The sequence below is a fragment of the Coenobita brevimanus genome, chromosome 21, assembly GCF_032717465.1.
Source record: "Coenobita brevimanus isolate Jiangsu-jjx chromosome 21, ASM3271746v2, whole genome shotgun sequence".
In the NCBI taxonomy this organism is placed as follows: domain Eukaryota; kingdom Metazoa; phylum Arthropoda; class Malacostraca; order Decapoda; family Coenobitidae; genus Coenobita; species Coenobita brevimanus.
The window spans coordinates 6471286-7534270 of NC_136974.1; the positions used below are offsets into that span (position 1 = coordinate 6471286).

The 1062985-nt window shown below is 43.2% G+C and overlaps 5 protein-coding genes, 3 non-coding genes and 1 pseudogene across 8 annotated transcripts; 6 read left to right on the forward strand and 3 right to left on the reverse strand.

Moving 5' to 3' along the window:
• Window positions 1–15772: 15772 nt before the first annotated feature.
• On the reverse strand, window positions 15773–62526 carry LOC145392095 (28S rRNA (uridine-N(3))-methyltransferase). Its single transcript, XM_080266550.1, has 5 exons — window positions 62163–62526; window positions 32799–32949; window positions 22967–23204; window positions 21989–22109; window positions 15773–15957 (listed from the first exon to the last, which is right to left on the reverse strand). Exons 1-5 carry the CDS (start codon window positions 62524–62526, stop codon window positions 15773–15775), a joined length of 1059 nt encoding a protein of 352 aa, XP_080122676.1.
• Window positions 62527–121250: 58724 nt separating this feature from the next.
• Window positions 121251–129339, forward strand: LOC145392189 (putative lipoprotein YghJ). Its single transcript, XM_080266638.1, has 2 exons — window positions 121251–121741; window positions 127204–129339. Exons 1-2 carry the CDS (start codon window positions 121255–121257, stop codon window positions 128961–128963), a joined length of 2247 nt encoding a protein of 748 aa, XP_080122764.1. The 5' UTR covers window positions 121251–121254; the 3' UTR covers window positions 128964–129339.
• Window positions 129340–148970: 19631 nt separating this feature from the next.
• LOC145392309 (5S ribosomal RNA) lies at window positions 148971–149089 on the forward strand. The gene has a single exon (XR_013895979.1). It is a non-coding gene; the product is annotated as a 5S ribosomal RNA (ribosomal RNA).
• Window positions 149090–245712: 96623 nt separating this feature from the next.
• Window positions 245713–288880, reverse strand: Pfdn2 (prefoldin 2). The gene is made up of 3 exons (XM_080266704.1): window positions 288724–288880; window positions 280263–280386; window positions 245713–248549 (listed from the first exon to the last, which is right to left on the reverse strand). Exons 1-3 carry the CDS (start codon window positions 288876–288878, stop codon window positions 248367–248369), a joined length of 462 nt encoding a protein of 153 aa, XP_080122830.1. The 5' UTR covers window positions 288879–288880; the 3' UTR covers window positions 245713–248366.
• A 113135-nt stretch (window positions 288881–402015) lies between these two features.
• LOC145392096 (uncharacterized) lies at window positions 402016–402910 on the reverse strand. The gene is made up of 3 exons (XM_080266551.1): window positions 402868–402910; window positions 402332–402575; window positions 402016–402217 (listed from the first exon to the last, which is right to left on the reverse strand). Exons 1-3 carry the CDS (start codon window positions 402908–402910, stop codon window positions 402016–402018), a joined length of 489 nt encoding a protein of 162 aa, XP_080122677.1.
• Window positions 402911–420990: 18080 nt separating this feature from the next.
• On the forward strand, window positions 420991–959873 carry LOC145392190 (transmembrane 9 superfamily member 1-like). Its single transcript, XM_080266639.1, has 12 exons — window positions 420991–421073; window positions 438657–438746; window positions 470743–470824; window positions 491271–491494; window positions 511469–511575; window positions 586478–586613; window positions 641696–641843; window positions 676875–677093; window positions 708855–708965; window positions 814130–814292; window positions 912317–912508; window positions 959659–959873. The coding sequence occupies exons 1-12, from the start codon at window positions 420993–420995 to the stop codon at window positions 959858–959860; spliced, it is 1755 nt and encodes a 584-aa protein (XP_080122765.1). The 5' UTR covers window positions 420991–420992; the 3' UTR covers window positions 959861–959873.
• On the forward strand, window positions 546055–546173 carry LOC145392287 (5S ribosomal RNA). Its single transcript, XR_013895959.1, has one exon. It is a non-coding gene; the product is annotated as a 5S ribosomal RNA (ribosomal RNA).
• On the forward strand, window positions 758932–759050 carry LOC145392318 (5S ribosomal RNA; annotated as a pseudogene).
• Window positions 762462–762580, forward strand: LOC145392284 (5S ribosomal RNA). The gene has a single exon (XR_013895956.1). It is a non-coding gene; the product is annotated as a 5S ribosomal RNA (ribosomal RNA).
• Window positions 959874–1062985: the final 103112 nt, after the last annotated feature.

Sequence of the window (1062985 nt, forward strand, 5' to 3'; positions counted from 1 at the left end):
TGATCTACTGTATCAAAGCTGCAGACAGATCCAACAGAACTAGGAGTGAGGACATCCCACTACAAGTGTTTGCCAAGTCACTCTGAATCCTTGTTAGTGCAGTTTCAGTTGAATGGTATTTTCTGTATGCTGATTGAACAACAGGAACAACTCTGTTGTGTTCCAGTAGTGGTAAGAGTTGAACGAGTATGGCCCACTCAATAATCTTGGATAAAAGAGACAGGTTAGAGACGGGACGATAATTTGTCATGCTCTCGACATCAAGGCCAGGTTTTTAATTAGGGGCCTAAGCAAAGCACATTTCTCAGACTGCACAAAATTACTTTCTAAGAAGCATCTATTTATTATGTTGCAGATAAAGTCTGCAGTGTGCTCATACACATCAAGCAGTTGTGACATGTTACACGGATCGAGTGAGCAAAATGTTTTATTAAGTTCTCTGATGTAACATTTGACTTTGTTTACATCCAGCGGATGAAATGTTGAAAGCAAATGATCCCCGGTGCACCATGGCTGGAAGTCAACTGAGTACGCTTCACTAGGAGAACTCCTGTCTAAATCACTTTTTATGCGAGATATCTTACTTGTACTAGATAAAAATACTGTACTGTGATCTCTTGGTTATAGGATACCTGGTTGTAATAGTTTTCGTTATCAATGAAACATAAAAAGTTGCCCCCCTGCCATTACAGTGCATTTTCTTGGCTTAAAAACATTGGTATTGAACATCAGCTGGGCTAAGCCTGAGATTCATAAACACAGGCGTGGAGCATCAGCCCAGAACATCATCACACAAGTAAGTCGTTTTCATTGGCCAGGACATATTAGCCTCAAATACTTGCTTTTCATTGGCCAACACTATCTACAGCTGGGGTAGAAGGTGAGTTTCATAAAGCATTGCCCACACCCCAAAGTCACAAACAGTAATACTCAGGGTCAAATGCATACTAATATGCATGCTAATACTGTATTTTAAACTATACACATTGTAATGCTCATTTCTGTGCTTCATAAACTTCTGATAAATTAATTTCATTAGTGGTTTTGGGAGGGGACTTAAATGGTCATGTAGGTGAAGCAGCACAAGGTTATGAAGGAGTACATGGGGGATGTGTGTATGGTATAAGGAATGCGGAAGGGGAAAGGATACTTGAGTTTGGGGTGGCAACGAACATGATTGTATGTAACACATATTTTAGGAAAAGAGAGTAGGTTAATTTTTTTTTTTTTTTTTTATGCGAGGAAGAAGGAACCAAAGGCCATGAGCCCGCAGTAACAGTAACGTATGAGTCTGGGGGAAATAGCAGTCGGATAGATTATTTTCTGGTTAGGAGGGCTGATAGGAGGTTAGTGAGGGATGTTTAAAGTTATAGGAAGTCAGGAGTGTGTGCAGCAGCACAAACTACTGATTTGTGATATGGTGCTTAAAGAATGAGTGATGAAAAAGAGGACTTATGTATCTAAGAGGAATATATGCAAGCTGGAAAACCAAGTAGTAAGGGATGCCTTCTATAGAGAGATGGGGAGAGTGGTGGCTGAACAGGAAGCTGAAGACAGAGGGGTAAATGAACAGTGCAGAGCCCTCAAGAACAATCTCTTGAGAGTTACTGATGTAATATGTGGTTCAACAAGAGGCCCACCAAGACATAAAGTAACTTGGTGGTGGGATGAGGGTGTAGAAGCTGCAGTTAAGGAGAAAAGAAGGCTTTTCTGGGAATGGAAGAAGGGTGGTAGTAAGGAGGAATACTTGGCTGCCAAGTGTAGGGCTAGATGAGAGGTATACAGGGCAAAGTCTGAGTCACAAAGACTTTTACTTGGTAACCCAAATCATGGGGAAAGGAAAAATTAGATATTTAAGGTGGCAAATCAGATGAAGAGGGATAATCAGGATATTATAGGTGAGCAGTGTATGAAGAATGATGAAGGAAGGGTAGTGGTGAACAGTGAGGATATTAAAGATGCATGGAGAAAGCATTTTAGCTGGTTGTTGAATGAGGAGTTTGACTGGGACAGGGAAGGTTTGGAGCCAGCAGATCCAGTGTTTGGCCTTTGGCCTTTGATTGATGCTGCTACTGTGAGTGAGGCAATAGGCAGGATGAAGGTGGGAAAGGCAGCAGGTGTGCCTGGGTTGACTGCCAAAATGCTGAAGGCCTCAGAAGATATAGGGTTGAAGTTAGTCACTGACCTGATAAATATGATTATTTATGAGTGTGTTGTCCCAGATGATTGGCTGAAGAGTGCAACTGTAAATGTGTATAAAGGGAAAGGTGATGCCCTGGAAAGAGGAAATTATAGAGGTATAAAGCTTTTAGATTAGACAAGGTAATGGAGAGAGTTTTAGAAGGTATGATAAAAGAGAGGGAATATTGGCGAGATGCAGTTTGGGTTTATGCCAGGTAGGGGACCACTGATGCCATATTCATTGTTCGACAGCTTCAGGAAAAATATATTGGTAAGAAAAAGGATCTGTACTTTGTTTTTGTTGATTTGGAATAGGCCTTTGATAGAGTCCCTAGAGAGGTGGGGAAGTGGGCAATAAGAAAGCTTGGCTTGGAGGAGTGGCTGGTTAGGGTGGTTATGGCTATATATGTGGGTGCTCGCATCCAGGTTAGAGTGAATGGAGATTTGAGTGATGAGTTTTCCGTGAACGTTGGTGTGCATTAGGGGTCAGTTTTGAGTCCCATCTTGTAGTAGTAGTAGTAGTTGTTCCCTAGGCAGTCTGGCCGAACAGCCCCGAGTCCCTTAGGAAGGCCATGGCCGAGACCGGGCTTTCCCACAGAGCTCTCAAAGAGTGTATGTTGTGTTGTTGGCGTAGGTGATTGTGTACAATGCAGTCTTCCATAATGTGCTTAATAGTATGGGGTGCTGCGTTGCAACCTGGACAGGCATCAGCAACGGAGTCATCCAGCTTCTTCCGGTAGTTTAAGAGGGCTGGATGGTGCCCACATCTCAGCCTGGCCAGGTGGACCCTGTCCTCACGAGGCAGATAGGATTCAGAAGGGTGGATGTCAGGAGGCCGTGCATGCAGCTGTGTGTTGTCTTTAAGTGACTGAATGGAGCGGCGAGTGATCTGAGTGTGGATATGCTTCTGGAAGCTGGTCTGAGGTGGGAGAGATGACAGTATTTGTGTATGGTATCGTGTGCTGGCTGTTGTTTTGATGTTCCTTAGTGTGGGTGGATGTGCTGCCATGTACTGTAGTGGATGTTGTGGGTTTGTGGAGGCTGCAGCAAGAAACTGGGTGCCTCTCATGTCTAGGTGATCCTTGACTTTTGAGGACTTTGGTTTCTTGATGTAGGTGGTCTGTGGGTGTAGTAGCTGTGCAGCCTGTGATTATTTTTAGGGCCTTGTTCTGTATGGTCTGTAGAGTGTTGTAGTGTGTTTTGGTCAGGTTAGAAACCCAGGCAGGGCTTGCATAATTCATCACTGAACATATGTATTGTCTGTATACTGTGGTGGTGGTTTCTTTGTTGTGTCCGAATGTTGTATGGGCAAGTGACCTCAAAGCACTAAGTCTTGGTGTTATTTTATTTTTAATGTTTGTGATGTGTTGTTTAAATGACATTGATGTATTGTATGTTACACCAAGGATTTTGGGTGTGTGTGTGTGTGTGTGTGGTAGGGGGTGTTGTTTATGGTGAGGTGTGGGATGTGACTGTGTTCTGCTGTCCAGTTTGTGAGAAGAGTCACTGTAGATTTGGCTGGGGCTATTTTGAGCCTGTTTGTGGTGAACCATTCGTGTAGTGTGTTGAGGTAAGGTTGAATGATGTGTGCAGCTGTGTTTGTGTTTTGGTGCGTACATGTAAGTGTTATATCATCTGCATAGGAAGCTATGTGTATCTGTGGTGTGTGGGGTGTGGGTACATCATGCATGTCTAGGTTACAGAGTGTAGGGGACAAAACAGATCCTTGGAGGACGCCGTTTGTGAAGTTTCTGATATTAGAAGACTGACCGGCAAATGTTACGTGTGCACATCTGCCTGCTAAGTAGTTTGCCAGCCATCTTTTTGTGTTATTGTGCATGTTTGTGTTGAGTATTTGGTTTGTGAGGTTGTGGCAGGGGATGGCATCAAAAGCTCTGCTAATGTCTAGTGTGACTAGGAGTGTTCTGTGTGGTGGCCTAGCTGAATTCATGCCATCAAAAACTCTCTGTGTAAGGTCTGTAAGAAGGGTGTTTGTGGAGTGTAGTGGCCTAAAGCTGAGCAACTGGGGATCACGGATTTCAAGGAGTATGAAGGTTGGGTGACTCGGTTCAAACTTCGACATGGGCTGTCCAGTAAGATAACCTATGGTGAAGTGTTGGATGCAGACACTGAAGGAACAGATGAGTTTTGCACCAAGCTTGAAAACCTGACTGATGAAGAAGGGTTGTCTCAATCAGGTTCATAATGCCGATGCCACTGGTCTGTTCTTCAGGTCAGTGCTGACTCATATCTTGGCTGATGAGAAGGAGAAGTCAATACCTGGTCATAAGGTGAGCAAACAGTATGCCTCTGTTTTGTGTTGTGCCAAAGCAACAAGCTCCCATCGTCTAAAACCTGTTGTAGTGGGGCATGCTAAATAGCCACACTGTCTCCAGGAGTTAATGGATCATCTCCCAGTGATTTATTTCTACTCAGTGAAGGCTTGGTATACAGCCACGACTTTAAAGATTAGTTCTACCATCATAATGTGAAGAAGATTATCAAACGGAGAGTCTGCCTGTGACCATGTGAAGGCTCTGCTGCTCCTCAACAATGCTCCAGTTCATCCTTCTTAGACAGAGTTGGTTGGAGTTGGAGGTCATATTAGGGTCGTGTTTTGCCCCCTAATTCGACCTCAGTCTTGCAACCCATGGACCAGGGTATTATCGCAGAAATGAAGCAGCTGTACCGGAAGAGGTTTATGGAAGACATGATGGTTTTGCTTTAGGACTAGGAGGAGGCAGCCCAAGGCATGCAAAGGGGAAGAGGACCTTGGCCAACCTCAAGTAGTACTCCCTCAAGTCTGCAATCTACAACTGGGCGCAGGCTTCGAAGTTCAGGACTTCGTCTGGCGTATGAAAGCAGCAGGAAAACAGGAAACTGAGAACACGATCCACAACTGGCTGGAAGCAGACAAGGGAAACCCTAGGTACCGGACTCTGTCCAACAGGGAAGCTGTGGAGTCTGTGACTGCAGCGGGCACAAAGCCTGAAGTGGAGGAAGAGAAGGATGACGACGAAGTGACAGAAATCCCGAGGTTCGTAATGCAGTGAACGTCCTTCTCGACTGCTGCAGCATCCTAATTGGCAGCTCATCTTTGCCAATGCCATGGCCACTTACCTGCGGCAGGGCTGTGAGAATGTGATAAAGCAGCATGCGAGAAGGATCCCCAGGCAGTCCAGCACATGCCTTTTCCGTCCAGTGACGCCTACCACTTCGTCACCACACCCCTCGATCTCCTTGCATCGTCCTCTGTTGTCCCAGCTGTCGACCTCCTCGTACTGGACTCTGTCACCCCAGCCCTGTACTTCCTCACACTGATGTCGTTTACCCCAGCCAGGCACCACCACAGCCACTTCTTCACCTCAGCCAGGCACCTTGGCCATGGCATCACCATCAGCCCCATCGACTGCAGTGTCTCTAACTGAGATCTCCCCTCAGACAGAGGCCTCATTGGAGCTCCAACTAAACTCCTTCTGACACTCTATCTCCACTACCTACTCTAGCACCCTTGGTAGAGATCAAGCCTGAGAAGGTGGAGCTGGAGTAATCTTTGGGGGAGACGTTCGCCACTACACCACATGGGAATATGTGCACTGTACAGTACAGTGTACACCTCTATCCTCCATCGATGCCAACACCTGATGAGCACATACAATAGTACACTATGTACAGTACTGTATTACTGTACTAAATCATTATTGTTTTTATATGCTTAGGGTTCATCTTTTACTCATGGTAAAATATTTAGGATAGAAAGTTGAGATGGACAGAACCACATCTATAAATATATATATATATATATATATATATATATATATATATATACACACACACACACACACACACAGAGTAAACTCTCAGTTATCCATTACAATGGATAACTGAGAGTTTACTCTGTGTGTGTGTGTGTGTGTGTGTGTGTGTGTGTGTATATATATACACAGTATATCTCTCTCTCATCTCAACTCATCTCATCAGCCGTTTAAGTGTCCACTGCAGGACCGGCCTATCCCAACCGAAGTTGGGACGATACAGCCAATGTATCTGTACCAAGTGGCTTAGGCTGTCTGGCAGAGATTGTATATGGTGTGAGAAGTGCTTGTAAGCATATTGTAGTGGAGTGGCTTTGGATGTGTGTGTAGTCTGTGAACCAAGTGTAATCGGCCCGCGTAAGCCGACTGGGTGCAAGCATACTTTATAGTACATGACTCTAGTTCAACCACAGCATCCCTAATGTCCGCCAATGCAGTACTCGGCCAGAAGAACGCTCCCAAAGTTTATTACCCTGGCAGGGCGCAAACCCTCGTTCTTCAGCGTATGAAAACGCACACTCTACCACTGTACCACGGAGGCTCCATATACATATATATAAGTAATCCCTCCACTATCCGACGTAATAAAGCCAAAGGCATGTCCGGAAAGTGGTCCTGTCCGGATGGTGGTCACCTGGCTACTGGACTGGTACTTCAGGGCCCCTAATTCAGCCTAACTTTGAAAGCCACCTAAATAACTCCCTACCGGACATGCATAGCACCTATTTAAGACCCTGTTCACACCAATAATGGACATAAAGCATGAAATAAATGAAAAGGAACCCAAGAATGAGGAATTAGAAGTGACTGTACCACAGCCAGGGTACTTACAGCACATCTATGGCCACCTTCTTAAGGCTTTAACTGTGGTGAAAATGCTCTTGAAGCACGTACAATAATCCAGTGTTGTGGTGCACTTACAGTAATTCTTTGCACTGTGAGTTATAATTGTTTAACACTGCACATTGTTGATTGCACCATGCCAGTTTTAACCGCCAATTTCAACGGCCAGGTTTGCACTCCACAGTCAATCCTTTGCACTCTAAATTCTAATTTCTTAACACTGTACAACACTGTAAATTCCCATGTGTTCTAGTGGTGAGGTATTGCAGTTATTCACACACACACACACACACACACACACACACACACACACACACACACACACACAAAAACAAGTACGTTTGGCATCCACTACGATAAACATCCGCTCACCATCGAAGTTAAGCAGTCACTGTTGATGATGGGGAAACACAGTTGCCAGATCGCAACAGCCACATTACCAAGCCATCTCCATTTTCATTACCAAATTTAACTCTTCATTACCAAATTCGTAAAGCTAGCATTTATTCTTCACTAATTATATATACAAGTGGAAATACATGTATTCACTCTCCTTATAATTAACAGCATGTTGATTATTTTCACGGTATGTAGGGTAGCAGATTAATCAGAGAGAGCAGACAATCCACCATCTTCATCCTGTGTATCCTCATACATGTGAAAAATCCATTTGGTAATGCACTATTCTGATTCATTACCAAACGAATTTTTCATTACCGAATTGGCCCACATTTGGTAATGAAAAATACCAAATAGCAACCCTGACAGGGAAGGGGGGAGGGAGGAGGAAGGAAGGGGTGAAGGGGTCATGGTTTAACAGCTGCTCGGCAATTTTAATTATGGGGGGGGGGGATATATTTTTTTTTTTTTTTTTAATTTCTGGGCAATTTTGGGAATATAGGTCCCTCGACCAAAATGTCCAGTAAGTGGGGTGTCCGGAAAGTGGGCGTCCGGATAGTACAGGGATTACTGTATATATATATATATATAGTCTTATAAGGTATGAAAATATTCTTGTGGGGAAATATATGTATAAATATGTATGCACACTGATGCCTTTAATTAGAAAATCGACAGCATGCACACAAACAGGAGGCATGTACAGTATATGCCTCAGTGCCTCACCACTGCCTCTCATCGTCACTTGGCTGGTCCACTCACACACTGACGATTAATGAAAGAATAGTTTAATTCAGAATGAGAACAACGTGTAAAATTTAAAAGAAAATTGAGCAACTTGGCAACACTGCGAAGGTCGCCACCAGCCCACCCACCTCCCGCTCACATGTCTGTCAGATTTGAAAATTTCCCCACTTGTAAACTATTAAACACCTATACTTACAGAGTATTTTATACTTAGAATTGCACAAGCTTGCATTTCCCAGAGTTTCCGGAAAAACTCATCAATCACCCTGTGTGTGTGTGTGTGTATATATATATATATATATATATATATATATATATATATATATATATATACAGTATATACTGTACATCCATCCATCATCCAATCCTATATTGCCCCATGAGGTGTGTAGGAGCCCGGGGCTAGGTAAGTTGGTCCTGACACTGAAGATAAGAGTGACCAGCCTAACTCATCCCTGAGTGGCATTATGTGAGCAATAACCCCAACCACCCCTTGGATATAAACCTTCACTGGCTCAATCTGACTTGAGACCACAATTACCCACTAAACCACCAGATACCATAATTTGGTTATACGGTTACCACCCAGTGTAGTAAATGGTTTCCTTGTGTACAGGAAACCATTTGGCTTGTCACTCAGTGTAGAGTCACCCATAGGCAGAAGAAGAGGAAAGAATGAAGAAAAGAAAGACAAAAGAGGGAGTGTAAAGTTTCCCGTACGCAGGAGGAGGAAAGAATGAAGTAAAGAATGACAGAAGAGGAAGGAAGAAAAGGAGGGAGGAGAGGAAAGGGCAGACACCTGATAGCAGCACTACATTGAGTGAGTGGATGGTATGCGCCAACACCTCTATATATATATAGATACACACCTAGGTCCCAATTAGCACATGATCAAATAGTGCAATTCCCAAATAGTGCGAGCTGTCCCTTAATATCCACAACGTCTCAGATTAACGATGCTGGTGAAGCCACCGCACTAGAAGATGTGATTCCTGCAGCATCTCTCAAGGATGCATTACAGGCGGTGAGACAAGAGGAGGTTACACCGATGGCAGCAACACCAGGAGAACTCTCCAGAATGCAGATCAGCAAATATTGGCTGCTGCAGATGCCTTATCCCTTTGGCTGTAGCAGGCATGACAACAGCCTACTGAATGTGCTCAGTGCAGAGAAATAGGAAAAAAAAATGGTGTGTTTTCAACTCGTGTTTTATCCCATTTATCCTTAATCTTATGAGCTAATATTTTTGTCAGACAAATTTCAATCATTCTACTATCGTTTGCAACAAACTGCATCTCCGTATGCACTCCAACCTCACAGAATGATTTGAGAGAATACAATTGTGTTTTGATTATCTGACGTCGGAAAGAGCCCAGTGAGGCGGAAATTTCCACCAAACAAGATTTTTTTCCATAAAAATTAGGGTTACTGCCACATTACCTCATGACAATAATTACAATAATAATAATGAATAAATAAATAAACACTTCTAGCCAGTCTCGTATGGCTTTATTACGATATTCCAGTGTTTATGCTAGACTTCAGCGAAACAGTAGTGATAAGAGGAAAAGCATTACAAACTTTATAAAACTTCATGAATGTCTTTTATTACTGCTTACATTTATAAAACTTATTGAAATAATGTCATGAGTCTTTTGACAGCATAGCTACACAGTTTGCAACCGCACAAATGTTTGCTTGCTAATGCGCTTGCATATGACTTCTTTGATTATAGCAAAAATATCAATAAATCACTTGTATTTTATTACAGTAATTCACAGTATAATATAAAATAACAATTTCAGTCACTCTGGTATGATTTTAGCGCGATTTGGGTGTTTATTACTTTGTATTATTTACAAGAGAGAGAGAGAGAGAGAGAGAGAGAGACGGGGGGGGGGGAGCAAACCGATTTAAAACAACTCATCGAGGGTATGTGTACACATGTGCGTGTATGTACACATATTATTACTTAGTACTAGGGTATTATCCGTGTTTAAAAGTTTAACCTCTAAATTTGGAGACACTCATCCACCAAATGAATTTTTCCCCATAAGTTACGTGTTTCAATTAGTGCGATACCAAATAGCGTGCGTTCGCACATCCACCATATAGGTGCGTTAACTGGGACCAAGGTGTACATATATACAGTGGAACTGCCTAATCTGTGGCAATCAGAGACTGGTACCTACCTGTGGATCGTGAAATATGCAGTTTACAAAGTTAAGCGCAAATGGGAAGAAAGGATATTTAGTCTGGACCCTTGTGGAACCCCCCTACAGCACCCTACCTACATTTAACTAGCCAACAGCAAACACAAACGGACATTCTTAGAAATATTCAATGCATGTACGGTATTTAACTGAAAGGAGCCTTCTTCCTGGACCCTAGCTGGGTCGAACGTCACCTTGGGCGGTTGGGGCCATCCATAACAGAGCCCAGGGAGAGGTAACTATGGGGGAAAAAAAAAAAAAAAAAAAAAAAAAAAAAAAGGCCATGTAGTGCTCCAAACTCACGAGGGAACACACGTAGTTGGCGGTTGATGAGACAAGAGGTATACAAAACATGTCGGCTGTACTGTGCACACTTGCCAACAGGGCTGGGCTGTGATTGGCTGCTGGGTCTAGGTTGTCTGTGATTGGCTAGCAGTCACGGAATAAATCATGGGTGCCCGGATATTACAAATCTCCTCGGAAATGAGCCACTTTGGAACCTAGGAACCACAATTTTCGAATTTTTTCCGCAGAATAAAAAAAAAACAGGGACTGGTTGGGCAAAGTGCCACGGATTACAAATCCACGGCTTACAGATACGCGAATTAGATGACTCCACTGCACATATATACATTGTGTATATATATATATATATATATATATATATATATATATATATATATTATATATATATATATATATATATATATATATATATATATATATATATATATATATATATATATATACAGTATACAGTATATGTGTATATATTATATATATATATATATATACAGTATATGTGTATATATGAGGTGCTACCCAAAAGTTCCAGTAATTTAATATTGCAGGAAAAAAAGTTATTCAAGAGGAGCCTGTGGAGTCACATGGAGAGACAGGCTGACGAATGAGGATATAAAGGAGCGTTGTGGTGTGGATGTGGATGTGATAGGAAGCATTATGAGGAACACACTGAGGTGGTTGGGCCATGTGGAGAGGATGGAGGGTGAAAGACTGACGAAGAGAGTGTATGTGAGTGAGGTGGAGGGGGGAAGAGGGAGGGGAAGGCCAAGGATGAGATGGAGAGGTATATGAGAGAGGGGGGTGTGAGTTGGGAGCAGGGTAGTGAAATGGCGAGGGACAGGGCGACTTGGAGGCGATTTGTTTGTGGCCACCCCAAACGGGATTGAGGCGTCTGGCAATAGATAGATAGATAGGAAAATAAGTTACCTTACCTCCTATTTCTCACTGTCGCCTTTGAAGCAGTGCCCTTAGGCATGTATACAATGGTCCCAGCATTTTTACCAGGAGTCCATGCATCCTTGGAAGGCTTCAGGCATGATGGTCTTGAGCACGTCCTGCGATTCTGTCAAGATCTCCTCAATCGAGTCAAATCGACGCCCCTTCAGTCATAATTTCAGCTTGGGAAACAGGAAAAAGTTGCAGGGGGCAAGGTCAGGCGAATAGGGTGGGTGGCGAATGACTACCATGTTAGTGGAAGCCAGAAACTGCCGGACAACAATTGATGTGTGGGCGGGGGCGTTGTCATGATGCAGGACCCAGTCCTTGTTCTTCCACTGTTCTGGACGTTTGCGGCGGATGTTCTCCCTCAGACACTGCAAAACTTCACAGTAAAACTTTCCACTGACAGACTGACAGGGTGGGACGACTTCCTTGTGAAGAATCCCTTGGATATCGAAAAAAAAAACGATCAACATCGACTTGACATTGCTGCACCATTGGTCTGCCATTGCAAAACTGCCAAACCATCTACACCATGATACAATAGTAAGCATAGCTCAACAACACGTCTGCTCACAGACATGGCTGGGGCCACACTGATGCACAAGGGGTGCTGCTGACTCCTCCTAGCGGCAAAAAGCAAAACTGCAAACGGTTGGCTCCCTCTGTTCAAATTCCTTGAACTTTTCGGTAGCACCTCATGTGTGTATATATATACATATACAGTAATCCCGCATATTTCGCGGTAGTTACGTTCTTGTAACCCCCGCGAAAAGTCAATTCCGCAAATACTCTATTAACAATTGAAAACTTGCACTTGTGTCCACCATGCTGCCCATCACACAGTCCATGTCCATACTGATTGCGAGACAATTCGCCGTCAGACAATTCCCCGTCAAAACATGGACGATTCCCCTTCAGAACAATTCGCACCCTGGACGATTCCCCGCCATTCTATAAATATACTAATCAATACTTTCATCAATATACTTATTATTAATTAATCAATACTTTAATAACTATATTTCAGGGGGATCCAGCAAAGTCTATGTTCAGTAGCGTAGGTTCTGGATATTATTTATTAGTTGCACCTTTAGTCAATAATTAACTTGTTTCTTCCTCGCTGTAGTCGCCTTTGAATTATATTCTAGCGTCACCCACAGCTATCTTCATTAATGAAGGCGAATTGTTTTGTTTGTTGTGACTGCGAATTGTCCCGAAACCTCCATACTCATCCCGAAATACCTTCTTACAAGATTGAAAGCACATACTCCATTATGAAGGAAAAACGTAAACACCGTACTGTAATACACAATTATCTACACATTTATTAACAAAACAGTACAAAATAAAAAGATGCATTAACTGGTGATAGCAAACACTCGCACGGTCGTTTCTTAGCTTGTACAGTAACACAATTTTCTCTGCTAAGGTCATAACTTGATCGTTTTGTCACTTTGGAGTTCTTACTAATTGTATTATTAGCCTTTGGTGAGGCTGGCTTACGTCCTGGGGCCATGTGGAAAGCAAGTGGGAGGCAAGAGGCTCATATCATAGTGTGGTTACAACCACCACAGCCACCTAAGGCAGTCAGGCGTGGACTGAAGAATGCGAGGCAGAGAGCAGTGTTGCCATATCCAAACAACGAAATTATGCTAGGGCAATGAAAAAATTATGCTAGATTGAGCATATTTGTTCCAAGTAAAAAATGAATTATGCTAACTTGAAGCTAAATGATAAAATTCTATACATATTCGTGCAACATATTAATTATATATTGTTTACTATGAAAATATTAAAATGAACCTACATACAGTAAGAGGATAAATATCGGTATCTACCCATACTGCTTTTTCCCACGAAACTTACGTTTGATGGATTTTGATGTGATCTCGCTCGATTTTGAGCATCATTTCCGTCGGAAATAACCAGATTTTGAGATATGACCCCCCCCCCATCCCCCTGAAATAATGAGGGATCTTTGGGGAATCGGGGGTTATAGGGAGGGGGGGAAACACAGAAAATGGTCATTTCCGACTGAAATGAAGCTGAAAATCGAATGAATCATACCAAAATCCATCGGAAAAACCTAGGTTTCATGGGTAAAGTACAAAGCTCAAACTTATCCTAACCTAACCGAACCAAACCGAACCTAACCTAAAACCTAACCTAACCTAACCTAATCCAACCTAACCTAACCTAACCTAATCCAACCCAACCAAGCCCAAACTGAAAGTAACCAACTATTCAAACATCTTACCTTATTCGTCTCTCTCTCTCTCTCTCTCTCTCTCTCTGATTTGTAGTTTTTATAAAATTATTCTAAAAATATTCCATTCCATTCTAAATTATGCTAGAATGATTCTAAAACTTCTAATATGCTAAAAAATATTCCAGACTCGAAAATTTGATCAAAATTATGCTAAAAGAATAAAATTATGCTAGATATGGTAACACTGGCAGAGGGGCCACGGGAAATGGACAGAGGGTGGCGTGAGTTTACCGCGCTACAATTGGAAGCTGCAGGAATTTCATTTTTTTTTTTTTTCTGTACAGTGCTCGTCAGAAGTATGGGGCGCCCTGCGTCCCTCCTGAGAAACAAACCTTTCAACATTGAAAAAACATATAAATAATGCATTTTATTTACCTTTAGTGCTTCGTAGGGTAGCCTTTACGTTTCTTCACGGACCTGAGACGTCTTGGAAGTGAAAGGGCGAGGCTCCTGAGGTGCTGGAGGGGTATTTTGTCCCAGGAGTCACGAATGGCGGCTTCCAGCTTAGGCAGAGAGCTCACGTCCTTCCCTTGGAGACTCTTCTTTACGAGGTACCAGAGGTTTTCAATCGGGTTGAGGTCTGGGCTATTTCCTGGCCAGTCTGTCATGAATGATACCTCGCAGTCACGAAGCCAATTGGTGACCGATTTGCCTCTGTGAGCAGGTGCACCGTCCTGCTGAAACACTCGTGCACCTGTTAGCTCGAAGGAGTCTGGTAAATGATCACACAGAAGCTCCAGGTAAACATCCTGATTCACTCTGAGGTTCTTTGGAAGTACAACAAGCTTCCCAAACCCTCTTCCATGAAAAACAACCCCATACCATGAGTGAATCAGGATGTTTAACTGTGCTTTCTACATACCGTGGGTCAAGTGGGTCACTACCTTTGCATGCTCCTCTGTTACAGGTAACACTAAACGTTGCCTCATCAGACCACAACACTGACAACCATTGCTCCTCACCCCAATTTAGATATTTATTAGCAAAGGCAAGCCTACGAATTCTCTGTCTGCTAGAGAGAAGAGGCTTTTTCACAGGCCTGTGACATGTGTAACCAAGCTCATTCACACTACGAGACACTGTTCTCACTGACACCTCACAAAACACTTCTGGGTTGCTCTCCTTAATTTTCCTTGCACTCACACAAGGATTAAACTCCACTGCACGTTTTAAAACATTAACAGACCTTGGGGAAGTTTTCCTAGGCCTACCAGACCTCGGTTTCTTTGTGGGAACTTCACCACTGTTTTCCTCCCGAAACCGCGCACACCAACGACGCACTGTCGATCGTCCCACACCAACCAATTCACTAATTTCCTTTGTCTGGTGGCCTGCCTCTTTTAGAGCAATGATCTGGGATATGATTTCACTCGATAGTTCACGGATAGGTGCCATAACAAAGTTTTGAAGGCCAAAACACTGCGGGACACTCGGTAAAAAATGGCGCAATTTGAGAGGGACACTCGGCGGAGTTCCTCTCTCTCAGGCAGCCCGTGGGCAACTGAGGCGGGAACCAACCAGCGCGTCAGAAGGCCTCAGGCTACCGTGACGTCATGCTCGGAGCTCAAACTTGTGGCTCAATTCTTACCCCCAAAAATGGGGTGATTTTTTTTGGGCCATAAGTATTGCGCGCCCGGCGGACATCGCTGAATACTTCTGACGAGCACTGTATATTCAAGGATATTTTTGTTGAACTTATTAATGCTGAGAAAATCCGCGAGAGGGCAAAACCGTAGACAAAAAATCCGCAAAAAATGCGGGATTACTGTATATATATATATATATATACCGGTATATAAAACATATATACACACACACACTGAACAACCACAGAAACACAACCCTGTCTCATTCCAACACTGGTAATGCATCAGTCACTAATTATAATAAGACAAAGCGACTCAATGTGCAGTCTCAAAATAAAGGCATCTTGTATGGGGTAGGGCAGTGAGATATTAGTATGGTTTCTTTGATATGTAGGGGAGGAGGAGGATGCATATTTATCACTCCCCCCCCCCACAAAAAAAAAAGTGTTCTTAATTTCTACCAGTCTTCTTTACTTAATGTCCTTGTGCTGCCAAAGGACCATGTAAGGCAGCAAGAGATATCAATATGGCCTCTTCAGTACGGATGGTGCGAGACTGCTGGTTGGGACAGGTGTTGACGTACCGATCAAAAAGGTGGAGTGGTTCAGTCGCCTCTAGTTCCTCATCCGCCTCAATGGCCGCTTCTAGTCCTTCAACACCTGAAAGAGTTTGGTAGGTTATAGTCTGTCCATACATTTTGTCTTTTTTTTTTTGCAGCTTATTTCCCATAGCTCAATGGCAGAATAACACAATATATTGGTTTACATCCCTTTCATAAGTACCTGCACTTTGTTTTGTTATTAGCACTGAATTATACTGTTAATCTCTTTTATGTAACTCTGCATTCAAGACTTGGAGATGGAAATTTTGGGTCAAGTTAAAGTGAAGAGAGACTATACTGCATTTTGTGGTGCTCTTGAAGGATTATTAGGCTTCCCAGTACCTCTTCCCTGAATGCTGTGTAAGCAGACCACATGAATATAGGCAAGTCAATCCTATATTACCTCCTTCATGTCATGTAAGTTCATGGTGAGGCCACTATAGCTAGTCTAAATAATTTACAGACAAGACACAAACCTAGAGTACATGTCCTGATACCATACAGATCATCTCTTGTCTAAGTTAGCCCACTGGGTGTCAATCATGAACATACAGTTAACCATCCTTGAACACGTGAGATATGTTCCTGGAGGTGGTATGGGGAGGATTATTCTGGAGAGTAAAAATCTTATGGGAAAATTAGGGTCACATCTGCAAGCAGAGGGGGGTTCAGGGGTTAAAAAAAAAAAAAATAAATAAACAAAAAATAAATAAAGTCTGAATGGAAAATATTTAACTCATGCATTTTTTTTTTTTTACTTCATAATATAACACTGTTGGTGCATATAATTAAAATAAATAAATAAAAAATAAACAAAGTCTGAATGGAAAATATTTAACTCATGCATTTTTTTTTTTTTTCAACTGCATAATATAACACTGTTGGTGCATATAATTACTGTAAACTCTCATAACTAGCATAAAGCTGCCAAGAGGGTGCTGCTAGCTGATGTACTATCAGATGGTGACATAATACCCTGCCTAACCCGTCCCCCCCCCCCCGAGGCAGGTCTAACCCCTTTTAACACCCCATACCTGTACTATACAAGTGTTCAAACATAAAAAATTAACCTTAAGTACTGTAATAAGTGTGACAAAATGTCAATGTCCTGTACAAGGAGGTCCCAATGTTACAGGTAGTTGTGGAGTATAACATAACCTATGGGAAAAAGGGGGTTTGGTGTTTGGCCACCAACAACTTATACCTATAATGCCATGTAAAGCAATTTTAATAAAGAATAAAGGTTAGTGACATCTAGAACACACATACATTAGGCCCTCCATGCTTACTCAGTATTTGCTCGAACTTAGTCATCTGGTAAACTAGGGATACCATGCAAACTGGCCCTGAGTATGTAAGGATATGTATTTAATTATAAAAGCTCACACTGACTGACCACAATATAAACTGTCTCTCTTCTCACCCCTTCCCAAACACTATTTTTCTTCCATTTTTCATCTTCCTCTTTTCCCTTTTCTTCTTTCTTTCATTTCCTCCTCCAGTTACAGTCTCTCTCTCTCTCTCATTTATTTTCCAGTTACATCCAGTGGTTATAAAAGAAAGCAATAGAATGAGAGAAAATTAAATAAAATGGGAAAAATACACCGTGCATTCCCTTATCAGCAAGGAAACAATCTTTACTAAAGTCAAGGCAGGTGATTTTGACCTCTGGAACTGACTGAAGCATTACGTATGTTCTCTCTCTTTCTCTCTCTCGTCACACCAAAGATTACAAAAGACAGCAACTGAGGGAAAATAAATAAAAGAGGGAAAAATACAATCTGCATCTTCTGATCTGTGACAGGTAATGTTTACCATAGCTGATGCAGGTGATTTTGGACTCTTATGCCGCTGACAAAAGTGTTACGTGTCTGCTCTCTCTCTTTCTCTCTCTCTCTCCAACAAAGGTAAGGGATAAGAATTTTCTCTCTCACTCTCTCCAACTAAGGTAAGAGATAATCTCTCCCTCTCTCTCTCTCTCTCCTGTTACTTCTATCCCTTCTTCTTCTTCGTTTCTAAGTCCGATCCAAAGGTTATAAAAGAAAACAATGAGTTAAAAATTCAGTAAATACACAAGAACTCCCCCACTTTCTGAGAGATGTTCACCTTAGCTCAGGCAGACAATTTTGGCCTCTACAGTATACAGCTGCCACAAGAATGGTTTTGCTCTCTCTCTCTCCCATTAAATATCAAAGAAGCCAGTAACATATATCATTCAAAGCAAAACTAAAGGAATTCCTTCTGACTGAGGCACATCAATTTATGTAGACTACTGTACACTATTGTATATACCAGTGTCAATACTATGTATGAAGAATAACCACTCAAGTGGAACTAAGTTTATTACAGTATTATTATTATTATTACTCTCTCTCTCTCTAGTGGTGGAGGTGCAAGTGGGATGAAATTTCTTAGTAAATATGGGCAGGCTACAATTTTTCTTGAGGATCCTAGCATGGTAATTATATGTAAAAATACTTTTGTTTTTTTTCAAAAGTGAAAAATTTCCCACATTTTTTTTTTTAAATGGCCCCCATTTGCTGTGATGGATAATAATGCATACCAGGTTTTGTGGCAACAAATACAAGAAAGTTTACTGTACTCTAAGAAAGAACCTGTAAACTTTTTTTTTATTCTATCTATCCATCTATCAAGAGCCAGACATCTTAATCCTGTAAGGGATGGCCACAAACAAATTTCCTCCATGTCACAATGACTCTTGCCATTCCACTGCCATCCCCCCAACTTATACACTCTTCTCTCATACACCTCTCCACTTCATCTCTCATCTCATCCTTGGTTTCTCCCTCCCTTTCCACCCCCTCCACCTCAATCTCATACACTCTCCTTGTTAGTCTCTCACCTTCCATCCTCTCCACATGGCCAAACCACCTCAGTATATTTCTCCTAATGCTTTCAATCACATCCACATCCACACCACAACACTTCCTCACTCATCATTCTGTCTCTCCATGGAACTTCATAGGGTCCTCTCAAATGACTTATTTCCACTGCTCTCACTCTTGACCTGTGTCCTTCCAACAATGGCAAAGCTTCACTTCCATACATTTGAGCAAGTATCACAATACTATCATGCAGTGACTTTTTTACTTCCATGCTCACTTCCCTATTTCTTAACATTGTTTTCAATGAACTAGCAGCCTTTCTTCCCTATTGTATCTTTTCAAGAACTTCATCCACGTACAGCTTAGAAGGTCATTGATGAATAAAAGGAAGTGAGTTGGTGATAGAACAGAGCCCTGAGGAACACCACTGTTGATAGATCTAGGAGAAGACTAATGGCCGTCTACAACAGCGGCTATAGAACGACCAGAAAGGAAGCTATAGATGAAGGAACAGACAGAAGGATAGAGACCGTAAGAGGACAGTTTGGAAATTAAAGATTTATGCCAGACTCAATCGAAAGCCTTTGAGATGTCAAGTGCAATGGCAAAGCTTTCGCCAAAGTCCTGAAAGGAGGATGACCAGGAATCTGAAAGGTAGGTGAGAAGATCCTTCCTCCTTTCCATCCTTCCTCTTCTGTCTTTCTTTCCTTCATACTTTCCTCTCCCTTCTGTCTACAGGTGACTCTACACTGAGTGACAAGCCAAATGGTTTCCTGTACACCAGGAAGCCATTTACTATGCTGGGTGTAACCATATAACCAAATTATGGTGCCTGATGGTTTAGTGGGAAATTACGGCACTCCAGTCAAACTGAGCTGGTGCAGGTTTATATCCAAGGGGTAGTTGGGGTTTATTGCTCACGAAATGCCACTTGGATGAAAGAAGCTGGTCACTCTCATCTTTAGTGTCAGGACCAACTTGCCTAGCCCCAGGCTCCTATGCTCCTCATGAGGCAACACTGGATTAGATGATGATGAAAACAACTAATATAAATGAAATTCTTTGTTATAACACCAAAGAAAAACTTTCACAAATGTATTTCCATTTTACTGTCTCATGGATGGCGGAAGGTGGGAAAACAAAGTAAGTAAGTAGGCTATTCAGGATGGACCATCCACAAGCATGGAGGGATACATCTGTTGTCCAGAGACAAACAATTACTGCTCTCATAAATGACTTCAGATCTTGAATATCAGTTGTTAGCAAAACCTAATTTAGATTATCTAGTCAGAAAAAAGAAATATGAAAGAACTTGAGGAAAAATAGTATTCACTTGTCCATTATAGCAATTAACTGCATTCAGGATTACCTGTATTGCCTAGCCTAATTAAAAGATATAATGATGACTGTGCCATTTATTTCCATAAAGATGGAAATGTTTTGTTACCCCAGGAAAGAATAAACCAGCAATAATTTTGATAGTATTCACCAGTGCTGGGCAGATGCGCAAACACTTGCACAAAGCGCAATTGTGAATATCATTTGTGCATTGCGCACCGCACGAAACCATGCGCAATATTGCGCTTTCGCACATGAGAAGGCAGGTGCACTTGCTCACCTGTCTTGTGGATTGTGCACTGCGCAATCCAAGGGACACGTGATCTTGAGAGCTTCCCGTATGTCTGGACAAGAGATGGGGGGAGGGTCGGGTGGGCCGCGAGGGTTCTGCTGAGGGGAGGCAGGGGACAGAGGGTAGCAGCATTTCTTAAAATACTTCAAGAGAGATAATTTATTTTAACATTTTCTAAATTATTATTGGTAGGAGTAAATTATAAATTAAAAATACATTATTTATTAAGAGTAGTGTATATGCAATTCCTTACAAAAATCATTAAAACAATTATTATTTAAATCAAATATCCACAGCCTAATTTATTAGGCTGTGGATATTTGATTTAAATAATATGTTTTAATGATTTTTGTAAGGAATTACACATGCTACTGTATATCTATACTGAATTATTAAATAAAACGTCATGCAAAAATGCAGATAAAAGTAAAGCTGGTAACATCACAGCCTTTGGTTCTCTGTCCCTCTGCTTCGCAGCCCGCTCACTCCTCTGTTTGAACTTTCACGAGTGAAAAAGTTACTACGTGACAGTATTGTGATGCCAACTCTAATGTATGGAAGTGAAGCTTTGACCTTGTTGGAGGGACAGAAGTCAAAAGGAAGAGCTGTGGAAATAAATAAGTTATTTGAGAGGAGCATGTGGAGTTACATGGAGTGACAGACTGACAAATGAGGTGATAAGGGAATGCACGGTGTATTTTTCCAATTTTATTTACTATGCCTGAAAAACTACACTGGATGTATAAACAGCCGCAAATCATGTAGAGCGAGCACTCACATAATGAGAAAATATTGTACCCAGAAGGTCCCACTGTAACACCATGTTACAGGGCCAAATTTTTACATGTTAAAGAGTTTCATGGTACCTGAGCATACCCCAAGTTCACCTTTTGGGGCAATTTTCAGGTTCATTTCCAGGACATTTACCTACCTAATAAAGACTTCATTACATACAAACACTGGAAGATTCCTCACCTTGAATGGAAGAGATTGTGGACTGGCTGGGGGGAGGTGGAGTGGGGTTCCATGCCCCCCCCCCCCAAAAAAAAAAAAGATCACACAGAGCAGGTGTGCAGCCACAGCAAGGGGAGAGGGTAGGCTCAACTGGGGCAGGAATGCTCAGTGGACCGTGACATCACCCCGCACAGACACGTGATAGCAATACTGGATGTCACAGGCTGGTGCAACCCGTGTTATGACTATCATTGACCATGTTGTGTCTGTTCCCACCGTAATATGACCCTAGTCTGCTGCGTTATAACTGTTTGAACCATAATTTGGAGTCTCTGGCCTACTTATGTCTATCGTCGCCAGGTAGTATGACGTTTAAAAAATGGGCAGCTTCCACTGCTTGTGCAATGTCTAACATTTTCGCATTGTGGCTATGTTTCGACATTAAATTTTGCCTCCCATGTTATGTGAGTTTCGCGCTATAGGATCGCACGTTCTGTAAGCAATTACTGTATACTTGAGTTCTGCATTGTAAAAGCTCACAATGGAGGGGGTTTGGCCACAACTGTGATAAATAGTACTTGTAGTCTGGCAGCAAATATGGATATATCTGATGAAATGTTGTTATGGTTCATGACACCATATATTTTACTATATCTTACCTCCAAAAACAATGAGTGCATGAGAAAAAGCAGGAAAGTCTGCCTTTCTCACATCTTGTCCTTTATCTGATGTGCCAATCAGAAGGTCATAACCATCGGAAAATCTGCTGCCTGTCATTACCTGGAATGAAAATGATGCAACAGGATTTCAGGTCAATGCCCTGTCCCCTGCCATTTCACTGCCCTGCTCCCAGCTCAGACCCCCCTCTCTTATATACCTCTACACACTTCCTTGGTCTCCCCCTCCCTCTCAACCCTCCACCTCACTCACTTACACTCTCCTCATCAGTCTCTTGCTCTCCATCCTCTCCACATGGCCAACCCACCTCAGTGTGTTTTCCTAACACTTCCTATCACATCCACATCCACACCACAATGCTCCTTCACTTCCTCATTTGTCAGTCTGTCTCTCCATGTAAATCCACATGCTCCCCTCAAAAAAACCATTTCCACTGCTCTCACTCTTGACTTGTGTCCTTCCAACAAGGTCCAACCTTCACTTTCATATGTCAGAGTTGTTATCACGATACTGTTATGCAGCAACTTTTTTACTTCCATGCTCACATTCCTGTTCCTTAGCACTGCTTTCAAAGAACCTTACCAACCTTTATTCTTACCTAAGGATGGGGTGAGGGGGATTCCACAAACAGTGTAATAGAAAGCACAGAAGCAAAAAAGCTATCATCACTATCATCATCATTCCAAACCTATTCCCACATAAAAGATAGGGTGAGACGAAAGTCAGACACAAAAATCTTCTGCTGTACCCCTACCCAAAATGAATTTAAATTGAATCTTCACTCCCTCCCTAATTACATTTCCCACATTCACTACATAACTTTTATTATCTGAGCTAATAACTTAAATCCCTTATAGTTGCCATGCTTACATGCATTTCCCATCCCCTTATAACCATTCACAGTCCCACTCTTCTAACAGACAGAGCACTGTATAACTAAAGTGCATGAACCAACATACCTCAGTAAGCGAGTTGGCCACCCTGACAGTATATCCCCAATAGTATCCTGCCACTTCCCTGGGTTCATCCGGGCTGGCCAATTCCCCATACGGCCGTTTCATCTCCCGAGCTTCTGGTGGCAGCCTTACAGTCACTCGAAGGCCAGGCTCAAGCTGCTGGTCCACCTGTATGTCTGTGCCGAGACCGACGTCAACAAAGGACGAGGTTTTTTTACCTTTGTCTAGTACCACGCCGTCCCTATTGCAACATTTAGCTAGTATTACACATACAGTATAACATCATTAATTGTTAATATTGGGGGTAGGGTTATGAGGGGTAGACTGAGAAAGACATGGGACGAGGTCATTAAGTGTGACCTTAGGGTTAAGGGACTGAACAGGGAGGCTGCGATGGATCGTGCAGTGTGAAGAGCCGCCATTAGGTGACCAAGGCCGACACATGCAAGCATGTTGGAGCCTTTAAAAACGAAAACGAAACATCTTTCTGTTATAACATTCAGCATTAACTACATCTTTCTGTTATAACATTCAGCATTAACTGCACCTTTCTGTTATAACAATCTGCATTAACTACATATTACTGTATCATCATCTTAACCCTACTTTCAACTTTCATATACAGATCAACTAATAGGAAATGAATTACACAATCATCATTATCATCACCCCAAATGTATTTTCCGCCTAAGCATGATGTATCAGTTATTATACCCCTCCTCCTCCTCCTCCTCCTCCTCTAATAAAAAATATATACATATATATACAGTAATCCCTCCAATATCCGACGTAATAGAGCCATAGGCAGGTCCGGATAGTGGTCCTGTCCGGATATTGGGCCCCCAGCTTATGGACTTGTACTTATGGACCCTTACTCAGAGAAACACCTATACAACTCCCTCTGGACATACATAGCACCTATTTAAGACCCAAATCACACCAATAAGGCACATAAAAGACTGAAATAAATGCAAAAGAAGCATAAAATGAGGGTTTTGAGGTAGGTTCATACAATATTCAACATTCTGGGTACTTACAAGTCCCTGGCTCCTGGACTGGTACTTATGGAGCCTAACCTAGCCTAACTCAGAAAAACACCTTCCTACTGCACATGCATAGCTCTAAACACCCTATTCACACCAATACAGGACATTAAAGAGTGAAATGAGGTGTTTGAGGTAAGTATAGTATGGAAAAAAGTACAGTATGAAGCATTCTGCCGACTTACAGCAAGTCCATGGCCATCTCGATGAATAACCGCCTCATCTCGGACTCTGACAGTAAGAAGGATTTCCTGAAGCACTTGCAGTACACTGTTCATGAAGTCTTGCACTGAATTTAGTCAATCGCACTCAGAAGTCCGTTCTCTTCACAGTGCGCACTCTTGTCTAACTTATGCTCCATTGTAACTTACTAAGTGTTGCACTCTGCACTTTAACTTTTCCCACTCTTCTAACCATTTTCTAAAGCAAAAACAAACAAGTCTATTTACATTAAATGTTGTTTCAAAACTGTATTCTCACTCACAACTGTAAATCCTTAACACAACACACTGCTTTTTTCACCAAACAACACTGTAAATTCCCATGTGGCCTAGTGCATAAGTTTTTGCTGTTTAATCACTGTCAGAGTCCGAGAGTATCACTGGCAGGTGACCTAGGGGTGCGTCGCTGGGTCGTGGTGATGGCGTACCCACTGCAGACAACTCTGAAGACAGACGCAAACTCACGTCGAACGGTGACTCCACCGTGGCTGATGTGCTGGGCTGTTGCTCGGAGCATGAGGGCCTGTCTTGGGGAGGCAACGGAGTGGAGCCAGGGCTGGGCACAGAGGGGGTCACGGGCCTGAAAAAACTGTCAATTGTTGATTGACGCAAGGACTGACGATTCTGACAATTGATGATGCACTGCCTGAAAGCACGCACTTCCTCCACAAGTCCCAAGGGCCTCATCTCCCTGTCGCAGTCCGGGTGTTCCAGGTAGTCGAGAACGAACTCTAGGTGCTCCCGGACTGCATTCAGCTTGGAGATGGATGGAGTAGTGTCATGCTGAGAGGAGTCCGCATCATCATCGCCGTCCTCGTCGGAATCTTCAAGCTGGGTACTGACACCTGCAACTGAATATGCGATCTCGATATCAGACAATGTCTGATACCCAGGATCGCCTCGTCATCATCCAACCACTCACGCACATCGTCCACATCAACATCGTCGCCATGCGTATGTAGCCGTGCATGGAAGTCATCCACGTCAAACCCTAGAAAATCGTACTCCACATCCGTTCTGAGAAGCAGACGAGACCAACCATTTTCTAGAGTCTTGACAGGGACTTCCTTCCACGCACTGGCCCAGTTGTAGATTGCAGACTTGATGTTGTGGCGATGAAGGTTTTCCAAAGTCCACTGGCCTCGCGTGTCCCGTCCCTCCCTGCGCTCGTCCACGTCCTCGAGAACAACCATCACCTCGTCCAGGAACTTCCGGCAGTATAGGCGCTTTGTTGCCACGATCGCTCCTTGGTCCATTGGTTGGATGAGAGCAGTCGTATTAGGTGGCAGAAACATGCACCTAATCCGGCCATTCTCAGCCACCAAGTCCTCGTCGCACAGGTGGGCAGGTGCATTGTCGAGGAGAAGGAGGGCCTATACCTGGTCGCGCGGGATTCCCAGTGTCTTCGTCTGGTAATTGATGACATCCTTGACGAAGTGGCGGTGGAACCAGTCTTTGAAGATCTGGGCTGTAAACCATGCCTTCAAAGAATGGTACCAGACGACAGGAAGGACATCCATCACCCCAAGAAGATACCGAGGCTACTTTGCACGGCCAACAATAACAGGCTTAAGCCAGTGCATGCCGTTAGCACTGGCACAACACAAAGCAGATATCCGTTGCTTGGAGAGCTTGCGGCCAGGTACACGCTTCTCTGTCTCCTCGGCTAGAGTGTTCGTTGGCAAACAGCGATAGAATAAACCAGTTTCATCGGCATTGTAGACTTGACCGAGAGTGAGGCCCTCCCTGTCGATCAAGCCCTTCACCTCGTGCCGAAACTCGTCAACTCCATCCTCGTTAGCATCCAAAGCTTCGCCATGAGCTTTACGGCTGGTAAGGCCATGCCGTAACTTGAACGCGAAGAGCCAACCCTCGGATGCCTTGAAGTCTAGGGCGTCGTGAAGCCTGGTGAACTTCTCAGCAGCAGCCTTCAGCTCCATTCCACGTACCATCACACCAGCAGCATGTTGCCGTCGATACCAAATCAATGTGGAGCGGTCGATTTCGCAAACTTGGGAGTAAACATCACCTTCCTCTCCACGTTGCTTTTGCTTCTTGACGAGAAGTCAGCCGTGTACTGCATGAGTTTGTCTCGGGATCTCTTGATATCGAACAAAGTAGATCAGGCCAGGTTGAACTCGCGGAGGATGCGGGAAGAAGAACACCCCGCATCTACTTTCTCCAATATCTCCTGTTTCTTCTCCAGAGTCAACACCACTCTCTTCCTCTTCTCAGGTGGCGGGGCCATCATCACACACACTAATAGGAGGCCCGAGAGCAGCAGGAGTGCCTGCAGCAGGTAAGGAACCACCACAAAAGCGAGCACGTGGGCAGCCATGATGACGAGCGTGCACTCGCGACAAGAGACAGGCGGAAAGTGGGGAGGATGCAGCGGCGCTCTATCGGACGACTGAGGAATGATGCGCCACAACAAAGCTGTCCCACGCCGCATGCACCAAGTTCAAATTACGGGCGGGGAAAATTCGTTTTTTTTTTTCTAATTTTTTTGCAGTTTTTGGACCATTCTGGGAATATTGGAACCCGGGACGATTATGTCCGGTTAGTGGGGATGTTCAGATATTGGGCGTTCGGATATTAGAGGGATTACTTATATACATATATATATATATATATATATATATATATATATATATATATATATATATATATATATATATATATATACTGTATTTATATATATATATATATATATATATATATATATATATATACAGTTATATATATAATATGTATACAGTAATCCCTCCAATATCCGACGTAATAGAGCCATAGGCAGGTCCGGATAGTGGTCTTGTCCGGATATTGGGCCCCAGCTTATGGACTTGTACTTATGGACCCTAACTCTGAAAAACACCTATACAACTCCCTCTGGACATGCATTGCACCTATTTAAGACCCAAATCACACCAATAAGGGACATAAAAGACTGAAATAAATGCAAAAGAACCATAAAATGAGGTTTTAGAGGTGAGTTTATACAAAATTAAACATTCTGGGTACTTACAAGTCCCTTGCTCCTGGACTGGTTTGAACCGCCAGTTTGCAGTCCACAGTTAATCCTCTGCACTCTAAATTCTAATTTCTTAACACTGCACAACACTGTAAATTCCTGTGTGTTCTAGTGGCAAGGTATTGCAGTTTATTCACTGTTTATTCACAAAAAAAAAAGCACCTGTGGCTTGCACTGTTATGAGTATCTGCTCTCCATCAGAGTTAAGCTGTGACTGTTGATGTTGGTGGGGTAACAGAGTTGCCAGATCGCAACAGCCACATTACCAATCTCCTCAACTTTCATTGTCAAATATAACTTTTCATTACCAAATTCGTAAAGCTAGCATATATTCTTCACTAATTATATATACAAGTGGAAATACATGTAATCACTCTCCTTATAACTAACACCATGTTGATTATTTTCACACTATGTAGGGCAGCAGATTAATCAGAGAGAGCAAACAATCCACCATCTCCATCCTGTGTATCCTCATACATGTGAAAAATCCATTTGGTAATGCATTATTCTAATTCATTACCAAACGAATTTTTCATTACCAAATTGGCCCACACTTGGTAATGAAAAATACCAAATGGCAACCTGACAGGGGAGGGGGGAGGGGGAGGAAGGAAGGGGTGAAGGGACCATGGTGTAACAGCTGTTCGGCGCCAGGCGGGAATTTCAAATTATGGGAGGGAAAAAAGTCAGATTTTTTTCTAATTTTTTGCGGTTTTTGGCCCATTTTGGGAACATTGGATCCCAGGAGGATTATGTCCGGTTAGTGGGGATGTTCGGATATTGGGCGTTCGGATATCAGAGGGATTACTGTATATATACAGGTAAGCCCTTAATCCATGCGAGGGTTACGTTCCCAGACCCTTCACGTATGTGGTAAATTCGCGTATATGTTCTGCCCTTGTGTGCACATAATTATGCATGTCTACTAAGTATATTACATCTGAATAATACTGTTTATGCACTACATGCACCTTATAAACTAGCATGAAGTATGAAAAACAACAAAAATGTAAGAAATTTAACACTGAAACCTGACAAGCACAGGCTAGATGGAGACACTTCAGCAGTCTGGTGCAATAGCCCTCACTGCCTCCCATATGCTACATTCTGCCTTCTTTATTGTCCAAACAGTTGACTCATTCACCCCAAACATACGGTTCCAAGCCAGTTCACAGGCGTAGGTGGAGACACTTCAGCACAGTCTGGTGCACTACCCCTCACTGCCTCCCGTATGCTACGTTCTGCCTTCTTTATTGTAAGAACAGTTGACTCACCCCAAACACACGGTTTCAAGACAATTCACCACGAAGTCAATTCACCATCAAAACATGGATGATTCCCTGTCATTCTATAAATATACTTATTATTGATTAATTAATACTTTAATAACTAATTTTCAGGGGTAGTTTATAACTCATATAAGTAAAAAACTAGTGTACTGTACTTCCTAAATAAACTGGTATGTAAATAAACGACAGGGAAATATCCTGACGGAGAATTGTCGCCGACATTCCTTCCTTAAGTTTGTCCAACACTCTAACTTTCAGTGTCAGCAACATCACTTTACTAGTCCATTTTGGTGTGTTACCACATGCATCACTAGCACTACACTTAGGCCCCATGTTGGCAGACAAAGCAAGCAATCACTGGAAGGCAAAAAAATAAGCCACAAATAACGATTCGCGAGTCACACGTGGTTCGACCGTCGGATTCAAACTGACTTATAGTGCATGGTAGACCGACCTCCCCCCCCCCCCCCACCCACACACACATACATATATAATTATGTATGCACACGGGCAGCAGGTAGGCATTTTTATATTTTATTTATTTCTCTTGTATATTAAAATTATTTATTTGAATACTATAATTTTGTTTTAATTATTGTACAAAAAATTCGTGGATAACCGAAATCACGTGAAAAAAGTTCACGTGAATTAAGGGCTTACCTGTACACTATATATACACTCAAACCTCTATTTAAGGGACCTCCATTTAAGGGATTTCAGATTTAAAGGACTCCATATTCTACCTGACAAATGGACAAGATCGTTCAAAAGTGTACGTAATGTCTAGGTTATACACATTAATATGTTTCTTTATACTGCACCCGTAAAATAATATTCATATTCATATAAATAAGTGAGAAAAGTGAACCAATCATTGCATTTCATAATAAGATTGTCTTTATATGTGGTAAAACAATGGACATTATCAAGTAGGGGACAACTTCAAGTAAGGGACAAGTTGATTCCCCATTTAGTCCCTTATATCGAGGTTTGAGTGTATGTATATATGTGTGTGTGTGTGTGTGTGTGTATATATATATATATATATACAGTAGAACCTCTTTCATCCGGACCCCTTTAATCCGGATTTCTGTTAATCCGGACAAAATTTAAAAATAATAAGCTCCAAAAATATGTTGAAAGTAATTCTAAAGTCATTTTCAGTATCGACGCGGAAAGCGATCGTCATTCGTTTAGTCTCGGATCACGCTAGGTCACAACATAGGCGCCTGTTTAAACACACGCTAGCATTCGTTCCATCAACTAGTTCACCAACCATTTATATTTTTACGCTGTATTTCAAAAGTTTATCCTCCTTACCATGCCCCTTAATGCAAGTGTAGCTTCTGCAATGAATAAAGGTGTTAAAAGGAGGAGTTTGCTTACACAAAAATGGGTCAGAATATTCTGCAGTGTTTAGTGATTACTGTAGGTTATTTTTTGTACTTAAATGTGCTTTACTTGTACATCAAACATTAGCTTCTTGCCCATATGGGTGTTATCAATATGCCAAAGATGATAATGTATTTTTTGCCTACATAAGTTTTATTTTTATTCCAAATATTACAGTTAATTAATTAATTTTTTTTTTTGCCTACACTTACCACAATTTAAATGTAGGCTAGTTTCTTGTCATGGCCTTACCTGTAAATTATGCAATACAAAACTATCGTACATGATTAGTTTTCTTATTTTAGTACTGGTATCCTTTCATCTTTTGCAGTTACGTAGGGTTGACATATGCCACATATGTTAATAATTAACAAACATACCATATGTAGATAGAGTTTGGTATGAACTGGAGATTACCCTGATGATCCGGACAATCTGCTAATTCGGACAACCCTTCCCCCCATATAGTCCAAATGAGAGAGGTTCTACTGTATATATAGTAACCTCTCAACTAACGCGAGTTTAAAAAAACGCATTTTCGTTTTAATATGAGCAAATTTTTAAGGAGATATGTTTAACTAACATGGGTTTCTCGATTTAACGTAACTTTACATGTACGTGATGGTTTCAAATTAGCCGCGCGCACTTTGGACAGTCCCGAGCTGGTAGACCATATGTGTCAGAGAGAGTGAGAGAGAGTGAGTTTTACACCAGGCACCCCTTTTTTGGATAAGGGCTATGGCGTTGCCCCTGGGTAGAGGACTTTGGTTTGGAGCGTGTAGCATTTTATGACCGGATGCCCTTCCTGATGTCTACCAACGACCCTTGGGTGGATTCGATCCTCCGACCCTTCGGTCAGAACGGAGCGCTCTAACCCACTGAGCCACGGCTAATACATAATAAATACACGGATAAATACAATTTTTTATTTGCCTGTTGATGAACTGGTTTTATTTGAATTATAATATTCGAAAATGAAGTTTGGCCCCATTCTGAGCAATTTGGCTCATTTTCGGACAAAATTTGGCCAGGAAAGTGATGGAAGATCTAAATTGTTACAACTTGATGCTGCAGAACAAAAAGAAGAAAACCACTCAGAACAAGATAGAGCAGTTCTTTATGAAGAAGACAGAAAACTTAAGGGAGTTATCTTCATCACCAGTAGCACGTGAGTCAGAGGAAAAGGAAGGACAGCAGAGTGAGGAGGGACAACAAATTTAGGGTGGGGAGCGGCAGGAGGTGGGGAAGCGGGGTGAGGAGAGACAGCAGCAGATGACCAGTGATGCATAGATGAAGTGAGGATGTGTGTTGTTATTGTTTGTGACCTACTTACTGTAATGAAAATGTTGCTTTTACTGTAGTGTTTTTATGACCTACTAATGCATTAATAATGTTGAGGAACTTTCACAATGCCGTGAATGAAGCAGAATTGAAAGAAAATCCACTTTAAAAACGAAAACTATGTATTTGGGGAGAAGTAAACAATGCTTCGGTCTGGCAGCAAACTCTCATCCTTTTTCCGTCCAACTCTCTAATGCAAGAGTTAAACGTTACTCCCAGTCTTTCATTTATGCAAAAGGTCAGCTCTGGAACTGTCTCCCTCTGTCTGTATTTCCTGCTGCCTATGATCTCCAGTCTTTCAAACGCAGCGTGTCCAGGCATCTCAAAATGATCAGATCTTGAATTTGGCCCTATATTGTATTTTGTTTTTCTCTTGGAGGGAACTGTAATCTGCGGGCTCATGGCCTTTGGTTCCTTCTTCCTCGCATAAAAAAAAAAAAAAAAAAAAAAAAAAAAAAAAAAACTAGGGCTCAAATGTTATTTCTCCCAAAATATAATGTTTTTGTTTTTACGTGTATTTTCTTTCAAATTAATACTGTTGCTTTTAAGTTTAGAGTAGCATAACTCCCCAAATGGGTAGACTTTCCCAGAGTCCAGGAACGTAGCCCCCAATATTACCACTGTTTCTTATGGGAAAATTATGTTTAAATAACGTGTTTTTAACTAACGCGACCTCTCCAGGAACCTAATCCTCGCGTTATTAGAGAGGTTACTGTATATGTATATGTATATGTATATATATATATATATATATATATATATATATATATATATATATATATATATATATATATATCATCGTCATCACTGTCCTGTTTTCCACTAAAGTGTATATGGAAGATAATGCTATGTTGCTCCCTGTTTTAACACTGCACCTTAACACATCTTTTTATACTAATCATGCATTATCACTACTATTACCATCATTATCATTCTAAAGCTGGGATGTAGGAGTCGATATCTCTCCAGTCTGGTACCAGTGACCCAGCACATCAAATTTCCACACATCCAGGTACAGCAGCCACAATTATAACGGCCATCATAAAAAAATATAATCGCCAAGAAAAGCAGTTACGCAGGGAAAAGCTGCCTAAACCCATTAACTCAAACCAGAGACAATGGCCTAACTGTTTCATTAAATAAACTGCTCTTGTCTTTGTTCACCATCCTTACCTTTTTCCTCCCTTAGAGTGAAGTGTTACATATGCATAGGCTATGTCAAGTCCAGAATCATTATGTTCTTGATAATTTGCTATGGGAAATGAGACACATGACACTTCCTGTAAGAATCAAGAAATAGCCTACTGATCTAGTTCTGGGCTAGTAGACTCATCCCAGTATATGTGGTTTCTGGAATCCAGTCCACATTCCAACTTAAACTATCACTTTCAGTAATCCAGTCTATGTTCCAACTCCAATGTAACACAGTTTCACTTAAACAGGATGGGAAATACAAGAACAAGAAAGAGGAATGACAGTATAAGTGAATTAGGAGCAAGATCTAAAATAACGCACCTATACTGACACCACTGATTGGAGCGAAGGTGGTGGGGTGCATTGAGTGCATTAAGGACCCCAACACACTTCAGATGTGGGTCATACTGGAAGAAGTGCTTCCTCAGATACTGTGGGCATTCTTGGTATTCCAACAGCATTCGCATCATCTCTGAAAAAAGGTAAAATGGTTCATAACATTCATATTTTGGTGGAATTAGGAACTTCCATTATTTCCACTCCATCAATACTGTGTGTGTACAGTATAAACAGTATAACATAGAGAGAGAGAGAGAAGAGAAGAGAAGAGAAGAGGAGAGAGAGAGAGAGAGAGAGAGAGAGAGAGAGAGAGAGGATGAGGAATTTGGAAGGAATATGAGTGTAAAGTGGAAGGACTGTAAGAAAATATTCTGGAGAGATGTAGAGTTAGACAGGGTGGCAATGAGGTTAGTCAGGCAGTGAAAGATAAAAATGATAGATTAATAGTGGAGAAGGGAGAAAAAGCGAGCAGATGGAAAGAACACTTTAAGGAATTGTTGAGCAAAAGAGCATGAAAGTAATGCAAGCATAAGTATCTGGGGAATGGCTCGGAGTAGGGGGGACGTGAGAAGAGAGGAAGAAATCAGTAGGATGGAAGTTGTGGAAGCAATGAAGAAAGTTAAAATGAGGAAAGCCCAGGAATTGATGGAGTGTGTGGTGAAATGCTGAACCATGGGGGAGATAGTAGTAGAATGGATGTGGAAGATGTGCAGATTGGCCTGGGAGGAAGGTAGAGTCCCGGAAGATTGAAAGTCAGGTATAATTATTCCCTTGTACAAAGGAAAAGGGGAAAAAGAAGTGTGTGGTAATCATAGGGGCATTTGTCTTCTTAGTGTAATAGGAAAAGTATATGGTTGGATACTTATTGCCAGAGTTAGGGAAATAACAGAGGAATTAGTTGGAGACAAACAGGGAGGTTTCAGGAAGGGAAGAGGTTGTGTAGATCAGATATTCATTCTTAGATCCTTAGTGGAAAAGTTTCTAGAGAAGGGAAAGAAGTTGTATGCAGTCTTCATGGATTTGGAGAAAGCATATGACAGAGTGGATAGACAAGGATTGTGGAAAGTATTAAGAATATATGAAGTCAATGGGAATTGCTGAATGCTGTGAAGAGTATGTATGAGGATGCTAAGGCTGCAAAGCGTGTGGATAGTGAACTGAATTAATTTTTCTATTTGAAGGTTGGATTGAAACAGGGATGTGTCATGTCTCCATGGTTGTTCAATCTGTACATGGATGGGGTTATAATAGAGATACAAGAATAGGGCAGTGGATGTTGGAGTAGCCCTAACGAGACAGGGCAGTGTTTGGAAACTCCCTGTACTGTTGTTTGCAGATGATACTGTGTTGTTAAGTGAAGAAGCAGGGGAGCTGCAAGGCTTGGTGGATGAGTTTGGGAGAGTGTGTAAGAAATGGAATCTAAAGGCGAATGTAAGGAAGAGTAAAGTTATGGTCTTTGAGAGAAGTGAAGTCAGTGAATGTACAGTGAGGTTGGATAAGTAGGAAATGGAAAATGTGAGTACATTTAAGTACTTGGGTAGTGTGATGAGTATGGATGGAAGTTTGGAGGGTGAAGTGCTTGAAAGGGTACAACAAGGATGAAAGGTTGCTGGTTCCTTGAAAGCATTGATAAGAAACTGGGAAGTGAACATGGAAGTGAAGCTTGGACCTTGTTGGAGGGACACAAGAGTGACAGCAGTGGAAATGAGTTATTTGAGAGGAGCTTGTGGAGTCACATGGAGAGACAGACTGACAAATAAGGATGTGAAGGAGTATTGTGGTGTGAACGTGGATGTGATAGGAAGCGTGCAGAGAAACACACTGAGGTGGTTTGGCCATGTGGAGAGGATGGAGAGTGAGATACTGATGAGGAGAGTGTATGTGAGTGAGGTGAAGGGGGCGAGAAGGAGGGGGAGGCCAAGGATGAGATGGAGGAATGAGTGGAGAGGTATATGAGAGAGGGGGGTGTGAGCTGGGAGCAGGGGAGTGAAATGGCAGGGGACAGGGTGACATGAAGGTGATTTGTTTGTGGCCACCCCATATAGGATTAAGGCGTCTTGCAACAGATAGACAGGTAGGTAGATATATATATATATATACTGTAGGTAATCCCTCAATTATCTGTTATAACGAAGCCGAAGGCATGGCCGGATATAAGCGATGAACGGATAAAGAGCAACATCCTTTACTTTATCCATACCCTACCTATACCCATACCCAACCTATATGAACAGTATCCCTCTTAATTTTGGCAGTGTTCTGCAGTCTTTCAGCTGTTTTTAGACATCAAAACACACACTGGGAAAAAAAAAAAAAAAAAAAAACTAATATGTACAGCACCCCTCCTAATTTTGGCGGTGTGTCACGGGGTTTTTGAGATTATACAATATTTATAAATAATATTCAATAATACTTGAGAACAGAACAAAGAACTGACTTGTGAAAATCAAGTAATGATTGATACTTTATTCCGGCTTACTTCGCCGATTCTCTAAGGACGAGAATTTATTTACTTTCTCAACAGTACACAGCAGAGACTAATTACTCACACGTGCTGTTTGTTAGTACTGCTAACCTCACGAGAAAGTGACTCCACCCCTGACAATCAATAACTAATGCTATGAACGATATGCAGGTTCTTGCTGGTGCATTAACTCCAAGTTGCACAACGGATTTAAGTTAATACAAAAAGACAGGCCTAAGTACCAATTATGAATAATGCAAAGCATTTATGCAAACTAGGAGCTATAACTAAAATAAGCTTAATGTGGAGAAATAAAACACGAGTTTACATTACATTAAGCTCAAGAGAAAAGAACTGTAAATTTATTGATTACAATGAGATAAATTTACATTTCAAAATGAATTCAAAATAACAAAGAGAATACAATCACTCGCTCACTCAAAAGCTAAACTCTTAAGCCTAGGAAAATACGAAAGAAAAATACTGGTCAGAGAGTGGGCTAAGCGAAATGGGGGCATCGTTGCTGGGGAAGGACGCTGCCACACACGTTAAACCTCTCGTCGGTTCACACCAGGTGGGAATTTAGGAACTCGCTGGACAACGGAGGCACTGCTCCACACTGGGCCCAATCGAACCTGCTTCCACGATGCTCAAATTCTGACTGAATTCAAATTGTGAGAGAGAGGCGAGAGCGGGCCGCCCTTGCTAATGGCCAACAAATTTAGTGTGAGCGATACATGCCCATAACAAATCACTCAGCGGAAAGCACTGATGTCGCGCGCAAGGACGATCACTTATGAAACGGCGAAAATTGTTCTAAAAACACTCCCGATCGGGTGAATATGTGGTGGTTGACTGAGTGATACATACTGGAATTCCACTAGAATTCGCGGTTTCCCACAAAAGTTCAATGTCACGAGTTTATTTAAATAGAGAATCGCGCCAACTCGTGACATTACGCCCCATCAAAATCAAAATTTTTTTTTCCTTCAGGAAAAAAAAAATTTCAATTTACATACATATAAATCCTAACTCAGTCACACAAGATTCACACTGTGGTGTGTGTGTGCTATCCTGCTACAGGAGAAGGTCACAGTCGCCAGTGAGCGAAAAAACCTCGTATTTATGTTAACAGAAGCAAGCTTGAGGAAAAAACTCTGTGACGACGGTGAAAAATCCTGTACTCAGGTCAAACTGAGCGAAAAGTTCACTACATTTACATTAACAACTAACTGTTATGTAGCATGATGTATGTAATACATGGTGTAGGTGTGACAGTTGTGGTGTAACTGTACCTACATGTAAAATTATGTAATACAATAGTAATAGTAAATGATGACGACGAGGCAGAAGAGAAGAGGCAGCAGCATGCGTCAGCTGTTCTGCACGACAATGCTAAACTCGCCAGCTGCACCTGCAAAAGGAATCAAGGTGGAGCATCAAAAGTGTCATTTCTCTCTCTCTGCCTAGCTATCAATACTTATGTTATTATTAACCAGGAAACGTAATCTTTGGATTTACAAATCTCTCTGAACCCTCATAGTTTACTGGTTAATGCTTATTAACCAGGAAACGTGCCAGTTGTTGAATTTACAAATCTCTGAGAACGGGCAGTTTACTAGTTAACCTAACATTGTTAACAAGGAAACGTGCCAGTTCTTGATTTTACAAATTTCTTAGAACAAGCAGTTTACTGGTTAACCTAACACTACACTTATGATTAATGACAGGAAGCTGAGAATCCCTATGCAATCTCGGGCAGGTCACATTTTAACACCCACTGTGGGTGTGAACACTCATGTGGATAATGTGCATTCTCCGGGAATCCTCAGAGAGGCCCACAGCTCGAGACTTTCCACAAGGTAATTCATACACAGCCTCGGACTGTCTCTGCGGGGTTCTCAAACTTCCCCCCTTAACCTACGTACATATGGATGTACAGGCCCTGGACATACTGTGTCCTGTGGGGCCAACGGGTGAGATGTCAGGTCTGCACCCACTTCACCACTGCCCTGTCTCTCAACTGACTCAGAGATTACGAGTGTGGTTTCAAACGGCACAGGAAGGACATGTCCCTGATTAGTGGTACATGGACACACATTGCAGGAATGCAAAAAACTATCTATCTCTCATCCCATCCCTGGCCTTTAAAAAGTCAGCACGGATATGGCCTTGGGTTTTCCTTTTGCCCAGGTGACCTCCTGAGGCTGAACAATTACCCCATTCTAACACTGCTATGCGATACTTAGCGGGAACAACAAATTGCAGTCGAACCTCGCCCTGGGATGTTCGTGACTCATGGTACAGCCGTCCTTGTTTACGAAGGAACTTGGCTTGACCTCCCCGTGAATACTTTATCACTCTACCCTTTTGTTTCTTCCGCACGGCAGCAAGTGTCGGGTCAGAATGTTGTTCTTGAACAACAACTTGGCTACACATCAGATCTTGTGGCGATGCAATGGTCACCGGGGTGACACAGTTTGGAGCCTCAGCCATGGCTCGTGTTTCTGCAGCCGAAGTCTGAGTAGCATCATCTTCAGTGCAACTATACCTGGCACCGGGAATATTGCCTATGATAAGATCAAACAAAGGTTCTGGCATGACAACTGCGACTGTTGTACCAGTGTAAAATGGAGATGCCACCTGGATACATGCCTCAGGGAACAATCTCACTGATCCATCAATAAGGTTAGCTTGGATCTGTCGACCTGTGTACTCCTCAGGCCGAACTAGACTCTGCCTGACAGAGCAACCTGAGGAACCATTGTCTCTTAGGACCTTCACAGGAATGTCTCCCACAAACCCTGGCTGAACAAGGAAGGTACTGTCACCTGTGGGAGGGCCTGTGGAGGAAGCAGCTAGCCACTGATTAGGCTGCTGAATAAATGATGTGGCAAACATGGTGCCTTGAGAACTAGAAGCTTTGAGGGGTTGTACTCACTGTCTGGGGAGACGGAACACTGGCCATCTGTGGAGGTGGGTTCACTGTCGCCGTGGGACTAGTGAACTGTGGGGAAGTACCCGTACTGCTAGGGACAACACCACCGTGCTGCTGCTGAGGAACAAAGGCTGCGTTCACCTCCTGCCTCCAACACACTAGGGCTGGTGCTGAAAAGGTTTGTCCCGACGGTCGATTGCATGGCTGATACTGCTGCTGGTTAGGGTACTTGTTGTACCTCTTCCACTCAGGTTTCTGAGTGTTTTGTCCTTGGTCCTTCTTCTGCAGTTTTGGACCTTGGCCATTTTTCTGAGAACAGCCTTGTTGCTAGGGTTCAGTCTGAGACGGTTTCCCAGATTTATCAGCTTTCCTGTTCCAGGTGTGCTGTTTACAAGTTTGATACCCTTATGCAGTGAAGAATGCATCAGCCTTGTTCGCCATTTACCTGGCATCCCTTACCTGGCAGATTTTATGCTGAGCCATAAGTTCAATAAGCCATGACTTTTCTAGCTGCGTGCACAGCATAAGGTCAATTATCCCCTCACGCGTGGAAGGAGTTTCATCTTTCTCCATCCACTCATCTAAGTAAGCAGTAAGCTGGTCAAGAAACTGAACGGCAGTCTCTTTTTCCTGTAAACGCGCCCTCATGAACTGACGCTTGGCATCATCAACTGTGAGACCGTACGCTTTGATGAGTGCGGCCTTCATCATCTCATACGTGAGATTGTCTCCACGAATTCTGTGGAGAATATCGAGGGCAGGGTCCTCAAACAGGCTAAGAAACTGAAGCCGCTTAGCTGCATCATCCAGCTGGTACAGTTGAGCCATGTCTTCAAAACGAGCTATGTATGACTCGATTTGCTCGCCTTTCTTGTATGGAGGAAGCCTTATGTGTGGGGTCGCCATAACATGTGCAAGGATAGCACTCGTGGAGCTTGGGCCAGCTGCACCAGATGTGTCTGAAATCAAGGAATCTCGTTTGAGCTTCAACATTTCAAATTCATGTTTTTCGTGTGCTTCTCACTCGGCACGTTCATGTTCTTGTTCTCTCTCTCGTTCCTCACGCTGTTCTCGCTCATGTTCTAACTCGAGTTCACGTTTTTGCTCGTGTTCTAACTCGAGTTCGCATTGTTTTTGCTCGTGTTTGCGTTCTCTCTCGCGTCCCTCGCACTGTTCTCGCTCGTATTCGCGCTCCTTCGCGTTCCTCATGCTGAATTTGACGCTCCTCACAAGCATCACTCTTGCGTTGCTGCTCGTAAGTAAACAGAGAGAGGACATAGTCCTTTATTTTCTCGGGGTCAGTAAGCCCCATATCTTTAGCTTCCTGTACATAGACGTTGATAGTCACGATGCTAAGTCAATCTAAGTGAACTAGAGACTAAGCGCTGACTACTATTTTGCAGAGAAAGATGCCAATAATCAAGAATAAAGAATATAGGCACAGGTTAGTGGTGACCAGTTTTATGTAGTTAGACTGATAAAGAAAAGAAAATTAAACAAACAAGTGACTATGAAAACTATTATGTAAAATTAATAGACTTGAATCAATAATCACCAGTAAGATAGTGCCTATAGACTTTAATGATAATACCTAAGTATGAGTGAGTGAGTATTATCTCGTGAATAGCTATAGAGCTAGGAGTTAATATCCTGGCGAGGTCGCCAGATGTCACAGGGTTTTTGAGATTATACAATATTTATAAATAATATTCAATAATACTTGAGAACAGGACATAGAATTGACTTGTGAATATCAAGTAATGATTGATACTTTATGCCGGCTTACTTCGCCGATTCTCTTAGGACGAGAATTTATTTACTTTCTTAGCAGTACACAGCAGAGACTAATTACTCACACGTGCTATTTGTTAGTACAGTAATCCCGCATATTTCACGGTAGTTACATTCTTGTAACCCCCGCGAAAATTCAATTCCGCGAATACTCTATTAACAATTGAATCTTACACCACCATGCTGCCCATCACACAGTCCATGTCCATACTGATTGCGAGACAATTCGCCGTCAGACAATTCCCCGTCAAAACATGGACGATTCCCCTTCAGAACAATTCGCACCCTGGACGATTCCCCGCCATTCTATAAATATACTAATCAATACTTTTATCAATATACTTATTATTAATTAATCAATACTTTAATAACTATATTTCAGGAGGATCCAGCGAAGTCTATGTTCAGTAGCATAGGTTCTGGATATTATTTATTAGTTGCTCCTTTAGTCAATAATTAACTTTCTTCCTCGCTGTAGTTGCCTTTGAATTATATTCTAGCATCACCTATAGCTATCTTCATTAATGAAGGCGAATTGTTTTGTGTTTGTTGTGACTGCGAATTGTCCCGAAACCTCCATACTCATCCCGAAATACCTTCTTACAAGATTGAAAGCACATACTCCATTATGAAGGAAAAACGTAAACACCGTACTGTAATACACAATTATCTACACATTTATTCACAAAACAGTACAAAATAAAAAGATGCATTAACTGGTGATAGCAAACACTCCCACGGTCGTTTCTTAGCTTGTCCAGTAACACAATTTTCTCTGCTAAGGTCATAACTTTTCTTGATCGTTTTGACACTTTGGAGTTCTTACTAATTGTATTATTAGCCTTTGGTGAGGCTGGCTTACATCCTGGGGCCATGTGGAAAGCAAGTGGGAGGCAAGAGGCTCATATCATAGTGCGGTTACAAGCACACCTCACACGTAGGGCAGTCAGGCGTGGACTGAGGAATGCGGGGCAGAGAGCAGTGTTGCCATATCCAAACAACGAAATTATGCTAGGGCAATGAAAAAATTATGCTAGATTGAGCAAATTTGTTCCAAGTAAAAAATGAATTATGCTAACTTGAAGCTAAATGATAAAATTCTATACATATTCGTGCAACATATTAATTATGTATTGTTTACTATGAAAATATTAAAATGAACCTACACACAGTAAGAGGATAAATATCGGTTTTCTGCCCATAGCCTGCTGCTTGTTCCCACGAAACTTACGTTTTTCTGATGGATTTTGATGTGATTCATTCGATTTTGAGCATCATTTCCGTCAGAAATAACCAAATTTTGAGATATGACCCCCCCATCCCCCTGCAACAATGGGGGATCTTTGGGGAATCGGGGGTTATAGGGAGGGGGGGAAACACAGAAAATGGTCATTTCCGACTGAAATGAAGCTGAAAATCGAATGAATCATACCAAAATCCATCAGAAAAACCTAGGTTTCATGGGTAAAGTACAAAGCTCAAACTTATCCTAACCGAACCAAACCGAACCTAACCTAAAACCTAACCTAACCTAATCCAACCTAACCTAACCTAATCCAACCCAACCAAGCCCAAACTGAAAGTAACCAACAATTCAAACTTCTTACCTTATTCGTCTCTCCCTCCCTCTCTCTCTCTGATTTGTAGCTTTTATAAAATTATTCCAAGAATATTCCATTCCATTCTATATTATGCTAGAATGATTCTAAAACTTCTAATTCGTTTTCATTTTTAAAGGCTCCAACATGCTTGCATGTGTCGGCCTTGGTCACCTAATGGCGGCTCTCCACGCTGCACGATCCATTGCAGCCTCCCTGTTCAGTCCCTTAACCCTAAGGTCACACTTAATGACCTCGTCCCATGTCTTTCTCGGTCTACCCCTCATAACCCCACCCCCAATATTAACACTTCTCACCTTCCTGAATGAATGTGTTTGAATGGATGAGTAAATGGAGAGTGAGTCGTCCTGTCTTGGCTACCTCCCTTTCCTTGGGGGAAGCAGCCTAGGTATATAGATAGATAGATAGATAGACCTTCCTCACCCAATTATCATCCCCCATCCTCTCCACATGTCCAAACCACCTCAATCTACCTCTCCTCATCACAACACCAATACACTCCAGTCCCATCCTACCTCTCAACTCTTCCATTGTAAACCCAGCCCCTCCAGGCCTTGGACGCAGGGACGCACTGCACATCCACCTAATCATTGTCATTTCTGTACGTCTGAGCCGGCGAATGTCTTCCTCCTTCACTGCCCAGGTCTCACTGCCATACAGCATTACACTCCTAACACACGCTGCATACAAAGACCCCTTAGCAAGTAGGGAGAGCCCCCTCAATGTCAGGAGAGGCAAGAGCTCCCTGAACTTCTTCCAACCACTTCTCACCCTAGCCACAGAGCTAGCTCCAGCCCCACCTCCAGCACACAACATGTCTCCTAAATAACAAAACTCTTCCACACACTCAAGAGATTCACCAGCAAGTTCAATCCTTTCCGTCTGACGATCTCCACCTGCTCACCCCGGCCACGCCGTACACATAAAATCAGCATTATCTCGCAGTCTACCTCTGATACCACTACATCTCTTATGCCCATTTATCACACACACCGCATACAAGATGGAATTACTTCCCACGCCCTTGTGGCAAACTGCACATGGCCACTCTCCCTCGTCTTTGACAGTACCGCCACCAACCCTAGATATCATCACTTTTGTTTTATCTGCATTTACCCTTAAACCCTTTTGCCCCATACCATCTCTCCACTTCCTAAACCTTTCCTCTGCCTCCCTTTCATTCTCTGCAATCAACACCAAATCATCAGCATACAACAACTCCCACGGGAGTCTGTTTCTAAAGTCACGTGAAAGGGCTTCAAGTACCATGATAAACAACATGGGACTCAAGACTGACCCCTGATGCACACCAACATTCACGGAAAACTCATCACTCAAATCTCCATTCACTCTCACCTGGGTGTGAGCACCCACATACATGGCCATAACCACCCTAACCAGCCACTCCTCCAAGCCAAGCTTTCTCATTGCCCACTTCACCACCTCTCTAGGGACTCTGTCAAAGGCCTTTTCCAAATCGACAAAAACAAAATAAAGATCCCTTCTCCTACCAATATATTTTTCCTGAAGCTGTCGAACAATGAATATGGCATCAGTGGTCCCCCTACCTGGCATAAACCCAAACTGCATCTCATCAATATTCACTCTTTCTCTAATCATACCTTCTAAAACTCTCTCCATTACCTTCATTATCTGATCTAAAAGCTTTATACCTCTATAATTCCCTCTTTCCAGGGCATCACCCTTCCCTTTATACACATTTACAATTACACTCTTCAGCCAATCATCTGGGACAACACACTCATAAATAATCCTATTTATCAGGTCAGTGACTAAACTCACCCCTATATCGCCTGAGACTTCAACATTTCGGCAGTCAACCCAGACACACCTACTGCCTTCCCCACCCTCATCCTGCCTATTGCCTCACTCACAGTAGCAGTATCAATCAGAGGCCAAGGGCCAGACACTGGATCTGCTGGCTCCAAACCTTCCCTGTCCCAGTCAAACTCCTCATTCAACAACCGGTTATAATGCTCTCTCCATGCATCTTTAATATCCTCACTGTTCACCACTACCCTTCCTTCATCATTCTTCACACACTGCTCACCTATGATATCCCGATTATCCATCTTCACCTGACCTGCCACCCTAAATATATTTTTCCTTTCCCCATGATTTAGGTTATCAAGTAATTGTCTCTGTGACTCAGACTTTGCCCTGTATACCTCTCTCCTAGCCCTACGCTTGGCAGCCGAATATTCCTCTTTGCTACCACCCTTCTTCCATTCCCGGAAAAGCCTTCTTTTCTCCTTAATTGCAGCTTCTACACCCTCATCCCACCACCAAGTTACTTTATGTCTTGGTGGTCCTCTTGTCCAGCCGCATGTTACATCAGTAACTCTCAAGAAATTGTTCTTGAGGGCTTTGTACTGTTCATTAACGCCTCTGTCTACAGCTCCCTGTTCAGCCACCACTCTCCTCAACTCGCTATAGAAGGCATCCCTTACTACTTGGTTTTTCAGCTTCCATATTTTCCTCCTAGGTACATAAGTCCTCTTTTTCATCACTTGTTCTTTAAGCACCATATTACAAATCAATAGTTTGTGCTGCTGCACACACTCCTCACTTCCTATAACTTAATATGCTAAAAAATATTCCAGACTCGAAAATTTGATCAAAATTATGCTAAAAGAATAAAATTATGCTAGATATGGTAACACTGGCAGAGGGGCCGCGGGAAAGAGACAGAGGGTGGCGTGAGTTTACCGCGCTACAATTGGAAGCTGCGGGAATTTCCAATTTTTTGTTTTCTGTATATTCAAGGATATTTTAGTTGAACTTATTAATGCTAAGAAAATCCGCGAGAGGGCAAAACCGTAGACAAAAAATCCGCAAAAAATGCGGGATTACTGTACTGCTAGCCTCACGAGAAAGTGACTCCACCCCTGACAATCAATAACTAATGCTATGAACGATAAGCAGGTTCTTGCTGGTGCATTAACTCCAAGTTGCACAACGGATTTAAGTTAATACAAAAGGACTGGCCCAAGTACCAGTTATGAATAATGCAAAGCATTTATGCAAACTAGGAGCTATAACTAAAATAAGCTTAATGTGGAGAAAACACGAGTTTACATTACATTAAGCTCGAGAGAAAAGAACCGTAAATTTATTGATTACAATGTGATAAATTTACGTTACATTTCAAAATGAATTCAAAATAACAAAGAGAATACACTCACTCAAAAGCTAAACTCTTAAGCCTAGGAAAATACGAAAGAAAAATACTGGTCAGAGAGTGGGCTAAGCGAAATGGACTGGGCGTCATTGCTGAGGAAGGACGCTGCCACACACGCTAAACCTCTCGTCGGTTCACACCAGGTGGGAATTCAGGAACTCACTGGACAATGGCAGCACTGCTCCACACTGGGCCCAATCGAGCCTGCTTCCATGACGCTCAAATCCTGACTGAATTCAAATTGTGAGAGAGAGGCGAGAGCGGACCGCACTTGCTAACAGCCAACGAATTTAGTGTGAGCAATACATGCCCATAACAAATCACTCAGCAGAAAGCGCTAATGTCGCGCGCAAGGATGATCACTTATGAATCTATCTATCTATCTATCTATAGCCCGACGCCCTAATCCCGCAAAGGGTGGCCGCAGACACTTATGAAACAGTGAAAATTGTTCTGAAAACACTCCCGATCAGGTGAATACGTGGCGGTTGACTGAGTGATACATACTGGGATTCCACTAAAATTCGCGGTTTCCCACAAAAGTTCAATGTCATGAGTTTATTTAAATAGAGAATCGCGCCAACTTGTGACACGGTGTTCTGATGTCTCTCAGATGTTTTTAGACAAAGCACACACTGCAATATATATAAAAAAAAAAAAAACTACCACTATGCACAGTACCCCTCCTAATTTTGGAAGTGTTCTGCGTTCTTTCAGCAGTATTTAGACACCAAAACACACATGGTAATATCCAGTGTAATGCCAGACACAAAACAATGCATAAACAACAAAAATCCACAAAATATCCTACATATAATTTACAGTACCCCTTCAGATTTTGGCTGTATTCTCCAGTCTTTCAGCTGTATTTTGACATTAGAACACATATGGGAATAGCCAATGTAATGCTAGGTTCTAATAAGGCAATGCCTAAACAACAATTGCTTTAACATCCTGTGTTTCAAAAGTTTTCGAGTCCACTCGTAACAAAAAAATTTTAAAGCATCTTTCCTATCACAACCTTCTTTCTGATCATCAGTATGGGTTCTGCCGGGGATGGTCCACTGGCAATCTTCTTCCATACCTTCCAGACTCCTGGTCAGCTTCCTTTCGGGACTTTGGCGAAAGCTTTGCCGTTGCACTTGATACCTCAAAGGCTTTCAATCAAGTCTGGTATAAATCTTTAATTTCCAAACTGTTCTCTAATGGTTTCTATCCCTCTATCTCTGCCTTCTTCTCTAGCTTCCTTTCTGGTTGTTCTATAACCGCTGTTGCAGACAGCCATTGTTCTTGTCCCAGAGCTATCAATAGCGGTGTTCCTCAGGGCTCTGTCCTATCTCCAACTCTCTTCCTTATATACGTTAATAGTGGCGACCATCATCCACTCACTTGATGTAGTGCTGCCTACTTTTTCCTTAGCCTTTATCATTCTTTTTCTGTGCCTGCCCTCCTCTCTTCCTATTTCTCCCATCTTTCCTGTCACTTCTTATTTTCTTTCCTTTACAGGTGGCTTTACATTGAGTGACAAGCCAAATGGTTTCCTGTAAGCCAAGAAACCATTTTCAAAGATGGGTGGTAACCATATAACCAAACCATACATGCTCCCTACGTGTCAGCAAGTGGGTTGGTGGAGGGTTAGTGCCCCTCCCCGTAAAACAAATAACTCAAATGGCCACCCCTTACGGGATTATGGTGTCTCAAAAGAGATACCGGTAGATAGATAGAGACCTTCTAAGCTGTACATCTAACCCTGTCCACTCATACACTGATGACTCAACCCTTCACCTTTCCATTTGCTTTCTGCAGCGTCCATCACAGCAGTTTCTCCAACAATCAAGGGATGAGGCTATGGCACACCTAATGTCTGGCTTGGCTCATGTCTCTGATTTGGGTAAAAATAATCTGGTTGTTTTTAGTGCATCAAAAACTCAGTTCTTATATCTAGCAATCCAGCAAAATCTTCCACGGGAGTACCCTCTAATTTTTAACAATATCCAGCTCAATCCTGTATCATTTTTAAACATAGTTAGGGTTTCATTCTCTCGGAATTAATCTTGGAAAGAACACAATATCTCTGTTGTTAATTCTGCTTCCAAGAGATTGGGCGTGCTATGGCCGATTCTGTGCTTTCTTTACCCCCACACAGTTGTTGACTCTATACACGGGTTTTATTTGCCTTTGTAGAGTATAACACTCATGTGTGGGAAGACCCTCAACAAGGTGGAGTCAAAGGCTTTTCATCTCATTAACACTCCTTCTCTTACTGGCTCCCTTCAACCTCTGTCTCTTCACCACACTGTTGCATCTTTATCTCTTTTCTATCACTACTTCAATGGCCGCTGCTACTATGAACTGTCTGCTTGCATCCTTCCACCACTACAGTGGGTGAATAACACCTGTCTAGCAACAAACTCTCATCCCTTTTCCGTCCAACTCTGTAATGCACGAGTTAACTGTTACTCCCAGTCCTTCATGTAAGCATGTCAACTCTGGAACTGTTTCCTTTTGTCTGTATTTCTTAGTGCCTATGATCTTCAGGCTTTCAAACGCAGTGTGTCCAGTCATCTCAAAATGGATGGGTTTTGAATCTGGCTCTCTGTTATCTTGCTTTTGTTTTTTCTTGGAGGGAACAATTTGCTGGCTCCTGGCCTTTGGTTCCTTCTTCTTTGCATTAAAAAAAAAAAAAAAAAAAAATGTCCATTATAGCAAGAGTAAACTGTAGTTTTCATTTAGGGAACCAGAATATGATAATGTAATCATTTATTTTTCAAAGTTGTGTTTGAATTCCTACCTGTGACCCTCGTGGTCGACTCAGGCTTCCCCACAATTAATTCAATATAGCAGGGGTCTACTGTAGCTGCTGTATACTGTTGTATGTATTGCATACGATCTTATTGATTATTCCCATGTGGTTAATGGTGCAGAGGTGATGCCACAGTGGGTAACCATGCAAACTGCCTAATAATTTCCCACTTCTTCAAAGGATAAGACATTCCTAGCATGCTTGTAAGGCGGGGGAGCCAAGCACACATGTCAGCACATGGGAAAGCAACATAAGCCCTTGCAAAAGCTCTGGTGTGGCAATGAAGGGCATAAACTCCATGACAATTTTAGCATGCATCTGCATTGGATAGCTTACCATGTGATTGAGGCAGAGCTGGCAGGCTGGGCTCTGTTTTGGCAGGTACCATCGGTGGTGCACAGATGGCGAGGAGTGGCAGGTGGCTTGAATTCTTTGAGATGATCACCCAGAACAATTTTTTCAATCATGTGAATAATCCAACTCATGTCTCAGGACATGTCCTTGACTTGATCTTGTCCCCTGTTGGTTGCAGGCGCATATCAGATGTGGAGGTTGACTCATTTGACCCCCTCATCTCTGATCATGCTCTGATCACTCTAAGTTTTGATGTCCCGAAATCCCCTTCATATAAAAAGGTCATCAGGTTCAGAAATTACAGGAATGTTGACCGCCAGTTGATGTGTCTTGAAATTGATCAACGTTTAAACTCCATTGATTCTTCCAGTCTTTCTTCTGATGAGTTGGTTGGTATTTACAGCAACGAGCTTAGGTCAATTTTTGACCAGTATTGTCTTGAGGTAGTAAAAACAATCACTGTACGTGATGATTCTCCGTGGTATGGTCTATCAATCTATCTATAGCCCGACGCCCTAATCCCGCAAAGGGTGGCCGCAGACAAAACGCCTCCAAGTCGCTCTGTCACCCACCATTTGACTACCCTCCTCCCAACTCACCCCCCCTCCCTCATATACCTCTCAACTCCGTCCCTCCACCTCATCCTCGGTCTACCTCTCCCTCTCCCTCCCCCCCACCTCACCCACATACACCCTCTTAGTCAGTCTTTCATTCTCCATTCTCTCCACATGTCCAAACCACCTCAGTGTATTTCTCCTAATCTTCTCAACCACATCCACATCCACCCCACAGCGTTCCTTCACTTCTTCATTCGTCAACCTGTCCCTCCACGTCACTCCACATGCTCCTCTCAAGTAACTCATTTCCACTGCTCTCACTCTTGACTTGTTCCCCTCTTGTAAGATCCATGCCTCGCTTCCATACGTCAGGGTAGGGATCACAATACTATCATGCAGTGACTTCTTAACTTCCATACTCACCTCCCTATTTCTCATCACTGCTCTCAGTGTACCGACAACCTTCCTTCCCTGCTGTACCCTTTCACGCACTTCATCCCCCAAAGTTCCATCCTTACTCATCACACTACCCAAGTACTTGAATGCACTCACCTTCTCCATATCCTCACCATCCAACCTCACTGCACACTCTGTGACTTCATTCCTCTCAAACACCATAACTTTACTTTTGTTTACATTAACTTTCAGATTCCTCCTCCTACACACTGTCCCAAATTCATTCACCAAACCTTGCAACTCCCATTCATCTTCACTCAACAATACTGTATCATCAGCAAACAGCAACACTGGAAGCTTCCAAATCTCACCCTCATTCATTAGAGCCACTCCCACATCCACTGCCCTACCCTGCACCTCCTTTACAACCACATCCATGTATATATTAAACAGCCATGGAGACATCACACAACCCTGTTTCAGTCCCACATTGAGATCAAAGAACTCACTCAGCTCACCATCCATTTGCACCGTAGCCCTAGCTCCCTCGTACATACTCTTCACAGCACTCAACAATTTCCCCTCCACTCCATATATTCTTAATACCTTCCACATACCTTGCCTATCTATTCTGTCATAAGCTTTCTCCAAGTCCATGAAGGCAGCATACACTTTCCTTCCCTTCTCTAGATACTTCACTAAACATCTTAGAACAAATATCTGATCTACACACCCTTTTCCCTTCCTAAATCCCCCTTGTTCTTCTCCAACTAGCTCCTCTGTCATATCCCTAACCCTATCAATGAGTATTCTACCATATATTTTACCAGTCACACTAAGTAGGCAAATACCCCTATGGTTACCACATACTTCTCTCTCTCCTTTTCCTTTGTATAAAGGAACAATTATACCTGATTTCCAGTCCTCTGGAACCCTTCCCTCTTCCCAAGCCAATCTACACAACTTCCATATCCACTCCACAACAATCTCACCCCCATACCTAAGCATTTCACCACACACTCCATCAATTCCTGGGGCCTTTCCCAACTTAATATTCTTCATCGCTTCCACTACTTCCGCCCTACTGATCTCTTCCTCCCTCCTCTCATCTCTTCTTCTCCTAGCCATTCCCCAACCACTTATACTCGCACTGTTCTCACTCTCCACATTCAACAAATCCTCAAAGTGCTCCTTCCATCTCCTCAGTTTCTCTCTCTTCTCCACCAACAATCTATTATTCCTATCTTTCACTCCACTTAGACAACGTAGAAGGGCAGAACGTGAGTGGCGCTTGCAGCGGACCGAAGTAACTCCTTTGCATTATGTTTTTGCGAGAAAAGCAGTCGTAAAAGCCCAAAAGCCTAGGTATTATCAAAATAAAGTTGATTCATGTGGTGGTGATAAAAAAAAACTGTCTGCAGTTGTAAACGATTTGGTTGGTCGGAGGAATGTAATTGTTAAACCAACTTCTGCATCTGATAGCCAATTGGCTTCTGATTTTGCTTCATTTTTTACAAGTAAGATATCTCGCATAAGAAATGATTTAGACAGCAGTTCTCTTAGTCAAGCGTACTCAGTCAACTTCCAGCCATGGTGCACCAGGGATCATTTGCTTTCAACATTTCATCTGCTGGATGTAGACAAAGTCAAATGTTACATCAGAGAACTTAATAAAACATTTTACTCACTTGATCCATGTAACATGTCACAACTACCTGATGTGTATGAGCACGCTGCAGACTTCATCTGCAACATAATAAATAGATGCTTCTTAGAAAGTAATTTTGCACAGTCTGAGAAATGTGCTTTGCTGAGGCCCCTAATTAAGAAACCCGGCCTTGATGTCAAGAGCATGACAAATCATCGTCCCATCTCTAACCTCTCTTCTTTATCCAAGATTATTGAGTGGGCCATACTCGATCAACTCGTACCACTACTGGAACACAACAGAGTTGTTCCTGTTGTTCAATCAGCATACAGAAAATACCATTCAACTGAAACTGCACTGACAAGGATTCAGAGTGACTTGGTGGCAAACACTTGTAGTGGGATGTCCTCTCTTCTAGTTCTGTTGGATCAGTCTGCAGCTTTTGATACAGAAGATCATAGACTATTGTTGGATGATCTGTATTTTTATGGCATTCGTGATAGTACCCTTTTGCTCCTTCAGTTGTATCTGTCGGACAGATCTCAGAGAGTGGTTGTTGATTACACTAGCTCTGATTCTGCTCCTCTTCTATTTGGAGTCCCTCCAGGATTAGTTCTGGGTCCAATTCTATTTACTACAGTATCTACACAAGCAGTTTATCGTCTCTACTTAATGCTCATGATGTGTCCTATCATTTTTATGCTGATGACACCCAGCTCTATGTTAAGATGTCAAATATCAACGATACTAAGACAAAGTTTGAATCTCTAATGTCTGATATTAAGATTTGGATAGCTCAGAGGAAACTGAAGCTGAATGATGGTAAAACTGAGATCATCATCATCAGAGGACACAGAAGGGGTGATGACACTGACAATGCCCTGGCGTGTCCTAGCTTCACCCAGTCAGTTCTGTTCGAAATCTGGGAATTTATTTTAATTCTACATTAAATTACAAAGAACATATTAATCAGGTTGTATGAGGGTGTAACTTGCATATCAGAAATCTGTACTCTGTGGGAAAATTCCTGAATAGACGGTGCCTCTTAACATTGGTCCATGCAGTGGTCTTGTCTCGTGTTGATTATTCACTCTGGGTTGGTCTTCCAAATAATATATATACTAACAAAAGTTCAGTCTGTGTTGAACAGGGCAGCACGACTTATCTTTGGTGTCCCCCCGATACCCCGTTTCTGATTGAGTTGCATTGGTTACCAGTAAAGGCTAGAACTGAATTTAAACTGTGTCTTATTACATTCAAGGTTCTTAAGTTTGGTGAACCGAAGTATCTTGCTGAATTATTAAAACTCCCATCAGCACACCCGTGTGTGATGTTAAGCCGTGAAGATGATTCCTTGCGTCTTGATGAGCCAGGAGCCATTCACCATTCATCTTTCTCTGATCGTTCTTTTGTGTATAGAGCCCCTAGATTATATAACAGATTGCCATTGTCCATAAGACAACTCTCTACTGTTGAATCCTTTAAGAGACAGCTGAAAGCCTTTCTTTTTTCAAAATGCTATGACCTGGAGAGAGGTACTATGACAGATGATTATACGGTTTAATTATTGCCACTTTCATGTATATACGATGTAGCTTGTATTATATACAAGAAATGTCACAATTCTAGTAATTGTAAAAATAATGTATGGGTGTCAAGCGCTAGTGAATTCCCAAAGGAAGAACTGGCGCTTTTGAGAAACAAAAGGCCAGATTATCATTATTAGATTATTATTACCCTGCACTGTCGGTTAATGTCATAAAACATGGATACCGGCACTGTTTTAACCAACAAGATTTTACATCTTTTCAGACAACAATGTTTGACAGTTACCGTGGCATGAGTAATCGGCGGATATATATACAGTATATTTTTTCTTAATGCACAGAACACTCCCTCTTCTGTCTTTCCTTCATTCTTTCCTCTTCCTTCTGCCTGTGGGTGACTTTATGCTGAGTGACAAGTCAAAGGGTTTCCTGTACACCAGGAAACCATTTACTATGCTGGGTGGTAACAATATAACCAAATTTTGGCACCTGGTGGTTTAGTGGGTAATTATTGCACTCCAATCAGACTGAGCCAGTGAAGGTTTACATCCAAGGGGTGGTTGGGATTGATTGCTCATGTAATGCCACTCAGGGATGAGTGAGGCTGGTCACTCTCATCTTAAATGTCGGGACCAACTGCCTAGTCCCAGGCTCCTACGCTCCTCATGGGGCAATGTTGGATTGGACGTTGGATGGATGGATGGAAGAAGGAACCAAATGCCAGGAGCCCACAAACTGTTCCCTCCAAGAAAAAACAAAAACAAGATAACAGAAAGCCAAGTTCATGATCCGTTCATTTCGACATACCAGGACACACTGCGTTTGAAAGACTGGATACCATAGGCAGTAGGAAATACAGACAGAGGGAGACAGTTCCAGAGTTACCTGTTGCATACATGTTGGATTGGGAGTAATGGTTAAATCTTGTATTAGACTTGGAAAGAAAAAGGATGTGCGACTGTTGCTAGACGGGTGCTACACACACGCTGTAGTTGTGGAGGGATGCATGGAGACAGTCCAGAAGAGTAGTGAATTGAAGCAGAAAAAGAAAAGAGATAAATATGCAACAGTGCAGCGAGAGACAGAGGTTGAAGGAAGTCAGTAGGAGGAGAGTTAAGGAGATGAAAACCCTTTGGCTCCACCTTGTTGAGAAGGGCATATGTGGAGCCTCCCCACACGTGAGAGGTGTAGTCAACACAAAGGTGAATAAAACTTGTATATAAAGTTAACAATCATGCAGGGGCAAACAAGGCATGGAGTTGGCTTAGTGCACCTAATCTCTTGGGAACAGATTTTACAAGAGAGGTACAGTAAAAATTATGATCTTTCCAAGATAAATCCCAAGAGAATGAAACCCCTAGTACAGGGGCCTCTGCAGGATTTTTTTGTAAGGGGGGGCAAAATAAAAGAAATTATACATACATCTGTGGTTATAATATATCAAAATACACACACTCCAAATAGGCATAGGCATATACTTACATGAGTTACATGACTTACATCAAATGCAAAAAGTGACAGAATGCATGAATCGGCTCAAATCACTCAATCATCCTTGAACAAGAACTGAAGCACTTTGGAATTCCAAGGGGGGGCAACTGCCCCTCCTTGCCCTCCCCTCCAGATGCCTATGCCCTAGCATGTTTAAAAATGATACAGGATTGAGCCAGATATTAAAAATTAGAGGGTACTCCTATGGGAGCTTTTGTTGGGTTGATAGATTTAAGAACTGAGTTTCTGAGGCATTAAACACAGGATTACTTTCTCCCCAATCAAAGACATGAGCCAAGTCAGACATTAGGTGTGCCACAGTCTCATCCCTTGTTTGCTGAAGTACAGCTACTGCAAATTGACTTGGGAGCTTCCCCCACAAGGTATTAAAAAACACAGAAATCATAGTTCTGTATATCTCAATGTTTGTTCATGAAATGCCATTCATTAATATGAAATCGTGTTTCCCTTGTTTTTTAGGACCAGTTGCACATGTTTTGGCATGGAATCACTTAGATCTCTAAAGTAATCTAAGGACATTTCTTTGCACCAAACACTTGTCAGTTCAGTCTTGAGCCTGTCCAGGTTGATGTCTTCCTCTCTGCAATGATTTTCTTCATCTTTGCCCAGCAACTTTCTTTTTCTTTTTTTATGAGGAAGAAGGAACCAAAGGCCACGAGCCTGCAATAACTGTTCCCTCCTACAGAGAAACATAATACAAGAGAGAGACAAATCCAAGATCCAATCATTTCAAGATGCCTGGACACACTTCGTTTGAAAGACTGGAGATCACAGCAAGCAGGAAATACAGACAAAGGGAGACAGTTCCAGAGATGACCTGTTGCATAACTGAAGGACTGGGAGTAATGGTTAACTCTTGCATTAGAGAGTTGGACAGAAAAGGGATGAAAGTTTGCTGCTAGACGGGTGCTACGCACCTGTCGTAGAGGTGGAGGAATACAGTACAGTAAGCCCCCGCATCTGGCGAATTTCAACTTGGCGAAACTCACTTTTGGCGGTAGGGTGGCCACGGACCACCGAATGCGCGCTTGGCGATTTGAATTCAAACTTGGCGGTCCCCAACCTCCCCAACCTCCTCAGCCAAGCTTCGCTGCCCTCTTTAAGCTGGATGCTGACTTTTCTGGCTTCGATGAAGTGGATGATCAAGCGAGACAAATGGTTGCTAAGGGGGAGGAGGGGGAGAGTGATGAGGAAAGTGGTGGTAGCAACTAAGCTGCCCCCACTGCCACTCCGACGTCCCCAGCCAAGCAAGCCTATCTTCACTCTATTTACGGTTAGTTACAACCTTTATATCATGTCTTATTAGCTTTATTTATTGTTTATTGGTCTGTTTTCTACATGTGTATTAATATGTGAAGGCAAAAGATTTTATTTCAGCTCGAAAGATGGTGTTTTTAGGGGTCAAAAGGGGGACTTTGGCAATGACCAAAGACTGATCGAGGCACTTTATAGGCAATTTATATGGTAAAAAGAACACGTGTTTGGCGAAATTCGCATTTGGCGGTAGTTTCGCCAGACTAATTGGATCGCCAAACGCGGGGGCTTACTTTAGACAGTTCAGAGGAGCAGTGACCACTGAAGTAGCGATACAAAAGAGAAAAAGATGCAACAGTGCGGCGAAGAGACAGAGGTTGAAGGGAGTCAGTAAGAGGAGGAGAGTTAATGAGACGAAAAGCCTTTGACTCCACCCTATTGAGAAGAGCTGTATGTGGGGAACCTCCCCACACATGAAAGTTGTACTCCACACAGGGGTGGATAAAACCTGTGTATAGAGTCAACAATTGTGATAGGGTAAAGAAGGAATGGAGTCGGCTTAGCACACCCAACCTCTCAGAAGCAGATTTTACAAGAGATGTAATATGATCTTTCCAAGACAAGTCCCGAGTAAATGAAACTCCAAGCAAGTTCTATCGGATTTAGATCCAGACTGTTGCCAGGCCAGTCGAGGACCTCAATCTGATAATCCTGAAGCCATTTTGTCACCTTTCTTGACTTGTGACATGGAGCTGAATTGTGCATGAAAAAGTTGCACCCATGAATAGCAAAAAAGTTTAACAAATGATCTTTCAGAACTTGAAAGTACTGGCCACCATACGTCATCAAGTTCTTAGGAAGAAAGCAGAGGCCTCCCCTTCCCATTTCACCTAAGAAAAACCCCTATACCATTACTGACTGTGGGTGCTTAACAGTCGGCACTGTGTAAGCAGGGTCATACTGACTACGGGAGGCAGGGCAACGAGCCTTGGCAGAACGCACCTGGAAAACTTGAAATGTGCTTTCATCGGAAAACATAACTTTTCTCCACTCATCCAGTGTCCAGTGTGCATACTTCTTGGCAAACTAAATGCGTTGCTTCTTCATGCAGTCAGTGATAAGCAGTTTCTTGGCTGTGGTGCGGCTTGGCAAACCCAGCTCCTTCTGCAAGTGGTGTTGGATAGTTCAAATTGAGATGCCTTGTAACAGCTGGGGATGCATTCTCTTCAATTCTGCTGCTGTCAGTTGAGGATTCTTGATTACTTCCCTCTTCAGAAGCATATCTGTACCTCCGGAAGTCATCCTCTTCTTTCCACCGCCATGCTTGTGCTCTGGTATGACTTCAGGTGGCAGGCGCACGCTGCAGAAAGAATCTTCATTATGGTCGACTTTGTGCATCCAGTACGTTCACAAATCGTGTTGACAGGGACATTATTCTGCCTCCATGCAATAATACGGACCCTCTCATCCCTTGAGCAGTACTTTCCCGGCATGACAGCTCAACTCTAGGAAAATAACAGGGCAAACAATAATGCATTCGAAAAAAGAGGGAGGTGCAAGCTTGGAGCAACGGGAACACATGCTCCCACTCTCGCTTCTGGGCAAACTGACATGCTGAGTGTTTCACAGTGTTGCCAGGTCGGTGGATGCTGTTGGCGCACAATCCATCCCAAAAACGCACCCAAAAAGTGCACACAGCAAAATGATAACACACACACACACACATCTCTCCTCCATCAGTCTTGGGAGTGGTGAGACCCAATTACTGGCGGCGGTGGCGGTAGTGGTTGTGGTAGTAGTAGTAGTAGTAGTAGGTGGCGGTCAGAAAGTCAGACCAAAGAAGGGTGGGGTCAGGTGAGAGAGGGTCAGATGGCCGCACTTATATAACATTTACAAGGAGGTGGCAACTGGTCATTGGGGAAGGGTAGGGGGATAAGAGGATGAGAGGTGACAATGGACTTTTTAATCTGGATGAGAGAGAGAGAGAGAGATAGTACAGAAGGTACAGAGTGGCAGCTAGGGTAGAGGGAGAGCTTTGTGTCGTCAGTAATTATGGGATCAGGGTTGGGTTGGGCAGGCAGATATAGGGAAGGAACGAGGGGTGGTCATTACGATTCTGGTGCTAACTGTACTGCACATCAATGATGTACATTAGTACTGTAGTAGCAACATGTAGGAATGTACATAAATTCATTTGAAAATGTACAGAGAAGCATGACAAAAATGATACATGATATTCGGAGCCATTATTATGAAGACAGACTAACAAGACTAAATCTGCTGCTACTAGAAAGACGTAGCCTTGAGCCTTGAGGACTTTAGGATTACAACAAAAGGCTAGCACACACACACACACACACACACACACACACACACACACACACACACACACACACACACTTGGGATCATGGAAAGTCAGGTGAGGTAGAAGTGCTAATTACCTGGGGCTTCACAATGCCTTAGGAGAGTACCAGGGTAAGGATTACTGAGTCATACGAGTATTCGTACACCAGGCATACGCCATGCCTTCTTACTTTTTTTTTTTTTAATGAACACGTATTGATTACACAAAATCGCCCAATGTGCTCCCGGTCATTTTCAGAATCGCCCAAAAAAGAGCAACGCGCAGCCGTTCATCTTTCAAAGTCGCCCAATCTGGCGTGAAATGCGCGCACCTAGCAACCCTGGTGTTTCACCGCCTCCCGCTAACACCAGTGGAGTTGCCAGTTATTTCTTGCCCCCAAAATTCACTTGGTAGAGGATGAAATACAAAGCAAAGACAGGTATCTCTCCCACGGCAATTCTGTGTGAAGGTCCTAAGTCAATTTGCGGTGGGTGTAACTGCTGAGATGGACGCTGCAGGAAGCAAATGGAAAGGTGAAGGGTGGAGTCATCAGCAAATGAGTGGATGGGGTTAGATGTACAGCTTAGAAGGTCACTGGTGAATAAAAGGAAGAGGGTTGGTGATAGGACAGAGCCCTGAGGAACACCAGTATTTATAGCTCTAGGAGAAGAGCTGTGGCCATCTACAATAGCAGCTACAGAAAGACCAGAAAGGAAGCTAGAGATGAAGTCACAGACAGAGGGACAGAAACTGTGAGGGGTTTGGAAATTAAAGATTTATGCCAGACTTGATTGACAGCCTTTGAGATCTCAAGTGCACTGGCAAAGCTTTCACCAAATTCCCAAAAGGAGGATGACCAGGGGTCTGACAGGTAGGTGAGAAGACTGCCAATGAAGCGTCCCTGGTGGAACATATACTGACGATCAGAAAGAAGGTTGTGATGGGAAAGATGCTTTAAAAATTTTTCTGATAAGAATAGATTTGAAAACTTTTGAAACACAGAATCTCACTGGGCAATAGTTAGAGGGATGGGAATGGTCACCCTTCTTTGGGACAAGGTGAACGAATGCAAACTTTCAGCAAGAAGGAAAGGTACAAGTTGACAGATAATGGCAAAGGAGTTTACCTAGACAGGGCGTAGGCACAGAAGCACAGTTGTTTGGGACAACAGGAGGGGCCCCATCAGGCCCATATGCCTTGTTAGTCCTGAGGTCAGTGAAGGCAGAAAATGCATCATCTGAAGAAATTTTCATGATAGCCAAGATCAAGTCAGAAGGGGGAAGTGATGGAGGAACATCATCACAATCGTGTAAGGTGAAACTGGAGGAGAAAGTCTGAGCGAAGAGTTCTGCTTTATTGGTAGCAGAAATAGCTACAGAGCCATCAGAGTGGAAAAGAGGAGGGAAGGATGATGAGATCAAGTTCTTAGAAAGGTTTTTGGCAAGGCGCACAACGAGTGGGAAGAATTCAAGTTGGAAAGTTCAGTGCAATTAGTACAAATGAAATTATTTTTAGCACAAAAAGAACAGACTTAGCACAATTCCAGGCAGAAACATAAAAAGAGATGAGATGTGAGGGTGGGTTGACTCTGGTACCTTTTGTAGGCCTTCTTCTTCTTGTGGACAGCATTAGAACAATAGTGATTAAACCAAGTTTTTTTTTTTTTTTTATTAGTCAAAGGATATGAGAGAGGAATGTACGCTTCCACACCCGAAAAAATACTGGTAACCTTCGTTATGTGCAAGGCACACTCAGATGGCTCTAGGCCATGGATGCAATAATCAGTCCATGCAAAATCAAAGAAGTACTGCCTGAGGGCCTCACAGTCTGCAGCCCCAAAGTGCCACAACCAATGCTTCTTGGGAGGGTCCATAGGCATTACTGTACTGGAGCAATAGGATAGGTTACGGTGATAAGGTTGTGATCGAAGGAGCCCAATGGAGAGGAAAGAGTAACAGTGTAAGCATAAGGATTAATTGTAAGGAAGAGGTCAAGTACGTTGGAACTCTCTCCAAGGTGGTCAGGGATATCGGTAGGGTGTTGCACAAGATGCTCTAGGTCATTACAGATAGAAAAGATGTAGGCTTGTTCACCAGGTGGATCAGTGAAAGGAAAGGAGAGCCAAAGGTGATGGTGAACACAGAAATCTCCTAGAATGGAGATTTCAGAGAAAGGAGAAAATGACTGGATGTGTTCCATCCTAGAAGTATGATAGTTGAAGAATCTTTCATAGTCAGTAGCATTAGGGAATAAGTTAATAGCACAGATATATTTAGTCAGAGAAGGACAGGAAATAGCACAGATATATTTAGTCAGAGAATGACAGGAAATAGCACAGACATATTTAGTCAGAGAATGACAGGAAAGCTGATGCCAGAGGGTGAGAATTCAGATGATTCAAGCTCAGGAACAGGTGAGCAAGATATGTTGTTGCGTAAATATACAGTACTGTACACAACAGCCACCTTTGGCTTTGAAATGAGTACCTGTATACAGGAAGTAGGAGGATACAAAGAAGAGTTTGCTATCAGTCATCACACAAAGGGGAGTCTCAGTTAGGAAAAGAAGGTGAGGTTCAGAGGAGAGGTGGTGCTCAACAGAGAAAAAGTTAGTGAAATGGCCATGAATGTTGCAGAAATTATGTGAGTCAGACAGTGGTTCCAGACATCTCCCTTGGTCATCACCGGCAGAGGGATAGATGGGGGGCTTTGATGGTCCCCCTCCCCCCCTCGGGGACTCGAGGCTTGGTGATCAGACGCCATTTTAGTAAAATTCTTAGTAGGAAGTGTGGTGTGCAAGTGCATGTAGTTTGGTGTTAACAGTTACAGAAACCTGTACTGGAGAGCACAGTGGCCTACCCTCTGTGTTGCTGAAACACTGAAAAAGTTCAGCAAAGAGGGATGGTCAGAAGCTAGTCCCAAGGGCTGATGAAACGGGAGTTGCAGCTCTCCCTGTCATCAGCTTTCCATCCAGCTTGGGAATACCATCCTGCTTGCCTGGTGATTACTGTACTATGCATTAGTAAGCCACAAAAACACCTATCTTCAAAAACTGCAAACAGCCTACAAACAGTTCGCTTGAATGACAATGAACCGTGTGAGCCCAAGCTAGACTCCACTTTAACAACCTCAAACATAACAAAGTGTCAAATAACACAAACAAAACTTTACAATAATGATTGGACAAAGCCAACTAAAACACACCACTCACATCAAGAATCAAAACCTGCAATAGTACTTCCAATCAAGGACCACATGAATATATACAAGGTCTGTTCAGAAAGCATATGACCTTAGGCTCTGAAAAAATAAATAGCTGACCTGTTGAGCTAGGACATCAATCCCCCTCCAAGTAGGCCCCTTCTGACTTGGCGCACATAGCCCAGCATTCTTTCCATTGCCTGAAACATTTTTCAAAGTCAGTTTTCAGTATCTCCTGTAGGTGCTTTGTCACACAGGTCATGATCTCTTCGCCTGCCTCGAATCGGAAACCATTCAGTGGAGTTTTGAGCTTGGGGAATAATCAAAAGCCACACAGAGCCATGTCTGGAGAGTAGGAAGCCTGCCGGACCTGCAGGATGTTGTGCTTGATAAAAAATTCCTGAATCAGTTGAGAAGAATGGGCAGGGGCATTGTCATGGTGCACCTTCCAACTTCCACTTTTAAAAGGTCTGGTCTCTCCCGCCGAACAGCTCCATGAAGACAATAGATAACATCGAGGTAGAAATGTTTGTTGACGGTCTGACCTTCTGGTGTATATTCATGATGCACAACACTATGGTTGTTGAAAAAACTGTGAACATGCATTTCACCTTGCTACAGAACCGTCATGCTTTTTTTTAGGCGAGGCGATCCTGCTTGCTTCCAATGGGATGACTGTGCTTTGGTTTCTGGGTCATACCTGTGCATCCAAGTCTCATTTCCAGTGACAACAGTCTTCAGAAAGTCTGGATCACGATTTGCACACTCCAACATGTCTTCGGCAACGTTCATCCAAAAGAAGAGATCACGATGAATGCAATGAAGCACCTGCAGGAGGTACCGAAAACTGACTTTGAAAAATGTTTCAGGCAGTGGACAGCAAGCTGGGCTATGTGCATCAAGTCAGAAGGGGCCTACTTTGAAAAGGATTAGTGTCCTAGTTCAACAGGTTAGCTGCTTATTTAATTACAGCTTAAGGGTGGAAACTTTCTGAACAGACCTCGTATAAGAGAGAGAGAGAGAGAGAGAGAGAGAGAGAGAGAGGAGAGCCACCACGACAATCCAGCCTCTTTTCAAACAATATTTTTTTACGAACTCCCACAATACACATTCTTCGGAAACTATCCTGCCCAGAGAGAAAAAAAAAGTGTACCTATCCAGACTACGATATGGCCATCCCTTTACCTGTTTTTGTACCAACACAAAATACAGCACACAAAAAATCCTTTACTGCAAGCTCTTACTGGACTGCAGCTCTCCACACCACAACACACTCACAAACCTCAGTACCATAACACAGACAAACTTTCAACATAACCTTAACGTTTCTAGGTGCACCTGGTCAAAGTACTGTAGTCAGTTCCCTACAGCCCAATGAGTTTGTGTCCAAAAGAGCCTGGAGTAACAGAAGCAACAAAAAATGATGGAGGCCTCTCTCAAGCTAAATAAAAGTGCATGGCAGCAACATAGGGATTAATTAGAAACCTACATATGAGATCTTTGACAGTGCAAGGAAATATGACGATGACAAAAATAACGATGATGACGATGATGATCATCACGATGATGACAGCAGCAGTGATGGTGATAATGTTGTTGTGATAGTGATGACAATGATAATTAAGTAACTCGATGACAGCTGTGGCAATGACAATGAACGCAGAGCAGTATATGTTGATGATTATAATACCTATATCTCAATTGCCACCCACCTACCTACAAGATCCTTCGTGGCACTGGGATTGCTGGCATAGGTTCTCTTCCTCCAACACCGATCATCATACACAACCACCTCATCCACTGCGAATATGGTCACTGCTCGGGCGATCTGTCCAACGACATAAGTACGAAGCTCATCCTTGATGCAGGTCTCTTCTAGGATTGTTGCAGGTACACCAATACTTATGGTATACTTACGAGGCTTTCCAGGGCTTTCCACTTCCTCCCATTCCTCTCCACCCACACCTCCTCCTCCTCCTCTGCGCTTCTCCCACTTGTTAACATATTTATCAGTTTTTTGTTTCTTTGTAAAGTTCTGTTCACCCATTGCTCGCTTTTCTCTTTTTGAGTTCTTCCACATTTTGCAACTGTCTGTGTCACTGTGACAAGTTTTTCTTTTCTTATTATCACTGTCTGTTCACAAATTTTCAGCACCATTTACAGTCAAATGGATTTGTTTTTTCCTGTTGACATGAAAAAGAAGTTGTACTGCAATTAGTATAGGTAATATTTGCAGATGGATTATCTACAGCCATAAGCCTTGACTGAAACTGCATCTATGCAGCTCTGTTTTCTGCCATAAGCTGCCACTTCACAACACTTATTCATACACCTCTCCACCTCATCCTTGATCCGCCCCTCTCCCACTCCTTCTCTCACATCCCTTTAACTTATACAGTACACTCTTCCACCCCTCAATACACTTATGGCATGGGCTGAAGATACACAGCTAACAACTGCTCCAGCCAAATCCATAACCACACCAATGACAATGATGAACACAAAGACACCTCTAGCATTACACTCAAATAATGTACCTATGCCACGTACTCTCTCCACTCAGATCCTTGGAGTAACATATGATACTGAACACAACTTCAAGGACCACATACCTCTATTAGACAAAGAAGCATTGCACCCCCAAATTAGATGCACCTAGGACACTTACAGGGACATACTTTGGACAACAAAACAAAACACTCTCCCTATTCTACAAATAATTTACAGTATCAGGTCAGTGATGCCCTATGTTCCCAGGCATGGGCTCCCATCCTGTCTAACACCCATTACAACACTTTGCAGACCATACAGACCAACGCTCTACCTATTGTCACTGGCTGCACCCACAGAGGCACTTGCTTACCCGCAGATGATAGGTCTGCTTGGCCAGGCAGACCATAGTTAAGCGACAACACAACCATAATCAAAGAAACCACCACCACAGTATACAAACAATATATATGTTCAGTAATAAACTATGCAAGCCCTGATTGGGCTTCTAACCTCACTGAAATGCACTACAACACCCTACAGACCACACAGAACAAGACCTGAAAAATAATCACAGGCTGCACAGCTACGGTACTACACCTACGGACCACCTACACAAAGAAACCAAAGTCCTCAAAGTTAAGGAACATCTAGACATGAGAGGCACACAAATTCTTGCTGCAGCCTCCATAAACCCACACCATCCACTACACTACATGGCAGCACATCTATACACACCAAGGAACATCAAAACAACACCCAGCACACGATATCACACACAAATGCTGTCATCTCTCCCCCTCGTCCACCTCAAACCAGCTTCCAGAAGCTTATCCATGCTCAAATCACTCATCGCTCCATTCAGACACTCAAAGACAAAACACAGCTGCATGCATGACCTCCTGATATCCACCCTTCTGAATCCTACCTCCCTCGTGAGGACAGGGTCCAGACGGAGATGTGGGCATCATCCAGTTCTCTCATCAGGAGAGGCTGGATGACTCAGTCACTGACGCCTGTCCAGGATGCAACACAGCACCCCCATGATATTAAGCACATAATGGAAGGCTGCACTGCATACAACTGCCTGCACCAATGACACAACATACACTCCACGAGAGCTGTGTGGGAAAGCCCGGTCTCGGCCATGGCCTTCCTTAGGGACTCTGGGCTGTTCGGCCAGACTGCCTTGGGAACAACTACTACTACTACAACCATGATCATACAAACACTGGAAACAGACTGGAGGTAAAAGTGAATTAGTAATATATTTCTGCTGCTTAAACTAAATCTTTCATTTACCAAACAAAAGTTAGTACAATGAGAGATATATCAACCGCTGGACTGATGATTAAGGATGTAACTCCCCTTTTTTTGACAGAAGCACTGATCATCCATGTAAAATGAGTTAAAACCAAGCAGTAAAACAACCAATCTTTGGCAACACGCTGTAGAAGTTTGAGTGCAGTAGTAGTAGTAACAGTTGTTCCCTAGGCAGTCTGGCCGAACAGCCCGGAGTCCCTAAGGATGGCCATGGCTGAAACCAGCTTTGCCACAGAGCTCTCAAGGAGTGTATGTTGTGTTGTTGGCACAGGCGACTGTGTGCAATGCAGTTTCTTCCATAATGTGCTTAACAGTATGGGGTGCTGTCTTACATCTTGGACATGCATCAGCAATGGAGTGTTCCAGCTTCTTCTGATAACTTAACCCCTTAAGCCTTAATCGCATCAATTGATGCGATTTGAGTTTTATGCCAAAATGCCTAATTGCATCAATTGAATGCGGCCTGTAAAAAACTGCATAGCGCTTGCTCCACCCCAGTTATGACATACATGGATTCAGGCCAATGAGAACTCGCCCATGATGTGGCGTGAGGGGGGATTGGACCAACCTGGGCAGTCGGGGGGACATCCCCTCTCGGCCGCCTCCATGCCACCCTCTACTCCACTCCCTCTCGCCCTCCTTGTCCCCCATCACTCTCTCAACCCTCCACGCAACTGCATCTCTCCTCCCACAACAACCTGCGTCCCTTCCCACCCTCTCTTGCCCCTCCTCTCTCCCTGCTAGCCTTGTCCCCCCCCCCAAACCCCACCCCATCTCTCCCTCCTTGTCCCTCACTACCCTTCCAACCCCCAACAGACCCCCGAGTGTCAGGTCTGATGTACATACCTGATTCGTATTATTTCTACTTCCCAAATTTTTACACCTCACTCTGCTCATTTCTCACTTCGTACCTACCAGTTTCTGTACGTACATTGTTGGAGAATGCTGTATGACGTACAACATACGACATCTTATTTATTTATTTATTTTTTTTCATTCTTCCTACCTGCCCAGATTAGCATCTCTGAGTAGTGTCCATCTGTGTTAGTTTTCGAAAGACAATGAGGACTTGTAGGGCTACTCCCCACACCTGTTTCTTCTCCCCACACATACAAACACACCTGTTTTCATAGTTGGTGTGATAAATTCCAATGAAATGGAGAGTTTCCACAAGAGAATTTGGTTGTTGCCGAAACTCTCATGATAAGTGTGATGAAATGTAATGATAATGTGATAACTGTAATGGTGTGACAAATGTGTAACGAGAAGTTGGGACGGTAAAAGGAGAAATTGGAAACAAATTATTGTTTTTTTTTTCCTTTCTTATGCATACATTTATAGCATTATTCAACTTTATTTTGATGTCCTTGATGGTTTTAAACATTTATATGCATCTGTGTTAGTTTTGGAATGACTATGAGGCCTTGTAGGGCTACTCCCCACACCTGTTTTTATCTCCCCACACCTACATACACACCTGTTTTTATGGCTGGTATGACAAATCCCATTGAAATGGAGGGTTTCCATGAGAGAATTTGGTTGTTGCCCAAATTTTTCTCCCCAAGTACCAACAAGGCCTTGTAGGCCTACTCCTCACACTAGTTATCTTCCCACACCTACATACACACCTGTTTTCATGGTAGGTGTTACAGAAGACAATGTAGTGCTTTCTTTTCATGCGAAATGCTGGTTATTTCCAACCCCCGTACCTTAGGCCTACTCTCCACAGCCTACTTTATCTCCCCACAGTCTAGTAATCTCCCCACACCTACATACACCTGTTTTCATGGCTGTGGTAACCAAACACTTTGAAATTACCTGTTTCTATAAGAAAAATGGGTAGTTATCAAAAATTTTCATGTTTTTGATTGTTTTCGAGGGGTAACTATCATAAACTTTGTTTGAACTTTAACGCACGATTGTGCAGTAACCATTAAGCCTACGGGGGTACGGATTGTGGTCAGGTGTGTAAATTCTTCCTCTTTAGCCAGAACACAGTCAATTTGTCCTTGATGAAAATCGCCTAAACATCCTCGAATTGTGGTTGTGGGAGGTACCCTGCTTGAAACAATTGCGTTCTTAAGGGGTTAAGAGAGCTGGATGATGCCTACATTTCAGCTTGGCCAGGTGGACACTGTCCTCACAAGGGAGGTAGGATTCAGAAGGGTGGAATAGAGCGGCAAGTGATTTGAGTATGGATATGCTTCTGGAAGCTCGTTTGAGGTGGGATAGCGGGAAGAGATGACAGTATTTGTGTATGATATCATGTGCAGGATGTTGTTTTGATGTTCCTTGGTGTGTGTGGATGTGCTGCCATGTAGTGTAGTGGATAGTGTGGGTTTGTGGAGGCTGCGGCAAGAATTTGTGTGCCTCTCATGTCTCGATGATCCTTGACTTTGAGGACTTTTGTTTCTTGGTGTAGGTGGTAGTATTAGTAGCTGTTTCCTAGGCAGTCTGGCCAAACAGCCCCGAGTGGCTAAGGAAGGCCATGGCCAAGACCGGGCTTTCCCACTGAGCTCTCAAGGAGTGTATGTTGTGTTGTTGGCACAGGTGATAGTGTGCAATGTAGTCTTCCATAATGTGCTTAATAGTACGGGGTGCTGCGTCGCATCCTGGACAGGCGTCAGCAACAGAGTCATCCAGCCTCTTCTGATAACTCAAGAGGGCTGGATAATGCCCACATCTCAGCCTGGCCAGGTGAACCCTGTCCTAACGAGAGAGGATTCAGAAGGGTGGATATCAGGAGGCTGTGCATGCAGCGTGTGATCTACAGTAAGTGACTGAATGGAGTGGCAAGTGATCTGAGTATGGATATGTTTCTGGAAGCTGGTTTGAGGCAGGCGAGGGGGGAGAGATGACAGTATCTGTGTATGATATTGCGTGTTGAGTGTTGTTTTGATGTTCCTTGGTGTGTGTGGATGTGCTGCTGTGAAGTGTAGTGGATGGCGTGGGTTTGTGGAGGCTGGGGCGAGAATTTCTATGCCTCATGTGTCTAGATGATCTTTGACTTTGAGGACTTTGGTTTCTTGGTGTTGGTGGTCTGTGAGTGTAGTAACTGTGCAGCCTGTAATTATTTTTAAGACCTTGTTCTGTATGATCTGCAGAGTGTTGTAGTGTGTTTTAGTGAGGTTAGAAGCCCAAGCAGGGCTTGCATAATTCATCACTGAATGTAGCTAAACTGTGTATTGTTTGTATACTGTGGTGGTGTTTTTTTTGCTGTGTCCAAATGTTGTATGGGCAAGTGACCTTAAGGCACTGAGTCTTGGTGTTAATTTATCTTTAATGTTTGTGATGTGTTGTTTAAATGACACTGATGTATTGTAAGTTACACCAAGGATTTTGTGTGTGTGTGTGTGTGTGTGTATGTGTGTGGTAGGGAAGTGTTGTTTATAGTGAGGTGTGGAATGTGACTGTGTTCTGCTGTCCAATTTGTTAGAAAGGTCAATGTAGATTTGGCTGGGGCTATTTTGAGTCTGTTTGTGGTGAACCATTTGTGTAGTGTGCTGAGGTAAGGTTGGAGGATGTGTGCGGCTTTGCTTGCGTTTTGGTGTTTACATGTAAGTGTTATGTCGTCCCCATAGGAAGCTATGTGTATTTGTGGGGTGTGGGTATGTTGTACATGTATAGGTTAAAGAGAGTACAGGACATAACAGATGCCATTTGTGAAGTTTCTGATGTTCGATGACTGACCAGCAAATGTTACATGTGCACATCTGCCTGCTAAATAGTTTGCCAGCCATCTTTTTGTGTTATTGTACAAGTTTGTGTTGAATATTTTGTTTGTGGGGTTGTGGGGGGGGATGGCATCAAAAGCTTTGCTAATGTCTAGTGTGGCTAGGAGTGTTCTGTGTGGTGGCCTAGCCTAATTGATGCCATCATAAACTCTCTGTTTGAGTGTGATTTGGCCTTGTTTACTAATTTCATCAAATATTTTTCTGAGGAAGAGGATTTAATGAAATATCAAGAGGAAAACGCAGACCTCAAATAAAAGCCTCAATACTACAGTTGCATTTATAAATGACCATTTACAACGCTGGGTGGTTACCATATAACCAAACCATACGTGCTCCCTACATGTCAACAAGTGGGTTGGTGGAGGGTTAGTGCCCCTCCCTGTAAAACAGGTAACTCAAAGTCAAGTGGCCACCCCTTACGGGATTATGGCGTCTGGCAATAGATAGATAGATAGATAGATTTTGTTCTCGAACTTTTTTTTAAAGCACTGGCAATAAATTTCCTTCCCTAACCTACACGGAATGCCTTTGGGATGGAATGGTTTGAGAACCAAATCGACGAATTACCTATTGAAACAAACCTTGTGCGGCAAGACGTGTATAGAAGTGCACATCCTTCCAAAGATAAGGTTAACCAGTAAAGTGCTACAGGCTTCTCCAGAGGCATGTTCTGCAAGTGCTACAGGGCTCTTGAGAGCCAGCATAACAAATTTCTAATGCAGTTTGATGTACTCTATCTTTCTGTGAGACAAAAAAATGAGATTGGAGAAAATCTTTGTTCTGATGTGTTTTTGCACGAGGGGGGGGGGGGAGAGGAAGGCATAAAATCCCAAAGGAGCACTTGTTAGGTTAATACATTAAGCTAATATTAAATGAGTATATATTTAGTAGACAAATGCTTTTACAGGACACATAACTGTTTTTCATTGGGCACAAGTAGTGTTAGAGGCAAGTTATGTGCCCATACCCCTAAAAGACTGCATCCAACCCTGACTATCCCACCAGTCCACATTTTGCGTCCGATTTTCCCCACTATTTAGGTTATCAAGTAGAAGTCTCTGAGAATCAGATTTTGCCCTGTACACCTCTTTCCTAGCCCTAAGCTTGGCAGCCATGTATTCCTCTTTGTTACCACCCTTTTTCCATTCCTACTGATCTGAATTATCTCTCTAAGGTTAAAGTGTGGAGTACAGTTCTTGGTACTGATCAGGTATTCAGTGTCTGATGACTAACTTTACTTTTGAGTACCATTCAGTATACTGTTAATCTTTTTCTTTTTTTTATCATCAATTACTGAGGAAGAGAAAAGGATACTTGAGTTTAGGGAGGCAATGAATGTGACTGTGTGCAACATGCATTTTAGGAAGAGAGAGAGTAGGTTGATTACACATAAGTCTGGGGGAAATAGAAGCCAGACAGATTAATTCCGGGTCAGGATGGCTGATAGGAGCTTGGTGAGTGAAGTTATAATTTACAGGGAGTGAAGGGTGTGTGCAGAATCACAAATTACGGTATTGATATGTGACAGTGTTTACAGAACGGGTGATGAAAAAGAGGGCCTATGCACCAAGGAGAAAATATGGAAGTTGAAAAACCAAGCAGTAAAGGATGCCTTCTATAGCCCGATAAGCAGTGGTGGCTGAACAGGGAGAGTTGACATAAGTGTTAATGAACAGTACAGAGCTCTCAAGAACAATGTCTGAGAGTTTCTGATTTAGGGTGTGGATGGATAAGAGGCCTCCCAAGACATAAAGAAACATGGTGGTGGGATGAGGGTGTAGAAGCTGAAGTTACGGAGAAAAGAAGGCTTTTCTGGGAATGGAATAGGGGTGGTAAAAGGGAGGAATAGTTGGCAGCCAAGCATATGGCTAGACATGAGGTATACAGGAAAAAATCTTAGTCTCAGAAACTTTTACTGGATAACCTTAACAGCATGGTTAGGAAGAATATGATATTTAAGGTGGCAAAATCAAAAGAAGAGGGAATACAAGGAAATGATAGGTGAGCAATGTGTGAAGAATGGTGAAGATTTGGAGTTAGCAGATCCAGTGTTGGGCCCGTGGCTTTTGATTGATGCTGCCAACGTGAGCAAGGCAATAGGAAGCATGCAAGTGGAGAAGGCAGCAGGTGTGTCTGGGCTGATTGCTGAAATGCAGAAGGCCTCAGGAAATATATGAGTGGGGTAAGTTGTTGATTTGATAAATACAGTTATACATGAGTGTTCTGTCCCAGATGATAGGCTGAAGAGTGTGAATATAAATGTGTACATGGGGAAGGGTGATGCCCTGGAAAGAAGAAATTGCAGAGACATAATACTTCTGGACCAGATAATGGAGGAAATGAAGGGAGTTCTACAAGGTATGATTAGAGAATGAGTGAATACTTATGAGATGCAGTTTGGGTTTATGCCAGGCAATGAGACCACAGATGCCATATTCATTGATTGATAGCTTCAGGAAAAATATATAGGAAAGGAAAGGGATCTGCACTTATTTCTGTTGATTTGGAGAAGGCCTTTGACAGAGTCCCCACGGAGGTGAAGTGGGCAATGAGAAGGGTTGGGATCGAGGAGTGGCAGGTCAGAGTGGATATGGCTATATATGTGCGTGCTCGCACTCAGGTTAGGGTGAATGGAGATTGGAAGTGATGAGTTTTCCATGAATGTTGGTGTACATCATGGGTCAGTCTTGAGCCCCTTACTGTTTATCGTGGTGCTTGAAGCACTCTCACATGACTTCAGAAATGGACTCCTGTGGGAGATGTTGTATACTGATGATCTGGTGTTGACTGCAATGAATGAAAGTGAGGCTGAGGAAAGATATAGGAAGTGGAGAGATGGTATGAGACACAAGGGCTTGAGAGTAACAAAAGTGATGGTATCTAGGGTTGGTGGTGGTACTGTCAAAGAAGAGGGAGAGTTGTATCCTTTATCTTCCACTCCAGTTCTCCCTATCCTAATGTATATACTTGGTCTTCTCAGGATGATAATGCAGCCTCCATTTTTCGGTCCACTTCTGTACTTCATATAGAACTTCTTGTAGCTTTTGGCAGTCTTCCTCGTTCTCTGTTTCCCCGAAAATTTTTGTATCATCGGCGTACAGGGGAATTTCGCTATAGTTTTTCACAATTTCTGGGAGGTCATTTACACATAGGACAAACAGTAGAGGCCCAAGCACTGATCCTTGCAATACCCCACTGGTGACATTTTTCTAGCTCCATGAGATATCATTCACAATAACTTACTGTCTTCTGCTTGACGAGAAGCTTTTGACCCATCTAAGTTAACTGCCTTCAATCTTATAACTTGCCACCTTTTCATGAAGTCTCCTATGAGGTACTTGATCAAAGGCTTTGTAGAATTGCAATATACCATGTCCACAGCCTTCTTGGAATCTACAGCCTCAGTCCTACGATCCAATACTTTAATCAACTGTAACACAGCTGACCTTCCCGAAACAAAGCCAAACTGTTTATTACTAAATAGATGATAATGCATGTGATCTACTATCGCTTCTCTTAACAAAGATTCCATAATCTTGCATATCACACTAGTTAAGCTTACAGGTCTATAGTTTCCGGGCTTCTTTTTATCTCCTTTCTTGTATATAGCTGTCACATGTGCAAGTTGCCAGTCATCTGGTATTTCCCCCTCTTGAAATGAACTTTTAAATATCTGTAAGGGATCAAGTAGTTCCTCTGTCACTTCTTTCAGCATCCTTGGGTTAATTTCGTCTGGTCCAGGAGATTTGTTCCTTTATAGTTTACTTAATATCTTACGGATTTTGTCCTTAGCTACATCAATACTAAAGAAAGCTGGTACATCTTTAGGTCTGAGTTTCGGAACTTCATCAGTCTCAGTTATGAATACTTGTAAATAATACTCTGCAAGGATGCTTGCTTCTTTTCCATCTGTTTCTGCTTTTGAGACCTTTCCATATCCATGTACAGTTCCCCCAATTTTGACTTTGTCCTGGTTTTGGAACTGATGTACTGTACTTCCAAAAAATTTTTGGATTTTATTTCGCATTCATTGCAATTTCTCTTTCTTTGTGTTTTAGAGCTTTTCTGGTTTCTCTTCTTATCTGGTTATTCAATCTCTTGTACTCCTTCTCTACCTCCTGAGATCCATCTCCTGTAATACTGTTTTTCTTCAGATTTTTCAATCTTTCCCATAGTATTTGTTTTCTTTTTATCTTTGACCAAAGCCTCATGTTCATAGGTAATTTTTCATTGGTTCTTTTCCTTATAGTGCCTTCTCCTGCAGTCATCTTCGGTACACATTCATCAATTATCCCTTATCTGCTATGAAATCTTCTCCATTTACTTTCAAAGTTGGGCTCTTGTGACAGGTACTGAGTCCAGTCTATGGCAAATTTCTCCCTCATTTTCTGGTAGTTTTTCGTACACATATACTTGTCTTTTATATTGGTTCTCCTGTTCCTACATGCCACAATTAAAAGAAATGCAGGCATGATCACGTCTGCCTAAAGGACTGGGAACTAATGTTTTCAATTAATGATTCATTGTTACTGAATATCACATCCAGTGTACTTCCTCCAGCCTCCCCCCTGCATCTAGTCATTTCCATATATGTTGGGTTAGGAAACAATTAAGAGCTTCCTCAATCAGCTGTGTATGAAAATCATTCATGCCATCACTAGTTGGGCAGCTATTCCAGTTGATGTGAGGCAGATTAACCCTTACACCGTGGGCTTGTTTTGCTTTGACTTGCGGCTCCCGCGGGCATATTCGCGGTCCGACAGACTCTCTAAAAATATTTTCCAAAAATCAGTTATTAGTCCTAGAATATTAAAATCACATATACTTATGGCACATACCTTCAGCTTTCTCCTTGGGTGTTTGTTGAGCCTTCGTCGAGTACCGTAGGACTTGTGGAGACCTCTGAAGTTGGGTGACGAAGTCTCCACTTTACACTTCCCGACAACTCATAATATGATTACCACAGCCTGATATTATCACTAGAAACACTAATCTATGATTCTCAAATAGTTTGGAATCCATACTCCCCCAAAAAAACACTGTGAAAGCAATGAAAATTACGAGGGCGTATGCCCATCCCACTTCCGATCATTTGCCGCTAGTGTTGTCTATTATTCATAAAAACACTCACTTTTTATATTTCTATTACTATATAACACTTATATACATCTACAGTCCTTATCCATAAGTTTCCTTCAGTAATAGTAGTTTATTGTCACTGTAGGGATTCAATTTCTTTCAGTAAAATACGTAGCATTCACTTTCTCGTCCTTTATACTAGCATTGAGAGTGAATGTCGCTTTCACCTTCACTCTCATAACTCATAGTATTCATACATGCTAGAGCGAAACTTTCACTTTCATTACTCCTAGTATATATACTCGTATTCTTATAATACCACTCATTTACATTTCTATTTACATTCTCTACTTTATTTACATTATTTACATTTCTATTTTATTTACACTGTGTTATGCACTGTCACTTGAAGTAACTTATAAAACTATTTTCCACTGTTCACTTATATTTACATTCATTGCTATCTTGCTGTTTACACATTATTTACACTTTATTTACAATTCCACTTGCACTGTTTTACTCAATAAAAAGATCATAGTCACTCTATCAATTGTCAGCCCTTTACCTCTTTCCACATGAGGTTTAGTAGGGGGTAAAGGTCACAAGGCCCTTTGCATGAGGCTATAAAGCGACGGAAGTTAGCAGGAGCAAATCAGACATACTCCCACTTTCAAAGACAACAGTGGACTGACAGTGGTGGCCTCCTGCCGCTTGGCTAGGGTAGGTTCAATACTACCAACTTCAGCCCTATGAGACCTGCTAATATATAGCAGTCAAAAGATTGGCAGGAAATCAAGACAATACATAATAAATTAGGTAGTTCCAGGTGAATGTAAATATCACTTAGGCTTCTCCCTTCCCTCCTTATATGTATATTTATTACGAAAATAGATTATACAGCATATTTCAAGGGGAAATAAACAGCGAAAATTAGCGAACGAGTGCACGTGAGGTGTTGTCAGGTGATAATTAGCCAATTCCAGGTGTATGGCACTATCACTTACCTTATTTCTTTTTTGTATATATTATTTGGTATAAGAATAGGGCATAGGGCTTATTTCAATGGATGAAATCAGTGGAAAATTCCAGGGAAGATTTACTTAGCGTAGAATACAGTGTGGTGGCCTGCAATAATTAGGTAGTTCCAGGTGAATGTAAATATCACTTAGGCTTCTTCCTTCCTTTCTTATATATATTTATATTACAAAAATAGATTATACGGCATATTTCAAGGGGAAATAAACAGCGAAAATTAGCAATTGAGTGCATGTGAGGTGTTGTCAGGTGATAATTAGCCAATTCTAGGTGTATGGCACACTCACTTACCTTATTTCTTTCTTGTATATATTATTTGGTATAAGAATAGGGCACAGGGCTTATTTCAATGGATGAAATCAGTGAAAAATTCCAGGGAAGATTTACTTAGCGTAGCACGGCCGGGCAGGCGAGAGGATAGGGTAATGGAGGGGAGGTAGGGAGGGGCGTCAAGAATGGGGAGAAATGGCTAAATTGTCAACAATGGATGGGAGTACAGATGAGATTAGGAGTGCTGACTAGTGTTGGACATTGGCAGTATTGATAGATGATACAAGTCACCACTTCAAAGCCCGGGTGAATTCAAAATAACACAGAATCACAAAAGTGTCGCCCCACGGTATGATCCCTTGCTCCCAAGCGTCATGAAAGTGACGCCCCGCGGTTAAGGGGTTAAAATCGCCAAGAAGTATTTTGTATTGCACTTTTATATGATCAATCTCCCTCATTAGATGAAGCAAATTTTTATTGTTTTGATCACTGCTATTTGGGTTTCTATATACAGAGGTGAGGAGTAATCTGCCATTGGGACCACTGCCACATTCTGGTTCCAGACAGCAATACAGTGCCCTCGCACAGTGAACGAGTTTATGGGTGGCAGACGAGCTCGTTCAAAGTGAATTCGTTCACTGTGAACAACATATGGAAAAAATAGCATACCGGTATGGGTGGCACCGCTCCCTCAAAGTCCACTTTTTGAGCCACAGAGATGTACTAAAGGGCACATTTCAAACACGTACTATACAGTTCAGATATGTAAAATATAAAACACAAGGTTATTTACCTTAAATGATGCAGACAGGGACCCTGACTGGCTTGAATACAGGTGGTTCCGGGGCAGGGAGATACACTTAGTTTGTCCTCGCCACATCACCTTCCACTCCCTCATTCCCATCACCAGTCTTGCCCTCATCACCTGATTGAACCACTTCCCCATGTGCCTCTGCTTCATTCACGTCTCCCATAAAGGCTTCAAAGTCCAAGGATGACACCACTGACATCACATCATCATCATCATCATCTTCCCCAGGAAGTGTAGCAGACAATTTAGAAGCAACTGTTTCCTGTTGTTCATGAGTTTGGTAGTAGCGTGTGATGAGTGTTTGTTTTCTTCTGTTGACTTCCATACTGTGCCTTTCAATGTAATGACAAGAAAAGTGGTTTCTACTCCACTGAGCACCTCCTGTGTCCTAAGGTTGCTGGTTTCAATTCCCTTGACTTTTCTCTAAGAACGTACATTGCCGCTAGAATTTTATTGATCTTAGGCAGACATAGGCCTATCTTCTTCCTCCATAGGATTCTGCTTAAAAGGTTGCTCAGATCTGGTCTCCTGTGCAGCGTTTAATGGGGGGAGAGGGGGTTGTTCAATATGGGAGATGGCGGACATGGCCTACTCCTTCCCTCAATTTCGTTCAATTGGGGTTCAACGCGTTCATTATGGTTTTGTGGACCTGATTACCCCCTGCTCGTTCACTAGGTGAATCATTTACTCTATGTTTACTGTGCGAGGGCACTGTACTTGCAATAATCCATTTTAAGATCCCTTACTCTATATCTTCTCCTTTTCTTTGTGTACACTATCATTCCTCGTCCCTCAATGGAATGCAGGTTCACTTCTTCAACATTATAGTTTTCTATATTATATTCTGCAGTTGACCTTCCAGACCTAAAATGTTTTCTGTAGTGCAACAATGTGTGGTTTTATCTCCATCTGATTTAACCTCGTGCTTAATTCCAAATTTTTTCCTGTGTTAACACATCCGCATTACTAAACATAACAAACAATTTTCTTTTCCCATCATTATTTTCACTTTTTACAAGTCCACCAGCTTGACTATCCTTTGCCTCCATGGAGATCCCCTCACACTGTACTTTCCCTTCCCTAACTCTGTCAAGTTTTTTGTTTCCTTCCACAAAGCTGAGTTAAGCTCTCTCTCCTTCTTTGTAATATCATGCACTATCCTCACATTCTCAAAATCCTTATTACCCTTGAGACTCTTTATTTTATCAAACAATCTAAGCTTGATGTCCACATTTGAAAGAATCACCAGTATCAGTCTGGTTTTATCCCTTGGTGCTTTACCCAGCCAAATTACTTCAGTAATCTCACTCTGTCCACAATTTACCCGACCAAACTGCATAAGTTTCACTACAAATTTCTTATCGTACTCAATCCTTTCTTGAATAACTTGTGAAGTTGATTCTGGGACACCATACATCACAAAGTTATTTTCTTTAGCCTTTCTTTCATTAATTCCTCAAGAACCACCTCCACAGATTCCCCCTTAGGCAAATGTGCATCTTTTTTAACCTCTGCATTATCTAAATTCCTGTTCTTCATTCTCCCTGTCCTTGTTTCTGCAGATCATACCTGAGGCTAATTTATCTCTCAAGTCAGCAGCACTCGCCTCAATTTTGCCTACCCTGTCTTCTAAATCCATACACTTGGCATATACACTTTCTACTATATCTACAGTTTCTACACACTGAGCCTCACAGGTCCCCAATCTTTCATTCATTTCCTTATTTTGTTGTCCTCCATCCGTACCATTGACCACCACATCTACTTTAGCCTCTAGCTCTGCCTGTCTAGTTGATAACTCAATATTTTGCCCTACCAACTTTTTTATGAGGCAGTGAAGTTTAGTACAACCTCTCTTACAGTAAGTGCAGTTCCATATTATCTGATCACCAACCTTCTCCATGTAGTCATAAACTTTTTTGGGCACATTTTCACATTTAATGTGGAACCAAACTTCACAAAACTCACAGCAGACTGCCTTATCCTCGTCCATCACTGCTTCCTTGCATATCCTGCATTTTTCAGTGTTTACGTCGTCGTTGGTGCCGCCATATTTGCCTCCTTGGCTTGCACTGCTTTCCACATCTTTGTTCCTTTTATGCCATCCATGGCCAATCTTTCGGCTCCTATTACTCTCCATGGTATTTCTGGATATTCACAATTATACAGTACTTATAACGTAATCACCGCTCTGTGCCTTCAAACTAACTAAATCAAGGAAAAAGCTTTGGAGAAAAACACCACACGTCTGGCCACAGAATTTGCATTCCTTCAGAGGCTTCAAAGACTGCACAATCTTAGGCCTAGCCGATTTACTTGGGGATGTTTCGCTATGGCTGGACTTCATCATGCATTTGTGTTCCATTTTACTAATGACCTCATTACCCTGGCAACAGAAAACAGCCATCTGCTTTTGGGATGCCTCATAGTCAACACAGATCTTCACAGCCCCACCAAATGTCAAATCTTGCACCTCAAATAATTTGTCAAATAAAGCATCATCTCGGCAACAAAACACAAGCTGATCCCGCAGGTCATTGTCCTTTTGCACTCCATATTTGCATTCCTTTCACAAAACTTTCATCCCGGTGATGAATGAGTCTAGTCTTCCCTGGTTGTTGCACAGTTTTGGAATCTGTACTGGTCAGCTAGCAAATTCTTTTGTGGAGCAAAGTGAGCATGACACTTAGCTAAAACTGTCTCAAGCACCATAGAAGGGTTAGACTCCTCTAAACTTGCTTCAGCAAATTTGAAAGAACTGTACAATTCCAGTACTTCATCCCCTCCTAATGTCAGAAGCAAAGCTACTTTCTCCTCACCTGATTTCATTTTTTGTCCACTGGCTAGTAAACAGAGCTCAGATTTGTTTGAGTGTCACCTGTCAGGCTTAGTTCTGAGGCACTGTGACCGCCGCTGATGTCATTCTGCAAGGGACGCTATTCTGATAACTAGCCTGCTCACTACATTTTCGCCTCGTCAACACGGCTGCTTCTCCTTCGTCTGCTCTCACGCATCACGGGGTCTTGTAGACTCGTTTACTGCTGCCACTATGTTGAAAAGGACGCTCTCATATATGAAATTAAAGTAAAATAGAGAGGAGTTCCATGATACACCAGCTGGGAGCACAGGAATCTATTGCAACAACAGGCCAAGTGGTCGGTTACTGAAGAAAACGATGCATGGCAGACTAAAATAAAGTTACATTAATACAATGCATACAGTAACAGATATGATGCATTGTTGTGAGGGAGTGTTTCAGGTGCGGGAAGATAACCCAACAAGAGGTCAATCAATGAAAATACATGACAAGAGCAAGACTGAAATAAGAAAATATATACCGTAGCTACTCACTCCCATGCAGAGTTGTAAACAAGTGGAAATATTTGCCAGGGAATGTAGTGATATCAAGAACAGTGGAAGAATTCGAGTGGAGGCTTGATATATTTTTTGGAAAGCCAAGAACACAAATTGCAAAGCACAAATGATATCTATCTATCCATTGCCAGACGCCTTAATCCCTTACGGGGTGGCCACAAAAAAATCGCCTCCATGTCGCCCTGTCCCCCACCATTTCACTGCCCCGCTCCCAACTCACACTCCCCTCTCTCATATACCTCTCCACCTCATCCTTGGCCTCCCCCTCCCTCTCCCCCTCACTCACATACACTCTCCTCATCAGTCTCTCACCCTCCATCCTATCCACACAGCCAAACCTCCTCAGTGTGTTCCTCATAACGCTTTCTATCACACCCACCTCCACACCACAATTCTTCTTTACATCCTCATTTGTCAGCCTGTCTCTCCATATGACTCCACAGGCTCCTCTTAAATAACTCATTTCCACTGATCTCACTCTTGACTTCTGTCCTTCCAACAACGTCCAAGCTTCACTTCCATAAGTTAGAGTTGGTATTGCAACACTATCATGTTCCGTAAACTGGAGTGAATTCGGACAATTTCTTCATTTTTTTGTGTCATGTAATCTAGTTTTTAATTCAGTCCAAGATCTTAAGTATTGCATATGGGGCTGATGCACTAGGGTATCGAATCATAGCAGTGAAAAATTTAAAATGCTTCATATATAATTATAGCAAATACAGTAATGGGTGTCCGAATTTGTACTCAAACTCTGGTGAATTCGGACACACTGTATAAATTAGTACATAAATAGAAAATGAATGCACATGAATACCCTGGGTTCCCAGTTTGGTCTTGGCCATATGAGGGGCCATTTCGGACATTCTGGGGCTTTTATAAAAATGTTCTTCCAGTCCAAAAATAATGCCACTCCCTGACAAAATAAGCTAATGACTATAATGAGATAGGAACACAACAGCAATTTTATTTTTTTCTTTGGTTTAAATAAAACATATTAGAACACACGTAGATAATATAAATCTAGCTACAAACCTTAGTACTGTATATACTTAACAATCATTTCTTGACTAATAATTTCCTTTTTGGAAGACTAATAGAAAACTAGTTCAAGGTGATATTTAACATGATTATTTGGCTTTACCAATTTTTTGCTTGCCATTTTCACTACAATAAGGACCTTGCTCTCCATCAGTTCTTTTCTTAAATGTTTGAGTCATTGGGTGACCTTGCTTAACCACTTAACCACGGGGTGTCACTTTCATGACGCTTGGGAGCAAAGGATCATACCACGGGGCGTCACTTTTGCGATTCTGTATTATTTTGAATTCCCCCGGGCTTTCAAGTGGTAGCTTCTATCATCTGTCAGTACTGCCAATGTCCAACACTAGTCAGCACTCCTAATCTCATCTGTACTCCCATCCATTGTTGACAATTTAGCCATTTCTCCCCATTCTTGACTCCCCTCCCTACCTTCCCTCCATTACCCTCTCCTCTCGCCTGCCAGGCCGTGCTACGCTAAGTAAATCTTCCCTGGAATTTTCCACTGATTTCATCCATTGAAATAAGCTCTATGCCCTATTCTTATACCAAATAATATATACCAAAATGAAATAAGGTAAGTGAGAGTGCCATACACCTGGAATTGGCTAATTATCACCTGACAAAACCTCATGTGCACTCGTTCGCTAATTTTCGCTGCTTATTTCCCCTTGAAATATGCCGTATAATCTATTTTCGAACTAAAAATATATATAAGGAGGGAAGGGAAAAGCCTAAGTGATATTTACATTCACCTGGAACTACCTAATTTATAATGTAATGTCTAGATTTCCTGTCAATCATTTCACTGCTATATATTAGCAGCTGTCAAGAGGCTGACATTGGCAGTAATGCATTTCCCTAGGTAGGCCACCCCGGCCCACCCCTATCAGTTCACTGTCATCTTCCAAGGTGAAGGTACGTCTGTTTGCTCCTGCTAACTTCAGCCACTTTTTACCCCCATGCAAAGGGCCCTGTGACCTTTACCCCCTACTAAACCTCGTGTGGAAAGAGGTAAAGGGCTGACAATTGAAAGAGAGTGACTACAATCTTTCTGTTGTGTAAAACAGTGCAAGTGGAATTGTAAATAATGTGTAAACAGCAAGTAAAGCAAATGAATGTAAATATAAGTGAACAGTGGAAAATAGTTTTATAAGTTACTTTAAGTGACAGTGCATAACACAGTGTAAATAAAATAGAGAACGTAAATAGAAATGTAAATGAGTAGTATTATAAGAATACGAGTATATATACTAGGAGTAATGAAAGTGAAAGTTTCACTCTAGCATGTATGAATACTATGAGTTATGAGAGTGAAGGTGAAAGTGACATTCACTCTCAGTGCTAGTATACAGGACGAGAAAGTGAATGCTACATATTTTACTGAAAGAAATTGAATGCATACAGTGACAAAAAACTACTATTACTGAAGGAAACTTATGGATAAAGACTGTAGATATATATAAGTGTTATATAGTAAGAGAAATATAAACTGTGAGTGTTTTTATGAATAATAAATGACAACACCAGCGGCAAAATAGCGCAAGTGGGCAGGTCATACGCCCTCGTAATTTTCATTGCTTTCACAGTTTTGGAATATGGATTCCAAACTATTTGAGAATCACAGAATAGTGTTTCTAGTGATAATATCAGGCTGTGGTAATCATATTACGGGTTGTCGGGAAGTGTAAAGTGGAGACTTCGTTACCCAACTTCAGAGGTCTCCACAAGTCCTACGGTACACGACGAAGGCTTAACAAACACCCCAGGAGAAAGCTGAAGGTATGTGCCATAAGCATATGTGATTTTAATATTCTAGGACTAATAACTGATTTTTGGCAAATATTTTTAGAGAGTCTGTTGGAGCGCGAATATGCCAGCGGGTGCCGCAAGAAAAAGCAAATCAAGCCCGCGGTTAAAGGGTTAAACAGGTGGTATCATAAAAGCTCAAGAGTATGCCTGTAAATGACACATATGAACCTAATTACACACAATATTCACATCTGGCAAATTGTAGGCAATTGTACATTGTAATAAGTGTTATTTTTTTGTTACTGACTCCAATTTGCATTAAAATTTTATAAATTTCATCAAATGCCCAAATAAGAGATTAATTGAGAAGATAATGCCGATTTCTTACTTTGCACTTTCACACTACGCATGAAAGTACATCTGGGCACCGAAAATTTTCCTGCATCTATTCATTAACATTTCTGCCAAAGAAAGTTTGCCAATGTTACAAATTTTATTCTTTTTACATATGTTTGCTTTTTAGTACAGTATATGCTTGGTATGTGTCACGTGATATATTAAATATCTTTATACACAAAAGTACGGTAAAGAACTACAAACAATTGGGCACAAACAGATTTCTAATATGTTTATTCATTAATTATTAATTAATTTAAATAACTTTTCATTGCAATAATATCTGAATTCGCCCCGAGTCCGAATTCACACCAGTTTACAGTACCGGTACTGTAATAACTTTTTCACTTCCATGCTCACTTCCCTGTTCCTTAACACTGCTTTCAAGGAACCAGCAACCTTTCTTCCTTGTTGTACCCTTTCAAGCACTTCGTCCTCCAAACTTCCATCCTTACTACTTTGTATCTCTTTTATTACCCTATCCATGTACAGACTGAACAACCATGGAGACATGACACATCCCTGTTTCAACACAACCCTCAAAGAGAAAAATTCACTCAGTTCGCCATCCACACGCACTGCAGCCTTAGCACCATCATACATACTTTTCACAGCATTCAACAACTTCCCATCTACTCCATATATTCTTAATACTTTCCACAATCCTTGTCTATCCACCCTGTCATATGCTTTCTCCAAATGCATGAAGGCCACACACAACTTCTTTCCCTTCTCTAGAAATTTTTCCACTAGAAATCTAAGAATGAATATCTGATCTAAACAACTTCTTCCCTTCCTAAAGCCTCCCTGTTCTTCTCAAACTAATTCCTCTGTTATTTCTCTCTGTCAATAAGAATCCTACCATACACTTTTCCTATTACAGTACTTAACCACCGCCAAATGTAACTAGGTATTATTTTGGAAATACACCCAACTAACGCAGAGTGATACTCATACGTTCGGCATTTACTTTATGCAATTTTAATAAATTTTTCTTCTACATACATCCGTTAAAAATGTATTTTTTTAGTACTACCAGTAAGTAAATAGAGGATAGGAGTGGAGGTTGTTCAGCCCGCAGCTCTCTGTTATCGAATCTATGTCAAGACTAGATTAAATCAGGTTAGGTTAGGTTAGGCTTGGATTAAATTAGTTTGTTAGATGCAATGAAAGACGGAGATAGGAGCTGGAGACTCCCCCCCCCCCATCTTTCTTATGAACAAAGAAACGCATCTGCGATGAAGGCTTATAAAAGAGAAAATGCTTAAATCTACTTAATATATAAGAGAAAATGCTTATTTTTTGTTAAACTTAACAATAAGCATATTAATTTCAGGATCCGTTAGTCGAAAATTAACCTCAAAAAGTTCCCCGGATATAAGGCTGGAGTCACAGGCTCTGTAACGAGCCTCTTCCAGCATCACAACTGTAAGAAACTATAAGAACAAAGCGCCCCTCACCGCTAGCACAACCAGCGACGCAGGACAATCCCAGCACAGCCACTACCGTATGTCATGTTTCCTGGCACAAGTAAACTTCTCATCGAGTACAATAATCTGCATCACCCAATTGTTTCACTAGCTTTCACACGGCTTTACCATCTGACATCCCTTGTCATAATATACAATATATGCCGCTAAAAATTATATTTGTCACTATACCAATAAACGTGCGGCAGGTCCTGACAACAAACAGGCGGCTTACATATACATGGGCTTTGTTTTGATTTTACAATGGATAATCTCAGTCACGGGAGGACAAACATTTGTAAATATATGTGTATATAAAAATTAAGGTGTACCCGAAGGATGCATAATTTATATTTTCCAGGTATTTTAAATAATACATACAAAATCCATCCATAAAGTCAATAATAGTGATATCCCCCAAATCTTAAAACTTCCATATAGATTCAGCACAGTAAGCGGGAAGTTTGAAGGACAATTCCGCTGCTTAATAGGCAAAATATGAAAAACTATAATTTTACCATCAATGAATATTTTACCAATCGGGCGCAGGTCTTGCATATGTTCTATTCAAATGGGTCGTTCACAGGTTGACCAGGATAGGTTAGGGTAAAAATTTTAGTTTGTTAATAGCTCCGCAGCCAAAGCGTTAAGGTCGCGTTACACTTGGTGATCGAACGTGAATAAGCATTGCTGAATGCCGAAAAAGTATTCTCGAAGTCCCGCGTATATAATCGAATATGCCCCCGCAAGCATTGGTTCATGCCCAAGGTAACTGCCAGGGGCAGTCCCTTTAAATACCCCACCACCATCACCACTCTATGGAAACCCTAAAAAAGCCCTCTAATACGACCCACTGATAAGGCGGTGCGGTGCCATCATTGTTGGCTTCTATACTGCTCTGGTACTACGTACAGCACTTCTCTTTCTTGTTTGTAATATATCTAATAAATTCCTTTACATTTTATAGCATACACTGTGTCTAATATTTGTTAAAGGGCGTGTGGCAACACCCACAAATTTATAGCCAGCTACTGTATATGACTGTATTTGCTGAAAAAGGTGTGTGGCAAGACCAACCACCCACCTTCTTTTGTTGTATAATATGTACTCTGTACACCTTTACAACAGTAAATGTTTGAATATGGATTTGGCATATGTGAAATGACAAGTTATGCTTTCAAGTACGTACAGAATGAATGGTTGTAGTAGCAGGTGGGTCGTAGACTTTGTATCGGCGCCCGCTCCTTATCCTTTTCAGTCCTTTTTTTTAAGCCGTGCGCTGATCACTTGTTTTAGTTTCCACAGTTCATATATTGTCTTCCTGTTTTCCTTCACTTGTTTTTCTTTATTTTCTCCAAACAGAAGTAGAGTTTTTATTACATCTGTTCTATTCTCTGGAAAGGGCTGTTGCAATAGGTTATTTTTGATCCTCATTACACTTAACCCTTCACAGTCTAATAGAAAGTGTTCTAATGTTTCATTTTCATATTGACATATCGGACAAACTATTTCTTCATTGTTGTGTGTTTTTTCTCCAGTTTAAGTTTAATGCGTTTGTTCGTGCTCTGAACAGTACTGCCGAATCCCAGCCATTTTCGTACAGTGTATCTTCTTTAATTTCATACTTCCATTACATGTAGTATTTAGTGTGGTCTTGCCAAGTATATATGCTTTCCATATTTGTGAGTCTAAATGCACAACTCGGGGTATAGTTTGGTGCTCGAAATATTCTTTTATAAGCCATGTTTTCTATTATTTGAAGTTTGTTGATTTCGCCTTTGCTTAAGCTTCATGTTTTTTGCTATATGATATTTAATCTAGCATATTGTCTGCCGGAGATTAAATATTAAAAAAATATCTTCATAATTACTGCTTTTGCAAAACTTTGAATTTGTGAGGGATTTAGCACTTTTTGATACATTCTAGCAGGTTGGGGACTTGGGTATTTTTTAGATTTGGGAACACTGTCTGCGTGTCAGCTGAGCCACTGTAGTCGGTATGTGCGGCAGGCTGATGCTGCTGTAATCAGCAAATACTGTGTACTTAACGTTTGTATCGAAAGAAAGAATCAGGTTCGGTAAGTGACCGACGGAAAGTATTCAAATGTATATGTATCCAACGTGTTGCTTAAGTCATTTAATTAGTTGAATTTTAAAGTAGGAAAACTTTTCCCCCTCAAAGGTAGGACAGTTATACGGTAATATTATGGACAGTCTGTTTGTGAACACAAAGAGGAAAAAGGAGAAACTGCGGTGAAAATGTTATTACAGGGATTGTCTTTCAGAACTGTGCGTTCACCGTTGGTAAACTGCCACAGGATTGGAAAAAATCCATTATCATTCCTATATTCGAAAAAGGCTCTCGACACACCTCTTAACTGAAGGCCTATTAGCCTAACCTCTGTCTGCTATGAAACTATGGAAAGATTTGTTACAGAGGCATTATACAACTACCGTGATACTAATGGAGTGGTGTCAAATGAGCGGTATGGACTCGGACAGGGTAGAACAGTAGATGATCAACTGTTACTTGTGTATAATGACGCAACGGCGTGGTTGGATACTTGGGTATATCGTGGATGTTGACTTGTTTGACTTTAGCAAAGCCTTTGACATTGTGAACCATTTGATACTGATAAGCTGAGGCTACTTGGGGTCAGTGGTTCCTTGCTGACCTGGATCTCTGACTTCCTATCAGGCCGCACCATGCAGGTGTCTGTGTCCGGCAGCACCAGCTCCTCAAGGAATGTTCTCAGTGGTGTCCCCCAGGGATCTGTTCTAGGCCCCTTGCTCTTTCTGGTATATATAAACTTTCTACCCACATACATATGCTCCTAATGCAAAGTCTTTGCTGATGACATGAAGATTTACATCAAGTTGCATGAAAACACCTGTTCCTCATTAGCTGCAGATATAATTATGTGCCAGAAGGACATATATATGGTGTACAAGGTCGCTGAGTCCTGGGGTTTACGTTTCAATCTTGACAAGTGCATGGTACAGTAAAACCTCGATATAATGGACTTCAGTAGACCGGAATTTGCTTTTATCAGAATTGAGAAGCTCCATCCATCCATCATCCAATCCAGTCTTGCCCCATGAGGAGCGTAGGAGCCCGGGGCTAGGCAAGTTGGTCCTGACATTTAAGATGAGAGTGACCAGCCCCACTCATCCCTGAGTGGCATTACGTGAGCAATAAACCCCAATCACCCACTGGATATAAACCCTCACCGGCCCAATCCGATTGAGTGCTGTAATTACCCACTAAACCACCAGGTGCCAAAAATCTGGTTATATGGGTACCACCCAGTGTAGTAAATGGTTTCCTGGTGTACAGGAAACCATTTGGCTTGTCACTTAGTGTAGAGTCACCCACAGGCAGAAGGAAGAGGAAAGAATGAAGGAAAGAAAGACAGAAGAGGGAGTGTACAGTACGGTGATCCGCAGGCAGACCAAACTGAATTCCTATATATCGGAAAAAGTCCAATAAAGCCAGAACAGTGCGGACTGCCAGACAACTTCAGCTATGTTCACCATAATAAGTTAAATAAAAGGCATGTTTATCAGTGTACAGTACAGTATTATTATATATATTATACCATTTGATTAATGTAGTGGAATTATAACAGTACTGCAGTGGTAGTCAAAACAGTTTAAAAACTGTTCATCTGATCTGGACTAATGTCTGATATATCGGAAAAAGTCGGGATTAGCAGGGGGAAGTCTGGATGTCGCTTTTATTGGAATTTTGCATTTTTCGGAATAGCTTGGGACATGTGGAAATGTGTAGTATGTAGGAGGACTACTGGGCCGTGGGAACAGGCTATCTATGCCCAGGGTCAGTCTATCTATCTATCTATAGCCCGACGCCCTAATCCCGCAAAGGGTGGCCGCAGCAAAACGCCTCCAAGTCGCTCTGTCACCCACCATTTGACTACCCTCCCCCCAACTCACTCCCCCCTCCCTCATATACCTCTCATCTCCATCCCTCCACCTCATCCTCGGTCATCCCCTCCCTCGACCTAACCTACGTACACCCTCTCAGTAAGTCTTTCATTCTCCATTCTCTCCACATGTCCAAACCACCTCAGTGTATTTCTTCTGATCTTCTCAACCACATCCACCCCACAACGTTCTTTCACTTCTTCATTCTTCAACCTGTCCTTCCATGTCACTCCACATGCTCCTCTCAAGTAACTCATTTCCACTGCTCTCACTCTTGACTTGTTCCCCTCTTGCAAGGTCCATGCCTCGCTTCCATATGTCAGGGTAGGGATCACAATGCAATCATGCAGTGACTTCTTAATTTCCATACTCACCTCCCTATTTCTCATCACTGCTTTCAGCAAACCAACAACCCGCCCTCCCTGCTGTACCCTTTCACGCACTTCATCCCCCAAAGTTCCATCCTTACTCATCACACTACCCAAGTATTTGAATGCATTCACATTCTCCATATCCTCACCATCCAACCTCACTGTATATTCTGTGACTTCATTCATCTCAAACACCATAACTTTACTCTTGTTTACATTAACTTTCAGATTCCCCTTCCGACACACTGTCCCAAATTCATTCACCAAACCTTGCAACTCCAGTTCATCTTCACTCAACAATACTTATCATCAGCAAACAACAACACCAGAATCTTCCAAATCTCATCCTCATTCATTAGAGCCACCTTCATATCCACTGCCCTACCCTGCACCTCCTTTACAACCCCATCCATGTATATATTAAACAGCCATGGAGACATCACACAACCCTGTTTCAGTCCCACATTGAGATCAAAGAACTCACTCAGCTCACCATCCACTCGCACCGTAGCCTTAGCTCCATCATATATACTCTTCACAGCACTCAACAATTTCCCCTCCACTCCATTTACTCTAAATACCTTCCACATACCTTGCCTATCTATTCTGTCATACGCTTTCTCCAAGTCCATGAAGGCAGCATACACTTTGTTTCCCTTCTCTAGGTACTTCTCCACTAAACATCTTAAAACAAATATCTGATTTACACACCCTTTTCCCTGCCTAAATGCCCTTGTTCTCGAACTAGCTCCTCTGGTATATGCCTAACCCTATCAGTGAGTATTCTACCATATATTTTTCCAGTCACACTAAGAAGGCAAATGCCCCTATGGTTACCACATACTTCTCTCTCCCCTTTTCCTTTGTATAAAGGAACAGTTATACCTGATTTCCAATCCTCTGGAACCCTTCCCTTCTCCCAAGCCAATCTACATAACTTCCATATCCACTCCACTACAATCTCACCCCCGTACCTCAGCATTTCACCACACACCTCATCAATTCCTGGGGCCTTTCCCATTTTGATCTTCTTTACTGCTTCCACTATTTCTGCCCTACTGATCTCTTCCTCCATCCTCTCATCTCTCCTTGTCCCAGCCATTCCCCAGCCACTTATACTCGCACTGCTCTCACTCTCTACATTCAACAAATCCTCAAAGTGCTCCTTCCATCTCCTCAATTTCTCTCTCTTCTCCACCAACAATCTATTATTCCTATCTCTCACTCCCCTACTATTACCCCTTTCACACTGCCTTACTTTCTTTACCTCCTTCCAAAACAATTTCTTACTCTCCCTCCATTTCACACTCAGATTCCTCCCAAACTCTTCATCCACTTTCTTCTTACTCTCCTTCACCAATCTCTTCACCTTCTTTCTCCTGCTCACATATACCTCTTTCTTCTCTTTCTCATCTTCTCCCCTACCTCTACTCGCTAGCCATTCACTATATGCCTTCTTCTTTTGTTCCACAGCTCGTTTCACCTCATCATTCCACCATGCTGTCCCTTGCACACCCCTACATCTCCTCCTCACTCCACAAACCACCTCACACGCTGCACCTATCTCTTCGGTAAATATCTTACATACGTCTTCCACCCCTTCCATCAACTCTAACTCATACCTTCCCAGTCTTTCTTCCACGATGCTCTTATACTCTGCCATATTCTCATTGTCTTGCAATTTCTTCACTCTTCTCACAGGAGCTGTTTCCTCCTGTCTTCCCCTTCGTCTCTTCAGCCATTTTCTTTGCAGCTTCACCTTGGCCATCACTAAGTGATGGTCCAAGATTCCGTTCCCCCACCCTCTCCATACTCTTGCATCCACCACTTGTCTTCTCATTCGCTCATCCACACGCACGTAGTCTATCATTGCCTTTCGTTCAACAAGTTCACCGTCCATCCTCCTCATAACTCTCCATGTATTTCTGTGGATCATCTTATGCCGAAAGTAGGTGTTAGCTATTGGTAACCCCTTACCAGCACAGATGTCCACCAAAGCACTACCATTCCCATCTACTTCAGCTGGCACACCCCACTGACCAACCACTCCATCCACTGGTACATTCCCGACTTTGCCATTCATGTCTCCAATCAAATACACTCTCTCACTCCTCTCAAATTTGTCCATACATGCTTCTACTCTCGCGCAAAACTCATCTTTCACTCTTGCCACTCGGTCCTCTGTCGGCACATGTGCACCTACAATCACCCACACTTGTATACCTACTTTCATCTTCATCCATACAATCCTTGCACCCACTGTTCCATACTCCTTTATATTCTCCTTCCACTTCTTGCTTATCATCAGACATACTCCCTCTCTTGCCTTCTCATTCTTATTAACTCCTTCACATATTCCTGAACTGTATTCCCATTCTCTTACCCTTTCACCTTACCATTTAGTTTCAGTCAATCCACATATATCCACTCTTGCATCCTCAAGCACCTGCACAATCTCTCTCTCTTTCACTTCATCATTCACTCCTCTCACATTCCATGTCCCCACCCTCAGAAAGTCCTTTGTCCATTCCTTTGTCGTCAACATGTGGTCGGTCCTGGTCAGAGGCACTTTATTCGCTGGTTGAGTTGGTTCTTTTTAGGGGATGGGGCACAACCCACCACCAAGCCTTTTACTTACCTCATACGACAAGCAGGGATACTGGGGGAGTATTCTTGAAACCTCCCTACCCCCAGGGGGGGTCTTCCTGCACTACAATGTCAGAGAGGCCCAGTAGATTGGAACTCCATTGGTGCACTTCAACACTATCACATGAACAACAACAAGTCACTCTGTAGAAACTACACACAAAGACTTGGGTATCTTGGTTGACAGTTCTCTGAAATTTCATTCGCACTTGATATAGTGCTGCCTACTTCCTTAGCTGTTATCATTCTTTTTCTGTGCCTGCCCTCCTCTCTTCCTATTTCTCCCATCTTTCCTGTCACTTCTTATTGCTTTTCTTTCCTTTACATGTGGCTTTACATTGAGTGACAAGCCAAATGGTTTCCTGTAAGCCAAGAAACCATTTACAACGCTGGGTGGTAACCATATAACCAAACCATACGTGCTCCCTACGTGTCAACAAGTGGGTTGGTGGAGGGTTAGTGCCCCTCCCTGTAAAACAAATAACTCAGTGTCAAATGGCCACCCTTTACGGGATTATGGCATCTGGCAATAGATAGATAGATAGACAGACATAAGGAATACCGTAAAAAAAAGCAGCAGGGCTGGTAAATAATTTATTGATGTCCACCCTCTGTCGTGACCGAGATTTTATGTTGACCTTGTTCAAATCCCACAACAGACCTATCCTGGAGTTTGGTTCCACTGTATGGAATACAGGCTACCACGGAGATCTGAGGCTCCTGGAGTCTGTACAGCGCAGACGGACTAAGCAAAGCAATGGCCTGTCCGAACTAAGTTACGCTGACCGTCTGGAAAACCTGGGCCTGTATTCTGTAAAAGGGAGACTGATCAGAGCTGACCTTATTAAATGTTGGAAAATCTTCCATCGCCAGTCCCCAGTTGCACTGCCTGAGCTTTTTTCTCTTCCTTCATTAACTCACACCAGGGGCCATAGATTCAAGGTGGCCAAGCCCTGCACTTCAGCCAAGTGTAGATGCAGGTTTTTCAGTATCAGATGTATAGACGTCTGGAACTCCCTGTCAGATGATACTGTTAGCGCTGACTCAGTTGCATCATTTAAAAAGTCCCTCCACTCACAACTAGGTCACATCTTATTCAATTATATTGAATAACTACGATTCATAATTCGAAGTCCTTAAAGTAGTGCAACTACCCTGCATATGGCACAAAACTCAACCTCTAATCAATAGTCTATTCTGATGATGGTCTATCTGTCTATCTATTGCCAGACGTCTCAATCCCGTTCGGGGTGGCCACAAACAAATTGCCTCCACGTCGCCCTTTCCCCCACCATTTCACTGCCCCGCTCCCAACTCACACCCCCTTCTCTCATATACCTCTCCATCCCATCCCTCCATCTCATCCTCGGCCTCCCCCTCCCTCTTCCCCTCTCCACCTCAATCACATGCACTCTCTTCGTCAGTCTTTCACCCTCCATCCTCTCCACATGGCCAAACCACCTCAGTGTATTCATCCTAACGCTTCCTATCACATCCACATCCACACCACAATGCTCCTTTATATCCTCATTTGTCAGCCTCTCTCTCCATGTGACTCCACAGGCTCCTGTTAAATAACTCATTTCCACTACTCTCACTCCTGACTAGTGTCCTACCAGCAACGTCCAAGCTTCACTTCCATATGTTAGAGTTGGTATCACAATGCTGTCATGTAGTAACTTTTTCACTTCCATACTCACTTCCCTGCTTCTTATCACTGCTTTCAAGGAACCAGCAACCTGTCTTCCCTGCTGTACCCTTTCAAGCACTTCACCCTCCAAACCTCCATCCTTACTCATCACACTACCCAAGTACTTAAACGTACTCACATTTTCCAATTCCTCACCATCCAACCTCACTGTACATTCACGGACTTCACCTCTCTCAAAGACCATCACTTTACTCTTTCCTATATTCACCTTTAGATTCCGTTTCTTACACACTCTCCCAAACTCATCCACCAAGCCTTGCAGCTCTCCTTCGTCTTCACTCAACAACACAGTATCATCTGCAAACAACAGTACAGGGAGTTTCCAAACACTGCCCTCTCTCACCAGGGCCACTCCAACATCCACTACCCTACCTTGTACCTCTTTTATTACCCCATCCATGTACAGATTGAACAACCATGGAGACATGACACATCCCTGTTTCAACACAACCTTCAAAGAGAATAATTCACTCAGTTCACCATCCACACGCACTGCAGCCATAGCACCATCATACATACTCTTCACAGCATTCAACAACTTCCCATCTACTCCATATATTCTTAATACTTTCCACAATCCTTGTCTATCCACCCTGTCATATGCTTTCTCCAAATCCATGAAAGCCGCATACAACTTCTTTCCCTTCTCTAGAAACTTTTCCACTAAAGATCTAAGAATGAATATCTGATCTACACCTCTTCCCTTCCTAAAGCCTCCCTCTTCTTCTCCAACTAATTCCTCTGTTCTTTCTCTAACTCTGTCAAAAAGTATCCTACCATACACCTTGCCTATTATACTAAGAAGACATGTGCCCCTATGATTACCACACACTTCTTTTTCCCCTTTTCCTTTGTACAAGGGGATGATTATACCTGACTTCCAAACCTCCGGGACTCTACCTTCCTCCCAGGCCAATCTGCACATTTTCCACATCCATTCAGCTACTATCTCTCCCCCATACTTCAGCATTTCACCACACACTCCATCAATCCTTGGGGCTTTCCCCAATTTAACTTTCTTCATTGCTTCCACAACTTCTATCCTATTGTTATCTTCCTGTCTACTGACCTCCCTCCTTCTCCCAGCCATTCCCCAGCCACTTATACTCGCATTAGTTCCATCCTCTATGTTCAACAGTTCCATAAAGTGTTCTCTCCATCTGCTCACTATTTCTCCCTTCTCCACTAGTAATCTACCATTTTTATCTTTCACTCCCCTGCTAACTTCACTTCCACCCTGTCTTACTCTTTTCACCTCTTTCCAGAACATTTTCTTACAGTCCCTCCACTTTACACTCGAGTTCCTTCCAAATTCCTCATCCGCTCTCTTCTTACTCTCTTACTACTCTTTTCACCTGTCTCTTTCATTCTACATATAACTCTCTTTTCCACCTCTCAACTTCTTCCACGCCCCTATTTCTCATCCATTCATTGAATGCTTTCTTCTCTTGTGCCACAGCCTGTCTCACCTCTTCATTCCACCACGCTGTTCCTTGCACCCCCCTCCGTCTTCTCTTCATCCCACACACCATATCACATGCTGCACATATTTCTTGTGTAAATATCCTGCACACACCTTCCACGTCCCCCATCTGCTCCAATTCATATTTGCCCAATCTTTCCTCCACTTTTCTCTTATACTCTGCCTTTTTCTCATCCTCTTGTAACCTTTCCATTTTCCTTATAATACTCCTTCTTCCCATCCTTCCCTTCTTCTATTTCTCCATCCTAATTGGACCTTGATTCTGGCCACCACCAAGTAGTAGTCAGAAAGTCCACTCCCCCAACCTCTATAAGCTCTTGCATCCATTACACATTTTCGCATCCTTTCATCCACACACACATAATCAGTCATTGCCTTCCTTTCATTCAGTTCACCACCCACCCTTCTCATCACTCGCCATGTATACCTGTGGATCATTTTGTGCCTGAAGAGGGTATCGGCTATCACCAACCCCCTCTCAGCACAAATGTCCACTAACGTACTGCCATTCTCATCTATCTCAGCAGGCACACCCCACTCACCAACTATTCCATCCAACTTCACATTCCCTACTTTACCATTCATATCACCGATCAAAAACACTCTCTCATTCCTTCCAAACTTTTCCATGCACGGTTCCACATTTGTCCAGAACTCTTCTGTCACTCTACTTGCACGATCTTGCGTTGGCGCATACACACACACAATCGCCCACATTTGTATTCCAACCTTCAATCTTACCCACACAATCCTTGACCCAACTGATCCATACTCTCTTATGCTCTTCTTCCATCTTTTACTCACAACTATACATACTCCTCCTTTTGCCCTCTCATTCTCACCTACTCCTGCACATATACCCCATCCATACTCCCATTCTCTCACACTCTCACCTCTCCATTTCGTTTCAGTTATTCCGCATACATTAACTTTCGCACCCTCAAGCACCTGGACAATCTCTCTCTCTTTCACTTCATCATTCGCTCCCCTTACATTCCACGTTCCGATTACCATGTCCTTTGTCTTGTCCTTGGTCGTCATCTTTTGGTCAGTCCTTGTCCGAGGCTTATTGTTTGTCTTTTTAGTTAGTTGTTTTCTGGGGAGGGGCTGGCGTGCCAGCAGCTATGGGCTGCCCTACTTCTTGAAAAGCAGATTCTTACCGAGCCATACTGTTAATTGTAATGGGGTAGCCAACCAGGTGAGTAAACCAGATTGTGAAAATGTCATTGGTAAATGTATGTTTTTTCATTAATCAGCCGAAGGACCTTAAAGATTCAATTGCTGTTACTCCAGTTTTCTGTTTTCTTCTAAATTTTCATGGTGGTAAATAATTGTTTTCTGATGACTATTTCCCCCCCCCCCCTGTTATCATGCTCTTATGCCTCAGCATCATTGGTAGTGGTGGACTTGCTATAACTTAATCGAATCTTGGTTAACTGGTAAATTTTTACAAGTTGCCAATACACCCCCCACGTTGTGCAATATATTTTTCTGGACCTGACCTAACCTCCTGCAGCAGAATGCTTACCTTAGAGTTAGGTTCAGTTCAGTTGATATGCGGGAATATTGCCTTTGCAACGGCACTCGCTGATGTGTTCTTATTATTTCCTGCTTTTTCTTCTTTCTGTTTTATTTCTTTCTATTCTATCTATCTATCTATTCTATAGCCCGACGCCCTAATCCCGCAAAGGGTGGCTGCAGACAAAACGCCTCCAATTCGCTCTGTCACCCACCATTTGACTACCTTCCCCCCAACTCACCCCCCCCCCCCCTCATATACCTCTCAACTCCATCCCTCCACCTCATCCTCGGTCTACCTCTCCCTCTCCCTCCCTCCACCTCACCTACATACACCCTCTTAGTCAGTCTTTCATTCTCCATTCTCTTCACATGTCCAAACCACCTCAGTGTATTTCTCCTAATCTTCTCAACCACATCCACATCCACCCCACAGCGTTCCTTCACTTTTTCATTCGTCAACTTGTCCCTCCACGTCACTCCACATGCTCCTCTCAGGTAACTCATTTCCACTGCTCTCACTCTTGACTTGTTCCCCTCTTGCAAGGTCCATGCCTCGCTTCCATACGTCAGGGTAGGGATCACAATATTATCATGCAGTGACTTCTTAACTTCCATACTCACCTCCCTATTTCTCATCACTGCTTTCAGTGTACCAACAACCTTCCTTCCCTGCTGTACCCTTTCATGCACTTCATCCCCCAAAGTTCCATCCTTACTCATCACACTACCCAAGTACTTGAATGCACTCACCTTCTCCATATCCTCACCATCCAACCTCACTGCACACCCTGTGACTTCATTCCTCTCAAACACCATAACTTTACTTTTGTTTACATTAACTTTCAGATTCCTCCTCCTACACACTGTCCCAAATTCATTCACCAAACCTTGCAACTCCCATTCATCTTCACTCAACAGTACTGTATCATCAGCAAACAGCAACACAGGAAGCTTCCAAATCTCACCCTCATTCATTAGAGCCACCCCCACATCCACTGCCCTACCCTGCACCTCCTTTACAACCCCATCCATGTATATATTAAACAGCCATGGAGACATCACACAACCCTGTTTCAGTCCCACATTGAGATCAAAGAACTCACTCAGCTCACCATCCACTCGCACCGTAACCCTAGCTCCCTCGTACATACTCTTCACAGCACTCAACAATTTCCCTCCACTCCATATATTCTTAATACCTTCCACATACCTTGCCTATCTATTCTGTCATAAGCTTTCTCCAAGTCCATGAAAGCAGCATACACTTTCCTTCCCTTCTCTAGATACTTCTCCACTAAATATCTTAGAACAAATATCTGATCTACACACCCTTTTCCCTTCCTAAATCCCCCTTGTTCTTCTCCAACTAGCTCCTCTGTCATATGCCTAACCCTATCAATGAGTATTCTGCCATATATTTTACCAGTCACACTAAGAAGGCAAATACCCCTATGGTTGCCACATACTTCTCTCTCCCCTTTTCCTTTGTATAAAGGAACAATTATACCTGATTTCCAGTCCTCTGGAACCCTTCCCTCTTCCCAAGCCAATCTACACAACTTCCATATCCACTCCACAACAATCTCACCCCCATACCTAAGCATTTCACCACACACTCCATCAATTCCTGGGGCCTTTCCTAACTTAATATTCTTCATCGCTTCCACTACTTCCGCCCTACTGATCTCTTCCTCCCTCCTCTCATCTCTTCTTCTCCCAGCCATTCCCCAACCGCTTATACTCGCACTGCTCTCACTCTCCACATTCAACAAATCCTCAAAGTGCTCCTTCCATCTCCTCAGTTTCTTCTCCACCAACAATCTATTATTCCTATCTTTCACTCCCCTACTATTTCCCCTTTCACACTGCCTTACTTTCTTTACCTCCTTCCAAAACAATTTCTTACTCTCCCTCCATTTCACACTCAGATTCCTCCCAAACTCCTCATCCACTTTCTTTTTACTCTCCTACACCAGTCTCTTAACCTCCTTTCTCCTGCTTACATATACCTCTCTCTTTTCTCTCTCATCTTCTCCCCTACCTCTACCTGCTAACCATTCACTATATGCCTTCTTCTTTTGTTCCACAGCTCGTTTCACCTCACCATTCCACAATGTAGTCCCTTGCACACCCTTGCATCTCCTCCTCACTCCACAAACCGCCTCACACGCTGCGCCTATCTCTTCCATGAATATCTTACATACGTCTTCCACCCCTTCCATCTGCTCTAGCTCATACCTTCCCAGTCTTTCTTCTACTATGCTCTTATACTCTGTCATTTTCTCACTATCTTGCAATTTCTCCACTCTTCTCACAGGAGTTGCTTCCTCCTGTCTTCCCCTTCGTCTCCTCAACCACTTTTTTTGCAACTCTACCTTGGCCATCACTAAGTGATGGTCTGAGACTCCATTCCCCCACCCTCTCCACACTCTTGCATCCAACACTTGTCTTCTCATTCGCTCATCCACACACACGTACTCTATCATTGCCTTTCGTTCAACAAGTTCACCATCCATCCTCCTCATTACTCTCCATGTATACCGGTGGATCATCTTATGCCGAAAGTAGGTGTTGGCTATTGCCAACCCCTTACAAGCACAGATGTCCGCCAAAGCACTTCCATTCCCATCTACGTCAACTGGCACACCCCACTGACCCAACCACTCCATCCACTCGTACATTCCCAACTTTGCCATTCATGTCTCCAATCAACAGCACTCTCTCGCTCCTCTCAAACCTGTCCATACACGCTTCTACACTTGCCCAAAACTCATCTTTCACTCTTGCCACTCGATCCTCTGTCGGGGCATACACACATACAATCGCCCACGCTTGTATACCTACTTTCATCCTCACCCATACAATCCTTGCACCCACTGTTCCATACTCTCTTATATTCTCCTTCCACTTCTTGCTTATCATCAGACATACTCCCTCTCTTGCCCTCTCATTTCCATTGACTCCTGCACATATACCTAAACCATATTCCCATTCTCTCACCCTTTCACCTTACCATTTAGTTTCAGTCAATCCACATATATCCACTTTTGCATCCTCAAGCACCTGAACAGTCTCTCTTCTTTCTACTGTCTGTATTTCTTTTTTTCTCACATTTATGTTGTTGAACCCTTCTGTCCCTTATTTTCCAAAAACTGTGTAGAGTTCTCTTTGTCTCTTCTATACTGTCAGTGTTGAACAAAAATTTTCGTATAACTTGTTCCTCTTCTTCTTCATAAGGCTGTTGAAGTCTTGCACATTTCTCTCTGTTGCATACACTGGACACCACATAATGAAGTGCTTCAAGTCTTCTATTTCTTCTCTACACATATCACAACTTGTCTCTTCATTTTTAAACCTGTTCCTGTCCTTCAAACCCAAATTGTATGTCCTACACTTAAACAATATTCCTGAAGCTATACTATTATCATATAGCCTATCCTTTCTTGTTCCCCGGTCTCTCTTCTCCACTTGTGATATATCTTCAAACTTGCTCTTTCACTCATTTCCTGTTTCCACATTTCTGTGTCCCATTCTCTCATTCTCTTTTTTATTTTACAAGTTGCTGTACTTATTATTCCACTGTCTATTCCTGCCCCTTTCATATCATTGATAAGCCTGTTGAACCATTTACTCTTCCCCTGTTCTCTTATTTCATCAATTATACTCTTCATCAAATCATTATTTTCACCACTTAATATTTGGCTTAATTAATTTCCACTGCCCTTCCATTTTCTAGCCCTCATACTTGTTGCTCCCATTTCCCCTCTCAATGCAGCTCCCTGTACATATCCCTGACCCCCCAAAATTTGTCTATAAACACTGTATTCTATATTTTGTAATTTATCTATTTCTTGCTTTGTTAACCTAATCAGATTCACTCCATGTAATACTGTTGGCAGATCTATGTTTTTCCAATATGTTTCTCCTATTAACATTTTTGAACAATTTCGGGCTATAACTGAATAGGCCTTATTTGCCAGCCTTCTTACCTTCATCATCATCTCTTCCTTATGCACCTTAAAATAGTTTTTACTATCATTTATTGTTATTCCAAGATGCTTTATGCTTTGACTCACCCTTATTCCCATAATCTCATCAGGTTTATTTTTCATCATCATCATCATCTGGACCTCCTTTCCCACCCAAGGGCAGGGCTCTTCTTCTTATTTAATGTTAGCCCACACTTTTCACTAACCTCTATGACCTACTGTATTACTTTTTCTGCATCGTTTGTGCTGTTGATAGGAATAATCCATCATCTGCATAAAATAATGACGTTATCTTGAACTTTTCATCCAGGTAACTTATGCCCAATTTCTCCAATCTTTCTATTATTTTGTATGTTACTAGCTTGAAAATAGTTGTTAAGCCTGTGCACCTCTGGCATATTCCACTCTCTACTGGTATTATTACCTCCCTACCTTCTCCCAATCTTATCTTTGTTTTATTCCCTTTGTATGTCTTCGCTATTAATTTTATTATGGTATATGTGGGTTCACTTTATACTCCATTAGAATTTCTATCATTTTCTCTCTTCTTATACTGTCAAATGCTTTTGCATAATCTATAGCAATTATAATTAGTGGCATTTTCATTCTAAATGTGTTTTCAATACAATAACTCAATATAAATACATTATTTTCTAATTTCCCTCCTTCTGTGAAACCTGCTTGCATATCTTTTCTCATTTCATTATTCTTTAGGTACTCTTCAGTGCCCATCCTCATTATTGCCATTAACATTCCGTGAATGTTGGTGTGCATCAGGGGTCAGTCTTGAGTCCCATGTTGTTTATCATGGTACTTGAAGCCCTTTCACGTGACTTTAGAAACGGACTCCCGTGGGAGTTGTTGTATGCTGATGATTTGGTGTTGATTGCAGAGAATGAAAGGGAGGCGGAGGAAAGGTTTAGGAAGTGGAGAGATGGTATGGGGCAAAAGGGTTTAAGGGTAAATGCAGATAAAACAAAAGTGATGATATCTAGGGTTGGTGGCGGTACTGTCAAAGACGAGGGAGAGTGGCCATGTGCAGTTTGCCACAGGGGCGTGGGAAGTAATTCCATCTTGTGCGGTGTGTGTGATAAATGGGTGCATAAGAGATGTAGTGGTATCAGAGGTAGACTGCGAGATAATGCTGATTTTATGTGTACGGCGTGCCGGGGTGAGCAGGTGGAGATCGTCAGACGTGAAAGAATTGAACTTGCTGGTGAATCTCTTGAGTGTGTGGAAGAGTTTTGTTATTTAGGAGACATGTTGTGTGCTGGAGGTGGGGCTGGAGCTAGCTCTGTGGCTAGGGTGAGAAGTGGTTGGAAGAAGTTCAGGGAGCTCTTGCCTCTCCTGACATTGAGGGGGCTCTCCCTACGTGCTAAGGGGTCTTTGTATGCAGCGTGTGTTAGGAGTGTAATGCTGTATGGCAGTGAGACCTGGGCAGTGAAGGAGGAAGACATTCGCCAGCTCAGACGTACAGAAATGACAATGATTAGGTGGATGTGCAGTGCGTCCCTGCGTCCAAGGCCTGGAGGGGCTGGGTTTACAATGGAAGAGTTGAGAGGTAGGATGGGACTGGAGTGTATTGGTGTTGTGATGAGGAGAGGTAGATTGAGGTGGTTTGGACATGTGGAGAGGATGGGGGATGATAGTTGGGTGAGGAAGGTGAGAAGTGTTAATATTGGGGGTGGGGTTATGAGGGGTAGACCGAGAAAGACATGGGACGAGGTCATTAAGTGTGACCTTAGGGTTAAGGGACTGAACAGGGAGGCTGCAATGGATCGTGCAGCATGGAGAGCCGCCATTAGGTGACCAAGGCCGACACATGCAAGCATGTTGGAGCCTTTAAAAACGAAAACGAAACAGCTTATAACCAATATTTGCTAGCACTTAACTCATTTACTTTAGGTTTGCCTGCCTTGGGGATCATCACTGTTATAGTCTTTCCATTCCTCTGGTGGCTTACCCATACTTATTATATTATTCAGCTTTCTACTAATGTTTTCATCATAATATCACTTTCCAAAAAACTTTTTAAAACGACCGGCCTGATTCCGTCCGGTCCCGCTGCCGATTTGTTTCTCATCTTTTTTAGACACTGCCTTACCCTTTCCTCATTTATAATTTCTTCTTCCATAATGATTATTCTTCTTTTTATTTTAATGACATTGCCATGTGTTCTCTACTTTTTACACTGCATGCATCTGTATGCTGTATTTTCCCCTCCCCCTCTTCAACTCTCTCTCTTAACCTTACTACAGTACAACCCCCTATTATGCGCCTATATGGGTGGCAGAGGATGTCGCATACTAGGAATTCATGTACTGTGAATAGCCTACATAAACTTGTGGGAAAAATTACATATGGGTGGCACCCCCCTTCATGGGCAACTCTTGAGATGTCTTTCAGACCTAAGTATTGTACTATACAGGGAAACTATCTAAGACATATTACCTAATATAAAGTAAATCTACAAGATCATGGCTTTACTAGGTAAATCATTGGTGGTAGGTGGTGCTGACCATCATCCATTCACTTGATGTAGTGCTGCCTACTTCTTCCATAGCCTTTATCATTCTTTTTCTGTGCCTGCCCTCCTCTCGTCCTATATCTCCCATCTTTCCTGTCACTTCATATTGCTCTTCTTTCCTTTACAGGTGGCTTTACATTGAGTGACAAGCCAAATGGTTTCCTGTAAACCAAGAGACCATTTACAACCCTGGTTGGTAACCTTATAACCAACCCATACGTGCTCCCTACATGTCAGCAAGGGGGTTGGTGGAGGGTTAGTGAACCTCCCCGTAAAACCAATAACTCAAAGTCAAATGGCCACCCCTTATGGGATTATGGCATCTGGCAATAGATAGATAGACCTTTACCTGTTATCGCTTCTTGGGGGGGCAATGTTGCGTACTCGGGGTAACCCCGGATTTGGGCCACTGTTCGCTGCCCGTCTCGCCTACAAGGAGTTCAGTTCGCATACTTTAAAAAAAAAAAAAAAAAAGGTCCCTTCATAGGGATTGCGAACTCGGAACCCGCGTACTGTGGGGATGTACTGTACTTGAAACTGCTTCCCCCTTTTTATAATTATTTTCCTTTATCCTTTAACATTAATTTTCATACTGATCTTTTTTTTTTCCTCATTCCATACTCTGTTGATATAATTTTCATGTCTGTTGTATACTGCACCCCAGAAATTCTATATTTCTGTCTGCATATCTTCCTTTTCTACTTCTTGACCATTTTCTCTGTATATCTTTAGATCCTCCTCTGTCCTTTCCTTATCTCCTTTCAGCATATTGATGTATTTCCACATATTTTTCCCTCTAGTATTGTCCTTCTTTATTATATTTGTTAATTTCTTTTCATGTTTATACATTTCTTCCTTTATCAGTAACTGTACCTTTATCTTTTGTTCTAAGTAAAGCCTATCCCATTTCTCCTCTTCCTGTGTATTGTTTGTTTTAATGGGCCTTCCTCCTATTTATATTTCTTTTCTTAGTTCCTCACTTAACCATTGTGGTTCTTCTTTTGCCTCCTGAGTCTTCACTTTCCTCCTCCTATATTTGCCTTTTAAAGTACTTTCAGCTGTTTCAGTTATCATTGTCTCTAACTCTTTCATATTCTCTACTTCTCTTAATGCTTTTTCCATTTCTTTCATATACAGTATACCTTTAATGCCTCTTTGACAGTTTTATATTAATCCCTTTCAGTCCATTCCCCTTCCTCATATCTCTTACCTTTAGACTTTGTCTTTATTGTTATTTCCATCAGATTATGATTTGAAATAACAAAAATCTCCTTTTCTTCATCCAGCTTCATACATATAAATTTATCATACATACTGGTTCTGTTTGTTACTAATGCAAAATCAGTTAGGCTACACTTCTTTGTCTGTCTCTACTCCAAGTATATATCCCTTCACAATTTTTGTCATCATGTAACATTATTAATCTATACTTCCCCATCCAGATAATAATCATTCTCCCATTATTATCTGATTTTTGTTCTCCCTTGAAACCTACATGTCCATTAAAATCACCTAGTATTAGAAAAGGATCCCTTGTTTCTTGGATGATTTTTTCAACTTCCCCCTTCGTAGCATTATTTCATGCCATGTCATCAACACTAAAGTATACCACAATTAATACAGTGTCACATCCTCCTACTTGCCCTTTAACATATAACATGTCTTTACTTTTGGCTGATGCTTTACTAAAGCTTATATCCTTACTGCCTTTATAAATTACCATTAACCCTCCTCCCTTTCTATCCTCCATCTTTCTCATGTCTTCTATGACTATTGTGTCTTTGCTGAAAGATATACTGCATCTCTAATTTTTTGTGTGTTTCTGTGAGACATACTATACTGTCATAATCTATTAGTTCTTCCATTTCTTTTGCATTCACTTTTGACAACCCTTGTATATTTATGACCTTAAATTTTACATATTTCCCTTTATCACTTTCTCTCTCTGTCCCCCCTCCACCTCATTTCAGTACTGCCTTTGTCCCTTATCAAACCTCACTACCTTTCCTCTCTTTATTATCCATTTACCTCCTTCATCTCTTTTGCTTTTTAAGTCTTCCCCTGTTTAGCATTTTCTTCTCTCTCTTTCTTTATCAAATCTGTTCCAATCCGTATTTTATGGTACTTTCTGTCCTGCGCTTTCTTCAAATCCCCACCCCTCTTCAGTATCTCCCACTTCATCTGTACTTCCTTGAATCCTATTAGCAAAGGTCTATCCTTCCCTTGTATCTTTTTGCCCACCCTAAATATTTTCTCTATTTCAACCTCATTTATATTTATATCTTCATTGAACATGTGGGTACAGAATACTCTATCATCTTGCTCTCTATCTTTCGGTTCATCTTTATTACTCTCAAATGTTAAAGAAAATCAAATTCTTCTTTCTTCTTTCTTTATCCTCTCTTTCATCCAAGTTCTCCACCATTCTTTCCATAACCTTCCTCACTATCTCTTCCTCTCTTTCTGCCCGTTTTCTCTGTAGCATTTTAACTCTCTCCAGTGTCTCTTCATTCATTCTTCTCAGTCTTTTCACCTCCGCAGTATCCCCTCCTGTTTCATCCACCATACATGTATTCTCCTCAGACCTAATCCTATCCTTCCATAGAATCTCAACTGCCATCAATCTTTCAACCACCTCATCATTGTCTCTTTTCACACTCAACAGCTCCTTCTTCATTTCCAAGTTCTCCTTCCTCATCCTCTTCATTTCGTCCAAATTCTTCTTCGTACCTTCCTCTTTCATCAACTCCTCTTAAATTTTTTTCCCAATTTTCTCACATTCCCAGTGAAACCAGAGCTTGCATCTGAAACACTGCAACCCCTCGTCGTCATCCTTCACCATATCGTTGCAATGACAGCATGTCTTCTGCATTCTTTTCTCATCTTCTTCACATTTCTTACATAACCCTTCATAATTTGCCCTTCCCGTGAAGCCACATTCCTTACACTCCTTATTCCTTGCTCCTTTTCTCTCTTGGTTATTTGCTTGAGCCATTATTATACACAGAAGTTCAGCCATCTGGGTCCACAACAGCATATTGGCAACTTGTAAAATAATAGCAGTTAAGTTAGGTCAAGTTAGGATAAATTGCTAGGTTATGTTGTTAAAATGTAAGGTTAGAAGGAGGTACTAAAAGGCATCCAGGAAATGTGTTGGAAATAGTTGATGCAGCAAAAGGCACATGGCTAAAAACAGTAGGGAAAGAAATTCAACATAAAATATTCATTAACCACCTCAAAAATAATCAGAAAAATGTAAAAGACCCAGGAAGAAGAAGGTTCTTCTGCTGCTTAAAGTATAGCGTATGTTTACTGCATCATTTATGTTACTAAAGATTGCTTGACTCATTTTTGATACCCAAAGTCTGTGAAAATGTTACTTAAAGAGCATGAAGTTAGGTTTGATGACATCGGTGGTCGCATCCTACACTCCTACAGAGGGCAATGGATTGATCTGAGCCCAAAACTCATCCAACCCCAAATCATTCATGTTAGGTTAGGTTTGGTTAAGTTAGGCTTGGTTGAATTAGGTTAAGTTGGGTCAGGATGGGTTAGCAGGGATGAATGATTAGTGACATTCATTTTAGAGCCAAATCAACTTTAAACCCTTTCGCCAGTGAAAATACAGTAGTATTTTATATGAGTCAGGCTCTGTACTAGGTTAAGCTAAATGATGTTCTAATATAGTAGGGCAAGTAAAAGCAAAAGTGTTGTCCAAGTAATAGAATACATCCAATTAGTGCAAGAATCCTCTGACAACGCATCATCAGCTGGGTGTCGTCTGTCACCAGGCGGGTAGCAGGGAGATGCAAACTTATAAGTATAACTTACTTTCTAAGTGGAACTGCCACAAGATGAGCACCATCTTTAGTAAAGTGAATATGGAAGGAGTTAAGAAAAGAGTTAAAGTTAGAAAACAGGGTGGTGATTTTACCAAGAACTGGTTGAAATGGAAACATATACCATAATAAATTAGTAGAGGAAGTGAATAAGCTGGAGGAAACTTTTCATTGTGAAACAGATGAAATTAAGAAGCAATTACGCATGCAGATGGAAGAAAATGAAAAATTAGTAAAGGTATTAAACAAAAATGACACAACAATGGATGAGCTGTCTGTCAAGGTACGTTCATTTAGAAGGAAGATTAATGAAATGGCAAGTACAGTAATGAACCATGAGATACAGGTATACCCCGGTTTAACGATGTAATTGGTTAAGCAAAAACCATCGTTAGGCAGGGTATCGTATAATGGGGGTAGAATTAACATGTAAAGTATAGGGATGCATTTTTGAGCTTTGGGTTTGTATGTAGGTGAGGTGGAGGAAGGGAGAGGGAGAGGTAGACTGAGGATGAGGTGGAGGGATGGAGTTGAGAGGTATATGAGGGAGGGGGGGGTGAGTTGGGGGGAGGGTAGTCAAATGGTGGGTGACAGAACAACTTGGAGGCGTTTTGTCTGCGGCCACCCTTTGCGGGATTAGGGCGTCGGGCTATTGATAGATAGATAGATAGATAGAGGGTTTCCTCCCCCCCAGCCAAGTCCTAAATCCACCCAAATGAGTCCAAAAACAGGTTTAAAGCCAATCTAAATGGCCTAACAGCTGTAAAAGAAGCTAACCTAAGTGTAACATCTGTAAATAACTCACTAAAACCAACAAATAAAATTTGAAAATTGTCAAATATGTGTGGAAAAATCAAGCTAGGTAAACTATACCCCAAAATGACAATGTTCACCCCACCTATGGCTAAAACACATTAATCTAAGTCTAAAAACAGTTCATAAATCAACCTAAACTCACAATTTTAGTGTCATCAAAATCGGTAAAAAAAAATCAAAACCCATCATTAAACCGGGGTTTGGCCATCGTTAGGCTGGGTATGGTAGTATTTCTACCCCCATCATTATGCCGGGGTATCGCATCTAGGGGTATCGTATATATGTAGATAGATAGATAGATACAGTATATGTATGTATGTGTGTATATATATATATATATATATATATATATATATATACAGTAGGATCTCGCCAATAACGTCTAATTGGTGCCAGAAAAACACCGTTGTTAGTGAAAACGTTATTTGCGTGACATTAAAATGCATGTATAAAGGGTTTATTGGTGCTGCCACTCCAAGACTTTTATCCACTTTTCCCACCTGGAGCCCATTTGTTACTACGGTACTTTTTTTTAGCTGAAATAATAAGATTAGTTTTTAAATCATCATGAGTAATATAAAACTCACCTTTAAGGAGTTATGAGGTGTTTGGTATGATGATTGTTTTGAGGCTTGCGCATGGACCTACTGCAGCGTACCCCCTGACTCCTCGCTGGCCTCATCCCCACTCCTGCCTCTCATGCCAGGGTCACCCACTTCCATCAACACTTCATCAAACCCAATAGTGTCAAAATCTTCAGGAAACCCCCAGTGCCATCAATGTCATCATGTACTCAACCCTTCTCTGTTGTTCTTCCTTGGCTGGCTAGGTTTGTGAATGAAAGTGAATGATGAGTGACTGATTGTGGGCATTCACTCGATTGTGATACTGTTTCTAGCATTTTCTTGAAATCTGATTTACAAGTCCAATAATTAGTCATTAACTCTGATGGCCACCCTCTCTCTGTCTCAGCAGACTTAAGTTGTGGCTGAAGTGCCAACCAGGCATGTGTAATGGTTGCCAGTGTTGTATTATTCCAGGCATGGACGAAGAAGTTTATGGCCTGTTATTATTTCTTCCAAAATGCAGCAACAGTCATTATGTTGGGGGGTTGCAGGTATGCCAGGTGAAGCAGGTGTCACGTGGGGCTGTGGAGGTGGAGGAGAAGGCAGATTGTGAGTCAGGTGGGGTAATGGAGGTGGAGGGGAAGGCGGCAGGTGAGTCAGGGGAGATGGCGAGGGGAGGATCCTCCATCTCCTCACCACTGCTCACATTTTCGGCGATTTCCTTTATCTCTTCTTGTTTGTCTGTTTCATTCCTCATCTTGTTATGGACATATTTGCAGTATGACAACTTGGCATTTGCGAAATAATCATTATTCAAGTGAATCCAAGCATTAATATAGAAACTGGATGTTTATTCTAACTTATCATTATTGCCAAAAACGTTATTGTTGAAGTCGTTATTGGTGAGATCCTACTGTATATATTTTGTGGTAGGTGGGGGCACTCACCATCCACTCACTCAATGTAGTGCTGCTCTCGGGTGTCTGCCCTGTCCTCTCCTCCATCCTTCATTCCTTCCATCTTCTTCTATCTTTCTTTCCTTCATTCTTTCCTCGTCCTTCTGCCTACGGGTGACTTTACACTCCCTCTTCTGTCTTTCATTACTTCATTCTTTCCTCTTTCTTCTGCCTATGGGTGACTCTACACTAAGTGACAAGCCAAATGGTTTCCTGTACACCAGGAAACTATTTACTACGCTGGGTGGTAACCATATAACCAAATTTTGGCGCCTGGTGGTTTAGTGGGTAATTATGCAATAATCCAAGGGATGGTTGGGGTTTATTGTTCACGTAATGCCACTCAGGGATGAGTGAGGTTGGTCGCTGTCATCTTGAATGTCAGGACCAACTGCCTAGCCCCAGGCTCCTACGCTCCTCATGGGGCAACATAGGATTGGATGATGGATGGATGGATGGTATATATACAGGTAAGCCCTTAATTCACGCAAACTTTTTTCACGCGATTTCGGTTATCCACAAATTTTTCGTACAGTAATTAAAACAAAATTATAGTATTCAAATAAATAATTTTAATATACAAGAGAAATAAATAAAATATAAAAATGCCTACCTGCTGCCCGTGTGCATACATATATGTATGTGTGTGTGTGTGTGTGTGTGTGTGTTGTGGAAGGTCGGTCCACACAGTCAGTTTGAATCCAACGGTCGAACCATGCATGACTCGCGAATCATTATTTGTGGCTTATTTTTCTGCCTTCCAGTGATTGCTTGCCTTGTCTGCCAACCTGGGGCCTAAGCATAGTGCTAGTGATGCACGTGGTAACACACCAAAACGGACTCGTAAAGTGATGTTGCTGACAGAGAAAGTTAAAGCGTTGGACAAACTTAAAGGAGGAATGTCGGCGACAATTCCCCGTCAGGACGATTCCCTGTCATTTATTTACATACCAGTTTATTTAGCAAGTACAGTACACTAGTTTTTTACTTATATGAGATATAAAATCTACCTGAAAATTAGTTATTAAAGTATTAATTAATCAATAATAAGTATCATTGTAGAATGACGGAATCGTCCATGTTTTGATGGTGAATTGACTTCATGGTGACTTGTCTCTGAACCGTGTGTTTGGAGTGAGTCAACTGTTCTTACAATAAAGAAGACAGAACGTAGCATACGGGAGTCAGTGAGGGCTAGTGCACCAGACTGTGCTAAAGTGTCTTCACCTACGCCTGTGAACTGGCTTGGAACCGTATGTTTGGGGTGAATGAGTCAACTGTTTGGACAATAAAGAAGGCAGAATGTAGCATATTGGAGGCAGTGAGGGTTTGTGCACCAGACTGCTGAAGTGTCTCCACCTACGCTTGTGCTTGTCAGGTTTCAGTGTTAAATTTCTTACATTTTTGTTGTTTTTCATACTTTATGCTAGTTTATAAGGTGTATGTAATGCATAAACAGTATTATTCAGATGTAATATACTTAGTAGCCATGCGTAATTATGTGCACACAAGGGCAGAATGTATACGCGAATTTACCACATACGCGAAGGGTCTGGGAACGTAACCCTCGCGTGAATTAAGGGCTTACTTGTGTGTGTGTATATATATATATATATACAGTAATCCTTCTAATATCCGAACGCCCAATATCCAAACATCCCCACTAACCGAACATAATCGTCCCGGGATCCAATATTCCCAAAATGGTCTGAAAACCGGGGGGGGGAAAAAAAAAAAAAAAAAAAAAATCCGCACGTAATTTGAACTTGGCGCATGCGGCGCGGGACAGCTTTGTTGTGGTGTGTCATTCCTCCGACGTCTGATAGAGCGCCGCTGCATCCTCCCCACTTTCCGCCTGTCTCGTCGCGAGTGCATGCTCGTCGTCATGGCTGCCCACGTGCTCGCTTTTGTGGTGGTGCCTTACCTGCTGCAGGCACTCCTGCTGCTCTTGTGCCTCTCCTTCATGTGTATGATGATGGCCCCACCACCTGAGAAGAGGAAGAGAGTGGTGTTGACTCTGGAGAAGAAACGGGAGATATTGGAGAAAGTAGATGCAGGGTGGTCTTCTTCCCGCATCCTCCGCGAGTTCAACCTGGCCCGATCTACTTTGATATCAAGAGATCCCGAGACAAACTCATGCAGTACACGGCTGACTTCTCGTTGAGAAGCAAACGCAACGTGGAGAGGAAAGTGATGTTTACTCCCAAGTTTGCTGAAATCGACCACTCCACGTTGATTTGGTATCAACAGCAACGTGCTGCTGGTGTGATGGTACGTGGTACGGAGCTGAAGGCTGCTGCTGAGAAGTTCATCAGGCTTCACGACCCCCTAGACTTCAAGGCATCCGAGGGTTGGCTCTTCGTGTTCAAGTTACGGCATGGCCTTACCAACCGTAAAGCACATGGCGAAGCTTTGGACGTTAACGAGGATGGAGTTGACGAGCTTCGGCACAAAGTGAAGGGCTTGATCGACAGGGAGGGCCTCACTCTCAGTCAAGTCTACAATGCTGACGAAACTGGTTTATTCTGTCGCTCTTTGGCAACGAACACTCTAGCCGAGGAGACGGAGAAGCGTGTACGTGGCCGCAAGCTCTCCAAGCAACGGATATCTGCTTTGTGTTGTGTCAATGCTAACGGCGTGGACCGGCTTAAGCCCGTTATTGTTGGCCGTGCAAAGCAGCCTCGGTGTCTTTGTGGGGTGATGGATGTCCTTCCTGTCGTCTGGTACCATTCTTTGAAGGCATGGTTTACAGCCCAGATCTTCAAAGACTGGTTCCACCGCCACTTCGTCAAGGAGGTCATCAATTACCAGACGAAGACACTGGGAATCCCGTGCGACCAGGTAAAGACCCTCCTTCTCCTCGACAATGCACCTGCCCACCCGTGCGACAAGGACTTGGTGGCTGAGAATGGCCGGATTAGGTGCATGTTTCTGCCACCTAATACGACTGCTCTCATCCAACCAATGGACCAAGGAGTGATCGTGGCAACAAAGTGCCTATACCGAAGGAAGTTCCTGGACGAGGTGATGGTTGTTGATGAGGACGAGCGCAGGGAGGGACGGGACACGTGAGGCCAGCGGACTTTGGAAAACCTTCGCCGCTACAACATCAAGTCTGCAATCTACAACTGGGCCAGTGCATGGAAGGAAGTCCCTGTCAAGACTCTAGAAAATGGTTGGTCTCGTCTGCTTCTCAGAACGGATGTGGAGTACAATTTTCTAGGTTTTGACATGGATGACTTCCGTGCACGGCTACGTACACATGGCGACGATGTTGATGTGGACGATGTGCGCGAGTGGTTGGATGATGACGAGGGCGATCCTGGGTATCAGACATTGTCTGATATCGAGATCGCATTATGAGTTGCAGGTGTCAGTACCCAGCTTGAAGATTCCGACGAGGACGGCGACGATGATGCGGACTCCTCTCAGCATGACACTACTTCAGCCATCCCCAAGCTGAGCGCACTCCGGGAACACCTAGCGTTCGTTCTCGACTACCTGGAACACCCAGACTGCAACAGGGAGATGGGGCCCTTGGGACTTGTGGAGGAAGTGCGTGCTTTCAGGCAGCGCATCATCAATCGTCAGAATCGTCGGTCCTTGGGTCAATCAACGATTGACAGTTTTTTCAAGCCCATGACCCCCGCTGTGCCCAGCCCTGGCTCCACTCCGTTGCCTCCCCAAGACAGGCCCTCATGCTCCGAGCCACAGCCCAGCACATCAGCCACGGTGGAGTCACCGCTCGACGTGAGTTTGCGTCTGTCTTCAGAGTCGTCTGCAGTGGGTACGCCATCACCACAACCCAGCGACGCACCCCTAGGTCACCTGCCAGTGATACTCTCGGACTCTGACAGTGATTAAACAGCAAGAACTTATGCACTAGACCACACGGGAATTTACAGTGTTGTGTGGTGAAAAAAACAGTGTGTTGTGTTAAGGATTTACGGTTGTGAGTGAGAAGACAATTTTGGAACAAAATTTAACGTAAATAGACTTGTTTGTTTTTGCTTTAGAAAATGGTTAGAAGAGTGGGAAAAGTTAAAGTGCAGAGTGCAACACTTAGTAAGTTACAATGGAGCATAAGTTAGACAAGAGTGCGCACTGTGAAGAGAACGGACTTCTGAGTGCGATTGACTAAATTCAGTGCAAGACTTCATGAACAGTGTACTGCAATTGCTTCAGGAAATCCTTCTTACTGTCAGAGTCCGAGAGGAGGCGGTTATTCATCGAGATGGCCATGGACTTGCTGTAAGTCGGCAGAATATTTCATATTGTACTCTACTGTATTTTCCATACTATACTTACCTCAAACACCTCATTTCACTCTTTAATGTCCTTTATTGGTGTGAATAGGGTGTTAGGAGCTATGCATGTGCAGTAGGAAGGTGTTTTTCTGAGTTAGGCTAGGTTAGGGCCCATAAGTACCAGTCCAGGAGCCAAGGACTTGTAGTACCCAGAATGTTGAATATTGTATGAACCTACCTCAAAAACCTCATTTTATGCTTCTTTTGCATTTATTTCAGTCTTTTATGTTCCTTATTGGTGTGATTTGGGTCTTAAATAGGTGCTATGCATGTCCAGAGGGAGTTGTATAGGTGTTTCTCTGTGTTAGGGTCCATAAGTACAAGTCCATAAGCTGGGGCCCAATATCCGGACAGGACCACTATCCGGACCTGCCTATGGCTCTATTACATCGGATATTGGAGGGATTACTGTATATACAATAACCTCGCAAATAACGCGAGGGTTAGGTTCCTGGAGAGGTCACGTTAGTTAAAAATGTGTTATTTAAACATAATTTTCCCATAAGAAACAATGGTAATATTAGGGGTTACATTCCTGGACTCTGGGAAAGTCATCCCATTTGAGGAGCTATGCTACTCTAAACTTAAAAGCAACAATATTAACTTAAAAGAAAATTCACTTAAAAAACAAAAACAGTATTACTGGGGAGAAATAAACAACATTTGAGCCCTAGTTTGGCCGAAGCGTTGTTTACTTCTCCCCAAGTACATACTGTATTCTTTTTTTACGTGGATTTTCTTTCAATTCTGCTTCATTCACGGCATTGTGAAAGTTCCTCAACATTATTAATGCATTAGTAGGTCATAAAAACACTACAGTAAAAGCAGCATTTTCATTACAGTAAGTAGGTCACAAACAGTAACAACACACAGCCTCACTTCATCTATGCATCACTCGTCGTCTGCTGCTGTCCCTCCTCCCCCCTCTCCCCCACCTCCCGCCGCTTCCCACCCTAAATTTGTTGTCCCTCGCTCTGCTGTCCTTCCTATTCCTCTTCTTCTGACTCCTGTGCTACTGGTGATGAAGATAACTCCCTTAATTTTCTGTCTTCTTCATAAAGAACTGCTCTATCTTGGTGTGAGTGGTTTTCTTCTTTCTGTTCTGCAGCATCAAGTTGTAACAATTTAGATCTGTCGTCACTTTTTTGGTCAAATTTTGTCCGAAAATGAGCCAGATTGCTCAGAATGGGGCCAGACTTCATTTTCGAATATTATAGTTCGAATAAAACCAGTATAAGAAACAGGCAAATAAAATATTGTATTTATGCATAAACTGCCACACACGATCTATCAGCTCGGGACTGTCCAAGGCGCGCGCGGCTAATTTGAAACCATCATGTACGTGTAAAGTCGCGTGAAATTGAGAAACCCTTGTTACTTAAACATCTCCATAAACATTTGCACATATTAAAACGAAAACGCATTTTTTAAACTCGCGTTAGTTGAGAGGTAACTGTATATATACTGGTATATATATATATATATATATATATATATATATATATATATTTTTTTTAATAACAGAACAGAGGAAGGAAAAACAAATGAATAAAAAAAATAAATAAATAATCCATACACCAGATTACTGATGTCCTCCATTCATAAATATCTGTAACAGTTGGACTTGAACAGCTGTAGGTTGAAGGTTGGAGGGAAACATCTCTGGAGAAGTGAGTTCCAGAGAGATGCAGTTCGGGGAATGAGAGAATTCTGTTAGGCAGAAGTTCTGCAATATGGCTGAGTGACATTCTAGTCATGAGCGCTACCAAATGCCCGTGTAGCATGAGGGAAGGCATGGGGAGGTGGCACAATGGATGCAACTTCGTCTGAGCATTTGCCATAACGTTTTTTATAAAATAATGCAAGGGAGGCAACATTCCTTCTTACTTGTAGGGGAGGTAGTTTATTTATAATTGCAGGGTTATTAATAATTCCAATAGCTTTGTTTAGTTGTTTTAATGCAACCTCTCCTCATCCATTCCACAAAGGTGTGCAATATTCAAGCTGAGAGTGCACATGACTCTTATAAATTAGAGCTAATTTCTCAACAGTGAAGAAGTTACAGACTCTGTACAATAATCCAAGTTTCTTTGAGGCGGGTTTAGCAAGTGATCTGACATGAGAGGCCCAGCCGAGGGCATTGTTGAGATGCCAAGAATTTCGATACTTCTGGAGATGGGAATATTAGTAGCATTGAAGGTAATATATGAATCATATCTGTCTATTAGTAAATTGTATATAGGCCTATTTGGTTTTACTAGCATTAAATGAGACAAGGTTGTTTTGTCCCCAGTCATTGATCACAGATAAGTATTGATTTATGGAGATGGCTGTACTGAGTTGAGAGTTAGAGACATTAGACTTTTGTTAATGGGTGTCTGAGTGTGATGTACTGAGTTGAGAGTTAGAGACATTAGACTTTGTTAATGGGCGTTTGAGTGTGAATGAACTATGAAGTGTTGAGTCATCTGCATATGAATGGATGGGATTGTGTGTGACAGATAAGAGATCATTAATATGAACCAGGAACAGGGTTGGTGCCAGAAAAGATCCCTGTGGCATGCTGGCATTATCTGAGTGAAAATTGGAATATACATCATCTGCTGTTACCGTATATTTCCGTCGCTGAGATATGAGGAAAGCAGAGGAACAAAAGACGTTAGTCCGTAGCAAGGGAGTTTGGACAGCAGGGAACGGTGCCATACTGTGTCAAAAGCTGTAGAAATATCAAGGGCTACTGCATGAGTTTCTCCATGTTGGTTGATGGATGGATGGATGGTATGAGTCAGGAGATTGAGTATGTCAATGGTGGATTTTTCGTGCAAAAATCATATTGTCTATCACTAATTAAGTTGTTGGATTCAAGATGTTTAACTATGTGCTTATTAATTAAAATTTCAAATACTTTACCAAAAGAAGATGTGACAGCTATTGGTCTGTAATCAGAGGGGTCAGAGGAACTTACTTTCTTTGGAATTGGGTGGATATTGGCTTCTTTCCAAGAATTAGGGAATGAAGAAGTACGTATGCATAGTCTGAATAATTTAACAAGAACAGAGGCAACTTCTGGGGAACACTTTTTCAAAACAACTGGGGGAATTCCATCTGGGCCTGGAGCTTTGTTGGTAGGTAAATTGTCTAGAATGGATTTTACGTATCTTGTCTGTATTTTCATCCATCATTCAATCCTACGCTGCCCCATGAGCATAGGAGCCTGGGGCTAGGCAGTTGGTCCTAATATTTAAGATGAGAGTGACAAGCCTCCATCATCCCAGAGTGGCATTACATGAGCAATCAACCCCAACCACTCCTTAGATAGAAACCTTCACTGGCTCAATCTGATTGTAGCACAATAATTGTCCACTAAACCACCAGGCACCAAAATTTGGTTATATGGTTACCATCCTGTGCACCAGGAAACCATTTGGCTTGTCACTCAGTGTAGAGTCACTTCCAGGCAGAAGGAAGAGAAAAGAATGAAGGAAGGAAAGACAGAAGAGGGAGTGTAAAGTCACCCGTAGGCAGAAGGACGAGGAAAGACTGAAGGAAGGACAGAAGAGGATGGAAGAAAAGAAGGATGGAGAGGAAAGGGCACACACCCGAGAGCAACACTACATCGAGTGAGTGGACGGTGAGCGCCCCCATGTTTGTATTTTATGTGGAACATTTTCGGGAGAGTCAAGTTCTAGTACTGGGACGTTCTGGCGGACTTCCTCTATGGTAGAATTTCTGGCAAATGTACTGGCAAAAATACCTGCTTTCCCACACGGGTCATTTGTAATGTTGCCATCTGAAGATTTTAGTAGGGGAATGAATGATGACTTGTTAAAGTTATTATTGAAAGAATTGAGAGTTGATCAGAATATTCTATTGTCATTAGGGTTGTTAACTGGTATTGATGCTTGATTTTGAAGAAAGTTTGATGTTGCGAGATTTATTACAGTTTTTGCATGGTTTCTCCAATTTTAAATTGAGAGAGTGATTAAAATGTTTTTGATTTTAAGTAAGAGTTATTTGCTAATGACTTTTAGGCTGTTGCTCTGGTACAGTTGCTATCAAACCATTTTGGAGAGTTTGATCTTTCAGTGAACTGTTGACTTGGTATGAATAAATCCATACCAGCTAGTATTAAGTCGCAAATGTGGGACTGGGTAGAATTGGCATCACTAGAGAAGAAAGACTTCCATGGAATGTCTGCAAGATAATTTCTAAATCCAACCCAGTTTGCCCTAACAAAGTTCCATCAGGTCAGCCTGACAGGTTCAGAATTAGACACTTCACCAGATCCTGTTTCAGAAATCTGCCACTGGGTTCGCTTCCGTCCTCCAGCTCCGATGCAAGTAGGCATTACAAAAGTAGCCAGTGCTTAATTTCTTTGTAATTTTGACACAAAGTAAAACACCCCAAAACATATTTTACTCATGAAATTACTCAGATGGCATGATATGGTACAAAGAAATTACAGTATGGGAGCCTTTTGATTATATATAATGTATTATGGGTGTCATTTTGCAAACACAGCTTTCATCAGTTTACTCATCTCTGTAAACATAACATAGAGACGAAACTTAGGCAATTTTACTAGAACCATCCATAAAGTAGGATAACAGTGATTAAAATATTTGTCATTCGTTAGTATCCACAAAAGAAAATAGATATGTAGCCACTGGTTCAGCAGCACCTTTCGATATGCTGCCCTTCCTGATGTATGACTTTTCATATCAGTACGGACCTGTTGGACGTTTTGATCATCTTAGTAACCAAAGTCTAACATAAAGAATTATCTTAAATGTTTCCCTGGCTCCATTGCACACTCTAGCAAGTTTACACTTCAACTCCTCGTATTCTGCTCTGGTTATGGTGTCGTACCGCACTGCCGTTTGTTTGGATTAACATGGCTGATTCACCAACTATGCAATCGTTTAGGTACATTATTTTCAGTAGATCAGCATCCTTCCTTAAAACATGCTAAAACACACACATGAGAAGTCCTGAAGGTACTCTCCATTTACTAACTGCACACGATTTATTCAGTTGTACGTAAATAGACAGCACACTATTTTAGTCCCCAGGGCAAGATTCTCTGAAAGCCTGGTTATTTTTTTCTTTACAGGTATAACTATGAAGATTATCAGGGCATTGCGAGTTGCTTTGCATTATTACACATGCATAAAGGTGGAATTCATGAACGTTTGTTGTGCACACCTATAAGTCATGCTTCGCTATGTGATGCGGGTTATGTCAAGTGAAAACCTGTCATGTAGCGATTTATCTCATCTGTCTATTGCCAGATGCCTCAATCCCATAAGGGGTGGTCACAAACAAATTGCCTCCATGTTGCCCTGTCCCCTGCCACTTCACTGCCCTCCCCCCAGATCACACACCTCTCTCTTATATATGTCTCCTCTCCATCCCTCCATCTCATCCTTGGCCTCCCCCTCCCTCTCCCTCCTCCACTCCACTTCACTCATATACAGTTTCCTCATTAGTCTCTCTCTTCATCCTCTCATCATGGCCAAACCTCCTCGGTGTATTTCTCCTAATGCTTTCTATCACATCCGCATCCATACCTTAATGCTCTTTCGCTTCCTCATTTGTTAGTCACTCTGTGTAACTCCATGTGCTCCTCTCAGATTTCTACAGCTCTCACTCTTTAACCTGTGTCCATCCAACAAGGTCCAAGCTTCTCTTCCATATGTTAGAGTTGGTATCCTATTACTGTCATGCGGCAATCATTGTACTTCCATGCTCACTTCCCTATTACTTAGCACTGCTTGCAAGGAACCAGCCACCTTTCTTCCTTGTTGTACCCTGTCAAGCACTTCAAATATCATATACTGTAGTATGGGTGATATAACATGGGTTCAGTGGGGTTAGGGAGGGCCTATGACCATGTAACCCATACACGTACCTACCTATAGGCAGACACCATACTCCCATAAGGGGTGGACATTCGTCTTTGAGTTTATGGTTTTCCAGGGAAGGGCACCAACCCTCTGCCAACCCACTTGCTGATGCACAGGGAACACAGTTGGTTGGTTATATGATTACCACCCAGTGTTGTAAATGGTTTCCTGGCTTACAGGAAACCATTAGGCTTGTCACTCAATGTAAAGCCACCTGAAAAGGAAAGAAGAGTAATAAAAAAGTGATAGGAAAGATGGGAGAAACAGGAAAAAAGGAGGGCAGACACAGAAGAATACTGAATGTGAAGGAAAAAAGTTGGCAGCACTACATTAAGTGAGTAGATGATGCTTGCCATGACATTTAACCTAAAATCTAAAAAAAAAAAATGATCATTAGCTTGTCCTCAGTGCCCTTAGTAGCACTATGCATTCCACTAGGGGTAGCATCCTTGCCAGACACGATTTCCAAACCACAAGTTTCACTGTTTCATACAAAAAATGTTATCACGTCACTTAATTTGGGAGGGAAGTGTAGATGGATATGGTGATGTGGGTTGAGAAGAAATGGGTGGAATGTGTCATGAATGTTACCGGAGAGAATGATAGGACTGCAGCAGTGAAATTATTGTTGGTAAACTCATAATTTCAGTTATACAGGCATACCCGGTTTAACAATGTAATTGGTTCAGTAAAACCCCGTCGTTAGGCGGGGTATCGTGTATCGGGGTACTTTTAACATGTGATGTGGAGTGTTTACCAACCTTGGGTTTCCCCCCCCCAATCAAGCCCAAAACCCACCCAAATGAGCCCCAAAACAAGTTTAAAGTCAATCTAAATGGCCTAACAGCTGTCAAAGCTAACCTAAGTCTAACACCTGTAAATAACTCGCTAAAATAAATAAAATCTGAAAGTCATCAAATATTAGTCTGGAAAAATCAGGCTTAGTAAAATGACAATGTTCACCCCATGTGTGGCTAAAACACATTAATCTAAGTCTAAAAACATTTATAAATCAACCTAAACACCCAATTTTAATCTAAAATATCATCTTAATTAGTAAAAAAATAAAAAGCCATCGTTAAACCGGGGTTTAGCCATCGTTAAATGGGGTACGGTGGTATTTCTACCCCCATCATTAAGCCGGGGTATCGCATCTATGGGTATTGTATAACGAGGTGTTATTACTGTATTGGTATGTGCTCCACAGGTTGCCATGGATGATGTAGAAAAGGATCAATGCTGGGATGCCTAGATATGTCAGGTTCATGGTATGAGGGATGAGGAAGCTGTAGTTTTGGGAGGGGATTTAAATGGTCATGTGGGTGAAGCAGCTCAAGGACATGAAGGGACACATGGGGGTGCACATATGGTTTGAGGAATGTGGAGTGGGAAAGGATATTTGAATCTGAGGAGGCAATGAACATGACTGTGTGCAACATGCATTTTAGGATACAAAAATAGGCTGGTTGCATATAAGTCTGCGAGTAATAGTAGCCAGACTGACTATTTCCTGGTTAGGAGTGCTGATAGGAGGTTGGTGAAGGATGTTTAAGTTACAGGGAGTGAAGGGTATGTGCAGTAACACAAATTACCGATACATACATGGTGCTTAGGGAATGGGTGGTGAAGAAGAGGACTTATGCACCCAGGGGGGAATATATGGAAGCTGAAAAATCAGGCAGTAAGGAATGCCTTATTTAGTGAGAGAGCAGAGTGGTGGCTGAACAGGGAACTGTTGAAAGAAGTGTTAATGAACAGTACAGAGCTCTCCAGAACAGTCTCTTTGAGTTACTGATTCTCTGGGTGGATGAACAAGGGGCCCTCCAAGACTTAAGGTAACCTGGTGGTGTTCTGAATTTTGTCAAGTTGTTTACTGCAACCTCTCCTCATCCACTGCACAAGGATGAGCAATATATGAGCTAAGAGCACACATGATTTATAAATTACAGTAGACCCCCAACTTAATGGACCTCGGTATACCAGCTATTGGATTTAATGAACACTACGAAGCTCACCGGACAATCTGCCAGCCTTACCGTATATGTCCATTAACCTCTTATGGGCGGGCAACTTACCAATTATACGACCGTGTGGGTCAGCATATTTTCGGAAAAATAAAATATCAAGGAATAAGCCTAAACATGCATAAATCGATGAAAAATGAAGGCAAGAGGTATTATATGCACAGTAATATGTCTCTGCTGGCTGTGGGAGGAGGGCAGGCAGGCAGCTTATCACCAGGCGCGCCTGGGGCGAGGCTAGCAAACTATTCACTCATTTGCTTTTTCTTCACCACTGAACACCATATTTATCATTTATGCATTCTTTACACTATTCATTGTCTGCTAAATCTTATGTATGTGTTTTCTATTTTACTTGAACATTTATAACAATAAAACTTACGTACGTTTATACAGTACAGTATGTTACTTGATCAATTATAACACTACAACTTATGTATTATGTATATTCTATTTTACGTGTTTCAAGGCTTGGGAGAGTAGAGGGCAGGACAATAGGTGACAAGGATGCCGTATCACCCAGTTTCACCGATAATTTAGGACTGAAAATGGCTGGACATTACGTAACATCACCCGCCTCCTCACGCACGGACGTTACATAACGTCGCCCGCCTGTTAAGGGTTAAATGAGACAAATCACGTGGCCCTTCCAGATGCCTCTGAGCCCACTGAACAGTATTTTTGTCTTTAGCTTGTAAAATCTGTTACGGGGGACACATCATGCGGTCCTTAAAATCTGTTATAGGGGGCACATCATGCTGTCCTTATGGACTGCTGTGCATGCAGGGTGACTCAGAAAGCAGTTACCAATGTTGGTGGCAGTTTTCCCACTCACTTGGGCTAGGTTGGAGAGGTGAGGGTGGAAATAGGTGGTGAGTTGGGCTATTTTGGGGTTACTTCTGGTAGGCCTGGATGGGACTGGAGTGTGTTGATGCAGTGTAGTGCACATGGTTGGCCTCAGTCATGCTGCATCTTTCATTTTGGTAGGACAACCACTCTGTCTTACACCTCGCAAGTGTGCCAGGTGTTTTTCTCAATGTGAATGTGTAAAATGGCTTCAAGTAAGGAATCTTTCAGCATCTCCTCTGAAAAAGCAAGGAATAGGATTATGACCATTGCAGAAAAGACAGAGGTGACTGAGGTCCACAAGAAAGGCACGAGGAGGGGGCAAAATACAAGTATGCACAAGTGTGGCCCAAAGCAGTCAGCCCTTCATGACATTTTGAATGCTACAGATCACATGAGTCAAGAAAAGGCTTGAGTACTTACTAAGGTTGAGAGTATAAATAAATAAAGGTTCCTTCTTCAAAGATCTAATGAGTAGAATTGTCTTAAATGAGTCAAGAGAAGGCTTTGAACCATAAAGCAATCATATGAGGATGAAAGTGTCATTTAATAAAGGTGCTTCCTTACAGATCTTGTGAGCAAAAATGTCTGGAGTTAGTGGTGAGAAGGCTGAATACCTAGTGAGTCAGAGTACCCTCATGTGCCTTACCGTTCTAAGTGGCTCAGGACCCCAAGATGCCATTGTGGGTCTGGCAAAGTGCTCCGGTAAGGTCAGACAACAATGGTACATCCAGAGTGGCCTGTGGGAGTGGGGGGGTGATCGCTCCCTCTGTCTTGCTCCTGATGAGAAGAACCGAAGACTCTGTTTGGCCCCCTGTGTCTCCAGTCAGGTTGCCTGGGCTTTGGATTCATCTGACAGACTGACCTATGGTGGTTCACTTGTCCTGGATGTCCCATGGCAGAAGCCCCAGACCAGTGTTATACTGTACCCTAAACATGACGGGTCAAATCAGAAGTGGTGGCTTCTCTCTGACTTGCAGTCCCGTGCTGATACCACCGGGCCACCACCATCAGCACCAGCCCTGTTACATATTCGCCAGCAAGAGTCTCTTCAGTGCAGGTCCAATGCAGGTGAGCATAACCTCTAGCCAGTCACCCCTGCAATATGATGCAGTCTTTTAAACTGTATCCTTGCTATCTCCTGACAATTTTGTTCAGTAATTTTATTCATCCCCTGTATTGAAGGAATTAATAAAGGCTATATCTAAACTATCCAGTTCAATAAGTGTCGCATAAGCTATGTGAAATCATAATGGAGATAGTAATAATAAAATACTGTACAAAAAGGTCATCATATTAAAGGGTTAAACTTTTTCACTATAATAAAAATAGTCTTTCTATCCATCTGTTGCCAGATGCTTTAATCCTGTAAGGAGTGGCCACAAACAAATCACTTCCATGTAGCCCTGCCCCCTGCCATTTCACGCCCTCCTCCCAGCTTTACCCCCTTCTCTCGTATACCTATCCACTCCATCCCTCCATCTCATCCTTGGCCTTCCCCTCCCTCTCCCCCCTCCATCACACTTACATACACTCTCTTCGTTAGTCTTTCGCTCTTCATCCTCTCCACATGCCCAAACCACCCCAGTGTATTTCTCTTAATGCTTTCTATCACATCCACATCCACATCACAATGTTTCATCACTTCCTTATTTGTCAGTCTGTCTCTCCATGTAACTCCACATGCTCCTCTCATTTCCACTGCTTACACTCTTGGCTTGTGCCCTTCAAACAAGGTCCAAGCTTCACGTCTGTACATTAGAGTTGGTATCACAGTACTATCTTGCAGCAACTTTTTTACTTCCATTCTCACATCTCTATTTCTTATCACTGTTTTCAAAGAACCAGCCACCTTTCTTCTTTGTTGAACCCTTTCAAGCATTGTCCATTGCTACCTTTCCTTCATTATTCTTCATACACTCATCATCTATAATATCCCTGTTTTCCCTCTTCATCTGATTTGCTATCTTAAATGCTATATATACATGCCTGGCAGTGCTGAGAGTGGTGGGGGATGGAGGTGGGATGGGGGGGAGAAGAGAGGGGATGGAGGAAGGAGAGGGAGAGATGCGTGCACCATCACGTCCCATTCAGACGCGTTTGTTTCAAACCTACGGAGCGGCAGAGTGTTCGGACTGGTGAATTGACGGCTATAAGGATTGTGGGAATGTTCCCCAATTTCATTTGTTCTGTGTATTGATTTTTTGGATATCGATGTGCCAGATATCAGGGTATGCCTGTATCAGTAATTTGTGTTGCTGCATGCCCTCTTTGCTTCCTATAGTTTTAACATCCTTCACCAACCTCCTGTCAGTCCTTCTGACCAGGAAATAGTTAATCTGGCTACTGTTTCCCCAAGACTCATATGTAATCAACCTACTGTCTCTTTTCATACAATACGTGTTGCACACAGTCATGTTCATTACCTCCCCAGATTTGAGTATCCTTTCCCCATCTACATTCGTCGTACTATGTAGTACGACATCCCCTACATACACTTTCATATCCATGAGCTGCCTTACCCACATGACCATTTGAGTCCCCACCCAAAACTGTTATCTTTTCATCTACCACACCACCAACTGCTCATATAAAGCCATCCCAAAATCTACTTTTCTGATTCATTCAATCCAACTTGTAGAGCATATGCTGATATAACTGAAGTCATGAGTTTACCAAGCAGTATTTTCACTTCTATAAGCCTTTCATTCACTCTCATTACATTCATGACACATTCCACCCATTTCTCTTCAACAAGGACATCCATGCCACCATACCCATTTACACTTCTTTGCCTAAATAGCTTATACCTGCAATCCCTCCCAGCAAGCATTCTAGCTGACCCTCTCCTGACTGTGGCATTTGTATGCAACCAACATCCACCTGCCTCCTACGCATAGTCACTACTACTTCTTCCTCCTCTACCCTTCAAACTTTACCCACATTGCATGATGGCACTCAACCCCTTGGGTGATTTGATTTCCACAGTCTTGCTGTTATTATTGCTTTTTCTTCTCATTTTCATCATAAGTCAGTAAATAAAGAAGACAAACTACAGGTCCCACCTTCTCACACATTCCTAAGTCCAGGCATGGGATTTGGGACTCATAGCCCACACAGCCAGTGGCAGTGGCCTCGGGGTACCCTGCCAGGACAGCTACAGGGATAACCTCCAGACATGGCTTAGACGCTGTACTTGTCCCAACATAGTGCACTCACTGATAGGGAAGCCTCCTGGGGCATTACTCCCAGGTTCCCAGGTTTGCGTTCCTCTCTTTTGGGTTGAAGCGTCAGCCTTGGAACCACAATGCGCTGTACCCTCTGACACAGATCCGAACCTCATCCCATCCCAGTCCCAAAACCGCTAGCATAGCCTGCACCATGCCTCCCATCATGTCCACCACTAAGCATCAGGGGAAAAGATTTCTGGCTGCATGCCCTTGCTGGTGTCAACCCCTTTGAGATAGTGGGGTACATTGTGTGGTATGTAAAGCTAATGTAGAGTATAAGTGCATGAGATAGTTATAGAAAGTGTTTGGGAGAGTATGCTGGCCTGCTGTCCATTTTAGTGTCACTGGAAAAGATCAGCAAAGGGGGATGGTCAGGATATTCTGATGGCTAGTGAAACGAGCTCCATCTCATTGAGCTCCAGCTCTCTTCTTATCTCCAGCATTCTCATCCTTCTTAGGAATACTGACCTGATCGCTAGTTTCATTGTCTGCCAGCTTCAGGGAAAATGCATACAGTAGGAAAGAAAAGGGATCTGTACCTTGCTTTTGTTGATTTGGAGAAGACTTTGACAGAGTCCCTAGGGAGGTGGTGACGTGAGCAGTGAGAAAGTGTGGGATTGAGGAGTGGCTGGTTAGAGTGGTTATGGCTATGTACCAGTATGTGGGTGCTCGCATTGAGGTGAGAGTGAATGGAAATTTGAGTGCCAAGTTTTCCGTGAATATTGGCTTGCATCGGGTCAGTATTGAGCTTCTTATTGTTTGTCATGGTGCTTGAAGCTTTCTCTCATGACTTCAGAATTGGACTCCCATGTGAGATGTTGTTCATGACTTGGTGTTGACTGCAGAAAATGAAGGGGAGGCAGAGTAAAGATTTAGGAATTGGAGAGATGGTATGGGGCACATGGGTTTGATAGTAAATGTGGGTAAAACAAAAGTGGTGATATCTGGGGCTGGTTGGTGGTACTGTCAAAGCAAAGGGAGAATGGCCATGTGCAGTTTGCCACAAGGGTGTGGGAAGCTGCTCCAACTTGGGCAGTATTTGTGATATGTGGGTGCATAAGAGATGTATAGTTATTAGAGGTAGACTACAAGATAATGCAGATTTCATATGTGCGGTGTGTGGGGGAGTGCATATAGAGTTTGTTAGGTGTGAAAGGACTGATCTTGCTGGTGAGTCTCTTGTATGTAGAAGAGGTTTATTTTCTGGGGGGACATGTTATGTGCTGGAGGTGGGGCTCTGTGGCTCGGGTAAGTAGTAGTTGGATGAAGTTTAGGGAGCTGTTGCCTCTCCTAACATTTAGAGGACTGTCCCTCCGCGCTAAGGGATCGTTGTATGCGGCTTGTTAGGAGTGTAATGCTGTATGGTAGTGAGACCTGGGCAGCAAAGGAAGATGATATTCATAGGCTCAGATGTACAGAAATGACAGTGATTACATGGATGTATAGTGTGTCCTTGACTGTGAAGCCTGTTGGGGCAAGATTTATGACTGAAGAGTTCAGAGGAAGGATTGGGCTGGAGTGTATCAATGTTGTGATGAAGAAGGGTAGATTGAGATGGTTTGGGCATGTGGAGAGGATGTGGGATGACAGTTAGGTGCAGAAAGTGAGAAGTGTAAATCTCAGGAGGTAGGGTTGTGAGAGGCAGGCCAGTAAAGACATGGGATGAGGTCATAATGTGACCTCAGAGATAAGGGGCTGAATTGAGATGCTGGCAGAGATTGAGCAGCATGGAGAGCAACTATTAGGTGACCAAAGCCAATATATGCAAGCATGTTGGAGGCTTTATAAACGGTATGATACAATATGATTGGCTGGTGCTACAGCCTACTCCTTACTCTCTCATAGGGATCCATAACCCCTTGCAGCTCAGTTGATGACCATGTGCAGTAAATTTGGTGAGTTAACTTAAACAGCAACCAAGGACACTCAGGCCTGTTGTCTTGAATGTTAGAGCAGAGGTTACCCTTCCTGCACCCCACTTGAAGTGGAAGCTTATACCTTCAACGTAAGTGGTAATCTTGAAAGTGTGAGAGCGCACCCCTTGGTGTGGGTAGGCGCGGGAAACAGTTGGTAGCCCTGATTAGTTTAAAATTTTAAAATCTTAAAATGTAAAAAAACATGACGGTTTCTAAAATTAATGTACAGTATAATCTCTTAATTTCAGCAGTTCTTACGTCTTTTACCATTAAAGACTGGCATTTGTTCTTGAATACTGTACTCTGTGTAAGAGTATACATACAGTCTTTGGGGAACCTGTACAGTAGGAAAAATTTGGTGTCAGACATTGCTTCAAAGGGTTCATGTGGTCAGTAATAACCCTGTGAATTCTTGCTGGCTGGGCATACTGATTATGACTGTATTTCTGCCCCAAATGCTTGTTTTTGCCATTTTTCCCCACAAAAAAAAACAAAATTCCACAAGACCCTCAAGACATTTTAGGAGGGTGTTAATTTCAAGACCAATCAAGAACACCGAAAATAAAGGTCAAATTTGTTCGGATCACACCAAAATACACCAGAAAAACATAGTACCAGGACAAAACAAAATAGTCCGAACTTGTAAAAGTTTACCGAACACATACGTGAGTTTGTAATTCACACTAAGTGGCTATGAACAATTCGTCTGTTTCGGTAATACTTGGCCATTCTTTACTGTAGGAATAGTTTCATGCACTAATCAAACCAGTTATAGAAGTATCATGTATCATATCTGATAAATAGCTTGGTAGAAATATTGAAAAATAATATGGAAGTGGATCCAGTATCTCACCTTTGTTTTCGTCTCATTGTAAATTGACCATCTCCAGAGAAGAGGTGAATTCTGTTAAAATGATAACAATATGAAACGATTATTTTTCTTTAAACAATGTTTTTATCATTAAATTAAAATTCCCATGACACACTCCACATGGTCCTTTAAATTTTACATAGTTTTCTTTGCACAAGGATAATATAATATGATGAAGTGGCATGCAAAGGGATGCTATGAGACTACCTGTGTATTCCAGTACTACACTGCAGTAATCCTTTCCCGTTCATGGGGGAACACTTTCTCTTTCATGTGTTAAGATTACCAAAAGATATTGCTAGGTCAAGGTGAATGCCTGCCCTTAGTTTAAGACTGTTGCCTTCATTCCTACCTTATAATTTTGGCTTATCAAATCTCATGCAGCTACAACATAGTACAGTATGTAGGAGTGGCGTAGTAGTCTCAGGTGAAAAAAAATTCTATTGTTTTAACAGTACCAATAACAAAACAAATTGACAAGACCAGTGACTGATTTTACTTCCTTCTGCTCTACAGAAGCACCGGATTACCTGATCAGCCAAAGCACTCACACAGTGTTGACAGTGGTGAATGGGTCTAGAGGCAGTGATGCTGTGGTGAAAATGGCAGCGTACAGTGGTAGTCCTCAGCAGCAGTGGTACCCCAAGGATGGTGTGTGGCACTGGGGACAGGACCAGTCACTCTGCCTTGCTCCTGACTGGAATACCCACAACCTCACTCTTGCCCCATGTGATTCCTCAGCTCCCATTTGGTGCATGAACCATCGAGGTATCATGTCATGTGAGTCATGGGTATTGGATGTCCCATGGGAGGAGCCAAGAGTCAGGGTCATAGTCTACCCACATATGCATGGTGAGGAAAACCAGAAGTGGTGGACCCTCTCAACTCTCAAAATAAACGAAAACTTGTCCAATTCCTGTGCCAGAAATACCCACACCTACAATCAGGAATTAGCACGAAGCCTGGTAAACAGACTCTGCCATCCATGTGAGCCCCTCCCATGTCAGCGTAATGTGTCACAGTTTCCAGGCTTAGTGTCACCCCACGCTGTTCGCGTTTCAACCATCATTACTCTTGACCTGAGTACTCTCGGCCAAAGGCAGAATCTTCGCATGACTACACCTGAAGACTGGCAAGCGACCGACCTTTACGTTCGAGATGGTGAAGCTTTTCAGGTGATACTGCCCGAGTCACTCTCGCATCACAAGGCTTCACAGATTACAGTAAGAGTAGGTGCACACTGCGACCACCTCCAGCCATCGTCAGATAATCTCAAAAGAAGTACTTTCAAGCGCATGCCAGTTGTAACAGAGGAATTTGATGTTGAACCAGGGATCAATAATCTCCGTAGTCAGTATGGTGGAAATTTGATTTTCACTTTTGATGAAGGAGAAAATTTTGTTGTTAATATTGAAGTGAAGAATGTTGTGAAGGTCCCACACTACCTCCTGGGCAAGACCAGTAAGAGTGAGTGGGATGAGTGTAAGAGTGGTGATGTTCCTTACTCAGTTCTGGAGACAGGCAGTGTGGTGCTCATTGTGCCATCGCCTGCTGCGTCCACCATCACCAGCCCCAGCAACCTCCTTTGCCGTTATGATCGCGTTATACAACTACTCAATGATTTAGCTGGTTTTGATTCATCAGACCCTCCTCCTCGAGGTAAACAGTGGCTTGTAGAAGATGTTCAGGTAACTGCAGGCAGTGCTCATGCCGGTTTTCCCGCTATGTTCTGCCAAGAGTATTATGAACTTTGCTCCCTTGACACTCCACACAGCTGGGTTATCTGGCATGAACTAGGGCACAACTACCAGCAGAGTAAGTGGTGGTCCTATGCATATGGAAGTGAGTCAACTGTCAACCTATTCTCTCTCTATATTCAAGAGACATTGACTGGGGAAGACCGTCTCAAGAAAGAACACAGGTACAGCAAAACTGCCAAAGCAGTTGATGATGGCCTGACTTTCAAAGATGCTGATTGTTGGCAGAAGCTGGTTTTCTTAATGGAAATAAAACATGCATTTCCTGACAGTGGATGGGAAATGTACCGCACATTGAATCGCACCACCCGTGCCCTGTCACCTAAAGAAGCGGACACTCTTGCATCAGGTCTTCAAAACCAGTACGACTATGTGTACCAAGTTCTGAGCAGGGCTGTAGGAGCTGACCTACTGCCTCATTACCAGCGATGGTCCCTGCCATTATCTCAGCAAGCCCGTCATACTGTCTCACAGCTGGGGCTACAGAAATCACCAAGGGACTTGGCACTACGCAGTTAATGTGCATCAGAAGGTGAATGTATTGGACTAGTGTGGGGCCAGGCCTTGTGCAGCACTCCTAGGCAGGGAACTCACATCACATTTACACAGTCAAAATCCAGGCATAGACTGCTATACATACCTCTCTCTTGTAAACACCTGCAATTTATTCCCCAGGTAGGTTGGACTCATCCTTGAATAGAAACCGGCCAAGGGGAAGGAAAACTTTGAATTCAGATCCGAGCGTTAGTGACTACAAGGGAATATGGCCATTTAAGAAATTTGCGTATGCTACGTATTGGTGGCTTATCAGTGGTGCAAGAGCTACATGACACAGAGTGTTGCTGTTATATACCATCAGCAGGTGAAAAACTAGCTTACATATGCATGCATGACCAAAGCCTTTATAAATGCAAACATAGTAATAATACTGTAAACAGGAAATCCTTGTTATAAACTGCCATTTTTTAAATGTTCTTTTTTGCTATTAAATCTGCACCTAATAATGCTCCATTTTTAGTTCTACAGCATATTCCTTGTCCCCCAAGATGGTGTTTTAAACATGCCGCTTGGCCTTCATTTACATATCTCAAAATTATCCCTTCCTCCACCATCTTTTTACAAGATCCTTCTAGTGACTGTTTTTAGGTGTAGCTCTTACTGCCATCCCTCGAACTACTAGACCTTTTACAAACAAGTGTGTCCCCAGGTGGAATTCAGACTGTTCCAAGGCCCTATGAATGGAGATGCATCGTGTCGTAGTTTCCATCGCAAACGCCAAACTCCTTGTTGCCTCTGCCTTTGTCACTTAAGGCCACTGCTCCTCTTCATCATTCTGTCCAGGCGGCTATATCTCAAAGCTGATGTACATGTGTGTCCTCCTTTATGTTCTACTGCCCTCTCTGTTGTCTGGAGGCATGTACATAAACTTGCAGGCAAACATGCCCCTACTCACTCCCCCGTTTTAAATATAAACAACCACATTATTGCAGATTCAGTATTAGGAGCTGAAGAACTAGGCTCACATTTCAGTTAAGTTAGTAATTGTTTCCATCTGTCTTCACAGTCCCATTCCTTAAAATCAGTCTGAATCAGTGTTGTAGTCAAGACCAGGCACCTCGAGACCAGACTTTCCGAGACCAAGACCAGATCCTCCGAGACCAAGACCAAGACCAGACCCTCCGAGACCAAGACCAAGACAAGGGCCCACACCAGGACTGTGACAATTTTGCTTCTTTTTCTGACCCGTGTCAAACATTTTCCAGGCACCCCAGGGAGCAGTCATAGCACTCTTCAGCCCTGCACATCAGTGTTGCGGCTTTGAAAGTTTTTTAAGTTTTTAAACTTTTGAAAGTACAGTTTTGAAGTTATAACGTATGATGTTGCATACTTTGTCAGTCCCATCATGCTCATGGATAGCTGTATCTTCCTTATGCGAAAGCTGGTTTTTGGAAAATTAATTTTCGCACTTCTCTCCGAGCTTTACCTGTGCCCAAACGTTCCATACACAACATATTCATCTTTCATTTCTCCTGAACAGTCGAGGGGGACTACCTATTTTTCAGGATAATCACACAAGAGTCCAAAGGGGCTTCAGGATACAGAGGTGGGAAGCAAAAAATTTTCATAAATATAAAATATATATTTTACTTCCACAAGTGCTCCAAATACTGTACTTCTTACGGTCATACCCACTATTAGTTGAAGAGAACAGTTTTCACTAACTTTCCTTCTTGCTACTACAGATGATTTATTGGCCCCAAGGTGGCCCCCCCCCCACTTTAGTGGGGCTAGAAACGCCACTGGGTCACATGGCCATGGCCCCCTGCTCATAGGTGAATAAGTTGTATGAAATACTGTACGAAGGTGGCTGTGAAACACTAGAAAATATTCTGATTTCTTCTAAAAAGGTCACAGAATTCACTGCAGGCCTCTGTGAGAGCCATTTGGAAGCTCTGAAGGGTCATAACTTGAAAGGTTGGAAGCCACTGATGTCTGACTTGGTCCCCATCGCTCCAAAATCCTAGCTACGCCCCTGTAAGGAAGGAAATATATTTATAAAATTTAATATGTGAACAACTGAACATCTGGGTTAAATGTTTTTGCTTTCAGTGCTTCATTGGCATGAAGAAACAAACAGAAAAATAGAAATTTTTGTGGTTACATTTTCTGGGCAAACTAGCAAAACCTGTGGTGTACGTGTACGAAGGGTGCGGGGATTGCATACACCATACATGTATATGAAGTACACGGAAGTTAACAGAGCTGTAAACATGCATGCGTGCAAATGGAGATTATGACTGCGAGAATGGCCATGCCATGCATGCTCTCTTGACTCGCACACACTCTATTGACACTTCCAGGGCTCAGCTCATGCATCATCATCGTAGCACTAGCCAGGCAGTATCTGTGGACAGTACAATGCTGAATGGCACACCATGAATCGAATCAGCTGTGATTTTTCTCCGTGTATGATCATAAATTCCGACCTTCCCCATGCCGCAATGCACTTTGTAATGCTGATCTCGACCTGGTCTCGAGCCAGAACTCCGATACCAGAAGCTTCGAGACCAAGATCAAGACCAAGACCACATCAGGCGAGACCAAGATCAAGACCAAGACCACATCAAGCGAGACCAAGATCAAGACAAGACCACATCAAGCGAGACCAAGATCAAGACCAAGACCACATCAAGCGAGACCAAGATCAAGACCAAGACCACATCAAGCGAGACCAAGATCAAGACCAAATCAAGCGAGACCAAGATCAAGACCAAATCAAGCGAGACCAAGATCAAGACCAAGACCACATCAAGCGAGACCAAGATCAAGACCAAGACCACATCAAGCGAGACCAAGATCAAGACCAAGACCACATCAAGCGAGACCAAGATCAAGACCAAGACTAGATCAAACTGGTCTTGAGACCTACAACAGTGGTCTGAATGTAATATCATCAAATGAGCTGTATAATGCTCTCTTCACTTCCTATGAACTGCTATCTGTGCTTCAGTCTTGCCATAGCACTAGTGGAGGTCTAGATGGCATTCATTATCAAATGATTAAGCATCTCTTGTCCATTTCCATGACCTTCTTGTTATTTTTTTTATAACAGAGTCTGGACAGAGGGATGTTTTCCTCCCACATGGCATACTAGTTTTGAAAGCACCCCATTTCTGAGCGTCCAGGAACACTTTCATCACTATCACCAGCACGACGGGACATTGTTATCCCAGTAATCACACATGAAACTGTAAAAGTTGCAAATGATGGCTGTAAAATAGTGAAAATTCCCTTATGTGTGCTACGGATAGAGTACAGTGGCAGGGACTGACAAAGGGCACGGCAAAAACTCCTGCCAAACACACTGCCACATACAGCCAGCCAGTCAGTAAGCAAGGCTCGCGGACCAGCTACATTCTCATTTGCCACAACCAGCACAAACACACACACACACACACACACACACACACACACACACACACACTCCTCTACTCTCATACCACCACCACAGCTGGACGATGTACATAATTTTTTGAAGGACTCAACCATACTTTCGATGGTAGAAGGTATTTTCATCCAAGGCCACACAATAGAGTATGAGTGAAAATAATGTTATCCAACAAAAGCGTATTTTCCAGCCAGTGTCTGTGAACCCCTCCGTTGCACAGCCCCTCATATTTCCTCCACAGAAATATCTGCTCTGCAACATCTATGCCTCCTTCAAGCTCTCTCCTGTACCACATGTGACACTTCACATAGTCCTGGTTCTTTCCTTACTTGATTTTGAATGCCAAGTCTGTTCCTCTGCCCCCCCCCCCTTTCTTTCCAAACTTGACTTGTTCCAATATCTAGGACTATGATTAGCTCTTGTTGCCTTTAACCCCTTAACCGCGGGCTTGTTTTGCTTTGACTTGTGGCTCCCATGGGCATATTCGCGCTCCAACAGACTCTCTAAAAATATTTGCCAAAAATCAATTATTAGTCCTAGAATATTAAAATCACATATGCTTATGGCATATACCTTCAGCTTTCTCCTGGGGTGTTTGTTGAGCCTTCGTCGAGTACCGTAGGACTTGTGGAGACCTCTGAAGTTGGGTAACGAAGTCTCCACTTTACACTTCCCGACAACCAGTAATATGATTACCACAGCCTGATATTATCACTAGAAACACTATTCTATGATTCTCAAATAGTTTGGAATCCATATTAAAAAAAAAACCCCACTGTGAAAGCAATGAAAATTATGAAGGCGTATGACCTTCCCACTTGACATCGTTCGCCGCTGGCGTTCTGTCATTTATTATTCATAGAAACACTCACAGTTTATATTTCTATTACTATATAACACTTATATATATCTACAGTCTTTATCCATAAGTTTCCTTCAGTAATAGCAGTTTATTGTCACTGTAGGCATTCAGTTTCTTTCAGTAAAATACGTAGCATTCACTTTCTCGTCTTGTATACTAGCGTTGAGAGTGAATGTCACTTTCACCTTCACTCTCATAACTCTTAGTATTCATACATGCTAGAGTGAAACTTTCACTTTGATTACTCCGAGTATATATACTCGTATTCTTATAATACTACTCATTTACATTTCTATTTACGTTCTCTATTTTATTTACAATATTTACATTTCTATTTTATTTACACTGTGTTAGGCACTGTCACTTGCAGTAACTTATAAAATTATTTTCCACTGTTCACTTATACTTACATTCATTGCTTTCACTTGCTGTTTACACATTATTTACAATTCCACTTGCACTGTTTTACTCACCAGAAAGATCGTAGTCACTCTCTTTCCACACGAGGTTTAGTAGGGGGTAGAGGTCACAGGGCCCTTTGCATGGGGCTAAAAAGCAGCGGAAGTTAGCAGGCGCAAATCCGACGTACTCTTACCTTGAAATACGACAGTAAACTGATAATGGTGGGCCAGGGTGGCCTACCTAGGGAGAATGCATTACTGCCAACATCAGCCTCGTGAGAGCTGCTAATATATAGCTATGAAATGATTGGCAGGAAATCTAGACAATACATTATAAATTAGGTAGTTCCAGGTGAAGGCAAATATCACTTAGGCTTCTCCCTTCCCTCCTTATATATATTTTTATTTCGAGACTAGATTATACGGCATATTTCAAGGGGAAATAAACAGCGAAAATTAGCGAATGAGTGCTTGTGAGGTGTTGTCAGGTGATAATTAGCCAATTCCGGGTGTATGGCACTATCACTTACCTTATTTCTTTTTTGTATATATTACTTGGTTTAAGAATAGGGCATAGGGCTTATTTCAATGGATGAAATCAGTGGAAAATTCCAGAATACAGTGGATGGCCTGCAATAATTAGGTAGTTCCCAGTGAATGTAAATATCACTTAGGCTTCTCCCTTCCTTTCTTATGTATATTTTTATTACGAGAATAGATGATACGGCATATTTCAAGGGGGAAATAAACAGCGAAAATTAGCAAACGAGTGCACGTGAGGTGTTGTCAGGTGATAATTAGCCAATTCCAGGTGTATGGCACTGTCACTTACCTTATTTCTTTTTTGTATATATTATTTGGTATAAGAATAGGGCATAGGGCTTATTTCAATGGATGAAATCAGTGGAAAATTCCAGGGAAGATTTACTTAGCGTAGCACGGCCGGGCAGGCGAGAGGAGAGGGTAATGGAGGGGAGGTAGGGAGGGGAGTCAAGAACGGGGAGAAATGGCTAACTTGTCAACAATGGATGGGAGTACAGATGAGATTAGGAGTGCTGACTAGTGTTGGACATTGGCAGTACTGATAGATGATACAAGCCACCACTTGAAAGCCCGGGCGAATTCAAAATAACACAGAATCACAAAAGTGACGCCCCGCGGTGTGATCCCTTGCTCCCAAGCATCACAAAAGTGACGCCCCGCAGTTAAGGGGTTAAATATTCTCCCATCGAAAGCCTACATGCTGAATCGGGCCTACCCACTATTTTCCGACATCGTGCTCTTCTCTCACCTTGATACACAACCAGCCTCCGTCAGTCCCCTTCCCAGAAGCTTACTATCCCTCCACCCACACTAGCAAAATTTTGCTTCCTGCCCACACTTATGTCCCTCCTTTCCAGTTTGTATATACAACCTTTGCTGTCCCACTCTTTCTTTACCATTTCTGATGTCCTTATATGTTCTGATAACTTCCTCAACTGGCTTTTACCTCCTACTCCTATCTGCACCTCTTTTTATTCCTTACTCCATATCCTACATCTCATCCCTTACTCTGCATTCCTATTTCCTCGAACATGTATCTTCTCATTCTTCTCCCACTCATGTTTACACTGATGGGTCTAAAACATCAAATGGCACAGGATTTGCAATACTTTTCTCTCTCGATTCTATCAGTTACTGTACCATCAGTTGCTAGTGTGCCCACAGCAGAACTCAATGCGATATTTTTTTTTTTTTACGGTGTTTGCTTTACTATTCATCAATAATACACTGATGGGTCTAAAACATCAAATGGCACAGGATTTGCAATATTTTTTCTCTCAATTCTATCAGTTACCGCACCATCAGTTGCTAGTGTGCCCACAGCAAAACTCAATGCGATATGTTTTGTTTTACGGTGTTTGCTTTATTATTCATCAATATCTTTTGTTCTTTCCATTGACTCCCTTAATGCACTTTCCCTTTTGTCTTCTTTCCCCTCTGTATACCCCCATGTTCATGAGATTCAAGAATGGCTATTTTGTTTATCTGTCAGAAAGAAAAATAAACATTTCTGCTGGGTTCCTTGTCACGTAGGTATACCTGAAAATGAACAGGTTGGTTCTTTGGCTTGTTCTGCAATCTCTTTGGGGTATTCTCATTTTTGTGCCATTTCAGTCTCTGATTACCTCCCGATTATCACTTCTTTTCAAACATCAAGATGGCAGTCCTTCTGGTCTAACATTTCACCCATTAAACTCCACACAGTAAACTAGTCTGTTTCCTCGTGGCATAGTCCATGTCACAGAATAAAATGATGGGAAACTGTACTAGCTCATCGACATATTGGTCATGCTCAGCTCACTCACTCATATAGGATGTCCAATGGACCTCCTCCTCCTCCTCCTTGCTGCAACAGTGATGTTCCCCATACTGTTTCACATATCCTCTTAGACCGCCCAGATTATGCTACTGCTCATGCCACTGCTTTTGTTTTTCTAGCATAGCTTCGTCCTCGTCCCTCTCTCTGAGATATTCTCGGAGAATCCCAGTACTTTTCTGTAGGTCGTATTACCGGTATGTCGTTTCAACAAACAATCCATATTCTTCCCCAAATCTAGAATCCCCTTTTTGTTTCAAATTATCCTCTGCCATGCTTTCTCAGTTCCTTATGACACCTTCAGATCATAGCATAGTGCCACATGATCCTTACTATCTGACACTTGGATTTCATTCAGTCAGTCACTCACTCTGCAGTGTATTTGTCAGTTGCTCCAATTTACAGTACAGTAATCCCGCATTTTTTGCGGATTTTTTGTCTACGGTTTTGCCCTCTCGCGGATTTTCTTAGCTTTAATAAGTTCAACAAAAATATCCTTGAATATACAGAAAAAAAAAAAATTGAAACTCCCGCAGCTTCCAATTGTAGCGCGGTAAACTCACGCCACCCTCTGTCCCTTTCCCGTGGCCCCTCTGCCAGTGTTACCATATCTAGCATAATTTTATTCTTTTAGCATAATTTTGATCAAATTTTCGAGTCTGGAATATTTTTTAGCATATTAGAAGTTTTAGAATCATTCTAGCATAATTTAGAATGGAATGGAATATTTTTAGAATAATTTTATAAAAGCTACAAATCAGAGAGAGAGAGAGAGAGAGAGAGAGAGACGAATAAGGTAAGAAGATGTTTGAATAGTTGGTTACTTTCAGTTTGGGCTTGGTTGGGTTGGATTAGGTTAGGTTAGGTTAGGCTGGATTAGGTTAGGTTAGGTTAGGTTGGATTAGGTTAGGTTAGGTTAGGTTAGGTTTTAGGTTAGGTTCGGTTTGGTTCGGTTAGGTTAGGATAAGTTTGAGCTTTGTACTTTACCCATGAAACCTAGGTTTTTCCGATGGATTTTGGTATGATTCATTCGATTTTCAGCTTCATTTCAGTCGGAAATGACCATTTTCTGTGTTTACCCCACCTCCCTATAACCCCGATTCCCCAAAGATCCCTCATTATTTCAGGGGGATGGGGGGGGTCATATCTCAAAATCTGGTTATTTCCGACGGAAATGATGCTCAAAATCGAACGAATCACATCAAAATCCATCAGAAAAACGTCAAGTTTCGTGGGAAAAAGCAGTATGGGTAGATACTGATATTTATCCTCTTACTGAATGTAGGTTCATTTTAATATTTTCATAGTAAACAATACATAATTAATATGTTGCACGAATATGTATAGAATTTTATCATTTAGCTTCAAGTTAGCATAATTCATTTTTTACTTGGAACAAATATGCTCAATCTAGCATAATTTTTTCATTGCCCTAGCATAATTTCGTTGTTTGGATATGGCAACACTGCTCTCTGTCCCGCATTCTTCAGTCCACGCCTGACTGCCTTAAGTGGCTGTTGTGGTTGTAACCACACTATGATATGAGCCTCTTGCCTCCCACTTGCTTTCCACATGGCCCCAGGACGTAAGCCAGCCTCACCAAAGGCTAATAATACAATTAGTAAGAACTCCAAAGTGACAAAACGATCAAGTTATGACCTTAGCAGAGAAAATTGTGTTACTGGACAAGCTAAGAAACGACCGTGCGAGTGTTTGCTATCACCAGTTAATGCATCTTTTTATTTTGTACTGTTTTGTTAATAAATGTGTAGATAATTGTGTATTACAGTACGGTGTTTACGTTTTTCCTTCATAATGGAGTATGTGCTTTCAATCTTGTAAGAAGGTATTTCGGGATGAGTATGGAGGTTTCGGGACAATTCGCAGTCACAACAAACATGAAACAATTCGCCTTCATTAATGAAGATAGCTATGGGTGACACTAGAATATAATTCAAAGGCGACTACAGCGAGGAAGAAACAAGTTAATTATTGACTAAAGGTGCAACTAATAAATAATTTCCAGAACCTACGCTACTGAACATAGACTGCTGGATCCCCCTGAAATATAGTTATTAAAGTATTGATTAATTAATAATAAGTATATTGAAAGTATTGATTAGTATATTTATAGAATGGCGGGGAATCGTCCAGGGTGCGAATTGTTCTGAAGGGGAATCGTCCATGTTTTGACGGGGAATTGTCTGACGGCGAATTGTCTCGCAATCAGTATGGACATGGACTGTGTGATGGGCAGCATGGTGGACACAAGTGCAAGTTTTCAATTGTTAATAGAGTATTCGCGGAATTGACTTTTCGCGGGGGTTACAAGAACGTAACTACCGCGAAATATGCGGGATTACTGTACCAGTTAGAAGAACTGACCGATGATGTTCAAGAGTGGCTTCTGGATGTGGTGAACCCGATATAACTGGGAAGCTCTGCTGGAGGAATAACATTATATTTAGGATAAGGTGGTAAAAACTTTAGACCTGTATGTGCCATATATTTTAAATTACTGCATTTAGAGATTTTTATATATTATAGTGTTTCATTATTGAAATGTTTATATGAACTAAATTTGCATACATTTTGTATATAAATTAAAAAATATATTTTGGCTTACATTTTGTATATAAATTAAAAAATATATTTTGGCTTACATTTTGTTTATATTTCACCTTACCTGTAGCGACTGTATAATGATAGAAAAATAATAAATGATGGATGAAACTCACCCGATCATATTAGATGGTAAAAGGATTGGGATGATGATGGGTAATGATGGTGAAAGTGACAGTGATGATGAGGGTGACAGTGATTATTATAATGGTGATCGTGGTGGTAATTAGTCATAGTAGGTATTGTGAGACTTATGGTGGTGATAATACATTTATCACTTGCAGTTGACTTGACATTTGCCACCAAATGATTCAGTGAAAATATAGTAAAGATAAGCATTCATAAAATTCTCTCTCTCTCTCTCTCTCTCTCTCCATTTATCTTCCTCCCTCTTGTAGTAATATCTGATTTAGTAATACAGGGTGCCTTCTTTAATGAGCCCTTAAAATAATTATATATGGAAGACACTGCTTTTATAAGACTTCAGTGTTTAACCTGTCACGTCCCGAGGTTTTCCGCACCTCCGACATCCCCCAGTCCCGAGGTATTTTCGAAAAATTTTTTTTGGCTAAAACCTTCACTTTTGGTGAGAAACATCAAAAATTCATAGAGAAATCGCTCACCTGAGGTTTAAAATACTCATTCCAGGTAGGAGTTCCTCCTTACCTGACTGGGTTTTCTAACATGCTGGCACCAAAGAAAACGAGTTCTATGGGAGGGTAAGTATTTTATCCACTCATAGACGGTATTTATTTATTTACTTGGTACGAATGTATATATAGTATGAGAGTATATTGCTTTTCAAGCAGTAATAAAGGCATTATGAGCACTGTTTCACTCACTATCACCATACCTGACCTTTTTTTGCCACATTACCTGATCATTATTTCTGGAAGTTTTTTCTTCTAATGCTGTGTAAACATTGTCCTCCACAATGTCATCGATTGGGGAATCACTCTGGCCCTGAATATCTTTACTAGCCAGGTCACTGGTAACAGGTGAATTGCCGAGACAATGGCGTGATGGGGGGAGGTTATGCGGTGTATGGCATTGTCCCTGCTTGGCATCTTGTAGAGGAACAGAGGAAGGTGTCCCGTGTATACATACGAAAAATCACGCGCGAAAATTTAAAATTGTGCAAATTAGGGACCTAGCAATTGCACGACGTACTGGTACGTCGCCGGGACTGGCAAATGCAAATCGTTGCAACGTACCCATACGTCGACGGGACAGGGCGGGTTAAGATGAATACTACTGGATGGAGTGCTGTTGGAATGTCAGAGAAATACAAACTTAGCCACTTGGAGGACACCTTTTCAACTCCCTTCTGGATCTTAATGTAGAAGAAATATGACATGGTGCCAGCTTAGTGAGACTGTTAACCCCTACACCGCGGGCATGTTTACCAATGTTTTGTGTGTGCCGCGGGGTTATTCGGGCTCCGACAGACTCTCAAAAAATATTTGCCAAAAATCAGTTATTAGTCCTAGAATATTAAAATTACATATGCTTATGGCACATACCTTCAGCTTTCTCCTGGAATGTTTGTTGAGCCATCGCCAGTTACCGTAGAACTTGTGGAGACCTCTGAAGTTGGATAACGAAGTCTCCAATTTCCACTTCCTGACAACCCGTAATATGATTACCACAGCCAGATATTAACACTATAAACACTACTCTATGATTTTCAAGTAGTTTGGGATCCATACTCCAAAAAAAAAAACCACTGTGAAAGCAATGAAAATTACGAGCGCATCTGACCGTCGCACTTACGCTAGTTCGCTCTTGGTACCCTGTCATTTATTATTCATAAAACTCCTCACACTTTATATTTCTATTACTATATAACACTTATATATATCTACAGTCTTTATCCATACGTTTCCTTCAATAGTATTAGTTTATTGTTACTGTAGGGATTCAATTTCTTTCAGTAAAATACGTAGCATTCACTTTCTCGTCTTGTATACTAGCACTGAGAGTGAATGTCACTTTCATCTTCACTCTCATAACTCACAGTATTCAGACATGCTAGAGTGAAACTTTCACTTTCATTACTCCTAGGGTATATACTCGTATTCTTATAATACTACTCATTTACATTTCTATTTATGTTCTCTATTTTATTTACGTTATTTACATTTCTATTTTATTTACACTGTGTTATGCACTGTCACTTGAAGTAACTTATAAAACTATTTTCCACTGTTCACGTATATTTACATTCATTACTTTCACTTGCTGTTCGCACATTATTTACAATTCCACTTGCACTGTTTTACTCAATAGAAAGATCGTAGTCACTCTTTTATCAATTGTCAGCCCTTTACCTCTTTCCATACGAGGTTTAGTAGGGGGTAAAGGTCACATGGCCCTTTGCATGGGGGTGAAAAGTCCCTGAAGCTAGCAAGAGCGAACTGACGTACCTCCACGTTGGAAGATGAGAGTGAACTGATAAGGGTGGGCCGGGGTGGTGGCCTACCTAGGGAAATTCATTACTACCAATGTTAGCCTCTTGACACAGCTAATATATAGCAGTGAAATGATTGGCAGGAAATCTAGACAATACATTATAAATTAGGTAGTTCCAGGTGATGTAAATATCACTTAGGCTTCTCCCTTCCCTCCTTATATGTATATTTATTACGAAAATAGATTATAAGGCATATTTCAAGGGGAAATAAACAGCGAAAATTAGCAAACGAGCGCACGTGAGGTGTTGTCAGGTGATAATTAGCCAATTCCAGGTGTATGGCACTTTCACTTACCTTATTTCTTTCTTGTATATATTATTTGGTATAAGAATAGGGCATAGGGCTTATTTCAATGGATGAAATCAGTGAAAAATTCCAGGGAAGATTTACTTAGCATAGCACGGCCGGGCAGGCGAGAGGATAGGGTAATGGAGGGGGGGTAGGGAGGGGAGTCAAGAACGGGGAGAAATGGCTAAATTGTCAACAAGGAGTACAGATGAGATTAGGAGTGCTGACTAGTGTGGACATTGGCAGTACTGATAGATGATACAAGCCCCCACTTGGAAGCCTGGGTGAATTCAAAATAACACAGAATCACAAAGGTGACGCCCCGCGGTATGATCCCTTGCTCCCAAGCGTCACGAAAGTGACACCTCGCGGTTAAGGGGTTAACAAGGTCGAAACTAACATGGGCAGACACGAGGAAGTAGCTCTAACGGCAACGACAACTCTATAGAGAGCTCCTGAAATGGATGTGCTCATTAGCTTACACAACGGAAAAGGTTCAAAACTACCTATCATACAGTGATAGAAACTCTTACTAGTAAATTTCACCTCATGATATAACACTTCAACAGAAACAACACGCAGCCAGGCCAGCTGCTCTCAAAAGGTTTGGATATTTATAAAACTCTTCTCTATTCACACAAGTGCTAAGCATGATGTTAACAACACAAGCGAATAATAAATGATCTGAATGATACATGAGAACATAAACAATTTGATCGCCCACACGTAACAACAAATATATATATATATATATATGTGTGTGTGTGTTCTTCCCTAATTGTATCTTTACAAGAATGAGTCAAACTTGTACTGTCCCGTGTCTTAAACCATATTTATCGTACATATCCTTAAATTTGTGAATTGTTTTGGTACACACTATTTCATTCGGTAGTACATTACATTGATCAACTGCTCTGTTTGGGAAACTGAATTTTCTTACGTCTTTATCACCTCTCTTCTTATGCAGTTTTTTGCAGTGTCCTCTTGCTGATGCTTCTCCATATGTTAAGTAATCATTTATGTCTATTTTCTCCTTCCCTGATATGCACTTATATAGCATTATCATGTCACCTCTTTTCCTTCTCTCCTGTAGTGTTGGTAGATTCAGTTTATTTAGTCTTTCTTCATAGCTTAGGTCCCTTAAGCTTGGCATCCATCTTGTAGCGGCCCTTTGAACTTTTTCAATTTTGTCTATGTGTTTTTTGAGATGAAGACTCCAGACTACTGATACATATTCCAGGGTTGGTCTAATGAATGATGTTATTATCCTTCTTAGTATGTCTTCATTTATGTATGTGAATGCTATTCTCATATTTGCAAGCAGTGTATACATGTTCCGTACCTTCTCGCTGATGTGGTCAGTCGGAGATAATCTGTTATCGATAATCAAACCTAGGTCCTCCTCTCTTTCTGATGTGTATAGGGTTTTATTTCCTAACTTATAATCCCAATCAGGTCTTTTTCCACTTTTACCAAACTTGATTACATGACACTTGTCCACACTGAATTCCATTTACCATGTATTACTCCATTCATGAAGTTTATTTCATTCTTCTTGTAGCTCTTTACAAGAGTCTGTGTTAGTAATTCTCCTTTGTATTTTTGCATCATCTGCAAACATATTCAGATAGCTCTCATTTCCAGTGTTACTGTTTATATCACTTATATACACTAAAAACATGATTGGTGCCAGCACTGAACCCTGTGGTACTCCACTAGTGACTTTCCATGATGAGTAGTTTCCTCTTAGTACTGATCTCATTTCTCTTTTTATGAGAAAATCTTGCATCCAACAAAACAGTTTGCCTCGAATTCCTCCTTGATGGTACAGTTTCCATAAAAGTCTTTGGTGTGGTACTGTGTCAAAACCTTTCTTGAAATCTAAATTGATACTGTCCACCCATCCTTCTCTTTCCTGTATTGTGTTTGTTACTCTGTCATAGTAGCTCAACAGATTAGTAACAGATGGATTTCCTTTTCTGAAACCAAACTGTCTTTCTGTTATCATACTGTGTTCTTCTAGATGATTTACCCAAGCTTTTCTTATAAGTTTTTCTAATACCTTGCTTACAACACTGGTCAGTGATACTGGTTGGTAGTTGAGTGGATTTTGTCTATTTCCTTTCTTGAATAAGGGGACAATATTTGCATTTTTCCAAATATCAGGTAGTTTAGCTTGACTCAAGGATTTCTTGAAAATTAAAAATAATGGTTTACTTAACTCCTTTGCACATTCTCGTAGTACCCAACATGAAAAATCATCAGGACCACTTGCTTTTCCTCTATCTAATTTACTTAACTCCTCCTGTATTACTTTTTCTGCTATTTGTATATCTGGTAGTATGTGTGGACATGCATGTCCCACATAGTCCCTTTCAAAATTTTTTTCTTCTGTAAAAACTAATTGCAAATTCTTATTTAGTGCTTCACAAATATCTTTCTCTTGTGTATAAGTGATTCCCTCGTCCGTAATGCATTGTATTATATCTTTTACTTTGGTTTTGCTTCTGAAGTAGCTGTAAAACAGCTTTGGTTGATCACTACTTTCATTTATTATATCCTCCTCAAACTGTTTTTGGGCTTCCCTCCTTATTCTTGTATAATCGTTTCTTGCCTGTCTGTAATTATTATATGCCCTTTCACTATTGTGTCTTCTTTATCTATTCCACAACAAATCTCTTCTTTCTTTTGATTTTTTACATTCTGTATTGAACCATTTCTGTATTTTCTTATCTGCTTCTTTGTGCTGTGTGATGTACATCTGGACTCCTATTTCATAATAAAATTCACAGAATTTTTTATATACAGCATTTAAATCTTGTTCTCTAGGCTCATTTTCCCAATCAACTTGTAAGAAATACTTCTTTAGGTCTTGATAATTTCCCTTTTTATAGTTTAGGCTCTTTTTGTAACTTTCATTGCTGTTAACTGTCATATGCTATCCTGAAGTTATAATTTAGTACTGCATGATCGCTTTTGCCGAGTGGAGGGTGATATATTAAACTGTCAATATCATTTTCTTGCCTAGTAAATATTAGATCTAGCACTGAAGGTATATCGAGTCCTCTTTTTCTGGTGGTTTCCCTCACATGTTGCGTTAGGAAAAACTCTTGCACGAGATCCAGGAGCTTTTGGTCCCAACAGCTTTCTTGGCTAATTATATCTAGAGTATTCCAATTTATATTTGTATTAAAATCTCCAGTTAGTATAATTCTTTCCGATTTCTCTTCCATTTTATGTAGTAATGATCTTAAACTCTGAATTGTTCTCTCTGCCAGGTCCTCATATTCGTCTCTTTCCCATGTGTTTGATCTGGGTGGCATGTACAAATTGGCTACAATTACTTTCCCTTCAGATGTGTTGATCTCTACTGCAATCAGTTCTACTTGTGATGGTATATCTAGTTTTATTTCATTGACTTTTAGATTTTTCTTAGTTAATATTATAATTCCTCCTCCTTTTTTTAAATTTCTGTCTCTTCTCCATATATTGTATTCCTCTAAGTTTAGTATGTCATTGGATGTCCTTGGTGTTAATTTTGTTTCAGTTAGGCATATTATTTGTGGTTCATTTTCTCTGAAATAATCATTCATCTCTAGTAGTTTAGATACCATTCCACCCACATTTGAGTACATCAACTTAATCATCCTGTTCATATACTTGTCATGATCTGGTTCTACTACCTTCCTCCTTTCTATGCCATCCTGTTTGTGTACCACTTTCGTACCTGGAATCCTATTACTTTGTAAAAAAAAAAATTTCTTCTTCTCCTCATCTGATCTTCCCTCATTTTTTTGTTTTTGCTTCTTCCCTTTTCTCTTTCAGTAATTCTAGTTCCTCTTGTGTTAGGCATCTTTTTATCCATACATTTTTGAACTCCTCTTTTTCCATAAGATTCTTTGCATTTTTTAGTATCTCTTCCACAGTGTTTACACTCTGGAAAGTCACCTTTAGAGGTCTTGTCTTGCTTTTCTCGTATTTCCCTAACCTTTTGTGTTCCTCTATGTCTTTACTACAGATTTCCTCTGATACTTCTTTCAGCAAGCTCATTACATTTGCCATCTCCTTTTTGACTCTTGTGATCTTGTTTTTTACTTCCTCTTCTATACCAGTGATTACTATAGATTTGTTTATATCTACCGAATCTCTGACTAACTTTGGATTGTTTTGGATTATTCTTTTCGCTTCCTGTTTAATGCTTTTTTCCTCCACCCTTGCTTCTAAGTCTTTCTTTACTTTCACCATTTCAGCATACGTGGTTTCCACATCATTTTTGTAGCTTTGCACAGCTTCATTCACCTGTGTTATCTTCTCCTCAGTATCACTGCTCTGGTCTATAAGACTGCTTACTTGCCTAATTGTCTCTGTGTCATTTTTGAACTCTTCCATAACATTCTCGTGATTGACTACTGTACTTGCCATTTCACTCATTTTCTTCCTAAGTGTACTCAATTCCACTGTTAGTTCACTCATGGTTGTGTCTTTCTTGTTGGCCTCCCTTCCTAGTTTCTCTATTTCTTCCTTTTGGAAGTGCATCTGCTTCTTTATTTCATCAATTTCATTTTTGAAAGCCATTTCTAGTTTGTTTACACGTTCAACCAGTCTATTGTGAGTCTCCACTTCAACCAGTTCTTGGTAGAAATCATCATTTTGCTTTCTACCTTTATCCCTTTTCTTTTCCAAATTTGCTTTACTAAAGTATGTAATCATTTTGCAATACTAAAAGTACAGAGTATGTACTTACATTCCCCATGCTGCTGTACTCTAAATAAACCTCAGCTGACTGAGCACATTCTTTCATCTTGGTTCTATTTTCTGTTTGAACAAGTATTGTTTAAACTTTTTTTTTTTTCTTTTAATAATGAAAAATCATTTAGTCTAACCTGGTACAGAGCTTGACTCATATAAAGATACTAATTTAGGTAATGCCACTGGCCGTGTTGGTTCGGTACGGAGCGCCGATGTCGCACGTCTGCCTCCTTTGACTTCCTCTGTTCTTACCTAATTATATCTTTACAGGAATGAGTCAAGCTCGTATTGTCCCGTGTCTTAGACCATATTTATCGTACATATCCTTAAATTTGTGAATTGTTTTGGCACACACTATTTCATTCGGTAGTGCATTCCATTGATCAATTGCTCTGTTTGGGAAACTGAATTTCCTTACGTCTTTATCACCTCTCTTCTTATGCAGTTTTTTGCAGTGTCCTCTTGCTGATGCTTCTCCATATGTTAAGTAATCATTTATGTCTATTTTCTCCTTTCCTGATATGCACTTATATAGCATTATCATGTCACCTCTCTTCCTTCTCTCCTGTAGTGTTGGTAGATTCAGTTTATTTAGTCTTTCTTCGTAGCTTAGGTCCCTTAAGCTTGGTATCCATCTTGTAGTGGCCCTTTGAACTTTTTCAATCTTGTCTATATGCTTTTTGAGATGAGGACTCCAGACTACTGATGCATATTCCAAGGTTGGTCTAATGAATGATGTTATTATCCTTCTTAGCATGTCTTCATTTATGTATGTGAATGCTATTCTCATATTTGCAAGCAGTGTATACATGTTCCGTACCTTCTCGCTGATGTGGTCAGCCGGAGATGGTCTGTTATTGATAATCACACCTAGGTCTTTCTCTCTTTCTGATGTGTATAGGGTTTTATTTCCTAACTTATAATCCCAATCAGGTCTTTTTCCACTTTTACCAAACTTGATTACATGACACTTGTCCACATTGAATTCCATTTGCCATGTACTACTCCATTCATGAAGTTTATTTAATTCTTCTTGTAGCTCCCTACAAGAATCTGTGCTAGTAATTCTCCTTTGTATTTTTGCATCATCTGCAAACATATTCGGATAGCTCTCATTTCAAATGTTACTGCTTATATCATTTATGTACACTAGAAACATGATTGGTGCCAGCACCGAACCCTGTGGTACTCCACTAGTCACTTCTTTCCATGATGAGTAGTTTCCTCTTAGTACTGTCCTCATTTCTCTTTTTATGAGAAAGTCTTGCATCCAACAAAACAGTTTGCCTCGAATTCCTCCTTGATGGTACAGCTTCCAGAAGAGTCTTTGGTGTGGTACTGTGTCAAAAGCTTTCTTGAAATCTAAATAGATACTGTCCACCCATCCTTCCCTTTCCTGTATTGTGTTTGTTACTCTGTCATAGTAGCTCAACAGATTAGTAACACATGATTTTCCTTTTCTGAAACCAAACTGTCTTTCTGTTATCATACTGTGTTCTTCTAGATGATTTACCCAAGCTTTTCTTATAAGTTTTTCTAATACCTTGCTTACAACACTAGTCAGTGATACTGGTCGGTAGTTGAGTGGATTTTGTCTATTTCCTTTCTTGAATAAGGGGACTATATTTGCTTTTTTCCAAATATCAGGTAGTTTCCCTTGACTCAAGGATTTCTTGAAAATTAAAAATAATGGTTTTCTTAACTCCTTTGCACATTCTCGTAACACCCAACATGAAATTTCATCAGGCCCACTTGCTTTTCCTCTGTCTAATCTACTTAACTCCTCTTGTATTACTTTTTCTGCTATTTGTATATCTGGTAGTATGTGTGGACATGCGTGTTCCACATACTCCCTCTCAAAAATTTTTTCTTCTGTAAAAACTAATTGGAAATTCTTATTTAGTGCTTCACAAATATCTTTCTCTTGTGTATAAGTGATTCCCTCGTCCGTGATGGATTGTATTATATCTTTTACTTTGGTTTTGCTTCTGATATAGCTGTAAAACAGCTTTGGTTGATCACTACTTTTATTTATTATATCCTCCTCAAACTATTTTTGGGCTTCCCTCCTTATTCTTGTATAGTCGTTTCTTGCCTGTTTGTAATTATTATACGCCCTTTCACTATTGTGTCTTCTGTATCTATTCCACAACAAATCTCTTCTTTCTTTTGATTTTTTACATTCTGTATTGAACCATTTCTGTATTTTCTTATCTGCTTCTTTGTGCTGTGGGATGTACTTCTGGACTCCTATTTCATAAAATTCACAAAATTTTTTATATACAGCATTTAAATCTTGTCCTCTAAGCTCATTTTCCCAATCAACTTCTAAGAAATACTTCTTTAGGTCTTGATAATTTCCCTTTTTATAGTTTAGTCTCATTTTGTAACTGTCAGTGCTGTTTACTATGTCATATGCTATCCTGAAGTTGCTATGGCATAGTAAACAGCACTGACAGTTACAAAAAGAGACTAAACTATAAAAAGGGAAATTATCAAGACCTAAAGAAGTATTTCTTAGAAGTTGATTGGGAAAATGAGCTTAGAGGACAAGATTTAAATGCTGTATATAAAAAATTTTGTGAATTTTATGAAATAGGAGTCCAGAAGTACATCCCACAGCACAAAGAAGCAGATAAGAAAATACAGAAATGGTTCAATACAGAATGTAAAAAATCAAAAGAAAGAAGAGATTTGTTGTGGAATAGATACAGAAGACACAATAGTGAAAGGGCGTATAATAATTACAAACAGGCAAGAAATGACTATACAAGAATAAGGAGGGAAGCCCAAAAACAGTTTGAGGAGGATATAATAAATAAAAGTACGGCCATGCCACGTTGAGTACACCGCTTCCCGTCCGATCAGCGAAGTTAAGCAACGTTGGGTCTGGTTAGTACTTGGATGGGTGACCGCCAGGGAACACCAGATGCTGTTGGCATCCCTACGTGTCAAGTGGGGTTGGTGGAGGATTAGTGCCCCTTCCTGTAAAACAATTAACTCTAAGCCCTTGACCACCCCGTTTGGGATACATGGCGTCTGGCAATGGATGGATGGATGATCGCTTTTGCCGAGTGGAGGGTGATATATTAAACTGTCAATGTCATTTTCTTGCCTAGTAAATATTAGATCTAGCACTGAAGGTACATCAAGTCCTCTTTTTCTAGTGGTTTCCCTCACGTGTTGCGTTAAGAAAAACTCTTGTACGAGATCCAGGAGCTTTTGGTCCCAACAGCTTTCTTGGCTATTTATATCTAGAGTATTCCAATTTATATTTGTATTGAAATCCCCAGTTAGTATAATACTTTCCGATTTCTCTTCCATTTTATGTAGCAAGGATCTTATACTCTGAATTGTACTCTCTGCCAGGTCCTCATATTCGTCTCTTTCCCATGTGTTTGATCTGGGTGGCATATACAAATTGGCTACAATTACTTTACCTTCAGATGTGTCGATCTCTACTGCAATCAGTTCTACTTGTGATGATATATCTAGGTTTATTTCCTTGACTTTTAGATTTTTCTTAGTTAATATTATAATTCCTCCTCCTTTTTTTAAATTTCTGTCTCTTCTCCATATATTGTATTTCTCTAAGTTTAGTATGTCATTTGATATCCTTGGTATTAATTTTGTCTCAGTTAGGCATATTATTTGTGGTTCATTTTCTCTGACATAATCATTCATCTCTAGTAATTTAGATACCATTCCATCCACATTTGAGTACATCAACTTTATCATCTTGTTTATATACTTGTCATGACATGGTTCTACTAACTTCTTCCTTTTTCTTCCATCCTGTTTGTGTACCACTTTCGTACCTGCAATCCTATTACTTTGTAAAAAAATTTCTTCTTGTCCTCTTCTGATCTTCCCTCATTTTTTGTTTTTGCTTCCTCCCTTTTCTCTTTCAGTAATTCCAGTTCCTCTTGTGTTAGGCATCTTTTTATCCATACATTTTTGAACTCCTCTTTTTCCATAAGATTCTTTGCATTTTTTAGTATCTCTTCCACAGTGTTTACACTCTGGAAAGTCACCTTTAGAGGTCTTGTCTTGCTTTTCTCGTATTTCCCTAACCTTTTGTGTTCCTCTATGTCTTTACTACAGATTTCCTCTGATACTTGTTTCAGTAAGCTCATTACATTTGCCATCTCCTTTTTGTCTCTAGTGATTTTGTTTTTAATTTCTTCCTCTTCTATACCAGTGATTACTATTGATTTATTTATTTCTATTGAATCTCTGACTAACTTTGGATTGTTTTGGATTATTCTTTCCACTTCCTTTTTAATGTTTTTTTCCTCCACCCTTGTTTCTAAGTCTTTCTTTACTTTCACCATTACAGCATACGTGATTTCTACATCATTTTTGTAGCTTTGCACAGCTTCATTCACCTGTGTTATCTTCTCCTCAATATCACTGCTCTGGTCCATAAGACTGCTTGCTTGTCTAATTGTCTCTGTGTCATTTTTTAACTCTTCCATAACACTCTTGTGATTAACTACTGTACTTCCCATTTCACTCACTTTCTTCCTAAGGGCATTCAATTCCACTGTTAGTTCACTGATGGTTGTGTCTTTCTTGTTGGCCTCCCTTCCCAGTTTTTCTATCTCTTCCTTTTGCAAGTGCATCTGCTTCTTTATTTCATCAATTTTATTCTTGAAAGTCATTTCTAGTTTGTGTACACGTTCAACCAGTCTATTGTGAGTCTCCACTTCAACCAGTTCTTGGTAGAAATCATCATTTTGCTTTTTACTTTTATCCCTTTTCTTTTCCAAATTTGTTTTACTGAATTATGTATCCATTTTGTAATACTAAATGAACAGAGTATGTACTTACAGTGTGCCCGCTTTCACCGTCTTTCTGTAGTATAAACAAACCCAGCTGACTCAACGCATCGTGGTTCTTTGTTGTTTGAAAGTCCTATTTAAACTTATTATTTCTTTTCCTTTTAATAATGAAAAATCATTTAGTCTAACCTGGTACAGAGCTTGACTCATTCAAAGATACTTATTTAGGTAATGCCTCTGGCCGTGTTGAGCTGGTATGGAGCGCCGGTACAGACGTCCACCTCCGACGATGCCGTGTGTGTGTGTGTGTGTGTTTATACATACAAATATACACAGCTACTCTAGTAGCTATCGCTACTTTAAAATACAAATGGATATACGAGCATTAAATAATATTTCTCGAGAAATATTACACTGCCACTTTGTACTGATCTTTATACCAGAAAGAATATCCTTGATCCAAGTTATGGCTCTCATTGACTAAAATTCAAGTAGCATGCATTTTATATTAATTCCATTCACAAAAAATAAAAAGACATTACATGCATACAAGAAAATAATAGTATCACAAGGCTTAGTTGTTTTTTAATGTCCGTGTGTTTTGTGAATGAACTTAATACAAAAAATTCGTTATATGAATTTCAGTCAATGAAAGCTGTAACTTGCATCCAGGATGTACAGTTGCCCAGAATAAAAACGTTCCCTTACCAAGCCAGCACACTGACATTTTGTTTCGGTGACAGTGGATAGTGGTGGATGGGGGTGCCCATCATCCACCCACTCAGTGTAGAGATCCCACATGATCTCTGCACTGAGTGACAGGCCAAATGGTTTCCTGTACCCAGGAAACCATTTCCTATGCTGGGTGGTAAACATATAGGCTAACCGGGGGTTTCTGGCAGAATTAAATGTCCCCCAGATTCCCCTATCCAAAATCACTCAATCATGGCAGTTGTTTCAGACAACTTCGAAGGGCCCAATACCTGCCCAGGGTCACAACCAAGTGGGCAGATTCGCATGGCCATTTGGAATGTGAGAGGTGTGAATGAGGAGAGCAAGTGGGTGGAAGTGGTGAATGTGTTCAAGAGTGCGAGAAATGCCGTGATGGCACTGTGTGAAACGAAAATGAAAGGGTGTGAAGTGGAGGAGTGGGAGGGTGTGAAATGTGTAAGATCGGGAATGAATGGGCGAGTAGGGTGCAAGGAAAAAGTTGCTTTGTTGATGAGTGAGGTGTGGCAGAGTGGAATGAGAGACTACAAATGTGTCAGGTCGAGGTGTATGTATGTCAAGTTCAAGTTTGAGAAGGTGAAAGTGGCGATGATTGTAGCGCACGTACCGTGTGAGGATAGGAGTGAGAGAAAGACAGGTTTTGGGATGAGCTGGATGAAGTAGTGTGAGAAATGCCCAGGAACTATAAACCGATGGTAATGGGTAATATGAATGGAAGAGTAGGCACTGGTCCTGAGGATGACATAATGGGTTGTAATGGAGTACCAGGAGAAAATGATAATGGGAAACGACTAAAGAATATGTCAGGAGAGGAGGTTGTGCATTTGTAACTCGTATTTCAAACACAAAGATGCACATAAATATACATGGTATAGAGGGAACGGGGATCGTGTTGAAAGAAGTCTGATTGATTACGTGGTCGTAGAGAGGTCGATGATAGGAATGGTTTTTGATACGAGGGCCGTGAGAGGACGACGTGGAGGTCTGTCAGATCATATGATTGTGGTATGCAAGAGAGGAGTGGTATGCAAGAGAGGAATGAGATGGATCAGGAGAAAGAGGAGCATTCAGGGAGAAAGCTTGAAAGTTGATAAGCTGAGGATCAAAGAAATAGAAGATGATTACAGGACCAGAGTAGAGGAGGAGTTAGAATCAGTGAACTGGAATGAAATGGATCTGGACAGCCTGGGGAATGCATATAATGATTGCTTATTTGGGAATGCTAAAGCGGTGTGTGGTGTGGCAAGAGTAACCACAAAGAAGAAAGGTATGGCACGGTGGGATGATGAGGTTAAGAGAGACGTGGAGGAAAAGTGGAGGTAGTGACTAAAGTGGATCCAGGACAAGGGTTAAGTTGAAATAAGAACTGAATATACTGAGAACAAGAAGCACATAAAGAGACTGGTGAAGAAGAAAAGGAGGTAAATGATGATCCAGGAAGAAAATTGAATGCAAACTACTCTGAAAACAGGAAGTTATTCGGGAAAGACGTGCGGAAATGTAGAAGTGAAAGCAGAAAGAAATGTGATAGTGTGAAGGATGTAGGTGGTAGATTATTAACCCATTAGAATGAAGTAAGGACCAGGTGGAAAGAATATTTTGAAAGTCTGATGAATGAGAATAGAGAGTGCAGAGCAGCTGTAAATATGATTGGTTGGGGGGGGGGGTGCAGAGAAGGAATGCAGTGCCAGGAGACGTGACACTCGCACAGGTGAAGAGTGTTGTGAAGCGGCTGAAAAATGGGAAAGCAGCTGAGGTTGATGAGGTGTATGCAGAGATGATTAAATGTAGTGGAATGAAATGCTTGTTGGAGATATTTAAGAAGGCATGGATGAGTGAAACTCTGCCAGTAGAGTGGAAATTGGCTGTGATTGTACCCCTTTAAGAAAATAAAGGTGAGCGAAGTGAGTGCAAGAATTTTCGTGGCATAAGTTTATTGAGTGTGGCAGGGAAGGTATATGGAAGAATTATTATAGAGAAAGTAAGAAAGATATCAGAAGTCCTAGTGAGTGAAGAACAGGGTGGCTTTAGGAGTGGCAGAGGATGTGTGGATCAAATATTTTCAGTGAGACAGCTTGTCGAGAAGGCATGCAGAGAAGGCTTGTGAGAAGGACCATAAGGTGTTTATGGCATTCATGGATCTGGAAAAAAGCATACGATAAAGTGGACAGAGAAGGATTGTGGAAAGTTTGCGCATATACGGCGTAGATGGTAAGCTGGTAGGTGCCGTCAAGAGTTTTTATGATGATAGTGAAGCATGTGTAAGGGTTAACGGGCATCTAAGTGAATGGTTCACGATCGGTGTGGGCGTGCGACAAGGTTGTGTGATGTCTTCATGGTTGTGCAATATATATATGGATGGGGTGATGAGAGAAGTTAAAACACGAGTAATGGAGAGGCAGATGGCATTGGTAATGAATGGTGGTGGATGGAATATCTCAAATTTATTGTATGCTGATGATGTAGTACTGCTTGCAAATACCGGACAAGAACTTGGTGGGCTAGTTCAGAGTTTTGCTGATGTCTGTGAGCATCGTGCCTTGAGAGTAAATGTAGAAACGAGTAAAATGATGGTTATTGAGAGAGAACGTGACTCTCAGTGCGATGTTACAGTGAACGGAGAGAGACTAGAACTGGTGAGAGAGTTCAAATACCTGGGTACAGTGATTAAAAAGAGAGGAAAATGTGAAAAAGAAGAGGAAAGTAGAATGATACAAGGAAGAAAAGTAGCTGGTGCAATGAAGGCCTTGATAAAAAACGGAGGCTTGAGTGTTGCAGCTGCTTGAGGCTTACATGGAGTGTTAGTGTCAACTTTAATTTATGGATGTGAGACTATGGTGTGGCATGAAAATGAAAAGTCAAGAGTAAAAGCAGTGGAGATGGGACTGCTGAGGAATGTATGTGGAGTACAGAGGGTGGATAGGATACGAAATAATATGATTCGTGAAAGATGTGAAGAAGTCGATGGACACCAGAATCAAAGAGAGTGTACTGAGATGGTATGGTCATGTGGAGAGAATGGATAACAATAGTGGTGAAAATGGTATATCTGAGCAAATTGCAAGGAGAGAGGAGGTGAGGTAGGCCAAGAAGAAGGTGGAGAGCTATGGTGGAGGAGTGTGTGAGGAAGAGAAGTTTGGAAGTCGGTGAGGCTAGGGAACTGGCAAGAGATCGAACTGACTGGATGAATGTTGTGAGGACAAGTGCATGATCAGGGATCTGACACCCCTTTTTAACGTGGCAGCGTCCGGACTGACTCTATGGGTTACGTTTATATGAAACTACAAAGCGTGGTGAATGTTTTTGGCGTACCCGATAGAGCCAGGATTCCGGGGGCTTGCGAGATGAGTGAATGGAAGCGTGGCCCATTGGACTGAACAAATATGGGCTGTCTGGACATTGCTACTCCTCACCCTGCCATTGGGTGGGAAAGGAGGTCCGGATGATGATGATGATGATGACAGTGGACAGTACACACACATACAAATGCACAAACACTTATCTCTCTGGTGTTATGTTTATCAGATAACTACGTCTGCAAGGAAAGTCGAACACACATTTTACCCAAAATATAACGCTGCACAACGAGTATCATGTCATATTTCTCTATGCACAGCGAATTTATTTACTTTTCTCCATACTGTTGTCGTCTTATTCCTCCATGGAAGCCTCCTGCCACCACACCCTGTTTGTTTATTATTAAAATAAGGATATTGTCCGTGTTTTGTAGTAGTATTATATAGTAGGAATGTTTTTCACGAAGTTAATTTACTCCACTATAGCATTCTTGTTTTTCATAGATAGTTAGTATACTTCATTTTAGTATTCTAGTTTCCTACCGCTTAACCTGATACTCGAGGATCAGACCCTTATGATCCGTTTTTCATGAGCTGCGGTCAAGGAAAACTTAACGGAATCAGTCCTGGGGTTCACAATGACAGCTGAAAGGAGTGGGAGGGCAGGGTATAGTAGGAGACGGTGTGGCTTGTATAATCATGGAATTAAAGTTACTGTGTTCAGTCACACTGCATCTATACAACACACCAACATATGACATGTTACCGTAGCAATTCACATAAGGGTAGTATCTTCAACAGGAGCATGCTAATCGGAAAATGACATAGTCTCGCAGCTCCTGGCGTCATGACGTCACAGCACAGTCCCCAACGGCGTCAAATAAACCGCGAAAGCACACACACCAGGGATGTTCTACGTACGATAATTATCGTATTTGTACTATAATTTGGGATGCTTGTACGATGTACGATATCACATTCAAAATATACGATAATTTTTGTCTATTTCAGCTTCCCTAGATTTTTTTTATTTTTTATATATACTGTATATACTGCAGGTTAACAACACTCACTATTCCCGCCACACGGTTCATTGTGCCCACACCCCAGTAACCCATGCTTCCCCTGAGTCACTCACGAAATTCCTTTCCCCTCCCAGTCCCATGGGAGGTCAGGGCCAAGCCCGGCCGACCCCATAAATGTCAAGGACTTAGAAGTTCAAACTTTACTTGGTGCTTGGTAGTGGTCTGGTTCAATGCCCTGGCCAAGCTGTAGTGCTGCTGTACCCACTACCCACTCTGCAACTTTGTATATGCTGGTATACATAAAGCTTTGTAGGATATTCTTAATTTCTTACCGGGAAACGTGAGTGTAAGAAAAGTAATGTACCGTCTTAATTACTAGTTTGTATTCACCTAATTGTGATTCTCCTGGATTGACTCAGTCAAGCTCATGATGCCCCGTCTACATTTACCATTTCATCATACTTTCTTTACACACCATCTCGTCTGGTAACTTGTTTTAATTGAAAATGTACCTGTACGATAATTTTAGGGTAATATACGATAATTTTCTTGCTACGGTACGTTATATTGGGTCTCTGGGCAGAACATCCCTGACACACACTGACACACACACACACACACACACGGCATCGTCGGAGGAAGACGTCCATTACCGGCGCTCCATACCAGCTCAACACGGCCAGAGGCATTACCTAAATAAGTATCTTTGAATGAGTCAAGCTCTGTACCAGGTTAGACTAAATGATTTTTCATTATTAAAAGGAAAAGAAATAATAAGTTTAAATAAGACTGGTTCAAACAACAAAGAACCACGATGCGTTGAGTCAGCTGGGTTTGTTTATACTACAGAAAGACGGTGAAAGCGGGCACACTGTAAGTACATACTCTGTTCATTTAGTATTACAAAATGGATACATACTTCAGTAAAACAAATTTGGAAAAGAAAAGGGATAAAAGTAAAAAGCAAATGATGATTTCTACCAAGAACTGGTTGAAGTAGAGACTCACAATAGACTGGTTGAACGTGTACACAAACTAGAAATGACTTTCAAGAATAAAATTGATGAAATAAAGAAGCAAATGCACTTGCAAAAGGAAGAGATAGAAAAACTGGGAAGGGAGGCCAACAAGAAAGACACAACCATCAGTGAACTAACAGTGGAATTGAATGCCCTTAGGAAGAAAGTGAGTGAAATGGGAAGTACAGTAGTTAATCACGAGAGTGTTATGGAAGAGTTAAAAAATGACACAGAGACAATTAGACAAGCAAGCAGTCTTATGGACCAGAGCAGTGATATTGAGGAGAAGATAACACAGGTGAATGAAGCTGTGCAAAGCTACAAAAATGATGTAGAAATCACGTATGCTGTAATGGTGAAAGTAAAGAAAGACTTAGAAACAAGGGTGGAGGAAAAAAACATTAAAAAGGAAGTGGAAAGAATAATCCAAAACAATCCAAAGTTAGTCAGAGATTCAGTAGAAATAAATAAATCAATAGTAATCACTGGTATAGAAGAGGAAGAAATTAAAAACAAAATCACTAGAGACAAAAAGGAGATGGCAAATGTAATGAGCTTACTGAAAGAAGTATCAGAGGAAATCTGTAGTAAAGACATAGAGGAACACAAAAGGTTAGGGAAATACGAGAAAAGCAAGACAAGACCTCTAAAGGTGACTTTCCAGAGTGTAAACACTGTGGAAGAGATACTAAAAAATGCAAAGAATCTTATGGAAAAAGAGTTCAAAAATGTATGGATAAAAAGATGCCTAACACAAGAGGAACTGGAATTACTGAAAGAGAAAAGGGAGGAAGCAAAAACAAAAAATGAGGGAAGATCAGAAGAGGACAAGAAGAAATTTTTTTACAAAGTAATAGGATTGCAGGTACGAAAGTGGTACACAAACAGGATGGAAGAAAAAGGAAGAAGTTAGTAGAACCATGTCATGACAGGTATATAAACAAGATGATAAAGTTGATGTACTCAAATGTGGATGGAATGGTATCTAAATTACTAGAGATGAATGATTATGTCAGAGAAAATGAACCACAAATAATATGCCTAACTGAGACAAAATTAACACCAAGGATATCCAATGACATGCTAAACTTAGAGGAATACAATATATGGAGAAGAGACAGAAATTTAAAAAAAGGAGGAGGAATTATAATATTAACTAAGAAAAATCTAAAAGTCAAGGAAATAAACCTAGATATACCATCACAAGTAGAACTGATTGCAGTAGAGATCGACACATCTGAAGGTAAAGTAATTGTAGCCAATTTGTATATGCCACCCAGATCAAACACATGGGAAAGAGACGAATATGAGGACCTGGCAGAGAGTACAATTCAGAGTATAAGATCCTTGCTACATAAAATGGAAGAGAAATCGGAAAGAATTATACTAACTGGGGACTTCAATACAAATATAAATTGGAATACTCTAGATATAAATAGCCAAGAAAGCTGTTGGGACCAAAAGCTCCTGGATCTCGTACAAGAGTTTTTCTTAGTGCAACATGTGAGGGAAACCACTAGAAAAAGAGGACTTGATGTACCTTCAGTGCTAGATCTAATATTTACTAGGCAAGAAAATGACATTGACAGTTTAATATATCACCATCCACTCGGCAAAAGCGATCATGCAGTACTAAATCATAACTTCAAGATAGCATATGACATAGTAAACAGCAATGACAGTTACAAAAAGAGACTAAACTATAAAAAGGGAAATTATCAAGACCTAAAGAAGTATTTCTTAGAAGTTGATTGGGAAAATGAGCTTAGAGGACAAGATTTAAATGCTGTATATAAAAAATTTTGTGAATTTTATGAAATAGGAGTCCAGAAGTACATCCCACAGCACAAAGAAGCAGATAAGAAAATACAGAAATGGTTCAATACAGAATGTAAAAAATCAAAAGAAAGAAGAGATTTGTTGTGGAATAGATACAGAAGACACAATAGTAAAAGGGCGTATAATAATTACAAACAGGCAAGAAACGGCTATACAAGAATAAGGAGGGAAGGCCAAAAACAGTTTGAGGAGGATATAATAAATAAAAGTAGTGATCAACCAAAGCTGTTTTACAGCTACTTCAGAAGCAAAACCAAAGTAAAAGATATAATACAATCCATCACGGACGAGGGAATCACTTATACACAAGAGAAAGATATTTGTGAAGCACTAAATAAGAATTTCCAATTAGTTTTTACAGAAGAAAAAAATTTTGAGAGGGAATATGTGGAACACGCATGTCCACACATACTACCAGATATACAAATAGCAGAAAAAGTAATACAAGAGGAGTTAAGTAGATTAGACAGAGGAAAAGCAAGTGGTCCTGATGAAATTTCATGTTGGGTGTTACGAGAATGTGCAAAGGAGTTAAGTAAACCATTATTTTTAATTTTCAAGAAATCCTTGAGTCAAGGGAAACTACCTGATATTTGGAAAAAAGCAAATATAGTCCCCTTATTCAAGAAGAGAAATAGACAAAATCCTCTCAGCTACCGACCAGTATCACTGACCAGTGTTGTAAGCAAGGTATTAGAAAAACTTATAAGAAAAGCTTGGGTAAATCATCTGGAACACAGTATGATAACAGAAAGACAGTTTGGTTTCAGAAAAGGAAAATCATGTTATTAATCTGTTGAGCTACTATGACAGAGTAACAAACACAATACAGGAAAGGGAAGGATGGGTGGACAGTATCTATTTAGATTTGAAGAAAGCTTTTGACACTACCACACCAAAGACTTTTATGGAAGCTGTACCATCAAGGAGGAATTCGAGGCAAACTGTTTTGTTGGATGCAAGACTTTCTCATAAAAAGAGAAATGAGGACAGTTCTAAGAGGAAACTACTCATCATGGAAAGAAGTGACTATAGTAGGACTCGCGCATGTTTGCGGCTGTGGTGTGGCCCGCACCTGTGTACAGTGTTTCCACGTTTTCTATACCGTTATCTCTCTCTCTCTCTCTCTCCTGGCGGGAAATGTGAGCCACCCTGAGTACTTTTGATTCTTTTATAAGTTATTTATAATTGTGCTTTCATTTGTTAATTTGGTTTTGTCATATTTAGTAGTAGATGGAGTGTCAAAGTTACTGTCTGCTGAGAGGTTTGTTACGTTACTGATTCATACACCCCGACGTAGTGGGGTGTGGGTGTAGGTGTGGGTGGGAGTGTGGATGTGGGTTTGTTGGGGTGGTGGTCCAGGGGGGAGGGGAAGTGTGAAGGGGGATTTGACCTGAGACACCCAGGAGGGATTAAGAAGGGAGGAGAGGGGAAGGGGGGGCTGGATTCACCTACCACGTGGTCAGTATTAGAAGAGAGAGAGAGAGAGAAAAATTACGTGTATAGATATATGTGCATCAATAGGAACAATGTATATCAGTGTGTGCAGTATGTACAAAGGAACAAATGAATACAAAGAAGGCAGTGACAGACCTCTCTCTCTCTCTCTCCTGGCGGGAAATGTGAGCCACCCTTAGTACTTTTGATTCTTTTATAAGTTATTTATAATTGTGCTTTCATTTGTTAATTTGGTTTTGTTATATTTAGTGATGCCGACAATGCATTCAATGCATGCCTCTCTCTCTCTCTCTCTCTCTCTCTCTCTTGGGACATTGAATCTCCTCATTCTCTCTTGGGACATTTATTTTAGGCCAGATGGGTGTGTAAGTATTGCCACTCACAAGAATTACATGAATTATTTCTTTTACTTTGGATATTGGCATATTTCTTCTTTTTTCAGGCTCATTATCTTATATCCATAACTGTGATATTATTACCCACCCTAAAACTACGCTAAAAACCATTAAAAGTGACTACAATATCTTTTAGCAACACTGTACAATATGTGTGCCATGTTTCTGTGTTACTGTATAAATATTTTATGCATAATAAGATTACTGTTGATTCATCCATCAAAATACACAAGGGTAAGTTTTATTCATCTGAATTTATCGAATTTGTGATGCCTTGTACATAAATAGCTTCCGTTTCACATCGCAAGTTGGGGAAACGTGGCACCATTGTCCACAGGTGCTGGCCACACCTCAGCCGCAAACGGGCGGGAATCCGACTATAGTGGAGTACCACAGGGTTCGGTGCTGGCACCAATCATGTTTCTAGTGTACATAAATGATATAAACAGTAACACTGGAAATGAGAGCTATCTGAATATGTTTGCAGATGATGCAAAAATACAAAGGAGAATTACTAGCACAGACTCTTGTAGGGAGCTACAAGAAGAATTAAATAAACTTCATGAATGGAGTAGTACATGGCAAATGGAATTCAATGTGGACAAGTGTCATGTAATCAAGTTTGGTAAAAGTGGAAAAAGACCTGATTGGGATTATAAGTTAGGAAATAAAACCCTATACACATCAGAAAGAGAGAAAGACCTAGGTGTGATTATCAATAACAGACTATCTCCGGCTGACCACATCAGCGAGGAGGTACGGAACATGTATACACTGCTTGCAAATATGAGAATAGCATTCACATACATAAATGAAGACATGCTAAGAAGGATAATAACATCATTCATTAGACCAACCCTGGAATATGCATCAATAGTCTGGAGTCCTCATCTCAAAAAGCATATAGACAAGATTGAAAAAGTTCAAAGGGCCGCTACAAGATGGATACCAAGCTTAAGGGACCTAAGCTACGAAGAAAGACTAAATAAACTGAATCTACCAACACTACAGGAGAGAAGGAAAAGAGGTGACATGATAATGCTATATAAGTGCATATCAGGAAAGGAGAAAATAGACATAAATGATTACTTAACATATGGAGAAGCATCAGCAAGAGGACTGCAAAAAACTGCATAAGAAGAGGCGATAAAGACGTAAGGAAATTCAGTTTCCCAAACAGAGCAATTGATCAATGGAATGCACTACCGAATGAAATAGTGTGTGCCAAAACAATTCACAAATTTAAGGATATGTACGATAAATATGGTCTAAGACACAGGACAATACGAGCTTGACTCATTCCTGTAAAGATACAATTAGGTAAGAACAATTAGATAAGAACACGAATATTCCAGTTGCAAGACTGTCTTCGACTCGTGCCGATACTGCTGAATACCTCCATTAATTAATATATTCATCCACTTCAGGCTTTGTGTATTTCTATAATTTTTTATCATTATTATTATTATTATTATTGTTATTATTCGTCTGTGCAGTGACGTCTTCGTCCCTCTGACACTGTTATTTTTAGCATTTTAACCTGTACTGTATTGTACTCCTCCCAGGGAGAAAACTACGTCGGGGTGAAAACAGTCATTAAACCATTACCTCCAAAAGTTCCCGTGCGAGGGATATTGCTGGATGGGTAGTTGGCGTATTGCCCTCCGCCTCATAGTCGCGAAGCTCACAAGTCACCACCCCAGAGTTCCTTCTTTATTAACTTTTGGAAATGTCCAGCTCCGTCCTGTATTGAGGATATTGGCCGCAAATGAGTAGTAGTAGTAGTAGTAGTTGTTCCCTAGGCAGTCTGGCTGAACAGCCCCGGGTCCATTAGGAAGGCTATGGCCGAGACCGGGCTTTACCATAGAGCTCTTAAAGCGTGTATGTTGTGTTGTTGGCATAGGTGATTGTGTGCAATGCAGTCTTCCATAATGTGCTTAACTGTATGGGGTGCTGTGTTGCATCCTGGACAGGCATCAGCGACAGAGTCATCCAGCCGCTTCTGGTTGCTTATGAGGGCTGGATGGTGCCCACATCTCAGCCTGGCCAGGTGGACCCTGTCCTCACGAGGGAGATAAGATTCAGAAGGGTGGATGTCAGGAGGTCGTGCATGCAGCTGTGTGTTGTCTTTAATGAGCTTCTGTACCGTCTTCTGTGTTTCTGCGAGTTTCTATTAAAGAAGCCTGCTGTCTGTTATCTACCTCCCGCCACAGCTGCAGAGATCATTGCCCTCACCCCTACCTGTCTTCCTTCATACAGTCGCTGCATACCCGCCGCCCAGCTAGCCTTACCACCCCTCAACAAACTCCACTTCCAAAAACTCGTAAGTGGACAATTCCACTCCACCTAAGAGCAACTCATTTTGAGCCCCCCTCAACTGACTAGAATCACTCTGACGGACCCTAAACTGGCCCGGTCCCCCCACGGGAGGAGAATCTCAACAACAACAACTGCTGCCTACCACAGACACCACAAAACCAGCAAGAAGACACGGCGTGTCTGCGGGGCGGCCCCTTCGGGACCTCTCAGGCCCTGTCTTCCCCCTTACTATTTACAAGTCAGCCCACACCCCTCTTACCGGGCTAATGTATGACTCGGCCTTCATTATAAGAGAAGGATATCTAAAAATGAACGAACGATGTTACGGTTGTTACTAACTGGAGTTAGAGTTAGCGGCTGGAGTTAAGCAGGTGTGTGGTGTGCTCTGCTCTGGGACATTTTGTATAGTAGTATATCTGCCACACGTGGGTTGATGTTTATTAATTAACAGTGTCAGCACATGATCACCTTATTTGGTTGTACTTATTGATATTGCAGTTATTTATAAGAACAGCAAATTTAGAGTCATTCCAACTGCTCTTGCTAATGTTACCTATATTACTCTAGTGTCAAGAGTCTGTATCTTTTATTTCATAGTCTTTAGTGCGCCTCAAGCAGTTTTGCAACCTGGGGGCTAGTTTCAGTGTTGTTGTTTACCTTTATTATTGATGTTTGGAACAAGTATAATTTCTGCAGGTCTTAGTTTGACAATCTCATCCGAACCTGTCTGATTTTGTTCTTGTAGCTTTAAGATAGTCTTAAGTAAACTAAATTAAGTATTTTTATCGCGTATTTCATTCTCCCTTTTTGTCAATGCGATTTGTTTTACACTTTATTACCATTATCCCCCCTTTTGAGCTGCCGAATTGGTGTGGCTAGCCGCCACAGGGCGCCATTTTGTATCTAAAGTTCCCTTTGCACACTTTAACTTAATCTTCAGGCAGTCAGTTAGACCCTTAGTCCCACCTGGTCGTAACAGAGCGCCGACCTCTGCCAGGATTATCAATACTAGGTTTTGTAGAATTTAAACATTTGTGTAAGCTGTCATATACACTGAGTGCTGTATATTTGTTGGAGGGCCAAGCTTTAGCCGTCATGGAGTACGTAACTCCCAGCTCTCCCACTGCCCCTCTCCATACTGTTTTGGAGAAGGATGCCCATGCTCACGTAAATTCCTCACTTGTGCTTGAGGGTGTTATAAAGTCAGAGCTTCACTCCTCTTGTCTTAGTCTAGAAAATCGGGGTTCCCCTCTCCTTAATACATATTTCCAGGATGTCAGGTTTGAAAAGCTAAGTGGGAACGCGAGGCTCAGATAGAGCGGATGATTTTGGAGATAAAGATGCAGCAGGTGAAAATACAGGCGAAGTTAGAGCAGCAGGCAAGGATAGAGCAAGCTACAGAGCAGGTCAGAAAACAAAGAACAAATGAAATTTGATCATGAGTACCGTATGAGGTCCTCGGAAGGCCCAGACAAATTCTTCCCACTCCTTCTCAGGTTTCAGTCCTACTGATCCCACTAAATTAGTACCTCCTTTTGATGAGACCCTTGTTTTGAAGTTCCCATTATTCGAAAAAAATGCTGTTAGGAATGTGGCTTAATGACCGATGGCCTACCCTAGTTCATACTGTACTTAAAGGCAAGACCCTCAGAGTGCTTGACAGATTAAGTTTTGAAGAATGCTTAGACTGTGAGATTTTGAAGATTTCAATTTTACGTGCTTATGAATTAAGAACCGTCAGTGGATCAGGAATACTAAGAAGCGCCCTCAAGAGTTGTACTTAGAGTTTGCTTGCCGTGTGACTGAAGCTTTCCAAATGTGCATTCGCAGTGAAAATGTGGCAAATTGCGATAACGCAAGCTGTATAGGTTGAGGCATATTGTAATCCTTGAGAATTTCATGGATAAATTAGTGAATTAAGGATTCATTTATCAGACAAGAAAGTTAAAACAGTCTCTGAAGCAGTTATCATTACTGATGATTATGCATAGTATAATGTTACGTCCGCATCCCACACTGCCACAGGCTCCAAAGCAGTAGTTCAGTACAGGAAGGACGTTGCCCAGTGAGTTGTTCTTCCTATGGTCAGCCTTTAGGTCTACAGTCCACAAGATCACCTGAGGCGTAAATAAACACTGGCTTCTTAAAGTTCACAATCTTTATTTTCCAAATAATTCCACTTAATGCATTCCAACTTCATTATTCTCACAAGCACTGGACCTGTACAGACTTTACTAACTGCAATTACATTTAATGCTTGACATCACTTCACTATTTTTCACAAATGCCGATGAAATACAAACTTCAATAACCATTGTTCGCCAACAACGCTTCACTGTTCTCACAATTACTGAAAATATACAAACTTCACTGCATTGACACTGCACTACACTCAAACTGAACTGAAAACTGACTGAAACTGTTCCAATCTCTTATCCATCCTTATATAAGCTTGCATTGTTAGAGAATGATCTACATTCTACGAGAACAACAGTTCTGGTGTATTTAAAAAAGAAAGATCACAGTTACCAACTCGCAGACAAACAATACATGCAAGAGTTTTCGTACATTACATAACACCGTAAATTATTTACCATTCAGACTTAATTTCAATTACATGATTTAACAATGACATAAATAAAACATCATAAAGAAAAAGTGCACACAAATTAATGTACAACTTACGAAATAACTACGCTCACTAACAGCAGGCAAACTTGCAACTGTGACTCGTATCAGTACCGGAACTATTGTATGCGAAACGCCGAGAAGCTTCTCAAGCACCTAACTGGCAAATCCCGCTTCTTAACACTACCCCCTCCCAAGTTCATTGTCGTCCCGACAAAACCGTCCCATGGACTCTGCAGCTTCGGTGACTGTCCATTCTTTCACTAAGGATTGTATAACCAAACTTGCTCACCATCCTTGAAGCTCACCTCACTTGCCTTGGCATCATACTTGCACTTCATCACTTCTCCTGAAAAATTAAGGGCTCCTCGCACTTCATGACGTACCTCAGCCGGCCTTTCCTGAAGGTGCTTCGCATAGCAGGTGGTGTTTGTAGGCAGCTCTTCACCAGGTGATCTTCCCACTAACAAGTCAACGGGTATGTGTAACTCATGGCCCAACGTAAGTTTTGCAGGTGTGTAGCTGGTAGACTCATGGGATGTAGACCGGTATGCCATCAGCAATGCAGGTAATTTCTGGTCCCATTCTGTTTGTCCATCAAAGCAGTACTTGGCCAGTTGCTGTCCAGGGTCCAGTTGAATTCTCCACCATCCCATCTGACTGTGGCCTTAATGAGATCGTCCTGGTCTTCTTGATCCCCAATGACTTGCAGCAGTCGCAGAACACAGCAGACTCGAAGTTTCTACCCTTGTCTGAATGTAGGTCTTGTGGCATCCCAAAACGACAGAAAAACTGATCAACCAACCCCTGAGCAACAGTCACAGCCTCTTGATAAGGGATAGCATAGACTTCTGGCCACTTTGTGAAGCAGTCCATGGCAACACATACAGTATATACCGATTTCTTTCAGTGAGTGGCAAAGGTCCAGCAATGTCCACCACAACTCTGTCCATCTGTGCACCCACTTGGTACAGCTGAAGAGGGGCGCAACCACTTTTCTTGGGTCCCTTCTTGGCACAACACACATCACAGGTCCGACGCATGCCAGTCCGGTAGAACCTGTACTGCAGCTGGCTTAGAGTTTTCTTCACTCCCAGGTGCCCACTAGGGATTTGGTTATGAGACTCATCCAAGATCTTAGACCTCATTTTCTTCGGAACCACTAGTTGTCAATATTTGCTGAGGCCATCGGTTGTCTCCCACTGATGCTCCAGTAGTCCGTTGTTCAGACGAATGTCACACTGACTCCAGTAACTCTTGGTCGCAGGGCTTAACCTGGAAACTTCTTCCCAAGGTGGTCTCACTGTACTCTGCTGCAGCCACTCTAGTACTGGCTGTAAATCTGCATCCTCCATCTGCATCCTCTCCTCTACTGACATCTGGCCCAGAATTTCCACTGGAGCATCCCTGTGGCTAGTAGCAAGCTGCACTGCCCTCTCATACATCTGCTGCTCTAGCTTGGAATCTACTTCCTCTTTAACCCCTAAAAGCCTAATCGCATCAACTGAGGCGATTTGAGTTTTATACCAAAAGCCAGGCATGTAAAAAACTGTGGAGTGCTTCCTCCACCCTGATTATGACGTACATGGCTTCAGGCCAATGACAGCTCACCCCTGAGGTGGCTTGAGGGGAGATCGGACCAACCCGGGCGGTGGGGGGACACCCACCCCTCTGGGACACCTCCGTGCCACCCTCTACTCCACTCCCTCACTCCTTCCTCGTCCCCCATTATTCTCCCACCCTTCCATGCACCTGCATCTCTCCTCCCACCAACACCTGTGTCCCTTCCCACCCACTCTCGCCCCTCCTCCCGCCCTGCTAGCTGTGTGTCCCCCCCAAACCCCACCCTATCCCTCCCTCCTTGTCCCTCACTACCCTTCCAACCCCCTACAGACGCCCGAGAGTTATCAAGCCTGATGTAAGTATCTGTTAGGTATTATTTCTACTTCTTCCCTAATTTACATATAATTACACCTCACTCAGTTCATTTCTCATGTCGTACCTACCAGTTTCCACACGTACGTAGTTAGTGAATGCTATATGTTGTACTATATACGACGCATCTTATTATTTTTTTTTTTTTTTCATTCTACTGACAGTCTGCCCAGATTAGTACCTCTGATTAGTCTCCATCTCCGAACAAACATTTACTCTGGGTAAACACAACCGCCAGCCCTTCGTGATCAACTTATCTGCTTGTTTGTTAGTTAGTTAGTTAGTTAGGGAGTCACTGCTTATACCAAATAACTCATGATTCAGTGCATTGCATATTTTTTGCGTTAATTCTTTTCAACCCAATAGTTTGATGCTGCTTATAGTTATTACTTTCGTTCCAAATTTTTTATACGTTTATTTTCCCGAGAGCATTGCATCCCGAACACATAGCGCTACTCCCCGCACCGGTTTTATCTCCCAACACCTACAAACACACCTGTTTTCATGTTTGATATGACAAATTCCATTGAAATGGAAAGTTTCCACGAGAGAATTTGGTTGTTGCCGAAAATGTAATGATAAGTGTGATAAAGTGTAATGATAATGTGATAACTGTAATGACAAGTGTGACATGTGTAATGATAAGTGTGATAAATAAATGTAATGATAAGTTAGGACAGTAAAAGGAAAAATCAGAAACAAATTATTCCTTTCTTTTTTTTTTTTCCTTTCATATGCATGCATCTATAGCATTATTAAACTTTATTTTGATGTCCGTGATGGTTATAAACATTTATATATGTCTGTGCATATATAAATGTTTTTGAATGACTATGAGGCCTTGTAGGGCTACTCCCCACACCTGTTCTATCTCCCTACCCCTACATACACACCTGTTTTCATGGCTGGTATGACAAATCCCATTGAAATGGAGGGTTTCCACAAGAGAATTTGGTTGTTGCCGAAATTTTTCTCCCCAAGTACCACCAAGGCCTTGTAGGCCTACTCCCCACACTAGTTATCTTCCCACACCTACATACACACCTGTTTTCATGGTAGGTGTTACAGAACACAATGAAGTGCTTTCTTTTCATACGAAAAGCTGGTTATTTCCAACCCCCGTACCTATAGGCCTACTCTCCACAACCTACTTTATCTCCCCACGGCCTAGTAATCTTCCCACACCTGTTTCAATAAGAAAAATAGATAGTTATCAAAATTTTCACGTTTCTTATTGTTTTCGAGGGTAACTATTATAAACTTTTTTTTTAACTTTGACGTGCGCTTGTGTGGTAACCATTAGGATTACGGGGGTGTGGATTGCATTGTCAGATGTGTAAATTCTTCCTCTATAGCCAGAATGCAGTCAGTTTGCCCTTGATGAAAGTCACCAAAACACCCCCAAATTGCAGCTGGGGGAGTACACCGCCTGAAATAATTGCAGACTTAAGAGGTTAAGCTGTTGCTGTTCTTCCTTCATTCCCCCATGAAAGTGTCTTAGCTGTTCTTGCATCTTCTGTTGTAATTCCCTCTGTTGCTCCTCTGATGCCTCTTGAAGTTGCTTATATCATTCTTTTTGTTCTTCATGTTGTGCCTCTAGTAGTTCCCTATTTGCCTTCAGTAATACACCTTGTGGCTGTACTAGTCCTTTGAGTTTCTTCTGTCCTTCATTCAGTTCCTGCAATAGCTTGATGATTGCCACCAATGACATCTCATCCTCCTGGCCAGCTTGGGATCTTGTCTGCACACCTCCTGCTTCCATGTTGAAGGTTAGGCTCACTGCAGCACTTAAATTATCCACAGTCCTGACACCAGTGTTATGTCCGCATCCCACACTGCCACAGGCTACAATAGCAGTAGTTCAGTATAGGAAGGACGTTGCCCAGTGAGTTTTTCTTCCTATGGTCAGCTGAGGCATAAATAAACACTGGCTTCTTAAAGTTCACTTTCTTTATTTTCCAAATAATTCCACTTAATGCTTTCCTGCTTCACTTTACTATTCTCACAAGCACTGAAGCTGTACAGACTTTACCAACTGCAATTACACTTAACCCGAGGGGTCATGTTAACGTATAGGTTCATCACCACGTTTTGTCACGGTGACACCTGATGACGTATCCATACGTTTTGCAATTGCGAAGTCCATCATTTGCACATTTTTCAAGTTTCATGGGTGATTTTTGGTAGACATAAGTGGTAGACCTTCCTCTACCCAAAGCCAGGCAGGGATAATGCCTAGCCCCACCTGAACCCAACCTTCCCCCTGCACGCCATTTTCTCAGCAACTAACCTGTTAGCAGTGACCTGGTCAGTAAAGACATGTTGCACCACGGTCTTTGGATGATGAAATTCAAGGCGAAAGTGATTCCCTAGGTGGAGGACAAAGGAAGAAACAAGCCACAGGAAGAAACAAGCAGAAATGATGAGGCGGTAATGTTGTAAAGGAAGGTGCCATATGTTGATGTGTTTAGTGAGTGAATCAAGCTTATATTATCTATATTACTGTGTGAAAACCAATACACACTTGTACTACATATAAATTCGTATCAAATAAATAAATAAATACCGCTTATGAGTGGTGTGGAATAGTTACCCCTCCCATAGAACCCGTTTTCTCTGGAGCCTGCCTCATAGAAAACACAGTAAGGTAAGGGGTACTGGTACTTGTATCCGGTATTTTAAACCTCAGGTAAGCTATTTCTCTATGATTTTTCTATATTTCTCACCAAAATCTGTCGGGATTGGGGAGGGTCAGTGGTGGAAAATCGGTCGGGATGGGGTGGGTTAATGCTTGACAACACTTCACTACTTTTCATGAGTACCAATGAAATACAAACTTCAATAATTGCTATTCACTAAAAACACTTCACTGTTCTCACAGTTACTGAGAATATACAAACTTCATTGCACTGACACTGCACTACACTCAAACTGAACTGAAAACTGACTGAAACCGTTGTAGTCTCTTAACCTTCCTTATATAAGCTTGCATTGTTCAAGAATTATCTACATTCTACGAGAACAACAGTTCTGGTGTATTCCAAAAACAGAGAACACAGTTACCTACTCGGAGACAAACAAAACATGCAAGAGTTTTCTTACATTACATAACACTGTAAATTATTTACCATACAAGCTTAATTTCAGTTACATAAGTTAACAATCACATAAATAAAACATCATAAATAAAAAGAGCGCGCAAATTAATGTACAACATACAAAATAACTACGCTCATTAACAGCAGGCAAACTGGCAACTCTGATTCGTACCGGTACCGGAACTACCGTGCGTGAAAAGCCAGAAAGCTTCTCAAGCTCCTAACTGGCAAATCCCGCGTCTTAACAATAAGTGTGGTAATAAACATAAGGCGGTCTCAGGGAATTTCCTCTCTAAGAAGTAGCCTATACCCCTCAGCAGAGTAACCAACACTTGGGTAGGCCAGACTTAGCCATTAATTCCAAACCTAATCCTTCTTATGTGCCCTCTAATATCTCCTCTAGCATCCAGGTCACAATGCTGAAAAGTGTTTTAAGAAGAATTTTCCATCTAAGCTCATCAACTTTGTTCAAGGTGGACCAGTGGTGACTCCTGTTTGCCCTCCAGGCCTAAAGGTGGCTGGAAAGTCTTGGTGTTCCTTCCCCCTCTCAGCTTCTTGTTTCAGAGGATGGGGATAAGGAGCCCACTGTTGAATTGCAGGCGGGAGGTGGTATGCCCACGCTCATAAATGATGCCGTTTCACTATCTTTTTTTCCTTTTTTATGTGTCTAACTCTGAGTACAGGCTTCACATCCTGCTCCCAAGGCCCAGTAGTCCTCCTGCATACCATACACCTCTACATGTCGCTACTTCAATGCTAACACCCACCGTCCATACAAGCTAGGGTTGTGTCATACGGGACTGTTGTACTGGTATTAGCAGAGGTATTTTTATAACATTGGCGGGTCTTCTGGTAGATCAGTAAAGACTGATTTTATGAAATTCAAATCTTTAAACTTTTCCCTACCCAGTGGTGATTTGAACCTGGGTCCGGTAGGACTGCGGGCCACCTCTCTTTCGATTGAGCCACCACCTCCTCCTGGAGACATTATCTAGGCGGCAGTTAGCAGTGCTGTCTCTGCCTCTCCTTTTGATCCATATTTTGTTTTCTGGCGTGGTACTGTTGGACGCAGCTGAATTTCCTGTGAGAATTCTCTGTGACACTGGAGCTTTGCTGTCATTGGGGGTAAGCCCAAAACTTAAAGTCCCACCTAAGGAGCAAGCACAAATTCAAGGAGTAACTGGAGCAAAGGTTATCCCTGAGGTGACTGGAGACTTGAAATGTAGGCTTCATGACAGACCAGTGCATCTTGGGTGAAAGCAGTTACGACTGCAACAGTATACACAGAGAAAGGCCAAATGCAGAGTACAGGATCCAGTTTATTTTCAACGTTTCGCCCACCAGGGCATCTTCAGGAATAACACCAGTGGACAACACACCACTTCTTAAATAGTCCCTAACCTGACTGGTGACCTAAACACAACAAGGAAACAATTATCTGGCTAACCTGGCTGTTCGATAGTTAAGAGGTATGCCAATGGCTTTGCTAACATAAAGAATCCATTGTTTTGGTTGATATTACTTACATTTACAATAAAAGCGGACTCATAGCATCTACATTTCATGGTGTTGTCTACATATTTAATAATATTAGAATTTGTTCAATCAGCATTATGGCCTGTGTCAAACATGTTTCACAATGGCTTTATTCATATTAAAACACTTCATGTCATATTTGTGTTCCATCACGCGTTTCTCTAAATCACACTCGTTTCTCTAAACCTCGAAATGTTTCACCAACATATACTTTCTTACATCCTGAACAAGGTACACTGTAAACTCCTGCCTGCCGTACATCCTGTCTACTCTTTTTTCTTTTTCAGTAAATTGCCCACTGTTACAAAAGCTGTTCTCACAACACTGATACCAACTTTATTTAGCATTGAGGAAACATTACTAGCTACTGAAGTATTGGGTAACATGATTCTCTTTTTACATTTCTCTCTTTTCTCTTTTCTTGTATGGATATTTTCAGCCTTCTTTTTAGCCTTCATAAGAAAGGAAGGAGGGAATATTAATTCTGCAAGTTTACTACATAAACTAACAGGCAGGTTAGCTAAATCAATTTCAGGTAAAGTTGGTACTATCAGTGGCAACAGCCTTAGGCATTCTGGTGATTTAATCAACAGGATAAAAGTTTTAAGCATGAGAAATAAGCAACTGGCCAGCTTCGACGTGGTTTCATTATTTACTAATGTACCTACTGATAAGGCCATTAATGTATTAACTAGTGTACTATCTGAAGATGATGATCTACCTGTACCTGTGAATGATTTTATTAGTTTGGTTGACCTCTGTGTTTCAAACTGTTGCGTCACTTTAAATGACAGATACTATAGACAAAGAGCAGGAATGGCAATGGGGTCTCCCCTCAGCCCAGTTTTAGCTAATTTATTTTTAGAACACCTGGAAGTTACTAGCTTTAAAGACATAGTTCCTAGAGAGGTAGTTTGGCTTAGGTACGTAGACGATGTACTTGTGATAGCTCTTCGTATGTTAGATTTGAGCAGGCTTTTAGATAAGGTAAATAGGGTAGAAAATAGTATAAACTTTACGGTAAAATATGAGAATGACATTAGGTTGCCTTACCTAGGTGTACTTTTGTTAAGAGACGAAAACAGGCTGAAGTTTAAAGTTTTTAGGAAAGAATACTTCTAAGAATGATTATGTACATCTTTATTCTGCTACCGACAATAAGACTAAACTAGGCATTGTCATTGGATTTTACCTTCAGCCTTGAGAATATGTTCGAGAGAATATCCAGAGGAAGAATATAAGAATATTTTGTATGCTTTCACTGAATTAAAATTCCCTCCTTCCTTTCTTATGAAGGCTAAGAAGAAGGCTGAAAATATCCATACAAGAAAAGAGAAAAGAGAGAAATGTAAAAAGAGAATCATGTTACCCAATACTTCAGTAGCTAGTAATGTTTCCTCAATGCTAAATAAAGTTGGTATCAGTGTTGTGAGAACAGCTTTTGTAACAGTGGGCAATTTACTGAAAAAGAAAAAAGAGTAGACAGGATGTACGGCAGGCAGGAGTTTACAGTGTACCTTGTTCAGGATGTAAGAAAGTATATGTTGGTGAAACATTTCGAGGTTTAGAGAAACGAGTGTGATTTAGAGAAACGCGTGATGGAACACAAATATGACATGAAGTGTTTTAATATGAATAAAGCCATTGTGAAACATGTTTGACACAGGCCATAATGCTGATTGAACAAATTCTAATATTATTAAATATGTAGACAACACCATGAAATGTAGATGCTATGAGTCCGCTTTTATTGTAAATGTAAGTAATATCAACCAAAACAATGGATTCTTTATGTTAGCAAAGCCATTGGCATACCTCTTAACTATCGAACAGCCAGGTTAGCCAGATAATTGTTTCCTTGTTGTGTTTAGGTCACCAGTCAGGTTAGGGACTATTTAAGAAGTGTGTTGTCCACTGGTGTTATTCCTAAAGAAGCCCTGGTGGGCGAAACGTTGAAAATAAACTGGATCCTGTACTCTGCATTTGGCCTTTCTCTGCTCCTTGGGTGAGTTGATTCTCTTCCTCTTCAAGGGGTTGACCTGCTGCTGGGAAATGATTTGTCAGTTGAGAGTAAGTGTATTGCCCCTGTATTGTCCGAGATGCCTGTGCCTGATGATCACCCCCCGAGGTTGATAAAGTGGAGGCAGATGTGTTTCCGGCATGTGCTGTGACCAGAACTGTGGCACGGACAGAGAAGAGCAGAGACAACGTACCACTTAGTAAAAGGGAGTATGGTGATCCTACAGCATTTGTGGAAACTCATCCAGAGACGGCATCTGAGGAGAGTGACGAGAGAGGCTCCGAAGATTGCTATTCCATGGAAGGTACGTTCATGAATATACCTGACGATAACTTTCCTGTCCCTGTTGAGGAGGTGAGCATTGAGAGGTTGAAGGAGTTGCTAGCAGGTAACCCAGAGATTCAGAAGCTGAAGTTATCCACAGTGCAGGATTGCACCGTCGAGAAAGGCAGTTGCTTTTATGTGAAGGACACTGTGGAGACATTGGCGTCCCCTGTATGTTATTGTTGACGACGGAGTGTGAGACTGTCACCAGATTGTTGTGCCCAGTGCTTGTAGAAGGGAAATGTTGGAGTTGGCTTACTGTACCCCTTTTTCAGGCCACTTGGGCGTGCGGGAGACCTTGGATCAGCTGCATGCTGAGTTCCAATGGCTGCGAGTGGCTGGAGATATGGCCCAATTCATGTTGCGCTGTCATACTTGCCAGCTAGTGGGGAAGCCTAATCAACCCATACCTAAGTTGCCTCTCATTCCCGTTCCTGCCTTTGACCCTCCATTAATTTATATTGTAGTTGACATGGTGGGACCCCTGCCTCCTACATCTTCTGGTAATAAGTACCTATTAACCGTAATTGATTATTTCACTAGTTACCCCGAGGCTATCCATCTTCATTTCCCAAACTCTAAAATAGTTGTTCGGGCAATGCTTGATTTCATTACTAAGTTCGGGTTGAGAAGGGAGGTTCAGTCTGACAGAGGGTCTAATAATCTTTCAAATGCCTTCCAACAGTCATGGCCCAGCTTGGGATCGTCCACATGAAGAGTAATGCTTACCATTCTGAGAGCCAGAGTGCCCTAGAGAGATACCACCAGACCCTTAAGATGGTGCTTCGGGAGTACTGCATGGAGCACTTGAAGGACTGGGATTGAGGAGTTTCATTCCTCTTGTTCACCACCCGTGAAGTTCCCCAAGAGAGCTTGGGTTTCTCCCCAGTTGAGCTAGTATTCGCCCACAAGGTAAGAGGCACGTTATCCATCATTAAAGAGGCTTGGTCTAGTGATACCACCACATGTCATAGTGTACTTGAGTTTTAAATGCTTGAAAGTGGCTAGAGAGAACCTGAAACAGGCCCAACACAGCATGAAGAGGTGGTAAGATAGGAAAAATCTTTTCTGAGAGTTTAAAGTTGGTGATGAAGTGTTGATGTTGTTGCCTTTTCAAGGACAGCCTCCTTCTGGTAAGTTTTGTGGCCCTTATCCTGTGGTGCATAAAGTGGATAGTACTGATTACTTAGTGGAGACCCCCGACAGAAACATCAACTTTGCCATGTTAACATGTTGATACCTTATTACTGTGCTTCAGAGGCCCCTGTACCTTTGCATCTAGTCTTGGTTGAACAGAGTGAGGAGGTCCCCAGCGGTTTGATAACCCGGGAAAAAAATGAGGAGGACTTGACTTCAATAATACAAGTGCCTGGCAAACCAACACTGAGGCCAGATTGTCCCTTGATGAGAAGGTTTTGCACTTGCCAGATCGGTCCCGACGACTATTAACACTTCTTTCTTCATTTAAGAATGTCTTTGGTAGCTATCCTGAACTGACCACCTGGACTGAGCATGATGTTGATGCAGGTAATGCACTCCCTGTTACGTTACTGCCTTATCATGTCTACCCCCAGCACCTGGGAGTCCTTCACCAGGAGTTGAAGTACGTGCCGGACAATGGAATTATTTCCTCCTGTGTGAGCCCGTGGAGCTCCCCTGTGACCCTGCAGCCCAAGGGTGACGGAACAGAGGGATTCTGCAACGCTTTGACCAGGACCGACATATATCCCCTGCCTCGATTAGAAGACTCAGTAGACCACATTGGTTTGTCATGCTACATTACTAAGCTGGACCTTAAAACTCTTTCTCTCCGATTTTTTTTTTCTCCAAATTGGTTAATTTTAAGTTTACTACTTTTGTAGGATCATACAAAAGGAATCCTACGTTTTTAGGTTTTTTACCTATGTAGTTTTTCAGATATTACGTGTTGCCAGATGGCAACGCTAGGAGAATACGAGTACAAAAAGTTTAAGGTACGCAAAACCATCATTCTGTTCATATTTCAGCATACAGTAGGCTACAACTCAGACCTTGTGTATGTGTATAATACTAGATGCAGGTAAATGAAAAATAAATTAATATATCCTTTATCATTGCCGCAGGTAAAGTATTGCTAATTTTTTACAAGTAAGCATTTCCATTTTCATTTTTTTGAGTGATAAGGTATGAAGCAGTTTACACATAGTCCAACATTACATTTTGTACACGGAATTCGCATACTTGATGTACAGTCAGTCTGTGCACACCTCCTTTTCTTGTTATGAAGGACAGGCTCAACAAACTGTCCACAGTTGTCATATCTTACAGCACTCTGTCCTGGAATATTGCCTGATTTTCTTCCTTTTTCTCTTGGGGAAGTTTCAAATTGTTGTAGGTAACACGTGGCAAAACTGCAGTTGTTTTAGTGCACTACCATGCCCTTCTGACAGTTGCCAAGCATTATGTACTGCCACAGCAAGCATGCGTGTAAACAATGACCACCACCATTTCCTGCTTCAAATCGTAATTCTATAGATATTTATGTTTTGGTCCATTCTATCTGTCCCTCTTGTACATGCTGACTGCATGAGGAATACTGATTATTATATTCTTTTTCTCAACTCTACTCCATCTCTCCACAGATGCAATTGGTTCACTACCATACAGAGATGAAGCAACATTTACAACAGAATTATCTTGCCACCGCGACAGCATTACCGATTTTTCCTTCCATTGCTTTTGAGTTCATTAGGGGACAGTCTCTACCAACATGGTTGGCTCTTATTGCGCCAGTTCTATTGTAACCTCTCTGTTTTAGTTCCAGTAACAGTGGGAATGTAGTAAAATATTTATCAAAATACAAACTATATGGCAAATTCTTTTTCTCTTCACTGTATTCATCAAGAAATTCTAATATTGTAGCTGCAGGTTTTCCAAACCTCTCTTGGAAGTCACTGTCACCTTTGTCTATTTTTCCCTGATATGGTTCAAATGCAGTGAGACAGCGGTCATAGAATTGACACCAGAGCTCATATCCAAATCTTATAGGTTTGTTTCGAATACATTGCTTACAACCACGTTTGCCAAAATACTGAACCATAGCCTTATTGTGAGCAACAGCCTGCGAAGGAACAAAATGGTCCATAAACCTCTAATGTAGATGCTGTATGAGTGGCTGCAGTTTTGTATATTTGTCCTTCCTATCTAAATTTGAATCGTCATTGAAATGCACACACTTCATTATGTATTCAAACCTGTCTCGGCACATTGCATTACAGACAGTCTCGTTACCAAAAGCCTTACCAATAGACCAGAACGAACCTTTATCTGGCATTCAAATACCTTGATTTTTTCTTTTGGTGTTGGACAATGAATTTCTGTTTTAGCCAAAAGCTGAGATCCACTTAGTATTTCTGGCCGTCCCTCCTCATCCTCACTGGCAGAATCCTCATCAGTCAGCTCTCTAACTTCAGGAAGCTTGATTTATACACACATGCGGCTCATCATCTTCCTCCAAGATGTCCAAAATCTCAATGAATGTAGGGCTCCTGAAAAACAGTGTTTTTACATGGATTACCCTAGCATGTCCATATGGCAACATTGAGTTTTTGACTTTTTTTTTTTTTTAAATATACGGTCACTGATCTCTTTCATGTCTGGTGTATCACGCAGCTAGATCTTTCTAAATCAAACTTTCTACATAGGCCAACAAACTACTAAACATCCCAAATGATTACACAATATTCTGGTCAACCCTTGATTCATTCAAAACTAACTTCACTAACACCTCTTCCATTCCACCTTTACAGTCCCCCAATGGAAATCTAGCAATTGACCCACGTTGGAAAGCCAAACTTCTTGTTGACATTTTTTCAACAAACTCAACCCTAAATACAGAAAATCACAATACTCCTGTACTTGATTTTGCTTCCCCAGTAATACCTCCTTTCATGATTGACACCAGATATGCACAAGCTGTATTACAGAATCTCTCAGCAGACAAGGCTACTGGTCCAGATGAAATTCCTTCAATAGTATTTAAAATTTGCTCCTCAGTGTTAGCTCCTGTATTGGCAAATTTTTTCCACTTATGCATCCGTACCTCAACTTTTCCAGCCTCTTGGAAAGAAGCAAATATCCATCCTGTTCCTAAAAAGGGGGCAACTTCTGATCCATCAAACTACAGTAATCCCTCCACTATCCGATGTAATAGAGCCAAAGACATGTCCAGAAAGTGGCCTTGTCCGGATAGTGGGCTCCAGCCTCCTGGACTTGTACTTACAGACCCTAACTCAGAAAAACACCTATACAACTCCCTCTGGACATGCATAGCATCTATTTAAGACCCAAATCACACCAATAAGGGACATAAAAGACTGAAATAAATGCAAAAGAACCACAAAATGAGGTTTTAGAGGTGAGTTTATACCATATTAAACATTATATTAAACATTCTGGGTACTTACAACAACTCCCTGGCTCCTGGACTGGTACTTATGGACACTAACCCAGCCTAATTTTGAAAGCCACCTAAATAACTCCCTACCAGACATTGCATAGCACAAATTTAAACCTATTTAAGGCCCTATTCACACCAAACATGGACATAAAGCTTGAAATAAATGAAAAGGAACCAAAGAATGAGGACTTAGAAGTGACTGTACCTCATCCAGCGTAATTACAGCACGTTTGTGGCTGCCTTTTGTAAGGTTTTGGCAGTGATGAAAATGCTCTTGAAGCACGTACAGTAATCCAGAGTTGTGTTGCGCTTACAGTAATTCTTTGCACTGTGAGTTAAAACTGCTTAACACTGCACATTGTTAATTGCACCAGGCCAGTTCCAACCGCCATTTGCACTCCACAGTTAATCCTTTGCACTCTGAATTCTAATTTCTTAACACTGCACAACATTGTACATTCCCGTGTGGTCTAGTGGCGAGGTATTGCGGTTTATTCACTGTTTATTCACACACACAAAAAATGAGCACGTGTGGCTCCCATTACAACATGCTACCACTCGCCATCGAAGTTAGACAATAACTGCTTGGGTGTTGGTGTGTGAGGGGGAAACAGAGTTGCCAGATCGCACTGGCCATATTACCAAAAACCTCAATTTTCATTACCAAATTTGACATTTCATTACCAAATTCGTAATGCTAGCATTTATTTTTCACTAATTATAGATACAAGTGGAAATACATGTAATCACTCATTGTATAATTAACAGCATGTTGGTTATTTTCACGCTATGTACGTTAGCAGATTAATCAGAGAGAGCAAACAATCGACCATCTCCATCCTGTGTATCCTCATACATGTGAAAAACCCTTTTGGTAATGCATTACTCTGATTCATTACCAAACGAATTTTTCATGACCAAATTGGCTCACATTTAGTAATGAAAAATTCCAAATGGCAACCCTGACAGGGGAGGGGGGAAGGGGGAGGAAGGAAGGGGTGAGGGACTGTGGTGTAACAGCTGTTCGGCGCTGCGCGGCAATTTCAAATTACGGGTGGGAAAAAATTTGGATTTTGGGGGGATTTTTTTTCTTTTTTTTGACCATTTTTGGGTTCCAAAGGTCCAGGCCCACAATGTCCAGTAAGTGGGGATGTCCGGAAAATGGGCGTCCGGATAGTACGGGGATTACTGTATAGACCAATTGCAATAACTTCCATTCTTGGTAAAGTTTTTGAGACACTAATTAACAAAGACATTATCAAGCATCTAGAAATCAATAAATTAACCCACTGCACCCCGTTGACGTATATATACATCTACGCGTTTTGTCACTGTCTGTCTCGTTGACATATATAAACGCGAATCAATTGCAAGGTCCCTAATTTGCACAATTTTCGATTTTTGTGCGTGATTTTTGGTACATATACAAGGGACACCTTCCTTTACAAGATGCCAGGCAGGGACAATGTCTTACCCAGCATGACCTCCCCCCCCTCCGCACACCATTGTCTCAGCAATTCACCTGTTACCAGTGACCTGGGCAGTAAAGACATGTCATACCACGGTATGAAATTCAGGGCCAGAGTGATTCCCCAGTTGATGGCAATGTTGAGGACAAAGTTTACGTAGCATTAGAGGAAGAAACAGTCAGAAATAGTGATCAGGTAATGTCGCCAAAAAAGGTCAGGTATGTTGATGTGTTTTGGTGAGTGAAACAATACTTATATTGTCTATATTACTGTGTGAAGACCAATATACTCTCGTATTACATATAAATTCGTACCAAATAAATTAATAAATACTGTTTATGAGTGGTGTGGAATAGTTACCCTCCCATAGAACTCGTTTTCTTTGAAGCTAGCCTGATAGAAAACCCAGTAAGGTAAGAGGTACTGTTACCTGTATCGAGTATTTTAAACCTCAGGTGAGCGATTTCTCTATGAATTTTCAATGTTTCTCATCAAAAGTGGAGGTTTGAGCCAAAAAAAAATTATTCCAAAATTGGTCGGGATTGGGGGGAGTCAGTAGTGTAAAATCGGTCGGGACGGGGTGGGTTAATCAATGATTGGCAGTATGGATTTAGACAAGAATGTTCAACTGTAGACTTTCTTTGCCTTTTTAGCCATCAGTTTAACAAAACAATAGACCAACACGGTGAAACACACACACAATAGCACTTGATATATCAAAAGCATTTGACAGAGTATGGCAGCGGGCCTTATTGTCTAAGAAGTCACACTATGGCCTTGCATCACTGGTTCCTCTAATTTCTTCTTACCTTCATAATAGAAAAATACGGGTCATGGAAGATGGAATTTATTCTGTTTCATTCCATAAATGCTGGTGTACCTCAGGAATGAGTTTTGGCACCAACCCTCTTTCATGTTCATTTAAATGACCTCCTTTCTGTCACTCACAGCCCAGTACACTCTTATGCTGATGACTCAACCCTTCATAGTTCTTTCACATTTAGTACCTCCTTTACACAATTTGATATTATAAATTCCCAAATAAACACAGCAATTTCTCTGAACCAGGACCTTTCTAAAATTAATGGGGACAAACAAGACTGGTCTCATTTAATGCACAGAAAACTGAATACATTAATTTCTCCAACAGAAAGAATCCTTCACACTCTCACATAATTTTAAATGATGTCAATATTCCCATATCCACTACAGTTGATATCCTAGGTGTTACACTAAACCCCAACCTACGCTGGACGGCTTATGTTAAATCCCTTGCTAAAAATGCTTCCAAAAAATTGGGACTTATGTACAGAGTTCGTGAGTTTTTCACTGACGAGTAGATGGCCACAATATACAAAAGTTATGTGCATTCTCAGATCGAATACTGTTCACCATTGTGGAGTGGATGCGGTGCGGTTGCATTGAGGCAGTTGGACAAAATTCAAGATAAAGCCATTACATTAATCAATAATCCTGCCATTATGCAGGACCTTCCTCCATTATCAGTATGTAGAGATGTTGCTTCTTTAGCATTATTTCATATTACCGTAAGTGCTCTGACGAACTGGCTTCAGTTGTGCCTCCTCTTCACATTTTCTCCCGAAATACTCAGGCAGCTGGGAGCGCCCATGAACTCACAGTCTCTCTCTCGCAATGCAGAACCTCTGCTTATCAAAATTCATTTATCCCCAGAACTACTTCTCTCTGGAATTCACTTCCTGGGAATTGTTTCCCACAAACATTTAATCCACTTCAATTCAAATTTAGTTGTTATAAATATTTTATGAATGGAGGATGCCTTTAGGCACATGGACTTATTTTTTCCTTTGTTTTTCCTTCCTCCATTCATTATCAATAAAAATAAAATTACTCAAAGGAAGATAATAAGAATGAAAGCTTTGTGACTAGCGGTATAACAGTCAAACATGTACCTTTTAACCCGTCCCGTGCCAGTGCCGTTTTATAACTGCATTACGCAACTGCATGCTCAGCGCCAGTGTTGTTTTAAAACGTCATTTTTTTCAAAAAATCATGGAGAGCACAATTTTCAAAATAGGCACGAAAAAATTGGTGAGGATGCACATCTACAATACTCTTCCACCACCTTGCCTCGGGCGCTCAGGCCTATACACCCACGAGCTGAGTCATCGCCCTCGTTCTGCCTCACTCTGCTTGTACCACTCATACAGTACAGTCATGTCTCGCTGCGGTCTCTCTGACGAGGAGATTCAGGAGCTCCTGAAGATGCCCTACACTGGCGAAAGTGACGTTGACGACGATGTGCAAGATAAGGATTATGTGCAAATGGAAGATGAAAGTACTAGTGAGGAGGAAATACACATACCATGAAAATCCAGGTATGTGGGGTATGCTAGTACCCGAGGGATGAGGCCATCAGCACGTCGTCACCTAGCCCCATGTGACGAGGAGGAAGGTGAGGTTTCTAATATTCCTGGGTGGCCGAGGAAGCTGAGGATTTCCCCACGTGGGGCTGGAAGTGTTAGGAGGTAGAGAGGGAGATTTGGGAATATTCCACTGGCGGGGGACGCGAGTGAGTCATCTCACCCGCACTATCCCTCGCACCCACGTGACGCAGCCCACCTTAGCACCTCAGGACAAAGTGTTCCCCCATTCCTCGCACCCAGCACATCCACAGAAAGTGTTCCTCAATTCCCCACACCCAGCACATCTTGTGAAAGTGTTCCTCCTTTGTTACATTTCCCAGCACATCAAGGGAAAGTGTTCCCCTATCCCCCACACTTCCCAGCACCTTCAGTGAGACTTTTCCCTCCTTCCCCACATTTCCCCACGCTTCCCCACTTCCCCACGGCCCGGGGATGAGGGAGGTGATGATGGTGATGAGGAGGAACTGACGTGGGAGTGGGAGTACGGGAGTGACTTTGTTCCGCAAATACACCTGTTCACGTACGAGCTTGTTGCTAGGTGTACAGTACCTGAACTAACCCCAACTTCAAGTACATTGGATTTCTCCAGAAATTCTTTACTGTGGACTTTGTATTGAGAATTGTTGCCCTAACTAACGCCTTTGCTGCCTTTGAGCATGCAGGGGCAACACAGATGCCACATAACCGGTTGTTTGAAGTGGACGTGAGCCTAAACGACATGTATGTGTTCCTAAGCCTGGTACTTTTGATGGTGATTTTGAAAAAGAACCTGCTACCCTCCTACTGGACTGTAGATCCACTAATGGAAGCACCTATCTTTGGGAAAGTAATGGGGAGGAATCAGTTCCAATACATCCTGAGCCGACTGCAATTCTTTGACGAACTTGACCCTGCAAATGCAAACAACAGGGACAGGATGAGGAGGATACGTGTGGTTTTCGATCACATACGTGAGAAATTTCGTATTTCCTTTTCTCCCTACAGAGACGTCGTCATGGGCGAGTCTTGTGCTATGGAGAGGTAAAATTGCCTTCAGGCAATATACCCCCAGCAAAAGGCACAGGTTTGGTTTCAAAATCTTCGTGATGTACGACTGTAAGACTGGGTATGTGCAGGACTTATAGTCCTGTACACAGGTGTTCAGACGGACATCGTCGAAGATCGAACTTTGGGACTGTCTGGGGCTGTGGTGAAGACGATGATCGATGAGTACCTTCATCGTGGGCACGTCCTGTACCTGGACAACTGGTACATAAGCCCCCTTCTGCTCAGGCACCTTCACTTTCAGGAGACAGGGCTGTGTGGCACTGTGAAAAAGAGCCACAAGAACATGGTGAAGGTGGGGAGGAAGCTGCAAAAGAACGAAGTTGTATTTTATAAAGCCGATAACATCCTTGCAACAGCCTGGCATCACAACAGAGAAGTCTTCCTCCTCTCGTCTGTACACAAGCTGCTCGTACACCGCACCGACAGCATCGACTACAGGAGAGAAGGGCGGTGCAACATCTGGAAACCAGAACCTGTCCTGGCCTACAATGTGAATATGCAACAGGTAGATCAGGCGGATGCAGTGATTTCCAGCGTGGATTGTGCCAGGCCTAGATGAAGTGGTACATGAACTATTCTTCCACCTCCCCGGCATCACAGTCCTAAATGCTCGCCTGCTCCACACTCAGGTAACCGGTGTAAAGGAGACCTTTACCTGAGGGCCGGACCAGGGACTTTCAGAAAACGCACTTCTAGCCTGCAGTGAGTCTTTTTAATGGTCATATTCGTTTTTTTTTTTTTTTTTTCACATCAAAATCTATCATTTTAGCCTTTAAAAAAATCGAAAATTGGCCGGCACTGGTGTGCCATATTATGTCTGGGGTGTCCGGTACACGGCGGGTTAATACTTGACATTTTGAAGAACAAAAAATCCTGTGTTCTCCCAATACAGAGTACTGCAAGGAACTAAGCCACGAGTAAGTAGCTCAGCTATTCTGTTAGGTTGAGGAAAACATTCCATACTGCACAAAAATTCCCAGTAAAGTTGACCCGCCACATCCCAGCAAATTTTTAACCAATGACCTCCCCAGTCCTGGCAGATTTTTGATTTTTTTTTTTTTTTTTGGGGGGGGGCTAAAACCTTCGCTTTTTATGAGCAACATCAAAAATTCAGAAAGTGCTTAGTTGAGTTTAGAAATACCAATACAGGTAATTGTACCCTCACCTTGGTACCATGTTCACTCGGGCCAGGCTCCAGAGAAGACGTTTTCTTGGGGGGGTAACTATTCCAAACCACTCATTATATGTAAATATTTATTTATTTGGTACGAATTTATATGTAGTGCAAGAGTATATTGGTTTTCACACAATGATATGGGTGATATAAGCATTGTTCACTCACCAAACACATCAATATATGGCACCTTCCTTTATGACATTACCGCCTAATCACATCTGCTTGTTTCTTCCTCTGGCTTGTTTCTTCCTTTGTCCTTCACCTTGGGAATCACTTTCACCTTGAATTTTGTCATTGGAGAGACCGTGGTGCGACATATCTTTACTGGCCAGGTCACTGCTAACAGGTGAGGGGGGTCAGGTGGGGCCAGGCATTATCCCAGCCTGGCGTTGGGTAGAAGGTCTCCCACATATGCCTACTGTACCAAAAATCACCCGTGAAACTTGAAAAATGTGCAAATGACGGCCCTCGCAAATGCAAAACGTGTGGATACATAGTCGGGTGTCATTGTGACAAAACGTGGCAACATATCCATACGTCGTCAGGATACCTCGGGTTAAATTCATATATGAACAATTATCCATTTTAACATCTGTGTTTCCATGTGGCAACACTAAGAGAAAATAGGTTAAGAAGGGTTTCTGGTAGGTGCCCTTGACAGAGCGGACAAAAGTTTCGTGTTTTGTGGCAGATGGTCAAACTTATCCTTTAATGTGATGCTGTATGGGATGAAAAATGTCACAGCTATCTTTCAGAGACTTATGAACGGAGTCGTTAGCGGGCTTCCAAAATGTGTGGTGTACTTGGATGACATAGTGGTGTTCAGTGATACTTGTGAAGACCACCTAGTACAATTTTACAAGTTAATTTCAAGGCTCTCAAAAACTCACCTCGTTGCTAATTAAAAGAAGAGCGAATTAGTTCAGGCTTAAGTTCAGTACCTTGGCTACATATTTGGTTACGGTCGTGTCTGCCCCCCTGATTCATAGGTGGAGGCCATCAAAAACTTTGCCGACCCTAAAACCAGGCGTGAGTTTCAGAGGTTCTTGGTCACTAGTGGTTCTTACAGACGATTCATCAAGAATTTTTCAAGTGTTGTAGCCCCACTGACAGACTTGTTAAAGAAAGAAAAGAAAATCTGTTGGACTGAGGATTGCAGAAGTGCTTTTAAGTTTGTACAGGGAATTTTGTGTTGTTACCCTGTAATGCTTGCTCCTAATTTTTCAAATTCTTTCAAACTAGCTATAGATGCCAGCAATGTAGAAGCAGCTGTACTCCTGCAGGATGGTGATCTGGGTATAGAGCATCCTGTTTGCTATTTCAGTAAGAAATTTTCTAAGGTTCAGTGTAATTATTCAGTTGTTGAAAAGGAACTACTTGTCCTGATCCTTGCCCTGTAGAATTTTTCTGAATACCTGCTTTTGGGCCGACAGTAGCAGTTTACACCGATCATCACCCCTTGAAGAATTTAAACCAGTTAAAGAGTGAGAATCAAAGGCTGACCCGCTGGAACCTCGTTTTGCAAGAGTATAACTTGAACACAGAACATATCAAGGGGGTTGGCAACGTGACTGCCGATTGCTTGTCGCGCTTTTAAGGACGAATTTTCCTCTGGAAAATTCTTTCCTAGGTGTGGGCGCGTTACGTATGGCCAATAAATTGTTTTTATTCTCATGGATCATTCAAATCATTTATTATTCGCTTGTGTTGTTAACATCATGCTCAGTACTTGTGTGAATAGAGAAGAGTTTTATAAATACCCAAACCTTGTGAGAGTAGCTGGCATGGCTGCGTGTTGTTGCTTGTTGTTTTGTTAAATCATGAGTTGAAATTCACCAGTAGAAGTTCTATCATTGTATGATATGTAATTTTGAGCATTTTTCTGTGTGTAAGCTAATGCACACATCCGTTTCTGGAGCTTTAAGAGAGGGAGGGGATGCGTGGATCAGGTGTTCGTTGTGAGACAAGTGAATGAAAAGTATTATAGCGAAAGGCAAGGATGTGTTTTGGGCATTCATGGATTTAGAGAAAGCGTATGATAGAAGTGATAGGGAGGCTTTGTGCACTGTTTTAAGATTGTATGGACTTGATGGTAGGTTACTAAAAGGGGTGAAAAGTTTTTATGTAAATAGTAGAGCGTGTGTAAGAGTGGGAAATGCTGTGAGTGATTGGTTTCCCGTGATAGTGGGGCTGCGACAGGGATGTATGATGTCCCCTTGGTTGTTTAATATTTATGTGGATGGTGTTGTAAGGGAGGTGAATGCAAGAGTTTTAGGTGAAGGTCTGAGTCTGGTGAATGTTGATGGTGGAGGGTGGAATCTGATGCAGCTGCTGTTTGCAGATGATACTGCATTGGTGGCTGATTTAGAAGAGAGATTGAGACAGTTGGTAGAGGAGTTTGGAAGGGTGTGTGATAGGAGGAAATTGAAAGTAAATGAGAATAAGCGTAAAGTGATGAAGTGTACGAGGTTGGTAGATGGTAGGAGGATGAATAAACAGTGGTTTAGAATGGTGAGTTGCTTGAGGAAGTACAGTGTTTTAACTGTTTAGGGTCATATGTTGCTGTGGATGGAAGAATAGATGCAGAAGTGAAGTTTAGAATGAATGAAGTAGGTAAGGTGCTGCGAGGAATGAAAAAAGTGTTTAGATGTCGTTCACTTAGAATGAATGTTAAGAGAAGGCTGTATGAGGGTGTTGTGGTACTGACTGCGTGATATGGGGCTGAAACATGGAATATGGGTGTAGCAGAGAGGAAAAGTTTGAATGTAATGAAGATGAGGTGTCTGAGGAGTATGTGTGAAGTGACGCGTATGGATCGAGTGCGAAATGATGAAGTGTGAAGGAGAACTGGAGTTGTTCGGGAGATGGCTGATAGAGTTGAGCAGAGGGTGTTGCGATGGTTTGTTCACATGGAGAGAATGGATAATGAGCGATTGGTGAAAAAGATAACTAGATCTGATGTGAGTGGTGTAAGGCTGAGAGGGAGACCACGAATAGGGTGGATGGACAGTGTGAAGAGAGCACTGGATGCGAGAGAGATGTCTGTTTAGCAAGGAAGTGACTGTGCGTGACAGAAATAAATAGAGAGAAATTGTGAATGAATAAATGATGATGCAGCCCTGAGGGGATATTCTCTCGCATTTGGTCTGATCAGCTAGTCAGGTCAGGTGTAGGTAAGGGGATGGGTCTGTTATGATGTGGCAGGGGTAAACTAGCTCTGCTTTCGGGCCCTACTGCAGATGTCACTGATTGCACTGTGCAGTTGACCCTTGTGCGGAATGGTGTGGTGAGGATCTGTCCCGTCTTCCCTTTTGGGCTAAGATGCGAATGAATGTGTTTGAATGGATGAGTAAATGGGGAGTGTGTCGTCCTGTCTCGGCTACCTCCCTTTACTTGGGGGAAGAAGCCTAGATAAATATATATATATATATATATATATATATATATATATATATATATATATATATATATATATATATATACATATTATACATACATATAATCACCAAAAACTATGTGGCAGGGAGGTGAGATTATTTCATCCCAGCCGAACATGAGTTCTAATGAAAATGGTTTTTCTGGCGTTCCTGTTGGATCATCTAATATACTATAGCACTAGCTGTGTGTGTGTGTGTGTGTGTGTGTGTGTGTGTGTGTGTGTGTGTGTGTGTGTCTGGCTGTCTATCTGTGTATTTTGGGCAGCCAAAACTACACATTCAAATCGCACCAAAATTGGCAAAAAAATCACAATAAATTCGCTGATGTGAAAAAACTTGGTCCTAACACGATTGAAAAACTTTCACTATATTTAATGAGTGATCAAAGTTTGACCAAAAAACCCTGCTTCCAGAGTGAGAGCGTGAAATTAGGGTTGCATTCACCTTAGAGTTTGTGATGGCTTTATATCGATGTCGCCTTGATGGCTGAAAATGTCAACGTTAGACTAGAACAGCACATAAACGGGACTCAGATTACCTGAAATGATCATAGTGCGTACGCGAAGCGCGAGGAAATGAGTGAAAAGCAACGTTAGACTAGAACAGCATATAAACAGACCATCATGGCCCTTCAATGTTGCCTTAATGGCCGATAGTGACAATGTTAGACTAGAACAGCACATAAACGTGACTCGGATTACCTGAAATGATCGAAACGCGCGTGCGAAACACGAGGAAATGAGTGCAAAGCATGAGGAAACGAATGCAAAGCACAAGAAAGTGAGCGTGCAGTGCAATAGCCCTCTGCAGGAGCAAGTGCTCGTGGGCCCTTTGGGCCCAAGAGCACTTGTCGTCTACTAAAGGTTCAGTAGCACTGCATCCTGTGCTTAATGGCAGTGTGCCACCGAAAGTGAGTAGACACTGTTCCGGCAAATTAGTGACTGGGATATTAAGTAAACCGAAATCTATGAAGATCTATACATACAATGTATGAAGCCTCGCACGAGATTACAAACTTGATAACTTAATGACTGAACTGGAGAACATTATTTGGGATAATGTAGGTTTGAGTGAGATCCACAGAAAAGAGGAAAAAGCATTTCAGCTCGAAGACAGTAACCACCTACTAGAGAAGATGGCAAAATGAAAAGGAGTTGGTGGCGTAGGATTTCTAATTACCAGAAATCTTGCAGACAACACTTAAATTCAGTAGTGTATCTCTCAGAGCAGCATGGGTTGTAATTCGACTGTGCAAAAAGAACACCCTGAAAGTAATACAAGTATATGCACCGACTTCTCAAGCTCAGACAATGAAATAGAAACATTCTATGGCAACATTTCCCAGATTATGGAAGAAGAAAAGACCATATACTCATGGGAGACTTAAAAGCAAATGTTTGGAAATCAAAAAATGGAGAAGCATGTATGGCAAAATTTGGAGTGGAAGAAGGAGGAGAAATGCTCTTTAATATTGCTGAAATGTATAACATGAAAATAATGAACATATTCTTTCACAAAAGAACAGGGAGAAAATGGACCTGGAAAAGTCCAGATGGAGAAAAAAAGAATGAAATCGACTTCATTATAGCAGATAAGAATAACACGATCACAAATGTCACAGTTATCCAAAAAGTAAATATAGGAAGAGATCACAGTGTGGTGGGTTGCACAGCCAGACTCAGTTTCAGAAGTGAAAGAAAGATGATAAAAAATATAAAGTATTGCCCAGTAAAAGTAAACGAAGACAAAGCAGCCTATCATTTGGAAATAACGAACAGATTAGGTTCTAAGTAATGCTGAATGTGACACTGATGAGCTGAATGACAGACTAACAAAAGTGCTAAAAGAATCAGCGGAGGTAGTAGGGAAACATAATACAACCAAAGCCAAGAAACATTCAGAAAAGATACTCGAGCTCATGAAAAAAAAAAAAAAAAAAAAAAAAAAAGGAAAATGAAAGTGAAATACCCACGCAGCGGGGTGAACCCGACACCACCACCCCAGGAGGAGAGTATGAGGAGGCGACACCCACCCCACAAGGGGACGACAGAGAGGCTGGCTTACCTGGGTCACCGTCCAGGCTAAAGTAACATATATCTCCTGTGACCCAGCGTCCCTCTTCCCTGCAGCCAGGCCACCCGGCAGTGTACAGGAAAAGTACACTACTCTTCAGCAGTGGGAACGCTCACCAGAATCGGGGTGGGACTTTCAGTGGCAAAGTCCCAGGCACACCTTCAGATGCCGAGTCCCCTGGATTAGCCTCCTATTTAATACAGGACTCAGGAGGAGCCTCGAAGATTGCTATTCCCCTACGGCAGGAAGGCATGCGCCGTTGGAGCTGTGGCAAAACCCGAGAGTGTTCGTCTGACCTCTTCCTCCCACCATCGCTGGGGCGGGAGTCCCAGGCCCTACGGCCAGCCAGAGCGCAGGCTCCGCTGGATCCATGACTGTGGCCAGGAGAGCTCAATGGGTACTATCTCTGCTGCCCGGGTTGGAGGTGTCCCAGAGAGTCTCCCCCAACTCCTCCCGCACTCCTGCCTTCCCTAGGAGCACAGGCAGTGCCCAACGGGGCTGCCTGATGGAGGGAATGTCCCCTGGACCTCCCCCACACACCACGGACCGGAGTTTCGGTGGGGCCCTACGGGCCCACCAAGCAGGAGGCTAGGCCCTCGGTCGCCCTCCCTCCGCTAGTCCCCAGGCTTCTATAGAGGGGAACACCTCTAGTTCCGCCCATCACCTCTGCGTCGGAACGAGGCATCCCTCTCCCCACTTCTCTACTCAAGAAGGCAGAATTTGCTCCCCTGTACCTGGGGAAGGCAAGGCTGCAAGGACCGGACACCTGGCCTTTGGGACGTCCTGCCCAGTCTGGCTCCTCACCTGAGACAGACTGGGCAGGACGTCCCAAAGGCCAGGTGTCCGGTCCTTGCAGCCTTGCCTTCCCCAGGTGCTGTCGGGCTCCCCCAGGATGAGAGGCCGCAGTCCAGACCTGACTGGCCTCCTCCTCCAGCCGAGACTGCTGTACCCGGAATCAGTGGGCCTCCCCAGACGCTTGCTGTGGCGGTTGGACCTCCCTCAGTGCAGGTGGCCGCAGTTCCTCTCTGATGGCCACCCCTAACCAGACGAGGCGGCAGCCCAGTAAGGACATTGCCCTCCTCCTGGCCGACCCTAGGCCCAGGCCTCCCCGGGTCCTCTCCCAGGACCCTGACAATGACTAAGGGCCAGCGCCGAGCAACGCGCCTTCTGGCCCTCTTCAGCCCTAGCACGGAGAGCCCTGCCTCCAGCCGGGCCGTCGCAGCTAGACAGCCACCCAACACACCACCCCACCACTCCTGGACTAGTGGCGGCTACACAGACCACTCTCCCTTACACTACTCGCTGGACACCCCACCTCCCACGCCTGACCACCATCTGGAGCTCCCGCCGTAGGCCCTCCTGCCCCATGGTCCATGTCCTTCCCTCCGCATGAATTGTGAGTACCAGACACTATGATTATACTGTATGCTTCCCCAGTGCTATTGGATCCCTCCCTCAGTGAACTACGCCTGTGACTCCTCCCCGTACTCGCGGTGTGTCTCCCTAGTGTTGTATAACCCTCCCCTGTGCTCTACCTCCCCCCCATACATCCCCCCCCCGGCAGCCGCAGTATTATCTCCCTTTAGTGTGTCATAGTGAACTCTACCTGTGATCTCATACATGGAGTGTTCGACACCCTTCCCCTGGGGTCAGTTCCCCGATAGTGACAACCCTCCTCTTAGTGTCGCCCCCCTCCACCGGGCAGTATACATCAGTGTGATCCTTCCCTCAGTGTGCTCTCCCTCTGCCTCCCCCAGACCCCCAGTCCCCGTCCCCCACAAGAATAAACCCACCCTAGACTCACTAATCCCCCTCCCCCCTCTCCCCCCCATCAAGGGTGAGACATCATATACGTACGTAGTTTAGTTTAAGGTTAGCTAGGGCCTCGTCTATGTCACGCGAATCCCTAGGTTTAAGGACTTGAATATATCCCGTCATCTATGTCACACGCCTGACGGAACGGGTATACTGTACTATTCTGTCTGTATATGGGAATATGACATACCTGACATATTGTGGTAATATTGTCTGTGACATTGTGTAGATATAACCTTAATTCAGGAAGGTGAAATCCCCTGTATAAGCCAGACTTGATGAACTAGGTGCAAAGTGATTGTTGTATATGTTACTCTAAGTCATTGTAAGTTCCTTAGTTTTACTCATAGAACGGTGTGTGTTTGTCTTTTGATAATATATAAGTGTACCTTTGCCCAGTGGTGTTTGTGCTTTTCCTTCCTTGCTAGTACCGGCCCGGTCGGGAATAAGGAACCCAAGGTTGCACCGCGTCTGCACCCGAGAAATCGGGGCGCAGAACACGCTGCATAACAGAAAGTAGTAACAAAGAAAGATGATATAGAACGAGCAGAACTGAGTAAGTTTATCAACAAGGGACAAAGAGAAGAAAAAAGCCAGAGAAACATGGATCACATCTACGAAACCATCAAAAAAGGAAAAAATCTGAAACAAGTCCGAAGTAAAATGGCACTAGGAAAGCAACGAATTATTTCACTGAAAGATAAAAACTGAAGTCATTAAATGCAAAGATAAGGTGGCGAAGTCAGTTAAAGAATTTTACAAAGAACTGTATGCATAAAAGATAGTAGTACCAATAGCTAACTTTTCATTTGACAGAAGCGAAATACCTTGAGGCAACACCAGACGAAGTAAATATTTTCCTTAAAAATATTATATGAGGGAAGGCCCAGGAGAAGACGGAATAGCAGCAGATTTACTGTTGGATGCAGGAGCAGAAGTACAAAACAGGCTTGCTCACTTATTTACTCGGTGTATAAAAAAGAAAATTCCCAAAACATGGTGTAATCCAATAGTTATTTTACTTTACACAAAAGGCAACTCAAAAAAGATCTTAATAACTATCGACCCATTAGCTTATTATCAGTTATTTACAAACTCTTCACTAAAGTCCTTACGAACAAAAAAATAACAAATTTGGAAGAAAACTAACCTCGTGAACAGGCAAGATTCCGAAGTGGGTATTTGACTACTGATCATATATCCACAATGAATCAGCCAAATGAGAAAACTACAGAATATAATAAACCACCGTGCTTAGGTTTTGCTGATTACGAAAAGGCTTTCGACTCAGTGGAGCACATATCAATTATCAATTCATTGCGAGAAAAAGGAGTAAATGATTACATTGTAAACCTGCTCGAAAACCTATATAAAGAGGGAACTGCTACAGTTAAATGACATAAAGACTCGGGAAAGACTAAGACTGAGAAAGGTGTGCGTCAGTGAGATACATTGCACCAAAACTTTTTACAGCATGCCTAGAAAATATTTTCAGAAAGCTAGACTGGGAAAACAATGGAATAAACATACCTGGAGAAAAGCTAAACCATTTAAGATTTGCAGATGACATTATCCTAATCTCAGAAACAGGAGACACATTGGAAGAAATATTAAATGACCTGAAGAAAGTAAGTCTCAAACTAGGACTAAACATGAACCGGAGTAAAACTAATGTTTAATCCACATACACCAAAGAGCGTCATCGGAATAAGCGAATAAATTCTTGAAAAATCGAGGAGTACAATTACTAAAGGGCAAATACCAAAAGGTTGTTGGTTCATTGAAAGCAGTGATGAAAAAATATGGAGGTGAGTATGGAAGTTAAGAAGTCACTGCATGATAGTATTATGATCCCTACCTTGACGTATGGAAGTGAGACGTGGACCTTGCAAGAGGGGAACAAGTCAAGAGTGAGAGCAGTGGAAATGAGTTACTTGAGAGGAGCATGTGGAGTGACATGGAGGGACAGGTTGACGAATGAAGAAGTGAAGGAACGTTGTGGGGTGGATGTGGATGTGGTTGAGAAGATTAGGAGAAATACACTGAGGTGGTTTGGACATGTGGAGAGAATGGAGAATGAAAGACTAAGAGGGTGTATGTAGGTGAGGTGGAGGGAGGGAGAGGGAGGGGTAGACCGAGAATGAGGTGGAGGGATGGAGTTGAGAGGTATATGAGGGAGGGGGGAGTGAGTTGGGGGGAGGGTAGTCAAATGGTGGGTGACAGAGCAACTTGGAGGCGTTTTGTCTGCGGCCACCCTTTGCTGGATTAGGGCGTCGGGTTAGATGTATGTGTACAGTTTAGAAGGTCATTGAAGAATAAAAGGAAGAGAGTTGGTGATAGGACAGAGCCCTGTAGAACACCACTATTGATAGCTCTAGAAGAACGGTGGCTGTCTACAATAGCACTTATAGAACCACCAGAAAAGAAGCTAGAGAGGAAGGCACAGATAGGATAGAAACCATTAGATGGCAGTTTGGAAAATGAAGATCTATGTCTGAGCCAGATGATACACCTCACCATCGGAAAGTGCATAGTACTACTGATTGCTTCGTGTTTGAGCCGGATATTGCCAAACTTCGTTGGATACTGTGTTAAAATAGAGCTGAGCAAAAAGCTCCAGATATTATGCTAGGTGTTTTTAGGGCAGCTTCCCGTCCTAACAACACCTTAGGTATAGGTGGGTTCCCTTTCTGGACCGGAGCTTAGACACAGGGTGAGAGGAACAGGGCATAAAAACACGGCAACAACCTTACATGTATGTTACCAAATTCTCGATACAGGGAAGCTAGACAATCCACAAGACTATACAAAGGCAAAAACTGAAACTGGCAGGTATATATTACAGGTATCACGCAGGATACTGACAGCCTCGAGAATAGACGGACAGACACTGAGCTTAAGTGGAGTTGAGATTACACTTTGTGCTAGGGCTGCATATACTCAATAATAATTATACACATGTCCCGTGGTATAACTGAATGGAGTAGGGTGGTGGAACACTGTTTTATGTCTCGTCTCACATTCAGTAGAGTTAAGGTAGTTTACCCCTAAACCGCGGGGTTGTTTTTGCATGACTTCCATGTCTCGCGGGCATATTCGCGCTCTAACAGACTCTCTAAAAATATTTGCCAAAAATCAGTTATTAGTCCTAGAATATTATAATTAATATGCATATGGCACATACCTTCAGCTTTCTCCTGGGATGTTTGTTGAGCCTTTGTCGAGTACCGTAGGACTTGTGGAGACCTCTGAAGTTGGGTAACGAAGTCTCCACTTTACACTTCCCGACAACCCGTAATATGATTACCACAGCCTGATATTATCACTAGAAACACTATTCTATGATTCTCAAATAGTTTGGAATCCATATTCAAAAAAAAAAAAAAAAAAAAACTGAAAGCAATCAAAATTACGAGGGCGTATGACCTTCCCACTTGACATCGTTCGCCGCTGGTGTTCTGTCATTTATTATTCATAAAAACACTCACAGTTTATATTTCTGTTACTATATAACACATATATATCTACAGTCTTTATCCATAAGTTTCCTTCAGTAATAGTAGTTTATTGTCACTGTAGGCATTCAATTTCTCTTTCAGTAAAATACGTAGCATTCACTTTCTCGTCCTGTATACTAGCATTGAGAGTGAATCTGTCACTTTCATTTTCACTTTCATAGCTCATAGTATTCATACATGCTAGAGTGAAACTTTCACTTTCATTACTCCTAGTATATATACTCGTATTCTTATATTACTACTCATTTACATTTCTATTTACATTCTCTATTTTATTTACATTAATTGCATTTCTATTTTATTTACACTGTGTTATGCAGTCACTTGCAGTAACTTATAAAACTATTTTCCACTATTCACTTATATTTACATTCATTGCTCTCACTTGCTGTTTACACATTATTTACATTTCCACTTGCACTGTTTTCTCACCAGATAGATCGTAGTCACTGTCTATCATTTTCATTGACAAATTAGCCAGTTCACATTCCACAGCAGTCACTTAGCCCTTTACCTCTTTCCACACGAGGTTTAGTAGGGGGTAGAGGTCACAGGGCCCTTTGCATGGGGCTAAAAAGCCGCGGAATTGGACAGGCGCGAATCCGACGTGGTTTCACCTTGAAAGACAACAGTAAACTGAATACAGTGTGTTGGCCTGCCTAGGGGGAGTGCAATGCTGCCAATGTCAGCGGGGTGAAAGCTGCTAATATATACGCTATGAAATGATTGGCAGGAAATCTAGACAATACATAATAAATTAGGTAGTTCCAGGTGAATGTAAATATCACTTAGGCTTCTCCCTTCCTTTCTTATATATATTTTTATTACGAGAATAGATTATACAGCATATTTCAAGGGGAAATAAACAGCGAAAATTAGTGAACGAGTGCACATGAGGTGTTGTCAGGTGATAATTAGCCAATTCCAGGTGTATGGCACTATCACTTACCTTATTTCTTTCTTATATATATTATTTGGTATAAGAATAGGGCATAGGGCTTATTTCAATGGATGAAATCAGTGGAAAATTCCAGGGAAGATTTACTTAGCGTAGCACGGCCAGGCAGGCAAGAGGAGAGGGTAATGGAGGGGAGGTAGGGAGGGGAGTCAAGAATGGGGAGAAATGGCTAAATTGTCAACAATGGATGGGAGTACAGATGAGATTAGGAGTGTTGACTAGTGTTGGACATTGGCAGTACTGATAGATGATACAAGCCACCACTTGAAAGCCCAGGCGAATTCAAAATAACACAGAATCACAAAAGTGATGCCCCGCGGTATGATCCCTTGCTCCCAAGCATCATGAAAGTGACGCCTCGCAGTTAAGGATTAAACACTGTCACTGTGCTCTATACACCGATTATCACTTTCACTTTCACTCCACAGGCATGGGTGTCACAGTCACTGTAGGTAGGTGGGGCAAGGGAGCAGGCCGACCGAGGGGAGGGGGGCCGGCAGCTCACAGGTGGCGGCCCAGTGTCGGCTGCATCCCCTCAGGTGTCCTATCGTCTAGGGGTCACGGGACTACTCGTAGGGGCATCATCCTCTGGTGTGGGCTACGCTCAGGCATGTTGAAGGGCCCCACACTGGAGGGGCTGGGTACAGGAGTTTGGCACTTGGGACTGAGGCCAAATATCTTTTGTAGGCACTCCTGCAGGCGCTCAGTGCGGGAAGGGTGTCGCTCCTCCTCAGGACTGGAGAGATCGCACCCCGGGGTACTAGGGGCACCGTGGAGAGCCTGCCTGCTGCAGTCTCGCTCCTGCTGCTTCGCTGTCAGTGTAGGGCTGTGGTGTTGCTGGCAACAGGAGTCCAACAGGTGCTGGTCTCCCTCTGGTGCCGGCTGGATGGAGTGCAGTCCCAGGGTCAGCATGGGTCCTTTCCACCAGTCCTCTGTCAGGAGTTCTCCTTCTGGAGGCTGTCTTGTTCTGGGGAGTTGGGGGTGGGACTTACTCTGCCACCGGTGGGGTGGCTCGAGCTGGAGTCTTCCTCAGGTTGTGAAGTCACAGGGGGCAAAGGACTTTTAGGATGTCCCTCCCTGGTGTGGCTACCGGCCGTCGCTGAGGTTACTTGGGCAATGGGAGGAGGGCAGCTGCCGGCTGTCCCTTTTCCGTCGGTGCGGCAATCGGCCATCACCGGGTCCCAACTTCCTGACGGGACCGCAGACGAAGTGCGGCTACCGGCCGTCACCTGTCCACAAGTGCAGCTACCAGCATCGCCAAAGTCCCGTATGAGGGGTGATGTGTAGGCAAGGGGCAGCTACTGGCCATCCTCTGTCTACTGGTGCAGCTGCCGGCCGTCACTGGTGTCATGCCCCTTGAGGCAACTGCAGAAGAAGAGGGGGCGTACTTTCCTCTCCCCGTGTCCGGCAACCAGCCATCACAGGTTCTGCAGGGGGGGTGGGCAGCACTATGAGCAGCTACTGGCTGTCTCTTGCAGGTGCGGCTACCGGCTATCACAACTGCACGGCTACAGGCCATTGCTTTTGTGGTGTGGCTACCGGCCGTTGCTGGTGCATGGCTACAGGCCGTTACTGTTGCATGGCTACAGGCCATTGCTTTAGGTGTGAGGCTACCAGCCGTCACTGGGGTGCTGCCTGGAGCTAGTGTATTAGCTCCACCCTGATCCTGATGAAGGCTGGATCAGTTGGAGGGTAATCCACCCTGACTGAGGTGTTCACGCCGGGTGCACTCCGTGGAATAGAGGCAGGGGGCCGTATGGGACATATGCCCATATTGCACAGACGTTATGCATGCCCTACCTACCTACCCCTCTGTTGTCGCTTCCTACGGGTGTTGTGATGCCCTTTGTTGCCATGCCTGCTATTTCACCATCGTTGTGGTGGGAAAAGTCACATCCCCATGGCTGGAGGTAGTAGGTCTTGGCAGTGCTGGTGTCGTGGTCTGGGGTCAGGTGTTGGGGGAGGGTGATCCACTGCGTGGTTGCTTGGTTCTCGCTGTGGTGAGGAGTGCAGGTTAGGTTGAGGGTGGAGGCTTGGGAAGAGGTGCAGAGGGTCTGAAGGTGATGATGCCTGCGGATGCGGCACTTCCTGCCGCAGGTCTGTGCCCAGGTGGTACGTCGGACCCTAATGGCTGTAGGTGGTTGTTCCTCCGGTGGTCTCAGCTGAATGCTGGTGACAGAGGCAGGGATGATGGTTTGATGCTGAGGAGAGATGCAGGTGTTTTCCCAAGGGATAGGGGTGGATGGATATTTCAGCTGGGCTTGGTTTAGTCTGAGGGTAATGGGAGCGGTGTTGGGGGTGTGGTGGCTGGGGGTGATTGAGTTTGGTGGGGAAGGTGAGGCAAGGGGGTGGGGGAGGGGGTGGTGGTGTATCTGGCAGGAAGGTGCAAGAGGTGGCCAGATTGGGTGATGGTGGTTTTTAGGGTGGATGTGAGTGGTGAGGTAGGAGTGCTGCCTCGTTGTGCTCCGTTTGTGTGTGGTGTGGTGCTGTGGTGGGCAGTGTTGGGTGGTGGTGTTTGGGGTGGGGATTTGGGGATGGAGGAGGGAGATGAGGTGTACGCTGTCGCAGTGGCTGACGCCCTGGTCCGACATGTTTTTCCCTACTTTGGTATCCCACAAGCCATCCATTCAGACAATGCACCAGAATTCACCAGCAAAATTGGGAGGAACTTGCCCATCTTTTCGACTAGCATTTCCCACTCGTCCCCATACTGGCCCCAAGGATGTGCCGTGTGCGAACGCAGCCATCGTATACTAATGAATCAACTCCACACCTGGATAGAAGCCACCAAAAAAGACTACTGGCCCGCCCACTTAAAAATTGTGCAATGGAGCATTAACTCCTGCCCCCGAGAGGACGGTATCTCGCCCTTCAAGCGAGTGTTCAGAGAAACACCCCTCCTCCTGCTCGTTTGGCAGCACTTGCAACCCCGCTTCCACCCCCACCTTCGACCCCTTACACCACCTCAAATGACGGCTGACACACCTCCAAAATAACCTAGACCTCCGCCCCGACACGGCCTCCAGCCCCTACAAGCCAGGCGATACCGTTATTATCGCACAGCTCCCCACCCCCCACAAGCTTGCCCCGTGCTTTACAGGGCCACACACCATCATTCACGTCCCTAACCCCTACCAGGTGACCGTAGAATACCACAGCACGTCCTGCACCCTCAGAAACCAGCATGTCCACCCCTTCCACGCCCCCACCTTCCAGGCTCTGGCCCTGCACCCCACCCCACCCTCCACCCCTGCGCCACCTTCCTCTACCTCCTATGACTGCTATATCTCCCCCTCCCCTTCTCTTTCTCCCTCTCCCTCCCATGCCGCCCCCACCTCACCCCCCGCCATGTCCAGCACCTCACCTGACAGCTCACCAACACCACCAAGCCCCCGCGCCTCCCCCACCCCCTCACCACCTAGTACCCAGGCCCCCACGCCCGACACCAAGTGTCCCACCCATGCCCCTGCACCCTTGCCTCCCACCACATCCCTGCTTCAACCTCCGCCCCTCTCCGACAACCAAACCCACCAACCGCTACCCGCCCACACCCCATCAGACTCACCCACCCTAGCTCCCACCCCTGCTTCCACCAGAGCCGTCCACATGCCCACCCCATCACCAACCCCTACACCCACCCCTCACTCCCTGCCTTGCACTATCCATCCACTGACCACTCCCAAACTAACTGCCCGTGTCCCACGCTCATCACAAGCAGGACGCCGCCGCACACCCCCATCGCTGCCCACACCCACCCTCAGAACAACCACCACCTCCTCTGGCCGCCTCTCCTGCCCACCTGCGTGATACGCCCACTCTCCCACCCCACCCGCCTCGCTGCAAAGTCACACGCCGACCCCTACCTTAAGCCCTCTCACATACATGATACACCAAGTTCAGATCCCGACCACTTATACTCCCCAGAGACTCCATGCCGCATTACCCAGGCATAAACCTTCACACTTGCCCTCCATCCCCAGTATTCAGCACAGCCCAACACCCGAGATGACACCTACCATGAAGATCCGCCGAGCCATATGGGCACCACCCTTCAGGCACAAATGGCGTGTCTGAGGACCTCGCCACCTCCTACGCCTCCTCTGCTCCTCCACCGACCAATCCACCCTGTTCATCACTTGTGACGAACAGCACAAAGAAAATCCTGCTACGACAGCCTGGCACGCCCTCCTCCAATGCCTCCAGCCAGTCTACCCCACCTGCGATACAAGAGTTTATCACCTCCAGTCACGGGGCCGTGATTTTTTCCCAGCCAATGGTGGTAAAATGCAGCAAGACATCGAAGCAGACAGCAACAATGCACCAGAAGGAGCCCATGGAGAAGTGTACACAGCGCGAATGAGCTCCGGCTGGAAACGACCCAAATCCACCTGGGCTGTGCGCCCCTATGACACAGAACTCGCCCACCGCCACTATAGCAGGAATACAAGATGACCTGCCGGGCGAGCTGCCCATTGATCAGACCGGGGTGGAACTGTTTCTCCTGTTCCAAACAGCACCCCTCAGACGGCCAGTAGCCGCTCACCCTCCTACAAGAGACAACCTGAAGCCGCTCCGGAAGAAATGAGGAGACGGCCTGGAGCAGCTCCCGCCTTCATCAGTAGACAGCCTGCAGCCACTCGAAAGGTGTCCTACAAAGAGATGGCCTGTAGCTGCTCCTCCCACAGGAGACAGCCTGAAGCCGCTCCGGAGGCTAATCAGGGGATGGCCGGTAGCCACTCCTGCCTTCGTCAGGAGATAGCCAGAAGCTGTTATGAAGGTGCCCCTGGAGAGATGGCCTGTAGCCACTCACCCTCCTGCAGGAGACGACCTGAAGCCACTCCGGAGGCTAATCAGGAGACAGCCAGAAGCCGCTCTGAAGGTGTCCCTGGAGCGACAGCCTGTAGCCACTCACCCTCCTACAGGAGACGGCCTGAAGCCGCTCCAGATGTCAATCAGGAGATGGCCGGTAGCTGCTCCCACCTTTGTCAGGAGATGGCTAGCAACCACTCTAAAGGTGCCCCCGGAGAGTCGGCCAGTAGCTGCTCTACCCTCCTGCAGGAGACGGCCGGTAGCCCCTCCGAAGGTGCCCCGAGACAGCCATGGCCAGTAGCCGGGCCCTACAGCCAAAGACAGCGTGAAGCTGCTCCTTCATCAAGTGCTGAGCCTGGTCCATCCACCCACGACATGGAGGGAGCCCCCAGCCTGGAGGAGTATTGGAGAGGCCCTGTGACCACCACCAGGCTCTTCTCCCTACAGCCGATGGAGATGCCCCTGATGGACCCCGATGCCAGCCGATGCAGCAGCTCACTCCTGACGGCGTCCCTGACCTTTGGGGACCGCAGCTCCCGCAACCTCCTGACCTCCCCTCAGACTCCCGGGTGGGACTTCCCTGCACCCAGATGCCGGAGATCCTCATCCTCCATCAGGTGCCTGACTCAAAAGTTCAGGCGACTGTTCAGCCCCAGCCCAGAGGGCCAGACTCCCACCCCAAGCCCAGAAGCATCGGGCCCCTATGCCCCCAGCAGCCCCGGACAAGAGAGGACGCCCCTATGCATTGTCCCCTGTCCCTGGGACCTAACAGCCCCGTCAGTAGAGAAGCTGAAACTCTGCCACCGCCCCTGTGCCTGGCTGTGACACGTCTGACCTGATGGTGAGTGAAAGTGAACATACGCAGCATAAAGACAGTGTAGGAGTGACAGAATAAAGTGAGCCGGTGGTCAGAGCATAAAAGAAAGTGGTGGAAAAAGATAGTGCAATAGTGAGACAGTGAAGGATGGGTCTACCATCATGAACAGTGCCATCGTATCGCGTGAAGATCATATGTAGGCCCCTGTGTTGAAATTCCAGTACTGCCAGCTCCACCCGGGTACATAGTGAAGTAGTGTAATAGTGATCTATGGGCCGAGGTACAGTGAACACTCTATCCAACAGTGATGGCACATCTCGGTAAGACCACGCTTAGGCCCAGTGTAAAATATTAACGCTACCCAGGGAAATCAGACAACCACCACCACCGGCCTAGGATATCTAAACTCCCCCACCAACATAAGTGTCTAGCTCAAGTGTCGTTCACCCTAACCAATCCGGTCCTATACGGTATCCTGCGTGATACTTGTTATGCGGGATGTTTTTAGTCCGACTCCTCATCCTAAAAACGCCTGTGACTGAGCGGGGTCCTCTTTCCAGACTGGAGATAAAGCACCCACAAAGGAACAGGGCATAAAACTAGGCAGTACACCTTAACACATCTATTGTCTTAATCCAATACACTGTTACAATATAAAAACAAAGAGTTACAGGATATGATAGAGACAGGTTTACAGAGTTAGCTTCTCAATATATGTTATCAGACAAAGCACAGGCAGGGAGTGGAGATTTTCAGTTATACATCGATGGTGAGTTATAAATTCTCTATACCTGTATTATGCCCATAGGCAGAACTAGCATTTAATAGTCCAAACCAGATGCACTAGGGGTAAAGAGGGCCAGGGGTTGAGAGAGTGAATATTACTATAACTTGTCAGAGTGCGAGTCGCGACACTCGGGATAGTTACTTAGTTGTGGAGACACTGTTCACAGGTTTTTGGTTTTTCCTCGCGCCCCACTGTTTCTGAATGACTCTGTGCCCATGTGTACTAGTCTTTTCTGTTCTGCCCGGGTATTTGTCTCACTGTGTGTTACTTATATTATTCTAGCCTTACTCATTCACTGTCACTGTTCACTCCCGTCTCTGTCATTTTTTCAAGACACACGAGATGCGTTAAAGTCACTACTTGCCCTTGTTTCCTGGGCTTAACAGAGGAGGCGTCCGGGCATGGGAGGGGGCTCTACTGGGGAGCCCTCCTGCAGGAGACAGTGCACAACCCGCAGGGGTGTCTCTGCCCGGGTCTTCTTTGTCAGGGGAGTGCAGGGAGGCTCTCCCGTCTGGGGGCCTCGACCTGAGAGGCCCTCATGCTGGAGCCTCGTCGGTGGGGTGTAGGGAGGCCCTCCGATCTGGGGGCCTCGACCTGAAGGGTGGCCCTCAGGGCTGGGGTCGAACAGCTGCAGGAGGCGGGCCTGTCGCCTCTTGCTCCGGGCACAGGGCCGTTGGGGAGTGGAGCCCAAGCGGCCTGGCTCTGGGGCCCGCCGGTCTGGTCTGGGAGCCCGGATACTGCGGCCGCCTGTAGGGTGGGGCGCCGTCAGGGGCAGACTGCGGCACCTCTTCCGTCTGGCATCCGTCAGGGACTGGGACCGAAGAGGGGTAGGCAACAGGACTGACACAGGGCTGTGCCACCACTCTGGCAGCACCTCCAGGGAACCACACCTGGAGGGAGTAAGTAAAGGGGGTCCCACGCAGCCGAGAGGTGAAAGGCCGGCCACACAAGGGACCTCCTTCTCCAGGAGGACCCCAAGAATCACAGACGAAGGGCGTACAGTGGCCGCTTCTTCCCCCACACATACAGTGGCCGTTGTGGCAGTTTTGCAATTCCTAAGGTCCACAGCTGAAGGGCGTACAGTGGCTGCTCCTTCCCCCACACGTACAGTGGCCATTGTGGCAGTGCTGCTCCCGAAGGAGGAAGAGGCAGATGAGGGGCGTAAAGTGGCCACTCCCTCCCCGGCAAGTACAGTGGCCGTTACCGCGGGTCTCCCTGCCCAATGGGAAGTAACTGAAGGGCGTACAGTGGCCGTTCCTTCCCCGACACGCACAATGGCTGTTACCGCGGTGTTATTCCCGTGGGAGGAGGAGGTAGTGCATGAGGGGCGTACAGTGGCTGCTCCCTCCCCGACACGTACAGTGGCCATTACTGCGGTGTTGTCTGGGACTGAATCTGGCTCAGTCCCACCCTGAACCTGGTGAAGGCTGCCCCGCCCGCAGGGTCATGTCTTTTGCTGGCGTAGCTTCCGTCGGACCAGTTGGATGACAGAGGGACTTAGGACAGGGGAGCACCGGCGCCCTTCTTGCCCCGGGTCGACCTCTCGGAGATCCGACCCTCCGTGGTGAGGCAGCGGCTCAGTGGTAGGGTGGGGGGTGGCGGTGTGGTCGGTTCGGCAGCAGCGGGTATTTTACTACCTTCCGCAGTCGAGAAGTCACGGCCCTGTGACTGGAGGTGGTATGTTGTGGTGTTGGAGGTCTGGTGGGCCAGTGTGAGGTGTTGGAGGAGGTTGGTCCAATGGTGGGTGGTGAGGTTTGGCTCCTGGTGGGGGTTGAGGGTAAGGCGTAGGGACGATGGTTGGGTGGTCTGGCGTAGGAGACGGAGGAGCTGGTGTGTCGCCCTTATTCTGATGGTGGGGCGGTCGTGGGGACGCCATAATACTCTCTCAATCTTCATCTCTGGTGGTGGTGCTTGGTGCAGGGGCAGAAGCTGTATGCTGGCGAATGAGGGGATCTTGGGGTTTATATGGGGGATGGTTTGGTGGGAGGAGCGTTTACCTTTGGGGAATTGGGAAGTTTCCACCTTGCTTGATGGAGGGGGAGGGTGATGGGGGTGGTGTTTGGGGGGAGGGTGGCATGTGTTGGGGAATGGGGAGCAGGATGAGGAGATGGAGGTGTGGGGGTGTATCTAGATGGTGGGCAGGAGAGGCGTCCTGATCTGGTGGTCGTGGTGGTGAGGGTGGGTGGACACGTGGTAGTGCTGGGGTGTTACTGTGGTTGGTGGAGGTCATGGGCGGTGGTGTGGTGCATCGTGTGTAATCAGAATGGTCAGTGGGTAAAGGGGGGGAGGAAGTGGCTGTGTGGGTGGTGTGTGCGAGAGGTGGTGTGGGCACACGTGGTGGGCTGGAGGGCAGTGTGGTGGGGGTAGTGCATGGGGTGGGGTGAGGGGGGTGGGTGGTAGGATGCGGTGGTGTTGGGCGTGAATTGTGTTGGCTGGCTGGGGATGGGCGGGGTGGAGAGTGCCATGGGTGGTGTTGGAGACGGGTGTGGAGATGGTAGGGTGGGCGTAGGAGAGGCATGGAGAATTGTTGGTGGTGGGGGATTGGGGTCGGGGAGAAGGGGCGGTGTGTCAGAGGCTGGAGTGGTGGGAGGTGGCGTGACTGTGGGTGAGGTGGAGAAGGAGGGGTGAGAAGGAGTAGGAGTAGGAGTCCGGGGAGTAATTCTCGGAAGACGCTGCGGTGGTAAGTGCGCAGTGGTCGGCGTGTGGCGTGCAGGTGAGTGTGGGGTCATTGTTGGAGGGTGGGAAGGGACGCATGTGTCTATTTCGGTAGGTTCGTAGTTGTCCCTGGTGGTCAATCGTGACTTGATAGGGGTTAGGGACTTTGATGATGGTGAAGGGACCGTCAAAACGAGGGGAGGTCTTGGTGGGGCTAGGCAGACGTGCCACGACGACGGAATCTTCTGGCTTGTAGGGGTTGGAGGGGTTAGTGTCGAGTTGCAGGTCCTGTTGTGCTTGGAGGCAGTGGAGGCGCCGTTTGAGGTGGTTTAGAGGGTTGGTGGTGGAGCGCGGGGCGGGATTTTGGAGGTGGTGGCGGAGGGCTAGGAGAAGTGGGGCTTCCCCGAAAACTCACTCGTGGGGGGTGATGCCGTCCTATCTGGGGCATGTGTTGAAACCCCATTGCACGATTTTGACGTGCGTCGACCAATCGTCATTTCCCGTTTGTACAATTCTCGTCCTTACTTGGTTTAGGAGGGATCTATGACTCCTCTTGCAGATGCTGTTTCCCTGTGGCCAATATGGAGATGAGTGGGAGATGCGGTAGCCAAATATTGAAGTGAGTTCCTCCCAGATTTTTCCCGTAAATTCTGGTGCGTTGTCTGAATGTAAGGCCTGTGGGATTCCGAAATAGGGGAAAACGTGGGGGACTAGGGCATCGGCAACTGAGATGGCATTGTGGTCTTTAGCGGGGCAGGTGATGATGAATTTGGAGTAAACGTCCACGAAGGTGATGATGTATTTGTATAAGGTGTGAGGGGGCCAACGACATCGAGAGAGAGCAACTGCCATGGTTTTTGTGCGGTTAGTTTCCCTGCTGGGCCAGGTGTGTGGGTGATGTCTTTGCCCAAGGCACAGGCACGGCATGCTTGAACAATAATTTTGGCAATGGTGGAGGGGTTTGAGATCCAATATATATCATTGAAAACTTGCAAAAGTTTCTTTGTACCGATGTGGATGCTGTTGTTGGCGTGGAGGTGCAGCATTGCGTCATGTGGAATGGTCGGGTCGAGGATGATGTGGCCGTCTGAGCTGAACAGGTGATCACCGTGTCGGTGTAATTTGGCGAACGTGTGCTGCGGAATCCAGGTGGGGCATTGTTTATCCTGCCACATTTGAATTAGGTCAGGTTTGGGGTGGATAGTATTGATGGGTAGGGGCGAAAGGGTGTCAGCATTGGTGTGTAACTTTCCGGGCCGGTAGGATATTTCGAAATCGAATTCCTCTAATGCTTCTCGCCACCGGATGAGTTGGGCGTTGTTAGTATTTCCACTGGAGTGATTGGTGGTCGGTGATGATGACTATGTGGGTGCTGGAGATATATGACCAGATGTAGTCTAGAGCCCAGATGATTCCGAGGCACTCGCGCTTGGTGGCAGTGTAATTACGTTCAGCCTGATTCAGGGTGCAGCTCGTGCAGGCGATGACGTGTTCACGCCCATCCTGCACTTGAGCAAGAACAGCCCGTATGGCAATGAGGGAGACATCGGTGTACAGACGAAAGGGAAGGTTGTAATCTGGAAAGGCTACGATGGGGGCTGAGGTGAGTTTTGGCTTGAGGTTGTTGAATGCAGCTTTCCTTTCTTCTGTCCATACAAATGGATCACCCTTCTTTGTAAGGCCGTGGAGGGGCTTGGCGATATCAGCGAAGCCTTTCACGAAATGCCGGTAGTATGAAGTTAGGCCTAGGAAGGCACAGGTTTCGTGGACATCTTTAGGTAGAGGGATGTCGGCTATCGCACGTAGTTTTTCTGGGTCAGGTGAGATGCCCTCGGCTCCGATCACGTGTCTTAGGAATGAGACAGATCGCTCGGCTAGGATGCATTTGGAAGGCTTGAGCTTTAGTCCAGCATGGCGTATACATAAGAAAACTTGTTTGAGGCGGTGTAGGTGGTTGGCCCAGGTGCGGCTGAAGACAATGACGTTGTCGAGATGGGGCAGGCAGATTTCCCAGGTTAGACTGCTCAGTACAGACTCCATGAGGCGGGAGAACGTAGCTGGGGCGTTGCAGTGTCCGAAGGGAAGGACGTTGAACTCGTAGTGTTTGCCATTCAAGGTTGAGAAAGCTGTCTTCTGGATGAACGGGGACTTGCCAGCAACCCGACTGTAGGTCTAGCGTGGAGAACCAGGTTGAGCCGTGTAGGGAGTCAAGGGAATCATCGATTTTTGGCAGGGGCGAGGCGTCCTTGGTGGTGATATCGTTGAGTTTGCGGTAATCCACACAGAACCGCATTGTTACGTCTTTTTTTCTAACTAGCACGACGGGGTAGGACCATAGGCTATTTGGTTGGAAATGACACCGGCATCGAGCATGTTCTGGACCTGCCGGTCTTCTTCTGCCCATTATTTAGGGTTTTTGCGGCATGATGGTTGGCGGATGGGTGGTCCGGTTGCGTGGATCTCATGGCTGAGGTAAGTAGTGTGGCCGATGTATGCAGGGCCAGATGAGAAAAGGTCTTGGAAGTCCAGGAGTAACTGTCGGAGGCTGTTAGTTTGGGAGGTGGATAGGTGCGGAGGGAGAGTAGGTAGAATGGAGTGGTTGGAGGGTGGTGTTTCACAAGGTTCGGCTTCTCCCATGTCACCTACAATCAGCCCTCATGGTAGGGTAAGTGGTGTGGCGGCGAGGTTCGCAACACGGATAGTTCAGACATGGGGGGGTAGGAAAGTTGGGGACACTAAACATGACGACAGGAGTCCGCTTGGTAGGGCGGGAGAGAAGAGGACGTAGGTACCGGAGAGTCTGTTTAGTTCAAACCAAGCCTCGTGGTGGGGAGGAATGGTGATAGTGGAGGCAATAGTGGCGGGGAAGTTGGAGAGGAAGGTGGCATAGGCTGGGTGGAATATGAGGATGGTGAGTGATGAGGTGTGGGGTGATAAGGGAGTGAGTTGCATGTGCAGATGGGTTGGGGAGGATGACTGTCAGGGGGTGGTGGTTTGTATGTGTTGTGTGGATGGGTGGTGTTTTTTTTTTCCTTGGGGGGCGTTGGGGGCTGGACTGAAGTGGAGTCGGCGCTGGTGACAATCGATAGTGGTGTGTAGCTTTTGTAGGAGGTTCAGCCCAAGGTATCTGTTGTATGCAAGGCAGGTGGAGTTGAAGATGATGAAGGGATGCGTGGTGGAAGCTTGTTGGTGGGTTTCGGTCCACAGGGCCCAAGTTTCCCCACGGATAGGCAGGGGGCCATCCCCTGCGTCTACGAGGTTGGCTGAGGTGGGGAGAAGGGGGCCAAAGGCAGAACTGTGGCGGGAGTAAAAGTGTGAATACAGGCATGACCTGGCAGCTCCCATGTCCACCAGTAGTCTGCTCTTGACCCCATTCAGGCGTATTTTGTCGTAGACTGGGGGTCTGTACTTGTGTGAAGTGGCCCCCACCACCGTGGGTAGCTGCGGAGGCAGACCTAAAAATCCATCTGCTGAGTGTTATCTTTTTTGTCGGGCTGCTCGTCGCTGGGTTCAGGGTAGATGATGGGCAGAGTGTCGTCTTGTGGAGCATCATCCTCTAGGGATACCTTCCTGTGCCCCTGTGTGAGGGTCCTGTGTCGGTTCGCCTTAAGCTGCTCTCTGATGTTGTGCATCAGGTTGAAAATTTTCCTGGGGTTGGGGCATTTTCTCTGTGGGTGTGCCCTGGGGACGGTGATAGACGGCTCCGTGGTGGGGTGAGTGGGCTGGGTGGGCAGCGTCCTTGCCTTGGGTGGTGGGGTTTTGGTGGTGGGGAACTTGCTCACAGCGTGGACAGGTTGTGGCATAGGCTGGGCGGCGAGGAGTCGTCGGGCGAGTTGTAGGTCACGATCCATGTCTCCTGAGGGATCATAGATAGTGAAGTGCTCCCGTAGTGTGCTTCTCAGCAGCGTGTTAAAGGTGTGTTGATCCCGAGTGGCTGTGGTAACTTCGGGATAGGCAGCGCAGACGAGGCGCCGTGCCTTGACGAAAGCGTCGTCAAGGCTGCCATCATTAAGTGAGGGCGTCGAGTTGTGAGAGGGTGACAACTCCGCCCAGTGTAGGTGTCACTGCCTGTTTCACGATGTGTGAAAGTTGGTCCCATGTTAAGTCGGGGACGATTTTCGTGGCGATAGTGGCAATTATTTTGCCCAGGTTGGGTAGTGTTACAGCTATTTTTTCTCTGTCAGTGTCAAACCCAATGTCTAGGAGAAGTTTTACTATATTCAAGTAAACATCAATGTCATATTGTTCAGGATTGAACTTTGGCAATTGGATGTGAGGTTTGGCTGCCATTGTGCAAGTTTCCCTTGTATGTTCCTCTGTGCTTTACTCGGATCCAGAACCACCGCTAGCCACCAGTGTTATGCGGGATGTTTTTAGTCCGACTCCTCGTCCTAAAAACGCACGCGACTGGGCGGGGTCCTCTTTCCGGACCGGAGATAAAGCACCCACAAAGGAACAGGGCATAAAAACTAGGCAGTACACCTTAACACATCCATTGTCTTTGTAATGCTAGGTGAAAAAGGCCCGACTTCTCGGTCCTAAAACACCTAACGTGTAGCGGGGTTCCCTTTCAAGACTGGGGCGTAGTGCAATAAAGAGAGGTAGGGCACAAAAACTCCAGGCAATAACCTTTACACGTATATTACCACAGTCAGACACAAGACAAATTCAGCAGATAGTACAACACAGTATGTCACAAACTAATACCTTAACCCTTTAACTGCGGGTGTCATGCCAGAATGACATTGCAAAAACTGGACCAAACCGCGGGTGTCATTCTGGAATGTTTGTGAATATTTTGAATACCGCGCGTTTTTTCCGCGCGCCAATTGTTTCAAGGGAGAGTAGCTATTAAGTTCTTTCACTCCAGCCGACCCCCACCTCCCTCCTCCCGCCCCTCGGGCCCCCACCTCCCACCCCCCGGGCCCCCCACCCCACCCCTGACCAAACAGCATCAGTATCTGTCCAGCTTTGTGAGTGACAACAGCGCTGATGTGGCAGTGAAGTGCAGGCAATTACAGTGCCTACCTACCTCAGTGAACACAGAGTGGGTGTTTATCGTATGTGCAGTGTTCATATATGTTTATAGTATTATTATCAGAATGAGGTTCGCATTTGGTAATGGTGTGTGAGCGAAAAATAGTGATTTTAGATCGCTCACTTCTAATGGCACTGCCCATCCAGTGATAGTCAACGAAATCATGAAACCTACATCATTGCAAAGCCGAAGGTTAGTACTTTCTAATGGTACCTTATTTTTCGCTCTAGATTTATTCTGTGCAGAGTTATAAAGGTTTAAAATTTGTTTACATTTTGGCTGGAACCCTCGCGGGGGGGGGGGCCAGTCGGGTCATAACAATGCCCGCGGTTAAAGGGTTAACTAGGATGTTAGTATCTCGCAGGATACTAGCCTAACAATATCAATCCCAACACAATAAGTAATGATCCCGATGTACAAGTGAATACAGGACTGGGGCACGTAGAGGAGGTGAGTATTGCGGAGGAGAGAGAGAGCGGGGGGGGGGGAGGGGTCAAGGGATGACGCGTGTAGAGGTAGAATGTATTTATGGTAATATCGAGAGGGGGAGGGTATTACTGTTGCAGATTTACTACTTCCTGATAGTACAAAGGTTTTGGCAATTGACTATATTTCTTATTCAAGTTATTATATTCATACAGGCTGTCGGGGAGGAGATTCTTGAAAGGAGGCCTGGACAAGGAAGGGGGGAGGGACACACTGGGAGTTTACACTCTTTATAGTAATATTAGTACAGGAGTATTCTAAACACTTCCTCTTCACTGTTCCCTCACAATAAATGATATTATCAGTTTCTTAATTAATGGGACTATTTGTAGGGTAACACTCTGGCTGTTTTCTCTAAGGGCGTCACTCGTGATTTTACTTAGTCTTTGTATCCACCCGTAAGTATTTGCCCGTGATCTCACTCGTCCGACATCACTTATTCCCAATCACTATATCACCTGTCTAAGGGCACTGTCTGCTGAACCTAAGTCACTTCATTTATAGTGAGGGCAACACATTACACCGTTCACTTATGTGTGGTGGGTGACAGGGTGGTACGCCGGCGTGAATTAGGCCGGGGAGCAGCCACCGTCAAGAGGGGGGGTGCCGAGAGGGCACGGGACTGTGCGCAGGGGTGTCCTCTCACATCCAGGGCTGCAGGGGGCGGAAAAGCCGGCGGTCTCCGGACTGGGCTCAGGAGTATGGACCTGAGGACTGGGGCCGAATAACTCCCGGAACCGCTGGTGTGGGTCCCGGCCAGAGGTGGAGGCCTTAGACCGTCTACAGGGTGTGGAGAGGTCGCGCCCAGGCGTCCTGGGGAGGGCCTGGAGGGACAGCGGGCTGCAGTCCCCAGCGTCGAAGGGCACCGTCAGGGGAGGGCTGCGGCACCAGTCCGGACTAGGGTCCATCAGGTGCGTCTGCTCCAGGGCCAGGCGCAGGGAACGGAGATCAGAGGAGGCCATGGGGACCTGACAGGGGTTCTCGGGGGCTGGAGGGCCCAACTCTCGCCTCACACTGGGGCGGTGATGTGAGTGACACCTCCTGCAGGTCGTGGGGCCTGGCAATTGGCCGTGGCTGCCCAAGGGCGCAACTAGTCTGCGTCAAGGCCTGGCAACTGGCCGTGGCCTGCACAAGGGGGTCAGGACGCCTCAGGTCACTTCCTGAGCGGCAGTGAACCGTCTTCTTCTGCAGGAGAGAGGAGCGGCAGTAGGCCATCTCAGGGGCAGCGCCTCTAGAGCGGCAGTAGGCTGTCTCCTTCGGCAGGAGGGCAGAGCGGCAGTAGGCCGTCTCTAGGTCGGCACCTCGAGATTGGCAGTAGGCCATCTCGTTCGGCAGGAGCGAGGAGCGGCAACCGGCTGTCTCAGGGGCAGTGCCTCTAGATTGGCAGTAGGCTGTCTCCTTCAGCAGGAGGGAAGAGCGGCAGTAGGCCGTCACTGGGGCAGCGCCTCTAGAGCAGCAATAGGCTGTCTCCTTCGGCAGGAGGGAGGAGCGACAGTAGGCCGTCTCAGGGGCAGCGCCTTCAGTGTGGCAGTAGGCCGTCTCTGGGGTAGCGCCTTCAGAGTGGCAGTAGGCCGTCTCCTTCGGCAGGAGGGAGGAGCGGCAATCGGCCGTCTCAGGGGCAGTGCCTTCAGAGCGGCAGTAGGCCGTCTCCTTCGGCAGGAGGGAGGGGCGGCAGTAGGCCGTCTCAGGGGCAGCACCTTCAGAGTGGCAGTAGGCCGCCTCAGGGGTAGCGCCTTCAGAGTGGCAGTAGGCCGTCTCAGGGGCAGCACCTTCAGAGCGGCAGTAGGCCGTCTCCTTTGGCAGGAGGGAGGAGCAGCAATCGGCCGTCTCAGAGGCAGCACCTTCAGAGCGGCAGTAAGCCGTCTCCTTCAGCAGGAGGGAGGAGCGGCAGTATCCCGTCTCAGGGACAGCGCCTTCAGAGCGGCAGTCGGCCATATCCTTCAGCAGGGGGGAGCGGCAGTAGGCCGTCTCCTGCAGAAGAGTAGAGCGGTAGTAGGCTGTCTCAGAAGAAGCACCTTCAGTACGATGCTGGACCGACTGACAAAAGCGGGAGCGGCAATCGGCCGTCTCCAGAGGGGCGCTGTCAGGAGCTGAAATCTCAGCTCCACCCCGGGCTGACTTGGCGACCCCACTTCTCGAAGGTCGTGTCTTTTTCCTGCTGGGATTGTGGTGGGGCAGCTGGGAGTTATAGGGGCACACAGCCCGGGCTGACTTGTGTCGTTGTTGCCTGGACGTTCGGTGTTCGGCCGCAGCTACTCCGTGGGGTCCGTGTGGGGGTGTCGGTATTTTCTTGGGGGCACTAAACTCTAACTCACGCATTTCACCACCCTCCTCTTGGAAAAAGTCACGTCCCCGTGGCTGGAGGTGGTATACGTGGGTGTCATGCGTGGCATATACTGTCTGGAGGTGTTGCAGTAGGGCCTGCCATGCAGTGGTGTATCGGTCTTCTTCTTACTCTGCATCACAGGTCAGGAAGAGCGTGGAGGTGGTGGGGCAGGGCCGGAGGAGGGTTAGCAGGTGGTGTGGCCTTGGGAGTCGGCGGTTCTTGCCGAGGGTGGGCATGAGTACGGCTCGTCGGACCTTCATGCTGGCTGGTGTTGTTGCTGGTGTGGTAGGGTGCTGTATGCTGGAGACTGAGGGTCGGGGTCGGGTTTTGTGCTGTGGTAATGTGGCGTTGAGTCTCTGGGGAATGTGGGTGAAGGGGATTTGGGCCTGATGTAGCATGTTAGTGTGAAGTTGCGGGAAGGCGGGTGGTGTAGGAGAATGGGTGTATCGGGCGGGTGGGCGTGAGAGGCAGCCTGACCGGATGGTGGTGGTTTTGAGGGTGGGGGTGGGTGGGGAAGTGGGTGGGCAGGGTCAGACAGTGTGGGCTGTCGTGCGAGTGGGGTGTGTGGCTGGGGGCAAGGTTGTTGGGGTGGGCGTACGCAAGGGCAGCAGGCGGTGGAAGTGGGTTGGGGTGAGGGTGGGGCAGCGTGGGTGGGACATGTGGGGTTGGGTGGCAAGGGAGGGGCGGCAGAGGGGGTGGGGGAGGGTGAGCAGGGGGGGCTTGGTGTGGCGGGTGAGGTGTCAGGTGTGGTGTAGGGGGTGATGGCGGCCGGGGAAGCGGAGGCGGTAGGGGGGGTAGAAGTGGAGGGCGAGGAGGAAATGTAACACTCGTATGTGGAAGTGGAAGGCAGTGTGAGAGCAGGGGTGGTTTGGGGGTGTGAGGGTGGGGTGGCTGGGGCAGGCGCGTGGAAAGGGCGCACGAGGCGGTTTCTGAGGGTGCGGGGGGTGCCATGGTAACCCATGGTAACCTGGTACGGATTGGGGATGTGGGTGATAGTGTTGGGCCCCGTGAAGCGGGGGGTGAGTTTGTGAGGGGAAGGGAGTTAGGCGATAAGAACGGTGTCGCCCAGTCGGAAAGGGTTGGTGGCTGTGTCGGGGCCGAGGTCTAAGGTTTTTTGTAGGTGGTGTAATCAGCCTTTCAGTAGGTGCAGAGGGTTCGTAGTAGGAGCGGGGGTGGGTGGCTGCAGGTGTTGGTGTAGTGGCAGCAAAAGGGGGGTTTCACCAAATACCCTTTCGCGTGGAGAAACTCCGTCTTCTCGGGGGCAAGAATTCATGCCCCACTGGACGATCTTCACGTGAGCAGGCCAATCATAGTTTTTTGTAGCCTCGATGCGTGTACATAGCTGGTTCATGAGGGTGCAATGGCTACGTTCACACACTGCGTTTCCCTGTGGCCAGTACGGAGAGGAGTGGGAGATCTTAACCCTCCCCATCCCGACATTTTCTGGGCAGTGGTACGCCCCAGTCCCGACATTTTTGGACTTTTTTTTTTTTTTTGGCTCAAACATCCGCTTTTGGTGAGAAACATCGAAAATTCATAGAGAAATCGCTCACCTGAGGTTTAAAGTACTTGATTTAGGTACGAGTACGTCCTTACCTGACTGGGTTTTCTAACAGGCTGGCACCAAAGAAAACGAGTTCTATGGGAGGGTAACTATTTTATCCACTCATAAACAGTATTTATTTATTTACTTGGTACGGATTTATATGTAGTACAAGAGTATATTGGTTTTCACACAGTAATATAGGCATTATAAGCATTGTTTCATGCACTAACTCATCACCATTCATGACCTTTTTTTTCCTCTAATGCTATATAAACTTTGTTCTCCACATTGTCATCGATTTGGGAATCACTCTGGCCCTGAATGTCTTTATTGGCCAGGTCACTGGTAACAGGTGAATTGCCGAGACAATGGCGTGCAGGGGGGGGGGAGAGGTTATGTGGTGTAAGGCATTGTCCCTGCTTGGCATCTTGTAGAGGAATAGAGGAAGGTGTCCTGTGTATACGTGCCAAAAATCACTCGCGAAATCACTCGCAAAAATTGAAAATTGTGCAAATTAGGGACCTTGCAATGTTGCCACGTTAATTCACGTCGCCGGGACATGAGTGCACATCATGTGCGGATGTTAATTCACGTCGCCGGGACGGCGCGGGTTAAACCTGAAAATACTGACTAGCTCCTCCCAGACTTTTCCGGAGAATTCTGGGGCATTATCGAAATGGATGGCTTGAGGGATGCCAAAGTACGGGAATACGTGTCGGAGGAGGGCATCAGCGACGGTGACGGCATGATGCTCTTTAGCTGGACACGCTACTACAAATTTTGAATAGGTGTCTACAAAAGTGATCACATATTTGTATCCAGATTTGGGAGGGAGGGGGCCTACTACATCTATCGCCAGGAGCTGCCAGGGCTTGTGGACGGTGATGTGGCCGGAGGGTCTGGCGGTCTGGGTGACATCTTTCCCCAGGGCGCAGGCGCGGCAAGCTTGAATGATTTCCTTGGCAAGGGTGGAGGAGTTGGGCACCCAGTAGGTGTCATTAAACACCTGTAATAATTTATTGGTGCCCAGGTGGATGCCGTTATGGGCATGAATGTGGCGCAGGGTGTCGCGCGCCATGTCGGGGGTCAGGAGGATATGCCCAGACGGGGTTAGAAGGCGATCACCTTGCCGGCAGAGTTTAGGGAAGAGGTGGCCGGGAATCCAGGGGAGCCATTCCTGCAGGTGCCAGAGTCGGAGGTCGAGGTCTGGCTGTACCACGTGGATGGGGAGGTGGGAGAGGGCATCGGCATTAGTGTGGAGTTTCCTGGGCCTGTAGGAGATTTCATATTGAAACTCTTTCAGGGTCTCGTGCCACCTGACGAGTTGTGCGTTGTGCGAGTCAGATTGGCATAACCACTGAAGTGATTGGTGATCAGTGATAACTGAGACCTAGGTCCTGGAAAGGTAAGCCCTAAAATGCTGGAGGGCCCATATTATGCTGAGGCATTCTCGTTTAGTTGCGGCATAATTTTTCTCAGACGGATTTAGAGTGCAACTGGCGCAGGCGATGATGTGTTCCTGACCGGCTTGTACCTGGGCTAGCACGGCGCTGATAGCAGTGAGGGAAACATCAGTGTAGAGGCGAAAGGGGAGGACATAATCAGGAAATGCCGCTATGGGAGCCGAGACGAGCATGTCTTTCAGCTGTTGGAAGGCAGCTCGCTTTTCTTCAGTCCAGACAAACGGCTCCTCCTTCCAGGTCAGATCGTGAAGAGGCTTTGCAATTTGGGCGAACCCTTTTACGAAGCGACGATAGTAGGAAGTGAGCCCTAGGAAAACACGGATGCCGTGGACGTCCTGTGGTGGCGGTATGTCCGGTATGGCGCAGAGTTTGTCAGGATCTGGGGAGACCCCTACTTGGGATATCACATGCCCCAGGAACGCGACAGTCCTGGTGGCCAGGACGCATTTAGAGGGATGGAGCTTGAGGCCTGCCTGGCAAATCCTAGTGAAGACTCGGCGGAGGCGCTGCAAGTTATCGGTCCAGGTCTGGCTGAAAACGATGACGTCATCCAGATAGGCCAAACATATTTCCCAAGTGAGGCTGCTCAGAACAGATTCCATTAGCCTGGAGAAAGTGGCAGGGGTGTTGCAGAGGCCAAATGGCAGAACATTAAATTCGTAATGCTTGCCATTACTGGTGGAAAAGGCCGTCTTCCCTCGGTGTTCTGGATGGACGGGGACCTACCAGTATCCAGACTGGAGGTCGAGGGTAGAAAACCAAGACGCCCCGTGGAGGGAGTCTATGGAATTGTCAATTCGTGGGAGGGTGGTGGTATCCTTGATGGTGACGTCGTTCAGTCGGTGGTAGTCGATGCAAAATCGCATTGTGCCGTCCTTCTTTTTTACGGGAACGACAGGGGAGGACCAAGGGCTGGTAGAAGGGGAAATAATGCCTGCCTCTAACATTTTGTGTACCTGGCGGTCCTCTTCCTCCCTTTGTCGGGGGTTCTTCCATCAGGAAGGTTGTCTGATAGGTGGGCCTGTCGTATAAATATCATGGGACAGGTACGTGGTATGCCCTATGTCTGCTGGTCCGGTCGCAAACAGGTCCTGGAAATCTAGGAGAAGGCGATGTAGGGTGTCTGACTGTTGGGTGGAGAGATGGTTGGGAATGGGGGGTAGGGGGGTGGGGAAGTGGGAGGAAGGTGGGGAACAGGGCTCAGCTTCTTCCATCTCTCCAATAATGAGCCCTCTGGGGAGGGTCAGGGGGGAAGGGGCGAGGTTGGCTATGTGGACGGCGGTGTGGTGTGGAGGGAGGAAAGTGGGAAGGCAGAAAGGGACCCAAGTGGGAGGAGGGGGGAGAACAAGATAGAGGGGCCGGAGGGCCGGTTAAGAGGCACCCAGGCCTCATGGTGAGAGGGAATGGTAACAGAGGCGGAGACAGTAGTGGGGAAGGAAGGGGGAGGGGTGGTGCGGGGGAGGGGCTCTGGAGGAAAAGGGGGAGAGGGCGGAGGAGGGGAATATGGGTCGGGGGAAGAGGGCGAATCTTCCGGCCGTGGCCATGGCGTGCAAGTGCAGACGGCCTGAGTGGGGCGAGATGGAGGGCGGAACTGGAGCTGCCGGTAGTGACAGTCAATCGTAGCTCCGAGTTTTTGGAGAAAATCTAGTCCCAAGTACCCGTCGTAGCCCTGGCAGGAGGAGTCAAAAATAATAAATTTGTGTTGGGTGGACACTGGCTGGTGAGTGTCGACCCGTAGGGCCCAAGTTTCCCCATGGATGGGCAGGGGGCCATCCCCCGCGTCCACAAGGTGAGTGGCGGTGGGGCGGAGTGGGCCAAAGGTCAATTTGTGACGGGAGAAATAGTGGCTGTAAAGGTAGGATCTGGCGGCTCCCGTATCAACTAGCAGTCTGGCCTTCACGCCGTTTAATTTCATCTTGTGGTACACTGGGAGGCGATATTGAGGGGTAATGGCCCCCACCACCGTGGGTTGGTGCAGAGGTGGGCCTAAAAATCCAGCTGTCTAGGGCTCTCATTCTCCTGTTCCTGCTCCTGTTCTCCCGGCAGGAGCTCGTCCGGGGGTGCCAGTTCGTTCTCGGGGGCTTCGCCTTCTAAGGAGGATGCCTTGCATTAACCTGGGGCCATGGTTCTGCAGCGGGCAGCTTTAAGTTGATCCCGTATGTCATGTAGAGGGCAGTGGGAGCTGCAGGCAGTGAATTCCCACGGATTCACCAAGATTAGGTTCGGGTTTTCTCGCAGGGCGGGGCGCCGGCAGGAGGGGTGTGCCCTAGGTGGGCTGGGTGCCGGGGTAGGGCTGGTGCAAGGCAGAGGCGGACGTGGTATGATTGGGGGAGCCGGGGGTTGAGTGGAAAATTTCTTTACCACGTTTATTTCTTGGGGAGTAGGGCAGGCGTTCAGGAGGCGCCGTATGAGCTGGACATCTCGATCCATGTCCCTAGTTGGGTCATGGATAGTGAAGTGTTGTTTGACAACACTTGGAAGCACTCTAAGCAGAGTATTAAATGTATGCTGATCCCGGGTTTCTTCGTCTACCTCCGGGTATGCAGCAGTAACTAGGCGTCTAGCCTGTATCAGGGTATTATCCAAATCCCCGTCGAATGAGAACCTATCCAATTGGGATAGAGCCACCACTCTCCCGAATGATGGGGTGATGGCTTGAATCATGAACTTTGTGAAGTTCAGCCAGGTGAGCTCCAGGGTGATTTTTGGTGCTATGCTCGCCGCTGCTTTGCCCAATAGTGGAAGTGTGATGGCAATTCTTTGTTGGTCATTTTCAAAGCCAATATCCAGTAAGGGCTTGATTATTGCCAGATACGTGTGTATATCGTACTGGTTGGGGTCAAACTTGGGCAATTGTACGTGTGGTTAAGTTGCCATCTTGTCAAATATTTCCCTGCTACCTCTCTTCTACGCTCGGGTCAAGAACCACCGCTGGCCACCAGATTAATGCTAGATGAAAAAGGCCCGACTTCTCGGCCCTAAAACACCAAACGTGTAGTGGGGTTCCCTTTCAAGACCGGGGCGTGGTGCAATAAAGACAGGTAGCGCACAAAAACTCCAGGCAGTAACCTTTACACGTATATTACCACAGTCAGACACAGGACAAATTCAGCAGATAGTACAACACAGTATGTGACAAACTAATACTTTAACTAGGATATTAGTATCTCACAGGATACTGGGTTAACAATATCGATGCCAACACAATAAGTAATGATCCCGATGTACAAGTGAATACAGGACTGGGGCACGTGAAGGAGGTGAGTATTGCGGGGGAGAGAGAGAGAGAGCAGGGGGGTGGCAAGGGATGACGCGCGTAGAGCTAGAATGTATTTATGGTATTATCGAGAGGGGGAGGGTATTATTGTTGCAGATTTACTACTTCCTGATAGTACAAAGGTTTTGGCGATTGTCTGTATTTCTTATTCAAGTTATTATATTCACACAGGCTGTTGGGGGGACCGGACAAGGAAGGACACACTGGGAGTTTACACTCGTTATAGTAATATTTGTACAGGAGTATTCTAAACACTTCCTCTTCACTGTTCCCTCACAATAAATGATATTTACCAGTTTCTCAATGGGACGATTTGTAGGGTAACACTCTGGCTGTTTTCTATAAGGGCGTCACTCTTGATTTTACTTAGTCTCTGTATCCACCCGAAAGTATTTGCCCGTGATCTCACTCGTCCGACATCACTTATTCAGTCACTATATCACTTGTCTGAGGGCACTGTCTGCTTAACCTAAATCATTTCACTTATACTGAGGGCAACACATTACACTGTTCACTTATGTGTGGTGGGTGACAGGGCGATACGCTGGCGTGAATTAGGCTGGGGAGAGGGCACCGTCAAGAGAGGGGGTGCCAAGAGGGCACAGGACTCTGTGCAGGGGTGTCCTCTCACATCCAGGGCTGCAGGGGGCGGAAAAGCCGGCGGTCTCCGGATTGGCTCAGGAGTATGGCCCTCAGGACTGGGGTCGAATAACTCTCGGAACCGCTGGTGTAGGTCCCTGCCAGAGGTGGAGGCCTTAAACCGTCTACGGGGTGTGGAGAGGTCGCGCCCAGGCATCCTGGGGAGGGCCTGGAGGGACAGCGGGCTGCAGTCCCCAGCGTCGAAGGGCGCCGTCAGGGGAGGGCTGCGGCACCGGTCCGGACTAGGGTCCAACAGGTGCATCTGCTCCAGGCCCAGGAGCAGGGAACGGAGACCAGGGGAGGCCGTGGGGCCTGACAGGGGTTCTCGGGGACTGGAGGGCCCGACTCTCGCTTCACACTGGGGCGGTGATGTGGGTGACATCTCCTGCAGGTCATGGGGCCTGGCAATCGGCCGTGGCTGCCCAAGGGCGCGACTAGTCTGCGTCAAGGCCTGGCAACTGGCGTGGCCTGCGCAGGACGCCTCTGGTCACTTCCTGAGTGGCAGTGAACCGTCTTCTTCTGCAGGAGGGAGGAGCGGCATTAAGCTGTCTCAGGGGCAGCGCCTCTAGAGCGGCAGTAGGCCATCTCCTTTGGCAGGAGGGCAGAGCGGCAGTAGGCCGTCTCAGGGGCAGCGCCTCTAGAGTGGCAGTAGGCCGTCTTCTTCGGCAGGAGGGCAGAGCGGCAGTAGGCCGTCTCTGGGTCGACACCTCTAGAGCGGCAGTAGGCTGTCTCCTTCGGCAGGAGGGAGGAGCGGCAATCGGCCGTCTCAGGGGCAGCACCTCTAGAGTGGCAGTAGGCCGTCTCCTTCGGCAGGAGGGAAGAGTGGCAGTAGGCCGTCTCTGGGGCAGCACCTCTAGAGCTGCAGTAGGCCATCTCCTTCGGCAGGAGGGAGGAGCGGCAATCGGCCATCTCAGGGGCAGCGCCTTCAGAGCGGCAGTAGGCCATCCCCTTCGGCAGGAGAGAGGAGCGGCAGTAGGCCATCTCAGGGGCAGCGCCTTCAGAGTGGCAGTCGGCTGTCTCCTTCGGCAGGGGGGAGGAGCAGCAGTAGGCCGTCTCCTGCAGAAGAGTAGAGCAGCAGTAGGCCGTCTCAGAAGAAGCACCTTCAGTATGACGCTGGGCCAACTGACAAAGGCGGGAGCAGCAATCGGCCGTCTCCAGAGGGGCGCTGTCAGGAGCTGAAATCTCAGCTCCACCCCAGGCTGACTTGGCGACCCCATTCCTCGAAGGTCGTGTCTTTTTCCTGCTGGGATGGCGGTGGGGTGGCTGGGTGTTATAGGGGCGCACGGCCGGGGCTGACTTGTGTCGTTGTTGACTGGACGTTCGGTGTTTGGCTGCAGTTATTCCGTGGGGTCCATGTGGGGGTGTCAGTGGTTTCTCGGGGACACTAAACTCTAAGGGTGTCGGTGGTTTCTTGGGGGCACTAAACTCTAACTCACGCATTTCAGTCTTAATCCAATACACTGTTACATTATAAAAACAAAGAGTTACAGGATATGATGAAGACAGGTTTACAGAGATAGCTTCTCAATATAAGGTATCATACACAGCACAGGCAGGGAGTGGAGATTTTCAGTTATACATCGATGGTGAGTTATAAATTTTCTACACCTGTATTATGCCCATAGGCAGAACTAGCATTTAATAGTCTAAACCAGATGCACTAGGGGTAAAGAGGGCCAGGGGTCGAGAGAGTGAATATTACTATAACTTGTCAGAGCGCGAGTCGCGACACTCGGGATAGTTACTTAGTCGCGGAGACACTGTTCACAGGTTTTTGGTTTTTCCTCGCGCCCCACTGTTTCTATGTCTCTGTGCCCATGTTTACTAGTCTTTTCTGTTCTGTCCGGGTATTTGTCTCACTGTGTGTTACTTATATTAATCTGGCCTTACTCTTTCGCTGTCACTGCTCACTCCCGTCTCTGTGGTTTTTCAAGACACACGAGATGTGTTAAAGTCACTACTTGCCCTTGTTTCCTGGGCTTAACAGAGGAGGCGTCCGGGCGTGGGAGCCCTCCTGCAGGAGACAGTGCACCGCCCACAGGGGTGTCACTGCCCGGGCCTTCTTCGTCAGGGGGGTGCAGGGAGGCTCTCCTATCTGTGGGCTTCGACCTGAGAGGCCCTCGTGCTGAAGCCTCGTCGGTGGGGTGCAGGGAGGCCCTCCAATCAGGGGGCCTTGACCTGAAGGGCGGCCCTCAGGGCTGGGGCCGAACAGCTGCAGGAGGCGGGTCTGTCGCCTCTTACTCCTGGCAGAGGGCCGTGGGGGAGTGGAGCCCAAGCGGCCTGGCTCTGGGGCCCGCCGGTCCGGTCTGAGAGCCCAGATACTGTGGCTGCCTGTAGGGTTGGGCGCCGTCAGGGGCAGACTGCAGCACCTCTTCTGTCTGGCGTCCGTCAGGGACCGGGACCGACCAGGGGTAGGCAGCAGGACTGACACAGGGCCGTGCCACCACTCCGGCAGCACCTCCGGGGAACCACACCTGGAGGGAGTAAGTAAAGGGAGTCTCATGCAGCCGAGAGGTGAAAGGCCAGCCGCGCAAGGGACCTCCTTCTCCGGGAGGACCCCAGGAATCACAGATGAAGATGTATAGTGGCCACTCCTTCCCCCACACGTACAGTGGCCGTTGTGGCGGTGCTGCTCCCAAAGGAGGAAGAGGCTGATGAGGGGCGTACAGTGGCCGCTTCCTCCCCGGCACGTACAGTGGCTGTTACCGTGGGTCTGACTGCCCGACGGGAAGTAACTGAAGGGCATACAGTTGCCGTTACTGCGTTGTTACTCCCGTAGGAGGAGGAGGTAGTGGATGAGGGGCGTACAGTGGCCGCTCCCTCCCCGACACGTACAGTGGCCATTATTGCGGTTCCACTCCTCCTTCCTTTGCCAGTCGGAGTGCGCTCAATAACTAACACTCCGAGGCCGTCTCCAGATGTGGCTGTAGCTGAAGGGCGCACAGTGGCCGCTCCTTCCTCCACACGTACAGTGGCAATTGTGGCGGCGCTACAGGGGGAAACAACTGAGGGGCGTACAGTGGCCGTGACCGCAGTGTTGTCTGGGACTGAATCTGGCTCAGTTCCACCCCGAACCTGGTGAAGGCTGCCCCGCCTGCAGGGTCGTGTCTTTTGCAGGCGTAGCTTCTGTTGGACTGGTTGAGTGACAGAGGGACTTAGGACAGGGGAGCACCGGCGCCCTTCTTGCCCTGGGTCGACTTCCCGGTGATCTGACCCTCCGTGGTGTCCTCCTGGGGTGGTGGTGAGGCGGCGGCTGGGTGGTAGGGTGGGGGGTGGCAGGGTGGTCAGGCTGGCGGCGATGGGTATTTTAATACTATTATTCCATATCTGCAGCCCAAGAATTATAATTCTCCAGTTTATTTGTAATTGTGACATCTGCTTATTCCTGTGTAAGATTTAGGAATACAAGGAATACACATGTAAGGTGTTGCCTTCAGTTTTTGTGTCCTACCTCTCTCTTATTTGTCCAAGCTCCGGTCTAGAAAAAGAACTCAGCTATTCACTAGATGCTCTAGGGACGGGAGGCCGACCCTGAAACACCTAGCATTATTTATATAAAGTACATACTGTGTATATATATATATATATATATATATATATATATATATATATATATATATATATATCTACATGTCAAGTGGGGTTGGTGGAGGATTAGTGCCCCTCCCTGTAAAACAATTAACTCTAAGCCCTTGGCCACCCCGTTTGGGATACATGGCATCTGGCAATGCATGCATGCATGCCTATATATATATATATATATATATATATATCCTTTCCACTTGTATAATTTATCTTTTGCTGCAGAGTAAATATAACTCATACCAAAAATTCAAAATTGCCTTACGTTTTGCTCAGTTTCTGTAAAATCGCCCTACCGCCCTACATTCCATGATATGATGCTTAATCACCCTATGCGTAGGGTGATCACCCTGCGGTTGGCAACACCGCTCTATGGCGCTGCCCCAGCTGCCCCCCCCCCCTCACCTTCTTGGCCTTGTGAGGAATGAAAGGAAAAGGTTCTTCAGAGGTAAGAGAAATGGAAATAGAAGGGATTGGGAATAGGGAGGAATGGATTTCCACAGTGACAAGAGTCGGTAAGGAAGAGGTACAGAGAGGGTAGTCAAGGATACTTTACAGGTATTCTACTTCCACAGAAGACAAAGGGTATGTGGGAACTAGTGCGATAGAGCCTTATGGCATTGTTGTTTGGAGGATGGAGAGCGTTGGATAGGTAGGACAGCAGAGGGAGATGAAGAGAGACCTGGAATAAGAGGAGAAAACGTAAAGATACATTTACGTTTGCTAACATGGGGAGAAGGTGAGGAAGAAGAATTGGAGCATACTGAATGAGAAGGAGGTTGGATAAGGGAGCAGAACTAACATGAGAGGAAAAAGAAGGAGAAAAATCAGGGAGACAAGAGCAGTGGAAGAATGAGATAGGTACACAAACACTGGAACAGCTGGAAACCTGTGATATGGGAATAAGCTAAAAAAAAAAATGCCTGGGGAGTGACGTAGGTGATGTACTTGTCGACGGGCTTCTCTAAGGGTAAGCCAGGTTTTCCAAAAGATGTGGAACACTTCAGTCTCAAAATTGTAAACAGGATTTTTTGCAGGAGGTTGTATGATGCCCCCCCATGGTTCAGGCAGGACTGGAAGGTTGATGTACATGTGGATGATGAGTGTCCCTCCTGTGAACAGTTGGAGCAACCTGTAAAGTGCAGTATTTGGCTGATCAAAACACCAGCAGGAAGTGCAGTGGCGAGGGGGGAGGAATATATTCTTTAACGGGGAGGACATGTCCCCTGTGATGGCTGAGGAGGGAAGACTGAGATTCTGATACAATTTTGGCAATGTAAGGTGGTCATTGGCGATGTCCACAGGGAGGGATGGTGTAACAATGAAGAGAAAGAACTGAGTGACACAGTTCAGAGATAATGAGTCATATATCCTTGGAAGTCAGCAAAACTTCAATTACCAATGGTCAAAAAAGAGGGAAGACAGACAGTGCCTGTAGATGAATTTAACTGTGCATCTGGAGAGACTGAAATTGGATAGTCAAAGGAATCAACTAAAGACTTTACCTTTTCTGCATGCATCGCATTTTGCACTTTAACCTATCGCGTCTGGGTGACAGTATACGTGACAACCCAGGGCCATTTGGGTGACACATATACATGATCTTGTGCTTCGCTGCATTGTTTGAATATTCCACGGGCTATTTTCACCACACATGCAGTCACTGGCAACCCTCCTGCACACATCCGAGTCATGCTTCAGTTACTTGCATACCTCCGTAATGCATACACCTATGCAAAAAGTTTTCCCTGTATCCAGATACTTGGCTGAGTGCCCACAGCTGCCGACTTCAACACCAACGAAGTCCAAAGGCCAGAAAAGAAAAGGCTTTAGTGATAGTGTGATAGGGAGAGAACTCGAGGTGACATTATTGCCAATTGCGAGTGGAGAAAGTGACTCTTCCTCTGAGGAAAGCAACTGCCATAATGAGTGTCGATGTTTATGCATTGCATGAGGGCGGTGGAGGACGAGTCCTCCACTGTGTGCCCATCATTTCACCTTGTACGGTCATCTGCTATTTCCGATGATGGGAATGGTTTAGAGGGTATTGACGATCCTGGAGAGGGAGATATTGGCACAGATTAGGAGATGGAAGAGGAGGTAGGGAGTGGAGGAAGGGAGGAGGTGCAGGAGTGAGAGAGGAGGAAACTTGATGCAGAAAGCCTCACACCACTGCTGTGTATATTTACGCGAATGACGGAAGCAGAAAGTTTGTTTCATGATGAAATCAATGCCTTATTTTTTACTGAAAGGTTTCGTGTGTATGTGTGTGTGTGTGTGTGTGTGTGTGTGTGTGTGTGTGTATGATGAAATAATAAAAATTACAGGAAAAAATTCTGTTATAGTGGAAAATACAGTTGGGTGGAGAAAGGGAGGAGGGAAGGAGGAGGAAACGCGATGCCTCGCGCCACCACTGTGTCGATTTATGTGAATAGTGGAAGCAGAAAGTTTGTTTCATGGTGAAATCAATGCCTTATCTTTTTATTGAAAGTTTGCATGTGCATATTCATTATGATGAAAAAGTCTAAGTCACAGGAAAAAAAATTGTTAGTGGAAAATATTATCGATTATGGACAGTACATGAATATTTTCTTTACAATATTTTTTTTGGGGGGTTATGTAGTAGTAGTTGTAGTAGTAGTGGTAGTAATTGTTATAGTGGTGATAGTAGTAGTTGTAGTAGTGACAGTTATAATAGTAATGGTAGTTGTAGTAGTACTGGTAGTTGTAGTAGTACCAGTAGTTGTAGTAGTAGTAGTAGTGGTAATTGTAGTAGTGGTAGTAGTTAGTGGTGGGCAGCGCAAACGAAAAAGGACCTCGAGCAAGTGCAAAGCGCAATCCACAGTTCACTACTTTGCGCAAGCGCAAATGCACAATCTGACAAATATTCAGCTTGCACAATGTCGCAAAGCGCAAGCACAAACCATTTGCATATATTTTTGGGAATTACTGAAAAATATTGAGATATTTAAATAAAACAGCATACCTACTTACTTTTATTTATTATTATTAGTATTTTCTGTTATTTGCAATTTGCGCAAATGCCCAATCTAATATTTAGCTTGTGCAATGTTGCAAAATGCTAGCGCAAATCATTTGCATATATTTGTGGGAATTACTGTAAAATATATATTGGTATAATTAAATAAATTACTAAATTAGCAACCTGCCCACCACCCGCGGTGACTGAGGTACAGCAGGTCATTGTCCGGGAAAAACAGCCTATATTTACCAAGGCATTGGCAAAGATCACGTGATTACTGTATCAACTCTCTCTCTCTCTCTCTTTCTGACAGAGGAGGGAGGGAATGGAGAATAAGAGAGAGAGGAGGGAAGGAATGGAGAATAAGAGAGAGAAGAGGGACGAAGTTTATGCCTTATCTCCTCACTCAAAGGGACGCTCCTTTGCCATTCCCGTATTCTCTCTCTCTCTCTCTCTCTCTCTCTCTCTCTCTCTCTCTCTCAGAATAATGCTCTTTATCTCTCTTGTCTTGTCAAGACAATTTATTTAATAATTCAATATAGATATATAAAAGCATATGTAATTCGTTACAAAAAATAAAAAAATCATGAAAACAGAGTATTTAATCAAATATCCACAGCCTAATAAATTATTAGGCTGTGGATATTTGATTTAAATAATATGTTTTAATGGTTTTTGTAAGGAATTCCATATGCTAATCTTAATAAATAATGTATATTTATTATTATTTACTACCACGAATAATTTAAAAAAATATTAAAAATACATTATATTGAAGCATATTAAGAAATGCTACTTCCTACCCCAACCAACCCACCCTCGTGACCCGCCCCAACCTCCCCCATCCATTGTCCAGCCATGCGGGAAGCTCCTAAGACCACGTGTCCCCTGGAAGCCCACGTGTCCCTTAGATTGCGCAGTGCGCAATCCACAGGGCAGGTGCACAAGGCAAGTGCGCAAGCTCAAATTTAGTTGTGCAAGCGCAACTAAGTTTGCGCTTGCACACCTGCCTTTTCATGTGCGCAAGTGCAAAATTGCGCAATGTGCAAACGATATCACCGGAGAGCAAAGGTGCGCAATTGCGCTTTGCGCAAGTGTTTGCGCACCTGCCCAGCACTGGTAGTAGTAGTAGTAATTGTAGCAGTAGTATTTGCAGCAATTGTTGTGATACCCAGACTTCTAGTGGCAAAGGTGTTCTAGAATCGAGCAACAATGCAAGCCAAACATACATCTCCATGTGTGTGTTCTTACCTAATTGTTCTTACCTAATTGTATCTTTACAGGAATGAGTCAAGCTCGTATTGTCCCGTGTCTTAGACCATATTTATCGTACATATCCTTAAATTTGTGAATTGTTTTGGCACACACTATTTCATTCGGTAGGCATTCCATTGATCAATTGCTCTGTTTGGGAAACTGAATTTCCTTACGTCTTTATCACCTCTCTTCTTATGCAGTTTTTTGCAGTGTCCTCTTGCTGATGCTTTTCCATATGTTAAGTAATCATTTATGTCTATTTTCTCCTTTCCTGATATGCACTTATATAGCATTATCATGTCACCTCTTTTTTTTCTCTCTTGTGGTGTTGGTAGATTCAGTTTATTTAGTCTTTCTTCGTAGCTTAGGTCCCTTAAGCTTGGTATCCATCTTGTAGCGGCCCTTTGAACTTTTTCAATCTTGTCTATAAGCTTTTTGAGATGAGGACTCCAGACTACTGATGCATATTCCAGGATTGGTCTAATGAATGATGTTATTATCCTTCTTAGCATGTCTTCATTTATGTATGTGAATGCTATTCTCATATTTGCAAGCAGTGTATACATGTTCCGTACCTTCTCGCTGATGTGGTCAGCCGGAGATAGTCTGTTATTGATAATCACACCTAGGTCTTTCTCTCTTTCTGATGTGTATAGGGTTTTATTTCCTAACTTATAATCCCAATCAGGTCTTTTTCCACTTTTACCAAACTTGATTACATGACAATTGTCCACATTGAATTCCATTTGCCATGTACTACTCCATTCATGAAGTTTATTTAATTCTTCTTGTAGCTCCCTACAAGAATCTGTGCTAGTAATTCTCCTTTGTATTTTTGCATCATCTGCAAACATATTCAGATAGCTCTCATTTGCAGTGTTACTGTTTATATCATTTATGTACACTAGAAACATGATTGGTGCCAGCACCGAACCCTGTGGTACTCCACTAGTCACTTCTTTCCATGATGAGTAGTTTCCTCTTAGTACTGTCCTAATTTCTCTTTTTATGAGAAAGTCTTGCATCCAACAAAACAGTTTGCCTCGAATTCCTCCTTGATGGTACAGCTTCCATAAAAGTCTTTGGTGTGGTACTGTGTCAAAAGCTTTCTTGAAATCTAAATAGATACTGTCCACCCATCCTTCCCTTTCCTGTATTGTGTTTGTTACTCTGTCATAGTAGCTCAACAGATTAGTAACACATGGATTCCTTTTCTGAAACCAAACTGTCTTTCTGTTATCATACTGTGTTCTTCTAGATGATTTACCCAAGCTTTTCTTATAAGTTTTTCTAATACCTTGCTTACAACACTGGTCAGTGATACTGGTCGGTAGTTGAGAGGATTTTGTCTATTTCCTTTCTTGAATAAGGGGACTATATTTGCTTTTTTCCAAATATCAGGTAGTTTCCCTTGACTCAAGAATTTCTTGAAAATTAAAAATAATGGTTTACTTAACTCCTTCGCACATTCTCGTAACACCCAACATGAAATTTCATCAGGACCACTTGTTTTTCCTCTGTCTAATCTACTTAACTCCTCTTGTATTACTTTTTCTGCTATTTGTATATCTGGAAGTGTGTGTGGACATGCGTGTTCCACATATTCCCTCTCAAAATTTTTTTCTTCTGTAAAAACTAATTGGAAATTCTTATTTAGTGCTTCACAAATATCTTTCTCTTGTGTATAAGTGATTCCCTCGTCCGTGATGGATTGTATTATATCTTTTACTTTGGTTTTGCTTCTGATATAGCTGTAAAACAGCTTTGGTTGATCACTACTTTTATTTATTATATCCTCCTCAAACTGTTTTTGGCCTTCCCTCCTTATTCTTGTATAATCGTTTCTTGCCTGTTTGTAATTATTATACGCCCTTTCACTGTTGTGTCTTCTGTATCTATTCCACAACAAATCTCTTCTTTCTTTTGATTTTTTACATTCTGTATTGAACCATTTCTGTATTTTCTTATCTGCTTCTTTGTGCTGTGGGATGTACTTCTGGACTCCTATTTCATAAAATTCACAAAATTTTTTATATACAGCATTTAAATCTTGTCCTCTAAGCTCATTTTCCCAATCAACTTCTAAGAAATACTTCTTTAGGTCTTGATAATTTCCCTTTTTATAGTTTAGTCTCTTTTTGTAACTGTCATTGCTGTTTACTATGTCATATGCTATCCTGAAGTTATAATTTAGTACTGCATGATCGCTTTTGCCGAGTGGAGGGTGATATATTAAACTGTCAGTCATTTTCTTGCCTAGTAAATATTAGATCTAGCACTGAAGGTACATCAAGTCCCCTTTTTCTAGTGGTTTCCCTCACATGTTGCGTTAAGAAAAACTCTTGTACGAGATCCAGGAGCTTTTGGTCCCAACAGCTTTCTTGGCTATTTATATCTAGAGTATTCCAATTTATATTTGTATTGAAATCCCCAGTTAGTATAATACTTTCCGATTTCTCTTCCATTTTATGTAGCAAGGATCTTATACTCTGAATTGTACTCTCTGCCAGGTCCTCATATTCGTCTCTTTCCCATGTGTTTGATCTGGGTGGCATATACAAATTGGCTACAATTACTTTACCTTCAGATGTGTCGATCTCTACTGCAATCAGTTCTACTTGTGATGGTATATCTAGGTTTATTTCCTTGACTTTTAGATATTTCTTAGTTAGTATTATAATTCCTCCTCCTTTTTTTAAATTTCTGTCTCTTCTCCATATATTGTATTCCTCTAAGTTTAGTATGTCATTGGATATTCTTGGTGTTAATTTTGTCTCAGTTAGGCATATTATTTGTGGTTCATTTTCTCTGACATAATCATTCATCTCTAGTAATTTAGACACCATTCCATCCACATTTGAGTACATCAACTTTATCATCTTGTTTATATACTTGTCATGACATGGTTCTACTAACTTCCTCCTTTTTCTTCCATCCTGTTTGTGTACCACTTTCGTACCTGCAATCCTATTACTTTGTAAAAAAATTTCTTCTTGTCCTCTTCTGATCTTCCCTCATTTTTTGTTTTTGCTTCCTCCCTTTTCTCTTTCAGTAATTCCAGTTCCTCTTGTGTTAGGCATCTTTTTATCCATACATTTTTGAACTCCTCTTTTTCCATAAGATTCTTTGCATTTTTTAGTATCTCTTCCACAGTGTTTACACTCTGGAAAGTCACCTTTAGAGGTCTTGTCTTGCTTTTCTCGTATTTCCCTAACCTTTTGTGTTCCTCTATGTCTTTACTACAGATTTCCTCTGATACTTGTTTCAGTAAGCTCATTACATTTGCCATCTCCTTTTTGTCTCTAGTGATTTTGTTTTTAATTTCTTCCTCTTCTATACCAGTGATTACTATTGATTTATTTATTTCTATTGAATCTCTGACTAACTTTGGATTGTTTTGGATTATTCTTTTCACTTCCTTTTAAATGTTTTTTTCCTCCACCCTTGTTTCTAAGTCTTTCTTTACTTTCACCATTTCAGCATACGTGATTTCTACATCATTTTTGTAGCTTTGCACAGCTTCATTCACCTGTGTTATCTTCTCCTCAATATCACTGCTCTGGTCCATAAGACTGCTTGCTTGTCTAATTGTCTCTGTGTCATTTTTTAACTCTTCCATAACACTCTCGTGATTAACTACTGTACTTCCCATTTCACTCACTTTCTTCCTAAGGGTATTCAATTCCACTGTTAGTTCACTGATGGTTGTGTCTTTCTTATTGGCCTCCCTTCCCAGTTTTTCTATCACTTCCTTTTGCAAGTGCATTTGCTTCTTTATTTCATCAATTTTATTCTTGAAAGTCATTTCTAGTTTGTGTACACGTTCAACCAGTCTATTGTGAGTCTCTACTTCAACCAGTTCATGGTAGAAATCATCATTTTGCTTTTTACTTTTATCCCTTTTCTTTTCCAAATTTGTTTTACTGAAGTATGTATCCATTTTGTAAAACTAAATGAACAGAGTGTGTACTTAACAAAGCATGCATGCTTTCCCCGTCTTGCCGTAGTATAAACAAACCCAGCTGACTCAACGCATCGTGGTTCTTTGTTGTTTGAACCAGTCTTATTTAAACTTATTATTTCTTTTCCTTTTAATAATGAAAAATCATTTAGTCTAACCTGGTACAGAGCTTGACTCATTCAAAGATACTTATTTAGGCAATGCCTCTGGTCGTGTTGAGCTGGTATGGAGCGCCGGTACAGACGTCCACCTCCGACGATGCCGTGTGTGTGTGTGTGTGTGTAAGGCTGTGAGTACTTATGCGGTGGTGATGGGGGCAAGCGCATGTGCTTGCCTCAAGGTCATTAAAATGCAGTATAGTGCCATGGAGGGCGACCTAACACCCCCAGAAGGAGCCCACCGAGGAGTACCCACAGTGAGTCGGGACTCAGGGAGACAATGGCACAAGTTCGCCCAGGCCGGGCGCCCCTATGACTCAGAGCACGCCCACCGTCACCATAGCAGGAATACAAGAGTACCTTCCAGGCGAGCTGACCACAACCAACCACGGGGTAGAACTGTTACTCCAACTCCAGTCAGCACCCCTGAGACGGCCGGTAGCCTCTCAACTGTCCTACAGGAGACGGCCTGCAGCCATCCTGAAGGAAAACAGGAGACAGCCTGTAGCCGCTCTGAAGGTGCCCCTAACGAGACGGCCTGTAGCCGCTCGACCCTCCTACAGGAGATTGGCCTGCAGCCGCTGTGGAGGAAAACAGAAGATGGCCTGTAGCCACTCCCGGCTTCTTCAGGAGGCGGCCTGTAGCTGCTCTGAAGGTGCCCCTCGAGGGACGGCCTGTAGCCGCTAAACCCTCCTGCAGGAGACGGCCTGTAGCCGTTCCAGAAGGTGCCCCTGAATTGACCCCTCTCCCCGGCCAGTAGCCGTGCCTTAGCAACAGCCTGCAGCCACGCCCCCAGAAGGCTACAGCCAGTAGCCGGGCCCTACGGCAGGAGACGGTCGGTAGCCACTCCTCCATCAGGTGCTGACTCCTGTTCACCAACCTATGACCCAGAGGGAGCCCCCAGCCTGGAGGAGTACAGGAGAGGCCCTGTGACTTCCACCGGGCTCTTCTCCCTGCAGCCAGGTTCGGAGAGGACTTACCTGATGGACCTCGACGTAGGCCAATGCTGCAGCCCCCCCTCCTGAGGGAATATCCGAACACCGGGGACCACAGCCCTTGGGACCTCCAGACCGCCCCCAGGACCCCCGGGTGGGACCTCCCTACACCCAGACGCCAGAGATCTTCATTTTCCGTCAGGCACCTGAGCAAGAAGTTCAGGCAGCTATTCAGCCCCAGCCCCGAGGGTCAGACTCTCACCCCAAGCCCTGAAAGTGCGGGACCCTCCGACACCAGCAGCCCCAGATGAGACAGGACACCCCTGTGCGTGATCCCGTGGTCCCTGAACACAGACGGAACCCAACCCCGTCCGTAGTGAGGCCGAGTCTCCTCCACCGCCCTTGTACCTGACCACCACAACGCCCAGACCCGAAAGGAATGATAGTGAAAGCACAGTGTCCGTGACCTAGTGAAGTGAAGGCAGAGCTGTGAATTAACAGTATAAAGGAAGTCAGTGAGAAAAGCATCAGTGACAATATAAAAGAGTGGTGGTGTGAGTAAAAGTAACAGTGAAACTGTGTGAACACAGCAAGGCAGTGAAATATGGGTCTATTACAGTGAATACGCTACCAGCTAATAACGCCGCATCATACTAAGATCATACACAGACCCCAGTGTTAAAGTACCAATAGTGAAATAGTACCACCCACTCCACCATTATATAAAACTTGGACTTCCTGCAATAACAGTATATAATCCCTCTGCCCAAAGTGCTATTCACTTTACCCGACCTTGACCTGAGTAGTATCCTGCACTATACTAATAACCCATATCTAGGCCTAAGAATTATAATTGTCCAGTATATCTGTATTCGTGACATCTACCCATTCCACTGTAGAATTTAGTAATACACATGTAAGGTTGTTGCCCTGAGTTTTTGTGTCCTGCCTCTCTCTTATTTGTCTAAGCTCTGGTCTAGAAAGGGAACCCAGTTACATACTAGGCGTTAGAGGGACGGGAAGTCAACCCTTAAACACCTAGCATTACACTGGTGGACAGCGGTGGTTCTTGACCGGGCCATACGAGAGGTAACCAGGAAATACCGGCAAAATGACAACCAAACTGCATGTGCAATTAAAATGCCCGCCGCAGGACCTCCCACCTCACCACCCCCCACACCACCACCGAGCCGCCGCCCCACCACCACCCCAGGAGGACACACTGGTGAGATTAGTAGTTCCGGGCAAGAGGGTCATCGGGGCATCCCGGCCCTGAGCCCCTATTCCCCGCAAGTGCCCCAACCCCAGGCGTTCAGGGAAACTGAACTACTGTGTGGGTGGGGTAGTGATCGTCAGACCAGGGGTGGGACTGAAAAGAGTTCAGTCCCAGGTAACACCGTATTGACGGTCTTGTTACACCCTCTAGGGCAGGAGGCCCAAGGGCAGGAGGCCCAAGGCTACGGCCTAAAGAAAGAGAAAGTGATAGACATAGGCTACGGCCTAACAGAGTGTGTAGAGGGGAAGGTGACCCCAGGCTCCGGCCTTAACACACTGAGGAGAGAGAGTTGCCTGTGTGCATCCCTCTCCAGTTGCTCTTTGGCTACGGCCAGAATACGGTCCAGGGTAGAGAGACCCTGCTACCGTATGTGTAGCGCTACCCAATTACGGAAGCGGCGTCCCGGGGTCGGTACCTTGCCGCAACGGACGGGCGAACCAGTTCACCCGTTAGTCGCTTTCCGTACGGGCAGACACTCGGCTCCGGCCGGGGCACGTACCAGGGTGGAGAATTCCCTGCAGGTAGGATCTGTCCGTATTGGAGAGAGTGCGGCTTCCGAGCCCCTCACTCCGGCTTGTCTCCTACTGCGGGAGGAACACCACGCCGGTGGTACCTTGCCACGGCGAAAGGGCGACCTCGATCACCCTATAGGTGTCCCCCGCACGCCAGGCAAGTTCACGGCTACAGCCAAGGTGCACAATAGGGGAAGGAGAGCCCCGACTCAGACCTATAGACACACTCAAGGGACCACGAAGAGCGTGAGTCTCCCTTTAGCCTCTTTCCCTTCGGGGAGCCCTTCGTCGCCATCCAGGCTTATAGATAGGCCCGGAGGAGACACTAGAGTGGTGGCAAGGCCCGATAACGGACCTACCGCCCACACCTGGGAGTTCTTTGACCCTGCCGGAGCCCTGCAGGAGACGCTGCCGCAGCCCAGCCCTGACGGCGCCTCTTCCCCTGAGCACCCGCAGTCCCAGGACGCCCAGGCCCGCCGCCGCAGTCTACAACGATGGAGATCCAGGCTCCCTAACTCCCCGGAGACAGAGGAAGCAGGCCTGACTGCTCCGGCTGTTTGGCCCTAGTCCCGAGGGCCCCCGATCAGGTCGTGGCCCCCAGACCACAGGGCCTCCCTGCACCCCACCGGCGCGGCCCTAAGATAGGAGCCGCCCCTCAGGTCGAGGCCCCAGACAGGTGAGCCTCCCTGACAGTAAGTGAAACAGTGATCTAACAACCCAGGAAATAAGGGTAAGACGGTGACAGTGATAGTGATCCAGAGTACAGTGACAGTGCTTACACGGAAAATATATTAAACAGTGGTCTAACAGAAACTCGTGCCATCAGGGTAAGAAGTGTCTATTGATAAATAATTCAGTCCCTCCCCGCATCAAGGAACCAGGGAGTTTTCTGTGAATCTAGAGGTAGGTGCACGGGTGAGCCGAAAGGCAAGTGTATGTGTCCCCGCAACCTGGTGACAGTGTCGAGTGTCGCTATCCGCACCCTACCTCTATTATGGTAATATCCTCGAAACAGACTCCCAATCTCAGTGATCTTAAGTGAACAGCCCCAGTTTATTATTATCTTGAAGTGACATAATAATTAATTCAAACGAACAACCCCTAGTTGCATAATTACCCTCCAGGTGACATTAAAGAATATCCGCTATCTCCCTGTGCCATAGTGTTAATATATATGTGATCATTCTGTGAAGCCGAGTGTAATCCTGTATCTCTGTTCCCCTATATGCTAAATATCATTGTATGTACACTGTAATGAGTAGGACCTAAGTAATAGATGTGATACGGTATACTGCCTATTTTTATGCCCTGTTCCTTTGTTAGTGCATTACATCCGGTCTAGCAAAAGGACCCCGTTCCAGTAGCTCGTGTTTTTACGACGAGAAGTCGCCCTAAAAACACAGCATTACAGCAGTTACCTAAATTAGACCCTGAACAGTATGATGTTCACACATACCTGGCAATTATTAAACCTTTGCTAGATATCGGGTTCGAGGATGACAAGCAGAAAATTGCAGTCACACTCCTGCTACTGGGCAAAGAGGCAGCTAATATAGCACCCAAGATCATTACGGGGCTCACCTGGCAGAATTTCACGAAACTCATGATTCAAGCCATCACTCCATCACTAGGTAAAGTGGTGGTGCTATCCCAATTGGATATCCTAACCTTTGATGGCAATTTGGATGATACTCTAATCCAGGCTAGACGCCTGGTCACTGCTGCCTACCCCGAGGCAGATGATGAAACCTGGGAGCAACACACCTTTAATACTCTTCTGAGAGTGCTCCCCAGCATGGTCAAGGAACACTTCACAATCCATGACCCTGCAGGAGACATGGGTAAGGATGTCCAACTGATAAGCCGCCTCCTGACCTCCCGCCCTGCACCCCAGCAAATCAACGTGGTAAAAAAGTTTCCCACGAATATTCCAGCTCCCCAAGTCAAGCCACGTCCGCCTATGCCTCGCACCTAGTCTTCCTAGGGCGCACCTCACCCACCGGCGCCCCAGTCACAGGGAGAACCCCAACCTCATCCTGGTGAATCCCTGGGAGTTCTCTGCTTCCAGCTCCAGGTGCCCACTGCACGATATCAGGGACCAATTGAAAGCTGCCAGACGGAAAACCACCACCCCAGGCCAACGTAAAGTTTCCTCTCTAGAGAATGAGGAACCAGAGGATGAACCTGCACCCGTGGAGGAGACCGAACCCGGGGAACATGAGCCGGAGGAAGAAGGAGGCCCTCGGCAGTTGGATTTTTAGGACCGCCCATGCACCTTCCCATGGTGGCAGGGGCCACATCCCCCAAATACCACCCCACAGTGTACCACAAGATGAAGTTGAACAGGGTGAAAGCCATACTTCTGGTCGATACGGGAGTGGCCAGATCCTGCCTGTATAGCCACTACTTCTCCCACCACAAATCGACCTTTGGCCCGCTATTCCCAATGGCTACTCACCTTGTGGACGCAGGGGATGGCCCCCTGCCGATCCGTGGGGAAACACGGGCCCTGCGCGTCGACACCCATCAGCCAGCGTCGACCCAGCATAAGTTCATCGTATTCGACTCTTCCTGCTGCAATTATGACGGATATCTGGGGCTGGACCTGTTGCAGAAGTTAGGAGCCACCATTGATTGCTGCAACGGACAGTTCCAGTTCTGAAAATCACCCGACCCCCCTCCCTCCCAGTCTGCACCTGCACGCCACAGCCCCAGCCAGAAGAATCTATGCACCCCCCCTTTCCTCCCTCCCCTCTCCCCCCACCCCCCTTTTTTGCCACCACCATTTCCTCCGCTGTCACCATTCTCCCCCACCATGAAGCCCTGGTGCCCCTCAACCAGCCCTCAGGTATCTCTGTCCTGTTCTCCCTACTCCTGCCACCCAGAACCCTCTCGTCCTGCCTTCTGTCCCAAACCTTCCTTCTCCCTCATCACACAGCAGTCCAGATAGCCAAGCTTGCCCCCTAGTCCCTCCCCCTCCCTAAAGGGCTCATAATTGGAGGGATGGAGGAAGCTAAGCCCTGCGTCCCCTCCCCCTCCCACGCCCCTGTCCCCCATCCCCGACCATCTCTCCGCTCACCAGACACCCTCCGCTACCTCCTCCTGGATTTCCAGGATCTGTTCGCGGCGGGACCCATCAATTTTGGACATACAACCTACCTGGCTCACGAGATTCACATGACGGGCCCACTGATCCAACAGCCATCCCGGCAGAAGAACCCCAAACGGCGGGAAAAGGAAGACTGCCAGGTACAGGAGATGATCGAAACTGGAGTCATCTCCCCCTCCACCAGCCCCTGGTCCTCCCCTGTCGTCCTCATGAAGAAAAGGGATGGCACGATGCAGTTCTGCATCGATTACCGTCGGCTTAATGATGTGACCACCAAGGACACTACTCCACTCCCATGCATAGATGACTCCCTGGATTCCCTATACGGTGCCTCCTGGTTCTCCACCCTTGACCTCCAGTCAGGGTATTGGCAGGTCCCGGTGCATCCGGAGGACAGAGGCAAAACCACTTCTCGACCAGCAAAGGGAAACATTATGAATTTAATGTTTTACCCTTCGGCCTCTGTAATGCCCCCACCACCTTCTCCAGACTAATGGAATCTGTCCTCAGCGGCCTCACATGGGAGACCTGTCTCGCTTACTTGGATGACGTCATAATTTTCAGCCAGACCTGGGCCGACCACCTGCAGCGCCTCCGCCGGGTCTTCACCAGGATCCGACAGGCAGGCCTCAAACTCTAGCCCTCCAAGTGTGTCCTGGCCACCAGAACCGTCTCATTCCTGGGGCATGTCATTGCCCAGGCTGACATATCTCCCAACCCACACAAGCTCCGTGCCATCGCAGACATACCCCCACAACAAGACATTGACGGGATTCGAGCCTTCCTCGGCCTGGCGTCCTATTACTGCCGTTTTGTGAAGGGGTTCGCCCACATTGCCAAGCTACTCCATGACCTGACTCATAAGGGAGAACCATTCATCTGGACGGACGAGAGACGAGCCGCCTTCCAACAACTTAAGGATAAGCTCGTTTCCGCCGACGTTGTGGCCTTTCCCAATTGTGTGCCCTCCCATTCCAGCTCTATACAAACGTCTCCCTAATTGTGATCAGTGCTGTGCTGGCACAAGTCCAAGAGGGCCACGAGCACATCATCGCCTGTGCCAGCCATACCCTCAATCAGGCAGAAAAGAATCATGCCGCCACCAAGAAGGAGTGCCTGGGTATCATCTGGGCACTTCAGCACTTCAGGGTGTACCTATTGGAGACTCAAGTCACCACTGATCACCAGTCCCTCCAGTGGCTGCGGCAGTCTGACACCCAATATGCCCAGCTCATCCGATGGTGCAAAACACTGGAGGAGTTCAGCTATGAAATCTCGTACCGCCCTGGCAAACTCCACACCAACTTGGACACACTCTCTCGGCTCCCCATCCACGCCGCCCAGCTGGAACCCAATCTCCTCCAGCAGTGGCATTGTAAGGAGTGACCCCACTGGTTTCCTCAGCACCTTTTCAAAATACTATCGTCAGGGCAACCACCTGCTTACTCCATGCGGGCATATCATCCTAGCCCCCGACTCCGCCCTCCGACACCTGCACACCCACAACGACATTCACCTGGGCATGAAAAAACTCCTGCAGGTCTTAAACGACACCTACTGGGTGCCCAATCCCTCCACCCTCACCAAGGAGATTATCCAATCTTGCCGAGCGTGTGCCCTCGGTAAGGACATCACCCGTACCACCAGTCCATCAGGTCGTATTACCGCACACAAACCTTGGCAGTTATTGGCGATTGACACAGTGGGACCCTTACCTCCAAAATCAGGCTATAGGTACGTCATCACCTTCGTTGATACGTACTCCAAATTCGTCATAGCCTGCCCAGCAAAGGAACACCACACTGTCACAGTGGCTGACGCCCTGATTCGGCATATATTCCCATTCTTCGGTATCCTACAAGCAATCCACTCAGATAATGCACCAGAGCTCACCAGTAAGATCTGGGAGGATCTGGCCCATATATTTGGCTATAACATCTCACACTCGTCCCCTTACTGGCCCCACGGAAATGCCATATGCGAGCGAAGCCATCGTACATTGGTGAATCAACTCCGCACCTGGATAGAAACCACCAAAGATGACAACTGGCCCACCCATGTAAAAATCGTGCAATGGGGCATCAACTCCTGCCCCCGAGAGGACGGAATTTCACTGTACGAACAAGTGTTTACAGAAACACTCCTCCTCCTGCCCCTTCGGCAGCATTTGCAACCCCCCACTTCTACCCCCACATCGGACCCATAACACCATCTCAAACATCGGGTAACCACCTTCAAAACAACCTGGGCCTCCGCCCTGATGCTGCCTCCAACTCCTACAAGCCGGGCGACACTTATGATAGTGCAGCTCCCCACCCCCCACAAGCTTGCGCCACACTTCACGGGGCCCCACACCATCATCTGCATCCATGACCCCTATCAGGTGATGGTCAAATACCATAGCACTTCCCGCACTCTCAGAAACCTCATGTACGCCCTTTTCACACTCCTGCCTCCCCTGTCCCAGCCCCGCACCCCACCCCACCCACTATCCCTGCGCCACTTCCCTCTACCTCCTATGATTGCTACATCTCCCCCTCGCCATCTCTCCCTCCCTCCCCCTCCCCAGCCGCCTCCACCTCACCTCTCACCACGCCGCCTCCCACCTCACCGACGGCACCAACTCCTTGCCGCTTCCCCACCTCCTGACCACACACCGCCTCATCTCTCACACCCAGCACTGCGTGTCCCGCACACGCCCCCGCACCCCCTCAGCCCACCACGTCCCCATCCCAGCCATCACCCACCACTGCCACCAAATCTCCCCGCCCGCTGCCTACACACGCCCCTTCAACCCTGCCTACCCTGTCCCCCACCCCTGACTGGACTTGTGCTGCCCACACACTCACTACACCTTTACCCACTAAGCCTACACCTCACTCCATGGGCCGTGCCGCCCACACTCCTACCACTCCACAGCAGCCCTTGCACGCCCCGCGCATCTCACACACGCGCCGACACCGCACACCCACATCGCCGCCCACACCCACCCTTAAAACAACCATCACACGCTCCGGCCGCCTCTCCCACCCACCTGCCCATTACACCCACTCTCCCACCCCACCCACCTTGCTGCAAAATCACACCCATACCCATGCCCTAAATCATCTCACACTCATGATACATCAGGCCCAAATCCCAGCCACCTACACTCCCCAGAGATGCCGCACCGCATTACCCCAGCATAAAACCCCACACTTCCCATCCATCTCCAGCATTCAGCACAGCCCTGCACAGAAGACAACACCTAGTGCCTTGAGGATTTGCCGAGCCATATGGGCACCACCCTTTGGACGAAAACAACGAGTTCGAGGACCTCACCACTTCCTACGAGTCCTCTGTTCCTCCACCGACCCATCCACCCTCATCACCACCTGTGACGAGCAGCTAGACGAAAACTCTGCCACTGCAGCCTGGCACACCCTCCTTCAACACCTACAGCCAGTCTACCACATTTACAACACCAAAGTTTACCACCTCCAGTCACAGGGTTGTGATTTTTTCCCAGCAGATGGTGGTACAATGCATTATAGTGCCACGGAGGGCGACTTAACACCCCCAGAAGGAGCCCACCGAGGAGCACCTACAGCGCGTTGGGACTCAAGATGACAATGACATAAGTCCAACTGGGCCACGCGTCCCTATGACCAGGAGCTTGCCCGCTGCCACCATAGCAGGAATACAAGACTAGCTTCCGGGCGAGCCGACCACAGCCAACCACGGGGTGGAGCTGTTACTTCAGCTCCAGTCAGCACCCCTGAGATGGCCGGCAGCCGCTCAACCCTCCTACAGGAGACGGCCTGCAGCCGCTCTGGAGGAAAACAGGAGACGGCCTGTAGCCACTCCTGCCTTCGTCAGGAGGTGCCCCTCGAGAGACGGCCTGTAGCCGCTCAACCCTCCTGCAGAAGACGGCCTGTAGCCGCTCCAGAGGGAATCAGATGGCCTATAGCAGCTGTGAAGGTGCCCCTGAGTCGGCCTGTACCTGCTCCCTCTCCCTGCCACGGCCAATAGCCAGGCCTTCGCGACAGCCAGCAGCCACGTCCACAGAAGTCCACGGCCAGTAGCCGGGTCCTATGGCAGGAGACGGCCAGTAGCCACCCCTTCGTCAGGTGCTGACTCCTGTTCTCCAACCTACAACCCAGAGGGAGCCTCTAGCCTGGAGGAGTACAGGAGAGGCCCCATGACTTCCACCGGGCTCTTCTCCCTGCAGCTGGATCCTGACAGGACTCGCCTGACGGACCCTGACGTAGGCCGACGCTGCAGCCCCCCCTCCTGACGGCGTCTCCGAACACCGGGGACCGCAGCCCTTGGGACCTCCAGACCGCCCCCGGAGATCTTCGTCCTCCGTCAGGTGCCTGAGCGAGAAGTTCAGGCAGCTATTTAGCCCCAGCCCCAAGGGCAGGACTCCCGCCCCAAGCCCTGAAAGTGCTGTACCCTTCGCCACCAGCAGTCCCGGATGAGAGAGGACGCCCCTACGCGTGATCCTGTGGCCCCTGAACACAGAGACCCCCTGCGGAACCCAGCCCCATCTGTAGTGAGGCCGAGTCACCTCCAACACCCTTGTACCTGACCACCACGACGCCCAGACTCGAAAGGAGTGACAGTGAAAGCACGGTATCCGTGACCTAGTGAAGTGAAGGCAGAGCTGTGAATTAACAGTACAGAGGAAGTCAGTGAGAAAAGCATCAGTGACAATATAAAAGAGTGGTGGTGTGAGTAAAAGTAACAATGAAACTGTGAACACGGCAAGGCAATGAAATACGGGTCTATTACAGTGAATACGCTACCAGCTAATAACGCCGCATCATACTAAGATCATACACAGACCCCAGTGTTAAAGTACCAATAGTGAAATAGTACCACCCACTCCACCATTATATAAAACTTGGACTTCCTGCAATAACAGTATATAATCCCTCTGCCCAAAGTGCTATTCACTTTACCCAACCTTGACCTGAATAGTATCCTGCACTATACTAATAACCCATATCTAGGCCTAAGAATTATAATTGTCCAGTATATCTGTATTCGTGACATCTACCCATTCCACTGTAGAATTTAGTAATACACATGTAAGGTTGTTGCCCTGAGTTTTTGTGTCCTGCCTCTCTCTTATTTGTCTAAGCTCTGGTCTAGAAAGGGAACCCAGTTACATACTAGGCGTTAGAGGGACGGGAAGTCAACCCTAAAACACCTAGCATTACAGTCGTTGCTATGGTTACGAGACTCACAGCAGCACTCCTGCCACATTTTTGAAAAACGTACATGTAAATTGTGTTTGTGGTGGACTGCAGTCTTCTGGAAATGTTATTATTGTGGAGGGCTAGTATAAGCCTTAGTTGTGTCACCATACATCTATCACACATACAGACGTGAAAAAAAAAAAAATGCTCCCTTTCCTCACTCACTCTCTCTGACTACATCACTACACGCCCTTCACAGACAATTTGAGGCTATCTGTTTGAGGTCGAAGGATTGGTAAGTATTATGACAGTTTTTTATATTTCTGGTTAAGTATTAGCTGAGATATGAAGGTTTAAAAATAGACGATTTTCTTAGGAATGCCCAGCTGGGAGAAGGGTTGACGGGAATATATGCCAGATGCAATGGGTTAAAAAGACGAGAGCCATGGGTCGCACAGAGAACGTAACATTGGTGCCTACTTGGTATAACAGACAGAGGTGAAGCAAGAGAGCCTTTGTTTGTAAGGTGATGTTAAAATACTGAGACCAGGTCTGAAGCCCAATAGGGTTAGTGAGTAGGGAAGAAGTAGAAGGACATGACAATGAAGTCAAAGAAACAGACGGGTAGATGGATGTAGGGGTGAAGGCAAAAATAAGGTTCAAAATTTACTACAGAAGATGAACAGGTGGACAGAGTTGTATATAAAAGGGACTGTAAGGCATGAACTGACATAGGTAAGGAAGATGAAACAGTAGAGGTGAGTACAGGTTGGGGTTTCAGTAGGAAGATTCAGAGAAGTATTGGGAAGAGAAGCCAGGGACATCATCAGGGCTAAAACACTGGCAGAACCAGGGGAGGGAGAACTGGATAAAATTTCTATATTCATACATAGTAAAGAAGAGGCTCATCATGACCGTTGAAAAAGAAAAGATTGTCCTTAAGAACCAAGCAATATCTGCTAACAATATTATCAACTTTAGCCTTGAGATAAAGCGGCTAATCCAATAAAATGTATAAACTCCAACCAAGTTACAATCCTCTCTACCCAGTACTAGACTGGCTGATTACACATGCGGTTGTACTGAATGTTCTTAATCAGTTAAATGACATTCTCTTAATTTGACAACACCAGCAAATTTGTCACTATGGTCTTTTCAAGGTATTTGTCTACTATTATTCAGTCAGAAAGAATCTCATCAAACTGCATGATTATAGATTAAAAGTACAAAGCAACACCAACAAATGTAACTGAAGAATACATGGTCCCGTATTAAAACCAGTTTCATTATGAAAGCATTTAATGTTTTTCATACTGTGAATAGCAAACATAAATACAGGAGAGAAAGTAGACAATCTCCCAGATACAACTTTGCATCTACTTTGTGTGGGGTAAACACTGAAAATTTTTCAAACTATGAAAATTTAAAAAAAAATAACACTTTCTAAATGTTAACTGCTTCAATCACATGATGTAGTTTCTTACTTTATTCTTACTGTTTGTAGGTGATTTTATTCATTTTAGGATAGCCTCCATTAATCCTTACATTACAGGACATCACTAATAATAAAACAGTTTGAGAGTACTAAGAATAAAATTAAAAGTACACACAGGATTGAAGAGCTTAAAAGGACAAATGTTACTTTGTGAAAGAACATAACTTGCATATCATTTGTGTAAGGTTACTAAGGTGGCAGGCATTAAAAATGGGAAATTATTGTATGTGACTTTCACTGTAAACCCAAAACAAAATTAATAAAGCTTTGTTAAAGATCCTCCAAAGCAATGAGGCACAAAGCAAGATACTGATATTCATACGCACAAGATAAATCTGAAGTTTATGTGAGATCAAAATTTTATTATAAACTCATCAGCAATTTACTTTGTATTAAAGCATAAGCTGTAATGGCCTTCTTCCAGTCTGTGTGTCATAGGTAATTCAATCAATATTACAGTACTGTATATTTTAGTCCTACAGGACCATATACTACAGACCATAAGGGTAGCTCTAGTCTTTAATGGAGTTCTTATATGATGGTGGGGAAAAAAAAAAAAAAAAGAAAAAAAAAAGATAAACAATAAAGCTATTACTACTACCACAACCTTCAAATACACTGGTAATAATTACTGACACATATTTGCACTTTGATCTACCACTGATAGAAATGTTACAGCTTTCAGATTAGTAATCTACTTCATATACTGTATCACAAGTTCCCTTAAACTGAATGCACATTCTACACATGCAAACTGATGTTACAGTCTTTTATCACTAAGTCTGAGGTCCTAAAGTATCACATGTGACAATATACAGCAACGAGTTAGCCAAAATACATAACGAAAGTTTCATGCATGCCTGATGATGAGCGCTACATGAGAAACTGCAGCACATTGAAGAGCAAGTATACTTGAGTTAAAATGCCAAGCTACTGATATGGGTAAAGGCAGATAAAATAAACATCAGCTTCGCTCAAAAGTGAGAGCTGTTATGCTTATAATACTTGCATTTCATTATGGGAAGAGTAATAAATATTCTGGTACCTTTACAAATTCAACATTTATGTTCTGAAAGCTATCAAGCAGTACCTGCAACCATCACAATTCAAACATGAATGAGATAGTACATATATAAAAAAGAAAAAATAAACCTATTCATGGCAGTGGTGATCTTGTCTCTTGCCTCTCAAAATCTTGCCACTCTCTGATGCTATACCTTGTCACTCTTCCTACATTCCCTACAAAAGTAATATAATGCTGCTCACATAATCATATTTGTATAAGGACACAAAGTACAGAAGTCATAGCTACAATCTATTTAGATTTACTCAACTTTTGTTCCCAACTTTTATACATAAAGATTACTACAAATGTTAACTTTTGAATCTGGATAATGAAGTTGATTATTGTTGTAAAAAAGAGAACTTCCAAACTGTTAAAATATGAGCTACAATGATGTATCTTAGTGCCTTCTTAAAAGACAATACTTCTGTGACTGCACTGCAGTATTGTACAAACTACATACATTATTTATAATAACTTTTGTTCCAGTTCTTTCTTGTAAACTAGTTCTCTACAATAAGAATGACATCTCACCATAAGAATTAATGAAAGACCCATTAAATAGTTTCCATTTTTACCCATTAAATAGTTTCCACTTTTTCTATTTATTTTCTGTATATATACCTTAACAGCAGATACATGCCATGATGCACACAAATATCAACATTTATGTTTCAAATACTGTAATACAGTAGATGGGAGACACTTCTTGTCATTTGTTTAAGGTTACCCAGTGGATAAAATCCAAAAAATACGTGAATAATCAAGCACTCTATATTTTCTACATTTTTAAAAATATTTCTTTACAATGAAATCTCCAGTGAATACTTTATAGCTGGCAACCACAACATACTGTGTTAAACCTGATATAGCACAGTGCTGTACATGCAGCATCAAGGACATACAATGCTCTTGTTCATTTTGCATGTTACAGGTACCCAAAAATCCTCATCAAATGAAAACTTTCTGTTTAACATAACTTTTGGGAAAAAATTAACTGGTACCAGGTTGTCAAAATGGAATAATTTTTTTCCACCTATATCTGGTCATTATTGGTTTAGATCAACTCTCTAACATACTACACACGATTCCATCTGATGATACGAAAAAACCTATACAAAACAATAATAAAGCTGAATAATTCTTTGCTAATAAACAAATCTCCATAAGAGGTGACTATTATCACAGACTGTTCTTTTTTCATATTTATCAATATATCCCTCATTCTATGTTGATTCTTAAGTGCTTGGTAGATGTACAAATGAAGACAATCATGAAAACAGCAATCTTATAATGGTGAACTGCACCAAAATAATGAAAAGACATACCAAAAAGTAATTTTCACATGGAGGTTTTACAGCGATTACTTGAAAAATGAGAGATTACGCTTCTGATGTGATCATCATTATTCTTCCTTAGCACAAGATCAGAATCTCTGTGCCTAACATGCATAAGATGTGGGAGAGAGCACTGTACTGTAGTTTTTTTTTTTTTTTTATACATCTACAATTGAATAACCTGGGCTTAAATATTATATCAAATCTACACTAATTTCTGCTGGTCAAAAGAAATGCTTGAAATTTCTAACTAATATTTAATACAGTCACAAGATTCTGTACAAACTCTGGGTAAACATACTCAGTGCCGGTATTTAGTTTCTCAATCTGTGTAGAGATTCCCTGTCAATGATAAAAAGTACATTATAATACATATACAGTATATAGAGGATACCATCTATTCTCACTGTACTGTATTCTAATACAATGCAAAGCAATCTCTACATGGACACATCACTCCCAAAACCCACTCTGTACTCAAAATTGTTCAACAAGCTATTAACTCCATAATCACAAGCATTATTTAGAAAGCTGGGAAAGTCTCTGAATCCCAAAGCTCCCTTCAGCATAACTTAGAACAAGGCCATCAGGAATAAATAAAACATCAAACTTTTGGTTAACGCCTGACTGCTGTCCTATGCCTTTGTGCTGTAGTAACTGATCACAATGCTGTCCATTCCCTTAACACAGCAACTTCTGTTGCCATGGCACCATCTTTGTCTATCTTAATTAAGGAAAAATTAGTGATGAAATACTAAACAAATGACTCAGTATCTCTATACCTATGACTTGCTTGAAACAAGGACTCCTTGAGTGGCGGCAGGTGAGGATGTGTTGTCAGCTGGGGTCTGAGGTGAGGGGTCATCCTGGCCACGAATCTTTATATTGTGCTTAGCCCGGTACTCATTTACTTCCTTACCCTTGCTCACCAACTTCACATTCAGGCTGTCTATCACTTTGGTTAGCTGTAAATGAAGAGGGGTCTTGTATGAACTATGGGATATAATTACAACTATCTCTCAGATGGTTAAGTTAGCTTAGCATATACTACCAGTAATTATGATGGTTTTCATTCATAGCCCTTCATGTAAGTTTCATTTTCAGGATGTTCTCCAAAACCTCCTTAAGAAAAACTACTACTCTAACAGCCAATAGTGCTTAACATCTGCAGGGATGATTCTTTGTACCTCCCATAGTGTCACTGTTTTATATCCAATGTAAACTGCCCCCCAAATGAGGCTTTCAACTTGGGCCATGCAGGCATTCATTGTGCCTCCTGTGAGATCCGCAACTTGACAAGGGTTATTTCCTGTTTATCTATCAAGCTGGTATGGAATGGTTCATATTCAGTCAACAGTTCACTATAAGATCTGACTCCCTAAAACAGTACGACTGCAACTGTGCAACTGTGCCAGAGCAACGATCCAAAGTCCTTAGCATATATCTATCTATCTATTGCCAGAAGCCTTAATCAAGTTTGGGGTGGCCACAAACAAAACGCCTCCACGTCGCCCTGTCCCCCGCCATTTCACTACCCTGCTCCCAACTCACACCCCCCTCTCTCATATACCTCTCCACCCCATCCCTCCATCTTATCCTCAGCCTCCCCCTCCCTCTTCCCCCCTCCACCTCACTCACATACACTCTCTTCATCAGTCTTTCACCCTCCATCCTCTCCACATGGCCAAACCACATCAGTGTGTTCCTCATAATGCTTCCTATCACATCCACATCCACACCACAACGCTCCTTTATATCCTCATTCATCAGCGTGTCTCTCCATGTGACTCCACAGGCTCCTCTTAAATAACTTATTTCCACTGCTCTCACTCTTGACTTGTGTCTTTCCAACAACGTCCAAACTTCACTTCGATACGTTAGAGTTGGTATAACAATACTGTCATGTAGTAACTTTTTCACTTCCATGCTCACTTCCCTGTTTCTTATCACTGCTTTCAAAAAACCAGCAACCTTTCTTCCCTGCTGTACCCTTTCAAGCACTTCACCTTCCAAACCTCCATCCTTACTCATCACACTACCCAAGTACTTAAACATACTCACATTTTCCAATTCCTCACCATTCAACCTCGCTGTACATTCACTGACTTCACCTCTCTCAAAGACCTTCACTTTACTCTTCCCTACATTCACCTTTAGATTCTGTTTCTTACACACTCTCCCAAACTCATCCACCAAGCCTTGCAGCTCCCCTTCGTTTTCACTCAACAACACAGTATCATCTGCAAACAACAGTACAGGGAATTTCCAAACACTATCCTCTCTCACCAGGGCCACTCCAACATCCACTACCCTACCTTGTACCTCTTTTATTACCCCATCCATGTACAGATTGAACAACCATGGAGACATGACACATCCCTGTTTCAACCCAACCTTCAAAGAGAAAAATTCACTTAGTCCACCATCCACACGCACTGCAGCCTTAGCACTATCATACATACTCTTCACAGCATTCAACCACTTCCCATCTACTCCATATATTCTTAATACTTTCCACAATCCTTGTCTATCCACCCTGTCATATGCTTTCTCCAAATCCATGAAAGCCGCATACAACTTCTTTCCCTTCTCTAGAAACTTTTCCACTAAAGATCTAAGAATGAATGTCTGATCTACACAACCTCTTCCCTTCCTAAAGCCTCCCTGTTCTTCTCCAACTAATTCCTCTGTTCTTTCTCTAACTCTGTCAATAAGTATCCTACCATACACTTTTCCTATTACACTAAGAAGACAAATGCCCCTATGATTACCACACACTTCTTTTTCCCCTTTTCCTTTGTGCAAGGAAATAATTATTACCTGACTTCCAATCCTCCGAGACTCTACCTTCCTCCCAGGCCAATCTACACATCTTCCACATCCATTTTACTACAATCTCTCCCCCATGCTTCAGCATTTCACCACACACTCCATCAATTCCTGGGGCTTTCCCCAATTTAACTTTCTTCATTGCTTCCACAACTTCTATCCTACTGATTTCTTCCTGTCTTCTCACCTCCCTCCTCCTCTCAGCCATTCCCCAGCCACTTATACTCACATTACTTCCATCCTCTATGTTCAACAATTCCTTAAAGTGTTCTCTCCATCTGCTCGCTTTTTCTCCCTTCTCCACTAGTAATCTACCATTTTTATCTTTCACTCCCCTGCTAACCTCACTTCCACCCTGTCTTACTCTCTTCACCTCTTTCCAGAACATTATCTTACAGTCCCTCCACTTTACACTCAAATTCTTTCCAAATTACAACCAAGCATCCAAACTATTAAATAATCCCAGTGACAATAGAATATTCTGGTCAACTCTCATTTCTTTCAATAATAACTTTAACAAATCATCACCCATTCCCCACTAAAATCTTCTGATGTTAACACTGTAAATGACCCATGTGGTAAAGTGAACATCCTTGCCAGTACATCTGCCAGAAATTCTACCTTAGAGGAAATCAACCAGAATGTCCCTGTACTAGAACTGGACTCTCCAGAAACAGCTCCACTTAAGATACAGACTAGATATGTAAAATTCATTCTAAACAATTTACCAACCAACAAAGCTCCAGGTCCAGCTGGATCTCCTTCATTTGTTTTGCAAAAGTGTTCCCCAGAACCTGCTGCTGTTCTAGCTAAATTATTCAGACTACGCATACGTACTTCATTATCTAATTCTTGAGTTGAAGCCAGTATACACCCAATTCCAAAGAAAAGAAGTTCCTCTGACCCCTCTGATTACAGACCAATAGCTATCAAATCTCTTGGTAAAGGATTTGAGACTGTAATCAATCAGCACATTGTTAAACATCTTGAATCCAACAACTTTATTGGTGATTGACAGTATGGCTTTTGCCATGAAAAATCCACTGTTGATAAACTCAATTTCCTGACTCATACCATCCATCAGTTTAACCAACATGGAGAAACCCATGCAGTAGCCCTTGATATTTCTAAAGATTCTGAGAGAGTGTGGCACCATTCCCTGCTATTTCAATTCCCTTGCTATGGCCTATCATCTTTTGTTCCTCTGATTTCCTCATATCTTAGTGACAGAAAGATAAAAGTAGATGATGTATATTCCAATTTCCACTTGATTAATGCTGGCATGCCACAAGGATCAGTTCTGGCTCCAACCCTATTCCTACTTCATATTAATTGTCTCTTATCTGTCACCCATAATCCCATTCACTCATGCAGACGACTGAACACTTCACACTTCAATCACACACTTAAACACCAATTCACAAAGTTTAATATCACTAACTCACAACTCAGTACAGCAATCTCCATAAATCAAGACTCATCAAAGATCAAAATAACATGGTATCATTTAATGCTTGGAAAACCAAATATATACAATTTACTAAGAGACAAATACTGCCTGATTCCTATATTATCTTCAATGTTACTACTATTCCTACCTCTAAAAGTACTGAAATTCTCAGTGTTTCACTTAACAATGCCCTCAGCTGAACCTCTCATGTTACATCACTTGCTAAAACCGTGTCAAAGAAACTTGGATTACTGTGTAGAGTCCGTAACCTCTTCACTGACAAGCAGTATAGCTGTAATTAACAAGAATTATGTGCGATCTCAGCTGGAACATTGCTCACTCTTGTGGAATGGATGAGAGGTTGCGCTAATACAACTGGACAAAATCCAAAATGGAGCCATGACAATTATTAATACTCCTACTACAGTATTACCAATGAATTACCTCCCTTCAGGTATGAAGGATTGTTGCCTCCTTCGCATTATTTTACATACTTTTATGGAAAATGCTCACACAAAGTTGCATCCATTGTGCCACCTCACCACGCCTTCCCCAGCACCATGCGGGCATCTGGTAGTGCTCATGACTGGACTGTCAAACTGCCATATTGCAGAATTTCTGCCAATCAGAATTCTTCTATTCCCTGAATTGCATCTCTTTGTAACTCACTTCCCCGGAGTGGTTTCCCTCAAACCTACGGCTGTTCAAGTTACAGATTTTTCTTTTAATGAAGGACACCTATAATCAGGTCAATGGATTAATTTTTTTTATTCGTTTTCCATTCCTCTGTTGTTATTGTATATTAAAAAAAAATATTGCCAGACACCTTAATCCAATAAGGAGTAGCCACAAACAAATCATCTCCATGTCGCCCTGTCCCCCACCATTTCACTGCCCTGCTCCCAGCTCACACACCCTTTTCTCATATAACTCTCCACTTCATCCCTCCATCTCAGCCTTGGCCTCCCCCTCCCTCTGCCATCCTCCACCTCACTCATATACACTCTCCTCACTAGTCTCTCGCTCTCCATCCTCTCCACATGGCCAAACCACCTCACAGTATTTCTCCTAATGCTTTCTATCACATCCACATCCACACCACAATGCTCCTTCACTTTCTCATTTGTCAGTCTGTCTCTCCATATAACTCCACCTGCTCCTCTCAAATAACTCATTTCCACTACTCTCACTCTTGATTTGTGTCATTCTAACAAGGTCCAAGCTTCACTTCTGTATGTTAGGGTTGGTATGACAATACTGCCACTTTTTTAAGTCCACGCTCACTTCCTGTTTCTTATCACTACTTTCAAAGAACTAACAACCTTTTTTCTCTGTTGTGCCCTTTCAAGCACTTCACCCTCTAAACTTCCATCCTTACTTATCACACTACTCAAGTAGAGTAGTCCCTCCAATATCCGATGTAATAGAGCCAACGGCATGTCCGGATAGTGATCCCATCCAGATATTGGGCCCCAGCCTCCTGGACTTGTACTTATGAACCCTAACTCAGAAAAACACCTTCACAACTCCCTCTGGATATGCATAGCACCTATTTAAGACCCAAATCACACCAATAAGGGGCATAAAAGACTGGAATAAATGCAAAAGAACCATAAAATGAGGTTTTTGAGGTAGGTTTATACAATATTAAACATTCTGGGTACTTATAACAAGTCCCTGGCTCCTGGACTGGTAGTTATGGACCCTAACCTAGCCTAACTCAGAAAAACACCTCCCTACTGCACATGCATAGCACCTAAGACACTATTCACACCAATAAGGGACATAAAAGAGTGAAATGAGGTGTTAGAGGTAAGTATGGAAAAAACAGTAAAGTACAATATGAAACATTCTGGGTACTTACAGCAAGTCCCTGGCCATCTTGATGAATAACCCGCCTCCTCTCAGACTCTGACAGTAAGAAGGATTTCCTGAAGCACTTGCAGTACACTGTTCATGAAGTCTTGCACAGAACTTAAGTCATTTGCACTCAGGATTCCATTCTCTTAACACTGCGAACTCTTGTCTTACTTGCGCTCCATTGTACCTCAATGAAATAAGTGTTGCACTCTGCACTTTAAGTCTTTCCACTCATAAAACCATTTTCTAAACAAAACACACTCAAGTTAATTTACATTATACTTACAGTCCACTAAATCTTTGTCTTTTCACTCACACCTCAAATTCCTTAACACTATGCAGTTTTTTTCACTGCACAACACTGTAAATTCCTGTGTGGCCTAGTGGGGAAGTTCTTGGCATCTAATCACTGTCAGAGTCTGAGAGTAGCACATGCAGGTGACCTATGGGTGCGTCGCTGGGTCGTGGTGATGGCGTACCCACTGCAGACGACTCTGAAGAGAGGCGCAAACTCACATCGAGTGGTGACTCCACCGTGCCTGATGTGCTGGGCTGTGGCTCAGAGCATGAGGGCCTGTCTTGGGGAGGCAATGGAGTGGAGCCAGGGCTGGGCACAGCGGGGGTCACGGGCCTGAAAAAGCAGTCAATCATTGATTGACGCAAGGAACAACGATTTTGACGATTAATGATGCGCTGCCTGAAAGCACACACTTCCTCAACAAGTCCCAAGGGCCCCATCTCCCTGTCGCAGTCCGGGTGCTCCAGGTAGTCCAGAACGAACTCAAGGTGTTCCCAGAGTGCGCTCAGCTTGGGGATGGCTGGAGTAGTGTCACGCTGAGAGGAGTCCGCATCATCGTCACCATCCTCGTCAGAATCTTCAAGCTGGGTACTGACACTTGCAACTGAAGATGCGATCTCGATATCAGACATGGTCTGATACCCAGGATCGCCCTCGTCGTCATCTAACCACTCATGCACTTCGTCCACTTCAACATCGTTGCCATGCGCACGTAGATGTGCATGGAAGTCATCCACGTCAAAACCTAGGAAATCGTGCTCCACGTCTGTTCCAAGAAGCACACGAGACCAACCATTTTCTAGAGTCTTGACAGGGATTTCCTTCCATGCACTGGCCCAGTTGTTCAAGGCAGACTTGATGTTGTAGCGGCGAATGTTTTCCAAAGTCTGCTGGCCTCGCATGTCCCGTCCCTCCCTGCGCTCGTCCTCGTCCTCGAAAACAACCATCACCTTGTCCAGGAACTTCCGCCGGTACAGCCTCTTCGTTGCCACTATCACTCCTTGGTCCATTGGTTGGATGAGAGCAGTAGTATTAGGTGGCAGAAACATGCACCTAATGTGCCCATTCCCAGCCACCAACTCCTTGTAACACAGGTGGGCAGGTGCATTGTCGAGGAGAAGGAGGGCCTTTACCTGGTCGCGTGGGATTCCCTGTTTCTCCGTCTGGTAATGGATGACCTCCTTGACGAAGTGGCGGTGGAACCAGTCTTTGAAGATCAGGGCTGTGAACCATGCCTTCAAGGAATGGTACCAGACGACAAGAAGGACATCCATCACCCCACAAAGACACCGAGGCTGCTTTGCACAGCCAACAATAACGGGCTTGAGCCGATGCATGCCGTTAGCATTGGCACAACACAAAGCAGATATCCATTGCTTGCAGAGCTTGCGGCCAGGTACACGCTTCTCTGTCTCCTCGGCTAGAGTGTTCGTAGGCAAAGAGCGATAGAATAAGCCAGTTTCGTCAGCGTTGTAGACTTGACCGAGAGTTAGGCCCTCCCTGTCGATCAAGCCCTTCACCTTGCGCTGAAACTCGTCAACTCCATCCTCATTAGCGTCCAAAGCTTTGCCATGAGACTTACAGTTGCTGAGGCCATGTTGTAACTTGAACGCGAAGAGCCAACCCTCGGATGCCTTGAAGTCTAGGGTGTCGTGAAACCTTGCGAACTTCTCAGCAGCAGCCTTCAGCTCCGTGCCACGCACCATCACACCAGCAGCACGTTGCTGTCGATACCAAATCAACGTGGAGCGGTCGACTTCAGCATACTTGGGAGTAAACATCATCTTCCTCTCCATGTTGCATTTGCTTTTCGACGAGAAGTCAGCCGTGTACTGCATGAGTTTGTCTCGGGATCTCTTGATATCAAACAAAGTAGATTGGGCCAGGGTGAACTCACGAAGGATGCGTGACGAAGACCATCCCGCATCCACTTTCTCCAAAATCTCTCTCTTCTTCTCCAGAGTCAAAACCACTCTCTTCCTCTTCTCAGGCGGAGGGGCCATCATCACACACACGAAGAAAAGGCACGAGAGCAGCAGGAGAGCCTGCAGCAGGTAAGGCACCAGCACAAAAGCAAGCATGCGGTCAGCCATGATGATGAGCGTGCACTCACGACAAGAGACGGACGGTAAGTTGGGAGGATGCAGGGGCGCTCTAGCGGACGTCGGAGGAATGACGCACCAAAACAAAGCTGTTCTGCACCGCGTGCGCCAAGTTCAAATTACGGGCGAGAAAAAGTCGGATTTTTTTTTAATTTTTTGCAGTTTTTGGACCATTTTGGGAATATTGGATCCCTGGACGATAATGTCCGATAAGTGGGCGTCTGGATAGTACAGGGATTACTTATATACAGGTAACTCGCACGGAACACGAGGGTTTCGTTCCTACCGTGCCGTGTTAGGTGCGAAATCGCGTATATTTAAACTACTCCGTATTTTGCTCCCTAGACCCCCCAAATGTGTTGTTTTGCTGTTATCTGTCACTAGAAAGCACTTTAAGTGGTTAGAAGGTTTATTTAATGTTATAACTCACAAATACAGTACTCCTGAGCAAAACTTCAACACACAAATACTGTACGTAAACACAAGGAAACATTCCGACGCCGATCATAGGTAATAAATTAGGTTAACTGGAACCAGTGCTTTAACTTAAAAGTACATACCAGAACAGTACATATTTAACTTAGAAATGCAGTACTGTGATATCGAATGATTTCAGTACATAATCTGTTAGGAATGGCAGGAAAAAAAAAAAATGTTATGAATACATTTTCACCTTTTTGATATATATTTATGGTAGTTTCGAGTTATTTTTTACGTTATCGTTGTGCCCATGCTTGGAAAAGGGAGCGAAAGAGTTGAATTTTCAGTCCTAAATGAGAAAACTGCACGTCCTCCAAGGCTAGACTCTGCCACGGGAGAATAAAGTGGAGGGTCAGTCCGATTAGCAATAAGGAAGTTGTGTCACAACTTCCAGCTCCCACACCACGAGTATGGCTAAAAATAGAATCGTAATGCAGTTTCAGAACTAACAATAAGTCTAATTATTACGAATACAGATACAAAGCAGAAATAAATACGTTTACAGACAGGGAAAACGTATTTCTTCCGTCATAACATGTTCATCTTTCTCAATCATTTTACGTTCATCTTTATCATTTTACCTTGTTATTTTCGCAATATATATTGCTGTCTCGTAAACAGGGTGGTTGTTTGTGTTTTGCAAGGGAGGAAAAAGGTTGTATTTTCTGTCTGGGTCGAGATAATGGGTGTAACTGTGTGTGGTTAGGCATGGCCACGAGCGAAAAAATCGTACATCCACTCGTCACGACAGCCGGTGGTGAACTGACAGATGATACATGAGGTGAACTGACAGATGATACATGAGACGGTGAAGTCAAGGTCATGTCCCAGATTTTCGTTCACTTCCCGAAAGTTTTCACAGTTTTCTACAAGTTGCAAACCATTACAGCAAACCTGAGCAAATAGGTAAAGATACCAAGACAAAAATGTATTTTTCTCTTATTATAAGTCTTTAACGAACAAACAAAAAAAAGGGCAATATTCCGACGCTGATCATGGGTAATCATATAAATCAGGTTAACTGGTTACAAGGCTTTATTTAATGCTTTAATTGCTTACAAGTACATACCAGAACAGTAAATATTTAACTTACAAATACAGTACTGTAGAAAAGCAGTACAGTAAGAGTTTAACGAACAAACAAAAAAGGCAATATTCCGACGCCGATCATGGGTAATCATATAATTCGGGTTATCTGGTTACAAGGCTTTATTTAATGATTTAACTTTAATTAAGTGCTTACAAGTACAGTACATACGAGAACAGTAAATATTTAACTTACAAATACTGAACAGCACTGTGGAAAAAACGAACAAATAAAAAAGGCAATATTCTGACGCCTATCAGGTAAACTGGTTATAAGACTTTATTTCTTGCTTTAACGTTATTTAATAGTACTTTAAGTTGCACATAAACTTACCAGAACAGTACAGTACTGTAAATATTTAACTTACAAATACTGTGCTACTGTACTCGGGAATGTCTCACTCACTGAATAATTTCCCGCCTAGATCGTCACGTAATCAAAACAAACCGCGCGCTGCGGTGACGTTCAAGGATTTGATCTTTCAAAGGCCTCTCCTGCGTTAATTTGTAGTTTTCATAATGGTTTTTTAATCTTATGTTGTCTTATATGTATCCCAGCTCTTACCGTGTATAATTGCGAGCGCGTTCCGTGAGATCGTGTTCCGGGCGAGTTACCTGTATATGTATATATATATACATACATATATATATATATAAGTAATCCCTCCACTATCCGACATAAAAGAGCCAAAGGCATGTCCGGAAAGTGGGTCCGTCCAGATAGTGGGCCCCTGCCTGCTGGATTGGTACTTAAGGACCCTAACCCAGCCTAACTTTGAAAGCCACCTAAATAACTCCCTACCAGACATGCATAGCACCTATTTAAACCTATTTAAGGCCCTATTCACACCAATAATGGACATAAAGCATGAAATAAATGAAAAGGAACCAGAGAATGAGGAATTAGAAGCGGTTATGGAAAATATTTAAAAGTGTACAGGGTACTTGCAGCATGTCTGTGGCTGCCTCCTCTTAGGCTCTGGTAGTTGTGAAAATGCTCTTGAAGCACCTACAGTAATCCAATGTTGTGCTACACTTAATTCTTTGCACTGTGAGTTATAGTTGTTTAACACTGCACATTCTGTTCTTAATTGTGCCACACCAGTTTCAACTGCCAGTTTCAACCCCCACTTTGCAATCCACACTTAATCTTTTGCACTCTAAATTCTAATTTCTTTACACTGCCCGACACTGTAAATTCCCATGTGGTCTAGTGGCAAGGTATTGCAGTTTATTCACTGTTTATTCACAAAAACGGGCACGTACAGCATCCATTGCGATAAACATCCACCCACGACGATGGTTAGGCAGTAACTGAGGACAGGGTTGTCAGATCTGAGCTCGGCCACATTACCATACTCCTTAATTTTCATTACCAAATTTAACTTTTCATTACCAAATTCTTAAAGGAAGCATTTATTTTTCACTAATTATATGTAATTATATGTACAGATTGAAATAATCAATCTCTTCATAATCTGCAGCATGTTTATTTTTGCGCTGTATCCAGGGGTTCTCAACCTGGGGTACGCGTACCCCCAGGGGTACGTGAAAGGAATTTTGGGGGTACGTGTCAGGTTTCTCAAAATACCGTATTTCGCGGCATATAAGACGCACTTTTTTGTCTCAAAGTTACCTTAAAATATCCCCATGCGTCCTGCACGTTAGACTAAGGCAGGTTAGTTAGGCTTCACTGAGAAGAAACTCTTATAAAGATGATCATCTCAATGCTTAGCAACCACAGGTGTTTTCTACAGTATGCAGACTTGATTTTATTTTTAAAAATAATATACACTAGTGTGTATATGCAGCAGATTTAAGAAACACCCGAGATCAGAATCACATAAAACTTTCGCGGGTTTGTTTACAGCTCAACTGGCTAACATCGTGAAGATATTTAGCAGTTTAGCAATTTAACAGTTTAGCATCCGCACTATTCCAGCAAGCTAACGTACATGATCACTGGTGAACTGTCTGCTAACCTTCTGAAAGGCAATCATGACCACTTTGCTTGCCATCGATTCACTAACGAGCAAAGCAATCATGCTGGAGAGATGCTGGCTAGTGAAACTGCCAAGTCATCAAAACAGCCTTTCGTCACGTATGGAAATTCAGTAACCCTAATTAGGTCAGTTACTTTTGTGATATTTTGTGAGTGTATATATGCAGCAGATATTAAAACATGCAAGTTCAAGAACACAAAGCATTCACGGGATTGTTTTCAGCTCAACTGGCCAATACCGTCAAGGGGTTTAGCGGTTTAGCAACTTAGCAGTTTAGTGTCTAGCGTACACCCTACTCTAGCAAGCTAACGAAGTTACAGCTTCACTTTTTCAGCTAAGTGAAGTACTTTAGCAATGTCTATGCAACTCAGGGCACACCCAATTACAGTATTTTGTTATGAAAATAGGATAAAATTCACTGAGTAGCATAACTGATGCAATATCTGAAATAGCAGTGCCTGACGGGCATTGATATCAGCGTCCGCCATTTCTGCTGTATTCTTAGCAGACAGAAGCGATCAGAATGATTGACAACGTTCACTCTCTGCATCTCTGCTGCCTAAGCAAAGCTCTCATGATCGGCAATGGGGATCATTTAGGCCGTAACGTCCAAATTTGTTAGGTTAGGTTAGGTTAGGTTAGGTTGTAAAATCGTTTTGCCATTTTGGACGTTACGGCCGAAACGACCAGAATCCTAAGGTGTAGGTGAGAGTTTGGTGTGGGTGTAGTTAAGGAAGTAGAAGTGGGAAGAGTCAGGCTAGGGAACTGATAATCCGCTTATTATAATTCCTTCAGCCCAGCAATGTATTTTATAGGGTAGTTTATTCATGCTCGCCATATGATTTTATTAAGTTCAGGAAACATGTACTGAGGAGGTTAATGTGGGCTGTATCAAATGCCCCAAGTCTGAATATAGCCTGTGCTCAGTTAAAACGATTGCCAAGTTAAAATCGTATGAAGTGTGGTATAAGCAATTCAATGGATGGTACTGAGGACCATTTACTGTATGAGAGTGACAGTGAAACAGTGATGATGACTGTGGTGATGACTTCCAGTGATGCTTCAGGACTCGGGGGAAGTAGTGATGAATTCTCAGGATTTGAAGATGAGTGAAATTTTCATCATGTCAGTAATATGAAGTGAATATAGGTTTTAGGTGATCATGACAGATGCAACCATGGAAAGTTTAGGATCAATGGTGCTGTACACCTTTAGTCTTGCACTGACGATGTTTGGATGAATAAATTGTTTGAGATGTTTCATGTCCTTAAGTGATGATATTTATATTGAACAACCAAATACATTTTGATGTTTTTGGCATATAATAAAGCCACTGGGTACTCCAAAACGGACTGATGTAAATGTTTCAGAGGTGAGCGAATGTTGCATGTGGTGTGTACATGTGTGCGTGTCTGTGTGTGTACCATAGCGACTAGGAGGCAGCAGTGTTAAGACCAAAAATGGATGTTTTCACAGTACTCGAATGTTTTGAGATGGATGACTGTTTTTAACAAATTCTGGTAAGAGAAATATGCATTCTTAATTGTTGATGCTGGAAGGAAAACAGCTGACAGTAAGGGAGTGATACTGGGAGAAGAGGGTTGAGCCAGTTGTCTAGCGCTTGGGATGCAGCAGTGTTGCTAAGAGATAGTTTCACCATTCTCGACATGTTTTGAGATGAATGTCTGTTTTTAGTAAATTGTGATCAGTGAAGAACGTATTTTTAACTGTTGATGCTGCAAGGGAAACATCGCTGACAGTGAGGAAGTGATACTGAGAGGAAGGGGTAGAGACTGCTGTCTAGCGACTGGGAGGCAGCAGTGTTACTAAGGTGTAAAATGGATGTTTTCACCATAGTATGTTTTGAAATGAATGTTTATAGTAAATTATGATCAGTGAAGCATACATTTTTAATTGTTGATGCTGCAAGGCAAACATAGCTGACAGTGAAGGAGTGATACTGAGAGAAGAGAGTAAAAACAGCTGTCTATCCTGTTCCCAAGCAGCCATGCTATATTGAACTTTGGTTGTAAAACATTGTAATTTGTGTATTTACAAGTGCTACCTTTTTATATTATTTGTGGAGGTAATTACAGGTTAGTTAGAGTGCATGATTAATGATGGTAGTAGTCTGATATTGTGCTTGAGTCAAGGCAATGTGAGGAAATTCCGTAACTGGTGTGGAATATGACGGGGTTCTTTTAGGATAAATGAACTGATGTGAACATTCATTGTATTTTATGTTTTCGTCAGTGAATGAAAGAATAGAGTTTATTGACTTCATTTGTGGTTTTAAATTCATAAAATATTAAAAACAATGTTTAGATCAGTTTACTGATACATTTTTATCAACAAAGTTGAGATGGCCTCGTGGTTTGAAGTCACGTTTTGTTAAGATGGGGTTTTGTTTTCTCTTTTCCTGTATCATTCTTTGTACATAAAAGAAGAAACTAAAGGATGATGAGCAGTACTGAATAGAGTCTGAAAGGTGAGTGTTGTATCAAAGTGATAGTGTCTCATATCCGTCACGTTTTGTCAAGAAGGGGCATTGTTTTCTTTTCCTGTACCATTCTTTGTATATAAAAAAAGAAACCAAAGGCTGATGATCAGTAATGAATAGATTCTGAAAGGTGAGTGTGTATCTGTGTGGTAATAGCTCTTATCAAGAAACCTTACTGCAGTCTTGGTTGGGGCAAACTTTTTTTTCACAGAACTGCCCTGCCAGAATTAGGGTGCGTCTTTCACAATGCTGCGTCTTACATGCCGCGAAATACGGTACTTCGGTTTTGAATAACTGCAAACCTGTTTGTAGAAAGTGGCCTACATGTGCCAGGCTAGATGTGTCCTCCACTAGAACCAAGACACTAAGTGACAACGTTAACAAGGAAACTCTTGGAGTTATGTCATTTGAGAGAAAGCTCTCTTGGACTACACTTGCCACACAACCTTGCAAACCCATAATACAGTAGTCACCCTTGCTCGTTTCTATCGATCACGTATCTCCTCACGCGTACCGAGCAGGTATCAAAGTGAGACGCACTGTTCGCCTCTCACTGTCACCCACTCACCACTCTTCCCTCACTACCCTCACCCTCAGGTTTCCAGTGTATTTGTTGTCTGATTTTTTTTCCCTAATTTAAGTTGTCATGGATTTTGCTTGCGGCTACGAAGTCGTGTGCCTACACTGCAGCCATAATAACTGGTAATGGTTTCCTTCTACATACCGCTGTGAGCAGGGATTCTCAGCACTGTGCTTGATTAAAAACAAGTTACGTTCACGTCTTGCAGTCAAAGACGACATAAGAGTGGCTCTTTCAAAGACTGTGCCGAGGATTGACTTGTTGGTAGCAAAGAAACAGGCCCAACCATCTCACTGAATTAGTATATACTTGTATTTTAATGCAGTCACACACACTGACTTCCCTATGAGTAAGTAACTAGTTACTAATAACTAGTTGCGAGGCTTAACAATCAGCATTAGTTCGCAGTCAGTGGAACACAAAGCCTTCTTAATTCTATTTTGTTACTTTTTTTTCATGCTAGTGACACTAGTCACGCACACAGTAATTTCCCCATGAGTAACTAGTTATAAGCTGTATATAGCACCACTACCTCACAGCCACAGTTATTGGAAAAATGTGTCTGATTTAGTTATGCTTTATTATTATTTTTATGCTATTCACACACACAGTGACTTACCTATCACTGTTACTAGTTACAAGTTGCAACTAGCTGCAAGCAGTACTAGTTCACTGTCACAATGATCGAAAACTGTCTGCTATAGTTCTGTTTTAGTAAATGTATTGCATGCTAGCAGCCAGTCACATAGTGTTTCTCTATGACAGTAACTAGTTCCTATCAACACTACCTCATAGTGACATATTCACATTAATTGAAAAGTTTGTCTGCTCCACATATATAACACAATTTAGACTTAATAAACTAAGTCAATAAATCATGCATTTCTTTTTACCCTTCCTGATGCTGCATTGTGGGTAAGGGGTACGTGACCAATACTGAGAGACTTCAAGGGGTACATAAGATTAAAAAGGTTGAGAACCCTTGCTAGCAGATTAATCAAAAAAAGCAGGCGGTCCACTGCCTCCATTCTCTATATCTTCATACATGTGAAAAATCTGTTTGGTAATGGATCATGCTGATTCACTACCAAACGAACTTTTCAATACCGAATTGGCCCACATTTGGCAATGAAAAATACCAAATGGCAACCCTGACTGGGGAGGAGGGAGGAAGGAAGGGGTGATGAGGCCATGGTGTAAACAGCTGTTTGGCGCCACGCGCAATTTCAAATTACGAGTGGGAAAAAAATTAGGATTCTGGGGGGATTTTTTTCTTTTTTTTGGCCATTTTTGGACTCCGAAGGTCCAGGCCCACAATGTCCGGTAAGTGGTGAGTCCGGATAGTACAGGGATTACTCTCTCTCTCTCTCTCTCTCTCTCTCTATATATATATATGGTGTCTGGCAATAGATAGACATATATATACATATATATATATATATATCTACAGTATATAGATAGATAGAAAGATAGATATACATACAGCAATCCTTCAATTATCCGGATGTTCATTATCCGAACGTGTTCAGTAATCAGACGCTGGGCCTTGGCTCTATTAAATCATTTTCCAAATTTACTTGTTACAGTCTTATCCAGACGTAAAAGAGCCCAAGAACTTCGGCAAGACAGCCAACATGCCCAAACATTAAGTATTGTGGCCACTGAGCTCGAGCCGTGAGCAGGTAGTTGTCTGTAACCCACAACCAGTGCTAAAATGACCATCTGACCCTGTACAGAATGTTCAAAATCGTGCACTTGTCGTATCACTCCCAACGAACCTGCAGCACACGCGTAATATGATTGGAACCTGCAAGTGGTGTCAAAATGTCTGTGCGCATTCCCCACCAAATGTCTAATATCACGCAGCCACTGGGGCTAAGTCTTCCCCAACCACCAACTCCAATGAACACAAACAACAAGCCATGAGTACATGTTTGGCGACAGCAGCCGTCCGAAGTACCCCGGTCTCGATGCACTGCATTTCCACATCGCCATTCGGCGTCTAACAGACCGCAAGCCATGAGCAAATGTACACCAAAAGCACCTGTCTGCTTGTTGACAGAAGGAGGAGAATCCTGCCCACAGCCTTGCCTCTCCCCCCCTCCCTCCCTTCCCTCCTCCATACCCTCCCAGCTCCCCCCTCACTCCCTCTGTCTATACCCTCTTCTGTGGTGATAGCACTGATACTTGAGTTTTAAAAGTTTTTTGGGACTTATTCGACTACTATTGGTCGTATGGAAATTCTGTGGTGACTAAGAGAAGGCTCATGAAACTCTGCATCTAGACATATCCTTAACTCTTGGAAGATGCTGGCAAAATTTTGAATTAGGATGGTGGGAAGTTATATGAAGGTAAGTTTTACTCTTGAACACTTTATTCCTGCTTCAATTTTTTAAAAACTCTTACTTGTCAGTTTTATGTATTTTTATTTGCTTACCTTATAGCATAAACACCAGCAAAGATAACAGTATACGATTTATACCAATATAACTAATTTACAGTGGCATACGTGACCGTGTTTTTTTTTTTTTTTTTTTGAGCCCATGGAGCAATCACTCGTCACAGACAACAGATTTTCAAACCGCCGTCAGTTTTTTTGTGGATTTTTGTTGTTTATGCATTGCTTTCATGATGTTTAGCATTAATATCATTTTTTTTTTTTTTTTTTTTTTTTTTTTTAATAACAGAATGTAGGAAGGAAAAACAAAATAATCCATACACCAGATTACTGGTGTCCTCTGTTCATAAAATATCTGTAACAGTTAGACTTGAACAGTTGTGGGTTGAAATTTGGAGGGAAAACAACTCTGGGGAAGCGAGTTCCAGAGAGATGCAGTTCGGGGAATGAAAGAATTCTGATAGGCAGAAGTTCTGCAATATGGTTGAGTGACATTCCAGTCATGAGCAATACCAGATGCCCATGTAGCACGAGGGAAGGCATGGAGAGGTGGCACCATGGACGCAACTTCGTCTGAGCATTTGCCAAAAAAATATCTGTAAAATAATGCAAGGGAGGCAACATTCATTCTTACTTGCAGGGGAGGTAGTTTGTATGTAATGGCAGGGTTGTTAATGATTCTAACAGCTTTATTCTGAATTTTGTCTAGTTGTCTTAATGCAACCTCTCCACAACCATTCCACAAGGGTGAGCAATATTCAAGCTGAGAGCGCACATGACTCTTATAAATTATAGCTAACTGCTCATTGGCGAAGAAGTTACGGACTCTGTACAATAATCCAAGTTTCTTTGAGGCGGTTTTAGCAAGTGATCTGACATGAGAGGTCCAGCTGAGGGCACTGTTAAGTGAGACACCAAGAATTTCAATACTTTTGGAGATGGGAATATTAGTAGCACTGAAGGTAATGTACGAATCTGGCAATATCTGTCTATTAGTAAACTGTATATATTTAGTTTTACTAGCATTAAAAGAGACAAGGTTGTTTTGTCCCCATTCACTGATTGTAGATAGATCTTGATTTATGGAGATGGCTGTACTGAGTTGAGAGGTAGAGATATTAGACTTTGTAAATGGATGTCTGAGTGTGAATGAACTATGTAGTGTTGTCATCTGCATATGAGTGAATGTGATTGTGAGTGACAGATAAGAGATCATTAATATGAAACAGAAATAGGGTTGGCGCCAGAACTTATCCCTGCGGCACGCCGGCGTTAATTGAGTGGAAATTCGAATATACATCATCTACTTTTACTCTTATTTTCCTGTCACTAAGATAAGAAGAAATCAAAGGAACAAAAGACATTAGTCCATAGCAAGGGAGTTTGGACAGCAGGGAACGGTGCCATACTCTGTCGAAAGATTTAGAGATATCAAGAGCTACTGCATGAGTTTCTCCAAAAAGATCAATTGATTGATGGATGGTATGAGTTAAGAGACTGAGTATGTCAACGATGGATCTTTCGTGGCGAAAACTGTATTGTCTATCACTCATTAAGTTGTTGGATTCAAGATGTTTAACAATATGCTTAATAATTAAAGTTTCAAATACCTTACCAAGAGAAGATGTGACAGCTATAGGTCTGTAAATGGAGGGGTCAGACGAACTTCCTTTCTTCGGAACTGGGTGGATATTGGCTTCTTTCCATGAATATGGGAATAAAGAAGTACGTATGCATAGTCTGAATAATTTAGCAAGGACAGAGGCAAGTTCAGGGGAACACTTTTTCAAAACAGTTGGCGGAATTCCATCTGGGCCTGGAGCTTTGTTGGTAGGTAAATTGTCTAGGATGGATTTTACGTATTTTGTCTGTATTTTAAGTGGGGCAATTTCGGGAGAGTCAAGTTCCAGTACTGAGACATTCTGGCTGGTATCATCTATGGTAGAATTTCTGGCAAAGGTACTAGCAAAGATATCTGCTTTCCCACGTGGGTCATTTGTAATAATGCCATCTGAAGACTTTAGTGGGGGAATGGAAGATGACTTGTTAAAGTTATTATTGAAAGAATTAAGAGTTGACCAGAATATTCTATTGTCTTTAGGGTTGTTAAGTAGTTTTGATGCTTGCTTTTGAAGAAAGTTTGATGTAGATAGATTTAATACAGCCTTTGAATGATTTCTAGCAATTTTAAATTGGGAGAGTGATTCAGATGTTTTTTATTTTAAGTAAGAGTTATATACTAATGACTTTTGGGCTGTTGCTCTGGCACAATTGCCATCAAACCATTTTGGAGAGTTTGATCTTTTAGTGAATTGTTGACTTGGTATGAATAAATCCATACCAGCTAGTATTAAGTCGCAAATGTGGGACTGGGTAGAATTGGGATCACTAGAGAAGAAAGACTGCCATGGAACATCAGCAAGATAATTTCTAAATCCATCCCACTCTGCCCTGTCAAAAAGCCATCGGGTCACCCTGACAGGTTCAGAATGGGGAGGTGTAGGAGGGTTAACTAATGAGGCTTTGATGAGATTGTGGTCAGAGGATCCAAGTGGTGACAGTACCTCTATCCTGTATTGATCTGGATTATTTGTCAAGAATAAATCCAAGAGATGGGCATTATGGTCAGGATTATCAGGTATTCTGGTTGGTTGCTTTACCAACTGGGTGAGATTAAACGATTCCGCAAACAGCTCGCACTCTAGACCAGCATCGTCAGTCCAGGCAGAATGCAATAACCATTCAACATTGTGTATGTTAAAATCATCCAAAATGGTTATTTCATTGCCAAGGGCAAGGTCAAGGTTACTCAACTGAGTGGATATGGAATCAAATACACTGGGTTCCGAAGAAGCATTGGGGGAACGATAAACTACACAGATATATTTGGTAATGTTTTGGCAATTAATTTATATAATGAGTAATCAAAACTGGATGAAGTGAAGTTTAAAATAGTGTCAACTGCATATTGGGATTTGATGTAACAACAGGTGCCGCCCTTGTTACGAAAGTTTGTAAGGAGATGGTAACCGGGAAAACAAAATGGAGATATATTGGTAGAGGGTGAGATTTGTGGTTCTGTGAGGAAAAGGGCCAAAGGGGATATGGACTGAAGGAAAAAATGAACTGAGTTTAAATTTGTGGTAAGGCCGCGGATGTTGGTAAAGAATAAGGCCGCACCGTCACCTCTTCGCCGACGAGCATTCCCGGAAATAGCAACAGTCGCTGCCGGCACAGTCGCTTGATGGCGACCGGGAGGACCCTGTGCCTCCAGCCCTACCCTGCCGGTGGTGGCAATCCGAGGTACCACCTCATTTGACAGTAAGATTGCAGCGGCCATTACTAAAGATGTGAACAGAAGGTGTGATATGTTATGTGCATGTAGTGTGGTGTAGACAGTTGAAGGTAGAGGTATTATGAGAGCATGCTGGCCTACTCCATGTGTAAATGAATGCACTGAAAATGTTCAGAAAAGGGAGATGGTCAGGATCAAGTCCTGAGGGCTGGTGAAAAGGGAGCTCCAGCTCTCCCTATCGATATCTACATATGGCAGATTGAAAAACAGAGCGAAAATTCGGAAGGGTACTGTACATACAGTAGTGTATAAGTCAGGGGTTGTTTAGTTTTCAATGGTATTTTCAAGGTTTTCTTGGTGTTTTGCATTACTTTAGATATTCCTATGCATGTTTTGATGTCTAAATGCGGTAGACTGAGTGCCAAAATTAGAAGGGGTACTGTACATACAGTCGTGTTTAAGTCGGGTGTTTTTTGGTTTTCAGTGTTTCTTTTTTTTTTTCATGATTTTCTTGGTCTTTAGCATTACTTAAGAAATTCCTATGTGTGTTTTGATGTCTAAATATGGCAGATTGCCCTGAAAACAGTACCAAAATAAGGAGAGGTGCTGTGCTTACAGACATACAGTACATAGGTAGGTCTATCTATCTATTGCCAGACGCCTCAATCCCGTTTGGGGTGGCCACAAATAAATTGCCTCCACGTCACCCTGTTTCCCGCCATTTCACTGCCCTGCTCCCAACTCACACCCCCCTCTCTTATATACCTCTCCACCCCATCCCTCCATCTCATCCTCGGCCTCCCCCTCCCTCTTCCCCCCTCCACCTCACTCACATACACTCTCTTTGTCAGTCTTTCACCCTCCATCCTCTCCACATGGCCAAACCACCACAGTGTGTTCCTCATAACGCTTCCTATCACATCCACATCCACACCACAACGCTCCTTTATATCCTCATTCATCAGCCTGTCTCTCCATGTGACTCCACAGGCTCCTCTTAAATACCGGGTAACTCATTTCCATTGCTCTCACTCTTGACTTGTGTCCTTCCAGCAACGTCCAAGCTTCACTTCCATACTTTAGAGTTGGTATCACAATACTGTCATGTAGTAACTTTTTCACTTCCATGCTCACTTCCCTGTTTCTTATCACTGCTTTCGAAGAACCAGCAACCTTTCTTCTCTGCTGTAACCTTTCAAACACTTCACCCTCCCAACCTCCATCCTTACTCATCACACTACCCAAGTACTTAAACGTACTCACATTTTCCAATTCCTCACCATCCAACCTCGCTGTACATTCACTGACTTCACCTCTCTCAAAGACCTTCACTTTACTCTTCCCTACATTCACCTTTAGATTCCGTTTCTTACACACTCTCCCAAATACATCCACCAAGCCTTGCAGCTCCCCTTTGTCTTCACTCAACAACACAGTATCATCTGCAAACAACAGTACAGGGAGTTTCCAAACATTATCCTCTCTCACCAGGGCCACTCCAACATCCACTACCCTACCTTGTACCTCTTCTATTACCCCATCCACGTACAGATTGAACAACCATGGAGACATGACACATCCCTGTTTCAACCCAACCTTCAAAGAGAAAAATTCACTTAGTTCACCATCCACACGCACTGCAGCCTTAGCACCATCATACATACTCTTCACAGCATTCAACCACTTCCCATCTACTCCATATATTCTTAACACTTTCCACAATCCTTGTCTATCCACCCTGTCATATACTTTCTCCAAATCCATGAAAGCCGCATACAACTTCTTTCCCTTCTTTGGAAACTTTTCCACTAAAGATCTAAGAATGAATATCTGATCTACACAACCTCTTTCCTTCCTAAAGCCTCCCTGTTCTTCTCCAACTAATTCCTCTGTTCTTTCTCTAACTCTGTCAATAAGTATCCTACCATACACTTTTCCTATTATACTAAGAAGACAAATGCCCCTATGATTACCACACACTTCTTTTTCCCCTTTTCCTTTGTACAAGGGAATAATTATACCTGACTTCCAATCTTCCGGGACTCTACCTTCCTCCCAGGCCAATCTGCACATCTTCCACATCCATTCTACTACTATCTCTCCCCCATGCTTCAGCATTTCACCACACACTCCATCAATTCCTGGGGCTTTCCCCAATTTAACTTTCTTCATTGCTTCCACAACTTCTATCCTACTGATTTCTTCCTGTCTTCTCACCTCCCTCCTTCTCCTAGCCGCTCCCCAGCCACTTATACTCGCATTACTTCCATCCTCTATGTTCAACAATTCCTTAAAGTGTTCTCTCCATCTGCTCACTTTTTCTCCCTTCTCCACTAGTAATCTATCATTTTTATCTTTCACTCCCCTGCTAACCTCACTTCCACCCTGTCTTACTCTCTTCACCTCTTTCCAGAACATTTTCTTACAGTCCCTCCACTTTACACTCAAATTCCTTCCATATTCCTCATCCACTCTCTTCTTACTCTCTCTTGCTAATCTTTTCACCTCTCCCTTTCTTTCTACATATAACTCTCTCTTCTGCCTCTTAAATTCTTCCACGCCCCTATTTCTCATCCATTCATTGTATGCTTTCTTCTTTTGTGCCACAGCTTGTCTCACCTCTTCAGTCCACCACGCTGTTCCTTGCACCCCCCTCCAACTTCTCTTCCTCCCACACACCACATCACATGCTGCACATCTATCTATCTATCTATTGCCAGACGCCTCAATCCCGTTTGGGGTGGCCACAAACAAATCGCCTCCAAGTCGCCCTGTCCCCCGCCATTTCACTGCCCTGCTCCCAACTCACACCCCCCTCTCTCATATACCTCTCCACCCCATCCCTCCATCTCATCCTCGGCCTCTCCCTCCCTCTTCCCCCCTCCACCTCACTGCACATATTTCTAAAAATATCCAGCACACACCTTCCACATCCCCCATCTGCTCCAATTCATATTTGCCCAATCGTTCCTCCACTTCTCTCTTATACTCTGCCTTTTTCTCATCCTCTTGTAACCTTTCCACTCTCCTTGCAACTACTCCTTCCTCTCGTCTTTCCCTTCTTCTATTCCTCCATCTTACTTGGATCCTAATTCTGGCCACCACCAAGTAGTAGTCAGAAAGTCCACTCTCCGAACCTCTATAAGCTTTTGCATCCATTACACATCTTCGAATCCTTTCATCCACACACACATAATCAATCATTCCCTACCTTTCATTCAGTTCACCACCCACCCTTCTCATCACTCGCCATGTGTACCTGTGCATCATTTTATGCCTGAAGAGGGTATTGGCTATCACCAACCCCCTCCCAGCACAAATGTCCACTAACACACTGCCATTTTCATCTATCTCAGCAGGCACACCCCACTCACCAACTATTCCATCCACCTTCACATTCCCTACTTTACCATTCATAATACCAATCAAAAACACTCTCTAATTCCTTCCAAACTTTTCCATGCACACTTCCATATTTCTCCAGAACTCTCCTCTCACTCTGCTGGCACGATCTTGTGTTGGAGCATACACACACACAATCGCCCACATTTGTATTCCAACTTTCAACTTTACTCACACAATCCTTGACCCAACTGATCCATACTGTCTTATGCTCTTCTTCCATCTTTTACTCACAACTATACATACTCCTTCCTTTGCCCTCTCATTCTCACCTACTCCTGCACATATACCCCATCCATACTCCCATTCTCTCACACTTTCTCCTCTCCATTTTGTTTCTGTTATTCCACATACATCCACTTTCGCACCCTCAAGCACCTGGACAATCTCTCTCTCTTTCACCGCATCATTCGCTCCTCTTACATTCCATGTAGCCAGTACCAAGTACTTTGTCCGGTCCTGGGTCGTCATCGTTCGGTCAGTCCTTGTCCGAGGCTTCTTGTTTGTTTTTTTAGTTAGTTGTTTTCCGGGGAGGGGCACTAACCCTCCACCAACCCTTTTAGTCGCCTTTTACGACAAGCAGGGATATTGGGGGAGTATTCTTGAAAAACCCAACTACCCTCAGGGGGTAGGTGTTTTTTGGTTTTCAGTGTTTTTCTTTTGATAGCTTCCTTGGCGCTTAGCATTACTTTGTTTATTCCTATGTGTGTTTTGATGTCGAAATGTGGCAGACTGACCTGAAAACAGTACCAAAATTAGGAGGGATAGTGTACATACAGTGGTGTATAGGTAGGGTGTTTTTTTTTGTTGGTTTTCAGTAGTTTTCCTTCTGGCTTTCTTGTTTAGCATTACTTTGGATATTCCTACGTGTGTTCTGATGTCTAAATGTGGCAGATTGACGTGAAAACTGCCAAAATTAGAAGGGATACTGTACATACAGTGGTGCATAGGTAGGATGTTTTTGGTTTTCATTTTTTTTTTCTTGGTTTTCTTGGTGTTTAGCACTACTCTGGACATTCTTATGTGTGTTTCGATGTCTAAATATGCCTGCATTCCAGGAAAACACCGCCAAATTAACCATAGGTACTGCGTACATAAGTCAGGTATAGGTTGGAGGTGGGTATAGGCAGGGTCTGGGTTAGGTAGGGGAATAGCGTTCATTATCCAGATCTTGCCCCTATCCGGACATGCCTTTGGCTTTATTAGGTCTCGATAAATGAGCGATTACTGTACATGTATATATATATATATATATATACATATATATATATATATATATATATATATATATATATATATACAGTATATATATATATATACAGTATATATATACAGTATCTATGTATATATATACAGTAATCCTTCTAATATCTAAACGCCCAATATCTGAACATCCCCACTAACCGGACATAATCGTCCTGGGATAAAAAAAAATAAATAAATAAAAAAAAATAAAAAATAAAAAAATCCCGCTCGTAATTTGAACTTGCCGCGGGCGGCGCAGGACAGCTTTGTTGTGGCGCGTCATTCCTCCGACGTCTGATAGAGCATCGCTGCATCCTCCCCACTTTCCGCCTGTCTCTCGCCACGAGTGCACGCTCGTCGTTATGGCTGCCCACGTACTTGCTTTTGTGGTGGTGCCTTACCTGCTGCAGGCACTCCTGCTGCTCTCGGGCCTCCTATTAGTGTGTGTGATAATGGCTCCACTGCCTGCGAAGAGGAAGAGAGTGGTGTTGACCCTGGAGAAGAAACGGGAGATATTGGAGAAAGTAGATGCGGGGTGGTCTTCTTCCCGCATCCTCCGCGAGTTCAACCTGGTCCGATCTACTTTGTTCGATATCAAGAGATCCCTAGACAAACTCATGCAGTACACGGCTGACTTCTCGTCGAGAAGCAAATGCAACGTGGAGAGGAAGGTGATGTTTACTCCCAAGTTTGCTGAAATCGACCGCTCCACGTTGATTTGCTATCGACAGCAACGTGCTGCTGGTGTGATGGTACGTGGAATGGAGCTGAAGGCTGCTGCTAAGAATTTCGCCAGGCTTCACAACGCCCTAGACTTCAAGGCATCCGAGGGTTGGCTCTACGCGTTCAAGTTACAGAATAGCCTTACCAACCGTAAAGCTCATGGCGAAGCTTTGGACACTAACGAGGATGGAGCTGACGAATTTCGGCACAAGGTGAAGGGCTTGATCAACAGGGAGGGCCTCACTCTCGGTCAAGTCTACAACGCTGACGAAACTGGTTTATTCTATCGTTCTTTGTCAACGAACACTCTAGCCGAAGAGACGGAGAAGCGTGTACCTGGCCGCAAGCTCTCGAAGGAATAGATATCTGCTTTGTGTTGTGCCAATGCTAACGGCATGCACCGGCTTAAGCCCGTTGTTGTTGGCCGTGCAAAGCAGCCTCAGTGTCTTCGTGGGGTGATGGATGTCCTTCCTGTCGTCTGGTACCATTCTTTGAAGGCATGGTTTACAGCCCAGATCTTCAAAGACTGGTTCCACTGCCACTTCATCAAGGAGGTCATCAATTACCAGACGAAGACACTGGGAATCCCGCACGACCAGGTAAAGGCCCTCCTTCTCCTCGACAATGCACCTGCCCACCCGTGCGACAAGGACTTGGTGGCTGAGAATGGCCGGATTAGGTGCATGTTTCTGCCACCTAATACGACTGCTCTCATCCAACCAATGGACCAAGGAGTGATCATGGCAACAAAGCGCCTATACCGCCGGAAGTTCCTGGACGAAGTGATGGTTTTTCTCGAGGACGAGGACGAGCGCAGGAAGGGACGGGACACACGAGGCCAGCGGACTTTGGAAAACCTTCACCGCTACAACATCAAGTCTGCACTCTACAACTGGGCCAGTGCATGGAAGGAAGTCCCTGTCAAGACTCTAGAAAATGGTTGGTCTCGTATGTGTATATATATGTATGTATATACGTATATATATATATATATATATATATATATATATATATATATATATATATATATGCCTACTTCTTCCTTAGCCTTTATCATTCTTTTTCTGTGCCTGTCCTCCTCTCTTCCTATTTCTCCCGTCTTTCCTGTCACTTCTTATTGCTTTTCTTTCCTTTACAGGTGGCTTTACATTGAGTGACAAGCCAAATGGTTTCCTGTAAGCCAAGAAACCATTTACAATGCTGGGTGGTAACCATATAACCAAGCCATAAGTGCTCCCTACATGTCAACAAGTGGGTTGGTGGAGGGTTAGTGCCCCTCCCCATAAAACAAATAACTCAGTATCAAATGGCCACCCCTTATGGGATTATGGTGTCTGGCAACAGACAGACAGATAGATATATATATATATATATATATATATATATATATATATATATATATATATATATATATATATTTATATGTATATATACTGTACAGTATATATATATATATATATATATATATATATATATATATATATATATGTATGTATATACAGGTAACTCGCACGGAACACGTTCTCACGGAACGCGCTCGCAATTATACACGGTTAGTGCTGGGATATGTATAAAATAACGTAAGATTAACGGACCATTACGAAAACTATATATTTACGCAAGAGAGGCCTTTGATAGGCCAAATCCTTGAACGTCAGCTCAGCACGCACGGTTTGTTTTGATCACGTGATGTGATTCGCTGTACTGCTTTTCCTTAGTGCTGTATTTGTAAGTTAAATATTTACAGTACTGTTCTGGTAAGTTTATGTGCAAGTTAAAGTATTATTAAATAACGTTCATGCAAGAAATAAAGTCTTATAACCAGTTTTCTGCTGGCGTCAGAATATTACCTTTTTTATTTGTTTGTTAAATATTTGATGTACTGCTTTTCCACAGTATTGTATATGTAAGTTAAATATTTACTATTCTGGTATGCACTTGTAAGTTAAAGCACTTAAAGAAAGTTAAAGCATTAAATAAAGCCTTGTAACCAGTTATAGATTACACACGATCGGTAGGTTCCAAGACAATTCACCATCATGTCAATTCCCCATCAAAACATGAACGATTCCCCATCAGGACAATTCGCACCCTGTATGATTCCTCGTCATTCTATAAATATATTAATTCATCAATACTTTTATAAATAAACTTATTATTAATTAATCAATACTTTAATAACTATATTTCAGGGGGATCCATCAAAGTCTATGTTGTCTTGTTATTGTTGTGACGGCGAACTGGCTTGACAGCGAATGGTCCAGAAACCATTTTGCTCCCTAGACTCCCTAAACGTGGTATTTTGCCGTTATCTGCCATTGGTAATCCATATGAAGCACTTTAAGTGGTTAAAAGGTTTATTTAATGTTATAACTTACAAATACAGTACTGCACACCAAAACTTTGACATACAAATACGTAAACAAAAGGCAACATTCCGACGCCGACTGGTTTCGGCATCGGAATGTTGCCTTGTGTTTACGTATTTGTATGTCAAAGTTTTGCTGTGCAGTACTGTATTTGTAAGTTATAACATTAAATAAACCTTCTAACCACTTAAAGTGCTTTATATTGATTACCAATGGCAGATAACAGCAAAAGACCACGTTTAGGAGATCTAGGGAGCAAAAAAAGGAGTAGTTAAAACTTATGCGGTTTCGCGCCGAACGCTCCATGTTAGGAACGAAACCCAAGCGTTGGGGGCGAGCTTCCTGTATAAATGTATGTATGTATATATATATGTATATATGTATGTATATATATATGTATGTATGTATGTATAAATATATATATATATATATATATATATATATATATATATATATATATACACTGTATATATATACAGTAATTCCTCCAATATCCGACATAATAGGGCCATAGGCAGGTCCAGATACTGGTCCTGTCCGGATATCGGGCCCCAGCTTATGGACTTGTACTTATGGACTCTAACTCACAGAAACACCTATACAACTTCCTCTGGACATGCATAGCACCTATTTAAGACCCAAATCACACCAATAAGGCACATAAATGACTGAAATAAATGCAAAAGAAGCATAAAATGAGGGTTTAGAGGTAGGTTCATACAATATTAAACATTCTGGTTACTGGCTCCTGGACTGGTACTTATGGACCCTAACCTAGCCTTACTCAGAAAAACACCTTCCTACTGCACATGCATAGCTCCTAACACCCTATTCACACCAATAAAGGACATTAAAGAGTGAAATGAGGTAAGTATAGTATGGAAAAAAGTACAGTATGAAACATTCTGCCTACTTACAGCAAGTCCATGGCCATCTCGATGAATAACCGCCTCCTCTCGGACTCTGAAAGTAAGTAGGATTTCCTGAAGCACTTCCAGTACACTGTTCATGAAGTCTTGCACTGAACTTAGTCAATCGCACTCAGAAGTCCGTTCTCTTCACAGTGCGCACTCTTGTCTAATGCTCCATTGTAACTTAATAAGTGCTGCACTCTGCACTTTAACTTTTCCCATTCTTCTAATAATTTTCTAAAGCAAAAACAAACAAGTCTATTTACGTTAAATTTTGTTCCAAATTAGTCTTTTCACTCACAAATGTAAATCCTTAACACAACACACTGTTTTTTTCACTGCACAACACTGTAAATTCCCGTGTGGTCTAGTGGAGAAGTTCTTGTTGTTTAATCACTGTCAGAGTCCGAGAGTATCACTGGCAGGTGACCAAGGGGTGCGTCGCTGGGTCGTGGTGATGGCGTACCCACTGCAGACGACTCTGAAGACAGACGCAAACTCACGTCAAGCGGTGACTCCACCGTGGCTGATGTGCTGGGCTTTGGCTCGGAGCATGAGGGCCTGTCTTGTGGAGGCAACAGAGTAGAGCCAGGGCTGGGCACAGCGGGGGTCACGGGCCTGAAAAAACTGTCAATCGTTGATTGACACAAGGACCGACGATTCTGACGATTGATGATGCGCTGCCTGAAAGCACGCACTTCATCCACAAGTCCCAAGGGCCCCATCTCCCTGTCGCAGTCCAGGTGTTCCAGGTAGTCAAGAACGAACTCTAGGTGTTCCCAGAGTGCGCTCAGCTTGGGGATGGCTGGAGTAGTGTCATGCTGAGAGGAGTCCGCATCATCGTTGCCTTCCTCGTCGGAATCTTCAAGCTCGGTACTGACACCTGCAACTGAAGACACGATCTCGATATCAGACAATGTCTGATACCCAGGATCGCCCTCGTCGTCATCCAACCACTCACGCACATCATCCACATCAACATCGTCGCCATGCGTACGTAGCCGTGCATGGAAGTCATCCACGTCAAACCCTAGAAAATCGTACTCCACATCCGTTCCGAGAAGCAGACGAGACCAACCATTTTCTAGAGTCTTGACAGGGACTTCCTTCCATGCACTGGCCCAGCTGTAGAGTGCAGACTTGATGTTGTAGCGGCGAAGGTTTTCCAAAGTCCGCTGGCCTCATGTGTTCCGTCCCTCCCTGCATTCGTCCTCGTCCTCGAGAACAACCATCACCTTGTCCAGGAACTTCCGGCGGTATAGGCGCTTTGTTGCCACGATCACTCCTTGGTCCATTGGTTGGATGAGAGCAGTCATATTAAGTGGTAGAAACATGCACCTAATCCGGCCATTCTCAGCCACCAAGTCCTTGTCACATGGGTGGGCAAGTGCATTGTCGAGGAGAAGGAGGGCCTTTACCTGGTCGTGCAGGATTCCCAGTGTCTTCGTCTGGTAATTGATGACCTCCTTGACGAAGTGGCAGTGGAACCAGTCTTTGAAGATCTGGGCTGTAAACCATGCCTTCAGAGAATGGTACCAGACGACAGGAAGGGCATCCATCACCCCACGAAGACAACGAGGCTGCTTTGCATGGCCAACGACAACGGGCTTAAGCCGGTGCATGCCGTTAGCATTGGCACAATACAAACCAGATATCCGTTCCTTGGAGAGCTTGCGGCCAGGTACACGCTTCTCCGTCTCCTCGGCTAGAGTGTTCGTTGGCAAAGAGCGATAGAATAAACCAGTTTCGTCAGCGTTGTAGACTTGACCGAGAGTGAGGCCCTCCCTGTCGATCAAGCCCTTCACCTTGTGCCGAAACTCGTCGACTCCATCCTCGTTAGTGTCCAAAGCTTCGCAATGAGCTTTACGGTTGGTAAGGCCATGCCGTAACTTGAAAGCAGAGCCAACCCTCGGATGCCTTGAAGTCTAGGGTGTCGTGAAGCCTGGCGAAATTCTCAGCAGCAGCCTTCAGCTCCGTTCCACGTACCATCACACCAGCAGCAAGTTGCTGTCAATACCAAATCAAAGTGGAGTGGTCGATTACAGCAAACTTGGGAGTAAACATCACCTTCCTCTCCACGTTGCGTTTGCTTCTCAACGAGAAGTCAGCCGTGTACTGCATGAGCTTGTCTCGGGATCTCTTGATATCGAACAAAGTAGATCGGGCCAGGTTGAACTCGCAGAGGATGCAGGAAGAAGATCACCCTGCATCTACTTTCTCCAATATCTCCCGTTTCTTCTCCAGAGTCAACACCACTCTCTTCCTCTTCTCAGGCGGCAGGGCCATCATCACACACACTAATATGAGGCCAGAGAGCGCAGGAGTGCCTGCAGCAGGTAAGGCACCACCACAAAAGCGAGCATGTGGGCAGCCATGACGACGGGCATGCACTCGTGGCGAGAGACAGGCAGAAAGTGAGGAGGATGCAGCAGCGCTCTACCGGACGTCGCAGGAATGACGCGCCACAACAAAGCTGTCCCGCGCCACACGCGGGAAGTTCAAATTACGGGCGGGAATTTTTTTTTTTTTTTTTTTTTTTTGGTGGGGAGGGGGGGGGGTCCCCGGACCATTTTGGGAATGTTGGATCCCAGGACGATTATGTCCGGTTAGTGGGGTTGTTCGGGTATTGGGTGTTCGGATATTAGAGGGATTACTTGTCATTGTGTCAGTGTCGTAATTTTACGTGTACTAATATATGCAGCCTACGTTCCAGAATGCTCTAGAAAATCAGACAATATTGGAGAATTCTGACAAAGTATGGTAATAGTCTGGGGAATGGTATGTGGGGCCGGACTTCTGCAATTCCCGGACTGGTCTCCCCCCATTTCAGTCCAGGAAATCGAGGGTCGAGTGTAATTTTGAAACAGACACAAGCACTTTGTCTGGATGGCGGGAAAAATGTATGAATAATAGTTTGGAACAGCCGGATCACAGTGTCCCGGTAATGGATGGTCCAGGTGATGGTCATACGGATAATCGAGAGATTACCGTACGGTGGATTTTTTCAAAAGCATCCTCATCATAAATCGAAGGCATCCTACATCCATGTTACAGTAATGCAATGGTTATTCAACAAGTACAGTATAAACTACTTATTTATTAATCTATGCATTTTTCCTGCTCACATTCCCTACTATTCTGCATTACCTGCTCTCTGTTGTTGACAAGCGCTGGGAGTATCTCCGTGACTGTCCTTTCCACCAAGACTCCACCCACCATACGAAAACACTTGCGCTCAGGTGATACATCTTGTAGAGTCTCTATAACTATCCTGCAAATAAACATATGCATTCAGTGCTCTGGAAAGAGTAAGTAGTTGGATATAAGACTATTCATGTACCTATAGCTGATAAAATGATGAAGTGATACTCTGGTGAAACTGAGACACTGATGATATAATGAGTGTAGTATTATGCTGACTGATGTTACCCTAGTATAAAATTAAAGCTACAAACGGGTGTGGAGTCGGATTTTTAAAATTCTGACTCCGACTCCAAGAAATTTTAAGGTTAAGACTCTAACTCTGACTCCGACTCAGCCTCCCCTCCCCTTCCCCCTCTTCTGCAGTACAGTAGTATGGATACTGCATTACTTACATATTCTCAAGTTCACCTCATCCATATTATTTGTGTTTATAATATCGTAAATTCACGTTAAATCAATATTCCCACAAAAACATCCCACAAATTCCTTGCTTGAAATGTCCTCCCACAAGAGCTCCCACAAAACCCAATATTTCCCACAAATTTGTGGGAATTTCCCAAGAAGTGGCACAACTGGCCTAGCAAGAACAAGAATTGATCACGTAAAGGAGTCGAAGTCGGAGATATTTTCATTGACTCCGACTTCAGCCAAAAGTGTCTGACTCCTCAACTCCTGACTCTGACTCCAACTCCGACTCCAACTCCACACTCCTGCTACAAACTACAGCTCTGCACTAATGTATACACACACACATCAAGATACTGAAGGACAAGTTGGATAATTTATGTACATGCAGTGCTGACCAAGAAAGGCAAGTTACGGAATTAAAGTTAAGTAATGAATCTGTCACTAACAAATTAAAGCAGCTCAAGAAGGAAAATAAGAGGTTGGAAGAAGAAAGGGACAGGATGAAAAGTAAACTAGATGAGCATGAATCAAAGTCAAGGATGCATGATGAACACACTAAGGAAATCAAGAAGCAGCACAAAGGGTGGAAGAAAATCCAGGAGGAAGGAAATATAAATTTGAAGGAGATTATAGAACAACAAAGCAGGGGAAAGGTGGAAAAGGAAGTGGTTAGGGTACTAAGAAGTAGAGAATCTTTAGTCAGGGATGTGGCAGACAAGAAAAAATGCATGATAATTTCAGGACTAAAAGAAAAACGGATGACAGTAAGGTCAGAAAGGGAAAGAGAAGAACTGAATAAGGAAAAAGAGATAGTATCAGTAGTTATGGAGGGTAACAACGAAGCTCAAGAAGAGACTGAAGAAGTGTTTAGGTTAGGAAAGTACGAGGAGGGAGGGGCAAGGCCACTTAAAGTAAAGTTTAAGTCTCAGGCAACAGAAAATGAAATTATAAACAGAACATGGAAATTATCAGAAAAGGAAGAGCTGAAGAATGTTTGGATCAGGAGAGACGCAAATGAGGAAGAAAGAGCTAAGATAAAGGAGCTATTAAAGGCAAAAAACGAACAGAGAACAGAGGAAGAGATGATAGTGTTTTATTGGAGTTATGGATCAGAAATTAAGGAAGTGGTACCGATGGAGAGAGAGAGAGAGAGAGAGAGAGAGAGAAGAGAAAATAAAGAACAGTGAAAAAAGTTGGAAAGTGGGATATACTAATGCTGACGGTTTAATATCGGCAAGGTTAGAAATCAACGATTACTTGAGGATTCACAAACCAGATATCATGTGCTTTATAGAGAGTCTACCAAGTTAGTGAGGATATTGACATCCATATGGGAGATGGCAAATACAAATTGTGGAGAAGAGACAGAAAAGAAAAAACGGGAGGAGGAGTGATGATAGCAGTAAAGAACAACATCAGCGTGGAAAATGTGGAACTGGGAAAGGGTAAGACCAATGCAATAAATATGAAACTAGAAACTGGAGAGAATGGCAAGAGAGACACTGCAGTTGTATACGTTCCCCCCAAGACAAGAGCATGGAAGGGCGAGGAATATCAGGAGATGTTGTCAGATATGGTTACCTATCTCAAGAATGTGATTGAGAAAAGCAATAACATAATTATGATGGGGGATTTCAACTGTAAAGAGGTGAACTGGGAGGAATGGGACTCGGGAAGCAATGAAGATTCATGGGGCACTATATTACTGAATATTGCAATGAGTAATATAATGACCAAATGGGTCAAAGAGGAGACTAGATTCAGGAGAGACGACACACCAGCAAGATTAGATTTACTACTAACTAAAGAACTTGATGTAGTTGAAAATTTAAAATATCAGTGTCCTACAGGAAAAAGTGATCATGTGGTCACTGAGTTCCAGATGATAAAAGGGAACATGTTGCCAAGAGATGAATTTTATAGACAGGGAAGATACAACTACGGAAATGCAAACTTTACAGGACTGAGGAAATTTTTCGAAAATGTGGATTGGAGAAAATTCACTGAAACAAGAGAGACACAGAGGAAGTGGAATATCTTTCTAGATCTCTATAATTCGGGAGTGGAGAAACATGTTCCAAGAGTAAGTGGGAAAGAAAACAAGGAAAAGGATTGGTTTAACAGAAGGTGCATGATAGCAAAAAAAGAAAGGGACATGGCATGGAACAAATGCAGAAAGAGAGGTAATAATAAATCAATGGAAGAATATAAAAGAGCTAGAAATGAGTATACTGTACAAAAATATGCAGAGAGGATGAGAGAAACTTTGATAATGGCTGACATGTGTAAGGAAGAACCCAAATTGTTTCATAGATTTGTTAATGGCAAATTGAAACAAAGGGAAGGAATCACCCAACTGAAAGTAGAAGGAGAGGTCTATAAAGATGCAGAAATGCAAGCTGAAATAATGAACAAATGTTTCCAATTGCTTTTCACTAAAGGGCCAGGGTGTGATTAGAAATGTAGTGATAAAAGACATAAAAGTGGAAGTGCAGGAAGTGCATAAATTACTGGAAACTCAAGATGTAAGGAAAGCCCCAGGGCTGGATGGAATCTTTACCTGGGTACTCAAAGAATGCAGAGAACAACTGGCAGATAAGATTCACGATTTAATTGTGTGTTCTCTGGAAGAAGGGAAAGTGCCTCGGGAATGGAAGAGGGCCAATGTGGTACCAATTTATAAGGGAAGAAACAAGGAAGATTCCCTGAATTACAGACCAGTGTCCCTGACCAGCGTAGTTGCAAAATTGTGCGAGAGAATCCTGAAAGAAAGATGGATATCTGGAGGAGACGAATATATTGGCTGAGAGCCAGTTTGGATTCAGAAGTGGAAGGTCATGTGTTTCCAACTTGCTGAGCTTTTACTCAAGAGTGACTGACATATTACAGAAGCAAGACAGCTGGGTGGATTGTGTGTATCTAGATCTGGAGAAAGCCTTTGACAAGGTACCCCACAAGCAACTAATGTGGAAATTGGAACACATAGGAGGACTGAAGGGAAATGTCCTGGAGTGGAAGTGTGACTTCTTGAGAAACACACAAATGAGGACAGTGATACAGGAAAAGATGTCCGGATGGAGGGAAGTAACAAGTGGAATCCCACAAGGCTCAGTGTTAGCGCCAGTAATGTTCCTAATTTATGTACATGATATGGTAGACGGAGTGAAAAGTTACGCGTCTGTTTGCTGATGATGCAAAGATCTTGAGGAGAGTAGATGTCGAGGAAGACTGTAAAATGCTGCAGAAAGACCTGAATAGGATCCAAGATTGGAGCCAGATGTGGGAAATGAAATTTAATGCAAAAAAAATGTAAGATATTGGAAATGGGTAAGAGTATCAAGAGGCCATCACTGAATTATATGATGGGTAAAGAACCAAAGAACCAATCAAAAAAGTGAGAGAAGAGAAAGATTTGGGAGTGCCGGTCCAGGATAGTTTGTCGCCGGCAAAATACATTAACAAGATAGTTAGAGAGACGTACAATCTCTTGACTAACATATGAGTGGCATTCCATTACATGGATGAGGAAATGATTAAAAAAAAAAAAAAATGATAGTGGCCATGATCCGCCCCAGGTTGGAATATGCGGCAGTTGTGTGGTCCCCACACAAGAAGAAAGTCGTAAATAAGATCAAAAGAATACAAAGAACAGCAACCAAGATGGTCCCCAGGCTGGCAGATCTGTCTTACAGAGAGAAGCTGGAAAAGCTGGACCTGCCTACACTAAAAGAAAGGAGAGAAAGGGGCGACATGATTGCAGTGTTCAGGGCCATGATGGGAATAGATAGAATTGATAAAAATGATCTGTTTATATGGGATGGGAGAGTAACAAGAGGACATGGAATGAAACTGAAAAAGCCAAGTTGTTTGAAGGATATCAAGAAATATTGCTTTACATATAGATACACTAACCTGTGGAATAGATGATCTGTTTATATGGGATGGGAGAGTAACAAGAGGACATGTAATGAAACTGAAAAAGCCAAGTTGCTTGAAGGATATCAAGAAATACTGCTTTACATATAGATGCACTGACCTGTGGAACAGCCTGGACAGAGATCGTCCAGTCTAAAAACTTAAACGAGTTCAAAGCAAAATCTGACAACGAGAAAAAGAGACAGGACCCCACGAGCGTAGCTCATTTCCTGTATATCACAAGTAGGTAAATACACACACACACACACACACACAATATATACATATATATATAGTAATCCTTCCAATATCCAATGTAACAGAGCCATAGGCAGGTCCGGATAGTGGTCCTGTCCGGATATTGGGCCCCCAGCTTATGGACTTGTACTTATGGACCCTAACTCAGAAAAACACCTATACAACTCCCTCTGGACATGCATAGCACCTATTTAAGACCCAAATCACACCAATAAGGCACATAAAAGACTGAAATAAATGCAAAAGAAGCATAAAATGAGGTTTTTCAGGTAGGTTCATACAATATTCAACATTCTGGGTACTTACAAGTCCCTGGCTCCTGGACTGGTAGTTATGGACCCTAACCTAGCCTAACTCAGAAAAACACCTTCCTACTGCACATGCATAGAACCTAAGACACAGCATATTCACACCAATAAGGGACATAAAAGAGTGAAATGAGGTGTTTGAGGTAAATATAGTATGGAAAATACAGTAGAGTACAATATGAAACATTCTGCCAACTTACAGCAAGTCCATGGCCATCTCGATGAATAACCGCCTCCTCTCAGACACTGACAGTAAGAAGGATTTCCTGAAGCACTTACAATACACTGTTCATGAAGTCTTGCACTGAACTTAGTCATTCGCACTCAGAAGTCCAATCTCTTCACAGTGTGCACTCTTGTCTAATTTATGCTCCATTGTAACATAATAAGTGTTGCACTCTGCACTTTAACTTTTTCCTCTCTTATAATCATTTTCAAAAGCAAAAACACACAAGTCTATTTACGTTAAATTTAGTTCAAAAATTGTCTTTTCACTCACAACTGTAAATCCTTAACACAATGCACTATTTTTTTCACTGCACAACACTGTAAATTCCTGTGTGGTCTAGTGGAGAAGTTCATGGTGTCTATTCACTGTCAGAGTCCGAGAGTATCACTGGCAGGTGGCCTGGGGGTGCATCGCTGGGTCGTGGTGATGGTGTACCCACTGCAGACGACTCTGAAGACAGACGCAAACTCACGTCGAGCGGTGACTCCACCGTGGGTGATGTGCTGGGCTGTGGCTCGGAGCATGAGGGCCTGTCTTGGGGAGGCAACGGAGTGTAGCCAGGGCTGGGCACAGCGGGGGTCACGGGCCTGAAAAAACTGTCAATCGTTGATTGACGCAAGGAATGACGATTCTGACGATTGATGATGCGCTGCCTGAAAGCACGCACTTCCTCCACAAGTCCCAAGGGCCCCATCTCCCTGTCACAGTCCGGGTGTTCCAGGTACCGTAGTCGAGAACGATCTCCAGATGTTCCCGGAGTGCGAAATAAGCATATTTATAGAACGACAGGGAATCGTTCAGGGTGCGAATTGTCCTGACAGGGAATCGTCCATGTTTTGACGGGGAATTGTCTGACGGCATATTGATTTGACGGAGTATTGTCTCGGAACCCGTCGATCGTGGGTAATCACATAAATCAGGTTAACTGGTTACAAATGCTTAATTAATGCTTTAACTTTATTTAAGTGCTTTAACTTACATACCAGAACAGTAAATACTTAACTTACAAATATAGTACTGTGGAAAATCAGTGCAGCAAATCTTTAACGAACAAATGAAAAAGGCAATATTACGACGCCCATCAGGTAAACTGGTTACAAGACTTTATTTTTTGCTTTAACGTTATCTAATAGTACCGGTACTTTAACTTGTACATAAACTAATGCTCCTTTATATCCTCATTTGTCAGCCTGTCTCTCCATGTGACTTCACAGGCTCCTCTTAAATAACTCATTTCCACTGCTCTCACTCTTGACTTGTGTCCTTCCAACAACGTCCAAGCTTCACTTCCGTACGTTAGAGTTGGCATCACAATACTGTCATGTAGTAACTTTTTCACTTCCATGCTCACTTCCCTGTTTCTTATCACTGCTTTCAAAGAACCAGCAACCTTTCTTCCCTGCTGTACCCTTTCAAGCACTTCGCCCTCCAAACCTCCATCCTTACTCGTCACACTACCCAAGTACTTAAACGTACTCACATTTTCCAATTCCTCACCATCCAACCTCGCTGTACATTCACTGACTTCACCTCTCTCAAAGACCATCACTTTACTCTTCCCTACATTCACCTTTAGATTCCGTTTCTTACACACTCTCCCAAACTCATCCACCAAGCCTTGCAGCTCCCCTTCGTCTTCACTCAGCAACACAGTATCATCTGCAAACAACAGTACTGTACAGGGAGTTTCCAAACACTACCCTCTCTCACCAGGACCACTCCAACATCCACTACCCTACCTTGTACCTCTTTTATTACCCCATCCATGTACAGATTGAACAACCACGGAGACATGACACATCCCTGTTTCAACCCAACCTTCAAAGAGAAAAATTCACACAGTTCACCATCCACACGCACTGCAGCCTTCGCACCATCGTACATACTCTTCACAGCATTCAACAACTTCCCATCTACTCCATATATTCATAACACTTTCCACAATCCTTGTCTATCCACCCTGTCATATGCTTTCTCCAAATCCATGAAAGCCGCATACAACTTCTTTCCCTTCTCTAGAAACTTTTCCACTAAAGATCTAAGATGCACAACCTAGTATTTTTTCTGGAAGTTTTTGCTGTGATTTGAGTGATTTTTGCCTTCTTTTTCTGTCAATTAGGTTAGGTTTGGTTGATCTGTTTTCTTGGGTTAAATGGTTGTGCAGTATTTTTTTCTGGTGGTTTCTGATGCGATTTGAGTGATTTTTGTCTTAGTTTTCTGTCAAAAATGCTTCATTTCACTTCCACATCCAATCAAAATTCATGATTGGTAAAAAGGCAAAATGAACCATTTCCGACAACACTGAAGGTCAAAATCACTTAAATTTTATAAAAACAAAAAGAAAAATATACTGCACAACCTGGGGGGTGCATTGGCAACTTGTAAAAATTTACCGAACACTCTTAAAACACGATGCTGTTTTGGTGCAAGTTTTATGCAATGCACATTTTAGTTGGCACACTGTTAAGTAGGTTATGATCATTGCAGGGTACTGTGTTCATTTAAGTCTGTTTGGTGCACTGGCGCATTCACTCAGCTCGATCAACAGTAAACAGACTGTCGTGGGTGTTGTTCAAGTAGCTTTATTTGATATTGCAAAATAGGTACCTTTTGCTTGTTCTCTTCATTCATTCTGTTGAAAATTAAATACAGTAACTACCTACGATGTATCCATACTCAGTTTTTTTTATTGAGGCGGAGATGCACTTGATAGGTTGGTGACAATCGGCTGAATGCAACATGTCCGAATAAAATTTACTAACCCAAAATTTCCCCATTAGATATATGTTGTCAAATAATAACAGAGAGATTATGAAGTAACACTGCATTCAGCCAATCATCACCAATCTGTCAAGTGCATCTTCGCATCGATAAAAAAAACTGAGTATAGTACTGAAATTATATACCTTGGATTAGAACGTTGGTTTTAAGAAAACTGCATGAATCCTTGCACCATTGTCGTTTATATCTACCAATAAAACTTTCAGTGTTATTTAGGTACCGTATGTTGTTAAAACGACTAAGACTCCTGGATGTAATATCTTCAAATCTTTGTGATGACACGTGCGTCAAGTTCAATAACCTACGCTACCGTTCATTACTTCATTGGTATCTAACGAGTACGATCAGATCGGTTAGTAAATGCAATCTGATTACATCTGTGACAAGGGGAAATAAAAAAAGATGTCATTCTGTTATAACAGCATTATGCCAGCCAACGCCCATATATGAGCATGACATGCACCCACACAAGAACCTTCTGGTTTACAACACCGCCAGTACTTACTTATGCTCGTTTAGATCCTGCTCTAGCTCTGATATTTTGGCCATTAAGGATCTCTGTTCATTTCGAAGTTGTTGAAATTTTTGTACAATTTCTTCCCCCTCCGCTTTCGTGAGGGTTTTCTGAGTTGGGTTTGAGACACCCTTCTTGTCAGCCATGTTTGTTTATACCATTTGACTGGTCGGTTGGTTCGTTTTCAGTTTACTGCTTTACAGTATGTTATAAAAACGGCAATATACTGTATTTAGTATTTTTTATGGCATCAGTTCACAAACAGTTTTTCAGTTTACCTTTGATCCCAAGTCAATACTGTTAAAAAATATAATAAACATACATCATCCCTCTGTAGTCTGCTCCCGAGTGTAGGGCATTTTCACCCATGAGTTATTTACCTCTGGACATCTTCCCTGTAATGTTAGGTGTTTTTGGCTCGGCTTCCCGTTCCTTAAACACCTAACGTGTAGGGGGGCTCTCTTTCGAGACCGGGGCTTGGACAAATAAGAGAGAGGCAGGACACAAAACTCCAGGCAATAACCTTACACGTGTATTACTCAGTCTGGTGAATCAGCCGATGTTACAGACACAATACTCATAAACTCTTATAACTAGATAGGGTTAACAGTATCTCGCAGGATACTGTCTGGGAATATAGTGGAAACAACACCCGAGGCGGAATATTCTAAATTAGTGCAGTCTGAGGTCTCTATGCGAGTGGAACGGCTAGAACTATTTCTCACAAAGAAAGGGGGGGGGATAAGGCACAGGGGTCTAATTATGATTATAGTAGTATGAGCCAAAGTTCAATGGTAGCGTGTTCAATTTACTATGTTTCACTCCTAGAATGCTTTTACTCAAATTATCATTACTTCTCCACTGCTATGGGACTTATTACCGTGGAGTAGATCACTGCATCTACTTGGGTCTGTTATGCGGGGTGTTTTTAGCTCGACTTCTCGGACCAAAAACGCCCGCGACTGAGCGGGGTCCTCTTTCCGGACCGGAAATAAAACACTTACAAAGGAACAGGGCATAAAAACTAGACAGCACACCTTAACACATCTGTTGGCTTATTTCAATACACTGTTACAATACAAAGTAAAATGCGTGACTTAAAGAACAGTGCCCCCGAAATATACCATAGTGCCCCCGACGACAGGGCAAGCAAAATACAGCTCAGTATGCCCAAGGATGTACCGACACCCCCACACGGACCCCACGGGTAGCCGCCACCAGTCACAACCACTCCCGGCAACAGCGACATATGTCAGCCCGGGCCGTGCGCCCATATGTCACGCAGCCACCACGCCGTCGCCGCCGTAGGAAAAAGACACTACCTTCACGGAGTGGGATTGTTGAGCCAGCTAGGGGTGGAGTTGTCATAGGCACTCCAGACGGCGCCCCTCGGGTAGAGACGACCTATGGTCGCTCCCATCTTCGAAATATACCATAGTGCCCCCGACAACAGGGCAAGCAAAATACAGCTCAGTATGCCCGAGAATGTACCGACACCCCCACACGGACCCCACGGGGTAGCCGCCACCAGTCACAACCACTCCCGGCAACAGCGACATATGTCAGCCCGGGCCGTGTGCCCCTATGTCACGCAACCACCACGCCGTCGCCGCCGTAGGAAAAAGACACTACCTTTACGGAGTGGGATTGTTGAGCCAGCTAGGGGTGGAGTTGTCATAGGCACTCCAGACGGCGCCTCTCCGGTAGAGACAATCTATGATCGCTCCCATCTTCGTGAGACGATCTATGGTCGCTCCAAAAGTGCTCCGGTAGAGATGATCTATGGTCGCTCCCATCCTCGTGAGACGATCTATGGTCGCTCCGACAGTGTTCCAGTAGAGACGGCCTATTGTTGCTCCCATCCTCATGAGACGATCTATGGTTGCTCCGAAAGTGCTCCGGTAGAGACGGCCTATTGTCGCTCCCATCCTCGTGAGACGATCTGTGGTCACTCCGACAGTGCTTTGGTAGAGACGACCTATTGTCGCTCCCATCCTCGTGAGACGATCTATGGTTGCTCCGACAGTGCCCTGGTAGAGACGGCCTATTGTTGCTCCCCTCCTCATGAGACGACCTATTGTCGCCCCGAGAGTGTCTTGGTAGAGACGGCCTATTGTCACTCCCTTCCTCGTGAGATGATCTATTGTCGCTCCAAGGGTGTGCAGAAAGAGGTAAGGAGAGAGACGTCCCTCCGGCAGGAGACTAGAGCCCAGGCTTCCTGTCCCAGAGTGACCCAGACAGGCCTCACAGCCTCCCCTGGCCTCTGTTCCCTACGTCTGGCTCTAGAGCAGACGCACCTGACGGACCCCAGTGGAAGTCGCTGCCGTAGCCCTCCTCTGTTGGCGCCCCTAGACGCTGGAGACCGCAACCCACAGTCTCTCGGTTCTCCCCAGGACACCCGGGCGCGATCTCCCTACGCCCCCACGACGCCGTAAGGCTCTCACTACAGGCCGAGACTTATCGCAGAGGTTCCTGGAGCTATTCGGCCCCAGTCCCGAGGGCCACACTCCTGAGCCCAGCCCGGAAGCCACGGGTAGCCCAGGACGCGGGAGGACGCCCTTACGAGTTATCCCGTGCCCTCTTGGCACGCCTTGGATTGGCAGTGCCCCTAGCCCGGCAGGATCTCCGACGACATGTTCCTGCCTATCCCCCTGATGAATACGTGTGATACTGCAGTACGAGTGATTTAGGTTAAGTGTGATTCCCCCTAGTATAAGTATTGTGCAGTGACTTCATATAGTGAATATCGGGGCAAATAAGATCACAGTGAGAAGTTAAAGGACGAGTGTGTGGAACAAGATCTGATGAACTATGTTTCTGAGTGACGTCCCTTTTATACAATTAGTAAACCTGTGCCGCTTGGAGATTCCCCTGTAATGACATACCCCTATTACTGTGAGCTCTACAGGAATATTGTGAAAAGGAGTATTAATGGTATTTTCTCCCTCCCCCACGCTACCCTTAAATCTTGTTTATCACTCTCTCTCACTCCAATATCCCGAGTAAGTGTGAATCAAGAATAAAATCAATTACCAAAGTCCCTTGGCTAGTGGAAACCATATAAACTTCACGGCTAATATCTGGCGCTCTCCAGTATTACCATAACTTTCCCCTAGCCGTCACAAGTCACTCCCCGCACCTCCCCTATCTCCTCCTCGTGAGACTCACCCCCCCCCCCGCGCCTCCCGCGCGCGCCTATATTTACTGCACGCTTGATACACTAGGATTGATTGTGTTGTCATTACTATCAGAGAAGCAAGTATCCTGCGAGATACCCATATCCTAGATAAGGTTTTATGTTGCCATGTATTGTGCTGTAATATCTGCTGATTTGTCCTGTGTCTGATTGTGGTAATAGACGTGTAAGGTTGTTGCCTAGAGTTTTTGTGTCCTGCCTCTCTTTATTGCACTAAGCTCCGGTCTCGAAAGAGGACCCCGCTCCACGTTAGGTGTAATAGGAACGAGAAGTCGAGCCTAATTTCACCTAGCATTACACAAAGAGTTACAGGATGTGATGGAGACAGGTTTACAGAGCTTCCCAATAATATGTATCACACACAGCACAGGCAGCGAGTAGAGTTCTGCAATTATATCTCAATGGTGAGTTGTAAGTTCTATATACCCGTATTGTGTCTATAGGCAGAATTAGTATTTAATAGTCTCAACCAGATGCACTATGGGTAGAGAGGGCCTGGGGTCGAGAGAGTGAATATTACTATAATTGATCAGAGCGCGAGTCGTGACACTCGACAAAGTTACTCGCGGATATACTGTTCACAGACTTTTGGCTTTTCCTCGCGCTTGTGCCGTTTTCATATGGCTCTGTGTCCGTGTTCACTAGTCTTTTCTATTCTGCCTGGGTATTTGTCTCACAGTGTGTTACTTATATTATTCTGGACTCACTCTTTCACAGTCACTGTTCACTCCCGTCTCTATGGTTTTCCAAGGCACACGAGATACATTTCAGTCACTGTTGGCCCTTGTTTCCTGGGCTTAACACAAGAGGCGTCCGGACATAGGAGGGGGCTCTACTGGGGAGCCCTTCTGCAGGAGACAGTGGACTACCCGTAGGGGTGTCATTGCCCGAGCTTTCTTCATCAGGGGGGTGCAGGGAGGCTCTCCTGTTTGGGGGCCTCGACCTGAGAGGTCCTCGGGACTGGGGCAGAACAGCTGCAGGAGACGGGCCTGTCGCCTCTTCTTCCGGGCGGAGAGTCGTGGAGGAGTGGAGCCCAAACGGCCTGACTCTGGGGCCCGCTGGCCCGGTCTTGGAGCCTGGGTGCTGCAGTCGCCTTTAGGGAAGGGCACCGTCAGGGGCAGACTGCGGCACCTCTTCTGTCTGGCGTCCGTCAGAGACTGGGACCGACCAGGGGTAGGCGGCAGGGCTGTGCCACCACTCCGGTAGTACTTCAGGGGAACCACACCTGGAGGGAGTAAGAGAGGGGCGTCCCACGCAGCCGAGAGGTGGAAGGCCGGCCGCGCAAGGGACCTCCTTCCCCGGGAGGACTTCAGGGATGATGGATGAAGGACGTACAGTGGCTGTTCCTTCCCCCACATGTACAGTGGCCGATGTGGCGGGTCCGTAATCTCCAGGGTCCACAGCCGAAGGGCGTACAGTGGCCGTCCCTTCCCCCACACGTACAGTGGCCGTTGTGGCGGTGCTGCTCCTGAAGGAGGAAGAGGCAGATGAGGGGCGCACAGAGGCTACTCCCTCCCCGGCACATACAGTGGCCAATACCGTGGGTCTGCCTGTTCCACGGGAAGTAACAGAAGGACGTACAGTGGCCGCTCCTTCCCCGGCACATACAGTGGTCGATACCGCGGTGTTACTCCCGTAGGAGGAAGAGGTAGTGGATGAGGGGCATACAGTGGCCGAACCCTCCCTGAGACGTACAGTGGATGATATCGTGATTCCACTCCTGCTTCCTTTGCCAGCCGGAGTGCACTCAATAGCTGACACTCCGGAGGTAGTGCTCCCGTAGGAGGAGGAGGTAGTGGATGAGGGGCGTACAGTGGCCGTCCCCTCCCCGACACGTACAGTGGCCGATATTGCGATTCCACTCCTCCTCTTTTTGCCAGTCGGAGTGCGCTCAATAGCTATCACTCCGAGGCCTTCTCCAGATGTGGCTGTTGCTGAAGGGCGTACAGTGGCCGTCCCTTCCCGCACACATACAGTGGCCGATGTGGCGGCGCTACAGGGGGAAAGCAACTGAGGGGCGTACAGTGGCTGAACCCTCCCCAGTACGTACAGTGGCCATACCGCGGTGTTGCTTGGGACTGACTCTGGCTCAGTCCCAACCCGAACCTGGTGAGTGCTGTCCCACCTGCAGGGGCGTGTCTTCTGCCGGCATAGTTTCTGTCGGACCGGTTGAGGGACAGAGGGACTCAAGACAGGGGGGCACCAATGTCCTTCTTGCCCCGGGTTGACCTCTCGGTGACCCGACCCTCCTTGGTGTCCTCCTGGGGTGGTGGTGAGGCAGCGGCTTGGTGGTAGGGTTGGGGGTGGCCGGTCCGGCGGCGGCAGGTATTTCAGGGTCTATCACTGTTAATTCACCATTCCGCCTCGTCACTGCTCGGTCACTATTATTACAGTCACAGTCACTCAGATTCATCTGGTGCCCAGGATGCGGCTACAGGGGCGGCACAACGCCACTGCTGATGGGGCTGGGCACCACCAGAGGTCTCCGTACTCAGGGGGCACAGAATCTAGAGCAGGGGCGTCTGCTCTCGTCCAGGGCTGTGGGTGGCAAATGGGCCCGCGCTCTCGGGGCTGGGGACAGGAGTGCGGCCCTCAGGACTGGGGCTGAACAGTTACCGGAATCCAGTGGCGTAGTGTGGGGGGGGCCACAGGGGCGGTTGCCCCGGGAGCAAAATTCTTAGGGGCGCAAAATTTCAAAAAAATAAAAATAAAGTAGTGATAATAAATAAAAGATAGCGCTCCCTCCCCCTCATACAGAAAATCTCCCAATGTTCGAACATTCTACTCAGTTTTTCAACATGACGGGGGCAAATAAACTTTGCCACGTAACATTTACATTATTTTTCTCGCTAATTACAGCCACACTGTCCTCATGTATAGCCCCGCTAGGTTACAGGAGCGCGCTACCACTCACGACACGGCAGTCCCGCGCGAGGCTCGAACTCACAATCCCTCGATTACGAGCTTGATGCTCTACCACTGAGCCACCGCGCCCCCTCGTTATCGGTGAATTACATAATGCTTATTATTAGCGTGTTTTCCCGTTTGTAGATACCGGTACTGTTATGTTCCATAACTTGCACAAAAAATCACAATTAAAAAACTCACAATTTCACCGAGTTGCAAGGGAAGATGGCCTCGCTCCTCCTCTCCTACCCGCCTCGTCTCCGTGATGTGTGACACTGACACGTTGCATAATTTTTAAAATCCACCTCACGCCTAAAGTAATCCTTAAAATGCATATGTGTACAGAAGACTTTCTACTCAGAATTACATATTCTTTCACTTCTACAAATATTTGCTGAAACTCGTGTTATACGTTGTATTTATGAAACATGCTGTAGCCTCCGTTCTTTGTGCATGTGGCACAATGCGATCGGTAGATTAAGATCTGTCGAAATCTCAAAATACCGTCGCCAAGTAATGTTCCCGTCAGTTTAGTGTTGCAACACCAACACAGAGTAAAACATTTTTTTTTTTTTTTTTAATACAAGATCTTAGGTCTTTTACTCCTACCTTGGGTTCTGGGAGATTAATTCGAAAAATCACGTGGATTTTCTTTTTTAAGTTCAAATAAATATACACATTAAACCTGGAAAATATATTTTAACTTTAATGATTAGTATGAAATGTTCGTCTGTAATAACGTGTACCCACCCTGTGAACTATGTGTACAGATGCAAACGCGCTTTCCTTTTGATGAGGAAAATGTGCTGGCATTAATATTTTTTATCCAAAAGTAGCTCTATCTCCCAGAAGAACAAAAGCAATTGCAAAATTGGTGGTACACTTCCCTACTCTGGTAAAGGAGAAAGAGCTTGATTCTCTTCAGGAACAGTGGCAAGATCTGTTGCATTCCAGGTCAACTCTTCAGCATCTCAATCAATCAGCAACATATTCCTGGCATGAAATGCTTGGAATTACTTGTGGGAATAATCAGTCTAAATTTTAATGTCTTTCAAGATTAATGTGTGATCTTTGTTATGCGGGGTGTTTTTGGTCCGACCTCTCGTCCTAAAAACGGCCGCAACTGAGTGGGGTCCTCTTTCCGGACCGGAAATAAAGCACCAACAAAGGAACTGGGCATAAAAACTCGGCAGTACACCTTAACACATCTATTGCACTAATTCAATACACCTTACAATACAGAAACAGAGAGACACTGGATAAGGCATGAACAGGAAGACAGAGCGGGTTTACTTACACGCACTATACACACAAGAATGTCAGAGGCAGAATTCATACATATCTTACAGGTTAACAATCATTAGAACATGGCATCGGTATTATGAATAGTGAATAATTGTCATTTGGTGTTCTAGACAAGATGCACAGTATATAGTTGGAACAACGGGTCTGGTTGGCTTATATTTACATATATTTGTTCTAGCACGCGGCACGTCCTAAGGGATTGTCACTTTGCCGCGGCGACATTATTGTACTCGTTTTCTGGTCTTCTTACCACTGAGCTAGTTTTTCTACATTTAGTCACTTTATATATATATGTTCTCTGACCTTGATGTGAAGTAATGCACTATAGTGCATTACTTCGCATTAACTTCCGTGCTGTTTCACTGTCACTGTCTCTGAGGGTTACACTTATACCTTACGGGCGAGACGCGTTGAGATCGCCACGAATACCTGGTACCTGGGTTAGCAGAGGTGGCGCCCGGGCTTGGGAGGGGGCCCTCCAGGGGAACCCTTCTGCAGGAGACAGGGGATTGCCCGCAGGGGCGTCATCTCCCGGACTTCCTTCGTCCGAGGGGTGCAGGGAGGCCCTTCACTCTGGGGGCCTCGACCTGGTAGGTGGCCCTCGGGGCTGGGGCCAAACAACTCCAGGAGCCGGGCCTTCCGCCTCTTGCTTCTGGCAGAGGGCTGTGGGGGAGTGGGGCCCAGACAGCCCTTCTCAGGGGCCTGCTGACTGGCACTGGAGGTCCGGGTGCTGCAGTCACCTACAGGGCAAGGCGCCGTCAGGAGGGAACTGCGGCACCTCTTCCGTGGGGCATCCGTCAGAGGCTGGGGTCGTCCAGGGATTGGCTGCAGGACTGGAACAGGACCGCTCCACCACTCTAGGAACAGCAGTGCCTCCGGGGAACTACACCTGGAGGGAGAGAGAGAAGGGCGTCCCACCAGCCGAGAGGTAGGGGGCCAGCCGCGCAAGGGACCTCCCCCTCCGGGAGAACCCTAGGAAATGTAGATGAAGGGCGTACGATGGCTGCTCCTTCCCCCACACGTATGATGGCCGTGTTGGCTGTTCCACAGCTCCTGAGGGCAGCAGCTGAAAGGCGTACGATGGCCACTCCTTCCCCCACACATACGATGTCTGCGTTGGTGGTGCTGCTCCCAAAGGAGTAAGAGGCAGATGAGGGGCGTACGATGGCCGCTCCCTCCCTGGCACGTATGATGGCCGTGTCCGCAGTTCTGCCTGCCAGACGGGAAGTAACTGAAGGGCATATGATGGCTGCTCCTTCCCCCACACGTACGATGGCCGTGTTGGCGGTGTTATTCCCGTAGGAGGAGGAAGAAGTGGATGAGGGGTGTACGATGGCCGCTCCCTCCCCAACACGTATGATGGCTGTGTTCGCGGTTCCACTTCTCCTTCCTTTGCCTGTTGGTGTGCACTCAATAGCTACTCCACTGAGGCCATCTCCAGATAGGTCTGTAACCGAAGGGTGTACGATGGCCGCTCCTTCCCCCACACGTACGATGGCCGTGTTGGCGGTGTTACAGGGGGAAACAACTGAGGGGCGTACGATTGCCACTTCCTCCCCAGTACGTACGATGGCCGTATCCGAGGTGATGCTTGGGACTGTTTCTGGTGCAGTCCCACCCCGAACCCGGTGATGGCTGCCCCCGCTTGCAGGGTCGTTCCCTCTTCCTGCGTGGTCGCCATTGGGTCAGTTCCACGAAAGAGGGACTCAATGTGGGGGGACCCCAGTGCCCTTCTTGCTCCAGTTCACGCTTACCTTCCCCTGGCCTGCCGTGATGTCCTCCTGGGGTGGTGGTGGGGCTGCGAGTTGGGAGTGGGATGGGGGGTGGTGCGGTGGTTGTTCCAGCGGTGGCGGCGGTGTGTATTTCACCACCCTCTATGGTCAAGAAGTCACGGCCCCATGCCTGGAGGTGGTAGGTGGTGGTGGTGGGCGTCTGGTGAGCCGGTTGGATGTGCCGGAGGAGGATGGTCCAGTGGTACGTGGTGGTGTTTGGCTCCTTGTGGGGGTTGAGGGTGAGCCGGAGTAATGACAGCTGCGTGGTGTGGCACAGGATACGGAGGAGTTGCTAGTTCCCCCCCCCCCGTAGTCTGACGGGTGGGCGGTCGTGTGGGCGCCATTATATGTGGTCAATTCGCATCTCTGGAGGTGGTAGTTGGTGCAGATGTAGAGGCTGTATGCTGGTGAGGTAGGAGGGGATGGGCCTTTTATGCGGGGAGATATGGTGGGAGGAGCGCTGTACTTTGGGGAATTGGGACTTGGGAAGTTTCCACCTTGCCTGATGGATGGGGAGCGTGATTGGGGTGGTGCTGGGGGCATGGGTGGTATGTTTTGGGGAATGTGAGGTAGTAGGGGAAGTGGGGGTGGGTGTAGAGGTGTATCTTGATGGTGGGCGTGAGAAGCGTGCTGATCTGGTGGTAGTGATGGTGAGGGTGGGTGTTGGTGGTGAAGAGGGGGAGGCATGTGGTGTCGTGGGCATTCTAGTTTGGTCAGAGGCGGTTGTGGGTGGGGGTGTTGGGTGACGTGTGGAGTGAGAATGGTCGGTGGGCAAGGGGTGGGCAGGAGTGGGTGCGTGGGCAGTGTTGTTGGCAGGTGGAGTGTGTACACGTGGTAGGCTAGTGGGTGGGGTGGTGCGTGGAGGGGTGCGGGAGGGGTGTAGGGGCGGCAGTGGTGGTGCGGTGGTGTTGGGTGCGTATTCCGTCTGGTGGTGGGGTGTGGGGTGGGTGATGGGTGCCGCGGGTGGTGGTTGAGAGTGGCGTGGTGGAGATGGTGCTGTGGGTGTGGGGGGGATCATGGGAAGGTGGAGGCAGTGAGGGGCCAGAATCGGGGAGAGTTGGTGGTGGGTCGGGTGTCGGTGTATGGGACAGCGGGGTGGTGGTGGGTGAGGCGGAGGGGGGGGTGAGAAGGAGTAGGTATATGAATCAGGGGGGTGATTCTCGGAAGACGCTGAGCCGGGTGGTGCGCGGCGGGAGGTGTGTGGCGCGCAGCTGAGTGTGGGTTCATTGTTGGTGGGGCAGAAGGGACACATGTGTCTGTTACTGTATGTGCATTTTTGGCCATGGTGGCTGATAGTGACTTGGTAGGGGTTGGGGATATTGGTGATAGTGAAGGGACCGTCGAGTCGAGGGGAGGTTTTGCTGGGGATTGGCAGACGTGTCACGACAACGGAATCGCCTGTCTTGTAGGGGTTGGAGGGGAGTGTGTCGGGGTGTAGTTCCTGTTGGGCTTGGAGGTGGTGGAGGCGTTTTTTTAGGTGGTGTAGGGGGTCAGTGGTGTAGGGTGGGGTGGGTGGTTGGGGGTGTTGACGGAGGGGTAAGAGGAGCGGGGCTTCCCCGAAAACTCGCTCGTGGGGTGTTATGCCATCGTCTCTGGGGCATGTGTTGAGGCCCCATTGCACGATTTTAACGTGGGCCGGTCAAGCATTGTTGCCTGTTTGCACAATTCTGGTTCTGACTTGGTTTAGGAGGGATCTATGACTTCTCTCGCAAACGCTATTTCCCTGCAGCCAGTATGGAGAGGAGTGGGAAATATGGTAGCCAAAGATTGTTGTGAGTTCCTTCCAGATCTTGCCCGTGAATTCTGGGGCGTTATCTGAATGTAGGGCTTGGGGAATCCCGAAGTAGGGAAAGACGTGGCGGACTAATGCGTCAGCGACTGTGACGGCATTGTGGTCTTTAGCGGGGCAGGTGATGATGAACTTGGAATAAACATCAACAAAGGTGATGATGTATTTGTATTCCACTTTGGGTGCGAGAGGGCTGACGACATCAACTGAGAGCAGCTGCCATGGTTTTTGAGCCGTGAGTTTTCCCGATGGTCCAGGCGTGCATGTGATATCTTTCCTTAAGGCACAGGCTTGGCATGGTTGAATGATGTTTTTGGTGATGTTGGAGGGGTTTGGTGTCCAATATATGTCGTTGAAGATTTGTAGGAGTTTTTTTGTCCTGAGGTGAATGCCATTGTCGGCATGAAGGTGGAGCATGGCATCGTGTGCAGTGTCGGGGTCAAGGATGATATGGCCATCAGGGTTGAAAAGTTGATCACCTTGCTGGTATAGTTTGGTGAAGGTACGTGGCGGGATCCAGGTGGGGCATTTTTTGTTCTGCCACATTTGCATTAGGTCGGTGTCGGGGAGAATTGCACCGACGGGGAGGCAGGAAAGGGCATCGGCACTGGTGTATAATTTCCCGGGCTGGTAGGATATTTCGAAATCAAATTCCTCCAGAGTCTCTCATCATCGAATGAGTTGGGCGTTGGTGGTGTTAGATTGTCGTAGCCATTGGAGTGATTGGTGATCTGTAATAACGACTACGTGGGTGCCAGAGATGTATGAACGGAAATAGTCCAATGCCCAGACGATCCCAAGGCACTCGCGCTTGGTGGCAGCGTAATTCCGTTCAGCCTGATTGATTTCGGCTGGCACAGGCGTTGATGTGTTCTCGGCCATTTTGTACCTGAGCTAGTACAGCCCCTATGGCGATGAGGGAGACGTCGTTGTAAAGACGGAAGGGGAGGTTGTAGTCCGGGAAGGCTACAATGGGGGCTGATATGAGTTTTGATTTGAGAGTGGTGAATGCTGTTTTCCTCGCATCCGTCCAGACGAATGGTTTGCCCTTTTTTGTTAGATCATGCAGGGGTTTAGCGATGTCTGTGAAGCCATTGACAAAATGTCGGTAGTAGGAAGTTAGGCCTAGGAAGGCCCGCGTTTTGTGAACATCTCTGAGTAGAGGGAGGTCGGCAATGGCGTGGAGTTTGTCGGGATCAGGAGATATGCCTCGGCTCCAATCACGTGCCCTAGGAAGGAGACGGATCTCTCGGCCAGGATGCATTTGGAAGGTTTTAGTTTAAGTCCGGCCTGGCGTACACGGAGGAAGACTTGTTTGAGGTGGTGGAGGTGGTCTGCCCAAGTACGGTTGAATACTATGACGTTGTTGAGATATGCCAGGCAGATCTCCCAGGTAAGGCCGCTCAGGACCGACTCCATGAGACGGAAGAATGTAGCTGGGGCATTGCAGAGTCCAAAGGGGAGGACGTTGAACTCATAATGTTTACCGTTTGAGGTTGAGAAGGCCGTTTTTTGTTTGTCTTCTGGGCGGACGGAGACCTGCCAGTAACCCGATTGCAGGTTGAGGGTGGAAAACCACGATGAGCCGTGTAATGAATTGAGGGAATCGTCAATTCGGGGTAGGGGTGTGGCATCCTTGGTGGTAACATCATTGAGCTTGTGGTAGTCCTCACAGAACCGCATGGTGCCATCCTTTTTTCTAACCAGCACGACGGGGCAGGACCATGGGCTGGTGGAGTTAGAAATAACACCGGCATTGAGCATGTCCTGGACCTGCCGGTCTTCCTCTGCTCGCTGATTGGGGTTTTTGTGGTGTGAGGGTTGATGGATGGGTGGGCCGGTGGTGTGGATCTCATGATTGAAATAGGTAGTGTGGCCAATGTCTGATGGGCCTGATGAAAAAAGGTCTTGAAAATCCAGGAGTAACTGTCGGAGGCTGTTAGTTTGGGTGGTTGAGAGGTGGGAAGGTAGAGTAGGTAGAGTGGGAGGGGTGGAGGGAGGTGATTTGCAGGGTTCTGCTTCCTCCATGTCGCCTACGATCAAACCTCGTGGTAGGGTAAGTGGTGTGGGGGTGAGGTTCGCGATACGGACTGCACGGACGGGGGAGGAGGAAAGTTGGGGATACTAAACAGGATGAGAGGGGTCCGGTGGGTAGGGTTGGGGAGAAGAGGATGAAGGTACCAGAGGGTCGGTTGAGTTGTAACAAAGCCTCATGGTGGAGTGGAATGGTGATAGCTGAAGCGATGGTGGCGGGAAAAGTTGGAGGTGAAGGTGGAATAGGTGTGGGAGAGGGTTAGGGGTGGGGGTGAGGAGGTGAGATGTGGGGTGACAGGCTTGGTGGGTTGCATGTGCAGAGTGGCTGGGGGGGATGAGTGGTGGGTGATGATGGTGTGTGTGTGGGGCATGAAGGGTTATGTTGTTGTTGTTGTTGTTTTCGGGGTGTTGGGGGCTGGACAGAAGTGGAGGCGGAGTTGGTAACAGTCTATGGTGGTGTGCAGCTTCTGTAGAAGGTCCAGCCCCAGGTACCCGTCGTATGCACGGCAGGTGGAGTCAAAGTCGATGAAGGGGTGTGTGGTGGAAGCATGTTGGTGAGTTTCTGTCCGCAGGGCCCGTGTTTCTCCACGGATAGGCAGGGGGCCATCCCCCGTGTCTACGAGGTTGGCTGAGGTGGAGAGAAGGGGGCCAAAGGCGGAGCTGTGGCGGGAGTAAAAGTGTGAGTACAGGCATGACCTGGCAGCTCCCGTGTTCACCAGTAGCCTTGCCTTGACCCCGTTCAGGCGTATTTGGTCGTAGACTGGCGGTCTGTACTTGTGTGAAGTGGCCCCCACCACCGTGGGGAGGTGGGGGGCGGACCTAAAAATCCATCTGTTGAGTGTGGTCTTCCTCGTCGAGTTCCTCGTCGCCTGGCTCTGCATATATTATGGGTGGAACGTCATCGTGTGAGGCATCGTCCTCCAAGGAGGATACCTTTCTGTGCCCTTGTGTGAAGGGCCTGCGTCGGCTAGCTTTCAGTTGTTCCCTGATGTCGTGCAGGGGGTAAGTGCGACTGCAGGCCAAAAATTCCCAGGGGTTGATTGAAATAAGATTGTGGTTTTCCCTGGGGTTAGGACGTTTCTTCAGGGGGTGGGCCCTGGGGACGGTGAGGGATGGCTCCATGGTAGGCTGGGTAGGTGGTGTCCTAGGTTTGGGTGGTGGAGCCTTGGTGGTGGGGAATTTGTTCACAGCGTGGATAGGCTGGGGCGTGGGGCGCGCGGCGAGGAGACGTCGTACGAGTTGTAGATCTCGATCCATATTGCCAGAGGGATCATGGATTGTAAAATGCTCCCTGACTGTGCTCGGACGGATTCTCAGCATGGTATTAAATGTGTGTTGATCCCAAATGGCTGCAGTTGCTTCGGGATAGGCGGCGGTGATGAGTCGCCGTGCCTGGACGAAAGTGTCGTCTAGGCTACCATCATAGGTGAGGGCGTCGAGTTGTGACAGGGCGACAACTGTGCCCAGTGAAGGCGTGGCGGCCTGTTTCACGATGTGTGAGAATTGATCCCATGTCAATTCCGGGACGATTTTTGAGGCAACACTTGCAATTACTTTGCCCAGGTTGGGTAGTGTGACTGCTATTTTCTCTCTGTCAGTGTCAAACCCGATATCTAAGAGAGGTTTAACCATATCCAAGTAGACGTCTATGTCATATTGTTTGGGATTGAACTTTGGCAATTGGATGTGAGGTTTGGCTGCAATTGTGGAAGTTTCCCTTATTGTGTTCCTCCGTGCTTAAATGAGATCCAGAACCACCGCTGGCCACCAGTGTTATGCGGGATGTTTTTAGTCCGACCTCTTGTCCTAAAAACGGCCGCAACTGAGTGGGGTCCTCTTTCCGGACAGGAAATAAAGCACCAACAAAGGAACGGGGCATAAAAACTCAGCAGTACACCTTAACACATCTATTGCACTAATTCAATACCCTTTACAATACAGAAACAGAGAGACACTGGATATGGTATGAACAGGAAGACAGAGCATGTTTACATACACACACTATACACACAAGAATGTCAAAGGCAGAATTCATACATATCTTACAGGTTAACAATCATTAGAACATGGCATCGGTATTATGAATAGTGAATAATTGTCATTTGGTGTTCTAGACAAGATGCACTGCATATATTTGGAACAACGGTCTGATTGGCTTATATTTGCATATATTTGTTCTAGCACGCGGCACGTTCTCAGGGATTGTCACTTTGCCATGGCGACACTGTTGTAATGGTTTTCTGGTCTTCTTACTACTGAGTTAGTTTCTCTACATTTAGTCACTTTATATATATATGTTCTCTGGCCTTGAGGTTCGTCACTATAGTGCATTACTTCACATTAACTTCCACACTGTTTCACAGTCACTGTCTCTGAGGGTTACATTTATACCTTACGGGCGAGACGTGTTGAGGTCGCCACGAAGACCCAGTACCTGGGTTAGCAGAGGTGGCACCAGGGCGTGGGAGGGGGTCCTCCAGGGGAACCCTCCTGAAGGAGACAGGGGATCGCCCGCAGGGGCGTCGTCTCCCGGACTTCCTTCATCTGGGGGGTGCAGGGAGGCCCTTCACTCTGGGGGCCTTGACCTGGTAGGTGGCCCTCGGGGCTGCGGCCAAACAACTCCAGGAGCCGGGCCTGCTGCCTCTTGCTCCTGGCGGAGGGCTGTGGGGGAGTGGGGCCCAGACAGCCCTGCTCAGGGACCTGCTGACTGGCACTGGAGGTCCGGGTGCTGCGGTCGCCTATAGGGCAAGGCGACGTCAAGAGGGAACCGCGGCACCTCTTCCATGGGGCATCCATCAGGGGCTGGGGTCGTCCAGGGATTGGCTGCAGGACTGGAACAGGACCGCTCCACCACTCTAGGAACGGCAACACCTCCGGGGAACCACACCTGGAGGGAGAGAGAGAAGGGCGTCCCACCAGCCGAGAGGTAGGGGGCCAGCCGCACAAGGGACCTCCCCCTCCGGGAGAACCCTAGGAAATGTAGATGAAGGGCGTACGATGGCTGCTCCTTCCCCCACACGTACTATGGCCATGTTGGCGGTTCCACAGCTCCTGAGGGCAGCAGCTGAAGGGAGTACGATGGCCGCTCCTTCCCCCACACATACAATGGCCGTGTTGGTGGTGCTGCTCCCGAAGGAGTAAGAGGCAGATGAGGGGCGCACAATGGCCGCTCCCTCCCCGGCACGTACGATGGCCGTGACCGCGGTTCTGCCTGCCCAACGGGAAGTAATTGAAGGGTGTACGATGGCCACTCCTTCCCCCACACGTACGATGGCCGTGTTGGCGGTGTTACTTCCGTAGGAGGAGGAAGTGGATGAGGGGCGTACGATGGCCGCTCCCTCCCCAGCACATACGATGGCCGTGTTCACGGTTCCACTTCTCCTTCCTTTGCCTGTCGGTGTGTGCTCAATAGCTACTCCACCGAGGCCATCTCCAGATAGGTCTGTAACCGAAAGGTGTACGATGGCAGCTCCTTCCCCCACACGTACGATGGCCGTGTTGGCAGTGTTACATGGGGAAACAACGGAGGGGCATACGATGGCCACTCCCTCCCCGGTAAGTACGATGGCCATATCCGTGGTGTTGCTTGGGACTGTTTCTGGAGCAGTCCCACCCCGAACCTGGTGAAGGCTGTCCCGCTTGCAGGGTCGTTCCCTCTTCCTGCATGGTCGCCTTTGGGTCGGTTTCGCAGAAGAGGGACTCAATGTGGGGGCGCCCCGGTGCCCTTCTTGCTCCAGTTCAGGCTTACCTTGCCCTGGCCTGCCGTGGTGTCCTCCTGGGGTGGTGGTGGGGCTGCGAGCTGGGAGTGGGATGGGGGGTGGTGGGGTGGTTGGTCCAGCGGCGGCGGCAGTGTGTATTTTAATCGTTTAGTTCTACCACATTCTTCTGCGTTAGTTGAGAGATAGTTCTCACAAATGACAATGCTAAAAACCATGGCCGCAAACAGATTGTTCACCCACACAGCTGTCAATTGGTTGCTTGCAAAACAAGCCATCACTTGACAAGAAGTGCCGGGCTTTGAATGGATACCATCAAAAGAAGTCATCATTGACATGAAACGTGGCAATACTGGCCAGCGTTATGGAGATAAGTGCTGCAGCACACAGCAGGCAACATGTATCCTGCCTACGAGACCGAAGTTGCCAGTGGCAGAGAGGAAAACAAAGTTTTATGTACAGTAATTCTACCTATCTATCTATCTATTGCCAGACGCCTTAATTCCTTATATGGGGTGACCACAAACAAATCTCCTCCACGTCACCCTGTCCCCAGCCATTTCACTGCCCTGCTCCCAATACACACGCCCTTCTCTCATATACCTCTCCACTCCATCCCTCCATCTCGTCCTTGGCCTTCCCCTCCCTCTCTCCCCCTCCACCTCACTCACATACACTCTCCTTGTCGGTCTCTCACTCTCCATCCTCTCCACATGGCCAAACCACCTCAGTGTGTTTCTCCTAATGCTTCCTATCACATCCACATCCACACCACAACGCTCCTTCACATGCTCATTTGTCAGTCTGTCTCTCCATGTGACTCCACAAGCACCTCTCAAATAACTCATTTCCAATACTCTCACACTTGACTTACCATATATATCACAACATAATACATGCACGGGGGCCTGAACACAACATGACACACGACACTAGATATATCACAATATAAAACACATAGGGGCATAAACACAGTATAACCTATGACACGGTATATCACAGTATAAATATACACGCCTGACATGAATACAATACCTCGTAGGATACGATATATCACTATGCACCATACACGTGTGATGTGGACACGATATAACACCAGGCATGGTATATCACAATATAATACACCTATGTGGTACAAACACAATACTAGACACTAGACTGGAATATAGAGTCAGGTCGGGTATGTACTGAACGGAGAGGGAACAACACGCTTGACAACCCAGGGGTGGTTTACCACACTGAGGTATACTACAACAGTATGTTACGGGGACGGGTTTGGTAGTTCCCTGCACTGAATCACTGTATATCACCACTCGCAAGGTCTAGAGCACAACCGGGGTCAGGGTGTTGTATGGGGGAGTGAGGGGGATGTAACTTATGGGGCAACAAGGGAACTTCTCACAAGAGTATACACTAAGGGGGGGGGGAAACCACAGTGGGGGGGGTCGGTACAAGGGGAAGGCACACACAGGGGCGCGGTACTCTAGGTATGGGGGAGGGGTGTATACACAGAGTCTGTAGCACTATAACACACAGTGTAGCTAGTCATCGATGGGTGCGAGGGGCGCGCCTAGGGCGACTATAGGTGGCGGCCTGGTGTGGGAGGAGGGCCGTCTGGGGTGTGCTCCCGGTGCTAGTCTCGGGTGGCATAATCTGGGGTCTTCCTGGTGGGGGCCCTGGGAGTATGGTGGCCCTCTGGGCTAGGGCCAAACAGGGCTAAGAGGCGCTCAGCATGGCACCTGCCCTTAGCAGAGGTGGGAGTCCCGGGGATGGACCTGGGCTGGTCCGGGCCTAGGGTCAGCTGCAGGGCACTCGTCACCACCCTGGGGCTACAGTCTCGTCTAGAGGAGGAGACCATCAGGGGTTGGCTGCAGCCGCCTGCACTGGGGGAGTCTGGCAGCTGCTGGGGGCATTGGGGCAGCCTGCCATTGCCTGGGGGCTGCGGTCTCGCCTGGAGGAGGAGGCCATCAGGGGTGAACTGCGGCCACTGTCACTGGGGAAGTCTGTCAGCAGCTGCAGGTGTCGGGGGCTGTACTGTAGCGACAGGACACCAGGCCTCAGGATGGTCTCGTCCCAGGTACTCTCTGGTGGGGATCTTGTGGGGGAGTAGTCTCCACTCTCCGTGATGGAGGGGAGGCGAGAAGGGCATCTCGCTCAGCCACAGGAGGGGCAGCCTGAGCAAGAGATGTCACTCTCACAGGGAGCCTCTGGGGTCGCGGATGGGGAACAACCGGTGGCCTGTTCCCCATCCTGGTGGGCCTGGCAGTCCCTGCCAAAACTCCGGGCTGGGGAGTGAGAGGGAGGTCTGGAGGACACTCCCTTGGCCAGGCAGGTCCAGAGGACACTGCCTAGACTCCCTCCCAGGGTTGTCGTGAGAGATCCGGTGGATGCTCCTTGACAGGTCTGGTGGTCACTACCAGGGGACCACTCGTCCCGGGGATGGCCAGAGGAGAAGTCCCATAGGGCCTTCTGGCTTTTGTTGCAGGTCTAGTGGACACTGCTGCCCTCCTGCCGTTGGGGGATGGTGTAGCTGGGGGATGACCGGTGGTCTCTCCCCCCTGTGGCAGATCTGGTGGACACCACCACAGGGCCCGCCGCCCTCCTGGGGAGCCCTAGCAAATGTCATCTGTGGGACAGTCTGACATGCCGGCTCCTGGAGGTGGGTGGCAGAAGGAGATCTGATGGACGCTCCTCCTACAGTAGATCCCGTGGATGCTACTGTGCCACTCCTCTCCTAGGGTAAAATAGGTGTCTGAGCTCCAGGAGTGGCTTGTCCTCTTTTAGAGGCAGGTCTGGTGGACTCAGCATCCAAGGCCCTACTTGGGACTTTGCGAATGCAAGTCCTGCCCTGATTCTGGCGAGTGCTCTCTCCATTGGAGGGTAATGCACTCGATCCAAGTACTGCATGGTGGTATGGCTGCGTGGAAGAGAGGCATTGGGTTACGGGGGATATATGTCCCTCCCGTGCAGAACGCGGGTATACCTCCCCATTGCCTCCTCTTGGGGTTGGGGGGCTATCTCCCCATGTCCTCCTCCTGGGGTGGTGGTGTCGGGATCGCTCCGCTGGGTGGGTATTTCATATATATATATATATATATATATATATATATATATATATATATATATACACATGGCAAAGGAAGCTTTAGTTAATTGTTACTTCATAATTTATAATTCTGGATTAATGGGGATTTGCCTACATCTTACCCGACGTTTTCCTGCCCACTTCCCAATGAGATAAGAGAGCTCCATTTAATATTTTGCTTTCCCTGCTTTTATACATTATTACACATTGATTTTGGTGTTTGGTATTCAATGGTACCACTCATGTGTTAGCTGTCTGGTTCTGTTGCTGGTAGAAATAATCATCAGATAAATATATAAATACCTTGGTCGGGCCAACATCTAATTTCCGTTCTCAAACCAGTATCGGAAAAATGTATTATTTATCCACTGGCCTGACACCATATGTACATCAGTTGGCCAACATAGGAAAAAGATTAAGGTTGGGACTTTGCCCGACATACGGTTGCCGTTTTCCTATAGTGCCGATTGAAATACCAATTTGAAATACCACCCGTGACGAAACACCACTGGGACATCACAACCCCCACCCCCCAGGGGGAGACCATGGAGGGGCTTCGAGGGTGTGCGCACTGCCCAGGCAGTATGGGCCTATTAGTCCAGTCAATCTAGCACCAACCCTAGAACACTCTCGTGGGGTTGAGGTGACCCCCCCCTCCAGGAGATGATAATGCGATCATGGGGAGATAAGGGACCCCAGGATGCTGGGTCTCCCAGTACCTTCATGCCACTACAACTGCTCTTGAAAGGAGGTAGTGCGGTGCAGCTCACTTGTATCTTGTATGCTGAAAAGTATGCTAGTGTTTATTGGTGTTAGTTTTGGGGGGGAGATAATTGACAGGAATATAATCATTTTGAGATTAGTACATCTGTACACCAGTACAAACACTGTACACTCCTATGTACACTTGTACTTATTAGTTCAAGTACAGGATATATGTTATGCTGAGTGTTTTTAGGTCGACTCCTCGTCCTAAAAACACTAGCGACTGAGCGGGGTCCTCTTTCCGGACCGGAAGTAAAGCACCAACAAAGGAACAGGACATAAAAACTAGGCAGTACACCTTAACACATCTATTACCTTAATTCTATCACCGTTACAATATTACATAGAATGATATTCTGGACAGGGGATGCAGATATACAGAGTCACGTTAGGACGACACGGGATATTCAACATACACTATAATCGCACTTAACAATGGGTGGGGGTTCTATAAGTGGAGGTGATTGTCTTTCATCAAAGCCCAAAAAGTCTCTGTTCATAGTCACAAGAGGAATGTACAGGATAAATAGTCTAGGGGAGGAATATTACTATAAAAAGGCAGGAGACGGATCACGACACTTGGCTGGTTCAACTGGGCGCGGCGACACTCGCCCGCGCGTCAGGCTGCCGTTCACACCGACAAAAGGGGGAACTCCTCTATTCTGGGCTGGGGGAACAACACTAGATTCACTATTACAGAATCACTGTCTTTAACGAGGGGCAGGTGAGTTTATGGAAATCATGAACACTTATAGGCTAAATCCCTCTAGGTTGCACTGTCACTCTGTCACTGTTCCGGTTCCACTTTCTCGGGTATTAAAAGGGGTGTCACTGATCTTACCCGTTTTTCTGGGGCGATATCACTCTGTCACTTTATAAGGGGGACCTCCGGGGGCTCTACCCGTGGCGGGAATCACCGTACCCGCTGGGGAGAGACTCTACCTGGGTCCGATCTGCTGATGCGTTGCAGGGAGGCCCTCTTGCCTGGGGCCTCGACCTGGTGTAGACCCTCCTCTAGGGGTCTCGTCGTCGTGGTGCAGGGAGGCCCGTCTATGTGGGGCCTCGACCTGGTGTAGACCCTCCTCTCTGGGTCTCATCGTCGTGGTGCAGGGCGGCCCGTCTATGTGGGGCCTCGACCTGGTGTAGACCCACCTCTCTGGGTCTCGTCGTTGTGGTGCAGGGAGGCCCGCCTATGTGGGGCCTCAACCTGGTATGATGGCCCTCGGGATTGGGGCCAAACAGGTGAAGGAGGCGTGTCTGGCACTGGAGGCTCCGGGGTGGGAGAAGGACAGCGTTGGTAGACTGCTGGGCTCGCCTGGGGGTTCTGGGGCTGTGGAGGTCTGCCAGGGGACGCGCCGTCAGGTGTGGGCTGCGGCCTCGTCTCCTGCGGGTGCCTGGGGGAGACAAGAATTTCCCGGGAGTAGGAGGCAGGCCCTGACTGGGGCTTTATCTCTGCTCCGGCGACACCTTCGGGGCAACTCTCCCGAGTGGTGTCCAGCTACTCCTGCAGGAGCTTGCTGAAGGTAGAAGACACACGGAGACCGTGTTCTCTCTCTTATACAGGGAGGGTAGCACGGAGGCGACTCTCTCTCCTGTCTCCGTCACAGCCGTGGCTCCAGGTTTGTTTACCCTGGGACCCACTTTTGGCTTTATACAAGGGGCTCTTACCCTTGGGGTGGCTGAGGGTGCTGGCCCCTTACAACTCACTATTGGGCCTCCTGCCCTGTTTGTGACAGAGGGTATTTCTCCCTCGTAGTTCACTAAAGGACCTCCTGTCCTGTTTGTGGCAGAGGGTATTTCTCCTTCGTGGCTCACTGTGGCAGAGGGTACTAGCCCCTCGTGGCTCACCAGAGTTGTGGCAGAGGGTGGTGTTCCCTCGTGGCTCACTGTGGCAGAGGTGGGGACACCTCGTGGCTCACCAAGGGACCTCCTGCCCTTAAGGGGTGTAACTATGGTCGTCACCAAAAAGCTACCAGGGACTGATTTTATATCAGTCCCACCCCACTGCTGTCGATGGTCAACCCGCCGTTGGGGCAGTTGCGGGGAGAAGGGGCACAGGTCAGTGGTGGTTGGGTGACCCTTTTGCCCTGGGTCATTAACCTCCCCGTTATCTCTTCCTCGGGTGGTGGGGTGGTGGTGGCCCGGTGGTGGAGTGGGGGGTGGCGGGGCGGAAGGCCCGGCGGCGGGCATTTTAATATATAGTGTAACATAGGATTATAGTCTTCATTTTGCATACGGAAGATTTTTTGTTTTTCAAAGAAGAAAAATATAGTAATCCGTAAGAATTCTTTTGTAATCAATGACTATAGCCTACGTGATCAATAATAAGTGGCTGTTCATTTACAGGGGTAAATATAGGTAAAAAAAAATCCATTGCATACTAGTCATTCTTTGACTTAAAAAAAAAAATTTCATCCCTCTCCCACACACTTCCTATTGCTGCCCCAAGGCTGTGGGTATGTTAGCAGAGGCTCCCACTACCAGGGTGTTTGTGTGCCTACAGCCAAGCTCGCAGCTGCAGTCGTCTCCATATGGCATTAGTCTTCAGCATAGTCATTAGTTAATCTTAGTATTTTTACACTTTTTTTTAGGTATCCACCTTAATGTTAAGATTCAATTTCAAGTCATTGGTTTTTCACTTAGATTGAAGTACAAAGGGCATATTTTTTATGTATGCCAAGGAACTGAATAAATTCTAATTCTGACTTTTTTTTTTTTTCATTTTTCGAAAATGGGGTTCAGTCAACCCCACGTTAGTGTTGGTGTAAGTCGGACCGGGGGTTAGTGTTCAAGGGTTAATGGCCCATGATGGAAAAAACTGCAAACAGAAATGAAACCTGTTGTACGATATTTCTAACACCATAGTAGATCACATATCAAAAGTAGAGAAAAATGGAAGTGGTGGAACATCGTCAAAAATTGACCAGTTTGAGAAACCTATCACATTCTCATGCGGTGTTGATAACAGATTTTCTTCAAGAACACTTAAAATCATGAAGTTTCCCAAATGTAATTGTTGTAATGCTTACTGTTTGTCATGGAATACTCTGCAGGAGCAAGGAAAAAATAATTTCCTCTTATACAAAATGAACATATTCATAATTCATGACATTTTTGCCCTCCGAATAAGGGCATCTTTTTATTGCCGACTTTCATACTTTCTGTACATCTTGGAACTTAATAATTATTATGTATTCTAAATTAACACATGGGCAACGTGGGCTGGAAGAGTAACAACATAATTATACAGGGTGTAACACGAGTTTCTGCAAATATTTGTAAAGGTGAACGAAATACGTCATTCTGAGTAGAAAATCTTCTATACACATATGTTTTTTAAGGAATACTATAGGCGTGAGATTGATTTTAAAAATTGCACAGCGCAACTGTCACACAGAGACCAGTCGGTTAGGGGTGTGGCAGGAAGGGAGGAGGGAGGATATCTGGGCCTGAGGATGCCAACTTGGTGAAATTATTATTTTTTAATTATGATTTTTTATGTAAGTTATGGAACATAAGAATATCTTCAAACGGGAAATCATGCTATAAATAGGCATTATGTAATTCACCGATAAGGATTACATGAGGACAGTATGATTGTAATTAGTAAAATACCCGCCGCCGCCGGACTGACCAACCCGCCACCCCCCACCCTACCACCAAGTCGCTGCCTCACCACAACCCAAAGAGGACACCATGGAGGGCCGGTGTAGCGTTATGATCTGTCCCCCTGTCCGCCCCCTACGGCGCATGCGCGGGGGTTGCCAGAGGCCGCCTCAAATATGCCATTTGTCCTCTGATCTCTGTAGGGGTAACATGATCGGAGCCTCTCGCCCTTTGTTTACAAACGGCAAATGGTCATGCCGGCTTCTCATATCATTCGTCTCAAAGCTTTCTCGGGTAGTTTCCGCCCTTAAATTAAATTAGATTAGGCGGAAAGCAGTAAAAATTCGAATTTCTAAGGTATGAATGAGTTAGGTTGGATAAACATAGTTATAATTAATCATCTGGGGACGAGTTATCTACTCTGTTAGGCGTGAGGATTGCCTTAGCTTTGTATCTTTCCAGGAATGAGCCAAGCTCGTACTGTCCCGTGTATTAAACCATTTTTATCATACATATCCTTGAAATTATAAATAGTTTTGGCACACACTACCTCATTCGGTTGTGCATTCCACTGATCAATTGTCCTATTAGGGAAACTGAACTTCCTTACATCTTTATCACCTCTCTTTTTATGCTGTATTTTGCAATGTCCTCTTGCTGATGCTTCACACATATAATATATATTCATTTATGTCTATTTTCTGTTCCCCTGATATGCATTTATATAGCATAATCATGTCTCCTCCTCCTCTCCCGCAGCGTTGGTAAATTCAATCTTTCCAGTCTTTCTCAGTAACTTAAATCCCTTAAGCTTGGTACTCATCTTGTAGTGGCCCGTTGTACTTTTTCAATCTTATCTGTGTTTTTTGAGATGAGGTTTCCAGACTACTGTGATGCATACTCCAGAGTTGGTCTGATGAATATCTTCCTCAGCATATCTTCATTTATATATGTGAATGCTGTTCTCATATTAGCAAGCAATGTATACATGTTTTGTACCTTCTCACTGATGTGATCATCAGGAGATAGTCTGTTACTGATAATTACTCCTAGGTCCTTCTTTTCTGATATGTGTAGGATTGATCTTCCTAACTTATAATACCAATCTGGTCTTTTCTCACTTTTACCAAATTTTATTACATGACACTTATTCACATTAAATTCCATTTGCCATTTATTGCTCCATTCATGAAGCTTGTTCAATTCCTCTTGCAGCTCTTTAAAAGAATCTATGTTAGTAATTTTCTTTTGAATTTTTGCATCATCTGCAAACATATTTAGATAGCTTCCGTTTCCAATATTACTATCTATGTCATTTATATATACTAAAAACATAATATACTAAAAACATAACTGAGCCCTGAGGAACTCCGCTGGTCACTTCCCTCCATGATGAGTAATTTCCCCTTAATATTGTTCTCATTTCCCTTTTTCTGAGATAATCCTGCATCCAACAGTGGAGATTGCCTTGGATACCTCCTTGATGGTACAGCTTCCATAAAAGTCTTTGGTGCGGTACTCTGTCAAATGCTTTCTTAAAATCTAAATAGATATGGTACTGTCCACCCATCCTTCTCTTTTCTGTAATGTTTCTCTCACTTTGTCATAATTGCTTAGAAGATTAGTAACACATGATTTTCCCTTCCTAAAACCGAACTGCCTCTCTTTTATCATACCATGTTCTAGATGTTTTACCCAAACTTCCCTTATCAGCTTTTCTAGTATCTTACAACACTGGTCAGTGATACTGGTCTGTAGCTGAGTAGTTCTCATTGTGTTAAATTTGACTAGTGTACAGGTATTTGTAGACCTCACAGGTGGTTAAGAGCGATGAGTAAAGGACTCATGAATGGAATGGAATGAAATGGAATAATTGAAAAAGAAAAAAGGAAAGCGAGCACCAAGCCACTCAATGACCAAGTTTCCCCCTGGGGAGGGGGGGGGATAGAATACCTCCTCAGTATCCCTGCTTGTCGTAAAAACCATCTAAAAGGGGCACTTTAATCTTCATCCTTCCCCTCTTCCCACTCTGCTCCTGTACTTTATCTGTTTTACCTCTCTGCCTTACATTTTCACTTTAATACCCACCAAACCCTCTTCCATTATAGTGCCATGTAGTCATTGTTTTTGCTTGGTACTGGCGCTTATTATTCACCTCCTCTTGTACTTCATGTGTCTTATCTCTCAGCCTTATATTTTCACTTTAATAACCACCCAACCCCCTTCCACCTCAGTGCCATATTTTCATTGGCTTGGTGCTAACTTTTGCTTTTTTTTTTTTATTACTGTGTTCAATGCATTTCCACTGATAGTACAGTATATAAATATATCCTGTGCTACTGGACACGACAGGGTTTATAGTACTGCACGTGTGTGCAGATTTAAATAAACGATTGGTATTAAAATATGCCAATCAGTGATGTGTAGTAATGTACCCAATGTGCTGAATAACCTAACTTAGGATTTTTTTTTTTCCAATAACAACTAGTATCTGAAGTGATCTCAGTAACGTAACTGATAAGGGTTTTTACTTTATCATTATCCATTGAATCAGTAGCAGTGCTGTAATAGTGTGAACAGCAAACTTAACTAAGCATACCCTACTGGAGTGCATACTGTTTTCATAGTATTTGGAGTTAAAAGTACTTTTCCATAAATGAAATTTTGAGGCTAATTTTTATTTCACATTGACTGAACTTGAACTATACTGGACTAGCCTAACACTCTTATGTGAGATTTCTCAAAACTAAAGGGAGATGTAAGATTTCTCAAAACTAAAGGGATTGGATTGGATAATTGGAACAAAAAGGAAAAGGAAAAGCTAGCACCAAACCACTTATTGACTCTATGGCATTTAAAAGGGGTTGGGTGGGTATTAAAGTGAACATATAACGCAGAGAGGAAGCTATCTAAATATGTTTGCAGATGATGCAAAAATTCAGAAGAAAATTACTAACATAGATTCTTGCAAAGAGCTGCAAGAGGAATTGAACAAGCTTCATGAATGGAGCAATAAATGGCAAATGGAATTTAATGTGGATAAGTGTCATGTAATAAAATTTGGTAAAAGTGAGAAAAGACCAGATTGGTATTATAAGTTAGGAAGATCAATCCTACACATATCAGAAAAGAAGGACCTAGGAGTAATTATCAGTAACAGACTATCTCCTGATGATCACATCAGTGAGAAGGTACGAAACATGTATACATTGCTTGCTAATATGAGAACAGCATTTACATATATAAATGAAGATATGCTGAGGAAGATATTTATCAGACCAACTCTGGAGTATGCATCACAGTAGTCTGGAATCCTCATCTAAAAAAACACATTTAAGATTGAAAAAGTACAACGGGCCACCACAAGATGAGTACCAAGCTTAAAGGATTTAAGTTACTGAGAAAGACTGGAAAGATTGAATTTACCAACGCTGCGGGAGAGGAGGAGGAGACATGATTATGCTATATAAATGCATATCAGGGGAACAGAAAATGGACATAAATGAATATATATTATATGTGTGAAGCATCAGCAAGAGGACATTGCAAAATACAGCATAAAAAGAGAGGTGATAAAGATGTAAGGAAGTTCAGTTTCCCTAATAGGACAATTGATCCGTGGAATGCACAACCGAATGAGGTAGTGTGTGCCAAAACTATTTATAATTTCAAGGATATGTATGATAAAAATGGTTTAATACACGGGACAGTACGAGCTTGACTCATTCCTGTAAAGATACAAAGCTAAGGCAATCCTCACGCCTAACAGATTAGATAACTCGTCCCCAGATGATTAATTATAACTATGTTTATCCAACCTAACTCATTCATACCTTAGAAATTCGAATTTTTACTGCTTTCCGCCTAATCTAATTTAATTTGAGGGCGGAAACTACCCGAGAAAGCTTTGAGACGAATATGAGAAGCCGGCATGACCATTTGCCGTTTGTAAACAAAGGGCGAGAGGCTCCGATCATGTTACCCCTACAGAGATCAGAGGACAAATGGCATATTTGAGGCGGCCTCTGGCAACCCCCGCGCATGCATCGTAGGGGGCGGACAGGGGGACAGATCATAACGCTACACCGGCGCTCCATACCAGCTCAACACGGCCAGAGGCATTACCTAAATAAGTATCTCTGAATGAGTCAAGCTCTGTACTAGGTTAGACTAAATGATTTTTCATTATTAAAAGGAAAAGAAATAATAAGTTTAAATAAGACTGGTTCAAACAACAAAGAACCACGATGCGTCGAGTCAGCTGGGTTTGTTTATACTACAGCAAGACGGGGAAAGTGTAAGTACATACTCTTCATTTAGTATTACAAAATGGATACATACTTCAGTAAAACAAATTTGGAAAAGAAAAGGGATAAAAGTAAAAAGCAAATGATGATTTCCACCAAGAACTGGTTGAAGTGGAGACTCACAATAGACTGGTTGAACGTGTACACAAACTAGAAATGGCTTTCAAAAATAAAATTGATGAAATAAAGAAGCAAATGCACTTGCAAAAGGAAGAGATAGAAAAACTGGGAAGGGAGGCTAATAAGAAAGACACAACCATCAGTGAACTAACAGTGGAATTGAATGCCCTTAGGAAGAAAGTGAGTGAAATGGGAAGTACAGTAGTTAATCACGAGAGTGTTATGGAAGAGTTAAAAAATGACACAGAGACAATTAGACAAGCAAGCAGTCTTATGGACCAGAGCAGTGATATTGAGGAGAAGATAACACAGGTGAATGAAGCTGTGCAAAGCTACAAAAATGATGTAGAAATCACGTATGCTGAAATGGTGAAAGTAAAGAAAGACTTAGAAACAAGGGTGGAGGAAAAAAACATTAAAAAGGAAGTGGAAAGAATAATCCAAAACAATCCAAAGTTAGTCAGAGATTCAGTAGAAATAAATAAATCAATATTAATCACTGGTATAGAAGAGGAAGAAATTAAAAACAAAATCACTAGAGACAAAAAGGAGATGGCAAATGTAATGAGCTTACTGAAACAAGTATCAGAGGAAATCTGTAGTAAAGACATAGAGGAACACAAAAGGTTAGGGAAATACGAGAAAAGCAAGACAAGACCTCTAAAGGTGACTTTCCAGAGTGTAAACACTGTGGAAGAGATACTAAAAAATGCAAAGAATCTTATGGAAAAAGAGGAGTTAAAAAATGTATGGATAAAAAGATGCCTAACACAAGAGGAACTGGAATTACTGAAAGAGAAAAGGGAGGAAGCAAAAACAAAAAATGACGGAAGATCAGAAGAGGAGAAGAAGAAATTTTTTTACGAAGTAATAGGATTGCAGGTACGAAAGTGGTACACAGACAGGATGGAAGAAAAAGGAGGAAGTTAGTAGAACCATGTCATGACAAGTATATAAACAAGATGATAAAGTTGATGTACTCAAATGTGGATGGAATGGTATCTAAATTACTAGAGATGAATGATTATGTCAGAGAAAATGAACCACAAATAATATGCCTAACTGAGACAAAATTAACACCAAGGATATCCAATGACATACTAAACTTAGAGGAATACAATATATGGAGAAGAGACAGAAATTTAAAAAACGGAGAAGGAATTATAATATTAACTAAGAAAAATATAAAAGTCAAGGAAATAAACCTAGATATACCATCACAAGTAGAACTGATTGCAGTAGAGATCGACACATCTGAAGGTAAAGTAATTGTAGCCAATTTGTATATGCCACCCAAATCAAACACATGGGAAAGAGACGAATATGAGAACCTGGCAGAGAGTACAATTCAGAGTATAAGATCCTTGCTACATAAAATGGAGTAGGAATCGGAAAGAATTATACTAACTGGGGATTTCAATACAAATATAAATTGGAATACTCTAGATATAAATAGCCAAGAAAGCTGTTGGGACCAAAAGCTCCTGGATCTCGTACAAGAGTTTTTCTTAACGCAACATGTGAGGGAAACCACTAGAAAAAGAGGACTTGATGTACCTTCAGTGCTAGATCTAATATTTACTAGGCAAGAAAATGACATTGACAGTTTAATATATCACCCTCCACTCGGCAAAAGCGATCATGCAGTACTAAATTATAACTTCAGGATAGCATATGACATAGTAAACAGCAATGACAGTTACAAAAAGAGACTAAACTATAATAAAGGGAAATTATCAAGACCTAAAGAAGCATTTCTTAGAAGTTGATTGGGAAAATGAGCTTAGAGGACAAGATTTAAATGCTGTATATAAAAAATTCTGTGAATTATATGAAATAGGAGTCCAGAAGTACATCCCACAGCACAAAGAAGCAGATAAGAAAATACAGAAATGGTTCAATACAGAATGTAAAAAAAAAGAAAGAAGAGATTTGTTGTGGAATAGATACAGAAGACACAATAGTGAAAGGGCGTATAATAATTACAAACAGGCAAGAAACGACTATACAAGAATAAGGAGGGAAGCCCAAAAACAGTTTGAGGAGGATATAATAAATAAAAGAAGTGATCAACCAAAGCTGTTTTACAGCTATATCAGAAGCAAAACCAAAGTAAAAGATATAATACAATCCATCACGGACGAGGAAATCACTTATACACAAGAGAAAGATATTTGTGAAGCACTAAATAAGAATTTCCAATTAGTTTTTACAGAAGAAAAAAATTTTGAGAGGGAATATATGGAACACGCATGTCCACACATACTACCAGATATACAAATAGCAGAAAAAGTAATACAATACAAGAGGAGTTAAGTAGATTAGACAGAGGAAAAGCAAGTGGTCCTGATGAAATTTCATGTTGGGTGTTACGAGAATGTGCAAAGGAGTTAAGTAAACCATTATTTTTAATTTTCAAGAAATCCTTGAGTCAAGGGAAACTACCTGATATTTGGAAAAAAGCAAATATAGTCCCCTTATTCAAGAAAGGAAATAGACAAAATCCTCTCAACTACCGACCAGTATCACTGACCAGTGTTGTAAGCAAGGTATTAGAAAAACTTATAAGAAAAGCTTCGGTAAATCATCTAGAAGAACACAGTATGATAACGGAAAGACAGTTTGGTTTCAGAAAAGGAAAATCATGTGTTACTAATCTGTTGAGCTACTATGACAGAGTAACAAACACAATACAGGAAAGGGAAGGATGGGTGGACAGTATCTATTTAGATTTCAAGAAAGCTTTTGACACAGTACCACACCAAAGACTTTTATGGAAGCTGTACCATCAAGGAGGAATTCGAGGCAAACTGTTTTGTTGGATGCAAGACTTTCTCATAAAAAGAGAAATGAGGACAGTACTAAGAGGAAACTACTCATCATGGAAAGAAGTGACTAGTGGAGTACCACAGGGTTCGGTGCTGGCACCAATCATGTTTCTAGTGTACATAAATGATATAAACAGTAACACTGGAAATGAGAGCTATCTGAATATGTTTGCAGATGATGCAAAAATACAAAGGAGAATTACTAGCACAGACTCTTGTAGGGAGCTACAAGAAGAATTAAACTTCATGAATGGAGTAGTACATGGCAAATGGAATTCAATGTGGACAAGTGTCATGTAATCAAGTTTGGTAAAAGTGGAAAAAGACCTGATTGGGATTATAGGTTAGGAAATAAAACCCTATACACATCAGAAAGAGAGAAAGACCTAGGTGTGATTATCAATAACAGACTATCTCCGGCTGACCACATCAGCGAGAAGGTACGGAACATGTATACACTGCTTGCAAATATGAGAATAGCATTCACATACATAAATGAAGACATGCTAAGAAGGATAATAACATCATTCATTAGACCAACCCTGGAATATGCATCAATAGTCTTGAGTCCTCATCTCAAAAAGCATATAGACAAGATTGAAAAAGTTCAAAGGGCCGCTACAAGATGGATACCAAGCGTAAGGGACCTAAGCTACGAAGAAAGACTAAATAAACTGAATCTACCAACACTACAGGAGAGAAGGAAAAGAGGTGACATGATAATGCTATATAAGTCCATATCAGGAAAGGAGAAAATAGACATAAATGATTACTTAACATATGGAGAAGCATCAGCAAGAGGACGCTGCAAAAAATTGCATAAGAAGAGAGGTGATAAAGACGTAAGGAAATTCAGTTTCCCAAACAGAGCAATTGATCAATGGAATGCACTACCGAATGAAATAGTGTGTGCCAAAACAATTCACAAATTTAAGGATATGTACGATAAATATGGTCTAAGACACGGGACAATACGAGCTTGACTCATTCCTGTAAAGATACAATTAGGTAACAACAATTAGGTAAAATGCCCGCCGAGACCGCCACAGGACCTCCCACCTCACCACCCCCCACACCACCGCCGAGCCGCCACCCCACCACCACCCCAGGAGGACACACCGGTGAGGTTAGTGACCTCGGGCAAGAAGGTCATCGGGGCATCCCGACCCTGAGCCCCTATTCCCCGCAAGTGCCCCAACCCCAGGCGTTCAGACAACCTGAACTACTGTGCGGGCGGGGTAGTGACCGTCAGACCAGGGGTGGGACTGAAAAGAGGTCAGTCCCAAGTAACACCGCCTTGACGGTCTTGCTACACCCTCTAGGGCAGGAAGAGGCCCAAGGGCAGGAAGAGGCCCAAGGCTACGGCCTTAAAAGAGAAATAGACACAGGCTACGGCTTGACAAAGTGTGTAAAGGGGAAGGTGACCCCAGGCTCCGGCCTTAACACGCTGAGGAGAGTTGTCTGTGTGCATCCCTCTCCAGTTGTACTTTGGCTACGGCCAGAATACGGTCCAGGGTAGAGAGACCCTGCTACCGTACGTGTAGCGCTACCCAATTACGGAAGCGGCGACTCGGGGCCGGCCTCTCGCCGGAGCAGATGGGTGATCCCGTTTCTCCGTTAGTCGTTTCCCATACGGGCAGACACTCAGCTACGGCTGGGGCACATACCAGGGTGGAGAATTCCCTGACGGTAGGATCTGTCCGTATTGGAGAGAGTGCGGCCCTTGTGCCCCTCACTCCGGCTTGTTCCCTACTGCGGGAGGAACACCATGTTTACGGCCTCTTGCCTCGGCGAAAGGGCGACCCCGATCACCCTACTGGTGTCCCTCGCATGCCGGACAAGTTCACGGCACCAGCCAAAGTCCATACTAGGGGAAGTGGAGCCCCACCTCAGCCCAATGAACACACTCAGGGAACCACGAAGAGCGTGAGTCTCCCTCAAGCCTCTTTCCCTCTGGGGAACCCTTCGTCGCCATCCAGGCTTCTTGGCCAAGCGGAGGCGTTAGAGTGGTGGCAAGGGCCGATTGCGGAGTTACCGCCCACACCCGGACGCTCCTTAGCACTGTTGGAGCCCTACAGGAGTCGCTGCCGCAGCCCAGCCCTGACGGCGCCTCTACCCCTGAGCACCTGCAGACCCCGGACGCCCAGGCCTTCCACCACGGTCCCCGACAATGGCGACCTAGGCTCTCTCACGCCCCGGCAGCAGAGGAAGCAGGCCCGAATCCTCCGCCTGTTCGGTCCTAGTCCCGAGGGCCCCCGATCAGGTCGAGGCCCCCAGACTACAGGGCCTCCCTGCACCCCACCAGCGTGGCCCTAGGAAGGAGCCGCCCCTCAGGTCGAGGCCCTAAACAAGGGAGCCTCCCTGACAGTAAGTACTAGTGACCCAACTGTCACAGGGTTTTTTTAAAATAACAATGCAATTTTGAAATAAATGCTAAGTATTATTTAACTGATATTAATATTCAATAATATTAAAGAGCAGGGACAATGATTGTCTTGCTACATCAAGCAACGATTACTTTACGCTGACTTGCTACGATTCTCTAAGAACGAGAATTTATAAACTTTCTCAACAGTACACAGCAGAGACTAATTACTCACAAATGCTGAATTAGTACTGTTAGCCTCTGGAGAAAGTTACTTCACCCCTGACAATAAATAACTAATACAAACATCAGGTTCTTGCCGATGCTTAACTCCTATGGCACAACGGATTTTAAGTTATTACAACAAGGCTGGGCTAAGTACCAGTTATGAATAGTAAACGTTTATGCAAGCTAGGAGCTATATGGAAAATAAGCTTAATTATGGAGAAATGAAACAAGAGTTTACTTACATTAAGCTCAAGAAAAAGAACTGTTAAATTTATTGATTACAAAAATAAATAAATTTAATGTTACGTTTCAAATCAAATCAATGAGACGCACTCACTCACTCACACAAAAGCTAAATACTTACGCCTAGAAAAAAAACACCTTAACTAAACTCTTAAAACTAGGATTATACAAAAAGGAAATACCAGTCGATGAATGCTATGTATCACCCGGGGGGTGGGAGGACTGGATTAACTGTCTCAGTGGAGCTTGGGTGCTAGCGACCTCTCACACATCTGGAGCGCAGGACCCTCTTCCGTCACAACAAACACTCGACTGAATTCAAATGCATTGTATGAGCAGGATGCACAAGCCACCGGAAGAGGGCGTGGCTAACGGTTTAGGCAAGCAGAGGCGAACGATAAACAATTGTATCGCTCAGTAGAGCACTTAGTGACGTGCATTAAATCGGTCACTTTTGAAAGTGACGAATGTTTTGAAAAGTATACTCCGAAATGGAGGGAGAAACGGTTAGCTGAGCGATACACAGTGAGTTTTCCACTAATAGTTCGTGGCTTCTCACAAAAGGGAAATGTCGCGAATTGATTCGTGACATTACGCCCTTACAAAGTTAAATTTTTTCCTTATGGGAAAAAATTTGTGGATATATATATATATGTACACATCCTAAGTCATTCGCACAAGATTCACACTGTGGTGTGTGTGCTATCCTGCTACAGGAGAAAGTCGCAGTCGCCAGTGAGCGAAAAAACCTCGTATTTACGTTAATAGAAGCAAGCTTGAGGGAAAAACTCCGTGACGACGGTGAAAACCCTGTACTCAGGTCAAACTGAGCGAAAATTCGCTACATTTACACTGACAACTAATTGTTGTGTAGCGTGGTGTATGTAATACACGGTGTAGGTGTGACAGTTGTAGTGTAACTGTACCTACGTGTAAAATGACACAGCAAATAATAATATGGCGACGACGAAGGCAGAGAAGAGGCGGCAGCGTGCGGCAGACGATCAGCTGGCCCGCACAGCAAAACTGCTACCCCCATTGCTGAACCTGCAAAACCAATTGAGGTGGAGCATCAAAAGTGTCAATGAGACAAAATTTTATCATGTTACAATTACTCTCTCTGCCTAGCAGTCAGTGCTACGACGTACATTCGAGGTCGCCATTAATTACAGCACACGATTATGGTCGGCAAGTTGAGAATCCTTGTGCAAACTTGGGTCTTCCATAGCCTCAAGTCGCCTCTGCGGAGTTCTCACTTCCCTCTTAACCTACAATACAATACTTGTATTAGTATCGGGGAGCTGAGAATCCTTGTGCAAACTTGGGTCTTCCATAGCCTCAAGTCGCCTCTGCGGAGTTCTCTCTCGGACTTCCCCCTTAACCTTTAATACAATATCTTATATTAGTACTGGGAAGCTGAGAATTCTTGTGCAAACTTGGGTCTTCCATAGCCTCAAGTCGCCTCTGCGGAGTTCTCTCTTGAACTTCCCCCTTAACCTACAGTACTTATATTAGTATCGGGGAGCTGAGAATCATTATGCAAACTTGGGTCTTCCATAGCCTCAAGTTGCCTCTCAACTTCCCCCTTAACTTACGGTACATAATATGTACGTACAGGCCCTGGACATAATGTGTCCTGTGGGGCCAATGGGCGAGACGTCAGGTCTGCACCCACTTCACCACTACCCTGTCTCTCAACTGTCTCAGAGATCACAGGTGTGGTTACAAATGGCACAGGAAGGGCATGTCCCTGATTAGTGGTGATACTTTGACACACACTGCAGGAACGGACAAAACTATCTATGTCCCGTCCCATCCCTGGCCAGAAAAAGTCAGCTCGGATACGGCCCTGGGTCTTCCTTTTCCCCATGTGACCTCCTGAGGCTGAACAATGACCCCATTGTAACACTGCTAGGCGGTACTTGGCGGGAACGAGAAACTGCACTCGAACCTCGCCCTCGGGTGTTCGTGACTCACGGTAGAGCCGTCCTTGTTTGCGAAGGAACTTGGCTTGACCTCCCCGTGAATACTTTATCACTCGACCCTTTTGTTTGTTCCGCACGGCAGCAAGTGTCGGGTCAGAATGTTGTTCTTGTACAACAAGTTGACTACACATCAGATCTTGCGGCGATTCAATGATCACTGGGGTGACACAGTCTGGAGCCTCAGTCATGGCTCGTGTTACCGCAGCAGCCGAAGTCTGAGTAGCGTCATCGGAGTAACTATCCTTGACTCCATTAATATTTCCAATGATGAGTTCAAATAAGGGTTCTGGCATGACAACTGCAAGTGTCGTACCAGTATAAAATGGAGATGCCACCTGGATACATGCCTCAGGGAACAATCTCACTGATCCATCAATAAGCTTTGCATGGATCTGTCGACCTGTATACTGCTCAGGCCGAACTAAACTCTGCTTAACAGAGCAACCTGAGGAACCATTGTCTCTCAGGACCTTCACAGGAATGCCTCCCACAAACCCTGGCTGAACAAGGAAGGTACTGTCACCTGTGGGAGGGCCTGTGGAGGAAGCAGCTAGCCACTCATGAGGCTGCTGAATTGATGCGGCAAACATTGTGCCTTGTGGATTATATTGGGAAGATGGAACATTGGCCATCTGTGGAGGGGGGTTCACTGTCACTGTGGGACTAGTGAACTGTGGGGAAGTACCCACACTGGTAGGGACGTGACCACCAGGCTGCTGCTGAGGAATGAAGGCTGCATTCGCTTCCTGCCTCTTTTGAGCTGGTGGTGAAAAAATTTGTCCCGACGGTCGGTTGCGTGGCTGATACTGCTGCTGGTTAGGGTACTTGTTGTACCTCTTCCACTCAGGTTTCTGAGTGTTTTGCCCCTGGTCCTTCCACTGCGGTTTTGGACCTTGGCCATTACTCTGAGAGCGGCCTTGGTGCTGGGATTCAGTCTGAGACGGCTTCCCAGACTTGGCAGTATCTTTTCTGCTCCAGGTGTTTTGGTTACGAGCTTGATACCTATATGCAGTAAAGAATGCATCAGCCTTTTCTGCCATTTGGCTGGCATCTTTCACCTGGCAGATCTTAAGCTGTGCTATGAGCTCAGCAGGCCACGACCTCTCTAGCTGTGTATGCAGCATAAGGTCAATTATCCCCTCACACGTGGAAGGAGTTTCATCTTTCTCCATCCACTCATTTAAGTAAGCTGTGAGACGATCAAGGAACTGAACAGCTGTCTCCTTGTCTTGGAGACGAGCTCGCATGAACTGAACTTTGGCGTCGTCTACTGTGAGATCATACGCCTTAATGAGTGCAGCTTTCATCATCTCATGTGTGAGATTGTCTCCACGAATTCTGTGGAGAATATCGAGGGCAGGGCCCTCAAATAGGCTAAGAAACTGAAGCCGCTTAGCTGCCACATCCAGTTGATATAAGTCTGCCATGTCCTCAAAACGAGCTATGTACGGCTCGATTCGCTCGCTTTCCTTGTATGAAGGAAGCTTGATGCGTGGGGTCGCCAGGACATGTGCAGGGAGAACTCTCGTGGAGCTTGGACCAACTGCACCAGACGTGTCTGAAGCCAAGGAATCTCGCTTGAGCTTCAGCACTTCAAGTTCATGTTCTCGTTCTTTCTCTCGTTCCTCACGTTCGTATTCGCGCTGTTTTCGCTCGTATTCGCGCTGAATCTTACGCTCTTCACGGGCATCATTCTCGCGCTGCTGCTCCTGATTATGCCGTGAGAGTATATACTCTTTAATTTCGGTTGGGTCCGAAAGACCCATTTCTTTGGCTTCCTGTAGAAATACAGTAGTAGCCATGGCGCTAATTTATTAAGCAAAACCGAAATTGAGTACTGACTGCTTAGCAACGAATACTAATAAACACAAGTAAAGAGTACAGACACAAGCTAGTGGTGACCAGTCTTATCCAGTTAACTGGCAAAGAATAAATCAAAAATGTAAATGACTGGGAAGACTCAATAATAAACACAATGGGTACGGCGACTTCCCAGGAGCAAATAAAATCGTCTGGCATTACCAAAAATAAACTAGGGTTAAGTATTCTATTGATTAATAAAGCAAAATTCACTTGCTAAATTAAGGGTAAACACCAGTAAGCTTGTGCCTATAAACTTTAATGTTAAAATACCTAAATATGAATGAGTGAGCACTATCTCGTAAATAGCTTTAGAGCTAGGAGTTAATATCCTGGCGAGGTCGCCAATTGTCACGGGTTTTTTTTAAAATAACACGGCAATTTTGAAATAAATGCTAAGTATTATTTAACTGATATTAATATTCAATAATATTAAAGAGCAGGGACAATGATTGTCTTGCTACATCAAGCAACGATTACTTTACGCTGACTTGCTACGATTCTCTAAGAAAGAGAATTTATAAACTTTCTCAACAGTACACAGCAGAGACTAATTACTCACAAATGCTGAATTAGTACTGTTAGCCTCTGGAGAAAGTTACTTCACCCCTGACAATAAATAACTAATACTAACATCAGGTTCTTGCCGATGCTTAACTCCTATGGCACAACGGATTTTAAGTTATTACAACAAGACTGGTCTAAGTACCAGTTATGAATAGTAAACGTTTATGCAAGCTAGGAGCTATATGGAAAATAAGCTTAATTATGGAGAAATGAAACAAGAGTTTACTTACATTAAGCTCAAGAAAAAGAACTGTTAAATTTATTGATTACAAAAATAAATAAATTTAACGTTACGTTTCAAATCAAATCAATGAGACGCACTCACTCACTCACACAAAAGCTAAATACTTACGCCTAGAAAAAAAACACCTTAACTAAACTCTTAAAACTAGGATTATACAAAAAGGAAATACCAGTCGATGAATGCTATTTATCACCCGGGGGGTGGGAGGACTGGATTAACTGTCTCAGTGGAGCTTGGGTGCTAGCGACCTCTCACACATCTGGAGCGCAGGACCCTCTTCCGTCACAACAAACACTCGACTGAATTCAAATGCATTGTATGGGCAGGACGCACAAGCCACCGGAAGAGGGCGTGGCTAACGGTTTAGGCAAGCAGAGGCGAACGATAAAGAAACAATTGTATCGCTCAGTAGAGCACTTAGTGACGTGCATTAAATCGGTCACTTTTGAAAGTGACGAATGTTTTGAAAAGTATACTCCGAAATGGAGGGAGAAACGGTTAGCTGAGCGATACACAGTGAGTTTTCCACTAATAGTTCGTGGCTTCTCACAAAAGGGAAATGTCGCGAAATGATTCGTGACACCAACTACCCAAGGAACACGGGTAGAACAGTGACAGTGACCCCTAATACAGTGACAGTGATCCAATGCACAGTGGCAGTGTCTAATAGAAGTTATGTTAAACAGTGATATCGTAGTAAGTCGTGTTTAAATATTAACCAGTTCAGTTCCCCCTCTCAGAAAGGAAGCGGGGAGTTTTCTGTGGAGTTGAAGGTAGGTGTGTGAGTGAGCCGAAAGGCTAGTGAAGTGCTCCCCTGTGACTAGGTGACAGTGTCGGATGTCGCCATACGCACCCTACCTTTGTTATAGTAACATCTCCCCCACAGACTCCCGATCACAGTGAATATAAGTGAAACTCCCCCGTTTATTATTATCCACCAGTGACACGACAAATGTTCTCGATTGACCATCGCAGTGAAGTGATATCTCCTCAATAACAGTAATCCCTGACTGCCCTGTGCCCTGTGTAAAAGTAGATTGGATCCAGTTATAAGTGTATTATTGTATCTCTGTGTTATTGTGTATCAAATATTGTGTATGTAGCACTGTAAGGGATAGAATTTAAGCAATAGATGTGATTCGATGTACTGTCTCTTTTTATGCCCTGTTCCTTTGTTAGTACATTACATCCGGTCTAGCCAAAGGACCCCGTCCAGTGCTCGTGTTTTTACGACGAGAAGTCGCCTTAAAAACACAGCATTACATTAGGTAAGGTAAGAAAAGTGGCGTAGTGGTAAAGCTTTCGCCTTCCATCAAGTAGGATGGGGGTTCGCGCCGAATCGTGCTCGAAAAGTTTCACGAAGTGGGAAGTTACTGGTCTTCTTGAGGGAGGGAATGGTTGTGTGCGTTTGTGTAGGTCACAGCCTTGCCCTAAATCGGACTATATGAGCTCTCAGCTCTCCTCCTGTAGGGTAATGAGCTGACGATCACGCCTATCACGTTATCCTGACCGACCCGGTGAATTACATACACTCACCCAAACGCATTAAATTTTGGCAGGCAATTCTCCTCTCCGCCCACTCCTTCCACACACACTAAGAGTACTTATTGTTTCATACAACTCACAGTTGAAGAGAATGTGGCTGAATAGCCTAATAATTCTTTCTAGGAATTTGGTCGAAGGAAGGACTTGTCCCATTACATTTAAACAAGAAGTGTTTTTCAGCCCAGCGATTCTATTTGTAATGCTAGGTGTTTTAGGTTCGGCTTCCCGTTCCTTAGACACCTAACGTGTAGTGGGGTTCTCTTTCGAGACCGGGGCTTAGGACAAATAAGAGAGAGGCAGGACACAAAAACTCTAGGCAATAACCTTACACATGCATTACTCAGTCAGACAAGGGAAACAGCAGATATTACAAACACAATATTCTGGTCGATTATAAACTCTTATATCTAGATAATGTATAATTAGTATCTCCCAGGATAGTATCAGAGCATACAGTGAAAAAAACACTCGAGGCGGAGTATGCTGGATTAGTACAGTCCAAGGTCTCTAAGCGCGTGGAGAGGTTATAGATGATGCTCACTAGGGGAGGGTGTCAGACACTGGGGTCTAATTGTGATTATGGTAGTATGAGGCGGAGTTTACCGGTAACCTATTAACTTTATTATTTACTAGTTGCAAGGGACTTTTAGTTAATTATTATACAAACTCCACGGCTTGGGTATTTCTCTTATTGTTGTGTGATGGTTACAGTGTCGGTCTTTCACACTAGCACTTGGGTTCGTGATTAACAATTCGCTGTTCCGCCTTGTCACTGTTAGACCAGTATTATTCCAATTCTGCTTAAAAACACTTGGGTCTATGACTATTACTTCACTGTTCCGCCTCGTCACTGTTTCACAATAATATTAGTACAGTCACTGTCCTATGCGTCACTGGGCGGCGGGTGCGGCAGAAAGACAACCCGGCTTCACTTCTGCCGGGGCTGGGGCACCGCCAGAGGAGGCTGTACCGAGGGGGCACGGGATCACGCACAGGGGCATCTTCTCTCGTCCGGGGCTGCAGGTGGCGAAAGGGCCCGTACTCTCTGGGCTGGGGACAGGAGTGAGGCCCTCAGAACTGGGGCCGAACAACTGCCTGAATCGCTCGTCCAGGCTTCTGATGGAGGTGGAGGTCCTCCGTCATCGAGGCGTAGGGAGTTCCTGCCCGGGCGTTCTTGGGAAGGCCTGGGGTCCCCGAGGACTGCGTCCCCCAGAGCTGGGCGGCGCCGACAAGGAGGGACTGTGGCACCGGTTTGCATCGGGTTCTGTCAGTTGGGTCTCCTCTAGGGCCAGTCGCAGGGAGCAGAGGCCGGGGGAAACTATAGGGCCTCTCCAGTACTCCATGTCCTCTGCATTGGGGGTCGGGGAACTCGTCTCAAGCTGGGGCGGCGGGGCAGCTCTCTGCCACTTCTGGCCGTGGCTTCCCAGGGGTGCGACTACAAGGCGCCAAGGCCCAGCTACTGGCTGTGGCCTGAGAGGGTGAGTAACTGCCAGCAAACCCAGGGACACTTTCGGAGCGGCTACTGGCCGTCTGACGAAGGCGGAAGTGGCTACAGGCCGACTCCTTCAGGAGGGGTTGAGAGTGGCTACAGGTTGACTCAGGGGCAACACCTTCGGAGCGGGTACCAGCCGTTTGACGAAGGCGGGAGCAGCTACAGGCTGACTCCTGCAGGAAGGGTGTGGAGCGGCTACAGGCCGACTCTGGGGAAACACCTTCAAAGCGGCTACCGGCTGTCTGACGAAGACGGGAGCGGCTACAGGCCGACTCCTGCCGGAGGGGTGTGGAGCGGCTACAGGCCGACTCAGGGGAAACACCTTCGGAGCAGCTACCGGCCGTCTGACGAAGGTGGGAGCGGCTACAGGCCGACTCCTTCAGGAGGGGGTTTGGAGCGGCTACCAGCTGTCTCCAGAAGGACATCTTCTGACAAAGGTGGGAGCGACTACCGGCTGTCTCCTGGTTACCCTCAGGTCGGCTACTGGCTGATTCCTTAGCGAGGGGCCAGCGGCTACTGGCCGTCTCAAGAAAGAAGACACCCTCATGGCGAAGGCGGGAACGGCTACCGGCCATCTCCTTAGGGGTGCTGGCAGGAGCTGGACAGACAGCTCCACCCCAAAGCTGGTTGGTGGAAGCTCGCCCAGAAGGTAGTGCAGGATTCCTGCTATGGCGATGGCGGGCGGGCTCCGGGTCATAGGGGCGTGCGGCCCGGGCTGACTTGGGCAGTTGTTGCACTGAGTCTCGGTGCGCTGCTGCTGCTCCTCCGTGGGGTCCTTGTGGGGGTGTCTGGGAGTTCACAGGGGCACTATGCTGAATTTCTGGTGGAGGTGGCTGGACATTCCAAGGGACACTGCTGTATTTCACTATACTACTGAGTTTCTGATAAACTTCATGCATCAATCTAGTACTTCGGATTCTTATATTTGTCTGTATAAACAAATATTATTAACTGAACGAAGCGCAAAAAACGTCACTGATAGAATGTGTCAATACCAATGACTATGTTGGGTTATCACTCGATTGGCCATGTTCTTGTAAACCAGTGCTTTCCAAACTGTGGAACGTGCCCCCCTTTTGGGGTGTGTGAGGTAAATGGAGGAATGACCTGAACCAATCTTCCAAAAGTTGCTATTATATTGCTGCATGGTGCAGAAGCCTGGGCGTTGAGAAAGAATGAAGAGAAAAAGCTGGAGAGGACACAGATGAGGATGTTGCGATGGCTGATGGGAATGTCACAGAGAATGAGGAATGATGACATCAGAGCAGAGGCAGTTGTGTCAGTTGTGGAGAAGGCAAGACAGGCACGTTTGAGGTGGTATGGGCATGTGCCCAGGATGGAGAAAGTTCATCCTGTGAAGGTGGCATGGAGGAGTTAGGTGGAAGGGAGAGAAACGAGGGGGAAGACAAAGGATTAAGTAGAGAGATGGAATTGAGAATGAAATGACGCAGTTGGGCCTGGAGGAAGAGGACGCAGCGGACAGTACGACAATATAATAAGAGCGGCCGACCCCAGCAGGGACTAGACAACGGTTAAATATATATATATATATATATATATATATATATATATATATATATATATATACATATATATATTTTACTTGTCCGCCTCTGGGCAAAGGCTTCAGGGCCTATTTCTTCTCGGGCAGTGACCTATTCCGGGGCCCGGTAGCCCTCCTACACCACCACATGTCACCACTTCGGCGCTAACACCCACCATCCATATTGAATACATGCTAGGGCTCTCTCATACAGGATTGGTGTATTGGTATTAGCGGGGGTATTTTTACATGTCGGCGAGCCATCTGGTTGATCAGGAAAGTCTGCATTTAGGAATTTCAAATCCTTAAACTGTTCCCTGCCCCAGTCGGGATTCGATTCTGGGTCCATATATAGTATATTTATCTATCTATCTATCCATCCATCTATCTATCTATCTATCTATCTATATATATATATATTATATATATATATATATTGTTGTAATGCTAGGTGAAATTAGGCTCGACTTCTCGTTCCTATTTCACCTAACGTGGAGCGGGGTCCTCTTTCGAGACCGGAGCTAGTGCAATAAAGAGAGGCAGGACACAAAAACTCTAGGCAACAACCTTTACACGTATATTCCAGCCAGACACAGGACAAATCAGCAGATATTACAGCACAATATATAGCAATATAAAACCTTATCTAGGATATGAGTATCTCGCAGGATACTTGTTTCTCTGATACTAATGACAACACAATCAATCCTAATGTATCAGGAGTGCAGTAAATATAGGCGCTCGCGGGGGCGCGGGAGGGGGTTGAGTCTCACTAGAAGGAGATAGGGGAGGTACGGGGAGTGACTTGTGACGGCTAGCGGAAAGTTATAGTAATACTGGAAGGCAGATATTAGCCGTGAAATTTATATGGTTTCCACTAGCCAAAATACTTTGGTAATTGATTTTATCCTTGATTTACACTTACTTGAGACATGGGAGTGAGAGCGAGTGGTAAGCAAGATTTATTGGTAGCGTGGGGGAAGGAGAGAATACTATTAATACTTCCGTTCACAATATTCCCTAACAGTAATGGGGGTATGTCTTTATAGGCACAGGTTAATTAATTGTATAACAGAGATGTCACTCACACGTATAGTCAATCAGATCTTGTTCCACACTCTCGTCCTTTAACTTCTCACTGTGGTCTGATTTACCCCGATATTCACTATATGAAATCACTGCACAATACTTACATTAGGGGAAATCACACTTAATCTAAATCACTCATGTTACAATATCACACGTATTCATCAGGGGGATAGGCAGGAACATGTCATCAGTGATCCCGCTGGGCTAGGGGCACCGTCAATGCGAGGCGTGCCGAGAGGGCATGGGATAGCTCGTAAGGGCGTCTTCTCGTGTCCTGGACTCCCCGTGGCTTCCGGACTTGGCTCCGGCGTGTGGCCCTCAGGACTGGGGCCGAATAGCTCCAGGAACCTCTGTGATAGGTCCCGGCGTCGTGGGGGCGTAGAGAGATCACACCCGGGTGTCCTGGGGAGAGCCGAGGGAGACTGTGGGCTGCGGTCTCCAGCGTCTAGGGGTGCCAACAGGGGAGGGCTGCGGCAGTGACTTCCACTGGGGTCCGTCAGGTGCGTCTGCTCTAGAGCCAGGCGTAGGGAACATAGACCAGGGGAGGCTGGGAGGCCTGTCTGGGTCACTCTGGGACAGGAAGCCTGGGCTCCAGTCTCCTGCCGTGGGGACGTCTCTCTACTCTGCACGCCCTCGGAACAACCGTAGATCGTCTCACGAGGGAGGGAGCGACAATAGGTCGTCTCTACCACGACACTCTCGGAGCGACCATAGATCATCTCACAAGGATGGGAGCGACCATAGATCGTCTCACGAGGATGGGAGCGACCATAGATCGTCTCACGAGGATGGGAGCGACCATAGATTGTCTCTACCGGAGCACCTTGGGAGCGACCATAGATCGTCTCTACCAGAACACCTTGGGAGCGACCACAGATCGTCTCTACCGGAACACCTTGGGAGCGACCACAGATCGTCTCTACCGGAACACCTTGGGAGCGACCATAGATCGTCTCTACCGGAACACCTTGGGAGCGACCACAGATCGTCTCTACCGGAACACCTTGGGAGTGATCATAGATCGTCTCTACCGGAACAGTTTGGGAGCGATCATAGATCATCTCTACCAGAGGGGCGCCATCTGGAGTCTGTTTTCTAACTCCACCCCTAGCTGGCTCAGCAATTCCACTACGCGAAGGTAATGTCCTTCTCCTACGGTGGCGGCGGCGTGGTGGCTGCATGTCACAGGGGCGCACGGCCTGGGCTAACATGTGTCACTGTTGCCCAGAGAGGTGGTGGCTGGTGGCGGCCACCCCGTGGGGTCCGTGTGGGGGTGTCGGCGTATCTGTGGGCACACTACGCTGTTCTTGGCTTGCCCTGTCGTCGGGGGTACTATGGTATTCTTCGGGGGCACTGTTTTTCAAGCCATGCATTTTATATATATATATATATATATATATATATATATATTAGTCACAGGCTATGCATGCGTCTCAGACTCTGGTGAGTCAAGTGGTGATACACGAATCCATCTCATTCAGTTGCTGTCTAATGACCATCAAGTCAAGGCCTTCCCAACCAAGCCAATCAGGTAGTATATAATTCACAGTGATCTGAAAAGACAGACTGACAAATGAGGCTGTGAACGAACGTTGTGGTGTGGATGTGGATGTGAGAGGAAGCGATAGTAGAAACACAATGAGGTGGTTTGGCCATGTGGAGAGGATGGAGAGTGAGAGACTGACGAGGAGAGTGTATGTGAGTGAGGTGGAGTGGGAGAGAGGAGAGGAAGGCCAAGGATTAGATGGAGGGATGGAGTGGAGAGGTATATGAGAGAGGGGATTGTGAATTGGGAGCAGGGCGGTGAAATGGCGGGGGACAGGGTGACATGGAGGCGATTTGTTTGTGGCCACCCAGTATAATGGATTAAAGCATCTGGCAATAGATAGATAAACAGATTTGAAGGCTATTTTGACTTTAAATATTATTACAGGTTGAAGAAGTTATAATACCCAGGAAATTTCGAAGAACATGCCGTATCAATAAACAAAAAGTTGGAATGCGCTTACGCTCATAAATGGCTAGAATACGCATTTGCAGGTGCACATTTGCAATTGCATGATTATCCTAAGCCTACTTAAGAGTCTCTGTGAGATAAACAGTGTTAAACAGCGAGAGACCCAGTATTATACACTGCACAACACACACACACACACACACACACACACACACTCAAGGAAAATTATGTGTTACTAATCTGTTGAGCTACTATGACAGAGTAAGAAATACAATACAGGAAAGGGAAGGATGGGTGGACAGTATCTATTTAGATTTTGTTACGGAACAGAGAAAGATAACGTACACTTTAAGTGAGAATGCTAAAAATCACTACTGTCCCGTAAAGTTCCAGGTTCAAAACAAAAGAGTTAGGTAAAATTACAAGTTAAAGTTTAATGCTCAAACTAACAACAAAACATTCAGGACTCATAAGGATAATGTAATGGCAAATAAACAGGTTAAATATATGGTTAACTGCAATAGCCTCTATTAACACGAAATTAGCAAGAGTAAATTTATCTAAGTCAGCCCTTTGATAAAATGAGATACCAGATAATACTCAGTGAATGCCAGATAAATTATTACAGATACAAACTATTATCAAAAATGACTGACATAACCCACCATTAATTACGAACTTCACTAGGCCTACAAATTAAACTTATGCTATACAGTACAAGAACAAAATGCAACAACGGTTATACTCAAATTACACACAGCTGCTAGATGTTTGGAGATTTCTTGAGCACTCACAATAATAATATCTGTACAGGGGAGGACAGAGATGTGAACAAAATGAGGAGCAGATCTAAGTGGCAATGATGCAGAGATTGAGCTCATTATATAGGGGCCGGCAGAGCTTGATACAACTTGTAATAAGGACGCGCAAATGAAGCCATGGGGACATAGAGTTGACAATCCCGCTCTGGACAACAGAGAGAACGACTTACTCTACTATAACGGTAGAAGGGGGGGACTGAGGCAGAACACGCTCGTGATCAAACATGCAGCACACTGTGCGTTAAAAATTACACAAAGGATGATGAAATCATAGGCTATGTAACACCTCCCCACAAAGAAAAAAGAAATTTACAAAGGAAATTTCTTATTACTCTAAAACAATCTGTACATGGCATTACAGAACATGCAAATGTCTTTCCTAATGTTACAAAACATGAGATCTCCCTAGCACGTTCAGTCATAGGTACTTGCCAGTATCCCTTTAACAAATCAAACCTACTTATGTACCTAGCCTTTCCGATCTTGTCTATGCAATCTTCCACACGAGGGAGAGGGTAAGTGTCTGTTTTAGTTATCTGATTAACACGTCTGTAGTCGATGCAAAGCCTCTGTGACCCACCTGGCTTAGGGACTAGAGTGACAGGAGAACTCCACTCGCTCTGACAGGGCTCAATCATCTTGTGGTCCAACAGGTAGCCAAGCTCCTTCTGGATGAGAGGAACTTTCACTGGGTTCACACGGTAAGGAGGCAGTTTAATTGGCTTTGCGTCTCCAACCTCGACATCATGCATCAACACAGTAGTTCTTCCTGGAGTGGCACGGAACACTTGCGGGTACTCCTGCAGTAATGCCGAAAACTCCTGCCTTTCCTTGGGAGGCAGATGAGAAAGCTTAGTCTGGAGATCATTCATGATATCAGGATTCTTCCCCAAACTATCACTCAGGCTCATACTGCATGGGAGAGCTTCACTTGCAGACTCGGGTGGAACAGCTACAGTGCAGACTGGATTATTTTCGTCCCGCCTGTGATATAACTTTAGCATGTTGATGTGACATAGTTGCTTGCTCTTTCTACGATCTGGTGTGGCGATGACATAGCTGACATCACTGAGTTTCTTCTCCACGAAATAAGGGCCACTAAACTTGGCTTGAAGAGGTTGCCCATGAACTGGTAGCAGAATCAAAACCTGATCTCCTGGCTGAAAGTGGCGTAACCTGGACTTCTTATCATACCAAGTCTTCATCTTCTCCTGAGCAGCTCCTAAATTCTCTCTCGCCAGCTGTAAAGCAGTGGACAGCCGTTCTTTGAACTTCATCACATACTCCAGCAGGTTGACGTCATCTTCCTCCGACAGCCAGCATTCCTTGAGTAGCTTAAGGGGTCCTCTTACTTCATGGCCAAACAGTAGTTCAAAAGGTGAGAAGCCCAGTGATTCATTTGGAGATTCTCTTGCAGCAAACACAACGAATGGAAGACCTTTATCCCAGTCTTTCTGATGTTCCAAACAGTATTTCTTGAGCATCGATTTGAGTGTTTGATGATATCTCTCCAACGCTCCTTGGGTCTGGGGATGGTAAGCTGAAGACGCGATCTGGGTGATGCCCAACTCTTTCAGAGACTGCTTGAAAACGTTTGACATGAAATTACTTCCCCGGTCTGACTGTACCTCCTTGGGCAGACCAAACTTTGTGAAGAACCCTAGCATTTCCTTAACTACGTTCTTTGCTGAGATATTTCTAAGTGGAATGGCTTCAGGATAACGAGTAGCCATATCAATCATGGTCAACACATAAGAAAATCCTGAAGAAGTCTTAGGAAGAGGACCCACAATATCCACCAACACACGGGTGAAAGGCGCCTCAAAAGGAGGAATGGGAACTAGAGGTGCAACCTTTTCGGTCTGATTACACTTCCCCACAACTTGACAGGTGTGACAAGACTTACAATACCAGGAAACATCCCTGAAGATACCTGGCCAGTAGAAGTGTTTCAAAATGCGTGCCACAGTCTTCCTTACTCCAAGGTGTCCTGCCAAACTGGAATCATGAGCCACTCTAATGATATCCTGCCTACAAACACGAGGGATGACAACTTGATGTACAACCTCCCATTCACAGTCGGCTGATGCTGTTGGAGGTCTCCACTTCCTCGTACGTACTCCTGACTTTACATAATAACAAGTAGAAGCACCGGCTGACTCTTCTTCACTGTAAGCAGAGTTAGCTAGACCTTTCAACTCAGGGTCAGCAACCTGCAACTCAACCAACTCTTGACGAGACAAATTATCAACACTACGGGGTACTGCCTCATCTGGTGAGTGGTCCAAATTAGCAAGAAAAGTGTCAGCTAGGATAACATCATCATCATCATTATCCTCTAAATCACCAGTAACTTTAGACTTAGCCCTAGTGACAGCACATGCAGGGAACACATCAGGGACATCACAATCCTGGGACACAGCCACTGGCTCACTAGACAACTGAGGAGCCGGACACACTTGACTTCCACCAATATCATTTCCAAGTAAGAAAGTTACACCTGACATTGGGAGTGTCTCAACCAACCCAACCATAACGGAACCATTAACAAAACCAGACTCTAAATTCACTCTGCACAGAGGGACAGACAAGTAATTATTCCCTACACCTTGTAAGATTACAGTTTCATCAGAAGAATTAAAATTAGAGCCTAGAACACTGGTCAGCATAAGGGATTGGCAAGCACCTGTATCACGATATATTTGAACTGACTTCCTGTCATTACTGTCCAGAGGACTGACAAAACCATCAGACAGGAAATTAGCACATGAACTCTTGAGAGTGTCACCCACGTTACTGCTCAAAAGAGGAGCTCCATCATGAGAGTTTAAGTTACCCCTCAAAGCAGGTTCAGTTAACTCAGTTAAAGAATTCTGGGAACTCTCAAGAGTGGACACTAGACCAATTGACTGAATATTTAAAGACTCCTTTTTGTTCACATCAAGCTGTCTCCTGAAACATCTCTCCGTAGTATGACCAAGCTTACTACAATAAGTACATTTACGTTTCTGAAATCTAGAGGTGAAGCTGGTATTTACTTCCTGAGAAACATCATCCTTATTCTCTTTCCTGTTACCTGTACTCTGAGTAGAGGCAACGTACTTACTCTCAGCTTTCCCTTTTTCTCTAGAATATCTCTTGTGAGTGAGAACATACTCATCAGCTAAAACTGCAGCATCAGACAAATTATCTATTCTTTTCTCATCAAGATATAGGCTTACATCTTTACTAATACACCTTTTGAAATCCTCCAGCAAAATCATCTGCTTAAATTTACCAAAATCAGAATCCACATTCTTAGAATTTAACCACTGCTCTAACAAATCTTCTTTGATTTTTGCATACTCAACATGGGATTGCTTATCTTGCTTATAAGTTGTCCTAAATTTTACTCTATAAGCTTCAGGAACAAGCTCATAGGCCTTAAGAATCAAGCTCTTAACTACATCATAATTATCAGATTGATCCTGAGGCAAAGATGCATAAGTTACTTGAGCTTTACCGGTGAGAACAGTTTGAAGGAGTACTGGCCAATACTCCTTAGGCCAATTAAAACCTGTAGCTACCCTCTCAAACAACTGAAAATACTTAGTTAAATCAGATTCATTAAAAGGAGGGACAAGTTTAACATTTTTAGCCACATCAAAATCATCAGAGCTAGATGATCCAGTTCCACCTTGTTTCATGCGATACTCATGGTCTGCCTGAATCCTGGCAAGTTCAACTTGTGCCTGAGCCTGTATCTGTGCCTCCTGAATCCGAACCTGAGATTCCGCCTCCTTAGCCTGAGACTCAGCCTCCTTAGCACGTGCTTGAAATTCAGCCTCCTTAACACGAGACTCCGCCTCCTTAGCACGAGCCTCCTGCAGAGCTAGCTGTAACTTAGCTATTTCAATCTGCGTTTGCTCATTTGGAGGAGTTACATTAAACAAGCTCTTATTAATCATGCCAACAATTTGATCTTTAGAATGATGAGAGCGAACAGCAATTCCCAATTGTTGAGCAACAATCTTAAGTTCATTCTTTGTTCTGTTTTCTATATCACACACTGTTTGCACATTTGACAAAAAATCTTTGGCTTCATCAAGTGTAGAAATAGTAGCCATCATGAATATATCACAGTCACAAAATATCAAACAATATACTTATGATAATATCCTGAATATCCTTTTTTTTTTTTTTTTTTTTTTTTTTTTTTTTTTTCCCCGGCCTATCAACCATTGGGGCCGAAGCCCCTGGTTATTAAGGCCGTGTATATACAGTATATATATATATGTATATACATTTAAACATATATACATATATATACAAACATATATATATACATACATACACTACACACACACACACACACACACACACTTCCATGCATACATACAGACACACTTTCATGCAAACGTACATATATATATAATAATTTTAATCTTATTTATTTTTATTTTTTTTTTTTGTATTTTTATTTTTTTAATTTTTTCTTGGTTTTTTATTTTTTATACCTTATAATATAAAGACAAACTAATCTAAAGACCCTAAAACTAATCACCTAACAGACAAATCGCTAACCTATACTAAATCCTACAGAGACAAATAGCTAGACCTACACTAATGGTAAAAATACCTCGACTAACAGAACGCCATCGACTACAGATATGTAATGCCTTTCTACATGACATACCTGCACTCATCACCTGGTGATTGTCAGTCGAGGCACAACCTAATATAGGGGACATCAATATATGAAAGGGAACCAGACGAGTCAGGAACATTTCCATATACGTCAGCTGTCGTCCCTAATTAGAATAACTTAAGCAAGATAATATAATGTATTTACATAATTTGTACAAAAAGTGAAGAACCTCGCCCAGCAGACCACCATCGACTGCAAGTGCCCAATACCTTCCTATATTGCACACTTGCACTCATCATCTGGTGACTGTCAGGCGAGGAACTTGCTTAATGTAGGGGACATCTATATTAGAAATAGATCGGTGAGAGGAGGAACTATTTAAAATATGTCAACTGTCAACCCTAATTAATATTACAATATATACATATTTACTGTTCATAAAAACCATAACCACGCAGTAAAAAAGTCACATCACTCTGATCAGTCCGGTCTCTCTCAAGAAAGCCATCAATTTATCAGTCATAACAATGTCCCCATCACCCAGGATGGTGGAAAGGGTGAAGGGGACGTCTACTGCGCCGCAGTAATTTATAAGTGAAGCACGTTCACGAATAAATCGCCGACAGCGCAGGATGATATGACTAATAGATAACACCGCATTACAGATGTCACAGTGCGGTGGGAAGCGTCTTTCCATATATGGTTTTATGTGGGTTAAAATGGTGGCATTCAGTCGTAATCGTGCCAACACTTTTTCTTCTAAGCGACTGGGACGGTTGGCAGTGTCCCAGTCGCCCAGGTACGGCTTACAAGTTGGAATATTTAGTCTGGTCCACTGACCTTGCCACAGAAGATTTATTGATTTCTTTCCGAGAGAGAGACTCGACCGTAGATCACGAGGAATGTCCCAAGTCTCCTCGAGCTCTACAGCCGACTTTGCAAGTAAGTCAGCCTGCTCATTGCCGTAGATACGACAATGACCAGGCACCCAGATCAGCGTGAATGACTTGTTGCATGAATGCAACTTATTAACGATGCGGCCCTGGATCTCGTGAGAGTCCGTAGTACAAGATGCAATTGCCTGAAGGGCTGATTTTGAATCTGAAAATATGACAAATGAGTCATGTCTAGAATTGAGAGCATAGTCTATGGCTTTGTCAATAGCAAAAAGTTCTGAAGTAAACACAGATGTATGAGTCGGCAACCGATACCTGAGGGCACATTCAGTCGACCACACACTTGCACCCACACATTCACTCGACTTGGAGCCGTCGGTGTACAATTGATGGGACCCCAAGTGACGAACAATGATCTTACGAAACAAGTGGTGGACCTCCGCCTCCGGCGCCTTGGCCTTTGGTGCTGGGAGCCATGTGACATCGACTGTAAAGCCGGGTGGCTCCCAAGGCGCTATATTTTTAGCACCAACTTGTCACAGTCACTGGGGTCCACATCAAGCTCCTGAGTCAGTAAGTGGAGGCGGCGGCAAGTGGCCGGCGCACCCCGCAGAAGGTGGTGGTATTGATGCAGGGGGTACAGGCCACATTGCCGATATTACATTTCCTAAATGTCCTTACACCATAGGAAAATGCCAGGTGGTCACGGCGAATACGGAGGGGAGGCACATTCGCCTCCACTTCCATACGAGCCACACGGGTACACCGTACAGCTCCAAGACACATTCGCAAGCATTTATTCTGTAACACATCCAATCCTTTCAGCGTGGCATCAGATGCCGAGCCATACACCTGTGCGCCATAGTCTAGCTTTGATCGAATAAAGGGACTTATACACCATTAATAAAGATTTTCTGTCGGCACCCCAGGTAGTACCCGCTAGGTACTTGAGGACATTTAACGGTTTATCACAACGAGCAAGCAAAGTATTAACGTGAAGTTTAAAATTCATTCTACGATCAAAATGTATTCCTAAAAATTTTACAGAATTTTGAAAAGGTACCGCCTGATTATCATAATTTAAGCACAAATTAGGTACGTTACGATTAGTGAAAACTATAGCGGCACACTTACGTACGGAAAACTTAAATCCCCACTGCAAGGCCCATTGGTGGACGGAGTCAAGGGCTGCTTGAATCCGCCCAGCCGAAAATTGTGCATTACGGGAAGAGTGCCATATTGCACAATCGTCAGCGTAGGGTGAGTATTTAAGATTCCTCGGGATGGGAGCTGATGACAGAATATCATTGATCATAATACTAAATAAAGTAGGACTAAGCACACTTCCCTGCGGCACCCCGTTTTCCTGGATAAATATATCCGATGTTACGTTACGGGGCAATTTGACAGAGAAAGTTCTGTCCCTTAAGAAATTTGAAATAAAAACAGGCAAATTTCCCCTTAAACCATAAGTATAGAGCTTCATTAGTATACCGTGTCGCCATGTCATGTCATAGGCTTTATGGATGTCCAAGAACACCCCTATCATGAATTCTTTATTGGCAAATGCCTCTGCAATACAATGCTCCAAATTCATTAAATGATCTAGTGAACTTCTGTATTTACGGAAGCCACATTGTTGATCATTTAACAAATTCTTCGACTCTAAAACAAAAAGAAGCCTATTGTTAACCATTCGTTCCATGACCTTACATAGACAAGAAGTCAACACAATAGGACGAAATGAAGTGGGATTCATAAGACGACCAGCCTCTTTGGGTATCGGTATGACGTGCGCAAAGTGCCATGAGTTTGGGAACGTTCGAGACGCCCAAATCTCATTGTACAATGCTAACATCTTAATCAGGTTGTCCTGATTAAGATGCTGGATCATACCGTACGTGATGGTGTCTGGTCCAAGGCTGGTGTCTTTACAGGATTTAAGGGCAAGGAGCAGTTCATCTAGTGTAAACTCTTGGTTGTACGGGGAGTTTACGTCTTCTGTGGCAAAGTCTAATATCTGTAGCTCAGCCGTGCGTTTATGATGTTGGAAACGCGGGTCATAATTGGCTGAGCTACTTACATGAGAAAAACTCCGGCGAGGATGTTAGCAACGTCCACGGGCTCGTCATAGATGTTATTATTCACCTGAAGGGTGGTGACTGGGAAATATGGGCCTTTATTATTTAATATTCTTATGGTGGACCAGACTTTACGTAATGGTGTTGTACGAGTCACCGTGGACACAAAGGACCGCCAGGAGTCACGTTTGGCCCTTCTTATTATTCTCCTTGCCTCAGCCCGTGCCTGTTTGTATGCAATAAAATTTTTCTCAGTGGGCTGACTATCAAAAATCCTGTATCTCCTATTGCGTTTTCTTAATGCTTGTCGGCAATCCGGCGTCCACCAATGTGCTCTATGCTTCGCATGAACTGTAGAAGTCTTGGGAATAGCAGCCTCAGCTGCGTGTAATATGGAAGTAGTTATATTTTCGACCTTAACATCTATGGTCTCCCCAGATATATCTAAATTGGCGATCCTTGAGAAGGATCCCAATCTGCTTTCTTATAGTTAAATTTTGGAGGTGGAGGGTCCGAAATGATGTCGCGTGTATAAGAAAGACAGATGGGTAAATGATCACTTCCCAAGGAGTCGTCGTAAGGGTCCCATGAGAGATCTTGATGTATACCAGGGAGGCCAAAGATAAGTCAATGGCCGAAAAGTTACCAGTACGATCATCTACACGAGTCGCTCTACCATCGTTCAGAAGACAGAGGCTGGACTGTAGTATTAGGTCGGCTACTTGCTCCCCACGACCATCGATCCTCAAGCTACCCCATTGATAGTGATGGGCGTTAAAATCGCCCAACACTAACTTATTCCCAGGGAGATGTTCAACTAGTGAATTTAAAGCATCACTATCAATGGGGCCATGTGGAGGACAGTACAGAGAGCAAATAGACAGATACGTGTTATTAAATTTTACTCTGCACGCGACAGCTTCCAGAGTAGAATTTAGAATCACTTCCGTTTGTGGGTGTGATTTATGTGTGTATATGGCTACTCCCGTGACCTTCATATCTTCTATACGAGTGGTAGTGTTTGAACTGTGGAGGATCAGGGTGATCCTCCAGGCGCGTCTCCTGTAAACAAACAACGTCTGGCCTGTGTATAGAAAGCAAGATTGCTATATTGTGTAACTTATTCCCAATACTTCTACAATTCCACTGTAGTATAGTGAATGCGGCGGTTTAAGATTTACGGGGGGGCCAATGTGTTTAGTTTTTATGCCCCCGCGACCAGGCGAGTGGCTACCGGGGGACCTTTCCCGGTGCTTGCTGACGGAAACCTCCATATTTTGGTCAATAACAAGGCTCCCAGATTCCACCGAGGAAGAGCTATTCTTCCTCTCCCTCGCTGGGCTAGGAGCAGGGAGGACATGAGGACGTGGCTTTGAAAGGGTGGTGAAGTTATGTTTTACAGTCTTGTCAGGCTTCGATTTAGGCTTGACTGACTGAGAAGCAGCAGCGGCCTGTGAGTATGATGAAGCTTTAGGGAGGTCAGTTAGAGAGTTGGATCGTACAGGAGGTTTAGAGGTGGAGGTGGAGGTAGAGTGAGTGACTTGATTAACAAGCACGAGATCAGTCTGCGTCTCCACAGTGCACATCACAGGGCGGGACATCACTGCCGAAGCATAGGACCTATTCGGTGTGGGAGTTGCATGCAACTCCTTCACCTTTTCCTTGCTTCGTAGAAAGAGATGCCCTCAGTCGCCTTCACCGCACAGACCTCTTTCTCCTCCTTCCACTTGGGACAATCCCTAGAGGAAGTGAAGTGAGCACCCTTGCAGTGAAAGCAGCTGACACCCTCTGATGTGCAATGGTCAGCATCATGTCCTTGTGTTGCGCACTTGCCACAGACTGATTGAGAAGCCCGACAAGACTTTTCATGGTGTCCATATAACTGACATCGTAAACAACGAAGTGGGTTAGGGATGTATGTCCTTACGTTAACAATTTCATACCCCACTTTGATATGGGTTGGGAGAGTCACTTTACCGAAAGTCAATATAACCGTTGCCGTTTTCGTCCTCCTGCCCTCGGAAAATCTCGTGATGAAACGGGCTTCAATTACATCTTCATGAGCAAGTTCATGTACGATGTCGTCCTCTTCCATGGCCATGAGGTCCCTGCAAGTGATGACTCCCTTGCAGGAATTCATGGAGTGAGGGATCGTTGGCACAACATCATAGCAATGGAATTTGCTCATCTTCATCAAATCCTTAACCTGGGACGAATTTGCAGTCTTTACTAGGAGATCTCCGCTAGCAAGTTTTTTTACCTGTTCCACCTCTCCTGCACAGCCATCAATCACCTTCTTGATAATGAAGGGATTGAGGCTGGACAGGAGTGGAACCAACCACATGAATTAAAACAAACTCGGCGTTTTGTACATTAATGTCAAGGCGGGTACGTGTCTGGGGCCGTTCAGTCTGGGGGTAGTCAGTCCGTGAGACAGTCGGGGGTCGGTCAGGACTACCTCCCTCCCCTTCAGGGGGGGAGGCAGCAGTGGCGTCCGCCATAGTTACCACTTCCCCCTTACGGGGGAAGTGGGAAGAAAGAGAAAAACAACCAAGGGAGAATTTGCCCGGGGAAAAAACACCTAGTCTGAGATTACCCTCTCAAACCACTCTCGGGAGGACGCGCCCGTGTGTAACTCACACCCCAGAGCGATCAGTGGGGGGTACACTCCAGAGGTGAGTAAGCAAAGGCAATCTCAGGAAACAGATATAGACACTTACTATATCTCTAAAGGGCTGGGAGGAGAATTAGTACTAGCTAACCTAACTTTATTGAAAAACGCCCTAGTGGCGAAAAAGAAAAAGCTAAAGCCGGTGAGGCAACCCTGCAGCTAGAGGAGAGCCAGAGAAACACGTCTGTACACTCCACGACCATCCATCAAAGTCCCCGAATATCCTGATGAGAGGTCGCCAAATTTATGTTACAGAACAGAGAAAGATAACGTACACTTTAAGTGAGAATGCTAAAAATCACTACTGTCCCGTAAAGTTCCAGGTTCAAAACAAAAGAGTTAGGTAAAATTACAAGTTAAAGTTTAATGCTCAAACTAACAACAAAACATTCAGGACTCATAAGGATAATGTAATGGCAAATAAACAGGTTAAATATATGGTTAACTGCAATAGCCTCTATTAACACGAAATTAGCAAGAGTAAATTTATCTAAGTCAGCCCTTTGATAAAATGAGATACCAGATAATACTCAGTGAATGCCAGATAAATTATTACAGATACAAACTATTATCAAAAATGACTGACATAACCCACCATTAATTACGAACTTCACTAGGCCTACAAATTAAACTTATGCTATACAGTACAAGAACAAAATGCAACAACGGTTATACTCAAATTACACACAGCTGCTAGATGTTTGGAGATTTCTTGAGCACTCACAATAATAATATCTGTACAGGGGAGGACAGAGATGTGAACAAAATGAGGAGCAGATCTAAGTGGCAATGATGCAGAGATTGAGCTCATTATATAGGGGCCGGCAGAGCTTGATACAACTTGTAATAAGGACGCGCAAATGAAGCCATGGGGACATAGAGTTGACAATCCCGCTCTGGACAACAGAGAGAACGACTTACTCTACTATAACGGTAGAAGGGGGGGACTGAGGCAGAACACGCTCGTGATCAAACATGCAGCACACTGTGCGTTAAAAATTACACAAAGGATGATGAAATCATAGGCTATGTAACAATTTCAAGAAAGCTTTTGACACAGTACCACACCAAAGACTTTTATGGAAACTGTACCATCAAGGAGGAATACGAGGCAAACTGTTTTGTTGGATGCAAGACTTTCTCATAAAAAGAGAAATGAGGACAGTACTAAGAGGAAACTACTCATCATGGAAAGAAGTGACTAGTGGAGTACCACAGGGTTCGGTGCTGACACCAATCATGTTTTTAGTGTATATAAATGATATAAACAGTAACACTGGAAATGAGAGCTATCTGAATATGTTTGCAGATGATGCAAAAATACAAAGGAGAATTACTAGCACAGACTCTTGTAGGGAGCTACAAGAAGAATTAAATAAACTTCATGAATGGAGTAGTACATGGCAAATGGAATTCAATGTGGACAAGTGTCATGTAATCAAGTTTGGTAAAAGTGGAAAAAGACCTGATTGGGATTATAAGTTAGGAAATAAAACCCTATACACATCAGAAAGAGAGAAAGACCTAGGTGTGATTATCAATAACAGACTATCTCCGGCTGACCACATCAGGGAGAAGGTACGGAACATGTATACACTGCTTGCAAATATGAGAACAGCATTCACATACATAAATGAAGACATGCTAAGAAGGATAATAACATCATTCATTAGACCAATCCTGGAATACGCATCAGTAGTCTGGAGTCCTCATCTCAAAAAGCATATAGACAAGATTGAAAAAGTTCAAAGGGCCGCTACAAGATGGATACCAAGCGTAAGGGACCTAAGCTACGAAGAAAGACTAAATAAACTGAATCTACCAACACTACAGGAGAGAAGGAAAAGAGGTGACATGATAATGCTATATAAGTGCATATCAGGAGAGGAGAAAATAGACATAAATGATTACTTAACATATGGAGAAGCATCAGCAAGAGGACACTGCAAAAAACTGCATAAGAAGAGAGGTGATAAAGACGTAAGGAAATTCAGTTTCCCAAACAGAGCAATTGATCAATGGAATGCACTACCGAATGAAATAGTGTGTGCCAAAACAATACACAAATTTAAGGATATGAACGATAAATATGGTTTAAGACACGGGACAGTACGAGCTTGACTCATTCCTGTAAAGATACAATTAGGTAAGAACACACACACGCAGACGCTATTGATTGACCTGAAAAGGTTTAGGTCTGGTATATGCTTAAATTAGTTTGTGACAAGCAGCCAACATGTGCTTACGATTTAGGATATATATCAAATTCACATTGACAGCTAACATAGATGCATGTGTCTTTAAATCTGACATACTTTAATCCTTTTGGGGTACAAAATACTAACGATTGACTGAAACAACGAAGAAATGGAATATTATATTAAATGCCCGCTGTTATGCTGAGTGTTTTTAGGCCGACTTCTCGTCCTAAAAACACTAGCTACTGAGCGGGGTCCTCTTTCCGGACCGGAAGTAAAGCACTAACAAAGGAACAGGACATAAAAACTAGGCAGTCCACCTTTAACACATCTATTACCTTAATTCTAACACCGTGACAATATTACATAGAATGATATTCTGGACAGGGGATACAGATATACAAAGTTACGTTAAGACAACACGGGATATTCACACACACTATAATTATACTGTACAATGGGTTAAGGGTCCACAAGTGAATGAGACTAACTTGCATTAAAGTCCAAAAGGTCTTAGCGTACTGGTGCAATCGAGATGTCTGGGCTTGATGAGCCAGGGAGGGATTACTACTATAAAAGAAGAAGGGGAGCAGATCACTGTAATTTACTGTTTGGGCTCGGCGCGGCAACTCTCGCCCGCGCGTACACTGGTAAGGGGGGGGACTCCTCTAGTCTGGGCTGGGGAATAACACTAGTTGCACGGGCCCAGAACTTATAGTCTTTTCCAAGGGAAAGTATTTGCGGACACTTCTAGGTGGAATCCCTCTGATTCACTTTGTCACTGTATCACTATCTCTGTCTCACTGCGGGAAGGGAAAAGTCACTAATCTTGCCCGATTTTCTGGGGCGATATCACTCTGTCACTATAAGGGGACCTCCGGGGGCTCTATCCGTGGCGGGAATCACCGTACCCGCTGGGGGGAGACTCGACCCGGGTCCGATGTTGCAGGGAGACCCTCTTGCCTGGGGTCTCGACCTGTTGTAGGTCCTCACTCTGGTCACGGTGCAGGGAGACCCTCTTGCCTGGGGTCTCGACCTGTTGTAGGCCCTCCTCTGGTCACGGTGCAGGGAGACCCTCTTGCCTGGGGTCTCGACCTGTTGTAGGCCCTCGCTCTGGTCACGGTACAGGGAGGCCTGTCTATGTTGGCCCTAGGGACTGGGGCCAAACAGGTGTAGCAGACGGGTCTGGCGTCGTAGGGTCTGCGGCAGGGGGAGGTCGGCATTGGTAGGCTGCTGGGCTCGCCTGGGGGTCCGAGGGCTGCGGAGGTCTGCCAGGGGACGCGCCGTCAGGTGTGGGCTGCGGCCTCGTCTCCTGCTGGTACCTGGGGAAGACAAGAATTTCCCGGGGGTGGGAGGTAGGTCCCGAATGGGACCGGGCCTCTGCTCGGGTAACACTTTCGGGGCAACTCTCCCGGGTGGTGTCCAGCTACTCCTGCAGGAGTTAGCTGACTTTAGAGGACACACGGAGGCCGTGGTCTCTCTTGTACTTAGGGAGGGTAGCACAGAGGCGACTCTCTCTCTTGTCTTCACAACTGCCGTGGCACCAGGTTGATCGGTCCTGGGACCCACTTGTGGCTTTGTGTGAGGGTCTCTTACCCTTGGGGTGGTTAGGGGTGTGGACCCCGTATCGTCCACTATTGGGCCTCCTGCTCTGTTTGTTATAGAGGGTTCTTCTCCCTCGTCAAAGGACCTCCTGTCCTGGTCGTGGCAGAGGGTATTTCTCCCTCGTGGCTCACGGTGGCAGAGGGTACTAGCCCCTCGTGGCTCACCAGGGTTATTGCGGCAGAGGATGGTACTTCCTTGTGGCTCGCGGTGGCAGTAGGTGTAAACACCTCATGGCTCACCTAGGGACCTCCTGTCCCGTTGGGGTGAAGCTGTGGTCGTCACCACAAAACTACTAGGGACTGATGTTGTGGGAATCGGAAAGAAAGTATCAGGAAAAAAAGTAACAGTAAAAAAGTAACAACTTTTCCTAGGTTAGGTCATGTTAGATTGGGTCAGGTTAGGTTAGGTTAAGTTAGATTAGGTCAGGTTAGGTTAGGTTAGATTAGGTTAGGTTAGGTTAGATTAGCTCTTTCCCTTACGTTTTTTACTGTTACTTTTTTTCCTGATACTTTCTTTCCGGGAATCGGTGTTTGGCTCTCGGTGGGGGTTGAAAGAGAGACGGATGGAGGATGGGCGGTTTGTCTGGCGCAGGAGGCGGAGAAGCTGGGGTGTCCATCGGATCCTGATGGGTGGGCGGTCGTGGAGGAGCCATAGCACGCTCTCAATTTTGTTTGTTGGTAGTTTCCACGATGCCTGATGAGGGGGGAGGGTAATGGGGGTGGGGTTTGGGGTGTGGGTGGCATGTGTTGGGAAATGGGGAGCAGGATGGGGGGGAGATGGGGGTGTGGGGGTGTATGTAGATGGTGGGCGGAAGATGCGTCGTGATCTGATGGTCGTGGTGGTGAGGGTGGGCGTCGGTGGTGATGGTGGTTGGGCACGTGGGGAGTTGGTGGGTGATGTGTTGCGTAGGGCGGTGCGTGGTGGGGTGCGGGTGGGGTGTGGTGGGAGTTGTGGTGGTACGGTGGTGGTGGTTGTTTCCGCGGCGGTGAAGGTTGGAGTTGGTGATGGGTGGTGTGGTGCGGTGTTGGTGGTGGGTGTAGCGGGCGGTGATTGGGAGTGGTGGGTTGGAGGAGGTGGGGTAGCCGGAGGAGATGCAGGCGGAGGTGAGGCTGAGGGGGAGGATGGTGTGATAGGGAAGGCGAATGAGTTGGCTGTGTTGGCGGGGAAAATGAGTGGCGGGGAAGTGATGGTGGTGGGTGGTGTGGGGTGGTAGGTGGGAGGGAGTAGACAGGAGGAGGCGGTTTTGGGAAGTAGGTTAGGGGAAGATGAGGTAAAGGTTCTAGGGGGTCTGTGAAGGGGGAGGCAGGCTTTGTGTTGGGGAGGAATAGGCAGGGGGGAGGCGGTAGTAGTGGAGAAAGTGGTGTGTGAGGTGGGAAGGTTAGGAATAGGGGAGGGCAAAATAGAAGAGGCAGTGAGAGGAGAGGAAAAGGAAAGATGATGTTTTTCCCTGTCGTAGACTGGGAGAGATGTGAGGTGGCCCCCGTCATTACGGCGGGGCGCGGGGTCAGTGAGGGGGCGCCTTCTGTGCTTTCCTCATCCCGCTTTCCTGCTGCGAGGCTTGGGGCGATCGGCGCATGGTGGGGAGGCCTGTAGGCGCTCTTGTGTTGCTCTGCTGTGCCGGGCAGCTTTTAGCTGTTCACGAATGTCGTGGATTGGGCACTCCGGGCAGCAAGGAGAAAATTCCCACGGATTTACAGGGATGAGGTCCGTGGGGAATTGTGTGATGTCGCCGATGCGTTTGGGGGAGGAGTGGACGGCTAGAAGGCGCCTTATTTGGTTGATTTCTTTATCCAGGTCTCCCGTCGGTTCATGTATTGTGAAGTGGTCTTTAATGAAACCGGGGAGGATCCTGGGGAGTTTGTGGAATATGAGTTGTTCCCGGGTTTTTGCGTCTGTGTCCGGGTACGCAGTGGTGACGAGCCGCCTAGCCTGGATGAAGGTGTCATCGAGGCTTGCGTTATGTGAGAGCGTCTAGTTGCGATAAAGCTACAACTGTGCCCAGAGATGGCGTCACTGCCTGTTTCACAATTTGTGTGAACTGGTCCCATGACAGTTCTGGGACTATTTTAGGTGCGACATTTGTGATAATTTTACCCAGATTAGGTAGTGTGACTGCAATTTTCTCCTTATCTGAGTCAAACTCTATGTCTAAAAGCGGTTTGATCATGTCCAAATAAACATCCATGTCACATTGGTCTGGGTTGAATTTTGGTAATTGAATGTGCGGTTTAGCTGCCATTGTGCAAGTTTCCTTTTACGTTCCTCCGTGCGTTACTCGGATCCAGAACCACCGCTTGCCACCAGTGTTATGCTGAGTGTTTTTAGGCCGACTCCTCGTCCTAAAAACACTAGCTACTGAGCGGGGTCCTCTTTCCGGACCGGAAGTAAAGCACTAACAAAGGAACAGGACATAAAAACTAGGCAGTCCACCTTTAACACATCTATTACCTTAATTCTAACACCGTGACAATATTACATAGAATGATATTCTGGACAGAGGATACAGATATACAAAGTTACGTTAAGACAACACGGGATATTCACACACACTATAATTATACTTTACAATGGGTTAAGGGTCCACAAGTGAATGAGACTAACTTGCATTAAAGTCCAAAAGGACTTAGTGTACTGGTGCAATCGAGATGTCTGGGCTTGATGAGCCGGGGAGGGATTACTACTATAAAAGAAGAAGGGGAGCAGATCACTATAATTTACTGTTTGGGATCGGCGCGGCAACTCTCGCCTGCGCGTACACTGGTAAGGGGGGGGACTCCTCTAGTCTGGACTGGGGAATAACACTAGTTGCACGGGCCCAGAACTTATAGTCTTTTCCAAGGGAAAGTATTTACGGACACTTCTAGGTGGAATCCCTCTGATTCACTTTGTCACTGTATCACTATCTCTGTCTCACTGCGGGAAGGGAAAAGTCACTAATCTTGCCCGATTTTCTGGGGCGATATCACTCTCTCACTATAAGGGAACCTCCGGGGGCTCTACCCGTGGCGGGAATCACCGTACCCGCTGGGGGGAGACTCGACCCGGGTCCGATGTTGCAGGGAGACCCTCTTGCCTGGGGTCTCGACATGTTGTAGGTCCTCACTCTGGTCACGGTGCAGGGAGACCCTCTTGCCTGGGGTCTCGACCTGTTGTAGGCCCTCCTCTGGTCACGGTGCACGGAGACCTACTTGCCTGGGGTCTCGACCTGTTGTAGGCCCTCGCTCTGGTCACGGTACAGGGAGGCCTGTCTATGTTGGCCCTAGGGACTGGAGCCAAACAGGTGTAGCAGACGGGTCTGGCATCGTAGGGTCTGCGGCAGGGGGAGGTCGGCATTGGTAGGCTGCTGGGCTCACCTGGGGGTCCGAGGGCTGCGGAGGTCTGCCAGGGGACGCGCCGTCAGGTGTGGGCTGCGGCCTCGTCTCCTGCTGGTACCTGGGGAAGACAAGAATCTCCCAGGGGTGGGAGGTAGGTCCCGAATGGGACCGGGCCTCTGCTCGGGTGATACTTTTGGGGCAACTCTCCCGGGTGGTGTCCAGCTACTCCTGCAGGAGTTAGCTGACTTTAGAGGACACACGGAGGCCGTGGTCTCTCTTGTACTTAGGGAGGGTAGCACAGAGGCGACTCTCTCTCTTGTCTTCACAATTGCCGTGGCACCAGGTTGATCGGTCCTGGGACCCACTTGTGGCTTTGTGTGAGGGTCTCTTACCCTTGGGGTGGTTAGGGGTGTGGGCCCCGTATCATCCACTATTGGGCCTCCTGCTCTGTTTGTTATAGAGGGTTCTTCTCCCTCGTCAAAGGACCTCCTGTCCTGGTCGTGGCAGAGGGTATTTCTCCCTCGTGGCTGACGGTGGCAGAGGGTACTAGCCCCTCGTGGCTCACCAGGGTTATTGCGGCAGAGGATGGTACTTCCTCATGGCACACGGTGGCAGTAGGTGTAAACACCTCATGGCTCACCTAGGGACCTCCTGTCCCGTTAGGGTGAAGCTGTGGTCGTCACCACAAAACTACTAGGGACTGATGTTGTATCAGTCGCACCCCACTGCTGTCGATGGTCAACCCGCCGTTGAAGTTGTTGCGGATCTAGGCTCACCTGGCGTTGGGGCAGTTGCGGGGAGAAGGGGCACAGGTCAGTGGTGGTTGGGTGACCCTTTTGCCCTGGCTCATTAACCTCCCCGTTATCTCTTCCTCGGGTGGTGGGGTGGTGGTTGCCCGGTGGTGGGGTGGGGGTGGCGGGGTGCATGGTCCGGCGGCGGGCATTTTACCCGCAACCTGACCTTCCGCCCCGCCACCCCCACACCACCACCTGGCCACCACCACCCCACCACCCGAGGAGGAGATAACAGTCAGGTTAATGACCCGGGACAAGAGGGTCATCCAACCACCACTGACCTGTGCCCCTTCTTCCCGCAACTGCCCCAACACCAGGTGAGCCTAGATCCACAACAACTTACACGGCAGGTTGACCATCGACAGCAGTGGGGTGGGACTGATACAACATCAGTCCCTAGTAGTTTTGTGGTGACGACCACAGCTTCACCCCAACGGGACAGGAGGTCCCTAGGTGAGCCACAAGGTGTTTACACCTGCTGCCACCGCGAGCCACGAGGAAGTACCATCCTCTGCCGCAGTAACCCTGGTGAGCCACGAGGGGCTAGTACCCTCTGCCACCGTGAGCCATGAGGGAGAAATACCCTCTGCCACGACCAGGACAGGAGGTCCTTTAACGAGGGAGAAGCACCCTCTATAACAAACAGAGCAGGAGGCCCAATAGTAGACTATACGGGGCCAACACCCCTAGCCACCCCAAGGGTAAGAGACCCTTACACAAAGCCACAAGTGGGTTCCAGGACCGATCAACCTGGTGCCACGACAGTAGTGAAGACAAAAGAGAGAGTCGCCTCTGTGCTACCCTCCTTGAGTACAAGAGAGACCACGGCCTCCGTGTGTCCTCTAAAGTCAGCCAACTCCTGCAGGAGTAGCTGGACACCACCCGGGAGAGTTGCCCCGAAAGTGTCACCCGAGCAGAGGCCCGGTCCCAGTCGGGACCTACCTCCCACCCCCGGGAAATTTTTGTCTTCCCCAGGTCCCAGCAGGAGACGAGGCCGCAGCCCACACCTGACGGCGCGTCCCCTGGCAGACCTCTGCAGCCCTCGGACCCCCAGGCGAGCCCAGCAGCCAACCAACGCCGACCTCCCCCTGCTGCAGACCCTCCAACGCCAGACACGTCTGCTTCACCTGTTTGGCCCCAGTCCCTAGGGCCAACATAGACAGGCCTCCCTGTACCGTGACCAGAGCGAGGGCCTACAACAGGTCGAGACCCCAGGCAAGAGGGTCTCCCTGCACCGTGACCAGAGGAGGGCCTACAACAGGTCGAGACCCCAGGCAAGAGGGTCTCCCTGCACCGTGACCAGAGTGAGGACCTACAACAGGTCGAGACCCCAGGCAAGAGGGTCTCCCTGCAACATCGGACCAGGGTCGAGTCTCCCCCCAGCGGGTACGGTGATTCCCGCCACGGGTAGAGCCCCCGGAGGTCCCCTTATAGTGACAGAGTGATATCGCCCCAGAAAATCGGGCAAGATAGGTGACTTTCCCTTCCTGCAGTGAGACAGAGATAGTGATACAGTGACAAAGTGAACCAGAGGGATTCCACCTATAAGTGTCCGTAAATACTTTCCCTCGGTAAAGACTATAAGTTCTGGGCCCGTGCAACTAGTGTTATTCCCCAGCCCAGACTAGAGGAGTCCCCCCCCTCACCAGTGCACGCGCGGGCGAGAGTTGCCGCGCCGAGCCCAAACAGTAAATTATAGTGATCTGCTCCCCTTGTTCTTTTATAGTAGTAATCCCTCCCCGGCTCATCAAGCCCAGACATCTCGATTGCACCAGTACACTAAGACCTTTTGGACTTTAATGAAAGTTAGTCTCATTCACTTGTGGGCCCTTAACCCATTGTAAAGTATAATTATAGTGTGTGTGAATATCCTGTGTTGTACTAACGTAACTTTGTATATCTGTATCCTCTGTCCACAATATCATTCTATGTAATATTGTCACGGTGTTAGAATTAAGGTAATAGATGTGTTAAAGATGGACTGCCTAGTTTTTATGTCCTGTTCCTTTGTTAGTGCATTACTTCCGGTCCGGAAAGAGGACCCCGCTCAGTAGCTAGTGTTTTTAGTACGAGGAATTCTGCCTAAAAACACTCAGCATAACATTATATACACTTTATTTTCCATACACTACATATTTACGTTAAAATTAAGAATGCATGAACAACTTTTCTGAGACGTATCTGAGATAAACTACTACTACTACTGTCTACTGCCAGACGCCATAATCCCGTAAGGGGTGGCCATTTGACTTTGAGTTAGTTGTTTTACGGGGAGGGACACTAACCCTCCACCAACTCACTTGTTGACACGTAGGGAGCACGTATGGTTTGGTTATATTGTTACCACCTGTTATGCTGAGTGTTTTTAGGCCAACTCCTCGTACTAAAAACACTAGCTACTGAGCGGGGTCCTCTTTCCGGACCGGAAGTAAAGCACTAACAAAGGAACAGAACATAAAAACTAGGCAGTCCACCTTTAACACATCTATTACCTTAATTCTAACACCGTGACAATATTACATTGAAAGATATTCTGGACAGGGGATACAGATATACAAAGTTACGTTAAGACAACACGGGATATTCACACACACTATAATTATACTGTACAATGGGTTAAGGGTCCATAAGTGAATGTGACTAACTTTCATTAAAGTCCAAAAGGTCTTAGTGCACTGGTACAATAGAGATATATGGGCTTGATGAGCCAGGGGAGGATTACTACTATAAAAGAACAGGGGGAGGAGATCACTATAATTTACTGGCTGGGCTCGGCGCGGCGACTCTCGCCCGCGCGTGCACTGACAAGGGGGAACGCCTCTATTCTGGGCTGGGGAATAACACTAGTTTCACGGGCCCAGAACTTATAGTCTTTATCAAGGGAAAGTAATCACGGACACTTATAGGTGGGATCCCTCTTATTCACTTTGTCACTGTATCACTGTCTTTGTCTCACTGTAGGAGGGAAAGTCACTAATCTTGCCCGATTTTCTGGGGCGATATCACTCGGTCACTTTAAGGGGACCTCCGGGGGCTCTACCCATGGCGGGAATCACCGTACCCGCTGGGGGGAGACTCGACCTGGGTCCGATCCACTGAGGCGTTGCAGGGAGACCCTCTTGCCTGGGGTCTCGACCTGTTGTAGACCCTCTCTCTGGTCCCGTCGTCACAGTGCAGGGAGACCCTCTTGCCTGGGGTCTCGACCTGTTGTAGACCTCCTTCTCAGGGTCCCGCCGTCGTGGTGCAGGGAGGCCCGTCTATGTGGGGCCTCGACCTGTTGTGTTGGCCCTCAGGACTGGGGCCAAACAGGTGAAGCAGTCATGTCTGGCGTCGGAGGGTCTGCGGCAGGGGGAGGTCAGCGTTGGTAGGCTGCTGGGCTCGCCTGGGGGTCCGAGGGCTGTGGAGGTCTGTCAGGGGACGCGCCATCAGGTGTGGTCTGTGGCCTCGTCTCCTGCTGGTACCTGGGTAAGACAAGAATTTCCCGGGTGTGGGAGGTAGGTCCCGACTGGGACCGGGTCTCTGCTCGGGTGACACTTTCGGGGCAACTCTCCCGGGTGGTGTCCAGCTACTCCTGCAGGAGTTGACTGAATTTAGAGGACACACGGAGGCCGTGTTCTCTCTCTTACACAGGGAGGGTAGCACAGAGGCGACTCTCTCTCTTGTCTCCGATACAACCGTGGCGCCAGGTCGATCGGTCCTGGGACCCACTTGTGGCTTTATACATGGGGCTCTTACCCTTGGGGTGGCTAGGGGTGTTGGCCCCGTATAGTCCACTATTGGGCCTCCTGCCCTGTTTGTGATAGAGGGTATTTCTCCCTCGTTAAAGGACCTCCTGTCCTGGTAGTGGCAGAGGGTATTTCTCCCTCGTGGCTCACTGTGGCAGAGGGTACTAGACCCTCGTGGCTCACCAGAGTAGCGGCAGAGGATGGTATTTCCTCGTGGCTCACTGTGGCAGCAGGTGCGAACACCTCGTGGCTCACCAAGGGACCTCCTGCCCTGTTGGGGTGAAGCTGTGGTCGTCACCACAAAACTACTAGGGACTGATATTAGATCAGTCCCGCCCCACTGCTGTCGATGGTCAACCCGCCGTGTAAGTTGTTGCGGATCTAGGCTCACCTGGTGTTGGGGCAGTTGCGGGAAGAAGGGGCACAGGTCAGTGGTGGTTGGATGACCCTCTTGTCCCGGGTCATTAACCTGACCGTTATCTCCTCCTCAGGTGGTGGGGTGGTGGTGGCCCGGTGGTGGTGTGGGGGGTGGCTGGGCGGAAGGTCCGGTCGCAGGCATTTTACCACCGTCGCTCGTGAAAAAGTCACGACCTCGTGACTGCAGGTGGTAGGTGATGGTGGTGAATGTCTTGTTGACTGGGGTGAGGTGCTGCATGAGGCTGATCCAGTGGTTGGTCATCGTGGTCGGTTCGTGGGCTGGGTTGATGAAAAGTCGGATGGAGGATGGTCAGTTTGTGCAGCATAGGCAGCGATGAAGCTGGGGCGTCTGTCGGATTCTGATGGGCGGCTGGCCGTAAGGTAGCCACTGGATGCGGGTGATTTTCATGCTGGTGGTTGGTGCTTGGTGAGGCGGCTGTAGCTGAATGCTGGCTAGGGTTGGCGGGTCGTTGCTTTTATGGGGGATGGGTCTGTGGGTAGGGGATTTGACTTTGGGGAATTGGGATTTGGGGTTTTTCCATCGTGCTTGGTGGAGAGGGAGAGTGATGGGGGAGGTGTTTGGGGTAGGGGGTCTTTGTGGTTGTGTGTGGTGGGCTGGTTGGTTACTGTGGGGTGGCATAGGTGTATATCTGGGTGGTGGGCGTGAAAGGCGGCCTGATCTGGTAGTGGTGGTGGTGAGTGTGGGTGTGGGTGATGAGGGTGGTTGAGCACGTGGTGGTGGTGAGGGTGTGCGGGTGTTGGGGGGTGAGGTGGGTGGCAAGGTGGTGTGGCGGGTATAGTGAGCGTGGTCGCTGGGTAGGGCGGGTGCGTTTGCTTGGGTGGTTCTGGGCGTGGTGCAGGCGCAGGTGGGCGAAGGTGGAGGAGTGTGGTTTGAGGAGGTAGTGGTTTGGGGTGGTGGAGAGGCAGGGGATGGAGGGGGTGTGGTGTGGGGGGTGGTGTGGGAATGGGTGGTGGAGTGTGGTGTGGGCGTTGAGTATGTGGTGGTGCTGGGTGGGGGTGGTGGTGAGGGCAGCGGTTGAGGTGAGTCAGGATCCGGGGTGGTGGGGGGTGGTGTGGTTGTAGGTGAGGTGCTGGGTGGGGGTGGTGGTGAGGGCGGCGGTTGAGGTGAGTCAGGATCCGGGGTGGTGGGGGGTGGTGTGGTTGTAGGTGAGGTGCTGGGTGGGGGTGAGAAGTAGTAGGCATATGAGCGTGGGGGGTAATTCCCAGAAACGTCGTCGTGGCCAGGTGGCCGGGCAGAGGTGCTGGGCGCGCGGGTACGGGGGTGGTCATTGTTGGGTGGGTGGAAAGGTCGCACGTGGCGGTTGCGATACGTGCGTTGCTGGCCGTGTTGATTGATGATGACTTGATACGGGTTGGGGACTTGGGTTATGGTGAAGGGTCCGATGAATCGTGGTGCAATTTTATTTGGGGTAGGGAGTTGGGCGACGACAACGGATTGGCCGGGTTTGTAGGGGTTGGTCTGGTTGGTATCGGGTGTAAGGTCTTGTTGTGCTTGTAGGTGGTGGAGGCGGCGTTTGAGATGGTGGAGAGGGTCGGTGGGGGAGGGTGGGGAGGGTGGCCGGAGGCGGTGGCGGAGCGGGAGGAGGAGCGGGGTTTCCCCGAATACTCACTCGTGTGGTGTTATGCCGTCTTCTCACGGGTGTGTGTTTAGGCCCCATTAAACTATTTTGACGTGAGCAGGCCAGTCTTCATTTCCTTTTTGTGTAATGCGAGTGCGGACTTGATTGAGGAGGGAGCGATGGCTTCTTTCACAGATGCTGTTGCCTTGTGGCCAGTAGGGGGATGAGTGGGAGATGTGGAATCCAAATATTTTAGCTAATTCCTGCCAAACTTTTCCGGTGAATTCTGGTGCATTGTTGGAGTGTAATGCCTGGGGAATGCCAAAGTATGGAAATACGTGGCTAGTCAGAGCATCAGCGACAGACACTGCACTGTGATCTTTAGCAGGACAAGCTATGATGAATTTAGAATAGATGTCAACGAAGGTGATTATATATTTATATCCTGCTTTGGGGGTGAGTGGTCCGACGACGTCAAGGGATAGCAGTTGCCAGGGTTTTGTTGCCATTAGTTTTCCGGATGGACCTGGTGTGCGGGTGATATCTTTTCCTAATGCACAGGCTCGGCAGGATTGTACGATGTTTTTGGCGATGGTGGTGGGGTTCGGTGTCCAGTATATGTCGTTGAACACTTGGGTGAGTTTCTTGGTGCCCAAGTGGATACCGTTGTCGGCATGGAGGTGGAGCATGGTGTCATGGGCGGTTGTGGGGCTCAGGACTATGTGGCTGTTAGAGTCAAACAAGTGTTCGCCGTGCAGGTGGAGCTTGCTGAAAGTATTCGGCGGAATCCAGGTAGGGCGTTGGTTGTCTTGCCAGATCTTGATGAGGTCGGGTTCTGGCGAGATGGCATTGATGGGTAGTCTTGATAGGGCGTCGGCGTTCGTGTGGAGCTTGCCTGGACGATACGATATTTCAAAATCGTATTCTTCTAAGGTTTTGCGCCATCTAGTGAGCTGGGCGTTCGTGGTGTTGGATTGGCGCAACCATTGTAGGGATTGGTGATCCGTGATGATGATCACATGGGTGCCTGATAAGTATGAGCGAAAGTACTCAAGTGACCATATTATCCCTAGGCATTCACGTTTGGTGGCCGCGTAATTCTTTTCTGCCGAGTTCAGGGTGCGGCTGGCACAGGCGATGATGTGTTCGCGGCCGTCCTGTACTTGTGCAAGGACTGCCCCTATTGCATGGAGTGAGACGTCTGTGTACAGGCGGAATGGTAGGTTGTAGTCCGGAAAGGCGACGACTGGGGCGGAGGTGAGTTTGGCTTTGAGGGTGGTGAATGCGATGTGCCGGGGTTCAGTCCAGGTGAAGGGTTCTCCTTTTTTTGTAAGATCGTGCAAGGGTTTTGCGATGTTCGCGAAACCTTTCACGAAGCGCCGATAATAGGAGGTTAGTCCTAGGAAGGCCCTGGTTTCGTGCACATCGCGGGGTGGTGGAATGTCGGCGATTGCACGTAGCTTGTCGGGGTCAGGGGAGATGCCCTCTGCGTTGATCAGGTGTCCGAGGAAGGAGACTGATCTTTCAGCTAGCACACATTTGGTTGGTTTTAGCTTCAATCCGGCCTGTCGTATGCGCTGGAATACCTGTTTGAGGTGGTGGAGGTGGTCGGCCCAGGTATGGCTGAAAACAATTACATCATCCAGGTAGGCTAAGCAGATTTCCCACGTGAGTCCGCTCAGCACAGATTCCATCAGGTGGGAGAAAGTAGCAGGGGCGTTGCAGAGTCCGAAGGGAAGGACGTTGAATTCGTAGTGCTTCCCATTTGATGTTGAGAAGGCGGTTTTGTGTTTGTCGTTGGGGTGAACTGGAACCTGCCAATAGCCTGATTGCAGGTCTAGGGTAAAGAACCAGGTAGATCCATGTAGGGAATCTAGGGAGTCGTTGATCCTGGGTAGTGGCGTAGCGTCTTTGATGGTAACGTCATTTACTTTGCAGTAATCGACGCAAAACCACATGGTTCCGTCCTTTTTTCGCACGAGTACTACAGGTGATGACCATGGGCTGGTGGAGTTTGATATGACACCGGCATCCAGCATTTCCTGAACCTGCCGGTCTTCTGCCCGTTGTTTAGGATTTTTTCTGCAAGATGGTTGGCGAATGGGAGGTCCTGTAGTGTGAATTTCGTGGCTTAGGTAGGTGGTATGGCCAAGATCGGTCGGGTCGACGGAGAATAAGTCCTGGAAGTCCAGGAGTAGTTGGTGGAGGCTGTTTGACTGGGCAGGAGAGATGTGGTGGTATGTTGGGGAGGGTGGGGTGATTGGGGGGTGGTGTTGAACATGGCTCTGCCTCTTCTGTGTCACCGATGATGAGACCTCGAGGCAGGGTTAAAGGTGTTGTGGCGAGATTGGCAATACGTATTTGGTGGGTGTGGGGGGGGGAGGAAAGTGGGAGAGACTAGGCAGGATGACAGGGGTCCGGTGGGGATGGACGGTGAAAAAAGGACTGATGTACCTGAGGGTCTGGTGAGTGTAACCCATGCTTCGTGGTGGGGTGGAATGGTAACGGTGGAAGCAATAGTGGCAGGGAATGAGGGATTCTGTGATGGCAAGGGTGGAGTGGGGGGTGGGGTTGGAAGGGAATTAATTGAGGCATATGGGGAGGTTAGACTTGGTTTACATGTACAGGTGGGCTGGAGAGGGAGAGTGTGGTGGGGTGGTGTGTGTGTGTGGGCGGTGTGGGGGTGGTGGTGGTGGGTTTTTTCCTTTTCTTTTTCTTTCCTTGTTGGAGGATGCTTGGTTAGGGTGGGCTGGACCGAAGTGGAGGCGACGTTGATAGCAATCAATGGTCGCATGGAGTTTCTGAAGCAGGTCCAGGCCAAGGTAACCATCATATTGGCTACAGGAGGAGTCAAAAATGATGAATGGGTGGTTGGTGGAGACTCGTTGGTGGGTGGTAGTTTGTAAGGCCCTGGTTTCCCCACGGATGGGTAGGGGGCCATCCCCGGCGTCTACGAGGTTGGCTGAAGTGGGGAGAAGTGGGCCGAATGCTGAGATGTGGCGGGAGTAAAAGTGGGAGTAGAGACAAGACCTGGCTGCTCCCGTATCCACCAGTAATCTTGTCTTGACCCCGTTCATCCATATCTTGTTGTAGACTGGGGGGTTGTAGCTATGTGAGGTGGCCCCCGCCACCGTGGGGAGGTGCGGGGGCGGGCCTAAAAATCCATCTGCTGAGGATGGGGGTAGTCGTCGTGCTGGTCGTCGTCCGGTCCTTGGTAGAGCAGTGGTGGTACATCATCCTCCTGGGCGTCGTCATCAAGGGAGGAAACTTTCCTACGGCCTTGTTGGGGATTTTTTCGCTGATTCGCCTTGAGTTGTTCCCTTATGTCATGAAGGGGGCAGGTGCGGCTGCAAGCTGTGAACTCCCAAGGGTTTATACTGATCAAGTTCCCTTGTTTCCTGGGGTTGTGGCGCTTCCTCTGCGGGTAAGCCCTGGGTACTGTGGGAGGCGGGTCTGCAGGCGACTGGTGAGGCGGCGGCTTGGGTTTTGGTGGGGGGTTGTGGTTTGTGGGGAACTTTGTCACTGCGTAAAGCGGTTGTGGTGTGGGACGGGCGGCGAGAAGACGCCTGACGAGCTGCAGGTCTTGGTCCATATTTCCTGAGGGATCATATATGGAGAAGTGTTCCCTGACTATGCTCGGGAGGATCCTCAGCAGGGCGTTAAAGGTATGAGTGTCCCGAGTATTTATTTCAGCTTCGGGATAAGCGGCGGTGAAGAGGCGCCGAGCCTGGATGAAAGTATCATCCAGGTTACCGTCATAGGTGAGGGCGTCGAGTTGTGAGAGTGCGACAACTCTGCCCATGCAAGGCATAAAAGCCTGTTTCACTGTCTGAGTGAACTGGTCCCATGACAGTTCTGGGACTATTTTGGGTGCGACATTTGTGATAATTTTTCCAAGATTCGGTAGTGTGACTGCAATCTTCTCCTTATCTGAGTCAAACTCTATGTCTAAAAGGGGTTTGATCATGTCCAAATAAACATCCATGTCACATTGGTCTGGGTTGAATTTTGGTAATTGAATGTGCAGTTTAGCTGCCATTGTGCAAGTTTCCTTTTACGTTCCTCCGTGCGTTACTCGGATCCAGAACCACCGCTTGCCACCAGTGTTATGCTGAGTGTTTTTAGGCCGACTCCTCGTGCTAAAAACACTAGCTACTGAGCGGGGTCCTCTTTCCGGACCGGAAGTAAAGCACTAACAAAGGAACAGAACATAAAAACTAGGCAGTCCACCTTTAACACATCTATTACCTTAATTCTAACACCGTGACAATATTACATAGAATGATATTCTGGACAGGGGATACAGATATACAAAGTTACGTTAAGACAACACGGGATATTCACACACACTATAATTATACTTTACAATGGGTTAAGGGTCCATAAGTGAATGTGACTAACTTTCATTAAAGTCCAAAAGGTCTTAGTGCACTGGTACAATAGAGATATATGGGCTTGATGAGCCAGGGGAGGATTACTACTATAAAAGAACAGGGGGAGCAGATCACTATAATTTAATGGCTAGGCTCGGCGCGGCGACTCTCGCCCGTGCACGCACTGATAGGGGGGAACTCCTCTATTCTGGGCTGGGGAATAACACTAGTTTCACGGACCCAGAACTTATAGTCTTTATCAAGGGAAAGTAATCACGGACACTTATAGGTGGGATCCCTCTTATTCACTTTGTCACTGTATCACTGTCTCTGTCTCACTGTAGGAGGAAAAGTCACTAATCTTGCCCGATTTTCTGGGGCAATATCACTCGGTCACTTTAAGGGGACCTCCGGGGGCTCTACCTGTGGCGGGAATCACCGTACCCGCTGGGGGGAGACTCGACCCGGGTCCGATCCACTGAGGCATTGCAGGGAGACCCTCTTGCCTGGGGTCTCAACCTGTTGTAGACCCTCTCTCTGCTCCCGTCATCACGGTGCAGGGAGACCCTCTTGCCTGGGGTCTCGACTTGTTGTAGACCTCCTTCTCAGGGTCCCGTCATGGTGGTGCAGGGAGGCCCATCTATGTGGGGCCTCGACCTGTTGTGTTGGCCCTCAGGACTGGGGCCAAACAGGTGAAGCAGTCGTGTCTGACATCGGAGGGTCTGCGGCAGGGGGAGGTCAGCGTTGGTAGGCTGCTGGGCTCGCCTGGGGGTCCGAGGGGTGTGGAGGTCTGTCAGGGGACGCGCCGTCAGGTGTGGGCTGTGGCTTCGTCTCCTGCTGGTACCTGGGGAAGACAAGAATTTCTCAGGTGTGGGAGGTAGGTCCCGACTGGGACCGGGTCTCTGCTCAGGTGACACTTTCGGGGCAACTCTCCCGGGTGGTGTCCAGCTACTCCTGCAGGAGTTGACTGAATTTAGAGGACACATGGAGGCCGTGATCTCTCTCTTACACAGGGAGGGTAGCACAGAGGCGACTCTCTTGTCTCCGATACAGCCATGGCGCCAGGTCGATCGGTCCTGGGACCCACTTGTGGCTTTATACAAGGGGCTCTTACCCTTGGGGTGGCTAGGGGTGTTGGCCCCGTATAGTCCACTATTGGGCCTCCTGCCCTGTTTGTGATAGAGGGTATTTCTCCCTCGTTAAAGGACCTCCTGTCCTGGTAGTGGCAGAGGGTATTTCTCCCTCGTGGCTCACTGTGGCAGAGGGTACTAGACCCTCGTGGCTCACCAGAGTAGCGGCAGAGGATGGTATTTCCTCGTGGCTCGCTGTGGCAGCAGGTGCGAACACCTCGTGGCTCACCAAGGGACCTCCTGCCCTGTTGGGGTAAAGCTGTGGTCGTCACCACAAAACTACTAGGGACTGATATTAGATCAGTCCCGCCCCACTGCTGTCGATGGTCAACCCGCCGTGTAAGTTGTTGCGGATCTAGGCTCACCTGGTGTTGGGGCAGTTGCGGGAAGAAGGGGCACAGGTCAGTGGTGGTTGGGTGACCCTCTTGTCCCGGGTCATTAACCTGACCGTTATCTCCTCCTCGGGTGGTGGGGTGGTGGTGGCCCGGTGGTGGTGTGGGGGGTGGCGGGGCGGAAGGTCCGGTCGCGGGCATTTTACCACCCAGCATTGTAAATGGTTGTAAATGTCTGATATTATTCTGTGTTACAGTAGGGATGTTATAGATACCAAAGGAGGGCGAGTCACCGGTGATGTCTGTGTGTTTATATCAGCCTTGTATGATCACTGAACTGACCATTTTCCGTCATGTCATGAACCATCACTTTAGAGCTTGTTGCTACTTCGCGTGTTCCCCTATCATAAAAACACATTCATTTACAATAAAAGCATTTTATATTACGACATTAAATGGCTACTAAGCCTCTCCCCAACACTCCGCTACCCCCACTCCCATCCCTCCCAGCACACAACTACTCCCACTACCCCCCCATTCCTCATGTCTCACCTCTCCCACCACACAGCTGCCCCCCACGTCTCCCCCAATCCCTCACCTACCCCGCACGTCCCACCCCTCCTTTACCCCCAACACTGTTACCAAATCAAATTATTTGCCGCTCCTGCTACCTTCTACGCGGTGTCCCGCGCGGAAATTTCTCCAAGTGTACTTGAACAGAACAGTTGCCTCTCATCGCCTTCTCACAAAACAGTCCGTAACGTAGAGTCCAATCCCACGCCTGTGTCACCACCATACAGATGACTCATTAATTTCTTGCCAGCAGCTGTGACTTTTACCATGGAGGATCGTCTAAGGAAAACGATTGCATGTTCATTCATGTCACTGTCACTTTTCACTTTCCGAAGAGCCGATTCTTTTCCAATACCTAACACACGGGAGGTTGGATCAAAGCCAGTGATTGTATGTCTCACTGGCAACAAAGCGCAGGTAACTGGGCCCAGTTTCCTCTTTACTAAGTTGATGTTCCATATTCTCTTCATCTTCTTAGATATTTGTCGTCCTTCTGACCTGAAGAGCAGTGGAAATGCCGTTTGGTTCGGCTGCATGGATAACAGCATCATGATATCGGTGTCCTTTCCAATGAGTGTAGTAGGACACTTGGATGCCGAATCTACTGCTATCGTTGCAATTAGTACATCTGCGTCACCAGCTGCATGAACTGTTTTAATGTCTTTCTCCTGTAGCTTCTCACTCAGCATCCGAATGAACCTCTGCTTGTTTGTTGTGTTAGCCAGGAACAGTTCTTTGTTATTACACACATTCCTTCAACAAAATTCACTTGCGCACCAACCATCCCTCTGGACCCTTGCTTATGTGTAGTGTCATTTGTAGAAGGACCTGCTTCATAACCATCAAATACAACTGTGGGATCTCTGTACTTCTCATGAACATAGTCTACATAGCCCTGGCAGCTGGAACCAGATGTGACATTCCGCGACCATGGCAGGGGCTGTAGAAGAGCGCCATCATCAGTCACATAACACATGCCATCTTCATCTCGGTGGGCTGACATATTTGTGCCTTGTGCAAATTTCCAAACTGCATCAGTGAGTGAAAGTTTATTGGCTTCGCGAAGAAGTCCGTTGGTCTCAAACAAGGATACTGGAGAACACAGTTCATATTGGAAGATGCCTTCAATATTATCCATAACATCAGGTGCAGACATTATGGGACGTTGAAAGAGCAGTTGGGAATCAATATGAAACATTTCACCATCTACCTTTGCTGAGACTCTGTGGTCAAGGGTTACCACTTGATCATTTTTCCTGAAAGTGTACTCCATGACATTCTTTCCCTCCAAACTGTCGAGTACCTTTCTGCCCCCTTCCGCAGCTTTATGGGCATTGACGGTTTGGTCAGCTGTGACACCTATGGCAATGTTACACAGTAGCAGGTCTAGTGCAAAGGGGTTTCTTTCCTGGAGGAAACCCAGTAGTGATAGAGTGTCAAGTTCATCTTTCTTTTGTCTTGCATCTGTAGCTTCTTTGTGTTGTTCACTAGTTGCGTAACTTGTTTCCATCAACTTTTGCATGGCCTTATTGACATCGGCACAAGCAGGCATGGACAGCAGCCACTGGGTACGTTCAGACATTCGACGACCACGCGTTAATCCACCAATAGTCTTCATACTTCTCATCAGTACTTGTTCTATAATCAAATCAGATGAAAGTCCTCCCCAAAAACGGTCGCTACGTCTTACGACATGATACCCTGAACCGAACATGTCAAAAACATCTGGATGTGTCTGGAGCTGAAGCATCAGTTGCAAGTGGATGTATATATTTGGCATAAAGGTTGTGGCCAGCAGCAGCGAAGTATGGTAACATTGCCTCAAGGGTGTGCAGGTAGAGACTCCAAATTCCTGTGCGCTAGGCTTTGATGAACTGTCGAAGGAGGTCAACCATCGTCATATACCGTAGCCGCAACCGAGCAGTGGAATTAGACGCCAATGCAGCTTTTTCTTCATTCACTTTCTGGTAACCTTTTTCGAGAACATCTCGTAAACATACCGCATTTCATCAACTGATCGTATAGGTGCATTGCATGACGCAAATACTCGGCTTTGACTTCCATAGGCAGAGGTTTATCAGTATCATCAACTGCTTGCAACTGCACATCTGCAGAACTGTGAGCCTTTGTAGTCTCTGGGCCATCACGGTGCATTTCTGGAAGAGGAAAGACAAGTGCTTGAGATGTAATCATTGCATTTAATGCTGCATCTACAAGACATTGTCCACTGAATGCTCTTGTTACCGCCTTGCCACTTAGCATATGGCCAACAGCATTTGGTGCATACACAGATTCAAGCAGCTCAGCTAAGCCAGTCCCGGACATGATTTTTCCAATGCACCCCAGAAAACTCATTTCAGTGTGGAAGGACCCAAGACGGAGTACGATAGAGCATAGGTCACTCTCTGTAAATTTCTCTAGCAAGGATGATCTGAGCCTTCTACCAGAGAGGCTGATCGAAATTGAGGATTGGGTGCATATTCTGGCGTTTGGCTTCACAAGACACAAAACAGAGAGTTGAGTATATGCACCTGAGGTTGCTCGGATCCATGTCAATCATTGGGAGGAAAATAATGGATGACTGCCCTGGGTGGATGCCATGAGACACCGCTTGCATCATTCCTGACCACCCAGGTCTTGGTGAACGAAGAGGCCAAGAAAATTTCCAAAGCAGGTCTAACTTTGATGTTCTGTCTTCGTAGATAGGCAATTGCAGTTTGTCATGTCAATTAAGGATGGTGCCTCATTGTTTGGTGCTTTATAGAAGCTTATCTTGATTCTGCCGACAGCTACTACATCCTCTGCTGTTGCAGATATCCGGGGGATCTGTTTTGGTGCTTTGGTCATTGGTGTCACTGCCGCAGTGATACCCATTCCATGAAATGTGTTGCGACCATCCAGTGTAACAATGTTGTGGTCTACATTGTCAGCAACAAACTGGACGAAATGTTCTGGTGTGATGCCAGGGATGTCAGTACCTTGGAGCTTCGCAGCAGAGCGCTCAAACCGTTTTACTTCAGGGTACGATGAACAGAATCCCAGACTATTGAGGCAGTCAATGAGGAACTTTGATTCGAAATGGTGGTGCATTTCCACCGCAAGACCTATCTGTAGAGGTGCTACCAGTATTCTAGGTCGAGCAGCTTGAACAATTGCTTGACCTATGGCTGCTATTTTGCACTCAGCTTTTTTCTCGCTGAAGATTGTTCGAAGAAAAAGGCGCAAAGACTCTTGAACAAAGTCGGAATTCATTTCCAGGGAGACAATATCATCAGAGCTAGGGTAAGTCCCTGGACTTAATGTCACTTTTGATGAGTTCTGCAGCTGCATGAACCAACCTAAGTTTCTCTTCCTCACTGTCTTGCAATTTTGGTGACTCGTAGAACTGGTTTATGTGTGACGCTGTAGCTCTGAGTGCAACAACATTGGCATTTTTACCACTGCTAGTGATCACAATGTTGTTCCCAAAATGTTCTTCTAATTTGGCTTTCATGTACTATGCAGTATAAGCTTCCTTGTCACAGTACTCTTTCATCTTCTCAACAAGATCAGCTACAGATATCTGCACATCATCATTTTCTTGCAAGTACTCAGCCACTTTCGAAAAGGCTTCTGCCTCTGACAAATCGATTGGTCTGCCTGATGTATACTGATTACTCTTACCTGAGGGTTTGTATGCAACTGGTAGCTGTTTTCCTGTTCGGAAACTGGTACTGCATATTTGGTGGTATATAGCATCTGTTGCATGTAAGTCTTGTGCATATTCAATCCTACTTTGTACAGCATGAGCCCAGGAGTCCCCACGTTTTTTGCACACATCCTGAATAGTTGATTGGAAGTCTCATGTCCTGACTGGGAACACATCAAACCCTCTTTTCTTTCCGGCATATTTAGCAGGCTGACTACAAAACAGACAGTGCTCATTAGGTAGGAACTTGGCATCACTTGATCGGAGCTGACGGCAGCTAGTTGATGGAGCCTCCTGTTTCTTCCTGAGGTTTCGGCTAATGGAATTTTTGTTGCAGTATTCAAAACGACATTTTTAGTCCACAGATTGTCCTACAGTGGTGGTGAGCGTCTCTCCGCGCAGTTCAATGGCTTTATGGATACCATGACAGCCTTTCTGGTGAAGCACGACAGTCTCCTCACCGATATCTAGGGGTTCATGGCAAATCACACAGGCCTCCATTCTTCATCTGAAAGAGAATATGAAACCGTTATAAATACGCAGCTGATGAAAAAATGATGCAACAGTACAAGTGTAAATGTGAAATACCGAGACCCAACATCACCACCAAGCTACCACTAAACTACCACTACCTACAAAACTGAGAAGATAACATTCCTGTACGGCGAATAAAAAAGCCAATAAAAGAACCCTGTTTGGCTGTGTGTATACCATCCCATTCTGCAGAAATCTATGCACACTTCAGTCATTAATATTCATTAGTAACAAATATGGATATATGTAGAGCAGGAGACAAGAAAGATCTTATTGATGCTCTTCAGTTTTCGTCCAGAATCTAGTTGATTGATAAGAATGACTGAAAAAAAAAACGCGTTATTGTTATTGTTCTTGTTTGTACTGTTAAGAAATATACAATGTACTTTAGGAGATCTAAATTTGACAGTAAATAACCATATGTTTACCTCTAGTGTTAGTTATAATGACTACTATCGCAATGACCCATGAACCAGTAAAAATTAAAATGATTTTTTTTTCGATTTTTGACAAAAAATAATATCTGTAGCAAGTAAATATATTCACCATCATGTTTATGGACCCTGAAAACATATGTGTAGACACCAAGATCACCTCATTCCAATAATTAGTAGTAAAGATAGGCAGTTTTTAGGTTTTCCAGAAATGGCCTGGTGGCCATTTTGGATTTATGCAAATTAGGTGACTTTCCATCATCTCCTTTTTCCTCCACTTTTGGTACGTTGTGTAGGTAAGCATGTTGAATAAGTTACCTCAAAAATAAATTCTGTTGCAATTTTTTCCAACTCAAACCACAGATTGACTGCACTAAATGTCTACTACCTTGCGCCCTTATTCCCCACAACGGACCCGACCAGAAGTACTCAGTGCTAGGGCATTACCCTCCAGCCGTACCAGCCCTCGCCAGGTTCGGGGCGGGTCTGAGTACTCAGTCCCAGACAGTGCCTGAGTGACGGCCACTAGCCACACTAGGAGAGAGACGGCCATTAGTTGCTCACTAGCTGCATCCCCCCCCTCTGCAGGGACCAGTGACAGCCACTAGCTGCACTAGTGGGGAGACGGCCACTAGCAGCTCTCCTCCTGTAGCTGCCCCAGAGAGCTGGACCTCGGTGACAGCCACTAGCCACACCAGCAGGCAGGTGACGGCCACTAGCCACACTGTCTGCCGTCCACTCTCTCAGGACCTCGGTGATGGCCACTAGCCGGACTCAGCCCACAGTTCACCCAGAGAACAAGGCCCCGGTGAAGGCCACTAGCCGTGCCTCCCCTCAGGACCTCGGTGACGGCCACTAGCCACACCTTGCCCTCAGTCCTGCCAAGAAGTTGGCCCCCAGTGATGACCATTAGCCGCACCGACATGAGAGGGACGGCCATTAGCCGCCCTACCCCTGTTGCCCTTGGAACCTCAATGACGGCCACTAACCACATCAGGGAGAGACCAGCCACCACCTGTCTCTCGCTCCCTGTGACTTCCCATTTAGAGGACGTCCCATCCTCAGCCCACCTTTCCTGTAGCCGAGTGAGACACCCCTCCTGTTCTTCCCACACAGGCAAACCCCAGGAGGAATTACCCTGTCTGGAGGAGGTCCGGCAAGGCCCCATCATGACCCCAGGAGTGAGAGCAGTCCAGCTGGCGCCCAGACCATTCGCTGTCGGACTCCCAGAGGAGAGGATGCCAAAACCCATACCTGACGGCAACCTGACCTGAGGGAGACCGCAGTCCTCGCACTCTCTGAGGCGCCCCCCGGACCCAGGACCCCAGGGCGTGACCTCCCCAGCCCCAAAGGACGATGACCCTCTCTCCAGGATGGATGCAGACAAGCATGCCTACTCTCCCTATTTGGTCCCAGCCTTAGGGACCGAATGCCCCACCGAGGCCGCACTGGAGAAGGGCCCCTCTCCACGCCGCCCAGTAGCCCACTCAAGACGATGCAGACCCGGAGAGCAGTCCCGTGCCCTCTAAGGGAAGGCACACCCGACGGGACCCCTCGCACACCTGGCCGACACCTGTAGGAGCGAAGGACTTCAGCAGCCCTGTAGAAACCCTCCTGTCCCGAGATTGACTTTGTACCCAGACAGTGTATTGTGCCTTTGTTATATCTACATTATATCTAGTGGTTTGTGAATGTAAGATAATACACGTGTAAGGTTGTTTGCCCAGAGTTTTTATGCCCTGTTCCTCTCGTAATGTATTCTAATTCCAGTCTCGAAAGAGAACCCTGGCTCAGCAGCTAGTATTCTTAAGGCGAGGAGTCGACCTAAAAACACCTAGAATAACACCGGTATATGCCGATAATGGCCCTTCATTTCTATGTTTGCTGGGTATGATATTATCCTGCATCAAAGACTTTGTTGCATTTTACAGTCATAATCTTGTCAGTTCTATACTTTGCCTGTTTTCCAATATTTTGTAAAAACATTAAAGCAGGCGCTCCAATCGGATTGAGCCTGTGCAGGTTTATGTCCAAGGGAGGGTTGAGGTTTATTGCTCAGGATATGCCACTCAGGGATGAGTGAGGCTGGTCACTGTCATCTTAAATGTCAGGATGATGGATGGATGGATGCAGTACAGTAGCACTGAGATATATATATATATATATATATATTAAAATATCCCCCACTGCCCGACCGACCACCCCGCCACCCCCCACCCTACCACCGAGCCGCCGCCTCACCACCACCCCAGGAGGACACCACGGAGGGCCGGATCACCGAGAGGCCGACCCGGAGCAAGCAGGGCGCCGGTGCTCCCTTATCCTGATTCCCTCTGTCATCCAACTGGTCCTACAGAAGCTACGCCGGGAAAAGACACGACCCTGTCGGCGGGGCAGCTTTCACCAGGTTCGGGGTGGGACTGAGACAGATTCAGTCCCAAGCAACACCGCGGTAATGGCCACTGTACGTGCTGGGGAGGGAGCGGCCACTGTACGCCCCTCAGTTGTTTCCCCCTGTAGCACCGCCACAATGGCCACTGTACGTGTGGGGGAAGGAGCGGCCACTGTACGCTCTTCAGCTACAGCCACATCTGGAGATGGCCTCGGAGTGTTAGCTATTGAGAGCACTCTGACTAGCAAAGGAAGGAGGAGTGGAACCGCAATAACGGCCACTGTACGTGTTGGTGAGGGAGCGGCCACTGTACGCCCCTCATCCACTACCTCCTCCTCCTATGGGAGTAATACCGCGGTAACTGCCGCTGTACATGCCGGGGAAGGAGCGGCCACTGTACGCCCTTCATTTACTTCCCGTTGGGCAGGCAGACCCACGGTAACGGCCACTGTACATGCCAGGGAGGAAGCGGCCACTGTACGCCCCTCATCTGCCTCTTCCTCCTTCAGGAGCAGCACCGCCACAACGGCCACTGTACGCCCCTCATCTGCCTCTTCCTCCTTCGGGAGCAGCACCACCACAACGGCCACTGTACGTGTGGGGGAAGGAGCGGCCACTGTACGCCCTTCAGCTGTGGACCTTAGAAATTACGGAACCGCCACAATGGCCACTGTACATGTGGGGGAAGGAGTGGCTACTGTACGCCCTTCAACTGTGGACATTAGGAATTGCAGAACCGCCACAACGGCCACTGTACATGTGGGGGAAGGAGCAGCCACTGTACGCCCTTCATCTGCGATTCCTGGGGTCCTCACGGAGAAGGAAGTCCCTTGCGCGGCTGGCCTTTCACCTCTCGGCTGCATGAGACGCCCTTTGCTTACTCCTTGCAGGTGTGGTTCCCCGGAAATTCTGCCGGAGTGGTGGCATGGTCCTGTGTCGGTCCTGCCGCCTACCCCTGGTCGGTCTCGGTCCCTGACGGACGGCCGATGGAAGAGGTGCTGCAGTCTACCCCTGACAGCTCCCCACCCTACAGGCAGTTGCAGTATCCGGGCTCCCAGGCCGGACCGACAGGCCCCCGAGCCGGGCCACTTGGGCTTCACTCCCCCACGGCCCTCCGCCTGGAGTAAGAGGCGACAGACCCGCCTCCTGCAACTGTTTGGCCACGCCCCAAGGGCTGCCCTTCAGGTCGAGGCCCCCAGATTGGAAGGCCTCCCTGCACCCCATCGACGAGGCTTCAGCACGAGGACCTCCCAGGTCGAGGCCCCCAGACGGGAGAGCCTACCTGCACCCCCCTGATGAAGAAGGCCAGGGCAGTGACACCCCTGCGGGAGGTGCACTGTCTCCTACAGGAGGGCTCCCCAGTAGAGTCCCCTCCCACACCCGGGCGCCTCCTCTGTTTAGCCCAGGAAACAAGGGTGAGTAGTGACTTCAACGCATCTCGTGTGTCTAAAAAACCACAGAGACGGGAGTGAACAGTGACAGTGAAAGAGTGAGGCCAGAATAATATAAGTGACACACAGTGAGACTAATATCCAGGCAGAACAGAAAAGACTAGTGAACACGGGTACAGAGACGTACAGAAACAGTGGGTCAAAACCAGGAGTGCGCTAAAAAAAAAACAAAAGCCTGTGAACACTGTCCCCGCGACTAAGTGACTATCCCGAGTGTTGCGACTTGCACCCTGACAAGTTATAGTAACATTCACTCTCTCGACCCCTGGCCCTTTCAACTCCTAGTGCATCTGGTTTAGACTATCAAATGCTAGTTCTGCCTATAGCCATAATACGGGTATTGTGTATTTATAACTCACAATCGGTATATAACTGAAAATCCCCACTCTGCCTGTGCAGTGTGTGTACACATTGTATTGAGAAGCTAACTCTGTAAACCTGTCTAAACCATATCCTGTAACTCTTTGTTTCCATTTTGCATCAGTGTATTGAACTAAGACAATAGATGTGTTAAGGAGTACTGCCTAGTTTTTATACCCTGTTCCTTTGTGGGTGTTTTATTTCCGGTCCAGAAAGAGGACCCCGCTCAGTCGCGGGCGTTTTTAGGACGAGGAGTCGGACTAAAAACATCACGCATAACACTGGTGGCCAGCAGTGGTTCTGGATCTGAGTAAAGCATGGAGGAACATAAAAGAGAAACTTGCACAGTGGCAGCCAAACTTCACATCCAATTGCCAAGGTTCAGACCTGAACAATATGACATTGATGTTTACTTGGATATGGTAAAACCCCTTCTAGACATTGGGTTTGACACTGACAGAGAGAAAATAGCTGTAACACTACCCAACCTGGGCAAAATAATTGCCACTATCGCCACGAAAATCGTCCCCGACTTAACATGGGACCAATTTTCACACATTGTGAAACAGGCAGTGACGCCTTCACTGGGCAGAGTTATCACCCTCTCACAACTCGGCGCCCTCACCTACAATGGCAGCCTCGATGACACTTTCGTCCAGGCATGGTGCCTCATCAGCGCTGCCTATCCCGAAGCTACCACAGCCACTCGGGATCAATACACCTTTAACACCCTGCTGAGGATTCTCCTAAGCACAGTCAGGGAGCACATCACTATCTATGATCCCTCAGGAAACATGGATTGCGACCTGCAACTCGTCCAATGGCTCCTCTCCTCCCGCCCTATGCCACAACCTATCCATGCTGTGAGCAAGTTCTCTACCACCCAAGGCAAGGACGCCGCCCACCCAGCCCACCACAGAGCCGTCTATCACTGTCCCCAGGGCCCACCCACAGAGAAAATGCCCCAACCCCAGGGAAAATTTCAACCTGATCTCTATTAAGCCCTGGGAATTTACTGCCTGTAGTCATACCTGCCCCCTGCACGACATCAGAGAGCAGCTTAAGGCGAACCGACGCAGGACCCTCACACAGGGGCGCAGGAAGGTATCATCCCTAGAGGACAGACGCTCCGCCCATCATCTACCCAGAACCCGGTGACGAGCAGTGCGATGAAGAAGCTAACACTCAGCAGATGGATTTTTAGGTCCACCACTGCACCTCTCCACGGTGGCGGGGGCCACTTCACACAAATACAGACCCTCAGTCTATGACAAAATACGCCTGAATAGGGTCAAGGCTAGACTACTGGTGGACACGGGAGTTGCCAGGTCATGCCTGTATTCGCACTTTTACTCCCACCACAGTTCCACCTTTGGCCCCTGTCTCCCCACATCAGCCAACCTCGTAGATGCAGGGGATGGCCCCCTGCCTATCCGTGGTGAAACTCGGGCCCTGCGGACCGAAACCCACCAACAAGCTTCCACCATGCATCCCTTCATCATCTTCGACTCCACCTGCCGTGCATACGACGGATACCTGGGGCTGGACCTCCTACAAAAGCTACACACCACTATCGATTGTCACCAGCGCCGACTCCACTTCAGTCCAGCCCCCAACGCCCCCCAGAGGAAAAAAAACACAACCCGTCAACACAACACATACAAACCACCACCCCCTGACAGTCATCCTCCCCAGTCCATCAGCACATGCAACTCCACTCCCTTATCACCCCACACCTCATTTCCACACTCACCATCCTCATATTCCACCCAGTCTATACCACCTTCCTCTCCAACTTTCCCTGCCACTATCGCCTCCGCTATCACCATTCCACCCCACCACGAGGCTTGGTTAGAACTAAACAGACCCTCCGGTACCTCCGTCCTCGTCTCCCCTGCCCTACCAACCGGTCCCCTGTCGTCATGCTTAGTGTCCCCGACTTTCTTCCCCCCACATATCAGAACTATCCATGTCACAACCTTCGCCACCACACCACTTACCCTGCCACGAGAGCTGATCATAGGCGACACGGAAGAAGCCGAGCCTTGCAAAACACCACCCTCCAACCACCCCACTCTACCTACTCTCCCTCCGCACCTATCCACCTCCCAAACTAACAGCCTCCAACAGTTACTCCTGGACTTCCAAGACCTTTTGTCATCTGGCCCTGCATACATCGGCCACACTACCCACCTCAGCCATGATATCCACACAACTGGACCACCCATCCGCCAACCATCATGCCGCAAATACCCTAAATAATGGGCAGAAGAAGACCGGGAGGTCCAGGACATGCTCGATGCCGGTGTCATTTCCAACTCAAATAGCCCATGGTCCTCCCCCGTCGTGCTAGTTAGAAAAAAAGACAGAACAAAGTGGTTCTGTGTGGATTACCGCAAACTCAACGATGTCACCACCAAGGACGCCACGCCCCTGCCGAGAATCGACGATTCCCTCGACTCCCTACACGGCTCAACATGGTTCTCCACTCTAGATCTACAGTCAGGCTACTGGCAAGTCACCGTTCATCCAGAAGATAAACAAAAGATGGCATTCTCAATCTCAAACGGCAAACACAACGAGTTCAATGTCCTTCCCTTCGGACTCTGCAACGCCTCAGCTACATTCTCCCGCCTCATGGAATCTGTACTGAATAGTCTTACCTGGGAAATCTGCTATTGTCTTCAGCCGCACCTGGGCCGACCACCTACACCGCCTCAAACAAGTTTTCCTACGTATACGCCAAGCTGGACTAAAACTCAAGCCTTCCAAATGCGTCCTGGCCAAGTGATCCGTCTCACTCCTAGGACATGTGATTGGAGCCGAGGACATCTCACCTGACCCAGAAAAACTACGTGCCATAGCCAACATCCCTCTACTTAAAGATGTCCACGAAACCCGTATCTTCCTAGGCCTAGATTCATACTACCGACGTTTTGTGAAAGGCTTCGCCGATATTGCCAAGCCCTTCCATGACCTAACAAAGAAGGGTGAACCGTTCGTATGGACAGAAGAAAGGAAAGCTGCATTCAGTAACCTCAAGTCAAAGCTCATCTCAGCCCCCATCGTAGCCTTTCCAGATTACAACCTTCCCTTTCGTCTGTACACCAACGTCTCCCTCATTGCCATAGGGGCTGTTCTTGCTCAAGTGCAGGATGGGCACGAACACATCATCGCCTGCGCCAGCCGCACCCTGAATCAAGCTGAACGTAATTACGCTGCCACCAACGCGAGTGCCTCGGAATCATCTGGGCTCTAGACTACTTCTGTTCATATATCTCCAGCACCCACGTAGTCATCATCACCGACCGCCAATCCAATACTAACAATGCCCAACTCATCCGGTGGTGAGAAGCGTTAGAGGAATTCGATTCCGAAATATCCTACCGGCCCAGAAAGTTACACACCAATGCTGACGCCCTTTCCCGCCTACCCATCAATGCTATCCGCCCCAAACCTGACCTGATTCATATGTGGCACGATGAGGATTCTGCAGGGCATGTTCGCCAAACTACACCGACATGACAATCACCTGTTCAACTCGACGGCCACATTGTCCTCGACTCTACCATTGCACACGACGCCATGCTGCACCTCCACGCCAACAACGGCACCCACCTCGGTACAAAGAAGCTTTTGCAAGTCTTCAACGATATATATAGGACCTCAAACCCCTCCACCATTGCCAAAAGCATTGTTGAAGCATGCCGTGCCTGTACCTTGGGCAAAGACATCACCCGCACACCTGGCCCAGCAGGGAAACTAACCGCACAAAAACCATGGCAGTTGCTCTCTCTTGATGTCGTCGGCCCCTTCACACCTAAAGCGGGATACAAATACATCATCACCTTTGTGGACATTTACTCCAAATTCATAATTCCCTGCCCCGCTAAAGACCACAATGCCGTCTTAGTTGCCGACGCCCTAGTCCGCCACATTTTCCCCTATTTCGGAATCCCACAGGCCCTACATTCAGACAATGCACCAGAATTTATGGGAAAAATCTGGGAGGAACTCGCATCAATATTCGGCTACCGCATCTCCCACTCATCTCCATACTGGCCACAGGGAAACAGCATCTGCAAGAGGAGTCATACATCCCTCCTTAATAAAGTAAGGACGAGAATTGTACAAATGGAAAATGACGATTGGCCGGTTCACGTCAAAATCGTGCAATGGGGTTTCAACACATGCCCCAGAGAGGATGGCATCACCCCCCACAAGCGAGTTTTCAGGGAAGCCCCACTCCTCCTACCCCTCCGCCACCACCTCCAACCTCCCGCCCCACCCTCCACCACCAACCCCCTACACCACCTCAAACGGTGTCTCCATCACCTCTAAGCACAGCAGGACCTGCAACCCGACATTAACCCCTCCAACCCCTGCAAGCCAGGAGATTCCGTCGTCGTGGCACGTCTGCCTACCCCCACCAAGACCTCCCCCCGTTTTGACGGTCCCTTCACGATCATCAAAGTCCTTAATCCCTATCAAGTCACAACTGACCACCAGGGACAACCACGAACCTACTGAAACAGACACGTGCATCCCTTCCCACCCTCCAACAATGACCCCACACTCACCCGCGCGCCACACACCTCCCGCCGCGTGCCTACCACCGCAGCATCTTCCGGGAATTACCCCCTGGACTCCTACTCTTACTCCTTCTCACTCCCCCCCTCCACCTAACCCACAGTCACGCCACCTCTCCCCACTCCAACCTTCGATACACAGCCCCCTCTCTCCGACCCCGATCCCCCACCACCAACAGTTCTCCATGCCTCTCCTACGCCCACCCTACCGTCTCCTCCACACCCGTCTCCAACACCACCCATGGCACCCACCACCCCACCCATCCCCCACCAGCCAACACAGTTCACACCCAACACCACCGCACCCCCGCATCCTACCACCCACCCCCTCTCACCCCACCTCATACACCACCACTCCCTCCACACCATTCTCCAGCCCACCACGTGCACCCACGCCACCTCTCGCACACACCACTCACACAACCACTTCTTCCTCCCCTTTACCCACTGATCATTCTCACTACACACGACGTGCCACACCACCGCCCACGACCTCCCCCAACCACAGTAACACCCCAGCACCACCTCGTGCCCAACCACCTTCACCACATACACCCACCCTCACCACCACGACCACCAAATCAGGACACCTCTCCCCCCCACCATCTAGATACACCCCCACACGTCCATCTCCCGATCCTGCTGCCCATTCCCCAACACATGCCACCCACACCCCAAACACCACCCCCATCACCCTTCCCCTCCATCAAGCAAGGTGGAAACTTCCCAATTCCCAATATTCCCCAAAGGACAACGCTCCTCCCACCAAACCATCCCTCGAATAAACCCCAAGATCTCCTCACTTGCCAGCATACAGCTTCTGCCCCTACATCAAGCACCACCACCAGAGATGAGGATTGAGAGGGAACTATGGCGCCCCTGCGACTGCCCCACCATCAGAATAAGGACGACACACCAGCTCCTCCATCTCCTACGCCAGACCACCTAACCATCGTCCCTAGCCTCACCCTAAACCCCCACCAGGAGCCAAACCTCACCACCCGCCATTGGACTAACCTCCAACACCTCACACCGGCCCACCAGACCTCCACCACCAAAACATACCACCTCCAGTCACGGGGCCGTAACTTCTCGACCACGGAAGGTGATAAAATACCCGCCATCGCCGGACCGACCTCCCCGCCACCCCCCACCCTACCACCGAGCCGCCGCCTCACCACCACCCCAGGAGGACACCACGGAAGGCCAGATCACCGAGAGGCCAACCCGGAGCAAGAAGGGTGCCGGTGCTCCCCTGTCCTGAGTCCCTCTGTCACCCAACTGGTCCGACAGAAGCTACGCCGGGAAAAGACACGACCCTGCGGGCGGGACAGCCTTCACCAGGTTCGGGGTGGGACTGAGGCAGATTCAGTCCCAGACAATCCATGGTAATGGCCACTGTACATGCTGGGGAGGGAGCGGCCACTGTACGCCCCTCAGTTGTTTCCCCCTGTAGCACCGCCACAATGGCCACTGTACGTGTGGGGGAAGGAGCGGCCACTGTACGCCCTTCAGCTACAGCCACATCTGGAGAAGGCCTCGGAGTATTAGCTATTGAGCGCACTCCGACTGGCAAATGAAGGAGGAGCGGAACCGCGATAACGGCCACTGTACACCCTTCAGTTACTTCCCGTTGGGCAGGCAGACCCGCGGTAACGGCCACTGTATGTGCCGGGGAGGGAGCGGCCACTGTACAACCCTCATCTACCTCTTCCTCCTTCGGGAGCAGCACCGCCACAACGGAAACTGTAAGTGTCGGGGAAGGAGCAGCCACTGTACGCCCTTCAGCTGTGGACCTTAGGAATTGAGGAACGGCCACAACAGCCACTGTATGTGTGGGGGAAGGAGCGTCCAGTGTACGCCCTTCATCTGTGATTTCTGGGGTCCTCCCAGGGAAGGAGATCCCTTGCGCGGCCAGCCTTTCACCTCTCGGCTGTGTGGGACGTCCTTTGCTTACTCCCTCCAGGTGTGGTTCCCCAGAGGTGCTGCTGGAGTGGTGGTGTGGTACTGGGTTGGTCCTGCCGCCTACCCCTGGTCGGTCCCAGTCCCTGACGGACGCCCGATGGAAGAGGTGCCGCAGTCTACCCCTGACGGCGCCTCACCCTACAGGTGGCCGCAGTATTCGGGCTCCCAGGCCGGACCGGCAGGCCCCCGAGCCAGGCTGCTTGGGCTCCACTCCCCCACGGCCCTCTGCCTGGAGTAAGAGGCGACAGGCCCACCTCCTGCAGCTGTTCGGCCCCAACCCCGAGGGCCGCCCTTCAGGTCGAGGCCCCCAGATCGGAAGGCCTCCCTGCACCCCACCGACAAGGCTCCAGCACGAGGGCCTCCCAGGTCGAGGCCCCCAGATGGGAGAGCCTCCCTGCACCCCCCTGACGAAGAAGGCCCGGGCAGTGACATCCCTGTGGGCGGTGCACTGTCTCCTATAGGAGGGCTCCCCAGTAGAGCCCCCTCCCACGCCCGGGCACCACCTCTGTTAAGCCCAGGAAACAAGGGCAAGTAGTGATTTCAATGCATCTCGTGTGTCTTAAAAACCACAGAGACGGGAGTGAACAGTGACAGTGAGTGAGGCCAAAATAATAAAAGTGACACACAGTGAGACGAATATCCAGGCAGAACAGAAATGACAAGTGAACACAGGTACAGAAACAGTGGGTCAAAACCAGGAATGCGCTAAGAAAAACCAAAAGCCTGTAAACAGTTTCCCCGTGACTAAGTGACTATCCCGAGTGTCGCGACTTGCACCCTGACAAGTTATAGTAACATTCACTCTCTCGACCCCTGGCCCTTTTTACTCCTAGTGCATCTGGTTTAGACTATCAAATGCTAGTTCTGCCTATAGCCATAATACGGGTATTGTGTATTTATAACTCACCATCGGTATATAACTGAAAATCCCCACTCTCTGCCTGTGCTGTGTGTGTACACATTGTATTGAGAAGCTAACTCTGTAAACCTGTCTAAATCATATCCTGTAACTCTTTGTTTCCATATTGTAACAGTGTTTTGAACTAAGACAATAGATGTGTTAAGGTGTACTGCCAAGTTTTTATGCCCTGCTCCTTTGTGGGTGCTTTATTTCTGGTCCGGAAAGAGGACCCCGCTCAGTCGCGGGCGTTTTTAGGACGAGGAGTCGGACTAAAACATCCTGCATAACAATATATATATATATATATATATATATATATACTGTATATGTATATACTGTATATGTATGTATGTATATATAAGGGTTTCATAATGCCGAAAGCCCAAAGTTTGTGTTAGAGGGGGGAGGTTGGCTTTCAGCGGAGGCGTCGAGCATTTTGACTCTTCAGATATGGCAACCCTACTGTCAACACACATATGTGGCTGTACGATGTGTCTTCTTTTTGGGGTAAATGCAGCTGTTGGGATTTTTCAGTGCATTATAAGTAATGTTCTCAAGGGGCTGAGTGATGTATGTGTGAATTTGGATGATATTTTTGAAGTGTCCACCTCCACGGGAAGCCCAAGAAGGGATGATGCAACACCCACCCCAGGAAGAATCCACAACCCAACACCCACCCAAGGAGGAGACCACGGGCAGTCGCATTGGGAGTGCCGAAGGCCCGGGCGAGACTGGCTTAGGTTCCGCACGACCCTGCACCCTTCCTCTCCTCAACACATCCACCAGCAGGAATGCCGTCTTGGCAGACTACACTGCAGCCGGGCCTGCCCTCACCAGGATCGGGGTGGGACTTGTCCTAGTACAGACCCAAGCAGCACCACAGTGACGGCCACTGTACACGCCGGGGAGGAAGAGACAGCCACCATCCGCTCTACAGCTGTTGCCCTCTGCAGCACCATGGTAATGGCCACTGTATGCACTGGGAAGGAAGTGATGGTCACTGTCCACACTTTGGATGCAACCACTCCTGGGAGCAGCACTGCGGTGACATTCACTATACACACCGAGAAGGAAGTGACAGTCACCATCTGCACCTCAGCTGCAGCCACTCCTGGGAGCAGCACCACGGTGACAGCCACTTTATGCACCGGTAAGGAAGTGACAGCCACTGTCTGCACTTCAGTTGACAACCCAGAGAAAGGCAGAACCATTGTGACGGCCACTGTACACACTGGGAAGGAATGGGTGGCCACTGTACACCCTTCGTCCACTGCCCTTATGACTATCCCCTTGGAAAAAGTCCTTGGCTCGGCCCATCACTCATCCAGAGGCCGAGTGGGACGCCTTTCTCTCCCCACAGGTGCAGTTCCCCAGAAAAGTTGCAGCTGGAGGAGCTGTGGGAAAGGCCCATCACGAGCCTGGAGATCCATGCCCTGCAGCCAGTACCCGAGCAATGCCCTCAACTAATGGACTCCACGAGGAAGGGACGCCCCAAGCAGCTCCTGACGGTGGCTCAACCCAGCAGAGACCACAGCCCCCAGACGCCCAAGGGCACCCCTAGGACTCTGAGGCGTGACCTCCCCAGCCCCCCCCCCCAGAAGGTAGTCCTCCTCCAGGAGCAGGCGGAGGCAAGCACACCTGCTTGCCCTATTCGGCCCCAGTCCAGAGGGCCGCCTTCTCCATTGAGTCCCCACTAGCAAAGTGCCTCCCTCCACACTGACCAGCAGCCCAGTCCAGACAACGCTGCCCCCAGCAGTAGTCCCGTGCCTTGTACAGGAAGGCACACCTGACGAGCTACCTTCCATGCCCGCGGATGCCACCTGTAAGCAGCCCAGGCCAGAGTCAACTAGCCTAATTGTGTCCCCCTTAACCTGTCTGTGTACATTGTTAATATTGTACTGTACTGATTGTAACTAAGGTAATATACGTATAAGGTTGGTCAGCCGAGTTTTTATGCCCTGTTCCTCTTGTTGTGTATTCTAGTTCCGGTCATGAAAGAGAACCCCAGCTCAGTACCTAGTGTTCTAAGGATGAGAGGTCGACTCAAGAACACCTAGCATAACAATGGTGGCCAGCAGTGGTTCTTGACCCGATCAGAATACAAAGAGGAGCAAACAGGGAAGTCTAGCAAAATGGCGGCCAAACCTCACGTTCAATTAAAAAAAGATTGATCATGAGCAGTATGATATCAGTTTATACCTGTCCATGGTTAAGTTTCCACTGGATATAGGCTTTGACAACGACAGGGAGATAATAGCTGTCACCCTGCCGCACCTGGGCAAGGCAGTATTAAGTATTGCCTCTAAGATCGTCCTGGAAACCCTTCGTGGGCAAATGGGGTCCCTGCGGACCCCAGCATGTTTTTAAAATGTTGTCATTAAGCCATTTTTTACTTTCACAGCTTGACCTCTCATGACTTTTATTGCAGATGGTTATTTTATATCCTCGTAAAATTTGAGCAAAAAATCTTGCACAATTAAGGAGTGACATTGCAATAAATGTCATTACGGTCCACCAGGACCCCACCTGGCCTTTCGTGTGACTAATTTTTATATATTTTTTTTTCAGATATTTCAGATTATATTAGGACGATGTCAATACCAGTAGCAAAGTTTTATGCCTAATGACGGTGGCAGAAGGTGACCGAGAAGAAGGAAATTATTCAGATGGTGATTCATCTGTATCCGACGCTGATGATTATGAAGTGCTTGAAGGATCGGACAGTGAAATTAGTGTGAGTAGTACTGAGTATCCTGTGAATGCTGATGATAATTCTGAAGATGTAAGTGGCTCATCAAGAGGATAAAACAAGAAATTGTTGTACCAAATTTGAACATTATAGGGATAGTTTTATTTTATGATCATGCTAATTTACTTTACACAGAAATTGTTATTATTTTGGGAACCTGTTCCAAGAATAATGACAATCAGACATTCAGATAAGTGTAGAATCAGTACTTCCACACTCAGACGTTAATAAAATTGTGATAAAGTGAAAAAAAAAAGTTAAATAATAAAAAAAAAAAAAAAAAAGGGACACTTGGTGGGTTGGTTCCACTTGTGTCCTGGGCAACATATGTACAAAGTTTAGTAGATATAACTTTATGAATATGACAGAAATACACCATTAAGGTTTGGGGTCTGCCAGGATCCCAACGGCCTTCCGTGTAACCTGGTAACCCCTGGCCCACGAAGGGTTAACATGGGCACAGTTTACCCAAATCATGGCTCAGGCAGTCACGCCACTTTTGGGAAAAGTCGTAGCTCTGTCACAGCTCGACGCCCTCACCTACGACAGCAACCTGGTCAGGTGACTCGTCACCGCCGCCTACCCAGAGCCCAATGCAGCCACCCAGGAGCAACATATATTTAACACATTGTTGAGGATCCTCCCCAGCACCACAGGGGAACATTTTATCAAACACGACCCTTCAGGAGACCTTGACAAGGACATACAGCTCATGCGGCGCCTCCGAGCCGCCCGCTCCACCCCCCAGCACATCGGAGCAGTGAGCAAGTTCCCCACCCAAAAAACATCGCAACACCAGCAGCCACGGATGCCCTACACCCACCCAAGCCCTTCAACAACACCCTCCATACCCAGGGCGCACCCTACCAAGAAACGCCCCAGTCCCAAGGAAAACCTGAATCTGATATCCATCAGTCCTTGGAAATTCACTGCCTGCTGCCGAAGCTGCCCTCTCCACGACATGCGTGAGCAGCTAAAGGCTGCCCAGCACAGAACAACCACCCAAGTGTGCCACAAAGTCTCACTATTAGGCAACAAGATGACGAAGGCACCAAGGATGATGCCCCACCCACCAACTACGCCGACCCCGGGGAAATGGAGCCCAAGGAGGAAGACGCCCCACAACAGCTGGATTTCTAGGACTGCCCCCGCACCTCCCCACACTGGCAGGGGCCATCTCACAGAAATATCGCCCCCCCAGACTACGACAAGATGAGACCGAATGGGGTAAAAGCGACACAGGAGTGGCCAGATCTTGCCTCTACACCCACTTCTACTCCCGCCATACCTCGGCCTTTGGGCCACTTTTCCCCACCTCAGCTCACCTCGTAGACGTGGGGGATGACCCCCTGCCAATACGTGGGGAAACCCGGGCCCTATGAACCGATACCCACAAGCAAGTATCCACCAAACACAAGTTCATCATCTTTGATTCAACCTGCCATGCCTATGATGGCTACTTGGGCTGGACCCTCTACAGAAGCTGCACACCAGCATCACCTGCCACAAACGGTGTCTCCAGTTCCAGAAGTCTCCAGTCCCATCTCAGCCACCCTGCATGTGCACACCACCCCTCTCACCCTGCCCCCCCATGTTCTTCACCATGCCCCCACCCCACCTGCCCACCCCGTTTCTCCCCACCCCACCTGCCCATCCCGCTCCTCCCCTCCCCACCTTCCTCACAACCATCGCCTCCGCCCTGACCATCCCCCCCCCCCCAGCACGAGGCCTGGCTACACCTGAACAGGCCTGCCAGAACCTCCGTCCTGTTATCCCCCAGCCTACCACCTGGGGCCTTCTCCTCCTGCCTACTGTCACCCACCTTCCTCCCCCCCCCCCACCTCGGAGCAGTACACATCGCCAATCTCTTCACCACCCCTGTCACCTTCCCCAGAGGATTAGTGGTCGGAGAAATGGAGGAGGCCGAACCTTGTGAAACCTCCCTTCCCCTGCCATCCTACCCCTCCTGCCTGAACACCTCTCACGTCACCAAGCTACCAGCCTCCGACAACTCCTCCTGGACTTCCAAGACCTATTTTCGTCACGACCAGCAGACATCGGCCACACCACGTACTTGACACATGGTATCCACCCCACAGGACCACTTATTCGCCAACCATCACAGCAGAAAAAACAAACAAACAACCAGCTGAGGAAGACCAGCAGGCCCAGGAAATGCTTGAAACTGGCGTCATCTCTACCTCCACTAGCCCGTGGTCCTCGTCCGTCATCCAGGTAAAAAAGAAAGACAGCAGCATGCGCTTCTGTGTGGATTACAAATGACCCAATGACGTGACCACCAAGGACGCCACACCTCTATCCAGGATAGACAACTCCCTTGACTCCTTTTATGGGGCATTATGGTTCTCTACCTTAGATCTCCAGTTGGGATATTGGTAAGTCCCCGTCCACCCCGAGGACCGAGGAAAAACAGCTTTTTCCACCAGTAATGGTAAACACTACGAGTTTAATGTCCTCCCATTCCGACTCTGCAACGCCCCCGCCATGTTCTCCCGACTGATGGAGTCAGTCCTCAACGGCCTCACCTGGGAAATCTGCCTGGTGTACCCAGACGATGTTATCATTTTCAGCCGGACAGGGGCTGATCACCTCCAGTGCCTCAGGCAAATCTTCCTGCATATCCACCAGGCGGGACTCAAACTTAAACCATCCAAGTTCGTCCTGGCTGAACGTTCCATCTCCTTCCTGGGTCTCATCATCTCAGTGGAAGGCATATTTCCCGATCCCGACAAACTGTGGGCCATCGCAGACCTCCCCCTACCAAGAGATGTCCATGACGTGCACGCCTTTCTTGGGCCTACATCCTACTATTGGCGCTTCGTCAAGGGTTTCACCAACATCACAAAACCCCTCCACGACCTGACTTAGAAGGGCAAGCCATTAATCTGGACCGATGACTGAATCATCACCTTCCACATCCTCAAAACTATACTCATCACCACCCCAGTCATCGCATTCCCCAACTACACCCTCTCCTTTTGCCTATACGAGTACACTGACGTGTCCTTAGTGGCGATCGGCACTGTCCTAGCCCATGTCAAAGAGGGGTGAGAAGACATAATTACCTGTGCCGGCCGCATCCTCAACCAAGCCGAGAATTATGCTGCCACCAAACGTGAATGCCTGGGCATTATATGGGCCTTGTAGAATTTCCAAGCCTACACCTCCAGCACTCACGTCACTATCATCGCAGATCACCAGTCCCTCCAGTGGCTATGACAATCCAACACCCACAACGCCCAACTTATCAGATGGAGAGAGGCCCTCGAGGAGTCTGATTTTAAAATCGCCTACAGACCAGGGAAACTACACCCCAACGCCAATGCCTTGTCCCACCTGCCAATCAACTCTATTAATGCCACCCCCAACCTCACAACAATGGCGAAATAAGGAGCGCCCCCACTGGATACCACTCCAGATGTTCTCCAAACTCCACAGGCATGGCGATCACCTGTTTACTCAGGCCGGGCACACAGTCCTCGACCCGGACATCACTCTCGATGCAGTGACTCACGTACATTCCAACAACGGCATCCATCTTGGCACAAATAAAACTCTTACAAGTATTCAACGACATCTACTGGAGTCCCGGCCCCTCCAACCTGGCCAAACAAATAATCCAAGCCTGCTTGGCCTGCGCACTAGGTAAAGACATCACCCGCACTCCGGAGCCATCAGGAAGGATCACTGCCCACAAACCATGGCAACTGCTGTCCATGGACATAGTCGGGCCCCTGCCACCTAAAGCTGGCTACAAATACATCATAACATTTGTGGACATCTATTCAAATTTCCTCATCACCTGCCCTGCCAAGGAGCACCACGCCATGGCCTGTACTTTGGTATTCCTGTACTTTGGTATTCCCCAAGCCCTTCACTCAGACAATGCCCCAGAATTTACCAGCAAGTTCTGCAAGGAACTCGCCACCATTTTTGCTTACCAGATCCCCCTGCTGGCCCCAAAGGGAACGGAGTGTGTGAAAGGAGCCACCATATGCTCCTCAACCAAGTGCAGGCTCAAATACAGGAAACAGACAGCGAGGATTGGCTGGCGCAATGTTAAAATTATACAGTGAGAGAGACGATGGAATCACTCCCCCCACGAATGGGTGTTTGGAGAAACCCCTCTCCTCCTACTCCTCCGACACCACCTCCAACTGTGCTCCCCACCCGCCACATCCGACCCCCTTCACCACCTCAAGAGACAGCTGCACCACCTGCAAATGCATCAAGACCTACAGCTGAACGTTACAACACCTAACCCCTACAAGACAGGAGGCTCGTTAGTAGTAGCATGCCTACTGGTCCTGAGCAAAGTCTCACCACGATTCGAGGGGACCTACACCATCAACAACGCCCCCAACCCCTATCATGTCACTATCCAGCACCATGGCACCAAATGCATATATCGAAACCATCACATGCGACTGTATCGTGCCCCAACAGACAACACCCACCCACACCACACCCACACCACCCACTACCACACCACCCCGCCACCCCAGAACACTCCTCTGACTCATACACTTGCTACTTTACACCTCTCCTCCTCCTCACCTTCACCTACCCCCCCATCCACCACCACCTCCCTCACCCCACCTTTCTCATGCTCCACACTACCCCCACAGGCCCCCAACGCATCACTGGCAACCTCACCTGACACCTCACCTCCCGCCACCACGCCACCACCACCAGACACACAAGACGATCACCCGGGAGACCCCCAGCCACCCTCCATCACCTCACCATGTCACCGACATCACACAGCACCTGTCACCACCCCTACACCCACCAAATTTTCCCCCACGCACACCCATTCCCCAACCACCTCCAACACCAAACCACGCACCAGCCCCATGCCCACCACCGCCACCACAACTTCACACACTCCACCACCTAGACAATCAACCCACCACCCACATCCGGCCGATACACCACATGGATCCACCTCATCACCACCCGCCACCACCCCTATGCCCACCTGATCTCCCCACATGCATGCCCCACACACCAACCCCACACCCACCACCACCCCACATACTCCACCACCAGGATGTTCAACCACCCACCCACGACAAGCCAATGCACCACGTGTCTCCACCACCTCACCACCCACGCCCGTCCTCACCACTACCACAACCAGATCTGGCCGCCTCTCCCGCCCACCAGCTAGGTATGCAGTCACACCCTCACCCACACCCCCAATATCACCACAACCACCCCCAACAAACCACACCACACCCGACATAGCCCCCATCACACTGAGAATACACTAGACGCAATGGAAATTTCCACCAATCTAATCCTCCAGGGAGAAGATTTGAACCTGCCCTAGGAATTACCATAAAACCCCGGTCACCACACCTGTCACCAGCATTCAGCTGGGAGAACTCAACCACTCACCACCACCAGAGATGAAAGTACGACACGTCACCTTGTTCCCTGCCCATGGACAACGCCACTGGATCTGGGAGACACCTCAACTACTCCGCCTCCTTCTGCAGACATCACACACCTCCAACCTCCACATTGCCTACGTTCCACACCAGGAGCCTGACCCACTCACCCACAACTGGACCACTCTTCTCCGCCACCTCACACTGGCACATCGGATCACCACCTTGGACACCTACCACCTTCAGCCATGGGGACGTGACTTTCTCCCCACCGACGGTGAAGTGCCCACCCCCCATGGGAAGCCTAGGGAGGGGTGTCGCAATACCCATCCCAGGAGGAGACCACAGGGAGATGCATAGGGAGTGCGCAAGGCCCAGGCGAGATTGGCTTAGGTTCCCCACGACCCTGCGCCCCTCTTCCCCTCAACATGGCCACGAGCAGGAATACTGTCCCGGCAGACTACACTGTAGCCAGGCCAGCCCTTGCCAGGATCGGGGTGGGACTTGGAAGGAAGTGACAGCCACTGCCCACACTTAGGCTGCAGCACTCCTGGGAGCAGCACCCCGGTGACAACCACCATACACACCGGGAAGGAAGTGATGGCCACTGTCTGCTCTTTGGCTGACAACCCAGAGAAAGGCAGAACTGTGGTGACGGCCACTGTATGCACCGGGAAGGAAAGGACGGCCACTGTATGCACCAGGAAGGAAGGGACAGCCACTGTACGCCCTTCATCCACTGCCCTTGTGACTAGCCCTTTGGAGGAAGTTCCTGGCCGAGCGGGACGCCTCTCTCTCTCTCCCCACAGGTGCAGTTCCCCAGAGGGGTTGCAGCTGGAAGAGCCGTGGCGTGGGCCCACCACAAGCCTGGGGATCCATGCCCTGCAGCCAGCACCCGGGCAACGCATCCAGCTGATGCAATCCACAAGGAAGGGACATCACAGGCAGCTACTGACAGCAGCTCGACCCAGCAGAGACCACAGCCCCCAGACGCCCAGGGGCACCCCTAGGACTCCTGGGTGTGACCTTCCCAGCTCCCCCAGCAAGCAGTCCTCCAGGAGCAAGCAGAGGCAAGCATGCATGCTTGCCCTATTTGGCCCAGTCCAAAGGGTCGCCCTCCCCATCGAGGCCCCACTAGGGAAGGGCCTCCCTCCGTACCGACCAGCAGCCCAGTCTGGACAACATCACCCCCAGCAGTAGTCCTGTGCCTCCTATGGGAAGGCATACTTGATGAGCTACCTCCCATGCCCGGGCGCCACCTGTAAGCAGCCCAGACCCACAGCAGCCCCGGCCAGAGCCAACTAGCCTAATTGCGTCCCCGTTAACTTGTCTGTGTATATTTTTAATATTGTACTGTACTGATTGTAACTAAGGTAATTAAAATGCCCGCTGTGCCTGCTGCCGGACCTCCCACCTCACCACCCCTCACCCCACCACCGGGCTGCCACCGCACCACCACCCCAGGAGGAAACAACAGTGGGGTTAGTGACCCCAATCAAGAGGGTCACCAGGACACTACGGTCCTGGGCCCTTGTTCCCCACAACTGCCCCAACACCAGGTGACCGGGGAAAGGCAACTACCCTGCGGGTGGAACAACCGTCGTCAGAAAAGGGGTGGGACTGAACTAGCTTCAGTCCCAAGTAACACCGTATTGACGGCAATTGTTACACCCTCTAGGGCAGGAGGCCCAAGGGCAGGAGGCCCAAGGGCAGGAGGCCCAAGGCTACGGCCTAATAAAGTGTACGAGGGTAAGGCGACCCAAGGCTCCGGCCTTAGTGCACCCCGGAGAGAGAGTTGCCCCAGTGCATCCCTCTCCTGCTGTTCTCTCCTACAGGAGTAACACCGCGCCGATGGTCTCTATACGTGGCGGGGAAGGAGCGGCCTTGTACGCCCTTCAGTTGCTTCTGGTCGGAATGATCAGCTCCCGGCTACGGCCAGAGTACGTACCAGGGTAAAGAGCCCCTGCTATCGTACCTGTAGCTTTTCCCTACTACAGGAGCAACACCGCGCCGATGGTCCCTATACGTTGCGGGGAAGGAGCGGCCCTGTACACCCTTCAGTTACCCTCTGTAAGACGGGTAGGCATCCGGCTCCGGCCGTGGCACGTACCAGGGTAGAGAAGCCCCTGAAGATAGCCTCAGTATGTACTGGAGAGAGTGTGGCCTCTGTGCCCCTCACTCCGGCTTGTCCCCTACTATGGGAGCAACACCGCGCCGACGGTCCCTATACGTGGCGGGGAAGGAGCGGCCCTGTACGCCCTTCAGTTGCTCCTTGTACGCCGGGTAAGCTCACAGCCACAGCCAACGTACATACCAGGGTAAGGCGACCCAAGGCTCCGGCCTCAGGACGTACCAGAGAGGACACAAGTGACGTGAGTCCTTCTCCAGCCTCTTCCCCCTGTGGGAGCCCTTCATCACCACCTGGGAATATAGCCCCGGAGGTGACACTAGAGTGGCGGCAAGGCCCGATATCGGACCTACCTCCCACGCCTGGGAGATCCTTGTTCCTCCCCGAGTCCCGAAGGAGAAGCTGCTGCAGCCCAGCCCTGTCTGCGCCTCTACCCCTAGGCGCCCGCAGTCCCAGGACACCCAGGCCAGACCCACCGGCTCCCAACGAAGGCGATCCCGGCTCCCTCACTCCCTGGAGCCAGAGACGACAGGCCCGACTGCTCCAGCTGTTCGGTCCCAGTCCCGAGGACCACCTCTCAGGTCGAGGCCCCCAGACAGGAGGGCCTCCCTGCACCACACCGACGAGGCCCCAACTCGAGGGCCATCTCCCAGGTTGAGGCCCCCAGACAGGAGGGCCTCCCTGCACCCCACCGACGAGTGTGACCCGGGCAGTGACTCCCCTGCGGGTAATCCCTTGCCCTCTGCAGGCCGGGTCCCCCTAGGGTTCTACTCTCATGCCCTTGTCACGGAGTGAACATTACCCAGGAGATACAGGTAAATAGTGACGCCCCTTGTGTCGAGAACAAATCGGGGAAAAGGACAGTGAACAGTGACTAAGTGAAGAACAGTGCAGTTACCAATAGTCCAAAAGAACTCAGTGTCGGCAGGACAGAGAATGAACCTTAGACTAAGTAATTATCCAAGTCCTCTGAATAAAAGAACTTTCTGTGAACACATAAGGCTAGGGTGCGCGGGCCGGTCAAAAGCCTGAGTGTGAGTGTCGCCGTGACCAGGTGACTGTGTCAAGTGTCGCTATCCGCACCCTATCTTATTTATAGTAATATTTCCCCTACAGACTCCCAATCTTGTTTATCCCCTTTGTGATCAGTTCAGTGTATATCCTGCCTAAAAGTGACACATAGACAATACCATATATAATTCAAGATATCCCTGTATGAGCATTGTAGTGTGTACTGAGTGTAACTATATTTTGTTAACTCTGTATCCCTGTTCCCCTGTATCTCAAATATCACTCTGTGTTGTATTGTAATGGTTAGAATTAAGGTAATAGATGTGTCAAGGTATACTGCCTGGTTTTTATGTCCTGTTCCTTTGTTGGTGCTTTACTTCCGGTCTAGAAAGAGGACCCTGCTTCAGTCGCTAGTGTTTTTAGGACGAGAAGTCGCCTTAAAAACACCAGCATAACTCTGGTGGCAAGCGGTGGTTCTGGATCCGAGTAAAAGCACGGAGGAACGATAAAAGGAAACTTGCACAATGGCAGCCAAACCGCACATCCAATTGCCGAGATTCAACCCGGACCAATGTGACACTGAAGTATATTTAGATATGGTCAGACCCCTCCTAGACATAAGGTTCGACTCGGACAGAGAAAAAATTGCAGTCACATTGCCTAACCTGGGAAAAATAATTGCCACTCTCGCACCAAAAATCGTCCCAGAATTGACATGGGACCAATTCTCTCAAATCGTGAGACAGGCTTTCACGCCATCGATAGGCAGAGTTGTCGCCCTCTCTCAACTCGACGTCCTCACCTATGACGGTAACCTAGACGACACATTTGTCCAGGCTTGGCGCCTCGTCAGCGCCGCTTATCCCGAGGCAACTACAAATGCCCGAGATATACACACATTTAATCCCCTGCTGAGGATTCTCCCTAGCACAGTCAGGGAGCACTTCTCGATCTATGATCCCTCAGGGGACATGGACCAGGACCTGCAACTCGTCAGACGTCTCCTAACCGCCCGTCCCATACCACAACCACTCCACGCAGTGACAAGATTCCCGACGAACCACAACCCTCCACCCAAACCTAAGCCGCCGCCTCACCAGCCACCTACAGAGCCGACTCCCACTGTGCCCAGGGCTTACCTGCAGAAAAAACGCCCCAACCCCAAGGAACAAGGCAACCTGATTACCATTAATCCTTGGGAGTTCACGTCCTGCAGTCGCACGTGCCCCCTGCACGACATAAGAGAGCAGCTCAAGGCAAGCAGGCGCAGAAACTTTCATCAGGGGCACAAGAAAGTCTCCTCCATAGACGACGACGCCCCGGAAGACGACGCACTGCCAATACTCTAACCGGGACCGGACGACGACGAACACGACGACCACACCAAACCTCAGCAGATGGATTTTTAGGCTCGCCCCTGCACCTCCCCACGGTGGCGGGGGCCACCTCACACAGCTACAGACCCCCAGTCTACAACAAAATTTGGCTGAATGGGGTCAAGGCACGATTGGTGGTAGATACGGGAGCAGCCAGATCGTGCCTCTACTCCGACTTCTACTCCTGCCACACCTCTGCCTTCGGCCCCCTTCTCCCCACTTCAGCCAACCTCGTCGACGCGGGGGATGGCCCCCTGCCTATCCGTGGGGAAACATGGGCCCTTCAAACCAACACTCACCAACGATTATCCACCAACCACCCATTCATCATATTCGATTCGACATGTAATCAATATGATGGATATCTTGGGCTGGACCTCCTCCAAAAACTCCACACCACCATTGACTGCCATCAGCGCCGCCTCCACTTCAGTCCAGCCCACCCCAACCAAGCATCAGTTAACAAGCAAAAAAAATCTGGTAGAAGAAAAAAGAAGAACACCACCACCCCCACACCACGCAGACACACACAACCCCTGAATACTCACCTGCCTCAACCCATCTGTACATCTGACCCCAACCCAACCTCGCTCAACGCCTCACTTCATCCCCCTCCATCACCACCTCCCACTACACATCGTCTGGACCCCTCCCCATCTTTTCCTGCCACTATCGCCTCCTCAATCACCATTCCACCCCACCACGAAGCTTGGGTAAAACTTAACAGACCTTCAGGTACCTCCGTCCTCTTCTCACCATCCATACCCACCGGACCACTCTCCTCCTGTTTAGTATCCCCCACCTTCCTCCCCCCACATGCCCATGAAATCCGTATCGCTAACCTCGCCACAACCCCACTAACCCTACCACGAGGACTTATCATTGGCGACACGGAAGAAGCAGAACCATGCCAAGCACCACCCCCCGACCATCCCACTCTCCCCGACCTACCATCACATCTATCCCCTTCCCAAACCAACAGCCTCCGACAACTCCTCCTGGACTTTCAGGACCTATTCTCCTCCGGCCCAACCGACCTTGGCCACACTACCTATCTCAGCCACGAGATACACACGACCGGACCTCCAATTCGCCAATCATCACGACAAAAAAATCCAAAACAACGGGCAGAAGAAGACCGGCAGGTCCAGGATATGCTCGATGCCGGCATTATCTCCAACTCCACTAGCCCATGGTCCTCACCTGTTGTACTCATGCGAAAGAAAGACGGGACTATGCGCTTTTGCGTCGATTACCGCAGAGTCAACGACGTTACTATCAAAGATGCTATGCCCCTACCCAGGATCGACGACTTGCTTGACTCCCTGCATGGGTCGACTTGGTTCTCTACCCTAGACCTGCAATCAGGCTATTGGCAAGTCCCTGTACACCCTGATGACAAGCACAAAACCGCTTTCTCAACATCGAACGGGAAGCATTATGAGTTCAACGTTCTTCCCTTCAGATTCTGCAACGCCCTTGCCACATTCTCTCACCTGATGGAGTCAGTTCTCAGTGGGCTAACCTGGGAGACTTGTTTGGCGTACCTAGACGACGTCATCGTTTTCAGTCATACCTGGGACGACCACCTCCACCGCCTCAAACAAGTTTTCCACCGTATCCGCCAGGCAGGGCTCAAACTGAAACCGACAAAATGCGTCTTGGCTGAGAGATCAGTCTCTTTCCTTGGACATCTGATTAATGCTGAAGGCATCTCCCCTGACCCAGAAAAACTACGTGCGATTGCAGACATTCCCCTACCTCGTGACGTACACGAAACTAGAGCTTTCCTAGGCCTAACGTCATACTACAGGCGGTTCGTCAAAGGATTTGCAGATATCGCCAAACCCCTACACGACCTAACAAAAAAAGGCAAGCCGTTCATATGGACCGAACCAAGAAAAACTGCATTCACCACCCTCAAGTTCAAGCTAACCTCTGCCCCCGTCGTCGCTTTCCCAGATTACAACCTCCCATTCCGCCTGTATACCGACGTATCACTCATCGCCATAGGGGCTGTCCTTGCACAAGTGCAAAACGACCGCGAACATATCATCGCCTGTGCCAGCCGCACCTTAAATCCTGCAGAAAGAAACTACGCGGCCACCAAACGAGAGTGCCTGGGAATCATCTGGCCCCTCGATTACTTTCACTCCTACATCTCAGGCACCCATGTGATAGTCATTACGGACCACCAATCCCTACAATGGTTACGTCAGTCAAACACCACCAACGCACAACTCATACGATGGCGAGAAACACTCGAGGAGTATGATTTCGAGATCTCATACCGACCAGGCAAACTCCACACAAACGCCGACGCCCTGTCCCGTCTACCAATCAATGCAATCTCAACAGAGCCAGACCTAATCCAAGTGTGGCACAACAAACAACGCCCTACCTGGATCCCACCGAACACATTCGGTAAACTCCATCCACACGGCGAGCACATGTTCGATCCCAACGGACACATCGTCCTAAGCCCCACCACCGCCCACGACACTATGCTACACCTCCACGCCCATAACGGCATCCACCTGGGAACTAAAAAACTCCTACAAGTCTTTACCGACATGTACTGGACACCTAACCCATCCACCATTGCCAAGAACATCATACAATCCTGCCGAGCCTGTGCTTTAGGAAAGGACATCACCCGTACACCCGGCCCTTCAGGAAAATTAACAGCGCAGAAACCCTGGCAACTACTTTCCTTAGACGTCGTCGGCCCCCTCACACCCAAAGCAGGGTACAAATACATAATCACATTCGTGGATGTGTATTCAAAGTTTATCATCGCATGCCCCGCCAAAGATCACAATGCAGTATCAGTTGCTGACGCCCTCACCCGCCATGTCTTCCCGTATTTTGGTATTCCCCAAGCACTGCACTCAGATAATGCCCCAGAATTTACTGGCAAGGTCTGGGAAGAACTGGCAAACATATTTGGATACCACATCTCCCACTCATCCCCCTACTGGCCCCAAGGTAACAGCATCTGCGAGAGGAGCCATCACTCCCTCATGAACCAGGTCCGCACACGCATTATGCAAACAGGGAACGAGGACTGGCCTACCCACGTCAAGGTTATCCAATGGGGTTTAAACACATGCCCACGAGAAGACGGGATAACTCCACATGAAAGAGTTTTCGGGGAATCTCCACTACTCCTACCACTCCGCCACCACCTACAGCCACCCACCCCACCTTCCACTACCGACCCCCTCCACCACCTCAAACGCCGCCTCCACCACCTACACACTCAACAAGACCTGGCGGCCGACACAAATCACTCCAACCCATACAAACCTGGTCAGTCCGTAGTTGTTGCACACCTGCCCGCCCCCTCCAAAACCTCCCCCCGATTTAATGGCCCCTTCAAAATTATTCGAGTACCCAACCCATACCAAGTCATCATCGATCAACAGGGACAACACCGCACATACCGAAATCGCCATGTGCGACCCTTCCACCCACCCAACACTGACCACCCCCGCGCCCACCCGACCTGCACCTCTGCCCGCACACTTGTCCATACTGACCTTTCTGAGAATTACCCCCCAGACTCCTACTCCTACTCCTTCTCACCCCCTCCCTCCACCTCACCGACAACCAGCCCGCCCCCCGACACACCACCACCACCGCCCGAGACCACCACCTCTCCACAACTCACAACTCACCTCCCTACCACCTGTCCACCCACCACCTCCCAACCCACACCGCCCCCACTGCTCACATCACCACCACCACCCAAAGCCACCACCTCCGCAGACCTCACCACTCACCACCCTACCACCTGCACACCCACCACCCCTCTTCCCCTTGACCATTCTCATTATATGCGCCACACCGCATCCCCACTCGCCTTCCCCCTAACAGCTGCACGCCCTCACCACCACCACGTGCACAACCACCCTCACCACCCACACCAACCCTCACTACCACCACCACCAGATCAGGACGCCTCTCATGCCCACCCTCGAGATACACCCAACACCACCGCCCATCGCACGCCCATCCCACCACCCACCACCACCACGTACCCCCCCCACCCCAAACACCTCCCCCATAACCCTCCCCCTCCACCAAGCACGATGGAATCTTCCCAGGTCCCAATTCCCCAAGGTACAATGCTCCTCCCACCGAACCATCCCCCATAAAACCACCAATCTCCCGTCACTCTCCAGCATTCAGCTTTCATCTCCTCACCAGGCACCATTCCCCGAGATGAAGGTGACGAGAGTACACTGGCTACCCCACGACCTCCCACATGCCAGAATCCGAGAGACCCACCACCTTCTTCGACTCCTACGCTGGACCGACCATCCATCCTCCCTCCGGCTCACTCTCATCCCCCATCAGGAGCCTAACACCTTCACCACCCACTGGGTCAGCCTCCTCCAACACCTCACCCCGGCCCACCAGACAACCACCTCCACCACCTACCACCTCCAGTCACGGGGTCGTGACTTTTACAACGCGGAGGGTGGTAAAATGCCCGCCGTGCCCGCCACTGGACCTCCCACCTCACCACCCCCCACCCCACCACCGGACCGCCACCGCACCACCACCCCAGGAGGACACAACGGTGGGGTTAGTGACCCCAATCAAGAGGGTCACCAGGACACTACGGTCCTGGGCCCTTGTTCCCCGCAACTGCCCCAATACCATGTGACTGGGGAAAGGCAACTACCTTGCAGGCGGAACAACCGTCGTCAGAAAAGGGGTGGGACTGAACTAGCTTCAGTCCCAAGTAACACCGTATTGACGGCAATTGTTACACCCTCTAGGGCAGGAGGCCCAAGGGCAGGAGGCCCAAGGCTACGGCCTAATAAAGTGTACGAGGGTAAGGCGACCCAAGGCTACGGCCTAATAAAGTGTACGAGGGTAAGGCGACCCAAGGCTCCGGCCTTAGTGCACCCCGGAGAGAGAGTTGCCCCAGTGCATCACTCTCCTGCTGTTCTCTCCTACAGGAGTAACACCGCGCCGATGGTCTCTATACATGGCGGGGAAGGAGCGGCCTTGTACGCCCTTCAGTTGCTCCTTGTACACCAGGTAAGCTCATGGCCACAGCCAACGTATGTACCAGGGTAAGGCGACCCAAGGCTCCGGCCTCAGGACGTACCAGAGAGGACACGAGTGACGTGAGTCCTTCTCCAGCCTCTTCCCCCTGTGGGAGCCCTTCGTCACCACCCGGGATATAGCCCCGGAGGTGACACTAGAGTGGTGGCAAGGCCCGATATCGGACCTACCTCCCACGCCTGGGAGATCCTTGTTCCTCCTCAAGTCCCGAAGGAGAAGCTGCCGCAGCCCAGCCCTGTCTGCGCCTCTTCCCCTAGGCGCCCGCAGTCCCAGGACACCCAGGCCAGACCCACCGGCTCCTGATGAAGGCAATCCCGGCTCCCTCACTCCCCGGAGCCAGAGATGACAGGCCCGACTGCTCCAGCTGTTTGGCCCCAGTCCCGAGGGCCACCTCTCAGGTCGAGGCCCCCAGACAGGAGGGCCTCCCTGCACCACACTGACGAGGCCCCAACTCGAGGGCCACCTCCCAGGTCGAGGCCCCCAGACAGGAGGGCCTTCCTGCACCACACCGACGAGGCCCCAACTCGAGGGCCACCTCTCAGGTAGAGGCCCCCAGACGGGAGGGCCTCCCTGCACCCCACCGACAAGTGTGGCCCGGGCAGTGACTCCCCTGCGGGTAATCCCTTGCCCTCTGCAGGCGGGTCCCCCTAGGGCTCTACTCTCACGCCCTTGTCACGGAGTGAACATTACCTGGGAGATACAGGTAAACAGTGACGCCCCTTGTGTCGAGAACAAATCGGGGAAAAGAACAGTGAACAGTGACTAAGTGAAGAACAGTGCAGTTACCAATAGTCCAAAAGAACTCAGTGTCGGCAGGACAGAGAATGAACCTTAGAGTAATTATCCAAGTCCCCCCAATAAAAGAACTTTCTGTGAACACATAAGGCTAGGGTGCGCGGGCCGGTCAAAAGCCTGAGTGTGAGTGTCGCCGTGACCAGGTGACTGTGTCAAGTGTCGCTATCCGCACCCTATCTTATTTATAGTAATATTTCCCCTACAGACTCCCAATCTTGTTTATCCCCTTTGTGATCAGTTCAGTGTATATCCTGCCTAAAAGTGACACATAGACAATACCATATATAATTCAAGATATCCCTGTATGAGCATTGTAGTGTGTACTGAGTGTAACTATATTTTGTTAACTCTGTATCCCTGTTCCCCTGTATCTCAAATATCACTCTGTGTTGTATTGTAATGGTTAGAATTAAGGTAATAGATGTGTTAAGGTATACTGCCTGGTTTTTATGTCCTGTTCCTTTGTTGGTGCTTCACTTCCGGTCTAGAAAAAGGACCCTGCTTCAGTCGCTAGTGTTTTTAGGACGAGAAGTCGCCTTAAAAACACCAGCATAACAGTAATATACGTGTAAGGTTGGTCAGCCGAGTCTTTATGCCCTGTTCCTTTTGTTGTGTATTCTAGTTCTGATCTGGAAAGAGAACCCTGGCTCAGTACCTAGCGTTCTTAGGACAAGAGGTCGACCCCAGAACACCTAGCATAACACCCTCCATTGTACTAAGAGGGCGTCAGTAGTATTGGACCTCTGCAGCCACTTTAGGGACTTGTGGTCTGTAATAATGGTGAGTGGGGTACCCACCAGATACGATCTGAAGTGCTTCAGTGTTCAGATCACACCGAGGCATTTGCACTTCGTGGCAGCGTAGTTGGCCTTCAATGGGGTCAGTGTTCTGGCTGGCACACTCTATGATGTGCTCTTGGCTTCCCTGACTTGTGCGAGGACAGTGCCTATTCTAATTAGGAAGACATCGGGTGTACAGCTGGAAGGGCTGGATGTAATCGGGAAATGCAACTCGGCCCCATGGTGAAGTGGTGCTTCAGTACCTCAAAAGCCTCGAGACTCGAGGCACTCCACTGGAAGCCTCCCTCTTTTTCGTCAGGTCATGTAGGGGTTTGGCGATGGTGGCGAAATTCCTAACAAATTGCCGGTAGTAGGAGGCAAGGCCGAGGAAGGCATGGACTCCTTTGACATCCGTAGGTGAGGTGATCTCTGGGATGGCTTGGAACTTGTCAGGCTCTGGGATGAGTCCTTCACGTGAGATGACATGGCCAAGGAAAGTGACGGACCCTCATGCCAGGTTGCACTTGGATGGTTTAAGTCTCAGACTCGCAATTTGTATGTGGTGCAGCACCTGTTCTAAGTGGTCAAGGTGTTCTTTCCAGGTGCTCCCAAACGCGATAACATCGTCTAGGTAAGCTAGGCACGTCTCCCAGCTGGGCCCTCACAGGACTGACTCCATTAGGCAGGAGAAGGTGACCAGCCTGTTGCACAGGCCAAAGGGAAGGACGTTGAATTCGTAGAGCCGTCTGCCGCTGGTGGAGAAGGTAGTTTTGTTACGGTGCTTCGGTTGGATGGGTACCTGCCAGTAGCCTGACTACAGATCTAAGGTGAAGAACCACCATGCGCTGTATAGAGAGTCTAGGGAGTTGTTGATCTGAGGAAGTGTCGTGGCGTCTTTTATGGTTATGTCATTCAGCTGATGGTAATCGATGCAAAACCTCATGGATCCGTCTTTCTTTCCTACTAAGCCTATGGGGGAAGACTAGGGACTGTTGGAGAGTGTCACTATCCCTGCACTGAGCATCTCTTGGATCTGGCTGTCTTCCTCTTGGCACTGCACTGGGTTTTTGCGGCATGTTGGTTGGTGCATGGGGGGTCCCGTAGTGTGGATGAGGTGGTATAAGACTTCAGTCTGGGCCACATCTCCCAGACGCAAGGCAAAGGCCTCCTGGTAGCAAAAGAGTAGCTGTTCCAGGTCTTGTTGGTATTGGTGGGGGGGAGGTGAGAGGGAATGTAGGGTAATGAGGGGGTTTTGGGAGCAGGAGTGTTTGTAGCACCTGGAGGTTTTCGGAGGACATCAAACATCGCCAATTCTCCTACGACTAATCCTTTGGGGGGAGTGAAGGGTTCATCAGAGATGTTTGGGACCCTCACGACATTTAGGTTGGGGGGGACAATTGCTGGGGAAATTAGGTAAGTTAGTGGCTGGCCCATCTGGAGAGAGAAAAGTAGGGATTGGTAGGCCCTGGTACTCAGCAGTACCCAGGCCTGGTGGTGAGGTGGCACAGTGGTGTTTTTTTTGGTGATGGCCTGCACCACTATCTGCAGGCCGGCTATATGAGGGCAGACACTGAATCAGAGCCATCAGTAATGGCAATCAGTGGTGACTCCCAGCTTCTGTAGTAGGTCCAGCCAGAGATAGCCATCGTACACTGTACATTTGGAGTCAAACATGATGAACAAACGGTGAACGTGGGTGGACAGTTCCGGAGTGGTTACTACAGGGGGGTGAGTTTCGCCCTTCAGGGCCAACGGCTTGTCCCCTGCCCCAATGAGGGCGGTGGACAAGGGCCGGAGGGGTTTGAAGGCTGCCCGGTTTCTATAGTAGTACCATGCGTACAGGCAAGAGTGTGCGGCACCTGTGTCCACCAGGAGCCACACAGGGACTCCTTAGAACTTGATTTTCGTATAGACTGGCGTTATGAGTTGGTTGCTGGTTGCCCCCGCCAGGGGCCGGAACTAACAGGGGAGGGCCTAAAAATCCAGCTCGGCTTCTGAGGTCTCCATCTTTTCTATGGGCACCTCCTCATCATCGAGAAGGGTTGTTGGCCCCACCTCGGCCTCGAGTTCTACTTCCATGTTCTCCGTCCAGGTGTCGTTGTTGGCTACACGACGTGGAATGGGGCAGTGCAGTGGGGGTGGGCCCTGTCAATTCAACTGGTTACATTGAACATTGATTTGTTCCCGAATGTAGTGCAGTGTGCAGGATGCAATACAAGCCTTGAATTCCTAAGGGTTGATCAAGATTACGTTGTCTTTCCACAGCTGTTTGTCCTGTGGGGAGGGGGAGATACTTTGATAGAAGGTGCGGTTCACACTTCGCCACTCTTCGGTCTTCTGACGCGATTGGATAGGGACACGGTTCATGGTCCCAATCTGTTTGTCTCCCTGCATGTGCTGTTAACAGCAGTTGGATCGTTATTATATCCCAATCGAACCTGTGTCGTGAATGGTAAAATATTCCTATATGGCACTCAGTAGGACCCTTATAAGGTGAGTGAAAATGTGTCAGTTTCATTGTTCCTCAGTGAGCTGGGCATATGCAGACATTGTGAGTTTCCACAAAGCCGCTAGTGCAGCATCAAGGTCTCCCTCGAACTTCAAGTCGTTCAGTTGTGACACCGCGACAACCACCCCGAGGGATGGTTGGATGGAGTCGATGACAATTTTTCTGAATTGTGCACACGTCAGGGCCACGTTAATTTTCCCGGCAACCAGGGTTACTGGGGTAGTAATAATACAATTTTCTGTGGGTCTTCCTCATATACCAAAATCCAACACCAGTTTGACCATTTTCATGTAAGTTTTAATATCGTATAGTTTGGAGTCATACTTGGAAATGGGGATGTGAGACTTTAATGCTGCCATGTAACCATGCACCTCGGTGACTGACACTCTGCTTTGCCTTCCTTCCATGTTTAGAACCACCACTAGCCCCCAGTGTTATGCTGGAGTCCTTCTGCTCTAGTGGGGTACCTCTAAATAGGGAGGAACACTTAAGGTTTCAACACATCTTAATAGTACAGGGTAGACACAGAAGCTCCAGGTGGCAAGACAAAAGATGTATGATTGCACAAGCCTCTATATACCACCCTACATCCAATATCGTGAGATTTATATAAAAGAAATGGTCATTTGGGGCGAAGGGGAATTGGGAGGGGAGATCTGGAGGGGATGTCCCACATATAACACTGACACCCATCACAAAGACCTCTCTGGAAAAGGATGGAGCCGGGTTTTGTCTCTACATCCGTAGGGGGTGTTGGGGTGTTGTGAATTATTTGAGGTAAAACCAAGGGGGAGAGAGACTACGACTCTGCCTCCAGCAAAGTGGAGACCTGATGTCTGGCTCTGTCTCTTTCTCTCAGCCTGGGGATAGAGAAGTGTGGCCTGTAGCCAGAGTGGGTCTAGCGGTGAAGTTAGAAGAGACCCGAGATAGTCAGGACAAAAAGTTTATGTTACTAAGCCCAGAATTCCTTTTCCAGGGGTAGGAGAGAGCTCTTTACGTGTGTAAGGAGATGTTTGTGTGTGTGGGGGAGGGAGGATTGACTCCAGCTTCAGCATCATATTGAAGCCTGCCAGACTCCAGAGAGTGTGTGGTCTGGAACTCCTATGCATTGCCAAGCTGCCTTACCAAGCTTGGTTGTGCCGCATCTAGCAAGCACTCTGGAATACCAGAACTCCTTCTGCATTGCCAAGCCACACCTAGCATGCTCAGTTGTGCCGTCTCTAGCAGGTACTAAGCTGATGAGCCCCTGCTGTCATTGATATTGGTGGCTCAGGTTGTGATGGTGGCGGTGCAGTGGCTTCAGGCTAAAGGGACTTCTGAACGCTGGGCGTGCTGGCGCTTTGTGTCCTTCTGGTGCGGACACTCGTATTTCACCTACCCATTGGTGGTTTCTGGTTCACCTGGAGCCGGCACTGTGGTATGCTTTTCTGTCTGAGCTGGAGTCCCGGGTATTGCACATATATGGGCAATAATAATAATAATAATAATAATAATAATAATAAATGAGGGTTTTGTAAACTCTGCATCAAACCTGACCAGATTCTGGAGGGTCCCTCAAGGAGCAAAGCCCCCTGGCCCCTGAATGTCTAGCTACACCCCTGTACATGATAGTTTTGTGATACAGTACTAACTCCAACGTATGGAAGCGAAGCTTGGTCCTTGTTGGATGGACACATTACGAGTGAGAGCCGTGTGTTATGCTAGGTGTTTTTAGGCCGACTTTTCGTCCTTGAAACACTAGCTGCTGAGCTCGGGTTCTCTTTCGAGACCGGCACTATGAACACACAACGAGTAGAGCAGGACATAAAAACCCTGGACAACAAATTTAAACGAGTATTATCTCAAGTACAACTCACAGTATACAAAATGAAAGTAACATACAGTATACTATTCAGTCTCAGATACATTAGGCAAACTAGGGAGCTCCGATTGGACTGTAGTATATCAGTATCACACAGAAGGACACTCAACAGACACTACACAAGATGGATGTAAGTATCGTACAGGATATTATTCAGTCACGAGTACACAATATGAACACAGGTATCACACAATATACTATGCAGTTACAAGGGCACTAGAGAGACACAGTACACAGTATAAACGTAAATGACACGCAGTATACTATTCAGTCACCAGGGCACTAGACAGGCACAGTATACAATATGAACACCAGTATCACACCATACTTTAGTCAGTCACAGTTACACTAAGCAGACTGGAGGGCTCCGACTGGGCTACAGGAGTCAGGTGTCCTACAGGTGTCAGCCAGGTGTAGGAGGGGTCCCGTCAGGTATTCCTTCTTGCAAAGGCCACGGGACAACCCTCAGGGGCGACATAGTCTTCTGTGGGCTGCTGGTGGGCATGGTGAGAGGCCCTTCGCTCATGGGGTCTTGCTGAGTGGTCTGGTCCTCGGGGCCTGGGCCAAACAAAGAGAGTAGGCTTGCTTGTCTGCACCTACCCTGGGGAGGAGGTCGCCGTCGTCTAGGGCTGAAGTCGTGCCCTGGGGTTGCAGGGGCACCTCGGGGAGTCCAGCACCTCCGGTCTCCCTCCTGTTGGGCCACCATCAAGGTTGAACTGCGGCATTGCCTCTGGCGGGAGTCCATCAGCTGGTCGTCTCGCCTGGGCACTGGCTGTACTACACACACTCCTGGGGTCAGCACGGGGCCTTGCCACACCTCCTCCAGATAGGAAAGCTCTTCCTGGGGGCTGCCTCTGTGGGGAGAAATGGAGGAGCGTCCCGCTCGGCTACAGGAGGGGTGAGCCAAGCAAGGGTCATCCTCCACAGGGGAAGTCTCAGGGGATGAAAGACGTTTGGTGGAGTGCCTCTCCCTGGTGCGGCTGATGGCCGTCGCCGAGGTGCCATGGGTCCAAGAGGAGGGCAGTTGAGGGCCATCCCTTTCCTGTTGGTGCGGCTAGAGGCTGTCACAGGGGCCTGACTTCCTGGCAGGACCGTGGACGAAGTGCGGCTGAAAGCTGTCACTAGTGTCCTGCACGGGGAGTGGCAAGCAGTCAAGGTGAGGCTGAAGGCCGCCACTGAGGTCCAACTCCCAGAGGCAGCTGCAGGAGAGGGGGGATTACCGTCTCTCCCTGAGTGCGTCTGAAGGGTGTCACCAGTTTCTGCAGGGGAAGGAGGGGGGGGGTTGCAGCAGTTGAGCGGCTTAAGGCCATCTCAGCATTTGTGTGGCTAATGGCCGTCACATGATTTGTGTGGTCAAAGGCCATCACGGCTTTTGTGCAGCCAAAGGCCATCACGGCTTTTATGCGGCCAAAGGCCATCACGGCTTTTATGCGGCCAAAGGCCATCACGGCTTTTGTGCGGCTGAAGGCCGTCATTTGGGTGCTGCTTGGAACTGAGTATTCAACCCCAACCCGAACCTGGTGAGAGCTGGTCCAGCTGTAGGGTAATGCACTCGGACTGCAACATTCCCACTGGGTCCATTCCGGGAAATAAGGGGGCAAGGTAGTTGGGAACAATAGGCCCATTATTATGCAGCTTAGTCTGAGTCCCGACTTCTTGGGCTCAGGTACGGTGCAACCTTGGATACTTCGTTCTCGACCGGGTCAGCCACAGGCAAGGAAGGAAAGTTCAAACACAACTGGTCAAAGACACACTTATATAATAGCAATAACCAATTACACACAATAATCCGTGATCAAAACCTATGTGATGCAGAATAACAAGATGGCTCAGAAGACTAGTTTTTACACTAAAAGTTCCCCCTAGTTCAGAGAGTTTGACCAATACACAGTACTTTACCTTTTCTTATACAGGGCAATTCCCACACAATAGTATATCCAAACTCATGACAGACGATAGTATATCGAAGTCCTTGTATATGCTTGCGCAGCATGAACAGCCTCCTATGCTAGTTACTGTAAATGCATCTGCATGACATAGACGATATCCTAGCTACCCTTATGCTACGTGCGACCGACATGAAACGAACGAATATAGCACTTATTGTCTATCCGCGTGACATGGGCCAGGAGGGGGGGGGGACACTATGGCTGTATGGGTTTCTCACGGGGGCTGATTACTGGAAGTATGCTTTCCATACCATATTCGGCATACACTGACATAGACTGGTCCAAAGGGGGGGAAGGGGGGAGAGACATACGACGACTATGAGAACGAACAAGACAGGGGAGAAGAGAGGCATGACACTGGTATGGTGGGGGGAGAGCGAGAGTGAGTCCATTATGTATAGCACTGGGGGGGGGGGTAGTTCACATCTGGGGGCAGCCTGGGGCCTGGCGCCAAACACTCCGCGCTTGAGCTTCACTGTGGTGGCAAGTTCACCTTTCCCACATGGGGGAGATAAAGGGAGGGCAGGGGAACACTGGGGGCACTGGAGGAGGGGGGGGGGCTGGTGCACTGAGGGATCGTGTTTTTAGATCACTAGTGGACAAACAACAACCTCAGAGTCTTTTTTACTCACAGGGTAGGCAGAGAGGGGCACTCGGGTACACCGGGCAGGGGGGGGCCCTTATGCCGGCAGCTGCAGGCGGCGACCGGCCATCGGGGGTGGGCCATCCAGAGTGTAGTCCACGGGTAGGTCGTCTGTGAGGTCACCACGGGTCCTTCGGGAACTGGTGGGTGGCCCTCTTTCTACAGGGGTCCTGGGTGAGGCCGGGCTTTCCAGACTAGTGCCGAATAGGGCCAAGAGGTGTGCAGCATGGCACTGGCCCTTCGTCGTAGTCGGGGTCTAGGGGCAGCCCTGGAGAGGCCCGGGCCAAGGGTCAGCTGCAGAGAGGGCGGCACCCTGGCTGGGCCGCAATCTCATCTGGCAGAGGCGGCTGTCAGGAGGGGGCTGCGGCCATCTGCACCAGGGGAGGTCCAGCGGCTGCAGCGGGAGTCAGGGATGTCCCTTTGGCTCCGGGGGCTGAAGACTCGCCTGCGGCAGGAGGCTGTCAGGGGTGGACTGCAGCCTATCACTCCAGGGGAGTCCGACAGTGCCTGGGGGCAATGAAGGAGGGACTCCAGCAACAGGACACATGGCCTCGGGGACGTCTCGCCTCGGCTGGTCTTTGGCAGGGAAGCAGATCCCACCGTCTGGAGGAGAAAAGCGGGGAGAGGGGCGCCTCGCTCTGCCACAGGAAGGGCGGGCTGAGCAAGAGGCACTGGCCTCTGTAGGAGCCCTGAGGGTCACGGAGGGGGAGCAACTGTGGGCCTGCTCCCCAGCTTGGTGGGCCTGATGAACCCTGCTGCAACTCCAGTCCGGGACACGAGAGGGAGTCCCGATGGGCACTCCTTTGGCCAGGAATCCCCAATGGGCACTGTCTGAGCTCCTACTCGGGACAGGGGCGGAGGAGGAACTCGAAGGAACTCCTCCAGGTGCTGCAGAACCTGGCAATGGCGGGAAGAAAAAGTTCGATGGGCTCTCTTGGCGAAAGCTGCAGCTCTGGTGGAGTCTGCTCTTCTGCCGTCTGGACTGGGGCTTCTGTCCTTAGGACGACGGGAGGGGGAGGCCCGGTGGGCTCTCCTGGCCTAGACTGCAGCTCCGGTGGAGTCTGTCCTCCGTTCGTCGTGGTTGAGGCAGCCTTGGGGGACGACTGGTGGCCTGTCCCAAATGGTAGCTCCGGTGGAGTCTACCCCTGGGCCCACCTCCCTGCTGGGGAGTCCCAGTGAAGGTCGTCCGTAGGACGTGCCAATGTGCCGGGTCCTAAAGGTGGGTGGCAGAGAATGGAGAATCTGTGGTCACTCCACCAACAGTAAACCAGGTGGGTGTTACTGTGCTGCTGCTCCCCTGGGGTGTCACAAGTCTATAGAGGCTCCTCCTGAGTCCTCCCCTTTTATGGAGGCTGATCCGGTGGACACGGAGTCCATGGTTCTTGCTTGGGACTTTGCATGTGCAAGTCCCACCCCAATTCTGCCGAATGTTTCCTCCGCTGGAGAGTAGGGTACTTTCACTGCACACTGCCCAGTGGTCTGGCGCAGAGAAGAGGGGCGTCGGGTCACGGGAGAGATACGTTGTTCCTACCTGGATGGCTCATTAGGTAAAATGGCCTTCCCGTCATCTCCTTGTGGGGTGAGGGTCACCCCCCTGTACTCTCCTCCTAGGGTGGTGGTGTCGGGCTCACCCCACCGCGTGGGTATTTCACCCATACTGCCTGGGCAACAAGCGTGCCCTCAGAGCCCCTCCGTTGTCTCCTCCTCGGGGGGTGTCACCATGTCCCGGTGGTGCTCGGTTGTCACAGTAGGTATTTCACCATGGAAATGAGTTGTTTGAGAGGAGCATGTGGAGTTACATGGAGAGACAAAATGACAAATGAGGAAGCGCAAGAGCATTGTGGTGTGGATGTGGATGTGATAGAAAGCATTAGGAGAAATACAGTACATTGAGGTGATTTGACTGTTATGCTAAGTGTTTAAGGGTCAGCTTCCCGTCCTTGAATGCCTATTATGCAGCTGGGTTCTCTTTCTAGACCGGAGCTTAGACAAATAAGAGAGAGGCAGGACACAAAAACTCAAGGCAACAACCTTACACGTGTAGTGACTAATTCTATTCGTGGAACAAGTAGATGTCACAACAACAGGAATCTGGGTAATTATGAGTCATATACTGGTATCATAGTATCGCACAGGATACTATTTGGACACTAGTTCGTGATGGCAGGTGAATGGCACAATAAATAGTTTTCATAGTATTTCGGGCAGAGGAAATAGCTCGCTGTCACTTGGAGGGAAACAGAAGCTGTACTTAGGCTGGGCAGGTATTACACTGGTCTTGTAGTGCAGAGGAATTACACTATAAAGGCCGAGTCTGATATTTACTGAAATCACAGCACTCTTATTAAATCTCTCCTCTTACTCTCACTGTGTCACTGTTTGCCCGGATCTGGATTTGCATATATTACTAAGCCTTGAACTTATATTCCATTGGATATCACCTGCCCGATATTCTAGTCACTATCACACTGTCACTGCACTATTCACTGTCACTCACTGTCGGTGGGGTGGCGGTGTGGTTAGTGGGGCGGCAGGAGGACTCGCAGCCCGACTCCTGATGGGGGCTGAGTCTCACCTGTGGCCTCTGCATCCAGCAGCCACGGAATCATTCGTAGGGGCGTCCTCTCCCATCCGGGGCTAGGGGCGGCAAAGGGCCCTGCACTGTCAGGGCTGGGGGTTGGAGTGCGGCCCTCAGGGCTGGGGCCGAACAGCTCCCTGAAACGCGCACTCAGGCGCCTGATGGAGGACGAGGGTTGTCGGGGTGGGGAGAGGCCTCGCCTGGGGGTCCTGGGGTGGCCGCGGGAGCCTGGTGACTGTGGCCTCCTGCCATCAGGGACACTGTCAGGAGTGAGCTGCGGTGTCTGTCATCGTCGGAGTCTGTCAGGTAGAGTCCCTCTGGAGCTGGCTGGGCAGAGTACAACCCTGGGGATAGCACAGGGCCTCTCCACAGGTCCTCGGGACTGGGACCCTCCTCCTAGAGGATATCACGTTGTGGGGGTATGGCAGCACCTGGTGGAGGAGCGGCTGCTGGCCACCTCCTGCAGTAGGGCCCGGCTACTGGCCGTGGCCTTTTAGGGGCCCAGCTACTGGCCGTGGCCTATGTGGGGGAACAGCTACCGGCCATCTCCTGAAGGAGGGGTGAGTGGCTACTGGCCGTCTCAAGGGCACCTTCAGAGTGGCTACTGGCTGTCTCCTGAAGAAGGCGGGAGCGGCATATGGCCGTCTCCTGAAGGAGGCGTGAGCAGCTACTGGTCCCTCAAGGGCACCTTCAGAGTGGCTACCGGCCATCTCAAGATGAAGGCGGGAGCGGCTACTGGCCGTCTCCTGAAGGAGGGGTGAGCAGCTACTGCCCATCTCAAGGGCACCTTCGGAGAGGCTACCGGCCATCTCAATATGAAGGCAGGAGCAGCTACTGGCTGTCTCCTGAAGAAGGGGTGAGCGGCTATTGGCCATCTGGCCATCTCAAGGGCACTTCGGAGCGGCTACTGGCCGTCTCAAGATGAAGGCGGAAGCAGCTACTGGCCGTCTCCTGAAGGAGGAGTGAGCGGCTACTGGCCATCTCAAAAGCACCTTTGGAGCGGCTACCTGCCATCCCAATACAAAGGCAGGAGCAGCTACCAGCCGTCCCCTGAAGAAGGGGTGAGTGGCTACCGGCCATCTCAAGGGCACCTTTGGAGCGGCTACCAGCTGTCTCAATACGAAGGCAGAAGCAGCTACCAGCTGCCTCCCGAAGAACGGGTGAGAGGCCGTCTCAAGAAGGGTGCGGCTTCTGGCTGTTGCTGGAGTGCTGCCTGGAGCTAGAGTAATAGCTCCACCCCGATCCTGTCAAGGGTCAGCTCGCCCACAAGGTTGTCTCCTTTTCCTGCCATGGCAGCAGCGGGCAAGTTCCGGGTCATAAGGGCATGCGGCCCTGGTGGACTTATGTCCCTGTCGCCCGGGGTCCGGTCGTGCTCTGTCTGCCCCTCCATAGGCTCCTCCTTGGGGTGTTGTGTTTCCCTCAGTCACTATTCCCAGCATTTTACCACCGTCGTCTGGGAGAAAGCCACGTCTCGTGACTGGAGGTGATAGATTTTGGTGGTGTTGATGTGGAGCACGGGTTGGAGATGTTGAAGGAGGGCGTTTCATGCTGTGGTGGCTGGGTTTTCATGCATCTGGGTGTTGCAGGTGATGAAAAGGGTGGATGTGTCGGTGGGGTTGCAGAGGACTTGCAGGAGGTGGAGGGGGCCACGGACACGATGGTGGTATCCAAAGGGCGGCGCCCATGTGGCTCATTGAATTCTCATGTCAGTAGGTCTTGTCTCCTGCAGAGAGCCGTGCTGAATGCTGGAGATCGCCATGGAGCATGGGGTTTTACAAGGGGGCAATGCGATGTGATGTCTCTGGAGAGTGGTGGTGGCTGGGATTTGGGCCTGATGTAGCACGACTGTGTCAGGAGGGGGAGTGTGGTATTGTGGTGAGGTGGGTGGTATAGGGGTGGGGGCATATCTAATGGGTGGGCAGGAAAGGCGGCCGGAGCATGTGATGGTGGTTTTTAGGGTGGGTGTGGGTGGCTAGTTGGGTGCGTGTGAGCGGTGTGGTGAAGTTGAGGGTGGTGGGGAGGTGGGCGTTTTGCGTGGGGACGGTGGTGTGGTGGCAGAGATGGGAGTGGTGATGGGCGGTGGGCAGGGTGCACGGCGAGCGGGTGGAGAGGTTGGCCCATGGGCGGGACGTGTGGTGATGGGCGTGGGGGATGGGGAGGCAGGTGGGGAGCATGAGGGTGAAGGGGTGGCAATGGGGCTGGGGGTGAGGATGGACAGTGAGTGGGGTGAAGGCTGCGTGGGCGGAGGAGAGGTTGGCACATGGGCAGGACAGGTGGTAGCGGGTGTGGTGGATGGGGAGGACGGCAGGGAAGGGGCCGGGGTGAGGTCGGGAATTTGCGGCGTTGGTGAGTCTTCAGGTATGGTGTGGGGGAAGGGGTGGTAGAGGATGGGGAGAGGGAGGCTGAGATGGAAGGCAAGGGGGATATGTAGCAGTTGTATGAGGTAAGGGGAGGTGGGGCAGGCTTGGAGGGTGGTGTGGGGCACAGGGTGGGGTTTGGGGGAGCAGGGACATGGAATGAGGGCACATCGCGATTCCTGAGTGTGCAGGGTGTGTTATGATAATCGACCATCACTTGCTAGGGGTTGGGGGCATTGGTGATGGTTTAGGGTCCTGTGAAGCGAGGTTCAAGCTTGTGGGGTGTAGGGAGCTGTGCTATCATAATGGTGTCACCCAGCTTGTACTGGTTGGAGCCGGTGTCAGGTTGGAGGTCCAGGCTACGTACTATGGAGGTGAGAAAGCCACCTTTTGAGATGATGAAGGGGGGTCAGATGTGGGGGAGGTTGCAGAGGGTTGTAGGTGTCGCCGCATTGGTAGGACGAGAGGCGCTTCCCCAAACACACATTCGTAGGGAGATATGCCGTCTTCTCGTGGGCAAGAGTTTATGCCCCATTGTACGATCTTGAGGTGTGTGGGCCAGTTGTCGTTCTTTGTTTCTTCTATCCGGGTGCAGAGCTGGTTCATTAAGGTGTTATGGCTTCGTTCACAAATGGCGTTGCCCTGTGGCCAGTGGGGGGAAGAGTGGGAGATGTGATAACCGAAGATTTGAGCTAACTCCTGCCAGATTTTACTGGTGAACTCTGGGGCGTTGTCTAAGTGAATAGCCTGTGGGATGCCAAAATATGGGAAAACATGACAGATCATTGCGTCGGCAACTACAATGGCGTGATGTTCTTTTGCTGGGCAGGTGACGAGAAATTTTGAGTACATATCAACAAAAGTGATGACATACTGATAACCTGATTTCGGTGGCAGAGGTCCCACTATGTCGATGGATAGTAACTGCCAGGGTTTGTGGGCAATGACGTGGCCTGACGGGCCGGCAGTGCGAGTGATGTCTTTTCCTAAGGCGCATGCCCGGCAGGATTGAACAATATCCTTGGCTAGGGTGGATGGGTTGGGAGTCCAATATGCGTCAGTGAAAGCCTGCAGGAGCTTCTTCGTGCCCAGGTGGATCCTGTTGTGGGTGTGTAGGTATCGGAGGGCATTGAGAGCAGTGTCGGGGGCGAGGACGATATGCCCCAACGGGGTAAATAGGTGGTCGCCCTGGCGATGTAATTTTTGGAAGAGGTGCTGGGGGATCCAAGGGGGTCTTTCCTTATACTGCCACTGTCGGAGGAGATCGGGCTCGGGCTGTACAGCATTGATGGGAAGCCGGGAGAGAGCATCCGCGTTCGTGTAAAGTTTGCCGGGGCAATAGATCTAGTAGTTAAATTCCTCCAGTGTTTCGTGCCATTTGATGTGCTAGGCATTGTGGGTGTCGGACTGCTGTAGCCATCGGAGGGATTGGTGGTCGGTAATGATGGTAACCTGAGTCTCCAACAGGTATGCCCGGAAGTGGTCCAAAGCCCAGACGATGCCCAGGAATTCCCTCTTCGTGGCGACGTAGTTCTTCTCTGCTTGATTGAGGGTGCAGCTGGCACAGGTGATGATGTGTTCGCGGCCCTCTTGGACTTGGGCCAGCACAGTGCCTATTGCTATCAAGGAGATGTCAGTGTAGAGACAGAATAGAAGAGAGTAGTTGGGGAAGGCCACGATCGGGGCAGAGACTAGTTTATCCTTTAGTTGTTGGAAGGAGACTCGTCTCTCATCCGTCCAGAGGAAAGACTCTCCCTTCTGGGTAAGGTCGTAAAGTGGCTTGGCAATGTGGGCGAATCTCTTCACAAAGCATCGGTAGTAGGTCAGGCCAAGGAAGGCTCGGACTCTGTGGACGTCTTGTGGAGGGGGAATGTCCACGATGGCGCAAAGCTTGTCTGGGTCAGGGGAGATGCCGTCCTGGGAGATGACATGCCACATGAAGGAGACGGTTCTGGCGGCTAGGATGCATTTAGAGGGCCGTAGTTTGAGGCCGGCCTGTTGGATGTGGGAAAAGACTTTTCGGAGGCACTGGGGGTGGTCAGGCCAGGTCCTGCTGAACACAATAACATCATCTAAATAGGGTAAACAGATCTCCCAGGTGAGGCCACTGAGGACAGACTCCATCAATCACAAGAAGGTGACAGGGGCACTACAAAGGGCAAAGGGCAGGACATTGAACTCACAGTTCTTTCCGTTGCTGGTGGAGAAAGTGGTTTTGCCTCTGTCTTCTGGCCACATTGGTACCTGCCAGTACCCTGATTGGAGATCAAAGGTGGAGAACCAGGAGGCGCCATATGGAGTCAAGGGAGTCATCTACCCTGGGGAGTGGGGTGGTGTCCTTGATGGTGGCATCGTTGAGCTGGCGATAATCGACGCAGATCCGCATAATGTCATCCTTCTTCTTCACGAGCACGACGGGGGAGGACCAAGGGCTGGTGGAAGGGGAAACAATTCCAGCCTCGATCATTTCCTGGCCCTGGAGGTCTTCTTCCTCCCGTTGCTTGAGATTCTTTCGCCGGGATGGCTGGCGGATCGGCAGACCTGTCGTGTGAATCTCGTGAGCGAGGTAGGTGGTATGTCCAATGTCGGACCGTGAACAGGTCCTGGAAGTCCAGGAGAAGGCAGCAGAGGGTGTCAGATTGGTGGGGGAAGAGATGGTCGGAGATGGGGGGCAGGGGGGCAGGGGGAGCTGGGGGGGAGGGGCCAGGCCTGGCTTCTCCCATAACTCCTATTACGAGCCCTTTGGGTAGTGTTAGGGGTAGGGAGCGAGGTTAGCAATCCGGACTGCCGCGACATGAGGGGGTAGAAAAGAGGGGGGCAAAAGGCAGGCTGAGAGGGTCCTGATTGGCAGGTTGGGGGAGAACAGGACAGACATGCCCGTGGGCCTGTTCAGGGGCAACCAGGTTTCTTGGTGGGGGGGAATCGTTACTGTGGAGGAGGTAATGGCGGGGAATGTTGGAGGGGAGAGGGAGAGGGAGAGGGAGAGAAGGGGGGGAGAGAATCAGCTGGGGTCGGGGCATGCAAGTGCACACTGCTGGGGGTGGAGGGTCAGGGGACTTCCGGAACTGGAGCTGTCTGTTGTGGCAATCGATGGTAGTTCTTAATTTCTGTAACAGGTCCAGCCCCAGGTATCAATCAAAGTTGCGACAGGTGGAGTCGAATATGATGAATTTGTGCTGTGTCAAGGCTGGTTGGTGTGTGTTGACACGAAGCGCTCGAGGATAGGCAGGGGGCCATCCCCCACGTCTACAAGGTGGGTTGACGTCAGGAAAAGCAGGCTAAAGGTTGACTTGCGACGGGAGTAAAAATGACTGTACAAGCAGGATCTGGCCACTCCTGTGTCGACCAGAGTCTGGCTTTCAGCCTCATCTTGTTGTAGATTGGGGGAGGGGTATTTGGGGGAAGTGGCCCCCGCCACCATGGGGAGGTGCGGGGGCGGCCCTAAAAATCCAACTGCCGAGGACCGTCTTCTTCCTCTTCTGGTTCCATCTTCCCGGGTTCGGTTTCTTCCATGGGTGCAGGTTCATCAGCTTTCTCCTTTGTTTCTAAGGAGGAGACTTTACGTAGGCCTGGGATGATTGGCTTGCGTCTAGCAGCCTTAAGTTGGTCGCTGATGTCGTGGAGTGGGCACCTGGAGCTGCACGCCAAGAACTCCCAGGGATTAGTCAGGATGAGGTTAGGGTTCTCCTTGTGGCTGGGGCGTCTGTGGGTAGGGTGTGCCCTGGAAGTTGGGGTGGGGCTGGTGTGCAGCATGGGCAGGCGAGGCTTGACTGGAGGTGCAGGTTTGTTGGTGGGGAACTTATTCACCTCGCTGATTTGTTGGGGGGTAGGGCAGGAGGTCAGAAGGCATCGTATAAGTTGGATGTCCCTGTCCAGGTCTCCTGTTGGGTCGTGGATCATGAATGCTCATTGACTATGCTGGGAAGGACTCTGAGGAGGGTGTTGAAGGTGTGTTGCTCCCGGGTTTTGTCATCCACCCCCGGGTAGGTGGCAGTAACCAGGCGTCTGGCCTGGATTAAAGTATCATCAAGATTACCATCACATATCAAGCTATCAAACTGGGATAGTGCCATTATTTTTCCTAGTGAGGGTGTGATGGCTTGGATCATGAGCTTTGTGAAGTTTTGCCAGGTGAGCCCCGGGATGATTTTTGGCGCGATATTTGTTGCCGCTTTGCCCAGTAGTGGGAGTTACTATTTTTGGTTTGTCGTCCTCAAACCCAATATCTAGCAATGGCTTAATAATCGCCAGATACATGTGGACATCGTACTGTTCTGTGTCAAATTTAGGCAACTGCACGTGCGGTTTGGTTGCCATTTTGTCAGTATTTCCTGAATGCCTCTCTTGTATGCCCGGGTCAAGAACCACCGCTGTCCACCAGTGTTATGCTAGGTGTTTAAGGGTCAGCTTCCCGTCCCTTGAATGCCTAGTATGCAGCAGGGTTCTCTTTCTAGACTGGAGCTTAGACAAATAAGAGAGAGGCAGGACACAATAACTCAAGGCAACAACCTTACATGTGTAGTGACCAATTCTATTCATGGAACAGGTAGATATCACAACAACAGGAATCTGGGTAATTATAAGCCATATACTGGTATCGTAGTATCGCGCAGGATACTGCCTGGTCAATAGTTCAGGATAGCAGGTGAATGGCACAATAAATAGTGTTCGTAGTATTTTGGGCGGGGGGAATAGCTCGCTGTCACTTGGAGGGAAACAGAAGCTGTACTTAGGCTGGGCAAGTATTACGCTGGTCTTGTAGTGCAGAGGAATTACACTATAAAGGCCGAGTCTGATGTTTACTATAATCACTGCACTCTTATTAAGTCTCTCCTCTTACTCTCACTGTGTCACTGTTTGCCCGGATCTGATTAGCACATATTGCTAGGCCTTGGACTTATATTCTAGTCGATATCACATGCCCAAAATTCTAGTCACTATCACACTGTCACTGATTCACTGTCACTCACTGTCGGTGGGGCGGCGGCATGGTTAGTGGGGTGGCTGGAGGACTCGCAGCCCGACTCCTGATGGGGGCCGAATCCCGCCTGTGGACTCTGTATCCAGCGGCCACATAATCACTCATAGGGGCGTCCTCTCTCGTCTGGTGCTAGGGGCGGCGAAGGGCCCTGCACTCTCAGGGCTGGGAGTGAAGGCCTTAGGGCTGGGGCTGAACAGCTCTGTGAAATGCGCACTCAGGCGCCTGATGGAGGACAAGGGTCATCGGCGTTGGGGTGGGGAGAGGCCTCGCCCAGGGGTCCTGGGGATGGCTGCGGGAGTCCGGTGACTGCGGCCTCCTGCCGTCGGGGACACTATCAGGAGTGAGCTGCGGCGTCTGTCGTCATCAGAGTCCATCAGGTAGGGTGCCTCTGGAGCCGGCTGGGTGGAGTACAACCCTGGGGATAGCAAAGGGCCTCTCCACAGTTCCTCGGGACTGAGACCCTCCTCCTGGACGATATCACATCATGGGGGTGTGGCAGCATCTGATGGAGGAGCGGCTGCTGGCTGCCTCCTGCTGTAGGGCCCAGCTACTGGCCATGGCCTGTGTGGGGGAGCGGCTACCAGCCATCTCCTGCAGGAGGGGCGAGCGGCTACTGGCCGTCTCAAAGGCACCTTCGGAGCAGCTACCGCCTGTCTCAAGACAAAGGTGGGAGTGGCTACAGGCCGTCTCCTGAAGGAGGGGTAAGCGGCTACTGGCCATCTCAAGGACACCTTCAGAATGGCTACCGACCATCTCCTGACGAAGGCGGGAGCGTCTACCAGCCGTCTCCTGAAGGAGGGGTGAGCAGCTACTGGCCGTCTCAAGGGCATCTTCAGAGCGGCTACCAGCCCTCTCCTGAAGAAGGGATGAGCAGCTACTGGCCATCTCAAGGGCACCTTCGGAGCAGCTACCGGCCATCTCCTGAAGAAGGGGTGAGCGGCTACTGGCCAACTCAAGGGCACCTTCGGAGCGGCTACTGGCCGACTCAAGGGCACCTTCGGAGCGGCTACCAGTCGTCTCAATACGAACGTGGGAGCAGCTACCAGCCGTCGCTGGGGTGCTGCCTGGAGCTAGAGTAATAGCTCCACCCCGATCCTATCGAGGGTCAACTCGCCTGCAAGGTAGTCTCCTTTTCCTGCTATGGCACCGGTGGGTGAGTTCCCGGTCACAGGTGGGCGCGGCCCGGGCGGACTTATGTCCCTGCCGCCCGGGGTCGGGTCACGCTCTGTCTGCCCCTCGGTAGGCTCCTCCTGGGGATGTTGTGTTGCCCTCAGTCGCTATTCCCGGCATTTTATTGGCCATGTGGAGAGGATGGAGAGTGAGAGACTAACGAGGAGTGTATGTGAGGGAGGGAGGGGGAGACCGTGGATGAGATGGAGGGATTGGGTGGAGAGGGCTGTGAGAGAGGGGGGGGTGTAACACTGAGCTTTATAATATGGAGAGGCTTTCTAATGGGTAGGACCACGTAGTTTGTGTAACGGCCGCCAGGGGCCCAGAGCGGCGCTGATGTTGTTTATCTACACCACCGACCATAAATATAAATATGCCACCGACGCCTACGTCTTTTGAAATAAACCGAAGAATTCGGAAAATATAGTGCCATGGCCCACTGCTTAGCTTATGTAAGGAACAGCGATACAGAAACAGCAAGCTATGAATAGTGATCCAACCGCATTTCCATGGTGGATGCGACGAGTGGTGGTGTTTCAATGTGGCGGCCAAAGCTACAGTACACGCTCGCTGCGGAGATCGCCTCTTCATATTATAGAGCTCAGTGGGGTCTAAGGGCATCGAAATGGGCAGGGGACGGCGACATGGAGGGGATTAGTGTGTGGCCACCCCTTACGGGATTAAGGCTTGTGGCTATGGATGCATGGATAGATATTTTATGGAAGAATAGAGAGAGAGAGAGAGAGAGAGCAACATGACCTTGTCTGAGTATGAAGAGCGAATCCCCTGCGCGTGATGCTATTTTGTTAACACAGACTTTGACAGGAGTTGACAGCAGCAACGGCGAGAGTCCGGTGCTTATCGCCACGAAGCAACATGAAAACATTGGGTTGGGTTATTGTTTGGATATTACAATTTTCAGCCACGTGGGGCCTGTCCTACAATGATGGTGACGAGGTAGTATTCAGAGTGTTTTCTAGATACTGTCTTATGGACTGCCATGAGGAAAGAATGTGAAGTATAGAAGGAAATGAGACGTCCTAAGTACCATTATCCTGCATTTGAAGAAGTTGGGTGTTGGATATTTTGCTACATGTAATAGGATTTAATCAGTATTTTCCCGTATGGGTAGATGTGCCTTTTACTTTAAGCAGCAGGAGGACCTTAGCATTTTAACTGCAATTACTCCAGTTTGTTTTCTGTATTTTTCTTACTATTTTTATGTTGATAAACATTTTTATTTCCAATGTTATTATCATGTTCCTCATGCCTCACCGGCGTTTGTAATGGTGGACTTGCTAAAATTTACTCGAATTTTAGTGACGTTAGGTTAAATTGTTGGCCTGGGTTAGGATAAATTGCCAGGTTAAGTACCGGTATGGTGAAGATGTAAGGTTTGGAAGATGTACTAAAAGGTGACTGGGATGTTTGTTGGAAGTGTCTGCCATTACACTCTAGAAACAGATGATACCAGTACTCACCTATGATTCCCAGGTTGAGGTTGCTTAGCCTGTAGGACCCGAACCTAGATGATTCAGACTGATTTGATGCTTGGGTGGACAAGGCTGTTTTTTAATTTTCACCTTAAAATCATGCTTTTATTCTTAGCTGCCCCGAAATCTATCCAGTTCACGTTCAAACCTTTTCATGTTTTCAGCATCTACCACATTCTCAAGGAGATTGTTCCAATATTCAGTTAATATTTCCTTTATTGCCACTGCCTATTTTTGGTGTTTTTTTTGTTTGTTTGTTCCATTTGATAGTTTTTTAGTTCATTTCAGTGTTTTGAGGCCTCATTTGTTGTGCAAGTGAATCTATCTATCTATCTATCTATTGCCAGACGCCTCAATCCCGTTTGGGGTGGCCACAAACAAATCGCCTCCAAGTTGCCCTGTCCCCTGCCATTTCACTGCCCTGCTCCCAACTCACACCCCCCTCTCTCATATACCTCTCCACCCCATCCCTCCATCTCATCCTCGGCCTCCCCCTCCCTCTTCCCCCCTCCACCTCACTCACATACACTCTCTTCGTCAGTCTTTCACCCTCCATCCTCTCCACATGGCCAAACCACCTCAGTGTGTTCCTCATAACGCTTCCTATCACATCCACACCACAACGCTCCTTTTAATCCTCATTCGTCAGCCTGTCTCTCCGTGTGACCCCACAGGCTCCTCTTAAATAACTCATTTCCACTGCTCTCACTCTTGACTTGTGTCCTTCCAACAATGTCCAAGCTTCACTTCCATACGTTAGAGTTGGTGTCACAATACTGTCATGTAGTAACTTTTTCACTTCCATGCTCACTTCCCTGTTTCTTATCAATGCTTTCAAAGAACCAGCAACCTTTCTTCCCTGCTGTACCCTTTCAAGCAATTCACCCTCCAAACCTCCATCCTTACTCATCACACTACCCAAGTACTTAAACGTACTCACATTTTCCAATTCCTCACCATCCAACCTCGCTGTACATTCACTGACTTCACCTCTCTCAGAGACCATCACTTTATTCTTCCCTACATTCACCTTTAGATTCCGTTTCTTACACACTCTCCCAAACTCATCCACCAAGCCTTGCAGCTCCCCTTCGTCTTCACTCAACAATACATTATCATCTGCAAACAACAGTACAGGGAGTTTCCAAACACTATCCTCTCTCACCAGGGCCACTCTAACATCCACTACCCTACCTTGTACCTCTTTTATTACCCCATCCATGTACAGATTGAACAACCATGGAGACATGACACATCCCTGTTTCAACCCAACTTTCAAAGAGAAAAATTCACTTAGTTCACATACACACGCACTGCAGCCTTCGCACCATTGTACCGGTACATACTCTTCACAGCATTCAGCAACTTCCCATGTACTCCATATATTCTTAACACTTTCCACAATCCTTGTCTATCCACCCTGTCATATGCTTTCTCCAAATCCATGAAAGCCGCATACAACTTCTTTCCCTTCTCTAGAAACTTTTCCACTAAAGATCTAAGAATGAATATTTGATCTACACAACCTCTTCCCCTCCTAAAGCCTCCCTGTTCTTCTCCAACTAATTTCTCTGTTCTTTCTCTAACTCTGTCAGTAAGTATCCTACCATACACTTTTCCTATTATACTAAGAAGACAAATGCCCGTATGATTACCACACACTTCTTTTTCCCCTTTTCCTTTGTACAAGGGAATAATTATACCTGACTTCCAATCCTCCGGGACTCTACCTTCCTCCCAGGCCAATCTGCACATATTCCATATCCATTCTACTACTATCTCTCCCCCATGCTTCAGCATTTCACCAAACACTCCATCAATTCTTGGGGCTTTCCCTGATTTAACTTTCTTCATTGCTTCCACAACTTCTATCCTACTGATTTCTTCCTGTCTTCTCACCTCCCTCCTTCTCCCAGCCATTCCCCAGCCACTTATACTCGCATTACTTCCATCCTCTCTGTTCAACAATTCCTTAAAGTGTTGTCTCCATCTGCTCACTTTTTCTCCCTTCTCCACTAGTAATCTACCATTTTTATCTTTCACCCCCCTGCTAACCTCACTTCCACCCTGTCTTACTCTCTTCACCTCTTTCCAGAACATTTTCTTACAGTCCGTCCACTTTGCACTCAAATTCCTTCCAAATTCCTCGTCCACTCTCTTCTTACTCTCTCTTACTAATCTTTTCACCTCTCTCTTTCTTTCTACATATAACTCTCTCTTCCGCCTCTCAACTTCTTCCACGCCTCTATTTCTCATTGATCCATTGTATGCTTTCTTCTTTTGTGGCACAGCCTGTTTCACCTCTTCAGTCCACCACGCTGTTCCTTGCACCCCCCCTCCGTCTTCTCTTCCTTCCACACACCACATCACATGCTGCACATATTTCTTCTGTAAATATTCCACACACACCTTCCACGTCTCCCATCTGCTCCAATTCATATTTGCCCAATCGTTCCTCCACTTCTCTCTTATACTCTGCCTTTTTCTCATCCTCTTGCAACCTTTCCACTCTCCTTGCAACTACTCCTTCCTCTTGTCTTTCCCTTCTTCTATTCCTCCATCTTACTTGAATTCTAATTCTGGCCACCACCAAGTAGTGGTCAGAAAGTCCACTCTCCCAACCTCTATAAGCTCTTGCATCCATTACACATTTTCGCATCCTTTCATCCACACACACATAATCAATCATTGCCTTCCTTTCATTCAGTTCACCACCCACCCTTCTCATCACTTGCCATGTATACCTGTGGATCATTTTATGCCTGAAGAGGGTATTGGCTATCACCAACCCCCTCCCAGTACAAATGTCCACTAACGCACTCCCATTCTCATCTATCTCAGCAGACACACCTCACTCACCAACTATTCCATCCACCTTCACATTCTCAACTTTACCATTCATATCACCAATCAAAAACACTCTCATTCCTTCTAAACTTTTCCATGCACACTTCTACATTTGTCCAGAACTCTTCTCTCACTCTTCTAGCACGATCTTGCGTTGGCGCATACACATACACACAATCACCCACATTTGTATTCCAACTTTCAACTTTACCCACACAGTCCTTGACCCAACTGATCCATACTGTCTTATGCTCCTCTTCCATCTTTTACTCACAACTATACATACTCCTTCCTTTGCCCTCTCATTCCCACCTACTCCTGCACATATACCCCATCCATACTCCCATTCTCTCACACTTTCTCCTCTTCATTTTGTTTCAGTTATTCCACATACATCCACTTTCACACCCTCAAGCACCTGGACAATCTCTCTCTCTTTCACCTCATCATTCGCTCCCCTTACATTCCACGTTCCGATAACCATGTCCTTTGTCCTGTCCTTGGTCGTCATCGTTTGGTCAGTCCTTGTCCGAGGCTTATTGTTTGTTTTTTTAGTTAATTGTTTTCCGGGGAGGGGCACTAACCCTCCGCCAACCCTTTCAGTCGCCTTTTACGACAAGCAGGGATACTAGGGGTGTATTCTTGAAGAACCCCGTGCTGTCAGAAACTCGACATCACCACTAGTCTTTTTGCTGGGTTTTGACAAAGAAGCTGAACTTTCTTCCATCTCATATGTGTGTACAGTATGTAAAAAACATTATTTATTTGTGTAAAAAATACTGAACTATAGAAATAGGTCAATATACAGATCAACAAAATACGGATAACTCACTTCCTCCAGAGGTGTTGAGATGCTGGTAGTAGCTTGAAGATGAGGAGTTATGTAGTGTGTGAGCGTGTGCGTGTGTGGGTGAGCGTGTGCGTGTGCATGTGGGTGAGCGTGTGGGTGTGTGTGTGTGTGTGTGTGTGTGTGTGTGTGTGTGTGTGTGTGTGTGTGTGTGTGTGTGTGTGTGTGTGTGTGTGTGTGTGTGTGTGTGTGTGTGTGTGTGTGTGTGTGTGTGTGTCTGTGGCTGCTGCGTATTTTCTTCTCTCCTTGCGATACATTTGCCTAAAACACATGCGATCCACACAGTAGATTTCTCCACGAACATTTGCTGCACGACATACGTATGTATATGTGGCTGTGGCATACTGTATTTCTTGTCTCTGACACTTGCGCTTTGTTTTAGCTAAGTCAGTGAATGCATGAAATATTTCTCTGTGAACACTCACTGCGACTTTATTGTATTGGCACACACCACACTCCTTCACGAACACCCGCAGCAAGTTTGACGTACATTTCACACAATTCCATACGCATTTTCACTGTCAGAATCACAATAATTCCATCACTAAACACCTCTAATTCTTCCTTCCTGACAATAAAAACTGTACGTGATGCCTGCCCCATTCCACACTATGGTTCCATAATTTCACCAAGCCAGCCACAATATCTTTCACACAAAATACACTTTAGGCATTGGCTTCATTATATACGCATTTGTAATCATGCCATGGGCCTTGAGGAGGGCGAGAGGCGAAATTCCGCAACAGTGAACACGCATATCGGCTTGTAAGCCTAACGCTTCACAACGGACACAATTCCTTTTTGTGACATATATCTATGTTCCATCGACAATATCACATACAAATATGCTCACAAATATTGCATTATCACACTGGGTCCATAGGGGCTTCGGCTCGGGAAGGAGGGGAATTAGTAGGAGTTTAAAGGGACTGAAGACACAACGCAACCCACCGCCTGGCTACTTGGAAGAGACTGAGGTATATTGCCATGTGCTGGGCCCAATGAGGCAGCTCAGTGTTGCCAATGCCTTACCATTGGAAAGAGCAGTAGTCGCTACAATGCATCAAAATTTGACGCGATTTTGCCAGAAACTTTTTTTTTTGGGCTAATTTTTTTGTGCTTAGAAATGCGATTCGAGTGACTAATTATCTTGAAATCAATCCCCATGAAACGCGAATCACGTGACTGTGCCTGAGAGGGTTAATCATTAAAGTTAGGGTTTAATTACATACATCATTTCGATAGTTAAGGCATTATATTATATATCAATGGAAATGTCTTGTCAAGACATATTTTGTCACATGTTTTTTAAGGTGTTTTTGTGTATGTGTGTTTTTTTTTTACACCCCGAAAATAAACCTATACATAAAATGTTCGTGCATGTAATTAATGTTACTTTGTAATATATATATAAAGGTATTATTAACATGTTAAAGTTTTATTATCCTAGGCCCAATAGTTTCTTTTAAATGAATTTTTAAATGGTGTGCCCTCCTCTCTTCTTATTTCTCCCATCTTTCCTGTCACTTCTTACTGCTTTTCTTTCCTTTACAAGTGGTTTTACATTGAGTGACAAGCCAAATGGTTTCCTGTAAGCCAGGAAACCATTTACAACGCTGGGTGGTAACCATATAACCAAACTACACGTGCTCCCTACTTGTCAACAGATGGGTTGGTGGAGGGTTAGTGCCCCTCCCTGTAAAACAAATAACTCAATGTCAAATGGCCACCCCTTATGGGATTATGGCATCTGGCAATAGATAGATAGATAGTTTTTTTTTTTTTTTTTTTTTTTCTCTCGAAGACCTGACAAAGACCTGACAAAAACTTACGAAGGACATTATGCCAGTAGTTCTTGAATATTGTCTGGATGTTGTCCCAACCCACAGCATCAAGACATCGTGCAGAACACTTGCAAGGCTCACCCACTGCCTGGGCATTCACGTCTTTACTTGTTGCGTGGCTGAAATAAACTTCACCAATATCTCTCTTCCTCTTCATTTTCCTCTTCTTCCAAGTCTCTGGCTGCCTTGCTCTCTTCCTGGTTAACTTCCTGGCCTCACCATCACTTGCTGAATCACTATCACCCATGACTGTCTATTTAATTCACGAAAAAATGGCAAAATAGAGGAGGATAATCCACACAGATCACTGCCATGCCATACACCACCAAGCGTAGCACTGAGTGAGGAGGCAGTCAGCTGTTCATTGGAAGTCCCGAGTGATTGGCTGAGACTGGGTGTGTGGCTGCGAGGCACGCACTCATTGGCTGATGCCTACGCCCCTATGGACCTGTGCCTTCAAGTACCTCCATATAAACCCATGCACAAAAACAAGCTACTTTCGACCCTCGTTCACGACATGTAGGGGTTCTTTTTCTGTGAAATGTTTGTTGTACGATATTTTTGAACCCCTGAGCTAATTTTTCCCACTTTTAACTCCGAAAGTTGGGAAGTGTGGGTTACACCCCTATGGTCCTGGGTGCCTCAATTATACCACGGTCGTTCTCTCAGTATGGCCAGTTTTACCAAAATTGCTTGTTTTCAGACCTTAATACCTCGGAAAGTGTAGCAGTTAGGGAAATATATTAAAAACCATATTACTCATCAACTCTTGTTCTTGTGAGTAAAAGCATCTCCAAGTCTGTAGGTGGTCGTGTTGATGAGTAAGGACGTAATGAAGATAAGTACTTTTGCCACGCGAGGCAGGACGTATTCTTGCGTGTGCATGCGGCCCCAACTTTGGCATTGCTGTCAGTGTGATAACTTCTCCATTCCTAGATGATCTAGTCATAGTTGCATCCAAGGCACACCCTATGGCACTTTCATTGAGCCCTTTCCTAGTATCCATGGAAAGAGGCTTGGCAGGGATGGATAAGGTAAGGGGTCAACGTGAGGCAGAAATGGAATTGGGTGAGAGGTTTAAGAAAACATCGTCCTACACCTGGCAAAGTCACAGAGATGACTGAGGTATGCATGCCTCAGGTGGCAGGAGTCTATCACGGCCCTTTGGTGGCAAGATTAAGTGGCGGTTTTTTCAAGCTATGATGCAAAAACAGTTTTGGTTATATCCAACACCTGGCGTCCCTAGCCCACCAGTTTCGCACTGCATATAATTGTCCCCTGGCAGCTAGGAGTTAAACTGTCCCCTGCCCCAGTTGGGATTCAAACTTGGGCTCATTAGGACTGCAGACCACCTCTCTGTTCATTCAACCACCACATCTTGTCTGGTCACTATCCCCAGTCAGATGGACGGGCCGAGGCAGCAATGAGAGTCACAACAAGTGTTGAGAGGCAACACAGAAGCAGGAGGAAGTCATCACAACAAATGGGCAACTCAAGTGTTGCTGCAGTACTTCAACACCCCCTAAGAGAAGGGGACAAGTCACCTGCTCGGCTAGCAACAGGAAGGCAGCTGAGGGGTGGGGTGCTGGCAGCAAGGCAGCACTACTTGGTGGACAGGCAATGGAGGACCTCATTGTGGAGAAAGGAACATGCTATGGCCAATAGCCAGGCTCATGTGCGAGTTAGCACTGCATGTGATGCCACCATGCTGTCACAGTTGGCTGTAGGCACACCTGTCAGAGTACAGGATTCAGTGCCAAAGATGTGGGACAAGTTGGGTGTGGTATCGGAGGTAAAGCCACATCAGCAGTACATGGTGAAGGTGGATGGCAATTGCTGTCTGCCACTGCGAAACCGTTGCTGCCTACTCTCACAGCCCTCACCCATGCCAGCAATATGGCTGCAGCAGGAAGGACGTGTTCTGGAAGGTCAAGGATCTGCACAACCACACCCAGCCCCAGCTGACCAGTCACTCTCTACAGCATCCACACAGAGAGAGGAGGTAACCTTCACATCTACAGAATTAAGTACAGTACAATCCCAGCTATCCTGTATCCAGACAAATGGAATTCTCAGAAAAAGGGGAGAATTCAAGGGCTGGTAAGAATGTCAGTAAGTTATAACTGTGTGCCAATTTGAATGGACCGCCAAACCGCCATTTTGTGTCATGCGATGCTGGGTGAAGTTGGACAAAGCAAGGTGAAGGCATTTCCGGCTAATGTAAATCCCTAGTAAATCCTCTTAACCAGCTCTCCTCTCCTCCTCTTTTTCCTTCTTGAATTCAGCCATCCTCCACACCTTCCACAAATCATCAGTTTGCTTTTTATCACCAGACAGTACTCAAGCTCTCTTAATGTTGTGTTGCTCTGATAGACGGTAATTCCTACACTCCAAAATGCCTAAAGATCAAACTAAACATAAGCATGTCGTGCTTACCTTAAAACAGAAGCTGGACATATGCAATAGACTTAAAAAAGGCAAACATTATAAAACATTGATGACTGAATATAATGTAGGAAATTCATTTTTTTTTTTTTTTTATGCTGTGCTAGGAAGAAGGAACCAAAGGCCATGAGCCTGCAATAATTGTTCCTTCCAAGAGAAAAACAAAATAAAAGAGAGAGCCAAATTCAAGATCCAATCATTTTGAGATGCCTGGACACACTGCATTTGAAAGACTGGAGAGCATAGCTAGCAGGAAATACAGACAGAGGGAGACAGTTCCAGAGTTGACCTGTTGCATAAATGAAGGACTGGGAGTAACGGTTAACTCTTGCATTAGAGAGTTGGACAGAAAAGGGGTGAGAGTTTGCTGCTAGACGGATGCAACGTACTCGTCGTAGAGGCGGAGGAATGCAAGCAGACAGTTCAGAGGAGCAGTGACCATTGAAGTAGCAATAGAAAAGTGATAAAGATGCACCAGTGCGGCGAAGAGACAGAGGTTGAAGGGAGCCACTAAGAGGAGGCGAGTTAATGAGATGAAAAGTCTTTGACTTATGATATCAAGGCCCAAGCATCCAAGCTCAAGGAATTTTTCATGAAAAGCGAGACAAGTAAGTCCATTGAAAATATGCGCACTCTTCATTGGTCGAAAATGGAGGATCTAGATCTAGCAGTGCACGAGTGGTTTTGCTTTGAAAGATCTAAGGGAGCACCAATTTCTGGTCATCTTGTACAAGAAAAAGCGAGAGAGTATCACGGCAAAATGAATATTAAATCAAGTGTGATTTCAGTATTGGATGGTTAAATCGTTTCAAAGACAGGCATGGAATTCGTAAACTTGATATCTCAGGAGAGAGCAAATCAGCAGAAGAATTCTGTGAAGAATTCAACAGGCTTATGGCTGAACATAACTGCAAAGCAAATTTGTAATGCAGATGAGTAGAGCTTGCAGTGGAGATGCTTACCCCAATGAACTTTAGCGTGTTCACAAGAAAAAAATGCACAAGGGTTTAAGAAAAACAAGGACCGTGTAACCATGCTGTTATGTGCTAATGCAGCAGGCACTCACAAGGTGCAGCTATTCATTGTGGGTAAATATGGTAACCCTCGCTGCTTTAAAGGCATTGCAAATTTGCCTGTTGAATACAAGGCTCAGAGCAACGCATGGATGGATGCAGAACTTTTTCGTTAGTGGTTTCATCATGTTTTTTTTCCCTAGTGTAAAAGTCTATCTATCTATCTATCTATAGCCCAACGCCCTAATCCCGCAAAGGGTGGCCACAGACAAAACGCCTCCAAGTCGCTCTGTCACCCACCATTTGACTACCTTCTCCCCAGCTCACCCCCTCCTCCCTCATATACCTCTCAACTCCATCCCTCCACCTCATCCTCGGTCTACCTCTCCCTCTCCCTCCCTCCACCTCACCTACATAGTCGGTCTTTCATTCTCCATTCTCTTAGTCGGTCTTTCATTCTCCATTCTCTTCACATGTCCAAACCACCTCAGTGTATTTCTCCTAATCTTCTCAACCACATCCACCCCACAGCGTTCCTTCACGTCTTCATTCGTCAACCTGTCCCTCCACGTCACTCCACATGCTCCTCTCAAGTAACTCATTTCCACTGCTCTCACTCTTGACTTGTTCCCCTCTTGCAGGGTCCATGCCTCGCTTCCATACATCAGTGTAGGGATCACAATACTATCATACAGTGACTTCTTAACTCCCTATTTCTCGTCACTGCTTTCAGTGTACCAACAACTTTCCTTCCCTGCTGTACCCTTTCACGCACTTCATCCCCCAAAGTTCCATCCTTACTCATCACACTACCCAAGTACTTGAATGCACTCACATTCTCCATATCCTCACCATCCAACCTCACTGCGCACTCTGTGACTTCATTCCTCTAAAACACCATAACTTTACTGTACTTTTCTTTACATTAACTTTCAGATTCCTCCTCCTACACATTGTCCCAAATTCATTCACCAAACCTTGCAACTCCCATTCATCTTCACTCAACAATGCTTTATCATTAGTAAACAGCAACACCGGAAGCTTCCAAATCTCACCCTCATTCATTAGAGCCATCCCCACATCCACTGCCCTACGCTACACCTCCTTTACAACCCCATCCATGTATATATTAAACAGCCATGGAGACATCACAGAACCCTGTTTCAGTCCCACATTGAGATCAAAGAACTCACTCAGCTCACCATCCACTTGCACCGTAGTCCTAGCTCCCTCGTACATACTCTTCACAGCACTCAACAATTTCCCCTCCACTCCATATATTCTTCATACCTTCCACATACCTTGCCCATCTATTCTGTCATAAGCTTTCTCCAAGTCCATGAAGGCAGCATACACTTTCCTTCCCTTCTCTAGATACTTCTCCACTAAACATCTTAGAACAAATATCTGATCTACACACCCTTTTCCTTTCCTAAATCCCCCTTGTTCTTTTCCAACTAGCTCCTCTGTCATATGCCTAACCCTATCCATGAGCATTCTACCATATATTTTACCAGTCACACTAAGAAGGCAAATACCCCTATGGTTACCACATACTTCTCTCTCCCCTTTTCCTTTGTATAAAGGAACAATTATACCTGATTTCCAGTCCTCTGGAACCCTTCCCTCTTCCCAAGCCAATCTACACAACTTCCATATCCACTCCACAACAATCTCACCCCCATACCTAAGCATTTCACCACACACTCCATCAATTCCTGGGGCCTTTCCCACCTTAATCTTCTTCATCGCTACCACTACTTCCGCCCTACTGATCTCTTCCTCCCTCCTCTCATCTCTTCTTCTCCCAGCCATTCCCCAACCAGTTATACTCGCACTGCTCTCACTCTCTACATTCAACAAATCCTGAAAGTGCTCCTTCCATCTCCTCAATTTCTCTCTCTTCTCCACCAACAATCTATTATTCCTATCTTTCACTCCCGTACTATTTCCCCTTTCACACTGCCTTACTTTCTTTACCTCCTTCCAAAACAATTTCTTACCCTCCCTCCATTTCACACTCAGATTCCTGCCAAACTCTTCATCCACTTTCTTCTTACTCTCCTTCACCAGTCTCTTAACCTCCCTTCTCCTGCTCACATATACCTCTCTCTTCTCTCTCTCATCTTCTCCCCTGCCTCTACTCGCTAGCCATTCACTATATGCCTTCTTCTTTTGTTCCACAGCTCGTTTCACCTCATCATTCCACCATGCTGTCCCTTGCACACCCTTGCATCTCCTCCTCACTCCACAAACCACCTCACACGCTGCGCCTATCTCTTCCGTAAATATCTTACATACGTCTTCCACCCCTTCCATCTGCTCTAGCTCATACCTTCCCAATCTTTCTTCCACTATGCTCTTATACTCTATCATTTTCTCACTATCTTGCAATTTCTCCACTCTTCTCACAGGAGCTGCTTCCTCCTGTCTTCCCCTTCGTCTCCTCAACCACTTTCTTTGCAGCCCTACCTTGGCCATCACTAAGTGATGGTCCGAGACTCCATTCCCCCACCCTCTCCACACTCTTGCATCCAACACTTGTCTTCTCATTCGCTCATCCACATACATGTAGTCTATCATTGCCTTTCGTTCAACAAGTTCACCATCCATTCTCCTCATTACTCTCCATGTATACCGGTGGATCATCTTATGACGAAAGTAGGTGTTGGCTATTGCCAACCCCTTACAAGCACAGATGTCCACCAAAGCACTTCCATTCCCATCTACGTCAGCTGGCACGCCCCACTGACCAACCACTCCAACCACTCGTACATTCCCAACTTTGCCATTCATGTCTCCAATCAACAGCACTCTCTCGCTTCTCTCAAACCTGTCCATACATGCTTCAACTCTCGCCCAAAACTCATCTTTCACTCTTGCCACTCGATCCTCTGTCGGGGCATACACACATACAATCGCCCACGCTTGTATACCTACTTTCATCCTCACCCATACAATCCTTGCACCCACTGTTCCATACTCTCTTATATTCTCCTTCCACTTCTTGCTTATCATCAGACATACTCCCTCTCTTGCCCTCTCATTCTCATTGACTCCCGCACATATACCTAAACCATATTCCCATTCTCTCACCCTTTCACCTTACCATTTAGTTTCAGTCAATCCACATATATCCACTTTTGCATCCTCAAGCACCTGAACAATCTCTCTCTCTTTCACTTCATCATTCACTCTCTCACATTTAAAAAAAAAGCTAGGGATGCCAGAGGACAGCACTGCCTTACTTCTTTTAGGCAATTGTCCAGCTCATGCATCAGCTGTTCAGCTGAGAAGTGGCAACATTTTCACAGTCTATCTCCCTCCCAGTGTAACCAGCCTTGTACAACCTATGGATGAAGGCATCATTCAGAATGTGAAAATGAATTACAGGCGTGACTTTATGCACAAGATGGTGAACAGTGATTGCCCTGTTACTGACTTTCAAAAGCAGTTCAGTCTGAAAGATGTCATTTATACCATCTCAGTTGCATGGAGTCAGGTGAAAGACTCAACTCTGCATAAATGCTGGCGTAAGCTCTGGCCTCTCGCTATGTTTCAAACAGCAGATTCAGATGAAGAGAATAGTTTTGATGGGTTCAAAACTATGACCAAGACTGCCACAGAAACTTGCAAAGAAATTACCGATCTTGCCAAGTCTTGCTGCAAAATTAATGTGGAAGAAGAAAAACTGCAAGAGTGGTTAGAAATTGATGAGGATGCACCTATAATACACATAATGAACACAGATGCTATCACTGGTGCAGTAGTGAACCATGGGAAATTGTATGTGGCGCCACGGGAAGAAGAAAGTGATGAAGAGACAGTGGAGGAGAGGGTGTCTTGGCATGATGACATGTAGAGATGTATGATATGTTGGAGGACTTCTGGGCCTTGAGAGCAGGCTGTGAAGCCTATGCCCAGAGTCAAAAAAAAAAAAATGGTATTGCAGTATTTGAGAAGGCACTCAAGTTTGCAGAGCAGCAGTCGTACATCTCTGCACAGGAGGTAATGCATTTGTACATCTTGAACAATAATATCTTGACAGAGAGGTAGAAGGCAGTAAAGCAAGCAGATATATGTAAGATGTTTGCCAAGATAAGAGACAAACGAGCTTCTGAAATGACGTCATCATCTAGCATGTATGGTGAACCCACAGTAGCAAGTTCTGCTACTCCCCAATAGCAAGATCTGCAACTTCATACACATTCAAGGTTAGTTTACTGTATTACTGTTATCTACAGTATGTATTGAACACCAAATAAGGCATTTGTGGTTCCGCCAGTGAGTTTTTCTTCCTAACGAACCAACTCTAATTTGCACCACATAAATTCATCGTAGAATGCATATGGGCTGGCAGAGATGAAAAAAAAAAAATGTTAATAGGAATGAAAGTTTACTTTGTTGGAAGAAAAAAAATAATAATATGCTTGCTTTTCATACGTATATCATCTGTTTTATTTTTTGCAAAACAGCTGAGTGGTGGGTGAGAGGTGGAGTGATCGTGGTCAGGATGGGAAGAAATACTGTACAGTCGGGGCCGGGACTGTAAACATGGCTCACGTTGGGGCACAGGTGTCGTGATAATTCTACAGTGCAGTCTTAACATATCATCAGTTCACCAATAAATTTTCAAGATTTTATTTCATTAGTTTATTTTCCATTTTTGTGAGTACAGTACTTATACTGAATGATTCGGTAGTTAACAGAATGGACTTGTGCATTTTGCAGTACTGATAGACAATGCATGCACGTGCGTTATGATCATGGTATGTGTTTACGAGGCAATTTTTCAGGTGAATCTCTTAGTATGGCCCCTGATGTGAGTGATGAGTACCTGAATTGTATTTACTGCTTTGATAATTATAGCCTTTTTATAGATTTAATTTGAATATCAGAGTACAGGAAAAATCTGTGACCAGGAAGGTAAATTCCCCAAGCCTCCCAGTTATCTGGGATTATACTGTATGAAGAGATTTGTAGACGGAACCACTCCATACTACATTGCCTCATATTAATACAGTAGTCCATCATTTGTCCGGACGCTCAGTATCCAGATATGTTCATTATATGGATGCTGGACTTTGGCACAATCAAACTATTATCTGAGTTCACTTGCTATTATCTGAACATAAAAGTCCCCAAGAACTTTGGCCGGCCAGCTGACATGTTCAGACATTCAGTATTGTGGCCGCAGGACTCGAGCCTTGAGCGGGAACTAGTCTGTAAACCACAACCAGATTTAAAATGTCCATCCGCTTCTGTGCTGAATGGTCGAAGTCGCGCGCTTGTCCTGTCACTTCCAATGAACCTCCAGCACCCGAGTAATACGAATGTAACCCACAAGCGGTGTCAAAACATCCGTACGCACCCCCACCGAATTTCCAATATCGCGTGGCCACTGGGCTAAGTCTTTCCCATCTGCCACAACCATTGAACACAGACCACAAGCCAAAAGTACACGTTCGGTGACAGCTGCCGTCCATCTCTCTACAGAACGTCGAAAACCCCCTGGTCATGGTGAGATCTGTTTCCTCGTGGCCACTCAACGTCTAACAGACCGCAAGCCATGTGTAAATGTACGGTCAAAGCACCTGTCCACCTGTTGATAGAAGGGGGAGAATCCTGCCCACAGCCTTGCTTCTACCCCATGTCCCTCCTCCATACCCTCCCAGCTCCCCCCCCCCCTCATCCCTACCCTCCTCTGTGGTGATAACACTGACTCATGAGTTTTCAGGGTTTTTTGCAATTTATTAGACTACTATTGATTGTATCGAAATTCTGTAAAATCCACAAGAAAGCTCATAAAATTTGGCATCTAGACATATGCTTAACTCTTGAAAGATATTGGCAAAATTTTGCACTAGAATGATGAGAAGTCGTATGAAGGCAAGTTTTACTCTTGAACACTTTATTCTCGCTGCATTTCTTTACTTTTACCTATCAGTTTTATATATTTTTATTAGCTTATGGTATAAACACCAGTGAAGGTGGTGATATTCCATTTATACCAGTATAACCAATTTCCGGTGGCATATTTGGCCGTGGAATTTTTTTTGGAGTCTTGGGAGCAACCACTCATCACAGACAACAGATTTCCAAACCGTCTGCAGGATTTTTGTGACTTTTTGTTGGTTATGCATTGTTTTCTTGATGATTAGCATTAATATGGACAATCCTATGTGTGTTTTGATATCTCAATATGGCAGAATGACTGGAAAACAGTGCCCAAATTAGGAGAGGTATTGTACATACAGTAGCGTGTAGGTCTTTTTTTTTTTTTTTTTTTTGTTTTTTTTAAATCATGGTTTTCTTGGTGTTTAGCACTAATATGAATAATCCTGTTTGTGTTTCGTTGTCTCGGTATGGCAGAATGATCGAAGAACAGTGCCAAAATCAGGAGATGTACTGCACATACAGTAGTAATTAGGTTGGGTGTTTTTTGGTTATCAGTGTTTTTTTTCTTTATGGTTTCCTTGGTGTTTAGCATTACTTAGGATATTCCTATGTGTGTTTTGATGTCTAAATATTGCATATTGGCATGAAAACAGTGCCAAATTTAGGAGGGATACTGTACATACAGTAGTGTATATGTTAGGTGCATTTTGGTTTTGTGTGTATGTGTGTGTTTTTTTTTACATGGTTTTCTTGGTGTTTAGCATTACTTTGGATTTTCCTGTGTGTGTTTTAATGTCAAAATATGGCAGATTGACCTGAAAACAGTGCCAAAATTAGGACGAGTACTGTACATTGGTGGTGTATAGGTAGGGTGTCTTTTGGTTTTCATTTTTTTTTAAATGGTTTTCTTGGTCTTAAAAATTATTTTGAATAATCCTATGTATGTTTTGATGTCAGAATATGGTAGAAAGACTGGAAAACACTGGTAAAATAAGGAGGGGTACTGTACATACAGTAGTATTTTGGTAGGGTGTTTTTTGGTTTTCAGTGGCATTTCTGCATGTTTATCTTGATGTTTAGCATTACTTTGGATATTCCTTTGTGTGTCTTGATGTCTAAATATGGCAGAATGTCTGGAAAACACTGCCAAATTAAGCACAGGTACCGTACAAATAGGTTAGGGATTGGTTGGAAGTTGGATATAGGTGAGGGTCAGGGTATGGTAGGGGAATAGTGTTCATTATCTGGATGTTGCCACTGCCTGGACATGCCTTTGGCTCTATTATGTCTGGATAAATGAGGAATTACTGTACCATTATTTAGGTATGTTCCAGTGGGTAAACTCATCATTGAAAAGAATGCCTGGAAGAATTACCATTTCAGTTCTTTAGTGTTATTCTTTATTCCAGTTCCCCCCCCCCCCTTTTTCTGCACTTTGTGTTTTTGAGATTTTTAACTGAAATGGAAATTCAGTTAGCATAATCTCGAGGGGATGTTTAGGGTTTGTGAACGTATCATATGAATTGTTGGGTTCATTGCTTGGAGTGTGGAGCAGTCCTGGCAACGGAAAACTTGAGTTGGACCTGCAAGTTGGCAGGAGTGAGCAACCAACACTCTGTGGAAGGAATTACTCCAATATACTCTGAGTAAGTCACCACGCCTTATGTGGGACCTACTATAGGGCCACAGTTTTGGTTGATGCAGAAGTCAGATCTCTGTGAGTTGGATGCATACGAGTCAGAGAATAGCTAAAACAAAAATCTGTTTATTTTGCTATTGCACATTCATTTATGGGGTGCTGGTGAAGAGCATACATATGGTGGGAATGTGCACCCACAATAGAACAGCTGCAGCATCCACCAAGGAGTCAGACTTCCTCCTGATTCTGTGCACTTTGTGGTGGGAAGGACCTTGGTCCAGCCAGGGTGACAGGCTGTCTACCACACTGGGGCATTGGACCCCTACATGATTACATGAACTGTACTGTAACTGTAGGATGGTCCCACAGAAACAGTTGCTTACCTGTGGTTGATGTGTTTACTTGATGAGACAGACCAGGGTTAAACTTCATCAACTAATTTATGGTTGTCCTGAATTTGTCATAATCTCTAATTAAAACAATATCATATGACTAACACTGGTATCTCTTTCAGGTCATTTTGTATGTCAACAAAGTTGGGCCATACTTCAACCCCCATGAAACTTACCACTACTACCAACTGCCTGTTTGTCGACCAAAGATCGTAAGCTGCTCTAGTTTTATGCTGTGAAATATTCCTTCATTATATATCATCTTGCCAGTGTTCTGTTTTGGTGTCAAGTCCAAGTTTCATGAAAAAAAAAAAAAAAAGTGTCTGTTGAAGTCTTATTGCCATGAATAAAATAGATTTACCAGTTTTCACAATTTGCAGCACTAGTTATGTGGAAAATGTTGTGATATTATAATTTGAGAAACATCCCATATATATTAGAACTGCTTGTATTGTAACTGTGTCCAACCCGTACACTACTTTGGATTCTTTATAGTCTTGATGTAATTGTATGGTTCTAGTGCTTAAGCAGTTTTTGCTCAGCAGTGCCTCCCTCCTATACGCTTTGCCTTATTAGCCCAAGTTGCCCTTGTTAATTAAACTGTCTAACTTTACCTAGAATGAAATACAAAATCTATATCAATACAGTAGATGGAAGAAGTTAATGTTTCTGTAATGGGATAAGAGGTGAACCATTAGTATCACCAAGTACTGTACTATTGTTAGCATTGATTAATACAGTTTTGAAATATTTACACAATATGAAACATGGAATATGGGTGTAGCAGAGAGGAAAAGTTTGAATGTAATGGAGATGAGGTGTCTGAGGAGTATGTGTGGAGTGACGCGTATGGATCGAGTGCGAAATGATGAAGTGCGAAGGAGAACTGGAGTTGTTCGGGAGATGGCTGGTAGAGTTGAGCAGAGGGTGTTGCGATGGTTTGGGCATATGGAGAGAATAGATAATGAGCGATTGGTGAAAAAGATAACTAGATCTGATGTGAGAGGTGTAAGACTGAGAGGGAGACCATGAATAGGATGGATGAACAGCGTGAAGAGAGCGCTGGATGCGAGAGAGATGTCTGTTGAGCAAGGAAGAGTGGCTGTGCATGACAGAAATAAGTGGAGAGAAACTGTGAATGAATAAATGATGACGCAGCCCTGAGGGGATATTCTCCCGCATTTGGTCTGATCAGCTAATCAGGTCAGTTGCGGGTAAAGGGATGGGTCTATTATGATGTGGAGGGGTAAACCAGCTTTGCTGTAGGGCCCTGCTATGAATGTTACTGATTGCACGGCGCAGTTGACCCTTGTGCGGTGTGGTGCAGTGAGGATCTGTCCCTTCTCCCCTTTGGGGCTAAGATGTGAATGAATGTGTTTGAATGGATAAGTAAATGGGGAGTGTGTCGTCCTGTCTCATCTACCTCCCTTTCCTAGGCATATAGATAGAATAGAATAGTAATTTATTAGATGCCAAGTTGCTTCTAGCTATTTATGGTAAAGTACAGCAAAAATTAAGGTGAGCATGATATACACTCATTATCATCTGCAAGATATGGTACTGCAAGGATGCTAAAAAAAAATCTTAGAATTGCTGTAGTATACATGTTTAGTTTCCAGTACTCAAGAGACTTTAAATTTATGGAGAACTTATCAGCTTTGGGGTTCACAGCCACCTATATAATGGTGGGCCATGTGTAATTTTCCTGTTTATGCCTATAGTGCTGTAATTTGTTGTGAGGTGAGTGTGATGGTGCTGTCAGTATAGCAACATGAAATACAGTAATCCCTCAATTATCTGACGTAATAGAGGCAAAGACATATCCAGGTAGTGAATCCGTCTGGATAGTGGACATCTCCTCTGCCCCCCATTCGTACATAACCTTTAAAAGCCAGTGTAAAAGGCCACTACAGTACATCATACAACACTTGTTCCTGTTGTTTGACACTACTCAGTCTGGTCAAGCAGACCTATAAACCACAGCCAAGCAACTACCATAGTAAAGCAGATCCATCAACCACAGACAAGCAGTTGCCACTGCAGGGCCATACCTTGCAGTGACATGAAAAAAAAAAAAAAAAATGACAAAACCATCTGCACAAGAAAAATGGAGTGGGCACACAAAACATAATGGTAAAATAGAACAAAATCATGATAGATTACAGTAAGCTAGAGTGAACTCATTGTAAACGCTCACAGTTCCTCACAAGGCATAATGCTGAATACAGTGGGGCCCCTTGGATAGCGACCTTATTAGTCCGCCAAAATGGCTGCTATCCATGAAATCTTACCTAAAAAGATTAATACAGTCCTGGACTCCATCAGCTATACCCCTAATTTTCTCCATTAACCATTATCACGACATATTTCTTCAGTAATAAGATAAACGTTTACTACATATTCAAAGAAAATTAACAAACTTTTCATTCGTTTTGTGTGCTACTTACAGATAAATATATTGTTATTAATTTTAGTTATCGTACCGTGGCAACCTGCTAGAGCTGCTAAAAAGTAACTATTGCATGAACTCTAACTAAACCCTAAATTCCTACTGTGAACACTAATAAAATAAACTTATACTTAATGTGCAAAAGGATAAACAGACTTTTAAATCACTTTTGCTATTTGTTGTTAAAATTACTGTCGTGCTCGGTGGTTATTGTACCGCAGCAGCGCCAAGCGACCACGACCCTGACTCTGCTCACTCTCCATTTCTCATCTTCCTTTGTCCCTCACGTCAACTTTGACAACAACATTGGGGTTGGGGGGCGGGAGTAAAATACCGTGGAGCTACGTATCAACAAAAGGGTACTCAGTGGAGGTGGTGTTGACCCAGTCCAACTTCTGTTTTTGTTAATGCCATTTTTAATACCACTGATGTTTTTAATCACAACAGTTATATCTCTTTCAGTGTTTTACCTGATGGTGCGTATAGGTGGAGGTAAAGTACGTGGGGTAAGATGGTAAAAAGGGGTAAAAGTGAGAGTTTGCTTTCTCTGACGCTCCACATAACGCCCTATACTGTAAGCTTCTCGACTGTTTCAGGACAACATATAAACCTTCACAGCTGCCAGGATTGCATCACTTCCTACATATGATCTTTATCTTCTCCCGGTCCTTTCAAATCATTATGATGGTGCTTTCCTTTATGCTATTTTTTGTTTTGCCATTTTGGTAAATGTACGCTTTACTTAAAGCAGTGGAAGAACCTTACCAATTCAGTTCATATTCCTCCAGTTTGTTTTCTGTTTTTTCTGACATTTTCAGGGTGGTAAATTACCTTTTCCTGCTGAACAATTTCCCACTTTTTATCATCACGTTCCTTAACCCCTAAAGCGCGGCCGTCGACAGCTGACCCCCCTCCCCGTGTGGCGGGGTTGTATCGCGGTCTGAGTACCTGTAGGAAAATATTTGCCAAAAATCAGAAATTAACCCTAGAACATTATACATTATAATTTTTTTGGCAGATAATACTTACATTCAGCTTTCTCCAGAGACAGGTGTTGAGCCTTCGTGGACTACCCAAGGACTTGTGGAGACTTGCAAAGTTGGGTAACAAAATCTTCACTTTCACACCTCCAGCAACCCGGTTTCCCCTCTACCACAGCCTCATTCTGTCACAGTAAACTTTATACTACAACATACAGGTAGTTTGGAATCCGTATTTGTACAATAAACACTGAAAATAAGGCTAAAATCAACGAAGCGTACAGCCGACATGCAGCGCGGCGGTGGTCTTCCCATCACTCAACAAACATTTCCATTTTCACAGTTAAAAACACGTATACTACATTATTTTCAATCATATTACTTCCCAAAAGATCACCGCGGCTCGCTTTTTATTCTGCCTTACGCCTGTCACTTTATTCTCGTTCCTGTCGGCCGCTCGCACTGACTTGGAAGAGCTAGAACTCGCCATAATGTCACTTTGAAAGCCTGCGGTAAACTGACGCTAAACAGGGGCAAACCACGCAAAAAAAAGCTAGTGTGACAACTGGGGAAACAAGCATTTCCTATTAGCATAAACTGCTTGTGAGAGGAGAGCGCAGATTTACAGTTCTGGGCAGTTAGAGTGCCAGGCTGGCCGGGCCGTGGGGGGGAGGAGGAGGGAAAAACGCGATACTTGGCAACAACGGAGGTCAGTAGTACAAAGGTAAAGTATGCTAATTGTAGCTAAAGGGTGGTGGTACTGATAGACAATACCAGCTGGAACATCCTTGCCCGCGTTTATTCAAAATTAACTCGAATCGCAAACGTGACGATCTGCCGTTATGTCCTTTTTGGCGAGCGTCGCAAACGCGACGACCTGCGCTTCAGGGGTTAAGCCATAACATGATTTTCTTGATGTACTCAAAGGTGATTTTCATCTCCCAACTTCCCAACTGGATGCTAGGTTAGGTTAGGTTAAATTATAAGGTATAGTTAAGCTAGGTTAGGTCAAGTTTAAACACTTAGGTTAGGACAGGCACTAATTTCGCCGTAACCCTGATGTGTCAAACAAGTTGACAGCAGAACATAGCTTAAAGCAATGGGGGAAACAGATTTAGCATGAAACGTTTATTTACCTCCCAGGAGTAATCCGACAAACATAAGACTATCAGGAAGAAGAAGAATGAAGAATGTGAAACTGAATGCTCACTTACACGAGCACATGGATGGAAGTTTTGTGTGTGTGTGTGTGTGTGTGATTAGCAAACATTTTTGTTCAGTTTCGTCTCCTAAAACTCGAAACCCATATGACTGTGAGGTAGAGTCTGTGAGACGCGAGAAAGGACTTGATAGCCGTATGCTCAGTCGGTCCTAAATGTGTTGGGAAGCAGGAAACCGAATGAAAAATGTGGAACTGAGCACTAACAAGAACACATAGATGAAAGTATTTTTTTCTAATTAGCAAACATTTTCGTTCCATTTCGTCCCCTAAAACTGTGAAACCCATTATGAGTGTGGGGTGGAACTAAGTGAGGCACGAGAAAGGATTGATAACAGTATGCTCAGTTAGTTGGAAATGTGTTGGGAAGCACAAAATCGAACGAAGAATGTGGAATTGAACGCTAACTTACGAGAACACATGGATGAAAGAGTAACTTTTCCTCTAATTAGCAAACATTTTCGTTCCATTTCGTTCCTTAAAACTGCAAAATCCATGATAACTGTGGGTAAGAACTAGATAAGGCATGAGAAAGGACTGATAACCATATGCCCAGTTGGTCCAAAATGTGTTGGGAAGCATGAAATCAAACGAAGAATGTGGAACTGAACTCTTACGAGAACGCAAGGATTTTTTTCTTTTTCTGATTAGCATACATTGTCGTTCCATTTTGTCCCCTGAAATTGCCGAAACCCATAAATTTCGTCAAACCGTTCGGCCCTGAATTTGCCCAGGAAACATATTTCCATTCTTTATGCGTATTCATAAAAACCACCAGGAACCCTCCGCCAGGAACAACGCTTGACCAGTCGTTTCAAAACTAACCATAGGTTTTTCACAAAAATATGCCCACTGTGCTTCACAGCCAAAATTTCAGCAATCTAACCTACCCAAACCTATCCCATCTCACTAGAGCTGTTTGGCTGAGGTGGCTGGCTGTGGTACTGAGATAAATACCCATACAGAATGGAAATATGTGCCCAGGAAATGTACCCAGAGTTTAGAGGGTGACGTCATAGTGCACGACTTTCAAATTTCGTCCCCAGGTCAGCTGACTTCCCGCGTGAGCTCGAGTTTTTCCGCGTGTTGACATGACTTGTCTCATCGTGCTGACCGCGTTGGAACAAAAACGTGTTACTCAACCACATGTTACTTAAGGATTGAGTGTATATACATTCATCCCTGCACTTTCCGGACGCCCACTTTCCGGACATCCCCACTTACCGGACATTGTGGACCTGGACCATCGGAACCGAAAAGTGGCCAAAAAAAATAAAAAAATCCGAATTTTTTTCCCACCCGTAATTTGAAATTGCCGCGCGGCACCAAACAACTGCTTACACCATAGCCCCTTCACCCCTTCCTTCCTCCCCCCTCTCCCCTTCCCTGTCAGGGTTGCCACTTGTTATTTTTCATTACCAAATGTGGGCCAATTTGGTAATGAAAAATTCGTTTGGTAATGAATCAGAATAATGCATTACCAAACGGATTTTTCACATGTATGAGGATACACAGGATGGAGATGGTGGATTGTTTGCTCTCTCTGATTAATCTACTACCCTACATAGCATGAAAATAATCAGCATGCTGTTAATTATAAGGAGAGCTAACCGTTTCTCTCTCCATTTTGGGGTATACTTTTCAAAACATTCGTCACTGTTTCAAAAGTGACCGATTTAATGCACGTCACTAAGTGCTCTACTGAGCGATACTATTGTTTCTTTATTGTTCGCCCCTGCTTGCCTCGACCGTTAAAAAATGCGGCCTAGTGCTCCGCTTTTGTTTCCCACGACTTAGTCAGTCCAGTTTTTGCTGTGACGGAGAGAGGTCCTGTGCTCCAGCAGTGTGAGAGGTGGCTAGTACCCAGACTCCACTAGACCACAGGAATCTCCAGTGCTCCCACCTTGGTGATACACAGCATTCATTGACCAGTATTTCCTTTTTGTATTTTCCTAGGTTTAAGAGTTTAATTAAGGTGTTTTTTCCTAGGCGTAAGAATTTAGCTCTTGTGTGAGTGGGTGAGTGCGATCTCATTAATTTGATTTGAGATGTAACGTTAAATTTATTTTATAATCATTAAATTTAACAGTTCTTTTTACTGAGCTTAATGTAATGTAAACTCTTGTTTCATTTCTCCATAATTAAGCTTATTTTCCATATAGCTCCTAGCTTGCATAAACGTTTTGCCATTCATAACTGGTACGTAGGCCAGTCTTGTATTAAACTTAAAATCCGTTGTGCCTCCTAGGAGTTAAGCATCAGCAAGAACCTGATACTGTTATTAGTATTAGTTATTTATTGTCAGGGGTGAAGTAACTTTGTCCAGAGGCTACAGTACAAATAAACAGCAATTGAGTGATTAGTCTCTGCTGTGTACTGTCGAGAAAGTTTATAAATTCTCGTTCTTAAAGAATCGTGCGAAGCAAACTAGCGTAAAGTAATCATTGCTTGATTTAGTAAGACAATCATTGTCCCTGCTCTTCAATATTATTGAACATTAGTATCAATTAAATAATAATAAGCATTTATTTTAAAAACCCCGTGATATATTAAAAACCACGTGACAATTGGCGACCTCATTCCAGGATATTAACTCCTAGCTCTAAAGCTATTCACGAGATAATACTCACTCGTTCATATTTAGGTATTTATCATTAAAGTTTATAGGCACAAGTTTACTGGTGGTTACCGTTGATTTAGCAAGTGCATTTTTGCTTTATTAATCAATAGAGTACTTAACTCTAGTTTATTCTTGGTAACGCCAGACGATTTTATTCGCTCCTGGGAAGTCGCCGTACCCATTGTGTTAATTATTGAGTCTTCCCAGTTATCTGCATTTTTACTTTATTTTTTTTTGAGTTAGCTAGAAAAGACTGGTCACCACTAGCTTGTGTCTGTACTCTTTACTTGTGTTATTAGCATTCGTTGCGAAGCAGTCAGTACTCAATTTCGGTTTACTTAATAAATTAGCGCCATGGCTACCACTGTATTTTTGCAGGAAGCCAAAGAAATGGGTCTCTCGGACCCAACTGAAATTAAAGAGTATATACTCTCACGGCATAATCAGGAGCAGCAGCGCGAGAATGATGCCCGTGAAGAGCGTAAGATTCAGTGCGAATATGAGCGAGAACAATGCGAACACGAGCGAGAACAGAGCGAATACGAGCGAGAACAGCGTGAGGAAAGCGAAAAGGAGTGCGAACACGAGCAGAAACAATGCGAACTCGACTTAGAACACGAGCGAGAACAGCGTGAGGAACGAGAGAGAGAACGAGAACACGAACGTGCCTAGCGAGAAGCACGCGAAAAACATGAACTTGAAGTGCTGAAGCTCAAGCGAGATTCCTTGGCTTCAGACACGTCTGGTGCAGTTGGTCCAAGCTCCACGAGCGTTTCCCCTGCACATGTCCTGGCGACCTCACGCATCAAGCTTCCTTCATACAAGGAAAGTGAGCGAATCGAGCTGTACATAGCTCGTTTTGAGGACATGGCAGACATGTATCAACTGGATGAGGCAGCTAAGCGGCTTCAGTTTCTTAGCCTATTCGAGGGCCCAGCCCTCGATATTCTCCACAGAATTCGTGGAGACAATCTCACACATGAGATGATGAAAGCTGCACTCATTAAGGCGTATGGTCTCACAGTAGACGATGCCAAAGTTCAGTTCATGCGAGCTCGTCTCCAAGACAAGGAGACAGCTGTTCAGTTCCTTGATCGTCTCACAGCTTACTTAAATGAGTGGATGGAGAAAGATGAAACTCCTTCCACACGTGAGGGGATAATTGACCTTATGCTGCGTACACAGCTAGAGAGGTCGTGGCCTGCTGAGCTCATAGCACAGCTTAAGATCTGCCAGGTGAAAGATGCCAGCCAAATGGCAGAAAAGGCTGACGCATTCTTTACTGCATACAGGTATCAAACTCGTAAGCAAAACACCTGGAGCAGAAAAGATACTGCCAAGTCTGGGAAGCCGTCTCAGACTGAACCCCAGCAACAAGGCCATTCTCAGAGTAATGGCCAAGGTCCAAAACCGCAGTGGAAGGACCAGGGGCAAAACACTCAGAAACCTGAGTGGAAGAGGCACAACAAGTACCCTAACCAGCAGCAGTATCAGCCACGCAACCGACCGTCGGGACAAACTTTTTCACCACCAGCTCAAAAGAGGCAGGAAGCGAACGCAGCCTTCATTCCTCAGCAGCAGCACGGTGGTCACGTCCCTACCAGTATGGGTACTTCCCCACAGTTCACTAGTCCCACAGTGACAGTGAACCCCCCTCCACAGATGGCCAATGTTCCATTTTCCCAATATAATTCTCAAGGCACAATGTTTGCCACATCAATTCAGCAGCCTCATGAGTGGCTAGCTGCTTCCTTCACAGGCCCTCCCACAGGTGACAGTACCTTCCTTGTTCAGCCAGGGTTTGTGGGAGACATTCCTGTGAAGGTCCTGAGAGATAATGGTTCCTCAGGTTGCTCTGTCAAGCAGAGTCTAGTTTGGCCTGAGCAGTATACAGGTCGACAGATCCATGCAAAGCTTATTGATGGATCAGTGAGATTGTTCCCTGAGGCATGTATCCAGGTGGCATCTCCATTTTATACTGGTACGACACTTGCAGTTGTCATGCCAGAACCTTTATTTGACCTAATTGTAGGCAACATTCACGGAGTCAAGGATAGTTGCTCCGATGATGACGCTACTCAGACTTCGGCTGCTGCGGTAACACGAGCCATGGTTGAGGCTCCAGACTGTGTCACCCCAGTGATCATTGAATCGCCGCAAGATCTGATGTGTAGTCAACTTGTTGTACAAGAACAACATTCTGACCCGACACTTGCTGCCGTGCGGAACAAACAAAAGGGTCAAGTGATTAAGTATTCACGGGGAGGTCGAGCCAAGTTCCTTCGCAAACAAGGACGGCTCTACCGTGAGTCACGAACACCCGAGGGCGAGGTTCGGGTGCAGTTTGTCGTTCCCGCCAAGTACCGCCTAGCAGTGTTACAATGGGGTCATTGTTCAGCCTCAGGAGGTCACATGGGCAAAAGGAAGACCCAGGGCCGTATCTGAGCTGACTTTTTCTGGCCAGGGATGGGACGAGACATAGATAGTTTTGTCCGTTCCTGCAGTGTGTGTCAAAGTAACACCACTAATCAGGGACATGCCCTTCCTGTGCCGTTCGTAACCACACCTGTAATCTCCGAGTCAGTTGAGAGACAGGGTAGTGGTGAAGTGGGTGCAGACCTGACGTCTCGCCCATTGGCCCCACAGGACACATCATGTCCAGGGCCTGTACATACATATTATGTACCGTAGGTTAAGGGGGAAGAGAGAACTCCACAGAGGCGACTCGAGGCTATGGAAGACCCGAGTTTGCACAAGGATTCTCAGCTTCCTGGTACTAATATAAGTACTGTAGGTTAAGGGGGAAGTTCGAGAGAGAACTCCGCAGAGGCGACTCGAGGCTATGGAAGACCCGAGTTTGCACAAGGATTCTCAGCTTCCCGGTACTAATATAAGTACTGTAGGTTAAGGGGGAAGTTCGAGAGAGAACTCCGCAGAGGCGACTCGAGGCTATGGAAGACCCGAGTTTGCACAAGGATTCTCAGCTTCCCGGTACTAATATAAGAATTGTAGGTTAAGGGGGAAGTTAGAGAGAGAACTCCGCAGAGGCGACTCGAGGCTATGGAAGACCCGAGTTTGCACAAGGATTCTCAGCTCCCTGATAGTAATATAAGTACTGTAGGTTAAGGGGGAAGTTCGAGAGAGAACTCCACAGAGGCGACTCGAGACTATGGAAGACCCGAGTTTGCACAAGGATTCTCAGCTTCCCGATATTAATATAAGTACTGTAGGTTAAGGCACAGGTTGAGGACCCGTGTGCAGTTCGAGGCTATGGAAGACCCGAGTTGTCACAAGGATTCTCAACTTGCCGACATTAATCGTGTGCTATAATTAATGGCGACCTCGAATGTACGAAGCTTAGGCTGTCACTTGTATTTTTCAGCTAGAGCGTACTTTTTGTAGCATGTACTGATTGCTAGGCAGAGAGAGTAATTGTAACGTAATAAAATTTTGTCTCATTGACACTTTTGATGCTCCACCTCAATTGGTTTTGCAGGTACAGCAATGGGTTTAGCAGTTTTGCTGTGCGGGCCAGCTGATCATCTGCCGCACGCTGCTGCCTCTTCTCCTCTGCCTTCGTCGTCGCCATATTATTATCTACTGTGTCATTTTACACGTAGGTACAGTTACACTACAACTGTCACACCTACACCGTGTATTACATACACCACGCTACACAACAATTAGGTGTCAGTGTGAATGTAGCGAATTTTCGCTCAGTTTGACCTGAGTACAGGATTTTCACCGTCGTCACGGGGTTTTTCCCTCAAGCTTGCTTCTATTAACGTAAATACGAGGTTTTTTCGCTCACTGGCAACTGTGACTTTCTCCTGTAGCAGGATAGCACACACACCACAGTGTGAATTTTGTGTGAATGAGTTAGGATGTGTACACATATATATATATATATATATATATACACAAATTTTTTCCCATAAGGAAAAAATTTAATTTTGTAGGGGCATAATGTCACGAATCAAATTCGCGACATTTCCCTTTTGTGAGAAGCCACGAACTATTAGTGGAAAACTCACTATGAATCGCTCAGCTAACCGTTTCTCTCTCCATTTCGGGGTATACTTTTCAAAACATTCGTCACTGTTTCAGAAGTGACCGATTTAATGCACGTCACTAAATGCTCTACTGAGCGATACTATTGTTTCTTTATTGTTCGCCCCTGCTTGCCTCGACCGTTAAAAAATGCAGCCTAGTGCTCCGCTTTTGTTTCCCACGACTTAGTCAGTCCAGTTTTTGCTGTGACGGAGAGAGGTCCTGTGCTCCAGCAGTGTGAGAGGTGGCTAGTACCCAGACTCCACTAGACCACAGGAATCTCCAGTGCTCCCACCTTGGTGATACACAGCATTCATTGACCAGTATTTCCTTTTTGTATTTTCCTAGGTTTAAGAGTTTAATTAAGGTGTTTTTTCCTAGGCGTAAGAATTTAGCTCTTGTGTGAGTGGGTGAGTGCGATCTCATTCATTTGATTTGAGATGTAACGTTAAATTTATTTTATAATCATTAAATTTAACAGTTCTTTTTACTGAGCTTAATGTAATGTAAACTCTTGTTTCATTTCTCCATAATTAAGCTTATTTTCCATATAGCTCCTAGCTTGCATAAACATTTTGCCATTCATAACTGGTACGTAGGCCAGTCTTGTATTAAACTTAAAATCCGTTGTGCCTCCTAGGAGTTAAGCATCAGCAAGAACCTGATACTGTTATTAGTATTAGTTATTTATTGTCAGGGGTGAAGTAACTTTGTCCAGAGGCTACAGTACAAATAAACAGCAATTGAGTGATTAGTCTCTGCTGTGTACTGTCGAGAAAGTTTATAAATTCTCGTTCTTAGAGAATCGTGCGAAGCAAGCTAGCGTAAAGTAATCGTTGCTTGATGTAGTAAGACAATCATTGTCCCTGCTCTTCAATATTATTGAACATTAGTATCAATTAAATAATAATAAGCATTTATTTTAATAACCCTGTCTATATTATAAAAACCCTGTGACAATTGGTGTGAATAGGGTCTTAAATAGGTTTAAATAGGTGCTATGCATGTCCGGTATGGAGCTATTTAGGTGGCTTTCACAGTTAGGCTGGTTAGGGTCCATAAGTACCAGTCCAGGAGGCTGGTGCCCACTATCTGGACAGGACCACTTCCGGACATGCTTTTGGCTCTATTATGTCGGATAGTGGAGGGATTACTGTATACAGTAATCCCTCGTTATATGATGCCTCTTTATACAATATTTCGCTTATACAGTGTCAGAATTTTAGTACCCTACGCCCACTATACAATGGGAACAATTTGCTACAACAATGGATCATCCGCGGCTCAGTGAACAACGAATGTGCAAACGCAACACAAATGTCCTCATACTGTCGGTGCTGGACCACACACACTTGTCCACCAGTCCAGCCTCATTAGCCAGCCTTGCCCAGCCAGCCAGCCCTGCCCAGCCAGCCAGTTCTTACAGTGATGAGTGAGGGCTGTGACTGTGAGGCCGAGTCGGGACAATTCGCCGTCGAGTCAGTTCACCGTCAGGATGATTCCCCGTCATTTATTTACGTATCAGTTCATTTAGCAAGCACACTAGTTTTTTAATTATGTAAGTTATAAAAGTGATGGTGGTTTATTGTTTATATAGTAAATGTAAAATATGGCATCAAATCATGGATATTAAATGAAAAAATAAAAATATATTGAAATGTGAATCAGCTGATTTACAATCGTTAGCATAAGGCTACATACGAGACATAGGCATTTATATAAATGCCTAATGACCTTAAGTCATCATTCCTAATGAACAATCGACATACTGTACTTTGGAATGATACGAAGAATCTTCATGTTACGGCTATACAAACGTTTCAGGACAATTCACCATTAAGTCAATTCGCCATCACAGCAATAACCAGACAATTCGCCATCGGGACTTTTCGTCATCAGGATGACTCCCCATTGTTTATTTTCATATCAGTTTATTTAGCAAGTACACTAGTTTTTTAATACTGTACTTGTACCTCTTCAAAGTCGTTTTAAAATACACCCAGGATGTTATAGCACCAATGGAAATTAATGAAGACAGCTATGGGTGATGCTAGAATATAATTCAAAGTCAACTACAGCAAGGTAGAAACAAGTAAAATATTGTCTAAAAGTGCAGCTTACAAATGATATCCAAAGCCTATGCTATTGAATGAAAATAGTCTTTGATAGATCCCCTTGAAAATTAGTTATTAAAATATCAGTTAATCAGTAATAAGTATATTTATAGAATGACGGGGAATTGTCCTGACGGGGAATCGTCCATATTATGACGGCGAATTGTCTAGGAACCACATAAACAACCCTGCTTGCGTCAGTAAAGGTAAGAACTACTGTATACTGTAGTTTTCATGTTTTTTTCTCTTTATTCACTATTAATGTGTTACTGTAAATGTTTAAACATAAGGATATTTCATGTATGTGAGTGCTAAGGTGTGTGTATGTGAGAGTTTAGGCAGGTCTGGGAACGCATCCCCATTGACTCCATGTTATAATGGGCTTGCTATACAATGGATCACTTTACGATGGGGTTTTCAGGAACAGAACCCCCGTCGTATAATGAGGGATTACTGTATGTAAATATATACTGTATATGTATATATATATATATATATATATATATATATACAGTACATCCCCACAGTATGCGAGTTCTGAGTACGCTATCCCCCTTGTACGCGAGGACCTTTTTTTTTTTTTTTTTTTTTTTTTTTTTTTAGTACACAAATTGAACTCCTTGTAAGCGAGACGGGCCACGAAGAGTGGCCCAAATCCGGAGTTACCCCAAGTACGCTACATTGCCCCCCTAAGAAGCGATAACAGATAACGGTTTATCTATCTATTGCCAGATGCCATAATCCCGTAAGGGGTGGCCATTTGACTTTGAGTTATTGGTTTTACGGGGAGGGGCACTGACCCCCCACCAATCCACTTGTTGACATGTAGGGAGCACGTATGGGTTGGTTATATGGTTACCACCCAGTATTGTAAATGGTTTCTTGGCTTACAGGAAACCATTTGGCTTGTCATTCAATGTAAAGCCACCTGTAAAGGAAAGAAGAACAATATGAAGTGACAGGAAAGATGGGAGGTATAGGAAGAGAGGAGGGTGGGCACAGAAAAAGAATGATAAGGCTAAGGAAGAAGTAGGCAGCACTACATCAAGTGAGTGGATGATGGTTGCCACCACCCACCACCAATGATTTACCTAGTAAAGCCATAATCTTGGAGGTTTACTTTATCTTAGCTAATATGTCTTAGATAGTTTCCCTGCATAGTACAATACTTAGGTCTGAAAGGCGTCTCAATGGTTGCTCATCAAGGGGGGTGCCGCCCGTATGTAATTTTCCCCATAAGTTTATGTATTCACAGTACGTGAATTCCTAGTACGTGACATCCTCTGCCACCCATATAGCCGCTTACTAGGGATATGTACCGTATATATATATATACGGTAAGATCTCCTTATAACGGACTAATTGGGGCCAAAATTATTCCAAACAATGCGAAATTCCGATAAAAGTGACATCTGGACTTCCCCCCGCTAATCCAGACTTTTTCTGATATATCAGACATTTGTCCAGATCACACGAACAGTTTTTAAACTGCTTTGACTACCAATGCAGTAATATACTGTGTTATAACTTCACTACATTAATCAAATGGTGTAATACATATACAGTAATAATACTATACTGTACACTGATAAACATGTCTTTTATTTACCTTATTGTGGTGAACACAAATAAAGGGGGTAAGGCAGTCCGGACTGCTTCTGGCTTTATCAGACTTTTTCCAATATACTGTATTGGAATTTAGTTCGGTAGTTCCTCGAGTCTGATAAAAGCGAATTCTGGTCTATTGAAGTCTGTTACATCAAGGTTTTACTATATATATATATATATATATATATATATATATATGTATACAGTAATCCCTCAACTATCCAACGTAATAGAGCCAAAGGCATGTCCGGAATGTGGTCCCATCCTGAAAGTGGGCCCCTGGCTCCTGGACTGGTACTTAAGGACCCTAACCCAGCCTAACTTTGAAAGCCACCTAAATAACTCCCTACTGGACATGCATAGCACCTGTTTAAACCATTTAAGACCCTCTTCACACCAGTAATGGACATAAAGCATGAAATAAATGAAAAGGAACCAAAGAATGAGGAATTAGAAGTGACTGTACCTCAGCCAGGATACTTACAGCACGTCTGTGGCTGCCTTCTCTAAGGCTTTAGCAGTGGTGAAAATGCTCATGAAGCACGTACAATAATACAGTGTTGTGCTGCACTTACAGTAATTCTTTGCACTATGAGTTATAATTTTTTAACACTGCACATTGTTAATTGCACCAAGCCAGTTTCAACTGCCAGTTTGCACCAAGCCAGTTTCAACTGCCAGTTTGCACTCCACAGTTAATCCTTTGCACTCTAAATTCTAATTTCTTAACACTGCACAACACTGTAAATTCCCATGCGGTCTAGTGGCGAGGTATTGCAGTTTATTCACTGTTTATTCACAAAAAACGAGCATGTGTGGCTTCCATTGCGATATGCATCTACTCGCGATTGAAGTTAGGCAGTAACTGCTGGAGTGTTGGTGATGGGGAAACAAAGATGCCAGATTGCAATGGCCACATTACCAAACTCCTCAATTTTCATTACCAGATTTAACTTTTCATTACCTAATTTGTAAAGCTAGCATTTATTCTTCACTAATTGTATATACAAGTGTAAATAAATGTAATCTATCTATCTATCTATTGCCAGACACCTCAATCCCGTTTGGGGTGGCCACAAACAAATTGCCTCCACGTTGCCCTGTCCCCCGCCATTTCACTGCCCTGCTTCCAACTCACACCCCCCTCTCTCATATACCTCTCCACCCCATCGCTCCATCTCATCCTCGGCCTCCCCCTCCCTCTTCCTCCCTCCACCTCACTAACATACACTCTCTTGAAGAGAGAACCTGTATTTTTTTTCACAGGAAAAATCATCAGAGAAATTACCAATATGCCGGGAATCGAACCCGGGACTCTCAGGTGAGAGCCAGGCAGCATACCACTACACCACGACCAGGTAAAAGTTAACTCACGTTGTCACAATCTTGTAACCAACGTCCCTCTGCCCCCACTGTGGGCATCAAGAGGATGAGTTAACCCCCTGGCACTCGGGCAAGTAGATGCTTTTAATCTATCCCAAACACTTACGTGAGTTAACTTTTACCTGGTCGTGGTGTAGTGGTATGCTGCCTGGCTCTCACTTGAGAGTCCCGGGTTCGATTCCCGGCATATTGGTAATTTCTCTGATGATTTTTCCTGTGAAAAAAATACAGGTTCTCTCTTCATTCTGACTTGCCGTAAGTGTTTGGGATAGATTAAAAGCATCTACTTGCCCGAGTGCCAGGGGGTTAACTCATCCTCTTGATGCCCACAGTGGGGGCGGAGGGACGTTGGTTACAAGATTGTGACAACGTGAGTTAACTTTTACCTGGTCGTGGTGTAGTGGTATGCTGCCTGGCTATCACCTGAGAGTCCCGGGTTCGATTCCCGGCATATTGGTAATTTCTCTGATGATACACTCTCTTCATCAGTCTTTCACCCTCCATCCTCTCCACATGGCCAAACCACCTCAGTGTGTTCCTCATAACGCTTCCTAGCACATTCACATCCACACGACAACACTCCTTTATATCCTCATTCGTCAGCCTGTCTCTCCATGTGACTCCACAGGCTCCTCTTAAATAACTCATTTCCACTGCTCTCACTCTTGACTTGTGTCCTTCCAACAGCGTCCAAGCTTCACTTCCATACGTTACAGTTGGTATCACAATACTGTCATGTAGTAACTTTTTCACTTGCATGCTCACTTCCCTGTTTCTTATCACTGCTTTCAAAGAACCAGCAATGTTTCTTCCCTCCTGTACCCTTTCAATCACTTCACCCTCCAAACCTCCATCCTTACTCATCACACTACCTGAGTACTTAAACGTACTCACATTTTCCAATTCCTCACCATCCAACCTCGCTGTACATTCACTGACTTCACATCTCTCAAAGACCATCACTTACTCTTCCTTTCATTCACCTTTAGATTCCGTTTCTTACAGACTCTCCCAAACTCATCCACCAAGCCTTGCAGCTCCCCTTCGTCTTCACTCAACAACACAGTATCATCTGCAAACAACAGTACAGGGAGTTTCCAAACACTACCCTCTCTCACCAGGGCCACTCCAACATCCACTACCCTACCTTGTACCTCTTTTATTACCCCATCCATATACAGATTGAACGACCATGGAGACATGACACATCCCTGTTTCAACCCAACCTTCAAAGAGAAAAATTCACACAGTTCACCATCCACATGCACTGCAGCCTTAGCACCATCATACATACTCTTCACAGCATTCAGCAACTTCCCATCTACTCCATATATTCTTAATACTTTCCACAATCCTTGTCTATCCACCCTGTCATATGCTTTCTCCAAATCCATGACAGCCGCATACAACTTCTTTCCCTTCTCTAGAAACTTTTCCACTAAAGATCTAAGAATGAATATCTAATCTACACAACCTCTTCCCTTCCTAAATCCTCCCTGTTCTTCTCCTACTAATTCCTCTGTTCTTTCTCTAACTCTGTCAATAAGTCTCCTACCATACACTTTTCCTATTATACTAAGAAAACAAATGCCCCTATGATTACCACACACTTCTTTTTCCCCTTTTCCTTTGTACAAGGGAATAATTATACTTGACTTCCAATCCTCCGGGACTCTACCTTCCTCCCAGGCCAATCTGCACATCTTCCACATCCATTCTACTACTATCTCCCCCATGCTTCAGCATTTCACCACACACTCCATCAATTCCTGGGGCTTTCCTCAATTTAACTTTCTTCATTGCTTCCACAACTTCTATCCTACTGATTTCTTCCTGTCTTCTCACCTCTCTCCTTCTCCCAACCATTCCCCAGCCTCTTATACTCGCATTACTTCCATCCTGTATGTTCAACAATTCCTTAAAGTGTTCTCTCCATCTCCTCACTTTTTCTCCCTTCTCCACTAGTAATCTACCATTTTTATCTTTCACCCACCTGCTAACCTCACTGCCACCCTGTCTTACTCTTTTCACCTCTTTCCAGAACATTTTCTTACAGTCTTTCCACTTTACACTCAAATTCCTTCCAAATTCCTCATCCACTCTCCTCTTACTCTCTCTCACTAATCTTTTCACCTCTCTATTTCTTACTACATATAACTCTCTCTTCCGGCTCTCAACTTCTTCCACGCCCCTATTTCTCATCCATTCATTGTATGCTCTTCATCTTTTGTGCCACTGCCTGTCTCACCTCTTCAGTCCACCACTCTGTTCCTTGCATCCTCTTCCGTCTTCTCTTCCTCCCACACACCACATCACATGCTGCACATATTTCTTCTGTAAATATCCTGCACAAACCTTCCATGTCTCCCATCTGCTCCAATTCATATTTGCCTAATTGTTCCTCCACTTCTCTCTTATACTCTGCCTTTTTCTCATCCTCATGTAACCTTTCCACTCTGCCTGCAACTACTCCTTCCTCTTGTCTTTCCCTTCTTCTATTTCTCAATCTTACTTGGATCCTAATTCTGGACACCACCAAGTAGTGGTCAGAAAGTCCACTCCCCCAACTTCTATAAACTCTTGCATCCATTACACATCTTAACATCCTTTCATCCACACACACATAATCAATCATTGCCTTCCTTTCATTCAGTTCACCACCCACCCTTCTCATCACTCGTCATATATACCTGTGGATCATTTTATGCCTGAAGAGGGTATTGGCTATCACCAACCCCCTCCCAGCACAAATGTCCACTAACGCACTCCCATTCTCATCTATCTCAGCAGGCACACCCCACTCACCAACTCTTCTTATAATATACAGGAGGTTGATTATTTTCATGCTATGTAGGCTAGCAGATTAATGAGAGACAGCAGACAATCCACCATCTCCAACTTGTGTATCCTCATACATGTGAAAAATCTGTTTGGTAATGCATTATTCTGATTCATTACCAAGGAAATTTTTCATTACCAAAGTGGTCCACATTTGGTAATGAAAATTACCAGATGGCAACCCTGACATTGTTGGAAGGACACAAGTCAAGAGTGAGAGCAGTGGAAATGAGTTATTTAAGAGGAGCCTGTGGAGTCACATGGAGAGACAGGCTGACGAATGAGGTTATAAAGGAGCATTGTGATGTGGATGTAGATGTGATAGGAAGTGTTATGAGGAACACACTGAGGTGGTTTGGCCATGTGGTGAGGATGGAGGATGAAAGACTGACAAAGAGAGTGTATGTGGGTGAGGTAGAGGGGGGAAGAGGGAGGGGGAGGCTGAGGATGAGATGGAGGGTTGGGGTGGAGAGGTATATGAGAGAGGGGGGTGTGAGTTGGGAGCAGGGCAGTGAAATGGCAGGGGACAGGACAACGTGGAGACGATTTGTTTGTGGCCACCCCAAACAGGATTGAGGCGTCTGGCAATAGATAGATAGATAGATAGCAACCCTGACAGAGGAGGGGGGAGAGGTAAGTAAGGAAGGGGTGAAGGGGCCATGGTGTAAACAGCTGTTCGGTGCCGCGCGGGAATTTCAAATTAGGAGTGGGAAAAAATTCGGATTTTGAGGGGATTTTTTCTTTTTTTGGCCATTTTTTGGTTCTGAAGGTCCAGGCCCACAATGTCTGGAAAGTGGGCGTCCGGATAGTATAGGGATTACTGCATACAGTACAATCCTAGTTAACCTGGTTGCTTGGGGAATTTACCTTCCCGGTTACAGACTTTTCCCATATTTCTGATATTCAAATCAAATCTATACAAAGGCTATCACAGCAGTGAATACAGTTCAGGTACACACCAGTTACATCAAGGGCTACACTAAGAGATTCCGCTTGAAAAATTGCATTGTAAACACTCACCATGGTCCTAACACACATGCATGCAGTGTCTAGCAGTACCACAAATTGCACTAGTCCATTATTAACAACCGAATTATTCATTATATGTACTGTACTCATAAAAATGGAAAAATAAAATAAAGAATTAAAAGCCTGAACATTTATTGGTGAACTAATGATGTGTTAAGACTGCACTGTAGGATTATCACGACACCTGTGCCCCCACATGACCTTTGTTTACGTTCCCCGACTGTACTTCTTTCCCACCTGACTGCCATCTCTCCACTCCTCACCTGCCACTCAGTTGTTTTGCAGAAAATAAAATGATGTACGTATGAAATGCAGGCATATTATTTTTTTTTTTCTTCCAACAAAATAAACCTTCATTCCTATTAAAAAATTTTTTTTAAATCTCTGCCAGCTAATATGCGTTCGAAGATGAATTTATGTAAAAATGCACTGGCGTACCACAAATGCCTTATTTGGTGTTCAATACGTGCTGTAGAAAACAGTAATACAGTAGACTAACCTTGAATGTTTATGAAGTCGCAGATGTTGTTATTGGGGTGTAGCTGATGTTGCTACTGGGGAGTAGCAGAACTGGCTACTGTGGGTTCACGATATGTGCTAGATGATGACGCCATTTCAGAAGTTCGCTTGTCTCTCATCTTGGCAAACATCCTACCTATATCTGCTTGCTTTATTGCCTTCCGCCTCTCTGTCAAGATCTTACTGTTCAAGATGTGCAGATTCATTACATCCTGTGCAGAGATGTATGACTGCTGCTCTGCAAATTTGATTGCCTTCTCAAATGCTGCAATACCATCATGCCAAGACACCCTCTCCTCCACTGTCTCTTCATCACTTTCTTCTTCCCATGGCGCCTCGTAGGATTTCCCATAGTTCACTATTGCATCAATGATAGCACCTGTGTCCATCGTGTGTGTTACGGGTGTATCCTCATCAGTTTCTAACCACTCTTGCAGTTTTTCTTCTTCCACATCAATTTTGCCACAAAACTAGGCAAGATCAGTAATTTCTTTGCAAGTTTCTGTGGCAGTCTTGGTCATAGTTTTGAACCCATGAAAACTATTCTTTTCATCTGAATCTGCTGTTTGAAACATAGCGAGAGGCCAGAGCTTACGCCAGCATTTATGCAGAGTTGAGTCTTTCACCTGACTCCATGCAACTGAGATGGTATAAATGACATCTTTTAGACTGAACTGCTTTTGAAAGTCAGTAACAGAGCAATCACTGTTCACCATCTTGCACATAAAGTCAAGCCTGTAAATCATTTTCACATTCTGAATGACGCCTCCCTACTGGTGATTTCCGAGATTTTGGAAAAAATACCCTTACTTCAAACCCTTATATCTGACAAACTATAATAGCTAGAGAATTCAATGAAAGTTCATAAGACTCAACAACTCTTCCTCTTTCCAATGAAGGTATCTCGAGGTCTCTAGGTGGTCCCGTCGATGAGTAAGGATGAGTTGAAGACGAGTGGTTTTTCACGTTTTGGCGCGGCTCCCAGCGTGCGCCACTGGCAATGGCCCTGGCCCGGCTGTCTGGCATTGGCAGCACTGACTGGAGTTGTGATTGTAACATTGCCCGTGCATCCTTGGAATGAGGGATATTCCACTCGTTTTTTCTACTCCTCCCTACTCACCGCCATGAAAATGAGTCATCACCTGGTTCATGTGGCTCACCCAAGGATTTACCGCCCACACCACCATGCCACTATGCCTTGTAGGTGTGTGGGAAAGGAAATATCTCGTCGTTTTTCTGTACTCGCTTCTTCCGTAAATAATCATATTTCTCCATTACTAAGACACATAGAACTGCACTTTACATCACGATTACGGGTAATTGCACTTTGACAAGTATGTGCTGTTGCTCTTTCATGCATGATCGTAGAGTATGAGGTAATTATTTGTACTGTAAATCAGACTGCTTTGTACTAATCAGGGTTATAGTGAAAATCATATAAATGTTTTACACAACTAACATTATTTGTACTTCACATCACAGATACACTGATGCTCATATTTGGCACAATGCCCGAGTATTGAGTGAAATAATTTAGGTATTGCGAAGCAGGCATTGTTCATTGTGGCCCGCTCACAAGTGGTTTTCTTTCAGGTAACAGGTAGGCAAACTCAAGGTATATCCAATAATTTTCTAACCAATATCCAATAAACAGTATCAACTTCTGTATTGCACTTACTATAAATCACTTATATGCACTTGTAGAACTTATAAAAGACTTATATCTTAGCATTTTCTATAATTCACTTATAATATCACACATTTCACTTATTTATGAAAATACACAAACTTCTGCACTGCTGTACACCATTTACACTTCCCCACACACCTGCTCAGTACTCATACCACTCCCTAAGGGCCTGATTGTGGAGATTCTCCCCTTGAAGTGGTAGGCTGAGGTGTGGGAGAGCGCTGGAGGAAGATACGTTGGCAAGCAGGTGGCAAGAGTGTGGGGGAAACTGCTCTGCGGCATTTTTTTCTGCAGGTGACCGCCAGGTCCGCGTCACTTTCCTGATGTCCTGGGTCATCTTGCGCCTCCTCACCGCTGAAATCATCACTCTCGTAGACTGTCCCTTCCTCCTGGAGAAGTCGGAGAGCTCTCTCTGACGTCGGAGGGCGAGTAGGGGTTGGAGGGAGAGAGAGCTCGCTCTCCACATCGTAGCTTTTTTTCTCCTCATAGGACGTACTTTAGCTGAGTGTACGAGAGAAGACAGTATTGTCAAGGGCACATCCTATGGCATTATCACTAAGCTCTTTACGTGGCACTAAGGGCTGAATTTTCTTGGGGGTTGATGAGGCAATAGGCCCTTCATGCGGTGGGATGGAATCGGACGATGTCAAGGAAGGTGACATGGCTCCTCTCGCTACCACTGCTGAGCACAAACTGAACTGCGCAACTACGGGGTACCTGCGGGTCCTACCTACCCCATAGGTATCACAGAAAATGGTCCCGCACTCAAACAGTGGCGGGAAGGTGAATGCGGTATATTGTCAACCGGCGGCCCTCCTTGCCCTGAATCCTGTCGTGCATACACGTCAGCCGGCGGATAGGGGTTAAAGTGGTTTTTTTACACTATAGATATAAACATGATGGAACCACCAACGAAAAAGTTCTGCATCCATCCATGCGTTGCTCTGAACCTTGAATTCAACAGGCAGATTTTTTATGCCTTTAAAGCAGCGAGGATTGCCATATTTATCAGCAATGAATAAATTCACTTTGTGAGTGCCTGCTGCATTAGCTCATAACAGCATGGTTACACGGTCCATGTTTTTCTTAAACCCTTGCACATTTTTTTCTTTTGAACTTATTGAACGAAAGGCAATGATAGACTACGTGTGTGTGGATGAGCGAATGAGAAGACAAGTGTTGGATGCAAGAGTGTGGAGAGGGTGGGAGAATGGAGTCTCGGACCATCACTTAGTGATGGCCAAGGTAAAGATGCAAAGAAAGTGGTTGAGGAGGCGAAGGGGAAGACAGGAGGAAGCAGCTCCTGTGAGAAGAGTGGAGAAATTGCAAGATAGTGGGAAAATGACAGAGTATAAGAGCATAGTGGAAGAAAGATTGGGAAGGTATGAGCTAGAGCAGATGGAAGGGGTGGAAGACGTATGTAAGATATTCACGAGAGAGATAGGTGTGGCGTGTGAGGCGGTTTGTGGAGTGAGGAGGAGATGCAAGGGTGTGCAAGGGACAGCATGGTGGAATGATAAGGTGAAATGAGCTGTGGAACAAAAGAAGAAGGCATATGGTGAATGGTTGGCGAGTAGAGGTAGGGGAGAAGATGAGAGAGAGAAGAGAGAGGTATATGTGAGCAGGAGAAGGGAGGTTAAGAGACTGGTGAAGGAGAGTAAGAAGAAAGTGGATGAAGAGTTTGGCAGGAATCTGAGTGTGAAATGGAGGGAGAGTAAGAAATTGTTTTGGAAGGAGGTAAAGAAAGTAAGGCAGTGTGAAAGGGGAAATAATAGGGGAGTGAAAGATAGGAATAATAGATTGTTGGTGGAGAAGAGAGAGAAATTGAGGAGATGGAAGGAGCACTTTGAGGATTTGTTGAATGTAGAGAGTGAGAGCAGTGTGAGTATAAGTGGTTGGGGAATGGCTGGGAGAAGAAGAGATGAGAGGAGAGAGGAAGAGATCAGTAGGGCGGAAGTAGTGGAAGCGATGAAGAAGATTAAGCTGGGAAAGGCCCCAGGAATTGATGGAGTGTGTGGTGAAATGCTTAGGTATGGGGGTGAGATTGTTGTGGAGTGGATATGGAAGTTGTGTAGATTGGCTTGGGAAGAGGGAAGAGTTCCAGAGGACTGGAAATCAGGTACAATTGTTCCTCTGTACAAAGGAAAAGGGGAGAGAGAAGTATGTGGTAACCATAGGGGTATTTGCCTTCTTAGTGTGACTGGTAAAATATATGGTAGAATACTCATTGATAGGGTTAGGCATATGACAGAGGAGCTAGTTGGAGAAGAACAAGGGGGATTTAGGAAAGGAAAAGGGTGTGTAGATCAGATATTTGTTCTAAGATGTTTAGTGGAGAAGTATCTAGAGAAGGGAAGGAAAGTGTATGCTGCCTTCATGGACTTGGAGAAAGCTTATGACAGAATAGATAGGCAAGGTATGTGGAAGGTATTAAGAATATATGGAGTGGAGGGGAAATTGTTGAATGCTGTGAAGAGTATGTACGAGGGAGCTAGGGCTACGGTGCGAGTGGATGGTGAGCTGAGTGAGTTCTTTGATCTCAATGTGGGACTGAAACAGGGGTGTGTGATGTCTCCATGGCTGTTTAATATATATATGGATGGGGTTGTAAAGGAGGTGCAAGGTAGGGCAGTGGATGTGGGGCTGGCCCTAATAAATGAGGGCGAGATTTGGAAGCTTCCGGTGTTGCTGTTTGCTGATGATACAGTATTGTTGAGTGAAGATGAATGGGAGTTGCAAGGTTTGGTGAATGAATTTGGGACAGTGTGTAGGAGGAGGAAGCAGAAAGTTAATGTAAAGAAAAGTAAAGTTATGGTGTTTGAGAGGAATGAAGTCACAGAGTGTGCAGTGAGGTTGGATGGTGAGGATATGGAGAATGTGAGTGCATTCAAGTACTTGGGTAGTGTGATGAGTAAGGATGGAACTTTGAGGGATGAAGTACGTGAAAGGGTACAGCAGGGAAGGAAGGTTGTTGGTACACTGAAAGCAGTGATGAGAAATAGGGAGGTGAGTATGGAAGTTAAGAAGTCACTGCATGATAGTATTGTGATCCCTACCCTGACGTATGGAAGCGAGGCGTGGACCTTGCAGGAGGGGAACAAGTCAAGAGTGAGAGCAGTGGAAATGAGTTACTTGAGAGGAGCATGTGGAGTGACGTGGAGGGACAGGTTGACGAATGAAGAAGTGAAGGAACGTTGTGGCGTAGATGTGGATGTGGTTGAGAAGATTAGGAGAAATACACTGAGGTGGTTTGGACATGTGGAGAGAATGGAGAATGAAAGACTGACTAAGAGGGTGTATGTAGGTGAGGTGGAGGGAGGGAGAGGGAGGGGTGGACTGAGGATGAGGTGGAGGGATGGAGTTGAGAGGTGTATGAGGGAGGGGGGGTGAGTTGGGGGAAGGGTAGTCAAATGGTGGGTGACAGAGTGACTTGGAGGCGTTTTGTCTGCGGCCACCCTTTGTGGGATTAGGGCGTCGGGCTATAGATAGAGAGATAGATAGAACATGCTAGAGTTATATGGGGTAAGCATCTCCACAGCAAGCCTGACTCATCTGCATTATAAATTTGGTTTGCAGTTAATTTATGTTTAGCCACAAGCCTGTTGAATTCTTCACAGAATTCTTCTGCTGATTTACTGTTTGCTGATTTGCTTTCTCCCGAGATGTCTAGTTTACGAATTCTATTCCTGTCTTTGAAACGATTTAATCATCCAATACTGAAATCACACTCGACTTCTATATTCATTTTACTGTGAAACTCTTTCGCTTTTTCTTGTATAAGAGGATCAGAAATAGGTGCTCCCTTAGATCTTTCTAAGCAAAACCACTCGTACACTGCAAGGTCTAGATCCTCCATTTTCGGCCGATGAAGAGTATGCCTTTTTTCAATGGACTTACTTGTCTCGCTTTTCATGAAAAATTCCTTGAGCTTGGATGCCTGGGCCTTGATATCATAAATCGTTGAATTTCCTACATTATATTCAGCCATCAGTGTTTTATAATGTTCGCCTTTTTCAAGTCTATTGCATATGTCCAGCTTCTGTTTCAAGGTAAGCACTATACACTTATGTTTAGTTTGCACTTTAGGCATTTTGGAGTGCAGAAATTACCGTCTGTCAGAGCAACACAGTAGCATGAGAGCTTGTTTACTGTCTGGTGGTAAAAAGCAGACTGGTGATATTTGGAGGGTGTGGAGGATGACTGAATTCAAGTAGGGGAAAGAGGGGGAGAGGAGGACTGGTTAAGAGGATTTGCTAGGGATTTACATTAGCCAGGAATGTCTTAAGGTCGCTTTGTCCGACTTCACCCAGCCTTGCATGATATGATAAAACGGAGGTTTGGTGGTCCATTCAAATTGGTGAACAGTTATAACTTATTGACATTTTTACGAGCCCCTGAATTTTCCTGTTTTTCTGAGTATTCCATTTGTCTGTACACCGGATTGCTGGGATTGTACTGTATATGTATTTATATATATATATATATATATATTTATACACACTCAATCCTCGTAAATCGCGTGTTTATAAATCACTGATTTGTAAATCACGGCTAAGTGGCTGTCAGACTGCCAGCACCCTTAAATCGCTGTAAATCACGAAAATCGCGGACCTAGGCACCGAAGTGGGCCTTTTCCGAGGAGAATTGTAAACTGCGGCATTCAAATTGAAAATCGCAACCCAACAACCAATCACCGAGCATCCCTGGTGGCATATGTGCATACTAATGCTGCCATGTTGTTGTTCTTGTCCTGCCAGTCCACACACTACAGACCGTTGCCGTGGAGTATGGGAGCTAACTGCCTTTTTTGTGCAACTTCCTCCCGCCTCCTACCTCCCATGGCCCCTCCCGACCCCCCAGTGAAGCGCTATAAGCAGTATGGCGTCAAGAAGCTGCCGCAGTTGTTGTACAGTCAACGTTTGGAGCTCATTCGTCATGTTGAGATGGGAGAGAAGTTTTCAAAGCTGGTGAAAGAGTTTGGGAAGAACAAGTGCTGAGAGGTTCTAAGTTCTACCCAACACCACCCCACTCCATTCACTTAAGCAATTTCATCATAGGATTCAGGTGAGATCCCTTAACATTGCTTATTTTTATTAAATACATGCACTGAATATTCCTAAATTTGTATGTTTGTGTTTGATGGTGCATAGATAGGTGTAGGTAGGGTGCTATGGGGGGTGGTTGGCCAAAGTCCAGACCCAAATTCATTTTTCACATAAGAGTTATTATTTATAAACCACGGAATTTGTAAATCGTGGCAGTGGTCCAGACTCAAATTGCCGCGATTTACGAGGATTCAGTGTATATACAGTAATCACTCCAATATCCGACATAATAGAGCCATAGGTAGGTCCGGATATTGGTTCTGTCCGGATATTGGGCCCTAGCTTATGGACTTGTACTTGTGGACCCTAACTCAGAGTAACACCTATACAACTCCCTCTGGACATGCATAGCACCTATTTAAGACCCAAATCACACCAATAAGGCACATAAATGACTGAAATAAATGCAAAAGAAACATAAAATGAGGGTTTAGAAGTAGGTTCATTCATTAATAAACAATCTGGTGACTGGCTCCTGGACTGGTACTTATGGAACCTAACCTAGCCTGACTCAGAAAAACACCTTCCTACCGCACATGCATAGCTCCTAACACCCTATTCACACCAATAAAGGACATTAAAGAGTGAAATGAGGTAAGTATAGTATGGAAAAAAGTAACAGTATGAAACATTCTTATGTCCGGATAGTGGGGATGTTCGGATATTGGGCGTCCGGATATTAGAGTGATTACTGTTTATATATATATATATATATATATCTATTGCCAGACGCCTCAATCCCATTTGGGGTGGCCACAAACAAATCGCCTCCACGTCGTCCTGTCCCCCGCCATTTCATTGCCCTGCTTCCAGTTCACACCTCTCTCTCTCATATACCTCTCCACCCTATCCCTCCATCTCATCCTCGGCCTCCCCCTCCCTCTTCCTCCCTCCACCTCACTCACATACACTCTCTTCATCAGTCTTTCACCCTCCATCCTCTCCACATGACCAAACCACCTCAGTGTGTTCCTCATAACACTTCCTATCACATCCACATCCACACCACAACGCCTCTTTATATCCTCATTCGTCAGCCTGTCTCTCCATGTGACTCCACAGGCTCCTCTTAAATAACTCATTTCCGCTGCTCTCACTCTTGACTTGTGTCCTTCCAACAACGTCCAAGCTTCACTTCCATACGTTAGAGTTGGTATCACAATACTGTCATGTAGTAACTTTTTCACTTCCATGCTCACTTCCCTGTTTCTTATCACTGCTTTAAAAAAACCAGCAGCCTTTCTTCCTTGCTGTACCCTTTCAAGCACTTCACCCTCCAAACCTCCATCCTTACTCATCACACTACCCAAGTATTTAAACGTACTCACATTTTCCAATTCTTCACCATCCAACCTCGTTGTACATTCACTGACTTCACCTCTCTCAAAGACCATCACTTTACTCTTCCCTACATTCACCTTTAGATTCCGTTTCTTACACACTCTCCCAAACTCATCCACCAAGCCTTGCAGCTCCCCTTCGTCTTCACTCAACAACACAGTATCATCTGCAAACAACAGTACAGGGAGTTTCCAAACACTATCATCTCTCACCAGGGCCACTCCAACATCCACTACCCTACCTTGTACCACTTTTATTACCCCATCCATGAACAGATTGAACAACCATGGAGACATGACACATCCCTGTTTCAACCCAACCTCCAAAGAGAAAAATTCACTTAGTTCACCATCCACACGCACTGCAGCCTTAGCACCATATATACAATATATATATATATATATATGTGTGTGTGTGTGTGTGTGTGTGTGGATGAAAGGATGCGAAGATGTGTAATGGATGCAAGAGCTTATAGAGGTTGGGGGAGTGGACTTTCTGACAACTACTTGGTGGAGGCCAGAATTAGGATTCAAGTAAGATGGAGGAATAGAAGAAGGGAAAGACGAGAGGAAGGAGTAGTTGCAAGGAGAGTGGAAAGGTTACAAGAGGATGAGAAAAAGGCAGAGTATAAGAGAGAAGTGGAGGAACGATTGGGCAAATATGAATTGGAGCAGATGGGAGACGTGGAAGGTGTGTGTAGGATATTTACAGAAGAAATATGTGCAGCATGTGATGTGGTGGAAGAGAAGACGGAGGGGGGTGCAAGGAACAGCGTGGTGGACTGAAGAGGTGTGACAGGCTGTGGCACAAAAGAAGAAAGCATACAATGATTGGATGAGAAATAGGGGCATGGAAGAAGTTGAGAGGCGGAAGAGAGAGTTATATGTAGAAAGAAAGAGAGAGGTGAAAAGATTAGTAAGAGAGAGTAAGAAGAGAGTGGATGAGGAATTTGGAAGGAATTTGAGTGTAAAGTGGAGGGACTGTAAGAAAATGTTCTGGAAAGAGGTGAAAAGAGTAAGACAGGGTGGCAGTGAAGTTAGTAGGGGAGTGAAAGATAAAAATGGTAGATTACTAGTGGAGAAGGGAGAAAAAGTGAGGAGATGGAGAGAACACTTTAAGGAATTGTTGAACATAGAGGATGGAAGTGATGCGAGTATAAGTGGCTGGGGAATGGCTGGGAGAAGGAGGGAGGTGAGAAGACAGGAAGAAATCAGTAGGATAGAAGTTGTGGAAGCAGTGAAGAAAGTTAAATTGGGGAAAGGCCCAGGAATTGATGGAGTGTGTGGTGAAATGCTGAAGCATGGGGGAGAGATAGTAGTAGAATGGATGTGGAAGATGTGCAGATTGGCCTGGGAGGAAGGTAGAGTCCCGGAGGATTGGAAGTCAGTTATAATTATTCCCTTGTACAAAGGAAAAGGGGAAAAAGAAGTGTGTGGTAATCATAGGGGCATTTGTCTTCTTAGTATAATAGGAAAAGTGTATGGTAGGATACTTATTAACAAAGTTAGAGAAAGAACAGAGAAGTTAGTCGGAGAAGAACAGGGAGGCTTTAGGAAGGGAAAAGGTTGTTTAGATCAGATATTCTTAGATCTTTAGTGAAAAAGTTTCTAGAGAAGAGAAAGAAGTTGTATGCTGCTTTCATGGATTTGGAGAAAGCATATGACAGGGTGGGTAGACAAGGATTGTGGAAAGTGTTAAGAATATATGGAGTAGATGGGAAGTTGTTGAATGCTGTGAAGAGTATGTATGATGGTGCTAAGGCTGCAGTGCGTGTGGATGGTGAACTAAGTGAATTTTTCTCTTTGAAAGTTGGTTTGAAACAGGGATATGTCATGTCTCCATGGTTGTTCAATCTGTACATGGATGGGATAATAAAAGAGGTACAAGGTAGGGTAGTGGATGTTGGAGTGGCCCTGGTGGGAAGTTGTTGAATGCTGTGAAGAGTATGTATGATGGTGCTAAGGCTGCAGTTCGTGTGGATGGTGAACTAAGTGAATTTTTCTCTTTGAAAGTTGGTTTGAAACAGGGATGTGTCATGTCTCCATGGTTGTTCAATCTGTACATGGATGGGATAATAAAAGAGGTACAAGGTAGGGTAGTGGATGTTGGAGTGGCCCTGGTGAGAGAGGATAGTGTCTGGAAACTCCCTGTACTGTTGTTTGCAGATGATACTGTGTTGTTGAGTGATGACGAAGGGGAGCTGCAAGGCTTGGTGGATGAGTTTGGGAGAGTCTGTAAGAAATGGAATCTAAAGGTGAATGTAGGGAAGAGTAAAGTGATGGTCTTTGAGAGAGGTGAAGTCAGTGAATGTACAGTGAGGTTGGATGATGAAGAATTGGAAAATGTGGGTACGTTTAAGTACTTGGGTAGTGTGATGAGTAAGGATGGAGGTTTGGAGGGTGAAGTGCTTGAAAGGGTACAGCAGGGAAGAAAGGTTGCTGGTTCTTTGAAAGCAGTGATAAGAAACAGGGAAGTGAACATGGAAGTGAAAAAGTTACTACATAACAGTATTGTGATACCAACTCTAACGTATGGAAGTGAAGCTTGGACGTTGTTGGAAGGACACAAGTCAAGAGTGAGAGCAGTGGAAATGAGTTATTTAAGAGGAGCCTGTGGAGTCACATGGAGAGACAGGCTGATGAATGAGGATATAAAGGAGCATTGTGGTGTGGATGTGGATGTGATAGGAAGCGTTATGAGGAACACACTGAGGTGGTTTGGCCATGTGGAGAGAATGGAGGGTGAAAGACTGACGAAGAGAGTGTATGTGAGTGAGGTGGAGGGGGGAAGAGGGAGGGGGAGGCCGAGGATGAGATGGAGGGATGGGGTGGAGAGGTATATGAGAGAGGGGTGTGTGAGTTGGAAGCATTGCAGTGAAATGGCGGGGGACAGGGCGACTTGGAGGCGTTTTGTTTGTGGCCACCCCAAATGGGATTGAGGTGTCTGGCAATATATATATATATATATATATATATATATATATATATATATATATATATATCAATCAATCAATCAATCATTTCCTGTGGCACCCCACGGGATGCATAGGGCCTCAATGAACTCTCTCCACCAATATTTGTCTCTTGCCATCTCCTTCAGGTCCCACCAACACTCCACTCCTGCTTATATATATATATAGAGATATATATATATATATATATATATATATATATATATATATTTGTAAAATATATAATGTATATTCATTTTAACATTTGTAGATAATAAATTTTGTGTATACAGTTATAGTTTACTAATTACAGGTTGAACACAAGTCCCTTACTCTTGGAGAAGTTTTGGATGGTGATCGGATGGCCAAGTCACACTACAACATAAAGTTTAAAGGTATCAGTAATGTTTTTTGTATTCTTGCAATATGTTTTGAAAAGTACAGTGTAGCTGATTATGATTGTATTAGTATATTATTCTCTCTATCATTCAGCCCTATTTTGCTCCTTGTTTAGGAGCATAGGCGCTAAGGATTCAAAGTGAGGGCCCATTTACATCCCCTTAGTGATAATATTTGTACAGTAAACTCAACCCAGTGCTTGGTGCCAAATTCTTTTTAAACCATGTCCAGTTGGAACATCTTAACTCATTAGTCCACATGACATGATTTGCTGGTTATATGGTAACTACACAATGTAGTACTGTGACTCCTCCATATATGCCTCTAAAATTTTAACCTAGGCTTTCTTGCTCTCTGAGTCTGTGTATACAGGTCCTTTAACTCTTATAAATAACCTGATGTGTTAACTTAATCCCTTGCCTTACTCCCAACTTGTCAACTAAACACTCTCCGTATCCCCAACTAGAGTACAGATATGCTTGTGAAGGGCATTACTTACTGAAGAGAGAAAAGACAGAGTTAAGACAGTAACATTTAAGAGTTTTTAAACAATGAATAAGTGACGTTGATGCTGTTGACTGTTTCTTGGGTCTCCTGTTCTTGTTTCCTCTTTCTCCATCTCAGTGACAAGCTGAACTCCAAATATCTCTCTGTGTTTCCTAGATACTGTGATCAGTAACTTACAAATTTTACTTGATCACACAAAAGGTGTAGCCATCTCTAGTCACACAAAAGGTGTAGCCATCTCTAGGAGGTTGATGGCAGTACTATGTAGCAGATGACAGGGAGAGTACTGTACACCAAGCCCTCATCTTTCAACCAATTGTTATTCTACAGTTTATTGTTTCAACAATTATAAGTGTATTAAATCTATACCCTTTTTCGTTGTTCGACCTGATTATCCCCACCATTTCAACAATTCAAACCGCACACTGCCAAACAGACCTGCTGAGCTGCCCCATTGACACTCCTGCGCTCTGGTGTGATGATCGGGTGCCTTTTTATCCATCTGCATTTCTATTTGACCATATGGAATACCACAGCATTTGCATGGCTCCACCTAAGACCCCTACTATTACCCCTGTCAAGCGCAGTCATTTAGTCACCAACATGAGTGTTTATGTAATTGTGTGACCTTCTTATATAATTTGTGTTGTGTATGTACTGTGTTTGACCTTCATATATAATTTGTGTTGTGTTGTGGTATATGTGTGTGTGTGTGTGTGTGTGTGCATTTTCCTCTGTTTCTCAATAAGTCAAATTTAGTTTAAACTTGTTTAAGTTTTTAGACTGGACGATCTCTTTGTCCAGGCTATTCCACAGGTCTATTCATCTATAAGGAAAACTATACTTCTTGATATCCTTCAAGCAGCTTGGTTTCTTGAGTTTCATTCCGTGTCCTCTTGTTACTCTTATCCCATACAAACAGATCTTCTTTGTCAATTTTATCTACTCCCACCATGGTCCTGAACACTGCAATCATGCCTCCTCTCTCCTTTCTTCTAAGGAAGGCAAATCCAGCTTTTCTAACCACTCTCTATACGACAGATCTGCCAGACTGGGGACCATTTTGGTTGCTGCTCTTTGTATTCTCTCAATCTTGTTTATATCTTTCTTTTTGTGTGGGGACCACACTACTGCTGCATATTCTAACCTGGGGCGGATCATGGCCACTATCAATTTTTTCATCATCTCCTCATCCATATAATGAAATGCTACTCTTATGTTAGTCAGGAGTTTATACGTCTCTCTAACTGCCTTGTTAATGTTTTTCAGGTGACAAACTGTCCTGGACCAGCACTCCCAAATCTTTCTCTTCTCTTTCTTTTGTGATTGGTTCATTACCCAACAAATAATTCAGTGATGACCTCTTGGTACTTTTACCCATTTCCAATATTTTACATTTCTTTGCAGTAAATTTCATTTCCCACATCCGGCTCCAGTCGTGTATCCTATCCAGATCCTCCTGCAGCATTTTCCAATCCTCCTCAACCTCTACTTTCCTCATGATCTTTGCATCATCAGCAAACAGACTTGCATAACTGTTCACTTCATCTACCATATTTACATAAATCAGGAACATTATTGGCACCAACACCAAGCCCTGTGGGACTCCACTTGTTACTTCCCTCCATCCAGACATCCTATCCTTTATTACTGTCCTCATTTGTCTGTCTCTCAAAAAGTCTCTCATCCATTCCAGGAGGTTCCCCTTCAGTCCTCCTATATGCTCTAGTTTCCACATTAGTCTCTTATGGGGTACCTTGTCAAAGGCCTTCTTCAAATCTAAATACACACAATCCACCCAACCATCTCTCTCCTGTAGAACGTCAATCGCTCTTGAGTAAAAACTCAGCAAGTTGGACACACATGACCTTCCACTTCTAAATCCAAACTGACTATCTGCCAAAATATTCATCTCTTCGAGATATTTTATCCATCTATCTTTCTGAATTCTTTCGCACAATTTCGCGACCATCCTGGTTAGGGTCACTGGTCTATAATTCAGGGGTTCTTCCCTGTTTCCTCCCTTGTAAATTGGTACCACATTTGCCCAATTCCATTCTTGAGGCACTTTCCCCTCTTCCAGAGAACACACAATTAAACTGTGAATCTTATCCGCCAGTTGTTTTCTACATTCCTTCAGTACCCAATTAGAGATTCCATCTGGTCCTGGGGCTTTCCTTACATCTTGATTTTCCAGTAATTTATATGCTTCCTGTACTTCCACTTTCATATCTCTTATCACTACATTTCTAGTCACTCCCTCCCGTTCCACAAACTCACTTTCATTAGTGAAAACTTACTGGAAACGTTTGTTCATTATTTCTGCTTGCATTGCTGCATCTTTATAGACCTCTCCTTCTTCTTTCAGTTTGGTGATTCCTTCCTTTTGTTTCAGTTTGCCATTAGCAAATCTAAAAAACAGTTTGGGTTCATCCTTACATTTGTCTGTTATACCTTTTTCAAAATTCCTTTCTTCCTCTCTACGTATTCTTGTGTAATAATTTCTAATTTTTTTATATTCTTCTTTTGTTCTGTTGTTACCTCTCTTTCACCAGTTGTTCCACACCTTATCTCTCTCTTTTTTTTTTTGCTATCATACACCTTCTATTAAACCACTCCTTTTTTCTGTTTTCTTTCCCCCTTACTCTTGGCACAAGTTTTTCCACTCCCAAATTATAGAAGCCTAGAATAATATCCCACTTCCTCTGTATCTCTTGTTTCTCTTAATTTTCTCCAGTCTGCATTTTTGAAAAATTTTCTCAATCCTGTAAAATTTGCTTTCCCAAAGTTGTATCTTCCCTGCCAATAAAGCTCGTCTCTTGGCTCCATGTTCCCTGTTATCAACTGGAACTCATTGACCACATGATCACTTTTTCCAATAGGACACAGATATTTCAAGGATTCTACTACATTGGGTTCTTTGGTAAACAGTAAGTCTAGTCTTGCTGGTGTGTCCTCACCTCGGAACCGTGTCTCTTCTTTGACCCATTGCGTCATCACATTGTTCATTGTTATATTTAATAATGTAGTTCCCCATGAATCTTTGCTGCCTCCTGAGTCCCATTCCTCCCAGTTCTCCTTTTTACAATTGAAATCACCCTTTAAAATTATATTGTTACTTTTCTTAATCATTTTCTGTAAATAGCTAGCCATGTCTGACAACATTTCCTGGTATTCATCATCACTCGATGCTCTTGTCTTAGGGGGAACATACACTACTGCCGTATCTCTCTTTGCTGTTCTCTTCAGTTTCTAATTTCATATTTATCACTTCAGCCCTGCCTTCTCCCATTTCCACGGTATCTACATTTATGTTGTTCTTCACTGCTATCATCACTCCTCCTCCCTTTTTTTCTCTTCTGTCTCTTCTCCACAGTTTGTATTTACCATCTCCCATATGAACATCAGTATCTTCTCTTAATTTTGTCTCTACAAAGCACGTAACATCAGGGTCATGTACCCTCAAAAAATCATTGATTTCTAGCCTTGCCGATATTAAACCATCAAGATTAGTATATGCCACCTTCCAATTCATTTTGATGTTTTTTATACCTTCTTCTCTCCGCCAGTACCACTTCCTTAATTTCTGATCCATGACGCTCCAATAAAACACTTGTCTTCTCTTCCTCCGTTCTCTGTTCGTTTTTTACCTTTGCTTCCTGTACTAACTCCTTTATCTTAGCTCTTTCTTCCTCATTTGCATCTCTCCTTATCCAAGCATTTTTTAACCCTTCCTTGTCTGATAATTTCCATGTTCTACTGATAATTTCATTTACTGTTGCTTGGGACATGAACTTTACCTTCAATGGCCTTGCCCCTCCTTCCTCGTACTTTCCTAACCTAAACACCTCTTCAGTCTCTTCTTGAGCTTTGTGGTTTTCCTCCATGACTACTGATATTATTTCTTTAACCTTCCTCAATTCTTCTCTTTCTGATCTTATTGTTTACATTTTTCTTTAACTCCTGAAATTATTACACATTTTTTCTTATCTGCTACATCTCTAACTAAAGATTCTCTACTTCTCAGTACCCTAACCACTTCCCTCTCCACACTTTCCTTGCTTTGTTGTTCTATAATCTCTTTCAAATTTACATTTTCTTCTTCCTGAATTTTCTTCCACCCCTTATGTTGCTCCTTGATTTCTCTAATGTGCTCGTCCTATACTCATGATTTGGATTCATACTCATTTAGTTTGTTTTTCATCCTGTCCCTTTCTTCTTCTAACCTCTTATTCTCCCTCTTAAGTTGATTTATTTCATTAGAGGCTGATTCATTGCTAACTTTTAATTTAGTAACTTCTCTTTCTTGTTTGTCACTGCTTGTACTAATTTTTTCCAGTTTATTCCTTAAACTTTGATCTCGTTTTCATGCTCTATGGTCCGTTCGTGTAACTCTTTAATTACTGCCCATACCTTTTTTTATCTCCTGGACATTCCTCTCCGCTGTTTTCTCTACACCTGCTATTCTTGTTTGGTTCAACTTAATACTTCCATTTCCCACATCCTCCTCACAGAAGCCCTCGAACTCTTTCTCGCCACTTGTAAACATTGCACCGTCCCTTTCCGCCATGATTCAACCATATGGAGACTTTCTGTTTTCATTATATCTTGTTCTTTTTGTAAGCGAAACCACAGTTTTTTTTTATTACTGTCCGATGGGACCACCATTCACACACACATTAACGAGTGTGTGTGTGTGTGTGTGTGTGTGTGTGTGTGAGAAAGAGAGAGAGAGAGAGTATAGTATTCTGATGTAGTACGCTACGTACAGTCTTGGTCATAAATAATCACCTATCCTTTGGTACCCCATGCCCCAGACTGGCTCCTTTATGCGTGGCAGGTCACAGTGGAGTAAGAATGGGTTGAGAGGGAGGGGCCAGAGAAAGAAGGGAAGGTGGGTGGGGGATAGAGCGATGGTACGGGGGTGGAGTGAGGGAGAGGAGGGAAGGTAGGTAGGGGAAGGAGAATGAAATGCAAAGTGGTGGTCACATTATTTGTCTGTTTTCTTTCATTCAGGGCATGATATAAGGAAGTTAATATTTGGTAGATAATGCTGCATTACACCTTGTATAGCGATGTCAGATAACAAACTTTAGATAGGTGGTGATATTAACCCTCTTGCACACGATAAGTTTCAGTAAGTTTTCTGGCACATGATTTTTTCTGCAAGGCCGCTGGCCTGGCTGCCTGCGCGCGGTAAATAACACATATTCTCGCCGTATTTTCGCCACCCAAACATCAATATACTGCCATGAAACCTGTATCATCTTATTCATCGATGTTTGTTGTAGTTGATAAGCACCACAAAAAAACAGGAAAACACGAATAAAACAACATTAAGCGGCCATAGATAAACATTTTGCTATGTCAATTTCACTTCCCAATATCACCATTCGAATGCTCTCCATCATACAGGAAAATGTTATTTGAAGTTTTGATAGAGAATTTCATCAGCTTTCTAAAGAGACAAATCCGGTTGTGATACAATTTGTAGTTTTTGAGAAAATAGCCAAAAACTGAAAGCTATTTTTGAAAAAAAATCAGTGATCTCTCATTCAGAACTTTTCTCACACACCTTATGTTTTTATTGCATAATATTATGCAGAATTTCACGAGCTTTCTAATGAACAAAGATGGTTTCGATACACCTCATAGTTTTCTAGTAAATTGCCAAAAATGACTGGGAACTCACATCCGTGCGTCACTTTTGTGATGTGCGCACAGCATACGCAATGTTCCCGCCTACTTAACAACGAGTTTTTATCATAGATATTACATTATGTCTTGTACATACGTAGAATTTACTGCTCTTTATCATGGTTCTTACAGGAAATCAATATGTCCAATAGTTTTTGAGTAATTGGCCGACCAAGCGAGATTATTCCTCGGAGCGCTTTCGACTTTTACCTCAAGCGAGGAAAAAAAAAAATAGTCTGTTCCCCTGTCTTTTCCTACAGAAAAAATGCTCCCAAAGGCTTATATTCTGCAAATGAACATACGTAGAATTTACTGCTCTTTAACATGGTTCTTATGGGAAATCGATACATCCAATAGTTTTGGAGTAATTGGGCGACAAATGTAGAATACTCCTACTCACCCGCACGCGAGATAAAAAACATTCTTTCCCTGTCTCACCCACGGCTACATATTTTCGCTCGTTACGTTTTATTATTTTCTTTTTTTACTCAAAGTATCTATTTATAGCCCGACTCCCTAATCCCGCAAAGGGTGGCCGCAGACAAAACGCCTCCAAGTCGCTCTGTCACCCATCATTTGACAACCCTCCCCCCAACTCACCCCCCCATCCCTCATATACCTCTCAACTCCATCCCTCCACCTCATCCTCGGTCTACCCCTCCCTCTCTCTCCCTCCACCTCACCTACCTACATCCTCTTGGTCGTTCATTCTCCATTCTCTCCACTCAAAGTATACACGTAAAATATCATAAGGTTTTTGATAGTGCTCTCAGACTCTCAACATGACCACTAGTCATTTTGCTAGGTTCTGATACTGAAGCTGAACTTTCGTCCGTCTCATATGTGTGTATGTAAAAAACATTACTTATTTGTGTAAAAAATATTGAACTATAGAAAAAGGTCAATATACAAATCAACAAAATACGGAGCCAATGCCGTGCTCAGAAAGGTATTTGGCAAGTTTCGGTGCTGTATAGTAGTTGTCTGTATACAGCACATGATTCCCACCAAAATACTTTTCTAGGAGCACTTTCACTACACAGCCTGAGAAGCCAAGGGGGTGTGTTTTATCCAGATCGACAGTGCTGGCTGAATATATGTCGAAGTCAAGGATGTACCCTGTCTTACAGTCGCACAGTACAAAGAACTTAATTCCAAAGCGATGGCGTTTGCTTGGAATGTACTGAACAAACCGAAGACGTCCTCTGAACAAAACCAAGGATTCGTCAATGACAACCTTCTGAAAGGGGTGGAAGAATGACATAAACTTATTCTTCATTCTGCTCAGAATCTCCCGGATCTTCCAGAGTGGGTCGGTTTATGAAGGTACATCGTTGTCGGCAAAGTACAGGTTTCCCATGATGTTCCAGAAGCGATCTCTGGCCATGTACATATTGAAGGTGGGTGAGGGTAGTAAGGGGTCCATGGACCAGTATTCTTCCAACTCATGCTTCTTGGAGTGTGGCATGAGAAGCATGAGGGCAAAGAACACATACAGCTCCTGCACTCCCAGCATGGACCACTGTTGCATCTTGGCTGCACCTGTACCACTTGCAGCACGTTGTGATTCATACCTGTTGGTCTCATCACATATGTGCTGCATGACTTCGTCATCTAGGAAGGCCAAAAGGTAGTCCACACACTCAGCATTTTCGTCAATAGTGAAGGCAGGCTGAACTCCTGAGGAGCTCTCATCAAATAATAAATTTTCAGGCACAAAATCTGACCCTTCCGTCCACGCGAAGGCGTCCAGGATTCCCTATCATGGCGGTGTAGGGCGGGTGGTGGTGGTGGTGGTTGAGGTTGGCTGTGAGGCAGATTTATCTCGGTCAAGGTCACTCGCACTGACCCTGGGTTGCCGTACAGCACTAGCAGCCCTTACCCTACTAGCTACACTACTTTTCGCTCTCCTTGATTTACCTCTTCCTCTATGGCCTGCCTTCACTGTTGATGCTGGTGATGACTCCGACGACGAAGACTCCGGAGATAACTCAGCCGACGATGAGGAAGAAATGAGTGAAGTGTGGCTTGGGGAACGGGGAGGTGAATCCACTCGAGTCTCATGGCGGGCTGGGTCACGTGGGGGCATTGTTCTGGGGCTAACATGCCACCTTTTCACTCCCTTCCCAAATTCCTTGCCTTGCTGCACTAAAGGCTCCTTTCCCTTGGAGCTAGAGACTACTTCCGACACTGAAGCACTCGTTGTAGCAGTTTCTGGCACGATAACCTCACCCGGCTCATCACACGATTCACCCGAATCGTCAAAATCACTGTCCATTATCACCATGGACAATTCTGCAAGTTCACGTGCCACTGCAGAGTCACTAAGTCCTTTCCTGCTTCCTTCACTACTTTTCTTAGGGGTAGAGGTCACGGGGCCCTTTGCAATGGGCGTAGAAGCAGCAGGAATGGCGGGGTGCGAGTGCGACATGGTTTCACTACAGCGGAGGACAAGGAACTAAATGCCACGGCTTATCTGAGAAGGGAAGGGTTGACAATGACACTGAGGCTGACTGCTGCTAACTTACATGCTAATTTTTTTATAGGTAGAAAATCTCGGCAATACATAAAGAAATAGGTAGTTCCAGGTGAATGTAAATGTCACTTAGGCTTCTCCCTTCCTTTCTGATATATATTTTTATTACAGACATCGATTACAAGGCATAATTCAAAAGGGAAATTACCTTGGTAATGTAGCGAATGAATGCACGTGAGGTGTTGTCAGGTGATAATTAGCCAATTCCTGGTGTATAACACTATCACTTACCTGATTTTTTTTTGGTATATATTATTTTGTATAAGTATAGGGCATAGGGCTTATTTCAATGATGAAATCTGTGGAAAAATCCGGGGGAAATTTGCGTAGCGCAGCGCGGCGTGGGAGGTGAGAGGACAGGGTAATGGAGGGCAGGTAGGGAGGGGAGTCACGAAGGGGGTAAAATCGCTAAAATGTCAACAATGGATGGGAGTACAGATGAGATTTGGAGTGCTGACTAGTGTTGGACATTGGTAGTACTGATAGATGATACAAGCCACCACTTGAGAGCCCGGGATAATTGAAAATAACACAGAATCACAAAAGTGACGCCCCGCGGTATGATCCATTGTGGCCAAGCGTCACGAAAGTGACGCCCTGCGGTTAAGGGGTTAAGTACCAGTCCAGGAACCAGGGACCCACATTCCAGACATACCTTTAGCTCTATTATATTGGATAGTGGAGGGATTACTGTACTGTACTCCCAATGGTCACCAACAAAAGTATAAAAAAAATAAATAAATAAAAGCTGTTTCACCAGATAGTTGCTGCCTGCGGTACGACATGCTCTACAAATCAATACAGAACCATGATTCCCGACGGCTGCAGCTCCTAGTACAGTACGAGAAAGATTTTATCTTGCAAGATGGATGGGAAGGAAATTAAAGATTGCACCTTTCTTTCTTGTTGTCGTCTTTCTTGAATCGGACTTGCAGTCAGCCACGTCACATATAAAGTATGTCATATTGAATGTCAATGTTTGCAAAGTCTGTTCACAAACTCTCGTACGCCAGGCACCATGCAGGTCTGAAGCCGAGAATGCTTTTTCCATCTTTGTACAGCAGATAAATCTGTTAATGTAACTTGACAGCTATATCCATGACTTTAAAATGGTGTCAGTTCATATACAGACGAATATTAACCCGCTTAATGCCAGTGCTGTTTTAAAACGGTCTGGCATATTTCCTTGGCCAGTGCCAGTGCTGTTTTAAAACGGTTTAAAATAAAAAACTTCACTGTGACTGCATTTTTCAAAATTCGCGGGTTAAAACTGGCAGGCATGTAAGGTAACTGTTCCTGTACCATCCCCCAGGCTGTCAAGGCCATACACTCACTCGCTCCCCCCCTCACGCTCGCTCTGCCTTACTCTGCCTGTGTGCCTCACCCAATGCTGTACATAGTGAAGGCATTTTGTAAATATTTTCTTGTAAATGTAAATTGTAAATATTTTCTAGTAAGTGTAAGGACTATATAGTGAAGTCAAGTTGTAAATACCTTCTTGTAAGTGCCAGAACTGTACGTAATGAAGTCAGGTTGTACCTATCTTCAAGTAAGTGTAAGATAATGCATTCACAGTGAGAAAGACATGCAAATTGTGATAGATGCTGAAGTAATAAGTAATCAGAAAAGTGTACTGAACATTACTATACCTTCCCAGCATAAATACCTGAGTATACCTTACATAGAAAACGGCTTTCTCTCACGTCCTAGGTGAGCACGAGAGAGCGGCTATACTGTACGTGTAAACGAGTATGCAGGACTCAATAAAACTCATTTCTGAGCCTCAGTGAGCATTTTAATGGCAAAATTCGTTGTTTCCACATCAAAATCTATCAGTTTAGCCCCCCCCCCCAAAAAAAAAGGCCAAAAAATGACCGGCACTAGGGTGACCCATAGAGCTAAAAATAGCTGGCACGCGGCGGGTTAATGTAGCTACTCAGTTGTATTGATCATTATTCACCTTATACATAACAGATTCTAGGAATGGTTATAATGGTTGGTATTGGTGAAATATAAGCAGTTTTACACATATAATCTGTAAATGATAATACTTTAGACATATTTGAACTATTATATGCTTCACAGGCAGTGAAACATTTCAGCATATATGAGTTGAGAGATAAATCATAGATTCTTTGCCGAGGCAGTTCCTTTGCCACCTGCGATCTTCTGTCCATAGGAACCGCAGTGTCTGATGAAAATCTTATTTTTTTTTTTTAATATCTTTGCTGGTGACCACTGGGAGTATCTGAATAAAAATATACATAAATATGCATACATATGTGTAAAAACCAATAAATCTTCATCTCATGATGTATATAACCATCACCAAAAAACATATGAACACAAAGTATTTTGTAACCTCATTATCAGACCCAAACACACTTTAAATGAATGAGAAAAATTTGTACATTATATTTTCATGAAAAAACACCCGTATGTAAGAATTATGCAATGTCCTCAAAATAAAATTGGAAATTAAAAATTCTTGTGGTATCAAGTACCCACTCCTTACTGCTAAAGCTCCTATTCTACCTTAGATGATTCCAGTGCTGTTCCTCCATCACTTCTTCTCCTCTGACTTCCTCATGGCTGACATTAAAATTTCTTTAGCGGATGTATTTCTGCCATCACTGGCCTCAATACTAACAAGGCATATGGGCCTGATGGAGTCCCTCCTGTTGTCCTCAAGAACTCTGCTTCTGTGCTTACACCCTGCCTAAGTAAACTCTTTCGCCTTTGCATGTCAATTGGTACTTTTCCTTCTTGCTGGAAGTTTGCTCTCATTCAGCCAGTCCCAAAGAAGGGTGACCATTCCCAACCATCCAATTGCTTTAACATCCTGTGTCTCAAAACTTTTTGAGTCTGTTCTCTATCTGTCTATCTATTGCCAGACGCCTCAATCCCGTTTGGGGTGGCCACAAACAAATCGCCTCCAAGTCGCCCTGTCCCCCGCCATTTCACTGCCCTGCTCCCAACTCACACCCCCCTCTCTCATATACCTCTCCACCCCATCCCTCCATCTCATCCTCGGCTTCCCCCTCCCTCTTCCCCCCTCCACCTCACTCACATACACTCTCTTCGTCAGTCTTTCACCCTCAATCTTCTCCACATGGCCAAACCACCTCAGTGTGTTCCTCATAACGCTCCCTATCACATCCACATCAACACCACAACGTTCCTTTATATCCTCATTCGTCAGCCTAATCTCTCCATGTGACTCCACAGGCTCCTCTTAACCCTTTAACCGCGGGCATTGTTTTGCCCCGACTGTCCTCTCCCGCAGGGGTTTCGACCAAAATGTAAACAAACTTAAAACCTTTATAACTCTGCACAGAATAAATCTAGAGCAAAAAATAAGGTACCATTAGAAAGTACTAACCTTCGGCTTTGCAATGATGTAGGTTTCATGATTTCGTTGACTATCACTGGATGGGCAGTGCCATTAGAAGTGAGCGATGTAAAATCACTATTTTTCGCTCACACACCATTACCAAATGCCAACCTCATTCTGATAATAATACTATAAACATATATGAACACTGCACATACGATAAACACCCACTCTGTGTTCACTGAGGCAGGTAAAAGGCACTGTAATTACCCACACTTCACTGCCACATCAGCGGTGTTGTAATCACTATTTTTCGCTCACACCTTTACCAAATGCCAACCTCATTCTGATAATAATACAATAAACATATATGAACACTGCACATACGATAAACACCCACTCTGTGTTCACTGAGGCAGGTAAAAGGCACTGTAATTGCCCGCACTTCACTGCCATATCAGCGGTGTTGTAATCACTATTTTTCGCTCACACACCATTACCAAATGCCAACCTCATTCTGATAATAATACAGTAGAACCTCTCTCATTCGGACTATATTGGGGGAAGGGTTGTCCGAATTAGCAGATTGTCCGGACCATCAGGGTAATCTCCAGTTCATACCAAACTCTATCTACATATGGTATGTTTGTTAATTATTAACATATGTGGCATGTGTCAACCCTACGTAACCGCAAAAGATGAAAGGATACCAGTACTAAAATAACAAAACTAATCATGTACGATAGTTTTGTATTGCATAATTTACAGGTAAGGCCATGACAAGAAACTAGCCTGCATTCTAAATTGTAGTAAGTGACTAAGGCCCGTGTAGCCAAAAAAAAAAAATAATTAACCGTAATATTTGGAATAAAAATAAAACTTGTGTAGGCAAAAAATACATTGTCATCTTTGGCATATTGATAACACTCATTTGGGCAAGAAGCTAATGTTTGATGTACAAGTAAAGCACATAAGTACAAAAAATAACCTACAGTAATCACTAAACTATCTATCTACTATCTACTGCCAGACACCATAATCCCTTAAGGGGTGGCCATTTGACTTTGAGTTATTTGTTTTAAGGGAAGGGGCACTAACCCTCCACCAACCCACTTGTTCACACGTAGGGAGCACGTATGGTTTGGTTATATGGTTACCACCCAGCGTTGTAAATGGTTTCTTGGCTTACAGGAAACCATTTGGCTTGTCACTCAATGTAAAGCCACCTGTAAAGGAAAGAAAAGCAATAAGAAGTGACAGGAAAGATGCAAGAAATAGGAAGAGAGGAGGGGAGGCACAGAAAAAGAATGATAAAGGCTAAGGAAGAAGTAGGCAGCACTACATCAAGTGAGTGGATGATGGTCGCCACCACCTACCACCACGCCACACTAAACACTGCAGAATATTCTGACCCATTTTTGTGTAAGCAAACTCCTCCTTTTAACACCTTTATTCATTACAGAAGCTACACTTACATTAAGGGGCGTGGTAAGGAGGATTAACTTTTGAAATACAGCGTAAAAATATAAATGGTTGGTGAACTAGTTGATGGAACGAATGCTAGCGTGTGTTTAAACAGGCGCCCATGTTGCAACTTAGCGTGATCCAAGACCAAATGAATGACGATCGCTTTTTGCGTCGATACTGAAAATGACTTTAGAATTACTTTCAACATATTTTTGGAGCTTATTATTTTTAAATTTTGTCCGGATTAACAGAAATCCGGATTAAAGGGGTCCGGATTAAAGAGGTTCTACTGTACTATAAACATATATGAACACTGCACATACAATAAACACCCAATCTGTGTTCACTGAGGCAGGTAAAAGGCACTGTAATTGCCTGCACTTCATTTCCTTATCAGCAGTGTTGTCACTCACACAGCTGGACAGATACTGATGCGCGTTTGGTCCGGGGTGGGGTGGGGGGCCCAGGGGGTGGGAGGTGGGGCCCCAGGGGGGGGAGGGAGGTGTGGGTCGGCTGGAGTTAAAGAACTTAATAGCTACTCTCCCTTGAAACAATTGGCGCACGGAAAAAACGCGGGGTATTCAAAATATTCACAAACATTCGAGAATGACACCCGCGGTTTGGTCCAGTTTTTCAAATGTCATTCTGGAATGACACCCGCAGTTAAAGGGTTAAATAACTCATTTCCACTGCTGTCACTCTTGACTTGTGTCCTTCCAACAACGTCCAAGCTTCACTTCCGTACGTTAGAGTTGGTATCACAATACTGTCATGTAGTAACTTTTTCACTTCCATGCTTACTTCCCTGTTTCTTATCACTGCTTTCAAAGAGCCAGCAACCTTTCTTCCCTGCTGTACCCTTTCAAGCACTTCACCCTCCAAACCTCCATCCTTACTTATCACACTACCCAAGTACTTAAACGTACTCACATTTTCCAATTCCTCACCATCCAACCTCGCTGTACATTCTCTGACTTCACCTCTCTCAAAGACCATCACTTTACTCTTCCCTACATTCACCTTTAGATTCTGTTTCTTACACACTCTCCCAAACTCATCCACCAAGCCTTGCAGCTCCCCTTCGTCTTCACTCAACAACACAGTATCATCTGCAAACAACAGTACAGGGAGTTTCCAAACACTATCCTCTCTCACCAGGGCCACTCCAACATCCACTACCCTACCTTGTACCTCTTTTATTACCCCATCCATGTACAGATTGAACAACCATGGAGACATGACACATCCCTGTTTCAACCCAGCTTTCAAAGAGAAAAACTCACTTAGTTCACCATCCACACACACTGCAGTCTTCGCATCATCGTACATACTCTTCACAGCATTCAACAACTTCCCATCTACTCCATATATTCTTAACACTTTCCACAATCCTTGTCTATCCACCCTGTCATATGCTTTCTCCAAATCCATGAAAGCTGCATACAACTTCTTTCCCTTCTCTAGAAACTTTTCCACTAAAGATCTAAGAATGAATATCTGATCTACACAACCTCTTCCCTTCCTAAAGCCTCCCTGTTCTTCTCCAACTAATTTCTCTGTTCTTCCTCTAACTCTGTCAATAAGTATCCTACCATACACTTTTCCTATTATACTAAGAAGACAAATGCCCCTATGATTACCACACACTTCTTTTTCCCCTTTTCCTTTGTACAAGAGAATAATTATACCTGACTTCCAATCCTCCGGGACTCTACCTTCCTCCCAGGCTAATCTGCACATCTTCCACATCCATTCTACTACTATCTCTCCCCCATGCTTCAGCATTTCACCACACACTCCATCAATTCCTGGGGCTTTCCCAGATTTAACTTTCTTCATTGCTTCCACAACTTCTTTCCTACTGATTTCTTCCTGTCTTTTCACCTCCCTCCTTCTCCCAGCCATTCCCCAGCCACTTATACTCGCATTACTTCCATCCTCTACGTTCAACAATTCTTTAAAGTGTTCTCTCCATCTGCTCACTTTTTCTCCCTTCTCCACTAGTAATCTACCATTTTTATCTTTCACTCCCCTTCTAACTTCACTTTCACCCTGTCTTACTCTTTTCACCTCTTTCCAGAACATTTTCTTACAGTCCCTCCACTTTACACTCAAATTCCTTCCAAATTCCTCATCCACTCTCTTCTTACTCTCTCTTACTAATCTTTTCACCTCTCTCTTTCTGTCTACATATAACTCTCTCTTCCGCCTCTCAACTTCTTCCACGCCCCTATTTCTCATCCATTCATTGTATGCTTTCTTCTTTTGTGCCACAGCCTGTTTCACCTCTTCAGTCCACCACGCTGTTCCTTGCACCCCCCTCCGTCTTCTCTTCCTTCCACACACCACATCACATGCTGCACATATTTCTTCTGTAAATATGCTACACACACCTTCCACGTCTCCCATCTGCTCCATTTCATATTTGCCCAATCGTTCCTCCACTTCTCTCTTATACTCTGCCTTTTTCTCATCCTCTTGTAACCTTTCCACTCTCCTTGCAACTACTCCTTTCTCTCGTCTTTCCCTTCTTCTATTTCTCCATTCTAATTGGACCTTGATTCTGGCCACCACCAAGTAGTGGTCAGAAAGTCCACTCCCCCAACCTCTATAAACTCTTGCATCCATTACACATCTTCGCATCCTTTCATCCACACACACATAATCAATCATTGCCTTCCTTTCATTCAGTTCACCACCCACCTTTCTCATCACTCACCATGTATACCTGTGGATCATTTTATGCCTGAAGAGGGTATTGGCTACCACCAACCCCCTCCCAGCACAAATGTCCACTAACGCACTCCCATTCTCATCTATCTCAGCAGGCACACCCCACTCACCAACTATTCCATCCACCTTCGCATTCCCAACTTTACCATTCATATCACCAATCAAAAACACTCTGTTCTTAACAGAAAAATTTTAAAACATCTTTCCTATCACAACCTTCTTTCTAATCGTCAGTATGAGTTCCGTCAGGGATGCTCCACTGGCAATCTTCTCACATACATTTCAGACTCCTGGTCATCCTCCTTTCGGGACTTTGGTGAAAGCTTTGCCATTGCTCTTGACGTCTCAAAGGCTTTCAGTCAAGTCTGGTATAAATCTTTAATTTCCAAATGCTTTCTTACAGTTTCTTTCCTTCTAAGTGTGCCTTCATCTATAGCTTCCTTTCTGGTTGTTCTGTAGCCACTGTTGTAGACGGCCTTCATTCTTCTCCTAGATCTATCAACAGAGGTGTTCCTCAGAGCTCTGTCCTATCACCAGCTCTTCCTTTTATTCATCAATTACTTTCTAAGCTGTACATCTAACCCTATCTGCTTGTACGCTGATGGCTTCAGCCTTCACCTTTGCACTCAGTTTCCACAACGTCCATCTCAGCAGTTACTTCATCAGACAAGAGATGAGGCTATGGCACATCTAATGTCTGACCTGGCTCATATCTCTGACTTGGATAAAAATAATCTTGTTGTTTTTAATGCATCAAAGACTCAGTTCTTAAACGTATCAACCCGTCAACATATTCCGCAGGAGTACCCACTAATGTTTAATAATATCCGGCTCAATCCTGCATCATCCTGGAACATGCATGGGGTTTCATTCACTCGGGACTTATACAGTACACCCTAGTTATCTGGGGGGGTTAGGTTCCAGAGACCCCCACAGAAGGCAAATTCCGCAGATACTCAAGTCATCATCACAAAATGACATATTTTTTCCACATAAGCTAAGCACATCCCTGAAGAAATAATAACATACTTTAAAATATTACAAATACATATTAACACTCACCAAAAGACTGTGTGTTCTCTTCATAACCATTTGTACAGTGACGATGATTGATGTTTAGATTACGATGATTGCTGTATAATGACGACGATGATTGCAGTGCAGTTCCTACAGTGCCAATGTGGTGAGGTGACGAGATGTATGGTGTCACTGTAGGTAAGCTGTGAGTCTAGTCTGACCCTTCTGACTGGACGCCAGATAACAGCTTACGCTCTCTCTCTCTGGCAAAGAAGGATTGCTTTTATCATTTACTTGTTTCTTGGGAGCCATTTTTCACTTACACAATGAAGTACAGTACTGTACAGTAGAGTTGTAAACACGAGAAGGGCAACGATGACGTAAATAACGAATTGATTTGTGTTTACAATAAGACTGGCTGAGTTGTGGGAATGCCCATGGGTGCGGGTATGCTAACTGTAGCTACAAAAGAAGTGCGAGTTGCATGCCAATTTCAGATTAAGTTACAGTGTATAGTACAGTATTAAAATAAGTTTAATTCGTGGAAAATTAAATCCATAGATGCAAATTCTGCGGATAAGAAGGGTCTACTGTATTGGAAAGATCATATTACATCTCTCGTAAAATCTGCTTCCAAGAGATTAGGTGTGCTAAGCCGACTCCGTACCTTCTTTACCCCTGCATAGTTGTTGACTTTGTACATGGGTTTTATTCGTCCCTCTGTGGAGTACAAGTCTCATATATGGGGAGGCTCCCCACATACAGCTCTTCTCAATAGGGTGGAGTCAAAAGCTTTTCATCTCATTAACTCTCCTTCTCTTACTGGCTCCATTCAACCTCTGTCTTTTTGCCGCACTGTTGCATCTTTATCTCTTTTCTGTCACTACTTCAATGGTCACTGCTCCTCTGAACTATCTGTGTGCATCCCGCCACCACTATGACGGGCACCTAAAACCCGTCTAGCAACAAACTTTCATCCCTTTTCTGTCCAACTCTCTAATGCAAGAGTTAACCGTTACTTCCAGTCCTTCATTTATGCAACAGGTCAGCTCTGGAACTGTCACCCTCTGTCTGTATTTCCTACTTCCTATGATCTCCAGTCTTTCAAACGCAGTGTGTCCAGGCATCTCGAAATGAACAGATCTTGAATTTTGCTCTCTCTCTCTCTCTCTCTTTTAAGGAACAGTTTGTGGGCTCCTGGCCTTTGGTTCCTTCTTCCTTGCATTAAGGAAAAAAAAAAAATCAGAAAGTGCTCCTTTCCTGTAAATTTTAATGATTCCTTATATTAGGGCCTTGTGCTCCCACATCTGTCTGCAACTTTGTACAGTACCTTCGCGTCCAACACGGTAATATTGTCATGCACGGGTCCCATGTTGGACCAACAATGTGTTGGACAAACAACAGAGCTTATGGGAAAAAATGACTTATGTCAGCAACCCTAGGAAAAGTCACCCTAAATACCTACCATATACCTATACATATATTGGTACTGCTGTAATTATAATAAATGGTACCGTACTATGAATGATACCTAACCTTTTAGGCCCGCCTCCGTAAGCCTTCATTGCCACCAGGATCTTGTCTTGGTTTTTTATTATGGTCCTAACACTTGCTTCATTCATGTTGTAGGCCATGGCGATGTCCACATTCCTCTCCCCTTTCTTCTTCCTCTTGATGATTTCTAGCTTGGTGGCCTGAAGGAGGTGCTGCCGCTTCTTGGGGTTCTCAGAAGTCTTCCTAGGCATCATAAGCAGGGTAAAATGCAGTAGCAAGGGCAGAAAATGCAGCGAGAAAAAAGCACCATCCAGTGCGAATTATGCAACTGAGTGGCGCAGTGGTGGGAGAAATTTAAACAAAACATCATGTGAGAGCAGAAGCGTTTTTAATTGGGCGACATCACGGTCATGTCACGATAGCGGGCGAGGGAGGCTACTTGATCGGAAGTTTTGATTGGCTGTCAGTGTCACGGGAACGTCCAGTATGACTGTGTTGGACCAGGGGTGATTGTGCTGGAGACAAACTCTGTTGATTTCGCCCACTTCTCGGAGCTCTGTCCGTGTTATGCTAACGCACCTGTGTTACAGTAATAAAATCGTATTAAATCGTACTAATTTTTTGCTCCCCGTGCTGGACATGAATCCTGCTGGACAAACGCGTGTTGGACGCGAGGGTACTGTACTTGTTAAATTACTTGTGACAATATCAGTTGAAGTTATTGGTGCTATGTCAGTTTGTATTAGAGAAACTGAACAGTTATTTGGAGAGAAAATTTAATTTTAGTAAAGCATTCAACAGAGTTATATGTGACTTCTAGAGCATCTGTTTTATTTTACTCTAAGTACAGTACATCCCCCTAGTACGTGACTATATAGGTGGCAGAGGATGTTGCGGACTAGGAATTTGCATATAGTGAATACATAAACTTATGGAAAAAATTACATATGGGCGGCACCCCCCTTCATGGGCAACCCTTGAGACGCTTTTCAGACATAAGTATTGTACTGTACAGGAAAACTATCTAAGACATAATATCTAAAATGAAGCAAACTAACAAGATTATGGCTTTACTAGGTAAATCAACAAGGATATGGCTTAACTAAACCAACCAGAATATGGCTGAAGGTCGGTGGAGTGTAGGCTGTCATTATCGCTTCTTGGGGGGCAATGTCGATACTCATGGTAACCCCGGATTTGGGCCACTCTTTGCTGCCTGCCTCGCTTACAAGGAGTTCAATTCGTGTACCAATAAAAAATACACTAAAATTTTTTAAAAATAGGTCCTCGCATACAAGGGGGATTGCATACTCGGAACTCGCGTACTGTGGGGATGTACTGTATACTGAATATTTAAGGGTATAAGATCAACCTAATTCCCCTGGCAGCATCTTTAAAATCTTTGGATGATTCAGACCCTTGTGCATATGGCAGAGCTGTTAGTTTGGAGATTAGATCAGGCAGTACATTGATATAGAAACTCATTGTGCATTAATATATTGCATTAGTACATTTTCCACTGGTTTATTATTGCCCATGCAGGTCAGTTAGACACTGGATTGGTTTGCACCTGTAATGTTTTGTAACAATATTATCTTCTATTTTTCTTTTTTATGTGTGCATCTGATGATGAACTCACTTTTACCTTGTTCCCCAGAGAAAGTTGAGAACAGGAAGCTGTGTGACCTACACCTTTCTGACCAAGAGGTACAGTACCTTCGTGAAGCAATTGAGGAGCACTACTATTATGAATTTGTGATGGATGAAGTACCTGTCAGAGATTTTATTGGCCACCTTGAGGAATCAGGTTTTGTGCCACATACCCATAAGGTGTTCCTCTGGACTCATCAGCACTTTAATGTTCTCTATAATCAGGACAAGGTGTGTATACATATCAGTTGCCTAATATTACTCAATTATGGTATAATTATATTTTTACTTATATTTGAGACATTGTTAAATATTTTAGGGGTTTGTGTCATAACTACAGGATTTATTGGTGTGTACTGTATTTGTTCTACCATTATAATTTTTCTGCACTAAGGACAGGTTAATAATCTCTATTTTTATTTAGTAAGTTGTGGTCTTGTAAGATCATAGTGTGAGGAAATCGGTGTCTTCTTACCCATTCTCAATGGGATATCTTGGATAACCCCTTCGTTGCAGCTACAATTTTATTTCCCTACCATGAGAAACAGGGTAGAATTGACCCATTCAGAAACCACCTGTAGCCATACAAAATATACATCATACTGATCATGAACATGTTCTAAGTTACCCAATTAATTCTTCACCAAATTGGCACGGCCTCTCCATCTTTGCCATTGAAATTAGTCTTTCTCAGGTTTTTCATGGATTACCACAGCTACTGGGGATTTTTGTAAACTTACCTCTGAAAGTTCTATCTATCTATCTATTGCCAGACACCTCAATCACGCATGGGGTGGGCACAAACAAATCACCTCCACGTCACCCTGTCCCCCGCCATTTCACTGCCCTACTCCCAACTCACACACCCCCTCTCTCATATAGCTCTCCACTCCATCCCTCTCTCCATTTCATCCTCGGGCTCCCCCTCCCTTTCCCCCCCTCCACCTCACTCACATACACTCTCCTCATCAGTCTCTCACCCTCCATCCTCTCCACATGGCCAAACCACCTCAGTGTGTTCCTCCTAACGCTTCCTATAACATTCACATCCACACCCTAACGCTCCTATATATCCTCATTTGTCAGCCTGTCTCTCCATGTGACTCCACAGGCTCCTCTTAAATAACTCATTTCCACTGCTCTCACTCTTGACTTGTGTCCTTCCAACAGCGTCCAAGCTTCACTTCCATACGTTAGAGTTGGTATCACAATACTGTCATGCAGCAACTTTTTCACTTCCATGCTCACCTTCCTATTTCTTATCACTGCTTTCAAGGAACCAGCAACCTTTCTTCCTTGTTGCACCCTTTCAAGCACTTCACCCTCCAAACTTCCATCCTTACCCATCACACTCCCCAAGTACTTAAACGTACTCACATTTTCCATTTCCTCACCATCGAACCTCACTGTACATTCACTGACATCACCCCTCTCAAAGACCATCACGTCACTCTTCCCTACATTCACCTTTAGATTCCGTTTCTTACACAGTCTCCCAAACTCATCCACCAAGCCTTTCAGCTCCCTTTCATCTTCACTTAACAACACAATATCATCTACAAACAACAGTACAGGGAGTTTTCAAATACTACCCTCTATCACTAGGGCCACTCCAACATCCACTGCCCTACCTTGTATCACTTTTATTACCCATCCATGTACAGATTGAACAACCATGGAGACATGATACATCCCTGTTTCAACCCAACCTTCAAATAGAAAAATTCACTCTGGTCACCATCCACACGCACTGTAGCCTTAGCACCATCATGCATACTCTTCATAGCATCCAGCAACTTCCCATCTACTCCATATATTCTTAATACTTTCCACAATCCTTGTCTATCCACCTTGTTACATGCTTTCTCCAAATCCATGAAAGCCGCATACAACTTCTTTCCCTTCTCTAGAAACTTTTCCACTAAAGATCTAAGAATGAATTTCTGATCTACACAACCTCTTCCCTTCCTAAAGCCTCCCTGTTCTTCTCCAACTAATTCCTCTGTTCTTTCTTGAACTGTGTTAGTAAGTATCCTACCATAGACTTTTCCTATTACACTAAGAAGACAAATGCCCTTATGATTACCACACACTTCTTTTTCCCCATTTCCTTTGTACAAGGGAATAATTATACCTGACTTCCAATCCTCTGGGACTCTACCTTCCTCCCAGGCCAATCTGCACATCTTCCACATCCATTCTACTACTATCTCTCCCCCATGCTTCAGCATTTCATCACACATTCCATCAATTCCTGGGGCTTTCCCCAATTTAACTTTCTTCATTACTTCCACAGCTTCTGTCGTACTGATTTCTTCCTGTCTTCTCACCTCCCTCCTTTTCCCAGCCATTCCCCAGCCACTTATACTTGCATTACTTCCATTCTCTATGTTCAACAGTTCCTTAAAGTGTCCTTTCCATCTGCTCACTTTCTCTCCCTTCTCCACTAGCAATCTACCATTTTTATCTTTCACTCTGCTACTAACTTCACTGCCACCCTGTCTTACTCTCTTCACCTCTTTCCAGAATATTTTCTTACAGTCGCTCCACTTTACACTCAAATTCCTTCCAAATTCCTCATCCACTTTCTTCCTACTCTCTCTTACTAATCTTTCACCTTTCTCTTCCTTGCTACTTATAACTCTCTCTTCCGCCTCTCAACTTCTTCCTCGCCCCTGTTTCTCATCCATTCATTGTATACTTTCTTCTTTCGTCCCACAGCCTTTCTCACCTCTTCATTCCACCATGCTGTTCCTTGCACCCCCTTCCGTCTTGTCTTCCTTCCACACACCACATCACATGCTGCACATGTTTCTTCTGTGAATATCTTGCACACACCTTCCACATCCCCCATCTGCTCCTATTCGTATTTACCCAATCGTTCCTCCACTTCTCTCTTATATTCTGCCTTTTTCTCATCCTCTTGTAACCTTTCCACTCTCCTTGCAATTACTCCTTCCTCCCGTCCTTCCCTTCTTCTATTTCTCCATCTTACTTGGATCTTGATTCTGGCCAGCACCAAGTAGTGGTCAGAAAGTCCACTCCCCCAACCTCTAAAAGCTCTTCCATCCATTACACATCTTCGCATCCTTTCATCCACACACGCATAATCAGTCATTGCCTTCCTTTCATTCAGTTCATCACCCACACTTCTCATCACTCGCCAGGTATACCTGTGGATCATTTTGTGCCTGAAGAGGGTATTGGCTATCACCAACCCCCTTCTGGCACAGATATCCACCAACGCACTGCCATTCTCATCTGTCTCAGCAGGCACACTCCACTCACCAACTATTCCATCCACCATCACATTTCCTACCTCTCCCCATTATTGTTACCGACTATGACCAAGTACAAGAATAAGCTTCAAAGCAAGCCTGAGAACATTAATTCAACCAGGGGGATGAGAGTGGGTTCATGGAATGTAGGAAGTTTGAGGGGTAGAGCGATGGAAGTTGTTGACGCATTCAGTAGGAGATGGTTGGATGTGAGATATTTGCAGGAAGTCAGGTACAGGAGTGGATCAGCCAGAAAGATGTTAGGAAGGATTGCTACTATAAGCTGTTTTGGCAAGAGGGGGACAGACAGATTTGGGGGTGGGGGATGTTGGTTGCGAAGAAATGGGTGGAATATATTATGAATTGTATGAGAGTAAGTGATAGGATATTAGTAGTGAAAATTTTGTTCGGTGGAATGATATTTGCAGTTATATTGGCATATGCTCCACAGACAGGCTTTGATGAGGTACAGTAGGATAGATTTTGGGATGACTTAATATGTGTAGTAGTGGTATGGGGGATGATGAGATGGTAGTTTTTGGGAGGGGACTTAAATGGTCATATAGGTGAAGCAGCTCAGGGCTATGGAGGAGTGCACGGGGGATGTGCATATTGTACAAGAAATGAGGAAGGGGAAAGGATGCTCGAGTCTGGGGAGGCAATGAACATGATTGTGTGCAACACACATTTTAGGAAAAGAGAAAGTAGGTTGATTACATACGAGACTGGGGGAAATAGCAGTCAGATAAATTATTTCTGGTCAGGAGGGCTGATAGAAGGTTAATGAGGGATGTTAAAATTAAAGGAAGCGAGGAGTGTGTGCAGCAGCACAAATTGTTGACTTGTGACATGGTGCTTAAAGAATGAGTGATACAAAAGAGGCCTTAGGTACGTAGGAGGAAAATATGGAACCTTGAAAACCAAGCAGTAAGGAATGCTTTCTATAGCGAGATGAGGAGAGAGTTGGCTGAACAGGGAGCCGTTGACAGAGGTGTCAATGATCAGTACAGAGCCCTCAAAAACAACCTCTTGAGAGTTCCTGATGTAATATGCGGTTGGACAAGAGGCCCACCAAGACATAAAGTATCTTGGTTGTGGGATGAGGGTGAGGAAGCTGCAGTTAAGGTGAAAAGAAGACATTTCCAGGAATGGAAGAAGGGTGATATCAAAGAGGAATACTTGGCAGCCAAGCGTAGGGCTACAAAAGAGGTATACAGGGCAAAGCTTGGGTCATAGAGACTTTTACTTGATAACCTAAATTGTGTGGAAAAGAAGAATAGGATATTTAAGGTGGCAAATCAGGTGAAGAGGGATAATTGGGATATTGTAGGTGAGCAGTGTATGAAGAATGATGAAGGAAGGGTAATGGTGAACAGTGAGGATATTAAAGACGCTTAGAGAAAGCATTATAGCCGGTTGTTGAATGAGGAGTTTGACTGCGACAGGGAAGGTTTGGAGCCAGCAGATCCAGGGTTTGGCCCTTGACCTTTGATTGACGCTGCTACTGTGAGTGAGGCAATAGGCAGGATGAATGTGGGGAAGGTAGCAGGTGTGTCTGAATTGACTGCTGAAATGTTGAAGGCCTCAGGAGATACAGGAGTGAGGTTAGTCACTGACATGATAAATATGATTATATATGAGTGTGTTGTCCCAGATGATTGACTGAAGAGTGTAATTGTATATGTGTATAAGGGGAAGGGTGATGCCCTGGAAAGAGGAAATAATAGAGGTATAAAGCTTTTAGATCAGATAATGAAAGTAATGGAGAGAGTTCTAGAATGTATAAAGCTTTTAGATCACATAATGAAAATAATGGAGAGAGTTCAAGAATGTATGATTAGAGACAGGGCGAATACTGATGAGGTGCAGTTTAGGTTTATGCCAGACAGGGGGACCACTGTTGCCATATTCATTGTTTGCCAGCTTCAGGAAAAATATATAGGCAAGAAAAGGGAACTGTACTTTGTTTTTGTTGATTTGGAGAAGGCCTGTAACAGAGTCCCTAGAGAGGTGGTGAATGGGGCAATGGGAAAGCATGGGATCCAGGAGTTGCTGGTTAGGGAGGTTATGGCCATGTATGTGGGTGCTCACACCCAGGTAAGAGTGAATGGAGATTTGAGTGATGAGTTTCCCGTAAATGTTGGTGTGCATCAGGGGTCTTTTTTTAGTCCCTAGTTGTTTATCATGGTACTTGAAGCCCTCTCATGTGACTTAAGAAATGGACTGTCGTGAGAGATGTATTCTGATGATTTGATGTTGATTGCAGAGAATGAAAGGGAAGCGGAGGAAAGATTTAGGAAGTGGACAGATGGTATGGGGCACTAGGGCTTAAGAGTAAATGCAAATAAAACAAAAGTGATGATATCTAAGCTTGGTGGGAGTACTGTCAAAGAAGATGGAGAGTGGCCATGTGCATTTTGCCACAAGGGCGTGGGAAGTAATTACGGATTCTGCAGTGTTTGTGATAAGTGGATGCATAAGAGATGTAGTGGTATTAGAGGTTGACTGTGAGATAATGCTGATTTTATGTGTGCAGCATGTCGGGGAGAGCAGGTGGAGATTGTCAGGCGTGAAAGGATTGAACTTGCTAGTGAGTCTCTTGAGTTTTTGGAAGTTTTTTTTTATTTGGGAGACATACTATGTGCTGGAGGTGGGGCTGGAGCTAGCACTGTGGCTAGGGCAAGAAGTGGTTGGAAGAAGTTCAGTTTGGATCTTTGTATGCAGCATGTGTTAGGAGTGTAATACAGCATGGTAGTGAGACCTGGGCAGTAAAGAACGAGGATATTCGCAGGCTCAAATGTACAGAAATGTCATTAATTAGGTGGATGTGCAGTACGTCCCTGCATGCAAGGCCTGGGGTTGCTGGGTGTACGATGGAAGAGTTGAGAGGTAGGATGGGACTGGAGTGTATTGGTGTTGTGATGAGATATAGATTGTGCTGGTTTGGGTATGTGGAGAGGATAGGGATAATAGTTGGGTGGAGAAAGTGAGAAGCGTTAATATTGGGGTGGTGTTGCGAGGGGTAGACAAAAAAAGATGTGGAATGAGGTCATTGTGACCTCAGGGTTAAGGGACTGAACAGGGAGGCTGCCATAGATCGAGCAGCATGGCGGATCGCCATTAGGTGACCAAGACCGACACATGCAAGCATGTTGGAGCCTTCAAAAACAAAATGAAATGAAAATAACAACTGATTGTATTGAGAGCAAGAAGCACATAAAGAGACTAATGAAGAGGAAAAAGAAAGGGGTAAATGATGATCTTTGAAGAAGAATGTATCCAGATTACTCTGAAAATAAGAGGTTATTCTGGAAAGAAGTGTGGAAATGTAGATGTGACGGTGGAAATAAATGTGAATGTGTGAAGGATGTGAGTGGTAGATTATTAACCCATGGGAATGAAGTAAGGACCAGATGGAAAGAATATTTTGAAAGTCTGATGAATGGGAATGGTGAGAGCAAAGTGACTTAATATGATTGATTTTGGGGCTGTACAGAGAAGTAATGCAGTGCCAGGAATCATGATTTGCAAAAGTAAAGAACGCTGTGAAGCGGTTGAAAAATGGGAAAGCAGCTTGGGTTAATGAGATGTATACAGAGTTGATTAACCCTGGATAGGCATAGGTCTTTTTTTAGTAACACCACAGGCATACCTGGGTATTATTGACCCAGTCCTGGAAGAAAAAAAAAAAAAAAAAATGTTTTAATCAATGCTTATTCATGACTCTTGGTATGAGTGTGGAAGAACTTCTATTGTTCACACTGATATAAGTATTAATCTGTGAATTGCGAGCCACAGCTCAGGCTGGGTAGCATCGCATTGCAAGCCACAGCTCAGGCTGTGCTGGCCGTGCTTCACCGCTAACTACTCCACCCCTACGCAAATTTACACGTCACTACACAAAGATGGAGAGAGAGAGATTATTTTTCTTTTCACCAGATGATGCCCTGATTGTTTATCTTCAAGTTTATAATAAACAAAAACTTTTTTTTTTCACTATTCTACGTAAACTTATGCATGACCCTATGCAAAGACGGAGAGAGAGAGAGAGTATTTTTTTTTTTTTTCACCAGATGATGCCCTGGATGTTTATATTCAGGTTTATAATAAACCAAAAGTTAAAAAATATATATATATATATATATATATATATATATATATATCACACACTATGGGGTGGGAAAAAAAAAAGGTAATTACACAGTCCATGGGTTTAAGAAAATTTAATGAGAGGTAGCAATGTAGAAGAAAAAAAAACTGAGATCATTTTTGAAAAAAAAAGAACAATCAAGTTGGAGAGTTGATAACTAAATATATACCTGAGTAAAAACTTTTTTTTGTCCCTGTTTTATACTCCTTGCCTGCATCCTCAAAACCTCCCAAACACAGGCTGCTAGCTCCTCTTTTATCAGAAAACCATAAGTGAAAAATACTATCTATCTATCTATCTATAGCCCAACGCCCTAATCCCTCAAAGGGTGGCCGCAGACAAAACGCCTCCAAGTCGCTCTGTCACCCACCATTTGACTACCCTCCCCCCAACTCACCCCCCCCTCCCTCATATACCTCTCAACTCCATCCCTCCACCTCATCCTTGATCTACCTCTCCCTCTCCCTCCCTCCACCTCACCTACATACACCCTCTTAGTCAGTCTTTCATTCTCCATTCTCTTCACATGTCCAAACCACCTCAGTGTATTTCTCCTAATCTTCTCAACCACATCCACATCCACCCCACAGCGTTCCTTCACTTCTTCATTCGTCAACCTGTCCCTCCACGTCACTCCACATGCTCCTCTCAAGTAACTCATTTCCACTGCTCTCACTCTTGACTTGTTCCCCTTTTGCAAGGTCCATGCCTCGCTTCCATACATCAGGGTAGGGATCACAATACTATCATGCAGTGACTTCTTAACTTCCACACTCACCTCCCTATTTCTCATCACTGCTTTCAGTGTACCAACAACCTTCCTTCCCTGCTGTACCCTTTCATGCACTTCATCCCCCAAAGTTCCATCCTTACTCATCACACTACCCAAGTACTTGAATGCACTCACATTCTCCATATCCTCACCATCCAACCTCACTGCACACTCTGTGACTTCATTCCTCTCAAACACCATAACTTTACTTTTGTTTACATTAACTTTCAGATTCCTCCTCCTACACACTGTCCCAAATTCATTCACCAAACCTTGCAACTCCCATTCATCTTCACTCAACAGTACTGTATCATCAGCAAACAGCAACACCGGAAGCTTCTAAATCTCACCCTCATTCATTAGAGCCACCCCCACATCCACTGCCCTACCCTGGACCTCCTTTACAACCCCATCCATGTATATATTAAACAGCCATGGAGACATCACACAACCCTGTTTCAGTCCCACATTTAGATCAAAGAACTCACTCAGCTCACCATCCACTCGCACCGTAACCCTAGCTCCCTCATACATACTCTTCACAGCACTCAACAATTTCCCCTCCACTCCAAATATTCTTAATACCTTCCACATACCTTGCCTATCTATTCTGTCATAAGCTTTCTCCAAGTCCATGAAGGCAGCATACACTTTCCTTCCCTTCTCTAGATACTTCTCCACTAAACATCTTAGAACAAATATCTGATCTACACACCCTTTTCCCTTCCTAAATCCCCCTTGTTCTTCTCCAACTAGCTCCTCTGTCATATGCCTAACCCTATCAATGAGTATTCTACCATATATTTTACCAGTCACACTAAGTAGGCAAATACCCCTATGGTTACCACATACTTCTCTCTCTCCTTTTCCTTTGTATAAAGGAACATTATACCTGATTTCCAGTCCTCTGGAACCCTTCCCTCTTCCCAAGCCAATCTACACAACTTCCATATCCACTCCACAACAGTCTCACCCCCATACCTAAGCATTTCACAACACACTCCATCAATTCCTGGGGCCTTTCCCAACTTAATATTCTTTATCGCTTCCACTACTTCTGCCCTACTGATCTCTTCCTCCCTCCTCTCATCTCTTCTTCTCCCAGCCATTCCCCAACCAGTTATACTCGCACTGCTCTCACTCTCCACATTCAACAAATTTTCAAAGTGCTCCTTCCATCTCCTCAGTTTCTCTCTCTTCTCCACCAACAATCTGTTATTTCTATCTTTCACTCCCCTACTACAGTATTTCCCCTTTCACACTGCCTTACTTTCTTTACCTCCTTCCAAAACAATTTCTTACTCTTCCTCCATTTCACACTCAGATTCCTCCCAAACCCCTCATCCACTTTCTTTTTACTCTCCTTCACCAGTCTCTTACCTTCCCTCTCCTGCTCACATATACCTCTCTCTTCTCTCTCTCATCTTCTCCCCTACCTCTACTCGCTAACCATTCACTATATGCCTTCTTCTTTTGTTCCACAGCTCGTTTCACCTCATCATTCCACCATGCTGTCCCTTGCACACCCTTGCATCTCCTCCTCACTCCACAAACCGCCTCACACGCTGCGCCTATCTCTTCCGTGAATATCTTACATACGTCTTCCACCCCTTCCATCTGCTCTAGCTCATACCTTCCCAGTCTTTCTTCCACTATGCTCTTATACTCTGTCATTTTCTCACTGTCTTGCAATTTCTCCACTCTTCTCACAGGAGTTGCTTCCTCCTGTCTTCCCCTTCGTCTCCTGAACCACTTTCTTTGCAGCTCTACCTTGGCCATCACTAAGTGATGGTCTGAGACTCCATTCCCCCACCCTCTCCACACTCTTGCATCCAACACTTGTCTTTTCATTCGCTCATCCACACACACGTAGTCTATCATTGCCTTTTGTTCAACAAGTTCACCATCCTACTACTCACACGATAGGCATAGCCCGGGTGAAAAGCACCCGACCACTGTAAAAAAATATGTGAAGTCCGAGGTGTAGAGCGTCACCCACCCACCTAACACCGAGTCTCAACAGTCAGTGCAGCTAATGAAAGAGAGAGAATGTTCTGGAGATAAAGAAACCATGAGTATAAGCGAGCGTCCATGCGTGTGCTCGAACGAGTGCTGGCAGCGTGTATGCAACACAATAACGAACACGCTGCAAACATGTTGGGAACTGCAGTATCCAGATCATGTTGGCAGCATCATGATGAAGTCTCAGCTGCTTGGTATGGACACTCATATCCCATCGCCTCTGCTGCCGGTGTTCGAAGCTGCACTGAAACATGTTTGCATACATCCGTCCAAATACAGCTGCAAACATGTACCCAATCATGTTGCCAACCGTGTTGTCAACGTATGTTCGAGGGCACGTGTGTATGCGCCCTTATACAGTGTTGCAATATCACCGGGTGAATTCCACCCAGGTATGCCTGTCCATGGTTAAGTGTTGTGGAGAGAGCAGAATGAAGTGCTTGTTTTAGATATGTAAGAAGGCATGGATGGGTGAAACTGGACCAGGAAAGTGGAAAAAGCCTGTGATTGTACCCCTGTACAAAAATAAAGGTGAGTGATGTGAGTGCAATAATTATCGTGGTACAGTGTAAGTCTGACAAGTATTGTAAGGAGGGTATATGGAGGAATTATTACAGTATAGAGAAAGTAAGAAAGATACCGGATGTCCTAGTGAGTGACGAACAGGGTGGCTTTAGGAGTGCCAAAGGATGTGTAGATCAAATATTTGCAGTGAGACAGATAGTGGAGAAGGCTTGTAAGAAGGACCATAAGGTGCTTATGGTATTTATGGATCTGGAAAAAGCATACGACAAAGTAGGTGGAGAAGGATTTTAGAAGGTTTAGCCTATGTACGGTGTAGATGGTAAGCTGCTAGGTTCCGTCAAGTGTTTTTATGATGGTAGTGAGGCATGTGTAAGGGTAAATGGGCATCTAAGTGAATGGTTCATGATCAGTGTGGGCGTATGACAAGGTTGTGTGATGTCCCCATGGTTGTTCCGTATACAGTAATCCCTCCACTGTCCGATGTAATAGAGCCAAAGGCATGTCCGGAAAGTGGTCCCGTCTAGAAAGTGGGCCCTATCCTCCTGGACTTGTACTTATGGACCCTAACCTACCCTGACTCAGAAAAACACCTATACAACTCCCTACTGGACATGCATAGCACCTATTTAAGACCCAATTCACACCAATAAGGGATATAAAAGACTGAAATTTATTCAAAAGATAGCACCTATTTAAGACCCAATTCACACCAATAAGGGACATAAAAGACTGAAATTTATTCAAAAGAACCAGACAGTGAGGTTTTAGAGGTGAGTATATACAATATTAAACATTCTGGGCACTTACAAGAAGTCCCTGGCTCCTGGACTGGTTACTTATGGACCCTAACCTAGCCTAACTCAGAAAAACACCTCCCTACTGCACATGCATAGCACCTAAGACCCTATTCACACCAATAAGGGACATAAAAGAGTGAAATGAGGTTTGAGAGGTAAGTATGGAAAATACAGTACAATATGAAACATTCTGGGTACTTACAACAAGTCCCTGGCCATCTCGATGAATAACCTGCCTCCTCTCAGACTCTGACAGCAAAAAGGGGTACCTGAAGCACCTGCACTACACTGTACATGAAGTCTTGCATTGAACTTAGTCATTTGGACTCATAAATCCATTTTCTTAACACTACACACTCTAGTCTAATTTGCGCTCCATTGAATGTCAATAAAATTAGAGTTGCACTCTGCACTTAAGTCTTTGCACTCAGAATTCTAATTTCTTATCTCTGTGCACTGTTTTTTCACTGCACAACTCTGTAAATTCCCGTGTGGTCTAGTGGCAAGTTCTTGCTGTTTATTCACTGTCAGAGTCTGAGAGTAGCTGATGCAGGTGGCCTAGGGGTGTGTCGCTGGGACATGGTGATGGATTACCCACTGCAGACGACTCTGAAGAGAGACGCAAACTCACGTCCTCTGGCGATTTTACCAAGCCTGATGTGCTGGGCTGTGGCATGGAAGATGAGGACCTGTCTTGGGGAGGCAATGGTGTGGAGCCAGTGCTGGGCACAGCGGGGGTCACGGGTCTGAAAAAGCTGTCAATGGTTGATTGACACAAGGAATGATGATTTTGGCGATTAATGATGTGTTGCCTGAAAGCGCGCACTTCCTCCACAAGTCCCAAGGGCCCCATCTCGCTGTCGCAATCCTGGTGTTCCAGGTAGTCGAGAACGAACTCTACGTGTTCCCAGAGCGCGCTCAGCTTGGGGATGGCTGGAGTAGTGTCATGCTGAGAGGAGTCTGCGTCATTGTCTCCGTCCTTGTCGGATTCTTCAAGTTGGTTACTGACACCTGCAACTGAAGATTCGATCTCGATATCAGACATGGTCTGATACCCAGGATCGCCCTCGTCGTCATCGAACCACTCACGCACTTCGTCCACATCAACATCGTCGCCATGCGCATGTACCCATGCATGGAAGTCATCCACATCAAAACCTAGGAAATCGTGCTCCACATCCATTCTGAGAAGCAGACAAGACCAACAGTTTTCTAGAGTCTTGACAGGGACTTCCTTCCATGCACTGGCCCAATTGTAGATTGCAGCTGCAACTTGATGTTGTAGCGGCGAATGTTTTCCAAAGTCAGCTGGCCTCGAGTGTCTTGTCCCTCCCTGCACTCGTCCTCGTCCTCGAGAACAACTATCACCTTGTCCAAAAACTTCCTTCGGTACAGCCTCTTCATTGCCACGATCACTCCTTGGTCCATTGGTTGGATGAGAGCAGTCGTATTAGGTGGCATAAACATGCACCTAATGCGCCCATTCTCATCCACCAAGTTCTTGTCGCACAGGTGGGCAGGTGCATTATCCAAGAGAAGGAGGGCCTTTACCTGGTTGCATGGGATTCTCAGTGTCTTCATCTGGTAATTGATGACCTTCTTGATGAAATGGCGGTGGAACCAGTTTTTGAAGATCTGGGCAGTGAACCATGCCTTCACAGAATGGTACCAAACGACAGGAAGGACATCCATCACCCCACGAAGACACCGAGGCTGCTTTGCACGGCCAACAATAATGGGTTTGAGCCGGTGCATGCTGTTAGCATTGGCAAAACACAAAGCAGATATCCTTTACTTGCAGAGCTTGCGGCCAGGTACACGCTTCTCCGTCTCCTCGGCTAGAGTGTTCGTTGGCAAAGAGCGATAGAATAAACCAGTTTAGTAGACTTGACCGAGAGTGAGGCCCTCCCTGTCGATCAAGCCCTTCACCTTGTGCCTAAACTCCTCTACTCCATCCTCATTGGCATCCAAAGTTTAGCCATGAGACTTACGGTTGGTAAGGTCATGTCGTAACTTGGATGCAAAGAGCCAACCCTTGGATGACTTGAAGTCTGGGGCGTCGTGAAGCCGTGCAAGCTTCTCGCCAGCAGCCATCAGTTCCATGCCACGCACCAACACACCAGCAGCACTTTGCTGTCGATACCAAATCATCGTGGAGCGGTCGACTTCAGCATACCGGGGAGTAAACATCATCTTCCTCTCCAAGTTGCGTTTGTTCTTCAACGAGAAGTCTGTTGTGTACTGCATGAGTTTGTCTTGGGATCTCTGGATATCAAACAAAGTAGATCGGGCCAGGTTAAATTCATGGAGGATGCGTGAGGTTGACCATCTTGCGTCCACCTTGTCCAATATCTCCCTCTTCTTGTCCAGGGTCAAAAACCACTCTTTTCCTCTTCTCAGCCAGCGAGGCCATCATCACACACACTAACAAGAGGCAGGAGAGCCTGCAGGAGGTAGGGCACCACCGCAAAAGTGAGCACGTGGGTGGCCATGATGAGCGTGCACTCACAACAAGAGATGGGCTGTAAGTGGGGAGGATGCAGGGGGGCTCTAGCGGACGGTGGCGGAACTACGCACCAAAACACAGCTGGTCCGCGCCGCGCACACCGAGTTCAAATTACGGGGGAAAAAAAAAGTAGGATTTTTTTCGAATTTTTTGCGATTTTTGGGCAAGTTTGGGAATATTAATTACTGGGACCAAAATGTTCGGTAAGTGGGGTGTCTGGATAGTGGGCGTCCGGATAGTACAGAGATTACTGTATATATGGATGAGATGATGAGGGAAGTAAAAACATCAGTATTGGAGAGTGGAATGGGGTTGGTAGTGAATGATGATGGATGGAATATCTCAAATTTGTTGTATGCTGATGATGCAGTGTTACTTGCAAATATTGGACAAGAGTTTGGTAGACTAATGCAGACTTTTGTAGATGTCTGCGAGCATCATGCCTTGAGCGCAAATGTAGATAAAAGTGAAGAGATGGTTATTGAGAGAGGTGGCTCCCAGTGTGATGTTACAGTGAATGGAGAGAGACTGGCATTGGTGAAAGAGTTTAAGTACCTGGTTACAGTGATAGAAGAGAGAGGAAAATGTGCAAAAGAAGTGGAAAGTAGGGTGGCACATGGAAGAAAGTAGCTGGTGCTGTGAAGGCCTTGATAAAAAATTGAAGCTTAAGTGTTGCAGCTGCAGAAGCTTACGTGAAGGAGTGTTAGTGCCAACTTTAACATATAGATGTGAAACTATGGTGTGGCATGAAGATGAAAAGTCAAGAGTAAGAGCAGTGGAGATGGGACTGCTCAGGAATTTATGTGAAGTACAGATAGTGGATAGGATTCAGAATAATTTGGTTCGGGAAAGATGTGGAGTGAAGAAGTCTATGGACACCTGAACTAAAGAGAGTGTACTGAGATGATATGGTCATGTAGAGAGAATGGGTGACACTCGAGTGGTGAAGAGGGTATATCTGAGCGAATTTGAAGGAGAGAGGAGGTGAGGTGGGCCAAGAAGAAGGTGGAGGGATATGGTGGATGAGTGTGTGAGGAAGAGAGTTGTGGAAGTTGGTGAGGCTGAGACTGACAAAAGATCGAGCTATCTATCTATCCATCTATCTATAGCCCGACGCCCTAATCCCGCAAAGGGTGGCTGCAGACAAAACGCCTCCAAGTCGCTCTGTCACCCACCATTTGACTACCCTCCCCCCAACTCACCCCCCCTCCCTCATATACCTCTCAGCTCCATCCCTCCACCTCATCCCCGGTCTGCCCCTCCCTCTCCCTCCTTCTACCTCACCTACATACTGTACACCCTCTTAGTCAATCTTTCATTCTCTATTCTCTCCACATGTCCAAACCACCTCAATGTATTTCTCCTAATCTTCTCAACCACATTCACATCCACCCCACAACGTTCCTTCACTTCTTCATTCGTCAACCTGTCTCCATGTCACTCCACACGCTCCTCTCAAGTAACTCATTTCCACTGCTCACATTCTTGACTTGTTCCCCTCTTGCAAGGTCCACGCCTCTCTTCCATATGTCAGGGTAGGGATCACAATACCATCATGCAGTGACTTCTTAACTTCCATACTCACCTCCGTATTTCTCATCACTGCTTTCAGTGAACCAACAACCTTCCTTCCCTGCTGTACCCTTTCACGCAATTCATCCCCCAAAGTTCCATCCTTACTCATCACACTACTCAAGTACTTGAATGCACTCACACACTCCATTTCCTCACCAGCCAACGTAACTGTACATTCTGTGACTTCATTCCTCTCAAACACCACAACTTTACTTTTGCTTACATTAACTTTCAGCTTCCTCCTCCTACACACTGTCCCAAATTCATTCACCAAACCTTGCAACTCCCATTATCTTCACTCAACAATACTGTATCATCAGCAAACAGCAACACCGGAAGCTTCCAAATCTCACCCTCATTCATTAGAGCCACCCCCACATCCACTGCCCTACCCTGCACCTCCTTTACAACCCCATCCATGTATATATTAAACAGCCATGGAGACATCACACAACCCTGTTTCAGTCCCACATTGAGATCAAAGAACTCACTCAGCTCACCATCCACTCGCACCATAGCCCTAGCTCCTTGGTACATACTCTTCACAGCATTCAACAATTTCCCATCCACTCCATATATTCTTAATACCTTCCACATACCTTGCCTATCTATTCTGTCATAAGCTTCCTCCAAGTCCATGAAGGGAGCATAAACTTTCCTTCCCTTCTCTAGATACTTCTCCACTAAACATCTTAGAACAAATATCTGATCTACACACCCTTTTCCCTCTCTAAATCCCCCTTGTTCTTCTCCAATTAGCTCCTCTGTCATATGCCTAATGAGTATTCTACCATATATTTTACCAGTCACACTAAGAAGGCAAATACCCCTATGGTTACCACATACTTCTCTCTCCCCTTTTCCTTTATATAAAGGAACAATTATACCTGATTTCCAGTCCTCTGGAACCCTTCCCTCTTCCCAAGCTAATGTACTGTACACAACTTCCAAATCCATTCCACAACAATCTCACCTCCATACCTCAGCATTTCACCACACACTCCATCAATTCCTGGGGCCTTCCCCAACTTGATCTTCTTCATTGCTTCCACTACTTCTGTCTCCCAGTCATTCCCCAACCACTTATACTCGCGCTGCTGTCACTCTACATTCAACAAATCCTCTAAGTGCTCCTTCCATCTCCTCAATTTCTCTCTCTTCTCCACCAACAATCTATTATTTCTATCTTTCACTCCCCTACTATTTCCCCTTTCACACTGCCTTACTTTCTTACCTCCTTCCAAAACAATTTCTTACTCTCCCTCCATTTCACACTCAGATTCCTCAGATTCTGCCATTACTGACCTCAGTACTAACAAGGCATATGGGCCTGATGGGGTCCCTCCTGTTGTTCTCAAGAACTGTGCTTCTGTGCTTACACCCTGCCTAGGCAAACTCTTTCGCCTTTGTCTGTCAACTTGTACCTTTCCTTCTTGCTGGAAGTTTGCTCTCATTCAGCCAGTCCCAAAGAAGGGTGACCACTCCCAACCCTCCAACTATCGTCCAATTGCTTTAACGTCCTGTATTTCAAAAGTTTTCGAGTCAATTCTTAATAGAAAAATTTTAAGGCATCTTTCCTATCACAACCTTCTTTCCGATCGTCAGTATGGATTCCGTCAGGGACGCTCCACTGGCGATCTTCTCACCTACCTTTCAGACTCCTGGTCATCCTCCTTTCGGGACTTTGGCGAAAGCTTTGCCATTGCACTTGACATCTCAAAGGCTTTCGATCGAGTCTGGCATAAATCTTTAATTTCCAAACTGCCCTCCTACGGTTTCTATCCTTCTATCTGTGCCTTCATCGCTAGCTTCCTTTCTGGTCATTCTATAGCCGCTGTCGTAGATGGCCATCGTTCTTCTCCTAGATCTGTCAACAGTGGTGTTCCTCAGGGCTCTGTCCTATCACCAACTCTCTTCCTTTTATTCATCAATGATCTTCTAAGCTGTACATCTAACCCTATCCACTCATACGCTGATGACTCCACCCTTCACCTTTCCATTCGGTTCCCGCAACGCCCATCTCAACAGTTACTTCAAGTAACAAGGGATGAGGCTATGGCACACCTAATGTCTGACTTGGCTCATATCTCTGAATGGGGTAAAAATAATATGGTTGTCTTTAATGCATCTAAGACTCAGTTCTTACACCTATCAACCCGACAAAATCTTCCACAGGTATACCCACTAATGTTTAATAATATTCAGATTAATCCTGCATCATCCTTGAACATGCTTGGGGTTTCATTTACTCGGGACTTATCATGGAAAGATCATATTACATCTCTTGTAAAATTTGCTTCCAAGAGATTGGGTTAAAAGCCGACTCCGCTCTTTCTTTACCCCTGCACAATTGTTGACTCTATACAGGGGTTTTATCCGCCCCTGTGTGGAGTACAACTCTCATGTGTGGGGAGGCTCCCCACATACAGCTCTTCTCAATAGAGTGGAGTCAAAGGCTTTTCGTCTCATTAACTCTCCTCCTCTTACTGACTCCCTTCAACCTCTGTCTCTTCGCCGCACTGTTGCATCTTTATCTCTTTTCTATCGCTACTTTAATGGTCACTGCTCCTCTGAACTGTCTGCTTGCATTCCTCCACCTCTACGACGGGCGCGTAGCACCCGTCTGGCAGCAAACTCTCATCCCTTTTCTGTCCAACTCTCTAATGCAAGAGTTAACCGTTACTCCCAGTCTTTCATTTATGCAACAGGTCAGCTGTGGAACTGTCTTCCTCTGTCTGTATTTCCTCCTGCCTATGATCTCCAGTCTTTCAAACATAGTGTGTCCAGGCATCTCAAAATGATCGGATCTTGAATTTGACTCTCTATTGTATTTTGTTTTTCTCTTGGAGGGAACTGTTACTGCGGGCTCATGGCCTTTGGTTCCTTCTTCCTCGCATTAAAAAAAAAAAAAAAAAATCTTCATCCACTTTCTTTTTACTTTCCTTCACCAGTCTCTTCACCTCCCTTCTCCCACTCACATATACCTCTCTCTTCTCTCTCTCATCTTCTCCCCTACCTCTACTCACTAACCATTCACTATATGCCTTCTTCTTTTGTTCCACAGCTCGTTTCACCTCATCATTCCACCATGCTGTCCCTTGCACACCCTTGCATCTCCTCCTCACTCCACAAACCACCTCACATGCTGCGCCTATCTCTTCCGTAAATATCTTACATACACCTTCCACCCCTTCCATCTGCTCTAACTCATACCTTCCCAATCTTTCTTCCACTATGCTCTTATACTCTGCCATTTTCTCACTGTCTTGCAAATTCTCCACTCTTCTCATAGGAGCTGTTTCCTCCTGTCTTCCCCTTCGTCTCCTGAACCATTTTCTTTGCAGCTTCACCTTGGCCATCACTAAGTGATGGTCCGAGACTCCATTCCCCCACCCTCTCCACACTCTTGCATGCAACACTTGTCTTCTCATCCGCACACACGTGGTCTATCATTGCCATTCGTTCAACAAGTTCACCATCCATCCTCCTCATTACTCTCCATGTATACCGGTGGATCATCTTATGTCGAAAGTAGGTGTTGGCTATTGCCAACCCCTTACCAGCACAGATGTCCACCAAAGCATTACCATTCCCATCTGCGTCAGCTGGCATACCCCACTGACCAACCACTCCATCCACTCGTACATTCCCAACTTTGCCATTCATGTCTCCAATCAAAAGCACTCTCTCGCTTCTCTCAAATTTGTCCATACATGCTTCTACTCTTGCCCAAAACTCATCTGGCTGGCTGGATGAATTTTGTGTGGAGAAATGCATAACCAGGGATTTGGCACACCTTTTCAATGTGACAGCATTTGGATTGGTTCTGTCAGATAGGTATATGTGAAGCTACAGAACGTTTTGAAATGTTTTTGGCCTATCTGATGGAGCCAGGATTTCGAGGGCTTGAATGATGAGTGAATGGAAGCATGGCCCATTGAATTGGGCAAACTTAGGCTGTCTGGACTCTGCTACTCCTCACCCTGCCACTGGGTGGGAAAGGAGGTCCAGATGATGATGATGATGGTTCATTCATTTATTCATCATCCAATCCTACGTTGCCTCATGAGGAGCGTAGGTGCCCAGGGCTAGGCAGTAGGTCCTGACATTTAAGATGAGAGTGACCAACCTCACTCATCCCTGAGTGGCATTACGAGAGCAATAAACCCCAACCATCCCTTGGATATAAACCTTCACTGGCTCAATCCGATTGGAGCACAATAATTACCCACTAAACCACCAGGCGCCAAAATTTGGTTGTATGGTTACCACCCAGCCTAGTAAATAGTTTCCTGGCATACAGGAAACAATTTGGCTTGTCATTCAGTGTAGAGTCACCCATAGGCAGAAGAAAGAGGAAAGAATGAAGGAATGAAAGACAAAAGAGGGAGTGTAAAGTCACCCATAGGCAGGAGGATGAGGAAAGAATGAAAGGAAAGAAAGATAGAAGAAGATGGAAGGAAAGAAGGATGGAGGAGAGGACAGGACAGACACCCTAGAGCAGCACTACATTGAGTGAGTGGATGGTGAGTGCCCCCACCTACCACAAATGATGATGGTAATATGTTATTTTCCTGCAGATAATTTATGTGAATGTGACCAAGGAACACAGCCCTATCAGCCTAGATGATGTGGATGCCCCACTCACAGTCAAGTTCACTTACTCGATCACATGGATTCCTACGACGTGAGTCTTTCAGCTTTTTTTTTTTGTTTTTTTTTTTTTCTCCAGTAGTTCCCCCCCCCCCCCCAGTAGGCATTTTGCTGCAACTCACAGCTTTAACTTTTGTCAACTGAAATTTAAAGTAGTGAATTAATTTATCTCTGATCATAAAGTGCAGTTTTTATTATGATTATTATGTACTAATGTGTCTTCCTGTTTAATACAGTAGTGACTACTTAACTTAGTATACACCAATATATCTTGTGCCAGAACCAGGGGAGCTGCTAAGAGAGGCATTTAGTTAGGGAATGTAATCTATCTTGATCACCCCTTTGAGTGTCAGTTTGGCATAGTGATTTCACCCTTTGTAATGTTAGACACTTTAACTGAAGAAATGTGGTAGTACGCAGGAAGTTTCCAGTAAATGTTGTTTAGGAGATAAGTACAAGTGTACCCCAATATCTGCTGGGAATGCATCAGATATTGATTTTGTTGGATTACGAAGCAGTTTTTCCTATTCGTTTATGAAGAAACATTGAAGATGCATGCCAGCCCCCACCCAAAACTCAACAAAGGACATAAAATGAAACTGGTAGTGTTTATACCAAGTACAATGTGTGAAGGATTTATTATAAAAGCACCATTTAGTCTCGCTGTTTGATAGTGTTGCGTCAAGTGAATACCTGTCTTGTAACGATTTATCACTTAGTTAGGTCAATATAACATGGGTTCAGTGGAGTTAGGGAGGGTGCCCTTGACCTTGAAACCTAAAATCCCCCCCAAAACTCTGCCATTTACCTGAAGGTTGTCCTAGACTGCTCTAAGTTGTCACCAAGGGTGCCCCTTGAGGCTGGGCAACAGTGGAGGGCGTGGATGATCAATCCAGGTCCTCAGGAGAAAGTGAAGAGAGATGGGGAGAACAATGCATTGATGCCAGGAGCGAGTGATGCACCGAGGCTGATGGATAACGTTGTGCTGAGGCCAATGGAGTGCAAAGTGGCGAGGGTGAGGATGAGGGTGAGAGACCGTCATGGTGTGATGTACTGGTGTGCCAGGCAGCAGTGAAGGTGAGGGAGACATGACAGAGGCAGGTGATGGAGGACGTTGCATTTACACATCACTTTTTGTTGGCCGTGGCTCTTCCATGAAGCTGCTGGTAGGAGCTCCCCTTCACACCTTCAAGTGTTGGCTGATGTCATGTGTTGATTCATCACTAGTCGCCGGGTTCGGGTCCCTGACCCAGATGAATACAGTTCCCTTATCCATTGTCACAAGGAACTCCATCGAGGTTTTATCGTTGAGAACACAAAGGTGCCCATCCTCACTGCCTTCCTTGCCACCTACCTGTGCCTCTGTCACTTGTTCCCTGAGCTCGTTGAGTTCCCCTGTGGACAGCTGGTCAGTACGGCTGTCCAAGACCTCTTTGCACATCTTCCCTGTTGACCTCCTCAAATCCTGCCTCATGTGAGAGGTCAGTGATGTCTTGAGGTATGTTCTTGACCGCTGGGAATTCCGTGAAGTACACACTCTCCAGCCATACTTTGAGCCAGATGTTTTCAGTGTGCTCACCTGTACCTCCTTCCATCCTGCTGTTGCTGTACAGTAAAAGTCCTATTATTCGGCATCTATGGGACCGGGATGATGCCGAGATATTGGATTTGCCGAATAATCAAAAACCTACCCACTCAGTACCTTAAATATATTGGTGAACACGGTCATCACCACTTATGGTATTACAACTGTGTTTGGAGAGAGTACTGTATAGTATACAATACTGCAGTCAATACAGTACTATACCTGAATCTGAAATATATATATATAAATTAATGAACATATACAAGTGTAATGACACAGTAGGCATACAAGTCAGATAACACTTCCTGGATGGCCGACATGATACGGAATATTACCTACCAGCTTCGTACTGTACATCACTTGTATTGGTGAACTCATCACTACTTATATTATTACAAATATGTTTGGAGTGAGTGCTTTATACAGTACTTTTTCCAAACACAGAATAAAATAGTCGGAAAATTGCATAAAATAAAGTGAAGGAATATGAATTGGTAAGGTCTTTCTGATGAAAGTTAAATGTACATTTAGCACTCATTCTTTTGCTCTTTTTTTTTCTTTTGTTTACGTGTGAAAGGGAGAGTATTGATGCAAACAATAATGTATTCCATTAACCCCTTAATAACCTTCGGCATTGAACAACCCTTTACGGTACCGATGTCAGTGATGTCGAGTTAGTGAGCTATGGAAAAACTGTGAACAATTATGGGAAGGGAACGAAGGTCACTGGTATGTTAACACGACTCTACTGTACGATTCCAAGCAGTCAGAGGGTTGGTTAATCTCAGATGTTTTCGCCCATTTGGTAAATGCACCGTAACTTTGTAACTTCTTCCGTGAATCATAGCATGGGTTTAAGAAGCTAAATAACACATTGTTAGGTGCGCCAGATGATTATCTTCACATCTTTAAGAAAATGGAAGAAATTTAATCCCTCTTTGAGTACATAGAGTAAGTTTCTTCCATTCTTCTGAAATCAATTTGTTTTTCTTAAAGATGTGAAGATAATCATCTGGCTCACCTAGCAATGTGTTATTTAGCTTCCTAAACCCATACTATGATTCGCTATGAGTCACGGAAAAGTTGATAAAGTTACGGGGCATTTACCAAATGGGCGAAAACATCTGAGATTAACCGACCGCCTGACTGCTTGGAATCGTAGCGTAGAGTCTTGTAAACATACCAGTGACCTTCGTTCCCTCCCCATAATTGTTCAGTTTTCTTTAAAGTTCACACTAACTTAGTAGTAGAATGGATGTGGAAGATGTGCAGATTGGCCTGGGAGGAAGGTAGAGTCCCAGAGGATTGGAAGTCAGGTATAATTATTCCCTTGTACAAAGGAAAAGGGGAAAAAGAAGTGTGTGGCAATCATAGGGGCATTTGTCTTCTTAGTATAATAGGAAAAGTGTATGGTAGGATACTTATTGACAGAGTTAGAGAAAGAACAGAGAAATTAGTTGGAGAAGAACAGGGAGGCTTTAGAAAGGGAAGAGGTTGTGTAGATCAGATATTCATTATTAGATCCTTAGTGGAAAAGTTTCTAGAGAAGGGAAAGAAGTTGTATGCAGCTTTCATGGATTTGGAGAAAGCATATGACAGGGTGGATAGACAAGGATTGTGGAAAGTGTTAAGAATATATGGAGTAGATGGGAAGTTGTTGAATGCTGTGAAGAGTATGTACAATGGTGCGAAGGCTGCAGTGCATGTGGATGGTGAACTAAGTGAATTTTTCTCTTTGAAAGTTGGGTTGAAACAGGGATGTGTCATGTCTCCATGATTGTTCAATCTGTACATGGATGGGGTAATAAAAGAGGTACAAGGTAGGGTAGTGGATGTTAGAGTGGCCCTGGTGAGAGAGGATAGTGTTTGGAAACTCCCTGTACTGTTGTTTGCTGATGATACTGTGTTGTTGAGTGAAGACGAAGGGGAGCTGCAAGGCTTGGTGGATGAGTTTGGGAGAGTGTGTAAGAAATGGAATCTAAAGGTGAATGTAGGGAAGAGTAAAGTGATGGTCTTTGAGAGAGGTGAAGTCAGTGAATGTACAGCGAGGTTGGATGGTGAGGAATTGGAAAATGTGAGTACATTTAAGTACTTGGGTAGTGTGATGAGTAAGGATGGAGGTTTGGAGGGTGAAGTGCTTGAAAGGGTACAGCAGGGAAGAAAGGTTGCTGGTTCTTTGAAAGCAGTGATAAGAAACAGGGAAGTGAGCATGGAAGTGAAAAAGTTACTACATGACAGTATTGTGATACCAACTCTAACGTACGAAAGTGAAGCTTGGACATTGTTGGAAGGACACAAGTCAAGAGTGAGAGCAGTGGAAATGAGTTATTTAAGAGGAGCCTGTGGAGTCACATGGAGAGACAGGCTGACGAATGAGGATATAAAGGAGCATTGTGGTGTTGATGTGGATGTGATAGGAAGCGTTATGAGGAACACACTGAGGTGGTTTGGCCATGTGGAGAGGATGGAGGGTGAAAGACTGACGAAGAGAGTGTATGTGAGTGAGGTGGAGGGGGGGAGAGGGAGGGGGAGGCCGAGGATGAGATGGAGGGATGGGGTGGAGAGGTATATGAGAGAGGGGGGTGTGAGCTGGGAGCAGGGCAGTGAAATGGCGGGGGACAGGGCGACTTGGAGGCGATTTGTTTGTGGCCACCCCAAACGGGATTGAGGCGTCTGGCAATAGATAGATAGATAGACTAACTTGATATCACTGACATCGGTACTGTAAAAGGTTGTTCAGTGCTCGAGGTTATTAAGGGGTTAATGGGATATATTACTGTTTGCATCAATACTCTCTCTTTCACATTAAACACAAAAACGAACAAAAGAATGAGCGCTAAATGTATGTTTAACTTTCATCAGAGAGACTTTAGCAATTCATATTCCTCCAGTTTATTTTTACGTATTTTTCTGACTTTACAGTGCTCGTCAGAAGTATGGGGCGCCCTGCGTCCCTCCTGAGAAACAAACCTTTCAACATTGAAAAAACATATAAATAATGCATTTTATTTACCTTTAGTGCTTCGTAGGGTAGCCTTTACGTTTCTTCACGGACCTGAGACGTCTTGGAAGTGAAAGGGCGAGGCTCCTGAGGTGCTGGAGGGGTATTTTGTCCCAGGAGTCACGAATGGCGGCTTCCAGCTTAGGCAGAGAGCTCACGTCCTTCCCTTGGAGACTCTTCTTTACGAGGTACCAGAGGTTTTCAATCGGGTTGAGGTCTGGGCTATTTCCTGGCCAGTCTGTCATGAATGATACCTCGCAGTCACGAAGCCAATTGGTGACCGATTTGGCCTTGTGAGCAGGTGCACCGTCCTGCTGAAACACTCGTGCACCTGTTAGCTCGAAGGAGTCTGGTAAATGATCACACAGAAGCTCCAGGTAAACATCCTGATTCACTCTGAGGTTCTTGGGAAGTACAACAAGCTTCCCCAAACCCTTCCCTGAAAAACAACCCCATACCATGAGTGAATCAGGATGTTTAACTGTGCTTTCTACATACCGTGGGTCAAGTGGGTCACTACCTTTGCATGCTCCTCTGTTACAGGTAACACTAAACGTTGCCTCATCAGACCACAACACTGACAACCATTGCTCCTCACCCCAATTTAGATATTTATTAGCAAAGGCAAGCCTACGAATTCTCTGGCTGCTAGAGAGAAGAGGCTTTTTCACAGGCCTGTGACTTGTGTAACCAAGCTCATGCACCCTACGAGACACTGTTCTCACTGACACCTCACCAAACACTTCTGGGTTGCTCTCCTTAATTTTCCTTGCACTCACACAAGGATTAAACTCCACTGCACGTTTTAAAACATTAACAGACCTTGGGGAAGTTTTCCTAGGCCTACCAGACCTCGGTTTCTTTGTGGGAACTTCACCACTGTTTTCCTCCCGAAACCGCGCACACCAACGACGCACTGTCGATCGTCCCACACCAACCAATTCACTAATTTCCTTTGTCTGGTGGCCTGCCTCCTTTAGAGCAATGATCTGGGATATGATTTCACTCGATAGTTCACGGATAGATGCCATAACAAAGTTTTGAAGGCCAAAACACTGCGGGACACTCGGTAAAAAATGGCGCAATTTGAGAGGGACACTCGGCGGAGTTCCTCTCTCTCAGGCAGCCCGTGGGCAACTGAGGCGGGAACCAACCAGCGCGTCAGAAGGCCTCAGGCTACCGTGACGTCATGCTCGGAGCTCAAACTTGTGGCTCAATTCTTACCCCCAAAAATGGGGTGATTCTTTTTGGGCCATAAGTATTGCGCGCCCGGCGGACATCGCTGAATACTTCTGACGAGCACTGTAGGTTAGGTTAGGTTTGGTTAAATTATTAGGTACAATTAAACTAGGTTAGGTTCGGTTTAGTTAAACAGGACAGTCCCTTCCACCATTATGCTGAGGAATAAAAATACTAGAGCTGTCACAGCCGTACAGCTAAAAACAACCGGGAAACTGATTTAACAAGCACCATTTATTTATGAGTAATGCATTACAGCATCAGTGGTTCATGGGCTACGCAATTACCAGTAAATGTCACTTTCAGGAAGGCGTCAAGAATGAACGAATTTCACGAATTAGTGAGGGGGCTTGGAATGTAACCCTTGCTAATTTGGAGGGGGTGGTTACTGTACTGTATGATACCGTGCAGTATTGTAATCAATACAGTACTATACCTGAATCTGAAAAAAATATAGAAATTAGTGAACATACAGAAGTGTAATGAAACAAGCCTACAAGTCACAGATAACACTTCCTGGACTGCCGAGATGATTCCGGACATCTGCCGGAACAATCAAAGATTTTCGTAAATGGAACTATTTCTCAAAACTGCCGAAATGTTGGATCTACCGAATAATCAGCTGCCGAATAATAGGACTTTTACTGTATATTGTTGGTGGCATGCATGAGGTTAAACTTCTTCCAAAAGCACTGCACCACATAACTTGCCCCGGAGTCACTCGCCCTTACCATCTGCTTCATGGTGTATTGGAGGTAGTCCACCATGAAGATTTCAATGACACCCTGATCCATGTGTGGGAGCAGTGATGATGTGTTGGGGAGCAAGTGCACTACTTTTATGTTACTCACCCTGTCTTCCGTGCCCTTAGGGTGGCTTGAGGGATTGTCGATGAGCAGGAGAAAATGGTTGGCAAGATTGTTTCTGCCGGCATAGTCATGCAGACAAAGGGACGGGTACCCTGCCCTCTATTACTGGGAAAGAGCAGAGGTCAGCTAGGCCCTTGGGTTACTCCTCCAAATAACCCCAAGGTTTTCCTTTACAAACTGTGCCAACTCCAGAGGTTCCTCCCAGTGGTGCACTAGAAGCAGCTAGAGCTTCAGGTTCCCCTCTACATTGGCACCAAGGAGGAGAGTGAGGCGGTGGTATTTAGCTGCCATTAACCCACGTGCATGTCGTTCTTCCCAGCTGATACTATGTCTTCCTTGATGTCCACTTCCAAAACAGACCCATTTCATCAAAGTAAGACCTGTATTGGAGAGTATCCCCCCCTCCTCTATAATTGCCTTCGGCTGTGCAGGAGAGGCCTCAGCTGCCACATGGTCTGTGTTTGTAGCCTCACCATGCATGATTGTATGTGTAAGGCCAGCACAGGCATTGAGACATTCAAACCAACCCATGCCGGCCTTGAACTCCTCCACTGTCCCCATACCTTTCTTATCCTTAAGGTTCTTCCACTGATTAAGAGCCTTACTGCGATGAAGGACTAGTGAAGAGGCAGCTTTACTCGCTTTCAGGTTATTAACTCACAGAACCAGGAGATGCTCCATCTCCTCCACAATAAGCTTCCTTACTCTTGTTAGATGCTTTATGATTAGGGAAGACATGTTCTGCGATGCCATTTTATAGCATCTGATTTCTATATGACCCTTGAGACTATGGACTGGGGCAGCTTAAGGGCATCAGTGATGTAACTTCTCCTTATGTATGCTTAACAGTGTCTGATTTCTTGTCAGGTTAAAGGCGACTTCTTGGCCTTTTAACCCTGCTCTCGGCAGCATCAGTAACACCATGCCTTCCATTGGGGGTAGGTTCACAGTGTCACTTACAGTATTTCTATCTATCTACAGCCAGATACCATAATCCCGTAAAGAGTGGCCGTATGTCTTTGAGTTAGTTGTTTTATGAGGAGGGACACTAATCCTCTGCCAACCCACTTGTTGACACGTAGGGAACACGTAAGCATTGGTTATATGATTACCACCCAGTGTTGTAAATGGTTCCTTGCATACAGGAAACCATTTGGCTTGTCACCCAGGGTAAAACCACCTGAAAAGGAAAGAAGAGTAATAAGAGATGACAGGAAATGTGGAAGAAATAGGAAGAGAGGAAGGCAAATACAGAAAAAGAATGATAAAAGTGAAGGAAGAAGTAGGCAGCACTGCATCAAGTGAGTGGATGATGGTTGCCACCAGCTACCACCATACTCAAAGTTCTCCCTCCACATAGTATTGCATGCAGCACTATTCATAGTGTACTTGCACTGCTCCTTGGCATTGGTGATAGCTTTGTGATGTGATCTTATGCAAACGAGAAGGTTGTGTAACTTATGGCCGGGAGAATGCAGGGGAGATGATCACAGGCGTAGGACACATGAGTGAGTACGCAAGTGAGACTTAAAGCTTTGGCGTAGAGGCCGTTGCTTGCACAGACCCAGGCTTGGGGTTCTGTGCTTGTAAACATTGAGCGGCCTTGTCAGCTCAGATAGCTTACTGTCGGCTTGCACGTGTCACCTTGTCCACACAAAATTTTTGGAGGCAGCCATTGCAAATATAATTCTAACGAAGCTGCGTCCAGTTTTTTAACATTATACTGAAAAAGGGTATAACTTCTGAATTATCTGTTTAACAAAATATGACATAATGGACAGTTGTGTAGCAGGACCTGACTGTACCATGCTTATGTGTTTATACAGTAACCAGTTTACACAGTCCTTTGTTAAACCTGGGGTACTTTGCAAACCAGTACACAGCCAGTCCTGTGTACACAGGGATATGTCTTTCCATTAAATAACCCCGTATTGACAGACCAGGTCTTCTCTCTCCCTCTCTTTATTTCTCACAATTAGCCACTTCCTTATTTCTCTTTTCCTAATCTCTTTCTTCCTGTTACTTCTGTCCCTCTCTCTTATTCATTTTTGAGTCACATCCAAAGGCTATAAAAGGAAATGATAAAAGAAAAAAAAAATCATTTCAAGAGGCCATACACAAGAAATTTGCATCCCTCTTCCTCTTACCATTTGTGGAGACAGTGTTTACACTAGCCCATGGAGGCAGTTTTGACCTCTATGTGGCTGTCATAAGGTTTACATTCCCTCCCTCTCTTTTTCTCCAGCAGTGGAGGCACAAAGGGAATAAAATTTCTATGTATACGAGAGCCAGCCACATTCCCTCCCCCCCCAGAAGGTTAACCCCCCTGACACTGGGCTCCCTGCACCCTATCCCCTTCCCACAACTGGGCATATTTTTGTAATTTGGATTTCCCTCAGAATATATATTTTTTCTTACAAATCAATCACAAATGATACACACACACAAGAAAGGGAGTACAGTCAGTCCTTGTCTGACACAGTCAGTTGCTTCCGCACCCCTTCTGTGTTAGAGAAATTTTGTGTTAGAGGGACTCTTGAAACCCTCTATTTCCTTCCATTTCCCTGGCCAAAGTCTACTTTTCCCCCTTTGTGGTGCAAATTTTTTTTATACCCCCCAATTTTAATCTCCTAGAAAGCATTAATATGGTTCAAAAAATTATAAAAGAATACTATTACAGTTAAAAGCCACATTTTATTTACCTTATGGGAGGATAAGAGGAGACACATTATGCCGGAGAGGAGGTAGAGGCAAAAACACTGGTTAAAATCGTTTAAAGTTAGTAGCACTTATAACACTTCTAACATCATCATTTATGTTATCCATGGCTTCTTCTTGCTGCTGACATTGGATGTCCTCATCCTGGAGTTCAGCAGCAGCTTGTCTGGCAAAATAGCGAGTCATGAGTGATTGTTTACATTGACTCATCCGTTCAGTGTGCATACGATTGTAGACATTGAAAATATTTAACATTTGCCTGATCGCTTCATTTCCTTTGGCAATCGAAGGGTCCTTATCCAAGATGATCTCCTTGAGATAATCAACTTAACTCAAGATCTGACTTACATCTCACTGCTGGGTTTACCTGGTGCTCTTTCCTCACTTCCTTCCTCTTGCTGTTTCCTATCCTGCTCGTCTCTGACTTGCTGTTCAATTTCCTCCACTAGTCTGTCCAATGAAGTGTCGCTGACATCCCTGGCAACCTCCATCACCTCCCCAAGAGTCACCTTATCACAATCTGACACAGCCTGATGTTGAACATCACCTCTCCTCCTCTAAACCTCACCTTCTCTTCCTTACCGAGACTCAGCTGTCTGAGGCAACTGACAGCAAACCCTTTTCTGTATCCTCCTAATTTCTATATACTCATTTCAAAGCCAAAGGTGGCTGTTGTGTTTAAGTACACAACGAATTATCTTGATCTCGTGTTCCTGGACTTGATTCTTCTGAATTCTCTACTCTCTGGTTTTGGCTCTCCTGTCATTCTCTGACTAAATATATCTGCGCTGTTTACTTATCCCCTAATTCTGCTGACTATAAAAAATTCTTTGACCATCTTACTTCTACGATGGAACACATTCTATCCATTTCTCCTTTCTCTGAAATCTCCATTCTAGGAGATCTCAATGTTCACCACCACCTTTGGCTCTCCTCTCCTTTCACTGATCCACCTGGTGAACAAGCCTAAATCTGTTCTATCCTTAAGGACCTAGAGCAGCTTGTACAGCACCCTACCCATATCCCTGACCGCCTTGGGGAGAGCGCCAACTTACTTGACCTCTTCCTTACAACTAATCCTTCTGCATACGTTGTTAATCTTTCCTCTCTGTTGGGCTCCTCCAATCACAACCTTATTATCTTAACCTGTCCTATTGCTCCAGTACGGCCCGTGGACCCTCCAAAGAAACGTCGACTGTGGCACTTCGGAACTGCGGTTTGCTAGGCCCTCAGGCAGTACTTCTTTGATATTCCCTCGAATGATTATTGCTTCCGTGCCCGGGAACCATCTGAGTGTGCCCTGCGCATTACGGAGGTTATTCTCTCGGGCATGGAAGCATACATTCCATTCTCATATCCTTTGACTAATGTAAGTAAGCTTTGGTTTAATCACGCTTGTTCTAATGCTGTCTGCAAGAAGGAGAGGGCCTATTAAAGGTACCTGAGCCAACCTACCCCTGAATCACATTTTTTTTTATATATCTGCCCAGAATCGTGCTAAGTCTGTTCTTTGCTCTGCTAAAAATGATTTCATCCGTAATAAATGCTCTCCTCTCCAACTCGAATTCTTCCCGCTTCTTCTGGCACCTTACCAAAAACCTTTTTAACAACTTTACCTCATCATCCTTCCCTCTTCTTTTCTACACTGATGCTCTCTAGCTATTTCTTCTACTGATAAAGCAGATCTCTTTGCTCAGACTTTCTCCTCCAATTCTACTTTAAACGATTCCAGTGCTGTTCCTCCATCACTTCCTCCCTCTGACTTCCTCATGGCTGACATTAAAATTTCTTCATCTGATGTATTTTCTGCCATCACTGGCCTCAGTACTAACAAGGCATATGGGCCTGATAGGGTCCCTCCTGTTGTCCTCAAGAACTTTGTTTCTGTGCTTACACCCTGCCTAGGTAAACTCTTTCGCCTTTGTCTGTCAACTTGTACCTTCCCTTCTTGCTGGAAGTTTGCTCTCATTCAGCCAGTCCCAAAGAAGGGTGACCATTCCCATCCCTTTAACTATCGTCCAATTGCTTTAACATCCTGTGTCTCAAAAGTTTTTGAGTCTGTTCTTAACAGAAAATTTAAATCATCTTTCCTATCACAACCTTCCTTCTGATCATCAGTATGGGTTCCATCAGGGATGCTCCACTGGCTGTCTTCTTGCCTACCTTTCATACTCCTGGTCATCCTCCTTTCGGGACTTTGGTGAAAGCTTTGCCATTGCACTTGACATCTCAAAGGCTTTCAATCGAGTCAGGCATAAATGTTTAATTTCCAAACTGCCCTCTTACGGTTTCTATCCTTCTATATGTGCCTTCATGTACAGCTTCCTTTCTGGTCGTCCTATAGTCGCTGTTGTAGATGGGCATCGTTCTTCTCCTAGAACTGTCAACAGTGGAGTTCCTCAGGGCTCTGTCCTATCACCAACTCTCTTCCTTTTATTCATCAGTGATCTTCTAAGCTGTACATCTAACCCTGTCCACTCGTATGGTGATGACTCCACCCTTCATCTTTCCATTCGGTTCCCGCAACGTCCATCCCAGCAGTTACTACAAGAAGCAAGGGATGAGGCTAGGGCACACCTAATGTCTGACTTAGTTTGTATCTCTGACTGGGGTAAAAATAATCTTGTTGTTTTTAATGAATCAAAGACTCGGTTTTTACAGCTATCAACCCGTCAAAATCTTCCACAGGAGTACCCACTAATGTTTAATAATATCCAGCTCAATCCTGCATCATCCTTGTACATACTTGGGGTTTCATTCACTCGGGATTTATCTTGGAAAGAGCATATTACATCTCTTGTAAAATCTGCTTCCAAGAGATTAGGTGTGCTAAGCCGACTCCATACCTTCTTTAGCCCTGCACAGTTGTTGACTTTATACACGGGTTTTATTCACCTTTGTGTGGAGTACAACTCTCATGTGTGGGGAGGCTTCCCACATACAGCTCTTCTTAATAGGGTGGAGTCAGAGGCTGGTAGTATTAAACAACCTCTTCCCCTTCTCGTGAAGCATCTTCGTGAAGAGGCCCTTCCCAGTTTGGTACCTTTAAACCCCGGCTGAACAGCCTCTTCCCAGAAGGAGACTACAGAAGGGTTGGTATGCTGCGGGGGTGCTCTCTGGGAGAGAAATCGTGAGATTGGTACGCCAGAGAAACGCATGTTTGCCGTCATCTGTTTTATGTTTCCTCTCTTATGTGATATATTGCGAAAATAATATGATAAATCTGATAAACAACGTCTCCGAATCAGTCCAATGGTAGGGAATAGTTTTAATACTTGATACTTTAATACTTGAGAAAGGGTCCAATGGTGGTTAGGATTATGGCAACTAGAATTTAGCAGTTTTGTTTGGTGGATCAGTTAGGTTAGAAATAGGTTAGTTTAGATCAGGTCATGCTGTCTGATAGACTTGTACACCATTCCACTTTTCACATACTGTCTTCAGAAAGGTAAGCACTTGGTATAATTTAAGACTGTGATTAGGATTACAGCAGTTAGAATTTAGCGGCGACTTCCGTAATCCTAACCACGGTTAGGAATACTGCAGCTAGAATTAAGTTGTTTGGTATGGTGGTTTAGTTAAGTTAGCAACAGGTTAGGTTAGGTCAGGTCAGGTCAGTTTTAGTTAGGTTAGGTAATACTGCTACAGTTCAGCTTCAACCGCTAGAATTTAGCGGTCATGTTTGGTTTTTCTGCTGTTAGAAATATGTTAGGTCAGGTTATTTAAGTTATGGCTACCATAAAAAGGAAGTGATTAGGATTACGGCAGCTAGAATTTAGTGGTGATGGCAGTAATCTAACCACGGCCTTAAATATACCACGTGCTTGCCTTTCTGAAGATAGTAGTGAAAAGTGGAATGGTTTACAGGTCTGTTAACATAAAGTGCTCTTGGAAATAAGCTGTGAAGTTGCCTGGATCACCACTGTATGAGACACAGGTAACTTGGGATCGATAGAAGTCAACGACTCGGCTGTGTGCATGTAGCAGTCACTGAGCTCTAATGTGGTAGCAGTAGTTTGATCATAAATGGGTAGCACCAGTCTCCTAAAAATCTATAAATAAAGATAGTATCACACACAAAAAAATGATAACAAACATTTTAAAAAATTACAAATGCATTTCGTGAATGTAAAGGTACTAACTAGTTACATGAATATGATATCAGTATAAGAAATGATACGAAGATACACTACTTGGGAAGAGGCGGGTGATGCTCCTGCTTCATATTCCAGTACTTTTAACCCTGAGAGACCTCGTCACGCAGCGTACGAGGAACCTCTTCGCTTTAAAACTACGGCTGGCGAGACGAAGAGCTTACTCGTGCGAAGAGGTAGTTTAATACTGCCCGCCAAAGCCTTTTCGTCTCATTAACTCTCTTCCTTTTACTGCTTACTGGGTCCTTTCAACCTCTGTCTCATCGCTGCACTGTTGCCTCTTTATCTCTTTTCTATGACTACTTCCATGGTCACTGCCTCTCTGAACTGTCTGCATGCATCCCTCCACCTCTATGACAGGCGCGTAGCACCCGTCGAGCAACAAACCCTCATCTCTTTTCTGTCCAGCTCTCTAATGCAAGAGTTGACCGTTACTCCCAGTCCTTCATTTGTGCAACAGGTCAACTCTGGAACTGTCTCTCTCTGTCTGTATTTCCTACTTCCTATGATCTCCAGTCTTTCAGACACAGTGTGTTCTGGCATCTCGAAATGAACAGATCTTGAATTTGGCTCACTTTTGTATTGTTTTTGTTTTTTCTTTGGAGGAATTGTTTGTGGGCTCCTAGCCTTTGGTTCTTTCTTATTTGGATTAAAAAAAAAAAAAAAAAAAAAAAAAAAAAAAAAAAAAAGGCGGACTCAGCAGCTTTTCGGACACTCCCGTCTTTGGCTTCCACTGTACACAACTGTGGTGCTACACATTGCCAGGCGTGGTTAATGGTGGTTACATTTACCTTCCCCCAGGCTCCTAAGAGGTTATTAACAGTGTGTCTGATGTTGTAAAGCTTCCAAAATTTTGTTACATCCACGACTTCTTTTGAGATGATTTCTTCCTTTGAGATGGTGGTGGTAGTGGTGGAGGTTCCGGCAGCAGTGGTGGTGGTGGTGGTGGTGCTGGCTGGTGCAACTGATACTGATGATGATATAAATATGCACACACAATATTCAGTTACCTCTCTGCTAACATGAGTTTAAAAAACGTGTTTTCGTTTAAACATCAGAAAATATTTAAGGAGATATGTTTAACCCCTTAACCGCGGGGCTTCACTTTCGTGACGCTTGGGAGCAAGGGATCATACCGCGAGGCGTCGCTTTTGTGATTCTGTGTTATTTTGAATTCACCCAGGCTTCCAAGTGGGGGCTTGTATCATCTATCAGTAATGCCAATGTCCAACACTAGTCAGCACTCCTAATCTCATCTGTACTCCCATCCATTGTTGACAATTTAGCCATTTCTCCCCGTTCTTGACTCCCCTCCCTACCCCCCCTCCATTACCCTATCCTCTCGCCTGCCCGGCCGTGCTACGCTAAGTAAATCTTCCCTGGAATTTTTCACTGATTTCATCCATTGAAATAAGCCCTATGCCCTATTCTTATACCAAATAATATATACAAGAAAGAAATAAGGTAAGTGATAGTGCCATACACCTGGAATTGGCTAATTATCACCTGACAACACCTCATGTGCACTCGTTCGCTAATATTCGGTTTATTTCCCCTTGAAATATGCCGTATAATCTATTTTCGTAATAAATATACATATAAGGAGGGAAGGGAGAAGCCTAAGTGATATTTACATTCACCTGGAAGTACCTAATTTATAATGTATTGTCTAGATTTCCTGCCAATCATTTCACTGCTATAAATTAGCTGTGTCAAGAGGCTAACGTTGGGAGTACTGATTTCCCTAGGTAGGCCACCACCCCAGCCCACCCTTATCAGTTCACTCTCATCTTCCAGTGTGGAGGTACGTCTGTTCGCTCTTGCTGACTTCAGGGACTTTTCACCCCTATGCAAAGGGCCCTGTGACCTTTACCCCCAACTAAACCTCATGTGGAAAGAGGTAAAGGACTGACAATTGATAAAAGAGTGACTACGATCTTTCTATTGAGTAAAACAGTGCAAGTGGAATTGTAAATAATGTGTAAATAATGTGTAAACAGCAAGTGAAAGTGATGAATGTGAATATACGTGAACAGTGGATAATAGTTTTATAAGTTACTTCAAGTGACAGTGCATAACACAGTGTAAATAAAATAGAAATGTAAATAACGTAAATAAAATAGAGAACGTAAATAGAAATGTAAATGAGTAGTATTATAAGAATATGAGTATATACCCTAGGAGTAATGAAAGTGAAAGTTTCACTCTAGCATGTCTGAATACTATGAGTTATGAGAGTGAAACTGAAAGTGACAGATTCACTCTCAATGCTAGTATACAGGACGAGAAAGTGAATGTTACGTATTTTACTGAAAGAAATTGAATCCCTGCAGTGACAATAAACTAATACTACTGAAGGAAACTTATGGATAAAGACTGTAGATATATATAAGTGTTATATAGTAATAGAAATATAAAGTATGAGGGGTTTTATGAATAATAAATGACAGAGTACCAAGAGCGAACTAGCGCAAGTGCGACGGTCAGACGCACTCGTAATTTTCATTGATTTCACAGTTTTTTTTTTTTTGGAGTATGGATCCCAAACTACTTGAAAATCATATATATCTGGCTGTGGTAATCATATTACGGGTTGTCGGGAAGTGTAAAGTGGAGACTTCATTACCCAACTTCAGAGGTCTCCACAAGTCCTACGGTAACTGACGAAGGCTCAGCAAACATTCCAGGAGAAAGCTGAAGGTATGTGCCATAAGCTTATGTAATTTTAATATTCTAGGACTAATAACTGTTTTTTGGCAAATATTTTTTGAGAGTCTGTCGGAGCCCGAATAACCCGCGGCACACGCAAAACATTGGTAAACCTGCCCACGGTGTAGGGGTTAACTAACAAGGGTTTCTTAATTTAACATGACTTTACACGTAAGTGATGGTTTCAAATTAACCACGCGCACCTTGAACAGTCCCGAGCTGATAGACCGTGTGTGGCAGTTTATGCATAAATACAATTTTTTATTTTTCTGTTGCTTAAACTGGTTTTATTCGAACTATAATATTCGAAAATGAAGTTTGGCCCCATTCTGAGCAATTTGGCTCATTTTTGGACAAAATTTGGCCAGGAAAGTGATGGTAGATCTAAATTGTTATAACTTGATGCTGCAGAACAGAAAGAAGAAAACCACTCAGACCAAGATAGATCAGTTCTTTATGAAGAAGACAGAAATCTTAAGAGTTATCTTCATCACCAGTAGCACGGGAGTCAGAGGAAGAGGAAGAGGAAGGACAGCAGAGTGAGGAGGGACAACAAATTTAGGGTGGGGAGCAGCAGGAGGTGGGGTAGAGGGGTAAGGAGGGACAGCAGCAGACGACGAGTGATGCATAGATGAAGTGAGGCTGTGTGTTGTTACTGTTTGTGACCTACTTACTGTAATGAAAATGTTGCCTTTACTGTAGTGTTTTTATGACCTACTAATGCATTAATAATGTTGAGGAACTTTCACAGTGGCCTGAATGAAGCAGAATTGAAAGAGAATCCACGTAAAGAATGAAAACAGTATGTATTTGGGGAGAAGTAAACAACGCTTCGGCCCAACTAGGGCTCAAATGTTGTTTATTTCTCCCCAGATATACTGTTTTTGTTTTTTACGTGGATTTTGCTTCAAATTAATATTGTTGCTTTTAAGTTTAGAGTAGCATAACTCCCTAAATGGGTAGACTTTCCCAGAGTCCAGGAACGTAACTCCCAATATTACCATTGTTTCATATGGGAAAATTATTTTTTAAAAAAGCATTTTTAACTAATGTGACCTCTCCAGGAACCTAACCCTCGCGTTATTTGAGAGGTTACTGTATATATATATATATATATATATATATATATATATATATACATATACAGTAAGTCCTCGGTATATGAAAACTCAATGTACAAATTTTCAATGGTATGAAAGCAATGAATGTAGGACAAATTCCACAATACGAAAAGTCTCTGTCTCAATGGTACAAAAAGCGATACGAGAGGAAATACGAAAAATTCAAAATGGGCACGCTGTACAGCGCCGTGCTCGCTTGTGGGAAGAAAACGAACTAACCCCTCTCTGGTAAACACATTTTTGCGCGCTTCTCAGTCGAGTCACGTCCGTCCTCTCATCTCAGCTTCGCTGTATGTTGCGCTATTTTTTGCTGTTCTTCACCTTTTCTTATTTTCACCATGCCTCCCAAGCTCCCTGCATCATCTCCAGCATCCGGGGACCGGCTGCAAGGAAGAAACAGCATCATACTATCACTCTTAATTAGAAATATGATGCCACGAGGAGGGACAGGGGGTCTCGGAGATTGGGCGAGCTTTAGGCCTTGCACCGTCTGATACTACAGTACTAATACTACGGTAATTAGTTGTATGTTTTATTTTTTAATGTCTGTACAGTAGTATAGTACTGTATACATGTATTGCATACTTCAAAATAGGAGGGGTAAAGTTTAAGTGGGGGGTCCAATGGGGTCCTGGAACGCATCCCCCCCTTTCTATGTATATTTCAATTGGGAAAATCGTTCTGATATACGAAATTTCGCATTATGAATGTTTTTTTGGTCCCTATCCCTTTCGAATATCGAGGACTCACTGTATATAATTATATACATAAATATATATATATATATATATATATATATATAATATATATATATATACCGGTATATACTGTATATATATACATACAGTAAGATCTCACTATAACGGACTAATTGGGGTCCAAGCCATTCCAAAAAATGCGAAATTCCAATAAAAGCGACATCCGGACATCCCCCTGCTGATCCGGACTTTTTCCGGTATATCAGACATTAGTCCGGATTGCACGAACGGTTTTGAAACTGTTTTAGCTACCATTGCTGTACTGTACTGTGTTATAACTTCACTATATTAATCAGATGGATTAATATATGTAATAATACTGCACTGTACTCTGATAAACATGTCTTTTATTTACCTTATTGTGGTGAACATGGCTGAAGTGGTCAGGCAGTCCGAACTGCTTCTGGCTTTATCGGCCTTTTTCCTATATACAGTACAAGTCCCATTATTCGGCATCTATGGGACCAGGATGATGCCGAGAAATTAGATTTGCCGAATAATAAAAAACCTACCCACTCAGTACCTTAAATATATTGGTGAACACTGTCATCACCACTTATGGTACGGTATTACAACTGTGTTTTGAGAGAGTACTGTATACTGTACAATACTGCAATCAATACAGTACTATACCTGAATCTGAAATAAATATATATATATATATATATATATATATAAATTAGTGAACATATACAAGGGTAATGACACAGTAGGCCTACAAGTCAGATAACACTTCCTGGATGGCCGAAATGATACGTAATATTACCTACCAGCTCAGAACATCACTTGTATCGGTGAACTCATCACTACTTATATTATTACAAATATGTTTGGAGTGAGTACTGTATACAGTACTTTTTCCAAACAAAATAAAATAGTCGGAAAATTGCATAAAATAAAGTAAAGGGATCTGAATTGGTAAGGTCTTTCTGATGAAAGTTATAACTTACATTTAGCACTCACTCTTTTGTTCGTTTTTTTTGTTTACATGTGAAAGGAGAGTACTGATGGAAACAGTAATGTATTCCATGAACCCCTTAATAACCTCCGACATTAAACAACCCTTTACAGTACCGATGTCGAGTTAGTGAGCTATGGAAAAACTGTGAATAATTATGGGAATCTAACGAAGGTCACTGGTATGTTTACACGACTCTATGCTACGATTCCAAGCAGTCAGGGGGTCAGTTAATCTCAGATGTTTTCGCCGATTTGATAAATGCACCGTAACTTTATCAATTCTTCAGTCAATCATAGCGAATCATAGCATGGGTTTAGGAAGCTAAATAACACATTTCTAGGTGGGCCAGACGATTATCTTCACATCTTATCAGAAAGTGGAAGAAATTAAATCCCTCTCTGAGTACGTAAAGTTCTTCCATTCTTCTGAAATCAATTTATTTTTCTTAAAGATGGGAAGATAATCGTCTGGCTCACCTAGCAATGTGTTATTTAGCTTCCTAAACCCATGCTATGATTCGCTATGAGTCACGGAAAGATTGATAAAGTTACAGTGTATTTACCAAATGGGCGAAAACATCTGAGATTAACCGACCGCCTAACTGCTTGGAATCGTAGTGTAGTCATGTAAACATTCCAGTGACCTTCGTTCCCTCCCCATAATTGTTCAGTTTTCTTTATAGCTCACACTAACTTAACATCACTGACATCGGTACTGTAAAAGGTTGTTCAGTGCCGGAGGTTATTAACCCCTTAACCGCGGGGCGTCACTTTCGTGACGCTTGGGAGCAAGGGATCATACCGCGGGGCGTCGCTTTTGTGATTCTGTGTTATTTTGAATTCACCCGGGCTTCCAAGTGGGGGCTTGTATCATCTCTCAGTACTGCCAATGTCCAACACTAGTCAGCACTCCTAATCTCATCTGTACTCCCATCCATTGTTGACAATTTAGCCATTTCTCCCCGTTCTTGACTCCCCTCCCTACCCCCCCTCCATTACCCTATCCTCTCGCCTGCCCGGCCATGCTACGCTAAGTAAATCTTCCCTGGAATTTTTCACTGATTTCATCCATTGAAATAAGCCCTATGTCGTATTCTTATACCAAATAATATATACAAGAAAGAAATAAGGTAAGTGAGAGTGCCATACACCTGGAATTGGCTAATTATCACCTGACAACACCTCACGTGCACTCGTTCGCTAATTTTTGCTGTTTTTTTCCCCTTGAAATATGCCGTATAATCTATTTTCGTAATAAATATACATGTAAGGAGGGAAGGGAGAAGCCTAAGTGATATTTACATTCACCTGGAACTACCTAATTTATAATGTATTGTCTAGATTTCCTGCCAATCATATCAGTGCTACACAAACCTGTTTCAAGATTTAACATTGGTAGCTCTGATTATATATCTCCTAAGTAGGCCTCTAATCTATTTTCGTAATAAATATACATGTAAGGAGGGAAGGGAGAAGCCTAAGTGATATTTACATTCACCTGGAACTACCAAATTTATAATGTATTGTCTAGATTTCTTGCCAATCATAGTGCTAGACTTAGCTGTTTCAAGAACCAATATTGGTAACTCTGAATAACCCCTAAACAGGCCTCCAGGCTGGCCCTGCGTTATCAGTTTACTCTCATCATCCGAAGTGAGGGGACGTATGTTTCTTCTTGCTGACTTCAAGGCCTTTTTTCACCCCCATGCAAATGGCTCTGTGACCTTTACCCCCTACTAAACCTCGTGTGGAAAGAGGTAAAGGGCTGACAATTGATAAAAGAGTGACTACGATCTTTCTATTGAGTAAAACAGTGCAAGTGGAATTGTAAATAATCTGTAAATAATGTGTAAACAGCAAGTGAAAGTAATGAATGTAAATATACGTGAACAATGGAAAATAGTTTTATAAGTTATTTCTAGTGACAGTGCACAACACAGTGTAAATAAAATAGAAATGTAAATAACGTAAATAAAATAGAGAACGTAAATAGAAATGTAAATGAGTAGTATTATAAGAATACGAGTATATACCCTAGGAGTAATGAAAGTGAAAGTTTCACTCTAGCATGTCTGAATGCTATGAGTTATGAGAGTGAAGATGAAAGTGACATTCACTCTCAATGCCAGTATACAGGACGAGAAAGTGAATGCTACGTATTTTACTGAAAGAAATTGAATCCCTACAGTGACAATAAACTAATACTACTGAAGGAAACTTATGGATAAAGACTGTAGATATATATAAGTGTTATATAGTAATAGAAATATAAAGTGTGAGGGGTTTTATGAATAATAAATGACAGAGTAACAAAAGCGAACTAGTGCCAGTGCGACGATCAGACGCGCTCGTAATTTCCATTGCTTTCACAGTGTTTTTTTTTTTTTTTGAGTATGGATCCCAAACTACTTGAAAATTGTAGAATAGTGTTTATAGTGTTTGTATCTGGCTGTGGTAATCATATTACGGGTTGTCAGGAAGTGTAAAGTGGAGACTTCGTTACCCTACTTTGGAGGTCTCCACAAGTCCTACGGTAACCGACGAAGGCTCAACAATCATTCCAGGAGAAAGCTGAAGGTATGTGCCATAAGCATATGTAATTTTATTATTCTAGGACTAATAACTGATTTTTGGCAAATATTTTTTGAGAGTCTGTCGGAGCCCAAATAACCCCGGGCACACGCAAGTCATTGGTAAACAAGCCCGCGGTGTAGGGGTTAAGGGGTTAATGGGATATATTACTGATTGCATCAATGCTCTCTCTTGCACGTAAAGCACAAAAACAAAGAATAGAATGAGCACTAAATGTACGTTTAACTTTCATCAGAGAGACCTTAGCAATTCATATTCCTCCAGTTTATTTTTAAGTATTTTTCTGACTTTAGGTTAGGTTAGGTTTGGTTAAATTATTAGGTACAGTTAAACTCGGCTAGGTTAGGTTCAGTTAAACAGGACAGTCCCACCATTATGCTGAGGAATAAAAATACTAGAGCTGTCACAGCCATACAGCTAAAAACAACGGGGAAACTGATTTAACAAGCAACATTTATTTATGGATAATGCATTACAGTGTCAGTGGTTCATGGGCTACTCAATTACCGGTGTCATTTTCAGGAAGGCATCAAGAATGAAAGAATTTCAAGCATTAGCGTGGGGGCTTGGAACGGAACCCTCGCTAATTTGGTGGGGGTGGTTACTGTAGTGTATGATACCGTGCAATATTGTAATCAATACAGTACTATACCTGAATCTGAATAAAAATATAGAAACTAGTGAACATACAGAAGTGTAATGAAACATTAGGCCTACAAGCCACAGATAACACTTCCTAGACTGCTGAGATGATTCCGGACATCTGCCGAACAATCAATGATATTCGTAAATGGGACTATTTCTCAAAACTGCCGAAATGTCGGATCTACCGAACAATCAGCTGCTGAATAATTGGACTTTTACTGTATAGGAATTTAGTCCGGTAGCTCAAGTCCAATAAAAGCGAATTCCGGTCTATTGAAGTCCGTTATATTGAGGTTTTACTGTATATATGTATATATATATATATATATATATATATATATTATATACAGGACATTGCCCTAGTACGCACCTATATGGGCGGCAGAGGACATCGCATACTAAGAATTCGCCTACTGTGAATACATAAACTTATGGGAAAAATTACATATGGGTGGCACCCTCTTTCATGGGCAGCCCTTGAGATGCCTTTCAGACCTAAGTATTGTACTATACAGGGAAACTGTTTAAGACATATTACCTAAGATAAAGTAAACCTACAAGATCATGGCTTTACTTGGTAAATCACTGGTGGTAGGTGGTGGCGATCATCATCCACTCACTTGATGTAGTGTCGCCTACTTCTTCCTTAGCCTTTTTCATTCTTTTTCTGTGCCTGCCCCCCTCTCTTCCTATATCCCCCATCTTTTCTGTCACTTCTTATTGCTCTTCTTTCCTTTACAGGTGGCTTTACATTGAGTGACAATCCAAATGGTTTCCTGTAAGCGAAGAAACCATTTACAGCGCTGGGTGGTAACCATATAACCAACCCATACATGCTCCCTACATGTCAGCAAGTGGGTTGGTGGAGGGTTAGTGCCCCTCCTCGTAAAACCAATAACTAAAAGTCAATGGCCACCCCTTATGGGATTGTGGCATCTGGCAATAGATAGATAGATAGACAAATGGCCACCCCTTAAGGGATTAAGGCATCTTGCAATAGATAGATAGATAGATAGGCCTTTACCTGTTATCGCTTCCTTGGGGGGCAATGTCGCATTCTCTGGGTAACCCCGGATTTGGGCCACTCTTCGTTGCCCGTCTCACTTACAAGGAGTTCAATTCGCATACTAATAAAAAGTACACTAAAATAAAAAAGAAATAGGTCCTCGCGTACAAGGGGAATCGCGTACTCGGAACTCGCATACTGTGGGGATGTACTATATATGATATCTGTATATGTATATACAGTAATTCCTTCACTGTCCGATGTAATAGAGACAAAAGCATGTCCAGAAAGTGGTCCTGTCTGGAAAGTGGTCCCCTGGCTCCTGGACTGGTACTGCAGCCTAATTTTGAAAGCCACCTGAATAACTCCCTACTGGACATGCATAGCACCTATTTAAACCTATTTAAGACCCTATTCACACCAATAATGGACATAAAGCATGAAATAAAAGAAAAGGAACCAAAGAATGAGGAATTAGAAGTGACTATACCTCAGCCAGGGTACTTACAGCACGTTTGTGGCCGCCTTTTGTAAGGTTTTGGCAGTGGTGAAAATGCTCTTGAAGCACGTACAGTAATCCAGTGTTGTGTTGCGCTTACAGTAATTCTTTGCACTGTGAGTTATAACTGTTTAACACTGCACATTGTTAATTGCACCAGGCCAGTTTCACCTGCCAGTTTGCACTCCACAGTTAATCCTTTGCGCTCTAAATTCTAATTTTTTAACACTGCACAACACTGTAAAATCCCGTGTGGTCTGGTGGCGAGGTATTGCAGTTTATTCACCGTTTATTCACAAAAAAAAATGAGCATGTTTGGCTTTCATTGAGATAAGCTACCACTCACGATCGAAGTTAGGCAGTAACTGTTTTGAGTGTTGTGATGGGGAAACAGAGTTGCCAGATCGCAATGGCCACATTACCAAACTCCTCAATTTTCATTACCAAGTTTAACCTTACATTACCAAATTCGTAAAGCTAGCATTTATTCTTCACTAATTATATATTCAAGTGGAAGTACATGTAATCACTCTCCTTATAATTAACAGCATGTTCATTATTTTCACACTATGTACATTAGAAGATTAATCAGAGAGAGCAAACAATCCACCATCTCCATCCTGTGTATCCTCATATATGTGAAAAATCCATTTGGTAATGCATTACTCTGATTCATTAACAAACAAATTTTTCATGACCAAATTAGGCCACATTTGATAATGAAAAATACCAAATGGCAACCCTGACAGTGGAGGGGGGGCGGGGGGAGGAAGGAAGGGGGTAGGGTCCGTGGTGTAACAGCTGTTCGGCTCCGCGCGGCAATTTCAAATTACGGGTGGGAAAAAATTTGGATTTTCTGGGAATTTTGTCTTTTTCTGGCCATTTTCGGGTTCCGAAGGTCCAGGCCCATGATGTCCAGTAAGTGGGGTGTCTGGAAAGTGTGCTTTCAGAAAGTATAGGGATTACTGTATATTTATATATATATATATATATATATATATATATATATATACGGTATATATGTTTATCTATCTATCTATCTATCTATCTATTGCCAGATGCCTCAATCCCATTCGGGGTGGCCACAAACAAATCACCTCCACATCGCCCTGTCCCCTGCCATTTCACTGCCCTGCTCCCATCTCTCACCCCCCTCTCTCATATACCTCTCCACCCCATCCCTCCATCTAATCCTCGGCCTCCCCCTCCCTGTCCCCCCCTCCACCACACTCACATACACTCTCATTGTCAGTCTTTCACCCTCCATCCACTTCTGTCTTTCTTTCCTTCATTCTTTCCTTTTCCTTCTGCCTACGGGTGAACACTCCCTCTTCTGTCTTTCTTTCCTTCATTCTTTCCTTTTCCTTCTGCCTGTGGGTGACTCTACGCTGAGTGACAAGCCAAATGGTTTCCTATACAACAGGAAACCATTTACTACACTGGGTGGTAACCTTATAGCCAAATTTTGGCACCTGGTGGTTTAGTGGGTAATTATTGCGCTCCAGTCGGATTGAGCCGGTGAAGATTTATATCCAAGGGGTGGCTGGGCTTCATTGCTCATGTAATGCCACTCAGGGTTGAGTATGGCTGGTCACTCTTATCTTAAATGTCAAGACCAACTGCCTAGCTCCGGGCTCCTACGCTTCTCATGGGGCAGTTTAGGATTGAATGGTGGGTGGATGGATGGATATATATATATATATATATATATATATATATATATATATATATATTATATCGTTTTCGTTTCATTTTCGTTTTTAAAGGCTCCAGCATGCTTGCATGTGTCGGCCTTGGTCACCTAATGGCGGCTGTCCATGCTGCACGATCCATTGCAGCCTCCCTGTTCAGTCTCTTAACCCTGAGGTCACACTTAATGACCTCATCCCATGTCTTTCTCGGTCTACCCCTCATAACCCCACCCCCAATATTAACACTTCTCACCTTCCTTACCCAATTATTATCCCCCATCCTCTCCACATGTCCAAACCATCTCAATCTACCTCTCCTCATCACAACACCAATACACTCCAGTCCCATCCTACCTCTCAACTCTTCCATTGTAAACCCAGCCTCTCCAGGCCTTGGACGCAGGGACGCACTGCACATCCACCTAATCATTGTCATTTCTGTACATCTGAGCCGGCGAATATCTTCCTCCTTCACTGCCCAGGTCTCACTACCATACAGCATTACACTCCTAACACGTGCTGCATACAAAGACCCCTTTGCACGTAGGGAGAGTCCTCTCAATGTCAGGAGAGGCAAGAGCTCCCTGAACTTCCTCCAACCACTTCTCACCCTAGCCACAGAGCTAGCTCCAGCCCCACCTCCAGCACACAACATGTCTCCCAAATAACAAAACTCTTCCACACACTCAAGAGATTCACCAGCAAGTTCAATCCTTTCACGTCTGACAATCTCCACCTGCTCACCCTGACAGGCCGTACACATGAAATCAGCATTATCTCGCAGTCTACCTCTGATACAACTACATGTCTTATGCACCCATTAATCACACACACCGCACAAGATGGAATTACTTCCCACGCCCTTGTGGCAAACTGCACATGGCCACTCTCCCTCGTCTTTGACAGTACCGCCACCAACCCTAGATATCATCACTTTTGTTTTATCTGCATTTACCCTTAAACCCTTGTGCCCCATACCATCTCTCCACTCCCTAAACCTTTCCTCCGCCTCCCTTTCGTTCTCTGCAATCAACACCAAATCATCAGCATACAACAACTCCCATGGGAGTCCGTTTCTAAAGTCACGTGAAAGGGCTTCAAGTACCATGATAAACAACATGGGACTCAAGACTGACCCCTGATGCACACCAACATTCACGAAAAAACTCATCACTCAAATCTCCATTCACTCTTACCTGGGTGTGAGCACCCACATACATAGCCATAACCACCCTAACCAGCCACTCCTCCAAGCCAAGCTTTCTCAGTGCCCACTTCACCACCTCTTTAGGGACTCTGTCAAAGGCCTTTTCCAAATCAACAAAAACAAAATAAAGATCCCTTCTCCTACCAATATATTTTTCCTGAAGCTGTCGAACAATGAATATAGCATCAGTGGTCCCCCTACCTGGCATAAACCCAAACTGCATCTCATCAATATTCACTCTTTCTCTAATCATACCTTATTAAAACTCTCTCCATTACCTTCATTATCTGATCTAAAAGCTTTATACCTCTATAATTTCCTCTTTCCAGGGCATCACCCTTCCCTTTATACACATTTACAATTACACTCTTCAGCCAATCATCTGGGACAACACACTCATAAATAATCCTATTTATCAGGTCAGTGACTAAACTCAGCCCTGTATCGCCTGAGGCCTTCAGCATTTTGTCAGTCAACCCAGACACACTTGCTGCCTTCCCCACCCTCATCCTGCCGATTGCCTCACTCACAGTAGCAGTATCAATCAAAGGCCAAGGGCCAGACACTGGATCTGCTGGCTCCAAACCTTCCCTGTCCCAGTCAAACTCCTCATTCAACAACCAGTTATAATGCTCTCTCCATGCATCTTTAATATCCTCACTGTTCACCACTACCCTTCCTTCATCATTCTTCACACACTGCTCACCTATAATATCCCGATTATCCCTCTTCACTTGACCTGCCACCCTGGATATCATATTTTTCCTTTCCCCATGATTTAGGTTATCAAGTAATAGTCTCTGTGACTCAGACTTTGCCCTGTATACCTCTCTTCTAGCCCTATGCTTGGCAGCAAATATTCCTCTTTGCTACCTCCCTTCTTCCATTCCCAGAAAAGCCTTCTTTTCTCTTTAACTGCAGCTTCTACACCCTCATCCCACCACCAAGTTACTTTATGTCTTGATGGTCCTCTTGTCCAACCGCATGTTACATCAGTAACTCTCAAGAAATTGTTCTTGAGGGCTCTGTACTGTTCATTAACGCCTCTGTCTACAGCTCCCTGTTCAGCCACCACTCTCCTCAACTCGCTATAGAAGGCATCCCTTACTACTTGGTTTTTCAGCTTCCATATTTTCCTTCTAGGTACATAAGTCCTCTTTTTCATCACTTGCTCTGTAAGCACCATATCACATATCAGTAGTTTGTGCTGCTGCACACACTCCTCACTTCCTATAACTTTAAAATCCCTCACTAACCTCCTATCAGCCCTCCTAACCAGAAAATAATCTATCTGACTGCTATTTCCCCCAGACTCTTACGTAATTAACCTACTGTCTCTTTTCCTAAAATATGTGTTGCACACAATCATGTCCGTTGCCTCCCTAAACTCGAGTATCCTTTCCACTTCTGCATTCCTTAGACCATACGCACATCCCCCATGCACTCCTTCATAACCTTGTGCTGCTTCACCTACATGACCATTTAAGTCCCCTCCCAAAATCACTATCTCATCATCCCACATACCACCCACTACACATATTAAATCATCCCAAAATCTATCTTTCTCTGCTTCATCCAGTCCTGCCTGTGGTGCATATGCCGATATAATCACAGCTACCTTTCTACCCAACAGAATTTTCACTACCAATATCCTATCGCTTATTCTCAAAACATTCATAACATATTCCACCCATTTCTCCGCAACCATCACACCAACACCTCCATATCCGTCTGTTCTCCCCTGCCAAAACAACTTATAGCAACAGTCCTTCCCAACAGTCTTTCTGGCTGATCCACCCCTGTACCGGACTTCCTGCAGACACGCCACATCCACCCACCTCCTACTGAATGCCTCAACGACTTCCCCCACTCTTCCCCTCAAACTTCCCACATTCCATGAACCCACCCTCATCCCCATGGGTGATTTACTGTCCTCAGGTTTGCTTTGCAGAACTGGTTCGGTGTGGTGCGGTGAGGATCTGTCCGTTCTCCCCTTTGGGGCTAAGATGCGAATGAATGTGTTTGAATGGATGAGTAAATGGAGAGTGAGTCGTCCTGTCTCGGCTACCTCCCTTTCCTTGGGGGAAGCAGCCTAGGTATATAGATAGATAGATAGATAGGTTTGCTTTGAAACTTGTTTTGTTTTGTCATCTTCAGTATTAATAAAGGGGGACAGACATAGCACAGGTCCCACTCACTGCACAGTCCCAGGTCCAGGCAATGGATCTGGGACCCCTAGCCCACCAGCTTACCAGTGGCTGTGGTAGTGGCCTCGCAGCACCCTGCCAGGACAGCTGCAGGGACACCCTCCAATCGCGCCTTGGCACTGCAACTATCCCGCCATTATACACCCACTGATAGGGCAGTCTCCTAGGGCGCTACTCCCAGGTTCGGGCCCCTCTCTATTGGGCGGAAGTGGCAGCCTGGGAACTACAATGCCCTGTACCCTCTAGCACAGGCCCGAGCCCCATCTCGCCCTGGACCCACGATCTATGCTGGCGGAACCCCCGCCACACCTCCGCCCAGAAGTCCGCCACTAGGTAGCGGGGGCAAAGTTTTCTGGCCACATGCCCTTGCTGGCGCCAACCCCTGTAACATAGTGGGATACGTTGTGTGAAATGTAAAGTGCATGTGGTGTAGTGCATAGATAGTTAGAGGCAATGTTTGTGAGAGTATGCTGGTCTACTCCATGTTACTGTCACACTGAAAAGGTCAGCAAAGGGGGATGGTTAGATAGCTAGTGAAACAGGAGCTCCAGCTCTCCCTATCACCAGCATTCCCATTCCCCTCGGGAGTACTACCCTGTTTGGCCCGTGCTACGGCCTCCTCCTGCATATATATATATATATATATATATATATATATATATATATAATATACACACACACACACACACACACACACACACACACACACACACACACAAACTTAGAAACAAGGGTGGAGGAAAAAAGCGTTAAAAAGGAGATGAAAAGAATAATCCAAAACAATCCGAAGTTAGTCAGAGATTCAGTAGATATAAACAAATCTATAGTAATCACTGGTATAGAAGAGGAAGAAGTAAAAAACAAGATCACAAGAGATAAAAAAGAGATGGCAAATGTAATGAGCTTACTGAAAGAAGTATCAGAGGAAATCTGTAGTAAAGACATAGAGGAACACAAAATGTTAGGGAAATATGAGAAAAGCAAGACAAGACCTCTAAAGGTGACTTTCCAGAGTGTAAACACTGCGGAAGAGATACTAAAAAATGCAAAGAATCTTATGGAAAAAGAGGAGTTCAAAAATGTATGGATAAAAAGATGCCTAACACAAGAGGAACTGGAATTACTGAAAGAGAAAAGGGAGGAAGCAAAAAAAAAAATGAGGGAAGATCAGAAGAGGAGAAGAAGAAATTTTTTTACAAAGTAATAGGATTGCAGGTACGAAAGTGGTACACAAATTGGATGGAATAAAAAGGAGGAAGGTAGTAGAACCATGTCATGACAAGTATATAAACAAGATGATGAAGTTGATGTACTCAAATGTGGATGGAATGGTATCTAAATTACTAGAGATGAACGATTATGTCAGAGAAAATGAATCACAAATAATACGCCTAACTGAAACAAAATTAACACCAAGGATATCCAATGACATACTAAACTTAGAGGAATACAATATATGGAGAAGAGACAGAAATTTCAAAAAAGGAGGAGGAATTATAATTTTAACTAAGAAAAATCTAAAGTCAGTGAAATAAAACTAGATATACCATCACAAGTAGAACTGATTGCAGTAGAGATCAACACATCTGAAGGTAAAGTAATTGTAGCCAATTTGTACATGCCACCCAGATCAAACACATGGGAAAGAGATGAATATGAGGACCTGGCAGAGAGTACAATTCAGAGTTTAAGGTCATTACTACTGTTAAGAGTATGTACGATGGTGCGAAGGCTGCAGTGCGTGTGGATGGTGAACTAAGTGAATTTTTCTCTTTGAAAGTTGGTTTGAAACAGGGATGTGTCATGTCTCCATGGTTGTTCAATCTGTACATTGATGGGGCTAATAAAAGAGGTACAAGGTAGGGTAGTGGATGTTGGAGTGGCCCTGGTGAGAGACGATAGTGTTTGGAAACTCCTTGTACTGTTGTTTGCAGATGATACTGTGTTGTTGAGTGAAGACAAAGGGGAGCTGCAAGACTTGGTGGATGAATTTGAGAGAGTGTGTAAGAAACGGAATCTAAAGGTGAATGTAGGGAAGAGTAAAGTGATGGTCTTTGAGAGAGGTGAAGTTAGTGAATGTACAGCGAGGTTGAGTGGTGAGGAATTGGATAATGTGAGTACGTTTAAGTAATTGGGTAGTGTGATGAGTAAGGATGGAGGTTTGGAGGGTGAAGTGCTTGAAAGGGTACAGCAGAGAAGAAAGGTTGCTGGTTCTTTGAAAGCAGTGATAAGAAACAGGGAAGTGAGCATGGAAGTGAAAAAGTTACTACATGACAGTATTGTGATACCAACTCTAACGTACGGAAGTGAAGCTTGGACATTGTTGGAAGGACACAAGTCAAGAGTGAAAGCAGTGGAAATGAGTTATTTAAGAGGAGCCTGTTTAGTCACTTGGAGAGACAGGCTGACGAATGAGGATATAAAGGAGCATTGTGGTGTTGATGTGGATGTGATAGGAAGCGTTATGAGGAACACACTGAGGTGGTTTGGCCATGTGGAGAGGATGGAGGGTGAAAGACTGACGAAGAGAGTGTATGTGAGTGAGGTGGAGGGGGGAAGAGGGAGGGGGAGGCCGAGGATGAGATGGAGGGATGGGGTGGAGAGGTATATGAGAGAGGGGGGTGTGAGTTGGGAGCAGGGCAGTGAAATGGCGGGGGACAGGGCGACTTGGAGGCGATTTGTTTGTGGCCACCCCAAACGGGATTGAGCCGTCTGGCAATAGATAGATAGATAGACAGACTACTTAAAATGGACGAGAAATCAGAAAGAATTATACTAACTGGGGATTTCAATACAAATATAAATTGGAATACTCTAGATATAATTAGCCAAGAAAGCTGTTGGGACCAAAAGCTCCTGGATCTCGTACAAGAGTTTTTCTTAACACGACATGTGAGGGAAACCACCAGAAAAAGAGGACTTGATGTACCTTCAGTGCTAGATCTAATATTTACTAGGCAAGAAAATGATATTGACAGTTTAATATATCACCCACCACTCGGGAAAAGCGATCATGCAGTACTAAACTATAACTTCAGGATAGCATATGACATAGTAAACAGCAATGACAGTTACAAAGAGAGCCTAAACTATAAAAAGGGAAATTATCAAGACCTAAAGGAGTATTTCTTAGAAGTTGATTGGGAAAATGAGCTTAGAGGACAAGATTTAAATGCTGTATATAAAAAATTTTGTGAATTTTATGAAATAGGAGTCCAGATGTACATCCCACAGCACAAAGAAGCAGATAAGAAAATACAGAAATGGTTCAATACAGAATGTAAAAAATCAAAAGAAAGAAGAGATTTGTTGTGGAATAGATACAGAAGACATGATAGTGAAAGGGCATACAATAATTACAAACAGGCAAGAAACGACTATACAAGAATAAGGAGGGAAGCCCAAAAACAGTTTGAGGAGGATATAATAAATAAAAGTAGTGATCAACCAAAGCTGTTTTGCAGCTATATCAGAAGCAAAACCAAAGTAAAAGATATAATACAATCCATTACGGACGACGGAATCACTTATACACAAGAGAAAGATATTCGTGAAGCACTAAATAAGAATTTCCAATTAGTTTTAACAGAAGAAAAAAATTTTGAGAGGGACTATGTAGACAATGCATGTCCACACATACTACCAGACATACAAATAGCAGAAAAAGTAATACAGGACGAGTTAGGTAGATTAGACAGAGGAAAAGCAAGTGGTCCTAATGAAATTTCATGTTGGGTACTATGAGAATGTGCAAAGGAGTTAAGTAAACCATTATTTTTAATTTTCAAGAAATCCTTGAGTCAGGCTAAACTACCTGATATTTGGAAAAAAGCAAATATTGTCCCCTTATTCAAGAAAGGAAATAGACAAAATCCACTCAACTACCGACCAGTATCACTGACCAGTGTTGTAAGCAAGGTATTAGAAAAGCTTATAAGAAAAGCTTGGGTAAATCATCTAGAAGAACACAGTATGATAACAGAAAGACAGTTTGGTTTCAGAAAAGGAAAATCATGTGTTACTAATCTGTTGAGCTACTATGACAGAGTAACAAACACAATACAGGAAAGGGAAGGATGGGTGGACAGTATCTATTTAGATTTCAAGAAAGCTTTTGACACAGTACCACACCAAAGACTTTTATGGAAACTGTACCATCAAGGAGGAATTCGAGGCAAACTGTTTTGTTGGATGCAAGACTTTCTCATAAAAAGAGAAATGAGAACAGTACTAAGAGAAAACTACTCATCATGGAAAGAAGTGACTAGTGGAGTACCACAGGGTTCAGTGCTGGCACCAATCATGTTTTTAGTGTATATAAATGATATAAACAGTAACACTGGAAATGAGAGCTATCTGATTATGTTTGCAGATGATGCAAAAATACAAAGGAGAATTACTAACACAGACTCTTGTAAAGAGCTACAAGGAGAATTAAATTAACTTCATGAATAGAGTAGTACATGGCAAATGGAATTCAATGTGGACAAGTGTCATGTAATCAAGTTTGGTAAAAGTGGAAAAAGACCTGATTGGGATTATAAGTTAGGAAATAAAACCCTATACACATCAGAAAGAGGGAAAGACCTAGGTGTGTTTATCAATAACAGACTATCTCCGGCTGACCACATCAGCGAGAATGTACGGAACATGTATACACTGCTTGCAAATATGAGAATAGCATTCACATACATAAATGAAGACATGCTAAGAAGGATAATAACATCATTCATTAGACCAACCCTGGAATATGCATCAGTAGTCTGGAGTCCTCATCTCAAAAAGCACATAGACAAGATTGAAAAAGTTCAAAGGGCCGCTACAATATGGATACCAAGCTTAAGGGACATAAGCAACGAAGAAAGACTAAATAAACTGAATCTACCAACACTACAGGAGAGAAGGAAAAGAGGTTACATGATAATGCTATATAAGTGCATATCAGGGAAGGAGAAAATAAACATAAATGATTACTTAAGATATGGAGAAGGATCAGCAAGAGGACACTGCAAAAAACTCTATAAGAAGAGAGGTGATAAAGATGTAAGGAAATTCAGTTTCCAAAACAGAGCAATTGATCAATTGAATGCACTACCGAATGAAATAGTGTGTACCAAAACAATTCACAAATTTAAGGATATGTACGATAAATATGGTTTAAGACACGGGACAGTACGAGCTTGACTCATTCCTGTAAAGATACAGTTAGGTAAGAACAATTAGGTAAGAACACACACACATACAAAGAACAGCAACCAAGATGGTCCCCAGTCTGACAGACCTGTCATACAGAGAGAGGCTGGAAAAACTGGATTTGCCTTCGTTAGAGAAAAGGAGAAAGAGGGGAGACATGATTGCGGTGTTCAGGAACATGGTGGGAGTAGATGAAATTGACAAAGAAGATCTGTTTGTATGGGATAAGAGAGCAACAAGAGGACATGGAATGAAATTGAATAAGTCAAGCTGCTTGAAGGATATCAAGAAATATAGCTTTCCTTACAGAAGTATAGACTTATGGAATAGCCTGGACAAAGAGATCGTCCAGTCTAAAAACTAACGGCCATGCCACGTTGAGTACACCGCTTCCCATCCGATCAGCGAAGTTAAGCAACGTTGGGTCTGGTTAGTACTTGGATGGGTGACCGCCTAGGAACACCAGATGCTGTTGGCATCCCTACGTCAAGTGGGGTTTGTGGAGGATTAGTGCCCCTCCCTGTAAAACAATTAACTCTAAGCCCTTGGCCACCCCATTTGGGATACATGGCGTCTGGCAATGGATGGATGGATGGAGTTTAAAGTTAAATTCGACTTATTGAGAAACAGCGACGGAAACCCACGAGGATAGTACATTCTTTGTATATCACAATTAGGTATATTAGGTAAATACTTAAATATTTGGAACGACTTAGACAAAGTGGTGGTGCATGAGAAAAACATTCATGTGTGTAAAGGTAGACTTGATAAATGTGGATATGGAGACAGGACAACATGAGCATTGCTCAATTCCTGTATACTACAAATAAGTAAATACAAATAGGTAAATACACACACACACACACACTCTGGAAGAGGGGAAAGTGCCACAAGAATGGAAGAGGGCAAATGTGGTACCAATTTATAAGGGAGGAAACAGGGAAGGACCCCCAGAATTATAGACCAGTGTCTCTAACCAGCATGGTCACAAAATTGTGTGAGAGAATCCTGAAAGACAGATGGATAAAATATCTAGAAGAGATGAATATTTTGACATTGTCAATTTGGATTCAGAAGTGGAAGGTCATGTGTTTCTAACTTGTTGAGCTTTTACTCTTGAGCAATTGACGTGGTACAGGAGAGAGATGATTGGGTGGATTGTGTGTACTTAGAGAAGGCCTTTGACAAGGTACCTCATAAGAGACTAATGTGGAAACTTGAATATGTAGGAGGACTGAAGGGGAAACTTCTGGAATGGATGAGAGACTTTTTGAGAGACAGACAAATGAGGACAGTAATAAATGATAGGACATCTGGATGGAGGGAAGTAACAAGTGGAGTCCCTCAAGGCTCAGTGTTGGCGCCAGTAATGTTCATGATTTACGTAAATGATATGGTAGATGGAGTGAACGGTTATGCAAATCTGTTTGCTGATGATGTAAAGATCTTGAGGAAGGTAGAGGTTGAGGAGGATTGTAAAATACTGCAGGAGGATCTGGATAGGATACACGATTGGAGCCGGACGTGGGAAATGAAATTTAATGTAAAGAAATGTAAAATATTGGAAATGGGTAAAAGTGCCAGGAGGCCATCACTGAATTAATTGTTGGGAAATGAATTAATCATAAAAATGAGAGAAGAGAAAGATTTGGGAGTGCTGGTCCAAGATAGTTTGTCACCAGAAAAGCACATTAACAAGATAGTTGGAGAGACTTATAAACTCTTGACTAACATAAGTGTAGCATTTCATTATATGGATGAGGAGATGATGAAAAAATTGATAGTGGCCATGATCCGCCCCAGGTTACAATATGCAGCGGTAGTGTGGTCCCCACACAAAAAGAAAGATATAAACAAGGTTGAGAGAATAGAAAGAACAGCAACCAAGATGGTCCCCAGTCTGGCAGACCTGTCATACTGAGAGAGGCTGGAAAAGCTGGAGTTGCCTTCCTTAGAGGAGAGGAGAAAGAGGGGAGACATGATTGCAGTGTTCAGGACCGTGGTGGGAGTAGATAAAATCGACAAAGAAGATCTGTTTGTATGGGATAAGAGAGCAACAAGAGGACACAGAATAAAATTGAAAAAGTCGAGCTGCTGGAAGGATATCAAGAAATATAGCTTTCCATACAGAAGTATAGACTTATGGAATAGCCTGGACAAAGTGATCGTCCAGTCTAGAAACTTAAACGAGTTTAAAGCTAAATTTGACTTACTGAGAAACAGCGACAGAAACCCACGAGCATAGCACATCCTGTGTATATCACAATTAGGTATGTTAGGTAAATACATAAGTATTTGGAACGACTTAGACAAAGAGGTGGTGCATGAGAAAAACATTCATGTGTGTAAAGGTAGACTTGATAAATGTGGATTTGGAGACAGGACAACACGAGCATTGCTCAATTCCTGTATACTACAAATAGGTAAATACAAATAGGTAAATACACACACACACACACACACACACACACACACACACACACACACACGGAGGTGGACGTCTGTACCGGCGCTCCATACAAGCTCAACACGGCCAGAGGCATTACCTAAATAAGTATCTTTGAATGAGTCAAGCTCTGTACCAGGTTAGACTAAATGATTTTTCATTATTAAAAGGAAAAGAAATAATAAGTTTAAATAAGACTTTCAAACAACAAAGAACCACGATGCGTTGAGTCAGCTGGGTTTGTTTATACTACAGAAAGACGGGGAAAGCGTGCACACTGTAAGTACACACTCTGTTCATTTAGTATTACAAAATGGATACATACTTCAGTAAAACAAATTTGGAAAAGAAAAGGGATAAAAGTAAAAAGCAAAATGATGATTTCTACCAAGAACTAGTTGAAGTGGAGACTCACAATAGACTGGTTGAACGTGTACACAAACTAGAAATGGCTTTCAAAAATGAAATTGATGAAATAAAGAAGCAAATGCACTTGCAAAAGGAAGAGATAGAAAAACTGGGAAGGGAGGCCAATAAGAAAGACACAACCATCAGTGAACTAACAGTGGAATTGAATACCCTTAGGAAGAAAGTGAGTGAAATGGGAAGTACAGTAGTTAATCACGAGAGTGTTATGGAAGAGTTAAAAAATGACACAGAGACAATTAGACAAGCAAGCAGTCTTATGGACCAGAGCAGTGATATTGAGGAGAAGATAACACAGGTGAATGAAGCTGTGCAAAGCTACAAAAATGATGTAGAAATCACGTATGCTGAAATGGTGAAAATAAAGAAAGACTTAGAAACAAGGATGGAGGAAAAGAACATTAAAAAGGAAGTGAAAAGAATAATCCAAAACAATCCAAAGTTAGTCAGAGATTCAGTAGAAATAAATAAATCAATAGTAATCACTGGTATAGAAGAGGAAGAAATTAAAAACAAAATCACTAGAGACAAAAAGGAGATGGCAAATGTAATGAGCTTACTGACAGAAGTATCAGAGGAAATCTGTAGTAAAGACATAGAGGAACACAAAAGGTTAGGGAAATACGAGAAAAGCAAGACAAGACCTCTAAAGGTGACTTTCCAGAGTGTAAACACTGTGGAAGAGATACTAAAAAATGCAAAGAATCTTATGGAAAAAGAGGAGTTCAAAAATGTATGGATAAAAAGATGTCTAACACAAGAGGAACTGGAATTACTGACAGAGAAAAGGGAGGAAGCAAAAACAAAAAATGAGGGAAGATCAGAAGAGGACAAGAAGAAATATTTTTACAAAGTAATAGGATTGCAGGTACGAAAGTGGTACACAAACAGGATGGAAGAAAAAGGAGGAAGTTAGTAGAACCATGTCATGACAAGTATATAAACAAGATGATAAAGTTGATGTACTCAAATGTGGATGGAATGGTATCTAAATTACTAGAGATGAATGATTATGTCAGAGAAAATGAACCACAAATAATATGCCTAACTGAGAGAAAATTAACACCAAGGATATCCAATGACATACTAAACTTAGAGGAATACAATATATGGAGAAGAGACAGAAATTTAAAAAAAGGAGGAGGAATTATAATATTAACTAAGAAAAATCTAAAAGTCAAGGAAATAAACCTAGATATACCATCACAAGTAGAACTGATTGCAGTAGAGATCAACACATCTGAAGGTAAAGTAATTGTAGCCAATTTGTATATGCCACCCAGATCAAACACATGGGAAAGAGACGAATATGAGGACCTGGCAGAGAGTACAATTCAGAGTATAAGATCCTTGCTACATAAAATGGAAGAGAAATCAGAAAGAATTATACTAACTGGGGATTTCCATACAAATATAAATTGGAATACTCTAGATATAAATAGCCAAGAAAGCTGTTGGGACCAAAAGCTCCTGGATCTCGTGCAAGAATTTTTCTTAACGCAACACGTGAGGGAAACCACTAGAAAAAGAGGACTTGATGTACCTTCAGTGCTAGATCTAATATTTACTAGGCAAGAAAATGATATTGACAGTTTAATATATCACCCTCCACTCGGCAAAAGCGATCATGCAGTACTAAATTATAACTTTAGGATAGCATATGACATAGTAAACAGCACTGACAGTTACAAAAAGAGACTAAACTATAAAAAGGGAAATTATCAAGACCTAAAGAAGTATTTCTTAGAAGTTGATTGGGAAAGTGAGCTTAGAGGACAAGATTTAAATGCTGTATATAAAAAATTTTGTGAATTTTATGAAATAGGAGTCCAGAAGTACATCCCACAGCACAAAGAAGCAGATAAGAAAATACAGAAATGGTTCAATACAGAATGTAAAAAATCAAAAGAAAGAAGAGATTTGTTGTGGAATAGATACAGAAGACACAATAGTGAAAGGTCGTATAATAATTACAAACAGGCAAGAAACGACTATACAAGAATAAGGAGGGAAGCCCAAAAACAGTTTGAGGAGGATATAATAAATAAAAGTAGTGATCAACCAAAGCTGTTTTACAGCTATATCAGAAGCAAAACCAAAGTAAAAGATATAATACAATCCATCACGGACGAGGGAATCACTCATACACAAGAGAAAGATATTTGTGAAGAACTAAATAAGAATTTCCAATTAGTTTTTACAGAAGAAAAAAATTTTGAGAGGGACTATGTGGAACACGCATGTCCACACATACTACCAGATATACAAATAGCAGAAAAAGTAATACAAGAGGAGTTAAGTAGATTAGACAGAGGAAAAGCAAGTGGTCCTGATGAAATTTCATGTTGGGTGTTATGAGAATGTGCAAAGGAGTTAAGTAAACCATTATTTTTAATTTTCAAGAAATCCTTGAGTCAAGGGAAACTACCTGATATTTGGAAAAAAGCAAATATAGTCCCCTTATTCAAGAAAGGAAATAGACAAAATCCTCTCAACTACCGACCAGTATCACTGACTAGTGTTGTAAGCAAGGTATTAGAAAAACTTATAAGAAAAGCTTGGGTAAATCATCTAGAAGAACACAGTATGATAACAGAAAGACAGTTTGGTTTCAGAAAAGGAAAATCATGTGTTACTAATCTGTTGAGCTACTATGACAGAGTAACAAACACAATACAGGAAAGGGAAGGATGGGTGGACAGTATCTATTTAGATTTCAAGAAAGCTTTTGACACAGTACCACACCAAAGACTTTTATGGAAACTGTACCATCAAGGAGGAATTCGAGGCAAACTGTTTTGTTGGATGCAAGACTTTCTCATAAAAAGAGAAATGAGGACATTACTAAGAGGAAACTACTCATCATGGAAAGAAGTGACTAGTGAAGTACCACAGGGTTCGGTGCTGGCACCAATCATGTTTCTAGTGTACATAAATGATATAAACAGTAACACTGGAAATGAGAGCTATCTGAATATGTTTGCAGATGATGCAAAAATACAAAGGAGAATTACTAGCACAGACTCTTGTAGGGAGCTACAAGAAGAATTAAATAAACTTCATGAATGGAGTAGTACATGGCAAATGGAATTCAATGTGGACAAGTGTCATGTAATCAAGTTTGGTAAAAGTGGAAAAAGACCTGATTGGGATTATAAGTTAGGAAATAAAACCCTATACACATCAGAAAGAGAGAAAGACCTAGGTGTGATTATCAATAACAGACTATCTCCGGCTGACCACATCAGCGAGAAGGTACGGAACATGTATACACTGCTTGCAAATATGAGAATAGCATTCACATACATAAATGAAGACATGCTAAGAAGGATAATAACATCATTCATTAGACCAACCCTGGAATATGCATCAGTAGTCCGGAGTCCTTATCTCAAAAAGCACATAGACAAGATTGAAAAAGTTCAAAGGGCCGCTACAATATGGATACCAAGCTTAAGGGACCTAAGCTACGAAGAAAGACTAAATAAACTGAATCTACCAACACTACAGGAGAGAAGGAAAAGAGGTGACATGATAATGCTATATAAGTGCATATCAGGAAAGGAGAAAATAGACATAAATGATTACTTAACATATGGAGAAGGATCAGCAAGAGGACACTGCAAAAAACTGCATAAGAAGAGAGGTGATAAAGACATAAGGAAATTCAGTTTCTCAAACAGAGCAATTGATCAATGGAATGCACTACCGAATGAAATAGTGTGTGCCAAAACAATTCACAAATTTAAGGATATTTACGATAAATATGGTCTAAGACATGGAACAATACGAGCTTGACTCATTCCTGTAAAGATACAATTGGGTAAGGTAGGTAAGAACACACACACACACACACACACACACACACACACACACACACACACAGAGTAATACCCCGGTTTGACGATGTAATTGGTTAGGTAAAACCCCATTGTTAAGCAGGGTATCATATATTGTGGTAGTTTTAACATGTAAGGTAATGATGTGCATTCATCAGCCTTGGGTTTCCTACCCAACCAAGTCCAAAACCCACCCATACACAGGTGACATGGGAGACGGAGATCGGCTGGAGGTTAGGTCTAGCACTACTGGCCAAGCACATCCTCGGTGAGGGGGAGACCCTGGGTGGTTCTCTGCTGGTCGATGGTTTGGGAGATCCACTGCTGGTTGAAAGTTGGGAAGATGCTCTGCTGGTTGATGGCAGGGGAGATGCTCTGCTGGTTAACCCTTAAACCGCGGGCTTGTTTTGCTTTGACTTGCGGCTCTCGCGGGCATATTCGCGCTCCGACAGACTCCCTAAAAATATTCGCCAAAAATCAGTTATTAGTCCTAGAATATTAAAATCGCATATACTTATGGCACATTCCTTCATCTTTCTCCTTGGGTGTTTGTTGAGCCTTCATCGAGTACCGTAGGACTTGTGGAGACCTCTGAAGTTGGGTAATGAAGTCTCCACTTTACACTTCCCGACATCTCATAATATGATTACCTCAGCCTGATATTATCACTAGAAACACTAATCTATGATTTCGTTTTCTTTTTTTGTTTTTAAAGGCTCCAACATGCTTGCATGTGTTGGCCTTGGTCACCTAATGGCGGCTCTCCACGCTGCACGATCCATTGCAGCCTCCCTGTTCAGTCCCTTAACCCTAAGGTCACACTTAATGACCTCATCCCATGTCTTTCTCGGTCTACCCCTCATAACCCCACCCCCAGTATTAACACTTCTCACCTTCCTCACCCAATTATCATCCCCCATCCTCTCCACATGTCCAAACCACCTCAATCTACCTCTCCTCATCATAACACCAATACACTCCAGTCACATCCTACCTCTCAACTCTTCCATTGTAAACCCAGCCCCTCCAGGCCTTGGACGTAGGGACGCACTGCACATCCCCCTAATCATTGTCATTTCTGTACGTCTGAGCCGGCGAATATCTTCCTTCTTCACTGCCCAGGTCTCACTGCCATACAGCATTACACTCCTAACACATGCTGCATACAAAGACCCCTTAGCACGTAAACCCTCTCAATGTCAGCAGAGGCAAGAGCTCCCTGAACTTCTTCCAACCACTTCTCACCCTAGCCACAGAGCTAGCTCCAGCCCCACCTCCAGCACACAACATGTCTCCCAAATAACAAAACTCTTCCACACACTCAAGAGATTCACCTGCAAGTTCAATCCTTTCACGTCTGACAATCTCCACCTGCTCATCCCGGCATGCCGTACACATGAAATCAGCATTATCTCGCAGTCTACCTCTGATACTACTACATCTCTTATGCACCCAATTATCACACACACCGCACAAGATGGAATTATTTCCCACGCCCTTGTGGCAAACTGCACATGGCCACTCTCCCTCGTCTTTGACAGTACCGCCACCAACCCTAGATATCAAATAGTTTGGAATCCATACTCCCCCAAAAAAAACACTGTGAAAGTAATGAAAATTACGTGGGCGTATGACCATCCCACTTCCGATCGTTCGCCGCTAGTGTTGTCTATTATTCATAAAAACACTCACAGTTTATATTTCTGTTAGTATATAACATTTATATATATCTACAGTCTTTATCCATAAGTTTCCTTCAGTAATAGTAGTTTATTGTCACTGTAGGGATTCAATTTCTTTCAGTAAAAAACGTAGCAGTCACTTTCTCGTCCTGTATACTAGCATTGAGAGTGAAAGTCACTTTCACCTTCACTCTCATAACTCATGGTATTCATACATGCTAGAGTGAAACTTTCACTTTCATTACTCCTAGAATATATACTCGTATTCGTATAATACCACTCATTTACATTTCTATTTACGTTCTCTATTTTATTTACATTATTTACATTTCTGTTTTATTTACGCTGTGTTATGCACTGTCACTTGAAGTACCGTATTTCGTGGCATGTAAGACGCAGCATTGTGAAAGAGGCACCCTAATTCTGGCAGGGCAGTTCTGTGAAAAAAAAAATTGCCCCCACCAAGACTGCAGTAAGGTTTCTTGATAAGAGCCATTACCACACAGATACACACTCACCTTTCAGAATATACAAATAGCAGAAAAAGTAATATAGGACGAGTTAAGTAGATTAGACAGAGGAAAAGCAAGTGGTCCTGATGAAATTTCATGTTGGGTATTACGAGAATGTGCAAAAGAGTTAAGTAAACCATTATTTTTAATTTTCAAGAAATCCTTGAGTCAGGCTAAACTACCTGATATTTGGAAAAAAGCAAATATTGTCCCCTTATTCAAGAGAGGAAATAGACAAAATCCACTCAACTACCGACCAGTATCACTGACCAGTGTTGTAAGCAAGATATTAGAAAATCTTATAAGAAAAGCTTGGGTAAATCATCTAGAAGAACACAGTATGATAACAGAAAGACAGTTTGGTTTCAGAAAAAGAAAATCATGTGTTACTAATCTGTTGAGCTACTATGACAGAGTAACAAACACAATACAGGAAAGGGAAGGATAGGTGGACAGTATCTATTTAGATTTCAAGAAAGCTTTTGACACAGTGCCACACCAAAGACTTTTATGGAAACTGTACCATCAAGGAGGAATTCGAGGCAAACTGTTTTGTTGGATGCAAGACTTTCTCATAAAAAGAGAAATGAGAACAGTACTAAGAGAAAACTACTCATCATGGAAAGAAGTGACTAGTGGAGTACCACAGGGTTCAGTGCTGGCACCAATCATGTTTTTAGTGTATATAAATGATATAAACAGTAACACTGGAAATGAGAGCTATCTGAATATGTTTGCAGATGATGCAAAAATACAAAGGAGAATTACTAACACAGACTCTTGTAAAGAGCTACAAGAAGAATTAAATAAACTTCATGAATGGAGTAGTACATGGCAAATGGAATTCAATGTGGACAAGTGTCATGTAATCAAGTTTGGTAAAAGTGGAAAAAGACCTGATTGGGATTATAAGTTAGGAAATAAAACCCTATACACATCAGAAAGAGAGAAAGACCTAGGTGTGATTATCAATAACAGACTATCTCCGGCTGACCACATCAGCGAGAATGTACGGAACATGTATACACTGCTTGCAAATATGAGAATAGCATTCACATACATAAATGAAGACATGCTAAGAAGGATAATAACATCATTCATTAGACCAACCCTGGAATATGCATCAGTAGTCTGGAGTCCTCATCTCAAAAAGCATATAGACAAGATTGAAAAAGTTCAAAGGGCCGCTACAATATGGATACCAAGCTTAAGGGACCTAAGCTACGAAGAAAGACTAAATAAACTGAATCTACCAACACTACAGGAGAGAAGGAAAAGAGGTGACATGATAATGCTTTATAAGTGCATATCAGGGAAGGAGAAAATAGACATAAATGATTACTTAACATATGGAGATGCATCAGCAAGAGGACACCGCAAAAAACTTCATAAGAAGAGAGAGGATAAAGACGTAAGGAAATTCAGTTTCCTAAACAGAGCAATTGATCAATGGAATGCACTACCGAATGAAATAGTGTGTGCCAAAACAATTCACAAATTTAAGGATATGTACGATAAACATGGTTTAAGACACGGGACAGTACGAGCTTGACTCATTCCCGTAAAGATACAATTAGGTAAGAACACACACACACGAAATACTTCTGCTCGTGTGAGCATTCAGTTTCACATTCTTTGTTCTTCTTCCTGATAGTCTTATGTTTGTCGGATTATTTCTGGAAGGTAAACCTTTCATACTAAATCTGTTTCCCTCGTCATTTTAAGTTGTATTCCGGTGTCAACTTGTTTGACACAGCAGGGTTACGGCGAAATTAGGGCCTGTCCTAACCTAAGTGTTTAACCCCTTAACCGCGGGGCGTCACTTTCGTGACGCTTGGGAGCAAGGGATCATACCGCGGGGCGTCGCTTTTGTGATTCTGTGTTATTTGGAATTCACCCGGGCTTCCAAGTGGGGGCTTGTATCATCTATTAGTACTGCCAATGTCCAACACTAGTCAGCACTCCTAATCTCATCTGTACTCCCATCCATTGTTGACAATTTAGCCATTTCTCCCCATTCTTGACTCCCCTCCCTACCCCCCCTCCATTACCCTATCCTCTCGCCTGCCCGGCCATGCTGCGCTAAGTAAATCTTCCCTGGAATTTTTCACTGATTTCATCCATTGAAATAAGCCCTATGTCGTATTCTTATACCAAATAATATATACAAGAAGGAAATAAGGTAAGTGAGAGTGCCATACACCTGGAATTGGCTAATTATCACCTGACAACATCTCACGTGCACTCGTTCGCTAATTTTTGCTGTTTTTTTCCCCTTGAAATATGCCGTATAATCTATTTTCGTAATAAATATACATGTAAGGAGGGAAGGGAGAAGCCTAAGTGATATTTACATTCACCTGGAACTATAGTGTTCCTCCTCGTAACATAGGGTTTGGGTGGAGTCACCCCCTCCCTACACTATTGCCATGTTTCCTAACCCTACGATGTATAACGCCTGTGGTTTGTGTAGTAGGAATGATACATAAACATAACTCATACTAATATAACTGTAATGAAAGTGCTGACATGTATCAAGGAAGAATAAAACTATTCTGCATACTATATTATACGATAATAGAGAAACGTGGCATAAAAATTTGGCAGTGTTGCTCTAAAAATATTCTAATTATTATTTACTTCCCCAACACTTCTAACATTGCTAATTAATTTAGCAAGTATAATTGCAAGAAAATTTGAAGGGATAAAAGTGGGAAGAGGCGATCCTTTCATAATTAAAATAAATATATCAAACAGCTCTGGGGTGGCAGCACTCACGCGACACGTGTTTGTGTGTACGCTGTGGGAGGTCACCAACCCCCTACAGGATTTAGGCCTATTGGGGAAACCTCTTTAAAAAAAACGCGCCGTGACTTTTACCTCAAGGGTGGTGCGGAAATAAAGTCAAAATTATAATCCATACATAAAAATGGAAGTAAAAAACCATGGATGACACATAACAAAATCTAGCGAGAGAGAGAGAGAGAGAGAGAGAGAGAGAGAAATAATAATAATAATAATAATAATAATAAAACTTTATTTCCACTAAACAGTGGGTATTCTTATACATTATACAGTAGTACAGCATACAGTATGAAAGTTCTATACACAATATAATACAAGTTGATACATATGGTGGAGAATAGTGACAGAGGTAAATTGTTTTAAAAGGTGTGGGGACACTTAGGTTAAAAATAGATCAATTAAGGGATTTAGGAACGAAGGCAGTGGGAAGGATTAAGACAGATGGGATTGTAAGATTAGGGAGTTTGAGCAATAGGGTAGAATGTATGCTCTCAATAAAAGTATAGCAATTATCAACGGCTAATTATTATACAGGTGTTGATGGTGGGGGTCTATATTTATAGGAGGTGTTGGTGGTGGAGGTATAGCGGGTGTTGTTGATGGGGGTGTTGTTGGGGGTAGGGGTATAGGGGGTGTTGGTGGCAGGGGTATAGGGGGTATTAGAAAAACGGAGATCACAAGAGGGAAACAGTGTCAAGGTCATCGCTGATGGAGAGGTCAGCTCGGAAACGTGGCAACAGTGCAGGGAGGGGGTGACTCCACCAAAACCCTACGTTTCGATCTGTCAGACTATACCTAATTTATAATGTATTGTCTAGATTTCCTGCCAATCATATCAGTGCTACACAAAGCTGTTTCAAGATTTAACATTGGTAGCTCTGATTATACATCTCCTAAGTAGGCCTCTAATCTATTTTCGTAATAAATATACATGTAAGGAGGGAAGGGAGAAGCCTAAGTGATATTTACATTCACCTGGAACTACCAAATTTATAATGTATTGTCTAGATTTCCTGCCAATCATATCAGTGCTAGACTTAGCTGTTTCAAGAACCAATATTGGTAACTCTGAATAACCCCTAAACAGGCCTCCAGGCTGGCCCTGCGTTATCAGTTTACTCTCATCATCCGAAGTGAGGGGACGTATGTTTCTTCTTGCTGACTTCAAGGCCTTTTTTCACCCCCATGCAAATGGCTCTGTGACCTTTACCCCCTACTAAACCTCGTGTGGAAAGAGGTAAAGGGCTGACAATTGATAAAAGAGTGACTACGATCTTTCTATTGAGTAAAACAGTGCAAGTGGAATTGTAAATAATCTGTAAATAATGTGTAAACAGCAAGTGAAAGTAATGAATGTAAATATACGTGAACAATGGAAAATAGTTTTATAAGTTATTTCTAGTGACAGTGCACAACACAGTGTAAATAAAATAGAAATGTAAATAACGTAAATAAAATAGAGAACGTAAATAGAAATGTAAATGAGTAGTATTATAAGAATACGAGTATATACCCTAGGAGTAATGAAAGTGAAAGTTTCACTCTAGCATGTCTGAATGCTATGAGTTATGAGAGTGAAGATGAAAGTGACATTCACTCTCAATGCCAGTATACAGGACGAGAAAGTGAATGCTACGTATTTTACTGAAAGAAATTGAATCCCTACAGTGACAATAAACTAATACTACTGAAGGAAACTTATGGATAAAGACTGTAGATATATATAAGTGTTATATAGTAATAGAAATATAAAGTGTGAGGGGTTTTATGAATAATAAATGACAGAGTAACAAAAGCGAACTAGTGCCAGTGCGACGATCAGACGCGCTCGTAATTTCCATTGCTTTCACAGTGTTTTTTTTTTGAGTATGGATCCCAAACTACTTGAAAATTGTAGAATAGTGTTTATAGTGTTTGTATCTGGCTGTGGTAATCATATTACGGGTTGTCGGGAAGTGTAAAGTGGAGACTTCGTTACCCTACTTTGGAGGTCTCCACAAGTCCTACGGTAACCGACGAAGGCTCAACAATCATTCCAGGAGAAAGCTGAAGGTATGTGCCATAAGCATATTTAATTTTATTATTCTAGGACTAATAACTGATTTTTGGCAAATATTTTTTGAGAGTCTGTCGGAGCCCAAATAACCCCGGGCACACGCAAGTCATTGGTAAACAAGCCCGCGGTGTAGGGGTTAAACTCGACCTAACCTAGCTTAACTATACCTTATAATTTAACCTAACCTAACATAGTATCCAGTTGGGAATTTGGGAGACAAAAATCACCTTTGAGTACATCAAGACAATCATGTTATGGCTTAAGGAACGTGATGATAAAAAGTGGGAAATTTTTCAGCAGGAAAAGGTAATTTACCACCCTGAAAATAGTCAGAAAAATACAGAAAACAAACTGGAGGAATATGAACTTAATTGGTAAGGTTCTTCCACTGCTTTAAGCGTAAAAAAAAAAAAAAAAAAAAAAAAAAAAAAGCATAAAAGAAAGCACCATCATAATGATTTGGAAGGACCGGGAGAAGATAAAGATCGTGCGTAGGAAGTGATGCAATCCTGGCAGCTGTGAAGGTTTATATGTCGTCCTGAAACTGACTGAGAAGCTTATAGGGCGTTATGTGGAGCGTCAGAGAAAGCAAACTCTCACTTTTACCCCTTTTTACCATCTTATCTCCTCGTATTTACCTCCACCTATATGCACCACCAGGTAAAACACTGAAAGAGATATAACTTGTAATTAAAAACATCACTGGTATTAAAAATGGCATTAACAAAAACAGAAGTTGGACTGGGTCAACACCATCTCCATGAGTACCCTTTTGTTGATACGTAGCTCCACGGTATTTTACTCCTGCCCCCCAACCCCAAAGTTGTTGTCAAAGTTTCGCCTTCTCATATCATGTGGCCTTCGGGAGAGACGTTAGGCTGTATAGTTTGACTAAAATTTACGGGTCTGGATGCTTTAGGGAACAAAATGGAGCGAAAATGTTTGCAAACCAGAAAAAAGGTACTCTTTCATCCATGTGTTCTCCTGAGTTAGCGTTCCGTTTCACATTCTTCGTTCGGTATCGCTCTTCCCAACACATTACTCTTCGTTCGGTATCGCTCTTCCCAACACATTTCGAACTAATTGAGCAGTTTAGCCATATGTTTAGTTTATCAGAAATGCGTTGGGAAGCGCGATATCAAACTAAAAATTTGAAACTGAACGCTAACTCACGAGAACACACGGATGAAAGTAACTTTCTCTTATTAGCACAAATTTTCGTTCTATTTCGTACTCTAAAACTGCCAGACTCATAAATTTTTGTCTAACCATATGGCCTAAGGTCTCTCCTGAAAGCCACATGGTATGAGAGAAGGCGAAACTTTGACGACAACATTAGGGTTGGGGGATGGGAGGAAAATACTGGGAGCTACGTATCAACAAAAGGGTACCCATCCCAACTTTTATTTTTGTTAATGCTATTTTTAATACCATTGATGTTTTTAATTACAACAGTTATATCTCTTTCAATGTTTTACCTGATGGTGGGTGCAAATGGGGGTAATTTACGTGGGGTTAGGTGGTAAGAAGGGGTAAAAGTGAAAGTTTTGGAAAGTTGCCAGAACAAATTGTACCATTATACATGTAAACATATTGTCTGAGTGACGCGGGTTTGGATACCACGGTCCTTGTCCAGTCCCTATTGCCCGCGGTACTCAAGGTTTGAGTGTATATATATATATATGTACAGTACCCTCGCGTCCAACACGCGTTAGTCCAGCACGATTCGGGTCCAGCACGGAGAGCAATTAATTAGTATTATTTAATACGATTTAACCCTTTAAGTCCGGGTCGGGTCTTAAGACGGGTTCTTTTGATGGATTCCGGGTCGGGACTTTTGAGTAAAAGAGCCTCAGGCAACGGGTGGCATCGTTTGATACCCACCCCTGGTCCAACACGGTTGCACTCACTGGACATTCCCATGATGATGATAGCCATATGAAACAAACCTTCTGATCAAATGTACCGGGTTTTAGGGTGGATTTTTTTTTATTTTCGCATTTTATGCTCAAATAATTACCTAAAAATGACTCATAAACCATAAGATAATTTTCTACAAACAAATATATGCCTAAAATCCTTCAAAAATATGCTGTAATAACAGTACATGTGACCGATTTTTTCACGTCTGCAACGCGCGGAGGTTAGGCAGCGCGATTGTGCGTAGCGTGGAGTTAGAGGGAAGTCTTCACTTTTCGCCCTCAGCACAGTATTCAGATGAGATGGCAGAACCGGACAGCAATTTGCAGAACTCTGAAGTGACTAGTAGACTTGATGAAGAGAGGGAAGTGCATGACATCACCGATTTTGAAGGCTGTGCCGACAGTGATACACAAACTCCGTCAACCTCAGGGGTATCAGTGAGTAGTGCTGGCGTGAAACGTAAGTTATCGCCAGGTTTGGAGTACGATAGTGATGACCAGGAGAGTGGTAGTGACAGTGAGGGGATGGCACAGGAGAGTGGTAGTGACAGTGAGGGGATGGCAGACAGTGACAGTGATGGATTGTATTCCCGTGAGTGACGAGAGCCTGACACTGATGATTCAGACCTAATATGATGAATAAATGATCCCAGGGTCAGTTTTGAAACCCTTCTCATCAGGCCTGTGGTATTGGTAGTGCTGGTGGATCTGGGTTTATCTGGGCAAATGGTGATAGATTCATACCAAATTGCTATAGATTTGATGCAACTCACAGTGGAGTGACAAGGGCTGCTGGAGTAGACAAAGGATTACAGAGTTCTGAAATGGAGTATTTTCTCCTGTTTTTTGATGGTGAAGTGATTCTTGATTATTTGGTACAAGAAATAAGTTTTTCTAATAAGAAAAGAATGTTCTGATTCAAACTATAAGAAGAAGAAAAGTTTTGTTGAATGAGAGGAAATAAGTTCTGTTCTAATTACTGGTAGCATTAGTAAAGTTCAGAAGTTGAAATTACAATTTTTTGAATATGGAAACAAGTTCTGTTTTGAAAATAATTGTACACAGAAGCAAGAAATAAGTTTTTCTAATAAGGAAAGAATGTTCTGTTCAAGCTATAAGTGAAAACACCAGATAGAAAAAAGTTGTTTGTTTACTTTCTGCGGCATCCTCATGGATTACCCATACTGCATTCATCAGCTTCATCAGCTGTAATTTCAGTAATGGGTAGGTAAAATATATTTATTTTATTATTTTTATTGATATATTTCATCATTATCCATCATCCCAAACACATAAATCATAAAAATATGACATGTCAAATTTCCCGAAACTTTTGCCTCCCGGGGCATGTCTGCGGATTCTGAATTGCCTCACAGAGGGGTTAATTACTGCAACACGAGTGTGTTAGCATAACACGCACAGAGCTCCGAGAAGTGGGCGAAATCCGCAGAGTTCACTCTAGCACGATCACCCCTGGTCCAACACGGTCATACTGGACATTCCCATGATGATGATAGCCAATGAAAAACTTCTGATCAAGTAGCCTTCCCCGCCCGCTATTGTGACATGATCGTGATGCCGCCCAATTAAAAACGCTTCTGGTGTCACGTGATGTTTTGTTTACATTTCTCCTGCCACAGCGCCACTCAGTCGCATAATTGCATTGGAAGGTGCTTTTTTCTTGCTGCATTTTCTGCCCTTGTTACTGCATTTTACCCTGCTCACGATGCCTAGGAAGCCTTCTGAGAACCCCAAGAAGCGTCGGCACCTCCCTCAGGCCACCAAGCTAGAAAGCATCAAGAGGAAGAAGAAAGGGGAGAGGAAAGTTGACATTGCCAAGGCCTACGAGATGAATGAAGCCAACGTGATCGTAATAAAAAACTTAAGACAAGATCCTGGCAGCCGAAGGCTATCACACGGCACTTTATACTAGGTTTGCCGAGGATACGATGGTAAATCGGAACAGTAACGTGGTAAAATTGGCGATAATGCCACGGGCATTTGGAATTAATCTGGATGGATTCCTGCCGAGCATACGATGGGGAAAACAGTGTGACCAAAACCCAGGCAACTCGACAGAGATTGTATCGTACTACAGCATTGAACATTTAGCCTGACACTGAATACATATTAATATTTTAGAATAAATATCAGTCAGTTTTGAAACCCTTCTCATCGGCGTGTGTACCAGTTTATAAACAAAGTTGCTTCTCCTTATTCTCTACTGAGTCAGCGACAGCGATCACTTTCCACAGTCACGAGACGGGGCTCTGGCAACAGTGTGAGAAGCATGCACTTTGCTGAGGATTACAGGGCTAGGACAGGCAGAAGCAGGACCTTCCATGGCTGTGGACGAAGATAGTGATTCTGAGTGTGATTTCGAAGGATTTATGAGGGAGGTTTGATTTCGAAGGATTTATGAGGGAGGTTGAGGAGGAGCAACAGCCATTACCCGCTAGTGACGCCAGCAGCCATCCTCCGGGGACCCAGTAGGACTAACTACAGCCTTGGATACCACCTTTCATTCCCAGCAAGCCCACCAACACTATCCTAAAAGGTTAGCTATCATTCATAGCACAGTACCATTTATTATAATTACAGTAGTACCAATATATGTATATTTGGGGTGACTTTTCCAAGGGTTGCTGACATAATTCATTTTTCCCTATAAGCTCTATTGTTAGTCCAACACGTTTTTGGTCCAACACGTGACCCATGCATGACAATACTACCGTGCTGGATGCGAGGGTACTGTATATATATATATATATATATATATATATATATATATATATATATATATATACAGGTAAGCTCTTAATTCACGCGAGGGTTAGGTTCCCAGACCCTTCGCGTATGTGGTAAATTCGCGTATATGTTCTGCCCTTGTGTGCACATAATTACGCATGTCTATACGTATATTACATCTGAATAATACTGTTGATGCACTACATACTCCTTATAAACTAGCATTAAGTATTAAAAACAACAAAAATGTTACAAATTTAAAACTGAAACCTGACAAGCACAGGCGTAGGTGGAGACTCTTCAGCAGTCTGGTGCACTAGCCCTCACTGCCTCCCATATGCTACATTCTGCCTTCTTTATTGTATGAACAGTGGACTCATTCACCCCAAACATGTGGTTACAAGACAGTTCACAGGCATAGGTGGAGACACTTTAGCAGTCTGGTGCACTAGCCCTCACTGTCTTCCGTATGCTACGTTCTCCTTCTTTATTGTATGAACAGTTGACTCACCCCAAAGATACGGTTCTGAGACAATTCACCATCAAGTCAATTCACTGTCAAAACATGGACAGTTCCCTGTCATTCTATTAATATACTTATTATTGATTAATTAATACTTTAATAACTAATTTTCAGGGGGATTTTATAACTTATATAAGTAAAAAACTAGTGTACTGTACTTGCTAAATAAACTGGTATGTAAATAAATGACGGGGAATCGTCCTGGCGGAGAATTGTCGCCGACATTCCTCCCTGAAGTTTGTCCAACACTTTAACTTTCTGTCAGCAACATCACTTTACAAGTCAGTTTTGGTGTGTAACCACATGCATCACTAGCACTACGCTTATGCCCCATGTTGACAGACAAGGCAAGCAATTACTGGAAGGCAGAAAAATAAGCCACAAATAACGATTTGCAAGTCATGCATGGTTCGACCGTCGGATTCAAACTGACTGTGTGGTGCGTGGTAGACCGATCTCCCAGGCTCCCACACACACACATACACACACACACATACATATATGTGTGCACACGGGCAGCAGGTAGGCATTTTTTATATTTTATTTATTTCTCCTGTATATTGAAATTACTTATTTGAATACTATAATTTTGTTTTAATTATTGTACGAAAAATTCGTGGATAACCGAAATCGCGTGAAAAAAGTTCGCGTGAATTAAGGGATAACCTGTATACATATATATATATATATATATATATATATATATATATATATATATATAATATGGTATGGATTTATTCATACCAAGTCAGCAGTTCGCTAAAAGATTGAATTCTCCAAAATGGTTTGATAGTAAATGTGCCAGAGCAGCAGCCCAAAAGTCATTAGCATATAACTCTTAGTTAAAATAAAAAAACATCTGAATCACTGTCTCAATTTAAAATTGCAAGAAACCATGCAGAAGCTGTAATAAATCTCGCCAAATCAAGCTATCTTCAAAGTCCAGCATGAGAACTACTTAACAACCCTGATGACAATAGAATTTTCTGGTCAGTTCTCAGTTTTTTCAATGATAACTTTAACAAGTCATCACCCATTCTCCCACTAAAGTCTTCAGATAGCAACATTGCAAATGACCCGGGTGGGAAAGCAGATATCTTTGCCAGTACATTTGCCAGAAATTCTACCATAGAGGAAGTCAGCCAGAATGTCCCAGTACTAGAATTTGACTTTCCCAAAATTCTTCCACTTAAAATATAGACAAGATACGTAAATCCATCCTAGACAATTTACCTACCAACAGAGCTCCAGACCCAGATCTAATTCCTCCAGTTGTTTTGAAAAAGTGTTCCCCAGAACTTGCCTCTGGTCTAGGTAAATTATTCAGACTATGCATATGTATTTCTTCATTCTCTAATTCATGGAAAGATGCCAATATCCACCCAGTTCCAAAGAAAGGAAGTTCCTTTGACCCGTCTGATTACAGAAAAATAACTGTCACATCTCTTGGTAAAGTATTTGAAATTTTAATTAATAAGCTCATAGTTTAACATCTTGAATCCAACAACTTAATTAGTGACAGACAGTATTGTTTTCGCCATGAAAGATCCACCATTGACATACTCAGTCTCCTGACTCATACCATCCATCAATCATTTGACCTACATGGAGAAACTTGCAGTAGCCCTTGATATAACTACAGCTCTCAACAGTGTGTGGCACCGTTCCCTGCAGCACAAACACCCTTGCTATGGACTAACATCTTTTGTACCTTTACTTTCCTCCTATCACAGCAACAGAAAAATAAGAGTTAAAGTAGATGATGCATATTCCAATTTCCACTCAGTTAATGCCTGCGTGCCACAGGGATCAATTCTGGCACCAGCCCTGTTCCTGGTTCATGTTAATGATCTTTTATCTGTCACCCACAATCCCATCCATTCATATTCAGATGACTCAACACATCACAGTTCATTCACACTCAGACACCCATTTACAAAGTCTAATATCTCTAACTCTCAACTCAGCACAGCCATTTCCATAAATCAAGACTTATCTGTGATCAGTGAATGGGGACAAAACAACCTTGTCTCATTTAATGGTAGTAAAACCAAATATGCATATACAATTTACTAATAGACAGATATTGCCAGATTCGTACATTACCTTCAATACTACTAATACATTCCCATCTCCAAAAGTATTGAAATTCTCTGAGTCTTAATTAACAATGCTCTCAGCTGAACCTCTCATATCAAATCACTAGCTGAAACCGCCTCAAAGAAACTTGGATTATTGTACAGAGTTCATAACTTCTTCACTGACGAGCAGTTAGCTATAGTTTATAAGAGTCATGTGTGCTCTCAGCTTGAATATTGCTCACCCTTGTGGAATGGGTTTGGAGAGGTTGCATTGAAACAACTAGACAGAATTCAGAACAGAGCTTTTGGAATTATTAATAACCCTGCTATTATAAGTAAACTACATTCCCTGCAAGTAAGGAGGAATGTTGGCTCCCTTGCATTATTTTACAGATATTTTTATGGCAAATGCTCAGACGAAGTTGTGTCCATTGTGCCACCTCTCTGTGCCATTCCTCGTGCTACACGGGCATTTGGTAGTGCTCATGACTGGAATGTCACTCAGCCATACGACAGAACTTCTGCCAATCAGAATTGTCTCATTCCCTGAACTGCATCTCTCTGGAACTTGCTTCCCCAGAATTGTTTCCCTACAAACTTCAACCTACAGTTGTTCAAGTCTTAACTGTTACAGATATTTTATGAATGGAGGACACCAGTAATCTGGTGTATGAATTTTTTTTATTCATTTGTTTTTCCTTCCTCTGTTCTGTTATTTAATATGAGTCTGGGGGAAATAGCAGTCAGATAGATTATTTTCTGGTTAGGAGGGCTGATAGGAGGTTAGTGAGGGATGTTAAAGTTATAAGAAGTGAGGATGTGTGCAGCAGCACAAACAATTGATTTGTGATATGGTGCTTTAGGAACGAATGATGAAAAAGAGGACTTATGTACCCAGGAGGAAAATATGGAAGCTGGAAAACCAAGTAGTAAGGGATGCCTTCAATAGTGAGATGAGGAGAGTGGTGGCTGAACAGGGAGCCGTAGACAGAGGCATTAACCTCTAAACCTCGGGGTTGTTTTGGCGCTCCTTACGTGTCCCTCGGGGATATTCACACTCCGACAGATTTTGTAAAAATATTTGCCAAAAATCAGTTATTAGTCCTAGAATATTATAATTATATATCCCTATGGCACATACCTTCAGCTTTCTCCTGGGATGTTTGTTGAGCCTTAGTCGAGTACCATAGGGCTTGTGGAGAGTTCTGAAGTTGGGTAACGAAGTCTCCACTTTACACTTCCCGACACCCCGTAATATGATTACTGCAGCCTGATATTATCACTAGAAACATTATTCTTTGATTTTCAAATAGTTTGGAATCCATACTCCAAAAAAAAACACTGAAAGCAATAAAAAATTACGAGTGCGTACCAGCTTCCCACTTGCGCTTGTTCACCGCTTGTATTCTGTCATTTATTATTTATAAAAACACTCACACTTTATATTTCTATTACCATATAACACTTATATATATCTGCAGTCTTTATCCATAAGTTTCCTTCAGTAATAGTAGTTTATTGTCACTGTAGGCATTCAATTTCTCTTTCAGTAAAATACGTAGCATTCACTTTCTCGTCCTGTATACAGTAAACCCTCATTATACGATGGGGTTCCGTTCCTGAAAACCCCATCGTAAAGCAATCCATCGTATAGCAATCCCATTACAACATGGAGTCAATGGGCATACGTTCCCAGACGTGCCTAAACTCTCACATACACACACCTTAGCACTCACATACATGAAATATCTTTATGTTTAAACATTTAAAGTAACACATTAATAGTGAATAAAGAGAAAAAAGCATGAAAACTACAGTATACAGTAGATCTTACCTTTACTGAAGTAAGCAACGGTTGTTTATGTGGTTCCTAGACAATTCGCCATGAAGTCGACAATTCGTCGTTATAATATGGACGTTCCTTGTCAGGACAATTCCCCGTCATTCTGTAAACATACTTATTACTGATTAACTGATACTTTAATAACTAATTCTCAGGGGGATCTATCAAAGTCTATTTTCATTCAGTAGCATTGGCTTTGGATATCATTTGTAAGTTGCACTTTTAGACAATATTTAACTTGTTTCTACCTAGCTGTAGTTGACTTTGAATTATGTTCTAGCATCACCCACAGCTGTTTTCATTAATTTCCATTGGTACTACAAGATCCTGGGTATATTTTAAAACAACTTTGAAGAGGTACAAGTACAGTACTAAAAAACTAGTGTACTTCCTAAATAAACTGATATGAAAATAAACGACGGGGAATCATCCTGACGACGAAAAGTCCCGATGGCGAATTATCTTGTTATAGTTATGATGGCGAATTGACTTGATGGCGAAATATCCCGAAACATTTATATAGACATAACATGAAGATTATTTGTATAATTCCAAAGTATGTCGATCGTTCACTTAAGGTAATTAGGCATTTATATAAATGCCAATGTCTCATATGTAGCCTTATGCTAAGATGAAGGATCGATCATAAATCAGCTGATTCACGTTTCAATATACAGTATTATTATTTTTCATTTAATATCCATGATTTGATGCCATATTTTACATTTACCATATAAACAATAAACCTCCATCACTTTTATAACTTACATAATTAAAAAACTAGTGTACTTGCTAAATAAACTGATACGTAAATAAATGATGGGGAATCGTCCTGACGGCGAATTGTCCCGACTCGGCCTCACAGTCACAGGGACTCACAGCCCTCACTCATCAATGTCAGAACTGCCTGGCTGGGCAGGGCTAGCTAATGAGGCTGGACCGGTGGACAAGTGTGTGTGGTCTAATGGTGACAGTGTGAGGACGTTTTTGTTGCGTTTGCACATTCTCTGTTCACTGAGCCGCGGATGATCCATCGTTGTTGCAAATCGTTCCCATTGTATAGTGGGCATAGGGTCCTAAAATTTTGACATGGTATAAGCGAAATATCGTACAAAGAGGCATCGTGTAATGAGGGTTTACTGTACTAGTGTTGAGAGTGAATCTCACTTTCACTTTCACTTTCATAACTCATAGTATTCATACATGCTAGAGTGAAACTTTCACTTTCATTACTCCTAGTATATATACCCGTATTCTTATATTACTACTCATTTACATTTCTATTTATATTCTCTATTTTATTTACATTATTTACATTTCTATTTTATTAACACTATGTTATGCACTGTCACTTGCAGTAACTTATAAAACTATTTTCCACTGTTCAGTTATATTTACATTCATTGCGCTCACTTAAATGTACTCACATTTTCCAATTCCTCACCATCCAACCTCGCTGTACATTCATTGACTTCACCTCTCTCAAAGACCATCACTTTACTCTTCCCTACATTCATCTTTAGATTCCGTTTCTTACACACACTCCCAAACTCATCCACCAAGCCTTGCAGCTCTCCTTCATCTTCACTCAGCAACACAGTATCATCTGCAAACAACAGTACAGGGAGTTTCCAAACACTACCCTATCTCACCAGGGCCACTCCAACATCCACTACCCTACCTTGTACCTCTTTTATTACCCCATCCATGTACAGATTGAACAGCCATGGAGACATGACACATCCCTGTTTCAACCCAACCTTCAAAGAGAAAAATTCACTCAGTTCACCATCCACACACACTGCAGCCTTAGCACCATCATATATACTCTTTGCAGCATTCAACAAATTCCCATCTACTCCATATATTCTTAATACTTTCCACAATCCTTGTTTATCCACCCTGTCATATGCTTTCTCCAAATCCATGAAAGCCACATACAAATTCTTTCCCTTCACTAGAAACTTTTCCACTAAAGATCTATGAATATCTGATCTACACAACCTCTTCCCTTCCTAAAGCCTCACTGTTCTTCTCCAACTAATTCCTCTTTTCTTTCTCTAACTCTGTCAATAAGTATCCTACCATACACTTTTCCTATTATACTAAGAAGACAATTGCCCCTATGATTACCACACACTTCTTTTTCCCCTTTTCCTTTGTACAAGGGAATAATTATACCTGACTTCCAATCCTCCGGGACTACCTTCATCCCAGGCCAATCTACACATCTTCCACATCCATTCTACTACTATCTCTCCCCCATGCATCAGCATTTCACCACAAACTCCATCAATTCCTGGGGCTTTCCCCAATTTAACTTTCTTCATTGCTTCTACAATTTCTATCCTACTGATTTCTTCCTGTCTTCTCACCTCCCTCCTTCTCCCAGCCATTCCCCAGCCACTTATACTCGCATTACTTCCATCCTCTATGTTCAATGATTCCTTATAGTGTTCTCTCCATCTGCTCACTTTTTCTCCCTTCTCCACTAGTAATCTACCATTTTTATCTTTCACTCCTCTGCTAACCTCACTTCCACTCTGTCTTACTCTCTTCACCTCTTTCCAGAACATTTTCCTACAGTCCCTCCACTTTACACTCAAATTTCATCCAAATTCCTTATCATATATATAGTATTTCCACATATTTCAACGGATTTTACTTTGACACCTTGTTTTTCGCGCTAGAAAAAAATTTCTGAATTGTTTCACACTGCTAGTTTCCCTGCACTTCGACACTCAGCCAGCAGCCGACACTCAGCAGACAACGCGTACCAATGCTCAGTCTAGGCAATGTCCATTTTTCTAAGCAACGGTTTTCCATTATCTCTATACAGCAGGCCTGCGAGGTAGTAAACACACGTGAGTTTGTTATTCTTTACGATCGTAAGATATGATCTTCAGCCGTGTCGTGCTAATATTTCTTAACGAAGAATCGTTACATGTTTCTCGTATTCTGTCATTTATTATTCATAAAAACACTTTGATGGACAGATTCATGAAATGTTTTGATGGAGAGATTCATGAAATGGATGTACAATAAAGCTTATTGATATTTAAGAGTGAGAGCAGTGGAAATGAGTTATTTGAGAGGAGCCTGTGGAATCACATGGAGAGACAGACTGACAAATGAGGATGTGAAGTAGCGTTGTGGTGTCGATGTGGATGTGGTATGAAGCATTAGGAGAAATATTGAGGTGGTTTGGCCATGTGGAGAGGATGGTGAGGAAGAGACTGACAAGGAGAGTTTATGTGAGTGAGGTGGAGGGAGGCAGAGGGAGGGGAAGGCCAAGGATGAGATGGAGGGATGGAGTGGAGAGGTATATGAGAGAGGGGGGTGTGAATTGGCAGCATGGCACTGAAATGGCAGGGGACAGGGTAACGTGGAGGCGATTTGTTTGTGGCCATCCCGTATAAGGGATTAAGGCATCTGGCAATAGAGAGATAGATAGATAGATATTTAAGGAAGGAAAGAATAATAACTGTCTCCATACAGAGATGGTAGTCTTAGCCCACCAATTTTTGATTCTATTTGACTGCATTACAGCCTCTCTTCCTTGTAGCAGTGATTAAAATATTGTTATTATAATTTCTCCCTTCCTATTACTGGATAGAATTATTGGTGAGTGGGGTGTGCCTGCTGAGATAGGTGAGAATGGCAGTTCGTTAGTGGACATTTGTGCCAGGAGGGGGTTGGTGATAGCCAGTACCTTCTTCAGGCACAAAATGATCCACAGGGATACATGGCGAGTGATGAGAAGGGTGGGTGGTGAACTGAATGAAAGGAAGGCAGTGATTGATTATGTGTGTGTGGATGAAAGGATGCAAAGATGTCTAATGGATGCAATAGTTTATAAAGGTTGGGGGAGTGGCCTTTCTGATCATTACTCGGTGGTGGCCAGAATCAAGATCCAAATAAGATGGAGAAATAGAAGGGAAGGACGGGAAGAAGGAGTATTTGCAAGGAGAGTGGAAAGGTTACAAGAGGATGAGAAAAAGGCAGAATATAAGAGAGAAGTAGAGGAATGATTGGGTAAATATGAATTGGAGCAGATGGGGGACGTGGAAGGTGTGTGCAAGATATTCATAGAAGAAATATGTGCAGCATGTGATGTGGTGTGTGGGGTGAAGAGAAGACGGAAGGGGGTGCAAGGAACAGCGTGGTGGAATGAAGAGGTGAGACAGGCTGTGGCACAAAAGAAGAAAGCATACAATGAATGGATGAGAAATAGAGGCGTGGAAGAAGTTGAGAGGCGGAAGAGAGAGTTATATGTAGAAAGGAAGAGAGAGGTGAAGAGATTAGTAAGAGAGAGTAAGAAGAGAGTGGACGAGGAATTTGGAAGGAATTTGAGTGTAAAGTGGAGGAACTGTAAGAAAATGTTCTGGAAAGAGGTGAAGAGAGCAAGACAGGGTGGTAGTGAGGTTAATAGGAGAGTGAAAGATAAAAATGGTAGATTACTAGTGGAGAAAGGAGAAAAAGCGAGCAGATGGAGAGAACACTTTAAGGAATTGTTAAGCATAGAGAATGGAAGTAATGCGAGTATAAATGGCTGGGAGAAGGAGGGAGGTGAGAAGACAGGAAGAAATCAGTAGGATTGAAGTTGTGGAAGGAATGAAGAAAGTCAAATTGGGGAAAGCCCCAGGAATTGATGGAGTGTGTGGTGAAATGCTGAAACATGGGGAAGAGATATTAGTAGAATGGATGTGGAAGATGTGCAGGTTGGCCTGGGAGGAAGGAAGAGTCCCGGAGGATTGGAAGTCAGGTACAGTTATTCCCTTGTACAAGAAAAAGGGGAAAAAGAAGTGTGTGATAATCATAGGGGCATTTGTCTTCTTAGTATAATAGGAAAAGTGTATGGTAGGATACTTATTGACAGAGTTAGGGAAATAACAGAGGAATTAGTTGGAGAAGAAGTTGTGGAAGCAATGAAGGAAGTCAAGTTGGGGAAAGCCCCAGGAATTGATGGAGTGTGTGGTGCAATGCTGAAGCATGGGGGAGAGATAGTAGTAGAATGGATGTGGAAGATATGCAGATTGGCCTGGGAGGAAGTTAGAGTCCCGGAGGATTGGAAGTCAGGTATAATTATTCCCTTGTACAAAGGAAATGGGGAAAAGGAAGTGTGTGGTAATCATAGGGGCATTTGTCTTCTTAGTGTAATAGGAAATTTGTATGGTAGGATGCTTATTGACAGAGTTAGGGAAATAACAGAGGAATTAGATATAATTATTCCCTTGTACAAAGGAAAAGGGGAAAAACAAGTGTGTGGTAATCATAGAGGCATTTGTTTTCATTGTGTAATAGGAAAAGTGTATGGTAGGATGCATATTGACAGAGTTACGGAAATAACAGAGGAATTAGTTGGAGATGAATACAGAGGCTTTAGGAAAGGAAGTGGTTGTGTAGATCCAATATTCATTCTTAGATCTTCAGTGGAAAAGTTTCTAGAGAAGGGAAAGAAGTTGTGTGCGGCCTTCATGGATTTGGAGAAAGCATATGACAGGGTGGATAGACAAGGATTGTGGAAAGTATTAAGAATATATGGAGTAGATGGGAAGTTGTTGAATGCTGTGAAGAGTATGTATGATGGTGCTAAGGCTGCAGTGTGTGTGGATGGTGAACTGAGTGAATTTTTCTCTTTGAAGGTTGGGTTGAAACGGATGTGTCATGTCTCCATGGTTGTTCAATCTGTACATGGATGGGGTAATAAAAGAGGTATAAGGTAGGGCAGTGGATGTTGGAGTGGCCTTAGTGAGAGAGGGTAGTGTTTGGAAACTCCCTGTACAGTTGTTTGCAGATGATACTGTGTTGTTAAGTGAAGACGAAGGGGAGCTGCAAGGCTTGGTGGATGATTTTGGGAGTGTGTGTAAGAAACAGAATTTAAAGGTGAATATCAGGAAGAGTAAAGTGATGGTCTTTGAGAGAGGTGAAGTCAGTGAATGTACAGTGAGGTTGGATGGTGAGGAAATGGATAATGTGAGTATGTTTAAGTACTTGGGTAGTGTGATGAGTAAGGATGGAAGTTTGGAGGGTGAAGTGCTTGAAAGGGTCCAGCAGGGAAGAAAGGTTGCTGGTTCCTTGAAAGGAGTGATAAGAAACAGGGAAGTGAGCATGGAAATGAAAAAGTTACTACGTGACAGTGTTGTGATACCAACTCCAACGTATGGAAGTGAAGCTTGGACGTTGTTGGAAGGACAAAAGTCAAGAGTGAGAGCAGTGGAAATGATTTATTTAAGAGGAGCCTGTGGAGTCACATGGAGAGACCGGCTGACAAATGAGGATATAAAGAAGCATTGTTGTGTGAATGTGGATGTGATAGGAAGCATTAGGAGGAACACAATGAGGTGGATTGGTCATGTGGAGAGGATGGAGGGTGAGAGACTGATGAGGAGAGTGTATGTGAGTGAGGTGGAGGGGGGGAAAGGGAGGGGCAGACCGAGTATGATATGGAGGGATGGGGTGGAGAGGTATATGAGAAGGGGGGGGTGATTTGGGAGCAAGGCAGTGAAATGGCGGGGGACAGGGTGACATGGAGGCGATTTGTTTGTTGCCACCCCATTCGGGATTAAGCTATCTGGCAATAGATAGATAGATAGATTGACTATTAGTGACAAAGTGGGCACATAAAATGACCGGGTTTAGTTGACCAACTTTGATGAAGATTAAAGAACCTGGTGAAAAGTGGTGGCTTTTCCTTGGTTAGTGACATCAGGAACAAGGCAACCCATCCACCCTCAACACACCTTCACTTGCCACCCAAGCCAGTCTTCACTTTATTTCTGGTAAGGATTTTTTGTGTTGCAGCACTTTATAACAGCTTTAATGTCTTTTCAGGTACATGTTAATTGTGTTATGCTGTTTTAGCACTGGTAAACATCTCTTCATTTAATTTTGGGTAGGACCTGTTTGGTGTTATAGTACTTTCTGATACGGTAGTTACATGTCTCACCAGAACACTCCTTTATTTTCTCCTATTGATTCTTAACTTAACACTTCAACATTTCACATTTTGCAAGGTTTTGGCAGAACATCCAACCTGTGAGAAATGAGGAAATACTGTATATGTATATAAATATACATGTATATACACTGTATATATATATATATATATATATAGTATATTTATATACAGGTAAGCCCTTAATTCATGCGAGGGTTACATTCCCAGACCCTTCGCATATGTGGTAAATTCGCGTATACATTCTGCCCTTGTGTGCACATTATTATGCATGTCTACTAAGTATATTACATCTGAATAATATTGTTTATGCATTACATACACCTTATAAACTAGCATAAAGTATGAAAAACAACAAAAATGTAAGAAATTTAACACTTCAGCAGTCTGGTGCACAAACCCTCACTGCCTCCCGTATGCTACATTCTGCCTTCTTCATTGTCCTAACAGTTGACTCATTCACCCCAAACATACGGTTCCAAGCCAGTTCACAGGCGTAGATGAAGACACTTTAGCACAGTCTGGTGCACTAGCCCTCACTGCTTCGTGTATGCTACGTTCTGTCTTCTTTATTGTAGGAACAGCTGACTCACCCCAAACACACAGTTCAGAGACAATTCACCATTCACCATAAAGTCATTTCACCATCAAAACATGGACAACTCCGTCATTCTATAATTATACTTATTATTGATTAATTAATAGTTTAATATCTAATTTTCAGGTAGATTTTATATCTCACATAAGTAAAAAACTAGTGTACTGTACTTGCTAAATAAACTGGTATGTGAATAAATGACAGGGAATCGTCCTGACGGGGAATTGTCGCCGACATTCCTCCCTTAAGTTTGTCCAGCACTTTAACTTTCTCTGTCAGCAACATCACTTTACAAGTCCGATTTGGTGTGTTACCACATGCATCACTAGCACTAGGCTTAGGCCCCAGGTTGGCAGACAAAGCAAGCAATCACTGGAAGGCAGAAAAATAAGCCACAGATAACGATTTGCGAGTCATGTATGGTTCGACCGTCGGATTCAAACTGACTATGTGGTCCGACCGACCTTCCACACACACACACACACACACACACACACACACACACACACAATGTATGCACACAGACAGCAGGTAGGCATTTATATATTTCATTTATTTGTCTTGTATATTAAAATTATTTATTTGAATACTATAATTTTATGTTTTTATTATTGTACGAAAAATTCGTGGATAACCGAAATCGCGTGAAAAAAGTTCGCGTGAATTAAGGGCTTACCTGTATGTATATATATATATATATATATATATATATATATATATATATGTTTTCCAATTCCACCTTAGACGATTCCGGAGCTGTTCCTCTGTCACTTCCCCCCTCTGACTTCCTCATGGCTGACATTAAAATTTCTTCAGCTGATGTATTTTCTGCCACCACTAGCCTCAATACTAACAAGGCATATGGGCCTGATGGAGTCCCTCCTGTTGTTCTCAAGAACTGTGCATCTGTGCTTACACCCTGCCTAGGCAAACTCTTTCGCCATTGTCTATCAACTTATACCTTTCCTTCTTGCTGGAAGTTTGTTCTCATTCAGCCAGTCCCAAAGAAGGGTGACCATTCCCAACCCTCTGACTATCGTCGAATTGCTTTAACATCCTGTATCTCAAAAGTTTTCGAGTCAAATCTTAATAGAAAAATTTTAAAGCATCTTTCCTATCACAACCTTCTTTCTGATCGTCAGTATGGGTTCCGTCAGGGATGCTCCACTGGCGATCTTCTCACCTACCTTTCAGACTCCTGGTCATCCTCCTTTTGGGACTTTGACGAAAGCTTTGCCATTGCACTTGACATCTCAAAGGCTTTCGATTGAGTCTGGCATAAATCTTGAATTTCCTAACTGCCCTCTTACGGTTTCTATCCTTCTATCTGTGCCTTCATCTTTAGCTTCCTTTCTGGTCATTCTATAGCCGCTGTTGTAGATGGCCATCGTTCTTCTCCTAGATCTATCAAAAGTGGTGTTCCTCAGGACTCTGTCCTATCACCAACTCTCTTCCATTTATTTATCAATGACCTTCTTAGCTGTACATCTAACCCTATCCACTCATATGCTGATGACTCCACCCTTCACCTGTCCATTCGGTTCCTGGAACGTCCATCTCAGCAGTTACTTCAGCAAACAAGGGACGAGGCTATGGCACACCTAATGTCTGACTTAGCTCGTATCTCTGACTGGGGTAAAAATAATCTGGTTGTTTTTAATGCATCAAAGACTCAGTTTTTACACCTATCAACCCGACAAAATATTCCGCAGGTATACCCACTTATGTTTAATAATATTCAGCTTAATCCTGCATCATCCTTGAACAGGCTTGGGGTTTCATTTACTCGGGACTTATCTTGGAAAGATCATATTACATCTCTTGTAAAATCTGCTTCGAAGAGATTAGGTGTGCTAAGCCGACTCCGTTCCTTCTTTACCCCTGCACAATTGTTGACTCTATACAGGGGTTTTATCCGCCCCTGTGTGGAATACAACTCTCATGTGTGGGGAGGCTCCCCACATACAGCTCTTCTCAATAGGGTGGAGTCAAAGGCTTTTCGTCTCATTAACTCTCCTCCTCATACTGACATCCTTCAACCTCTGTCTCTTTGTCGCACTGTTGCATCTTTATCTCTTTTCTATCGCTACTTCAATGGTCACTGCTCCTCTGAACTGTCTCCCTCTGTCTGTATTTCCTGCTTCCTATAATCTCCAGTCTTTCAAACGCAGTGTGTCCAGGCATCTCGAAATGATCAGATCTTGAATTTGGCTCTCTCTTGTGTATTGTTTTTCTCTGTTGGGAACAATAGTTGCGGGCTCGCGAACTTTGGTTCCTTCTTCCTTGCATAAAAAAATATATATATATATATATATATATATATATTTATATATATATATATATATATATATATATATATATATATATATATATATATATATATATATATATATATATATATATATATATATATATATATATATATATATATATATACATATACATATATATATATATATATATATATATATATATATATATACAGTATATATGTATACAGTATATATGTATGGGTATATATATATATATATATATATATATATCATTCATTCATTCATTGCCAGACGCCATGTATCCCAGACGGGGTGGCTAAGGGCTTAGAGTTAATTGTTTTACAGGGAGGGGCACTAATCCTCCACCAACCCCACTTGACACGTAGGGATGCCAACAGCATCTGGTGTTCCCAGACGGTCACCCATCCAAGTACTAACCAGATCCAACGTTGCTTATATATAGATATATATATATACAGTATATATATATATATATATATATATATACAGGTAACTCGCACGGAACACGATCTCACGGAACGCGCTTGCAATTATACACGGTAAGGGCTGGGATACATTTAAGACAACGTAAGATTAAAAAACCATTGTGAAAACTACAAATTAACACAGGAGAGGCCTTTGAAAGATCAAATCCTCGAACGTCGCTGCAGCGCGCGGTTTGATTACGTGACGATCTAGGCGGGAAATTATTCAGTGAGTGAGACATTCCCGAGTACAGTAGCACAGTATTTGTAAGTTAAATATTTACAGTACTGTACTGTTCTGGTAAGTTTATGTGCAACTTAAAGTACTATTAAATAACGTTAAAGCAAGAAATAAAGTCTTATAACCAGTTTACCTGATAGGCGTCAGAATATTGCCTTTTTTATTTGTTCGTTTTTTCCACAGTACTGTACAGTATTTGTAAGTTAAATATTTACTGTTCTCATATGTACTGTACTTGTAAGCACTTAAATAAAGTTAAATCATTAAATAAAGCCTTGTAACCAGTTAACCCGAATTATATGATTACCCATGATCAGCGTCGGAATATTGCCTTTTTTGTTTGTTCGTTAAACTCTTACTGTACTGCTTTTCTACAGTACTGTATTTGTAAGTTAAATATTTACTGTTCTGGTATGTACTTGTAAGCAATTAAAGCATTAAATAAAGCCTTGTAACCAGTTAACCTGATTTATATGATTACCCATGATCGGCGTCGGAATATTGCCTTTTTTGTTTGTTCGTTAAAGACTTATAATAAGAGAAAAATACATTTTTGTCTTGGTATCTTTACCTATTTGCTCAGGTTTGCTGTAATGGTTTGGATCATTTGATGCAGTGCAACTTGTAGAAAACTGTGAAAACTTTCGGGAAGTGAACGAAAATCTGGGACATGAGACTGACCTTGACTTCACCCTCTCATGTATCATCTGTCAGTTCACCACCTGCTATCGTGATGAGGGGATGTACGATTTTTTCGCTCGTGGCCATGCCTAACCACACATAGTTACACCCATTATCTCGACCCAGACAAAAAATACAATCTTTTTCCTCCCTTGCAAAACACAAACAACCACCTTGTTTACGAGACAGCAATATATATTGCGAAAATAAGGTAAAATGATAAAGATGAACGTAAAATGATCGAGAAAGATGAACATGTTATGACGGAAGAAGTACATTTTCCCCATCTGTAAACGTATTTATTTCTGCTTTGTATCTGTATTCGTAATAATTAGACTTATTGTTAGTTCTGAAACTGCATTACGATTCTATTTTTAGCCATTCTCGTGGTGTGGGAGCTGGAAGTTGTGACACAACTTCCTTATTGCTAATCGGACTGACCCTCCACTTTATTCTTCCGTGGCAGAGTCTAGCCTTGGAGGACGTGCAGTTTTCTCATTTAGGACTGAAAATTCAACTCTTTCGCTCCCTTTTCCAAGCATGGGCACAACGATAACGTAAAAAATAACTCGAAACTACCATAAACATATATCAAAAAGGTGAAAATATATTCATAACATTTTTTTTTTTCCAGCCATTCCTAACAGATTATGTACTGAAATCATTCGATATCACAGCACTGCATTTCTAAGTTAAATATGTAATGTTCTGGTATGTGCTTGTAAGTTAAAGCACTGGTACCAGTTAACCTGATTTATATGATTACCTATGATCGGCGTCGGAATGTTTCCTTGTGTTTACGTACAGTATTTGTGTGTTGAAGTTTTGCTCTGGAGTACTGTATTTGTGAGTTATAACATTAAATAAACCTTCTAACCACTTAAAGTGCTTTCTAGTGATTACCAGTGACAGATAACAGCAAAACAACACATTTGGGGGGTCTAGGGAGCAAAATACGAAGTAGTTTAAATATACGCGATTTCGCACCTAACACGGCACGGTAGGAACGAAACCCACGTGTTCCGTGCGAGTTACCTGTATATATATTTATATATATATATATATATATATATATACTGTATATATACAGTAATCCCCGTACTTTCCGGACACCCACTTTCTGGACACCTCACTTACTGGACATTGTGGGCCTGGACCTTTGGAACCCAAAAATGGCAAAAAAAAGAAAAAAATCCCCTGAAAATCCTAATTTTTTCTCACCCGTAATTTGAAATTGCCGTGCAATACCAAACAGAAGTTACACCATGGACCCTTCACCCCTTCCTTCCTCCCCCCTCCTTCCTCCCCTGTCAAGGTTACCATTTGTTTTTTTTCATTATCAAATGCGGGCCAATTTGGTAATGAAAAATTTGTTTTGTAACGAATGAGAATAATGCATTACCAAATGGATTTTTCACATGCATGAGGATACACAGGATTCAGATGGTGGATTGTTTGTTCTCTCTGGTTATTCTGCTAGCCAACATAGCGTGAAAATAATCAACATGCTGTTAATTATAAGAAGAGTGATTACATGTATTTCCACTTGTATATATAATTAGTGAAGAATAAATGCTAGGTTTACAAATTTGGTAATGAAAAGTTAAATTTGGTATTGAAAATTGAGGAGTTTGGTAATGTGGCCCTTGCGATCTGGCAACTCTACTTCCCTGTCACCAGCACTTCTCCAACAGTTACTGCCTAACTTCGATCGCGAATGGATGCTTATCGCAATTTAAGCCACGCATGCTAATTTTTTTTTTTTTTAAATAAACAGTGAATAAACTGCAATATCTCACCACTAGACCACACGGGAATTACAGTTTTGTGCAGTGTTTGAACATTATAATTTAGAGTGCAAAGGATTAACTGTGGAGTGCAAATTGGCGGTTGAAACTGGCAGTTGAAAATGGCGTGATGCAGTTAAGAACAATGTGCAGTGTTAAACAATTATAACTCACAGTGCAAAACTAAATGCAGCACAACACTGGGTTGCTGTACGTGATTCAAGAGCATTTTCATCACTGCCAAAACCTTAGAAAGGGCAGCCACAAACGTGCTGTAAGTACCCTGGTTGAGGTACAGTCACTTCTAATTTCTCATTGTTTGGTTCCTTTTCATTTATTTCATGCTTTATGTCCATTATTGGTGTGAATACGGTCTTAAATAGGTTTAAATAGGTGCTATGCATGTCCAGTAGGGAATTATTTAGGTGGCTTTCAGAGTTAGGCTGGGTTAGGGTCCTTAACCCGCCCCATCCCAACGTTTTCTGGGCAGTGGCATGCCCCAGTCCCGACATTTTTGGATCTTTTTTTTTTTAGGCTCAAACATTCACTTTTGGTGAGAAACATCGAAAATTCATAGAGAAATCGCTTACCTGAGGTTTAAAATACTCGATTCAGGTACGAGTACCTCCTTACCTGACTGGGTTTTCTAACAGGCTGGCACCAAAGAAAACGAGTTCTATGGGAGGGTAACTATTTTATCCACTCACAAACAGTATTTATTTATTTACTTGGTACGAATTTATATGTAGTACAAGAGTATATTGGTTTTCATACATTAATATAGGCATTATCAGCATTGTTTCACTCACTAACTCATCACCATTCATGACCTTTTTTTCCCACATTACCTGATCATCATTTCTGACTGTTCTTCCTCTAATGCTATGTAAACTTTGTCCTCCACATTGTCATTGATTGGATAATTACTCTGGCCCTGAATGTCTTTATTGGCCAGGTCACTGGTACCAGGTGAATTGCCAAGACAATGGCATGCAGGGGGGGGGGGAGAGGTTATGCGGTGTAAGGCATTGTCCCTGCTTGGCATCTTGTAGAGGAATAGAGGAAGGTGTCCCGTGTATACGTGCCAAAAATCACTCGCGAAATCACTCGCAAAAATTGAAAATTGTGCAAATTAGGGACCTTGCAATGTTGCCATGTTAATTTACGTCTCCGGGATATGAGTGCACATCATGTGAGGACGTGAATTCACGCCTCCGGGACGGGGCGGGTTAAGTACCAGTCCAGGAGGCTGGGGCCCACTTTCCGGATGGGACCACTTTCCGGACATGCCTTTGGCTCAGTTACATCGGATAGTAGAGGGATTACTCTATATATATACAGTAAACCCTTCACAAGTCAAACTTTTAGAAGATGGAATCTTCGGTAAGCTGTTCTCAGGCCGAGACCACGTATGTAAGTAGGCCGAGATGCAGAGGTAGGGAGACAAAGGTGGCGCCAGGCCAACATGTGACTGCCAGTCTGCTGCTTGCCTGATTTTACTGGCTTTGAAGTCTCAGATTATCTTGAAGTTATGCAAAAGGTCAGTGAGAAGAATATTAATGAAGATGATCTCATCCAGTGGCTTGAAATGGATGCAGATGATCCTGGGTATCATCACCAAACAGAAGAAATTGCTGAGTCTGTGGCTGGGATGAGAGATGAGGATAATGACAATGATGACGACTAGGAAGAGAAAAGTGATATTGGACGCAAGAATCCATACAAATTATCCCAAGTTCGTGAAACAATGGATGCTGCAACATCTTGGTTGCATTATGTTGATGATGCACAAGCAAAAAATTTTTATACACATGCAAGGGAGTTGTGAGGCATGGTTATTCGTTGCTAGCATTTGCAGAAGAATCAGGTGAAGATTCATTACTTCTTTAAGCATATGCCAAGGTGTTGGCCTATCCCTCCTCTTGATTACAGCAGTGATTCTGCTTCTACAGGTCTTCAGATAGCCAGCACTTCAAGTAGTGTTGGCACAGACACTGAATAGTGTCTGTGTGTGTGTTTATGAAAACTGTAATTTGACTAATGAAAAAAAAATGTGTGCATGTGACTTAGTGTTAAGTGATCATGATTAAAGTTCAGTATTATTATTACTGCATGTGTTACATTGCAGTCTATTATAGTGATTACATTGAAGTTTAATCCATAATGATCAGTGAAATAAATATTGGGTACTGTTTAGAATAATGGTCTTTGAGAGAGGTGAAGTCAGTGAATGTACAGCGAGGTTGGATGGTGAGGAATTGGAAAATGTGAGTATGTTTAAGTACTTGGGTAGTGTGATGAGTAAGGATGGAGGTTTGGAGGGTGAAGTGCTTGAAAGGGTACAGCAGGGAAGAAAGGTTGCTGGTTCTGTGAAAGCAGTGATAAGAAACAGGGAAGTGAGCATGGAAGTGAAAAAGTTACTACATGATGGTATTGTAATACCATCTCTAACATACAGAAGTGAAGCTTGGACGTTGTTGGAAGGACACAAGTCAAGAGTGAGAGCAGTGGAAATGAGTTATTTAAGAGGAGCCTGTGGAGTCACATGGAGAGACAGGCTGATGAATGAGGATATAAAGGAGCGTTGTGGTGTGGATGTGGATGTGATAGGAAGTGTTATGAGGAACACACTGAGGTGGTTTGGCCATGTGGAGAGGATGGAGGGTGAAAGACTGACGAAGAGAGTGTATGTGAGTGAGGTGGAGGGGGGAAGAGGGAGAGGGAGGCCGAGGATGAGATGGAGGGATGGGGTGGAGAGGTATATGAGAGCGGGGTGTGTGACTTGGGAGCAGGGCAGTGAAATGGCGGGGGACAGGGCGACTTGGAGGCGATTTGTTTGTGGCCACCCCAAATGGGATTGAGGCGTCTGGCAATAGATAGATAGGTAGGTAGTTTAGAATGTTACGTTAAATTGTGAACTCCACCACCTCTGTCTCCAACACAAGCTGCCGACGGGTCTGTACTACCTCTAACGAAAGGTAAATTAGGTGAATTTTTTTATTTTTTTTTTGTCTTTATTCATTTATACACTATATGCTTCTTTACTTTAGTGTTGAAAAGACAAATAATAAGTATTTTATTTGTAATTTGGGGAGTGAAAATCCAACACAAGCTGCCGACAGGTCTGTACTACCTCAATGAATGATTTTCTACCAATTATAGGTATATTAAATGCACTGAATTTTTTTTTGTCGTAACTTATTTATTCATATATGGTCTGTTAATTTAGTGTTGAAAAGACAAGTTATAGGTATTGTCTTAGCAATTTTCGGGGGTGAAAATTCAGTAAGACGGAAAATTCGATAATTCAAACCAGGGTAGAGCCCCATATAGTTCGACTTGTGAAGAGTTTACTGTATATATATGTATATATATATATATATATATATATATATATATATATATATATATATATATATATATATATATATATATATATATATATATGTATATATATATATATATATATATATATATATATATATATACACAGTATATACACAATATATATACTATGTGAATTGGCTGGTGTATATCTCTGCTAGTGCATTGGTGGCTGACTGTTGTCAGTACACGTGTACTCTTCCCCTCCAGGTGGCTGTCTCCCACCCTACTTTCTCCCTGCCTACCTGTCCCCCACCATCCTCATTCCCCTCAGGTTGGCCTTCTGACCTCCCCCCCCCTCCCCACCACCTCCTTCCCAACTAGCCTCTCCCAGCTCCCTCATGGGTATGAGAGAGCCTGCCGCATCATGCACAGAGAGTTTGGTGTGCTTTTAAGCTTAAACATGCACAGCAAGTATTAAAACATCCTCAGACGTGAACCGGCACCTATCAGCCACGCGTCCTCCGACTTGAACCAGTTTCAGGGGGTTAAGGATGATGGCAATGATGATGTAAGGGGAATTCTGGCATGCTGATTCTATGTATAAGGAAAAATGCAATGTTTCTTTTTTGTAGTGTTGAAAAATACATGAACTGAACCACATGCACTTCAAATAGCCAATGGTCTGATTGTCAGAAATGTGAAGGAAGCGAATCATAATGTGACAGTTTTCAGGGATATGTCCCTTATTGTTTATTGTCAAAAGAGCATATTATTGGTTTACAATATTTTGATCGGGGTACGCTTGCACTGTAAGGTACTGTATGTCGTCTGTGCAATGCTATAGATATTGTGAAAATTTCTTCATTGGATGTGTAAAAGTTGAGTATTGCTTCCAAACCAGTCATTGGTGAAACTTATACTGTACTTGAAATTTATTATTTGTAATACTGGTAACTGAAGTTTTTACTTTATTAATTTAGTTTTTTGTTTGTATCTCTGCATTTAGTGGTAGGTGGGGCACTCACCATTCACTCACTTGATGTAGTCCAGCTCTCGGGTCCCTGCCTTTTCCTCCCTTCTTTCCTTCTGTCCTTCCTTCCTCTTCTCTCACTCTTTCCCTCATTCTTTTCCTTCTGTCTGTCGGTGACTCTACACTGAGTGACAAGCCAAATGGTTTCCTGTTCACAAGGAAACCATTTACTATGCTGGGTGGTAATTATGTAACTAGGTTATGGTGCCTAGTGGTTTAATGGGTAGTTAAGGCACCTCATTTGGATTGAGCCAGTGCAGGTTTATATTCAAGGGGTGGTAGTGATTTATTACTTAGGTAATGCCACTCAGAGATGAGTGAGGCTGGTCACTCTCATCTTAAAATGTGAGGACCAACTTGCCTAGCTCCAGGCTCCTATGCTTCTCATAGGGCAATGCTGGATTTGATGATAAGTGAATGAATGATTTCTACATTTCCATAATAGCCGTTAAAAAGAATCTGAGCATTTGCCAATTACCTGTCTAGATGAACTGGCATGTGAATATACTTTCTCAACAGGATATCATACTCTGACCGTGGACACTTGATTCATGACAACAGCTTCTTCCCACGGAGCCTGGAGATACACTGGCTCTCCATCATCAACTCAATGGTCCTTGTCTTTCTCCTTATGGGCTTTGTCATCATTATCCTGGTATGGTATACTTACTTTTTCTGTCAGCTTACAGTTGTCTGTATAAAGTATTATAGTGGCCTCTCTAGCAAAGTATTCGTAATACATAGTGTATTTCTGGGTACTAATCATATTGTGGAATGTGTATATAGTCCTGACTTACTGTTATCATACCATATATATTTAGATTTGACTGGATGACAGAATTATTACATTGCAATAGACCCTTGTTTTACATGGATAATGTGGGGGTAAGGTCCCCGCATAAATGAATTTTGCTTGAAGTATCCCATGAGATACTTTGTTACATGACTTATGTGGGGGAAGACCTCCAGAAATTTTTATGGCCCTATTGGAAATTGTATCCCCATCAGACATGTGCATATACACACACTGACTTTCATTAGGCATATTATACAGTAATCCCCGTACTATCCGGACGCCCACTATCTGGACACTCCACTTACCGGTCGTTGTGGGTCTGGACCTTCGGAACCCAAAAATGGCCAAAAAAAAAGAAAAAAATCCCCCCAAAATCCGAATTTTTTCCCACCTGTAATTTGAAATTGCTGCGTGGCGCCGAACAGCTGTTACACCACGGCCCCTTCACCCCTTCCTTCCTCCCCCATCCCCCCTTCCCTGTCAGGGTTGCCATTTGGTATTTTTCATTACCAAATGTGGGCCAATTTGGTAATGAAAAATTTGTTTGGTAATGAATGAGAATAAAGCATTACCAAACAGATTTTTCACATGTGTGAGGATGCACAGGATGGAGATGGTGGATTGTTTGCTCTCTCTGATTAATCTGCTAGCCTATATAGCATGAAAATAATCAACATGCTGTTAATTATAAGAAGAGTGATTACATGTATTTCCACTTGTATATATAATGAATGAGGGTGAGATTTGGAGGCTTCCAGTGTTGCTGTTTGCTGATGATACAGTATTGTTGAGTGAAGATGAATGGGAGTTGCAAGGTTTGGTGAATGAATTTGGGACTGTGTAGGAGGAGGAAGCTGAAAGTTAATGTAAACAAAAGTAAAGTTATGGTGTTTGAGAGGAATGAAGTCACAGAGTGTGCAGTGAGGTTGGATGGTGAGGATATGGAGAATGTGAGTGCATTCAAGTACTTGGGTAGTGTGATGAGTAAGGATGGAACTTTGGGGGATGAAGTACGTGAAAGGGTACAGCAGGGAAGAAAGGTTGTTGGTACACTGAAAGCAGTGATGAGAAATAGGGAGGTGAAATGGAAGTTAAGAAGTCACTGCATGATAGTATTGTGATCCCTACCCTGACGTATGGAAGCGAGGCGTGGACCTTGCAAGAGGGGAACAAGTCAAGAGTGAGAGCAGTGGAAATGAGTTACTTGAGAGGAGCATGTGGAGTGACATCAAGGGACAGGTTGGCGAATGAAGAAATGAAGGAACGTTGTGGGGTAGATGTGGATGCGGTTGAGAAGATTAGGAGAAATACACTGAGGTGGTTTGGACATGTGGAGAGAATGGAGAATGAAAGACTGACTAAGAGGGTGTATGTAGGTGAGGTGGAGGGAGGGAGGGGGAGGGGTAGACCGAGGATGAGGTGGAGGGATGGAGTTGAGAGGTATATGAGGGAGGGGGGGGTGAGTTGGGGGGAGGGGAGTCAAATGGTGGGTGACAAAGTGACTTGGAGGCGTTTTGTCTGCGGCCACCCTTTGCGGGATTAGGGTGTCGGGCTATAGATAGATAGATAGATATATAATTAGTGAAGAATAAATGCTAGCTTTACGAATTTGGTAATGAAAAGTTAAATTTGGTAATGAAAATTGAGGAGTTTGGTAATGTGGCCGAGTTGCGATCTGGCAAGCCTGCATGCCACTCACCATCAGTTATTGCGTAACTGCTATCACGAGTAGATGCTTATCGCAGTGGATACTGCACATGCTCGTTTTTGTGAATAAACAGTGAATAAACTGCAGTACCTCGCCACTAGACCACATGGGAATTTACAGTGTTGTGCATTGTTAAGAAATTAGAATTTAGAGTGCAAAAGATTAACCGTGGAGTGCAAACTGGTGGTTGAAACTGGCGGTTGAAACTGGCAGTTGAAACTGACGTGGTGCAGTTAACAGAATGTGCAGTGTTAAACAATTATAACTCACAGTGCAAAGAATTACTGTAAGTGCAGCATAACACTGGATTACTGTACGTGCTTCAAGAGCATTTTCACCACTGCTAAAGCCTTAGAGAAGGCGGCCACAAATGTGCTGTAAGTACCCTGGCTGAGGTACAGTCACTTCTGATTCCTCAGTCTTTGGTTCCTTTTCATTCATTTCATGCTTTATGTTCATTATTGGTGTGAATAGGGTCTTAAGTAGGTTTAAATAGGTGCTATGCATGTCCAGTAGAGAGTTATTTAGATGGCTTTCAAAGTTAGGCTGGGTTAGGGTCCTTAAGTACAAGTCCAGGAGGCTGGGGCCCACTGTCCAGATGGGACCATTTTCTGGATATGTCTTTGGCTCTATTACGTTGGATAGTAGAGGGATTACTGTATATTGATTGTGGTGGATGGGGTGCCCATCATCGACTCACTCAGTGTAGGGATGCTTTATGGTCTCTACACTGAGTGCCAAGCCAAATAGTTTCCTGTACCCAGGAGACCATTTACTATGCTGAGTGGTAACCACATACCCGGGGTTTTTGGTGGGATTAAGTGTCCCTCACATTCCCCTATTGAAAATCACTAAATCATGGCAGTTGTTTCCGTGAGCCTCGGACAGCCTGATACCCACCAAGAGCCCCAACCAAATGGGCAGTTTCACATGGCCATGTGGAAGCAAGAGGGTGGAAGTGGTGAATGTGTTCAGGAGTGCGAGATATGCCATGATAGCATTGCATGAAACAAAGATGAAAGGGTGTGAAGTGGAGGAGTGGGAGGGTGTGAAATGTGTAAGATCAGCCATTAATGGGTGAGGAAGATGCAAGGAAGGAGTTGCTTTGTTGATGAATGAGGTGTGGCAGAATGGAATGAGAAATTACAAATGTGTCTTCTCAAGGTGTATGTATGTCAGGTTCAAGTTTGAGAAGGTAAAAGTGGCGATGATTGTAGCATATGCACCGTGCGAGGACAGGAGTGAGAGAGAGAAAGACAGGTTTTGGGATGAGCTGGATGAAGCAGTGGGAGAAATACTCAGGAGCTATAAAGTGATTGTAATGGGCCATGTGAATGGAAGAGTAGGCACTGGTCCTGAGGATAACATAATGGGTTGTAATGGAGTACACGGAGAAAATGATAATGGGAAGCGACTGAAGGATATGTGTCAGGAGAGGAGGTTGTGCATTTGTAACTTGTATTTTAAACTCAAAGATGCACATAAATATACATGGTATAGAGGGAACGGGGATCATGTTTAAAGGAGCCTAATTGATTACGTGCTTGTAGAGAGGTCAGTGCTGGGAATGGTGGCTGTTACGAGGGCCGTGAGAAGATGATGTGGAGGGCTGTCAGATCATATGATTGTGGTATGCAAGATCAAGCTGAGATGAGTGAGGTGGACCAGGAGAAACAGAGAGAGGAGCAGTCAGGGAGAAAGACTAAAGGTCAAGAAGCTGAGGATCAAGGAAATGGCAGATGAGTACAGGACCAAAGTAGGGGAGGAGTTAGAATCAGTAATTGGAATGAAATGGATCTGGACAGCCTGTGGAATGCATATAGGGATTTCTTAGTTAGAAATGCTAAAGCAGTGTGTGGTTTGGCAAGAGTAACAACAAAGAAGGGAGGTAGGGCATGGTGAGATGGAGAGGTTAAGAAGGTGGAGGAAAAGAGGAAGAAGTGGCTAGAGTGGTTACAGGACAAGGGTTCAATTGAAATAAGAACTGAATACATTGAGATTAAGAAGCACGTGATGAGACTAGTGAAGAGGAAACAGAAGGAAGTAAATAATGATCTAGGAAGAAAACTGAATGCAGACTACTCTGAAAATAGGAAGTTATTCTGGAAAGAGGTGCGGAATTGTAGAAGTGAAAGCAGAAAGAAATGTGAAAGTGTGAAAGATGTAAGTGGTAGATTATTAACCCATGAGGATGAAGTAAGGACCAGATGGAAAGAATATTTTGAAAGCCTGATGAATGAGAATAGAGAGAGCAGAGCAGCTATAAACATGATTGGTTTTGGAGGTGTGTAGAGAAGGAATGCAGTGCCAGGAAACATGACCTTTGGATAGGTGAAGAGCACTGTGAAGTGGCTGAAAAATGGGAAGGCGGATGGGGTTGATGAGGTGTGTGCAGAGATGATTAAGTGTAGTGGAGAGAGTGGAATGAAGTGCTTGTTGGAGATATGTAAGAAGGCATGGATGAGTGAAACTGCCTGTAGAGTGGAAAAAGGCTGTGTTTGTGTCCACCCATCCATCCATCCATCATCCAATCCTACTTTGCCCCATGAGGAGCATAGGAGCCTAGGGCTAAGCAGTTGGTCCTGACATTTAAGATGAAAGTGACCAGCCTCACTCATCCCTGAGTGGCATTACATGAGCAATCAACCCCAACCATCCCTTGGATATAAACCTTCACTGGCTCAATCCGATTGAAGTGCAATAATTACCCGCTAAACCACCAGGTGCAAAAATTTGGTTATATGGTTACCACCCAACGTAATAAATGGTTTCCTGGTGTACGGGAAACCATTAGGCTTGTGACTCAGTGTAGAGTGAGTGCCCCCTCCTGTACAAAAATAAAGGTGACCAAAGTGAGTGCAAGAATTATCGTGGCATAAATTTATTGAGTGTGGTAGGGAAAGTACTGTTTATGGAAGAATTGTTATACAGAAAGTAAGAGAGATATCAGAAGTCCTAGTGAGTGATGAAGAGGGTGGCATTAGTAGTGGCAGAGGATGTTTGGATCAAATATTTGCAGTGAGACAGATAGTGGAGAAGGCTTGTGAGAAGGATTATAGGGTGTTTATGGTATTCGTGGATCTGGAAAAAGCATACGACAGAGTATGTGGAGAAGGAATATAGAAGGTTTAGTGCATGTACGGTGTAGATGGTAAGCTGCTAGGTGCCATCAAGAGTTTTTTTGATGGAAGTGAAATATGTGTAAGAGTTAATGGGGATCTTAAGTGAATGGTTCACGATAGTTGTGGGTGTGCAACAAGGTTGTGTTATGTCCTCATGGTTTTTAATATTTATATGGATGGGGTGATGAGAGAAGTAAAAACACGAGTAATGGAGAGGGGGATCGCGTTGATAATGCATGGTGATGGATGGAATATCTCAAATTTGTTGTATGCTGGTGATGCAGTACTACTTGCAAATACTGGACAAGAACTTGGTACACTAGTGCAGAGTTTTGCTGATGTCTGTGAGTGTTGTGCCTTGAGAGTAAATGTAAAAAGAGTAAAGTGATGGTTACTGATTGAGAAGGTGACTTCCAGTGCAATTTTAAAGTGATTGGAGAGAGACTGGAATTGGTGAGAAAGTTCAAATACCTGGGTACAGTGATAGAAAAGAGAGGAAAATGTGCAAAAGAAGTGGCAGGTAGTGTGACACAAGGAAGGAAAGTAGATGGTGCAATGAAGGCCTTGATAAGAAATGAAGGCTTGAGTGTTGCAGCTGCATGAGGCTTATGTGAAGGAATGTTAGTGCCAACTTTAACATATGGATTTGAGACTATGGTGTGGCATGAAAATGAAAAGTCAAGAGTGAGGGCAGTGGAGATGGGACTGCTTAGGAATGTATGTGGAGTACAGAGAGTGGATAGGATACGAAATAATGTGATTCGTGAAGGATGTGGAGGGAGGAAGTCTGTAGGCACCAGAATCAAAGAGAGTGTACTGAGGTTGTATGGTCATGTGGAGAGAATGGATAACAGTAGAGTGGTGAAAAAGGTATATCTGAGTGAATTTGAAGAAGGAAGGAGGCGAGGTAAGCCAAGAAGTTGGGGGATATGGTGGATGAGTGTGTGAGGAAGAGAGGTTTGGAATCTGGTAAGGCTAGGGGACTGACAAGAGATTGAGCTGCCATGGTGGATATTGTAAGGAGAAGTGCGTGATCAGGGATGTGGCATCCCTTTTTAACGTGATTGCGTCCAGATTGACTCTATGAGGTACGTTTATGTGAAGCTACAGAACGTTATGAATGTTTCTGGTGTATCCAATAGATGCAGGATTCTGGGGGCTTGAATGGTGAGTGAATGGAAGTGTGGCCCATTGGATTGGGCAGATCTGGGGTGTCTGGACATTGCTACTCCTCACCCTGCCCTAGGGTGGGAAAGGAGGTCTGGATGGTGATGATGATGATGATGATGATGATGTCAAGAATAATGGTACTGTAATACCAGTGAAACTTTATCCCACTGTGACACAGTAGTAGAGATGACCAAGTTGTGTTGGGAGAGGCTGAGGGGCTCGAGGAGGAGGAATGAGCAATGCCTCCAATCCCTCAGTGGCTGAGGCTAAGCCTCAGATGCCTCAAATTTACTCTCCGGTATCATCAGGCTAGTCGAGTGCAGGGTCTGGTAGAGATGGTCTGGGCTGTGGGGAGGAAGGCAGAAGTAGCCGAGGTAATGTTGGTTGACTCATGTAGTGAGTGATAAGTTGCTGCAAGAATTTGTAGTGAGTGATAAGTTGCTGCAAGGATTTGTTGATCTTCATATTTAACAACCTCCTTTCATTAACCACAATCCCGTTAGTGTCTGTATAATTGTCATACAACCTCTCATTTGGCAGATCCAGGTTCAGGTAGACATCTCTCAAGATGCCTGCCACATCAAGGATGCAGGAAAGTTGCTTGAAGGAGGAACCATCAGGCAGCTTTTGTTGGTCTTATATTTCTCCTTCCTGTAGCTGTTTGTATTCTTCCATTTCATTCATGTTGTTGTCCATTATCATCGGCACCTTCTAACCAGTGAGTTGCCGGATATCCTTCCTTGTGCTGTCTCGGAAACCTTATCCTGGGATGCTCCCTGCCACCTCCTCTGGCTCCATCAGAGCCTCTCGGGTTGTCACAGGTGGAACCACGGGTTAGTTTTGGGGTGGCAGCTGTCTCCATCTGTGTTGCCACACCGAGGACTTTTCTGTTTTCTGGGGGACATCATGGTTCAAGTAATGCAGTACTGTCCACCTTTGTTAAACTTTTTTATTGAGTAACACATAGACTAGGTCAGCATACTCTCTTATACATAACCTCTAACTGTTTACACCAGACCACATGCACATTACACACCACACTTCTTGTCTTGTCTTGGTTGTGAAACAACATATCTTGCTTTCATGATCCTGAACTTGAATCCTCAGAATTGTCTTACTCTGGCTGTGGCTGTCATGCCATTCCCTGAATAAATATATTTGTGCTGTGTAGTTATCCCCTAATTCTACTGACTATGAAAAATTTATTGACTGTCTTACTGCTAAGATGGAACACATTCTGTCAATTACAATACCCCTTTCTCTGATACCTCCAGTCTAGGCGAATTTAGTGTTCACCACCACCTTTAGCTCTCCATTCCCTGATCCAGCTGGTTAACAAGCCCACTTCTTTTCTGTCCTTAATGACCTAGAGTAGCTTGTACAGCACCCAGTCTGTATCCCTGGCCACCTTGGAGAGGGTTCCAACACATGTAACCCTGGCCAGTTTGGAGGGGGTTCCAACATATTATATAACCCTGACCACCTTGGGGAGGGTTCCAACACATAAAACCCTGACCACCTTGGAGAGGGTTCCAACACATATAACCCTGGCTGCCTTGGAGAGGGTTCCAACACATGTAACCCTGGCCACCTTGGAGAGGGTTCCAACACATGTAACCTGGCCACCTTGGAGAGGGTTCCAACACATGTAACCTGGCTGCCTTGGAGAGGATTCCAACACATGTAACCTGGCCGCCTTGGAGAGGATTCCAACACATGTAACCTGGCCGCCTTGGAGAGGATTCCAACACATGTAACCTGGCTGCCTTGGAGAGGATTCCAACACATGTAACCCTGGCTGCCTTGGAGAGGGTTCCAACATGTATAACCCTGACCACCTTGAAGAGGGTTCCAACATATATAACCCTGACCACCTTGGAGAGGGTTCCAACATATATATATAACCATTGCCATACAACTAATCCTTCTGCTCACTCTACTAATCTTTTCTTTCAGTTGGGTTCCTTAGGTCACAACCTTATCGCCTTGTTATATTGCTCCAGTAAGGCCTGCACACCCTCCCAAGAAGCCACATCTGTGACACACTTTGGCTTCTGACTGGGAGGTCCTCAGGCAGCACAGTCTGTCCTTGCCTAACGTGGTTTGCTGTAACGCGATATTGCTCAAACATGGCATGATTTTGCAGAAGGAAATAAACATTCTAATGTGGGCACTGTTAGTGTAACGCGTTAATTTGAATCCTGAGTCGAGCTGAGTCTCTCAAGGAATTCATCATTGACAGCGACCCTTCCCTTGCATGAGGTAACAACATGATTAAGCAGATTGTTGATGCATTCAGCGTCTACAGTCTTATGGACACTGACCGAGTGAACCACCGTAAACAGTCACTGATCAATTGTTACTTCACCAGACAAGCTGCCGCTGGTCTACAGCAAGAGGATATCCAGCGACAGCAGGATGAAGAAGCTGTGGAGGACCTAGAAAGTGATGTTTGGAGTATTGCTAGTGAAATAGACTTTGATGATTTTTAGTGTGTGTTCTCCCCCTCTGCCTCATCGTCAGTGATGTGTGTCTGTTCTTCTCCTCACATGAGGTACAGTACAATAAAGAAAAAAGTCCTATTGGCCTAATGTATTTTTTATAACCATATTGATGCTTTTAGGAGGTTTAAATTTTGGGGTATAAAAAGATTTTTCACCACAAGAGGGGAAAAGTGGACTTTGGGCAGGGGTGCGGAGGGAAATAGGGGTTCTCAAGAGTCCCTCTAAGGTGATATTTGCCTAACACAAGGTTGGTGCAGAAGCAGATGGCCGCGTTAGGTGAGGACAGACTGTACTTTTTTCTTTTCCCTGGAATGATTACTGCTTCCATGGCAGGGGGTCATCTGACTGTGCCATGTGCATTATGGAGGTTATTCTCATGCATGGAGCCACACATACCTTTCTCTTGTCCTCTGACTAATGGAAAAAAAAAAAAGGTTTAATTACAGTTGTTCTAATGCTGTCCACATCAAGGAGAAGGTTAAATAGTGTACCAGCACCAACAACCCACCCCTTAATCTCATCTTTTATGTTTCTGCCTGGAATCATGCTAAGTGTTTACAGTAATCCCCATAAGACCTAGATGGCCAAGTCCCGGACACCCCAAATCCTGGACATTTTGGGCTCGAGTCCTAGGACATCAAAAGTGGCCAAAAAACATAAAAAATGCACACACAAAATTAAACAACATGTTTTCAACCCTTCTTTGAATTTGCCGCACGGTGGCAAGCAGCTGTGTTTTGGTGCATAGTTCTGCTGACGTCAGCTAGAGCGCCTCTTTATCCTCCAGAGTTCCTGCCTGCCTACTGTCATGACTGCATGCTCGTTGCCATGGCTCCCCACTTGCTCGTTTTTGTGAATAAAGAGTGAATAAATTGCAATACCTTGCCACTAGACCACCTGGGAATTTGCAGTATTGTGCAGTGTTATGAAATTAGAATTCAGAGTGCAAAGGATTAAGTGCAGAGTGCAACACTGATGTGGTGCAAGTAAGAACAGAATGTGCAGTGTTAAACAATTATAATTCATGGAGCAAAGGATTAAGTGCAGCACAACACTGGATAACTGTACGTGCTTCAAGTGCACATTCTTCACTGTCAGAGCCTTAGAGGAGGCGGGTTAATCTTCGTGACAGCCACGGATGTGTCATAAGTACCCTGTACACTGCTGAATATTTTCCATACTCACTTCTAATTTCTCATTCTCTGGTTCCTTTTCATTTATTTCATGGTTTCTGTCCCTTACTTGTGTGCATAGGGTCTTAAATAGGTGCTGTGCATGTCTGGTTGGGAGTTATTTAGGTGGCTTTCAAAGTTAGGTTGGATTGGGGTCTGTAAGTACCTGTCCAGGGGCATTTTTCCCAAGTCCCGGACCAAACCAAGTTCCGGACGTACTTTTGGCTCTTTTACGTCGGATTGGAGGGATTACTGTACTTTGCATTACTAAGAATAATTTCATTCTTACTGAGTGCTCTGAACTCTCTGACTCAGATTCTTTCCACTCCATTAGGCATCTTGCCAAAAACCTTTCTGACAGTTGCGGCGTCATGTGTCCAAAGGCTGAAAGCAACACAAATAGAGTGCCGCAAATCGCTTCCAAAGTCTGGCAATAGTAAAAATTTCACAGAAATTTTAAGTTTACCTTGTAGACTCTCAGATTTTAACATTAGGTTTATAAATCTCAGTAGTCTCAGGGCAATATGTAATGTATGTGGATTTTTTTTTCTTTTCTGTCTATTGCCAGACGCCTTAATCTTGTAAGGGGTGGCCACTAACAAATCGCTTCCATGTCGCCCTGTGCCCCGCCATTTCATTGCCCTGCTCCCAGCTCACACCACCCTCTCTCATATACCTCTCCACTCCATCCCTCCATCTCATCCTTGGCCTCACCCTCCCTTTCCTCCCCTCCACCTCACTCCATACACTCTGCTCACCAGTCTCCCACTCTCCATCCTCTCCACATGGCCAAACCACCTCAGTGTGTTTCTCCTAACGCTTCCTAGCACATCCACATCCACAACACAACGCTCCTTCACTTCCTCATTTGTCAGTCTGACTCTTCATGTGACTCCACATGCTCTCAAATAACTGTAGTAGGTGGGGGTGCCCATCAACCACCCACTTAGTGTATTGGTACTCTGTTTTTAGGGTAGATTTGCATAGAGTGGAAAGTCAAATGATTTCCTGTAAACCAGGAAAGCGTTTACAACGCTGGATGGTAACCTTATAACCAACCAACACGTGTTCCCTACATGACAGCAAGTGGGTTGGCAGAGGGTTAGTGCCCCTTCCCGGAAAACAGCTAACTAAAAATACGAAGAAGAAGCCTTTATATTTTAAAATATGTAATAATAACTTAGTTGGTACTGAAGATCACCAGACTTTGTAAGCTATTTGTGCCTGTTTTCTTTTTGTTTTTCTCGCCCAGACCATCATACTATCATGTTCCTTCAGTAATAAAGTAATGGTATGTTGTTTGATTAATGAATAATGGGAAAAAAAAAAAAGGCTAAACAATACTTAGAAGGAAAGCACCATCCCAGATGAGCACTCAAGCGTGAGAGGCATCTGGTTACTGTAGGTTTTCTTTACTCTAAAGGGGTGGACTTTACTAGATTCCATAAACATGACTTACTTATGTTATCTTTGTAAAGATGCCACAGGAAGCATCTCATGGATAAAATTGTAAATGTTGTCATAAGTAGTAATGTTGTCATGGTCATAGCTTCATTGTCATTACCACCGATTGGATATTCCACCTTTGGACGAACAAAAACTTCCCAGCTATCACCTGACTGCTGACACAGTCGTGTGTAGTATATTTTTTCTACGGATTATAGACCTTATTGCTAGTGCTGAAAGGCAGAAAGCTACTCCACAGAGTTGCAGGGTAGTGTTTGTGGGTGCGGTAGTTGTGAAAAAACAGGTTTGAGCTGGTGTGGCACTTTCCACCTTTGGATGGGTGATGCCTCAATTGTACTTCATCCTCTCTCTCTTCTCTTTTGTACTGTGATGGTTCTGTAGCTTTCTTTTACTGAAAAGGCAGAATTTTTTATGCAGACTTTCTGCTCCAGGTCCACCTTAGACAATTCTGATGCTGTTCCTTCATCTCTTCCTCCCCCATGACTTTCTTATGAGTGACATTAAATTTCTTTAGTTGATGAACACTCTGCCCTCAGTGGCCTCAGTACTAAGAAGGCATATGGGCCTGATGGGGTCCCTCTTGTTTTTCTCAAGAGCTGAGCTTCTGTTCTTACATCCTGTCCAGGTAAACTCTTTTGCCTTTGTCTGGTGACTTTTATCTTTTCATCTAGTTAGAAGTTTGCTGTCACTCAGCCCCTCCCAAAGAAGTGTGATTGTTCCCAGCCCATTAACTACTGCCTAGTTGTCTTAATATCCTGTATTTCTAAAGTTTTTGATTTTGTTCTTAACAACAACAACAACAACATTGCACCTTTCCTATCATAACCTTTCCGATTACCAGTATGGGTTCTACCAGGGGCACTTCACTGGCAATCTTCTCACCCTTCTTGCTCCTGGTTGTCCTGCTTTTGGGACTTTAGCAAAAGCTTTATCACTACACGTAACATCTCAAAGGATTTCAGTTGAATCTGGCACAAATCTTAATTTCCAACTGCTTTCTGATGGCATCCATCTTTCTATCTGTGCCTTCATCTCTAGTTTCCTCTCTGGTAATTCTTAAGGTGTTGTTGTGGATGGCCACCAATCTTCTCCTAGAGCCATCAGTAACCCCTAAACCGCGGGGTTGTTTTTGCTTGACTTGCGTGTCTCGCGGGCATATTCAGGCTCCAACAGACTCTCTAAAAATATTTGCCAAAAATCAGTTATTAGTCCTAGAATATTATAATTACATGTGCATATGGCACATACCTTCAGCTTTTTCCTGGGATGTTTGTTGAGCCTTCGTCGAGTACCATAGGACTTGTGGAGACCTCTGAAGTTGGGTAACGAAGTCTCCACTTTACACTTCCCGACAACCCGTAATATGATTACCACAGCCTGATATTATCACTAGAAACACTATTCTATGATTCTCAAATAGTTTGGAATCCAAACTCCAAAAAAAAAAAAAACACTGTGAAAGCAATGAAAATTATGAGCGCATATGACCTTCCCACTTGCACTCGTTCACCGCTGGTGTTCTGTCATTTATTATTCATAAAAACACTCACACTTTATATTTCTATTAGTATATAACACTTATATATATCTACAGTCTTTATCCATAAGTTTCCTTCAGTAATAGTAGTTTATTGTTACTGTGGGCATTCAATTTCTCTTACGGTAAAATACGTAGCATTCACCTTCTTGTCCCGTATACTAGTGTTGAGAGTGAATCTGTCATTTTCACTTCCACTTTCATAACTCATAGTATTCATACATGCTAGAGTGAAACTTTCACTTTCAGTACTCCTAGTACTGTATATATACTCGTATTCTTATATTACTACTCATTTACATTTCTATTTACATTCTCTATTTTATTTATATTATTTACATTTCTATTTTATTTACACTGTGTTCTGCACTGTCACTTGCAGTAACTTATAAAACTATTTTCCACTGTTCACTTATATTTACATTCATTGCTTTCACTTGCTGTTTACACATTATTTACACATTCTTTACATTTCCACTTGCACTGTTTTACTCACCTGAAAGATCATAGTCACTGTCTATCGTTTTCATTAACAGATTAGCCAGTTGACCCTTTACCCCTTTCCACACGAGGTTTAGTAGGGGGTAGAGGTCACAGGTCCCTGTGCATGGGGCTAAAAAGCAGCGGAATTGGACAGGCGCGAATCCGACATGGTTTCACCTTGAAAGACGACAGTAAACTGAATACAATGTGGTGGCCTAGCCGCCTAGGGGGAGTGCAATGCTGCCAATGTCAGCGTGGTGACAGCTGCTAATATATATGCTATGAAATGATTGGCAGGAAATCTAGACAATACATAATAAATTAGGTAGTTCCAGGTGAGTGTAAATATCACTTAGGCTTCTCCCTTCCTTTCTTATATATATTTTTATTACAAGAATAGATTACCGTATTTCGCGGCATGTAAGACGCAGCATTGTGAAAGACGCACCCTAATTCTGGCAGGGCAGTTCTGTGAAAAAAAAGTTTGCCCCATCCAAGACTGCAGTAAGGTTTCTTGATAAGAGCCATTACCACACAGATACACACTCACCTTTCAGAATCTATTCATTACTGATCATCAGCCTTTGGTTTCTTTTTTTATATACAAAGAATGGTACAGGAAAAGAAAACAATGCCTCTTCTTGACAAAACGTGACTGATATGAGCCACTATCACTTAGATACAACACTCACCTTTCAGAATCTATTCAGTACTGCTCATCATCCTTTAGTTTCTTCTTTTATGTACAAAGAATGATACAGGAAAAGAGAAAACAAAACCCCATCTTAACAAAACGTGACTTCAAACCACGAGGCCATCTCAACTTTGTTGATAAAAATGTATCAGTAAACTGATCTAAACATTGTTTTTAATATTTTATGAATTTAAAACCACAAATGAAGTCAATAAACTCTATTCTTTCATTCACTGACGAAAACATAAAATACAATGAATGTTCACATCAGTTCATTTATCCTAAAAGAACCCCGTCATATTCCACACCTGTTACGGAATTTCCTCACATTGCCTTGACTCAAGCACAATATCAGACGACTACCATCATTAATCATGCACTCTAACTAACCTGTAATTACCTCCACAAATAATATAAAAAGGTAGCACTTGTAAATACACAAATTACAATGTTTTACAACCAAAGTTCAATATAGCAAAGCTGCTTGGGAACAGGATAGACAGCTGTTTTTACTCTCTTCTCTCAGTATCACTCCTTCACTGTCAGCTATGTTTGCCTTGCAGCATCAACAATTAAAAATGTATGCTTCACTGATCATAATTTACTATAAACATTAATTTCAAAACATACTATGGTGAAAACATCCATTGTTACACCTTAGTAACACTGCTGCCTCCCAGTCGCTAGACAGCAGTCTCTACCCCTTCCTCTCAGTATCACTTCCTCACTGTCAGCGATGTTTCCCTTGCAGCATCAACAGTTAAAAATACGTTCTTCACTGATCACAATTTACTAAAAACAGACATTCATCTCAAAACATGTCGAGAATGGTGAAACTATCTCTTAGCAACACTGCTGCATCCCAAGCGCTAGACAACTGGCTCAAAACTCTTCTCCCAGTATCACTCCCTTACTGTCAGCTGTTTTCCTTGCAGCATCAACAATTAAAAATGCATATTTCTCTTAACAGAATTTGCTAAAAACAGACATCCATCTCAAAACATTCGAGTACTGTGAAAACATCCATTTTTGGTCTTAACATTGCTGCCTCCTAGTCGCTATGGTACACACACACACACGCACACATGTACACACCACATGCAACATTCGCTCACCTCTGAAACATTTACATCAGTCCGTTTTGGAGTACCCAGTGGCTTTATTATATGCCAAAAACATCAAAATGTATTTGGTTGTTCAATATAAATATCATCACTTAAGGACATGAAACATCTCAAACAATTTATTCATCCAAACATCGTCAGTGCAAGACTAAAGGTGTACAGCACCATTGATCCTAAATTTTCCATGGTTGCATCTGTCATGATCACCTAAAACCTATATTCACTTCATATTACTGACATGGTGAAAATTTCACTCGTCTTCAAATCCTGAGAATTCATCACTACTTCCCCCGAGTCCTGAAGCATCACTGGAAGTCATCACCACGGTCATCATCACTGTTTCACTGTCACTTTCATACAGTAAATGGTCCTCAGTACCATCCATTGAATTGCTTATACCACACTTCATACGATTTTAACTTGGCAGTCGTTTTAACTGAGCACAGGCGATATTCAGACTTGGGGCATTTGATACAGCCCACATTAACCTCCTCAGTACATGTTTCCTGAACTGAATAAAATCATATGGCGAGCATGAATAAACTACTCTATAAAATACATTGCTGGGCTGCAGGGATTATAATAAGCGGATTATCAGTTCCCTAGCCTGACTCTTCCCACTTCTACTTCCTTAACTACACCCACACCAAACTCTCACCTACACCTTAGGATTCTGGTCGTTTCGGCCGTAACGTCCAAAATGGCAAACGATTTTACAACCTAACCTAACCTAACCTAACAAATTTGGACGTTACGGCCTAAATGATCCCCATTGCCGATCATGAGAGCTTTGCTTAGGCAGCAGAGATGCAGAGAGTGAACGTTGTCAATCATTCTGATCGCTTCGTCTGCTAAGAATACAGCAGAAATGGCGGACGCTGATATGAATGCCCGTCAGGCACTGCTATTTCAGATATTGCATCAGTTATGCTACTCAGTGAATTTTATCCTATTTTCATAACAAAATACTGTAATTGGGTGTGCCCTGAGTTGCATAGACATTGCTAAAGTACTTCACTTAGCTGAAAAAGTGAAGCTGTAACTTCGTTAGCTTGCTAGAGTAGGGTGTACGCTAGACACTAAACTGCTAAGTTGCTAAACCGCTAAACCCCTTGACGGTATTGGCCAGTTGAGCTGAAAACAATCCCGTGAATGCTTTGTGTTCTTGAACTTGCATGTTTTAATATCTGCTGCATATATACACTCACAAAATATCACAAAAGTAACTGACCTAATTAGGGTTACTGAATTTCCATACGTGACGAAAGTCTGTTTTGATGACTTGGCAGTTTCACTAGCCAGCATCTCTCCAGCATGATTGCTTTGCTAGTTAGTGAATGGATGGCAAGCAAAGTGGTCATGATTGCCTTTCAGAAGGTTAGCAGACAGTTCACCAGTGAGCACGTTAGCTTGCTAGAGTAGGGTGTACGCTAGACACTAAACTGCTAAGTTGCTAAACCGCTAAACCCCTTGACGGTATTGGCCAGTTGAGCTGAAAACAAACCGTGAATGCTTTGTGTTTTTGAACTTGCGTGTTTTAATATCTGCTGCATATATACACTCACAAAATGTCACAAAAGTAACTGACCTAATTAGGGTTACTGTATTTCCATACGTGACGAAAGTCTGTTTTGATGACTTGGCAGTTTCACTAGCCAGCATCTCTCCAGTATGATTGCTTTGCTCGTTAGTGAATGGATGGCAAGCAAAGTGGTCATGATTGCCTTTCAGAAGGTTAGCAGACAGTTCACCAGTGATCATGTACGTTAGCTTGCTGGAATAGTGCGGATGCTAAACTGTTAAATTGCTAAACCGCTAAATATCTTCACGATGTTAGCCAGTTGAGCTGTAAACAAACCCGCGAAAGTTTTATGTGTTTCTGATCTCGGGTGTTTCTTAAATCTGCTGCATATACACACTAGTGTATATTATTTTTAAAAATAAAATCAAGTCTGCATACTGTAGAAAACACCTGTGGTTGCTAAGCATTGAGATGATCATCTTTATAAGAGTTTCTTCTCAGTGAAGCCTAACTAACCTGCCTTAGTCTAACGTGCAGGACGCATGGGGATATTTTAAGGTAACTTTGAGACAAAAAAGTGCGTCTTATATGCCGCGAAATACGGTATATGGCATATTTCAAGGGGAAATAAACAGCGAAAATTAGCGAATGAGTGCACATGAGGTGTTGTCAGGTGATAATTAGCCAATTCCAGGTGTATGGGACTATGACTTACCTGATTTCTTTTTTGTATACATTATTTGGTATAAGAATAGGGCATAGGGCTTATTTCAATGGATGAAATCAGTGGAAAATTCCAGGGAATATTTACTTAGCGTAGCATGGCCGGGCAGGCGAGAGGAGAGGGTAATGGAGGGGAGGTAAGGAGGGGAGTCAAGAATGGGGAGAAATGGCTAAATTGTCAACAATGGATGGGAGTACGGATGAGATTAGGAGTGCTGACTAGTGTTGGACATTGGCAGTACTGATAGATAATACAAGCCACCACTTGAAAGCCCGGGCGAATTCAAAATAACACAGAATCACAAAAGTGACGCCCCCCCGGTATGATCCCTTGCTCCCAAGCGTCACAAAAGTGACGCCCTGTGGTTAAGGGGTTAATGGTGTTCCTGAGGGTTCTGTCCTATCACCAACTCTCTCTCTATCTATGCATCATTGACTTTTTAAGCTGTCCATCTAACCCTATCCACTTTTATACTGGCAACTCCACCTGTCACATTTCCCATCGTTTCTTGCAGGATCCATCACAGCAGTTACTGCAACAAACATAGGGTGAGGGAATGGCACTTTATTTCTGATGTGGCTCATATTTCAAATTAGGGTAAAAGTCTATTCTATCGTCAGACGCCTCAATCCCGTTCGGGGTGGCCACAAACAAGTCGCCTCCACGTCGCCCTGTCCCCCACCATTTCACTGCCTTGCTCCCGACTCACACCCCCCTCTCTCATACACCTCTCCACCCCATCCCTCCATCTCATCCTTGGCCTCCCCCTCCCTCTCCCCCCCTCCACCTCACTCACATACACTCTCTTCGTCAGTCTTTCAACCTCCATATTCTCCACATGGCCAAACCACCTCAGTGTATTTCTCCTAACGCTTCATATCACATCCACATCCAACCACAACGCTCCTTTATTTCCTCATTTGTCAGCCTGTCTCTCCATGTGACTCCACAGGCTCCTTTTAAATAACTCATTTCCACTGCTCTCACTCTTGACTTCGTGTCCTTCCAACAACATCCAAGCTTCACTTCCATACGTTAGAGTTGGTATCACAATACTGTCATGTAGTAACTTTTTCACTTCCATGCTCACTTCCCTGTTTCTTATCACTGCTTTCAAGGAACCAGCGACCTTTCTTCCCTGCTGTACCCTTTCAAGCATTTCACCCTCCAAACCTCCCTCCTTACTCATCACACTACCCAAGTACTTAAATGTGCTCACATTTTCCAATTCCTCACCATCCAATCTCGCTGTACATTCACTGACTTCTCCCCTCTCAAAGACCATCACTTTACTCTTCCCTACATTCACCTTTAGATTCCGTTTCTTACACATTCTCCCAAACTCATCCACCAAACCTTGCAGCTCCCCTTCGTCTTCACTCAACAACACAGAATCATCTGCAAACAACAGTACGGGGAGTTTCCAAACACTACCCTTTCTCACCAGGGCCACTCCAGTATCCACTACCCTACCTTGTACTTCTTTCATTACCCCATCTATGTACAGATTGAACAACCATAGAGACATGACAGTAAAAGTAAATTTGTTTTTAATGCTTTTGAAACTCATTAACCCCTGGGGGTAGGGGGGTTTCAAGAATACTCTCCCAGTATCCCTGCTTGTCGTATGAGGTGACTAAAAGGGTTGGTGGTGGGTTAGTGCCCCACCCTGTAAAAAGAACTAACTAAACAAGCGAATAAAGTGCCTCGGACCAGGATGGACCATACCTTGACGACTATGGAATGGACAAAGAACATTCTGAGGGTGGGAACGTGGAATGTGAGAGGAGTGAATGATGAAGTGAAAGAGAGAGAGATTGTTCAGGTGCTTGAGGATGCAAGAGTGGATATATATATATATGTGGATTGACTGAAACTAAATGGTAAGGTGAAAGGGTGAGAGAATGGGAATATGGTTTAGGTATATGTGCGGGAGTTAATGAGAATGAGAGGGCAAGAGTGGGAGTATGTCAGATGATAAGCAAGAAGTGGAAGGAGAATATAAGAGAGTATAGAACAGTGGGTGCAAGGATTGTATGGGTGAGGATGAAAGTAGGTATACAAGCGTGGGCGATTGTATGTGCGTTTACTCCGACAGAGGATCGAGTGACAAGAGTGAAAGATGAGTTTTGGGCAAGAGTAGAAGCATGTATGGACAAATTTGAGAGGAGCGAGAGAGTGCTGTTGATTGGAGACATGAATGGCAAAGTTGGGAATGTATGAGTGGATGGAGTGGTTGGTCAGTGGGGTGTGCCAGCTGATGTAGATGGGAATGGTAGTGCTTTGGTGGACATCTGTGCTGGTAAGGGGTTGGCAATAGCCAACACCTACTTTTGGCATCAGATGATCCACCAGTATACATGGAAAGTATTGAGGAGGATGGATGGTGAGCTTGTTGAATGAAAGGCAATGATAGACTATGTGTGTGTGGATGAGTGAATGAGAAGACAAGTATTGGATGCAAGAGTGTGGAGAGGGAGGGGGAATGGAGTCTCGGACCATCAGCTAGTGATGCCCAAGGTAAAGCTGCAAAGAAAATGGTTGAGGAGATGAAGAGGAAGACAGGAGGAAACAGCTCCTGTGAGAAGAGTAGAGAATTTGCAAGATAGTGAGAAAATGGCAGAGTATAAGAGCATAGTGCAAGAAAGATTGGGAAGGTATGAGCTAGAGCAGATGGAAGGGGTGGAAGATGTATGTAAGATATTCACGGAAGAGATAGGCGCAGCATGTGAGGTGGTTTGTGGAGTGAGGAGGAGATGCAAGGGTGTGCAAGGGACAACATGGTGGAATGATGAGGTGAAACGAGCTGTGGAACAAAAGAAGAAGGCATATAGTGAATGGTTAGCGAGTAGAGGTAGGAGAGAAGATGAGAGAGAGAGAAGAGAGGTATATTCGAGCAGGAGAAGGGAGGTGAAGAGACTGGTGAAGGAGAGTATGAAGAAAGTGGATGAAGAGTTTAAGAGGAATCTGAGTGTGAAATGGAGGGAAAGTAAGAAATTGGTTTGGAAGGAGGTAAAGAGAGTAAGGCAGTGCGAAAGGGGAAATAGTAGGGGAGTGAAAGATAGGAATAATAGGTTGTTGGTGGAGAAGAGAGAGAAATTGAGGAGCTGGAAGGAGCACTTTGAGGATTTGTTGAATGTAGAGAATGAGAGCAGTGTGAGTATAGGTGGTTGGGGAATGGCTGGGAGAAGTAGAGATGAGAAGAGGGAGGAAGAGATCAGTCAGGCGGAAGTAGTGGAAGCAATGAAGATCAAGTTGGGAAAGGCCCCAGGAATTGATGGAGTGTGTGGTGAAATGCTTAGGTATGGGGGTGAGATTGTTGTGGAGTGGATATGGAAGTTGTGTAGATTGGCTTGGGAAGAGGGAAGGGTTCCAGAGGACTGGAAATCAGGTATAATTGCTCTTTTATACAAAGGAAAAGGGGAGAGAGAAGTATGTGGTCACTATAGGGGTATTTGCCTTCTTAGTGTGACTGGTAAGATATATGGTAGAATACTCCTTGATAGGGTTAGACATATAACAGAGGAGCTAGTTGGAGAAGAACAGGGGGGATTTAGGAAGGGAGAAGGGTGTGTAGATCAGATATTTGTTCTAAGATGTTTAGTGGAGAAGTATCTAGAGAAGGGAAAGAAAGTGTATGCTGCCTTCATGGACTTGGAGAAAGCTTATGACAGAATAGATAGGCAAGGTATGTGGAAGGTATTAAGAATATATGAAGTGGAGAGGAAATTGTTGAGTGCTGTGAAAAGTATGTGCGAAGGAACTAGGGCTATGGTGTGAGTGGATGGTGAACTGAGTGAGTTCTTTGATCTCAGTGTGGGACTGAAACAGGGGTGTGTGATGTCTCCATGGCTGTTTAATATATACATGGATGGGGTTGTAAAGGAGGTGCAAGGTAGGGCAGTGGATGTGGGGGTGGCTCTAATGAATGAGGGTGAGATTTGGAAGCTTCCGGTGTTGCTGTTTACTAATGATAAAGCATTGTTGAGCGAAGATGAATGGGAGTTGCAAGGTTTGGTGAATGAATTTGGGACAGTGTGTAGGAGGAGGAATCTGAAAGTTAATGTAAACAAAAGTAAAGTTATGGTGTTTGAGAGGAATGAAGTCACAGAATGTACAGTGAGGTTGGATGGTGAGGATATGGAGAATGTGAGTGCATTCAAGTACTTGGGTAGTGTGATGAGTAAGGATGGAACTCTGGGGGATGAAGTGCATGAAAGGGTACAGTAGGGAAGGAAGGTTGTTGGTTCACTGAAAGCAGTGATGAGAAATAGGGAGATGAGTATGGAAGTTATGAAGTCACTGCATGATGGTATTGTGATCCCTACCTTGACGTGTGGAAGTGAGGCGTGGACCTTACAAGAGGGGAACAAGTCAAGAGTGAGAGCAGTGGAAATGAGTTACTTGAGAGGAGCATGTGGAGTGACATCAAGGGACAGGTTGACGAATGAAGAAATGAAGGAACATTGTGGGGTGGATGTGGATGAGAATATTAGGAGAAATACACTGAGGTGGTTTGAACATGTGGAGAGAACAGAGAATGAAAGACTGACTAAGAGGGTGTATGTAAGTGAGGTGGAGGGAGGGAGAGGGAGGGGTAGACCGAGGTTGAGGTGGAGGGATGGAGTTGAGAGGTATATGAGGGAGGGGGGAGTGAGTTGAGGGGAGGGTAGTCAAATGGTGGGTGATAGAGCAACTTGGAGGCATTTTGTCTGCGGCCACCCTTTGTGGAATTAGGGCATTGGGCTATAGATAGATAGAAACTCATTTTTTCTATCTTTGACCTGGCGTACTGTTTTGCAGAAGTATCTGTATTTAGCAATGTACAACTGAATCATTTGTCATCTTTCAGTATCTTTGGGGTTTGATTCTCTCATGAAGTATGGAAATATCACATTACCTCCTGCAAGATCTGCTTCCAAGAGATTACGAGTGCTAAGCTGACTGTGTATCTTCGTTACCCTCGTGCGGCTGTTTACTTTATACAGGGGTTTTATTCACCTATGTGTAGAGTACATCTCTAAAGTGTGGGGTCACTCCCAACATGCAACTCTTCTCAGCTGAGTGGATTCAAAGGCTTTTCATCTCATTAACTCTCTTCCTTTTGCTCCCATCAGTGTGTGGTAATCATAGGGGCATTTGTGATATTAGTTTAATGGGAAAAGTGTATTGTAGGATACTTATTGACAGAGTTAAAGAAAGAGCAGAGGAATTAGTTGGAGGAGAACAGGGAGACTTTAGAAAGGGAAGAGGTTGTGTAGATCAGATATTCATTCTTAGATCTTTATTGGAAAAGTTTCTAGAGAAGGGAAAGAAGTTGTATGTGGCTTTCATGGATTTGGAGAAAGCATATGACAGGGTGGATAGACAAAGATTTTGGAAAGTATTAAGAATATATGGAGTAGATGGGAAGTTGTTGAATGCTGTGAAGAGTATTTATGATGGTGCTAAGGCTGCAGTGCATGTGGATGGTGAACTGAGTGAATTTTTCTCTTTGAAGGTTGTGTTGAAACAGGGATGTGTCATGTCTCCCTGGTTGTTCAGTCTGTACATGGATGGAGTAATAAAAGAGGTACAAGGTAGGGTAGTGGATGTTGGAGTAGCCCTGGTGAGAGAGGGTAGTGTGGAAACTCCCTGTACTGTTGTCTGCAGATGATACTGTGTTGTTGAGTGAAGACGAAGGAGAGCTGCAAGGCTTGGTGGATGAGTTTGGGAGAGTGTGTAAGAAACGGAATCTAAAGGTGAATGTAGGGAAGATTAAAGTGATGGTCTTTGAGAGAGGTGAAGTCAGTGAATGTACAGCGAGGTTGGATGGTGAGGAATTGGAAAATGTGAGTACGTTTAAGTACTTGGGTAGTGTGATGAGTAAGGATGGAGGTTTGGAGAGTGAAGTGCTTGAAAGGGTACAGCAGGGAAGATAGGTTGCTGGTTCCTTGAAAGCAGTGATAAGAAACAGGGAAGTGAGCATGGAAGTGAAATAGTTACTACATGACAGTATTGTGATACCAACTGTAACGTATGGAAGTGAAGCTTGGATGTTGTTGGAAGGACACGAAGTCAAGAGTGAGAGCAGTGGAAATGAGTTATTTAAGAGGAGCCTGTGGAGTCACATGGAGAGACAGGCTGACAAATGAGGATATAAAGGAGCGTTGTGGTGTGCATGTGGATGTGATATGAAGCATTAGGAGGAATACACTGAGGTGGTTTGGCCATATGGAGAGGATGGAGGGTGAAAGACTGACGAAGAGAGTGTATGTGAGTGAGGTGGAGGGGGGGAGAGGGAGGGGGAGACCGAGGATGAGATGGAGCAATGGGGTGGACAGGTATATGAGAGAGGGGGGTGTGAGTTGGGAGCAAGGCAGTGAAATGGCCGGGGGTCAGGGCAACGTGGAGGCAATTTGTTTGTGGCCACCCCGAACGGGATTGAGGGGTCTGGCAATAGATAGATAGATAGTCTCTGTTTCTCTGCCACAGTGTTGGATCTTTATTTCTTTTCTGTCACTGCTTCAATGGTCACTGCTCCTCGGAACTGTGTGCTTGCATTCCATCTCCATTATGTAGGGCTCATAGCACCCATTTGGTAATAAACTCTTACCTCTTTTCCTTCCAGCATTCTAATGCAATCATTAACCAGTACAGTAAGCTTTCAACTAACACGAGTTTAAAAAAAATGCGTTTTCGTTTTAACGCGAGCAAATATTTAAGGAGATATGTTTAACTAACAGTGGTTTCTCGATTTAACATGACTTTACAATTACGTGATGGTTTCAGATTAGCCATGCGCACCTTGGACAGTCCCAAGCTGGTAGACCGTGTGTAGCAGTTTATGCATAAATACAATTTTTTATTTGCCTGTTACTTAAACTGGTTTTATTCGAACTATAATATTAAAAAATGAAGTTTGGCCCCATTCTGAGCAATTTGGCTCATTTTCGGACAAAATTTGGCCACATCATCTTTGCTGATGTTTATGCTATACAGTAAGCTATTAAACATAGAAAACTGGTAAGTAAAAGTACAGAAATGCAGTGAGAATAAAGTGTTCGGGAGTAAAACTTACCTTCATATAACTTCCCACCACCCTAGTGCAGAATTTTGCCAACATCTTCCAAGAGTTAAGCATATGTCTGGATGCAGAATTTCATGAGCTTTTTCTGGTCACTTTGGAATTTTGATACGACCAATAGTAGTCAAATAAATTGCAAACAAGTTTGAAAACTCATGATTCAGTGTTATCACCACGGAGGGGGGTAGGGACTGAGGGAGTGAGGGGGGAGCCAGGAGGATATGTAGGAGGAACGGGAGGAGGGAGAAGCAAGGCTGTGAACAGGATTCTCCCCCTTCTGTCAACAGGTAGACGGGCGCTTTTACCGTACATTTACTTGTGGCTTGCGGTGTGTTAGATGCTGAGTGTCCATGCGGGAACACAACTCACTGTGACCGGGGGACTTTCGACGTTCGGTAGAGAGGCAGACGGCCGCTGTCGCCGAACATGTTCTTGTGGCTTGTGGTCTGCGTTCGATGATGGTGACGGTTGGGAAAGACCTAGCTTGGTGGCCACGCGATATTGGACATTTGGTTGGGATTTGTATGGATGTTTTGACACCTGGTGGCCGCACGATGTCGGACATTTGGTGGAGATGTGTACGAATGTTTTGACACCACATGTGGGTTACAGTCGTATTACTCGGGTGCTGGAGGTTCGATGGAAATGATAGGACAAGCAGATGACTTTGACGGACATTTTAGTGCTGGTTGTGGGTTATGGACTACTACATGCTCACGGCTCGAGCCCAGTGGCCATGATATCAAATGTTTGAACATGTCGTGTGGCCACCCGAAGTTGTCTGGGAGTTTTTCGTCTGGATAATAACAGATAATGGTTTAATAGAGCCAAGTTCCAGCATCCAGATAATAAACACGTCCGGATACTGAGTGTCTGGATAAATGAGGGACCACTCTATTTGTTTTGTGCCAGTGTGATTTTTTATCTATTTAATTTTTGTTGGGATACTTCAACATTCAGTAGGTTGCCTCTATAATATGCTCTAACCTCTAAATGTCTGGTGTCAGCATATGCTGTCCGAGGTTACAAGGGCCAAAAAGACGGGTGTTCACATATGTAGCCATTCCCCCTCGCATCCCCACCCCTCACCATCCCCCGACCCCCCACCATATTGCACCCTTCGATTATGCCCATCCTGAATGTATGTCATGCCATTCTGTTGCCCGTCTTGTAGGGGTTAATAGACACTGGGCAGGAAGTACATACAGACAGTGTGTACAGTATTCATAGGGAAATGTGGATTGGTTTGCTTAGGTTGCAGGGCTTTGGGGGGCGTTAGTATTTGTGCATCCAGATTAATCATGTATCCTGACTGCCATTGCCTAAATTAATTTTAGTATGGGGACCATTACAGCATTTTGAACCTGACCAACAACTGTGTGACTATTTCAGTGGTGCTTTGGAAAAGCATTTTGTGGGGGAGCCCACTGTTCTGTATTTTTCAGTTTTGTCATCCACCACCAGATAACGCAATGAAATATAGGAAGTACTACTGTTATTAAGGTATATAATGGCAGTTTCTAACTCTTCATTTTGAAAATCCCCTTTGAAATGAATACAATCATCTAGAGATTGCAAGAATGATAATGAAGGTACATTTGTGGACTCAATAATGTAACAGTTTTATGAACTTTTCGCTTGTGTAGAATTGGCAGTGTAGGGAAAGCCTTCCATTAGCCTTTCTGCAGCCACATTTACAAGTCTATCTATCTATCTATTGCCAGATGCCTTAATCCAGTAAGGGGCGACCACAAACAAATCGCCTTCATGTCGCCCTGTCCCCTGTCATTTCACTGCCCTGCTCCGCACTCACACCCCCCTCTCTTATATACGTCCTCACTGCATCCCTCCATCTTATCCTCAGCCTCCCTATCCCTCTTCCCCCCCTCCACCTCACTCACATACACTCTCCTCATCAGTCTCTCACTTTCCATCCTCTCCGCATGGCCAAACCACCTCAGTGTGTTTCTCCTAATGCATCCTATCACATCCACATCGGCACCACAACCCTCCTTCACTTCCTCATTTGTCTAATCTCTCCATGAGACACCACATGCTCCTGTCAAATAACTCATTTCAACTGCTCTCACTCTCGACGTGTGCCCCTCCAACAAGGTCCAAGCTTCACTTCCATACATGAGTTGGTATCACAATACTATCCTGTAGTAACTTTTTCACTTCCATGCTGACTTCCCTTTTTCTTATCACTGCTTTCAAAGAACCAACAAACTTTCTTCCTTGTTGAACTCTTTCAAGTACTTCACCCTCTAAACTTTCGTCCTTACTCGTCACACTACCCAAGTACTTAAATGCATTCTCATTTTCCATTTTCTCCTCATCCAACATCACTGTACATTCACTGACGTCCATTTCTCTCGAAGACCATAACTTTACTGTTCCCTACATTTGCCTTTAGATTCTGTTTCCTACACACTCTTCCAAACTCATTCACCAAGCCTTGCAGCTCCCCTTCGTCATAACAATGCAGTATCATCTGCAAACAACAGTACAAGGAGTTTCCAAACACTGCCCTCTCACATTAGGGCAGCTCCAACATCCACTGCCCTACTTTGTATCTCTTTTATAACCCCATCCATACACAGATTGAATAAGGATTGAGACATGACACATCCCTGTTTCAATCCAACCTTTAAATGGAAAAATTCACTTACTTCACTATCCACATGTACTGCAGCCTTAGCACCCTCATACATAGTCTTCACAGCATTGAAAAACTTCTCATTTATTCCATAATTTCTTATTAATTTTTCCACAATCCTTCTCTATCAACCCTGTCATATGCTTTCACCAGATCCATGAAGGCAGCATACAACTTCTTTCCCTTCTCTAGAAACTTTTCCACTAAAGACCTAAGAATGAATATCTGATCTCACAACCTGTTCCCATCCTAAAACCTCCCTGCTCTTCTCCGACTAATTCGCCTGTTATTTCCCTAACTCTGTCAGTAAGTATCCTACCATATTCTTTTCTTATTACACTAAAAAAACAAATGCCCCTATGGTTACCACACACTTCTTTTTCCCCTTTTCCTTTGTACAGGGGAATAATTATACCTGACTTCAATCCTCCGGAGCTTTACCTTCTTTCAGGCCAATCTGCTCATCTTCCACGTCCATTCTAGTACTGTGTCTTCCTCATGCTTCAGCATTTCACCACACACTCCATCAATTCCTGGGGCTTTCCCCATTTTGACCTTCTTTATTGCCTCCACAATTTCCCTGTGACTGATTTCTTCCTCTCTTCTCACATCTCTCCATCTCCCAGCCATTCCCTAGCCACTTATACTTGCATTACTTTCATTTTCTGTATTCAACAATTCCTTAAAGTGTTCTGTCCATCTGCTCACTTTTTCTCCATTCTCCACGAGTAATCTGCCATTTTTATCTTTCACACTCCGACTAACTTCTTTAACACCCTGTCTAACGCTCTTTACATCTTTCCAGAACATTTTCTTACATTCTTTCCACTTTACACTTAAATTCCATCCAAATTCCTCATCCACTCTCTTCTTAGTTTCTCTTACTAATCTTTTCACCTCTCTCTTCCTCTCTACATTTAACTCTTTCTTCCGTCTCAGCTTCCTCCACACCCCTGTTTCTCATCCATTCACTTTAAGGTTTCTTCCTTTATGCCACAGCCTGTCTTACCTCTTCATTCCACCATGCTGTTCTTTGCACCCCATTTTGTCTTCTCTTCACCCTACACACCACCTCACATGCTGCACAGATTTCTTCTGTGAATATCTTCCACACACCTTCCACGACCCCCATCTGTTCCAAATCATATTTACACAATCGCTCCTTGACTTCTTTCTTATATTCTGTCTTTTTTCCATCCTCTTGTAACCTTTCCACCCACCTTGTATGAATTACTTCCTCCTGTCCTTCCCCTCTTCTATTCCTCCATTTCATTTGAACCTTGACGTTCACCACCACCAAGTGGTGGTCAGAAAGCCCGCTCCCCCAGCCTCTATATGCTCTTGCATCCATTACACACCCTCTCATTCCATCATCCACACACATGTAATCAATCACTGCCTTCCTTTCATTCGGTTCACCACCTATCCTTCTCATCATTCGCCACATATACGTGTGGATCATTTTGTGTCAGAAGAGGGTATTGACTGTCACCAAACCTCTCCCAGAACCACTGTCATTCTCATCCACTTCTGCAGGGTCACCCCACTCACCACTACTCCATCCACCTTCACATTCTCTACTTTTCCATTCATATCTCCAATCAAAAACACACTCACATTCCTTTCAAACCTTTCAGTGTACATTTCCACATTTGTCCAGAACTCTTCTTTCACTCTGCTTGCACGATCTTGCTTTGGCGCACACACACACACACACACACACACACACACACACACACACACACACACACACACACACACACACACACACACACACACACACACACACACACACACACACGAACAGCCGGAGAGAGCAGACGTCCCAGCCATCGCTGCTAACCTTAAGTAGTTTCAGGAATTTTGTCTGTCCTGTCTCCTAAGGTCTTGTCTCAAATTTAAAATAATGAAAGTTAATAGACTACCAAAACTTTAAAGATTTATTAGCTAGAGTATACTGTACATGAATGTTTGTAGTTTTTTTCGGTAACAGCTGTTTTGGTACTGAACATCAAACATGGCCGAAAATGTAAACAATGAGGGACTCGAATTTCAAGGATTTGATACAAATTCCAATGTCATGGACCTGGTTAAAACATTAATTATGAGGATTAGTGAACTTGAAAAGAAAGCAGAGAATCTAGTGATAAAGGATGTGTCTGAAAATACGGATACTACCATACAGAGTCTGATCCAGTTCAGCGAAACAGCAAATGAAGAGATTAGAAATTTGAAGCGGGAAAATGTTGAGTTGAGGAGGAAACTAGAAGAGAGTACTAATAAAACGGAGAAGGTGAGTAATGTATTAGAAGAGCATAAGGCGAAGTGGGCACACGTGGAAGAAGAACAGAAAGAAGTGGTCAGCTTAAGAGAGATCACCCAGGAAGAAAGGGAAATGAACAAGAAAAAAATGAAAGAAAATGTAGTGAAAATACCGAAGAAAAAAGAGAAAATAGTGAGAGAAACTGTAGAAAGGAACAGATGTGTAGTAATATTTGGAAACAGGGAAGAGGAAGAAAAGGTTAGGTTCGTAAGACTCGAGAGAGACATGAACCTTGTGAGAGGAATATTAGGCAAGATTGACCCCGAAGGAGACAAGTGGGTAAAAGAAATTGAGGAAGTAAGGAGGATAGGGCCTTATAAGAAAGTTGAAACAAGACCAATGAGAGTCAAGTTTACATCAGAAAGTGTAATAAATGATATACTTAAAGTGACCTGGAAATTAAGCAAAGAGGCGGGGATGGAAAATATTATAATAAGAAAAGATCTGAATGAAGAAGAAAGAGAAGTTTTAAAATCATTAAAGGAAGAAGTAAAGGGAAAAAATTATAAGAAGACAGAGGAAGAATGTAATACTTTTTTTTGGAGAGTATTGGATATGAAAGTAAGGAAGTGGTATTTAAGGAAATAGAAGTGAAGGAAACTAAGAGGCATGGCTGTGAAAGATTAGAAGTTGAGGAAGTGGTACGGACAGAGAGTAGGAGAGAAGAGGGTATTAAAAACGTCAAAAATAATTTGAAGGTGATATATACTAATGTTGATGGTTTCATATCGACAAGGATCGAAATTAACGATTTCTTGAGAGAACATGAACCTGATGTCATGTGGTTTGTAGAGGCCAAATTAAGAGAAGATATTGATGTTCATTTGGGAGATGGTAAATACAAACTGTGGAGAAAAGACAGGAAAGAAAAAAAGGGAGGAGGAGTGATGATAGCAGTGAAGAACAACATAAATGTAGATACTGTGGAAATGGGAGAAGGGAGGGCTGAAGTGATATATACGAAATTAGAAACTGGAGAGAATGTTAAGAGAGATATGGCGGTAGTGTATGTTCCCCCAAAGACGAGAGCATGGAAGGATGACGAATACCAGGAGATGTTGTCAGATAGCTATTTGCAAAAAATAATTGAGAAAAGCAATAATGTAATTTTAGTGGGTGACTTTAATTGTAAAGAGGTGAACTGGGAGGAATGGTACTCGGGAGGCGGCGAGGATTCATGGGGCACTATGTTATTAAATATAATAATGAATAATGTTATGATGCAATGGGTCAAAGAAGAGACACGGTTTCGAGGTGAGGACACACCAGCAAGGTTAGATTTACTGTTCACTAAAGAACCCGATGTAATAGAATCATTGAAATATCTCTGTCCTTTAGGAAAAAGCGATCACGTGGTCATTGAGTTCCAGATGTTAATAGGGAACGTCGAGCCAAGAGACGAGCTTTGGAGACAGGGAAGATACAACTTTGGCAAAGCAAATTTTACAGGATTGAGAAACTTTTTTGAAAATGCGGATTGGAGAAAATTCAGAGAAACAAGAGAGATACAGAGGAAGTGGGATATCTTTCTAGACCTCTATAATTTGGGAGTGGAAAAATTTGTACCAAGAGTAAGAAGGAAAGAAAACAGGAAAAAGGAGTGGTTTAATAGAAGGTGTATGATAGCCAAAAAAGAGAGAGATAAGGCGTGGAACAATTGGAGAAAGAGAGGTAACAACAGAACAAAGGAAGAATATAAAAGAACAAGAAACGAATACACAAGAATACGTAGGGAAGAAGAAAGGAATTTTGAAAAAGGTATAGTAGACAAATACAAGGATGAACCCAAACTGTTTTATAGATTTGTTAATGGCAAACTGAAACAAAAGGAAGGAATCACCAAACTGAAAGTAGAAGGAGAGGTCTTTAAGGATGCAGTAATGCAAGCAGAAATAATGAACAAACGTTTCCAATCAGTTTTCACTAAAGAAAAGAAGCTTGTGGAAGGGGAGGGAGTGATTAGAAATGTTCCGGTGATGAAAGATATAAAAGTGGAGGTACAGGAAGTGTATAAATTATTGGAAACTCAAGATGTAAGGAAAGCCCCAGGACCTGATGGAATTTCTAATTGGGTACTGAAGGAATGCAGAGAACAACTGGAGGATAAAATTCAGAGTTTAATCGTATACTCACTGGAAGAGGGGAAAGTGCCACAAGAATGGAAGAGGGCAAATGTGGTACCAATTTACAAGGGAGGAAACAGGGAAGAACCCCTGAATTATAGACCAGTGTCTCTAACCAGCATGGTCGCAAAATTGTGCGAGAGAATCCTGAAAGACAGATGGATAAAATATGTGGAAGAGATGAATATTTTGGCTGAATGTCAGTTTGGATTCAGAAGTGGAAGGTCATGTGTTTTTAAGTTGTTGAGCTTTTACTCAAGAGCGATTGACGTGGTACAGGAGAGAGATGGTTGGGTGGATTGTGTTTACCTAGACTTAGAGAAGGCCTTTGACAAGGTACCTCATAAGAGACTAATGTGGAAACTAGAATATGTAGGAGGACTGAAGGGGAAACTTCTGGAATGGATGAAAGACTTTTTGAGAGACAGACAAATGAGGACAGTAATAAAGGATAGGATGTCTGGATGGAGGGAAGTAACAAGTGGAGTCCCTCAAGGCTCGGTGTTCCTGATTTACATAAATGATATGGTAGATGGAGTGAACAGTTATGCAAGTCTGTTTGCTGATGATGTAAAGATCTTGAGGAAGGTAGAGGTTGAGGAGGATTATAAAATACTGCAGGAGGATTTGGATAGGATACACAGTTGGAGCCAGAAGTGGAAAATGAAATTTAATGTAAAGAAATGTAAAATATTGGAAATGGGTAAAAGTACCAGGAGGCCATCACTGAATTATTTGTTGGGTAATGAATTAATAACAAAAAGGAGAGAAGAGAAAGATTTGGGAGTGCTGGTCCAAGATAGTTTATCACCAGAAAAGCACATTAATAAGATAGTTGAAGAGACTTCTAAACTCTTGACTAACATAAGAGTAGCATTTCATTGTATGGATGAGGAGATGATGAAAAAATTGATAGTGGCAATGATCCGCCCCAGGTTAGAATATGCAGCGGTAGTGTGGTCCCCACACAAAAAGAAAGATATAAACAAGATTGAGAGAATACAAAGAACAGCAACCAAGATGGTCCCCAGTCTGACAGACCTGTCATACAGAGAGAGGCTGGAAAAACTGGATTTGCCTTCCTTAGAGGAAAGGAGAAAGAGAGGAGACATGATTGCAGTGTTCATGACCATGGTGGAAGTAGATGAAATTGACAAAGAAGATCTGTTTGTGTGGGATAAGAGAGCAACAAGAGGACACGGAATGAAATTGAAAAAGTCAAGCTGCTTGAAGGATATCAAGAAATATAGCTTTCCTTACAGAAGTATAGACTTATGGAATAGCCTGGACAAAGAGATTGTCCAGTCTAAAAACTTAAACGAGTGTAAAGCTAAATTTGACTTATTGAGAAACAGCGACGGAAACCAACGAGCATAGTACATTCCGTGTATATCACAATTAGGTATATTAGGTAAATACTTAAATATTTGGAACGACTTAGACAAAGAGGTGGTGCATGAGAAAAACATTCATGTGTGTAATGGTTGACTTGATAAATGTGGATATGGACACAGGACAACATGAGCATTGCTCAATTCCTGTATACTACAAATAGGTAATAGGTAAATACACACACACACACACACACACACACACACACACACACAGCCACAACGGACGGACTTGTCTCTCAACAGCTCCCAGGCCCAGGCTGCATACCTTAAGTAGTTTCCAGGAATTATGTTTATCCTGTCTCCTATGGCTTTGTTTTAAGTTTAAAATATTGTAGGTTAATATAGACTACCAAAAATGTAAAGATTTATTGGGAAGAATGTACATGAATATTTTGTAGTAATTTTCGGTACCAGCTGTTTTTTTTACAATAACCAGCATCCAACATGGCCGAAAATGTAAACACTGAGGGACTTGAATTTCCAGGATTTGATAGAAATACTAATATCATGGATCTGTTTAAAACATTGATAATGAGAATTAGTGAACTTGAAAAGAAATTGGAGAATTTAGTGTTAAAGGACATGTCTGAGAATACGGAAATTACTATACAGAGTCTGATCCAGTCCAATGAAACGGCGAATGAAGAAATCAGAAATTTGAAGCATGAAAATACTGAATTGAGGAGGAAACTAGAAGAGAGTACTAATAAAACAGAGAAGGTGAGTAGTGTATTGGAAGAACATAGGCAAAGTGGGCACACACACAAGAAGAACAGAAAGAAGTGGTCAGCTTAAAAGAAATCATTCAGGAAGAAAGGGAAATGAACAAGAAAAAGATGGAAGAAAATGTAGTGAAAATACTGAAGAAAAAAGAGAAAATAGTGGGAGAAACTGTAGAAAGGAACAGATGCGTGGTAATATTTGGAAACAGGGAGGAGGAAGAAAAAGTTAGATTCGTGAGACTCGAGAGAGACACGAACCTGGTGAGAGGTATATTAGGCAAAATTGACCCCGAAGGAGACAAGTGGGTAAAAGAAATTGAGGAAGTAAGGAGGATAGGTCCTTACATGAAAGGGGAAACAAAACCAATGAGAGTCAAATTGACATCAGAAAGTTTAGTAAATGATATACTCAAAATGGCCTGGAACTTAAGCAAAGAGGCAGGGATGGAAAATATTATAATAAGAAAAGATTTGAATGAAGAAGAAAGAGAAGTTTTAAAACCATTGAAGGAATAAGTAAAGGAAAAAAATGATAGGAGGACAGAGGAAGAAGGTAATATTTTTTTTGGGAGAGTAATGGATATGAAAGTAAGGAAGTGGTATATAAGGAAATAGAAGCGATGGAAACTAAGGGGGATAACTATGAAAGATCAGAAATTGAGGAAGTGGTACTGACGGAGAGAAGGAGAGAAGAGGGTATAAAAAACATCAAAAATAATTTAAAGATGATATACACTAATATTGATGGTTTAATATCAGCAGAGCTTGAAATTAATGATTTCTTGAGAGAATATGAACCTGATGTCGTGTGCTTTGTAGAGACCAAATTAAGAGAGGATATTGATGCTCATTTGGGAGACGGTTAATACAATCTGTGGAGAAGAGACCGAAAAGAAAAAACTTGAGGAGGAATGATGATAGCAGTGAAGAACAACATAAATGTAGATACCGTGGAAATGGGAGAAGGCAGGGCTGAAGTGATATATATGAAATTAGAAACTGGAGAGAAATTCAAGAGAGAGATGGTGGTAGTGTATGTTCCACCTAAGACGACAGCATGGAATGATGATGAGTACCAGGAGATGTTGTCAGGTATGGCTAGTTATTTACAAAAAACAATTGGGAAAAGCAACAATATAATTTTTGTGGGTGACTGTAACAGTAAAGAGGTGAACTGGGAGGAATGGGACTCTGGAGGCAGCGAGGATTTGTGGGGCACTTAATTATTAAATATCTATCTATCTCTATCTATAGCCCGACGCCCTAATCCCGCAAAGGGTGGCCACAGACAAAAAGCCTCCAAGTCACTCTGTCACCCACCATTTGACTCCCCTCCCCCCAACTCACCCCCCCCTCCCTCATATATAATATAATATAATAATGAATAATGTGATGATGCAATGGGTCAAAGAAGAGACACGGTTTCGAGGTGAGGACACACAAGCAAGCTTAGATTTACTGTTTACCAAAGAACCCGACGTAATAGAATCATTGAAATATTTCTGTCCTATTGGAAAAAGTGATGATGTGGTCATTATATTCCAGAGGATAATAGGGAACGTCGAGCCAAGAGACGAGCTTTGTAGACAGGGAAGATACAACTTTGGAAAAGCTAATTTCACAGGACTGAGAAAATTTTTTGAAAACGCGGATTGGAGAAAATTCAGAGAAACAAGAGAGATACAAAGGAAGTGGGATATCTTTCTAGACCTCTATAATTTGGGAGTGGAAAAATTTATACCAAGAGTAAGAGGGAAAGAAAACAGGAAAAAGGAGTGGTTTAATAGAAGGTGTATGATAGCAAGAAAAGAGAGAGATAAGGCATGGAACAATTGGAGAAAGAGAGGCAACACCAGAACAAAGGAAGAATATAAAAGAATTAGAAATTAATACAGAAGAATACGTAGAGAAGAAGAAAGGAATTTTGAAAATGGTATAATAGACAAATGCAAGGATGAACCCAAACTGTTTTATAGATTTGTTAATGGCAACCTGAAACAAAAGGAAGGAATCACCAAATTGTAAGTAAAAGGAGAGGTCTATAAAGATGCAGCAATGCAAGCTCAAATAATGAACAAATGTTTCCAATCAGTTTTCACTAATGAAAAAGAGTTTGTAGAAGGGGAGGGAGTGACTAGAAATGTACCGGTGATAAAAGATATAAAAGTGGAGGTACAGGAAGTGTACAAATTATTGGAAACCCAAGATGTAAGGAAAGCCCCAGGGCCTAATGGAATTTCTAATTGGGTACTTAAGGAATGCAGAGAACAACTGGCGGATAAAATTCACAGTTTAATCATGTGTTCTCTGGAAGAGGGGAAAGTGCCACCAGAATGGAAGAGGGCAAATGTGGTACCAATTTACAAGGGAGGAAACAGGGAAGAACCCCTGAATTATAGACCAGTGTCTCTAACCAGCATGGTAGCAAAATTGTGTGAGAGAATCCTGAAAGACAGATGGATAAAATATCTGGAAGAGATGAATATTTTGGCTGAATGTCAGTTTGGATTCAGAAGTGGAAGGTCATGTGTTTCAAACTTGTTGAGCTTTTACTCAAGAGAGATTGATGTGGTACAGGAGAGAGATGGTTGGGTGGATTGTGTGTACTTAGACTTAGAGAAGGCCTTTGACAAGGTACCTCATAAGAGACTAATGTGGAAACTAGAATATATAGGAGGACTGAAGGGGAAACTTCTGGAATGGATGAGAGACTTTTTGAGGGACAAACAAATGAGGACAGTAATAAAGGACATGATGTCTGGTGAACAAGCCAACACCTTTTCTATCCTCAGTGACCTAGAGCAGCTTCTACAGCACCCTACCCGTATCCCTGACCACCTTGGAGAGAGCTCCAACATACTTGATCTCTTCCGTACAACTAATCCTTCTGCTTACATTATTAATCTTTTCTCTCCGTTGGGCTCCTCCGATCACAACCTTATCACCTTAACCTGTCCTATAGCTTCGGTACGGCTTGTGGACCCTCCAAAAAAACGTCGTCTCTGGCACTTTCGAGCTGCGGATTGGGAGGCCCTCAGGCAGTACTTCTTTGATTTTCCCTGGAATGATTATTGCTTCCATGGCCGAGAGCCATCTGTGTGTGCCTTGCGCATTACGGAGGTTATTCTCTCGGGCATGGAAGCATACATTCCTTTCTCATATCCTTTGACTAATGCACGAAAGCCTTGGTTTAATCACGCTTGTTCTAATGCTGTCCGCAACAGGGAGTGGGCCTATAAAAGGTATCGGAGCTAACCCACCCCTGAATCACATCTTTTATTCATTTCTGCCCGGAATCGTGCTAAGTCTGTTCTTCGCTCTGCTAAAAATAATTTCATCTGTACAAAATGCTCTCAACTCTCTAACTCAAACTTTTCCTGCTCCTTCTGGCACCTTGCCAAAAACCTTTCTAACAACTTTACCTCATCATCCTTCCCTCCTGTTTTCTACTCTGATGGCTCTATAGCTATTTCTTCTGCTGATAAAGCAGATCTCTTCGCTCAGACTTTCTCCTCCAATTCCATCTTAGACGATTCCGGTGCTGTTCCTCCATCACTTCCCCCCTCTGACTTCCTCATGGCTGACATTAAATTTTCTTCAGCTGATATATTTTCTTCCATTGCTGGCCTCAGTACTAATAAGGCATATGGGCCTGATGGAGTCCCTCCTGTTGTTCTCAAGAACTGTGCTTCTGTGCATACACCCTGCCTAGGCAAACTCTTTTGTCTTTGTCTGTCAACTTGTACCTTTCCGTCTTGCTGAGAGTTTGCTCTCATTCAGTCGGTCCCAAAGAAGGGTGACCATTCCCAACCCTCTAACTATCGTCCAATTGCTTTAACATCCTGTATCTCAAAAGTTTTTGAGTCTATTCTTAATAGAAAAATTTTAAAGCATCTTTCCTATCACAACCTTCTTTCTGATCGTCAGTACGGGTTCCGTCAGGGACGCTTCACTGGCGATCTTCTCACCTACCTTTCAGACTCCTGGTCATCCTCCTTTCGGGACTTTGGCAAAAGCTTTGCCATTGCACTTGACATCTCAAAGGCTTTCGATCGACTCTTTGATAAATCTTTAATTTCCAAACTGCCCTCTTACGGTTTCTATCCTTCTATCTGTGCCTTCATCTCTAGCTTCCTTTCTGGTCATTCTATAGCAGCTGTTGTAGACGGCTATCGTTATTCTTCTAGATCTATTAACAGTGGTGTTCCTCAGGGCTCTGTCCTATCACCAACTCTCTTCCTTTTATTCGTCAGTGACCTTCTAAGCTGTACATCTAACCCTATCCACTCATATGCTGATGACTCCACCCTTCACCTTTCCATTCGATTCCCACAACGTCCATCTCAGCAGTTACTTCAACAGGCTAGGGATGAGGCTATGGCACACCTAATGTCTGACTTGGCTGGTATCTCTGACTGAGGTAAAAATAATCTGGTTGTTTTTAATGCATCAAAGACTCAGTTTTTGCACCTATCAACCCAACAGAATCTTCCACAGGTATACCCACTTATGTTTAATAATATTCAGCTTAATCCTGCATCATCGTTGAACATGCTTGGGGTTTCATTTGCTTGGGACTTGTCTTGGAAAGATCATAGTTCATCTCTTGTAAAATCTGCTTCCAAGTGATTGGGTGTGCTAAGCCAACTCCGTTCCTTCTTTGCCCCTGCACAATTGTTGACTCTATAGAGGGGTTTTGTCCGCCCCTGTGTGGAGTACAACTTTCATGTGTGGGGAGGCTCCCCACATACAGCTCTTCTCAATAGGGTGGAGTCAAAGGCTTTTCGTCTCATTAATTCTCCCCCTCTTACTGACTCCCTTCAACCTCTGTCTCTTCACCGCACTGTTGCATCTTTATCTCTTTTCTATCTTTGCTTCAATGGTCACTGTTCTTCTGAACTGTCTGCATGGATTCCTCCACTTCTACGATGGGCGCGTAGCACCCGTCTAGCAGCAAACTCTCACCCCTTTTCTGTCCAACTCTCTAATGCAAGAGTTAACCGTTACTCGCAGTCCTTCATTTATGCAACCGGTCAACTCTGGAACTGGCTCCCTCTGTCTGTATTTCCTGCTTCCTATGATCTTCAGTCTTTCAAACGCAGTGTGTCAAGTGATCTCGAAATGAATGGATCTTGAATTTCGCTCTGTCATGTATTTTGTTTTTCTCTTGGAAGGAACAGTTTTGCAGGCTCATTGCCTTTGGTTCCTTCTTCCCCACAAAAAAAAAAAAGTGGAGTTCCCCAAGACTCTGTGTAGGCGCCAGTAATGTTTCTGATTTACGTAAATGATATGGTAAATGGAGTGAACAGTTATGCAAGTCTGTTTGCTGATGATGTAAAGATCTTGAGGAAGGTAGAGGTTGAGGAGGATTGTAAAATGCTGCAGGAGGATCTGGATAGGATACATGACTGGAGCCGGATGTGGGAAATGAAATTTAATGTAAAGAAATGTAAAATATTGGAAATGGGTAAAAGTACCAGGAGACCATCACTGAATTATTTGTTGGGTAATGAATCAATCACTAAAATGAGAGAAGAGAAAGACTTGGGAGTGCTGGTCCAACATAGTTTGTCACCTGAAAAGCACATTAATAAGATAGTTAGAGAGACTTATAAACTCCTGACTAACATAAGAGTAGCATTTCATTATATGGATGAGGAGATGATGAAATAATTGATAGTGGCCATGATCTACCCCAGGTTAGAATATGCAGCAGTAGTGTGGTCCCCACAAAAAGAAAGATATAAACAAGATTGAGAGAATACAAAGAACAGCAACCAAGATGGTCCCCAGTCTGGCAAATCTGTCATACAGAGAGAGGCTGGAAAAGCTGGATTTGCCTTCCTTAGAGGAAAGGAGAAAGAGAGGAGACATGATTGCAGTGTTCAGGACCATGGTTGGAGTAGATAAAGTTGACCGAGAAGATCTGTTTTATGAGATAAGAGAGCAGCAAGAGGACACAGTATGAAATTGAAAAAGTCAAGCTGCTTGAAGGATATCAAGAAACATAGCTTTCCTTACAGAAGTATAGATTTATGGAATAGCCTTGACAAAGAGATCATCCAGTCTAAAAACTTAAATGAGTTTAAAGCTAAATTTGACTTACTGAGAAACAGCGACGGGAACCCACAAGCATTGCTTATTTCGTGTGTATCTCAATTAGGTATATTGAGTAAATACACAAGTATTTGGAACGACTTAGACGAAAAGGTGGTGCATGAGAAAAACATTCATGTGTGTAAAAGTACACTAGATAAATGTGGATATGGAGACAGGACAACACGAGCATTGCTCAATTCCTGTATACTACAAATAGGTAAATACACACACACACACACACACACACACACACACACACACACACACACACACACACACACACACACAGTTTTTAGTGTACATAAATGATATAAACAGTAACACTGGAAATGACAGCTATCTGAATATGTTTGCAGATGATGCAAAAATACAAAGGAGAATTACTAACACAGACTCTTGTAGGGAGCTACAAGAAGAATTAAATAAACTTCATGAATGGAGTAGTACATGGCAAATGGAATTCAATGTGGACAAGTGTCATGTAATCAAGTTTGGTAAAAGTGGAAAAAGACCTGATTGGGATTATAAGTTAGGAAATAAAACCCTATACACATGAGAAAGAGAGAAAGACCTAGGTGTGATTATCAATAACAGACTATCTCCGGCTGACCACATCAGCGAGAAGGTACGGAACATGTATACACTGCTTGCAAATATGAGAATAGCATTCACATACATAAATGAAGACATGCTAAGAAGGATAATAACATCATTCATTAGACCAACCCTGGAATATGCATCAATAGTCTGGAGTCCTCATCTCAAAAAGCATATAGACAAGATTGAAAAAGTTCAAAGGGCCGCTACAAGATGGATACCAAGCTTAAGGGACCTAAGCTATGAAGAAAGACTAAATAAACTGAATCTACCAACACTACAGGAGAGAAGGAAAAGAGGTGACATGATAATGCTATATAAGTGCATATCAGGAAAGGAGAAAATAGACATAAATGATTACTTAACATATGGAGAAGCATCAGCAAGAGGACACTGCAAAAAACTGCATAAGAAGAGAGGTGATAAAGACGTAAGGAAATTCAGTTTCCCAAACAGAGCAATTGACCAATGGAATGCACTACCGAATGAAATAGTGTGTGCCAAAACAATTCACAAATTTAAGGATATGTACGATAAATATGGTCTAAGACACGGGACAATACGAGCTTGACTCATTCCTGTAAAGATACAATTAGGTAAGAACAATTAGGTAAGAACACACACACACACACACACACACACACACACACACACACACACACACACACACACACACACACACACACACACACACACTCACACACACACACACACACACTCACACACGGACATCTCTTGACTGCTCCCAGGCCAAGGTCCAGCCACCGCTGCAAACCTTAAGTAGTTTTCAGAAATTATGTTTGTCCTGTCTCCTATGGTCTTGTTTTAAGTTTAAAATACTGTAAGTTAATGTAGACTACCATAAATGTAAAGATTTATTGGGAAGAATGTACATGAATGTTTGTAGTATTTTCTGTAACAGCTGTTTTGGTACTGTAAGTTGTAACCAACCTCAAACATGGCCGAAAATGTAAACACTGAGGGACTTGAATTTCCAGGATTTGATAGAAATACTAATGTCATGGATCTGGTGAAAACATTGATTATGAGGATTAGTGAACTTGAAAAGAAAGTGAAGAATCTAGTGTTAAAAGATGTGTCTGAGAAGAGGGAGATTACTATACAGAGTCTGATCCAGTCTAATGAGACAGCGAATGAAGAGATCAGAAATTTGAAGCGTGAAAATATCGAATTGAGGAGAACACTAGAAGAGAGTACTAATAAAACGGAGAAGGTGAGCAGTGTATTGGCAGAGCATAAGGCAAAGTGGGCACACATAAAAGAAGAACAGAAAGAAGTGGTCAGCTTAAGAGAAATCATTCAGGAAGAAATGGAAATGAACAAGATAAAATTGGAAGAAAATATAGTGAAAATACTGAAGAAAAAAGAGAAAATAAAGAAACTGTAGAAAGGAACAGATGCATGGTAATATTTGGAAACAGGGAGGAGGAAGAGAATGTTAGATCCGTGAGACTGGAGAAAGGCACGAACCTGGTGAGAGGAATATTAGGCAAGATTGATCCCGAAGGAGACAAGTGGGTAAAAGAAATTGAGGAAGTAAGGAGGATAGGGCCTTATAAGAAAGAGGAAACAAGACCATTGAGAGTCAAGTTGTCAGCAGAAAATGTAGTAGATGATATACTTAAAGTGACCTGGAAATTAAGGAAAGAGTCAGGGATGGAAAATATTATAATAAGAAAAGTTCTGAATGAAGAAGAAAGAGACATTTTAAAATCATTGAAGGAATAAGTAAAGGAAAAAAATGATAAGAGGACAGAGGAAGAATGTAATACTTTTTTTTGGAGAGTGATGGATATGAAAGTAAGGAAGTGGTATTTAAGGAAATAGAAGTGAAGGAAACTAAAGAGGATGGCTATGAAAGATCAGAAATTGAGGAAGTGGTACTGACAGAGAGAAGGAGAGAAGAGAGTATAAGAAACATCAAAAATAATTTGAAGGTGATATATACTAATGTTGATGGTTTAACATCGACAAGGCTTGAAATTAACGATTTCTTGAGAGAACATGAACCTGATGTCATGTGCTTTGTAGAGACCAAATTACGAGAAGATATTGATGTTCATTTGGGAGATGGTAAATACAAACTGTGGAGAAAAGACAGAAAAGAAAAAAAGGGAGGAGGAGTGATGATAGCAGTGAAGAACAACATAAATGTAGATACTGTGGAAATGGGAGAAGGCAGGGCTGAAGTGATATATACGAAATTAGAAACTGGAGAGAATGTTAAGAGAGATATGGCGGTAGTGTATGTTCCCCCAAAGACGAGAGCATGGAAGGATGACGAATACCAGGAGATGTTGTCAGTTAGCTATTTACAAAAAATAATTGAGAAAAGCAATAATATAATTTTGGTGGGTGACTTTAACTGTAAAGAGGTGAACTGGGAGTAATGGTACTCGGGAGGCGGCGAGGATTTGTGGGGCACTATGTTATTAAATATAATAATGAATAATGTGATGACGCAATGGGTCAAAGAAGAGACACGGTTTCGAGATGAGGACACACCAGCAAGGTTAGATTTACTGTTTACCAAAGAACCCAATGTAATAGAATCATTGAAATATTTCTGTCATATAGGAAAAAGTGATCATGTGGTCATTGAGTTCCAGATGTTAATAGGGAACATCGAGCCAAGAGACGAGCTTCATAGACAGGGAAGATACAACTTTGGCAAAGCAAATTTTACAGGATTGAGAAAGTTTTTTGAAAATGTGGATTGGAGAAAATTCAGAGAAACGAGAGATACAGAGGAAGTGGGATATCTTTCTAGACCTCTATAATTTGAGAGTGGAAAAATTTGTACCAAGAGTAAGAGGAAAAGAAAACAGGAAAAAGGAATGGGTTAATAGAAGGTGTATGATAACAAAAAAAGAGAGAGATAAGGCATGGAACAACTGGAGAAAGAGAGGCAACACCAGAACAAGGGAAAAATATAAAAGAAGTAGAAATGAATACACAAGAATACGTAGAGAAGAAGAAAGGAATTTTGAAAAAGGTATAATAGACAAATGGAAGGATGAACCCAAATTGTTTTATAGATTTGTTAATGGCAAACTGAAACAAAAAGAAGGAATAACCAAACTGAAAGTAAAAGGAGAGGTCAATAAAGATGCAGCAATGCAAGCTGAAATAATGAACAAATGTTTCCAATCAGTTTTCACTAATGAAAAGGAGTTTGTGGAAGGGGAGGGAGTGATTACAAATGTACTGGTGATAAAAGATATAAAAGTAGAGGTACAGGAAGTGTATAAATTACTGGAAACTCAAGATGTAAGGAAAGTCCCAGGATCTGATGGAATTTCTAATTGGGTACTGAAGAAATGCAGAGAACAACTGGCGGTTAAATTCACAGTTTAATCGTGTGTTCTCAGGAAGAGAGGAAAGTGCCACAGGAATGGAAGTGGGAAAATGTGGTACCAATTTACAAGGGAGGAAACAGGGAAGAACCCCTGAATTATAGACCAGTGTCTCTAAGCAACATGGTTGCAAAATTGTGCGAGAGAATCCTGAAAGACAGATGGATAAAGTATCTGGAAGAGAGGAATATTTTGGCTGAATGTCAGTTTGGATTCAGAAGTGGAAGGTCATATGTTTCTAACTTGTTGAGCTTTTACTCAAGAGTGATTGACATGGTACAGGAGAGAGATGGTTGGATGGATTGTGTTTACTTAGACTTAGAGAAGGCCTTTGACAAGGTATCTCATAAGAAACTAATGTGGAAACTAGAGTATATAGGAGGACTGAAGGGGAAACTTCTGGAATGGATGAAAGACTTTTTGTGAGACAGACAAATGAGGACAGTAATAAAGGATAGGATGTCTGGATGGAGGGAAGTAACAAGTGGAGTCCATCAAGGCTTGGTGTTGGCACCAGTAATGTTCCTGATTTACATAAATGATATGGTAGATGGAGTGAACAGTTATGCAAGTCTGTGTGCTGATGATGTAAAGATCTTGAGGAAGGTAGAGGTTGAGGAGAATTGTAAAATGCTGCAGGAGGATCTGGATAGAATACATGATTGGAGCCAGAAGTGGAAAATGAAATTTAATGTAAAGAAATGTAAAATATTGGAAATGGGTAAAAGTACCAGGAGGCCATCACTGAATTATTTGTTGAGTAATGAATTAATCATAAAAATGAGAGAAGAGAAAGATTTGGGAGTGCTGGTCCAAGATAGTTTGTCACCAGAAAAACACATTAACAAGATAGTTGGAGAGACTTATAAACTCTTGACTAACATAAGAATAGCATTTCATTATATGGATGAGGATATGATGAAATAATTGATAGTGGCCATGATCCACCCCAGGTTAGAATATGCATGGTAGTGTGGTCCCCACACAAAAAGAAAGATATAAACAAGATTGAGAGAATACAAAGAACAACAAACAAGTTGGTCCCCAGTCTGGCATACCTGTCATACAGAGAGAGGCTGGAAAAGCTGGATTTGCCTTTCTTAGTGGAAAGGAGAAAGAGGGGAGACATGATTGCGATGTTCAGGACCATGATGGAGTAGATAAAATTGACAAAGAAGATCTGTTTTTATGGGATATGGGAGCAACAAGAGGACACAATGAAATTGAGAAAGTCCAGCTGCTTGAATTATAGACTTATGGAATAGCCTGGACAGAGAGATCGTCCAGTCTAAAAACTTAAACGAGTTTAAAGCTAAATTTGACTTATTGAGAAACAGCGACGTAAACCCTCGAGCATAGCACATTCCGTGTATATCACATTTAGGTATATTAGGTAAATACATAAGTATTTGGAACGACTTAGACGAAGAGGTGGTGCATGAGAAAAACATTGATGTGTTTAAAGGTAGACTTGATAAATGTGGATATGGAGACAGAACAACACGAGCATTGCTCAATTCCTGTATACCTAAATAGGTAAATACACACACACACACACACACACACACACGAACAGCCGGAGAGAGAGGACGTCTCAGGCCTCGCTCCTAACCTTGAGTAGTTTCAGGAATTTTGTCTGTCCTGTCTGCTAGGGTCTTTCTTTAAATTTAAAATAATGAAAGTTGGTAGACTTCCAAAAATGTAAAGATTTGTTGGCAATAGTATACATGAATGTTTGTGGCTTATTCGGTAACAGCTGTTTAGGTTCTTTACCGGTACGTTAAACATGGCCGAAAATGTAAACAATGAGGGAATGGAATTTCAAGGATTTGATCCTAATACTAATGTCATGGACCTGGTGAAAACATTAATTATGAGGATTAGTGAACTCGAAAAAAAAGTAGAGAATCTAGTGATAAAGGATGTGTCAGAAAATACGGAAACCACCATTCAGAGTCTAATCCAGTCCAACGAAAGAGCCAATGAAGAGATTAAGAATTTGAAGAGGGAAAATGTTGAACTGAGGAGGAAACTTGAAGAGAGTACTAATAAAACGGAGAAGGTGAGTAATGTATTAGAAGAACACAAGGCAAAGTGGGCACACGTAGAAGAAGAACAGAAAGAAGTGGTCAGCTTAAGAGAGATCATCCAGGAAGAAAGGGAAATGAACAAGAAAGAAATGGAAGAAAATGTAGTGAAAATACTGAAGAAAAAAGAGAAAATAGTGAGAGAAACTGTAGAAAGGAACAGATGTGTGGTAGTATTTGGAAACAGGGAAGAGGAAGAAAAGGTTAGGTTCGCAAGACTCGAGAGAGACACGAACATGGTGAGAGGAATATTAGGCAAGATTGACCCCGAAGGAGACAAGTGGGTAAAAGAAATTGAGGAAGTAAGGAGGATAGAGCCTTATAAGAAAGGGGAAACAAGACCAATGAGAGTCAAGTTTACATCAGAAAGTGTAATAAATGAGATACTTAAAGTGACCTGGAAATTAAGCAAAGAGGCGGGGATGGAAAATATTATAATAAGAAAAGATCTGAATGAAGATGAAAGAGAAGTTTTAAAATCATTAAAGGAAGAAGTAAAGGAAAAAAATGATAAGAGGACAGAGGAAGAACGTAATACTTTTTTTTTGGAGAGTATTGGATATGAAAGTAAGGAAATGGTATTTAAGGAAATAGAAGTGAAGGAAACTAGGGGGGATGGTTGTGAAAGATCAGAAGTTGAGGAAGTGGTACGGACAGAGAGTAGGAGAGAAGAGGGTATTAATAATGTCAAAAATAATTTGAAGGTGATATATACTAATGTTGATGGTTTCATATCGACAAGGATCGAAATTAATGATTTCTTGAGAGAACATGAACCTGATGTCATGTGCTTTGTAGAGACCAAATTACGAGAAGATATTGATGTTCATTTGGGAGATGGTAAATACAAACTGTGGAGAAAAGACAGAAAAGAAAAAAAGGGAGGAGGAGTGATGATAGCAGTGAAGAACAACATAAATGTAGATACTGTGGAAATGGGAGAAGGGAGGGCTGAAGTGATATATATGAAATTAGAAACTGGAGAGAATGTTAAGCGAGATATGGCGGTAGTGTATGTTCCCCCAAAGATCAGAGCATGGAAGGATGATGAATACCATGAGATGTTGTCAGATATGGCTAGCTACTTGCAAAAAATAATTGAGAAAAGCAATAATATAATTTTGGTGGGTGACTTTAATTGTAAAGAGGTGAACTGGGAGGAATGGTACTCGGGAGGCGGCTAGGATTCGTGGGGTACTATGTTATTAAATATAATAATGAATAATGTGATGACGCAGTGGGTCAAAGAAGAGACACGGTTTCGAGGTGAGGACACGCCAGCAAGGTTAGATTTACTGTTCACCAAAGAACCCGATGTAATAGAATCATTGGAATATCTCTGTCCTTTGGGAAAAAGTGATCACGTGGTCATTGAGTTCCAGATGTTAATAGGAAACGTCGAGCCAAGAGACGAGCTTCATAGACAGGGAAGATACAACTTTGGCAAAGCAAATTTTACAGGATTGAGAAACTTTTTTGAAAATGCGGATTGGAGAAAATTCAGAGAAACAAGAGAGATACAGAGGAAGTGGGATATCTTTCTAGACCTCTATAATTTGGGAGTGGAAAAATTTGTACCAAGAGTAAGAGGGAAAGAAAACAGGAAAAAGGAGTGGTTTAATAGAAGGTGTATGATAGCCAAAAAAGAGAGAGATAAGGCGTGGAACAATTGGAGAAAGAGAGGTAACGACAGAACAAAGGAAGAATATAAAAGAACAAGAAACGAATACAGAAGAATACGTAGGGAAGAAGAAAAGAATTTTGAAAAAGGTATAATTGACAAATGCAAGGATGAACCCAAACTGTTTTATAGATTTGTTAATGGCAAACTGAAAGAAAAGGAAGGAATCACCAAGCTGAAAGTAGATGGAGAGGTCTTTAAGGATGCGGCAATGCAAGCAGAAATAATGAACAAACGTTTCCAGTCAGTTTTCACTAAAGAAAAGGAGCTTGTGGAAGGGGAGGGAGTGATTAGAAATGTTCCGGTGATGAAAGATATAAAAGTGGAGGTGCAGGAAGTGTATAAATTACTGGAAACTGAAGATGTAAGGAAAGCCCCAGGACCAGATGGAATTTCTAATTGGGTACTGAAGGAATGCAGAGAACAACTGGCGGATAAAATTCACAGCTTAATTGTATGCTCACTGGAAGAGGGGAAAGTACCAAAAGAATGGAAGAGGGCAAATGTGGTACCAATTTACAAGGGAGGAAACAGGGAAGAACCCCTGAATTATAGACCAGTGTCTGTAACCAGCATCGTCGCAAAATTGTGTGAGAGAATCCTGAAAGACAGATGGATAAAATATCTGGAAGAGATGAATATTTTGGCTGAATGTCAGTTTGGATTCAGAAGTGGAAGGTCATGTGTTTCAAACTTGTTGAGCTTTTACTCAAGAGCGATTGATGTGGTACAGGAGAGAGATGGTTGGGTGGATTGTGTGTACTTAGACTTAGAGAAGGCCTTTGACAAGGTACCTCATAAGAGACTAATGTGGAAACTAGAATATATAGGAGGACTAAAGGGGAAACTTCTGGAATGGATGAGAGACTTTTTGAGAGACAGACAAATGAGGACAGTAATAAAGGAAAAGATGTCTGGATGGAGGGAAGTAACAAGTGGAGTCCCTCAAGGCTCAGTGTTGGCGCCAGTAATGTTCCTGATTTACGTATATGATATGGTAGATGGAGTGAACAGTTATGCGAGTCTGTTTGCTGATGATGTAAAGATCTTGAGGAAGATAGAGGTTGAGGAGGATTGTAAAATACTGCAGGAGGATTTGGATAGGATACACAATTGGAGCCGGACGTGGAAAATGAAATTTAATGTAAAGAAATGTAAAATATTGGAAATGGGTAAAAGTACCAGGAGACCATCACTGAATTAATTTTTGGGTAATGAATTAATCACAAAAAGGAGAGAAGAGAAAGATTTGGGAGTGCTGGTCCAAGATAGTTTGTCACCAGAAAAGCACATTAACAAGATAGTTGGAGAGACTTATAAGCTCTTGACTAACATAAGAGTAGCATTTCATTATATGGATGAGGAAATGATGAAAAAATTGATAGTGGCCATGATTCGCCCCAAGTTAGAATATGCAGCGGTAGTGTGGTCCCCACACAAAAAGAAAGATATAAACAAGATTGAGAGAATACAAAGAACAGCAACCAAGATGGTCCCCAGTCTGACAGACCTGTCATACAGAGAGAGGCTGGAAAAACTGGATTTGCCTTCGTTAGAGGAAAGGAGAAAGAGGGGAGACATGATTGCGGTGTTCAGGACCATGGTGGGAGTAGATAAAATTGACAAAGAAGATCTGTTTGTATGGGCTAAGAGAGCAACAAGAGGACGTGGAATGAAATTGAAAAATCAAGCTGCTTGAAGGATATCAAGAAATATAGCTTTCCTTACAGAAGTATAGACTTATGGAATAGCCTGGACAAAGAGAGCGTCCAGTCTAAAAACTTAAACGAGTTTAAAGTTAAATTCGACTTATTGAGAAACAGCGACGGAAACCCACGAGCATAGTACATTCCGTGTATATCACAATTAGGTATATTCTTAAATATTTGGAACGACTTAGACAAAGAGGTGGTGCATGAGAAAAACATTCATGTGTGTAAAGGTAGACTTGATAAATGTGGATATGGAGACAGGACAACACTAGCATTGCTCAATTCCTGTATACTACAAATAGGTAAATACACACACACACACACACACGAACAGCCAGAGAGAGAGGACGTCCCAGGCATCGCTCCTGACCTTGAGTAGTTTCAGGAATTTTGTCTGTCCTGTCTCCTAGGGTCTTTCTTTAAATTTAAAATAATGAAAGTTGGTAGAGTACCAAAAATGTAAAGATTTGTTGGCAATAGTATACATGAATGTTTGTGGCTTATTCGGTAACAGCTGTTTGGGTACTTTACCGGTACGTTAAACATGGCCGAAAATGTAAACAATGAGGGAATGGAATTTCAAGGATTTGATGCTAATTCTAATGTCATGGACCTGGTGAAAACATTAATTATGAGGATTAGTGAACTCGAAAAAAAGTAGAGAATCTAGTGATAAAGGATGTGTCAGGAAATACGGAAACCACCATACAGAGTCTAATCCAGTCCAACGAAACGGCCAATGAAGAAATTAAGAATTTGAAGAGGGAAAATGTTGAACTGAGGAGGAAACTTGAAGAGAGTACTAATAAAACGGAGAAGGTGAGTAACGTACTAGAAGAACACAAGGCAAAGTGGGCACACGTAGAAGAAGAACAGAAAGAAGTGGTCAGCTTAAGAGAGATCATCCAGGAAGAAAGGGAAATGAACAAGAAAGAAATGGAAGAAAATGTAGTGAAAATACTGAAGAAAAAAGAGAAAATAGTGAGAGAAACTGTAGAAAGGAACAGATGTGTGGTAGTATTTGGAAACAGGGAAGAGGAAGAAAAGGTTAGGTTCGCAAGACTCGAGAGAGACACGAACATGGTGAGAGGAATATTAGGCAAGATTGACCCCGAAGGAGACAAGTGGGTAAAAGAAATTGAGGAAGTAAGGAGGATAGGGCCTTATAAGAAAGGGGAAACAAGACCAATGAGAGTCAAGTTTACATCAGAAAGTGTAATAAATGAGATACTTAAAGTGACCTGGAAATTAAGCAAAGAGGCGGGGATGGAAAATATTATAATAAGAAAAGATCTGAATGAAGAAGAAAGAGAAGTTTTAAAATCATTAAAGGAAGAAGTAAAGGAAAAAAATGATAAGAGGACAGAGGAAGAACGTAATACTTTTTTTGGAGAGTATTGGATATGAAAGTAAGGAAATGGTATTTAAGGAAATAGAAGTGAAGGAAACTAGGGGGGATGGTTGTGAAAGATCAGAAGTTGAGGAAGTGGTACGGACAGAGAGTAGGAGAGAAGAGGGTATTAATAATGTCAAAAATAATTTGAAGGTGATATATACTAATGTTGATGGTTTCATATCGACAAGGATCGAAATTAATGATTTCTTGAGAGAACATGAACCTGATGTCATGTGCTTTGTAGAGACCAAATTAAGAGAAGATATTGATGTTCATTTGGGAGATGGTAAATACAAACTGTGGAGAAAAGACAGAAAAGAAAAAAAGGGAGGAGGAGTGATGATAGCAGTGAAGAACAACATAAATGTAGATACTGTAGAATTTGGAGAAGGCAGGGCTGAAGTGATATATATGAAATTAGAAACTGGAGAGAATGTTAAGAGAGATATGGCAGTAGTGTATGTTCCCCCAAAGACGAGAGCATGGAAGGATGACGAATACCATGAGATGTTGTCGGATATGGCTAGCTACTTGCAAAAAATAATTGAGAAAAGCAATAATATAATTTTGGTGGGTGACTTTAATTGTAAAGAGGTGAACTGGGAGGAATGGTACTCGGGAGGCGGCTAGGATTCGTGGGGTACTATGTTATTAAATATAATAATGAATAATGTGATGACGCAGTGGGTCAAAGAAGAGACACGGTTTCGAGGTGAGGACACACCAGCAAGGTTAGATTTACTGTTCACCAAAGAACCCGATGTAATAGAATCATTGGAATATCTCTGTCCTTTGGGAAAAAGTGATCACGTGGTCATTGAGTTCCAGATGTTAATAGGAAACGTCGAGCCAAGAGACGAGCTTCATAGACAGGGAAGATACAACTTTTGCAAAGCAAATTTTACAGGATTGAGAAACTTTTTTGAAAATGCGGATTGGAGAAAATTCAGAGAAACAAGAGAGATACAGAGGAAGTGGGATATCTTTCTAGACCTCTATAATTTGGGAGTGGAAAAATTTGTACCTAGAGTAAGAAGGAAAGAAAACAGGAAAAAGGAGTGGTTTAACAGAAGGTGTATGATAGCCAAAAAAGAGAGAGATAAGGCGTGGAACAATTGGAGAAAGAGAGGTAACGACAGAACAAAGGAAGAATATAAAAGAACAAGAAACGAATACACAAGAATACGTAGGGAAGAAGAAAGGAATTTTGAAAAAGGTATAATTGACAAATGCAAGGATGAACCCAAACTGTTTTATAGATTTGTTAATGGCAAACTGAAACAAAAGGAAGGAATCACCAAGCTGAAAGTAGATGGAGAGGTCTTTAAGGATGCGGCAATGCAAGCAGAAATAATGAACAAACGTTTCCAGTCAGTTTTCACTAAAGAAAAGGAGCTTGTGGAAGGGGAGGGAGTGATTAGAAATGTTCCGGTGATGAAAGATATAAAAGTGGAGGTGCAGGAAGTGTATAAATTACTGGAAACTCAAGATGTAAGGAAAGCCCCAGGACCAGATGGAATTTCTAATTGGGTACTGAAGGAATGCAGAGAACAACTGGCGGATAAAATTCACAGCTTAATTGTATGCTCACTGGAAGAGGGGAAAGTGCCAAAAGAATGGAAGAGGGCAAATGTGGTACCAATTTACAAGGGAGGAAACAGGGAAGAACCCCTGAATTATAGACCAGTGTCTCTAACCAGCATGGTCGCAAAATTGTGTGAGAGAATCCTGAAAGACAGATGGATAAAATATCTGGAAGAGATGAATATTTTGGCTGAATGTCAGTTAGGATTCAGAAGTGGAAGGTCATGTGTTTCAAACTTGTTGAGCTTTTACTCAAGAGCGATTGATGTGGTACAGGAGAGAGATGGTTGGGTGGATTGTGTGTACTTAGACTTAGAGAAGGCCTTTGACAAGGTACCTCATAAGAGACTAATGTGGAAACTAGAATATATAGGAGGACTAAAGGGGAAACTTCTGGAATGGATGAGAGATTTTTTGAGGAACAGACAAATGAGGACAGTAATAAAGGAAAAGATGTCTGGATGGAGGGAAGTAACAAGTGGAGTCCCTCAAGGCTCAGTGTTGGCGCCAGTAATGTTCCTGATTTACGTAAATGATATGGTAGATGGAGTGAACAGTTATGCGAGTCTGTTTGCTGATGATGTAAAGATCTTGAGGAAGATAGAGGTTGAGGAGGATTGTAAAATACTGCAGGAGGATTTGGATAGGATACACAATTGGAGCCGGACGTGGGAAATGAAATTTAATGTAAAGAAATGTAAAATATTGGAAATGGGTAAAAGTACCAGGAGACCATCACTGAATTAATTTTTGGGTAATGAATTAATCACAAAAAGGAGAGAAGAGAAAGATTTGGGAGTGCTGGTCCAAGATAGTTTGTCACCAGAAAAGCACATTAACAAGATAGTTGGAGAGACTTATAAGCTCTTGACTAACATAAGAGTAGCATTTCATTATATGGATGAGGAAATGATGAAAAAATTGATAGTGGCCATGATCCGCCCCAGGTTAGAATATGCAGCGGTAGTGTGGTCCCCACACAAAAAGAAAGATATAAACAAGATTGAGAGAATACAAAGAAGAGCAACCAAGATGGTCCCCAGTCTGGCAGACCTGTCATACTGAGAGAGGCTGGAAAAACTGGATTTGCCTTCGTTAGAGGAAAGGAGAAAGAGGGGAGACATGATTGCGGTGTTCAGGACCATGGTGGGAGTAGATAAAATTGACAAAGAAGATCTGTTTGTATGGGATAAGAGAGCAACAAGAGGACATGGAATGAAATTGAAAAAGTCAAGCTGCTTGAAGGATATCAAGAAATATAGCTTTCCTTACAGAAGTATAGACTTATGGAATAGCCTGGACAAAGAGATCGTCCAGTCTAAAAACTTAAACGAGTTTAAAGTTAAATTCGACTTATTGAGAAACAGCGATGGAAACCCACGAGCATAGTACATTCCGTGTATATCACAATTAGGTATATTCTTAAATATTTGGAACGACTTAGACAAAGAGGTGGTGCATGAGAAAAACATTCATTTGTGTAAAGGTAGACTTGATAAATGTGGACATGGAGACAGGACAACACGAGCATTGCTCAATTCCTGTATACTACAAATAGGTAAATACAAATAGGTAAATACACACACACACACACACACACACACACACACACACACACACACTTGAAGTCCAACTTTCAGTCTTACCCACACAATCCTTGAGCCAATGGATCCATACTCTCTTATTTTCTCCATCCATCTCTTGCACACAACAATACACACTCCTTCTTTTGCCCTCTCATTCTCAACCACTCCCACACATATACCCCATCCATACACCCATTCTCTCACCCTCTCACCATCCCATTTAGTTTCAGGTTATCCACATATATCCATTTTTGCACCCTGAAGCACCTGGAGACTTTCTCTTTCACCTCATCATTTACATGTCTTTCATTCCATGTCCCAATCTATACGATGTCCTTTGTTCGGTCCTTAGTCATCACCTGTTGGTCAGTCCTGGTCCAAGGCCTCTTGTTTGTATTTTTAGTCAGTTGTTTACCAGGGAGGGACTCCAACCCTCTGCTAAGCCACTTGTTGTCACATAGGGAAATGTGTTGGTTAGTTACCACCCAGCATTGTCAGTGATTTCTTGGTTTACAGGAAATCATTTGGCTTGCCATTCAGTGTAGAGCCACCCTAAAAACAGAGTACCGGTACACTAAGTGGGTGGATGATGGGCACCCCTACCTACCACATTGTACATTACATATGAAAACTCTAATTTGTTAACCGTTACATTGTTACTGCATACAGGCCTAGAGTCATAAATGTTATAGTATAATGAATAGTATAGTTGTTCTGAAGGTCCAAATGATGCATGGATGGAGATGTGTTTTATTTTAGTTAAGCACTAAGTTAATAGTTTTCTTATTTTTGTGGTTTTACATTTTCCTGTTTCTGGATCCTTCCCATTTTACCATATATATTCATGGGAATAGGCTTGTTAGATTGAATCAGGATTCTAGTGATTTGAACAGTATGTGAATTACTGTGTGGCCCATTTCACTAAGTGTGCTCTCGATGATTTTCCCCATTTTCTACTTTCTTTGTTACTGGATCCTACCTTACCTCATGTTGCAGTTGAAAGTGCCTCATGAAGATTGAACTATTTCCTTTCCCCATGGCGAGGTGCAGGGAAATATGCTGGATCCCTGCTTGGTGTTTATAATATACACTACCTGTAGGACAGCCTCACAAAAACATTTACTTACCTGTGGTCAACATGGCTGCCTAGGCGGGCTGCTGTTACACAACAACAACAACCTGACCTCATATTTAAATCAGGAAAAAGGGTCTGGATATTTATGATGATGATGATGACGATGATGACATTGACGACGATGATGATAATGACAACGACGATGATGATGATAGTTTTTCCCTTTTATTCAGACTCGAGTACTGAAGAATGATTTTGCTCGCTACAACATTGATGAAGAGGGCCGAGAAGAGGTGGATAGTGACGAATATGGGTGGAAGATCATCCATACTGATGTTTTCCGCTTCCCTCAATGCAAGAACCTCTTTGCTTCCATTCTAGGTATGAGGTAGTAGACACAGTGTTGAGAGTTATAAATGTTGTTCAGTAATCTGCTTGTGCAATGCATCAAAGTTATTAAGTGTTCATTTCCATAGCTGGCTTCCTTCTCAGCCTTCCTGGCCATGCAGTGGATATTATTTTCAAACTACGCTTATGTAGCTTACTTTATTATTGTGAGTGAGGATGTGTTTAACAGTGAAATTTTTTTTAGGTAAGGTTTTTAATTTTTGACACAACCAACAGTTCTTCAGAAAATTGCTAAAAATTATATTACTGGTATCCCCTACTCTCATTTGTTGATGACTTACAAGTGGTGTCTGCTGTTACCATGATTTGGAGTATAGAACTCCCCGGAAAACAACCAACTAAAAAGACAAACAATAAGCCTCAGACAAGGACTGACCAAACGATGACGACCAAGGACCGGACAAAGGACATGGTAATTGGAACTTGGAATGTAAGAGGTGAAAGAGAGAGAGATTGTCCAGGTGCTTGAGGGTGCGAAAGTGGATGTATTTGGAATAACTGAAACAAAATGGAGAGGAGAAAGTGTGAGAGAATGGGAGTGATGGGGTATATGTGCAGGAGTAGGTGAGAATGAGAGGGCAAAGGAAGGAGTATGTATAGTTCTGAGTAAAAGATGGAAGAGGAGCATAAGACAGTATGGATCAGTTGGGTCAAGGACTGTGTGGGTAAAGTTGAAAGTTGAAATACAAATGTGGGCAATTGTGTGTGTGTAAGCACCAACGCAAGATCGTGCTAGAAGAGTGAGAGAAGAGTTCTGGACACATGTAGAAGTGTGCATGGAAAAGTTTGGAAGGAATGAGAGAGTGTTTTTGATTGGTGATATGAATGGTAAAGTTGGGAATATGAAGGTGGATGGAATAGTTGGTGAGTGGGGTGTGCCTGCTGAGATAGATGAGAATGGGAGTGCGTTAGTGGACATTTGTGCTGGGAGGGGGTTGGTGATAGCCAATGCCCTCTTCAGGCATAAAATGATCCACAGGTATACATGGCGAGTGATGAGAAGGGTGAGTGGTGAACTGAATGAAAGGAAGGCAATGATTGATTATTTGTGTGTGGATGAAAGGATGCACAGATGTGTAAAGGATGCAAGCGTGTATAGAAGTTGGGGGAGTGGACTTTCTGACCACTACTTGGTGGTGGCCAGAATTAGAATGCAAGTAAGATGGAGGAATAAAAGAAGGGAAAGACGAGAGGAAGGAGTAGTTGCAAGGAGAGTGGAAAGGTTACAAGAGGATGAGAAAAAGACAGAGTATAAGAGAGAAGTGGAGGAACGATTGGGCAAATATGAATTGGAGCAGATGGGAGACGTGGAAGGTGTGTGTAAGATATTTACAGAAGAAATATGTGCAGCATGTGATGTGGTGTGTGGAAGGAAGAGAAGACGGAGGGGGGTGCAAGGAACAGCGTGGTGGACTGAAGAGGTGAAACAGGCTGTGGCACAAAAGAAGAAAGCATACAATGAATGGATGAGAAATAGGGGCGTGGAAGAAGTTGAGAGGCGGAAGAGAGAGTTATATGTAGAAAGAAAGAGAGAGGTGAAAAGATTAGAAAGAGAGTAAGAAGAGAGTGGATGAGGAATTTGGAAGGAATTTGAGTGTAAAGTGGAGGGACTGTAAGAAAATGTTCTGGAGAGAGATGAAAAGAGTAAGACAGGGTGGAAGTGAAGTTAGCAGGGGTGTGAAAGATAAAAATGGTAGATTACTAGTGGAGAAGGGAGAAAAAGTGAGCAGATGGAGAGAACACTTTAAGGAATTGCTGAACGTAGAAGATGGAAGTAATGCGAGTATAAGTGGCTGGGGAATGGCTGGGAGAAGGAGGGAGGTGAGAAGACAGGAAGAAATCAGTAGGATAGAAGTTGTGGAAGCAATGAAGAAAGTTAAATCGGGGAAAGCCCCAGGAATTGATGGAGTGTGTGGTGAAATGCTGAAGTATGGGGGAGAGATAGTAGTAGAATGGATGTGGAAGATGTGCAGATTGGCCTGGGAGGAAGGTAGAGTCCCGGAGGATTGGAAGTCAGATATAATTATTCCCTTGTACAAAGGAAAAGGGGAAAAAGAAGTGTGTGGTAATCATAGGGGCATTTGTCTTCTTAGTATAATAGGAAAAGTGTATTGTAGGATACCTATAGACAGAGTTAGAGAAAGAACAGAGAAATTAGTTAGAGAAGAACAGGGAGGCTTTAGGAAGGGAAGAGGTTGTGTAGATCAGATATTCATTCTTAGATCTTTAGTGGAAAAGTTTCTAGAGAAGGGAAAGAAGTTGTATGCGGCTTTCATGGATTTGGAGAAAGCATATGACAGGGTGGATAGACAAGGATTGTGGAAAGTGTTAAGAATATATGGAGTAGATGGGAAGTTGTTGAATGCTGTGAAGAGTATGTACGATGGTGCTAAGGCTGCAGTGCATGTGGATGGTGAACTAAGTGAATTTTTCTCTTTGAAAGTTGGTTTGAAACAGGGATGTGTCATGTCTCCATGGTTGTTCAATCTGTACATGGATGGGGTAAAAAAAGAGGTACAAGGTAGGGTAGTGGATGTTGGAGTGGCCCTGGTGAGAGAGGATAGTGTTTGGAACCTCCCTGTACTGTTGTTTGCAGATGATACTGTGTTGTTGAGTGAAGACGAAGGGGAACTGCAAGGCTTGGTGGATGAGTTTGAGAGAGTGTGTAAGAAACGGAATCTAAAGGTGAATGTAGGGAGGAGTAAAGTGATGGTCTTTGAGAGAGGTGAAGTTAGTGAATATACAACGAGGTTGGATGGTGAGGAATTGGAAAATGTGAGTATGTTTAAGTACTTGGGTAGTGTGATGAGTAAGGATGGAGATTTGGAGGGTGAAGTGCTTGAAAGGGTACAGCAGGGAAGAAAGGTTGCTGGTTCTTTGAAAGCAGTGATAAGAAACAGGGAAGTGAGCATGGAAGTGAAAAAGTTACTACATGACAGTATTGTGATACCAACTCTAACGTACGGAAGTGAAGCTTGGACATTGTTGGAAGGACACAAGTCAAGAGTGAGAGCAGTGGAAATGAGTTATTTAAGAGGAGCCTGTGGAGTCACGTGGAGAGACAGGCTGATGAATGAGGATATAATGGAGCGTTGTGGTGTTGATGTGGATGTGATAGGAAGCGTTATGAGGAACACACTGAGCTGGTTTGGCCATGTGGAGAGGATGGAGGGTGAAAGACTGACGAAGAGAGTATATGTGAGTGAGGTGGAGGGGGGAAGAGGGAGGGGAAGGATGAGATGGAGGGATGGGGTGGAGAGGTATATGAGAGAGGGGGGTGTGAGTTGGGAGCAGGGCAGTGAAATGGCGGGGGACAGGGCGACTTGGAGGCGATTTGTTTGTGGCCACCCCAAACGGGATTGAGGCATCTGGCAATAGATAGATAGATAGGAAACCTCTTTAAGCTGAAGTAATAGGGTCTGAGGTCTTTCGAACTTCACTGAAATTTTAGCATATGAAATATGTGAGGCCTACTGACTAACCAGAAAAAAATCACTTCCCGTGTTTGCAGAGGGTGTATTCCAAGCATAAGGAGGGTCTTTTGGTAGGATTTAGAGGTGTGAAGGGGGCATATGATCGCCTTTGTGTAACAATATCACTTCTGTGCAACATTTTTTAACCATAATCACAATTGCACTACCTTACACTTTATATACGAGGTGCTACCCAAAAGTTCCAGTAATTTGAACAGAGGGAGCCAACCATTTGCAGTTTTGCCTTTTGCTGCTAGGAGGAGTCAGCAGCATCTCTTGTGCGTCAGTGTGGCCCTGGCCGCGTCTGTGGGAGGATGTGTTGTTGAGCTACACTTACTATTGTAACGTGGTGTGTAGGTGGTTTGGTGGTTTTGCAGTGGTGGACCAATGGCGCAGCAGTATCAAGTCATTATTGATCGTTTTCTTCAATAACCAAGGGATTGTTCACAAGGAATTCGTCCCACCTGGTCAGTCTGTCAGTGGAAAGTTTTACTGTGAAGTTTTGCAGCGTGTGAGGGAGAACATCCACTCCAAATGTCCAGAATGGTGGAAGAACAAGGCCCGAGTCCTGCATCATGACAACGCCCCTGCCCACACATCAGTTGTTGTCCTGCAGTTCTTGGCTTCCACTAACACAGTAGTTATTCCCCACCTACCCTATTTGCCTGACCTTGCCCCCTGCAACTTTTTCCTGTCTCCTAAGCTGAAATTGTGACTGAAAGGGCATCGATTTGACTTGATTGAGGAGATCCAGACAGAATTGCAGGAGGTGCTCAAGACCATCACACCTGAAGCCTTCCAAGGATGCATGGACTCGTGGAAAAAATGCTTTGACCACTGTATACTGCCCAAGGGGACTGCTGTATTTCAAAAGCGACAGTGAGTACTAGGAGGTAAGGTAACTTATTTTCCTACAATATTCAAATTACTGCAACTTTTGGGTAGCACCTCGTACACATTATATACAGGCCATAACCCCTCCGAGCCGGGCTGTTATTCCGTCGTCGCCCTCTCAGTATGGGCAATTTTCCCAGAGTTGCTAGTTTTCAAACCTCAGTATCTCGGAAAGTATAGCAGTTAGGGAAACATTGAAAACCACATTATTCACCAACTCCTCTTCTTGTGAATAAAACCATCCCCAGGTCTGTAGCTGGTCACGTTGATGAGTAAGGACCTGAAGAATATACATAATTTTTGGCCGCGAGGCAGGCTGCATTCGTGTGTGTCTGTGTGGTACTGACTTTCGCTTTGCTTTCGACATAATAACTTCTCCATTCCTAGATAAACTAGACACAGTTGCTTCCAAGACACACCCTATGGCACTATCACTTGGCTCTTTCCTAGTATCCCTCAAAAGAGGCTTGTTAGGGGTGGATGAGGCAATGGTTCATGTAAGGCAGGAACAGAATTGAACGAGAGATGTAAGAAAATATTGTCCTACACCTAGCAGAGGCACAGAGACGACTGAGGTATGCTTGCCTCGGTCATCGGGAGGCTATCCCGAGACGAGATCAAGTGGAGGCCTCTTCAGACTATGCCGCGAAAATGCTTGCGGTTATAGCCATCACCTGGTGGCCCCAGTCCACCAGTTACAGGTTGGATATAACCATCACCCAGCTCTTAGGGGTAAAGAACACTATTGCACTTTGTATACACTTTATATACAGGCCTTAATCACTACTGTAAAGCACAAGTGTATGCAAAACTAATCGCTGTCAGAACTGCGGCAAAACTATTGTGCTGGCAACTCTGTGAACACACTACTTAGGAGGACTCTAGACTGAGGCCGGAGGTGGATGATGGGCTCCTACAGGCTAGAACATAATGAACCTTGTGCATCATGCTGAGACTGGGTTCCAATAGACAACAATATATCTGTGCTGTTTACTTATCCCCTAATTCTACTGACTATCAAAAATTCTTCGACTATCTTACTTCTACGATGGAACACATTCTATCCATTTCTCCTTTCTCTGAAATCTCCATTCTAGGAGATTTCAATGTTCACCACCACCTTTGGCTCTCCTCTCCTTTCACGGATCCACCTGGTGAACAAGCCTACATCTTTTCTATCCTTAATGACCTAGAGCAGCTTGCACAGCACCCTACCTGTATCCCTGACCGCCTTGGAGAGAGCTCCAACATACTTAACCTCTTCCTCACAACTATTCCTTCTGCTTACTCTGTTAATCTTTTCTCTCCGTTGGGCTCCTCCGATCACAACCTTATAACCTTAACCTGTTCTATCACTCCGGTACGGCCTGTGGACCCTCCAGGGAAACGTCGTCTGTGGCATTTTGGAGCCGCGGACTGGGAGGCCCTCAGGCAGTACTTCTTTGATTTTCCCTGAAATGATTATTGCTTCCATGGCCTGGAGCCATCTGAGTGTGCCTTGCGCATTACGGAGGTTATTCTCTCGGGCATGGAAGCATACATTCCTTTCTCATATCCTTTGACTAACGCAAGAAAGCCTTGGTTTAATCATGCTTGTTGTAATGCTGTCCGCAACAAGGAGAGGGCCTACAAAAGGTACCGGAGCCAACCCTCCCCTGAATCACATCATCTTTATGTTTCTGCCCGGAATCGTGCTAAGTCTGTTCTTCGCTCTACTAAAAATAATTTCATCCATACTAAATGCTCTCAACTCTCCAACTCGAATTCTTCCCGCTCCTTCTGGCATCTTGCCAAAAATCTTCCTAACAGCTTTACCTCATCATCCTTCTCTCCTCTTTTCTGCTCTGATGGTTCTGTAGCTATTTCTTCTACTGATAAAGCCGATCTCTTCGCACAGACTTTCTCCTCCAATTCCACCTTAGACAATTCCGGTGCTGTTCCTCCATCTCTTCCCCCCTCTGACTTCCTCATGGCTGACATTAAAATTTCTTCAGTTGATGTATTTGCTGCCATCACTGGCCTCAGTACTAACAAGGCATATGGGCCTGATGGGGTCCCTCCTGTTGTTCTCAAGAACTGTGCTTCTGTGCTTACACCCTTCCTAGGCAAACTCTTTTGCCTTTTCTGTCAACTTGTACCTTTCCTTCTTTCTGGAAGTTTGCTCTCATTCAGCTAGTCCCAAAGAAGGGTGACCACTCCCAACCCTCCAACTATCGTCCATTTGCTTTAACGTCCTGTATTTCAAAAGTTTTCGAGTCAATTCTCAATAGAAAAATTTTAAGGCATCTTTCCTATCACAACCTTCTTTCCGATCGTCAGTACGGGTTCCGTCAGGGACGCTTCACTGGCGATCTTCTCACCTACCTTTCAGGCTCCTGGTCATCCTCCTTTCGGGACTTTGGCGAAAGCTTTGCCATTGCACTTGACTTCTCAAAGGCTTTTGATCGAGTCTGGCATAAATCTTTAATTTCCAAACTGCCCTCCTACGGTTTCTGTTCTTCTATCTGTGCCTTCATCGCTAGCTTCCTTTCTGGTCGTTCTATAGCCGCTGTTGTAGACGGCCATCGTTCTTCTAGATCTATCAACAGTGGTGTTCCTCAGGGCTCTGTACTATCACTAACTCCCTTCCTTTTATTCATCAATGATCTTCTAAGCTGTACATCTAACCCTATCCACTCATATATATATGTATATATATATATATATATATACAGTAAGGTCCCGGGTTACGTCACTATCGACTTACGTCAATTCAAGGTTACGACAGTCGGTCTGTGAGTGGAAATTTTAAAATATAAGAAAATAAAGAAAAAATACGTAAAGCGTGGGTTTTGACGTGTTGCTGTGTACCGCGAGATGTCTCTGGCGTTTTCCCGCCTCACGCTTGACGACCAACAATCGCTGTCAGTCTCACTGCTACCACCGCCTGATACAGTGATACCGTCATTTTCTTGTGTTTTTTGCCATCCTGATTCCAAGATGCCTAAGAGACAGCTTCCTGGTGACCATAACGACTCCAAGAAATGCAAGACCATCACATTACGTGAAAAAGTCGATATCATTAAGCGTAATGAGAAAGGAGAAAAGGCATCAGCAATCGGGCGTGCGCTTGGGATGAGCCGTACTACCGTAGCTACCATCCTCAAAGACAAGGAACATATCTTGACTCATGTTAAAGGTGCAACTCCCATGCAATCAACTGTGATTACCAAGCAAAGATCGGGACTGTTGATTGAGATGGAACGGATGCTAATGGTGTGGATTGAGGACAATAATCAACGGTGCATGCCTCTGAGTGAACAGTTAATCTGTGAAAAAGCACGCACACTCTACCAAGACCTTAAGAAAGAAAAAAGTGAGGAAAGTGAGACCAACGAGACATTTGTGGCATCAAAAGGTTGGTTTACTCGTTTCAGGGCTCGAGCAAACCTAACCAGCAAAGGAATTTTCGGAGAAGCAGCCAGTGCAGATGACGAAGCAGCAAAAACATTCGTTAAAGAGTTGGAGGAGTTGATTGAGAAGGAAGGCTACATTCCAGAACTTATATTTAATGTTGATGAAACGGGACTAAACTGGAAACGAATGCCTAACAGAACCTATATTGCTAAAGAAGAAAAAACCATGCCAGGTCACAAAGCATCCAAAGAGCGCCTAACGCTACTTTTGGGGGGAAACTGTGCAGGCGATTTCAAGCTTAAACCACTACTCGTGTACCACTCCGAAAATCCAAGAGCTCTTAAGGGGATCCTTAAAGCTAGCCTACCAGTTCATTGGAAAAGTAATTTAAAGACTTTGGTGACTAGTGCAATTTTCATTGACTGGTTTTCAAAGTGTTTCGTGCCAGAGGTTGAACGGTATTGTGCTATGAAGAATCTGCCATTCAAAGCTCTTCTCATTATTGATAATGCTCCTGGTCATCCTTCGAGCCTGACAGAGTTGCACCCTAATGTAAAAGTTGTGTTTATGCCACCAAACACAACATCAATCCTACAACCCATGGACCAAGGTGTAATAAGAGCTTTCAAGGCTTACTACCTGAGAAAAACATTCAGACAGGCAATACGAGCAACAGAAAATGGTAAAGTAACACTCAAAGAATTCTGGAAAGATTTCAACATCTATAAGGCAGTTAAAAATATTGGAGAATGTTGGGCTGAAGTGACTGAGACAAATATGCACGGAGTGTGGAAAAAAGTGTGCCCTAACCTCGTAAATGACTTTAAAGGATTTGATGAAGACAGTATAAACGAAGTCAAGCGCAACTGTGTGAAAATTGGAAATGATTTAAATCTGGACATAGACGAGAGTGATGTATATGAACTTGTTGATTCACATGATCAAGAGCTGAGTAATGAAGACTTATTATACCTAGGAAAACAAATGGAAAATGATGAAAAAAGTGATGAGGCAGAACCGCTAAGACAGTTTAAGATTAAGGAAATGGCAAATGCTTTCGACTTCCTAGAAAAAGCAATGGCTGCATTTGAAGATCAGGACCCAAATGCAGAGAGGTTTGCCAAAGTGTACAGGGGAATTGAGGATGCAGTGTCCTGTTATCGTCAAATCTATGACAAAAAGAAATATGCCGCCAAGCAGTCTTCAATTCTCCAGTTTTTCAAGCGAACTGAACACCGAGCCACAACTTCACCACCAGTTGCTACCTCATCCTCATCGTCAACCCCTGACTCCCTATCTTCAGCCCCTGACTCCCCTGCTTCAGCCCGGACTCCCCTGCTTCAGCCCCCGGACTCCCCTGCTTCAGCCCTGGACTCCCTGCTCCGGTCCCTGACTCCCCTGATGCAGTGCCTTCCACATCGCAACCCCAGTAACGAGTCAAGTTGATGTCAGAAGGTATGTAGTGACACATAGTATGCATCTTTTATTACAGTACCATACAGTAATCGGTCATTTTATCACTGAAATAATTTTGCTGTCCGAGTGAGAAAAAAAAAAAAAAAAAGCCATCAAACTTGATGTTAGAAATGCTTACATTATCGTGCTGGTAATGATGTTATTTCATATTTTACGGCAGTAATTTACAGTAAACTTTATTGTATGATGAAGTATGAAAAGTGCTTGAATATAGGAATAAAATGTGTGTTGGCAGTGTGCACGTGTGTAAGGACGGGAGAGTGAGGGAGCGGCAGCCAGACTCAGTTGTGGGTGAGGCAGTGGTGGCGTAACTCTGCTGCCATGACGATGAGAAGTGCTGTTACCGCAGCGAGTGCGGTACTGTGACGAAGACTCTTAGCTAGTACAACTTATATTTTATTCAATAAATATCATCAGTTCAAAAGACTATGTTTCTTATACATACCTGTTATAAGATTATTACATGTATAGTATGCAATGTATGGTTGAAAAATCTGTAAGATGCATTGCGGTAAGTATAATCATACGACGTACTGTATAAAACTCGAGTTACGTTCAAAATCGGCTTACGTCATGTCTCAGGAACGGAACTCTGATGTAACCCGGGACCTTACTGTATATATATATATATATATATATATATATATATATATAAAAGTAATCCCTCCAATATCCGACGTAATAGGGCCATAGGCAGGTTCGGATAGTGGTCCTGTCCGGATATTGGGCCCTAGCTTATGGACTTGTACTTATGGACCCTAACTCAGAGAAACACCTATACAACTCCCTCTGTATATGCATAGCACCTATTTAAGACCCAAATCACACCAATAAGGGACATAAAAGACTGAAATAAATGCAGAAGAACCATAAAATGAGGTTTTAGAGGTGAGTTTATACAATATTAAACATTCTGGGTACTTACAAGTCCTGGCTCCTGGATTGGTTTGAACCGCCAGTTTGCAGTCCACAGTTAATCCTCTGCACTCTAAATTCTAATTTCTTAACACTGCACAACACTGTATATTCCTCTGTGTTCTAGTGGCAAGGTATTGCAGTTTATTCACTGTTTATTCACAAAAAACAAGCACCTGTGGCTTGCACTGTTATGAGTATCTGCTCTCCATCGGAGTTAAGCTGTGACTGTTGATGATGGCGGGGTAACAGAGTTGCCAGATCGCAACAGCCACATTACCAATCTCCTCAACTTTCATTACCAAATTTAACTTTTCATTACCAAATTCGTAAAGCTAGCATTTATTCTTCACTAATTATATATACAAGTGGAAATACATGTAATCACTCTCCTTATAATTAACACTATGTTGATTATTTTCATGCTATGTACTGTATGAGATTAATCAGAGAGAGCAAACAATCCACCATCTCCATCCTGTGTATCCTCATACATGTGAAAAATCCATTTGGTAATGCATTATTCTGATTCATTATCAAACGAATTTTTCATTACCAAATTGGCCCACATTTGGTAATGAAAAATACCAAATGGCAACCCTGACAGGGGAGGGGGGAGGAAGGAAGGGGTGAAGGGACCATGGTGTAACAGCTGTTCGGCGCCAGGCGGCAATTTCAGATTACGGATGGGAAAAAAATCAGATTTTTTTCGAATTTTTTGCTGTTTTTGGCCCATTTTGGGAATATTGGATCCCAGGATGATTATGTCCGGTTAGTGGGGATGTTCGGATATTGGACGTTTGGATATTAGAGGGATTACTATATATATATATATATATACTGTATATATATTTATATAAGTATATATACAGTATATATATATATATATATATATATACTGTATATATATTTATATATATATATATATATATATATATATATATATATATATATATCAGTATATATACAGTATATAAATATATATATACATATATATATACAGTGAGTCCATAAGATACGAAAACTCGAAAAAAAATATATATATATACGCAGTGAGTCCTTGAAATACGAAAACTCGAAGTACGAATTTCCGATGGTAGGAAAACGATGAATGTAGGACAAATTCCACAATACAAAAATATCTGTCTCGATGGTAAGAAAAGCGATACGAGAGGAAATACGAAAAATTCAAAATGGGCGTGCTGCACAGCACTGCGCTCGCTTGCAGCGAGAAAACTAACTAATCCCTCTCTGGTAAACACATTTTCGCATGCGTCCCAGTCGAGTCACGTCCATCCTCTCCTCTCAGCTTTGCTGTACATTACACAGTTTTTCGCTGTTCTTCCTGTTTTCGTACTTTTGCCATGCCTCCCAAGCACCCTACATCATCTTCAGCATCCAGGGAACCAGCTGCCAAGAAGAAACAACACTGTACTCTGACTCTTGAGAGTAAATTGGAAATTATTAGGGTCCCACCATGTGAGTTAGCACCATATCAACAACACGAATATCCAGGCACAGCACAGGTCTGTATTTAACTGTACAGTGTACGAATCCTACAGTAATTAGTTGTATGTTTTATTTTTTAATGTCTGTACAAAAGTATAGTACTGTATACGTGTATTGCATACTTCTAAATAGGATGGGTAAAGTTTAAGTGGGGCGCCCAATGGGATCCTGTAACTCATCCCCCCCTTTATACGTATATTTCAGTGGGGAAAATCGTTCCAATATACGAAATTTTGGATTACGAAAGTTTTTTTTGGTCCTTATCCCTTTTGTATTGCTAAAACTCACTGTATATATACAGTAATCCCAATACTATCCGGACGCCCACTTACCGGATATTTTGGTCCCGGGATCCAGTATTCCCAAAATGGGCCAAAAATCGGATTTTTTTTTTTTTTAATCTGACTTTTTTCTGCCCGTAATTTGAACTTTGGCACGTGCGGCGCGGACCAGCTGTTTTGGTGTGTAGTTCCGCTGCTGTGCATTAGAGCACCCCTGCATCCTCCCCACTAACCGCCCGTCTCTTCTTGTTAGTGCACACTTGTCATAATGGCCGTCCACGTGCTCGCATTTGTGGTGGTGCCTTACCTGCTGCAGGCTCTGCTGCTGTTCTTGTGCCTCTTCATAGTGTGTGTGATGATGGCCCCACCGCCTCAGAAGAGGAAGAGAGTGGTTTTGACTTTGGAAAACAAGAGGGAGATATTGGACAAGGTGGATGTGGGATGGTCAGCCTCACGCATCCTCCATAAATTCAACCTGACCTGATCTGCTTTGTTTGATATCAAGAGATCCTGAGACAAACCCATGCAGTACATGACTGACTTCTCGTTGAAGAACAAATGCAGCGTGGAGAGAAAGCTGATGTTTACTCCCCAGTATGCCGAAGTCGACCGCTCCACATTGATTTGGTATCGACAGCAACATGCTGCTGGTGTGCTGGTGTGTGGCACGGAGCTGAAGGCTGCTGCTGAGAAGTTCGCAAGGCTTCACGACGCCCCAGACTTCAAGGCATCCGAGGGTTGGCTCTTCGCGTTCAAGTTACAACATGGCCTTACCAACCATAAGGCCCATGGCGAAGCTTTGGACGCCAACGAGGATGGAGTAGAGGAGTTTCGGCACAAGGTGAAGGACTTGATCGATAGGGAGGGCCTCACTCTCGGTCAAGTCTACAACGCTGACGAAACTGGTTTATTCTATCGCTCTTTGCCAACGAACACTCTTGCCGAGGAGATGGACAAGCGTGTACCTGGTCGCAAGCTCTGCAAGCAACAGATATCTGCTTTGTGTTATGCCAATGCTAACGGCATGCACCGGCTTAAGCCCGCTATTGTTTGCTGTGCAAAGCAGCCTCGGTGTCTTCGTGGGGTGATGGGTGTCCTTGCTGTTGTTTGGTACCATTCTTTGAAGGCATGGTTCACTGCCCAGATCTTCAGAGACTGATTCCACTGCCATTTCGTCAAGGAGGTCATCCATTACAAGACGAAGACACTGGGAATCCCACGCGACCAGGTAAAGGCCCTCCTTCTCCTCGACAATGCACCTGCTCACCCGTGCGACAAGGACTTGGTGGCTGAGAATGGCCGCATTAGGTGCATGTGTCTGCCACCTATTACGACTGCTCACATCCAACCAATGGACCAAGGAGTGATTGTGGCAACGAAGAGGCTGTACCGACGGAAGTTCCTGGATGAGGTGACGGTTATTCTGGAGGACGAGGACGAGCACAGGGAGGAATGGGACATGCGAGGCCAGCGGACTTTGGAAAACTTTCACCTCTACAACATCGTCTGCCATTTACAACTGGGCCAATGCATGGAAGGAAGTCCCTGTCAACACTCTAGAAAATGGTTGGTCTTGTCTGCTTCTCGGAACAGATGTGGAGCACAATTTCCTGGGGTTTGACGTGGATAACTTCCATGCACGTCTACGTGCGAATGGCAACGATGTTGATGTGGACGAAGTGCATAAGTGGCTGGATGACGACGAGGGCGATCCTGGGTATCAAACCATGTCTGATGTCAAGATCGCATCTTCAGTTGCAGGTGTCAGTACCCAGCGTGAAGATTCCGACGAGGACGGCGACGATGATGCAGACTCCTCTCTGCATGCTACTACTCCAGCCAACCGCAAGCTGAGCACACTCCGGGAACACGTAGAGTTCGTTCTCAGCTACCTGGAACACCCGGACTGTGACATGGAGATGGGGCCCTTGGGACTTGTGGAGGAAGTGTACGCTTTCAGGCAGCGCATCATTAATCACCAAAATCGTCATTCCTTGCGTCAATCAACCATTGACAGCTTTTTCAGACCCGTTACCCCCGCTGTGCCTAGCTCTGGCTCCACACCATTGCCTCCCCAAAACAGGCCCACATCCTCCGAGCCACAGCCCAGCACATCAGGCACAATGCAGTCACCACTTGACATGAGTTTGTGCCTCTCTTCATAGTCGTCTGCAGTGAGTAGTCCATCACTATGACCCAGCGACGCACCCCTAGGCCACCTGCATCAGCTACTCTCAGACTCTGACAGTGAATAAACAGCAAGCACTCGCCACTAGACCACATGGGAATTTACAGTGTTGTCCAGTGAGAAAAACAGTGTGTAGTGTTAAGAAATTAGAATTTTGAGCGCAAAGGCTAAAGTGCAGAGTGCAACACTGATTTTATTGACGTTCAGTGGAGCGCAAATTACACTAGAGTGTGTTATGTTTAAAAAAGGGTTTTATGAGTGCAAAGACTTTAAGTGCAGAGTGCAACACTTATTTCATTAAGGTACAATGGAGTGCAAGTAAGACTAGAGTGCGCAGTGTTAAGAGAATGGAATTCTGAGTGCAGATGACTAAGTTCAGTGCAAGACTTCATGTACAGTGTACTGCAGGTGCTTCAGGTACTCCTTTTTACTGTCAGAGTCTGAGAGGAGACAGGTTATTCATTGAGATGGCCAGGGACTTGTTGTAAGTACCCAGACTGTTTTATATTGTACTGTAATTTCCATACTTACCTCTCAAACCTCATTTCACTCTTTTATGTCCCTTATTGGTGTGAATAGGTTCTTAGGTTCTATGCATATGCAGTAGGGAGGTGTTTTTCTGAATTAGGCTAGGTTAGGGTCCATAGGCTAGGTTAGGGTCCATAAGTACCAGTCCAGGAGCCAGGGACCTGTTGTAAGTACCCAGAATTTAATATTGTATAAACTCACCTCTAAAACCTCATTCTCTGGTTCTTTTGCATTTATTTCAGTCTTTTATATCACTTATTGGTGTGATTTGGGTCTTAAATAGGTGCTATGCATGTCCAGAGGGAGTTGTATAGGTTTTTTTCTGAGTCGTTGTAGGTTAGGGTCCATAAGTACAAGTCCAGGAGGCTGGGGCCTACTTTCCGGACAGGACCACTTTCCGGACATGCTTTTGGTTCTATTACATCAGAAAGTGGAGGGATTACTGTATATATATATATATATATATATATATATATAGATAGATAGATATATATATACATACATACATATATATATACACATATACATATATATATATATATATATATATATATCTATGGATATATATATATATATATATATATATATAGATAGATAGATATATATATACATACATACATATATATATACACATATACATATACAGTAAGCTCGCCACGAACACATTCTCGCCAAATGCGCTTGCAATTATACGCGGTAAATGCTGGGATTCGCATAAGACAACGTAAGATTAAAGAACTACTGTATTATGAAAACTGTAAATTTATGCAAAAGAGGCCTTTGAAAAGCCAAATCCTCGAACATCAGCTCAGCATGCGTGGTTTGTTTTGATCACATGATGTGATTTGCTGTACTGCTTTTCCACAGTACTGTATTTCTGAGTTAAATATTTACAGTACTGTTCTGGTAAGTTTATGTGCAAGTTGAAGTACTATTAAATAACGTTAAAGCAAGAAATAAAGTCTAATAATCAGTTTATCTGACAGGCGTCGGAATATTACCTTTTTTATTTGTTTGTTAAATATTTGCTGTGCTGCTTTTCCACAGTACTGTATTTTTAAGTTAAATATTTACTGTTCTGGTATGCACTTGTAATTTAATGCACTTAAAGAAAGTTAAAGCATTAAATAGTGTTAAAGCATTGAATAAAGCCTTGTAACCAGTTAACCTGATTTATATGATTACCCACGATCGGTGGGTTCCGAGACAATTCGCCGTCAGACAATTCCCCATCAAAACATGGACGATTCCCCGTCAGGACAATTCGCACCCTGGACAATTCCCCGTCATTCTATAAATATACTTATATTATTTAATCAATACTTTTATAAATATACTTATTATTAATTAATCAGTACTTTAATAACTATATTTCAGGGGGATCCATCAAAGTTTATGTTCAATAGTGTAGCCTTTGGATATTATTTACTAGTTGCACCTTCAGTCAATAATTAACTTGTTTCTTCCTCACAGTAGCAGCCTTTTAATTATATTCTAGCATCACCCTTAGCTGTCTTCATTAATGATGGTGATTTGTCTTGTTATTGTTGTGACGGCGAACTGACTTGACAGTGAATAGTCCGGAAACCATTTTGCTCCCTAGACTCCCTAAACGTGGTCTTTTGTAGTTATCTGCCATTGGTAATCAATATGAAGCACTTTAAGTGGTTAGAAGGCTTATTTAACCCCTAAAACGCGGATCGTCGCTTTTGCGACGGTCGGCCCAAAGGGCAAAACGGCGGGTCGTCGCGTTTGCGATTTGAGTTAATTTTGAATAACCGCGGGCAAGCAGGCTCAAGCTGGTATTGTCTATCAGTCCCGCCACCCGTGAGCTACTTTTAGCACACTTGACCTTTGTACTACTGACCTCGGTTGTTGCCAAGTCTCATTTTTTTTACCCACGGACGCACCGATGCGCGGCCCTCCCTCGTCGTGCGATATGGCAACGCGCGGATGGCTGATACGTGTCAATCTGCGCTGTCATCTCGCAAGCACTTTTTGGTATTGGGAAACGCTTGTTTCCCCAGTTGTCACACTGTCATTTTTTCGCGCGGTTTGCCCCAGATTAGCGTCAGTCCACGCAAATCTGCCACGGTGACACCATGTCAGGCTCTAGCTCTTCTAGTTCCGTGCCTTCTAGCCCTCCGAAAAAGGGTTTTGTTACCTCTACGCCCTTCAAAACTTTACAAGTGACTACCAAGGGGCTAAGTGACTCGGCCATAGCATCTGAACTGTTGAAAGCCTCTATGGACTATGGCAGTGACGTGGGTGTTTTGTCTAGCCTGGCTGAATCAGAGACACAATCGAGTGCTGATTCAGGCCCTGAAGTGATTATTTCTGTGCCGGAGGAAACTGTGACTGTGCCCAGCACCTCTACAGGGAAGGCCCCGGTGAAAAGGGGCCTCGAATATGGAAAGGGAGAAAAAAGGAAGAGGAGCGGAGACAGCAGTGCACCGCCATTGTCCACTACGCCACGCCACACCACCGCAAGCCCGCCACGTTCTCCCAGCCCTCTTCTCTCGTCCTCCTCGTCTGCTGTCCTGTCTCCTGAGTCATCGGAGTCTCCATCACCACCGAGAAAGGGAAGTAGACAAGCAATGTTACGTATGAGAGGTTATCGTAGGCCTAGTGTTCGTGTCAGTAAAGTTAAGTCCCCTAGGCTAACTCCCACTAGGCAACTCAGGAGTCACGCCACCGCGGGTGACCTTGACCCAAGCGATAATCTCCAACCACCACCACCACCACCACAACACCAACACGGCCTGGGATAGCCTCTCCCTTACCTACTATTGCCCAGCCTGCCTCACCCACTCCCACACGACCTGCCTCACCCCCCGCCGCCCCAAGCACCTCCCAGCCTAGGCAGGGAACTTTAGATGCTTTTGTGTGGTCAGAGGGATCAGATTTTGTGCCTGAAGATCTGCCCTTTGACGAAAGTGAGTGTGAACTTCAGGCTGACTTCCCTGTGGACGACGATGGTGAATGTGTTGACTACCTGTTGGCCTTCCTTGACGACGAGGTTATGGAGCACATCTGTACCGAGACCAACAGGTACGAGGGGCAATGTGCGCCAATTCGCGAAGAAGAAGGTGAGGCTGCGACGCCATCCACGTCGCGGATGGCATCATGGGTGCCTTTGACGATCCGCGAGCTTTTTGTATTTATTGCCTTGATGTTGCTTATGCCGCACAACTGGAAGCATAAGTTGGAAGAGTACTGGGGTTCCGACGAGCTGTGCCCAACACCAATATTCAATAAATACATGAGCCGCGATCGTTTTAGGCAGCTGATGACTTATCTTCACTTCGCGAATAATGATGAGCCTTCCCAAACTGACCCATTATGGAAAGTGAGGGGAATCCTGAACATGATCAAAGATAAGTTTACGAGGTTCTTGCGCCCTTTCAAGAAAGTCGTGATTGACGAGTCTTTGGTGTTGTTCAGGGGCCGTCTTCGGTTCGTCCAGTACATTCCAAGCAAACGCCACCGCTTTGGAATCAAGTTTTTCGTGCTGTGTGACTGCAAGACGGGGTTCATCCTTGACTTCGTCATCTACACCGCCAGCAATGTCGACTTGGATAAGACTGACCCCCTTGGATTCTCTGGTTCTGTGGTGAAAGTGCTTTTGGAAAAGTACTTTGGCGAGAATCATGTCCTATATACGGACAATTACTATACAGCTCCAAAACTCGCCAAGTACCTTTCTGAACACGGCGTCGGCTCCTGTGGCACTGTCAGAAGTAACAGGGCACATTACCCTGCCTTCCCAGAGGCTGAAAAGTCAAAGCGGGGAGACGTGCACCTGAAGAAATCTGACAAGATACTTGTGATCAGGTGGCATGATAAGAGAGTCGTGAACATGCTCACCACAGTACACAAGGGTGAAATGCTGGCAACAGGGAAGGTCGACAGAAGGACTGGCGAGCCTGTGATGAAGCCTGATGCTGTAATTGACTATAACGTCAGTATGCGGCTGGTGGACAAGTCGGATATGATGATTGGAGAGATTGACTGTCTGAGGAAAAATCGTCGTTGGTACAGGAAGGTGTTCTTGCACTTGATTGACATGTGCATGTTGAACGCCTTCATCCTGTATAAAATCAAGAACAGGAAGCCAGCCAACTACTCTCTCAGAAGATTCTCCAAGACTTGTGTCTACCAGCTGCTTCAGCGTTATGGCCAGGTGCTTTCTACAGATCCCAAACGCCACCCTCACACACCTCCAGACCGCCTACAGTGTATGGCCTACCTTCAGCGACACCGCCTGGAGCCACTGCCAGCCACTGCAAAGAGGGGGAAAGCACTGAGGAGGTGTCATGTGTGCAGCCACACTACCAGGCAGGAAAGAACTTTTAGGCACACCTCCTTGCAGTGCAAAGAGTGCAAAGTTCCCCTCTGTGCTTACCCGTGTTTTTTCGACTACCACAGCCTAAGTAGATTTTGAAAATAAGGGTAAAAATATTGGGAAAAATACTGAGAGTGACAGTGATAATATTGTTTAGTTTTCTTTTACGTGCTGACAGTGACAGCCTGATGAGTGTAAATTAGTGTATGTACTTGTAAAAGCACTGACAGTTACAGTGTTTTTTGTTGTAAATAATTGTACATAGTAATCATATAAGTATTGTGAGTGACAGTCACTCCAGTGTAAAAAGATAAAAGCATATTTTCCTATTCTATGTTCTGAAAGTGAAAGTTTTTTGTGTATAAAATATTATTTTTATAACACTGGACAGTGACACTGATGAATAAGGCAAAAAAAAAAGATACAGTGAAAGTGAGCGATAGAAATGAAGTGCGAGTGGCCGACAGGAGCGAGAATAAAGTGCCTGCCGTAAGGCTGAATAAACTCGCGCCGCGGTGGTCTTCCTCAGTCCCAATCCACAATACTGGCAGTGACATTGATTTTTATTACCGTAATAGTGACAGGCAAACGTTTGCGAAGTCCTATGATGGAAAAAAAAGGAGTATACGTGTTTTTTGCCGAGAAAAGGCAAATGTGACAATATTGACGGGAAGATCGCCACCGCGCTGCATGTCGGCCGTGTGCTCCGTCCATTTTAGCCTTATTTTCAGTTCTTATTTACAAATACGGATTCCAAACAACCTGTACGTTGATGTATAAAGTGTACTGTGACAGATTGAGGCTGTGGTAGAAAGAAAACCGGGTTTCTGGAGGTGTGAGAGTGAAGACTTTGTTACCCAACTTTGCAAGTCTTCACAAGTCCTTTGGTAGTCAACGAAGGCTCAACATGTGGCTCAGGAGATAGCTGAATGTAAGTAATATATGCCATAAAAATTTTAATGCTCTAGGGTTAATCTATGATTTTTGGCTAATATTTTTCCACAGGTACTCAGACCCCGCTACAACCCCGCCACAGGGGGGGGATCGCGCGTACACAGCCGCGTTTTAGGGGTTAATGTTATAACTTACAAATACAGTACTGCACAGCAAAACCTCAACATACAAATATGTAAACACAAGGCAACATTCCGACGCCGATTGGTTGCGGTGTCGAAATGTTGCCTTGTGTTTACGTATTTGTATGTTGAGGTTTTGCTGTGCAGTACTGTATTTGTGAGTTATAACATTAAATAAGGCTTCTAACCACTTAAAGTGCTTCATATTGATTACCAATGGCAGATAACAGCAAAACACCATGTTTAAGGAATGTAGGGAGCAAAATAAGGGGTAGTTAAAAATTACGCGGTTTTGTGACGAACGCTCCACGTTTGGAACAAAACCCATGCATTGGGGGCGAGTTTGCTGTATGCATCTATCTATCTGTTTATCTATCTATCTATCTATCTATATACGGAGCCTCTGTGGTACGGTGGTAAAGTGTACGTTGTCGTCATGTTATATCCAGTGTAAGCTCTTGGTTTTTTCGCTCGGTGGACAACTGTAGGCTTGAGGCGGCAGGTACCAGATGCATTCATTGCAAATACAAGGGTAAATCTCTCTTTTATTGCTTTCCTCCCACGAACTCTAGCAGACTTGGAAGTTATGAACCTGCAACGGGGCATTGCCTTCCAATAAAAATTTGTCTCATCCATGTTGAAGATTTGATCGGGTGTATATTTTCCGGCTTCAGTGATTTTCCTGAGTGATTCCGGGTACATACGCGCAGCATCTTTGTCACCACTTGCAGCCTCACCACTTATTTTAACATTTGTCACCTTATGCCTCATCAATAACCTATCCACCCACCCTTTTGAAGCGAGAAACACTGGTGGGGTTTCAATTCGAAGTTTCTCAGCCACACCTCGATGGCTGTCTCCATGATTTCTTTAGTGTCCACAGCTAAGTTTCGCCTAGCCTGTCTCTCTAGATATCGACTTAATATCTGTTCTGTCTTCAGGAGCACTGTGTTTGAACTTCTTCTTGCATCTGAGGCAGCAGCTGAAGGAGCAATTTTCATGTGTTTCTCAGTATATTCTTTCTTTAAATAAATGCCTCTCACAGTAGACTCATTCACTCCAAACTTTTTTGCTACTCCTCTCTTTGTCTCACCACCATCAATAAGCTTGCAGATTTCTAGTTTCTGGGCATGTGTCAGGTTTATTCGTGGCTTTACATCCCTTGAACTTCCCGCCAGCTTCCGCTCGGCGATGGTGAGTGGTTTTTTTGTGCGGTTTGTCAGCCATTATATCACACACACAAAAAAGTGTAAGGAATTCCTCTTTTCACTGTCAGCAGAGAGCTATCACGCATTCAACTGAAGTAGCAGGACGGTTGGGGAGCGTCAGCCAATCACGTAGGAGGATGAGTCGCAACGTTCCGGTGTGGCGTTCAGAACCCGGGTGATTCAAACTCGATGCGTGATAGCGGTCTTGGGGTGCATGATAGCATGTATGGTTGTGCATTTGATGTGTGCGTGATAGCAGATAACGCGATAGGTGAACGCGTGATAGCAGGGGGTTGAGTATACTGTGATTTCTGTGTTTTTTAATACCTTGTTGGGGGAGGTCCTAAGTCAGTTTGCGGTAGCTGTATGTGTGTATATATTATACTTTAGTTTAGTTCATTATTGTATGAATGAAATGGACAGTGGCGTGGCAATGAGGAACTCTGTGAAGAAGGGGCTGTTAGTTTTTTTTTTTTTTTTTAAATTCTACTGCTCTTATTTATAAAAAAAAAAAAAAGTGACGAGCAGTACTGAATGGAGATTCTGAAGGTATGTTCGCTCAAACATCAAGTAATGCAGTGTTCATTAACCAGTGAATTGCGCAATTACCCTTTTTTATCCCACCTTGTGGTGCGCAAAAAATGAAGATTTGTGTGTGTGTGTGTGTGTGTATTATAAACTTGAAGATAAACACCCAGGGCATCATCTTGTGAAAAGAAAAAATCTCTCTCTCCGTCTATGCCTAGCGCCATGTGTAAGTTTGCTTAGGGGTGGAGTAGTTAGCGGTGATGCACAGCCAGCACGGCCTGAGCTGTGGCTCACAACACAATGCTACCCAGCCTGAGCTGTGGGTCACAATCCACAGGTTAACACAGTATTGAAGTTCTGTGGTCACCATCTGTGTGAAAAACCTTGTACAGTAGTTCCTCATTTATCCGGACTCTCAGTATCCGGATGTGTTCGTTACCTGGATGCTGGACCTTGGCTCTGTTAAACCACTGTCTGAATTTACTTGCTATTATCTGGACGGAAGAGTCCCCGAGTACTTCGGCCAGCCAACCGACATGTTCAAATATTTGAAATCATAGCTGCTGGGCTCGAGCCACGAGTGGGAAGTAGTCCGTAACCCACAACCAGAGCTAAAATGTTTGTCTACCCCTGTACTGAATGGTCAAAGTCATGCGCTCATCCTGTCACTCCCAACGAACCTCCAGCACCCGAGTAATACAGCTGTACCCCACAAGCAGTGTCAAAACGTCCGTACACACCCCCACCGAATGTCCAATGTCACACAGCCACTGGACTAAGTCTTTCCCAACCGCCACCACCATCGAACACAGACCACAAGCTACAAGTAAATGTTTGGTGACACCGGCCGTCCACCTCTACTGAACATCAAAAGTCCCCCAGTCACCTTAAGTTGTGTTTCTGCCCGGCCACTCGGAGTCTAACAGACCGCAAGCCATGAGTAAAAGTGCCTGTCTGTGTGACAGAAGGGGGAGAATCCTGCCCACAGCCTCACTTCTCCCCCCATCCCATCCCTCTTCCATACCCACTCAGCTCCCTCCTTACTCCCTCAGTCCAAACCCTTCTCCGTGATGATAACACTAACTCGTGAGTTTTCAAAGTTTTTTATGATTTATTCAACTACTGTTGGTCATATCAAAATTCCGATGTGACCACAAAAGCTCACGAAATTCAGCATGTAGACGTATACTTAACTCTTGGAAGGTGCTGGCAAAATTTTGCATTAGGATGGTGGGAAATTACATGAAGGTAAGTTTTACTCCCTAACATTTTATTCTTGCTATATTCCTGTACTTTTACTTGCAAGTTTTCTGTGTTTTATTAGCTTATCGTATGGGATAAACACCACCGAGGATGATGATATATCATTTTTACCAATGTAACCAATTTCCGGTGATATATTTGGCCTTGGAATGTTTTTTGAACCCCGGGAGCAGTCACTCATCACAGACAATAGATTTGCAAATTGTCGTCAGTTTTTTTGTGGATTTTTGTTGTTTATGCAAGCTTTCTTGATGTTTAGCATTAATATAGATAATCCTGTGTGTGTTTTGATGTTTAAATGTGGCAGGTTGACCTGAAAACAGTGCCAAAATTGGGAGAGATACTGTACATACAGCCGTGTATAGGTCATTTTTTTTTTTCTTGGTGTTCTTGGTGTTTAGCATTGCTTTAGATATTCCTATATGTGTTTTGATGTCTGAATATGGCAGATTGACCTGAAAACAGTGCCAAAATTGGGTGGGGTGTTGTACATACTGTGGTGTATGGATAGGGTGTTTTGTGGTTTTCAGTGATATATTTTTTTTTTTTTTTTTTTTTTTTTTGCATGGTTTTCTTAGTGTTGAAAATTATTTTGGATAATCCTATGTATGTTTTGATGTCAAAATATGGCAAAATGACCAGAAAACACTGCCAAAAAAAGCAAGGGTACTGTACATACCCAGTGTTTAGTTAGGATGTTTTTTGCTTTTCACTGTTTTTTCTGCAAGGTTTTCTTGGTGTTTACCATTACCTTGGATATTCCTATGTGTGTTTTTATGTCTAAATATGCCTGAATGACCAGAAAACACTGCCAAATTTAGCATAGGTACTATACAAATAGGGTAGAGGTTGCATATAGGTAGGGTCTGGGTATGGTAGGGGAATAGTGTTCATTATCCGGATGTTGCCAGTACCCAGACATGCCTTTGGCTCTATAATATCCTGATAGATGAGGGATTACTGTATTTTATGGGGATCGGCTCAAAGTTACACGGTTCCATGCAGTGATGTCATGTACCTGGCTTGTTGTGATTGGCTACTCCACGGCTACTGTAATAGAAAGTCGGCTTGACTCTACTCCCACAGTCCCACTGAGAGCCACCATTTGGTAGGATATCATCTGGTAACATGGGGAGGGCAGGGTTTGATGACAATCAGAATGCCGTGATGTCAGTCTGAATGTTCTTTTGAGGTCCTGTGTGGAGGTTAATTGCATATGATGATAAATTTAAATAAAGCATGAAATGCTTTAGTGTATTTTTATTGATACTGTAGTTGACATACATGATGTACTGTGTGTGGATGACATGGCATTAGTCATTGAGGAGAGGGTTGCCGTTCTCGGAGGCATTTATGGTTGTACCATGGCTGATGTTGTTTATGAAGCTATCTATCTATCTGTCTATTGCCAGACGCCTTAATCCCGTAAGTGGTGGCCACAAACAAATTGCCTCCCTGTCACCCAGTCCCATGCCATTTCACAGCCCTGCTTCCAGCTGACACCCCCCCCCCTCACATATACAGTACTTGTCAGAAGTATTCAGCGTTGTCCGCCGGGCGCGCAATACTTATGGCCCAAAAAGAATCACCCATTTTTGGGGGTAAGAATTGAGCCACAAGTTTGAGCTCCGAGCATGATGTCACGGTAGCCTGAGGCCTTCCGACACGCTGGTTGGTTCCCGCCCCAGTCGCCCACGGGCTGCCTGAGAGAGAGGAACTCCGCCGAGTGTCCCTCTCAAATTGCGCCATTTTTTACCGAGTGTCCCGCAGTGTTTTGGCCTTTAAAACTTTGTTATGGCACCTACCCGTGAACTATCGAGTGAAATCATATCCCAGATCATTGCTCTAAAGGAGGCAGGCCACCAGACAAAGGAAATTAGTGAATTGGTTGGTGTGGCACGATCGACAGTGCGTCGTTGGTGTGCGCGGTTTCGGGAGGAAAACAGTGGTGAAGTTCCCACAAAGAAACCGAGGTCTGGTAGGCCTAGGAAAACTTCCCCAAGGTCTGTTAATGTTTTAAAACGTGCAGTGGAGTTTAATCCTCGTGTGAGTGCAAGGAAAATTAAGGAGAGCAACCCAGAAGTGTTTGGTGAGGTGTCAGTGAGAACAGTGTCTCGTAGGGTGCATGAGCTTGGTTACACAAGTCACAGGCCTGTGAAAAAGCCTCTTCTCTCTAGCAGCCAGAGAATTTGTAGGCCTGCCTTTGCTAATAAATATCTAAACTGGGGTGAGGAGCAATGGTTGTCAGTGTTGTGGTCTGATGAGGCAACGTTTAGTGTTACCTGTAACAGAGGAGCACGCAAAGGTAGTGACCCACATGACCCACGGTATGTAGAAAGCACAGTTAAACATCCTGATTCACTCATGGTATGGGGTTGTTTCTCAGGGAAGGGTTTGGGGAAGCTTGTTGTACTTCCCAAGAACCTCAGAGTGAATCAGGATGTTTACCTGGAGCTTCTGTGTGATCATTTACCAGACTCCTTTGAGCTAGCAGGTGCATGAGTGTTTCAGCAGGACGGTGCACCTGCTCACAAGGCCAAATCGGTCACCAATTGGCTTCGTGACTGCGAGGTATCATTCATGACAGACTGGCCAGGAAATAGCCCAGACCTCAACCCGATTGAAAACCTCTGGTACCTCGTAAAGAAGAGTCTCCAAGGGAAGGACGTGAGCTCTCTGCCTAAGCTGGAAGCCGCCATTCGTGACTCCTGGGACAAAATACCGCTCCAGCACCTCAGGAGCCTCGCCCTTTCACTTCCAAGACGTCTCAGGTCCGTGAAGAAACGTAAAGGCTACCCTACGAAGCACTAAAGGTAAATAAAATGCATTATTTATATGTTTTTTCAATGTTGAAAGGTTTGTTTCTCAGGAGGGACGCAGGGCGCTCCATACTTCTGACGAGCACTGTACCTCCATTCTGTCCCTCCATCTCATCCTTGGCCTCCCCCTGCCTCTCCCTCCCTCCACCTCACTCACATACATTCTCCTGGTTAGTCTCTCGCTTTCCATCCTTTCCACATGACCAAACCACCTCATTGTATTTCTCCTAACACTTTCTGTCACATTCACATCCACACCATAATGCTGGTCATTTTCTCATTTGTCAGTCTCTCTCCACATAACTCCACATGCTCCTCTCAAATAACTAATTTCCGCTACTCTCACTCTTGACTTGTGTCCTTCCAACAAGGACCAAGCTTCACTTACATACAGTAAAATTGGTATCACAGTACTGTACTGTCATTCAGCGACCTTTTTACTTCCATGCTCGTTTCCCTGTTTCTTGTCACTGCTTTAAAATAACCAGCAACCTTTCTTCCTTGTTGCACCACTTCCAGCACTTCATCCTCCAAACTTCCATCCTTACTCATCACACTACCCAAGTACTTAAATGCTCTCACATTTTCCATTTCCTCATTCACCTCACGGTACCTCCAGTGACTTCATTTCTCTCAGCAACCATAATTTTACTCTTCCCCACATATGCCTTTAGATTCCGTTTCTTACACTCTCTTCCAAACCCATTCACCAAGCCTTGCAGGTCCCCTTCGTCTTCACTTAACAATGCAAACAGCAGTACAGGTAACTCGCACGGAATACGATCTCACGGAACGCGCTCGCAATTATACACGGTAAGGGCTGGGATACATAAAAGACAACGTAAGATTAAAAAACCATCATGAAAACTACAAATTAACGCAGGAGAGGCCTTTGAAAGATCAAATCCTCGAACGTCACCGCTCGCAATTATACACGGTAAGGGCTGGGATACATATAAGACAACGTAAGATTAAAAAACTGTCATGAAAACTACAAATTAACGCAGGAGAGGCCTTTGAAAGATCAAATCCTTGAATGTCACCGCAGCGCGCGGTTTGTTTTGATTATGTGACGATCTAGGCGGGAAATTATTCAGTGAGTGAGACATTCCCGAGTACAGTAGCACAGTATTTGTAAGTTAAATATTTAGAGTACTGTACTGTTCTGGTAAGTTTATGTGCAACTTAAAGTACTATTAAATAACGTTAAAGCAAGAAATAAAGTCTTATAACCAGTTTACCTGATAGGCATCAGAATATTGCCTTTTTTATTTGTTCGTTTTTTCCACAGTACTGTACAGTATTTGTAAGTTAAATATTTACTGTTCTCGTATGTACTGTACTTGTAAGCACTTAAATAAAGTTAAATCATTAAATAAAGCCTTGTAACCAGTTAACCCGAATTATATGATTACCCATGATCGGCGTCGGAATATTGCCTTTTTTGTTTGTTCGTTAAATTCTTATTGTACTGCTCTTCTACAGTACTGTATTTGTAAGTTAAATATTTACTGTTCTGGTATGTACTTGTAAGCAATTAAAGCATTAAATAAAGCCTTGTAACCAGTTAACCTGATTTATATGATTACCCATGATCGGCGTCGGAATATTGCCTTTTTAGTTTGTTCGTTAAAGACTTACAATAAGAGAAAAATACATTTTTGTCTTGGTATCTTTACCAATTTGCTCAGGTTTGCTGTAATGGTTTGGATCATTTGATGCAATGTAACTCGTAGAAAACTGTGAAAACCCGGGAAGTGAACGAAAATCTGGGACATGAGACTGACCTTGACTTCACCCTCTCATGTGTCATCTGTCAGTTCACCACCTGATATCGTGATGAGTGGATGTACGATTTTTTCGCTCATGGCCATGCCTAACCACACATAGTTACACCCATTATTTCGACCCAGACAGAAAATACAATCTTTTTCCTCCCTTGCAAAACACAAACAACCACCCTGTTTACGAGACAGCAATATATATTGCGAAAATAACAAGGTAAAATGATAGAGAAAGATGAACATGTTATGACGGAAGAAGTACGTTTTCCCCATCTGTAAACGTATTTATTTCTGCTTTGTATCTGTATTCGTAATGATTAGACTTATTGTTAGTTCTGAAACTGCATTACGATTCTATTTTTAGCCATACTCGTGGTGTGGGAGCTGGAAGTTGTGACACAACTTCCTTATTGCTAATCGGACTGACCCTCCACTTTATTCTCCCGTGGCAGAGTCTAGCCTTGAAGGACATGCAGTTTTCTCATTTAGGACTGAAAATTCAACTCTTTCGCTCCCTTTTCCAAGCATGGGCACAACGATTACGTAAAAAATAACTCGAAACTACCATAAACATATATCAAAAAGGTGAAAATGTATTCATAACATTTTTTTTTTTTCCAGTCATTCCTAACAGATTATGTACTGAAATCATTCGATATCACAGCACTGCATTTCTAAGTTAAATATGTACTGTTCTGGTATGTGCTTGTAAGTTAAAGCACTGGTACCAGTTAACCTGATTTATATGATTACCTATGATCGGCGTCAGAATGTTTCCTTGTGTTTACGTACAGTATTTGTGTGTTGAAGTTTTGCTGTGGAGTACTGTATTTGTGAGTTATAACATTAAATAAACCTTCTAACCACTTAAAGTGCTTTCTAGTGATTACCAGTGACAGATAACAGCAAAACAACACATTTGGGGGGGTCTAGGGAGCAAAATGTGGAGTAGTTTAAATATACGCGATTTCGCACCTAACACGGCACGGTAGGAACGAAACCCACGTGTTCCGTGCGAGTTACCTGTACAGGGAGTTTCCAAACATTTCCCGCTCTCATTAAAGCCACTCCAGCATCCACTGCCCTACCGTGTATATCTTTTATAACTCCATCCATATACAGATTGAACAACCATGGAGAAATGACACATCCCTGTTTCAATCCAACATTCAAATAGAAATATTCACTCAATTCACTATCCACATGCACTGCAGCCTTACCCCCTCATACATGCTCTTCACCGTATTCAGCAGCTTCTCATGTGACCGATATATTCCTAATATTTTCCTCATTCCTCGTCTGTCCTCCCTGTCATATGCATTCTCCAAGTCCATGAAGGCAACATACAACCTCTTTCTCTTCTCTAGAAACTTTTTCACTAAAAACCTAAGAATGAATATTTGATCTGCGCAGCCTCTTCCGTTCCTAAAACCTCCCTGTTCTTTACCAACTGATTCCTCTGTTAATTCCCTACCTCTTCAATTGCAGTAAGAAGACAAATGTCCTTATGATTACCACACACTTCTTTTTCCCTTTTTCCTGTATACAGGGGAATAATTATATCTGACTTCCAATCCTCTGTGACTCAACCTTCCTCCCAGGCCAATCTGCACATCTTCCATATCTATTGTACTACTATCTCTCCGCCATGCTTCATCATTTGGCCACACAGAGTATCAGTTCGTGGGACTTTCCCTATTTTGACTTTCTTCATTGCTTCCACAACTTCCATCCTACTGATTTCTTCCTCTCCTCTCACCTCCTTCCTTCTCCCAGCCATTCCCCAGCCACTTATCCTTGCATCGCTTACATTATTTATGTTTTACAGTTACTGAAAGTGTTCTCTCCATTTGCTCACTTTTTCACCCTTCATTACTAGCAATCTTCTGTTTTTGTTTTTTCACTTCCCAACTAACTTCTTTATCACCCTGTCTTTCTTTACCAACTGGCAAAACATTTCTTACATTCTCTTCACTTTACACTCAGATTCCTTCCAAATTCCTAATCCTCTCAATTCTTACTCTCACTTACTAATTTTTCCTCTCTCTCTTCTTCTCTACTTATAACCGTCTCATCCGTCTCTCAGCTTCCTCCATGCCCTTGCCTCCCATCCACTCACTATATGCTTCTTCTTTTGTGCCACAGCTTGTCTCATCTTCATTCCACCATGCTGTTCCTTGCACCCCATTTTGTCTTCTCTTCACTCCACACACCACCTCACATGGTGCACAGATTTCTGTGAATATCTTGCTCACACCTTCCACTTCCCCCATCTGCTCCAGATCATATTTACCCAGTCTCTCCTCCACTTCTCTCTTATATTCTGCCTATTTTTCCAACCTCTTGCAACCTTTCTACCCTCCTTGTATGGACTACTTCCTCCTGTCCTTCCCTCCTTCTATTCCTCCATTGCATTTGAACCTTGACTTTCACCACCACCACACAGTGGTCCGAAAGTCCACTCCCCCAACCTGCGTATGCCCTTGCATTCATGATAATAATCTACAAGCTGTTGCACACCACTTTCTGGTAATTTTTGTGGCTATTGACCTTTATTTTCTATTATATACGACATCTGATACAGTCAGGTCCCACTATTTGCGAGGATTATGTCCCAGAACATCTTGCAAATAGTTAAATTCCACGAATAGCCCAACCTACTAGAGAAGTCACTGATTACCTATCTATCTATCTGTCTATTGCCAAATTCCCTAATCCCATAAGGGGTGGCCATTTGACTTTGAGTTATTGTTTTACGGGGAGGGGCACTAACCCTCCACCAACCCACTTGTTGATGCGTAGGGAGCATGTATGGTTTGGTTATATGGTCACCACTCCATGTTATAAATGGTTTCTTGGCTTGCAGGAAACCATTTGGCTTGTCACTCAATGTAAAGCCACCTGTAAAGGAAACAAAAACAATAAGACGTGACAGGAAAGATGGGAGAAACAGGAAGAGAGGAGGGCAGGCACAGAAAAAGAATGATAAATGCTAAGGAAGAAGTAGGCAGCACTACATCAAGTGAGTGGAGCTACAAACCCATTATAACACCTGTAAATGCATTTTGTGTCACATTAATCCATCCATCCATCATCCAATCCTACATTGCCCCATGAGGAGCGTAGGAGCCCGGGGCTAAGCAGTTGGTCCCGACATTAATACTCTAAAAAAAGACAGTACATCATAATACACAAGCCTTTCTGGTACAGTGTGCAGGTTGTCCGCTACTTATGAACGGTCGACTTACATATTTCTGCATTTATGAATTTATACTTTCAGTAAACTGTTCAATAAATTACATGGAATTACATGAGACATTCAGCACTTTATTATAAAACAGGCTTTGTGTCAATGATTTGCCAGTGTAAGTGTTCTAAGCACATGTAAAGGCTCGGTAGGCTTGGCTAGGCTATGATGTTCTGTTGATTAGGTGTATTAAATGCATTTTCGAGTTACGAAAAAGTCAACTTACGAGCAGTTTCTCAAAATGTAACCCATTTGTAAGTATTCATCATGCAATGATGACAAAGAAAGTTTGCTGTTTGCTGAACAGCGCTTGCCTATACAGGGTAACTGCACAGTTTAACTGTATAGGACAGTATTTCTCACAGAAAACATGCAAAAAATCACATATGAGCCATTGGAAACAGCTGATACTTTAGGAAAAGCAGGGAATATGTTGAAATAATTTACCAGAAAAAGCTGTGAATATGTAAACCCCTGAATAGCAGGAGTTCATTGTACTGTACTGCTGTATGATAATACAGTGGATTACCATACACACATTTTCCCTGCATCATTTGGTCATAGCTCATTTGCTGCATTGAATGTAAAAGGGTGACTAACTGTCCCAGTACATGGACAATCCCAATTGCATGAGTGCCAAGAATTGCATACATAATGCTTTAATATCAGTACTACCCATTGTAATAGCTTAATATACCCTGTATGTGATGCTAAGGCTTCACAAACGCATATAGCAGGTAAAAATAGCAGGTTTTTTTTTTTTTATATGAACAGCTTGAATTTTCCAGTATGGTACAGTACAGTATTTGTGTATCACATGTACTTATTATGTCAGTAACCCTTGGAGATTCCAATGGCGCTTTTTCGCGTCATTTCAGATCTGACCTCAGAGATTCCAATGACTCGTTTATGTGTCATTTTAAGTATCTGTCTTTCTATCTATCTATCTATTGCCAGACGCCTCAATCCCATTTGGGGTGGCCACAAAAAAATCGCCTCCACGTCGCCCTGTCCCCTGCCATTTCACTGCCCCGCTCCCAGCTCACACACCCCTCTCTCATATACCTCTCCACCCCATCCCTCCATCTCATCCTCGGCCTCCCCCTTCCTCTTCCCCCTTCCACCTCACTCACATACACTCTCTTCGTCAGTCTTTCACCCTCCATCCTCTCTACATGGCCAAACCGCCTCAGTGTATTCCTCCTAACGCTTCCTATCACATCCCCATCCACACCACAATGCTCCTTTATATCCTCATTTGTCAGCCTTTCTCTCCATGTGACTCCACAGGCTCCTCTTAAATAACTCATTTCCATTGCTCTCACTCTTGACTTGTGTCCTTCCAGCAACGTCCAAGCTTCACTTCCATACGTTAGAGTTGGTATCACAATACCGTCATGTAGTAACTATTTCACTTCCATGCTCACTTTCTTGCTTCTTATCACTGCTTTCAAGGAACCAGGAACCTTTCTTCCCTGCTGTACCCTTTCAAGCACTTCACCTTCCAAACCTCCCTCCTTACTCATCACACTACCCAAGTACTTAAACGTACTTACATTTTCCAATTCCTCACCATCCAACCTCGCTGTACATTCACTGACTTCACCTCTCTCAAAGACCATCACTTTACTCTTCCATACATTCACTTTAGATTCCGTTTCTTACACACTCTCTCAAACTCATCCACCAAGCCTTGCAGCTCTCCTTCGTCTTCACTCAACAACACAGTATCATCTGCAAACAACAGTACAGGGAGTTTCCAAACACTACCCTCTCTCACCAGGGCCACTCCAACATCCACTACCCTACCTTGTACCTCTTTTATTACCCCATCCATGTACAGATTGAACAGCCATGGAGACATGACACATCCCTGTTTCAACCCAACCTTCAAAGAGAAAAATTCACTCAGTTCACCATCCATAGGCATTGCAGCCTTAGCACCATCATACATACTCTTCACAGCATTCAACAACTTCCCATCTACTCCCTATATTCTTAATACTTTCCACAATCCTTGTCTATCCACCCTGTCATATGCTTTCTCCAAATCCATGAAAGCCGCATACAACTTCTTTCCCTTCTCTAGAAACTTTTCCACTAAAGATCTAAGAATGAATATCTGATCTACACAACCTCTTCCCTTCCTAAAGCCTCCCTGTTCTTCTCCAACTAATTCCTCTGTTCTTTCTCTAACTCTGTCAATAAGTATTAATATTCTTAATTGCCATATATTATGTTGTTACAGTGATTACACGATGGTGGGTGTCAGTCAGTGTCATTTATGTGGAGTAAAAATGGGATGGAGTGGAGAGGTATATGAGAGAGGGGGTATGTGAATTGTTAGCAGGGCAGTGGAATGGCGGGGGACAGGGTGATGTGGAGGCGAAATAGATAGATAGAGAGATAGAAAACTGGGACATTTGGAAAGTGACCAGACTGAGTTGTGCAAGTGTACATGTAAGTATATTGTTTGAGTTCAGTAATCCCCATATTATCCGGACACCCAACTTACCAGATATTGTAGGCCTGGACCTTCAGAACCCAAAAATGCACCCCCCCCCCCCAAAAAAAAAAAAAAAAAAAAAAAAAAAAAAAAATCCCCGAAAATCCGAATTTTTTTCCACCTGTAATTTGAAATTGCCGTGCTGCGCTGAACACCTATTTACACCATGGCCTCTTCACCCCTTCCTTCCTCCCCCCTCCCCTGTCAGGGTTGCCATTTGGTATTTTTCATTACCAAATGTGGGCCAATTTGGTAATGATAAATTCGTTTGATAATGAATCAGAATAATGCATTACCAAATGGATTTTTCACATGTATGAGGATACACAGGATGGAGATGGTGGATTGTTTGCTCTCTCTGATTAATCTGCTAGCCTACGTAGCGTGAAAATACTCAACATGCTGTTAATTATAAGGAGAGTGATTACTGTACATGTATTTCCACTTGTATATATTATCAATGAAGAATAAATGCTAGCCTTATGAATTTGGTAATGAAAATTAAATTTGGTAATGAAAATTGAGGAGTTTGGTAATGTGGCTGTTGCGATCTGGCAACTCTGTTTCCTTGTCACCAACAGTTACTGCCTAACTTCGATCGTGAGTAGATGCTTATCACAATGGAAGCCACAAGTGCTCGTTTTTTGTGAATAAACAGTGAATGAACTGCACTACCTCGCCACTAGACCACAGGGGAATTTACAATGTTGTGCAGTGTTAAGAAATCAGAATTTACAGTGCAAAGGATTAACAGTGGAGTGCAAATTGGCGGTTGAAACTGGCGTGGTGTAGTTAAGAAATTTGTTCAGTGTTAAACAATTATAACTCACAGTGCAAAGAATTAAGTGCAGCACAACACTGGATTACTGTACATGCTTCAAGGGGATTTTCACCACTGCCAAAACCTTAGAGAAGGCAGCCACAGACGTGCTGTAAGTACCCTGGCTGAGGTTCAGTCACTTCTAATTCCTCATTCTTTGGTTCCTTTTCATTTATTTCATGCTTTATGTCCATTATTGGTGTGAATAGGGTCTTAAATAGGTTTACATAGGTGCTATGCATGTTCGGTAGGGAGTTATTTAGGTGGCTTTCAAAGTTAAGCTGGGTTAGGGTCCCTAAGTACCAGTCCAGGAGCCAGGGGCCCACTTTCCGGACAGGACCACTTTCCGGGCATGCTTTGGCTCTATTACATCGGATAGTAGAGGGATTACTGTAATATGGTTTTGTGTACCGCAGTCCATGATGAGTCTGTAATTGCAACGTTACTCAGGGTTGGAGTGTATCTGAGCAGAAAAGTATCATATCAATCAACACATTCCACAGTGTTGGTCAAGACAAACTATTTTTTCTTAAAACTGGCCTTCCAGAATTAAGGAGAATCTTTCATAAGGCAGCATCTATTAGGTGCAGCGAGATACGGTAGGAGAATAAAAAAAGCATGACATTAATCCTGTGCTTATGCAGGATCATATTTTTCAGTAGATTTATAATCTTTTAAATAATATATGTCAGCTTCTAAGGATGATGTTATAATGATATATTCGTCCATAATAATTTTTGACTCCTAGGTGTTGGATGTCAGTTTCTGGCTGTGGCTGTCGGTATAATTGTCATGGCATTGGCTGGAATGTTCAATGTTCACCGCCATGGATCCATGAATAGTGCTGGGATCTTGTTGTATGCCCTGGCCTCTGTTCTGGCTGGATATGTCTCGGCTACATACTACCGCATGATGGGAGGAAAAAACTGGGTCTCCAATGTAAATCTAACAACGATATTATTCGCTGGTAAGTGTATGCTTGTTCTTAACTCCTTCAGTTTGGTTATGTGCTATCTAGTTTAATCATGTTATCATTAGACAGATTTATTCTGCTGTAGAGAAACTTTTCAAATTAGAGAGTTAAATAATTCATTAACCTGTTTAGTACAAGAGATACTTTGAGAGTTTGATAAAATTATCCTGAAATATGTCACAAGATTCAAGGAATTTTAGTACAAGAGATACTTTGAGAGTTTGATAAAAATCATCCAGAAATATGTCACAAGATTCAAGGAATTAACATCTGAAGTAAATTTACGTTATGACCCTAATTGTATGTAAATTTACTTCAGATGTTAATTCTTTTAATCCTGTGACATATTCCTGGATGATAAGGAACCTATGGAGCAACCCCTTAGGGGCAGATAAGGAACCTATGGAACAACTCCTTAGAGGCAGTTACTTACCTTTGGTTGATAGGTCTGCTTATCCAGGCAGACTGGGGTTAAGCAACAGCAACAAAAATGTATAATTAGGGCAGTAAGTTTGATCCATTTTTTTTTTATGCGCAATATGAATTATAATTTGAGGAACTTAGATATACAGTATTGATAAACTAATACAAATTATTCATAGATTATGTAATATATTCATTTGAAATAAGACTGGGCTTAGTTTGGGATTGCCATATTGTCTCCTGTGAAGTAGACAGACAGTGGTTTTGACTTAGAATTGAGTTTTTATCATTTAATGATAATAATAATAATAATAATAATGATAGTAATAATCTATCTATCTATCCATAGCCAGACACCATAACCCCTTTGACTCTGTGTTAGTGGTTTTACAGGGAGGGGCACTACCCCTCCACCAACCCACTTGTTGACACTTCGGGAACACGTATGGGTTGGTTACATGGTTAACACCCAGCACTGCAAATGGTTTCTGGGCTTACAGGAAAGCATTAGGCTTGTCACTTATTGTAAAGCCATCTGAAAAGGAAAGAAGAGTAATAAAAAGCGACAGGAAAGATGAGAAAAACAGGAAGAGAGGAGGGCAGTCACAGAAGAAGAATGATAAAGGTTAAAGAAGATGAAGGCAGCATTATATGGAGTGAGTGGATGATGGTTGCCAGCACCTACCACCTATTAATAATAATAATCATCATCATCACCATGATCATCAACCAAACCTTCTTTCCCTCCCTAGGGCAGGGTGAGGAGTAGCAGTGTCGACACAGCCTAAGTGTGCCCAAATTCAATGGGCGGCTCTTCCATTCACTCATCATTCAACCCCAAAGAATCCTGGCTCCATCAGATAGTCGAAAAAAATTTCACCATGTTCTGTAGCTTTACATATATCTATCTGATAGAGTCAGTCCAATCACTGTCATATTAAAAAAGGGTGTCAAGTCCCTGGTTATGCACTTCACACAAAATTCTTGCAGCCAGCTTGGTCTCTTGTCAGTCCCTTAGTCTCACCGACTTCCATACCTCTCTTCCTCACACACTTATCCACCATATTCCTCCATCTTCTTGACCTATCTCGCCTCCTCCCTCCTTCAAATTCGCTCAGGTATACCTTTTTCACTGCTCTATTGTCATCCATTCTCTCCACATGACCAAACCATCTCAGTACACTCTCTTCGATTCTGGTGTCCACAGACTTCCTCATCTTTCAAGCATCACATTATTCCGTATCCTATCCACTCTCTGTACTCCACATAAATTCATCAGCAGGCCCATCTCCACTGCTCTTACTCTTGACTTTTTATTTTCAAATGAAAATAATAATAATAATACAGAGATAGCCCGTTTATCCGGGCTATATGGTGTGAAGGGGTGCCCGATTAGTCCGAAAGCTCAATTAATCAGGCAGAACCAAAACACAAGTATCTGTACTGTTAGACTGATTTATTTACTGGTAAATGTACACTTTAAGTAGCAGAAAGACCTTTCCAGTTCATTGTATATTCCTCCAGTTTGTTTCTGTATTTTTCAGAGTATATTCAGTTTGGTAAATTACTTTTTCCTGCTGAAAAATTTCTTCCCTGTTATTATCGTCACGTTCTTTAAGCTGTACCTACGATTGTTTCCAGCACAATGGACGAAACTCATTGTACTTAAATGTGGACTTCGTTTCCCAACTTCCCAACTGAAGATTAGGTTAGGTTAAATTATTAGGTGCAGTTAAGCTAGGTTAGGCCAGGTTTAGTTAAACACTTAGATTAGAACAGTGACTTCTGCCATTACGTTAACAAATCAAACAAAGAGTCGTCACACCAAAACAGCTAAAAACACCGGGGAAACAGATTTGACAAGAAATGTTTATTTACCAACCCAGAAATAATCAGAAAAATTTAACAGACTATCAGGATGATCTGATTTGGTAAGGTGCTTTTACTGCTTACAGCAAAACAAATGTTTACCCCACTCAATGTTCGTGAGTTCAGAAATTTGTGTGCTCCCGTGGCAGACCTTGGAACTATTTTTTCAAAGTTATAAAATCAGTTCCTTTTTCTTACAGATGTGAAAAGACTTGTCTGGTACACCTGGCTTTTTCCCCTCCTTCCGAAACCCATCTTGTGAAAGAATTAATAAAATTAGGGGGCATGTTACATTAGCATTTAAACATAAAATTAAGGTGCATGTTACTTTAGCATTTAAACATAGCGGCAAAAACATCTGGGATGATGCAACCGCCTGGCTGTTTGGGATGGTAGAGTAGGGTCGTGTAAACATACCAATGACCTTCGTTCCTTTCCCTTAATTGTTCGCAGTTTTTATGGCTGTCTCCAACTCAAAGTTACTGACACCGGTACAGTAAAGCATTGTTCAAGGCTGGCAGCCATGAAGGGGTTAATGGAGTACAGTGGGGCACCAATTTTCGCGCCTAATTGGGTCCAAAAATAATGCGCGAAAATGGAATTAGCGAAAGTTGGGGCATTGTCTTTATGGCAAAAAGGCTAATTGGTTCCCGGTTATCCTAAAGTAACATCAGATTTTCATTTTCACTTGCAATACAGTACATCAAATCACTATTGTACATTGCATTGTGAGATACAAACAATAAAAACTGTACAGTACACATTATATGAGGAGAAACATACCACAGAGACCAGGTTGAGGTGGTTAATGGATGTTGGGGGTAAGTATCCGAGGCGCATGGCGGGATTATTTAGCCACGCCAGACGTATTGGCGCCACCTCTTGCTGCCTCGCTACCACTCTCTCTCTCTGCCTCCTCAGATGCAACTTGATGCAACACTTCCACTCTGTGCTGAATTTCCCTTTGTGCTAGGTTCTCTTGAACAAATCCATCGAAATCTTCATCCAGGTTAAGCTCCTCTATGGCACTGTCAGTAGGGATAGCACCATGGTCGGCTGCCCCCTCGGCTTCCAATGGTACTTCCACCTCCGTTATTTCCTTAGTCTTCTGCAGGTAGCGTGTGATAAGAGCCTGCTGCCCTTCATGGATGCGTTTATTGAACACTTCACCAATCAGACTTAGTGCTGATTGAAAGCAAGGTATAGTAGAGGCCATTGAACTGTGAGAATCCAACACAATGGAGCTAGCACGCTCGTACACAATGGCGGGAATGGGTGGACAGAGTGTTGACATGACGTCATTCAAGATGGCGGTGGGTTGCTGGCGGGCGGTGCAGGAAATTCAAAGTTCAAAATATTGTCCCAAACCCAAAATTTGTGCGCGAAAATCGATTTTTTTCAAGCGAAAGTGGAAGTTAGGGAATATTTGGTGCATGCCGCGAAAGTGGATTCCATGAATCCTGCTGTAGCGAAAGTTGGTGCACTACTGTACATTATTGTTGTATCAGTACTCTCTCTTTCACACATATACGAACGAACAAAAGAATGTGCAATAAATGTACACCTATCTGTAAGGAGCAGAAATAACTGTATGCTCTGTCGGTCCGAAATGTATTGGGAAACGACATTGAACGAAGAATGTGGAACTGAATGCCACCTTACGAGAACACATATTTTTTCTTATTAGTAAACATTTTTTTTGCCATTTTGTCCCCTATACAGTAATTGTGAAACTCATAAATTTTTGTCCAAGCATACAGCCTAATAACCTTACCAATTCAGTCCATATTCCTGTAGTTTGTTTTCTATATTTTTCCGCCTATTTTGAGGGTAGTAAACTACCTTTCACTGAAAAATTTCCTCTCTTATTATCATAACGTTCCTTAAGCCTTACCTACAATTTTTTCCGGCATAATGGAAGAAACACTCATAATTGCATGCATGTTACATTAGTATTTAAACATATCGGCGAAAACATCAAAGATGAAGTGGCAGGCCGCCTGACTGTTTGAGATCGTACAGTAGTGTCATGTAAACATACCAGTGATCTTCGTTCCCTTCCCATAATTGTTCGTAGTTTTTTATTGCTCTCCCGAACTCAGCATCTCCGACATCGGTACAGTAAAGCATTGTTCGAGGCTGGCAGCTATGATGGGGTTAATGGAATGCATTATTGTTTGTATTAATACTCTCGTTCACACATACAGTACACTTAAAAATGAACAAAAGAATGAACAGTAAATGTACGAGGAAGAAATAACTATGATCTGTTGGTCCGAAATGTGTTGGGAAGCGCGATATCTAATAAAGAATGCAGAACTGAATGCTAACTTACGAGAACACATGAGATGAGTAATTTTTTTTCTGATTAGCAGACATGCTTGTTCCATTTCATTCCCTAAAATTGGGAAACCCATTAATTTTCGTCTAAGCATACAGTCTAAAGACTTTACCAATTCACTTCTTATTCCTTCGGTTTGTTTTCTGTATTTTTCTGTTTTAAAGGCAGTAAATTACCTTCTCTTGCTGAAAGATTTCCTCTTTTATTATCACGTTCTTTAAGCCAAACCTACAATTGTTTCGGTCTTAATGGAAGAAACTCATCGTACACAAAAGTGGATTTAGTTTCCCAATTTCCTAACTGGAGCCCAGGTTCGGTCAGGTTACCGTAGGTTAAATTAGGTTAAATTATTAGGTAGTTAAGCAAGGTTAAGTATCAGTTGCCTCACCAAACTCCACCCTACCACCCTTGTGATTGAGTTGTGAGCAGGAGTTGTGGGTGGGGGCAGACTCTCTCTGGTTTACCCATGCCTTGCTCGCTAGCAATTGGATGCATCCTGTTTAAACCGGAGCTATCGTATGGATAATTCTTTGTATTACTGTACCACTGAACCATTCGATCACGATCCGGATATACCGAAAGCTGGATAATCTGAGCCTGGATAATCAAGCTTCCACTGTAATAATAATAATAATAATAATAATAACAATAATAGTACAGTAAAATCTCAATATAACAGACTTCAATAGACCTGAATTCGCTTTTATCGGACTCAAGGAGCTGCCAGACTATCTCTATCTATCTATCTATTGCCAGACGCCTCAGTCCCGTTTGGGGTGGCCACAAACAAATCGCCTCCAAGTCGCCCTGTCCCCGCCATTTCACTCCCCTGCTCCCAACTCACACCCCCCTCTCTCATATACCTCTCCACCCCATCCCTCCACCTCATCCTCGGCCTCTCCCTCCCTCTTTCCCCCTCCACCTCACTCACATACACTCTCTTCGTCAGTCTTTCACCCTCCATCCTCTCCACATGGCCAAACCACCTCAGTATGTTCCTCATAACGCTTCCTATCACATCCACATCAACACCACAACGCTCCTTTATATCCTCATTCGTCAGCCTGTCTCTCCATGTGACTCCACAGGCTCCTCTTAAATAACTCATTTCCACTGCTCTCACTCTTGACTTGTGTCCTTCCAACAACGTCCAAGCTTCACTTCCGTACGTTAGAGTTGGTATCACGATACTGTCATGTAGTAACTTTTTCACTTCCATGCTCACTTCCCTGTTTCTTATCATTGCTTTCAAAGAACCAGCAACCTTTCTTCCCTGCTGTACCCTTTCAAGCACTTCACCCTCCAAACCTCCATCCTTACTCATCACACTACCCAAGTACTTAAACGTACTCACATTTTCCAATTCCTCACCATCCAACCTTGCTGTACATTCACTGACTTCACCTCTCTCAAAGACCATCACTTTACTCTTCCCTACATTCACCTTTAGATTCCGTTTCTTACACACTCTCCCAAACTCATCCACCAAGCCTTGCAGCTCCCCTTCATCTTCACTCAACAACACAGTATCATCTGCAAACAACAGCACAGGGAGTTTCCAAACACTATCCTCTCTCACCAGGGCCACTCCAACATCCACTACCCTACCTTGTACCTCTTTTATTACCCCATCCATGTACAGATTGAACAACCATGGAGACATGACACATCCCTGTTTCAACCCAACTTTCAAAGAGAAAAATTCACTTAGTTCACCATCCACACGCACTGCAGCCTTCCCACCATCGTACATACTGTTCACAGCATTCAACAACTTCCCATCTACTCCATATATTCTTAACACTTTCCACAATCCTAGTCTATCCACCCTGTCATATGCTTTCTCCAAATCCATGAAAGCCGCATGCAACTTTTTTCCCTTCTCTAGAAACTTTTCCACTAAAGATCTGAGAATGAATATCTGATCTACACAACCTTTTCCCTTCCTAAAGCCTCCCTGTTCTTCTCCAACTAATTCCTCTGTTCTTTCTCTAACTCTGTCAATAAGATCCTACCATACACTTTTCCTATTATACTAAGAAGACAAATGCCCCTATGATTACCACACACTTCTTTTTCCCCTTTTCCTTTGTACAAGGGAATAATTATACCTGACTTCCAATCCTCTGGGACTCTACCTTCCTCCCAGGCCAATCTGCACATCTTCCACATCCATTCTACTACTATCTCTCCCCCATGCTTCAGCATTTCACCACACACTCCATCAATTCCTGGGGCTTTCCCTGATTTAACTTTCTTCATTGCTTCCACAACTTCTATCCTACTGATTTCTTCCTGTCTTCTCACCTCCCTCCTTCTCCCAGCCATTCCCCAGCCACTTATACTCGCATTACTTCCATCCTCCACGTTCAACAATTCCTTAAAGTGTTCTCTCCATCTGCTCACTTTTTCTCCCTTCTCCACTAGTAATCTACCATTTTTATCTTTCACTCCCCTGCTAACTTCACTTCCACCCTGTCTTACTCTTTTCACCTCTCTCCAGAACATTTTCCTACAGTCCCTCCACTTTACACTCAAATTCCTTCCAAATTCCTCATCCACTCTCTTCTTACTCTTTCTTACTAATCTTTTCACCTCTCTCTTTCTTTCTACATATAACTCTTTCTTCCGCCTCTCAACCTCTTCCACGCCCCTATTCCTCATCCATTCATTGTATGCTTTCTTCTTTTGTGCCACAGCCAGACTAAATTCTTATATATCGGAAAATGTCTGATAAAGCCGGAAGCAGTCCGGACTGTCTGACCACTTCAGGTATGTTCACCACAGTAAGGTAAATAAAAGACATATTTATCACTGTATAGTACAGTATTATTATATATACCATACCATTTTATTAATGTAGTGAAGTTATAACACAGTACAGTACTGCAGTGTAGTCGAAACAGTTTAAAAACCGTTCATGAGATCCGGACTAATGCCTAATATATCGGAAAAAGTCTGGGTTAGCAGGGGGAAGTCTGGATGTCGCTTTTATCGGAATTTCACGTTTTTCGGAATGGCTTGGGCCCCAATTAGTCCATTATAGTGAGGTCATACTGTAATAATAATTATAATAATAACAATGATAATAATAAGACAGTAATACATTGATGTATGATACCCCTAGATGCGATACCCTGGCTTAGCGATGGGGGTACAAATACCACCATGCCCTGTAAGACTATGACCGTGCCCTGGCTTAACGATAGGCCCTCTGATGCCACGTCCACAGGTGATAGGCCGAAGTTTCGAATTGCGCACGTTCCCGAGGCCAGCTGAGGCCGCCCACCTCCCAGGATGCGCAGAAACACTCGCACAGGCCCCACAGCCATTGATCACCCTGCACTCACCCATATTTTTCTTCTCACACCGGCCATCTCAAAGTAAGGAACTCTCTTACACTTGCCCACCACACATCGTGTTGCATCACCAACGTTATGCAAGCCGCTATCATAGCTCATCATAACTGAGTACAAGCAGTGGCGTGAGCAGAGCAGTGATACTAAATGTGTGTGGAGTGCGATATTGTGTGTTTTTTGGCCTAAATAAGTGTGTTCATAACTGGTGAAGATGCTGCACGTGGTGGTGCTAGTGGAGGCCCTAGTCTGGGTGGTAAGCGGCCTGCTTGTGTTGGTCATGGTGATGTTCCCACAAAGTGTGTGCGTAAACCTGTGTCTCTAAAAGTCAAGCTAGATACTCTTAAGTGTCATGAAAAAAGCAAGGGTGCATGTGCTATCGCCTAGGCTCTCCACCTCGCCCAGTCAACTGTCTCCACCATCAAGAAGAACAAGGAGGCCCTTAAGGCTGCTGCTGGGGAGGTTGCAACCTTATCCGCCTCATGTATCATCCGCCAGAGAACACCTGCGATGGAGAAGCTGGAGCAGATGCTACGCACGTGGGTGGAGGATCAGAACTGGAGGAAGGCACCCATGAGACAGGCAATTACTATATTTGCACCAAGGCTCTCTCGCCATGGGAGGAAATCAGTGTGAGGCAGGATCTTGATGCTAGCGAGACCTTCGAGATTAGCCATGGGTGGTTTGGTTCAAGAGGTGAGCTAATCTTCACCATGTAAAGATGTACAGTGAGGCAGCGAATGCAGATACGGTGGCGGCGGCAGCATTTCCTGACAAACTGAAATACATCATTGTGGAGGGTGACTACAGTGTGAAGCAGATCTTGAATTTTGATGAGACTGGGCTCTTTTCGAAGAGAATGTCCTCCAAGGCATATCTTGCAGCAGAGGAAAAGTCTACGCCAGGGTTCAAGATCTCGAAGGACCAGCTGACACTCCTGCTGGGGGCCAACACTGAGGGCGACCCCAGGTTGAAGCCGCTCCTTATCTACCACTGTCAGAACCCCAGGGCTGTGGTGGGGTATGTTAAAGAAAACTTTGGGGTGATTTGGAAGTCGAGCAAGAAGGCCTGGCTGACTTCCGATATCTGTTCATCATATTTCCACTCATACCTCTCTTGTGTCCTGAAGAGGTATGCCTCCAAGAAGAATTGGGCGAACAGATATCTCGTGGTGGTAGACAGCGCACCTAGCCACCCTCCTGCGATGAAGGAATGGGCAGGTAACACTGAAGTGGTGTTCCTGCCCCCCAACACCACGTTGTTGTTGCAACCCATGGACCAAGGGATGGTCACTGCGGTCAAAGCGTTTTACCTCCTCCTCACTGTGCAGCAGTTGGTGAGGGCCTGTGACAGTGATGATAGGACAACACTGCATCCGTTCTGGAAAGACAACAATATACACCATGCCATAGAGAACATTTCTTCAGCGTGGCATGAAGTTAGCCAGCCCACGATGAATGGTGTGTGGCAGAAGCTGTAGCCAGAGTGCATGCCCTTCTTCACCGGCTTCCCTGAGGGCGTGGAAGCTCCGCTGGTACATCATGTGCGGCAGGACATAGTTGAAGTATTGCATGAGACAGGCTTCAGGGAGGTCGACGAGGAGGACGTGGAGGAGGTTCCTGAAAGCCACAGGGAGGAACTCAGCAATGAGGAGCAGTGCAGTACTCCCAAGGTGGATGGAAAGCTGATGACAGGGAGAGCTGGAGCTCCTGTCTTACCAGCCCTCGGGACTAGTTCCTAACCATCCACCTTTCCTGAACTTTTTCAGTGTTTCAGTAACACAGAGAGTAGGCCAGCATGCCCTCCAATACAAGTTTCTCTAACTATCTACACCAGACTATGTGCGCACTACATAGTACACTTCCTTTTCAAAATTAAAAAAGGAAAATGGTGTCTAATAACCAATTCTTGGAGTCCCCATGGCGGGGGGAGGGGGGATCAGAAATGCACACACCATCCGTCCCTCTCCCTGTGACAACTTAATGAGCTGCCTGGAACCACTGTCTGACACTTCTTAATTTCTGTAACACTCGTGGCCAGTCCTCTAACTTTCATCCTGTTGAGCACCACCTCTCCTCCTTACCTTCTCTACTAAACTGAGACTTAGCTGTCTGAGACAACTGATCGGAAACTTGTTTCTGTATCCTCCTACATTCTTTGTACTCATTTCAAAGCCAAAGGTGGCTGTTTTGTATGTGTACATGACTTATCTTGCTTTCATGTTCCTGAACTTGGTTCTTCAGAATTCTCTACTCTTTGGCTTTGGCTTTCCTGTCATTCTCTGACTAAATATACCTGTGTTGTTTACTTATCCCCTAATTCTACAATGAAAAATTCTTAGACTATCTTACTTCTGTGATGGAACATAAACTGTCAATTTCTCCTTTCTATGAAATCTCCATTCTAGGAGATTTCAGTGTTCACCACAGCTTCTGGCTCTCCTCACCTTTCACTGATCCACCTGGTGAACAAGCGTGCATCTTTCCTATCCTTAATGACTTAGAGCAGCTTCTGCGTACAATGATAATCTTTTCTCTCCGTTGGGCTCCTCCGATCGCAACCTTATTACCTTAACCTGTCCCGTCGCTCCAGTACGGCCTGGAGAAATATTGATTGTAGCACTTTGGAGCTGCTGATAGGGAGGCCTTCATGCAGTACTTCTTTGATTTTCCTTGGAATGATTATTGCTTTCATGGCCGGGAGCCATCTGAGTGTGCCTGCGCATTACAGAGGTTATTCTCATGGGCATAGAAGCATACATTCCCTTCTCATATCCTTTGACTAATGCAAGAAAGCCTTGGTTTAATCATGCTTGTTCTAATGCTGTCCACAATGAGGAGAGGGCCTATAAAAGGTACCAGAGCCAACCCACCCCTGAATCACATCTTTTTTATGTTTCTGCTCAGAACCATGCTAAGTCTGTTCTTCGCTCTTCTGAAAATAATTTCATCCGTAATAAATGCTATCAACTCTCCAACTCGAATATTTCCCACTTCTTCTGGCACCTTGCCAAAAACCTTTCTAACAACTTTACTTCATCATCCATCCCTCCTCTTTTCTACTCTGATGGCTCTGTAGCTATTTCTTCTACTGATAAAGCGGATCTCTTCGCTCAGGCTTTCTCCTCCAATTCCACCCTAGACAATTCCGGTGCTTTTCCTCCATCACTTCCCCCCTCTGACTTCCTCGTGGCTGACATTAAAATTTCTTCAGCAGAAATATTTTTTGCCATCACAGGCCTCAATACTAACAAGGCATGTGGGCCTGTGGAGTCCCTCCCGTTGTCCTCAAGAACTGTTCTTCTGTGCCTACACCCTGTCTAGGTAAACTATTTCACCTTTGTCTGTCAACTTGTACCTTTCCTTCTTGCTGGAAGTTTGCCCTCATTCAGCCAGTTTCAAAGAAAGGTGACCATTCCCAACCCTCTAACTATTGCCCAATTGCTTTAACATCCTGTGTTTCTAAAGTTTTTGAGTCATATCTTAACAGAAAAATTTTAAAGCATCTTTTCAATCGTAACCTTCTTTCTGATCGTTAGTATGGGGTCCGTCAGGGACGTTCCACTGGCGATCTTCTCACCTACCTTTACGACTCCTGGTCATCATCCTTTCGGGACTTCAGCAAAAGCTTTGCCATTGCACTTGACATGTCAAAGGCTTTCAGTCGAGTCTGGCATAAATCTTTACTTTCCAAACTGCCCTCTTACGGTTTCTATCCTTCTATCCGTGCCTTCATCTATAACTTCCTTGCTGGTCATTCTATAGCCTCTGTTTTAGATGGCCATCATTCTTCTCCTAGATCTATCAATAGCGGTGTTCCTCAGGGCTTTGTCCTATCACCAACTCTCTTCCTTTTATTCATCAGTGACCTTCTAAGCTGTACATCTAACCTTGTCCACTCATACGCTGATGATTCCACCCTTCACCTTTCCATTCTGTTCTCGCAACGTCCATCTCAGCAGTTACTTCAACAAATAAGGGATGAGGCTGTGGCGCACCTAATGTCTGATTTGGCTTGTATCTCTGACTGGGGTAAATATAATCTTGTTTTTAATGCATCAAAGACTCAGTTCTTACACCTGTCAACCCGAGGAAATTTTACACATGAGTACCCACTAATATTTAATGATATCCACCTTAAGCCTGTATCATCCTTGAATATGCTTGGTGTTTCATTCACTCGGGACTTATCTTGGAATGATCATATTGCATCTCTTGTAAAATCAGCTTCCAAGAGATTAGGTGTGCTTAGCTGACTCCATGCCTTTTTTACCCTTGCACAGTTGTTGACTTTATACGTGGGTTTTATTTGCCCCTGTGTAGAGTACAACTCTCATGTGTGGGGAGGCTTCCCACATACAGCTCTTCTCAATAGGGTTGAGTCAAAGGCTTTTCGTCTTATTAACTCTTTTCCTCTTACTGGCTCTCTTCAACCTCTGTCTCTTCGCCACACTGTTGCATCTTTATCTCTTTTCTGTTGCTGCTCCAACAGTCACTGCTTCTCTGAACTATCTGCTTGCATCCTTCCACCTCTACAACGGGTGAGTAACACCCATCTGACAACAAACTCTCATCCCTTTTCTATCCAACTCTTTAATGCAAGAGTTAACCATGACTTTAGTCCATCATTTATGCAACACATCAACTCTGGAACTGTCTCCCTCTGTCTGTACGTATTTCCTACTTCCCGTGATCTCCAGTCTTTCATATGCAGTGTGTTCAGGCATCTCGAAATGAACGGATCTTGAATTTGGCTCTGTTTTGTATTGTTTTTGTTTTTTCTTGTAAGGAACAGTTTGCGGACACCTGGCCTTTGGTTCCTTCTTCCTTGGAAAAAAAAAAAAAAAAAAATAATAAAATAGAGATTCAGCGGGCACGCCAGAAGGCACTGGAGGAGGAGGTCGTCCCAGAAGCGCGAACCCTGAATATAACAATTCTGAGGGAGATGCTGACCAAACTGGCTGAAATCATTTTGCTGAGGCATTCACTCGACCCTCTCCCAGGATGAAGCAGGGACACAGCTAATCAACTGGAGGAGGGGATGAAGGTGAACATGGTGATGCTGGAGGAAAAGAAGAGGGCGGCCAGTCTGACTGCAATCTCTGCCTTCTTCAAACAGGCCCTCACCACGCCAGGAAGCCAGAAAGGATCTCCCCAGCCCTTGACAAGCGGAGCATCTCCCCAGTCTTCAACCAGCAGAGCATCTCCCCAACCTTCAACCAGCAGAGTATCTCCCGCACCATCGACCAGCAGAGAAACACTCAGGGTCTCCTTCCACTGAGGACGTGCTCGGCCTCAGTGCTGAACCTAGCCTCCAGCTGATCTCTGTCTCCCGTGTCACCTGTGTCTCCACTAAGGCACTCCACCACTACATTGCTGCCCTTCTCGCCCCAGCCTCCATCTCCCTCGCCACTTCAGCCACTGTCCCTGTCTCCCCCGCAACAATGTGAGCCACTGCATCTGACTCCATCGCCTCGTTACTGGTCATCGCAGCTGTCTTCCTCACCATCTCCTCTGTCATCGTATCGCACTCCATCGCCACCCCCAGAGCCAGTGTATCAGTCTTCCGCTACGATCACCTCACCTCGCCAGGCACCCACCCCAACCCTTCCCTGGAGATGGAGGTTTGAGGGCTTTGAGAGGGATGAGTGAGTGGTAGGTAGTGCCACATGTCCCCTAGCCTCGGGGGGGATAGCAAGGATGATGACCGGGACCGGACATGGACTTACAAGAAGTAAGTTGTGAGAGTTGCATATTTTCTAACCTATTCCTTATGATCTTCAGGCTTTATTTGTTGGTTTCAGTGACTTATTTATGGGTGTTAGGATTAGGTTAGCTTCCTTGGCAGCTGTTAGGCCATTTAGATTGGCTTTAAACTTGTTTTGCGCTCATTTGGGTGGGTTTTGTGCTTGGTATGGAGGGAATCCCAAGGCTGGTTAACGCTTCACATTACATGTTAAAAGTACCTCGATATACAATACCCCGCCTAACGATGGGGTTTTACTTAACCCAGTTACATCGTTAAACCAGTGTATGTCTGTAATCTATCTATCTATCTATCTGTTGCCAGATGCCTTAATCCTGTAAGAGGTGGCCACAAACAAATCACCTCCATGTTGCCCTGTCCCCTGCAATTTCACTACCCTGTTCCCAGCTCACACCCTCCTCTGTCATATACCTCTCCATTCCATCCCTCCATGTCATCCTTGGCCTCCCCCTCCCTCTCCCCCCCTTCACCTCACTCACATACACTTTCTTTGTCAATTTCTTGCTCTCCATCCTCTCCACATGTCCAAACCACTTCAGTGTGTTTCTGCTAACATGTCCTATCACATCCACATCCACGCCACAATGCTCCTTCACATTTTTATTTGTCAGTCTGTCTCTCCATGTGACTCCATATGCTTCTCTTAAATAATTCATTTCCACTGCTCTCGCTCTTGACTTCTGTCCTTCCAACAAGGTCCAAGCTTCACATCCACATGTTAGAATTGGTATCACAGAACTGTCTTGTTGTAACTTTTTCACTTCCATGCTCACTTCCCTGTTTCTTATCACTGCTTTAAATGAACCAGCTACCTTCCTTGTTGTACCCTTTCAAGCACTTCACCCTCTGAACTTCCATCCTTACTCATCACACTACCCAGGTACTTAAAGCACTCACATTTTCCATTTCCTCCGTATCCAGCCTTACTGTACATTTACTGACTTCATTTCTCTTGAAGACCATAACTTTACTCTTTCCTGCATTCATCTTTAGATTCTGTTTCATACACACTCTCCCAAACTCATCCACCAAACCTTGCATCTCTCCTTTGTCTTCACTTAACAAAACAGCATCATCTGCAAACAACTGTACAGGGAGTTTCCAAATGCTGCCCCCTCTCATTATGGTCACTGCAACATCCTCTGCCTTACCTTCTATCTATTTTATAACCACATCCATATATAGATTGAACATCCATGGGGACATTTTTTTTTTTTTCTCAACCTTTTTACCCTTATGGAACCCTTGAAATAATTTTCATGTCTCAGGGGCCCCTTACATAAGAAGTACTATATATCATTATTAATATCTTTCTTTCTCATGTATAAACTTAAAGTTCATAACAAGAACACAATATATTTTTTCTGATAAGCAGTTTAAGCAAAAAAGAACTTAGCCTATGTTTATCTGAAGTTTATTGACAATGCAAAAAAATTAATAAATAAATAAAAAATAAATAACTGAAATCAAACTTCTTGTTCAAGAGACCTCATACGGAGCTTTTCATTCACACACAAACATAAACATAAATAACCAATATCATATATAACACTTATAACCAGAAGGAAAACATAATAACTACTAGTACTACTACAATAGCTTGATAAAACTTAAACAAATAAAACAGAAGCAAATTAAGGCAAACAGAAGAACTAACCTTGGAAACGAGAGAGAGAGAGAGAGAGAGAGAGAGAGAGCACACACACAAACTTCCCATAAACTAACAAAATCATAAACATACTTAAGCTGCTAAAATTCATATAAAATCCCCAAATGATGGGTAACATTTACTAAATAATGTGGGTGAATGAGGGACTGTACCAGCACTCCAGGAAGTACATTCGGGACTGATGGAGACCGTGCATGTGTCCTGTACTCGAGTGAGTCACTTGATGATAAACTTGTATAGTAAAATTACAAATATGAAATTAAACACAAAAATGATTAAGAAATGCATTTACATATGATTAGCCTATTTATCACTATTTTTCTGGGAACCCCTAGTGACCTCTCGCAGAACCCTAGGGTTCTAGGGAACCCCGGTTGAGAAACGCTGTTAGATGTACGGCTTAGAAAGTCATTGATGAATAAAAGGAAGAGAGTTGGCGATAGGACAGAGCCCTGAGGAACACCACTGTTGATAGATCTAGGAGAAGAACGATGGCCGTCTACAACAGCAGCCATAGAACGACCAGAAAGGAAGCTAGAGATGAAGGCACAGATAGTAGGATAGAAACCATAAAAAGGCAGTTTGGAAATTAAAGATATATGCCAGACTCAACTGAAAGCCTTTGAGATGTCAAGTGCAATGGCAAAGCTTTCGTCAAAGTCCCGAAAGGAGGATGACCAGGAGTTTGAAAGGTAGGTGAGAAGATTGCAAGTGGAGCGTCCCTGATGGAACCCATACCGACGATCAGAAAGAGGGTTGTGATCGGAAAGATGCTTTAAAATTTTTATATTAAGAATTAACTTGAAAGCTTTTGAGATACAGGATGTTAAAGCAATTGGACGATTGTTAGAGGGTTGGGAATTGTCACCTTTCTTTGAAACTGGCTGAATGAGAGCAAACTTCCAGCAAGGAGAAAAGGTACAAGTTGACAGACAAAGACGAAAGAGTTTATCTAGGCAGGGTGTAAGCACAGAAGCACAGTTCTTGAGGGCTACAGGAGGGACTCCATCTGTGTTTCAATCCAACCTTGAAATAAGAAAAGTCACTCAGTTCCCTGTCCATATGCACTGCAGCCTTAGCACCCTCATACATACTCTTCACTGCATTCAACACCTTCCATTTACTCCATATATTCTTAATAATTTCCACAATCCATGCCAATCCACTGTGTCATATGCTTTCTCCTAATCCATGATGGCCACATACAACTTGTTTCCCTTCTCTAGAAACTTTTCCACTAAATGATAATAATAGATAATAATAATAATAAATAGTAGACCTGGATTTTTCATTGAAGTGGTATACTGTGAATCTCTTTTACAATGCGATGACTAATATCTTCAGACTTTTTTTTTTAAAATATATGATAGCATTTTCATGGTATCACATTTTCGCTTATACAGTACCTAAGTTTCAAAGCAAGCCTGAGGACAGTAAATCACCCATGGGGATGAGGGTGGGTTCATGGAATGTGGGAAGTTTGAGGGGAAGAGCAGGGGAAGTCGTTGAGGCATTCCGTAGGAGGTGGGTGGATGTGGCGTGTTTGCAGGAAGTCCGGTACAGGGGTGGATCAGCCAGAAAGATTGTTGGGAAGGACTGTTGCTATAAGTTGTTTTGGCAGGGGGGGACAGACGGATATGGGGGTGTTGGTGTGATGGTTGCGGAGAGATGGGTGGAATATGTTATGAATGTTTTGAGAGTAAGTGATAGGATATTGGTAGTGAAAATTCTGTTGGGAAGAAAGATAGCTGCGATTATATCGGCATATGCTCCACAGGCAGCATTGGATGAATCAGAGAAAGATAGATTTTGGGATGATTTAATACATGTAGTGGGTGGTATGCGGGATGATGAGATAGTGATTTTGGGAGGGGACTTAAATGGTCATGTAGGTGAAGCAGCACAAGGTTATGAAGGAGTGCATGGGGGATGTGCATATGGTCTAAGGAATGCAGAAGGGGAAAGGATACTCGAGTTTGGGGAGGCAATGGACATGATTGTGTGCAACACATACTTTAGGAAAAGAGACAGTAGGTTAATTACGTATGAGTCTGGAGGAAATAGCAGTCAGATAGATTATTTTCTGGTTAGGAGGGCCGATAGGAGGTTAGTGAGGGATGTTAAAGTTATAGGAAGTGAGGAGTGTGTGCAGCAGCACAAACTATTGATTTGTGATATGGTGCTTAAAGAACAAGTGATGAACAAGAGGACTTATGTACCTAGGAGGAAAATATGGAAGCCGAAAAACCAAGTAGTAAAGGATGCCTTCTATAGCGAGTTGAGGAGACTGGTGGCTGAACAGGGAGCTGTAGACAGAGGCGTTAATGAACAGCACAGAGCCCTCAAGAACAATTTCTTGAGAGCTACTGATGTAACATGCGGCTGGACAAGAGGACCACCAAGACATAAAGTAACTTGGTGGTGGGATGAGGGTGTAAAAGCTGCAATTAAGGAGAAAAGAAGGCTTTTCCGGGAATGGAAGAAGGGTGGTAGCAAAGAGGAATATTTGGCTGCCAAGCGTAGGGCTAGAAGAGAGGTATACAGGGCAGAGTCTGAGTCACAGAGACAATTACTTGATAACCTAAATCATGGGGAAAAGAAAAATATATTTAGGGTGGCAGGTCAGGTGAAGAGGGATAATCGGGATATCATAGGTGAGCAGTGTGTGAAGAATGATGAAGGAAGGATAGTGGTGAACAGTGAAGATATTAAAGATGCATGGAGAGAGCATTATAACCGGTTGTTGAATGAGGAGTTTGACTGGGACAGGGAAGGTTTGGAGCCAGCAGATCCAGTGTCTGGCCCTTGGCCTTTGATTGATACTGCTACTGTGAGTGAGGCAATAGGCAAGATGAGGGTGGGGAAGGCAGCAGGTTTGTCTGGGTTGACTGCCGAAATGTTGAAGGCCTCAGGCGATATAGGGGTGAGTTTAGTCACTGACCTGATAAATAAGATTATTTATGAGTGTGTTGTCCCAGATGATTGGCTGAAGAGTGTAATTGTAAATGTGTATAAGGGGAAGGGTGATGCCCTAGAAAGAGGAAATTATAGAGGTATAAAGCTTTTAGATCAGGTAATGAAGGTAATGGAGAGAGTTTTAGAAGGTATGATTAGAGAAAGAGTGAATATTGATGAGATGCAGTTTGGGTTTATGCCAGGTAGGGGGACCACTGATGCCATATTCATTGTTCGACAGCTTCAGGAAAAATATATTGGTAGGAGAAGGGATCTTTATTTTGTTTTTGTTGATTTGGAAAAGGCCTTTGACAGAGTCCCTAGAGAGGTGGTGAAGTGGGCAATGAGAAAGCTTGGCTTGGAGGAGTGGCTGGTTAGGGTGGTTATGGCCATGTATTTGGGTGCTCACACCCAGGTGAGAGAGAATGGAGATTTGAGTGACGAGTTTTCCATGAATGTTGGTGTGCATCAGGGGTCAGTCTTGAGTCCCATGTTGTTTATCATGGTACTTGAAGCCCTTTCACGTGACTTTAGAAACGGACTCCCGTGGGAGTTGTTGTATGCTGATGATTTGGTGTTGATTGCAGAGAATGAAAGGGAGGCGGAGGAAATGTTTAGGAAATGGAGAGATGGTATGGGGCAAAAGGGTTTAAGAGTAAATGCAGATAAAACAAAAGTGATGATATCTAGGGATGGTGGCGGTACTGTCAAAGACGAGGGAGAGTGGCCATGTGCAGTTTGCCACAAGGGCGTGGGAAGTACAGTAACCCCTCCAATATCCGGATCAATAGAGCCATCGGTAGGTTCGGTTATTGGTTTCGTCCGGATATTGGGCCCCAGCTTATGGACTTGTACTTATGGACCCTAACTCAGAGAAACACCTATACAACTCCCTCCGGACATGCATAGCACCTATTTAACGCCCAAATCACACCAATAAGGCACATAAATGACTGAAATAAATGCAAAAGAAACATAAAATGAGGGTTTAGAAGTATGTTCATACATTAATAAACATTCTGGTACTTATGGACCCTAACCTAGCCTAACTCTGAAAAACACATTCCTACTGCACATGCATGAGGTAAGTATAGTATGGAAAAAAGTACAGTATGAAACATTCTGGTAAGTATAGTATGGAAAAAAGTACAATATGAAACATTCTGGCTACTTACAGCAAGTCCCTGGCCACCTCGATGAATAACCGCCTCCTCTCGGACTCTGACAGTAAGAACGATTTCCTGAAGCACTTGCAGTACACTCTTCCTGAAGTCTTGCACTGAACTTAGTCAATAACACACACAAGTCCGTTCTCTTCACAGTGTTCACTTTAGTCCAAATAATGTTCCAGTTAACTTTAGTGTTGCACATAAACTTTTCCCAATCTTTTCAATTTCTAAAGCCAAAACAAAGAAGGTTAGTTACGTTAAATTTCTTTTCCATTGAGTCTTTTCTCTCAGCTTTAAATCCTTAACACAACACACCGTTTTTTTCACTGCACAACACTGAAAATTCCCGTGTGGTCTAGTGGAGAAGTTCTTGCTGTTTATTCACTGTCAGAGTCCGAGAGTATCACTGGCAGGCGACCAAGGGGTGCATCGGTGGGTCGTGGTGATGGCGTACCGACTACAGAAGACTCTGAAGAAAGCCGCAAACTCACATCGAGCGGTGACTCCATTGTAGCTGATGTGCTGGGCTGTGGCTCGGAGCATGAGGGCCTGTCTTGGGGAGGCAATGGAGTGGAACCAGGGCTTGGCACAGCGGGGGTCACAGGCCTGAAAAAACTGTCAATCGTTGACTGACGCAAGGACCGACGATTCTGGCGATTGATGATGCGCTGCCGGAAAGCACGCACTTCCTCCACGAGTCCCAAGGGCCCCATCTCCCTGTTGCAGTCCGGGTGTTCCAGGTAGTCTAGGACGAACTCTAGATGTTCCCGGAGTGCGCTCAGCTTGGGGATGGTTGGAGTAGTGTCCTGCTGTGAGGAGTCCGCATCATCATCGCCTTCGTCGTCGGAATCTTCAAGTTCGGGACTGACACCAGCAACCGAAGACGCAATCTCGATATCAGACAACGTCTGATACCCAGGATCGCCCTCGTCGTTGTCCAACCACTCACGAACATCGTCCACATCAACATCGTCGCCGTGCGTACGTAGCCGTGCATGGAAGTCATCCACGTCAAACCCTAGAAAATCGTACTCCACATCTGTTCCGAGAAGCAGACGAGACCAACCATTTTCAAGAGTTTTCACAGGGACTTCCTTCCATGCACTAGCCCAGTTGTACAGCGCAGACTTGATGTTGTAGCGGCGAAGGTTTTCCAAAGTCCGCTTGCCTCGAGTGTCACGTCCTTCCCTGCACTCGTCCTCATCCTCGAGAACAACCATCACCTCGTCCAGGAACTTCCGACGGTACAGGCGCTTTGTTGCCACAATCACTCCTTGGTCCATGGGTTGAATGAGAGCAGTCGTATTAGGTGGCAGAAACATGCACCTAATACGGCCATTCTCAGCAACCAAGTCCTTGTCGCACGGGTGGGCAGGTGCATTGTTGAGGAGAAGGAGAGCCTTTACCTGGTCGCGAGGAATTCCCAGTGTCTTCGTCTAGTACTGGATGACCTTCTTGACGAAGTGACGGTGAAACCAGTCTTTGAAAATCACAGCTGTGAACCATGCTTTCAAAGAATGGTACCATACGACATGAAGGACATCCATCACCCCACGAAGGCACCGAGGCTGCTTTGCACGGCCAACAATAACGGGCTTAAGCCGGTGCATGCCGTTAGCACTGGCACAACACAAAGCAGATATCCGTTCCTTAGAAAGCTTGCGGCCAGGTACACGCTTCTCCGTCTCATCGGCTAGAGTGTTCGTTGGCACCGAGCGATAGAATAGGCCAGTTTTGTCTGTGTTATAGACTTGACCGAGAGTGAGGCCCTCCCTGTCGATCAAGCCTTTCACCTTGTGCCGAAACTCGTCAACTCCATCCTCGTTAGCGTCCAATGCTTCGCCATGTGCTTTACGGTTAGTAAGGCCATGTCGCAACTTGAACGCGAAGAGCCAACCCTCGGATGCCTTGAAGTCTAGGGCGTCGTGAAGCCTTGCAAACTTCTCAGCAGCAGCCTTCAGCTCCGTTCCACATACCATCACACCAGCTGCACGTTGCTGTCGGTACCAGATCAACGTGGATCGGTCGATTTCTGCAAACTTGGGGGTAAACATAACCTTCCTTTCCACGTTGCGTTTGCTTCTCGACGAGAAGTCAGCCGTGTACTGCATGAGTTTGTCTCGGGAACGCTTGATATCGAACAAAGTCGACCGGGCCAGGTTAAACTCGCGGAGAATGCGTGAAGAAGACCAACCCGCATCAACTTTCTCCAATATCTCCGTTTCTTCTCCAGAGTCAACACCACTCTCTTCCTTTTCTCAGGAGGCGGGGCCATCATCACACACACTAAGAGGAGGGCAGAGAGCAGCAGGAGGCCTTGCAGCAAGTACGGCACCACCACAAAAGCGAGCACGTGGGCAGCCATTGCGAAGAGCGTAGGTCCAGTCGCGGTGAAAGACAGGCGGGAAGTGGGGAGGATGTAGCGGCGCTCTATCGGACGTCGGAGGAATGACGAACCAAAACAATGCTCTCACGCGGTGCGCGCGGCAAGTTCAAATTACGGATGGCAAAAAAATCGTTTTTTTTTTTTTTTTTTTTTTTTTTTTTTTTTTTTTTTTTTTTTTTTTTTTTTTTTGGACCATTATGGGAATGTTTGATCCCAGGACGATAAGGTTCGGTTAGTGGGGATGTTCGGTTATTGGGCATCCGGATATTAGAGTGATTACTGTAATTCCATCTTGTGCGGTGTGTGTGATAAATGGGTGCATAAGAGATGTAGTGGTATCAGAGGTAGACTGCGAGATAATGCTGATTTTATGTATAAGGTGTGCCGGGGTGAGCAGGTGGAGATTGTCAGACGTGAAAGGATTGAACTTGCTGGTGAATCTCTTGAGTGTGTGGAAGAGTTTTGTTATTTGAGAGACATGTTGTGTGCTGGAGGTGGGGCTGGAGCTAGCTCTGTGGCTAGGGTGAGAAGTGGTTGGAAGAAGTTCAGGGAGCTCTTGCCTATCCTGACGTTGAGAGGGCTTTCCCTACGTGCTAAGGGGTCTTTATATGCAGCATGTGTTAGGAGTGTAATGCTGTATGGCAGTGAGACCTGGGCAGTGAAGGAGGAAGATATTCGCTGGCTCAGACGTACAGAAATGACAATGATTAGGTGGATGTGCAGTGCGTCCCTGTGTCCAAGGCCTGGAGGGGCTGGGTTTGCAATGGAAGAGTTGAGAGGTAGGATGGGACTAGAGTGTATTGGTGTTGTGATGAGGAGAGGTAGATTGAGGTGGTTTGGACATGTGGAGAGGATGGGGGATGATAATTGGGTGAGGAAGGCGAGAAGTGTTAATATTGGGGGTGGGGTTATGAGGGGTAGATCGAGAAAGACATGGGACGAAGTCATTAAGTATGACCTTAGGGTTAAGGGACTGAACAGGGAGGCTGCAATGGATCGTGCAGCGTGGAGAGCCGCCATTAGGTGACCAAGGCCGACACATGCAAGCATGTTGGAGCCTTTAAAAATGAAACGAAACGAAACAGTACGTTCATTATATCTTATACGAAGCCTCACCAGTAAATGTAGGATCGCTGTTTAGTAATCTCTCATTTACCTGTCTTTGCAATATCTGGCCCAACGCAGTATGTGGCACTTTTTGCTGAGTTTTATTAAACAACATCTGGCAAAATTTGGCAAAATCCAGCCCAGAAGCGGGACGCAATTGGCAATCCTATGCATTTTCTGGTGGCAAGGCATGTCCTCCAGCTCAGAAATGGGACCCAGCTGGTGTGTGGGAAAACCCTGCAATCTACCAGCCAATCACAGTGTGTTGCGGTAGTGGCCCACCCGGCACACCGAGCCTACCATTGCTTTCTGATTCTCTTGCGCGGATACTGTATAGTGAAGGTGTATTTGTATGCTCTGCATTTGCGACCCACACGGTGGCCAACCCCTAATGCTGTGACTTAGTCTGTGGGCTCCTATGCCTCGCTCGTTGCTGTAGTGCTGTGACTAATGTTGTGTCCCCTCAGTGCTTCTGCCCTAGTGCTCTGACTACAGTACAGTCAGGACGGAAATGTGCATTGTGAATTTGTGACCCACATTGTGCCTACCCTGAGTGCTGTGACTTTGCCTGTGGCCCCACATGCCCCGCTCATTGCTGTAATGCTGTGACTAACCTTGTGGCCTCTCAGTGCTCCGTGCCCTAATGCTCTGACTACTGTACTCTAGTTCTGTGTGTGTGTGTGTGTGTGTTTGTGTTTATGTTTACCTAGTTGTGATATACAGAGCGACTTGGAGGCGTTTTGTCTGCGACCACCCTTTGCGGGATTAGGGCGTCGGGCTATAGATAGGTAGATAGATAGATAGATATACAGGAAATGAGCTGCGCTCGTGGGGTCCCATCTCTTTAACTCGATAAGTCAAATTTTGCTTTGAACCTGTTTAAGTTTTTAGACTGGACGATCTCTGTCCAGGCTATTCCCCTGGTCTATGCATGTATAAGGAAAGCTATATTTCTTGATATCCTTCAAGCAACTTTGCTTTTTCAGTTTCATTCCATGTCCTCTTGTTACTCTCCCATCCCATACAAACTGATCTTTTCTGTCAACTTTATCTACTCCCATCATGGCCTTGAACCACAATCATGTCGCCCCTCTCTCTCCATTCTTCTAGCCCCTTAACCGTGGGGCATCACTTTCGTGACGCTTGGGAGCAAGGGATGATACCGCGGGGTGTCACTTTTGCGATTCTGTGTTATTTTGAATTCGCCTGGGCTTTCAAGTGGTGGCTTGTATCATCTATCAGTACTGCCAATGTCCAACACTAGTCAGCACTCCTAATCTCATCTGTACTCCCATCCATTGTTGACAGTTTAGCCATTTCTCCCCGTTCTTGACTCCCCTCCTTACCTCCCCTCCATTACCCTCTCCTCTCGCCTGCCCGGCCATGCTACGCTAAGTAAATATTCCCTGGAATTTTCCACTGATTTCATCCATTGAAATAAGCCCTATGCCCTATTCTTATACCAAATAATATATACAAAAAAGAAATAAGGTAAGTGATAGTGCCATACACCTGGAATTGGCTAATTATCACCTGACAACACTTCACGTGCACTCGTTCACTAATTTTCGCTGTTTATTTCCCCTTGAAATATGCAATATAATCTATTCTTGTAATAAAAATATATATAAGAAAGGAAGGGAGAAGCTTAAGTAATATTTACATTCACCTGGAACTACACAAATTTATTATGTATTGTCTAGATTTCCTGCCAATCATTTCATAGCTTATATATTAGCACTCCCCCTAGGCAGACCACCACACTGTATTCAGTTTACTGTCGTCTTTCAAGGTTAAAGCACGTCGAATTTGCGCTAAGTGACTTCTGTGGAACGTGAACTGGCTAACTTGTCAATGAAAATGATAGAGAGTGACTACGATCTTTCTGGTGAGTAAAACAGTGCAAGTGGAAATGTAAATAATGCGTAAATAATGTGTAAACAGCAAGTGAAAGTAATGAATGTAAGTATAAGTGAACAGTGGAAAATAGTTTTATAAGTTACTGCAAGTGACAGTGCATAACACAGTGTAAATAAAATAGAAATGTAAATAATGTAAATAAAATAGAGAATGTAAATAAAAATGTAAACGAGTAGTAATATAAGAATACGAGTATATATACTAGGAGTAATGAAAGTGAAAGTTTCACTCTAGCATGTATGAATACTATGAGTTATGAAAGTGGAGGTGAAAGTAACAGATTCACTCTCAACGCTAGTATACAGGACGAGAAAGTGAATGCTACTTATTTTACTGGAAGAGAAATTGAATGCCTACAGTGACAATAAACTACTGTTACTGAAGGAAACTTAGGGATAAAGACTGTAGATATATATAAGTGTTATATAGTAATAGAAATATAAAGTGTGAGTGATTTTATGAATAATAAATGACAGAACACCAGCGGCGAACGATCGCAAGTGGGAAGGTCATACGCGCTCGTAATTTTCATTGCTTTCACAGCGTTTTTTTTTTTTGGAGTATGGATTCCAACCTATTTGAGAATCATAGAATAGTGTTTCTAGTGATTATATCAGGCTGTGGTAATCATAGTACGGGTTGTCGGGAAGTGTAAAGTGGAGACTTCATTACCCAACTTCAGAGGTCTCTACAAGTCCTACGGTACTCGACGAAGGCTCAACAAACATACCAGGAGAAAGCTGAAGGTATGTGCCATAGGCATATGTAATTTTGATATTGTAGGACTAATAACTGATTTTTGGCAAATATTTTTAGAGAGTCTGTTGGAGCGCGAATATGCCCGCGAGACACACAAGTCAAAGCAAAACAAGCCCGTGGTTTAGGGGCTAGGGAAGGCAGATCCAGCTTTTCCAGCCTTTTTCCTTACGACAGACCTGCCAGGCTGGGGACCGTCTTGGTTGCTCTGTTCTTTGTATTCTCTCAATCTTGTTTATATCTTTCTTTTTGTGTGGAGACCATACTACTGCTGCATATTCCAACCTGGGTGGCTCATGGCCACTATCAATTTTTTCATCATCTCCCTAACTATCTTGTCAATGTGTTTTTCCGATGGCAAAATATCCTTGACCAGCACTCCCAAATCTTTCTCTTCTCTTGCTTTTGTGATTGGTTCATTACCCATCATATAATTCAGTGATGGCCTCGTGGTACTTTTACTCATTTCCAATATTTTACATTTTTTTTTTTGCGTTAAATTTCATTTCCCACATCTGGCTTAAATCACCAGTCCTATCCAGGTCTTCCTGTAGCATTTTACAGTCTTCCTCAGCGTCTGCTCTCCTCAAGATCTTTGCATCATCAGCAAACAGACTTACATAACTGTTCATTTCATCTACCATGTTGTTTACGTAAATCAGGAACATTACTGGTGCTAACACCGAGCCCTGTGGGACTCCACTTGTTACTTCCCTCCATCCAGACATCTTGCAATTTATTACTGTCCTCATTTGTTGGTCTCTCAAGAAGTCACTCATCCACTCCTAGAGGTTTCCTTTCAGTCGTCCTATTTGCTCCAATTTCCACATTAGTCACTTCTGGCGTACCTTGTCAAAAGCTCTCTCCAAAACACAAAATCAACCCAGCTGTCTCTCTGCTGTAGCATGTCAATCGCTCTTGAGTAAAAGCTCAGCAAGTTGGAAACACACGACCTTCCATGTCTGAATCCAAACTGACTTTCAGCCAAAATGTTCATCTCCTTCAGATATTTCATCCATCTGTCTTTCAGAATTCTCTCGCACAATTGTGCAACTACGCTGGCCAAGGACACTTCTCTGTAATTCAGGGGTTCTTCTTTGTTTCCTCCCTTATAAATTGGTACCACATTGGCCCTCTTCCATTCCCGGGACACTTTCCCTTCTTCCAGTGAACACACAATTAAACCGTGAATTGTATCTGCCAGTTGTTCTCTACATTCTTTCAGTACCCAAGTGGAGATTCCATCGGTTCGTGGGGCTTTCCTTCCATCTTGAATTTCCAGTAATTTATACACTTCCTGCACTTCCAGTTTTATATCTTTTATTATTATATTTCTAGTCATACCCTCCCTCTCCACAAAATCCCTTTCTTAAGTGAAAACCAATTGGAAACATTTGTTCATTGTTTCAAGTTGCATTGCCGCATCTTTATAGACCTCTCCTTCTACTTTCTGTTTGGTGAGGCCTTCCTTTTGTTTCAGTTTCCCATTAACGGATCTGTAAAACAATTTGGGTTCTTCCTTACATTTGTCAATTATACCTTTTTCAAAGTTCCTTTCTTTCTCTCTACGTATTCTCGTATAATCATTTCTAGTTCTTCTATATTCCTCCTTTGTTCTGTTATTACCTCTCTTTCTCCAGTTGTTCCATGCCATGTCCCTCTCCTTTTTTGCTGTCATACATCTTTGGTTAAACGAATCCTTCTTCCTGATTTCTTTCCCACTTACTGTAAAACGCCATAACTCCGGACGGCGTCCAAACTTCGGACATTTCGCAAAAAAATGTAATAATTCAAGTTTATTGGAAGAGAGTGCGATATTTGCAAAAAATAATGATGTGGGTAGGTAGGGTAATCCTCTAAGACTATTATGTATTAATCCTATTAAACTAGCTTGAATATGTGTGGGTGAAAAAAATTCGTGAATCCATTGGAAAAAAAATAACTGAATTTTCTTACCCTGCAAAACTTTGTTCACACAGAACAAACAGTTTCAATTGTAAAAAAGTGAACAGTACGATTATATGTAGAAAAGTGCTGTAAGTACTGGGAAGTAAACTGTTTCAAAATATATGCATGGATAATCTTGCTATGCCTGCTTTAATGAATACTTCTTTATTTTGCAGAAAAAATTCCTAACTTCGGACAGACAAATTATTTGAGCCAAATAAAGTCCAAACTTCGGACAGACAATAATATTAATGGTAAAGTGATGCTAATTATATGAACAGAAAAACATGGCTAAAACAGCGAAATCTCCTATAAAGAGGAAAAGAGCCTACACAAGTAAAGTGTCCAAAAGTGCCCTGGAAAAGGCTAAAGATGACATAAATAACAAGAACATGAGTGTGCGCAAAGCAGCTGAAAAATATAAATTAAAAAAGAGCACATTACATGATTACCTGATACAAAAACATTGCAAACAAGTGGGACGTAATACTTCATTGAGCCATGATGAAGAGTTACTGGTGTGTCAGAGAATCCTCACATTGGCAGAATGGGGATTCCCACTCGACAATTTGGACTTGAGGATGTTAGTGAAAGCATATTTAGACAAACGAGGGGTTGTTGTGTCACGATTCAGTAACAATGTACCTGGTGTTAAATGGGCCCATTCCTTCTTCAAGCGCCACAAACAAACCCTTAGTAGACGATTGTCCCAGAATATAAAGACTGACAGAGCCAGAGTGACAAGAGCCATGCTAGCCTAGTTCTACAGTAACCTGAAAACATCACTAGAAGGTGTGCCTCCAGAGAACATAATAAATTTTGATGAGACCAATCTTACTGATGATCCAGGTAAAAAGAAAGTCATAGTGAGGCAGGGCACTAAATATCCAGAGAGAATCATGAACTCAGCAAAATCCTCAATATCTATTATGTTCTCTGGAACATGTCAGGTTTCTCAAACACGTTCAGGGTACACCTCACACATTTGTATACCCAATGGTTGATGACAGCAGTGACATAGACAAAGAGGATATACTGAAGGTGTTACCAGAACCAACACTTGACCGAAAGCAAAGGATGATTTTTGATGTAGATGTGAGCCTTTGGCCTAAGTAATGATAATAATTTTGATATAGATCTGTAAGATACCATAGTCAGTACTACCAGTACCAAAGTTATTGCCAATAAGGTGCCTTAACCAGTAATGAGGTTTATTTTAAAGAAAAAAGTGATACTATATATTTAGTTACAGTATTTTATACTGGTAGTTAAGGAATAGTTTTTTGTACTGATGTACTACAGTTAATATGTTCCATGGTGCCTTCATAACATGTGCCAGTGTGTGCGTGTGTCTGTTGATTTGTGTGTGTGTGTGTGTGTGTGTGTGTGTGTGTGTGTGTGTGTGTGTGTGTGTGTGTGTGTGTGTCTTTAGAACCTGTAAGAAATGTTCAACATCATATTATGTTATTTCGGTATGCATTTGTTGAGTCAATGAGGTAGATACTTGATAATTAAGTGAAGTTTTGTTTAGGAAAATGAGGACAGTTCCTCTTACAGTTTTGGGTATATGCAGTGCATTTTTGTTTTATTTTTTCATCTCAAAAAGTTCGTGAATAGTTCTTAGTTCTATTTACGGCCAGAATACCTCACTACAATGTGATATGATGCAATTTAATGTGATATGAAATTACGAGCTCCATAAAGAAGATATTTTGGGATACTTCTCTATATACAGTGCTCGTCAGAAGTATTCAGCGTTGTCCGCCGGGCGCGCAATACTTATGGCCCAAAAAGAATCACCCATTTCTGGGGGTAAGAATTGAGCCACAAGTTTGAGCTCCGAGCATGACGTCACGGTAGCCTCAGGCCTTCTGACGCGCTGGTTGGTTCCCGCCTCAGTCGCCCACGGGCTGCCTGAGAGAGAGGAACTCCGCCGAGTGTCCCTCTCAAATTGCGCCATTTTTTACCGAGTGTCCCGCAGTGTTTTGGCCTTCAAAACTTTGTTATGGCACCTACCCGTGAACTATCGAGTGAAATCATATCCCAGATCATTGCTCTAAAGGAGGCAGGCCACCAGACAAAGGAAATTAGTGAATTGGTTGGTGTGGCACGATCGACAGTGCGTCGTTGGTGTGCGCGGTTTCGGGAGGAAAACAGTGGTGAAGTTCCCACAAAGAAACCGAGGTCTGGTAGGCCTAGGAAAACTTCCCCAAGGTCTGTTAATGTTTTAAAACGTGCAGTGGAGTTTAATCCTTGTGTGAGTGCAAGGAAAATTAAGGAGAGCAACCCGGAAGTGTTTGGTGAGGTGTCAGTGAGAACAGTGTCTCGTAGGGTGCATGAGCTTGGTTACACAAGTCACAGGCCTGTGAAAAAGCCTCTTCTCTCTAGCAGCCAGAGAATTCGTAGGCTTGCCTTTGCTAATAAATATCTAAATTGGGGTGAGGAGCAATGGTTCTCAGTGTTGTGGTCTGATGAGGCAACGTTTAGTGTTACCTGTAACAGAGGAGCATGCAAAGGTAGTGACCCACTTGACCCACGGTATGTAGAAAGCACAGTTAAACATCCTGATTCACTCATGGTATGGGGTTGTTTTTCAGGGAAGGGTTTGGGGAAGCTTGTTGTACTTCCCAAGAACCTCAGAGTGAATCAGGATGTTTACCTGGAGCTTCTGTGTGATCATTTACCAGACTCCTTCGAGCTAACAGGTGCACGAGTGTTTCAGCAGGACGGTGCACCTGCTCACAAGGCCAAATCGGTCACCAATTGGCTTCGTGACTGCGAGGTATCATTCATGACAGACTGGCCAGGAAATAGCCCAGACCTCAACCCGATTGAAAACCTCTGGTACCTCGTAAAGAAGAGTCTCCAAGGGAAGGACGTGAGCTCTCTGCCTAAGCTGGAAGCCGCCATTCGTGACTCCTGGGACAAAATACCCCTCCAGCACCTCAGGAGCCTCGCCCTTTCACTTCCAAGACGTCTCAGGTCCGTGAAGAAACGTAAAGGCTACCCTCCGAAGCACTAAACGTAAATAAAATGCATTATTTATATGTTTTTTCAATGTTGAAAGGTTTGTTTCTCAGCAGGGACGCAGGGCGCCCCATACTTCTGACGAGCACTGTATATGTATAACTCTGGTCACGAGTGCCCAATATTTTTTTTTACATTTTTTAAAAACTTCTCAAGTGTCCGAAGTTTGGCCAGTGTGTCCAGAGATAGATCCCATTAACCATTCTCATGTTTAAAGGGTAAATACATGGATGTCCGAAGTTTGGAAGAGCTGTCTGAAGTAAGGAAATTTGTTCCTAACTTCGGACACTTGAAAATGAAAAAAAAAAAGCACAAGTTTAGCTTGGCTAACTATTTTAAATATATGGATTTAGTAGGTACTCTCCCTGGCTACCACATGACACCAACAGGAATAAAATTGCACCATTCTACAAGGAGTTATTCATTAAAACACACAAAAAATGTCCGAAGTTATGGCGTTTTACGGTACGTCAGAACTAGAATGACTGCTGAGGACAGGTTTGCTGTGCCTTGGCACTGCTTCATGTTCTCTGTGTTTAACATTTCCTTAAGGTGTTTTCTTCATCTGCTCACTTTTTCTCCCTTTTTCATTATGAGTGTACCATTTTTATCTTTCACTGCTTTACTAACTCCTTTATCGCCCTATCTAACTCCCTTTACCTCCTTCCGGAACATTATATCACATTCCTTCCACTTTACAAATTCCTTCCGAATTCCTCATCCATCTACTTCTTGCACTCTCTCACTGATTTTTTCACTTATTGTTTCCTGTCTATAATTCTCTCTTCCATCTCTGAACTTCCTCCATGCCTTTGCTTGCCATCCACTCACTATACTCTTTCTTCTTTTGTGCCATAGCTTGTCTCACCTCTCTATTCCACTATGCTATTCCTTGCACCCCCTTTCGTCTTCTTTTCACTCTCCATGCACCACCTCACATGCTGCATGGATTTCTTCTGTGAATGATGATGATGATGATGATGATGATGATGATTGATGATGATGATGATGATAATCAGGAAGTTATGGCTTGTGTGCATTGTAAGTGATCTTTCTCTCAACAGGTCCATTCTTCCTAATCTGGAGTGTTCAGAATTCAGTGGCTTGGGCGTATCATTCCACACAGGCACTGCCCCTCACCACCATCCTGCTCCTCTTCCTTGTTTGGCTGTGTGGTAAGTCATAGCATATCCTACTGTACAGTCTCATTGTTGCATTTTTTTTTATGTACTCTAATGATATTTTCACATTTTCCGTTGCAAATTTTTTTGAGAGATTCAGTCCTTGCCTTTCACTTTGATATTATGTGGTTGTTTGGTCAGATTTTATATTCTTCGATTTCAGGTGGTCTTATGAATTTCAAGTGAAAGCAGTAATGAAGTTTCTTCGTACTGAACTTTAACCCTAATGGGTGGGCGATGTTACATATGTCCATGAGTGAGAAGGTGGGCGTCGTTATGTAATGTCCAGCCATTTTCAGTCGTAATTTATCGGTGAAATTGGGTGATAAGGCATTCATGTCACCTACTGTCCTGCCCTCTACCCACCCAAGCCTTGAAACAAGTAAAATAGAATATACTTACAGAAGTTGTAGTGTTATAATTGTTCAAGAAAAATAGAATATGATTATGTACGTACATTTTGTTGTTATAAGTGTTGAAGTAAAATAGAAAATACATACATAAGTTTTTGAAGCCAATGAACAGTGTAAAGAATGCATAAATGATAAATTTAGTGTTCAGTGGTGAAGTATTAGAAAATGAGTGTAGAGTTTGCTAGCCTAGCCTCAGGAGCACCTGGTGATAGGTTGCCTGCCTGCGCTTTTTCCTCACTCCTCCCCTCCTCCTCCCACAGCCAGCTGAGACATATTACCACATAAGAAATACCTCTTACCTTTGTTTTTTTAATCCATTTTCAACGGTTTATGCATGTTTATGCTTATTCCCTGATACTTTATTTTTCCAAAAATATAGTGCCCCACACAGTCGTATAATTGACGAGTCGCCTGCCCAAAAGGGGTTAAAGACTTCTCTTTTTAACCACTCTTCATACTATGCTGCCATAGTACAGTCAGGCTTCATTATATGACAGTTTGGTATGCATTACAACGATAGAAAAAGTTGCTGGAGTCTTTATAAATGATACAATATGATAATTGTGATGTCTGTGTACAACAGTCCCTTCTGGATGTTGTGCCATATGCATACCGACAGTCAGATGTTTGATCCAAGATGGTCACCCAGGATTTGCCAGTGCAGAAGCCCCATTTTAAGCCTATGTCCACTCAGCCTCCTTCGTGCCGTCACTTTAAAGACCCCATCTTGCTACTCCTCTAGCTTGCGTGTTCTGCAGGTTTGATCATCTCCCTTGTGTTCCCTGTGTTACATCCTGTGTTACATAACAGTCCCACCCATGCAGGGCCATCAGAACACCATCAGTATCGCCATATAACAGTACAAGTACACAGCAAATAGTGCAGTGTGCAATATTAAGTGGAGTGAGAACTTTTTGTGTGTGTAAATATTGAAAGCTGTGACTTGGAAGTCATGTCTGATGCTACTCCCAGTGTAAAGCGTGGTGCTACTGATCGCACCAGGGGCAAGCGTAAAAGGGTAAGGCATAGCTATTCTCATCATTTTTTTTTCATTCATCATCCAGTCCTATGTTGCCCTATGAGAAGCGTAGGAGCCCGGGGCTAGGCAAGTTGGGCCTGACATTTAAGATGAGAGTGACCAGCCTCACTCATCCCTGAGTGGCATTACGTGAACAATAAACCCCAACCATCCCTTGGATATAAACCTGCACCGGCTCAATCCGATTGGAGCGCCATAATTACCCACTAAACCACCAGGCACCTTAATTTGGTTATATGGTTACCACCCAGGGTAGTAAATGGTTTCCTGGTGTACAGGAAACTATTTGGCTTGTCACTCAGTGTAGAGTCACCCACAGGCAGAAGGAAGAGGAAAGAATGAAGGAAAGAAAGACAGAAGAGGGAGTATAAAGTCACCCAAATGCAGAAGGGAAAGGAAAGAATGAAGGAAAGAAAGACAGAAGAGGATGGAAGGAAAGAAGGATGAAGGAGAGGAAAGGTCAGACACCTGACAGCAGCACTACATCAAGTGAGTGGATGGTGAGCGCCCCCACCTACCACAAATAGCTATTCTCTTGATGTGATAATGGACATTGATAAGTACCATAAGGAGGGGCATGAGGGGAGCAAGATCAGCAAGGCCCTTAACCCCTAAAGTCCTATGACTGACAATCGTCGGTTTCTGAAGTTGGTACGTGAAGTCCTTTGGCTGATGATCGTAGAGTGGTTACAGAAAACTGGAGAGCCATAACCCTGACTCTTTTATGATGTAAATAGTACCTAGCCAATGGAAACTAAGAGACGAGGTGGTTGGAAGCATGGTCCGGCCCTCTCCTTGGGTGTGGGGAGGGACCAACCCCACCCCATCTCTCCACCTCTGCCCCATTGGATCCTGCCCTCTGTGTCCTCTCTCACCCAAACTACCCCCCATATCCCCTCTAGACCATATTGAGTGTGTGTGGCAGACATAATCCCTCCCTTCCCCTGCCTCCTGATGCCCCCCCCCCCACACCCTTCACTTCCCTATTCCTTTATTTCCCAAGGACATCCCATTCTTGCTCATAGTGAGGAGTGACTTTTTTTTCTTTTTAATTCATGACAGTCGATTGTGTAATAGCCATTAGATATATGAGAGCGAAACATACATTTTTTGGTGCGTAAAATCAAGCTCTTCAAATCTATAAAACCAAAATTTACATTGGTTCTTTTTTTTTTCTCTCTCTCTCTCTCTATAAGCAAGTGGTAACAATTGGTATTATTGACATTCTTTGACAGTCGATATTGGGGTAACCATTAGTCACATGAGAATGAAATATGTATTTTCAGGTGTTTAAACTCAAGCTCTTGAAATCTGTAAGAAAAAATTTTACCCTGGTGAAAGTTGAAAACTCGAACTCTTTTTGCGTTCTGGGGACGGGGACTGGGAGATTTGTGGTCTTTAGAGCTTAAGCTGCCCCAATTTGACGGTCTCTACCACATTTTTAAAAATTAGATCATTTCTTAGCAGTGTTGCAGAACCTACCAATCCCCTGACTGCCAAGCGCCTAACAAAAACCTGGAACCCATTATGTAGGGGATGAGTGTTCCCTAGTGCTCTAGGTTAATGAACTTACAAGAATGAATCAGTTCCTGCATTTTAGCTTCATCGTCACAAAGGTCTGTTGAAGGATCTCAAGGAAAAGAAAAGAATGAAAGAAAGGGAGGAGTTCAAGGCATGTGTAGTATTAAACTCTCACTTATCCGTCGTCACAATATCTGGCCCAGTGCAGTATCCGGCTCTTTTTGCTCGGCCCTATTTAAACAATATCTTGCAGATTTTGGCAATATTTGACACCGAAACAGTAAGTAATTGGCAGTACTATGCATTTCCCGTTGGTTATGTGGTTATGTGTACCATCTGGCTCAGACATGGGACCCAGTTGGCGCACGGGCAGATCCATAACACACCAACACATGCCAGCCAACTACAGTGCATTGCGGGAGCAAAGCCTTTCCCTCCCCTGTGGTGCCTCACTCATCACTGTAGTGCTTTGACTACCTTTATGACCCCTCAGTGCTCCATGCCCAAGTGCTCTGACTAGTGTACCCTAGTTCTGCATGGTGGCTGTTTGTGGCATTTATGGAGGTGCCAACACTAGCTGAGTACGATTATGATTATAAGTATGTACTGTATTACTGTACTACCGGTATATGTACACTCACAAGTACTAATTTCTGTGCAGGGGTGCCCCCTTCCTACTCATGTATATCCAGGGAGAAAGGGAGGGGGGAACAAAATGAGCACCACCTGCCTCTACCTCAGATCCCAACCCTCCCCCATACTCCTACCCAACCTCCCCCTTCCTCCCATCATTCTTAACTGGCACTTACATCTGAGGCTGACCTCATAATTAAAACTCTTGTCACACTACTATTACACAAACATAAAACACTAGGTATGTAAAAAGTATATAATATAACTACCTGGGGGTAGGGGGGTTTCAAGAATACTCCCCCAGTATCCCTGCTTGTCATACGAGGCGACCAAAAGGGTTGGTGGTGGGTTAGTGCCCCACCCCGTAAAAAGAACTAACTAAAAAAGCGAATAAAGTGCCTCGGACCCGGACGGACCACACGTTGACGACTAAGGAACGGACAAAGGACATTCTTAGGGTGGGAACGTGGAATGTGAGAGGAGTGAATGATGAAGTGAAAGAGAGAGAGATTGTTCAGGTGCTTGAGGATGCAAAAGTGGATATATGTGGATTGACTGAAACTAAATGGTAAGGTGAAAGGGTGAGAGAATGGAAATATGGTTTAGGTATATGTGCGGGAGTCAGTGAGAATGAGAGGGCAAGAGAGGGAGTATGTCTGATGATAAGCAAGAAGTGGAAGGAGAATGTAAGAGAGTATGGAACAGTGGGTGCAAGGATTGTATGGGTGAGGATGAAAGTAGGTATACAAGCGTGGGCGATTGTATGTGTGTATGCCCCGACAGAGGATCGAGTGGCAAGAGTGAAAGATGAGTTTTGGGTGAGAGTAGAAGCATGTATGGACAAGTTTGAGAGGAGCGAGAGAGTGCTGTTGATTGGAGACATGAATGGCAAAGTTGGGAATGTATGAGTGGATGGAGTGGTTGGTCAGTGGGGTGTGCCAGCTGAAGTAGATGGGAATGGTAGTGCTTTGGTGGACATCTGTGCTTGTAAGGGATTGGCAATAGCCAACACCTACTTTCGTCATAAGATGATCCACAGGTATACATGGAGAGTATTGAGGAGGATGGATGGTGAACTTGTTGAACGAAAGACAATGATAGACTACGTGTGTGTGGATGAGCAAATGAGAAGACAAATGTTAGATGCAAGAGTGTGGAGAGGGTGGGGGAATGGAGTCTCGGACCATCACTTAGTGATGGCCAAGGTAGAGCTGCAAAGAAAGTAGATGAGGAGACGAAGGGGAAGACAGGAGGAAGCAGCTCCTGTGAGAAGAGTGGAGAAATTGCATGATAGTGAGAAAATGACAGAGTATAAGAGCATAGTGGAAGAAAGATTGGGAAGGTATGAGCTAGAGCAGATGGAAGGGGTGGAAGACGTATGCAAGATATTCATGGAAGAGATAGGCGCAGCATTTGAGGCGGTTTGTGGAGTGAGGAGGAGATGCAAGGGTGTGCAAGGGACAGCATGGTGGAATGATGAAGTGAAACGAGCTGTGGAACAAAAGAAGAAGGCATATAGTGAATGGTTAGCGAGTAGAGGTAGGGGAGATGATGAGAGAGAGAAGAGAGAGGTGTATGTGAGCAGGAGAAGGGAGGTTAAGAGACTGGTGAAGGAGAGTAAGAAGTAAGTTGATGAAGAGTTTGGGAGGAATCTGAGTGTGAAATGGAGGGAGAGTAAGAAATTGTTTTGGAAGGAGGTAAAGAAAGTAAGGCAGTGTGAAAGGGGAAATAGTAGGGGAGTGAAAGATAGGAATAATAGATTGTTGGTGGAGAAGAGAGAGAAATTGAGGAGATGGAAGGAGCACTCTGAGGATTTGTTGAATGTAGAGAGTGAGAGCAGTGCGAGTATAAGTGGTTGGGGAATGGCTGGGAGAAGAAGAGATGAGAGGAGGGAGGACGAGATCAGAAGGGCGGAAGTACAGTAATCCCGCATATTTCGCGGTAGTTATGTTCTTGTAACCCCCGCGAAGTCAATTCCGCGAATACTCTATTAACAATTGAAAACTTGCACTTGTGTCCACCATGCTGCCCATCACACAGTCCATGTCCATACTAATCAGGGATGTTCTGGCCAGAGACCCAATATATCGTACCGTAGCATGAAAATTATCGTATCTTACCCTAAAATTATCGTACAGGTAAATTTTCAATTAAAACAATGAATAAATTGTTCATTTTTAATTCATAGGTATTTTATGGTACAATGAAATTACTTATTTAAATTATTAAAATGATTGTTCTTAAAAATATTAGCGTCTACATTTTCATTTATTGCATTTTCATTCCGAGTCCGATGGGATACATAGGCCTACTTCACTTTCTTCACACTCCTCTGAATACAAAGTCTGATTGTTCATTCTGTTTAGCATTTCATTTGTTGGTTCAAACTTTGAACTAAGTCCTTGACATTTATGGGGTCGGCCGGGCTTGGCCCTGACCTCCCATGGGAAGCGTGGGTTACTGGGGTGTGGGCACAATGAACCGTGTGGCGGGAATACTGAGTGTTGTTAACCTGCAGTATATATAAAAAAAAAAATCTAGAGAAGCTGAAAGACAAAAATTATCGTATATTTTGAATGTGATATCGTACATCGTACAAACACCCCAAATTATAGTACAAATACGATAATTATCGTACGTAGAACATCCCTGATACTAATTGCGAGACAATTCCCCGTCAGACAATTCCCCGTCAAAACATGGACGATTCCCCTTCAGAACAATTCGCACCCTGGACGATTCCCCGCCATTCTATAAATATACTAATCAATACTTTCATCAATATACTTATTATTAATCAATCAATACTTTAATAACTATATTTCAGGGGGATCCAGCAGTCTATGTTCAGTAGCGTAGGTTCTGGATATTATTTATTAGTTGCACCTTTAGTCAATAATTAACTTGTTTCTTCCTCGCTGTAGTCGCCTTTGAATTATATTCTAGCGTCACTCATAGCTATCTTCATTAATGAAGGCGAATTGTTTTGTGTTTGTTGTGACTGCGAATTGTCCCGAAACCTCCATACTCATCCCGAAATACCTTCTTACAAGATTGAAAGCACATACTCCATTATGAAGGAAAAACGTAAACACCGTACTGTAATACACAATTATCTACACATTTATTAACAAAACAGTACAAAATAAAAAGATGCATTAACTGGTGATAGCAAACACTCGCACGGTCGTTTCTTAGCTTGTCCAGTAACACAATTTTCTCTGCTAAGGCCATAACTTGATCGTTTTGTCACTTTGGAGTTCTTACTAATTGTATTATTAGCCTTTGGTGAGGCTGGCTTACGTCCTGGGGCCATGTGGAAAGCAAGTGGGAGGCAAGAGGCTCATATCATAGTGTGGTTACAACCACAACAGCCACCTAAGGCAGTCAGGCCGCTCAGGCGTGGACTGAAGAATGCGGGACAGAGAGCAGTGTTGCCATATCCAAACAACGAAATTATGCTAGGGCAATGAAAAAATTATGCTAGATTGAGCATATTTGTTCCAAGTAAAAAATGAATTATCCTAACTTGAAGCTAAATGATAAAATTCTATACATATTCGTGCAACATATTAATTATGTATTGTTTACTATGAAAATATTAAAATGAACCTACATACAGTAAGAGGATAAATATCGGTATCTACCCATACTGCTTTTTCCCACGAAACTTACGTTTTTCTGATGGATTTTGATGTGATTCGTTCGATTTTGAGCATCATTTCCGTCGGAAATAACCAGATTTTGAGATATGACCCCCACCCATCCCCCTGAAATAATGAGGGATCTTTGGGGAATCGGGGGTTATAGGGAGGGGGGAAAACACAGAAAATGATCACTTCCGACTGAAATGAAGCTGAAAATCGAATGAATCATACCAAAATCCATCGGAAAAACCTAGGTTTCATGGGTAAAGTACAAAGCTCAAACTTATCCTAACCTAACCGAACCAAACCGAACCTAACCTAAAATCTAACCTAACCTAACCTAATCCAACCTAACCTAACCTAACCTAATCCAACCCAACCAAGCCCAAACTGAAAGTAACCAATTATTCAAACATCTTACCTTATTCGTCTCTCTCTCTCTCTCTCTCTCTCTCTCTGATTTGTAGCTTTTATAAAATTATTCTAAAAATATTCCATTCCATTCTAAATTATGCTAGAATGATTCTAAAACTTCTAATATGCTAAAAAATATTCCAGACTCGAAAATTTGATCAAAATTATGCTAAAAAAATAAAATTATGCTAGATATGGTAACACTGGCAGAGGGGCCGCGGGAAAGGGACAGAGGGTGGCGTGAGTTTACCGCGCTACAATTGGAAGCTGCGGGAATTTGAATTTTTTTTTTTTTTCTGTATATTCAAGGATATCTTTGTTGAACTTATTAATGCTAAGAAAATCCGCGAGAGGGCAAAACCGTAGACAAAAAATCCGCAAAAAATGCGGGATTACTGTATTGGAAGCGATGAAGAAGATTAAGTTGGGAAAGGCCCCAGAAATTGATGGAGTGTGTGGTGAAATGCTTAGGTATGGGGGTGAGATTGTTGTGGAGTGGATATGGAAGTTGTGTAGATTGGCTTGGGAAGAGGGAAGGGTTCCAGAGGACTGCAAAAAAGGTATCATTGTTCCTTTATACAAAGGAAAAGGGGAGAGAGAAGTATGTGGTAACCATAGGGGTATTTGCCTTCTTAGTGTGACTGGTAAAATATATGGTAGAATACTCCTTGATAGGGTTAGGCTTATGACAGAGGACCTAGTCGGAGAAGAACAAGGGGGATTTAGAAAGGGAAAAAGGTGTGTAGATCAGATATTTGTTCTAAGATGTTTAGTGGAGAAATATCTAGAGAACGGAAAGAAACTGTATGCTGCCTTCATGGACTTGGAGAAAGCTTATGACAGAATAGATAGGCAAGGTATATGGAAGGTATTAAGAATATATGGAGTGGAGGGGAAATTGTTGAGTTCTGTAAAGAGTATGTACGAGGGAGCTAGGGCTACGGCGCGAGTGGATGGTGAGCTGAGTGAGTTCTTTGATCTCAATGTGGGACTGAAACAGGGTTGTGTGATGTCCCCATGGCTGTTTAATATATACATGGATGAGGTTGTAAAGGAGGTGCAAGGTAGGGCAGTGGATGTGGGAGTGGCTCTAGTGAATGAGGGTGAGATTTGGAAGCTTCCGGTGTTGCTGTTTGCTGATGATACAGTATTGTTGAGTGAAGATGAATGGGAGTTGCAAGGTTTGGTGAATGAATTTGGGACAGTGTGTAGGAGAAGGAAGCTGAAAGTTAATGTAAACAAAAGTAAAGTTATGGTGTTTGAGAGGAATGAAGTCACAGAATGTGCAGTGAGGTTGGATGGTGAGGGTATGGAGAATGTGAGTGCATTCAAGTACTTGGGTAGTGTGATGAGTAAGGATGGAACTTTGGGGGATGAAGTGCATGAAAGGGTACAGCAGGGAAGGAAGGTTGTTGGTTCACTGAAAGCAGTGATGAGGAATAGGGAGGTGAGTATGTAGTTAAGTCACTGCATGATAGTATTGTGATCCCTACCCTGACGTATGGAAGCGAGGCGTGGACCTTGCAAGAAGGGAACAAGTCAAGAGTGAGAGCAGTGGAAATGAGTTACTTGAGAGGAGCATGTGGAGTGACGTGGAAGGACAGGTTGACGAATGAAGAAGTGAAGGAACGTTGTGGGGTGGATGTGGATGTGGTTGAGAAGATTAGGAGAAATAGACTGAGGTGGTTTGGACATGTGGAGAGAATGGAGAATGAAAGACTGACTAAGAGGGTGTATGTAGGTGAGGTGGAGGGAGGGAGAGGGAGGAGTAGACCGAGGATGAGGTGGAGGGATGGAGTTGAGAGGTATATGAGGGAGGTGGGGGTGAGTTGGGGGGAGGGTAGTCATATGGTGGGTGACAGAGTGACTTGGAGGCGTTTTGTCTGCGGCCACCCTTTTCGGGATTAGGGCATCGGGCTATAGATAGATAGATAGATAATGTTGAGACTAAAACAATATCATAAACAATGGCCACACCAGGCCTCATGCATTGGGCTTGCTGTTAATTCTGTTCACACACACACACACATTAGGCACCGAGGAGAGCAGACGCACGCCGCCACGCACCATATCTGATATCTAGCCAACTTGGCCAGTGACATTACCTAAATTAGTATCTTTATATGAGTCAAGCTCTGCACCAGGTTAGACTAAATGGTGTTCTAATATAAAAAAGAAGAAGTTTTAAGTGAGACTTGTTCAAACAGAAAAGAAAACAATGTAGCGCAAGAATGCGCACAATCAGATGATCGTTTGTTTAGTATACAACTACCCCATGGAATGTAAGTAGTATATATGCTTTTAGTACTGCAGGATGACCACATACTTTAGTAAAGCAAATTTGGAAAAGAAAATGGATAAAGGTAGAAAGCAGGATGATGAATTCTACCAATTGGTTGAAATGGAGACTCACAATAAACTGGTGGAACGAGTACACAGGTTAGAGACGGCTTTTCAGAATGAGATTGATGAAATTAAGAAACAGATACACTTGGAAAAGGAAAAAAATAGAAAAATTAGGCAAGGAAGTCAACAAGAAAGACACAATCATAGATGAGCTAACAGTAGAAGTGGGTACACTTAGGAGGAAAATTAGTGAAATGGCAAGTACAGTAGTCAACCACGAGAGTATTATGGAAGAGTTCAAAAATGATACAGAGACAATTAGGCAAGTAAGCAGTCTGATAGACCAGAGCAGTGATATTGAGGAGAAGATATCACAGGCAAATGAAGCTGTGCAAAGCCACAAAAATGATGTGGAAACCAATTATGCTAAAATGGCAAAAGTAAAGAAAGATTTAGAAGCAAGGGTCCAAGAAAAAAGCATTAAGAAGGAGGTGAAAAGAATAATCCAAAACAATCCTAAGTTAGTCAGAGATTCAGTAGATATCAACAGATCTATAGTAATCACTGGTATAGAAGAGGAAGAAGTAAAAAACAAGATCTCGAGAAAAAAAGGAGATGGCAAATGTAATGAGCATATTGATAAAAGTATCAGAGGAAATCTGTAGTAAAGATATGGAGGAACAAAAAAGGTTAGGGAAATATGAGAGAAGCAAGTCAAGACCCGTAAAGGTAACCTTCCAGAGTGTAAACACCGTGGAGGAGATACTAAAAAATGCAAAGATTCTTATGGAAAAAGAGGAGTTCAAAAATGTATGGATAAAAAAATGCCTAACACAAGAGGAACTGGAATTAGTGAAAGAGAAGAGGGAGGAAGCAAAAAAAAAAAATGAGGGAAGATCAGAGGAGGAGAAGAATACATTTTTTTACAAAGTAATTGGATTGCAGGTACGATAGTGGTACATAAACATGAGGGAATGAAAAGGAGGAAGGTAGTAGAACCAAGTCATGACAAGTATATAACAAGATGATTAAGTTGATGTACTCAAATGTGGATGGAATGGTATCTAAATTATCAGAGATGAATGATTATGTCAGAGAAAATGAACCACATATAATATGCCTAACTGAAACAAAATTAACACCAAGGCTATCAAATGACATCCTAAACTTAGAGGAATATAATATATGGAGAAGAGATAGGAACTTAAAAAAAGGAGGAGGAATTATAATATTAACTAAGAAAAATCTAAAAGTCAAAGAAAAAGAACTAGATATACCCTTACAAGTGAACTGATTGCTGTAGAGATCAATACATCTGAAGGGAAAGTAATTGTAGCCAATTAGTACATGCCGCCCAAGTCAAACACATGGGAAAGAGATGAATATGAGGACCTGGCAGAGAGTACAATTCAGAGTTTAAGAGCATTACTACATAAAATGGAAGAGAAATCGTAAAGAATTATACTAACTGAAGATTTTAATACAAATATAAATTGGAATACTCTAGATATAATAAGCCAAGAGAGCTGTTGGTACCAAAAGCTCCTGGATCTCGTGCAAGAGTTTTTCCTAACGCAACATGGAAAGCACCAGAAAAAGAGGACTCGATGTACCCTCAATGCTAGATCTCATATTTACTAGACAAGAAAACGATATTGACATTTTAATATATCACCCTCCATTTGGCAAAAGCGGGCATGCAGTACTAAATTGTAACTTCAGGATTGCTTATGACATAGTTAACAACAATGAAAGTTGCAAAAAGAGCCTAAACTGTAACAAGGGAAAGTATCTTGGAGGGTTAGTGCCCCTCCCCGGAGAACAACTAACTAAAAAGACAAACAATAAGCCTCAGACAAGGACTGACCAATAGATGATGACCAAGGACCGGACAAAGGACTTGGTAATCGTAATGTGGAATGTAAGGGGAGCGAATGATGAGGTGAAAGAGAGATTGTCCAGGTGCTTGAGGGTTCGAAAGTTGATGTATGTGGAGTAACTGAAACTAAATGAAGAGATGAGAGTGTGAAAGAATGGGAGTATGGATGGGGTATATGTGCAGGAGTAGGTGAGAATGAGAGGGCAAAAGAAGGAGTATGTATAGTTGTGAGTAAAAGATGGAAGAAGAGCATAAGAGATGTCAAGGATTGTGTGGGTAAGATTGAAAGTTGGAATACAAATGTGGGCGATTGTGTGTGTGTATGTGCCAACGCAAGATCGTGCAAGCAGAGTGAGAGAAGAGTTCTGGACAAATGTGGAAGTGTGCATGGAAAAGTTTGGAAGGAATGAGAGAGTGTTTTTGATCGGTGATATGAATGGTAAAGTAGGGAATGTGAAGGTGGATGGAATAGTTAGTGAGTGGGGTGTGCCTGCTGAGATGGATGAGAATGGCAGTGCGTTAGTTGACATTTGTGCTGGGAGGGGCTTGGTGATAGCCAATACCTTCGTCAGGCACAAAATGATCCACAGATATACATGGCAAGTGATGAGAAGGGTGGGTGGTGAACTGAATGAAATGAAGGCAATTATTGATTATGTGTGCGTGGATGAAAGGATGCAAAAATGTGTAATTGATGCAAGAGCTTATAGAGGTTGGGGGAGTGGACTTTCTGACCACTACTTGGTAGTTGCCAGAATCAAGGTCCAATTAGGATGGAGAAATAGAAGGGAGGGACGAGAAGAAGGAGTATTTGTAAGGAGAGTGGAAAAGTTACAAGAGGATGAAAAAAAGGCAGAATATAAGAGAGAAGTGGAGGAACGATTGGGCAAATATGAATTGGAGCAGATGGGGGACGTGGAAGGTGTGTGCAGGATATTCACTGAAGAAATATGTGCAGCACGTGATGTGGTGTGTGGGATGAACAGAAGATGTAGGGGTGTGCAAGGAACAGCGTGGTGGAATGAAGAGGTGAGACAGGCTGTGGCACAAAAGGAGAAAGCATACAATGAATGGATGAGAAATAGGAGCGTGGAAGAAGTTGAGAGGCGGAAGAGAGAGTTATATGTAGAAAGAAAGAGAGAGGTGAAAAGATTAGTAAGAGAGAGTAAGAAGAGAGTGGATGAGGAATTTGGAAGGAATTTCAATGTAAAGTGGAGGGACTGTAAGAAAATGTTCTGGAAAGAGATGAAAAGAGTAAGACAGGGCGGAAGTGAAGTTAGCAGGGGAGTGAAAGATAAAAATGGTAGATTACTAGTGGAGAAGGGAGAAAAAATGAGCAGATGGAAAGAACACTTGAAGGAATTGTTGAACATAGAGGATGGAAGTAATGCGAGTATAAGTGGCTGGGGAATGGCTGGGAGAAGGAGGGAGGTGAGAAGACAGGAAGAAATCAGTAGGATAGAAGTTGTGGAAGCAATGAAGAAAGTTAAATTGAGGAAAGCCCCAGGAATTGATGGAGTGTGTGTTGCAATGCTGAAGTATGGGGGAGAGATAGTTGTAGAATGGATGTGGAAAATGTGCAGATTTTCCTGGGAGGAAGGTAGAGACCCGGAGGATTGGAAGTCAGGTATAATTATTCCCTTATACAAAGGAAAAGGGGAAAAAGAACTGTGTGGTAAAAATAGGGGCATCTGTCTTCTTAGTATAATAGGAAAAGTGTATTGTAGGATACTTATTGACAGAGTTAGAGAAAGAACAGAGGAATTAGTTGGAGAAGAACAGGGAGGCTTTAGGAAGGGAAGAGGTTGTGTCGATCAGATATTCATTCTTAGATCTTTAGTGGAAAAGATTCTAGAGAAGGGAAAGAAGTTGTATGCGGCTTTCATGGATTTGGAGAAAGCATATGACAGTGTGGATAGACAAGGATTGTGGAAAGTATTGAGAATATATGGAGTAGATGGGAAGTTGTTGAATGCTGTGAAGAGTATGTATGATGGTGCTAAGGCTGCAGTGCATGTGGATGGTGAACTGAGTGAATTTTTCTCCTTGAAGGTTGGGTTGAAACAGGGATGTGTCATGTATCCATGGTTGTTCAATCTGTACATGGATGGGGTAATAAAAGAGGTACAAGGTAGGGTAGTGGATGTTGGAGTGGCCCTGGTGAGAGAGGGTAGTGTTTGGAAACTCCCTGTACTATTGTTTGCAGATGATACTGTGTTGTTGAGTGAAGACGAAGGACAGCTGCAAGGCTTGGTGGATGAGTTTGGGAAAGTGTGTAAGAAACGGAATCTAAAGGTGAATTTCGGGAAGAGTAAAGTGATGGTCTTTGAGAGAGGCGAAATCAGTGAATGTACAGCGAGGTTGGATGGTGAGGAATTGGAAAATGTGAGTACGTTTAAGTACTTGGGTAGTGTGATGAGTAAGGATGGAGGTTTGGAGGGTGAAGTGCTTGAAAGGGTACAGCAGGGAAGAAAGGTTACTGGTTCCTTGAAAGCAGTGATAAGAAGCAGGGAAGTGAGCATGGAAGTGAAAAAGTTACTACATGACAGTATTGTGATACCAACTCTAACATATGGAAGTGAAGCTTGGACGTTGCTGGAAGGACACAGGTCAAGAGTGAGAGCAGTGGAAATGAGTTATTTAAGAAGAGCCTGTGGAGTCACATGGAGAGACAGGCTGACATATGAGGATATAAAGGAGCGTTGTGGTGTGGATGTGGATGTGATAGGAAGCGTTAGGAGGAATACACTGAGGTGGATTGGCCATGTGGAGAGGATGGAGGATGAAAGACTGACAAAGAGAGTCTATGTTAGTGAGGTGGAGGGGGGAAGAGGGAGGAGGAGGGTGAGGATGAGATGGATGGATTAAGTAGAGAGGTATTTGAGAGAGGGGGGGGTGAGTTGGGAGCGGGGCAGTGAAATGGCGGGGGACAGGTCGACGTGGATGCGATTTGTTTGTGGCCACCCCGAATGGGATTGAGGCGTCTGGCAATAGATGGATAGATAGATCATGACCTAAAGTAGTATTTCTTAGAAATTGATTGGGAAAAGGAGCTTAGAGGACAAGATTTAAATGCTGTATATAAAAAATTCTGTGAACTTTATGAAATAGGAGTCCAGAAGTACTTCCCACAGCACTAAGAAGCAGAAAAGAAAATAAAGAAATGGTTTAATACAGAATGTAAAAAATGAAAAGAAAAAAGAGATTTGTTGTGGAATAGATACAGAAGACACAATAGTGAAAGGGCATATAATAATTACAAACAGGCAAGAAACGATTATACAAAAATAAGGAGGGAAGCCCTAAAACAGTTTGAGGAGGATATCATAATTAAAAGTAGTGATCAACCAAAGCTATTTTACAGCTACATCAGAAGCAAAACCAAAGTAAAACATAAAATACAATCCATTATGGACGAGGGAATCACCTATACATAAGAAAAGGATATTTGTGAAGCACTAAACAAGAATTTCGAATCAGTTTTTACAGAGGAAAAAAATTTTGAGAGGGATTATCTGGAACATGCATGCCCACACATACTACCAGATATATAAACATCAGAAAAAGTAATACAGGAGGAGCTAAGTAAATTAGACAAAGGAAAAGCAAATGGTCCTGATGAATTTCATGTTGGGTGCTACGTGAATGTGCAAAGGAGTTAAGTAAACCATTATCTTTAATTTTCAAGAAATCCTAGAGTCAAGGTAAACTACCTGATATTTGGAAGAAAGCAAACATTGTTCCCTTATTCAAGAAAGGGAATAGACAAAATCCACTTAACTACCGACCAGTATCACTAACCAGTGTTGTAAGCAATGTATTAGAAAAGCTAATAAGAAAATCTTGGGTAAACCATCTAGAAGAACACAATATGATAAAAGAATGACAGTTTGAGTTTAGAAAAGGAAAATCATGTGTTACTAATCTGTTGAACTACTATGACAGAGTAACAGACACATTACAGGAAAGATAAGGATGGGTGGACAGTATCTATTTAGATTTCAAGAAAGCATTTGACACAGTACCACACCATAGACTTTTATGGAAACTGTACCATCAAGGTAGAATTCGAGGCAAACTGTATTGTTGGATGCAAGATTTTCTCATGAAAAGAGAAATGAGAACAGTACTGAGGGGAAATTACTCATCATGGAAAGAAGTGACTAGAGGAGTACCACAGGGCTCACTGCTGGCATCAGTCATGTTTTTAGTGTATATAAATGATAAAGACAGTAACACTGGAAATGAAAGCTATCTAAATATGTTTGCAGATGATGCAAAAATACAAAGGAGAATTACTAACAAACACTCTCGTAAAGAGCTACAAGAAGAATTAAATAAACTTCTTGAATGAAGTAATACATGGCAAAAGGAATTCAATGTGGACAAGTGTCATGTAATCAAGTTTGGTAAAAATGGAAAAAGACCTTATTGGGATTGAACGTTAGGAAATAAAACCCTACACACATCAGAAAGAGAGAAGGACCTAGGTGTGATTATCAATAACAGATTATCTCCGGCTGACCACATCAGTGATATAGTATGGAACATGTATACACTGCTTGAAAATATGAGAATAGCATTCACATAAATGAAGACATGTTAAGAAGGATAATAACATCATTCATCAGACCAACCCTGGAGTATGCATCAGTAGTCTGGAGTCCTCATTTCAAAAAACACATAGACAAGATTGAAAAAGTTCAAAGGGCCGCTACAAGATGGGTACCAAGCTTAAGGGATCTAAGCTATGAAGAATGACTAAATAAACTAAATCTACCGACACTACAGGAGAGAAGGAAATGAGGTGACATGATTATGCTATATAAATGCATATCAGAGAAGGAGTAAATAGACATAAATGATTACTTAACCTATGGGGAAGCATCAGCAAGAGGACACTGCAAAAAACTTCATAAGGAGAGGTGATAAAGACGTAAGGAAATTTAGTATCCCAAATAGAGCAATTGATCAGTGGAATGCACTGCCGAATGAAATAGTGTGTACCAAAACAATTCACAAATTTAAGGATATGTATGATAAATATGGTTTAAGACACGGGACAGTATGAGCTTGACTCATTCCTGTAAAGATACAATAAGGTAAGAACAATTAGGTAAGAACACACACACACACACACACACACACACACACACACACACACACACACACTCACACACACACAGATAAGGCGTGGAACAATTGGAGAAAGAGAGGTAATGACAGAACAAAGGAAGAATATAAAAGAACAAGAAATGAATACACAAGAATACGTAGAGAAGAAGAAAGGAATTTTGAAAAAGGTATAATTGACAAATGCAAGGATGAACCCAAACTGTTTTATAGATTTGTTAATGGCAAACTGAAACAAAAGGAAGGAATCACCAAGCTGAAAGTAGAAGGAGAGGTCTTTAAGGATGCGGCAATGCAAGCAGAAATAATGAACAAACGTTTCCAGTCAGTTTTCACTAAAGAAAAGGAGCTTGTGGAAGGGGAGGGAGTGATTAGAAATGTTCCGGTGATGGAATATATAAAAGTGGAGGTACAGGAAGTGTACAAATTATTGGAAACTCAAGATGTAAGGAAAGCCCCAGGACCTGATGGAATTTCTAATTGGGTACTGAAGGAATGCAGAGAACAACTGGCGGATAAAATTCACAGCTTAATTGTATGCTCACTGGAAGAGGGGAAAGTGCCAAAAGAATGGAAGAGGGCAAATGTGGTACCAATTTACAAGGGAGGAAACAGGGAAGAACCCCTGAATTATAGACCAGTGTCTCTAACCAGCATGGTCACAAAATTGTGTGAGAGAATCCTGAAAGACAGATGGATAAAATATCTGGAAGAGATGAATATTTTGGCTGAATGTCAGTTTGGATTCAGAAGTGGAAGGTCATGTGTTTCAAACTTGTTGAGCTTTTACTCAAGAGAGATTGCTGTGGTACAGGAGAGAGATGGTTGGGTGGATTGTGTGTACTTAGACTTAGAGAAGGCCTTTGACAAGGTACCTCATAAGAGACTAATGTGGAAACTAGAATATGTACGAGGACTAAAGGGGAAACTTCTGGAATGGATGAGAGACTTTTTGAGAGACAGACAAATGAGGACAGTAATAAAGGAAAAGATGTCTGGATGGAGGGAAGTAACAAGTGGAGTCCCTCAAGGCTCAGTGCTGGCGCCAGTAATGTTCCTGATTTACGTAAATGATATGGTAGATGGAGTGAACAGTTATGCAAGTCTGTTTGCTGATGATGTAAAGATCTTGAGGAAGATAGAGGTTGAGGAGGATTGTAAAATACTGCAGGAGGATTTGGATAGGATACACAATTGAAGCCGGACGTGGGAAATGAAATTTAATGTAAAGAAATGTAAAATATTGGAAATGGGTAAAAGTACCAGGAGACCATCGCTGAATTATTTTTTGGGTAATGAATTAATCACAAAAAGGAGAGAAGAGAAAGATTTGGGAGTGCTGGTCCAAGATAGTTTGTCACCAGAAAAGCACATTAACAAGATAGTTGGAGAGACTTCTAAACTCTTGACTAACATAAGAGTAGCATTTCATTATATGAAAGAGGAAATGATGAAAAAATTGATAGTGGCCATGATCCGCCCCAGGTTAGAATATGCAGCGGTAGTGTGGTCCCCACACAAAAAGAAAGATATAAACAAGATTGAGAGGATACAAAGAACAGCAATCAAGATGGTCCCCAGTCTGACAGACCTGTCATACAGAGAGAGGCTGGAAAAACTGGATTTGCCTTCGTTAGAGGAAAGGAGAAAGAGGGGAGACATGATTGCGGTGTTCAGGACCATGGTGGGAGTAGATAAAATTGACAAAGAAGATCTTTTTGTATGGGATAAGAGAGCAACAAGAGGACATGAAATGAAATTGAAAAAGTCAAGCTGCTTGAAGGATATCAAGAAATATAGCTTTCCTTACAGAAGTGTAGACTTATGGAATAGCCTGGACAAAGAGATCGTCCAGTCTAAAAACTTAAACGAGTTTAAAGTTAAATTCGACTTATTGAAAAACAGCGACGGAAACCCACGAGCATAGTACATTCCGTGTATATCACAATTAGGTATATTAGGTAAATACTTAAATATTTGGGACGACTTAGACAAAGAGGTGGTGCATGAGAAAAACGTTCATGTGTGTAAAGGTTCATTCATTCATTCATTGCCAGACGCCATGTATCCCAGACGGGGTGGCCAAGGGCTTAGAGTTAATTGTTTTACAGGGAGGGGCACTAATCCTCCACCAACCCCACTGTAGACTTGATAAATGTGGATGTGGAGACAGGACAACACGAGCATTGCTCAATTCCTGTATACTACAAATAGGTAAATACAAATAGGTAAATACACATCCAGTGCAAATTCACTGTTTCCGATTATAAAGGACCAATTCTGCACCCTTAAAGTGAGGCGGTCAAAGGAGGCAGACGTGCGACATTGGGGCTCCGTACCGGACCAACACGGCCAGTGGCATTACCAAAATTAGTATCTTTGAATGAGTCAAGCTCTGTACCAGGTTAGACTAAATGATTTTTCATTATTAAAAGGAAAAAATAAATAAATAAGTTTAAACAAGACTTGTTCAAACAAAAAAAAAAACAACCACGAGGGAAAAAAAAAATGCGCTGAGTCAGCTGGGTTTGTTTAGACTACAGCAACACAGGAAAAGTGTACATACTCTGTAAGTACATACTCTGTTCTTTTAGTATTGCAAAATGGATACATACTTCAGTAAAACAAATTTGGAAAAGAAAAGGGATAAAAGTAAAAAGGAAAATGATGAGTTCTACCAAGAACTGGTTGAAGTGGAGACTCACAATAGACTGGTTGAACGTGTACACAAACTAGAAAGGGCTTTCAAAAATGAAATTGATGAAATAAAGAAGCAAATGCACTTGCAAAAGGAAGAGATAGAAAAACTAGGAAGGGAGGCCAGTAAGAAAGACACAACCATCAGTGAACTAACAGTAGAATTGAGTACACTTAGGAAGAAAGTGAGTGAAATGGCAAGTACAGTAGTCAATCACGAGAGTGTTATGGAAGAGTTCAAAAATGACACAGAGACAATTAGGTAAGCAAGCAGTCTTATGGACCAAAGCAGTGATATTGAGGAGAAGATAACACAGGTGAATGAAGCTGTGTAAAACTACAAAAATGATGTAGAAACCACGTATGCTGAAATGGTGAAAGTAAAGAAAGACTTAGAAACAAGGGTGGAGGAAAAAAGCATTAAAAAGGAAGTGAAAAGAATAATCCAAAACAATCCAAAGTTAGTCAGAGATTCAGTAGAGATAAACAAGTCTATAGTAATCACTGGTATAGAAGAGGAAGAAGTAAAAAACAAGATCACAAGAGACAAAAAGGAGATGGCAGATGTAATGAGCTTGCTGAAAGAAGTATCAGAGGAAATCTGTAGTAAAGACATAGAGGAACACAAAAGGTTAGGGAAATACGAGAAAAGCAAGACAAGACCTCTAAAGGTGACTTTCCAGAGTGTAAACACTGTGGAAGAGATACTAAAAAATGCAAAGAATCTTATGGAAAAAGAGGAGTTCAAAAATGTATGGATAAAAAGATGGCTAACACAAGAGGAACTGGAAATACTGAAAGAGAAAAGGGAGGAAGGAAAAACAAAAAATGAGGGAAGATCAGAAGAGAAGAAGAAGAAATTTTTTTTACAGAGTAATAGGATTGCAGGTACGAATGTGGTACACAAACAGGATGGAAGAAAAAGGAGGAAGGTAGTAGAACCATGTCATGACAAATATATAAACAAGATGACAAAGTTGATGTACTCAAATGTGGATGGAATGGTATCTAAATTACTAGAGATGAATGATTATGTCAGAGAAAACGAACCACAAATAATATGCCTAACTGAAACAAAATTATCTATCTATCTATCTATCTATTGCCAGACGCCTCAATCCCATTTGGGGTGGCCACAATCAAATCGCCTCCAAGTCGTCCTGTCCCCCACCATTTCACTGCCCTGCTCCCAACTCACACCCCCCTGTCTCATATACCTCTCCACCCCATCCCTCCATCTCATCCTCGGCCTCCCCCTCCCTCTTCCCCCCTCCACCTCACTCACATACACTCTCTTCGTCAGTCTTTCACCCTCCATCCTCTCCACATGGCCAAACCACCTCAGTGTGTTCCTCATAACGCTTCCTATCACATCCACATCCAAACCACAACGCTCCTTTATATCCTCATTCGTCAGCCTGTCTCTCCATGTGACTCCACAGGCTCCTCTTAAATAACTCATTTCCACTGCTCTCACTCTTGACTTGTGTCCTTCCAACAATGTCCAAGCCTCACTTCCGTACGTTAGAGTTGGTATCACAATACTGTCATGTAGTAACTTTTTCACTTCCATGCTCACTTCCTTGCTTCTTATCACTGCTTTCAAGGAACCAGCAACCTTTCTTCCCTGCTGTACCCTTTCAAGCACTTCACCCTCCAAACCTCCATCCTTACTCATCACACTACCCAAATACTTAAACGTACTCACATTTTCCAATTCCTCACCATCCAACCTTGCTGTACATTCACTAACTTCACCTCTCTCAAAGACCATCACTTTACTCTTCCCTACATTCACCTTTAGGCTCCGTTTCTTACACACTCTCAGACTCATCCACCAAGCCTTGCAGCTCCCCTTCGTCTTCACTCAACAACACAGTATCATCTGCAAACAACAGTACAGGGAGTTTCCAAACACTATCCTCTCTCACCAGGGCCACTCCAACATCCACTACCCTACCTTGTACCTCTTTTATTACCCCATCCATGTACAGATTGAACAACCATGGAGACATGACACATCCCTGTTTCAAACCAACTTTCAGAGAGAAAAATTCGCTTATTTCACCATCCACACGCACTGCAGCCTTCGCACCATCGTACATACTCTTCACAGAATTCAACAACTTCCCATCTACTCCATATATTCTTAACGCTTTCCACAATCTTTGTCTATCCACCCTGTCATATGCTTTCTCCAAATCCATGAAAGCCGCATACAACTTCTTTCCCTTCTCTAGAAACTTTTCCACTAAAGATCTAAGAATGAATATCTAATCTACACAACCTCTTCCCTTCCTAAAGCCTCCCTGTTCTTCTCCAACTAATTTCTCTGTTCTTTCTCTAACTCTGTCTATAAGTATCCTACCATACACTTTTCCTATTATACTAAGAAGACAAATGCCCCTATGATTACCACACACTTCTTTTTGCCCTTTTCCTTTGTACAAGGGAATAATTATACCTGACTTCCAATCCTCCGGGACTCTACCTTCCTCCCAGGCCAATCTGCACATCTTCCACATCCATTCTACTACTATCTCTCCCCCATGCTTCAGCATTTCACCACACACTCCATCAATTTTACAATATATGGAGAAGAGACAGAAATTTAAAAAAAGGAGGAGGAATTATAATATTAACTAAGAAAAATCTTAAAGTCAAGGAAATAAAACTACATATACCATCACAAGTAGAACTGATTGCAGTAGAGATTGACACATCTGAAGGTAAAGTAATTGTAGCCAATTTGTACATGCCACCCAGATCAAACACATGGGAAAGAGACGAATATGAGGACCTGGCAGAGAGTACAATTCAGAGTATAAGATCATTACTACAAAAAATGGAAGAGAAATCGGAAAGAATTATACAAACTGGGGACTTCAGTACAAATATAAATTGGAATACTCTAGATATAAATAGCCAAGAAAGCTGTTGGGACCAAAAGCTCCTGGATCTCGTACAAGAGTTTTTCTTAACACAACATGTGAGGGAAACCACCAGAAAAAGAGGACTTGATGTACCTTCAGTGCTAGATCTAATATTTACTAGGCAAGAAAATGATATTGAGAGTTTAATATATCACCCTCCACTCGGCAAAACCGATCATGCAGTACTAAATTATCACTTCAGGATAGCATATGACATAGTAAACAGCAATGACGGTTACAAAAAGAGCCTAAACTATGAAAAGGGAAATTATCAAGACCTAAAGAAGTATTTCTTAGAAGTTGATTGGGAAAATGAGTTTAGAGGACAAGATTTAAATGCTGTATATAAATAATTTTGTGAATTTTATGAAATAGGAGTCCAGAAGTACATCCCACAGCACAAAGAAACAGATAAGAAAATACAGAAATGGTTCAATACAGAATGTAAAAAATCAAAAGAAAGAAGAGATTTGTAGTGGAATAGATACAGAAGACACAATAGTGAAAGGGCGTATAATAATTACAAACAGGCAAGAAATGACTATACAAGAATAAGGAGGGAAGCCCAAAAACAGTTTGAGGAGGATATAATAAATAAAAGTAGTGATCAACCAAAGCTGTTTTGCAGCTATATCAGAAGCAAAACCAAAGTAAAAGATATAATACAATCCATTACGGACGAGGGAATCATCTATACACAAGAGAAAGATATTTGTGAAGCACCAAATAAGAATTTCCAATTAGTTTTTACAGAAGAAAAAAATTTTGAGAGGGACTATGTGGAACATGCATGTCCACGCATACTACCAGATATACAAATATCAGAAAAAGTAATACAGGAGGAGTTAAGTAAATTAGACAGAGGAAAATCAAGTGGTCCTGATGAAATTTCATGTTGGGTGCTATGAGAATGTGCAAAGGAGTTAAGTAAACCATTATTTTTAATTTTCAAGAAATCCTTGAGTCAAGGTAAACTACCTGATATTTGGAAGAAAGCAAATATTGTCCCCTTATTCAAGAAAGGGAATAGACAAAATCCACTGAACTACCGACCAGTATCATTGACCAGTGTTGTAAGCAAGGTACTAGAAAAGCTTATAAGAAAAGCTTCGGTAAATCATCTAGAAGAACACAATATGATAACAGAAAGACAGTTTGGTTTCAGAAAAGGAAAATCATGTGTTACTAATTTGTTGAGCTACTATGACAGAGTAACAAACACAATACAGGAAAGAGAAGGATGGGTGGACAGTATCTATTTAGATTTCAAGAAAGCATTTGACACAGTACCACACCAAAGACTTTTATGGAAACTGTACCATCAAGGAGGAATTCGAGGCAAACTGTTTTGTTGGATGCAAGATTTTCTCATAAAAAGAGAAATGAGGACAGTACTAACAGAAAACTACTCATCATGGAAAGAAGTGACTAGTGGAGTACCACAGGGCTCAGTGCTGGCACCAATCATGTTTTTAGTGTATATAAATGATATAGATAGTAACACTGGAAATGAAAGCTATCTAAATATGCTTGCAGATGATGCAAAAATACAAAGGAGAATTACTAACACAGGCTCATGTAAAGAGCTACAAGAAGAATTTAAACTTCATGAGTGGAGTAATACATGGCAAATGGAATTCAATGTGGACAAGTGTCATGTAATCAAGTTTGGTAAAAGTGGAAAAGACCTGATTGGGATTATACATTAGGAAATAAAATCCTACACACATCAGAAAGAGAGAAGAACCATGGTGTGATTAATAATAATAGACTATCTCCGGCTGACCACATCAGTGAGAAGGTACGGAACATGTACACACTGCTTGCAAATATGAGAATAGCATTCACATACATAAATAAAAACATGTTAAGAAGGATAATAACCTCATTCATCAGACCAACCCTGGAGTATGCATCAGTAGTCTGGAGTCCTCATCTCAAAAAACACATAGACAAGATTGAAAAAGTTCAAAGAGCCGCTACATGATGGATACCAAGCTTAAGGGACCTAAGCTACAAAGAAAGACTAAATATACTGAATCTACCAACACTACAGGAGAGAAGGAAAAGAGGTGACATGATAATGCTATATAAGTGCATATCAGGGAAGGAGAAAATAGACATAAATGATTATTTAACATATGGAGAAGCATCAGCAAGAGGACACTGCAAAAAACTCTATAAGAAGAGAGGTGATAAAGACGTAAGGAAATTCAGTTTCCAAAACAGAGCAATTGATCAATTGAATGCACTACCGAATGAAGTAGTGTGTACGAAAACAATTCACAAATTTAAGGATATGTACGATAAATATGGTTTAAGACACGGGACAGTACGAGCTTGACTCATTCCTGTAAAGATACAATTAGGTAAGAACAATTAGGTAAGAACACACACAGACACACGGAGAGATTCAATCGAGGCGGACGTGCGACATCGGCGCTCCGTACCAAACCAACACGGCCAGTGGCATTACCTAAACTAGTATCTTTGTATGAGTCAAGCTCTGTACCAGGTTAGACTAAATGATTTTTCATTATTAAAAGGAAAAAATAATCAGTTTAAACAAGACTTGTTCAAACAGGAAAGAAAACCGAGACGAAAGAATACGCTGAGTCATCTAATGTTTGTTTCGACTACAACAACACGGGGATTGTAAGTACATTCTCTACACTTTTAGTATTGCAAAATGGATACATATTTTAGTAAAGCAAATTTGGAAAAGAAAAGGGATAAAGTTAAAAAGGAAAATGATGATTTCTACCAAGAACTGGTTGAAGTGGAGACTCACAATAGACAGGTTGAACATGTAAACAAACTAGAAATGGCTTTCAAAAATGAAATTGATGAAATAAAGAAGCAGATGCACTTGCAAAAGGAAGAAATAGAAAAACTAGGAAGGGAGGCCAATAAGAAAGACACAACCATCAGTGAACTAACAGTGGAATTGAGTACACTTAGGAAGAAAATGAGTGAAATGGCAAGTACGTTAGTCAATCGCGAGAGTATTATGGAAGTGTTCAAAAATGATACAGAGACAATTAGGCAAGTAAGCAGTCATATAGACCATAGCAGTGATATTGAGAAGATAACACAGGTGAATGAAGCTGTGCAAAGCTACAAAAATGATGTGGAAACCACGTATGCTGAAATGGTGAAAATAAAGAAAGACTTAGAAACAAGGGTGGAGGAAAAAAGCATTAAAAAGGAGGTGAAAAGAATAATCCAAAACAATCCAAAGTAAGTCAGAGATTCAGTAGATATCAACAAATCTATAGTAATCACTGATATAGAAGAGGAAGAAGTAAAAAACAAGATCACAAGAGACAAAAAGGAGATGGCAAATGTAATGAGCTTGCTGAAAGAAGTATCAGAGGAAATCTGTAGTAAAGACATAGAGGAACACAAAAGGTTAGGGAAACACGAGAAAAGCAAGACAAGACCTCTAAAGGTGACTTTCCAGAGTGTAAACACTGTGGAAGAGACTCTAAAAAATGCAAAGAATCTTATGGAAAAAGAGGAGTTCAGAAATGTATGGATAAAAAGATGCCTAACACAAGAGGAACTGGAATTACTGAAAGAGAAAAGGGAGGAAGGAAAAACAAAAAATGAGGGAAGATCAGAAGAGGAGAAGAAGAAATTTTTTTTACAGAGTAATAGGATTGCAGGTACAAAAGTGGTACACAAACAGGATGGAAGAAAAAGGAAGAAGGTTGTACAACCATGTCATGACAAGTATATAAACAAGATGATAAAGTTGACGTACTCAAATGTGGATGGAATGGTATCTAACTAGAGATGAATGATTATGTCAGAGAAAATGAACCACAAATAATATGGCTAACTGAAGCAAAATTAACACCAAGGATATCCAATGACATACTAAACTTAGAGGAATACAATATATGGAGAAGAGACAGAAATTTAAAAAAAGGAAGAGGAATTATAATATTAACTAAGAAAAATCTAAAAGTCAGTGAAATAAAACTAGATATACCATCATAAGTAGAACTGATTGCAGTAGAGATCAACACATCTGAAGGTAAAGTAATTGTAGCCAATTTGTACATGCCACCCAGATCAAACACATGGGAAAGAGATGAATATGAGGACCTGGCAGAGAGTACAATTCAGAGTTTAAGATCATTACTACATAAAATGGAAGAGAAATAAAAAGAATTATACTAACTGGGGATTTCAATAGAAATATAAATTGAAATATTCTAGATATAATTAGCCAAGAAAGCTGTTGGGACCAAAAGCTCCTGGATCTCGTATAAGAGTTCTTCCTAACGCAACATGTGAGGGAAACCACCAGAAAAAGAGGACTTGATGTACCTTCAGTGCTAGATCTAATATTCACTAGGCAAGAAAATGATATTGACAGTTTAATATATCACCCTCCACTCGGCAAAAGCGATCATGCAGTACTAAATTATAACTTCAGGATAGCATATGACATCGTAAACAGCAATGACAGTTACAAAAAGAGCCTAAACTATAAAAAGGGAAATTATCAAGACCTAAAGAAGTATTTCTTAGAAGTTGATTAGGAAAATGAGCTTAGAGGACAAGATTTAAGTGTTGTATATAAAAAATTCTGTGAATTTTATGAAATAGGAGTCCAGAAGTACATCCCACAGCACAAAGAAGCAGATAAGAAAATATAGAAATTGTTCAATACAGAATGTACAAAATCAAAAGAAAGAAGAGATTTGTTGTGGAATAGATACAGAAGACATAATAGTGAAAGGGCGTATAATAATTACAAATAGGCAAGAAACGATTATACAAGAATAAGGAGGGAAGCCCAAAAACAGTTTGAGGAGGATATGATAAATAAAAGTAGTGATCAACCAAAGCTGTTTTACAGCTATATCAGAAGCAAAACCAAAGTAAAAGATATAATACAATCCATTACGGACGAGGGAATCACTTATACACAAGGGAAAGATATTTGTGAAGCACTAAATAAGAATTTCCAATTAGTTTTTACAGAAGAAAAAAATTTTGAGAGGGACTATGTGGAACATGCATGTCCATACATACTACCAGATATACAGATATCAGGAAAAGTAATACAGGAGGAGTTAAGTAGATTAGACAGAGGAAAAGCAAGTGGTCCTGATGAAATTTCATGTTGGGTACTACGAGAATGTGCAAAGGAGTTAAGTAAACCATTATTTTTAATTTTCAAGAAATCCTTGAGTCAAGGTAAACTACCTGATATTTGGAAGAAAGCAAATATTGTCCCCTTATTCAAGAAAGGAAATAGACAAAATCCACTCAACTGCCAACCAGTATCACTGACCAGTGTTGTAAGCAAGGTATTATAAAATCTTATAAGAAAAGCTTGGGTAAATCATCTAGAAGAACACAGTATGATAACAGAAAGACAGTTTGGTTTCAGAAAAGGAAAATCATGTGTTACTAATTTGTTGAGCTACTATGACAGAGTAACAAACACAATACAGGAAAGGGAAGGATGGGTGGACAGTATCTATTTAGATTTCAAGAAAGCTTTTGACACAGTACCACACCAAAGACTTTTATGGAAACTGTACCATCAAGGAGTAATTCGAGGCAAACTGTTTTGTTGGATGCAAGACTTTCTCATAAAAAGAGAAATGAGAACAGTACTAAGAGGAAACTACTCATCATGGAAAGAAGTGACTAGTGGAGTACCACAGGGTTCAGTGCTGGCACCAATCATGTTTTTAGTGTATATAAATGATATAAACAGTAACACTGGAAATGAGAGCTATCTGAATATGTTTACAGATGATGCAAAAATACAAAGGAAAATTACTAGCATAGACTCTTGTAGGGAGCTACAAGAAGAATTAAATAAACTTCATGAATGGAGTAGTACATGGCAAATGGAATTCAATGTGGACAAGTGTCATGTAATCAAGTTTGGTAAAAGTGGAAGAAGACCTGATTGGGATTATAAGTTAGGAAATAAAACCCTATACACATCAGAAAGAGAGAAAGACCTAGGTGTGATTATCAATAACAGACTATCTCCAGCTGACCACATCAGCGAGAAGGTACGGAACATGTATACACTGCTTCCAAATATGAGAATAGCATTCACATACATAAATGAAGACATGCTAAGAAGGATAATAACATCATTCATTAGACCAACCCTGGAGTATGCATCAGTAGTCTGGAGTCCTCATCTCAAAAAGCACATTGACAAGATTGAAAAAGTTCAAAGGGCTGCTGCGAGATGGATACCAATCTTAAGGGACCTAAGTTACGAAGAAAGACTAAATAAACTGAATCTACCAACACTACAGGAGGAAAAGAGGTGACATGATAATGCTATATAAGTGCATATCAGGGAAGGAGAAAATAGACATAAATGATTATTTAACATATGGAGAAGGATCAGCAAGAGGACACTGCAAAAAACTGCATAAGAAGGGAGGTGATAAAGACGTAAGGAAATTCAGTTTCCCAAATAGAGCAATTGATCAATGGAATGCACTACCGAATGAAATAGTGTGTGCCAAAACAATTCACAAATTTAAGGATATGTACGATAAATATGGTTTAAGACACGGGACAGTACGAGCTTGACTCATTCACTGTAAAGATACAATTAGGTAAGAATAATTATTTAAGAACACACACACACACACACACACACACACACACACACACACACACACACACACACACACACACATACATACACACACCGTGAACAGAGACGGACCTCTTCCAGAATCGTGGGAAAATAATCGCTGAATCTGCGACGAAAGGAAGCTCAGCCTATTTGTGATTGTGTTAATGAGTTCGTTTGTGGTGGTCCCGTCGGACAGTAATAAAAAAACATAAAAAAAATAAAATAAAAACGCAGTTTCCGTCATAAAAGGAACAAGATATAGTGAAAACAGAAAGTCTCAGTATGGTTGAATCATGGCGGAAACGGACGGTGCATTGTTTACGGTCGGTGAGAAAGAGTTCGAGGGCTTTTGTGAAGAGGATGTTTGAAATGGAAGTATTAAGTTGAACGAAACAAGAATAGCAGGTGTAGAGACAACAGCAGAGAAGAATGTTCAGGAGATATATAAGGTATGGGCAGTAATTAAAGAGTTATATTAACGGACCTTAGAGCAGGAAAACGAGATCAAAAGTTTACGGAATACATTGGAAAAAATTTGTACACGCAGTGACGAACAGGAAAGAGAAGTTACTGAATTAAAAATGAATAATGAATCAGCCTCAAATGATATAGAACAGCTTAAGAAGGAGAATAAGAGGTTGGAAGAGGACAGGGACAGGATGAAAAGCAAACTAGATGAGTATGAATCCAAATCAAGAATACAGGATGAGCACATTAAAGAAATCAAGGAGCAACATAAGGGGTGGAAGAAAATTCAGGAAGAGGGAGATGTAAATTTGAGAGAGATTATAGAACAACAAGGCAAGGAAAAGGTGGAGAGGGAAGTGGTTAGGGTGCTAAGAAGTAGAGAATCTTTAGTTAGGGATGTAGCAGATAAGAAAAAATGTATAATAATCTCAGGAGTTAAAGAAAAACGTATGACAGTAAGATCAGAAAGAGGAAGAGAAGAACTGAGTAAGGTTAAAGAAATAATATCAATAGTCATGGAGGAAAACAACGAAGCTCAATAAGAGATTGAAGAGGTGTTTAGGTTAGGAAAGTACGAGGAAGGAGGGGCAAGGCCATAGAAGGTAAAGTTCAAGTCCCAGGCAACAGTTAACAAAATTATCAGTAGAACATGGAAATTATCAGGCAAGGAAAGGTTAAAAAATGTTTGGATAAGGAGAGATGCAAATGAGGAAGAAAGAGGTAAAATAAAGGACTTAGTAAAGGAAGGAAAGGTAAAAAACGAACAGAGAACGGAGGAAGAGAAGACAGTATTTTATTGGAGAATCATAGATCAGAAATTAAGGAAGTGGTACTGGCGGAGAGAAGGAGAAAAGAGTGTATAGAAAACATAAAAAATAACTGGAAGGTGGCATATACTAATGTTGATGGTTTAATATTGGCAAGGCTAGAAATCAACGATTTTTTGAGGATACCTGAACCTGATGTTATGTGCTTTGTAGAGACCAAGTTAAGAGAAGATATTGATGTTCATATGGGAGATGGTAAATACAAACTGTGGAGAAAAGACAGAAAAGAAAAAACGGTAGGAGGAATGATGATAGCAGGGAAGATAAAATGTAGATACCGTGGAAATGGGAGAAGGCAGGGCCGAAGTGATAAATAGGAAATTAGAAACTGGAGAGAACAACTAGAGAGATATGGCATTAGTGTATGTTCCCCCTAGACAAGAGCATGGAGTGATGATGAATACCAGGAAATGTTGTCAGACATGGCAAGTTACTGTATTTACTGAAAATGATTGAGAAAAGCAATAATATAATTTTATTGGGTGACTTCAATTGTAAAGAGGTGAACTGGGAGGAATGGGACTCAGTAGGCGGTGAGGATTCGTGGGGCACTGTATTATTAAATATAACAATGAACAATGTGATGACGCAATGGTTCAAAGAAGAGACACGGTTTCGAGGTGAGGACACACCAGCAAGACTAGACTTACTGTTTACCAAAGAACCCGATGTAATAGAATCCTTGAAATATCTGTGCCCTGTTAGAAAAAGTGATCATGTGGTCATTGAGTTCCAGATGATAACAGGGAACGTGGAGCCAAGAGACGAGCTTTATAGGCAGGGAAGATACAGCTTTGGGAAAGCAAACTTTACAAGATTGAGAAAATTTTTCGAAAATGCAGATTGGAGAAAATTCAGAGAAACAAGAGAGATACAGAGGAAGTGGGATATTTTTGTAGACCTCTGTAATTCGGGAGTGGAAATATTTGTGCCAAGAGTAAAGGGGAAAGAAAACAGGAAAAATGAGTGGTTTAATAGAAGACATATGATAGTAAAAAAAAGAAAGAGACACGGCATAGAACAATTGGAGAAAAAGAGGTAACAGCAGAACAAAGGAAGAATATAAAAGAACTAGAAATGAATACACAAGAATACGCAGAGAAGAAAGGAATTTTGAAAAATGTATAATAGACAAATGTAAGGATGAACCCAAACTGTTTTATAGATTTGTTAATGGCAAACTGAAACAAAAGGAAGGAATCTCCAAACTGAAAGTAGAAGAAGAGGTCTATAAGGATGCGGCAATGCAAGCAGAAATAATGAACAAACGTTTCCAGTCAGTTTTCACTAATGGAAAGGAGTTTGTGGAAGGGGAGGGAGTGACTAGAAATGTAGTGATAAAAGATATAAAAGTGGAAGTACAAGAAGTGTATAAATTACTGGAAACTCAAGATGTAAGGAAAGCCCCAGGACCAGATGGAATCTCTAATTGGATACTGAAGGAATGCAGAGGGCAACTGGCAGATAAGATTCACAGTTTAATTGAGTGTTCTCTGGAAGAGGGGAAAGTGCCTCAAGAGAGGAAGAGGGCAAATGTGGTACCAATATATAAGGGAGGAAACAGGGAAGAACCCCTGAATTATAGACCAGTGTCCCTAACCAGCATGGTCGCAAAATTGTGCAAGAGAATTCTGAAAGTTAGATGGATAAAATATCTGGAAGAGATGAATATTTTGGCTGAAAGTCAGTTTGGATTTAGAAGTGGAAGGTCATGTGTCTCCAACTTGTTGAGTTTTTACTCAAGAGCGAATGATATGCTACAGGAAAGAGAAGGTTGGGTGGATTGTGTGTATTTAGATTTGGAGAAGGCCTTTGACATGGTACTTCATAAGAGACTAATGTGGAAACTAGAGCATATAGGAGGACTGAAGGGGAACCTCATGGAATGGATGAGAGACTTTCTGAGAGACAGACAAATGAGGACAGTAATAAAGGAAAAGATGTCTGGATGGAGGGAAGTAACAAGTGGAGTCCCACAGGGCTCGGTGTTGGCACGAGTAATGTTCCTGATTTACGTAAATGATATGGTAGATGGAGTGAACAGTTATGCAAGTCTGTTTACTGATGATGCAAAGATGTTGAGGAAGGTAGAGGTTGAGGAGGATTGCAAAATGCTGCAGGAGGATCTGGATAGGATACACGAATGGAGCCAGATGTGGGAAATGAAATTTAATGCAAAGTAATGTAAAATTTTGGAAATGGGTAAAAGTACCAAGAGACCATCATTGAATTATTTGATGGGTAATGAACCAATCACAAAAGCGGGAGAAGAGAAAGATTTGGGTGTGCTGGTCCAGGACAGTTTGTCACCTTAAAAACGCATTAACAAGGCAGTTAGAGAGATGTATAAATTCCTGACTAATATAAGAGTAGCTTTTCATTATATGGATGAGGAGATGATGAAAAAATTGATAGTGGCCATGATTCACCCCAGGTTAGAATATGTAGCAGTATGTGGTCCCCACAGAAAAAGATAGATATAAACAAGATTAAGAGAATACAAAGAACGACATCCAAGATGGTCCCCAGTCTGGCAGATCTGTCATACAGAGAGATGCTGGAAAAGCTGGAGTTGCCTTCCTTAGAAGAAAGAAGAAAGAGAGGCGACATGATTGCAGTGTTCAGGACCATGATGGGAGTAGATAAAATTGACAAAGAAGATCTGTTTTTATGGGATAAGAGAGTAACAAGAGGACACCGGATGAAAGTGAAGAAACCAAGCTGCTTGAAGGATATCAAGAAATATAGTTTTCCTTATAGATGTATAGAACTGTGGAATAGCCTGGACAAAGAGATCGTCCAGTCTAAAAACTTAAATGAGTTTATAGCTAAATTTGACTTATTGAGAAATGGAGACGGGACCCCACGAGCGTAGCTCATTTCCTGTATATCACAATTAGGTAAATACAATTAGGTAAATACACACACACACACACACAGATTGCCGACAGAGATGGAACTCTTCCTGGATCGTGCAGAAATAATTGCAAAATCAGCAGCGAAAAAGAAGACCAGCCTATTGTGATTGTGAAAATGAGTGCGTGAGTGGTGGTCCCGTTGGTCAGTAGTAAAAAAAAAGAACCACAGGTTTCAGTCAAAGAGTTCAAGATACAGTGGAAATTGGAAGATTCTATATGGTAGCACAATGGTGGAGGGCGATGGAGCTTTGTTTACATATGACCAAATGGAATTCGAGGGCTTCTTCAAAGACAATGTGGGAAATGCAAGTACTATGTTGAACCAAACAAGAGTAGCTGGAGTAGAGAAAACAGCGGAGAGGAATGTCCAGGAAATAAAAATGGTATGGGTAGTAATTAGAAAGTTACAGGAATGAACCCAAGGGCAGGAGAGAGAGATCATAGCCTTACGAAGTAAACTGGAATAAGTTTGCACACGCAGTGTAGAGCAAGAAAGAGATGTCACAGAATTGAAAGTAAGTAACGAATCAGCATCAAATGAAATGAAACAGCTTAAGAGGGAGAATAAGAGGTTGGGAGAAGAAGGAGACAGGATGAAAAGCAAACTAGATGAGTATGAATCCAAATCAAGAATACAGGATGAGCACATTAAAGAAATCAAGAAGCAACATAAGGGGTGGGAGAAAATTCAGGAAGAGGGAGATGTAAATTTGAGAGAGATTATAGAACAACAAAGCAAGGAAAAGGTGGAGAGGGAAGTGGTTAGGGTGCTGAGAAGTAGAGAATCTTTAGTTAGGGATGTAGCAGATAAGAAAAAATGTATAATAATCTCAGGAGTTAAAGAAAAATGTGTGACAATAAGATCAGAAAGAGAAAGAGAAGAACTGAGCAAGGTTAAAGAAATAATATCAGTAGTCATGGGGGAAAACAATGAAGTTCAAGAAGAGATTGAAGAGGTGTTTAGGTTAGGAAAGTACGAGGAAGGAGGGGCAAGGCTGTTCAAGGTTAAGTCTCAGGCTACAGTAAATGAAATTATCAGCAGAACATGGAAATTATCAGACAAGGAAGGGTTAAAAAATGTTTGGATAAGGAGAGATGCAAATGAGGAAGAAAGAGGTAAAATAAAGGACTTAGTAAAGGAAGGAAAGGTAAAAAACGAACAGAGAATGGAGGAAGAGAAGACAGTGTTTTATTGGAAAGTCATGGATCAGAAATTAAGGGAGTGGTACTGGCGGAGAGAAGGAGAAAAGAAGGTATAAAAAACACTAAAAATAATTTGAAGGTGGCATATAATAATGTTGATGGTTTAATATCGGCAAGGCTAGAAATCAACGATTTTTTGAGGGTTCATGAACCTGATGTTATGTGCTTTGTAGAGCCCAAATTAAGAGAAGATATTGATGTTCATATGGGAGATGGTAAATACAAATTGTGGAGAAGAGACAGAAAAGAGAAGACAGGAGGAGGGGTGATGATAGGAGTGAAGAACAACATAAATGTAGATTCAGTGGAAATGGGAGAAGGCAGGGCCGAAGTAATATATATGAAATTAGAAACTGGAGAGCATAGCAAGGGAGATATGGCAGTAGTGTATGTTCCCCCAAAGACAAGTGCATGGAGTGATAGATGAATACCTGGAAATGTTGTCAGACATGGCAAGCTATTTACAAAAAATGAGAAAAGTAACAATATAATTTTAATGGGTGACTTCAGTTATAAAGAGGTGAACTGGGAGGAATGGGACTCAGGAGCCAGTGAAGGTTCATGGGGCGCTACATTATTAAATATAACAATGAACAATGTGATGATGCAGCGGGTCAAAGAAGAGACAAGGTTCCGAGGTGAGGACACACCAGCAAGACTAGACTTATTGTTTACCAAAGAACCTGATGTGTTAGAATCCTTGGAGTATCTGTGTCCTATTGGAAAAAGTGATCATGTGGTCATTGAGTTCCAGATGATAACAGGGAATGTAGACCCAAGAGACGAGCTTTATAAGCAGGGAAGATACAACTTTGGGAAAGCAAACTTTACAGGATTTAGAAAATTTTTCGAAAATGCAAATTGGAGGAAATTCAGAAAAACAAGAGAGATACAGAGGAAACGGGATATTTTTCTAGCCTTCTATAATTCAGGAGTAGAAAAATTTGTGCCAAGAGTAAGGGAGAAAGAAAACAGAAAAATGGAGTTGTTTAATAGAAAGTGTATGATAGCAAAAAAAAGAGAGAGACACGGCATGGAACAATTGGAGAAAAAGAGGTAACAACAGAACAAAGGAAGAATATAAAAGAACTAGAAATGATTACACGAGAGTACCTAGAGAGGAAGAAAGGAACTTTGAAAAATGTATAATAGACAAATGTAATGATGAACCCAAACTGTTTTATAGATTTGTCAATGGCAAACTGAAACAAAAGGAAGGAATCACCAAACTGAAAGTAGGAGATTGTCTATAAAGATGCGGCAATGCAAGCAGAAATAATGAACAAACGTTTCCAGTCAGTTTTCACTAATGGAAAGGAGTTTGTGGAAGGGGAGGGAGTGACTAGAAATGTAGTGATAAAAGATATAAAAGTGGAAGTACAAGAAGTGTATAAATTACTGGAAACTCAAGGTGTGAGGAAAGCCCCAGGACCAGATGGAATCTCTAATTGGATACTGAAGGAATGCAGAAAACAACTGGCGGATAAGATTCACGGTTTAATTGTGTGTTCTCTGGAAGAGGGGAAAGTGCATCAAGTTGGAAGAGGGCAAATGTGGTACCAATTTATAAAGGAGGAAACAGGGAAGAACCCCTGAATTATAGACCAGGTGTCCCTAACCAGCTTGGTCGCAATCTTTTGCGAGAGAATTCTGAAAGATAGATGGATAAAATATCTGGAAGAGATGAATATTTTGGCTGAAAGTCAGTTTGGATTTAGATGTGGAAGGTCATGTGTTTCCAACTTGTTGAGTTTTTACTCAAGAGCGATTGACGTGGTACAGGAGAGAGATGGTTGGGTGGATTGTGTGTACAGTACCCTCGCGTCCAACACGCGTTAGTCCAGCATGATTCGGGTCCAGCACGGAGAGCAATTAATTAGTATTATTTAATGTGATTTAATTACTGCAACACGAGTGTGTTAGCGTAACATGCACAGAGCTCCGAGAAGTGGGCGAAATCCGCAGAGTTCACCCTAGCACGATCACCCCTGGTCCAACACGGTCATACTGGACATTCCTATGATGATGATAGCCAATGAAAACTTCTGATCAAGTAGCCTTCCCCGCCCGCTATCGTGACATGATCGTGATGCCGCCCAATTAAAAACGCTTCTGGTGTCACGTGATGTTTTATTTAAATTTCTCCCGCCACAGCGCCACTCAGTCGCATAATTGCATTGGAAGGTGCTTTTTTCTTACTGCATTTTCTGCCCTTGTTACTGCATTTTACCCTGCTCACGATGCCTAGGAAGCCTTCTGAGAACCCCAAGAAGCGTCGGCACCTCCCTCAGGCCACCAAGCTAGAAAGCATCGAGAGGAAGAAGAAGGGGAGAGGAAAGTTGACATTGCCAAGGCCCACGACATGAATGAAGCCAACATGAGGATCATAATAAAAAACTAAGACAAGATCCTGGCAGCCGAAGGCTATCACACGGCACTTCATACCAGGTTTGCCGAGGATACGATGGTAAATCGGAACGGTAACTTGGTAAAATTGCCGATGATACCACGGGCATTTGGAATTCACCTGGATGGATTCCTGCAGAGGATACGACAGGCAAAACAGTGCGACCAAAACCCAGGCGACTCTACAGAGAATGTATCGTACTACAGCATTGAACATTTAGCCTGACACTGAATACATATTAATATTTTAGAATAAATATCAATCGTTTTGAAACCCTTCTCATCGGCGTGTGTACCAGTTTATAAACAAAGTTGCTTCTCCTTATTCTCTACCGAGTCAGCGACAGCGATCACTTTCCATAGTCACGAGAGGGGGCTCTGGCAACAGTGTGAGAAGCATGTTTGCCGAGGATTACAGAGTGCTAAGACAGGCAGAAGCAGGACCTTCCATGGCTGTGGACGAAGATAGTGATTCTGAGTGTGATTTCGAAGGATTTATGTGGGAGGTTGAGGAGGAGCAACAGCCATTACCCGCTAGTGACGCCAGCAGCCATCCTCCGGGGACCCAGTAGGACTACCTACAGCCTTGGATACCACCTTCCATTCCCAGCAAGCCCACCAACACTGTCCTAAAAGGTTAGTTATCATTCATAGCACAATACCATTTATTATAATTACAATAGTACCAATATATGTATAGGTATATGGTAGGTATTTAGGGTGACTTTTCGTAGGGTTGCTGACATAATTCATTTTTCCCCATAAGCTCTATTGTTAGTCCAATACGTTTTTAGTTCAACACTTGACCCATGCATGACAATATTATCGTGCTGGACACGAGGGTACTGTATTTAGATTTAGAGAAGGCCTTCAACAAGGTACCTCATAAGTGACTAATGTGGAAACTAGAGCATATAGGAGGACTGAAGGGGAACCTCCTGGAATGGATGAGAGACTTTTTGAGAGACAGACAAATGAGGACAGTAATAAAGGATAAGATGTCTGGATGGAGGGAAGTAACAAGTGGAGTCCCACAGGGCTCTGTGTTGGCGCCAGTAATGTTCCTATCTATCTATTTATCTATAGACCGATGCCCTAATCCCGCAAAGGGTGGTTGCAGACAAAACGCCTCCAAGTCGCTCTGTCACCCACCATTTGACTACCCTCCCCCCAACTCACCCCCCCTCCCTCATATACCTCTCTGCTCCATCCCTCCACCTCCTCCTCGGTCTACCCCTCTCTCTCCCTCCCTCCACCTCACCTACATACACCCTCATAGTCAGTCTTTCATTCTCCATTCTCTTCACATGTCCAAACCACCTCAGTGTATTTCTCCTAATCTTCTCAACCACATCCACATCCACCCCACAACGTTCCTTCACTTCTTCATTCGTCAACCTGTCCCTCTATGTCACTCCACATGCTCCTCTCAAGTAACTCATTTCCACTGCTCTCACTCTGGACTTGTTCCCCTCTTGCAAGGTCCATGCCTCGCTTCCATACGTCAGGGTAGAGATCACAATACTATCATGCAGTGACTTCTTAACTTCCATACTCACCTCGCTATTTCTCATCACTGCTTTCAGTGTACCAACAACCTTCCTTCCCTGCTGTACCCTTTCACGCACTTCATCCCCTAAAGTTCCATCCTTACTCATCACACTACCCAAGTACTTGAATGCACTCACATTCTCCATATCCTCACCATCCAACCTCACTGCACACTCTGTGACTTCATTCCTCTCAAACACCATAACTTTACTTTTGTTTACATTAACTTTCAGATTCCTCCTCCTACACACTGTCCCAAATTCATTCACCAAACCTTGCAACTCCCATTCATCTTCACTCAACAATACTGTATCATCAGCAAACAGCAACACCGGAATCTTCCAAATCTCACCCTCATTCATTAGATGGAGTGAACAGTTATGCAAGTCTGTTTGCTGATGATGCAAAGATCTTGAGGAGGGTAGAGGTTGAGGGGGATTGTAAAATGCTGCAGGAGGATCTGGATAGGATACACGATTGGAGCCGGAAGTGGGAAATGAAATTTAATGCAAAGAAGTGTAAAACATTAGAAATGGGTAAAAGTACCAAGAGGCCATCATTGAATTATTTGTTGGGTAATGAACCAATTATAAAAGCGAGAGAAGAGAAAGATTTGGGAGTGCTGGTCCAGGACAGTTTGTCACCTGAAAAACGCATTAACAAGGCAGTTAGAGAGATTTATAAACTCCTGACTAATATAAGAGTAGCTTTTCATTATATGGATGAGGAGATGATGAAAAAATTTATAGTGGCCATGCATCGCCCCAGGTTAGAATATGCAGCAGTAGTGTGGTCCCCACACAAAAAGAAAGATATAAGCAAGATTGAAAGAATACTAAGAAAGCAACCAAGATGATCTCCAGTCTGGCAGATCTGTCGTATAGAGGGAGGTTGGAAAAGCTGGATTTGCCTTCCCTAGTAGAAAGGAGAAAGAAAGGAGACATGATTGCAGTGTTCAGGACCATGGTGGGAGTAGATAAAATTGACAAAGAAGATATGTTGTTATGGGATAAGAGAGTAACAAGAGGACACGGAATGAAACTGAAGAAACCAAGCTGCTTGAAGGATATCAAGAAATATAGTTTTCCTTATAGATGTATAGACCTGTGGAATGGCCTGGACAAAGAGATCGTCCAGTCTAAAAACTTAAACGAGTTTAAAGCTAAATTTGACTTACTGAGAAACAGAGACGGGACCCCACGAGCGTAGCTCATTTCCTGTATATCATAATTAGGTAAATACACACACACACACACACACACACACACACACACACACACAGTAAATGAGATTATTAACAAGACCTTGAAACTAGCAGACAAGGAGGGGTTGAACAATGTTTGCATGAGGAGAGATGCAAATGGGGAAGAAAGAGCTAAAATAAATGAGCTAGTCAAGGGAGCTAATGAAAAAAATTACTAGGGAAAGGAGGAAGAGAGGACAGAGTTCTGTTGGAGAGTTATGGATCAGAAATTGAGGAAGTGGTACCGATGAAAAAAGGAAGAGAGAACAACAGGATAAAAAATAATGTTAAAAAGCTAGAAAGTGGCATAAGCTATAGTCTGTTTGATTGACCTGTGCACCTGAGATGTATGGGACAAGTGGGGTGTGTTTGATTTGTGTCTGCTGATTGGCCGCTGATGGTGTCAGTGAAGTACAGTACAGTAATCCCTCCAAGATCTGACATTATAGAGCCAAAGGCATGTCCGGGACTTGGTTTTGTCCAGCTCTTGGGAAAATGCCTATGGACAGGTATTTATGGACCCCAACCGAACCTAAGTTTGAATAACTCCCTACCGGACATGCACAGCACCTATTGAAGACCCCAAGTCACAGAAATAAGGGACAAACCATAAAATAAATTAAAAGGAACCAGAGAATGAGAAATCAGAAGTGAGCAAGGAAAATATTTAGCAGTGTACAGGGTACTTACAACACGTCTGTGGCCATCATAATGATTAACCCACCTCCTCTATGGCTCTGACAGTGGTGAAGGTACACTTGATGCACGTACAGTAAGCCAGTGTTGCGCAGCACTTAATCTTTTGCACTCTGAATTCTAATTTCTTAACACTGCACACTCTGTTCTTACTTGCGAAGCACTTGCAACATGCCAGCTTTGCACACTGCACTTAATCCTGTGCACTCTGAGTTATATTTCTTAACTCTGCACATTCTGTTCTTACTTGCGCTGCTCTCGAAACATGCCAGTGTTGCACTCTGGACTTAATCCTTTGCACTCTAAATTCTAATTTCTTAACACTGCACATTCTGTTGTTAACACTGCACAGCACTGTAAATTCCCATGTGGTCTAGTGTCTAGTTATTGCTGTTTATTCATTGTCAGAGCCAGAGAGTAGGTGTTGCAGGTGGCCCAGGGCACGTCACTGGGAGGTGGTGATGGGCTACCCACTGCAGACGACGTTGAAGATAGCCGCAAACTCACGTCCAGTGGAGACTCCACCGTGGCCAGTGTGCTGGGCTGTGGCTTGGAGGTAGAAGGCAGGTCTTGGTGAGGCCGTGGTTTGGAGGCAGGGCTGGTCATGGCAGTGGTCACAGGCCTGAAAAATGTGTCAATAGTTGATTGACGTTAGGAACAGTGATTCTGGTGATTGATGATGCGCTGCCTAAAAGCACATGTTTCCTCCACAAGTCCCAAGGGCTCCATCTCCCTGTTGCAGTCTGGGTGTTCCAGGTAGTCCAGAACGAACTCGACATGCTCCTGGATTGTGCTCAGCTTGGGGATGGCTGGAGTAGTGGCGCACCAAGAGGAGTCCGCAACATCGTCGCTGTCCTTGTCGGAATCTTCCATCTGGGTACTTGAACCTGCAACAGAAGATGCGATGTCGATATCAGACATGATCTGATACCCAGGATTGCCCTTGTCGTCATCCAACCTGTCACATACTTCGTCCACATTCACTTCATAGCCAGCTGCATGAAGACGCACATGGAAGTCATCCACATCAAAATCTAGAAAGTCATGCGCCACATTGGCTCGGAGAAGCAGACGAGACCAACTACTTTCCAGAGTCTTGACAGAGACTTCCTTCCATGTACTGGCCCAGTTGTAAATGGCTGACTTGAGGTTGTAGCGACAAAGATTTACCAAAGTCTGTTGGCCTCGCGTGTCCCATCCCTCCCTGCGCTCATCCTTGTCCTCTAGAACAACCATCACCTCGTCCAGGAGCTCCCAACGGTACAGCCTCTTCGTTGCCACGATCACCCCTTGGTCCATTGGCTGGGTGATAGCAGTCGTATTAGGTGGCAAGAACAAGCACCTAATGTGGCCATTCTTAGCCACCAACTCCTTGTCGGACGGATGCGTAGGTGCATTGCCCAGAAGAAGGAGAGCCTTTACCTGGTTGTATGGGATTCCCAGTGTGTTTGCCTGAGAATGGATGACCTCCTTGACAAAGTGCTGGTGAAACCAGTCTTTGAAGATCTTGGCTTTGAACCAAGCCTTCACAGAATGGTACCAGACAACAAGATGGACATCCATCACCCCATGAAGGCAGTGAGGCTGCTTTTCAAGGCCAGCAATAACGGACTTGAGCTGGTGCATGCCATTAGCATTGGCACAACACAAAGCAGATATCCATGGCATGGAGAGCTGGCATCCGGGTACACGCTTCTCCATCTCCTCTGCTAGGGTGTTTGTGGGCAGCAAGTGATAGATCAGTTTCGTCAGTATTGTAGACTTGACCAAGAGTGAGGCCCTCCCTGTCGATCAAGCCCTTCACTTTCTGCCGAAACTCTTGTGCTCCCTCGTTGTCGGCGTCCAAAGCATCGCCATGGGCCTTACTGTTAGTAAGGCTATTCTGTAGTTTGAAGGCGAAGAGTCAACCCTCAGATGCGTTGATGTCTGGGGAGTCGTGTAACCTTGCGAACTTCTCTGCGGCAGCCTTCAGCCCTGTACCATGCACCAGCACACCAGCAGCATGTTACTGACAATACCAAATCAGCGTGGAGTGGTCGACTTTTGCAAACCTGGGAGGGTACATAATCTTCCTCTGCACATTGCGATGCAAAGTCAGCCATATTCTGGGTGAATTTGTCCCGGGATTTCTTGATATCAGACAAGGTAGAGTGGGTCAGGTTGAATTCACGGAGGATGCGGGAGGTCGACCATCCTGCGTCCACTTTTTCCAATATCTCCATCTTCTCCAGAGTCAGAACCACTCGTTTCCTCTTCTCAGGTGGTAGGGCCATTGTCACACGCACGAGTAAGAGGCAGCAGAGGAACAGCAGGGCCTGCAGCAGGTAGGGCACCACCACAAAAGCGAGCACGTGGGCAGCCGTAGCGACGAGCATGCAATCACAACGGTAGGTAGGTGGGAAATGGGGAGGATGCAGGGGTGTTGTACCAGACGTCGGAGGAACTACGCTCCAAAACACAGCTGTTCATCACCGTGCGGCAAATTTAAAGTAGGGATGAAGATATCTGCTTTTTTTTTTTCTTTCTTTCTTTTTTTTGGGGGGGGGGCAAGGACCCGAGCCCAAAATGTCCCGGACTTTGGGTGTCCGGGACTTGAGCGTCCAGGTCTTAAAGGGATTACTGTATATGCAGGCATGTATTGTAGTGCAACGTGCGGACGTAGGTGTACACCGTGGGTGGATATTATAGTGCAACATGTGGACATAGGTGTACACCATGGGCGGATGCAGTGCAACATGCGGATGTGGGCGTACACTGAGGGTGGATAATTTACTTCAAATGTCACTTGTTGTTTTATAAAATTTATAATCGACTTTAATTTTCTTCGATAATAATAAACTTTTAAAGCTAATTTTGATCTCTTTAATTTTGGAAATTATTCCATATTTAAACTGGCTGCTTATATTGCAGACAATTAAAAAGTATAATTATATATCGTATTTCCCAGTGTATAGTGCGCTCCGGTGCATAACAAGCGTTTTCAAGAGAAAATTTGGAAAACGCCTAGCCTAACAAGAACATGAGGTTGCAGGACTTCCACCTACCTTCAATCTCGCAACATACCATTTCAGTGCTACGAATATTACCTCTGACCTACATATATATCCACCTACCTTACCGGGATGTTTCATTGGATACTTGCTGTGCTGCTCTGAATGAGTTTATTTCTGTACAGACAAAAGCACTCTGATTAAGATATACTGGTACATGTAACATTTTATGATATATCTTTGAAGAATCTGAAATCCCAGAGAAAAAATGTCAAACCATCAAAACAACCACCATATGGCATTTGTTCTTGGCTACAAGCCAGCTGCCAAACTGCAGAGTTACCAAGGCTGGTGAAAATTCTGTTGTAACTCTGACGTCATATTCCGCCTTTCTCCTTGCTTAAAGGGAAAGGAAACTGCTACTTCTTTACAGATACTCATGTAATTTCATTATTTATGATATTAAGTTTAGCAGACAAATCTGTTTAATAGACGAATTTCCTAGCTGATATGGTTGTAGCAGTGTAGTGCAATAGTTTAGCATGTTTTAAAGTTGATCTTAGTGCTTTTTAAGTTTACTGTTTGGCAACACTGTCCATAGAGTTGGCAGTAAACAATAAATTCAGAGTGTCGTCAGTCATGTGAAAAGCAAAAGTATTGGTGCCCTTATGGTACTTTGATAAAGATTGAAGTATTGTTCAAAGTATGATAATGTAATAGTACAGGCCTAGTGTAAACACAGTGATGAGACTGTGAAGGATAAAAAATACTGTAATACAGAGGTAAGCCTTCATCAGTTTCAGGAAGACATGGCCACTTCTGGGTTTGACTGTGGCCCATTCCTTCCTTATTAAAATAGGTAGCTTCGTTGTATAACACGCAGGACATACTTTGAGATCATTTTTTTGGTTTAAAAAATGTGCAATATATGCCGGGAAATACAGTATGTGTTAAAATAAGAGCTGTAGATTTACATCATCGGCAGCCAATCAGCAGCCGTGAAACAAACACACCCTATTCACTCCATACATCTCACCTGCTCAGGTAAAATCAAACAGTGTTAAACATAGATGGCTTAACCTCGGCATGGCTAGAAATCAACACTTTCTTGAGGGTAAATGAGCCAGATAATATGTGCTTTGTAGAGACCAAGTGAAGAGAGAATATTGATATCCAAATGGGAGATGGTAAATACAAAGTCTGGAGAAGAGTTAGGAAAGAAAAAATGAGAGGAGGAGTGATGACTGCAGTGAAGAACAGCATAAATGTGACTGATGTGGAACTGAGAGAAGATATGGCAGAAGTGATAAGTATGAAACTAGCAACCAGGGGGAAAGGCAAGAGAGACACGACAATAGCATATGTCCCACCTAAGACAGGGGCATGGAATGAAGCTGAATAATAATAATAATCCATTCATCCATCCATCATCCAATCCTGTGTCACACCTTGAAGAGCATAAGAGCCTGAGACTAGGCAGATTGTTCCTGACATTTAAGATGAGAGTGACCAGCCTCACTCATCCCTGGGTGGCATTACATGAGCAATAAACCCCAACCATCCCTTGGATATAAACCTGCACTGGCTCAATCTGATTGGAGCACCTTAATTACCTACTAAACCACCAGGCACCATAATTTCGCTGTGTGGTTACCACCCAACGTAGAAAATGGTTTCCTGGTGTACATGTCACTTAGTGTAGAGTTACCTACAGGCAGAAGGAAGAGGAAAGAAAGAAGGAAAGAAAGACAGAAGAGGAAGGAAAGAAGAGATGACAGGGCAGACACCCAAAGCAGCACTACATCGAGTGAGTGGAAGGTGAATGCCCCCACCTACCTGGTTATGATAATAATAATAATAATAATAATAATAATAATCTGGTCATTTGTTTCTCAAAAGTGCCAGTTCTTCCATAGGTATGAAAATTCACAAGTGCTTGACACACACATTATTTTATTATTTTTACAATTACAAGAATCGGGGAAAGCCCCAGGAATTGATGGAGTGTGTGGTGAAATGCTGAAGCATGGAGGAGAGATAGTAGTAGATTGGATGTGGAAGATGTGCAGATTCGCCTGGGAGGAAGGTAAAGTCCCGGAGGATTGGAAGTCAGGTGTAATTATTCCCTTGTACAAAGGAAAAGGGCAAAAAGAAGTGTGTGGTAATCATAGGGGCATTTGTCTTCTTAGTATAATAGGAAAAGTGTATGGAAGGATACTTATTGACAGAGTTAGAGAAAGAACAGAGAAATTAGTTGGAGAAGAACAGGGAGGCTTTAGGAAGGGAAGAGGTTGTGTAGATCAGATATTCATTCTTAGATCTTTAGTGGAAAAGTTTCTAGAGAAGGGAAAGAAGTTGTATGCGGCTTTCATGGATTTGGAGAAAGCATATGACAGGGCAGATAGACAAGGATTGTGGAAAGTGTTAAGAATATATGGAGTAGATGGGAAGTTGTTGAATGCTGTGAAGAGTATGTACGATGGTGTGAAGGCTGCACTGCGTGTGGCTGGTGAACTAAGTGAATTTTTCTCTTTGAAAGTTGGGTTGAAACAGGGATGTGTCATGTCTCCATGGTTGTTCAATCTGTACATGGATGGGGTAATAAAAGAGGTACAAGGTAGGGTAGTGGATATTGGAGTGGCCCTGGTGAGAGAGGATAGTGTTTGGAAACTCCGTGTACTCTTGTTTGCTGATGATACTGTGTTGTTGAGTGAAGACGAAGGGGAGCTGCAAAGCTTGGTGGATGAGTTTGGGAGAGTGTGTAAGAAACGGAATCTAAAGGTGAATGGAGGGAAGAGTAAAGTGATGGTCTTTGAGAGAGGTGAAGTCAGTGAATGTACAGCGAGGTTGGATGGTGAGGAATTGGAAAATGTGAGTACGTTTAAGTACTTGGGTAGTGTGATGAGTAAGGATGGAGGTTTGGAGGGTGAAGTGCTTGAAAGGGTACAGCAGGGAAGAAAGGTTGCTGGTTCTTTGAAAGCAGTGATAAGAAACAGGGAAGTGAGCATGGAAGTGAAAAAGTTACTACATGACAGTATTGTGATACCAACTCTAACGTATGGACGTGAAGCTTGGACGTTGTTGGAAGGACACAAGTCAAGAGTGAGAGCAGTGGAAATGAGTTATTTAAGAGGAGCCTGTGAAGTCACATGGAGAGACAGGCTGACGAATGAGGATATAAAGGAGCGTTGTGGTGTGGATGTGGATGTGATAGGAAGCGTTATGAGGAACACACTGAGGTGGTTTGGCCATGTGGAGAGGATGGAGGGTTAAAGACTGACGAAGAGAGTGTATATGAGTGAGGTGGAGGGGGGAAGAGGGAGGGGGAGGCTGAGGATGAGATGGAGGGATGGGGTGGAGAGGTATATGAGAGAGGGGGGTGTGAGTTGGGAGCATGGCAGTGAAATGGCGGGGGACAGGGCGACTTGGAGGCGATTTGTTTGTGGCCACCTTAAACGGGATTGAGGCGTCTGGCAATAGATAGATAGATAGACAAGAATTGTGACAGCTCTTATATTCAATACAAACTTCACTAGTAAAAAAAAATATCTATCTGTCTATCTATCTATAGCCCGATGCCCTAATCCCGCAAAGGGTGGCCGCAGACAGAACGCCTCCAAGTCACTCTGTCACCCACCATTTGACTCCCCTCCCCCCAACTCACCCCCCCCTCCCTCATATACCTCTCAACTCCATCCCTCCACCTCATCCTCGGTCTACCCCTCCCTCGCCCTCCCTCCACCTCACCTACATACACCCTCTTAGTCAGTCTTTCATTCTCCATTCTCTCCACATATACAGTAGAACCTCTCTAGTTCGGACTATACGGGGGGAAGGGTTGTCCGAATTAGCAGATTGTCCGGACCATCAGGGTAATCTCATTCATGAATTTTCCTGCAGGAACACCAGCCTCTAGTTTATCCAGTATTTTCACTTTACCTGCAATACTTAGTGTTACATGCTTCCTTTTAACACCTTTATTCATTGCAGAAGCTACACTTGCATTAGGGGGCATGGTAAGGAGGATTAACTTTTGAAATACGGCGTAAAAATATAAATGGTTGGTGAACTAGATGATGGAATGAATGCTAGCGTGTGTTTAAACAGGCGCCCATGTTACGACCTAGCATGATCTGAGACTAAACAAGTGATGATCGCTTTCTGCACTGATACTGAGAATGACTTTAGAATTATTTTCAACATATTTTTTGGAGTTTATTATTTTTAAATTTTGTCCGAATTAACAGAAATCCGGATTAACAGGGTCCGGACCAAAGAGGTTCTACTGTGTATATATATATATATATATATATATATATATATATGAAAGTGGCAATAATTAAACCCTATAATTATCCCTCATAGTACCTCTCTCCGGGTTAAAGAATTTTGAAAAAAGAAAGGCTTTCAGCTGTCTCTTAAAGGATTCAGCAGAAGAGAGTTGTCTCATGGACATTGACAATCTTTATATAATCCAGGGGCTACAATCTACAGTATACACGAAAGAATGATCAGAGAAAGATGACTGGTGAATGGCTCCAGGCTCTTTAAGACATTAGGAATCATCTTCACTACATAACATCACACATGGGCATGCTGATGGGAATTTCAGCAATTCAGTTAGATACTTCAGTTCACCAAACTTATAATCTTGAATGTAATAAGACACAGTTTCAATTCAATTCTAGCTTTTACTGGTAACCAGTCAGCTCAGTTAAGCCGCGTTTTTGTCGTCCAAGCTGAGGGATCGGATTCGAAGCCATCTTCGGTAAAACCAAGCTGCCCTGTTTTTGTCGGCCAAAGTGATATGAAGCCGGCCCAAGCATCTGTCATCGAAACCAAGACCGTCTACGTATCTCACCCAAGCATGGTCGGGAGCAGTCTTGGTGTAGCTTGGGGAGAGTGAGATTGGCCAGGAAGGACACATAAATGATAAATATAATGAAATTAGCATTATGTACATAAAATTAGGGTGCGGGTGGCTAATATTAACGACATATAGAGTTAGTTCAGCACAAATAACGGCTTCATGAAAGTTGCATATTCGTCAAAAGATCTTCTTCGGCGAACCCCTCTGTTTACTTGGCGACTGGCATGTAATTTTTTGGTTCTACGTATCCTGGACTGTTTTTGCGGACAGAAACCAAGCACCCCAAGACGTGCTTCGAATCCCAAGCTTCAGCTTGGATGACAAAAACACGCCTTTAGGAATGGGGTAGTTGAGGTTTTTTGGGGGGAGACCAAAGATAAACTGTGCTGCCCTGTTCAACACAGATTGAACTTTTGTTAGTACTGTATATTATTTGGAAGACCAGACCACAGTGAACTGCAATAATCAACATGAGACAAGACCGGTGCATTGACCAGTGTTAACCCGAGGCATCCTGACGACATATGGATACGTTGCCACATTTTGTCATAGTGACACCCGACAACGTATCCATACGTTTTGCAATTGCGAAGTCCATTATTTGCACATTTTTCAAGTTTCACAAGTAATTTTTGGTAGGCCTATGTGGGAGACCTTCCTCTACCCAGCGCCAGGCACGGATAATGCCTGGCTCCACCTGACCTCTGCTCCTCCCCCTCGCATGCCATTTTCTCGGCAACTCACCTGTTAGCAGTGATCTGGCTAGTAAAGACATGTCACACCACGGTCTCTCCAATGATGAAATTCAATTCGAAAGTGATTCCTGAGGTGGAGGACAAAGGAAGAAATAAGCCAGAGGAAGAATGAAGCAGAAGTGATGAGACGGTAAAGACGTAAAAGAAGGTGCAATATGTTGATGTATTTACCTAGTTGTATTTACCTAATTGTGATATACAGGAAATGAGCTACGCTCGTGGGGTCCCGTCTCTGTTTCTCAGTAAGTCAAATTTAGCTTTAAACTCTAAGTTTTTAGACTGGACGATCTCTTTGTCCAGGTTATTCCACAGGTCTATACATCTATAAGGAAAACTGTATTTCTTGATGTCCTTCAAGCAGCTTGGCTTCCTCAGTTTCATCCGGTGTCCTCTTGTCACTCTCTTATCCCATAAAAACAGATCTTCTTTGTCAATTTTATCTACTCCCATCATGGTCCTGAACACTGCAATCATGTCGCCTCTCCTTCTCCTTTCTTCTAAGGAGGGCAAATCCAGCTTTTCCAGCCTCTCTCTGTACGACAGATCTGCCAGACTGGGGACCATCTTGGTTGCTGTTCTTTGTATTCTCTCAATCTTGTTTATATCTTTCTTTTTGTGTGGGGACCACACTACTGCTGCATATTCCAACCTGGGGCAAATCATGGCCACTGTCAATTTTTTCATCATCTCCTCATCCATATAATGAAAACTACTCTTATAATAGTCAGGAGTTTATACGTTACCAAAGGCCATACCACATTGAGTACACCGCTTCCCCTCCGATCAGCGAAGTTAAGCAACGTTGGGTCTGGTTAGCACTTGGATGGGTGACCGCCTGGGAACACCAGATGCTGTTGGCATCCCTACGTGTCAAGTGGGGTTGGTGGAGGATTAGTGCCCCTCCCTGTAAAACAATTAACTCTAAGCCCTTGGCCACCTCGTTTGGGATACATGGCGTCTGGCAATGAATGAATGAATGAATGATGAGTTTATACGTCTCTCTAACTGTCTTGTTAATGTGTTTTTCAGGTGACAAACTGTCCTGGACCAGCACACCCAAATCTTTCTCTTCTCTCGCTTTTGTGATTGGTTCATTACCCATCAAATAATTCAGTGATGGCCTCTTGGTACTTTACCCATTTCCAATATTTTACATTTCTTTGCATTGAATTTCATTTCCCACGTCTGGCTCCATTCGTGTATCCTATCCAGATCCTCCTGCAGCATTTTGCAATCCTCCTCAACCTCTACCTTCCTCATGGTCTTTGCATCATTAGCAAACAGACTTGCATAACTGTTCACTTCAGCTACCATATCATTTACGTAAATCAGGAACATTTCCTGGCGTCAACACCGAGCCCTGTGGGACTCCACTTGTTACTTCCCTCCATCCAGACATCTTATCCTTTATTACTGTCCTCATTTATCTGTCTCTCAAAAAGTCTCTCATCCATTCTAGGAGGTTCCCCTTCAGTCTTCCTATATGCTCTAGTTTCCACATTAGTCTCTTATGGGGTACCATGTCAAAGGCCTTCTCCAAATCTAAATACACACAATCCACCCAACCTTCTCTTTCCTGAAGCACATCAATCGCTCTTGAGTAAAAACTCAACAAGTTGGAAACACATGACCTTCCACTTCTAAATCCAAACTGCCTATCAGCCAAAATATTCATCTCATCCAAATATTTTATCTATCTATCTTTCAGAATTTATTACTGTCCTCATTTATCTGTCTCTCAAAAAGTCTCTCATCCATTCTAGGAGGTTCCCCTTCAGTCTTCCTATATGCTCTAGTTTCCACATTAGTCTCTTATGGGGTACCATGTCAAAGGCCTTCTCCAAATCTAAATACACACAATCCACCCAACCTTCTCTTTCCTGAAGCACATCAATCGCTCTTGAGTAAAAACTCAACAAGTTGGAAACACATGACCTTCCACTTCTAAATCCAAACTGCCTATCAGCCAAAATATTCATCTCATCCAAATATTTTATCGATCTATCTTTCAGAATTCTTTCACACAATTTTGCGATCACTCTGGTTAGGGACACTGGTCTATAATTCAGGGGTTCTTCCTTGTTTCTTCCCTTATAAATTGGTACCACATTTGCCATCTTCCATTTTTGAGGCATTTTCCCCTCCTCCAGAGAACACACAATTAAACTGTGAATCTTATCTGCCAGTTGTTCTCTGCATTCCTTCAGTACCCAATTAGAGATTCCATCTGGTCCTGGGGCTTTCCTTACATCTTGAGTTTCTAGTAGTTTATACACTTCCTGTACTTCCACTTTTATATCTTTTATCACTACATTCTAGTGAACAATGCTTATATTGCCTATATTTTTGTCTGAACACTAACATACTCTTGTAGTACATATAAATTCGTACAAATAATTAAATATCTAACCAACTATGAATGGTTTGGAACAGTTACCCCTCCCATAGAAAATGTTTTCTATGGAGCCTGGCCTGAGAGAACACGGTACCTGGGTGAAGGTACAGTTATTTCTACCGTATTTCAAAACACAACTGAGCACTTTCTCTGAATTTTTGACATTTCTCATAAAAAGCAGAGGTTTTAGCAAAAAAAATAAATAAATAAAAAAAAATAAAATAAAATCTGCTGGGATTGGGGGGTGGGGGGGTCATTGGTTAAAAATTTGCCGGGACGTGGCGGGTTAAGAGGCAACGTCCATTCAGGAATCATCTAACAGAGTACAGATTTCTGATATGCAAGTTACACACTCTGATAACTTGATTAATATGTTCTTTGTATTTTAACTTTGAATTATAATAAACATCCAGATTTCGAACAGAACTGACTAGATGAAGCTGTGACACACCAGTGTTCAAAGCCAGGGCATTATCAGTGTCATCACCCCTTCTTTTTCCTCTGATGATGATGTTCTCAGTTTTACCATCATTGAGCTTAAGTTTCCTCCTAGCCATCCAAATCTTAATATCTGACATTAGAGATTCAAGCTTAGTCTTGGTATTGTTAATATCTGATATCTTAACATAGCGCTAGGCGTCATCAGTATAAAAATGATAGGACACGATGTGAGCATGAAGTAAAGACGATAAACTACTTGTGTAGATTGTAAATAGAATTGGACCCAAAATAGATTCTTGAGGGACTCTGAACAGAAGGGGGGCAGAATCAGAGCTAGTATAATCAACAACCACTTTCTGAGATAATTCCAACAGATATGACTTAAGGAGCAAAAGAGCTCTGGTATGAATGTCATAAAAATACAGGTCATCCAGCAATAGTGTATGATGTACTGTATCAAACACTGCAGACAGATCCAACAGAACTAGGAGAGAGGACATCCCACTACAGGTGTTTGCCTCCAAGTCACTATGAATCCTTGTTAATGCAGCTTCAATTGAATGGTATTTTCTGTATGCTGATTGAACAACAGGAACAACTCTGTTATGTTCCACTAGTGGTAAGAGTTGATCAAGTATGGCCCACTCAGTAATCTTGGGTAAGAAAAGCAGGTTAGAGACAGGATGATAATTTGTCATGCTCTCGACATCAAGGCCAGGTTTCTTGGTTAGGGGCCTAAGTAAAACACGTTTCTCAGACTGCACAAAATTGCTTTCTAAGAAGCGTGACAAGTTACATGTATCGAGTGGGCAAAATGTTTTTTTTAAGTTCTCTGATGTAACATTTGACTTTATTTACATCCAGTGGATGAAATGTTGAAAGCAAATGACCCTCTGTGTGCCGTGGTTGGAAATCAACTGAGTACACTTCACTAAAAGAACTGTTGTCTAAATAATTTTTTTTGTAAGATATCTTAATTTTAAAAAGTGAAGCAAAATCAGAAGCCAGTTGGACATCACATACAGAAGTTGTTTTAACAATTACATTCCTCCGACCAACCAAATTGTTTTCAGCTGTAGATAATCTTATTGATCACCAACACATGCATCAACTTTATTTTGATAATACCTGGCCTTTTGGGCTTTTACAGTGTGAACAACAGCTCTTCTCGTACAAACATAACGCAAATGAGTCAATTATGTCCGTTGCGGCCACCACTCACGTTTTGCCTTTCTACGTTGTTTACACAAAGAATTAATGGATGGACCATACCACAGATAATTATCTCGTACAGTGATTGTTCTTACCACCTCAGGACAGTAATGATCAAAAACTGACCTTAGCTCATTGTAATATATATCAACCAGATCATCAGAAGAAAGATTTGAAGAATCAATGTAGTTTAAACACTGATCAATTTCACAACACATTAGATGGCAACGGCCATACCACGTTGAGTACACCGCTTCCCGTCCGATCAGCGAAGTTAAGTAACGTTGGGTCTGGTTAGTACTTGGATGGGTGACCGCCTGGGAACACCAGATGCTGTTGGCATCCCTACGTGTCAAGTGGGGTTGGTGGAGGATTAGTGCCCCTCCCTGTAAAACAATTAACTCTAAGCCCTTGGCCACCCCGTTTGGGATACATGGCGTCTGGCAATGGATGGATGGATGGATTAGATGGCAGTCAACGTTCCTGTAATTTCTGAACCTGATGACCTTTTTGCAGGAAGAGGATTTCGGGATATCAAAACTAAAAGTGAGCAGGGCATGGTCAGCGATGAGGGAGTCATCTAAGTCAACCTCCACATCAGATACATTCCCGCAGCCAACAGGGGACAAGATCAACTCAAGGACATATTGAAAGACATGAGTTGGATCACTCACATGATTGAAAAAAGTATTCTGGGTGATCAACTGAAGGAATTTTGAAGAAAATGGTTTTGACTGCTGACTGTCACCCCAATAAATTGATATCACCGCAAACAAGAAGTCCTCAAGACTTAAGAGAAAAGACTTAAAGAAACTGCCCAAACTCCTCCATGAAACCTCGATCTGTGCCCGGATGACCTGGTTGATAGACAGTTGCAATTCTAGTGGTATGCCGATGGAAATTTATTAATACTTCCGTGAATAGATATGAAGGTGGGGCCAGGTCTGAGGCTATGAGAAAAATGTTTGCAAATGCTGCTGAGTAGATGAGTGCTACACCTCCTTCCGGATAGACAGCAGCAGGCCTTGGAATACTTATAACAGAATGTGTCTTAGGCAAAGCACTAGAAATAATATTAATATGAGACGCATACAACCAGGTTTCAGTCAAGCACAAAATGTCAAGCTTGTGTTAATTTAAAGCTTCATTAATGTAGTCCCTCTTATTACGGATGGAACGAATACTTAAAAGACCCATCCTTAGCTGATTCAAGAGGGATGTTGTCAGTTTTTTGAATGATCGAAGTTGGTTTTCTCAATCAATCTATTCCTATGTGAAATCATAATTGGAAAGTCTCTACTAGATGCAAAATGGGCAACCGACTGTCACTTAATTTATGTCTTTAGGAAGTAGTGAATGCATTTAGGGGTGTTTCTGTTATTACAATCCTTAGACATATGAGCCCCAGCACAAAAAACACATTTAGGTTCATAATTTTTTCTAGAACACCTCTCAGATGTATGACCAGAACTGACATTGATGACACTGTGTAACCCAGAATCTGTCAAAAGTGCAGCATCTTGTAAGATCCACATACATATAATTGCCCTGTCCTGTGATGGAGGATCTCACCTCTGGTGATATCTTCAAGATGGCAGTTTTAGTGTCATTCCATGTTCTTGTGAAGAGAAGGTTGAAGATGCAACCTCAGTCAGAGAGCATCTTAATTTTATTGTTTTTACTCAGAATGTTTGGAATGATGTCAGAGTCGCTCAGGGAAGAGGAAAGGCCCACCACGGTCATTTTTGGCAGCATTTTCTCTGGCTCTGATACACCTAAAGTGCCATCAGAGCCAAAATGATCATTCAATATCCCAGCCTCTTTACCTTTGGCCTCGGATGATGGAAAGTTCATTACTACCCCACCAGCCTTGGTCTTAAGGCGGCTATCAACTGGTACCAAGTCAAGTACACGTCTGATGTCTTCTGGTCCCATTTGACTCATTGGAGCCTCAATACCGCTCTTTGGTTTTGTGATCAGTACCTGTTGACTACGAATGGCTTTTTTCTAGCTATGAGCACTGATCTCAACCACACCCTCAGCCAGATCCCCCCCCCCCCACGAGAGACTCCCAAACAGCATCCGCAAATGACTGCTTGGTCTTGGGTGACAGCCATGGGTGATGAGACTTTGGTCTCTAGTGCCTCCAGTCTGTTTGAAACATCTCGATAGCCTGATAGATTGGCCCAACAACCCCATCTTCCAGCTCCTTTGTGACTGTACTTCCTTCACCAGCCAAGACCTCATCTGCTGGTGCAACATTGGCTACATAGCTAGCAAAAGCTGAGATGGTGGCACTTTTTCATACGTGGATAATCATCAGCATCCATATTTTCGCATGCCAAGTGCACTTCAGTGCTTGTGCACTTTTTACTAGACCTACTGCAGCAAGGTCACTGGTGTTGTTTTCTCATGGTTGGCTAAGAAGAAAAGAACAAAACAAAAACAAACAACGAAAACAACAACAGCAAAAAGTATGTACAATACTGCCCAGGATAAACCCGGGTAGCACTGTCCCCGTTTGTGTCACCAGAATTTAGGGGGGGAGAAAAGAGAAAACTAAAAAAAAAAAAAAGAACGGAAATTGAAAATCATGGTGTCTTCGAGCTCACCACGAGGAGGTGGGGTACGACTTGACTACCTGTCTAGGAAAGGAAACCCAAACTGAGGTGCTACAGAAGTGTTGAGATGGTATTTTACAACTTTTCCCAATTTGAGCTTCATGGCAGCAACAAATACATCACTTACACAAGACCTCATTGTGTTTTGATACTGCCACTGCACAAAGCAGGAGATGTTGTCAGACAGGGTACTATACTTACAGAAAATGATTGAGAAAAGCAACATTATAATCCTGGTGAGTGATTTTAATTGTAATGAGGTGAATTGGGAGGAGTGGGACTCAGGAGGTACAGTAGTGAAGATCCGTGGGGCAGTACAGTATAATGTTAAATGTACCAGTGATTAATGTAATGACCCAGTGAGTTAAAGAAGAGGTGATGACACACCAGCAAGACTAGATTTACTGCTAAGAAAAGAAGCTGACGTAATTGAATCTCTGGAAGATCATGTGTCCCGTAGGAAAAAGTGATCATGTAGTGATTGAGTTCCAAATGATAGAAGGGAATGTGGCAACAAGAGATGAGCTATACAGGCATGAAAGATACAGCTTTGGGAAAGTATGCTTTACAGGATTGAAACAGTATTTTCAAAGAAGCAGGTTGGAGAGAATTCAGGGAAACAAGAGACACAGAAGAAGTGGGATATCTTTCTAGCCTTTTACAACTCAGAGTGGAAAAGTATGTGCCAAAAGCAAGTGGGAAAGAGAACTGGAAAAAGAATTGGTTCAGCAGAAGATGTATGATAGCTAAAAAAGGAAGGGATGCAGGATGGAACAAATGGAGAAAGATAGGCAACAATAGAACAAAGGAAGAGTACAAAAGAACTAAAAATGAATATACAGGAATATGTAGAGAGGAAGAAACTTTGAAAAAGGTATAATTGACAAATGTAAGGAAAACTAAAATTGTTTTATAGGTTTGTTGATGGCAAATTGAAACACAAAAATCAATAAGCTGAAAGTAGAAGGAAATGTTTACAAAGATGCAATAATGCAAGCTGAAAAAATGAACAAAAGTTTTGAATCGGGTTTCACTAATGTATGTGATTTTAGGGAAGGGGTGGGTGTGACTAGAAATGAAGTGTTAAAAGATATATAAGTGGATGTGCAAGAAGTGTATAAATTAATGGAATCTCGGGATGCAAGGAAGGCCCCAGGGCCTGATAGGATCTCTAATTGGATGCTAAAGGAATGCAGAGAACAACTGGCGGATAAGATTCACGGTTTAATTGTGTGTCTTCTGGAAGAGGAGAAAGTGCTCAGGGAATGAGAGAGGGCCAATGTGGTACCAGTTTACAAAGGAGGGAATAAGGAAGAACCAATGAATTATTGACCAGTGTCCCTGACCAGCATGGTTGCAAAACTGTGCGAGAGAATCCTGAAAGATAGATGGATGAAATATCTGGAGGAGATGGATATTTTGGCAGAAAGTCAGTTGGATTCAGAAATGGAATGTCATGTGTCTCAAGAGCAATTGATGTCCTACAGGAGAGAGATAGTTGGGTGGATTGTGTGTAAGGTCTGGAGAAAGCCTTTGACAAGGTACCCTATAAGCGACTTATGTGGAAATTGGAGCACAGAGGAGGACAAAAAGGGACACCTTGTGGAGTGGATGAGAGACCTCATGAGAGACAGACAGATGAGGACACTAATAAAAGACAAGATGTCAGGGTGGAGGGAAGTAACAAGTGGAGTCCCGCAGGGCTCGGTGCTGGTGCCTGTAATGTTCCTGATATACGTAAACAACATGGTGGATGGAATGAACAGTTATGCGAGTCTGTTTGCTGACGATGTAAAGATCACGAGGAAAGTACAGTAGAAGGTGAAGAAGATCGTAAAATGCTGCAGGAAGACCTGGAGAGGAATTACGATTGGAGCTGGGTATGGGAAATGAATTTCAGTGCAAAGAAATGCAAAATATTGGAAATGGGTAAAAGTACCAAGTGGCCATCCCTGAATTGCTTGATGCGAAAGGAACCTATCATGAAAACGAGAAAAGATAAGGACATGGTGATAATTTGCTTGCCCATAAAACACATTAACAAGATTGTCAGGGAGACATAAAGGCTCTTGACAAACATAAGGATGGCTTTTCACTACATGGATGAGCAGATGATGAAAAAACTGATAGTGCCTATGATCTGCCCCAGGTTGGAATATGTGGCAGTGGTGTGGTCCCCTCATAAAAAGAAAGATATAAATAATTTCGTGAGAATACAAAGACCAGCAGCCAAGATCGTTCTGAGCATGGCAGATCTGTGATACAAGGAAAGACTAGAAAAATAAACAATTTCGTGAGAATACAAAGAACAGCAGCCAAGATGGTTCTGAGCATGGCAGATCTGTGATACAAGGAAAGACTAGAAAAGCTGGGTCTGCCTTCCTTAGAGGAAAGAAGAGAGAGGAAGGTAGAGAGAATACAAAAAGCAGCACCCAAGATGGTTCTGAGTGTGGCAGATCTGTCATACAAGGAAAGACTAGAAAAGCTCAGTCTGCCTTCCTTAGAAGAAAGAAGAGAGAGGGATGACATGATTGCAGTGTTCAGGGATTGACTCCAGTACATATTGTATCCGGAATGAGGTGTTTGAGTGGAACAGGGAATGTTTGAGGTCAGCAGATCCTTTGCTTGGCTCTTGACCCTTTAATTGATGCTCCTAGTGTGAGAAGGTCAATAGGCTGGATGCAGCTTGAGAAGGCAGCAGATGTGTCTGGGTTGACTTATAAAATGCTGAAGGCCTCAGGAGGAGTGGGTTTAGTCACTGATTTGATAAATACTATTATGTGTGATTGTGTTGTCCCAGTTGACTGGCTGAGAAGTTTGATTGTAAATGTGTACAAGGGGAAGGGTGATAACCTCGAAAGGGAAATTATTGAGGTATAAAACTTTTGAACCAGATAATGAAGGTAATGGAGAGAGTCTTGGAAAGTATTACTAGGGAAAGAGTGAATATGATGAGATGCAGTTTGGGTTTATGCCAGGCAGAGGGATCTTTGATGCCATACGAGGTCCGTTTGAAAAGAAACCAAAGTCTTTAAATACTTTTGCCTATGTTTGTCTGTTTGTTTGTTTGTCCACATGATATCACCAAAAGTTCTCAGTGAATTTCAATGAAAGTTTGTGGAAGGGTGGGCCATGGGCTAAGAAAGAATTTATTAAATTTTGGGGCGGATCCAGATTCAGAACCGGAGTATCCCACACAATATCTCCTAACAGTTCTCAGTGAATTTCAGTGAAATTTTATGGAAGAGTGGGCCATGGGCCAAGAAAGAATTGATTAAATATGGGGGCAGATCCAGATCCGGATTCTATGTATCCCACACAGTATCTCCTAAAGTTCTAAATGAATTTCAATAAAATTTTGTGGAAGAGTGGTCCATGGGTCAAGGAACAATTGATTAGGTTTTGGGACGGATCCATATCCTATGCATTCCACACAATATCTCCACGGATCCTGATCCGGATCCTTATTAATGGCAATGGCATTGGCATAGGTCTGCGTTCAGTGCGTGCTTTCTAGTTCATGATGAGTTTGTTCAGTGTGGTCAGACAGTCAATAAAGAGTTTTACTTGGATATCCTGAAGTGTTTGAGGGAGGCAGTGTGAAAGAAGAGGTCTGAGGCGTGGACAAACAAAACCTGGATGCTGCACCAAGACAGTGCATTGGGTATGCATCACTTATTAGCCATGACTTTTAAACGAAGCGCGAGATGACTGTTATCCACTATCTCCCCTACTGTCTGGATTTAGCCACTGAGGACTTTTTTTTTTTTTTCCCCAGAGTTGAAATCCATCATGAACAATCATCTGTTTGAGATGATAGAAGAGATAGAAGAAAATTCACTAAGTGCCCTGAACACAGGTTAACTTAAGCACGTGAACCTCGATGTCATTTTCGGTTTCTCTTTGAACAGAACCCTTATTCATTGTCTGATAGCTTGAGGAAAAATATATAGTAAAGAAAAGGGAATTGTAATTTGTTTTTGTTGATTAGGATATGGACGTTGACAGGGTACAGTATTTAGGGAGACGAGGAAGTCAGAAATGAGAAAGCATTGGATTGAGGGGTGACAAGTTAGAGTGGTTATGGCTATGTACAGTATGTGGGTACTCACACCCAGGTAAGAGCAAATGGAGATTTGAGTGATGGGTTTTCAGTGAATGTTGAAATGCACCAAGGGTCAGTCTTGAGCCCCATATTGTTTGTCATGGTGCTTAAAGCTGTCTCACGTGACTTCAGAAATGGCCTCCCGTGGGAGATGCTGTATGCTCATGACATGGTGTTGCTTGCAGAGAATGTATGGGAGGGGAAGAAATATTTAGGAAATGAGGAGATAGAATGAGGTACAAGGGTTTGAAAGTAGATTTGGATAAAACTTAAGAGATGATATCTAGGGCTGATGGTGGTACTTTCAAAGCAAATGGAAAGTGGCCATGTGTGGTTTGCTACAAGGGTGTGGAAACTAACTCCATCTTGTGCAGTAATTGTAATAAGTGGGTGCATAAGAGATGTAGTGATTTTAGAGGTAGACTGCGAGATAATTCTGATTTTGTTTGTGCATTGTATTGGCGAAAAAATTGTAGAGATTGCCAGGCTTGAAAGGATTGATTCTACTTGTGAGTCTCTTGAGTGTGTAGAAGAGTTTTGTTATTTGGGGGACATGTTTTGTGCTGGAGGTGGGGCTAGAGCTAGTTCTGTGGCAAGGTTAAGAAGTGGTTGGAGAAAGTTCAGGGAGCTGTTGCCTCTCCTGACATTGAGAGGGCCCTCCCTCCATTCTAAGGGATCTTTGTATGCTACCTGTGTTAGGGGCGTACTGCTTGTATGGTAGGGAAGCCTGGGCAATAAAGGAAAAGAGTTTTTGTAGGCTCAAATGTACAGAAATTACAATGATGAGATGAATGTGCAGTGCATCCTTGATCGCGAGACCTGGGGGAGCTAGGTTTATGATTGTAGAGTTGAGGGGAAAGATGGGACTGAAGTGTATTGGTGTTGTGATGATGAGAGGTAGATTGAGATGTTTTGGGCATGTAGAGAGGATAGAGATGACAACTGAGTGTGAAAAGTGAGAAATGTGAACGTCAGGGGAAGAGGTGTGGTAGGCGCACTGAAACTGAGGGATAGGGGATTGAACTGGGAGGTTGCAAGAGATTGAGCAGTGTGGAGAGTTGCCATTAGGTGACCAAGGCTGATGCATGCAAGCATATTGGAGGCTTTATAAATGATTCAGCACGAAATGCCTCAAAGGTTGTGGTTTGGAATAGGCATATAGGTTGATGTGATTGGTCCAAAGGCCACCAACAGTCAGAAGCTAGTTACTCGATCACCTTACTAATTATTAATTAAAAAGGCAGACATAGATGAGTGTTCATTATTATAAATACATCATAAAAATTATCGTTAATATTGCAGCTTCAACATGCTTGCATGCATCACCCTTGGTCACCTAATGGCAGCTCTCCACACTGCTTGATCTTTGACAGCCTCCCTATTCAATCCCTTATCCCTGAGGTCACATTGTATGACCTTGTCCAAGATCTTTTGGGGTCTGCTTCTTGCAGCTGTACCCCTGATGTTCAAACTTCTCACATTCTATGCCCAATTGTAATCCTCCATTGTCTTAACATGCCCAGCCCATCTCAATTTGCCCCTCCTAATCACAACACCAATACATTCCAGTCCCATCCATCCTCTTAATTCCTCAATTTTAATCCAAGAATGCCCAGACCTCGAGTTCAAGAACATACTACATATCAAACTAATTATTGTAATTTCTGTACAGTCATGCCTACAAATATCCTTTTCCTTTAATGCTCAGGTCTCATTATCATACAGGATTAGCATTACGTTCCTGGCAAGTCACATATAAAGATCCCTTAATACAGAGGAAGAGCCTTTCTCAATGTTAGGAGAGGCATCAACTTCCTGAACTTTCTCCAACTGCTTCTTACCCTAGACATCCTGAACTTTCTCCAACTGCTTCTTACCCTAGACACAGGGCTAGCTCCAGCCCCACCTCCATCATCTAACATGTCCCCTAAATAATGAAGCTCCTACACACACTCAGGAGAGGCTCCAGCAAGATCAATTCTTTCATGCCAGACATTCTCTTCAAGTTCTTCTTAACACATAGCACACATGAAATCAATTTTTTTTTTTTTTTTTTTTTTTTTTTTTTTTTTTCCCAGACTACCTTTAATATCACTAGAACTCTTATGCACCCACTTACCACAAACACAGCACAAATTGGAGTTACTTCCCATACTCTTGTGGCAAACTGCACATGGCCACTCTCCCTCTGCTCTGACAGTACCACCACCAGTCCTAGATATCATCACTTTTTTTTTTTATTTGCATTTACTCTCAAACTCTTATTTTCCATCCTATCTCATCATTTCCTAAATCTTTCCTCTGCCTCCCTTTCATTCTCTGCATTCAGCGCCAAGTAAGAGAAGACTGCAGCATGAATCGAACAGGGCAGTACTTCCATGGTGGATGGAAAGCTGATGACAGGGAGAGCTGGAGCTCCTGTTTCATCAGGCCTTGGGACTAGTTCCTGACCATCCACCTTAGCTGAACTTTTTCAGTGTTTCAGTAACACAAAGAGTAGGCTAGCATGCTCTTTAATACAAGTTTCTATAACTGTCAACACCAGTCTACATGCACAGTACACACTACACTTCCTTTTCAAATCGAAAAAAATGGCACTCAATAACCAGGCCTCGTACTCCCCAGAGAGGGGGACCATAAATGCCCCCATCTGCCCCTCTCCCGGTGAAGACTCAACGACATGCGTAGAACCACTGTCCAACTCACTTCTTCATTTCTGCAACATTTGCAGTCTTTCCTCTAACTTTCTCTCTGTTGACCACCACCTGTCCTCCTCTAAACCTTACCTTCTCTTCCTGACAGACTTTAGCTGTCGAAGGTAACTGACAGCAAACCTGTTTTCTGTTTCCTCCTACTTTCTCTATACTCATTTCAAAGCCAAAGGTGGCTGTTGTATATATGTACACAACGACTTATCTTGCTCTCATGTTTCTGAACTTGATTCTTCTAAATTCTCTACTCTCTGGCTTTGTCTTTCCTGTCATTATCTGACTAAATATATCTGTGCTGTTTATTTATAACCTAATTCTACTGACTATGGAAAATTCTTCAACTGTCATACTTCTATGATGGAATACATTCTGTCCATTTCTCCTTTCTCTAAAATCTCCATTCTAGGAGATTTCAATGTTCACCACCACCTTTGGCTCCCCTCTCCTTTCACTGATCCACCTGGTGAAAAAGCCAACATCTTTTCTGTCCTTAATGACCTAGAGCAGCTTGTACAGCACCCTACCCATATCCCTGACCACCTTGGAGAGAGCTCCAACATACTTCACCACTTCCTTATAACTAATCTTTCTGCTTACACTGTTAATTTTTCCTCTCCGTTGGGCTCCTCCGATCACAACTTTATTACCTTGACCTGTCCTATTGCTCCAGTACGGCCTGTGGACCCTCCAAAGAAACTTCGACTGTGACACTTTGGAGCCGCGGATTGGGAGGCCCTCAGGCAGTACTTCTTTGATTTTCCCAGGAAAGATTATTGCTTCTGTAGCTGGGAGCCATCTAATTGTGCCTTGCGCATTACAGAGGTTATTCTCTCGTTCATGGAAGCATACATTCCCTTATCATATCCTTTGACTAATGCAAGAAAGCCTTGGTTTAATCACATTTGTTCTAATGCTGTCCACAACAAGGATAAACCCCTGAATCTCATCTTGTTTATGTTGCTGCCCGGAATAGTGCTAAGTCTGTTCTTCGCACTGCTAAAAATAATTTCATCCGTACTAAATGCTCTCAGCTCTCCAGTTCGAATTCTTCCCACTCCTTCTGGCACCATACCAAAAACCTTTCTAACAACTTTACCTCATCACCCTTCCCTCCTCTTTTCTATGCTGATGGCTCTCTAGCTATTTCTTCTACTGATTAAGCAGATCTCTTCACTCAGACTTTCTCCTCCAGTTCCACCTTAGACGATTCCAGTGCCATTCCCCCATCACTTCCCCCCTCTGACTTCCTCATGTCTGACATTTAAATTTCTTCAGCTAATGTATTTTCTGCCATCACTGGCATTAACTAACAAGGCATATGGGCCTGATGGAGTCCTTCCTGTTGTCCTCAAGACCTGTCCTTCTGTGCTTTCACCCTGCTTAGGTAAACTCTTTCACCTCTGTCTTTCAGCTTGTAACTTTCCTTCTTGCTGGAAGTTTCTCATTCAGCCAGTCCCAAGGAAGGGTGAGCATTCCCAACTCTCTAACTATCGTCCAAGTCACTTCTTAACAAAAAAATTTTAAGGCATCTTTCCTATCACAACCTTTCTGATTGTTAGTATGGGTTCCGTCAGGGATGCTCCACTGGTGATCTCACCTACCTTTCAGACTCCTGGTCACATCCTCCTTTTGGGACTTTGGCGAAAGCTTTGCCATTGCACTTGACATGTCAAAGGCTTTCGATCAAGTCCGGCATAAATCTTTAATTTGCAAACTGCCCCCCTATGGTTTCTATCCTTCTCTCTGTGCCTTCATCTATAGTTTCCTTTCTGGTCGTTCTATAGCCGCTGTTGTAGATGGCCATCGTTCTTCTTCGAGATCTGTCAACAGGGGTGTTCGTCAGAGCTCTGTCCTATCACCAACTCTCTTCCATTTATTCATCAGTGACCTTCTAAGCTGTACATCTAACCCTATCCACTCATACGTTGATGATTCCATCCTTCACTGTTCCATTCAGTTCCTGCAATGTCTGTCTCAGCAGTTACTTTAACAAACAAGGGGTGAGGCTATGGCACACCTAATGTCTGACTTGGCTCGTATCTCAGTTTTTACACCTGTCAACCCGACACAGTTTTACACACACACACATACACACACACACACAAAAGAAATGGTTTTATGCCTGGTATCCCCGAAGGGCTAAGGCGTTGCCCCTGGGTAGAGGACTTTTGGATTGGAGCATGTAGCATTTTATGACCGGATGCCCTTCCTGATGTCTACCGGTGACCCTTGGATGGATTCGATCCTCCGACCCTTCAGTCAGAGCGGAGCACTCTAACCCACTGAGCCACAGCTGCTACCCGCTAATGTTTAATAATTTCCAGCTCATTCCTGCATCATCCTTGAACATCCTTGGGGTTTCATTCACTCAGGACTTATCTTGGAAAGATCATATTGCATGTCTTGTAGTATCGTCTTCCAATAAATTGGGTGTGCTAAGTCGACTACATACCTTCTTTACCCCTGCACAGTTGTTGACTTTATACATGGGTTTTATTCACCCCTGTGTAGAGTACAACTCCCATGTGTAGTGAGGCTCCCTGCATACAGCTCTTCTCAATAGGGTGGAGTCAAAGGCTTTTCATATCATTAACTATCCTTCTCTTACTGGCTTCCTTCAACCTCTGTCTCTTCGCCGCACTGTTGCATCTTTGTGTCTTTTCTTTCGCTACTTCAATGGTTACTGCTCCTTTGAACTGTCTGCTTGGATCCCTCCACCTCTACGACGGGTGCGTAGCACCTGTCTAGGGAGCCAGTAAGAGGAGGATAGGAGACTGTAGCACCAGCCGAGCAGGGCAGTACTCCCAAGGTGGATGGAAAGCTGATGACAGGGAGTGCTGGAGCTCCCGTTTCATCAGCCCTCAGGACTAGTTCCTGACCATCCCCCTTTGCTGAACTTTTTCAGTGTCTCAGTTACACAGAGAGTAGGCCAGCATGCTCTCCGGTACAAATTTCTCTAACTATCTACACCATACTACATGCACAGTACACACTACACTTCCTTTTCCAAAAGTAAAAAAATTATGGTGTCTTATCACCAAGCCTCGGAGTCCCCGGGGGGGGGGGGGACCATAAATGCCCCCACCGTCCACCCCTCTCCCGGTGACGACTCGAGGTGCCTGGAACTACTGTCTGACTCTCTTCTTCTTCATTTCTGCAACATTCGTGGCCTTTCCTCTAACTTTCACTCTGTTGAGCACCACCTCTCCTCCCCTAAACCTCACCTTCTTTTTCTAACTGGGACTCAGCTGTCTGAGGCAACTGACAGCAAACCCTTTTCTGTATCCTCCTACTTTCTCTATACTCATTTCAAAGCCAAAGGTGGCTGTTGTGTATGTATATGCAACGACTTATCTTGCTCTCGTGTTCCTGAACTCGATTCTTCTGAATTCTCTACACTCTGGCTTTGGCTTTCCTGTCATTCTCTGACTAAATATATCTATGCTGTTTACTTATCCCCTAATTCTACTGACTATCAAAAATTCTTCAACTGCCTTACTTCTACGATGGAACACATTCTATCCATTTCTCCTTTCTCTGAAATCTCCATTCTAGGAGATTTCAATGTTCACCACCACCTTTGGCTCTCCTCTCCTTTCACTGATCCACCTGATGAACAAGCCTACATCTTTTCTATCCTTAATGACCTAGAGCAGCTTGTACAGAACCCTACCCGTATCCCTGACCGCCTTGGAGAGAGCTTCAACATACTTGACCTCTTCCTCACAACTAATCCTTCTGCTTACTCTGTTAATCTTTTCTCTCCGTTGGGCTCCTCTGATCACAACCTTATCACCTTAACCTGTCCTATCACTCCAGTACGGCCTGTGGACCCTCCAGGGAAACGTCGTCTGTGGCATTTTGGAGCCGTGGACTGGGAGGCCCTCAGGCAGTACTTCTTTGATTTTCCCTGGAATGATTATTGCTTCCATGGCCGGGAGCCATCTGAGTGTGCCTTGCGCATTACGGAGGTTATTCTCTCGGGCATGGAAGCATACATTCCTTTCTCGTATCCTTTGACTAACGCAAGAAAGCCTTGGTTTAATCACGCTTGTTCTAATGCTGTCCGCAACAAGGAGAGGGCCTACAAAAGGTACCGGAGCCAACCCACCCCTGAATCACATCATCTTTACGTTTCTGCCCGGAATCGTGCTAAGTCTGTTCTTCGCTCTGCTAATAATAATTTCATCCGTACTAAATGCTCTCAACTCTGCAACTCGAATTCTTCCCGCTTCTTCTGGCACCTTGCCAGAAATCTTTCTAACAACTTTGTCTCATCATCCTTCCCTCCTCTTTTCTACTCTGTTGGTTCTGTAGCTATTTCTTCTACTGATAAAGCAGATCTCTTCTCACAGACTTTCTCTTCCAATTCCACCTTAGACGATTCCGGTGCTGTTCCTCCATCACTTCCCCCCTCTGACTTCCTCATGGCTGACATTAAAATTTCTTCAGCTGTTGTATTTTGTGCCATCACTGGCCTCAATACTAACAAGGCATATGGGCCTGATGGGGTCCCTCCTGTTGTTCTCAAGAACTGTGCTTCTGTGCTTACACCCTGCCTAGGCAAACTCTTTCGCCTTTGTCTGTCAACTTGTACCTTTCCTTCTTGCTGGAAGTTTGCTCTCATTCAGCCAGTCCCAAGGAAGGGTGACCACTCCCAACCCTCCAACTATCGTCCAATTGCTTTAACGTCCTGTATTTCAAAAGTTTTCAAGTCAATTCTCAATAGAAAAATTTTAAGGCATCTTTCCTATCACAACCTTCTTTCCGATCTTCAGTACAGGCTCCGTCAGAGACGCTTCACTGGTGATCTTCTCACCTACCTTTCAGACTCCTGGTCATCCTCCTTTTGGGACTTTGGCGAAAGCTTTGCCATTGCACTTGACATCTCAAAGCCTTTCGATTGAGTCTGGCATAAATCTTTAATTTCCAAACTGCCCTCCTATGGTTTCTATCCTTCTATCTGTGCCTTCATCGCTAGCTTTCTTTCTGGTTGTTCTATAGTCGCTGTTGTAGACGGCCATCGTTCTTCTCCTAGATCTATCAACAGTGGTGTTCCTCAGGGCTCTGTTCTATCACCAACTCTCTTCCTTTTATTCATCAATGATCTTCTAAGCTGTACATCTAACCCTATCCACTCATACGCTGATGACTCCACCCATCACCTTTCCATTCGGTTCCCGCAACGCCCATCTCAACAGTTACTTCAAGAAACAAGGGATGAGGCTATGGCACACCTAATGTCTGACTTGGCTTGTATCTCTGACTGGGGTAAAAATAATATGGTTGTTTTTAATGCATCTAAGACTCAGTTCTTACACCTATCAACCCGACAAAATCTTCCACAGGTATACCCACTAATGTTTAATAATATTCAGCTTAATCCTGCATCATCCTTGAACATGCTTGGGGTTTCATTTACTCGGGACTTATCTTGGAAAGATCATATTACATCTCTTGTAAATTCTGCTTCCAAGAGATTGGGTGTGCTAAGCCAACTCCGGTTTTTCTTTACCCCTGCACAATTGTTGACTCTATACAGGGGTTTTATCCGCCCCTGTGTGGAGTACAACTCTCATGCGTGGGGAGGCTCCCCACATACAGCTCTTCTCAATAGTGTGGAGTCAAAGGCTTTTCGTCTCATTAACTCTTCTCCTCTTACTGACTCCCTTCAACCTCTGTCTCTTCGCCGCACTGTTGCATCTTTATCTCTTTTTCTATTGCTACTTTAATGGTCACTGCTCCTCTGAATTGTCTGCTTGCATTCCTCCACCTCTACGACGGGCGCATAGCACCCATCTGGCAGCAAACTCTCATCCCTTTTCTGTCCAACTCTCTAATGCAAGAGTTAACTGTTACTCCCAGTCTTTCATTTATGCAACAGGTCAACTCTGGAACTGTGTCCCTCTGTCTGTATTTCCTGCTGGCTATGATCTCCAGTCTTTCAAACGCAGTGTGTCCAGGCATCTCAAAATGATTGGATCTTGAATTTGGCTCTCTATTGTATTTTGTTTTTCTCTTGGAGGGAGCTGTTACTGCGGGCTCATGGCCTATGGTTCCTTCTTCCTCGCATTTAAAAAAAAAAAAAAAAAAAAAAAAAACCTCCTCCTTTTTCTGTCCAAGTCTTTAATGCAAGAGTTAACCATTATTTCCAGTCCCTCATTTTTGCAATAGGTCAACTCTGGAACTGTCTCCCTTTGTCTCTGTTTGTTACTTACTATGATGTCCAGTCTTTCAAACACAGTGTTTCCAGGCATCTCAAAATGAACAGATCTTGAATTCGGTGCTCTTTTGTATTGTTTTTTTTTTCTTTGATGGAACGGTTTGCGGGCTCCTGGCCTTTGGTTCCTTCTTTCTTGCATTAAAAAAAAAAAAAATCAGCATACAACAGATCAGATATTCATTCTTAGATCTTTAATGGAAAAGTTTCTAGAGAAGGGAAAGAAGTTGCATGCGGCTGTCATGGATTTGGAGAAAGCATATGACAGGGTGGATAGACAAGGATTGCGGAAAGTGTTAAGAATATATGGAGTAGATGGGAAGTTGTTGAATGCTGTGAAGAGTATGTACGATGGTGCGAAGGCTGCAGTGTGTGTGGATGGTGAACTAAGTGAATTTTTTTCTTTGAAAGTTGGTTTGAAACAGGGATGTGTCATGTCTCCATGGTTGTTCAATCTGTACATGGATGGGGTAATAAAAGAGGTACAAGGTAGGGTAGTGGATGGTGGCGTGGCCCTGGTGAGAGAGGATAGTGTTTGGAAACTCCGTGTACTGTTCTTTGCAGATGATACTGTGTTGTTTAGTGAAGACGAAGGGGAGCTGCATGGCTTGGTGGATGAGTTTGGGAGAGTGTGTTAGAAACGGAATCTAAAGGTGAATGTAGGGAAGAGTAAAGTGATGGTATTTGAGAGAGGTGAAATCAGTGAATGTACAGCGAGATTGGTTGGTGAGGAATTGGAAAATGTGAGTACGTTTAAGTACTTGGGTAGTGTGATGAGTAAGGATGGAGGTTTGGAGGGTGAAGTGCTTGAAAGGATACAGCAGGGAAGAAAGGTTGCTGGTTCTTTGAAAGCAGTGATAAGAAACAGGGAAGTGAGCATGGAAGTGAAAAAGTTACTACATGACAGTATTGTGATACCAACCTTAACGTATGGAAGTGAAGCTTGGACGTTGTTGGAAGGACACAAGTCAAGAGTGAGAGCAGTGGCAATGAGTTATTTAAGAGGAGCCTGTGAAGTCACATGGAGAGACAGGCTGACGAATGAGGATATAAAGAAGCGTTGTGGTGTGGATGTGGATGTGATAGGAAGCGTTATGAGGAACACACTGAGGTGGTTTGGCCATGTGGAGAGGATGGAGGGTGAAAGACTGATGAGGAGAGTGTATGTGAGTGAGGTGGAGGGGGGAAGAGAGAGGGGGAGGCCAAGGATGAGATGGAGGGATGGGGTGGAGAGGTATATGAGAGAGGGGGGTGTGAGTTGGGAGCATGGCAGTGAAATGGCGGGGGACAGGGCGACTTGGAGGCGATTTGTTTGTGGCCACCCCAAACGGGATTGAGGCGTCTGGCAATAGATAGATAAATAGATAGACAACATCTGTGGGAGTCCACTTCTGAAGTCTTCTGAGAGAGCTTCAAACACCATGACAAACAATAAGGGACTCAAGACTGACCCCTGGTGCATGCCAACATGCATGGAAAACTCATCACTCAACTCTCCATTCACTTTCACCTAGGTGCCAGCACCCATTTACATAGCCATGCCCACTCCAACCAGCCACTCCGTTATCCCAAGCTTTCTCATTGCCCACTTCACCACCTCCCTCTGATCTCTGCCAAAGGCCTTTTCTAAATCAATGAAAACAAAGTACAGCTCCCTTTTCTTTCCTATATATTTTCCTTGTATTTGTCAGACAGTGAACATGGCATCAGTGTTTTCTTTTTCTTGCACAAACCCATGTTGCATCTCATCAGTATTCACTCTTTCCCTTATCATATGTTATAGGACTTTCTCCATTTCCTTCATTATATGGTGAAAAAAATTAATGTCTATAATTTCCTCTTGCTAGGGCATCACCCTTCCCAGTGTACACATTTACAATCACACTCTTCATCTGGGACAACACACTTGTATATAAAAGAATTTGTCAAATCCGTGACTAAACCCACTCTTATATCTCCTGAGGCTTTAAACATTTCAGCAATCAACTCAGACACACCCAGTGCCTTTCCTAACTGCATCCTGTCTATGGCCCTGGTTACAGTGGCAGCATCAATCAAAGACCGAAGGCCAAACACTAGATATACCAACTCCAAGCCTTCCTTGTTCCTGTCAAGCTCCTCATTCAGCAACCAGGTATAGGGCTCTCTCCAGGCATGTTTAATATCCTCACTGTCCAGCACTATGTTTCCTTCATCATTCTTCACACTTTGTTCACCCTCACACTCACCTGGTAAAGAACTCTACAGCTTCATCAACACTATGAAGCTGCATCTGTGACTGAAGAACACTTAGGTCTCAAAACAGGTCCCAGTCAGCCCAGTCCAGACACCGACTAGGATTCTGTGGTGTAGGCGAACTGTCAGTTGTCTGTGTGTAGTAAAATTGGGTAGTCACTTTCATGGCAATTATCAAAGACACTTCACATAAAATCTGTTTCACATTCATGTGAAGCCATGGTGGCTTCAGTACCTGATACCTGTTCTCATAAATGTGTAGGATTCCCTGGGTTGAGAAGACAGAGGTCCCAGTCCTTCACCACTGACACCAGCAAGTCCCCTCTTGGATTAGATATCACCCCACCCCCACACACACACACACTCACACACACACAAAGGATCCCTTCTGTTTAAATCCCCAAGGAGAATAAACAGCCAGACCAGTTGATGATCCAGTATATGAAGGCCCTCTCAAAGGACAATGGTATTTGGTGGGAGGTAAACATTACAGACTGTGTACCTCCTCCCCAGGTGCAACTGAATTGCCAGTGCCTGGAGGAGAGTCTACATGGAGAATGATAAGAAGGGCACATTACAACAGCAGAAAATATCAAAGCCACCTGGATGACCATCTGCTGGGTGTTGGGGTGAGAATGTACCATCATATCCCCTGGGTGGGGAAGATATCTCGTCCCCCAAGAAAGTCTGCAGATAAATACAGACTGGATGGGTCTTAACTAAGAGCAGTTGAATCTCTTCCCAGTTACCTCTTGGGCCTCTGTAATTTCACAGTAGTATTAGAAATGTTATGTAGTAGGTTTGAGGCCAGCTTTTGGGGCAGCCATATTCATCACTGGATGGAGGATCCTCTGCTTGGAGCCACTGTTGATGGGTGCTGATGGTGACCCAGAGGACCCAAGAGTTGGCCTTTTTTTTGTTGGTGAGGTTCATAAAGCAACAGCATGCTGCTGCTGTTGCTGCTGCTTCTTCTCACTCCCAACTAGCTGCCACCTACCGTCAGGAGGTGACAAAGCAAGGATGACTGTTGGTGGTGCAGACAGTCTAGACTTTGTAGCCTGCACAGTGTAGCCCTAACAGGGTCAGCCACATTACTTTCGTGAGCCACAACTTTGTTACAAGGGGCAGGAGCAGCCGTCTCACTTTTAAGATCAGGCTCAGAGAACATATGTGGTGGCAGTATGTGTTTGGCTTTTGATGTCTGCCTGAGTTGTGAATGCAGCCATATGCAGTGGTGTGGAAGTGGGTAGGCAGCCCTACTCATAGGTGATCGCCTTGTGGAGGAAGCACTGTCTACCCAAGTTGTTGCTGTCACATAGGCTCCCCCTGGTTGGGATACCTGTGGCAAGTGAGGGCTTTGAGAGACTGGTGGAGCAACAGGATTAGTCGTATTGCACTGCTGTACTTCCTGGCAACATGACAGGGTTGAAGCAAAGGTGACCCCAGGGCAGATGAACAACTCCATGACCTTGTGCTTTACCTCTGCAAAAGAAAGCTGCTCATAGGTTTGGACTGACAGGACCTCATCCTCAAATTTGTACTGGTCACACTGGGTTGATAAAGCTGGATGAGCACCAAGGCAGTTCACATAGGAGTGGAGGCTCGGGCATTCAATCTCACCATAATAATTACCACCATAGTTAACACTCTTGTAGAAAACCCTGCAATTTTAATCAACAGGACTGACTGGCATGCCCAGGCTTCTGGCAGTGGCAACTCCTCCTTGGCCTTGGAATACAGACTTTAACCTGAAGATCGTAGAAAGCTGTGTCGAGGACATTGGGCAGTGTCAGTTGATCAGATATCAGATTCAAAGATGCTGTGTCTGTCAAAATCCTGTTTACCTTCTTGATCCTTTCAGCTTACATCACTCTCTGGTTTGTGAGCCCCTCCAGGAAGTCCTCATCTGAGTATCAAAGGAAATTCTTGGAGACGACTACTTGAGTTTGGTTCAGGGTGGCATAACAGGTGACCACCACTTCTTTGGCTGTTAAATCTTTGGTGGCATGGATGCGAGCACTTTCATTAGCATCCATGTCTTCAACAAGGAGATACCCATCTGCATGCGAACAACCTTTGGGGATTACCGAAATTCTCAACCATGTCACAGTGGACTCTGAATGTATTTTAGTCTCTAAATGAAGTACCATCACCCAACTTCAAAACCAAGACCTTCTCATTGTAAACTGGCATACAGGCACCAGGAATCATCTCAGTGGTAGGATTGAAAGTTTTCTTAACCCCTACACCGCGGGCTTGTTTACCAATAACTTGCGTGTGCCGCGGGGTTATTTGGACTCCGACAGACTCTCAAAAAATATTTGCCAAAAATCAGTTATTAGTCCTAGAATAATAAAATTAAATATGTTTATGGCACATACCTTCAGCTTTCTCCTGGAATGATTGTTGAGCCTTCGTCGGTTACCGTAGGACTTGTGGAGACCTCTGAAGTAGGGTAACGAAGTCTCCACTTTACACTTCCCGACAACCCGTAATATGATTACCACAACCAGATACAAACACTATAAACACTATTCTACAATTTTCAAGTAGTTTGGGATCCATACTAAAAAAAAAAAACACTGTGAAAGCAATGGAAATTACGAGCGCGTCTGATCGTCGCACTGGCACTAGTTCGCTCATGGTAGCCTGTCATTTATTATTCATAAAACCCCTCACACTTTATATTTCTATTACTATATAACACTTATATATATCTACAGTCTTTATCCATAAGTTTCCTTCAGTAGTATTAGTTTATTGTCACTGTAGGGATTCAATTTCTTTCAGTAAAATACGTAGCATTCACTTTCTCGTCCTGTATACTGGCATTGAGAGTGAATGTCACTTTCATCTTCACTCTCATAACTCATAGCATTCAGACATGCTAGAGTGAAACTTTCACTTTCATTACTCCTAGGGTATATACTCGTAATCTTATAATACTACTCATTTACATTTCTATTTACGTTCTCTATTTTATTTACGTTATTTACATTTCTATTTTATTTACACTGTGTTGTGCACTGTCACTTGAAATAACTTATAAAACTATTTTCCATTGTTCACGTATATTTACATTCATTACTTTCACTTGCTGTTTACACATTATTTACACATTATTTACAATTCCACTTTCACTGTTTTACTCAATAGAAAGATCATAGTCACTCTTTTATCAATTGTCAGCCCTTTACCTCTTTCCACACGAGGTTTAGTAGGGGGTAAAGGTCACAGAGCCATTTGCATGGGGGTGAAAAAAAGGCCTTGAAGTCAGCAAGATGAAACGTACGTCCTCTCACTTCGGAAGATGAGAGTACACTGATAACGCAGGGGCAGCCTAGAGGCCTGCTTTAGGGGTTATTCAGAGTTACCAATATTACTTCTTGAAACAGCTAAGTCTAGCACTGATATGATTGGCAGGAAATCTAGACAATACATTATAAATCTGGTAGTTCCAGGTGAATGTAAATATTCTCCCTTCCCTCCTTACATGTATATTTATTACGAAAATAGATTAGAGGCCTACTTAGGAGATATATAATCAGAGCTACCAATGTTAAATCTTGAAACAGCTTTGTGTAGCACTGATATGATTGGCAGGAAATCTAGACAATACATTATAAATTAGGTAGTTCCAGGTGAATGTAAATATCATTTAGGCTTCTCCCTTCTCTCCTTACATGTATATTTATTATGAAAATAGATTATACGGCATATTTCAAGGGGAAAAAAACAGCGAAAATTAGCGAACGAGTGCACGTGAGGTGTTGTCAGGTGATAATTAGCCAATTCCAGGTGTATGGCACTCTCACTTACCTGATTTCTTACTTGTATATATTATTTGGTATAAGAATACGACATAGGGCTTATTTCAATGGATGAAATCAGTGAAAAATTCCAGGGAAGATTTACTTAGCGTAGCATGGCCGGGCAGGCGAGAGCATAGGGTAATGGAGGGGGGGTAGGGAGGGGAGTCAAGAACGGGGAGAAATGGCTAAATTGTCAACAATGGATGGGAGTACAGATGAGATTGGGAGTGCTGACTAGTGTTGGACATTGTCAGTACTGATAGATGATACAAGCCCCCACTGGAAAGCCCGGGTGAATTCAAAATAACACAGAATCACAAAAGCGACGCCCCGCGGTATGATCCCTTGCTCCCAAGCGTCACGAAAGTGACGCCCCGCGGTTAAGGGGTTAAGAGGGCTTGGTGCCTCTCCCTTGAGAACTTCTTTTATCTTTACTTCCAGTAGCCTGATATAATTCAAGTGTTACAATGCTCAACACATTGGTAGAAGTTTTCTGCAAGCATTCCTTAACCCCTGGAGCCTGAGAAAGGACTGGTAGGTCCTGGGATAGGGAGGAGTCATTTGAGGGTCCAGTAGACTTGCAGGGCTTGTCAACAGGATATTTTGGACCCCTGGAGTTTCTGGGACCAACAGGAGGAGAAAAATTTGGCCAGTAGATGATTTGTGGGCTTGGCCAAATGGCAGATGAGGATCAGTGTTGGGGAGGAGGGGGGGAATTCTGCCATATAATAACAAAGAGACTTCACTCCCCCACCCCCAACTCACTGTGGAGCCCTCAAGAGAAGGTTCCTCCACCCCCAACCCACTGTGGAGCCCACAAAGGGGAGGCAAAACACCTGACAGCCCGGGGTAGTGGATGAGTATACACTGGTAACGACCACACAGCCAGATGGAAGCTCCAGACCAACAGAGTTCCATATCACGTGGTGCCCTCTTGACCTTAACCAAAGAATGACCAGCCGATGAACTTGGTCAAGCCTTATCAAACCACCCATCTAGCCAGACTAGGCAACCAAAGAGGCGTGTTACTAACCACAGAGTGTGTCATGTCGCATTGCTTAATCTCCAGGCAAACTATCTCTTTAGCTTCACAGAATGCCATCCACAGCAGACATGTGAGGAGGCAACATTCCTGCCTGAAGATGACCTGGGCAAGGGGACATCATCATAACCAACTGTTCCTCTTGCCTGGTGATGAGGGGGGAGCCCTTGGTCCACAAGATTAATGGATAGCAGTCCTAATGAGGCAGCCAGGCAACCGAAATAGGAGACTCCACCAATCGCGTTTCAAGCTCCACCACCACTGCAAGGTAGCTCTCCTTCAGTGGAGAGAGAGAGAGAGAGAGAGTTGGGCAACATTCTACGAAGTAAGAGCCACATCTCGTATATTGCCATCCATATCATGCTCCAGGGACCTAGTATAAAACTACTGTGGAATAACACCTCACTCTGCCATAGCAATACAGTATATGAATTTTGCTTTATGATTGTTCTTACCTAATTTTTCTTACCTAATTGTATCTTAACAGGAATGAGTCAAGCTCGTACTGGCCCGTGTATTAAACCACTTTTAGCATACATATCCTTAAATTTATGAATTGTTTTGGCACACACTGTTTCATTTGGTAGTGCATTCCACTGGTCAATTGCCTTGTTAGGGAAATTGAATTTTCTTACATCTTTATCTCCTCTTTTTTTATGCAGTTTTTTGCAGTGTCCTCTTGCTGATGTTTCCCCATAGGTTATATACTCGTTTATGTCTATTTTCTCTTTCTCTGAGAAATATTTATATAGCATAATCATGTCTCCTCTTTTGCTTCTCTCCCATAGTGTTGGGAGATTCAATTTTTCCAGTCATTCTTTGTAGCTTAGATCCCCAAAGCTTAGTACCCATCTTGTAGCAGCCCTTTGAACTTTTTCAGTCTTATCTATGTGTTTCTTGAGATGAGGATTCCAGACTACTGATGCATACTCCAGGGTTGGTCTGATGAATGATGTTATTATCATTCTCAGCATGTCTTGATTTATGTATGTGAATGCTATTCTCATATTAGCAAGTGAGAAGGTATGTTCCATACCTTCTCACTGATGTGGTCTTCCGGAGATAATCAGTTACTGATAATCATTCCTAGGTTCTTCTCTCTTTCTGATATGTGTAGGTTTTTTCTTCCTAACTTATGATCCCAGTCTGGTCTTTTTCCACTATTACCAAACTTAATTACATGACACTTGTCCACATTGTATTCCATTTGCCATTTGTCGTTCCATTCGTGAAGTTAATTTAATTCTTCTTGTAGCTCTCTACAGAAGTCTGTGTTAGTAATTTTCCTTTTTACATCATCAGCAAACTTATTTAGATAGCTTTCATTTCCAGTGTTACTATCTATGTCATTTATATACTCTAAAAACATAATTGGTGCCAGCACTGAGCCCTGTGGAACTCCGCTGGTCACTTCCCTCCATGATGAGTAATTTCCCCATAGTACTGTTCTCATTTCCCATTTTCAGAGAAAATCTTGCATCCAACAGTACAGGTTGCCTTGGATTCCTCCTTGATGGTACAGTTTCCATAAAAGTCTTTGGTGCGGTACTTTGTCAAATGCTTTCTTGAAATCTAGATAGATACTGTCCACCCATCCTTCTCTTTTCTGTAATGTTTCTGCAACTCTATTAGTAACACATGATTTTCTCTTTTTAGAAAGGAAAAATCATGTGTTATTAATAGGTTAGTAACACATGATTTTCGCTTTCTAAAACCAAACTGCCTTTTTGTTATCATATTGTGTTCTAGATGGTTTACCCAAACCTTTTTTATCAGCTTTTCTAATATCTTACTTACAGCACTGGTTAGTGATACTGGTTGGTAGTTGAGTGGATTTTGTCTGTTACCTTTCTTGAATAGGGGAACAGTGTTTGCTTTCTTCCAAATATCAGGTAGTTTACCTTGACCCAAGGATTCCTTGAATATTAAATATATTCACTTGATGTAGTGCTGCTGTCGGGTGTCTGCCCTTTCCTCTCCTTCATCCTTCTTTCCTTCCATCCTCTTCTGTCTTCCTTTCCTTCATTATTTCCTTGTCCTTCTGCCTGCGAGTAACTTTACACTTCCTCTTCTGTCTTTCTTTCCTTCATTCTTTCCTCTTCCTTCTGCTTGTGGGTGACTACGCTGAGTGACAAACCAAATGGTTTCCTGTACACCAGGAAACCATTTACTATGCTGGGTGGTAACCATATAACCAAATTTTGGCACCTGGTGTTTTAGTGGGCAATTATTGTGCTCCAGTCGGATTGAGCTGGTGAAGGTTTATATCCAAGGGGTGATTGGGGTTGATTGCTCGTGTAATGCCACTCAGGGATGAGTAAGCATGGTCACTCTCATCTTAAATGCCGGGACCAACTGCCTAGCTTCGGGCTCCTACGCTCCTCATGAGGCAGTGTAGGATTGGATGATGGATGGATTAAATATATTGGTCTACTTAACTCTTTTGCACATTCATGTAGCACCCAACATGAGATTTCGTCAGCACCATTTGCTTTTCCTTTGTCTAATTTACTTAACTCCTCCTGTATTTATACAGTATATCCGGTAATACATGTGGGCAAGCTTGTTCCTTACCATCTCTTTCTCAGAATTATTTTCTTCTGTAGAAACTGATTGGAAATTTTTATTTAGTCCTTCACAAATTTCTTTCTCTTGTGTACAGATGATTCCTTCATCTGTAATGGACTGTATTATATCTTTAACTTTGGTTTTGCTTTGTATGTAGCTGTAAAATAGCTTTGGTTGATCACTACTTTTATTTATAATGTCTTCCTCAAACTGTCTTTGGGCTTCTCTCCTTATCCTTGTATAATCGTTTCTTTCCTGTTTAGGGTTATTATATGCCCTCTCAATTTTGTCTTCTGTATCTGTTCCACAGCAAGTCTATCTTTTCTTTTGATTTTTAAACCATTTCTTTATTTTCTTCTTTGCTTCTTTGTGCTATGTAATATAATTTAGGACTCCTATTTCATTAACTTCATAGAATTTTCTATATATAACATTTAAATCTTGTCCTCTAAGCTCTTTTTCCCAATCTGTTTCTTAGAAGTACTTCTTTAGGTCATGGTAGTTGCCCTTTTTATAGTTTAGGCTCTTTCTGTAACCCTCATTACTGTTAACTATGTCATGTGCAGTCGTGAAGTTGCAGTTTAATACTGCATGGTCGCTTTTGCCGAATGGAGGATGGTACATTATATTGTCAGTATCATTTTCTTGCCTAGTAAATATAAGATCTAGTACTGATGGATTATCAAGTCCTCTTTTTCTGGTGTTTTCCTTTACATGTTGTGTTAGGAAAAGCTCCTGCACAAGGTCCAGGAGTTTTTGGTCCCAGCAGCTTTCCTGGGTTCTTTCATCAAGAGTATTCCAATTTATATTTGTATTGAAATCTCCAGTTAATATAATTCTCTCAGATTTCTCTTCCATTCTATGTAGTAATGCTCTTAAACTTTAAATTGTACTCTCTGCCAAGTCTTCATATTCACCTCTTTTCCAAGTGTTTGATCTGGGTGGCATGTCTGTATTTGCCACAGTTAATTTCACTTCAGATGTAGTAATCTCTACTGCAATCAGTTCTTCTTGTGAGGGTATATCTAGTTCTATTTTTTTTACTTGCATATATTTCTTTGTTAATATCATAATTCCTCCTCCTTTTTAAAAATTCCTATCTCTTCTCCATTATTTGTATTCCCCTAAGTTTAGGGTGTTGTTTGATATCCTTGGGGTTAGTTCTGTTTCAGTTAGGCAAATAATATGTGGTTCCTCTTCTTTGGTATAATCTTTCATCTCTAATAATGTAGATACCATTCCATCTACATCTGAGTACATGAACTTAATCATCTTGTTTACATATTTGCCATAGCTTGAGTCTGTTACCTTCCTTTCTTTTATTCCCTTCTGGTTAAGTACCACTTTCTCACCTGCAATCCAATTACTTTGTAAAAAAAAAAAAAATTAGTCTTCTCTTCCTCTGATCTTTCCTTATTTTTTGTTTTTGCTTCCTCCGTCTTCTAATTTAGTGTACCCAATTCCTCTTGAGTTAGTCATCTTTTTATCCATACTTTTTTTTTAAATTCCTCTTTTTCCATGACTTTGTTGACATTTTTTAATACTTTCTCTACAGTTTTTGAACTCTGGAATGTTACTTTCAGGGGCCTCGACTTCTCTCATATTTCCCAAGCCTTTAATGTTCTACATTTTTCTCACAGATATTCTGTAATACTTGCTGCAGTATGTTTATTATATTTTCCATCTCTTTTTTGTCCCTTAGTGTTTTTTATTTCTTCTTTACTTATGCCACTGATTACTATGGATTTGTTAATCTCTACAGCTTCCCTGACTAGTTTTGGGTTATTCTTTAATTGGTTTTACTTCCTTTCTTATGCCTTTTTCTTCTACCCTTGTGTCTCCTGTGGTGGACCAAGCCATACCAGTGATTGTACAGGACCCCTTAAATGCTATCACTGTAGGGGTCCTCATGGTGTCCCTTCTAAAAACTGTCCAAGATACTGCCTTGGAAAAGGAGATATTGTCCATTCATACACGTGAGAGGGTTCCATTTCATTCAGCTGGGGGTTACTTATGCTTCTGTCCTTTCTAGAACACCAGTGCATTGTCCTGTATCTCAGAGGCAGTCTCGACCCATTCTAGCACCCACTTCTTCAACTGGTGATATTCAGAATGCTGTCCCCATGGTTAGTACTGTTGGTGACAATGATGTTTGCCTGACCTCTACTCCGACTGTTTCCGTCCCCACTTTGGTGACTGATGACTTGCACACTTCTGTGGTAGTGGCAGATGCTCACGTTGACCGGACTCCTCCCGTCATAGCGAGTATGCCCAAGGCTCCATCTATACCTGGCAAATGTCACCACTGTTAATCAGAGTCCTCAGAACATAAGACTGGCCACCTGAGGTCTCTGTTGTTGACCCTTCTTTCAACACCTCTCCTGTTCTTTCTGTCCAGCAGGCTGAAGGATCTAGCCAGGTGACAGCTGAAACTGATAGTTCAGCTTTGGTCCAGTCCCCACCTGGGGATGCTCTTGGACAGCTTGTAGGTGCTTCAGATCTGAATCATAGGATGGCCTCCTCAAATGATTCGAGTCCTGTGGACTCTTCTTCCACTTCTGGGGCTTCTGGTGAGGGCACTGGCATCCTACATCTATAAAGGTGGCCCACAAGCCACCTTCCAAACAAACTGGTATGCCCGCTCCAAGAAGGAGTGTTGTAAAACTTACTTCCCCATCCTCATGTTTGCCTGTGGATGTTAGACAGAGGGTGCGGGTTTCTGGCGCTGGGCAGACTCCTGAGAAGGGCCTTCATTAGCTTCAGTCCAAACCCACTCTTTTGTCAGGTGTACAGTCCCACACTTAATCATTCCTCCATTATGGGTTCTGTCATCCAGTGGAATTGCCGGGGTTTATATGCTAACTATGAGGAACTGTGGTATCTTGTATCTCAATTTACTCCTCATTGCATGTGCATCCAGGAGACCATGGTAGATGATGCTGTTCCTTCCGGTACTTCTGGCTACCATTCCCTTTATTCTGATCCTGTGCTGGGCCAAGGTCATCATGGAGGTGCTGCCATCTTCCTTCGCCAGGATATCCTGTACAGTCATCTAGACATCTCTACTCCCCAGCAGGCTGTCGCTGTCCGGATGTTTTTACATCGGCAGTATACAGTTTGGAGTCTTTATTTACCTCCCAGTGCTACTGTTGAAAGGACAGATGAGGAACGCCTTATTCATGACCTTCCTTCACCCTTTCTGTTAGTGGGAGATATGAATGGTCACCATCCACTATGGGGAAACAGTGAGGCCAACCTTCGGGGTGTAATGCTGGCCTCTTTAGTGGAAGATGAGGAGTTAGGCATTTTAAACTCCAATATAATGACTTATTTCCACAGCCAGACAGGAACTTTTATTGCCATTGATTTGTCCTTATGTTCAGCTGATGCTGTTTTAGATTTTAACTGGGATGTGTTGCTAGACCTGTATGACAACAACCATTTTCCGTTACTCTTAACTGCTAGTGCTAGTGGACCTCAGCCACGTCTTCGTCGCTGGCTTCTGGATAAGGCTGACTGGCCATGTTTCAGGGAATTAAGTTCCATTTCCCTTTCTGTCAATGAATTTGGCTGTCTTACTGAGGCAGTGTCATATTTCAATACCGTGTTGCACTTAGCAGCCCTATTATCTATTCCAAAAACTAAGGGTCAGTTTCCTAAACGTCCAGCTCTTTGGTGGAACTCTGAGTGCAGTTCCGCAGTGAGAGCCAAATGAGTTGCCTTCTCTTGACTTCATCGTCACCGTGGGGATCCTCAGTATTTGGTGGCGTATCAGAGGGCATGAGCTCATATGAGGCATGTTTTAAAGGAGGCCAGGTGTTTATCCTGGAAGGGTTATGTTTCCTCCATCAATTCGAGGACTTCCATCACCCAGGTGTGGAACCGGGTAAGGAAAATTTTAGGAAAATTTACTGTTACCTCCCCTCCTGTTTTATCTGCAGCAGGTGGGACTGTGGCTGATCCATTTGCTGTTGCAGAGTTGCTTGCTGATCATCTTGCCAGTGTGTCAAAGAAGGATGCAGATATGCCTTCGGCTTGCTACCATCGGCGCCTAGAGTCTCGTGGTCTCAGTTTTGCCTCTGATGGGGGAAAGCCTTACAATGTTCCATTTTCATTTTCTGAACTCAACACGGCTTTGTCACAGTACCATGATTCCTCTCCTGGTTATGATGATATTCCTTATGCCTCTTTATGCCACCTGTCTGATGAGTCCCTGTTCTTTTTGCTTTCACTCTTTAATAAGAGCTGGTGTTTTGGGGAGTTTCCAGCTTGTTGAGGTGTTGCTGTAGTAATCCCCATCCCTAAACCAGGTAAGGACCACCTACAGGTGACAAATTATCGGCCCATTTCTTTGACGTCTTGTACATGTAAAGTTTTGGAAACGATGGTCAGTGTTAGGCTTGTGTGGTTTTTAGGGAGAGGTGACTTCTTATCCCCTGCCCAGTATGGTTTTTGAAAAATGTGATCTACCTCTGATGCACTACTCTCCTTGGAATCTTGTCTTTGAGGCCTTCTCCACTAACCAACACCAGGTCACAGTCTTCTTCGATCTGGAGAAGGCATATGACACTGCTTGGCATCATGGCATTTTACTCTATCTTCATGAATTTGGTCTTCATGGGCGCTTGCCAATTTTTATTCATCAGTTTTTATCTAACCGAATTTTAAGGGTGCGATTGGGAGGAGTGCTTTTTAACGCCTGAACACTAGAAGATGGAGTACCACAGGGGAGTATCGTCAGTGTTACTCTGTTTGTTGTCGCCATTAACAGCGTCATCAGTGTACTTCCTGACGGTGTACGAGGATCACTATATGTCGATGACCTCTCCATTTACTTCACCGCATCTAGAATGTCTCTGACAGAGAGGAAGATGCAGCTGACTCTCAGTAGAATTTCTGACTGGGCAGAATCTCGCGGTTTCCAATTTTCTTCAACAAAGACAGTGGCTATGCATTTTTGTCATCTTCGAAGAGTTCATCCAGACCCTGACTTGTACGTTTATGGTAGTAGAATATCCTGTGTGGAAGAGATGCGGTTTCTGGGTCTTCTGTTTGATAGATGACTAACCTGGGTTCCTCAACTTCATTCTGTTAAGGCGGCTTCTCTTAAAGCTTTGACTCTTTTGAGGGTTTTAGCTCATACCTCTTGGGGTGCTGACCGTCAGACCCTCCTCCTCTTGCATAGGTCTCTTATTCTTCCTAAACATGAATATGGGTGTGAGGTCTACTCCTCTGCAACAGATGCCTGTCTCCGGTTGTTAAATTCTATGCATCATGCTGGTGTACGTCTGGCAACCAGGGCATTCAGATCATCCCTGTTTTCAAGTTTGTTGGTGGATGCTGGGGTACTCACCTTGGATTTGTGATGCCAGTTGCTAATGATGAGGTGTTGGTATCGTCTTCACAGCATTCCAGAATCAATTTCTTGTGCCATCATCTCCCAGGATTCTCGATCTTCTGTTTTTGACACCTGTCCCAATTTCCCAAAGCCATTTGGTTCCAGGGTCTGGACTGTTATGTTAGCCCTCTCTGTTCCGAGATTGGTAATTTGTCCACATCGGATCCCAAGGGTGGGTTCTTGGCTACTCCCTCACGTGATATTTTGTAGGTCTGTTGTTGAAAAAAAGGGCTCAGTTCCCTCTCAGGTGTCCTTCTCTCTCTTTTTAGGACATGCCTCCATTCATGAGGGTTCTGTCCCGGTCTATACTGACAGGTCTAAGACTGATACTGGAGTAGGATTTGGTGTTGTCTTCCCTTCCTTTAGTAGGGGCGGTAGCCTTCCTGGCATTACTTCAGTGTATACGGTTGAACTGACTAATTTTATGCGCTCTTAAAATCATTTTTACTCTCCTCAATCCGTTTCTGTAATTTTTAGGGACTCATATAGTGCTTTGTCTGCACTGGAGTCTTTTAATGCATCCCATCTATTGGTTTTATCAATTTTAGAGTGGCTTTTTCTTCTTGGCCATTGTGGCCACCATGTAGACTTCTGTTGGGTTCCTGCACATGTTGGTTTGGTGGGCAGTGAGAGGGCAGAAACTTTAGCTAAAGCTGCATATTCTCAACAGCCCCCAACCGGCTACCCACTTCCTGCTTCTGATGTAACACCTTACTTGTGATATGTAGTTCGTACGTGTTGGCAGAGACACTGGGATGTTGTTTCTCACAGTAAACTAAAAGAAATCTTTCAGAGAGTGGTTGTGCCAAGGGTTCTTCCCTCCATGTCTCGATGATTGGAGGTGGCTTTTGCTAGGCTTCGCATTGGGCATTCTCGTCTTACACGTGGGTTCCTCATGGGTGGTGAGACTCAACCATACTGTGATGACTGCCTTGTTCCCCTTACTGTCTGAACCAAGTCTGGGGGACCTACGTCAGAGATTCCTCCATAGGCATAAGGGGGCAGATGGTGCCTACTGTTTGTCCATGTTGCTTAGTGAAGCCTCTAGTGATTTTACTGATGTTTTTAGTTTTCTTCAGGAGGCAGGCCTCCTTCCATTGTTATAAGAAATTGATATTTTATAAACTGTTCTTTTATTATTTTCAGTGTTTTATTCCTACTAACAGATATTAACTTCATTTTGAATATGCACTTTTTATTTTGCTGCGTCTTTTACTTTGTCGTCTGGCGGCATATGACCCTGGCAGTTACGCCGCCAGATTTTAATTATTTTCAATCAATCAGTCAATCACTTCTACCCTTTCATCTAAATCATTCTTTACTTTCATCATTTCAGTATATGTAGTTTGTACCTTGGTAATTTTTCACCATTTCATTTACCTGTGTTATTTTCTCTTCAGTGTTACTACTTTGGTCTATCAGACTGCTTGCTTGCCTGATTTTCTCCATATCATTTCTGAAATCATAATTCTCTCATGGTTAACAACTATACATCCCATTTCACTAGCCTTTGTTCTCAGCGAATTTATCTCAGCTGATAGTTCATCTATTCTTGTGGCTTTTCTTTTTATTTCCTTTATTAATTCCTCATTTTTTCCTTCTGTCTGCGAAGCTCATTCTTGATTTCTTCAATTTCCATTTGAAAAGATCTTTCTGGCCTATTTACTCTTTCAACTACTGTAATTTGTCGTAAGTTTCCTTTTCAGCCAGGTCTGGGTAGAAGTAATCATCCTGTTTTTTTACCTGTGTCTCTTTTCTTAACATCTTCTACAGGCATCTTTCCAAAATAAGCCATCATAAGGAAAAGATCTCTACATACAGTTTTTGCATCACTCTGTTGTCTGCAACCTCAGTGTTGTCCAGCTGATGTAAGGAAATTCATCACAATCCTTGCATTCCTTGACACTGGTATACTTATTTTACACTTACTTTACACTTTGTTATATCTTGTATTACTATGTTGACTCATCACCTAAATTAGCCTGATATGAGCTTGACTCATAAATAGATACAATTTAGGTATCCTCAGAGCTCAGTGATACGTGTCCAACCTGTGTGCTAGTCACTCATTGTGTGTCCCTCCTAATTTGCTCAGTTTTATAGCATGTAGCTATTATGATAGACATTCTGTCTCCCCTATTCCACTCGCCCCTCCTACCTGCCCCCTCCCTCCTCCTTCCTGCTCTCTCCTCCTTCCTGCACTCCCCTCCTACCCAGCCCTTCCCTCCCTCATCCTATTCTCCCTTCCTACCCACTCCCTTCTTCATACAGCAGGCTTGTCACTACTGCCTGCCACTAGTGAACGGTTCAAGCTGCTGGGCTGATTCATTCTTTTATTACACTAGTTGGAAAATGGATTGGCAGTGGTAGGTGTTGTGCTTAAGAATGGAAGGGGCAGTACATAAAACAATCCCCATAGAAACATATCAGACCCTCTTAAACTACATCCCACCTTTAGACATTCCAGTACTGTCAAAGAAGAAACATCCAGTTAACTATTTCATACACAGAGCAATACAGCACCTCGATCAGCGGCAAAAAGGAGACCAACTTGTTGTGATTACGTGAAAGAGTGCGTGAGTGGTGGTCCCATCGGACGTATAATAAAAAAAAAACGCTGGTTTCGGTCATAAAGAGTACATGATACAGTGGGAATTCAAAGTTTCCTTATGGTTGTATCATGGCGGACAAGGACCATTCATTGTTTACAACTGGTGAAGAATTTCTGGGCTTTTCCGATGAAGATATAGGAAAAGGAAGTACAGTACTTAGCTGAACCAAACACGAGTAGCAGGAGTAGAGAAAATGGGAGAGGAGTGTCCAGGAGTTAAAAAGGGTATGGGCAATAATTAGAGAGTTGCAGGAACAGACCTTAGAGCAGGAGAAAGAAATCAAAGTATTGTAGAATAAACTGGAAAAAGTTTGCACACGCAGTGCTGAACAAGAAAGAGAAGTTACAGAATTAAAAGTGAGTAATGAATCTGCCTCAAGTGAAATAAAACGGCTCAAGATGAAAAGAAGAGATTGGAAGAAGAAAGGGACAGGATGAAAAGTAAACCAGATGAGTATGAATCAAAATGAAGGATGCAAGATGAGCATTTGAAGGAAATCAGGGAGCAACACAAGGGTTGGAAGAAAATTCAGGAGGAAGGAAATGTAAATTTGAATGAGATTATATAACAACAAAGCAAGGAAAAGGTGGAGAAGGAAGTGGTTAGGGTACCGAGAAGTAGAGAATCTTTAGTCAGGGATGTAGCAGATAAGAAATTTCAGGAGTAAAAGAAAAACTTATAACAATAAGATCAGAAAGAGAAAGAGAAGAACTAAGTAAGGCTAAAGAGATAATATCAGTAGTTATGGAGGGTAACAAAGAAGCTCAAAAAGAGATTGAAGAAGTGTTTAGGTTAGGAAAGTATGAGGAAGAAGGGGCGAGACCACTTAAGGTAAAGTTTAAGTCCCAGGTAATGGTAAATTAAATCATCAACAGAACATGGAAATTATCAGACAAAGAGGAGTTAAAAAATGTTTGGATAAGGAGAGATGCAAATGAGGAAGAAAGAGCTAAAGTAAAGGAATTAGTAAAGGTAGCAAAGGCAAAAAACAAACAGAGAATGGGGGAAGAGAAGACAGTGTTTTATTGGAGAGTTATGGTGTTTTCTTGGAGAGTTATGGATCAGAAATTGAGGAAATGGTGCCAATGGAGAGGAGAGAAGAGGGTATAAAAACAACGAAAAACGTTGGAAGGTGGCATATACTAATCTTAATGTTTTAATATCGGCAAGGTTAGAAATCAACAACTTCTTGAGGGTACATGAACCAAATGTTATGTGCTTTGTAGATACCAAGTTAAGAGAGGATATTGATATCCATATGGGAGATGGTAAATACAAACTGTGGAGAAGAGACAGAAAAGAAAGAACGGGAAGAGGAGTGATGATGGCAGTGAAGAAAAACTTAAATGTGCATACTGTGGAAATGGGAGAGGGTAGCGCTGAAGTGATAAATATGAAATTAGAAATTGGAGAGAATGGCAAAAGAGCAATGGCAGTAGTATATGTTCCCCCTAAGACAAGATCATGGAATGACAGTGAATACCAGATGTTGTCAGACATGGTTAGTTATCTGCAGAAAGTGACTGAGAAAAGCAACAATATAATTTTAAAGGGTGATTTTAAAATAGTAAAGCGGTGAGCTGGGAGGAATGGGACTCAGGAGGCAGTGAAGATTCGTGGGGCACTACAGTATATTGTACAAAATAGAAATGATTAATATTATGACAGTGGGTCAAAGAAGAGACATGATTCCAAGGTGATGGCACACCAGCAAGATTAGATTTACTGCTAACCAAAGAACCAGATGTAATTGAATCTTTGAAACATCTGTGTCCTATAGGAAAAAGTTATCATGTGGTCATTGAGTTTCAGATAATAATAGGGAATGTGGTGCCAAGAGATGAGCTTTTTAAGTAGGGAAGATACAACTTTGGGAAAGCAAACTTTACAGGATTGAGAAAATTTTTAAAAAATGTGGATTGGAGAAAATTCAGAGAAACAAGAGAGATACAGAGGAAGAGGGATATCTTTCTAGACCTCTATAATTCAGGAGTGGAAAACTATGTGCCAGGAGTAAGCGGTAAAGAAAACAGGCAAAAGGAGTGGTTTAATAGAAGGTGCATGATCCCAGAAAAAGAGAGGGACATGGCGTGGAACAACTGGAGATTTGAGGTAATAAAGGAACAAATGAAGAATATAAAAGAACTAGAAATGAATATACAAGATTACGTAGAGAGGAAGAAAGGAACTTTGAAAAAGGTAAAATTGACAAATGTTTTATAGATTTGTCAATGGCAGATTGAAAGAAAAGGAAGGAATCACCAAACTGAAAGTAGAAGGAGAGGTCTATAAAGATGCAGCAATGCAAGCTGAAATAATGAACAAATGTGTCCAGTCGGTTTTTACTAATGAGAGGGATTTTGTAGAGGGGGAGGGAGTGACTAGAAATATAGTGATAAAAGATATAAAAGTAAAAGTGCAGGAAGTGTATAAATTACTGGAAACTCAAGATGTAAGAAAAGCCCCAGGACTGGATGGAATCTTTAATTGGGCACTGAAGGAATGCAGAACAACTGGCGGATAAGATTCACAGTTTAATTGTGTGTTCTCTGGAAGAGGGGAAAGTGCCTCAAGAATGGAGGAGGGGAAATGTATTACCAATTTGTAAGGGAGGAAACAAGAAGAACCCCTGAATTATAGACCGGTTTCCCTGACCAGCATTGTCGCAAAATTGTGCGAGAGATTCCTGAATGATAGATGGATAAAATGTCTGGAAGAGATGAACATTTTGGCTGAAAGTCAGTTTGGATTTAGAAGTGGAAAGTCATGTGTTTCCAACTTGTTGAGCTTTTACTCAAGAGCAACTGACGTGCTACAGGAGAGAGACGGTTGGGTGGATTGTGTGCATTTAGATTTGGAGAAGGCCTTCGACAAGGATAAGCGACTATTGTGGAAATTGGAGAGTATAGGAGGACTGAAGGGAAACCTCCTGGAGTGGATCAGAGACTTGTTGAGAGACAGACAAATGAGGTCAGTAATATAGGACAGGATGTCTGGAGGGAGGGAAGTAACAAGTGGAGTCCCACAGGGCTCGGTATTAGCGCCAGTAATGTTCCTGATTTACATAAATGATATGGTAGATGGAATGAACAGTTATGCAAGTCTGTTTGCTGATGATGCAAAGATCTTAAGGAAAGTAGAAGTTGAGGAAGAATGTAAAATGCTGCAGGAGGATACATGATTGGAGCCGGATGTGGGAAATGAAATTCAGCGCCAAAAAATGTAAAATATTGGAAATGGGTAAAAGTACCAAGAGGCCATCACTGAATTATTTGATGTTAAGTAACCAGTCACAAAAGTGAGAGAAGAGAAAGATTTGGGTGTGCAGGTCCAGGATAGTTTGTCACCGGAAAAACACATTAACAAAACAGTTAGAGAGACGTATAAACTCTTGACTAACATAAGAGTAGCATTTCATTACTTGGATGAGGAGATGATGAAAAAATTGATAGTGGCCATGATCCATCCCAGGTTAGAATATACAGCAGTAGTGTGGTCCTCAAACAAAAAAAAAAGATATAAACAAAATTGAGAGAGTACAAAGAACAACAACCAAGATGGTCCCCAGCCTGGCAGATCTGTTGTATAGAGAGAGGCTGGAAAAACCGGATTTGCCTTCCTTAGAGGAAAGGAGAAAGAGGGGCGACAGGATTGCAGTGTTCAGGGCCATGGTGGGAGTAGATAAAATTGACAGAGAAGGTCTGTTTGTTTGGGATATGAGAGTAACAAGAGGACTCGGAATGAAACTGAAGAAGCCAAGCTGCTTGAAGGATATCAAGAAATGTAGTTTTCCTTATAGATGCACAGACCTGTGGAATTGCCTGGACAAAGAGATTGTCCAGTCCAAAAATTTAAACGAGTTTAAAGCAAAATTTTACTGAGAAACAGAGATTGGACCCCACAAGCTAAGCTCATATCCTGTGTATCACAACTAAAATACAGCTATATAAAAATTCTTCATTACACACCTCATTCCTGACTTTCACTTATCAGAAGTATTCTTAAAAAGAGCTGTTTGAGTAAAGCTAGTTAGGCATCGAACAGGACACCACCCTGTTTTTCTGTTACCAGTTCAGATTTTGGTTGGATGGAATCACAGATGACACATTGTCTGCTTGTAGATAGGCTTTCATAGCTTAACATACAAAATGGAGCACTCCACAGCATTACAGCTTTATCACGGAAATAGCATAAGTGATGTAGGAAACCAGTGGAACGACCCTGTGAGGGTAATTGCTTGCTTGCAGTTGGCGGGGCTGCCTGGAGAGACAGATCAGGATTAAGCAATATCAGTGGTAATAATAACAACTACAGGGAGCTCTCACATAACGTGCGAATATTCCCCCCTGAAGGTCCCACTTTATGAGATTTTCACATTATAGGGCCATATGTTTACATGTTGAAGGGTTTCATGGTACCCAAGCCAGCCCCAAGTTCACATTTTAAGGGAAATTTTCTGGGATTTTTCCCAGGACATTTACCTACATAATAATGACTTCATTACCTGCAAACACTGGAGGATTCCTCACCTTGAATTGAAGAGGTTGTTGGTTTCTTGGGGGGAGGGGGAATGGGGTTCCAAAATAGGGCAGGACTCCTGCTGGTCTCCAGGTGGTCTAAAAAAAAAAAACAGCACGTGTGCAGCCAAAGCAAGGGGAGAGGGTAGGTTCAAGTGGGGCTGGAATTCTCAGTGGACTGTGACGACACCCTGCATGGACACGTGACAACCATACGTCATTGGCTGATGCAACCCGCGCTATGACTGTTGCTGCCTGCGTTGTGTCTGTTCCCACTGCGTTATGACCAGTTTTTTCATGTAATGTATTTAAACCATAATTTGTGGCGTCAGGCCACGTAATCCCCGTCGTTGGAGAGTACGGTTTTCAAAAAATTGGGCAGATGTTTTAACCTACAATATATCTGTTATTTTCGCATTTTGCCATTTCTTGGCCAAAAAAAATCGCCATTCGTGTTATGAGAGGTTCGCGCATTCAGATTGTGTGTCAAGTGAGAGCTGACTGTACTACTGTTAGTAAGTAATAAAGGGTTTCATCAGTTTTGTTGTCGTGGATAGATTTTGTATCATTCATTCCCACTAATTTTTTTTTTTTTTGGGTACTCTTTATTACAGTACTAACTTTTTTTTTTTTTTTTTTTTACCAACTTTTTTTTTTTAACTCTTTCTTACTGACATATTTTTTACTCAAGCTGTTGGGTCTCTGTTGAAGCTTTGGATTATTCATGACTGCAAGTTGGCAGGTATGCAAATGTTATTGCCTTGTGTATATAACTTGATAACCCCACCCTTCTTCCCTAGTGTTCTTTAATCGTCTGTGCATTTTCCTTTCACGCTGTTTTCTCTTTTCTTCTTTGTGTAGTCTTTTTTCTCATCCTTGTTTCCCTCATCTCCCCTCTAGGTCAAGCTCTTTCCACCAGTATTGATTTGCCCTTTCTCCATCTCTTCCCATGGTGTAGTGCAATCTTCTGTTCTCAAATGATCATATCCTTTCTCCTAGTTTAACCCCTGTTCCTAATCCCCTCCTGGTTTAGTCTTTTATCCCATGACTGGTTTTGTTCTCCTTCCTTCCCATTTTGTGGTTTGTCCCATTCTCCTTCCTTTTTGGTCTTGTCTGTCTTACTTCTTCCTTTTTGGTTTTGACCCTCTCCTCCCTCTCTTTTTATTTTGTCTCTTTTGCTACTTCCCTTTTAATTTTACCCCTTCTCCTCTTCTTCCTTCCTTTTTGGTTTTACCCATTGTACGTCTCTTTCCACATTGATTTTGTCCCTTCTCAGCCTCTTTCCATTTTGCTTTTGTCCTCTGTCTTCCCTGTTTGTTTGGTCCTTTATCCAGTTTGGTTTTGTATCATGTTCTCTTTTCCCTTTGGTTTTGTTGCTTAACCTTCTTTTTCCCATTATTGTTTTGTCTCATCTCCTCCAGCCCTTTTGGTTTTATTTTGTCTTCTTCTCTCCTTCTGGTCATACCCCTTCTCCTCCTCCTCCCATTTTTAATGATCTCTTTCCCTTCCATTTTGATTTAGGCTAGTCTCCTCTTCCTCCTCCTCCTCCTCCTCCTGCAAAATTGTAGATGATACTAAAATAACCAGTAAAGTAACTTCAAAATTACAGTGGCAGCAGTTACAAAATGACCTTAATACTTCAGCAAGCTGGGAAGAAAAATGGCAAATGAAATTCAACACAGAAAAATGTAAGTACTTCATATTGGAAGTAACAATGTCCATGTGAATTACAAAATGAATAATATCCAGTTATCAAGTACAGACAATGTAAAGGATCTTGGTGTGATTATATTAAATGACCTAAAACTGAGCAACCAGTGCACCTAGGTGGTTAAAATTGCAAACAAGCTGGTGGGGTTTATTGGAAGAACTTTCAAGTTTAAATTGGAAAAAGTCATGCTTGCCTTGTACAACTCGCTAGTGCGCCCCCATCTTGAGTATTGTGTGCAATTTAGGTCTCTGTACTTCAGAAAGGACATAGAAAAATTAGAGAAAATACAGCGAAGAATCACAAAAATGATACCATGACTTAGAAACAAACCATATGAGGAACGCCTTGAAGAACTTAAATTATTTAGCCCAACAAAGCGCAAGTTAAGAGGTGACCTTATTGATGTTTTCAAAATCATGGAGGGATATGACAACTTAGACATGAATAAATATTTTGAAATAGACTGGTTGAGTCAAACCACAAGTAATGGCAGCAGAATTATGGGAAAGTGTTTCCAATCCCAGGAAACAAAATACTTCTTCAACAGAGTTGTAAAACTCTGGAACATGTTACCTTCAGATACCTTAACAGTATCTCAGTTAAGACAATCAAAAACAAAATAGACAAGTATTTGCATGAAAATCCTCAGCTGACTCTTTTTCTGTCTGAAAAACATACTTTTATAGCTATGTGTAAGTTCATTCCCCTTCTGTCTACAAGACACCCTGTAAACAACGTACCCATACATAGTGTAGTGTTACGTCATTATATATTTTTCAATTTATTCAGTGTAAATAAAGTAATATAAGCACAGATTAGGATCTGCACAGATAGGCCTTAGTAAATGGTCACTACTCTTACTTCCGACCTGTGATGGGCTGTGGATCACTGAGGGTCCCTGTTAGCCAAGTGACCACCATCAGGATTTTTTTAATATACCAAGGGTCACTGCATCAGGAAGAAACCTATGTACTTGTCCCACATGGGAGAGTTCCTTGTCTCAGTGGAGTGAACAGAGCTGGGGCCTGATTGACTGCTGCCTACCTTAAAAGTGCCAGGCAGGGCTGCCACACCACCCCTAAACATCCATTCTGTGCACTGAACATTCACACTGTGCACTGTGCAGTCCCATTTTGTCTATAAGACACCCTGTCTTATATATTTTTCAATTTCCTTAATGCAAATAAAGTAATATAAGCACAGATTAGGATCTGCACAGATAGCCCTGAGTTTATGGTCACTACTCTTACTTTTGACCTGTGATGGGCTGTGGATCATTGAGGGTATCTGTTAGCCAAGGGACCACCATCGGGATTTTTTTTAATGTACCAGGAGTCACTGCATCAGTAGGAAACTCGTGTACTTGTCCCACATGGGAAAGTTCCTTGTCTCAGTGGAGTGAATGGAGCTGGGGCCTTATTGACTGATGCCTACCTTAAAAGCACTAGGCAAGGCTGCCGCACCACCCCTAAACATCCACACTGTGCACTGTGTAGTTTCCATGTTATGTCTACAGACGCCTCATTAACACAACATACCCGTTGATAATGTCATGCCATAGCTATTAGTTCATTTGATTACTTTCGCTTCCAGGTTACTCAAACTGGTAGCTTATAGATAAAGTATTTTAGAATGTGACTTTTCCTTTCCACTATTTCCTGTGAAATTTCCATGTCAGTTTTTCTATGATGCATGATGGTTTTTCTCACTTTTTCCTGGAGGGTTTGAGGGTGGGGGGAGCCTTCTTGCTTTACTATCCTTATTCTTCAGCATGTAGAGTTAGATCTTGTAGTCATAGTCTCCTCTGTAACAAGCAGCCTCAAAAGAACCATAAGGTCTGTTGCTGTTTGCTTTCCTTTGTAATCATCATCATCATCGTCATCATCATCATCCTCCTCCTCCTCCTCATCCTCCTCCTCCTCCTCATCATCATCATCATCATCATCAATCCTCCTCCTCCTCCTTTTACTTCTTCTTCTTCTTCTTCTTTTATTTTGTCCTTTCTCTTCCTCCTCCCCATTTTATTTTGGCCTTTCTCCTCCTACACTTTTTACTCTGTCCTTTCTTTTCCTCCTCCCCATAATGATTTGCACTTTTAGCATCTCCCATCCCATCTTTATTTAGACTTTAACCTCTCCCTGGCTGTGGGTCCAGAATTTTATGTGCACCCCAGGCTGATGCCAGGGCCATTTTCGTAAGTTTTGAAGGTCGATTTTTTTTTCCATGCCATATTGAAGAGAAAGTTCAGATGCATCTAACAGTGCAAATCCCAGCTTCGTAGACCCATTCCGTGGCTTGCAATGGAGTGCGAAAGTTGCAGAAATATTGGCAACCGATATTTGCCGCCAAGAGATGCTGCCTCACTGCAACATTGCATGTGTTCTTATCATTTTTTTTTTTTTTTACCCTGCAAAACAATGTGAATAGTGCTGAAATGTTGTGCATATAATGGATATGATGAAATCGTATGATTTCAGTACATAATATGTTAGGATTGACTCAAAAAAAAAATTATTATGAATATTTTTTAACTTTTTTGATGTAAAATATATTTATGGTAATGTCGAGTTATTTTTTACATTATTGCTGTGACCATGCTTAGAAAAGGGAGGGAAAGGGCTGAATTTTCAGTCCTAAATGAGAAAATTGTCTGTCCCCCGAGGCTAGGCTCTCCCACGGGAGATGAAAGTGGAGGGTCAGATCTCATTAGCAATAGGAAGTTGAGCTGCAACTTGCCGCTCGTACACCATGTGCATGGCTAAAAATAGAATCGTAATTCAGTTTCAAAACTATGAATACAGTAAGTCTAATAACACTCACCGCAAATTGACATAGGACCTACACACAGAATTGCTATGGGAGTTATCTGGACCTACACACAGAATTGCTATGGGAGTTATCAGGACCTACACACAGAATTGCAATGGGAGAGTTGTCTGTCTTTGCATTGTGTTTCTACCTCTACCAAGTGAATTTTGGGGGCAAGAAGTAACTGGCAACTCCTCCGGTGTTGGTGGGAGGTGGTGAAACACTCAGCATGTCATTGCTGGCTTTGAAGTGAGAGTGGGAGTATATGTTCCCGTCGCTCCGAGCTTGCACCTCCCTCTTTTTTCATATGCATTACTGTTTGCCCTGTTATTTTCCTAAAGTCAAGTTGTCATGTCTGGAAAGTACTGCTCAAGGGATGAGAGGGTCCTTATCATTGCATGGAGGCAGGATAATGTCCCTATCAACATGATTTGAGAACGTACTGGACGCACAAAGTCGACTCATGAAGATTCTTGCTGCAGTGCGAGGCCTGCCACCTGATGTCATACCAGAGCACAAGCATGGCGGTGGAAGAAGAGGACAACTTTTAGAGGTACAGATATGCTTCTGAAGAGGGAAATAATGAAGAATCCTCGACTGACAGCAGCAGAATTGAAGAGAATGCATCCCAAGCTGTTACAAGACGTCTCAATTCGAACTATCCAACACCGCTTGCAAAAGGAGCTGGGTTTGCAAAGCCGCACCACAGCCAAGAAACCACTTCTCACTGACCGCATGAAGAAGCAATGCATTCAATTTGCCAAGAAGTATTCACTCTGAACATTGGATGAGTGGAGAAAAGTTATGTTTTCCAATGAAAGCACATTTCAAGTGTTCCAGGTGCGTTCTGCTGAGGTTCGTCGCCCAGCCTCCTATAGTCAATATGACCCTGCTTATATGGTGCTGACTGTTAAGCACCCACAATCAGTAATGGTATGGGGGTGTTTCTCAGGTGAAATGGGAAGGGGAGGCCTCTACTTTCTTCCTAAGAACTTGATGATGAATGGTGGCTGGTACATTGAAGTTCTGAACGATCATTTGCTAAACTTTTTTTGCTATTCGGGAGTGTGACTTTTTCATGCATGATTCAGCTCCATGTCACAAGTCAAGAAATGTTACAAAATGGCTTCAGGATAATCTGATTGAGGTCCTCGACTGGCCTGGCAACAGTCCAGATCTAAATCCGACAGAAAACTGCTGGGCAAAGATGAAGAAAATCATGGCAGAGAAGAAGGCACCCAATCTGGACAACCTCAAGACTGAACTGACAAATGTTTGGTGCAAAGAAGTGTCCTTAGATTACTCTAGAAATCTAAGTGATTCCTTGCCAAAATGCATCCAATGGGTCTTGAAAAACAAGGAAAACATGATTTCATATTAATGAATGGCATTTCATGAACAAACATTGTGATATACTGTGATTTCTGTGTTTTTTAATACCTTGTTGGGGGAGGTCCTAAGTCAATTGTGGTAGCTGTATTACTAATACAGAGACAAAACAGAAATAAATATGTTTAGAGACGGGGGGAAAACATATTTTTTCCATAATAGCACGTTCACAGGTTCACCTTTCTCTATCATTTTATCTCATTATTTTTGCAATATACAGTAACCTCTCAACTAACTCGAGTTTTAAAAATGCATTTTTGTTTTAACCCGCCCTGTCCCGTCGACGTATGGGTACATTGCAACGATTTGCATTTGCCAGTCCCGGCGACGTACTAGTACGCCGTGCAATTGCAAGGTCCCTAATTTGCACAATTTTCAATTTTCTCGCGTGATTTTTCGTATGTATACACGGGACACCTTCCTCTATTCCTCTACAAGATGCCAAGCAGGGATAATGCCTTACACCGCATAACCTCCCCTCTCCCCCCCTCACGCCATTGTCTTGGCAAAGGACCTGTTACCAGTGACCTGGCTAGTAAAGATATTCAGGGCCAGAGTGATTCCCCAATCGATGACAATGTGGAGGACAATGTTTACATAGCATTAGAAGAAGCAACTGCCAGAAATAATGATCAGGTAATGTGACAAAAAAAGGTCAGGTATGGTGATTAGTTAGTGAGTGAAACAATGCTTGTAATGCCTTTATTACTGCTTGAAAACCAATATACTCTCATACTACATATACATTCGTACCAAGTAAATAAATAAATACCGTTTATGAGTGGATAAAATAGTAACCCTCCCATAGAACTCGTTTCCTTTGGTGCCAGCATGTTAGAAAACATAGTCAGGTAAGGAGGAACTCCTACCTGGATTGGGAATTTTAAACCTCAGGTGAGCGATTTCTCTATGAATTTTCGATGTTTCTCACCAAAAGCGAAGGTTTTAGCCCCAAAAATTTTTTTTTGAAAATACCTCGGGACTGGGGGATGTCGGAGGTGCGGAAAACCTCGGGACGTGATGGGTTAACACGAGCAAATATTTAAGGAGATACGTTTAATTAACTCCTTAACCGCAGGGCGTCACTTTCGTGACGCTTGGGAGCAAGGGATCATACCGCGGGGCGTCACTTTTGTGATTCTGTGTTATTTTGAATTCATCCGGGCTTTCAAGTGGTGGCTTGTATCATCTATCAGTACTGCCAATGTCCTACACTAGTCAGCACTCCTAATCTCATCTGTACTCCCATCTATTGTTGACAATTTAGCCATTTCTCCCCATTCTTGACTCCCCTCCCTACTCCCCCTCCATTACCCTATCCTCTCGCCTGCCCGGCCGTGCTACGCTAAGTAAATCTTCCCTGGAATTTTTCACTGATTTCATCCATTGAAATAAGCCCTATGCCCTATTCTTATACCAAATGATATATGCAAGAAAGAAATAAGGTAAGTGAGAGTGCCATACACCTAGAATTGGCTAATTATCACCTGACAACACCTCACGTGCACTCGTTCGCTAATTTTCGCTGTTTATTTCCCCTTGAAATATGCTGTATAATCTATTTTCATAATAAAAATATATATAAGAAAGGAAGGGAGAAGCCTAAGTGATATTTACATTCACCTGGAACTACCTGATTATTGCAGGCCACCACACTGTATTCTACGCTAAGTAAATCTTCCCTGGAATTTTCCACAGATTTCATCCATTGAAATAAGCCCTATGCCATATTCTTATACCAAATAATATATACAGAAAAGAAATAAGGTAAGTGATAGTGCCATACACCTGGAATTGGCTAATTATCACCTGACAACACCTCACGTGCACTCGCTCACTAATTTTCGCTGTTTATTTCCCCTTGAAATATGCCGTATAATCTATCTATCTATCTGTCTATTGCCAGACGCCTCAATCCCGTTTGGGGTGGCCACAAACAAATCGCCTCCAAGTCCCCCTGTCCCCCGCCATTTCACTCCCCTGCTCCCAGCTCACACCCCCCTCTCTCATATACCTCTCCACCCCATCCCTCCATCTCATCCTCGGCCTCCCCCTCCCTCTTTCCCCCTCCACCTCACTCACATACACTCTCTTCGTCAGTCTTTCACGCTCCATCCTCTCCACATGGCCAAACCACCTCAATGTGTTCCTCATAACGCTTCCTATCACATCCACATCAACACCACAATGCTCCTTTATATCCTCATTCGTCAGCCTGTCTCTCCATGTGACTCCACAGGCTCCTCTTAAATAACTCATTTCCACTGCTCTCTCTCTTGACTTGTGTCCTTCCAACAACGTCCAAGCTTCACTTCCGAACGTTAGAGTTGGTATCACAATACTGTCATGTAGTAACTTTTTCACTTCCATGCTCACTTCCCTGTTTCTTATCACTGCTTTCAAGGAACCAGCAACCTTTCTTCCTTGCTGTACCCTTTCAAGCACTTCACCCTCCAAACCTCCATCCTTACTCATCACACTACCCAAGTACTTAAACGTACTCACATTTTCCAATTCCTCACCATCCAACCTCGCTGTACATTCACTGACTTCACCTCTCTCAAAGACCATCACTTTACTCTTCCCTACATTCACCTTTAGATTCCGTTTCTTACACACTCTCCCAAACTCATCCACCAAGCCTTGCAGCTCTCCTTCGTCTTCACTCAACAACACAGTATCATCTGCAAACAACAGTACAGGGAGTTTCCAGACACTATCCTCTCTCACCATGGCCACTCCAACATCCACTACCCTACCTTGTACCTCTTTTATTACCCCATCCATGTACAGATTGAACAACCATGGAGACATGACACATCCCTGTTTCAACCCAACCTTCAAAGAGAAAAATTCACTTAGTTCACCATCCACACGCACTGCAGCCTTCGCACCATCGTACATACTCTTCACAGCATTCAACAACTTTCCATCTACTCCATATATTCTTAACACTTTCCACAATCCTTGTCTATCCACCCTGTCATATGCTTTCTCCAAATCCATGAATGCCGCATACAACTTCTTTCCCTGCTCTAGAAACTTTTCCACTAAAGATCTGAGAATGAATATCTGATCTACACAACCTCTTCCCTTCCTAAAGCCTCCCTGTTCTTCTCCAACTAATTTCTCTGTTCTTTCTCTAACTCTGTCAATAAGTATCCTACCATACACTTTTCCTATTATACTAAGAAGACAAATGCCCCTATGATTACCACACACTTCTTTTTCCCCTTTTCCTTTGTACAGGGGAATAATTATACCTGACTTCCAATCCTCCGGGACTCTACCTTCCTCCCAGGCCAATCTGCACATCTTCCACATCCATTCTACTACTATCTCTCCCCCATGCTTCAGCATTTCACCACACACTCCATCAATTCCTGGGGCTTTCCCCGATTTAACTTTCTTCTTTGCTTCCACAACTTGTATCCTACTGATTTCTTCCTGTCTTCTCACCTCCCTCCTTCTCCCAGCCATTCCCCAGCCACTTATACTCGCATTACTTCCATCCTCTACGTTCAACAATTCCTTAAAGTGTTCTCTCCATCTGCTCACTTTTTCTCCCTTCTCCACTAGTAATCTACCATTTTTATCTTTCACTCCCCTGCTAACTTCACTTCCACCCTGTCTTACTCTTTTCACCTCTCTCCAGAACATTTTCTTACAGTCCCTCCACTTTACACTCAAATTTCTTCCAAATTCCTCATCCACTCTCTTCTTACTCTCTCTTACTAATCTTTTCACCTCTCTCTTCCTTTCTACATATAACTCTCTCTTCCGCCTCTCAACCTCTTCCACGCCCCTATTTCTCATCCATTCATTGTATGCTTTCTTCTTTTGTGCCACAGCCTGTTTCACCTCTTCAGTCCACCACGCTGTTCCTTGCACCCCCCTCCGTCTTCTCTTCCTTCCACACACCACATCACATGCTGCACATATTTCTTCTGTAAATATTCTACACACACCTTCCACGTCTCCCATCTGCTCCAATTCATATTTGCCCAATCGTTCCTCCACCTCTCTCTTATACTCTGCCTTTTTCTCATCCTCCTGTAACCTTTCCACTCTCCTTGCAACTACTCCTTCCTCTTGTCTTTCCCTTCTTCTATTCCTCCAACTTTCTTGTACTTTAATTCTGGCCATCACCAAGTAGTGGTCAGAAAGTCCACTCCCCCAACCTCTATACACTCTTGCATCCATTACACATCTTCGCATCCTTTCATCCACACACACATAATCAGTCATTGCCTTCCTTTCATTCAGTTCACCACCCACCCTTCTCATCACTCGCCATGTATACCTGTGAATCATTTTATGCCTGAAGAGGGTATTGGCTATCACCAACCCCCTCCCAGCACAAATGTCCACTAACGCACTCCCATTCTCATCTATCTCAGCAGGCACACCCCACTCACCAACTATTCCATCCACCTTCACATTCCCAACTTTACCATTCATATCACCAATCAGAAACACTCTCTCATTCCTTCCAAACTTTTCCATGCACACTTCTACATTTGTCCAGAACTCTTCTCTCACTCTTCTAGCACGATCTTGCGTTGGCGCATACACACACACAATCGCCCACATTTGTATTCCAACTTTCAACTTTACCCACACAATCCTTGACCCAACTGATCCATACTGTCTTATGCTCCTCTTCCATCTTTTACTCACAACTATACATACTCCTTCCTTTGCCCTCTCATTCTCACCTACTCCTGCACATATAATAAATATACATATAAGGAGGGAAGGGAGAAGCCTAAGTGATATTTACATTCACCTGGAACTACCTAATTTATAATGTATTGTTTAGATTTCCTGCCAGTCATTTCACTGCTATATATTAGCAGCTGTCAAGAGGCTGATGTTGGCAGTAATGCATTTCCCTAGGTAGGCCATCCCAGCCCACCCCTATCAGTTCACTGTCATCTTCCAATGTGAAGGTACGTCTGTTTGCTCCTGCTAACTTCAGCCACTTTTCACCCCCATGCAAAGGGCCCTGTGACCTTTACCCCCTACTAAACCTCGTGTGGAAAGAGGTAAAGGGCTGACAATTGATAAAAGAGTGACTACGATCTTTCTATTACAAGTGGAATTGTAAATAATGTGTAAATAATGTGTAAACAGCAAGTGAAAGTAATGAATGTAAATATACGTGAACAGTGGAAAACAGTTTTATAAGTTACTTCAAGTGACAGTGCATAACACAATGTAAATAAAATAGAAATGTAAATAACGTAAATAAAATAGAGAACGTAAATAGAAATGTAAATGAGTAGTATTATAAGAATACGAGTATATACCCTAGGCGTAATGAAAGTGAAAGTTTCACTCTAGCATGTATGAATACTATGAGTTATGAGACTGAAGGTGAAAGTGACATTCACTCTCAATGCTAGTATACAGGATGAGAAAGTGAATGCTACGTATTTTACTGAAAGAAATTGAATCCCTACAGTGACAATAAACTACTATTACTGAAGGAAACTTATGGATAAAGACTGTAGATATATATAAGTGTTATATAGTAACAGAAATGTAAACTGTGAGTGTTTTTATGAATAATAGACAACACTAGCGGCGAACGATCGGAAGTGGGATGGTCATACGCCCTCGTAATTTTCATTGCTTTCACAGTGTTTTTTTGGGGGGAGTATGGATTCCAAACTATTTGAGAATCATAGATTAGTGTTTCTAGCGATAATATCAGGCTGTGGTATTCAAATTACGAGTTGTCGGGAAGTGTAAAGTGGAGACTTCGTTACCCAACTTCAGAGGTCTCCACAAGTCCTACGGTACTCGACGAAGGCTCAACAAAGCTGAAGGTATGTGCCATAAGTATATGTGATTTTAATATTCCAGGACTAATAACTGATTTTTGGCAAATATTTTTAGAGAGTCTGTTGGAGCGCGAATATGCCCGCGGGAGCCGCAAGTCAAAGCAAAACAAGCCCGCTGTGTAAGGGTTAACAAGGGTTCCTTGATTTAACATGACTTTACACGTACGTGATGGTTTCATATTAGCTGCGCGTGCCTTGGACAGTCCCGAGCTGATAGACCGTGTGTGGCAGTTTATGCATAAATGCAATTTTTTATTTGCCTGTTGCTTAAATTGGTTTTATTTGAACTATAATATTCGAAAATGAAGTTTGACCCCATTCTGAGGAATTTGGCTCATTTTCAGACAAAATTTGGCTAGGAAAGTGATGGCAGATCTAAATTGTAACAACTTGATACTGCAGAACAGAAAGAAGAAAACCACTCTGACCAAGATAGAGCAGTTCTTTATGAAGAAGACAGAACTCTTAAGGGAGTTATCTTCATCACCAGTAGCATGGGAGTCAGAGGAAGAGGAAGAGGAAGGACAGCAGAGCGAGGAGGGACAACAAATTTAGGGTGGGGAGCAGCAGGAGGTGGGGTAGAGGGGTAAGGAGGAACAGCAGCAGACGACGAGTGATGCATAGATGAAGTGAGGCTGTGTGTTGTTACTGTTTGTGACCTATTTACTGTAATGAAAATGTTGCTTTTACTGTAGTGTTTTTATGACCTACTAATGCATTAATAATGTTGAGGAACTTTCACAATGCCGTGAATGAAGCAGAATTGAAAGAAAATCCACGTAAAAAATGAAAACAGTATGTATTTGGGGAGAAGTAAACAACGCTTCGGCCCAACTAGGGCTCAAATGTTGTTTATTTCTCCCCAGATATACTGTTTTTGTTTTTTACGTGGATTTTGCTTCAAATTAATATTGTTGCTTTTAAGTTTACAGTAGAGTAGCATTACTCCCTAAATGGGTAGACTTTCCCAGAGTCCAGGAACGTAACCCCCAATATTACCATTGTTTCTTTTGGGAAAATTATGTTTAAATAACGCGTTTTTAACTAACGCGACCTCTCCAGGAACCTAACCCTCGTGTTATTTGAGAGATTACTGTATGTTGCTGCCTGCCTGTCGTGAGTGTGGGAAAGTATGATATTTTCTGCCTGGGTAAGGAAAAAGGGTACAGCTGGATATTTCCCAACACTTTACTCTGTCAGAATTGCGAGATGACCTGCCATTCGTACTTCGCACGAGCTGATTGGCAGGAAGGGAAGGAAGTTCCTTTCACCCACGAAAGCATCATGTGAACACAGAAAACTATTCTGTTATGCTTGTAAAAAGCAAAAATATGTAAAATGATTCAAAACAGTACAACAGACCTGAGCAAATAGGTTAAGTTACCAAACAAAAATTATTTTTTATTTTCATGTCTATTTTGCTTGTGTCTGTGTTTAGTTATAATCTTGAACAGGGTGGTTGTGTGTGTTTTGCAAGGGAGGAAAAAGATGATATTTTCTGTCTAGGTCGAGATAATGGGTTTAACTGTGTGTTTAGGCATGGCCATGAGTGAAAAAATTGTACATCCACTCATCACAGCAGCAGGTGGCGAACTGACAGTGACAGATGAGATGTGAGAGCGTGAAGGTCAGTCTCATGTCCCAGATATTCATTCACTTCCTGAAAGTTTTCGCAGTTTTCTACAAGTCTCACTGCATCAAATGATCCAAACCAGTACAACAAACCTGAGCAAATAGTTAAAGATACCAAGACAAAAATGTATTTTTCACCTATTATCATGTCTTTTTTGTTTGTGGCTATAATAATTCATAATCGTAAACAGGTGGTTGTTTGTGTTTTGCAAGGGAGGAGAAGGATGATATTTTCTGCCTGGGTCGAGATAATGGGTGTAGTTGTGCTTGTTTAGGCATGGTCAGGAAGGAAAAAATTGAAAATCCACTCATCACAGCAGCAGGTTCTGAACTGCCAGATAAGGTGTATGGGAGTGTATTGTAGGTCAGTCTGAGACATTCAGAACATTCATTCACTTCCCCAAAATTTTTGCTGTTTTTTATAGGCCACTCAAATGATGCCTGCAGCCATATATCGGCTAAACGTCATTCAACGTCGGCGGCCATTGAGGGGTTAAATGGGTTAAATATTTAAAATTTTGATTAATCGTAGTCTTTTTCTCTCATGGTTGAACCCATCCTACTTCCTGTTTCCTGTTGCATTCTTTCACATCAGTCCAGCTTTTCACGCATCCTCACTTTCTTCTCTACTTCATCTCACTGCCTTTTTTTTTCCCTACAGTTGGATATCCACTAACAGTGTTGGGTGGAATCCTGGGTAAGAACAGTCGCCATGAGTTTGGGTTCCCATGTCGCACCAAGAACATTGCTCGGGAGATCCCCAGAGCTCCCTGGTACCGCTCTCATTGGGCACATCTTGCAGTGGGTGGATTCCTTCCATTCAGGTAAATGAAGCAATAGAACACATTTGAAATAGGTTATGAATACTGTATGATGCAATGCATCAACTTTGTGAGTTGTCCTCTCAAGCTGTAATAGCAATAATGTATAACAATGTACAGTTCTCTAGTATGACATCTTTTTCCATGCAGATGGTACTCAGCTGATAACTTTATCGATAGTGATGGAACTGTAATTAACAAGTTTTCTTTAATTAACTGTGGGATTAATAGCACAAAAACGGCAACAGAAACGGCAACATAGAACAGTGACTTCTTGTATAGTACATTAATTTCATCTGCTGTTTAAGTTATGAAATAATCTTTGAAACAAAAACTAACTATTGCCATAATGGAAACCCTCAGGATCTGAGCATCCAGTCAATCAATCTATCTATAGCCAGATGCCATAATCTCGTAAGGAGTGACCATTGGTCTTTGAGTTAGTGGTTTTACGGGGAGGAGCACTAACCCTCTGCCAACCCACTTGTTGAGACGTAGGGAAGAGGGAAGGGTTCCAGAGGACTGGAAATCAGGTATAATTGTTCCTTTATACAAAGGAAAAGGGGAGAGAGAAGTATGTGGTAACCATAGGGGTATTTGCCTACTTAGTCCATCCATCCATCCATTGCCAGACGCCATGTTTCCCAAACGGGGTGGCCAATGGCTCAGAGTTAATTGTTTTACAGGGAGGGGCACTAATCCTCCACCAACCCCACTTGACGTAGGGATGCCAACAGCATCTGGTGTTCCCAGGCGGTCACCCATCCAAGTACTAACCAGACCCAACGTTGCCTACTTAGTATGACTGGTAAAATATATGGTAGAATACTCATTGATAGGGTTAGGCATATGACAGAGGAGCTAGTTGGAGAAGAACAAGGGGGATTTAGGAAGGGAAGAGGGTGTGTAGATCAGATATTTGTTCTAAGATGTTTAGTGGAGAAGTATCTAGAGAAGGGAAGGAAAGTGTATGCTGCCTTCATGGACTTGGAGAAAGCTTATGACAGAATAGATAGGCAAGGTATGTGGAAGATATTAAGAATATATGGAGTGGAGGGGAAATTGTTGAGTGCTGTGAAGAGTATGTACGAGGGAGCTAGGGCTACGGTGCGAGTGGATGGTGAGCTGAGTGAGTTCTTTGATCTCAATGTGGAACTGAAATAGGGTTGTGTGATGTCCCCATGGCTGTTTAATATATACATGGATGGGGTTGTAAAGGAGGTGCAAGGTAGGGCAGTGGATGTGGGGGTGGCTCTAATGAATGAGGGTGAGATTTGGAAGCTTTCGGTGTTGCTGTTTGCTGATGATACAGTACTGTTGAGTGAAGATGAATAGGAGTTGCAAGATTTGATGAATGAATTTGGGACAGTGTGTAGGAGGAGGAATCTGAAAGTTAATGTAAACAAAAGTAAAGTTATGGTGTTTGAGAGGAATGAAGTCACAGAGTGTGCAGTGAGGTTGGATGGTGAGGATATGGAGAATGTGAGTGCATTCAAGTACTTGGGTAGTGTGATGAGTAAGGATGGAACTTTGGGGGATGAAGTGCGTGAAAGGGTACAGCAGGGAAGGAAGGTTGTTGGTACACTGAAAGCAGTGATGAGAAATAGGGAGGTGAGTATGGAAGTTAAGAAGTCACTGCATGATAGTATTGTGATCCCTACCCTGACGTATGGAAGCGAGGCATGGACCTTGCAAGAGGGGAACAAGTCAAGAATGAGAGCAGTGGAAATGAGTTACTTGAGAGGAGCATGTGGAGTAACGTGGAGGGACAGGTTGACGAATGAAGAAGTGAAGGAACGCTGTGGGGTGGATGTGGATGTGGTTGAGAAGATTAGGAGATATACACTGAGGTGGTTTGGACATGTGAAGAGAATGGAGAATGAAAGACTGACTAAGAGGGTGTATGTAGGTGAGGTGGAGGGAGGTAGAGGGAGAGATAGACTGAGGATGAGGTGGATGGATGGAGTTGAGAGGTATATGAGGGAGGGGGGGGTGACTTGGGGGGAGGGTAGTCAAATGGTGGGTGACAGAGCGACTTGGAAGCGTTTTGTCTGCGGCCACCCTTTGCGGGATTAGGGCGTCAGGCTATAGATAGATAGATAGATAGAATAGTTATATGGTTACCACCCAGCATTGTAAATGGTCTCCTGGCATACAGGAAACCATCAGGCTTATACTAACCAGTGGAAATAGAGTAAGGAGCAGATACAAAGATTATTTTGAAAGACTGATGAAAGGAAATGGTGAATGTAGAGAGGCATTGATGGTGTGTAGTGATGGAATTTAGACACTTTGGTTAACATCTCCTTTTATCAAGTTCTTTTTGGCTCTCTGCAAGGTGACCCTAGCTCACCCCATCTTGGAGTTTACACTAGGCAGTGTGGATTTGTTAGTTATGTTTTCAGCTATTAACAAAAAAAATTAACATTTTGGAAAATTTGTGGTGCTTTTTAAGAAATTGATGTTATAATCACACTTCTGTTAAATTATTGATAACAGTTTATTTTTCTATTGAGTAATCATATCAAAGACAACCTCAACATATAGTTTTTATAAATACTGTATAGCAGTCATATGCTAACTTTAACGTTCCTTCACTCATTGCGAGGTATGAGGCTTTCACTCATGGGATTCATTCACTAGACCATGATAAATAACCCTTGTGAAAGTCTTGCAGTAATGAAATGTTTTTGAGCTTGGGAATGGACTCATGTGAAAGGGGAAGGTCACTATGATAAATACGGCCCCAATTCCCACTACCATACAGCTTTGCACTCCTAACTCATGGTGCATATGGAGGTCCCTTAGCATGGAGGGAGAGCCCTCTCAGTATCAGGGGAGGCAACAGCTCTCTGAACTTCCTCCAGTCTCTATCCTTACCCTAGCCACAGAGCCCCACCTCCAGCACATAACATGTCCCCTAAGTAACAAAACTCTTCCACACACTCTAGAGACTCTCCAGCAAGATCAACCCTTTCACAGGTGACAATTTCCATGTGCTCTCCCTGACACACCGCACACAGGAAATCATCATTGTTTTGCAGTTTGCTTCTGATACCACCAAATCTCTTATGCATCCACCTATCACAAACACTGCTCAAGTTGAAATTACTTCCCACCCCCTTGTTGCAAACTGCACATGGCCACACTCCCTCTGCTTTGATAGTACCAACACCAGATATTATCACTTTTGTTTTATCCATAATTACTCTCAAACCCTTGTGCCCTATTCCATCTCTCCATTTCCTAAATCATTTCACCATCTCCGTTTCATTCTCTGCAACCAACACATCATCAAGAATGCAACATCTCCCATGGGACTACATTTCTGAAGTCTTGCGAGAGAGCTTCAAGCACCATGACAAAGAATAAGGGGCTCAAGACTGACTCCTGATGCACTCAAACATTCAGTGAAAACTCATCACTGAAATCTCCATTCATTCCCACCTAGATGCAAGCACCCACATACATAGCCTTAATCACTCTGACCAGCCAGTCCTCAGTACCAAGCTTTCTCATTGTCCACTTCACCACCTCCCTAAGAACACTGTCAAAGGCCTTCTCCGAACAAAGTACAGCTCCCTTTTCTTTCTTACATATTTTTCTTGAAGCTGTTGGACAATGCATATGGCATCAGTGGTTCCTTTGCCAGGCATGAACCCAAACTGCATCTTCTCAGTATTCACTCTTTCTCTAATCGTACCTTTTAGAACTCTCCATTACCTTCATTATCTGGCCCAAAAGCTTTATACCTCTATAGTTTCATCTTTCCAGGCCATAACCCTTCTCCTTGTACACATTTGCAGTCACACTTTTCAACAAATAATCGGGGACAACACACACATATATATTTGTATTTATAAAATCAGTAACTAACCCCACTCCTATATCTCCAGAGGCCTTCAACATATCAGCAGTCAACCCAGATACACCTGCTGCCTTCCCCAGCTGCATCCTGCCTATTATTGTACTTTGTTCACAGTAGCTGCATTAATCAGTTGCCAAGCACAGGGTCTGCTGACTCCAAACGATCCCCTTTCCAGTCAGACTCTTCATTCATTTATAATGCTCTATCCAGGCATATTTATTATTCCCACTGTCCACCATTATCTTTCCTTCATCATTTGTCACACACTGCCCACATATATCTGTGTTTTCCCTTTTCATCTGATGTGCCACCTGAAATACCTTGTCCTTCTTTTCAGCACTATTTAGCTTATCCAGTAAAAGTCTCTGAGACTCATATTTTGCCCAGTATATCACCTTGCAAGCCCTATGCATGGCAGCCAAGTATTCCTGTCTATAACCACCTCTTTTCCATTCACGGAGAAGTATTCTTTTGTCCTTAACTGCAGCTTCTACACCCTCATCCCACAACCATGTTACATTATGGAGGGTCACTTTTCCACCTTGTTCTTCTTTTCAGCACTATTTAGCTTATCCAGTAAAAGTCTCTGAGCATGTATGATGGTGCTAAGGCTACAGTGCGTGTGGATGGTGAACTAAGTGAATTTTTCTCTTTGAAGGTTGGGTTGAAACAGGGATGTGTCATGTCTCCATGGTTGTTCAATCTGTACATGGATGGGGAAATAAAAGAGGTACAAGGTAGGGTAGTGGATGTTGGAGTGGCCTTGGTGAGAGAGGATAGTGTTTGGAAACTCCTTGTACTGTTGTTTGCAGATGATACTGTGTTGTTGAGTGAAGACGAAGGGGAGCTGCAAGGCTTGGTGGATGAGTTTGGGAGAGTGTGTAAGAAACGGAATCTAAAGGTGAATGTAGGGAAGAGTAAAGTGATGGTCTTTGAGAGAGGTGAAGTCAGTGAATGTACAGCGAGGTTGGATGGTGAGGAATTGGAAAATGTGAGTACATTTAAGTACTTGGGTAGTGTGATGAGTAAGGATGGAGGTTTTGAGGGTGAAGTGCTTGAAAGGATACAGCAGGGAAGAAAAGTTGCTGGTTCTTTGAAAGCAGTGATAAGAAACAGGGAAGTGAGCATGGAAGCGAAAAAATTACCACGTGACAGTATTGTGATACCAACTCTAACGTATGTAAGTGAAGCTTGGACGTTGTTGGAAGGACACAGGTCAAGAGTGAGAGCAGTGGAAATGATTCATTTAAGAGGAGCCTGTGGAGTTACGTGGAGAGACAGACTGACGAATGAGGATATAAAGGAGCATTGTTGTGTGGATGTGGATGTGATAGGAAGCATTATGAGGAACACACTGAGGTGATTTGGCCATGTGGAGAGGATGGAGGGTGAAAGACTGATGAAGAGAGTGTATGTGAGTGAGGTGGAGGGGGGAAGAGAGAGGGGGAGGCCGAGGATGAGATGGAGGGATGGGGTGGAGAGGTATATGAGAGAGGGGTGTGTGAGTTGGGAGCAGGGCAGTGAAATGGCTGGGGACAGGGTGACGTGGAGGCAGTTTGTTTGTGGCCACCCCAAACGGGATTGAGGCGTATGGCAATAGATAGATAGATAGACTTTTCCATCCACACACTGAATCAGTAACTCGCAAGAGATTGTTTTTGAGAGCTGTTTGGTGTTCATTAACATTTCTATCAACACCTTCCTGTTCAGCCACCACTGGTCATCTCTCTGTAGAAAGCATTAACACTTCTGTCAACCCATCTCTTTGTGCTGTAGAAGACATCACTTATTGCTTGGTTTTTAAACTTCTGTCCTAAGTGCATAGGTCTTCTTCTTTACCACCCACTCTTTAATCCCCATGTCACATATCATTAATTTGTGTTGCAGCACGCACTCATATTCCTTGTAACTTTAGCAACCTTCATCAGCCTCCAATCAACCCTCCTTACCTCGAAATAGTCAGCCTGACTACTGTTTCTTTTTCCTAAAATGCTTGTTGCACACATTCATGTTCACTCCCTCCCCAAATTCGAACATCTTTTCCCCTTCCAGATTCCACGTACCCTGTGCTCATCCCCCACATACCCCTTCATATATTGGTGCTGCTTCACACAGATGAACATTTATTCCCCATCCAAAACTACAGTCTCATCATCCCCCATGCCACCAATCACATGTATCAAGTCATCCCATGAGTTTACCAAACAGTATTTTCATAGATATACAGTAGTCCTTTCATTCATTCTTTATTACATTGGAATTAAGTGTTTGGGTACAGAGTTACAGTATGCCTACAGCAGACCACACTAACAGAAAGTACCCAAGCTGTTTAGAGAGTAATCACTCCATTATCCAGATACGGAGTATCCGGACATGCTCTGTATCCGGACGTTAGGCCTTGGCTCTATAATTTCAGTATCTGGATTTCTCCGACATGGCTAGTTGGGTGGCCTACTAATTGAAAAAATCAGTTTGGTGGCTGGCCAGCCACTCTAGCCACACAGAGGTATTATTGTAGACCGCAGCCCACCAGCTGAGCAAAAATGGCTGTCTGTCGCTTCACCAAATGGTCAAAGTCCCCCGGCCACCTGGATCACAGGGAATGTGCTGGCAGCCACATTAGTAATACAGACCCTAATTCACCAGCTCAGCAAATATGGCTGTCGGCCTCTTTACCAAACGATCAAAGTCCCCCAGCCACCCGGATCACTCTGAAGCTACCAGCCACACACAAATAATGCAAACACTAACCCACCAGCAGAGCAAAAATGCCTGTCTCCCTCCTCACTGAAAGGTCAAAGTCCCCCAGCCACCCTTACTCCCCCCCCTCCCATCCTTTCATCTCCCTCCTCTCTCAGCATTGCCAGGCGTGTCTCCCTTCCCTACCCCTGCTCAGTGTACTGCCTGCATGGCCTCCCACCACTTACCTCCCTGCATTGCCATAAGTGAATTTTGTAGCTTTTGGTGATTTAATCAGACACTACTGGCCGTACAGTAATCCCTTGACTATGCGGATGGTCCATGTCCAGTCATGCTCCGTATCCGTTTATTAGGTCTGGGCACTATTTTAACCGTATCAGGATTTATTTGTCTGTAACCAGACATAAAAGTTCCAGCTTCGGCAACCGGCCAGCCAACAGAGTAAAAAAAAAGTTTGTTTCATGGCTCACCGGCCACTCTGTCCACACGTGGGTAATAGACCCTAATCCACAAAGCTGAGCGAGAATGGCTGTACAGACCCCTACCGTATGGTCAAAATCACCCGGCCACCCCCATCACCAGTAACATACCAGCAGTGTGCGAGGAAGATAGCGTAACCCACAAGCTGAGCAAGAATGGCTGTATGGATCCTTACCGAATGGTCGAAATCTCCTGACCACGCTGATCACTGGTGACATTCCAGCAGCGCACGAGGAAAACAGAATGTAACCTACATGCTGAGCTAAAATGGTTGTACGGGTCCTTACTGAATTGTAAAAGTCCCGTGGCTCCCCTCGCTTCTCGTCCCTCCTCTATATCTCCTTATGCACACCGCTGCCTTCCTTTTCTCCCTCCCTCTCCCTCAGTCCTCTCCCTCATGTGCATCACCCACCATCCCTGCATGATTTTTTTTTTTTTTTTAAAATTTATTCGAATACTATTGGTTTTATTGAAATTCCGAAAGACTATGAGAAAGCTCATGAAATTCTGCATCTAGTCATATGCTTAGCTCCTGCATGGTGCGGACAAAATTTTGTGCTTGGATGTTGGGAAATTATTTGAAGGTATGGTTTACTCTCCAACAAGTTCATTCTCGCTGCTTTTTTGTACTTTACTCATCAGTTCTGTGTGTTTTTATTAGCTTATCTTATAGTATAAACACCAGCAAAGATGAGTGATATACAATTTACACAACTATAACCAATTTCCAGGGGGTATATTGAAATTGAGAGAAATGTTTTTCTTTGTGGCACAGTCAGCCATTACTCTTGCTGTTTTAGAAATTCCCAACCGGGTTAACAATACTGCAACTGTCATCTTCGTTGATTTTTTTGTGGACTTTTGTTGTTTATGCATTGCTTTCTTGGTGTCTAGTATTACATTGGATATTCCCATGTGTGTTTTGATGTCTAACTACTGTACTGCTGAAGGACTGCAAAACTGCCAAATTTAGGAGTGGTACTGTGCATATTAATAGTTTTTTTTTTTTTTCATTGTTTTCTTAGTGTTTAGGATTATATTGCATATTGCAATGTGTGTTTTGATGTCTAAAAACAGCCAAAAGACCTCAGAACACCGCCAAAATTAGGAGGGGTACTGTACATATTGGTAGGTTTTGCATTTTTTTTCAATTGTTTCCCTAGCATTTAGGATTATATTGCATATTGCGATGTGTGTTTTGATGTCTAAAAACAACCAATAGACTTAAGAATACTGCCCATATTAGAAGGGGTACTGTATTTTTTTTTTTTTTTTTTTTTTTTTTTTTTTTAAGGATTATATTGCATATTCCAGTGTGTGTTTTGATGTCTAAGAAGTTTCAGAATTAGGAGGGGTACTGTGTATATATATATATATATATATATATATATATATATATATATATATACACACTCAACCTTCGGCTATCACTCCCAATTGGTCCCGCTATGTGTGCGCTATGGCCGAAACCGTGATAGCCGAATTGAAGAACTTATGGTAATAATTCTAATTGGTGCCATGACCTCAATATTTACCCCTAAGATACCTTTTTTGTACAACATATTAATATATAATAGTCTAAAAATGAGCATGTTTTATGATTTGATCACGATTCTTATAAATACTGTACTCCTCACAATTGATTCAGTGATGTTATGTTTCTTCCCCACACTTTGCTTGGTCTCACCATTCTCTATAAGTTTCACATTTCCAGTTTATCTGCATAACTTAGGTTCTTCCTCTTCTTTATTTCCCTGCCAGGTGCCACAGCATTATGTTGGGTGATGGTAGGGGGACAGGGACGGGGTACGTTGGCCATGGTCATATCATAAAAAAGGTTATTGTTCTCGCTATCGCTGTTCACGGTCTGAGGGCGCGCACCTGAATGGTTTGGCGGGCAGGAGACTCAGTTGGGCGGCCAATCAGCGCTCGGCTGACATTGACGTCACACGACCAATCACGGAGTGAAGCTTTTGTTGGCTGGGCGGAGCACTGGAGCCTGGCCTTTTTGAAGTTTTTGAACATTTGCGGTGCGCAATAGCAGGCATTTAGTGCATGATAAAGGTATTTGGGAAGTTTTTTATATAGGCGTGATAGCGACATACGCTATAGCGGAACCCGTGATAGCCGAGGGTTGAGTGTATATATATATATATATATATATATATATATATTTTTAGGTGGGGACACTCACCATCCATGCACTCTGTTGTGCAACTCTTGGGTGACTGCCCTATCCTCTTTTCCTGCCTTCTTTCCTTCCTTCCCCTTTTGTATTTCTCTCCTTCATTCTTTCCCTTTCTATCTCTCTGTGGGTGACTCTGCACTGAGTGGCAAGCCAATTGGCTTCCTGTACACCGGGAAACTATTTACACTTAACCCTCGGCTATAATGCCCAATTTGTCCCGCTATGGCTGCGCTGTAGTCGAAACCGTGATAGCCGAATTGAAGAACGTATGGTAATAATTCTAACTGGTGCCATCACCTCAATATTTACCCCTAAGATACCCTTTTTGTACCACATATGAACATATAACAGTCTAAAAATGAGCATACCCCTCACAGTTGATTCATTGATGTTATATTTCTTCCCCACACTTCACTTGGTCTCACCACTGTCTGTAAGTTTCACTATTTCCAGTTTATCCGCATAGCTTAGTTCTTCCTCTTCTTTATTTCCCTGCCAGGTGCTGCAGCATTACGTTGGGCGATGGTAGGGGGACGGGGAGGGGGTACGTTGGCCATGGTCATATCACAAAAAAGGTTATTGTTCACAGTCTGAGGGCACGCACTTGCATGGTTTAGTGGGCGGGAGACCCGGTCGGGCGGCCAATCAGCACTCAGCTGGCGTTGACATCACATAACCAATCACGAAGTGAATCTTTTATTGGCTGGGTGGAGCACCAGAGCCTGGCCTTTTTGAAATTTTTGAACATTTCTGGTGCACGACAGCAGGCAGTTAGTGCGTGATAAAGGTATTTGGGTAGTTTTTTATGTAGGTGTGATAGCGAGATACGCTATAGTGGAACCCATGATAACCGAGGGTTAAGTGTAGTATGCTGGGTGGTAACCATATAACCAAATTATGGCCCCTGGTGGTTTAGCGGATAATTAAGGCATTGCAGTCATATTGAGCTATTGCAGATTTATATCCAAGGGATGGTTGAGGTTTATTGCTCACGTAATGGCACTCAGGGATGGGTGGGGCTGGTCACTCACATCTTAGATGTCAGAACCAAACTTGCCTAGCCCCGGGCATCTACGTTTCTCATTGGACAAAACAGGATTAGATTATGATGATGATGATGATGTTTATGCATTATTTTCTCTGTTTAGGATTACATTGCTTATTGCAAAGTGTGTTTTGATGTCTAAAAACAGCAGAAAGACTGCAGAACATCAAAATTAGGAGGGGGTACTGTACTTATAGGTTGGGTATAGGTATAGGTAGGGTATGGGTACAATAGAGGATATTGCTCCGTATCCGGACATTGCCCATATCCGGTCATGTCTTTGGCTGTATTATGACAGATAATCGAGGGATTACACTATCAAAATTTTGAAAACAAAGTGAGAAAGCTTGTGAAATTCTGCATCTAGACATTTACTTAGCTCTTGCATGGTAGGGGCAGAATTTTGTGCTAGGATGTTGGGAAGTTATTTGATGCTATTTTTACTCCCAAACAAGTGTAGTCTCACTGCATTTCTGTACTTTTACTCATCAGTTTTGTGTTTTCATTAGCTTATAAACACCAGTGAAGACGATGGTATACAATTTATACCAATACAACCAATTTCTGGGGACAAATTTGGCTGTGAAAATGTTTTTCTTTGTGTGCGCGGAATCAGCCATAGCTGTGTTCTCAGCTGTGTTGGTGTCCCAGAAGCTTATTGAAAACTTACCGTTCCCAAGAGGGTTAAATATCTTTTTGCAACTGTTGTCTTCAACGATATTTTTGTGGATTTTTGTTGTTTATGCATTGTTTTCTTAGTGTCTAGCATTATATTGGATATTTCCATGTGTGTTTTGATGTCTACATAGCTGAAAGACCGAAGAAAATTGCCGCAATTAGGAGAGGTACTGTACATATAGGTAGGGTATTTGCGGATTTTTATTGTGTATGCATTGCTTTCTTAGTGTGTAGAGAGGAAGTTCCTATGACCCCTCACATTACAGATCAATAGCTGTCACATCTTCTCTTTGTAAAGTATTTGAAACTGTAAACACCTTGAATCCAGCAACTTAATTAGTGGCAGACAATATAGTTTTTGCCATGAAAGATCCACCATTGATATACTCAGTCTCCTTACTCATACCATCCATCAATTAGTTGACCGACATGGAGAAACTCATGCAGTAGCTCTTGATATTTCTAAAGCTTTTGACAGAGTTTGGCACTGTTCCCTGCTATCCAGACTCCCTTGCTATGGACTGACATCTTTTGTTCCTCTCCTTTTCTCATATCTCAGCAACAGAAAATAAGAGTAAAAGTAGATGATGTATGCTCCAATTTCCACTCAGTTAACACAGGCTTGCCACAAGGATCAATTCTGGTGCCAACCCTATTCCTAGTTCATATTAATGATCCCTTACCTGTCACCCACAATCCCATCCATTCATATGCAGATGACTTAACACTTCACAGTTCATTCACACTCTAACACCCATTTACAAAATTTAATATCTCTAACCCTCAAGTCAGTGCAGCCATCTCCATAAGTCAAGACTTATCTGAGATCAGTGAATGGGCACAAAATAACCTTATCTCATTTAATGCTGGTAAAACCACATAAATACAATTTACTAATAGACAGATATTGCCAGATTCGCATATTACCTTTAATGCTACTGATATTCCTATCTCCAATAGTATCGAAATTCTCGTTGCTTCACTTAACAATGCCTTCAACTGGACCTCTCATGTCAGATCACTTGCTAAAACTGCCTCAAAGAAACTTGGACCATTGTACAGAGTCTGTAACTTCTTCACTGATGGGCAGTTAGCTATAATTTATAAGTTACGTGCGCTCTTAGATAGAATATTGCTTACCCTTGTGGAATTGATGTGGAGAGTTTGCACTAAAACAAATTCAGAACAAAGCTGTTGGAATCATTAATAACCCTGCTATTATAATTAAACTACCTCCCCTACAAGTAAGAAGGAATGTTGCATTATTTTACAGATACTTTTATGGCAAATGCTCAGACAAAGTTTTGTCTTTTGTGCCACCTCTCCTTGGTTTCCCTCATGCTACACTGGCATCTGGTAGAGCTCATGGCTGGAATGTCACCCAGCCATATTGCAGAGCTTCTGCCTATCAGAATTCTTTTATTCCCTGAACTGCATCTCCTTGCTTCCTTGGAGTTGTTTCCCCCCAAACTTCAACCTACAGCTGTTGAAGTCCAACTGTTACAGATTTTTTATGAATGAAGGATGCCAGTAATCTGGCAGTAACAAGGAGGAATACTTGGCTGCCAAGCTTAGGGCTAGAAGAGATATATACAGGGCAAAGTCTGAGTCACAGAGACTTTTACTTGATAACCTAAATTGTGTGGAAAGGAAAAATATTATATTTAAGGTGGTGAATCATGTGAAGAGGGATAATCAGGATATTATAGATGAGCAGTGTGTGAAGAATGATTAAAGGAAAGGTAGTTGGGAAGGTTTGGAGCCAGCAGATCCAGAGATTGGCCCTTGGCCTTTGATTGACGCTGCTACTGTGAGTGAGGCGATACGCAGGATGCAGATGGGGAAGGCAGCAGGTGTGTCTGAGTTGACTGCTGAAATGTTGAAGGCCTCAGGAGATAGGGGTGAGGTTAGTCACTGACCTGATAAATATGATTATATATGAGTTTGGTGTCCCAGATGAGTGGCTCAGGAGTGTAATTGTAAATGTGTACAAGGGGAAGGGTGATGCCCAGGAAAGAGGAAATTATAGAGGTATAAAGCTTTTAGATCAGTTAATGAAGGCAGTGGAGAGAGTTCTAGAAGGTATGATTAGAGAAAGAGTGAATATTGATGAGATGTAGTTTGGGTTTAGGTCAGGCTGGGGGACCACTAATGCCATATTCATTGCTCCACAGCTTCAGGAAAAATATATACACTCAACCCTCGTCTATCACGGGTTCCACTATAGCGTATCTCACTATCACGCCTCTATAAAAAACTACCCAGATACCTTTATCACACTAAATGCCTGCTATCACGCACCAGAAATTTTAAAAATTTAAAAAAGGCCGGGGTCTGGTGCTCCACCCAGCCAACAAAAAATTCACTCCGCTGATTGGCTGCTCGACCGAGTTGGGCTCACAGCTTGTTGGTGGGATTAGAACTCAAATGAGTCTATATTAATTTTGTAATTGGTGAGAAAATATTCTGTTATTCATGGAAGGAAACTTTAACTAAAATTATTAAGTACATACAATTTACCGTATTTTGCGGCATGTAAGACGCAGCAATGTGAAAGACGCACCCTAATTCTGGCAGAGCAGTTCTGTGAAAAAAAAGTTTGCCCCAACCAAGACTGCAGTAAGGTTTCTTGATAAGAGCCATTACCACACAGATACACACTCACCTTTCAGAATCTGTTCATTACTGATCAGCCTTTGGTTTCTTTTTTTTATATACAAAGAATGGTACAGGAAAAGAAAACAATGCCCCTTCTTGACAAAACATGACTGATATGAGCCACTATCACTTAGATACACACTCACCTTTCAGAATCTATTCAGTACTGCTCATCATCCTTTAGTTTCTTCTTTTATGTACAAAGAATGATACAGGAAAAGAGAAAACAAAACCCCATCTTAACAAAACGTGACTTCAAACCACGAGGCCATCTCAACTTTGTTGATAAAGATGTATCAGTACTCTGATATAAACACTGTTTTTAATATTTTATGAATTTAAAACCACAAATGAAGTCAATAAACTCTATTCTTTCATTCACTGACGAGAACATAAAATACAATGAATGTTCACATCAGTTCATTTATCCTAAAAGAACCCCGTCATATTCCACACCTGTTACGGAATTTCCTCACATTGCCTTGACTCAAGCACAATATCAGACTACTACCATCATTAATCATGCACTCTAACTAACCTGTAATTACCTCCACAAATAATATAAAAAGGTAGCACTTGTAAATACACAAATTACAATGTTTTACAACCAAAGTTCAATATAGCAAGGCTGCTTGGGAACAGGATAGACAGCTGTTTTTACTCTCTTCTCTCAGTATCACTCCTTCACTGTCAGCCATGTTTGCCTTGCAGCATCAACAATTAAAAATGCATGCTTCACTGATCATAATTTACTATAAACATTCATTTCAAAACATACTGAGTTTGGTGAAAACATCCATTGTTACACCTTAGTAACACTGCAGCCTCCCAGTCGCTAGACAGCAGTCTCTACCCCTTCCTCTCAGTATCACTTCCTCACTGTCAGCGGTTTCCCTTGCAGCATCAACAGTTAAAAATACGTTCTTCACTGATCACAATTTACCAAAAACAGACATTCATCTCAAAACATGTTGAGAATGGTGAAACTATCCCTTAGCAACACTGCTGCATCCCAAGCGCTACCCTCTTCTCCCAGTATCACTCCCTTACTATCAGCTGTTTTCCTTTGCAGCATCAACAATTAAAAATGCATATTTCTCTTACCAGAATTTGCTAAAAACAGACATCCATCTCAAAACATTCGAGTACTGTGAAAACATCCATTTTTGGTCTTAACACTGCTGCCTTCTAGTCGCTATGGTACACACACACACACACGCACACATGTACACACCACATGCAACATTCGCTCGCCTCTGAAACATTTACATCAGTCAGTTTTGGAGTACCCAGTGGCTTTATTATATGCCAAAAACATCAAAATGTATTTGGTTGTTCAATATAAATATCACTTAAGGACATGAAACATCTAGAACAATTTATTCATCCAAACATCGTCAGTGCAAGACTAAAGGTGTACAGCACCATTGATCCTAAATTTTCCATGGTTGCATCTGTCATGATCACCTAAAACCTATATTCACTTCATATTACTGACATGGTGAAAATTTCACTTGTCTTCAAATCCTGAGAAATCATCACTACTTCCCCCGAGTCCTGAAGCATCACTGGAAGTCATCACCACGGTCATCATCACTGTTTCACTGTCACTTTCATACAGTAAATGGTCCTCAGTACCATCCATTGAATTGCTTATACCACACTTCATAAGACTTTAACTTGGCAATCGTTTTAACTGAGCACAGGCAATATTCAGACATGGGGCATTTGATACAGCCCACATTAACCTCCTCAGTACATGTTTCCTGAACTGAATAAAATCATATGGCGAGCATGAATAAACTACCCTATAAAATACATTGCTGGGCTGCAGGGATTATAATAAGCGGATTATCAGTTCCCTAGCCTGACTCTTCCCACTCCTACTTCGTTAACTACACAGACACCAAACTCTCACCTACACCTTAGGATTCTGGTCGTTTCGGCCATAACGTCCAAAATGGCAAACGACTTTACAACCTAACCTAACCTAACCAATTTGGACGTTACGGCCTAAATGATCCCCATTGCCGATCATGAGAGCTTTGCTTAGGCAGCAGAGATGCAGAGAGTGAACGTTGTCAATCATTCTGATCGCTTCGTCTGCTAAGAATACAGCAGAAATGGCGGACGCTGATATGAATGCCCGTCAGGCACTGCTATTTCAGATATTGCATCAGTTATGCTACTCAGTGAATTTTATCCTATTTTCATAACAAAATACTGTAATTGAGTGTGCCCTGAGTTGCATAGACATTGCTAAAGTACTTCACTTGGCTGAAAAAGTGAAGCTTTAACTTCAGGCAGTACTGTTTAACGTTAGAACTGTTTTTCCTGTTTTTCGCTGTTGGTATATTAAGACTGTTCACTTTTATGATACTCTTGTCAGGCATGAAACAAAATGTCACTAAGAGAAGCCAACCATATGAGGGTGATTGAGTCTCCATATGCGACAAAAATCAATTCTGATGACTTGTCAGGTTCGCTTGCCAGCATCTCTCCAGTATGACTTCTTTGCTAATTAGTAAATGGATGGCAAGCAAAGTGGTTATGATTGCCTTTCAGAAGGTTAGCAGACAGTTCACCAGTGAGCATGTTAGCTTGCTAGAGTAGGGTGTACGCTAGATGCTAAACTGCTAAGTTGCTAAACTGCTAAACCCCTTGATGGTATTGGCCAGTTGAGCTGAAAACAAACCGTGAATGCTTTGTGTTCTTGAACTTGCGTGTTTTAATATCTGCTGCATATATACACTCACAAAATGTCACAAAAGTAACTGACCTAATTAGGGTTACTGAATTTCCATACGTGACGAAAGTCTATTTTGATGACTTGGCAGTTTCACTAGCCAGCATCTCTCCAGTATGATTGCTTTGCTAGTTAGTGAATGGATGGCAAGCAAAGTGGTCATGATTGCCTTTCAGAAGGTTAGCAGACAGTTCACCAGTGATCATGTACGTTAGCTTGCTGGAATAGTGTGGATGCTAAACTGTTAAATTGCTAAACCGCTAAATATCGTCACGATGTTAGCCAGTTGAGCTGTAAACAAACCCGCGAAGGTTTTTTGTTTCTGATCTCGCATGTTTCTTAAATCTGCTGCATATACACACTAGTGTATATTATTTTTAAAAATAAAATCAAGTCTGCATACTGTAGAAAACACCTGTGGTTGCTAAGCATTGAGATGATCATCTTTATAAGAGTTTCTTCTCAATGGGGCCAACCTAAACTGCCTTAGTCTAGCGTGCAGGATGCATGGGGATATTTTAAGGTAACTTTGAGACAAAAAAGTGCGTCTTACATGCTGCGAAATACGGTAATTCTTGTGGTTTTTATTCACTTTTTTTTTTCCTTGTAACATGAAATAAATATTCGGACACTCGGGTGACCAGCCTGCGGAGGCTGTCTGTCTTGTCTCCAAACAATAAGTAGAAATCAGATTTTGATATGGATCCTGCAGCAAGGAAAACTCTGGTAGACTGCTTTGTGGCTCTGGAGTTGCTAAAGTGCGTTGGGAGGTTGCAGAAACTGAGGAAAAAGAAGTGGGTACTCCCTGGTGGTTTGTTTACAGATGATCACAAGGCACCGAGGCAGACAACACTGTTAGCCATTTCGGCTCGCAAACACACATGAGTGTGACGGACACTCGACTCTGTTAACCGTTTTGGCATGCAAAACTGGGTAGTATGTTAGCCACTTTTGGTCTAGTGTGACGCCACCTTTACAGACAATGGTGAGACCAACCGAAGTGTGGGGATGAAATATCAGTGAATCAACAGTGAGAGGTATTTATAAGACTCGTGATCACATCATAAAACATGCTCATTTTTAGACTGTTATACGTTAATATGTGGTACAGAAAAGGTATCTTAGGGGTAAATATCGAGATCATGGCACCAGTTAGAATTATTGCCATAAGTTCTTCAATTTGGCTATCGCGGTTTTGGCTATAGCGCAGCCATAGCGAGACCAATTGGGCGTGATAGCCAAGGGTTGAGTGTAGGAAAGAAAAGGGAACTGTACTGTGTTTTTGTTGCTTTGGAGAAGGTCTTTGACAGAGTCCCTGAGGAGGTGGTGAAGTGGGCAGTGAGAAAGATTGGGATGGAGGAGTGAGTGGTTAGGGTGGTTATGGTTATGTATGTGAGTGCTCGCACCCAGGTAAGAGCGAAAGGAGAGTTGAGTGATCAGTTTTCTGTGAATGTTGGTGTGCATCAGGAGCCAGTTTTGAGTCCCTTGTTGTTTATCATGGTACTTGAAGCTCTCTCATATGACTTCAGAAATGGACTCCCGTGGGAGATGTATGCTGATGATTTGGTGTTGATTGTAGAGAATGAAAGGGAGGCAGAGGAAAGATTTAGGAAGTGGAGAGATGGTTTGGGGCACAAGGGCTTAAGAGTAAATGCAGATAAAACAAAAGTGATGATATCTAGGGTTGGTGGAGGTACTGTCAAAGAAGAGGTAGAGCGGCTATGTGCAGTGTGACACAAGGGTGTGGGAAGTAATTCCATCTTGTGCAGTGTTTGTGATAAGTGGGTGCAAAAGAGATGCAGTGGTATTCTTGGCAGACTGCGAGATAATGTCAATTTTATATGTGCGGCGTGTCGGAGAGAGCAGGTGGAGATTGTCAGGCATGAAAGGATTGAATTTGCTGGTGAGTCTTTGGAGTGTATGGAAGAGGTTTGTCATTTGGGAGACATGTTGTGTGCTGGAGGTGGCGCTGGAGCTAGCTCTGTGGCTAGGGTGAGAAGTGGTTGGAAGAAGAAGTTCAGGGAGCTGTTGCCTTTCCTGACATTGAGAGGACTCCCCCTGCATGCTAAGGGGTCTTTGTATGCAGCATGTGTTAGGAGTGTAATACTGTATGATAGTGAGACCTGCGCAGTAAAGGAGAAGGATATTGGCAGACTCAAACGTACAGAAATGACAGTGATTAGGTGGATGTGCAGTGCATCCCTGTGTGCAAGGCCTGGGGGGGGATGGAAAAGTTGAGAGGTAAGATGGGACTGGAGTGTATTGGTGTTGTGATGAGAAGTAGATTGAGATGGTTTGGGCATGTGGAGAGGATAGGGGATGATAATTGGATGCAGAAAGTGAGAAGTGTTAATATTGGGGTTGGGGTTGTGAGGGGTAGACCAAGAAAGATGTGGGACGAGGTCATTAAGTGTGACCTCAGCATTAAGGAACTGAACAGGGGGGCTGCCATAGATTGAGCAGCATGGAGAGCTGCCATTAGGTGACCAAGGCCGACGCATGCAAGCATGTTGGAGCCTTCAAAAATGAAAATGATATGCTTTTCCTTCCTCTGGTCTGCTATTAAAAAAAAAAAAAGGATATTCCCATGTGTGGTTTCATGTCTGTGTATCTGAAAGACCAAGACCAAAGAACAGTGCCATAGTCAGGAGGGGTACTATCTGTCTATCTGTCTGTTTGCCAGATGCCTTAATCCTGTAAGGGGTGGCCACAAACAAATCGCCTCCAGGTCGCCCTGTCACCCGCCATTTCACTGCCCAGCACCCCGCTCACACCCCCCTCTCTCTTATACCTCTCCACTCCCCTTCCCTCTCCCCCCCTCCACCTCACGCACATATACTCTCCTTGTCAGTCTCTCACTCTTCCATCCTCTCCATATGGCCAAACCACCTCATTGTGTCATTGTGTTTCTCCTAATGCTTCCTATCACATACACATCCACACCACAACGCTCCTTCACTTCTTCATTTGTCAGTCTGTCGCTCCATGTGACTCCACATGCTCCTCTCAAATAACTCATTTCCACTGCTCTCACTCTTGACTTCTGTCCCTCCAATTAAGTCTAAGCTTCACTTCCATACGTTAGAGTTGGTGTCATCATACAGTAGGTACGCATAGTACGCGAGCTCAGTGTATGCGAATCTCATTGTACGGAAGGACCTATTTTTTTCGAATTTTAGTGTATTTCTTAACAGTGATGCAAATTGAACTATGTCGGCTTGTAGGAATTCCACCACTGGTCACTAATATATCAGCTTATTGGAACCCCACAGCTGATCACCAATTTATACATCAGCTTAGACGTGATTGCACTGTTCCAAGCATGATTATCCAGATATAACGTTCCGCCTGGTCTAAGTCACTTCCGTCTGACATTTTCCACCAAAAGTTTTCTCACACTAGAGTTGGTGGGAATCGGTGTAGATCCTGTTGAAGGAATGGTAGAGGTATGTAGCGTGTGCAGGTGAACTGAAAACTGAGCAGATTTATCTCTCTTTATTGGCCACAGGAAGATACAATTGCAACACGGAGGGAGCCCAGAGTAAATACGTCCCTCTCGTTTGAATGATATGTGCATTCTGCCCTAGCTGGCCGGCTTCCCCTCTGGGAGTGGCGCTGAGGTCAGCATAAATACAGAGGTGCCAAGTCCCACAAACAACTGGGATTTATACATGAATTGAAGCACCACAACTTTACTATGCACATTATAAACTGCAATAAAGTAGTATTGATTACATTAAAGTATACCAACTGGGTAAATATTTCCCCCAAGACTTTAAACATATATACAATTCATATTTCTCTATCACCTTCCCTTTACCCTCGTTGTTTATGATAGAAGATGCTGGGTTCTGCAAGTCTGATCGCTCATCCTTCCCATGCCACTCATATAGTAAGGTGGTGTTTGGTTGATTATTGTCACACTATATTACCATCCATCCATTTGCCCCATGAGGAGCGTACGAGCCCGGGGCTAGGCAGTTGGTCTTCACATTATTACGCACTCGTTAATTATGTTTAAACACTGTATGTAATATGTAAAAATAGTGTAAGACTACAACTCATCATGGAAACAATGTCCGGCACCAGAACAGAACTTGTAGTAAGCGAGACAGCAGTGAAGAGTGGCCCAAATCTGGGGTTGCCCCGAGCACGCGACATTGCCACCCCAAGACGCGCCAACAGATCAAGAGGATGGGCAATGTCTGAGGTGTCAGAAATAGACTTTAAAGGGTTTATGAATGAAGTGAGTGCATTAGCCAGTGAAAGTGCCAAAAGTGCTGGTGACGAGAGTGGTGAGGAAGGTGGTGCGTTGGGTGGTGTGGCGGGTGGTGCAGGAGGTGCACGCCAGGTGCCTCACCCTGCCTCGGATCCCCTTTTTACCTCCATCAAGCCTGCTACCTTCTTGGATTAAGGTGAGCAGCCATATTCTTGTTGGTTTAGTTAAGCCATATCCTTGTTGATTTAGTAAAGCCATAACCTTGTTGGTTTACATTATCTTAGGTACTATGTCGTAGATAGTTTCCCTGTACAGTGCAATACTTAGGTCCGAAAGGAGTGTCAAGGGTTGCTGATGAAGGGAGATGCCACCTATATGTAATTTTTCCCATAAGTTTATGTATTCACAGTAAGCGACCTCCTCTGCCGCCTATCAACTCATGTACTGTGGGTTCCTACTGTATTGACATGAAGTAACTTTTTCACTTCCATGCTCACCTCCCTGTTTCATATCACTGCTTTTAAGGAACCAGCAAACATTCTTCCTTGATGTACCTTTCAAGCATTTCACCCTTTAAACTTCCATCCTTACTTATCACCCTAGCCAAGTCAATCAATCTATCTATTGCCAGAAGCCTCAGTCCCGTTCGGGGTGACCACAAACAAATTGCCTCCATGTCGCCCTGTCCCCTGCCATTTCACTGTCCTGCTCCCAACTCACACCCCCCTCTCTCATATACCTCTCCACCCCATCCCTCCATCTCATCCTCGGCCTCCCCCTCCCCCTCCCCCCCTCCACCGCACTCACATACACTCTCTTCATCAGTCTTTCACCCTCCATCCTCTCCACATGGCCAAACCACCTCAGTGTATTCCTCCTAATGCTTCCTATCACATCCACATCACAATGCTCCTTTATATCCTCATTTGTCAGCCTGTCTCTCCGTGTGACGCCACAGGCTCCTCTTAAATAACTCATTTCCACTGCTCTCACTCTTGACTTGTGCCCTTCCAACAACGTCCAAGGTTCACTTCCATACGTTAGAGTTGGTATCACAATACTGTCATGTAGTAACTTTTTCACTTCCATGCTCACTTCCCTGTTCCTTATCACTGCTTTCAAAGAACCAGCAACCTTTCTTCCCTGCTGTACCCTTTCAAGCACTTCACCCTCCAAATCTCCATCCTTACTCATCACACTACCCAAGTACTTAAATGTACTCACATTTTCCAATTCCTTACCATCCAACCTTGCTGTACATTCATTTACTTCTCTCTCAGAGACCATCACTTTACTCTTCCCTATTTTCACCTTTAGATTCTGTTTCTTACGCACTATCCCAAACTCATCCACCAAGCCTTGCAGCTGTCCTTCGTCTTCACTCAACAACACAGTATCATCTGCAAACAACAGTACAGGGAGTTTCCAAACACTACCCTCTCTCACCATGGCCACTCCAACATCCACTACCCTACCTTGTACCTCTTATTACCCTATCCATGCTGGTAGTCAGTTTGGATTAAGAAGTGGAAGGTCATATGTTTCCAAGTTGTTGAGTTTTTACTCAAGAGCGATTGATGTGCTACAGGAAAGAGATGGTTGGGTGGATTGTGTGTATTTAGAATTGGAGAAGGCCTTTGACAAGGTACCCCATAAGAGACTAATGTGGAAACTAGAGCATATAGGAGGACTGAAGGGGAACATTCTGGAATGGATGAGAGACTTTTTGAGAGATAGACCAATGAGGACAGTAATAAAGGATAAGATGTCTGGATGGAGGGAAGTAACAAGTGGAGTCCCACAGGGCTTGGTGTTGGCACCAGTAATGTTCCTGATTTATGTAAATGATATGGTACGAGTAGATGGAGTGAAGAGTTATGCAAGTTTGTTTGCTGATGATGCAAAGATCTTGAGGAAGGTAGAGGTTGAGGAGGATTGTAAAATGCTGCAGGAGGATCTGGATAGGATACACGAATGGAGCTGGACGTGGGAAATGAAATTCAATGTAAAGAAATGTAAAATATTGGAAGTGGGTAAAAGTACCAAGAGGCCATCATTGAATTATTTGATGGGTAATGAAATAATCACAAAAGCGAGAGAAGAGAAAGATTTGGGTGTGCTGGTTAAGGACAGTTTGTCACCTGAAAAACACATTAACAAGACAGTTAGAGAGACGTATAAACTCCTGACTAATATAAGAGTAGCTTTTCATTATATGGATGAGATGATGAAAAAATTGATAGTGGCCATGATTCGCCCCAGGTTAGAATATGCAGCGGTAGTGTGGTCCCCACACAAAAAGAAAGATATAAACAAGACTGAGAGAATACAAAGAACAGCAACCAAAATGATCCCCAGTCTGTCAGATCTGTCATACAGAGAGAGGCTGGAAAAGCTGGAGTTGCCTTCCTTAGAAGAAAGAAGAAAGAGGGGCGACATGATTGCAGTGTTCAGGATCATGGTGGGAGTAGATAAAATTGCCAAAGAAGATCTGTTTTTATGGGATAAGAGATCAACGAGAGGACACGGAATGAAATTGAAAAAGTCAAGCTGCTTGAAGGATATCAAGCAATATAACTTTCCTTACAGAAGTATAGACTTATGGAATAGCCTGGACAGAGAGGTCATCCAGTCTAAAAACTTGAATGAGTTTAAAGCTAAATTTGACTTATTGAGAAACAGCGACGGAAACCCACGAGCATAGTACATTCCGTGTATATCACAATTAGGTATATTAGGTAAATACTTAAATATTTGGAACGACTTAGACAAAGAGGTGGTGCATGAGAAAAACATTCATGTGTGTAAAGGTAGACTTGATAAATGTGGATATGGAGACAGGACAACACAATCATTGCTCAGTTCCTGTATACTGCAAATAGGTAAATACACACACACACACACACACACACACACACACACACACACACACTGAGGAACCGAGGAGAGCAGACGCACATCGCCAACGCTCAATACCTGGCCAACTTGGCCAGTGGCATTACCTAAATTAATATCTTTATATGAGTCAAGCTCTGTACAAGGTTAGACTAAATGGTGTTCCAATATAAAAAATAAGAAGTTTTAAGTAAGACTTGGTCAAACAGAAAAGAAAACAAAGCAGCGCAAGAATGCGCACAATCAGCTGATCGTTGTTTACTCTACAATCTGCCCCAGGGAATGTAAGTACTATATGCTCTTTTAATACTGCAATATGACCACATACTTTAGTAAAGCAAATTTGGAAAAGAAAAGGGATAAAGGTAGAAAGCAGGATGATGATTTCTACCAAGAACTGGTTGAAATGGAGACTCACAATAAACTGGTGGAACGAGTACACAGGTTAGAGATGGCTTTTCAAAATGAGATTGATTAAATTAAGAAACAGATGCACTTGCGAAATGAAGAAATAGAAAAATTACGAAAGGAAGTCAACAAGAAAGACACAACCATAGATGAGCTAACAGTTGAAGTGGGTACACTTAGGAGGAAAATTAGTGAAATGGCCAGTACAGTAATCAACCACGAGAGTATTATGGAAGAGTTCAAAAATGATACAGAGACAATTAGGCAAGTAAGCAGTCTGATAGACCAGAGCAGTGATATTGAGGAGAAGATAACACAGGTGAATAAAATTGTGCAAAGCTACAAAAATGATGTGGAAACCACTTATGCTGAAATGGTGAAAGTAAAGAAAGACTTGGAAACAAGGGTGGAAGAAAAAAGCATCAAAAAGGAAGTACTGTAAAAAGAATAATCCAAAACAATCCTAAGTTAGTCAGAGATTCAGTAGATATCAACAAATCTATAGTAATCACTGGTATAGAAGACGAAGAAGTAAAAAACAAGATCTCAAGAGACAAAAAGGATATGGCAAATGTAATCGGCATATTGAAAGAAGTATCAGAGGAAATCTATAGTAAAGACATAGAGGAACACAAAATGTTAGGGAAATACGAGAAAAGGAAGTCAAGACCCCTAAAGGTAACCTTCGAGAGTGTATACACCATGGAGGAGATACTAAAAAATGCAAAGACTCTTATGGAAATAGAGGAGTTCAAAAATGTATGGATAAAAAGATGCCTAACACAAGAGGAACTGGAATTACTGAAGGAGAAGAGGGAGGAAGCAAAAAAAAAAAAAAATGAGGGAAGATCAGAGGAGGAGAAGAATATATTTTTTTACAAAGTGATTGGATTGCAGGTACAAAGGTGGTACATAAACAGGTGGGAATAAAAATGAGGAAGGTAGTAGAACCAAGTTATGACAAGTATATAAACAAGATGATTAGGTTGATGTACTCAAATGTGGATGGAATGGTATCTAAATTATGAGATGAATGATTATGTCAGAGAAAATGAACCAAATAGAATATGCCAAACTGAAACAAAATTAACACCAAGGATATCAAATGACATCCTAAACTTAGAGGAATATAATACAGAATATGGAGAAGAGATAGGAACTTAAAAAAAGGAGGAGGAATTATAATATTAACTAGGAAAAATCTAAAAGTCAAAGAAATAGAACTAGATATACCCTCACAAGTAGGACTGATTGCAGTAGAGATAAATACGTCTGAAGGGAAAGTAATTTTAGCTGATTTGTACATGCCACCCAGATCAAACACATGGGAAAGAGACGAATATGAGGACCTGGCAGAGAGTACAATTCAGAGTATAAGATCATTACTACAAAAAATGGAAGAGAAATCGGAAAGAATTACAGTATACTAACTGGAGATTTTAATGCAAATATAAATTGGAATACTCTAGATATAATAAGCCAAGAAAGCTGTTGGGACCAAAAGCTCCTGGATCGTGTGCAAGAGTTTTTCCTAAGGCAACATGTAAGGGAAAGCACCAGAAAAAAAGGACTCGATGTGCCTTCAATGCTTGGTCTCATATTTATTAGGCAAGAAAATGATAATAACAGTTTAATATATCACCCTCCATTTGGCAAAACTGACCATGCAGTACTAAATTGCAATTTCAGGATTGCATATGACATAGTTAACACCAATGAAAGTTACAAAAAGAGCCTAAACTATAAAAAGGGAAAGTATCTGACCTAAAGAAGTACTTCTTAGAAATTGCTTGGGAAAAGGAGCTTAGAGGACAAGATTATAATGCTATAAATGAAAAATTCTGTGAACTTTATGAAATAGGAGTTCAGAAGTACATCCCACGGCAAAAAGAAGCAGAAAAAAAAATAAAGAAATGGTTCAAAACAGAATGTAAAAAATCAAAAGAAAAAAGAGATTTGTTGTGGAAGAGATACAGAAGACACAATAGTGAAAGGGCATATAATAATTACAAACAGGCAAGAAACGATTATACAAGAACAAGGAGGGAAGCCCCAGAAGTTGAGTAGGATATCATAAATAAAAGTAGTGATCAACCAAAGCTATTTTACAGCTACATCAGAAGCAAAACCAAAGTAAAAGATAAAATACAATCCATTACGGACGATGGAATCGCCTATACACAAGAGAAGGATATTTGTGAAGCACTAAACAAGAATTTCTAATCAGTTTTTACAGAGGAAAAAAATTTTTATTGGGATTATGTGGAACATGCATGCCCACACATACTACCAGATATACAAACATCAGAAAAAGAAATACAGGATGAGCTTAGTAAATTAGACAAAGGAAAAGCAAGTGGTCCTGATGAAATTTCATATTGGGTGCTACGTGAATGTGCAAAGGAGTTAAGTAAATCATTATTTTTAATTTTCAAGAAATCCCTGAGTCAAGGTAAGCTACCTGATATTTGGAAGAAAGCAAACATTGTTCCCTTATTCAAGAAAGGGAATAGACAAAATCCACTTTACCAACCAGTATCACTAACCAGTGTTGTAAGCAAGGTATTAGAAAAGCTTATAAGAAAAGCTTGGGTAAATAATCTTGAAGAACACAGTATGATAACAGAAAGACAGTTTGGCTTCAGAAAAAGTAAATCATGTGTTACTAATCTGTTGAGCTACTATGACAGGGTAACAGACACATTACAGGAAAGAGAAGGATGGGTGGACAGTATCCATTTAGATTTCAAGAAAGCATTTGACACAGTACCACACCAAAGACTTTCATGGAAGCTGTACCATCGAGGAGGAATTCGAGGCAATCTGTATGGTTTGATGCAAGATTTTCTCATGAAAAGAGAAATGAGAACAGTACTAAGGGGAAACTACTTATCATGGAAAGAAGTGACTAGTGGAGTACCACAGGGCTCATTGCTGGCACCAATCATGTTTTCAGTGTACATAAATGATACAGACAAAAACACTGGAAATGAAAGCTATTTAAATATGTTTGCAGATGATACAAAAATACAAAGGAGAATTACTAACAGACTCTTGTAAAGAGCTACAAGAAGAATTAAATAAACTTCATGAATGGAGTAATACATGGGAAATGGAATTAAATGTGGACAAGTGTCATGGAATGTAAGGGGAGCGAATGATGAGGTGAAAGAGAGAGAGATTGTCCAGGTGCTTGAGGATGCGAAAGTGGATGTATGTGGAATAACTGAAACAAAATGGAGAGGAGAAAGTGTGAGAGAATGGGAGTATGGATGGGGTATATGTGCAGGAGTAGGTGAGAATGAGAGGGCAAAGGAAGGAGTATGTATAGTTGTGAGTAAAAGATGGAAGAGGAGCATAAGACAGTATGGATCAGTTGGGTCAAGGATTGTGTGGGTAAAGTTGAAAGTTGGAATACAAATGTGGGCGATTGTGTGTGTGTATGCGCCAACGCAAGATCGTGCTAGAAGAGTGAGAGAAGAGTTCTGGACAAACGTTGAAGTGTGCATGGAAAAGTTTGGAAGGAATGAGAGTGTTTTTGATTGGTGATATGAATGGTAAAGTTGGGAATGTGAAGGTGGATGGAATAGTCGGTGAGTGGGGTGTGCCTGCTGAGATAGATGAGAATGGGAGTGCGTTAGTGGACATTTGTGCTGGGAGGGGGTTGGTGATAGCCAATACCCTCTTCAGGCATAAAATGATTCACAGGTATACATGGCGAGTGATGAGAAGGGTGGGTGGTGAACTGAATGAAAGGAAGGCAATGATTGATTATGTGTGTGTGGATGAAAGGATGTGAAGATGTGTAATGGATGCAAGAGTGTATAGAGGTTGGGGGAGTGGACTTTCTGACCACTACTTGGTGATGGCCAGAATTAAAGTACAAGAAAGTTGGAGGAATAGAAGAAGGGAAAGACGAGAGGAAGGAGTAGTTGCAAGGAGAGTGGAAAGGTTACAGGAGGATGAGAAAAAGGCAGAGTATAAGAGAGAAGTGGAGGAACGATTGGGCAAATATGAATTGGAGCAGATGGGAGACGTGGAAGGTGTGTGTAGAATATTTATAGAAGAAATATGTGCAGCATGTGATGTGGTGTGTGGAAGGAAGAGAAGACGGAGGGGGGTGCAAGGAACAGCGTGGTGGACTGAAGAGGTGAAACAGGCTGTGGCACAAAAGAAGAAAGCATACAATGAATGGATGAGAAATAGGGGCGTGGAAGAGGTTGAGAGGCGGAAGAGAGAGTTATATGTAGAAAGGAAGAGAGAGGTGAAAAGATTAGTAAGAGAGAGTAAGAAGAGAGTGGATGAGGAATTTGGAAGCAATTTGAGTGTAAAGTGGAGGGACTGTAAGAAAATGTTCTGGAGAGAGGTGAAAAGAGTAAGACAGGGTGGAAGTGAAGTTAGCAGGGGAGTGAAAGATAAAAATGGTAGATTACTAGTGGAGAAGGGAGAAAAAGTGAGCAGATGGAGAGAACACTTTAAGGAATTGTTGAACGTAGAGGATGGAAGTAATGCGAGTATAAGTGGCTGGGGAATGGCTGGGAGAAGGAGGGAGGTGAGAAGACAGGAAGAAATCAGTAGGATAGAAGTTGTGGAAGCAATGAAGAAAGTTAAATCGGGGAAAGCCCCAGGAATTGACGGAGTGTGTGGTGAAATGCTGAAGCATGGGGGAGAGATAGTAGTAGAATGGATGTGGAAGATGTACAGATTGGCCTGGGAGGAAGGTAGAGTCCCGGAGGATTGGAAGTCAGGTATAATTATTCCCTTGTACAAAGGAAAAGGGGAAAAAGAAGTGTGTGGTAACCATAGGGGCATTTGTCTTCTTAGTATAATAGGAAAAGTGTATGGTAGGATACTTATTGACAGAGTTAGGGAAAGAACAGAGAAATTAGTTGGAGAAGAACAGGGAGGCTTTAGGAAGGGAAGAGGTTGTGTAGATCAGATATTCATTCTCAGATCTTTAGTGGAAAAGTTTCTAGAGAAGGGAAAGAAGTTATATGCAGCATTCATGGATTTGGAGAAAGCATATGACAGGGTGGATAGACAAGGATTGTGGAAAGTGTTAAGAATATATGGAGTAGATGGAAAGTTGTTGAATGCTGTGAAGAGTATGTACGATGGTGCGAAGGCTCCAGTGCGTGTGGATGGTGATCTAAGTGAATTTTTCTCTTTTAAGGTTGGGTTGAAACAGGGATGTGTCATGTCTCCATGGTTGTTCAATCTGTACATGGATGGGGTAATAAAAGAGGTACAAGGTAGGGTAGTGGATGTTGGAGTGGCCATGGTGAGAGAGGATAGTGTTTGGAAACTCCCTGTACTGTTGTTTGCAGATGATACTGTGTTGTTGAGTGAAGACGAAGGAGAGCTGCAAGGCTTGGTGGATGAGTTTGGGAGAGTGTGTAAGAAACGGAATCTAAAGGTGAATGTAGGGAAGAGTAAAGTGATGGTCTTTGAGAGAGGTGAAGTCAGTGAATGTACAGCGAGGTTGGATGGTGAGGAATTGGAAAGTGTGAGTATGTTTAAGTACTTGGGTAGTGTGATGAGTAAGGATGGAGGTTTGGAGGGTGAAGTGCTTGAAAGGGTACAGCAGGGAAGAAAGGTTGCTGGTTCCTTGAAAGCAGTGATAAGAAACAGGGAAGTGAGCATGGAAGTGAAAAAGTTACTACATGACAGTATTGTGATACCAACTCTAACGTACGGAAGTGAAGCTTGGACATTGTTGGAAGGACACAAGTCAAGAGTGAGAGCAGTGGAAATGAGTTATTTAAGAGGAGCCTGTGGAGTCACATGGAGAGACAGGCTGACGAATGAGGATATAAAGGAGCGTTGTGGTGTTGATGTGGATGTGATAGGAAGCGTTATGAGGAACACACTGAGGTGGTTTGGCCATGTGGAGAGGATGGAGGGTGAAAGACTGACGAAGAGAGTGTATGTGAGTGAGGTGGAGGGGGAAAGAGGGAGGGGGAGGCCGAGGATGAGATGGAGGGATGGGGTGGAGAGGTATATGAGAGAGGGGGGTGTGAGCTGGGAGCAGGGGAGTGAAATGGCGGGGGACAGGGCGACTTGGAGGCGATTTGTTTGTGGCCACCCCAAACGGGATAGAGGCGTCTGGCAATAGATAGATAGATAGAAAAGTGGAAAAAGACCTGATTGCGATTATACATTAGGAAATAAAACCCTACACACATCAGAAAGAGAGAAGGACCTAGGTGTGATTATCACTAAAAGACTATCTCCGGCTGACCACATCAGTGAGAATGTACGGAACATGTATACACTGCTTGCCAATGTGGGAATAGCGTTCACATACATAAATGAAGACATGCTAAGAAAGATAATAACATCATTCATCAGACCAACCCTGGAGTATGCATCAGTAGTCTGGAGTCCTCATCTCAAAAAACACATAGACAAGATTGAAAAAGTTCAGAGGGCCGCTACAAGATGGGTACCAAGCTTAAGGGATCCAAGCTACGAAGAAAGACTAAATAAACTGAATCTACCAACACTGCAGGAGAGAAGGAAAAGAGGTGACATGATTATGCTATATAAATGCATATCAGGGAAGGAGAAAATAGACAGTAGGAGTAGACTGTAGCACCAGTCGAGCAGGGCAGTACTCCCGAGGTGGATGGAAAGCTGATGACAGGGAGTGCTGGTGCTCCCTTTTCATCAGCCCTCAGGACTAGTTCCTGACCATCCCCCTTTGTTGAACTTTTTCAGTGTCTCAGTTACACAGAGAGTAGGCCAGCATGCTCTCCAATACAAATTTCTCTAACTATCTACACCAGACTACATGCACAGTACACACTACACTTCCTTTTCCAAAATTCAAAAAGTTATGACATATCATCACCCAGCCTCGGAGTTCCCAGGGGGGGGGGGTCCATAAATGCCCCCACCTTCCGCCCCTCTCCTGGTGATGACTCAAGGTGCCTGGAACCACTGTCTGACTCTCTTCTTCTTCATTTCTGCAACATTCGCGGCCTTTCCTCTAACTTTCGCTCTGTTGAGCACCGCCTCTCCTCCTCTAAACCTCACCTTCTTTTTCTAACTGAGACTCAGCTGTCTGAGGCAACTGACAGCAAACCCTTTTCTGAATCCTCCTACTTTCTCTATACTCATTTCAAAGCCAAACGTGGCTGTTGTGTATATATACACAACGACTTATCTTGTTCTCGTGTTCCTGAACTCAATTCTTCTGAATTCTCTGCACACTGGCTTCAGCTTTCCTATCATTCTCTGACTAAATATATCTGTGCTGTTTACTTATCCCCTAATTCTACTGACTATCAAAAATTCTTCGACTGTCTTACTTCTACGATGGAACACATTCTATCGATTTCTCCTTTCTCTGAAATCTCCATTCTAGGAGATTTCAGTGTTCACCACCACCTTTGGCTCTCCTCTTCTTTCACTGATCCACCTGGTGAACAAGCCTACATCTTTTCTATCCTTAATGACCTAGAGCAGCTTGTACAGCACCCTACCTGTATCCCAGACCGCCTTGGAGAGAGCTCCAACATACTTGACCTCTTCCTTACAACTAATCCTTCCACTTACACTGTTAATCTTTTCTCTCCGTTAGGCTCCTCCGATCACAACCTTATCACCTTAACCTGTCCTATCACTTCGGTACGGCCTGTGGACCCTCCAGGGAAACGTCATCTGTGGCATTTTGGAGCTGCGGATTGGGAGGCCCTCAGGCAGTACTTCTCTGATTTTCCCTGGAATGATTATTTCTTCCATGGCCGGGAGCCATCTGAGTGTGCCTTGCATATTATGGAGGTTATTTTCTCGGGGATGGAAGCATACATTCCTTTCTCATATCCTTTGACTAACGCAAGAAGGCCTTCGTTTAATCACGCTTGTTCTAATGCTGTCCGCAACAAGGAGAGGGCCTACAAAAGGTACCGGAGCCAACCCACCCCTGAATCACATCATCTTTACGTTTCTGCCCGGAATCGTGCTAAGTCTGTTCTTCGCTCTGCTAATAATAATTTCATCCATACAAAATGCTTTAAACTCTTCATCTCGAATTCTTCCCGCTCCTTCTGGCACCTTGCCAAAATCTTTCTAACAACTTTACCTCATCATCCTTCCCTCCTCTTTTCTACTCTGATGGTTCTGTAGTGATTTCTTCTACTGATAAAGCAGATCTCTTCACACAGACTTTCTCCTCCAATTCCACCTTAGACGATTCCGGTGCTATTCCTCCATCACTTTCCCCCTCTGACTTCCTCAGGGCTGACATTAAAATTTCTTCAGCTGATGTATTTTCTGCCATCACTGGCCTCAATACTAATAAGGCATATGGGCCTGATGGAATCCCTCCTGTTGTTCTCAAGAACTGTGCTTCTGTGCTTACATCCTGCCTAGGCAAACTCTTTCGCCTTTGTCTGTCAACTTGTACCTTTCCTTCTTGATGGAAGTTTGCTCTCATTCAGCCAGTCCCAAAGAAGGGTGACCACTCCCAACCCTCCAACTATCGTCCAATTGCTTTAACGTCCTGTATTTCAAAAGTTTTCAAGTCAATTCTGAATAGAAAAATTTAAAGGCATCTTTCCTATCACAACCTTCTTTCTTATCGTCAGTACGGGTTCTGTCAGGGATGCTCCACTGGCAATCTTCTCACCTACCTTTCAGACTCCTGGTCATCCTCCTTTCGGGACTTTGGCAAAAGCTTTGCCATTGCACTTGACATCTCAAAGGCTTTCAATTGAGTCTGGCATAAATCTTTAATTTCCAAACTGCCCTCTTACGGTTTCTATCCTTCTATCTGTGCCTTCATCGCTAGCTTCCTTCTGGTCGTTCTATAGCCGCTGTTGTAGACGGCCATCGTTCTTCTCCTAGATCTATCAATAGTGGTGTTCCTCAGGGCTCTGTTCTATCACCAACTCTCTTCCTATTATTCATCAATGACCTTCTAAGCTGTACATCTAACCATATTCACTCATACGCTGATGACTCCACCCTTCACCTTTCCATTCAGTTCCCGCAACGCCCATCTCAGCAGTTACTTCAACAAACAAGGTATGAGGCTATGGCACACCTAATGTCTGACTTGGCTCGTATCTCTGACTGGGGTAAAAATAATCTTGTTGTTTTTAATGCATCAAAGACTCAGTTCTTACACCTATCAACTTGACAAAATCTTCCACTGGTATACCCACTAATGTTTAATAATATGCAGCTTAATCCTGCATCATCCTTGAACATGCTTGGGGTTTCGTTTATTCGGGACTCATCTTGGAAAGATCATATTACATCTCTTGTAAAATCTGCTTCCAAGAGATTGGGTGTGCTAAGCCGACTCCGTTCTTTCTTTACCCCTGCACAATTGTTGACTCTATATAGGGGTTTTATCTGCCCCTGTGTGGTGTAAAACTCTCATGTGTGGAGAGGCTCCCCACATACAGCTCTTCTCAATAGTTTGGAGTCAAAGGCTTTTCGTCTCATTAACTCTCCTCCTCTTACTGACTCCCTTCAACCTCTGTCTCTTCGCCGCACTGTTGCATCTTTATATCTTTTCTATTGCTGCTTTAATGGTCACTGCTCCTCTGAACTGTCTGCATGCATTCCTCCACCTCTATGACATGTGCATAGCTCCCGTCTAGCAGCAATCTCTCATCCATTTTCTGTCCAACTCTCTAATGCAAGAGTTAAATGTTCCTCTCAGTCTTTCATTTATGCAACAGGTCAACTCTGGAACTGTCTCCCTCTGTTTGTATTTCCCGCTTCCAATGATCTCTAGTCTTTCAAACGCAGTGTGTCCAGGCATCTCGAAATGATCGGATCATGAATTTGGCTCTCTCTTGTATTTTGTTTTCCTCTTGGAGGGAAATGTTACTGCGGGCTCATGGCCTTTGGTTCCTTCTTCCTAGCATTTAAAAAAATAAATAAATAAATAACCTATGGGGAAGCATCGGCAAGAGGACACTGCAAAAAACTGCATAAGAAGAGAGGTGATAAAGACGTAAGGAAATTTAGTTTCCCAAATAGAGCAATTGATCAGAGGAATGCACTACCGAATGAAATACGGTGTTCCAAAATAATTCACAAATTTAAGGATATGTACGATAAATATTGTTTAAGACACGGGACAGTATGAGCTTGAGTCATTCCTGTGAAGATACAATTAGGTAAGAACACACACACACGAGGCACCGAGCAAAGCAGACGCACGTCGCCACCACTCCGTAACTGGCCAACCTGGCCAGTGGCAATACCTAAATTAATATCTTTCTATGAGTCAAGCTCTGTACCAGGTTAGACTAAATGGTGTTCTAATATAAAAGGAGAAGTTTTAAGTAAGACTGTTGTTCAAATAGTAAAGAAAACAAAGTAGCGCAAGAATGCACAAAGTCAGCTGATCAGTTGTTTTGTCTACGTCTCTGCACCAGGGAATGTAAGTAGTATCTGTGCTCTTAGTACTGCATGATGGCCACCTACTTTCGTAAAGCAAATTTGGAAAAGAAAAGGGGTAAAAGTAGAAAGCAGGATGATGATTTCTACCAAGAACTAATTGAAATGGAGACTAATAAATAAACTTTTCAGAATGAGTTAAATGAAATTAAGAAACAGTTGCACTTGCAGAAGGAAGAAATAGAAAAATTAGGAAAGGAAGTCAACAAGAAAGACACAACAGTGGATGAGCTGACAGTAGAAGTGGGTTCACTTAGGAGGAAAATTAGTGAAATGGCCAGTACAGTAATCAACCATGAGAGTCTTATGGAAGAGTTCAAAAATGATACAGAGACAATTAGACAAGTAAGCAGTGTGATAGATCAGAGCAGTGATATTGAGGTGAAGATAACACAGGTGAATGAAGCGGTGCAAAGCTGCAAAAATGATGTGGAAACCGCTTATGCTGAAATGGTGAAAATAAAGAAAGACTTAGAAACAAGGGTGGAAGAAAAAAGCATTAAAAAAGAAATGAAAAGCATAATCCAAAACAATCCTAAATTAGTCAGAGATTCAGCAGATATCAACAAATCTATATTAATCACTGGTATGGAAGAGGAAGAAATAAGAAACAAGATCTCGAGAGACAAAAAGGAGATGGCAAATGTAATGAGCATATTGAAGGAAGTATCAGAGGAAATCTGTAGTAAAGACATAGAGGAACACAAAAGGTTAGGAAAATACGAGAGAAACAAGTCAAGGCCCCTAAAGGTAACCTTCCAGAGTGTAAACACTGTGGAGGAGATACTAAAAATGCAAAGAAACGTATGGAAAAAGAGAGTTCAAAAATGTATGGATAAAAAGATGCCTAACACAAGAGGAACTGGAATTACTGAAAGAGAAGAGGGAGGGAGGAAGCAAAAACAAAAAATGAGGGACGATCAGAGGCCGTAGCACGGGCCGAACAGGGTAGTACTCCCGGGGGGAATGGGAATGCTGGTGATAGGGAGAGCTGGAGCTCCTGTTTCACTAGCTATCTAACCATCCCCCTTTGCTGACCTTTTCAGTGTGACAGTAACATGGAGAGGAGACCAGCATACTCTCCCAAACATTTTCTCTAACTATCTATGCACTACACCACATGCACTTTACATTTCACACAACGTATCCCACTACGTTACAGGGGTTGGCGCCAGCAAGGGCATGCGGCCAGAAAACTTTGCCCCCGCTACCTAGTGGCGGACTTCTGGGGGGAGGCGTGGCGGGGGTTCCGCCGGCATAGATCATGGGTCCAGGGCGAGATGGGGCTCGGGCCTGTGCTAGAGGGTACAGGGCATTGCGGTTCCCAGGCTGCCGCTTCCGCCCAATAGAGAGGGGCCCGAACCTGGGAGCAGCGCCCCAGGAGGCTGCCCTATCAGTGGGTGTATAATGGCGGGATCGTTGCAGTGCCAAGACACGCTTGGAGGGTGTCCCTGCAGCTGTCCTGGCAGGGTGCCCCGAGGCCACTACCACAGCCACTGGTAAGCTGGTGGGCTAGGGGTCCCAGATCCATTGCCTGGACCTGGGATTGTGCAGTGAGTGGGACCTGTGCTGTGTCTGTCCCCATTTATTAATACTGAAGATGACAAAACAAAAAAGGTTTCAAAGCAAGCCTGAGGACAGTAAATCACCCATGGGGATGAGGGTGGGTTCATGGAATGTGGGAAGTTTGAGGGGAAGAGCAGGGGAAGTCGTTGAGGCATTCAGTAGGAGGTGGGTGGATGTGGCATGTTTGCAGGAAGTCCGGTACAGGGGTGGATCAGCCAGAAAGATTGTTGGGAAGGACTGTTGCTATAAGTTGTTTTGGCAGGGGGGGACAGACGGATATGGAGGTGTTGGTGTGATGGTTGCGGAGAAATGGGTGGAATATGTTATGAATGTTTTGAGAGTAAGCGATAGGATATTGGTAGTGAAAATTCTGTTGGGAAGAAAGATAGCTGTGATTATATCGGCATATGCTCCCCAGGCAGGATTGGATGAATCAGAGAAAGATAGATTCTGGGATGATTTAATACGTGTAGTGGGTGGTATGCGGGATGATGAGATAGTGATTTTGGGAGGGGACTTAAATGGTCATGTAGGTGAAGCAGCACAGGGTTATGAAGGAGTGCATGGGGGATGTGCATATGGTCTAAGGAATGCAGAAGGGGAAAGGATACTCGAGTTTGGGGAGGCAACGGACATGATTGTGTGCAACACATATTTTAGGAAAAGAGACAGTAGGTTAATTACGTATGAGTCTGGGGGAAATAGCAGTCAGATAGATTATTTTCTGGTTAGGAGGGCCGATAGGAGGTTAGTGAGGGATGTTAAAGTTATAGGAAGTGAGGAGTGTGTGCAGCAGCACAAACTATTGATTTGTGATATGGTGCTTAAAGAACAAGTGATGAAAAAGAGGACTTATGTACCTAGGAGGAAAATATGGAAGCTGAAAAACCAAGTAGTAAAGGATGCCTTCTATAGCGAGTTGAGGAGAGTGGTGGCTGAACAGGGAGCTGTAGACAGAGGCGTTAATGAACAGTACAGAGCCCTCAAGAACAATTTCTTGAGAGTTACTGATGTAACATGCGGCTGGACAAGAGGACCACCAAGACATAAAGTAACTTGGTGGTGGGATGAGGGTGTAGAAGCTGCAATTAAGGAGAAAAGAAGGCTTTTCCGGGAATGGAAGAAGGGTGGTAGCAAAGAGGAATATTTGGCTGCCAAGCGTAGGGCTAGGAGAGAGGTATACAGGGCAAAGTCTGAGTCACAGAGACAATTACTTGATAACCTAAATCATGGGGAAAGGAAAAATATATTTAGGGTGGCAGGTCAGATGAAGAGGGATAATCGGGATATCATAGGAGAGCAGTGTGTGAAGAATGATGAAGGAAGGGTAGTGGTGAACAGTGAGGATATTAAAGATGCATGGAGAGAGCATTATAACCGGTTGTTGAATGAGGAGTTTGACTGGGACAGGGAAGGTTTGGAGCCAGCAGACCCAGTGTCTGGCCCTTGGCCTTTGATTGATACTGCTACTGTGAATGAGGCAATAGGCAGGATGAGGGTGGGGAAGGCAGCAGGTGTGTCTGGGTTGACTGCCGAAATGTTGAAGGCCTCAGGCGATATAGGGGTGAGTTTAGTCACTGACCTGATAAACAGGATTATTTATGAGTGTGTTGTCCCAGATGATTGCCTGAAGAGTGTAATTGTAAATGTGTATAAAGGGAAGGGTGATGCCCTGGAAAGAGGAAATTATAGAGGTATAAAGCTTTTAGATCAGATAATGAAGGTAATGGAGAGAGTTTTAGAAGGTACCGGTATGATTAGAGAAAGAGTGAATATTGATGAGATGCAGTTTGGGTTTATGCCAGGTAGGGGGACCACTGATGCCATATTCATTGTTCGACAGCTTCAGGAAAAATATATTGGTAGGAGAAGGGATCTTTATTTTGTTTTTGTTGATTTGGAAAAGGCCTTTGACAGGGTCCCTAGAGAGGTGGTGAAGTGGGCAATGAGAAAGCTTGGCTTGGAGGAGTGGCTGGTTAGGGTGGTTATGGCCATGTATGTGGGTGCTCACACCCAGGTGAGAGTGAATGGAGATTTGAGTGATGAGTTTTCCGTGAATGTTGGTGTGCATCAGGGGTCAGTCTTGAGTCCCGTGTTGTTTATCATGGTACTTGAAGCCCTTTCACGTGACTTTAGAAACGGACTCCCGTGGGAGTTGTTGTATGCTGATGATTTGGTGTTGATTGCAGAGAATGAAAGGGAGGCGGAGGAAAGGTTTAGGAAGTGGAGAGATGGTATGGGGCAAAAGGGTTTAAGGGTAAATGCAGATAAAACAAAATTGATGATATCTAGGGTTGGTGGCGGTACTGTCAAAGACGAGGGAGAGTGGCCATGTGCAGTTTGCCACAAGGGCGTGGGAAGTAATTCCATCTTGTGCAGTGTGTGTGATAAATGGGTGCATAAGAGATGTAGTGGTATCAGAGGTAGACTGCGAGATAATGCTGATTTTATGTGTACGGCGTGCCGGGGTGAGCAGGTGGAGATCGTCAGACGTGAAAGGATTGAACTTGCTGGTGAATCTCTTGAGTGTGTGGAAGAGTTTTGTTATTTGGGAGACATGTTGTGTGCTGGAGGTGGGGCTGGAGCTAGCTCTGTGGCTAGGGTGAGAAGTGGTTGGAAGAAGTTCAGGGAGCTCTTGCCTCTCCTGACATTGAGAGGGCTCTCCCTACGTGCTAAGGGGTCTTTGTATGCAGCATGTGTTAGGAGTGTAATGCTGTATGGTAGTGAGACCTGGGCAGTGAAGGAGGAAGACATTCGCCGGCTCAGACGTACTGAAATGACAATGATTAGGTGGATGTGCAGTGCGTCCCTGCGTCCAAGGCCTGGAGGGGTTGGGTTTACAATGGAAGAGTTGAGAGGTAGGATGGAACTGGAGTGTATTGGTGTTGTGATGAGGAGAGGTAGATTGAGGTGGTTTGGACATGTGGAGAAGATGGGTGATGATAATTGGGTGAGGAAGGTGAGAAGTGTTAATATTGGGGGTGGGGTTGTGAGGGGTAGACCGAGAAAGACATGGGACGAGGTCATTAAGTGTGACCTTAGGGTTAAGGGACTGAACAGGGAGGCTGCAATGGATCGTGCAGCGTGGAGAGCCGCCATTAGGTGACCAAGGCCGACACATGCAAGCATGTTGGAGCCTTTAAAAACGAAAACGAAAACGAAAGTAATTGGATTGCAGGTAGATAAGTGGTACATAAACAGGAGGGAATGAAAAGGAGGAAGGTAGTAGAACCAAGTCATGAGAAGTATATATATATAAGATGATTAACCCTCTCGCACACGATAAGTTTCAGTAAGTTTTCCGGTGCACGATTTTCTCTGCGAAACCGCCTGGCCCGGCTGCCTGCGCGCGGCAAATAACATGTATTCTCTCCTTATTTTAGCCACCCAAACATCAATGTACTGCCATGAAACCTATGTCATCTTACTCGTCGATGTTTATTCTAGCTGTTAAGCACCACAAAAAAACAGGAAAACACGAATAAAACATTAGGCAGCCTTGAATAAACATTTTGCTATGTCATGTTCACTTCCTAACATCACCATTCGAAGGTTTTCCACGATACAGGAAAATGTTATTAGAAGTTTTGATAGAGAATTTCATCAGCTTTCTAAAGAGACAAATCCGATTGTGATACGTGCTGTAGTATTCGAGAAAATAGCCAAAAACTGAAAGCCATTTTTGAAAAAAATTCAAGGAGCTCTAATTCTGAACTTTTCTTGCACGTTATGATTTTATTGCATAATATTATGCAGAATTTCACCAGCTTTCTGATGAGTTAAAAATGGTTTCGATATGCCTCATAATTTTCGAGTAAATCACCAAGAACGACTGGGAACTCACGTCCGTACGTCACTTTCATGATGTGCGCATAGCATACGCAATATTCCCGCCTACGTAACAACGAATTCTTATCTTAGATATTACATTGTTATGTCTTGCACATACGTAGAATTTACTGCTCTTTATCATGGTTCTTACAGGAAATCGATACGTCCAATAGTTTTCGAGTATTGGCCGACAAAGTGAGATTAATCCTCCGAGCGCTTCCGACTTTACTGCCAATGAGGGAAAAACAAAGTCTGTTCCCCAAACTTTTCCAACAGAAAATGCTCCCAAAGGCTTATATTCTGCAAATGAACATATGTAGAATTTACTGCTCTTTATCATGGTTTGTACAGGATATCGATACGTCCAATAGTTTTCGAGTAATTGGCCGACAAAGTGAGATTACTCCTCCGAGCGCTTCCTACTTAAAAAAACAAAGTCTGTTCCCCCAACTTTTCCAACAGAAAATGCTCCCAAAGGCTTATATTCTGCAAATGAACATACGTAGAATTTACTGCTCTTTAACATAGTTCTTACAGGAAGTCGATACGTCCAACAGTTTTCGAGTAATAGGATGACAAATGTAGATTACTCTTCCATTCGGTACCTACTTTTACCGCAAGCGGAAAAAAAACGGTTTTCTCCCCCTTTGCCTAAAGACTATGCTCCCAATGCTTTTTTTTTTTTTTTTTTTTTTTTTTTTTTTTATGTACAGACTGTAAAATCTTCCTAGGTTGTTTTTTAATGGTTGTAACCTACTACACATGAACACTATTTTTTCCAAGTTACTGCTAATGAAGCTTTACTTTCTGTCATATGTGTAATATGTAGAAGATGGTTATTTGCCTGAAAATTATAGGGGTAATGATAATAGGTCAATAAACATATCAACAAAATTTGGAGAGCTCACTTCTTTCAGGGGTGTTGATGGAGTTGTAGGACCTTCTGGGATTGGAAGATGAGGAGGTATGTAGTGTGTGTGTGTGTGTGTGTGTGTGTGAGTGTCTGTGTTAGTCTGTGTGTAAGTGTGTTAGTGTGCGCGTGTGTGTGTGTCTGTGTCTGTGTGTGTGTAAGTGTGGTAGTGTGTGTGTGTGTAAGTGTGGTAGTGTGTGTGTGAGTGTGTGTGTGTTAGTGTGTGTGTAAGTGTGTTAGTGTGTGTGTGTATTTACCTATTTGTATTTACCTATTTGTATTTACCTATTTGTAGTATACAGGAATTGAGCAATGCTCGTGTTGTCCTGTCTCCATATCCACATTTATCAAGTCTACCTTTACACACATGAATGTTTTTCTCATGCACCACCTCTTTGTCTAAGTCGTTCCAAATATTTAAGAATATACCTAATTGTGATATACACGGAATGTACTATGCTCGTGGGTTTCCGTCGCTGTTTCTCAATAAGTCGAATTTAACTTTAAACTCGTTTAAGTTTTTAGACTGGACGATCTCTTTGTCCAGGCTATTCCATAAGTCTATACTTCTGTAAGGAAAGCTATATTTCTTGATATCCTTCAAGCAGCTTGACTTTTTCAATTTCATTCCATGTCCTCTTGTTGCTCTCTTATCCCATACAAACAGATCTTCTTTGTCAACTTTATCTACTCCCACCATGGTCCTGAACACCGCAATCATGTCTCCCCTCTTTCTCCTTTCCTCTAACGAAGGCAAATCCAGTTTTTCCAGCCTCTCTCTGTATGACAGGTCTGTCAGACTGGGGACCATCTTGGTTGCTGTTCTTTGTATTCTCTCAATCTTGTTTATATCTTTCTTTTTGTGTGGGGACCACACTACCGCTGCATATTCTAACCTGGGGCGGATCATGGCCACTATCAATTTTTTCATCATTTCCTCATCCATATAATGAAATGCTACTCTTATGTTAGTCAAGAGCTTATAAGTCTCTCCAACTATCTTGTTAATGTGCTTTTCTGGTGACAAACTATCTTGGACCAGCACTCCCAAATCTTTCTCTTCTCTCCTTTTTGTGATTAATTCATTACCCAAAAAATAATTCAGTGATGGTCTCCTGCTTCTTTTACCCATTTCCAATATTTTACATTTCTTTGCATTAAATTTCATTTCCCACGTCTGGCTCCAATTGTGTATCCTATCCAAATCCTCCTGCAATATTTTACAATCCTCCTCAACCTCTATCTTCCTCAAGATCTTTACATCATCAGCAAACAGACTCGCATAACTGTTCACTCCATCTACCATATCATTTACGTAAATCAGGAACATTACTGGCGCCAACACTGAGCCTTGAGGGACTCCACTTGTTACTTCCCTCCATCCAGACATCTTTTCCTTTATTACTGTCCTCATTTGTCTGTCTCTCAAGAAGTCTCTCATCCATTCCAGAAGTTTCCCCTTTAGTCCTCCTATATATTCTAGTTTCCACATTAGTCTCTTATGAGGTACCTTGTCAAAGGCCTTCTCTAAGTCTAAGTACACACAGTCCACCCAACCATCTCTCTCCTGTACCACAGCAATCGCTCTTGAGTAAAAGCTCAACAAGTTTGAAACACATGACCTTCCACTTCTGAATCCAAACTGACATTCAGCCAAAATATTCATCTCTTCCAGATATTTTATCCATCTGTCTTTCAGGATTCTCTCACACAATTTTGTGACCATGCTGGTTAGAGACACTGGTCTATAATTCAGGGGTTCTTCCCTGTTTCCTCCCTTGTAAATTGGTACCACATTTGCCCTCTTCCATTCTTTTGGCACTTTCCCCTCTTCCAGTGAGCATACAATTAACTGTGAATTTTATCCGCCAGTTGTTCTCTGCATTCCTTCAGTACCCAATTAGAAATTCCATCAGGTCCTGGGGCTTTCCTTACATCTTGAGTTTCCAGTAATTTATACACTTCCTGCACCTCCACTTTTATATCTTTCATCACCGGAACATTTCTAATCACTTCCTCCCCTTCCACAAGCTCCTTTTCTTTAGTGAAAACTGACTGGAAACGTTTGTTCATTATTTCTGCTTGCATTGCCGCATCCTTAAAGACCTCTCCATCTACTTTCAGCTTGGTGATTCCTTCCTTTTGTTTCAGTTTGCCATTAACAAATCTATAAAACAGTTTGGGTTCATCCTTGCATTTGTCAATTATACCTTTTTCAAAATTCCTTTCTTCTTCCCTATATATTCTTGTGTATTCGTTTCTTGTTCTTTTATATTCTTCCTTTGTTCTGTCGTTACCTCTCTTTCTCCAGTTGTTCCACGCCTTATCTCTCTCTTTTTTGGCTATCATACACCTTCTATTAAACCACTCCTTTTTCCTGTTTTCTTTCCCTCTTACTCTTGGTACAAATTTTTCCACTCCCATATTATAGAGGTCTAGAAAGTTATCCCACTTCCTCTGTATCTCTCTTGTTTCTCTGAATTTTCTCCAATCCGCATTTTCAAAAAAGTTTCTCAATCCTGTAGAATTTGCTTTGCCAAAGTTGTATCTTTCCTGTCTATGAAGCTCGTCTCTTGGCTCGACGTTTCCTATTAACATCTGGAACTCAATGACCACGTGATCACTTTTTCCCAAAGGACAGAGATATTCCAATGAGTCTATTACATCGGGTTCTTTGGTGAACAGTAAATCTAACCTTGCTGGTGTATCCTCACCTCGAAACCGTGTCTCTTCTTTGACCCACTGCGTCATCACATTATTCATTATTATATTTAATAACATAGTACCCCACGAATCCTCGCTGCCTCCTGATTACCATTCCTCCCAGTTCACCTCTTTACAATTAAAGTCACCCACCAAAATTATATTATTGCTTTTCTCAATTATTTTTTGCAAGTAGTTAGCCATATCTGACAACATCTCATGGTATTCGTCATCCTTCCATGCTCTCGTCTTTGGGGGAACATACACTACTGCCATATCTCTCTTAACATTCTCTCCAGTTTCTAATTTCATATATATCACTTCAGCCCAGCCTTCTCCCATTTCCACAGTATCTACAATTATGTTCTTCTTCACTGCTATCATCACTCCTCCTCCCTTTTTTTCTTTTCTGTCTTTTCTCCACAGTTTGTATTTACCGTCTCCCAAATGAATATCAATATCTTCTCTTAATTTGGTCTCTACAAAGCACATGACATCAGGTTCATGTTCTCTCAAGAAATCATTAATTTCGATCCTTGTCGATATGAAACCATCAACATTAGTATATATCACCTTCAAATTATTTTTGACATTATTAATACCCTCTTCTCTCCTACTCTCTGTCCGTACTACTTCCTCAACTTCTGATCTTTCACAACCATCCCCCCTAGTTTCCTTCACTTCTATTTCATTAAATACCATTTCCTTACTTTCATATCCAATACTCTCCAAAAAAAAGTATTACGTTCTTCCTCTGTCCTCTTATCATTTTTTTCCTTTACTTCTTCCTTTAATGATTTTAAAACTTCTCTTTCTTCTTCATTCAGATCTTTTCTTATTATAATATTTTCCATCCCCGCCTCTTTGCTTAATTTCCAGGTCACTTTAAGTATCTCATTTATTACACTTTCTGATGTAAACTTGACTCTCATTGGTCTTGTTTCCCCTTTCTTATAAGGCCCTATCCTCCTTACTTCCTCAATTTCTTTTACCCACTTGTCTCCTTCGGGGTCAATCTTGCCTAATATTCCTCTCACCATGTTCGTGTCTCTCTCGAGTCTTGCGAACCTAACCTTTTCTTCCTCTTCCCTGTTTCCAAATACTACCACACATCTGTTCCTTTCTACAGTCTCTCTCACTATTTTCTCTTTTTTCTTCAGTATTTTCACTACATTTTCTTCCATTTCTTTCTTGTTCATTTCCCTTTCTTCCTGGATGATCTCTCTTAAGCTGACCACTTCTTTCTGTTCTTCTTCTACGTGTGCCCACTTTGCCTTGTGTTCTTCTAGTACATTACTCACCTTCTCCGTTTTATTAGTACTCTCTTCAAGTTTCCTCCTCAGTTCAACATTTTCCCTCTTCAAATTCTTAATCTCTTCATTGGCTGTTTCGTTGGACTGGATTAGACTCTGTATGGTGGTTTCCGTATTTCCTGACTCATCCTTTATCACTAGATTCTCTACTTTTTTTTCGAGTTCACTAATCCTCATAATTAATGTTTTCACCAGGTCCATGACATTAGTATTAGCATCAAATCCTTGAAATTCCATTCCCTCATTGTTTACATTTTCGGCCATCTTTAGCATACCGGTAAAGTACCTAAACAGCTGTTACCGAATAAGCCACAAACATTCATGTATACTATTGCCAACAAATCTTTACATTTTTGGTAGTCTACCAACTTTCATTATTTTAAATTTAAAGAAAGACCCTAGGAGACAGGACAGACAAAATTCCTGAAACTACTCAAGGTTAGGAGCGATGCCTGGGACGACCTCTCTCTCCGGCTGCTCGTGTGTGTGTGTGTGTGTTAGTGTGTGTTCTTACCTTACCTAATTGTTCTTACCTAATTGTATCTTTACAGGAATGAGTCAAGCTCGTACCATCCCGTGTCTTAAATCATATTTATCGTACATATCCTTAAATTTGTGAATTGTTTTGGCACACACTATTTCATTCGGTAGTGCATTCCATTGATCAATTGCTCTGTTTGGGAAACTGAATTTCCTTACGTCTTGATCACCTCTCTTCTTATGCAGTTTTTTGCAGTGTCCTCTTGCTGATGCTTCTCCATATGTTAAGTAATCATTTATGTCTATTTTCTCCTTCCCTGATATGCACTTATATAGCATTATCATGTCACCTCTTCTCCTTCTCTCCTGTAGTGTTGGTAGATTCAGTTTATTTAGTCTTTCTTCGTAGCTTAGGTCCCTTAAGCTTGGTATCCATCTTGTAGTGGCCCTTTGAACTTTTTCAATCTTGTCTATGTGCTTTTTGAAATGAGGACTCCAGACTACTGATGCATATTCCAGGGTTGGTCTAATGAATGATGTTATTATCCTTCTTAGCATGTCTTCATTTATGTATGTGAATGCTATTCTCATATTTGCAAGCGGTGTATACATGTTCCGTACATTCCCGCTGATGTGGTCAGCCGGAGATACTCTGTTATTGATAATCACACCTAGGTCTTTCTCTCTTTCTGATGTGTATAGGGTTTTTTTCCTAACTTATAATCCCAATCAGGTCTTTTTCCACTTTTACCAAACTTGATTACATGACACTTGTCCACATTGAATTCCATTTGCTATGTACTACTCCATTCATGAAGTTTATTTAATTCTTCTTGTAGCTCTTTACAAGAGTCTGTGTTAGTAATTCTCCTTTGTATTTTTTCATCATCTGCAAACATATTCAGATAGCTCTCATTTCCAGTGTTACTGTTTATATCATTTATATACACTAAAAACATGATTGGTGCCAGCACTGAACCCTGTGGTACTCCAATAGTCACTTCTTTCCATGATGAGTAGTTTCCTCTTAGTACTGTTCTCATTTCTCTTTTTATGAGAAAGTCTTGCATCCAACAAAACAGTTTGCCTCGAATTCCTCCTTGATGGTACAGTTTCCATAAAAGTCTTTGGTGTGGTACTGCGTCAAAAGCTTTCTTCAAATCTAAATAGATACTGTCCACCCATCCTTCCCTTTCCTGTATTGTGTTTGTTACTCTGTCATAGTAGCTCAACAGATTAGTAATACATGATTTTCCTTTTCTGAAACCAAACTCTCTTTCTGTTATCATACTGTGTTCTTCTAGATGATTTACCCAAGCTTTTCTTATAAGCTTTTCTAATACCTTGCTTACAACACTGGTCAGTGATACTGGTCGGTAGTTGAGTAGATTTTGTCTATTTCCTTTCTTGAATAAGGGGACAATATTTGCTTTTTTCCAAATATCAGGTAGCTTACCTTGACTCAAGGATTTCTTGAAAATTAAAAATAATTGTTTACTTAACTCCTTTGCACATTCTCGTAGTACCCAACATGAAATTTCATCAGGACCACTTGCTTTACCTCTATCTAATCTACTTAACTCCTCCTGTATTACTTTTTCTGCTATTTGTATATCTGGTAGTATGTGTGGAGATGCATGTTCCACATAGTCCCTCTCAAAATTTTATTTCTTCTGGAAAAACTAATTGGAGATTCTTATGTAGTGCTTCACAAATATCTTCCTCTTGTGATTTAAGCAACGTTGGGTCTGGTTAGTACTTGGATGGGTGACCGCCTGGGAACACCAGATGCTGTTGGCATCCCTACGTCAAGTGGGGTTGGTGGAGGATTAGTGCCCCTCCCTGTAAAACAATTAACTCTAAGCCCTTGGCCACCCTGTCTGGGATACATGGCGTCTGGCAATGAATGAAAAAAAAAAAAATGTGAATTAGTGATTCCCTCGTCCGTAATTGATTGTATTATATCTTTTACTTTGGTTTTGCTTCTGATATAGCTGTAAAACAGCTTTGGTTGATCACTACTTTTATTTATTATATCCTCCTCAAACTGTTTTTGGGCTTCCCTCCTTATTCTTGTATAATCGTTTCTTGCCTGTTTGTAATTATTTTACGCCCTTTCACTATTATGTCTTCTGTATCTATTCCACAACAAATCTCTTCTTTTGATTTTTTACATTCTGTATTGAACCATTTCTGTATTTTCTTATCTGCTTCTTTGTGCTGTGGGATGTACATCTGGACTCCTATTTCATAAAATTCACAGAATTTTTTATATACAGCATTTAAATCTTGTCCTCTAAGCTCATTTTCCCAATCAGCTTCTAAGAAATACTTCTTTAGTCTTGATAATTTCTCATTTTATACTTTAGGCTCTTTTTGTAACTGTCATTGCTGTTTACTATGTCATATGCTATCCTGAAGTTATAATTTAGTACTGCAAGATCACTTTTGCCGAGTGGAGGTGATATATTAAACTGTCAATATCATTTTCTTGCCTAGTAAATATTAGATCTAGCACTGAAGGTACATCAAGTCCTCTTTTTCTGGTGGTTTCCCTCATATGTTGCGTTAGGAAGAACTCTTGTACGAGATCCAGGAGCTTTTGGTCCCAACAGCTTTCTTGGCTAATTATATCTAGAGTATTCCAATTTATATTAGTATTGAAATCCCTAGTTAGTATAATTCTTTCTGATTTCTCTTCCATTTTATGTAGTAATGATCTTAAACTCTAAATTGTACTCTCTGGCAGGTCCTCATATTCATCTCCTTCCCATGTGTTTGATCTGGGTGGCATGTACAAATTGGCTACAATTACTTTACCTTCAGATGTGTTGATCTCTACTGCAATCAGTTCTACTTGTGATGGTATATCTAGTTTTATTTCCTTGACTTTTAGATTTTTCTTAGTTAATATTATAATTCCTCCTCCTTTTTTTAAATTTCTGTCTCTTCTCCATATATTGTATTCCTCTAAGTTTAGTATGTCATTGGATATCCTTGGTGTTAATTTTGTTTCAGTCATATTATTTGTGGTTCATTTTCTCTGACATAATCGTTCATCTCTAGTAATTTAGATACCATTCCATCCACATTTGAGTACATCAACTTTATCATCTTGTTTATATACTTGTCATGACATGGTTCTACTACCTTCCTCCATTTTATTCCCTCCTGTTTGTGTACCACTTTCGTACCTGCAATCCTATTACTTTGTAAAAAAATTTCTTCTTCTCTTCTGATCTTCCCTCATTTTTTGTTTTTGCTTCCTCCCTTTTCTCTTTCAGTAATTCCAGTTCCCCTTGTGTTAGGCATCTTTTTATTCATACATTTTTGAACTCCTCATTTTCCATACGATTCTTTGCATTTTTTAGTATCTCTTCCACAGTGTTTACACTCTGGAAAGTCACCTTTAGAGGTCTTGTCTTGCTTTTCTCATATTTCCCTAACCTTTTGTGTTCCTCTATTTCTTTACTACAAATTTCCTCTGATACTTCTTTCAGTAAGCTCATTACATTTGCCATCTCCTTTTTGTCTCTTGTGATCTTAATTTTTACTTCTTCCTCTACTATACCAGTGATTACTTTAGATTTGTTTATATCTACAGAATCCCTGACTAACTTTGGATTGTTTTGGATTATTCTTTTCACCTCCTTTTTAATGCTTTTTTCCTCCACCCTTGTTTCTAAGTCTTTCTTTACTTTCACCATTTCAGCATACATGGTTTCCACATCATTTTTGTAGCTTTGCTCAGCTTCATTCACCTGTGTTTTCTTCTCCTCAATATCACTGCTCTGGTCAATAAGACTGCTTATTTGCCTAATTGTCTCTGTGTCATTTTTGAACTTTTCCATAACACTCTCGTGATTGACTACTGTACTTGCCATTTCACTCATTTTCTTCCTAAGTGTACTCAGTTCCACTGTTAGTTCACTGATGGTTGTGTATTTCTTATTGGCCTCCCTTTCTAGTTTTTCTATTTCTTCCTTTTGCAAGTGCAACTGCTTCTTTATTTCATCAATTTCATTTTTGAAAGCCATTTCTAGTTTGTTTACACGTTCAACCAGTCTATTGTGAGTCTCCACTTCAACCAGTGCTTGGTAGAAATCATCATCTTGCTTTTTACATTTATCCCTTTTCTTTTCCAAATTTGCTTTACTAAAGTATGTATCCATTTTGCAATACTAAAAGTGCAGAGCATGTACTTACAATCCCCGTGTTGTTGTAGTCTAAACAAACCTCAGATTACTCAGCCTATTCTTTCGTCTTGGTTCTTTTTCCTGTTTGAACAAGTCTTGTTTTAACTTATTATTTTTTTCCTTTTAATAATGAAAAATCATTTAGTCTAACCTGGTACAGAGCTTGACTAATACAAAGATACTAATTTAGGTAATGCCACTGGCCGTGTTGGTTCAGTACGGAGCGCCGATGTCGCACGTCCACCTCAATTGAATCCCTCTGTGTGTGTAAGTGTGGTAGTGTGTGTGTTTAAGTGTCTGTGTTAGTGTGTGTGTGTATTTACCTATTTGTATTTACCTATTTGTAGTATACAGGAATTGAGCAATGCTTGTGTTGTCCTGTCTCCATATCCACATTTATCAAGTCTACCTTTACACACATGAATGTTTTTCTCATGCACCACCTCTTTGTCTAAGTCGTTCCAAATATTTAAGAATATACCTAATTGTGATATACACGGAATGTACTATGCTCGTGGGTTTCCGTCGCTGTTTCTCAATAAGTCGAATTTAACTTTAAACTCGTTTAAGTTTTTAGACTGGACGATCTCTTTGTCCAGGCTATTCCATAAGTCTATACTTCTGTAAGGAAAGCTATATTTCTTGATATCCTTCAAGCAGCTTGACTTTTTCAATTTCATTCCATGTCCTCTTGTTGCTCTCTTATCCCATACAAACAGATCTTCTTTGTCAATTTTATCTACTCCCACCATGGTCCTGAACACCGCAATCATGTCTTCCCTCTTTCTCCTTTCCTCTAACGAAGGCAAATCCAGTTTTTCCAGCCTCTCTCTGTATGACAGGTCTGTCAGACTGGGGACCATCTTTGTTGCTGTTCTTTGTATTCTCTCAATCTTGTTTATATCTTTCTTTTTGTGTGGGGACCACACTACCGCTGCATATTCTAACCTGGGGCGGATCATGGCCACTATCAATTTTTTCATCATTTCCTCATCCATATAATGAAATGCTACTCTTATGTTAGTCAAGAGCTTATAAGTCTCTCCAACTATCTTGTTAATGTGCTTTTCTGGTGACAAACTATCTTGGACCAGCACTCCCAAATCTTTCTCTTCTCTCCTTTTTGTGATTAATTTATTACCCAAAAAATAATTCAGTGATGGTCTCCTGCTACTTTTACCCATTTCCAATATTTTACATTTCTTTACATTAAATTTCATTTCCTACGTCCGGCTCCAATTGTGTATCCTATCCAAATCCTCCTGCAGTATTTTACAATCCTCCTCAACCTCTATCTTCCTCAAGATCTTTACATCATCAGCAAACAGAGTCGCATAACTGTTCACTCCATCTACCATATCATTTACGTAAATCAGGAACATTTCTGGCACCAACACTGAGCCTTGAGGGACTCCACTTGTTACTTCCCTCCATCCAGACATCTTTTCCTTTATTACTGTCCTCATTTGTCTGTCTCTCAAGAAGTCTCTCATCCATTCCAGAAGTTTCTCCTTTAGTCCTCCTATATATTCTAGTTTCCACATTAGTCTCTTATGAGGTACCTTGTCAAAGGCCTTCTCTAAGTCTAAGTACACACAATCCACCCAACCATCTCTCTCCTGTACCACATCAATCGCTCTTGAGTAAAAGCTCAACAAGTTTGAAACACATGACCTTCCACTTCTGAATCCAAACTGACATTCAGCCAAAATATTCATCTCTTCCAGATATTTTATCCATCTGTCTTTCAGGATTCTCTCACACAATTTTGCGACCATGCTGGTTAGAGACACTGGTCTATAATTCAGGGGTTCTTCCCTGTTTCCTCCCTTGTAAATTGGTACCACATTTGCCCTCTTCCATTCTTTTGGCACTTTCCCCTCTTCCAGTGAGCATACAATTAAGCTGTGAATTTTATCCGCCAGTTGTTCTCTGCATTCCTTCAGTACCCAATTAGAAATTCCATCAGGTCCTGGGGCTTTCCTTACATCTTGAGTTTCCAGTAATTTATACACTTCCTGCACCTCCACTTTTATATCTTTCATCACCGGAACATTTCTAATCACTCCCTCCCCTTCCACAAGCTCCTTTTCTTTAGTGAAAACTGACTGGAAACGTTTGTTCATTATTTCTGCTTGCATTGCCGCATCCTTAAAGACCTCTCCATCTACTTTCAGCTTGGTGATTCCTTCCTTTTGTTTCAGTTTGCCATTAACAAATCTATAAAACAGTTTGGGTTCATCCTTGCATTTGTCAATTATACCTTTTTCAAAATTCCTTTCTTCTTCCCTACGTATTCTTGTGTATTCGTTTCTTGTTCTTTTATATTCTTCCTTTGTTCTGTCGTTACCTCTCTTTCTCCAATTGTTCCACGCCTTATCTCTCTCTTTTTTGGCTATCATACACCTTCTATTAAACCACTCCTTTTTCCTGTTTTCTTTCCTCTTACTCTTGGTACAAATTTTTCCACTCCCAAATTATAGAGGTCTAGAAAGATATCCCACTTCCTCTGTATCTCTCTTGTTTCTCTGAATTTTCTCCAATCCGCATTTTCAAAAAAGTTTCTCAATCCTGTAAAATTTGCTTTGCCAAAGTTGTATCTTCCCTGTCTATGAAGCTCGTCTCTTGGCTCGACGTTTCCTATTAACATCTGGAACTCAATGACCACGTGATCACTTTTTCCCAAAGGACAGAGATATTCCAATGATTCTATTACATCGGGTTCTTTGGTGAACAGTAAATCTAACCTTGCTGGTGTGTCCTCACCTCGAAACCGTGTCTCTTCTTTGACCCACTGCGTCATCACATTATTCATTATTATATTTAATAACATAGTACCCCACGAATCCTCGCCGCCTCCCGAGTACCATTCCTCCCAGTTCACTTCTTTACAATTAAAGTCACCCACCAAAATTATATTATTGCTTTTCTCAATTATTTTTTGCAAGTAGCTAGCCATATCTGACAACATCTCATGGTATTCGTCATCCTTCCATGCTCTCGTCTTTGGGGGAACATACACTACCGCCATATCTCTCTTAACATTCTCTCCAGTTTCTAATTTCATATACAGGTAACTCGCACGGAACACGAGAGTTTCGTTCCTACCGTGCCGTGTTAGGTGCGAAATCACGTATATTTAAACTACTCCGTATTTTGCTCCCTAGACCCCCCAAATGTGTTGTTTTGCTGTTATCTGTCACTAGAAAGCACTTTAAGTGGTTAGAAGGTTTATTTAATGTTATAACTCACAAATACAGTACTCCTGAGCAAAACTTCAACACACAAGTACTGTACGTAAACACAAGGAAACATTCCGACGCCGATCATAGGTAATAAATTAGGTTAACTGGTACTAGTGCTTTAACTTACAAGTACATACCAGAACAGTACATATTTAACTTAGAAATGCAGTACTGTGATATCGAATGATTTCAGTACATAATCTGTTAGGAATGGCTGGAAAAAAAAAAAATGTTATGAATACATTTTCACCTTTTTGATATATGTTTATGGTAGTTTCGAGTTATTCTTTACGTTATCGTTGTGCCCATGCTTGGAAAAGGGGCGAAAGAGTTGAATTATCAGTCCTAAATGAGAAAACTGCACGTCCTGCAAGGCTAGACTCTGCCACGGGAGAATAAAGTGGAGGGTCAGTCCGATTAGCAATAAGGAAGTTGTGTCACAACTTCCAGCTCCCACACCACGAGAATGGCTAAAAATAGAATCGTAATGCAGTTTCAGAACTAACAATAAGTCTAATTATTACGAATACAGATACAAAGCAGAAATAAATACGTTTACAGACGGGGAAAACGTATTTCTTCCATCATAACATGTTCATCTTTCTCAATCATTTTACGTTCATCTTTATCATTTTACCTTGTTATTTTCGCAATATATATTGCTGTCTCGTAAACAGGGTGGTTGTTTGTGTTTTGCATGGGAGGAAAAAGGTTGTATTTTCTGTCTGGGTCGAGATAATGGGTGTAACTATGTGTGGTTAGGCATGGCCACGAGCGAAAAAATCGTACATCCACTCATCACGATAGCCGGTGGTGAACTGACAGATACATGAGACGGTGAAGTCAAGGTCATGTCCCAGATTTTCGTTCACTTCCCGAAAGTTTTCACAGTTTTCTACAAGTTGCAAACCATTACAGCAAACCTGAGCAAATAGGTAAAGATACCAAGACAAAAATGTATTTTTCTCTTATTATAAGTCTTTAACGAACAAACAAAAAAAAAGGCAATATTCCGACGCCGATCATGGGTAATCATATAAATCAGGTTAACTGGTTACAAGGCTTTATTTAATGCTTTAATTGCTTACAAGTACATACCAGAACAGTAAATATTTAACTTACAAATACAGTACTGTAGAAAAGCAGTACAGTAAGAGTTTAACGAACAAACAAAAAGGCAATATTCCGACGCCGATCATGGGTAATCATATAATTCGGGTTATCTGGTTACAAGGCTTTATTTAATGATTTAACTTTATTTAAGTGCTTACAAGTACAGTACATACAAGAACAGTAAATATTTAACTTACAAATACTGAACAGCACTGTGGAAAAAACGAACAAATAAAAAAGGCAATATTCTGACGCCTATCAGGTAAACTGGTTATAAGACTTTATTTCTTGCTTTAACGTTATTTAATAGTACTTTAAGTTGCACATAAACTTACCAGAACAGTACAGTACTGTAAATATTTAACTTACAAATACTGTGCTACTGTACTCGGGAATGTCTCACTCACTGAATAATTTCCCGCCTAGATCGTCACGTAATCAAAACAAACCGCGCGCTGCGGTGACGTTCGAGGATTTGATCTTTCAAAGGCCTCTCCTGCGTTAATTTGTAGTTTTCATAATGGTTTTTTAATCTTACGTTGTCTAATATGTATCCCAGCCCTTACCGCGTATAATTGCGAGCGCGTTCCGTGAGATCGTGTTCCGTGCGAGTTACCTGTATATCACTTCAGCCCTGCCTTCTCCCATTTCCACAGTATCTACATTTATGTTGTTCTTCACTGCTATCATCACTCCTCCTCCCTTTTTTTCTTTTCTGTCTTTTCTCCACAGTTTGTATTTACCATCTCCCAAATGAACATCAATATCTTCTCTTAATTTGGTCTCTACAAAGCACATGACATCAGGTTCATGTTCTCTCATGTTTGTGTGTGTTAGTTTGTGTGTGTGTGTGTGTATTTACCTATTTGTAGTATACAGGAATTGAGCAATGCTCGTGTTGTCCTGTCTCCATATCCACATTTATCAAGTGTGTGTGTTAGTGTGTGTGTGTGTGTGTGTGTGTGTGTGTGTGTGTGTGTGTTCACGTATATTTTATATAAAGTATATTTTATCACTAAATGTCAGACCATGGTACAGTACCTGTTCAATGATGTTCCTCATTACCTTTCACAGCACACCTGCCACTAAAGTACCGCTTTCATATGCTACACACCTAAATGAACACTCGTGACACAGTTCACTTATATTTTACATAAAGTATAATTTATCACTAAATGTCAGACCAAGGTGCAGTACCTGTTCAATGACGTCCGTTGTTCCTAGGCGTCCCTATTCCTGAGGACCCTTGCCGCTTAGGTATTGCTGACCTACGCTACGCACCATAATTTATGCCGTCACGAGGATATGTGGCACATTTCACTTACACTTCACACAATATCATACACAAATACATGACTACCACAATGATTCCACCCTAACTTCCGCAATTATTCCCTTCCTTACTACAGTTCAACGTGACTGTGATGCAGCATCCTTCGCCGGGAGAGTACGATGCAACTCTATTGTATTGGCACACACCACACTCCTTCACGAACACCTGCAGCATGTTTGACGTATATTTCACACAATTCCATACGCATTTCCACTGTCAGAATCACAATAATTCTATCCCTAAACACCTCTAATTCTCCCTTCCCGACTATAAAAACTGTACGTGATGCCTGCTCCATTCCACACTATGGTTTATGACGTCCATAATGCTAACTGGTTCCATAATTTCACCATGCCAGCCACAATATCTTTCACACAAAATACAGTTTAGGCATTGGCTTCATTGTATACGTATTTGTAATCATGCAATAGGGCCTTGGGGAGGGCGAGAGGCGAAACCCTGCAACAGTGAACATGCATATCACCTCTAAGCCTAATGGATGATAATGGCCACAATTCTTTTCATGACATATATCAATGTTCCATCGACAATATCACATACAGATATGCTCACAAATATTGGATTATCACACAGAGTCCATAGGGGCTTCAGCTCGGGCAGGAGGGGGAGAATTAGTAGGAGTTTAAAGGGACAGGACACGCGACGCAACCTCGCCGCCTGGCTGCTTGGAAGAGACTGAGGTTTATCGCTGCGTTCTGGGCCCCGTGAGGCAGCTCAGTGTTGCCAATGCCTTACAGTGGGAAAGCGCTGCGCTCGCTACGACGCTTCAAAATTTGATGCTAATCGGCCAGAAACTTAATTTTTGGTGAATTTTTTTGTGCTTAGGAATTCGATTCGCGTGACTGATCATCTTTAGATCAATCCACATGGAACGCGAATCGCGTGACTGTGCCTGAGAGGGTTAAGTTGATGTACTCAAATGTGGATCAAATGGTATCTAAATTATTAGACCTCAGTGCTAGATCTTATACAGTATTTACTAGGCAAGAAAACGATATTGAGATTTAATATATCACAATGTTTGGCAAAAGCGACCATGCAGCATTAAATTGCAACTTCAGGATTGCATATGACATAGTTAACACCAATGAAAGTTACAAAAAGAGCCTAAACTCTAAAAAGGGAAACTGTCATAACCTAAAGAAGTACTTCTTAGAAATTGATTGGGAAAAGGAGCTTAGAGGACAAGATTTAAATGCTATATATAAAAAATTCTTTGAAGTTTATAAAATAGGAGTCCAGACATACATCCCACAGCACAAAGAGGCAGAAAAGAAAATAAAGAAATTTTCTATAGAGAATGTAAAAAATCAAAAGAAAAAAGAGATTTGTTGTGGAATAGATACAGAAGACACAATAGTGAAAGGGCACATAACTATAAACAGGCAAGAAACAATTATACAAGAATAAGGAGGGAAGCCCAAAAACAGTTTGAGGAGGTTATCATAAATAAAAGTAGTGATCAACTGGAGCTATTTTACAGCTACATCAGAAGCAAAACCAAAGTAGGAGATAGAATACAATCCATTACGGATGAGGGGATCACCTATACACAAGAGAAGGATATTTGTGAGACACTAAACAAGAATTTCGAATCAGTTTTTACAGAAGAAAATAATTTTGAGAGGGATTATGTGGAACATGCATGCCCAGACATAGTACCAGATATACAAATATCAGAAAAAGAAATACAGGAGGAGTTAAGTAAATTAGTCAGATGAATAGCAAATGGTCCTGATGAAATTTCATGTTGGGTGCTACATGAATGTGCAAAGGAGTTAAGTAAACCATTATCTTTAAAGTTCAAGGAATCCTTGAGACAAGGTAAGCTACCTGATATTTGGAAGAAAGCAAACATTGTTCCCTAATTCAAGAAAGGGAATAGACAAAATCTACTCAACTGCTGACCAGTATCACTGACCAGTGTTGTAAGCAAGATATTAGAAAAGCTTATAAGAAAAGCTTGGGTAAATCATCTAGAAGAACACAGTGTGATAACAGAAAGACAGTTTGGTTCCAGAAAAGGAAAATCATGTGTTACTAATCTGTTGAGCTACTATGACGGAGTAACAGACACGTTACAGAAAAGAGAAGGATGGGTGGACAGTATATATTTAGATTTCAAGAAAGCATTTGACAGAGTACCGCACCAAAGACTTTTATGGAAACTGTACCATTAAGGAGGAATCCAAGGCAAACTGTATTGTTGGATGCAAGATTTTCTCATGAAAAGAGAAATGAGAACAGTACTAAGGGGATATTACTCATCATGGAAAGAAGTGACTAGCGGAGTTCCACAGGGCTCATTGCTGGCAGCAGTTATGTTTTTAGTGTATATAAATGATATAGACAGTAAAATTGGAAATGAAAGCAAAGGACAATTACTAATGCAGACTTATGTAAAGAGCTACAAGAAGAATTAAATAAACTTCATGAATGGAGCAATACATGGCAAATGGAATTCAATATGGACAAGTGTCATGTAATCAAGTTTGGTAAAAGTGGAAAAAGACCTGATTGGGATTATAAGTTACGAAGTAACACCCTTCTACACATCAGAAAAGGAGAAAGACGTAGCTGTGATTATCAGTAACAGACTATCTCTGGCTGACCACATCAGTGAGAAGGTACGGAACATGTATACACTGCTTGCAAATATGAGAATAGCGTTCACATACATAAATGAAGACATGCTAAGAAAGATAATAACATCATTCATCAGACCAACCCAGGAGTATGCATCAGTAGTCTGGAGTCCTCATCTCAAAAAACACATAGACAAGATTGAAAAAGTTCAAAGGGCCCCTACAAGATGGGTACCAAGCTTAAGGGATCTAAGCTACGAAGAAAGACTAAATAAACTGAATCTACCAACACCATAGGAGAGAAGAAAAAGAGGTGACATGATTATGCTATGTAAATGCATATCAGGGAAGAAAATAGACATAAATGATTACATAACCTATGGGGAAGCATCATGAAGAGGGTGCCAATACTTTTGGTGAAAAAAGAATCACCCTTTTTTCGGACTAAAAATTGAGGCAGAAATTTGGGCCACTAACATGACGTCACGGCAGCCTGAGGCCTTACTGCGCACTGGTTGGCTGGTGCCTCAGTTGCCTACGGGCTGCATGAGAGAGAGGAACCCGGCTGCTCCTCCTCCTCTTCTTGCGGCATTTTTTACCTAGTGTCCCATGGTGTTTTGGCTTTCGCTAATTTATTATGGCCCCTGCCCGTGAGTTATCGAGTAAAATCATATCACAGATCATTGCTCTAAAAGAGGCAGGCCACCCCATGAAAGAAATTAGTGATTTGGTTGGTGTCGCTCGATCGACAGTGCGTAGGTGGTGTGCCCGTTTTCGTGTGGAAAATAGTGGTGACGTTCCTGGTAGGCCCAGGAAAACTTCTCCGAGGTCTGTTAATGTGTTAAAATGTGCAGTGAAGTCTAATGTTCGTATGAGTGCAAGGAAAATTAAGGAGAGCAACCCGGAAGTGTTTGGTGAGGTTTCAGTGCGCACGGTTTCTCGAAGAGTCTACGAACTTGGTTACACAAGCCACAGGCCTGTGAGAAAGCCTCTTCTTACACATAACCAGCGACTTCGTAGGCTTGCCTTTGCTAACAAGTACCTAACCTGGGGTGAGGACCAGTGGTAGTCAGTGTTGTGGTCTGATGAGGCAACGTTTACCATTACCTGTAATCGAGGAGCGCGCGTGTACCGGCGCAGAGGTAGTGACCCGCCTGACCCCCGTTACGTGGAGAGCACAGTTAAACACCCTGTTTCACTTATGGTATGGGGTTGTTTCTCTGGGAAGGGTTTGGGGAAGCTTGTTGTGCTTCCCAAGAACTGCAGAGTGAATCAGGACGTTTACCTGGAGCTTCTTTGTGATCATTTACCTGAGTCCTTCTAGCTCACAGGTGCACGAGTGTTTCAGCAGGACGGTGCACCTGCTCATAAAGGCAAATCTGTCACCAACTGGCTTCTTGACTGCGAGGTTTCCTTCATGAAAGACTGGCCAGGCAATAGCCCAGACCTCAACCCGATAGAAAACCTGTAGTAACTTGTAAAGAAGAATCTCCAAGGGAAGGACATGAGCTCCCTGCCTAAGCTGGAAGCAGCCATTCGTGAGTCCTGGGCAAGTATATCACCCCAGCACTTGAGGAACCTCGCCCTTTCACTTCCACGATGTTTCAGGTCCATGAAGAAACAAAAAGGATACCCTACCAAGCATTATATAATATAAAATATAATGCATTATATACATGTTTTTCCATAGTTGAAAGGTTTGTTTCATAGGAGGGACGCAGGGCGCTCAATACATGTACTTTTGTCGAGCACTGTATACTGTAACTTTGAAAGCCATCGTAAAAGGCCACTCCAGTACATCGCACAAAACTTATTCATGGTGTTTTACACTATCTGGTCAAGCAGGCCTATAAACTACAACCAAGCAATTACCATGGTCAAGAAGACCCATCAACCACTGACAAGCAGTCACCACTGCAGGGCCATACCATGCAGTAACATGATAAAAGTGGCCCTGCCAGGTGAAAATGTTCGCTCAGCCGTAATTTCCACCTGGGTGCAAGCATTTTGTCTGGATAAAATGAAAAAAATGTATGAATAATTGTTTTTTAACAGCCAGATCACAGCATGTGGATAATGGATTGTTCGGATAATGGACGTCTGGATAATTGAGAGATTACTGTATATCATGTCCCTTTTTATCTTTCCAGCAGTTGGACATATGTTGTTTTGCCCTGTTCATACCAAAGTATATACTGGGTCTGCCTGACATTTTGTAGTAAGGTTTAAGATGTAAATGTCAGGCAGTCATTGCCTGACCAGATATGGTTCACATTTCATCTCTCTGATATAGCACAGCAGTTTCCACAAATGAATGTTAAGGCTTCAGAATTTCCTGGGTTCATTTATACTGTCAACTCATCAGCAGCAGATATGAAGCTTTTGGAAAGGCAGGTCAGCCAACCATGAATATGTAGCTGTGGTAGAGCTGTCATAATATCTTCGGACAAAACTGGGACATGACTTTTGTCTTTCACTGTACACTTGATGCTAAACTACTGTACCACTAAACTTATGCTGTACCACTAAACCGCTACACCACATTGCCAGTTGTAAACAAACTAATGCTTTGTGTGTTCATCTTGTGTGTTTCCAAAATCTGCTGAGTATGGTACATAGGCAAGCGCTTGTTTTTTTTTTTTTTTTTTTTTTTTTTTTTTTCCACACCAGATCGGTAGTGCTTATAACCTAGAAACTGTGATTACCAAGCAGTGAGATGATCATTTGTGTAAGGGTTTCTTCTAAATTGATCCAAGCTAACCCCTGCCCAGTTCATCACCTCATGCTTTGAGAATGTATAGGGATATTTCAAGGTAATTTTTTTTGACAGAAAGGTGTGTCATTGATGCTGCAAAAAACTTTAAATACTTAAGCATGTATGTTCTTACATAAGTACAGTAGTGTTCACGGATGCATGTAAATGCTTAAGTTACATATACGTATAAGTACGTTGTTTGTATTTATGTACGGACTAAGTGTGTATGTAGGCAAGACTGTAGTACATGTGCTTATGGACACCACGAGTACATACATGTTACGTACTTCTGTAAGTACGCTGTTGCACACGTATGTATGTACAGTACTGTTTTTGCGTACGAGTATATGAGGGAGGGGGGAGTGAGTTGGGGGGAGGACAGGCAAATGGTGGGTGACAGAGTGACTTGGAGGCGTTTTGTCTGCGCCCACCCTTTGTGGGATCAGGACAGTGGGCTATAGATAGATTTTGCTTACATTGGCCTAGACCTACACATATCTGTGTATGTATGTACCTGAATACTTAAAGATGTTGTATGTAAATACAGTAATCACTCTAATATCCAGACGCCCAATATCCGAACATCCCCACTATCTGGACATAAGAATGTTTCATACTGTACTTTTTTCCATACTATACTTACCTCATTTCACTCTTTAATGTCCTTTATTGGTGTGAATAGGGTGTTAGGAGCTATGCATGTGCAGTAGGAAGGTGTTTTTCTGAGTTAGGCTAGGTTAGGGTCCATAAGTACCAGTCCAGGAGCCAGTCACCAGAATGTTTATTATTGTATGAACCTACTTCTAAACCCTCATTTTATGTTTCTTTTGCATTTATTTCAGTCATTTATGTGCCTTATTGGTGTGATTTGGGTCTTAAATAGGTGCTATGCATGTCCAGAGGGAGTTGTATAGGTGTTTCTCTGAGTTAGGGTCCATAAGTACAAGTCCATAAGCTGGGGCCCAATATCCGGACAGAACCAATATCCGGACCTGCCTATGGCTCTATTACGTCGGATATTGGAGTGATTACTGTACATAAGTCCATCTTAGGATACATTTGTCCTTAAGTTTATATGTGATTATGTGTGTAGATGCATATGCATTTGTTTATATATGTGCCTTTCGTACTTGTTATGTGGAGAGATGGAGGGAGAGGAGGAGGAGGAGGAGGAGGAGAGACTTTGGGTGTGTCTGTTTAAATTCAATCATATGATAGATTGGTGGCTGCTGATTGGTCAAGCAAATTTTCTCCACCAAATTCCTTGCTCACAGCGGAAGAGATTAGGAAGGGAGCCAAACACAGCGTTGGTGAATAGCTCTTGAGGAGTGGTTGTTGGCTCCCATGTATTTACCTAATTGTGATATACAGGAAATGAGCTACGCTCGTGGAGTCCCGTCTTTGTTTCTTAAGTCAAATTTAGCTTTAAACTTGTTTAAGTTTTTAGACTGGACGATCTCTTTGTCGAGGCTATTCCACAGGTCTGTACATCTATAAGGAAAACTATATTTCTTGATATCCTTCAAGCAGCTTGGTTTGTTCAGTTTCATTCCGTGTCCTCTTGTTACTCTCTTATCCCATAAAAACAGATCTTCTTTGTCAATTTTATCTACTCCCACCATGGTCCCGAACACTGCAATCATGTCTTCTCTCTTTCTCCTGTCTTCTAGGGAAGGCAAATCCAGCTTTTCCAACCTCTCTCTATACGACAGATCTGCCAGACTGGGGACCATCTTGGTTGCTGTTCTTTGTATTCTTTCTCTCTGTTGGTACCACTTCCTCAGTTTCTGATCCATAACTCTCCAATAAAACACTGTCTTCTCTTCCTCCGTTCTCTGTTCATTTTTTGCCTTTGCTTCCTTTAATAGCTTCTTTATCTTAGCTCCTTCTTCCTCATTTGCATCTCTTCTTATCCAAACATTCTTCAGCTCTTCCTTTTCTGATAATTTCCATGTTCTGTTTATGATTTCATTTACTATTGCCTGAGATTTAAGCTTTACTTTAAGTGGCCTCGCCCCTCCCTCCTCGTACTTTCCTAGCCTAAACACTTCTTCAGTCTCTTCTTGACCTTCGTTGTTACCCTCCATAACTACTGATACTATCTCTTTTTCCTTATTCAGTTCTTCTCTTTCCCTTTCTGACTTTACTGTCATCCATTTTTCTTTTAGCCCTGAAATTATCATGCCTTTTTTCTTGTCTGCCACATCCCTGACTAAAGATTCTCTACTTCTTAGTACCCTAACCACTTCCTTTTCCACCTTTTCCCTGCTTTGTTGTTCTGTAATCTCCTTTCAATTTAAATTTCCTTCCTCTTGGATTTTCTTCCACCCCTTGTGCTGCTCCTTGATTTCCTTAATATGTTCATCATGCATCCATGACGATTCATGCTCTTCTAGTTTACTTTTCATCCTGTCCCTTTCTTCTTCCAACCTCTTATTTTCCTTCTTGAGCTGTTTTATTTCATTAGAGGCAGTTTCATTATTCAATTTTAATTCCGTAACCTGCCTTTCTTGGTCAGCACTGCGTGAACAGACATTATCTAACTTGTCCTTAAGTATCTTAATCTCTTTATCCTGTTCTTAATTCCATTCTTGTAACTCTTTAATTATTAACCATACCTTCTTTAATTCCTGGACATTCCTTTTTGCCATTTTCTCCACTCCTGACACTCTTGTTAGATTTAGTTTAACACTTCCTTCGCCCTTATCCTCATGGGTAAATCCCTCAAATTCTCCACCATCGAGTGTAAACAAAGAGCTACCTCCTTCCACCATAATGCAAGCTATGAAAACTTTACACTTTCACTGTATTTTATACTCTTGTTGGACCAAAAACTGCACTTTTTTCACTATTACCAGACGGGACCACCATTCACGTATTCATTTTCATACTCACAATAGGCTGCGTTCCTTTTAGCCACTGGTTCGGCAATTAATTCCCCACAATCCACAAACAGCTCCGCCTCTGTTGGCGACCTGTGTGTGTGTGTTCATACCTAATTGTTCTTACCTAATTGTATCTTTACAGGAATGAATCAAGCTCGTACTGTCCCGTGTCTTAAACCATATTTATCGTACATATCCTTAAATTTGTGAATTATTTTGGCACACATTATTTCATTCGGTAGTGCATTCCATTGATCAATTGCTCTGTTTGGGAAACTGAATTTCCTTACGTCTTTATCACCTCTCTTCTTATGCAGTTTTTTTGCAGTGTCCTCTTGCTGATGCTTCTCCATATGTTAAGTAATCATTTATGTCTATTTTCTCCTTTCCTGATATGCACTTATATAGCATTATCATGTCACCTCTTCTCCTTCTCTCCTGTAGTGTTGGTAGATTCAGTTTATTTAGTCTTTCTTCGTAGCTTAGGTCCCTTAAGCTTGGTATCCATCTTGTAGCGGCCCTTTGAACTTTTTCAATCTTGTCTATATGCTTTTTGAGATGAGGACTCCAGACTGCTGATGCATATTCCAGGGTTGGTCTAATGAATGATGTTATTATCCTTCTTAGCATATCTTCATTTATGTATGTGAATGCTATTCTCATATTTGCAAGTAGTGTATACCTGTTCCGTACCTTCTCGCTGATGTGGTCAGCCGGAGATAGGCTGTTATTGATGATCACACCTAGGTCTTTCTCTCTTTCTGATGTGTATAGGTTTTTTTTCCTAACTTATAATCCCAGTCAGGTCTTTTTCCACTTTTACCAAACTTGAGTACGTGACACTTGTCCACATTGAATTCCATTTGCCATGTACTACTCCATTCATGAAGTTTATTTAATTCTTCTTGTAGCTCTTTACAAGAGTCTGTGTTAGTAATTCTCCTTTGTATTTTTGCATCATCTGCAAACATATTCAGATAGCTCTCATTTCCAGTGTTACTGTTTATATCATTTATATACACTAAAAACATGATTGGTGCCAGCACTGAACCCTGTGGTACTCCACTAGTCACTTCTTTCCATGATGAGTAGTTTCCTCTTAGTACTGTCCTCATTTCTCTTTTTATGAGAAAGTCTTGCATCCAACAAAACAGTTTGCCTTGAATTCCTCCTTGGTGGTACAGTTTCCATAAAAGTCTTTGGTGTGGTACTGTGTCAAAAGCTTTCTTCAAATCTAAATAGATAATGTCCACCCATCCTTCCCTATCCTGTATTGTGTTTGTTACTCTGTCATAGTAGCTCAACAGATTAGTAACACATGATTTTCCTTTTCTGAAACCAAACTGTCTTTCTGTTATCATACTGTGTTCTTCCAGATGATTTACCCAAGCTTTTCTTATAAGTTTTTCTAATACCTTGCTTACAACACTGGTCAGTGATACTGGTCGGTAGTTGAGTGGATTTTGTCTATTTCCTTTCTTGAATAAGGGGACAATATTTGCTTTTTTCCAAATATCAGGTAGTTTACCTTGACTCAAGGATTTCTTGAAAATTAAAAATAATGGTTTACTTAACTCCTTTGCACATTCTCGTAATACCCAACATGAAATTTCATCAGGACCACTTGCTTTTCCTCTGTCTAATCCACTTAACTCCTCCTGTATTACTTTTTCTGCTATTTGTATATCTGGTAGTATGTGTGGACATGCGTGTTCCACATAGTCCCTCTCAAAATTTTTTTCTTCTGTAAAAACTAATTGGAAATTCTTATTTAGTGCTTCACAAATATCTTCCTCTTGCGAATAAGTGATTCCCTTGTCCGTAATGGATTGTATTATATCTTTTACTTTGGTTTTGCTTCTGATATAGCTGTAAAACAGCTTTGGTTGATCACTACTTTTATTTATTATATCCTCCTCAAACTGTTTTTGGGCTTCCCTCCTTATTCTTGTATAATCGTTTCTTGCCTGTTTGTAATTATTATACGCCCTTTCACTGTTGTGTCTTCTGTATCTATTCCACAACAAATCTCTTCTTTCTTTTGATTTTTTACATTCTGTATTGAACCATTTCTACCGATATATCTCCATTTTGTTTTCCCGGTTACCATCTCCTTACAAACTTTCGAAACAAGGGCGGCACTTGTTGTTATATCAAATCCCAATATGCAGTTGATATTATTTTAAACTTCACTTCATCCAGTTTTGATTACTCATTATATAAATTAAATTGCCAAAACATTGCCAAATATATCTGTGTAGTTTATCGTTCCCCCAATGCTTCTTCGGAACCCAGTGTATTTGATTCCATATCCACTCAGTTGAGTAACCTTGACCTTGCCCTTGACAATGAAATTACCATTTTGGGAGATTTTAACATACACAATGTTGAATGGTTATTGCATTCTGCCCGGACTGACGACTCTGGTCTAGAATGCGAGCTGTTTGCGGAGTCATTTAATCTCACCCAGTTGGTAAAGCAACCAACCAGAATACCTGATAATCCTGACCATAATGCCCATCTCTTGGATTTATTCTTGACAAATAATCCAGATCAATACAGGATAGAGGTACTGTCACCACTTGGATCCTCTGACCACAATCTCATCAAAGCCTCAATAGTTAACCCTCCCACACCTCCCCATTCCGAACCTGTCAGGGTGACCCGATGGCACTTTGACAGGGCAGACTGGGATGGATTTAGAAATTATCTTGCTGATGTTCCATGGCAGTCTTCCTTCTCTAGTGATCCCAATTCTACCCAGTCCCACATTTGCGACTTAATACTAGCTGAATGGATTTATTCATACCAAGTCAACAATTCACGAAAAGATCAAACTCTCCAAAATGGTTTGATGGCAATTGTGCCAGAGCAACAGCCCAAAAGTCATTAGCATATAACCCTTACTTAAAATCAAAAACATCTGAATCACTCTCCCAATTTAAAATTGCTAGAAATCATGCAAAAGCTGTATTAAATCTATCTAAATCAAACTTTCTTCAAAAGCAAGCATCAAAACTACTTAACAACCCTAATGACAATAGAATATTCTGGTCAACTCTTAATTCTTTCAATAATAACTTTAACAAGTCATCTTCCATTCCCCCACTAAAATCTTCAGATGGCAATATTACAAATGACCCACGTGGGAAAGCAGATATCTTTGCTAGTACCTTTGCAAGAAACTCTACCATAGATGATACCAGCCAGAATGTCTCAGTACTGGAACTTGATTCTACCGAAATTGCCCCACTTAAAATACAGACAAGATTCGTAAAATCCATCCTAGACAATTTACCTACCAACGAAGCTCCAGGCCCAGATGGAATTCCGCCAATTGTTTTGAAAAAGTGTTCCCTGAACTTGCCTCTGTCCTAGCTAAATTATTCAGACTATGCATACGTACTTCTTTATTCCCAAATTCATGGAAAGAAGCCAATATCCACCCAGTTCCGAAGAAAGGAAGTTCGTCTGACCCCTCCAATTACAGACCAATAGCTGTCACATCTTCTCTTGGTAAGGTATTTGAAACTTTAATTAATAAGCATATTGTTAAACATCTTGAATCCAACAACTTAATTAGTGATAGACAATACGGTTTTCGCCGCGAAAGATCCACCATTGACATACTCAATCTCTTAACTCATACGATCCATCAGTCAATTGATCTTTTTGGAGAAACTCATGCAGTAGCTCTTGATATCTCTAAAGCTTTCGACAGAGTATGGCACCATTCCCTGCTGTCCAAACTCCCTTGCTATGGACTAACGTCTTTTGTTCCTTTGATTTCTTCTTATCTTAGTGACAGGAAAATAAGAGTAAAAGTAGATGATGTATATTCAAATTTCCACTCAATTAACGCCGGCGTGCCGCAGGGATCAGTTCTGGCGCCAACCCTATTTCTGGTTCATATTAATGATCTCTTATCTGTCACTCACAATCCCATTCACTCATATGCAGATGACTCAACACTACATAGTTCATTCACACTCAGACATCCAATTACAAAGTCTAATATCTCTACCTCTCAACTCAGTACAGCCATCTCCATAAATCAAGATCTATCTACAATCAGTGAATGGGGACAAAACAACCTTGTCTCTTTTAATGCTAGTAAAACTAAATATATACAGTTTACTAATAGACAGATATTGCCAGATTCGTACATTACCTTCAGTGCTACTAATATTCCCATCTCCAAAAGTATTGAAATTCTTGGTGTCTCACTTAACAGTGCCCTCAGCTGGACCTCTCATGTCGGATCACTTGCTAAAACCGCCTCAAAGAAACTTGGATTATTGTACAGAGTCCGTAACTTCTTCGCCGATGAGCAGTTGGCTATAATTTATAAGAGTCATGTGCGCTCTCAGCTTGAATATTGCTCACCCTTGTGGGATGGTTGTGGAGAGGTTGCATTAAGACAACTAGACAAAATTCAAAATAAAGCTGTTAGAATCATTAACAACCCTGCCATTACATATTAACTACCTCCCCTGCAAGTAAGAAGGAATGTTGCCTCCCTTGCATTATTTTACAGATATTTTTTTGGCAAATGCTCAGACGAAGTTGCGTCCATGGTGCCACCTCTCCATGCCTTCCCTCGTGCTACACGGGCATCTGGTAGCGCTCATGACTGGAATGTCACTCAACCATATTGCAGAACTTCTGCCTATCAGAATTCTTTCATTCCCCGAACTGCATCTCTCTGGAACTCGCTTCCCCAGAGTTGTTTTCCTCCAAATTTCAACCTACAACTGTTCAAGTCTAACTGTTACAGATATTTTATGAACAGAGGACACCAGTAATCTGGTGTATGGATTATTTTTTTTCCCCATTTGTTTTTCCTTCCTCCATTCTGTTATTTAAAAAAAAAAATAAAAAAAAAATTTTTATCTGCTTCTTTGTGCTGTGGGATGTACTTCTGGACTCCTGTTTCATAAAATTAACAAAATTTTTTATATACAGCATTTAAATCTTGTCCTCTAAGCTCATTTTCCCAATCAACTTCTAAGAAATACTTCTTTAGGTCTTGATAGTTTGCCTTTTTATAGTTTAAGCCCTTTTTGTAACTGTCATTGCTGTTTACTATGTCATATGCTATCCTGAAGTTATATTTTAGTACTGCATGATCGCTTTTGCTTAGTGGAGGGTGATATATTAAACTGTCAATATCATTTTCTTGCCTAGTAAATATTTGATCTAGCACTGAAGGTACATCAAGTCCTCTTTTTCTGGTGGTTTCCCTCACATGTTGCGTTAAGAAAAACTCTTGTACGAGATCCAGGAGCTTTTGGTCCCAACAGCTTTCTTGGCTATTTATATCTAGAGTATTCCAATTTATATTTGTATTGAAGTCCCCAGTTAGTATAATTCTTTCCGATTTCTCTTCCATTTTATGTAGCAATGATCTTATACTCTGAATTGTACTCTCTGCCAGGTCCTCATATTCGTCTCTTTCCCATGTGTTTGATCTGGGTGGCATGTACAAATTGGCTACAATTACTTTACCTTCAGATGTGTTGATCTCTACTGCAATCAGTTCTACTTGTGATGGTATATCTAGTTTTATTTCCTTGACTTTTAGATTTTTCTTAGTTAATATTATAATTCCTCCTCCTTTTTTTAAATTTCTGTCTCTTCTCCATATATTGTATTCCTCTAAGTTTAGTATGTCATTGGATATACTTGGTGTTAATTTTGTTTCAGTTAGGCATATTATTTGTGGTTCATTTTCTCTGAAATAATCATTCATCTCTAGTAATTTATATACCAGTCCATCCACATTTGAGTACATCAACTTTATCATCTTGTTTATATACTTGTCATGACATGGTTCTACTACTTTCCTCCTTTTTCTTCCATGCTGTTTGTGTACCACTTTCGTACCTGCAATCCTATTACTTTGTAAAAAAATTTCTTCTTCTCCTCTTCTGATCTTCCCTCATTTTTTGTTTTTGCTTCCTCCCTTTTCTCTTTCAGTAATTCCAGTTCCTCTTGTGTTAGGTATCATTTTATCCATACATTTTTGAACTCCTCTTTTTCCATAAGATTCTTTGCATTTTTTAGTATCTCTTCCACAGTGTTTACACTCTGGAAAGTCACCTTTAGAGGTCTTGTCTTGCTTTTCTCGTATTTCCCTAACCTTTTGTGTTCCTCTATGTCTTTACTACAGATTTCCTCTGATACTTCTTTCAGTAAGTTCATTACATTTGTCATCTCCTTTTTATCTCTTGTGATCTTGTTATTAACTTCTTCCTCTTCTATACAAGTGATTACTATTGATTTGTTTATCTCTACTGAATCTCTGACTAACTTTGGATTGTTTTGGATTATTCTTTTCACCTCCTTTTTAATGCTTTTTTCCTCCACCCTTGTTTCTAAGTCTTTCTTTACTTTCACCATTTCAGCATACGTGGTTTCTACATCATTTTTGTAGCTTTGCACAGCTTCATTCACTTGTGATATCTTCTCCTCAGTATCACTGCTCTGGTCAATAAGACTGCTTATTTGCCTAATTGTCTCTGTCATTTTTGAACTCTTCCATAACACTCTCGTGATTGACTACTGTACTTGCCATTTCACTCATTTTCTTCCTAAGTGTACTCAGTTCCACTGTTAGTTCACTGATGGTTGTGTCTTTCTTATTGGCCTCCCTTCCTAGTTTTTCTATTTCTTCCTTTTGCAAGTGCATCTGCTTCTTTATTTCATCAATTTCATTTTTGAAAGCCATTTCTAGTTTGTTTACACGTTCAACCAGTCTATTGTGAGTCTCTACTTCAACCAGTTCTTGGTAGAAATCATCATTTTGCTTTTTACCTTTATCCCTTTTCTTTTCCAAATTTGCTTTACTAAAGTATGTATCCATTTTGCAATACTTAACCCCTACACTGCGGGCTTGTTTACCAATGACTTGCGTGCGCCTCGGGGTTATTTGGGCTCCGACAGACTCTCAAAAAATATTTGCCAAAAATCAGTTATTAGTCCTAGAATAATAAAATTACATATTCTTATGGCACATACCTTCAACTTTCTCCTGGAATGATTGTTGAGCCTTCGTCGGTTACCGTAGGACTTGTGGAGACCTCTGAAGTAGGGTAACGAAGTCTCCACTTTACACTTCCCGACAACCCGTAATATGATTACCACAGCCAGATACAAACACTATAAACACTATTCTACAATTTTCAAGTAGTTTGGGATCCATACTAAAAAAAAAAACACTGTGAAAGCAATGGAAATTACGAGCGCGTCTGATCGTCGCACTGGCACTAGTTCGCTTTTGTTACTCTGTCATTTATTATTCATAAAACCCCTCACACTTTATATTTCTATTACTATATAACACTTATATATATCTACAGTCTTTATCCATAAGTTTCCTTCAGTAGTATTAGTTTATTGTCGCTGTAGGGATTCAATTTCTTTCAGTAAAATACGTAGCATTCACTTTCTCGTCCTGTATACTGGCATTGAGAGTGAATGTCACTTTCATCTTCACTCTCATAACTCATAGCATTCAGACATGCTAGAGTGAAACTTTCACTTTCATTACTCCTAGGGTATATACTCGTATTCTTATACTACTACTCATTTACGTTTCTATTTACGTTCTCTATTTTATTTACGTTATTTACATTTCTATTTTATTTACACTGTGTTGTGCACTGTCACTTGAAATAACTTATAAAACTATTTTCCATTGTTCACGTATATTTACATTCATTACTTTCACTTGCTGTTTACACATTATTTACACATTATTTACAATTCCACTTGCACTGTTTTACTCAATAGAAAGATCGTAGTCACTCTTTTATCAATTGTCAGCCCTTTACCTCTTTCCACACGAGGTTTAGTAGGGGGTAAAGGTCACAGGGCCCTTTGCATGGGGGTGAAAAAAGGCTTTGAAGTCAGCAAGAAGAAACATACGTACCCTCACTTCGGAAGATGAGAGTAAACTGATAACGGAGGGCCAGCATGGAGGCCTGCTTAGGAGTTATTCAGAGTTACCAATATTGGTTCTTGAAACAGCTAAGTCTAGCACTGATATGATTGGCAGGAAATCTAGACAATACATTATAAATTAGGTAGTTCCAGGTGAATGTAAATATCACTTAGGCTTCTCCCTTCCCTCCTTACATGTATATTTATTACAAAAATAGATTAGAGGCCTACTTAGGAGATATATATTCAGAGCTACCAATGTTAGATCTTGAAACAGCTTTGTCTAGCACTGATATGATTGGCAGGAAATCTAGACAATACATTATAAATTAGGTAGTTCCAGGTGAATGTAAATATCACTTAGGCTTCTCCCTTCCCTCCTTACATGTATATTTATTACAAAAATAGATTATACAGCATATTTCAAGGGGAAAAAAACAGCAAAAATTAGCGAACGAGTGCACGTGAGGTGTTGTCAGGTGATAATTAGCCAATTCCAGGTGTATGGCACTCTCACCTTATTTCTTTCTTGTATATATTATTTGGTATAAGAATACGACATAGGGCTTATTTCAATGGATGAAATCAGTGAAAAATTCCAGGGAAGATTTACTTAGCGTAGCACGGCCGGGCAGGCGAGAGGATAGGGTAATGGAGGGGGGGTAGGGAGGGGAGTCCAGAACGGGGAGAAATGGCTAAATTGTCAACAATGGATGGGAGTACAGATGAGATTAGGAGTGCTGACTAGTGTTGGACATTGGCAGTACTGATAGATGATACAAGCCCCCACTTGGAAGCCCGGGTGAATTCAATATAACACAGAATCACAAAAGTGACGCCCCGCGGTATGATCCCTTGTTCCCAAGCGTCGCCCCGCGGTTAATAGGTTAAAGTTCAGAGCATGTACTTACAATCTCCGTGTTGTTGTAGTCTAAACAAGCCTCAGAGATGACTCAGCGTATTCTTTCGTCTTGGTTCTGTTTCCTGTTTGAACAAGTCTTGTTTAAACTTATTATTTTTTTCCTTTTAATAATGAACAATCATTTAATCTAACCTGGTACTGAGCTTGACTCATACAAAGATACTAATTTAGGTAATGCCACTGGCCGTGATGATTCGGTACGGAGCGCCCGTGTCGCATGTCCGCCTAGATTGAATCCCTGTGTGTGTGTGTGTGTGTGTGTGTGTGTGTGTGTATGTGTGTGTTTTTTTATGTATTGAAGAAGGAACCAAAGGCAACGAGCCTGCAAAACTGTTCCTTCCAAGAGAAAAACAAAATATAAGAGAGAGCCAAACTCAAGATCCGATCATTTCCAGATGCCTGGACACACTGCATTTGAAAAACTGGAGATCATAGGAAGCAGGAAATACAGACAGAGGGAGACAGTTCCAGAGTTGACCTGTTGCATAAATGAAGGACTGGGAGTAACGGTTAACTCTTGCATTAGAGAGTTGGACAGAAAAGGGATGAGAGTTTTCTGCTAGACGGGTGCTACGCGCCCGTCGTAGGGGTGGAGGAATGCATGCAGACAGCTCAGAGGAGCAGTGACCATTGAAGCAGCGATAGAAAAGAGATAAAGATGCAACAGTGCGGCGAAGAGACAAAGGTTGAAGGGAATCAGTAAGAGGAGGAGAGTTGATGAGACGAAAAGCCTTTGACTCCATCCTATTGAGAAGAGCTGTATGTGGGGAGCCTCCCCACACATGAGAGTTGTACTCTACACAGGGGGGGATAAAACCCCTGTATAGAGTCAACAATTGTCCAGGGGTAAAGAAGGAATGGAGTCGGCTTAGCACACCCAATCTCTTGGAAGCAGAATTTACAAGAGATGTAATATGATCTTTCCAAGACAAGTTCCGAGTAAATGAAACCCCAAGGATGTTCAACGATGATGCAGGATTAAGCTGAATATTATCAAACATTAGTGGGTATACCTGTGGAAGATTTTGTCGGGTTGATAGGTTCAAAAACTGTCTTTGATGCATTAAAGACAACAAGATTATTTTTACCCCAGTTAGAGATACGAGCCAAGTCAGACATTAGGTTGACATAGCCTCATCCCTTGTTTGTTGAAGTAACTGCTGAGATGGACATTGCGGGAATCGAATGGAAAGGTGAAGGGTGGAGTCATCAGCGCATGAGTGGATAGGGTTAGATGTACAGCTTAGAAGGTCATTGATGAATAAAAGGAAGAGAGTTGGTGATAGGACAGAGCCCTGAGGGACACCACTGTTAATAGATCTAGGAGAAGAATGATGGCCGTCTACAACAGCGGCTATAGAACGACCAGAAAGGAAACTAGAGATGAAGGCACAGATAGAAGGATAGAAACCATAAGAGGGCAGTTTGGAAATTACAGATTTATCCCAGACTCGATCGATAGTCTTAGAGATGTCAAGTGCAATGGCAAAGCTTTCGCCAAAGTCCCGAAAGGAAGATGACCAGGAGTCTGAAAGGTAGGTGAGAAGATCGCCGGTGGAGCGTCCCTGACGGAACCCATACTGACGATCAGAAACAAGGTTGTGATAGGAAAGATGCTTTATAATTTTTCTATTAAGAACAGACTCGAAAACTTTTGAGATACAGGATGTTAAAGCAATGGGACGATAGTTAGAGGGTTGGGAATGGTCACCTTTCTTTGGGACTGGCTGAATGAGAGCAAACTTCCAGCAAGAAGGAAAGGTACAAGTTGACAGACAAAGGCGAAAGAGTTTGCCTAGGCAGGGTGTAAGCACAGAAGCACAGCTCTTGAGAACAACAGGAGGGACTCCATCAGGCCCATATGCCTTATTAGTATTGAGGCCTGTGATAGCAGAAAATACATCAGCTGAAGAAATTTTAATGTCAGCCATGAAGAAGTCAGAGGGGGGAAGTGATGGAGGAACAGCACCGGAATCGTCTAAGGTGGAATTGGAGGAGAAAGTCTGAGCGAAGAGATCTTCTTTATCAGTGGAAGAAATAGCTACAGAGCCATCAGAGTAGAAAAGAGGAGGGAAGGATGATGAGGTAAAGTTGTTAGAAAGGTTTTTGGCAAGGTGCCAGAAGGAGCGGGAAGAATTCGAGTTAGAGAGTTGAGAGCACTTAGTACTGATGAAGTTATTTTTAGCAGAGCGAAGAACAGACTTGGATGATTCCGGGCAGAAACGTAAAGATGATGTGATTCAGGGGTGGGTTCGCTCCGGTACCTTTTGTAGGCCCTCTCCTTGTTGCGGACAGCATTAGAACAAGCGTGATTAAACCAAGGCTTTTGTGCATTAGTCAAAGGATATGAGAAAGGAATGTATGCTTCCATGCCCGAGAGAATAACCTCTGTAATGCGCAAGGCACACCCAGATGGCTGCCGGCCATGGAAGCAATAATCATTCCAGGGAAAATCAAAGAAGTACTGCCTGAGGGCCTCCCAATCCGCAGCTCCAAAGTGCCACAGACGACGTGTGTGTGTGCGTGTGTCTGTGTGTGTGTGTGTGTGTGTGTGTATTTACCTATTTGTATTTACCTATTTGTAGTATACAGGAATTAAGCAATGCTCGTGTTGTCCTGTCTCCATGTCCACATTTATCAAGTCTACCTTTACACACATGAATGTTTTTCTCATGCACCACCTCTTTGTCTAAGTCGTTCCAAATATTTAAGAATATACCTAATTGTGATATACACGGAATGTACTATGCTCGTGGGTTTCCGTCACTGTTTCTTAATAAGTCGAATTTAACTTTAAACTCGTTTAAGTTTTTAGACTGGACGATCTCTTTGTCCAGGCTATTCCATAAGTCTATACTTCTGTAAGGAAAGCTATATTTCTTGATATCCTTCAAGCAGCTTGACTTTTTCAATTTCATTCCATGTCCTCTTGTTGCTCTCTTATCCCATACAAAAAGATCTTCTTTGTCAATTTTATCTACTCCCACCATGGTCCTGAACACCGCAATCATGTCTCCCCTCTTTCTCCTTTCCTCTAACGAAGGCAAATCCAGTTTTTCCAGCCTCTCTCTGTATGACAGGTCTGTCAGACTGGGGACCATCTTGGTTGCTGTTCTTTGTATTCTCTCAATCTTGTTTATATCTTTCTTTTTGTGTGGGCACCACACTACTGCTGCATATTCTAACCTGGGGCGGATCATGGCCACTATCAATTTTTTCATCATTTCCTCATCCATATAATGAAATGCTACTCTTATGTTAGTCAAGAGCTTATAAGTCTCTCCAACTATCTTGTTAATGTGCTTTTCTGGTGACAAACTATCTTGGACCAGCACTCCCAAATCTTTCTCTTCTCTCCTTTTTGTGATTAATTCATTACCCAAAAAATAATTCAGTGATGGTCTCCTGGTACTTTTACCCATTTCCAATATTTTACATTTCTTTACATTAAATTTCATTTCCCACGTCCGGCTCCAATTGTGTATCCTATCCAAATCCTCCTGCAGTATTTTACAATCTTCCTCAACCTCTATCTTCCTCAAGATCTTTACATCATCAGCAAACAGACTCGCATAACTGTTCACTCCATCTACCATATCATTTACGTAAATCAGGAACATTACTGGCGCCAACACTGAGCCTTGAGGGACTCCAGTTGTTCCTTCCCTCCATCCAGACATCTTTTCCTTTATTACTGTCCTCATTTGTCTATCTCTCAAAAAGTCTCTCATCCATTCCAGAAGTTTCCCCTTTAGTCCTCCTATATATTCTAGTTTCCACATTAGTCTCTTATGAGGTACCTTGTCAAAGGCCTTCTCTAAGTCTAAGTACACACAATCCACCCAACCATCTCTCTCCTGTACCACATCAATCGCTTTTGAGTAAAAGCTCAACAAGTTTGAAACACATGACCTTCCACTTCTGAATCCAAACTGACATTCAGCCAAAATTATCATCTCTTCCAGATATTTTATCCATCTGTCTTTCAGGATTCTCTCACACAATTTTGCGACCATGCTGGTTAGAGACACTGGTCTATAATTCAGGGGTTCTTCCCTGTTTCCTCCCTTGTAAATTGGTACCACATTTGCCCTCTTCCATTCTTTTGGCACTTTCCCCTCTTCCAGTGAGCATACAATTAAGCTGTGAATTTTATCCGCCAGTTGTTCTCTGCATTCCTTCAGTACCCAATTAGAAATTCCATCAGGTCCTGGGGCTTTCCTTACATCTTGAGTTTCCAGTAATTTATACACTTCCTGCACCTCCACTTTTATATCTTTCATCACCGGAACATTTCTAATCACTCCCTCCCCTTCCACAAGCTCCTTTTCTTTAGTGAAAACTGACTGGAAACGTTTGTTCATTATTTCTGCTTGCATTGCCGCATCCTTAAAGACCTCTCCATCTACTTTCAGCTTGGTGATTCCTTCCTTTTGTTTCAGTTTACCATTAACAAATCTATAAAACAGTTTGGGTTCATCCTTGCATTTGTCAATTATACCTTTTTCAAAATTCCTTTCTTCTTCCCTACGTATTCTTGTGTATTCGTTTCTTGTTCTTTTATATTCTTCCTTTGTTCTGTCGTTACCTCTCTTTCTCCAATTGTTCCACGCCTTATCTCTCTCTTTTTTGGCTATCATACACCTTCTATTAAACCACTCCTTTTTCCTGTTTTCTTTCTCTCTTACTCTTGGTACAAATTTTTCCACTCCCAAATTATAGAGGTCTAGAAAGATATCCCACTTCCTCTGTATCTCTCTTGTTTCTCTGAATTTTCTCCAATCCGCATTTTCAAAAAAGTTTCTCAATCCTGTAAAATTTGCTTTGCCAAAGTTGTATCTTCCCTGTCTATGAAGCTCGTCTCTTGGCTCGACATTTCCTATTAACATCTGGAACTCAGTGACCACGTGATCACTTTTTCCCAAAGGACAGAGATATTCCAATGATTCTATTACATCGGGTTCTTTGGTGAACAGTAAATCTAACCTTGCTGGTGTGTCCTCACCTCGAAACCGTGTCTCTTCTCTGACCCATTGCGTCATCACATTATTCATTATTATATTTAATAACATAGTGCCCCACGAATCCTCGCCGCCTCCCGAGTACCATTCCTCCCAGTTCACCTCTTTACAATTAAAGTCACCCACCAAAATTATATTATTGCTTTTCTCAATTATTTTTTGCAAGTAGCTTGCCATATCTGACAACATCTCATGGTATTCGTCATCCTTCCATGCTCTCGTCTTTGGGGGAACATACACTACTGCCATATCTCGCTTAACATTCTCTCCAGTTTCTAATTTCATATATATCACTTCAGCCCTGCCTTCTCCAAATTCTACAGTATCTACATTTATGTTGTTCTTCACTGCTATCATCACTCCTCCTCCCTTTTTTTCTTTTCTGTCTTTTCTCCACAGTTTGTATTTACCATCTCCCAAATGAACATCAATATCTTCTCTTAATTTGGTCTCTACAAAGCACATGACATCAGGTTCATGTTCTCTCAAGAAATCATTAATTTCGATCCTTGTTGATATGAAACCATCAACATTAGTATATATCACCCTCAAATTATTTTTGACATTATTAGTACCCTCTTCTCTCCTACTCTCTGTCCGTACCACTTCCTCAACTTCTGATCTTTCACAACCATCCCCCCTAGTTTCCTTCACTTCTATTTCCTTAAATACCATTTCCTTACTTTCATATCCAATACTCTCCAAAAAAAAGTATTACGTTCTTCCTCTGTCCTCTTATCATTTTTTTCCTTTACTTCTTCCTTTAATGATTTTAAAACTTCTCTTTCTTCTTCATTCAGATCTTTTCTTATTATAATATTTTCCATCCCCGCCTCTTTGCTTAATTTCCAGGTCACTTTAAGTATCTCATTTATTACACTTTCTGATGTAAACTTGACTCTCATTGGTCTTGTTTCCCCTTTCTTATAAGGCCCTATCCTCCTTACTTCCTCAAATTCCTTTACCCACTTGTCTCCTTCGGGGTCAATCTTGCCTAATGTTCCTCTCACCATGTTCGTGTCTCTCTCGAGTCTTGCGAACCTAACCTTTTCTTCCTCTTCCCTGTTTCCAAATACTACCACACATCTGTTCCTTTCTACAGTTTCTCTCGCTATTTTCTCTTTTTTCTTCAGTATTTTCACTACATTTTCTTCCATTTCTTTCTTGTTCATTTCCCTTTCTTCCTGGATGATCTCTCTTAAGCTGACCACTTCTTTCTGTTCTTCTTCTACGTGTGCCCACTTTGCCTTATGTTCTTCTAATACATTACTCACCTTCTCTGTTTTATTAGTACTCTCTTCAAGTTTCCTCCTCAGTTCAACATTTTCCCTCTTCAAGTTCCTAATCTCTTCATTGGCTGTTTCGTTGGACTGGATTAGACTCTGTATGGTGGTTTCCGTATTTCCTGATACATCCTTTATCACTAGATTCTCTACTTTTTTTTCGAGTTCACTAATCCTCATAATTAATGTTTTCACCAGGTCCATGACATTAGTATTAGCATCAAAACCTTGAAATTCCATTCCCTCATTGTTTACGTTTTCGGCCATGTTTAATGTAAAGTACCTAAACAGCTGTTACCGAATAAGCCACAAACATTCATGTATATTATTACCAACAAATCTTTACATTTTTGGTAGTCTACTAACTTTCATTATTTTAAATTTAAAGAAAGACCCTAGGAGACAGGACAGACAAAATTCCTGAAACTACTCAAGGTTAGGAGCGATGCCTTGGACATCCGCTCTCTCCGGCTGTTTGTGTGTGTGTATTTACCTATTTGTAGTCTACAGGAATTGAGCAATGCTCGTGTTGTCCTGTCTCCATATCCACATTTATCAAGTCTACCTTTACACACATGAATGTTTTTCTCATGCACCACCTCTTTGTCTAAGTCATTCCAAATATTTAAGAATATACCTAATTGTGATATACACGGAATGTACTATGCTCGTGAGTTTCCGTCGCTGTTTCTCAATAAGTCGAATTTAACTTTAAACTCGTTTATGTTTTTAGACTGGACGATCTCTTTGTCCAGGCTATTCCATAAGTCTATACTTCTGTAAGGAAAGCTATATTTCTTGATATCCTTCAAGCAGCTTGACTTTTTCAATTTCATTCCATGTCCTCTTGTTGCTCTCTTATCCCATACAAACAGATCTTCTTTGTCAATTTTATCTACTCCCACCATGGTCCTGAACACCGCAATCATGTCTCCCCTCTTTCTCCTTTCCTCTAACGAAGGCAAATCCAGTTTTTCCAGCCTCTCTCTGTATGACAGGTCTGCCAGACTGGGGACCATCTTGGTTGCTGTTCTTTGTATTCTCTCAATCTTGTTTATATCTTTCTTTTTGTGTGGGGACCACACTACCGCTGCATATTCTAACCTGGGGCGGATCATGGCCACTATCAATTTTTTCATCATTTCCTCATCCATATAATGAAATGCTACTCTTATGTTAGTCAAGAGCTTATAAGTCTCTCCAACTATCTTGTTAATGTGCTTTTCTGGTGACAAACTATCTTGGACCAGCACTCCCAAATCTTTCTCTTCTCTCCTTTTTGTGATTAATTCATTACCCAAAAAATAATTCAGTGATGGTCTCCTGGTACTTTTACCCATTTCCAATATTTTACATTTCTTTACATTAAATTTCATTTCCCACGTCCGGCTCCAATTGTGTATCCTATCCAAATCCTCCTGCAGTATTTTACAATCCTCCTCAACCTCTATCTTCCTCAAGATCTTTACATCATCAGCAAACAGACTCGCATAACTGTTCACACCATCTACCATATCATTTACATAAATCAGGAACATTACTGGCGCCAACACTGAGCCTTGAGGGACTCCACTTGTTACTTCCCTCCATCCAGACATCTTTTCCTTTATTACTGTCCTCATTTGTCTGTCTCTCAAAAAGTCTCTCATCCATTCCAGAAGTTTCCCCTTTAGTCCTCCTATATATTCTAGTTTCCACATTAGTCTCTTATGAGGTACCTTGTCAAAGGCCTTCTCTAAGTCTAAGTACACACAATCCACCCAACCATCTCTCTCCTGTACCACATCAATCGCTCTTGAGTAAAAGCTCAACAAGTTTGAAACACATGACCTTCCACTTCTGAATCCAAACTGACATTCAGCCAAAATATTCATCTCTTCCAGATATTTTATCCATCTGTCTTTCAGGATTCTCTCACACAAATTTTGCGACCATGCTGGTTAGAGACACTGGTCTATAATTCAGGGGTTCTTCCCTGTTTCCTCCCTTGTAAATTGGTACCACATTTGCCCTCTTCCATTCTTTGGCACTTTCCCCTCTTCCAGTGAGCATACAATTAAGCTGTGAATTTTATCCGCCAGTTGTTCTCTGCATTCCTTCAGTACCCAATTAGAAATTCCATCAGGTCCTGGGGCTTTCCTTACATCTTGGGTTTCCAGTAATTTATACACTTCCTGCACCTCCACTTTTATATCTTTCATCACCGGAACATTTCTAATCACTCCCTCCCCTTCCACAAGCTCCTTTTCTTTAGTGAAAACTGACTGGAAACGTTTGTTCATTATTTCTGCTTGCATTGCCGCATCATTAAAGACCTCTCCATCTACTTTCAGCTTGGTGATTCCTTCCTTTTGTTTCAGTTTGCCATTAACAAATCTATAAAACAGTTTGGGTTCATCCTTGCATTTGTCAATTATACCTTTTTCAAAATTCCTTTCTTCTTCCCTACGTATTCTTGCGTATTCGTTTCTTGTTCTTTTATATTCTTCCTTTGTTCTGTCGTTACCTCTCTTTCTCCAATTGTTCCACGCCTTATCTCTCTCTTTTTTGGCTATCATACACCTTCTATTAAACCACTCCTTTTTCCTGTTTTCTTTCCCTCTTACTCTTGGTACAAATTTTTCCACTCCCAAATTATAGAGGTCTAGAAAGATATCCCACTTCCTCTGTATCTCTCTTGTTTCTCTGAATTTTCTCCAATCCGCATTTTCAAAAAAGTTTCTCAATCCTGTAAAATTTGCTTTGCCAAAGTTTTATCTTCCCTGTCTATGAGGCTCGTCTCTTGGCTCGACGTTTCCTATTAACATCTGGAACTCAATGACCACGTGATCACTTTTTCCCAAAGGACAGAGATATTCCAATGATTCTATTACATCAGGTTCTTTGGTGAACAGTAAATCTAACCTTGCTGGTGTGTCCTCACCTCGAAACCGTGTCTCTTCTTTGACCCACTGCGTCATCACATTATTCATTATTATATTTAATAACATAGTACCCCACGAATCCTCGCCGCCTCCCGAGTACCATTCCTCCCAGTTCACCTCTTTACAATTAAAGTCACCCACCAAAATTATATTATTGCTTTTCTCAATTATTTTTTGCAAGTAGCTAGCCGTATCTGACAACATCTCATGGTATTCGTCATCCTTCCATGCTCTCGTCTTTGGGGGAACATACACTACCGCCATATCTCTCTTAACATTCTCTCCAGTTTCTAATTTCATATATATCACTTCAGCCCTGCCTTCTCCCATTTCCACAGTATCTACATTTATGTTGTTCTTCACTGCTATCATCACTCCTCCTCCCTTTTTTCTTTTCTGTCTTTTCTCCACAGTTTGTATTTACCATCTCCCAAATGAACATCAATATCTTCTCTTAATTTGGTCTCTACAAAGCACATGACATCAGGTTCATGTTCTCTCAAGAAATCATTAATTTCGATCCTTGTTGATATGAAACCATCAACATTAGTATATATCACCTTCAAATTATTTTTGACATTATTAATACCCTCTTCTCTCCTACTCTCTGTCCGTACCACTTCCTCAACTTCTGATCTTTCACAACCATCCCCCCTAATTTCCTTCACTTCTATTTCCTTAAATACCATTTCCTTACTTTCATATCCAATACTCTCCAAAAAAAAGTATTACGTTCTTCCTCTGTCCTCTTATCATTTTTTCCTTTACTTCTTCCTTTAATGATTTTAAAGCTTCTCTTTCTTCTTCATTCAGATCTTTTCTTATTATAATATTTTCCATCCCCGCCTCTTTGCTTAATTTCCAGGTCACTTTAAGTATCTCATTTATTACACTTTCTGATGTAAACTTGACTCTCATTGGTCTTGTTTCCCCTTTCTTATAAGGCCCTATCCTCCTTACTTCCTCAATTTCTTTTACCCACTTGTTTCCTTCGGGGTCAATCTTGCCTAATATTCCTCTCACCATGTTCGTGTCTCTCTCGAGTCTTGCGAACCTAACCTTTTCTTCCTCTTCCCTGTTTCCAAATACTATCACACATCTGTTCCTTTCTACAGTTTCTCTCACTATTTTCTCTTTTTCTTCAGTATTTTCACTACATTTTCTTCCATTTCTTTCTTGTTCATTTCCCTTTCTTCCTGGATGATCTCTCTTAAGCTGACCACTTCTTTCTGTTCTTCCTTCTACGTGTGCCCACTTTGCCTTGTGTTCTTCTAGTACATTACTCACCTTCTCCGTTTTATTAGTACTCTCTTCAAGTTTCCTCCTCAGTTCAACATTTTCCCGCTTCAAATTCTTAATCTCTTCATTGGCTGTTTCGTTGGACTGGATTAGACTCTGTATGGTGGTTTCCGTATTTCCTGGCACATCCTTTATCACTAGATTCTCTACTTTTTTTTCGAGTTCACTAATCCTCATAATTAATGTTTTCACTAGGTCCATGACATTAGTATTAGCATCAAATCCTTGAAATTCCATTCCCTCATTGTTTACATTTTCGGCCATCTTTAACGTACCGATCAAGTACCTAAACAGCTGTTACCAATAAGCCACAAACATTCATGTATACTATTGCCAACAAATCTTTACATTTTTGGTAGTCTACCAACTTTCATTATTTTAAATTTAAAGAAAGACCCTAGGAGACAGGACAGACAAAATTCCTGAAACTACTCAAGGTCAGGAGCGATGCCTGGGACGTGTGTGTGCATGTGTACTTACCTAGTTGTATTTACCTAGTTGTGACATACAGCAAATGGGCTACGCTTATGGGGTCCTGTCTCGGTTTCCCAGTAAGTCAAATTTTGCTTTGAACTCGTTTAACTTTTTAGACCAAACTCTCACTTTGTCCAGGCCATTCCACAGGTCTGTGTATCTATCTGGAAAACTGTATTTCTTGATATCCTTCAAGAAACTTGGCTTTTTCAGTTTCATTCCATGTCCTCTTGTTATTCTCCCATCCCATACAAACAGATCTTTACTGTCAATTTTATCTACTCTCATCATGGTCCTGAACACTACAGTCATGTTACCTCTCTCTCTCCTTTCTTTGAAGGAAGGCAAATCGAGCTTTTCCAGCCTCTCTCTGTATGACAGATCTGCTAGGCCAGGGACCATCTTGGTTGCTGTTCATTGTATTCTCTCAATCTTGTTTATATCTTTCATTTTGTTTGGGGACAACACTACTGCCGCATATTCCAACCTGGGGCAGATCATGTCCATCATCAATTGTTTCATCATCTCATTTATGTAATGAAATGCTACTCTAATGTTAGACAGTCAAGAGATTACATGTCTCTCTAACTATCTTGTTAATGTGTTTTTCAGGTGTCAGACTATCTTGGACCAGCAATCCCAAATCATTCTCTTCTCTCGCTTTTGTGATTGGTTCATTACCCATCGTATAGTTCAGTGATGGCCTCTTGGTACTTTTACCCATTTTCAATACTGTATTTTACATTTTTTTGTGTTGAATTTCATTTCCCACATCTGGCTTCAATTATGAATATGATCTAGGTCCTCCTGCAGCATTTTACAGTCTTCCTCAACTTCTACTCTCCTCAAGATCTTTGCATCATCAGCGAACAGATTTGCATAACTATTCATTCCATCTACCATATCCTTTATGTGAACAAGGAACATTACTGGCGCTAACACTGAGCCCTGTGGGACTCCATGTGTTACATCCCTCCATCCAGACATCCTGTCCTTTATTACTGTCCTTTTTTGTCTGTCTCTCAAGAAGTCTCTCATCCACTCCAGGAAGTTTCCCTTCAGTCCTCCTATGTGTTCCAATTTCCACATTAGTCGCTTGTGGGGTACCTTGTCAAAGGCTTTCTCCAAATCTAAATACAGCAAGCTCACGCATGGGTTTCGTTCCTAACGTGGCGCGTTCAGCATGAAGCCGCATAAGTTTTAACTACTTATTTTGCTCCTTAGATCCCCTAAACGTGGTCTTTTGCTGTTATCTGCCATTGGTATACAGTATGAAGCACTTTAATTGGTTAGAAGGTTTATTTAATGCTATAACTTACAAATACAGTACTGCACAGCAAAACTTCAACATACAAATACGTAAACACAAGGCAGCGTTCCAATGGTGAAACCAATCAGCGTCGGAATGTTGCCTTGAGTTTACGTATTTGTATGTTGAAGTTTTGCTGTGCAGTACTGTATTTGTAAGTTATAACATTAAATAAACCTTCTAACCACTTAAAGTGCTTCATATTGATTACCAATGGCAGATAACAGCAAAATACCATGTTTAGGGAGTCTAGGGAACAAAATGGTTTTGGGACTATTCGCTGTCAAGCCAGTTCGCCGTCACAACAATAACAAGACAACAGTAACAAGACAATAAGAATTTGATGGATCCCCCTGAAATATAGTTATTAAAGTATTGATTAATTAGCAATTAGCATGTGATGTGGTGTGTGGGAGGAAGAGAAGACGGAGGGGGGTTCAAGGAACAGCGTGGTGGACTGAAGAGGTGAGACAGGCTGTGGCACAAAAGAAGAAAGCATACAACGAATGGATGAGAAATAGGGGCGTGGAAGAAGTTGAGGCGGAAGAGAGAGTTATATGTAGAAAGAAAGAGAGAGGTGAAAAGATTAGTAAGAGAGAGTAAGAAGAGAGTGGATGAGGAATTTGGAAGGAATTTGAGTGTAAAGTGGAGGGACTGTAAGGAAATGTTCTGGAAAGTGGTGAAGAGAGTAAGATAGGGTGGAAGTGAGGTTAACAGGGGAGTGAAAGATAAAAATGGTAGATTACTAGTGGAGAAGGGAGAAAGAGTGAGCAGATGGAGAGAACACTTTAAGGAAATGTTGAACATAGAGGATGGAAGGAATGTGAGTATAAGTGGCTGGGGAATGGCTGGGAGAAGGAGGCAGATGAGAAGACAGGAAGAAATCAGTAGGATAGAGGTTGTGGAAGCAATGAAGAAGGTTATATTGGGGAAAGCCCCAGGAATTGATGGAGTGTGTGGTGAAATGCTGAAGCATAGGGGAGAGATAGTAGTAGAATGGATGTGGAAGATGTGCAGATTGGCCTGGGAGGAAGGTAGAGTCCTGGAGGATTGGAAGTCAGGTATAATTATTCCCTTGTACAAAGGAAAAGGGGAAAAAAAAGTGTGTGGTAATCATAGGGGCATTTATCTTCTTAGTGTAATAGGAAAAGTGTATGGTAGGATACTTATTGACAGAGTTAGAGAAAGAACAGAGGAATTAGTTGGAGAAGAACAGGGAGGCTTTAGGAAGGGAAGAGGTTGTGTAGATCAGATATTCATTCTTAGATCTTTAGTGGAAAAGTTTCTAGAGAAGGGAAAGAAGTTGTATGCGGCTTTCATGGATTTGGAGAAAGCATATGACAGGGTGGATAGACAAGGATTGTGGAAAGTATTAAGAATATATGGAGTAGATGGAAAGTTGTTGAATGCTGTGAAGAGTATGTATGATGGTGCTAAGGCTGCAGTGCGTGTGGATGGTGAACTAAGTGAATTTTTCTCTTTGGAGGTTGGGTTGAAACAGGGATGTGTCATGTCTCCATGGTTGTTCAATCTGTTCATGGATGGGGTAATAAAAGAGGTACAAGGTAGGGTAGTGGATGTTGGAGTGGCCCTGGTGAGAGAGGATAGTGTTTGGAAACTCCCTGTACTGTTGTTTGCAGATGATACTGTGTTGTTGAGTGAAGATGAAGGGGAGCTGCAAGGCTTGGTGGATGAGTTTGGAAGTGTGTGCAAGAAACGGAATCTTAAGGTGAATGTAGGGAAGCGTAAAGTGATGATCTTTGAGCAAGGTGAAGTCAGTGAATGTACAGCGAGGTTGGATGGTGAGGAAATGGAAAATGTGAGTACATTTAAGTACTTGGGTAGTGTGATGAGTAAGGATGGAGGTTTGGAGAGTGAAGTGCTTGAAAGGGTGCAGCAGGGAAGAAAAGTTGCTGGTTCCTTGAAAGCAGTGATAAGAAACAGGGAAGTGAGCATGGGAGTGAAAAAGTTACTACATGACAGTATAGTGATACCAACTCTAATGTATGGAAGTGAAGCTTGGACATTGTTGGAAGGACACAAGTCAAGAGTGAGAGCAGTGGAAATGAGTTATTTAAGAGGAGCCTGTGGAGTCACTTGGAGAGACAGGCTGACGAATGAGGATATAAAGGAGCATTGTGGTGTGGATGTGGATGTGTTAGGAAGTGTTATGAGGAACACACTGAGGTGGTTTGGCCATGTGGAGAGGATGGAGGGTGAAAGACTGACAAAGAAAGTGTATGTGAGTGAGGTGGAGGGGGGAAGAGGGAGGGGGAGGCCGAGGATGAGATGGAGGGATGGGGTGGAGAGGTATATGAGAGAGGGGGGTGTGAGTTGGGAGCAGGGCAGTGAAATGGCAGGGGACAGGACGACGTGGAGCCGATTTGTTTGTTGCCTCCCCAAACGGGATTGAGGCGTCTGGCAATAGGTAGATAGATAGATAGAAGTATATTTATAAAAGTACTGATTAATTAATATAAGCATATTTATAGAATGACGGGGAATCATCCAGGGTGTGAATTGTCCTGACGGGGAATCGTCCATGTTTTGACAGGGAATTGACATGACAGCGAATTGTCTCGGAACCCACCGATCGTGGGTAATCACATAAATCAGGTTAACTGGTTACAAGGCTTTATTTAATGCATTAACTTTATTTTTGCTTACACTTTCTTTAAGTGCTTTAACTTACAAGTGCATACCAGAATAGTAAATATTTAACTTACAAATACAGTACTGTGGAAAAGCAGTACAGCAAATATTTAACAGACAAATAAAAAAGGTAATATTCCAACGCCTATCAGATAAACTTGTTGTAAGACTTTATTTCTTGCTTGAACGTTATTTAATAGTACTTTAACTTGCACATAAACTTACCAGAACAATACTGTAAATATTTAACTTACAAATACAGTACTGTGGAAAAGCAGTACAGTGAATCACATCATGTGATCAAAACAAACCGTGCATGCTGAGCTGATGTTTGAGGATTTGGCCTTTCAAAGGCCTCTCGCGTAAATTTATAGTTTACTTAATGATTCTTTAATCTTACATTGTCTTATACCTATACCAGCACCAACCGCGTATAATTGCGAGTACATTTGGCGAGAACGTGTTCGGGGCGAGTTTACTGTACACACAATCCACCCAACTGTCTCCCCCCTGTAGCACGTCGATCGCTCTTGAGTAGAAGCTCAACAAGTTGGAAACACACAACCTTCCACTTCTGAATGCAAACTGACTCTCAGCCAAAATGTTCATCTCTCACCAGATATTTTATCCATCTGTCTTTCAGCATTTTCTCACACAATTTTGTGACTATGCTGGTCAGGGACACTGGTTTATAATTCAGGGGTTCTTCCTTGTTTCCTTCCCTATAAATTAGTACCACATTCGCCCTTTTCCATTCCCGAGGCACTCTCTCTTCTTCCAGAGAACACACAATTAAACCGTGAATCTTATCTGCAAGTAGTTCTTTGCATTCCTTCAATACCCAATTAGAGATTCCGTCTGGTCCTGGGGCTTTTCTTACATCTTGAATTTCCAGTAATTTATGCACTTCCTGTACTTCCACTCTTATATCTTTTATCACTACATTTCTAGTCACTTGCTCACCCTCCACAAAATCTCTTTCTTTAGTGAAAGCCGATTGGACACATTTGTTCATTATTTCAGCTTACATTGCCGCATCTTTATAGACCTCTCCTTCTTCTTTCAGTTTGGTGATTCCTTCCTTTTGTTTCAGTTTGCCATTAATGAATCTATAAAACAATTTAGGTTCCTCCTTGCATTTGTCAATTATACCTTTTTCAAAGTTCCTTTCTTCCTTTCTATATATTCTTGTACAGTATATTCATTTCTAGTTCTTCTGTATTCTTTGTTCTGTTATTACCTCTCTTTCTCTAGTTGTTCCTTACCATGTCCCTCTCTTTTTTTTGCTATTGTACATCTTCTGTTAAATTAGTCCTTTTTCCTGTTTTCTTTCCCACTTACTCTTGGAACATATTTTTCTATCTATCTCTCTGTCTATAGCCTGACGCCTTAATCACGCAAAGGGTGGCCAGAGACAAAATAAACTAGTGGAATATCTGGAAAATGTGGCTGTATAAAAATCCTCAGGCATTTTAGAGTCAAAGTTGGCAAATAGGCTTTCCTAGGGTGTTTTTTTGTGCTGAATCCATTTTTGCTGTTTGCCAAGCTGTATCTCGTGCGGTTTTGCTCCTAGCGGACAAAATCCAAGATGGCCGCCATTTTTCTAGAAAATGCATATTTTGAAGAATTGCTTCAAATATAAAATATATTAATGGATATAATGCATTGCACAAGCTCCTAATGTACATATTGATAATAAAATATGTAAAATGTGTGTCTTTGTGTGTAAATAAAGCATCATAAACAGTGAAAATCCAAGATGGCCGCAGTTTTATTTGATTGTTGATATCTTTGCTTCCTGGAACGATGTATGTGATATGTATTTGTTTTATTCTTGTCCCTTTCTCAACATTACTCTCTGAAAAGGAGGAACCAACACTGCTACCAAAATATCAGGCTCAAGAAGGATTTATTGAGATGATTCATGTGGCTTTGAGACTTTGAGGTGATATACTGGCACATCCCATGTACAAGGGATTTGTTGTCAATGAAGATGAAATGATATCCTGCGTCCCAAATAGCCTTTTATGTTCCTTTGGTTGATGTTTGGTGGACAAAGTCTTTTGGAAGCAGACCCAGACGACGTAGCAGACGATACAAAACAGGATGACAGTCAAGCAAAAGTTCTTAGTATTGCACAAGACTTGGTTTAAAACGTCACGGGAGGTAAGCACTGGACTCCTAAACATCTTGGGCTTGCCAGCACTTTGCACCAGGCTACACGGTCTAAAGAACTTGTTGAACTATTTCACAAAGCTGGACACATCATAAGTTACCCGAAACTACTGCAGTTTGACACATCCCTGGCTGAGAGTACACTGAAAACAATGGATGCAGACACAGGAGCAGTGATTCCACCAAACTTTGTACCAAACAGATTTGTGCACTTCACATGTGACAACATTGACATCAGCGACAACAGTTTTGATGGTGAAAACAGCTTCCATGCCACACAGATCGCTGGATGGCAAAGAGGTCCCGAAGCGGACATAGGACTGAAGGACCTTCGACCTTCCCCAAACACGAGTCTGAAAGTTCCCGAAGTCATGGATCAACTTTCACCCGCTGCAGTGGTGACAGAAAGACTAGAACCTAGAGCAACTTAGGGCATCAACAAAGAATGGTACAATGAATCAAATGATGACAATCCATCAGCAGCTCAAGCCATTGCCAAGGACATGGCCTTTTTCCTGAAATGACAAGATGTGGACATCAAGACAGGCTGGACACATTTTAACCAAAGCAACTGTAGCGCCAATCCTGAAATGACGAGTGTTGGTTACATACCAATTGTCCAGGCCCCAGCCCATGAACTTGACACTCTCCATACGGTGGTTCAGAGATGCAAACACATTGTAGCACAACTTGGACAACACCATGTCGTACGTACAGTTGATGAAGCCCTTTATTGTAAGCTGATAGAGCTCAGGTGGGCAAAGGACGAATACCAGGACTTCCTGATCGTCAGAATGGGCGGGTTGCACATATCGCTGAACGTTCTGAAGGTCATTGGGAAACATGTTCAATCATCTGGTCTACTGGAGGCTTGGGTTGAAAGCAAAATCCTTGGTCCTGGTACAGCAGAACAAGTCCTCACGGGCAAAGGCAAGTCATACTCCAAAGCAATGCGAGCACATAAGCTAACCATCCAGGCCATGTGGAGAATCCTGATGCCAAAACTTCTGACCTTCATCCAAAACGAAGCACAAGGGCTGAGGGCTGAAATAGAGGCAAAAGCAAACAGCGAAGACATTGAAGAACTGTTATTGCATCACTGGTGCCAATGCTGATGTCCCTACCCCCAGTCCCAGACTTATGTGTGGAACTGATCGCCTGCAACTGCGCCAACCGATGTATGAGTGCACATTGCATATGTAAAAAGTCCCACTTGCGTTGTACAGCAGCATGCAGATGTAGAACATCCGATAACGATTGTAGCAATGTCGAAGCCCAACAATGACACTGTGTAAAACACACTGCCACTATGCCTGTTCATCAATTTGCAATCTGCAACTTGTTGTAATATAAATGTGTTGTCAGCCATCCTGGATTTATGTTTATGTTTATTACTTAATTAAGAGAAAAGTAATATCAATAAAACAGTTAATGTACAATGACTTTATAGTGGGTTTTAATAAGGTTTTACGGTCGTCATAATGATATACGGACGAGGCACCACTTGTAAAAATGATGCTTTTGAGTTTAAGGCGGCCATCTTGGATTTACCCGTCTGACAGTGTCAGCTTGAGAGATACAGCTTGGCAAACAGCAAAAATGGCTTCTGCACAAAAAAACACCCTAGAAAAGCTTATTTTCCAACTTTGACTCCAAAATGCCTGGAGTTGTCCAAATACCTGAAAACCGGACTAGACTAAAACGCCTCCAAGTCGCCCTGTCACCCACCATTTGACTACCCTCACACAACTCACCCCCCCCCCTCCCTCATATACCTCTCAACTCCATCCTTCCACCTCATCCTCGGTCTGCCCCTCCCTCTCCCTCCCTCCACCTCACCTACATACACCCTCTTAGTCAGTCTTTCATTCTCCATTCTCTCTACATGTCCAAACCACCTCAGTGTATTTCTCCTAATCTTCTCAACCACATCCACATCCACCCCACAACGTTCCTTCACTTCTTCATTCATCAACCTGTCCCTCCATGTCACTGCACATGCTCCTCTCAAGTAACTCATTTCCACTGCTCTCACTCTTGACTTGTTCCCCTCTTGCAAGGTCCACACCTCGCTGCCATACGTCAGGGTAGGGATGACAATACTATCATGCAGTGACTTCTTAACTTCCATACTCACCTCCCTCCCTATTTCTCATCACTGCTTTCAGTGAACCAACAACCCTCCTTCCCTGCTGTACCCTTTCATGCACTTCATCCCCCAAAGTTCCATCCTTACTCATCGCACTACCCAAGTACTTGAATGCACTCACATTCTCCATATCCTCACCATCCAACCTCACTGTACATTCTGTTACTTCATTCTTCTCAAACACCATAACTTTACTTTTGTTTACATTAACTTTCAGCTTCCTCCTCCTACACCCTGTCCCAGATTCATTCACCAAACCTTGCAACTCCCATTCATCTTCACTCAACAATACTGTATCATCAGCAAACAGCAACACTAGAATCTTCCAAATCTCACCCTCATTCATTAGAGCCACCCCCACATCCACTGCCCTACCTTGCACCTCCTTTACAACTCCTTCCATGTATATATTAAACAGCCACGGAGACATCACACAACCGTGTTTCAGTCCCACATTGAGATCAAAGAACTCACTCAGCTCACCATCCACTCGCACCGTAGCCCTAGCTCCTTCGTACATACTCTTCACAGCATTCAACAATTTCCCCTCCACCCCATATATTCTTAATATCTTCCACATAACGAATTATAAAGATCTAGAAAGATTTTCCACTTCCTCTGCATCTCTCTTGTTTCTCTGAAGTTTCTCCAACCTGCATTTTTGAGAAATTTCCTCAATCCTGTAAAGTTTGCATTCCCAAAGTTGTATCTTCTCTGCCTATAAAGCTCATCTCTTGGCAGCATGTTCGCTTTTATCATCTGAAACTCAATGACCACATGATCACTTTTTCCTATGGGACACAGATATTTCAAAGATTCAGTTATGTCAGGCTCTTTAGTTAGAAGTAAATTTAGTCTTGCTGGTGTGTCATCACCTCTGAATCATGTCTCTTCTTTCACCCACTGGGTCATTACAGTATCCATTGCAATATTTAACAATATAGGGCCCCAAGAATTTTCACTGCCTCCTGAGTCCCATTCCTCCCAGTTTGCAGCTTTAAAATTAAAATCACCCATCAGAATTATGCAATTGCTTTTCTTAATCACTTTCTGTTGATATCTAACCATATTTGACAACATCTCCTTGTATTCATTGTCATTCCATGCCCATGTCGTAGGAGGAACATAAACTACTACGATTTCTTTCTTGCCAAGCTCTCCAGTTTCTAATTTCATATTTATCACTTCATCCCTATCCTCTCCCAGTTCCACATTATCCACATTGATGTTGTTCTCATAGGGGCATTTGTCTTCTTAGTGTAATAGGAAAAGTGTATGGTAGGATACTTATTGACAGAGTTAGGGAAAGAACAGAGGAATTTGTTGGAGAAGAACAGGGAGGCTTTAGGAAGGGAAGAGATTGTGTAGATCAGATATTCATTCTTAGATATTTAGTGGAAAAGTTTCTAGAGAAGGGAAAGAAGTTGTAAGTGGCTTTCATGGATTTGTACAAAGCATATGACAGGATGGATAGACAAGGATTGTGGAAAGTATTAAGAATATAAGGAGTAGATGGGAAGTTGTTGAATGCTGTGAAGAGTATGTATGATGGTGCCAAGGCTGCAGTGCGTGTGGATGGTGAACTGAGTCAGTTTTTCTCTTTGGAGGTTGGGTTGAAACAGGGATGTCATGTCTCCATGGTTGTTTAATCTGTACATGGATGGGGTAATGAAAGAGGTACAAGGTAGGGCAGTGGATGTTGGAGTGGCCCTGGTGAGAGAGGGTAGTGTTTGGAAACTCCCTGTACTGTTGTTTGGAGATGATACTGTGTTGTTAAGTGAAGACGAAGGGGAGCTGCAAGGCTTGGTGGATGAGTTTGGGAGAGTGTAAGAAACAGAATCTAAAGAGGAATATAGAGAAGAGTAAAGTGATGGTCTTTGAGAGAGATGAAGTCAGTGAATGTACAGTGAGGTTGGATGGTGAGGAAATGGAGAATGTGAGTACGTTTAAGTACAGTACTGTACTTGGGTAGCGTGATGAGTAAGGATGGAAGTTTGGAGGGTGAAATGCTAGAAAGGATACAGCAAGGAAGAAAGGTTGCTGGTTTCTTGAAAGCAATGATAAGAAACAGGGAAGTGAGCATGGAAGTAAAATGTTACTACATGACAGTATTGTGATACCAACTCTAACGTATGGAAGTGAAGGTTGGACGTTGTTGGAAGGACACAAGTCAAGAGTGAGAGCATTGGAAATGAGTTAATTAAGAGGAGCCTGTGGAGTCACATGGAGAGACAGGCTGACAAATGAGGATATAAAGGAGTGTTGTGGTGTGGATGTGGGTATGATAGAAAGTGTTAGGAGGAACACACTGAGGTGGTTTGGCCATGTGAAGAGGATGGAGGGTGAGAGACTGATGAGGAGAGTGTATGTGAGTGAGGTGGAGGGGAGAGGGAGGGGGAAGCCGAGGATGAGATGGAGGGATGGAATGGAGAGGTGTATGAGAGAGGGGGGTGTGAGTTGGGAACAGGGCAGTGAAATGGCAGGGGACAGGGCGACGTGGAGGCGATTTGTTTGTGGCCACCCCATACGGGACTGAGGCATCTGGCAATAGATAGATAGATAGACGGATGTTGTTCTTCACTGCCGTCATCACTTCTCCTCCAGTTTTTTCTTTTCTGTCTCTTCTCCACAGTTTGTATTTACAATCTCCCATATGGATATCAATATGCTCTCTTAACTTGGACTCTACAAAGCACATACAGTAATGTCTGGTTTGTGCACCCTCAAGAAATCGTTGATTTCTAACCTTGCCGATATTAAACCATCAACATTAGTATGTACCACTTTCCAACTTTTTTCATTGTTCTTTAGTCCCTATTCTCTCCCTCTTTCTGTCAGTATGACTTCCTCAGTTTCTGATTCATAACTCTCTAATAGAACACTGTCTTCTCTTCGTCCGTTCTCTGTTCGTTTTTTTGCCTTTACTAGCTCCTTTATTTTAGCTCCTTCTTTCTCATTTGCATCTCTCCTTATTGGAACATTCTTGAACTCCTCTATGTCTGATAATTTCCATGTTCTGTTGATGATTACATGTACTATTACGTGAGACTTAAACTTTACTTTAAGTGGCCTCATCCCTCCTTCCTTATATTTTTTTTTTTTAGTCTTCAAACTTCTTCAGTCTATTCTTGAGCTTCGTTGTTACCTTCCATAACTACTGATACTATCTCTTTAGCCTTACTCAGTTCTTCTCTTTCCCTTTCTGATCTTCCTGTCCTACGTTTTCTTTTACTCCTGAGATTATCACACATTTTGTTTTGTCTGCTACATCCCTGACTAAAGAGTCTCTACTTCTTAGTACCCTAACCACTTCCTTCTCTGTCTTTTCCTTGCTTTGTTGTCCTATAATCTCTTTCATATTTATATTTTCTTTCTCTTGAATTTTCTTCTACCCCTTGTGTTGCTCCTTGATTTCCTTAATGTGTTCATGTTGCCTCCTTGATTTTGATTCATGCTCGTGTAGTTTACTTCTCATTGTGTCCCTTTATTTTTCCTTCCTCTTATTTTCCTGCTTGAGCTGTTTTAATTCATTTGAGGCAGATTCTTTACTCACTTTTAATTCTGTAACTTGGCTTTCTTTTTCAGCACTACATGTGCAGATGCTTTCCAACTTGCTCTGCATTATCTTAAGCTCTTTCTCCTGTTTGAAGGTCCATTCCTGCAACTCTTTAATTATTGACCATACCTTTTTTAACTGTTGGACATTCTTCTCTGCCATTTTCTCCACTCCTGTTACTCTTGTTTGTTTCAATTTAGTACTTCCTTTACCCTTATCTTCATTGAAGAAGCCTGCAAATTCACTGCCACCAGATGTAAACAATGAACTGTCCCCTTCCGCCAGGATGCAGCCTACAAAAACTTTAATTCCACTGTGTCTTGTACTCTTGTATGACTGAAACCTGCATTTTTTTCACTAATATCAGACGGGACCACCACTCACGTATTCATTCACATAATCACAATAGGCTGCTCTCCTTTTCACTGCTGATTCGATGATTATTTCCCTTTCATCCACAAAGAGCTCAGTCTCTGTCGGCGACCTGTATGTGTGTGTGTGTGGGTGTGTGTTTTAACAGCACAGTCTGTGTGTGTCTGTGTGTCTGTTAGCACAATAGCTTCACAGTTGCTCAAGGTATCATCACAAAATTTTATAGTTGTGTAGTTGGGATGAAAATCTTGGACGAGTTTGGAATTGGTGAAAGTACAATAGGTCAAGGTCAAGGTTATATTTCGAGCTGTGCTGGGTATGTACTGGCTCGCAGCTGGTGCAATTTCTTCCTTGGGTGGGCCCCTAGTTTTCTGTTGTTTTTAAGTATAAAGAAAAGAGGTTTCCCCATATTCATTGCATCTTAAGATCTTTCACTGCAGTAAGTGCCTTTTTTTTCTCTGTCATTCATTAATTGTCAAAATGCCGTAATAAGTTACATGTTGAGAGACCATCGTATACCAAAGGTTTTTTTCATTGTTGGCACAAAGTACAGTATGCTGCCTGGCCAGTAAATATTAGACAGGAGGAGGTGGGTGGGATGAGTGAGAAGGAGCCACAGCTTGGTTAGTTATTCATTGTGGTTTTATCCCCGGGATGGGCAAGACTAGTTGCGTATCTTGAAATATCTGTTAATATTTTTCAAATTAGAAAATTGCATGGAATAAGTGTGTTTAGGTTTGCATATCCAGTTGACCCAAAAAGTTTATCAGTGGAGTTCAAATATTCCGGGTATGTAAATCATCATCATTGGCATGATATTAGTGCTATAATGTTCTGAACAAGTGCTGAGGCCTTCATAGATGTTTGTAACCAATTACAACTGTTTTTAAAAAATACACAGCAGAAACAAGTTGAGAATTTGAATGCCATGTCATGCCATATTTATCGTATGTGCAGGAATTTATTACCTTTATTGCGGTGCATGAGAATACCGAATCGGAGCGAGATTACTGAGATGGAGCGAGATTTCCGAATCAAAACTTGAAATTTCTGAATCGGAGCTAGACTTTGAAACAAATGGGACTGTGACTACATGTATTTAGGTCCTATGTGTTTTTAACTTGTTTATGTGTGTACTTGTTTGCAGTGGGATTCATTTCCCATCATTTACTGTCATGGAGCTGTAACAGGCTTACCAGATCTAGCCTTTTCAGTCTAAATTTAGCCATTTTTGGTTGATTTTCCTGGATTTAGCCTTAAATTTAGCCTCTTGGAAATTTTAGCCATTTTTTAACACTATTCAGAGAAAATTAACTTTCTAGACTTTTTTGTTGTTGTTTGTTTGTTTTTAATAATTATGCACATGACTGGCTCAGAAGGTGAAAAACACATGGTCAGAGTAAGGAAGTGATTTCACACTCAGGTGTGAAAAGCTTGAGATTCCCTGGGGGGCTTAACCCTAATCCCTCATTGACCTCTAATCCCTAAATCACCTGCCATCTCCTGGGAGCATGATTAATGCTTCCAACCTGTCACAGAACTTGGGATACAATGGGTCATGGGGTCACGGCCACGGGTGACAGAATTATAATAATAATGATGATGATGATGATGATGATGATGATGATAATAATAGTAATAATCTATCGATCTATCTATCTATCTATTGCCAGACGCCATAATCCCACAAGGGGTGGCCACTTGACTTTGAGTTATTTGTTTTACAGGGAGGGGCACAAACCCTCCACCAACCCACTTGTTGACACGTAGGTAGCACGTATGGTTTGGTTATATGGTTACCACCCAGCACTGTAAATGGTTTCTTGGCTTACAGGAAACCATTTGGCTTGTCACTCATTGTAAAACTACCTGTAAAGGAAAGAAAAGCGATAAGAAGTGACAGAAAAGATGGGAGAAATAGGAAGAGAGGAGGGTAGGCACAGAAAAAAGAATGATACGGGCCAAGGAAGTAGTAGGGAGCACTACATCAAGTGAGTGGATGATGGTTGCCACCACCTACCACTAATAATAATAACAATAATAATAATATAAAAGTAGATAAGAACTGATAGGTGTTTGTATAATGAAACTGAGTAGGCTAAAAACGTGTGAGAAATCTCCGAATAAGCAACTGCAGCGCTGAAATGTTGCGAGATGTGATCGCAAGGAAGAGAAGAAAAGAAGAAAAATGACTGAAATTAAGATTTTTTACAATTTAGTGTACATTGTTGGTTGCGGTTGAAATGCGTATTGTAAATATATCTCCAAATCTCATTGATCAGTGCTCACTGATGAAAAACTCCTAATTTCAAACTTACCTATATCCCAGATTCCGTGATTGAAAATGATAGACCAAACATGTGACAAAATGACTAAAATCCAACCAGTTAAAGTCATTACGTGATAAGAAAGACATCTGATAAATATTTCATAAAAAACAAACAACAAATGGCGCTAGTAACTCCGATTTGGAAATCTCGCTCCGATTCGGAACTCTCGCTCCGATTCAGAATTCTTATGTACCCCCTTTATTGGACATCAGTACTGTACCTGTTTTGTAATTACCCATTCCTTTCATTTTCTTGTAAAGTGTCTCACATTGCAGTTTCATACTTCAGATATGCTCATACAGTTCTGTTTCAGCCTGATTCACACATGGTCTCACATTATAACCATACCTTCATCTCTCCATGTTGACCCACAGTGCTATCAGTGTGGAGATGTACTACATATTCTCAACGCTGTGGGGGCGGGAGCAATACACCTTATATGGTATCCTTGGGGTGGTGTTTGTAATTCTGCTGAGTGTGACGGCATGTGTGTCTGTAGCACTAACATACTTCCAGTTGGCTGCAGAGGACTACCGCTGGTGGTGGCGCTCTGTCTTCAGTGCTGGGTAAGTTTCTTTCATGTCTCTCTCCCTCTCTTAATCACTTCACTCTGATGATGTTTATATTTTATTTGTGTTGTCTCCAGATGATTTATTGAGTTAATGATTTTTTTTTTCCCTTAACTGGCAGAGTACAAGAGACTTCATCTAAACTGAAATAAAATAATCCGGAGAAAGCAAGAATAAAATAAAAATGTGTCACTGCAGCAGTCGGGTTAACGCTTTGACAGCACTGAATTTTATCAGCCAAATGAAATTGTATGTCATTCATTGGCATGAAAGAAAAATTTTTTACCTTCAGCAAAAATGTTAATTATGATGGTTTGTAACTTCTTTGTACCCTAAATATCTCAAGCACTGTAAAGTACTTGTCATGAACCGAACAAAAATGCGGTGTACAGTAACCTCTCTGTATGTGTGGGCTCTGTTTGGCCAGGTTCTGAGTTTACAGTGACTAAAAGCTATATCAGGATCATTGAATGGGTGGAAAAGTATGCAGAATGCACACTTCCATACTGGAGAAAAAGATGTTTTAAACCATATATTTGTTGCTCTAAACTTTTAATGTCACTGTTTTATGTCTGCTTTATCTCTGTGCCATCTAATATGTCCTCCTCCTCCTCCTCCTCCTCATCATCATCATCATCATCATCATCATTTAATTCTGTGTTGTCCCACAAGGAGTGTAGGAGCCCAGGGCTAGGCAAGTTGGTCCTGAATTGAAGATGAGAGTGACCAGCCTCACTCATCCCTGAGTGGCATTACTTGTGCAAGAAACCCCAACCACCCCTTAGATATAAACCTGCCCCCTGGCTCAGTCCGATTGGAACATCTTAATTGCCCACTAAACCACAATGCACCAGAATTTGGTTATATGGTTACCACCCAGGGTAGTAAAGGTTTCCTGGTACAGTACATCCCCCTAGTACGCGTGTTCAGAGTACGTGATCCTCAGTGTACGCGAGGACCTATTTTTTTTTTATTTTAGTGTATTTTTTATTAGTACGCGAATTGAACTCGTTGTAAGTGAGACGGGGAGTGAGGAGTGGCCCAAATCCAGGGTTACCCAGAGCATGAGACATTGTTAGGACTCCATATTATAATTACAAATCATAATAGACAGATAGATAAGTAGATAGATAGAGAGACAGATAGAAGCAGGAAGTCAGATGATGAGAAGGTACTGTGTCTGCAAGAATCGAGCAATGCTAAACATGCTTACACACTCTTAACTCAAGGAAAGCTTTATAGGCACACGACAGCACCTAGTGACCATACACACACATACACACATACTCACACACAGGCTTCTAGGACTTTCCAACCACAGTGGACACACGTGACAACCCCTGCTACACCAGAATTTAGGAAAGAGAGCTCAGAAGGAGACAGGCCATAGAACAGGCAGGTAGTAGGGAGAAGGGCTTAACAACATGGAAGAGAGAGAGAGAGAGCGAGACAGGAGATAGCTAGCGGGACTCTACTTTATACTTCACTCGTGTGTGAGACTTTGTTAATATTTCCAAGACAAATAAAAATAGTCCCTTACTATTCTTTACCTCTCCTTGTCATTGAATGACAAATGGGAAAGAAGATTATCCACTTACAAAGCTACTCAAGCATAACAACCACTCGTCCACAAGTCTAATATATATAACTTCTCTGCAAGTAACTACAAGTTCCTTTTTATGACATTTGGTAGCAGCGAAAAGAACGCACCTCGTCTTCGAATCAACAGTGAATTTCTACAAAAGCAGGCGACACTCTACAAGATTAACTTCAGTTCTACAGTGAATGAACTACAACCATCTACAATCAACTAGAAGTAACAACTCTACGAGTCGTCTGTATAATATTCTACACGCACCTACAAGTAGCGGCAGTCTTCATCCTACAACGAGTAAATCACAAGAAAAAAGGACCAAGAATACATCAAGTAAGAATATACAAAACAAACAAACGAAGAGTGAGACACGACTCATAACTCATAACCACCAGACCTCACCCTCCTCTCTCTGCTACATCCACCCAACCCCCACCGCTGACGCAGGAGTGAAGAGGTCAAGTCGACGAAGCAAATACCAAGTCCATATTCACAACTCATCCTACTCACTCATCTTCACTCAAATTTACTCATCGCGACTCATTCACTCACCACAGCTACCAGTGTGGGAAGTCGACGTCATCATGCGTGCTTGCTGAAAAGACGCCACGTCAGTCAACTCACCACCTGCACCACCACTCACACCATTCCCACCACGGTAAAAATTAGTGAGTTACATAGTTACTTCATTTATACAATACACAGTGATAGACAATAAGCTTCTGCACAAACATATAAAACGTGCTGTATAGTTACAACTTATATTCATATACCTACTTCAATTATCTTCATAATTCAATCATTAAATACTTGCACCAACAATAAATATTTTACACTGTATATATTCATTCATTTATTATAACATTTATTTACTACCAACGAGTGTTACCATTTATACCTACATAAAATACGTGTTTCATATATACAGCTATACATTATTATATCTACAAAGTGATAAAGAAAATATACCATCACAGTTACTCAGTGAGCAATTAAAAGAACTGTATTAAACATTTATTAATTAAAGCTACCTAGTGGAAACATATAAATTAAATTATAAGGAAAACCAGAAAAAAAAAAAAAAAAATGGCCAACACAAATGACGTTAGCAAGTGAACATCTTCAACACAATCATGAAGACAATGATTTCCACACAGTGCTGACACATATATTGGCCACGATAGGTACAAGTGAACAACAAGTCATTGTATATAGTTAATACCGTATATAGTGTATATATTTTTTATATAAAATAACAAAATATGGGGCTATATAATATCATTTTCAGTAATACCTGTGCAATATAAACTAAACTTTAAAAAAGTATCACAAGGAAATTAACCAGTAATTATGCAACCATGAACAACATAGAAAAAGCGTACACAAGCGAAGAAAAACAAACTGTAGAAAATCAATACATACAAAAAAAAAAAAGAAAAGAAAAGAAAGAAGAAGTAAGAAAGAAAAAAGAGAGAAATAGAGTAAGTTCACATAACAAACAAATGAAAATAAGTGTAAGTGTTACTACATATGCCAAAATACCACATAAACTACAAACAAAAAAGCAAATTGTTGTCTCCACAAGCAAGTGGCATGGCACATCATTACTATCATCGACCGCAGCATGACCGGATTCATATGTCAGGACTGCAATTATTACAATTATGTTACTACAAACGATTGCATTATGTTACACTTGCTACAATTATGTAACTACAAAAGATATGTAACAATTATGTAATCCCATATTATAATTATGTAAAGACAAACGATTGCATTATGTTACACTTATTACAATTATGTAACGACAAACGATATGTAACAGTTATGTAACGACAAACAATTGCATTATGTTACACTTATTACAATTATGTAACTACAAACGATATGTAACAATTATGTAACGACAAACGATTGCATTATGTTACACTTGCTACAATTATGTAACTACAAACAATATGTACCATTTATGTAACAGTTGCATTAACAAGATGTAACTTTTATGTAACTTTAACTACAATTATGTAACTACAAATGATATGTAACAATTATGTAACAACAAATGATTGCATTATGTTACACTTTGCCAATTATGTAACAGTTGCATTAACAAGATGTAACTTTTATGTAACTTTAACTACAATTATAAGGCCAAGACACTTATGTAACAGTTGCATTAACAAAATGTAACTACAATTATAAGGCCAACACAATTATGCATTACCACAATATTATGTAACAATTCATAAAATATTACAATTATGTATTACCACCATGCTACTACAATGTTATAAGTCATACAACTATACCAAAATTCTGTATTACCAGTATCATCATACAAGTTAGGTGAAATATTAGACATTACTAAAGGGATAACTCAATATGTAATGTGTAACCTAGCAGTATTACCATTGCACAATTATATGCGTATGTCTGTTATACATACACATCTCGCAAAATGTATACAACTTGTTTAAAATGTAATATTACTGGATAATTGCTATTTACTATGAATATGATATGTATACAATATTCATACAATTATGTTACTTTTACAATATTATGTATTTCACTTAATTACCTTATAAGTTCACTATAATGTGTATATGAGGCGTCTAGAGCCAAAGGGGCATCCCCACCAATATACTGGTTTTGAGTTAGGTAGGGGAGACAACAGGCTTAACCCTCTTCTCAGTGACAGCACTGGTTGCCATACAAGATTCGGCCTTCTGGACAGTGGTAGAGGGGCTCAAAGTCACGTGGTTTTGTCCATGCTGCCGGGCGAACAAATCAGAGCAGGCAGGCATCTAAGCCACACAGCCCAAACCAATTAGCATTCTCACTCTCTGCCACTCCCCCAGAGCAGCCAATCAGCAAGCGTGTGGCCCGCCCGGTGTGCTGGTGAGACTTCCCTCCCGTATTAACTGAGGTGTCTAATTATTACGTATTGGATTTTTACCCCATTTATCGTAGATTATTGGTGACAAGTTGAGATGTTGTTATTGGTCTTGAAGTGGGTGAGACAAGATGAGTTAATCAAATAGTTACAGTGAGTAGGTTGTGCCTATAACCTCTCGTAAGTGTCAGAAGTGTGTGGAGAAGTGGAAAAAGATAGAAAGGAAGAGGAAAAGAGAGTGGTGAGGGCAGACAGCGGGAGGGCGTGGCACCGAGGAGGCAGAGTTGGATGTCGTTCTCCTAGATGACGACCCCACCATTTAACCCCCACTACCCCTTCTCAATTTACTTAAGCACTACACTACTTTTTTTTTTTTTAGTGTTATTATTTCAATCTATTATGGTAGAGGAAAAATAATAACTGCATTGATTTCAGATTTAGTTGTCAAAAACGTGAAATTACAGTAATAATCATTCGTTTATTAATATTAAGTGAACTGGAATCTTCAGTTAATAAATTTTTGTACATTAATACATTCGTTGATGTTTTTTCTGCCATGTTTTTAAATCCCTACAATATGTTATTATGCCCATTTATAAATTGGGGGTTTGGTTTACTGCCTATTTTGTGGTTACGGTTATTACTGTTTTGTTTTTTTGGCTGTACATGTAGAGTATAGGCGCTGATGATCATTTAGATGTATAAAAGGTCTGTTTATTGCCTTCTGGTTATGACGTTGCCATAAACACAACTTTAAAGCGTCATAACTCAAAAGTACATTTTGGCGCCGATGCCCCTTTGGTTCTAGACGCCTCATATAATATGTATTAATATATTATGGCTATTAACTGTCGATGGTACGCCATTTTCGCGTGACCGAGCATATGTTAGGACTCAATATTATAATTACAAATCATAATAGATAGATAGATAAATAGATAGATAGAGAGACAGATAGAAGCAGGAAGTCAGATGATGAGAAGTTACTGTGTCTGCAAGAATTGAGCAATGCTAAACATGCTTACACACTCTTAACTCAAGGAATGCTTTATAGGCACACGACAGCTCCTAGTGACCATACACACACATACACACATACTCACACACAGGCTTCTAGAACTTTCCAACCACAGTGGACACACGTGACACAACCCCTGCTACACCAGAATTTAGGAAAGAGAGCTCAGAAGGAGACAGGCCATAGAACAGGCAGGTAGTAGGGAGAAGGGCTTAGCAACATGGAAGAGAGAGAGAGAGAGCGAGACAGGAGATAGCTAGCGGGACTCTACTTTATACTTCACTCGTGTGTGAGTCTATCTATCTATCTATCTATAGCCCGACGCCCTAATCCCGCAAAGGGTGGCCGCAGACAAAACGCCTCCAAGTCACTCTGTCACCCACCATTCGACTACCCTCCCCCCAACTCACCCCCCCCTCCCTCATATACCTCTCAACTCCATCCCTCCACCTCATCCTTGGTCTACCCCTCCCTCTCCCTCCCTCCACCTCACCTACATACACCTTCTTAGTCAGTCTTTCATTCTCCATTCTCTCCACATGTCCAAACCACCTCAGTGTATTTCTCCTAATCTTTTCAACCACATCCACATCTACCCCACAACGTTCCTTCACTTCTTCATTCGTCAACCTGTCCCTCCACGTCACACCACATGCTCCTCTCAAGTAACTCATTTCCACTGCTCGCACTCTTGACTTGTTCCCCTCTTGCAAGGTCCACGCCTCGTTCCATACGTCAGGGTAGGGATCACAATACCATCATGCAGTGACTTCTTAACTTCCATACTCACCTCCCTATTTCTCATCACTGCTTTCAGTGTACCAACAACCTTTCTTCCCTGCTGTACCCTTTCACGCACTTCATCCCCCAAAGTTCCATCCTTACTCATCACACTACCCAAGTACTTGAATGCACTCACATTCTCCATATCCTCACCATCCAACCTCACTGCACACTCTGTGACTTCATTCCTCTCAATCACCATAACTTTACTTTTGTTTACATTAACTTTCAGCTTCCTCCTCCTACACACTGTCCCAGATTCATTCACCAAACCTTGCAACTCCCATTCATCTTCACTCAACAATACTGTATCATCAGCAAACAGCAACACCGGAAGCTTCCAAATCTCACCCTCATTCATTAGAGCCACCCCCACATCCACTGCCCTACCTTGCACCTCCTTTACAACCCCATCCATGTATATATTAAACAGCCATGGAGACATCTCACACCCCTGTTTCAGTCCCACATTGAGATCAAAGAACTCACTCAGCTCACCATCCACTCGCACCGTAACCCTAGCTCCCTCGTACATACTCTTCACAGCACTCAACAATTTCCCCTCCACTCCATATATTCTTAATACCTTCCACATACCTTGCCTATCTATTCTGTCATAAGCTTTCTCCAAGTCCATGAAGGCGGCATACACTTTCCTTCCCTTCTCTAGATACTTCTCCACTAAACATCTTAGAACAAATATCTGATCTACACACCCTTTTCCTTTCCTAAATCCCCCTTGTTCTTCTCCAACTAGCTCCTCTGTCATATGCCTAACCCTATCAATGAGTATTCTACCATATACAGGTATTTTACCAGTCACACTAAGTAGGCAAATACCCCTATGGTTACCACATAGTTCTCTCTCCCCTTTTCCTTTGTATAAAGGAACAATTATACCTGATTTCCAGTCCTCTGGAACCTTTCCCTCTTCCCAAGCCAATCTACACAACTTCCATATCCACTCCACAACAATCTCACCCCCATACCTAAGCATTACAACTTCCATATCCACTCCACAACAATCTCACCCCCATACCTAAGCATTTCACCACACACTCCATCAATTTCTGGGGCCTTTCCCAACTTAATCTTCTTCATCGCTTCCACTACTTCTGCCCTACTGATCTCTTCCTCCCTCCTCTCATCTCTTCTTCTCCCAGCCATTCCCCAACCACTTATACTCGCACTGCTCTCACTCTCTACATTCAACAAATCCTCAAAGTGCTCCTTCCATCTCCACAGTTTCTCTCTCTTCTCCACCAACAATCTATTATTCCTATCTTTCACTCCCCTACTATTTCCCCTTTCACACTGCCTTACTTTCTTTACCTCCTTCCAAAACAATTTCTTACTCTCTCTCCATTTCACACTCAGATTCCTCCCAAACTCTTCATCCACTTTCTTTTTACTCTCTTTCACCAATCTCCTAACCTCCCTTCTCTTGCTCACATATACCTCTCTCTTCTCTCTCTCATCTTCTCCCCTACCTCTAGTGGCTAACCATTCGCTATATCCCTTCTTCTTTTGTTCCACAGCTCGTTTCACCTCATCATTCCACCATGCTGCCCCTTGCACACCCTTGCATCTCCTCCTCACACCACAAACCGCCTCACACGCTGCGCCTATCTCTTCCGTGAATATCTTACGTCTTCCACCCCTTCCATCTGCTCTAGCTCATACCTTCCCAATCTTTCTTCCACTATGCCCTTATACTCTGTCATTTTCTCACTATCTTGCAATTTCTCCACTCTTCTCGCAGGAGTTGCTTCCTCCTGTCTTCCCCTTCGTCTCCTCAACCACTTTCTTTGCAGCTCTACCTTGGCCGTCACTAAGTGATGCTCCGAGACTCCATTCCCCCACCCTCTCCACACTCTTGCATCCAACACTTGTCTTCTCATTCGCTCATCCACACACACGTAGTCTATCATTGCCTTTCGTTCAACAAGTTTACCATCTATCCTCTTCATTACTCTCCATGTGTGGAGAGAACACTTTAATGAATTGTTGAACATAGACGATGGAAGTAATGCAAGTATAAATGGCTGGGGAATGGCTGGGAGAAGGAGGGAGGTGAGAATCTATCTATCTGTCTATTCCCAGATGCCTCAATCCTGTAAGGGGTGGCCACAAACAAATCGTCTCCACGTCGCCCTGTCCCCTGCCATTTCAGTGCCCTGCTCCCAACTTACACCCCTCTCTCATATACCTCTCCACTCCATCCCTCCATCTCATCCTCAGCCTCCCCCTCCCTCTCCCACCCTCCACCTCACTCACATACACTCTCCTCGTCAGTCTCTCACCCTCCATCCTCTCCACATGGCCAGAGCACCTCAGTGTGTTCCTCCTAACGCTTCCTATCACATCCGCATCCACACCACGACGCTTCTTTATATCCTTATTTGTCAGCCTGTCTCTCCATGTGACTCCACAGGCTCCTCTTAAATAACTCATTTCCACTGCTATCACTCTTGACTTGTGTCCTTCCAACAATGTCCAAGCTTCACTTCCATACGTTAGAGTTGGTATCACTATACTGTCATGTAGTAACTTTTTCACTCCCATGCTCACTTCCCTGTTTCTTATCACTGCTTTCAAGGAACCAACAACCATTCTTCCTTGTTCTACCCTTTCAAGGACTTCACCCTCCAAACTTCCATCTTTACTCATCACACTACCCAAGTACTTAAACGTACTCACATTTTCCATTTCCTCACCGTCCAACCTCACTGTACATTCACTGACTTCACCTCTCTCAAAGACCATCACTTTACTCTTCCCTACATTCACCTTTAGATTCCATTTCTTACACACTCTCCCAAACTCATCCACCAAGCCTTGCAGCTCCCCTTCGTCTTCACTCAACAACACAGTATCATCTGCAAACAACAGTACAGGGAGTTTCCAAACACTACCCTCTCTCACCAGGGCCAATCCAACATTCACTACCCTACCTTGTACCTCTTTTGTTTCCCCATCCATGTACAGATTGAACAAACATGGAGACATGACATATCCCTGTTTCAACCCAACCTTCAAAAAGAAAAATTCACTCAGTTCACCATCCACACGCACTGCAGCATTAGCACCATCATACATACTCTTCACAGCATTCAACAACTTCCCATTTATTCCATATATTCTTAATACTTTCCACAATCCTTGTCTGTCCACCCTGTCATATGCTTTCTCCTAATCCATGAAAGCCGCATACAACTTCTTTCCCTTCTCTAGAAACTTTTCCACTAAAGATCTAAGAATGAATTTCTGATCTACACAACCTCTTCCCTTCCTAAAGCCTCCCTGTTCTTCTCCAACTAATTTCTCTGTTCTTTCTCTAACTCTGTCAGTAAGTATCCTATCATACACTTTTCCCATTATACTAAGAAGACAAATGCCCCTATGATTACCACACACTTCTTTTTCCCCTTTTCTTTTGTACAAGGGAATAATTATACTTGACTTCCAATCCTCCGGGACTCTACCTTCCTCCCAGGCCAATCTGCACATTTTCCACATTCATTCTGCTACTATCTCTCTCCCATGCTTCAGCATTTCACCACACACTCCATCATTTCCTGGGGCTTTCCCCAATTTGACTTTCTTCATTGCTTCCACAACTTCTATCCCACTGATTTCTTCTTGTCTTCTCACCTCCCTCCTCCTCCCAGCCATTGCACAGCCACTTATACTTGCATTACTTCCATCCTCTATGTTCAACAATTCCTTAATGTGTTCTCTCCATCTGCTCACTTTTTCTCCCTTCTCCACTAGTAATCTACCATTTTTATCTTTCACTCCCCTGCTAACTTCACTGCCACCCTGTCTTACTCTCTTCACCTCTCTCCAGAACATTTTCTTACAGTCCCTTCACTTTACTTTTCCAAATTCCTCATCCACTCTCTTCTTACTCTCTCTTACTAATCTTTTCACCTCTCTCTTCATTTCTACATATAACTCTCTCTTCCGCCTCTCAACTCCTTTCACGCCCCTATTTCTCATCCATTCATTGTATGTTTTCTTCTTTTGTGCCACAGCCTGTCCCACCTCTTCATTCCACCATGCAGTTCCTTGCACCCCCTTCTGTCTTCTCTTCGCCCCACACACCACATCACATACTGCACATATTTCTTCTGTGAATATCCTGCACACACCTTCCACGTCCCTCATCTGCTTCAGTTCATATTTACCCAATCGTTCCTCCACTTCTCTCTTATATTCTGCCTTTTTCTCATCCTCTTGTAACCTTTCCACGCTCCTTGCAACTACTTGTTCTTCCCTTCCTTCCCTTCTTCTGTTTCTCCATCTTACCTGGATCTTGATTCTGGCCATCACCAAGTAGTGGTCAGAAAGTCCATTCCCCCAGCCTCTATAAGCTCTTGCATCCATTACACATCTTTGCATCCTTTCATCCACACACACATAATCAATCATTGCCTTCCATCCATTCAGTTAACCACCCACCCTTGTCATCACTCGCCACCTATACCTGTGGATCATTTTGTGCCTGAAGAGGGTATTGGCTATCACAACCCGCACCCAGCACAAATGTCCACTAACGCACTGCCATTCTCATCTATCTCGGCAGGCACACCCCACTCACCAACTGTTCCATCCACCTTCACATTCCCTACTTTACCATTCATATCACCGATCAAAAACACTCTCTCATTCCTTCCAAACTTTTTCATGCACACTTCCACATTTGTCCAGAACTCTTCTCTGACTCTGCTTGCACGATCTTGCGTTGGCGCATACACGCACACAATCGTCCACATTTGTATTCCAACTTTCAGTCTTACCTATACAATCCTTGACCCAACTGATCCATACTCTCTTATGTTCTTCTTCCATCTTTTACTCACAACAATACACACTCTTTCTATTGCCCTCTCATTCTCACCTACTTCTGTACATATACCCCATCCATACTCCCATTCTCTCACACTCTTACCTCTTCATTTAGCTTCAGTTACTCCACATACATCCACTTTCACACCCTTAAGCACCTGGACAATCTCACTCTCTTTCATCTCATCATTCGCATCCCTTACATTCCATGTTGCGATCCGTACCATGTCCATTGTCCAGTCCTTTGTCGTCATCTTTTGGTCAGTCCTTGTCTGAGGCTTCTTGTTCGTCTTTTTAGTTAGCTGTTTTCCGGGGAGGGGCACTAACTAGAAGTTGTGGAAGCAATGAAGAAAGTCAAATTGCGGAAAGCCCCAGAAATTGATGAAGTGTGTGATGAAATGCTGAAGCATGGGGGAGAGATAGTAGTAGAATGGATGTGGAAGATGTGTAGATTGGCCCGGGAGGAAGGTAGAGTCCCGGAGGATTGAAAGTCAAGTATAATTATTCCCTTGTACAAAGGAAAGGGGAAAAAAAAGTGTGTGGTAATCATAGGGGCATTTGTCTTCTTAGTGTAATAGGAAAAGTGTATGGTAGGATACTTATTGGCAGAGTTAGGGAAATAACAGAGGAATTAGTTTGAGAAGAACAGGGAGGCTTTAGGAAGGGAAGAGGATATGTAGATCAGATGTTCATTCTTAGATCTATAGTGGGAAAGTTTCTAGAGAAGGGAAAGAAGTTGTATGCGGCTTTCATGGATTTGGAGAAAGCATATGACAGGGTGGATAGACAAGGATTGTGGAAAGTATTAACCCATACCATACCAGGCATTTTAGCAATTTTATACCCACCCAATCCCGTACCAAAAATGGAAAAAAATTTTATTGCATAAAACAATCCAAAAGGACATATAAATCAAGGAAAAGCAAAAAAAAAGCACTCCTTATAGGAGAAATAAGTGCAGGATGGCCATCCATCGTGTTTCTAGCCCAGTTTCCCAAGCCATGAGGTTCGTTTTCCCACCCAACTGGGCGGGATGAGAGAGAACGGGGGAGGAGAATGGGAGAATCCCCATTCTCAATATCCTTCTCCACTGGCTCATATTCCTCCCCAGGAGAGTCATCCAGGTCTTCCTCTTCTATAGAATCACAAAATGAAGGGACAGAGGGTCCATGTGACAGTTTCAACTGCCTCCTCCAGCCCAATGAGGCAGAAAAAGGGCGTGGCTTCCATGACATTCTAACACTGTGATGGACAGTGGCACACTGATGTTACCCAGCCATGCAGAACTAAACTCAGTGCTACAAGTCCTTGTGCACAATGTTGCCAATACAGTAAGCTACTCTTTAGCAAAAAATTAGCTAGATTGAAGCAGTTAGAGATGCGCTACAGCGCTCAAATTTTGCTGTCGGCACCATCATGTCGCTGGGATTACTTGAGATGTTTTGTATACCGTTGGCACCATGCCGATGGCAGGATTGTATGGGTTAAGCGTATATGGAGTAGATGGGAAGTTGTTGAATGCTGTGAAGAGTATATATGATGGTGCTAAGGCTGCAGTGCTTGTGGATGGTGAACTGAGTGAATTTTTTTCTTTGAAGGTTGGGTTGAAACAGGGATATATCATGTCTCCATGGTTGTTCAATCTGTACATGGATGGGGTAATAAAAGAGGTATAAGGTAGGGCGGTGGATGTTGGAGTGGCCCTGGTGAGAGAGGGTAGTGTTTGGAAACTCCCTGTACTGTTGTTTGCAGATGATACTCTGTTGTTGAGTGATGATGAAGGGGAGCTGCAAGGCTTGGTGGATGAGTTTGGGAGAGTGGGTAGGAAATGGAATCTAAAGGTGAATGTAGGGAAGAGTAAAGTGATAGTCTTTGAGAGAGGTGAAGTCAGTGAATGTACAGTGAGGTTGGATGGTGAGGAAATGGAAAATGTGAGTAAGTTTAAGCACTTGTGTAATGTGGTGAGTAAGGATGGAAGTTTGGAGAGTGAAGTTCTTGAAAGGGTGCAGCAGGGAAGAGAGGTTGCTGGTTCCTTGAAAGCAGTGATAAGAAACAAGGAAGTGAGCATGGAAGTGAAAAAGTTACTACATGACAGTATTGTGATACCAACTCTAACGTACGGAAGTGAAGCTTGGACGTTGTTGGAAGGACACAAGTCAAGAATGAGAGAAGTGGAAATGAGTTATTTAAGAGGAACCTGTGGAGTCACATGGAGAGACAGGCTGGCAAATGAGGATATAAAGGAGAATTGTGGTGTGGATGTGGATGTAATAGGAAGCGTTAGGAGGAACACACTGAGGTGGCTTGGTCATGTGGAGAGGATGGAGGGTGAGAGACTGACGAGGAGAGTGTATGTGAATGAGGTGGAGGGTGGGAGAGGGAGGGGGAGGCCAAGGATGAGATGGAGGGATGGAGTGGAGAGGGAGGTGTGAGTTGGGAATAGGGCAGTGAAATGGCGGGGGACAGGGCAACGTGGAGGTGATTTGTTTGTGGCCACCCCGTACGGGATTGAGGCATCTGGCAATAGATAGATAGATAGTCCCGAACCAGCAAGGTCACAAAATTGGGCAAGAGAATTCTGAAAGATAGATGGATAAAATATCTGGAAGAGATGAATATTTTGGCTGAAAGTCAGTTTGGATTCAGTAGTGGAAGGTCATGTGTTTCCAACTTGTTGAGCTTTTACTCAAGAGCGATTGATGTGGTACAGGAGAGAGAGGGTTGGGTGGATTGTGTGTATTTAGATTTGGAGAAGGCCTTCGACAAGGTACCCCATAAGAGACTAATGTGGAAACTAGAGCATATAGTAGGACTGATGGGGAACCTCCTGGAATGGATGAGAGACTTTTTGAGAGACAGACAAATGAGGACAGTAATAAAGGATAGGATGTCTGGATGGAGAGAAGTAACAAGTGGAGTCCCACGGGGCTAGGTGTTGGCGCCAGTAATGTTCCTGATTTACGTAAATGATATGGTAGATGGAGTGAATAGTTATGCAAGTCTGTTTGCCGATGATGTAAAGATCTTGAGGAACGTAGAGGTTGAGAAGGATTGTAAAATGCAGCAGGAGGATCTGGATAAGATACACGATTGCAGCTGGATGTGGGAAAAGAAATTCACTGCAAAGAAATGTAAAATATTGGAAATAGGTAACAGTATCAAGAGGCCATCACTGAATTATTTGATGGGGAATGAACCAATCACAAAAGCGAGAGAAGAGAAAGATTTGGGAGTGCTGGTCTAGGATAGTTTGTCACCTGAAAAACATATTAACAAGACAGTTAGAGAGACATAAAAGTCTTGACTAATATAAGATTAGCATTTCATTATATGGATGAGGAGATGATGAAAAAATTGATAGTGGCCATGATCCACCTCAGGTTAGAATATGCAGCAGTAATGTGGTCCCCACACAAAAAGAAAGATATAAACAAGATTGAGAGAATATAAAGAACAGCAACCAAGATGGTCCCCAGTCTGGCAGATCTGTCGTACAGAGAGAGGCTGGAAAAGCTGGATTTGCCTTCCTAGAGGAAAGGAGAAAGAGCGGTGACATGATTGCAATGTTCAGGACCATGATGGGAGTAGATAAAATTGGGAAAGAAGATCTGTTTGTATGGGATAAGAGAGTAACAAGAGGACATGGAATGAAATTGAAGAAGCCAAGCTGCTTGAAGGATATCAAGAAATACAGTTTTCCTTATAGATGTACAGACCTGTGGAATAGCCTGGACAAAGAGATTGTCCAGTGTAAGAACTTAAATGAGTTTAAAGATAAATTTGACTTACTGAGAAACAGAGATGGGACCCCACAAGCATAGCTCATTTCCTGTATATCACAATTAGGTAAATACAATCAGGCAAATACACACATTTGATTCGAAGGCAGATGAGAACAATTATAAGAGACAAGGTTTCACAGTGGAAAAATGTGACTAGTGGAGTACGCCAGAGCTCTGTCTTAGCCCCAATAATGTTTCTGATATATATACAGTCACTACTTGTTTTACATTGATTCGGTATACAATAATTTGCCACGATGATAATAGAAAAGTTCCACCCAAAAATCTGATTTACAATAAATTTCCCACTATAACGATATTGCCATCGGAAAATTTCGTACAAAGCACCAGGCACATGCAAGGTGACTGTTGCTTGTCTCAGGCAAGATGGCATCCTCAGTGTGCAGAGCATTGTTTTGGTTCAGTTGCGGACCCACCACCCCTTCAAAGTCCTGTCTTTTCTACTCATTCACGTGTGCCCCCCAGCTATCGTCACCTCTCAGCCAAGCATCATGCTACTGTAGGCCTATACATCATGTAGCACCAGGCCAACGTTGCGCGTGTGTTTGTAGTGTTGTTGCAATGATTTGCTGTACGTGAGTAACGTTGCCTGTATTGCAGTGATAGCGTTTGTTTTGGTCTTGTAGACAACTTGGACCAACACAGGAAGTAATTAAGGTGGATTGTCATTTTTGTTTCAGTCTTGGGTAGGTGACTTTGGGAAGTTGAGTTGACGTAACCCCCCTTTTATAATGTGTTTCGATCTCCTGATTTACAATAAAATCGTTATACGTTAAGGTATGACCTGATGTAACTCCATCGTACAATGAGTAGTGACTGTATAAATGATTTGCCAGAGGGTTTGAATAGTTACATGAGTATGTTCGCAGATGATGCTAAAATCACGAAACATATTAAATGTACTGATAATTGCAAAAAACTGCAGGAGGACTTGGACAACCTCCACAGCTGGAACCAGACTTAGAAAATGGATTTTAATGCCAAGAAGTGTCATGTATTAGAAATGGGAATGAGTGAAAAAAGACCGCACTGGACATATAAAATGGGCAATGAGACAATTAATAAAAGATGAGAAGGACTTGGCAGTGATTATTCAGGATAACTTGACACCAGAAAAACGTATAAACAGAATCATTGGAGGAACTTACAGATTTCTGACCAAAATGAGAGTGGCTTTTAATTATATGGATTAGGAAATGCTGAGGGAGTTGATAGTGACCATGATAAGACCAAGACCAGAGTATGCAGCTGTGGTATGGTTGCCTAATTTGAAGAAGCATATTGATAAACTGGAGAGGGTTCAACGGATGGCAACAACGATGATACCATGCTTACGGGAACTGACCTACAAGGAGAAGTTGGAAAAACTGAAACTACCAACACTGCGCGAGAGAAGGGAAAGAGAAGACTTGATCACGATGTTTAGAAATGTAAGAGAATTGGAAAGGGTGGATAGGGAGGATGTTTTTGTGTTGGATGATGGAAGAACAAGAGGTCATGACTTGAAGTTGTGGAAAAGTAGATGTCTTAATGATCTTAAAAGGTTCAGTTTCCTGAATAGAAGCATAAGTGTTTGGAATGATTTAGGTGAGTAGGTGGCGCAGGCAAAAAACATTCTTGCGTTTAAAACTAGGCTAGATAAATGTAGATATGGAGACAGGACAACACGAGCTTAGCCCAGTTCCTGTATACTACAAATAGGTAAGCACACACACACACACACACTAGGCATCGAGGAGAGCAGACGCACGCCGCCACCGCTCCGTACCTGGCCAACTTGGCCAGTGGCATTACCTAAATTAGTATCATTATTTGAGTCAGTGTGGTAGGTGGGGGCGCTCACCATCCACTCACTCGATGTAGTGCTGCTGTCGGGTGTCTGCCCTTTCCTCTCCTCCATCCTTCTTTCCCTCCATCCTCTTCTGTCCTCCTTTACTTCATTCATTCCTTGTCCTTCTGCCTATGGGTAACTTTACACTTCCTCTTCTGTCTTTCTTTCCTTCATTCTTTCCCCTTCCTTCTGCCTGTGGGTGACTCTGCACTGAGTGACAGCGCCAAATGATTTCCTGTACACCAGGAAACCATTTACTATGCTGGGTGGTAACCATGTAACCAAATTTTGGTGCCTGGTGGTTTAGTGAGTAATTATTCCGCTCCAGTCGGATTGAGCTGGTGAAGGTTTATATCCAAGGGCTGGTTGGGGTTGATTGCTCATGTAATGCCACTCAGGGATGAGTGAGTCTGGTCACTCTCATCTTAAATATCGGGACCAACGGCTTAGCCCCAGACTCCTACACTCCTCATGGGGCAATGTAGGATTGGATGATGGATGGCTGGATGGATATGAATCAAGCTCTGTACCAGGTTAGACTAAATGGTGTTCTAATATAAAAAAGAAGAAGTTTTAAGTAAGACTTGTTCAAACAGAAAAGAAAACAAACTAGCGCAAGAATGCGCACAATCAGATGATCATTTGTTTAGTCTACGACTGCACCAGAGAATGTAAGTAGTATATGTGCGTTTAGTACTGCAGAATGACCACATACTTTAGTAAAGCAAATTTGGAAAAGAAAAGGGATAAAGGTAGGAAGCAGGATGATGATTTCTGCCAAGAACTGGTTGAAATGGAGACTCACAATAAACTGGTGGAACGAGTACACAGACTAGAGATGGCTTTTCAAAATGAGATTGATGAAATTAAGAAACAGAGGCACTTGCAAAAGGAAGAAATAGAAAAATTAGGAAAGGAAGTCAACAAGAAAGACACAACCATAGGTGAGTTAACAGTAGAAGTGGGTACACCTAGGAGGAAAATTAGTGAAATGGCAAGTACAGTAGTCAACCACGAGAGTATTATGGAAGAGTTCAAAAATGATACAGAGACAATTAGGCAAGTAAGCATTCTGATAGACCAGAGCAGTGATATTGAGGTGAAGATAACACAGGTGAATGAAGCTGTGCAAAGCTACAAAAATGATGTGCAAACCACTTATGCTGAAATGGTGAAAGTATAGAAAGACTTAGAAACAAGAGTTGAAGAAAAAAGCATTAAAAAGGAAGTGAAAAGAATAATCCAAAACAATCCTAAGTTAGTCAGAGATTCAGTAGATATCAACAAATCCATAGTAATCACTGGTATAGAAGACGAAGAAGTAAAAAACAAGATCTCAAGAGACAAAAAGGAGATGGCAAATGTAATGGGCATATTGAAAGAAGTATCAGAGGAAATCTGTAGTAAAGATATGGAGGAACACAAAAGGTTAGGGAAATACGAGAGAAGCAAGTCAAGACCCCTAAAGGTAACCTTCGAGAGTGTAAACACCGTGGAGGAGATACTAAAAAATGCAGAGAATCTTATGGAAAAAGAGGAGTTCAAAAATGAATGGATAAAAAGATGCCTAACACAAGAGGAACTGGAATTACTGAAAGAGAAGAGGGAGGAAGCAAAAACAAAAAATGAGGGAAGATCAGAGGAGGAGAAGAATACATTTTTTTACAAAGTACTGTAATTGGATTGCAGGTATGAAAGTGGTATATAAACAGGAGGGAATAAAAAGGAGGAAGGTAGTAGAATCAAGTTATGACAAGAATATAAACAAGATGATTAAGTTGATGTACTCAAATGTGGATGGAATGGTATCTAAATTATTAGAGATGAATGATGATGTCAGAGAAAACGAACCACATATAATATGCCTAACTGGAACAAAATTAACACCAAGGATATCAAATGACATCCTAAACTTAGAGGAATATAATATATAGAGAAGAGATAGGAACTTAAAAAAAGGAGCAATTATAATATTAACTAAGAAAAATCTAAAAGTCAATGAAATAAAACTAGATATACCCTCACAAGTAGAGCTGAGTGCAGTAGAGATCAACACATCTGAAGGGAAAGTAATTGTAGCCAATATGTACATGCCACCCAGATCAAACACATGGGAAAGAGACGAATATGAGGACCTGGTGGAGAGTACAGTTCAGAGTTTAAGAGCATTACTGTACTACATAAAATGGAAGAGAAATCAGAAAGAATTATACTAACTGGAGATTTTAATACAAATATAAATTGGAATACTCTAGATATAATAAGCCCAGAAAGCTGTTGGGACCAAAAGCTCTTGGATCTCATGCAAGAGTTTTTCCTAACGCAACATGGAATGCACCAGAAAAAGAGGACTCGATGTACCATCAGTGCTAGATCTCATATTTATTAGGCAAGAAAACGATAATAACAGTTTAATATATCACCCTCCATTCGGCAAAAGTGACCATGCTGTACTAAATTGCAACTTCAGGATTGCATATGACATAGTTAACACCAATGAAAGTTACAAAAAGAGCCTAAACTATGAAAAGGGAAAGTATCATGACCTAAAGAAGTACATCTTAGAAACTGATTGGGAAAAGGAGCTTAGAGGGCAAGATTTAAATGCTATATATAAAAAATTCTGTGAACTTTATGAAGCAGGAGTACAGAAGTACATCCCACAGCACAAAGAAGCAGAAAAAATAAAGAAATGGTTCAATACAGAATGTAAAAAATCAAAAGAGAAAAGAGATTAGTTGTGGAATAGATACAGAAGACACAATAGTGAAAGGGCATTCAGTATAATAATTACAAACAGGCAAGAAATGATTATACAAGAATAAGGAGGGAAGCCCAAAAACAGTTTGAGGAGGATATCATAAATAAAAGTAGTGATCAACCGAAGCTATTTTACAGCTACATCAGAAGCAAAACCACAGTAAAACATAAAATACAATCCATTACGGATGAGGGAATCACCTATACACAAGAGAAGGATATTTGTGAAGCACTAAACAAGAATTTCGAATCAGTTTTTACAGAGGAAAAAAATTTGGGGAGGGATTATGTGGAACATGCATGCCCACACATACTACCAGATATACAAACATCAGAAAAAGTAATACAGGAGGAGCTAAGTAAATTAGACTAAGGAAAAGCAAATGGTCCTGATGAAACTTCATGTTGGGTGCTACGTGAATGTGCAAAGGAGTTAAGTAAACAATTACTTGTAATTTTCAAGAAATCCTTGAGTCAAGGTAAACTACCTGATATTTGGAGGAATGCAAACATTGTTCCCTTATTCAAGAAAGGGAATAGACAAAATCCACTCAACTACTGACCAGTATCACTAACCAGTGTTGTAAGCAAGGTATTAGAAAAGCTTATAAGAAAAGCTTGGGTAAATCATCCAGAAGAACACTATATGATAACAGATAGACAGTTTTGGTTCAGAAAAGGAAAATTAATCTCTTGAGCTACTATGACAGAGTAACAGACACATTACAGGAAAGAGAAGGATGGGTGGACAGTATCTATTTAGATTTCAAGAAATCATTTGACACAGTACCACACCAAAGACTTTTATGGAAAGTGTACCATCAAGGAGGAATTCGAGGCAAACTGTATTGTTGGATGCAAGATTTTCTCATAAAACGAGAAATGAGAACAGTACTAAGGGGAAATTACTCATCATGGAAAGAAGTGACTAGTGGAGTACCACAGGGCTCAGTGCTGGCACCAATCATGTTTTTAGTGTATATAAATGATATGGACAGTAACAATGGAAATGAAAGCTATCTAAATATGTTTGCAGATGATGCAAAAATACAAAGGAGAGTTACTAACACAGACTCTTGTAAAGAGCTACAAGAAGAATTAAACAAACTTCATGAATAGAGCTTAAGGGATCTAAGCTACGAAGAACGACTAAATAAACCGAATATACCAACACTACAGGAGAGAAGGAAAAGAGTTGACATGATTATGCTATATAAATGCATATCAGGGAAGGAGAAAATAGACATAAATGATTACATAACCTATGGGGAAGCATCAGGAAGAGGACACTGCAAAAAACTGCATAAGAAGAGAGGTGATAAAGCCATAAGGAAATTTAGTTTTCCAAATAAAGCAGTTGATCAATGGAATCCACTACCAAATGAAATAGTGTGTGCCAAAACAGTTCACAGATTTAAGGATATGTATGATAAATACGGTTTAAGACACGGGACAGTATGAGCTTGACTCATTCCTGTAAGGATACAATTAGGTAAGAACAGTGAGGTAAGAACACACACACAGACACACACATACCACAAGATGACCACCATCTTTAGCCAAGAAAATTTAGAAGGGATTAAGAAAAGGTATAAAGGTAGAAAGGAGGAGGAGGATTTCTACCAGGAACTGGTGGAAATGGAGACGTACAATAAGCTGGTAGAACGGGGGTACAGATTAGAGAAGGCATTTTGTAGTTAAATGGATGAAATTAAGAAGCAGTTGCACATGCAGAAGGAGGAAAATGAAAAATTAGTAAAGGAGATTAACAAGAAAGACACAACAATAGATGAGCTGTCAGTTGAGATTGGCTCACTCTGAAGGAAGATTAGTGAAATAGCGAGCACATTTGTCAACCATGAGAGTATTATGGAAGAGTTCAGAAATGATACAGAGACATTGAGGCAGGCAAGCACTCTGATCAATCATAGCAGTGATACTGAGGAGAAAATAACCCAGGTGAATGAAGTGATGCAAAGCTATGAAAATGATGTGGAAACCACGTATGCTGAAATGGTGAAAGTAAAGAAAGACTTAGAAACAAGAGTTGAAGAAAAGAGCATTAAAAAAGAAATGAAGAAAATAATCCAAAACAATCCAAAATTAGTCAAAGATTCAGCAGACATCAGCAAATCTGTAGTAATCACTGGTATAGAGGAGGAAGAAATAAAAAACAAGATTTTGAGAGACAAAAAGGAGATGGCAAATGTAATCAGCATATCATAGGAAATCTGTAGGAAAGACTTAGAGGAACACAGAAGGCTAGGGAAACTTGAGAAAAAATAAATCAAGGCCACTGAAAGTAACCTTCCAGAGTGTAAACACTGTGAAGGAAATGCTAAAAAATGCAAATAAACTTATGGAAATAGAGGATATGTATGGATAAAAAGATGCCTAACTCAAGAGGAGCAGGGATTACTAAAAGAGAAGAGAGAGGAAACAAAAACAAAGAACGAGGGAAGATCAGAGGAAGAGAAGAACACTTTTTTTTTTTTTTTTACAAAGTAATTTGATTGCAGGTACGAAAGTGGTACGTAAACAGGAGGGACAAGTATGTAAACAAGATGATTAAGTTGATGTACTCTAATGTAGATGAAATGGTATCAAAATTTCTAGAGATGAATGATTATATTAAAGAAAAGGAACCGCATATTGTGTGCCTAACTGAAACAAAATTAACATCAAGGATATCAAATGATACCCTAAACCTAGAGGAATACAATATATGGAGAAGAGATAGGAACTTCAAAAAAGGAGGAGGAATAATAATATTAACAAAGAAAAATCTACAAGTCAAAGAAATAGAACTAGATATACCTGCACAAGTAGAACTATCTATCTATCTATTGCCAGACGCCTCAATCCCGTTTGGGGTGGCCACAAACAAATCGCCTCCACATCGCCCTGTCCCCCACCATTTCACTGCCCTGTTCCCAACTCACACTCCCCTCTCTCATGTACCTCTCCACCCCATCCCTCTATCTCATCCTCGGCCTCCCTTTCCCTCTTCCCCCCTCCACCTCACTCACATATACTCTCTTCGTCAGTCTTTCACCCTCCATCCTCTCCATATGGCCAAACCACCTCAGTGTGTTCCTCCTAACGCTTCCTATCACATCCACATCCACATGCTAAGAAGGATAATAACATCATTCATTAGACCAACCCTGGAATATGCATCAGTAGTCTGGAGTCCTCATCTCAAATAGCACATAGACAAGATTGAAAAAGTTCAAAGGGCCGCTACAAGATGGATACCAAGCTTAAGGGACCTAAGCTACGAAGAAAGACTAAATAAACTGAATCTACCAACACTACAGGAGAGAAGGAAAAGAGGTGACATGATAATGCTATATAAATGCATATCAGGAAAGGAGAAAATAGACATAAATGATTACTTAACATATGGAGAAGCATCAGCAAGAGGACACTGCAAAAAATTGCATAAGAAGAGAGGTGATAGAGACGTAAGGAAATTCAGTTTCCCAAACAGAGCAATTGATCAATGGAATGCACTACCGAATGAAATAGTGTGTGCCAAAACAATTCACAAATTTAAGGATATGTACGATAAATATGGTTTAAGACACGGGACAGTACGAGCTTGACTCATTCCTGTAAAGATACAATTAGGTAAGAACAATTAGGTAGGTAGGAACCACAACGCTCCTTTATATCCTCATTTGTCAGCCTGTCTCTCCATGTGACTCCACAGGTTCCTCTTAAATAACTCATTTCCACTGCTCTCACTCTTGACTTGTGTCCTTCCAACAATGTCCAAGCTTCACTTCCATACGTTAGAGTTGCTATCACATTACTGTCATGTAGTAACTTTTTCACTTCCATGCTCACTTCCCTGTTTCTTATCACTGCTTTCAAAGAACCAGCAACCTTTCTTCCCTGCTGTATCCTTTCAAGCACTTCACCCTCCAAACCTCCATCCTTACTCATCACACTACCCAAGTACTTAAACATACTCACATTTTCCAATTCCTCACCATCCAACCTCGCTGTACATTCACTGACTTCACCTCTCTCAAAGACTATCACTTTACTCTTCCCTACATTCACCTTTAGATTCCGTTTCTTACACACTCTCCCAGACTCATCCACCAAGCCTTGCAACTCCCCTTTGTCTTCACTCAACAACACAGTATCATCTGCAAACAACAGTACATGGAGTTTCCAAACACTATCCTCTCTCACCAGGGCCACTCCAACATCCACTACCCTACCTTGTACCTCTTTTATTACCCCATCCATGAACAGATTGAACAACCATGGAGACATGACACATCCCTGTTTCAGCCCAACCTCCAAAGAGAAAAATTCACTTAGTTCACCATCCACACGCACTGCAGCCTTAACACCATCATACATACTCTTCACAGTTTCAACAACTTTCCATCTACTCCATATATTCTTAATACTTTCCACAATCCTTGTCTATCCACCCTGTTATATGCTTTCTCCAAATCCATGACAGCTGCATACAACTTCTTTCCCTTCTCTAGAAACTTTTCCACTAAAGATCTACGAGCTGATCGTAGTAGAGATTAGTCCGTCTGAAGTGAAAGTACTGTAATTGTGGCAAATTTATACATGCCACCCAGGTCAAACATTTGGGAAAAAGGCAAATATGAAGAGCTGGCAGAGAGTACAATTCAAAGTTTAAGAGCATTACTACATCGAATGGTGGAGAAATCTGAAAGAATTATACTATCTGGATATTTCAATTCAAATATATATTGGAATACTCTAGATACGAAAAGCCAGGAAAGCTGTTGGGACCAAAAGCTCCTGGACCTTGTGCCGGAGGTTTTCCTAACACAACATGTAAAAGAAAGCACCAGAGAAAGAGGACTTGATGTACCATCAGAACCAGATCCTATATTTACTAGGCAAGAAAATGTTATTGACATTATGTATCACCCTCCATTCGGCAAAAGCGACCATGCAGTATTAAATTGCACCCTCAGGATTGCATATGACATAGTTAACAGTAATGAAAGTTACCAAAAGAGCCTTAACTACAAAAAGGGCAACTATCATGACCTAAAGAAATACTTCTTATGAACAGATTGGGAAAAAGAGTTTAGAGGACAAGATTTAAATGTTATGAATTGAAAATTCTGTGAACTTTATGAAATAGGAGTCTAAATTACATCCCATGGCACAAAGAAGCAGAAGTGAAAATAAAGAAATGGTTTAATAAAGAATGTAAAAAATCAGAAGAAAAGAGAGACTTGTTGTGGAATAGATACAGAAGTCACAATAGTGAGAGGGCATAGAAACGAATATACAAGAATGAGGAGAGAAACCCAGAAACAGTTTGAGGAAGACATCATAAACAAAAGTAGAGATCAACCAAAGCTATTTTACAGCTACCTCCGAAGCAAAACCAAAGTAAACGATAAAATACAATCCATTACTGATGAAGGGATCCTCAGTACACAAGAGATAGATATTTGTGAAGCACTATATAAAAATTTCCAATCAGTTTTTACAGAAGAAAATAATTTTGAGAGGGATGATATGGAACACGCATGCCTAAACATATTACCAGATAGACAAATATCAGAAAAAGAAATACAAGAGGAGTTAAGTAAATAAGTCAAAGGAAAAGCAAATGGTCTAGACGAAATTTCATGTTCGGTGCGACATGACTGTGCAAATGAGTTAAGTAGACCATTATCTTTAATGTTCAAGGAATCCTTGAGGCATGATAAACTACCTGATACTTGGAAGAAAGCAAACATTGTTCCCTTATTCAAGAAAAAGAATAGACAAAATCCACTCAACTGCCGACCAGTATCGCTAACCAGTGTTGGAAGTAAGATACTGGATAAGCTGATAAGTAAAGTTTGGGTAAACCATTTAGAAGAACACAGTATGATAACAGAAAGGTAATTTGGTTTCAGAAAGGGAAAAATCATGTGTTACTAATCAATTAAGCTACTATGACAGAGTTGCAGAAACGTTACAGAAAAGAGAAGGATAGGTGGATAGTATCTATCTAGATTTCAAGAAAGCATTTGACAGAGTACTGCACCAAAGACTTTTATGGAAACTGTACCATCAAGGAAGAATCCAAGGCAAAACTGTACTGTTGGATGCAAGATTTTCTCAGAAAAAGGGAAATGAGAACAGTACTAAGGGGAAATTACTCATCATGGAGGGACGTGACTAGTGGAGTTCCACAGGGCTCAGTGCTGGCACCAGTTATGTTTTAGTGTACATAAATGACATAGATAGTAACATTGAAAATGAAAGCTATTTAAATATATTTGCTGATGATGCAAAAATACAAAGGAGATTTACTAACACAGTCTCTTATAAAGAGCTACAAGAAGAATTAAATAAACTTCATGAATGGAGTAATACATGGCAGATGGAATTCAATGTGGACAAGCGTCATGTAATCAAGTTTGGTAAAAGTGGGGAAAGACCAGATTGGGATTATAAGTTAGGAAGTAAAACCCTACACATATCAGAAAGAGAGAAGGACTTGGGTATGATTATTAGTAACAGACTATCTCCGGCTGACCACATAAGTGAGAAGGTACGGAACAAGTATACTCTGCTTGCAAATATGAGAGTAGCATTCACATACATAAATGAAGACATGCTGAGAAAGATAATAGCATCTTTCATCAGACCAACCCTGGAGTATGCATCAGTAGTCTGGAATCCTCATTTCAAGAAACACATACAGCAGATAAAGTTGAAAAAGTTTAAAGGGCTGCTACAAGATGGGTACCAAGCTTTAGGAATCTAAACTATGAAGAAAGACTAGAAAAACTTAATCTGCCAACTCTACAGGAGAGAAGGAAAAGAGGAGACATGATTATGCTATGTAAATGCATGTCAAGGAAGGAGAAAATAGACATAAATGAATACATAACCTATGGGGAAGCATCAGCAAGAGGACATCGCAGAAAACTGCACAAAAAGAGAGGTGATAAATACGTAAGGAAATTTAGTTTCACATATAGGGCAATTGATTAGTGGAATGCATTGTCGAATGAAATAGTGTGTACTAGAACTATCCATAAATTTAAGGATATGTATGATACAAATGGTTTAAGATATGGAAACAGTACGAGCTTGACTCATTCCTGTAAAGTTGCAGTTAGCTAAGAACACAGACACACACGGACCAGCCGGAGCGAACAGACGTGTCACAACCACCTCTGCAAACTTTAAGTGTCTTTCAGGAATTATGTTTGTCCTGTCTCCTGTAGTCTTGTTTAAAGCATGGCCTATTTATGTCATCATCAAGAGCTCCCTGGAAAATGGACAGTTACCTAAAGACTGAAAAAGAGCCAATATTGTGCCAATCTTCAAGGGAGGAGATAGGGAAGATCCACTCAGTTATAGACCTGTATCACTTACTTGTGTTGTTTGTAAAATCTGTGAGAAAATTATTAGAAAAAGATGGATAAAGTATTCAGAAGAAAATGATAACACTGAGACAATTTGGTTTTATGGAAGGAAGATCTTGTGTTACCAACCTATTAAGTTTCTACAGTAGGGTAATAGATGTCATACAAGGGAGAGAGAGGGATGGGCAGATTGTGTCTATCTTGATCTCAAGAAAGCATTTGACAGGGTGCCGTATAAGAGACTGCTATGGAAGTTGAAGACCTTTGGAGGGGTGCATGGAAAACTATTCATGTGAATGGAAGATTATCTGATAGGAAGGCAGATGAGAACAGTTATTAGAGACAAGGTTTCACAGTGGAGAAAAATGACTAGTGGAGTACCCCAGGGCTCTGTCTTAGCCCCAGTAATGTTTCTAATATATATCTAATGATTTGCTAGAAGGTTTGAATAGTTACATGAGTGTGTTCGCAGATGATGCGATTGATAGTTGTTAAAAACTGCAAGAAGACTTGGACAAACTCCACAACTGGAGCCAGACTTGGAAAATGGATTTTAATGCCAAGAAGTGTCATGTACTAGAAATGGGAATGAATGAAAAAAGACCACACAGGACATATAAAATGCGCAGTGAGATAATTAGTAAAAAAAAAGATGAGAAGGACTTGGGAGTGATTTTTTAGGATGACTTGTCACCAGAAAAGGATTTAAACAGAATCATTGGAGACAATTATGGAATACTGACCAACATGAGAGTGGCTTTTAATTAAATGGACAAGGAAATGCTGAGGGAGTTGATAGTGACCATGATAAGACCAAGACTAGAGTATGCGGCTGTGGTATGGTTGCCTCATTTGAAGAAGCATGTTGATAAACTGGAGAGGCTTCAATGGATGGCAACAAGGATGATACCACGTGTATGGTAACTGACCTACAAAGAGAGATTGGAAAACCTGAAGCTACCAACACTGTGCGAGAGAAGGGAAAGAGGTGACTTGATCATGATGTTTAGAAATGTGAGAGAATTGGAATGGATGGATAGAGAGGATCTTTTTGTGTTGGATGATGGAAGAACAAGAGGTCATGACTTCAAGCTGTAGAAAGGTAGATGTCTTAATGATCTTAAAAGGTTCATTTACCTGAATAGAAGCATATGTGTTTTGCAGGCAAAAAACATTTATGTGTTTAAAACTAGACCAGATAAATGTAGATATGGAAACAGGACAACATGAGTTTAGCTCAGTTCCTGTATACTACAAATAGGTAAACACAAATATGTAAATACAGAGAGAGAGAGAGAGAGAGAGAGAGAGAGAGAGATTCCTTCCCATGATATGATTACAATATCAGTACAGTAATCTCTGTATAAATGTATATGATAGTACAGTATATGGGTATGTACTGTACAGTACACTTACATTTGGTATAGGTATTCATTTCAGTACCACAGCCAGCCACCTCAGCCAAGCAGCCCTAATGGGATAGGTTAGGTTAGGTTTAGTTAGGTTAGGTTAGGATATGATAACATATGTACGGTAACTTTGCCTGGGAAACACACTGAGCTTATTTATGAGAAAATCCTATGGTTAGATTTGAAACGATGGGGTAAGTGTCATTCCTGGCTGAGGGTTCCCAGTGTCTTGTAAAACAGACCACAAACCACAAGGAAATGTCTGGTAAAGGCACCCGTCTGCCTCTACACTGAATGACAGGAGTCCCCCAGCCTCTTGAATTATTGTGAAACCCCCCACCACGTGTGCCTGTCCGCTTCCCTACCAAATGGTCAGAATTGCCTGGCAGGCCACATTAGTCATACTGTTTGAGGTGATGTACTGATCATCCGCTGTTGTGCTAACTCTTGCCTGGGCAAATGGAAGTGAACCTTATATGCAGATGACAGTTTACTGCGTTTTGCTTTGTCTGTGCTTGGACCCTACTGTGTGATGTGATATGGCAGCACTGTCCTGCTTGCTGGCCAACAAGCCTGCACCTCAGTTTGCCTCAGTGACTTGCCTGCAAGAATGGCTATGAATTCAGTTGCTTTTCTGGTGGTCCCCTACCTTCTTCAGGTTGTGGCCCTCCTCTGCTGTATTCTCGTGTGTGTGGTGATGACTTCACCACCATCTGAGAAACAGAAGAGGAAGGTTCTGACTCTGGAGAAGAAACATGAGATGTTGGGCAAGATTGACAAGGGCTGTAGCACAGGACATATACTTTGCATATATGATCTAGCCCGTTCAACATTGTTTGATATCAAGAAGTCACACGACAGGCTTACGCAATAGAGACAGGACTTTGGCGAAAGTAAACATAGGGGAGGCAGGAAGGTAATGGTTTATGCCCACTGAGGTGAAGGTTGCTGCCAAGAAGTTGCACGCCTGCACAAAGTGCACGACTTAAAGGCATATGAGGGATGGTTCTTTCGCTTCAAGCTTCGCCATGGACTTACTGGCCGTAAGGCACATGGTAAGACCTTGAAGGCAGCAGCAGAGGGAGTAGACCTGTTTCACCAGAAAATGCAGCTCCTGATCAAAGACGAGGGCCTTGCCCTTGGTCAAGTCTATAATTCTGACGAAACTGGTCTGTTCTACTGTTCCTTGTCCACGAACACCCTGGCTGATGAAAGGGAGAAGACTGTGCTGAGTCAGAAGTTGTCCAAACAACATGTCACTGTTTTGTGCTGTGCCAATGCTAATGAGATGCACCACCTCAGACCCATTGTTGTTGGGCGTGCAAAACAACCACGTTGTCTCCCTGGGTTGATGGATAGCCTGGCTGTTGTGTGGTAACTTTCTGTGAAGGCCTGGTTTACCACTAAGATCTTCAGAGATAGGTTCCACTGACACTTCGTCAGGGAAGTTATCTGTTATCAAATGGAGGTCCTTGATATCGCTCGTGACCTGGTGAAGGCACTCATGCTCCTGGACAATGCCTCCATGCATCCATCTGAGAAGGATTTGGTTGCTTATGATGATGGTACATGTTTCAGCCACCTAATACAACCGGTCTGATTCAGCCAATGGACCAGGCTGTTACCGAGACTTTGAAGAAACTGTACAGCTGGACGTTCTTGAATGAGGTGATGGTGGTGCTGGAGGAAAAGGATGCAGCTGAGGACACACGTGGGAAGCAGAACTTGCAGAATCTTCGGCGTTACGACCTGGAATCTGCAGTGTTCAACTGGTCGAACGCATGGAAGGAAGTCTTCATGAAAACCTTCAAAAGTAGTTGGTCTCATCTCCTCCAGGAAATTGAAGCTGAGCATGACTTTGTGGGGTTTGATGTGGATGTTGTCAACAGCCACTTTAGAACAGCAGGAGAGCAGGTGGACATCGACGACGTGAGGGATTGGATGGACGATGATGACGGCGATTCTGGTTATCAGACCACATCTGACGAGGAGATCGTCACTGCTGCCTCTGTGGGGATGGAAGAGGACAGCGAGACCAACGAGGATGAGAACCCTGACTCGCAGTCTCCCACAACTCTTTCACTTCCTTGTCTCAGTGTCCTCCATGGTTACCTAGAGGGGATGATGGAGTATGCCGAGCACCCACTCTGTGACAGGGAATTGGTGCTGCCCAGCCTGATGATGGAGCTGTGGAGAGTCTGGGTGGGACACTGTCATCCTCCAACAGAATCATTGGTCCTGTCGTCAGACCAGGATCGAGTCCTTCCTCAAGCCAGCAACCCCCATGAGAGCCAGCCCATTCTCACCACAACCACCACCACCAGCTCATTTCCCACCTTCACCATCAGACCTGCAACCGAACACATTGACAGCCATTAAGTCTCCGCTGGATGTAAGCTTGTGGCTTTCTTTGGAGTCTCCTGAGGAGGGTAGGCCAACATCACCGCACCGCACGTTAACAGTCACCGCCCAGCTCCAGCAGGTAGAGGAGGAGGAAGAGGGGGAGTTCTTGGACATTCCTAGGTGGGAATGTTTGCCACTAAACCACGTGGGCCAACTCTACACCTGCTGGAGGTGTGCTGGTTAAGTGGCTTGTCCGCGGTGCACTCCGTGGTAAGTACCCCAACCAAATGTTTTATGGCAGGTAACTTTAGGTTTCTTTCATAGCTTCCTTGGTGTAAAAATTTATTTAGGATATTCCCATGCATGTTTTGATGTCAAAATATGGCAGAATAACCAGAAAACAGTGCCAAAATTAGGAGGAGTACTGTACATATTGTAGTGTACAGGTAGGATTTTTTTGGGTTTTCAGTTTTTTTTTTTTTTTTTTTTCATGGTTTTCTCGGTGTTGAAAATTATTTTGGATAATCCTATTTATGTTTTGATGTCAAAATATGGCAGAGTGACTGGAAAACACTGCCAAAATAAGAAGGGGTATTGTACATACAGTAGTGTATAGGTAGAGTGTTTTTTGGTTTTCAGTGTTTATTCTGCATGATTTTCTTGTTTACCCTTACTTTGGATATTCATATATGCCTGAATGACCAGAAAACACTACCAAATTAAGCATAGGTGCTGTACAAATAGATTAGGTATATGTTATAGGTTGGGTATAGGTAGGGTCTGGGTATAGTAGGAGAATAGTCCTCATCATCTGGATGTTGCCACTACTCGGACGTTCCTTTGGCCCTATTATGTCATGATAAATGAAGGTTTACTGTATTGTCAGCAAGGAAACATCCGTCCACTGCATGGGATGAACCGGTAGGGGCAATAGACATGTTTCCTGTTCTGGGTAAACATGCCTAGTGCACTCTGCCATGTACTTACAAGCATACGATATATGTATCTTTTGGTTTATTTTATCAGTTGCACTAATTAAGATGTGATAACTGTAAATCTTTATGGCTGGAGGGAAGCTGTCGTCATATTGACGATGATGACAGTATTCATACTGCAGATGACACTCCAGTCCATCACACAAGACTTTACCAGTAACCGCGATAATACACGTAGTTGTCAAGATATGTACTGACATGGCCACCTTAGATCCAAACTACCCCCTTCAGTCATGTTGTGAAGGAATACACTCATGGAGTAAATGGGTGGTACCTGGTAGGTAAGTAAATTGCAGTGAAATCGACTAGAAGTAGCTTACAGCCACACCATTCCTGAGCGGTGTTCATATCTCATGAGGTGGAAAATATTTTATGTATGGCATACATTATCAGTTGTATGAGTTTCTATTGGTATTATGCTCATGATTGTTTAATGTTTGTCCTCCTTATTTTTAGTTTTCTGAAAGAACAGTTTCAGTGAGTGACTACTTGATAGTAAAATACCTTCAGGAGGGTGCAACAAAGTACCGAATTGGCGGTCATATACCGAATCAACACCGAATCAGCACTTTTAATTGGTAAGTGTTATAGAGCTTATCACCAGTAGGTTGATACACACCTAATTATCTGAAATCCAGTCACATTTTTGTGTTTAATTTGTTAATTAAAAATCAGGATTCAGAGCGAAAACACGCTAAAGTTATTGGAAGTGTTTCTCCTTTAGCTTAACAACTTGCCTTGGCAGACTTTTAGTTTGTATAAATATTAATTTAAAATGCAAATACATCAATTGCACTGTAAATCAGTATTTGTGAAAAATAGAAGTCAGTCAAGGTGTGTTGGCGATCTAAAGTAGAAACACTCGCCAACCTTAGCATGTTTTCATTCTGAATCCTAATTTTCTGTTACAGTAATGGTTAAATTAAGCACAATTTTTTGACCGGATTTCAGATACTGTACTTAGGTGTGTATGAACCTATATGGTGAAGAAAATTATATTTTCACAACAGTAAAGACTCCATTCCAGCACTGGGTACTTCCGACGAGCAGCCAACCACCACTGCTTTCGTTTATTCTCATTGGCAGGTACATAGAGGAAAAAATTTCCCAGGTGTGCTCTTGTCTGTGCTCTTACACACTTGAATGAAACACCAACGATTATTCCTCTTGTCATTGGGCATTCTTGGAGATCAGAAATAAGCACAGTGTATGAATGCTAAACATAAATAAAGCTGACTATGCTGCCTCAGTGTGAGTAGTGACATCATGACCAATCAGAGGACGTTTCAGAGTCACGTGATTTTTCAGCTACTTTATCTATTATATTTTCATATATCTTCACAATTTTTTTTGAAAAAATGGTTGACATAGTGGTTTTCTGTGTATTTTTTACCTGTGCAAATATCACACTTTAAAAAAATATTGACTGGAAACTCATCTGTTGCTTGCCTCCAGTTGATGGATTTGCCTGATCAGAGAGATCAGGGTTACTTGAGTTCTACTGCCACCACCTTTGTGCTGTAGGCTGCACCCTTTAGGATGCATATCTGTAGTCTAGCTGGGGTCATAAAGGGTCTATAGTGGTTAAATTGGGGTTAGGCTGGAGGTTGGTTTCACAATTTAGGTTTTATAATGAATTCCGTGTCTCCAAGTGGATGGAGCTCCAGCGTATTGGTATTAATTTACCTCCACATTCAAAGGGACCATTGCAGGTAATTGGCAGCCAGAGAGTTAATGACGTATGCTAGTTGTAGTGTCATTGAAATTGGTGGACTTTTATTCTTCATTGCGCTTTGTACCTACCTGTCTTGTTATAGTAGTCCAGATATGAAAAACGAGCATAATTGAATGATGATGATGATGATGATGGTGGTCATCATCATCATCATCAACATCATCATCATCATCATCATCATCATCATCATCATCATCATCATCAGCAGCAGCAGCATCATCGTCATCATCAGGCATCAGTCATCATTATCATCATCATCGTCATCATCAGGCATCAGTCATCATCATCATCTGTAATCATCATCATCTTTATATTCCCCGTCTATTATGATGGTACTGGTGGTGTTGGTGATGGAGTTCATCACCATCATTATTATTTTCCCAGTCTTTATGTAAGAAGAGGAGACTGAGATAGGATCCATAGACCAAGAAAAAGAAAAAAAGCATAAATGTAGAACTTTCAACAGAAATCCCAGTGAAATGAGCCAAACATGATAACATGAACCACATATCATTCATACATCATTCAGGCTTTCATAATTATGATTTTATCTTTAAAGTATATAGTTTTGTACTGTACTTTGTATTTTCTGTTAACCCCTTCAGTCCAGTGACATATTTTGTTATATTCATCTTATCTTCAGATGATTCTGTTCAGCTTCAGAGAGACTAAGTTGGAGTTAAATACAATATACTGTACAATGCTTGCCATATATTCATGTGGCAAAGTCATCTTGCATACGGTTGTGGGGAAAATTGTTAATTCCCTCATTCATTTTATTTGTTTGGTGGAAGTAGGTTATCGTACCTCTAGCAGCCAAGTTTGGTATCTGTCATCCAATCAAGAGTTAGAGAGATGGCTCAGTAGCTGCAGGGTATTGGTAAGGTGAAGATTATTGCGCATGTGCCCTGCTTTCCTGCCGTGTTTTTGCCCAAAGATGCCTTTATTTCCGTGGACTTTTCTCGCAGTGTGGGCGAGATCCAGCACTCTGCTTGTGATTAGTTGACAAGCATAATCTCCTTGCACCGTGCAAACTATCCAGTGAAAGAAATACTGTATAAAGGATTTTGGGACTGCCGTGGTGGACGGTGTAAACACGAAATAAGCAATTCATGGACTGAGCAGCTATGATGTTCCTTCCCTTATTTCTCAAACTGGCAGGCCACAGAAGACAAAACGGTGTATATAACATAATCCGTTGTCAATGCGAGGCTGTCTGTCTAGCTATATATCTATCTGTAGCCAGATGCTCTAATCCAGTAAGGGGTGGCCACATATAAATCACCTCTGTGTTGCCCTGGCCCCTAGCTGCCTTCCCTCCAACTCACATCTCCACTTTCATATCCTTGGTCTCCCCCTCTCCCTCTCCCTCCCTCAACCTCATTCACATACAGTCTCATAGTTAGTTTCTAATTTTCCATGGTCTCCACCACACCATCCTGGTATTTCTCTTAACACTTTCAGTCTCATAGTCTCATCCTTATCAGTACCACAATGCTCTCTCTCTCACTGTCTCAGTTCCACATGCTCCTCTGAGAAAACTCATTTCCACTACCTTCACTTGACATTCGCTCATGACTTGTGTTCTTCTTGTGTTCTTCTAACAAGAACCACATGCATTAGAGTGGAGATCACACAGTATATCCATGCAGCAATCCTTTTTCTTTTCTTTTTTTCTTTATTTTTTTTACTGCTGTATTCCTATCTATTCCTATCACTATTTTCAGTGAACTGGCAACTTTTTTTTTTTTGGGGGGGGTACCCTTTCAAGTGCCTCATCCTTTAAACTTCCATCCTTACTCATTACACCACCCAAGAAAAAAAATATTACAGGCAAACCCCGGTTTAACAATGCAATTGGTTAAGTTAAAACCCATCACTAGGTGGGGTATTGTAATTTGGGGACAATTTACTATGTAAAGTATAGGGATGTGTTTTTGAGCCTTAGGTTTTCTCCGCAACCAAGTCCTAAACCCACCCAAATGAGTCCAAAAAAAAGTTTAAAGCCAAGCTAAATGACCTAACAGTTGTAAAAGAAGCTAACCAAAGCTTAACACCTGTAATAACTCACTAAAACCGAGAAATAAAATCTGAAAATCATAAAAAATAGGTCAGAGAATATCAAAAACCTCTCATCACTTACTTTTTGTAAGTCCAAGTACTGTCTTGGTTGTCATCCTTGCTATACCCCCTGAGGCTAGGGGACTTGTGGTGCTCCCTAGCACTCACTCATCCTCCTCAAAGCCCTCAAACACTATCTCAGGGGAGGGTCAGAAAGAGGGGAAGCCTGGCAAGGTGGGGTGATGGTAGTGGGAGACTGATGCACTGGCTTTGGGGGTGGTGATAGGGTGCGATGCGATGACTCACGAAATGGCGATGGGGTGCGATGCAATGACAGACGAGGTGGTGAGGGAGACAGCTGCGATGACTGGTGGCTGGCGAGGGAGACCACTGCGCTTCTGCGCATCCTGGCAGGCGGGTGGGCTCAGCTGGCTGTGGGAATGTGCATGATTCAAACTTTTGGCCCATCACTCCTGAACGAAACATTGGAGATCCATCTTCAAACCAGGCCTCGGCCATCGTTAGGCAGGGTAGGATGGTATTTCTACCTCCATCACTAATCCGGGGTATCACATATAAAAGTATTGTCAGTCAGGGTTTGCCTGTAATAAAAGAAAAAAATTAGGTAGTGGCTACCCCACACAAACACAAGTACTCTCCTCACATCATGCTGAACAATGTACTTGTACCACATACACCCTCCACTAAGATCCCTGGAGTGACTTATGACAGTGGACTCACATTCAAGGACTACATACAAGACATCAAGAAGAAGTGCATCCCAAGACTCAGTACACTCAGGGCAGCTACAGGGCCAGACTTTGGACAACATAAAGAAACACTCTGCTCTGCAAACAGTATAGTAGATCTGCGATATGGTATGCCTCTTCAGCATGGACTCCCATCATGTCTAATACTCAGTACATCATGCAAACCATGCAGCACAATGCCCTATACATCACCACAGGCTGCACCAGAACCACTCACTCACGTTCTGTAAGTAAAATCCTTCCATTTAGAGACTACCTCGATATAAAAGGCACACAGTTTTATGTAGTTTGTGCCATTACACAACACCCATCATTACATAACAGACGCACAGAGCACACCTAGTGCCATAAAACAATCACCACACATACATTATCAAACCCTCTCCAGCAATATCCCACATCCAGACATTCCAACACTAGCAGTAAAGAAATATCTGCATACTGTACTCACTTTACGTGCAGGGCAATACAACACCTTGATCGGAACACTATATTACATGACCCCACTCCTCAAAACAACACCTTGATCAGAACACTATACAGTAAAACCTCGATATAACAGACTTTAATAGACCGGAATTCGCTTTTATGGAACTCGAGGAGCTACCAGACTAAATTCCTATGTATTGGAAAAAGTCCGATAAAGTCAGAAGCAGTCCGGACTGCCTGACCACTTCAGCTATGTTCACCACAATAGGATAAATAAAAGACATGTTTATCAATGTACAGTACAGTACAGTATTATTATATATATTATACCATTTGATTAACATAGTGAAGTTATAACACAGTACAGTACCACAATGGTAGTCAAAACAGTTTAAAACCTGTTCATGCAATCCGGACTAATGTCTGATATATCGGAAAAAGTCTGGATTAGCTGGAGGAAGTCCGGATGTTGCTGTTATCGGAATTTCACATTTTTCGGCATGGTTTGGGCCCCAATTAGTCCGTTATAGTGAGGTCTTACTGTATGAATAGCTCCCCCTCCTGGTGTCCTCCCATCAGAAACATGATTGCATTCATATAGGTAGCCTTAAACCAGGATATCATCCACTCCTTGTCAGCTACCATTAGATTTGGGTTGAGTGAAGCACAGATGACATGTGCCCTGCTTGTAGAATAGGCCCACACAACATGATGTGCATAATAGAGCACTGCATGGGACATGCCACACAAAGATGCAGACACTGCATTAACTGTATAGGAAACGAGTGGGACAACCCCATAGAGGCAGTTGCGTACCTGTGGTCAGTGGGTCTGCTCAGTGAACTGGGGTTGAGCAGCAACAACAAAAACAACAACTTAAGTACTTCAGTGCACCCACATCCAATTATTCCTCACCATCCAGCCTCATTGTGCATGCTGTGACTTCATTTCACTCAAAAACCATGATCTTACTCTGTTACTCTTATGTACATTCACTTTTGGATTCAGTCTCCCACATACACTTCCAAACTCATTCACTAAGCCCTTCAGTTCACATTCATTTTCACTTAATACAGTATCATCAGCATTAACAGTACAGTACAGTGATCCCTTGGTTATCACATATAACTGGTACTGTGCTTGGTGCATGATAATGAAATTGTATGACACAGAGCACAGAACCTGTGGGATTTACCCTAATTTGTACAAGGCACCACAGTTGCAAACCCAAATTTTCCCTTGTACAACAATTTAGACCCAGTAAATACATATACAATAATCCCTGTAAGACATGGATGCCCAATTCCCAGACATTTTGGGCCTGGGCCTTCGGAACCCCCCCCAAAAAAAAAAAAAAAAAAAAAAAAAAAAAATCCAACATTTTTTTCAACCGTATTTTGAACTTGGTATGTGGCACTGAACAGCTGTGTTTTGCCATGTAGTTCCACTGACATCCAGCAGGGTGACGCTGCCTCCTCCCCATTTCCCACCTACCCATCGTCGTGAGTGCACACTTATCACCATGGCCACCTATGTGCTCGCTTTTATGGTGGTGCCCTACCTGCTGGAGGCCCTGTTGTTTCTCTGCTGCCTCTTACTTGTGTGTGTGACAATGGCCCTGCCACCCGAGAAGAGGAAACGAGTGGTTCTAACTCTGGAGAAGAAGAGGGAGATATTGGACAAGGTGGACACGGGATGGTCGGCGTCCCGCATCCTCCAAGAATTCAATATGGCCCACTCTATTTTGTTTGATATCAAGAAATCCCAGGACAAACTCACCAAGTACACGGCTGACTTCGCATCGAAGACCAAACACAACGTGCAGAGGAAGATTATGTACCCTCCCAGGTTTGCAAAAATCAGCCGCTCCATGCTGATTTGGTACTGTCAACAATGTGCGGCTGGTGTGCTGGTGCATGGTACAGAGTTGCAGGTTGCTGCCGAGAAGTTCATAAGGTTACATGACACCCCGGACTTCAACACATCCGAGGGTTGGCTCTTCGCTTTCAAGTTACGACATGGACTTAGTAACCTTAACCCCCGCCGTCCCGGCGACGTGAATTAACATGGCAACATTGCAAGGTCCCTAATTTGCACAATTTTCAATTTTCGCGAGTGATTTCGCGAGTGATTTTTGGTACGTAAACACGGGACACCTTCCTCTATTCGTCTACAAGATGCCAAGCAGGGACAGTGCCTTACACCGCATAACCTCTCTCCCCCCCCCTGCACGCCATTGTCTCTGCAATTCACCTGTTACCAGTGACCTGGCCAATAAAGACATTCAGGGCCAGAGTGATTCCCCAATCAATTACAATGTAGAGGACAATATTTACATAGCATTAGAGAAAGAAACAGTCAGAAATGATGTTCAGGTAATGTGGGAAAAAAAAGGTCATGAATGGTGATGAGTTAGTGAGTGAAACAATGCTTATAATGCCTATATTACTGTTTGAAAACCAATACATATACTCTTGTACTACATATAAATTCGTACCAAGTAAATAAATAAATACTGTTTATGAGTGGATAAAATAGTTACCCTCCCATAGAACTCATTTTCTTTGGTTCCAGCCTGTTAGAAAACCCAGTCAGGTAAGAAAGGACTTGTACCTAAATCTGGTATTTTAAACCTCAGGTGAGCGATTTCTCTATGAATTTTCGATGTTTCTCACTAAAAGCGTATGTTTGAGCCAAAAAAAAAAAAAGGGTCCAAAAACGTCAGGATGGGGCAGGTTAAGGCCCATTGCGAAGCTTTGGATGCCAATGAGGAGAGTAGAAGAGTTTTGGCAGAAGCTGAAGGACTTGAATGACAGGGAGAGCCTCACTCTCAATCGAGTCTACAGCACTGACGAAACTGATCTATTCTATCGCTTGCTGCCAACGAACACCCTAGCAGAGGAGACAGAGAAGCATGTACAGTACCTGGCCGCAGGCTTTCCAAGCAACAGATATCTGCTTTGTGTTGCACCAATGCTAACGGCATGCACCGGCTCAAGCCTGTTATTGTTGGTCTTGCAAAGCAGCCTCTCTGCCTTCGTGGGGTGATGGATGCCCTTCCTGCCGTGTGGTACCATTCTGTGAAGGCTTGGTTCACAGCCAAGATCTTCAAAGACTGGTTTCACCAGCACTTCATCAAGGAGGTCATCCATTATCAGACGAACACACTGGGAATCCCACGTGACCAGGTAAGGGCTCTCTTTCTCTTGGACAATGCACTTGCGCATCCGTCCGACAAGGAGTTGGTGGATGAGAATGGCTGCATTATGTGCTCGTTTTTACCACCTAATATGACTGCTCTCATCCAACTAGTGGACCAAGGAGTGATTGTGGCAACAAAGAGGCTGTACCGTCGGAAGTTCCTGGACGAGGTGAAGGTTTTTCTCAAGGATGAGGACGAGCACAGGGAGGGACGGGACACGCGAGGTCAGCGCACTGTGGAAAACCTTTGCCGCTGCAACCTCAAGTCAGCCATCTACAACTGGGCCAGTGCATGGAGGGAAGTCTTTGTCAAGACTCTGGAAAGTGGTTGGTCTCATCTGCTTCTCGGAGTCGATGTGGTGCACAACTTTCTAGGTTTTGACGTGGATGACATCCATGCATATCTTCGTGCAGCTGGCGACGAGGTGGATGTGGACAAAGTGCGTGAGTGGTTGGATGATGATGAAGGCGATCCTGGGTATCAGATCATGTCTGATATCGAGATCGCATCTTCAGTTGCAGGTACAAGTACCCAGCTTGAAGATTCCGACGAGGACAACGAGGATGATGAGGACTCCTCTCAGTGCGCCACTACTCCAGCCATTCCCAAGCTGAGCTCACTCCAGGAGCATGTCGAGTTCGTTTTGGACTACTGTGAACACCCGGACTGTGACCGGGAGATGGGGCCCTTGGGACTTGTGGAGGAAGTGCATGCTTTTAGGCAGCACATCATCACTTGCCAGAATCACCTTTCCATATGTCAATCAGCCATTGACAGTTTCTTCAGGCCCGTGACCCCCTCCATGCCCAGCTCTGGCTCCACATCACTGCCTCACCAAGACAGGCCTTCCACCTCCGAGCCACAGCTCAGCACATTGGCCATGGTGGAGGTGCCACTGGACGTGAGTGTGCTACTTTCTTCAGAGTCATCTGCAGTGGATAGTCCATCACCACGTCCCAGTGATGCGCCCCTTGGTCGCCTGCAACACCTACTTTCAGACTCTGACAGTGAATAAACAGGAAAAACTCGCCACTAGACCACACGGGAATTTGCAGTGTTGTGCAGTATTAAGAACAGAATGTGCAGTGTTAAGAAATTTGAATTCAGAGTGCAAAGGACTAACTGCAGAATACTACCGTACACTGGTGTGTTTCAAGTGCAGAGCAAGCAAGAAAAGAATGTGCACTGTTAAAAATTGGAATTCAGAGTGCAAAGGTAGTGCAGAGTGCAACACTGGTGAGTTTCAAGTGTAGCGCAACAAAGAAAAGAATGCGCAGTGTTAAGATTTTAGAATTCAGAGTGCAGAGGATTAAGTGCAGTGCAACACTGGATTACTGTACAGTAGGTGCTTCAGGTGCACTTTCGTACTGTTAGAGTCTGAGAGGAGGTAGGTTATTCTTCGCAACGGCCACAGACGTGTTGTAAGTACCCTGGATACCGCTGAATATTTTCCATACTCACCTCTAAGTCCTCATTCTCTGGTTCCTTTTCATTTATTTCATGTTTTCTGTCCCCTGTTTGTGTGAAAAGGGTCTTAAATAGGTGCTGTGCATATCCTGTATGGAGTTATGTTGGTGGTTTTCTGAGTTAGGCTGGGTACCTGTCCAGGAGGCATTTTCCCAAGTCCCGGACAAACCCAAGTTCCAGACATGCTTTTGGCTATATTACATTGGGTCTTGGAGGGATTACTGTACAGTATACTGTTACAGTAAGTATCAGAAACACACACAGACATGGTTAGGTTAGCAGAAAATGATGAAAAGTCACAGTAAGGAAGAAACATGTACCCAATACTGGCATGAGGAAAGGGGTTTTGAATTGGGGGTGAAGAGTTGGTGGTCTCTACCACCAGGGATTAACTTCTTGAGTAGGGACTCAAATTCTAATCCCTGAAAGGCTTCAGAAACCACAGATTTTGCATCATCATTGTTGATAACAAAGTTTTTTAGCCCCCAAAATGCATGATAACAGCAGGAGTGCAGATTTTCATCTAACACTGATAATGATTCATTCATTCATTCATCATCCAGTCCTATGTTGCCCCATGAGGGACATAGGAGCCCAGGGCTAGGCACGTTGGTCCTGACATTTAAGATGAGAGTGACCAGCCTCACTCATCCCTGAGTGGCATTACATGAGCAACCATCCCCTGGATATAAACCCCCACCAGCTCAATCCGATTGGAGCGTCTTAATTACCCACTAAACCACCAGGCACCAAAATTTGGTTATATAGATACCATCCAGCATAGTAAATGGTTTCCTGGTGTACAGGAAACCATTTGGCTTGTCACTCAGTGTAGAGTCACCCACAGGCAGAAGGAAGAAGAAAGAATGAAGGAAAGAAAGACAGAAGAGGGAGTGTAAAGTTACCCATAGACAGAAGGACGAGGAAAGAATGAAGGAAAGAAAGACAAGAGGATGGAAGAAAAGAAGGATCGAGGAGAGGAAAGGGCTGACACCCGAGAGCAGCGGTACATGGAGTGAGTGGATGGTGAGCGCCCTCACCAGCACTGTAACTGCAGTAACCAAGGGATCACCATGCAGTAAATTTTCAAACCCTGCCTTCTTTCATTATAAACACTGCAACATCCACTGTCCTTCATTGCACAGCACACCCTTGGTATAAAATCACTCAGTTTACGATCATTCTCTCATATGAATTATAAGGTTAGGCCATTCGTTGTTTAACATTTTATTTTTTTTACTTCATGCAACTGAATTGATGCCCCCACTTTTTTTTTATTTTTAATTATACATTCATTTTTCCAAATACAAACACTAAACTCACTTTACAGTCAATTGTTATACAGTCAGTTTTCAAAAAACCATATCTATCTATCTATAGCCCGACGCCCTAATCCCGCAAAGGGTGGCCGCAGACAAAACGCCTCCAAGTCGCTCTGTCACCCACCATTTGACTACCCTCCCCCCAGCTCACCCCCCCCTCCCTCATATACCTCTCAACTCCATCCCTCCACCTCATCCTCGGTCTACCTCTCCCTCTCCCTCCCTCCACCTCACCTACATACACCCTCTTAGTCAGTCTTTCATTCTCCATTCTCTTCACATGTCCAAACCACCTCAGTGTTCGTTTCGTTTTGTTTTGTTTTTAAAGGCTCCAACATGCTTGCATGTGTCGGCCTTGGTCACCTAATGGCGGCTCTCCACGTTGCACGATCCATTGCAGCCTCCCTGTTCAGTCCCTTAACCCTAAGGTCACACTTAATGACCTCGTCCCATGTCTTTCTCAGTCAACCCTCATAACCCCACCCCCAATATTAACACTTCTCACCTTCCTCACCCAATTATCATCCCCCATCCTCTCCACATGTCCAAACTACCTCAATCTACCTCTCCTCATCACAACACCAATACACTCCAGTCCCATCCTACCTCTCAACTCTTCCATTGTAAACCCAGCCCCTCCAGGCCTTGGACACAGGGACGCACTGCACATCCACCTAATCATTGTCATTTCTGTATGTCTGAGCCAGCGAATGTCTTCCTCCTTCACTGCCCAGGTCTCACTGCCATACAGCATTACACTCCTAACACATGCTGCATACAAAGACCCCTTAGCACGTAGGGAGAGCCCTCTCAATGTCAGGAGAGGCAAGAGCTCCCTGAACTTCTTCCAACCACTTCTCACCCTAGCCACAGAGCTAGCTCCAGCCCCACCTCCAGCACACAACATGTCTCCCAAATAACAAAACTCTTCCACACACTCAAGAGATTCACCAGCAAGTTCAATCCTTTCACGTCTGACAATCTCCACCTGCTCACCCCGGCACGCCGTACACATAAAATCAGAATTATCTCACAGTCTACCTCTGATACCACTACATCTCTTATGCACCCATTTATCACACACACCGCACAAGATGGAATTACTTCCCACGCCCTTGTGGCAAACTGCACATGGCCACTCTCCCTCGTCTTTGACAGTACCGCCACTAACCCTAGATATCATCACTTTTGTTTTATCTGCATTTACCCTTAAACCCTTTTGCCCCATACCATCTCTCCACTTCCTAAACCTTTCCTCCGCCTCCCTTTCATTCTCTGCAATCAACACCAAATCATCAGCATACAACAACTCCCACGGGAGTCCGTTTCTAAAGTCACGTGAAAGAGCTTCAAGTACCATGATAAACAACATGGGACTCAAGACTGACCCCTGATGCACACCAACATTCATGGAAAACTCATCACTCATATCTCCATTCACTCTCACCTGGCTGTGAGCACCCATATACATGGCCATAACCACCCTAACCGGCCACTCCTCCAAGCCAAGCTTTCTCATTGCCCACTTCACCACCTCTCTAGGGACTCTGTCAAAGGCCTTTTCCAAATCAACAAAAACAAAATAAAGATCCCTTCTCCTACCAATATATTTTTCCTGAAGCTGTCGAACAATGAATATAGCATCAGTGGTCCCCCTACCTGGCATAAACCCAAACTGCATCTCATCAATATTCACTCTTTCTCTAATCATACCTTCTAAAACTCTCTCCATTACCTTCATTATCTGATCTAAAAGCTTTATACCTCTATAATTTCCTCTTTCCAGGGCATCACCCTTCCCTTTATACACATTTACAATTACACTCTTCAGCCAATCATCTGGGACAGCACACTCATAAATAATCCTATTTATCAGGTCAGTGACCAAACTCACCCCTATATCGCCTGAGGCCTTCAACATTTTGGCAGTCAACCCAGACACACCTGCTGCCTTCCCCACCCTCATCCTGCCTATTGCCTCACTCACAGTAGCAGTATCAATCAAAGGCCAAGGGCCAGACACTGGATCTGCTGGCTCCAAACCTTCCCTGTCCCAGTCATACTCCTCATTCAACAACCGGTTATAATGCTCTCTCTATGCATCTTTAATATCCTCACTGTTCACCGCTACCCTTTTCATCAGTCTTCACACACTGCTCACCTATGGTGTCCCAATTATCCCTCATCACCTGACCTGCCACCCTTAATATATTTTTCCCTTCCCCATGATTTAGGTTATCAAGTAATTGTCTCAGTGTATTTCTCCTAATCTTCTCAACCACATCCACATCCACCCCACAGCGTTCCTTCACTTCTTCATTCGTCAACCTGTCCCTCCACGTCACTCCACATGCTCCTCTCAAGTAACTCATTTCCACTGCTCGCATTCTTGACTTGTTCCCCTCTTGCAAGGTCCATGCCTCGCTTCCATACGTCAGGGTAGGGATCACAATACTATCATGCAGTGACTTCTTAACTTCCATACTCACCTCCCTATTTCTCATCACTGCTTTCAGTGTACCAACGACCTTCCTTCCCTGCTGTACCCTTTCACGCACTTCATCCCCCAAAGTTCCATCCTTACTCATCACACTACCCAAGTACTTGAATACACTCACATTCTCCATATCCTCACCATCCAACCTCACTGCACACTCTGTGACTTCATTCCTCTCAAACACCATAACTTTACTTTTGTTTACATTAACTTTCAGATTCCTCCTCCTACACACTGTCCCAAATTCATTCACCAAACCTTGCAACTCCCATATCCTGTTTATAAAACGAAGTCATGCTGTATCTCTTTTATGACGACATCCATGTATAAATTGAACAACCACAGAAACAAGACTCATACCTGTTTAAGTCCAACCTTCATATCCAAGAAGTAACTTATTGCACTATTTAGATGCACTGCACCCTAGCACCCTCATCCATACTCATAACAGCAATCAACTGCTTCCATCTGCTCCATATATTTTTAATATTTTCCACATCCCTTGTCTGTCTACTTTGTCACATGTTTTCTCTAGATCTATGAAGGCAACGTACAACTTTTCCCCCCTCTGTGGATACTCTTCCATTTAACCTGTCAGAATGAACATCTGGCATATACAACCTCTTCCCTTCCTAAAACTCTCTTGTTCTTCTCCAACTATTTCTGCGGTTATTTTGCTAACTTTGTCAACAATTATCCAATCATGTATTTTACCTGTTACACTGAGAAGACAAATACCCATATGATTAGAGGCTTTTCCACTTATTTCTGCAAGAAAATTGAAAGCTGGTAACCCCTGTATATAGTCCAGCATGTCCACACATATGGTGTGTATACTAATTAATGGTGTTCATAGATATTGCAGCTGCTGCCCTCTGACTAAACACCTTGTTACCCATCAGCAAGTGTAGCATAGGGTCAACTTTTGCCACGCACACAATGGGTAGGATATTGACAAGTGGTGGCATCTTCAGTGAATGGACGAATCTTTCTTCACACAGTGGCATGGCCACCTGTAAAATATGCCAGACCATCCCAGTGTCCACCCCATGTTATCCAGGATTACTTCCAACCCCCCCCCCCTCCCTGAACAGTCCTCCTTGGACTGCCCTTTTAGTGAACTTCACCACCTTATGGCCACCCCATTTTAAAAATCCTAGCTACAACCTTGCTTTCACAGTGACTGGGTACCAAGGTAACAACGTTTAAACGTTTACCACAGATGTGGCATTGACCCACTTGACCAGAACTACACCAGGAAGACTGTTAAACACCCAGATAGTGTGTTGGTATGAAATGATTTTGGTTACCATGGACAGGGAGAGTTTGTATTGCCACACAGTCAAATGGTAAACAAAAATAGTTACTTGGAGTTGTGTGTCTAACTTCCCAAGTGTTTTGAGTGGTGCCAGATGGAAAATTATATGCATGATGGCACTCCTCTCCACATGGCCTAAGGTGTCACTGCCTGGCTAAGGAATTGTCAGGCTGAGGTACTAGAGAACTGGCCTGGTAATTCTCCACACATCAACCCAGTAGAAAACCTGTAGGCTATTGTCAGGAGGGGGCCAAGACAGTACAACAGGTCTTTGGTCATCCTCCTGGTGGAGGTTATGAAGGTGTGGAACAGTTTGGACCCAGTGCACCTTAGGAACCTCTCAGATTTTTCCCCTGACCATTTCAAAGATAGGCTAAGGAACAAGGGTCACCCCATAGGCATCTGTTACTTAATCTTGATGCATTCTGTTTCATAGCAGATGTGCACAAATTTTCAATGAGCACTGTAGTTTTCATTAATCCCTTCATTACAAGAGGTGTCCCATAGCTAAATGAAATCATCTGAAGCCCATAGGAATAAACCAGTAAGATATGTATAGTTTACTGAATTAATGCAAGAGTTTAGAAGGTCATAAGCCTTTTTCACAGAGAAATTTATTGTCTCTTTTTGGATTACTTACGTGATATTAACCATCTTGTGTGTATCACTCCAAAACAGGTCTACAGGAGGATTTGTGCTGCTGTACTGCATCTTCTACTACTTGAAGCGCTCCAACATGTCTGGAGGTTTACAGACCATAGAGTTTGTGGGTTGGTCACTACTCACCTGCTACGTTTTCTTCCTCACCCTTGGCACTGTCTCCTTCTTCGCATCCCTTGCTTTTGTCAAGTACATTTACTGTAACATTAAGATGGATTAGTTTTTCATAACTTTATTTTGCATTGCCCTTTTTTTCTTTTGTTTTTAAAAATCATTCCCTAATCTAACATTCACTTACAGAAATTTATTTGCCTTTGCTGAATTATTAAAGGTATTTATTACAGACAAGGCATTCATTGCTCTAAGTCCATTTCAGTATTAACTTATGCTTTTTCCCATAAAGCAAAACAGCAATCACTCTTGTATCCGAACCTGCATTATATGAGCCTTGACATTTTTTGAACCTCTGTATTGAATAATTAAAAAATTAATAAATAATAACAAATACACAAAAGAAAGAAATTTTAATTTTGTGCCAGTGGCAAAACTTGGGCTGTGGCCAGTAGGTAGGGTGGAACTGATCTTGTGGACAACCTCGAGGGTTTTGAGGCCAAGGGTTTCCATGCTTTTTTTTAATATGGCTGGGGAAACGGTGCCTGAGGAAGATGTTACTGAATGGTTGGAGCATGAAGAGAGTGACCCAGGATATCAAACACTGATGCTGAAATAGTCAAAGCAGTACTGGATCCCACTGACAAAGCAAGAAGAGATGATGATGACAAACCTGCTGCCACTATGCCTAAGGCAGGGAAAGTCAGGGAAGCCATTGAAACTCTCACTGATGGGCCTCAAGCTCCCTTCGAGAACTTCGTGACCTGTTCATCAGAAATCAGAGCAAATGGGCATTCAAGCAAACAACAGTCGACACCTTCAAGCTGACCACTCCTTCACCATTGCTTACACCATCATGCAGTCAACCATCCACCTCAGCAGTACCTCATCAACCACAATACCCTTGAGTGATGATGACATTGAAGATGAGATTGAGGAGGCAGGCTTGTAAATTGGTGAGTAATATCATGCACCTATACTGTACAGACAATTGTATGCCAAAAATACTACTGTATATTTGTCAATATTTGAATTTTTTGCATTATCTGACCCTCCTGTGGTCTAAATAGTTTAGATATGTGAGTGATTACTGTAGTGCTTTGAAGTATTTTCTTTATACATATTAGCTTTTTTTTATAAAATGCACATGAACTAATATTTCAGTATAGTTTTTGTTGCTTATTGCTGCTTACTTTTTATAGCTGTTCATGCAACTGCTGATAATAAATCAGGGTGTGGGAAAAATTATCTTAAATTGACCATTTTGTTCCGGGCATTTTGTGTGTGTGTGTGTGTGTGTGTGTGTGTGTGTGTGTGTGTGTGTGTGTGTGTGTGTGCTACAATCTTCTTTTTTTATGTGTATCAGATTATCACTAAGTTGCTTCAAGGTGATTTTTTTTTTTTTTATGTAAAGGATGTTGGTTTATTTCTGATTTTATTTCATATTCTAAATTGGCTGTTCTTTTATCTTAGGTGAGGAACTGTGGATTAAAATCACATAACATTCCATTATCCATATTTATGTGGTATGACTTGTACATGCGTTGAGTGTGGAAGGTATTTCTTGAATATTTTTATGATATACTTGTGTTCTTTTTAAAATTAATAAAGATAAATAGCTTTTTTTTTTTTTTTAAAGTAATAAATTCATTGTTATATTAGCTAGGTAAATGTAGTGCTGTAACTGACTGCTTCTTAATCATTGTATGTAAACAATCAAACCTCATTGATCGTGGTTAATTAGTCTACCAAACTTTCACAATAACAAAAACCTGCAAGAACCAGTAAAACTACATGGGAATAAATGGAATAAGTTTGTCGCCCACAAGTTTCCCCTCTTACCCCCCCCCTCAATACCCAGATATTAGCTCCCAAAAACAAACACGGGGAGATTGTCTCAGTGATGTTTGCACCAATCTTCTTGCTCTTGATAATGAACTAGATGGCTCTTTCCTCTTGTATTTTTCATAACTAGTAAGGCAACATTTTTTAACATCACCATTTGTTCATTCATTCATTCATTGCCAGACGCCATGTATCCCAAACGGGGTGGTCAAGGGCTTAGAGTTAATTGTTTTACAGGGAGGGGCACTAATCCTCCACCAACCCCACTTGACACGTAGGGATGCCAACAGCATCTGGTGTTCCCAGGCGGTCACCCATCCAAGTACTAACCAGACCCAACGTTGCTTCTGTGTGGATATTAAACTCTCATAAGTAACCTTTCCCATCCATCAAATTCTGTCTCTGTGAATGAGACATTTCTTATTCACATTGCTTTAACTTTGCTGTAAAATTATTTTACTATCACAGCCTGTTTGAATTAGTACTCCAGTTGAACCAAACGCTTATCTCCACCATTAATATCTACTGAGGCACTTCATAAGTGAGTGGAATGGGGATGTTGACAGATCTCTGCAATGCGGAGAAACTTCAGCACTGCCATAGTAACCAGTCTGTACTCACTGACTGACTGCAATGCCAGCCAACCCTGTTAAATTGGCATCTGATGTCAGAAGGTATATTAACATTTGTTTGGGAGATTTAATATGTTAGAAACAAAATAAAATAGTTGTGTTTATTAGAAACAAAATAAAATTGTTGTGTTTATTTATGCTAAATCCAGTATTTAAGATCACTTACCAACAGTTAATTGTTGTTTACAGTTGTCGAAATGAGTACAGTGAGCCCTTGTTTTACACAGATAATGTTGAGGCAGTGACCCCACCCAACAAATTGCATGTACAGTAAAAAACCTCTCTTCCGGCATCTTCAGGACCAAGCAAGTGCCAAAAGAGCAAAAACTGCCGGATGACTGTGAAAACCTGCCAAAAAGTTTCTAGCAATCATGGACGGTCACCCCAGTGCAATCGCAGTGTCTAACAAGAACAGTAATCCCAAGTCCTGGACACCTCAATTCCCGGACATTTCGGGCCTGGGCCTTCGGAACCCAAAAAAAAAAAAAAAAAAAAAAAAAAAAAAAAAAAAAAATTAAACCATACTTTGAACTTGTGTGCGACACTGAACAGCTGTGTTTTGCCGCATAGTTCTGCCAACGTCCAGCAGGGTGACACTACCTCCTCCCCATTTCCCTCCTACCCATCGTCATGAGTGCGCGCTCATCACCATGGCTGCCAACGTGCTTGCTTTTGTGGTGGTGCCCTATTGGACAATGTGGACGTGGGATGGTCGATTTCATGCATGCTCCAAGAATTCAACCTGACCCACTCTGCCTGTTTGATATCAAGAAATCCCGGGACAAACTCACCCAGTACACGGCTGACTTCACATCGAAGACCAAATGCAATGTGCAGAGGAAGATTATGTACCCTCCTAGGTTTGCAGAATTCAACCATTCCACATTGATTTGGTACCATCAACAATGTGCTACTGGTGTGCTGGTGCATGGTACAGAGTTGAAGGCTGCTGCCAAGAAGTTCGCAAGGTTACATGTCACCCCAGACTTCAAGGCATCCAAGGGTTGGCTCTTCACTTTCAAGTTACAACATGGACTTACCAACCGTAAGGCCCATGGCGAAGCTTTGGACGCTAATGAGGAGGGAGTAGAAGAGTTTGATCAGAAAGTGAAGGGCTTGATCGACAGGGAGGGCCTCACTCTTGGTCAAATCTACAACACTGATGAAACAGGTCCATTTTATTGCTCGCTGCCAACTAATACTCTAGCAGAGGAGACAGAGAAGCGCGTACCTGGCTGCAAGCTCTCCAAGCAACGGATATCTGCTTTGTGTTGCGCCAATGCTAACGGCATGCGTCAGCTCAAGCCCGTTATTGTTGGCCTTGCAAAGCAGCCTCGTTGCCTTCATGGGGTGATGGATGTCCTTCCTGTTGTGTGGTACCATTCTGTGAAGGCTTGGTTCACAGCCAAGATCTTCAAAGACTGGTTTCACCAGCACATTGTCAAGAAGGTCATCCATTATCAGACAAACACTGGGAATCCCACGTAACCAGGTACAGGCTTTCCTTCTCTTGGACAATGCACTTGCGCATCTGTCCGACAAGGAGTTGGTGGGTGAGAATGGCTGCATTAGGTGTTTGTTTTTACCACCTAATACAACTGTTTTCATCCAACCAATGGACCAAGGAATGATTGTGGCAACAAAGAGGCTGTACCGTTGGAAGTTCCTGGACGAGGTGAAGGTTTTTCTTGAGGACGAGGACGAGCGCAGGGAGGGACGGGACACGTGAGGCCAGCACACTGTGGAAAACCTTCACCGCTACAACCTCAAGTCAGCCATCTACAACTGGGCCAGTGCATGGAGGGAAGTGTCTGTCAAGACTCTGGAAAGTGGTTGGTCTCGTCTGCTTCTCGGAGCCAGTGCGGTAGCACAACATTCTAGGTTTTGACTTGGATGACATCCATGACTGTCTTCGTGCAGCTGGCGACAAGGTGGATGTGGACGAAGTGCGTGAGTGGTTGGATGACGACAAGGGTGATCCTGGGTCTGATATCTAGATCACATTGCAGGTACAAGTACCCAGCTTGAAGATTCCGACGAGGACAATGAGGATGATGAGGACTCCTCTCAGTGCGCCACTACTCCAGCCATCCCCAAGCTGAGCGCACTCCAGGAGTATGTCGAGTTCGTTCTGGACTACCTTGAACACCTGAACTGCGACCAGGAGATGGGGCCCTTGGGACTTGTGGAGGAAGTGCGTGCTTTTAGGCAGTGCATCATCATTTGCCAGAATCACCATTCCATATGTCAATCAACCATTGACAGTTTTTTCAGGCCCGTGACCCCCACTGTGCCCAGCCCTGGCTTCACACCATTGCCTCACCAAGACAGGCCTTCCACCTCTGAGCCACAGCCCAGCACATCGAGCATGGTTGAGTTGCCACTGGACGTGAGTTTGCGGCTTCCTTTGGAGTCATCTGCAGTGGGTAGTCCATCACAACGTCCCAGTGACACACACCTTGGCCACCTGGAACACCAACTCTCGGACTCTGACAGTGAATAAACAGCAAAAACCCGCCACTAGACCACACGGGAATTTAAAGTGTTTTGCAGTGTTAAGAACAGAATGTGGTGAGTTTCAGGTGTAGCACAAGTAAGAAAAGAATGCACATTGTTAAGAAATTAGAATTCAGAGTGCAAAGGATTAAGTGCAGTGCAACACTGGATTACTGTACGTGCTTCAGGTGCACCTTCATACTGTCAGAGCCTGAGAGGAGGCTTTTATTCTTCGTGACAGCCACAGACATGTAAGTACCCTGGATACTGCTAAATATTTTCCATATTCACCTCTAAATCCTCATTCTCTGGTTCCTTTTCATTTATTTCATGCTTTCTATCCCTTGTTTGTGTGAATAGCATCTAAAATAGGTGCTGTGCATGCTTGGTAGGGAGTTATGTAGGTGGTTTTCTGAGTTAGGCTGGGTTAGGGTCCATAAGTACCTGTCCAGGAAGCATTTTCCCAAGTCCCGGACAAACCCAAGTTCCGGACGTGCCTTTGGCTCTGTTACATCAGGCTTTTGAGGGATTACCGTATTATTGATCAACCCTAACAACTAAATCAGCCTTCTGTTTCTTAAGATTGTATACAATTGTCCCTCGCGTTGAGTGTGTTTCAAGTTAACAATTTTCGCATTTAGTGATAGGTTAGAAAAGGTACCAATCCCACACATTTAGTGATTGTCTTAAGCATTTAGCGATGTGCGACGTGAAATGCCTTGCCCGTCCACCACCAGACCGCCATTGTTATCACTGTTTTGAGCATCTGGCGACCTTGTTTTTTTTCTCTCTCTCTCAGTGGTGAGTATTTGGCATTTTTTGCTGGTGAGTAGATGTATAACCATACAGTACTATATCAGTATAATGTATTGCTAATACACTGTGTTTCATTTTCAGCATAAAGTAGGAAATTGGTCACTCAGAAAGGTGACTTGGAGGATGAGCACAGACTAAATGATACTTTTTCCATATAAAGTACACTTAGCATTTGGCAATGGTTTCACCAGACTAAGTAAATTGCTAAACGTGAGAGGGCCGCTGTATAATGGAAGAGCTCACACTGAAATCTTCCATTATCTTCTTCCTTGGAACACCTGCCTCCAATTTTTTCAGTAATTCAATCTTCTTGGTGATAGTCAGCACCTTATGGGTGCATTTTTTTTACAACACCAGTAGGCTGACCACTAGTAGAGGCCATAACACAACTTGAGAATGAGAGGATGACCGTAAATTAGCACAACAAAGTTTCCAAAGTTTTGAAAGGTCTCGCTCACAAAGCCAGACACTCACAAGTCATGATGGCCGATGGCGCATGCAGTGCTGTCAAGCAGAAATCTTCAAAAGTGCTAAGCTCAACTTTACAACGTGCTAAGCCATAGGTGAACTCTTCAAACTTTCGTGCTAAATTGGACTTCAAAATGCACTAAATGCAGAAGAAAATCTAATTTTTCTTGGCACTAAATTATAATGAAAAGCGCTAGATCTAGTGCCAACAGTGCCAAATTGGCCGATCGGCTCAGCATATGTGCCGTTAGAGCAAAAAATGGGATTATTTATGAAAACCGCCGAAAGACTGGAATACCATAAGACCAGGTGCCGAATGAGAGAACTTTTACTGTAAACAGTTCCATAAGATACTTTGTTATATAGCTGATGTGGAGGAAGACCTTCAAAAATTTTTAAGTCCCAATTAGGGCCTTACTGAAAGCTGTACTTCCATCAGACACATGCATAAACATAAACTGATCTTCTTTGGGCATATTAAATATTGATCATAAGATTAATGGTAATCTATCTATCTATCTATTGCCGCCATAATCCCGTATGGGGTGGCCATTTGACCCTGAGTTATTTGTTTTACAGGGAGGGGCACTAACCCTCCACCAACCTACTTGACACGTAGGGAGCACATAATAAGAGTGGAAATTAAAGTCATTTTGTGAGACTTGAAACTTAAGCTAGGCTTCGGGCTTTGGCTTAAGGGCTGAAGGCCCCACAAATGCCCTCACCATCTGCCCCCTCTCCAGGCAACGACCCAGCGAGATGCCTGAAACCACTGTCTGACTCTCTTCTTCTTTTCTGCAACATTTGTGGCATTTCCTCTAACTTTCTCTCAGTTGAGCACCACTTCTCCACTTCTAAATCTCACCTTCTCTTCCTAACTGAAACTCAGCCGTCTGAGACAACAGATAGCAAACCCTTCTCTGTATCCTCCTACTTTCTCTATACTCATTTAAAAGCCAAAGGTGGCTGTTGTGTATATGTACACAACTTAAAAAGCTTTCATGTTCCTGAACTTGATTCTTCTGAACTCTTGACTCTCTGGCTTCGAATTTCCTGTTATTCTCAGACTAAATCTATCTGTGCTGTTTACTTATCCCCTAATTCGATTGACTATGAAAAATTCTTCGACTCTCTTACTTCTGTGACGGATCATATCCTATCCATTTCTCCTCTCTCTGAAATCTCCATTCAAGGAGATTTTAATGTTCACCACCACCTTTGGCTCTCTTCTCCTTTCACTGATCCACCTGGTGAACAAGCCTACATCTTTTCTGTCTTAGAGCAGCTTGTACAGCACCCTACCCATATCGCTGACCACCTTGGAGAGAGTTCCAACATACTTGACCTCTTCCCTATAACTAATCCTTCTGCATACACTGTTAATTTTTTTTCTCCGTTGGGCTCCTCCCACCACAACCTCATCACTTTAACCTGTCCTCCAGTATGGCCTGTGGACCCCCCCAAAGAAACGTAGGTTGTAGCTTTTTGGAGCTGCTGATTGGGAGGCCTTCAGGCATTACTTCTTTGAATTTCCCAGCAATGATTATTACTTCTATGACTGACAGCCCTCTGAGTGTGCCATGCGCAATACAGAGGTTATTCTCTTGAGCATGGAAGCATACATTCCTTTCTCATATCCTTTGGCTAATAAAAGAAAGCCTTGGTTTAATCACTTTTGTTCTAATGCTGTCCACATCAAGAAGGTCTACCAAAGGTACCAGAGTCAACCCACCCTGGAATCATATTTTTTTTATGTTTCTTCACAGAATTGTGCTAAGTCTGTTCTTCACCTTGTTAAAAATAATTTCATCGACACTAAATGCTCTGAACCCTCCAACTTGAATTCTTCCTGCTCCTTCTGGCACTTTGTCAAAAACCTATCTAACAACTTTACCTCGTCATTCTTCCCTCCTCTTTTCTGCACTGATGGCTCAGTAGCTATTTCTCCTACTGATGAAGCAGAACTCTTTGCACAGACTTTCTCCTCAAGTTCCACCTTAGACAATTCCTGTGCTGTTCCTCCATCACTTCCCCTCTTCAGACTTCATCATGGCTGACATTAATATTTCTTCAACTGGTAAATTTTCTGCCACCACTGGCCTCAGTACTAATAATGCATATGACCCTGATGGAGTCCCTTCTGTTGTTCTCAAGAGCTGTGCTTCTGTGCTTACACTCTGCCTAGGTAAACTATTTTGCCTTTGTCAATTTGTACCCTTCCTTCTTGTTGGAAGTTTGCTCTCATTCAGCCTGTCCCAAAGAAGGATGACCATTTCCAACCTTCTAACTATCACCCAATTGCTTTAACATCTTGTGTCACATAAGTTTTTGAGTCTATTGTTTAAAAATTTTTAAAGCATCTTTCCTATCACAACCTTCTTTCTGAGGGTTCCATTAGGGATGCCCCACTGGTGATTTCTCACCTACTTTCAAACTCCTGGTCATCCTCTTTATGGGACTTTGGTGAAGGTTTTGCCATTGCACTTGACATCTCAGAGGCCTTCAGTCAAGTCTGGCATAAATCGTTAATTTCTAAATTGTCCTCTTGCAGTTTCTGTCTTTCTATTTGTGCCTTCATCTCTAGCTTCCTTTCTGGTCGCTCTATAGCTGCTACTGTAAATGGCCACCATTCTTAAACACTGTCAATAGTGGTATTCCTCAGGGCTTTGTCCTATCGGCAACTCTTCCTTTTATTCATCAGTGACCTTCTGAGCTGTACATCTAACCCTATCCACTCATATGCTGATGATTCCACCCTTCACCTTTCCATTCGCTTCCCACAGCGTCCATCTCAGCAGTTGCTTCAACAAACAAAGGATGAGGCTATGGCACACCTAATATCTGACTTGGCTTGTATCTCTGATGGGGGTAAAAGTAATCTTGTTTTTATTGCATCAAAAACCCAGTTCCTACACCTATCAACCCGTCAAAATCTTCCACAGGAGTACCCACTAATGTTTAATAATATCTAGTTCAATCCTGCATCATCTTTAAACATACAGTACGTGGGGTTTCATTCTCTTTGGATTTATCTTGGAAAGATCATATTACATCTCTTGAAAAATCTGGTTCCAAGAGATCAGGTGTGCTAAGCCGACTTTGTACCTTCTTTACCGCTGCACAGTTGTTGACTTTATTCTCAGTTATTTTTTGCTCCTGTGTAAAGTACAACTCTCATGTGTGGGGAGGCTACATACAGCCCTTCTCAACAAGGTGAAGTCAAAGGCTTTTTGTCTCATTAACTCTTCTTCAACCTCTGTCTCTTTGCTGCACTGTTGTATCTTTATCTTTTTGTTGCTACTTACATGGTCACTGCTCCTCTGAAATATCCACTTGCACCCCTCCACCACAATGACAGGCACGTAGCACCCATCTAGCAACAAACTTTCATCCCTTTTTTGTCTAGCTCTCTTATGCAAGAGTTACCCGTTACTCCCAGTCCTTCATTCATGCAACAGGTCAACTCTGTAACTGTTTCCCTTTCTCTCTGTTTCCTTCTTCCTATGATCTCCAGTCTTTCAAACACAGTGTCCAGGCATCTCGAAATGAACGGATCATGAATTTGGCTCTCCGTTGTGTTGTTTTTGTTTTTTTTCTTGAAAGGAACAGTTTGTGGGCTTCTGGCCTTTGGTTCATTTTTCCTTGCATAAAATTTAAAAAGAAAAAAAAAAAAAAACTCTAGCTTTCAGTCAACTGACTGCTGTAAATGCTCCAGTCAACTAACACTATTTGCATACAATATTCATCACCAAAACTTGCCCATGGTTACAATTAGCATTCGTGTATATTATCATCAATCACTGTAAGTCACATAATCATAGTATAATCTAAAGAATATGTGAAAAACATACAATCTAAAAAAAAAAAAAAAAAGTGAAAAAGGTACTTTCAACAGAAGAAGAGAGAGATGAGTTCCAGGTTGGAAGTCAGAGTGCTAGTTCCTTGCTACTTCCTAGCCATCATTATAACACTGTGGTTTTACAGCAGAAAATTTTTCAATCAGTCATTCAGTTTACCCATCATCATGGCTTGATTCACCTTAATGTGACATAAGTGCAGAGTCCCTACATTAATCTTCTAAAACTTTACAATGTCCACCACTTGTTCTTCAATGTGTAATTTTTTAAGAATGGCCTGCTTTTTTTTAATTAGTACACAATACGTATTTGCTGTTGCTATTACTCTGAGAGGTTTTCAGTTGCATGAGGGACATCATGCATCAAGTACAGTAATCTCTCGATTATCTGACATAATAGAACCAAAGGCATATCCTGGTATTTGATCTGTCCAGATAGTGGGCTTCACCCCTGGCCCTCATTCATACATAATCTAACTTTGAAAGCCAGCATAAAACAATACATCGTTCAACACTTGTTCCTGTTGTTTAATACTACTCTGTCTGGTCAAGCAGACCTATAAACCACAGCCAAGCAATTACCATGGTAAAGCAGACCCATCAACCACAGACAAGCAATCACCACTGTAGGGCTGTACCCTGCAGTGACATGAAAAAAACATGAGAAAACCATCTACACCAGAAAAATGCAGTGGGCACTCAAAACATAATGGTAAAATGGTATTAAATCATGGTAGAGTACATTAAGCCAGAATATAATCAGTTTGTCGCTGGGCGTCATGCTGAATAACTCGCTACCTCCTTGACTCTGACTGTTGTACTGTGGCTGGCGAATCTGTTGCACTGCACAGTACATCCCGTGCTGTCTAGTGGCATAGTCTGAAGAGCTTAGTCAGAGTTAGAGTCAAGGAGGATCTCTGGCAGTCGGCCCAGGGGAGGAGCTCTGGGACTTGGTGATGGACCGCCTACTTTGTGTGACTCTGAAGAAAGCTGCAAACTCACGTCCAAGGGAGAAACAATGGCTGACGATGTGCTAGGTTAAGACTTCCTCATAGAAGGGATGGTTTGACACTGTGATAGTGGCAGAGCAAATGTGGATTGGACAGGGATCAGAGGCTTGAAAAAGATCTTGGACTGGCGATAGGAGTGACAATTCAAACATCGGATGACATTCTCCCGCACAGAATGCAGATCTTCCACAGGGTGAAGAGGCACCGTCTCTCTGTCACATTCTGGGTTTTTGGCATACTCAAGCACCTGCTCGAGATGTGCCTGGAATGTGCCCAGGCGGGGGAGGGCTGGTGTACTGCACTTCTCCGGGTCATCCGAATTGTCCTTGTCATCCTTGTCGTTCTGTTCTGGCAGGAAAGCCGCAACAGAAGTGACAGTCTTGAAGTCGGACAGTACCTGATAGCCAGGACCGCTTCCATTGTCATCTAACCATTCCTGCATGTCATCAACATCCATAACCTTGCCTGCGTTACGAAGACAAATGTGGAAGTCGTCCTCATCAAAGCCTAGAAAGTCATTTCTGCTCTCCTATCCCTGAAGGAGACGAGGCCAGCCACTTTCGAGGGTTTTCACGGAGACTTCCTTCCATGCACTTGCCCAGTTGTGCACAGCAGGCTTAAGGTTACAGTGCCTTAGGTTTTGCAGTGTCCTCTGCCCTTGCATGTCTAGCCCCCCGACTCTGCTCATCCCCGTCCACGAGAACAGCTATCACCTTGTCGAGAAACCTCCATTGATACAGTCTCTTCATGGCCACGGTCACACCATGATCCGTTAGTTGATTCGGGGCAGTGGTATTAGTTGGCAAAAACATGCATCTAATGTGACCATCATTTGCACCCAATTCTTTCTCAGAGGGATGTGCAGGGGCATTGTCCAGGAGAAGAGCCTTTACCAAGTCATGAGGGATTCCAAGCTCCTTCGTTTGATATCTGATGACTTCCATGACAAATGCATGTGGAACCAATCTGTGAAGATCTTGCAGATCAACCAGTCCTTCACAGAATGGTACCATACAACAGGAAGACATCCATTAGCCCACGAAGGCAGTGGGGCTGTTTTGCACACCCAAAAATAGTGGGCTTCAGCTGTTGTGACCTGTTAGCATTAACACAGCACAAGACAGATACCCATTGCTTAGACAGCTTGTGACCAGGCATATTCTTCTTCTCATCTACCAGAGTGTTGGTGGGTAACGGGTGGTAGTAGAGGCCACTTTCATCAGCATTATAGACCTGACCGAGAGTGAGGCCCTCCTTCTCAACAAAGTCTAATAAATTCTGCCGAAATTCCTCCACGCCCTCCTCACTAGTGTCCAAGGTTTCGCCATGGGTCTTACGATTGGTAAGGTCATGTTGAAGTATGAACCTGAATGACCAACCTTCGGATGCCTTGAAATCTGGGACGTTTTGAAAGGTGGGCGAACTTCTTGGTGGCAGCCTTCAACTCGGTGCCTCTCACCAGCACACCTGCAACCCGTTGTTGCCAGTACCAGGTCAGTGTTGAATGGCATGCCGGGGCAACTCGTAGTCTTCCACTCGGTACTGCATCTGTTCTGGCCAAAGTCTGCTGTGTATTGGGTGAGTTTGTCATGGGCTTTCCTGATGTCATGCAGGGTTGAGCGGGCCAGGTTATGCACGTTAAGGATGTGGAAAGTGGACCATTCTGCATCAGTCTTACTAAGGATCTCCTGCTTCATTACCTGAGTCAACACTACCCTCTTCCTTTTTCCTGGTGGAGGGGCCATCTTCACACACCCTAGGAAGAGGCATGCAAGGAATAAGAAGGCCAGAAGGAGGTGGGGAACCACCACGAAAGCTACCACGTGCACCACCATAACAACTCTCTAGGAAGAGCTGCTCACTACACAGTCAATGCACAGGAACTGAGAGCGAGCAAGGGGAGGTCTCTGGCGGATGTAGAGTAAACTAACCAGCCCAACACAGTGGCGTCACTGGGCTATTCTTGCCTGTCCAGGCTGAAATTGTTTGCACGACCATAATTGCCAAACGGATGCAAGCATTTTGTCCCGATAGTGGGAAAACACGTACGAATAATGGATTGGAACAGCCAGATCACAGCGTCCGGGTAATGGGTGGTCTGGGTAGTGGTCATCCAGATAATGGAGAGATTACTGCAGACTAAATGTTAAACTGATGGCAGATTATGTGGAAATCTAATGCACTCATGGGAGTATTTGGCCATCATGGGTGAAAGGGGCAGGGGAAGAATGCCCGGAGCGGTGGGTGTGCATGCATCAAGGCCGTAACATCAGGATCCCCTGACTGCCACATCATTTTGCTGGTGTTTTGAATGGTGAATGTAGCAATGCAGGGTTCACAGCCCTAATCTTTCCATGCAAACTATGGGATGGCCAGCATACAGGGCAGAAGGGTGGGGATAAAGGGTGCTGCATAAAAGGTGATCAGCATAAATCAAGCCTGCATAAAGTACAGAGCCACTTAAATATATTTTGTTGGTTTCTTTGCTCTTTTTGTGCAAGTAAAAACACAGTACAGCCACAATGTGGTTTATGATTGTCAGGTGTGCAAGCAGTCACCATAGCAATTGATGAAAACTTTTTTCACTGTTTAGGGTTAATGATAGTGAAAATCCCCTATATGATTTTTGCAATGGCTGCACATGTAGATGCATGTCACCCACGCAAACTGAGTTATACGTTCGAGCCAAGATAGCTGTCCCACATTTACATGCACATCAAAATACCATCACTGTCATAAAGTAACAGTACAAATGTGATATTAAATGTATTATTATTATAATTTTTTGTGAAATACTGAATCTTGTGACTGGAAGTCGCATTTCTCCTGCTGCCTCTCCACATTGCCCTCCTGCTGCCTCATTGCACTGTATCCCACCTACCACACTGCTACACTGTCCCTCAGTTTCACCTTTTTGCACTCTCCTTTGTCCATCACCTCCTCCCAATGACCTGGAGTGATTGCCTAGGCCTTCCAGCTGTCCCTCAGCCTCGGGGGTGGGGTGGGAACTGTTGGCGATGACTCAGACCCGCCTACAACATACTTCAAATGTGTGGCAGAATTTTTTTTTTTTTTTTATAGATTTTAGTTGACATGGTCCTTGACTCCCAGCATATCCCCCACTGAACCCATATTCAGTTAGCTGATTTACAGCTTATTGGTATACAATCAGGTCTTACCTGAAGTAGCCCAATTGTAAATAAAATCATGACTGTATATCTGGCTCTCCTTTGATTTTCCTCAGTTTTTCTCATAGTGCAATTGCAGTCAAGACAGTTTTGCCCACAGAATTGAAAATATTGCATTTTTTATGAAGCTGCAATCAAGAAAAACACAATAATGAAACCAATGCTCAAGGAGGTATGACTGTTATAACTTCAAAAATATCAATAAAAGCGAATGTTGTCTAAAAGTCCAGTTCTTTCAGCACAAAGTGTTCAGGCTTCTTTTAAGGTTAGTGTACATATTAAGTAAAATAAGCTATTTTTTGTATCTGGTCATTGAGGGAAACATGCATATTACAGTATATCCTCAAAATTCTTAGGGGATCAGTTACCCAAACTCCACCAATGCTGAAAACTGTGCCTACTCCTCACTGACCTAAATTTACTTCTCAGCATAATGGAAATGCATAAAAACCATTTGGAGCCCTGGTATTAATAAAACAATGTAAAAAATGGCTTAAAAGCACCTTGCCATGAAAAAGAAAAATCATAAATAGATGTCTGAATGTGTATAAATATGTGCAATACTACAAAATGAATAGTACAAGAAAATACATGTGCAGTAAAATAAAAATGGATAGCTATTGCACACATACAATTCCAACCAAGTGTAAATGCTTACGATGCAGTGCAGCACAAATTCTCACTGAATTAAATTTAAGTCATAGCTTAAAAATTTTGCAACTGTAAATCTGCAAATAGTCAAAACTGTGCTTTTTATCCTTGAATTAAGGGTGTTCTGTACTTGGTGCTACCCTCTTAGTTATCCATCCATCCATCCATCATCCAATCCTACATTGCCCCATGAGGAGCATAGGAGCCCAGGGCTAAGCAGATTGGTCCTGACATTTAAGATGAGCGTGACCAGCCTCACTCATCCCTGAGTGGATTACATGAGCAATAAACCCCAACCACCCTTTGGATATGAACCTTCACTGGCTCAGTCTGATTGGAGCACCTTAATTACCCACCAAATCACCAGGCACTATAATTTGGTTATATGGTTACCACCCAGCATAGTAAATGGTTTCCTGGTGTACAGGAAACCATTTGGCTTGTTACTCATTGCAGAGTCACCCACAGGCAGAAGGGAGAGGAAAGAATGAAGGAATGAAAGACAGAAGAGGGAGTATAAAGCCACTCGTAGGCAGAATGACAAGGAAAGAATGAAGGAAAGAAAGACAGAAGAGGATGGAAAGAATGAAGGATGGAGGAGAGGAAAGAGCAGACACTGAGAGCAGCACTACATTGAGTGAGTGGATGGTGAACATCCCCACCTACCACATCCTTTTAAGTTGTAAGGTTATTAATTCTAGAGTACATGCCATACACTTACAAATTCTGTTTTAGATTCTGTAATAAGTATTGAAGACATTGTTTTTAGAATTGATTAATTTGTTGTTTTCACATCATTTGATTGTCTTTCCTTGCTATAGTTTATTCATTTACCTTTCTCAGGCTGATATAATGTCAGACTATAGCTTATATTATTCATGCCCACATGTTGAAACCGTTGCATCAGTAACACTGGTTGACTATTTTTGTTTATGTTTGTGTATATTATATATACTGTAGTTAGTATCTGTATATTAATGTTTGTTACCAGTTTGGGATAGGGGTAGAGAGGAAGTTAGCAGCAGGATATTTTAGTACTGAAAGAATTTCTTTCTTCATCTTTAGTTTACAATACACATTTAGGCTGCTTGATTTAAAATGAATGAGCCATATTTTCTAATCTGAGAACCAAAATTAGTACTTGTCCTTTATTGTGGACATGTTCAGCTGACACAGCTAATAGAGCCCCATCTACATTTTTTCAAAATAACTAATGCAACACTACCCTCTTACACATTTTCAGGTGTGTGAGGAATCATTATGCATGTACTGTATGTGTATTCTTACTGGGAAGAGCACTGTTGATGGTGCCTATCTGTAGGAGATAGACTGAAAGTTGAATCTGAGTCTGAGGTTATATTACTGAAAAAATTACTACTATATACACTGTACAGGTCTTAATATTTCTATATTCCCTTACTGTACAGTGATATTTTTTATACCTCTTGTGACCAGTATTTGACCAGTATTATCCCATCTGTCATGTATCTCAGATTATTTATATTAGATTTATGAATGAGTAAAATATGAAGCTGTTCACTTATTTGTAAACAGTATTTGTGAAATGTATGATCTTTAAATTGTTAGTCATAAGGATAATACCTTGACCAGAAACTCCATCTAGATTGCTCTTCAGTGAAAATGTGAAACTATGTGCCTTAGTAGTCAAAAGAGAGAAACTTATTGATATCTTTCCATTGAGTGCAGAAAACCAAATACCCATCATTGTGTACCCCATATAGCTGAGTCTGCCTCCTTCTAGTATCATGGACTTTCTTTATTTTAATCACACTGATGTTTTATTGCTTGGCACTGTTATTAGCAAGCAGAACTATAGAGTTGAGTAAAGGGAGTTCCTTCAAGGGGTTATATTTTCTTGTGAATAAGTGGTTGCTGTTGTTGGTTGTTTTGTTGTTATTGTCTAAAAAAAATTAACATATTTCACTTTTATCAGGACAAGAGTACTGTAAGTTTATCAGCAAGCAATTGTATGTGTCTGTACATGAGTATCCATTAACAGGTATTAATATAGATTTTTGCTTTGAATCTCCCTGCAGGTCAGTAACTTACTGATTGTTACAGCGATGGTAATTAGCTAAATTGCAAGAGGCTGCAAATACCCACCTGAATACCAACAATTATTGTAGATGCACCTGAACATTACTTGACAGAACAGTATGTGTGGAGTAATTTACAGACTTATCCTGGATTTTTAAAATGGTGTTTAACCATCCATGCTGAGAGGGGAGAAGAAAGTATACCCAGTATGATGAGCATTTGTAGGAGAAATAAAAGGAACGGAAGTGCAGGGATGCGACAGCCACACTGCCTAACTTGTCTGTCACAAGCAGCCTTGTACCTTCTGTTGTACAGATTGGTGGTAGATTTTATCTGAGGCTTCTTTGCTTCTTTTGTTAAAAATATCAAATAGATCACAGGGCTTGTCTCTAGATTTCTCCACTTAAAGGTAAATGGGGGTAGAGGGATGATGATGATGATGACTGATGGTGAAATTTTCAGGAACAGTGCAATTCTGGGATAAAGAGGCTTTTGGAAAACTGAATTTTTTTTTAAAAACTGGAACTGCCTATCATTACCATCAGTTATGTTTGTAAATACCTACCTGATTTACATTCCCTTTATTATTCATTGTATCCATGCTCAAATTTATTATCTCATAATTATACTTTTGTTGGTGTAGGTGTTAAAAATCAGCAATAAATAAAGATGACTTTTTGGTCATGGGGAGAGTCGCAGAACAGAAAATTATGAAATTAGTCTGGTGGTTTGAGTCCAACTTGAGCTATGTTGGGTGACTAAACTATAGTGGCACTTTTTCATATACAGTAAACTCTCACTTATCCTTGTAATTCAGGCAAGCTCTACTAGCCCAGGAGCATTAAGGATATGTCTGGAGAAAAATTTGAGACACCTGATTTTTTCAGGAAAGCTACATGGAAGCCTCCTAAGTCAAAATCAACAAACATTCTAAACACTCCACATAAACTAACCGTGTGGCACAAAAAATTCAAGATGGCCACCATTGGCATGAGGCGTGTATATAGCTTAGTTACTGGTGACCAAAATTCACGCTTGGTCATGTAATACCACCTTATATGGGTTTTAAGGAGTGATAAATACATTTCTGCTATTATTCTAAGATACCTATGTCACTAATATACACAGAGAACGTGCACCAGATGCACAATGTCAGAAATCTGTATGAATAATTTTGCTGTGAATTTATAAACCAAAGTACACTTCGTCAGATGTTTTTATTTTTCAGGTTGGACACAGATTGAAGTGTAGAGGCAGAACTACATACAGTAGATGGACAGTAGGCAGTGTGAATGGAATGAGATGGCAGCTCAAGAACAGTGTGAAATTTGTGATTTTTGTGATAAGTCAATCACCTCTGACCGAAGTACTGTCACAGAAAGAGGTCTACCAAGCATATAAAACATTATTGCTGATCTGAGGGATGGACTCGATGAACTGCTGTTATCCAAATTTTTGCCAATTTCAGCTCATAAATGGTGCAAAGAACATTACATTATGCTATCATATGTAAAGAAAAAACAAAAAAAGGAGTCAGAAGAATTGGAGTGACAGATGCGTGTGAAAATCACCTGCCATTCACAGGCCACTATCTGTAATACATAACAAGACTGCCTGTACTGTGGGGAACTCTAGTAAGGTTGTCAGACAACCAAAGGACCAACATGAGGCAATTCATGAAGCAGCAACAATTGAAATACTGTATTATCATCTGTAGCAGCCAAGGCAATGGAGTGAGCTGATAGTTGGGAAGAGTCTATATATACATGCATTCAAAATGTTTGTAATCTTGTGACAGCTGAGGTCAAGCACCACCATGATTGTTAAATCCATTTTCATGGTGGGCAGGGGCTTCAGAGGAAACTCTGGGGTAGGCCTTCAGGGTCAGTCGACACCAGAAAAGGCACAGCTTCATGGAATTCACAATTGCGTGTGACTGCAGACACTTTCCCACCTTTCAAAATTACCTATCACACCATTTGCCATTTGCCTACACAGGTGAATACTGTGAGAGACTGATCTGCATTAATACTGGAGTCTATCTGTCTATCTATCTATCTATTTATTGCCAGATGCCATAATCACTTATACGGTGTGGCCACAAACAAATTCGCCTCCACGTCACCCTGTTACCCGCCATTTCACTCCCCTGCTCCCAATTCACACCCTCCTCTCTCATATACCTCTCCACTCCATCCCTCCATCTCATCCTTGCCCTTCCCCTCCCTTTCTCCCCCTCCACCTCACGCACATACACTCTCCTCATCAGTCTCTCACTCTCCATCCTCTCCACATGGCCAAACCACCTCAGTGTGTTTCTCCTAATGCTTCCTATCACATCCACATCCACACCACAATGCTCCTTCACATCCTCCTTTGTCAGTCTGTCTCTTCATGTGACTCCACAGGTTCCTCTCAAATAACTAATTTCTACTGCTCTTACTCTTGACCTATGTCCCTCCAACAATGTCCAGGCTTCACTTCCATACATCAGAGTTGGTATCACAATTCTGTCATGTTATGGCATCTATTTGTGCTAATGCAGATTGTGCAGTCAAATCAGGTGAGGAGGCAGATGCACTTATCACTGGCCTGAACTACGCTGATGTTAAACTGCCACTGTCTGTGGCAAAGACGCTGAGGTTGATCCCACACTACTCTTTATGTGGATCACATGTGCGTAGAGAACTGATCAGATATGGAGAATCACCATAAACATGAGTTTAGCAAACAGCCACCAGCACTATTTGACAAGGGTAGAGTTCACAAAAACAACAAATGTGGTCTTATCAAGGTGCTGAAAGCTCCAGTAGTCCCAGTATCCACTGACGCTCTTAACCCCCAAAAGAAGAACAATTGGAATGTCTTGACACGCTCAGGACGGGCATAATCGGCGGGTGCAATACGGTAGGGGACGTGTGTAGGAAGGGGTAGTGAGGGGATAGGTTGGTGGGGGGTGGTGTGGGGGGGTTGGGGATGGTTGGGGGTGGGGAGTATTGTGGGGGTGGGGGGTGGGGGGTTGGGGGGATGGGAGTGGGATTGGGGGTGGGGGTGAGGGGGTGTTTTGGGGTGTGTGGGAATCTGGGGAATGGTGAGTGGTGGAGGGGAGGGGGTGCAGGTAGGGGATGGGAGGTAGGGGGTGGGGGTATGATGGTGGTTGGGGGTGTGGGGGGTGGTGGGGAGGGTGTGGGTGAGGAGTGGTAGGGGAGGTGGGGGGTAGGGGGCAGAGGGGTTGTGGGTGGTGGTGGTGGGGGGTCAGGGTGAGGGTGGGGGGGATGGGGTATGGGGTGATGGGGGTGGGGGGTTTGGGTATGGTGTGTGGGTGTGGAGGTATGGGAGTTGGGGATTGGGATGAGGGCGGAGGGGGGCATGACAGCATATGCAAACATCTGTCTTTTTAGCCCTAGTACCCTCGTACAGCATATGCAGACACCTGTCTTTTAAAAGTTAAGAACCCATACTATGTGATGGATGGAGAACATTTGCTGTAAAATGTGACATGGCCTGTGGACTGCATGTATGATGTGTGTGACAGCTGTGTGAATCACTTTAGCAATAATTATGGCAAAGAGAGCACTGTATGCTTTGATGGCTACACAAATCTTATCCTATCAGCCAAGGTAGCTGAACAGACTGCCACACTGATCCAATGTCTCTGCAGACATAGTGTTTGATTTCAACACATCTGTCATGGGCAATCAACGCTCCATCTTAGCAAATCATAACAACAAGTCACAGTTAATCAGTAGGCTGAAGGACTGGCTTACATCTGAAGGCATTGCTTGCTGTCAAAGTCAGGCTGATGCTGACCACTTAATAAGCAGCACAGCATTGGCATTTGCTAGGAATATTGCATGACCTGTTGTACTTGTGGCAAAGGATACAGATCTACTTGTCAAGTTGGTTGATAAGGCCACAACAGACAATATCTGTATGCAGTATGCAAGAGACTTTGTTTATAGCATACACAGCATCCAGCAGGCAATGCATGCACACACCCGACAACACATATTGATCACACACGTTGTCAACGGATGTGACACAGTCTCTGCTTTATATGGCACTGGCAAAAAGAAGGCCATGACAGTCTTGGAATGCGAGGATTGGAGGACGTTGGATGTGTTTAAGAAGAGCAATGCCAGCTGTGAAGAAGTAGCCAGAGTGGGGGAAATATTCTTACTGAAATTACATAATGCCAGTCCGACATGTACAGTACAACACTTGATAAGTTGAGATGTCTGTTGTACTTGCAGAGGATGAGCAAAACATCCAGCAGCATCCTATTTCAGAGCCTACCTCCCCCATCCTCAGCTGCAAAGTACCTCTCACATCAAACCTGCTTTGCAGTTCAGGAGTGGTTGGGCAGTGTTGAGGATCTAAATCCTACTGACTGGGGTTGGGAGCTTCAAGGTGGAATGGTCAATCCCATTTTGACTGACAGACCAGTAGCAACAGTGCATGTTCTTCTTATTGTGTCATGTGGGGGTAAACAAATGTGTGGCAAGAGACTCAAATGGCGGAAAATAGGACTCTTCTGCACACGTGTGTTCCTCATGTGTTGGCCAATCTTGTGCTAATTCTTGCCCACTCGATGGAGAAGATATTTAGTCCCCATGCAATAATTGTGACCATAACTAGTTATGATAAAAAAAAAAAAAAGTTTTATTTAGAAGTAGTTCAGTAGCTGCAGCTGGCAAAAGTTAGTGTTGGTTGTTGACTTTAAATGTGTTGAATATACCATTTTGTTTAACCCTTAAAGACCACAAATCTCCCAGCCCCACTATCTCCAGATCCGCAAAAAGGGTCCAATTTTTTAACTTTTCACCATGGTAAATTTTTTTCTTATAGGTTTCAAGAGCATGAATTTACACAACAGAAAATGAATGTTTCACTCCCATAAAGCTTATGGTTACTGCAATATCAACCATCAGAGAATGTCAAAAATAAAAATTGTTACCCCTAGTGTACAGAGAGAGAGAGAGAGAAGAACAAAAAATTGCATCAAAGTAAATTTGGTCTTATAGATTTGAAGAGTTTGATTTCACACACCAGAAAATGTATATTTCATTCTGATGTCTAATGGTTACTGCACAATTGACCATCAAAATTACAAAAAAAAAAAAAAAAAGTCCTACCTCACTATAAGCAAGATTGGGATGTCCTTGAGAAATAAGGGGGAATAGGGAGGTGGAGGAAGTGTAAGGGGGCATCAGGAGGGGGAGAAAGGGAGGGTATATGTCTGCCACACACACCCAGTATGATTTAGAGGGGGTATGGGGGGGAAGTTTGGCTGGGTGGGAACACAGAAGGCAGTATCCAATGGGATGAGGGGAGGTGGAGAGATGCCCTGGGGAGGGGAGGGTCCCCACACCAGCAGAGGGGGGCCAGATCATGCCTCCCACCATCTGATCTCATAGCTCCCATTGGCCAGGTCCCATATACATCATAAAAGAGGCAGTGCTACTTACTGCCAATTTTTGGTAGCCTCTGTACCATCGACAGTCATAGGACTTTATGTGACATTTTCCATAATTGTTGTTCGACTGCCATAGGTCTTTAGGGGTTAAAACAGTACATTACCTTGATCATATCTTAAACATACGTCAGTAAATCATTGAAATAATGGTAAAAATGCTTTTTTTTTTTTTTAATACCTAAAAGCCTGTAAAAAGAGGTATTACATGGCTATCTGTGACTTCGGGTTCCAAAGCTATACAAACATCCCATGCCATTGGCAGCCAACTTGGATTTTTGTCCCATACAGCTAGCTCATATGAAATGTTTAGAATGTTTGTGGATTTCGACTTGGCTTGCTTCCAAGTGGCTCTCCTGAAAAAATCAGCTTTCTTGAATTTTTTCCAAGTTCCCTTCGAATTTGAGCTAATGCTCTTGGCCTATATGCCGGTTTAAGCAAAACGCAGAATATTGCATATCCAGTGCAACATTCGGCTTCCAGCTGGATATTGTAATTCTATCCATTTCAACCTTCTATCCTAAAAATGTTACACAGAGTAAAAGATGAAGTCTAAGCATATAAAAACAATACAGTAATGATATAGTACAGTACAACAGTACTGTACATAGTGTACTACTGTATTACTCACCTAGTGTTGGCATTGATGGGGAGAAATAGCACTGGGGGGTTCACACTTGTAAACAGTACAGCACAGGGGAAGTTTAACAATCACAGTAGAGCACTAGGACATGAGCACCGACTGGCCATTAGCTTTGCAATACAATATAATGCAGTAGCATGAACACAGGACCCCACAGTGTTAGTCAGAGCAACAGGGTTTTGTGACCACGTGGTCGGAAGAGCAGGAGCGCACTGCCACGTCTTGACTCCACGACATCCACGGGTGAGAATGAGAGCGCGGCAGTGTTCTTGGTGTGCCAGATAAGCCAAGTCCAGGAAGGATTCTCGTTGGCTGGCACATAGAAGGCGTTTTCATCGGCTCCCAAGTTTTGGGATATCTCCTGGTGCCGGTTGGCTACTGCTTATGAGCCGGTTGAGACCCCTGAACTCCGGATATTGCACTGGACTGCTGGATATATCCCGTTTCAGTGCCTGATGTTGCATAAAAATCGCTGGATATTGCTTTAATAGAGCCAAGAGCTGTGCTGGATATTTCATTGGGCCGGATATTGTTCATTCATTCATTCATTGCCAGACGCCATGTATCCCAGACGGGGTGGCCAAGGGCTTAGAGTTAATTGTTTTACAGGGAGGGGCACTAATCCTCCACCAACCCCACTTGACATATTGTGACGACAGATAATTGAAAGTTTACTGCAACAGCGATCCTGGAAACTAAACCAAGAGGGGTTTAGTAGAACAGTAAATATATTCTTTTTGCAATTTTTTTTTTTTTTTTCAGTAAACTTATTCTTCCAAAATTCTGTTGGAAAACTAGTGTTTCTGGAAATCTGGAATTTGGAATTTAGGGGCAGCATTGTATTACATACTGTATTAAAAATGAAACCTTGCAACAAAAGCTGAAATCATATCATAGTATCAAGTGACTGGTGTTTTGTAACACTAAAATGTTGGTTAGGTTGTGCTGTTTTAAAAACTAATGCAGATGTATGCTTTTTTTTTTTTTTTTTTTTTTTTTTTTTTTTTAGCAGTAATATTATAAAGAAATTTAATGCCTATGTGGAGTGTTATTGCAGTAAGCCCTTGTTGTTTGTGAATAGTGCAACCTTTGGCTTCAAGAAGTATGGGATTTAGGTTTCTAGAACAATGGCATAACCAGAGGGGTGGCAAGGGCGGCACTGGCAAATCCCAATTACTCCCTATTTCAGAATCAGATTGAAATAGGGAAAAAAAATGTTTGAGAATATGCTTGTATTACTGTATTTGTACAGTCCCCTTCTCCCTCCAGTAGAAAAGTATTCATACTTCCCCCCCCCCCCCACTGTGGAAGCATTGCACCACATTCTTTTAATATAGTGCATCACTGTATGTCAGTATTCCCACTCATCAAATTATGAACAAGAGTTGGGTGGAAGGAATGGGGAAGAGGTTGACCATTTTAGATGCATTGCTCTCACCTGTCTCCAGAGTTTTGTGCTCTCCTCTCCATTACTGAATGCATTTTGTGTAGGTTGTCTGGCAGTTGATAGATTCATTTGTCCTTTAATTTACCCCATGAAAGCATCTAGCTGTTCTTCCATCCTCAGTTGTAATTCCCTCTGTTGCTCTGTAATGCCTCCTGAAGCTGTTCATGTCATTCTTTCCGTTCTTCATTTTGTGCCTCTAGTTGTTCACTCTGTGCTTGCAATTGTTCTTTGATGAAGACATCCACAACATCCAGAGTTTTCTTACACTGCATAATGCTGTAAATTATTTAGCATAGAAACTGAGATAAAATTACGTAATTTAAGAAACGATCACATAAAACACATTACAGAGAAAAAGAGCACAAAAATTAATGACTGCTTACAAAATACCTCTGCTCACAAATAGCAGGCTAACTGGCAATTCTAGTAGCAGTAGTAGTAGTAATTGATTCCCCCCCCCCTGTTAGAGAAAGGGGGGGGCTGGGCCACCTCGTAGCCCAGTGCAGTAATGTTCGTTTAGTAGTTACATCGGAGGGGGTTTTGACTTGACTACGTTGACTAAAAGATGCGGGGTGTTGGATGTGGCGTTGTGGACGATGGATGTGGCTATGTTGCTTAGTGTTTGAACAGGTGTGGCGAGAGGGGAGGTGGGTGTTATATTGGGATCTGGGTAAGCGGCGCCACCTCTGATGGTGGCTGTTGATCTGCATTTAATTATGTAGTGTAAAAGGGGGAAGGGGGCGTCTGTTCCACAGTAGCTGCAGGTTGCGTTCCTGATGTTGTTGATCACTTGGTCTCGTGATAAGTAGCCGAGGCGGAGGCGGTGTATGTAGGTGAGAGGTCTGTTGGGTGTATGTGTGGGTAGCGGTATTTGTTTGTATTTTGTTGCACTGGCGTACCAGATGGCTGAAATGGAGCCTTGGTTGACATGGTATTCATGTTCTTGTTTTGTGAGAGTGGGTGTTATTGTTCTTATGTCGTGTTTTGTTTGTGTTATGGTCGGTGGTATGTGTATATCTATCTGTGGGTGTGTAAGGGCGTGTTTGGCTGCACGGTCTGCTCGTTCATTGTTGTGTATGTTTACCTGGCTGGGGATCCAGTGTATTGTGACTGTTCTGCCTGTTTGTGCAATGTTGTGTGCTGTGTTGTTTATTGTGGAGATGATGTGTCTGTTGTTGCGGTGTTTGTGTCTGCGTAGTGTTTGTATGGCGGAGAGTGAGTCTGTGTGTATGTTTATGTGCGTCTGTGTATTTGTTGTGCTAGCGTCTGATAGCGCTTCTGCAATGGCTACTAGTTCTGCTTGCAGGGTGGATGCTCTGTTGGAGATCCTTGCGGCGAATTCTTTCTCATTGCTGATGAATGCAGCTGCAGCTTTTGGTTGTTCTACTGAACCGTCTGTATAGTAGTTGACTGTGTTTCGGTCTGTGATTGTCACGATTCTTTCTAGCGCTTCTTGGCGTAGTAGTCGTGGGAGTGTGTTTTTTTTCCTGTGATTTTGGGGGTGAGAAGTCTGTATGGTGGGGGGGTCCATGGGGGAGGTTCTTTATATTCTGGTATCGGGGTGTCGGGCTGTTGTGTGATCTTGTTTGTGGCGTTGTATTTCCTGATGGCCCGAATTGTGCAGTGCGTCCAGCTTTTGTTTAGGGGTGCGGGGTATCTGATCAGTTCAGCTTTAATCTGTTTTATAGGGGTAAGGTCTGAAGCACAGTGGGCTAGCTTAGCAGCTATGCATACTACTCGTGCTTGTATTCTATTTTGTAGTGATTCAATAGCGCACTCCATGAGTAAGTTAACGAGACGAGTCCAAGGCGGGGCGTTTGTTATCGCACGTAGTGCATTGTTCTGGATGACCTCTAACTTTTCTGTTGGTTGTGGTTCTAGGGTAATTAATGCTGGGGCAGCGTAGTCTACTAGGGAACGGATCGCTTGTATATAGAAGAGTCTTAGTACTCGATGTGTTGCTCCCATTCCTCTGCCAGCTAACGCTCTGAATGCGTTTGTTCTTATTTTAGTTCTTTCTCTGAGATAGTTTATTTCTTGTCTGAATCTTAATCTGAGGTTGGTATCTAGCCAGACTCCTAGGTACATGTGGGTGGTGACTCCTAGGTACAATAAGTGTGGCATCGAGGTATAGTTGTTGTTGCGGTGTGTTCATGCCGAAGGGGAGTGCTTTTGTTTTGTTTGTGTTTATTTTGAAGCCAAGGTTTTTGCAGGCGGTATTTAGGCGTGTCAAGGCGGTTTGGGCTTTAGTGTGATACGGGCCCTTGTTGATGATGATGGCTAGGTCGTTGACGTTAGGGCCTAGGTCTACTTTGAGGAGGCGTTCAATTGGTGTGTTAAAGAGGGTGGGGCTGATTATACTCCCCTGAGGGGTGCCGTTGGTGTGTTTGTGGAGTGATGATGTGGTGCCGTGGAAACGCACCATCGCTTCTCAGTTTGTGAAAAAGTTTTCTAGCCACTGCAGGAGCTTGCCTCCTATTCCTTTGTGGGCTAGGGCGTCTAGTATTGATTCGAGGCAGGCTAGTTCGAAAGCCTTCTATAAGTCTGTAAAAATAGCTAGCCCCCTCCTTCCTCTCAGTTCGGTGAGGAGTGTTGCCAGGCATTTGCTCGTTCCCCTGCCGCTGGTGTAGGCGAATATATGATCGTGGGGTGTGGGTGTGCACCACTGTAGTTGTCGTAATATTCTTTCAGCTGTCTTGCTGAGACAGCTTAGTAGGGAGATGGGCCTGTATGAGCCTGGGTTTTTGGGTTTTGGCACGGGGGTGATGAGTGCCTGTTTCCAAGTTGTTGGGAGCTGTCCTGCTTCCCAGGAATGGTTAATTAGGTTCAGTATGGCGGCTTTTGCAATGGGGCCTGCGTGTCTTATCATAGAGTAAGTGATGCCATCCCTACCAGGGGCAGTGTCTTGGCTCGTTTTCAGTGCATTTTCAAGTTCGTTCATTGTGAGTGGGCAGTCGGCTGGATGCTCTTTTTGCTTCTCCCTGTTAATTAGGTGTCTTCTATCATTGTGCAGTGATTCCTGGCGCCGTCTTGTGGCGTCTGGGAGATGTCTTGGGGGAAGTGTTGTTTGCAAAGTTCAGTGCTATTCTTTCAGCTTCTTCTTGTGGGTTGGGATGAGATGTGGGTCTGTTGGGGGTTGATCCTGACACTGCTCTGAGTTTTTTCCATAATGCCCCAGTGCTGCTGCTTGCGTTGAGGGAACTGCACCACTCTAACCATTTTTTTTCCCTTGATTTTGTTCTTTTCTTCTCTTACCAGTCGGACTGTCATTCATAAGTGTTGCAGTCCTTCAGGGGTTCTGTTTTTCCTGAATATTTTCTTTGCTTGGTTTTATATGTGGTTTAGTTCCTTGACTCTGTCATTGTAAAACCACCAGTCCTTGTGGTTGAGTCTTTTGTGCATTGTTTTAGGGATGGCTGCTAGTGCGGAGTCTTGTATGGCTGTTGTTATTTGTTTTTCATGTTCTTGGAGGTCAAGTGAGTATTGCAATGAGGCTGTGAGTTGTTCGAGAGTGTCTATGTATAGTTGCCAGTTAGCTTTTTTTGTGTTGAACCGTGGTGGTGGGCCTGGTGCTTTGGGTAGAGGGGGTAAATTAGTTTTTATTGATATGGCATAGTGATCAGACATTAAAATTGGGTGGTTGTTCCACTGGGTTAAGGGAGCCAGATTGGTCGATATGAATGCGAGGTCAAGGCGGCCTCCTTGTCTGTGGGTTGAGGTGTCGGGTTTATTTAGAAGGGTGACTGTGTTGGTTTCGTTCAGGAGTTCTGCAATGTGCCTCCCTGCTTGGTTGGTGTTGCTAGGGGAGCCGAGGAGGGGGTGATGGGCGTTCATATCTCCTACTATGAGTGTTGGCTGGGTGTCTGCATTAGCAACGAGTTCTTTGAGGTCAAGGTCTGCGTTATGCTTGCGGTATACGTTGTAGATGTGGAGATTGCAGTTCTGAGTGTTATAGAAATTCCCTGCACCTCCACCCGGTCACCACAATGTGGCATGGGTACTATGGGTGTTGTGGGTATGTGGTTTCTTGTAAGTATTGTGAGGCCTTGGGGGCCGTTACGTGCTAAGGGGAGGAAGAGCGGGGTGAAGCCTTTCAGTCTGAAGAGTCGGTTTTGGGGCAGGAGGGTTTCTTGTAGCATGACGACATCTGTTTTGTCTGTGTTAACTGCTTCCTCGAGTTCTGCTTGCTTACCCTTGATTCCGCAGATATTCCACTGGAGGAACTTGATGTCGTTGGTATTGGGGTTGTGTTGTTGAGTATGTCCCTGGACATTTCGTGCATCTAGGTTGTTGTGTGATCTGGGGGTGGTTTGCGTGTTGTTTCGCTCGTTGCCTGGGTCATGTCCATGGCTTTTAGTGGTGATCGTGAGCGAGTTCTCTGCGTGTGCCTGGCGTCCACTGATGCGGAGTGGAGTGGTTTGTCTACTTGTTCTCGGGGTTGTGGGGGTTTGTAGGGGTATGGGGTTGGTTGCAGCGGTGGTTGGTGTGTTGGGTTGGCCTGTGAGGTGGTTGGTAGAGGTGGGTTGCCTGGCTGGCTGCTTGGGGTGAGCAAGTTGGGGCTGTGTTGTGCCGTGTGAGTGTTGATTAGCTTGTTTATCGCTGGGGTTACTAGTCTGGGGTCTAGTGGGCGGCCCAGTTGGTCTAAAACGATCTGTAGCACTCCCAGTGCCATCTCCCGGCAGATAGTGCGGAGTGTTTCTGTGTCCACTGTGGTGTGTTTTGGCTGTGGCGTTTGGGGCATTTGGGTTGCCTCTGTCGACTGTGTTTGTGTTGCAGTCATAGTCAAAATTGGTGTTGAGGTTGCTTGGGTGGGGGATGGGGGTGTTTGTTGTGTGGCAGGTGAGCTTGTTTTGAAGTTGGCGGATGATTTGGTGGTGGTGGCGTTGCTGCTTCTGGGGAGTGGGGGGTACTCTGCTGTTGAGGTGGGGTTGGGTGGGGGTTGGGAGTGGCTGTTCTAATTTGCCCCAGACGAAGGTGCTCAGGGGTGCAGGAGAGACTCAAAGTCTCTCCTGCACCCACTTGGCTTGTCCTTCCATGCTTTTTAGTACTCTTTCTATCCTGGCTGGGCAGGATTTGTTCCAGGCATGGTGGTTTCATCCGCAATTTGGACATTTGGAGTTTATTGGCTGTTTGGTTTTGAACCTGGTGAGGTACTGCTCTGTTGCATGTTGTTGGCTGCACATTGTGCAGGTTGGTGGGCATGTGCATGTTGACTGGTGATGTCCAAACTTCTGGCAATTGTAACATCTCAGTGGTTCCGGGGAGTATGGGCGGAGGTAGTAGGTTCCCCAGTTTCCCAGGTCTAGAGTCTGGGGAATGGTGCCTCTGAGTGTTACTAAAGCTTGTCTTGTATGTTCCCCTCGTGTTTCGCAGCGTGTGGCTGTTTCCACCTGGCTGTGTTTTAGAAGTGGTTCTAGTGACTAGAGTTGGTTGTAGCCCATCAGTATGACTGCGTGTTGCGAGGTCGGGGTTTAATTCCTTTATGATTGCAGGGTAGCCTGCTACTGTTTTGCAATTCTTCAGGGTCTCGTATGTGTCTTGGTCGTGTGGTGTTAAGATCATGCTGTAGTCTCGTCTCGTTGCGGTGTGAAATTTCAGATTGGGGTGTTCCTCTTCTAGTTGCATGACTAGGTCCATTGTTGTGGCGAAGGCCTCCTGCTTTGGTATCAAGAAGGGTGGTAGGTTTGTAGTGGGGCGTGAGGCAGTCTTTACAGAGACAGCTGGAGTTCTTCTGAGTTGCATGTTTGGAGGTCGTGCTGCCGGGGGGTTGTCGTTTCCCGATTCTATGGGGGCTGGCAGAGCTAGGGAGTCGTTGCTGCTGCCATTGCTTCGTTTCTGGTCTTTGTTGTTCTTTTTCTTGTTTGTGACGACAGTGAAGTTTTCATCTTCATCTGGTGCTGTATTTGAGGTGTCTGCCTCTTGTTCATCTATCTGTGCTGTTCAGTTTTGGGCCATGTGGTTGATGTCACTGGTTAAAGTGGAGATTGCTTCTGATGGATCAGATTCTGGTGGTGGTGGAGTGGTGTCCATTTCACTTGAATTTTCGGTGGGTGGAGTCAGCGGGTTTTCCTTCTGCAGGTTGTCCTGTTGCATAGCTGGAGGTACTTGCTTTTTTGCCCCTGGTCTATGCTCCTTGGGGCTGGGGTCTCTTGGTCTTTTGTTTAGGCCAGCTAGTTTAGTCATGTTGCTTGTGGTTGTTGTGCGTCTTCAGTTGAATTGGTTTTGGCTTTGTGGTCTTGGTTTTTGGGATGGTTCCTCCTCCTCCTCCTTGGGGAGGGGTTCCGAGTTGGTTAGTCATTTTCTTCATAGTGATAGGGATATCAGCGATCCTGGGCGCCGGGTGTTTACCTCCCCCGTCCTCTAAAGGACGTCGTGGGGAGCGACCCTGGCACCTACGCTTATTGCCCCTGGTGGGGAACCTAACCCTAACAGTGTTTTGCCATCCTGCAACCCCCTGGCTCCCCAGCCAACCTAGTGGCCCCCCTTGTGGCGGCCCTAAACGGCCTTCCCGCGGGGTTCGGTTCGCCAGTGATGGGGTTGCAGGAAATCCTATGGCGATGTGAGCAAAGGATTGCAAAGGACGGGGAGATAGAGTGTGGTGTATTGGATGTGTGTGTGTGTGTACATGTGTGGGGGGAGACGGTGGGGGGGGGGGCAGTCACAGAAAGGAGAGTGTTTGGAAGGCGGGAAAAACCGCCTGACTGTGATATAAAACTGTCGGTTGCCCAAACAGTGTATAGTCACAGCCGTGTGGTGCTGCTGGTGGCAGGAGGTGAGGAAATCGAGTTGGCGTAAGTGAAACGTGGGATGTAAACTCCGTAGAGTAAAGAGCTGGAGATGTTGCTCCTTCCGCTGCTCGATCGGGAATGGTATTTACCTATTTGTATTTACCTATTTGTAGTATACAGGAATTGAGCAATGCTCGTGTTGTCCTGTCTCCATATCCACATTTATCAAGTCTACCTTTACACACACGAATGTTTTTCTCATGCACCACCTCTTTAAGTCGTTCCAAATATTTAAGTATTTACCTAATATACCTAATTGTGATATACACGGAATGTACTATGCTCGTGGGTTTCCGTCGCTGTTTCTCAATAAGTCGAATTTAACTTTGAACTCGTTTAAGTTTCTAGACTGGACGATCTCTTTGTCCAGGCTATTCCATAAGTCTATACTTCTGTAAGGAAAGCTATATTTCTTGATATCCTTCAAGCAGCTTGACTTTTTCAATTTCATTCCATGTCCTCCTGTTGCTCTCTTATCCATACAAACAGATCTTCTTTGTCAATTTTATCTACTCCCACCATGGTCCTGAACACCGCAATCATGTCTCCCCTCTTTCTCCTTTCCTCTAACGAAGGCAAATCCAGTTTTTCCAGCCTCTCTCTGTATGACAGGTCTGTCAGACTGGGGACCATCTTGGTTGCTGTTCTTTGTATTCTCTCAATCTTGTTTATATCTTTCTTTTTGTGTGGGGACCACACTACCGCTGCATATTCTAACCTGGGGCGGATCATGGCCACTAACAATTTTTTCATCATTTCCTCATCCATATAATGAAATGCTACTCTTATGTTAGTCAAGAGTTTATAAGTCTCTCCAACTATCTTGTTAATGTGCTTTTCTGGTGACAAACTATCTTGGACCAGCACTCCCAAATCTTTCTCTTCTCTCCTTTTTGTGATTAATTCATTACCCAACAAATAATTCAGTGATGGCCTCCTGGTACTTTTACCCATTTCCAATATTTTACATTTCTTTACATTAAATTTCATTTCCCACGTCCTGCTCCAATTGTGTATCCTATCCAAATCCTCCTGCAGTATTTTACAATCCTCCTCAACCTCTATCTTCCTCAAGATCTTTACATCATCAGCAAACAGACTTGCATAACTTTTCACTCCATCTACCATATCATTTACGTAAATCAGGAACATTACTGGCGCCAACACTGAGCCTTGAGGGACTCCACTTGTTACTTCCCTCCATCCAGACATCTTTTCCTTTATTACTGTTCTCATTTGTCTGTCTCTCAAAAAGTCTCTCATCCATTCCAGAAGTTTCCCCTTTAGTCCTCCTATATATTCTAGTTTCCACATTAGTCTCTTATGAGGTACCTTATCAAAGGCCTTCTCTAAGTCTAAGTACACACAATCCACCCAACCATCTCTCTCCTGTACCACATCAATCTCTCTTGAGTAAAAGCTCAACAAGTTAGAAACACATGACCTTCCACTTCAGAATCCAAACTGACATTCAGCCAAAATATTCATCTCTTCCAGATATTTTATCCATCTGTCTTTCAGGATTCTCTCACACAATTTTGTGACCATGCTGGTTAGAGACACTGGTCTATAATTCAGGGGTTCTTCCCTGTTTCCTCCCTTGTAAATTGGTACCACATTTGCCCTCTTCCATTCTTTTGGCACTTTCCCCTCTTCCAGTGAGCATACAATTAAGCTGTGAATTTTATCCGCCAGTTGTTCTCTGCATTCCTTCAGTACCCAATTAGAAATTCCATCAGGTCCTGGGGCTTTCCTTACATCTTGAGTTTCCAATAATTTATACACTTCCTGTACCTCCACTTTTATATCTTTCATCACCGGAACATTTCTAATCACTCCCTCCCCTTCCACAAGCTCCTTTTCTTTAGTGAAAACTGAATGGAAACGTTTGTTCATTATTTCTGCTTGCATTGCCGCATCCTTAAAGACCTCTCCTTCTACTTTCAGCTTGGTGATTCCTTCCTTTTGTTTCAGTTTGCCATTAACAAATCTATAAAACAGTTTGGGTTCATCCTTGCATTTGTCAATTATACCTTTTTCAAAATTCCTTTCTTCTTCTCTACGTATTCTTGTGTATTCATTTCTTGTTCTTTTATATTCTTCCTTTGTTCTGTCGTTACCTCTCTTTCTCCAATTGTTCCATGCCTTATCTCTCTCTTTTTTTTTGCTATCATACACCTTCTATTAAACCACTCCTTTTTCCTGTTTTCTTTCCCTCTTACTCTCGGTACAAATTTTTCCACTCCCAAATATAGAGGTCTAGAAAGATATCCCACTTCCTCTGTATCTCTCTTGTTTCTCTGAATTTTCTCCAATCCGCATTTTCAAAAAAGTTTCTCAATCCTGTAAAATTTGCTTTCCCAAAGTTGTATCTTCCCTGTCTATGAAGCTCGTCTCTTGGCTCGACGTTTCCTATTAACATCTGGAACTCAATGACCACGTGATCACTTTTTCCCAAAGGACAGAGATATTCCAATCATTCTATTACATCGGGTTCTTTGGTGAACAGTAAATCTAACCTTGCTGGTGTGTCCTCACCTCGAAACCGTGTCTCTTCTTTGACCCATTGCGTCATCACATTATTCATTATTATATTTAATAACATAGTGCCCCACGAATCCTCGCCACCTCCTGCGTACCATTCCTCCCAGTTCACCTCTTTACAATTAAAGTCACCCACCAGAATTATATTATTGCTTTTCTCAATTATTTTTTGCAAGTAGCTAGCCATATCTGACAACATCTCATGGTATTCGTCATCCTTCCATGCTCTCGTCTTTGGGGGAACATACACTACCGCCATATCTCTCTTAACATTCTCTCCAGTTTCTAATTTCATATTTATCACTTCAGCCCTGCCTTCTCCCATTTCCACAGTATCTACACTTATGTTGTTCTTCACTGCTATCATCACTCCTCCCTTTTTTTCTTTTCTGTCTTTTCTCCACAGTTTGTATTTACCATCTCCCAAATGAACATCAATATCTTCTCTTAATTTGGTCTCTACGAAGCACATGACATCAGGTTCATGTTCTCTTAAGAAATCATTAATTTCGATCCTTGTCGATATGAAACCATCAACATTAGTATATATCACCTTCAAATTATTTTTGACATTATTAATACCCTCTTCTCTCCTACTCTCTGTCCGTACCACTTCCTCAACTTCTGATCTTTCACAACCATCCCCCTTAGTTTCCTTCACTTCTATTTCCTTAAATACCATTTCCTTACTTTCATATCCAATACTCTCCAAAAAAAAGTATTACATTCTTCCTCTGCCCTCTTATCATTTTTTTCCTTTACTTCTTCCTTTAATGATTTTAAAACTTCTCTTTCTTCTTCATTCAGATCTTTTCTTATTATAATATTTTCCATCCCCGCCTCTTTGCTTAATTTCCAGGTCACTTTAAGTATCTCATTTATTACACTTTCTGATGTAAACTTGACTCTCATTGGTCTTGTTTCCCCTTTCTTATAAGGCCCTATCCTCCTTACTTCCTCAATTTCTTTTACCCACTTGTCTCCTTCGGGGTCAATCTTGCCTAATGTTCCTCTCACCATGTTCGTGTCTCTCTCGAGTCTTACGAACCTAACCTTTTCTTCCTCTTCCCTGTTTCGAAATACTACCACACATCTGTTCCTTTCTACAGTTTCTCTCACTATTTTCTCTTTTTTCTTCAGTATTTTCACTACATTTTCATCCATTTCTTTCTTGTTCATTTCCCTTTCTTCCTGGATGATCTCTCTTAAGCTGGCCACTTCTTTCTGTTCTTCTTCTACGTATGCCCACTTTGCCTTATGTTCTTCTAATACATTACTCACCTTCTCCGTTTTATTAGTACTCTCTTCTAGTTTCCTCCTGAGTTCAACATTTTCCCACTTCAAATTCCTAATTTCTTCATTGGCTGTTTCATTGGACTGGATCAGACTCTGACACATCCTTTATCACTAGATTCTCTACTTCCTTTTCGAGTTCACTAATCCTCATAATTAATGTTTTAACCAGGTCCATGACATTAGTATTAGCATCAGATCCTTGAAATTCCAGTCCCTCATTGTTTATATTTTCGGTCATGTTTGATGTTGGTTAAATACCAAAACAGCTGTTACCGAAAAAAAAACTACAAACATTCATGTACAATCTAGTCAATAAATCTTTACATTTTTGGTAGTCTATTAACTTTCATTATTTTGAATTTAAAGCAAGACCTTAGGAGACAGGACAGACAAAATTCCTGAAACTACTCAAGGTTAGCAGCGATGGCTGGGACGTCTGCTCTCTCCGGCTCCGTGTGTGTGTGTGTGTGTGGCAACTCTGACACGTAACTGAAAAATACGAGAAATACTGAGAATCTTTCTGTACTTTCTAACTAGCAAATCCCACTTCTCAACAGAGTGATAGTCTTAGGACCCTCGAACGAATGTTGACAACACGGTTGGCAACATGTTTGGATACATGTATGCAGCAGTATTTGGACAGATGTATGCAAACATGTTTCAATGCAGCTTCGAACACTGGTAGCAGTGAGTTACAAAATATATGAGTGTCCCTACCAGGCAGCTGAGACTTCATGATGTTGCCAACATGATCTACACGCTGCTGTTCCCAGCATGTTTACATCATGGTCGTTAATGTATTGCATACATGTTGCCGGTACTTTGGGACTTTTATGCATGGTCGCGGAGGGTGTAGACGTCTTTTCATCTGCTCTCTCCTCTAGCTTTGTAGGGCTGCCTCACCGGCAATAGTTTTTTTTTTTTTTTCACCTTTCTGGTGGCTTCTAGATTAGCTAGTTTTTCATATTCCTCCCCTTCCTCTAGGTAAGTACAGTAGGCGTCTGTGCCATTACACTGAGTTTACCTTTGCTTACACGTCCACGGAGGGTCGCCCCCACTGATCGCTCTGGGGCGTGAATTAACACGGTCGGGCCTCCCTGGAGTGGGTTGAGAGGGCAACCTCAGACTTAGGTGTTTGGTCCCAGGTGATTGTCCCTTGCTTGCTCTTCTCTTTCTTCCCACTTCCCCCTTCTTCCCACTTCCCCCGTCAGGGGGGAGTGGTAACTATGACAGACGCCCTTTCTGCCTCCCCCCCCTCAGGGGTGGTGGTGGTCCTGACCGACCCCTGACTGGTACACTGACAGCCCCCAGACAGAATGGCCCCAGACTCGTTTGCCTTGCGACATCAATGTACATAACGCCGAGTTTGTAATCATCACTGCTCTAGGTTCCATTCCCTTGAGCAGTCTCAATTCCTTCATGATCAAGAAGGTTATTGATGACTGGGCTGGGGAGGTGGAACAAGTTAAAAAACTTGCGAATGGAGAACTCCTTATAAAGACTTGTAGATCATCTCAAGTTAAGGACTTGTTGAAGCTGCGCAAGTTTCATTGCAATGATGTCGAGGCCAAGATCCCAACCTCCATGAATTCCCGCAAGGGTGTTTTCACTTGCAGGGATCTCATGGTGATGAGTGAGGAAGAGATCATAGAGGAACTAGCTTAGCAAGATGTCATTGATGATAGATTCATAACCAGATTTTTGGAAGGTGTCAGGACAAAGTCTGCAACTATCGTTTTGACTTTTGATAAAGTGTCACTGCCTAGCCATGTAAAAATCGGTTATGAAATTGTTCATGTGCGGCCATATATCCCCAACCCTTTACGTTGTTTGAAATGCCAGTTGCATGGGCATGGTGCCAAGACTTGTCGGGCTTCCCAACCAGTGTGTGGCAAATGTGCAAGCCAGGGTCATGATGCAGAACGTTGCACATCTGAGACAGTATGTTGCTTTCACTGCAAGGGCACTCACTCCACTTCCTCTAGGGACTGTCCCAAGTGGAAGGAGGAGAAAGAGGTCTGCACGGTGAAGGTAACTGAGGGTATTTCCTACTACGAAGCTAGGAAAAAGGTGAAGGAGTTGCATGCAACTCCCACACCAAATAGGTCCTATGCTTCAGCGGTAATGTCCTGTCCTGTGATGTGTTCTGTCGAGATGCAAACTGACCTTGTCCTTCTCCCTCCTGCCACTCATAGTATCCCTCATCTCGGCCTCCTGTCTGCTCCAACTCTCTCACTGACATCCCTAAGGCTTCGACATATTCTCAGGCTGCTGCCGTCTCTCCATCAGTTCGGCCTAAACCGAAGTCTGACAAGTCAGTTATGAGTAACATGACCACCCTCACAAAACAGCCACTTCCTCATGTTCTTCCAGTTCCTACTCCAGCGAGGGAGAGAAAGGTTAGCTCTTCCTTGGAGGAGTCTGGGAGCCTTGTCATTGATGAATAAATGGAGATTTCCGTTGGCAAGCACCGGGAAAGGTCCCCCGGTAGCAACTTGCCTGGTCGCTGGGGGCATAAAAAGCTAAGAGCACTGGCCACCCTCATAAATCCTAAACCGCCGCATTCACTATATTACAGTGGAATTGTAGAGGCGTTGGGAATAAATTACAAAATATAGCAATCTTGCTTTCAGTACACAGGCCAGACGTTTCTTTACAGGAGACGTGCCTGGAGGATCATCCTGATCCTCCACAGTTCAAACACTACCACTCGTATAGAAGATATGAAGGTCACGGAGTTGCCATATACACACACAAATCACACCTACAAACAAAGTGATTCTAAATTCTACTCTGGAAACTGTCGCATGCAGAGTAAAATTTAATAACACGTATCTATCTATTTGCTCTCTGTACTGTCCTCCACATGACCTCATTGATAGTGATGCTTTAAATTCACTATTTGAATATCTTCCTGTGAGTGAGTTAGTGTTGGGCGATTTTAACGCCCATCGCTATCAATGGGGTAGCTTGAGGATCGATGGTCGTGGTGAGCAAGTAGGCGACCTAATACTACAGTCCAACCTCTGTCTTCTGAACGATGGTAGAGCGACTCGTGTAGATGATCGTATTGGTAACTTTTCGGCTATTGATTTATCTCTGGCCTCCCCTGGTATACATCAAGATTTCTCGTGGGACCCTTATGACGACTCCTTGGGAAGTGATAATTTACTTATCTGTCTTTCTTATACACGCGACATTGTTTCAGACCATCTACCCCCAAAATTTAACAATAAGAAAGCTAAAAATAATTTCATCCTTACAAAATGCTCTACACTCTAACTCGAATTCTTCCCGCTCCTTCTGGCACCTTGCCAAAAACCTTTCTAACAACTTTACCTCATCATCCTTCCCTCCTCTTTTCTACTCTGATGGCTCTGTAGCTATTTCTTCAGCTGATAAACCAGATCTCTTCTCTCAGACTTTCTCCTCCAATTCCACCTTAGATGATTCCGGTGCTGTTCCTCCATCATTTCCCCCCTCTGACTTCCTCATGGCTAACATTAAAATTCTTCAGCAGATGTATTTTCTGCCATCACAGGCCTCAATACTAATAAGGCATATGGGCCTCATGGAGTCCCTCCTGTTGTTCTCAAGAACTGTGCTTCTGTGCTTACACCCTGCCTAGGCAAACTCTTTCGCCTTGGTGGATCAACTTGTACCTTTCCTTCTTGATGGAAGTTTGCTCTCATTCAGCCAGTCCCAAAGAAGGGTGACCATTCCCAACCCTCTAACTATCGTCCAATTGCTTTAACATCCTGTACCTCAAAAGTTTTCGAGTCTATTCTTAATAGAAAAATTTTAAAGCATCTTTCCTATCACAACCTCGTTTCTGATCGTCAGTATGGGTTCCGTCAGGGACGCTCCACAGGCGATCTTCTCACCTACCTTTCAGACTCCTGGTCATCCTCCTTTCGGGACTTTGGCGAAAGCTTTGCCATTGCACTTGACATCTCAAAGGCTTTCGATCGAGTATGGCATAAATCTTTAATTTCCAAACTGCCCTCTTACAATTTCTATCCTTCTATATGTGCCTTCATCTCTAGCTTCCTTTCTGGTCGTTCTATAGCCGCTGTTGTAGACGGCCATCGTACTTCTCCTAGATCTATTAACAGTGGTGTTCCTTAGGGCTCTGTCCTATTACCAACTCTCTTCCTTTTATTCATCAATGACCTTCTAAGCTGCACATCTAACCCTATCCACTCATTCGCCGATGACTCCACCCTTCACCTTTCCATTCGATTCCCACAACGTCCATCTCAGCAGTTACTTCAACAAACAAGGGATGAGGCTATGGCACACCTAATGTCTGACTTGGCTCGTATCTCTAACTGGGATAAAAATAATCTTGTTGTATTTAATGTATCAAAGACTCAGTTCCTGCACCTATCAACCTGACAAAATCTTCCACAGGTGTACCCTCTGATGTTTAATAATAATCAGCTTAATCCTGCATCATCCTTGAACATGCTTGGGGTTTCATTTACTCGGGACTTATCTTGGAAAGATCATACTACATCTCTTGTAAAATCTGCTTCCAAGAGATTGGGTGTGCTAAGCCGACTCCGTTCCTTCTTTACCCCTGCACAATTGTTGACTCTATACAGGGGTTTTATCCGTCCCTGCGTGGAGTACAACTCTTATGTGTGGGGAGGCTCCCCACATACAGCTCTTCTCAATAGGGTGGAGTCAAAGGCTTTTCGTCTCATTAACTCTCCCCCTCTTACTGACTCCCTTCAACCTCTGTCTCTTCTCCACACTGTTGCATCTTTATCTCTTTTCTATCGCTACTTCAATGGTCACTGTTCCTCTAAACTGTCTGCATGCATTCCTCCACGTCTACGACGGGTGCGTAGCACCCGTCTAGCAGCAAACTCTCACCCTTTTTCTGTCCGACTCTCTAATGCATGAGTTAACCGTTACTCCCAGTCCTTCATTTATGCAACAGGTCAACTCTGGAACTGTCTCCCTCTGTCTGTATTTCCTGTTTCCTATGATCTCCAGTCTTTCAAACGCAGTGTGTCCAGGCATCTCGAAATGAATGGATCTTGAATTTGGCTCTCTCTTGTATTTTGTTTTTCTCTTGGAAGGAACAGTTTTACGGGCTCATTGCTTTTGGTTCCTTCTTCGTCACATAAAAAAAAAAAAAAAATGGGGGATCCTTCTCAAGGATCGCCAATTTAGATATATCTGGAGAGACCACATGTGTTAAGGTTGAAAATGTAACTAATTCCATAATACACACAGCTGAGGCTGGTATTCCCAAGACTTCTACAATTCATGCGAAGCACATTGGTGGATGCCGGATTGCCGTCAAGCATTAAGGAAACGCAATAGGAGATGCAGGATTTTTGATAGTCAGCCTACTGAGGAAAATTTTATTGCATACAAACAAGCACGGGCTGAGGCAAGGAGAATAATAAGAAAGGGCGAAACGTGACTCCTGGGGGTCCTTTGTGTCCACGGTGAATTGATCAACTCCACTCAGTAAAGTCTGGTCTACTATTAAAATCTTAAATAATCAATGCTCAAATATACCTGTTACCACCCTGCAGGTGAACAACACCATCTATGACGATGCCGTGGACGTTGCTAACATCCTCGCCAGGAGTTTTTCTTATGTAAGTAGCTCAGCCAATTATGATCCACGTTTTCAACACCATAAACGCACGGCTGAGCTACAGATATGAGACTTTGCCACAGAAGACGTAGACTCCCCGTACAACCAAGAGTTTACGCTAGATGAACTGCTCCTTGTCCTTAAATCCTGTAGACACCAGCCCTGGACCAGACACCATCTTGTACGGTATGATCCAGCATCTTAATCAGGACAACCTGATTAAGATGTTAGCATTGTACAATGAGATTTGGGCGTCTCGAACGTTCCCAAACTCATGGCACTTTGCGCACGTCGTACCGATACCCAAAGAGGCTGGTCGTCTTATGATTCCCACTTCATTTCTTCCTATTGTGTTAACATCTTGTCTATGTAAGGTCATGGAACGTATGGTTAAAAATAGGCTTTTTTTGTTTTAGTCGAAGAATTTGTTAAATGATCAACAATGTGGCTTCTGTAAATACAGAAGTTCACTAGATCATTTAATGAATTTGGAGCATTGTATTGCAGAGGCGTTTGCCAATAAAGAATTCATGATAGGGGTGTTCTTGGACATCTATAAAGCCTATGACATGACATGGCGACACGATATACTGATGAAGCTCTATGCATATGGTTTAAGAGGAAATTTGCCTATTTTTATTTCAAATTTCTTAAGGGACAGGACTTTCGCTGTCAAATTGCCCCCTAATGTAACATCGGATATATTTATCCAGGAAAATGGGGTGCCGCAGGGAAGTGTGCTTAGTCCCACTTTATTTAGTATTATGATCAATGATATTCTGTCGTCAGCTCCCATCCCGAGGAATCTTAAATACTCGCTCTATGCTGACGATTGTGCAATATGGCACTCTTCACATAATGCACAATTTTCGGCTTGGCAGATTCAAGGAGCCCTTGATTCCGTCCACCAATAGGCCTTGCAGTGGGGATTTAAGTTTTCTGCCCCTAAGTGTGCCGCTGTAGTCTTCACTAATCATAACGTACCTAATTTGTGCTTAATTCTGGATAATCAGGCAGTACCCTTTCAAAATTCTGTAAAGTTTTTGGGCCTACATTTTGATCGTCGTTTCAACTTCAAAATTCATGTTGATAATTTGCTTGCTCGTTGTGATAAACCAGTAATTGTCCTCAAGTACCTAGCGGGTACTGCATGGGGTGCCGACAGAAAATCTTTATCAATGGTGTATAAGTCCCTTATTCGTTCGAAGCTAGACTATGGCACACAGGTGTATGGCTCGGCATCCGATGCCACGCTGAAAGGATTGGATGTGTTGCAGAATAAATGTTTGCAAATGTGTCTTGGAGCTGTCCGGTGTACCCGTGTAGCTCGTATGGAAGTGGAGGCGAATGTGCCTCCCCTCCGTATTCGGCGTGACCACCTGGCTTTGTCCTATGGACTAAGAACATATAGGAAGAGTAATATCGGCAATGTGGCCTGTACCTCCCCTGCGTCAGTACCACAATCTTATGTGAGGGGTGCGTCGGCCACTTGCCGTTTGCCACCACTTACTGACTCAGGAGCTTGGTGTGAACCCCAGTGACTCTGGCAAGTTGGTGATTAAAAATATAGCTCCTTAGGAGCCACCCGGCTTTACCGTTGATGTAACATGGCTCCCAGCACCTAAGACCAAGGCGCCGGAGGCGGAGGTCCACCACTTGTTTCGTAATATCATCGTTCGTCAATTGGGGTCTCACCATTTGTACACCGACGGCTCCAAGTCGAGTGAATGTGTGGGTGCAAGTGTGTGGTCGACTGAATACGCCCTCAGGTATCGGTTGCCAACTTGCCGACTCATTCATCTGTCTTTACCTCCGAACTTTTTGCTATTAACAAAGCCATAGACTATGCTCTCAGTTCTAGGCATGACTCATTTGTCATCAGCCCTCTCAGGCAATTGCATCTTGTACTACGGATTCTCACGAGATCCAGGGCCGCATCGTTAATAAGTTGCATTCATGCAACAAGTCATTCACGCTGATCTGGGTGCCTGGTCATTGTCATATCTACGGCAATGATCAGGCTGACTTACTTGCAGAGTCGGTTGTAGAGCTCGAGGAGATTTGGGACGTTCCTCGTGATCTACGGTCGAGTCTCTCTCTCGGAAAGAAATCAATTAATCTTCTGTGGTAAGGTCAGTGGACCAGACTAAATATTCGAACGTGTAAGCCGTACCTGGGCGACTGGGACACTGCCAACCGTAACAGTCGCCTTGAAGAAAAAGTGTTGGCTCGCTTACGGCTTAATGCCACCATGCTTACGCACATGAAACCTTACATGGAAAGACGATTCCCACCGCAATGTGACATCTGTGATGCGGTGTTATCTATCAGTCATATCATCCTGCGCTGTCGACGATTTATTCGTGAACGTGCATCACTTATAAAATACTGCGGCGCAGTAGATCTCCCCTTCACCCTTTCCACCATCCTGGATGATGGGGACATTGTTATGACTGACAAATTGATGGCTTTCTTGAGAGAGACCGGACTGATCAGAGTGATGTGACTTTTTTACTGTATGGTTATGGTTTTTACGAACTGTAAATATGTATATATTGTACTATTAATTAGGGTTGACAGTTGACAGATTTGAAATAGTTCCTCCTCACCCTGATCTATTTCTAATATACTCGTAGATGTCCCCTACATTAAACCCCGTTCCTCGACTGACAGTCACCAGCTGATGAGTGCAAGTGTGCAATGTAGAAAGGTACTGGGCACTTGCAGTCGATGGTGGTCTGTTGGGCGAGGTCCTTCGCTTTTTGTACATATTATGTAAATATATTATAACATCTTGCTTAAGTTATTCCAATTAGGGCCGACAGCTGACGAATATGGAAATGTTCCGGACTCGTCTGGTTCTCTTTCATATATTGATGTCCCCTATATTAGGTTGTGCCTCAACTGACAGTCACCAGGTGATGAGTGCAGGTATGTAATGTAGAAAGGCATTACATAGCTGCAGTCGATGGTCATCTCTTGGTCGAGATATTTTTATTTTTCTCATTACTGTAGGTTTAGCTATTTGTCTTTTTAGGAATTAGTATAGGTTAGCGATTTGTCTGTTAGGTTATTAGTTTTAGGGACTTTAGGTTGTAGGCATTATTTTTTTCCTGATGTATAATGTAAGGTAAAAAAAAAAAAAAAAAAAAAAAATACAAATAGAATTACAAAAAAATAAATACAATAAAAAATTATTAAATATATATATGTACGTGTGTATGCGTGTATGAACATGTGTATGTATATATGCATTGATGTGTGTATGAATATATATATATATATATATATATATATATATATATATGCGAAGATGTGTAATGGATGCAAGAGCTTATAGAGGTTGGGGGAGTGGACTTTCTGACCACTACTTGGTGGTGGCCAGAATTAGGATTCAAGTAAAATGGAGGAATAGAAGGGAAAGGCGAGAGGAAGGAGAGTGGAAAGGTTACAAGAGGATGAGAAAAAGGCAGAGTATAAGAAAGAAGTGGAGGAAAGATTGGGCAAATATGAATTGGAGCAGATGGGAGACGTGGAAGGTGTGTGTAGGATATTTACAGAAGAAATATGTGCAGCATGTGATGTGGTGTGTGGAAGGAAGAGAAGACGGAGGGGGGGTGCAAGGAACAGCGTGGTGGACTGAAGAGGTGAGACAGGCTGTGGCATAAAAGAAGAAAGCATACAATGAATGAATGAGAAATAGGGGCGTGGAAGAAGTTGAGAGGCAGAAGAGAGTTATCTGTAGAAAGAAAGAGAGAGTAAGAAGAGAATGGATGAGGAATTTGGAAGGAATTTGAGTGTAAAGTGGAGGGACTGTAAGAAAATGTTCTGGAAAGAGGTGAAAAGAGTAAGACAGGGTGGAAGTGAAGTTAGCAGGGGAGTGAAAGATAAATATGGTAGATTACTAGTGGAGAAGGGAGAAAAAGTGAGCAGATGGAGAGAACACTTTAAGGAATTGTTGAACATAGAGGATGGAAGTAATGCGAGTATAAGTGGCTGGGGAATGGCTGGGAGAAGGAGGGAGGTGAGAAGACAGGAAGAAATCAGTAGGATAGAAGTTGTGGAAGCAATGAAGAGTGTTAAATCGGAGAAAGCCCCAGGAATTGATGGAGTGTGTGGTGAAATGCTGAAGCATGGGGGAGAGATAGTAGGAGAATGGATGTGGAAGATGTGCAGATTGGCCTGGGAGGAAGGTAGAGTCCTGGAGGATTGGAAGTCAGGTATAATTATTCCATTGTACAAATGAAAAGGGGAAAAAGAAGTGTGTGGTAATCATAGGGGCATTTGTCTTCTTAGTATAATAGGAAAAGTGTATGGTAGGATATTTATTGACAGAGAAAGAACAGAGAAATTAGTTGGAGAAGAACAGGGAGACTTTAGGAAGGGAAGAGGTTGTGTAGATCAGATATTCATTCTTAGATCTTTAGTGGAAAAGTTTCTAGAGAAGGGAAAGAAGTTGTATGCGGCTGTCATGGATTTGGAGAAAGCATATGACACGGTGGGTAGACAAGGATTGTGGAAAGTGTTAAGAATATATGGAGTAGATGGGAAGTTGTTGAATGCTGTGAAGAGTATGTACGATGGTGCGAAGGCTGCAGTGCGTGTGGATGGTAAACTAAGTGAATTTTTCTCTTTGAAAGTTGGGTTGAAACAGGGATGTGTCATGTCTCCATGGTTGTTCAATCTGTACATGGATGGGGTAATAAAAGAGGTACAAGGTAGGGTAGTGGATGTTGGAGTGGCCCTGGTGAGAGAGGATAGTGTTTGGAAACTCCCTGTACTATTGTTTGCAGATGATACTGTGTTGTTGAGTGAAGACGGAAGGGAGCTGCAAGGCTTCGTGGATGAGTTTGGGAGAGTGTGTAAGAAACGGAATCTAAAAGTGATGGTCTTTGAGAGAGGTGAAGTCAGTGAATGTACAGCGAGGTTGGATGGTGAGGAATTGGAAAATGTGAGTACGTTTAAGTACTTGGGTAGTGTGATGAGTAAGGATGGAGGTTTGGAGGGTGAAGTGCTTCAAAGGGTACAGCAGGGAAGAAAGGTTGCTGGTTCTTTGAAAGCAATGATAAGAAACAGGGAAGTGAGCATGGAAGTGAAAAAGTTACTACATGACAGTATTGTGATACCAACTCTAACGTATGGAAGTGAAGCTTGGACGTTGCTGGAAGGACACAAGTCAAGAGTGAGAGCAGTGGAAATGAGTTATTTAATAGGAGCCTGTGGAGTCACATGGAGAGACAGGCTGACGAATGAGGATATAAAGGAGCGTTGTGGTGTGGATGTGGATGTGATAGGAAGCGTTATGAGGAACACACTGAGGTGGTTTGGCCATGTGGAGATGATGGAGGGGTGAAAGACTGACGAAGAGAGTGTATGTGAGTGAGGTGGAAGGGGGAAGAGGGAGGGGGAGGCCGAGGATGAGATGGTGGGATGGGGTGGAGAGGTATATGAGAGAGAGGGGTGTGAGTTGGGAGCAGGGCAGTGAAATGGCGGGGGACAGGGCGACTTGGAGGCGATTTGTTTGTGGCCACCCCAAACGGGATTGAGGCGTCTGGCAATATATATATATATATATATATATATATATATATATATATATATATATATATATATATATCAGGCGTTGCCCCTGGGTAGAGGACTTTTGGACTGCAGCGTGTAGCATTTTATGATCGGATGCCCTTCCTGATGTCTATCAATGACCCTTGGGTGGATTCGATCCTCCGACCCTTCGGTCAGAGAGGAGCGCTCTAACCCACTGAGCCACGGCTGCTACATATACAGTATAATATATATATATATATATATATGCCTAGGTATGTACAGTCGTCAGCATAAATTCGTTGCAAGTCTACTAGTGTGATGGGAGTCCTTTTCTCTCGCAACAGTGTAAAGGGATGAGTTGCCACATACACTTATACACTTTAACGATGTGTTTTTCAAAAGTGGTACTAGAGATTGCCTAGAATACAATTCTCTGTATACCGTAATTGATTAGCGTAAAAAAAGTGCAAGATTTGACAATGTTATGGAACGACGTATGAGCGTGATACTCTGGTATTCTTGATTATAACAGTGTGTAAGCTCCCTTCCCGTATCTCCCCCTTACTCCTCCTGATATCCCCCCCCACCCCTCCCTCTCCCTCCTACCCCCCACTCACTTTCATGCCTCTCCACTGTCTCCTCTCCCCACCCCCTCTACCTTCATTCATTTATCCACGGCACTAACCCGACTGGCGCATCGCACTTCTCTCTTGACTGTTTTCTAAACCCAGTCTGCCTTATTCCCAGTTGCTTGCAGTACTACCAACTATATCCAGGGTTTATTATCAATATTCCTTCCTGTTCTAGTCCCATTCTTACCCTCCTTGTCTCCTTCCCACTCCTCTCCAGTTGTCTTTCTGTTCTTCACTGTCACTACCAACAGCCGGGAGATACGGGAACATTGAGGTCTCGTTCTTGTGATGTATTCCTGGTTAGTATTTGTTTGAGTGAGCCTGGAAATCAGTGCCTATTATATCAGTAGGCAAAATTAAACAACTACTTCTCGCCCTCTCTCTTCCCTAGGAAAATGTTTCCATTCTCCTCATACTGTTCACTGAATCACGAAGCAGTATCAGAAACACTAAGGGTTCGAACTGCTGCATCATGTGTGGAGTAACGAGTGGGAGAAAGAGCCTGTTGCATTGCATGAAACTCTCAAATGTTGAGGAGCAAAAAGGTTACAGGAATAGACAAGAAATAGAGAAGAGTGCGGTTTATTACGTAGGTTAGCGCTGTGGGTGATATAAGGTAGACAGGGCGGAGAGAGAGAGAGGAGTGGAGATGAAGGATAGAGGGAGAGGGAAGGAGGAGGGGAGGGTGGGGAGGGACAAGGGATGGATACGAGGGAGAGAACAGGAGTTGCACCACGCGACAACATTCATCTGTCGTCTTCTGCACATTTTTACGCTAACCAGATATAAAGAATATTGTATTCTGGGTGATTTATAATACTAATTCTTACAAACATGTCTTTAAACCGTATAAATGCCTGTGTGGCAACTAGTTCCCATACACCGTTGCCAGACAAAACGACCCACATCACACGAGCAGGCTTGCAGCGAATTTGTGCTGACGACTGTACATATATATATATATATATATATATATATATATATATATATATATATATATATATATATATATATATATATATATATATATATATCTTAATGACCTGGGGCTTCGGCCCCACTGGTCGGTAGGCAAAAAAAAAAAAAAAAAAAAAAAAACTACTTGTTCGAGCGCATGTGTGGACGCGTACTTTCAAACATCTTCAGGTTTTATCAAAAAAGGTTTTTGCAAGTTGGAACCAACCCCTTTGCACTCCTGCACTTGCAAAAAGAATAACAGGGAACCCCATTTACCCTGCAAGTACACGAGGATTTGGCACATTTTACACAGCTACATGATCCTTTTCTTTCACTTCAAAACCAAATTCACAAGGTGTAATTGAACAACCATATCATCAATATAGTGACGTTTAAGGTATTTGTAAATGTGTGACCTCAACAAATGTCCCCTGGCACTTCTGCTTGTGGGTGGCAAATCAACAATGTTTGTGTTCTTTCCATGCTGGTACAGCCACAATTGCATCTAAAGATTTGCAAGTTGACCCTTCTCGTAATAACTGCATATGTATTCTTCAGCAGGTTGAAGGCTTTTTTTCCATATCTTCCCACTCAGGAGATACTCCAAAGTATTCCAAATATGCTCTTGATACAATATTAAGAACTGCTTTCTTGATACCAAATTTACTTGTGTAATCTGCTCCAGATAGTGCATGGATAGCTGGAAGCAATTAGCATATGTCTTGACCCACTTTTTGGTGAATTGCATGAACAGGCAAAAGCTGTGTGGAATCACCAACTCCAGTACTCACCCACATTTCTTGCAGACCAAGTCGATGAAGAGTAGCCCAGTGAAACAAAGCTAAAATCATTATGTCAGTGTCAGCACTAACAAGAACATTTCTTGTAAACCCATGTTGGGATGCATGTTTTGAATGAAGCATCATTCCAAAGTCAGCTTCCTCAGCTGACAAACAGTTTATCTTTGGGTGGTTTACTTGTATACCATTTTGCACAGATGTACAGCTGAATGACAACTCATCTTCGTCACCAGAAAATGCACTAAGTGTATGGTTGGTAGTACATGGAGTTTGAGCCAAAGCTATCAGTCTATCGGCAGTGGACTCTTGTAACATCAGTTTGTTCCCTGATAATCGCCAGAAACTGTTAAGTTGGGCAGGTAATGGAACCTCTTCAGATGTGTGGCTGATATCTAAAACAGTGCCCTTACACTGCCTCTGTAATCTCTCAGCCTGTTTCGGTGAGAGTTTGTGATACATATCAAAAACATCATCGACTCTTGTACAGTTCTTTGTGATGCCCTGAACATATGATGAGATAGCAAAAATTGCTCCACCAAAGGTTTTCTTTTTGTTTGTCATACCTTTCCGCAAGGAATTCATGACCCACAACGTAACAAGTCTTCTCATCAGACTGGGACAGTTTATCGTTTGGTGGTGCTGCTATAAGAAGTTTCCAGCGCTTTTAACAATGCACCTTTTGCAGTTTTGTAAGTAACCCATTGTTCATCAAACAGTGAACTGTTATCATATAGATCATACCGGAAGAGCTCCTGCATGTCATATTCACGAGCTTAAGCTATTAGTATTAGCAGCCCTTACTTGGCCCGGTCCTCCCAAGGGAGGTAAATCTAAACAACAACGAGCTATTTGTATCATACGGTGTGATGCACTGTTTGGCCTGTTTTTGATAGATTTCCCTGTAAGACCTATACGTGGTGTTTTGTTGCTATCAAATGTTGGTAGCATGACTTTGTGGATTGTACCTGAGATCCTTGTTGTTTTACCTTCATACCTTGTTTTGCGCAGTGTAGAATACAAATTATCACCGGTTTGAAAGTATCTTTCCCTTTGTGGCTTGTGAAACTAGTGCTTTTGTAACTAGACTGTGTAATGGATTAGGAATCATATCAAACGGGCTACCTCTTTGTAAAATATATTTGAACAGTGAGTTGACCTTTTCATCTAAGCTCTGGGTTTGAGACTTAGAAAATTCGTTGTGGATGTTTGAACATTCTACTAAAGAAATGGAGTCTGTAACTTCTCGAAACAGACTGGATATCAAAAGACGCTTATGATATGTAATCTCCCATTCTGCTACAAATTATTTCTGTTTAGTACACCCTATGATGCCAGATGAGCTCTTTTGAAATCTGTTAATGGTTTGTTTCAATGCAATGTCTGCAGCAACAGCTGTGAATTTATGTTGATACCTTTTCACAACATGCTTTCCGTTCATGAACATTTCGTGCACCTCTGAGGCTGTCTTGGGCAGCCTCCTCATGTCTTCTAGATACAAAGAAGACCGCTGGTAGTTAAAACAATCACGGCAAATACTGGCTGAAGTTTCGGTACTGTATCCAGATGTAGTTCCCAAAAACCGCTACCGGAACAGATCAAATTTCTTAGAAGCTGGAGCAGTCTCAGAAAATTATCCCAGTACAAAAATTGTTCTGATGTTTGCCTTCCGCGGTCAACAAATCTTTCCAAGTCTGTGAAGAGCTTCTCCACATTGACATTCAGATCCACATGATCTACTCTTCTTTCCCTAGCTGAGGAAATATTCAGCTGGATTTGAGGTAACTTTTCAAACTCTGATGCATACGACTCAGTGCAGTGCTCTTTCAGAAATTACTTCACCTACAATCCGATGATGGTTTCTTCCAAAATAAGCGTTCCTTTTACTCTTCTCACATAGTTCTTCCCATCTAAAACAGACCCTACCACGTTTACTCCCAGCAATGAGCATTCGATAAACACATTTGAAACCTCGCTTCCTCGGACATATCTACCTAAGCAATGAAGCAAAATTTTGGCCATGTGAAATGCTCCTAAAACAAGGACAATATTTCTGAACTTATCACGATTGATTAGTTGGACCTCGTGTGCAATGGCTTATACGCCGTCGTCACAGGCTAATGGTATATAATTTTGATCCAAGTGGTCGAGGATACTATTGAAATTCAACAGCGCTGTGTACACAGGTGCATGCTGAGTAACTGGATATGAGAGTACTGGTAAAAATCCAACTTGTTTCTGCTGTAGATCCTCCTTTGTGCAAAGTGCATTGAAAGCATTCGACGATGGTATAGGCTGTTGAAGGTTTTCTTTTGGACTGCAAATCTCAGAATTGCGTAGAATTGTATGTGCATTTCTTGAAAAACTGCCATAGCTTGTCTGAATTTTCATGTTGCTTCACATCGTAAATAATTCTGAGGCAACTTCGAATTAGGCTCTCTCTTGTATTCTTGTTGTTTTTTCGGAAGGAACAGTTTGCGGGCACCAGGCCTTTGGTTCCTTCTTCCTAGCATAAAAAAAAAAAACCCGCCTGGGAGACCATGAAGTTTTCCTGGTTTGAAGTAAGGCATGGAAGAAGCTCTTGAATTGCCTTCATCCCTCGTATGACACCATTCTCCGACAAGCATGGTTTAGCTGGTATTTCTGGTGATTTCTCTTGGAAGAGTACACGTACAGTGTACAGAAGTGAAGTTTAGAATAAATGAAGTAGGAAAGGTGCTGGCAGGAATGAAAAAAGTGTTAAGATGTCGTTCGCTTAGAATGGATGTAAAGGGAAGGCTGTATGAGGGTGTTGTGGTACCGACTGCATTATATGGGGCTGAAACATGGAATATGGGTGTAGCAGAGAGGAAAAGATTGAATGTAATGGAGATGAGGTGTCTGAGGAGTATGTGTGGAGTGACGCGTATGGATCGGGTGCGAAATGATGAAGTGCGAAGAAGAACTGGAGTTGTTCGGGAGATGGCTGGTAGAGTTGAGCAGAGGGTGTTGCGATGGTTTGGGCATATGGAGAGAATGGATAATGAGCGATTGGTGAAAAAGATAACTAGATCTGATGTGAGAGGTGTAAGGCTGAGAGGAAGACCACGAATAGGATGGATGGACAGTGTGAAGAGAACGCTGGATGCGAGAGGGATGTCTGTTGAGCAAGGAAGAGTGGCTGTGTGTGACAGAAATAAATGGAGAGAAATTGTGAATGAATAAGTGATGACGCAGCCCTGAAGGGATATTTTCCCGCATTTGGTCTGATCAGCTATTTCAGGTCAGGTGCTGGTAAGGGGATGAGTCTGTTATGATGTGGCAGGGGTAAATCAGTTCTGCTGTCGGGCCCTGCTGCGGATGTCACTGATTCCATTGCGCAGTTGATCCTTGTGCGGTGTGGTGCGGTGAGGATCTGCCCGTTCTCCCCTTTGGGGCTAAGATGCGAATGAATGTGTTTGAATGGATGAGTAAATGGGGAGTGTGTCGTCCTTTCTCGGCTACCTCCCTTTCCTTGGGGGAAGCAGCCTAGGTATATAGATAGATAGATAGATTTTCTTCGTGTGGTGTTACCTCAGGTATTTCACTTGTCAACTGAAAAGTTAGCTATTGGTACTAGTGTCTTTCATGCATACAGTTCTTTGTAAAATTCTTCAACTCTTCACCATCTTGTCTCTGCAATTAATGATTTCACCGTTTTTTTCTTTCAGTAATGTCATTTGTTGCTTTCCTAGTGTCATTTTACTTCGGACCTGTTTCAGACTTTTACCATTTTTGATGGTTTCTTTGATCTGGTCCATGTTTCTCTTTCTTTTTTTCTTCTCTTTGTCCTTTGTTGATAAGCTTATTTAATTCCTCTCGTTCTATTTCGTCTTTCTTTGTTTTTACTTTCATTTCCTTTCGTTTTTTCATAAGCTCGAGTGTCTTTTCTGAATGTTTCTTGGCTTTGGTTGTATTAGGTTTTCATACTACCTCCGCTGATTCTCTTAGCACTTTTGTTAGTCTGTCATTCAGCTCATCAATGTCACATTCAGCATTACTTAGAGCCTGAAATCTGTTCCTTATTTCCAACTGAAAGACTGCTTTGTTTTCGTTTACTGTTATTGGGCATATCTTTTTATCTTTAATCATCTTCTTTCTTTCACTTCTGAAATTGAATCTGGCTGTGCAACCCTCCATTCTATGATCAATACCTATATTTACTTTGTTGATAACTGTGACATTTGTGATCGTGTTATTCTTATCTACTATAATGAAGTCGAGATCATCCGTTGTTGCCCCATTTGGGTTTCTCCAGGTCCACTTTCTCCCTGTTCTTTTGTGAAAGGATGTGTTCTTTATTCTCATGTTAAACATTTCAGCAAAATTTACCAGCATTTCTCCTCTTTCATTCCTTTCTCCCACTCCAAATTTTCCCAACTTTTTTTTTTATTTCCCAACTTTTGCATTGAAGTCTCCCAGGAGTAGAGTATACGAGTAAATGGTCTTCTTCCATAATCTGGGAAATATCATCATAGAATGTTTCTATTTCTTCATCCCTGCTTTGAGAAGTTGGAGCATTTACTTGTATTTCTTTCAGGGTATATTTTTTGCACAGTCTAATGACAACAAATGCTGCTCTGTCAGATACACTTCTAAATTTAACAATGTTGTCTGCAAGATTCTGTTAATTAGAAATCCCACACCACTAACTCTTTCATTTTCCCTTCCTCTATAGTAAAATAGGTGTTTGCTGTCTTCGAGCTGAATTACTTTTTCTTCTTTTCTGTGGATCTCATTCAAACCTACAATATCTCAACTAATGTTTTCCAGTTCAGTCATTAGGTTATCAAGTTTGTAGTCTTCTGCGAGGCTCCTTACATTGTATGCATAGATCTTCATGGATTTCAATTTGTTTAATATCCAAGAGTCTAATTTTCCAACACAGTGCCTACTTACTTTCGGTGGAACACTGCCCGTAAGCACAAGAGACAGTGCGGTTGGACCTTTAGAAGACGATGATCCAGCAGGAACGCCCCTCAAATCATTTGCAATAGAACTCATGTTTGGTTGGGGGGATTGTGGCAGATAATCTCACCTCCCTGCCACATAGTTTCTGGTGAGATGTAATTTTTGTGCTACCTCATTCATTATATTTGGTGGAGCCCTGTAAATCTATAGAGGGTCCCATGGTCCGCGCCGTCTAAGACGGTACCCCATATATCTACAAGGTCTTCCCCTATCTGCCACCTGGAGATGCGTCAGATAGCAGTGGGCTCCTGCCCCTGGATTTACATATATATATATATATATATATATATATATATATATATATATATATATATATATATATATATATATATATATATATATATATATATATATATATATATATATATGTAATTCTTCCTCAGCCTTTATCATTCTTTTTCTGTGCCTGCCCTCCTCTTTTCCTATTTCTCCCATCTTTCCTGTCACTTCTTATTGCTTTTCTTTCCTTTACAGGTGGCTTTACTTTGAGTGACAAGCCAAATGGTTTCCTGTAAGCCAAGAAACCATTTACAATGCTGGGTGGTAACCATAATAACCAAATCATACGTGTTCCTTTCGTGTCAACAAGTGGGTTGGTGGAGGGTTAGTGCCCCTCCCCGTAAAACAACTAACTCAAAGGTCAAATGGCCACCCCTTATAGGAGTATGGCCTCTGGCAATAGATAGATAGATAGATAGATGGATAGATGTATGTGTGTATATATGTATGTATTGTTACGGAACAGAGAGAGAGAATGAACACTTCAAGTGAGAATACTAAAATCACTACTGTCCCGCAACGTTCCAGGTTCAAAACAAAAGACAGGTAAAATTACAAGTTAAAGTTTAATGCACAAACTAACAACTAAACGTTCAGGACTCATAAGGATAATGTAATGGCAAAACAGGTTACATATATGGTTAACGGCAATAGCCTCTATTAACATGAATTTAGCAAGAGCAAATTTATCTAAGTCAGCCCTGATAAATGAGAAAACCGGATAATGCTCAGTTAAAGCAAGATATATTATTACAGATACAAAATATTATTAATAATGGCTGACATCAAAAACTCCACATGAATCACAAAAACCTCACCTGGCCCACGAATCAACACCTTAGGTCATACTGTACAAGAAAAATGATAAACAACACTTATACTCAAATTATACAGCAGCTAGATGGTTGGAGACTTCCTGAGTACTCACAAAGATAATAATATACTATACCGGGGAGGACAGAGATATGATCAAAATGAGGAGTAGATCTAAGTGGCAATAATGCAGAGACTGAGCACATTATATAGGGGCCGGGAGAGCTTGATTCAACTTGCAAGAAGGACGCGGAAATGAAGGCACAGGAGAGGAAGAGTTGACAGTCCTGCTCTGAACAACAGAAAGAACGACTTACTCTACTATAAGGGGAGAAGGGGGGAGTGAGGTAGAACACTCAAGCCTGGTCACTATGGAAGCCACGAGGCGGATCGTGATCAAACATGCAGCATACTGTACGTTAGAATTATACAAAGGATGATGAAATCATAGGCTATGTAACACCTCCCCACAAAGAAAAAGAAATTTACAAAGGAAATTTCTTATTACTCTAAAACAATCTGTCTAAAGTCTAGATAAGCACTCTGCAATAACATTTTCTCTCCCCTTGACATGTTGTATGTCTAATGAATACTCCTGAAGAAGTAGACTCCTTGTCAATCTCTGATTTTTATCTTTAAACTTACTAAGGAATTTCAGTGGGTTATGATCGGTATAAATGACTATGGGGTCAAAACCAGAACACAAAATTAAAAATGCTGTAAACCCAAAATCAAGGCCAAAAGCTCTTTCTCAATAGTTGAGTAGTTCTTTTGAGGTGGAGTGAACTTCTTACTGTAATAAGATACAGGGTGTTCAATACCCTGATCATCCTCTTGCAGCAAAACAGCCCCAGCTCCTGTATCACTTGCGTCAACAGCCATCTTAAAAGGCTTAGCAAAATTTGGAGTAGCGAGCACTGGTTGAATTAATAGGATAGCTTTAAGTTTACTGAAGGAGGATTCACAGTTATCGGTCCAGACAAATTTAACTCCCTTTTTCAGTAGGTCTGTAAGTGGTGATACAAAAATTGAAAAGTTAAGAACAAATCTCCTGTAATAACTTACCATTCCCAAAAATCTTTGTAGCTCTTTCCTACTTTTAGGTCTGGGAAGATCACTTATAACCTGAACCTTAGCTCCTGGTGGTGCAACGTGTCCATCACCAATTACGTACCCAAGGTACACCCGAAAGCACTAATCTCTCCCCCTAATAGCCGGAGTCGCGGCCAGTGAGCGACCAGGCGATCGAACACCCCACATCCACCGTCCCTACCCCAACCCCAAACCGTTGTTGGATATGTGTGTGGGACGGCCAGAGCTGGTGATGTTACAATGTGTCATGACTGTTTTTATATACAATCAGAACCAGTAGGGGTAAGTATATAAAGGCAATTAATGTGTAATACTATGCTGGTATCCACAACATACGAAAAAGGCATGAAAATGAAAGAATACATACGGCGTATTATGTGTTATTGACTATATACTTACATACTATATTATAATGTAACTACAGATAAATATAGTATAGCATCTGATGAAAGATGTGATGTCGTTTCTTATACATTCTCACTCCCACCTCCACCACCCTTCTCTCTGATTTGCTGTCTCCACCAAACGCCTCTCATACCCTGTCATCCCCCATCCCCACCCATTGTTAACCAACATAAAGATAATGATGAAATAATCTGTAATGTATTAATCATATTGTATTATCACACGCTTCTGCAATATCACCAACAAATAAAAAACATACAATACTCCGGTATACCTGCCAACCATTTCATCCTGTTGTAAGATGTTACATGACATACACACTGCAAGTCGGACCTTGTGTTACAATGACATACGGTTCTTTATCGTTAACACAGGTTGTGTGGCTTTGGACATCCATTAATCCATATGAGCGTGGTAATTTAAGCCTTACATTATAAACTCGTAAGGATTATGTTCCTGTCATTATTGGATGAACGAAACGAATCAGGGATCGGCTCTGACGAACCACGAACTCTGTTTTAACGAAAATATTCCGACCACTTGTCACAATAGTGACACAGTGTCATTATGTATATGACTGAATGTGGGTCAATCGTATACATAACGACATTGTGTTACTGTTGTGTTAAAGCAGAGTTCGTGGTTCGTCAGAGCCGATCCCTGATTCGTTTCGTTCATCCAATAATGACAGGAGCATAATCCTTACGAGTTTATAATGTAAGGCTTAAATTACCACGCTCATATGGATTAATGGATGTCCAAAGCCACACAACCTGTGTTAACGATAAAGAACCGTATGTCATTGTAACACAAGGTCCAACTTGCAGTGTGTATGTCATGTAACACCTTACAACAGGATGAAATGGTTGACAGGTATACCGGAGTATTGTATGTTTTTTATTTGTTGGTGATAATGCAGAAGCGTGTGATAATACAATATGATTAATACATTACAGATTATTTCATCATTATCTTTATGTTGGTTAACAATGGGTGGGGATGGGGGATGACAGGGTATGAGAGGCGTTTGGTGGAGACAGCAAATCAGAGAGAAGGGTGGTGGAGGTGGGAGTGAGAATGTATAAGAAACGACATCACATCTTTCATCAGATGCTATACTATATTTATCTGTAGTTACATTATAATATAGTATGTAAGTATATAGTCACTAACACATAATACGTCGTATGTCTTCTTTCATTTTCGTGCCTTTTTCGTATGTTGTGGATACCAGCATAGTATTACACATTAATTGCCTTTATATACTTACCCCTACTGGTTCTGATTGTATATAAAAACAGTCATGACACATTGTAACATCACCAGCTCTGGCCGTTCCACATATATCCAACAACGGTTTGGGGTTGGGGTAGGGACGGTGGATGTGGGGTGTTCGATCGCCTGGTCGCTCACTGGCCGCGACTCCGGCTAACTAGGGTGAGCGATTAGTGCTTTCGGGTGTACTGAACTTTAGCTTGACCAAACTCACACTTTGATAAATTAGCTACAAGATTAGCCTGAACCAAACGCTCAAGAAATTTACTGACATGGCATAGGTGATCTTTCCAGTTGTCACTGAAGATTAATACATCATCAATATAAACAACACACCCTGCCAAACCATCTGTTACAACATTCATGAGCTTCTGAAAAGTGGCTGGTGCATTCTTCATACCATATGGCATTACAGAACATGCAAAAGTCTTTCCTAGGGTTAAAAAACATGAGATCTCCCTAGCACGTTGTCATAGGTACTTGCCAGTATCCTTTTAACAAATCAAACTTACTTATGTACCTAGCCTTCCCGAACTTGTCTATGCAATCTTCCACGCGAGGGAAAGGGTAGGTGTCTGTTTTGGTTATCTGATTAACGTCTGTAGTCGATGCAAAGCCGCTGTGACCCACCTGGCTTAGGGACTAGAGTGACAGGAGAACTCCACTCGCTCTGATAGGGCTCAATCATCTTGTGGTCCAACAGGTAGCCATGCTCCTTCTGGATGAGAGGAACTTTCACTGGGTTCACACGGTAAGGAGGCAGTTTAATTGGCTTTGCGTCTCCAACATCGACATCATGTATCAACACAGTGGTTCTTCCTGGAGTGGCACGGAACACTTGCGGATAGTCCTGCAGTAATGCTGAAAACTCCTGCCTTTCCTCGGGAGGTAGATGAGAAAGCTTAGTCTGGAGATCATTCATGATATCAGGATTTTTCCCCAAACTATCACTCAGGCTCATACTGCATGGGAGAACTTCTCTTGCAGACTCGGGTGGAACAGCTACAGTGCAGACATGGTTATTTTCGTCCCGTCTGTGATATAACTTTAGCATGTTGATGTGACAAAGTTGCTTGTTCTTTCTACGATCTGGTGTGGCGATGACATAGTTGACATCACTGAGTTTCTTCTCCACGAAATAAGGACCACTAAACTTGGCTTGAAGAGGTTGCCCATGCACCGGTAGCAGAATCAAAACCTGATCTCCTGGCTGAAAGTGGCGTAACCTGGACTTCATATCATACCAAGTCTTCATCTTCTCCTGAGCAGCTCCTAAACTCTCTCTCGCCAGCTGTAAAGCAGTGGACAGCTGTTCTTTGAACTTCAACACATACTCCAGCAGGTTGACGTCATCTTCCTCCGACAGCCAGCATTCCTTGAGTAGCTTAAGGGGTCCTCTTACTTCATGGCCAAACAGTAGTTCAAAGGGTGAGAAGCCCAGTGATTCATTTGGAGATTCTCTTGCGGCAAATACAACGAATGGAAGACCTTTATCCCAGTCTTTCTGATGTTCCAAACAGTATTTCCTGAGCATCGATTTGAGTGTTTGATGATATCTCTCCAACTCTCCTTGGGTCTGGGGATGGTAAGCTGAAGACGTGATCTGGGTGATGCCCAACTCTTTCAGAGACTGCTTGAAAACATTTGACATGAAATTACTTCCCCGGTCTGACTGTACTTCCTTGGGCAGACCAAACTTTGTGAAGAACCCTAGCATTTCCTTAACCACGTTCTTTGCCGAGATATTTCTAAGTGAAATGGCTTCAGGATAATGAGTAGCCATATCAATCAGGGTCAACACATAAGAAAATCCTGAATAAGTCTTAGGAAGAAGGCCCACAATATCCACCAACACACGGGTGAATGGCGCCTCAAAAGGAGGAATGGGAACTAGAGGTGCAACCTTTTCTAATTACACTTCCCCACAACTTGACAGGTGTGACAAGACTTACAATACCAGGAAACATCTCTGAAGATACCTGGCCAGTAGAAGTGTTTCAAAATGCGTGCCACAGTCTTCCTCACTCCAAGGTGTCCTGCCAAACTGGAATCATGAGCCACTCTAATGATATCCTGCCTACAAACACGAGGGATGACAACTTGATGTACAACCTCCCATTCACAGTCGGCTGATGCTGTTGGGGGTCTCCACTTTCTCATAAGTACTCCTGACTTTATATAATAACAATTAGAAGCACCAGCTGACTCTTCCTCACTGCAATCAGAGTTAGCTAGACTTTTCAACTCAGGGTCAGCAACCTGCAACTCAACCAACTCTTGACGAGACAAATTATCAACACTACGGGGTACTGCCTCATCTGGTGAGTGGTTCAAATTAGCAAGAAAAGTGTCAGCTAGGATAACATCATCATCATCATTATCCTCTAAGTCACCAGTAACTTTAGACTTAGCCCTAGTGACAGCACATGCAGAGAACACATCAGGGACATCACAATCCTGGGTCGCAGTCACTGGTTCACTAGACAACTGAGGAGCTGGACACACTTGACTTCCACCAATATCATTTCCAAGTAAGAAAGTTACACCTGACATTGGGAATGTCTCAACCAACCCAACCATAACGGAACCATTAACAAAACCAGACTCTAAATTCACTCTGCGCAGAGGGACAGAGAAGTAATGATTCCCTACACCTTGTAAGATTACAGTTTCATCAGAGGAATTAACTTTAGAGCCTAGAACACTGGTCAGCATAAGGGGTTGGCAAGCACCTGTATCACGATATATTTTAACTGATTTCCTGTCGTTATTGTCCAGAGGACTGACAAAATCATCAGACAGGAAATTAGCACATGAACTCTTGAGAGTGTCACCCACGTTACTGCTCAAAAGAGGAGCTTCATTATGAGAATTTAATTTACCCCTCAAAGCAGGTTCAGTTAACTCGGTTAAAGAATTCTGGGAACTCTCAAGGGTGGACACTAGACCAATTGACTGAATATTTAAAGACTCCTTTTTGTTCACATCACGCTGTCTCCTGAAACATTTCTCCGTAGTATGACCAAGCTTACTACAATAAGTACATTTACTTTTCTGAAATCTAGAGGTGGAGCTGGTATTTACTTCCTGAGAAACATCTTCTTTATTCTCTTTCCTGTTACCTGTACTCTGAGTAGAGGCAGCGTACTTACTCTCAGCTTTCCCTTTTTCTTTATAGTATCTCTTGTGAGTGAGAACATATTCATCAGCTAAAACTGCAGCATCAGACAAATTATCTATTCCTTTCTCATCAAGATATAGGCTTACATCTTTATTAATACACCTTTTGAAGTCCTCCAGCAAAATCATCTGCTTAAATTTATCAAAATCAGAATTTACATTCTTAGAATTTAACCACTGATCTTTGATTTTTGCATACTGAGCATGGGATTGCTTATCTTGCTTATAAGTTGTCCTAAATTTTACTCTATAGGCTTCAGGAACAAGCTCATAGGCCTTAAGAATCAAGCTCTTAACTACATCATAATTATCAGATTGATCCTGAGGCAAAGATGCATAAGTTACTTGAGCTTTACTGGTGAGAACAGTTTGAAGGAGTACTGGCCAATACTTTTTGGGCCAATTAAAACCTGTAGCTACCCTCTCAAACAACTGAAAATACTTTGTTAAATCAGATTCATTAAAAGGAGGGACAAGTTTAACATTTTTAGCCACATCAAAATCATCAGAGCTAGATGATCCAGTTCCACTTTGTTTCATGCGATACTCATGGTCTGCCTGAATCCTAGCAAGTTCAATTTGTGTCTGAGCCTGTGCCTGTGCCTGTGCCTCCTGAATACGAGCCTGGGACTCAGCCTCCTTAGCACGTGCCTGAAACTCAGCCTCCTTAGCACGAGCCTGAAACTCGACCTCTTTAGCACGAGCCTCCTGCAGGGCTAGCTGTAACTTAGCTATTTCAATCTGCGTTTGCTCATCTGAAGGTGTTACATTAAACAAGCTTTTATTAATCATGTCAACAATTTGATCTTTAGAATGATGAGAGCGAAAAGCAATTCCCAATTGTTGAGCAACAAGCTTAAGTTCATTCTTTGTTCTGTTTTCTACATCACACACTGTTTGCACATTTGACAAAAAATCTTTGGCTTCATCAAGAGTAGTAATAGTAGACATCATGAATAAATCACAGTCAAAATATCAATCAATATCCTTATGATAATATCCTGAATATCCTGATAAGAGGTCGCCAAATTTATGTTACGGAACAGAGAGAGATAATGAACACTTCAAGTGAGAATACTAAAATCACTACTGTCCCGCAAAGTTCCAGGTTCAAAACAAAAGACTTAGGTAAAATTACAAGTTAAAGTTTAATGCTCAAACTAACAACTAAACATTAAGGACTCATAAGGATAATGTAATGGCAAAACAGGTTACATATATAGTTAACTGCAACAGCCTCTATTAACACGAATTTAGCAAGAACAAATTTATCTAAGTCAGCCCTGATAAATGAGAGAACCGAATAATGCGCAGTTAACGTAAGATATAATGTTATTACAGATACAAAATATTCACACACACCGCAACTCAGCCAGGAGACAGGGCGTGTTTGCTGGGCATTCCCCAGGCCACACCTTATTCAAGACAACCACCACCAACCGGGCTACAGCAAGGCCCGGTCTCCTCGATAATGAGGAGAAAATCATCAACAACAACAACAAAATATTACTAATACTGGCTGCCAATATGAATCACAAAAACTTTACCAGGCTTACGAATTAACGGCCTATGCTATACAGTACAAGAAAAATGGTAATAACACTTATACTCAAATTATACAGCAGCTAGGTGGTTGGAGACTTCCTGAGCACTCACAAAGATAATAATATACTATACAGGGGAGGACAGAGATGTGATCAAAATAAGGAGTAGATCTAAGAGGCAATAATGCAGAGACAGCTCATTATATAGGGCCGGCAGAGCTTGATTCAACTTGCAAGAAGGACGCGGAAATGAAGGCACAGGGGAGGAAGAGTTGACAGTCCTGCTCTGAACAACAGAAAGAACGACTTACTCTACTATAAGGGGAGAAGGGGGGAGTGAGGTAGAACACGCAAGCCTGGTCACTATGGAAGCCACGAGGCGAATCGTGATCAAACATGCAGCATACTGTACGTTAGAATTATACAAAGGATGATGAAATCATAGGCTATGTAACAATATATATATATATATATATATATATATATATATATATATATATATATATATATATATATATAGGACATGAAAAGGTCATATCTGTAGAAACATTGAAAATTTCATGCAAATCAGGCCAGTATTAACAGAGATATGACAAGTTTTGTGATCGAGAGCCCGCCATCTTTGATGACGTCATAGCTCGAAAACTTACTAGGTGGCGGATGTCTACGTAAGTCAGACTTACCAAGACATCTACTATACCTTTCTGAAAAAAAAAAAATCTATACAGACCTATAGCCAGATCCTGGACTATAACATCATATTTTGTTCAGGAGGGATGAACTTATCCTGTCCCATACTTTGCAGCAGTCTGAAGATGCTCATGAAGCATCCTGCTCTTGTGTTGTTACGAAAAAAAATCTACAAATTTGGCACAGCATTCGTCAAAGGAAGTAAAATACTCCATGAATGTACTATACATCTTATGAGAGAACCCACTCTTGAATAACCATCGTGGGCTTGCTTCAGAGATATGCAGTTTAGCACTGTCTGTTGTGAGTCTTTTGTTTGTAACTGCAGACTGGACATCACTAACGAAATAATAAACACTAATAGCAAGATTCTGTCTATCTATCTATAGCCAGACGCAATAATCCGTAAGGGGTGGCTGCTTGTCTTTGAGTTAGTTGTTTTAAGAGGAGAGACACTAACCTTCCGCCATCCCCCTTGCTGACACTGAGGCAACACGTGTGGGTTGGTTATACAATTACCACCTAGCGATGTAAATGGTTTCTTGGCTTACATGAAACCATTAGGCTTGTCAATCGATGTAAGAAGCCTAAAGGTTTCGTGTAAGCCAGAAAACCATTTACAACTCAGGGTGATAACCAATCCACACGTGTTCCCTACGCGTCAGCAAGTGGGTTGGCTGTAGGTCAATGTCCCTTCCCGTAAAACAACTAAGAGACAAACGGCCACCCCTTATGGGAGTATGGCGTCTGACTTTAAATAGATATATTGAATCTTGCTATTAGTGTTTATGATTTCATTGTTATGTCCAGTCTGCAATTACAAAGGACTTTTAACAGACAGTGTCAAGACTGCATGCCTTAAAAACAGGCTAGATGATAGTTATTCAAGAGGGTTCTCTCATTAGATGTACGTACATTCTCATACCCTTAAATGTAGGACATGATGCATCTTCCAAGACGATAGTTTAAGGTGCAAGAGGTGTTGTAGGCTGAGGTGCCATAGTTATAAAAATAGAAAGAGAATGGGTGTTAAGAGCAGCTATTGTTTGTACAGTGGTAGTAGAAGTGTTGGGAGGTAGGACAGGCTACGGAAGGTGAGTTTCTGTCAGAAGGTAACTGGGAAATGCGATGTGTTGGGGTAGCGTATGAAAAATCTACAGTGGAATTAGTTGAAACAACAGAGACTGGTATTTGTGACAGCTGACTGAATGATTTTCCTTGAACAAGTCTTTCCCAAACAAGTAACTCTGTCACGAGAAAGCTCAGTCTGGGCGGAACGTGATTCCGTTTTTTCTTCGGATTAATGTGTTCATCTTCTGGTAAAGTAAAATTGGAAGTAGGGACACGTTATGAAGAAATTAGTTGGAAAGAAAAAATAAATAAACACAACGAAAGTATTAAAGCAAGTGAATACAAGAGAAAATTTTTCTCACCAAAATAAACAATGAACAATAACAATTAACAATGGAGGGTCTCCATATACAGATTATTTACAAATGAAGTGTTCATTTCATATAGAATACAGTAAAGTAAATTCGGAGCGTGAGAGATGATATGGATTTGTTCTGTCTATCTATAGCCATGATCCCATGAGTGGCCGTTTGTCTTTGAGTTAGTTGTTTCATGGGAAGAGGCACTAATCCTCCGCCAACCCACTTGTTGAAACTTAGGGAACGCGTGAGGGTTGGTTATATGGTTACTACCCAGCACTGTAAATGGTTTTCTGGCTTACAGGTGACAGGAAAGCTGGGAGAAATCGGAGGAGAGGAGGGCAGACACACAAAAAAAGAATGATAAAGGTGAAGGAAGAAGTAGGCAGGACTTCATCAATGAGTGGATGGTGGTCGCCACCACCTATTGTTCTAAGTACAGTCATAAAATCGTGTGAGTAAAAAATAATGTATAAGGATTATTGGTTCGGAGATAATGGTATAAACTTTTCACTGAATGGTTCTAACTCACAGCCTTTTGATGTTTAATATAGATGCGAGATGTTGGGTGAGGTGGTGTTGAGGTGGTGTTGGTGAGTGAGTTAATTCACTGGCTGGCAGACATGACATTGAAGTCTCGTTGATACCTTGCTTGAGGCAGGAGGTGAGAAAAGGGCGAGTTAAAGGTCACCGGGTCACTGGGGTTTGATAATCACCAGAATCGTGTTGACAGGTAGGATAACAGACATGCCTGGTGACAGACAGGCATGGTGACAGATTGCAGACAGCTGCTTTATTTGATGGGAGACAGGCTTCATAGTAGATGGAAAACAGTTTCTGTATTTAATGGTAGACAACTTGTGTATTTAACGTTGGACTCTCTTGACTGTAAATGGTAGACAGCTTCTGTATTTGACGTTGGACTGTCTTGACTGTAGATGGTAGACAGCGTCTGTATTAATTGTCAGACATATTGTAGAGAAGGCATGTTCTTAATCTCGGTGCCATCAAAATGTAAGATGTAGGCCTATGGATATACCAACAGGAACGTTGGATATTTTATGACTACGACGACTGGGTACTTTACTGAAAGAGGATGTGCTAAACTCTCGGGGACTAGTTGATCTGTGCCTCTTCTGATTTCATTCGGAGTGAGGTAAGTGAGCTTCCGTTTATCTAGTGCCATCATATTTAGCTGCGTTAAGGAATTCTCGGATGTGTACTCATAAAACAGTCTTCTCACCGTTCCCTTCCTGAGTGTGCAAATTTGGTGAGACCGCGAAAAGAAACTGTCAGCGCCAGTCAGCGCATCCAAACAGCGTCTGAATCGTGAAAACTTAGCAGTAAACATTCGTTCACTCACACTGGGAAGTGCACTTGTTGTGAAGCCGAGAACCTGCTGGGCACCAGAGGTGAAAGGAGGGCCCAAGATAATGTCAGGATCATTGACAGCTCTGGTGATTCAGATGAGAGTAGGGAAGCGTAAATGATTCCTAGACGAAGTCATAGATGCTACTGATACATCATGTGAAAGTGCCAATGAATCCGATGAGGAGTGTGCATTCATGGTTAATGTATGGTACTTCAGATTATATTGTTACTGAGTTGGAGACTAGGAGTTTTCAGGCAGTGAAAGGTATATGTGCCACTCTTATATCACTGTTAAACTATCCGACTTTGGAAAATGATAAACTTGAAGCTGCCTCAAAAAGCCTATCCCAGAAGACTCCTCATGTCTTTCAAGTACAGTCACTTTATTAGTGAAATGTTACCCTTAAATATTTAGGTCAACGTTTCACTCAGATACAGAACTTGCCCCTCGTACTTTGCTGAATGAAATTTACGGTAAGAAGCTTCAGTCAGTTTTTAGTGGTTTGCATTGGAATCCAAATTTTCTGTATATTGCTTATTACTGTGTGGTAGGTGGTGGCGACCATCATCCACTCGTCTGTAGTGATGCTTGCTTCTTCCTTCACATTTATCATTCTTTTTCTGTGTGTGCCTTCCTCTCTTCGTATTTCTCCCATCTTTCCTCTGACCTTTTATTACTCTCCTTTACACTGAGTGACAAGCCAAATGGTTTCCTTCAAGCCAGGAAACCATTTACAACGCTGGGTGATAATCATATAACCAGCCCACACGTGTTCCATACGTGTCATCAAGTAGGTTGGCGGAGGGTTAGTGCCTCTCCCCGTAAAACCACTAACTTAAAGACAAACGGCCACCCCTAACGGGATTATGGCGTCTGGCTATAGATAAATAGTTATCCTATTATTGTTGCTGAGGCTGAACGGAGTTTCGGTAAGATGGCCCTTTTAAAATCCTACAGGCGCCCAGCAATGGTCTATTAGCGCCTGTTTCATCTATCTCTTCCAACAATAGAAAACTCACTTGCCAGAAACACTGACTTTAGTTCTGTAATAAATAAGTTTGCTACAAAGACGGTAAGGAAGATGGAATTAAAAATGTCAATATAATATTTTTATATTGTATTTTGATTGAATTTATTGAGTATTTTATATGAATTTGCTGCCAAAGGAGGGGGAGGCCAAGGATGAGATAGAGGGTTGGAGTGGAGTTGTATATGAGAGAGGGGTGTGTGAGCTGGGAGCAGGACAATGAAATGGCGGGGGACAGGGTGACATGGAGGCGATTTGTTTGTGGCCACCCCTTACGGGATTAAGGCGTCTGGCAATAGAGAGATAGATAAACAGATGCTGCCAAGAAGATATGGAATGTGAAAATGAAAATAAGTACCAAAATAAGGAGACTGAACAACAGAGTTAGGGAAATAACAGGGAGGTCCTAGGAAGGGAAGAGATTGTGTAGATCAGATATTCATCCTTAGGCCTTGGGTAGAAAAGTTTCTAAAGAGGGGAAGGAAGTTGTATGCGGCCTTCAAGGATTTGGAGAAAGCATATGACAGAGTGAATAGACAAGGATTGTGGAAAGTAATAATATACGGAGTAGATGGGAAGTTGTTGAATGCTATGAAGAGTATGTATGAGGGTGCTAAGGCTGCAGTGTGGGTGGACAGTGAATTGAGTAAATTTTTCATTCTGAATGTTGGATTGAAACAGGAATGTGTCATGTCTCCATGGTTGATCAATCTGTAAAGTATATGGATGAAGTTTTAAAAAGCGACACAAATAGAGCAGTGGATGTTGGAGAGGCTCTGATGAGAGAGGGCAGCGTTTTTGGAACTTCCTGTATTGTTGTTTGCAGATGATCCTGTATTGTTAAGTGAAGACAAAAAGGAACTGCATGGCTTGGTGAATGGGTTTGGGAGAGGGTGTAAGAAGTGGAAAGGAAGAGTGAAATTATGGTCTCTGAGAGAAATGAAGTCACTGAATGTACAGTGATGTTGGATTTTTTTTTTTTTTTATGCGAGGAAGAAGGAACCAAAGGCCATGAGCCCGCAGTAACAGTTCCCTCCAAGAGAAAAACAAAATACAATATAGAGCCAAATTCAAGATCCGATCATTTTGAGATGCCTGGACACACTGCGTTTGAAAGACTGGAGATCATAGGCAGCAGGAAATACAGACAGAGGGAGACAGTTCCAGAGCTGACCTGTTGCATAAATGAAAGACTGGGAGTAACGGTTAACTCTTGCATTAGAGAGTTGGACAGAAAAAGGATGAGTTTGCTGCCAGACGGGTGCTACGCGCCCGTCGTAGAGGTGGAGGAATGCAAGCAGACAGTTCAGAGGAGCAGTGACCATTAAAGTAGCGATAGAAAAGAGATAAAGATGCAACAGTGCGGCGAAGAGACAGAGGTTGAAGGGAGTCAGTAAGAGGAGGAGAGTTAATGAGACGAAAAGCCTTTGACTCCACCCTATTGAGAAGAGCTGTATGTGGGGAGCCACCCCACACATGAGAGTTGTACTCCACACAGGGGCGGATAAAACCCCTGTATAGAGTCAACAATTGTGCAGGGGTAAAGAAAGAGCGGAGTCGGCTTAGCACACCCAATCTCTTGGAAGCAGATTTTACAAGAGATGTAATATGATCTTTCCAAGATAAGTCCCGAGTAAATGAAACCCCAAGCATGTTCAAGGATGATGCAGGATTAAGCTGAATATTATTAAACATTAGTGGGTATACCTGTGGAAGACTTTGTCGGGTTGATAGGTGTAAGAACTGAGTCTTAGATGCATTAAAGACAACCATATTATTTTTACCCCAGTCAGAGATACGAGCCAAGTCAGACATTAGGTGTGCCATAGCCTCATCCCTTGTTTGTTGAAGTAACTGTTGAGATGGGCGTTGCGGGAACCGAATGGAAAGGTGAAGGGTGGAGTCATCAGCGTATGAGTGGATATGGTTAGATGTACAGCTTAGAAGATCATTGATGAATAAAAGGAAGAGAGTTGGTGATAGGACAGAGCCCTGAGGAACACCACTGTTGATAGATCTAGGAGAAGAACGATGGCCGTCTACAACAGCGGCTATAGAACGACCAGAAAGGAAGCTAGCGATGAAGGCACAGATAGAAGGATAGAAACCGTAGGAGGGCAGTTTGGAAATTAAAGATTTATGCCAGACTCGATCGAAAGCCTTTGAGATGTCAAGTGCAATGGCAAAGCTTTCGCCAAAGTCCCGAAAGGAGGATGACCAGGAGTCTGAAAGGTAGGTGAGAAGATCGCCAGTGGAGCGTCCCTGACGGAACCCATACTGACGATCGGAAAGAAGGTTGTGATAGGAAAGATGATGGGGAAATGGAAAATGTGAGTGCATTTAAGTACTTGGGTCGTGTGATGAGTGTGGGTGGAAGTTTGGAGCATGATATGCTTGAAAGGGTACAACAAGGAAGAAAGGTTACTGGTTCTTTGAAAGCAGTGATAAGAAATAGGAAAGTGAGCATGGAAGTAAAAAAGTCAGTGCATGACAGTATTGTGATATCAACTCTAACGTATGGTAGCGAAGCTTGGACCTTGTTGGGAAGACACAAGTCGAGAGTGAAAGCAGTGAAAATGAATTATCTGAGAGGAGCATGTGGGGTTACATGGAGAGACAGACTGACAAATGAGGAAGTGAAGTAGCGTTGTGATGTGAATGTGGATGTGATAGAAAGCGTTAGGAGAAATGCACTGAGGTGGTTTGGCCATGTGGAGAGGATGGAGAGCGAGAGACTAACGAGGAAAGTGTATGTGAATGAGGCGGAGTGGGGGAGGAGCGAGGGGGAGGCCGAGGATGAGATGTTGGGGTGGAATGGAGTGGTATGGGAGAGAGGGGTGTGTGGGCTAGGAGGAGGGCAGTGAAAGGGAGGGGGGGGGGCAGGTCGAAATGGAGGAGATTTATTTGTGGCCACCCCTTACGGGATTAAGGCATCCTGCAACAGATAGATAGACAGACAGATTTTTCACTTTATTTTGATTGAATTTAGTGTTTATTTGTTGACTGTTGTCCTAGTGTAGTAGCTTCAAGGTAATACTGAATACGTAGTTTAGAATTTTTGTTTCATTATATAACAGGTTTTTCTGTAGCTTCTTTTAAAAATATTTTCCATAATGTAATTGTACATTAATGCATTTTTCAAGCTGATACAGTAACGATATAAGTTTTGTAATACCAGGAAAACTTTTGTAAGAGCAAGTGATTGAACACAGTAGGTTCATTCGTTTATTACAAATTTCTTCTTCATACTGAAAATACTTTGTTTCTTGTCATGCCAAGTAAAAATATTGTCATTAGCATATAAAAAATGTCATTGTCTGAACAGTTTGATACTTCACTGTTCGATTAATATCCTCTTTAGTCATTTTAACATAAATTGTCAATAATATAAACAACTGAGAAGAATGTATGTTAAAAAATAAACGATTAAGACACCTGGAGAAACTGAAGAGAGACTGGGTGAAAGGGGGGCCCGGGCTCATACTCAGTATCGGGGCCCAGGTCTAGGATGCTTGGGGCCTGCATGACTAACAAAAGTTAGGCTGTCTACCGGTATGATTATGTTGCCAATCTCCCCGGCATTCTTCCCCACCCTCCACCACTGATGTTCTCCCCAGCACCCCCCCCCCACCCTCCACCACTGATGTTGTTCTCCCCGGCACTTCCCCCACCGTCCACCACTGATGTTGTTCTCCCCGGCATTCCCTCCACCCTCCACAGCTGATGTTGTTCTTCCCGGCACTCTCCCCACCCTCCATCACTGATGTTGTTCTCCCCGGCATTCCCCCCACCCTCCACCACTGATGTTGTTCTCCCCGGCACTCCCCTCCACCCTCCACCACTGATGATGTTTTGTCAGTAGATGTAGCCGAGGGATTTAATTAGGCAGAGAAGGTTATCTGTTGGTTATCTGTTGTATCGTCGATGGGAGTGGCACCAGGAGAGAGAGTAATGATGAGGCATTGTAGGAGGTATCAATGTTGGCTTTCTCTGTTCCATTATCCCCTTCGTATTTTAAGTGGGGTGATGAAATAGGCAGATTGAGGTAGATGGAATTTACTGAGATAGTTACTTGAATAAATGTTAAGAGCTTGGCATGACCCGTGTATGGTAAGCAGCAGTTTGTGCTAGCTGCAGTCCTACTTTACTCTCACACTCCTGCTCCCTATTGCTTTCTAGGAATCTCACTCCTTCTCTCCTGGCTGTCTCTCTGGTTCTCTAACCTTCCTACATGTGATATCGGACTTATATTCCTCTCTATCTTCTGGCTAAAGTGTGTGTGCGTACGTATGTGCGTGTGTGTATCGGTGATGTTTCCGGCACATGGTCAGAGGTGTTTGGCATTCTTGATTAGTCTGCGCAAGGGGATATGTAGTTGGCTTTTCCTGAGCTTCAGACATAACTACCTGTTTTACATATTGTTACCTGTAGCTGTATAGTTACAGACTGTAGTTGCATATAGTACTGTGTCATAACATATTATGCCTACAGTTCTCCCTGGCACTCTTTCCCCACCCTCCACCACTGTTGTTGTTGTCAAAGCATGGCTAAGGGTCAGGCAACGTCTATCAACGTGTCGGGACACACTGACAACCGCGTCCCTACTGCCCATCAGTGCTGTGACATCACATGGCAGTTGTCACTGACACGTGTGCAACTCAGTTGCTCACGTTCCATGGTTGGGTGGAAGGGAGCTGGCACTGTGATCACCACATCCCCTCCCTGCTACCAAAGGGCAAGGTTCTCCTGATGCCTAACACTTGTGCTATTAGGAGTTATTCTAGAACAATAAAGAAAAAGTGGGTAGTACTTTGCAAATGGACAAGACCATTCCTGCTAATGCAAGAACATGCTGTTTGCACTTCAGGCATTCTGACTACGAAATGTATGAATCACTGAAGAAACCAGTATCCAGAAATCAACTGAAACTCAAGAAAGGAGTTCTACAAACACTACGATTGTCACCATCAGAAGGCAATGGTCACATACTTAGAGGACATAGGTCTAACTTCGCGAGAATCCTACAATTTTTTTTTTTAATGCAGGGAAGAAGGAACCAAAGACCAGGAGCCCGCAAACCGTTCCTTCCAAAAAAAAAAAAAAAAAAAAAAAAAGAGCCAAATTCAAGATCCGTTTAATTTGAGATGCCTGGACATAACGTGTCTGAAAATCTGGAGATCATAGGAAGTAGGAAATACAAACAGAGGGAGACAGTTCCAGAGTTGACCTGTTGCATAAATTAAGGACTGGGAGTAATGGTTAACTCTTGGATTAGAGAGCTGGAAAGAAAAGGGATGAGAGTTTATTGCTATATAGGCTGGTGCTACGTGCCCGTCTTAGAGGTGGAGGGATGCATGCAGACAGTTCAGAGGAGTAGTGACCATTGAAGTAGCGATAGAAAAAGGAAATGATGCAAGAGTGCGGCCAGGAGAAAGAGGTTCAATGTGGCCAGTAAGAGGAGGAGAGTTGAGTCAAAAAGCCTGTGACTTCACCTTGTTGAGAAAAGCTGTATTTGTGGGGAGCTTCCCAACACATGAGAGTTGTACTCTACAAAGGAGGGAATAAAACCCGTGCTTAAAGTCAACAACTGTGCGGGGGTAATGAAGATACGAAGTTGGCTTATTACACATAATCTCTTGGAGGAAGATTTTACAAGAGATGTAATATGATCTTTCCAAGATAAATCCTGAGAGAATGAAACTCAAAGTATGATTAAGGATGATGCAGGATTGAGCTGGATATTACTAAACAATAGTGGATACGCCTGTGGAATATTTTGCCATGTTAATAGGTGCAGAACTGAGTCTTTGATGTATTAAAAACAAGATTACTTTTACCCAAGTCGGAGATACGAGCCAAGTCAGACATCGTGTGCCACAGCCTCATCCCTTGTTCACTGAAGCAACTACTGAGATGGACGTTGCGGGAACCGAATGGAAAGGTGAAGAGTGGAATCATCAGGGTCTGATTGGAAAGGGTTAGATGTACTGCTTAGAAGGTCATTGATGAATGAAAGAAAGAGAGTTGGAGATATTACAGAGTCCTGAGGAACACCACCGTTGATAGATCTAGGAGAAGAACGGTGGCCGTCTATAACAGCGGCTATAGAACGATCAGAAAGGAGGCTATAGATGAAGGCACAGATAGAAGGACAGAAACCGTAAGATGGCAGTTTGGAAATTAAAGATTTATGCCATACTCGATCGAAAGCCTTTGAGATGTTAAATGCAAGGGCCAAGCTTTCGTCAAAGTCCCGAAAGGAGGATGACCAGGAGTCTGAAAGGTAGGTGAGAAGATCGCCAGTGGAGCATCTCTGATGGAACTCATACTAACGATCATAAAGAAGGTTGTGACAGGAAAGATGCTTTAAAATTTTTCTGTTAAGAATAGACTCGAAAACTTTTGAGACACAGGATGTTAAAGCAATTGGGCGATAGTTAGAGGGTTGGGAATGGTCATCCTTCTTTGGGAGAGGTTGAATGAAAGCAAACCTCCAGCAAGAAGGAGAGGTACAAATTGACAGACAAAGGCGAAACAGTTTACCTACGTGGAGTGTAAGCACAAAAGCACAGTTCTTGAGGACAACAGGAGGGACCCCATTCGGCCCATATGCCATGTTAGTACTGAGGCCAGTGATGGCAGAAAATACATCAGTTGACGAAATTTTAATGTCAGTCATGAGGAAGTAAGCGTGGAGAAGTGATAGAGGAACAGCACCGGAATTGTCTAAGGTGGAACTTTGAGGAGAAAGGCTGTGCAAGGAGTTCTGCTTTATCAGTAGAAGAACTAGTTCTCACTGTCGCTTTCGAAGTAGTCCCCTTGAGCATATATACGGTGGTCCCAGCTTTTTTTCCAAGAGACCATGCATCTCTGGAAGGTTGCAGGCGTGATGGTCTTCAGCACCTCCTGCGACTCTGTCTGGATCTCCTCAATCGAGTTAAATCGACGCCCTGTCAGTCGTAATTTCAGCTTGGGAAACAGGAAAAAGTCGGTGGGGGCAAGGTCAGGCGAATAGGGTCGGTGGAGAATGACTACCGTGTTAGTGGAAACCAGGAACTGCCGAACAACAATTGATGTGTGTGTGTGGGGGGGGGGGCATTGCCATGATGCAGGACCCAGTGCTTGTTCTTCCACTATTCTGGACGTTTGTGGCGGATGTTCTCCCTCAGACGCTGCAAAACTTCACAGTAAAACTTTCTGCTGACAGACTGACCGGGTGGGACGAATTCCTCGTAAACAATCCCTTGGATATCGAAGAAAACGATCAACATTTACTTAACACTGCTGCACTATTGGTCTGCCATTGCAAAACCGCTAAACCACCTACACACCACGTTACAATAGTAGGCGAAGCTCAACAACACGTCCGCTGACAGACACGGCCGGGGTCATACTGATGCACATGAGGTGCTGCTGACTCCTCCTAGCGACGAAAGGCAAAACTGCAAACGGTTGGCTCCCTCTGTTCAAATTACTGGATCTTTCGGGTAGCACCTCGTATATATCTATACCTATATCTATCTATCTATGTATCTACCTGTCTATATGTATGTGTGTATGTATCTATCATCTGTTATCTATCAATATATATATATATATATATATATATATATATATATATATATATATATATATATATATATATATATATATATATATATTGATATATACCCCCTGTGGCGGGGGGGACACAACCTGGCCGCACTATAGGGTGGTACTACTACTCTGCGGCCAGGTTGTGTTAGGAAGAATACTGCCACCATATTCCCTGCGTGTCGTAAAAGGCGACTAAAAGGGGCGGGGCGAGGGGACTAGGGACACCCTCCTCTGTTTTTTAGTTCCTAAAAAGAGACAGGCCAGAGAAAGGGATGGGGGATGGAGTTATCCCCGTACCCTGAAGATTGGGTCTATGAATGTGCGTGGATGTAGTATGATTGAGGCTAAAAGGGAGGAGATTGGGAGAATGTTTGTGAGAAGAAAGTTGGATGTGTTAGCTTTGAGTGAAACGAAGATGAAAGGGAAGGGTGAGTCTATGTTTGGAAGTGTGAATGGAAGATTGTCAGGTGTTGATAGAGGAAGGGCAAGAGAAGGTGTGGCCTTGTTAGTGAGTCCGGAAGTACAGCAATGTGTGATTGAATGGAAGGTGTCATCGAGACTGATGTGGGTGAAAGCGAAATTTGAACGTGAGTTGTGGGTGTTTGTGAGTGCATATGGGCCTGGTAGTGAAAGGGATGAACAAGAGAGGGAGTCTTTCTGGAATGATGTTGATGAGTGTCTGCAGAGTTTTGGAGCGAATGTGAATGTGGTAATGATGGGAGATCTGAATGCTAGAGTGGGAAATGTAGCAGTTGAAGGCGTAGTTGGTATACATGGTGTGCCTGGAAGAAATGAAAATGGGGAACAAATGATAGCGATGTGTATTGAGCGAGAGATGGTGATTGGGAATACGCTGTTTGAGAAGAAAGATATAAGTATACATGGGTGAGACAGGAGGGTGGAAGGGTTGTTGATAGAGCTTTGATGGACTATGTGGTTGTGTCTAGGAATGTAATAGGAAGATTGTTGGATATGAGAGCTCTGAGAGGGGAGAGTGGAGGTATGTCTGACCACTACCTGGTGGAGGGAAAGTTAAGAGTAGGTAAGAGATGGGTGAGAGCTAGGAGGGTTAGGTGTGGCAGGGAGGTTTTGAAAATGAGTTGGATAAAAGAGAGAAAAAGATAGAGTATCAGGAGAAATTGAAAGATGAGTGGAACGCAGTGAAAGATCGGGAAAATGGCAGCGTGGAGGAGGAATGGCAGTTGTTTAAGAGTGCTGTGGTGGGGCATGCAGAAGAGGTGTGTGGTGTGAGACGTGTGGGTGGTGGTGTAAGAAAAGGAAGTGAATGGTGGTGCGAGGAAGTAAGTATGGCTGTGGCTGAGAAGAGACGTGCATATGAAGTGTGGCTGCAGAGGAAGGATGAGATGTCATATGAAAGGTATAAGGAAAAGAGGAACAGAGCGAGAAGGGCTGTGCGTGATGCTAAAGTGGCAGCAAATGAGAGGTGGGGTAGGCGGCTGACAGAGAATTTTCAACAGAATAAGAAAATGTTTTGGAAGGAGGTGAAAAGGGTGCGAAAGGGAGAGTCTGGGAAGGAAGAACGAGTAAAATCAGAGGATGGAAGGATGTTAATTGAAATGGATGCAGTAAGGAAGAGATGGGCAGAGTATTTTGAAAGATTGAATGTAGAGGAGGAAAGGGTGGCTGAGATTGTGGCGGATGAAAGGTGCAAGGAATGTGTTGGGAGAGTTAAATGATTCTTTGATCACGAAGGAGGAAGTGGAGAAGGCAGTAAAGGAGATGAAAACAGGGAAAGCTGCAGGTATGGATGGGTGTGCTGTGGAATGCCTGAAGGGTGGTGGAGTGACTATTGTTGACTGGTTAGTAAGATTGTTGAATGTGTGCTTTGAGAAAGGTATGGTGCCAATTGACTGGGCAAGTGCTTGTGTGGTCCCGTTGTATAAAGGCAAGGGTGATAAGTATGAATGTACTAGCTTTAGGGGTATAAGTCTGTTGAGTGTTGTAGGTAAGGTGTATGGTAGTGTTAATTATGAGAGTTAGGGTACAGAGGGAGTGATTGGTGATGAGCAGTGTGGCTTTAGGAGAGGGAGGGGATGCGTTGATCAGGTGTATGCTGTAAGACAAGTATGTGAAAAGTATTTAGCGAAAGGCAAGGATGTGTTTTGGGCATTTATGGATTTAGAGAAAGCTTATGATAGAAGTGATAGGGAGGCTTTGTGGACTGTTTTAAGATTGTATGGACTTGATGGTAGGTTACTAAAAGGGGTGAAAAGTTTTTATGTAAATAGTAGAGCGTGTGTAAGAGTGGGAAATGCTGTGAGTGATTGGTTTCCTGTGAGAGTGGGGCTGCGACAGGGATGTGTGATGTCGCCTTGGTTGTTTAATATTTACATGGATGGTGTTGTAGGGGAGGTGAATGCAAGAGTTTTAGGTGGAGGTCTGAGTCTGGTGAATGTTGATGGTGGAGAGTGGAATCTGAAGCAGCTGCTGTTTGCAGATGATACTGCACTGGTGACTGATTCAGAGGAGAGATTGAGACAGTTTGTAGAGGAGTTTGGAAGGGTGTGTGAAAGGAGGAAATTGAAAGTAAATGAGAATAAGAGTAAAGTGATGAAGTGTACGAGGTTGATAGATGGTAGGGGGATGAATATAGTTTTTAATGGTGAGTTACTTGAGGAGGTGGATGGTTTTAAATATCTAGGGTCACATGTTGCTGTGGATGGAAGAATAGATGCAGAAGTGAAGTTTAGAATAAATGAAGCAGGAAAGGTGCTGGGAGGAATGAAAAAAGTGTTTAAATGTCGTTCGCTTAGAATGGATGTAAAGAGAAGGCTGTATGAGGGTGTTGTGGTACCAACTGCGTTATATGAGGCTGAAACATGGAATATGGGTGTAGCAGAGAGGAAAAGTTTGAATATAATGGAGATGAGGTGTCTGAGGAGTATGTGTGGAGTGACGCGTATGGATCGGGTGCGAAATGATGAAGTGCGAAGAAGAACTGGAGTTGTTCGGGAGATGGCTGGTAGAGTTGAGCAGAGGGTGTTGCGATGGTTTGGGCATATGGAGAGAATGGATAATGAGCGATTGGTGAAAAAGATAACTAGATCTGATGTGAGAGGTGTAAGGCTGAGAGGAAGACCACGAATAGGATGGATGGACAGTGTGAAGAGAGCGTTGGATGCGAGAGGGATGTCTGTTGAGCAAGGAAGAGTGGCTGTGCGTGACAGAAATAAATGGAGAGAAATTGTGAATGAATAAGTGATGACGCAGCCCTGAGGGGATATTCTCCCGCATTTGGTCTGATCAGCTAGTCAGGTCAGGTGCGGGTAAGGGGATGGGTCTGTTATGATGTGGCAGGGGTAGTTCTGCTGTCGGGCCCTGCTGCGAATGTCACTGATTCCATTGCGCAGTTGACCCTTGTGCGGTGTGGTGCGGTGAGGATCTGTCCGTTCTCCCCTTTGGGGCTAAGATGCGAATGAATGTGTTTGAATGGATGAGTAAATGGGGAGTGTGTCGTCCTGTCGGCTACCTCCCTTTCCTTGGGGGAAGCAGCCTAGGTACATAGATAGATAGATATATATATAGGTATAGATAGATATACCTACACACAGTACATTCTCAGTTAACAGGGAAGCTTGGGGAATTTACCTTCCCCGTTACTGAGTTTCCCGTATATATCCCCTCTAATTGTACCACACCACTGATCCGTGACTCCTCCAAATATATCACATTATGTAAGTTCCCCTAGCATTCCATGATTACCCAATTCCTCCCTCCACTCCACATTTCACAAATCCCTCCCTCCTCCCCCTCCTCATAATGGAACATCTGAACTAGTACTCCGGCTAGAAACACACACACACACACACACACACACACACACACACACACACACACACACACACACACACACACACACACACACACAGTTGAAGCATCAGAATGACAACACGTCATATTACCTCGCTCTGCACTGGCCACCCTTGACAACAACTAGCCATACCCAAATAGTTTCCTTATATGAGTCAAGCTCTCTATTGGGTTTAACTAAATGGTGTTCTAATATAACCACTGGCTGATGTGTATAGCCATCACGATTCACCATGCGGAACGCCACTGGCTGGTGGCATACACCGCACCCACCTTCCCGCCACCCTTTGAACTCACAACCAACTGTGATACCCACCGGGTAGGTAGGATGCGCGGTTCAGTCTGTAAATGGCACTGGTAGCATGAGGAGCCATGTCTTCTTCGTCGTCATCGTATGATTCTGTAACACTGCGTAAAGGGCCAATAGCCTCATCGACCCATGTGAAAGTTTTGCCCTTAGTGCCATGGAAAGAGCTAAGTGATAGTACCATTGGTTGTGCCTTGGACGACACCGTGTCCTCACGGACACTTAGTGAAAGCACGTCCTCGGAAGAGAGAATGAGCTGCCATGTGGAGAGCAACCTTTCTCGCCCTCCAACCCCTACTGGCTCTCAGACGCCCAAGAAGTCACTCAAACTCCTGCAGGAGGAGGGAAGGGCCTTCGACAGTGACGAGTTCACTGAGGAAGAGGAGGTAGATGACCCAGTACACTGAGCAGATGAGTAAGAAACTGCCAGTCATCAGCGGAAAAAATGCCGACGAGCCGTCTCACCTTCACACTCGCCTCCTGCTCGCTGACGTCTTGCCCTCCAACACTCACCTACACATCAGCCTAGCACCTCAAGGGCAGAATCACCACAACCGAGCCCTCCAGGAGTGGTCTTTTCCACACGGCCCCCACGTGGCGATACTCAGCACCAAGTGTCTCCCCAGGTAAGTCCTGCATCAGGTGAGTCATCATCCATTTACTCCCCCACCTCCCACACCTCTTTCTTTCCTTCCCCCTCATCCCATGCCCGTGGGCGTGCACGTGGGAGTGCACAAGCGCAGAAAAAACGTCCTGCACATGGCAGACGGCCGGCTTTACCACGTGTGGGTTAGAGTCGATACCTTTGTGTGGGAAGATGGATCTGACTTTGAGCCGTCTGTGCCGGTGTTCGATGAGGAGGGAACAGGTGTGCAGAAGGATGAGCTTTCCCCCAGGCCCTGGACTATTAGCAGTATATTCATGGCTATTTTCACCACTACAATGGCTGGTGGAGAAAATAAATTTCCACCAGGCCATGTGTGTGCAGTGGCTGGACGTGGCTGCCAGCGAGAGCATGTGCATTCGTAACTGGATACCTGTGGAGGTGGGGGAGATGTTTGTGTGGTTAGCTCTTACCATGTTGATGGCACATGTAAGAAAACATATGCTCCATGACTATTGGTCAGTTGATGAACTCTTGGGCACACCTGTCTTTGGCAAGTATATGGCCCATGACAAGTACCTGGCCATCCTAAGGTTCCTTCATTTCAACAGAAATTACGAGCCTGCACCGAGAGACAGGTTGTGGAAAATTAGACCAATCCTAACAATGCTCAAGGAGTCATTTGCCAGGGTTTTTTGTCTGTTTCAGAAGGTGGTAATTGACGAGTTGCTGGTGTTATTCAGGGACAGGTTGGCATTTATTCAGTATGTGCCATCCAAGTATCACCGCTTTGGCCTCAAATTCGTTGTCCTTCGTGACTGCAAAACTGGATGTGCTAAATGTGATAGCTTATTCAGCAACAGATGTTGATATACCTAGTGACGATCCTCACGGTTTCTCGGCATCAGTTGTGAAAGTGCTCATGGAAAGGCATTTCACCAGACACCACATTCTGTATACCGGTAATTATTACACTGCCCCGGCATTGACCAAGTATTTGCTTGAACATGGTACTGGGTCCTGTGTAACTGTTAGGGCAAACAGAAAGAATTTCCTTGTATTTCCAGCTAATACTGACAAAGGAGTCCTTCTTAACAAGAAATGTGGCAACATGTTAGCCCTTCTCTGGCATAACAAGAGATAGGTTAACATGTTGTCTCCACTATATAATGGTGTGTTTGTGGAAAGCGGAAAAACAGACTACAGGACCAGGAAACCCACTGTAAAGCCAGATGCAGTCAACCATTATATCAATATGCGGATTGTTGATAAATCGGATATGCAAATTAGTGAGGTTGACTGCCTACGTAAGTCCTGCAGGTGATACATGAAGGCATTTTTACACCTTCTTGATATCGTCGTCCTGAACAGTTTCATACTGTTCAAGGAGCTCGTCAGGAAACCTCTCTCTCTATGAGAGTTTGAGAGAGAGCTTGCATGCGAACTCCTTGAAGAATATTCAACTGCACAGGTGCCAGGTGCTAGGCAGGGGACAGCAGCTACAGCGACAGGCTAAGCTGTGCCGAGTATTTCCAGGGGCACAGGCTGGTAGAGATTGGCCGCTCCACAGAAGGTCGTCAGGCCTACAGGCAGTGCCACATAACACGACCAAATGCCATCCCCCCAACACAGAAAGAGACCTCATACCAATGTGCAGAGTCAAGGTCCCCCTATGCCCTAAATGTTTTTCTGAGTATCAATCCGAGCGTGATTATTGAGCAGGTGTGTGGGAAAATGTAAATAGTATACAGGTATGCACGTGTGTTTTTATAAATAAGTGAAATGTTGGATATTATAAGTGATTTATAGTAAGTGCTATGATATAATTGTTTCATAATAAGTTCTACAAATGCAGTGCAATAAGAGTGTTACTGTTAATTGGATATTGGTGAAAAAAATAATTAGAAATACCTTGAGTTAGCCTACCTGAAAGAAAACCACTTGTGAGCGGGCCAGAAAGAAAATTACCTGGTTGGCTAAAACTAAATTATTTCACTAAATACTCAGGAAAATTGTGCTGAATATGAGTATCAGTGTAGTTGTGAAGTACAAAAAGTTATTAATCTGGTCTGGACGTCATTTGGATTTTCACGTTAGGAAGAGGCATTTGTGAATTTCTTCATTTGTAATGGTAACTTTAGGATTAAAAAAAAAGGTGTATAAGTTGTTTGGTTACGGTAAAAGCATCCGCTTTAGGTGTAATTCAAAACTATTATACTTGAGTGACCCTAAAACCCGCAAAATTGAAGGCGAAAACACTAAAAATGAAAATTCCACAAATGTACTGTAAATTAGCTGAGAAACACTCCCAACTGTATCAAACATTCAGAAAACATGTGGTAAAATAGATTCCTAAAAAAAAAAAGAAGAAATGTAATTAGGCTAAATGTGGTAACACGTAGGATGAAATCTGTTTACAGGTTAAGGAGGCTGGCATTTGAGGGGTTTAAGCCGAGAGTTTCGTATATTACAGTGAAAAAAAAAGATGCATATTTTGAGATAATACGAATACTATTTTTATTTGTATAACTAGGGCTTCAAAGTGGCCTCGAGGCTCCTTATCAAATATAAAAAAATTGAATATTTTCACACTTTGACGGGTCTGTGTGATGTCATTATCCATATTTACCAAGGTAACCTCACTCCTAATCAATATATCGTTTACATGAAAAGTGTTTGGGTATTATCAGTTATATATTATTCGGAAAAAGAAATTACATAGCCGTACTGAGATAAACAATTTATAAACATTACTTGCATGTCATACACGCAGTTTTATTGTTCATGAAGTGAATAAAAATATCATGTGGCCGGAGCGTCAACCTGAACTGTTCTGTCTGGTCTCATGAGATTAGCTGGAGTTTTAATTTCCCATGACTCTATTGTCTTCTTCTCTCTCTCCCTCTTTCTCTCTCTCCTTTTCTCTTTTTATCTTAGCCGTGCTTTCACTGATAAAAAGTAGTGCCAAATGTCAACTAGTTACTGCTGAGAGCATCCCCTTTGATGGTAATTCAAACTATTTTACTAGAGTGCTGGCTGTATGAGAACTATTTACTGCTGATAGGATCCGCTTTGGTGGTACGTCAAAACTATTCACTGAAGTGCTGGCTGCATGAACTTATTTCTGGGAGAAATCCCTAAATATGCAACTTCCACAAATGTACTCACACTTCATTGGGAGACACACAATAATTTCCAAAACAGACAAAATTTCTGACATTGAGAAAATCAAATTTAGGAAACATAAGAAATCGATTAACACGTAAAGAGAGCTGGCATCAGGTGTTTACGAACAATAAGTTTCAGTTGATGTGGGAGCCACCGAAACAGCCGTGAAATTTCGAATGAGAAAGGTTTTCATTTTTACCTGCAGTAGAAGCACTTTAAAATTAGATCGAGCCTCCTGATTGAATAGAAAACCAAAAGAATATTTGCACATTATGAAAGCTCGTGTTCTAAGTTTAGCCAGATTTCCTTAGGTAAAATCTCTCATGACTAATAACTCATGAGAAGGAATATTGATGAGGTTTCGACTCACAAAAAATTAATATGAGGAAGCATAAGATATGGGAATACATAATTACAACTTATTAACTTAATTACTCTTCTCCGTCGACTTAGCTAAAAAAAAAAAAAATGCAGGTTGAGGGAAATGAATGAATTGTGTTAATATTGTCTGGAGATTGTTTGGATTTTTACATTTGAAAGAGGGTCATTTGTGACTCATTTTCATTTTCAGAGGTATCTTCAGGAAATACAAATGATACAAGTTTTGTTACGGTAAAAGCATCCGCCTTAGGAGTAATTCAAAACTACTATCCTGATAACCGCAGATTTGAGCCCGAAAACATTAAATATTCAACTTTCGCAAATGATCTCTAAAGTAGGTGGGAAACAGAAATTAAGAAACCATATCTGAGGATGATAAAATTCCGCCTAGGAAAATAAATTTACCAAGACTTAAATGAGGTAACACGATGAAATCGATTGACAGGTAAAGACGGCTCTCTCTCGGAGTAGTATATGCAGAGCGTTGTAGTCGCCGCGGCCTTCGGGAGGATTTTCGAGGCGTTTACCTTCTGCCGACATGTCTAAGGCCCTGTGTCTCGCTGCCTGAGTTGAAGGTGAGGTGTATTCTCCCTAGCGGGCCTCGCGCGCTTCACACCCTGTCTGGTCTGTGGGAGGTGGGTAGAGGAGTGAGCCCGAGGCCGGCAGCTCACGGACACACCCTAAGACCGGCCCGAGCGCTGCAGCGTCCACTGCAGATAGGAGCAGAGTTGCTCTGCTCTTCCGGCGGATCGACCCCACAGATCCATCAGCTCCAAAAAGTTTCGTTAGATTAGAGACGTAAACAGCCTGGAAATTTGGAGATAAAGTGGATATTATCTGTAAAATTAGGTCTTTAAAGTGGCATATTGGGCCTTCTGATTAAATTTAAAAATGGAATATTTTCTCAGTATGACGGTTTGTGAGATCATTATTAATATTTACAAAGGTAAAATCACTCCGAGAGGCAATGAATCGTTTAAAAGAAAATTGGTTAAGAACTGATTATCAGATATATATAATTAGGAAACGAAAGTACATAATCTTATTCACGTATACAATTTAAAAACATTACTTGGTTCCTCATATATGCAAGTTGATTAATCATGGTATGTCTAAAAAAATCAGCTTGCAGTTGGGTTGACCTGAATTGCCCCCTCTGTCGTGTTGATATTTTTTGTTTTTGTTTTTGTTTTCGATGAGTCTATTCGCTTTTGTGTGTGTGTGTGTGTGTGTGTGTGTGTGTGTGTGTGTGTGTATAAACCCACTTTTGGGCAAAATCGCATTATATGCAACTACCACAAATGAACTCAAAATTGATTTGGAGACACACACAACTATTGCCAATATTCAGTACACGTTTTTGACGGTGGAAAAATCACATTTAGGAAACATTAAAAGAAATTAATTCATGCGTAAAGAGAGCCGTGGGAGTTACCGAAACGGGATAAATTTCCAGTGAGAAAGGTTTTCATTTTTATCTGCAGTAGAAGCACATTAAAATTATATCTGGCATCTTGATTGAATGTAAAAGAAAATGAATATTTGGACATTATGAAGGTTCGATTTCCAACATGAGCCACATTTACTTAGGTAAAATCTCAGAACTGTGATAACTCGTAAGAAGAAATATTGATGAACTTTAGCTCTCACATAAAAATTAATACGAAAGAGTATTAACACTACCCCAATACCGAGATATATGAACATCCATTTGTAATATTTTTCCTCATGTTCATAGACATAGCGACACATACACACACACACACACACACACACACACACACACACACACACACACACACACAAAGGCACGTTGAAGGTACACTGCATGAACTTTATTATTGTCGTCTGGAGATTGTTTGGATTTTTGCGTTAGGAAACATTTCATTTGTAACTTTTATTTTCATTTAATATTGTAACTTCAGGATTAAAAAAAAAAATAGAAGTTTACTAGAGTGATCCGAAAAACAGCGAAAACACTAAATATGGAACTTCCACAAATGTACTCAAAATTAGCTGGGTAACACCCAATTGTATCTAAAATTCAGAAAATATTTGGGGTAGAAAAAAATCAAGCCTCGGAAAAAAAAATGAGTAACAAGGCTAAATGAAGTAACACACATTCAGTTGTATCTAAAAATTCAGAAATGTTTGGGGTAGAAATAATCCCTCGTCGGAAGAAGAGTCAGTAACAAAGCTTAATGAGGTAACACGTAGGATGAAATCTATTCATAGGAAAAGAAGGCTGGCATTTCAGGGGTTTAAGCACGAAGAGTTTCGTACACGTGGAAAAAAAAAAAATGGAGAGATAAAGCGGATAATATTTTTATTTGTATTAGGGTGTCAACAAATGAAATATTTTCGCAGTATGACGGTTCGTGTGATGTCATTATCCATATTTACCAAGGTAAAATCACTCCAAAAGGCAAAAATTCGTTTACAAGAAAATTGAATAGGTACTGATTATCAGGCATATATTTTTAGGAAAAAGAAACTACTTAGCCGTACTGAGATATACAATTGACAACATTACTTGGTTCCTCAACACGCAGTTTTATTGTTCATGATGGGAATAAAAAAAAAAAATCAGGTTGCAGGAGCGTCGACCGGAACTGTTGCGTCTGGCGTGATGAGATTAACTGGATTTTTAATTTGAGATGACGGAATGTTTTTTTTTTTAATTCATCGTAGTCGTGGCTTAACGGAAAGAAAGTAATGGCAGGTGTGAACTATTTACGGCTGATAACATCAGCTTTGGAGTAGTTCGAAACTACTTTTCTGGAGTGATAGAAATCGCTAAATATGCTGTTCTCACAAATGTACTCCAAATTGACTGCAGAATACTCCTAGTTATTTACAAAACCCAGAAGACATTTCCGAATTTGAAAAAAAGTTACGTTTATGAAACATATAACAAGAAATCGATTGACATGAAAAAGCTGGCATCTGAGATTTTAAGAACAATAAACTTGAATGAATGTGAGCGTCACCGAATAAGCTAGAAACAATGAATATTATTTTTTATCAGCAGTAGAACTTTAAAATTACATCGAGCCTCGTGCCTGAATGAAGGATCGTGTTACGCCATTACCCACATTTCCTTAAGTAAAATCTCTCAAAACTGTGAATCCTCGTGTGAAGGAGTATTGATGAGGTTTTGACTCTTGCCTAAAAATTTATGCGAGAAGGTATGAACACTATCTCAATACCATGATATAAAATCAATTATCACATAACTTTATTCCTCTTCTCCGTAGACATGTAGTGCATGACAGCTACAATATAGTGCACATTCAGAGAACACTGAATGAACTGTATTGTCGTCTGTAGAGTGTTTGGATTTTCATGGTAGGACGAGGGTCATTTGTGGCTTTCTAATTTGCGGTGGCAACTTGTTAAAAAAAAAATAATGGCCATTTTTTTTTTTATGTCATAAGGATCTTTACGAATGTCAAAACTATTATACTTGAGTGATCCTAAAAACCGCATAATTGAGGGCGAAAACACAAAATATGCAACTTCCACACATGTACTCAAAATTAGCTGGAAACACTCCCAATTGTATTCAAAATTCAAAAAACATTTCTGATGGTGAGAAGATTCCTTCTTGGAAAAAAAAAAAAAAGTTACAAGCTAACTGAGGTAACAGCATGAAAACGGTTCACTTTAAACTAAGGCTGGCGTTTGAGGGGTTTAAACCCCAAGAGTTATGTTTTATTAGAGACGTGTAAACAACGTGGAAATTTAGAGATAGAATGGTTATGATTCTTATCTGTAACTAGGTCTTCAAAGTGACAGCTTGGGCCTCCTTATCAAATTTTAAAACAACGGAATATTTCCCAGTATGATGGATGTGTGATATCGTTATCCACATATACCAACTTGAGATCACTCAGAAAGACAAAACATAGTTTACAATAAATTTGTTTAGGTATTGATAATCAGATATAGATTATTAGGAAATAGAAATTATATAGCTTAATTGAGAAACAGAATTTATGAGGTGTCTGAGGAGTATGTGTGGAGTGACGCGTATGGATCGGGTGCGAAATGATGAAGTGCGAAGGAGAACTGGAGTTGTTCGGGAGATGGCTGGTAGAGTTGAGAAGAGGGTGTTGCGATGGTTTGGGCATATGGAGAGAATGGATACTGAGCGATTGGTGAAAAAGATAACGATCTGATGTGAGAGGTGTAAGGCTGAGAGGAAGACCACGAATAGGATGGATGGACAGTGTGAAAAGAGCACTGGATGCGAGAGGGATGTCTGTTGAGCAAGGAAGAGTGGCTGTGCGTGAATGAATGTGATGACGCAGCCCTGAGGGGTTACATCAGCTAGTCAGGTCAGGTGCGGGTAAGGGGATGGGTCTGTTATGATGTGGCAGGGGTAAACCAGCTCTGCTGCCAGGCCCTGCTGCGGATGTCACTGATTGCATTGCGCAGTTGACCCTTGTGGTGTGGTGCGGTGAGGATCTGTCCGTTCTCCCCTTGGGGCTAAGATGGGAATGAATGTGTTTGAATGGATGAGTAAATGGGGAGTGTGTCGTCCTGTCGCGGCTACTTCCCTTTCCTTGGGGGAAGCAGCCTAGGTATATAGAGATTTGATTAATCATATACGAAGTTTTATTATGATGGGTGAAAAAAGAAGAAAGGTTGCATGACCATCGAAGTCAATAGTTTTTTGTCGTGAGATTAACTGGATTTTTAATTTTCGATGAGTCTTTTTTTTTTTTTTTTGGTCAATTCATCAATGCCGTGACTTAAAGGATAAAAGGCGGAACCAATTGTGAACTAGTTACGGCTTATGGCATCCGTTTTGGGGGTAGTTCAAAACTAATTTACTGAAATGATGGTTGTATGAACGTATTTTCGGGAGACATCGCCAAATAAGCATCTTCCACAAATGAACTCAAAATTGATTTGGAGAAACTGTCAATTATTTCCAAATCTCAGAAAACATTTATGAAGGTCAAAAAAATCTTATTTAGGAAGCAAATAATAAGAAATCGATTGACATTTAAAGAGAGCTGGCATCTGAGCATTTAAGAACAATAAGTATCAATTGATGTGGGGGTCACGGTACAAGCGAAAAACTTTGTATAAGTATTCTTTTTCATTTGTAGCAAAAACATTTCAGATCAAATCGAGCCTCCTCACTGATTATAAAAACAATTAAAGAATATTTGCACATTATGAACGTTCGAGTTACATCATTAGCCACATTTCCTTAGGTAAAATCTCTGAAAACTGAAATACCTAGTGGGAAGGAATACTGTTGAGCTTTTGACTCTTACCTAAGAATTTATAGGAGAAAGTATAAACACTACTGCAATACTGAGATATACAGTTTATTTCCATTTATAACTTTATTCCTCTTCTCCGTCTACGTCCGAGCATACTTCATGACAATCAAAAGAAAGAAAAGAAAGAAAATGCATTTTGCAGGAACACTGATTGAACTGTATTAATATGGTCTGAAGGTCATTTGGATTTTCACATTAGGAAGTGTGTCATTTGTGACTTTCTTTGTAATAGTAACCAGGATAAACAAAAAATGGTATAAATTGTTTGGTTACGGTAAAAGCATCCGCTTTAGGTGTAATTCAAAATTATTATACTTGAGTGACCCTAAAAACCGCAAAATTGGAGGCGAAAACACTAAAAATGAAAATTCCACAAATGTACTGTAAATTAGTTGAGTAACACTCCCAATTGTGGCAAAATAAAATTACACCTAAAAAAAAAAAAGTAACTAGGCTAAATGAGGTAACACGCTGGATGAAATCTGTTGCTGGCATTTGAAGAGTTTAAGCTAAAATAGTTTCGTACATTAGTGAAAAAAAAAAAAGGATTTTGGAGATAATACGTACATTATTATTTTTTTTTATAATTAGGGCTTGAAAGTGGCCTATTGAGGCTCCTTATCAAATATAAAACAATGGAATATTTTCACAGTTTGACGGTTCATGTGATGTCATTATCCATATTTACCAAGGTAACCTCACTCCAAATAGCAATATATCGTGGACATGAAAAGTGTTTGGGTATTATAAAAAGGTTACGTATCCGTACTGAGATAATTTATAAACATTACTTGCATGTCATGAAGGCAATAAAAACATTAGGTGGCCGGAGCGTCAAACTGATCTGTTCTGTCTGGTCTCATGAGATTAGCTAGAGTTTTAATTTCCCATGACTGTTGTCTTCTCTCTTTCGTAGTTTTTTTTTTTTTTTTTTTTTTTTTTTTTTTTTTTATCTTAGCCGTGTCTTCACGGATAAAAAGTAGTGCCAATTGTGAACTAGTTACTGCTGAGAGTATTTCTTCTGGTGGTAATTCAAAACTATTTTACTGGAATACTGGCTGTATGTGAACTAGTTACTGCTGATAGCATCCGCTTTCGTAGTACTTCAAAACTATTTTATTGAAGTGCTGGCTGCATGAACTTATTTCTGGGCGAAATCCCTAAATAAGCACCTTCCACAAATGTACTTATACTTCATTGGAGACACACACAATAATTTCCAAAACTCAGACAAAATTTCTGACATTGAGAAAATCACATTTAGGAAACATAAGAAATTAACTAACATGTAAAGAGAGCTGGCATCAGGTGTTTACGAACAATAAGTTGATGTGCGAGCCATAGAGACAGCCTAGAAATTTCGAATGAGAAAGGTTTTCACTTTTACCTGCAGTAGAAGCAATTTAAAATTAGATCGAGCCTCCTGATTGAATAGAAAACCAAAAGAATATTTGCACATTATGAAAGCTCGTGTTCTAAGTTTGGCCAAATTTCCTTAGGTAAAATCTCTCATAATTGTAATAACTCGTGAGAAGGAATATTGATGAGGTTTTGACACAAAAAATAAATATGAGAAAGCATAAAATATGGGAATACATTATTACCACTTATTAACTTTATTACTCTTCTCCGTCGACTTAGCTAAAAAAAATGCAGGTTGAGGGAAGTGAATGAACTGTGTTAATATCGTCTGGAGATTGTTTGGATTTTTACGTTTGAAAGAGGGTCATTTGTGACTCATTTTCATTTTCAGAGATCTTCAGGAAATACAACTAATACAATTTTTGTTACGGTAAAAGCATCCGCTTTAGGAGTAATTCAAAACTATTATCCTGAAAACCGCAGATTTGAGCGCGAAAACATTAAATATCCAACTTCCACAAATGAACTGTAAAGTAGGTGGGAAACAATCCCATTTACCAGAAATTAAGAAACCATATCTGAGGGTCATAAAATTCCGCATAGGAAAATAGATTTACTATCAAGAATAAATGAGGTAACACGATAGAATCGATCGACAGGTAAAGACGGCTCTCTCTGGGAGTACTATATGCAGAGCGTTGTAGTCGCCGTGGCCCTCGCGAGGATTTTCGAGGCGGTTACCTTCTGCCGACATGTCTGAGGCCCTTTGTCTCGCTGGCTGAGTTGGAGGTGAGGTGTATTCTCCCGAGCGGGCGTCGCGAGCTTCACACCCTGCCTGGTCTGTGGGAGGCGGGTGCATGAGCGAGCCCGAGGCCGGCAGCTCACGGGCACACCCTAAGACCGGCCCGAGCGCTGTAGCGTCTACTGCACATAGCAGCAGAGTTCCTCTGTTCTGCCGGAGGACCGACCCCGCCGATCCATCAGCTGCAAAGAGTTTTGTTCGATTAGAGACGTAAACAGCCTGGAAATTTAGATGTAAAATGGATATTATCTGTATTATTAGGGCTTTATAGTGGCATATTGGGCCTCCTGATCAAATTCTAAAAATGGAATATTTTCGCAGTATGACGGTTTCTGGGATCATTATCATTATTTACCAGCGTAAAGTCACTTCGAAAGGCAATGAATCGTTTAAAAGAAAATTGGTTAAGAACTGATTATCGATAAATATAATGAGGAAACGTAAATACGTAACCTTATTCACGTATACAATTTAAAAAAATTACTTGGTTCCTCATATTCGCAGGTTTATTTTTCATGGTATGGCTAAAAATCAGCTTGCAGGTGCGTTGACCTGAATTGCCCCCTCTGTCGTGTTGATATATATATATATATATATATATATATATATATATATATATATATATATATATATATATATATATATATATATATATATATATATATATATATTCTTGTTTTCGATGAGTCTATTCGATTTTGTGTGTGTGTGTGTGTGTGTGTGTGTGTGTGTTTTAGCGGTGACGAAGGATAAAAAGGAGTGGCAATTGTGAACTAGTTACGGCTGAGAGGATACGCTTTGGGAGTAGTTCAAAACTGTTTGACTGGAATGATATCTGTATAAATCCATTTTTCGGCAAAATCACTAAATATGCAACTTCCACAAATGAACTCAAAATTGATTTGGAGACACACACAATTATTGTCAAAACTCAGTACACGATTTTGACGGCGAAGAAATCAGATTTAGGAAACATATAACAAGAAATCATTTCATTCAAGAGAGTTGTGAGAGTCACCGAAACAAGCGATAAATTTCCAGTGAGAAATGTTTTCATTTCTATCTCCAGTAGAAGCTCATTAAAATTACATCGGGCAACCTGATTGAATGTAAAAGAATAAGAATATTTGGACATTATGAAGGTTCGATTTCGAACATTAACTAGTAAGAAGAAACACTGATGAACTTTGGCTCTCACATAAGAATTAATACGAGAGAATATTAATACTACCCCAACACCGATATATATGATTATCCATTTGTAACTTTAATCCTCATGTTCATGGACATAGCAACACACACACAAAAATTCGGCAAGTTGAAGGAATTACTGAATGAACTGTATTATCGTCGTCTGGTGATTGTTTGGATTTTTACGTTGGGAAAAATTTAATTTGTAACTTTTATTTTAATTGAAGTTGTAATTTCAGGATAAAAAAAAAAAAAAGTAGTTTGCTAGAGTGATCCAAAAAACAGTATAATTGAAGGCGAAAACACTATATATGCAACTTCAACAGATGTACTCTAAATTAGTTGGGAAACACTACCAATTGTATCTAAAATTCAGAAAATATTTGGGGTTGAAAAAATCCCGCTTCGAAAAAAAAAAAAAAAACTAACAAAGCTAAATGAGGTAACACACTTCCAACTGTGTCTAAAATTCAGAAATATTTGGAGTAGAAAAAAATCCCTTGTCTGAAGAAGAATCAGTAACAAGCTTAACGAGGTAACTCGTAGGATGAAATCTATTCATAGGAAAAGAAAGCTGGCATTTCAGGGGTTTAGGCCCAAAGAGTTTGGTATATTAGTCGTGAAAAGAAACAAAAATAGAGAGAAAGCGGATATTATTTTTATTTGTTTAACTAGGGTGTCAACAAATGAAAAATTTTCGCAGTATCACGGTTCGTGTGATGTCATGATCCATATTTACCAAGGTAAAATCAATATAAAAAGGCAAAAATTCCTTTACAAGAAAATTGAATAGGTACTGATTATCAGGCATATATTTTTATGAAAGTGAAATACCCGTACTTAGATATACAACTGACAACATTACCTGGTTCCTCAACACGCTGTTTTATTGTTCATGATGGGGGGAAAAAAAAATCAGATTGCAGGAGCGTCGACCCGAACAGGTGTGTCTGGCTTGATGAGATTGACCGGATTTTTAATTTGAGATGACGGAATTGTTTATTTTTTTAAATTCATCTTAGTCGTGTCTTCACGGATAAAAGTAGTGGCAAGTGTGAACTAGTTACGGCTGATAACATCAGCTTTGGAGGTAATTCGAAACTACTTTACTGGAGTGATCGCTATATAAACTTATTATGGTCGAAATCGCTAAATATGCAACTTTCACAAATGTACTCCAAATTGATTGCAGATAAACTCCCAGTTATCCACAAAACCCAGATGATCTTTCCGAATTTGAAAAAAAATTACATTTAGGAATCATATAACAAGAAGTAGATTGACACGAAAATGCTGGCATCTGAGATGTTTAAGAACATTAAGCTTGAACTAATGTGAGCGTCACCGATAGAAGAGAGAAACTTCGATTATTACTTTTTATCTGAAGTTGAAGAACTTTAAAATTACATCGAGCCTCCTGCCTGAATGTAGAAAAGAAAAATATTTGCACATTATGAAGGTCCGTGTTACGCCATTAGCCACATTTCCTTAAGTAAAATCTCTCAAAACCGTGATGCCTCGTGGGAAGGAATATTGATGATCTTTTGATTCTTACCTAGAAATTCATACGACAATGTATAAACTCTCAGTATCGATATATATAATCAATTACCACTTATAACTACATTCCTCTTCTCTGTAGACATATAGTGCATGAAAGTTACAATAAAATGCACGTTTAAAGAACACTGAATTAACTGTGTTAATGTCGTATCGAGATTGTTTGGATTTTTATCTTAGGACAAGGGTCATTTGTGGCTTTCTAATTTGCAGTGGCAAGTTCATTAAAAAAAAAAAATGGTCAAGCTGTTTTGTTATGGCATAAGCATCTTTACGAATAAATCAAAACAATTATACTTGAGTGATCCTAAAAACCGCATAATTAAGGGCAAAAACAAAATACGCAACTTCCACACATGTACTAAAAATAGCTGGAAACACTCCAAATTGTTTTCAATATTCAGAAAACATTTCTGATCGTGAAAAAATTCCTTCTTAGAAAAAAAAAAAATTATTATAAGCTAACTGAGGTAACAGCATGAAAACGGTTCACATTAAAAGAAGGCTGGCCTTTGAGGGGTTTGGGGGATTAGAGATGTGCAAACAACGTGGAAATTTAGAGATAAAGCAAGTATGATTTTTATCTGTAATTAGGTCTTCAAAGTGGCAGCTCGGGCCTCCTTATCAAATTTTAAAACAAAGGAATATTTTCCCAGTATGAAGGATGTATGATATCGTTATCCACATATACCAACTTGAGATCACGCAGAAAGACAAAAAATCGTTAAAATAAATTTGATTAGGTATTGATTGTCAGATATATATTATTAGGAAATAGAAAAAACATAGCCTTACAGAGAAATACAATTTATGAACATTACTTGATTAACAACATACGAAGTTTTATTGTTCATGATGGGTAAAAAAAAAAAAAAGGTTGCCGGACCGTCGACGTCAACAGTTTTCTGTCGTGATGAGATTAACTGGATTTTTAATTTTCGATGAGTATTGTCTTTTTTCTTAATTCATCAACGCCGTGACTTGAAAGATAAAAGGCGGAACCAACTGTAAACTAGTTACGGCTTATGCCATCCGTCTTGGGGTTAGTTCAAAACTAATTTACTGAAATGGTTGTTTGAACGTATTTGGGGGAGACATCGCCAAATAACTCAAAACTGATTTAGAAAAACTCTGTTTTCCAAAACTCAGATGACATTTCTCAGGGTGAAAAAAATCTCATTTAGAAATAAGAAGAAATCGATTGACACTTAAAAAGAGCTGGCATCAGAGCGCTTAAGAACAGTAAGTATCAATTGAAATGGGAGTCACCATAGAAGCGAGAAGCTTTGTATAAGTATTCTTTTTCATTTGTAGCAGAAACACTTCAAATCACATCAAGCCTCCTCACTGATTATAAAAACAATTAAAGAATATTTGCACATTATGAAGATTCGAGTTACACCATTATGTAAAATCTCTGAAAAATGTGATATCTCGTGGGAGCTTTTGACTCTTACCTAAGAATTTGTAGAAAGTTTAAACACTACTGTATTACCGAAATATATAATTTATTCCCATATATAACTTTGTTCCTTTTCTCCGTAGGCATACAAGTACAGTTCATGACAGCTAAAAAAAAAAAAGAAAATGCATTTTGCAGGAACACTGATTGAACTGTATTAATCTGGTCTGGAGGTCATTTGGATTTTCACGTTAGGAAGAAGATCTACATGACAGTATTGTGATACCAACTCTAACGTACGGAAGTGATGCTTGGACATTGTTGGAAGGACACAAGTCAAGAGTGAGAGCAGTGGAAATGAGTTATTTAAGAGGAGCCTGTGGAGTCACTTGGAGAGACAGGCTGACGAATGAGGATATAAAGGAGCGTTGTGGTGTGGATGTGGATGTGATAGGAAGCATTATGAGGAACACACTGAGGTGGTTTGGCCATGTGGAGAGGATGGAGGGTGAAAGACTGACGAAGAGAGTGTATGTGAGTGAGGTGGAGGGGGGAAGAGGGAGGGGGAGGCCGAGGATGAGATGGAGGGATGGGGTGGAGAGGTATATGAGAGAGGGGGGTGTGCGTTGGGAGCAGGGCAGTGAAATGGCGAGGGACAGGGCGACTTGGAGGCGATTTGTTTGTGGCCACCCCAAACGGGATTGAGGCGTCTGGCAATAGATAGATAGATAGATAAGAAGGTCATTTGTGACTTCATTTGTAATGGTAACTTTAGAAGAAAAAAAATGGGGGTTATAAGTTGTTTGGATAAGGTAAAAGCATTCGCTTTATGTGTAATTCAAAACTATTATCCCTGAATGACCTTAAAAACCGCAAAATTGAAGGCACTAAAAATGAAAATTCCACAAATTTACTGTAAATTAGCTGAGAAACACTCCCAGTTGTATTAAACATTCAGATAACATGTGTGGCAAAATAACATAAAAAAAAAAATGTAACTAGGCTAAATGAGGTAACACGTAGGATGAAATCTGTTCACAGGGAAAGGAGGCTGGCATTTGAAGGGTTTAAGCCGAAAAAGTTTCGTATGAGGGAAAAAAAAAAATGTTGGAAATTTAGATAATGCGGATATTATTATTATTATTTTTTTTTGTATAACTAGGGCTTCAAAGTGACCTATTGAGGTTCCTTATCAAATATAAAAAGTGAAATATTTTCAGTTTGACGGCTCGTGTGATGTCATTATCCATATTTATCAAGGTAACCTCACTCCTAATAGCAAACTATCGTTTACATGAAAAATGTTTGGGCATTATCACATATATTATTCGGAAAAAGAAATTAGCCGTACTGAGATAATCAATTTACGAACATTACTTGCATGTCATACAGACAGTTTTATTGTTCATGAATGGAATAAAAACATCAGATTGCAGGAGCGTCAATCTGAACTGATCTATCTGGTCCCATGAGATTAGTTGGTTTTAATTTCCCATGACTCTCTTGTCTTCTCTCTCTCCGCCTTTCTCTCTCTTTTTATCGTTTTATCTTAGCCGTGTCTTCACGGATAAAAAGTAGTGCCAATTGTGAACTAGTTACTGCTGAGAGCATCCCCTTTGGTGGTTATTCAAAACTATTTTACTGGAGTGCTGGCTGTATGTGAACTAGTTACTGCTGATAGCATCCGTTTTGGTGGTACTTTAAAACTATTTTACTGCAGTGCTGGCTGTATGAACTTATTTTTGGGCGAAACCGCTAGATACCACAAATGTTCTCACACTTCATTGGGAGACAAACCCAATAATTTCCAAAACCCAGAAAAAATGTCTGACTTTAAGAAAATCAAATTTAGGGAACATAAGATATCAATTAACACATAAAGAGAGCTGACATCAGGTGTTTTAGAAGAATGTTTCACTTGATGTGGGTGTGACCGAAACAGCCCAGAAATTTCGAATAAGAGAGGTTTTCATTTTTACCTGCAGTAGAAGCACTTTAAAATTAGATCGAGTCTCCTGATTGAATATAAAACCAAAAGAATATTTGCGCATTATGAAGACTCGTGTTCTAACTTTAGCCAGATTTTTTTTAGGTAAAATCTCTCATAACTGTAATAACACGTGAGGAGGAATGTGATGACGTTTTGACTCATTAAAAATAATACGAGAAAGCATATGGCAATTCATAATTGCCATTTATAACTTTGTTACTCTTCTCCATCGACCTTTCTACAAAAAATACAGGTTATGGTAAGTGAATGAACTGTGTTGATATCGTCTGGAGATTGTTTGGATTTTTATGTTTGATAGAGGGTCATTTGTGACTCATTTTCATTTTCAGGGGAAACTTCAGGAAAAAAAATGATACGTTTTGTTACGGTAAAAGCATCCGCTTTAGGAGTAATTCAAAACTTTTATACTTATGTAATCCTGAAAATCACAGATTTGGGGGCGAAAACATTAAATATCCAACTTCCAAAAATGAACCTTAAAGTAGCAAAGAAACAATCCCACACCAGAAATTAAGAGACCGTATTTGAGTGTGATGAAATTCCGCCTAGGAAAACAATTTATTATCAAGACTAAATGAGGTAACACGATGAAATCGAGTGACAGATAAAGACGGCTTAGTCGCCGTGGTCCTCGCGAGGATTTTCGAGGCGGTTATCTTCTGCAAACATGTCTGAGGCCCTTTGTCTCGCTGGCTGAGTTGGAGGTGAGGTGTATTCTCCCGAGCGGGCCTCACCCGCTTCACATCCAGCCTGGTCTGTGGGAGGAGGGTAGAGGAGCGAGCCCGAGGCCGGCAGCTCAGGGACACACCCTAAGACCGGCCCCAGCGCTTCATCGTTCAATGCACATAGGAGCAGAGTTCCTCTCCTCTGCCGGCGGACCGACCCCGCTGATACATCAGCTCGAAAGAGTTTCGTTTGATTAGAGACGTAAACAACCTGGAAATTTAGAGGTATAATTGATATCTGTAGAATTAGGGCTTCAATGTGGCATATTGGGCCTGCTGATCAAATTTAAAAAATGGAATGTTTTCACAGTATGACGGTTTGTGGGATCATTATCAGTATTTACAAAGGTAAAATCACCCCGAAAGGCAATAAATCGTTTAAAAGAAAATTAATTAAGAACTGATTATCAGATATATATAATTAGGAAACGTAATTACATAACCGTATTCAGGTATACAATTTGAAACATTGCTTGGTTCCTCATATACGCTGGTTCATTATTCATGGTATGTCTAAAAAATCAGCTTCCAGTGCGTTGACCTGATTTGCCCTGTCTGTCGTGTTGATATATATTTTTTTTTTCTGTTTGTGTGTGTGTTACTTAGCTGTGACTTGAAGGATAAAAAGGAGTGGCAATTGTGAACTAGTTACGGCTGAAAGCATCCGCTTTGGTAGTAGTTCAAAACTATTTGACTGGAATGATATCTGTATAAACCCACTTTTGGACAAAATTGCTAAATATCAAACTTCCACAAATTAACTCAAAATTGATTTATTCTCGCTTAATTATTTCCAGAAAACATATTTTTGACTGTGAAAAAATTACATTTAGGAAACATATAGCAAGAAATCAATTCATGCATAGAGATGTAGAAGTCACGGAAAGAAGCGATAAATTTCCAGTGAGAAAGGTTTTCATTTTTATCTGTAGCAGAGAAATTGAGGAGATGGAAGGAGCACTTTGAGGATTTGTTGAATGTAGAGAGTGAGAGCAGTGCGAGTATAAGTGGTTGGGGAATGGCTGGGAGAAGAAGAGATGAGAGGAGGGAGGAAGAGATCAGTAAGGCGGAAGTAGTGGAAGCGATGAAGATTAAGTTGGGAAAGGCCCCAGGAATTGATGGAGTGTGTGGTGAAATGCTTAGGTATGGGGGTGAGATTGTTGTGGAGTGCATATGAAAGTTGTGTAGATTGGCTTGGGAAGAGGAGAGGGTTCCAGAGGACTGGAAATCAGGTATAATTGTTCCTTTATACAAAGGAAAAGAGGAGAGAGAAGTATGTGGTAACCATAGGGGTATTTGCCTTCTTAGTGTGACTGGTAAAATATATGGTAGAATACTCATTGATAGGGTTAGGCATATGACAGAGGAGCTAGTTGGAGAAGAACAAGGGGGATTTAGGAAGGGAAAAGGGTGTGTACATCAGATATTTGTTCTAAGATGTTTAGTGGAGAAGTATTTAGAGAAGGGAAGGAAAGTGTATGCTGCCTTCATGGACTTGACAAAATAGATAGGCAAGGTATGTGGAAGGTATTAAGAATATATGAAGTGGAGGGGAAATTGTTGAGTGCTGTGAAGAGTATGTACGAGGGAGCTAGGGCTACGGTGCGAGTGGATGGTGAGCTTTCTTTGATCTCAATGTGGGACTGAAACAGGGTTGTGTGATGTCTCCATGGCTGTTTAATATAAACATGGATGGGGTTGTAAAGGAGGTGCAAGGTAGGGCAGTGGATGTGGGGGTGGCTCTAATGAATGAGGGTGAGATTTGGAAGCTTCCGTTGTTGCTGTTTGCTGATGATACAGTATTGTTGAGTGAAGATGAATGGGAGTTGCAAGGTTTGGTGAATGAATTTGGGAAAGTGTGTAGGAGGAGGAATCTGAAAGTTAATGTAAACCAAAGTAATGGTGTTTGAGAAGAATGGTCGCAGAATGTACAGTGAGGTTGGATGGTGAGGATATGGAAAAATGTGAGTGCATTCAAGTACTTGGGTAGTGTGATGAGTAAGGATGGAACTTTGGGGGATGAAGTGCGTGAAAGGGTACAGCAGGGATGGAAGGTTGTTGGTACACTGAAAGCAGTGATGAGAAATAGGAAGGTGAGTATGGAAGTTAAGAAGTCACTGCATGATAGTATTGTGATCTCTACCCTGACGTCTGGAAGCAAGGCATGGACCTTGCAAGAGGGGAACAAGTCAAGAGTGAGAGCAGTGGAAAAGAGTTACTTGACAGGAGCATGTGGAGTGACGTGGAGGGACAGGTTGACGAATGAAGAAGTGAAGGAACGCTGTGGGGTGGATGTGGATGTGGTTGAGAAGATTAGGAGAAATAGAGAATGGAGACTGAAAGACTAAGAGGGTATATGTAGGTGAGGTGGAGGGAGGGAGAGGGAGAGGTAGACCGAGGATGAGGTGGAGGGATGGAGTTGAGAGGTATATGAGGGAGGGAGGGTGAGTTGGGGGGAGGGTAGTCAAATGGTGGGTAACAGAGCGACTTGGAGGCGTTTTGTCTGCGGCCACCCTTTGCGGGATTAGGGCGTAGATAGACAGAATTACATAACCGTATTCAGGCATACAATATAAAAACATTACTTGGTTCCTTATATACGCAGGTTTATTATTTATGGTATGTCTAAAATATCACCTTGCATGTGCGTTGACCTGAATAGCCATGTCTGTCTTGTTGAGATTAACTTTTTTTTCTTTTCGATGTTTATTCGTTTTTTTTTTCTTCTTTTTTTTGTGTGTTTTTCTTAGCTGTGACTTCAAGGATAAAAAGGAGTGGCAAATGCTAACTAGTTACGGTTGAGAGCATCCGCTTTGGAAGTAGTTCAAAACTATTTGACTGGAATGATATCTGTATAAACCCACTTTTCAACAAAATCGCTACATATGCAACTTCCACAAATGAAAAAATTGATTTTAGAAACACAATTATTTCCAATAGTCAGTACATGTTTTTAATGGTGGAAAATCACATTCAGGAAACATATAATAAGAAATCAATTCATGCGTAAAGAGAGCTGTGGGAGTCACCGAAAGAAGCGATGAATTTCTAGTGAAAGGTTTTCATTTCTATTTGCAGTACAAGCACATTAAAATTACACCGCGCATCCTGATTGAATGTAAAAGAAAAAGAGTATTTGCACATTATGAAGGTTCGATTTCCAACATAAGCCACATTTACTTAAGTAAAATCTCAGAAGAGTGATAACTCATAAGAAGAAATATTGATGAACTTTGGCTCTTACATAAAAATTAAAACGAGAGAGTATTAACACTATCCCAATACCGAGACATATGATTATCCATTTGTAACTTTATTCCTTATGTCCATAGACACACACACACACACACGCACGCACACACACACACACACACATACACACACACACACACACACACACACACACACACACACACACACACACACACACACACACACACACACACACACACACACACACACACACACACACACACAAACGGCACGTTGAAGGAACACTGAATTAACTATATTAATGTCGTCTGGAGATTGAATTTTTACGTTAGGAAAAAGTTCATTCGTATCATTTATTTTCATTTGAAGTTAAAACTTCAGGATAATTAAAAAGAGTACAAGATTACTTGATCCAAAAAAAAAAAACAGCATAATTGAGGGCTAAAACACTAAATAGGCAACTTCCACAAATGTACTTTATTTTGGTGGGAAACACTCCCAATTGTATCTAAAATTCAGAAAATATTTGGGGTAGAAAAATTCCGCCTCGGAAAAGAAAAAAAAATCAGTAACAATGCTAAATAAGGTAACACAATTCCAATTATATCTAAAATTTAGAAAATATTTGAGGCAGAAAAAAATCCTCGTCGGAAAAAAATAAAAAACAAGGCTACATGAGGTAACACGTACGATGAAATTTATTCACAGGAAAAGAAGGCTGGCATTTTAGGGGTTTAAGCCAAAAGAGTTTCGTATATTAGTCGTGAAAGAACTTAAAAATGGAGAGAGAAAGCGGATGTTATTTTTATTTGTATAATTAGGGCGTCAACAAATGAAATGTTTTCGCAGTATGACGGTTCGTGTGATGTCATTATCCATAGATACCAAGGTAAAAATCACTCCAAAAGGCAAAAATTCGTTAACAAGAAAATCGAATAGGTGCTGATTATCAGGCATATATTTTTAGGAAAAAGAAACTACTTAGCCGTAGTGAGATATTCCATTGACAACATTACTTGGTTGCTCAACACGCAGTTTTATAGTTCATGATGGGAATTAAAAAAAAAAAAATCAAGTTGCAGGAGCGTCGACCGGAACTGTTGCGTCTAGTGTGATGAAGATAACTGGATTTTTAATTTGAGATGACGGAACTTATTTATTTAATTCATCATAGTCGTGTCTTCACGGATAAAAACTAGTGGTAAGTATGAACTACTTACGGCTGATAACATCAGCTTTGGAGGTAGTTCGAAACTACTTTAGTGGAGTGATCGCTGTATAAAGTTATTTATGGTAGAAATCGCTAAATATGCAATTTTCACAAATGTATTCCAAAGTGATTGCAGAAAATTCCCAGTTATTTACAAAATCCGGAAGATATTTCAGAATTTGAAAAAAAAGAAATTACATTTAGGAATCATATAAAAAGAAATCAATTGACACAAAAAAGTTGGCATCTGAGATGTTTATGAACAATAAGCTTGAACTAATGTGGGCGTCACCGAAAGAGGAGAGAAACTTTGAATGAGTATTCTATTTTACCTGCAGTAGAAGAACTTTAAAATTACATCGAGCCTCCTGCCTGAATGTAGAAACGAAAAATATTTGCACATTATGAAGGTTCGTGTTACGCCATTAGCCACATTTCCTTAAGTAAAATCTCTCAAAACTGTGATTACTCGTCTGAAGGAATATTGATGAGCTTTTGACTTTTACCTAAAAATTTATACGAGAAAGCGTAAATACTATCTAAATACGGAGATATATAATCAATTACCAATTATAACCTTATTCCTCTGCTCCGTAGACATATAGTGCATGACAGTTACAGTAAAATGCACGTTTAAAGAACACTGAATGAACTGTATTAATTTCGTCAGAAGATTGTTTCGATTTTTATGTTAGGACGAGGATCATTTCTGGCTTTCTCATTGGTAGTGGTAACCAGTAAAAAACAAAAAAATGGTTCAAGTTGTTTTGTTATGGCATTAGCATCTTCTTTAAGAATAAGTGAAAACTATAATACTTGAGTGATCCTAATAACTGCATAATTGAGGGCGATAATACAAAGTATGCACCTTCCACACATGTACTCAAAATTAGATGGAAACACTCCCAATTGTATTCAAAATTCAGAATACATTTCTGATGGTAAAATTCCTTCTTGGGGAAAGAAAAGTTACAGGCTAGCTGAGGTAACAGAATGAAAACAGTCCACATTTAAAGAAAGCTGGCGTTTGAAAGGTTTAAGTCCGAAGAGTTATGTTTGTTTAGAAACGTGTAAACAACGTGGAAATTTAGAGTTAAAACGGGTATGATTTTTATCTGTGACTAATGGCATTTTGGGCCTCATCAAATTTTAAAACAACAATATTTTCCCAGTATGAAGGATGTGTGATATCGTTATCCACATTTACCAACTGGAAATCAGCCAGACAGATACATCGTTTACAATAAATTTGATTAGGTATTGATTATCAGATATATATTATTAGGAAAAAGAAAATACATAGCCTTACTGAGATATACAATTGTTGAACATTACTTGATTAATCATATTCGCAGTCGTATTGTTCATGATGGGTAAAAAAAAAAAAAAAAAAACGGACCGTCGACCTGAACTGTTTTCTATCGTGATGAGATTAACCGAATTATTAATTTCCGATAAGTCTATTCTTTTTTTTTTTTTTTTCATCAAACCCTTGAGTTCAAGGATAAAAGGTGGAACTAATTCTGAACTAGTTACGGCTTATGGCATCTGTTTTGCGAGTAGTTCATAATTAATTTACTGAAATGATGGTTGTATGAACGTACTTTGGGGAGAAATCGCCAAATAAGCATCTTCCACAAATGTACTCAAGATTGATTTGGAAAAATCCTAAATTATTTCCAACACTGATGACATTTCTAAGGGTGAAAATCTC

Bases quoted from the DNA above. Each gene is read 5' to 3' on its own strand.
- LOC145392190 (XM_080266639.1), top strand. From the start codon at position 420,993: ATGAAAACATTGGGTTGGGTTATTGTTTGGATATTACAATTTTCAGCC. The intron at 438,747-470,742 runs GTAAGCTGCTCT...TACTAATTACAG, and splicing joins CTGTTTGTCGACCAAAGATC to GTTGAACACAAGTCCCTTAC. The intron at 586,614-641,695 runs GTATGGTATACT...CCTTTTATTCAG, and splicing joins GCTTTGTCATCATTATCCTG to ACTCGAGTACTGAAGAATGA.
- LOC145392096 (XM_080266551.1), bottom strand. From the start codon at position 402,910: ATGGTGGTTCTTCACCTTAGATCTGTAGTCAGGCTACTGGCAG. The intron at 402,576-402,867 runs GTACCCATCCAA...ACCTGGCATGAG, and splicing joins TGTAGTCAGGCTACTGGCAG to GGTCCGTCACTTTCCTTGGC. The intron at 402,218-402,331 runs GTACTGAAGCAC...TCCTCGCACAAG, and splicing joins CGAGTCTCGAGGCTTTTGAG to TCAGGGAAGCCAAGAGCACA.
- Pfdn2 (XM_080266704.1), bottom strand. From the start codon at position 288,878: ATGGCTGACAAGAAGGGTGTCTCAAACCCAACTCAGAAAACCCTCACG. The intron at 280,387-288,723 runs GTAAGTACTGGC...GTTTATTTGCAG, and splicing joins CAGGATCTAAACGAGCATAA to GATAGTTATAGAGACTCTAC. The intron at 248,550-280,262 runs GTAATGCAGAAT...CTTCATTTACAG, and splicing joins TTGTCAACAACAGAGAGCAG to CTAACCAAAGTGATAGACAG.
- LOC145392189 (XM_080266638.1), top strand. From the start codon at position 121,255: ATGTCTGGAGTTAGTGGTGAGAAGGCTGAATACCTAGTGAGTCAGAGT. The intron at 121,742-127,203 runs GTGAGCATAACC...TCTGCTCTACAG, and splicing joins TCAGTGCAGGTCCAATGCAG to AAGCACCGGATTACCTGATC.
- LOC145392095 (XM_080266550.1), bottom strand. From the start codon at position 62,526: ATGTGGAAGAACTCAAAAAGAGAAAAGCGAGCAATGGGTGAACAGAAC. The intron at 32,950-62,162 runs GTAGGTGGGTGG...ACCTTTTTTCAG, and splicing joins TGCCACGAAGGATCTTGTAG to AGATGATGCGAATGCTGTTG. The intron at 15,958-21,988 runs GTAAGATATAGT...AAACTCTTTCAG, and splicing joins TGCACTCATTGTTTTTGGAG to GTGTTGAAGGACTAGAAGCG.